The following is a 1,003,842-nucleotide window of genomic DNA, read 5'->3' on the forward strand; positions in this document are numbered from 1 at the left end:
TTCTGTGTCAGGGTGGAGGCTGGTCACAAGCAGTGTCCCTCAGGGTTCGGTCTTGGGACCAGCACTCTTCAACATCTTCATCAGTGACACAGACGATGGCACTGAGTGCACCCTCAGCAAGTCTGCAGATGACACCAAGCTGAGTGGAGCAGTCAATACACTAGGGGGAAGAGGGACCTGGACAGTCTGGAGAAGTTGGCTGTGTGAATCTAATGGGATTCGACAAGGCCAAATGCAAGGTGCTGCACCTGGATCGGGGCAATCCCAGGTATTTACACAGACTGGGGGAAGACCTCCTTGAGAGCAGCCCTGCGGAGAAGGACTTGGGGTCCTGGTGGAAAAGAAGATGGACATGAGACAGCATGCAGCCCAGAAGGCCAACTGTGTTCTGGGCTGCATTAAGAAAGGGGTGGCCAGCAGGGAGAGGGAGGTGATTGTCACCCTCTACTTGGCTCTTGTGAAGCCCCATCTGGAGTACTGCATCCAGGCCTTGGGCCCCAGACAGAGCTCATGGAATGGGTATGGAGGAGGGCCGCTAAGATGATCAGAGGGCTGGAGCACCTCTCCTATGAGCAAAGGTTGAGGGAACTGGGCTTGCTTAGCTTGAAGAAGAGAAGGCTCCAGGGAGACCTCATTGTGGCCTTTAAGTACTTGAAGTGAGTGTATAAACAGGAGGGGGAACAGTTGTTTATGTGGGTTGACAGTCATAGGACAAGGGGAAATGGTTTTAAACTAAGACAGGGGAGGTTTAGGTTAGATATTAGGAGGAAGTTTTTCACTCAGAGGGTGGTGAAGCACTGGAACAGGTTGCCCGAGGAGTTTGTGCATGCCCCATCCTTGGAGGCATTCAAGGCCAGGCTGGATGTGGCTCTGGGCAGCCTGGTCTGGTGGTTGGTGACCCTGCACACAGCAGGGGGATTGAAACTAGATGATCATTGTGGTCCTTTTCAACCCAGGCCATTCTATGATTCTATGATTCATTGCCACAAAGATTTAAGATCTGTTTTCTAAAGGTTTCTTAGAGGAACGTGAGTTATCTTCTAATAGATACAGCCCTCTCCAATTTGACCTACAAACAAATACTTGTATTAAACCTCCTTAAAAATTAAAAATTGACAAGGACTGATCAATCAACCTACATACAGGGCCGTGCTACTACATAACAGACATCGGGAACAGCAATGAGAGAGAATAGGAGAAAATATACCATAAGCCAGTAGTGGTGCAGTTCTGAAACCTGAAAGAAAAGTATAACTTGCTCCATATGCCCTAGAACCACCCAGTCCCTTATCCTCCAATTGAGCTGAGATGGAGAATGTAGGGCATGAATTCATATCAGAAAGTGATGCTATTGGAAGCAGATCAAATGGAAATCAAATGCCTGGAACTGTCTAGTCCCACATTCAGTCTCTGGATGTTCATTACAAGTAACCATGCGCACCCTGGGTGAAACCTGACTCCTCTTCAATCCACAAGTTTTTCATTTTCTGGGCAGTTCTTCCTGTCTCTTTAGTGCCTGAGTGTACTTAGCTAAATTTATCTGTTCTTTCTGCTGTTATCATTAAGAAAGTTTCTTTTGGTTGTCTTTCACTTGATATCATTGTATCCCTGATCAACAACACAACCTACATACATTCTGTGAAGCCTTGCAATACCTTCAGACACCAACCCTGTTTACATACGCTTTGTCTATTCTCTTTTACTAATAAAGTACTGTCACCCAACACGATTTCATATCCCATCTGGCATGAATATAAAACAGAAACTACCTAACCCAAGCCTCTGAAAAACAACTATTCTTCATAATAATTTTAAAGGAGATTTAACATTATATTTTGTACTAGAATTGAGCAGTAAAACACTCCTGGTGGTGACTATGGGGCAATGTACACCTATGGAGTCAGGACTGCATGGCAAAACAAAGGATTTTCAATATTCTCAGAGTGCTCCTATGGTGTTGGAAATGCTGACCTTAGCATGTCAAACTGCATGCAGGAAATGAAAGGCAAATAACAAGATGAAAAGGCTCTGAATTAAAAATGTCAGCAGTATAACCCTTCCAACAAGAAAGCAAACAGATTCTTGCTTAACACTACACTCTGTAATAATAATTATTGTTAATAATAGCAAGTTAATTAGCCCTCTTCTGTACAGAGCAGATTGCACTAGGAATATGATTTAGAAACTGTAACATATCTATGGAAGTTTCTCTCAGTGGGAACTGCTTACCCAGTTTTGTGGCATAACATTTTGATACTGTAAGGTAGTTCTGAGACCTGCAGGCCTTTATCATTTCCTGCTAACAATTTTCAGGTAGTGTCCACTGACAAGGTTATTTTTTGCATTATCCTAAAGGAAGAGCTGAACAAAGAAGTCAATTTACAGAGGTATTTGAGCACATTAAGGTGCAAAGAAGTACTTACTCGTGACTTACAGAAGCCCCTAAGCAAAATAGACTTTATCTAGACTGTAGTCATTGCCAGCCTGATCCAACTGTGTTCCCCAAATTTCCTTTCCACAGCTGAAACTGGTTGTATCTACAGTGCTTGCAAGGATAATGTAATAGCTTGCGCACATGTTCTGCATTGCTGGAGAGTCCCTTCTCGTGAGCCTGCAGGACTCGGGCTCAAAACTTGCTGATGAGCAAATTCTGCCTTGCATGTTAACTCAGCATCAGTGGAAGCTTCTAACCTCATAATTTTTAAATTCTCACAGAGAAAAACATTTTGAGGTTTATTATGATAATATAAAAAAATTGCAAAAAGATGTTTGAAAAAGAACACTGCAAAAACGCTGAATGATTTGACATAGACAGTGAAAGCCAGCACCCTGAATATTGTTTAAAATGATTATAGATATAAAAGTTTCAAGCAAAATCTCTGAGCAAAGGTATTCTTCTCAAGAGAAAGCACTGTGCAAGAAAAATAATAAGATGAAATATTCTTTAAGTATCCATAATATCCATAAAGTGCCATTGCATTGTAGCTTCATTGGCTAAAAGCAGTAATTATATCACATTAATTAAAGTGTTAAATTATCTCCCACTAGAAGTATCAGAGGTCTCCTAGCTCCAGCTGAGCTCAGACACTTTATATCCCATTCATGTATGCTAAGTGAAAACCAAGAAGAGGAGACATAGCTATCTCTAAAAAGTTGAAATGAACAAATATCAAAGAGGAAGACAAGTCACAGAGTGACAAGATGATACAAACAGAACAGTTTAGGCTGAATTCAAGGAAAAGAATGTCTTAAGAATAATAATGCTCCTGGAATAGTTTTAAAATAGAAATAATAGAATCCGCAGCTCTAGGGATAAGTATAAGCACAGTTGAACAAATATGGAAGAAAACACAGCAGGAAACAACCCTGACGTGACTTGAGATGAAGCAGATTATTTTAATTGCTTTTGTTCAGCTTTAATACCTGTGATTCATAGTGGACAAAGACAAAAAGTAAACAATCACTTAAGTGTTCCAGACTTGCAGTGACAGAATTAGTTTTCCAGGTCTTTTGGTCATTCCAGGAAAGTATTTATTATTCAGAATATATACAGAAAACAATTCATAGAATGGTTGGGTTGGAAGGGACCCCAAGGATCATTAACTTCCAATGCCTCTGCCACAGGCAGGGCCACTAACCTCCAGATCTGGTACTAGTCCAGGCTGCCCAGGGCCCCATCCAATCTGGTCTTGAGCACGTCCAGGGGTGGAGCATCCACAACCTCTCTGGGCAGCCTGTTCCAGCACCTCACCACTCTCTCTGTGAAGAACTGCCCCCTGACATCCAATCTAAATCTCCCCTCCTTGAGCTTAAAACCATTCCTCCTTGTCCTATCACTGTCTACCCTTGTAAAAAGTTGGTTCCCCTCCTTTTATATAATCCCCTTTTAAACACTGGAAGGCTTCAATGAGTTCTCCTTACAGCCTTCTTTTCTCCAGGCTGAACAAGCATAGCTCCTTCAGCCTGTCTTCGTATAGGAGGTGCTCCAGCCCTCTGATCATCTTTGTGGCCCACTCTAAGAGCTCCACACCTTTTCTATACGGGAGGCCCCAGACCTGGACACAGTACTCCAGATGGGGTGTCATGATGGCAGAGTAGAGAAGGACAATCAACTCTCTGCCCCCGCTGGCCACCCCTCTTTTGATGGAGCTCAGCATAACGTTAACCTTCCAGTCTGCAAGAGCACACTGCTGGCTCATGTCCAGCTTCTCATCCACTATGACTCCCAGGTACTTCTCCACAGGGCTACTCTCAAGGAGTTCTTCTCCCAGTCTGCATACATATCTGAAATTAATCTGAAACAAGTGCAAAACCTTGCACTTTGCTATGTTGAACCTCATTAAGTTTCTCCAGGCCTCATCTAACAAAAAAATTACAGTAAACAAAACAATGAATTATCTGATATTTATCTTCATATCTTGTCAGAGTGTGATTGCTGTGAAAATTACATTTGCAATGAAGTCCAATTTCCCTTGCACTTTTATTTTTATTGCCATGGATACTTTCATCATTATAAGCATTAACATCAAAAATTGTTAAAATGCAATCTGCGATATTATGATTTTTGAAAAAAAAACCCTGAAATCACAGGCTTCCTCTAAAGTGATCCTTGGAGAGAACGAATACAGCAGCATTTTCCATCAGTAGATGATAACATTCAAATTTAGGACAATGAAAAAATGACTGGTTATTGAGCTGTCATAAATATAGTCTCTAGAAATGTTAAGGTCACAAATGCTAGAAAGATTTTTGTTCACAAAGACTCTATCCAATTTCTGTCTCAAATCTGTATGCTAGTTATAAGACAATTCTTTCAGAGAGGTATCTCTGAAGATACCTTCACCCTTCTAGTCTGCAGCCACTTGAGCAGTCACTGTCTTCAAGAAAAAGTGACAGACCTTGAGAAATTTTAAAATTTGTTCTGAGTGGAAGATGTCAAAGCATAACAGCGCATATTGTACAGGTGTTTTCAGCACTTCTTCCTATGATACCCTGAGGGCTATAGTAACTCCTGATTGTTTCCTATCAATGCCTCTGACTGCAGTCTAGAAGATGAAATATTTCAGGTAATCCAACTACTGTCCAGCATGGTAACCACATATATGATGATGAATACATTTGTCTTAACAATGAATAATGATAATGATAATAATATTTGGATATGAAAAGAATAAGTTGTCAAACATGAGATTTGGGTTCTCCTAAGATGCATTACTACATAACGTGGCAGAGGCATGCCTGTTCAGCTGTTCTCCATAGCTGATCTCTTAATCATATCTGTAGAGTAATATTGTCTCCATTTATTTTTATTGTGTTGTTATAGCAAATGAGTTCTAAATTTTGATTCACTTCAAAATAGTAAGGATAAATAGAATTGACACCTTTTATTTATTTAAGAATTTTACCACATTTACCTTCATAATATATTATCGTTTAGTATTTAAAACATTTTCTGCTCTGATTCCCTGTTCTCGGATGTATGACATTGTGTGTTCAAGTACATAGCAACCAATAGTCCTATCAGCTCTGCTGCTTTATTTATCACTTCTCATTTTCACTAACAAGAAAGAAATGTAAGGAGTAAAAGTCTAGTTATTTTAGATAAGTATCACGTAGTTTCCTTTTTCTTTGAAAAAGTACATAGTGTTCTAATTTCCCACTCATCATCCCTAGCAACTTATCAGGGTAGGTGGAAGCACATACATTGTCTGCTTCTGTGTTTGCGACACAATGATTGACAGCCATGCATGCTGATCTTGCCTTTGCAATAGCAGAGAGCAGTAATTTGCTCTTCTTCTTGGCTGCGAATTTCCATGGCCAGCTAGTTCATTACGAAGGAATAGAAAGAAAGACAGATGGAAGAACATAGAGACAGAAAATCCTCTACTAGAGTTGTTAGCGATTGTATACAGAAAAATTTGGTCTCTTCACAAATTGAAAATGGCTCACAAGTATCTAAAGATTTCTGAAATTATAAAATGACAATTGTTTTCACTTTTCACCATCAGTTACATATTCTAAATATCAAATATTATAGATATATAGGATAATTAAATTAGTTGTTTTTTTTTTCTTTTTTCTCTTTTTCTCCACCTGTTAACTGATGCTTCTACTTACATTGGATTTAGGATCTTTAGAACTTGCTCATATATGGATGAGCAAAGAATCAATCAAAATCTGGTACAATCTGTTTTTTCACAGAAATTATCAGGAGCATCTGAAGGCCAGGATAACAAGACATAAAAATCCACTGCTTTGGCTAAAGCTTTAAAAGAATCCAAAGTATGTTATAATTTGTAGATCTAGGGCATTAAATCAGTGCTTAGCTAAAAACCTAGGTTAGAACTAGCTTCAGAGAAAAGGAAAAATTGATAATGCCAAAGAAGTAGCTCTTTTCCTTGAATCTGAAGAGAAATAACTAGTGAGCAATTATAAATACTGTCTTTGAGGGCCAGGATCCCCCCCCCAGAAAACATAACCTATTTTATGTTTAGCCATCTAAAGTTAAATATTCAGCCTAAGTCAGCCTTCTAGATTAACTTTGTTGGTGAAAAGGGGTCACCTCCTGTCCTCCATTATTTGTATTAAGGAGGAATGAAATAGCCATTCATGGCACATGCCACATCTTACAGCTGGTTTAGAGCAAACAAAAATTTTAAGTTGCAGAAGTTGATTCAAAAACTACTAATCAAACTTACTAAGGTTGAGTAAGTTGTTGTGCAAAAGATGTGCAGCTGCCTACAATGAGGCATAATAAAAATCAGGTGATCCACAAATGTTTTTTGGTATTTCTGGGCAACAGTGTGCTAGTACAAGAGAAGAGGAACTGAAGTGCAGAGCTAGTGAAGGGCTTAGGCACCTCAGCATGGCAAAAGCAAAATGTAGATATTTTATGAAAAGCAGTGCAAATTTGAAAGCAAGAGAAAAGCTGAATGCAGACCAGAAAGAACCTATACCTCAGACTTGCCTTATTATTGTACCTACTAGCTTGCTCTGGGTCTTTCTTGAGTTACCACCACTTCTTTGAGCATCTCAGAATCTGAATTCCAGCATTTCACACTCTGATCAAGAGATAACTTTTTTTTTTTTTTTTCCTGAGAAATGTGAGCATAACAATCTTCTCTTCTTGTCTATAAGTATCTAAGGTGTAGGAGGCAAAGGGACGAGGCCAGACTCTTTTCAGTGATGCATGATGATATGACAACGGAAAATGACCACAAACAGAAACAAAGGAAGTTCCACACAGAAGTGCATAAGAACTTCTTCACAGTGAGGGTGACAGAGCACTGGAACAACCTTCCCAGAAAGGCTGTGGAGTCTCCTATGGAGACATTAAGACCCTCCTGGATGCCTGCCTGTGCAACCTGGTTTATGGAGCCTGCGTTAGCAGGAGGTTGGGCTCAGTGATCTCTAGAGGTCCTTCCAGCCCCTAAAATCTGTGATTCTGTGATTCTGAGTTCAGCTCAGCGTATAACAGCAGTTTGTGCTCTTCAAAAGAAAAAGGGAAAATGAATTAAACCTCCCAGTATTTTTATATCTTCCTCCTCATCGCTATTTATTTATTAGTCTAATAGATTAATCACCTATGAAAGAAGTCTTGAATGACATACATACGTTTTTCTAGATATTTGCAGGAACAGGTTTTATCAAGAGATTTTTAAACCACCTATTATTAAGTTTCTATTATTGAGTACCTATTAAACTAACTACATTCCATCTTTATTTGCATTATTCCTAACAAACTGTTTTTTTACTGGGTGTCCAACTTGTCCTTTGGTTCTGTAACAGGAGCCTCAACTATTTGACTCTCCCTTCCACTTAGATTTATCTGAAAGGTTTCAAAAAGACAAATTCTTGTGAAATATTGGTGAACCTCAACATTAGTGCTACAAGTCCATATTGTTAGATGACCCTGACACAGAATACAAGACAATGTAAAATCCTTAGTGCTCAGTCTGTGTAGCGACATTTTTTTTCACTAGCTTTTAAGTTTTCAGAAGCCAGTAGTATTTTAATCTGCAAGAGGCTGTGAATAATAGTGTGCATTAACATGACAGTGGAAGACAAAAGTTCCTGCAGATTGCATATCTAAGATTGTTGTTAATGTCTACATTACTTACTTTAAAAGTAAACAAATTCCTACTTGGAGAGATACAATGAATATCAATTGCCTGGTTGCTAAAGAATATTAACATTTCAGCAAAGAAATTCTCAACTATGCTATCATTTTCAAGGGATGAATTTCACAAGTAATTATTTTTGGAAAAGAAAACTTAAGCATTTGAAAGTATGATAAATTTTCAGAGATCTTATTCCCTTCATTGTCTACCCTATTATGGTTCTTAACATCAAGCCAAACACTAAAATGGCCAGGTAATGAAGCAAAACTTCAAATATAAAATGCAATTTTTTGGTATTAAACTGAAAATCAATATTTTACTGCTACATTTTAAACCACCTGCATTTATTTTACCAGCAGTTTAGTATAACAGTCCAACATGCCTGGTTAGGATTAGAATTGTCTCTGAGATAGATCCACATACCTCCACTGATATCAACTGGCTGAGTTTTTCCCATTGATTTCAGCTGAGTTTTTGGCATGAGGCTGGAATGTAAGGATTAGGTTGCTTCTATGTGGATTCTTACTTAGGTATTTGAGCCAAGTTCAGCCCTGAAGGAGTTTATTTTTGGAACATGGGAAGTGTAAGTAGACCATTGCAGAAAGTTCTGCAACCTACAACAATATGTTTCATGTTCGACTTTACAGATAAATAAAAAGCTATCGAATTCTAGGACCCTCATAAGTGAGCCTGGATTATCATTTTGTCCAGGAAATGACTTTTATTAGTTATACAATGTACTGCATCCTGAGCTGCATTGAGGAGAAAGGACAGGTTCCAACTACAAACACATAAATAGAAAAGAGAACTGTTTGAAGAGCCAAATAAGGGCATCTAAATGAGAGATAGGTTTCTTTTCCCAGAAGTGTCCATACAGAAATAAGAAGCAAAAATGGACCAGCAGGGAGAGGTAGTCAGTGATGGACTATCTGGCTGCTGTACAACTCACTAAGAAAGGTCAGGTCATGGTTGTTCATAGGTGAGTCTTTGCTGAAGAGGGATTCTCATTGACACAAGCACTAGCATGCAATAAGTTGCTCCTGACAACCAACATATCTTCCCTATGTGAACAACTTCAGGCCTTGTGATACTAGAATAACATTTGTTGTCCTCAGTTAGTCTTAAATGAATTAAAATGCAAGTTAATTCTCCAGAATAATTATACTCTTTATATATTTAATAATTATACTCTTTAATGTCAAGGCTGGGAAAGACAGTGGAAAATCCTTGAAGACTTGCACTGTGTCCTGGGTATAGGGACATTCCTCTAGGACAAGGACTTAACCAGATGCAGACATCACACTGAAAGGAGACAGCTCATCAACAGGCAGCTCATCAGATTGGTACTGATAGAAGTTCCTGCAACGCCAGAACAGGCATGTTCTATGGAATTATGTGCCATATTTCCTGAAGCATCAAACATTCACATTGTAAATACAGATGGCAAAATGTAAATTGGGTGTAGCATGTCCTCAGCTGTGATTTCAGTATTAGTTGTTCCATCCAATCATTGATAACTGAGAAACACTCAATAGACCCCAGAGTGCACAAAGTATATAAAAAAATGCTAGAAATGTCAATACAGCATGTGAGCATAGTCAAGGAAAGAAGGCTATACCTTGAGATATATCCTATTGGTTCTGGGAGAACAGCAGTGTTAGCAATGCTTGCAAAAAGCTATTCCTGCTCTTGATGTTGCTAACACCCATGCTTTTATCACAGCCTCACAACATTTGGCATTTTTCCTAAATCCTCAGGAATTGTTACTTTTTTTTTTTTTTTAATGGAAATTTCCTTCTCCTTACAGGGTTATCAGAAAGCCTGAAAATGTACAAGCACAAAAAAAGACTCAGAAATCTGCCAAAGTATCATTACTTTTAATACCAGGATTTTTGATGTGCTTCATAGTTTTAAATTGTAGTACTGGCTTCTCTTGTAAATTATAGCTATTCATTTCGGCACTATTATTCATTTAGTTATGTCTTCATATTTGGCTAGCTCTGTTACTGAGGAATCTTAATCCAATTTAAGGATCTAAAAAGCCTGAATTAAACAAACAAGTAAATCAAACAAAACAAACAAGAAACAAAAAATGATTAGGTATGGATAGAAAACAATTTTCCAGTTCACAGATTTATTTTTCAAGAAATCTGATTTTGGTTTGAATCAAATGAAAAAGCAAATCAGCACAAACATTATGCCAGACCAGCAGCTCCCCAGATGTGGCAACTTCTCAGTGAATACTATTCCCTTCTTAAGTTTGCTCAGAGGCTTCTGGCACAAGGGAAGACCTTTCATGAGTCTCCCTGAGAGAAAAGTCCGCTGCAGTTTCCACCATTCTCTATTTTTTCTTTGCTTTTTTTTTTTTTTTTTTTTTTTTAATAAATAATTTGATGAAACACTCAATATCACATAACATACATATTTTGTAATGGTACAGCTAGACCAGGTAAAAAGCCAGTAAGACTCTAGGAGGCATATGAATATGAACTTTTCTTTCTTTTTTCCTTATTTTTTATTTATTAGAGCTTCTGTTGTATTCATCTTAATGGGAATAATGGCAAAAGTGAAAGTTTTTCTAGAGCAATGATAGCCAATAACCATATGTTCCAAATTGCTATTAGGTGAGCAGATCAAAAATTCTGAGCGTTTTAAATCAGCAAAGGCTTAATCTTCAATACCAAAACCAAACTCTCCATAAAAAGCAAGCAATATGACAGGTTAACAACAGGCTTTAATTGGAAAGATGAGCCATGGAAAAATGAGAGACCTAATCACTTCTCCCAGTGATCAATTTATATATTTCTTTCTTCATCTGACATTTAACAGTCTTTCATCTACAGTATTCTCCTTTTGAGGGTCCTATCAGGGATTGTCTGGATAGAGTATCCCAGGATTAAGCACGGGGTATCCTGTGACACCTTGGGATGCTGCCCTTCATATACTTCTCTGGAAAACTGCAGAGAAAATGATGTAAATAGGACCAACGGAGAGGTCTGTCTTGGATGAGAAGAGTTAGATTTGTTTTATTGGGTTAGTAACACAGTTGACTAGCTGTTAGGAATTGGTATTGGAAAGGATACAGTAGACATACAGGGATAGATGGGGACTGAAAAATCTTCTGTTTGGAAAAGGAAATAAAGAATGTGGAAGCTGGAACATATACATGGTAATAAAAAATTTGTCTGAGATAAGCATTCAGTGACATCATTATCAAAATAATGGTTGTAGACACACACAGATCACAGCTTCAAGCAGTAGAGTTTCCAGAGTGAGGGATCCTACTCTGCCCCAGTCTTTAATCAATCACTGAGTCTGACTAAAGGACAGGAGGGCGATGGCAGAGACAACCCTTGCCAATGCACAAAGCAAGCAAACTGACAAGTTTCTTCTCTCATCTTTATTCATCTGTTCTGACTGTCTCTTATTGTATGGACACAAAATGAGCAACAATGAAATTAAGGTTAAACTTCCCATCATGAGTAGTTTTGCACCATGGGCACTGCAAACAACTTGCAGGTGGCTCGTGGAAAGTGTATAAGCTAAAATGAATTAATATTCATGAAGTGCTTGGATGAACAGGGAGAAGCACGGGTTCACTTGTCCCATGAAAATGGGTAAAAGTCATGTTTAAGAAGTTGGGCACATCTTCTATAAAGCTCTAGATTGGGGAATAGCAAACGTGTTTTTCACTCCCATCTATGCCTTATTCTTCCTGATCAAATTTGAGCGAGTTTCTAATTATTTCTCTGCTTAAGTCCATATTAGAGTAGCGATATTTTTGTGCCTTACTGTAGGAAACAGTTATCCAGACGTTGTGCTGATGGGTGCAATGGAACAATCTACTATTAAGAAGAAAATATTTTCAGATGGATGGTGTCTTTATCACTGGAAAATGTCAAGTGAATAAAGTACATTCATTTTTTAAAGGTTCCTTGTATATGTTTCAATATAATAAGAAACAAACCACCACTGGGGGGACCTGAGTCATCTCTGCCCTTATTCAAATATTTTTCCTTGAATGCAACAGAGATAAATTAGTATGAAATGGAGTAATACCACAGTGAATCAGAGCTTTTGTTTTTCTCTCTGGAAGTTGCGTTAGCCCTGCAGTCCAAAACTATTATTACCATGTAATTTATTTCCACTTTATTATGTTCCTCTGAAATCAGAATTAGAGTTTGCTGGTTATGCAACGGCTCCCCATATTCATTTCCCTACACAGTGAAACTTCAGTTGGGAATACACACAAATTAAGGATTCAAATCTTTCTAAGAAGTTCTGCAAAACTTCCTTTATAGCTAGCTTCTATCAAATCCCATTTGGTTTTATAAGCTGCTGAAAACTCTAATCAGAAACATCTGGACTTATGAGCTCCAAACAGAATGTCATCTATATCTTACCTTCTTCCTTGCAAGAATTCCCAAATAACGTCAAAACGGCATGCCTTTCTTAATTCAAACATTTGGCAAAACAGTGTTATAATAAATGATGTAACGGGGGAGATTTTAATAAGAAACATGTGCACAAATTGCTGAAGGCAATCTCAAAGTATGTCAGAGTCTAAGAATTTACCACAAGGAAAAAATACTGACGTAAAAAAATGTAAAAAATGTTTATGTTCAAAGTTGCTTGAAATGCAATGTGAATAAAATGCATAACAATACCACACAAGTAGACCACAAACTTCTTTTCACATTTGTGAAGTTACTGAAGGATTGGAGCAGGAAAGTAGAGATGCTAGTGCCCTGACTAGCAGCTGCTTACAATTGCATTCATTGTCCATACACACAGGTCTTTCTGTGGTGCTTCATCTTCTGTGCAGTTGAGACTCATTTCAACAACTGTGCACATTCAGCAATAGACCACTTACATGGGATAGTAAAAGATAATTCTCTCTCTATTTTTGATTGAAAAACTCAGACCCGTAGAAGTCAAGTCAAAACTGTTCCTCTAATCTGAATGCAATAAGTGTCAGGCAATCAATTTCTCTTACCTGCTACTACGCTGAAAAAATGGTGTGTTTCTGAATCTTCCATTGCTTTCAGATGAAGAAAACAGCATTTGGCCTCCATGTAAGCCGTGGCCAAGATTTCTGAAAAAGAGGTTCCAGAAATGAGTATGTGAGCTTGAAGGTCATTAGTAGCATAGGAATTTGCCTAAGGACCCTCCTTTCAGATTGTCTATCTTAATAACCAGACTCTCTATACTACATCACAGTCCTTTTTTTTTCCCTCTCTTACTTTTTTCTCACTCATGCACCAACGAGGTGTCAGAAACAGGCTGCTGAAACACGTGATGCTCTATAAAGTGGTGCTGGGACCTCACCAGCAGGCAGGCAGGGCGGCTGCTGAGATTGCAAGCAAGGATAAAATGAAAAAAGTGCTTATCAAATGTCTTGCCTTTAGGGTCCAGGAGGAATGAACAGTGAAAAAAACTAACAAAGAGACTTGGATGTGTTCTGGAGAATGAATTATGAAGGTGGACAAGTGAGCATCCTGTTAGCCTCTCAGTAATATAAGCCTGACTTCTCCAGGAATCAATACCCTGGGCCCACAGACTGAGAGGCAAAGGTGCTGAGAGTCTTTAAGGCCTTGGAGTTTCTTAAGGGCAAGTTAAGGTATGACTGAAAATATTTGAAGTATGATAATATATTGAGTGGAGATGTCTTTACTGTGTCAAGTACTTGATAACCAGTGCTCAGTGACTACGGACACTATGTATCTGACACTCAAATTTTTTGCTCCATGCTGGGCTAGTAAGTGGAGTATGTCTTTTTCATTCTTTCTTCTTCATTCTTTCAACTCTTTTTCTTTCCTCCCTCCCTCCCTCCCTCTATCCCTCCCTCCCTCTCTCCCTCCCTCCCTCCTTCCCTCCCTCTCTTCCTTCCTTCCTTCCTTCCTTCCTTCCTTCCTTCCTTCCTTCCTTCCTTCCTTCCTTCCTTCCTTCCTTCCTTCCTTCCTTCCTTCCTTCCTTCCTTCCTTCCTTCCTTCCTTCCTTCCTTCCTTCCTTCATTTTCTTTCTTTTCTTTCTTTCTTTCTTCCTTCCTTCTCTCTCTCTCTCTCTCTCTCTCACTCTCTCTTTTCTTTCTTTTTCCTCAGAGTTTCTCAAATTCTGTTTTTAAAGCTGGAGATAAACTATTTCAAGGTTTAAGTTAATTGTTATGTGAGGCTATGGTTTAGAGGAGACCTGAGGATGACCTTTTAATAACAAACTCAGTTACTCCTAAATATGTAAAATATTTTGGTGTTCTACAAAAATAATGCTGATTCTGTTCAAATAAACTCACTGCTGAGATGCTGCACTGAGCTCCAATATTTTTAGACCATTTGGGCCCCAGGCAATCAATCTGAAGTAAATATATTTATTTTAGCTTATCCCTGGTGTAGACAGAGAAAACCTGAACATCAGGGTAAAGGTCATAATCCCATGGGCAACATCTGCTCCATTAAATTTGGAGGATAATTCTGACAGCATGTGCAATAAAGCTCAACAGTTTTGCTCTGGGTCTCAATCTTTTCATATCCCTCCAAATCCCTCAGTCCCAAAATGTTGGCACCTGTCAAATTTTACCTGCTGTATCTGACAGGAGTGGGTCAGCCATTGGTGCTGGACAGTGTCCCAGCAGAAGACAAAATCTACAAGCTTTCATTCCCTCTTATCTTTACTCTCTAAAACAGGAGGCAATAGATCTCTCAGATAAAACTGTTTTCATCTTCTTTTGTTGTTGGTGTTTTTTTGTTGTTGTTGTTGCAACCTGTAATTATTTATCTAAAGCAAAGCTGACAATCGTGTAGTTAAGACACCACAGATAGAACAGATAGGATTTTTATGCTACATTTTCCTACAACATTTTGCCACATGAATACACACATTTAAAAGCTTATACTGTTTGTCTTAATTTGTTTTCCTATCATTGTGCTATAAAGCAACAAATGGCGTTTATTAATTGTTTTATTCATGATTTCTTGCTTTTGCACCCCTTATAAATACCTGACTTCTCAGTCATACATATTGTTATGAAAGATTACTTCGTATGTCCTGGACAAAGGGGAAAAAAAACAAGTATCAGAAACATTTATTGTTGCGAAGTGACTTATACATGACAAGTTTGTATTTTTTTCATGTCATACAGTCTTACAAGATTTCAGATTTAAGGAGATCATAATCCCCCAGATCTCTAGGATACGTAGAGACGTAGCACATTATTGCAGACCCATCTCTATTTTTATCTGTGTTTACACAGATTACATCCAACAATGTCTATTTGCTGTGTGCCCTAAGTTGTAATTTATAGATAATAGTTCATAACAAACTGTTCCTGCTCACAGGAGCTGAAATGAGTAAAACGTAATTTCTTCAGGGATATTAGGCATTGGGTTTTTATCTAGCGAGGCTATTCCAAATCCAGCCTAATGAAACAGCTGGGTTAAAAACCTCAGTATATTTATTTATAGCAAAGCAGCTGTACTTATTCGAGGCATTTTATTTTTCCAAGTAAATAACGGTCTGTCTTTCTTTTTCAAATTCTTAGAAGAAAAAAGAAAAAAAATTGGCAACATATGAAAGGAAAAAAGCAGACATTAGAAACACATTCCTAACATGGAACTGCAGTGATATAATGAAGACCCTATTCTGGGAATTTACCGAAGTCGGGACATATTAGGAAGAAAATGGGGAAGTTACTGGCAGACATCTCTCTTAAACTCAGAGATATTTTCAGATGAGGACTGGATATTAAAATGTCATAAATCAAACCAATTCTGACCTGCAGATCCAGCAGTCTCCACTAAGCTGCAGGTGATGATGCTTTACCATTATAACTGGGCTACAACATGTTTCTTTATCTAAATGAGCTGAAATGAGGTCTTACTCCTACAAACCAGTGTAATCACAGGAACACAACAAACACTGTTCTATGCCACTGTGCATAAGAAGTTCCATTTTGTATTAAATGAGATTTAACTGGTAATAAGCAATTATTTATAATGCTACACAGAAAGGCTGTGTAGTAAGAACACATGCAATTGTATTTTCAAGCTTAACTATGTTTCTTGACTGTTTATTGCTTGATTTCTGAAGATGTGTGATGCATTAAAAGCAGGTAGTTATTTGTTTATTTAAGATATAGGCAGATTTAGAACAACTACAGTGATATTCTTCCATATATTTAACTATTACTTATACAGTTGACAAACTGCCACATCCCGAGGATATTTATGGATGTTTATGAAGTCTGGACAGAAGAATCACATGCAGCATTTGTATTTATCTAAAGTTCCCTGTCAATAGGTCAAAGACTTCCCAAAGCAAAGGATTATGTCAACAGCCAAAATTCTCCATATTAACAAGATTAGCTTAACAGTGAAAGGGACAACATGGATCACTGAGTCCAGCCCTACATAATCTCAGTCAAGTGTGTCATTGTTACTAAGGCCAGAAGGGCAGATGGGACAACCCCTGTCCTATGGACCACCATAGGTAGAGAACGTTCCACAGGACTTATGGCTTTCCACCACAAGAAACAAAAAACTTACAGAAATGATAATGTGCAGCAGCAGGAGAAGTTGAATCTCATCTATGGTGTAAACCCTTGCAATATCCAGAAACTCTTATGACCTATATTTATGCTAAACCTAAAAAAGAAAATTCTTCCACAAAGAAAATCAAAAGCCAGACATTTAAATAATACAGGCAGCATTTTACAGCTTAAGAACAACAAATGGTCAGTATTGTGAGAGATTTTACTGATTCCTCCATGTGCTGTTAACATCTTTGCACTAAACCTGAACTACAATTATGAGATTGAGATAAAAAGACAGATAGGAAAAGAGCGGCTCAAGGCAGAAATGCTCGTAGATCTCAGAAATGGATTTCTAACTCTCAAAACACAGCTTTTCTGAATTACAGTGATAACCTTTTATTGGAAGCTGTCTTGTGCTTCTTTTATATTTTATCATTGCAGCACCAACAAAAGTGCACTTGAGATACATGGCTGGGGATTCAAGCATGATGACCCAACCTCTGCAAAAGAAACATTCTGAGGGTCACACAAAGTGCTTTTTTTCCCCCCCCAATAACAGCCTGCTTCTGTTGGTTTATGCTTGATGAGACCTAAAGAGTACCCAAATTTACACCTGATAGTTATATACACAGTCCCATGCAGGATTTCACCAGGACACATGCCTGACACTAGCAACACAGCATCACGAATGCCACATCAGTATCTGCCATTTCTGCTCCATGAATAAACACGGAGACAGCCTTCAGCCTGAGCAGGAGCTGGGATTGGGCTCTGCATTCAAAGAAATCATGTCACATGCAACTTTCTACTTGAATGCATATGTAACAATCCTCTTCCTTGCACTGTGCCCTCAGACAAGCTATAACTACTGTAATACGTGAGTCGTGCCCCTGGTACCTGGTCCAAGCCATGAATGTCCCAGTGTCAGATAACGAGGGAAGCAGTCTGATAGCTCCTCCACATATTTTCCCATGTCTGTTTTAAGAGGACCCCCCCCAGCTAGGAAAATGAGTTTATGTGTTTATTTAGCTCTGGAACATCCATGTGAGCAACAATAGAGAGGATAACACTTCCTGGACATGCTTCCTTACGCAGAGTTTGTATGTTGAGAACTTCAAAGCTGCCCTATGCAAACATCAGCCTTATCAAGTCTCTCCATAGATATGTCTACAAAGAGGAAATGAATAAGACAATAACTATTCTAACAACAAAATAGTGGAGGAAAAAACAACAACCAACCACTGGATAAAGCATGCATTTCCACCCACCACATTGCTTCTTTGGTCATGTTACCACAGTCGCAGCTTTTACCCTCTAGCAACGGATTTGTCTGTATTCCTGTGGTATACAGACAATTACATCCTGTAATTCTGCTGAAACTGAAAAATCATATATATTCCATGTGCTTTAGCAATGTTTAAATACCTTGCATTTATTTTTTGCTTTGGTTTAACATGTAAAAAGTTTCTTCTTAATATTACATTTTATCTTCTCAGACAAAATATTATCAGCTACAGATCAAGAACAGACTTTTTCTAATTCTACTGTTTTTACGTTACTGTGATTAGTAAGTTAGAAAAAATATTTACTACCACAAAATTAAACTAGCACAGAGAAAAACTGGCCCAAGGCTTTGATTCAATTCAGAAAAGAAAGCAAGAGTCAACAAGAACCAAAATATCTAGTTAACCCAACAGGGAGCTGTGGAAATAGTTTGCCCCATGATGGCATGTACAAATCCAGCTTTGAGCGTGCACGCTTTGAATGATCAATAAAATGCAAAAAATCCATTTTAAGGAAGTATGTACTCTTTGCCTAACTTTTCCTAAGACTTACGTGTTAAGAGATATGAAAGATGCTATTATAATATGGCCGGCCAGCTCTCCAGGCATCATTCTTGATTTTTCCAGGGGTCACATCTACCTGATATGATAATCCAGTGCATCTGAATTCAGTCTTGGTTTGGCATCAAATGTAATAAAGATAAAGAGTCCCAGGAAAAACTACTGCACTTTTCTGAGGAAGGCACATTGTTCTAAATCAGAGAGAAATGAAATTCTCCTTCAATCAGGTGTATATGAATTCTGTCCCAATCCAGTGTATTAGAAGATGAATTATAATTCTTATAATCAAGAATTATAATAATCACAGAATAGTTTTTAATTCTGAAAAGCATAAGATTATGCATTTTAAGACAAATATGAAAATAAAAACAAAAATAAAACAAACAAAAAAAACACATAAATAATTCTGATCCTACATTTCAAGCTTTTGGAAGAAAAACAAATCTCACTCCATGTCTGTAATGAAATGAAAAGGGTAATGCTTCACAGTTGGCAGGTCAGTGTGAGCCATATAATGGAAATTGTGGCTGTTGCAGCTCAGGATTTAAAACTAGGGCTATCAAAATAAAGTGATGGATAGTATGAGATGTTTTACTACATCTGCTCCAAACAATTTTGCATGTAAGCAACTTTCATTGCAATGTGGTGGAAGAACAGCAGTTCTGAATACTCTTGGTTATAGTTTTCAGCTTTAGGTAACCCAGATGGGATCAACAACTCAGTACTGGCTTGAAAACAGCCCACATGAGAAGGGAGACAGGCACAGCAGCTACAAACCATCTTTATTAGAAGAGGGTTAGTTGTTTCCATAAAAATTGAATGGGTATATAGACTCAATCCCTTCAAATCAGAGCTCTGAATGAAAGAGGAAAAAACAAACTGTAAACGTCAAACAAATTTCTGGTGAAACTACAGACTAGCCTATAACACAAACATAACTAATGCTTGCTATATAAGGCAGTGTAAAATGTAGGCCCCAGTCTCCTCCTTGCTCACGCTCAAAGTAGTGGGAAGAAGGAGAGCTGGAAGGCAATTATGGAACACTGATTATCTTGGTAGCTCAGCCCCTGCCCTTGGCTAATTCACACTGTGCTGACAGATCACATGTGAGGTGTCAGTGAGAACACCCCTTGTCCATCTCCTGTCCCGAGTACCATTCATCATTTGAACAGCAAGAGGACAAAATTCCAGCAGATGGCACTCCACAATACATAGCATCACCCCAATTCTGGCTGCTCTGCAGGAAACCAAAGACAGGGCTGATGCCCAAGGGCAGAGCTTAGGGAGAGCCACCAGGAGGTGATACGCATAGAACTGATGTACCAGAAATGCTCTCAGGTATAAATATTTATAGGATTTGGGCAATGACATTCACTTTATAAACATAAAGTGCTACAGTGCAGAAAGCACTCACCATGCACTGCAGCATTCAGTGCCAGCAGCATGGCTCCATGCAGCCACATGCCTTGGGTTGGGTTTGCACTCTGAAGCAGGAACTCCTGGATGTGAGAACTGTTTGAGCAGAAAGAGTGGAGAAAATCCAGGAACGAGTTAAGAGAACAAGCTGCAAGCATGTGTGTGTGCAGGAAATGGCAGAAGAGAAATCACTGCAGGGAAGACTAAAGCTGGCTCCCTGTGTATGCAGAATGGTGAAAGGACCCTGATAGCTGCAGTGCTTGGCCGTTTGGAGGGATCCTCAGCTCCGACTCCAGCCCTTCCTGTTCCATTTGCAGTGAAAAGCAATTAGCGGGCATTTCTCTTTTGCATCTAATTCTAATCTTGGCTTTTTCATTAGCTTGGGAGAGGGCTGGTGACTCCCACATCGCCAAGAGTTTCTGTTTGTTTTCAGAAATGCTGCTTGCAGCATTCCTCCTAGAGATGCCTTCCCATTTGCACAAAGAAAATAAGCACACACATGTGCAACATTTTCTGAAAATCCTTTACAGCCATGAAAATTGGGCACTCCTCCACATGCCCTTTTTTTCTAAACATGAACTTTGACTTAACTGCTTTTATCAGTAGATTTTAAACATTTTTCTTTTTCTTGCAACAAAAGGAAAAAAGGAAAGAGGATAATGACTGAAAGAATAAAACATAGCCAAAGTAACTGCTTGATACTTCCTGGGAAAGACTGAAAAGAAAACGTTCATTTATTAAGCAATTTTACACTAGGATTTATTCTTAATTTCCAGTATATCCTCTTATCCACAGTGGTTTGATATGGTTTTCAATTGTCTTTGTTCAAATAGCACGGTCCACATCCTTACTCCTTATTTCCAGTATTTGACGTTCCATGCCAGCCTATAGTCTTCATAACTGAGCTGCAGACATTGGTACTCTTGGTCAGGAGTTTACAATGTACCTTTATTCTTTATTAGGAATGGATGACGGGGCAAGGTTGGAACTACTGATGATAGCAATAAAAAAGAAAAATAAAAACAAAAAAAAAAAGAAGGGGGACGTCTGTTGCATTGCTATAAATGTCATTGTGCTAAGAATGATAACTTGGAATTTCACAGTATTTTTTCCAGATTAGAAATGTATAAAAGATACTATTTGTTCTGTTTAGATCACTTATAAAGGTCCTGTATTTTCCTTTCAGCTCAGTCAGTCACTGTATCAATGGCTTAAAACTTCATTAAACTTGTAGATATAATTTTACTGACTTTAATGTAAACAATTCTATATTCAGGTAAACAGAACAATAGAGGTAAAGCTGTCAAAAAACTCCTTGGATGAGTTTCATGCAGGGAGCTGTAGGAAGCCACAAAACAGCTAAACATTTTACTTCTTCTGTTTCAAGCAGTTGAAATAAGTTGGTTACTGCATCATAAAAACCTTATGATTTCTACTGACTTTGACAGATAAAAAATAGGGAAGCAAATCCTATTTCTGAACCATGAATGGATAAATATGTGGCTGTATCAACATTTTAAAAAAAGAATTACTTGAAAAGCCCAAAGCATTTCTGAAACCAAGTGATTAATTCCTGAAAATTCTCTTGAATGTAGATACAAAGACAGAAAAAGCCAAAAGATACAGAAAATTCTAGTCTGCGTGATTATGCTTCTTTAAAGCTTTCTTCATTAAAATGATTTTATCCATGTTCTCCTGTCATGAGTGAAAACGGACTAATCTGAAAAAAAAGAAAAAAGAAAAAAATTTCCTTTCTCTCACACTCAACCTCCCATACATACGTGCTATAAAAAACTAACCAGAAAATACACAAGACTACTACTAAAATTGATTTGTTCTCAATTACCTATGAACAAGTCTAATTATGAAAAAGTTCAGGTAGGATATATTCATTCTTTCTCACAGTCCTCCTTCCAGACAGATTCTTTAGCAGGGTCTGATAGGACAAAAGGAAATGGTTTCAAACTAGAATAGGACAGATTTAGACTGGATATAAGGAAAAAGCTTTTTAAGATAAGGGTAGTAAAGCACTGTAACAGGTTGCCCACAGAGGTAGTAGATGCCTCATTCCTGGAGACACTCAAGGTCAGGGTGGACAGGGCTCTGAGCACCTGATCTAGCTGTTTGACTAATGGCCTTTAAAGGTCCCTTCCAATTCAAATGATTCTATGATTCTGTGACTGCAGCCCTACAACTAGCCCTTGTTGAAAGCCATGTCTGGTTTTCCATCACTTCTTAGTCAGCACTAAGAGCACACCCACCATGTGCCTCTTACCCAGCAGGAAATACTGATGGTCTGTGATGCAGAAAACTCTAATATTTTTCTCTTTATACAGAATTTTGAACCTTTTTCTACGTTATTGCTTTAAACACAAGGTCACTGGAAGTCCTCAGTCCTTGAAAATGTCCTCCTTTGTCTGGCATACAGAAACAGCAACTTGATAGAAATGAAGAGAGAGATGATGTGTGACATGGTATGATATACGATGTATAAATTACAAACATAAAGATGATTAATTCCCGCTGGGAAGTTACATAAATTTCAGTCTTTTCTCGCTCCAAGTACCATTTAATAATACTGCACGAATGCTCTTTAACCCAAGCCAGTGCTCTAACCAGAGGGCAAAATTTCATGCCTACTCTTCTTTGAAAACAAATCTATGCACAGTATCATCAGGGTGTTTAGTTTTCAAAGCATTTTATAAGTCTTACTGAAACACAATAGGTAGGTTACCATTCCTGCATTTGCAAAGCAAGTGAAGTGCATGATCTTGGAGCTTGAATATTTTCAAATTTATTACACTATCATGGCCTGATTTTCTAAAGCACAGCATATACAACACAGTATGTACTAAATCATAGCACATACAATGAAGAATTCTATTCTTTTCAGCAAGAAACAGAAAACATCACAAAGGTACCATGAACATGCAATACGCGCTGCATTCCAGTACTGCAGGCCTGATCCTAAAGCCAAACAATTCTCACTGTGACTGTAAGTATCATGAACAATAAGAGGTGAATATTTGAAAATAAAGAGGTGAAAGGAAATACCTTTCCTGCAGTACCCTAACTCTAACACATTTTTTTAAGTTGGTGAGTGTAAGGAAAGTTGCTGCAGACCTAACATACCTACGGGTCATGCACACCGTCTGGTTAAGCCTTGCCTTCACATTGCTGTTTCTGCATTTCTCCTGTGATTTCTTGCAGTGCTGTGGTTGTTCCCCAGGTGGACATCCTCTCCCTACTGTAGGCCTGTCCCCATATCCTGGAAACCAATTTCTGCCTCTATGGTGATGCTCCTGAGACAGCTTTGTCTGTGTCATATGATTGAGGCTGCCGCTAGGACCTTCTGAGATCTGCTGAGTCCTAATACCAGGTGTTGAGAAGGGACTTAAAACCCTCTATCCAGGTAATTCCGCTCACCTTATGTTTGTTTCCAGCTCTGTTAGTTCTCTGAGCCTTTCCAAATTGCTAGAGGAGAGTTTGCATGGGGTTGACTTTGCTGAGTGAACAATTTATTTTTACTGGTTAACCAAGAAAGCTTCAGACACCAAAAAGAAAGTGAACATCTGTATATATATATATATATATATATATGCTTTTTGGTTTTTTTTTTAGCAAGAAGAATAAATGACCAGCACTTCATAGAAACATTCCTGAATCTTACAGGATCCAACACCTTGGAGAAGATAGAAAGCACATAAGAAAAAAAAAAAAACAGCAGATGCATTTCCTAGTGATATTATCAAATACATATCTGCATCTCTTTCTGTCATCTAATTATTGTGCTTTCTGTGTCGTGTTGTCTACAAGGATGGAATATAAAAAAAATCCACTCCTCCAAAGAAGTTTCAAATCTGGATTATGGCCAGACACAACAGTGATTGAAGTAAGCAGATGGAAGAATAAGGGCTAGGATAAGGAGCAAGCTTTTTCCTGGTAAGTAATAGTCTCAGCATAACACCTGCCTACTGCTGTCCTCTGATCACTGCAGAAAGTGAAGCATTAGTAGTAACAAACTTTTCAAGTGCCGTGGTTTTGCAAAAAGGCATAAACTCATAAAGATTGATCATTTTTTACAGTTAAAATCACTACTTGAATCATTCCTAAGATCTTTTAAAAAAAAGAATAAAAAAGGTAGACAGATATTCTTTATCAAATTGAATTAAAAAATGCTAGTGCCCCTTAATATAGAAATTGTTTTGATAATTAATTTTTACAGGTAAACTACACAAATTTATAACGACTATCCTATTTGCACTAAGAAGAGGCAATGGAAATGACTTTAGTAACTCTTTTTGACCAGAATGGTCTTGCTATTTGAAATAACAACATTTATGTATTATCCTGAAATGTATAAATACGAAACCAACATTGAAAATGTGTAATTTTTATCCATTTCTTACGAGTTAGGTTAATGTCATCAAAGATACAAGGTGACTTCTTTGGCAGTGACTGAAAATACATTCAATCTTTCCATGAATAAGAATATGCTGAAAAGTCTGTTCTGATTCTTTCTTTGCAGCATATTTTACCTTTTTTTTTTTTTTTTAGAACAAATTAGATAATTTCAGAAAGATATTAGTTTTAAAATGAATGCTTGAGAATTTGCAACCATACAATCTAAAAGCAATAAATTTCAGTATTTTTCATACACAAAAATGTTTTTAAAAAATCACACTTTCTTCAATGACATGTAAAAATGCATACGTTTAGGTCAGACATGAAATACAGTCGTAGTTGGGGCCAACTAAAAATTTGGGTACATCTAACTGAGGTCTCCTGTAAAGAAATAAAAATAAAGATGTAAATAGATATTAGCTTACCTACACGGAATGATGCAACATTTTAGCCTATTTCCAGCACTCCTTTCTAAAAGGTACCCCACAAGAGACAAGACACTTGCAAATTTGAGACCAGCTTAGCTAATACCAGTTGCACCCCTTTACTACCCTAGGACTGCCAATATATTAACCCACATAACAAATTATTAATTCATTCAAGGCTCCTGGGCCTGGAAATTATGGAGGCTATTAATCTTCATTTGGAAGAAGTGCCTTAATAGGGACAATTTTTAAACTGAATTGCATATTAGCAGCCTAACCTTTAGGTCAAGAGGTGCTCACAAGTCAAATTAATGTGGAAGTCAATGGGACAATCAGTATGAAGAAGCACTACTCAATCTAATGATAGCAGAACTGATCTCTATTCATAATAGTATTGGTTTTGTACAGCCTTATGGCACAGAAGATGTGGTTCAGTGGATAGTTAGGTCACATGACTCCAGAGACATACTGGACTCTGCTCAATCAGAATCACTGAAATGACAAGGTTCTGGGGCCTCTGGAAATTACCTAGTCCATCCACTTGCTCCAAGTAAGGTCAACTGCAGTAAATTGCTTAGGGCTGATTTGCTTAAAAACAGATGGTTTTTAATTATCTTCAAAGATGAAAACTCTGAAATGTCTCTGAGCAACCTCTTCCAGTGTTCAACAGCCTCAAATTCTTACCTATTCTCAGAAAGTGATCTTGGAGATATGTGATTCTGCCTGTTTTTATCCATACTACTTATGACATCTGTTTGAATAATAAAGCATTCGGAGCATGAACCACATACACAATTATGTACTTGTACAGCACAAAGGTCAAGGGATCGAAGAAGTCCTACTGGAAACGCAAGTAACTATCTGCCTGGAAGATCATTCAAGTTGAAGGTGGAAGGGAAAACCAGACACATCCCAAATTGAATATAATTTGGTGTTTAGGAAGTCGCTTGATTCCTTTTGAAGTATTTTTTTCTGATGACAATAGTTCTTTCTGCCTCTCTCTCCACCCTACCAAAAAATTCATTTCAAAACCATAACACACCTTTAATATCTTTATTTATCTGGTGGCATGCTCATATTTTTTACATTACCTTGTTAATTACTTTGGGGTGAAAAGCATTGGACTGAGCGACATAAAGTCTCAGCAGCAGAGCTATGGAACAAAGGCACTGATTCACAAAGCATTCACTGGAAAAGACAAAAGAATAGGTGCTACTGTGTCAGCAAATGAGACCCTGACTACAGCAAGGAAAAGCAAGACTTGCAAATAAATATTTGTGAGAACAAAATATGATTGTGGCATGAAGGTTATGAGAGCTCAAACAGAAGCAGAAGCAAACCAAAATGCCTGTCCTCAAATGAAGTATCTCAAATTAATTAAATAATTTGCAGGAAAATTCTAGCATTATTTGATTGTGTATGCAATCTGTTCCTTTTTTGTGTGTGTTTATAACTACACAGTCAGCTAGTTAGAACCATTTTCCTTTTGAATAGTGATAAAAAATTCAACGCCTCTGCCAGTCTAGCAAAGACAGTATTTCTTTCATTTCCAGCTAACATATAACAAGGCAATGATAAAGTACAATATCTTTTCCTCACAGCACATGCAAACACATTTCCAAAGACAACATCAGAGTCATTTGACTTCTCAAACTTTTTCATCTATTTTTATGCTCTCTGCATTCAACACAGATCTCTCAACTGAGCGGTAGGAACTAAATTTTCATGCAGACCTCATCAAATTGAGTGCAACTGCTCATCCTCTGGACAAGCCAGGGTTCTGTACTCTTGCCCCAGGTACTCCTTGGGAATTTGGAACTGCCATACAATTTACAAGACAAAAATTTTGAACTGAAATCTTGATTGAATCTTCTATATTCAAATCATTAGATTTAGGTCATTATAACAGCAGAAGAAACAGCCCTCTTTTTACTTGAAAAGTCATCTGAAAGCAGACCTTCAGCATTATGGATCTGGAAACAGTGCAGTCCCATTCTGTGAGCTATTGTTGATGGAAGCACCTGTGAAGAAACGTTCTTATTGAGTAAAATGGACAATAGTACCATGACTGAGCATGAATTTTCATATTCTCAAAATAATGCCAAAACTGAACAATAACATAATTCAGCCTCCATGAATGCACTTTTTTGTTTAACTTACCATCTGCTTACAAAGCAGAGCCCATCACGTGCTTTTAATCACGCATGCTTCAACTCTAAGAGTATACAAACAAAACTGAAGAAAATCTCAGTGATGATTTCCTATCAGGATGCTATGCATAGGCATGGTGGTGCAAAAGCTTTTATGCCACATCGTTTGGAGCACACTCTGTGTGAATGGCAGACAGAAAAGATTAATAGTCTCTATGTCCACCCTAGTATTCAGGTTTTGGGGTATTTATATATTAGCACTCCGGAATGAAGCCCTGGTAACTCAAAAGCATGTTTGGCACTCACCTCAGTGTGATAAGACTTTTTCCTCTACATATATCCATGGCTAGACAATCTTTCAGCACAACAAGCTTCTGGAAACAATCTGGATGTTTTTCACAGTTGTGAAAAGCATCCACAGCGGGGAGTACAGCCTTGCTGGATCCTGTCCTGCTTGGCAGGGGAAAACCCTATGCCTCCTGCTGTCATGGGACAGCACAGTTCAGCAACTCTAACGAATGTAAGAGTTTGGAAATGGCAGTGCAATGGAAATAAGACATAACCCTCACGCAAATAAGTTGTCCAAAGCTTCAGGCTTGCTGAGGTCAACAAGTTGAGAATTTGGTTAGATTCAGCACTACTTACACTAACAACAAAACTGACCAAAGTGTAAATATTTGTACCAAGGTTTGTTCATGCTCATTCTGTACAGAATGACAAGCACTGGGTGAGAGTGTGCATGTTAGAGCCATCTTCTGTAAAATCCTCACTGCATCATGTTTTAATTTAATGAAAACATATCTACAAGCCATGTGACCTTTTATGAATCTCCACAGTGACTGTATGAAAAAACAACACTTCTACCTTCAGAAGTATTTATTAACTTTCATGCTCTTTGCAGACACATTAAAGCACAAGAATTCTGACATGGACAGGTGATTTCTGTGAAAGCAGTGACAAAAATATGAAAATAAGGGTCTGAATGGACATACTGTCACAACTTTACGGGGAACATGATCAGAACATCTCTAGAATAATGTGCTTTCATTTTATATTTCATAAAATATTCATCTTCTTTCCCAGCTACATTGCGAGATCAATCTCAGCAGCACTGTTAGTTCATATGAAATGTAAAATGCAACTGATAATAGACATGAAAGAGAAAAGCCTTATTTCAGTCTAATCCAAGGGAAATGAAAATGCAAGTAACAAGGAAGAATTCAGAGGTTTGCTAATCTAAGATATTATCTTCTACGAGAGTTAAGTAAATATTTATATTTTAGCTGAGATAAATCACTTAATGCTAAATATTATAAAGGAAATTGAGATACTGGAAATTCGAATTCAGTGCAAGATGCAGGCTAATCAGCATTATCTGATGCTGCAATACCTAGTGCTATCCAACGAGGCTTACCAGTCAGTGTGGGGTAATTTAAGGTAGCCAAGCACACAACTAGTACCATGGTAATGAAGAAGCAGTCATTTCAAACACAAGCAGTTATCCAGCCACTTAATTTGATATTTTTAAAAATCCCAGCCACCCAGGCACTGTGTGCCATTAGGTTTTCAACAGCAGTAATTCATGGGGTAAGCTGCACTCCTCCTCCCATTCATAGTAATAGATATTTGTGGGTTTTTTTTTGCTATCTTTCTACTGTCGGGCCAGATTTAAAGGATTATTTTCTGGGATGGTATTCTATGCAGTTTTGTTTCTGTCTACTTCTGTCTCGTTTTGTGGGTGTATACTGGTATGCAATTTACATCTGGATCTCTGTGGAAAGAGGCCATCATTTGTTTATTTTAATGGCTCTTACCAAATTTATTTTGACAGCTTCTCTCCCACAACTTAGTCCCTGGGGAGGTTGGTGACCTCCAACAAGTTTTCCTTATCTCACCTTAATTAACACTTCAGCAGCTAGCAAGAACAGCACAGGAAGTATGTAATACCAAGGCTTGATGAGAAAAGAGAGAAAGGAAACTGGAAAAGATCAATGCAGAGATGGTCAGGAGAAAACAAAATGTCTCCTGTAATCTTTCAAACTAATTGTAAACTATGCTATTTAGATGAAACCTTCCCTTTCACCTCTTCCTTTCTGAAGGTTGCACTTATTTTTCACATGGAATGGAGGCAATTTTCTTCACATATTCTTCACAGATTTGACCTCTGCGAGAGCTACTGATGCAATAGTAATAGGCTGTGTAATTCTAATCATATATATACATTAGAAAATTCAGAAGTCTACAATTAAACAAAAGTTTATTTTGAAGATCAGATGGCTAAACTATGGATTATTTTATTTAATCTTCTTTGGTTTTGTGGTAAAATAGAAAAAAAAGTGTCTTTTTCATCAAAACATTCAGAATTTGAAGGACTTAGGATAAAATGCTTTAGATAATTAGTTTAATGTTTTAGCATTCTGAAAAAATATTCTCAGAATCAGAAGCCAGAATTTGGAATGGATAGTATTATTCATAATAATATTTCAAAATCAGTCTCTTTAAAGACATGAGTAGCAGAAGATATTATCATAAAAAACTGTAACTTTTTGGTGAAATTTGTAACTGCAAAGGTTAGGACTGCAGTTTTTAATGGAAGAAAGAAAGGGACCCTATGAGCATTTAAAACTCCCAGCAAAAGGTAGCTAAACCAGCTAAGAGACTTCGAAGCTCTGCCAGTGGTAACATTACCTACTGCAATACTTTTAGGCAACTAAGAGAATAGACTTTTTTTTTTTTTTCTTCCTGAATTTGGATTTAAACATCTGAATTCTGCCAGGTCGTAGATTAACATAAGCACTGTGGTGGGAGCTTGGCTGTAGTGTCCAGAAGCCTCACGTAAGAATACGGCTGCTGAGTAGCTGACACACTAAATAGAAAACAGTGAAAGAGAAACCAAATTAATCATGCCTACTTAAAAACGTAAAAAATAAGAGACGGAAACATTCACATCCAGACACAGAGGAAGTATGTGCCGAAGAAGGAAATTTCACATTTTCTCAGTTCTAGTCCAATGTTACAAATACACATACAAGATAAGGGAAATCCATTGCTGAATAAATAATAGTAAATAATATATATATGTATTTCCCCCTTTGGCACATGCAATATATCATTTTCCACTTGAGGAAATTCACTTATCTGAAAACGGGCCATACTCTAAACACAGATAGAATTCAGTTATTTTTTTACTGACTCCATAGTGTTAGAATAGGAAAGATAATTCAACAGCTACAAAATACATTTACCAAAGTCTCACACTTCAGCTTACTTATGGGATCAGCACAACTTTAATCCCAGAAGTATAGTGATTTACAGGCTTCTGTGTTTACAGGTTCAGATGCAAAAGGATAATAAAAGACATTTATGCTGTATTTGGTGAACATGTTTCATTACGTGCCATTGTTACTTCTAATTATAGGAAATCTTTTGTGGTAGATACCCTCACATTCACACTCGGGACTGGTTCATGCTTTTCTAGGGTGAGATCCAAAGGAAGGGACTAACAAAAAGGTCTTGGCAAGTTCAACAGCTTTTTTTTCAGGCTCTTCAGGGGCCAGGCAGAAAATACGCAAACTCACCCACTCTGCCACGTGCTGGACATTTGCTCTGCCAGTGACAAAGATAATCTTGTTTTACAGTTACCCGGCTACCGCTGTAAAAATGCAACTGTCATCTGAGTGTAGCTGCTACAAATGAACCCTATACAAGGTTTAATTTCCCCACAATACATTTCAAAATCAAGATGAAAACAAATTGCATTTCCATTAGTGCTTTATTACCCTAAGCCCTGAGAATATGAACGAGTGATGCTATAATAGCAAGATTTTATCCACATACAGTCAGCCCAAATCTTTAAAAACTTAAACTTATCTCTATTATAAAAGAATGCTGCAGAGAAATACTGTATTCCCTTAGTTGTCTCAGCAGCAGGACACTCCTGCTGGTATACAGAAAAGGAGATCGCTGCTGTAATCTCTGTCCCTCTCAACTCTAGATCCTAGTCAACTCTCAATCTCTCAATCCCAGTTCATGAGCCTTCGAATTCCCCTCCCATCTTTAGCTGTCCATCCTTACAGATATTTTATTTCACTTCTGCATGTTCTTCTTCTTCTTTTTTTTTTTTTTTAAAGCTAGTTTTGTCATAAAGAGCTTTGCATCAATTTCCAGGTCCACTCAACAAAACAGATGAAAAGATCTGCAGAATACAGACGTTTGTAAATTTATTTCTTCCCCTCAGCACATACCTTTTCTACTTGTACCTACATCTGAGTGCAAGGGGACATCAAACAAGTAATACTGGGAGAACACAAACTCAAAGATTCTGCTTTCCCACAGATTTATACTGAGGCTGATAATGAGTTGTAATTTAAACTTTTGTCATTATTGAAACATTTATATGGTCTCTCATCCATGTGAATTCTGCTTAATAAGAAGAAAGTTCATATTGCAGCCTTTGGGACATTTACAGGATCTCTCAGACCTAGCCAGCTGCCTATTTTCATGTAATAACTTAATTATATTTGAGATAGATTTGGTGGAAACTGCCCAACAGCTTCAAAAGTTATTGGAGAAATAAAGGAGACACAGCCAAGCATGATCGCATAAAGGACTGTTTCCATAGGAACCAAGACAGAAAACAGCGATACAGTTTGTGAAAAATTTCATTGCAGTCACTTTAATTGAAAATTTAAAAATATCTGATCAGCTTTACATCACATGCTGTAACACATGACATTTCTCCTACCTTCCCCCATCCTGTACCCAGCCAGTAGACCCTCTCTTACACTCTTCTCCTGTATCTTGCAGAAGCAAAAACTACATTTCTCAAAGTCAGGAGGTTGCTCTGCCTGTATCTGTCAATCTTCCCTTCAGATGGAAATTATTTTTTTCAGCAAGACAAGCTTCTCAGAAATACGTGCCAACTGCTACACTACACTGTTTGCACACGTGTTAAGCATATGACAGAACACATTAAATGGAGAGTGCACAGGAGCAGTGGGTTGGACTGTCACCTGCTTCTGAGTGCTTAGACAGAGAGAAGCACTTGGGTTTGGAAATGCTGCTCTTCGGTAGCTCAGGTTATGTAGGATTTAGAGCCAAGCAGATGGCACCAAATGAGATCTGGTAGGTGACAGCAAGATGATTTTATGGAAAACACACCACTACCACCCGTCTCTTCATTGTGTCCTTACAACACCCATTGCCCACCAGCTGTGATACTGCTTCTGTCCCGTGGGTACAGTAACCAGCATTACAAAGTATGCCCATGTACAACACAACTCAATAAACTGAAGTGTGAGACCTCAGAGCAGGAAAGCATGGCAGGGTCTGTATACGTTCTTAATGCTAAGATCTAAATAACGGCTGCTTTGTTTTTCCTGCCACAACCTGAAGCCTGTCACTGGATTCTCCCTTGTCAGAAGCAGAACTCCCAACCAACCCCTCCACACATTCCACAGCATCCTTCTTCCTCGCGGATTTGAGCTGAAATGCATTACTCCATTTCCTGAACCGCTGCCCAGAGCTTCTCACTGCAGTGGCGTGAGCCACCAGCGCACCTCATCACCCTGCAGCTCTCCATCCTGGGCAGGCTGATGGGAACCACTCCCGTGCGGCCCCCGGCAGGCCGGGCCCGGGGAAGCCCTGTCGGAACGGACGGTGGCCGGGTCACCTCGGATGGGACCCGGGATCAGCGCAGCTCAGAGGGCTCGAGATGTGCCGGAGGCGGGGAGCAGCAGGAACGCCAGCCCGGCGAGAGGCCCGGCCGGCCGGCGCCGCGGGGCAATCGGCGGGCAGCTCAGCCCCCGACACCTCGGCCCCGGGCTCCCCCTGTCGGCCGGTGCCGCCTCGCGGGGTAACGGGGCCGCCGGGCCGGGAGCACCGAGCCGCCCGCCCGCCCCCCGCCCGGCCGCTCTCCGCCTTCTGCCGGCCGTGCCAGGCAGCCTCTCTCTCGGCCTTCACTACCGGGTCAGGCGAGGAGGGAACGCCGAGGCAGCGCCCGCCTGACTCCGCCGCCGCCGCCACACTCCTCCTCCCCGCGGCCGTTCCCTCCCTTTTCCCCTCCCTCCTTCTCTCCCTCCCTCCCCGCTGCCAGTTTCTCTACAACTAGTACATCCACTGGCAGGGTCCCGGCCGCCGCGGCTGCCATGGATATCAGCTAAAGCGCCGGCAGCCGCTCGGACCGGGCACAGAGGCTCTCCCCGTCCCCGCTCCGTCGCCCCGCGGGGCCGCGGCGCCCGCTCCCCTCGCCGGCCGCAGCCCAGCCTGCCCCGAGCGTGCCCCAGCGGAGCCCCGGGGGAGGGGGGCAGAGAGCGGGAGGAGAGAGCGGCAAGCAGCGCGGGAGTCGGGCAGAGCATCCCCACGGCAATGTCCAAGGGCTTGAAGAAGAAAAGCCACTGGACGAGCCGAGTCCACGAGATCGTGATCGTGCGGAACCCGGAGGGGCAGCTGGGCTTCGAGCTGAAGGGGGGCGCCGAGAACGGGCAGTTCCCGTACCTGGGCGAGGTGAAGCCCGGCAAGGTGGCCTATGAGGGCGGCAGCAAGTTGGTGCCGGAGGAGCTGCTGCTGGAGGTGAACGAGACCCCCGTGGCCGGGCTCACCATCAGGGATGTGCTGGCCGTGATCAAGCACTGCAAGGACCCCATCCGCCTCAAGTGCGTCAAGCAAGGTAAGGCGGCGGCCGGGGGGCCGGGCCGGGCCGGGGGGAGCGGGGGGCGGCGGCCGGGGGGGAGCAACTTTGTTGCGGCAGTTTGACTTTCCCCCACCCGCCGGCGGCGGCTGGGGGAGGAGAGCGGCGCTCCGCCGTGCCCGCAGCCGGGCGAATTAAATGTGCGTCAGTGACAGCGCTTCGCCATGCCGCTGCGAGGGGACGGGGGGGGGCGCGCCGCGGGGCCGGGCGCCGCTCCGAGGCTGCGGGCGCTGCCGTGGGGCCGGAGGAGCGGAGCGGAGCGGGGCTGCGCTGTGCTGCGGGGCGGCTGCCCGGGGACGGGGAGCGGGCGGCGGGGCGGCGGCCTGAGCGTGCCGCTGACGGAGGAGCGGTTCACCTGGAGCCCCGTGAGAACGGTCGCCTGATCCCGGGGAGAAGTGGGAGGGAGAGGCGGGGAGAAACTTTCTGGAAAGAACTCTTCCGCCTCTCCAGTTTGCGCTTATTTATTTCTGAGTGCTTGAATAGCTCTCGTACATTTCCAGGAAAGTCAGTAGGTGCAGCAGATGCTGTGTACGTGTTTGTTTCTGCCTCTTCCAACTCAGCCGAGTTGGGGTAGCTGCGAGTGAGCGCGTGCGGTGAAGCTGCTGCTGGCGCAGCCCCGCGCAGCGCAGCGCTGGAGCTCCGCTGGGAAAGCCGCGTGCCCTCGGACCGGCGCGCTGCGACGGCTCGGTGCGGCTCGGTGCGGCTCGGTGCGCGGCCCCCGAGCGCGCGGCTCAGCCGTGCACCGAGCTCGTCCCAAACTCGGGGGTTTCTGCAGTGGGAAGGGGTTTGATCTCATTCATCAGGGGTGTGCGTGCTCCATAGCGGCAGCCAGTAGCCTTTGCTTGAAGGACGTAAAGGTGCGTTGCTGGGACATATTTTTGCGGTTTAACTTCCTCATTTTGATGGAAAGTGTGTTGTTTGAAGTGGCATTGTGACACTTCTGAATGCTTGAAACGTATGCCAGTTATTAGTTTACCCGAACATGGGAAGATTCATAGAAAGTTTGACTGTCAGGCCTTCAGAATGCGCTTTAAGATATACTCGCTTGCCTACATGAGGTCAAATACCTTAATAAAGACATGCTCTGTGGTTTTTCTATTGGTCCTTTTGGGTAAGTAGTGAAGTACGTTGTAGATCATACGCTGATAGTCAGAAGATGCAAAGAGATACTACAGTTCATGTGATAAGTGGAGAGGACTGTAACGAATTCTGTCTTGGAGTGTGGTGTCATCTCTGGGCGCCTGAACTCCAGGAACCTGCTCTGTAGTTGCCTCTCTTCATCAATTTTAGCGTGAGAGGTCTTGCAGCATCTGGATTAAAAGAAGCAGCAGTGGAAGTGTCAAGAAGAAAGAGTATACTGTCTGCTAAACTATTTACGTTCTTTGCAGAAATGCTGTAGGTACTAATCTGCACTAATGCCAACTTCAGGTTACGATGGTGTAATGCAGCAGTCAGTCTCTGTCCCACCTCCTCACTATTCTTCAAATATTTCACTTCAAGTCAAAGCAATCCCAAGTGATTCACTAATATGTGTACCCTTAATACAGATGTCTGTCATACACGAATTAGGGACATTAGTCAGGCTTTTAGTCTGTGGATTACTGCAGGTTTCCTGAATGAGACTTGGAGAATGCATTCTAAATCCCACCTAGGTTATATATATGTGTAGTACAGTAGCATATATATACTTCATCAGGTTAACACACTGCACTTTTGATGTGAGTCCTCCAATACCAGCCAGATGACTGCATGTTTGGAAATGACAACTCTGCATAGATCTTTGGACTGACACTTCTTGATTCGAATGATCTTTCTTGTGCTCCAGCATCTTTTACTTTGCCAAAGGGAGAGGCCTTCTGGATCCAACTTCCTATGTTTAAAAAGAGGTCAATGTTTTGTGCATTTAATCACCTGATTCCTCCTTCAGCGTAATTCAGTCTAGTCGCTGCACTCCTTGGTTAAAAGCACAGACGGCAGACAGCCACGTTACTCACCAAGATAAAATCCCCAACAGTACTTTGCAGCAGTGTGTAGGAGAGAAAAAGCTGGGCAATGAAATCTTTATGTTTTTATAACTTTATTCTCGTTTTAGTTATAAAACACCTTTAGTGTGCTGGAACAAGGTTAATGACTCTATTATCATTGTTTCCGCATAATTTATCAATGATACCTCTGTAAATTAAGATAGTATGACCTTGAATGCACCATGTGACATGACTGGAGCTGCTTCTACAGAGCTGTCTGAGTATGAAGTCACAGAGATAAACGTGGAGGTAGAGTGCTACTATTTATAATGGGCTGCTTAGGAGACTTGTTTGAAAGTTTTGACTGAAATTTCACCTGTAGATGAAAGCAAGGTCTGACTAATTCAGTTTACAGATATTAATTTAGTGTAGGAAGTAGAGGAAAGAAAGGTACTCCCATAATTTTTTATTATGCTGTGTTTGATTATACACCACCACTTCTGAAATAATGCAGAGCTTCATCTTTTATTGCATTGAGGGGTGAAATACTTCTAAAATGAGTCCAGTGGAATGTTGCTGTTTTATGGGAGTTAAAAGCGTTAATTTAGAAAAAATAAACTTATGAGGTAGGAATTGCTGTGTATTGTGAGAAGGAGTAAACATCTTGAGAAACTAATTAGCAGTTCCGTGATGAAATCCTCCATAGTTCTCTTGTAAGTATGACACCCAATAAAAACCGTTTAACACAGGAAACCATTGCCTGGCTTTGCACTGGGAGGAAGCATTTCGGAACCATTATTGTTATCATTCAGAGCTAATTGTGAGAGTTCATAGAGAAACATTTCTTGGAGACTGTTTCCTTTTTATTGTTCTATTTATTCGTTGCAACCTCCTGATTGTGCTACTGTTGGCTAAATCAGAGATTCTCTTAAAACACATTGGGTGGAATCTTGGCTTTGATGAAGTCAGTGACAAAACTGTCCTAGACATCATATAAAGGAGACAGGATTTCCTCTGTAAAAGCCTATGTGTTTTTTAGGATATAGTCTTCCTGTGTCAGAATGTTGTACAGCAATCAAATTAGCCAGGTATATTTGCAAGTTTTATATGTTTTGAAGTTCTGCTTACTCTGGTGAAGAAAAGATCCTTATGCTATCTGAAAGAAATACTTACTTTCAATTGTGGTTGATCTGGGACATTTTAGATTAAATGCTTTCTTCCACAGATGCACAGATGCTTGGTTGTAAAAGTAATGTGTTAAGGAAAGGCATCCTAATTTGGATAAGTAATCACACTATGAATCCTATTAGGAGCAGCGCTGTCTCCAGTTCCACTCTCTGTTTAACACTGCTGTCTCAGATCCGTGGTACCTTTCTCCAGTAGTTCCCATCAGTAGGCACTGTGGGTCCGTGATGTGCACAGACTGCAACTCAGCTTTGTTTTTAGTTTGAAAGGTTGCAGGAACTGCCGTTTCACCAAGTTCTTATTCTTTGTAGAGAATTATAAACTTCTTAGCAGAATCCCAACAAATGGATTTCAGAACTCGGGAGTAATGCAGCAGATTTTGTCTTGTCACTGTTGTGTGACACACCTCTTCCTTAAGGACAGTGCTTTAAACGTAATGAGTAGCCAGGTGATCTAATTGAACAGTTTAATTTACTTCTAGAAGTAACTAGGGAGTTGTGTTGCCACATGGAATCAGTGGATTCAGTAACACTGATACTTTACATTGACACTTTTTATTGTGTCTTATTTGTCTCTAGATCAGCCAACTTTAAGCATCAACTGTAGCTCCTTAAGCAAAAAGGATTTAATACACAGTGCAGTAAGGGACTTGCCTTTATTAATAAATATTTACTTTTTAATTAGTTTGTCCGTGAATTTTGTAATTAAAACTGACTTTACAGTTAACTGTTATTTTCCTTAAGTCTCTGACATGCCTTTCAGAGAAGTGCAGTCATAGTTTCTTTTTTTTCCATAGTGATACCCTGGGTGTGTAAATAGCATGTCAGCTGGTTAAAATGTTAGTAAGTTCCTACAGATCTCTTCATACATATTTCTGTACATACTGTTATATTTTTAAGATGCTTATTTGGTCATTTAATTTCACCAGTAATTTTCTTCTCCATTCATTAAAGTATGATATGTGTGCAGATTGTCTTTTTTTTTTCTTCTCCTTGGATGTCAGTAAATGCTGTCTTCTAAGATGTGAACATTGTATATAACTTCCCTCCCTAATATAAGTAAGTAGTAAGCTGCATGATTTTCACAAATAAAAATCACAGGTGTCTTGCAGAGAACAAACACAAAGAACTATGAAAAACTGCATGGTTGCATTTCTGGTACAAAACACGGTGATATTCTTTGAGGGAAAAAAAAAAAAAAAAAAAAGTACTTCAGATGTACTCCTTTTTCCTACCTTTGATTCTTCAGGTTTAACTTACCCTAGAAATTAAATTGGGTTATTCTTTTACCATTACTTCATGCTGTTCTTATGTTTGCCCCTCTATATTTAAAGACCATTCTAACTGGCTTCTGACTCATGTATCCTGTGATTTACTCTTCAGCTCCTCCCAAAAGATAGTGATGTTTCATGTCAGGAACTCTGTGTCCACTGGCAATAGAATTACATTCATCTGTCTTTTTTCTTCTTTGAGAATTACAAATGTGCCGTTAAAGGACAGGGGCAAGACTTTGTTATGGCATCATTTCCTTGAAGAAATGAAAGAATTAGAGTACTTTGATTAGTTTTATTGAGAAACTTATGCTTAAGTTCATCTCATACTCACACCTGTCTGTCTGTTGATACTCTTGACAAAAGTACCAGTGTGAGTAGGTAAAATTGTGTCTGCCTTACTTTATACTTGCTTTCAATTCACCTGCATTAATTCAACATTTGATGAAAGATATGGATTCTGAGCTTCTGTTTTCAGCGCTTATGATCTTTTCCTTGTTCCTTACAGATGAGGAGCTACTTTCATGACATGAAAAAGTTGATTAATTGTTCATCTACGTTTTTTATATATAAAAGTGTGTACATGGAAAAAGTGCTCCATCCAAAGGGATTTATATGAGGACGTGGTCTTAACTGTGATTTAGGAAGGATGATGGAGGTAGGATGCTGCACTAGTTGTGGAACCAGATGTTCTTCTGTTCCTCATAGCAATATAAACAAAGGGATTTTTGAAGTTTAGGTTCTGAGGAAAAAATGGTATACCTTGACTATACTAATATTCTGGAAAGTTTTTTTCTTCCATATATCTAACACATGTTTATAAATATATCAGTGTACAACATCTATGTTGTAGGTTGAGAGTGTGTAAGACATTGTGTAGTAATGTTTTTAGGAAGTAATTTTGTAATGATTATTATGGATTTCTGCACTGATTTAGGGGATTCTTCGTGTATGTTTCAATGCATCTATGTAATGTACTTAAAATGAACTTCTCCCTTCTGGTGTCCAGTTGATGCACAGTATTATACACTATTTTGCAGTAGAAAATAAAGTCATCATGAACTTCGAAATATGATTGAATAGACAGATACCTACCTAAGCAGGTGCAGTCCGTAGTGTGCAGAGTTTGGAGGTATTGATTTCAGTAGCAAAATGACTCTCTTTCATTTTCATTGCTGAATGTCATTGCAATGCTGGCCTTAACTGAATTTTCTAAAATAACCAGGGCTGTGAGCCCAAGTCATCTTCTGATCTCTGGAATGCACAAAATGACTCTGTTGGTTAACAGTATTTCTTCTGCTCGCCTTATTTGTTTCAAGTTAGCTTTCTTTCAACCTCATGGAAATTTACCAGTAAGAAGAGAGAGTTCTTTCTCTCTGGCCATTTGTGTTACTTTCCCAGTTTAAGTTGAGGCTACCACAGTGGAAAGTGAAATGGCAGAGAACAGCAAAGGAAAAGGAAGAGTGTGAAGGGCTTTAACAAAAAAGAACTCAATCTAACATTCTGAAGTGAACAGAATTTTTCATTAGTAATAGATAATCTCTAACACAGATTTTTCTTACTGTTTTAATGCTCTTAAATTGTTAGCCTAAGGTTGCATTTATTCAAACTTTCTATCCGTAATATGGACTCCTTACTAGATGCTTAGTTGACAGAAGGCTGTTGCTTGTATATATCTGCCACGTATTTACCCTTTTTACAGTGTGTAAATCACAAATGCATTAATTCTGCATTCTCAGTCAGTAAATGCAGATTGCTTGGATGCAGGCAGATTCATCAAAAGGTATGTTGTGGTCATCATGACTCTTCAGTTGTCTTCTCATTTATATATATTATTACTATTAATATCTGTGTAATGCTGTTTCATTTCGCCTATCAACTTCAGATGTTTCTCCTGGAGGTCTTGGATTAGTTCCACAACACATGACCTCAATAGAGAGGGAAATAAGACAAGGTACAAGATGGATGAGGTAAAAGGTAAGAGAAAAAGGTTTCAGGAAAAAAAGTCAAGAGATCATTTAATAAAATTATTACTGTTTTTAGAAGCCACATTTTCTGTCTTATTCAAGAGAGACATTACAGCCTGGGGAAATTCTCCAATACTGGGAAGTCAGTGCTGGGACTGTATTTCCTTGGTCTGCCTTTGTTCCTCAAAATATGTTGAAATCTTAAGTTAGGCTAAAGCTGGCCCTTCAAAATTTCTGCAGTTGACTCATTCCAATGAATAGTTATTATTCTTTCTTGTGTACCTGAAATTATAAGTTATTCTTAATAACTAAAACTAAAGTTTTCTCTGAAGTGGGGTGAAACAATGGTTTGCCTCAAGAAACTGTGAAGAAAAACACATTTGAAAGGAATTCTCAAGATGACTTTCATATATATGTGTGTAGCATAGAATCATAGAACAGCCCAGGCTGGAAGGGACCTCAAAAGATCAGAGCCAACCTTTCATTGGAAAAGGAAGTCTGGGTCCCATTTCAGGAGATCTTTTTCCCATATAAGATCTTTTTGTTTGTTTATTTGTTTGTTTACTTTATTATACATTGAGATAAACTGCATCAAATATTTTCTAATGTTTTACTTTCACATGGATAGTTCCTCAACTAGTACTAAATAAAATGGCTGCATTAGTTTCTCTTATTTTCTTACTAAGTCCTTTGTGCTTAATCAGCATAAACAAATGTTATGTAAATCTCTCATGCTTCCAAAATGGTGCATTAGTATAAACAAGGATTAGACTCATTTTTTTAATTCTGCATTCTGTTTTTATCAGAGCAGTTTTTTTATGCTTCAGAGTACTGCAGAGGCCTGTTGCAGTTGGGTGCCTGTATGCTCCCGCCACTTGAGTGCGATCCTTGCAGAATGGGAAAGGCAGCAGCTGTTGAACTCTTGTAGTAGATCGGGGCAGGAGATGAATACCTCTTCAGTTTATCATGTGCTTTGGTTAGGTTAAGTGTAATTATCTCCAAAATTTAGGGCAGAACTATGCTGCAAAACTTGCCTTAAAACTCAGTTCTGCCAGGATGTGAACAATGCACTTGACAGAATTAGGTGGGATGCTGTTTATTATGTTGACAATGATTGTTTTACTTTTATTTCTGATTTTCTTTCAGTGTGGGTTTGTTATATGACTGTTCATTTCTAAAAAGTCTGAAACCTTTTGGTGAGAAGAACTGCCTTCTAGCATGACAATTTCAAGTTGGGAGTCTCTTGTTTCTATGACAATGTAAGTTTTTATATTAAATGTATAGTTAGCCATAATTACTTTCTTAACAGTAGTTATTGGACACATTCTGTGTCATTTTAACATAGGGTCTGTAGTTCTATTTGTCAGTGTTTCAGTCTTAGTAAAAGAAACTCTAAATTAGATTGAACTAAGCAAAAGAATTAAGAGAAAATACACATTTTTAACTAATGTGAGGCTTCTGCTACTGGTAGCACATGTCTGTTGTCTCAGTCTTTCTGTTACAGCCTCTGGTAGAGAAGGCTGTTTGAAAAACCCTAGCTATGCTGGATATAGGGAATATATTTCCTGAACAATCTAGTTCTTCTTTTTATCTGCTCCATTTACTTTGCAGGAACATTTCCCTCCCCATAAACTTCTAGAAGAATTACTGGAATTTCTGATAAGCCAATAAGAAGTGCTTTTTCAACACTCATTCTGTTTGGTCATTTTCCAGTGAAAACAGCATAAAAGACTTCAGGAAAAGAATGCAGTACAGTGCTGGAGGTTTTGTTAGGAAAAAGAAAGTAAAATCAGGGTTTTGGGTTTTGTTAATTAAAATTAAAAATCAGTAATTCAAATACCAATTAAAAGGTCTTCTGGTTTCATACTTCTACTGAGTTTTTATGTTATGCTTATGGTACTTATTTACTAAAGTACTCTTCAGAACAGATGAATCCATAAAATTTAAAAATGTCTCCTGTAAGTATGTGTGAAATATCGCAGAGGTTTTGTGTACAGTTAATCTGACTTGAAGAAGTGTAACATCTGCTTTGCCTCAGTAGAGATTGATATTAGTGTATTTGTTTGAAGAGTAATAAAATTAATGATTCTGAATGTAAAAGTGGGAGAAACAAAAGTGTTTGTTCTCTTAGGAAACACAGCAGATCCAGTTGGGTCAATATTAAGTAGATTACTAGTGAGGAATAAGCAAGTTTCTCATCAGTAGCTGTAGGAACTGGCTTCAGTGAGCTGCAGAATTCCACCCTTTGTTTGTGTGTATTGAGGAGACTGGTAAAGTGATTTGCAGCTCAGACATTAAAACAGAAGTCTTCACATATATCTCTCTAGACACTAATATTATACTTGTTATTAAACCATCTGAATAGCTTCCAGATTCTAAAAATCTTTTACAAAAAGAGCTTATTCAGATGTCTGTCCCAGCCAGCCTCAGTGAATTTCAGTGCGGGGACAAAAGTAGGGACTACATAAAACTTGCTTGCATCTTAGGCTTCCTGATACAGGTTACTAGATATTGCTCTTGAAAACTCTAAGGATATTGCTGGTTCTTGCAATGGTAGTGATTATTACATCATGTGTGCTTTGTTTTTGTGGGTTTTATTTTAAGTCTGTCTAGCTTTTCAGAAAGGATCTGTCTAAAAATGTATGGTTTACCAATAGAATTGGCATTATATTTTTTCAATGCAATTGGAAATTTAAGTAATTTATCCTGAACAAAACTTTATCACTGAAAGCATTAATGGTATTAGTGTGCCAGGACAGAAATCAGATCTCACAGAGACAGGTACTGCAAGCGAAACAGTCACTGCTGTTATGAGTTGATAGAAGCTGATGGGACACAGTGGGTTGATGGGAAGGGATAGTGAAATGGCTTGCCAGAGATCTCAGATCTATCAAGAGCACAAAGAAGAATCCTGCAGTGTAAGTTAAAAGTCTATGCAAACAGCACTGCAACCAAGTAAGGATGTGAAACCGAAACATTGTGTAAGGCAAAGCAACCTGTCCTCTTAGAGTTTCTGTTGATCACTCGAGTAAAATATTTTTGTAGGTCTTTACATTAAAAAGAACTGGCCCTACATTGAAGCCCTGCACATCCTCCTCTTTCAGTGCTCCAGGCCCGTGCTGTGTTAAAGGTTATTAGTGAGGGATCAGAGTAGGATTTTACCATTTACAAACATCTCAACTTAGCTCTTGCGGAATCCACCCTCTTTTTCAGGAGAAAGCAGTTGCATAACATTAATGATTGCATCCAGCTGAGATTCTGCAGTGTGGGTTTTTTTTTTTTTTTTTTTTTAAATTTCCTTTTATGTCCAACAGTACTTCTAGGTTCTTTAACCAAAACTGGCACAATCCAGTGTAGTATGCTGTCAACATGTATAATGATGAAAAGGTTTACGTCTCCTTTTGGCAACTACATAGCAGTACTGCTGACTGTATAGCACCTTTCAGTGGTGCTATTAAGTAGTTAGTGTGTTGGGAGTTTGATCGTGATGTTGATTGTGCGCATGCTATTGCCCAACATTTGCTTTATTAATTCATTGAGTGTTTTTACAGGTATACTCATTCGTAGGACAAAGAAACAATGGAAACCTTGAAAATCTGATGTATCTGGCCTGATAAAGGATGGCTTATTTGCAGTACAAAGCAATAACACACAACTATTTAGTACTGAAGATATATAACATTCTGTGTGGTCAGTATCACTATGGAATACATATGATAAGGTGTTGTTTGGCCTAGGTAACTAAGTTAATAATTCATAGTCCTAAAAGAAAAAAAAAAACACAACTGCATTATCAGAGGTCTGAACAGCACTTGACAAAACAGCACTGGGATCATTCTCCAAAAGACCATCATCTGTTCTTCACTGTCCTTAATTCAGCATGCACTTGGACTGTGCATACATTCCAAGCATACTTGTGACAGCAGGTGAACATACAGTGTTTGAAGGGTGCTAAGGACATCCTGTACTGGAGAACACTGAGCTTTTTTTTGCTTCATTGTGTGTGTGTGTGTATGTGTTTGTGTGTGTGTCTGTCCCACTGCCATCAGATGGATAGAGCAGCCAAATGGGCAGGCTCTTAATCCGATTTTGAGTCCATCCTGCAGAGTAAGTCTGTATAGTAATCTCCAGTGCCCTTTGGTGTAGGACTACACCTAGTAGGAATTCTTTCACTAATATCTGAAATATTTCCATCTTTCTCCTTTTTTTATTTTTCTCTCTCCCAACAGAAAATAGAACCAAGTGACAAATTTTGAAGTCTGTATTTTCTGATGTTTCTTTCTGAGTTTAGTTATATATGTCTAAGTTGAGAGCAAGTGCTCTCTGCCACATTGCTAGACATGGGTTATACAGAGTAAAGAGCCATCTACTCAGACACCAACTAGTAGCAGCTTTTAAGTTCCTCTTTGGAAGACTTCCTATCAAGAGCTGACCACATCTCATCCTGTTTATCTTCCGAGATCTGATGGATCACAGAACCAATGTGGCATTGCTCAGAGTCAAAAGTTTATGCACATGTTTATTCATATTTTGCTAGAAAACAGTGTTGTGTCACTGCTGAGAGGCAATTTTTGATCAAATCCAGGAACAGCTGAACAGCCTAGCCTCTGTGTATCTATATGCCATTTTTGTTTTTGCTTTGTCTGGCAGCTACCAGTACTTCTGTCTCTTCAAAACACCCTGCAGTTAGGAGAGGTGGACTTGCAATGCATGATTTGCATAAGAGCTTTTCAGAATGGCAACTGAATAAAGAGGGGGAAAAAAAAAAAAAACCCTCTAAAAACAAACAAAAAAACCCACCAAGATATTTCACTGAAGTCTCCAAGACAAAAATTTGTCCTTGTATTTTATGTCTTTCTGTTATGAAGAGTGTATTTGTTGAATTTGTGTAATTATTTTCTAGATCAAGTGGATTCATTTTATTACAAAGTGTAGATGCCTTAGCAATGATTGGATTTTTAAAAAACTCCTGAAATCTCCCCTGCTGCTCTAACCTGCACACTGCAAGGGCTGTTTGACTTCCATGAGTGTTTTGCATTTTATATGAAACTTACCTTTGAAAATAAAAGAGACCTTATGTAAGATATAAAGATTTCTACATTTGGAAAATAAAAAAAAATCAATTTGACTAACACTATTATCGATCACATAACTTTAGGATTTGACTTTCAGGGGCTAGAAACTCTGCAATTTTCCCGGAGAGCATAAATTGCAGGTGTTCTCTGGCTTTCAGGATGAGATGCACATAAAGTAATTCCTTAAAATGTGTGAGCCAAATGGAGCTGCCCATGCTGAGCTGCACAGTGCCTGGCTCAGCTGGAAGTGGCTGCCAGCATCAGAAATGCTCCATGCGCCTGCTGAAGGCTGCTCCTGGCCCCAGTAAGAGCAGTCTGTTTCCAGTGCCATCCGAACATAATGTGATAGCTGCTGACTGCTCCATCCCAGGGACAGTCGTAACTACTTCCACCTGGGTTTTTTATTAGTCAGTTTGAAGATCTTCTTTTGTTCATTTGATTTTGAAAAAGAAGTTTGTCTGTTAACAATCAGCTGGGCATCATGTTTGCTTGCAAAGCACCTGCAACAACACATAATTTCTGCTTTGCTTATGTCAAACAAGACAGCCAAGAATTTCATGTCTGTGCTGATTTATGCTCTACTGGCTGGAATTACATTGGAAGTGCATTAATTTTATGTGTCCTGCTGAGGTTTGCTTTATTTTCACGTGCCAATATCAACTACTCAGGAAAATTTTGTATAAGTATTATCAAGTTCGCAATGTAGTGTGGAATATCTTGTGTTTCCTTTGGAGGAGCATTGCCAATTGACTGTAGAGCTATGTTCTAAAGGTTTACAATGCAGTTTTGCCTATGGAAGCTGTACACATACACTGCCCATGATTTGTCTTTCTTAGAACTGTTTAAGAAACAAGGGAATTTAGTATGTTCTTGTTTTTCAGAAACATTTGTGAAGTTTTTCTGTGATGCTTGTTACAAAGAACAATCTGACTAGTGAAGAATTGTGAGGAAAGAGGCAGAAAAGAATTAGGAGTGGACGACTGTGCTGAGTAGTTCCATCCAGTTGCCTAACAGACTAACTTTGTCAGTCTGTAGTACTGGTACTTCTGCACGAGAATTTCCATTGCAGCTACATCTTGTGAGATTACATATCCTAGCATAGGACACTCTGGTTGTTTTCAATAAAGGCAGATAGCCTATAATGGGAGAGGTGGTGCAATGATCAGATTTTCTGATGACCCCTCAGTTTTCCCCTGTTGCTCTAACCTCCATACTGCAAGGGCTTCCTAAATGTTTTGCATTTTATGTGAAGCATATCTTTGAAACTAGGAGAGACTTTATGAAAGTTTTGCTGGGAGCTGGAGATGTTCTGCCTTCAGAGCCCTGGCACAAATGCAGAAGGACTGTTACTGGCCACAGCTCCACCTTAGGAAATGGAAGAGGACCAGAGCTGGTGCCCTTACCCTGACTGCAGGAGAAGAAAGTATGAGCTGTTCATCCTCTTGGAGAAAGGAGTGAGTTTGCTCCCTTCACAGAGATGATCCCATTCCCTTGTGCTCATGGAAGTCATGAGTGAAAGAAAAGTTATGTATGTCCTTAGCTCTTGCTGCACAGTCTCCACAGAGGAACTGTGCTCTGCTCTCCTCTTCTCCCTTCTTTCCTCCAACATCCCTTCCAGTTAGATTGGCACCTAAGGAGGGAGACTGCCTGGGCTTCCTGCAGAGTATAGCAAAAAGTTGCTGTTCTGAGCTGGCTCTGTCACACATAACCCCTGCTGCTGGAGCCCAGCACTATCTGTGACTTAGCACTGAGTCAGCAGGCTTTCTGACCCAAAGCGCTTACTCACTAATTAGTTCTTTGCTTTACCTCTTCCTTCTCCAGCCAAGCTGCCTGTCCCACAGGCGATGCAAATGGGGCAGAAGCCGGTGCTCTTGGCAGGCTCCTCAGTGGTGCCTCACAAGCCAGAAGTGATGCGTGGATGTTAGTTGGAAAGTCTCAGCAGCTTGTTAAAGCTGTTTGTTATCCTTCATCATGGAAATAAATGCACTTGGTTTAATAAGTTTTTATATACCTCTCTTTTTTTTTTTGTCAATCTGTATTACAAAAAACTTTGGAGAAATTGTAAACTTAATACATAAGTAGCTAAGTTAAGATAATATTAAGGATTTCTGAATTAAAAAAAAAAAAAAGTCTTTAATCCAAATGTATTTAATGTGTTTAGCATGTTAAATATATAAAATGTCATCTTTTCGTGGTTGTTGTCTTATTTAGAGCATGCCTTCTTCATTACATTAGCACAGGAGGTTCAGTTTTCCTTTACTGTGTCAGAACAGACCTTAAGCAACTCCCCTGATCCATGGGTTGGGTCCTTACTTGTATGTTGGAGTACATTCAACATTGATCAGGAAAATTTTCTCTTGTATCACAGTATTCATTCCTGTGGTTTGAATGTATTTGCATAGATAATCTTACAGTGTTTCAAAGACACTTGAGCACTTCGGTGTTGTCGTGCCTCTTCCTTGTATATTTAAATATGTTTTGTTCTGTAGCCCAAATAACAGAATCCCCAATATATAAAGTTGTTGCTATATGTGGTGTTTAGTGGACATAGAAAAAAGCCTCAATATTTATCAGTATTGAGTCTTGTGGTGACTTCAGTATTTCAGTGTGAACGGAGGAAGAGTTGGAGATAGGCTGCATAAATACATCTTAGCAATTAAGACAGACCAGTATGCCACTTTTTAAAAGCTCACTTATATAGAGTTATTTATATACAGCAGTACATGTAAAGAGATCTGTATATTATGGTGATGACAAATGAACAGAGATATATGATACATCTTATTTGATAGAGCAGTGAGATGTGTCAGTGATAACATCACTGTCTTTAGTCATCACCTGTTCTTAACTGGAAAATCTACACATAGTTTCTGTATTTTCCATGGGATGTTTGAAAATGTGCAGTGATGTAGATTTTAAGATATTTGACTAGATAAAGCAGTGGGCAGGCACTCAGGTGATCAGTGTCTGGTTCTCTAGAAACCTGAAATAAATCTCAGTCTCTCTGCTGTAATTCCCCACTGATAATAAAATCCTTGGTGATAATAAAATCATACAGAGTATTAAACTAATAATATGTCTGTTCCTCAGAAAGATGATCTGAGCGCAAATCCATTAAAAACAGTGCATTTGTCTTTGGTAGTAATAAGGATCATATACTAATATGACTTAGAACAATATAATTGTTAATTATACAGTATTGGCCTGATCCTTGAAAAGTATACTTTGACAGCTGAAAGAGATCCTGTATAAATAAAAGATAAAGGAATAAAGTTTTTTAGTTCTAGTGTGTATTTTTCCTGTTCATTTTCTTCCTGTGTAACTCCCTGGCCCCACAGATTACCCTTCCTTTTCTCAATCTGCATGGCAAATAGGGGCTTTTCCATTAGTTGAAAAGTATTTTTTCTGCTGGTATTGCAGGCTTTTCAGAGGTGTAGTTTCTCTCTGCTGGCTGGGAGAGGTAAGGAAAGCTCTTACAGAATGCGTCATCCTGATAATTCCACCATACTGTCTGCTGAAGGTTTTATTTAAGCATTTATTTAATATCTGTGGCCAAATATTTGCATTTGGATAGTTCCAGACAATTTCTTTCTTTCCTTGAGAACAGTAGTTAATGTTTGTGATTATTACTTGCACTGGATTCTTTTCTGAGAGTCCATGGAGCTATCTGCCCCAAAATACATTTCCATGTTACTTTGTTATTTTTCTTCTACATCTTTCTCATTTTGCATTTTTTCTATTCTATTTCTACATAGATAATCTTCATTCTCCATTATAATGAATAGTCTTGAAAAAAGAAACAACAATTCTTGAAAAGGTCTTGATGTATATTTTACATTTAGAAACAGAAAAGATCACCTGTCTGAACAAATGTAAGATGTAAATAGGCTGAAAGAGATTGCTTATGTTTGGAGATTTTTGTTTGGGCTCAAAATCTGCTGTCACTAAAGACAGTATAAATGCTGACTGAATCTACTATGGATTGCTCTGTGTTCATGGGCAAAATTGAAAACGTAACACGCTTCATTCTGTTCTTTGTATTTTAAGGTACCAAAGGCTTTTCTTATACCATTTATGGGGGCAATTTACAGAGGATAGTTTTTTTCTAAAGCTGGTTGGGTTTTTTTCTTCTGTTTATTTACCTCCAGAAGCTAGGTTGAATACCTCATATTGAGTAAAAAGAAACAAGATATTTGTCTTTGATGTGTCACAAACTATTATCCACCTGAAAATTATCTTTCAGGCTACTCTATGTAAAAACATGTTTTTGTTTTATATTTCTGGTTTATTATTTATAATTATCACAGAATCATAGAATCATAGAATGGCTTGGTTGAAAAGGACCATAACGATCATCTAGTTTCAAGCCCCCTGCCATGGGCAGAGTTGCCAACCACCAGGCCAGGCTGCCTGGAGACACATCCAGCTTGGCTTTGAATGCCTTCAGGGATGGGGCATTCAATATGTACAGCATGAAGAGTTATTGGGAAGGATTTGCTGTTATTCAGACTTCTAGAGCACAAAAAGCCAAGATTTTATTTGAAATGATCTTTGATTCCATTTTTGTACTCAACTCTAAATAAATGTTATCTTAACCCATCAAAGATGCATAGAATTCAGATACAAAGAAGAACCACTACTGTAAGTTTTCATCTTCTTTTGTGTAATCTGCTGCCCACAAAACAATTGAGATGAATGATACTATGAAGTCCAGTTGCACAATTTGAAAAAAAAAAATCTCTATCTGGTAAATTACTATTGCAAACCTCTGTTCAGAATGGAGCGGTGCTGCACTACAGCTGGTGTAAGAACTTGGAGTCCAGGTGGCTGTGTCTCAGTAGCTGAAAAAGTAGCTTATAAGTGAAACATACATAAGGTTGTTGTCATGATCATGTTGTCCGGCTGCAAGGCGGCCATAATTCCTGCATTCTGAGCACAATTCTGACTCTTTTGTCAGATTTGGGTTTTAAAAATCACCCATCAGCTGCAGTGCAGGTAGATGTATGGGTTTTGCCAAGCGGATGTATCAGCCTTGGATATATTTCTATAATTATGAATTTCTAAGGTGAGAGTTTTCTAATGTATTCTAATATAAAATCTACAGTTTACCAGTAAAAAGGAGCTCTTTTACTGGTTGATTTACAGAATGGTTAAGATTAGTGTTAGGCTAACCTAGAATTAAGACAAATGATTTTTCTATAGAAACCTATGTAATAATTAAGACTTTTATCTAACCAAATTTTCCAAAAGCCATTTGAAAATAGGGATTGACAACCCTACATGAGATTTACCTGAGAAACTAGGAGCATTTTTTGGATTTTCTAAAATTTTGTTGTTTCATTGATAATTTATATAAATGCTGAGCAACTCTATCTTTTCCTGATGTTAGAATTATGGGTGCTTGATGGTTTTGAGCAGTAAGCCCTGGGATCAAGCATCCAAATCATTTTTAAATTAGAATGCTGAAGTTGATTTTGAATTAATGAAATTCATAGCTTCCCTCTGTCATCATTAATCTCATTAGGAAGTATGGCCACCTAATGTTTTTGAAAATTGTGTCCTAGGATATTAATATTACGAGCTTCTCAAACTGTAAAACATTGAAAAAATGGATTTAATACACAATAGTCAATATTAGGTTACTATTGGCAGTGTCTGTTTGGGGATGCCATTGTGTACACCTACAGACAATCCCACCAAGACTGGGATTTTAAAAGGACATGAGAGAGTAGGAAATCACTGAATTATAATGATCCTTTTGTAACTTCCTCTGACAGAGGAGATTTCAATAGTTGGTTAGCACAGAATTCCAGAGAGAGCAGTGGGACTGTTGAGCACTGTCGATCACCAGGGATTGAGGCCAGAGTTTGTTTTGTATTGACTATAAATGCAACTTAACCTCAGTCACCATCACAGCTGTCTTTTGTTCTCTGGGGTTGCAGTGTAGGAGCTGAATCTAGTGGGACTGTTTTCTGTTTTCTGATGCCTTGTGATGCATGGTTTATAGTTCACTTAAAAGCCATTTAAATTTCTGACCAGTTCATTTCATTTGGTATTTCCTAATTCCACACAGTAATATACGTGCCTTATCCAAGGGCAGTAAGCCTGGAGTATTGTTTATTTGCTGCACGCACTTTCAAAATAACAGTCAGTGCTTATTGAAGGGGAAAAGAAGATGGCCATATGTATCACAGGTGCTAACAGATCATTTCTTGTATTTGTGAAAGAGACAAATAACAGGATGAAGGTGAAGAGGAGGTCAGATGAGGGCTTTTTTTTTTTTCCTTCTCTTCTTTAGTAGGAATGCCACACATTCACCATAAATAATTAAGTGACCGTGGTGTATTCAGATGTTCTTGCTTTTTGTAAAACACACTGATTATCCCAGGTTACATATTCTTCAGAAGCGGTGAGTTGGAGGATACCAGTAATTCTGCATTTACATAGCTGCAGTGTGAAGTTCTGCACACCACAGAACAGCAGATCTCTGGCTGGGAAGGTCACCTCGTGCATTTGTGTGGTGTGGATTTGGATGGTAAAGAAGAAGATATTTGTTGTGCAGGTCTCTACGTAGTGGTACACGTCAGACTTAAGAGACCTGGGCAGCACCCAGCGTGGCAGCCCTTAGCAGCCTATGCATGCATGAGGAGATGTTTCTGGCATACTGTTTAGGAACTATTTGTACATTTTGGAGCAGGTGTACAGTAGGTTGTTCTGCACATCTCCTGCAGCCATTCATGAAGAAATTTCTGAATATCCTAGTTACTACAAGAACTGAGAAGCTTTGTGGATCCCTTGTAAGAGAAGGTTGTTATGTACACTTAGCACAACATTTAGTCACTGCCAGACTGCTTTTGACCACTTGATATGCAAAAATCAGTATTTGCTAAATAAATGTAAATATATATATTACATTTCTGGAATGACTGGCAATAGACATGAAGATGACTATGTGAGAATTGCCTCAGGAGTAGATTTCTTTTTCAGTGTCAGCATCCTATCCTATGGAAAACAAAACAAAGCCCCACAAAATGAAAACAAAACTAATATTTAGACTCAATGCTGTTAATTTAAATTAGTTAACTCTTTGATTTTAATATGAGCTACTTATAAGAATAAGATCAAAATTTTGATGCTTCAGTAGTGCAGAAAGATGGTCCAATGAATCTTTGTTTCCCTGTAATTAAATAAAATTTGATTTGATTGTTGTGGTATAAACTCTAAGATTCTTTTTTTTCTTTGATCGTAGATGACTCCTTATAAGCTCTATATCTGTTGGTATCCACTTAAACAATACAAAAGCAATAGAGGATAAAAGTAAAATTCTCTCTAACAATCTTAAAAGTGCATATGTTAAAAAAATGTAAATGAGTTTTGAAGGATACCATCAAGTTATTGAAAGATACCATCAAATTTTGAAGGATACCATTCCTTTCAGTATCTAAAAGGAAGCTACGGGAATGAAAGGGAGATGCTCTTTAGCAGGGTCTGTGGTGACAGAATATGAGAAAATGATTTCAAGCTTAAAGAGGGTAGATTTAGGTTAAGTACAAGGAAAAAATCTTTTGCAGTGAGGTTGGAGAGGCAGTGAAACAGGTTGCCCAGAGATGTGATGGATTCCTCCTCCTTGGAGACTTTTGGGGTGAGGTAGGACCAGGCTCTGGGCATCCTGATCTGGCTGTGGTGCCCCTGTTCATTGCAGGGGAGTTTATCCCTTCCAACTCTCAGGATTCTGTGACACTATCTAGAAATTAAAATTCCAATCTATTTAAATGATGAGAAAACAAAACTAGAGATTGATTTTATGTCTTGGTATTGATGTTTTTTCATTGGATGGCAAAAGAATAAATTAATTTATTTCTTTACTCCTATCTGACCACTTACATGGTCACCACTACATGGTGTAGTGATTTGCGTGTTATGATGGTGCTCTGTACATAAGGACAGCAGATTTGATCTCTTATTTGCGATGTGCTTGTGACTTAATCACTTCGGGTAGTAACTGGAACAGATAATCCCTTTGGAGATTAAGGAAGTGCTACAAAATCAGAATATGATCTTGAAATCCTTGATTACTTGACCAAGGGCCATCAGCTCTGCTTTTTGCTGCTTCTGCTGGAGGATACAATGGCAGCTAGTGAGATTTTCATGTGGACACTTCTGAAAACTTTGCTTGCCAGCTGCATCTTCATGTACTCACTGACTTTGCTGATTGTTGTCCAGAATGTGTGTCTTAATACAGGATTATGACTGTGAAAGCTTTATTTATTCTAACCTAAATATGTTTGTGTATGAGTGTGAATCAACTGATTTTAATTCCTAAATAGGTTGAGGAAAAGCAGAGTACAGCTTTTCTTTTAAAAGCAGGAGAGGTTTCTTCTTCAGAGGTTTGGTTGGATGTCCTCTGCTTCTCTGTCTTCTGAGGGTGCATGGATTAAGGAAAGAGGAAAACCACTTCCAGCTGCTTGATGAGTGGGTTGGAACAGCACTACCCCCTAACAATGATTGAAAGGTTGTTCTTCTTTCTTTTTTCCCTCCCATATCTGAAAATCCCTTAAAGATTCCTTAAATCAGAGAATCTCTTAAAGATTTCTTAAACAATAGCAGAATGCCTATTTTTGCCAAGTTGTAGTAGTTTGTAATAGTTGTGATGTTCAGGGCTCACCAACCCAGTAGCTCTTCGCAGTTCCTCCTTCCAAAATCCTTTGATCTACAGGTAAAGCACAGCTCATTTCTCAACCTTCATACACAGTGTTCTGACCGCTAGCTCACCTCAATTCTTTAGTGCTATGTTGCACCACCTTAGGAAGAGACATATCTTCAATGCAGTTTTTGAGACCTTACATTGTGAAACTTCTGCTCCATTTACAGAAATGAGGAAATTGGTGGGAGATCACTGCCAAGCTCAGAAACAGGTTGTAGAAAATATTTCTTACATAGACTTCAACTGAGAATGAAGCATAGGTTACTGAAAAGTGGAGTGTCATGGACATTGGGCCTCTATGAGGAAAAGAAGCTTATGGTGAAGATAGATTGTTTTTTGTTTGTTTGTTTACTTGCTTTTTTGTTTGCATGGGGTTTTTGTTTGTTTGTTTGTTTGTTTTCCTTTGAGCAGCTGCGGATAAGCTACATTGTTGTTTTGTGTTTTCTTATCTTTTGCGGTAGCATTATCTAGAACTGTTTGGAGACCCATCCTAATCTAATTAGTGCAAAAATCCAAGAATCTGAACAAAATTAAAACAGGCCAAACAGTATTTTTCTTGGTTCTGACTACTTAACAGCTTATATTTGAAGAGTGATTTCAGCATCTCAGGGCTAGAATGGCATACCAATAACCAGTTCAAACCGAAGAATGATGCTTTCACTGTTTTTAGTGAACAGCAGAAGCCTGAGAATATCAAGACATCTATGCTGTTTTCCCCATAGGAGCATATGCAACCACTGTGAGATAGTTCACATGCTAAAATACATAGTGCCCAAACTGGGTGAGCAGTTTTTTAAGTTGCCCTCATACATATTTATAGAGTGAATGAGTTATGAATATCTAGCTTCTCTTTACACTTCATTGTTAAAATGTATGCCTAGATGATCAGATATCCATTACATTCTGCCATTTCACTTCTCAGCCACTTTCCCAGGGAATAATTTATTTATCCTTTTTATCTGCTTGTTTATAAAACTAGTATAGAAATGAATTCTACGTAAGAGAAAATGAGGTTTTGGCTGGGGGAGGAAATATGGAGCATAAGAGAATAGCTAGAAACCCTGTAGGCTGAGAGGATGCTCTGTTTCAGTGGTGTTGTTACATTCTTCAGTGGTACATCAATTCTGTATTATGTCGGAAGCAACCCCTGCAGTTTCCCAGCCAGAGCGTCTTGTGAAGTCTCTGAGTCAGCAGATAATGGAGACAAATTTGGGATTTGAGAGGATTCTTAGAAGAGATTCTTTTTTTTCTTTTTCTTTTAAATTTACATCAAAAACCAGAGCTTCTTAAAAGCACTTTCTTGGTCTTGCTATATTTAATTCCTTTTGCTTTTATTCAAGTGCTATTTTCAGTTCTGTATGTTAAGGTTTTTATACCATCCTCATCACTATTGTTTCTGAGCGCTTTGGGTACTATACAAAATGACATGACAAACATCTTTCACATGTTGCTCTTTCATCCTCTCCCCAGGGAGGAATCTCGCCTACAGTGCTGTGTATTTGTAAGACTTTTGTTGTTAGTTTTGTTTTTTTTTTTTAACTATATACACGTTGCTGTAAGTTTGTTGGAGCAGGATGGTTCAAAAGAGAACCCTTTGTATTTGAGCAGAAGGAGGTGAAGGTTTTGAGTTATCATCTAAATCTCTCCCATGTAAATCTGGCACAGGATAGTAATATTCAACTGCTTGCTCTCTGTTTTTTAAACCTGGGGATATTTTTGTGGGCTTTTACAAGACATGTTAAGGGGTTACTGTGGGAAGGCTAAAACAAAAGAATCAGTTTTGAGCCTTTAGCTCAGAACATGGTGAGGTCAGTGGTCATCCTGATTTGTGTTTGTGATCTGCTTCCAGCTCCTGTGAAATCTCTATATGGGACAAATCTCACTCTGTTGCTTCCCCTGCACAAGTGACGGGGGATGTTCACAGATGTGATTAGTCTTGAGCTCTGTATTCAAGTGCAAGCCAGCACTATGTACATTTTACAGGAATATCAAGGCAAGGAAATGAAGATAATCTTGGCCCTTCTGTGTACTGTACAGAGTGCAATGAAGTAATATGACAGGCAGTAGATTGAAACAAATATTCTTACTGTCAGTGTTGCCTGGACATTTCTGTTACAGTGACCAATTCAGACAGAGCCTAAGGCTGCAAAATGACCTTAACTGGCAGAGAGAGCTCATTGAAAGTGACTTCTCAGACTTTTTAGGAAACTGGCAGCAAAAACTGCCTGTTTGGTTCTGGCCAACTGCTTTTGATTAAGGCTTGAAAGACGTGAAAATATTTGCTTGAGTCTGGGCTTAAGAAGGTACTGCAATGGACAAACATTTTTTTCTCCTCCTTTGAAAACGTACGGAATATCTATGACTCGCCTTTAACAGAAGCTTTTTTTTTTTCTTATCTGACCAATTACATAGTTTTAGAGCTACATTTGAATTACTTTCTCTTCTCCATTGCATGTTTTTCCAAGGCCATATGGGATATACTATAATAACATTCATTCTTATGTTCAGAGTTGCAGAAGCACTGATTCTAGACACGTGAATTTATCCATGAGTGTTCAGCCAAATCTGGACTTTGTTAGCTGACATTCTTGGACATGTCTGATCTTAGAATTCATAGCTTTTTAGACCCCACATCGTACCTGCTGTATAATTTTCATAGATATGTTTCTTTTTCATGAAGGCTGTAACATTGTCTTTTTTTTTTTCCTTGCTCAAGGTTGTCTTTTAGAAATATGCTTTCAGCTTGATTTAAGGTTCTTAAGGGCAAGTGATTCATGATAAGTGAAGTGTTCCCCAGTTAATTATTTAAACCATTAAAAAAAACCAGCTTCATTTCTAGTATAAGTTTCTAGCTTGATCTTCTAGTAGTTGAACTTCATTAGGCATTTCACTCAAAATTAAACAACTCCCTAGTATTAGAAATCTCCTTGCATTCTGAGAAGATGACTACATTACTTAACACCTGACCTTTATTCAGTGATATTTGTTTTCCAGGTGTTTCTGTAGCTCCTTTAGAATAGTTCCTGAATTATCAATATTTGCTTAAAGTGTAAACACCAAAATGAGAAATGGAGCTCTGAATGGTGAAACTCTGGACATTGTCTTACGTGCTCCAGAATGTGCATGCATCATATAAAGTTACTTTTAAAATAATCTTGTAAGTGAAACATGTGAAAGTAGCTATTCTGACAAATGCTGTGAGAAAATAAGACAGAGGTCAAATATCTAACATTACTTTGCAGTGAAAAATAAATATAAATCCATATTAACCAGAAGTCTGTCCCCTCCAAGATCTTTGAAAACAGAATTATGTAATACTGAGTGGTGCCCTTTATCAGTAACCCAGTCATTAGTGGTACCTTAAAGTTGAAAGCAAAGACAAAATGAATCTGTTGGATGGACTACTCACTGGATAAGGAATTGTCTGGATGGTCGTGCTCGAGAGTTGCTTTCAACCGCTTAGTGTCCAAGTGGAGACTGGTGACGAATGGCAATCCTCAAGGATTGGTGCAAGGACCAGTGTTATTTAACATCTTTGTAGGCAACATGGACTGCGTGCACCCTCAGCAGGTTTGCAGATGACACCAAGGTGAGTGGTTCAGCTGACATGTTACAGGGAAGAAATGCCATCCAGAGGGACCTGGACAAGCTAGAGAGTTGGGTCCATGCCAACCTCATGAAGTTCAACAAGGCCAAGTGCAAGTTCCTGCACCTGGATCAGGGCAATCAGAGCACAGATACAGGTTGGAGAATAGCTTGAGAGCAGCCCTGAGGAGAAGGATTTGGGAGTGTTGGTAGATGAATGATTCAACATGAGCTGGCGATGTGTGTTCACAGCCCAGAAGATCAACCTTATCCTGGGTTACATCAAGACAAAGTATGACCAGCAGGTTGAGGGAGGTGATTCTGCCCATCTACCTGCTCTCGTGAGACCCCACCTTGAGTACTGCATCCAGTTCTGGTGCTCCCAACACAAGAAGGACATGAAGTTTTTGGAGCAGGTCCACTGGAGGGCCACGAAGATTATCAGAGGGCTGGAGCATCTCTGCTATGAGGACAGGCTGAAAAAAGCTGGGGCTCTGTAGCCTGGGGAAGAGAATACTCCAGGGGACCTTAGAGCAACCTTCCAGTACCTGAAGGGGGCCTACAGGCAAACTGCGGAGGGACTTTTGATAAGGGCATGTAGCGACAGGGTGAGGGGAAATAGTTTTAAACTGAAAGAGGGTAGGTTTAAACTAAATATTAAGAAGAAATTCTTTACTGTTAGACACTGGAACAGGTTGCCCAGCAAGGTTGTGGATGCCCTTTCCCTGGAAGCATTGAAGGCCAGGCTGGATGGGGTTTTGAGCAACCTGGACTAGTGGGAGGTATCCCTGCCTATAGCAGGGCTTTGGAACTAGGTGATCTTTAGGGTCCCTTCCAACCTAAACCATTCTGCGATTCTATGAATTTTGTGAGTGCAGCAGGAAAGTGGGACAAAATGATGTTTGGAGATTAAACAATTAATGAGTCAACAAGCTTAGGTAGGATTTCTAATTGCAGTTTCCCAGATGTGATTTTTAGCAAAGCAGTTGGTTTTCCATGCTCACTCAAACACAATTGCTAGAGAGGAAAAAAAGAACAGTCAAGATCTATTCTCTTCCCAGAAGGATGGAGTTAGTGTGGTAACAACCACTCAAATGAGGGGAATACAACTCAGACTATCTAAGAAATCCCACTGTAGTTCTGACATTAGACTGGTCATTACTGAAACTTCAGCCTCAGCAGGTTAAGTTTGGTCTTAGCTAGACAGGGTGCTATGAGCTGCACTTTTCTCTAACAGACACAGAACGTTTCTTTTAGGCACCAGCACCTGGGAGACAGTGCAGGATCTAGTCTGATATCTGGTGTAGATACAGATTCTGGCTGGCCAACAGAACTGGGTGCAGTGAGTAGGTTCAGACTGCCTTGCAGTGGCTGAACATGATCAGGTAACATGGAAAGGGACATGAAGGAGGCTAGTAGTTCATGGGACAAGTATGTGGATCTGCCACTTACAGGGAATAAGAATGGGCAGCTGAGAGGCAATTATGTAGAACTGAAGCAATGCAGAAGGGAAAATTAGGTCAAATGAGAGGTGTACTGAGAAGAATACACAGATCCCAGAAGGAGAGGTGCAGAGGGGTTGGTCACACACAGGGTGGCAGGAGATGGGAGCATGAACCTCAGTGCTGAGATTCCTAAGCCTGGAAGAGACCTGCTTGTTCATCTGATTTGCACACTGCTGCCTTTGGCTTCATTTGCATGGCTTACATACCAGAAGATATGATTTGCTGGCGAAAGTTATTTAATCTATAAAAAGCAGTTTAAGAAGCACACTATCAAGAAGGTGCTTAGGGCATGAATAATTATATATCATATAGGAATACAATGCCTTAGAATCGTAAATAAGAGAAGTTTAGCAACATTATTTCAATTTGTAAAGTTTTTACTAGAAAGCATGTCAGTATAACAAGTAACATATTAATGTCTTACCATGGTAGTAGTCAGCACAATTTTTCCTCTGAGCAGAGTGAATGCAAACCATAAATAGCAAGGGCTTTATATAGTGTTTTTTCCCCATCATTCTTAAGATAAAATGCTAAATTGTATCAGCAGAGTCCTGCGAGAAAGTGGATTTTTTTTTTTTTTAATTTCCCTGCTTTCACCTGAAATTGTAGTTTGACAGTATTCTGTCTCATAGACTTGAGTTTACTGGTCCTGGAGATTGAAGCTTACCGCGTTAAATTCATCTTCTGCATTGTGAAAGCAGATGGTTAGGATCCTCAGAGTGCATGGTGCAGGGTGGAAGATGCTGCTGGTATCCTCTGCACATCCTCCTGCTACCAAAACCTGACCATTGCCTATATGTGTTGTGCATGTGTACAGCTACTGCCTAATGTAGATGCTTGGGATACAAGTGGTCTTCTCTGTCTTTTAGAAGATACCTAAAGAAGGGTGCCATTTACCTTGGTGTGTGTGTGTGCTTATGCACTTGCCTATGTGAACTGTAAGGTCCCTTGACCAGGAAGTGGGAGGCATGAGTTGTAAATTCTCTTTTTATTTGCTGCCTTCTAGTTAAACATCCTCACCCTAGATGCCAGGCTAGCTTATAGTGATAAAATAGTGATAAAATACACAGTACTTACAAAATTATATCATGTGAAGAACCAAAAGCTCTGCTTTCACTTTATGTTCTTTTCTTTAATTTTGCCTTTAGAGAGTGAAATCTTTGGAGCTGAAATTATATTCTCTCACCATTTATCACATGTAAGGAGGGTAATCATACCAGTTGAGAGCATTTCACTCTGAAACACTCTTTTGGGCAATTAATAATTTGCTCAATGTATGAACTTATCAAAAACCTTAAGTTAAATGCCTAACACTGTCCAACCCACTGGTCTATATATACATAAATCAGCGTAAGAAGAGTGCTTTACTAAGTTGTGCATAGTAGGTAGCTGCTCTTTTGAGATCTGGGGATAGGTCAGAATTTGTTTAACCTAATTTGTCATGGAATACATGGGTAGAATTAACGTAATATTTATGGGAATGCTAACCTGCTTGTGTTTTTTTTTTTTTTAGCATATCCCCTATAAAGTTTCTTGCTATAATATGTTTAAGATAAATCTCTTTTTAAAAATATTAGAAAGGATAGCAAGATTTAATTCTAATTGCTAAATATTACTTGCCTTACACATTTGAAATTTAAACATTCACTAATCGTTTTCCTTTGAGAAATGTCAGAATTACTGCTGGCTCCATTTATTTCTCATTCCATGACTTCCACATGAACAAGGTCATGCCACCATTCACTTTACATCTGATTTTAAGGTCAAATGAAGAGTTAGACAGAACCTTGGTTACTGGTGGGCAAATGTATTAGTAATTTTTCACATTCTTCTGGTCTTACATGAAGTGCAACTACTAAATGAAGATATGGTGAATCATAATCAGTTGGCATTTGATGTGATCTGGTAGGAATGCTGAGAACTGGCTGGAGTGTTGAACTGAGCTTGATCTGGGACTGATATTTCTTTCTGAATTTGGTAAACAGTCTTTGGGCCAGCACCTGACTCCTATTAGCGTTCCGTACCTGGATTAAGACTTACAGATTGAGCAGGCCGTATATTTGCTACAGTTGAGTTTTTGCATAAACAAAACTCAGAAATGGCATGAAAAGACACTCTCTGTAGGAGGACAGTCACTGCTATGGCTGCTTTGTGAGCTTTCAGGGTAGAGACATCACTGGCATGTTTCAACACCGTTACATGGTTTACCAGGCATGCCATGCCCATGTAGATGATAGGGCTATAGCTAGTCATCAAGTTATTACTCCTCAAGCAACAAATTATTTTGATGCAGCACGAAGAACTATGGACATTAAAGAATGATGGAAGATATTTTTTTCTTTCCATTTTCAGCATCTTTGAGTTCTTTTGTGAGTCTGCCCTGCACTGCTTATTGCTCAGCTTTGTATTATGTCAAATCTTGGAATATAGTATCTTTCCCTGCAGGAAATGAGCAGCATAGAAAAAGCTTACACCTAAAATTTCAGGAAAATTGAAGCTTGCAGGATAAAGTAATGTTTTGCTCTGTAGACAGAAAAACAGTACATCAGTAATTGACCGGATACTGAGATTTAGGTCTAGTTTCATGCCTGCTTCTTTTTTTTATGGGTAACATAGCTATCAAAAAAACTGAACTAGCTTTAATGCTGTGCTGTAGCGCAGGCTGTGTTCACACCACACTGATTACAGTCTGCCTGCTTAGGCAGTAAGCAGCTTAGGATACAGACTTTTTCTTCATACAGAACCTACCAGTATCAGGTCTTGATCTCAGGGGATTTTGTGTGGTATATTTCTTAATGATATGTGAATAGCAGCTCTACCTCTACTTAGTAAAGCTCATTCCTTCCATGACTCCAGAAAATACTTTCTGCTGATGTCTTCTGTATATAGAACTGTGAACTGTTTAAAAATGAGCTCAGAAGTTGCCCTGTGTGGGTGTGGAATGTCTCCACTTACTTTCTTTTCAAATGTACCTTTTAGATTTAGTTCTGATGATTTTTGTTTGTTTCCTTTTGGTTGTTGTTTTTTTTTTTTTTTCCCCCCTTCTGGCAGAATCTTTTTTTTTTTTTTTTTTTTTTTTTTTTTTTTCATAGCATATACTAATTTTAGAAAGTTAATATAACCTTTCAAACTTCCAACTTGTAATTCAGTAGTTTATTCTTGACTATATATCAGAAGTACATAAATGGTAATAGTGGTAGGATGCTAAAAGGGTAATTATCTACACTATTTCAAATGCTTTTTTCTAAGTGTCTCATTTATTAGCAGCACTTCAAAGCGTTCTTTTCAAAAGAAAAAATACATCTGCTCATAAAGACTTTCTAGTAAAAAATGCCTATCAAATTTAGGTTTGGCCAGTTATGCAGTGAATCAAAAAAAGCCCATAGTCCTGATCTGTACACTCAGCATATTAGTAAAGTCATGGGAGTAGTGGTACATATCATAATTGAGAACTGAATCTTAATTAAAAGTTCTTGTATCCAAAAAATTATTTCTTGCATAGACAGAACTTCTGTGAAACTTAGCTGCTGCTGTTTTGTTTTCTAACATAACTTATTCATATAGAATCTTGATTCTACTTGAATATGTTTTAAATAATTTAAAATAAGGACTGTACACTTTATTTAAAATCTATTGTTCTTTTAGATACATTAAAAAAAAAAAAAGAGGCGGATGAAATTAGTTTGTCTATACTTACGCATCCTCTGTGTTTTCCCCTTCGGTGAACGAGTCTTAGGTTGTGTAAGCTGTATGTAAGCAATCCCAGCTGCATTGTTTAGCACCTCTACAGAGTAAATACTTCTCTTCTTGTCCTGTCTTACAGTGGGCATCTCGTCCCTGGACTCGTTGACCACGAGCATCTGGAGCTGGGATGCCATGGGAAATTCAGCAGGGTTAAAACCTCATTCTCACTCTTCTTATCTGTAGTGATCTTTTCAGCTCCTGGCCAAGTGAAGAGGAATCAGTTGGTTAAATTCAGCTGTTAAATGGCTGTTTCTAGCTTTCAGTTCTAGTAGTAGTTGTTTATTTTGGAGAGTAGAAAAAACCCTTGGAAGCAATAATCACAATAGAACTTTAATTCTTCTGAGGGTTTTATAGGTCTTTCCATCTGGCAGATTAAACAAAAAAAAAAAAAGAAAAGAAAAGAAGAGAAAAGAAATACACTGTTAGATCGAATGGATAAAGTTGGTACACCAAGGAAAAGTTCAGGTTACAGAAAAATTTGTGTGAAGCAGCATCTGTGGCACTCTAGTGGTGCCTGCCTTCTGAGGAGGAAGAGGCACTAGCAGTGAATGAACAAGTTGGCACACTCTGATAGAGAAAAAATGTGTCTTTGTAGGTATAAGGCATAGAAATTTGCAATTAGCTGAAGATACATGGACATAGGGATTTTTTAGCCTTGTTGTGGGCAGACTAATTCCTTTGGTTTGTTTTTTGATTTATTTTTGTAGCCAAAATGTGAAGTAGTTTTGTGTATTTCAGTTTCTTTTTTCTTCTTGCAATATGAGAACAACCCGATAGTCGGAAAAAGGAAAGTAAGCCAGGTTGTGAAGAGAAATGCCCACTGCCTTAGATCCACATCCCAGAGGGTCCCCCGAGAGTTCTTGGTTTCTCAGAGCTTTATGGGGCTTGGCAGCTTTTAGTCCCTTACAGTGAAACTCATTGCAGTACAAAGCCATCCACTGAGGCATTATGCTTAGGTTTCAAGAGATAGAGCTTCACATTCTATGAAGTCTGTAAAATATGAAGATAATTTTTAGGAGTTCAAGGTGATGAAACAGCATCCAGTTAGTTACTGTGTAAGCTGTAAGCACGTGAATGGTGTCTGGAGAGCATTCCCACTGCTCTCCCTGCACCTGCATTGCAGTAGTACTCACATACATTTCTTAATTGCTTTCCTGTAAAAATCCTCTTTGGGTCACTACTGAAAACAGGATTCCAGGTGACCCAGGCAGTTGATAAAATTTTATTTGGTAGGAGTTTTACTCCTAAATAAATATAAATAGTGGGAAAAAAAAATAGAAAAAGAATGATACAAAGAAAGAAAGAAATAACAGAAGATGCTAACACATCTAACTAATGTAGCATGTGACCAATAGAATCAAGTTAAGAAAGAGTCCAGCTGTACAAGACAGAAGTGTTCCTTGTGATGAGAGATGAGCAATGCATATTGGGTGTGCTACTGATTTGGAGAACAGTCATTCTATTTTTGCACTGTTGTGAGCAACTACTGCACAATATCTCCTCGGGAAGGCTGTTACAATGCTACCCATTATTTCAGCTATACTTAATATTCTACTGGCATTTTCTTGATAAATCTATTTTTAAAGGCTACAATGAGGTGGTAAATGTTCATTCAACAACAAAGATGGCTGCAATTAACAATTTAAAAATTTCTGAAAGAGAAGCTGAAGTTCATGAAAACAATAGTGGATTCTGGCACTTTTGTACAGGAATTCAAAAAATATATATGAGTAGTGCAGGGATGGGGCATGCCTCTGGTGTCAGTTTGTACAGATCACAGAGCAACATCTCTGTCCACCCTCTTCTGTAAGAGAACTGCAGAGGTGTCTTTAAGACCCAAAAGCTGTGATTATCCAAAATCTCTGATCCATTAGAAATTTCATCTGGAGCACAATGAGTGATTTCTGAGAACTAGTTAGTGTCTTTCAGTGTAACAGGTTGGCTGTTTAAATGACCAAATTTGCCTGGTACAGCCTGATTTCTGTGAGGCTGTACAGACATACTGGTGCCATCATTATGTCCCTCTCTCTCACCCCTTTAAATCCTCTGGTTGGCCTTCTTCAAGACCTTATTTGTCACAGGCAAAACCATGTGAACTGGTTCCAGAGGACACCTGTATCTCTTCTGCATATGGGAACAGTATGTATGGCATCATAACTTTGCCAAAGTCTCACAGCGTAATGAACTCATTGCCTAGGAGTGTTCCAACAAATTGGTCACCAGTGCAATATTAAGGGCAGAAAAGCTGAAGAGACTTACACCATGGTTAGGTATAGCTGCCCTTGCTCCCAGATGTCTACTTTGAGTAAAAAAGTTTTAGATTTTCATTATTTTTGCCATTCAGTTCTTTCTTATATGCCAGGTTGACTGTTGGGTGGAGAAAGACAACACTCAGCTTTCTGGAGAAACAGCTTGTATGTCCTCATAGGGTTCCAGCGTTCTCTGATCTCTGGTAAACTTGCACTACAGTGGGATATCCACTGGTCAAGATCATGCCACCCGTGTGAGAGACCAAGCTCTTTCCAAAGACAGTGTCAGATCTTGGCGTGGTCTCTGTCCTGTAGCAGGGAGCACTTATGCCTGAAACACTCCAGCATGTGCTCTTTGTATTGGGACAGCCAGTCCTCCTCTTCCTCCTTCTGCCAGCAGGCCCCCGCTCAGAGGCAGACAAGACTCAACTATTCATCCTCAGGCCATCACCATTTGAGAACTGGCTATGAGCCCTCTGACTGAATTGCACACATCTGCCAACTGATGTGAAAGAGGGCATGTTCCAGGCACACAGCCTAGATCGTGGAGAAGAGATTTCTTCCTTCCTCCTTCTGGACAGCAAGCAGGATTTGGACATTGGTGAGTCTGTTTTGGGGTCTGAATTTGGGAGAGGGGAGATATACTGGGATACCCCTGGATGATTGTAAAGGGAACAGGTCTGAAGTTGTAATCGTGTAAAGAAAGGCAGGGACAAGGGCAAGCTCAGATCAGAGAAATGGGTCATTTTCATGATCAGGATGTAGCAGCTTACAAATTTCAGACTGTCTTGAAAAAAAACGCATGCTCAGCTATTACCTGTGTGACAGTCTAACACATCTCTGATCAGGACAGTCAGGTTGGGGTGACAGCCTTGTCCCTCTCTTTATTCCTAGAGTCATCAGACAAAATGGCTTGGAGTGAATGGATTTTCCTGTGTCCTGCTACCTGTCCAGCAGAAGTTGTGGCTGCAGAGAGCACACCAACTGTGTACAGATCTCCTGGCTCCAACAGTCCCGTATAAGTGCCACTAGGCCATAACAAAGCTCATCAAGAGAGAGGATGATCAGGAAGCATAGCTGCAGCGGAACTGTGTCAAGCAGAGGTTTGGTACATTTGAGAGCATCTGAGGTAGAAGAACCATGTGGCACATGAGGAGTCCCACACACTTACGACTCCAGACACTAAAGCTTGACTGCCATCTTCCTGGGAATTTCTATAACCCCCTATCACATGGAGACAGCCAGTAATCCCACATCATTTCCAAGCATGAGTACTTACAGGACCTGATACGCAGGCTAGCTTTATGAGCTTTTGTATTCTTAAGCCTAGGAATTCTACTCAGAAGGCTGCATCAAAGGGCAATGCAGCTTTGGAAGGAGTGCCTCCAGACTTCTTGAAACCAGCAGTGGAATGGTCATAGCTCTTGGTGGGACTGAAGGTCACAGTATTCTCTATTTTGTTTCTGTTTTATTTTTGTTGTATTTGACCTTGACATTTGCAGGAGGAGATGCCTGGTCACAGTCTGATAATTCTAATTAAGATTGAATATTTTTTAATGTAACAAGTAAGTGGCCATAGAAAACTAGAAACCTTCATATTTTGCTTAGTACATTTTAACATTAGCTGGTGCTAAATGGATACTATTTATTAGGTTATCCTTGAGAACACTGAATATTTTTGTTCTTTTTCTCTTCATAATCAGCCAGAGCAATAGAGAGCAAGGAAGGCCCCTTTGGGGCATATAATTTGTTTGAACTTGAGGCCTTGCTCCCTAAAAATGGCCAGTTTCCCAGTCTTGTGTGGCAGCACTATCTTGACCTGATGTGGTCCCACTAAATAAGGGAACACTTATGAAAATTTGTGTATGGGGCAGTTCTACTTGTGGACTCTGAATGTCTGCTGAATTCAACAAGAACAGCTGTCCTCTTTTTAAATGTGGTTTTTTTATGCTTGTCAGTGTCCCATTGTGGTAGGTAATCCAGAGAGTTAAATATTGGTTGTCTGTCAGGTCTGTGCCTTGCCAGGATCTTTTCTATATAAGGTAATACAGTTGCCTTGCACTTGTCAAACCGGAAAACAAATGTGATAATGAATAAAGTAATTTTTGCACTGTACAGTATGTGACTGTTCTCTGTACTTGGTGTCCTTTGGAAAGATTCTTAGCTTTATATTTGACTCAGCCATCCTATGGAGTTTAAATTCCACTTGTTCCAGTGCTGGGGGACAGTCTGAAAATGAACTGTTAGTTTCTTATAGAAAGAGAAAAATGGGGAATTTGGCATGGGCTGGAAGGACCTGATTCAACAACAAATCTGTTGTACTGAAAAAAGTAGCAAACGTTAGCATACATGTGACTGGTATCTTTTTTCCAGGAAAACTTGAGGACTTGGCAGGCATGTGGGACATGTGCTGCTGTTCCTTATGTTGAGCGCTGAGCAATTCTATGGTTCCCGATGGATGGAGCTCAAACAAGATTGTTATTTTCTTGCGTTAAAAAATTGCTTTTGATGAAGAGATAGGGAACTTTGGCATGGATAACTCTTAGAAAAAAAGGTACTTGCTGTCTGTTTTCGTGTCAGTAAGAGTAAAAGTAGTCTGTTGTCTCCAGGTCTTCTTCAAGATGTGATAGTCTGTGTCTGACTGTCTCAGAAAGACGAATGTGAAGGAACAGTGGAAGAACTGTTGAAAAGAAAAAAAATGAGTTTGAAAGCATTGGAAAAAGAAGGGAGATTGAAACTGCAAAACAAAGGTGATGCATCATGCTGGCAGAGGGAGATCTTGATAGCAGAGGGAAAGCTTTGCAGTTCATCCTTGTTTCCAAGTGCTGTGTTACTTGGGTTGTATCCAGGATTGCTGCTGGGCAAAGACTGGGGTACTTCTCCACTCGTATATTGGGAGCTGCTGCTACTGTGGCACGAATATGGTACCAGTGTGTCCCAAGAAGTATTTGCTGGAGTTCTGAACATCTGTGAGGTACACAGGGTTTTACCTATGCTCAGTAGTGTGACTCAGCTTTTGCACATCTTCACTGGGGACTATAATCAGGCCTTGCAAGCATTATGAATTCACTGACAGTCAGAGAGTTTACAAACCTCTAAAATGAACCCAATACCTGTCACTGCAACACTGATGACTGTAGCATTCAATTTTAGAGAATTTTAAAGAATTAGGTGAGTAGTGGATTTCATTACCTTTTCTGTGTCGTATTCCTTAAGATAAAGTGATTTACCCAAGATCACACAGAACACTGCTCCATTTGTGTTTTGAGTTTGGAAGCTGTTTATGACTTGCATGTCTGGCAGGGATAAATGAAACCCTGTGCTGCCCTTGGAGAGAGAAGCATGGATTCTGCTTTGGGGATTTGGTATGTGGCTTAGTTACGAGTCTCTAGATTTTAGAACTGTCATGAGGTTGCATACAGCCAAAACAGAGTCCAGAAGAACTTCAGCTGGTAGAGGGGATGTGAAGTTAACACTCTTAAAATGTTCAGTTAGACCTAGCTCTTCCATTTTCTGCTTGATTGCCTTAAGCATTACTTTATGTTAAATATTTAATAGTCACCGATATATTAAAGAACGGTAGAGGCCAAGTTTCTTCTACTTGTTTTTTTCAGTATGGTACCTTTGAGGCACAGCAGGCATCCTTAGAGCAAGCTAACAGATTAGACCTCAGTTGGGATGTAAGCATAAGAGTCTAAATTATTGCTAGCGTAGGCACTAAGTTAAGTCTCTGCAGGAGATTTTACCTAAGGTAGACTCAGAGACAAAATTTCTATCAATTTAGCATCTCACTGCAGAGTCACCCTGATCCTATCAGGTGCTGAGTACTTCTGCATTCCTTTGCTGTCAGTGGGAGGAAAGTTACTCCTCTAACTGTGTTGAGTCAATGTTGTTGGTGCTCATCCACTCCGAATTTTTGTTACAGCATATCTTCCTTTCTCAAAATGCTGCTTAATACAGCAGTTCCTGTTACGAATCCAGTGACTTTAAACTAACACCAGGCAACTACTGTGGGTTTTGTTCAGGGAGAAAGCAACCATAACATTGACAAAGTTAGGAGGCATATTTTTTTCCTCACTGATTGTTTCTTTCTGAATATACCTGTTAATCTGTATTAACACAGAGCCTCCACTAAATGCATTTTTGTTAAATTTTGAATTTTGCTTTTGAACCCATGACAAATACTGTAAACAAGCAGTAACTAGCAGTGCTTTCACATGCCTTGAACAAGAACACTATTTGCATTAATGCATGTATTTTGTGGCCTTTTGGAATTAAATAGAGTAGACAGCCTTTCAAGAAGTCTTAATGCCTCTCCATATGGTGACACTGGCTTGTTGTGCACGAGGTTTAATTTCTTCTCAGCTATGAGATTTAGTTTCTAGTGTATGCTGTATTCCCCTTCCCCTTATTTTTTAAAGGAGCAGAATGAAACTGATGTAAGAGGTGCAGTTCATTAACTCCTATTTGTGAGAAACTCCCTGCAGATATTTTTTTTATTAGAACAATGGAACTTAGTGTATTTAAAGATCTGGAATTTCTCTTATTCAGTAGAATAAGTTTTAATATAATTATTTGGTAACAGGAGAAAAAGATTGCTGTATGAAATTGAAGAATTTGCTGGGAGGCTTGTTTGTGCCTTTAGAATAATAATATAAATTAACTATAGATTGATACAGTACAAGAATTAGAGAATATGAAACAATAATGCTATTAGAAACACTTTTTCTCTCTGGTAGGCATGATTAGCTAGATTGTATCTGGTCTATAAATTTAATTAGAAATTAATAATTATCACTGTATTTGTCTGAACTGCAAGGTTAAGTTTAAAAACTCACCTGAGATTTACTTAATCTGAATTTGATTGGTATTACACCTTTTTTAATGTCAGGAGATTTCATTTCCTCAACCTTAAAGAAGAGGCTGGGGCTCAGATGCTAGGATCCAAAAGTAAAATCCAGTAGACTAAAGTCCTTGGAGGATAAATCTCACCAACCCAGACAGCAGTCCAGCAAATTTACTTTCCAGGACTGCACAACACAGCAAGCATCTCTTTTTTTAGCCTGAAAGCTTCCTGGTTTTCTGTTAGGAGGAGATAAGTGCTTATGTTCTGCCTACACAGTATTTGCTTTTGGGTTTAGGCAGGGAATCATTTATACCTCAGCTGAGTCCCCTAAGAAACCACAGGAAACTAGGAAATGAAGTGACTGTTTCAGGCTGAATGACTGACCGTCCTCCCATGCATCCAAAACACTCAGCTCCTGTGATGCATACAGGTAAGGGGTGTATGAAGGCTGATGCCACTGTCGATTGGCATTTCTTCTAGTGACTTCCTAAAGATAGCTCTTGATGGAGTGGTATTAGCCATGAAAGGAATCTCTCTCTCTCTATGCTGGGAATCCCTATCTTTCCACACTGCTCTTCGTGAACCATGAAGATATCACCAGATGTGAAATGAGTACAGTGTTTCCACAGTCAGGATGAACATTCAGGCATACACGTCTTTTGTGTTAGAATTGTCTGTTGAGAAGGGAGGCCATACGAAACAGAACCATTTTTGCCTCTTTGTCTGTTTTTCAACAGTATCCCTTAGAATGTGTGCAAAATCAAAGTTTGAACAAACGAATGGACTCACTGCTCTACCTCTGTATTGTTAACGATGTGTCATATGTAAGACATATGACAATCCCTTGTAATTCAGCTGAATTTTGTATTTTTCTGCCCTGCAGAATGGCTATTCAGTTATTGCCATGATTATAAGCACTGAACCACTTGCATTGAAACATTGAAGGACAGTGCCACAGCACTTTGATACCAGTAGTTGTGCTTCATCTCTGCAGTCCATATTAATGCAAAAAAATCCCTTCCATTAATTAGTAACATCAAGCTTTTTAATATATATTAACGTAAGAAGTATTATCAGATTTCTCTCTCACAAGGCATGGAGAAGACCTTGCTTTTGTCAGTCTGCTTGCAGATGTTCTTAATAGAACACAGTGACTCCAGCTCTTAGTCTGGTGGCACACATATATGATGCTAACTAAAACAGCAGGGATGACAATTATTGTTGTTAAAAATAACAAGTTGAAAATTAGAAAGGTTTGATCCAAAGCAATGTTCTTAAGGTGCTGAGCAGCCTTAGCTTCTAGGAACTTTAATGAAATAGAAAGCAGGAGTGAACTAAATTGATCTGGCATGAATTAATCAAGATACCCCATAAGCCACTTAGCAGAGTAAAACAGAGCAATGTTTGAGTGGTCAGACATCACTGTGTAAGATACTGCTCTAACTCTCAACAGGAAAGTTATGTCTGGGGTAGTACATGATTATTTCTTGCTTGATGGATGAGTAACTTGCAGAATGATGAAATAAGTGGTGAAAAAGGCCTTAACTTGAATCAGTTTTAGAAAACTTATATTTTTTTGATGAGCAACATGCATTATTTAGTTAATTGCTAGTTTAGTCCTTTTTATAGATACTAATTATGGTAGTTTGAAAAGAGTATTGGAGAGAAATATATATCCTGTTCATCATAGACTGCCATGTGCACTCTAGCATGAGAAGATGGGGACAAATACTCCTTTTCAGGTCAGAAGCTACTATGAGAATTCTGCAGCTGTTTAAACAAGGTGATTTCTTTCTGAGAAAAACATGACTTGTACCAAGTCAGTGAGAGCAATGTAGGAGCTTTGACTCATGATTATGTAGCAAATAGCTGCAGCACTTTCAGATGCTATCAGCCTTGTAATAGAGATGTCAGAGGAAGTACACATGCTCACATTTTCAGGCACACCAATAAGAAGCAGACATTGTAGCTCAAGCCAACTTTTATCAAAGTGCTGCAGGTACTTGGCGAGAAACAGTATTATAATGGAGTTGAATCAGTCCAGACAAGATAGAAAGAGAGCTAAGACATCTTCTGCAGTAGTTTTTGGGCTTTGGATCTCTGTCTCTGAAGAGGTCACAAAGCTCATCTAAATTTAGGAAAAAGATGCACAATATTTGGCAGTAATACTATAAATTTGGCAGTGCATATACATCCTAATGCAGAGTCCAAGGAACAGGAAAATGAGTTTCTTTTCTAACAAATGCCCTACTGTTCATCATTTCTGTACATGCTTCATCATTGACAATGTCAGTTAGCATCTGGACCATACCAGCTTTTCACTTAGGCGTGAACACAAATATATGCAGAAGTTTGTGCAGGCTTTGTACACCAGAGTGACTCCTGCTTGCTTCCCTCACATTTCTGCAACTATCCTTTGTTGTCAGGTTTAGGCAGCAGCTCTGAAAACAATGTGTCTGTAAATCCAGGACTTCCATCCGACCAGCCTTCCAGGCTTATACACAACTCATATGAGTGTGAACAAATGTGCTTGGAACATAACATCACTAATGGTCCAAAGACAGCCTGGAGGTAACAAGCAAGAGCTATTCTTCATGCTGCTTATCCACAGCTGTGTAGGCACAGTCAGGGACTTGAAGAGGAAACACTCATTTTTTTGATTGCTTCCATGAATTTTCTACCAGTTCCTAAAGAGTTATAGCTGTACCTGCAACAGGTGAAGCAATTTGTCTCTTCAGAAGCTGAGCCACATAGCAAAATAATCTCTGACATATTTTTGTTGAGTTGTGCTTTTTCTGGGCAAGGAGATTATAAATTCTTATTCAAAGAATAATCATGTAAAAATGGGGATTACATTGGAGACAGTATGTCCAAAATTCTGCATGCTCAACAGTGATAAATTACACCACTTAACGTATCAGGAGCTCAGTGAAGCAGTGTTTTCAGAGTTCTAGGCATAGAACTAGAGAGTTCTATAAAGTAATGGAAACATGTAACTGGATTTCTCAAAGGGTAAAACAATTACAAATGAATGTGTTTTAAAGAACAAGAGGATATAGGGCATTTTATGTATTCAGTCCATTCTTTCCCCATGAGACAAGTATTTCTGTGAGTAAATGAGAAAATTATCTGATTATAGTCACTAAAATAATTCATATGATTTTATTCATCATATAATATGTCAACAGGAGATGCATTGCACCCGTTGCTTCTAATATTGGCAGGAGTAGAAAGGAGACTGTATTAAAGACTGAGGAATGCTACTTCTGACAATAATATTGAGCCTAAAGCCTTTTCACACAAGTAGAAAAAAGAGCAGAAACTACTGGTAGCGTTTCCCACATATTTTATGGTTTTTGTTGAGAGCTTCTGATGAAATCAATACGAATTAAAAAAAAAACTGGTGATGTGGGCTTAGCTGTTTTCCTCCAAAGCAGAATGTCTTGATGGTTCTTGTCATCTGTGCTAGATGTGCCCTCACCAGGTATAAAAATTAAGGTAATGCTTCAGCTGAATCTCCTGGACCTTTGTGTACCTTTGGGAGTTCCACAACAGCAAAGATAAAAAAGTCAGTGGAAAAACAAAAAAACAGAACGAGCAACCTTGGCTGAAGAATCGGGTTCTTTTCCTCTGAAAAGTGGGAAAACTTTTAAGTTTTCTTATTACCATGACTGGAAGCAAAATCCTTGCAATAGCAGCTGGCAGCTGCTCTGAAGACTGTGCTTTGTCTTCAACTATATTCTTGTTGGGAACAGAAGTCTATCATGTCCTCAAGACTGCAGGCTGGGACTCCTTACCTTTAGTAGTTTTCTCCAGAACTCCTTGGACCACCAAAATCCCCTAACTCATTTTCTGCTCTGTATAATGATCACGAAGCTGACTTTTTGCCTCTGGAGCTTTGTCCAAGGACAGAATTGGATCTTCCTGGTGCAGTCATCTGTGGTGTTTCTCTCCTATTTTAATCTCCCTATTATCTGCTGCTTGAATCTCATCCATAGTTTATAAGAACAAAATGGTTCAGCAGGTAGGTTTTAATCCAGATCTGGACTCAGGATGAAGTATGATCATATTTTCTTTTGTAGCCCCTGTACACTTCCAGATTTTTATTCATTTACTTATCTAAATTACTGAGTGAGGGAGTCTGGTGACCCATTGTTCCCTCCTAATCAATGGCCACTGAGAAGTGTTTGCAGAGATTGAGCCCACTCAATATGTGGAAGCTGTCTTCTCTTTTTATCTTCATTATTCTTCTAAATACTCATTTGATACAAGACTTCTGGTTTACCTGACTAAGGGCAGGGGAAAAAACACAAAGCAAACCAAAACCAAAAACAAGAAGAGTCTTTGTGGGCGAATTCATAAAAGCTAGTCTACCATGCATTTTTCTCTTGTATTTCAATTACAGTGTGATTACTAAGGTGGACGTTTTAATTAAAACTTCTTTTTGGTAATCTAAGTATTTAGAATGGCTTTCACTCATGCTTTTGAATATGACATTAATTGGGATTATGTTTTGTGTCTTGAGTGACCAGCCTTTCAGTGTCTTAGAGACCTTCCCCCTCCTTTAAACTTCATTAAAATTAATCAGTGGGCTGAAAGGTGTTTGAAAGGGCTTGATGGATAGTTACAAAAATACATGCTTGCTTAGGATACATCTCATCAGTCAAGTATAAGACAGAGTAAAGAGTTCATTACTGCAATGTTCAGTGCAATCTACTCCAAATTTGGAAAGCATTCAATTTTTAATGAAAATTTTGAGCAGCTTGAGATTCTCTGTTCTTCAGACACAAAAACACTAGGAAGTAGAAGTTGATGGAACCAGCTTTACAGTGAATGGGGAGAAATCACATCATCCTTCTTCACCCCTCCACACTGTTGAATTTGATATTACTGAAAGATCAAATTCAGGTCCATGGGCTGTAGCTTTCTATTCTCTAAACCCAAATCCAGGCACTTGCTCAGGCTTTTCCAAGGGAAGTACTGGAGAAATCTTGCAAAGTCTACGGGGACTGTAGCACAAGAGGAAAGTATTAGGTTTGCCAATGCCCATTTTAATTCAGTATCACACGTTGGTATCAGCTGATGTCTAACAAATAAAAAAAATAAAATGATATTTCTGTGGTTACTGAGCTAAAGCTGGCTAGCCTGTATGTATTAATCTAGATAAAACAAAGTACTCTCAGAATGTCCATCAGAATGATGATTTAATTAAAATAATACATTTCAGCTCAGAGCTCTTCACAAGCTACAGAGAAGCACAGAAATTTGGGCCTCACTAATACAGAGAGGTTAGTTGTTGTATGAAAACATGGTGCACAGCAATAGGAAAAATACAAACTGTATGGAAGTGACTTTCAATTCAAAACAAAGTTATACTGATAGGAAGTTTGCTTTAGCATCCTTTTGCCATTTGATCTCCTGCTTTCAGATTGTTCCCAAGTAAAAAAAAAAAAAAATTCCAAAAATATCCTCTTCTAGATTTGCTCTCATTTATATGATATTGACCTCTTATTTAATTTAGTTTTAATAGTGGTTTTATCCAGCACTTTAGAATTTACTATTCTTGCTTTTAAGATACTGATATTCTCAGTTGCTAAACTGATGATATGAGTTTGCATAAATTGAAATATGGTTTTGTGAATGTAAAGTATTTAAAATATTTCTAGTATTTATGTTTGACCCTTTGATCTCAGTTTAAAAGCTCCATGATAAGTCTGACTGCAGTTCTGACACTTTTCTTCTGTAACACTGAATAACTGCAAGAGTGTTCTAAATTTGAGATGCTTTTACTGTTCATACTTTTCTAGTCATGCTTGATGTACTTAAGCAATGAAGTGGTAAACTCCTGCCCAGAGTTTTGGGGATTTGTGCAGAGAAATACAAATTTACTCTTAAATTTTGCTGGTAGAGGCTATTTGGAATACCTACAACACTTAGTGCAGAATGTGATTGCAAACAGCCATGGGTGGCTTCGCTCTTTTTTCTTTTTGATGCTTACCTGGCATTATTGGATTTAACCTGACCAGATGTAATATGTTGACATATGCATTGCATGACACACAAAATTAAACCATTTCCATTTTAGGTCTTGAACAACTGATACTTGTTTAAGTAGAAAATAAAAGCAGTATAGCATAGCCTGTCAGGGAACACACTGTAAGCTGTTTATGAGTAAAACCTTGAAATTCTGCTTGCTTTTATCATCTACTTTATGAAACCAAAGAGTGAAAACAATTTCAAGTACTGAAAAGGGTATTTTAAAAGTTGTTTCAATATGTGCAATATTTTCTAATTTAATAGTAGATTTAATTTGTAATCTAAATGACCTTCATAACTTGAAAGAATTTCACATTGGACACTTTGTGAAATTGTTTCCATTAGAAATTTTACACATCATTTAAATCTATGTGAAGAAATACAGCATCACCAGAATTTAGCAGTGGAGTCTGGCCAACTAGATTGTGTCTGTCTCATCGTGTACTGTATTTCTCAACCTTTTCAGCCCACTGACCTTTACTTCAAGCAAAGAATTTTCACACTCCTCTTTGATTTACTATTAAAGTGAAAACAACACACAAAAAAAGCTGAAATATTAATGAAAATAAGCCTATATAATTTATTGGTATATCTGTGTTTTAAAAAGTTAATGCTTAATATTCAGCCTTGAAGGTTAAAAGCTTTGGGGAATAAGCTTTGCTATTCTTTGTATTTGATTTAAACATCTATCACCTTGCAGCCTGTCTTAATTACCTTCATGAACCCATATGGACTCCAGAAAACCTCTGAAGTTCATGAATTCTCTAGCAACTGTCCAGTATTTGTTCAAAATAATATACCATGTAGATGGAAAGTGTTAAATGTTTAAAGCTACATCTTTACAACAAAGTCTGCTAAATGGATGCAGAAACTGCCAGAAACCTAGGCTAGTATCCAAAAAGAAGTCAATAAATTGTTCCCAAGAATTGCATCTTAATGACAGTCTGTGTATTGCAGAACTTTCTGTTTTATGAGCACTTGGTGCAAAAAATGTAGTTTTAAAATCAAAATTTAATAAAAAATATGTAAGCCAGCAATTTACTCAGTGACTGGGAGAAATTAGATTTTACACAAGTTTCACCCTAATGCGGAAGGTCACACGTAAGATTGATTCAGCTTCAGCTCTGGTTTGGTCCTCCCGGGGTGAAGAGGCTCAGAGGAGACCTTACTGCTCTCTACAACTCCTTGTAAGGAGCTTGTAGTAAGGTGGGAGTTGGCCTCTTCTCATGTAACTAGTGATAGAACAAGAGGTAGTGGCTTCAGGTGTGCCAGGGGAGGTTTAGGTTTGATAAAAGGAAAAAAATATTTCTCAGGAAGAGTGGTGAGACATTGGAACAGGTTGCCTAGGGTGGTGTTGGAGTCACTGTCCCTGGAGGAGTTAAAGAAAAAGGTAATGTGGCTCTGAGGGATGTGGATTAGTAAGTATGGTGGTGATGGGTTAATGGTTTGTCTACATGATCTTAGTGGTCTTTTCCAACCTTAATGATTCTGTGATTCCATTCTAATATAGCCACAGTAACTTTCGAGTGATTAAATGCCAGTGGAGAGACAAGAAAGATGAGAAAGTAGGGAATAGTGAGGAAAGAGAGATTCTTTTCAATAGTTATTCTTCATTGTATCCCTACAAGATCGGGTGCTATTGCCTCTATATATGGGAAAATTATTCAAGATCAGAGGTGTTTTCCCATATGGTCAGCAAAGGGCTGCAGATTATTTCCCCCTCATACCATTTAAAATCCAAGTGCTGAGGATCTAGAATTGCAAAAAGATTTGCACGTACAACAGTTTGCACATTGCTTATGGTTTTTGAGGGTAAGTTTTAGGTAAGAAAAGTTTGTCTTCAAGTCCATGCTTCCTTCCACCCTCTCTCACTTTTCTGAGACGTTTGTGTTGTCTTCAGCTGGTGGGAACAGAATCACTAAGAGAATGGCCTTTCCTCTGTGTGGTGACAGTGCACTTGCCAATCCTTTGAGTACAGATGGAGATTGTTGCTTCTCCCTTCTTCATCTGCATAGATCGTGAAATATGCTGCTTGTTGATAAGCACACTGGTACATTTCCAGCATTAGAGATTCAAACTTTTATTCAAAAAGGAATAATGCTGATAGATAAATGTTTCCTTAACATGTTGCAGCATGAGACAAAGATAGCTAGCATTACACAAATGGGTACAAAAAGAAGAAACTTTGCTATTTTATGTGGTGCTCAAATTACTAAGAGGCAAAAACTCTTTAAAGAAAACTTATTTTTTCTAGTTTAGAGTCAATAAATATGACCAAAAGAGGCACTTTTCAAGTAATAAATGTTCAGAGCTCAACATAAAACCTCAGAAAAGGCAGTTTATACTGTTGGTTTCAACCATAATTTTCTTTCTGTATGTGCAAATCAATCTAAGCTTAATACATAATTCATATATGTTAGTAAATTTATTTATTTTGATAACTTGTAAAGATTTTGTCGAAACAGAAAGAGATGTGAAAGCACAGCTACTCAGTAGGATCATAAGATAGGATTCATGATCTTCAGGTGTATGCTGGATGTTGTCAATAGATGATTTAGTATAATTCGGCTCCATCACCAGCGTCACACAAAATTTAAAAGGCATTAGCTAGTTAAAAGGCAGAGATGGTCTTATTTAGATCTCTACCTATTGTCTTAACTCTGAAATGATGGGAAGAAAAGCCTACAGACTTTAAAGCCTTCTTTGCATTGTTTAAAACTATTAATTCAAAGCTGAGAAATTCTTCATTGGTCACAGGATTTTGTGATGATATAAAAGGGAGCGACTTCGTAATTTCATCTCAATTCCTTCTCTTTGTTTTCCCAGCAACATGTTCAGCTTTCTTCATATGAATTTTTGTCTTTCTTAGTTCACTGTAGACTAATACGTATCAGAGATGGCAGCAAGTCTAAGACCAGTATCTGGATAGAAAAAGATGATGCAATGCATCGTCACTAAACACCTTTTAAAGAAAGCAGCCCAAGTAACTTCCCAGTGAATGTCACTGTAAAACCGGAGGACTTAAAAGATCAGAGATTCCATCTTCAGTCATTTCTAGGGCATCAACTGCAGTAGGTGCCTGGCAGACATTGAGAGCTCAGGCCTCCCAGCACACTGAGCAGTGTGCCAGAGAGCAGCGTTCTGCAAAGCATCTTATGTTTGAGAGGCAGGAAATCCTGCTTCACCATGTTCCATGCTCCCCATGCCTACCAAAGTGGTGTATCAGTAGTCCTGTCCAAATAAGGTAGGATTTGCCTGCTTACCTACTATGTATACATATATAGATGTTCATTTGCTACAAGACAGCAAACTCTTTGGATACTGGCTGAGGAAGACTGCACAGCATTTTTATTTACTGAAGCATGAAAGAGGGAGATTTTTTCTTTACAAGATTCTCTATGAAGAATTATATAAGCAGGCAAATGGTCAGGTCAGACACCTCTTTTGGTAACTCTGGGCAAGATAACATATATTTTAATGCCCCCCTAAATTGTTGTTAATTTCTCATATTTGTCTTGCATGTAATATTTTTTATGATGTAAGGTGTGTTAATTTCCATTTAACAAATTATAAGATTGAAGGTTTATTTATTTACTTTTGGGGTTAGAATTTTTGTTACAATCTCATTGCTTTGAGATATTTTAATGCAGAGTTTGTCAGAAGTGATGAAGTAGTTTTTATTTATTAAAGAGTTGTTTGCCTACAAAAGATGCAATATCATGAAACAGGTCAATGTCCTGCAAAGCGACAGCTTGTATCCAGAAGTTGCTCTCTGAGCTGAAAATACAGAAGTCAACATTATTTAATGCTGTTTTGATCTCCATGACATTGTTGGCTGTAACTCCTTATCCCAGTAGTATTGTCATTGAGGGTACGGGAATGACCTCCTGGAGAATTTCCAAATAGACTTGTACTTGTGATTCATTATTCATTAAAGGAGACAATCTATACAGCTTTTTTAGGGTAGCCTAGTATGGTGTGCTGCCTCATCCCTTGCTCTCTTTTCTGTTGATAAGAAATAGAGGCTGAATTTTCAGGCATAGAAGGGCAGCTTGTCTAAAACAAAAGGCAAGAATGTGAGTGAAAAACTGTAAGGCCCTGTTTTAAAATGAAAGTTTAGTGTTACACAGAATTAGTGTAGCTAACAGAACACAAGCCAAACACCCAGAGTCATGTCTCCAGCACACGTGTGCTCTTATTGCTGCTTCCTTCACTTTGGCAGCTAGGCAGTGGCCAGGTGAAAAATCATAGAGCCATACTTCAGAATTCGCAAAAAGGCTCACACAGACCTCCACTTCCACCAAACCAAAAATGGAACTTATTAAGCCAGTTTCTCCATTAGTTGCTTTTTGAGACTGATTGCATTTAGAAACTTCCAACAACCAGTTCTGTAGTGAACTAGGTTGCAGCTATCTTGGAGCTGCAGTATTCAGAGGTGGTCCTGACAAAAGTAGATACCGAAGTGGCATTTCTCACTGTTTTTGGATGAAAGGCACAGCTCATGGGTCATATTGGCTGAGAAACCCAGGTGGCTGAATCTGCTGAAAAAATATATTGCGTTATTCACAGTGATGATTATGGCGATGTGAAAGGAAAGAGTATTGAAAAAAGCACTAATAAACAAATTATTAAAGGCATCTGGAAAAATAAAGTGAAAGAGATTAATATATATATATATACTGCAGTTATTCTGATGTCCATGTTTAGTATTTAATTATGCCCATAATAGATACTTTAGAAAATAGCTGAAAGACATCCTTTCTCATGCACAAACAAAAGCACTGGGGGATGCGAGTCAGCATTTTATTAATTGTGTAAAATTGAAGATATCAAGATAGTCAATTTAATTTTGATTAAGAATATTCCCCAGTCCAGAGTAAACAGCATGTCCTTTTCCTAGAAATATTTTCCAGCTACGTAAGTAGTGAATAGTTCTGCTTAATGTTGAATTTTGAATAATACAGCTGTCACTTTCTGAAATACCAGGCATCTGTGACTTTTAGCACAGGCCTTTATTTCTCCCTTCAAAGACCATAGTTCAGCAAATTACTTACTCGTATATGTAGTTTCATGTGTGTGGATGCTCTTATTGATTTTAGCTTAAACTTATAAGCTTTAAAGCTTTAATTTGTTTAATTACATTATTGAACTAGGGCCAGAACTGTTAAAAAAAGTTCATGAATTGAGTTCTCAGAGATGCTTTAACATCTGTAAATCATTTATTATGGCATCAGTCAGTACCCATTGTTAATTTGTACTTTATTTACTGACAAGCCCAGGATAAAAGCCTTTGTGCCAGAAGTGGAACATACTTTGCTTTGCAATGATTGCACTATGTCACAGCCCCAAGGAGGGGCATTTTTCTGTAGCAGTATCCTGCACAGGACCATCCTACAACTACAGTGTTAATGGAAGGAGAAGGAGAGTACAGAATGATGGAGAAAGCCTTCACAAACTGATGAGGGTGGAAAAAAAAAAACAGTTGTAGATGCAGAATGTGACATGATTTTCCTGCTTTTTTATTTTTTTATTAGTTTTTTTTTTTTTTTTTTTTTAGCAAAAAAAAACTCCTTTGATGTTTTCTTACCTGTAATTTTAAATAAACCACATATGGTTTATTTATAGGACCCTCTAGGATCGGGTCTACAACTAGTGAGAGCTTATCTAAGTCAGGACAGTTACTAGAGAGATAGCTTTGGAACATAGGGTGGTAGTTATCTGGAAATGTATCATCTGATGGAAAAAAAAAAAAAAAAAGACAACAAAAAACCAACCAGCTAACACCAAAAACCACACTTGAAAGATACTGTGCCCTTTGAGGGTCAGTATAATCCTGTCAGTATTTAAAATGGATTTCAGTACTGGCAATGTGACTGCAGTTGGTTCTGCACCAGGTTCCTGGTTCAGTGAACAAAACTCAGTCTGTGTCACTTTGAAGATAAAATAGTCTCTCTCAGGACGTACTGTCAAAAGTCTGATGAGATAAAGTGCTGAAGCTTTGACTGTTTCTTTAGTTATGCTTTGACTTCAGAGTCCTTTGGGTTATTCTTTATTAATCTGAAGAAATCACACCTTCTGGCTATTTCACACTGTTTGAATTGCTAAACAAGCCTGACTACTCAATTTCTAATTCCAAAGGAGTCCTCTAGATGATATGAATGACCTCAGGCAGTATTTCTAATACCTGAAAGTGTTTACCAGATTTAGGTACTAGATGTGTAGTCAGTATTACACAGCCTTATTACGGGAATTTCTTCGGAGGCAGAAAAGTCAGAGCAGCAGTATTCTATTTCTTTCAGGCTCAATCCTCAGTACTATGTAAATAGTTTTCAGTTCTCTGTGCTTTTGATCCTAACTGAATAGCAAGGTATTGAAATTAATCACTCTTTCATGTTAGCTATGGTTGCTAACTTTCTTGCTTTTGGTGTATCACAGAATGTTCTGCTTCACCTTCCCACATGGAAACTTTTAAACCCAATCTACAGGCACTGCAGTTTGAGAAATCCTTCTCACATAGAACAAGAGAGAAGGTAACTTCTTCATTAGTTTCTTACTTTATGTGTAGGCTTGATTTCAGTTGTTATCCCCAAATACCAGTTGAATAGTAAATATGGGTGCTTTATAGAATCTGGAGAACAATCATGGGAGTGTTAAGAAAACTTTTCTTTATATCACAGTGTCAACTAAAAGCTGCCAGAGCCAAGCATGAGGAGAGTTCTCTTCCTACTGAGAATTTGTTGGGCTCTTCTATTTGTATTATTCACTGATATGCTTATTGAACATTGAAGTTACTTAATGTTTTAGGAGGCAGTGCATTTTCTTAGATCTATTCATCCCAGAGGGCAGAAGATTCAGTTCCTTCTTTTTACACTACTTAGCGCAGAGTAAAAGCAAGAATTCAAGGGTAAAAATTCGAAAGGCTGGCAGTGCGTACTCTCTTGAGATTAATTATTGTCTCAAGTTAGAGATATTGGCCACGTATTTCTTTATTCTGAAGTCCTTTTCTGTTTTTGTTTTAGCATTTCAATTATACTGAGTAATTCTGCCCTGATAATAGCTTCTCTGAAAATAGATGTTGTTTGCTCTTACTTTATTAGCAGTGATTCCTGATGTAAAACGCTGTGGAGGATGAGAGATTGGTAACACAGTAGGTTATTTATTAGCTGCTGCAGTAGAGGAACTTGGCAGAAAACCATTCCAATCTACTGATTGTTTTATGTTTTGAGCAAAATAAGCTTAATACTTCAGATAAATTCCTAGTTAATCTGAGTATTTTCATTCTTCAGTAAAAGAATTCCTAAGAGCATCTTTTTTAAAGGCTATATTTGAAAGATCTCAAAAGAGCCTCCATTTCCTTCATCCCCATTCTGTAGCTTTTTAGCCATTTTCCCACTCTTGGGTCATTCTGGATGTCAACTGTGCTCTAGAAGATTCTCATTCACTCACCTTTCCTTTTGCTTCTTTCAGATGTATAGAACTTCATGCCTCAAATTTGATTTTTCTAACTACCACCTCTTAACAGTCATCTTTGCTGGTCCTAATGGCTCAAGTCCTCCTGATGTGTGCTGAGGATTAATGTAGGTTAGATAGCGGGATGCAGAGAAATGGTCACTTCTTCAAGAAGATGCTAGTGTATGCTCTTAGAAATCTGGTGAGGTCACTCAAGTCAGACTACCAATCAAAGTGTAGTCATAGTGTAGAGCCTGAGTTGGCCTGCAGCAGTAAGTCCTAAGTTAGTATGGACATGAATGAGAGTATTTGTGGCAATGTAGACCTTGATGCATGGAGCCACCATAACACTTACAGAAGATTTCCACTGGATTTGACAGTCTGCACTGAATCACACAACCCCACAGCTATTACTGGTACCCAGGCTGGCTGAATACTATATGTGTTTACATCTTTGTGAGCAGGATAGTAGAAGAGATGTGTCATGAAACTGGCAACAGTTTTCTGTAAGAACCATCAGAAAATTGTGGGAAAAAGGCTGTTTTAAGGGCATCTCATTGTTCTGTGACAAAAACTAAAGATTTTTCATTGAAAAACCTAAAGAAAATGAACCTTTTTATTTCGGCAAATAAAACACCAGGAAAAAAATATCCAGTCAGCTGTCTGAATTTTATTAAAAATATTTGTTTTTCTTGCCCAATTCATTTATCTCCCATCTCACCTCATGCTGTCTTATTCCTCTTACAACCCTCACCATGCACTTACCATATTCTTTCAGTTTATTAGCTCCTCAGGCTGTACCAAATGCTTCTTATCTCACTCCATTTTCGTGTTGTCTCCAGCCACAGAATGAATTCCCTCACCTGTAAAGATTTACACCATCTCAGTTGTTTCTCAGTTGTTTCTGAATAATCATTTTTTTCTTATGATCTTCAGACTTAACACCTGTGGTAATAAAAGTTATTTATTCTTTCATTCATTAGATTCTTATTGCCCCCCAGATGATCTTGCTCTTTACCTTTCCTTTGCATTGTAAATTCCCTTTTTATTGGTTCTCTAAGAATTTATAGTGCATCTGTTTTCATGAAACTGTGCCTGGCTTTCTATTAATGATATTTGAGCTGATTTGTTTGAATCTATGGCATTGAACAACTATGACCTTCAAACATGCTTTGAAATTGTGGAGTAAGCATTCAGGTTGATAAACAGTTTTCACTAGAATCATCAAAAAAAGTGATTTTACATTTTGTGTGAGGGAGGAATATACTTATGATACTTAACTATATATTTTGAACATAAGATTTTGTTCAAAAAGAAGTTAATTCAACTTTAATATCAGATTTGTGACCATTTTCTTGCTAGATCCAAGTCTGTTGGCACTGTTCTGGAGAGGAAATATTGCTTATGTAGATCCATTTTTATATGAATATGAAAGGGCATGAATATTTCCAGAATATTAATGACATTTAACTCTGGTTATAATGTTATATCATACACTGTGCTCTCATTTTTTGTCTTCTCCCATTCTCTGCTTTTTTTTCCCAAAGCAATAGAAACTAATAAATTTTAAAGCTTGGATATTTTTCTTGCAAGAATTGAACCAGAGCCAAGAAGAAAAGGAAGAGTCTTCTGACTGAATGATGTTCTGTCACAGAGGTGTTGGGAGTAATTTGTTCAACTCATGCTAAAACAAACAAACAGATGCTCTCTAAATTTCTTTTTATACTAACAATGTTTCATGAAGTGTAGAGCATAAACTGCAGTACTACCACTGAGGAGGATGTCTGTAGCTTATTTCATTTGTTTAATGGCATTTTGGTACCTCACACACATTTTTGAAAGCTCCGTTTCTTTTCCAATATGGAAGATTTTCTGTTTGTCCACCAAGATGCCTTTCATAATAAAATTATATATTTTCATTTACTAATATCAGAATTTTCTTTCATTATTACATGCTCCTGGCTTTTCAGAAATTGGTGTAAAATGGAAAAAAACTCAGGCAACAGTTAAAACCCAGAAATCCTACATTCACTTTGTGGAAAATAACCTGTGGAACAGGGTCTTAGTCACAATATGGAATCTATTTACCAATACTTTATACACCATATAGTTTCTTACAAACAAAAAAATAATTTCATAGTGGATGGATGCAATATTGAAATTGTATGAATAAACTTCCGATATTAAAATGTCTGAAAACATCATTAAGGATTTTTTATTATTATTCAGATGTTACTATTTGAGAATTGGTGTCATTAAATAAAACTTCATTTCTCTATGGTTAGAAGCAAGAGGAATGACCCCTGCCTAACCATAAGGGCCTCACGTTATGAGATACATGCTAGAGTATCCATAATATTTGCTTGGGACAGGCAGGTATTAACTTACACCTTCATGAGTCTTTTTAAGTTGAAAGCTGGTGATAGGAAGATGATCTGGGATCATTACATGAGATATTTACCGTGGTGTTTATCGTGATGTGGAGTTCAGATTAAGACAGCTGAATTTTGTATGTGTATGAACTGAGTCTGTAGCATCCCGTTACAGCAGTTGGAGATACAGTCAGTAAGGATTAGCTCAGGTACATAATGTAAGTGCATGCTGCAGCTGGAGATGACAGAATATATCACCTGGCTTCCAGTGGCTATCCAGGAGCATGCAGTATTCCATGTCTCCTTTGTATCATCTGTCAGTCCAGCTGCATATGCAGTGAATGCCCTTAACAACATTCAGATCTAATGCTTAAGCAACCACATCTCACACAGTGAAGGCTACAGACTATTCTGCTCACCAGGAAGTATCTGTCTAGTTCTCCACTGACTATTTTGATTAGAATCACTACTGACTGTAAAAGTATTGTTGATTCAGTTGACCACACGTAGGTAGTCAGAGCCACTGAGGTTACCTTGAAATATCTGAGACATCAGGGATACCTGTGTGGGCTCTCAGATACACCCTGCATTCTGGACTGGTACCTGAAGGACAAGTGGATTTACTGTAGCACATGTAAGTGACATCAGGAGTCTACGTGTAAGCCATGGCTTCAGTTCACTGTCGGTATCTTATTCTGTGAGTTGAATTCAGTCTGCACTGTCTCACTGAAAGAGACCTATTTTATTTTATATGTTAAATCATATATATTTTGTTGCACTTTTCCTTAAAAAGTAATTGAATAATGCTGACTGGTGCTAGTTTTGCTAGTAGTACCAGTTCTGATCAGCAAATAGTTTCCTGAATAGCAAGTGTAAGGCTAAGAATACTTAGGCCTTCTCTTTTTCATCCAGTATGACTGTACTCTGTTCTGTGAATGAAAGGGCAGAAAAGTACCAGTCTTTGGCTGATATCATAGATGAACAAGCCAACATGCACTGTGTTCATTATAAACTCCAGCAAATTGAATGCCCTACTCCTGTAACATAGCTACAAATTATTTTTCCTCACATGGTACATAAAATTTTATCAGTTTTTTTTTCCCAGAAGTTTGTAGACTATATATTTTGCTAGTAAATAAAAATTTTCCTGTGACATTTTGAACTGATCTGATCCAAACAGTATTTGAGATCACTAATTCTTGTGATCTTGAAAGGAATGCAATGGAATGAGCCTTAGAGACCATATAATTCCTCTGCCATGGGCAGGGGACATCTTCCACTAGATCAGGTTGCCCAAACGCTTTCCAACCTGGTTTTGATCACCTCAAAGGATGAGCCATCCACAGCTTCTTTGGGCAACCTGTTACAGTGCCTTACCACCCGCATAGTAAAGAATTTCTTCCTCATGTTTAATCTGAGTCTACTCTCTTTTAGTTTAAAACCATTGCCCCTTGTCCTATCACTTCACTGTCTGATAAAGAGTTTCTCTTCAGCTTTCCTGTAGTCTTCCTGTAGGTACTGGAATGCTGCTCTAAGGTCTCCCCAAAGCCTTCTCTCTAGGTTGAACAACCTCAACTTCACCAAGAAAAAAAGGTTTTATATCAAGTGTTTGTATGAAGCTGTAGATGTTAGTAAGAGAATGAAGTTTTTATGTGTTTAAAATCTCATTATGTGTAGCTTATGTGTTGTTGTGGTTCTTTCAGAGAATAGTACATTTCAGTGAAGTTTCATTTTTTATTTGTACATATGAACTGCCATTGGAAAACTTGTCTACAGGGATTTTTATTATTATTATTTTTTTTTACCTCACTATTGTCTCCAAAATATGTATGTGTAAATATATATACAAAGGAATGCTTTCTAAATATTGTCTTCTAGGTCTGTCACAAAGTTTTCTTTCAATCATTCTTCACCATTACTGCTACTTAGATTATATTTCTGTATTCACCTTCAACTTTTGCATAGCTTCTCTTCTCCCTTACACGATAGACCTTTTTTCCTACCTTTCTCCCAAATTTCCAACTGCAGATACCTTTCCCTTCTCATTTATCTTCAGATCTTTACTTCTGTTGTCTCCAACTCAGCTTCTCAGAACATCAGTGAATTTGTCCTGTTTAAGTGGTTAATTCCTATTTCTTTTTTTCCCTACCATCTTCACACTGGAAGAACAGCCCTGGTTGTTGCAACCTTTTGTTTTGTTACCAGAGCACCCCCGTGGAGGTTGTGCTTTGCCCCATGGTCCTGGAAGAGGCAGCTTCTGCTATTTAACATAGTCCTTGCCCTTCCTTTGGTTTGGTATGTGGCTGGACAATATCAGTAATGCAGTCTATATAGGTAAGTTTTCCAACTCTGAAATGAATGGCTTAACGATCTCCCTCACAAAGATATTGGAAGTATTAATTATTTAGCGCAACTCATTAACAGCTACTGCAGCTCTTAATGATTACTTATTACATCGTAGAAAAGGCTTGTTCTCAGTAACTTTTTAAGGATATCAGATACACTTCATCCAGATGATTATTACAACTGTAAAAATTTCAATAATTTGGGAGCCATTCAGAGACCTTGCATAAAACTCTGCCTTCCGCTGAGTCAGGAATTCTGCTCTTAACATCCCTGATGCCAGGATCTCATCAATTCCCCTGTGACCAGCTGCAGAGATAGTATCTGTCTGCACCAATCCAGGGAGGAGGACTGCAGCAAGACTGCAGTGGTGCTGGTAACTCTGTGTTGGATAATGGAAAGGTACTGGGCAATAAAAAAGGATCAGAAAAATAAAGAATCAAGGAGCAGAGAAAGGTGTAAGGGAGGAAATCAGCCTTTGTTAACATCTACTGGAGGCTTATCCAGCATGAATAATGATTTGCATTCATTTTGGCAGACGTGATGGTGCTCTTTTGACTCACAGTCAGCAGAAATAGAAATGCATGGCAGTTGTAATTGCTCAACATTGCAAGTGATAATTTCAATATTGAGGTTTGTTCTAACAGCTTTCAAGTATGTGCTACTCTGTGAGTACTCTGGATTTTAGCTGCGTGTAGTGCAGACTAATTCTTTCATAAGGAAAAAAATATTGTCAAACTTCTGATGCTTTTAAGAATTGGCAGCTCTCCAATAACTGTAATCATAATGTTCATTTATGCAGTACCACAACCCTGAGTTGAGGTTTTAATCATTTTAATTAAGGGTATTATTTCATTCTAAACTCAAAAATATGGGTATAATCAGGAAGTACAGTGTTATCTTTGACATTGATGTCACTATTGGGTTTGCCTTCATATGCACCATTTATCAAGCGGAAAATAATTGCTGTTGATGGATTTCTGTTTGTCTATGTTGCTTTTAAAACTAAGAATGTTACAGTTTGACTATGTAAGGTGTTCCCTGTGAGAGTGCTGTGTAGCAGTGAGCAGTTTCTGTGTCTGTGAGGCCAACCTGTGTTTATCGAAGAGATGCTATATACCAAGATGCTGTAGTTTCTACTGGCATTGTTTTTGCTTAGTGAGAGGCTGGAACTTCTCAGTGCCTTTTTATAATTTTATAGCTTCTTCTGGTTCCATAGCTTGTGCTCCCTCTGTCAGCTTTCACACAGATATTGCATCCCTGTTAGCAATCATTTCAGTTACTGTGCTATTTACAAAAATAATCTGATTCTGTGTGACAGCAGTAAATACCCTACCCTAGGAATTAAGTCTTAATTTCCCATTTTGGGTTGGTAGCCTAACAGCCCTTTGTGGTTTCTCCTGCTTTTAGTGTGTGCTGCTTTTTCCTTCTGCCCTAATGCATCTTTCATTTAATTGAGTGAACATCTACTGATCTGTCCATACCAATATTATACAAACTCCTGATTCTCCAGTGTAAGACCTGCTAATTGATTTTGCTTATCTTACTTACTCCTGATCCTTTGACCCTAAACAGTGGGTAGACTGGTTGCCTTCCAGTCCTGTTTGGTTATTTTCCATTCCCACTGCACTACCATTTAACACCTGGAGCACTTTTAGTGACTTAGTCTCATCAGAGTTCATCAGAGACCATTGATTTTGTCATTCATTCTCTGCTTATTTGATAGCTAGATGTGAATATATACTTCTGCTGTAAAAGTTCCTCTACCTCACTGACCACTCTCTGACTACTGATGTGCTGTTTCATCTCTGTGTAGACCTATAGTGTCCACCCTAAGAGGCAGTCTTGGTTCCCCTGCTCATCCACCTTGCTGCTAATGGGAGAACCAGTATGGAAAGGATCAGATGTCGCTTTAAAAGATTTTGACATCTTCCCTAGGTGATAAGAGATGAGAAACATTACCTAAATAGATGCTGTACCTCTTCGGAAAAATACCTGAGATAGGTCAAGTGATAATTATTTTAGAAGAGGTAGGAGGGTTAGAGCTAATGTGGACCATCACATTGTGCGACCAGCTGTATATCACGAGCTAATTGAATTTATCTAGCTTTTCCTTTCTTAATCCTAGTTCAAAATGTAGACTTCCAAATATTGTATGACTTCATATCTCTTTTTACTGCAGTTTCTAGGTAGACCAATTTCCAATAATAGACACTGAAAAGGATAAAAACCCTACTATTTATCATACAGCATCCTTGTACAATTCTTTGTTTTCGGGAGAACTGAGGGTAAGCCAAGGTAAATCTTTCCTGTGTTCTACATGTGCTTTCAAAATAAGATGCTTGGTGTTGAGCACTAAGCTGTGGAAGAATTTATCCATCTGTTTCATAGCCTGCTGTAGCAGTCTTTCTGTAAATAGATACTGGTAGTAACAGGTAGACTTTAAGCTGCCCAGCCCTAAGATTCACATAATTATTCTGAACTTCCTGCCTTCATGGCAGTGCAGAGTAGCTGGTAGCTACCCCAGATTAAAAATCCCTTGCTGTTGCTCATGTCTGCATGATGTGGTATCCTGAGATTTGGTGGGGTCTGTTTTACAGAAATTCTTACTGCATGTTGCATCAATTCCCAAACGGTATAAAATCCTCTGTTGTCATATCTGATTTATTTTTATATTCAAGGTTGTAATTTTAATACATCTGTTTTCCTGCCCTGTCAAAGCACTTTTATCACCAAATCTCATTATATCCTCACTACCTGGTGACTACAGCATATTGCAAATAAATTTTCTGTATGCCTGTTGCTTATTTATGAAACATATGCCCAGTGTTTGTCCAATACTCTGGAAGCTTCTCAGAAGGCAACATGCAGCACCTGTTCTTGGTTAAGGAAAGGGCTGCTGATTCTATCAGAGACCTATTAAGGATCCCTTTGCTGCATGCTCAAAACTCCGCTGCCGAAGGGAAGAAATAAACTGAATAACATTTATTGATTGGTTTCATTGATGAATGTCTGCCTAGCCACTGTGTTGTCCTCATTCAGATCCTTCCTCAGGATTTTTCAGTGTGCTACCATGCATTCACAGTAGAGCAGCAAGTATTGGCTGCTTATGAAGCTAATCATGAACATTTCCTGCTTCACTCTTCACGCTGTTCATGATATTCCTTGCTTTTTTCCTGCCATATATTTAATATGATTGCAAAACTTGTGGATTTAATCTTTTTCCTATACAGGTTCACAGCTCTAAATACATATAGGTGCATCCCTCATATGAGTAAATATTTTTAATAAATTTCCATCTTGCTTCAAGAAGGTGATCTATGAGAGAGCTGCTAATTTCATCCACAAGAAATATTTACTGCTCCATCTCTTTGGGAGAGCAGCTTCTGTGCAAACAGATTTAAAATCTACCTCGAGATGACTCACAGATCATCACCTGTTTGAAGAATTCCCATGGACTGTGTAACTAGGACTTGCTGTCCCTCCAGTTTTATTTAGGATATTCTGCTACCTTTATGGCCTAATTATCTAATATAATCTGCCCTTTGATTTTCAGTTAGCAGTCATTCTGAAGTATTTTTTAATGTGTATGATTTTCTTAAAATTCTTTAAAATAATGTAATTTATTTTTACTGTTGCTGTTTTTACTAACCCATTGTTAGAGATATGGGACTTTATTTAGATAGAAGAATGTTTGAATGTAAAAAAGATTTTTAAAAAGTCTGTTAATTTTCTGTAGGGCCACTGTAGTATTTCATATGAGGACACAGAGACCAATGAAAAGTAATGTAAGAAATGACTGAAATTTGTGTTCCTTTTTCAACTAGGTTAACTAACGTTGATGGGAATGTGGTTAGGGAGTTTTAGAGGGTCCTTTGCTGTTACTTCTCTTTTACATTTGAATAATCATTTTTTTCTTGCAGTTTCCTTCTTATCTAAATCCTTCCCTAACAACATTTTCCTTACCATCAGGCTAAATAACTTACAGTCAGCCTGATCCCAGAACATCCACTGACTCCATCTGAATTTTACATATAGAAAAATTCCATGGCAAGGTGTTAAATCCACAGTAATATTCCACTCTGCTCTTGTGAGGCCCCATCTGGAATACTGTGTCCAGGTCTGGAGCCCCCAATACAAGAAAGACAGAGAGCTGTTGGAGAGGGTCCAGAGGAGGGCCACAAAGATGATCAGGGGACTGGAGCACCTCCCCTATGAGGACAGGCTGAAGGAGCTGGGCTTGTACAGCCTGGAGAAAAGAAGGCTGTGGGGTGACCTCATTGCAGCCTTTCAGCACCTAAAGGCAGCTTACAAATAGGAGGGGAATCAACTCTTTGAAAAGGTAGATAACTGCAGGATGAGGGGAAATGGTTTTAAGTTGAGGGAGGGGAGATTTAGGTTGGATGTCAGGGGGAAATTCTTTACAGAGAGAGTGGTGAGGTGCTGGAACAGGCTGCCCAGAGAGGTTGTGGATGCCCCGTCCCTGGAGGTGTTCAAGGCCAGATTGGATGGGGCCCTGGGCAGCCTGGTCTAGCATTAAATGGGGAGATTGGTGGCCCTGCATGTGGCAGGGGGGTTGGAGATTCATGATGCTTGAGGTCCCTTCCAACCCTGACCATTCTGTGATTCTGTGATTTCTCATTACTGCTTTGTTGTGTCATTGAAGTAGATTTAATGGCCAAAGCTGGGGAGGCAGCAGAGAAAAAGTTGTTCACAAAGTCAAGGACTCTAATGTACAAATATGAAGGACAGAGAGTCTGCATTAATCAAACCTGCCAAGAAGAGATCCTAAGAATTAATGAGTAGCCAATTAGAGCAGTTTGTTCTCACATAAAGACTAAATGCCGTATTATACCATTGATCCACACCTTAAACACCCATTGATTTTTTACGAGGTGTTTCATCTATAAAAGGGTAGTTAAAGATAAAGCTTTTCGTGAAAATTAATTTGAAGGCGATAAAGGAAGGTATAACTACACTATCCCAAACTATGTAAGAAGTTCTACTGTTTGGAAACTAGTACATTACAGTGACATACGCTGTGTCTGGAGCTGGACTGCCCGGTACAAGGAGGACATGGCAGTCCAGGAAAGAGCCACTGAACATGGGCTTGGAGCATGTCTTGTGTGAGCAGAGCCCGAGAGATCTGGGGCTGTTTGATCTCTGCTAGCAGAAGCATTTTTTCGTGGTCAAATCCATAGATCTTGTGCAAAGAGAAATTGCATTGTTTTTTCTTAGGCTAAATGGTTTTGAAGAACCATACAGTATTTGCAAATAAGAAAATACTGTTCAAAGGGAGGAAAACACCAAGAGTTAGAAAAGGAGAATTAACATTAGTTTTTATGCAGAGGTAGCATAAAAAAAAGGGGCAACAGCTGTTTATGAGGGTGGATAGTGATAGGACAAGGGGGAATGGTCTTAAACTGAGACAAGGAAGGTTTAGGTTAAATATTAGGAGGACGTTTTTCACACAGAGGGTGGCAATGCACTGGAACAGGTTGCCCAAGGAGGCTGTGGATGTCCCATCCCTGGAGGCATTCAAGGCCAGGCTGGATGTGGCTCTGGGCAGCCTGGTCTGGTGGTTGGCGACCCTGCACACAGTAGGGGGTTGAAACTAGATGATCATTGTGGTCCTTTTCAACCCAGGCCATTCTATGATTCTATGATTCTAAGATTCTATGATTCTATGATTATTCTGTCTGGGGGCTCAAGTTTTGTGCAAATGTATCCAAAATTTTTTTTTTTTTTCTTCACAGTAACATTTTAAAAAATTTATTTTACAGTTTGAGTTAATTGAACAACATAAAATGTAAATAAGCTGTGTGGCAAAGCAGTGCTTTACACAGAAACAGAAACCTATCTAGCTGGTCAAATTTCTAGCCTCTGACATAAGATTCCACTGTATTAATTACAAATTACATTGTGTTATATGATAGGTTTTGTAATAAGGAAATCTATTATAGTTACAATTAATATGTTGCAGATAAAGTGACTTAATAGAGAATAGATTTGCTCTTTTTCTATAAAATGATTGGTTCTGAAGGGATATAAGAAGGTAAAATTACATCTACAATTAAAATTCGGTAAGAGCCAAGGTCTTGACTCTTAATAGTGCAAGCAAGCTGTATCTCTAACAACACAAATTTCAGGAGACTTAGAGTAACTGGAAAGCAGCATGAAGATAGTGTTTGCATAAATATGAAGTTAGGCGTGGTTATTCTAAGAAAGCATGAAACCAAAATAGTACCAGACATGGAAGCAATGAATACCTTTATGTTTAAAATATGCCTACCTGCGAGGAGATTAATGACAAATAGTTTTGAAAATGAATTTATTTAAATCGGAGCTGTTTCCTCTTTTTGTCCTGGTAGGTTGTGGCTTAATGAGTATTTGTCAAAGTTAATGCTGCGAAACTGAGCTGTTGCTTTTTTCTGGTGAATAAAACGTGTTGTCTTCCTTTGTATTACACAGTCTCTTTTAAAAAATGAAGAGAATGCAATGATTAATACATACGCTGCTAAATTCTCAAAAACTTGATGCAGCTGTGGAACAAGAACATTTTGCTTCCTGTGAAAAAGTAATGAGCTGTATAAATACAGGGATCAAAGCTTAAAGTTGCCTGCATATGATGAACGGCTTATCTCTTTGGAAACTTAATCTTTGTTCAGTTTCTTGATATTCTGAGAACTGCTGTCAGACTTTTCCGTACTTGCTCATTCAGTATCACATTCATTATGGTGCTTATGGTCAGCATGAAAGAAAAATGCCTGGTCTCTTTATGAGGTGACATACTTGGAAATAATACAGCTGCTACTGCTGGCTTCAAAAATAAATAAATAAAAATAACTCATGGCTTCCCACAGAGCAGCATTGAAGCAAAGACTTTGTCAAGCCTTTATCAAAGGCATTTTGCATAAAAGAAACAATTATGATGATAAGTTTTAATTTATAACTGCATAGATATATCCTTAATCTTGATCTTTTAAGAAGCCAGCATAATCTTACATTATTTAAATATACAAATCTATTTTTTTTCCTAAAATGTGTTTTATTCTTAGCCAGATATTATTTTAAATAAGTATTCTTCCTTTGGTTAAACTAATAGCAGATTTTCTGGAAAGGATAATTTACCTTTCCATAAAGAATTTTCAAACAAGAAAGAAAGTCTGACTTGAAGTATTCATTGTTGAGATTGTTCTCAGCTTTCTCTGTCATGAAGTCCTACAAAGGTACTGAAAATACAATTCCTATAAAAAAATGTACAAAACTGAGGACCTGAGTGATGAATAAATGTCTTTGCATAAGATGCCCATAACTTGTGACCATCTCGGCTGTATTTAATTTGTAGAGTATTTTTACCAGAAATGAGATTGCAGTGGTATTACTCGTCATTCAGGTATTCTTTCATAAATGGATTTATAAAAACATGCTTCAATTAATCAGAGCATTTTAGTGAAGTTATGAGGTTCAGTGTAAGGCAGGATGAGCCTTAGTGAATACATAATACATACTTGTATTCAATTAGTATTAAAATTAGTATGAATTTGGGAAGACGATAAACAAAGCTCTGAATACTTGATATTTTCTGTAGTTCACGTAGATCATGCAGGATCTGCAAGATCTTAAAATTATAATGTAGAGAGGCAATATATTAAAATATGTTAGCCCAGTATTTGAAGCAGTACTTAGCAATAATGTCTGATGTTGCTGATTTGTTAGCTGCTTTGATCACAAGAAAGAAATGGTGTTAGATAACCACAGTTACCAAAAGCACCTTTAACAGTTTCAGGTTAACTTCTGTGGTGTTGGTGGAGTTACTTAGGCCATAGAAGGTGAGGGTAGTGCTAATCTAAAGCACAGCTGTTTGCCTGAGCATGCTGCTGAATGTTCGAACGCTGGAAGTTGCAATTGAGCGTGCCAGTGCCCTGCAACATTCAAACACAAAGAACTGCACTAAGTTCAGAGTGTTAGGACTTAAGTGGTGTCTTCTGGGTCAACTTTTCATAGGACACATGCTTCAGTTTGGCATAAAATCTTATAATGATGTAAGAGTTTAAACACTGAGCAAAAACGTAATAGTTTAATGCTGCTTATCTGAAAGAAAACTTTGCATTTGGTTTTCATAGTTCTTTTTTTTTTTTTTTTTTTTTTCTTTCTGTATATTGGTATTGAAAACTTGTTTTTAGTGTTTGTGTTTTTTTATTGTTAGAGCTTTTTTTCTGAGGCAAGAAAGTTCCGGCCTATGGAGATGTGATTTCTTAAAGCTAGAATTAGTGCTTCTGCAATTTCTACTTATTAAATAACAATTATTCTTCATGTATTGAAAGTCTAGCTCAAGTACAGAAAAATTTGTACACATATCCCTGATGACCTAAAAGATGTCGATTCCATGACATGAAACATCCAGAAGAGAGAGGTTGGCTGATGGAGCTCCTGCACCTTCAGGAGCACAGACAGGTTTCCAGAAACCTCTTAGGTAATTACACTCAGGTTTATATGAGCAAAAGGAATTAAACTGTCTTCTAATCATATTCTCTATTTGAAATGTACATACATGAATATACTTAACTGTAAACCAATGAATAGTCTCATGCGGCGCATTGGTCATGGTATATATACATGGTATATATAGATGATATATATGAGATCTCAAAATACATTTTGGGTCTTCTTTAGAATGTCTTTTGAGATCTTTCATATGTGGAGATATTCCACATTGCCCTGGGCTGTCCACTTTTGTTGTCCCTCCTTGAGCAGAGAGGGTGGATGACTACCAGAGTTCCCTTCCATCCTGAACAAATCTGCAAGAGACAGTTGTTTATAAGCAAATCATGAGGTAATAGAGAGCATGCTGGTAAACAGTGCTCGTAAATGTATAGTTCTGTTCTCACGTAATTAATAATTCTTTCATACTGAACAGTACTGGGCTTTCAGCACATTGTTTTCTTTTAATGTGGATTTTTGAAAGGTTGCATGATTAAAATTCAACACATACATAGTTGTTTGCAGGGTAAGAGCCTAAATGATATCTCATAGGGTTGTGTCTGAAACTGATACTACACTAGATCCTTTGCACAAGCTTCTTGGTTGCCTTCATGTTAGTGTGAGTCTTCCAAAGTCAGATTATTTCCACCCTATCTCAATTCTCCTCTACAGAATGACATTGTTCCTTGGCTGCGCAACTAGCCAAAATCAAAGAATTTTGAGCACATTGGGGAATTCAGAACATGAACTGCTGGCCTCAGTACTTTATCACTGCTAAATTAGGATAATAATATTTTCTGTTTTCTCAGGCTGCAGGGACTGACCTCAGAACTGTATTGGACTTGACTCTGCTGAACAGATGTTGTAATGAGATGATAAAAAAAAAATCTAATTTGTTCCGTAGAGGAAAGGAATGGAAAAGTATTTTATTTACATGAAGGGCATAACTACATTAAAACAGTTCAATGAAACCTACATATTTAAGAAAAGTATTACTAAATGAGGTTAGTACTAGGGTTTATAAAGTACTTATCTACAAGCTGGTGTGTCACTGGTTGCTATGTACATATTGATCCACTAAAAAAATAGCTGGGTACCTAAGCTCCTGGAAATGGAATAGAGAAAACTGGAAGCTTAATGAGGCAGCTTGAAAACTTGAGGCTAAGTGAAAAGTCAGCACAAATGAGCTGCTCTACGGCAAGAACTAATCACTGTCATTTGATCCAGTTGTGGTATTCCTTCATCCAGAGAGCAAAAGCTGTTATCCGCTCCCTGTACTAACCACTTCCAGATTTTTGTTTTCTGGAACAGTTGAATTGAACCCAAAGTCATCTTTTTTTTCAGTATATGATTCCCATGCATAAATTGGAATCTAACAGGTGTGTCTTCCAGCTGGTGAAATCATTACCTTGCACATTTCAGGCTTGTGACCCCTAACGGAGACAGTGATGCTCTGTGTTTTGTGAAATTCCTCATAGCACCCTCATACCTGAACGCAGCACTGAAGAGTGTTCAATGGATTCTTATGCAAGTCCACTGAGCTTGGCATGAAGAGTTCCTGCTTGGCCATGAGAGCAGGGTTGGTCTCTTTTCATTGGCGACAGGACGAGGGGAAATGGCCTCACATTGTGTCAGGAGAAGCTTAGGTTGGATATCATGAGCCTGGATTATAGTTCTTGTCTTCAGCCCTTTTCGGATGTGACCCTAACTTGAATAATGCTATCCTTCCTAAGTATGGATCCAATCCATGAAGTTCCCAGCAAATAATGGGAATTTTTTGTCTTTTGTATAAATTTACAGAAAAAACATATACTGTTCTTATTTTAGGATAGCATGCAGCAAAGCTGAATGTTTTATATGAATGGATTCTTTTACTGTTTACATTTTTTGAATTATTTTGTTCATCCTTAAATATATATAAAAAAATCATTATAAATATTTTAGATGTTTTCTACTTGTAAGTTCTTTTCCCACAGCTGGTGGTCTATTTTGCCAACTTGGGTTAAAAGAATGTCGTCAGTTGGAAGTCTAATCCATATTAAAAACAGTTAGAAGGAGAATAAATTACTACACCTGCTAATAACCCCCCTACGAGTCTTCTTGTTTATTTTCAAGGTTTTCTTCCCCTCTGCTCTCTCTCTGTTTGATCATTCACTCATTGCTGTGAAAGTCAGTATTCCATTGACTTTGCTAGGTGTGGGCTTTAAAGCTTCTCAGAGTTGGGTCCAGGGCTCAGCATCTTATGCTGGACTGCCTGGAGCTGCTCCCCACCATTTGTATTCATGTATCAACACTGCAGAGGCTGCTCTTGGTAGAGATTTTGGCATGATGTTTGAATCTGCTAGCTGTGTCCCGCTGTGGCAGAGCAGAGCATAGGCAAGCTGACTTGACATGCATCTTGTGCCCTCTGAGACCCTGGCAAGCAAGGAACTGACTGTGCAGGGAAACTGAACTATGCCCAAAGGATCAAAACATGCACAAAGCCATAAATTAAGGGGAGAGAAGGAACAGAAATGCTCATAAATAAATTGATAGCTTTACTTGTGTGTTTATAAAATGTATTCTGTAGCACACAGGCTCCTGAGCGCATCACCTTCCACAAGGCACCTAGGAGAGTTGTGAATGTAAAAGCACTACCAGCAGATGGAAAGCTGCTACGTTCAGCTTACACAAAGCTCCCTTTCAGCCTCTGACTCATCCACCCACCTGTCAGCCAGGTCAGGCTTGACATGTGCTTTGCTTTCTCTGCATCAGACTGATTTCCATCCCCATCTTAGCACTTGGCATGACCTCTTCACCTGGACCTGCAGGACGACATCACCAACCTCCTCTGTCAGATCTTTTCTCAGTGGGGTCTCTTTTAGGATGCCTGAAGGAAAGGAGGCTGTCAACAGTGAAAAACTATGTAGGAAGTTTGGCAGAATCTGGATATCTAATAAAATCAGCTGTTTTTTATCATCAGTATGATGATTTTCAGTTAATTACATACCAAAGTACCACCTCCTCACTTTCTCCTCTCTTCACGCATACATACAGATAAACTATTGATAGCCAGTCCTCCCTCCAATTCAGCATTTTGGAAGTGGGACAGTGGCTGAATCTGTCTGACACTCATTCACAACTCAAAAATCCACAGCCACCACAACAGTGCAGCCACTCACCTGGTTCAGCATTTTCCAATAACCAGTTCCAAATCCTTCATGAAATACATTACTGTCCCTCAGTATGCCAGCTATACAACTACAAGCCTTAGAGGAGAAATTTCTTTCTGTGTCCAAATATCATAGCATCTCACTTTTCCTGCAGAAATTTTTCCTAGTTCAGAAGGATATTTTTGTTTGTCACATGCATACCTTTTCCTGTTTTATTACTATTCTTCAGCCCTGAAGTAATGATTAATTTCTGCAATGTGTGCATGATTTTCATAAGTTAGCAGATATGATTTAATTCCCCTGTAAAATGATTTCATCTTAGATATTTCACTCGCCATAACAGCTTGATTGATCTGATGTGAATACTTTTTTTTATTACAGTAAATCACTGTACAATTTTACTACAACGTTTTGTTACTTCCTTACTTCAAGAAATAACTCAAAATAATTACACTTCATTTTCATTTTGAAGCTTAGTTGTTTTAAATGAGTCATTGATAAAACTGCTAATTCCCTAACGTAATTCAGAATCCAGTCTGCTAATTTTAATAGCCATCTGCTTCACTCTGAGTATAAGTGCTTGGTTCCACGGTGAGTAGTGCTGTCTGCCCACCGTAATTTTGTCTTTTCCCCTATGCTTTCAACAGGCACACTTCTGAAGATGTACAGGATCCAGCCTGTCTCATTTAAATACTCATTACTCTCCTTTGACTGCATGGGATTTTTCAGCACCTTGAGACTTACTGAATCAGATCAGGTACCAACCGCCTTCATTGAAAACAGAGGAAAACAAACGTTAGAGAAATGCATTTGGTATCCAACCTGCCCAATTCCTTTTGGAGGTGGGAAGCAGTGCACCAGCGACTACCTCTTACATTTTAATAAGGATGCTTTTCAGACTGTAGGGAGCTATGGAATTTTAAAGAGCCCATGAAAAAAGAGCAAGGAAAAGACAGCAAATTTTAGCAATCTTAAAATCACTCTGCAGGGCCCTGCACTACTCTGTGCATTAAAGTTCTAGCTTTTGCCCCCTGCCACCTGTGTTTCACCCTATGTAATTACTGTATTAAAAAAAAACCAAAACCACAACAAAATCAAACTGATCCAGGAAGAAAAGTCTAAAAAAAATCTAGATTTCCCCTTTTTCACCAGAGCCGTGTGCCCAGAGTAACACCATAAGACAGGATTCTTTCTGCATGCTTTCTCTTACGACTTCAAGACTTATGAATGGCTCCTTAGAGTAACTGCCCCACTTCAAGGCGCACTCAGAACATCCCTGGAGCGACTTTCCAGGGAATACCTGGTTGCATAAAATATTGTATCAATTAGCAAATATAGTAATGCCAACATCATCAAATCATCATGCCCAGGAATACATAAGTGAATAGGTTTAAGCATGTAAGGAATTTTCAGGATATCTGGTGGAATAGATAATGAATTCAAATTTTTGTTTGAAAACAAAGTAAATCACTATCCAGAACTTCAATATTGCCTTATCTCTCAACTAAGACAGAATAGAATTGCACTTAGTTTTCCCTTTAATATACATGAAGTGATTATGAAATACATTTTCATAATCAGCAACATAAGCTTTAAGCTGACCTTCTGAACTTGGCATTTAGGAACGTGAGGAGATAGCCCAAACCAAGCCATAGATGAGTCTGCAGTGAGCCTACCTTCATTAACACCTTAATTAGCACTAGGGAATTCCCTACCTGCTGGTTGACCTTTCAGTTATCATTATTCCTGGGTGGGAGTCTAATCAGTATGCCAGCTGCAGTTGAGAGGCAGTTTCTTCTCTCAGTCTGTAAGTGTAAAGGTGTAGAAGGCTCATTAATTACTGGACTCTGTGTTAGTGGATTTGGCTAAACAGATTGATTCTTTTTGTTAGTTTTATCACTACCCAGTCCCTGTGATCCTCTGTTGCTCTGGTGTGGGTTGATGCAGGAAGAGAAGGGAAGGTGTACTTGAAACTTGCTTGGGAGGAAGTAAAGAGTCTCAATTAACATGACGAGTCAATAGGAGGTGTCCTTTTGGAGATGAAGGAAGGTATCTGTGTGTAGTTGGATTCTAGTAAGAACTTTTAAGGCTGGGCAGTGTGGAACAGATTAACTTGTATTTGGAGGGGGAGGGAGGTAGAAGGTGCAAAACTTGTGCTAGGAGGTACAGTGTTATGGAATGGTGTGTAACCTCATACAACCTGAAAAATATTATTTTTGTATTATGTTCTACTAGCAGATAGGATTACTGGCACTTCATATGGTGCTATTATGTGTGTTGCTCCTGGGGCAAGGTCAAATACTCAAGTTGTTACCCCATATACTGGAGGAAATGTATGCAAGAGTTTGCTAGGAGCTTTTCAGATCCGTTCTGATTAGGGAAGAATTGATGGGTAAGGTAATAAAAGTTGTTTTTGCAGAGTTAAAAATAGTATTTTTACTGAAGTGTAAGTACTGTGATCATCTTTTTTTTTTTTTTTTTTTTTTTTTTCCTTCCTTAATATTGAAGGATTTGATCTGTAGATGCTCGAAGTAGAAGTTGAGCCCTGTACAAAAACACACAGCATCAAATTCTCCACTCGGAATCTCATTCTGAAAATAATTTTCATGGAGGCTAGTCACAAAAGTAAGTGAAGGTATAGTTGTATTTCAAGGATCGTATCTTTGACTCATAGGCTACGTGGATTTTAATTGCAAATGGTACACCTGAAGGAGAGGAGTGTTTTCTCCTTCTGTTTCTCTTAGTCCTACCTGTTGTGGACTGCTTTTTAATTATTTACCCAAGGGCCATAATGCACATCTTGCTAGCTGGTAACTGATTAGATTTTTCTGCACCAGATAACTGCAAGAGTGACCATGATCCCCATCACGAATCTCCTTTACACTCTGAGATAGTTTTCTCTCTTAGTTGACTTTTGGTGGCTTTAGGACTTTCGTGTCCTGCTGCTCTCCCAGTAATTAAATTTGATTCTTGATCATGTAGATTCTGATCATTTTGATGATCCTCTTGGTGTTGAAAAAACATTCAAGAAGGACTTTGGTATCTGTTCTCTTCTGTGGTGGGAAAGCAGCAATAGTTACAAGTTCCTTTTGTCACCTCACGTAAAAGCAACACAACAACTTGGAGGCCAATGTAATGAATTTTTAATATTCAAGCCCTGTGCATAACTCATTTTCTGAGAAAGATACTATATAGTCATTATGAATTTAAGATTTTTTTTTGGTATGTCCTGCATTTCAAATGGCTTAGAGTAGTATCTTACACTTTTTGGTTATTTTTCATTTTTGGTGCAGCGTTAAGATTTGGCTGGTGACATTTTTCTTTAAATCCTAACTTCTGTGTGTGGAAAGCTGAGAGGGAAACCTACAGCTAGTTATACCTCAAGTTGAACCACTTAACGAGTTGAAGTGCAGTCTGTGTTACATAATACTGATCACAAAAAGCCCATGAATTCTTAAGTATGTACTTTGATACTGCCTGTCAGATTGATTTACTCTATGTAGATTCCTCCACATGCATCTCATGCATCTTTCCTTGTGAGATACCTGAATAGAAAGAAATTCATCTTGCTGAAGGCAGTGGCACAAGAATTGGGCTCTAAGCATGATTCTGGATTGTAGCATTTGCTTTTTGCTGAGAGCTGGTGTTAGTATCCCTAATTGTTCTTTTTTTCTCTTCATCTTTTTTCCCTTCTTTTTTTCAAGGAATTGTATTCTTAATTATATGCATTTTTTGCTTACAGATGGATAAAGTATTATCTATTACTATGATCTATAGCTGAGATTTGGGAAAATCCATCTCAAATTCCATGATTTTCTGGATAATGTAACCTAACATATACTTGGAGTGCTTTAAGAGAGAATAAATGTTTCCTTTATTCTGTCTTTAGATGTTTTTAACTATCTTTGCCTATTTGAGCTAAAAGTTCTTCAAAGCAGGAAGCATGTTTTACTTTGTATATCTGTACTGGAAGTCTCCTGATTTCTTTTATTTTTTTTTATTTTCTTACTACTGCCATACTGTGCAAATAATGATAATAATAAAAAAGTCATAACTGCATTGTTCTTTCTGCAAAACCTGTTCAGTGAACTACTTGCTCACTCTTAAATCTGTTGTTGTGTGACATCTCATAAAGAATGGAGTGTGGTCTTGGATACATCTCATAAATTATTGCTGTCCATGTTGTGTAATACTCCTTGGCTGAGAAACATAAAAGTATGAAATACTGTTTAACCACTTCCCGTAAAGCACTGTAAACTCCAACATCCGTAAATATTGTTTTCTTATTTCAGTGCAGTTTACAAAGAACACAGCATGACTTAAATAAAAATCTAATGTTTGCGAGTTGGTTTTTCCATAGATGGTGATGTGAGGGTTTCTCAAGCTACAGTTGTATCTGCTGCTACTGCTTTGCTGCTTCTGTGTTCTCCAACTTTTGTTATGCAATGCTTGGTAAAATCTTTAAATCCTAAATAGAGTTGGGAACTGAAGATATGCATATTTATTAAATCTAACTGTTGATAATGATTTCTCAGTATAAAGCAGTACATACTCTTGTAACTTAAATAAACAGGATAAAATTCAAATATACTGGGAATAGCCTGTAGGAAAATTCAAGTTAAATTTCATTATTTAAGTCTGTTTAATAAGTGTATATGAAAACATTGAACTTCTTAATTATTAGTAAGACAAGAATATATTTTAAGTGTGTGCTATATAAAGATTCTTTTCAAAGCTTAAAAGTGAACTGTTAACAGTAGTTTGGCGTTTTTTTTTTTTTTCTTGGTCATATTTCAGCATGGGCTGGAATTAGAATGAAAGGCAGGACTGCTCAGTACTCGTTAGTTTGAGCATCAACAGTAGGCTGCTGCTGTGGAGACAGTGTGTAGTAGATCTGGGGACTTTGCTTTGCATTTCTTAAGAAATGCCTCTATGCTACTGTCTGCAATTAGTAGGCATGCAGTTGGAAGGTGAAGTATGTTCTACTTATCCAGTATTTATCCACCAGACTTGGATTTAGAGAGTCAGCATTTGGACTTTTTCAGTAAGCATCCTTGCACTGCTGCAGTATCCTAGAATCAGTGTTCACATGTGAGAAGGCTATTACTGATTATTTTAGCTATTTGGTCACCTTCTGGTACGTAACATATACTAATCATACACAAAGCACTTATTGGAAGCTGTCATTTTCAGTAGGTGGCAGGAATGTTCTAGGAATCATTCTTTGATTCTATGAACGTTCAGGAATAAAACCACTGCATGCCGTACATTCCTTAATACAGGCTTTGAGGAGACTTCATTTGAAAGCTGCTGTGTCTACACTCAGTCAGCTGACAGAAAGATGAAAGAAGGAGGCAAAGATCAACTAGTTCCCAGTCTTCTTTCTTGAACTCATCCCTGTCCCGTGCTGGCTCTGCAGTCCTTGAATCAAATAAACTTATGACTACAGATCTTCTTACTAAGCCAGAATTGTAGGCTTCAATCATTCTGAGGTATTTCTGTTTTGTATAACATGAAGTAACATATTTAGATGACATACAGAAATTGAGCATTTAATCACTGAACATTCAGCTGGGATATTTCTGTTGTGGATAGTTTATTAGCCAGAAAGGATCAATTTAAATTTTCAAGGAAGTTCAAAATTTCTTTGTGCCTCGGTGCCTATGTATATATCTGGAACACTACTCCAGTTGTTAACTCTGAAGTAATTCATTTTGAATCAATTCTTTACTTGAGAAACATATTTTAGGAGAAGCCAGAGATACTCATTCATTCTGTGAACTGGCATAATCTCATGAACATCATTGCACTGCACATTTAGGACTCCAGAACTTTCCTGTGATTCTGAGAACTTTGACAACCAGTGCAAAGTGATGTTCTATTTTTTTAATTTATTTTAATTTAATAGGCAACATGCTGGTAAAACATTACAACTTTTCAATTAAGTTTTTCTTATCATACTGTTAATTCATCTTGTTGGTTGGTTTGCTTTTCTCTATTCACTGAATGTATGTATCATATATTATGATGATTATGGAAAGGTAAAAAATTGCATTCCTTAGAAGCAATATAACATCTTACCATTGTGTTTTAAGTTGTGGCAAAGATGACAAATTAAACAACACTTGTGTAGTGCACATAACAGTGCAGCAAATAAAACTTTAAATAAAAGGCTTCCATGGAATACATCAAACAGAATTTGTTCTTAGGAATAATAAACTTGTTTGTGGTTCTTTTAAATGACAAACTAGAAAAAGAAAATATAACAATAACATGAAGCAGAGATGGAGTTTATGCAGTGGTAGTAGTTATGTTATTTTGCTCACAACTCAATTCAAATGAATTCATTAACCTATTTTTTCCCATAACAGAACATGTATATAAATATTAAGAATGTTGATTTTGTGTATTGCACAAGTGCACAGAAAAATGGCTGCAAGAGATTTTGCAGTCCTGGTAGCTTTTTATACCGAAGCAGTGATCTAATAACTAGGGAAGTCCTTTGTGCAAACGTTACTACATGTCCAACAAATCATTTGGTTCTTTAAAAAAAGACTTTCTAAATGTATTATCTCTTCTAGTGCCATTAGCCTGGAATGCATCTTATGTTGTTTATAAAGTAAAATGTACATTTGCAGCACTAAGAAGCTTTTATTAGTAATTAGGTCAATAAAATTCCCATTTAAAATCCCTTTATTATCTATGTAGGTGACAAATTAACCCTCTGCAGAAACCACGTAAACTCATCAGACCAGTAATGCACACTCAAAGGATATCTCTAAAATTAATCAGTAATATACCGTAATAGATAACATAGAAAGCATGCACAGATTACATTATCAGATAAATTTCAATAGTGTGTCTCTATTTAAAATAACCTAGACATCTTCATTTATACTTGCTGTTCCTAGTTGTCAATTGTCAGCTTTCTCAACTGAACAGTGGAACTGTCCTGTCCCATGTAAAATAGTTCAGTCGTTCTCTTTAGAAATTCTTTAATAATATAAGTGATACTTGAGTTTCTTAGATATACTTTCTATCCATTATTCTATGAAAAACAGCACTTTTGGAGGGCTTTTTGAGTGAGTTTTTAAGTTTTTTTTTTTGTTGTTGTTGTTGGTTTTGTTGTTGTTGCTGGTTTGTTTTTTTTTTTTTCTTCAGTAGTGAATTTCTTAGCAGCCTGTTGTGCACCCAGTTTGTTCTGCTCTATTGCCCGGGACCTTTTTTTAGCCTTGAGTAATTCTCTTTGTAGCTCAACTAAGCCCTGCCTTCCTCCGTGTTGTCATTGCAGCACTTGATGTTAATTCAGTGTTGTACCCTGTAGGTGTTTCTCCTTAACATTCGTCTTGCAAAGTTGTCCTTTCAAGTCATCTTCCAATTCTCCTACACTCTTTGCCATTACTGAAAGCTCTTACCTTCCCAGTTCAGAGTGAGAGAAAGGAAGTCGGTGTGTGTGTGTGTTTGTATTTCTTCCAGCTGCTGTAGGCCTGTTTGTGAGCTCACAAGCACATTGTACATTCACAGTGCTCAAATAGATGTATTCCACAGTAAAAGCTTTGGGTTGTGCTCCCTTGTCAGCAGTTTTATAGTACTGGTTATGATGCTTCCATTAGCATTAATATGCTGCATCCATTTAAAGGCAATGTGATTGTTGCTAGCTGTGCTTCTTGTTTGCTGAGCTTATTTTGTTTTACTAGCTTTTATTTTCCTTGCTGTTCTCTGATGTAAAGTTTCTAAAATATGCACACGTAGTTGAAATTTTCCTCCTGAGGCAGTTCTGTTCCTTTTAAAGGTCTTTATATTTGGGTCTGGCAGAGTATTTTTCCCTCTGCCTTGCTTTTGCTTCATCATCTCTGGCAATCAGTAGAGAATGTTGTCTGTGGTTGCCTTTATTTTATCTCTGCATAGTGGCATCTTGATTTGCTTTTTATCTTGCCTTTCTGTATTTTATAGAAAGATCTGCTTTTATTTGAGGGACTCTGAGAAAGTGTTAACTGAATTTCAGTCACTTGTTTTATCTACAGGGTGAAAAAGAATAGTGAAACAGAATTTGGGTTATTCTGTGAAAAGACTGACAGTCTGAGTAGGCAGAAATATTTCACACATCTTTTTCTTTTTGGTTAAGGTGATGAGGAATGCATACGTTTCTGTGCAAATACTTGTGTAGTAAAGCACGTTATTGCTACACACTTCCTGTGTGAATTTTGGGAGGTGTGGGAGTTCACCTTAATGTCAATTTCTTTGCATCTTTGTAACTTTCTACCTAATGAATTCTTCTTTATATTTGATTTTATTCTTTGTGCAGAAAGTCAAAATACTCGACTTGTCTTCTATTTCATGCTGAAAACAATCCTATGTTGACTGTAAACATGCCCAAACGCTACAACAAAGTGATTTACAGCATCTTCCAATTAATGCTTTTGGATAAATAAGATAAAAACTGATTTAAAAGATAAACTTCTATCTGAATTTGTGACTATTTCAGACTGGCGGGTGGTGGAAAAGATCTGGGAGCAGATGTAGGAGCACTTCCATGGCTTTGCAGTCTGAGAAGGAAGACTGGATCTTGAAAGCATTGCACTTGTGCTGTTGTAAAGCTTCACTTTGAAGTATTGAGTGTCCCCATCTGGAGTACTATGTCCAGGTCTGGAGCCCCCAGTACAAGAAAGACAGAGAGCTGTTGGAGAAGATGGAGGAGAGCCACGAAGATGATCAGGGGACTGGAGCACCTCCCCTGTGAAGACAGGCTGAGGGAGCTGGGCTTGTTCAGCATGGAGAAATGCATTCATTTCTTTTCACTGCAGCTGCTTTACATATGTAGGTTTACTAAGCAGACCACAATTTTTGTCTCTTGTTTGTTGACATAGTATTTAAATGAGGTTCTAACATGGTGAGATGTACTGTTAAGATGTTGTGTTCGTGCTGTAACAGCTCAATGCCAGCTGCTATATTTCATTGTCACAATCAGCTAAAACATGAGAGGATTTCTCTCTAAGAGTTGTGTGCTTTTGATAATTAGATGAAAAGAGAAAGCACTACTTACAACATGGAAAAGGGGGAGTGAAGTTCTTTACTAATGACCATTTGAAATAATTTGCTAGTCAGTCTTGAAGAGAGAAAACAACCATGTTCTCATCAAGAAGCCCACCTTAGAGGACTGACACTACTGAGTATTTCCCCTGCCTTACTCATCTGTACTTGGAAACCTGTTAGATTTAATTTTATAGTCACTAATCCTTGCATGTAATATTTGCAGAGAGACTGTTGTGTCACAATTCTCGTTCTTACCCTCTGTCAGATCAAAACACAGTGCCGACAATCTGCTGTACAACCTGTCAGCTGTCCGGGGTTGTCTCCGCTCATGCTGCTCGAACAGATTTCTTGAGCCTCTGTTTTTGGCTTTATTTTTTGTTCTCTTTATCTTAGTGTAGTATTCCCCTTGGCTTCTGCTGTTGCTTTCACTTCTTGATTTTTTTTAGCAACCCAATGGTAATGTACAAATCTGAAGTCTATGAGTCAGAATTCATATTATTCTGAACTTCTGGAAAATCTGAGAGGGTTTGCAGTCACTGCATTTCATGGAGAATTGGGCTAAATCTGTTTTTCATCTTATTAATGTTATGGTATGAAGAGAATTTTCATGATCATAAGTATGATTTTTCGTGGGGGGAGGGAGGGATGTCACTGAGGTGCTGGAAATATTTTTTATTTTTGGTCATTTTTTTATTTATTTATTGCTGTGAAGGAATTTAACAGAAGAAGATGGAAACCTATTAACTGAAATTATCTACCTCTTATTATTATCTACCTTTTATGATCGTAGCTGTTAAATGGACCTGATGTTTAGTTTTCTGTCCTTTTGGCATTAGTCAGTCATGATACAGATCTTCTCAGAGGTTTGTGACAGCCTGTACACTGGTGGCTTTTGTTAATTCCAAACAAGTTGTGGTGGACAAACTCCATGTTTTGTTTCGTTTTAATTGACTGTAAAAATATATGGAAAACTCTGTGTTTTTAAAATGTAACATCAGGCCTTGAGTATACGAAAACATAGTTAGGTCAGATCAGATGACTACTACTTCTTTAAAATGGCATGATTCTCACGTATTGTTGTAAACTGCTAGTTCCCTGCCACAGAGTACATGGGTACAGAGCTAAGCAGTTGAGTGAAGGGTGGGAAGGCCTCAGTAAGTGCAGTTTGCTTTTAGTGGACTTGGAAAGCTTCTGTACAAATTTCTTGGCAGGCTTTCTTCCTAAGAAAGCTCTCTGTATTTGAACCCCTCTAGATCACGATTTCAGTGATTTCTCTTTAAAACTGAAATGAAAGCTGTATGTATATATGTCAGGGTGCAATCAGCAGCTGATGAAATTTTACAGATAAAACCATTCCAGAACAAGGGAATGAAAACCTACATTAATAATGGGTAAAGTTATTTATGTAGAAATGTGACAGTTGTAGAAATGAAACTGCAAAGGTCTCATTCCTCATCACCTTTTTTCTTTGCTGTTTCCATGCTCTTCTCATGCTGTTGACCACCTGTGTCTCCACTTTCCATTAGGACTGGTCATTGAAGTTCTGAGCAGTTCATTGTCCAAAGTCGATCAGAATCCAAATAGCACTGGATAAATTAAGTATAGCTTTTCCCTCTTGTCTGAGACCCCTTGTTCATTATAGGCTTTTGGAGATCTCTGTTGGATTGGTTTCCACTGAAGGGTATTGGAAACTACTTTATTTTAAAACAGAGCTGACAGAGTAGGTGATCCTTTTCTCTCCGCTTTTCTCATAGTCATTCAGGGTGTACTTCAGTATTCAAATTTCTGAAGGAGGTACGAATACCTACTTGGCTGTGACAAATTAAGTAGAGGGAGAGGTTGAAAGATACTCCAATGTGTCTTGTTTGATGAGATTGGTTTGTCATAGTGGAAAAAGTCAAAGTGAATCAGAAAGTGAACAAATAAGATGGCATATGAATTGTCCACCTGCATCTGGGAAGCTTTAGAGTCCGGTTACAGTTACAGTTCCACTTGGTTTTTTGTTTTTTTTTCTAAAGAATAGTGTAGACCTGACCTTTCCATTTTCACCTGTGACCAACACAGATGGCCACAGATCCAAGCTCAGGCTTTTCTGCCTGTCCAACAAGGTACATAGTTTGGAGCAAAATGCCCACCCTGCTTGCATCTGAAGAGCTCTGATCTGGGCTTTGCTGTACTGCAGAATTTAAGAAATGCATGTAAAAGAAAGGATTTTGTTCCCTCCAAATGGGGGAAGTTAGCTGCAATACTTGCAGAGGTAATGCTCTGAGAAGCTGCTGGATAAAAGTGGGGCAACTATTTATAACTTGAATATTAGATGACCCCTGGACTTCCTTGAAAGTAGATTTGAGTATCTTGTTTTAGAGCAGGTGCTGATGTATGAAACCTGGGTAAAGAAGAGAATGCTGAGGATTTGCAGATGAATATTAGATTTGCACCTCTGTCCTCTTCGTGTTTGTCCTAACTGAATTAAATATCTTCCTGTTCAATTTGTTCTGTCTTTCTTTAATCTACCTCAGCCTCTGAACATGCTAATGGAATTAGTTAAGGCAGATCTGAAAGACTGACTCGTAGAAGTCCCCGATGCTCTCCATGGTGAACAGTTGAACTCAGAGTGACCATCTTTGATTTAGATACCCAAATTTTAGCTTTTTAGACTTGAAAAAGATGAATCTTATCTTTCCTTGCTAAAAGGAAATGTGAGAACACAGCCAACTTGCTTAAATGTTTTACAGTAAGCAAATGACCATTTCTGTATTTAGCAATATTATTAATGATTTTTTTTTTTACCCTTCTTAAGGTCTTGTGTGAGCCTTATACTACAATGGTTTAAAACATCTTAACTATTAACTTTTTCTGGGACCCGCTTGTCCAGAATTATCAACTGCTATGTAATGGTAATGCTAGATCTCCTAGCTGTGAATATACCTTTTTGGCTCTTTTTTCTTTTTTTTTTCCTTAGTTTTAGCTGATCTGAATAGTCATTGTACATCTTATTCTAAGCAGCGTAACTAGATAATAGGGATAAGGCATTGGTGAACAGTTTCTTTCTGATAGATGACCCCATACAGTATAGCAAATTGTGACGAGTGGCTCTCTTGGAAGGGTTTGATCAATAAAATTCCCCTGGATTTATGATCCCATTGTCTTTTTCTCTTTACAGACTAGCAGTTGCTGTTCTCCTAGACTTGAATGGCATTTGATTTATAAGATGAAACTTTCTGCTTTGTCCAGTTAAGGCTATCATTATAATACACTGACACCTTTAAGAAACCAAATAGTAAGATACAAGTCCTCTTGTTGATGGTTAACTAGTTTGATGCTGAGGTTCTTACACTGTGAGGTCCATGTACAGTTATTCTGTGGAAGTTGGAGGAATTCAACATGTATTAGTACAAATGTATTGGAATGCAGCCAGGTATCCTCTGTTACAGGTTGTACTCAGTATGGGTGAATGTAAGATCAGCTGCAGACGGACTGGTAGACTGGCAAAAACAGAACTCTGGATGTCTGTATTAAAACTGCTGTCATACAACACGATGTACAGAAGGCATCAGTTGTGAGAGCATTTCCCTGGGTTTACTCCTATTTAACTTCTGCTCGCTAGCTAGCTGCTGCAGTTTAGGTTATAAACCTTGGTTTAAACCCCTCTAGTTTTCAGTCATAATAAATATTTTATCATCAAAGCTCAGCTGAACCTTTTCACTAATTTGCTAACTCTCACTGGTCTCTGCTTAAACGGCATATATTTGACTTAAAATCAATCTGCTGAGATGCTAGCGTCCAGATTATCTCCATAAATCTAGAATATATATATTTTTTCCTAGAAATGTGTTGAATTTCTACTGACTTTACAGGGGCAATACTGGAGGGTCAGGTAAATCCATTTCCTAAATTTGAAATAAACTGTTTGGTTGTTTGGTTTTGTTGTTTTAAAGAAAAAGGTATTTCAACCCAGAAGGGCCTTGAAGGAGTACAGTGATGGCTGAGATAGCATCTATATTATCAATAGCTAGGAATAAAAAAGGTGAGGAATGGCCTATAGGCTTGCCTAATAGGCATAGGAACTGCATGTATGAGAAATTGAGTGATCTGGATGTTGGTTTTTATTTGTAGGAAGGAGCAGCTTCGATCAAAGAGTAACGTTCAGGAAGGATGCCTATTGCCTACCAAGTTAAAGGCTTGCCTTGCATCTCTGCACACATTTTCCTCAGTAAAAATATGCCAAGATTGCTAGGAACGTGTAATCATTGGGATTACACAAACACAAAAACAAGATAATCAGTCAGTCTTATTTACATACTGGACCTATTTGACCTTAACCGTATTCTGTCTGCAATATTGCAACTCTTACATTAATGTTCTTGAGTTCATTTTTTGGATCTAGAGATTGTGCTGCACAGCACCATTTATCTAGGGAGATAGGTTTCATACTATTGTTGATGGTAGAGATTTTTTATTAATGAGAACAGCAAAGACTTTGCTGATTTGTCACTTGTTGATAACTTGATTCTTTAAAGTATTCCACCCCTCTTTTAGACCCTATTTTTCTCTCCAAACAATGGCCTCCTGTAGGATTCATTAATAAGAAGCAGGACATTTACACGAAGGACAACTTACAGTAATATTAGTATGACATTTTTATATGTGGTTATCCAGCCGAGTAGGACACACAACCATTGGGGGACTCTTGTTGCCCAAGAAGGAGCTTGGAGGATTTGTGAAAACACAGCTGCGCTCACGCTGTGGGACCTTTGGCTGCTTTCAAGTCTGAAAGGCTGAAGTTATACCTCAGTGTAGCTGCATCACCAGCTTCATCAAGTTAATGTGACTCTTATTTCTTCCTGTTCAGCTTTGCCCCTACATTTTACTGTATCTATTCGTTGCCATTGTATTTACATAGTACTGTGTCTGCGCTGTCTTAAATTTCCTTGTTCCTCTGAACGACTGTTCCCCATATAACCCACAGCACAGGTAACTGTAAAGAACTTTTCCTCAGTGTTTAGCAAGGGACTCTAAAACATTAAGTGGTAAATCCTGAACAACACCTTATTACAGTGTGATCAGTTTCCTTCTTGAACTTTATTTGCTCTATGGTTTTCACTGTCACCAAATGTTAGCATTCCCTATGAAGTAAATAAGTGTGTTCAAGACGTATACTTTTTGGTCCACTGGAACATTCTCATAAGATAGTATGAATCCAAACACGTGTTTTTGTTTTTTTTTTTTCTTTTTTTTTTCCTGTTTGTTTGTTTCAGATATCCTGAGTAATTGTTTCTTAAAGCTCAAGCTCTATGAAGTTGTACTGAGAAAGCTTCAGGTGTAAAAGTGGCAAGATGTTAGTCCCCATGTCTTTGGTGACAAATGATAATGTGACAATAAAGTGCATCAGCAGTGGAAAGTAGAAGATAAAATCCCAAACCTTTCTTAAGCCAAGCGTGCAATTCTCAGGGTACCAGATGGTGTGGCGGAGTTGGTGAGGTTTGTGTTCATACAAACCATGTGGTAGGAAGCTCATTATCATTGTTCACAGGAAATATATTACAGTCCTGAAAATGTTCACTGATAAGCATTCTACTCCTCCAGTTTCTCATAGCATTTGAGCAATAATGATCAGTTACTTTTGACAAGGTTAATGTTATACCACATTTAGGGCATAAATTTTACTGATGAAGAGCCAGTGTTTTTCAAGCATATAATGTGATTTAAAATCTTGATTAAAAAAAATCTGAAAATCTACAATGTAGTCCTTTTTCTTCATAAGCAATGCAACTTTTCAAATAACACTGTCAAAATAGTATGATATTTGTTTCCAGTACTATACTATTACATATATACTGCTAAAAATACTGTGATATGTTTTGTATCATGATAAGAAGTGATGTAAGGTCAAAACTTTTATTAATTAAAAAGTTTCCCACTGAAATAAGCTGCTGTTTCACTTGACTTTCAAATAGGAATCTAGTATAGAATTTTGTTGTTTTGTTTTAATTCTAACAACTTTTTTCAAACAAATAACAATTCCCTGGAGAATTTATAAATTTAGACCATTCAGTTGATTGACAGTGCTGAAGTCTGGAAAGTGCTGAAAAATGTTCAAATAATATTTTTTCTGTTCTTAACCTTCATGTTAATATCGAGGAGGCACTTCAGGTCCTACTTAATGTTAAGATTTGTGGCTGAAGATTTTAGAAGTTTCTTTTATTCCTTTTCTATTTTTATTAATACTTTAAGCTATCAGTTTACTGGAACTGGCAAACTTTCAGTGAATGTCTTTGCAATGTTGGTTTGATTCACTGACAATAAAAGACTGAGTACCATTTATCTGTGTACATCTAGGTTTCTGTGTAGTGGAGGGATTTGCAGTTTATAGCATGGATATGCTTTTTTACTGCACCTCTGAAAATCCACCCACATTTGGCAAAGCTGTAAACATTTGAAAAACTGCATTTCACACATTCTTGGTAAAGTCTTGTTAGATTTTCTTAGCTGGTGCATTTCCAAAAGATTACATATGCCTTGGATGTCCACCTCCCTCAGGTGGATCAAACTTTCTTTGAAATCACTGCTCTGAATTGGGCAAGTCAAACCAGTCCAACCCAGAGAACAGAAATCGGTGAATTTGCCTTTCTTGTCTATTGGTGAGCATCCTGCTGAGATCAGTTAGCGCATCAGGATAGATTAAACATTAAAAATTAAACCTCAGAAGGGATACGGATTGGGCACGTGAATGAGAATGTTTTGTGGTTACGAAGTGGTGAGACTGAGATACTGTCTGCTTGTGCTTGTGTGGATGGCCAGCTGTGCATGGGAGCAGGACTGAGTTTAAATGAGCACCATAGAAAGGAGTTTCAGCTGGGGAAAAAAAGACCAAAAAAAAACCCACGACAGCCCAAAAACAAAAACCAGAAATATTGCACGCCTACTTTAGGTACAGGACTTTGTTGCTCAGTGCTTTCAATGCCTGTCAGTATCTCCTGTAAAATAAATAAAAAAATACTTTCACATGATTTTTAGCATTCCTTTCCTAGGTAGCCAAGAAGGACAGGTAGTTTTCTTTTTCTTTTCTTTTCTTTTTTTTTTTTTTCCCTCTCTCTCTAAAAATATGGTTCTTGTGATATTCCACCTCTTCCCCCTTTCCCAGATCAATGAGTTCCTCCCCCTCTCCCTCCAGTAGTCATGGACCTGGGCCAAACTGGGCCCATAACCATTGACAACAGTAAAGCGCAGGAACTTAATGAATAGCTTCTTAGTTGCTAGTTTGTTAGCTTAGGAAAGAAAGCCATGTTGAGGCTTCTGGAAATATGTATTTCCCATTATGCATCTATGTCATTGTTCTTTTGCCCATGCTCAGTTTAGTAGGTCACTGGCTGTAGGTGGAATCTCTTAACACAGAAATTATCTTCCTTTTGTTGCTGTTCAGAACATAATACGACATATACTCTTTGCACAGGGGTTCAAAGTCTGAAGCATGAACGTCTAGTTTTTGACATGTTGTCTTCTGAACACCAATTGAACAATACCTTTTAAGAATGCAGAATAACCAAAGTACCGTTATACCCAATTTCTTCACTAAGCATTGACTAAACTATTGGCAGACAATACCTAAAGATAGATAAGATGATGTTGAAATGCTGTAGTGAAAACTTTTTTTGTTTCCGCCTTTTCTAATATCATTTATTTGTTTCAAAGTAAAGGAAAAAGACGGAGACATAAATTGCTGAACTTGGGTGCAGATTTTGATTTATTTTACTTGATTTATTTGGATAAAGCCAGGATAAGGGCTTAAAACTATATAGCTTCCTATAGCTGTTTATTTTTCTGATTATAGAATCATTACAGTATCACTAAGGTTGGAAGAGACCTCCAAGATCATCTAGTCCAACAGCTCACTCACTTAACCATGTCCCTCAGTATGACATCTAAATATTTCTTGAACACAATTACGGAGTGTTCTTTATTTTTCTTAAGAAACGTGGTTACTTATACAACTGGATTTTTCTGAGATGAATTAGCTGTAAAATCAGAAAATGCCCTACAGAAGAGAGACTCGTGCCAGAATGACGAGGCTTTGCCTTGTTTGCTTCTGGAAGCAGAGGACGGGAATTCGACTTCGTGCTTTGAAAGGGGTAGTTTAGACCCAATCCAGGTTTCCTTGAATTGAGTGGAAAGCATCACTATACTTTTAATAGTAAAAGAGTTGGACCCTTTATTAGTCACTTTAATATAGTACTGTCTCAAGTGGTTGCATTCTGCTGCATCTATGTTTGAATATGACTGCCTTGCTGCAAATGATCCGGTTATTGTCATTTCAGCAGCAGCAGGCAATTTCTTGAACAGATTACTATTGTGAGGAATGGTGTGTAGGGAGGAAGGAAAGTTTACTGCCCACTTGAATTTTTTTCAAGGGTGGAGAGCAAGAAGTTCAAAGAGGAGCTGCGTTTCTTACTTCTAATACGTAGTGCTGTGTTCCAGAAAAGATGAGAGAGGAGAATGTGTGTGGGTATGGAAAACATGACATGGAATCACTGTTCCACTTGCACTTGGTGGAGCAGAGCTGCTTCAGCAGGTCACAAGAAGGTAGTTATGAAACTTTCATGTTGAATATTGTGTGGAGGAGGAGGATAACAACTCTTCTGTTCTCTAAGTAGGTAAATGTGGTGTCCTCTCTTTTATTTAATTTCAAATAACACATCTAAATGCCTTAGCACAAAGACAGTAGCTCCAAAACTGGAGACAAGAAAGCGGTGCTAGTGCTAAGCTGTGGCAGGCTGTGGTGGTCTGAATTCTGGGTTTGGTTAGTTTTGATTGTGAAATCTCATACCACAGCTAATAAGTTGTCTGTAAACTATTGTTTTCCTTTTTGTTCTGGCTCTCCCCTCCCCTTCAATCTCTCACCCCTTCCAGCAGAAGAGAAAGATAACATTGGTAGAGTATGCCATCCTGGCATGCTGTGATCTGCCCACACCCTTGAAAACTTATCAAGAAGCACTGCAATTACTTCCAGACTTGGTTTGTTTCTAAACTGTAGCACTTAAGTGAGTTAGTTTATCATCAAACCCAAAGTGCTGGAGGCGGATCACATAAGGGAAAATTTTTTCTCCTTTCCCCAGTCTCTACTGGGTCACGCCATAGCTTGCTGACTTCAGTGCTGTTTTATGTTGACAAATGAAACTGCATACTCAAAACTGAAGAAAAATCTGCCTTTGTCTTGCATTTTTTCCCAATGCTTGTGACTTAATAGCTGGGGTTTTTGTTTGCTTTTTATTGTGACCAGATCTATTGCTACTTTTCTGCTTTTAGCCAGATTTAATGCTGTTGGAGCTCAGTCAGCTCTCTCCAAGATCTCTGTGGCACATGAGTATCTTGTTTGATTCTGCAAAGAGCTTGGTTTGCACTGAAGAATAAGAAACACAGACTGTAATATTGCTAATTTAGTATCAGTCCAAACGAGCAGAGGATCTGCCAGGATGTTGGGCACTAGAGGAGACAGCTGTTGATTTTTTTTTTTTTTCTTTTTTTTTCTGTGCTGAGCATTTAGTGATGCATCTGTTGGCAGGGTGAAAGAAAGCATTTCCTGGTCCCACCACCACGTTTTGCTTCTCCAGTATTCATGGTAGTTTGCACAGGCTTGAATAGTTACATATATATATTTATGAATTAGTCACTTGGGGGTTGTGTAATTCCAAAATTTACTTCAGATGTGTAATTTCTGATTTCATTTGCGCTCTCCAACAATGTGCATTAGTTATAAACCTTGCAAGTGCAATGCCAATGAACTTCCTTATCACCACCAACTAGCTTAATGTTTCATTTCAGTTCTGTTTATTATTTCAAGCCAAAATCTGTTATGTTAGCTTCCAGGTAATCACAAACTAGAGACTAGCCTAACTTACCCCTTTGTATGAGTTTCCAGAGTAAAGAACTGACATTTGCATGCATTGTCTTCCCAGCAGTGTGTAGTGTAGGAGGGAATAGAATAGTTTAGAGTTGGTCTTTCATTGACTGCAAAATATGAAAACTCCCATAGGAGACAAAACAAAATTAGTACAGTTGCATAGCACCCAAATCACAGCAAACAATGTTATTGATAAGAGTACATTTGGTAAATGTTACAGACATAAAGTAATTAAAAAAAAAAAAAAAGATGTGAACATATGCACACAATACACCCTTGTTTATTCTTTCTTTTTATTTCCTTTTATTTTTACTCTGAAGTGTACTGGTAACCAGGTTGTCAGAATAAGCACAAGGCTTCCAGGTAAGAGATTTTTTCCTATGGTGCTTTTTCATTGTAATGGCTGAAGACTTGTTTTACTCCAGCCCCAAGTAGAGTTGAAGGAATACTGATTTAGTTTTTGTTTGGTTTTTTTTGCTTGTTTATTTTTCACTGTAACTCAACCAAGGTTCATTAGAACACCCTTGTACTTCTGTGACAAAACAAGGTGCCTAAGAAACCAGGTGGAGATAACCACACTATCTTTCATCATTTTGTTAGCTTCATCTGTCCAAGTTGGCAAGTCTTGTGGTAATATACGCCAAATGTTCAGGATTGCTTGTTTGGCTCAGCAGCAATGCTGCATGGATTTAGAACAGTTTGGTCGGTCACCTTTAGCGCACTTCATTTGGTCGCCTTTTCTGACCCAGTTCTTTGTCTTGCTTAATGGCTTTCTTTTACATTACATGCAGCCAAAAAAGAAATCTCATTTTTCTTTCAATTAAAAATAACCCTTTTCCACCACTGAAATATTTCATTTCCAGCTCTATTCCATGCAACGTAAAAATTTTCACTCTTTTAAATGTTATTTTCCTTAGGAACTAGATTTCAAAACAACACAAGAAAAGTTTGCCTTTCTGTCATATTGTTTGATTTACAGTAGTCTGAAGTCAAAAAGAGGCATAAACAGATAAAATTAGCCAGCATATTTCAAGTTATGAACATGGAGTATGTAAAGATATAAATCATTTTGGAGATGGTATCCAGAAGCTCCATATAAAGTGAGCAATTAGAATTCTTGCATGAGGAAAAAAAAAAAAAAAGTACTTTAAATCTTTTTCTGTTGGAAATATGATCAGAAGAGCTATTCTTAAGGAAAATGGCAAATTAAATAGTTTCACAGTAATTATATATATATATATATATATATTAATCCTTCATTGCTTAAAATTAAGCAATTATTATTATTTATTAAGGTTATTAATCCTTAAGTGCTCAAAAATATTAATTATATTATATTTTTTAGCTCATTTAAATTTTGATTATGGTTGTCATTTAGAAGAAAATATTTGTGTATGTGAAAAATATAAGTTGGTGAACAGGTGCTCTCAATGCAGATTAAAAGTCTGATATCTGTTACAGAGTCTAGAACGGCTCATGACTGTACAGTCACCTGTATTAGATTTGTAGACGTTCCTGTAATCACTTCCCATTATTACATTAGTGCTAATTTTTTTCTTTTCATATTAAACTTACTTGCCTTCAGAATTCTACATGAGAGAGCGTTCAATAGCATATTCTTAAATCCCATTGAATGCTGAGAATAAATCATATCATAGAATTATAGAATGGATTGAGTTGAAAGGGACCTTTAAAATCATCTAGTTCCAACCTCCCTGCTATAGCTAGGAACACCTTAAATCTTTTCAGAATTAGGGCCTAAACCAGTAATTTTTCAAGTAGATTGGTAGCATACAAAGTTCATGAAGGACATTTCCATTGTTTATACTACCAGCATCCATCTCTTTTGGTGCTGATGGTGGGGAGATAAGAATAAGAGGAAACTACAAGGAAAATCTAAAGATTTTGAATATATCTACTTTATATTTATTGAATTTTATGTCTATCCTTCCTTCAAATCTAATTTGCTAAGTGATACAGTCAAGAACCTTGGTGAAAAGGCTGCCCAGAGAAGTTGTGGATGCCCCATCCCTGGTGGCATTCAAGGCCAGATTGAATGGGGCACTGGGCAGCCTGATCAGGTGAGTGGCAGCCCTGTCCATGGAAGGGGCATTAGAAATGAATGGGCTTTTAAGGTCCTTTCCAACCCAAGCTGTTCTGTGATTTTATGAACTGAAATTTTCTCTTTTCCGTACCTGTTTTTTATTTTGTCCATTACTTGGGGTCAAAAAGTGATGGAGGCAGTATTTATGGGATAACTGACATAGCTTTTTGAATAGTCTGAGAATACAGGATAAGCAAATTCAGATGTTCAAGGCTTTTTTGTTTAATTTAGACCTTCATCTGATTTCAAACTATACACAGGTATATGCGATGTGCACTACTGGGCAGATACTTTCCTAAATTCCCTTTCAAATAGATTAAATTGGAGGAAGGAACTGTAGTGATGGATAACTCGATAACATGCCTCTTTCTTGATTATTTTTTACTATGAATCTTAAATATGTTCAAAGGCATCTTTCCTTCATTGCACCAGATGGGAGTAGCTTTGTCACTTAACAGAATCCAAATTGACTTGAGCATATCTTTGTCTTATTTATTTTAATGCGTTTCATTTAATATCTCAAAATGTTTTCATTTTTACCCCACTTAGTGGGTTGTTTCCAAATTTTTCATGCGATAACCCTTCCTCTCCCCACCTCTGCCAGAATGAACAATCATATTTTATTTCTTATTCTCTCAGGGGGGCAACTTTTGCCAGACTTATGCTTGTTTTGTCTGCCTGCCAAACTCCAGCAAATGTCTTATTGTGTAAAGGATGATGCGGCCAGTCTCCACATGATTTCAGAAGGTTCTTATGTATTGGGTTTTTTGTTTTATTTTGTTTTTTAAATTGTAGGTTTTACTTCAGTCTGTATGACAGAGCAAATAAAATGATCTTCAACTAAAGAATGAGTGTAATTATCTTCTTGCCGAATGATAAAGGTTGAAATTATCTTTAAAGCCTTCAGAAAATAAGATCACAGCATGGCTAAATCTTGAGCTCCTTCATGAAACAAATATCAGCTGTCCAAGAATTTGTTGTTTAAACATGGCATTTACAACTAGTACAATTCAACAGCTCTTCGCTGTATTTACATGACCCTTTAAGGGCAAAACTTATGTTCACTCATATTCCTCTATGATCAATGTAATCCTGGAACCTGCCATGAAAATTTGATTTCGGAAGTTTGGTGGTTCGTTTTTATGGAACTCCTCAGGAATCTGGCTTTGTTCTTCCACTGTGGATAATACTCATGTAATTCTGTCTGGGAAAATAAAATCATATGCAAGGATGAAATATTAATTTTTTCACTGAACTATTTATCTATTCAATTCCTCAAAATATTAACGATGTGGATGTTTAGGCTGCTGTCTAAATATTACAACGTGATTGGGATTTGATTCCTGTAACTGTGACCTCAGCCAAAACAGTTACAAAAAATGTTAGAAATATTTTTGTTTTGCTTTTACGATTATTATTTTTTTTAAATAGAAATGCAAACCCTTATGTTCCATATTGTTATTTAGTAACTGCTGGAATATGAATAGAGGAGTGATTTTACACCATATTTTAATTGTTCTGTTGCAAATTCTTCTAACCATGCGGTGTTGCTGTTTGTAAGATGCTGTAGTAAATGCAAATAGTTGTGGTGATGGAAGCATGGGGTGGGATAGAAGATGTTATCAATTTTAGGAGCCGGGATGTCTGGGGAATCTTACTGACGCTTGGAAGGAGGATGCAGAGGATGGTGCCAGGCTCTTTTCTGTTGTGCCCCAATCCTGGAGGCATTCAAGGCCAGGCTGGGTGAGTCCCTGGCCAACTTGATTTAGTGGTAGATGTACCTGTCCTGAGTAGGGAGTTCGAACTAGATGTTTCTTAAGGTCCCTTATAACACAAGCCATTCTTTGATTCTATAGTGCATTAAAATGTGTGACAAAAGTACTCATTTTCCTCTGGCAGAAGTATTTGAGACGGACCTTAGGGAAAGCTTATGTCCGGTGCTGTGCCCATGAGTCCATTAACATGTAATATGCTCTATTTTCCATAATTAAGATATTCCAAATGAGTCCCTCCTTATAATGTTTCCTTTCTTCTTTTACTTTACCTACTTTTTCAATAGCAAATTCCGTAGAAAACCATTGCCGTTAATTCTAGGCAACAAACAAACATTTAGAACAGTGAGTAGTTGACACTAGTATTTCTATTCTTGCCCCATTAATCTGATGTTACAATCCAGTATAACTTTCAAAAATGTCACAGAAGAAAGCAAAGAGACATAAAAGCATTTCTTTCCAGTTCAGTTTTGTAGCATCATGATAGTGAAGTCAGAAGTGAGATATGACATTTGCAGACTGACGGTGGATGTAGTGCCTTCAGATCACCTTTATTTTGAAACGTTCTTTCTTATTTGAGTTCTCTCTGGTTTGAAAAAAACTACTAGGAGAGGAAAAAATTTCTACATGGCCTTACAATATCTGGGTTTGTGAATCTTTGGTGCTTTGATGCCTCAAAACTTGTGTGGATGTTTACATCCATGAAATGAGACCAGATCGCTGTGCTATCACTTTACTCTCCCTCTGAAAAGGTATAAATCATCCATTAGACAGTAAATAGTGGAGGAAGGTTTGACTTGTTCGGCTTCTCTAGAGAGAAGTGATCATGTACTGATCTGGGGAAATGAGAATTAGAAACAGCTAGTTAATGTAGGTAAAGTATGTGACTTGACATCTGTATATAGTGCACTTCAAAGAGTGAAAAGTCCCCTGCACTTTCCTTTTTTTTTTTTTTTTTTTTTTAATAAATTAAGGGAATAAATATATAAAACAGCATAAAAGGGACGTGCATCACAAATAGGCAAAGTAAGGCAATTGCCATTGAAAGAGTCAGTGAGATTTGTTTCATTCTCTACAGAATATAAGTAGCTTGAATGAGAGTATTTTGGCTAAGTGCCCTGTCTTGTGCCCTGTCTTGTTTTGGTATTAACTCTGCGATAGGCTTTTTGAGATTCCAACTTCAAAAGCAAACAAAAAAACCCAAAGTTTATTATCATTGTCTCTGAGACTTCTTTCCTAAAGACTTAAATTTTGGAATATAAAATCAGTTTTGATTGCATATAAGTAGTAGTATGTAGAAACTGCCTTGTGGTACTGTAATGCTCAGCTCTAAGTGTTTCTCAACTACTTGCACCAGAGACAAAATCAGAAAGAATCTGCAATTTCTCTGCCATAAATTGAAGCCAGCATTTTAAGGCCATGTAAGATAACACTACAGCAGAAATGGTGATGATGCCTTCTGTTACCACTGGCTGATTTTTTAGATTGGAGAGAAGAAAATGAAGAAGCTGAATGATGGGGGAGGGAAAGAGAAATCGTATATCTGCATGCAATAGCTTGTCTCGGAGATGCTTTAAAGTCATCGAGGAGAGGACAAGCGATCAAGTTTGAAGTTGAAAAATACATCTTTGCTGCCATTTTCTTCATGAGGCAGGTGATTGGAAGCTGGAGGGGTTTTTGCTACTCTCGGTTACCAAAGAGTAGATTAAAAAAGCAGTGCATCAGATAAAGCCCTGATTCTTCAGGGCTCTTCTGGGCTTTACTGTGTGCTGATTGCCCATGGCAATGTTTGCTCAAATCCAATGAGCTGTTTGAACAAAATGTAAAGTGCTGGCAACGTTAGAGCAAGAGACTGAATGTTATCTATCCTTTTCTAAGGCACGCTGCAGTGTAAAGGAACTCTGTGGATTTAGAGAAATCTTTGGACAGATGATGAGCAAGATTAGTTTAAAGAGAACCTTTCAATGGGACAAGGATTTCTGTGACCTGTTATAGGAATAGAAATGAGTCATCTGTAATTTCATTTGGCTGCATGATGCACAATAGGGATGCTACAAGTTGTGTTATTTAGCAAATACTATAGTTTGGTGCAAAGATGATAATGAAGGCTATTTTTAAGTGTATCTCCTGGGCCTACTGTGCAAAATTTATGACTGGATAGTACTTCGTAGTGAATGAAGTTTATACTTACCCTATAAGAGACTGTAAAATATTCTTGCAGAGTTTTGGTTTGGAAGAAAAAATATTTTAGCAATAAGGAAAGGGAGAGTGTGCTTCACATGTCCTCTTTTGCTATTTTTATCCTGGCTGGGATAAGCTTTGCCAGGATGCAGAGATTAAAACAGAGCTGCAGAATAAATTTCGACTGCACAAGCACGTAAATCATTACCTGAGGTTTGAATTTAAACAAAAAAATTGAACGTGAACTCAACTCACTTCCAGACTTGTAAACAGATGACACCACAGTCATACAGACAGGTTTCAGGACACAGAAAGAACAGTCAGAAGTCACTGGACTCCATATATTTAAGGTGGGCTTTTGCAGATGTGCCATACATATTTTGACATATACACATGGCCACAGACAAGCAAAACCAACTATAGTAATGAATACATTTTGGAGTTGATTGCTTGATTTTTCAAATTGATTCTTGAAAGGGTAACATTTTTTCAAAAAGGAAAGCAAATTAGTTTAGTTGAGTGGTTGGTTGGTTTGTTTGTTTTTTCCCCTTGACTAGCTTACTACCTAATGTGTTGTGGAAGAGAACATCAGAATCACTGTGCCTTCTATCCATTGATGGTGAGCATGACTACCATAATAACAACAAGAAAATGTCAGATTTCTAAGAAATTGTCTTTTCCTTTCATCCTTATCTGTAAAGGCTGGATTTATTACTTGGCCTATTTCTGTACCATTCTATAACTGGGTTAGAACAGTTGTCAGTGAAGGTTTAATAGACTTGCATGTCAGAAAAGCAGAAAGAAGAGGAGAGTGGGGAAAAAGGTTCTTAATACTTCATCAAAATTTTATTTCTTTGCTTTTAATAAAATCTATTTAGGGAAACATAGGACTCCTGGTTTATTTCTGAATTCTGTAGTGTATGAAGAGAAAAAGCTCACACTTGCATAGCTCTAAACCAGACAATTGCTCCTTAGTCATTTTCCCTCCTTTAGGTAACATCTTCCTGAATGAATAACAAATGGCATCAAACTCCTGCCATCTGTCAGTTTGTACAACTGTCTCCTCTGTGCCTTTCTAGATACAGGATGGACTTCTGGCTTTTCCAAAAGTTTACTGTGTACTGTGATCCAAACTGCTGCTCTTTAGCATTTGTGTTGGATTTGCAAGGAGCTTTCCACTGGTTCAGCCCTTTTGAACACACCAGAGTGTTGGTAGGGGATATCCCCCAAAGCCCCATGGAGCAGGGATGAGCATTTTGCAGGAGCTGGGCATTAATGCTCAGGGTTTTTCTCCTCCCAGCAGTGTTCCTTCTTAACTTAAAACGGTAACTGTGCTGCTGAACTGTTCTCTTTTGATGAGGTAAGACCTAGCAGTATATAAACCTGAGTTATTTTGAAGAACTTTGCATATAAAAATGTAGAATTACTGTTTGTTTTTAAGGAAAATTCTAAAGCACTTTATTCTGAATGAGATTGCTTTCTACTCAGCATACCTAACAGGAAATAACGAAGAATGAATCCATTCTGTGGGTGATAACTGTACATAGCTATGATATCAGTTAACAATTTGTATTTGGCACACTGAGAAAAGTGTAAATTAAGAAGCTAGTGCTTTTATTTCTACTTTTCATTTATGCTGATTCTTTCTTAAGTTAGTAGAGTAGTTCATTATTTAACTGCTTGGTACTTCAGGAAGTGACTTTCTTTCAAAGTGTTTACTGTGATAGAGATTGCGGTAATGAATGGTGTAAAACAGTCCAGACTGCTTTCTAAAATGAAAATCTGCATGTGAGCTTCGTAGTCAATTGGAGGTGTCAGTATTGAAACGTTACCATTTAATCCACAATTTGATGTTGCCATTTCCAAGGACATTAGTTCGGCTGATGTTGCTTTCTTTAGGTATAAGCCAAGGTAGGCTGGAGGAGCAGAACTGCTTTCAGTAGGAATGTGTCTATTTCATGTACAAGTGCTTGGTAATGAAATATTCATTCTTAATCTCATTAGAATTGTCACATGCTTCAGGAGAGGAGACTGCCTGGCATGCCCAAGTGTTTGGATCTTCCTCAGTGTTGGTCCATTTTTCTTGTGCACATTTAGTTGACTCCAGATTCCCTTTGGTCACTGCATTCATATGTATTGTTAGGTTATGATCCTGTGGTCCAAACTTGACATGGCTCTCACTGACTTGATGGGAAATCATTCCCAGCTAAGAGTTTTGGGACCTAACCAGCTGAATGTGTGGTGTTTTAGGGAAGCAGCAGAGATATTATCTGCTTTCATATCAGAAATACTTATAAAAGCATTAACATTCCCAGTCTCTGTGTTAAGCAATATCAGCTCTTCAAGTTTTGGCTCCAGTTTTACTTCCTTCATGCTTGCACAGAAATCCCTATGGATGGGGGAGGAGTAAGGCTCCGTGAAAACTGACTATGAACTTTTATAGGTTTTGCTCCACATTTCCCAAATCCTTCACATAAACATTCCTTCTTTTTCCTTTATCGTTTTTCTTGGTAGGAACCAGGGAAGTTTATCTTGCATGCAAAGCAGTTTACATGGCTTATAGAAGCAAATGGAAGCAGACTGTTGTGAACACTGGTCCTAAATGCTCAGGAGTTAGCATGCCGTGGACCAGGAGGTTATGCAGTTGGTGGTTTATATGGTGGAAATAGCAGAGACAAGGTAGTCAAAATGTGTAATGCTCTTGAATACAAAGGATAAGCTTAGTCACAGCTGAGATATCTCATGTCTTGATCTGAAAATTTAGGAGAGGCTTGTATGCAAGCAGAAAGTTCATATCCTGGCTTTTTCCTTTCTACAAGTGTGCAGAAATGCAAGAGATGAATGAAAGGCTGTTGAATTCAATGAGAATTGCTGGGAATGATCAAATCTATTTCTTCACCGATGACAGAAACGTCTTCTGACTGGATGTGTTTGCCAGAAATCCAGCAAAAAAAATACAACAATACGTTTAAGGTACTTCAGGATTATTATTTTTTAATATTTGTCATTGAATATGCCAGAAGCTTCTGTTGAAATCATACAGGAGTGAGAAATACTGTTATATTGACATTATTACTGCAGAATAACATAAAAATGATATTCTTATATTTAAAATAATGAGGAGGTTGCCTGGGAACTTGCAAATTCTTCTCATTCCTCTCTTATCTCAAGGCAGGATCAACTATACGTGCTTCCTGGCAGATGTTTATCTGATTCTTTCTTAAAGATTTTCGGTAATGGAAATTCCATAGTCTTCGTAGTCATTCTGGTGCCTCCCTTACAACGGAAGTGTTTTTTCCCATTCTCTGTCCTGAATGTACATTAGCAGCTCAAGGTCATTGCATAAATGAGGAGAAAAGATTCTTTATCTGTAGCAGCAACTTCCATATATTTAAATAAAACTTATTTAAATAAGATCCACCCAATTCTTTTGTTGCTTAAACACCATTCATTCTTATTTCAAATGTTTAACCTAGGACTGCACTAAAATCTAAAAATTGTAGTGTAAGGGATATATCTACGCTTACAGTGAAAGTGGAGTGCTTTAATTGTAGCTCTTAATTACAGATCCTTATTCTGGTGGGTAGCTGTGATGCCACCAGTGCTTGTCATGCCAGAATGGGAAGAATACAAAGCATGTGGAATACTAAGAGATCATTATCATGCAAAGATAATGGGTGTATTATTTTAATAATACGGCACTTCTACACTACTCCCAAGTACGTATCAAGTTCTTGTTTTAAATTCTGTGTGAGTTAATATGTAAAATGAGTTTTTATTAGTTTGGCAAATTATGTTATAAAAACTGTGTCAGAGATGGGAAATTATTTTTTGTTTACGTGTGTTAATATAAAGAACTTGTTTGGAGTTAAAAAGTGTTCAAATTGAAGATTGCAAATAACAATTAATGTTACAGTTTTCAGTATTAGGTAAACCATTTCCAGCTTTTGCTGATGTTTTTTCTTAATTACTTTTTGAAATGCTTGTATTCTATACGGCTGAAAATTTCATCCTCTCTTTAAGTTCAGAAGAATTTGCAGTTTGATTTCTGATGTCCTGAATTATATTGAATGCATGGTATTTGCACTCATTTGCTTATTGATTTATTTTGTTTTGATCTGGGAGTAAAAGTAGAACGATCCTAAGAACTTGTTACTGAAGTGAGGGACGACAAATAGAGTGTAATGTGGAGGCAGAAGGATTAGCTTGAAAGTCCAGTTATAATAAAAAGAAAATCATGTCAAGAAAAAGGAGCCTAAAGTGTTCTAAATGGAGAATGTGCAAAAAAACACCAACGTGCTTGTGATCTGCCAGATGCAGGGCTAGGACTGGCCATAACTGCACAGTGCAGAGTGCTATGGAGTACATTTGTGGTCCTACTGTCCACCTACTTGGCAGATCACTGACAACCAAAGCTATTTCTCCCCAGTCCCCGTTGAAATGCCAGTCAATTATATACTATACATCAATCTAATTACATTTTAGATTCAGTGCAAATCACTCAGTATTAGAAGAAGTCTTTCTGCTTGTAAGATGGATTTCCGCTGATTTTGCTCTAGCAGCAGCATGTCTGCAACCAACTTTGGTGTGAACTCCTGGCAGTAGGGGCAGGGTATTGGAGTGGGCAGAAGTGTAAATTCAGAGATTCTCATCAGTGAGATCCAAAGACTTGTTACACACAGGCTATGTGCTCTCCTCATTCTCAATCACAAAAAATAAAATAATAATAATAATAAAAAAAATGTATTTTCTGCTTTTTTTTTCTCCTGGAAGATAGGTCGATAGCAAACAGGAACCATCTTCTGTAACCTCTGGTCTATGCAAGCTTTGTGAACCTCATGAGCTTCACTGCTGTGGTTTCCATTTATCTGTCATACCTAATTTTGTGGTATTTCAATGGCCCTGACTATTCACAAATGTCTCTCTTCTCTGTGGGGATATCACATTCTGCACATGAAGAGCTCTCCATTCTTGCACCAACCAGAACTTGGAGTCATTAGTTTAGGGTAGGGATGAACATTAACTTTGTTTGCATGTCAGAAGTTGTGGCTTGTAGAGAGAGGAAGCTCGTTGATCTGAGCTCCATAAGTGCCTGGTGTACGTGTTTTTGAGATGCAGGAAGCCAACTGATCTCTGAACTCAATAGGTCAGCAGTCTATGTGGAGTGTAGGTCACGTACAGCGGTCTTTCTTTTTAGATTAGCGGTGCTTTAAGCAATGAACAGATGTTCTTTCTCATAGTCACTTATGAATTGGTAACTCCAGCAAATCAGGTCCATTTAACCTTTTATATTTGCAGTCATTACCTTGGGATCGCTAGCAATTTCTGCTGTAATATATGTATGAATGTAGGAATCTAAATTACAATTCAGATCCTGATAAAATGAAAGTATTTGCTAATTTAATTATACATTTCTTTTCAGCAATATGAAATTAAAGGTGGGATTCATGTGACTGAATGTAGTGAACCTGAATACATCCTAGAATAATTACAAATCCCTGCAGAACATGAAAGGAACTTGTAGCAATCAGCAAAATATATGGTCATCAGTCCCAGTGGAGTTTGTAAGGTAATATAAGGAGAAGGTTTTGAGTTTCATGGTACATATCTTTGTTTCTTTGGAAACAAGATCATTGCTAGCAGAAATCCTAGTTGTAGTTATTAAAATCATGCAATTTCAGTAACATAATTAAAAAACAAAGTTGCAGTTATCGAACTATTTCAGGAAAGTAATTAAAGCAGAAAATTACTGTTTTGTTATACCAAACTATAGTTTTAGGAAGCATTATCCCAAGTACTTGCTGGTACTCAAACGAAACACATACTGATAAATTCAGTGACTTTCAGAAGAATTCCGACATGATGATATATTAAAGGAACCATTAGAAGCTGTAAGCACGGATGTTGTAAACTACAAAATTTTGTTGTATTATCATGAATATAAAAATTGCTGGTGCCATCTACTGGAGAGAAAATGGAGAGAACAAAGAGAGAAGCTGAGCAGTGCCCATCAGTGTTAGAAAAGAGAAGCTGAATAATTCCCATCCTTAGTACAGAACTGAAGATAAACGTGATGGGAAGATCAGGCTATTTCTGAGTTTCTGATTGCTTACCAATGAAATGTCTGAAATAACTGAAAATATCTGGATCCTTTCTAGGCTCCTGTTATTTCTTATGGTCTGTGTTTGCTAGAAAGAAGAGCAGGGCTGGATACGTGTAATTCAGTGTGTAATTCAGTGGTTTTAGGAGTCATAGATTTGCTCAGGTTGGAAAGGACCATAAAGATCATCAAGTCCAACCACGACATAACCATACTACCCTAACTCTAACAATTCACCACTAAATCATGTTCACCATGATGAGCAATACATCCAAATGGTTTTAAACACAGCCAGAGGTGGTGACTCAACCAGCTCCCTGGGGAGCCTATTCCAGTGCTTAATAACATTTTCTGTAAAGAAATTCTTCCTGATATCCAACCTAAACCTTCCCTGCCGCAACTTGAGGCCATTTTCCCTCATCCTGTCACCAGTGAGAAGAGACCAACCCTACTCTTGCTGCAATCACCTTTCAGGTATTTGAGGAGAACAATAACGTCTCTCCTCAGCCTCCTTTTCCCCAGACTAAACAGCCCTAGTCTTTCCTCATAGGGCATATTCTCTAAGCCCTTCACAAGACTTGTTGCCATTCTCTGGACCTGCTCCAGCAGCTCAATGTCCTTTGTGTACTGAGGTGCCCAAAAATTGAAAACAGTACTTAAGGTGAGGCCTCACCAGTGCCGAGTACAGGGGCAGGATGACTTCCCTAGTCCTGCTCACCACACCGTTCCTGATACAAGCCAGGATGCCACTGGCTTTCTTGGCCACCTGGGCACACTGCTGGCTCATATTCAGCTGACTGTCCATCAGTGCACCAAGGTCCCTTTCCATCAGGCAGCTTTCCAGTTACTCCTCCCCAAGCCTGTAGAGTTGCTTGGGGCTGGAGTTTGTCTCAACAACTTTATCCTCTTTTTCTTTGGCTTTTAAGTCTTAACTGGATCAATTTCACAGCTTGGACAAGCAAGTTTTGTTCAATTACTGTTAGGGTTGAAGTCCCCATGCTCATGTTAGACTGGGGAATGCTATTTTTTTAACTTCCTAGGAAGTGAAAAGCTTCTAAGAAAGCAGGCAAATGTTGGAGTAGCTTGAACCAAGACAACACCACAACACATCAGGATGTGTCTAGAATAGAAATCAAAATTCCAGATTTTGAGAAGAAAATCACAAGTACAAAATCTCATACCATAAGAAAGCATTGTTGGAATTTAGGAAATTGAACTGCTTGGGGTGGTTCTAGTGTTCATTATGTTCTGGATTGAGCCTGTTTTTGTTCGTTTGTTTGTTTATTTACTTATTTGGTTGAGTGGTTGAGTTTCTTTTTGTTTAAGACTACACCTTGGTTTCACTGAGGTCAGCAGTGAAAGTCTTGATTACTTCTGTCTAGGTAGGATTTCACCTGCAGGTTAGTTGGAATCATGAAACTTGCTCCCAGGCCCATCTCTTGGGAAGAACTGTGCTCCAGTGTGTAAGGTTTCATTTCCTTACAGTGCAAGCTTGCAAACTTTCAGATGACTTTATTAATATGACTATGGCTTAATTGAAGGTTCAAGGCAGAGGAGGTGGCCACTTTGTTAGAAGCCAGTTTGAAATAAAAATTCAAAAGTCCTGTTTTGTTTCTTTATCCTTCTATTGCTTTGCCTATGTTCTCTGGATGCCAGGCTTGGGGAGTGTCTGAAATTCTTCCTCTCTCCAAAATGGATGGTGTGAGATCACTGTGGACTAATAAGGCATCCCCTCCTCCCCTGGAATCTCTTCCTGCTTAGAGATTGCCATCTCCTTTCTCTGCTTTGGAGGAGGGAGTGAAATCCTCCACTGTGCTGTGGGTACCAAACCAAGGTTTGGTTCTTGCATGGTCTCCTGGGGAGTGAACAAGAATTGTCCCAGCATTGAGGCAGAGGCAGAGGCGCAGGCACAGAAGCCAGGTACATTCGGACACCAATGGACTTGGAACAAAACCTTCCCAATCATCTTCTCATGCATGTAGTGCAGAGTTTATCCCCTCCTTCTGCTTGACCCGAAGTACCAGCCAGGTGGGCTTGTTTGCTGTGATACCACCAGATGTATTACTGGAAAGGGATTTAGGCAGGATGGTTCCTGTCTATCAGGAAAAAAGAATGTGGGGAAGGAAAGCAGTTACAGACAGAGAAGTCTTAAATTACTGGAACAACTTTTTTGAGAGGGGAAAAAAACATATGGAATGTAGGATTTCTGTGGATCACCATGGATTATTTTTTATTTCACTGCTTCATTTATTGCAGAAATTGAAGGTACTCAATAAATCAGACATAAAGGTACAAAGAGGAAGGAGTGTCTTGCGTTTAATGCAGGTCAAATATTATTCTGAATGACTGAACTAAAGTAATGTCTGTGCCATTGAACTTCTGTATTGTGTTAACCAACTAGTTTAAATCTGACTTCTCATGGAAAGGAAATCTGGGATCTCAGGGGTGTAATGAGCACTCAGAGTTGGCAGAGCCCTACTATGTTTTGGGCATACAAAGCCCAAACAATGTGAAGAGATCTCAGCAAGAACAACTATTTGATATTTTTAACTGAGCTCTAAAATATGTGAATATGTGCTATTTTAAACTCTTATCTGCCTCATCTGGAAAGTGAGGATAACATGTTTTCCTCCCTATAAGTTGTGTTGTGAAAATAAACTAATATTTATGATGTTGTTAGAAGCCTTATCAAGGAACATTAGAAACGTTCCCTGGGAAAAGTAATCATTCTGTCTGCAGTGCATATTTGAATGGAGTGCATTAACCTAAAGCATATGGTCACATACTCCATGCACTGAGGGAAAAGCCAGATTTTATGTATCTGTTCAATGAGCATTGCCAGCTATCTTTTGTATTCAAATGGGCAAAGGTTCTTGCAGAAGAGTTTGTATATGGTTATACGGTGAAAAATGTCATCATAGCGCATACAAGCAGAAGGGGAACAGTTATAGCATTCTGTAAGTTTTTGAGTATGTGCATAAAGATCTAGCTGAAGTTTCTGTCAAGTGATGTTTTAATGGATTCTGCTCTCTTGCTGAGAGAGAGCCAGCCCCACATACTTATAGTTTGCACAAACTCTGTGTTCCAGTTCTTTTCCGAACATTATTCTTTGTTACACTGATGATGCAAGAGCGAACATCAGTCAGTAGACATCAATGTATACAGATGGTGAAGTTGTGCCTTAAAAAGACTCAAGGCAAACCTAGAACAAAAATTAATTCTTATTTTGAATATGTTTTTGCTATTCAGGTAATTTATGATCAGAGATCATTTGAGTCTGTGCCAGCAGTACAGGTCACTGCAAAGATGACTCGCAACTGTGAAATTCATCAGCCTATCCGAGGTCTATGCTGTTTAAAATATTATTAAATATATTCTTACTTGTGTGTAAAACCTGAATAGCAGCATTGTATTATCATCCCTTTACTTTTCAAGGTTTTTGACAGATATTAACTCCCATTTAGGACTCCAGTAGTGCAGATAAAACTAATGGATTTATCTTTCTATTGTTTATGCTTTATTTTTAGTATATGTGGCAACAAAAGCTTTTGTGTGTTTTGTGTTGTTATTGTTCAGGTCTTTTTAGTGTTTGATTAATTCAACATCACTGTTGCAAAGCTGTCATACTGTAAAGGCACAATGCTACAGCAATCATCTGTGTGTATGTGCAAGGAAGAGCTTCTCATAGAATCATAGAATGACCTGGGTTGAAAAGGACCTCAAAGATCAAAGTTGCAAAACCTCCTGCCATGGGCAGAGTTGCCAACCACCAGACCAGGCTGCCAGAGCCACATCCAGCCTGGCCTTGAATGCCTCCAGGGATGGGGCATCCACAGCCTCCTAGGGCAACCTGTTCCAGTGCGTCACCACCCTCTGTGTGAAAAACTTCCTCCTAATATTTAACCTAAACCTCCCCTGAGATTTCTAAGGAAGGACTTCTTTGATTACTTTTTTTTTTTTCCTTCTCATTTTTAATTTTTTAGTAGTTTAGGATTTAACCACTCCTTGTAGGTTTGCAGAAAAGCCTCAAACAAACTTCAGTGCTTTGTTTCCATAATGATGTTACAAGCCACACAGGTAGAATTTGTTGAAAGTATTTTGCCAACAGGAGTACTAATCAAGGGTATTGCAGTAATGTAAATGGATTTGTATCACTTTTACATCTAAAATATAACTTCATTTTATTGTAACAACAGTAGAAGTTCTATATCAGATTCAGCCCAAGTAAATGGCAGTATTGTCAATTGATCTCCCTTCTCCTGCCAACACTGTCCATGCTGGCTGCGTTTGGCTGCACTTCTCAATAGTAGGCATTTGTCTGAAGCGTGAGAAGTTCCTGGGGACAGACACATCTATGTTATTATAGTAGCCATTCATATTTAAAAATCAATAACTGAGTTTAGCAGCAGCCAAAGTCAATGCAAGTGCTTTTTAAATGTACCTTTCTCAGATTATTTTTCTTTTGGTCAAATTTGGGTGAACTAATTCAAAAACAAGCCTAGGCTTGATGTTTCAGTTTAGTGTATTCAATATTTATTTTTACTCTGCTTACGAGTTTCAGATCCCATCAGGGGATAAAACTCAAACATTTCTGGATTTCTGATTTTTGGAGTCTTCCGTGTAATAAGGTTGCTAGTTTCTTGCTAAGCAATTTTTCTTTCTCAATCAATAGAAATCATTTGTGTTGCTAGGTCAGAGGAGGGAGAAGATCAAACAAAGCTTTAAAGTCTTGTGGTGTTTTTGGTTTAGAACAAAGGCATTTTAGACCATATGGTAAGCAAAGCCTTACTGGGTGAGCTGCTCACTGCAAAGATGACTTTCCTTTGCCTTGGCTCCCGTAGTATTTTCTAACAGAAAGATGACAGTGCCATGAGAACATTTGTTCTGTTTGGTGATAATTAGCATCGCTGGGAGAGGTGAAACAAAAAGCATTTCACAAAATCACAGAATCACAGAATTGTAGGGGTTGGAAGGGACCTCCAGAGATCATCGAGTCCAACCCCCCTGCCAAAGCAGGAACCCTACACCAGGTCACACAGGTAGGCGTCCAGGCGGGTCTTGAATATCTCCAGAGAAGGAGACTCCACCACCCCCCTGGGCAGCCTGTTCCAGTGCTCCATCACCTCACCGTAAAGAAGTTCTTGCGCACATTGGTGCGGAACTTCCTGTGCTCCAGCTTCTGGCCATTTCCCCTTGTCCTGTCTCCACACACTGCTGAAAAGAGTCTGGCCTCGCCACTTTGCCCCCCACACCTTAGATATTTATAGACCTGGATCAGGTCCCCTCTCAGTCTTCTCTTCTCAAGGCTAAACAGACCCAGCTCACTCAGCCTTTCTTCATAGGAGAGATGCTCCAGGCCCTTCACCATCTTTGTGGCCCTCCGCTGGACTCTTTCCAAGAGATCCCTGTCTTTTTTGTACTGGGGAGCCCAGAACTGGACACAGTACTCCAGATGAGTCTTTACCAGGGCAGAGTAGAGGGGGAGGATCACCTCCCTCGACCTGCTGGCCACGCTCTTTTTAATGCACCCCAGAATGCCGTTGGCCCTCTTGGCCACAAGGGCACACTGCTGGCTCATGGCCAACCTGTCGTCCACCAGGACACCCAGGTCCCTCTCCGCAGAGCTCATATTTCCTTGAACTGATTGCTTTTTTTCCTTTCTTAGGCAGGTGATGGCATTAAATAAGGTCTGAGGCAGCCTCAGGGTTGGATGGGTGATAGATTTGTGTGATTTCCTAGATAATTAGAGACTTTTAGCAACTTTCATCAGCATTGATTCTCATTGGAAAATAATCGTGGTGGTGGGAGTTGCATTACACTTGAGTTAAAATCCCAAACATATCAGAACAGAAAATGTGTGGTGGACTTGGTGTTTTATGTTAAGTTTCCATAGAAGACCAGCCTGCTGCTGGGTAGTTTTGGCAGCATCCAGCATCAGTCTTGTAGATGAAATAGAAATGGCCCTGCCAGCATGGAGATGTTTCCTGGGCGATGTTGAGGGCTTAAATTAAGAAAATAGGTAAAAGATCTGTTTCGGAGGCCTCATTTAAAAAATATTACTTTAAATGCAAAGGCTGAAATTAAGTGAATTAATCTTTCCTAACACTGGAAATTTTCTCTCTTCTCTGCGTAAAAAGCAAGGGAACTGTTCCCATAGCCATCTGCATTGTGGTAAAGATGAGGAGGTGATAATTGTTTAGGTCTGGAAAATATTTCATTCAAATTTAATTAAAATACAGTTAGGACTAAAGAGCTGAGCAAGGCTTGTTATTGTGTGATATTCACTACCTTCTCTTTTGTGAGTAGCTGTTTCTAGATTCTGCTCGGTAATAAGTCTGGGCAACTTCCACTTCACCAGTGAGCAATCTGTGTTTTGCAAGATTCTTTTTTCATTGGTTTTAAAGTATGATTTAAAAACTGGTTACTGGTCTGGGACTCAGACCAAGCCCTGGGGATGGGACATTGGCAGTGGTGGAGTCCTGTGGCACTGGTGGCCCTATGAGCTGTACTGGGGTCCTGGGCTGTGGACGGAGGCGGGTGCCTGGGGATGGGCAGGAGCATTGGGATCTGTGAGTGCACTCAGGTGTTGACATTGGTAAAGGGACATTCTTTTGGCCAGTGCTTCCAAAAATTGATGGGAAGTAATAATGCTCAGTTATTAGAAACACTGCATTATGTATGCCTGGAAGCCCATTTACTTACATTTAAAACAGAACCCATTATATTATTCAGTGAGTGCTGGGATGAATGAAAGAACATGAACTGGTTGCTTTTTATTTGCAGAAAACACAAAATATACAGAAAAAAGCCAGCCATTAACTGTCCCAGTGCTTACAAACTACGTGTCACCAAGCTTTTGATGAGTTTTAGATACCGAGACCTACTCTGTACTGTATCATTTTATCTGTTATGGAAATTATTTACAGTAAACATGCCTGCTAGCTTATGAATAAGCTGTGCTGTGGCTGGCTCTTTTATCTGAAGTAACTACAGATTCTCATAATGTTATATGGTAATGTGTCAGAGAAGAGAGGCTTTAGATGATATGTGGATGAGACATCTTGGTAGATCTGTGACTGAAGTCCCTTCACTAGCTCTGATAGCAACTGCATTGTAGTTAGACTGGAAGGTTTTCTGCCAACTGAGTAACAGAGCATGCAGCTGTGCTGAATTGAGAGTCTTTCCCAGACCCCAGCACAGAGGGGACTGTGGGATGGAGAGCACAGCAAACTACCAAAGCATCACAGTCTGCCAGATCAGACCCTTCACCTGAAGAAGGAGCCCTTAGGGAAAGAATAAGTCTTGAGATCTCATCTCACTTGGGATTCAGGCTGTAGCTTGGATTTGACAGATGTCTTCTTACTTTCTAAAGACACAAGTGCTATGTGTTATGATGTCCTTTCATGTGTGAATGTTTAAATACACAAGGTTTGACTGAAATTTTTTCATAATTCCTGTTAGTCTTTTACACTGCATATGTCTCAATACTATCATTTGAGCTCATTATATTTGAGCATATATGTATACAGGTAAAAGCCCTGTTGTTTATTTTCCTTAAAATGGATTTGCTTAAGCAGAATATAGTCTTATCCAGTGTTTATTACACATCACATCAGAGACACTCTACACTCCCTCCTGATGTCATGATTTGAAGAGGTAATCACATGGCATCCCTCCTTCCCCATGGGAGAAGAGGGAGCAATTAGGAAAAACTACTCTATTGAGCTAAGGAAACTAATTTATTTAAAGGAATGTGAGATAATACAGAATAATTAAGAATAATAAATCAAACAAACCAAAATGGGAGGAGAAAGTGAGTCTGAGTTCTTATCGGCAGGCACCCATAGCTGGTTTCCTGGAAGAGCAGAGAGCTTTGGCTCTTCACACAAAAATGGAAATCAGGGGATTAATAAAGACATCTGGGAGTTGTAGTCTGTCTCTTCTTAGTGTATCTTCCTCTTGGAAAGACAGAACCCATGTGAGAATAGCTGAGACTTCCAGCAGTGCAGCTCCGCAACACCAAACAGCATGATGTCCTGATATGGAATATTGATAAAACCAGGTCACTGAGTAACAGGAAAACAAACTAGTGGCAACTGAAATCATATCTGAGCACAGAGTTGGCTTCCATCACAGGGCTACAAGGTAAAAAGTCAGCCAGAAGAATTTGATCTATGATATCAAGTTCTGTGCTCTGGTTGCACAGGGGTTCCACTGCACTTAAATGAAAGTCTCCTTTGTGCCTCTCAGATTGTCTAACAAAAATAAAATGAAAAAAAGAAAAAAGTGTCTATAACACAATTATTGTGCAAAATGTAAAACAAAAGTAGTTAATCATAGAATGGCTTAGGTCAGAAGAGATCTTAAAGATCATCCAGTTCCAACCCCCTGCAGTGGGCAGGGCTGCCATCACCAGGATGGGGCCCTCTGCTGCCTGTCCAACCAACCTTGCACACCTCCAGGGATGGGGCATCCACAGCTTCTCGGAGAAACCTTTTCCAGCACCTCACTGCCCTCTGAGTAAAGAATTTCCTCCTAAACTAAATCTCCTCTCTTTTAGTTTAAAGCCATTACCCATTGTCCTAACGCTATCAGGCCGTGTCAAAAGTTTGTCTCCCTCTTGTTTATAAAGTCCCCTCAAATACTGAAGGGCTGCAGTGAGGTCTCCTTGGAGCCTTCTTGTCTCAGAGTTAAACAAACACCAATCCCAAGATGGACCACTGGGGGACACCACTCATGACTGGCCTCCACCTGGACGTATGGCCCTGCCATACCCATACAAATGGACAGCCTTACATGGGACCCCTACCTGCATAGCTGTATGCCCAAATAACCTCTTATTTGGGGCAAATGCCCCAAACAGCCTCTAGTCTCAGAGCTCTCAGAACTAGGACTCTTATCCTAGGAGATTTTTTTACCTTGGAACAAATCATGTCAGATTTTAAAAAGCTGTGAAGTGATTAGGTACTGGGTTGGGCAGAAGGTTACTTCCATTTGCCTGCTCTGCCTAGTGCCCTCTTTGTTCAAAGGCTTCTGGCCCATACAGAATCCTTCAACACAGGGATGTTTTGTTGCAGTGAGACCACAGTCTTTGCTATTACTTAGAGCAGACCTATGCAAATCTATGTAGCACGGCCATTATGGAAGCCATTTTTTTCCATAGGAATGTGAATCATGGGTGGGATCACCTGCTTTTACAACTCAAGCCTTTGGTGCTGACAATGGGATGAGTATTTCCAGCATAGTAGTGGATGGATCTTAATTTGTGCATTTGTGTCTTCTGTCAGCCTTCGTTGTTGTAACACACAGCAATTATGGGAAAGAGATACATTATTTGTTACCGGTTTAGGTAATACTATTCATTACTATGATTTTATAAGCTGGTACATGTAGTTACATCATTCCTCTTGTTTTTTTTTGTTTTGTTTTGGAACTGGAAATATGAAGCATGCAAGACGCCTTTAAAAAGTTAACATGGAGCTATATTGCTAAATATTAATGTGATGCTCGTTCATCTTACAAGGTTCTTCTCCTGCAGAGCATGCTGACAAAGCAATGGTGGTGCTCCAGAAAACCTTATTTGAATGCTCTGTGGATTGGCCACTGCATGCATGTGGTAGTGGGTGGCAGACTTGAATATTTTTTAAGTGGCTGTTCACAAAGTGTGTTTGTTAAGAAATAGCACTCTTAACAGTGGGTGCTATGGGTAGTAATTTATATCAGTTAAAAGGGATGTGAACTGAGGGTCAGGAATCCTCTCAGCTGCAAACTGGTTTGAAGTGCAGAGTATGCTAGATGAAAATCACGCTATTTCCCAGCCTTATTTCCGTATTCCTTCTTGGCTTCTGTTGGAGACAATGTCTGGGATGAGGTGGATCTTTGTAAGAATGCCTGCTGTAAGCCAGAGCACTTCTGTATAATCATCTTCACTATTCGGGGTAGAGGTACATGATAAGCAAAATGATGCTCCCAATTCTGAATAAATTAAAGCTTTCCATAAAATTATCTCACAGTGAAGCAAGCATTATTTTCTATGACATTTATATAATATAGCTTTTAGAGAAGCTTAGAAAGTGTTCAAGTAGTACAACAGGAGGAGACCTTTTGGCCTCAGAGCCATTGGAGAGGTAATTACAGCAATTGAACTGTGGAGGTTCTTTTCACTGCAGCTTGATGCCCGTAGTGTATGCTTTGCTTAATAATTGTATAAAAACTATAATCTTAAGTTGCATGCTGTTCTTTGGTTCACTGAGATTTACAGTTTAAAAGGAGTAATTCAATGTGCTTCATGGTTAGAGTGATGTAATGGAAGGAGAGCCAGTGGAGAGGAAGATGCATCAGAACTCAATCACTGCCATTAGGAAAATGTTGATAAAGACTCTCTTCATGCTTTATAAACACTCAATGGATCAGTTCCAAAAGCTTCTCAGTTAGTATTTTTGACTAATAATTTTGATTAGTCATCCAAAGCCTAGCTCTTGCTTTTTACAGAACTCAATTCAGTGTTGGCAGCGCTGGTTTCAAGTGGTTTGAGAGGTGGTGGGGGAGCAGATGGAAGAGCAAAAATGTAGATATGTCAAACATTCTTGCTGAGTAGCCCTATGGGGTTGCTTTTGTCAGAAGAGGAGCTATGCAATATTGGAGCTGTTGGCACAGGGTTGAAAGTTTTTCCACTTGTTTTCCTTAAAGGGATTAGTGCCAGGTGGGCAATGAGCAGACATTTGTGTCCTTACAGTTGCCTTGGTGGTCACTCTTCTCATTGAGAAACTTGACTGAAGCTTGAGCATGCAGTCACATAGTTGGGGCTGCCTTCCTCCTCCATAACAGGCTTCTTGGGAGATCTGTCGTGATATCTCAGCCCTTCAAAGGCAGCACCAATCAGATATTTTGAGTGTCAATTTTGAGCTACTTCCTGACCTCCAGATGCATCAAAACAAATTCAGAGGAAAAATAAGTTCCATTTGATGTCTATATCTGTAGACACTTGGAAATGTCTTAAGTTCACTTTTGCTCATCTTTTCACAAGCGGATCTTAGGGACAGATTCTCTGAAGTATATAAAAGGGCATGTGGTCTCTTGGCTCTTGATTTTCTTACTTTTGCAATTTAGTGAGGATAGGTAATCTTTGGACTTTGACTTCTGATACTAGTGAATGACAGAGAGTGAAACAGAAGGAACAAAGCACACATCTAAGACCTATTTTCCCAAAAGATGTGTATTCAAAGATATATTTTTTTCTTCTTCAGGGAGGAAAGCCACCTATCTGAATTGAGATATTAGATGACAGCATTAATATACAAGTAGCTTTTCCTCCGGATGGAATTTGAAGTGCTGTGAATATATACTCCCCATCTACAGACTCCCCAGTCTGTTTCTCATGTTGCTTGGGAAGCTGGAACTGAGATAAAAAGAATTTCTTGACACTTACAAAAAATTAAAATAACACTTGGCTACTTCCACAAAGTGCCATCACCACTGTGAGTTTCTGTGCCGTCATGTCTGTACCAGTAGCATAGCTGATGCTGTAGAAGACTTCACTTTTTTCGTTCCTGCTCCTCTCTTCCCATGTCTAGAGGAAGAAGCCCTGAAAATAGGAACAAAGCCTCTTGGGTTACAGTACATTTACTAGCCTATCCTTCTGGCGCTCCACCTTCAAAACAAAAGCAAGTGTAGAGTCTTGCATCTGGGGAGGAATAATCACATGCACCGGTACAGGTTGGGGGATGACCTGCTGGAGAGGAGCTCTGCAGAGAGGGACCTGGGTGTCCTGGTGGACGACAGGTTGGCCATGAGCCAGCAGTGTGCCCTTGTGGCCAAGAGGGCCAACGGCATTCTGGGGTGCATTAAAAAGAGCGTGGCCAGCAGGTCGAGGGAGGTGATCTTCCCCCTCTACTCTGCCCTGCTAAGGCCTCATCTGGAGTACTGTGTCCAGTTCTGGGCTCCTCAGTACAAAAAAGACAGGGATCTCTTGGAAAGAGTCCAGCGGAGGGCCACAAAGATGGTGAAGGGCCTGGAGCGTCTCTCCTATGAGGAAAGGCTGAGTGAGCTGGGTCTGTTTAGCCTTGAGAAGAGAAGACTGAGAGGGGACCTGATCCAGGTCTATAAATATCTAAGGTGTGGGGGGCAGAGTGGCGAGGCCAGACTGTTTTCAGCAGTGTGTGGAGACAGGACAAGGGGAAATGGCCAGAAGCTGGAGCACAGGAAGTTCCGCACCAATGTGTGCAAGAACTTCTTTACGGTGAGGTGATGGAGCACTGGAACAGGCTGCCCAGGGAGGTGGTGGAGTCTCCTTCTCTGGAGATATTCAAGACCCGCCTGGACACCTACTTGTGCGACCTGGTGTAGGGATCCTGCTTTGGCAGGGGGGTTGGACTCGATGATCTCTGGAGGTCCCTTCCAACCCCTACAATTCTGTGATTCTGTGATTCTGTGATTCCAGGTACATACGGTCTTCCCTGTGTTTTATGAGGCTAAAAGATTTGCCAGCCCAAATTTAGACTTCTGTCTGTGCCCGTGATATACATGACTGTCTGAAAAGGTTCCTTCCTAATTTTAATTGTGAAGTATTCATTCTTTTTGTCTCATTAACCAAAAAGGATTATGTTAACCCTTCCCAGGCTGCAAATCAGAGATGACTCTTCATCTGCCATGTCTATCCATTAAGAAAAACCCTCCAACCCAAGGTTTTGGCATCTCTGTAATAGCAATGAATGTAGAAGTCTGGAACATCATAAAACTCTGTACCCTTGATTCTGCAAGTGATCCAACAGTTGTGCTCTCTTTATGATTTTCGATCTTTAAAAACAAGGGGGGGGGAGGAGGGGAGGAAGGGAAGGAAAGCAAAAACAAACAATTTACTCAGCTGTGTCAGAATGCTGTGTGTACTTTTTCACCTCCCCTCTTGCATTGCAGAGGCGTGCCTTTGAAAAAGTGATATTACAAACACTGTAATCAGATGCTCTGGCAAACCCCAGCTCTAATGCCAGAGCAGGAAATTTTGCAGAAAGCTTGAGGCTAACCAGAATCAACTGTACATGTGTGTGAGCAATTTTTTTAATGTATTTTTCTGTCAGAGTCCACAGGAAGGGATATGTGCTGAATGGCAAGTCTGAAGCAGTTCCCAAAGCACACCAAGAGGGAGTATCATTTTGCAAGTGGTTTCTGGAGTGATACCAGACCTCAGAGCAAACCGCATGGCTCCTAACCCACCCTTCCTGGAACTGAGCCTTGCAGTTAGCCATGAGCTTTCAGCCTAGGAACAGAAAGCTGACTACAGCTTCTGACAGAAACTGGGGAAAAGCTGCAAACAAACCTTGATGGTAAAGGTGCCAGCAGAGAAGAAACCATGTGGCATGGATGATAACAATGAAAGGTCATAGTGTAGGATCTTGGAGTGCCTCTCTGTATCTGGAGGAGGTGCTGTTTCTAGAGCATCACTTGCTTTCCACAGTAAGTAGTTGATTTTCTTAATTTAGGACATTAGCTTTTCCCTGCCCAATATAAATTTCATTTGATATCAAAATATTTATAGCTAGGCAAAGGTCCCTTCTGATAAAAATATTAAAATAAATGTTTAAAAAAAAAAAAATAGGAGATAGAAATGTATTCTGGTGATCATCATTCTCTCTACCCAAAGAGAAAAGAAAATTATATGCTATTTTACTCACATCATGATTTCTGATATTTAAAGAAATAATTTTAAACTAAGAAATCGGGTGGAAGATATAGCTTACTTTAGTAGGGCTAATCTTGGAAGAATGTTAAGTGAAGATAGGCAGCTCTGACGTGTGTGTGTGTCAGAAACAAAAGTATAGCTCCTGGGGAAAACTAGCTGGGAATCATAAGCTCATTTGAGAGTATGCTTAGTGAATTGGTGTTCACTTTAATCCTCTCCAGTAGTTTTTCTGTACTGAATCATATTACCCAACTGGCAGAAATCAAGATCCCAAATTTAATCCATTTTTAAGAGATTCACCTACTTGATTGTCAAATGATCCTTAGCTAGACAGTATGCGAAATAACAAAATGAAATAAGTTGAGAACCAGGCAGATCACTGAGAAGCTGTAATATCCACTGAATCTCTGAAAATAAAATAACCACAACAAAAACAATTGTCATCTATTATGATAAACAGTTTTGTTCATGCTTGGATTTGTACAAAGAGATCAGAGGGTATTCAAGAGCCTTATGCAGCTAATAAATATTCATCAGCTTTCTTGGGCTCTAGGTAGTATTTGCAGGGAGAAAACACGCCAGAGCCAATAAAGATACCTGCCCCAGAATATTCTTATTCACTGTCAGACAGCCTGATGTCCTCCATGTGTGTGTGTGTGTGTTAACGTGGTACTAGTTATAAAGCACCTTGTGGTCTCTTCAAGTTGCAGGACTCATCTGAGCAGGTGATAAATAGGACGTCTCCAACTAGAAAGGTTGCTGCTATATATCTTCACGTAGCTCTCCAGAGCCAGATAAAGTATGGGAAGGAAGCAGCAGTAGTAATATTCATGCCTTTTGCTGAGAAGGCTGGCTCATAGCACTGATTAGTATGAGAGCAGGATTTTCAGCATGCTGCTTCCTTTGTTGGAGAGATATAAGTTACCAAATTCATCTCTCAGTTCAGAGTGACTCAAGATAGATACCTCCATGAAACAGTGTTGCTTTCAAGAACTTTATAGCTAAGACTACAAATTTGACGTATTCTCCCATTGGAGTGAGAGCAGGAATGGGAATAAGTTAGTATCTTTGTACGTCTCATTCCTCTTGCTTCATTTAGTGCGCTTTTTTCTTATGATCATGAAAATGGTCACTTTATGCCTATGTTTAGGCTATCTAGAGGAGAGAATCTGCTTAAAAGGTTAGTAGATCCCATTGAAAGCCCTGCTGGCAGCGTTACCCACTTGGATTTATAGCTGATGCATACTTTCTGGTTGATCCTAAAGTAAAGGATTGATTATTATAATCATTTCTTGACCTGGAAGCCTTGGATGAGGCTCAGAATGATACTTATCATTTGGAAAAATCCTAACAGCCATCCTACACATTTCCTTAGTAAATTTTATAAATATTTATTTTTCCTTTCAAGTACAGTCATTAAAATTATAATTGCTATTACAAATTAGAAGTGTTAAAATCATGTTTCCAGTAATGAGATCTGCTTGTTAGAAAGCCATGGTGTTCTGAAATCAGTAGCATGTGCATTTACCAAAAATTTATAATGGTCACCTGGTTGGTGCTCAGTTTGAGCACGTCTTCTTCAGGGTGCAGAGTAAATAAGAGCACAGAATTCTTAATTTAGAGCGGTCCATGTTTAAAGAATAATTATGTTTCACATACAGGAGTTTGAGATGCCAGGAAAATCCTCTTGTGATAACTCTCCATATATCATTATGCTAAAGAGTTGGAAAACTTATGAAATTAACTTTATTTTTCTTTGATCTAGCAAGGTATGTTTGCTTGGTAAACCTAGAGGATATTTCCTGGTTCATAAATGTAATTTTTTTTTAGCAGAAGATGTCACTGTAATAAATTGGACACACTGTGCCTGTGATCTATGATAAGACACGTTAAGTAAAAAAACACCAATGAGAGATAATTCCTCTGTGATTTAGGAAAGCAAAATGGAGTCCTCATTATAAAAGTTATATCAGTCAAATAAACTCCAGGTTTGCTTGATACTAGCAGAGGAATAGATAATTATGGCTGTGATTGAAAGCTATCATTCATTTTAATTGATCTACAAGCATTATTAAAGGGCATAAAATGATAAACAAACAAAAAACCCAACACAATAACTTCAGAATATATGTAGTTTGCAGTTGTGGCAGGGTAGGAATCTTAGCCTGTTATTTTGTGAAGCTACAACTGCTGACAATGATTTTTAAGCAGAAAGTATGTAATACTGTGGACTTACCAATATCTTTTGCATGAGAAAAACTTTTCCCCAGGATTTCAAAGGTTTTCTCAAAATTCGGCACTTTTTGTGCAAAAATCTTAATGGCATTAGCAGCTCATTTCCATTCATTTTCCCTGGGGAAATGACACTTTTGCAGTCACTCACTCTCTGGTTGCAAGTAGTGAGATGTGAATGATAATTTCAATATCAGTTGTACAACTTCTGCCAGGTTTTACAAAAAAATGAGTTTCCTATAATTATGGTACTGCAGGGTTTGAGAAAAGGAGGAGTAAAACGCAGAGCTCTGTTTGAATGCAGTGATATTAGACATTGTGGAATTGATTTGGGGAAGAGTGATGTAAATGTTTTGTGCTCGACTATTACATTTACTGATATTTGTCTTGTTCTGGCCTCTCTAAATAAAAGAGTAGCTAATCCAGATAGAAATGTAAAACAACTCCCTTTAGCTTCTTCACTTTTCATTCTGCATCTTTTCTGGTTCAGAAAAACTCACACTGTTTTTCTTTCCCCCGTTACTCCTAATGTCTGTAGATTTTTCTAGGAGAAAAATAAAATTGTATTTTAAATACTTCTTTGACTTACAGCTCAAGAATACATGAAAGCCAAGAAAGACCTTTTTACCTTTAATTTGTCATTAAGAATTCATAGCATCTGTGCAATCTTGATCCATTTTATGGGCAGGTTCCCTGCACCACATGCACGTGACCCCACACTGTGGACTGCTCCAGCCTCCCTGTTCCTTTATCTCTTCTGATGGGAAAAAAATCACAGACAAATCCCACCCCAGGACCATTTCTGGATTTCCCAGCTCTGATGTATTCTACGAGTGCTGTCCTAAGCGTTGACCTTGTTTATCATAAGAAGGTCTCTCTGCCAGTACTTTTTTTTTTTGCTTTAAATGTCTTTTTTAGTAGTTAATAAATGTATGAGACATTTCTTTTTCTCTCAACTGCTACCATATTCATATCTGCATCCCCTTAATTGTGATGCATGCAGAAATATCTCTAATAGAATGAGCACCACATTTTTCAGTGTCACTGCAGTCTCATCCATCAAGAACTTTATCCATGATCTAATTGTATTAACCTTGAATGATTTTACTAGTTCAGCAAAACACAAAAGGGAAAGCCTCTACCATGTCTGTCTCTCTTCTTTAAATATAGAAATGGCTCAAATATATAGGCAAATAAGCACACAGCCATTCATATATTGCTACCCTAGATTCATTTTACTGGATTTCAAAAATTGATTTCTGTTTCATTAGACTGAGATTTACAGTGGGCAACAACAACAACAAAAAATTATGCTCTTCTGGGCATGCTATTACTTCAGCCCAGAATATATTTTCAGAATCCATCATGTAACTCTTGCTAATCATATTAAAGATATTAAAACTTTTCCTGAGTATGTTTCCTTGATAATATACAAGCCTGATGAGTCCACATAGAAAGCAGTACAGCATCCACCAGCTTCTGTTTCCCACTAAGTGTGTTTTTCAGGACAGAATCAATGACTCTTCCAGCTCCAGTATCATCTGTCTACTTCAAATCTGGACAAAATTTGAAAAAAGGTCATGAAACCTGCTGGGCATAAGATGAGTCATTGACTCTTCCTCGCATAAAAGAAAGAAATATATTATCTAGGGCAGAGTTTTGGAGGAGAGAATCAAAATTTCATAAAAAAAATTCTCAGGAGTGGTGGTGGCATCGGTCTTATGATCGCAGAACTAAGATACTGTGTGACCAAGGTCAGGTTAGTCTGCTTTTGAATTAACTTCCTTTCTAGAAGTATAGGCCTATAATTATTGCCTATGTTCAAAGACTGGAGTTCTTGATTTTACACACTTGTGATGTAATCATGCCAGCAAAAATGTGAACACAGAAAGTCCCTACCTTTACTGAATGAAAGCAGTAAATATTTTCTTCCCTGTTCCAACCAAAGCCACTTAGTTCACCTGTGATTTGCAAATCTCTGAAGGACGGCACAATAATCGTACTACACAAACAGTACAAAAAAAGTGTGGAAAGTAGTAAGTGACAAAATCCCAATGAATGTGCATGGACATACCCACACTTGTGTCACAACTCAGGACCACTGAACTGCTGCATTTTAGCCATCTCTTGTGTGCTAAGTGCAGACAACAGAAAAAAATCAGGAATGTTTTAAGTGCTCAAATCTTGTACAAAGACACTTTCAATCACCTGTAATAGTAGTTTTCTATATTTATTCCAGACACTGTCAGCACTTACAGTGTTCTTCTTTGCAACTTACCCCTTAGGTATGTTCTTCTTTTGGTTTTGCTGGAGAAGATGGGTTTAACTCAAAATGTTTTTCATTATTTATTTGCAGCTTGTGTTAACAAAGTAATACCTGGAATTTGCCATTTAAATAAGGCTTTTAACTTAATAAATAATTTAATTAAAAATGAAGAGTTGTCTAGGCATCACATTTGTTTAGTAATCTGTCTGCATCGTGCCACTGTATATGGATTTCTTTTCTGTGATACAGTTGATTAATCTGTTCTGACAGCTACTTAATTTTATGAGCTAAGATTTAGGGCTGATAATCCATTAGAAAGTGTTTCTTGTGAGGTGCTTGCCTTAGGCTAGTTTCTTGCTTAAATAAAGAGTCCTCTAACATGCAGTGCAGCATTTATGTACATGTACCTGAGTGTGTTTGAAATACGAGATCTGTCTTTGATTCTGATCTGAGAATGACATAAAATTAACACTGAAAACCAGCATGTCTAAATGCTAATATGTTACTCTTGTTTTCCTCTTTCTGAAAGAGGAATTTGTTAGTCTTTGTTCTTTCCTGCATTTATCTTTTTTTTTTTTTTCCTCATACATATGCTATTGTTTTAGTGCATGAGTTAAAAATATGCCAAGTATTTGTAATATGCTATGATTCTGAAAATGTGCTTTGTTTGTGCTATTCTGGCTGGACAAAGAGATGAGTAATCCAGGCAGAGCAGCTGAAAGAAAGAGGACCAGAAACCCTTCTTCTCAGCATCTTTACCCTTAGTAAAGAAATTACCTCTTGCATCCAGCTAGGGCTCCCCAAGGCTCTCTGTGCAGGTGCAAACTCAGAACTTCTGGGTAGGAAGAGTACCTCCATGTGCCAGGGACAGATGAAATTATTCTTATTATGATGGTGTTCTAATCTTGCTCTGATGCATTTTTAATATCATTCTCATTCCAGAAAGAGCTTGAAGTGCGTTCATCTCATTCTAGGGAAGAAAATCCTAAACGGTAGACTTCTTTGTTTTTCAATATCTCTATTAAGTTGCAAGGAACTTGTGAAATTTGCAAGACTACAGAAGTTCTGGTGGGTGATGAGAGAATGCTGAGTGGGCTGAAAATTCTGTGACATCTCTGGATGCTTCACTTATTACTGGGCCAAATATTTCTGTAAATAAATAAAAAAAAAAATTACTTGTGAAACATTAATTCTTTTCAATCAAAAAAATTCTAATCAAGATAAACATAAAATAAAAGGAAAAGATGAAAACTGGTGAAGGGAAATGTCTTCTGTTCATGACTTACCTGCTAGGACTGAAACAATAACCAATCCTTTAAATAATCATTGATAGACAACATCTAAGACTATTTGTAGACCCTATTTTTATTCATTTTTATTTTTTGACATATGACAGAAACATTTTGTTTCATTTAAGTTTGCTTTCTGGTGCCTTAAAAATGGCAAAGCTATTCCTAGTTCTGTCCTGGTGACATTTAAACAAAATTGAACAAAATCTGTATATTATCATAACAGAAGCTACAAGGAAGGACAGCCATAAGGAGAAGTGTGTTTGTGTAAAGCTGTTTGAGCAACGATATTGCTTTCTTCTTCATAGCAAAAAGCAAATATTGCATTTAAAGACGCAATGACAGGAGAAAAACTGGGAACTGAAAGGGCAGATGGGGAAAATTTGTTCCAGAGGAGATTTAGATTAGACATAAGGAAAATTTTTTCCTCTCAGAGAGTGGTCAGGCACTGGAATGGCCTGCCCAGGGAAGTGGTGGAGTCACCGTCCCCAGCAGTGTTCAGGAGGTGCCTGGATGAGAAGCTGCAAGATGTGGGTTAGTTTGTGGTAGCAATGGTAATGGGAGGGCAGTTGGACAAGATGATCTTGTGATTCTATGTGATCTTGTGATTTTTGTGATCTTTCCAACCTTGTGATTCTATGATTCTATGAAAAACAGCAAGCAATCTAAAAGATTCTGGTGGGGGAAGGGTACCAACAAGAATGTAAAAGTATAAAATGGAAGTAATATGTGTAAAAGGGGACAGAAAAGGAGAAAAGTGAGCTAGAGATTAAATGAGCAGTGTAAAGATTAGAATAAAAGAGGAGGTGATGTTTAAGAAATGCTGAAATTGTGTGTTTTCTCGAAGAGATAATCTGGTGACACTGCTGTCACTGAGGCTTGCAAAAATTGTTGCTTCTAGTGAAGGCACTTCACAGTGCTAAACTTCTTGGACAACACCAGGAATTTTCTGTTTTTATAAATGAGGGCTGAAAGCAATCAGTGGGAATGCTCTGGCAAATACTGGCTGGTGAAAATTCTTCTCAAAATGCTTTTTCTAGGCTTCTGTCCACTGGAATTTTTGAAATATCTTCACATTGGTACTGTTCCCACAGCTTCCCTCAAACAATTATTTCACAATTTAAGAAACTGTGAAGATATCTTTTGAAGCCATTGCATTTACTCTATTTAGTGCACACCCATGTGCTAATATGAGGCAATTCTTGGTGTTGGCCTTTGTCCCTTAGCCAGCCTTTTCCATGGCTGTGTGTGAGCTGTTCAGTTGAATTGCATGTGTACACAAAACAATCTTGCCAGCTAATTTCTTTCACTTCTCATGTCACTTTGTGGTACTCTCTCTTCTTTTCTGGCCTGCTGCAGTTTTTCCTAACTTTCCTCTATGCCATGAAGTTGAAAGGCTTGCATTTTTTGTGAATGCTGTCGTGTGTTACTGCAGAACCCATTACTTTTTCACTTATGTCTGCGTGCTCTCTACATCCTGATCCTTAGTGGGATCTCACAGTTAAGCATAATGTTCAAGATGCCTGTGAGGACAAGTGGGAGCAGAAGGTAGACGAATTAAGAGCCTAATTAGATAAACAAATCAGGGGTTTTATTTTATTCTTTTTAACTGCAGCCCATATTGTTAATGGGGTGAAATTCCTTCCATGCCCAAAACTAGATTCAGTTCGTGATGCTGAACTACTATCAGTGACAGTCATGTCCTGCACACGCATCCAAAGTTACACATTGAAGCCCTTATTTATGAGAGAAAAGTTGGCAGGTAGTTGAAATAACCCAGCATAAAAAAAAACAGAGTCTTGAAAAGCAAACCTCATTTGTTGATGGCTATCAAGTATTCTATTTAGAGAACAGTGCAGTAAAAAACCTTAGTGTAGCTTTACAATTACTTCTATTCAATGCGATCTTTATGTCTTGTCAAAGTCCTGAACTGTACAGTGCTGCATGGCTTCTCATGGTAATTTTGGATTCGGTGCATATTTCTATCCCTGATTCCAGGTCTAGGGTTTCAGTGCTCCAATTGCAGAAACACTCACTTTTGGTGCACGTTCAGCTCCTATCTTTCAGTGATCTAAAAAGAGTACATTATGCCATCTATTGAATGAGGAATGCAAGTAGGTCATTCCTATGTGAGTAACCTAATTTTGGCTGTACTACACACAGACGAAAGATCCATTCCTGTCCTCAGCAGTGACTGCCATACCTGTTTAAGAAGTCATCTGAGGACAGAACAATTGGGTAGTGACAGTTCTCTAGCTGTGGAGTGCTGGAACCTGCCATAAATATCATAAATGGCAGGAGATGGCATGATATTCAATGGTTGTCAATGGGTTTTCTTCAATAATTTTATTTCGTCATTTTGTGAATGTAAGTAAGCTTGAGAGTTTTTTTTAGAGGGGAAAACAGCGGAACAGCAAGATGTGTGAAGAAATACCCTCTGGACCAATGTGTCATCTTTTCATGCTACTTAATCTTTGTACAGTAGGGCACTGAACTCCATGGAGCCTTCTCCAGGCTGAACAGCCTCGGTTCTCAGCCTGTCCTGGTAGGATAGGTATTCCATCCCTGAGATCATTTTTGTGATCCTCCTCTGGATGTGCTCCAGCAGGTCCATCTTTCTCCTGTACTGAAGACTTCACATCTGGATGCAGTACTGCAGGTGAAGTCTCATGAGCGCAGAGTATAAGGGCAGGATCCCCTCCACTGACCTGCTGGCCACACATCTTTTGATGCAGCCCAGGATATGGTTGGCTTTCTGGCCTAAACTCGCTACTGTATAGAGTAGTTACCTCATCTTACCCTTCCTGAATTTTTTTTCTTCTTTTGTTGTTAATGTACAGAAGAAAATAAACTGAGATCTCTCTTCAGTTTTTAACAAGCTTCCTAGAGCCTCATGTAAATTTTACTAAAGCCTGTGGCAAAACTTGACAGCTATAGAGAAAAAAGTTGTACATTCCCCTATCACTTACAGGCTTCCCTTCCCTGCGATGGGAAATTCTCCAGCTATGTGATGCACAGCAGAGACAAGAGGAGGTCCTGCAAAAGCTGGAGAAGTGTTGACATCAAAAAACATGGAAGACGCAGATACTTGAAGCATTTGCTCTATTTTTCTCTGCTTCCAGACTCTAGGTAGAGTTCACTGAACACAACACAACCCCTAAATATTTTAACATTCAACATACATGTCCCTGATGTGAAACTACTGTATGTACCATGAACAGTTTGTTACCTTTGTTGGTAAGACAGCCACAAATATGCTTATCAAAGAAATATTGCAAGCAGCTCTGCTGTTCATGGGTTGCTCACCAAATGGACATTGTGCTCTGGGAGGAATGGTTTCAGAAAGGAAACCATTCATTTCCTTGGAATCAGAAATTTTCCTATTCATAAAGAGCAACTGAGTAGTTTTTTGCACATAGCTTATTCACAGAAATGGACAATGCATAGGAAACTTGAATGGAAAAGTTAATATTTCTGGTAATTAATTAATTGGCAGCAATCATGGTACTTTCCCATAATTTCAAGGTCTTGGTTCGGAATGTTGCAGAAAGAGCCATGGGAGCCAACGTTAAATTCTGAATTTCATCAAGGCTTTCACATAGTTCAGGGCAGTTCAGTGGGAAGTGATCACAGAATCTCAGAGCCACAGAATAGCCAGGGTTGGAAGGGACCTCAAGCATCATGAATCTCCAACCCCCCTGCCACATGCAGGGCCACCAACCTCCCCATTTAATACTAGACCAGGCTGCCCAGGGCCCCATCCAATCTGGCCTTGAACGCTTCCAGGGACGGGGCATCCACAACCTCTCTGGGCAGCCTGTTCCAGCACCTCACCACTCTCTCTGTAAAGAATTTCCCCCTGATGTCCAACCTAAATCTCCCCTCCCTCAACTTAAAACCATTTCCCCTCGTCCTGCAGTTATCAAGAGTCTTTCAAAGAGTTGATTCCCCTCCTGTTTGTAGGCTCCCTTTAGGTACAGAAAGGCTGCAATGAGGTCACCCTGCAGCCTTCTTTTCTCCAGGCTGAACAAGCCCAGCACCCTCAGCCTGTCTTCATAGGGGAGGTGCTCCAGACCCTTGATCATCTTCGTGGCTCTCCTCTGGACCCTCTCTAACAGCTCCCTGTCTTTTTTGTACTGGGGGCTCCATACCTGGACACAGTATTCCAGATGGGGCCTCACAAGAGCAGAGTAGAGACACTTCCCTGTTCCTGCTGTTCACCCCTCTTTTGATGGAGCCCAGGATCCCATTTGCCTTCCGAGCCACAAGGGCACACTGCTGGCTCATATTAAGTTTTTCATCTATCAAGACCCCCAGGTCCTTCTCCACAGGGCTGCTCTCAAGGACCGCTCCTTCTAGTCTCTATGGATTCCTCTGGCCCAAGTGCAAAACTCTGCACTTTGCCATTTTGAACCTCATCAGGTTCACCCAGAAGTGATGCTTCTGAACAGCAGAGTTTCTACCAAAGGGTGCTGTGGGTGTGGATACTAATTGTCATTTAGAAACTCAACAACCAATTTCTGTTTTCTTGGCCCCTGGAACAGGGTACTAGATTTGGAAGAGTTATATTGACTGGCCAACAGCAGGACTTTAAAAACATATGGGCATATTTGCCAATTGAAATGAAGGTAGTTACAGACAGAGGCATTTCTGGAAATCATAAACAAGCCTTCATTTGATTCATTTAATTAATTTATTTTTTATCTCCCTTTTTTTTCTTCCCTAATGTACTTAAACAGAATGTAAACTATTAATTCAAATGAATGCTTTAGTATGTTTAGGTGAAAGGAAGCTGCATGGGTTTCAGTTTGGTGAAGGCACCCATACTCGTTTGTCACAAAGTCAGGATTCCTCTTGCTCAAACTATTCTGATAAATCCAGGTTCTTCTATTTAACATTGTTTTTCTCTTCTGTTAGAATTTGTTCAGTGATAATTCCTAAATTGCTCCACTTGCATTTTTATCATTAGAAATAATCCTAATCAACAAAATTTATTAGAGAGTTTAATTGCCTAAAAAACTTCAGCAAATCTAAAATAAAAGCTGTTAAATATACTTGTATGCTTGAATGTATGTAACAGTATTTTAAATCCTTAGCCAGAGCACTGATTCACAGAAGAGTATTTAACTGTAATTGTTTGATGTTATTGTAGATTTTCCAGTATTTATTCATTTTTCAAATCTGAATTCAAACTTATGCAAAGATACCTGTTAAAATAATAATATCAATTGTATACTTAGATATTTTCAGATTTCAAGAGCCAAAATCCTTCCCTGATCTGGGCACAAAGAGCATAACTATCAGTCCATTTGTTAAGATTTCTTTGGCAGTGATCAAGTGTTTTAGCAGGATATATAGGCTTTGCTCTGGGTCACATGCAGCAGATGTACCCAATTCTATGGGTAGCTTTTATCTCCCAGCAGCCAGTTCCCAACTCTGCCACTTCATGTGTTGACCATAAAATGAGGTTTATCTTTCTGAAGCTTGACTAAGCAGATTTGGATATTGCATATGCTCCACTGAGAGTTTTAATTTACATTGTTTAGTCTTAATTTCTTAGCCTCAGCATGTTTACAACCTTTTATATGATTATACTTATGTACACAGTTAAAACATCCTCTCATCTGCCTGATTGTTGAATAAAAATAGTACTCTTAGAAAGCTGAAACACTAATTTAACAATCCCTCCCTGCCTATTTTGTCTTCCATTTGCCTTCAAAGAACCCACTTGTCAACATCCTCAAGTCCTTTTTCTACTTCATCATTTCAGTGAAATGCTTTGATGGGACAGACAGAATGGGCAGATTTAAGGATGATGTGTCCGAAACAATGTAGTGCCTTACGTTTGTAAGTTTTTAATAAAACTTGATGGATAAACTTCCAACGACTACTGCCAAAGATTTTGAGAGCTGAAGAAAATCCTCTTGAAATTGCCTTATTTTTTTCACCTCGTTCGACAAATGGCATTTTTTTGTCCATATATAGGTTTTTCTGGAGATAGAAATCATCTTTGTGTTTAACTTGAGCTCAGCAAATAATTAAGACTTAGGAAAAGCGTAGGCCAGCACTGCTACATGCTCCTGGTGCCATCATACACAGTTCATGTGGTTTCCTTGTACAGTCAACTAAGCATCATTCCAAGCAGAGAGAGTGAGTACAAGGGACAAGGGTTTATAATTTCAGACAGGAACGGGTAAAGCTTTCCTTGTACTTAGTCTAGCACAGAACCAACAGCAGTCAACAGGAGACACTTGTTTTGCTCTCCCACATTTTAAACATTGCTGTCATCTCAATGCTTTTTATTAAAGAAGTAAACATAAAGCTAGTTTTTGGATTTCATGTAGGCTTACTACATTTGTTTTTCTCTGCCAGCTGTCCTTTTTTACACGTTTCTAGTGCATTTGACACACTCATGCCTTCTAAATTAAGCTATAGGATCATAGTATGTTTCAAATCATCATGTATTTGGGATAGCTAGGTTGCACCACGGAGGAGTTAATGGTAGAACAACAGCATAATTTCCTCTACTTTTCCCTCACCCTTGTCTTTTTTTTGTGTGTTTGAGGTTAGAGAGCTGATTTGGAACAAAATGCACATTTAGCAAATTACCATCTTTCACTTCGTGCATTTGTTGTCTATCACAGTGGGTTTTCAGTTTTGTGTAGGGCATCTTGGCAATGCTGAAGTACAAATGCGTCCATATATACCCTAGGTAAGTGGGAAAGAGACATTGTTAAGAATGGTTTCCTGAAAATGTTTTTTAACAGCCACAGAGATCCTTTCTCTACCCTTAACTTCAGCTTCATTCAAGATCTGTCACTAGGCCTTGCATGGTATAGTGTCTAATATTATACTTATTCAAAAATGGCATTAAGAAAAATCCAATATAATTTCATATTCACAATATTAAACAAAAAAACAGCCGATTTTTTTTTTTTCATCATTCCCTCTCTAGTTTTGTACAAATCATCTGCTATAGTCTGGCAAACTAATTTTTTGTTCCTTCTTGTCAGAAAAATAAGTTCAAATGTTAGCTTTGGCTTATGAACTGTAGTTTTCATTAATTCCTGTTACCATTTTTTATGGAAGTGATGTAGTGGCTTGTGTCTGGAATTGCATTGCTTTTAATTCTGTGGTTTCCCTTGAGTGTGGAGAATCGTGTTGGGATATGATAGGATTTTTTAAAATTGTATTTAAATGGTAAGAGAGAAGCACAGCAGTGCAGGGTGGGCAGTCAGTGTTGCATACAAATTCAGATCAATATTATTAAGATAGTCACAGTTTTAAAAACAAATTTGCTGAAATTTAGTCACTTGATAGTCAGTTTCAGTAAGTTCAGTAAAACATTTGTTGTTTTGCCATCGACTAATATCTGTTTAATTAAAGTGAGTAAAGTATTTATCAAAACAGCTCGTCTAGACTTGGAAGTCTTTTTAGTATGCAAATTCATGCAAGTCAACCCATTTAAATTGGATAAATATGAGTTGCAGAGTCAACCTCTTTATTTTCTGTTTCCCTTTTTTGCTTTAAACTGTATGGTGTTTTATCACACCGTGAGAGACAAATCAGAAAATCTAAGCCAAAATCTCTTGGGATTGCCTTAAATGGCTTATGTCAATTGTTTTGCATAAACCTGACATATCTGATTCGTATTCACCATAAAATATTGCTTGAATTCCTAGAAGAAAACTTAGAGAGAACTATGGGAGTTGTTGAATGGCGAATGTCTTTTTCCAAGTTACTGGATTTAAATTGAAGTACTTTGAAATTTCATTATGCTCCACTCCTTTAACCACCAGCAAAAACATGATAGCCATGGCTGCCATAGCACAGCTATGCTTGTTTTACAAAATATACTGTCAAGCACTCTCAATAATTGCTTTCTTTACATTCATATTGAAAATTAATTTACAGTTGTCAAGAGAAATGATACAATCATCCAAACAAATGACACAACTAGTAAATTAGAGTTTTTTCAGTTGGTGATTTGAGAAAGTGATTTCACACTCCGGCTTCACTCACGCAATTACATGATGGCCTGTCAAACCACCTGCTTTTAAAAATGGCTCATTAAAATGTGGAGTTATGTCAAATGCATCTCAGTGAAATACGTTCCCAAATGTTTTCATTTCTCTGTATCCACAATATGTGGCAGAGATGTTTGCTATCTTCTGTGTACCTACAGGCAATGACTGATGGGTCTTATTTCTTCAATAGTATTTTTAATACTTTCAGGCTAAACTTTCAGTTCCTGCCCTCTTGGCTGGCCTTACACAGTGATTGCTAGGACTGGAGTCTTGCATGTGGTCTTTGCAGTTTCCCTTTCCTAAATGTAAATTTGCATAAGTGTATCGCACAAGCAATTTTCATGTTTTTTTTTTTTTTTTTTAATCATACACTTTAATCTTGACTGTGAATAATTAAGAGCAGGATGTCAGACTAGATTTCCACTTAATAGGTGTGCTCAGTAATCGTGCTGATCTCAGATGATAAAAAAAAAAATAAAATTAATCACTGTACTCGTCCCAGGCTGCTGTTGGATTCTGCTAGAAGGAGCAGCAAAAATGTGCAGTAATTAATTGCTCTGTATATATTCCACTGCTAGCTCTCTTCCTCCTTTTAATACATTTGAGTGCTATTATCTTTTCTGAAGTCTTTATGAACTCTTGTGAATAATAAGCACTTCTGAAAAATTACTTAACAAATATAATTTGTGGCACTTCAATCCATTACAGTCTTTTTCCACCCAGGTTGTCTGCAACAAATAAATCACACAGGAAAGAGACCAAAAAAAAAAAAAAAAAAAAAGAGAGACAGAGAGAGAAAAAAGAGTATCAGTCTCTTTTCTCCACAGTGGGTATGATATCTTACATGTGGTAGCAGCTGGGTACCATCTTGCCTGGAAATTTAAATCCATGAGCAAACTTTAATGCTGAAAATTGTCCATAGTGCTTTAGTGTGCCATTTTACAGGTGGTAAAACAAGTCTCCCATCCCTGTATTCTTCCCAGGCCCCCCATCCCTGCTTCCACTGCTTATACTTTTCCTTTTTCTACCTCAGCCTGACCAGCAGGTCTTGGCTCAGCCATGCTGGTTTCTTGCCTTGTCTGCCTGATTTCTTATTCTGGGGGATCAAGAGCTCTTGTGCTCTCAGAAATGTGTCTTTGAGGAACTGCCCACTCTGTTCTGTTCCTGTGTCTCTATGGACAGTTTTTCAGGTGATCATATCCAATAGTTCCTTAAACAGCTGAAGTTTGCTTTCTTGAAGTACAGACTCCTCTCTTTGCCAGGCCCATGTTCCCTGGGATCACAAACTCAACCAGGGCATGGTTACTACAGCCCGGGGTGCCTCCAATCTTGACCTCTTTAATGATCTCTTCCTCATTGGTAATGGGTGATGGAGAGGCTGTGTGTGTACAGGCTGCATTGCATTACAAAAGCCTTGGCACTCAGCTGGCAGATAGGGGGACAATTTCACGTGTCTCAGTGACCTTCTGAGGTTCTCAGGATTTGTGTTGGGTAATTTTCCCTCATCCTTGGGGCGCTGCTCATGCATTTTGCACTTCTTGGTATTGGTGTGCCACTCTTTTAACTCTGTTCTGTTAATAATGCCATAGAGTCCTTTGGTCTTAGTCTAAATATTTTTATTCATGAATGCATGGAGTACTGCTATTTATTAATTATTACAGTGTGGCAGATAAGTCCTAACCAAAATTACAGCCCCATTATGCTAGGCAGTGATGCATTACAAAAACAGAATGTTGTTCTGCCAAATAGTTTTATAGTTCTTGCTTTTCTGTTTCATGGAAGGGAGTTAAAGGCACAGCATGAAGATATATCTTTTCTAACATTACACAGGAAGACTGTGGCAGAATCTGGAAGACCTTATTTATCTTAGTCCACTTCCTTAAATAGAACAGCATTTTCCTTCCTTACAGTAGTTAATAATATTTACTTAAAGTGCAGCTAAGCTTTCTCCCATAATTGGTGAGAAATGCTATTAAACAGTAGTTCAGTAATGCCATAAATCTCAAACAATTAACATATATTCACTAGAGCAAAGTGGTTTTAATATTTGAGAGATATAAAGACTATTTGATTTAAAGCAAACATGTGTCTGTGCATGTTGTATGCAAATATTGTATTTGTTTGTGTTTTGCTTTTTCCCTAAAGGAATGAACCAATTACTCCTCTCAAACAGAGCATGACATATATTGAAGTAAATGATTAAAAGAAGAAAAAAAAAAAGTCAGTTAAATTGGGCAGTTATGGTAAAAACAAAACAAAAGTCCTCTGTGAATTCAAGAAATTTGAAATTAGAGTACAGCATCTCAAGACGAAAATTATAGTAGATATTTTCTGTGCTATAAATGCTGCTGCAAAGAGTTACGTAGATCTTTCTACTCCATTACATTTAATTCACCTTCAAGAATATGGGATTCCCTAAATTCCAAGTGTGGGTGTACATACCTTCCTGTAGGTGTCTGAAAAGCATTGCTGCAGTAGTGCAGGGAGTGAATCTAAGCAAAATAAATAAATAAATAAACATATAAATAAGGTTGGTTTTATTTTTAAGAGCAGATAAATGCTGTTTCTCTGGCTTTGTATGTGTTATACTCTGTGAGTGCTTTTTGAAGATCTAAGTATGTAAGTCATGGAAATGCAAATGCTCTTAGCAGTTCCAATCCAGCACCAGGTTCTGTGAAGCAGTGGGGTTTTCTCAGATTCACCACGCAGAGACAGATTCTGTCTGCCAAGGGTGGAAGAGACATAAAGCCCCTGTCAGGAGATCTTGGGTTCAGAAGTGAAGGCTGATATAGATGTATTTTGTGAAATATTTTATGTCTTCGTGCTTGCATACAGGTATTTGTAGGAAAGAAGTAAGTATTATTTGGTAGTTTTTAAGTAAAAAAAAAAATAAAATTTCTGTGTGCTGTGGACTTCATTACAGGAAGTAGCCTTAGTTTAGTACATCTGGGGTTAAGTAACCACTGTTTCTGGGAGTGATTTGCAAGCTTTTCCTTACTTTGACTTCTTTCACCAGGACAGTTTCCTTCCCACTGAGTGGTGTCAGCAGGTAATGTTAGTAGCAGTCCTTCAGCTCTCATTTATGATATCCCAAAGCCTGTTGTCCTCCCATTGTAGAGAACTTGCCAATTGTTCTTGTTCCTACCAGCTACACAGGAAATGCCGTGCCTCCCTATTGCTTGTCAGGCTCAGGAGGCATCTCTATATCCAGAGCAAGGCAGTGGTACCTATCAGTATAGGGGTACAGTTGAAAATGGTCTTCTGATTAAGTTATGAATTACTGGAAATAACAGCAGACTTGGAAGCTTGAATCTCAGAAGAATCTGTAGAGAGGATAGGAATAAAGACACAAACATGCCTCACAACAGAGTCGTTTTCTACTGGAATTTAAGTTTACTGAGGAGTGAATGCAAGTATTCAGGTTGTGTAAAAACCCTTGCATCTTGTGACTGTGCTCCTTAGAAATCATACACCACATCCTGTGGTGATTTTTAGGGAGACAGACACTTCATTTTGTTGATTTCTATAGTCTGTTAACCATGGTGTTAATTTTGAAGATAAGTGAAGATTTCTAGGAATTCTAGGGCAATTTCAAGGTAATTGGAAAATAAAATTTCCAGTGTAGCAAGTGAGGTAATGCTTAATAGCAGTGTCCTTGACACATGACCGTTCCCAAGAGACCTTAAAATTGCTTCTCTGATAAACTCTGATAAAATTTGATTCATTTTAGCTAATATTAATGGAAGCTGATAAGGAAGCCATGTCTTCCAGATTGCTAAGTTAACTGAACAGTTAACTGCTTAGTGATTAAATAATAGCAATTAAGCAGAAGAGAGGGAAGAAGGCCTTGAACTTAGCAAATTTGTAACTGTGTGTTTAGCAAACAGTGTCTTTGCAATTTATTATATCTAAGCTTACTACTTTTGTCTACATTAACTCAAATTTTTGTGTCAAAAAGATCTGGTACTTAAAGACTCAGATTACTCATTTAAGGGAGAGCCATAAAGGTTTAAACAAAGCTTGGCCTGAATTGTGACTGGAGGCAAAATTATCACATCATCAATAAAATGTGTTCTGGAACCTTTTTGATGTCCTAAGTGACTTTACCTGGTTTTTATTTCCAGATCAGCTTTCTTACTTGATTCTTAATGGCTAATGTGCAGTGCCATGTGAAATCCCCAGCAAGAACGTACTTCTGAGGAAACCAAGAAAATGGAGAAATCTATCAAAGACTTGCTGCTTGTTGTTGGAAAAGGATTTGCAGAAATGTGGCATCAGGCTAGAAAAACTGAATGTGTGAGTAGCTGTAGGTGGAGGAGTCTGGGGTGTGAGAAGGGAATGAAAGTCATTCACAAAACTTCCCTGTGGCCCTGAGTATGTGAGAAAGGCTTCCCAACAGAGAGAGTGTTTAGGTTCATCTGAGGGTGCTTTGTGGGTCAAGACCAACTTACCTACAAGTAATACATAAAAATGCTTTAGGACACACCATTTCCAACTACCTTCTTAATAAAATATGTTATGTTTCCCTGAAAACCTGGCTATTGCAGTCAAGATGATCTCAAGATACCATAGTTAATCCAACTCCATCTGCATATCGTTGTGTGCAGAAGACCTGACAACTCTTTGGTCATCTTGAGAGCTATATTTCTTTTTGTTTGTGAAGGACTTTTTTGTTGCTTTCTAGGTTTGCTTTTTTTTTAATGGTTTCTGATTGTCCAGTATGTTTTTTCATTCTTCTTTTTTCGTATGAGTCCTGTTCTCAGTCTCTACTGATACAAGTTCTAATGTAATTAAGGTGCTTAAGACAGACTATTGAAAGATATGAAAGAGTAAGAAAGACTTTAAATTAATCTTCTGTAATTTTGTTGGAAGACATGAGTTCCTGACAATATGGAAAAACGCACATAGCTGAAGGGTGGGTGTCAAGTGGATGGGGCCAGGCTCTTTTCCGCAGTGCCAAGCAACAGAACAAAGGGTGCTGGGCACAAACAGGAACATGGGAAGTTCCATACAACCCTGAAGAAGTACATATTTTCTATGAGGGTGACAGAGCACTGCTGTCACACAGCACACACAAGCTGCCCAAAGTGGTGTTGGAGTCTCTTTCTCTGGAGATATTGAAAACCCACCCACATGCCTTCCTGTGCAGCCTACTGCAGGTAACTTTAGCAGGGACTTGGGCTATACGATCTGCAGAGGTTCCTTCCAACCCCTATGATTCTATGATTGGCTGTACTCTGTGACTAATTCTAATAAGATAGGGCAAATTAGGCATGAGATCAATGAAATCACAAACGTTTAAAATACAGGAGTGAGGCCTCTCCTACTTTCTCCGGGCTGGGGAGAATGAACCTGGAAATGATCTTTTTCTTGTGACTCGGTTGTGACAGTACGTTTCATGTCAAATGGAAGGAAAGCGTTCATGATGAAGGTCTAATTTCACTTTGATTTTCATTCATTGTCCACCATCAGGTCTGTAATTTACCTTAGGCCACAAGCTGCGAAACTGAATTAGTGAATTAAATCCTTGGAGATGTAAGGAATGCACACACAGCATGAGGATAATCTTTCCAACTTTTCTTTGCACTCAGAAAGTTAAAGAGAGAAATGTTTGAATTTCAAAGCCGCCTAGAGCATGTGGAAGGAAAATTAACAGAAGAAATTCCATTAATTCCCTGGGCCACTTTGGAAACACCAGCCATTGTTTCTGTGAAAGCTGGTTTTCATTCAGGAGATCAGTGGGTGTGATGCATGTAATGACATCAGCTGAAAGCTGCGGAATGTCATTATTCTAAAGTTACATTCAGAAAGAGGAAAGAATAAAACAATACATTGTTTTGAAAGGAAAAGAACAACATAGTAAACCTCTTACAGTACCTCTTTTTCAATAAACATGTTCTCCTTTATTTCCTGAGCATTAATAAGTACAAAGCACATGTATTTAATAAGTTCTGAAGCAGTAAGTTTTCATTTTGCAATTGCCTCATTGTGTAATCTTATCCTACCTCAAGTTAAAGTATGCTCTAACTCGAACAGTCAGAATATGTCTGCCTCGTTACTGGCATAATCAGAACTTGTTCTGTGGCAGCGGGTGGCAAATGAGTTTTTAAAAATGTTACCCATTGTAAAAATAATTCTGTGCATTTTTTAAAGAAGGTTTTGTTTTAGGCCCTGATTTTGTTGCTGCCTTTGTTACTCTTTGAACTTAGCTCTCCTTTACTTAACAGTAATGTGTGGCTGCCAGACTGCATGCAGCCACTTGTTTGGACAACAAGGATCTAATATTTCTTAAGTAGATATCAATTAAGAGGGATTTCTCAACCCAAATTTTGTTCATGAGAGGACATAAATAGACACTACAGTTGAATTGAAGGGGGATACTTGTTCATAATGATATATATTTTTTTTAATTCTGTTTTTCCTTTGAAGTATTTAATACAAGAAAAAGATTTTGGATGCTGTGTAAATGAGAGTTCAGATATGTATCTAGGGCCTTACCTGCAGTAGCAATCATGCTTCGTGGAAACTGAGATGAAGGATACACATGTGTTCAATTTTAATTAAAAATTAATCTCACTGAAACTATGGATTAATACATATTTACTAAAGAATTAAAAAAAGAAATAAACAAACATATATTTCTCTGACCAGAGAACATTGCTTGCTAAAGGAAAGGAAATAAAAATCTGCAGGGCCGGAATTACTTCCTATTTATTCCAGTCCAAGCCCTCTTGAAATGAAATTGTCAGGTATGTAACTAGAAATGTAATCCTTGCACAGCCAACAGTGAAGGGATAACATAGTACAAGAGCTTAGCAAAGTACAATTAGCAAAATTACAAAGTCTACTACATGTCTTGTAAGTAAGATGGTTCCTAAATACAGAAATACTTTTCATTATGAATATATATTGCATTTTTTTGCTGGAGAATTAACATCCCATATTGGCCAAGAATATTTTATGACCATAGGAAAGTGTAATTGACACTGATAGTATTAAGAAGAATTTTTATGTTATGCACTGCTGACCTCTATTGGCTTATTTCCACTATATACCAATATTTTGGCACTGCTCTTTTCTTCCTCTGAATATCATGTATGTATATTTGTTTAAATTTAGGCAGTTTTGTAGCAGAATTTTAAAGACTTTAGTATATGTGTTACTTGTCATGCACGAAGGCACTTGTTAATGAGATTTCCTACTCTCAGGTAGTCAATGGAGAAAATATTAAGTTGAGGAAAGGATTTGATAGGGACTCGTGTGTATGAATTTACAGGTAAGCTTAAATAGTTCTACTGAAGTGGGGCCTTGGAAATGCTAAGCTACAGATATTAAAATAAATGTCCTAGTTGCAGTTTTTCTTTGCCTCTGTTAGTCAAAAACTACTTTTGTTTTAAAAAGAATAGTGTGCACTTTTTACATGAAGCCATTGTATGGAGTGGTTTTTAAGAGGTATGGTTGCTTTTGAAATGAACTTTCCAATCCATCAGTACAATTTACTAAGTAGAGTATTGAACTGGAATTTTAGACATTAATGACTAAACTGGCCTGAGAAAACAATTCAAGGACAATGTCTGAGAAGTAGATTTTACATCATGGCCATCTGTGTTTCAGGTTATGGCGGCATCTCATAAGGTAGTGATGATTCTCGCTGTGAACCTTATAGAACACTTGCACCAATATATGCAGATATGGAAGCAGGCTTCGATGGCTACTTTGGCCTCAAAATTTAAGAGTCAGGTCCAAAATATTCTGGGATCTTCTTTATTTCTCTCCTGGGAAACATAGGAAATAATAATAAAGGTTCAGAAATGCTTGCGGAGCGGACTATTCCCATGGGTGAGTTATATAACAAATGCACAAAAAGGAGGAAATTTGTCTTTTTTTTTATCACTGTCAGAGAATAATCAGGAAGTTCCTACACCTTTGGGATTCCTTCAGATCTAAAGCTACCCAATTATGATGTAGTCATAAAGTGAATGAGGCCATCCTTTTGAAACAGAGAAAGAAAGTGCTGTTCTGGCTGTTTCTTCCTGAAACTTCTGCTGGTGAAAGAACATTTCAAAGGTCAGTTCCTTCAAAGCCAGCTCTTTTTAGACAAAGTGTGTTTCTTCAGAAATGTTTCATAGTTCTTTGCTCTTATAAGCAACTATAACTTGCTTATTAGGTCAAAAATATCCCACTGCATTAAGCTAGATTTAGCTGTACCAAAAGTCTCTACTGACTGAGAGATTACTGATGCTCTTCACAGAATCACAGAATTACCAGGGTTGGAAGGGACCTCAAGGATCATGAATCTCCAACCCCCCTGCCACATGCAGGGCCACCAACCTTCCCACCTAATGCTAGACCAGGCTGCCCAGGGCCCCATCCAATCTGACCTTGAACACCTCCAGGGATGGGGCATCCACAACCTCTCTGGGCAGCCTGTTCCAGCACCTCACCACTCTCTCTGTAAAGAACTTCCCCCTGACATCCAACCTAAATCTTCCCTCCCTCAACTTAAAACCATTTCCCCTCATCCTACAGTTATCAAGAGTCTTTCAAAGAGTTGATTCCCCTCCTGTTTGTAGGCTCCCTTTAGGTACAGAAAGGCTGCAATGAGGTCACCCCGCAGCCTTCTTTTCTCCATGCTGAACAAGCCCAGCTCCCTCAGCCTGTCTTCATAGGGGAGGTGCTCCAGTCCCCTGATCATCTTTGTGGCTCTCCTCTGGACCCTCTCCAACAGTTCCCTGTCTTTTTTGTACTGGGGGCTCGACACTTGGACGCAGTACTCCAGATGGGGCCTCACAAGAGCAGAGTAGAGGGGAACAGTCACCTCCCTGTCCCTGCTGTTCACCCCTCTTTTGATGGAGCCCAGGATACCATTTGCCTTCCGAGCCACAAGGGCACACTGCTGGCTTATATTAAGTTTTTCATCTACCAAGACCCCCAGGTCCTTCTCCACAGGGCTGCTCTCAAGGACCACTCCTTCCAGTCTCTATGGATGCCTGGGATTCCTCCGGCTCAAGTGCAAAACTCTGCACTTTGCCGTGTTGAACCTCATCAGGTTCACTCGGGCCCACCTTTCTAGCCTCTCGAGGTCCCTCTGAATGGCATCCCTTCCTTTATCCATGTTGACCGCACCACTCAGCTTGGTGTCGTCAGCAAACTTGCTGAGGGTGCACTCAATTCCGTCATCGATGTCATTGATAAAGATGTTAAAGAGCACTGGTCCCAAGACAGACCCCTGGGGGACGCCGCTCGTTACCAGCCTCCACCTGGACATGGAGCCATTGATGACCACCCTCTGTCTGCGGCCTTTCAACCAGTTTCTTATCCATCGAGTGGTCCACCCATCAAATCCACATCCCTCCAGTTTGGAGATAAGGATGTGGTGGGGGACCATGTCAGAGGCCTTGCTCAAGTCCAGGTAAATGACATCGGTCGCCAAACGTCAAGAGAACATAATGTCCCTGCAGTAAGTGATGACTGGAAGGAATAGGAGAGAAAGCTTTAAGTAAATAAGTAGATAAATAAATAAATAAAGGTAGAAAACAGTGCTGAAGGACAGGCAGAGATTAGATGTAGATTGACAGGAGGCTTGGTAGTAAAAATTGAGCAAAACTGGCTCTGTATTAGGCTGGCTGCCTGTGCTGTCTAAAACCTAACACACAGCAAAAGGGAGCACCCAAGTCCCCACCAATCCCTGTATGCGCTGTGCAGTATCTGGTTTTCTGGAACTTTCAAGAGATTGGTTTGGAAAAGGTGATGACCTAGATTAAGTGAGGTTGTAGTCTAACAATCTCAGTGAGCACAGTTTGATATGGCTCTGTTAGAGCTAACAGAGCAATGCCACTGGGGGCATGAGGTTGACCCTCATCTTTGATGGGCTGCATCCATGACCAACTGGTGTCTGCTTGGTGAAATTTCCAGGCATTTCAAGTGATCTGTTAAACTTTGCACTAATGGCTATTGAATCCCTCTTCACCACAACACAATGGATGCAGCTTATCATTTTTTTATCATTTCACTAAGAACTGTCTTGTTTAATCTTACCTTATAATGTATTCCATAGCTGTGCTAAGCATATAATAAGCATCTACACATAATCTTTTCTGATTTTTTTCAGATGAAACTTTTTATTATCACAACTATTATTTTCTAAGAGAAAGTATTTCACACACAGACACAGACACACACACACACAAAAAAAAAAAAAAAAAAAAAAAAACAGGAGAAATTGAGTATTTTCCCCTGGAAATATTATAAGATTGAAGCAAGAAAAAACGCTCTCCCATTTCCTTTCCTTGTTTGAGCAATCAGCCTTGAAAAGCTTGAAATTAATCGAAAATGAGAACCTGAAAGATTGTATTTTCAACTCAGACTGGTTTATGTGATTCCCACAAGAATTTTACAGATTAGATTTCTCTGTATGTCTGTGCAAGTGTACACTTTCATAATGATGATATAAGTACTGTGTTGGTTTCAAAATAAGGTCAGACTCTGTACAGCTGCAGCTCAGCGGTGAACATCAGGAACCACTGAGAAACAATATGATGCTCATAGAATCATAGAATGGCTTGGGTTGGAAGGGACATCAAAGATTTTTTATTTCCAATCCCCACCAGATCAGGCTGCCCCATCCAACCCAGCTTTGTACACCTCCAGGGACAGAGCATCCCAGCTTCTCTGGTCAGCCTGTTCCAGCACCTCACCATCTTCTCAGTGTAAAACTTCCTCTTGACATCTAATGTAAATCTCTCTTCTTTTAGTTTAAAGCCATTCCCCCTTGACCAAACACTATCTACCTGTGAAAAAAATTGATTTCTCTTTTGGAAGGCAGCTTTATTAAGCTCTGGTGGTTGTTTTCCTTCAAGCTTCCTAAGTCCTCAAGTTCAGCAATTCCAGAAGTTTAGAAAAAATTGTTGTGCCTCAAGTCTTTGTTAAGTCTTTGGCAGGATAATTTTATATTCTAATCTCTAGACAGCAGTGAGTGAACTGTGTTAATCAGCGTTACAGCTCTTGCTTCATTAATAGCACCCAGCAAGAACATTCCTTAAGAAAAATATCTTTTATAAGGTATAAGGTTTTTATACATTTAATGCATGCATTTATCTTCTTAAAATATTTATAATAGAAAGACTGTGTGACTACTCTGCTTGAGATTGGTTTGTGAAAAGAGGGGACAGCCCTTCGTGTGTGCACTGAGTAACTGGCCCAGCAGTGTGAGGGCAGAGAGCTCTCTGTGGTTCCTGTACATCTGCCAGCAGCAACACACTTCAAAGTAATGGCAGGTTAAGGAAAAGTCTGTGGAACTCTGCAGGATTTTGTCTCATGCACTGGATTAAGTCTGAAGGTCACATACTCTAATGATAGAGTTGCACGATGTTAAGAATTTAGAAATTCTGTCTCTTTAGAAACCAAAGAAAAATCAGAATTATAGAATTGTTTGAGTTGGAAGGGACCTGCAAAGGCCACCTAGTCCACCTCCCCTCAATGGACAGGGATGCCTGCAGCTAGATCAGAGCCCCATCCAGCCTGATTTTGAATGTCTCCATGAATGGAGCATCCACCACCTCTCTGAGCAACCTGTTCCATTGCCTCACCATCATTCTTGTAAAAAAACTTCTTCCTTGTTTCCAATCAAAATCACTCTTCCTTTTGTTTGAAACCATTTCCCCTTGTTCTATCACAGCAGACCCTGCTAAAGAATATGTCCCCTTCTTTCTTTTTTGAGGACTGTGTACATACAGCAGAGAGAAAAGACATTTGGTGTATCTGGGAGTTCTGATTTGGGAAACTCCAGTAGTGCTATAGGATGTTTGCATTTGCATTGTGGAAGTGTTCCCATGCATTAAGTCAAGAGTAGCTGTTGGAAAAGTGTTATCCTCATCTACCAGGCAACCAGCTAAAGCTGTTTGCACATTCTGCAATACCAAGCAATCATTCAGCTGGGGAAGACAATAAGCTATGAATTAAACTGAGAAGAATCTACAAGTAACAATAGTAGCAGTTTTAAGGTAAGTGTTGCTTTTGTGCTTGAAACCTTTTTGGGTCCCCTACCGTAATGATGGAAAGAGGTATACAGTGTCATTATCTTGAACACTCAGTGTCTCCTGAGATATTTGGCAGATGCTGTTTCATGTTAGCAGCAGGATGTGGAAATGCAGACCCTCAGGTAGCGTGATCCAGACTACCAGAGACAGTTGCACAGGTGTAGGGAACAGAAACCAGACCACATGCTGTCCAACATATGACATCAGTTATTGCCATACAGAGGATTGAGTCTCCCAAACAGTCCACAGAAAGTTCTTGTAGTCCTTGAATGTCCACTTGGTGTTTTTACATTGCAGTTAATTCTGTGCAATGCAGTTAAATATTCACTAATGCGGTGACTTAGTACTCGCTGTGGTGGGTGGTTCTTAGACACATGGCACTTTTTTTCCATCCAGGAACTGTGTGTGATCTAAGGTGAAAAATGAATGTATGTTTCACATCACCATTTGATCACTTCAGTAGTTATTTGCACATAGTTTGAGTTTGAGTTGTAGAAAAGTGTTTTTCACAAAGACTGGAATAGTTGCAATGAAAGGCTGTCTATAAAGTGCTTATTGCTAGGATTTCAGAATTTTATGTTAAGTTTGAAGATAAGAGTAGTTTTGCATATTTTCTTCAACAGGCCTTTCATCTGAAATAATAATACTTAGCACTTTCCTGCTTCAAAGTGCCGTACAGATGATAATTCCACTACATCCCAATGATACAGTGAGTATTTCACTTGCCCAAGGCAATGAAGGGAGTTGCTGTCAACTACAGGATTAAAGGAAAAAGGAGGAGGATGTGTATGGAGAGAAATATTTTCAGGAAAATTTTACAATCTTTACTCATGGAAACTCCTCTTTTTCCTTTGTCTTTTCCAAAGTCCACATTTTAGTAATAAATGCTGAGAGCATTAGGAAAAAGAAGTGAGAGGCAAACATCTCAGGTTTGGATTTGTTCATGGACATTTTTATTTGCAGCTCATTATACCTAGAGATCTGGTGCTCAGCTGTCCAACTTCATGTCAGGTCTTAAACAGTGAGATGTAGGTAATGTCTGCTGGGGAGGGGAGCATGGGATCTAGTCCTTGAGATTAGCTAATGTAGTACAATCAGGGTAATATTGCATGCCCTTTAATGAATAAATCGGGGTGTAAAAGTTAAAACACAGCTTAACTGTTGCCGTGCTGAATTTTCAGTTTCTGTTTGTATCTACAGAGGGCAGCAAAGAGCTTTAGTTTAAAACTGCAGCTGTTAACCTGCAACGTCTGCTTTGTCTTTGATAATAGCTTTAAAATAACCACAGGAAAATATTTTCAGAGCATTCTGTAGTTTTCTGAATCCAAATATAATGACAGTTCTGCTTGGGGTGGCTTCCAGTTGTGAGGTAGCATGGTCAGAATTAACAATCTGACCACAGGCAAAGGATGTTGCCAAATCTAGACAGTCTCATAATCACAGCTAAGCTCAGTTCATCAGTCTCAGTGCCTCCAGGTGATGTAGAATATTAGAAACAGGATTTTTAATGAACTTTTGGAAACCTATTCATCGTCAAATCCACAGCCTTGAAAAAGCTGGCTGGATGCATGCCCCAGACAGATTTAGCCAACACTGAACTGAAATTCACCACTTTGTTACTCTTTGAAAGGAAATCTTGCTTCCTCATACACAGATATGGCAGGAGGAAAATACACTGGCAGGAGTGAGGAACTGTTTATGAAGTAAAGGAAGGAAGATGGGCCATAGGGTGTTTGGGGGGAAAAATCTGTAAACATCCTGACATAAAGAAAGAGGGGAAAGACAGGCACAAGTCCACTTTCCAGTGTGCTCAGTGCAGCTGATTTCTTTTAAGCAGAGATTCAAGTACACCAGGATGTTAGCATAAAGTCCATACACTTGCATCTGAACTTTTCCTCGTATTCTCCATTATTCTCAACTACCTGATTTAAGTCCAAATTTGGTGCCAGTGAAATTAGTGGGAATTTTGCCAATAATTGCACTAAAGTGAGCAGGAGTGCCCTTAATGAATTCCTTTTGATCTCATGTGTTCATCTGCAGTGCTGTTGCAGTGTTCTGTGTTCATGCTACCTCTGATTACCTGCATGTGTGCTCTGTGATGTGTAAGTATGCCTGCCAGCAGTGTGCCTGTGTGGCCAAGAAGGCCAGTGGTATCCTGGGGTGCATTAAAAAGAGCATTGCCAGCAGGTCAAGGGAGGTGATCCTCCCCCTCTACTCTGCTCTGGTGAGGCCACATCTGGAGTACTTTGTCCAGTTCTGATCTCCCCAGTTCAGAAAAGACAGGGAACTGCTGGAGAGAGCCCAGAGAAAGGCTACAGAGATCACGGGGGCCTGGAGCATCTCCCATATGAGAAGAGATTGAGAGACCTGGGACTTTTTAGCCTGGAGAAAAATAAGGGAGGATCTTGTCAAGGTGTGTACATGTCTAAAGGGTGGGTGTTGAGAGGATGGGGCCAGGCTCTTTTCAATGGTGCCCAAAGACAGAACAAAGGGCAGTGAACACAAACTGGAACATAGAAAGTACCATCTTAAATGAGGAAAAACATAACTTTGAGGGTGACAGAGCACTGGAATGGGCTTCCAGTGTGGAAGCTGTGGAGCTTCCTTCTCTGTAGATATCTGGACCCCTATGGACACTTTCCTGGGTAACCTACTGTAGGGAACATACTTTAGCAGGAGTTGGACTACATGTCCACCAGGGTTCTCCTCCAACCCCTATGACTCTGTGATTCTGTGACTTAAAAAAGATCTTTTTTTCTTCTGTGATATGTCACTTGTGTATTTTGATTCTTTGAAATAGATGGAATAGATTAAGTGCTGGCCCTGACCTCATCCATTGACTAGAATTAATCTCCATAACATCCCTTTTGAAAGGCACAAATTAAGATGTAGGAAAATTCATTTCTACATAAATACTTCCTTAAAAACCATTGGAGTGGTGAAACACTTGGCACATGTTGCTCAGAGAGGTTATAGAGTCTCCATTCTCGGAGATACCCAAAAGCTGGACAAGACCCTTAGTTGCCAAGCTGTAGGTGACCCTGCTTGGAGCAGCTGGGGCTGGACAGAGAGGAACTCCAGAGGTCCCTGTACATTTTCAATTATTATGTGACTTCCCACCCCTGCTCAGCATAACTGGCTTGACAACAATCAACAGTTCTGTAAATCCAGTAAAAGCTGCGTTAAATGTTTATTTGGATATGAAAGTTAATGCTCGTTTTAAATTAATTGGATTATTTTCCCTCATAGCCTCAACAAAGTAAAATACCTTATAAAAATGTAGTATTGTTTAAAAGGTGATCTCCCTGTCTTGCTTCCTGATTTGCACTGCGCAGATTTTTTGCCACTCTTATAATTTCCTTTGCATCATAAATGCTCTGGACTTCTGGACTTCTGATGTCATTAGAAGTCCTGAGCACAAATAAAATGTTAACCTTGGTAGAAATCTCTCAAAGATGTAAAGAAAACAGGCATACTTTTTCTTACTTTCCTTATTTTATAAATCTTGAAATATTTATACCAAGAAATAAAATAGGGCTGTTACCAAAGTGTGAAAAATTAATGGCTGGACATTCCTGAAAGTCAACACATGAAGTTGTTACTTTGCTTTTACAACCTGAGTTTTTTTGTGTGAGAGCTTTTTCTTGGCCATGAGACAATATAAAAAACAATATATATTTTTAAAAAACAACATAAAAAAGATGAAAACAAAACCTTAAGCTCCTGTGAGCATTCACAGAAAGCCTGGCAGAGAGGACCAGGATGGATTCAGCAATGACTATACTATTCTGTTTGGCTTGCATCGGAGAAAATTTTCTTTCTTTTTTTTTTTTTTTTATTTTCTAATTTCAACTCACATTAATCATTCTCAGATGTTAGTTTCATCATTTACTAATAATCTCTAGCAAATATTGCTTTCCTATTCTTGGCAACAGCATTTTGAGTACTTGAATACTATTTGCATATTTAATGTACTCATTACTTACTGTAGTTTTAGATTCAACTATCCTGATATGGCTTGTTTTCCTCTATCCTTCTCTGTCCGTGGCTGACAACTTTCTTGATGGACATCCACTAGTCATGCTTTCTGCTAGCCAGCAGAGAGTCTGCTACAAGAATGTAAAGTAGCATTTTTAAGTAGATAGAAAATTTTTGAAAAAGGACTTATCCCAAGGGCTGCTCCCTATCTAACCTTTGTAACTTGGAAGTCTTCCAAATCTCTGACCTGGAAATCGGACCTCAGCCCTTGAGGTGCACGTATTTATTTGGTTGGGAAGAAAAGCTATCTTTTAAAGTCCCTAAGGAGACAATGTATGTAGGCTGCTCTGAAAGTAATGCCTCCTATTTATTTCCATATAAATTACAACAGATACAAAGAACACAATAACACTATTTGATATTTGATAAGTCTCAACTACAAAATGCTACTTCTCAACATAGTCACCGTCATTAGCTATGTATTTTCACATGTTAAAATCTGCTCCAGTGAAGGTGACTTGCTATTTTACAGCTGCTATGATGGTGTCATTGCTATGAAAATATTGTCCATGCAGTTCATCTTTCACTGTCCCTAACAGAGGGGAAATGAGAAGGTGCCAAATCCAGATGGTACAGTGTGTGTGGTAGGTAGGACATTCCAGCCAAGACTGGCCATGTGCTCCACAGTCTTCAAAGTGATTTAAGACCTGGCATTATCATGTTGCAAGAGAAAAATTTCCTTCTCTGGTCTGATTCTGGAAGCTCAACCTTCAGCTTAGTCAGCATTGTGATGTAGTGGTCAGAGTTGATGCTTTGTCTGGGTTTGAGGAAATCCAGTAGGGATCACTCCTTTCTTATCCAACAAGACAGTGCACATCACTTTACATGCTGAGGGCTGTACCTCGAACTCTCCTTTGATGGGAAATTCACATCTCACCACTCCATGGATCACCGTCTTTACTCCAGCTACTAGTGCTGACACCGTGTCTCATCACTGATAATGATGCAATCTCAGAAACTGTCACCTTCAGCCTTTTATTAGTTCTGTAGGTCCTGACAGACTTACATACGGTGTTCTCCCTGTTCCGGTGTGAGCACTCGTGGGGCTCACCTGGCACAAACTTCGTGGTATTCCAGTGTTGCCACCATCATTTCCAATGTATTGAAAGCATACACAGTTTCCTGGTATCTGCTGATTCATGCAAATGAGTTGATTGAGACACTCCTCAGCAAGCATCAGTGAATGGCAGCGGGGAGGCACAGCCTCTACTGCCATGCCACCAACATCTGCCTCTGACACAGTGGGACAACATACTAAAATAGAAGGGATTACTTTCAGAGCAAGCCTCATCCTTTATCAGGTACCAACTGCAGTTCAATTGCATTGACTTACTTGGGCTGAATGGACTCAAAAGAGGTTTGTCTGATCTTTTCTTCCTCCTTCATCCACATTTATTTCTTAAATACCTGAATAATATTGCCATGGACCTTCTAATGCCATGGACCTTATAATGAAATCTACTACAGGATGCAGAGAATTCTCATTTGAAAGACGGCGAGTAGATCCACAGTCATATAATAATACATTTTTCACATGTTGTCTGGTATGCAACTGTGATGTTGGTTCCTGGGAGAAGGCAGGAGAGAATTACCAGAGAGGAATCCTCTGTGGTGCCTGCAGTGATTTCTGCAGGAAAATGGTGTAAGGGGGAAATCTGCTTCCTCACGAGCAGCCAGTCAGTTGGTACTTACTGGCTCCAGTCCTGACACAGCAGAGTAAAGAAATAAGTAGAGAGAGAAAGAAGTAGGTGAAGGATAAGGAGTCTTAAAAAGAAATATTCTTTTAACGCTAATCTGGGAGCAAAACTCAGGATATGCATTGTTGTGTTGTTATTTTGAAAATAACAATTTTCAAATTCAAAAATTTTCAATCAACAATTCCTGTTTATGTTGAAATGTAAGATTTTAGCTATTCATGGTTCCCTATGTTTTGATTTATTTGAAAATAGCTCAAATTTAATGAATCAGAACACCTGAAATATCCTTAAAATAAATAATTACAGAGTGAAAAAATGTTTTAAGAAAACTAGCCCAAACCTTGCTGAGTGCTCGTTCTCACCATGGAGAAGAAAAATGCATTAAAGATGCAATGCCCCAGAAGAAAGAGGCTCAGAGGTCCTCAGGAAATACAACCTTATATGCAGCTCTGCATGAGCACTCTGAATGAGTGCTATTTTTCATATGATCTCTAGATCAAAATCTTGCTTTGACCTTTGTGGTGAGCACAGTGAAGGAGTATGGCCAAACAATGGCCAAGAAAACAGACATTAGTGAAATAAGCATGGCCTCAATATCAGATTCTGTTTATTATTTTTTTTGTTTAATGCTCCATGAACTATCATTAGCTCTCCCTCTGGGTTTTAAGAGTCCTACTTTGTAGGTGATGGATCTCAGGCATCAGTAAGTCGTCAGGGACTGGTGAAAATGTTGTAGGACGTTTGAGAGGAAAGAATGTGCCCTGAGGACTCCATAAGAAAAATCAAGTCCCTGGCTCTGTGTTTAGTACTTACAGATTTGAAGTGAACTGTTTCCTTGCTCTTCTGCTATACCTGCAGTACCACTGGTTTGCCAACCCCATATTCAGGAGGTGGGTGCTTCCTGCAATGTCTTGGTTATTTCCCCTCTGACAGGATTCCACAGATGCTGCAAGCCTAAATATTAAAGTGTAATATGAAAAGAAGACAGTCACCATAAATTTTCCAGTGACTAATGCTGTGTAAATAGTGTCATGGTACTGTTGGATTTATTTTTAATTATTGGAGCAGCCTAGGGAAGTGCTGTCAGAGAGCAGTGATGGCCTGTCCATTGCTCGTTTGGGCATAACACAGAGCTTGGCTTGAAGCAAGTTGCAGTGCAGATAAGTGCACCCAGTGCCTGAGTTTTTTCTGCCTTTCTCGCTCTCATGCAGCAGAAATGTAATCTAGAGCTGCAAAAGAATTTAATACTAGGGCAGATCCTTGTGGAGTAGTAACTCCACTATACATTTCTCAGATTAGCCATAATCGTTCACTTACCTCCTCCTTTTATTGTTTTGGTATGTTTTTGAACAGTTAGGAAATTGTAATGCTGCTCTGTCAGAGGTATCATTGATCGATTCCCTCCTTTGATTAATATTTTCTTCTGAGAAGTTTCTCTCATTAGATTCAAATTAGCATTGGATCCAATAAAATCTTAGGAGTTTTCCTTTATGGATTTGTTCATATTTTGTTATGCTAGGTTTTCAGGGGTTTATACATATGGAAATACTCTCAAAACAGAATTTGAATAAGCTGAGGGGGAATAAATAACATACTGATGGTTGGGCTAGGTGACAGTTGGACTGGATGATCTTAGAAGTGTTTTCCAACTTTAATGATTCTGCATACAAAACATATCTTAATGTATTGTCTTGCATACAGATGTTGTCTTTTCTTACTCCGTATTGTAATAGTTCTGTTTTTATAAAATCACTACGGTTCAGTCTTCCTCAGTATTCCTCCTTTTCAGAATTAGACATGCACTATCATGCTGATCATTTTTGCTGTTGCAGAGTTGAGTCAGCTCACTGCAATTATAAAAACAGTTTATTCTGTTTGTTTGAAAGAAATGATGATACAGGAGTATGGTTTTGCTGAGACAGTTTCTTATTTGAGGAGAGGAGTTCAAAGAAGAAAACCTGAGTAATGGTGCAAGCTAGGTGATCAGTGAAGTAGCCAGGAGATGAGACATGAAGCAGGACTGCAGTGTCTGAATATGGACACTCAGGGTCATTTTAGATGCCTTCGTGTATTTGAGACATCTGCAGAGAATATGCAGAGAATATTATATGTATAAGTATATATGCAAAGACTGTACATATATATATATATATATTTAGTAGGCAGTAGAAATCTGCCTAGTGCTTTAAGTTAACATTACTGTCTTGCAGTAGGAGGTGGAGGTAGATCTCAGATTCTTAGTTGTTTTCATTCCATCTCCTGCTTCCTGTATCTCTGCCTTTTTTTTTTTTTTCTTCTTTTTTTTTTCTTCTAAAAATCCTGAGCCTCTAGAAGTCATTAGGAGGGGAATGCTTTCAGAACTGTGTACCTGTAGGTGTGTGTGTCTAGATTATCATACGTTCCAGGAGCTTGAAGCCACACCTTCAATCTTGCGTCCTCTGCTCCCAGCAGGTTTTGCCATGTTTTTCAGGAGAGTGCCTATAGCAATGCACTGCAGCAGCTGTGGGTGCAGAGATTTCAGGAGAGCCAAACTTGTCTCCAGCTCATTGAATTCAGAGGATTACTGCAGCATAAGCTGTACTTAGTGTCTAAAGGAGTATTTCTTTCAAATCACTGTCGGATGAAATCTTCTTCTCAACCAGTCTTAAGCACATACATTTCAAATGCTTTGGAACATCAATAATCATAGCAATTCAGAACTTGGTATCTAGATGAGGAATGAAGGTCATGAAACCACACTGCAGGATGTCTCTTTTCTGCCTTTTGTACTTTATAGAAGACATTCAAGGGCTTGTGACTTGTCCTGTGAAGGCAAGTAATGCATAATGTCGAGGTGGTAGAACCGTTTTGAGTGGGCAGGGAAGGGTTACAAATGTGGAGGAGAGTGATATGCAGAAATAAATCTTAACTATTCCTTTTGAATCATGATGTTAGCATCAATTCTGATGCTCCTGGAAATTCTGGATGGAAGCACAGCAGATACTGGCATTCACTCCTTGCAGAGCGCCAGGATTTTCTCACAGTATGAAGGAGATCCCCTTGAAGCTGTTAAAATATTAGAATTTACAGTGTATCAACACTTGTGTTTAATTGTAGGCAGTTGAAAGGTAGAAATGACATGTACAACTGATTTTTCATTATTAATGTGCAGAGCCATCCAGTTCCTCATTGCAGCTGTTGTAGTGTGTGTCAACTCTAACCCCCCTGAGAGAAGACAGGAAAGGAATGGCAGACAGGTTAAAATATTATTGTTCAGAGGGTCAGGTGGGAAGAAGGATCTATTGTTTGAGGTATATAATAAGGGTATGTTCACAAAATGATAAGTGGTCAAGATAGCTTCTTCCTCATCTGAGAACCCATCATCTGAAAAGCAGTTACCACACATCCTGTCATCTGGAAAGAAGTAGCAAGACACATTAGCTCATCTGCTTTCAGGGCCAAAGGAAGATAAAGTATGTTGGTTTAAACCTTTGTGAAACCTTCTGTTACGTCTGTGTAGGACCAAGTGTGCGGTGACCGAAGCTGACAAACTGTAGCTTAGTTATCTCAGCCACCAGACTACATGCTGCTGGCCTTGGGAGAAAATAGAGGCAGGGAGGGATGCTGTCCTCCTGCTGGGCCTGGTGAGCTGAGGGAGCCTGAGTGAGAGCCTGCAGTGCAACCCCAGCCAAATTCCCCAGCTACCAAAGATCTCCTATGGCCTTCAAGATCTAAGAAATTCCCAGAAGCTTCAGTAAAGATGCGAATGTTCAGCATTAGCGATGGATTGACATGATGTGTTTTTGATGATGTCTAGAATGCAGAGATTTTGCAACTAAACTTGGACAAATGTAATGGAAATTGAAATACATTCTCTAATAAAATTAAAAATCCGTTTATGTCACTCTTTAAATTTCTTCCCTTTTAGTCTCATATGTAAGATGGTTAAATTTATGTGCATATGCTATCTGATTCTGCTTACTCCAGTTGACTCAGAACTGAGAATTATACAAGTAAATATTTTTATATCTGTGAGAAAGATTAAATGAGGTTGTATGTAGTGTTTCTGTTACGTGGTTCTTTTTTCTGTGAAGATGTTGTCACAGCCTTTCATAGAATTGTAGAATGGCTTGAGTTGGAAGAGACCTTAAGGCCCACCCAGCCCCAATCCCTGCCATGGGCTGGCTGCTCCCCCAACAGCTCAGGCTGCCCAGGGCCCCATCCAACCTGGCCCTGAGCTCCTCCAGGGATGGGGCACCCACAGCTCTATGGGCAGCTGTGCCAGGCCCTCACCTGTGCCCTCTGAATGAAAAAAAATCCTCCTGATATCTAATCCAAATCTCTCCGCTTTTAGTTTAAAACAATTCCTCCTTGTCATATCATAAGACCACGTACAAAGTCATTCTTGTTCCTGTTTATAAGCTCCCTTCAAGTACTGGATGAGAAAATATTGTTACTCATTTCCAGTAGCTAGCATATTTTTTCTTACAGGCTGCAGTTGCAGTAATAGAAACTCGGCATCTTTCTACAGGTTTTTGTCTACAGCTATCTGCAGGTTTGCTTCTATTTATAAAAGAGCAGGGATAAATGCAAAAATAAATAAATAAATAAATAAAATCACAGAAATTTCTAAAGCATGTATTTCAGTCTCAGCTTTTATTGTGATAACACCACATCACTACTCAAATGCAAAAGTTAAACATCGAAGTTAAACATGGAGATGTGCCTTCATTCAAGTCTTTAAACTTATTCTCAAAAAAAAAAGGACCCACCCTGGCTTCTGATTGCTCATCACATTACCTAACCTAATGCAAGAGTGATGTTCACTAGTTAACTTAACCTGCGTTACATACCTGTGATTCATGTAATGTAATTCATGAAGTTAGGAGTGTGTTTTCAGCATAAAAAGGAGACCTCTGCAACTCCTCTTGTTTCCTTCTAAATTTTGGAGGACATGAAAACCATGGGCAGAGCTTCTATAGATTTCAAATGGGCAATAAGAATGCTGCCTTCTCTTGCTCCTGATGAAGATTTTACTGCTTTCTGAATTTTTAGCGAAGTTCTTTAAGATTCTGCAAACATGTTATTGGAACTCGTCATTGTCTTTAAATGAGCTGACATATTTTGTAAATTTATTTTGTAAATTTAAAGCATATTTGCTATTCCTCATAAAATAGCCCAGTATCAGTCCTGGCTGTGGATAAAGGGCTGCAGAATAGTGAGCAAAATTCTTGCCTGCTTACCTTTAAATTAATTACAGATCACTTACTTGCACAAATAAGCGCACAAAGATGCTGTTTCTCCCTTCCTTTCTCTTTTCTTGTCATTATTTTTACACTATATTGCACTTCCCTTCATTCTGTAATCCCCTGAAGCATTTCACATTCCTGATTTTCACATTCCACCTCTACAATTTTCCTGTGCCCGGTCAACTCTGCATTGTTCATAATCTTTCCTGTTTTCATGCACATCTTTATCTCTCTACATCCCCTTATCTATTCCCTTTAAAATCTCCTTATCCTAGATCCAGAATATACCCTAACCTTACTCATGCTGCAATCTTCGTTCCCTGGCTTCGATGACGTGCGTGTTTCAGTTGCCCAGTTCAACTCACAGGTCAGATGTTTATCCTTTCTGATTGCTTTTTCTGTGAAGCAACTGTTTCTGCTCCACTTTGGTGTAACACAGTCAGAAACGCTCAAACAGCTAGTGAGTGTCTATTAGTATCAATGCAAAAAACCCTTTTTGGATCTTCCTACTTCTTCATCAAATTAATGTGCTGTAAATCAGTGCAGAAAGCTGAAGAAAGACATGATGTACCATTTGCTTCAGAAATCTGTATTTGTCCATAAAACCTATGAAAAAAATCTCATTGTCTTTACAGTAGCAGTTGGATCACATTCATTATTATTATAGAATCATAGGATGATTTGGGTTGGAAGGAACCTTTAAGATCATCTAGTTCCAACCCTCTGCTATAGTAGGGACATCTCCCTCTAGACCAGGTTGCTCACAGCCCCATCCAGCCTGGCCTTCAATGCTTCCAGGGAGGGGGCATCCATAACCTCACTGGGCAACTTGTTCCATTGTCTCACTACCCTCACAGTAAAGGATTTTTTCCGAATATCTAATCTAAATCTATCCTCTTCCAGTTTAAAACCATTTCCCTTTGTCCTGTCACTACCTGCCCTTATAAAAAGTTCTTCCCCAGCTTTCCTGTACCCCCTTCACGTACTGGAAGGCTGCTGTAAGGTCTTCTTGGAGCCTTCTCTTCTCCAGACTGAAGAGCCCCAGCTCTATCATGTGGACAGCACTCTGCCTTAAAGAAGGAAAAGTGTGCTGACCTTATCAAATCTGAACTTACCCTGAAATAAGTTAACATGAGAAAGTTGCATATCTTCCAGGTGGATCCTGCCCTATGCTCTGGCATTTGAGCCAAAGAAGAATACGTAGCTGGAATTTGCCAAGGATTTGTCTTTCCATCATCACTGCTCCCATCTCAGCCTTCTTAGCAGAGAAGTGACATTGAGTACAGCAATCAGGAAGGGCAATTGCTTTTCTTCCAATGCTTGGAAAGCTGGATTTTGTACTTTGGTTATTAGGAATCTTTGTTCTTTCAGGACAAGCTATTTAGCGCGTACATATACACTTAGCACTTCTGACTGATACTGTTTGTTTAGGTACTTAATAGAATGTCCAGTGAATTTAGAGGCTTCACTGATGTAAATATACAAACATTACATGTCCTGCCTGAGTGAATTTTCTTTTTTTCCCCTTTCTTATCTATTCGTTTATGTTACTCAGCATATGTTGCACTTTAGCACAATGAATTTCAGTAATACGCAGAGTGATTGCATTCCATTTATATATTGGTTTCAGTGCTGTTAAAGATGGAGCAGAACTGAAATGCAGTGCAAATACTGAAGGAAAACAAACAAAGAAAAGACCAACAGAAGCACTACTTCTATAGGTAACATTAGTGAAATATGTTGAGTTTTTTCTTGTTTTGATTGGAGTGATGATTATTCTGAAAAAATATTTTTATAAATCCTGATGAACAAAGAGACAAGTCTGCCTTGCATTTATCAGCACTGGAATGAAAAGGAGAATTTTGTATAGAAAAGATGAAACAAGATGTGAAGGTGTCACACATGAAACTTATATTTTAGACTCTTGTTGGAAGCTGAAGTAAAATAGATTTTTTGGATTACTGAGATTCAGTGGGTGATTCAGTGAAGGCTTTACTGAACAGCTTCTGAAAAGATATCAACAGAAATATGAGCAGATTTGGGTAAGCTGGGTTTGTGCTTTTCTTGCTAAGTTAGAGTGCTATGGGACTTCCTCCAGATTTCTTCAGAGAAGAAGTTTCCTCTTTTTTTAACATTCAAAAGAACTGAAATTCTACATAGTCTTAGAGGTCCCAGAGGGATCAAATGGTCAGTAATTTATTAAACATTTTTTCATTACTATAAAAAGGCGTACGACACGTAGCATGCATGAGGAAGAAAAGTACACAGGGAAGAAAAGCAAAGACTAAGTTTGTCCTGTTACATGTGGAACAGTATTTGGGATAGGTGGTGAGTTTGCAAGACATCTGAGGTACTTAGCAATAGAAAACAGTTACAGGGTACAGCATTTGTATTCTAGATATTTTATTCTATTAAAAAACTTAAAGAGGTACTCAGGGTGATAAGACAGTGAGGGGAGCTGAATGATTTTTTGCAGTCACATTGGCTTGTCCAGGGTTGTTATTCTATAGCTGCTCTTCATAGAAATAGAGGACCTGCCTCAGGATGAGGTGAATAAGATGAGAAAGAACATGGTTGCATTGATTAAAAAAACCAAAACAAAACAAAACAACAGTTAGAAACAGCATAGGAATTTTGATTTTTATATGAGAAGGTATTCATTGATAGAGTAAAAAAAAAAATGTTATTCAACCTGGTTATGATTCATTTGGAAAATAATGCTGATGGTATCAAATTATTCTGCATAGCAAAAACAAAAGCAAACTGGAAAAGCTGTCATTCATAACACTGAATAACAGAAACCCGATGGCAGACGATAGGATGTTCAATTTTGGAAATGCAGAGTGATGCAGATGAGCGACAAAAACATTCCCTTCTTTTGGCTAGGCAGTGAGCAGCACATGGATAGAATCATTTTGTTTTCTGTGCCTTATAAAACATCCGGGATGCTCTTATTTTTTTCTCTTTTATCCTTAAATACTTTGGGATCTGAAGTAACCAACTGGTGGTTTTCCCTAATAAATAATTTTGCTGTGAGCATAGTATGTGTATTTCATTTCAGTGGTTTTGTAAAGGTACCTTAGTAGTGAGACAAAATAGCCATAATTTACTCAAGTACTAGAACTACACAAAAGGATGACTGGGCTATGTATGTACTATGTAGATGGTTTTCCCCTTGTTGCTTTGGGCAACCATATGGTTAAGTGCTAATGTTCCTGGAGATTGAGTCTATGAGGCAATAAATGGCTTTTATAGTTGATTAAGTGCTGAAGTGCAGCTGTAGCTACAAAAGCCATCTCAAGCAGTAAGTATGTTATTACTATTATGGAAAGATAAAAGGGAGAACATCATGGGAATAGGAATGTTTAAAATTTGGGGGTGGGGGAGAACAGAAAGGATAATATTTTCATGAAAAGTATTTTCAGGATAGATGTGAGCCAATACTATTAGTCTCTGATATTTGCATTTTTTGAACAAATTAAGATCCATAACATATAACTAGAACTGCTAACATAATCTGTGAAACTTTATGCTATGGACATGATGACACTTAGATTTTCAGCTAGTTTGGATTTGAATTAGGATCCTTGTTTTTTGAAATGAGCTTTAAGAATGAAGACTAGATTATGCAGAAAGAGTATTTTTGTACAGTTTTTTTAAATCGTTGCTGGTTCCAAATTACCTTGGGTTTGGAAGTAGCCTGTTAATAGGTCTTTATAAGTTCTGGCCTCCTCTCTCTCTGCCTTGCAAATGTCTTTTACATCTACCAGAGGTCTGGAGGTAAAGGAAGTGCGGAAAGAACAGAGTAGGAGTGCTCTGAGGTCTTTCTGACACAAGCAGATAAAAGTCCTGCAGCATGGGCTGATAGCATCTAGGGGACTTGTTTTATGTCATATTTACACAGCTGCGTCCTGGTCTTAGAGTTCTCCATGAAGGCCAAACATCCATCAACTGCTGTCCAGAACTCCAGACGTGAAGATGAGCTGACAAACACACTGTGCTGGGCAGAACTGCTTGTTCTTGGCTTCTGCATTGCCTGAGATGCATGGAGGTCTTCAGGGCTACAGCTCCTGAACCATATATTTAGATCAACAGATGTGTCTCTTTTCCATTTATTTTAAGAGGCATGAAGTCATAATTCAGTCATGAAGGCCCGATCTGTTCCTGTTAAGCTAATAAAAGTTTTTCTTCCAGTGATTTAAATGGAAGCAGACTTAAAGTCCAATACAAAAACATCCAGACACTGGAAGAGAAAACTGAAAAAGCTTAATTTAACCAGATTGTCACAAAGTATTGCTGTCATTATATTGGGATGTCTACAAGTGAAAGTTTCTTGTAGGCACCATATATTTAATTATTCAATGAACATCACTTATATTTATTTTGAGTAACATGGGAAAACACTTGATTAGGCCTTGTTTATATATATCTGTAATGCAAATAGTGATGATAGGGACAGAGTTGTTCATGATAGTTCTCATTCTTAGTTCTCTTTCTGTAATGTGATCCTGATGAATGGAAGCTCCAGGGACTGAAAAGTCAATCTTTGCTCTGAACTACAGTTTCTGCATTTAATTTCTTGCCTTGTTTCTTTTAAGTATTAAATGGAGAGGTGACCCTGCATGTGACAGGGGGGTTGGAAACTCATGATCCTTAGGGCCCCTTCCAACCCTTGCCATTCTGTGATTCTGTGATTCTATGACTCTATAAAGAATTTTGAATGGCACTGGGGAAAAAGAAGTCTTCATATTGTTACTTTTTCATATATAAATGACAGTATTCATGCCAAGAATTATTTTATTTTGTTTTCATTAAAAATACAGAAGTAAAACAACACCTGCTTTTTTTCTGAAGTAAGTTTCTTTTAGGCAGCCCTTGAACAGGTTACAGTTCCTAACTGCAAAGCTTAACTATATCAAGTAATTATAGCAACATAGATTCAGCCAGGTGGGAAGGATCTCAGGAGGACATCTGCTGAAAGCAGAAGCAGCACTGAATTCAGAGCAGGTTGCTGAGGGCTTTGTCCAAATGGGTCTTGGAAACCTCCAGGGATAGAGATCCCACATCCTCTCTGGGACACACGTTCCAGGGCCTCACAGCAATTTTATTTTGTACTTATATTCAGGATCTTTCTGTAGGATCTTTCTGTTTCAAGTCGTGAGTGTCACCTCTCTTTTTTCTGCACTTCAGTGGGAGTTTGGATCTTCTTGATGACCTTTTCATTAGGTATGGACAGGCTGGAGTCCCCCGAAGTCTTGTCTTCAGGTTAAAAACCCCAGTCCCTCAGGCTGCTCTCACTGGTACGTTCTTATACAGTTGTGTCTGTTCTCTCACACCTTCAGCATCTTGAGCTGTTAAGCATTTAATTAATTGAATATGCTATTGTGTTTTTCCCAGAGTCAGATTATTTCTAGTATTATTTGTTACAAATTTGAATGTTTTTTCAAAGTGGTAACCAAACAAATAGCTATTAAAGATTAGTCATAGTCTGTCTGAAATTACATGAACCTATAATTATATTTTTAGTCAATGGAATCCATTACGATTGTGTGTTTATCTCAAAAACGCTGATGCATACCTTTGTATTTCATGTGCTTTAATCCTTAAATTATCAAAGCATTTCTGTCTAGGGAATTACGTTACTTCGGGCTCCTTTCATGTATTAATGTCGGGTACACAGAAATGCATGCTTCATGGAGCAAGATGAGAGTGTTGAACATCCACCTTCTGGTACACGCAGCAGGGATCTTCTCCTGCTTTAGTTGTGTGTTACACCAACCCTACGGTCATCTTCAGAGGCAGCAGATCACTTGCAAAGGTAGTCCCTGTCAGAAATTTTGCTTTCATTACTATATAATTACCTATAGCATCTAAATGAAGCACAAAAGGTCTTGAATTTATTACTGCATAATTTACAGAATTCTCAAGAGAAAGCCCTGTGGATTTTAATTTTCCAATAAATTGAGTGTGATGTCAAGTCAGTATTCCAGTGTGCATGAAGAAGATAGATCAGAGGCTTCTCCACAGGCCTAATTCCTTTACCATCTCTGTGAGCTGCTGGGAGCTGATGAAGCAATCAAGCTCATTCTGTGGGACCCTTTATGAGACTAAATTATATCTACTTTTTCTCTACTATTCCAATGTGTGGATGGATATTCAGAACTGTTGTGTGACTTATCCACAATATTTTCATAATTGATTTGAACAGTTATTTACCTCTTTTATAGCTAGCATTTGAACTTAGGTAATGTTTTCACTTTTCAACAAATGGCATCTGTTGCCAATTTTATGAGCAGCTACATTTAACAACTAAAACACAAAGGACACTACATGTGATTGTGCTTTTTCTCCACAAAGTTGACATCTGACTAAAGACAAATCTAGTTAGGTAAGAGAAGCTGCTGTAGGTAAATGGGATGTAGCACAAGATAAATGGGATTTCATAAACCCCTGCATCTGAAGGAATGATATCTTTCAGGTTCTTGATCCATGGGAAATGAAGGCAATGAGTGGGCATGTGAATGAGGTATCTACAATTGCAAGAAATATATGTAGGTTTTGTACTTTGTGTAGGGCATGGGATTGAAGTAACTCAGGCCCTGTAGAGTTCTCTCATGCAGCTTTGTGTTTCTGGAGAACCATAATTTGCATTTATGTAGGGAAAGGAAAATCCTATGAAGTACAGATTTGCAGCACTTGGTGACTCTTAGTAATGCATTTGGTCCAGTGAATAATTTTCCAACTTACCGTAAGCATGAATCTTTGTTCTCCTTTATTTTTTCCATTGATACTGTCATATTGCTCTCTTGTAAACACAGATGTGTGCTGTAGGGAGGTTAGTGGCAGTGAGAAAGGAGCAATATCTCACCCACTTTTGTCAATATTATTGTTATTATTCATTATTTTTACAGCTCCCCAATGTGTGCTAAGTACTTTGGGAAACCATCAGAACAATTTAATGCTTCTTACAATACTCCAATAACTGAAGACTTTTTTACATGTACATTAAACTTTAGGTAGATAATTTTACAAGATATTCTGCAAGCAGTTATCTAATAGCCACGTGTCACCACATTGTGTAGAGCCCTGCTGATTTTTCCTGCTCTTTTGTTCTTTCCATTTCATGAGGGAAGCTGTGACGATGACATATGTTGTCACTGCTTTATATCTAAATGCTTTATATTTAAATGGGTTTGCACTAATTATGATGTAATTAGAGACCCTGCTCATCCTTAGTTGTGATTGTGTGTTTGAACTGACTCTAGGCATACCTAGAGAGATTAGCATATGCCACAGTTGTTCTTATGAGTCCATGCTCACCTGCTTGAGCTGTACCATGAGGGAGAGTTTATTTTAATGGACAAGAAGGGTGCCTAGTGCTTTTTGCTCTAAGTCAGCTCTGGTTCTGTTACAGTCAAATCTCTACATGCCTGTTTACATTTATAGCTATTACCAGTTCATTGCAGCGGTTTGCAACCTGAACGGATCGGTTGCATCATGCCTTAGCACCTCTGGTTCATGTTTATGGCCACTATGATTTAGATGTGGGCAAGTACTTGCACTTGGTACATCTCTGTGTTCATCCCTGGTAGCAAAAATTCAGAATATTTCTTACCTGTTGAACAATGAACTGGTTGTCATGTATGATACAATTCAATTGCACTTGGCTTTGCTATTCAGTTAAATTCATTTTATTTTAATTTATATTTTATATGTGACATTTGTATGTTATATGTAGCAAATATATATTACTTTCTTTGAATGCTTTTATGCTTGGAACATTGTCATTGTATTTTATTATTAATCTTGAGGAAGCATCATCATAATGTTGATGAGTTAAATGAGAACATTTCTACATTTGATATAAATCATGTATGCTTAAGTCTGCAGCTATCAAGAATGTGCAAAACAAGTGGACTGTGACCGTCTGTTGTCATTCTTAAGCAAAGCAAAACTGATTATCAATTATAATTTAACTTTTTCTTTCATCTGTACTGACAATGAATAAACTGAAATGAAGAGCAAATGCTTCAAGGTTTATTAAGAATAGAAGTTGTACTGAATGTGTAAGCTGAATGCTGGAAGCCCAGCTTGTTAATCAAATTGGGAGTACTATAGTTGACATTGTAAACAGGTGCAGTAGCAAAAGAACATTAAGTGCTATTTGGATTAGCCATTTACTATTTCCATTTGTATATGAGATTTTGGAAGCACATAGGTACTGTGAGCAAACATTTAAATTGTAGAGAATGTGCTTCTGCATTTAAAGGGTAGACAAAATTCAAAAGGTATTGAAACGAGCCTATTAACTGAGAACAGTTTCATTATCTAAAAAAAAAGGAGGAGGAGAATACAAGAATTCAGTGGAGCATAACTGATTCCATTTATGTGCTGAAATAAAATCACTGTGATAGAGATTTTTTCAAGCAGCAGCTCTAGGCAGATTGAAAGTTACTCTTAGAAACAAGTTGAAAAAAAATCTGTTTTTTTTAATGCAGGTTTTTAATGATAGAGGTGTTTTTATAATATTTTTTATTTCAGTTAAAGACCGTGTGTGTTTGTGAGGGGCTGCATCCTCTCGGCTTTCAAGAGTATTTCCCTAGAGTGGGTATTACAGCAGTTTCTTTAAAAGATATGTAGGATTTTTTAATATTGTATTTTGCGAATGTCCAGAGAGTACAAAGTTTCAGTATCTATTTCTAGTAATAAAGATATTTTCCCATACCCTTCACCCTGGCACATCGCAGAGAGCCCTGCAGGCTGCAGCTCAGATCTGCATACCTGCAGGTGTTTCCTGCAGCCACCTACCAACTTGCAGGTGAGACAGAAACTGCTCATTAATGCATAGAAACAGCTTGAAGCTGCGCGAGGGAAAGAAAAATTGCTTTTAAAATTATCTGTCTGTTTTAGGTTTGCTGAAGGATCCTCTGTATTTTAATGTCTGAGTTCTCCTCAGAACTGTGTGCAGTGTGAAATGCCCCAGAGCTGCTGGCTGCAGGAATCCTGATGGGCCCCACTGGGGCTCCCTGCCACACTCTGCCCAGGAAGGGCCTCCTTTCCCAGGAGTAATAGCAGCTGTGGGGATTTTCTTCTGTCTTTGAAGGGCAAAAATTTTGCCATAGCAAAGCATCAGTAGCCTTTACAGGAAATGCCTAGCCTTTTAGCATTTTGTTTCTGTTAAACAGACAAAAGAATATTGTTGAAATCACTGAATGTAAAAGGTCTTGAGATTAATTTGGTTGTGGAAGCTTGCAGAATATCCTTATGCAGGGGCTTTTGCTCCCTACTTAAATTGCCAGGGCAGGAGCTGTTTGCACTTTCAAGTGTAAAGATTGCCCTGGGTGATTTGAAGCTTCAGACATAAAATTTCTACATATTTATTGCTATAATCTTCCAAATGTGAGTTGATGTAGCTCTGACTTTCTAAGCTTCATCCTTCTACTGCAGAAAACTTTCCCAATCAACAGAAGATGGAAACTGCCAATACTTCAGCAAGATTTGTTACTGCCACGTGGAAGCCTGAAGGACAAAGTTGATGCAATGTGCAACCATAAGTACGCAGATGTTCATGGGGAGACAAAATAATGTGGATATTTGGTGGCTAGGAGAGGATTCTGAGCCTCAAGCAATGTTTCAGTTGGAAAAGTTTGTCTGATGGTTCATTGACCCAGTATCCGTACAACTTCAGTAGATTTATTATTTGGAATTCCTCAGTGGAGATTTTAATTAGACATATATTCGTTTGCTAACTTCATCAAGTAAAACAAAACAAATGCTAAGGAAGACATTTGCACTATATATCTATCAGTTTGATTACAGTTTTCTTTTGCCTCCCTCCCCTTGGAGATTGTTTGGAAATGGAGACAGCAAAAATGGTGTAAAGATAATTCATTTTCTTGAAATCAATTCCTGCCTTCCTGTTGATCCATCTCCAGGACAGCAGCCTAGATAAGGCTACTTATTATGTGGAAGATATTTTATAGTTTTCTTGAAACAACAATGTCAATACAGACCAAAAAAAATTGGAGTTTTAGGCAATATGGATACTGAATAAATTCAAGATGAAGAACTGTAGGAACAGAATCAGAATATACTCGTCAAGATTGATAGCTTCTTTCACCTTACATATTCTGGAGCTGCAACATGAGGCACGTGAAGGAAGAAGTAGCAGTAATGAATATGTTTGGAAGAAAAACTGAGGAGAACAGAATCAAAGCATGAAGTAGTGATTTTATGTTAAAAAATAGATCCATTTTACGTATTTATTTTCATTTTTAAACAGAAAAATATAGCACCATTAGTCTGGAATAAAGCTCCTTAATGTTTTTTTGTTGAACACATTATGTTTGAATGAGAAAATTGATGTATTGTTGATGTAATAGACAAGGATTTATGCACATCAAAATTGTTCTTGATGGATTAATTTTTAGAACAAAGGTGCCATTGCTTGAAATAGTAAATGACATATTTCTGTAATGATTTCAAATGACTGAAATCACTGCTTTTGAAAAAAAATAGGTATTTCCTGTGAATACTAATGTATAACATGTTCTTTCCCTTTCTGGGTGTTAACCGTTGCCTTTGTTGCCTTCTACTGCAGCATATTCATAGAACTATGACAAGGCAGTCATGGTTTTTTCATTTGACAAAGCATAAGCTATATTTCAAAAGTAATTTTGGGGGTTTTTGAATTGAAATGTTCTGTGAGAAACAAGGTGCACATCTTTCAAAACTGTGTTACTGTCTATTCAATGACTGTTGATCCTAAAAAAAAATATTTTCATTCTGTTAAGAATATGGTCCACTGCTACTGAAGTGAACGGTGAGAGTCCATTAGATCTTAATGGGTTTAAGATCATGTTAACAGTGAGAAAGGATATTCTGGAACTGATAGCCTTATTGCCTCTTGGTCATTTCAATTTAAGCTTTGGAATCGGAAAAGATGAATCATGTAAAACCCATTCATAATCAGAGATTGTATTTCACTGCGGTTATTGAGCACAACAGAACTACACATCATAATTTCATCTCGTCTGTTAAGGCTTATGAGCTGTTCTAGTACTGAATAACCTATAGAAGTTAGTAACTACCAGCTTCTTTTCCTTTCTGAGTCTCTAATGCACTCCCGTATTAAAGATGTGATGGTGCTGATGTGTGTGCTCAGCAGAGATACTTGGGAGTAATCAACCTTCCTGTTGCTGAAAGGTATCTTATTATCTAATAAAATTGGAAATTAATGTTGATTTTTCATATTTTTTTTGTTAGATTTGGTAGTGCTATTGCATCTAAACGGCATATTTTTATGTTACTTCACTGTATATTTATATGTGTTGTGTGCATGTTTTATACTGCCAAATCTTGACAAAAAAGCAAGTCAGTGCAGTGCCAGAACAGCTTACTGTCAACATGAGGCTGAAGTAACAGAATTTAAAGCACCAGATGACTTGATTTTACTGAGATTACATCTTTTCAATACTTGTACAGCCTTATCAAAATCTGGTATTACCCAACTGTGAGGATAAAGGAAGCAAAAACGTGGAATTCGTACAATACATGAGACATTTATATTCTCCCTAACTTAAGAGTGAATTATTTGTTTGTTGTGATGATATACACAATAACACAACATAAGGCTCAAGCTGTAGAAGCCATTTCTGCCCTCCTTTCAATTTTTCCGTACCTGGAGGAGTTCAAGGTCAGCCTGGACAGGGCTCTGTGCACCTGTCCGTGTTCATTGCAGGCCATTTGGACTGGATGGCCTTTAAGAATGCCTTCCAACTCAAATGATTTTATGATTCTATTAACTTTTTCAGTAAAACCTCCTTCCCAATAGCACTGAACTATGTTCTTCCCCATAAAATGGAAACAATTCCAATGGATTCACTGACTACAAATTGAAGACATTCAGGAAGAGAAGCTCAAAGTCTATTTCTATTCAAGGTATTCCCAATCCTTGCAGCAAGTGACAAAGTATGGCTTGCATCTGCATTGCCATCTGGTTTCCAGAGACGGTGGTCACTGGAACCTTAATTAACCCATCTCTCAAACTTCATGTGTTTAAAAATTTCTTCAATTCTGAGATGCTTTTCATAAGCTAACTCTTTATAAGCTATCTCCAAATACCTGAGGGGCTACAGCAGTCCATGTGGTCTTCAAGGTGAGAATGACAAGCTTGAATTTCGTACTATTCTAGAGAACATAATGGGTTTTAGGACTTTGGCTCCATTTCAGCGAAGTACTTAAAGCCAAGGTACCGTTCCATTATGTCAATCTATTTATAGAGATAGATGAATTCCCTCTTCAAAAGGTGCACGTAACTCATTATCATTAAGTAAATGTGTGAGTTAGCAATAAGGAGAAAAGAGAGATATTAGCTTGTGTTTTCTTTTCTTTTCTTTTTTTTTTTTGTAATATTTATAAATATATATTTATTTTGGTAGCAATAAAATCCAACCATTGTCCTCTGAAGAAAAAATGTACATCAGACTTATTTGCGGGGTATCTCTGAGAATCAGAGATTGTTTTGACATGCAGAACAGAACATGATGGCTGTCATTCACAATTCAAGCTGGAGATGTTCATGTGAAGCTTACATTTAAAAACAATCCACCAATCACTAACTGATTCATAACTAATCAAATAAAACTAAGAAGAAAATCTAGAGAAGCAGCTATAAGTATGCCTGTTTTGCAATGAAAATCCAACAATATTCTCCCTTCTGCAGCTTTTTTAAGATTATTTTTAAATTCAAAAATTATGAATCATTGATCTGTAATTTGTTATATGATCCTGAAGTTACTGGTGAAAATTCAGAAGACTAATATGTGAAGATTCAAATAAGCCTGAGAGATACATACTTGGCAGACTCATGAGGCATTAAAAAGGCATATTTGATATAAAGGAAAAAGTAGTTAACTGCTATTGAAGTTTAGAAAATATACATGTTTTAAGTTCTTTAAAAATTAAATGAAAAGCAGCAGTTGTGCTTTGGTTCTGGCACAGGGTTCAAATACAGCCTGCTATAGGGCTGCTTTCTGTCCGTGAAATCTTTACATGAGGAGTTTTCAGATTTCAGTCACTTGAGAGCTCAACGTCTGTGGGAAATGATAGTTGGGATTTGATGGGCAGTAGTGAAAGAAGGGGAAGATGTGGCAGAAGATGTAATGGAAGAATTTCTGCAAGAAAGGATGAAAGATTCAGAGAAAAAAGAGGAGCCAAAACAGAGTAAGGGCTGAAGAAGTGAAATTGGAGTAAGGCTGGAAGAATCACAAACCTTAGGGAAAGGATGCAGGGAGCAAGGAAAAGCCCAGAATGATGTGGCAAAATTGTATGCTGATGATAGGGCAGACAGTGCCAGCTAGAAGCCTGGATCTGTTGTTTCTTGTCATTAAGTAATGTAAGTTTATGATGTAATAAGCACCAGCTCATTGCTGCCTTTTTCTGCAACTGTTGGTGGCAGTAATATCAGCAAGACCATCTCCTCAAGACTTTTCATTAGGAAGAACTGGCAGTATGGGCACCTCTTACTAGGACAGTCTGCCATTGTTGATATCTGCTTATCTGCTTATTTTGCCACTCCCTGAAACTGACCCTGTGTTCCTCTCCAGGTCGTAAGTCCTTATAGAAAGAATGTACTCTTACTGCCAGTCCATACTTGTTTTGCACTCTGCATTATGTCCCAGAAAGGTACCCACCATAAGACATTTTACTTTTTTTAATATAGAAAATTCCTTACAGTTCATTCTTCCTCAGTGTTCCCCAAACCCTTGTTTTTTTCCCCCCACAATATTGTTGTATCAGCACAGGATAAGTGGTGATCACTGAACCAGTAACTACTCAATATTTCTTTTTAACATCAGCCATATGGTAAGTCTGTGATCATTGCCTAACTCGGTCAGGGGCTTAGAGATGTAAAGCTTCTTATGCCTTTGTTAGGCCAGCTGTTTCTATTTGGAGGCTGAAGATCAAGCATCCAATACTGCTGAATTTATCTAAAAATCTTACTATGAATATCTTGAAAAGGGAGCATTTAAAAAAATCTGGCATCAAATATGTGCTGAGAATTCTTACCTAAATAAGCTATCCCAGTCTAGTCAGAAAATGACTTCTCTTCTTTTCTTCTTTTCCAATCTTTCTTGTTGGTTTTCTTCAGTTCTTTAATGAGAATATCAACCATCCTATCATTTTAGTGTTTAACCAATTTCAGCAATATGTCACAAAGGAAAACAAGAATATTTCATTTCCACTTTTATATTAAGTACAGATCAAATGATTCTGTAACAGCTGGTGGTAACGCAGGAAACATTTTCTGTCATACTTGTTTAAAATAAGCTTTCCAGCGCTATCATAAAAGCAGAAGCATTACAAATTAAATAACTAATTGTTGGTAACATTAGCATAGCAGTTTTCTAGTAGCTTATGGCTTTACTGAAGGATTATTATCAGATATGCTTTAAATGCACCTTATCAAATAACACATAAAAGCTCTTCAGGACATGAATAAACTCCCCAGTAAAATAGTTCCTGGCAGCGGGGAGAAAAAAGTTTGAAAAAGAAGAAAAGTGTATAATGGCTGTGCACTCAGGGTGCAACTGGTCACTGCCACAGGAGTCATCTATATGTGTGTACAGTGCATCCTCACCAGAACTCACCTAAGTCTTGTCTTTGGCTTGCCCCAAAGCCAGCCCAGGCACTGATTACTGATTGCATTCCCACAGGTGTGTCTCCTGCTCTTCTAAGGTTAAACAATCAGGTAGGCAGAAATTATGCTCATCTTTCAAAGCCTTATACTGGAAGTGAAGAGGATCTGAAGACATCTGCTGGAAATAATATGTCATCAAAAAGGTGAAGTACTTCCTCATCTGCAGGATGATGGTTGCTTCTGCCTCTCCTTCCTGGCTGGGGAGCAGTGGAAACAGAGCTTAATTGCAAATCAAGAAGTCCCACTTTGGAGTTCATGATCACAGTTGTTCTCAAATGGATTTTTCAGGATTAATGTTGCATAACCTATTCTTGCTGCAGAGCCTCCACAGAAGGAAGGAGAGTTGTGCGAGTCATGGAAAAAAAGAGTTTTCAATAAATAGAGCTGTAGTATATGGGTGAATGCAGCTACTCCTTATTCTGACGTTCTGCGGTGTCTCACAACACATGTTTCAATAACTGCCTGGCAAGTATTGACTTTGGGAACACTAATCTCACCGTCAACTTGTTCAGAGTACCAGGGAGTTGCTATTATAGTCCATCAATGATTGTAGTTTTGTAGTTGTACACTGTAGTAGAAAAGCCCATTTTCTTTCTGCCTCTGGGTTAAGAGACAGTTTCCTACACTCTGTAATTACGAGCCAAGCACCAAAGAATTAACGCTGTCCATCTGACAGATTCTGTGATACTGTGTGATTGCTCCTCTGGAAGCAATAACCGTTTGCTGACCTATAAGTTCTTGCAGGAGGTTTATTTTATTGTTCCATTCAAGCTCATTTAAGGAAACAAGAATTTGAGGAGATGCTCCAGAGGATGATATAAGTAAAGCTAAGATAGCACTGCTTACTCACGGATGTTTTCAGAGCTTTAATTTCAAACAACAAATGGCACTGTCATTGAAGCAATCAATTTAGAATGACAAGGAACATTTAGATAAACACAATATCATCTATTATATAAATCCAGGTACAAGGGAAAAAGAAGATGTAAGTTCACTAATGGAAGGAAAGACTGACTATAGAACAAAATCTAAATACAAATGGAGTATTGATAAGAATTCATATGTCTGTTTATAATGCGTAGTCATTTCAGCTGAAGACGGAAGAGCAGGAGCCAGGCCTTTTACACATCCAGGGCTTCTAGACAGATGCAGTCTACTAATTGTCATCAAATGGTGAAAATGCTGTCAATTAGCAAAAATCAATCCCTGTCCTCTTTCACCAAAACAGCAATAAAATTCCCTTTCATTGTCTGAAAGCTCTGTCCTGCAGAGCTAGCAGGAAGGGAAGGCAGTCCTTTGAGGTGGGAAAGGCCAGTGTGCAAAGTGGTATCTGTGGCAAGCTCCAAGGGCAAGAGTGTGAGCCCAGCACTTGATAAAAGGGGAGACAACTTCATTTTCTTGCTTATTTATACTACTAGGTGATGTTTATTTAAGTTTTATGCTTAAGGATTGAGGAAATGGAGGCAGGTAGAAATGAGTAATTTTCAGTCTCATGTCCAGTGTTTCAGGCGAAAGTATGCGATCTGTTTCTTGGTTTTGGACATGAAGGAGAGTGGGATATGAAGAAAATTAGATCTAGTATCAAGATGTTGCTGAGAATTATTTAGAAAACAGGTGAAGAAGTATATTTTTTGTGTGGGACATTGATGTAAAATCTGATCTTGATTATATTGCTATAAACCACCAACTTTGGCAGTAAACATAGCTGAGAGCAGAAAATGTTCTATAAAACAGTCATAAAATTCAAAATAGTGAGAAGTAGTAGCAATTTGTTAAAGTGGAAAAGAATGCACACAGCTTGTGTAGAAGCAAGGCCTGTATCTGGAGATCCAGTTGTGCCTCTGCTTGTTGTGAAGCTGAGCTCCTGTAGTAACAATGGCCTTGCATGAAATTCAACTATGTAAGTCCAAAGATGAACCAGACTTGGAACCTCTGGTCACCTTTTGCTTAAAGTTGTGGTAAACAGGAAATAATTTTTCACAATCTTGTTCTCTGATGTTTTTGGCTTGTTGAGTTCAACCATAAAAACTGACATTGAGTTTGAAGTAGTGAATTGATTTCTAAGCATGGACAGCCAAAGGCCAAGTTGTCAGTGACATAAAACTGTTAAGCCACAGGGTTCTGAGTCTGAATGCTACCACAGATTGTTTCCACTTATCACAATACCTGTAAGACAAATGCAGATCTTAGGTAAATGCCTCGCTTTAAATCCCTTGGCAAAACTACTCTAAAATCTCGTAAGTACTTATAGTGACAGCATCTGAGAAAAGGGTCTGAATGGGAATTTGTTCTTTGCATCTGTATAGGTCACTGTCATTGAAAATGTCTTTTAAATAAAAGGAAAAGCAATTGCTAACAGATTTTCAGTAGTGACCTATGTTCTTGAATAACACGAGGAAAGAAGACACAGACTGCTGCCTGCAAATGTCAGAAGCAGTACTGTCCTGTGGTCACATCTTGGACTGATGCTGCTTTTAATCTGAAAGTTCTGTGTGGTTCATTTCACCATCTTTGCTACCATTCTTACAGTTTCATGAAGGCTGTAAGCTATGCAGAGCTCAGGCTTCTTCTGACAGAGGCATCTTGCACCATATATATTAACACTGCACTGGTCTCACTTGCTCATAGTGCAGTAGTGGAGAATAATAATGTAAGTTGCTATAGCCTATTTGGTACATTGGAAGTTAATTTAAAAAAAAAAAAAAAAAAGATGTTATTTGGAAATTAACAAGACAATACTTAATTTTATTTAACAGCAAAACCTGAAAGCCTTGCTGTTATTAGGAGCTCTGTGAGACCTGCTGTGTGCACTTTGAGTCTGTTATTCCAGTGATAATTTTAGGATGAACAGTATTTATTAAATTGCTCTTAATACTCCTTCTGCCAATTTGTGTTTGTGATTAGAAAAGCAATTCTTTTGCTTGTTTGTGAACATTTATAGTGTATAGAAGACTTCAGAGGAATAGATGTGACCTTGAACAAGAACTGGTTCATTTCATACCTCTAATTGTGCTTCTCCTTGCCTTAGCTCCAGGATAGGTACTTCCTGCCGTAGCCAAAACACTTGAGATGAGTTGGGAGTTTCCTGAGCTTGTTGATGAAGTTTGCACTTGTTCCACATTTGTACTGAATGGTGAACAATTTATCACAGAATTACAGAATGTCCTTGGTTGGAAGGCACCCACTGGGATCATCAAGTCCAACTCCTGGCTCCACACAGAACCATCAAAAAATTAAAGCCCATGTCTGAGAATGCTGTTCAAATGCTTCTTGAACTCTGGCAGGCTTGGTGCTGTGAGCTTGGACCTCCCCATTTTAAAACCTGGAATGTGTGGACCCTCCCCATTACCAACCTTTCCTGTATATCTGTGCACAAAGTCTGCAGGTTATCGGGAGTTCATGAGGTTATTGTTAGTTTGGATTTAATGCATCTTTGATAGTTGAAGAGTAAAGCAGCAATGAAGGTGACCACAATTCTGTTGACATTTTGGTGGCAAAAGTGGCATAAGGGTTTCCTTTTTACATCATTTATGCATTTGGGGTCAGTGCTAGGAATTTTCATAAAATTGAGGCTCTGCTTCTTAGAGGAGTGAGAGAAGTGGCTGTGCTCCTTGTCACTGTCCTTCAGAGGCTATCCTATCTTAGTTTTGCTTTTAACCTTGCAGTTTCTGTCACTGTGTAGGCAAACCTACAAGGTCTCACTTGACATAAGAAGGCATTTGAAATCTAGTATAAAAATGTTATAGTAAACAAGATAAAGAAATGTTAAGTAGTTGGAGAAAAACAGCACTCATTAAAACTATTCCTGTCAGAGGACCAGAGAAATTAAGGACTTTTCTATTCATGCTTTAATTCCCCATTGAGCAGGTGTAGAGTACAAGTGTCATACAAATTATTTCCAGATTAACCATTTTCCCTATTTTGATTCTCATTCTCTAACCACAGCCTCTGCACTGCAACATAGATATTTCCATAGGACACTTACTCAGCTGGAAGAAGCATCAGTCTTTAAATATAAGACTGTTCAGTTTGTATCCTGTTATGGATTATGTAGTGCTTTTCATGTACTATAGCGCAAAGTGTTTTACTAAGCAGTGAATTATAGTAGAGATGTTGCTATGAATGCAGAACTCACCAGAGCTGCTGATACAAATGCATTAGAATGTTATTTTTTGAGTCTGAATGTCGTCACTTGCAGCTATACAGAAGATGGATAGGGATGAGTCTTTTGCAAAATAGATGTTTGCTTTTATAGACTAACCAGAAAAAAAAAAAAATGAATCCAAGAGTAATATTTGTCAACAGGAAAGCTGTCTTAGAAAAAAGGTTTTTTTCTATCCTGTAAAAACATAGCAGAACTTGCATGAAAACTGCAAGTAGGAAAACCATTAATAAACATGAAGCCGTATTCTGCTGTTTTACTATTTATTTATGTATTTATTTTACCAGCAGCTAGATTTGCACTAGGAACTGAGATACTCAGGAATTGCAGAAGCCCACAACCAGAAACAATTCTTCTCAGAAGAGCTTGCAGTTTGGATAGATCAGTCATGAGCAGATTTGAGTGATTTGCATATTAGATATTTGCATATTTGCATATTTGAATCATCATGTTTCTCATCCCCTATCCTGTACTTTAAACCCACTTACTTTTCAAGCAGGTCCAGGTTTGATACGATGTCTGCAGCAGAAAAGCATGATTTGTCTTTTGGAGCTGGTGGATTATGGTCTAGGTGTCCCACTTCCCAAGTATTCACAGAATGTATACCTAGAATTATAAGGGCAGGAAGGGACCTCTAGAGATCATGGAGTCCGACCCCCCTGCCAAAACAGGCTCCCCAGACCAGGTTACGCAGGTAGGCATCCAGCTGGGTCTTGAACATCTCCAGAGATGGAGACTCCACAACCAAGTGCTGTGACAATCAATTCAAGTCCCGCTCCACTTAATGGTCCAGTGCCTTATCTTTTGGACAGGAATGCTCAAATTAATTTTTTAAAGACAGTGTTTTGTTATATTTGCCTAGCTTTTACATCTGTGCCTAAAAGTCATACACTGAGTAAGGTCAGTTTTTTCTCTGATTATTAGACTGTAATTCACAGCCTTTCTACTTATCACTCTTGAATTTGAAGCCTGATGTAAACAGACATTAAACTATTTCAATTAGTCTTCATGTTTTAAAAAGTGAATAATCTATTTAGTGTCATTTATCTATGAAACACTGGAGTAAATGCACCCCGTGGATCAAATCAGACACATTTCTTTCAAAATCTTTCCAGAGTTGTTCTCTGCCACTAAGGGAGGTCAGCTGCAATTACCTACATAATCTTTTCGGAAAGTCATTACAAACAAGCACTGTTTTCTCAGTGGTTTTGTTCTTTTTGCTTTAAGGGTTTATTAGCTCCCCTGTTCTTTGTTTTGGATTGGTTCATTCTTGCCACAAGAATATGGTATGTTGTGGTATGTTATTATTTTTAAAAAATATTTAAAAATAAATCAATGGCCTGTTAACATGAGGTCTTGCTCCATTGCTACAGGACTATCCTTTTTTTTGGCCAGGGAAGATTGGCTGTAAGTGAAAATAACAAGCTCTGTGTTGTGCCTCTTGCTCACTAACAGCTTCTTCACTGCCCCTGAGTGATTCACTTAAACTCTAACTTTCCTCTCTGAAAATTGCGGCTAATAATGAATTGAATACTTCTGTATCTCACAGGGTGCTGAAAAAAAAACAACAGTACTAACTTAAAAACAACTTCTGCTGGATAATCCGTAATGGGAAAGCAGTATAGCAAAGAAAGAATGCGTTACTAGTCATATTTTGAAAGAAACTGCTATAACATATAGCATAAAGATTGCATCTGTTTCAGGGAAATGCACCTTCCAAGTAGCTAATAAAGAATAGCATCTATTAGATGCTGTCAGGAAGGGAGAAGAAAAATTTCAGATGTGCAGTGGTTTGTCACTGTTCTTGATATGTGCTCCAGCTCTCAGATTGTCTTGGTGTGTGCAAATATGTGTCTCACAGTGGGAGGCCCAGGCAGGGCATCCATTAGCACTGCAGCCACAACTCTGTGGGTGCAAATTGGGGTTGGGAGCCTCCTCCCTTAAGAAATTCAGCAGCTCTGAAGTAGCTACTACTATTTAAGGTCCTACAGAGCTTTACACATAATCTCTCTCTTTAAACACAGTGAAGTTGTTGTACTAATGGACATGTTTTAGTAGGGAAACACTGTGTTAGATGGATGACTGAACTGGATGATCCTGAAGGTCTTTTCCAACCTTGGCGATTCTATGAAGAGGTCTTTAGATGCTTTTGGACTGGAGCTGTACTAATTTATCACTTCTTGGCCTAAAGATCTTGCAGTGTGGGCAGGAATCCTTAGAGCATTCCTTTTGTGCAGGAAACTCAGGTTGGTAACTTTGCTGTTAATGGTTATGGACCGTTCTCTCTGAGGAGCAATGTTATTCATGTTTCGGAGCTCAGTGTGCCTGATGTATTAGTCACCAAAGAAATAAAAATGTCTGACATTTCTTCGTTGCGTAGCTTTTATTATTGTGAGGAAGATTAGAGAGCTTGCTAGCACAGACAAGGCTGTAGTCTGGTGTGGAGGGGGATGGGATGCTATCCAGCTCCACCTAGCACTTTGATAGGGAAAACAGTTTGAGAGAAGTCGCCTATAAAATAAATGAAATTGCTTGGCACTGATAAATGCTATGGCAATTATGTGGAAGTGATAGTAAATGGGAAACTATAAAAGTTCATTTACTGAAATGCATAAATATTCTGACCGAAGGAACAATTAAGACCCCATGTGTCATTACTGCCGCACGTCTCAGATAGCAGTACAGAGCAGCAGGGCGATATCCCAGCGCTCGCTTTGCCGAGCGCAGCCCAATGAAATAGTCTGTTTCTTTGCAGCTTGTCAAACAGTTGTGTGAAACGTAAATCTAATCTAACAGGTTATGTTTTCATCAGCCAGCACAGATGATTTTTAAAATTTCACGTTGATTTAGGTAAGGCTTTATTCAACTCAGTTGGATGAGGAAGCTATATGCCTAAAATTCTTACTCCTCTGGTTACTCTGTGTGTGGTAAAAAGCTGTTTTTATGGAAGGGGCAGCAATCTGTTCTTAAAGTACATAGGCAATCTCTTATACTTGACTAACATTTAAAGCTGTCTTAAGGAATCTGTTTCTTGCCTTGCTCTTAGCCATTTGAACTTTCCTGTTGTCGGTAAAATCTATAAAAAATGACAAGGAGATGCTGGTTTTGTACACAAGTGAACTTTGAGCTCTTCTAAGACAGTGGTCACAAGCAAAACCTGAACTTCTCTGAATTATTATTATTTCTGAAAGCAGAAACGTCTGATCTTTAGGTGCACTTGATGTTTAGCTCATCCAGCAAGATTCTTAAAATGAATAAGCGTTCCTGCAGTAGTACAAAAGTAGCCTAGAGTAACTGGTGCCTAGTGTGGGAGATGGGGTGCTTCTGAAGTTTCATAATCATTTACCCATCAGTATATTTTGGACAGCAAATTGTTGGAATAGATCACTTATAGCTGCTGTTTGGCAGTGCCTTCTATACAAGCATATTCAGTGCTTCCTCCATAGTAAGCACCTGCACTGTGGTCTGCAGCTTTAGGGACTGCTAAAATAGCCCAGAAGGACAAGGTATGGTGAGTCCTGGCTTTGAAGCACAGAAAAATATTTTTCCATACTCAACAGAATACGGAAGTGTGAATGTAATGTCGCTTGGTTTGTGTCTATCTCCATTCATCTATAATGTGTCGAGTGCATTCCTGTATCATTTAAATTTTATACACTTTTTTTTGAAGATGACCTAGAATGAATTTTTAAATTTTCATGGCATTGATTTTTTTTTTTTTTTTTTTTTAATTTCTTAGGTAGAATAACTAAAGCATAAGTCCAGGAAGCCTGAATCAACTTACAGTGAGGTTTTAGGTAAAATTATAGACTTTATTATACATTTGTAAGAAATTGCTTTCAAATTGCATGACGTATCCTTCAATTCTTTGTATATTAGAGGGTGATATGCAATAAGAAATATAGTCAGAGACTTCAGAAATTGAATTTATAGAAACACAGAATAGTTTGTGTTGGAAGGAACCTTGGTTTTGTTCCAATCCCCTGCCATAGGGGGAATCCCCCTCTCACTAGACCAGGCTGCCAAAACTTCTGTAGACTACTTGTTCCACTGTCTCACCTCCTCCATAGTGAGTAATTTTCTCCTCATATGTAATGTAAACCTAATCTCTTTCAGTTTGAAATCATTTCCCCTTGTCCTATGTTCCCCTACATGTTCCTCTAAAAAAAAAAAAAAAGTCTCTGTCTCTTTTGTAAGTTACCTTTTAAGTACCACAATGAGGTCTCCTCAGAACTTTCTCTTCTCCAGACTGAATAAGCCCAACTCTCTCAGCCTGTTCTCATAGGAGAGGAATGATCAGTCCTCTGAGCATTTTAATACTGCTTTCCCGATTCCGTGGCATGCTGCACAGAACTTTATTAAAAAGCAGGTTTTAGGTTTCCTATTCTTAAAGGTATTTGTAATTCCTTTTTTTCAAACATCTGTAGCAACAACACAACAATTAGTACATTATTTCCTCTTTAGAAACCACATCCTTTTTTTTGGTATTTCAAATGGTATCAAATTTTACAAAGGTAATGATTTTTGGTAGGTAGGCTGTAGGTGACTGAAGGTAGTGTTTAGATGGATAAAATGAAAGCTGTTGCTTAGATATATTGTGTTTTATTTTAAATTTTTCAACTTGTATAAAACATCACCGTTACTTTTAGGACAATTTAAGACTAAAATCATGTATTCACATATATCCATCATGTATCATAAGTGGCTTTTTTTCCTTTGAATATAAATAAAGAACATCTTAATGTAAAAACCTCCTATCCATTCAGCTGGTGTTAAAATCCCTGTGGAGTGCAGAGTGCCAGGATTTCACAGTCAGCCTTGCTGAGGCTCAGAAGCACGCTCTGTTCGAGGGGTGTCATCCAAGGATGCTCTGAGCTTTGTGTCACTTTGAGTGCTCCCCGAGTGCCGCTAACAGACCATGGCAGTGTGCTTGCAGAGCGTGGAGCCTTCTGCCTTCACACTTAGACAAGTGCTGCGAGTGTTTTGTGTGGAACGCGAAAATGTATTATGAAAGAAAACCCTTCAAATAATAGATCTTTCAAAGTCTTTCCCCCGTGTAACACTGATTGTCCTTCAGAACGTGCCTACTGCATTTTATGTTGGTGCTTTGGTGGGTCTCTTGTTGCTCTTCCATGAGTGGCTTCATAGGTGTAAAAACTGATGGATGGTTGATATTTTTGTCTTTTTGATAGCTTCAAAGACCCACGTTGGTACTCATGGAAAGTTGTGCAGAACAGATTACTGATGCAGCAAGACTGGGAGAGAGAAAATACAAAAAGAAATATTTGTTATTCCAGAGGTGATGCAGGATTAATGAGGAAAAAAAAAAAAGAAAGGAAAAAGCAAAAAAAAGGTTTAAGAATATTTTTTTGAGGGGGAAATCCTTTAAATCTTAAACATTGTGTAGGAAAGAGGAAGCCAGACTGCTTGCTGAGGTATTGCTGTACCTCGTTAATGGTGTATATACTTGATATTGTTTCTAGCAACTGCAAGGCTTTGTATTTTAAATAGGAGGACAGCTCCAAAAGTAATGCCTCCTAATTTATGATGGTAGCCCATGATGTCAGAGGCAGATGTTGGTGGTATGGCAGTACAGGTTGAACCTTCCAAACAGGATCCTGTCATGTGTTGTTGCCATCTGACAGTCTGAGAAAATGGCGTCTGACATGGAAGTGCATATGAAGCAAAGGTATGGAATTGAGATCCTCCATGTGGAAAATGCACCCCTTGATGTTTATTGATGCTCGCTGAACATTTATGGAGACCAGCCACTGGATGTGAGCACAGTGAGGCAGTGGGTGGTGCATTTCATCAGAGGTGACAGAGGCAGTGGGGCATCTCCACTGGTGTAGGTTTTGATGAGTGCTGCTTGCAGGCTCTTGTCCATTGCTGGTGAAAATGCAGAGCTCATGGTGGTGACTATGATGAAAAATAGTGTTTTGTAGCTGAGACTTTGCCCTACCAAATACTGTCACTGTGCTCTTTGTATCTGTTGTTTTCATGAAAGTAAATAAGAAGCATTACTCTTGGAGCAACCTACCGATAATACTTCATCAGCCAGAGTTTGAGGCAGGTCATGGATAGGTCATGCTGTGCAGCCTTTTGTTCAGATGTTGTGTATGGTGTATTGGTAGGTCTGAGCAAGAAGTGCAACAACACTGATGTTTGGATATGGAAAACATCTTTGACTTTGGCAGCGATGTATAATTCTGCCAGTCTTCATTGAGGTGCTGTTGCCCGGTGCAAAAAGAGCCTTGGAACAAAAGCAGCAAGAGCTGGTTGAACTACTACACATCTGGAAAGCTTCTCAACCTGAATCGGTGGCAGGTTTTAACAGAGGTCAGCAAGGCTCACCACTGGTTTATAGATCTTTGTTTATAGATGTTACCTGATAACACCTGTTATCAGCACCCACTCCAGAGGATGTGCAAGTTGTTGCTGACCAGATTGCCAAAGCACTGAGAAAAGACAAAATACAGTTATCCTGACACAGCAGATCCAGTCCAGAACACCTCAGACTGAAGCCAGTTTCTGTTATGGGAAAATATTTCATCATATGATGTCCAAGTAGCCTGTTGTACTGTGACTTCTTTGCTGTTTTATATCAGGTATGTCAGCTTTCTTTCATACAGCTGTATTTCCATACATAGTTGTCATAAGTCCCTGTTTAAATATATGTGGTCAGTATAAAATATCAAAATAATGAAACTGAGCAGAGCTATAGGAACAGCCGGAATACTCTGTTAAAAAAAAAAATAACCAAACAACACACACACATTGTGAAATCATCTTTATTTCTGCATCATTAATAAAGCAGTTAAAACCTTGCAAACTGTATTATTTGAAGTATTTATGGCCATGTTGAGACAATTTATAAGGACCTTGACTGATTAAAAGATTTATTGAGCAAGACAAATATGCAATATTTCATGTCCTTGCTAATTAAGAAGTGTGACAAGAAAATATTTCATTTATTTTTCTGCAGTAATAATAAAAAGACATCAATAAAATCTGCTCCTTTTATCTCTCACTTTATTTTTTTTTTTAAGTATCTTTCTTTAAAACAAAATCAAATTGTTAAAGAAATGGATAATTATGGATACCACAATCACAGGAAGTTTGTTTGAAATACTTAAATTGGTAATAAAACAATTATTGTGCCTCCTTAAAAAGGGAAACTAAAATGTGAGAAATGCATCCCTAGAATTGCCATAGGAAGATACAAAAAATACATACTAAAGACAGAATCATACAATCACCAAGGTTGGAAAAGACCTACAAGATCATCTAGTCCAAATAATACCCGATTCTGCTTTTTCTTTCTTATTTCTTAAGCAAATTATGAGTATATTCAGGAAACCGATCTTTAACTTTTTTACAGTTCTGAAATACTTAAATTTTAAATTTGCTGCTTCTATCCCCAAAATAACATTGTTCAGAGGCGAAGACCTATTAATCACCTGCAACTGGTGGCAGAACAAACAAAACAAAGAAGAGAACAGTTAATACTGTGAAGAAAATTGACTCAGTATAGATCACCACTTTTCAAAGAGGGTAACTGAACAAGAGAGGGTTCACCATAGAAATGAGAGCAGTATAAGTGGTCGTGGAATTTCAGGAAACAAATCTCATACAAATGAAAAATGCTGAGATTTAATTTTATTGAAAGGATTTGATAAATGTATGTTGGGAATGAAGATCTAATAATATGAAAAATTATTTATTGATCTTCAGAATATTTAATCATAATTAATTTCAACACTTTTCAAAGGCTGTGAAGATGTACAACTCAAGGCTTGTATTCATCTCTACTTTTAAAATAGATATTGATCAAATGTAGAGAGTTAGTCATCCCATGTATGTATGATATGGTTTTCCTGCACTCCCCCTGGGTATTTTGTTTTTAACTTGTGTTGTAAAATGGATCATTCCTACAAAAGTAGGAAATTATATTAATATATAGTTGTTCTTTAGAACTGAAAAAAAAAAATAAAACAAAAACAGACCAACAGCTAAAGTCCATCTGTCTTCTACTGGACAGAACACTGACCTCTTCCACGGGCTTCCCACCTTTGGGCAGTTGTGGGTCATCTGTTCCTGCCTCACTACAGGTGTTTCTGAAATAGTTTACCTCTCCATGTCAGTGAGAACAGAGGAGGGCAACTGGAGGTGGAAACTCATTGCTTTGTCTTCTGAAGTCACCTATTGCTTCCACTGACTGTAGAGGCGGTTCACAGAAATTACAGTGTGATTCAGTTCACCTAATTTTAGATGTATACAGGCATTTGTAGAGTGTGCTTTGTGTGACGTACTCTAAGCAGCTGCTTTAGAATGAATCATGTCTAAAAATGTTCATTTCTCCCCATTTAATGTAAGAAATGTGTAAGACTACTTCATAAGTAAATGTCTCTATTTTCTGTGTGGGAGAATAATTAGGTCATCAGCAATTCTGTGATGAAGGATTTATTCTAAATTCATTTTGTAAGGGCTGCCCCAGTTGGCCTAAGCAATTAAGGTCCACTAGCTAAAAAGAAAGAACATTAATGAATATTAAAATAAAAACGGACAAAGAATGTAGCTATTGCAGTTGATTATCCATACAGCTGAGGAATACACAACTTCTGGTTCGTTTGTCTGAATGCTGAATGAAAAGGTACAACAAGTCAGAATTACTTTCACAGCTAAATGTCCAGAAAGTAAGCCTTGTGCTTATCTGGCTTTTGAACAGCAAATATTTGTGCAAGATGGAAAGTAGCTGGGATTAGGAGTTACCTGCAGCACCTTCTAGAATACCCTATGGGCTTGTGCTTGGCATCAGCTTGGCGCAACCTGGGTTTAGGTTCAGTCACCTTGTCAGAGGGGAGGCGTGAACATAGATTTCCTAAACACATTTCTTAAAATCTGAAAAGACAAAAAAAATAAATAAATAAAAAAAAAAATAAAAGTGAAGGAGAGCATTCATTTCTGCATGGCTTGTGAATGAAAGTGCTTGTACACATGACTGCAGAGATTGGATGAGCTGGCTCTGTGCCCAGGGAGTTTAAGGTTTGAGTTTCCTATTCCTTAACTTGTGTAGTCTCACGTGCCACCCATCAGTTGCAAATACCTTTTTTCTGTGGCAGCCAGCTCTTTGCAGCATTGTCCATTCCAACAGCCTAAGTCAGCTCTATGGACTTTAGGTGGGAAAGCTTAAATTGCAACAGTCAGTTTGCCATGTGAGTGAGTGCACTTTCATAAGAAGGCATTACTGCTGAAATGTCAGTGCTATGTTTCATCATAATAGAAATCTGCTTGCTGTTTCCATAGACATACTGATGTAGATGCTTTCATTCATGAGTTGAATGATCCACGCAGCAATAAGGGAACTTAGATAGTATCAGAGGAAGCACTGAAGATGAAGTTAGAACCTCCAGCTTCATCCATAACTGAATAATGCAAACTTAAAGATGTATTTGTATTTCCATTACTGAGATTTTTTTTTTTTTAATGTAGAATTATACTAGTGTACAATGCATAACTAACATGTAACTGTAGTTATAATGTATAACTAATAATATATAATGCAACATAGTTAGATATTGTAGACTGATGGTCAGAGTGCCTTGGTAGAGTTTCTATATACATTCTATTTAGAATGGTCATATGGGAAATCTGTGTGCCCACCTCTGTGTGCAGGGTTGGAACTGCCATGACTTTTCTGCTTTTTCTGAAGCCCTTAGCATGGGGCTTCCTGAACTTGACACACAGCACACAACACATGTGGGGTACGAAAAAACTGATCTTCATTTGTTGACATTAATTGCAGGCTGCATAGCTCTTTGTAGTTGCATGCTTACAGTGAGCCTTCTCTGAGCCATCATATTGTGCTGGGGAGTGTTATGAGAATAACAAAAAAAAGGACTTTTCTTACTGCTTAGGGACCTATTAGGGCAAACATTTCAGTATTCGTAACACAGACCATATAGTTTACTGAACCATATTGAAAAACACCATTGGAAGTCCAGTGGGTTTCAACTATTTTCAGCTTTATTGCCTTGTGGAGAAGTATTTTGTAAGACTCCCTTTTCTGCACTGCAGGAAATTGAATCTTTTTTGCACTAAACATGGAAATTTTGAAGCTATAAAACAGATGAAACTTAATTCAAGTACTTCTAAGTGATAGACCTGTACATTATTTGCTCCACATCTTGTGGAATAGTTTTGTTTTTATTTTTCTGCCTACAGACAATGACAAAATGTTGGCCTGAGACTCCGAACAGAGGACACGTGAGTCAACAGCATGCCACAAGAATATCCAGTTGTCAGATTGAATTTATCATTTGTGTTAACAGACTTGTTAAAGTACAAATAATTGCCTCTCACTGGACTTCAGAGTATTAGGTCAAAACTTTATTTACAAAACAGAGCAAAAATAAGCTGCCATTTTATTTTATTATAACTTTGGTTCCTACAGCAGTGTTACAGTCTCACCTGAACTTCTCTCTTAGAGAGAAATGTTATATACACAGCTCTGCTTTCTAAATGAACCTATGACTAAAGAGTACGGAAGAAATTACCAGATCCTTCAGCAAACAGTTAATTTGAGAACACATATCAAGTAGGAAGTATAAATATCCTTATCATCATGTGATCATGTGAGTTTATTTATCTATCCAAAGACACAAAAATCACAAAAAGTATTGACCTATCATGAGCAGCAATGTGTCTGTAACCACGATCAAGCATTTTTAAGTTACTATATTCTTTCCCAAGCGAAGTATGGCTCTCTTGGAATTTCAAAATAGCCCAGATATGTTCATTCAAGATTTTTCTTTGTTCTTGGTCTTATACCAAGCCAATAAATAATAACAAAACAAGCAAAAGGACAAAATAAATATTTAGGTTGAACTACTAGAATAGATTGAATCTACTGCTTTGCGTGGAAACACCTGTAATTGGTTCTTTGTGAAGTAACTGTTATTTCACCATTAAAATGTGACTGCTCCCAGTATAGATCCAGATGGAAGTACTGTCCTTTTCAAGGAGGGCAAAAAAAAGAGGTGTTCCTGTGGGTGAAACCCCAAATTTTCCCATTCTATCTGAAGCACTGTACCCGTGTAGGATGCTTGGGACAGTCAGTGCCCTACAAAAGGCAGCATGGACCTTGGTGATGGCTGGTGAAGGAGGAAACAGAATGGTCTTTGTAGCATCTGAACTGATTTCAGTTTATTAGCTCCAATAATATTCAGTTTTTAGAATTGGCTCTTCCATCCACCCTTGAAGTCTTTTGAGTCAGATATGCAGATAAAACTGAAACCATCTCTTGAGAAAAGCTATAAGACTGCCATCAGAGCTGTGAATAAATTGCTTAACCAATATCAGCTTTTTAAATTTTCCTGAGCAGCTGCTTAGATCCACAGTAATTACATACCTCTACAAAAGACCACAGCTTCAATATGTTGTTAGGGGGGAGTCTAAATTCAGTTCATTTACCATCAATGGCTATTCCACAGCTGAGATACTAAGCTATCCCTTGTCTTTGTGTCTCTGCTTAATGTGTAATTATGTTTTTTTAATTGCATTTAATGCCACCTGGTTTTTAATTCTGCATGTTCCCTGTAGGTATATTTTGTTCATACAAAAGATGAATGAGCATATTAATTCCAATATTTTTTCAAATGTGTCATTTTTTTTTTTTTCCTTTTGAGATACAAAATTTATTTCCAATTAAAAAAACTGCCTAGATCATTTTTTCATAAGTGTCAGTACTGTCATTAAAAATATCCAATTATCACAGAATCATAGAATGGCTTGAGTTGGAAAGGACCTTAAACCCCAACCAGTTCCAACCCTTGCTGTGGGCAGGATTATCACCCATTAGATGGCTGTGTAAAAAGTCAGTCTCCCTTCTCCTTATAAGCTCCCTTTAAGCACTGAAAGGTCTCCCCAGAGCCTTCTCCAGGCTGAACAAGCCCAGCTCTCTCAGCCTTTCTTCATAGGAAGGTGCTCCAGCCCTTTGATTATTTTTGTGGCTCTCCTCTGGACCTGTTCCAAAAGCTCCACATCTTTCTTATGCTAGTACTCCAGTGGGACATCATGATGGCAGAGTAGAGAGGCACAATCACCTGCCTCACCCTGCTGGCCATCCTTCTTTTGATGCAGCCCAGCCTAGCTAGAATTCAAAGATGTTTTCTCGTCTGCACAAGTTTGTGAAAATAAAATATTGTCAGCAGGTGTTCAGCTGAGATGTTTCTCTGAAGGCTGAGGTATCTTATCAAGTGGACCTTTCTTCCAGGATTAGAAAAGCTACAGATTTGAGCAACCAACGGGATTGGAAAGCTTGCTACCTTTTACCAGTGATAGGATGGTGGTGAGGAAAGTCTTGTGTTGTGAGGCATTTAGTTGTAGAAACAGAGTACTGGAATAGAATTTGCCTGTTGGTAATGTGTTGAGGATGGGAGGAGGAAGGGGAGTAGCTGATAAGCAGGTGGCGGAAGATGAAGGACTTACAGATGCAACATGATAAATGACTGAAAACTCTGTGTGAGCAAGCTTGATTAGACTTGTTCAGAAACAGAGTCAATGAAGTCTTTGAGTACTTGCAGGTTAAGAACAGGAGTCTTGACATTTTAGGTCTCTGTTCCCAAAAGGGAAATCTGAAGATAGAGATGAGCAACCATATTCTCTTTGTGGTGTAAAAGAATAGGGAAATACTTCAAGCAGGCTTCATTTTAATCTCTGAAACGTGAAGATGAAGTAGTTCACTTGGTACACCTGAGGAACAGATTTTTATTCCCTACCTAATTTCAAGGTCCCAGTGCACCTTGGTTAGGATCTCAGGCTTATCCTTCTCAGCCATAGCCATAATGGGCATCTAACAAATTTTCATCTGAGACATTTTTGAACCTTGAAGCAAGTGCTTCCAAAACTTAGGGTATTGCTTTGCTTTGGAAATCTCAGTTTTAGGTTTTTTTGTACCTAAAAGAAACTATAGTGAACCATATTTCAATGCTTTTTATTAGCCTGGGCTCCAAACATGTAATATGAAGTTGCAAAGGGAACCTGTACATAGTTTGTTACTGTTCTTTCATAGTGTGAGATACAGTATGATATATATATCATACATATATATATATTCTTCCTGTGATAGCACTAAATAGGAAAATGGGTGCCAGGAGAAAGGCCAAATGATTCTAGCACTAATCACTTTGACATGGAAATGATGTGTGTTAGTTTCATTCACTGGAGTAGGTGTTTTATGTAATAATATGTAAGCTTACTTTTTTTGATTGGCTGGCAAATTAAGGAAGGTCTTCATTCATTTGTCAGTGTTCTGTTCCTGAACTTCAGAAATGGAAATTTTTTACAAGGCTTTCAGTTTAAGATGTTTCATAAGGCCAGTATGATATGAAAGACAGGATTATAATGCAGTTAAACCACTGGGCAGCATTATGCTGTGCGGCTGTAAATGGTTTGAATCCAAGGACAAGGCTTTTGTGAGAGTCTGACTATTCATAAAGTTGAAAGCAACAAATCAGCCAAGCATTTTAGTAAGTCTTTAACAAGTTATTTTCTCTGTGCTGATATGTACAGTAATCTTAATAGGTCTTCCTGGTGTAACAGACCATGAACTGAGGTTCATAATATTAACTTGTACTGTGTCATCTAAATCACCACACTCCTGCCAGAAGTACACTGCAAAAATAGTTTTGCAGTAAAAGACAAAGAACGATGGTTGAGTCACACATGGGTCACTACAGAAACATTTTAAGAGATGTTACCAAGTAATGGTTGCTGTGCAGAACACCTCGATTTAAAGTCTTTCTTTCTGCCAGAAATGTCTGTAGAAAAATAACAGGATGTAAGTTTTGCAGAAAGTTAAGGAACTGGAAAGAAGACCTACTAGAATTCATGCATATTTTATTTCTTTTAATATCTCCCTTTCTTCCCTTCCAAAACAGCTTTTAGTGGATTCTCAAGTGATCCTTGAGTCTTCACTCTAGAGACAACTTTAATGTTGTTTTTCTGGTGGGATAAAGTGCATCCATATGTGTGCTTTATTCAGTGTCTCTAGTACTCTCAGCAAAATTGCACTTCTGTTGACAGAAACACTTTGCAGGCTTTCAGTTTCTTCAATTAAAACTTTAGGAAAACTGATCCAGACAGATTTTGGATCAAATTCTTATTTTGGTCACACTGCTATATAATGGGATACAAACAGGTTTAATGTTTCAGTGGATGCCTGAAAAAAATGACATCAAAGATCCCAGTTTCTGTGTCACTTCATCACTGTTGTGTTTTAAGTCCTGCCTGGAATCAAAGTGGTTTTCTCAGCACAAAACAAGAGAGTATTTCTGAGCAGAACAGCTTATTCAGTTTCCCTATCTAATTAAAAACATACAAAACCAAAACAAAACAAACTCTCTTGGATCTGAGCATATCAGCCTTGTTGAAAAGCTGGACATGAGCACAGCTTTGTGCTATTGCAGCTGCATCTAGCTCAGGTCTCCTTGTGTGTTACAAGGTGCCAACTCACTTCTCTCATTTTAAGCATGTGAAAGTTAGGTGTTTATGTCTCAGCCCATCTATTGGCACTGGAAAGAAATGGGCTGTCCAAGACATGTTCAAGTCATTCTCCCCTCTCTGGCATCTCTTTTAGTTCTGGGTGATAATACCCATCTCAGTGTATTGACTGCACAGGGAGAGCAAGTGACTAGTTCAGTCTGGATTCCCAGTAGATGAGTTAGATTTTGTCTATATTACCATTTTATTTATCCTCAGTAAGCCAGCGAAGCTTCAAAAATCATTAATCCATCAGCTTCAGGGATTTTTTGTTTCAATTTTATTTTTTTTCCTTTCCTTTATCTGCAGCATTAGTTCCCTGACAGTTCAAACTGACATAGAATCACAGAATGGCTTGGTATGGAAGGGAACTTAAAGATCACCCACTTCCAACACCCTGCCATGGGCAGGGTTGCCATCCACTAGATCAGGCATCAGAGTTCTTTCTGCCTCCATGTCCTGTTTGGAGTTTGTAACTTCAGATTCCTATTAGAAAATGGAAAGATCAGGAGAGGAAGTGGGTACAAAACCAAATGGATAAGAAATAGAATAAAAATAACTTCATTCAGTGCTTTTTTCTCTATCATTCTCCTGAATTATAAATGTGATTTTTTTATTCAGGATTAGGCAGAGCTACAATACTGTTTTACTTTGGAAAAAGAGAGTATGAGGAGAAGCAAACTGACTGATGGGAATTGTACTAACAACCTGACATCTCTACTTTTACACAATTGAATATATGAGATTGGAAATTGATTGCCTTAAGTAAAACCAGAGATTGTATGCATATATGTATTGTAAAGCTCCTATTGTATGGAATCCCCAAGACTTCTCTGAGACTCATCAAAACATTTTAAAAAATCTTTCTGTAGCAGTACAACAATTTTCTTTTTGTTAAAGTATAGCATGCTGTGGTTGAAACCTAGTAATGTGAAAATGTTACTGCAGAAATATTCATGTGCAAATCAGTTTATGAAGCAGAGTAGCAGATTATCTGTGAAATGTGATTTTCCTCATTTTGTCTAGGTATGTGCAGGATTAGAATATCCAAACAGAGTAAATTTAGCATTTGCAAGGTTCAGAACGCAACTTCATAAACATGCTGTTTTTACAAATTGCTTTTAAATGATGGTTTCAAAGGCAGAGGCTGGTGAATGATCTACTCAGATAGCACCTCAGTAGGAACTTATTAGACAGCCCAGGAGGTGCATACTTATACTGATTTCATTATGTGGAGGGAAGGACATCATTACTCTAATTGACCTTCAACACATAAAATCCAAGTCGTTTTTTGACCATCTAATATAGTTCCAGGGAAAGAGAACAGTTTCATTTTAGAAGTGTATTTACTTTGCTAGATGCTCAGCTTTCTGGTGAGTGAATGGGAACCTTAATATCAAAATAGAGCTATATCCGTTTTTTGATAGGCTTCTATCTTTTTAGATGTTTGTTCTTGCAGATAAAAGTCATTCATACTGACTGAGAGATAAGAGAAGTTCCATTGATTTTCAGCATGTCCCTTCTGCTTCTCACCAGCAGTGGGCACAGCTCTGCTCCAGAGGTCCCTGTCAGGATGACTGTTTTCAAAGCCCAACACCAACCACACCACCACAGTATGTGACATTGTGTTCTTAAGAAGCTTGCTGCACATTCCACTGATGCTGTGTGTCTTCATATGAAAATAAGTTGTAAATGAATATTTTGTATCAAGACAGTTACCTTCCACAGTTTTGTTTAAAGAGTACGTGACATCATAATGGATGGAAGACAATTTCTGAATAATGATACCATTTGCAATCCAAACTTAGATTGCTTTTAAAATGAAGCAAGTAACATTTTTAAAGAAGTAAAGAAAGAAAGCAACATTTACTGCTTTGCTTCTTGAGACTTTAAATAAAACAACTGGAAACTAAATTACGTACTTCCTTTCTTAACACTGGAGTAGACAAAAATATCCTACTTCAGAAAAAAGCCTCAAATCTCAGAAAGCCTGTCTCCCATAAGTTTTTTCTAGGGGAATGATACTTCCTGGAGAAACAGCCGTCCAAAGTACATTTCTGTAGAATGTACAAAATCATTTTCAGAAAAGAGCATTTTTTGCAGTATCCAGTTTGGAAAGTAGAAATGAAAATTAACACACCAGCAAGAAAGGATTGTACTTGCTTATGCCGACCAAACCAAAATCAATTTATTTTGAAAGCAGTAAGACTTCTGAATGCTGAAGGAATGTATCAGAAGGCCTTGAGTAATGAAAACTTTTAATTGTAGTCCTAAGAATTAGGATTAAAATGTAGGAAAAATCTGCATCATTAATTTTACACATCCTGTAACATGTAAGATTGCCAGAGGAGCAAATCAAAAAAGTGGCAGTTTAGTTAATCAGCTTTGCAGTGTTTCAGGTGTGGGGCAACACTGCAGTTCCCTTTGTTGCTAGAAAAGAAGTGCTGATTATAGAGGACATTTAAGTGACGTACCATACTTACAGGCATAGATAAAAAAATTAAATTATGCTTTTATTTAGATAAATTGTATGTAAGTAGAATTTCTAGTTTAATCTTGTTAACCAGAATGACTTTCTGTCTTCTGAGGTGTGCAAAAAGGAGTTTGGAAATTTCAACAAGTATCTTTGATGTATTAGAATAATTTTCCCATTGTTTAGTTCTACTCATCAACAGTATACATTATCTTCTATAAGCTTAACAGCATTTGAGTTATGTATAAAAAATGCTTTAGGGGAAAAAAGAAAAAAAAAAAAAGCAAGAACCTACCTTCAATAACATTTGCCTTAGCAGAAAGTGCTGTATAAAGTATATCCCTGGAGTGTAAGAAGAATGTTAATGGTAGACAATTAAGCCTTCCAAAGCAGTGAAATGCTGGTTAAGGTTGAATGAATAGCATTAACTCTGTCCCTTGTGCACATATATATTCTGGTATTATCTAATGATGTGATTGCTTACAGTTTATCACTTAATATTGTATAATGCCACGTATTTGTCTTCTGCAACTTTAGCTCTGTGTCTGTTACTAGGTATGGCTAATAATTACAGCACTCTTAAAAATGAAAAAGAGCTGGTTTTCTGCTGGTCTTCCCTCTATCTATCCAATTTGAAATGAATATAAAGTAGACTTTAAGTGCTTTTACATTCATAGTTTTATACTTTTGAATTCGTGTAAGTGCCTACTAGAAAAGAAACTGAGTGGTAGGGAACCTCTATGCTTAACATATCTCCAAAATATTTCCTCATCTTTTCCACTATTTAAAAGGCTAAAGAATATATTTTTTTTTTTCAGTTATAATGAGAATTTCTGTGTTGTAAAACACAGAACCTCCTTTGCATCAGATTTATAAAAAAAACTATTTCAAGATTTCGGTACATATAAACTTTAATAATGTAGCTGAAAAATCTGGAAATATATAAGTAAATAGGAAGTAAATATTTCAGAGCTTTTTGTGCAGTTTGACTGCAGGTGGGTGACCAGTTTTCATTAAATAGGAAGTTGTGCTTTTGTCTCAACCTGCTCAACAGATTTCAGGGTAGATGAAGCATTTTGGTTATCCTAAGGGCATATCCAAGGCACATTCCTACTGAATACCAGCAACCTTCATTGGATTTAAATGAGAATAAGCAGATGCATCACACTGAACTTTTATTAGCTGGAATATTTAAAAGTTAATTTTTTTCTGATGATTTTAGAGCAAGGTGATTTGGCAAATGGAGTGAGGAGTGAAGCAGGTTAGAAGGAGAGAGAACAGGACAGAAAGAAAGATTATGAAAAGAAGATAGAATCATAGAATCATAGAATCACAAGGTTGGAAACAACCTATAAGATCATCTAGTCCAACCGTCTTCTCATTACCATTGCTACCACAAGCTACTAAACCATACCTCGCAGCTCCTCATCCAGACGCCTCTTGAACACTGCCAGGGACGGCGACTCCACCACCTCCCTGGGCAGCCATTCCAGTGCCTGACCACTCTCTGAGAGAAAAAGTTCTTCCTCATGTCCAAACTAAACCTCTTCTGGTACAACTTGCAGCCATTTCCTCGGGTCCTGTTTGTTGCCTGGGAGAAGAGGCCAAACCCCTCTTCACCACAACCTCCCTTCAGGAAGTTGTAGAGTGTGATGAGATCTCCCCTGAGCTTCCTCTTCTCCAAACTGAACAATCCCAGCTCCCTCAGCCTTGTAAGACTTGTGCTCCAGACCCTTCACCAGTTTCGTTGCCCTTCTCTAGACATACTCCAGGGCCTCAATGTCTTTCCTGTAGTGAGGGGCCCAAAACTGAACACAATACTCGAGGTGCGGCCTCACCAGAGCTGAGTATAGGGGGATGATCACCTCCTTGCTCGTGCTGGCCACACAATTTCTGATGCAGAAATAGTGCCATTGGCCCTCTTGGCCACTTGGGCACACTGCTGGCTCAGGTTCAGCTGAGCATCAACCAACACCCCCAGGTCCCTTTCCTCTTCACAATCATCCAGCCACTCGTCCCCAAGCCTATAAACGCTGCATGGGGTTGTTGTGGCCAAAGTGCAGGACCCGGCACTTGGCCTTGTCAAACCTCATCCCATTCACCTCGGCTATGATTCTATGATTCTATGATTCTGTGATTCTATGATTATTTCTGACCTGTAGGAGACAGGTGGACAAAATCAGTTGTCCTTAAATAGTATCAATATTTAGTGTCAGCTCACTAGGTGAGGTTCACTGTGAGCCTATGCTACAGCTGGCTCAGGAGATTTCTAGAAGTAGTCTGGAGAATGCCTAAATGAGTTGGTGCAAGGCTGATAGTTTGTATGTTCTGTAACCATGGCCAGTGTTCATCCTCTCAGCTGATACACACTCAGTCAGCATCCGCCGACTTCAGAAGAAGAAATGGTTGGCTTTCCTATCTCCACAGAGCCTGACCCCACTTTCTTCCAAAATGGGCTGTGTGGGCTTTCCAGGGAAGCTGTTTGAGGTACACAGGATTGACTAGGTACACAGGCTAGGACAGCAGTAGACATACTTCTTAAATTTTTTTTCTTAGTTTTATCCTTTTTTTTTTTTTTTTCCTTGCAATACCAGAATTTCCTAGGCTCAGGTTAACCATAGTATTTAGACATTCAGATCTTATTTTATTGCTTGACTTTGAAGTCACAGTGAACACCTTTCCTTTTTCAAATTGTTCCCAAGAGCATATTTTGTACTGGTCATCCCTGCCTGTTAATAAATTATTTCATACTCTGCTTTCTAATTGTTCATTATTTTTCTTTTCCTAAATAGTTGTCTTGCATCTTGTCTTTTTCTGTATGCTGCCAGTTGGAAGAGCATTATTATTGAAAGCCTGATGCTCTTCTGATGCTGAAGTACTCTTAAATATACAGTATTCTATTGGCAGCATGAAATAAAACAAAGCTATTCAGAAGAGCTAGGAGTTGGTTTCAGATGGTCCCTGTAAAGAGACATTAAAATCCCTTTAGTATCAGCGGTGATGCAGTAGTGGGGAAGGTGAGCAGAGAGTCACAAAGTGTGCAGCTTTGTTCTTTGTTCTTTAAGTGTGATGTAGACAAATTAGAAATGAGCCACAGGGAAAAACATCCAGGAGATGTACTAACAGAGAAATTCAGTCTCTTGAGTTGTTTGGCTCAACAATATCAGGGAAAAAAAAAAGAAAAAAAAAAAAGACGACGACATTTCATTGACAATATAAATGTTGTTTTTCATGTGGTTCTTCCAGGTACTTCATCACTGTAAGAGAAAGGGAAATTTTCTAGCCAAATGACTAGAATCTTGAGTTAGAGACATTCAAATTAAAATGAAGCTATTAAGTTTTAAGAGCAAAGCCAACTGAACTGCCAAAAAAAGGAGGGGGAGGGTTCCATCTTTTCTCATCTTCAAGCCTATAGAATTTTCTGGAAATTGCTGCAAATATAAATTAATAGGCATATTGCAGGAGTCACTGGCTGAAATGCAGCATGTCAAAGTTCAGACTACATGATTTAATATTTTCTTCTGACCTTGAATCTTAATACATCTAGTTTCAAAATACAACTCCATGCATTTGCCCAACTTTGGAGAGGTGTTTGGTCTTATGGTCTTTCCAATCTGCAACTGTCAAATTAAAAATCTAACACCTCTTTGTGATACTTTTCAATTCCCCACATTTGTGATGCAGAAATTCAGGAGATGTAATTTGCCTTAGAACATGAAATTAAAAAAAAAATAAAAATAAAAAAATAAAAACAAACAACTAATACTAAATTTGTCTCATGTACTTTGGTTCCATGTTTACAGACATGCAGATTGTTCAGTGACATTTTTCTAACCCATTCATTGTTTCAGTAGCTCTTGGTGGACTGGCTACTTCGAATCTGAAACTCTGAATAAATTATTTATTATATCCAGTATTTTTCAGTTAAGTTTTTCTTCTTCACAGTGTAGCAATTGGCTATAACAAAATACATCCTTTTTTTTTTTTTCTTCTCTTTTTTCCCCATGTGGTATTCTATTTTGGGCACAAATTAGCCCATGGATGAATAACAGTAAAACTGAAAGTAACAGTACTATTGATTATCTCTTCAGTTACTGGTTAGGGCATTAGATAACCTTTATGTGTTGCGAAAAGAAAAGAAAAGAAAAGAAAAGAAAAGAAAAGAAAAGAAAAGAAAAGAAAAGAAAAGAAAAGAAAAGAAAAGAAAAGAAAAGAAAAGAAAAGAAAAGAAAAGAAAAGAAAAGAAAAGAAAAGAAAAGAAAAGAAAAGAAAAGAAAAGAAAAGAAAAGAAGAGAGGAGGGGAGGGGAGGGGAGGGGAGGGGAGGGGAGGGGAGGGGAGGGGAGGGGAGGGGAGGGGAGGGGAGGGGAGGGGAGGGGAGGGGAGGGGAGGGGAGAGGAGAGGAGAGGAGAGGAGAGGAGAGGAGAGGAGAGGAGAGGAGAGGAGAGGAGAGGAGAGGAGAGGAGAGGAGAGGAGAGGAGAGGAGAGGAGAGGAGAGGAGAGGAGAGGAGAGGAGAGGAGAGGAGAGGAGAGGAGAGGAGAGAAGAGAAGAGAAGAGAAGAGAAGAGAAGAGAAGAGAAGAGAAGAGAAGAGAAGAGAAGAGAAGAGAAGAGAAGAGAAGAGAAGAGAAGAGAAGAGAAGAGAAGAGAAGAGAAGAGGGGAGGGGAGGGGAGGGGAGGGGAGGGAGACATGCTTTAGTCATCAAAATACTCAGTGAAATATGTCTACATATGTTATACATTGCATATGCACAGCTGCTGGATGGGGACATGAAATCTGTGGTCACTGCAGTTTGTTCTTCACAGTTTACTTTATTGATAATAGTAAGCAGGAAAGCAAACCAGGAATGTTCTTTTGAAGTATTTATCCAGAGGGTGCCCACTTCACTACATTGTAATTCACCCTGTGAAACAGTCTCACTGGGTCTAGACTGGATTTTTTGGATGAAGATAGACCAAACAGTGAACAAATATGAGCAACCACTGAGCCCATGGGACTGTACAAGTTCCACAAAACCCACCTAAAGCATGTACAGTATGGATGTTAGGTCCTCAGTTGCTTTGCTCTACCAGTCTGCTACCACTGCACAGTACTATTTGGTAGGTAGCCATTCCCAAAAGTATGCAGTGTTACTTTTTTTTTTTAGAGGTTCTAAGATAGTATCCTCAGATGTTATCCTCAACCAAAAATGTGAGTTATTTCACACATTGACTATTCCCTTTCTGAATTAGGGTATTCCCACAGTACTTCCTTCGCTACTTATAAATGAACATGTCTTTTATGTGTTCCTTAAGAATGGAGATTAATCCTGTTTTTCTTGGTATCTTTGTTGTTGTTGTTATTGATTAGGAAGATGCCTGTACACTGCAGTATAGTACAGACTGCTCAGCCAATTTTCTTTGAAAATTTCCTCCTACATTTGTTTAATAAAACTCTTAAAATCAGTGACCTGTGTTGTACTTCTGAATTCACCCCATAAATAAGATCATAGCTTCAGCTGAAGTCTGTGTTTCTGATGATTTCTCCAAGCTTCAATCAGCCTTACACTTTAGAAACATCTTGAATTTATTCATTCATTGATTCATTTACTTATTTATTTTTGGTGGAACAAGTGTGATTTGCGCTTCTCTCACCTTCTGTGTTAAGACTTCCTTGGCCCTAAGCACTCTCTCTCAGGAGCACACTGTTTTCATATAGAAAGCTAGTACTGAACCTGAATGGTCTGTTATACTGACATGCATAAACTATTGCAGCTTGTTTTAGGTAATTCTGCAAAATAGCAAATCATTAAAAGGGGGTCTGACATGATATTTTATTTATGTTTTTCTTTAATTGCAAGCAAAAGCAATTTTTTTCTAAATATTACAGAATCTGAAAGTTTGGTCATCCTATCCTGCACTGATACAGATAGGTACAGATTTTTCCTTTTTTATGAGGTATTCCTTCAGCTCTGAAAACAATTGCATGATACATGTATAAGGACATAGATACATAGAGGCAAACTCCTGGCTTTTATTAAATGATGTAAAGCTTACTTTAAGTATATTGGATTTGTAGCACTAGAAGGAAATGAAATAGCAAAAGTACAGACCTAGTACTTTATGAGGTGTGCAGCAAAATCTCTGTAGGTGGAATTACAGGTACATCCTCTAATAACATTCACATCTGAAGCACCTTTATGGCTTTGTATCATACGTACACTGATACTGACCTTAACATGCACAGATTAAGATGGAGATGTGTAGCTTTTATTTCCACACCTCAGTGGCTTGCCACATTCTGTATTGCCCCATGTTTGTAGCCCACTAGGTTTCTGTTTTATTAAATAACAACAACTGTGAAAATGTAATAAATTATGTTGGAAATAACTAAGCATACTTCTGAACTCCAGACTGTATGGATTTCAGTCCAGTAGATTATAGCCATGGGGGCTGTGTGCCTGAAGGGTAAAAAAAGTAAAGCTAGAATTCTGTCATCTCATTTTTGTTCTCTATTGTGACACCTTCCTGCTCTTGGGGATGCAGAGTGAGCAATTTTAGTCCAGCTGTAATGCTGCGTTTTGCTCAGTGGCTCAGCAGACTGGGGTATCACAGAAGAGCAGCAGCAGTCTCTTCCCCAGAGGTTGAGGGCATCGCTTCTCTGCAGGCAAAGTGCATGATCTTGCTGAAGTACCACCATCTGCCTGCCTGCAGCTCTTGGGAACAGGAACACTTTATTTCTTTGTTGAAACATATTATGTAAGCCCACATATTTTGCACAAAGTAATTTTGCATAATGCACAGTATCTCTTTTGGTCTTGTATGTTTCTGAGGAGTACTATTTAGATCAAGACAAGGGGACTCAGCTAACTAACTAAGACTGTCCCAGAACATAGGAGCTTCTTCATGCACTGTGCACCTGGTTCAGTGCTCTAAAAGCAAGCTTTGTCCTTTCATACTGAAGTACTGTACACAAAAGGTAGCCTTGATTGCCTAAATACTTCTGTTTTCTGGGCTTAGCAACAGATGGCAATTTGAAAGTGCTTATTGTCACTACATACGCTTTTTTTTTTTCTTTCATTTTAAAAATCAAACCTATTTTTGTAGCTGTCTGAAAACAAGATAATTTGAAACTACCTTGTCTTTGCTTGATGGGATACTTCTTGTACTGACTAATACAGTGACAGGAGTTCATGTGGTCCACATCCATGCCTCTAAGTTGAGAATGTTGTTGTCACTTCATAGAAAACAGTAAGCAGGAATTACGTAGAAATAATTGTTTGATCATATGGAAATCTCCCAATTGCACTTGGTGTTTAGTTATTTGTTTGCTTGTATTTTATCTTGCTATCTTTCTGTCTGTATGTTCAAACTAGAGGGAATGTAGGAATTGTATCCTGAGTGAGTAATTCAGAGGTAGAGCTAGAGAGGGTGACTGCCCTTCTGCACGGGCAGCCACCTTATGGCAGGTGATTTGGTTTTCCCTTTATCTTGCCAAAACATTTGCCAGAGTACTGATCGTAATGGCCCGAAGCTGGACCCAGAACAATTCCTCTGATGTGAAATGCCCAGATATCTGTAACTGAATGTTAGAGGTGGTCCAGAGGAGGCCATGAGGATCACCAGAGGGCAGGAGCACCTTTCCTGCGAAGAGAGGCTGAGAGTTGGGGTTGTTCAGCCTGGAGAAGAGAAAGCTTCAGAGACATTACTGAGGTCTTTTGGCTTACAAGATGGATGGAAAAAAGACTTTTTACCAGGACCTGTAATCACAGGTCAAGAGGAAAAACTTTTAAATGGTAAGAGGATAGATTTAGGTTGGATATGAGGAAGATGTATTTACACTGAGGGTGTGAAGCACTGGAACAGATTACCAGAGTTGTGGATTTCCTATGCTTGGAATGGTTCAAGGCCAGTTTGGATGGGACTTTGGGCAACCTGAGCTATTGAGAGATGCCCCTGCCTATGGCAGGGAGTTTGGACTAGACTATCCTTAAAGATCCCTTCCAGTCAAAGCCATTCTGTGATTCTATGAATATTACTGGATTTAAGTAATACAAAAATAGGTCAAAAAAGTTGTTGTAGTGACATTCTGTAGCAAACTCAATTCATGGTACTACCTGGTACTATTAAGATCTCAATAACTTTATTTTACTAATAATTTTACGTATTGAGGTATGAATCAACATTTTTCCAAAACAGATGCTGATTTGATTGTACTTTTACTGCACTTCTTTGAAGCTTGACTAATGTGATGGATTATGCCAAAAAAATAACTTTTTTATATATCAAGGTAAGAAATTGTGTCTGTCGTGCTCTTGTGCTGCAATAGCTAATAAGTTTGTCACAATAAAAGATGCTTCGCTGATGAATTAATACTCTTTCAGCCTTCCTTCAAAGCCAGGCAAACACCTTGGTTTAGTTGTGTCTTCTTTCTTTCTCAAATCATTTCAGCAAGGGGAAAAAAAAAAAAAAAAAGTCTTTTGGTTAAAAGGCTTTAAATTCACAAGTCAATGTGAAATTAAAAACCTGAGTAATATATAGCCTTAGAAATATGTATGCTATACTTTCCATGGGATTAACAGTTCTGCCTTTTTGTAAAGCTCTAAATATTATGTCCACTGCTAGTCTAATTATTGCATATTAATATGGCAATATTATTTCCAGAAGTGTTTTCTTAATAATTTCTCGTTACGCCCTCCCATCACAGCTTCTGGTGTTTTTCTCTCATTTTGACTTGAAATGAATGTCATGAAACTTGATTCAAGAAACCAGATTTTTGGGTGAAGGTTTTATGTCTGATAACATATGTATGCAATTCAGTTTCAGAGGTTAGCAATGATTTTTGGAACTCTGCTTTCAAAACTAAGTTTATCCATTGCAGACTGAGTTTGCAGTTCATAAGCATCAGGAGTATAAAGTTAGCAGAATGGTGCTCTGCTATTTATGCAGCAAGCTATTAGAAAACCAGGAAATAATACATTATGATAGTGATTTTTCTCAGTACATTATTGTTTCAGACTGAGATGCTATAAAGACTTGAAAAAAGTGAGCTCGCATGACTCAGATACTAACCTAAATCACACTTTCTAACTATTATTAGAATTCATACGATGGCAGCCTCTGTTAGCTTGCTTTCCTCATAAATTGTGTGTTACTGGGATTTTTTACCCAGAGTAATCTTTCTCTTTTTACAAAATGTCAGCTCACAATTCACAGCCTATTAATATGGCAATATTATTTCCAGAGGTGAGGAAAATAAGTCTCTATCTCAAGCAATTAAAGTTGTGCAGCTATGATTTAAGTAGAATACCTTTCAAATAATTCAAGTCTGATAGAACTATGCAACTATTCCAATCCAGTCCTTCATATTTTATTCAAGGAACTGTCAAGCCTCAAAGTTCCACCACAGTTGTCTTACACAAAGAAGATAAAACTAAAAGAATATTAGAGAAGAAGAATATTAGTGTCCCTAGTGGATGAACAACCATCTTATGACTGTATTCATACAAAACAGGAATATTAAACAGAAAATAACTTTTTCATTAGAGATGAGGAGCTACCTACTATTAAGAGAAGCTGGTTTTACCAGTCACAAAGCAGAAATGAGAAAATATTTCTGAGATGAATCTAGAACACATTCTTGTTCTAATTTTGCTTAAATAATGAAACTTGTAATATATTCTTCATGGAGTAAGACTGATGATCTGTCTGTGTAGTTCTCAGCACCTTTTTTTAGGAGCAAGTAGCTCAAGGAGGAGCCCAGAGAGGACCGTAGAGAATCTGGATGGGGAGAGCAGAGATTGAGGCCCTGGAGCATGTCCAGAGAAGGGCAACGAAACTGGTGAGGGGTCTGGAGCACAAGTCCTGTAAGGAGCGGCTGAGGGAGCTGGGATTGTTTAGTCTGGAGAAGAGGAGGCTCGGGGGAGACCTCACTGCACTCTACAACTTCCTGAAGGGAGGTTGTGGTGAAGAGGGGTTTGGCCTCTTCTCCCAGGCAACAAACAGGACCTGGGGAAATGGCTGCAAGTTGTACTAGAAGAGGTTTAGGTTAGACTTAAGGAAGAACTTCTTCTCTCAGAGAGTGGTCAGGCACTGGAATGGCCTGCCAAGGGAGGTGGTGGAGTCACCATCCCTGGCAGTGTTCAAGAGGCGTCTGGACGAGGAGCTGCGAGGTATGGTTTAGTAGCTTGTGGTAGCAGTGGCAGTGTGAGGACAGTTGGACTAGATGATCTTATAGGTCGTTTCCAACCTTGTGATTCTATGATTCTATGATTCTATGAGATGACTTTGGGAACAGCTATCATGTAGGTGGTTGGTTCCTGAGAAGAAATGTCTGAATATGCTCTTTCTGTGAGCGTTTTTAGCATTAAAGTTGCTTCTCCACCAGATAACTTCAGGAGGGGCATTGGGGTTTCTGTGTTAGGTGACTCACCCTTACAGCACAGAGAATTAAGCTGACACAATGAGACAAAATTGGTACCCAGCCAGAATGAATGTGCCTACTTATCACCATTATTATATATCAGAGATTAATGCTTTCCCATTTCAGCTTTTCCAGAGAAGTCAATTTGTAGCTGCATTTTTCTAATGAGCATGTCAGTAAGCGGCACACAGAGAGAAGCATGGTGTTTGTTTTCCAGATGTATACACGTAAAAGTGAATATTCTGATACTGTCTGATTAAAAGGTAAAATTCTTATGTTCCCTCTGTTAACTTTTCTGTTGCTACATCTGTGGCTAATGTGGATTTTCCTAGAATTCAAAACAGCTTCCTGGCAATGTATTCAGCCCAAGTATAAATAAAAGTGTTTTTCTGAAGCTAAAAGCAAGTTTCTTAGTTCTATTCAAATGTTTTTAGTATGCTACAGCTAGTCTCTGGTTAAACTTATTCAATGAGTTTTCAGCTTTATGGGCCATTAATTTTCCAAGGGGTTTTGTCTTTAGAAGAATATCTGTATGTGTTTTATTTCCATGTTGCAACTTTTCTTGTTGAAGTCAGTTGGGAGCTTTCTATCATTTTCTTTGGGAGCTGTATTTGGGAGTTAGGTTGCATAGCAAACAGCAGCATTAACAAGATTCAAGTCCTGCTGTGGTGTGCTTTGTTCAAATATAAAGATTTCTATGAGTGGGAGCATCTCAATGTCTGGTAGTAAGTAAGGACTCTTTGAAGAATTCTGTCGATATGTTCAAATTTCAAGATGAGAATTGTATCCTGGGCTCTGACTGTGCAAGCTGAGAGTGTCATTTTTGAGATTCTCACTTTTAAGTGAATCTATAATCCCTTACAATGTAGTCAATGGTTTTCAACAACATCTGCAGAGGTAATTATTTCCCTTGTAGTAAGTCTTGTAGGAACAATTACAGTCTTTTAAATATCCCAGTAGCAATCATTAATGTTTATGTGTAAGTTATCAGTCAAATCGACAATATACTAGAGGCACCTACAAACAGCTCTGTTCTATAATGAGGAAGTGCTGCTTTAGAGAATTTCAAAAATCAGAGTAAATGGCAGTTCATTTCCAGAGAGCCTTGGTAGCAGCCTTCTTACTTTTTTTTTTTTTTACTTTATTTATACATCTGCTGACTAAAACATAGAAGAAAAAACATGAGTCTTCTGAAAGTGCCCCCAAACTGTCCTCTCATGAAATCAAGCTTGATTTTTTTTTAACCAGCCAATTATATAATGGTTTTCCCAGTGACTGCAGTCAATAACTGCATTAAGCAGTCAGTTAACTGCAGGGACCAAAGCAAAGTACTTCTGAACAGTAAAGGTACAAAATAGTTTTACTACTTAAATGGCAGTTCTCTGAGGTTAACTTGGGAGTGCCTATCTTAAAGTCAGTGTTACATGCTGTCAGCAGACTGTGGAATATACTGCAGCTGGTTTCAGAATGGAAGGCATGACTGGAGATCTAATATTTTAATAAGACCTATAGCTCAGTAATCAGAAACAAGATACAAAACGCACATTTAGCTGAGCTGACAGAGTCTCCTAGTATCATGCACCACAAGCTCAGTGCAAACTGGAGTTTCAAACATATGCTTGAGGTTAGCCACAAAACTAAGAAGATAATTCAATGCAAAATATGTTTTCACATTATTCTGAGGTAGTGTTTATCCCTGATCTTCCCTTTTTGCTACTGCAGGGTGTCCATTGGTCTAGTCACAAACTGCCTAGTAACACCTGTCTCGGGGCAATTTTCAGCAGTGTGTGGAGACAGGACAAGGGGAAACAGCCAGAAATTGGAGCATAGGAAGTTTTGCACAAATGTGCGCAAGAACTTCTTTACGGTGAGGGTGACGGAGCACTGGAACAGGCTGCCCAGGGAGGTGGTGGATCTCCTTCTCTGGAGATATTCAAGACCCACCTGGACACCTACTTGTGCGACCTGGTGTAGGGAAACTGCTTTGGCAGGGAGGTTGGACACGATGATCCGTGGAGGTCCCTTCTAACCCCTACAATTCTGTGATTCTGTGAATCTTCAGATGATAACTGGTATGCAGTACATGCTTTTTATAACTTGCAAGTGTTATTGTACTTTTTTCAGAGTATTGTTATGATGATTATATATTTAACATGGAAACCTAAAGTAATTTATGCCCAGTGTACAAGGATAAGTGAAAGCTCCTCTTAGCTCTAGATAAGTTTGCTGAGAATCCCTTAAGCGACAGGTTTAGTTGTGGGTTGCATTTTAATAACCAGTCCTTATAAAATCCAACCCATATTTTGTTATTACTCAGGAATTTTCATATCTCTTTAAAAATATTTTATTATTTTGTTACTGTTAGTAGTTAAAAAATAAAATTAAAATTAAAGCCAATAATTTCATACATGACATCTTTATTAATCAATTCAAGAGGGCTTCTGTTTAAATGTTCATATGAATGAAGTTAAACATCAACTCTCATTTAATTAATGATTTTTTTATGGATTTTTTTTTTTAAGCTTATTGCAATAAAGTATCATTCAGCTATTGAAAACAATACCTGGTGGACATATCTTATGTTTCATTCAAGAACTTAGTTATGAGTTAAGAGTAGCTGTCTGTCGAGGAGAACATTACTCTTCTCCTGAGAGGACTGTCTGGGGAAAAATTTGGATAGGAGATATGGTGATAATTTTTTTGTTTAAAATCTTTTCAGTTACCATAGGGAACTTGCAATGAGGAGCCTGCCTAGACAGTCATGTTTTAGAGCTCTGGCTGACACAGAATTTCTCACAGATATATACTGCCAGTCCCTCACTGCTGTTCAAACTTTGCTCTTCCAAATAAACCATTAAATGCTTTGCTGATTTTTGAGCATTTACCAGTCTAGAGCTATGTGGGTCTGAAGAGCAGAAAAACAGGTCATCCCAGATTAGGTTTTACATACAAAAATCTCTATTATCTTTTCATTCCGACATGTATTCAGGTATAGAGTTTCTGAATGGATGAGTGAAAGAACCATTACATGACAATTTCAGGTATTCTGAATTATTACTGAATTGTTTCAAAAAAAAAAAAAAATCAGAAATGAGCATTTAAGCTGCATACACAGGTTTTTATTTATGATGGTCTTGATATTCTTTCACAAAAAAAAAAAAAAAAAAAAAAAAAAAAAAAAAAAAAAAACCAGCTACTTTCATGAACAAAAGACTTCCTCTCAACAGTAGAGAAAAAACCTAATAAACCAGATATTCCCATGTCCATTTTAAATAATGTGTTTGGGCTAATGAATAAAGAAACCATTTGGGTTAATGATAATTAGTGAATAATTTGGACTAATGGTTGAGAGGTCAGTTGGATCATCTGTTAATAATGAAAGGAAAATTATTCTGGCATGCAGTAAATGGTAAGTCTTCTACTGAAGAGGAACAGAAAAAATGACTTGTCAGATATCCATGGGGCATATCATGTTAGAAATATAAAGCTCCTCGAGAGCACCTGTATAAATATTTGGGGTGAGACTCTCAAGTCAAATAGTCATGCTGAATCTGATAAAAGGCTGTTCAGCCAAAGCATTTGACCTGGCTAAAGGCATGTGTCACTTGTTTGCAGTCAGAAATGAGAGCTTGTTGAAAACCCATGATTTTGTGGAAGTAAAGCAATAGGAGGGAGATAGAATGCCCATAGTCTTTTAGTATAAGCTGTTTCAACAAGGTATGTGTCCTAACTTACGTCCTTCATTTTCAGACACAGGACTTCTACAGTTGCAAATCTAGACATTAGAGTTTGCTTACTCATAGATTTTTCAAGCTAGGAATATTTATAGAACCCTGAGAATCACTGAGCCCAACTCCTGGCTTTACATGGGACCAGCTAGACTTCAAACCCGTTATCTGAGAGCACTGTACAAATGCTCTTTGTACTCCAGCAGGTTTGGTGCTGTGATCTGTGTCTAAGGCAGTCTGCTCCGTGCCCACCGCCCTGTGGTGCAGACCCTTTCCCTGAGCCCTTCTCCTGCCCCTCCCCTGACGCAGCTCCATGCCGTTCCCTCGGGCCCTGTCGCTGTCACACAGAGCAGAGCTCAGCGCTGCCCTCCGCTCCCTGTGAGGAGCTGCAGCCGCCATCAGGCCTCCCCTCAGCTCCTCTGCTCTGTGCTGAGCAGCAAGGAAGGGAAAGGACAGGAAACTTGACAGAAATATATTAAAATACCATATAAAGGTTTACTTTACTCATTAAGTTTGTGAGTAAAACATGCAGACACAGCATTTTTTTAGTTCAATTTTAAGGTCTTTTCTGTCAAATATAGTTGTGGTTATGAGTTTGCCGCCATAACTGGTAGCTAAAACAGACAACACTTAAGAAGGAGGCCATCACTGGGAATGTTTATTTCCCAGCTAACAAAATAATAGGATTTGTTGGAGTGAAATGAAACTGAAGCCTCTATTGAAGAAAGTGAAGAAAAAAAAAACCTAAATGGCTGAAAGCTTGTGAATGTTCCATCATGGAGTTGTCAGCCTCCTCCTGTGACAATGCCCAAAGAACATTTTTAATTTTGGTCTCTGGGTTGGATTTTGAAAACTTGTGCTGTGTAACACCCTTGACATGCAATGGGACTCTTCCTTTCAACTGACATGTACAGTGAGCAGGATGTGGCCTTTGTGAGCTCCTTGTTTCTGAGCTCCTTGTGAGCTCTGTTGAGCTGCCTTGGGGCTGACGGTGCAGTGCTACAGCACTGGCAGCCTCTGAGCCTTTTGAGGTGCTCTGCTGTGATCTTCAGGGAATATGAGGAAGCTAGGGGCTTAGGTGCATGTCAGGAATACTGAACATTTTAATGATTTTAAATAGACTGCAAAAAGGGAAAGTAATGGAGGGCCAAGTTTTCCAGAAATCCAGTCAGTCCCAGGTACGAGATACTTGTGTAACTGAATTACATTGTACCATTAAGTATAGGTGTGCTGTTACTTTCTGTAAAAAAATGCTGCTGATTGCTTCCCTTTCTATGAATTTATTGACAATGCTGTTAAATTTCCTTTTTTTCCTGTGAAAGTAAACCAACTGATAACATTTTCAATCTTTTGTTTCAATGTTTTCAAGGACATGGTCCCATTATTCCTCCTCTTCTCATTTTATTCTTGATTTCTAAGCTATCTAATTTGAGATCTATTTCATTGCTGTTAAATCATGGCTATTTTGCATTTTTGTGAATCACTACAGCTGCTTAGGGCCCAAACTACAGTTGTTAGGCTTTCTTCAATTTGTACTTTAAAAGAATCAGGCTGCTCAAATGCTCCTGTCGAGCATTGAAAATATCTGGAAAGCACATCTGGAGTCAAATCAAGTATGCTTCTGACAAGCATCTGGTAAAGCACAAAGGTTTTTAGGGGGGAAAATCAAAAAAGTGACAACTGAGTAATGAATTAAAAATATTGCATCTGCTGTTCAGGACTTGGAATGGTTTTATTTTTTAACACTTTCCAGGATATAAAATTCATTGTTTTCCAGATACCACAAAAAGGTAGCTTATGCCCAAAGAACTGAAAAATGCCAGTAAGGTCAGAAAACAGAATGACTTTTAAAGAAGGTTGACAGTACAGATACTGTCTGTATTTCATCTGACTGCTCTTTAAAATAGACTTTGCTCACATTACAGTATATTCTCAGATATTAAGAAAAAAATGTATGTTTCACTTATTTTAGAAAGCTGATAAGTTCATTTTTTTTCTCCTACACAATCTTCAGAGAGCTGGAGCACCTCCCCTATGAGGAGGGGCTGAGAGAGCTGGGGCTCTTGAGCTCAGAGAAGGGAAGGTTCCAAGGAGACCTTAGAGTGGCCTTGCTGTACCTGAAGGGGGCCTACAGGAAAGGGAGGGACTTTTTATAAAGGCATGTAGCAACACGATGAGGGAACACTCAGGATGAAGGTTTGAAACTGAAAGGGGGTGGATTTAGATTAGATATTAGGCTGGATGGGGCTGTGAGCAACCTGGTCTAGAGGGAGGTGTCCCTGCCTATAGCAGAGGGGATGGGAACTACATGATCTTAAAGGTCCCTTCCAACCCAAACCATTCTATAATTCAACAGATCTTACTTTTGTTAAAAACTTTTCTAAATTTGTTTGTAGCAAATAGAAGACTGTACACACCTCCTCTTGTAAATAGTCTTACAAATATACCTTATTATACTCGAGTTTGGAATGACATGGTCAAGTAATGACTGTGTTTGAAACAAAACAAAAAACGCACTTTGAGGGTCAGATATCTGTGTAGGCTTCTAAACTTAGTTATGTCATAAGTTGAATGATTCAGGTTTATGTCAGTGGGCAGGCTGCAGCTGTTGTTCTTGAACTGGCATTTTTTCAGGCTGCCAGAAAGCATGTGCATCACTGGGTATGTTCTGTATATTAGAGCAAGAAGAGCAAGAGCTGCAGGACCTTTACTCTCTGCAGCTGATCAGAAAGGACAGCAAAATCCAATCAGGAGCAGAATATGTTTGTGCTGCCTTCTCTAGAATTACCTCCACTGAAATCTTGTAAAAAAAACCAACAAAAAACACAGCAGATCTGGTACGCAGACAGAGCCCATTACTAGAGAAAATATTAGCGGTACCAAAGTAGTGCACTAAGTGGCTTAATCTGGATCCTGGAAAAACAGATCTGTATGAAGGTTCTCAGCACCTGGGAGCTGGGCACACAGGTATTGCTTCATGTTTGTTATGAGTGTGGACTTTTTTCTGTCTCTTTTTTTTTTTTTTTTTTTTTTTCCATTTTTAATTAAAGTCTGCTGCTTTTGCCTTGAGCTAAAGATGACAGAAATTATTTATAAGCTTTTTCATAAACCTGGCGCAAAAGGTTTTGAAGTTATTGACAAAGGAGCAGCAATAATGAGATTACGGATTTGTAATTGAGAGATAAATAGTAATAGCTATAAGGAGAAATATATTTTAATTTATTAGCCTTTGTACTCTGCAGCGATTTTCAAATAATTAGGTAGGAATGTTTTTTGTTCCTTTTTATGGGAAAATCATTACAGAGACCAAGTCAATAAGACTTTTGGCAGGCATTTCAATAGCAAATGCCATTTCCAAAAGGTATTTTAAGGTTAAATTTATGAAGCAACAAGTTAGAGATCAATCTGATTGCAATTTCTCATCTTGGCAATATGTGTCAGAACGCAGTGTTTTAAAGATTTTCTATATTTTTCTTATGTCTGTATTGCAGAGGGGGAAGAAATGCAGTTATTTGTAGACTTTTCCCCTGTAATTATAAACATGATCCATACTCCACGTTAAAGGAAATGGAGAGGAACACTATCAGGAAATGTTTATTAATCATGTTGGATTAGACACTGTTATGTCTTTGATAGTGAAACAAGTTACACTAGTCATTAGCTAAACAATACTTTAAGTTGTTTTGTTCTAGACTTACACTAAGAGTGGTAAATACAGGGTTCTTTATCTCAATTTTGTTTTCCACATATATTAGCAGTATGGTGCTAAAATATTGTATTAGTAATTACTCTTTTTGGTGATGAAATTAAAATATGTACTATTGTTTGCTATAGTCTCTTTTTCAGATGTAAGCACTATTGGAAATAAATAACACAGAGGATTTTATCATGTTTGTATGGTCATTAATTACAGCTAACAATTAGTTCAGCTGCATTTTATTCTGGCTACACTTGAACAAAAAACACTGAACGTTGCCAAGACATTTTGAATGAAGTATTTTATGTATAATAAATTGGTAGGAAATTGTTCCATGCTCACAAGAAACATAATACCTGGTAATGTAGTATGTAGATATATATGCATGTACTTACATAATAATAATAATGTTACCAGATTGTGCAGGAAAAAAAAAAGAAAAAGACACCTGACTGTATTTTCTGAACAGATTTAGCCAATTGTCATTAACTGTTTTTAACCTTTACACCGTCATCAATACTAAATAGTATTATATCAACTACATGCCTGAACTGGAAAGCTTTGTGCTTCTGTCATCTGTCTTGACAGAAACATGAAGGAAAATGAACTACCGAGACTTTAAAAGTGATTCATTGCTTCCATTAAAGCAATACATTTTTAAATCATGCTTTCATTTTTCTCTTCCTTGACAGGAGGCATTGTTGATAAGGACCTTCGTCACTACCTCAATTTACGGTTCCAGAAAGGTTCGGTAGACCATGAGCTCCAGCAGATCATAAGAGACAATCTCTACCTCCGCACAGTGCCATGTGAGTAGGGTGGAGATGCATAGATCTGTTTTCTTAGTGGCAACAGACTATCTGAGTTAATGCTGCTGAGGCCATTTGCAAAGTGTTAAGAGGTGAACTGTAGTTGAAGCAGTCTTCTTGTAAATAGATTAGTGGATTGGTTTATGTCTTCCACATTACTGGAGAAGAAATGAACTGTCTAATTCTGAATTAATATCTGAAACTACTTGATGTTTTCATAGTTGTAGCTCTCATAAACTGGCTGTAGAATAATAATCTTTTTCTTCAGTAGTTGTGGAAGGCACAAATTAAAGAAAAAAAAAAAAAGCAGTTTTATGGGCTGGTTAAATTGATGTCCAACAGAGTGAGTTTGGTCTGCTTCGTATTTCACAGTATTATACTTTACAGAATAATATTTTGGAGTTCAAAACGCATCAGGGCAATAGAGGAAACGTAAACTGGGAAATGTTAGGTGCAACAGGCATGGCAGTGAACGTTCATAATGCGTGTACATGTTAGTTCTCTTGTTGTTCTGTGAGTCAACTATATGTATATTGAAGGTATTTTGAAACCTCTAAAATCATTTTTACAGCTGCTGAAATTGTCTGTTTCTGCAGGAGACATGAAATTAAGCAGAGTAACATAAGGCATGTCAGACTGTCACGGCCATGCCTTTCAGAACAGATCTACTTGGCTGACAGGCAACATATCAATTGCAGTGGAACAAAGTTCCAGTATTCTTCCCTCAAAATAATTGCTTGGTAGCCATAAAAAAAAAAAAGTTCTTCTGGTTTTTGGCAAAAAAAAAAGTGCATCTTTGAATTTACATGCTTGACACTGGAATGATAGGAAGATGTCCTAAATAAGTGACTGTGCTATTTATATGGCAGTGGGTGGGTGTTCTTTGAAAGCCATTCTGTTATGAATGCTACTGTACAACTTCTTCTTTCACTACATTGAAAAATTGAGCTTTGCAGTGCCAAAAAAAAAGAGGCTCAATCATTTTTCTTTTGTTTTGGAAGCTGAAAATAGATAAATATAATGTCTTAATTTCAGGAGTTCTATACATCCTTGATTAAAAAGGAGAGCAGACAAAAATTAAAGACTATTTGCCTGCAGGATACTGCAGGATAAAACAAAACACATTGTATCTTTGTAATGTTTGTGATGAATTAGCTTTGTCTGAAAGTACTGATAACCAGAGCTGAAGTGCAAAGGCAAGTACAAAGTGGTTTTGAGGTTAAATCCCACTTCTTAGGATGCCTGGTTAATTATTACCATAGGAATATACTTAATATAGTCCTACCACACACTTCTTGATGCTGGAGATCCAGATTTAAGATACAGAAAATCTAACAATATGGCAAGTATTGCACGCAGGTAAAAGGTACTGCATATGGGCAGTAAGGACATGATGACTCAGTTGACTTGCTTATTTATTTATTTTTAATCAAGGCAATAAGAAAACACTCTCATTGTTCAAGAGAAATACCTTACCAACAGGAGCAAATCTATCATTTGAAAAGGAACAATGACAAAGACCAAAATTTGAAACCTGTTACACAAAATTACATTTTCTTTCTGCTGCAATTAATGCAACTTCTCTGTCATTGTATATGGATAGATCCTTGATTGTTGTGTTATCATCTGAACAGTTTTAACTAAGTTAGAACCTTAAAAAATAATATAGTGACAGGGATGTAAGCAGCTGAATCTTGAGGTAAGTAGTTAAGTTCTTGGGTGGAATGGAAGATGGTTTTCAGTGGTGGTGTGTGGAAAAAATAGTACCCAAGCCTGAGTAGCCTGTTTAATTGGAAATTCTCTTGAAAGTTCTATGAAAATGTCTGTCATCTAAAAAAAAAAAAAAAAAAAAAGACATTTAAAAATTTAGGCAGGGTGATGCATGGTTTGCTAAGGAAGTTTTCGTAATCAAGTAGATGAAAAAGACACCCTCCCATAGATTGCAACCCGGAATTCCCCTTGATCATAATGAGAAGAATCTCTTTAAATACAGTTTTATTCTGTCTCCAGTTTTTGTGTTTAGGAGAAAAAAAATGATGAAAACTATTCTCTTTTTTCTTCTTATATAAATTGTTATTTTTTGAATTGTGAGCTTACTTTTCATGGTGATGATGTACAAAATTTTCTCCTTAGAGCAGACAATTTTTGATACTCTGTAGGCTGATATTAATGGTTCCAAACGCTATGACAGGTAGGGAGATGATTTCTCTAGCATGCAGCAGTAGTGTTTAACTGGCTACATCATTGCCCACAAGTTCAATGGATAATGAGCACAAACTAACATGCACATTGCAAATCTTGCATCAGATGCTGCCACAGCAACAGCAGCATTCAGTTGGTCAAATTCTTGTGCAGAAAAATTATAATATAGAGAAAGCCAACTGCAGATGATACAGCCTTTATTTCCAATGGCAAAGCTGTAATATAAAGAGGAAAAAAAAAGACAAATAGGTGGCAACCTTTTCCCTTTAAAAACAAACCTATAATCTTTTCTCAGTTATAGAGGAATAATTGCCAGTGAAACTAGAAAGACAGTCTTTGACCTTAAGTTTTTACTATTCGTTGCTTTTGTTCAGATTGACAGCACTGTGTCCCTAGCAGGACAGTGGGCATGACTGCTGGCTTCTCAGCCATTGGCTTTCCGGGCCAAACTCATATATCTTTCACTTTCATGAAATGAGTGGGGTGCTTTCTCTGAAGCAAGGAATCAGAAAAACAAATATATACCTGCTTTAAATCAGGATAAGACAAATGTATTGAAAATGGGTAAGATGGTATTTACCAGATAAATATTTGAATTGTACATTGTATTTTATTCCATGTTGACCAAAGGATGGATAAATAGAAACACAGTGGATCAGTTCTGCCCTCTGAAACTGTCGCTATGAATGAGACGAATTGCTTGGTTCCTTGGGTTTCTCTGTTTTTATTCTTGCAGTGCTGCTTTCTACCAAATTGGAAATGACTATATGATCCTAAGAATCAAATGTTACCTTCTATAAGCGATTGCCATTCTTAGTGCCATATGAAAGTGACTCAGTGCATTGTCAACAGGAATTACATACTTGTATTCTAGGGGAGAATGTAGTGCAATTGTATTTGCAGCACTGGAGATACAGCTGTTAACTAGCTCTGTCCCCAGAGCTGTATGACAGCAGTAATCAAACTGATACATAAACAGGAAAATGAAGAAAAAGTTCTGTTAATTTGAAGGTTAGTTAGAAAAGCAATAGAGCTTTCAATAGAGAAGGTCAGGAAACAAAGTAAAGATATAGTATTGTAAACAACACAAAAGAAAATTACCCTTTGAAAGAAAGACAGTGGTCTTCTTTCAAGACACAGCTCTTGTTTCAATGCAAGCAGGAGAACTGGACTTCAGATGCTGAGAAACCTGAAGTTATACAGGTGAGAAATATGCCAAGGATGTTAGAGGAAATCAAAGAATGATAAAAGACAGTGGAGGAAAGAAAAGCTTACAGGTCTCTATATTCAAAAGATTTCACCAACCGTGTCTCATGCATTTTCTTCTCCCTCTTCTGTTGTATGGGTTTTAAGCACAACTTTCATAACCTGAATTTATTCAGAAGTTGTTTAGGGGCACTGACTACTGAGGTGTGTTGCAATATCAAAAAATAGCCATGGTAAGACATGTTAAACATAGATAAGTGATCCTTGATTTTCTGTCTAAGTCTGGCCAAGAGAAAGGCCATGAAATGTATCTAAGACTGTGAATGCTATGGACAGACATTTAGTTGTGCTGCACTTTGTGCTTTGTATGCTGTAAGTAAACTGCAGTTGCCACATGTGTGTGCAGCTTTCTAGTCTTACTGTAAGTAGAGATGGCTCTAACTTCATGTCCTCGCAAGAATGAAGCTTTGAGGTTAATATGTGGCAGGAAAACAGTTTCGGTAGTGCCCATTGTGGTCAGTCCTGCTTCATTTAGTATTTCTTTCCATAAATAGCAAATTTCACTTCCATAAGAATTTGCAAAACAGTGGAGCTGTGATTGAAAATAGTCTGTATGCTTCTCTCCCAGGCAGGGAATATGAAATGATAGTGGGAGACAGTCTGATTAAATAACACTGTAAGAAGTCAAACAGTGACAAGCTGATTCATAGAAATAAAAAAATTATCTATTAATTTGAAGAGATTACCACTGATATCCTCTGGGATATAACCTCAGATTGACAGTAGTAATTGGGCTTGCTGAAATGAATGGCTCTATCCCACTGCACTTATATACACGAGTGGAGATTGCAGCCCAGACACCTGGCCATGTGTTAGAAGTGAGCATGTGAAATAATAAGAAAAGTGATAGAGAAGTTTCCTTCCTAGTGTTTGCACTTAGAAAAACAGCAATGATGGAAAATGGTAGGAGTGGTATGCAGCCCTGGCTTATTGCACTAGATAATGCTGTATCACTATTAATGCAGAAGTCTTGTAGAAAGAATGGTTTATTTAAGACATCTGTCAGATAGATAGGAAGAAAGGTTCAGTCTGTGACAGCCAAATTCTGTATGTGTGCAAACAAGGGCAAGAAATACAGTCATTATGTGCTAGAGTTCTCCAGATGTGAAATAGTGGTAATAATTCCTTCCCTTGCTTAGTCTGCCTTATGACTGTTCTGTGTTAGGACAGCATAGATAGCAGACTGGAACCTGTGACCACAATATCTTTCCTTTCTGCATTTATTTGTTACTTTTATTCATCCTCTGTATGTAATTAGACTATTGGGTCATTGTTATATTGCATTGTGAATGACTTTAAATGAGAGCCACACATTCAGACATTATTTTGTTCAGTTCTAGTATAATCCAGTCTGTGTGCAAATAGATGTAACCTACATTCTGCGGTATCGTCTGTGTGCTGTTAAAATGTTACACACTGCAGAGTGCTTCTGTTTGTTGTCTAGTCTCCTTTCCAGAAGACAAAGCATGTGTAGTATATATATATATATTTATTTTTTTTTTGTCATGTATGAGAAAGTTACTACCAGTTTATTTTCTTTTAAGATATTGAAGCTAGTAAGATGTGTTTTCTACTTGGAGCAGAAGGTGCTGTGGGGTAGTAAGGACACAGCTTTGGGGCAGTTCACTCCATACTTTCAACCCTGGAGAAAGCTCCATCTCCACAGCTATCACGGATATTCCCTTTAGCAGAGAGGATCAATATTTTAGGAGGCTGAAGCCATTCACAGTTTTCCATGAGTACCAATCAGAAAAATGAAGGAACCTCTGGTTTTCCAAGTATGGCAGTGTGATGAGACTTTCATCCCCTCCCCCTGACATTAGATGTGAGAGATGTAATCATGGGAACATAAATTTTTATTGGTTCCAATACTTTTTGCTACTATATACTAATTACTATTAATAGGGACTAACCTTTTAGTCATGGTAGATACTGGAGGAAATTCCAATTACAAACTAGTGTTTTCACCTGAATTTTCTAATTTGAGAGCTGAGGAAAGAGTGGGAGAGTCAAGTGGGTGGTAAGTATATATTTGGTGAGGGTACACAAAATTCAGGAGCACTTTGTGTATTCCTGCTGCTCTGAATAAGGATGTGAGGATATATTTCTATAATTTATATTTGAACAAATATGAATCCTTTCAAATTTCTTTCATAAATACTTTGTTCCTCTTTAAGAAGTCTAATAGCAAGAGCAAAGGGGAGCGTGTGAAACAGACTTGCCAGCAGTTTCATATATTTTACTTTAAAGTTACTTCAGTGTAAAAAGTATCTTTCAAGTGTGGAAATTCAGGTGCACAGCTTTGTTTTTAAAATAAACAAATAAAGAAGTCCAGATATTGCTGGTTGAAGTTCTGCTAGTTTGACGTCATGTGGATCTATTCTTAGGATAAAATACCCTGTGCTTAGCACACCATACTGCCGAGAAATGCTCACATCTCTGCAAATAACAGTGCCTAACTTTAATGACTACTTTATTCTTTCAGACAAGTGTTAGTTATTGCTAAGCCTCGACTTTGATGGCTCAGAATAGAGCAATGCAGAGCTCTAGGGAAACCTTGTTGTTGTGTATCTACCAGAGCACACCTCCAAGATGTATTTAAAGCAAAATCATTGGCAAGCCTTTTTTGTACGTCAAGCAAAATTAAACCAAATCAGGTAATTACATGAGGTGAGGGCCCTGCTATGCAATGTGCAGTGCAGCCACATGTGCCTGATGATTATGAGGAGGTCACTGCTTCAAATAACTGACAGCCTAAGTAGAAAAGGCAAAGAACAGTGAGTGAACAAACCTAAAGCATAGTCAGTGCTGGAATTAACTGATATTAGATGGAACAGTGTTAAAACCCTGTGGACCTTCCTTTCTTTTGCACTGCATGTAACATATTTTCCACTTACCACCTGGAAATGCGCACAGTAACACTGACATGTTTCTCTGAAGGCACTGGGACTGTCTGGTTCAAAGAGATTGGCTTATGCATCCTTGTATTGACTTTTCCATGTGAATTTATGGGTGTTTTTGTCTGTTTCAGAGCAGATGTTATTCAATACAGGTACGCAGTATTGCTCAGGCTCACAGTGTGTTCGGGCTGCAGGCACTGCCTTGCCATCAGTGTGAAGCATTGTTAGAATAGAAAACCAAGCAAAAAAACAGTGTTATTTTATTTATCACAGTGAATTATGATTTCATCTTAATTAAGATCTAGGGTAAACAGATGCCCAAACTGTATCTACAAATTGCATGGTTGATGGAAAACACTGCACTGTTTGTCATGAGAAATAAAACACATTTCTGTCAGCTTTGCTCAGAAATTTCTCAATTCTACATAATGAAGACATCAACTCTCAGCTGTTCAGTGACACATCCATCTGTTTTAAATACTCACCTTAAAATAATAGGAAATGAAATAAAAAAAATATAGGTCAAGATGAAGAAGATATAGAATGTGTCAGAGGTGATGTAATTGTAGCATGAAGTAAGAACAGATGTAATAAAATGAAGAGCAGAAATTGTGTACCGACATGATCTGTGTGCAGTGAGCCAAGGTCAGTGTAGTAGTGCCTCCAGTAGCCCCGTGTATGAGATACAAAAGTACCCATTTTGTTCCATCATGGTTTCTAACAAATTCATCTTTCTCCTGTATCTCCAGCATTTGATCACATCCTGTACACTTTTCTTTTTCCAGACTATTACTGCTATTAACACATCAACCTCTTGACTAGCTATCAGTCTAATGTGGAATATTCAAATCATTCTGTCAAATATATTTCAGTGTTACTGAGTAGGGAAATGTTCTTACGGTGGAGATAGCAGAAGCACATTTTGGTAAAAAGAAATAAAATGCAGAGATTCCAGATTGTATTTCAAAAGGATCACTAAAAGCGGTGATCTGGATTTAAATGCAAAATGGTCTTTTAATTTCACCTTTAAAATTCTTGAACTTTTAAAATTTTTAAAATTTATTTATAATAAAATTTTTATATAAAATAATTTATAAATTTTATAAATTTTATAAAAATAAACACTTCTATAAAGCAATATTTTTTTCTAATTATAGGTTAGAGATCCTTAGTATTTTCATAACCAGAAATTATGTGTTGTTATTGTATTAATGTATTTCATTTGTATTTCATGGAATATAATCACTGATGCATATGGCATGCTCATAAGATATTTTCAAATTGTTCTCAAAAATAGTTGATCATTTTATATTTAGGAAAGACTGAAATTCACTCTGTGTGGCCGATATCATAGTCTTTACATGCATTCTAGTGGCTTTTGCTAACGACAAATCACACACCACTCATTTCATGTCATCTGTATTTTATGATTCTCGTGTTTGGTTTTGACTGACATGCAAGCTTTCTTCCTCAACTCAAATTAGTGTTGGCATGTATTCTTCAACTCATATTAAAAATGGCTTCACTGGATGCTTGACCTGACTTTTGGCATTTGTTAATCACATAGAAACAGAAGAATGTAATTTTATTCAAAGTTTTAAATAAGCACCCTCGTAATTTTGCAAAAATAGAATTCATTTTTTCTCTGCAGAAGAAATCGTGGAGTACTTCCTGGAAAATTTGATCACAGGTGTGTCAGTAATCAGACAGTAGAACTCTGTCCTATTGTGTTCTACGTGCTTTACAGACTCCTGCCCATCATGAATGATCTTTAGTTCTTTGAAAAACTTAAACTATGATTTAAACTTTGGCAAAGTTTCCTTTGAGAATGTGCTTTTACAGAAGATTTCCTAGTAGCTGTAGCAGCATCAGTGAAATGCTTTTGCCCTGCCACTATACATGTGTACAGTGCTCTCATTTAGTTTTTCACATTCTCAGTTAACAGTTGCAACTTATACAACCTATCTCAACCTGATACTGAGTCCCTCACTCTGCCATCATCATGCAGCTTCTCTTGATTGTGCTGTGCTTTGCTCATTTGCAGCTGATGAGACCCATCTGGCTGCATACATTTTTCCTGACCGAATAGAAACAATTATTTGCAAAAGATGGCAAAATCATTCCATTTGTACAAGTAGAGGGAATTCAAATCCTTAAGGGCAAACTGAGGCTCTTCCAGTTATTTTAACAGCTTTTGGCAACAAATTAATCTTGTACTAATTTACTTGGTTATACCAGGTCTTTGGGGTATACATCTTTTATCATTCCTCATTGAACTCATGTACTTACAGATCATACTTTGTATGCTAGTTTCCTCTTGCATTGTCATCTAATAAAAAATGCTCACAGAATAACTTACAATAATATGGGTTACAATTTTTGAGGATGAAAATAAATGGTTATCCAAAAAATATTTTTGAACTAGATTAACCAAGAAAATCTTCAATTGAAGAAGATTATATGAATACATTACTGATATTCAGGAGGTGCAGGAATAAATTAAAAGCAGGTTAGGAGCATTCAAATTCTTCAGTGGTGATTAGTTGGCACATCAAATTCCCTTTAGCAGCCAACACCAGCAGAATGTTACTGAGAAATTGCTAATAAAGTTGCAGCTAAAGCAACTTCTTCATGGTATTTACAGCTTGTGGGTTTGCATGTGGCTGAATAGAATAAAATATGATGTAGTCACTCATATGTCTAAAACTACCATAACCTAAGCCATCATTCATATTCCGGTTAATTTATATTTCTTAGCAATGTAAAGAACCTGAAGCTTAGATTCACAGGGGGACACAGGCAGACTTAGGTAGGCTTTTGATGCTTGTCTAGATCTGTGATTGTCCAGATGCTCTTTTGCCATCTAGTTCTAGGGAGAGATAAAATGCTTACATTTCTGTTGGTGTAAGTTCTTGTGCAGCTGCAATATGGGTATGGACAGTCACATCTCATGTTGGGTTTGATTCTGTGAAGGAAAGTGGTTGAGTACCCCCAGATATTCATATAAAATGAACCACATACTGTACAAAGCACAGAAGTCATTGGTTTTGTTTGAAAGCATACCTGGTGGGGAGGAGAGAACACGCCATGTTGTCTCTAAGCTTTAGCTGGCCTGCTGCTCACCAAGCTGGCAGTTTGGTATCAAGCCTCCATCCCTGGGCAAGGGAAAGGATGAAAGGAAGCTTGTGGCGTGTGTCTGTATGTCTTACACAGGTTGAAGAAGATGGCTCACACCAAGGCTATTGTTTAGGCATTAGAAGATTGTAGGTTTAGTCTATATTATAGACAAGGCTCCTTCCAAATATATCTCCAATTATATTTCTTCTAGATAACCTTCTCAATCATGGCATAATAAAACAGACCAGTTTTATATTTTTCTTCCTCTTCTTTCTTTCCAAGTCTTGTGAGAAGAAATGTACACGAGTGAGTCATTCTGCTCTTCAAATTTTCATTCGAGGAGTATTTGAAATAATATAGGGTTTCCCATTGACTACCAAGGGCTGTGGGGCAAGTTTTTTTCCTGTGCATCAAGCAGAATGGGCTTGGCTGTGTTATGATACAAAATAGTCTTATAGATTAAATCTGTTTTTCTCTGTACTTCAGAAACAATTATAATTTCCTGCAGTGCTTGAAAACTTACCTGGAGATCATCAGTTCCTTTCATCTACAATGCAAGTACATCTGCTCTTGTTTCGTGATTGGGGCACAAACTTGCCACTGTCTAAATACTCAATTAAAATTGTACTGACTCAGAAATGTGGCAATTAGTGCTAGAGACAATTTTGTAATCTGGGGTTGAAGCTATCACAGACTAGTTGTGATTCTGGTTTTGTATGTTGTAATGCCATGTCCTGAAAAAGAGTGATGAATTTCAGAGAAAATTTTTGCTTTCATCGTCTTTACAAAAAGAGAGTTTTTAATTACTCCTATTCTTTCCTGTCATTATCCTCAATTTACATCTCCCAGCTCTGAAGTGTCTGGTAGGAATTCGTAGAGATTATTACCTTTTAGAATATTTAGAATCAGATACAAGATTATTTCTGGCATGAAATAGTGTTGCTCTTTCCAAACTGGAGAAAAGAAGAGAAAGAAAGGCCAGGATATCTGAGGGATTCAGCAGTGGCCATGCTTCCACTAACCTCCCTTTCTTTCAGAAAATATTTGAAGTCCACAAGACAATATTTCTAGGAGCCTTTTCTTGCCTACTAAGAAGTGAAAATATCTAAGTGTATGCTGTATCTGTTTCTGTTAACTGGTTCCTGTTTTATTGAATTTCTTTATTGAAAGTTCTGAAAAAGCAGTAGTTCCTGAAAGAAAAGAGAAGGCTTCCGCAGTATGCACTTATACTGTCCCTGTCCTTCTTTTATAAAGTGCAGCAGACTGAACCAACAATAATAAAAACAAGGAGGTGTTATTTCTCCATTAGCATCATAAACAAAAATTCTGAATGAAGATTAAAGGTTTTCTTTTGTTTTTTTTTAAGTTACAGATTTATGTTCCTCCATTTACAAAAGAAGGAACCTCAAAAGAAAAATAGTGTAAAGGACAATGGGTAAGATAAAGTAGAAGGGTTTGTTAGACAAAAAAAAAGTTCTTTGCTTTTTGTGCCTGATGTTTTTTGTCCATCAGATAGTGGAGGGCATGAAAAGCAGATATGTCATGAGAGAAAATGAAGTGCAGCTTTGTACTCTTTCCTTTAGCTTAGTATAGACCTTGGAAGTGACACTGTAATTTGTCAGTGATGGCTTCATGCAGGGAGCAGTGTGCACATACACTAACTCTTCAAAACACTGTGGCAATATTAGATCTTCTTTTGGTAACTTTAGGTCAAGTGAAAATAATGACGACTTAAAAATTTAAAGATTCTGCCTGAAATTCTGAAATAAAGAAGATCACTATTTTGTGTAGAAGTAACAACCATTTTGAAACTGCCTTTATAGGTCATGGTTAAAGCTCAGTAAAAAAGATGTTAAACATTCAAGTATGACATGTCTCAGTTTCATTTTCAAAAAGCAGATCTGCTCTTATAAGTCCCTTAGATTTCATTAGTCGCCGCAACTTACTAATGGTATTTTTCATTGACCTTGAGTAGATGGAGAGGTTGGTGAAGACACGCATTTAATACCATCTGTGCAGAAAGGCAGAAGTCTTCCTGACTTGGGTGAAAGTGACCTGAGGTTCACAGCATTGCTGTTGTCATTAAGGACATGTTGTGACATGGACTGAAATGTAGAGTTTAGTAACTGATCTTTTATTCTGCTTTTAAAACATCTTTGCTCTCAACTGAAGACTAGATGAAAGCTGACTTTGAAGAGAATAATTAGGGTTTTGGAGAGACAGTAAGCTCTGAGCAAAAAATGTCTCTCTTATCCTCCCATTGAGCAAGCCAATGTGTGTTCCCAGAGTACACATCACAGGATTAGACCACAAGGCATGTGTCTGTGAAGCCGTTTGAATGGTGGAGGGAACATGTAGGTTACATCTGATGATGAATTTATACATGACTGTTTGCTTCATTGAAAATTTTCTTTAAATTCCTGATCTTTTTTAATAATCGGAAAAATAGATGATTGTTTTAGACTGAAGATCGCCTTGAATTCAGAGCCTGCTGTGAATGTAATTTTTTAAAGGCAGTTAAAAGATGCAGAATATTTTGTTTCACTTCATGCAGCTTTTTCTGAAGCAGTTACACTTTTGTTTCTTTCCTTCTCCGTGAGTGATTAAAAAGAAGGAGAACATTATCACCTTGCTTACACATTGCAAAGTAGTGTTGCTTCCAGGGAGATTTAAACTTACCAGAAAAGAACATAAGTAAAATTACATGGGAAGTTCACAGAGGAGCAGTCATAACTTGGAGCATAGGTTTTACCAATCAAGTAAAACTTGATCTTTCATAATTTTCATTGAATTGAAGAGGGAGTTAATTTAGTATTCTGTGTTCTTGGTTGAGTTCTGTAAGAGTAAGACAGGTCTTAACTTCCTATGTCTTATAAAATAACATTCCACTTCCCATGCAATACAGTAATGTTTATAGCAGCTTAATTTTCTTTCATTATATGATTCCATTTAATGAAGTGATTTGCACAACACCAACAGCCCTTCAAAGTTAAAGCTTAAGCAGATCAGTATGGTCAGATCCATTAAATTCAAAGCAAAAAGCACTTCTCACATCCAGCCATTAGAATTAGTAAAGGTCTTAGAATTGTATAGAAATAAGATATAATGAGTGGTTATGAAAACCTGATTCTCAGACTGATTTTGTCAGATGTTATTTAGAGAAATGGTCATTTTCCAGGTTTTCTGAGGAACATATCACCACATTGTACATAAGAGCACATTAAGCATGGGACCTGAGGAGCTGTACAGATGATTCTGCCATGCTCCAGGACTGCATTGTTCCACTCACGTTATTCTGTTGCAGCATCATCATGGCACAAGGTTGAAACTTTCTTTTTTTCCTGTTCACTGCAGAGGTTAAATATATGCTTATAGAAACTGTCTAATTCACTGCTGTAACAAGAGATAATGACACAAGAGGAATTTCCTTAGGACAGGGAGGAGCATTTCAAATGGATTGCTCTCTATTTTGGTTTATCCTGTGTGTATGGCATTGTGCACAGTTGCCCTGTTCCCTGTGAGTCATGTGCTGTCGCTGTTGAGATAGTATTGTGCAGAACAACTGTGTCAGAGGAATGTGTGTCTCTGTACTGCACGCTGTATGCTGTTGTGATCACTCTTGATATCTTAATTCTTTTGTACCTCCAAAGGAAGACCAGAGATGATGCTCATGTGAAGACCTTGAGAACACTTACAGAGCAATTTCATTGGCCAGCTGCAACAAGGTGATGGCTGTGTCTTTGATGGGAAATCCACAAGAGCATGAACAGACAATAGTGACTCTGCAGTCTGATGGGAAGGGATCTCTTTCCCTTCAACTTTACTTACAAAAAAACTTATAGTTGTGTGTTCCATTAGGTTTGTCTCCTTTGCTCCATGAATCTCACAGAAGTGTGCTTCCAAGCTTATTTTTTGGTGACATGTGCTGCCAAGTTTGAGATGAAAAAACTGATTCTGATAGAGCCCAATGTTCAATTCTGGAAGCTGAAGAATAATATCACATCAACTTGGCAAACATTATTCAACAGCTGTCATATTGCCACAACCATAGTGCTAATAAAATACATCCCTAAGCAAATATGCAAGTTTTTATTTTGTTTTGATCTGTGTTGGATTATTTAAAAGATTTTGTCAGAGTTTGGGCTATGTTCTCATTATCCTTGGTTAAATTTGTAATTCTGGCATCTATTGTATTAAATCTAGTTATACACTACTTATCCACATGTGTCCATAACAAGCTGGAGAAGAAGTCAGCAGTTCTTGACCATGGGATGGACTAGCAGTTAATTAGTTCTTCATCAGGGTATGGAAGAGATGAGTACAGCTGATTAGGGTATATTCTAATGACTTTGCTTCACTCATCAGAGATAAATATATAAACATTACTTGTGCATTCATTCATGACAAGCAGCAGGAGCACAAATGTTATTCTGCTAATAATCTGGTTTTATTTCTCTTCCACAAAAGCTAGGATTTGCTTCTCTGCATTTCATCCTATCAATGAATTTAGTAGTACTACAATATTGCTGCTTATTGGATATAGTTGGCAAGCAAAGAAGTCACTTTTTCTAATTTTTCTTTTCACTTCCATCTAGTTTTCTTTTTTTATTGTATTATGCAAATGAAAAGCACAATGCATTGCAATTCTAGTTCTTTCTAAAAAAGACAGATTCTCTTATTTAACCACTGATATTTGAATCTATGAAACTGCTACGTTAAGTATGATCTGTGTTATTGTCTGTTCATAGTACCTGCAGGTATTGTATTCATACATGTATAGAAAACACAATGCCTACATAAACGTGCATTTGAAGAGAAACAGCTCTAATTATTGCTGTGTGTGCCTGAAATATCAAAATAATTAAATTTTGCATCATTTTTCTGCAGAGAATTGTAAACTGCTTTATTCTCCAGAATTACAAAAGAAATTACGTTAAAATCTCATCAGAGTGTTGTAAAAGTTTGTAAATGTGAAAAGCAGCAGCTTTATTGTTTTCATTAAGCAATATGTTGCTACTGTAAATTCAACAGCAAAACAAAACCAAAAACAAACAAACAAACAAACAAACAACCATTCAATTTCAGTTTAAGAAAACTGTATTTTATTTTTATGTTTCTGAAATAATTTACTCTTGCAAGCTAATTTTTCATCACAAAACTTCAGTGAAGGACCGATTATCATAAGTGCTGCCTGGAAAGGTACACCTTATCCAGAATCTTTTCTGTCACTTCCACTCATTTTTTTTCTACCTATGACAATAAATGTGTCATTGTAGTTTAAATACTTTTACAGGCTCTAGCATGCTGAATGCAACTTTTAATAGAAGATCTACCTAGTTTTCCCTTTACAAAATTGGGAAGAGAGAACATCCACTACTGGGATTTGATCATCTTCTGTAAGAGCAGAAGTTATATAAACATAATATTAGCCACTGGAAACAGTGACTTATACCACTGAAATGAGAAAGGACATGGGAGGTGGAAGATACGTTACTATGTGGATGTTGCAGTCAGCACAATGAATGTTACTGATCATGAGGTGCAGAAGAGAGAAGTGGAAGGAGCAATCCAGGAGCTGGCCTACAATTTGACTGTAGATACCAGAAACAAGCAAATATAAGTAGGAGGAAAGATGATGATGAGGAGGAGTAGGGATGTTAAAGAGCAAAAACTTCAAATTAAAAAAAAAGATCAGAGAAGGCAGCTGCCCAAATGGTACCTGACATACTTGGGTATGTGACATGAGCTTCCTCTGCAAGGATTGGCTGGATGTGGACTCAGAAAGTGCTGTGGGTGGTCGAAGCTCTAGCACAGAACTCAGCTGGAGGCAATGTACCATCCTCACCTGGAATATAATGTGTGCTGCCATACTACCAGTGTTAGGCAGATTCCTCCCCATACTGCAGACAGATTAAGTTTGTGCACTCATTTATGTAGATTTTCTACATGGGAGCTGAGAATAAGAGGAAGGTGTGATAAGGCTAAGGGAGGTTGTGATGGCGTGCTCAGAGATTGCAGAAGGGTGAGTGGAGAAAGTGGATAGGAAGATCTGAATGATAAATGAGAAAAAGAAATAATTTTTACAAGACTGATTGAAGTGGCAATGCTAAGGAGAAAATACTAATTGCATTGTAATAGAAATCCAAAAGGAAATAAATTAAAGCAACAGCTAAATCAAGACATTTTCTAATTTTTTAGTACTATGCTTTGGAAGTGTAATAATGTTCTGTCATAACTTACAGAATAGGAATAGTCATAAAATAATTTGTTTCCCCCCCCCCCAACCCCCGGAGAAAACTGTTTTTATGAAAAAGAAATAATTAGATTATCTTGCTTTCTTCCTGCTTACAGTGCTAGCAACTCTAAACAGCACTCTTGAAAAAATAATCAATCTCATTTTAATGTCATGTAACTTCCACACTAAGCGAGTGTGAACACTGAAATAATTTTGTAGTAGAAAACCCAGTATCATTTAAAATATTAAAATAAAAAATAACCTTATGGGGAAGGCTTTTTATGCATAGATCTACATTTTTTTTCAAATCTCCGACATTAAATTTTTTATGCATTTATTCTGATACTGTGGGAGGAAAGGGAAATAATAAAATATATTTTGGCAATTGTAACTAAGATCTGAAATGATACTGAAGGCAAAGAAAAGGAAAGCAGAACCTTGTTTGATGCATGTCTAGCTCAGTCATCGTGGAAGTGAGATTATATTGTTTATTTATAGTAGTTGTGTAAAGCTTATGTGAGCCATGAGATACTTATTGACACGTGAGTTCATGAACTTTGTGCCAAACAGGTCTTTGAAGGACTCCGTGCCTTTTGCTTACAGAACAGCAATTCCATACCAAAAAGGTGCAAATGTATTGAGAGTGAAATGATTCTTGATGCAAACAGCAGTTTGCTTGCAAGAAAGATAATTGAAACAAAAGCAGATTGAAATGTATTGATCTCAAATGCCAAAAAGTAAATATGAATTTGACCAAGCGTCACAAAACGTGATGCTGGATCTGGCCCCTATGCTATAAAATATTAATGTTGACACGTGACTAGAGGTGAAACTTACTTAGGGTAAAAAAAAAAACAAAACAAAGCATTTGCTTTATTTTAGGATGTTTCCTATTTCTTGTTTGACACTAAGAAGGTCACTTAGCTTTTGCTGAAAATTCACTTTATACATATAAAAAACGAGAGCAAAAATAGCTCTTGAAGGATTCCCATGAAGGTAGATTAATAAAGTCTCGTAATGTATTTTCATATCACCTTAATAAAGTGTAATGTGAAATGAAGGAGCTTTCAAATGAGACACACTTAGTTATTATTGTTAAAATTAAGCCTTAAAATGTGACTCAAACCAGAAAAAAAGAACAACAAAAAAAAACATGTTGATTTCAAATAGTGACATAGTACTATATGCAGTCTTTTTATATTTTATTTCCAATCTATCACTGTAAAAATTCCTCTCTTTCTGTTTTACAAAGAGAATATGTACACAATTAAGTTCTTTGGTAGGTTGTGTTTTTGTTAAATCTTAAATGTTGTAAAACTTCATAACATTGTGGGTGTACTGGGAATTTTATTCATTTTTATTTATATTTCTATATGGAGCACCTCTTCCATGAAGAAATGCTGAGGGATCTGTACTTCTTTAGCTTGGAGAAAAGAAGTCTCCACAGAGACCTCACTGCACCCTTCCAGTACTTGAAGGGAGCTTACAAACAGGAGCAGGACCAAGTTTTTACATGGTCTGATAGTGATAGGAGAAGAGGGAATAGCTTTAAACTAGAAGAGGGTAGATTTATATTAGATGTTAGGAAGAAATTTTTTACTCAGAGGGTGATGTGGTGCAAGAACTGGATGCTCGGAGAGATTATGTGTGCCTCATTTCTGGTAGCATTCAGGCCTGGGTTGGATGGGATTCTGGGCAGCCTGATGTGGTGGGTGGCAACACTGCCCATGGCAGGGGGATGGAACTAGACAATCCTTAAGGTCCCCTCCAACCAAAGTCATTCTAGGATGCATTCTATTTGTCTAGGAACATGATTTTTTTTTTTTTTATTTTCATGGTTGTGATAAATAAACAAGTATTCTCATGCTTCTCAAAAAGGAGAATATTTCTTGAGAAAACTCTAAAGCATTCCTTATATGAGTAATCTCTTTGCATTTGTGGTACACTTATGTAGACTTTCTTTTAAAGAAGATATTATAGGCCTGTACAATATTTTTATTATTTTTCATGAAAGAATGATGTAAAAAGACGGAAAAAAAATCATTCAAAAGTTTTAGACTTGTTTTACAAATATGGGACTTTAAATACAGATCTACATACATGAATAATAATAAATAGTTCAGTATCAGGTTCAAGCAATAGAAATACAGTTAAAAGGAGATTCTGCAGTACCTTTGATTGAGCTTCTATAACCCAAAAGTCCATTTCTTGACTTGATTAATCAATTCTGAGTTCTTGATCATGACTTTATTATTATTATAGAACTTAAGGCATTTCTACTGCAGCCAAGAATCTCTAATGATTTAATTTCTTATTTATAACTTTAAGTACATAAACAGTTCGATAAGAGTGAGAGAAATATTACAACCTGCTGTGTTCATCACCCCAGAGAACTGTTAACTATCTAGTTATTGTCACTTGCAAATTCAAGTACAACTTCATTGAAGAAGGACCAGCCCTGTCTCTTTTCAGTAATCCACGTTGAAAAGTAATGCTTATTCTGTAGATGAAAGCTTTTCCAGTTGGGCTATGGCACAGAAAGCATTGTAGTTAATGACTCTAATATCAAGGCCCTCAGCTACACAGCTATACTGTAGGCATTTTTATAGGAGAAAGTAACTGCTAAGGAAAATCTGAAGTATTACTGCAGTGGTGTACCACAAATACGTGCATTAACGATCCAGATATCCTTTGTCAGGTGTGTCATAGCATTCTGCTCAGCAAATACTGAATAAACTCTGAATAAACATTTGGTGTTTTGATAAGTGGGGCAAGAAGAATATCATTTGCTTCCACAAATTAAGTTTACCTTTTATTTTTTTCCAATTTATTTTCTCCTTTTATAACAAAAGATAAGCAGTATATGACTCCATTAAACAGGAAGAAAGCAAAACCAGGTTGGCCTTAGGATAAGCACCAAAGTAAGTACATGTATGTTCATATGTAAAAGTGTATACTTATTTATAGATTTTATTCAATGATGTTCTTTCTGGATAAATGAGGAGCTATCCTAAGTCAGTTAATTTGGGAAATTTCATAGCCAGATGATTGGATTTCTGTAAAAGAAAAGAAAGAAAACCTATCCTGCCAGACAAAAAGCAAAAGAAAATCAGAGAAAAATTTAATCTCTAACTATGTTTAAAAAAAAAAAAAAATTAGGAGTACGTGAAGAGTCTATGAGGGACAAAGAAAATATTTATCAGTCAAGAAAACAAGCTTATTTCTAGAGGTTGCTAATTAAATTTTAGAAAATTACAAATGAGTAAGACCTTGCAGAGAACTGAACAAAATTGTACCTTTTTTTTGGTCACATGAACTGAGAGCAAATAAAGTAAATAAGTGAAAATAATTGCATTTGAGGTAGAAGCAAAACTAAGAAATTGTCTGGGTATGTAGAGGAGCAGATTATCTCCATATAGAAGTATCTAAAATATTGAAATATGAAACCACAAGTTTGATATTAAGATGTTTGATACATTTATAAGATCACAAGTAATACTTTGAATAGCAAATGGAGAAAAAAATTAGAAAAACACCTCATGAAACTACAGTTTTATTTGTTCAATTCTAGAGAAAGCCAAATTGAAAAGTAATTTTCAAGTGATAGCAAACCAAAATGAGCTAAAATGCATACATCGAGATTGTCCTGAAGGGTTAAAAATGTCAGATCAATCTGATCTTTCTTCAGTGGCATGATCAGTCTTATCAGCACAGGATATGCATTATATCTAACCTACTTATAATTCATTGCTGATATAATTCATTGCTGAAGTAAAGTTTGGTGAGACTCCATCAGAAATGCTTTATATTGGTTTGAATACTTGTGTTCAAGAAAGATGTTGCAAATTGGACAAAGTGCTTAGAAGATCTGGGAGACTGCTCAGCAGACACAAGGGTTTATCTTACTAAAATAACTGAGCTTAATTATTTTAGGAAAGTAATGATAGATACATAAGATGTTATACTCAACCTCTGTAAATAGATTCAGGGAATGAATAATAAAATGGGGGAAAAGATAAAAGAAGTTGAATAAATAGATAAAAACTGAGTATGAATACAGTAAGCCTGGAAATTAATGCACCTTTTGAAAATCTGATGGTGTCTTATTTAAAGGAACCCTTAGTTTTAAATTTACAGAAGAGTCTATTTGTGTTTTTCCTATGACTGCAAATTTGATAATAAAAGGAATTTCCTTCTATTTGTTTTTTTACCACCTATGATTCAGCAATTCATCTTCAGTTTTCTGTTTGTTGGCTCATAGCCCTATTAACAAAATGGGGATTTTTCTTGACATAAGTTTAAGGTTTTTTCAGATTAGCAAAATATTCAGTATATGTTTAAATCCCATAGAAGTCATGGTTTACTAAATTTAATTGCTAAAGCAGTAATTACTCAAACAAACAAATGTCTTTACTTTGTGTAAGTAAACCTGAGTGTAGATGATTCCAGTGATATTTAAACCTTATAAAGATAGAATATAAATTATATGAACTCCAATGGACTGTAAAGGTTAGTGGAATATATCTCAACCCCTCTAAATAAAACAAAACCATTACTAATGTATCAAAAAATGGGAGTTGCTCTCCGAATTTGAATCCTGTAAGGTATGTAGACAGATTTATGATTGATTGTTCTAAATGTAGCAACTACTATTTTTTGATTTGGCTTTCTTTTGGTTCGTGTTGTTTTTATTGCAGCATAAGTGAAAAGCAGTGAATGTGCTAAATAGATGTGTGAACTGCCATGTTTTGGCAGCTTCTATTAAAACCAGGTACGAGTCAGAGCTAAGATAATTAGTGGAATACTTGTTTGTGAGAAGTAAAAGAGGACAAATGCAACTTTGTTTTCAATCAAGATAGAGGAAATCTAGAAAAAGGAAAATAATGGCAACTAGTCACTTGTTTGCTTCCGTTTCTGTAATTCTGCTTCTGACTATTGAAAATTAAAAGCCTTGTTTATTGTATTTATAAAACAATAATTTCTAAATTGGATACAGTTTTTGACCATATTTATATAAGCTTCTTACAAAACACTAATTTGTATCTGCAGTACTTTGGAGAAAATTTTATCTTGGCACTAAGTGGTTGCTTTGCTTATTATCTCCTAAATGGAAGGAAAAAAAAAAAAGTGGACACATCAAGAAAGGAGCTTGATTACAGAATCTATTCACAGGATTTTTACATTTTCTCTACCAAATGTGGCAGCATTTCTTGTGATTTTCAACTGTGAATATTAAACCATTTTTTCTATTTTTTTTCTAAATTTGAATGGTATGTTTGTAAAGTATTGTTAAATTATTGCTGTATCGTAGATTTTACTAAGAAAACAGATTTATGCTGTTGTCCTCACTTGAACTTGCACGTTGTCTGACTTTTTATGTGTCTGACTTGAGAACTGCTCAATAATTACACAACGTTCTCAGTAGTAAAAACAATGTCTTGATTTATGAAAGTCTTTCAAAGGAAAGCATTCAAAAATATATAAAAAGCTATCCAGGAAGCCTTGTAATGGGCTAAACTGTGTGTGTCAGAAAGCTACTCAATGAGTTATGCTGGAATTTCCAGACTAGTTGTCCCAACAATGGCAGTGGCAGCTGTTAGTGCAGAACTCTATTTATGCACAATGAGAAATGTCATTTCCCTTCCCACTTTCTGAGCTGGGACTTATGTCCCATAAACTTCCTCTTTCCCTTATTCTCTTCTTCTCATAGACCATCTCTTATTCCTACAGATATCCAAAGTCATATTTTTATTAAGCCTGCAGATTGTGCTATAGCGTAACTACCTCAATGCAAATGAAGGTAGAAACTTGCATTCTCTGTGTGGTATGAGTATGCCACATCAGTGTGTTTGCTACATCTCACCTGGACAAATAGTCTTTTTTCCATGAAGAAAATTCGTTTCCAGCTCACATAACTAAGATAACTGCAAATGTCTAATGAGCAGATTTTCTCAGAAGAACCTGTCTTCTATCTAAGCATTAACACATGTGAGACTTATTTATTACTAACTTTGGATATGACCTGACATTCACTGCTTGTCTTCCTAGTATCATGAGCTTTAAATATCAAGAGGCTAACAGATGTTTTTTCTGTTACTTACTATTACTGTAGCTCTTTTACCAAAAATATCAGTTTAGTATTCCAAACTAATCAATGACTCAATGAATACTGTTTACTTGAAAACCAAAATAGTTCTTTGGTGGCATCCAATTAAGTAGTGATGAAAACTAAAATTGCTTTGGTCTGACTTTTAGGCAACAAGACTTGAATGCTGCACCTCTGGCCAGTGCTGTTTTTTGTTTTGTTTTGTTTTTATTATTGTTAATATTTTACTTCTGAGTGTGTTCCAGACAATAAATTTTGACATTGAAGTGGAAACAATGTGCTTTATCTGGGAATAAAGGTTGTTTCTCCCCAGGTGTAAGACTTTGCACTTCCACTTCTCGAACTTCATGAGGGTCTTGTCACAGCATTTCTTTAGCTTGTCAGGGTATTTCTAAATGGCAGATAACTTTCTGGCATATTAGCCAACCTTCCCAATATAATTTTCTGGCATATTAGCTACTCTTCCCAGTTTTGTTTCATCAGCAAACTTGCAGAGGATACACTGTGCCCCTTCTTCCAGGGTCATTAATGAAGATGTTAAACAGGACTGGACCTGTTGTTGATCCCTGGCATACTCTTCTAGTTACTGGCATTGAACTAGTTTGTTTGTTTTTCTGCTGACCACTACCCTCTGGGCCCAGCCATTAAGCCAGGCTTCACCTCACTGTCCACCCATCTAGCCTATAAATCAAAATTTTGTCTGTGAAGGTCTTATGGAGGACAGTGCAGTGTCAGAAATCTTACTGAAGATCAGGAATAATATCCACTGATATACACTTGTCAACCAGACAAGTCATTTAATCATAAAAGTTTTTCAAGTAGGTCAAGTGTGACGACTTGTTTGTGAACACATGCTGACTGCTCCCGATGGTTTGCTTGACAATCAGGGGCCTGGAAATGGTTCAGAATTTTCTTCACTTAACCAGGGATTGAGGCTGACTGGTCACCCATCTTTGCTTCCACTCTCTATATGCTTCCTTTAGGTTTTGGAGTTCTGCTAGGATGCTAGGATGTCCTTATTCTTCCCTAGAAGTCTCTTCTCATTTTGTTTGATTTCTTATTTGCTGAAAGGACTGCTGGTGAGCTTGAAGGAGGTGATCCTTGAATATGAACCAGCTTTCTTGGCCTTATTCCATAGGACTCTTCCAATAAGATCTTGCAGGAAGCCAAAGTCTGCTCTCATGATGCCCAACATGCTGCCTTTGATCTTCACATTCCCAACAATCCTCCAATTGTAGCTTTTTTTCATTGACTATATACCCAGGCTAAATGAACATTTTAGGCACATATGTTTAGGTACATGGAGGTGATGAACCCCACCTATTGTCACTATTCTATTAATTCATCCCCTTGCATTGATAGTGCTAATTTTGCTTTTGATAGGTAAAATGTTCATCCTTACCTTCAGCAATTATTTTAAATTATTTGGCTGTCAAATGTCTTTTTTACAAAAGTAGTTCTGTCAAACATTAACATCTCCTATCCACCAAATTATGAAAAATTAATTCACTTGGAAGTATATATGAAGAAAATGGCATTACAATTGATTCTTCTTTAGATTTTTTTTCTCTTAAGATGAGTTTGGACAGACAAAAGAGTCTTTGCAGAACTGAGATCCCAGCAATGCATCACTTGTAGCCATCTTTTCATCTAACATTTTATAGAAAATCTTTTGTATAGCTTATGTAAGTAATCTTCAACACATTCTAAATTATATCTGAAATGTGTGAAAGAAAATCTTTGGAAAATGAATAGTTATTAGAAATTTGAATTATTTTGCGGTTTATTCTTCAGAGGGTGAAAATCTCACTGCCACTTCCTCCACACAAGGGAGGTGTGAAAACTGGAAATTGCTGCCATTAATAGTCCTGTTGACCATTGACACTTATTCCGTGGAAAGTGAAATTCCACATATGTTGGGAATTAATGGACTTTGTGGAATCCTGTTTTTACAACCATACAAGCTCTATGGGCTATACATATCCACATACATTGTTTTACACTTCTTCATAGCTCCCAGCATGAGGTTTAAAAACTATGAAACTCATGATTTTCCCTGACTTTTCTGAGGTGTGCCCTTTGCAGACATCCTTTTTGAAGCTTAAAAACACCCTATAACAGAACTGGCATTGACAAAGTCTATCCAACACATCCACTATTCAAGCCATCATCCTTTTAGCATGAGATGAGAAAGAATAAAAAAGAAAAGAAAAAGAAAGAAAAAGCTGAGGTACGTGAAGTGTCCTAAGGCATGATAACAAAAGTTTGAGGTTGCAAATATTTTTTATATCTACTCTAAGATACTTTTTCCTACTGAAGAGTTCAGGATGTATCAAACTACTACTGCTCAGCTGATTTTTTTTTTTTTTGCTTTCATACAAGAGTTGAAATAAGACATTGACTTTTGTCAGTGATTGTGAATTACCACTGTATACAGCTGACTGTAAATAATAACAGTTTGCCCAAATATGTAATGAATATAATTCTAATTTTGCTGGTGTGCATTACTGACTTAATACTGCCACTTGCTATAAGTAACATGAATTGAGAATGCTTGATATAATTTAAATAATCTAAAGTCATGTACGGCTGTTTTTTCAAGTGTTTGCCAGCCTGAATAATGACATGCTTTCATTGGCATGTCATAATAATACTGCTGTAGAATATATACATCATGATTACATGAGTTAGTAACCAAGGAAACAAAATTGGCATTGTACCGGTGTCCTCCAGGGCATGTATAATTAAGGCCCTGTCAGGTTTTCTGAAAAAGATCTCCAGTGTTTTGGGACTTAACAGCAACCCTGTAAAATTTTGATATACAGACTGAAATGTATGAGGTGAGAGAGAAGGCACTGCATCAAATATAATGCACTTGTCTTTATCTACGACTTTGTCTTTGATGGTGTTTGTTAGTAAATTCTACATGCAGTTTTTGATATTTGCTGACATCTCTTTTGATGTCTTCTCAGTTTTGCTCACAAGAAGCAAATGCTTCAAAATGTATGGCTCCATTTCAGATTCAAGCCAACCATTGCACTGAAATCAGTAGCTGTTGAAGATACTGGGAAAAATTCTGAATGGATTAAATTGTAGGACTAGAGTTCTTATAGATAACATGACTCCCTACATTGTGACCCTTATTCATCTCACCTAGTCTTAGATGGAAACCTAGTTCAATTTCATGTGTATCTAATTTGAACCTGTCATATGGCCACCTAGACAAGATGTAATACAAAAGTATATCATATAGGTCATAGAATAGTTTGGGATGATGAGGACCTTAAAGATCATCTAGTTCCAATGCTCCTGCCATAGGCAGGGATACTTTCCACTAGATCAGGATGCCAAAAGCCTGATCCAGCTTTGAGGAATCCTAGAGGAAGATCATATCCACTTGAGTACATGCACCTAAACTAGACAGGAAAACCTTTAAAGGCATTTACTTCTTTCCATTTGCTACATAGCTGATTTTCAGGAAAGTGGTTCACTGAGTGTCCAAGATTAGGCAAAACTGAGATGACTAAGATGGTCGGACAGAATCCATGCCCACAGCAGGGAGAGCTTGGTTCATGTAGTTCAAATCAAATCAGGATTGAAGTAGTGCATTAATTTATTAACAGCATGCAGTTTTCTTGCAATCAGTGAACTATCACAATCAACCAGTAAGAACCTCCTGCGAGATCCCAGGCACACGCTGGTGCTTTATTCCATACAGCCATTGCCCTTGCAGGCTGCTGACTCCCCACAGCGCCCCTTAGGGAGGCAGGTTGCAGTGTCACAAGATAATTCATGATAATGACAGACCAAAATTTGGCTGCAGCTATTGCTACCCTCAGGTCTTCCCCCAGTGTTACGAATTTTCATGTTTTCAAAGATAGTATCTCCTTCAATTTGAAAGTCTCTTTGTAACTCCCACTACTGTTTAATTCAGCTAAAGATTATCTTCCTTTCTAGCATAATATTTGGAAAATACCTGCTCAGATGCACTTAATGGCAATGGTTACACTGATCATTTTGCCAAATGCGGGCTGTACAAACATCTAACAGATGCCCTCTTATTCTCCTGTATAAAAGGGAAACAGGAGCTGTGTAGGGAATAACCTTAGACAGTCTGAATAAGCTCAGAATCTGAGCTTTGGTGGACAAGAAAACTTTTCATATTTCAATATTTGCCCTCTACATTTTGAAGAGGGCTAGGACTGGTTTTAACTTAATTTTCTGACTCTGGTTTTGGATGCAACAGTACTCATAAAATTTGCACATTTTTAATAGGCAGACTTAAAAGTTGTGTACAACATACTGAGTGCCTGAGTGCTTCTATTTTTCCACAAGGTGCATCTCCAAAAATATTTTGCTCTCTTAGTTTTGTGGACTCTTACAGTCTAACAGTTTGATTTTGGGTGCTTTCATTTATTTTATTTTTTCTCTCTCTTTTTTTTTTTCTTCTTTTTCTTTTCATGGGAGGGGTTTGTTTTGTTTTTGTTTTGCTCTGTTTTCTCCATATAACAAGAAGAGTTGTATACTGGCAGTACAGTTAAAATAATGGCATAGCACTTCCCTCAAATCAAACAGCCAATGATCTCTAGCACCTGACAGCTTCACAGTATTTCTGATAATTTTAGAAGAGTACATACTATCACTCAGAATTAATATCCTGGAATCTGCAAATAAATTATTAATGAAATATGCTCGTAATAAAAAAACCTTAGGATATCAGTCTTCCTTGACTGTCAAACATGGTGATATCCCTGTTAATCTGCATCTCTGGGTAGAGCTGATAGTTCAGGTAGCATGCAAAACTTTTTTTGGTCTAGAGAATAAATTACTTCTTACTTGACATCTAATCCATCCAGCAAATGTGCAGGTGCAAGAAGGATCTTCAGATCACTGAAAAAGCAGGCTTAACAGTATCTAAAGGTGCTTTTTTCTTGCCTATATAATAACAGTAAAAGCAAAGCCTCCTTCCTTTTCCTATTTTGTTCAATGCATTTTGAACATATAATTATTAAACACAAAAAAGTCCACAGTTCACTGAGTTATAGACCTCTTTCTTATAAACCCTTTTTGTTCTGTGAGTATGAGCCATAAAATGTTCATAGAATCACAGAGCTATGGAACAACAAAATCATATAATCAGAATAGTTTCAGTCGGAAGGGTCTTCTAAGGGTCATCTAGTCCAGCTCCTCTGCAATGAACAGAGACATCCACAGATAAATGAGGTGCTCAGAATGTCATCCAGCCTGACCTTGAATGTTTTCAGGGATGACGCATCCACCATCCCTCTGGGCAACATGTTCCCATGCCCCGCCACCCTTACTGTAAAAAACTGCTTCCTTACATCCAAACTTAATCTCCCATCTTTTACTTTGAAACCTTTTCCCTTTGTTCTGTCACAACACGCCCTACTAAAATGCCTGTCCCCCTCTTTCCTGCAGCTCCCCTTAAATATTGAAAGGTCACTCTCAGGTCTCCCCGGAGCCTTCTGTTCTTCAGGCTGAACAGCCCCAATTCTCTCCACCTGTCCTTGTAGGGGAGCTGTTCCATCCCTTGGATCAAAAATACTTGACTTCAAGTGAGCTTATCTGATATGTTCAAGAACTTCTTAAAAATAAATTGTTGTACAGAAATGTGTGAAACAGTTGTCCTTTCAAATACATAAAACAAATACAGTGGTCAAGTTTCTTTTATGCTGCATCATATGAAAATTTTAAATAAATTTCACAGTTAAGAAGTTCTATCACTTTGGGACTCTACTTTTTTTTTTTTTTTTTTTTTTTTTTAAACTTTCTGTTAAATACATCTTCAAATTACTTAAAAGAACCCATTTCAACAGTTGGGTCTGCTATGGACTTCTTACTCCTGGCTAACTGACCATGATATGAATTGTTCATCTGAAATCAAAGACTATAGAGCAAAATCAAGGTGACTTCTAGCATGCATCTGAGAGCAACACAAAACCAGATGATTGTTATTGCCACACACTGTACAATAAAGATGCAGGAACTATTATTTTTCTTGCAGCACACAATCGCATGAAAATAATGTGGTACAGCACAAAAATTGTTCTGGAAACAAAAAATCTCTCCTAAACTGTTGTCATGGCAAAGGAATCTTTTGAGAATGCTTTTAATTCAGCAATGTTTCAGTGGGCTTAAAAAAAAACATGAGTTACAGCCAGCTAAAAGATGTTCATGAGTGAATTACAGCCTGGTGTCGTATCCACACTGTTTTCTCTCTTGTTACATATTTTAGATTTTGTTTTTCATAATAGCCTCAATCCTAGGACCGTGGAAGGGTCTCATCTTTCTGTTTTGTGTGTCTGTCAGACATAATTGCTTGACAAGTTGCAGTGTAATAACAGTGAGGAAGGATTCACTTCATTGTTACCTCCAGACCTCATATAATGCATGGAAAATGTCACCTCACTGGGAGGTCCATTCTCTAAATCTCTGGAGCTGAAAGATTTAAAATTACCCTATTTTGGAGTCTTTTATAGGGCAGGTGAAGCAATCTCAAATTACATCTGCTTATGATTTCAATTTAGAAGTAATTTCAAAATAGTGAATTTTGAAAAACATAACAGCATTCATTTTTCACAGTATTTTTCATTGTTTCCAAGGCAGAAAACAAAAAGATGATTGGTCATTTATCTGTTCAGTGTGGTTTTTGGCGTCTGTGTTCCAGTGAGCACAGTTAAGGAGTACATTTAGGAGTACATTTACATACATCAAGTCTGAGTAAACTCATCTTTGTGTCTGAGAAGAAAGTAGTTCAAGATAGAACAACCAGCAACAGAAATTCACAATACTTACTTAGGTTGGAAATAAGATTCTATTTCCTAACAGTGAGGGCAGTTTCCTGCTAAGAACTTGTACTTAGGATCAGAGTTCAAAGTCATAAATATGTCTTTGCTTGCAGTCATAGAGTCACAGAATGGCTGAGGTTGACAGGAAGCTTTGGAACCATCTGGCCTGATTCCTGCCCCAGCAGGGACACTCAGAGCAGGGTGTGCAGGGGCATGGCCAGGTGGTTGCTGGAGCCAACAAGGAGATCTACAGCCTCTGGGCAGTTTGTGCCAATGCCCCATCAACTGCAGAGCACAGCATTGCTTCCTAGTGTTCCTCCTGTGTTCCCGTTTGTGCTCCCGTCAGTAAATATCACTGAAAAGAGCCTGGCTCCATCATCTTTCCAGACTCTCTGAGTATTCTGGACACTGATGGGGACATCCCTACTGAACCTTCAGGAATGGAATGGTCCCAGCTCTCTCAGCCTCTCCTCACAGGAGAGGTACTCCAGTCTCTTCATCATATTTGTGGCTCTTTGCTGGGCTCTCTCCAGTCTCTTGTACTGTGCACAACTTTTTCCCTTGAGCTGGTGCAGTCAGGACTGGACACCACACTGCAATTGTGATCTCACCAGTACTGAGTAGAGGGGAAGCATCACCTGCCTCAACCTGCTGCCAATACTCTGGCTAATTTAGTCCAGGATATGATTCTTAGGTGGCTCATGTTCAACATGGTGTTTCCCAGGACTGCAGTTAAGGGTCATAGAATCACAGAACGGATCGGGTTGGAAGGGACCTCAAAGATCATCTCGTTCCAGCTGCCCTGCAATGGACATGGTTGCCAACTGCCACATCAAGCACTAGATCAGGTTGCCCAGGGAAAAGAAATGTGGAAAATTTAGCAAATATTAATGGGTAGGATATGGTAGCTAGGAGCAAGATAAAGAAGCCTTAAAAGCAAGGTGATCTCAAGCTGATGCCTCTGCTCTAGGAACTCTGTCTTTCGGATAATATTTCAGTTACATTTTCGTACAGATTAAAAAAAAAAAAAAAAGAATTTGAAACATTCATTCCAAATCTAATTTAAAAATCTTCTTCAATATAAATTCTGCTTTTAGATGTGGAATGTAAAATTTAATTCTATAATGTATTTGACCAATGTTAAAACCTGCCAGAACACTGATTCCAGCAGACAGTTTGCATGTCTCAGGCTTTTTGTATCCATACAGTAAAATAAATGATGCAGGCTGGTGCATACCATTCTTAAGAAAACACCAGATCCAATACTACGTTAACAATTAGGCATAAAGGAAAGCAGAAAATAAAATAATATAAAATGAAATAAAAGCTGTAAAGGGAAAATAGGTGTTGTGAGAAACTGGGGAAAAACAAGAAAAACAAAAACAAGAAACAAACAAAAAAACAGTTTTCTACCAACAATACCTTTGTTTATTTTCAAACTGAGTTTTTTAATATGCTTCTCTAGAAGAGGAAATTGTTTCATTAAATACATTCTTTTATTAAATGTTCATTTGGGGACTTACACTGCAGTCTGTTAAAAAGAGCAACACTTCCAAATCTGTCAGAGTAGATCATGTAGCAACTTGAAATATGCAGAATATTTATTTAAGAGGAAATGGCCTACGGAATTACTGTTAATTTTAATTAAATTGTTTTTTGCATGCCAAATTGTTGTGCTGTATCTGGAAAACCTTAAAACTATTTGTTTCTTATGGAATACATTGAGTCACGACTACTGCAGCAGTCCGGTAAGCATTCACAAAGATTGCTTGATGTCTTATCTTCATCAATACTTCAAAGTTAAGGACAATATTATTTTTTAAAACCGTTAAAAAATCTATTTGGTGAAAAATAATTACGAATGATAAAGTGTCTTCACAGTATCTATTAAGTCATCATTTCTGTCTTTTTTTCCTTTTTGTGATGAATGAAATACCCTTAAAATTTGTCAGTGATGTCTGCATGCTTTCCATTTCCTGTACGAGGTAACATTTTGGCCATTTGAGAGGCCTGATGAGACTACAGAATCACTGGTATTGTAGTTGGAAGATACCTGAATAGCCCAAGCTGCACTCAAAGCCATGTATTTGCTACTCGATCCATAAGTTTACAGAGTACTTGAACTTGCTTAACCTGTCATCTAGTAGCCATTAATGGTCTAATCAGGGTAGTTAAGGCCATCTGCACTTCTCCATCACTCCTCTTGCATCTGTAATGAGAAGAAAATGTAGACAATTCCCAAAACCTAAAATTTCTACACAGTTCAATATTCCTGTTAAAAAAAAAAAAAAAAAAAAAGACAATTGGAAAAAAAACCTAATATAAAAACAAGAAAAAACTCAGCTAAACTGTACTTCAGTCAATTAAAGACATACTAGGGGAACTTTTAAAACAAAACAAAACAAAACAAGCCAAAACCATCTTTAGTTGTTGGAATGCTTGAAAATGGCCTTAGAAGACTCGAGTTTCTTTCTAACATTCCTGCCTTCACAGGCATCCTGTAGGTCTAGAACATGCACACAAAATTTATTCTAGTGTTGATGCTTCAAAAAAAATGGGTATAAAGATCAAAGTAAGAAATTCTTAGGAGAGATGAAATTGTATCCCATATATTTATTCTGACATGCATCCTGTTTCTGGTGTTATTGAAGACTGATGCTGTGCAATTATAGCTATAAACTTCATTCATAACAGCTCTGTAATCATGATTTGTTAAGTATCAACCAATGAGACCATGCCAAGGGGACTATGCAGGTATCTGCTGGTGGATATGAAAGACAACTGAAAGCTGTTTGTAACCTGGGCATCAGCACATAGATAGTGCAGCATTGCACCATTCTCAGCTCTGTTCAGGGAAATGGCCCTTGAACTCTTTAATTGTTAACTTTTAACCCTGTATCCTGCCATTGGACCAGAGCTGAAAGTCTTCTCAGCATTGTATTGCTGCCTGGACACACGTGTTCAGGTCAGTGCACATAGGTTCAGGTGAAAGCATGATCTGAAGTCATGGTTTGATTCAGCAACATCAGAATAGGCCCTGAAGTTATTATTTATGAAGTCATTATTCATGGGGAAAAAAAAAAAAAAAAAAAAAAAGCCAACTTAAAGTAGGTCCAAACTGTCTGTTGTTGTTGCTGTCATCTTTTCTGTACGTGTGCATAATCTGTTCAGTAAAAATCCCTGAGTAATTACCTGAGGCTTTGTCTTTCTTTTTTTTTTTTTTTTTTTTCTCTTCACTTTTATTGCCTCCATCTCAGTGGTTGTAACTAGACAATTTTTTCACAGGAAGCTTTTTAATGGGATTCCCATCCATTCCATCTCACAAGGCAGGTACCTAGTTTATCTCAATAGATTTCTAATTACCTTCATTGAATTGAAAGGCACCAACTCCCTGAAACTACCACCTTCCTTGGTCCAGGGAACCACTTTAACACAATAAAGATTTAACAATAAAGACCCTTATAAGAGTTAAAATTCAGCAGCTGCGAGTGACTCTTCTTGCTCCTGGAAGCCAGGAAGTCACTGTTTATCTTGTAGTTCCTCACAGATTGATTGTAAGGAGTTTATTGTCTTGACAACCACCAATCCTTTTTGCCACGTGAGTTGTTCCTTTGTTACAGTCAAATATCAGCAGGCAGGATGAAACAAAATGAGAGCTTCTTACATAGATCTTTGGGCATAATATCTTTTATAGAATGTCTTTACTCAGATCTTTCTCTTCCCTCATCTTCACTGCCTTAAATGGGAAAACTTATTTCCAAGCAATAGTTTTATCTGTGTCTTCAGACCTTTCAGTGTGTTATTTTTATTTCGAAAGCTTTTCTGTTTGATTGGTAAGGGATAACAACACAATGGGGAGGCTTTGCATCAGAGCAATCAGTACATTTTGTTTTGAATAGTAAATTGATTTCATGGATACATTTGTTGTGAAGTGTTGGCTTTCTCTGTGTCAGTGACAAAGTCTAGCTTCTTGTTTTTCTGTTTTTATAGAGATCTGCCTGAAAGATTTTTAAAAAGTCTATCGCTTTGACTGAATAATTGGATCTACAAATGCTGGTCTTCCACAGAAGGTGGCTTGGGTGAAACAGCAGTGGATTTTGGCAAGCAGAAACATGAATCCACTCCAAACGAAACAGCATAATCACAGGTGTCAGCTTCATCGAAGCTGTTGTGTCAGCATTCCACTCAAGAAAATTTCATTCCTAAAGTAATAACAACTCAATAAAAGTTCCTGTCCATAGAAGCATTATGTTATTGAGTCTCAGAGCCATCCTGAACCCTGCAGGAATGTTGCTGTGGGCTCTTATTTCTGATCAAACAGCTCAGCACCAGGGCTGAGAGTTTCACTGTTGATGTCAGAAAGTGCTTTTGTGGATAGAGCAGTCTTTTCAGCAGCTTCTCTGCCTGTAAGAAAACTGAGCACAGCAGGATACCTTTATAGGGGGCATTTTCATTTGGAGAAACAGCAGCTTCAGTAACAAACGTTTGTTATCCTGATGCAAAGCGAGGTGACGTTGGTAGTGACCTAGTAACACTGAAATGCAACCTAACCTTTTAAAGCAGAAGCAATTGAGGAACAAATACAAAGAGAAGATGGATCTGTCCATAGGTAATTTTCTTCCATCCTTTGCATGGGTGATAGTTTGCTTAAAAATGTGCTAATATATGTACTGCCCGCATACTGCGTATGCCTTTGATGATTCCTTAACCACTTGAAACATATTTTACAATTTCAATGAGTAGAAATGCCTGGAAGCAAGTAGTTTAAAGATCCAGCTCTCTCCCTTCTTCCTCTCATCTGTCTCTTTTCCCACTACTATCCTACCTAACACATGCTGTTCATCCAAGCATAATTTCAATCAGCATAACATGCAAAGATCATTAAAAATGAATAGGGCTATGTTGTCCACAGATCTTGTTTTTACTTACAGCACTTGTCAGATGTTTTCCTTAAGGATGAATCCTGATCCATTCTTGTATGGTAATAAGAAATCTTAAAATCAGTTATGAGGTTAATCCAAACGAGGCTGGGAACAATTATTCCTCTCACTGTAGTGGGACAATTTGGATAATGTCTCTTCTTTGTCCCTTCTGTCTGGTTACACACACACAAACACACACACACTTATTCCAGCATCCTGGACACCAGAGCAAAAAAAGGTGAAGCAGAGAATTCTCATAGATCAGTGACAATTCCTAAGATTTAGATAGACACCTCGTCTTGTCAAAATACCAAAACAAGGTAAGGCTCAAGCAAGAAAATGTCTCACTCCCAACATGTTTGTTTGGGGTAGGGATGGATAGAAGAGGCCCAAGATCAAAAGAAGAGAACTGCACCAATCTCCAGTCTGTATCAGTGAGACATCAGGACCTCACCATACTGTCATCAGGTGCAAGTGTAAGCAGAGGCAATCTGTGGTTCTCAGGCTGCCCATACCTCCATGAGATGTTTTTGATGGCAAGCCTGCCTTCAGTGCACCCTCAATTTTGTGAGGGCTTCTTTCATCATCTTGTAATGAGGGATTCAAAGTCTTTGATTAAAATGTAAGGACAGCTGAAGGGTCCTTTTTATGAGTGTGCTTCTGGGTCATACAGAACCTTAAATCAAGCATCTGACTGCCATGAGAGCTTAATGGCACTAAAATTAACGTCTGAGAAATGTATTAATGCTTCCAAAGCAGTTTAGGATGAAATTGTAATTTCTTTCTTCATATTATCTAGGTAGAAAATGTCAGTACTTATCAAAGAGGTGCAGCCAGTAAAAGAAAAAAAAATAAAATAAACAAAAAACAGTTATGGAGTGTGTGAACACTTTCCAATGAGACTATCATCATCAGTCTTAAGCAGGAAATAGGTGCTCCCATCCATTATATTCAGCATATGAGCATATCACAGAAGAGTGTTAAAAATCAGTAGAGAGAAAATGCAGAGATAAATGTTACCATCCAGACAGACTTTGAAATTTAATATTTCATCTTTTTTTTTTTTTCTTTCCTGAGAGGAATCAGTACAAATCCTTCATTCCAGACAATGGAATAAAAACAGCTTTTAGCCTAAAGTAATTACTAATTATCATAATCTTCACAAGAACCTCCTTAGACGGACATGAGTGTACCTGGGGATCCTCAATCAGATTGAATGGATATTTTCTTCTTGCTAATTAAAGCTAGGAAGTTTGGTGTGAAACAAATTAGCAAAATGTGGTTGTTCTATGAAATGATAATACAGTTCTTTATTAACACATCTCTATCTAATTGAAACACAATATATTTTGCATTATAATGGTTCTCTAGAAATGCATCCTGAAAAAAAGGAGTAGCTTTTTGAGGACTCTAAAGCATTTAATTTAGGAAATGGAAAGTCACAGTGTAGAAAGCCATAAATCCCCAACTGTTTAAATAGATCTTCAAAATATTCACATTTCTGACAGCGCTAAAAGTACAAAACTAAAAAAAAAAAAAACACATTTTTATTCTGTGCAGTGATATACAACATAGATTTGCTGGGAAGGAGAAGAATTTCAAAGCAGTTGTAATTCCTGTTCCTATGGCCATTGGCATCAGCGGCAAGGTGCATATGGAATGCCAAATGTTTTGGGACTGATTCCTTTGCAGGTCAGGAGCAACTGCAGTGAAATTAGATGTCTGATGCAGCTATTTAATGTAATTAAAAATCTCTACTACTTAAATGTTCAGACTAATGTATCTGAATGTGAAAACTCAGCTTACATGTGCCTTTCTGTTCTTTCTCTGCTCCTTCTTAACCATTACAAAATAAAGCAAACATTAGCTTCAGGCAGATTTTATCTGAGAAACCTAAGCATCAAAATGAATTAGGCACAATATATTTTTGTTTTATTGTTAAAATGAGTGTTTCCTTAGAGAATTGTGTGCATTTATGTCCACCTGTGAGGATAGTTACATCTGAACAAAATTAATTCAGCATAGAAGATTAACATTGGCTTGTTTAATTCATATCATTCTATACTAATGTTAAGGTCAATCAAAATCAGATTTCTCATATTTTATCAGACTACTATAAAATCTTTTATGCTCTTTATTGTGCATGCTTTGGTATCAGGAATTTACTGCCATTATCCCTAATGCTTCAAGTCATACAGCACCTTTATATGTTTGTTACTGTCATGTTGCTGGAGGCCCAGGTCAGCAATTTCACAGCAAAAACAGCTTTTTGATGCTGTCATCTAGCTGTTTTCTTTTTCTGCTTATTTAGCTAACAGTTGCATTTCTTATATTTGCAGTCATCACAAGCAAGAATCAAAGGGTAGAGACTTCTATTGTACAAAATTATACTGACCTCATAACTATCAAAAATATTCTATTTTCAACCAGTTTCATGGACTTTATGAATACAATTTTATCTAAGAGGGACAAAAAGGTTACTCTTTACCTTTTATATATATATATACATGTAAAATAAATAAATTTGATATTCTGGACAAAAAGAAAAAGTTTAGCTGGTGCCAGGCATTCCATTCTTCTACGGTATTCGTTTTCCTTACAAATAAGCTGAATCATCTAGTGTCATCTTCTCAATAGCAGACAGCTTATATGCAGAATGAGTGATTTAGAGATGGATTTGCTAAAGTTAGCCCTGGCCAAATTTTACCCTTCCAACCTTGTATTTTCTTTTTGCTTTGTCCTTTGTTACCTCTATTCCGCAATCTGTTTTGATCCTGCAGCTATCTCTGTGTTCTGTTGCCTAAACTCATGAAGGACTGAATTCCCATAGCACAGGCCAGTCAGCTTTATTTTAATGTGTGCGATGTCACCAAATAGTCTGCTTGTCTTAGCACGTATTTAAAATAGTTAATACATAAAACTCCCTAATTACTTTTAAGTATTATTTAATCTTATGCAAGTTTACTGAACTGACACCATCAAAATACATCAGTCCTTAAAAAGACAGTTAAGGGCCTAATGTAGCAGAAGCAGTTGAATGGAGATTTAGATTGAAATCTGAGTTGTTACATTAGCATTAGTGAAATCATGTACAGATATATGGAAAGTATTTGTATGTGGTTTTCTAGGATTAAGTCTTCGGAGGGCAATGCAATACAAAATGTTTGATCATGACTAAGGGATAAAGCCACCAACTGAACGTAAAGACTGAACTTAAGAACTTAAAAATACAAAGCCCTACGGAACATCTACATAATATATTCTGAAGATTCAGACACTTCACCTGTGGTATAACTAGTCAGGAAAGATTCATTCAGTTGCAGGTACCACAGGTACCACTGGGGTGCATTATATTGGCACTGCTTGAACATTCAGCTCAAATGGACTTGGGGATCTGCAGCAGAGAGTAATTTACCCCTGGTAATCTGGTTAACTTTTTATCCTCACTAAGACGCTAAAGATGAAGTATTTCTTTTAAAAACAAATTCAATCTAAGGCAAAATCTAAATATGTGCAACTGTATTGATGTCTCAGTTCTTTATTAGGACCCTGAGGAGTACAAATGATGTTCTGTGACTGTTTCCTAGCTGATCTGTAATTTGTATACCCTTTCTGCTCACCTTACTTCCTCCATATAGATATTTGATATTGAAACTCTTTCCTTCTGTCAGTACTTTGGACATGAAAGTTGATAAAGACCAAAAATTAAATAATCTTATTCAAGATTCCAGAGAACATGCAGTGGATGTTCTAGTCTGTGAAACAAAAGTTGGGCCTAGCTTAACCTTCACCGTGGATTTTAGTAATGTATGCTAAATTAGCATGAGAATGAAATGTGAAAGGACCTTATGGCTGTTTGTCCTTTCACAATTTTCTGATAATTAATTTTCAAAGCAGGGTATTTCTTTTGTCATAGTTTAGTAAAGGAATTGTTCCTGCTGGTGTGACATTTGTTGCCACCTGACTAGTATTGTAAGTGTCTTCATGTCTTTCTGTTCTGTGGACATTTGAATGCCAGGTGAGCCCTTAGTAACTCATCCACCATCTTCAGGCATAATGAACAAATGAATACAGCAAATTTTTTGAATGGCATCTGGCTCACTCTTTTCTGTGATCCAAAAACTATTGTTACAATATGTTCTGAATGTGTCAAACTAATACTAAAGATGAAAAAGATGTGTGATAACAAAAGATCTGAAACTTTTAACAGTAGCTGCAAAGTTCCATGGCCAAGAAATTACTCTTGGCCCTGAGAAAGACTGATTAAACTTGTAGACTTCTTTTAGGAAGCCATGTTTGGAATCCTCTTTCACCTCAATGAATTTTTTGCAGTGACTGAAAATATAACTTCCTAAATGGTTGTCTAAGCAACTTTTGCATATGGAACCTGCATATTTTATACAGTAAAGATGCTATTTCCCTGAGATTTTCAGATTATAGGACCTTCCTAAATATCTGTTGTGGAAAAGAATGAGAAAGTTATCCATTTGCTTGTATGGAATAGTGTGCTGTTAGCAAACTTAACGATATGTTCTTTCTAAGACAATTGACTGGGGAAATCTCTTGGTTTATGTATATGGGTTGGTCTTCCAGTTCACTATGTCACTAAGAGAAGGCTTTCATTTTTCAGTATAAGAACTTCAACTTCTTAAACTGAGTGACTACAGGTTAAGCAAAAAGTTTACATTTCTTTAGAACGTGAACTCCTAGGAACAGCTTCAGTAACTCAGCCAGTAGAGGGAACTCTAATACAGTACATTGCAAGTGACCCAGGATGGTAGAGTAGACTAGCATCAGAAATACAGGACAATACAAAGTAAGAATACATTACCATCATATGCTGTTTGTAAAGCAGAGGACTTCCTATATAAGTGCTATTAATTATTTTGTGAGTTTTTAACTCTTGGTTTGCTTCCACTTCTGTCCTCTTTTTTATATCCTGTGGCACCAATTCACATCTGCCTTATTTAAGGGATGGATTGCCAATAACAATGTCAAAGTTCTAGTAGTCTGTATATATTACAGATCATATACCACTGTCCCTTTATGAAAAAAGTGGCTCAGTCATTATTCTATGGTTTACTGCTTTCTTTTTTGTTGTTGTTGTCCTTACAGATAAAATGTCACCATGTAGGTTGATCACTAAATAGGTTTCTTAGAGTAATCATTTCTTGTTTCTTCTGAACTGTTATAAGTCAGCAAGTGCATGAAATAGACGTAGCATGCAGTTTGAACTCAAAATCCTTCCCAGGTCTTTATCAAATAGCTTTAGTTCTGCTCCTGCATTGCACTGTGACATTCTGTTGTTGCTACACATCAGTGATGTATTCTGTAAGAAACATTTAAAAATGCAAAACCTGAAGATTTTTTTAAAGCTTTTCCAAGATGTATGTGCATAGTTTGGAGTATTCGGAATGACAATCTCGCATGAAATTGAATAGGACAATATGGTTTTAAAGAGTTGGGTTTTTTCCCTCATAGAAAGAAGAAGCATCCTTGCACATGTTATGTGCTAGTATTTCCAGTGGTGGCATTTCAGACCCATGCACAGCTGTGAAACAGAGCAAATGTCTAACCCAGCATCTGTTGGAGAGTTGACAACTGCCTTGGCCATTACTACTGAGCACACTAGTTGTTTCCGTTCTACTTATATGCATTTCCAGACTTAAAATTGCAGAAGGACTGGCATATTAACAAGCTAATCCTTTTTCATGGGCTGCCATACAGTACTTTCTTTTTCAGATTGAACTCAGCTTAGCTTTTCAATATGAACTTTTTTTTTTTTTTTTCTTTTAAGGTCATTAATGGTCATTCAGAACTGGTTGTTAATAGAAGAGTTTTCATGGAACTGGGTTTATTTTGATTACATGCAATTCTTCAGCAAATGTATGCAATGATAGGTATTGCTAGAGGTAAAAAGTACTCTATACTGATCTGGAGGACAGGGACAAAACAGTAATTATTACAAAGTGCTCATAAAGAGATTATTCTTTGTAGGAGAAGTTCTGTATGATGCATTATGTGGCCCTTGCATTTTCTGGAGAACTTTTCCCTTTTTTTGGCATTTTCACCAACTGGGTAGGAAGCTTTTACTTTTTTGTTGTTGTTGTTAAACCCTTTACCATATATATATAGTGCATGGTGTGTCTTTGCAGAGAGATTGCTGGTCTACAGTACTTTGTGCCATTGCTGACATCTAAAATATTTCTCATTTTGCACATTAGCAATGTTAGCAATTAATTTGAATTGCTACTGTGTTACTCTAAGTGATGGAATGGATAATAATTTCTTAAAGTAAATGCAAGGTACATCATACAATATTAAAGGAAATGTGTAAAGTGCCACATGTAAAATACAGGAGGGTAATTTGATCTCTGTTCAATTATTTAGATCACATTTCCATTTCAGTAGGAATTAGTGATGTGTTGTGTATTTGATTTATGGAGTTGTATATACAATCATAGAATCATAGAATCACCAAGGTTGGAAAACACCTCCAAGATCATCCCGTCCAACCATCCACCTACCACCAATATTCCCTCACTAAACCATCTCCCTTAGAGCCACATCTAAATGTTTGTTGAACATCTCCAGGGACAGTGACTCAACCACACCTCTGGGCACCCGTCCACTCTTTCTGAGAAGAAATTTTTCCTAATATCCAACCTGAAGTGGATTTGTATGAATTGGTATTACTGATTGTACGGATCAATGATTGTATGGATTGTCTGGATTTGTATTAATGATTTCATGTTGGTGATTGCAGTTCCGCAAGCTTCTGGGCTCTTTCTTCTATATGGAGCATTTTTTAATTATTTATGTTGAATTGAGATTTGATGCTTATGGTGCCAGAGCAAAGGTATGCGATAGGACAGGCATAAAAGAACAAGGACAGATATTTTTTTTGTTTGTTACTGCCAATCATTAAAGCATAAACTAAATCCAATGTGTAATCAATATATTATTACTAACTGTATTTTTTTCTATTTTTCACATTGTTATTTGTAACATAATATTCATTGGATATTCTGTATCAGAAGATAAATGAACAAAAAAGAGGTCCAGAATTTCTGCCTTTCTGCGGTCCAGAGTGAAATAGAAAACAAATGTTCACATTTGTGAGTGTAGTAAATGAATCTGACTGTGCTTATTTCCTGATCAAGTAACATTTTGGCCTGTGTTTTGCTGACCTCACTTAGAGAGTTTAAACTGGATGTTCTGACTAGAATCTAAAAAGCAGCCAGGCATTTGGCACCCATTCCCAGCCATGCTTAATCTTCACTTCCTTCTGTGAATACTGCCCTACATAAATTGCGCCAGCAAGATGATTTTGTAGTGCTTATGGTGAGTTGAGCCATGTACCTGCTCAAGTGGAAAATCCAGAATGCATTTCTGCTTCTTATAAGTTCTGAAATAACAAAATTCATGGAGCCACCATTGTCCCATGGATCCATAGGTCTAGAACTCTTGCAAGTACCACCAATGGGAAATACATTAGCATGATTCTAGCTAACATTAAGTGTATGTCTTTTACATACTTAACATGTCTTTAATGTAAACAATATATATATTTACATGCAGTACATTTGTATTTTGTTTTGTGAGATGGGATTATGCTGTTGAATGACAAATTAGAAAAAAAATCAGTAATCCTTTACTTCTCCTAATTGCTTCAACCCAGCAACATAAAGAGATGTATCAACTTTGTATATAGAAAAAAGGAAGAAGAAAATCAGTATTTGACCAAGGAATGATAAAGGTCATAAAGCTGTTGTTCTGTTTACTTTAGCTCCTTGCCAATCTGCTTGTTGGCAAATATTTACTTCATGAAAGAAGATGATAGATAAACAGGAAGATTTCGAGAAATGCATGTAAGTCATGTATATAGGCAACTCTCACGTCCTATCAGAAAGAAATAATATGAAGGATTTAAAATTTACATTTCTCAAATTATGATTGGATTCATTCTCACTATAATGATAGAGCAAAGAGGATTTTTTTATTCAATTTAGAGGCCATTCAGCACTTTTTCAAGATCATATCCAGACAATGTTGTATATTACATCATTTCCAGGTACTTATATGATCTCATTATAGTATTATCTGTATACTTCACAGTTTTTATTGTGTGACTTTACAGTGCCTTTGCAAGCAAGAAAATGCACTTGGCCCCATTATTCAATTAGGAACGGAGACACACTTTTGGAAATGGTTAAGGAAATAATGGTTAGTGGCTCTAGAGTGTTTCAAAGTTTTTGTTGATGTTTTTTTTTTGTTTTTTTTTTTTTTTTTTTTTTTAGAGTTTTCTATTACGTTTTGAAGTGGCTTTTAAATTTTACTTTCAAATTCAGATAAAATAGAAGATCTTTTATATCTTTCACTGTTAGTCTAGCCAGATCTCTAACAAAGAATAGCTTCCTTTCACATACCATTGTATTTTTATAAAGAAAATTCTGCTTTTGATCTGGTTGTTATACTCTTGTTCTAGTCCTCTCAGAGATGGGTGTGGAGGGCATGAGTCATTCTGTCCTATTCACAGGGAGTCAGGGTAACTAGCTCTGCAAACTATGTAGAAGTCTACAAACTACATTTTTAATTAGGATGAAACTCACTCAAACTAATTGGATAACATAGCCAAAACCACAAAAAATCAGAACAGGTAGTTGAAGTTGTATCTTCCTGTTCCTCATTCTGTGTTCTAAACATTAAATGATCCTGTCCATCCTTGACTTCAGTTACAGTCTGATCTCATGATCTTAATATTTGTAATAGTGAGGCCTTAAGTTAAGAGTGAAAGTTATCTCACTGAAATTTTGGCTCCATTTATTTTAAATGCCTACCTCCTTTAGAATGTAAAAATGCATTGTAGTGATACTTTTTCAACTAACAGTGGGGATTAGAGTATTATTTCAAAAGTGCATGTTGATATGATTCTATAAAAATTAGTGTGAGCTTTTGTGACCATGAGTTTGTGTAGGACAGGTCAGAATAAGTTAAATGAGAAAACATATATTTAGAAAAGTATATATATATGTCTTCAGATCTCAGAAATTCAGGAAAAAAAGATGAACGGGAAGATATTTCCGTGTCTTCAGCATTTTATTGGTGATGCTATGGTTTTCGATTTGATCATTCTTTATTCCCAAGAACAATGGTAGCTGTGAGGTGGGGTTTGTATATGGATGTTATATAAATCATGATACCGTAGCAGTATATCTGTTGTTCAGTTGCAAGTTCAATTCTTTATCTGTAATCATAGTTCTGTGCTAAAGTAATTGATAACAGGACCTATATTCGTGATGGGATTTTGGAAGAAGTACAACACTGTGAACTCTTGGCATGATTATCCTAATTTAACCAGTAAGAGTGCAATCTGTAGCATACAGAGCTTCTTCTATTTGATGTAGTAAAAGTTTTTGTTTTATTTTGTACTGTGCCACTTGAAAGCAAGAGCTGTGTAACCCTGATAGGCATGTAGGTTTCATATTTTTCATGCTCCTGTCTGGTTAGGGAATCCTCTGAAGGTGGTGCCAGCATTTTAGTGGTTCTATAGATGATAAGTGAAGTCTTGAGACAGGAGATTTTGCTGTATTTCATGAAGGCCCTTAAGTCACCCAAAGTGATGAATTGTGTGGCCAGGAATGTCTGTGAGAAGCCTCTGGTTTGCCAGGATTTACAACATAGTCTGAGATACTCTTGTACAGAGACTCAAACAATACACTAATCAACTGAGAGATTTGGATTTGTGTATCATTTTAGTTCACCCAAGCCCTGCACAGGGCAGAATTGTTTTCTTTATGTCTTGTTTCTATCCCTGAGTTTCAGTTCAGTTTCACGTCTAAGGCTCAGAATTTTTTGTAATGTGATCTGTTTTATTTATATCAGGCTATATTTTTTTTTTCCCATGTACTGAGTCTAACAAAAACAACTTGTAAAAGTTCAAGACTTTTTTTTATGTGTGAAAAGGGACAAGGCAGAAAGTCATGATAAGTAAAGTGACTTTCTGCGTCTGATGTTTGTGTTGAGTAGTTGTTAATCAAAAGTACTCTTTGCCCTCTGAAGTCAATGAAACCACTCAGCTGACTAATAGTGTAAACTTTTGGAAGAGCAGATCTCAACAGGAGAGACAGTGTAATAAATTCAAGCTAAGTTATGGTACCTGTTAATAGAAATTAGCAAATATTGATCATAAGGGAGGTAAATAAAAACTAAATGGAAAATTATATTAAAAAAACAACAGAATTCATAACATGGAAAGCTGTTTGATCAGGAATTAAGCTACGTTAGTAAAGTAAGCTTACAGTAAGCTTAATGATTATTAACAAAATATCTATTTTATAAAAAATAAAATAAAAATACAGAATTTGTAAACCATACCATAGCCTTCTATATTCAAATCCTCAAAGATCTCCCTTCTTTCTTTCACTTGTGCTTTTTCACAGGTCACTTGCTGATGAAGATACAGAGAATGCCTGTGTTTCTAATGAATGTAGTTGTGAGATTACTATACAGTTGTACAATTTCATGTCTAAGTTTTGAAACAAGGTCCATGCATGTTGAGTGAATGTGGGAAAGGGCAGGAAAATGTCTATAGGCATTGGTCATAGGTAGAAGCACTGAGTTAAGGAACTGATAGTGCAAATATCTGATCATTACAAAAATATTGTATAGTTGCTAAATATGGTAACTGTTAGGGACTTGAATTAAGAACGTCAGTTAGTCCTGTAGTCTCAGGAAATCACTGTGAAACAAGTGCTGAATACTGAGGATTCAAAGGACTCAAAACACTGCAGCAAACTAGTAAAAATGCAGCAAACAAAAATTATTTTGTATGTATTGTATGGGCAATGTACAATTGTATGGGCAAACTGAGAAAAAAATGAAATCCTGATATAAAAATGACTGTTTCTTCTATTTAGATCAGTTTCAATATTACATGGTAGACTGTTTTGGTGCCTTACTATACTATGTATATGATTTCTTCCACTCAATTTTGGCATTGTTGAATAATTTTACTATTTGGCCAAAAAAGCACAGTTTTTTACACATAAAAATGACCAGTTCTGAATAAAGTAAGTATTAAAACAATTGGAGATGAAAGTTGTATTATGGTAACAAAGTAATAAAAGCATAATTATGAAATATAAAATTTCTGGCTTGCATCCTGATAGACATAGGAACAAGAAGTTGAATTCATAGTTTAAATAAAAATTCAGAGACTTAGACTTGAGGTGGAATAGTGTTGGTGTTGCATCCCCTCTGTGAGGGGCATGGTATGAGATCCTTATGTTGTTCCTAAAGAAGCAAACTAGGGCCTCACACTAGATGAAACAGGAGCAGTTCCAGGTTTCTTGTTGTTTCTATGGAAACAAAATCCCACTTTGTTTATGAGGCAGAGGACATGCCTTATAATGCATGAATTAAGGGGACAGAGCCTTGTGCTGAACAGGTGAGCCTCAACAAAATCCATGAAATCAAGACCTGTAAACCCAGTCAGTGGAAAAGCAGATTTCAACAGAAGCTCCTCTGATCACTTTGCTAGTTGTTCAGTGGTGGAGAAAAAGAAAACATCCTGGTTTAGGGAGGATGGATCACTGCTATTACACCGAAGTGTGTTTTGGAGGTTCCTGAATTGGCTTCTGTCTCACACTCAAAACTGCCACATCTGAACACTGAAAAATATTGTTTCACTTCCAGCTAAATGCACTTTAATGGTTTCTAGACAGCCATAAAGCTGTGTAGCAGGCATAATTCTTCAAACAGGATGTAACATCTAGTGTGTTTCATGATTATCCAACTCAATCTGATTCTCTACAGATTTCCAGCGCTGCACACTTTTGTATAAGATATATTTCGAATCGAATACATTCATTTACTGGTTTGGATAGCTTTATGTTATACTGTGAGGATTTATCAACCTTCCCTCTACATTTCTTTAACAATAAATGATTTTGTTTCATGATGTCCGTTAACTAAGGTTACATTTTACTTTTTCCAATGTTTTTTCGAAGCATCAACTTCAGGAAGTTTGGTTTCAAGTTGGTAATTTAGCCAGAAGTAAGTTAGGCCCAAGTAATAGGCTAGATAGTTAACAATATAGAATGTGTACATATTTGATAGAAACTATTTATTTCCCTAGAATTCTTAGAAAAAACTTCAGCATTCAAACTTGTGCATCCATCAGAGTCACACTGCCATCACTGATACCCTACATATAAATGATTTTACCTCCAGTGTTCTCCTAAAATCTGTACCAGTGAAGTCATTGTAAGTATTAAGAATTTGATTGTAGTTGCAACACCTCTCCAGTAAACTAAAGTCTGGGATGATATTGGGATGAATGCTTTTAAATAGTGTCTTTCTCAAACACGTTGCACAAAAACATTTGTAGGTTTATGCCCCCACTTATTAATATTAGAGTTAATTATTCTGAGACTACTGCTAACTACTGTCACTTGGACATTCTGGTTGCTTGTCTTACATTCATATCGTGTATTTCTGCATCATAAGTGACATTAGAGGCTCTCATGAATGAGGTTTGATAGGTTGATTTTCTGCAGTAACCCTGAAGAACATATGGTCAAAATATTTGAAGAGTCTTGTGCATCCGACTGCGAGTATAGAAGACATGAGATGGACAAGTTGCCAAAAGAATGAGGTTAAGATTAACACTGATTTTTTTTTTTCTTTGATTCATTTAGTCAAAGACATTCATAAGAATCTCTCATGACTGTTCTTTTTCAAAGTTATCCAGTAAACCCAAAGGCAATGGCCGTTTTGCTAGATTCAAATACAGTTATATTTCTCTCCATTCCATCTCTCTGATATTTTGATAGTTAAATAGGAGAAGCCGATAATTTTAATCGTCATTTTAGGGTTACTCAATTTTGAGAAAACTCTCAATTTTGAGAAAAAAAAAAAAGATTGGATAAAGGGTGGTTAGGTAGTGCGACATATTCTTGTCTCTTTCAGCCTTCTGCTCAAACGGAGGTCTTCCTGATGCATGGTGAGCAGTCATTCAAAACCAAAATGAGGATTCATTTATTGTGGTGACAGAGAAATGTATTAATAATGACTGTGATACAAAAGACAAAAGGTTTGACAATGAAAGATGAAAAAGGAAAAAAATAAACAACCTAGAGAACGTGTACTGTTTTCTGATTGCTCTGAATTTTCATCATGTTATTTGGTGCTACATATTATTCAGTGGCAATTAAATATTATTAGCTTGCTTTTCTCCTAATTTATTTTTGTTGTTTTTTTTTTCCTGAAAATCGTGTAATGCTGTGAAAGCTGTTGAGCATTGCGAACTGGAAAGCATTTCTGTCTACATCTTACTCTCATATATTGCTACTAGATTATTAGTTTGACCAGGGTCTCACAAGTGGAAGTAAAAACAATTTGTCTCTTTGGATGCTTTGTTAAATTACATGCGCAGCAACTCTTGGAGTTTTCCTTCCTGACGATGCTGTCTTCATTTTGGACTGCTGTTTTGACATTTGTAAAGTTTTAGCAAATGCTTCAGGAAAAGGTCATTTTATAGCGACATTTTCCATTTTCAAAATCTGTGGAGAGGACACTGGATACAGGTTTACATGATAAGCCATTGTGGATTTAAAACCAAAGTTTTGTTGACTATGTTTTAGAATACTTGTTTTTCACAGCCTTGCTTCTAACTTTCTACTAAAAAGTTCCTTTCATGTAAGACTGGTTTGAAGGTCTTGCTATGTTACTTTTTTTTTGCCTAATGTTAAATATAATAATAGTTTACAATTTTTGTGTTTGACTAGATTTCATGTTCAGTTTTGATTTTGTTTTGTTTTGAATACAAAAACAGAGTATTGGTAAAATATAGGACTAGAGTATTAATACCGCTGACCTAAATCCAAATACACTGAAGCAGCTCCTGTGAAACCTCCCTTTGAATTCACCCCAGATCAGGCATGCTGTGGCTATGCCTGCAAACATTTTTTTCTCATCCTACTACTGGGACATTTCCATACGTCACTGTTTCTAACGGCTTAAAATACACCAAAACAATTAGTAATTGTCCGGTAACATGTGCCAAAAAGACCATTTATGAATGTGAGTATGTCACTGAGCTTTATTCATGTTTTCAAAATAAGAAAATTCCAGCTCATTCTCTCTAACATGATCTCTGAGGTCCCTACCAACGCAAGCCATTCTATGACTTTATGATTCTATAGTATTTCGTAAGAAAATTATGATTCTTCGAAGTTCCTTAAATTCTAAATAAGAAATATTGCCATTTTTTCAAAAGTACATTTTTTTTGAATGAGAAAATATATTGGGATATATATTTTTGTCTAGGTATCAGTATGTTCCTGGTCCCTGAGAACTGTGTGCCTTCCACACACAATTTCAAAATTATTTTCTCTCTCTTATTGGCCCTTTCATGTGCACTTCCTGATCTTCAGTGCTATTTTTTGGCTGTCGTACAAACTCTCCTACATAAGGATTGAATATGAATATTTCTTTTTGCTCTGGATCCAGTCTTTAGAATTTGGGTCAGTCCTCCTAAAGACTAGCAAGGATGTTTTGAGACACAATCATGTAGGGATCTCCATTTTATCTCTCCAGAAGTTGAACAACTGGTGCCCTATTAAACAATAAACCTGTTTCTATCAAAGTTAACCTGTTAACTTTGAAAAAGAAAATATTAGACATTTTTTAACATTTCTTAGGAAATAGCATAGAAAAATATGCCTAAGTATATTTTTTAACTTTTGAATTTGCAAAAACACAAGGAACAAATATTTAATGACTGAAGGAAATGGCCTTTAGTCATTATGTACTATCCAACTCTTATGCATCAGTGTGACAGAATATGTAAACTGACCTTTTCTTTGAATACATTAAAATAGAAATTCTCCTGAATTTTCGGTCTGTGTGTATGAAACTCATTAGAGCTGTCAGACTACCTGTGCTCACTGATCTGATAGGATAATATGATGTCAATACTTCATGGGGCCAGATGATAAAAATCCTGTGAGCAAAAAGGCTCCATTTAACTTAGACAAAAAGACTACTCAGGATATCTCAATGACACATATTTAGTCAAATATTATATAGTCACTCTACCATCGGAAAGCAGAGAGATCTGATTAGACATACTTGGTGAATTTGATGGATGAGGAAGATGAAAATGCCTACAGCAACATTCTTCATTTCTTGAGACCCAGCAGACTCTTATGTGAATGTTCAGCTTTTCCTAGCTTTCTAATTTTCTACTTCTATATTTTTGGAGTGATTTTTTTTTTTTTTTTCCCCAGCATTCGCTTAGCATGTCCTTATTGGTACAATCATAGAAAATAGCTTTGTTTCTACTAAGAGCAAATATTTTACAAATTGTTTACCTCTGTTTTGGCTGACCTACTTTGTGTCATAAGAGTGTCACCAAATGAAATCTATGTTCATGCGTAGTTAATGAACGTGGTTATTAAACAGATGTGTTACAACTAGGTCAATGAGAATATACATACCCAGCCTCTTCTGAATTGCAGCTGTACTATTACGTCTGGAGATTTCACTTAATAATATTCATGGAAGAACACATCACTCTAAGCAGAAATAGTACAGGTATTTAATTCATTAAGTCATGCTTTGCTTTAAAGAAAATATGCATTTAAAAGTAATTTTCAACTCTGTGCCTATTAACTTTCAATAGCAATGTTGTGTTCTGAAAATGGCAGGGAAACAGAAATCCAGTAGATAGCAGTGTAGCTTGCAAGCATGAACAGTACTTCCAATCTTGGATTTTGCATTTATACTTCTAACAAAAAATGTAGTCATCCAAACAACAAGAATTTTGAAGAGCTTTCCTTGAATATTATCTGCATTTATAAAAACCCTGATTTATAAGATTTCTGTTATTTTGATCTAACTTGATTTAATACTTTTCATGGATTTCTCTTAGTAACTTCTTTCAGTACTATAATTCATTACCTTTCATGTTTATGTGTTTGAGCCAGATGAACAGATTGCATGAGTTATTTCTTTTCCATACTAACTAAATAATTTCATTAAATGCATAAGAGCTTTTTTTATTATTCTTCAGCTCAAAGCAGTGAAACTTACTAAAATTTACAGCTTAAGATCTCTCAATGAAGGTCCTTTTTTTCCCCTTCTTTATGTTTATTGTATATTGTTTCTTCATGAAAATTCAGTACTGGTGAGCAACCTGTCAGCAGACCAATCACCCATCTGACCTAGTTCTCTCAATCTGAGCAACAGTCCATACTACTTGTAATTGACTAGAGGCCATGTGGGGAATTTAGGGCATCTATCTACTGTGGAATAGGCTAACTGAAAATGTTTAGCCTAAATTTCCAGTACCAGAAGGTTTTAGCATTCAACACTTTCAAATGTGAATTCAAGTAATAGAATACTAAAAAGTTAAGAATACAATCAAGTTTTTATTGCAGTGATTCATTATGAACATAAGTTTGGTTACCTACCAAAGTTATTGCATGAGTGACCCCTTTGAAATCACTGAAAGTAATGATATGATAGAGTTAACCCTATAAGGCTACTTTTGCTGTCTCAGTTTTTGCCTTTAATATGATAGGAAAATGAATGTAATGTACTTTTTAAGCTACTGAAACAAAACTGAGTTGAGCTTTGTTTTATATGCCACCATATCTTGTTTAAAGCCTGTGATACGCATTAGCTGAAGTTACTTGGAAAATGTCATTTTGAGATTTCAGTAGCCTAAGAGAAAAGAAGTTTCATAACAGAAGTAACAAATGTGCTCTCCTTAGTAAAAACTACGTATTTGGAAGGTATGCAGAAATCAACATTAAGACTAGTTCAAGTTCTAGAAAAGCTACCACAAAATCCAAGTGAGCAGAATGTATAAGAAGTATAATAAAGTAATATAGAGCTGATTATGCAAGTAAGCAGTTACGGAGGATGTACTTATAGAAGAAGTAATTTCTGTGAGTAGAAACTTTCTACTTCAAAAGACAAAGACATAACAAAAGCTATAGCTGACTACAGACGCAAAGGAAATCTAAGGAGAGTAGATAGCTCTCCAGCTCACTCTGAAGAAAAAAGGATTTTTCAGTTGAGTAGACTCTAGAATCTTTTATTGTGCTGAAAAATCTCTGTTGACTGTAATGGTAGTTAAGACATTCAGCTTAAGTGTAGACACTTGTATTTAGGTTTCTTATTCTCAAACTTTTTGCCCTTCATGTTTTCTGAGGAATATTCTTCAGGTCAAGAAAACCTAGAATTGACACAGGATTTACTCTTTGAAATCCTGCATGGACCATGCTATTGAAAGGATCAGATTCACTTACCACATACCCTGTGAATGGTATGTATTTTCTCACAGTTCGGAACTTTCATTAATCAGTAGCTGTATACCTACTATGTTAGGAGAAATAATAATGGTATTTCTAGAGACATTGCCAAGGTTTCATGTTGTTGCATGTGTGTTTTTATTAAAAAACACCCATTTTTGAAGTTATATTAATGAAAGAAAAATCATATTTTATCCTGTGGATACAATAACAAACTCTCTAACACAGTTAGAATTGTTCAAAGTTCCTTCCCTGTTTGAGGTTAGCATCTAGAACACTCTCAAATTGCGAGGTGTAAAGGGAGTATATCTCCTAATTCAAATCTTTTGTTCTAACAATAAAAAATCCACCTTTTAGAAAGTAAAAAATAAAAACTGAACTTGAAGATAATAAATAAATCTCTAGATTATAGATGTTTCGCTGTCAGAATAGTAAAATTCTTTGAGGAAAAAATGCAGTGGATTGCTTGATTTGAATATGTCAAGTAGTCTCTGAATTACTTATCTAAACATTTCACAGTACTTTAGAAATAACGCTGCATATTCTTTCATGTTAATGAAGTGATGCCCTTTTGGCTATCTCTGGATTAAACAAAATTTTATTTTCTAACTGATTTGAGGTAATTTGCACTTGCATTCTTTGCTGTATTGAAAAATTAATATGTCTTCCCTTTCTGTCACAGAAAGGAAACTGTTTTGTATAAAGAAAGGATTAACTCTAAAAATGAAACTAGGAAAAAATGTGTATTAAATATGTTTTCTTGATGGCTTTAAAATATCTCAGAGGTAAAGGAATGTTAGATTTATAGTTTGATAGGAAGTTCACATCTTTCTCCTTAAAATTCTGAATCATGTCTGTCGCAGAGATTTGTGATCACTTCCAGTGCAGTATTAAACGCAGGTACCGTTGCAACACTGGTGACTATTTTTCTGCAAACCACTTGGTTGATCAGTTTGTGATTTACTACTATGTAAAGTGCTTTGAGATACCCTGAATGTGAAAGAAGAAACAAACAACAACAAAAATTCAATTACGCTGTGTGTTATTCTGTGCACATGCTTCCTAGCAGTAGAAAATCTGTTGAAAAGATTATAGAGGAGTTCAAACTAGCTGATCACAATGGTTCCCTTGGGCCAAACAAAAATCTATGACTAAATAACTAGCAGCAGCTTCTGTGAAGAAGTGAAAATATAAGGACTACTTTAGTGTTGAGAAAGCATTGCATAGGCTTTTCTATTTCTCATAAAATAAGAGAAATTGCAGCTCTCTTTTCTCTTATGACATGTCATATGTATTAATCTCTTTGAATTTTGTTTATCCTGTCTTTGGAGAGTAAGTGAATCTTTTCATCAGTTTTGTGTTACTTCAATATGTTCCCTCTCATTTGTAAAGAAAATAGAACCATTGTAATGCACTCTAATCATTTACATAACATGTTTTTACAGCAGGAAGAAAAACATCCTCGAGCAATAACCTCTGTTGTCTACTATGAAATTACTAGCATTTATTTAGGGTACAAAGTCTAAAAAAAGTCAAAATTCTTATCACAAGTTATTACAGAGATTATCAAAGGAAGAGGAAAATTTAACTGAATTAATGATTTAGAAGTGGCAGGCATATTTCTTAGTAAAAGAAACACTGCTCTCTCAGATTAGCCATACACACTCAAGTGCCTGGACTAGGAGTGAGACTTTGCAAGAAGATGGACATACATTTTTCAAATGCTGCTTCACAGTATAGGTTTTGTTGGTTGATTTTGTTATCAGCAAGCTTCTAGTACAGTTGCCTTAAAATAGATAACCTAATTAAATCAAAGAATTCAATGTTCTTTCTCCCCATTACAGCAATACAAAATATGAGTACATTTTGAAAAAGGTTAAGGTGCGTTAACTTTTTGAGCCACCCAAAATACACAGAAAACCTGCCATTTCCATGTCTTTTTTGTGTGTGTGTGTGTTTTTTACAACTGATACACGTGAACTAAACAGGAATAAAACTGGCATTGGCAATATTCTGAGGAAAGGTAACCGATATCCAGGAACTTGTAAATCATTTAACTTCAATAGGAAAGGGTAAGGGCGAGTCTAGGCATCATACTAATTTGTTGACATTTCTTTAATTATGATCTAGCCTCACCAGTACTTCAGTAGAGCTTCTTGCAAGCCCAGGGTGAGTAATGCTTCCACTTGTGGGGTCTCAGTTTGAACACTACGCCTAGGCCTCAGGCTGAGTTTCTTAGTGGTGAACTCACTAGAGCTGGAAGTCCAAGTGATCATCATTGGGCTGGGCCAGGAAGAACAACTATTATTATCAAATGTATTAACCTTATGACTCATATGACAGAACCATGTAGTGGCACTCATGTTGCGATATGACTATGATATTATATCTGTTAATCCACAACATATCCAGGAATCGTTTCATGCATGCTCTCAGTATGGCATAAAGTGGTTTAACAGGGTGTAGTCTAAAAAAAACCATTGGAATATTAGAAAGACTACCATAATAATCATGTGAGATTCTAAACAGAATTTTGTTGTAGAGCAGAAACTCATGCAAGAAGACCACCATTTTATCATGGCAACTGATGAAAAATTAAGAATAAAATAAGAAAGTACAGGTAATTATAATAAATTATTAAGATTTTTTATGTATCAATCATAGTCAAATTGCTTTCTATCACTTCAGTTTCTATCATTTCTACTATTCTGCCTGACTTTCCCATAACCTGATGGGAACTGAGAAAAAAAAAAAAAGTAATAACATTCTGTCAGTTTTGCACACATTTATTAAACGTATCTTTTAATAACAGAAAAATGTCCTATTTACACAATATGAATTAAAACTTTGAAGAATCAACTTTGGAGGTTCTGTGTGAATAAAAAAACGCCTCGCTAACGCTAGTACTGAAAATATCTGTATAGAGGATCAGGCATCAGCATAATATTTGAAAGTCTTGTTCCAGATAGAATATTGTTTAGATACTGAAAGTGCCTAGAAAACTTATCTCCAATATATGATTTTTCCTGCAGTCATGGTTGTTCCTCAGAGTGGCTTTGAAGACTCATAAACCCATCCTACTTTAACCAAACATCACAAGATAGCCCGATTTGAAAACAACTATCTTTCATGCTATTTACCTTTCTTATGCTACTTCCAGTGTAGTCTTGCAGGCTAGATTTTACACTAATAAAACCCAATGGAAGGCATGACTGGGGATCATTAACCTTTAGAACATAAAAAGCTTAAACTCAAGGAGTATTTCTGAGCTGTCTCATAGAGCTTTGAAGCCACTGCCTTCATCCTTCATCTAAATTGCTTGAATTCATTTTCAGGGCTGATAAACTGTCAAGTGAATTATGAGACATAGGCCTTGGGTTAATTTATAAAAATACTCCTTCACCAATGCTGAGCAAATCCACCTTTCTTTATGGAACATACTTTCTACAGCTTCCAGAACAATCTTATTTTGCCCCTTGACAAGCTTTGCGTTTCAAACTCTTCTTTCTCAATTCATAAACAAACAAAACCACAGCTAATTTAGGAAGCATTATTATGAGGGAAATTTTTGTATCACGTGTTTACACTTTTCAAGGTGCATTAGTAGCAATACAGTACGTAAAAAGATGAAGGTTGTTTATTAATTTTTTTAATAAGATGAGAAAGTCTGCCTTACACTACTGTCAGTACTTCACCTGTCAAAGATGAGTTCAAAGGAATAATTCATCTTTTATCTTCTCTTATTCAATGACTAGACAGATTGCAATTTATGCTTATCTGGCTAGCTGAGTTCAGAGAGAATTAACAGGAAAATCAGTATGATTCAGTTACATTTCACTATTAAGTTCTGGCTCTTTATTTCCATATGTATTTGCTTGTGTAGTATGGAACCAAAAATAGCTTGACTATTTTTTTTTAATTAATTATTCTGCTTATTTTATAAACAAAAGGGAGACAATATCTCAGGCTATAATGTTCAGACTGTATTCCTCTGCAAATTGCTAGCATAAAAACAATCAATCACCAGCACGTTATGTTTACCTTTGCATAGATATCAAATTGACATTACTGTTCATATTGAATTATTTTCATGTGTGGACATAAAAATGTATGATGATAGAACAGTATAAACTATAATATAGATTGTCTCAGTAAAAAAATGTGAACATTAAACTTCTCTGGAAAAATAGTAAGTATAAAAATTGTATAATAGTCTTTATTTTTTTCATACATCAGTGTTGTCTCTTTAACTTGGGTAAAATCTACTTACTCTTCAATCTTTGTAGTATATGCTGATTAGTTCTCAAATCCTGTATGAGGAAGATCGTTTTCATGGTAATGCTTGTAAAGACCTCTCCTCTATAGCAATTACAGCCTAATGTGCCCCCAGACTATGTTTAGATTTCTTAGTACTATGTAAGCATCTGAAAATCTAAAAGTCCTTGGGGATGAACAGAGCTTACAAGGCCATCATGGTCTGTAAAAAAGACTGATAGAGAGTACTTCTTTTTCAGAGCTGTTGTATTATAACTATCACCATGTAACTAATTGTTAAAAGCTCCATTTTGATCACTTTACCAAGAAGTTTCCATTATTTATGTCCCCATTTCAATTGCTTTCAGGAGTGAAATAAGACTTAGTAAATGTGCATCTTGTTTCCTTCAGCATATTTTACTGAAAAAACACCATCTAAGTATGGCATATTAAAAACACTTTCTATTTGAAAACAAAATACGTAAGATGGTAGTGTAAACTCAACAGATAAGTCTTCAGAGGTCTTTAAACTCGACTGTGTATTATATATAACAATTATATATAATTGTATATAACAAATTACTGTAAAGTTTTGCAAAGAGAAATGATATTTTTCAATTGGAATACTTTGTAAAATGTTACTTTTTTGTTCTGAGTTTTTTTCTTGGCCTGCATGATTAGGATGGTAATGCTCTCAGACTTCAGAAGTGTATTCTGAAACTTAACTTACTCAGCACCATAGACATTTAGAATTGAAATGCTAAATGTTGTGTACCAAGGTTCCTAATCTTACAGAGAAGATCACAAGTAGAACTTAGAAAGAAAAAATGCAGTGCATGCAGAGGAAGGAGGTGGAAGAAAAGTGGTGAAAAGAGATTTTGGTTGCATGGCACTGCTTATTCTTATCACAATTCTCACTCCTAATTGTCTGCACAGAGGAGTTGATGGCAATCCTGCAGTTCTTTTCTTCGTAAGTGTCATCAAAACTCCATTGTGTTCAACTGCAGACCTCATCACTGGACACTGACAATTCAGACCCACAGCAGAAATGTTCCCCACGGTCATAATACAAAGTTCTTACAAATTAAATTACCCAAGTAAGCCACATAGCTGCACATCTGTGCAGCAGATCCATTCAGCTTAAACCGTTCTTGCTTTGCATAGTCATGATCTCAGCCTCAGTGAAAGGACCATTTCTTCTCTAAGATTTATGTTGCTCACACTATATTGTACAAACTTAAGTAGAATATAGTAAGAAAAATGACCAAATATAAAAGAGCTAGGGCTGATCAAACATGCTTATTGTAACAATGCATTTATTTTCAATTAGTCACCAATGGAAGGTAACAAATTGATTGTGTTTACTAATTAAGAAGAAAATGAGGAAAGAGGCTGAATATTTATTTCAGATTTGCAGTTTAGAGTATTTAAAATGCATGAAAGGCTACAGTCTTGCTTCCTAATTACTTAGTCCCTGTCACTTCTCATTAACATGTAAAACACGTTATAAACATAGTAAAGGTGGAGTAAAATATATCCTAAGGGGAGGGGGAAGACTGGAAAATTGCTTTGGGCAGTGTGGTGATGAGAGTGTTTCATTTGCAGCTCATCTGTATTCCACTCCCATGGGAAGCTGCATGTATGAGATTTAAAGCAATCATATTTTCTTTGTCCTATGCTAGAGTGGTTGTTGCACTTAAACAAATTGATCTGCGGGTTTTAAATTACCTCGAAGGAAATTATCGTGCAAAATCTAAGTCTCTCAAAAGGACTGAAATATATTTAGACTAATAATATTCTTTTTAAAAAAGAAATAAAAACTGTTTATAATCTTAGGTGATAATCCTGAAAATAATCTTTGTTATTAAGATGAGTTGATTCATAGCAATCCTTTAGCAAAAGTCTGTGGGCACCTAAGTATGTGAAAATGCATTATATGAAAATAAGACAACATTCAGAATATGGAGAATAAATTGTTAATTAGTGAAGTTCTTTGAAAACTGGAGACAATGAATTCTATCAACTCACTTAACCTTGCAGTATTTATTCTTCAATTTTTGTCCTAGAATTTTTAGAGTTGGAAGGGACCCTTAAAGTCCAACTTTCCTGCAATGAACAGGGACATCTACAGCTAGATCAGGTGCTCAAAGCCCTGTCCAGTCTGGCCTTGTATGTCTTCTGTGATGGTGCTTCCACCACCTCCCTGGGCAACCTGTTCCAGAGCCTCAACACCCTTGCTGTAAAAAACTTCTTCCTTATGTCCAATTAATAAATCTATCCTCTTTTAATTTGAAACTATTTCTCCTCGTCCTACCACAACAGAACCCTGATGAAGAATCTGTCCCTTCTTACTGCTCCCCTTCAGATATTGAAAGGCCACTCAGGTTTCTCAAGAGCCTTCTCTTCTCCCGGCTGAACAGCCCCAGCTTTATCCACCTGTCCTCATAGGAGAGATGTTGCATTCGTTGGATCATTTTTGTGAACCTCTTCTGGACACACTCTGACATGTCCACATCTCACCTGTTCTGAGGAGTCCACATCTGGACTCAAGACCCCACATGAGGTCTCACCTGTGCAAGGTAGAAGGCTAGGGTCACCTCCCTTACCTTGCCGGCCACGCTTCTTTTGATTCAGTAGACTGTGCCCTATCCTTTCATCCCCCAGGTTTACTGACAGGGAGATTGTCATGAACCAGGTGCAAGACTTTGGCACTTGGATTTGTTGAACCTCATGATCTCCTGGACCCACTGCTCGAACCTGTCTAGGTCTTTCTGAATGGCATTCTGTCCCTCGAGTGCGTTGGCTGCACCACACAGTTTGGTGTCATCCACAAACTTACTGATAATATGCCTGATCTCAATGTTGATGTCACTGACGAAGATATATAAATATATATATATATGTATATAAAGAGCACTGTTCCCAGTACTGAACCCTAAGAGACACCACTTGTCACTGATCTCCATCCAGACTCTGAGCCGTTGACCACCACTCTCTGGAAATGATCTTGAAACCAGTGCATTGTCCATTGAACAGTTCACCCATGAAATCCATAACTTTTCAATTTGGAAAAAAGAATGTTACAGGGGACTGTGTCAAAGGCGTTATTAGAGGGCAGACAGATGACATCAGTGACTCTTCGCTTGTCTGGTGTAGCTTGATCTAGCTACACCATCATAAAAAGCAACAAGGTTGGGCCCTTGGTGAAGCTATACTGGTTATCCCATATCACCTTTCTCTCTTCCATGTGCCTTAGCATAGCATCCAGGAAGATCTGCTCCATGATCTTCCCCAGCACTGAGATGAGGCTAACAGGTTGGTAGTTGCCTCAGTCATCCTTTCTACCCTTCTTAAAAATGGGTGTGATAGTGACTTTTTTCCAGTCATTGGGGATTTCACCTGACTGCCATGACTTTTCAAGTATCTTTGAGTGTGTCTTGATGACTACATCAGCCAGTTCCTTCAGGACTCTGGGATACATTTCATCAGGACTCATAGATCTATTGACTTTCAAGTTCCTCAAGTGGTGATGAACCTGATCCTTGCTTACAGCTGGAGAGACAGCTCTCTCTGTTAGCACCTTCCAAACCATCCACGCAAGGGCTGTGTGTAGAGCAGTCGCTAGTGAAGACTGAGGCAAAAAAATTGTTGAGTTCCTTAGCCTTCTCCTTGTCCATTGTTAATAGCTTGCCTGTGTTGCTCACTAGGGAGGGTACCCTTTCAGACTTTCCTGTTCTGGTTGATGTACCTATAGAAGCCTTTCTTATCCTTCTTTGCAACCCTATCCAAATCTAGTTCAAGTTTGGCCATGGCCTTCCTGTGACCTCATCCCTATATAGCCTAGCAGCATTCCGATACTCCTCCCAGGTTACCTGTCCCTGCTTCCACTACCTGTGCATTTTCTTCTTGCTCTCCAGTTTGACCAGCAGGTCTCATTTCAGCCACTCCTGGTGGAGACAATGGCTAGATTTGTTGGTGCTGCCACACCACAGCTAATCACCTGCAAAGAAAATCTCCTTATATAAAACCTTATATATAACTATAAGAATAGTTGTTTCTAATCTGATTCATTCTAAACATTAGCACATTTTACTTACTCCAAGGACTCATGCACTGCAAAGGCATCAAAGGCTCTAAAACTTTATTGTGAATCAACTCACAATAAAATTTTTCTTCTAATTTACTTACCTGCCACTGACTGATGAGTAGGGCAGAACTAGAAAATGCTGTCAAATACTGTACTCAAGGCTGAGGGGAAGTGCATATTTAAAACAAATATATATATATATATATATATATGTATATATAAATATATAAAGCAAAACAGCTGTGGTGCTTTTTTCTCTGTTGTCAACTACTTTTGAGTCCCTTCAGTAAACTGGAAAACTGAATTAAAAGTCTTTACCGTCTTCTTGCAGTCAAATTTCATGATGCTTCATTAATAAAATATTTTGGATGAAAAAATGGTTTAGCGACCTATATGTATTTCACTTAAAATTTAACACAGCTATTTCTCTCCAAAAAAGAAAAAAGGAGAGGTGAGCCCTTAGCTTGTTTGTAGGCAGCTGTTATAATTAGCCTACAGTACGTAATTGGATATATGATGTATATGGCATATTGTGCTGTAATTTTTAGCAATTTTCATATGACGGTGTATTTAAAAAAGGAGATATCAGCAAGTGATTAGCGGACAGCTGGGGCTTTTGGCAGGAAGGATGGGTATTTCACACATCTAGAGTTTACTGAAGCATTTAATATTGAGGAAAGGGTGACTTTTCTGTCCCATCTTGAAAGAGATGGGATAGAAACAGATTTTGTTCTGGGGCAAATGATTATCTCATTCCCCAGCTTCTGAGAATTTTGACAGCAGCTAGTTTTCCTAGGTCATGCCCCATTATCTGCCATTATATCTACTTACAAGAGAATAGTTGATCAGTTGCATTGTGCTGCTAAAATGATATAAGTGCTGTAGCTGGCAATCGTGGAAGTAAAGGTATCACTTTTGAGCTGGTTTCACCGAAAAGAGTAGGATAGTTTGCTTGCTTCTGAGCCTTTTTTTTTTTTTTTTTTTCCCCATGTCAGTATTTTTAGAAAGAAATTGTGTGCACATGTTGCAGTCAAAGGTCTGGAGATACATATTTTCACAAATTGAAATTGCAATTTTAGAGCTCACTTGTGTAGCATATTTTTAAAGTAGATGACAATTGCACTGCACTAACCACACCATCAGTACACCATGTGGTTTACTGAGCGTAATGGTCTAACAAACAAAAATACAGCTAATGGTCACAGTGAGCATCAAGTGAACTTTAAACTTACTAAGTAAAGACAGAATGAACAGATTTGAATAGATGAGAATGATGACAACTGGGATGAGAGAGGATTTTCAGCAAGTGCAGGCAATGACATGATTCTCAGGACAGTTGTATGCAGGGCTGTGTGTGGAAATCAAGTCGGTTTTCATCACGTCTTTTGTAGGACATCAGAGTTAAAAATCCATCAGTGTTAAAAATCCATCCATGACTTCACTGTAAGAAATGTATGTTATCTTTAGGTAAAATGCTTGCACACCAAATTCCCTTAGCATAGCAGGAGATGTGAATTAAAGCAGGGTCAGTCATGATGCAGTCATGGTTTTCCCAAAAGGGAGTGAAACATAGTCAATAGCAGGACTTTGGCTGAGGGCTTGGAGTCTGTAATTTAGTAACAAACTGGTGATAAGTTGATATGGGCTTGTATTTGAAATGAGAGTATTTAGAGACACTGGTAGATGCATGCGCTCAAGTCATGCAAGAGGAAACGTCTTTGCTGGCAGTGATAGGCAGCGGGAGGAGATAGGAAATGACAAGTTCATTTTTCTCAATGGTTTTGTAAGGCAGTGTGAGGCAGGAGGAGCGATAAGATTGCCGGGTGTCAGCATGCTGGCTGGCAGGCAGCTCAGGGCTACTTAGCCCAGGTAGATCAGCAACCACTGTGAGGCTGAAAGGAAGGGAATAACTGCTCTTTCCATCTGCTTGGGTGGCAAACACTGAAGGAGCTGCAAGCTAATCCCTTTCTGAGCTTCCTGGGAGATCAGAGTAATGAGGGACAAAAGCACATATAGAAAAAGACACGCTTTAGCAAAAGCATGCTAGTGGGGAAGGGGTGTCAAAGAAGCTCTTGTTTTGCACTCTCACATTGCCATGCATAGGTCCCCCAGCTGCACACTAGCCAAGAGGTTATTCCCAGGTAGATCAAGCTGAGAGACCTAGATGATCGCCTATTTCCTTATCATGGTGTTTATCTACTTACTATCCTATCAGCATTTCTCTTTACTCTGTTTGTTGGGTCTTGAAAGAGCCTGGCTCTAGGAATAAGCACTTCCGACTTTCTCCTGGCTCTCCCCACCAAGTTGCCTGAGAAAAAACAATGAGCACCAAAAGTAATCTTCAGGGAACTGCAGGAAAAAAAAAATTATGTGGGAAAAGACATGATCACAGAGTGTGGGTACATGTGACAGTAAATAGATCTTCACTTGTGTTCTCCAAAAATTATTTTTTTTTACCTCTGTACTTGTCTTCTGCTGTGTTCTGTGGGTATTTTTACAGATCAAAAAAGAACTAAATTGTATGAGAAATGTCAGCAAAAACTCTTAGTTTTGGTTAACGAGAACAAGAAAGACAGAGTTAAGGAAAGAAGAAAATGGGCAGTTAAGAATAGTTTCCTGGTAACCAAGGATTATGTGAAGCACAAAGCAGAAAATGAAAATTCAAATAGAAACTGTTAAGTACTTTGGATAAAATTTTGCATTTGAAATCTGGCCTGTTATTAAAATTTTCTGAGCCAGACAAAAAATACAAGGCTGTCTGGGAACAGTGCTCAATGACAGTGACATTTCCTGACAGAGCAATTCTTTGCATATCAGTTGTACTAATTGCATTCAAACTGACAGCAACAGTTTAACCCATTCACAAGAGGAATCATCCTTCTGCAAGACCAGTGATCTCTGTTTTCATTTTGATGTCAATCTAGCCTTGTACCGTACATTTTAAAGGTACTATTAGCTTTAAATGATTAGTGTTAGTATGATAAACTTAGCTCCCTTAGAAATATTTTACAGCAGAATCATAAAAAAAAAAAAAAAAAAAAAAACAGCAAGTTTTCTCCTGCAGAAAAAAAACTTAGAAAATGAAAGGTTTTGCCCTTTTCAAAGCCAGGTTGAATGAAATCAGTTCCTGCCCAGAGCCGTTTTCTTTATTTGACCACAAATGAAAATAATTTTGAGCATCAGAAAGTGTTTTGTCTCCACAGATACCCAGAGAGAGCTCTTCATACAGTTCGAACAACTGAAATCCAACTGCCAGTGCCATTTTCTTCCAGTTTGGTTTGGGTTATATTTTTTTACAGGGCAGGAGACCCTATCAGACTGGAAGACAGGAACATCAGATGAAAATCAGTTAAATACATCCATTCATTATAGAAATTATTCTGCCAGTATAAAACTTAATCGTGGGTGGAAATGGAGAGAGATGAAAATCCTGTATGACTGGCCAAGCTCAGAGGTTTGGAAGCTGCTTTAGATGCATATTCAGTTGTCCTTTGGAAACTGCCAAGCCTTATAAATGCTTTCCAGGCCTATTTCTCTACTCTTACAACACCGCTAGCTGCTGCAGAAAATATCACCAGAATAAATCTGCAGAAATGACACCCTGCCATTGTGCTGGGTTGTACTGAAGATGATGGGTGCATGAATAGACCTTAAATACAAAGCTTAAGTAGTCACTGAATGAAGTTATGGTATGAAGAACTCTCAGGTATGGGAGTTTTAGTTTACTGATGCCTTGCATATGGGCTAAAGTGTAAAGGAAGCACGAAAAGAAGAAGAGGGAAGGGCACTGTAGGTAACCTCCGAGATGCGAAAGCCTGTGGATTTTAACATATGGCTGTTTTCTGCCTAGTGCTATTGGCCTGGATTGTGAATAGGTTATATATTGTATTAAGAATTTGAGGAATGACTCTTGGAGAAATCTAGGCAAAGAGAACAAGGACAAAGTCTGAAGAGAATTCCATAAAGAAATAAATAAATACATACATAAATACATAAATGATTAAATGAAAGCCAAAGGGGAAACTAAATAGAGAAATTACAGGAAGAAGGAAAAGATAGTCAAAGAAAAATAATGAACACAGTTGGAGTATTACAGAAGATCAATACAGAAATGTTAGCGTAAAAAAAGTCAAACAAAGTGCCCAACATAACTCTGAAAAATCTGGTACCTGACAGCTGTCAATGTATTGAGGTTTTATGGCCACTTTTGAGAGACATTCTATGAAGGCAGTATTTACCTGGTAGCCCACATAACATTAGTTGCAATAGATTTTTCTTCAGGAGTTTGATCTTTCTTCCCATGTGCCCTTGAGAAATAAAAGCTGCAGAGCACTCTCAGAGCTTTTAGTGGAGGGAATTCAAAATTTTACATGCTGAGAGATAAGGGAAAATTTCAGCTAGGTGAATAACCAGCATGATGGAGAATCAAAGTGTAACTGAAAGTAATGGACTTCGATCCAATGAAAATTCTTTTAATAGGCCTTGCTTGCTGGTTCAACACTGACTTGATCAATGAACTTAATCCAAGTAAGGAAACTGCACAACTAGTTGAAGTGTAACTACAGGTGTAAAAACAAATATATTATTAAATGCATTTGTCCTGGTTTGCATTTGTACTGGTTTCAGCAGGGGCAGAACTGATTTTCTTCACGTCTGATATGATGCTATGTTTTGACTTAAGGAAAAAGACAATGTTGGTAACACACCAATGCTTTAGTTGTTGCTGAGCAGTGCTGCACTGAGCCAAGGACATATCAGCTTCTCATGCTGTCCTGTCAGCGAGGAGCTGGGGGAGCACAAGGAGCTGGGGGCAGACAGAACAGGACAGCTGGCCCAAACTCACCAAAGAGATATTCTGTACCACATGACATCATGTGAAAAGACAATAAAGCTGAGGGAAGTTGGCGGGGGACGCAGCCACTGCTTGGGCAATGGCTGCAAATCAGTTGGTGGGTGGCAAGCAGTTGCGCTGTGCATCACTTGCTTTGTAAATATACATATATATTATTATGATTAATATATTTTTTACTTCCTTTTCTGTTTTTATCTCAACCCATGAGTTTTACAATGTGTTGGTTTTATTTGATTCTTTCCTCCATCTCCCTCGAAGGAGAGGAGGTCGCCCTGTGGTGTTGCACTGCTGCCAGGCTGAACTGCAACAGGCATGTATTCCCAACCCAGTCCTATAATGAAAGACAGATCGTCTAAGCAGGTTTAATTTTATGTAACTTCAGTGCTCTTAAAGCAAGTTGTCTAATTTCATGCTAGTCACACAGGCTTCTTTTCCAGTAAGTGGAATAAATAGGCATATCTGAAAGATAAATAATCTGGCCTAGTTTAGAAGCTATTTTGGGATGAAACGTATTATCTTTAGAGGTGCTGGTTTCTCTTTGACAACAATGAGGCGACCTTTCAGTGACTGTCTCAGAGTAATAGATTTAACTTCTAGACCCCTACATTATGGTAAATCAATTTCACCCTTTGTTACATGAAAGAGGTTCAAAGTGTAAAACACTGTTCTGCCAAAAAATAGTGTTCTAGGGTTTTTTTCAGAAAATATGAATTATTGCCTGTTAGTAATTCAAACCTGGAGTAATTCAAGAATCATCTGCTCTGTTCTGGCACTGTGTTCTGTTTTTGTGAGTCTGTAATGCAAAGGATAGTTAGCAGAAATTTATGAAGACTTTTCATATGAAGACTCTTCATATGATGTATTATTTTTAAAGTAAGGAAATATTTTTTGGAAACTTTATATTTCCAAATTTCATATGCTCCACTGAACAGCATAGTAAAGTTAAAAATATCTTCCAGTATGAATTTTTTAACAAACAAAAGTCCTTAGATGTTTTTGAAAAATCTATAAAAATAGAACAAAAAAATCAAATGTAGAACAGCACATGGGAGTGTAGCTTAGTTTGATAGGTGACTACAGATTGCTTGTTTTTGTTCTTTTTTTTTACCTGATAATTAGTTTTTAATAGGCTATGGTGCATCCTTAGCCAGCAGTTTCTCAGGAGCTGTCCTGAGGTTTTATATCTGTGTCTGACTTGTGTACTTCTCAGAGTACCAAACTACACATGATATGCACATCTTCTGGGCATTTTCCTTTTTTACGTGGAAGAGTTCTACAATCTATATCAAAATAGGCTGTTTCCATAAAAATGTGCACAACGCTCTATTTTCATTTGAATGCTTGGATCTTACTGCTCCACAATGCTTACTGTTGTTGGCCCAGTTGTTTTAAGTAAATATTTGGGTTTACAGGTGTGCATATCTCTTCTGTGGCAAACAGCCTTTGTACAAATTTCTAATATGATGTAATGAATGGCAGATACAGTTGTGGTACCATTTTGGTGTATACACATGGCTGTGTAATTGAAGACCTGCTTTTATTATTTGCATGATAATCATCACTTCTTAATATAATATTAATTTTATTTTGAAATTAAACACTCCTGCTAAATAATCTTTTTACCTCTTTTTTCTTCATAACTGTTTTACTGTGTATAGGCTTTAAAAATAGGGGCTACTCTTAGCAGAGTTTCTGTAGTGTCACTGTGATGTTGAAGCTGTAAGGGACACAGAATAGCATAACATTTTGACCGAGTACAAGAGTCTGTGCTGTAGCTTTAAAACTGTGGTTTGCAAGCCAAGTGTAAGAACAAGCAACTAATTAGCTACATGGCTTTCAGTAAAAAGACCAGATTGCGGATTGCCAATCACATGTTTAGCTGTATCCTCACAAGTGCTGTTTTCTGAAGAACACAGCTACTCAGAAGATTTGGTTCTAGGTAAGTAGCCATGCTTATTTTGGTCCCTAGACTCCAATCTCTTTCTTATTAAAACAACAGAGTAACAATCTTACCTTTTTCAAAGTAGGTTAAGCTTTCTTAAAGTAGGCTAGGCAATGAGATGAACCAGCTTCTTGGAGAAGTCTTCATGGAAGTAACCTGAGGCTTGCTGTTCTCTTGCATGAGAGTTGGTGTAAGAAGTTATCAGATTTTAAAAAGAAATTTTTGAGGACCAGAGGGACAGGTGAAAGTGCTCTGCCATTTATGCTGGAATCTCCAAATTAAATGAGGAATCATGAGTGCTGTGGCAGTTCATGGAGGTTTGCAAATGTTCTGGTACAATCTAAATAGCAAGTTGGGGAGGTGAAAGTAACGCATAGGAAAGTCTGAGGGCCTGTTTGCAGAAGATGGTGTGTGCTTGTGAATTTATCCAAACCCGATTTCTCATTTCTTTTTTAGATGATAATATGATGAACTGCTCTGATGGTTAAAATATATATATATATTAAAAAGTAAATAACTATTGATTAATTCTCTGTTAATTATCAGAAAGCACTACAACAGTAATATTGAACATTTAACTCTGAAAATAGAGAGCTGTTAATAAGGGACACATGAAGAACTTCAGTTTCCTGCAATCATTTAGAGCAGTGATTAAGCATGCATCTTCTCACCTCTTAATGGACTATACATGTCAGTAACTTTGGGAAAAATCGATGGGGGCAAAAGAGTGGGCATATACGGAGAGAAGTTTTGGTGGCTAAAAAGTTAATCATTTTCTGTAAGTCAACATCAATTTTATATATCTTCTAGCTTCTGTACTCAACACCGAAAGTGTTTCTTTCTGAGTCTGTATCAGATAATTTGATGATATTTTAATGAAGTGAAAATATGATACTGTTGTTTATGAAGTGAACTAATCTTGTTTGAACCAGCACAGGCTTCTTCTAGATTAGAATTTGAGTAAACTTAGAGACTTCTTAAAGTGAGTGCAGAAAAAACTGTGAACAGAAAAAAACTCCAGTAAAAAGTGATCTTACGTGTATTGTGTGATGTAGATGTGTAAATATTATGAGATATTTGAAGAGAGAGATGCAATCACAATCATATCTCAACCATAAAGGAAGGGCTGATGATTCTTTTTTTCTGAAATAAATCTGTCTTCTAAGAAGGAGATTGTAGCAATTCCGTAAGAGCTGCACCATTTATATCAGTTCAAATCAAATTACAGTTTGTCACAGCATATTCATTTTTTAAAACATTCTTAAGAAATAAATCAGTTTGAAAAATTAAAATGCAAAAATGATAATATCTTTCCTTATTTATTCAAACTCTGATTTATTTCTTTTAAAGAGATCTAGAAAAATATTACTCTTAAATATAACAGCTACCCTGCAGAAGTCTCATTAAATCTTGGCATGATGATGATGTTATGATGGATGTCATGTGTCTGAAATCTTAGCACAAAACATGAAATGAGTGTAGGATGAAATGTAACAAACGTGAAAAGATGTGCCTCTGTAGGCCACCTTCCATACTGGTCTGCTAAGGGTGTGAGATCATGGGAGAAAGAACTTCCTCAAGCTTTTTCTTTTTCTTTCTTTTTTTTTTTTTTTTTTTTTTTTCCCCTCCATCACCAATAGCTTCAAACATGGATGTTAAAGAAATACTGCTAATTTGTGTAAGAAGATTTGTCATTCATAGTCAGGAAGAATCTAGTCATCTTCAAAGCATAGTCTGTCAGTTCAATTTAGGTAGTGCTGAGTTTGTGATTGAGTATATTAAAGACACTGCCATTAACTGGCCATGAAAAAGTTATCCTGTCTATCATTAGAAGATGATAAAATGCCTTTGCAGTGTTTTGATTAATATATAGTATTGCAACTAGAGATATATCTAATTCTCATATCTGATTTTGTTCTGAGAAATTATTTTTGGATATTTTGATGCAATGGTGGCTCTGAATACAAGAGGATAGATACCATTATTTAAAGAGGTGCAAAGCACTAAAAAGATGAAGGTATTTGCAGTATATTCTTTTAATTGGTATTCATAAATTTTATGTGATGTCTCTTACTACTGGAATGTCAATGATAATATATTGTCAATATATTATGATGCACCATACAAGGAAGTAGGTGCAATGAGATGTCAACAGTATATCAAAAGTAATTACAACTCCAGTGAACAGTTTTGACAAATTTGAGACTTTTTTGGAAGTTTTTTGTTGTTTTTGTTTTCTGGTTAATTTAAGAAGCCCTAGAAACATCTATGGCAAATGTTTAGCTCTGTGGGAGAAACAAGAGAAAAAAAAAACTGTTTCCAAGGTGCTTTAAAGTACAGTGTATCTAAATCAAATTAAATATTAATGGTTCAGACATCTACTGGTATAACACATTCACAGAAACATGCATCAAAGGGTTTCCTAACTTATAAAACACTTATCCATGGGATTGCAGAGAATGAAAGTGCACCTGAAAGAAAAGACATCCTGAATTGTTTCACAAAATATGAAATTCTCTGTGAGAGAATTGCACTCACTCACAGCACTTAAACAAGTAACTGTAAAATCAGCAAGGATGTAAAATAGATTCTGTATTTAAAATAATTCATAAAATTACTGTGTGAGCTAATTAAAGAAGACTAGAGGGAGTTTAATTGCTTGGGGCGTTAAAATTTAGAGTGGATGAGACACCAGGGGGTCTATTCAAAAACCTTTGAAACCTTTTGAAGTCATCAGAAGGCTGTCCCCTGAATTTCAGCAGTTTTTTGAGTCAACCATAGATTGTTGTACTAAAGAAATTATTCTCCATTGTTTTGATATGCAAGTTCATCTCTTAAAAATGTTTTCCATTTTCTGGCTTAAGCATTTCTAAAGATAGGAGAGGGTGAGGAGAAACTATATATATATTTTAATCCTTCATATTACATCTAATTCCAGTATGAATAGTAATGAAAGCATATTTTCCATTACTTAAGGTTATATATTTCCATTTTCCTCTATTAATAAAATACATGAACCTTGTTTTTGATAAAATTTCAAGGTCTTTTTCTACAAACAAACAAACAAAAAACAACAACCAAACAAAAAAAGAACACAATAAATTTTCCAAGCTGAAAATTAATGTTGGAATATATATATATGTTTGTTTGTGTGTGTGTGTGTGTGTGTGTGTGTGTGTGTGTGTGTGTAACAGAATTTGGAGTCAATAAATGGAATTTTTCATTATCACTCATAATTCATCATGTTGTGAAGATGTGTGGACTCTAATACAGAATCTAACAGGAAAGAATCGTCCATTCCCTTAAAGTTTTTCATTAGATATTTCAACACTTTAGAATTAAATTTTTAAACACTTTAAAATGGATGAGTACATTCCATTAGACTTGCATATGCATAACTCAGTTCTTTCAATAAAGACCAGAAAATTCTATGTGAACTATAACTTCCATTTCTGTAAGTCTTGCAAAATTCTTGTACGTAAGAATAGGTATATAAGAATACATGTACATAGAACATGACCCAGTATAGACCCAGAAATCCCTTCCAGCCTCAAGCATTTGATGATTCCATGAACCAACAAAAGTTAAAACATATTACTAAGGACATTTTCCAGATATTTCTTGAACAGTGACAGATGTAGTGCATCAACCACCTCCCTAGGAAGCTTGTTCCAGTGTTCAAGCTCTCTCCCAGTAAACATTTTTTTCCTGATCTCCATTCAGAATATCCCCTGATGCAGCTTTTTGTCAATGCTTCACATCCTAAAATTGATTTACAGGGAGCAGAGCATGGCACCTCCTTCTGCGCTTCCCCTCCTTATGGAGTTGCAGAGGGCAATGAAGTCACTTCTCAGCCTCCTCTTCTCCAGCCTTTAAACCCAAGTGTCTTCACCCTCTCCTCGTAGGACATCCCTTCCAGCCTGTTACCAGCTTTTTACACTCCACTGGATGTTCTCAGTTATCTTAATATTCTTTTTATACTATGGAGCCCAGAACAGCACATGTTATTCAAGGTGAGGCTGCACTAGTGCTAAATATTGTGGAAAAATCACCTCTTTTGACTTGCTAGCTGTGCTGTGTTTAATGCACCCCAAGATGCAATTTGCCCTCCTTGCTACAAATGCTACTGGGCACTCTCCATCTGCATATTCTTTAATTAAAGTGAATATTCATGAGCACACAGTGAGCAAATTTTCAGAATCATGGAATTACCAAGGTTGGAAAAGACTTCCAAGATCATCTAGTCCAGCTGTTCATCTGCCACCAATATCTCCCCACTAAGCCACGTCCCTTGATTTAACATCTAAGAGTTTCTTGAACACCTGCAGGGATGGTGACTCAGCCCCCTCCCTGAGTCCATTTCAGAACCTGACCACTCTTTTGGAGAATATTTTTTTTTCTAATATCTAACCAGAACCTCTTCTGGGGCAACCTGAAGCAGAGGCAGTAGAGGCCAACCCCCACCTTGCCACACGGTCCTTCCAGGCAGTTGTAGAGAGCTGAAAGGTTTTCCCTGAGCCTCTTCTTCTCCAGATAAATAATCCCAGTTCCCTCAGCCACTCTTTATAAGACTTGTGTTCCAGCCTGTCAACAGCTTTGTTGCCCTTCTCCAGGGCCTCAGTATCTTTCTTGTAGTGAAGAGCCCAAAAATATATGGCAGTCATTTATAAAATCAAGTACTCACTTGCATGTATAAGGAGTCATTTGGTATGATAGAGACAAGCTTTAAAAAGAGCAAGTTTGCAGATGACATCAATATGTGTGGTGCAGTTGACACACCTGAGGGATAAGATGCCATTCAGAGAGACCTAGAAAGGCTCAAGCAGTGGGCCCAGGTGAACTTCCTGAGGTTCAACAAAGCCAAGAGCAGTGTCAGGCATCTGGGTCAAGGCAACCCCCACTATCAGTACAAGCTGGGGGATGTAAGGATGGAGCACAGCCCTGCCAATAAGGACTTGGGGTACTGGTGGATGAGAAGGTGGATACGAGCCAGAAATGTGCCCACAGCCCAGAAAGTCAACTGTATCCTGGGCTGCATCAAAAGCAGAGTGGCTAACAGATAGAGAAGGGTGTGATCCTCCTCCCCTACTCTGCGCTGGTGAGACTTCACCTGGAGTACTGAGTCCAGATGTGGAGTCCTCAGTACAGGAGAGATATGGACCTGTTTGAGCACTTCCAGAGGAGGGTCACAAAAATGATCAAAGGGATGGAACAGCTCTCCTATGAGGACAGGCTGAGAGAGCTGGGGCTGTTCAGCCTGGAGAAGAGATGGCTGTGGGAAGGCCTGAGAGCAGCTTTCAGTATCTAAAGGGAAGAATATAAGAAAGATTTGATCCACTGAAATTTACAATTTCTGTTCATCCATGAAGTGGTTCATATGTGTTACATATACTGTAATAAACCATTCAACGTCTTTCAATAAATCAAAATCAAATACGTCCAGAAATGGATCTGAAAAGCCAAAATAATGATGTTTTAAAAGTATCTGCGTGCATCATTAAGTTGTAACAGCAGAGTTGTTAGTATTTGTATTTTATTTTATCTGTTTATCTGTTTATCTATCTGTATTTGTCAATGAGATGTAAAAAATAGATTTTTTCAAAGATTACTGACATTTTGCTCAGTAGTTTGATCTGTTTTATTAGTGGTTGCCACAGACAAGGTATGCAGAGAGAAACTTGCCTTCAAAATCTCTCTATTGAGCCTCTCCTTCAATTTAATTATTTTATAATGTATTCATTGATACAAGGGTTGTTACAAATTAACAAGAAGAGATGTAAAAAGACATGATGCCACTTCAGAACTGTAAACTTCAATCTAGTTGGAAAAAAAAATAACCATTTTCTGTCTTTCTATCATGACTAAATATAGAATTAAAAGTACTTCTACATGTGCTATTTAAAATCAATTGAAATGCAGAGTAATGTAAATTCATTTTTTGTTGATTCCATATTAAATACAACATTTGCTTATATTTTTACTGCACAGAATGAAATAAAAATGCCAATGCCGTTCATACCTTTTGCAAAGACAGCTTAACAGTAAATCTTTTCTATGGTAATATTATGAAACAGTGGTGGTGTACCCACTTTAACTCTGCAAGGCACAGAGTCGTGACAAAACTGGCTGAAAGTCATTCTGATCTTTTGGCTGTAAACCAACTACAGTGAATAGAATTTGACATCAGATTTTGTCAGTGGATTGTTTTATGTAAGAAAATCATTATGAGCTAAACAGAAAATACATTCTTTATTCAGGAAAAGTTTAGGACTGGACCCATTAGTAAAAGACATTGCAGACATTGAATAATTTCTCTGTGAATCAGTTACATGGAGAATTAGGTTCCCTTATAATCCCACATAATATAGGATTGTTGCAGAAAACCTCAATACTAAAATTCTGCAGATTGGCAGCACCTAGGCAGAGTTTAGGCAAGTGCATACATGACTGAGTACTGACATTAAAGAGGGCATGGGAAATATCATCCTGTCTTTGACCATAATAGAAAAGATGACATGGTGGACAAGATAGTTTGATAAAAGATTCTTAGGTCAAAAAAAAAAAAAAAAAAAAAGAACAATTTTTACTAGAGTGCAAGTTATTAATCCTATGTTTTCAAATAGTGGGAAAGATTTATATCACAATACAACCTTATGTTTTTCCTGAATACTGTTAAATTCATTTATTCTTTTCCTATCTGTTCTGTTCATGAGAAGACTTGAATGAATCTTCCTGGTAATATTCTGTGCATGCTAATAATTATTTCTGATATCCTAATTTGTCCTATGATGTTTCATTTCCTAAAAGCTATGGTTTGACTGAAAAAGAACCAAAAAACATAACCAACCAAAAGAAAAAAGAAAAAAAAAAAAAAAAGCCTGATAGATACTGGAAAAATAGTAACATGGCACCCATTCTTAGAATTTTACTTAAGAGCTTCTTCAGCTCCTTTTAATATTTATAGAATATTTTCTTCTCAAAATACTGTGAAAAGATATAAATCAGAATGTCAGCGTGGAGATGGGAACCTGATAATAAAATAAGTAGTGTAAATTTTTGGAGGTCACACAGAAAGCTAGTGGAAGTCTCCAGAATAGATCAGAACATTTTTGCTCATGATTCAAATGCCTGTACCCCTCAAGTGCAAGTAAGATTTAACAATCTACTTTTCTGTTTACTGTCCAGGCATAGAAAAATCCTAACCTGAGAAGCTAATTTCTAACAAGACATAATAAAACAAGAGAAGTGGCTTAGTATATGACATGCAGGCACGTAAAGGTAAAGCTGAATTGTATATCAAGTTTCCTCCAGGGCCCACATCTATGAACATGGAAATATGGGAACATAACCTAAATGATGAGGCTGTGTAATTCCCTGCGTTATTTTAATATTTATTTTCTGTAAGGAAATGCTATTTGCATATGAAACAAGTCAGATAGCAAAATGTTTATGAACAGCAGCAGCTTATTGACAACATGAAACATAACTCATTATATTTCTCTTCATCCATTCTAAAAACTCACTAACTGCAAGAAATAAATGTTTATTGCAGCACAAGTTTTAAATCAATTTTCTCAACCAAGGTAAGCTTAGATTCCAGTTTAACTGCAGAAATATCTACTTGAGATAGCAAAGGAGAGAAATGGAAGAAGGTAAATAGCTTTTTCAGTCATCTAACATTGCCTGATGATGCTGTGGGCATTTTTATGTTTTGTTTTTATAAGTAATTTTTGCATAGACTAATAATAATTTTGGATTATATTAAGCATTTATTTCCATAATCTTCATTTACAAATGTTCATTGCCATTCACACTTGAATATATAATTCTTCAATGAAGGAATTTCTATATTTACTGGTAGATTAACTAAACATTTTGTAAGGTTGCAAAAATCATTATTAGTTCCAGCTGACATTTAATAAGCAGTCTTAACAAATAAGGTGAGTGAAATTTAGACAATTAATTCCACCAGAGAAGGCTGTCTTTGAGCACATTTAATTGGTCAGATGCATCTAAAGTTCTCTCTCAGCAATGTAATGTTGTGTGCACAAAGATATTTCTCTAGCATTAAACATTATCTCTCTGAAAATTAGTTGCTGATAAATTAGGTGCTGATGGGGAGCCAGTAGAGTGCAGTCAACTGTGAATGTGAAGATAGCACTATTTGCATTCCTTATTATTCATAAAGAATTACAGGACGCCCACACATCTGACATGATTAGAACGCATGAACAGTAGATTAAAAATCATAGTGAATTGAACATAGAAAATGAAGTGGAAAAGAAAATACGTTTTGTCCATTAAAAGAAAGTAATGTTTGTTCAGTATTTCCTAAATGCTCCCGGAATTTCTGTGCTGGCTGTCTTCTCAAGCAACTGAAAGTTTTACCCTTCTTTTAGAATTTCTCTGTGTTTAGGTTTCAATTGATGCTATTGCCTAGGAATTACATCAGAGAGCATTTTGCAAACCCTAACTAACCCTAACAGCTCAGAAGTGCTTTTTTTTCCTGTCTTGTTTTTTCTGTTCTAGGATTATAACTTTCAGTAGTGTTAATGTGAATTTCTAATATTTAAAGACTATTATGAAGTGAATATATTTATCTTAAAGAGTGGTAGAATGGATTTGACTCCTTCCATTCTACTGAGCAAAGGTAAATGTGCTTGCCCTAAATAAGTACAGATAGTAGTATCTGTTAATTGTATTAAAATATGATAAAAGAGGTGTTCTATAATATGCTTGAAAAAATACGTATCTGGAAGTTGGTGCAGAGTTTACAGGAGGGGAAGCTGTTCATAACATCACTGAATTTTGGATCAAATCTCCCAAAGTTGCCAAAGAAGTATAAGACTGCTTTTATTTAACTTGCAGGTTTCATGACAGTCTTGAGTTTCTCTGTTACGGCTTTCAAGCTGAAAGAAGCTCACTGACATTTTCTGACTGAAATCTGATTGACACTTTTTTCCCCAATAAAAATAAACTGATACTGTATTGAGCTCTGCATTTGAACTCCTTACACTCTAGTGGACTCTCACCCTGATACTTACATTGGTGTACCCTAATTCAAGAATAATTCTACTAAAATCATGCTGATTGCATTCTAGCATTGATTGTGTGTGCATGAATAGATGTATCCAGTCCTCTGTTTGTTCTGACAGTATTCCTGACCACTGGTCGGCCCTGCAGCTGGCGGGGAACTATGTTAGAATGCAGAGCCTGAGGCTGTATGCCTTTGTCACAATCACACAGTTTCTGGATCAGAAGGTTACAGAAACAGTGCTTTTGTTTGATTTGACAATCCATTTGTTTGATTTGACAATGTCTGTCATAATCTTTGACCGGAGTTTTCAAAAAGTCTCCAGAAAGGAGAGGGCATAGAGATCTGTAAATTATACCACAAGAGCTAGTTGTACTTAGCTTCTGAGAGATTTAATGAACTTTCTTTACATGGTGACCACGATAGCAGAAGAAATTTGAAATTGGCAAATACAAAATAAATAATACGAAAACATATATTTGGGTTATCTATGTACCTCACTGAATCTAAGGATACTGGAATTGTTCTTCTGACAACCAAGGTGCCATTTCAGGGAGAATCTTTAATAACTCTGCTCAATGCACAGGAGCTTTCAAAAAGACAATGATAAGATCAAAAAACAAGTAGAAAATAATATGGACAGACAGTATTCAGTATCATCAGTTTAAATATCATGCTAAATTTTAATCTCCTCATTTAAAGAAAGAAATTGAAAGAATTTGGAAAGAAAAACAAATAGAAATGAAAGAGTCCTTGAAAGGCTTGAGGAGAGCTTGAAAAGTCTAAAAATCTTGTATAGAAGGCAACTAAGATGTAATACATTAGGTGTAATGATAATGTGATCAGGACTTCTTTTGTATCTTTTGTCGTTATACTGAAAGGGAGAATAGTCACTAAAATGGAAAATAGTCACCAATACTGAATTACAAGGTGTTTAATTATTGTTATTTTCCTTTCTTTTACAAAATGTTAAATTAGACTGTGAATAAGTCAAGATTTAGAATTTGGAACTGTTTTAAGAATAAAGGAGATGCGTGTGAATATGAAGAACACTTGCAGTCACATCAGATAAAGCATGTTCTTTTTAGATGGAATAAAAACCCATAGAGTTCTGAGTCTAGGTCAAACCATTAACTAATGGTGGTTTTTTTGCCTATGGGTTGATTGTTTCATAATTGTCAACTTAAGAGTTCCTTTCACCTTCATTTGAAGTGTGGGGTGGTGGCCTCTGTCAAAGATGTGATACTGGATTAGATGGATAATTGGTCTGATTCCTTATGACAACTCAAATAAATCTCTGTAAAATCAAAGTAAAAGGGAAGAAAATCTACCTCATACATTTCGCTGAAGATGAAAGTAACTGCCTTGTGTGCTGTTCTTTTGGGGGCCAGGGATTAATACTTGCAAGTATTTCTGCTACACCTAAATAAACCAGTAGTGAGGATTTCTGGAGATTGTGCCAACATGCAATTCATTGCAGAAATAGCTGTTCAAATGTAAATACTGAAAAATTAATAAAGCTATATAAGTATAGCCTCTTGCCTGTACCAGTAGTCTTCTGCAGCCTCGTTCACCCAGGCAAAATACATCTGTATTTCTACACTGTTCATTCCAGTATGCAAGCCAGCTTTTTTGGGTGGTCCTGTGTTCAGCCAGGAGTTGGGTGTGATGGTCCTTATGGGTCCATTCCAATTTGCAATATTTTGTGATTCTATGATTGTATGGTTATATTTGACCAGTTAGTTGTACCATGTTCTGCTGCATATACTTGTTCTTCTGGAAAAAAAGATCCAGTACTGAGTTTGTCTGCCATTTAGTCTAGATATAGAAATTTTAGGCATTTTTGGTCCATTAGATTGGCAAAGAAGACAAAAATATATACTAACTTTCAACATTGGCATGATTACTAGATCTGTACACTGAAATCATCAGTTCATTAGGAAAATAGCAGGAACAATTCTTTTTATTCTGAAGGGTGCTTGAAAGAAAGAGTCCTTTCCTTCTTTGGTTTTCAAGGAGAGTATGCACAAACAGCCATGGGTTATATTTAACGAATGCAACAATAAATTTTTCTTCTGTGCAATCTCTTAACAAGTATGTCAGGACACAGAGAACATTCTGTTTTTTATCCATGTTCTGTTGCTTTTTGTGTCTGTTTTTGTGCTGTTTTGGACAGCTGTGATCACTGGAAGGACAAAATGCTGATCACAAGATGAAGGGAAGCTTAGGAACAAAAAAGAGAAATGATGTTTCTCAAATAAAAAGATCATACAGATAAAAAAAGGAAAATGCCAAGATTCATTATTCTCAGAATAATGTGTCTCATACTCATCTTTCTGTAATGACCAATATTTGGATCCAGCAGCACTGGATGTTAGCTTTTGATAGGAGTTGATTACGTACTCCGGGCCATTTCAAAAAGCACCGGTATAATTCAGTTACTAAAAGTCTGATACGGAGAAAAACGTAACAACAAAAAACATTAGAAAAACAACATTTTCTTGATAGACTGCTTGCAAGGTGGGAAAAGGAAAGGACCCAAGAGCATAGAAATATGAGGGCAAATAGTCTTGACTACACTGGATTTATACAGTAGCATTTGGAGCATTATGGAACTCCTGGTTTTTAATGCCAGACATACAGGAAACATCTCAAGCAAGTCATACATTTCTGGTGTCTCTTTCTGTAGACAGCTGTACTTTGCCCTTGCAGCTGTATGCTTCTTGGAGCCATGGGGGCAACTGGGGCATCTTTAAGCCTCACCTGGGCCATCTAAGTCTTCCAAGCTGTTGGACAAGGTCCACTGAATCGTTTACTCATTTCTCAGTCAACCAGTATTGGCTGATGAAAGCAAGAAGCATGTTAGAAGAATTTTGTTTTATTGGAAGAATAGCTAACTCTGATAATAGTGCCTGGTATGTGTGAATGGTGGAGAAACTTTCAGCACTGAAAGCCCATCTATTTTGTATAATGTTTGTTATTAATTTGTTGTCCTAGCTCTTACATCTTTAGATAGATAATATATCGACGATCTATGAAATGGTAAAGAATCCTCCCAACAAGAAGACTGTAGTATTCTTTTCCACTTGGCACAAGATGTTACATCTCTGGAAATATTTTCCCATATCCAAAATACAGCCAATCCTGGGAAAAATATTTGTATTGATATATATGTAATACATGAGTAGCTCACTACAAACAGGTACCTTGGAGAAGAAAAGGCAGTGCTTTAGCCAGGAATTAAGATAAGTTTTAGAGGTATCACGGGACTGCTTAGTGTGTTCATGTGCCAATTCCTTTATTTTTAGTATCTGACATCCGAGGCCTAGTGATAGAAACAAATCCTCCTGCTGACTTGCCCATATTCTTCCTTGTCATGCCCAGATTTTTCTGAGAAGTTGTGCCTGGAAATTGCAATGATGCAGGAGGAACTTCTGGAGTGTAAAGTGGCATTTATTGGCCACACTGACTCAAATGTTTTGTATTGTTCAAGTGTTAAACATATAAACACTTGCATGCTTGAATACAGTTCACTTGTTTAGGATAAATCTAAATCTTGGCATATTAAGATTTATTGTCTCAGCATATTCTGTAGCAGTATCCTGTCAAACAATTTATATTCACAAACACCAGATTTTTGTCAGTTATATAGGGAACTCAACTTGCATAAATCAGACACAAAACATATGTATACGCTTTCATGTAAAAAAAAATATAAGTCAGTCTCTGCAGGAAATGTAAAGCTGAGCTATCCGGAGGGTCAGATAGTCCTTTCTCGTTCATTTCCAGTTCAGAACTCTACCCTTTTTCCCATTTTGTGTCCCAGGCGAAGCAGCTGGTTGGCTGATCTTGCATGAATGATCAGCTGTGTCCAGCACATATTCATGGAAGAGAAAATTGCAGTGCAAAGGTACACAACTTAACAGACCATAGATTAGTATCACAACCTTGTCCATACAGCAACCAAATGTATGTGAATGAATATATCTGATGTAATGGTTCCACAAGGTCCTCTGCATGTTCAGTGTCAGAGATATTTCAAATATCAAAGAAGACCATTTGGATATCTCAACATAACATTTAATGCACAGACTTCATAACATTTTTCTTAGGGTTTTTTGTTTGTTTGTTTGTCTGTTTTTTAGGAAAAGATGTAATCATGGTTAATGCCATAATTGGCATTACCAAATGCCAAAATAATTATTGATTTTTTTTGTTATCATCTTTGATCACAAACACTGATAATAAGGCTGATTGATTCATATTTTCTATATGTGATGTTTTACACTGTGGACAAATGACCAAAATGTGAAGTAAAAAAGTTTCATGCCTCAGGTAGGAATGACTGATCCTAGACAGGAGCAAGTTTACCTGTAATACAACCCGCAGGATATGAGTTTTGCCTATTCACTTTATTAGGTATTTTTCAGAAGGAAAGGCCATTCTCCTTGAAAAAAGGCCTCAGCTGCACAGTAACTGCATGGATTGGATATGGAGGCTGGAATAGAATGGACTTACTTCCATTATTTCCTTTCATACTCTGAACTTTTAGCCCTCTTTACAGGATACATGCCAATTGCATTCAAACATTATTCTAAAATTCTAAAAATGACCTAATATGTTATGTTTGGTTTTGTTTGTGGTTTTGTTTTACAACAGTACAATTTTAGAGCAAGAGAGGGAATTTGAATGGTTAAGAATGTAGCTGAGATTAATTTAGGGCCACTAACTTTGTTCAGGGTGGACAATGAAGCTTACGCTGCTAAAGGAGAAATTGGGCAAAAGTGAGACTGGAAGTAATGGACAGTGATAGATTGTGGATTCGCGAGGTATTGAAGAAAGAAAGATGTGGAGCCGATAAATGATTCTCAGTGAGAAAAAAACATCCACTGAGACATTACAAAAAAAAAAAAAAAGAAGAAGCAAAGCAAAGTGATGACAAGGTTGAGCAAATGGTAAATGGATGAGTTGATCCATAACTGAAACTCAGACTGGGAGGTGGTGTTAAGGATTCAAAGGGGATGTCACTGTAGCTGCATCAGCTCCCCAGTATAAAAACAAGAGGTTCTGTGTAAAGGAAAATCTCAGTAAGCATTATTTTCTCTTTATTTTCCTCGATCAATGTAAGCTTTGAAATGCTATGTATGTGGATCCATATTAGAGCTCTTGAGAGCCTGAGCATTGGCCGTGTTCATATTGTAATAGATAAGAGTGGAGGACTTGTTTGATTCATAACTCGTTCACTTTCTTTGAGTACTCCCATATCTCAAATTTAATTTATATTTCTAGATATATATTTAATAGTGGTGAAGTCAATAGGATTAGTTGGTAAACTGCATGCAGTTTTCTTTGCTTATATTAAATGTGGACATACTGAATGCTAAGGTCATCATTATCATACAGTCAAGGCTGAGGCACCATTGTGGAGCTGTAAGCTCAGGAGCTAATCTTTTCAAGGGCATAAATCTCATCCTGGAAGAAAGTATTTTCTTTATGTGGACGGATGGGCTTTATTCATATTAGGCAGCCTTCTTCCCATATCATGAACATAGAGGCAAAGTGGATTTGTCTTCTGTTCTCACAGAAAATGTCCTTGTCTGAAACATCGTGTTACTGAAGTTTGTTCTACCTTCTGACATGAAATGGTTTCCTGGGACTCTTCTTTCACAGACTGTCTTTGGAGATGACTGTAATGGTGAATAGGTGTCTTTCACAGAATTTCCATAGTCCTTACTACTCTCCTTTAGTATTTTTTTATATATAGTATTTTTTTTCCATCTTTTATCTTTTTGTAAATTCCCAGATCACAGAGGTCTAAACAATTTCATTTCCAGTGGGCAATTATTATGCCATAATGATTGGCCCTATGGTTTTCTCCCAGACAGAGACAGAAAAGACAACTTCAGCTATTATTTCTTCATGTGCTACACAATTTGTATCTTAAAAATTGGCCTTAGGGAAACAGTTCAGTCTTGTCAAAATCTGCCACTCAGTGTGTTTCTGCCCCACACTCTCCCGTGTTGCAGCTGTGACTGACCTCTGCAAAGTCTTGTCACGAATTCATGCAAGCTTTAACTCTTTTTAATTTTTTAGATAGGAAAAAGAAAGAGATTTAACGAAGCAGGTCACAAAGACAAAATTTTAAAATGCACAGCAGTTTATCCTGTAGTGAAAGCCAGTGCCTGACAAATAAAATTGCAGCAGCAATAAAAGAGAAGTGTCCCAGTCTACAAAGCTAATGATATCTCTGGTAATTAAGATACAAAGATTGTGTAAGTGCTGTGGTTTCTAATGTATAGCAGAGCTGGTGGAGCGCTTTTGCCTACTCTATTTTCTTTCTGAGTGAACAGATAATAGGTTCATAGTTTAAGTTGAAAATAAACTGTATTACAACATTAAGTCCTTAATTATTTGACCATTTGGAGTACAATTGAATATCTCTAAAAAGTGGTTGTTAGTTTTGCTGGCATTCCTGAGTTTTAAATGGGAAAACAAATGATATTTTAAATTGAATACTTAAATACTCAAAACAAATCTTGCCATGAGCACTTACAAAAGTTAATCTCTACTTCTGCTTTTTATGAATTGGGGGAAACGGCTGGTTTCAATTGCTTCTTTAAACCTGAATTTCTTTTAGTGATAGTGAATATATACCTTATTGAATAGGTATTATCTTTAAGTACAGTAATTTTAATTCAAAAGTAAGCCTGCTGTCGTATGATTAAAAAAAAAATGTGTTTGAGATTGCAGAAGATAGAACAGTAATCTTATATTTAGATTGTCTTTTTTGCAGATAGCTATGCAGACTTTTCAGCTGGAGCTTTGAGTGATCAACAATCACTTTCAGTTAATTAACTCTCACATCTAAACAGTGAGGCCATCATTTTTCATCCAGTTTCTATTTATTCTGCATTGTCCATCTGGAGTCATTAAAGAAAGAATAACAAAATGTTCTGCAATGTGTTCGTGGGTATGTATTTGTGCATTTGTATATTTTAGGCATTAAAACCCATTTAGTTTTTACCTGATTACAGGAGAGGCATTCATCAGCATCTATCTGTAATTTGATTTTATGCTGACCCCATTTCCTACAGGGTAATATTTCAAACTGTGCATGCAACAAAACTGTCTGGCAGCAAAGTCCATGGAGCCAAGTAGAAATGTGCTACTAGATAATTTGATCCTTTTCTTTCTGCACTTTTGATTGTCTTATGCTACTCTAGTGTCATTTACACCACACAAGCCAATGTGAAACTCATTAGTCATTTCCTGAATGTTAGTAAAAATGAAATGGCCGGTGATTGCTTTTTCTAGATATTTATGAATGTTCTAATATAAATTGGTGTAGTGGAATATATATATATGCTTACCAGAACTTTAGTGTTGGAGGGCTATATGGAGGTATGTTCAAAAATTAAATGCATTGCACTGAATAACTCTTGAAGTCTAAAGCAGCATGCATGTAATTTGTTCTGAAAGTAATGCCTCCTATTTATTTCCATGGAAGCTATGGCAGGTACAAAGAGCACAATAACAATATTTGATAGAGCAAATTCTCAGCTACAAAACACTATTTTTCAACACAGTAAGCTTCATTAGCTGTGCATTTTTGTGTGGCTCTCACCAAACCCTCAGTTTCATGAAAGTGTGTTAGTATAAAGTACTGATACTGCCTCTATCTGGCTGACCTGGCGTTTGCTGAGTGGCTCTCACTTGACCATATCTGAAGCTGTATGTAATGCAGAAAACATATGAGATCTTCAGCGTGGAGATCATGGAAGATAAATTTAGAGGCAGAAGCAAACTATTATGTTGCCTTGTTTGATGGTTGGACTAGATGATCTTGGTGGTCTTTTCTAACCTTAATGATTCTATGATTCTAAGCCTGCATGCTTGCTCGTAAAAATTGCACCAGCAGGGATGCCCCACTGTTGCTGTCACCAATGTAGAAACACACCACCCACCACTTCACTGTGCTCACATCCACTGGTTGGTCTCTGTAAATATTCAGCAAGCACCAGTGAATGTCAGGGAGTGCTATTTCTTCCAGGAGGAGTTCAGTTCCACCCCTTTGCTTCATCCACTCTTCCATGTCAGACATTGTTCTGTCAGACTGCCCCTCTGCTGCCATCTGTCATGCACAACAAAAAGTAGCTGAATATTGGCAGGAAGGTTCAACCTCTGCTGCCATGACAGCAAAAACCACCTTGCCTAACTTTTAATAAAATAGAAGGCATTACTTTTGGGTCAGCTTTCATATTTGATATCTGTCCTGCTGACCAGTTTCCTATTTGATGGTTAATTTTTTTTTCTGAATTCAGAAGCAAGAGGATATGATAATTCTATTTTTCAGTTAGATTGAATTACCCTATATCTGTAATATAACTCCACTAAAGATAACAAAAATATGCCAAGAAAGAGTTTGACCCTACTACATATCAAATTTAGCATTTAAATAGCTTCTGGGTTGTGTACAGAGACCTTAGTCAATTTAGTCCCATGCCAAAGCCATATAGGATGAAAAAAATGCATATGAAGAATTGGAAATTGAAATCAGAATGCACAGGCAAAATAAATGCAAAGTTTATTAAAATCTCTTTTTCAGGCTGAAGAAATTGTTTTGAGTTTTACTTTCCCACCTGACCTCCACCCATAAATACTAGTCTGGGTAAAATAGTCCTGTCACTGAATTTCGAGTGGACAAGCATGAATAATGGATATTTTTACGGAAGTTGTCAGCAGAAAGAGCAGAACATATTCTCACTTTAAGTGGCTATAACAGTCACAAACAGGCACTCTAATGTGGTAACCACAGTTGTAGTCAACATCTACTGCAATCTGTCCTCCACAAACACCTCTCTTTATTTTTGATTATTTTACGGCTTGAGGCACCATCAGGCGAGTTGCTTTCCTTCTCTGCAGGAGCTGCCACAGTCTGTTTTGGCAGTGCTGTGAAGTGTAGTGTGGCTGAGAATCACTGTGAAATTGAGAGCTGGGCAAAGAGAGTAAAAATAAAAGAACAGTCAGGAGGGCAGAAGGGAAAATGGAACAAAATTGCATACATATCAGAGAGGATTTTGTCAGTACACTGATAAAAAAAATCCCTGTGGCTGCACTCATGTAGATATTGTAATGAGCAGGGCTCACTAGCAAGGGCAGAGTTTCTGGTCCACAACAGAGACTCAATGGCTTTTGCAAAGAACTACCCCAAAAATCCTTAAGACTTTATTTTGTAAACTAAAAAAATATAATATATATATATATATAATTCATTTATCCTTAATCCTTATTTTTGTTATCCTTCTTTAAATGCATGGATTTCTAATGTCAGTTATTCAGATCTGTTGGTGAAGGTGCCAACACTCCTTGGATTTCACGGCCTGTCCATTATGCCAGCACTCATACTGAGGTTTGTTCCCTTCTCGTGCCCCTTCTATCAAAATTTCACCTTACCTATTAGTGTAACACTTTATGAGCTTGCTGCAGCTGAGACTACAATTGTGATACACCTACAGGCCCCGGGTATGACAATTAGAAAAAGACCCAATGGATACTGAGAAGTTTTTCAGTACAGCTCGATGGCTGTCCATCACTTTCACATCAGTTACTCTCAAATAATTCTACTCTGGGGACTTTTGTGTCTAGATATTACCTGTTACGTCTGTTTGAAAAGGACACAGAATGATACTCTGTGGATCACTGGTGATTGATTTTAGTGCTCAGGCTAAGAAATGCTGAGAAAGGCTTTGTTCATTTAAGACCTGTAGGTGGAAGATTTTCCACTGTCTTAATGAGTAGAGGAGCAGACTGTTGTTATGATACTGTGTACCTCAGAGAGAGCTTTTAGTATCTGAAAATGTCCTATGCAGGGAAGCTGAGCAAGGGTGCTATTCATGTACTTACTTACACAGAAACTGCAATGAAGGCCTTTAAAGGTACACCCACAAGACTCGTTCTGGCAGAGGATCTAGGTCCCTTATATCAATCCCTTCTACGTTTGTTTGAACTTGGGCTTACTTGTCTTTGTTTTTTATGGGGAAGCACAGTATTTCTGCAGATGTAAGAGGGCAAATAATAATAATGTCATTTAAACTACCTTTAAACCTGGAAGAGTCTTTATTGACTTAGTATATGAAAAGACTGAAAAATATTTTTACCCAACAGGATATACTTAGAGAGAGAGAGAGAGAGAGAGACAGAGTGTATGTTTACTTTTCCTTGCCTTCTGGTGAATTTCTTCTTTGAGAATTGGTTACATTAACATAACTGCTACAGACAAGGGTAAATAATGCCATTATTTTAGAGTCCCAGAACAGACCAGTTCATTTTTGCTTTTGCATTTTGATTTGTTTCCCCTGACATGAGCCTGGAGCTCTACTATTTTCTGCTATAACTTTTACCTGTAGAGTGCAAAGAAAGGTGAAAAGGCCTGTACCAGATGTCTGTTACATGCTCAATGTTTTTCACTGTGTTTGTCAATTAGAGCATTAGATTGAATGGTTCAAAGACTCTGCAGGCTTGACAAAGTTTTTCCTTTGTAGCATCATTTTTGTAGGAGGCAAGGATCACAGACCCACACTTCCTGTGCATGTCTGCGCCTTCATATTCCCTCAAAAAACTTTTGAATGTATCAGTGTATTTGAACTCAGTGTGACTGACAGAAGTAAAGGGCTCTAATTAATTAAATAATTAGATTTCCACAGATTTATGGATGTTTCAGTTGGACATCAAGGTCAATCAGTCACAAGACACTTCTATAGGAAATCATGTTTTATTAGTTCCAGTGATGTCAGAACTTTCTGCTGACTTTCATAAATCATTCAGCTAATCTGGTGCTAGGGAATATAGAAGCACACAAAACAGATTTACGTGGCTGTGCATTGCGCGGTTTTTGAACAGTCCAGATCTCAAAAGTCTTTATAAGAAATGTTGATGGTAGATTAACACCCAGTAAAATGTACATACCTAACATGATTTCATGACTGAAAACCTTGGATGTTAAGTGGCTAAACATTTCTTAGAAGTCTGTGTATCTCTGTCTTTACCAACACATATAATTTTGATAACACTGTGCTTCCGAGCAGAGGAGAAAGCGTTAGCATCTACTGTATCTCTTCAGTCTTAGTCTAATGTTGATTTTGAGGATAAACTGAAGCTGTGAGTTCCAAGTTCCTCTCTGATTCTCTGAAAATAAAGATTTGGACATATAAATTAAAAAAAAAAAAAAAAAAAAAAAAAAAAAAAAAAAAAGCTTCAGGTTTCTCCATCAACTTTCTGGAAACATTTTTATTTCCTGAGGTACATTAGAAATATTTCACAAATATGGTGCAGTAATCAACTACAGCTATAAAAATGAGATAGTTGCCTGGCTTTCCTCATGTTCAGCAGAAAGAGATAGGAGCTTCAGGAGAGTAACACATCTATCCTAAGATAAGTATTAAAGGTAAGTGGAATACATCGTCCTGTGGAAGTTCCTGTCTCTTTTTGTAAGGCAGTCTGGGTGATCAGCTTAGATTTGACAGCTAGCATTCCTGTAGCTAAAAGTAGATGAAATGAATCGCTCATCTACTCTGCAAATTGACATATCAATTTCTATTGGACTTTATGTGAAGTAAAGCATTCCTTCATGTAAAACAGACAAAATCTAGTCATTAATATTCCTTTAAATTGTCTGTTGTATCTTGTCTCATTTTGTTTTTTATATATATTTCATCATTACAGGCTTGTCCTCGTATTTCAAACCATAAAATGAAGGTCAGTATTCAAAGATGAGTATTTCAGTATAGTCATTAAACCTATATATTTTCAGTGCCTAAAGCAATGTAATATCTTCCTTAACCTAGTTGGGAACCCAGAGACTGATCTTGGTTTTGTGTTTTCCCTGAAGATTTTCCATTGCTTACACTAGAATTGTCAATAATTGAGAACTATTTGCCTTGGCCAGTCCATGTCATATTCTTGCATCTCAGAGTCTCTGAAATATTTATCCTTATTTTTGATAGATAATTGGTGTCAACTCTATGTAAAAGTTGAGCTCAAAAATCTACAGTGTGCTAGTTAAGGAATATTAAAGACTGAAAATTTTCTATTCTGTCTTCTCTACATTTATTCAGAAATTCTGCTAGGCAGTATTTGGTTCTATGTCTAATCAATCAGTTTTACTGTACCTGAGGGGTCTGTATTATTCCCCTAATTCATGATAAAGCAATGTGCCCTCTGCTAGGTACTGTGTGGTTCCTTTTCTCTGGTCATCAAATGCAGTCAGTCTTGAGAATTTGGAAATAACTTATTCAAAATAAAATGTATCAACTTTTATCACCTATCAGTACAAAAGATCCCAGTAGCAATAATCCCACAAGCAGCATCTATGCTACTTCTAAGTAAAACTCCTCTTCTAGACTTTTTCCTCACCTTTCACGCATAGGCACACAAAGGACTCTTGGCACTTTCTGCTACTTCATCTCTAAAATTGGACAATAGTCTGTTGTCTTCACTGTAGGCTTCCAAAACCGACAGAGACATTGCAGCTGTGACAAAGTGAGATGGATCCTGCTCCCTTGTTGTGGTGAACCAAGACTAAGTGCCTGTGATGCCTTGGTCATTGCAGCAGAGGATTGGACACTGCATGTGTTCAGTCACTGTCAGCTGGTGAAATGGGAAATTCTGAGCACATTTCCTCCGAACACATGGAAAAACACTGTAGATTTTGGTACCTAAGGTAACACACCAGAGAGAGAGATGCTGTAGTGCACTGCAGAATTGCTGCACTCCAGGTTGCAGGAGTTGCTGATATACATCAGTCCCCAACATTTTACATGTTCCTAATAGCATGCCTCACATTCTAAAATGTGCTTAATGAGGACTATAAGTGGTGCCTAGAAATATAGCTTGCAGATGTTTGAAGACAAGATAATGAAGTTCCATACATCAGAAGAGTGGCAATACTCAGTCCAACAACTCCACATTCAGAGTTACCATTTCATTCCTTCATATAACTACGATGCGGTATTGTTAATAAGTCAGCTACAAATCAACATTACTTTTGATATGGAGAAGGGGACATTACCACATTTATTTAAATATATATATATATTTTTTAAAGTGTAGAACTGACAAGGTTTTTTTTTTTCTTCACTCCTTGATGTGGTGCTATCATCATGCTTGATGTTTCCTTCATTTTATTATCAGAATCTGTGAACAAGCTTGAAGTAAGTTGATTCTTTATGAGCTACGACATTCATTTCAAAAACAAGACTAAAAATTCAATCTCCAGAGGAAAAAATTAAAATCATTAGGGAAATATGGAACAGAATGTCTAATCAAATGATCATATTGGATGAAGGAAAACCATGATTTAGCAATGAGACATTTTGCTTTGTAGTTAGAATTAACGTGGTAATTATAAAGAGTTATGAATTTTGCAACTATTATTTCTTTAGAAATATGTAACTGATTGAGAGAGAGGATTTAAAAATAAGTATTTTTAACATCAGGAAAAAATTGTTTTGAACTGTAAACTACTAATATAGAATTAAAGTATACATACACATACAAAGCGTATCTGTAACTGTGCAAGAAAACTTAATATGCTTCAAAAGCATAACATTTACTAGTGAAGGTAGGAACAGATGAGGGAAATATAGACAGTGAAGAAAGCAAATGTTGCTCCTGCGTTCGAGAAAGATACAAAAAAAGAGAAATGAAGGAACTTCAGGTTAATCAGCCTCACCTCAATGAAGGTGATGGAGCAAATAATCCTAGAAGTTGTTTCTAAACATTTCAAGGACAAGAAGATGTATGGGGATAGTCATCAAGGATTTGTGAATGGAAAATCACACCTGAGCAACCTGGTAACCTTTCTACACTTAAATGATTACCTTGGTAAACCAGAGGAGAGCAGGAGATGACATTTATCTTGACTCAAGTGAGTTATCTTGACTCAAAGTGGGGCTTTCACAATCTCGTCATGCACTAACTTAGCTGATGAAGTGCAGGATAGAAAAATGGAAAGTGAGATGGACTGAAAACTGCCTGAATGGGGCTCACACAGTCATGGTAAGCTGCACAAAGTCTAACTTTAGATGTAAATCTGTAATGTGCAGAGTAATAATTAAGCAACAAAAACATCTCACTTAGCAGAATGCCGTGAAATTTATACACTTTTATAGACATACTGGTACAATAGAAATTGATTTATTTTTCAGGTAGGTGAAACACCTAAGTTTAAGTTTAGACTAAGTCGTATCTTAAGGAATGCCTTCTGTGACTGAGCAGTGAGCAGGTTTGGGAAGCAGATCTTTCCCAGGATTTGTCCTTTGGAAATACCTTGCTCACCTTTGGGCCATGTCAGCATATTGAACTGACATATTTAAGGAAGGAACAGAGAGAACAAAGCCATATGTACACATAAACTTTCTGCATCTCTCTCAATGTGAGACTGTAGGTGTAAATCAAAGAACAAGATTTCAGGAACAAGTCAGATAGCTTGGAACAGCTGCAAATTATAAGATTTTTTTTTCCTGCTTCAAATATATCCTCAATTACCTTTCATTTATTTCACTGTAAAAATTACTTAACACTATATAATGTTGAAAAGAACAGTGGTTTAGGCAAAGTTACACTTTTCACATTGAAACAGGACTACTTTGACAGGTTCCTATAAGATTGATTTTACACATATGTTTTAATTTTACAGAAATGAGAAGTATTCTTTTTGAAAATGAGTAACTAGATTTGTATGAACGATCTCACAATGTCTATTGGCCTCTAGGGAACGGCATGGAGCTGTGTCAGGGGTGGGCCAGGGGGGGTTAGGGAAAGGATCTGCACCAGAGGGCGGTGGGCATGGAACAGGCTGCCCAGGGCAGTGGGCATGGCACTGAGCTGCCCGAGTTCAAGGAGCGTTTGGACAATGCCTTCAGACATGGGGTTTGAATTTTGGATGATGCTGTGTGGAGCCAGGAGCTGGACTCTGATCCATATGGATCCCTTCCAACTCCAGATATTCTGTCATTCTGTGATTCTATATTGTGTTACAAATGAGGATAGAAATATTTCATTACTGATTGTGTGATGATCTTTAAGTCCCTTCAAACCCAAGCCATTTTGTGATTTTGTGATTGTCATGTAGTAAATTCTGGAAGAAAGCTAAAATTGGAGTGTGGTCATTTCTATCCTTTTTAAGTAGCAAAAATGTATTATTATCCACTCAATTATAATCTGGAAATTAGCCTTTCTTTAAGTTATGTGGCTGGAATTTGTTAAGTAGTGAATAGGTCCCTTGAAGAATTGGAAGCCTACCATGAATAGATTCGTCGTATTTTATTGTATTATTATTATTACTGTAATGCACTTTCAATGGAGAATGTTAATTAATGTAAACATTTCTATTTCTACAATTTGTACAGTTATTAACAAAGTAGTTAAGTAAAGCAAAAATTAAATTTTAATTCTTCAGTCTCAGTTGTTACTCTTAAAATTATGCAAGATAATTCAGTTGTTGTCACCCATACTTATTGCTATTCTGAAGAGAGGAGGAATTTCAGTGAATTGGCATGGAATATGGTGTCGTTCTGCTATTCCAAGCAGTCATTTGAGGTAACTTGGTGAGGAATCATGCCAATCTGTTCTGTTTTACTCATTAGTGTGGCTACATGAAACTAAGGGGTACATTTGCAAAATGAAGTACTTTGTGAGAGTCCCTACTTCATTTCTTGGGACCTCAGTTGCAAAACAAGAAGTCTATATTTTCAAGCCAAACTGAGCATCTCATGTTCCTGCTAAGGCCAGTGGAAAGTATCAATGCTCAGCTCTTCAAAAACCAGAAAAACAGATGTTAATCAGGAAGTAGGTGAGAAAGCCTTATCAGTAGAACTTCTGATGAAATGAACCCTAGTCCTAAAACCAAAACAGCTGCCTCCTTCCCCCCTCCTACAAATTCAAAGGAGAAAAGTAAGAGTCTTATACAGACTGGGAACTAGAGTATGTTTTAATTATATACATATAAAAACAAAACAAAACAAAACTACACAAAACTAGAAGTTTTTTAAACACTTTATTAGCTACCTATCTAATTGTGCATTGTGATGACAACTGCTAACGAGCTCAGAGGAAATACTAATCTGGAAACATTAAGGTATTTAGGTTTCTGTATTTGAGTCTATAGCTATATTAAACTACTTCCATTAATTAGATGAAGAAGAAAATGAATTCTCAAATGTCCACATCATGAAACAGGAATGTTTTGTAAATTTAAGCTTAAATAATACTACTGCTTCTAACAGGTTTATCCAGTAGCATTCAGTACCTGGGACTGGCTGACTGGCTACTTCCCATAAAAGTTAGGAAATGCCAAAAGATCAAAGAAGTAAATTTTCTGTTGTGAACAAGAAATGTTTTATAAATATTGAGGCTAAATTCATGTCATATTTTCTGCATGCCAAAAGTATATATCTAGTCTGTCTCAGCTCTCTCTTAACAATAGCAAACCTTTTATACAGAAGATGAGAAAGAAAGCAAGCACTAAATGTTCAGACTGAATAAAATACCTGAAGAGAATGATGCTGAAAGTGGCAAGCATTGGGTATGAATGTTAATTTTATTATATGTGTAACTTTATTGGAATTTAAACAGAGAAATAAACTGCTTCTGAAGATATTTGAAAAGCAAGAAAGTAAAAGCATTTCTCTTATTCAGAAATAACACTGTTCTCTATACTACACTAGTTCATTTTATTAAAGAAATAATGTTTATCCCCAGTACATGCTGCTGTTTTCACTCCCATTTTTGATGTCACTTTCAGATCAACATTAATTCAAACAGATTCTGGTATTTTATTTTGCCTGTCCATCAGCGTGCTCAATAAATTTTGTCTGTAGACTGTGGCATTCTAAATGGAATTTGACTTAAATTAAGTTTACCTCAAAATCTCTAAAACCACTGTGTGTGGGGGAGCTGTCTGTGCAATCAGCATCGTGCTGATTCCCAACTGATGTTCTTTACCCACCAAGTGAGAATTAGGCGTTTTTTGCCTCTGCCTCTTACTGTCCTTCAGGCATAGTGACTGCTTCAGCAGGAGGTGAAGAACATCTTTAAAATTACATGCCTATCAACATTTTCTCAACTAGCAATTGGAATAGAGTGATTTATTAATTTTCCACGACTTTAGCATCTTCTTGAACATAAGCTGCTAAATTCAACTTTATGTCAGTACTTCTACCGATTGTAATGAATTCAGAAGGCAGCTAATTTAAAAAGGTATCTCATATATCTAAGTGCTTTAATAGGTAATTGATTGTTGTCTATTTCTTAAAGTGAGTACCTCGAATTTTAGCTTCTGATGGCATTTGGCTTCCCAGATGGGCAGGTGCTTTTGAAAGTCCCGTTGCAAGTGTTGATGACATTGTCTTTTCCTTCTTCATGGGTGCTGAAAACCTTCTAATGATATATTTGATAGTGTGATACATAATATTGCCTTCAAAATCTTATTAGATAAACTATTATATGGAGGAGTTTATGATGATTTTAGTAATGCCTGTCACTGAATACCTCATCAGTCAGCAATATGATACTGATACTGTAAGTGAACTGGTGGTTCATCTGTCTTCCAAAATACAAGTATCTGTTAACATACTCCATATAACCTATGCAGCTCTGTTTACAGAGCCTCGGTTAACGGAATGAAACATAATAATTTCCACATCTCATTTAGTCTCCTGCTTTGGAACAAAAATGAAATACCTTTCTGTCCTTTCTGACCTTTTCTCAGGTTGGGCAGAAGTAATTTTTTTTTTATGAGTAAGCAAACTTCAAATAGATTTCTTCCAATCTAAATGTCTTGTTCTACTCTTCAAGAAGCTGATGTGTTTGCATCAAGTTTTACTAGCAGTGCGTCAGCACTTGTAATAAGAAGTACATATCGTCCATACTGGAGTAATGCAGTTATAGTGCAATTAATGCTTCTTTCAGGGCTCTCCTGCCTTCATTAGTGCACAGGAATACTTTCCATTCATAATTCTCTCCATGACAACTCATAAAATGAACAGTTTGTGCTCATTTTGTGCTAGTACTCATTTTGTTTCTCAGTCATCCAAGACCATCTGCACGTTCTTTTTTTTCTGAAGATATATATTTCCATTTAAAATCAGCTTGCAGTTTTTTTGAATATAGTAACGCAAATACTGTGCTTGAAGACCTCTTTTGATAAACTCAAATACTTTAATTTCTTGTAAAGTTCCTGTGGACTAGGTACTTCTTCTAACAGTAAGCGCATCTTTTGAGTATATGTAGACTTATTTGTATCTGTTTATAATGCAAGAAGCCTACAGTAATTTGTAGCTTGCTTTTTAAGCTGAATGTGGTTTAAAGCCTAGATAGTGCATTTCAATTTGCAGAATTTTTTTTTATGCTAAAATTTGCAGAATTTTTTTTATGCCTTCCCAAAAATCCAGAAGAAATCAGAGGAGAAATGAACTCAAAGCTGTCTTTCTGAAAGACTAACTTTTGGCAAGTTGTTATTATGACAAAACCAATTTTCAAAATTGTCTGTCTTTTTCTTAGAAAAACTGTCTCCTTCTGAGTTCATCTGATAGCAGAAAGCGACAACAGTGAAAAAAACATACATATTTTGCTCTGCTACCCCAACACATTTTTCAGTAGTTTTTCTCTCTCCTTCCAGGACTACATTACTTCTGTACTGTCCTTCTTTAGGAAAACTTATAGGGTGGAGCACTTTTAGATAGCTTCCCTAAAATGAGAATTGTCTACTACTTAAATGCTATACATTACATTGAATTATTTTAAATTTCAACCAGATTTCCTAATGCAAACCTTTTCTACATTGCGTCTGATGAATTATAATTAGTATTTTTATTTTTTTGCTACAATTCAAATGTAGCTGTAATTACTTTGAGGTGGATGCGGGAAAAGGAGGAGACACATAGAAAATGCCCTAAAGTGAAGCAAAGCATTTCAGTCATAAGCACTAGGAAAAGAATATCAAGTAGAATTTATGTACTATGCTGCTCTGAAACATCCAGGTCAGATTACAGTTTAGTTCAGCTCCTCCATTTTCAGGAACTAACCATATTCTTTCACTAAGAAGCAACAGCTCAGCGCACTCCTTCATCAGACAGTCCTTCTACTGCTTGCTAAGAAACCCCTGCAAAGTGTCTGAGGTTGGGAAACATTAGACCTGCATGTATTCTTCCAAAAGCAAAAAAAATGTAGCATATGCCTTTCCTTTTTTCGTACTTAGAAGTAGTGTAACCCACACGGACAGAAGCTATTTATATTTGAGAAAAACTATCAGTAAAACATCTGTCTCTTATTAACTACAGTATCCAATGATTGTAGTTATTATTATTACTCTTCCATCCTGTTAATATGGTCAGTAATGGGGAAAAAAAATGTTTCCTTTTGCCCCACTGCAGTGGCATCTCAGCATTCAGTGTTTCTGGCCACAGCCAGAGCCACCTAAATCAAGTCCTACGTAAAAATATATATGTTTTTATATTTTAGCACCCAGAAAATTCAGTGTCTTTGAAATAGTTGAAGCCACAATTAGAAAACCTGCAAAATTCAACAGAAGTGAAATTCCAGTTTTTGGAAATTAGCCCAACAAATGAATTGAAATGTATACAGTTTGGCTACAGATCTATAAATTTCCCTCTTTAGCCTATTTCATAAACTAACCACTGGTATCTTCACCTGTCAAAATCAAATTGTGGGAAATACATAATTAATCTTTGTTCTCCACTTTCATTGCAGTGGCCCGCCATAACTTTTTGCCATTCTGTTTTTGCAGATAATATAAGAGAATATTGGAAAAGTACTTCACTTATTCCAAAGGAACACAGTATTTTTTGCCTTTAACTCAGTATACATCTTACCACTCTGCCATGTCATGTGCTGCTTTTGGAGATGGGCTGTCACAGATATTCCCAGTGGCTTTTGCAAGTTTCAGAGGTAGAACTGAAGTGAGTGAGACTGGGCTGTCATGTGCTGTAATTCTTTATTTTATGCTCTTCAGAAGGTTTAATTTTTCTGAATTGATGCTCTGTAAACTGTGAGAGTCCTAAATCTGTATTAACAAAGGTTTTACATTATTTGTCAAATAATGTGATTTCTAAATGCAGGAGGATATAGATTTATATCTTATTTCTTTCAGAGATGTTGACTGTAAGAATGAATAGCTAAACTCAGTAACCCACCCATGCCACTCTCCCAACAAAACAAACAAACAAAAAGAAAAAAAACAACTTCTAAGACTTAATTAGGAGTCAGAGGCACAATAATTACATGCATAAAAAAATGTTTACAGCAGAGTGAGGAAGGGCATTTTAATGAAGTGCTGAGGATGCCCCTACCTCAGTGTGAATACTTCCAGAAAAGTATATATGATTGTTTGTAATACATAAAAGGTTTTGTGTTAAATGGCAAAATAATTTGCTTACCTATTTTGTCCTGATAATAATGCAAATGTTATAATTAAAGGAGCCAATCTTGGTTTGTATCTGTGCCATACAGGGATAATCAATGTAATTTTGAACAAAGTATGAACAAAGGACTTTTGATTTTGGTGCAAAACCTTGACTACTTTCCAGGCAAATACAGAAAAACATGTCCTACACCTACAGATTATTGTATTTGGGATACAATGTTGGATTCACAGCAAAATTACAAAGTTGTCACGTACTATGATTTTTCTTATGATGTGCAATTTACTATTCAGTGAGGGAAAAATATCTTTTTCTTTACACCTGCAAGCCTGAAGATTTCACATCTTTTCTTATTATTCAAAGAACTGATGATATAGATGTTATGCTCATAGAAATTCACATGCATATAATGTTTCCTACAATGGTCCCATGTACTTTGTGAGCATAATTAAGCCCTGCTGCAGTGCTAAATTGCACTCCTGTTTCATAAATGAGGAAACTGAGGCACTGCTGTCCTGAGTTTCTCAAACCCATTTAACAGGAAGCCAGGGACTCTGACTGCCAGCTGGTTGATGTGAACGATAACAATGCACAGCCTCCATTAACCTGATCTGACTTCAAGTACTGCCGTTTCCTTACAATTTTGTACAACAAATGTTTCACTTGCATTAAGCTGTAATGTTTGTTGACATTTATATTTCATCAGCTACCTCAGTTCCACATGGCTCTTTCAGAAAGTTCAACTTTCCTAAGCCGCATCATAAATCCGTTTTTATATACTCACATTTTTCCTTTTTTTTTTTTTTTTTCCCATTGAGTTTCTACCCTTCTCTGCAAAACCTCATCACTATGACCATGCAGCACACTAAGCACACTTTAAAATTCTTTCTCCTTTCCTGATGATTTGTTTCATTAGTGACATTCTTCAAATCAAATGTACCTAATCCATGGTTCAGTCTACTAACGGGAAATCGGTTCAGTGAACAGGGATTTATATAACAAAAGAAGTGCTCACTTAGGGAGTACTTTTAATACTTCATTCATTGAAAAAAAATGCTAACCTTCAGATTTTTCTGACTTTAATGCTCTGGTGTTTCAGTTTGGACTTAACTGTAAATGAAAGCCTTCGAAAGCCATATAATCCATCGCTCTCATATTTGCTGAAGCACAAGTTTCATGGTACATGAACATTTTTTGTTTCTTTCATTATTTTTTTTTTCTTCTGTAATTATATCAGCTATGTTACTTCCAGGCATGCTTAATTCTGTTGTCTGTTCTACTCTGCAATTCTTATCAAAGGTCCAAATGTCTATTGTGTTTAATATTTATTTATTTATTTATTTTTGTTAGGGACTGTAATCCCTGCATCTGATTATTATTTTGGGGGGGAAGGGTGGAAGGTGGAGTGGGGAAATGTTCCTCTTTCTGTGTTAGCTGTAATTCAGCTATTGGGATCCTAAGGCTCAACTGGTGTTCTATTTTAAGTTGTGGTTATGTAGATAAACACTCTTCTTACTAAATAGGTCTTGCTTTTCTGTGCACAGATTTTTAACTGTTTCCTGAGATGGGAATTTCCTTTATTTCTGTGATGGGAATAAGTATATATTTCTCTTAGATTTTCCGAGGGCGTAATGATATAGGAAACTAAACTTGACTGCAGGTTATTGGATTATCTTATCACCTCACCAATTAGTTTAATTTACTGAACAATTCAGTGTTCTAGGGAAAGACCAAAATCTGCTGTCATCACCACGAGTGTTAGCTTGGCTAGTTTACAAAATTGTTAATCAATTCTGTTAATCTAGAAAGCTGGACTTCAAGTGTCAGGGAATGAAAGCAAGCAAAAACTCTACAGATATTTCAAGATAACTTTTTCAGGAAAATGGGACTGAGCTCAATGAAAGATTGTGCCAAATTTTCTTTCAGAAAAGAATGATTCTGTAGTGTTTTTTATTATGGTGTACGGTCATAAAATATCAAGCACTTTCTACTGAGTTATGTCATGTTTCTTTTAGTCTTCCATTTTTAAATCTAGTAAAATAACCTCTGTCCCTGAATGCAAATGACACTGCACGGTTCAACTAGGATTAAATTATTAATATCAGTCCATTTTACAATAGAGGTAGGAAGCCATATAAATGATGATAAGATTTGGATGAAAATAGGATTCTGAAGAAAGGAAACAAAAAGAGCTCATCCATAGTCATAGAATCACTAAGGTTCATCCTTGGTGGTTCACAAGATCATCCAGTCCCACTGTCCAACTATCACCAGTAGTTTTCATTAAACTGTGTTCCTCAACACAATGTCTAAATGTTCCTTGGACACCTACAGAGTCACTGACTTCACCACCTTCCTGGGCAGCCCATTCTAACACCTGACCATTCTTTTGGAGAAGTATTTCCTAACATCTAGCCTGAATCTCTCCTTGAGGCCATTTCCTGTAGTCCTGTCACACAGAGAGGAAGCCAACCCCCAGCTCACTACAACCTCCCTTCAGATAGTTATAGAAAGCCATAAGGTCTCCCTTGAGCCTCCTCTTCTCCAGACTAAACAATTCCAGCTCCCCCAGCCACTCCTCATCAGGCCTATGCTCCAGACCTGTCACCTTCTCTGGACATGCTCCAGGGCCTCTATGTCTTTCTTCCAGTGAGGAGACCAAAACTGAACACAGTACTCAAGGTGTGGCCTCACCAGTGCTGAGTACAGAGGTACAATTACTTCTCTGCTTCTGCTAGCAGCACTATTTCTGATACAAGTAAGGATTCCATTGGCCCTCTTGGCCACCTGGGCACTCTGCTGGCTCATGTTCAGCCGAGCATCAACCAACACCCCCAGGTCCCTTTCCTCTTCACAGTCATCCAGCCACTCTGCCCCAAGCCTGTAGCATTGCCTGGAGTTGTTGTGGCCAAAGTGCAGGACCCAGCACTTGGCCTTGTTGAATCTCATTCCATTCACCTCAGCCCAGCAATCCTGCTTATCTAGATCCCTCTGAAGGGCCCTCCTTATCCTCAGGCAGATCAACATCACCTTTCAACTTGGTGTCATCTGCACACTTACTGAGGGTACACTCAATCCCCTCATCTAGATCATCAATAAAGACATTAAATAAGATGGGCCCCAGCACCGACACCTGGGGAACACCACTTGTTCCTTACCCAGAGAAGGATATACCTTCCAGGCCACAGGCAGCCAGTTTCCCTAGGAGAATACTGTGAGAGACCGTGTCAAAAGGCTTTGCTGAAGTCTAGGCAGACTACATCAACAGCCTTTTCCTCGTCTACCAGTCTGGTCACCCAGTCGTAGAAGGAGATGAGGTTGGTCAAGCACGACCTGCCTTTCATGAACCCGTGCTGGCTGTGCCTGATCCCCCGGATGCCACGCACGTGCCGTATGATCTCATTCAAGATGATTTGCTCCGTAACTTTTCCTGGATCTTGAAGGAAATCGTGGATTTTTGTCTTGTAGACAAGTGTCGTTTCATTTCAAGTAATGGAACAGGCAGCAGTTTTCATATAGAGAGTATTAAGTTATTTAAACTGTGTATAAAGAATAGTAGTTATTAATCAGTAAGAGAATGTACTGCAGGCACTACTTTAAACTTTTGGCATTCTTTTTCTGCTAGTCAACTTTTCCGTGTCCTAACAAAACATTCTATTTTACAGATATTCTTAAAGAAGAACAAATTGCTTAATCAATACAAAATCAATACGAAGAATCAGTACTGTAGCCTATTGAATACTACTGGCTTTTTGTAACAACAGGAAAATCAAGTGAGTGGAATATGAAGACTTTATTGCTTTCAGACCAGCTAACAGAAAGCATATTCTGAATTTAAAACTTGATAGTGATTGGGTGGACTGCTTCTGTCCTGTCTTTCAGAAGGGAATATTAGTAGGAACTTCTGTCCTGTTTAGGGCATGGTTAAAACTGTCATCTATGCCATTCATTTAATGAGATAAGTATCCCAGAGGGAAAGAAGAGAATCATTAGAAATGAGCGATGAGCTGGTTCACTGCTGTGCATAGTGACTGAAAGCAGATCAAAGACACGTCTTTGAAAATTATGAATCTGTGTGTAGAAGATATGCACCTGACTCATGATGATGTGGATACAGTTTGCAAAGACTGATCGAATTCCCTTGAATTGCATTGGAAAATCTGTGAGACAAATCATAAGGAAAAAGCATTTCAACTATCTGTGAAGATTATAAAATTATGTTACATAATTCTTGCTCACATCACCGGTCATGAGTGTGTTCCCCAGGGGTAGGTGCTGGGGCCTGTCCTCTTCAACATCTTTATTGATGGCCTGGATGAGGGGATTGAGTGCACAGCAAGTTTGCAGATGAGGACATCAAGTTGGCAGGAAGTGTTGATCTGCCTGGGGTTAGCAAGGCCCTACATAGGGATCTGGACAGGCTGGATTGCTGGGCTGAGGTGAATGGAATGAGATTCAACAAGGCCAAGTGCTGGGTCCTGCACTTTGGCCACAACAACTCCAGGCAATGCTACAGGCTTGGGGCAGAGTGGCTGGATGACTGTGAAGAGGAAAGGGACCTGGGGGTGTTGGTTGATGCTCGGCTGAACATGAGCCAGCAGAGTGCCCAGGTGGCCAAGAGGGCCAATGGAATCCTTACTTGTATCAGAAATAGTGCTGCTAGCAGAAGCAGAGAAGTAATTGTACCTCTGTACTCAGCACTGGTGAGGCCACACCTTGAGTACTGTGTTCAGTTTTGGTCTCCTCACTGGAAGAAAGACATAGAGGCCCTGGAGCACGTCCAGAGAAGGTGACAGGTCTGGAGCATAGGCCTTATGAGGAGTGGCTGGGGGAGCTGGAATTGTTTAGTCTGGAGAAGAGGAGGCTCAAGGGAGACCTTATGGCTTTCTATAACTATCTAAAGGGAGATTGTGATGAGGAAGGGTTTGGCCTCTTCTCCCAGGCAACAAACAGGACCCGAGGAAATGGCTGCAAGTTGTACCAGAGGAGGTTTAGGTTAGACATGAGGAAGAACTTTTTCTCTCAGAGAGTGGTCAGGCACTGGAATGGCTGCCAAGGGAGGTGGTGGAGTCACTGCCCCTGGCAGTGTTCAAGAGGCATCTGGATAAGGAGCTACAAGATGTGATTTAGTGCTTGTGGTAGCAATGATAATGGGTGGGCAGTTGGACTAGATGATCTTGTAGGTCCTTTCCAACCTCGTGATTCTATAATTCTGTGATTCTATGATTCTATGATTCCTTGTAAATCTCAGGGAGTATTAGACATACAATTAAGATCCATAACCTAACCAATGTCTCAACTCTCATTTAGGAGACACTGTAGAAAAATTACATTCATCCTACTCTCCTTTTACAATGAAAAGTTTTTCAGTATCACATTTTAATGGAACAGCAAGGCAGAAAGATTTGCAGAAAAATACCCTGTTTGTATTTTGTGCTTGCTAGGCTGTAAGGATCTTTTAGCAACAGTACTAAAAATTGACTGCTTAAAAATGATATTTGTCAAATTTCATATCAGAAGTTAAGATAACATTCTGAATCTGAAAGGGTTGAATGAATATAGACAGGATTTTGTTAGTTGTAACCTTTGACACAAGAATTTTGTCTTACTGGAAAGCGGGTGCAGTGAGGTAAGCTGTGATATTAGAAATCTTGACATGCATGTCAAAAATGGGTTTCTCTTCATGTGAGAAGTTGATCCCCAGAATAAAGAAAAATGCAGTAGAAGAAAAAGCAAGATTAGTCCTTTAGCATTGGGTCTGACAACTGGGTAAAGGCCTGGCACTCTGGAAAATCGACAGCTGCCTAAATTCTGAGGAGACTGTGTGCTTTGGGTACCAGCCCATAATTGTACATAAGATAAAATTTCCAGCTGAAGTATCACTAAAGGTTCAGCTCTTACTATTACTTATGACTTTAACATATAGAAACTGCAGCTGTTCATTTGTACTTTAACATTTTCTGATGCTGCCATCACATAGGGTGTAAGACCTAGGAAATGTTAACTATGCTTCTAGATGTGATAGTCTCTGTTGATAACAATAGAGAATTGCTACAGTTGGTAGATCAGAACATTTAGCTCTGGTAAGCAGAAAAGCAGATAAATTATTGCATTATTTAAGTAATCTCTTAATAAAAATTAATTAGTGTTATTTAGAAAACATCTTAGTATCCTGCATTAGCTTCATTTTCAACTAAACACAATCACTTTTGAATTCAAAGATTTTCTGTAAAATCTTTGCTGGTCAAGTTTCTTCTACCAAAAGTGTGGTTCCTTAGTGAGTTGCGGATAATTTGTGATCCCAACATTTTCAAGATGTTCAAGATGTTTACAGAGAAAATATTTGTGCTAGGAAAAAAAAAAAGAAAAGAAAAGAAAAAGAAAGAAAACAACAAGAACAATAGAGCCAAGGGAGATCAAATATTATATCTGCAACAGACAGATTTGACTTCCATGTGGTGTACACTGCCAGTGCCTATAGAGTGAGTGGCATTATTTGATCTTTGAAGGCATGAAATATTAGAAATAGCAATTGCATAATAAAGAGCAATTGTCATAGTTTTGGTTTGCCTTCCTCTTTCAATGTGTATGGAAATAGGACCTGTTTTTTTCAGCCACTCTGAAATCTCCTCAGGAAAGATTCTTCTATAGCTCAGCATACTTTGTGGCTTCACATTCAACTTCAGCCTATAAACTTTTACTGCATAGAATAACTTGATAACTATTCGTCATCCACAGTTGCTATGTTATGTAGTCACCTATACATTAATCCATGATCCAGCTTAACACTATAATGTGTTGCTAGTGTTTGGAAATGTTAAATATGTTTGAATATTTGGTGTCCTCTGGTGTCTCTACAGGATGTATATCATTTTTTTGAGAATATGTGGGCTTTACCCTTCAGACCTCACATCTTATAATGCTTGATTTTCCTACCACGTACTGAGAAATGCTGTGACTGGAAGGGGATTTCTGGCAGAAGGTGCCTTGGAGACAATATAAGCAGTTCTCACAACATTTCAACAGTTTGACTGTGTTTTCATTTAAGGCCAAATGTTTTTTTTTTTTTTTTTTTTTTTTTTTGTCTGAATTTTCTAAAGCACATTACATGGGTGTTTTGTTTGTTGTGAAGAGAGAAAGAAAGGCTTTCTCTCTGATTCCTAGGGAGGCCATTGCTGAAGATGCACTCAGAAATTCATATATCACAGTAAACCTACAAAAGCCACGGAGTTAAAAGAGAGATGTGAAATATACTTACAGAACTCCACCACCTTTTTAAAAAGAAAGAGTGCTTGCATGCTCTCAAATCCACAAAATTGGTCTCTTACAAATCTGGTGGCTGATCTCAAGAATGAACTTTTTACTCAACATTTCTTATCTGCCTTACTCATTTGTGTCTTCTGTCAATTGCTTATGATTTATTTTTTAATTGGCTTTCATCTTCAGATGAGGGGAGACAGAAGAATGTACAGATAAATATAGATGTAGAAATCATATCTATATCTTCCTTACTTACTTTCCTTACTTACTTTCCTTACTTACTTTCCTCTCGTAATGTCATCACAAAACCTTATTTTTCATAAGAAACCAACTTAAAAATTGCTGTGAGTTACACCAATGAATCTCTACTGACTTTTGGGAATCATTCTTGATTTATATCAGTCTGAGAGTTAATTAAACTCTGAGCCTTAATGAGATAATTTAGGTACAGATCCTGCCAGGGCATAGCATGTGGATTTTACAGGTGAACAATTCCATTGAACAGGCTCAGATTTTTCACCTTACAAGTATTTGCATCTTCAGATATTTAGTTACAAGTTCAAATTCTGACTAGTCTCTTCAAGCTTTAAAGAGATTGTGTATCATTCAAATGTGTTTTATACTTGAAAGAAGATTAGTAATTGCAACTATTATGACTATAGTGAAAATTTATATGTCTGCAATCATGATAATTTCTGATTCAGTGTTACTATAAAGTAAGTTTTATAACAGTACACAGTGTACAAGAATGCCATATCTCTGACTCAGAAATATTTTAGAACAACAAAATTAAAATGCATGATACAGTACTTCTACTGCATATTCCATGGTGGTTTCACACTGATGTCTAGATAGACTCCACCACAGTGCTTTCTCACTCTTGCTTCTCAAAGGAAGAAGGGAAGAAGGTACAAAAGAAAAGAGCTTAAGGGTTGAGATGAAGACAGGGAGATTGCTCATGAATTACTGTCATGGGTGAAAAAGACTTGATGTAGGGCAGTGAGAAACTAAAAGCCCCCCACATACAGCCTCTTCTACATTCTCTCTCCCTTTCCCCCTTCCCCCCCCACTGGTAGCAGCTCCCCCCGCCTGCCTGCCCCACCACAATCTCCTCTCCACAGGTTGCAGCTCGGGCCCAGGGCTGCTTTTGTGGCTGTATCCATTGGCTGTGCCTCCTTCAGGCCACATCCACTGCTGCAGTATGGGCTCCTCCATAGCTGCACATGGAGATCTGCTCTGCGTAGTGTCCATGAGCTCCAAGAAACTTCTCCACGTCTAGAGCACCTCAAGTTTTCCCAGAACACAACTGATGTCCCTCATGGCTCATCTGACCAGCAATGGGTGCCTTTTGGAGCCTCTTGGAGCTGGCTCTCATCTGACATGTGGCAGTTTCTGAGCTCTTCTCACAGAAGACAGCCTCTCAAAACTAACTAAATAAATAAATACAAGTCTTGCAGTGCGTTTGAAGAAAGGAAGGGAGAACATTCTGTTCCTGAGAAATGGGAAAGTTGCTGCAAAAGCAAATATCACTTCAAAAGAAAAAAAAAACAATTTGAAGACTAGGAAGGGAAAGTTGGAGCAGTAATAATAAATACGTAATAATAAATTGCATAATAATAGCATACACACAGAACAGCAGAGGAAGATAATCCACGTAAAATGAAAGTGCAAAATGCTTGTTGTATCTGTGGTCTACTGGGCTGCTCGCGGCCGAAGGGCGGTTGCGGCAGGGACTGCCGCTGTCCAAGGTGCTGAACAGAGATGAACCCCGGCACTAAACGGAAAGGAGCAGGTTGAGGAGTAGGAAGAGTCGTTTAAACCGGAGACGAAGACCAAAATTCCCGAAAAAAAAAAATAATAATAATAATAATAAATGGAGTAAAATGTTTACAGGAAGCTAAACTGTACAAATATTACATTTTTTGTACATTTCATTTATTTCATTAATTATTGGATTTGAGATTGTACATCTTGTGCCATTACACTAAGGTTCTTATTGGTAATGTGTATGTTTGTGTTTCTGCATACTCATGTGCAATATTTACTAAAGGTTAGTTCTATTAATACAAGCTTCCACTGTAGCATTCCTTGTGAGTTAGATATAATCAGTGATATACTTCCATTCTGCTGCTCATACTGAGTTAATTCCCTCTTCCAGTGGGCAAGCACACTGCAGAGTGTTTCATTTACTTGTCATGGTGAGATCAAGAAATCTATTGTTAATTATTGTGGTTTCAATTCCCAACTCAGCTGCCTGTGTCAAATGTGCCATTGTGTGTGTATTTGACTATTAATGAGTAAATGGAATATTACTACATGCTTTATGAATGTGAGGCTTCTTGTAGCCCTACTTTTTCAGAAAGAAACATTAATAATGGTACCAAAAAAATCTGACAGTTTTTTACACAGCTATCCAGTAACTGATTTAAACACAAATCTGAAATTATCACTTATGTGTGCTCACATAGGAATTAACATACATAATTCTTCAGACTTTTAAAATGTATTTAGTATACAAAAAATATTTTAAAACAACGTAAATACTACTAGTAATAACGTTTAAATGTTTCTATTAACTGAAAAAATGTTACTACATATATGTAAAATTATGAAAATATAGCAAAAAATAACATAATTAAAAGAGTTTCTAATTCATCAAGTGCCCATTATATTTCATATTTACAGATAGATGCATTTGTATTTATGCTTTTGAGTAATTTCATCATAGCTTTTTGTTAAGAGCTACTGATTTAAACAAGCAAAAAAAAAAAAAAAATCATAAGAATTTAAGTTTAAAATTCTAACCTGTGGAGTTCCCAGTAAGTCCCACACATTGGAAATTTTAGAATGTAAGTGTAGTAGTATGGAAAAATGTATATATTCTCTTTTCATATGACATGGGAAAAAAAAATACACACACACACACACACACAAGGAAAAAAAGTAACAATTTTCAATTCTTATGTCTCTCCAGAACAATCATGTTCAAAAGTTAAAATCAGCCATTTCATGGTAAAATTCTTGTTTGCTAAAGAGAAATAAAACTTACAGTTTCTTATAAGTAACTATAGGATTTAAAATAACAAATTTACCATTTGTTACCATTACCATTTGTTACCATTTGTTACCATTACCATTCTGTAAACAGTGAACTATGGAGTTGGAAGGAAATTATCAACAAATGAGCATAGTCACAGATACAGAAGAACATTCCAGAACTAGTTCTGAATAAAATAGTTCAGATGCTGTAAACTCAGAGCAGGTAGACTTTGATTTTTGTAGGCAGTGCCACAAGAGTTGTGTAATTATGCTGCTGTTTAATAAAGACTTTGGCATCTCCATACAATACTTATTCTCTGGGAAGAAGGGGAAGAGGTCCTGTAATAAAAGAAGTGTGCAGAGTGAGTCAATCAAGTGCCACTGGAAGAAGAGGTCCACACTGTGAATATACCAGTAATTGACATCTTGTGGATACCCCCACTGTAATCCAATTAAACTTTATTGAATTCCAACAGGGGGAAGCAGTAGAGTTGCAAATCCTCACTACTGTGCTACCATAGGCCATCCTCTTTACAGGCACAGGAAACCAATTAAAAACTTACTTATCCAAAATAGCACACTTAATGAAAACACTGTCTGGAGAGGACTATAATTATTTTCTTCTTCTCATCATGGTCCTGTACATGCATTATACAGTCTTAGAGAGATAGAAATGGTAGAGCTATGCAAAGAAACTTGGATAAATTGATATCCTCCAAAAAACACATAAAACATTTTAAGCTTTTTCCTTTGCTATCCATCTGTTTCTATTTAAGTTATTGACATTGTGGTGCTTATCAATTAGATTATGGCATTTGGTCTTCTCTGAAACATGTCTCACAATTTGTTGGCAAATGAATAGGTAAGAATTTTTGTAAATGTTAGAGTTAACATTCCATCCCCTGAACCCTCTAGAAATTGATGAGGCCTATATGCAAAATTTATGTAATGGAATGACTGCCTTTTCATGAATGGAATGTGACACACATGCATAGATTGACACTACAGCACTGCAGTCATCTTAGATGCAGAAATAAACTGTGTACAATTCTTTCTTCTTGTTGTTGTTTAACGGTATTAAACTGTAGTCTTTTTTTTCTTTTTTTTTTTTTTGTTACTGTTTTATATGGATAGGAACTATTCAGACTAATGATCATTAGCATACATACGCACACATGTACACATGTATATATATGCCAAAGTCAAGGATAATGATTCTATGATTCTGTGATTCTGTGATAAAGCCTTTGTATCTTGAGTATGCCTTCAATGTGTACCTGAGCTCTAGGTTCTAGCCTATCAGGATATTAGCTGTGAGACTTTTAAGTGGCTATACATAGTGCAAACTCTTGTTTTTGTATTCTTAAAAGCTTTCTTTTAGCACTGACTTCTGAAGCAACAAGAATGGTCCACAGTTGACATCAGCATTGAATAGTGTCCACCTGCTTGATTTCCATTTTGCTCATGCAGTTACTTTAGAAGTGGTGTGACTATTTTATTGATTGCATAAGTTAAAAACAGCATGAATGTCCTACCAAGATGGCTGATGTACTACCACCTCAACTTAAAGAATTTTGTTTATTCTTATTCTTCAATTCTTCAATTCTTTTTTTTTTTTTTTTTTTTTGGTCAATAATTTTTCATCTGATCTTTGAAGAAGGGAAGGTACCCATGCTCTCATACTGTGCCTTCCTATAATTTGACAAGACAATGCAGGAGATCCAAAGGATGCTGGTATTAACCTTGCTCATCATGTCTTGCTTGTTTATGTCGTTTTTAAAAGTCAGAGATAATGACGAATTCATTCCACAGAGAGGTCTGCATTAACTGCTATCTCTAGCATAGGTCACAGCCTACACATGTCAAATGGCCTATTTATGTCACTGGAATAGGACAATGTCTGTACCTCAGCCTTCTTTGTTTCTCTTTCCTCTTGGCAACATTTCTCCTCCGAACACAAAGGACTCTAGGTACACCCAAAAAACAAACTTAATTGATTCCAAAATTGTTAACTGTCATGATTATTGTTCCTGGTATTTCTGATGGGATAAGTTACTTAAAACTAGCACTGTCAGTGCTAATTTTGTAATAGCTTCCTCAATTGTATAAATTATGTGCATAACATGTATGCATTTAGATATTTTTAGTCATCAATAATATTGATATAAAGTCTCAGAAGTTGAGTTTTGTCTGCTTATACAATACTTTTGAAACATGGACTTGAAAATTCTACTTGTGAAGAATAAAAGAAAAGCAAAGCATTCATGCTTGCTTGCTGCACAAAGTTCAAAGTCTTCATAAACTTGCATGCTGCATCCCTTTTCCTATTGACTGGATACAGTTCTGTTTTAAGCATGCACCTCTTTTACTTGCATGTAAATGAATTGTGAAACAGCACAGCCTAGTTCTATGGCTTTTTTAAGGAATAAATCCGGCCTTAAGGCTGATTAATATTACAAATAAAATGGAATTTGTTTTGTTTTTTTTTTTATGTTGATATACACATTTGTTTACTGTTTTAAAATCATTGCAAATACTGGGAGTATTTCTATAATAAAGTAGACCATTAATTTATTTTCGTCATGCCTCAATAATTTGATTAGTATTTGTTGTTGTTCAAATTAAAACTCTAATTTTTAAAGCAGTATAATTTAAAAACACTGATTTTGTCAGGAAACTTTCAAATTCCTCTCAGGGGATTACCAGAGATAGACTTAATGATAGAAAAATACAGTATTTACTTCTTGAGGAGTAAAATACCAGTTTGTACATTTTTATTGTGAGAAGTATTTCTGCACGCTATTTCCACAACATAATTATTGTCTCCATGGTTGAGACAGATTTTCATCCATATTTATTATATAATTTTGGTTAATTATATTTACTTGCATGCATATATATCTATATATCTGTGTATGTATACATATATCTCTTAGATGGAAGATAATCTTCCCATCTCTTCCAGCGGATTAGTCTTGTACTTATTACTGCATCAACACATACATCAGAAATTCTTCTGCTTTTCATGTTGTATATCAGCCTACAGATTACAAGAGGGTTAATAGGAAGTCTAAAATTGTTATTTTATTTCTTAGAAATTAAATTACTCTCTTTGTATTTTCATAAACTAAATTGAGCATTAGACAAATGATTACAGCATTTCATTGTTGAAAACATATAGTATGTTCTGCTTTGCTAAACTGAATGTTTTTGGATGCCATCGCACGCATACGTAAGATGCGATACTCCGGCTCTTCAAGAAACTCACTTGGTTCAACAGGAGCCCTGTGCACAACTGCATGCTAGTTTTTGTTCTAGGCTGGAAATATTGTCTTGCAGCCCCATGATTTACATGGTATTATGACTACTGTGAGTATTTGTATTTTCAGCAGTGACACTTGAAGCCTGTTTATTTCCTCAATATATGTATTACATTGACTCTATACCCAATAAGAAATTACTGCTAATTTGTGAGATAGAAAGCACTAACTTGCATGCAGTTCTGTGTTATGAGTTCCAAAGAAATTTGAGGTAGAAATACTTTGTATGAGCCTTATCAGATGATTTTCTCAGTTGAGTATAATTTATTTGATCCATTCTAGTAAATACATTATTACACTTATTTCACTATTGCTATTTTCAGGAGGGTGAAGTGAAAGATTTTCTCTCTGCGGAGTCCCTAAAACTCACAGAATACTATTTACAACTACAAAATGAGTTGTTTGAGTTGGAATTGTCTAGTTGTTTTGTCTTCATATGATATCTTCATATAATGGCCTTATTTCTGTGTTTGTTGAAAAGGCGTTTGAGTGTTAGGGAGGAAGGCACTAGGTGTTCTTCTACAAGGATATGCTTACCTTAGCAGGATAAGTTCTAAATTTTTTTCAGCATTTAATCAAACAAAATCTAGCACAAGCTAAACTCCAGAGCTTTTAGGGTTATTACCCCATATATTATATGTATAACAATGGTAAAAACTTTCCCATTTGTGCAGTTAATATGAGAAGGGTAAATGGTCATTTATGATATTATTGGAAACATTGGGAAGTATTGGAAGAGCCTGTGCTGGGTGATGGATGGATGAGTAGCTTTTCTGGCATTAACTTGAGGCTCTAAGAATCTTAGAAAACTGGGCTTAAATTTGGTCTGGAATAGTGAAACATCTATACATTTCAAGTCTTTCAGACTGATTAAATATGAATACCTACTTTACCCTTTCTGCCTAGTTTTGCAAATATTTCCTGTTTCCTAACATTTTACAATAAATGTGAAGGAGATATGTGGGTTGCTCTGAAAGTAATGCCTTCCATGGAAACTACAACAGAGAGTACTCTTTGATAGAGCAAATATTCTCAGCTACAAAACACTATTTTTCAACGTAGTCACTACTATTTGTTATGCATTCTTGCTTGCATGCCACACTCATAAAAATCTGCACCAGCAGAGGTGTCTCACTGTCACTGTCACGACTGCTGAGACTCACCACCCACCACCTCACTGTGCTCAGATCCACTGGTTGGTGGATCTGGGTGACATTCTAGTCTCATTAAAGCATAAGTCTTAGTGATAATTGGAGGTAGAAATTAATTATTCTGTTAAGACTTATAGTCTTTGTTTATTATAAGATTTGCTCAAAACTTATTATTTGCAATAAAACTTTTAAATTTTTAACTTTTGTGAAAATAATTGCTATTTTTGAAAACTTGGCAATAACTGGGACTCACACAGAATCTGGGACTGCAGTCTCATTCATTCTCTTTAGAGTTTCAGCTCCAAAGCCATGCATAGTATAGTAGCTTTAATCATGGAAAGCCAGGGAATGGTGTCATTAGATTAGCCACTCTTCATAAAGTCAGGTTTACATATAATGGGCCTTATGTCAAAGATATTTGAAATTACAGCATAATAATACTGGGACAATTCAGTCTGGAGAAGAGGAGACTCAGGGGAGACCTTATCACTTTCTACAACTGCCTGAAAGGCTGTTGTGGTGCGGTGGAGGTTGGCCTCTTCTCAGAGCTAACAGTGATGGGGCGAGAGATGGCCTTACATTGTGCCAGAGGAGGTTCAGGTTGGGTATTAGGAAATGTTTTTTTTTTCTCAGATAGAGTGGTATGACATTGGAATAGGCTGTCCAGGAGGTGGTGAAGTCACCAGTAGGTGTTCAAGAAAGAGAGGCTGTCACACTGACACATGTGGTCTAGGGCAGTCACAGGGATGGGTTGGTGGTTGGACTAGATTATTTTATTGGTCTTTCCAACCTTAATGATCATATGATTCTATGAATATATAGAGAGATAATAATAGTTTTCAGTTGGGTATGGATCATTTGCTGTTCCGATGTTAAATATGGCTTCAGCATAAATATTTAAATATTGCTTTGAAAGAAAAATACAGTTGGGAGGAAGCTGAAAGGGACTTACAGAAGCAGCATAGCATCTGTTTTCCAATATGAAATACAATTAGGTATAAGGAATAACACCTTACCTAGGGATAACCCCTTACTTAAGGGTAACCCCTTACTTTTAACTATTTCCAGTGAGAAGTTTAATTACGTATCTTTCCACCGTGCCTGCTTTTGTGTACTGCTGGAGAAGAACTGGAAAGCAGAAGAATGCCTAGCGATCTCTCAGAGCTGTATTTTTCTCCCTGCTTTGTAATGTAAATGGCCAGTTTGAAAACCACCACGGATCCCTGCGCACCATCCCCGAGCATCCTTTCTGTTTTTAACGGCGAGATCACCTGACCGCCACCTAAAATGCCCCCTGCGTTGGGAAGCAGCGGGGAGCGATGGGGCTGGGCTCGGCGGGGGCTGTAGGGCTGTAGGGCTGTAGGGCTGTAGGGCTGTAAGGCTGTAAGGTTGGGGTCCGCGCGGAGCCGGGCGGCCGCCGGGGGTGGGGACAGGAGAGGCAGCGCCGGGAGAGCCGCTGCCTCAGCCCTGGAGAGGCAAAACAAAAGAGCTCGGCTGCAGTTTGGTGTGTGTCTGGCTTAAGCAGAAGATTCGAGACATTCGTGCCGAAAAATCAAAGCACAGCTGAGACTACATCTTACCGGGAAGGTATTTTCTGCTCCAGAATGGGCTGGATCGGTACAGGTGGTTTGCAGATCATGCGAAGACAGACGAGCTGAGAGCCATGGAAAGGTGGGATAACGCTCTGCCTCTCTTCCTTGCTTTTTCTTTTTTTTTTTTTTTTTTTTTTTCTCTCTCTCTCTCTCGGTTTATAAAGCAGTGTAGCTGGGACCTGAGACAGGGTCGGTTAAAGTGATTCGATGGGTTTTAATCCCACAAAACAAAATCAGAATCAGAGGCGGTGCCGTGCCCAGCCAGATGTTCAGTGCAAACTTGGGCTGAGTCGGACTTGCCTTGCATGGTTCTTGGGTTGCTTTTGATGTTGTCGTTGTTTAGAACAGTTCCTGTACAAAACACCATGCCTTCAGAGGGATTGCATGTTTCTTTCACAAATTGTCAGAGGACTGTTTGGTTGCTGGTCGGTTTTTGCCAAGGAAACGGCAAACGAAGGCTTTGATGATGTTTATGGGAACAGAAAGAGACAGTGACTTTGGATTTCCAGTGATGTTGGCGTGGTTAGAAGTTGAGCTGTGATTGTTGTTGTACATTGTATTGTAACAATGGGCAGCTCAAGTGGAGCAAGTTTGAATGGTCTTTCTTCAGCAATTCCAAATGCATTTCTCTCTTGTGCTCTTTCGCTTCTCACCGAAAGCAAGAAATGTGATTTTTTTTTTAATTTAAAAGAAAGTCAACAGAATTTTTGAAAAGGGTGAAAGACATGAATATTTCAGAGTCATACTTACATTTGCAGGGTTGTTGTTATACCAGCATGCCTTAATAGCTAAAAAGAAAGCCCAGCAATGTCTCATTTCTCTTGCTGGGCAGATGCATTTCTTTTGTTCTTGAACATTTTTCCCTGCCTTTTTAGAACAAAAGGCATTTCCTTTTTTTCTTTCATCTTTGTTTTTTTTTTTTTTTTTTTTTAATGGCAGGAAGGGAGTTATGTACAAATTAGCAATTTTGCACAGGTTAATGCTCTGCTTCATTCTGAAGTAAACTGCCTTAAGGTATTAGGAAGAAAAGGGGTGGGCAAACAGGGGGGAGGTTTGGCCGATGTCTGAGAAATATTGAATTCAGATGGATTTAAGTCATACAGAGAAGCGTACATTTATCTGTAACTGGATTTCAGCTCCATGTCATGCAAAATCTGCAGACCATAGCAGGGAGATTCTTAGCAACCAATAAATCAGATTTGTAATGGGCCTTTAAAATTTGTCTGTGAGGGGTGACTGCCTGGGTCCCCTTTGGCCAAATTAAGATGCAATCTGACAGTACAGTAGCATCTGTGTGCTGACATTTTCTGGTGAACCTAGTGAAAAATGGCTCCATATCTCTTCTTCGGTTCCCAAAAGACGGTTTCTGAATAGCCATGCATTCTTCTCCTGTATTGTTGTTTGTTCTAATCACCATTCTCCCTGATAATGTCTGACTGCCTTGTTTTGCTTTGCTTGCTTTAAAGTCTCTGTTTGAAGAGCTGAGGGACTGTGGTTGTTGTACCTAAAATCAGAGCCTCGTGCCAGTGATACTGCTCACAAAAAAAAACCAAAACAACAACAAAAAAACCAAACGTTTGTTGCAGATGAGTTGTATACATACCACTAATAAAGCAGTTTCTGCCTGTGTTGCTGGAATTAGGTAAATGGGTTGGAAAATGTGTCTTAGATAACATGCCACCCATGATATAGGTAGAAAAAAGCACCAAGTAGTGAGGGCTGAGAGGTAAAACTGAAAGGTAAAACTGAAAATCCTTAAAAAAGGTGTGAGAATAGATTCCTTAACAGGCAGCAGCGCACCTATCAGTGCAGTGCCTGTTTATCCAGGGGAGAAGTTCACATTCAGATACTACAAGAGGGAGCGGGGGAGGGAGGGGGAGAGGCACCACTTTAATTGTACTACTACAAGTGTGCTTCTGGGGAGCGCCTCGCACTGAGCAGCGCAGCTCTGCCTCGGTGGCCTCAGCAGAACTTCCAGCTGAGGAAAGCAAGGGATGGGAGATGCCTCCATCTGTGCATGGTGAGCTGAAGGCAGGGGAGCGAGGAGGAGATCCGTGCCCTGTAATTCATGGGGTGGCAGTGGAGGCAGCTCTGCTGAGAGCCGCTTCTTTAACGTGAGGTGAGGTGGCTCCAAAGAGCAAAAGTAGGGCAGGCACGAGACAGAAGGATGGCTGCGAGAAGTTGTGAGTAGTGTGGATCCTCTCCAGAAAACCTGGCCAGTGCTATTTTTGTGACTTCCAACAATGCCTAGGGACACTTTTGAAAAAGCAGTGAATCTGTGCTTCCTCTCTGATTTAAGGAAATAGTTTCTCTTTTCAGCAAGAGAAGAATTTTAAAAGCTTCCCTTCTAGAAATCAAATGCTATAAATATCGTGCCATTTACTCATTGCAAGAAGTATTACATTTTAGTTGGTACTTATAGAGCATATTGTGTGGAATATTCATAAAGCCCCAAAATGTTACTTTCCAGACTTGTTCCAATCTTTTTAGATTAATTTTTATAGCCATAAATGCTTGGAGTTACAGTAGAAAATTCCATTGATACTGGAGAGGAGCGAAAATAGAACTTTAACACTGCATGCGGATCCCATTATTGCATTTGTAAAGGTAGATCATTTGACAGTAAACAGTTTGCTTCATGGAAAGTGACACAGTTGCACTGTGGGAATGCGGAAAAGAAAACAAACGTCTTGCAAACCATCAGACAAGCGAAAATGTCAATGAGAGATATTCCAGATAAATGGAGATGAAATGGTTTGAGTGACTGGAAGATTCCAGATGCCTAATTCACAGTGGCCATATTTATAAAACAAGAGAATGCAGAAGCTGAACCAAGTTAGGCTGATTTCCAGATGTGCACGTACAGAATCAGACACCATGGAAATATGATGCTGAATAGAAGCAGGTTCGATTTCAGAACTTGCTGCACACTTTAGAGAAGCTGGATTGAAGGTTCACCAAAGGCAAAAAGTTTCTAAATGACAGGAGATGACCAAAGGTAATCCAAATGAAACACACACACTCAGCTAGTAGCGTTGTCTATTGATTATATGATCATTACTTAAAACATTGTCTAAAGTGGACTTTAACACTGAATATCTGATTTAAGGAAAGAAGCAAGGCTTTGTATGTTTATTCTCATTACAAAATGAAAACTGCCCCGGGAACTTGCTTGCAAATCTGTGTATCCTCTGGATGAAGCACTGACAGACTGAACTTCAGTAAAGGGGGAAAGGAAAAGAAAGGCAGAAATAAAATGGTGGTGCTTTTGAAATTTCTCACCATCACTTTCTACAAGCTGTGCAGAGATATCCTATGTTTTTTCTTCTTGTTGTTGTGTAACTTGAAAATAACAAGAATGAAGTAGATTAATGTGTAGTTCCATGAAAGGAGAATCAGCCCCAGAGTATTGAAGTTTGAGAAAATTGTATTTACATTGAAGCAGTCCAAGTAGCGATTGTCAGTGTTCCAGCTGACAGACTCAGCAAGCAGCCCACCTATTTCCCATTTCAGCAGCAAGCGCCTGTACAGAAACTGTCATGCTCTCACTGCAAAATAAGCCTGAGAACATTAGAAGCCATGTAGTGTTCCCAATTGCCCTAATGTGACCAGTTTAAATAAAGTTTGTTGTAAATAGCATCGCTATAACACAGCTGATGATAGCCTGTAGACTCAATAAAACGGTATGGTCAACAGAATTTCCAATATCTTTTTTTTTCTTCTTTTTTTAATAAGGATTTCTCAACTACTCGTCTGTCATTGTTTCCACATTTATGGAGCGTGTTCCAGACCCATGCATCTTCTCTACTTCTGGCATCAGATAAATATTTCAGAGACAGATCTATCTCTTGTCACTGCTGTGGACTGATATTTTTAAAATTCTTCTCGTGGCTATATTATCCATAAGGATGATTTTTGTGGTAGCCTTTGGTGTTGATATATAGAGCATGTGCAAGTATTAGTGACTGTCTGTTGTCTTGTAGAAAATGAAGCACAGCAGTGGTGTTCACTTAAAACTGGTCTGGGTGCATTTGCTCCCTCTCTGAGCATGGAAGGTCAGGTTGACTTATTCAGCCGAAGACAGAAAATCACTCTAATCTGGAAGGATGCAGGATATTTTTAACCTGCCCTCTCCATCTTTTCCCTATCACCATCCTGATCTCTTTGTTTCCTCCTTCTATTTGCCGTACCACTCACAAACTTATTTATTTGTGTAAATCTGTTTTGATTTGACCTTGTCAACCATCTGTGACTCTCCCCTCCTGCCCCAGCTCCATGCTCCAGGACAGTGAGATACCTTCTGCTCCCTGCCCTTTTTCTGGTTTGAGTGAACTCAGAGATTAATGCATGGAAGGGGATTGTCCTGAAAAGCTTACCCAGATGCCTATGAAACTCGATATTCTACATCTCACCAGTTCTCTCTACTATGAAAAGAAAATGATTGTTCACCCCAGTATTAGTCATATCTGCGGTAATGAACTTTGTCAATATTCCTATGTTTAAAACTGCCAGTGGCAGCAGTGAGAGCTGGTGGCTTTCTCAGGATATTGTGATCATCTGAGTCTGTATCCTGAATGCATATATCATCACATGAATGGTCCTAAAGAGCGTGATTGTTAGGGTTTAGACCTTAGTTCTGCCTTGGATGAATCCAGTGCTAAGTTTCACTTTACAGTAGAGACCACTAGTAGAGAAAAGAAAGCTGATCCTGCAGAGGATCTCAGTTTAAATATATTTTTGAACCTTCCAAATAACAAAAACAAGCAAATAGAATTGAGAGTGGATGGCCACTGATCCTCTAAACTCCTCAGAGTGTTGGGCCTTATAAAAACATGAACCACCTTCAAAAAATAATTAAAAAAAAATATCCTAGGAAATATTTTTTAATTTGAAGGCATTAGGAGTTAAGTCTTTACAGCCATGACAACTCCCATTGACAGGCATGCTCATAACCCAGAGGTGATAGAATAGAGCATGGGTGTGGGAAGCATTGCATTAGGGAGCACATCACAATAAAAGCTCTCCTTCTCAGTTATCCTTTCCTTTCTAGTAAAACAAATGAATTGCCCTGGTGTAAAGTGTAAAACATTATTGCAGGTGGAACACTTTTTTGATGACAGAGACAACATAAGTTGTAAAAGCCCATCCTGGATAATAGAAAGTAAAGATTGCTGGAAGTTAGTAAAGATTTAGGAATTGTTGGGATCTAGATTGATTGGAGCATAGTAATTGGATATGTATAACTTCACTCTGGCCTTGGTCATACAGCTGGCCATCTTCTGAGAAATCTGCACCAACAGGATTGCAAATCCTGTGCCGCGCCTGCTCACACTCTGACACTGCACCCAAGGTCCTGGCTTCGGTCATCAGGAGCAGTAACGAGGCTGGCCAGTGTTGTTGGTGTGATTGCACCCACCTTTGTGAGCTGTGCTGGCAGAGGTGGTGATCAGTCCTGAAGATGTGATAGTGGTCACAGTGAAATGCAAGCAAGCTGAGCCTGCAGGTACAAGACCTCTAGGGGCAGAGTTCACTTTCTTCCAAGGATTTTTTACAGCCAGCTCCAGCATGGTAGAAACTACAAAGGGTGACTTGGTAGCACTCCAACATACTATCCATTCTGACACATTCCATCATTTTTTACTTCAAGAGTGCTTTAATCTAGCAGTTAGTCTAAGGAGGAGTGAGGAAAAGTGCTATCATGGGGTTGGACCAGGTGTGTCTAATAGCAAAGATGAAATATGGCACCAGCTTTCTGAAGTAATTGGAAAATCTAGGATGTCTGGGGAGGTATACAGAAGGGTGAATAAAGAAAGCTGATCAGTTCATAATCATTCAGTGACTGGAGGTGCACGTGCCTCCATCTTCAAAGCCTTCCCACACCGCCTGAAAGTCAAGGACATGTGTCTTCTTGTATTTTCTTGTTCAGAATGTATGATAGAAAGAGCTGATGAGGAATAGAAGTTAGGAGTTTGCACTAGTGTGGGCATCACTTCATCATTTGCTTTCGAGTTTCTGCACTCAGAAACACTTTATTGTGTGACTGGAATCTATCCTAGCAGTAGAAGGACTATGATGCACAAAAGGACGAGGTACAGCACAACTTTTCCAGCTCTCATTTGCATTGCTGGATTTTAGAACTGAGTGGAATAACTGAGGAAAGAGACCATTCCCATCACCTCCCTTGTGTCATCACAATTATTGAATGCCAGTCTCAAACCAGCTGCAATTTGTCATCATCCCAGAACACCTGCATCCCGGAAAGTCCTTCCGAAAAAGGGAGAGAGTGGCCACAGAGTACTCTGTACTGTGTTTTTTTTTTCTTCTGCAGATTCAGCAGGTGCAGTGTATTATCCTTTACAACCTTGAGCCACGGGGAGTCTGTGCACTCTGTAATTATGTTTCCTGCCCGTAGACGTTACTGCCTATCACTTTGTGAAATAGGAGCTCTGATGAGGATTCAAAACTAAACTGGAGAAGTACGTTTTCTGCCACTTTTGCACCAACAAAATAATGGTAGTGTTAATTTACAGTAGTAAGCCCCTTATATGGAAGATCCTGCATAAAAGTATGTTGCGGCTGGTGCATAAAGGAGTTACATTCCCAGTGCTGGCAGTTCACTTCCACAAATAATATTTTGTATCTGGGTAGTTCTTTTTACTAAACGCTCATAGAAATTTATAGTGGTTCATGAATGCTTTACAACTTGTGAGCCTGAGACAGAGGAAGTCCATGATCATTTTTACACAGAGATGACTAAGTCCTTTCTGTAGAGGTAGTCAGAATCTCACAGTCCTTCCTAACAAGTTACCTTAATTACTCGTTGCTCTTGAATTTGTATGCAAATTTGTTTTTAAGGACGTGGACCCAGTTCCCAGAATGACTCAGTAGCAAAAAAGGAAACAAAAGCTGGGTGTTCTAGCTGCTGTAGTGCCTGCTTTTGTGCCCTGCTTGACTTGAGCATTGCCTTCTATGAGATTCACCACTTTCTGCCTAGAAAAATGTAGTCTGCCTTATCTCACCCTGTCCTCTCCTGGAATTACTCAGAGGAAGTGAGATACAGTGGACACTTCATGCACTGTCTGTTAGGATAAAGAATATATGCTGTCTTGTTGTGTTTAGAAGAATGGTCCAGAAAAAATTCTATATGGCATAGCTGTGATAACACACAAGGCAAGAAATAAATACAAGAAGAAAGAGCACCAGAAAAATTTAGCTGCTTTGGTATGATCTGCTACTTCAGCAATACAGTACTTGATGCTACTGTTCTTCCATTGTCAAGACTCTTGGCAATAGCTGCAGCAGTCTGCAGCATAACAGTGTTTCTACCAAAGGTGCTCTAAAAGCCAAGAGAAGTTCTTGTTGCTGTGCATTTCCAGAAGATAAGTGCAGACCATCCTTGGCAGAGGCACAGTGCAGAGCGACCAACTCCTGAACGTATTCTTCTCCCAGTCATTTCATTTTCCCACTTCCATTTGAGTAGGAAGGTCCCACGTGCCCCCACACTCTCTCATGGGACTGACCATGCTTTTAGGAAGGTTCTCAATTTGTCACTGCTCACACCAAGGGAGCATGGATAGGAGTGAGTACAACTATCAGCATCAATGCACCAAAACAACCAGTTCAGGCATGGCAGCCTGGTGGAAGGTGATTTCTTGCACTCCTACCATACAGAATTTGTGTGTTTGTTAAATCAATTCTGCATATAAAGCTTAGTACATGCAAGTTATCCACTGTGATAATATGTGATCAACCAGCCCAAATTGCAGCTGAACAACAAATACAAGAATTTCTGTCAAAATATCTTAAATGCTTGACAGGAAATTTACTTCCTCAGCTTGAGGAAGGCATAGGAACAAGTGGAGGAACAACTGAGTAGTTGACCCAACGCTGCCAGTAGTGGATGCTATGGGAAAAGTAGGAGATCCAAGGCGATACAGTGTAATACCTTCCTTTTATCTTCCATTTTTTACCTTAAGGTGCCAAGATACTGTGATGTGACTTTTTTTTATTTAAAGCATGATGGTTATGTGGTTACATAATGCAGAAGTGTCACTTTTCTATCACTGGTTTTGTATATATGTATGTACCTCATACTCTGCACCTCAGTACACAGTGAGCCAGACATGGGGTAAAATTGGTTTGCTGTGCCTTCACCTGAACTTACTGCTGCCTTGCTGATGAGCACTGTATATTCAAGCACACCAGCTTTGCCTGTCGTCACTACAAATACTTTACAACTTTCTAATTTTGGCTACTTCTGCATAGAAATCTGAAAATTTGCTTCATATATGATAAACACAATTTTGCACATGTGAGTCATACCCAGCAAATGCAAAATTCTGTAATCCAAGAAAAAAAAAAGAAGGAAAAAAAAAAAAAAAAAAAAAAAAAAAAGAAGGTATCAAAAGAAACCCTTTTAGGGAACTTATTATTAAAAAAATATACTAATGTGTTTGATACAGAGTGTGCATCCTCTGCTGGAAGTATAGAAGGGCTCCTGCAAATCATCTCTTCTCTGTTCCAGGAATATTTATCCTCACTTTTGCAGACGTGCCTTTCAAATATCAGTTGTTCTTACCAGTGTACATACAGTTTTGGTTTTGCTATTTGCACATCCTGGCTAGGGTTCTCCCCCCTTTGTGGATGTGAGTGGATATTGGTAAATAGGCAGATATTAGTGTACAAGTGTTCATTTTGTCTTTTTGTGTAATAGAGATGTCTCTAAAATTGGACAGTTCCTGTTTTTCCTTAGAATTGCTGGTCCTCTCTGAAATGGCTGTATTGGAGCATTGACTTTAACCCTCCATGCTGAAATAGCAATGACCATTGTCTGCACAGCCTTGTGACCACCAACTGCTGCACCAGGGGGAGCAGTGGGACAATGCACATTAAACAAGCTGAGTGGGGGGCAGAGAAGAAGATGAAGCAGAGTCTGGAGTAAAGCTCCAAGAAGTAAAAAAAGCACAAGGGGTGATGGAGAAATGAGGAAAAGCAACAACAACAAATAAAGTTATGGGAATTGAGAAGGAGAAATGAAAACGAGTGAAAGCAGAAACAGGAATTCTCTTGCGCATCCTCAAACTGTCATGGTAAAGAATTACAGATTTTCCTTCACTTCTCCATGGAAATAAAACAATTATCATGAAGCTGTTCTGTTTTATTCTTCAGAGAAATGACAATAGCAGTTTCATATCTTGCAAAGTCTTGACATTGAGAAGAGTTACTGTCTTCTTTATGGTTACTGTTTCACTCAACTGCGGAAGGCTGACACTCAGGTAGCACCATGCTACCTTCACAGAAATAGTTTTGTCTTATGGGAGCTCAGATATAGGGACACAAATGTCTTCATAAGGAAAAAAATATCTATATGGTCTGGATGGTTTGCTTTGAACTGCACATGGAGTTTTAAACCAGAGCTGAAGTCCCCTACCCAAGCAGGATCAGCTTTCAGGGTAGTGGGGTCCTTCTCTTCAGCCCCAGGCACTGCTCCTTGTCTGCTGTGTTTATGCTATTGTCCCTCAAATGTTCATATCTTACGGCTGAGATTTTCCCTTTCCCAGAAAGTTGTTCTGGGAGGGGTCTGTGCCAGGGCAGTTGCTGTTACAAATGGGTTTGTATAGGTTTTCCCAATCCTCATGAACCGTGGGCTGTGAGGGAGGAGAGTTTGGATCCAATGCTGATTCTTTTGGGAGAGTGAAAGTGGGAGACACAATCTTTGTGACTTTTACCTCCATTCTTGCCTGTGAGAAGGGACAGAGAACGAATGGTGTGAGAGAAGCCCTCTGTTATCCCTGCTGCCTCATGGCATATTATTATATAAAAGTAAGAGATAGTAATGCACTTTTTTGACAGAAAGTCACCTTCTAACACTTTGTTATTCACGTTCTTTGAAACTCAACCTGAATGCAAGCTGCTTGAAAAAAGCTTTAAAATTTTATCTTAACGTCGCTGAAGAAGAAGTGTCTTCACTCCTGAAACAAACTGAAGCTTTATTACAAGCCAGGTTCTGATCTCATGCACAGTGCTGTGAATCTGTTATTACTCACTCAAAATAAGTGGTTCTGTCCTAGCAGAGAAACAGAGCAGGTTCACCCCGTGGTTCTGAGCAGTGGGATGAATTCATTCTACATTACTGGCACTGTAAACTTCTCTGACACAGTGCTGGCACTTACTTTCATCTGGGTAATTAGAATTAAGCACTGTCTTCCTCTTGCAATTATACTAAATTAAGTTAAATCATTCTGTTTCCAGCCGTCTGTTACACTGTAGAAAACTTACTTTAGATAAAACTCACCCTTTCATCTTACTTTAAAATTCTCTGCTCAGGACTGTTTCCCAAAACATGTAAATGTGTATTTAAAACACTCAAGTCATCTCTGTAACAGTGCTACCATTTTTTTTTTTTTTTCTGTTCTCACAGTTAGAGATGCAGTAACTGTCAATATGATGCAAGCTTTTCTGTGAGTCTGGAATAACGAGTAGATTGTTGGGTTTGGCAAGGAGAGGTGCAGATGGTGGTCAGTGTGGAGCCAGTGGCAGAATGTATATTTAAGTGAATGTTTAGGATAGCAACAAGGAAGACTCCAGGGCTTGAAGGGCCCATGGGTCAGAAGGATGTAGAGCAATAATATCATGCACTGTTCATAATGATTTTTTTCCCCTTTTTATTAGTCTCTCTAAGATCATTCTTTTTTTTCCCTCTTTAAGATGTCTACTAACTTATTATTTATGACCTATAATACAGTATGTCCTACAGGTCTTGATCAGCACCATTTGTACACATTTCTAAGGAGAACTTCAGTGTCTGCCTCCAAGGGAAGATCTGCAGATCCACATTTATCATGTTCTGTTGCTATATAAATTATTTCAGTTGTTTCAGAGATTCAGGATTCTTAGAGCAGATTGTTCTAGGATTGTATAAATCATATAGTATGAAGAAAACAAATTAATCCACAATGGAAAGAGAGGCACTAAAAACCTTATATACAAAATTGTAGTTCTCTGCTCCTTTTTTATATAAGGGCCGAACCTGAAGACTTGCTGCGTATGAGGGGCAACAAATTAAATGGTTTGATAACCTCCTGTTAATTAGAAACAAAATAACCACACACTGAAATGATCAGAATCTTAACATTGCGTAAAAGATTACACTTCTTTTTAATTAAAATAACTGTACCATTTTACTGAAGTGTAGAGCTGGAAGACACTTCTGGATCATTAATTTCAGTCTTCCTTCATTCATAGACAAGTGTATCATATAATCCCTTGCATAAGCATAACAGTTTTGCTAAATAGATGGAGCACTATGTTCTCATCTGTTATCAATTATTTCATTGATCTCAGTACTGTTGCTCTGTTCAACAATTAGCTACACATATCACCTTCACTGACCTGAATAAAGACGCATTGCAGAATAATCTCTCACCCAACAGTAAGATTTGCTTCCTTATACTCTTCCACTTGTCTGGCTGCATTGTGATCATATTTTCTCTCTACTGAATTCTTTTCCTTATTATTTGTTTTAAAGTCATAGTACGATATAATAAATAGCAGGTAATTTTTAGGTGTGTCAGTCAATACAGTGGACAATCCTTTCTAATCTATGTTTAAAAAGTAAATTTAGTTGAGCAATTATTTTCACAATATGTTTGTTTTACTTTGATAGCTCAAGTGCACACCTAGTTTGTGTCAAACAAACCCAATTTGGTAATGCAAAGAAACATTTTCCTTGGTGCTTGAATGAAGGCATGTACCACGCAAGACAGGGAGGTTATTATCCTCTTAAAAATGCTTGATGGTGAAACTGCATGTACGCCAAATTTCGTTAAGTTTAGCCCCTCTAACTGTGATGTTTGCTGTGTTATTCATTAAATCTCACATGATTTTAACTTAAAAGCAGCTATGTCACACCCTTTGATCACATTACATCTTTTTATTTTCATGCTTCCACATTTCAGCATTATCTTAAATTAATCTTCCCGTGACCTCAGTTGATCCAGACTTTCATTAAAGGATTTTCTTATAAAATTAATACAGTCCAGTCCTTCTATGGTGTTTTGTTGTAGGGATCTCGATAGTCAGTAGTTGACAACTAAAATAAATATTTCTTGAGATTGGAATATTTCATTTCTGGAAAGCAGAACCAAAGAAGGGATTTTCATTTATATAGCACCCATTTTATCATACTAATAACCGTTCTTTGTTCAGCTCCTGGAACTAATAAGATGGGGAACAAATAGGTAATTTTCCTTTCCTTTCCTTTCCTTTCCTTTCCTTTCCTTCCTTCCTTCCTTCCTTTCCTTTCCTTTCCTTCCTTCCTTCCTTCCTTCCTTCCTTCCTTCCTTCCTTCCTTCCTTCCTTCCTTCCTTCCTTCCTTCCTTCCTTCCTTCCTTCCTTCCTTCCTTCCTTCCTTTCTTCTTTTTAGAGGAGGGAGAGTGACTGCAATAGCATGTTTTACAACAACACATGACTCATCCATGTAAGATCCAGACAGGCAGAAAACAAATGCAGTACTAACATAATTCTGTTGCAAATAAACTTTGATTGTTCTTGAAACTGCATTTTCAGTCATAAATTGTATAACATAAAGAACCATGACATGTACATGTAGTTTTTGTTTCACCTAGTTCTTTAATATAGGGAAACTGGCTACTAAGAGCTGCTGTGGCTCTGGGCTGTTACGTCTCTAGACCCTTCTGTCAAGGAGAATTCAAGCCACATGTTGGTTTACAGACAGCACTGCCTGCAGAAAAATTAGAGACAACTTGGTAGAGAAGTGGTAACTTTTAGCTATATTCACAAGTGTCTCTCAGCTCTGAGATGACACTTTAGAAAGACACATTCCCAAATGCTTTGAGATGCTGCTTTTGAAGTGACAAGAGGAGAGTGATGGAAGAGAGAGCACACTAAAATCAGGTACAAAAGAAGCAAGCAATGGCTACATATGGAAGACTGGGTGCTCTAGCCTTTCATAAGAGGGGAGCGATTTGGAATTTATATATAAAAGCTGCCACCAAGCTTTTATGGCCACAGCATTGAAGACAATCGAAGTAAAAATCCATTTATTTCACATTTGGTTGAAAAATGTGTTTAGCCTCCTGAAACACTCATTCTTTTTTCTGCAAGAGCTCTGTTGTAAGATCTATGGAGTTCTGAATGAAGAATATAAAATGTACCACACTGATAGCCAAACTCTTAATGAGGGTTTCTTTTTTCGTAGTTTTATGTGATAATGTATGGGGAAAAAAAAAAAAAAGTAATTAGACTGCTGTGCAAAGATAGCATTTTGGTAAACATCTCTAAGATTTATTTATCTGTCATTAGAAATATAAATCAAAAAGTTTTCATCCTATTCACACACATAGCAAATCCAGAGGAGCATATACCATGCTTTTCAGCCCATTTAATTTAATGTTCAGCAGGCCAGCATTTTGTCTCATCCAGGAGTCTTGCACTTCTGCACCAGTGATGTCAAACAGGCTGCTCCCAGCCCTGCACAGGAGTCATTCTTCCAATAGCAGATCACATCCTCCAGTGCCAACTGAGCTCTCTTACACTGGCAAAGGTCAATGTTAAGGGGATTCTGTGTGTTAATGTTCACAGCACTGATGGCCCAGCAATGAATTAGTTGCAAATTTTGGTTCAGGCCAGTCACAGTAAAGAAATTTGATAAGATATGCAAGGATTGTACACTTAGCATTCGTGATCATCAATTCAAAATTAACAGCAATGAAAAAGTAGCAAATAACACCAAGGAAAGTAGTAGGACTTTTGACACAGTTTGTGGTAAATAGAAAAATAATGAAGAAAAATGTTGTGCATTTGTTTAGAAAATAACAAAGGAATTAACATAGTAGGAAGCTGTGCAATTGCTAAAGGAAGGATATTATTACTTTTTCCATTAAACTGATGGTGGTGTTAGCCCAAAATTCAAATCTGCAAGGAAAGTGTTATTATGAAAGCAGACTGCATAAAGGTCAATAAGCAACTGGAGAAACGAGTAGAAATTGTTTCTGCTGTTGACAGGTTTTTCTAAACAAGCTGAAATCACAACAATCCCCAAAGATTAACTCAGTTAATTTAGAAATTACAATGGAGGAATGTAGTGGCTAGTGCTTTACACTATGCTAACTTTGTGTAATTGCCAAGCCTGTAATGGGGCAGTGGAATCCAAAAATGAAAAGAGTGGGAAACAACAGAAATCACTGGGATGGCTCAGCTCATTCTCATTGTTATATGACTTAGTAATCCTGCTCTCATTAAGATTCATGTAGTTAATGAAAAAGGCACACTTTAGAAAGACACTTCTAGCTGTAATCTACGTTAATGTAAAGCTTTCTGTGTTTATGCTTTGAAAGTGCTGACACAAGCTGAGAGCCATTCATAAAGCAAGTTTATTTTCCAAATATATCAAGTACGGAATGCACAAAAGAGCTTTCAGAAGAAGGAAGCATTTCTCTGAGAGTCAGATCTCAAAATACAAGTTATTAGCCTAAAAAGGTTCTGCTTTTCATCTAAATCTTTTTTTTCTTTTTTTTTTTTTCTTCTTAAATACTTACCCATATCCTGTGACAGAAATTGTGTAACACCAGAGATAGCGATTTTTTTCAGATTCATTTGGAAACATCCAATATTCCTGCTCAAACCTTTCTTTAGTTTAACTAGAGGTTTTACTTAAGGCTAAAGCCTCTCATGAAGTATTAAGGCTGTCCCGGCTTTTCCTATTTCATTTCTTCAACCATGCAGTTGAAGAAATGAAAGTACTAATCCTTCTCAGCATGGCTTTTAGTTCCAGGCAGAACAGGAGTTTGCGGAGCAGTTGGACCATCAGATTGCATCATGCCTGGAAGCTGCATCCCACGTTGCCATGGCAATGCCATACAACAGCTTTCCTGAGCTGTACACCTAGATGGAGCAGCAGCTCCCATCAGGTGCAACGCACAGCTCTAGCAGGCATCCCATTTTTGATCTTTTACAACTACGTCTGGTTGAGATGAGTTGTGAAGTTTGTGTGTATGTCCAATCTAGTTGTATCAGTAGAATCTGAGTATTTATTTACGTAGCCTCTGTATAACTGTAAAACACGTTTGCTTTCCATATCAATTATGCAGTCCTATGGGCATCTACCTAAATCTGTGAATTCTACTGATTTCAAGTATGTCACTGAGATGAGTGTTTGTGGAAAAGCTTTTGAGATTCTTCTGATATGAGTCCTTTGTGTTATCTCTCTCTGAAATGTCACTTGTCTGAGTGGTGCTATGGGCTGGGATGGCTACAGCTTGGCTTTATGGAGGTACACAGAACTGGAGATTGGACTGAGAGTGAGTAAAATGCTGGGTTCGTTCGCTTTGTTTTCTGATAACAATCTAGCCTGTAAGCATATCTAAGCCTCTAATGCCTTCAGTCTTCTGCTCATGGAGTGCAGAGGCCAATAATGTTGCAAGTCCTGTTGCCATGTAACATCCTTAAAAATTAGACATGAAACAATATATGTGAATATGCATTTTTTTTCAGAGTGACTAGATTTTTATTATCAGTTATAAAATCCCACCTTCTCATAGATGGAATTTGTAGACTGTCTTCCGAAGATAATGATCTCATTTTTTAGGGCTTGTTGATGGATAGTCTAGTTATATTTTTGTCTACAGTTTTCATGAGAATGCTGCCACTTCTATCAAGTGCCTAGCAAGTTCCATAAATAGCCATCTTTGGGAGTGCAAGGGCAGGGAGAGGAGAGCTCATGTATAACAAAATTCCACCTAGATTTCACATGTTAGTTTTTGCTGTGCTGGAAGTTATTTGAAAAGATGTTTAAAACTGAAGGGAAGGGTTGCGCTTCTCAAATATGCTCATCACAGATGTGCTCTCCATTCATTATTATTTAGATCTCTGCTTCAGGCTAACTTGATGACAGAAACCATTGCTCTACAGAGGAAAAAAACTTCAGTGTTGCAACTCTAAAATTGATGAAAGGTTTGTTTAAACACTGGGAGAATATTCAGTTCACCTTAAAATCATCTCTCTTGTTGAATTGAGCACAGTGTATATCAGTCTGGGAGAATGAATGCTGCTGATCTCTTGTACCTTATATAACTGCAGATACTGTGTATTTAAGAAGCAACACTTCAAAGTGATTTAATGCATTAATTGGATAAAAGAAAAAACAAGTCAGTTTCTAAATTAAGGGAAGTTAATAAAGCTGGCAGATCCTTGGAAAAAAGAGACATATTTTCTTTGTATTTTACAGGATTCTTCTGAAACGTGTTTTTTGCTTTGATACAGCCTTGATTAAGTGTTTCAGGGGTAAAAATCCAATTATGACTAAACTCAGTATGTTGAAAATACCCAGAAGAGAACTTAAATCTAATTGATGTATCTGAATTCATATTCAAAGTGAGGAATTACCTAACATATGTTTGTAAAGCATTATACCAGCATTCATTTCGTTGCAGCATTTTCCATCTTTCAAGATTTTTGGCCTCAAAAAATTAAATGAAAACAACCATATCCAATACTTCAAATGCAGTGATGGCTTTTCAAGCTTTCTTAATTGTTCATACTGTGTGGTGGGTTAATGGACCAAAATTTTCTAGCGCACTTTCTTTGACTTCAATTAATGTATTTTGTCACCTTTGGAAAAGTCGTTGCGTGTCTTTATACATCAGTAAGTAACACTGTGGATAATGATACCCAGTGTTCATTTAAAAAAAAAGTACTGATGCTTACAATTGAATAGAAACGTGAAGTAGTACTGCTAGTACTAGTGCTAGTAGTGCTACTAGTTTTCCAGTCTTTAAAACCAACATTTTTAATTTAGTGTTACTCTTTAGCCAATAAAGGCACTGTTTCCTCTGTGATGTTAGGGTGCTGTGAATGTAGCTGCACCTAAAAGGATAAAGGTTTCATTTTTTCATTTCAGTGGCTGAGCAGACAGACTCCAACAGTAAGAAACCAGTGAGATAGTAATGAATTTGCGATTTTTCACTTTAAGGACATACTTTAGTTTTCTTTTATGTATGAGTTGGAAGATGAACTTCTCTCCAAGCTGAGAAAGATTTAGGACTACACCAAACAAGTTGGCATGTTTTATTGGCAGAACTCATTTGCTTTCTTCATGCTGTGCAAGCTGACACGATGAGGTTGTAAAAAGAGACAACAATACCATAAGAGATAGTTAAAAAGAAAACTGGGGGAAATGTAACCATTTTATTTTCCTCTAAAATGTAATTTAGTTTTTCGAAGCAATGATAAAGTACAGGTATTTAAGGTGGTACCTGGAAGTATGCATATGTCCCAGCTGGATGCTTAACTGAAAATGTGTAGCTACCGTCTGGTGTGACATCGTAGTGATATTGATTTCTGTAAAATAAATAAATAAATACATCAGCAAAGATCAATTAAATGTCGTGTGCTAAAACAGGTGGAAAGCAATACTTCCTGTCAGTCCCTTCATTTGTACATATGGTCAGATCTCAGGCAGAGTTGAATTACCTGCTCTGCTGCAACAATGAAGGAGATGCAGAGACTTCTTCGTACAGCTAAGTAATGCCTGGCAAGATTTACGTTAGCTACAGTGCAGCACAAATCCAGGTATCTTCTTTCAGTGCTGGCTGGAGCTGAAGTGGAGCTCCGGAGCAGCACAGGGCTTAGTGATGAATCGGTTGCTCCCAACCTCCCTGGGCAGAGCCTCTGCACCAGCTCAGCATGCTCAGAAGTTTGCTCAGGGCAATGATAGGCCTATGACTGGGTGCAGCACCACAGTGGGATGCTGGAGGGTTTACTAGCCCCCTAGCTAGCACTGAAACCACCATGTGCTGATGTAGTTTCATAGCTCCCAGATGGTCAGGCTTAGCACTGGAATGGGAGATTTCTGGTGCATTCACCTTCTTGAGCTGGTTGCAAGCAGTTGTGCAAAGCGAGTATGGAGGAGTTTCCATCTCCCTCCCAGCCTCAGGTACCACCTATGTCCACCAGTCACAAATGTCATGTTTCTCATGTTTCTCTACCATCCCTGCTGATGCTAAAATACCTTTACAGGGGTTGTGTAAATAGGGGTAGTTCAAAGGCAGTTCAAGAAGGATGCAGCAAAAGCTGTGGGCACCTTTTCTTTGGCTTTATGGGTTGTGGATGAGATCTTCTCTGTTAAAATAATTATTTTTCTTCTGTGAGATCTGTTCTATTCTCAGTTTAGCATTGAGAAACTGAAAATATGCTATTTTTTTACTTGGTGTTGGTATCAGTTTTTACACAAAGCTGTAAAGTGGATGAGCTTAAGAATAATTTGCATAGTTATTTCTAACAAGCTTAATTAGAATGAGGTTAACTGAGGATAAATCCAGACTGTTAGACCTTGGAGTGACTGCTCCCCTTAACCTCAGATCACTAGTCTATGATCCTTACTTCTATTAATACAACATTTTCTCTTGGTCCTGAGGCCATGCTGCTAGGATGTCACATATGAAAGATGCACAGTAGGGCTTTCTCTACTTATCTCTGGGTTCATCAGTGCCCTAAAAACTGTATGGAGGAGGGTATATGTTTACAGGCAATGCATAGCAGCCCTGTATGTGTCTCATTGCTTCACATTCTGAGGAGTGCATCCTTGGTATCTCAGACAAGGGTCAAATAAACAAGCACAAGCAGACCTAATTTAATTATATGGCATAATTAAATGCATTTGGAGGGATTTGCTTTGTTTGCTGTTAGCTTCAGTTATTCATTTTTTGTTCTGGAATCATTTAAGTGAACATTTCAGATGTTAGGGAGCCACTAATCAGTTTTACCAGTGACATGCATATGTTTCTCAAAGGAAACACACTTTAGTCTGTGACTTACTCAACACTTGAGAGAATAAAAAGGAAGTTATAGAAACTGTGAAATGTATTATACAGAGTGGCTGTTAGTTCCCTATCTGATATAATTGGAACTTAGTAGAAATGCTCCATGGCTAAGGTAAGTCTTTGAAGTATGGCTGCCATGAAAAGTAACCAAATGAAGAGAAAAATAACAAATATCTATGAACTCAGGGGAATTATATTTAACCAGTTAAACATAATTTAATGATGAGGCCCTTCTTTTCTTACTACCTGATGGCTTTACTGACATCAGGTCTTTTACCAATATCAAAATGACATCAGAGCATTCCAGTTATGTCATCTTTTTATGTAGTGGTTTGCCTGGGTAAACTGTATGCAAATATGTTCCAGGAGCTTTAAAGGAGCAGTGCCACAGGGATCAGAGCATTTCCCCTTCTGAAGGCCTTCTCCAGCTTACAGTAGAAGCATGAACTGATGAACTGCTGCCTTCTGTTTCCCCTGTTACTGCGTTGGGCAGAAGGTGAATGAAGTTGTCATTTGCAACAGAGAAAATATAATTTTGTCTTCCTGGAAATCAGTGGTAAAAATCCTGCTGATTTCTGTAGTGTCAGGGTGCACATACCCTGCATGTGCATAACAGAAGGCAGGACCAGCAGAAGCTGGACTGTCAGTTAATATTAGCCATACCCCGCAGCGGTTGTGCTTTGCACATACCTAACATCTGTCATCCAGAGAATTGCACAGGATTTTCCCATCCAGACCCAGGAATAACTTCCTGTCTGTCAGATACCTAAATATTAAATTCAGCTACACGAGTAATGGTAAACTGAGGTGTGCAGAAGCAGGGAGCGGGCAGCTCAGGGACATGGCTGTGAGACAGTGCCAGGTTTCTGCCCTCACAAGTAAACATAAACTCTTGTTTTAGTGTCTGCACAGCTCATGAGCTACAACGGAAGGCATGAAAAATGCTGTCTGTTTCCACTGATTTTCAAACCAGCTGCTAATTGAGACATAACACTCCTGCTGTAATGCTGGTGTATGTGACAGCTCACACCCATTTAGTGTCTATTAGTGTTATTCTTCTTGCTTTAGAAGCTAAATCTGGCACCACATTTTACAGCTTGGGAAAAGATCCTATGAGGAACAAAGTGCTGGGATACAGTCAGAAGTGTCTAGTCATTAATAGCAGCCACCATTTCAGTTCTCAAAAGTGCCAGCATTAGTGTCTGACAGGAGACTATTTGTTAAGGAAAGGAGGTCTGTTTTAAAAGAGACTGTCCTGATAGGATGCCTATTAAAATAACAATTACAGACCATAGAGATAGCAGCTCTGGAGGAACCCTGGAAATATTTTCTTTTCTTCTATCCATCCTGTGCAAAAACTTCTGTGGGTAGTGATGTCTTGAGTTTATTAAGGGGACTCTTTCAAGGCTGACAGACCAGAAATTTGAACTTTCCTAAAACAAACAAGCCAACCCTACATTTTCTTTTTTTTCCCATATAAAAGTATTACAGCAGTACTCAGCACTTCAAAGAGTAGGCATTTTCAGGCTGCAGCAAGCAGGGGATAGCTCGAAGCACTGTTCATAAGCCAGAGCATCCTTCATTTCTAGGGAAACTGCTTCAAGTCAGGTAGTAATTTAGAATACATCCGTACTGTAGAGATAAGTCAACGTATCGCTTCAGAGCTGCCAATAACCAAACGTACACAACAATCCCTACTTTCAGTGTGCAGGCACGTGAAGTTTAGCCTTGCTGCCTCATTAGCAGAGCAGTGCTGTTGTGGTGAGATCGACTTTTACTGATCGCTGTGCCCTGCTGTATAGGGCTTATTGATGCTTGCCAAAACCCGCAGTCTGACTTTGAGGTCTCTGATTCTATGTCCCTGAATTCTGGTGCAGAAATTACCTGTGATTTTCATAAATTGTTGATAGTTTTTGGTCCTGCTCTGTGCTTGTAACATTTATGTACTACTTCTGGAGAGCATTTCCATCCTGCAGCAGGCTGTCTGTAACCTGGCTCCAATCTGCAGCAGCATTCTGGTCTCAGTGATTAGGGAGCTTCTCTCCTTCCTCTTTGTATCTGTGATATCAGATAGGGCTATGTGGGGCCCTGCCTCAGTTTGCTGCTGTCTGGAATTAATTTTTAAGCCTGACAGCATGTTTGTGGAGCTGTGGTGTAGAATTAGGAAGACTCAGAACCAATCCCAAAACTTCCTAGGCATTTTGTCTTCAAAACTAGCTGGGGAGAACAAAAATAAATCTATATTAACCATCAACTTTGGGAAAGAGAAAATCCAGAATTCCTAATTCAGCAGTTGCTCTGGAATATACGTTTTCTGTAGGAAACAACGTTTGCATACAGCTCCTGTGCCTGATGTCAGTATCTGAAGTCATACCTGGAGCAGATGGTGGTGTCCACCACCAACCCCACCTGGGACACAACTGCTATTGAAGTGCACGCCCAAGAAGTTGTCTTTGTTCAACACTGCAGAAAGTTGATCAGGGAGGAAGAAACTACAAAGAGTAAGGGGGAAAAAAGGGACTGAGTGAAAAGGCGGGTCATGTTTCTTAAAGACATGGGGCTTTAAGAGCATGGAAAGGTCAGCTCTGCTTGTTGAGGACCAGCCTCTTTTAATGCAGTGAAGGATATTTCATGCTGGAGGGGAGGCTTTTCATGCCGTGTCTGTTTACATTCAGCCCTAGGAAGAAGGATTACCATCTCCTTTCCAACATTGTGGAAAGGAGGCCACCATCCCACTCATCTGCAGGCATGTGAAAACAGTGGGGGAAATTAAACTCACAGGCAGTGATTTATTGTGGCTTACAGTGCTTCCTGTGTGCAAGTCAGAGATGATAATATCCAAATCACATGCCACTACCAATGTATTGGCTGCAGTGAAGCTCTAATCAGCATTAAATGACAGCATTTTTACAGGTATCCTAACATTCAAAAGGGACAAACAGCTGAAGAAATAGTTCTGTAGTCCTTGTAAAACCTTTCAACAATATTTTTGAGATTCTTTGAAGTTCAGCTTTTGCAGTCTGACCAGATGCACCTGGAAAGGCACACTGGGCCATCAGCACATCTTCGAATGCCTTTAGTCCTTCTCTTGTCACACTAGCAGCTCCAAGCTCTGCGCTGCCAATCCTTGCTGCTTACTGCTGCAGTCTGTGTACAAGATCCGTCCAACAAGCTTTGCACCATTTTCAGCACATTATCCAATCTTTACCCTGTGCTTCACAACCTCACACACAGAGCACTCCCACAGGTAATGCAGATATCCTTATGGATGCACAGAAGACCTCACTCTTCAGGCTGCCTATTGATTGTCATTTGTGAGCCCTGCAATACCCACTCCTCTCTCCTGCGAGTCCTTCTGAGCTACTCTGTGAAATTTGCTGTTTTTTCTGCTCTCCCTATAAGTCACCATCTCCTTCTCCTGAGCTGTCTGATGATTGAAACTGATATGAGATTTTTAAAGCACTGGAATAATATGTAGCACTCTCATTATGTTTTCATAAGTGCTAGCAATAATAATGTAATATTGATTCATCAGATTCCACACTAGAAAACTCAGAAAGTCAGCAAGATTGGGAAATGTGAAATGATCTCTAAAGGTGCCCTGTAATGAAATACTGATTTAAAAATTGTGACTGTGGAGCAATAGTGAATATTTTCACACACTCTTCTCTAGACGAGAACTTTAAATAGGAAGGCATGTATTTATATACAGCAGAATTATGCTAGTGCAATGTTCCAGCAAGAAAAAAAAATGATTGAAAGCAATATATACTATACTAAGATAGAATAAAAGAAGAGCTGAAAGCTGTGCCATCCCTTCCGGCCTTATGACGTATGTGTGGGATGGTGGGATGAACTCAGGGTTGAGCATGCAATACTAGAAAACTCTGAGGTCTGGATTGCTGCCTCCTTGGCTGCATTTCTTTCTCTGTAGCCTGAGCTAGTGTTTAAATTAATTTATTCTCCTGTGGCTGCTCCCATGGAATACATTAGCTATTCATAGGCATTGAAATCTATCGAGCAGGGAGGGCACTGTGCGAGAGGAAATTTGCATTAGCCAGTGTGGCTGAGATGTAAGCTCTGCAACTTAGAATATTACTGAGGACAAATTCTTGAGGTTGCAAAAGAGTATTCTTGCCATCTGCAGACATCTCTTCTTCTTCGGTTTGGGTGATGGAGGTGTTGGGGAAGCCCTTCCAACTGCACAGAGACTCCTTTGCAGATCATGGAATCATTAAATTGTTTGAGTTGGAAAGGATCTTTAAAACAAGTCATCCAGTTCAACCCACCTGCAGTGAACAAAGACACAGCTAGTTCAGGTTGCTCTGAGTCCCATCCAACCTGATCTAGAGTGTCTCTAGAGACAGGGCATCCACCACCTCTATGGCCACCTATTCCAGTGCCTCACCATCCTTATTGTACAAAAATTCTTCCTTATATCCAGTCTAAATCTCCCTTCTTTTAGTTAAATACTTAGTTTTTCCTTGACCTGTCACCACAGATACTGCTAAAGAGTTCATCCCCTTTTTTCTTACAGCCCCGCTTTAGCTACTGAAAGCCTCCTCTCAGGTCTCCCAGGAGCCTTTTCTTCTCCAGGCTGAACAGCCCCAGCTCTCTCTCACCTCATAGGGGTGGAAAGGATCCCTTGGATCATTTTTATGGCTCTCCTCTGAATGCACTCCAACAGGTCTGTGTCTCTCCTGTGCTGAGAACTCCACATCTGGATGCAGTACTCCAGGTGAGGCCTCACCAGCACAGAGCAGAGGGGCAGGAGCACTCCCTTGATTTGATGTACACGCTTCTTTTGATGCAGCCCAGGGTACAGTTGGCTTTCTGGGCTGTGGGCACATTGCTGGCTCATGTCCAGCTTCCCATCCACCAGTACTCCAAGCCCTTTCTGACAGGGCTGTGTTCTATCCTTTAATTCCCCAGCTTGCACTGAGAGTGGGCCATGTCGTGACCCAGATCTGAGACACTGCACTTGGCTTTGTTGAACCTCATGAGGTTCACCTCGGCCCACTACTAGAGCCTGTCTAGGTCTCTATGAATGGCATCTCATCCCTCGGGTATTTCAGCTGCACCACACATCTTGATGTCATCCACAAACCTGCTGAAGGTGCACTTGATCCCACTGTCAGTGTCATTGATGAAGATTAAGCAGCACCATTCCCAGTACTGACCCTTGAGGGACACCACTTGTCACTGAAAGATATCAGGAACAGCTTAGTTTTGGGTTTCAGAAAAGAAAGAAGCTGGGACAAGGATCCTCAAAAGGTTACATGGAAGGAAAAGTGACTGCATCCCCATTTTGAAAGCTGGACAGGCACGAGTAGAGGTGCTGGACACCTGAAGATCTATGGGGAGCAGCACACAGGGCTCCATTTGCAATATTCCAGGGGCACTCCCCACCTGGGTGCTCGTGCCAACGTCCCACTCTCAGAGCTGGATTTGTCTGGCTGCCTGCTGGTCAGGGTTCCCCAAGGCTTGTGGATTTGCATCCCTGATACTCTTGAATCAAAAAATGCCAATGCAGCGCAGTAGATAAACGTGCTACCAGTGCTGTTGACAAAGATCATATATTCATATTTTAGGGCTTACCTCCCTTGTTTGCTGGTTTGCCCAACCACAGAATGAAAAGAAAAAGGAGAAGGTGCAAGCAGCACTGTGGAGGAACAGCAACTGCTATAAAAAATCAACCTGTATATTGAGCTGTCAAAGCTGTCAGAAGAGAATCATTTCCTGTTGTTTTTGATAGCAATTGGAGGCAATCTCTTACCCCCTTTGGTCTCTTGTTCTTGAGAGAACTGATCCCTTTAGCAGAGAATTTCAGTGAAGAAATTGATAAAGACTTCAAAAAGATCAGATGCAGATGCTGATAGCATCATAGAGGTGACATCCTGATGCTGGAGTGGGCAGCGTGTCAATTTAACAGAAAATCACACAGCTACCTGATGAGCTGTAAAGTGTCACCTCCAATTTCCTTTTCCTGGGACAGGAACGATACATAAAAGCCAAAGGCTGTTGGGTGGGCTTGTCAGGGACCTAACAAGGGTATAAGGCTTGCAAGGCTGATTTTTAAACAAATTTAGGTTTTATTTTTTTAGGTTTCTTTTCATGATCTTTTTACTGCTGGAAACCAGTGCTCGACTTTCTTCATGCCAGCAAGTGCATGCACAGAAGCAGTTTTCCTCCCTTGCTGTTCTATGTGTTTTGTTACTGCAGGCAGAAAGCAAATGAGATATGCAAAAACCCTACTGTCTCGTTCTGTGAAGTGCTCATAAAGGTGGGATGCTTATACCTTTCTCCTCACCAGTGTAACAAGAAGACAGAATAGACAAATATGGCTGGTAAAAGCATGATGTGTACAGAAACACCAGTCTAAAAGGTAACTGCTCAGTCAGATCTTTTGAGAGCAATGACTGCAGGTTGGTATCTCTGATAACAACATTCATCTCTGCACACAACTTTCCACCTGTCGAAGAGGATGGGTTTGGATGGATAAATAAGTGTTTCCCTCTTTTATTCTGGATACACAAGAACAAGTTTGAATGGAGTAATTACAGAGCAAACTCTGCAGCCCAGTTAGCAGTAAACAGCATCACTTCAAAAATCCTGCATCTTGTTGGTAAACAGTTCAGAATTTGGCTTCTCTCATTAGACAAAGTCTGCAAACATCAGCCTGGGTGTGAAGCAGCACAAAAAAGTTTGGAATACTTCAGCTCTGAGTTTTGTTTCGTGTTCATACTTAACTAAAAAATTTGCAGCAGTTGTGATCTGTTTAAAAGGGGAGGGGGACAGATGGCTCCTGTAAAGTTGGTTGCTCTCCAGCAGTTTTATTTCTACGATAACTTTACAAATGTAGCTAGGATTTTATAAATAGGTATTCTATGAACTGCAACACGGCTTGTGAAATTTAAGCAGCTCTTGGATTAATCTCTGAAAAACTGATTTTCAGTTAAAATTGACAACACTGCCAAGTCAAGAGTTGATTTAAAGTCAGTTACCAAGCTATATGCTGTCCTCTTCTTAGCAAAACCATAGCTTATTTTTAAAGCACAGCTCCTAAGCTTTCTCAAGCACCTTCCCAGGAACAGCCCAGTCCCACATCTGTCTGTGTCTGCTTCCCTTTGGACCGTGCTCATTTTGCTGCAGACCCCAGCATTCTTCCATTAGGACAAGGGGAAACAGTTTTAAACTAAAAGAGAGAAGACTGAGGTCAGACAGTAGGAGGGAATTCTTTACTCAGAGGGTGGTGAGGCCCTGGCACAGCTGCCCAGAGAGCCGTGAGTGCCCCATCTCTGGAGGTTCTCAAGTTCTGGATGGGGCCCTGGGCAGACTGAGCTGGTGGGGGGCAGCCAGCCCACAGCAGGGGGAATGGGAATGCATGGCCTTTAAGGTCCCTTCCAACCCAGGCTGTTCTATGATTCAGATTCATTTTAGACATGGCAGCACAGTAGCATCATGCACTTTCGGCTCCCTGGGCAATATGCCTCATGGACCACTGCCCATTTCCCAGGGCAAGGAGAGGCGGGAGGGTAGAATGATCAACCAGTGACCACTCCATGTATTCATACATCACAGGGTTCCTGGGTCCAGTTCAGGTACTCAGTGTTGAAGTTACTGTGGTAGCTGGAGAGGAAGGCAAACTGATATATAGTCTATAAGCCAACAACTGGCTTTGATTCTTCTCTGAGCTAAGCTCTAGGGATCTGGTATTGCTAGTATCTGTTAACAAGGGGAAAGTCATGAGAGGTTTGTTGATACTTTGCATATAGTAGGGAACTTGAGTAAAATGCAGAGAAGCCTCAGGAATAGGCAGATTGTGTCTCAGACAAAGGATTTTTCTTTACCATGAAACTATTTTGACCAGCCACCTGTAACTCAGAAATCTCAGATGAAGAATTACTTTCCAGAAGTCCTTTTGATAACTGTTTTCTCAGCAGCGTTAAAAAAAAAGAATGCTGAAAATGTGGTATATGTCATTTGTGCCTTCAGGGATTCATTTAAAATTCAGCTAACACTTTCTTCCACAGATTCCTTCAGTGGTAAGCCAGTTGCTGAGAAAGACTATAGTGGGAGTGCATAGGGCTTACAGTCATTTGCAAACCTATAGAAATTAAGGAGGGAAAGAGGGAAGCAAGAATGGAAGGAAGGAAGAGAAAGAGAGAGACAAGGAAAGGAAGAGAGAGAAAGAGAAAAAAAGAATGAAAGAGAGGAAGGAAGGGAAGGAAGGGAAGGAAGGGAAGGAAGGGAAGGAAGGGAAGGAAGGAAGGAAGGAAGGAAGGAAGGAAGGAAGGAAGGAAGGAAGGAAGGAAGGGAAGGAAGGGAAGGAAGGGAAGGAAGGGAAGGAAGGGAAGGAAGGAAGGAAGGAAGGAAGGAAGGAAGGAAGGAAGGAAGGAAGGAAGGAAGGAAGGAAGGAAGGAAGGGAGGGAGGGAGGGAGGGAGGGAGGGAGGGAGGGAAGGAAGGAAGAAAGGAAGGAAGGAAGGGAAGGAAGGAAGGAAGGAAGGAAGGAAGGAAGGAAGGAAGGAAGGAAGGAAGGAAGGAAGGAAGGGAGGGAGGATGTAGTCTTTCTTTAGGGAGATACACATTACTGTTCCTCTCCGTTGCAGTGTACAGCTGAGATTTTATTGCTTGTTCAGTCACAAATAGATGTGATTTTATAGCTTCTATATAATGTACTTTTAAAAGTCCATCTCTAAGGATGAAGACGTGGTAGTTGGAGAGCTATGCTCAGTCTCTAGCATTGTCCAGATTTTCTGCCTGACCAAGAATGAGTTCCTGTCTTAAGGATTTTAGTTTTTTTATTCGGAATGATGATAATGCTCAATCTCTGAGTTCTCTGCAACACATTACAATGATTGGAAATGAACCCAAACTGGGGGCATCTCTTTTCAGTTCCATGCTTATCCTATCCCATCCCACTTCATCTTAATTGCAACTCCTTTGTAGATGGTTAAATATGTCAACGCTCAGGTCACTACCAGTATGCATTGTGTGGTCTTTTAACCAGTGCAGAAAGCACTGGTGGCTTAAATTTGTATTATAAATGCTGTGGGAAACCTGTGCCATGACTACCAAATTGAGTTTTGCAGTGAAGGAGTTGTCAGATTGTCTCAACAGTGCCTGAGCTGTGACTTCAAGCTTGCTGCACACCTTCCTTGTAACTGTGCTTCTGGCTGCAAGGGGAGACGAGCTTGAGGCATATCACTCCCTTGAAGTGCCTCTAACTCCCTGCAAAACTAAGGCACATTAGGAGAGGTCTCATATTATAGGAAATATAACATTGGCACAGGTTAACAAGTAAATAACTTCCCAGATAAATAATTTATTCTAATTGTTGCTTTATATAGATACAGTGTGTTTTTAAATTTCTTCTTTTCTTTGAGAACTTTAACAATCTTCAATAACATTTGTCCTAGTAATTTCAGAATCAAATGCCTTCCAATGTATCCACATTTTCTTAAAGATTGAAAATAATTTGTTTTTAAGGAGGTTTTCCAGTGAACTTTAAAAGAAAAAACAGCATTACCTAGACCATATACTCTGGACAGTGGACAAGAGAGCTGCACAGATATTTAAAGCTAGGAAAGACCATTCTGATTATGTAGTCCAACTTTATGCATATCTCTAAGCACAGAATTTCACCTGATAATCCCTGAAGCAGAGGGAATTATTCTTCCTTACTATATTAGCAAACACTATTAGGCATAAGAACCTCTGCTAGGGTTCCTGCATATCTTTATGCAAGACTTTGCACTTTGCATCTCAATTTAAAGGCGATTTAAAGATGAGTCTTGCTTCCCTTGTGCCAGCCCATCACACTGCTGTGGGCAAGCAGGCAGCAGAGCAGACAGCCACATAATTAGCAGATAATGCTGTGGTTCTTTCTCTTATGCACCACATCTTCAGATAGAGGAGCCTCTTCTGGAAGCTCAAAACCAGAAAGAAATATGGCCTCGTCACTTGTTCTTCTTTAGGTTCCCACAGTCCTGTAACCCCCAGTGAGACATAAGATATCATCAGGTAATGACAGGGTCCTCTGCCACTCCGTGGCCTTGCTGCTGTTCAGAGGACTGGACACAGGAATATTTTTCTGCACTGCTGAGTGCTGCGTTGGGCCACAGCTGGAGTGCCAGCAGGATCCAGGTGCCCAGGGCCAGGCTGGGGGTACCTTGTGTACAGAACTTTGCTTAGCAGTAGGTGATGAGCCAGCCAAGCCTCAGAAATGTGACATGAGACTTTGGAGCATTTAAAATGAGGAGGAAAGCAGATAATCATTATGTGATTACAGGTTAGCAAAATAAATGGGTGAATTAGGTGGGGCTGTAAAATGCCCCCTTGTATGCTGCATGCATGATGCTGCCTCCTGTGCTCTCATCCATTTTGTAGTACAGTAATGCCATTGACTTTGATGTAGTTTTTTGTTTTGTTCTGTTTTGTGTTTTTTTTTACTGACACGCATCTGAGATAAACACAAAGCCCAGTATCTTTCCAAGCCATCCATCTTAGTTTCTGGAGAACCACTTCGGAGAGAAACAGCTCAGCCATGCATAAGGGGAAGTCATAATCAGGCTGTAAGATGTGCAGTGGCACATTGTGTTATTAGCTCCTGAGTGATCTGGTTTATAGCACAAATGAACTGAAACATACTATTATTTTTCCAGCTTTGGAGAAATCAGTTTATAAAGCAGACCAAACTATGTCAATAATTGCATTTTTAGTGTATATGAAAACTTACGCTGTCCTGGTATATTTTCTGCAGTGTACTTGAGCTGTGCCTGTTAAAATTGGAAAACACATTCCAAAAAATGTTAAAGACTGGGTTTCCAGAGAGCTTAGTTTTATTTTCTTCCCAAGTTCCTGAGGTAGGTTATAGCCTTCACTGCCTGTAAGGTCTGCTACATAAGTTGTGAGCTTTTATACAAGATTCTGATCTTAGTGAATCAGATTTTCTCCCTTAGCGGGTTTCTTTTGCTTCCATCTGCAAACACATGAGCAATGTAAAATTACATATCTCGTGTACATGCTATTCTAAATTGATAATGTCTTAGAATGCCTTCAAGAATAACGCTTCTCCTGCTGTACACAGCAAGAGTACAAAGCTGCACAAAAAGAGATTACAATCACTTAGTGTTCTTCTTTATTACACTACTGTACTTCGGCTTCTGATGAGGTAATGAGCTGAAAAAGATGTTGTGTATAATCTGATTTCAATTCAAATGAGGTTACATACATTCACCTTCGGAAAAGCTTATTCACTCAAAAAATACAAAAACACTCCATCATCACCTAAGTAGTTTGTGAAAAGCTTCAGATTTTCTTTATTTTGAAATTTCTGGTTAAAGGGGATGGTCTGCCTTTTGTACACCAAAATTTTACAGGCATTTCTATTCCCTGGGGGGGGAAATTTTCTCAGTTTGTTCCATTCTGCTACACAGAACACATGTTTTTTCTTTCATGGAGCTCTGAGCTTTTTAACTCTGACTCTTTACTATTGGCACTGCATTGCTTTCATTTGCCATGGAGGTAAAGGCCTTAATTTGCACCAGGGAGGTTCAGGTTGTATATTAGGAAACATTTATTCTCAAAAAGAGCGGTGCCATATTGCAATAGGTTGCCCAGGGGGATGCTGGAGTCACCATTCCTGCAAGTGTTCATGAAAAGGGTAGATGTCCATGGTTTAGTGGGCATGGTGGTGATGGTCAATGATTGGACTAAATGAGCATAGTCTTTCCAACCTTAATGATCTATGATTCTGTGGCACCAATACCAAGAGTTTCCCCTTGAATGTTTACTGCCTATGTTTTCCTCTGAAAAATCACAACCTCTACAAGTTTCCCTTGCCTCACTCTGTGCTTATTTAGGGCTCTTAACAGATAATAGTCCAAGGCAAAGACTTCTCTGCTTGTCTTATCCATAGAATCATAGAATGGCCTGGGTTGAAAAGGACCACAATGATCATCTAGTTTCAGCCCCCCTGCTATGTGCAGGGTTGCCAACCACCAGACCAGGCTGCCCAGAGCCACATCCAGCCTGGCCTTGAATGCCACCAGGGATGGGGCATCCACAACCTCCCTTGGCAACCTGTTCCAGTGCTTCACCACCTTCTGTGTGAAAAACTTCCTCCTAATATCTATCCTAAACCTCCCCCTTGTCCTATTACTATCAATCCATGTAAACAGTCGTTCCCCCTCCTGTTTAAATGCTTCCTTCAAGTGCTGGAAGGCCATACTTTGATACAATTTGTCTAGGCCATCATCATCACATGTGATTGAACACATATAGTTTTCTAAAACTTTAATGAGAGACTAGCTTTGGACTTTACACAATTATACACTTTACTCGTATATGTTCATTTTGCACTTCTCACCAGAGCCTGAAGTGACAAGAAAGGCAATGGTTTTAAATTGCAAGAGAAGTTTAGATTAGACATAAGAAAGAAACTTCTCACAATGAGGGCAGTGAGGCCCTGGCACAGCTGCCCATAGAGCTGTGGGTGCCCCATCCCTGCAGGTGTTCAGGGCCAGGTTGGATGGGGCCCTGGGCAGGCTGAGCTGGTGGGGGCAGCCAGCCCATGGCAGGGCTTGGGTCTGGGTGGGCTTTAAGGTCCCTTCTAACCCAAGCCATTGTATGATTCTATGAATCTTAGAGTGATGATCTACCTGTGGCCATCAAATATAAATATTGGTCACAGATAAGATACCGAAAATGTATCACTATCATTCCAGTTCTTTTAGATCGTCGGCCTCAGATCAGGCCCTACATTTCTCTTGTGCAGCCTGACAATGAATTGTAATGGTAAGACTACTTATAATAATAGATGCAATACTGACTTTTCTGTGCTGGATGGATTTTTCAGTAACTTATTGAAATCACTAATCCCTTTCATCCCGGCTATGAATAGAAGTGCTTTTCCAGCACTCACCAAGAAGAAAAATACACTGTGATCTGTTATCAATTCATAAATCTGTTTCTCACAGTTCTTTCAATGTGACTGATAGTCTACTTAAAAAATAAAAAAGTGATGTACTTCATACAGAATCAGTCAGAGATTATAATTACACTTCATAACAGCACTTAATGTACACTAAAAGTAATACTAATGTTTCCCTTGTTGCAATTTCCAGATAGAGGAATTGCGAAGGTCTGTGTTTTGTTTTAAACACATTGTGCACACAAGGAGACTCTAATCAGAGTGCTTTTTAAAAATCACAATTAGCATGGCTACCAGATTCTACTTGATGTGTGATTCTCCTGACAGCTGCTCTGGCAGTACAGTGTCAACCTGAACTGTATTAGCGTTGCGGTGCAGCTGGAACTGACCATGTCTGTCTGAGCGAGGTGCTACCACTGCGAATGCTGGAGGACAGAAGTACATCCATGTGATTTTGCTGCATGTGTGTCAGTCAGTTTGGGAAGCGTTTGACTGCCTGAAGGGAGCCGAAGCAGTCTGACATGAGGACTGTCTGTAAGAACAAATGGCCATCCCTCGTGGCCAGCGGAACTGTTCCTGGAAGCAGAACAGCCAGACTTAGGAGAAGCAGCTGGCGGGATGCCAGTTTGACTCCTGGGGCTTGCTGTGCTTTGCCAGATTTACAGTGCTCTTCAGCCTTCCATGAGACAGTGCACGAGAGGGGAAGTATTTCGTGTGCTGTTGTGCTGATGACTGGCTGGGCAGGGCTTTCCAAAATGGTCTTTGCAGCTAAGAAAAAGATAATTCTTGTAAATCTATGCCTGCCTGATTTCAGAGATTTCACTGGAAACTGGATTTGGCAAAACAGAAAAGGACTAAGAATAGAAGTAAAAACATTAACAAACATATCTCTAATCTTTCTCCGTAGAGTTTTGCAGAGTCTGTTGAAGGCAAGCTTTTATGCATGGGAGATGAACTTGTCTCTCCTGTGCTGTCTGGTGACAAGTCTCAAAAGCCTAAACATTAAAATTGCAATATATATATTCACTGGATGCCTTTTAAAATGCTGCTTCAAAAAGACAACTTGTGATTTTTGATTATTAAAAAAACCCTGCAATTTACTTTTAATAAGGAAAAAATCTGAAATTCGGGACTGATCTTTGAGATGCACATATTATTTTACTGCTTGTGTTCTGAATACAGTCAAACTTCCTTTGTAGTGAGACACTAAAAATAGCCATGCCTGTAATGTACGTCATGAGTCATAAATCAATAAGAATGTTCTGCAAGACAATCTATTGATTTAGTGCAATTAAAGTAAAACATCTATTTTAGACTTCTTGAGCTTGTGAAAAAGGGTTGCACTTTTCTCATCTGATTGTATGTAGGATTTGTTCAGAGCTAGTCCTGGTTATGTTAAAGACGGGCATTTTTTTATTTTTCAAGTTTATCTATCTTAAAAAATAAGCAGATCTGGTTAAGAGAGAGGAGTTAAGCACAAAAGAAAAGTGTTTACTCAAATACACTTTTAAAGAATATAACTAATAAACTGTTCATTTAAAGTGCAGTTATTCAAAGTACAATGTATCAGTGATAAAAAGTAGTATGTGTAGTAGTTTGCAGACTCAGTGTACAGCTGAAATCTGGCTTAAAATAGATGAGTTGAACTGCATGTGTACTAATCTAACTTCTTGTTTTGGGGAAAAAAAAGGAAAAGAGAGAGAGGAGCCACTGACACCATGTGGAAAACATAGAAAGTGCCATGCAAAACAGTCATTTCCTTTCCAACTTGATTATCTGTAATATCTCTTCCTTTCTGATTCATCCATTGTTAATAGGACAGGATGAATAAGGAATGGTACTCCATGGGAATGCAGTCATTTACAGCTGGAAATGCTGTTCCCATTACTAAGGCCACATCTACCACAAAAGATCATGGAGCAGGTTGACTGGGGTTGGATTAATAGAACTCAAGGTGGCAAAATCCTACTGTCTGATCAGTGGACCTCAGAGTCATAGGAAGCCAATAACAGCAGAATAGACCGTGCTTTGAGGAAGGAGTGGGCAGAGAGGTATTGAATGCATCTTTGTGTATTATTGATCTGATTATAATAGCTAATGAGTGAGATGCCAAGATGTATGGCCAAAATACTGTAAATACAGACAAGATATGTTCTTTTAGTGAGAACTACTGATGATAGGTGGATGGTTAGACTGGATGATCTTGTAGGTCTTTTCCAACCTTGGTGATTCTGTGATTCTGTGATTCTGTGATTTATTGTTGGGGAATGGGAAAAGGCATTGGTATTGTCTTTTTTTCTCAACATCTGTTTTTCTGCATGAAGGATAATGTAACCCTCCTCACCTAATTTTATGGCAAAGTTTAAACCACTGCCATCATTTAGAACAGGATTTAGTTTTACCTGCAGAAAAATAATGTTATCAGATGGCAATTAACTAGAGGCAAGATACAGGAGGGAAGGATACTCCTCCGGAATTAAACCTTTTTACATTCACTGTTCGTAGAGATAAGAGAGGCAAGAAGCACAAATTCACAGAGAAAATGCCTCAAAGACATTGTTGTCTCTAAATGAAATGGTTTTGAAAGCATGGAAGTGATAACGGCTGCCTAATGGTGCAGTGTCTCAAGAGGAACTTTCACCATAGCTGCCATAAACAAAACTTCTTTCTCTTTCTGAAGAATATGTTTTACAGATTCATGTTGTATCGTTCATTTTCATGACAGGTACATTTTAGTGGATTTTTGAAAGATTTGCTGAGACATTCTAATAAGTTCCGAAAGGAAAAATGGCATTAAAAATTCTTTGACTTCAGTTAACCTTTTCTTTGGTGAAGAGCTTCTGTTTTGCCCCAGTGTATGTGATACATGCTTTCAAACTAACTTTTATTTAATTTTCTATATAATGACTTAAATTGTCTGCTTTCTTTAACGAACTGATTCATGTGCCCCATTAGGGTCTTCTACTGTGCTGTCAGTAACAAGTTTGAATTATTTTATACTTGTAATGAAAAATTTGCTTATTATATTCCTATAGTCTGACATTTAAGTTAGATCACTTATTCTTATGTTCCTTGAGCTAAATATGTAATTAAAATACTGAACTCTTATGAACCAGCAAGGGTACCCATAAATCTGTTGACTGATTCTCATAATTTCTAATTTACAGTAAATTTGGTTTATAAAGGGAAATCTGTTTATTACTACACAACTTATTTAAAAGGAAATGCTACTTAATAAGGGAATCTTAGAACTTTTCTGAAAATAAGCCAAGAAATAATAGGTCATTTAGGTCAGTATTTCATAAAGCAAGCAGAAGCTAATGATGAGCAGTTGTTATATAGTTGTAATATGTAATCATACTTAGAAGTGCCCCATTGGTGTTCAGAACCCTATGTGAGCTGGGTGAGCAGTAACTATGAAGTCTTAAAGTTTAATCAATTCCACCTGATTTCAACGTTTATTTCTATGATGCATAGCTACTGTTTATTTAATACAAATTCTGTTAGTCTGCTAGTGCTCAGTTGCATCGAAGCAGCTGTGGTCTCAATAAGTGACTGAGCTGTGGGTTAGAATTGTATATTGGTTTTGAAAAGGATCTTTGTTTGTTTGTTTGTTTGTTTGTTTGTTTGTTTTGTGTGTGTGTGCATAAGAGAATGGAGATTTCTGGATTAATGTTGCAACATTGTGAAGTTCATAATGTTTTCAGTGATGCTGTTTTGTACTCATTTGCGCTCCAGCCCTCCAAATGATAGACACTTAGAAGGACACCTTCACCTAATTAGATCCTTATTTAAAAATTTTGGAACCCTTCTGAGATCCAGAAGTGTCCCCATTTGTGCACAACTGCAGAACCAAAGCTTTGCTGAACAAACCAATGCCTTCAGTGAACAAGGTCATTCCACTGAGTACTTTTTAAAAATACTGTATTCAAAAAACTCAACAAAATTATAATTTTAAAACTGCAAAAATTTGAGGCATAACTGAAGGCACCAAGGAGGAGCTTATCTTTGTTTTAGTTAAATAATAGCTGAGTTTGAAAATTCTGCTACATACAATTCTTCTTTATAATTGTTCTGGTGTATTGTTTACCCTACACTCTCAATTTCTGGCAAGCTCTTTTTTTCTGTAACACTATTTGTCGTTGACCTGATCTGCGAAAGATGGTCAACTTTTAATTTTTCCAATAGATTTTAACTTCTTGTATTCAGAGCTCTGTTAAAATACAATTTCAAAGTGAATTGGAAAACTATACTGAGTTCTTGGAGTATCAGAATTATTCCCTCTTAACCTGACAGACATAAACATTATGAATACCTGTATAAAAATTTCAATAACATTAACACTAAAGGATGCAGTTTTGGTTGGTTATTGTCTGCCCAAGCTTTGCAGGCAAAATGTAATTGGAGACTTGCTACTCACTTCTCCTTGTTGTTTCAATATGTAATGATCTCCTTGTTTTCCCCTGGGATATTTAGGGAACTTAGGTTTTTATTTTAGGAAGTCCTGTGGGTGAGTCCTGTGACTACAAAGAGAATTCTGTTCAGTATTATTAAAAAATGAAGGAGGGAATACTCCAGGACATTAATTCCAATACCACAACTTAATATTTGAGGTGCTCTGAGTTACATTTTGGAGAAAGTAATATAAACCTCCGCTCGCCACTAATGACTAGCCACCAGCCAGATGTATCCCCATTCACTTTGAGCTCTTTCATTGGGCCAGTTCATCACCCAGCGTAGCATGAACCTCTTTATTTCACAGTTGGATCATTTCTCAAGAAGGATGCTGTGTGGGACAGTATCAGAGCGCTTTCTAGAAGTCTATTTCTGTGTGCCCTTTTATCAACAGTCCTTCAAGTTTCCATCAGAAACCCTTTTCCTCAATCTCTACATATTCAAAACTCCACTCTCCCCTTTTTCAGATGTCTGTAAAGTCACAGTGGTATTTTCTTGCTTGTGTTAGCCACCTCAGGTGGATTGAAAAGGAAGTTGAGCTCCGTTAGTTCACAGTTACTCTCTTGTCAGGCACAATATGACTCTGCTTAGCTAATCTTACAGGATTTTTTAACCTTGCAGGATTTTTTTCCCTTGATTTCTCCTTGGATTGTATACGTGAATTTTCCAGACTCTTCCCCTGCTTTTGATTATTCTGGGTTTTAACTCATTACCTGTATGTCAGTTCTGATAGACACCTGAAAGGACACTTCCAAAGATGAACAGATAATTGTTATAACCCAAATAAGTACTTGGAAGATTAGCATTAAATGTGGAAAACAGTGAGGAAGAAGATAGGTATTTATCATGCTATTACTGGAGCTGGACATTGATAACAAGTTTTTTTTTCCTCTGAATTTAAAAAGATATTTGCAAATAAAAGTGGGAAAACTCCAGAAGAAAAATATGGTCAAAAGTTTCTGCACATGTGCTTTCACTAGTGACTGATCTCAGTAATTAGGAGCAAACATACAGATATATTTTTGTGCCTTGAGATATCCATGTTTAACCAAGTATTAATTAATTAGAAATGAATGTGATTATTCATATTGACTCTTGGCAAAATGCTCCTTAATGTACTGGTACCAAATGAGTAAAATCTGAACAGGAATGGAAACTTTAATACTCTTTAATTTAATGAATTTCATTTTATCATCTTAAAATCACTACTACCAAAATGTTGAGAGACTGAAAAACCAAGTCTAAGTAATGATAAGGATATGAAAGCACAGTCCAGTGTTGTATTCCTGCATACAGACTGAAAAAGTAGGCTTGTATTTAAATACAGCTAAATCGGTTATAAAGTGATAAAAGTTTGCAATTCCATTTTCCCAATCATGGAGAATTAGTAGCAACTTCTGAAAATCCTGACTTAAAGTAGTTTCTTCATGTAATTATTTTAAGGCAAGCCATTGTAAATGCTGTGAAGCTGAACCTGCTCAAACATCTTTATGTCAGTAGCTCAGTGGCGGGCAGTTGGATGGATTGAGCACACCGTTTCAGCTTATCCACTAGGAGTTTCAAGAAGGGGTTGTTTGTTCCCTTCCTGACAGATCTGTGCATTCCTACATCATCTGGCAGCTTATATTTCATCCAGAGCAGGTACACAAGTATATTTCTGCTGATCTCACTGCAGTAAACATTGCTAACACCATGCCGATCTTAAGACAAGGTAGAGTTGCCAATATATACCAGCACAGACTATGCCTGTTCTGGGGGGGAAAAAAAAAAAAAGCTTTTAATCCAAATTTAACCAATCAGAAACATTTTATCACATTTGCAATGACAATGTGAGTTGATATAGAGTCGACATATTGTATCTTTTGGTCATGGCATTTTGGTTTGGCACTGGGAGCCGTCGAGCTGGATTTTATTATCCAACATCATCTGTGAGTCAGCATACACATGAGAGTTTTCTACTTTGAAATCCCAAAGACGCCGATATTTGCTTTTCCTTCTTTCACTTCTCGTAATGCTACCTACTGACGTTTTCTGATAGCTGATGTAAACACACTTACACAGTAAGTAAATAATTTAAAAGCTGAATATATCTTATATTGATTTGAACTCTTGTTTATCCAACAGACTAGAACTGTAGTAAGTTATTCCAGTTCACTGGATAAGTACATAATTACATTTTTAAGAAAGGGAGATAAACATATAGGAGAGGTATCAGCGAGGAAGATCTTTGATAGCTGTAAATTGCTACAGATTCCTTAGAGTACATCTAAAAGTAGATTAAGTTTTAATCAATATTATACACATATTTATGGTTTAGCGTATTCTAATCTTTACACTAAATGAGCGATAATGCTATTAAGGTAAAAACTAAACAGGACATTGTCTTTAATTTTATTATGTGAATGCTCTCTTTGCCTGTGCTTAGTACTATAGATTTTCATGAGAATATATGAGAATTCAATTACTCTTTTCGTAGAATCATAGAATGGCTTGGGCTGGAAGGGACCTCAAGGATCATGAAGTTCCAACCCCCCTGACACAGGCAGGGTTGCCAACTGCTACATCAGGTTTCTAGATCAGGTTGCCCAGGGCCCCGTCCAGCCTGGCCTTAAACACCCCCAGGGAGGAGCATCCACAGCTTCTCTGGGTAACCTGTTCCAGCACCTCACTACCCTCTCAGGGAAAAACTTCCCCCTGACATCTAATCAAAATCTTCCCTCCTTTAGTTTAAAATCATTCCTCCTTGTTGTATCACTATCTACCCATGTAAAAAGTTGATTTCCCTCCTGTTTATAATCTCCCTTTAAATACTGTAAAGCTATAATGAGGTCTCCCCACAGCCTTCTCCAGACTGAATGAGCCCAATTCCTTCAGCCTGTCTTTGTAGAATGGGAGCTTCAGCTCTTTAATCATCTTCATGGCCTACCTCTGGACCCTTTCCAAAAGCTCCACAGCTTTTCTGTGCTAGGAGACCCAGACCTGGAGACAGTACTCCAGATGGGGCCTCACAAGGGCAGAGTAGAGAGAGATGATCACCTCCTTCTCCCCACCCTGCACTCCTCTTCTAATGCATTGGCCTTCCAGGCTGCAGGCTCATGCTGCTGGCTCATGTTAAGTTTTTCATCTACCAAGACCCCCACATTCTTCTCAGCAGTGCTACTCACAAGGAGTTCTTCTCTCAGTCTGTATACATATCTGGGATTACCCTGACCCAAGTACAAAACCTTGCCCTTTGCTTTATTGAACCTCACTAGGTTCACGTGGGCCCACCTTTCAAGTTTATCAAGGTCCCTGTGAATGGCATTCTTTCCTTCTGCTGTATCAGCTGCTTTACACAGCTTGGTGTCATCAGCAAACTTACTCACTTGGTCCCATCATCTGTGTCACTGATAAAGACGTCAAACAGTACTTGCCCCAGAACAGGCACCTGGGGACAACACTCATCACTAGCCTCCACCCAGATGCTGAACAACTGTCTGGCTGTAACCTTCCAACCAATTCCTAATCCACCTAATAGTTCACCCTTCAAATCCGTATCTCTTCAATTTAGAGATAAGGATGTGGTGGGGGACCATGTCAAAGAATGGGCTTTAAATGGAGCTTAAAGGAGAGCTTGTTTAGGCTGTATGAAAAGCAATTTTTTGTCTCAAACACTGTTGCATTTCTGACAATTTTGAGTATCTACACTTGAAGTCAGCTTTCTGTCCTACCTGTGTGTATTTATTACACAGAACAATAGCGTTGAACTAATATTCATTCTCATTAAAGTTAATAGGACTTAGGAAGGACTCTTGAATATGACAACTATGAGACATGAAATGCAGTGAAGTTAAACAGATACTGCTGACCGTACACAAGATATACCCATGAGTCATAGTCTTACAAATTCTTTTTCTGGATTTTTTCTTCGGGATCTTAAGGCAGCTTGTATTACCTACCATGACATGCAGTTGCTAGAATCTGAAATGAGATGAGTTAATGGCATTGCATTATTTCCTGATGACAATTCCATTAGCATATGTCACTGCTTTCACTTATAATTCAAGTCTCTGCTTGTTTGGTGCTCATTGCGAGGGAAAATCTGCAAGGTTTTATATTTCCATTTCTTTACAAATGTTTTATACAGCTTCATAAAGCTGAGCAATGCATTCAAATGAAGAACTAATTTGTGTGTTCTATTGGCTATGCATAAATGTGCTGTCATAAATAATTTAAAATCTTTGTCAACTAGAATGACCTACAGTATATAATTTTAATTTATTATATTAATTATGAATTGCACGATATTTTTACTAAAATAAAAAATATAGATAACCATTCTATACTCTGAACATTTTTGTTTACAGTCTGTTTCATCAATTAGTTGTATGGAGCCAGGCACTTATTGTGTTTTACTCTGGATGAAAGATTTCAAAGTGTAGAAATGAATCTTAGTCACCCCCAATTTTACCAGTACTCCCAGGACAGAGGTGAGGCAGGGCAGCACTGGAGAGCAAGTGAACAACCTTCCTTTCCAGGATGGGATGAGTTGGATTCAGCTGCCCCTTCAGATCGATGTCAGTTGGCTGCTTAAATGCAGGGTAGCACTGAGCTGGGAAGTAACATGATGGTTCACCTTATTCTGTCTAACTGCTGGGTTCTAATTCTGTTCTTTAGTTCCTGAATTCAGTGCAATAGGCATGAAAAATTTGTATTGAAAATTGGGAAAGAGAGATTAATTTGACTTTGGAGAGGTGAGGGACCAGCAGTGAGGGAGGATAGATAACTCGCTCAATAGATAGTAGTTGAAGAAAGCAAAAGAAAGATAAAGTGGAAGAGATGAAGACAGAAATTATTGGTTAATTGTCCTGGGTGGAGTCAGTAATGTAACACTGGTCTTTAGAAATGAAGATCGGGAATTTCTAAGAAGCCATAGGTGGGGAGTAAGTTATTATGGACAGAGACAGGTAGAGAAGACACGTAACTGTGACAGCTTGAGAAAAAGGAGTGATTGCTCTGTCAGCATGCCAGTCAGTGAAAATGGCAATATAAACTGCATTTAACCTACAAACTAAACAAAAAATACCTTAAAAGCAACCGTCTCTTTATAAAATAACGCATATATAGATCTTTGAACTTAACATGATTGAGAGTTGACAAATAAAATACATTCACGCTACCTATGTTTCAGTACTTAGCTGAAGCATTAAGTTAAATTCAATACAAAGTTCAGATAACAAATTGGCATTTAGTAAAGCAGTCATCTTCCAGAAAATACCCAAACTCTTTGAAAGTATAAAAAAAAAACAAACATTCTTAGCAGGAAGAATTTGCCCTCTCAACATATGTGCTTGATTTTTCCACGTGCATTTCATCTTTCAATTTCCTGAATAAGATATAGCTGTTTTCCTGGAAAGCACATACTCAGCACCAAAACTTTTGTCACAAATAGGTTTATGTTCATATATGCTGAATTTCACCACAAGTCAGTTCAATTTCCCCTCTATGGTTAATGGAGAAAGATCTCCATGAGTCTGATCTGAGTTTTCTCCTGTAAGAGTTCCTCTGACAAGAATAAGCAGAGCTGAAAGTAGGTGGGATAAATCCAGGCCTAAATAGGCCTGAATAGGAAGAAAATGCGTGACTGTCTAATTTTATTCATAATTAGTCACATATTATCCACAGATGTGGCACTGAGTGGCCTGGTTAGCGGGCATGGTGGGGATGAGTTGAGACTGGACTGGATGATCTCAGAGGTCTTTTCCAACCTTAATGGTTCTGTGTGTCAATGATTCTGCCTTCCTTGACAGCTCACTCCGATGCCTGACCTCCCTCTCCGTGGTGAAATCCTTCCCAATAACCAATCTAAACTGCCCCTGATACTGTTTAAGGCCATTGCTTCATGTTCTATCACTTGTCACCTGAGAAAAGACACAGACACGCCTTTCAATGCAAACTCTTGAGGACAGTATGACAGACGCTTCCTCGGTTCTGCCAGCCAGACTATTTCTGATGCAAGCCAGGACACCGTTGGCCTTCTTGGATGGCTGGGCACACTGCTGGCTCACGTTCAGCTGGCTGTCAGCCAGAACCTCCAGATCCTTTTCTGCCAGGCAACTTTTCCCACTCTTCCCCATGCTTGTACTGCTGTACGGGGTTGTTCACCCATGTGAAGCACTCAACAGGTGCCCTTGCTGAATGCCATACAATTGGACACTGCCCATGAATGTTGCTTGCCCAGATCCTTCTGCAGAGCCTTTCTTTCCTATGGCAGATTGACACGCCTGTCCAACTTGGTGTTATCCACGAATTTACTGAGGCTGCCCTTAATTCCCTCATCAAGATTCTTGGTTAAGATGTTTAACAAAACCTGCCCCAGTACTGAGTTCTGGGAACACTACTTGTGATCAGCTTTAACTCTGTTCATTACATACCTTTGGGCCTGGCCATCCAGCCAGGTTTTTAGCTAGCCAACAGTATATCTTTGCAAGCCATGAGCAGATAGTTTCTCACGAGGAAGCTGTGAGAAGCAGTATAGATTGCCTCTCTAAAGTCTAGATAAGCAATATCCACAGCCTTTCCCACACCCATTGAGTGGGTCACCTGGTCATAAAGGAAATCAGCTTGGTCAGACAGGATCTGCCTTTCATAAACCCATTCCAATTTGGTCTGATCACCTGGTTGTCCTGTACCTGTCCTGTGATGCACTCAAGGTGATCTGCTCCATGACTTCCTAGCACCAAGGTCAGACTGACAGGCTGTAATTCTCTGGATTCCTGCCCATCTCATACAAGGGTGTCACATTCACTAACCTCCAGTCAGGTGGGAACTTCCCTGTTAGCTGAACTGCTGCCAAACTGCTTTGGTGAGCCCTTCCTCCAGCTCCTTCAGCACCACTGAGTGAATTCCATCCAGATCTATGCGTTTGTGTGTGTTCCAGTGGTGAAGCAGGTTGCTAGGCATTTCATCTTGGATTGCAAGGGCTTCTGCTCTGTAATATCTACCAACTCAGAAGGTATTCAGTTAATTTAGCCATCATCAACTGCCAAAAGTGCAATTAATACAACTATAAAATTGAGCACATTAAATCAAGTTCTTCCCCTCTTCAGTAGAGACCTTCATAGGACAGAATACAGCTGTGGTGATATGTATTCCTGTTCCTTGCATTATTCTTATATGCTTTTCTTTTTCCCTCTAGTTCTATGTCTTGTTCTACAATAGGAGCTGATGAGAACTCTCCATTATAAGAAACTGTGACAGATTTTTTTTTTTTTTTTAGGGCTGACCATGCAGTTGTTTAAATTAATTGGCAATTGTTAATGATCTGCCTTTTCCTGGTTGGGTTAAAGCAATTTGCACAGTTCAGGGTTGTTTTAGAGAGCAAATACAGAATCATAATTACAAGAGAAAATACAAGAAATGCAGAATGGCTAAGACTGCAGAAAAGAAGGACAGTTTCCTTTGTATCCACAATCTGACACCTTGAACTTTATAAAGATCTCATTGCTTTATGTTCACTTCTGGACCAGAGGTATGGTTGGGGATTTTTTGTTTGTTTATATTTTTTGTTTTTAACTTGTTCTTTGAAGGTTAAGTTACCATTGTATCCGAGATTTTCTTCTCAGGAGTGCAAACTATTAGCTGCTTAGAAATTGATCATTTAATATTCTATGGATAGAAAGTAAGTAGTTAGATCATTCTAGAAGTGCTTAACAAAGGAAGAAAACCTTCACTGCCACCATTTTGTGTATTGGAAGACAAAGGAAGAAAGGTGGGATGATTTCTCTGTTGTCACAGCAGTACAGTCTTGGGAGCAGCAAAACAACACTGCATCCATGTTTTCAGATTAAGGCCTTATGCATAGAACCTAGATTACATTTAACTTTCTTAATTTTTGATTTATTTTTTTCTGAAGAAATCTGACATTCCTCTAATTCCTCTAATGTAAAACCAATTTATGTGCCCTCAGCCTTTCCTGGTGCTGAGCTCACTCCTCATTCACTGACTTCTGTAACTGAGAGTATTCAGCATTTATTAGACAAAATCCTTTCTAATTGTAAATGGGGAATGAGTCAGCCTGTTCCAGTCATGATAAATGAACCTGATTAAACATTTTGTGTCAAATATAGCACAGTGGAAAGGAAAGTCAAGAGTAAGTGGATTGAGGGGCTGCATAATTAGCAAGAATGGTGCTCATTCACTTCAGGGAGGTAACGCTGTGCAGCAACGTCAACACATTGAGGTTAGGAGAATTACAAAATCGTTATGAGCTCTGTTCTCCACTGGAAAGCAGTCAGGCAGTGTGTATTTAGCTTTCTGGCCTCCAAATACCCTCTGAGCTTTGTGTGTTTTTGTAGTACATGCCTCAGACTTTAAAGGTGAACTGAATGACTCCCAGTGATCTGCCCAGACGTCCACTGGAGGGTTCACAAGTCTTCTGCTGGAGCTGCCAATGGGATGCTAACGTTGACAGCTATGCAAAAGCCAGCCAAGACAATAAGGGAAAAAGGAAATGGTTAATAACTGAAAGAAACACTGCTCTCTACAACTTCATATTTATGCTGTGGTTTAATTAATTCTGAATCTTAAATGTCCAATTTTATCGTCAAGTGTTATTAAAGCAAGTTTGCTGTTGTTTTGTTTTGTTTTGTTTTTGATAACTTTCTACTTACATTTCTGCCTGTGAATGGCTGTTTTGCAGCATTTCTCATGATTAAGAAACCTGCAGTGTTTGCTTCTCACTTTTCTGGCATATTCTGATATATACTGGCAAATATGGAGAAGAGGAAAAGAAAGAAAGAAAGGAGAGTATATTTTATGCAATTGCAGAGATTTAATAAGTATCAGACTTTTCTATTGCATAGATTAAAATTTACAGGCCTGCTGAAAAATGTTTGCTGCGTAGGACTGGAATTTTGATTCTTTGCTGTAAGACTTTTTGCCATAGCTACACTGCGAGTTTCAATATGCTAAATATTTTTAGTGTGACCACCAGGGAAAAACTGCAAAGCTGGCAATTAGCATCTCCCGTGTTTCAGATGAAATACCAATAGCACAAAAATCTGCAGTCCCACAAGAGCTCATCTAGGAATTTGGCTTTGCGAATACCATTGAAGTATTGAGGCTATGCAAGGCCTGCAGAACTAAGCATTTGTGCCAGGATCAGGCATGGAAGAATGCAATGAGTATGTGAGAGTCTTTGTCATTTAGCCAGTCTCTAACATTTTCTTGACCTGACTGCTTGAGAAACAATTACGAATTCATTTGCATGATGGGTGGGAAAACACAGCGCACGCTGTGCTCAATGACAGCATGCTTTTCAGCACAGCTTGTTTTGGTCCAGTCCACCAGCACTGCCATCCCCTGGCCTTTTTTGTCTCCAAAGCTTTACATCCTTTGTGCAGCTCATTGTTGGGCTGGTGGGATCCAGCTCGTGGGATCTCTTAGCAGAAGAGGGCCCACACAACTGCATGGCCAGCTCAGGTGGTGCCAAATGATGAGATGCATAAATACTCCTATGTATTTGGACATCAGGGGGAAATTCTTTACAGAGAGAGTGGTGAGGTACTGGAACAGGCTGCCCAGAGAGGTTGTGGATGCCCCGTCCCTGGAAGTGTTCATGGCCAGATTGGATGGGGCCCTGGGCAGCCTGGGCTAGCATTAGGTGGGATGGCTGGTGGCCCTGCATGTGGCAGGGGGGTTGGAGATTCATGATCCTTGAGGTCCCTTCCATCCCTGGCCAATCTGTGATTCTGTGATTCTTTTTTGTAAGGACTGGAATATAAGTCAAGGAGTAATGGTTTTCTACACAGATCACTTCTCACCTTCCAGCATCTTGGTGGCTCATCTGAATACATTTAGTCATCATTGTTATCTGTGGCCAGTAAAATATGCTGTCTTACTTCTAAGGTACCCACAGAGCTTATGTCTCATATTTCACGATTACTCCAGACATGAGTGACAAATTTCTATTTCAAAGCACAGACCCATTTCTCAGAACAAATACAACCTTCTCATCAATGTTTTCTCTTGAAAACTCTATGGCAAATCACATTCTGATTCTCAGTAACACACACACACAAAAGCTTTCAGTTCTTTTGCATGTGGAGTTCTTGTGTTCAGTGAAAATGTCTCTCGTGATTTATTAAAATCTCACAAACTCAGTATGCTTAGAACAAATAAAACTGGAAATATTAAACAGTTTGTACTGCAGAACTAATTCAGTCTTAAATTCTGTGAGGAGCAATTTGATACAAAGATGTGGAAGCAGAAGTGTTAAATTTTTGCCACCTGCTTTTCTTTTTTTTTTTTTTTTCAGTGGATATACCCTGGAAGTCCATCTGCCGACTAAAGGGAATGCAATTGACACTCTCTCTTTTGAGTCTTCAAGCCACTGTCTCATTTCAGATTTATACCTGCAATTTGACTGTACTGAGGCCATTTGGCAAACATATGCCCTGAAAGCAGTGGTGAAACTGCCAGGAATTACATGACTTCCTTGGTTAGTGAATAAATGGTGAAAAGCAACAGAGACTCTGATCAGCTGTGATTGTCAACACCTCTCTCAGTGTTGGCAATCCACTAGCAATGCTAAAACAGTCTGTAATCTGGCCTTCACTCAAGAAAATATCACTCTAAACTAGGAACGTTGCCAACAGCTATCCCATTTCAGATCTTTTCTACTTAAGTAGTTAATTGGCTTACTTTTAATCTAAAAACCCAAGAACTTTTTGAATATGTTTTAGTTAGATTGATTAAACATCTGAGGGCATATATGCATGCTTTTAGATATAGCAGCAGAATTCAGTGTAATGTATCAAGAGGTGGTGGTGTTATTCTTAAAGGATCTTGCATACAAAAATATATTGAGCTGATTCTGTTTTCTCATGGATTCTGTAAAAGTTAGGATGAGTGAGACTTTAGCTAGGCATCCTTATTTCAGTGTTCCAGGACTCAATCATTTTAGTTCAAAGTTTTTCTGGTATTTTTATAATAACCATACTTTCTCAAAATTAACAAACAAACAAATAATAACATTATTAGAGAGACTAAATATGTTTTTTTCTGAGACTTTGAAACCATGCTTGTTTAAAATTTTAGATATGATGAATGTGTGCATATATGTGTTTGTGTGTATTATTTATGTGTGCATCTGAAGAATTTTTTTCTGTATCTCTCTATCAGATGATGGACACAACTTCTGATTGCTTTCCTTCTTTTTCCTTAGTTTTTATCCCCCTCCGCTTTCCTGTCCCAACCCCTAACTCTGAAACAGGCTTCCTAGAGGAGAGGTTGATGTCAGTGTTCCGAAAGCATTTGAATGATGCCCTCAGTAACATTCTTTAACTCTTTAGCTCTGAAGTAGTCAGACAGTTGCTCTTGATGATCTCTGTATGACCCTTCCAACAGTTTTTTCTCTCCTCCCCTCCTCTCCCTTCCCCTCTCTTTCTTCTTTCTTGTCTTTGTCTCCTAATAACAGAAAGTCCAGTTCTGTCATCTTAATCCATATCATCATGAAATACTTTGGTTTAGTCTTCAGTGACTGAAGTAGTTTATTTCTTCCCAGTTTATTCAATACTTGCAAATTTCCATTCTTCGTGGATCTCTCCCATAGAAAAGCATGGGAAGAGATGGCTTCTCTCTTCCTTGCAATACTCCAGTCTGCTGTTCTGATTTAAACATGAAACTATCATAAACATCTGTAATGTTCTTGATCATAGCCAATTTAGAAACAGATTTAAACATGTGGAAAGATAGTGGATTTTTATGAGGGAAGTCAGGAAACAATGCTATCTGCTTAGAAGTGCTGAGGAAGCAAGGAATCTGAATTCTGACAGATGTTCAGGTGTTGTTTTTAATTTAGCAGACATAAATTAAGATCTTGACATCTTTGCTTTCTGCCCATACCTTTGTTACTGTCCCACCAGCAATGGAAGCAAAAGCAGTATTCATATTCTGATCCCTCAGCCACTGCTATCCACAGCCTTTGTCCTAAAGCACCTTCAGCAGAGGTTTATGTTAATTCCACTCTGTGATTGGCAGTACTAGAGAAACTGGTATGTTTTATTTCTGACATGCCTATTTTCGGACTGCTGTTTGCCACGAAAGCACAAAGCAGACTGCAGTATTGGTATCACCTTCACCTGTGTCTGCTATATTCCAAATAGGCTTTCAGTCTCAAAATGCTTTACAGTTCACTTCACTTTATTTTGTTCTTTTTTTTTTGTTTGTTTGTTTTTTCTTTTGTACCAATTAATTTTACCATCCTGGTGCATCACTGTCAGTGTTCTCCTTCCTTACCTTGTCTGTAAAGTCCAATCACATGTTAAAGGTCTGGTGCTTTATCGTGCATATGTGGGAACAGCTTTAAATAAGTAGAAGTACTGAAAGATTTCACGTACTCCTGTTTCCAGAGAAACCACTTTTCTGTTGTCTGGGCATGTTCAAAGAAGGTAGGTCAATTGTGAGCTAAGCATAAACCTTACAATGGCTTTGGGCTATGTAAACAAATAAGAAAAAAAAAGGCAAACAAGTTATGATGAAAAAGCTGCTTGTGATAACAAAGTATTGAAGCAAATTCTTTTAACACTTAGATTGGTGGATGTGTGAGACGGTGTCTCCAGGGATAAAGGTAGAAGCTGCTGGGAATGTTCTCACTGTTCTGAGTTTTTAAGTTTCTCTGATTAATTCTCCCTCCATTTTTTTTTTTTTTTTCCTTCTTCTTCTTGTTTTCTCCTCTACTTAGCTATTTGATTTTTTTTCTTTGGCTCCTTGTTTTTTGATTGTTTGTTTTTATTATTATTATTTCCTGTTCTTTGTTGTTATTGTTGTTGTTCGGTTTGAGTTTTTTGAAATACATTATGTGAACTTTACTATTTAGAAATGTTTCCATCCTTGCAGTGTGTGAGACAGAGCATCTTAAAAGACTTTACTATCATGTGTCTTTTCCTTGAGATTTACATTTATCAGCTTTATCTTGCCTTATCCAGCTATAAAGATGCAGTAATCACCTAAAATCCGAAAATGCCTGCATTTATTAGAAAGAAAATTATAATACTTTATCTTATTTTCTTTGCAGAATGGTTTTAGATCCTCAGTTCCTGCCATTCCACTCCAAAACAAGCTTGACATTTCATCCTGTACAACAACCCCATAATGCATTATGCTAACCAGGTAGTGACCAAGGCTATATTTGAGTTAAAACAGGAAAGGAGTTGCTCATCCTTTTCCCACCACTCCAAATGTCTCAGTTCATCATACTGCTTTGATGTACCTGATCTGCAGCAAAGAGCTTCTGGACTAAGTGTCAGTATGTAAAGAAGGGGAAATAGCCCTAAAACATAAGGACATGGAAACTTAAAATTGTTTGCCTTTGTTGTTCTTGTTGTTTTCCTGTCTTTGGGAGTCAAAACCACTTATTTTGGATATTGGATTAAAAGCATCAGCTGGAACAGGTTGTTAAGAAAGACTTGTTAAGGGCAATTGACACTGACCTGTGGATGACAGAGGTAAAGGTCTCTTTCCTTTCCCAGCAGTGGGAAGCCATTATGAGACTTTCCCTTTGTCGCGTTTCTGTCATTATTTGAGCTAAGAATCTCTGTGTCTGTCTGTAATTCCAGGACAGCACTGACTGTGTCTTCCGTATCTCTCTATCAAAGGACGGATGAGGTTGGAAGGGACCTCTGAAGGCAGTCTGGTCCACATCCCCTCCTCAGGCAGGGGCACCCAGAGCATGTCTGTGTCCAGGCAGCTCTGAAATATTCTACAGGCTTTCTGGACAACCTGTGCCAGTGCTCAAACATTTTCATCTGGCAGAAATGCATTCATCTAACTTGTCATCTCAGCCCAAACCAGGTTTTCAATCTGATTCTGATCTCAGTTAACTATAAGTCTGTCAAGGTCGAGAAAGTAATTCATTTATACTGATGCTAATAAGATCAAAATTCTTACAGCTGCCTTGCAGGGAAAGGTACTGTGTTCTTTAAGCAGCCAAAATGTGGAGCTAGGGAATTTCTGCAGTGTGAGAGGTGGGAAGAGGTGGGAAGATAGGTGGAATGTGGGAGTTTATTATTATTTAGAATATAACATAGGAGCAGTGTACCAAGGGGATGTTTACACTATTTTATCTGGGGGGGAAAAAAAAGGAAAGGAAAGGAAAGGAAAGGAAAGGAAAGGAAAGGAAAGGAAAGGAAAGGAAAGGAAAGGAAAGGAAAGGAAAGGAAAGGAAAGGAAAGGAAAGGAAAGGAAAGGAAAGGAAAGGAAAGGAAAGGAAAGGAAAGGAAAGGGAAGGGAAGGGAAGGGAAGGGAAGGGAAGGGAAGGGAAGGGAAGGGAAGGGAAGGGAAGGGAAGGGAAGGGAAGGGAAGGGAAGGGAAGGGAAGGGAAGGGAAGGGAAGGGAAGGGAAGGGAAGGGAAGGGAAGGGAAGGGAAGGGAAGGGAAGGGAAGGGAAGGGAAGGGAAGGGAAGGGAAGGGAAGGGAAGGGAAGGGAAGGGAAGGGAAGGGAAGGGAAGGGAAGGGAAGGGAAGGGAAGGGAAGGGAAGGGAAGGGAAGGGAAGGGAAGGGAAGGGAAGGGAAGGGAAGGGAAGGGAAGGTCTCTGAAGAAAATACTTAGATCAATTTTACTCCAACAAGAGTTTATTAATTGTTTTCAGGTTATCATTTATGATTATTAATTTTACTGGGAAAAAAGTACAGCCTAACCAAAGTAGCTTTAATACTTGAGTTAGTTTTTGTTGCTGTTTTTTTAAGTGAAGAAAAGAATAACTCTGCGCAGGAAGGCATATTGTTTGCTGATATGTTTTGATTGCCTGGATAAATGGCCTAGCAATTATGAAATTGTTATTCTGGTAATCAATTATTTAACAGAACAGACCTTTCTTGTGATAATAATCAGGTGTCCTCGGTGACATTTACAAAGTACAAGGGAATACACTGAAGACAAGCATATTACAAACAGAAAGATTATCATATGCCAAGTAACATCAATTACTTTACTTGATTTAAGGAGTATCTCAGTCCTTTATGCTTGAGACTTTTAGGAAATTCTTAGGATTGTATGAAAATTTATTTGTTCTGTAGCCAGCTGCCTTATCAAATCTAACTTGCACTTTCCATAATCTAAATATCTAAATAAAAAGTAGCAGCATGGTAGATTCATGAAAATTTTTCATCCATCTCATCGTCCATGCTTTATTCTATGTATTTCCACTATCTCTGTTACTTCTGTTACTCTTTTGCATTTCTTTTTCCCATTTTCTTAGCACTGAGCTTCTCACCAAGAAGATTTGCTTTTTATTAATATTCCAGATGATTTCTTGAAGATGAGCTGTTCTCATAAGCAGGCATCTTCTAAAGAAATACTTGGGCACTTCCACGTTATCTGTCTAGATGAAAAGAAAGTTATTTCATGTTTTTAAGGAGCACTGGATTTTGTGCATTTCTGTGCTTAATACTAGCAATGTACATTTCAGAGATATTTTAATGGATCTTTCTAAGAATTTGTTATCAGCTCTGTAACACTTTTAATTAGTGCTCCTAAAGCAGTACATTTCAGATATTTTGGATCTGTTTCTTTAGTGTTACCAAGTAAGGCTTTCTGAAGTCTGTTTAAAGTAGATATTATCCCTGTTTTGTAGGAATGGATCCTTGCCAAGTCCCTACAATTAATTGGTCCTGTGACTGGCGACAGATAACATGCTATTTGCAATTCACATTGCAAAACTGATTGTTGTGAACAAGTAGATTCAGTTTTTCCCCTCAGTTTGTGCTGCCTGAAATAATGCATGATTGTGAATGTATTTGCTTAGTCTCTGATGGTCCTTCCAATGGGACAGAGGGCTGTAGTGAAAAGTCTGTATGGGAGTGGTACTTCTTCCCAGAAAACTAGAAGTGGTAGACTAAAGGCTATCAGGCACATACATTTCCAGAACTCTTACCTTCCTTGAAGGTTCCCCTTCATTCTTCTACATTGCGGATCTGTGAGGCTTTGTGATTTCCAAATACAGGTTTTCTTCATTGCCCTGGAGTGGAGGACAGGAGGAAGGGTCTTGAGAGGTACAGAGCAGAGGGCATTCAGTCTCCTTTCGGACTGCTCCAGCCTCTTTCATTGTTCGAAACTGAACCTGGATGAGGCGTTGTGAAGCATTTTGCAAATAGATGTCCTAATTCATTGGACCACTGTCAATACCTTTCCTTAGGAAGTACTTCTTGAGCTAAAATATAACATCATGATTTTTGGGGGGGAGACTAGCTGTTGCTGAGAGACTGGCCGAGAGGGAAATACAGTGATAGGAACCTTTCCCTCCTACACAGGCTCCTTTCTCTGCTCGTTTACTAGCCAAAGATTCAATTTAATTGCTATATTTAATTATTATATTGTTTAATATATACTTATAATATATATATTCTGTATAGTTTACGAGAAGTATACAGAAAAAAAAATCAGATTGAATGTGAAACCCACAATACTTTGTTGTTGGAGCCTATATCATTAATTCCATATTTATTTATTGATAGCATTCTTTTAAAAATATAATTATTTCAGAAATTGTCTGTTTCCTTCTATGTCCCTCTGCTTTCAGATGCCTACATCTATCAGAATATTACTATATTGATAATAGTTGCTCTGAAATTTGCATATATTTTAAGAGAGAATTTCTACCTTCCTATAGGAGACAAAAATAGCACAGTTAGACAGAAACCAAAAATATGAAGTTAGCTCCATCTCAGTAGGCATAGTACATGACATAAACACCAAATATTGCGCCATGTATTTGTCTATGATATTGATGGGAAAGATCTGCTGTGGAGGACAGTTATAATTCCTGTTTGGTAAGATTCTTATTTGAGTACAGGGAATTAATTTTATGTTAGAAGTCTTTTACTACCTGCTACTAACTTTGCTTTACTTTAAAGAACACCTTATCAGTAGTTCTGAGAGAAACTAATTCTTCTGAGACAAAATGGTGATAAAATCATGACTGTTAAATATTAAATGGATTTATGAATAACAAATACATCCTAAAATTTTACTACGCAATGTTCCTTATTACCTCATTTGCATCTTTTAATGATGTAACAGTGTCATTTCACTGTATCAAAACACTGTGGCGTGAGACAGAGAGCAGTGGAAACGTAATTTTTTCCCCTTGCTAAGTCTAATTCTCTCTGATTCCTGGGGAAGAAGGTGGAAAATATTAGAAGGATGTGAAAAAGAATGGAAGTCTCAAAATTTCTTGCTTCATACTAAGTTTGAAGAAAAAGAAAATATTTTTCAGGGCTGATTTTAATGCAACACATAAGAATTGACATTAATGGATGCAGAAATACAAGAAGATGAGGGAATGTCTATGGATAGAAAGAAATTAGTAACACCGAATGAGATCAGTAGACATAAAAGGACAGGGATGTGCAACAGCATGGTAAGTCAGAGAAATATTACAAACAAGGATGGGGAATATGATTCTGTTAAAAAATATTGCTGGAAATATGATGAGGTCCTATTTTGATTATATAATGACTCCTCTGTAGGCTTTTCTGGTCAGAGCGAGACTTAGAACATATGCGCTATGTCAGCAGGGAATATGAACATCATGGACAGTTTGGTCACTATCAAGCATTGAAGACTCCCAGAAATAGCCTGTCCTTACTAATAACAATAGGTTCTAGTAGCTCTGTTTTTGTCTCTGCGTTTGTCAGTCAGACAAACAGACAAACAAGAGAGAGGGCTGGAACTAGGTGATCTTTGAGGTCCCTTCCAACCCAAGCCATTCTGTGATTCGATGATGTCTTGTGTGCCTATTTTCAGCAATTTATTATAGAAGTTCTCATGCAAAACAGACTGAATGTTTATGAATTTATTTAGTTTTAATTAAATGGAAGATAAACAAAGATAGGGCTTTAACTGAAGACCTTAATTTTGAAAAATGAAATCTTTGACAGATTAAGATAAGTAATTAGTGAACCTAACTGGAATGAAGAGCTGGGGAATTTGAATATAGACAAGACTCGGAATGTTGAGGAGGCTGACCTCAAGTGCATACAAGACTTGTGAACAGATTTTGAAAAGAATAATAATTAAGGGCATAGTAGTTGAATGAGGAATGCATCAGGGGTTTACTAAGGCTGGTTGTGCTAACATTGTATCTCTCTTTATAAGATGATTTTCTGTAAATAGCTTTCTACAAACAAAGCAAATTTGTTGGGGTTTCAGAAAAGCATTTATTATAGTGTCACATAAGAGATTACTAGGTCAACCTGGGAAAGTGAAGATTAACAAAAGAAATGTGGGCTTATGAACCATAAAAGACTAGCTAACAATCACAGGCTTTGCTAAAAGGGCACCATTGGCCTGAAAGGGAAGTCATTAATACGATTAATATAATTGTTATGACAAACTCTGTTGTATATTTTCTTCAGTGATGTTACTGTAGAATACAGATGATAGATGAATCAGTGCAAGTTGTGAATGGAATATCGTAAATAAATGTAAAGTATCATAAAGTATGAATGAGATGAAACATAATATCTGATAAAAAATATAATATTGCTTTTGAGTAAGTATTTCTGGTATAATTGAGAATCTCATCAACTTGAGATGTTGGAGGACAGAAAACAGCATGTACTAATTAAAGTGCTGAGACCGTATCTGGAATATTATGCACAGTGGTGGTCATGAATATTTAGGAGAACAAATTTGAATTGTGTTAGGAACTGAGAAGGATTTCATCCTACTGGATGTGTTAGGAGACTCTTTTATGAAAGAAAAGAGAAACACTTGACTTGAAGAAAGAAGAAAGTGTTGAAAAATGATCATTTTGTTCCAAGGTGCAAACACAAAGGTGGTAAAAGAGATACTTTGCTGAGAAAGCAGTCTTGGCACATGAGCAAATGGGAATAAATTGGCAGTGAACAGATGTTGGCTGGAAATTGGAAGATATACCTTGTTAGACCAGTGTTAGTAAGGTTAAAATCTAAGTTTTAGGTGAAGCTGGTGGCCTTATGAAAGAAAAATAGGATGTCAGTATCTACAGGAAGAGTGGATCGGATTGAGTAAGTTTGTGATCTCTTGCATGATGTATGCAACCAGAAATGCAGATAGACATTGTGCATCTTGTTTGCATACCATGCCAGGTTTCTTACCTGAAATTCCTATGACCTTTAAAAAAGCAGAAAAATTAAAATTATTCCTATCAATATTTGTGCATAGTAATACGTAAGTGTTCAAAGTATTTATGTAACACATCTGACATACTGATATCCCTAGGTGTGGGCATATATTGATTTTAGCTTCCAAAAACACCAATTTATCAGTTTGCTCGTGGTTATATTAGAAACCAGTGACAAAAATTGAACTGGAAGTTCACAAGATGCAGATCATAATTTTTTATTATAAACTACTTTTTGTTAGTTAATTTGTTTGTTTGTTTGCTTTGGAACAAGGTGTGAACAGTTAAGAAAAAAAGTTGTTGTGAACACTTTCTTCTAATTTGGGATTCTTTGAAGCCAGTTTGTTCTCTCTCTCATCATTTTGTTTATTCTGTAGTAATATTGCCTAAACATTGTTCATTGTTATGCTGATAAAGTAAGACTAGATTGATATGTAAGCAGGTAATACTAATTCCAAATAGTAATAAAATTATATGTATGTAAACCCAAGATGATCTCATTAAAGTAATAAACTCAGAAAGATATTGAAGACCAGATGGAAATCCAAATAGGAAAATCTATAATAGGACATAAGGATGCAAATTACCCAGAGCTGAGTTTTTCCACATTTAAATGTAATTCCTTATGTCATGAAAAGATATATACATAAAATACAATCTGTTAAAGTATTTGTATTGAAATCACAATTTCTAAATAGATGTACTTTGAATTCTTCCAAATTAATGAATATGTATGGAATTGTTACCTTCCATGCAAAGATTCAATGGAAAATGTCAGGCCTTGTATATGTGTGGGATCCAAATTTCCCTTTTAGTATCTGCAGTTTTTCAGAGGATTTGTGCCTGTATACATGCATGCATATAAAAATGTATTCACCGAACAGTTTGTCCAAGACAGAATATTAAAAAAACTTAATTGTAATCAGTGGGATACTTTTTGTTTATGTTAGTGCTCATTATTTTTTCTCTATTATTCTCTGTTGAGAATAGTAGGTAGTAAGAAATTTATCAGAAGGGTCTGAATTTGATTTGGTAGTAAAATGCAGAAAGAACCATCATCCTAGCTTTAGAGATCCATCTGCTGTCCTTATACAGGCCGTATTGCAGCCTGTAGAAAAACTGTCTACTTCAAAGATTCCTTTATCACTGACATAGATCTTGGTTAATTAGTATCTTATTTCAGACTTGCAGCCTACGTCTTTGTCCACAGACCCCCATCTTTGTCCATTTAGGCGTGGTGGGTTTTTATTTGTCTTTGCTGTGGAGAACACACCTGGAGTGGGAACAGGGAAGATTTGTAAAACCTAGTAGAAAACAGAAATGCATTTGGACATGCTGAAGGAACAAGTGTTTCCTTTGAATCGTATCCCCATCAGAAAAGATTGCTGATATCATACACAGACCATTTCTGAAGCACAGCCAGCTGTTTAATTGAATTTAACCCTATGTATCATAAAGGAAGCAATGAAAGGGCATATGCATCACCTCTCTTAAAGGCCAAGAACCAGATAAAAGAAGAAATGAACACTATATGGTATTATTCACATGCTGACTGGTATGAACTGTGCTGTTCTATGAAATGTTCTGAGGGGGAAAACAGACACTGATTATTTCTGAGCTTTTTTTTTTTTTTTTTTTTTTTTTTTCCCAAGAAAATATGTTGATGTCAAACAGTACAGAGCCAGTCTTTAGCATCCATTTCTAGTTATTACCGTTACTGCAAATCTGAACATTTAGCAGTGGCCCAGGGTCCTGCAGTAAGGGAACACTTCATTTCCTAGGCACACTGGCTAGCCCTGTAGCTCACCCTCGTTAACATTTTTGCAATAAAAAAGAATCTGTCATTCGGGATAGAAATGTCAGGTATAAATCTTTAGCCAGTTCTATGCTTCCTTTCCTTCCGCTGCTTCTTTCCTTCAGTTACTCAATTTAAAGAAGATTCCTACGGGAGTCTGGCACAATGCAAAACAGAGCAGCTGGCAATCCCTAACCAGCAGAACAGACCCTGTGGCCCTTTCAAATTAATTGATCCTAAGTCATCCCTTAAAATACACTGCTTTACGCTAAGGTCAGTTTGGTTTTCAATCAGTCTGCAAATCATGATAGCAAATAAATGTCTTGGAAACAGCCTGCCGTATTGCTGTTGTTCGGTCTTGTTACAGTTTTAAGCAGGTAGAGGTGGAGAACTTGTTACAAGCGAAAAATAATCAGATTTCACATAAACTTTTAAAGAAGAAGCCTGGAAACATATTTACTATTTTAGAACTTGAAAGGGGATTGAAGGATGCAGTGCATATTTTAAAGATGAAGTTAGAAACCACCTCCATTGCAAAGCTGACAGTAGCAAGGCAGTGCGTGTATTTTTGTGTATTATGAACTTAACATGGCTAGCCTTCTTAGAGCAGGATTTCTTTTAGAACACAGCCAGCATGGAACATGGAGAGTATTCAACAGTGAGCTGCCAGATCCTGACCTCACCCTGCTTTCACTCCAGCACGAGCTCCAGTGGAGTTACCAGAAGTCAATGGAGCTACTTGATGTTTTCACCTGAGGATATTAATTTGGAATCTGGCCTATGCCTGAGTAGTATTTTCTGAAGCAATGTTTCTATTCTACTTGTTCACTGAAGCTGATATTCCTGCAGTTATAGGGGTTAGAAATCTACTCCAACATTCTTTCAACTAAAAGCTCTTTTCCAGTTAAAGTGGAGCATTCGTTGTTGATAATGCTTTTTCCATTTGGGCATTTCACACTCTGGATTCTTCTGTTAAGTCTGAAGTGATTTTGGATCCTGTTCCAGGATCTAAACATAGAAAGGGCTATTTTTAAATTGGGAATGGTGTAAAATCAGCTGCAAAGTTGTTAGGGCAGCCTATGGGCTGCTTCTTCTGAAGGGGAGCTGGATTAAACCAGTAACTTATACAAGTTGATCATGGCAGGAGTTCTGCAACATTAATTTAACGAACTGCAGTAAGTAGTTATGGATTCTGTTCCGTTATTTCACTTGAATCTTTCCATACTAAACCTGTGCTTATATATAAAAATTTAATCCAAATTTAAATAACATGCCAATATTATTTATTAATAACTTCCTTCCCCCTAAATCCTAGCTCCTGTGAGTCAGTGAAACAGGAAAGTATCCTACAGGTCATCTGTATCAAAAATTTCACGTTATGAGTAAAGATAGCTAATTCTCCTTTCAGATTTTGAAGTTTCAGAAATGAGGCAAGCAGAAGGTCTATGGAGTTATTTTTTATCTCATTTTTCTTATCACTTTCACAGTAAATCTAGACAAAACTATTAGTTTCTCTTTTTAAAAGAGAAAGAAATCTGGGATAATTTAAATATTTGCTGAAGTTGTAATAGCTCTTGAGAGATATTAGATTCATCTGAATGCTTTATTAGAATTAATAACTTTTACTATGCTTATTTGTTAGTCACATAGTGCTGGTTGTGTGGAAAAACACTCCTAAACAAAGTGGCTGTTGAAGTACACATCTAGTATTACTTATTTTTATGTAGTCTGATGTGATTATCTTGATATCCAGAACAACCAGCTCAGTTAAAGTTGGTTGAACAGATCTCTTTATCTTTCCACTCCTTCCAGCATTATCTTCCCCAACTGAAGTGAATAGAGAGAGGATGGACAGAACCTTCCCTGCTATCTGCCAGGACTTAGGTTCAAACTTGCTGAATGACTGACTGCATGCAGCATATATGATTGGCATCTAGCAGAGTTTTATAGCTACGCAAAGGTTAAATGAAATCATCTTTTCTGGAAACACGTGCATGTTTTTACACATACGTTTTTTCCTTTGATTGTGAATCATTGTTTTTTTCTTTAGAAGAGTGGGGAAGAAGGGCTGCAGCGGTTCAGAAATGCTCTCTCTTCTTTAAACAAAGTTTTTGATGTTTCTTCCCTCTGTTTTTTACCGTGTGAGGTCAGACTGAGGATGAACATAGAAACATTGATTCTTAGAGTGCATTCCTTTAGTTTTACTTTCTTTATTAACACCGTACCTGAATCTGTAATTCTCTCTTTCTCACTTCTCTCCAAACCACAGGGAAGTCCAATGAACGCGCAGATTTTGAACTACTTAGATGGCTGACCTTTAAGCATAGATTGCATTTTGCTGAGGTATTGAAGAGAACCGGGATATTAATGTTGGTTTAAACCATATTCATAGGACTAAAATGCGTTAATATCTACATTTAACCATGATGCAAGAGTGTGATCGAGAATTCTGGTCACTTCTACTAGAATGAAGCAGATACTGTTCATCAGCTTTGAGAACAACGATGGCCTAAACTGACCCACTGTATTTGCATTGCAGCAGGATGTGAACATTCATTTGTTCAGTTCCTGCATGTTATCTAAGTCCTGGAAGATTTCAGCTGAAAATGTTTAAGATGTGTTAACTCTATTTCTTGAAATCAAGCAACTTTAACCTGTCTGCTAAATTGCACACAGGTGTGTTTGTAACCCAAGAGACTTTATTTTAGAAATAAATAACAGAAGTGAGGTTGCAATAGCAATCGTCAATTTTAAAACTCAGTAGCTCAGCCAACAGAGCCGTCTCAGGCTTTTCCCTCAACGTGGACAGAAATAGCAAGTGTTTAAATGGAATAGGAAAAAAAGCCATGGGAAAACAAAGAAAAAATGTGGTGTTTTTGGTGGGTTTTTTTTGTTTGTTTTTGGTTTTTTTTCATGTTTTGTTGTTTTTTGTTTTAACAAAAAGCATCTGACATGCCTGGAACTTAAGAAATTTAATACAGACGGTGGTGTGGTTTGTCACACCTACTTGCTGGATCTAACATTGGGTCTTCCCATGTGATCAAGTTTGTTCGCTCCAAATGGTCAAAGGCCCACACACTCACTGCTTTGCAAACTATTGCAAATTTTAATCATCTGCTGGAACAGACCCCTTTACACAAACACCAGAGTTTTACAAATGGTTCTTGCTTGAACCCTACTACTTCTGGAAGAATTGCACACTTTTTTCAATGTAAAGGCCTCATGTGTTGCAAAGCCTACAACGTGAAATTGTTCCTCTCTAGCCTGGATTCTTAACTGTTCCTCCTTGAAGTACATTTCAAGTTCCATTGTACATTTACTGCTTTTTGCCTGTTTCAGTTATTGTTAATATATTCAGTAATTTTTTCACCAACATGACATTAGTGAAGAAATCTGAAGATAGTTCTGTCCCTTGCAGAAAAAGAAGCGTTGAGAGTCTATCGAAAAGGCAGAAATTAATTAGGTAAAGTTAGCTGACTCTCTTCCCATAATACCAGACTGTTTAAAGTTCCATTTAAGTATTCTTAAATCAACATACAGGTGATAAAGAAATAGGAAATTGTAAGAAGGAAACAGAGGTTTTGAGTCCTCTCCAATTTTCCTATTGTAGGAGGGGAGTCAACTCTTTGAAATGGTAGATAATGGCAGGACAAGGGGAAATGGTTTTAGATTGAAGGAAGAAAGATATCAAGGGGAAGTTCTTTACTATGAGAGTGGTGAGGTGCTGGAACAGGCTCCCCAGAGAGGTTGCCCCGTCCCTGAAGGTGTTCAAGGCCTGGCTGGATGGATGGTTGAATTTATTACAGGCAGCCTGGTCTGGTATTAGATATGGAGGCTGGTGGCCCTGTGTGCAGCAGGGTAGTTGGAGTCTGCTGATCCTTGAGGTCCCTTCCAACTCAAGCTGTTCTATGATTCTGAGATTTTCATAGGTTAAAGGTTTTAGTCTATGATTCTTTTTTTTTTTTTTTTTTTTCCAGCCTGAGTCAGGCTAAAATAGTACTACAGCTGAGACAGATAGCTCAGCTAGAAGAATTAGTCTCAGTGATATCTATTGAAGCTTTACACGTTGGCATGTTCATTAGGAATTATTCATTCCTGTGGAACACATAAGAGCAGTGTAACTTTCAATCTATTGTGTTTTAAACTTCCTTCAGATGGAACCTTATAAAAAATAAAAATGCTTTTTCAAGCAATTGGTTGGAAAGAAGAATAGCAAAATGAAAAGTGATTTTTTTAATACTGGCACACTTAAGAAAATGATGTATATTTGAAAGGAAGTGAATGCCGTCCTTAGGCCTGCGGGTGGCATAATCATAGGAACTTGGAAAACCACACAAAGGTTTTTAATTTTTTTCTATTTTCCTAAATCTATAGCTCCTGACCAGATTTACTCACAGATAACCCTGCCTGTGGCTGGGGGATTGAAACTTGATGATCCTTGAGATCCTTTCCAACCCAAGCTGTTCTATAACTCTATGATCATTCTGCATACGAAAGAAAGCAAACAAATGGCATATTTCACTCTGGGTGACGTGAAGGCTTTGATTCACAGTGTGTAAAAATGGATTTCAATATATTTTATTTTCTATTTCCCTCATAAAAATGTTTGTTCTTTGTAGTGCTCTAATCAGAATTCTGACTATTTCCTTTCTCCACTTCCCATCCTTTCTTTCCTTCCTTGCAGAGAAACACACTGTGTGTTCATTATAGGTCCATTTATCTTTATATATTTTTGTTGCAGCTTCACTGTGCTCTATTATATTTCTAAATATACAAAAAAAAATCATTTTTACTTCAAAATCTGAAGGTCACTAATTAGCTCGTTTGTGTTCTATAAGACATGAAACAATGTTAACTTCCACAGCAGCTAAACTGAATATAAATGGCTCATTAATCTTAGGCATATCAGAGTAAGTATCCAAAAATGGATGGCAATATAGAAAAACAACCTTGGAAAGGAAAGCACAGAAAAATTAGACAGTGTTTATTATCATGAAGTGATGTTATGACCGTAGACTCAGTGATGTAAGAGCACAGTGCAGTGCTGTACTTAAAGAAAAATGTTTTCAAGAAGCAAAGAGATTGTCCTACTGAGCAAATTATTTTATGTAAACAGTGAGATTTATTACAGAAGCTTTGCCAAAAGTCCTCCCAGAGCAATGCTCAGCACCTTATTAATTTTTAAAGAAAGAGGTAGTAGGTAATACATTCAGCAGAAAGTTTCCTCCTAGGACATGGTGTTTCCATGCTGTTCCCTGGTATTTTATTGCTGGTGTCTCCAGTTCTTCAGTAGTGCACTGAAAATGCCCCAGAAAGCCTGAGCAGTTGAGTGGGGCTCAAAGCAGTGGCCTGAAACAAAATTTGTACAAACATCAGATGTACAGAAGCAGACCTCTGGTGGTGGCAATCTGCAGAGGGTTTGGAGTCATTTAAGTGAATGTAACAAATCATGATCATGATTTAGCATAAGCACATATAAGCAGGAGATCAAAATTTACTCTCTACAGTTTTCAGTGATTTTTTTCTTAGTGCTATGTAGTGCAAGACAAAGTGGAAGTTTTCGTGTATAAACCTGAGGATTTTAGTACTTTCATTCACTCGAGTGTCAGTGAAAAGTAAAAGTTTAATTTTGTGTGGATCTTATTTGAGGTTATTTCAACAAAAATGGGAAATATGCAGTGTTAAATAGTTTGCAAAAGTCAAAGAGAATAATAAAAATGAAACAGTAAGTCTGTAATGCCTTGTTTGCACACATTTGTTACGAATTTTTGAATTGACATGATCTGACAATGCACTTTGATTTTAATGAAGCTGTCTTTCCAGTTGAAGAATCTTCCTCTATAGTAATTAAGATTCTATTCATTTTCCAGTTAAAGTACACTAGAGAATTGCTTCTTCTTTCCCAGTGTTCCTTCAGAAAGAAACAACAACAAAAAACGGGTCTTTCAAAAAGATTCAACTTGGATAAAAACCTCCTTGATGAAACCATGAACCCCTCTTCATCTCCCAGTCAAAACACCCAAGCCCAACAAATTGTTCTTATCTTATCAGCATCCTTCTGCAAATATTATGGGAGCATGTGAGAATGGTGGGATTGCTGATAGTTCTGTGTTATTTTATTGGTTTTGTGTGTTTATTTGTTTTAACAGAGAGATTTAACAAGCAGCTTGAATCCTTTTTCTTTCACTTTGCTGCTAGGCAAGTTGCCATTCACATACTGGTTGCTGCAGGTATGAAAATTAATTCACATTCCAAGTCTAACAGTATTTCTTTAGATACAGAAGAAATTTAAATATTGAAAATAGATGAAACAGAGCTCTTTCTGCCTTTCAATTTGAAGAACTCACCCAAGTTTTGCTACTTTTATTAATCTTGTTTTACACTTTTTGTTTTGTGGATGCAACTTCAGCAAAGACAGTATTAACCTTTTCATTTTCTGGTACTCTGATGAAAACTGTGAAGATTATTAGTTATTTTCTGTACTATTAACAGCCAGTGCAATATCCCTCTGCAAGGTTTGTTCATTGTAACATATCTTATGTACAAGATTGGAGGTTTCATTTGAAGGACCATCTTGTCAGTTAAAAGACAAAGCTGTTGCAGGAGAGCACACTAAAGAGATGGATGAGCTACCTCCAATATTAAAGGTTCTTTTGTTCCTGCTGGATCTTTGCTTCCATAAAAGAAATACGCTATGCAATGCTGTCAAATACTCAGATTCAGTTTTATCAATAAAGCTTTCAAAATGACATCTGCCTACGTGAAACCAAGATTATTATTTTTTTTTAATAAATAAAAACTCTGACCTCCCATTAAACAATAGCCTCTGCCTATTACATCATCACATTGTAATTAGATCTATTACCAAGAGCTGTATGCTCTTAGTTTGGGTAAGTGGAATATGTGATATGGTTTTAATTGGCTTATGTGTCACTCCAAGTTCACTAATGCATTACAGCCTGCGTTGTCCTGCTGCTGAAGGAAACATTTCCTTCAAAAAATCAAGCAGTCCAGTGAAATCTTTCAGAAATATTCCATTGCATCAAATGGCAGCATTTTCTAAATTAGATTGCAGACTTAAGCCATCAACAAAGTAACTGTTACCTCCTGCCTTTCCCCTCCTCCTCATCATGTTGGACAAATCCCTGCTGAAGTATGTCCTTTCAGTTCTGGTGCAAAACCTGCTCATCAAGAAGCATAAATTCTCTTTTTATTTCTGCCACAGGCTTCAGACTATTTCTGGCTACTCAGATAATGAATAACACTGGGCAGCTCGTTTCATCTGTCTCTGTCTTTATATAGCAATTCTGCGAATACTTCTAAACCCATCTTGGAGATTTCCAAATGAGGTATATATACACTGTGGGCATAATTTGCAATGAATGTTGTGGATATTCTTATATCCAGAAATAATTATATATAGCAATGTAATAATATATTTGCCCGTAGTAGAGATGCTCCTGCATCTACATCATACTCAGCATATCCAGGAGGATTACGGTTAGCTAATCCAAATTTACATCTGAAAGGATTGAATCCGTTTGTGTTTTCCATCTACTTATAAATACAATTGTTTATTTTAAAGTTATTGTCGATACTGATCAACTCTAAATGGGAATTAAAAATCAACTGTTAAAAACAGAGGGAAAATTAACTTAAATCATTTCCCAAATGTTCCTTTCAAGTGCAAGATTTAATTAAACCAGATGATAAATTAGAGTTATGATCAAGTTATTATAACCAAGTGATTGGCGGAGATAAGGGATATTATTATTAATACCAGCTATAGTCTGCAAGTCTGTAAAGATTTTTGCAAACTTATCCTATTTATATTACATTATCTGTGCAATTTTCCCCATGTGTGGGTAGTAATAAGTAAATCATAGAAACACAAGTGTACATTCATATATTTCATCTTTTTAAATTATTAGTAGCAAACAAATGTTCTGTCTAAGGATATATTCTGTCAAATATATCCTTACTCCTTGAAGAGAGTATTTATAATAACTCTCAGCTACAGCATTGATTAATACAATAAAGGAAAGCTGAGTCTATTTTGCAAATTACTTTATGATTTTGAACATCTCTCTTTATTTCTTATTTTAGAAAGAGAGTTCATTGCTGGTGTTTATGATTTCTAGACATAGCGCTAACTGTGTAAATGGTTGTAGGATTTATAAAAATATACACACGTGGAGCAGATAGCTTTTGTAATGCTATTAAATGAACCTATGAACTTATATGAACCCTTGAAATAACATGGAGAAGTGTTTATTTTGCAGATTGCAAATAAAGCATCCATAACATAAGCAGTGTAATGAAATGCAGTAATAGAAGTAACTTGTTCAAAATAATATAGAGTGTAGAACTGATTTCAGTATTATTATTTTTCTAATCATTAGTGTTTGGATTCATTTTAAAATAAATTTAAAAAATAAGTTTTGATTCCTGATGGTTTCTAACTTTCCACTGTCTCTTTTTCAGGTTACTTCCAAAAATACAAAATTTAATAATAATAGAAATGTCCTACTAGTTGCATTAGAAAGAGACTCAATTATCACATACAAAATATGAATTGCTGTTAAGTGGTTTTGGATAGAAGGTAAATTGTGTCTTAAATTAAAGAGAAAATGCATGCATAAATAGGGCACATTTGCATTGCTGAGCTCTCGATGTCAAGAAAGCATTAGAAGTTATGTATTAGAAACAAGCTATTCGTTATTCAACTGAGTATTGCGAACTGTGTCTTTATCCTGAACTGTGGAAGTTGTATTAATTTGATAATTGGCTTCAGTCTGTATAAACAAGAGTGAAAAAATAGAGAAAAAAGAAAAAAAAAGGACTAGGTTTAAAAAAACAGATGTCAACCAGCAAGCAAGGTAATAGATCTAGCCGTGTTCACTGGAGAAACATAAAAATTATCTACTAAGGTATAAAAAAGACCATAAAGAGGAAATTAACCAATTATTCTCCTTAATTAATAAACACATAACTAGGAGTTATGGGCTTAGTCTTCCTTAGACAAACTCAAGATTAAGAAGTAGGAATAAACTTTAGAGAGTACAATTTAGCAATTACGTATTCTGCCAATGGAAAATATAGAATTACTGTTGCAGAAGTTATTTAGAGCTTGTAATACATATGTAAAAGAAACTTAATAGGGATTGGATATAGGCAGCTTTGAAAATTATGAGTATAGGAATACATGTCCAGCCATAGATAACAGCCATAAAATAGTCTCATTAAACAGTCTCATGAACTCTAGCGGTATCAAGAAGTCACAAAGTCTGTAGCCATGGTACTTGCTCTAATCAACTCATCAGCAAATGACATAGAGAAGTGCTTGGGGAAAACGTTTTCCAAATGTTTTGAGACTACATGACCTCAGAATCCACAGTGGGTCAGCATAGTGGCAGGAGATGCTCATGGGAGACAGTGGAGAATTCCCTCCAGGCCTTCCCTACAGGTCTTCTGCCTTTCCTTAATGGGCAGATCTGGTTCTGGCCTTTCCCCATTCTGCAGTGATTTACAGATGGAGTGTTCTGACAAGAAGATCCCTGGGCCTCCTTGAAAAGAAAACCTAAAGATGCACATGCATCTGCCTGGGAAGAAGAAGCAATATTGAATGTTCTAGGTGTCTTATCTCCCTTTGTGATCTATGAACACAATGTATATTCAGAGTAAACTAATCTTTTCAGGCATTTGCAACCATACACTTCCATCTGTGAAAATCAGGGCTGTCCTGAATCACAGTGAAAAGCAAATATTTTTGACAAACCTGGGGCAGAACCCACAAGGGGGATTTACTGCAATTGTTTGAAATATGCATTGTAATTTATATTTTAAGAAAAACGGGATTCATTACCTAAATAATCTTTATTGGTTTTAGTACGCTTGATTTACGTTAGGAGTTTTATTAATGCATTTAAACATTATTGTTTAGAAGCTTTCATAGCTTTTGGATTCTGTTTACAAGGCAATAGGTGTGCATAAGTAGTGCAAATTCTTCCATGCTACACTGTGTTTTGTTTTCTACCTCTCCAGGAAATAAAAAAATGATGCCTTGTATACAGGAAAAGGCCAGTATTTGAAAGCATGAGGCAGTGCTTCCATACATCTAGATAAATTTTGGTGTCTGGCGGAGTTGGCAGTGTTCACTTCTTAGCATGTGAAATTTTGTAAATTTCTTAAAGTCAGTAGTAAATGAATAAAAATAGCAGGAGACAAAGGAAAAAAGAGCTATCTCAGCTTCTGCAAGTCCTTAAAATGACATTAAGATGGCCAAAATAACTGATAACTGCCTAGAAATCTGAACTTGTGTGAGTGATATTTTTTACCACACCAAGTCTATGTCAAAACAGGACAGACAGTGACAGAAGTGATGCAGCTGAATATGTGCCTACTCAGTTTTGATGCTGCAAATGTTCTGAGTATTTCTCTTATACTGTATTAGCCTTTACTGAGTGTAGTCTGTCAATGTCTTGTAATTATTCATCCTGCAAAGACTGTGTGTGAAGTGACTATAATTACAGAATGGGTGCTTCTAAATATTTGTGCACTTCTAGTTAAAGATCCATGTTCATGTAGGTATAAAACAAAACAGTGTGCTTGTTAATCTTTTTTGTATGCTATTTCCTCAGATGCTTCAGAAATTAAAAGAATAAAAACCATAAGAATAAGATAGAGAAAAGAATGTAAATGGTACTGAATAGAAATTGGCTAAGAAGTGAAGTGTATTTTCAGTTGTGATTTTAAACAAGATAAAGGGTTTATGAAGCATAGTCATAAAAGGAAACTAATTCACACAATATGATCTGCAGGGACTTACTTCCAGCAGTATTTAGAGAGGAATTTTGTATTTTGCCTTTTCTTTAATGACGTTTGTGTAAGTATATTTAAACATATAACCTGACTAGAGGGATTTACAATAGTCTATGGATGCCTGCAGACTTCTCTCTATTTATTATTATTTTATGCAAACAGGCTGAAAGTAGTACCAGTCAGGCTTTTCCCAAAGTTTTACCTTTGGAGCAGTGTGCTATGTAGAAGGCATTCAGTGATCTGAGTGATGATAGAGGATGCGAACCCTGTAAATACAGGCATCCAGTCTTCCTATTGTCATTTTTACTATGTCTACCTCATCTACCATCTGTAGCTTGAAATGGCTCTGATTTTGGACTCATCACATTATGAGCAGAAGTAGAGAACATCAGTCCTTTCAATTTCTCATTTCCACGGGCTGGAGAAAGTAGAAGCACATAGATATGTGATGCCTACAGGAGAGGAGAGGTCAAAGAAAAGAGGTGGAGCAGTACTGCCTTAAAAATGCAGCCTTCTCAGTACCTGTCTGTATATCTGATGCTCTGAAGGAGAGAGAAGGTTTTCTTCTTTATATCATGGTAAAAAGCCCCATCCTTAAGAATATGGGGGATCATATAGAATCATGCCTATGTGATGCCTACAACCTTTACTGTACCAAAAGGCATATTTAAAGCTTCACAGTAGACATGGAATCTGCACTTAGTTCTTTTCCAGACTGGGTGGCATTATTTTCAGAAATTATTTACAGAGCAGTCAAAGTCTTTTAAAGACTTTTAAACCGTGGTGCAATTGTTATTATGGAAATGTGACATATCACACAACTGGAACATTAGAATCAAGGGCTACTTTTTTTTAGAAGGGATAAACATAGGAGGTATAGAGGAGTTGTCCTCCATGTTTAGAAGTGGATGGATTTCAAAGAACTGCCTCTTAGAAACACCTACGTTCAGGTTGAGACCTTATGGATTAAAATCATGGACCAGATCAAATCTGGTGATTGAGGTCCACTACAGGCTGCCCAGTCAAGGAGAGCCTGTTGACGAGGCCTTCCTGCTTCAATTGCAAGAGGTGTCACACTCACAGGCTTTCGTCCTGATGGGGGATTTCAACCACCAGGATGTCTGCTGGGAAAGTAATACTTGGAGATGCGAACAATCCAGGGGAGTCCTGAAGTGCCTTGGGAATAAGTCCCGGTCCAGGTGTTAGGCAAAGGAGAAGTATTACTGCATCTGCTGTTCACCAAAGCAGCAGGATGCATTCTTTAAACTAAACTGAACTCTGTGTTACAGGCATACTTTTGTAATTACTGTATTTATTATATATTCATATGTATGCATGTTCTTCGGTATATTATTGCTTCAGCAATATGAAGTATGCCAAAATAGCTATCTTACCAGTTCACGTGTGGTTTAGCCAGACGATAATGAATGAAAAATCCTGTACAGATCTTTAGAAAGGTTGATAAAAATGGCTTTGTTCTTCCAGGCTTTCACTTTATATTAGCCACGGTGAATTAATAAGCAACTGCAGAGTCAGCAGACAATGCTGAGATATAGATGTATTGCCCAAGTGTTGAGGTTTACTAAAAATGGCATGGTGCTTTCTTCTGGTTGTTCTGCAAAGGTCTGCCTTGACATTTTTACCCTTTTTACCTCTTGGCACATTATTTAGGGAATTGTTAGCATCTCTTGTGGACCTTGCATTTATCTTCAATATGCATCTTTTTCGCTGCTGTCAAATCTCACACTTAACTATATCCTGAGCTCATTTTCTCTCTGTACAGATATTCTTGGTGAAAATAATCTGAAGCGAAGTGTACAGGGCACTGTCATCCCCAATTTATTTCCAGTCACGCATAGCATGAACACCGTAACTATCTTAAAAGGCACATTTATTAAATGTTGGGTACAGGCCGGGCATCATAGTATATGTAATCATATGTAAAATGCTTCTAGGGTTGGCTGCCATTTAAAATGATCATAATGAAACCCCAACTTCTGTATTCAATCTCACACATTATTTCTCTGACACTTCTGGATAACATGCAGACATCAAGACTGGACTTCGCTTTTCTGTTATTAATTTTTTAGCCTGAATCATTTTTCCATCCATTCTAGCATTTTCATTCTAGTAAGTGCTGAGTTAATAACTTCGCCACTTGTACCAACATTGTTTAGAGATTAATAAACGTAGCATAGCAAGGCAGAGGACGTCATGGCATGACACAGTGTAGTCTTTCATAGGAGTTTTCACATGTAAGATTTGTTATATTTTTAAAAGCCTAACTCTGTTGTGTGCCTGGTGAGCACGGTGTTAATCTGCCAAGATTCCAAGCAAAACAAAAAGTATCTGAAGTTATGACAGGTGTGTAGATCAGCTGTATGAATCAGTGACTGTTACAGACAACTGGCATGGAAGAACTCATTTTCATAATAAAACCTTCTTGATGCACAATTCAGAATTCAGAATTTTATATCAGGCTTTTTGTCTTGTTCCTTGGACACCACTGAAATTTTCAGTGTTGTTTCTAGAGGGTGTATCCCCTGGGGCTAGGAACTGAATTACGCCACTAGAATGGCTCTGAACCAGGTTTGGTAAACAAAAAAAAAAAAAGTCTCATAACAGAAAGCACCATTTGAGTCATTACATTTGTAACTGGTTTGCAAATGCTCCTTAGGAGGATGTCACCTACAGGTCAGCAGTTCAGATTAATGACTGAAAGAGACATACTGGACCTATACTGGACATACATGTGAGAGCTCATTTTATTATCTGCTGAATGGACGTAGAACAACACATGGACGGACAGAACAAGAAATCAGTAAGAATAGACTGAATTTTCTCCTTATGTCAAGAGTTTGTCCTCTCAATAGCACATGCAAACAGAAAACACGAGGCAGATTCTTCTTGCTGCAGCATCAACTTTGTTGCTCTGGTACAGTTGAGAAAGCATTGCTTTCAAAGTTTTCAGAACAGATCTATCCACCTTTATTAAAAGAAATCTGTAAGAAAACAGAAAGAAAGTAGATGGCAATTTCATAGCAGTTGTGGTGTGTATGCATCCCCCCTGCTTTCATTTCAGGCCAAATATTGAATGTCAGACTTCATTATATGTTGACTTCTTTATGGCCACAGAATCACAGAATCACAGAATGGCCCAAGTTGAAAGGGACCTCAAGGATCATGAATCTCCAACTCTCCTGCCACATGCAGGGCCACCAACCTCCCCATTTAATACTAGACCAGGCTGCCCAGGGCCCCATCCAACCTGGCCTTGAACCTCCAGGGACCAGGGATTCACAACCTCTCTGGGCAGCCTGTTCCAGCACCTCACCACTCTCTCTGTAAAGAACTTCCCCCTGACGTCCAACCTAAATCTTCCCTCCCGCAACTTAAAACCATTTCCCCTTGTCCTGCTGTTATCTACTCTTCCAAAGAGTTGCTTCGCCTCCTGTTTATAGGCTCCCTTTAGGTACTGAAAGGCTGCAATGAGGTCACCCCACAGCCTTCCTTTCTCCAGGCTGAACAAGCCCAGCTCCCTCAGCTTGTCTTCACAGGGGAGGTGCTCCAGCCCCATCTTTGTGGCTCTCCTCTGGACCTTCTCTAACAGCTCTTTGTCTTTCCTGTACTGGGGGCTCCAGACCTGGACACAGTACTTTCTAGCCTCTTGAGGTCCCTCTGAATGGCATCCCTTCCTTCTAGCGTGTCAACCGTGCCACTCAGCTTGGTGTCATCAGCAAACTTGCTGAGGGTGCACTCGATTCTGTCATTGATGTCATTGATAAAGATGTCCCAAGACAGAACGTTGGGGGACGCCGCTCATTACCAGCCTCCACCTGGACACAGAGCCATTAATGACCACCCTCTGTCTGCAGCCTTTCAACCAATTTCTTATCCATCGAGTGATCCACCCATCAAATCCACATCCCTCCAATCTGGAGAGAAGGATGTGATGGGGGACCATGCCAAAGGCCTTGCTCAAGTCCAGGTAAATGACATCAGTCGCCTTTCCCTTGTCCACCAATGCTGTCACTCCATCATACAAAGCCAGCAGATTGGTTAAGCATAGCCACTTTTATGAACTCTTAACTGAAGGTATTTGTCTCAATCCAATAGTTTAGTATTGTAGTAAAGTACTGTAAAATAACAAAATAACAGAATTTGATACATTACCTGAAATGAAATTTGAATTTTAATTGTTCTATTAAAAAAATAAAGTGGCCCTATAATAACATGGTGGTTTTCATTTTTATCACTTTTGATACTCTGCTAACTAGTCTGAAGTCTGTAATATATCTGATGACGTGACATAAAATGTTGTAATACTACATTTTATAGCATGAAGATGAAATGATTTCCCTTCATGCTGTGAACCTGATATAGAAGATCATATTGCAAATGGTGTAGAAAATTTATACAACGAATAGTTGTTTTGTTTTTAGAAGGAATGGATGCCAGAGAAAAGCTACTGTTGGTAAGAAAAAGGCAGATATATCAAGAAAGGGCACTGTGTTATTCAGTTGAATTTCTAAACACATTATAAGAAATGTTTGTACTTCAGGAATAAAGTAATATTTTCCTAATTACCTTCCACAGCTAGAAAAGCTTCTTTTATTTACTTTTGATGAGTGCTGGAGTGTAGGTGTTTTAGGTAGCAAATTCAAAGTAGTAACTTAATTCTAACATTAAATAAGGTATTGCTGAGAACACAGATACATCAATTATCCATATTTTATGTGAACTACTGTCTGCATTGGGACTTTGGTTGTCAACTTTATCCCATTTTATATTTTTGTCCTTTTTTGTATTGTTTTGTTTGAAGTTTTATGCTGTGCACTTTGCATTATTTCTCATCTATTTTCTCTATTTTCACTTTTTCTGCTAAACTGAAAAACGTGACAAATAGGGTCTATATATAGAGATAATTATAGAGATTTATAGAGATATTATTGAGATATATATATGAGATAATTAGGAATCTTTATTATTTGAAATTTGATCAAACTATTTTATCTTTTTTCCCGTTTGTTGTGTTCATGCAATAAAACAATGTAAAGCTAAATCATTCTAGAGCACTTTCAAGGATGCAACTGAAAACTGTTCTAAGTGAAATGAAAAGAAGTGTGAAACGACAAGGTTTTTCCAAGTAGGACCTAATTTCCAAGCAGGAGAGAAATACCAGTATTTCTAGTAGCCAATCTGTAGAAACTGTTCCATAAATAAATATGATATAATAGTAAGTTTTGCAGGACTAGCTAAGTTATATTTAGTTTACCTGGACATAAAATGTCAGCAAAAATATTGTCTCTTCCAAAAATAAAATAGCTGTTCATAAGCATTCCTTAACCAAAAAGAAAAAGCGGCCACCACCACCACCAAAAAACAAACTACAGGTGATTTGTGTAACTGCACAGTATAACTTTATATACCAAAGAGCATTTTACACCCAAACCACTACTTTTTAAAAATTTGTTCCACTATCCATAATATTGGCTAGTTCATTCAAAACCTCTTTAACAGAAATGAGTAATCAGAAATCAGTAACAATCTTTACATACCTTAAGTCCATCATCAGACTGCACCTGCAGAATCAAGATGTCCATGACAATTAAAAATTTATTTCAAAACTGTGAATTAAAGAAAAATTGAAAAGCCTGTTACCACTGTGAAAACATATGTTTACTTCACATCTGTACCATCATAGCTTTGTGACACACAACCTAAAACAGATGGAGAAATAACATATCCCCCCAAGGGCCATTTCATGAGAATGTGCTGTAGAGCTGTCTGAAGTAAATATGAATCCAGTCATTAGTTTTCTTGGACAGCTTATTATATATGTACAAAAGAAAAAGAAATAATACCATTCCAGTGAACCTATTTTTCCTAGCTCTGTATTTCCTGTTCGACAAAACTGAAGCATTACAGCAATGTAAGGGAGCTGGCTTTACAGGATAGGATTTTTAACTTCATCTGTGTTCTATTTCTAATTATAATGTATATTTTATTATGCATAAGATATATTTAGTGCATATATAATGTATTTTTATGTATCATGCCCCTTTATGTATCATGTCCCTGCACAGGAAAACCTATCCATATTTCTGCATACAGACTGTTCCACTGTAATATCTCTGCTGTTAATAACAATTAACAGGAATGAGTTCCTGCAGGGCTCCTGCAGGGCTTAGGAAATGTGAAGTGCTAGAGATCTTAGGTTCTTTGTTCAAAAAACATTACTATGGTTACTTTTATGTAACATATTTCAGTTTTTATTACAGCACTAAATTTGTCAGCAGAGGGCAAATAGATGTTTTTTTGTAACATAAATGATCATTCTTTAATGTAGAATACATTTTGTTTCCTATTTTTCACTCCCATTTCTTGGCTTATTGTAAACAAATTATAACTTATTCCTTGGCTCCATTTTTACATCAGATAACATTTCTTAAATGTCTTCGTGTTTGCTAACCAGCTGGGGACAGGAATACACGATAGGTGCAACTGAGCACTCAGGTTGGTCTCAAGTGCACATGGTGTCTATATAGTGAAAACTCTGCTACACATCTTGGAGCTGTGTTTGACTATTAAGTATCTGAAAAGCTATAGGAATTCTCCCTCCTGAAAAGAAAGTTTTCATTCTGGAATCAAAACCATAAAACACATAAATCAAAGACTGGGGCTGATAATGCATTTAAACTTACTTGCAGAAAGGTAGAAACTTGTCAGGCACTTGCTATTGACTCACAGCAGCCATTTCTTGGCCTGATAAAATTATTATCATGGGATAATCAAGTAAGTTGTCTGGCAGGGACCTTTGGAAATCATTTTATCCAGAGCTTCACTCACAGCAAGACCAACTTCAAAGTTACAACCAAATCCAAAGGTAAAGAAAGCATTCTGTAGGGGAACTGTTAGGTCACAGCCTGACCTGGTGACTGAGCATCCAGTGAAAAGGTATTGCTGGCCTAGGGAGCAAGGCAAACTGTTTGCACTTGTGCTCCTCATGGATGCATGGGGTGGACTCAGTGTGGAGCCAGCCTGGGCTCAATAAGGACCAGCCACAGAAGGGAGAGCATCTCTTGGAACAGGGCTGCTTCCTGAGGAGTGCTGTATAGGCAGAGAGCCCTTCCACTGGTTGGGTGAGTTCAACATTTCTTCTGTATATGCTTCTTAGCCAGCTTGTGAATACTTTGCCTGGCATTACCAAGAACATGTCAGAAGCAATTTTGCTACTTTGTGAGTAGAGCATGTATTTCTCAAGCCTTCATCGAAGTGAGTATCTACCGGGATACACAATTCCTTTAGACAACCTGTTTTAATGCTTGGTTGGTTGTAATGTAGGCTGTTTCCTCTTAATGACCTTGGTATTAGTGTTTTCTGCTGTTTCAATCCTTATATTTGGCATAACTAAGGGAAAGCTTAGACTAAGGAAAGAATTTCCACATTACTGGTGAGAAAAAGTACCTTGACAAATATTGCTTCAGTTGAAGGGAATACACCTATGGCTGAAGTGAAGAGAAACACTGACTGGAGAATGCAATACCAGTGTTAGCAGTAACTTATGTAAAATATTTGGTATTGGCAGCCAACCTCTGAACAAGGGTAAAAGGGTTTTAATTGCTCGGTTCTGGCAAAATAGGATTCAAGATAGCTTTTCACTAGACCAAGTGATTTGAAATGGCTGAACTATAAGTATGCAATGTAAAGATCATACATCTTCCACCAACTAGAGTTTATGACTGAATGGCTACGCCCTACTCTTATGGCTGAAAGCTGCTACTTCTGTGTCCACTTACCTGACACTACAGATGGCCCAGTTTGAGGAAGACTAAGGGTGCACCTCACAAAAAGGAGAATGCTAAGACTTCCATAGATAAATCCGTATGCTGTTCTGAAAGTAATGCTTTGTATTTCTATGGAAACTACAATGGATAGAAAGAGCACAATAACACTGTTTGATAGAGCAAATTCTCAGCTACAAAAACACTATTTTCTCAGCATAGTCACACGACCTATGCATTTTTACCAGTGATGAACAAGAGCCTGCATTCAATGCTCATAAAAATCTGCATCAGTGGAGGTGACCCACTGTTGCCACTGCTGTAATACACCACTCACATCTTTACTGTGCTTGTGTCCACTGGTTGGTCTCCATAAATGTTCAGTAGATGTCAGTGAATGTCAGTAGGTATATTTTCTGCGTGGAATAATTCAGTGCCATATATTTGCTTCATACACACTTGCATGTTATTTAGTTGTCACACTGTCAAGCTGCCCCTCTGCTGCCATCTGTCACACAGCTGCAAAATGTAATGGAATATTGGTGGGAAGGTTCAACATCTACTGCCATACTACCAACAATCACCTCTGATCATAGAATCACCAAGGTTGGAAATGACCTACAGGATCTCTTCCAACTGTCTGCCTATCGCCAGTAGTTCTGAACCATGTCCTTCAACACAATCTCTAAATTTTCCTTGAACACCTCCAGGGTTGGTGACTCCACCACCTCCCTGGACAACCTATTGCAGCACCTGACCACACTTTCAGAAAAGTAGTATTTTGTAACATCCGATCTGATGTCATGCATCGACATCATAAAATAGGAGGTGTTAGTTCTGGAGCAGCCAAAATGCTTCATACGTCACTAAACTATGTGCTGAATTCAGAGAGCTGGCAATTCTACAACTAGAGGGGATCATTATGTTCACCTTGTCTGACCTTCTGTGTTATATAGAAAATTTCTTCAACCATTTCTAGCAATTAAGAAAAAAAAAAGAAAACAGAAAACACTTTCTAGATACAGAGGATCTAGAGAATCTACTACCTGGTAGTAATTCAAATTATTTATGAGCCTGCATAAAGAAACATACACATTATTCTAGTCTCAATGCAAAAAGATTTAATTTCTATCTACTCCATAGGTCATTATAATAGATGTTTTATGAGGAATATAATTAGTCATTAAAATCAGGTTTTGTTTTAAAAATATTTTGAGATGTCAGTCAGTTTTTCATAATATGATATTTGATAAATTAAGCTTCTCTATTGTAAGGTGCCAGGATATACGTGCTCTTGACTCACATGTGATTTCATTCTTACTCATCTTTCTTATTCTGTCTCCCCTTCTCCTGTTATCTATTTATACACTACTTGGTATAGCAGAGTTAATATAGTATAAGTTCAGTTACCCCGTGAGTTTAAACATGTTCCTATAATAGCACAAAATGTTTAGAGACTCTGCTATCATTGGAGAAAGCATGTGTTTGTGATTCTTCTACTTTTTCTTCCGTTTTCTGTTGCCTGGTATACTGATTTCTAGTATACATCAAGCTCTCCTATACCATGTTGTCATTACCATAATGAAGAGAGAGTGAGAGACATCACAGATTTTGTAGTAGTTTGACTCGAATGTTTGAAGAAAAACCAGCAATAAGAGGGTATCTGTGGCACTCCTCAGTTTTTCTGTGGTAGACATTTAAATGTCTAATGGTATCTATGTGGCTGAAAACTGTCATTAAAAAAAACAAGTCTACAGGTTTAGTAACAGGTTAGAGAGGACAGGGGAAAAAGAACAGTGACTGCCATAAAACCAGGCCTTGTGCTATATGAGGTGATGTTCAGTATTGTCTTCTATGTTTGTTCTTTATTCTTGTTTCTTCCTGCTAAGGATGCTTTTGAAAGAGTTTGGAAAATGTTATATTGTATCTTGTGGCACTTTCTTTTAGCTTTTTTTTTTCCTCCTGGTAGAAGTGTGTTTCATTTCATTCAACAAAATGCACTTCTGTTTGCATTGGCTACCATATGAAAACAGTTCCTTCTGCACTACCGATTGCTGAATCTCCCTAATGTTTTGTCTGTGAAATCTGCTGTTTCTGCCAAACACTTCTATTTATTTACAATTTGAGGGGTATTTTATGGATCTCATACTGTCCACAGATTTTTTTTTCCAAAATGAAAACAAGAAAAACGTTACAGAAGAATTCATGGAAGCTTAATGAGACGTAGTAGTATTCTCTGATATTAATGAACTATTTCAACCACTGTGAATTTCTCGATTGTATTGGTTTATAGTATAGACAAATAAGCAGTAAGACAAATAGCATTATTTATGATATGATTTTAGACTGAAATTAATACTTAAGTCTAAGGAAATTGTACTGTGTGAATGAGCTTGATTTCAGTAACATGAAAAACTTTGAGGCCATAGATTTACTTTTAGGCTAATATGAATTTTTAAAACTACTTAGGTTTAAGCTAGTTACAAATATGATAGCATGCATTTAATTTCTTCCAAAGTGTATTCTTTCCTTTAGAGCCTTGAAGACAAAAACCCCACGGCCACTGTTTGGAATGCCAGGAATTGCAGAAGTGATGCCAGTGGAAGACTTGTCTTATCTGAGCCAGTTTGACTTTGTCCTTTTTGTCTTGTTGCTAATCAAAAATCCATTAAAAAGCCATAGTTGGTTTTCTTTGCCATAACTTTTTTGAAATAGTGACAGTCTGGGATGCTTGATGAGCTGAGTGTGTATTAATATAAAAATCTGAATGAATTACAGAAATATGTGAGAGATACACAGTTCAGATCAGTTCAAATAGGAATATAACGTACTCCCTCTAGTGATGAAAAGGTCATTTCTAAATTCTTCGATTGAAATGTGGCATTAAGCCTACAAGATGATTTACTCAAAATTTTGTTGACTAGTAAAAGCAGAGTTTTGTTTTCTGGTGGTTCATGGAATTATTGCGTACATACCCAGAGTAAAAAAAGAAGCAGGAATGTTTGTTTAGATTCTACATGCATGTAAGATTCTAGGACATGGGTCACTATCGTTAGTTCATTTTCTGTGAAGATTGATTCACAGAATTTACCACTAGTGAATTAATTTTATCTACTCATACAAATAAATTCAGGAAAAGAATAACTGTGAGTTTTTAAAAAAGTAGGTCTATTTTGCACTTACAATTTTAGCATCTTTGGAATTTCTTAAAATGTTATCTAAGATTCAGTGTTCCTTAAAAAGGATGATGCACAAGTAATACATATTGCAGAAATTAGATCCATTGGATCTGTAAGATTATGCAGTAATTATGATTTTACTTCATTCATAATTATTAGATGTGATTAGTCAACTACTGTAACTTGTATACAGACAAGACTCTTCTGGTTTAGTAAAACTGTTTATTCCCCTTGAAGGATTCATTCCTTAAGTGAACCCAATGTACAGAAAGCTGTGCTCAACAAGCTTTCTTCTTGTGAAGCTCAGTCAACACAAAGTAGTGTCGTTGCATTGTTGTACTGTACTTTCAGAAAACCATTTTCTACAGCTAAGTCAAAAAATGTCTTGCTTCATCATTTCTGTTCTTCAAGGTAACTGATTCAGACAGGTGTTCTTGTTGAGGTTTTCAAGACCTAAAAAGATGTTATTAGATAACATTTAGTTCAGTTACTCAGGGGGCTTTTTATATTGGAATTCAAACTTCTTACTTGAAGAAAAACAAACTTATTAAAAATGACAGTAAAAAAAGATAGAATTACAGAATCACAGAATGGCCAGGGTTGGAAGAACAAGAAATCAGTAAGAATAGACCGAATTTTCTCCTTATGTCAAGAGTTTGTCCTCTCAATAGCACATGGCAAACAGAAAACACGAGGCAGATTCTTCTTGCTGCAGCATCAACTTTGTTGCTCTGGTACAGTTGAGAAAGCACTGCTTTCAAAGTTTTCAGAACAGATCTATCCACCTTTATTAAAAGAAATCTGTAAGAAAACAGAAAGAAAGTAGATGGCAATTTCATAGCAGTTGTGGTGTGTATGCATCCCCCCTGCTTTCATTTCAGGCCAAATATTGAATGTCAGACTTCATTATATGTTGACTTCTTTATGGCCACAGAATCACAGAATCACAGAATGGCCCAAGTTGAAAGGGACCTCAAGGATCATGAATCTCCAACCCCCCTGCCACATGCAGGGCCACCAACCTCCCCATTTAATACTAGACCATGCTGCCCAGGGCCTCATCCAACCTGGCCTTGAACCTCCAGGGATGGGGCATCCACAACCTCTCTGGGCAGCCTGTTCCAGCACCTCACCACTCTCTCTGTAAAGAACTTCCCCCTGACATTCAATCTAAATCTCCCCTCCCTCAACTTAAAACCATTTCCCCTTGTCCTCCTTTTATCTACCCTTTCAAAGAGTTGATTTGCCTCCTGTTTATAGGCTCCCTTTAGGTACTGAAAGGCTGCAATGAGGTCACCCCACAGCCTTCTTTTCTCCAGGCTGAACAAGCCCAGCTCCCTCAGCCTGTCTTCAAGACTTTCATGTTATCCTATACCGTTTGAAGTCGCAGTTTAGTATGAAGTCTAGTTTCATGAATTCTAGACCATGAAGTCTAAGGCTATTTCCATTAAATGGATTAACAAAGATGCTCCACCAGTGATAGGCTGCTGTTGTCCATTGGTTGATAATTTTGACTGGAGGATATATTGAGCTCCTTGGCTGTCTGTAGTACTACGAAGTGGGAGTTGCCATTGAAAAATCTGTTAGCCTGGAATAACTGGTAGGTTACTTGAACCAGCTCATGCAGAATACCATTCAACAGCTGTCTAAAAAGTCCAGTTGTGTGGAAGACCTGAGGCTTTTTAGTAACTGATGTGAGAAGCCATTTCCCTAGGAGCAAATGACCCCTACCCTCTGCTTAGCATGATGGATCAAGAACTGATGAATATAATATTATTGTGTTGCTACTCTAGTAAAGACTGTGGCAGTCCCTTGTCCTTCCAGAGCTCATTGTTATTCTCTCCTGAAGAAATAATAACAGCATTATTAACTAAGGATTGCCAAGTCTGTATACAATAGCATATCCTGAGTAAACTGAGTGAGCACAGCAGTGCACATGTTCAAACAGATTAGTGATAAATGTCATGTGCCATACAAAATGTGAAGGAGACTGAGCTGAAATAAATTGCTGGTCTTCCTGTTTTCTATCACAACAGTACAAATGGTAGCAGTAGTCAGTACTACAGCAGTGTAGGGTCACCACCCTTCCCTAGAAAGTATTGGTGCTCAAGTGTCCCAAAGGAGACAGTTCTTCTCTACGCGTTCTTCAGATAGAAGATGAAAACACTTTATTTCATCTTTTCTTCTGGTTCTGCTGGATTTCCATCCTTATATTGAGTGCACTCTTTCTACTACAGTCATGCTATATATTAGTATATTATTTATCTTTGGATTTAAGTGATATTAGGCACTTTATTTCTGACTTCTCTGAAATAAAATTTTATTTTTCACTGGTATTAATAAAACTTAAGCCAAAATAAAATACTGTATGTAATTACTGTATGTAATTTGTCAGTAATGGGCCAGCATACTGTGGTTTTCACAGAGGTGTATCTTTGATGTATGCTGGTTTCCATTCATTAAGAACACTGAAATGAGATTTTTTGCTTCTTTCTCACTGAAAAGAGGAAATGGTCAGTTGCCATGCAAATAATACGCACACATGTGACATTCTTCATGGCACAGCTCATGATCTGGCACTCTATTGAGTCTCATGACATGGAACTTGATGATTTTAAGGTTCTGTCCAACTCAAGCCAATCTATGATTGTATGTAACTCTCATTAAGTTTTTACTTGATTATACTCACATCTCAATGAGTTTCTGTATTTTTGCTGTAAGAGTAAGCTCACTTCCATGGTCAGATACAGCTGATGTTTTATTTGTTCTTTTATACTTTTCATATGCTGGTTGCCAACTTAGCAGACGCCCTGCAGTAACTTAACCATATATCGGTGTACTGTACTTGAATTAATCAGTGGATATCAAAAAGTGGTACATTTTACCCATGGGCAAACATTCAGTATATAACACTTCATATGGGTTAACTCAAAAACATTTGCCTGCTAAGGGCATTTCAGTTTATTACATAAAATCTTATCTCAGTTAGAATATTCTTTCAGAGTTCAGAGGCTATTCATGTTCTTGTTACTTGTTGTTGGCAATTTGTCTCAATATGCTCTGAATCAGATTCATATTCTGTTTGTAGACAAAAAAAAAAAAAAAATAGTGAACAGTCTACTTGTTGTCCGTTTTGTCAGCAGTATGTTTTTTAGATGAGAGGAAGGATGCTTGCTCACCTCCTGCAACTCCAAAGATCATTTGTAACAAGCACAATTGATTGAACTTGTCATCCCTTAGCCAGTGAACTAGTTACAACAATGATGTATTTGAACCCAACTCATCCACAACTAAATTACTCAGAAGTACAAACTGTCTCCTACTAGTAGCTCCAGCCATATTTTAGATAAGTGCTTTCCAGAAAAGTGATGTTTGGATACTTTGAGAAGTCTCTTAACAGGCTTATTGATTATCTGCTGGGAGAAAACACTGAGGACCTACAGGGCCTTGGCTGGATTTATCTAGTAAAAGCACCTTAGACTTTGCCTGGTGCAAAACCACTTTAGCTTAGATTCATCTCAGCTAACTTTAAGCACATACAAGAGGCATGTAAGTCAGGAGGCTACTAGTCTTAAATGTCATCAGAAGTTGATGGAGAAGCTAGAAGTGTCAGTCTGGCTTGAATCACCTTTCACTGAATATTATGGGCTGCTTGGTCCCATAGCACAAGCCTACACTGAATTGCATTAGCAAATTTGTGAAACCATCAGCCTATATGCGAGAGGTAGCGGGATCGTTGCCCGCATTCTCCACCAAGCAGAATCGATGCCCGCATTCTCCACCAAAAATGTCAACCGTTTACGGGCTGGTTCGGCCCAGTTCCGTGACCAGCGGGGCGGAGGGATCCGCAGATCCGCGCCTCCAGAAAAAGGGAACAGGGGACCCCAAAATAATTAGAAACAGCGGCAACGATCTGAGGAGAACTCAGAACTCAGAATTACTAAATATAGTATCAGAATGCAAGATAACATACTATAATACAATATAATTAAAATTGAAGCTAATAAATCAAATATAATGAGAGAGCAAATGTCCGAAAGGTGGATAGGCCTCACCACAATGCTGAGGCGAGATGCGCAGTCCAGTTGAACAGCAGGGAGAAAAGGGAGGAGAGCCGACGAAAAGCAGGCTAAGAAGAGTGCATCAGGTGACCTTGCCAGGAGTTGTATCTCGAGACTCTCTGTGACCACAAAGACCTCTGGGGAATGTAGTTGTTCTTCTCTTCCAGGCAGGTACCCAGAGCTTGAGCACCAACAGTTAAACTCCCACTGCCCCACATGATGTTATGATGTGGAATACCGAAAACCAAAAATCACAAAACCATGACACCTATATTAGCTGTTCCTTTCAAGCTTTAAATAAATCAAGGCAGAGCAGCAAAATAGTACTGTGTTAGTAAATAGTAGCATAAAGAATGTGTTAAAACTGAACTTATTTCTTTTTTTCCCTTCTTCCCTGTAATTGAACAACAACAAAAAAAAAGTAAGGGATCTTATCCAGTGTAGCTAGGAGAATAGATGGAGAATCTGAAGAATACATGAAAAAGGAAAGTTTTCCTAATACTGTTGTCAGTAATTTGATGAAAGCGAATATAATGTAAAAAACAGAAAAGCTTAAGCAAAAAGCTGTGGGAGCAGTTGACAAGGTTGTAAGAATAAGCACTTCCCACGAATTCTCCGCATATCTTTGCTTCTGAATGTGAATTTTCACTTTCACATGTAAACTCTGTGCACTTTTAAGATATTATCATTGAAAATTAGGTGTGTTTGCTGCATTTAGGTATTTTTAAGCACAAAAATCATTGTTTATTCTAGCATCATTTGAATCAATAGCATATGAGTTCAGTTATACCTATTTTGATTTAACAGAGCTTTTTTCACAAACTGTAGATAAAACTATCCCCTGAAAGCCCATGGCAGTATACTAGAAAATAACAGCAGAGTTGGAATCTTATCACCAGAATTTCAGCCATCTCATGAGTGGTGATGGGGACATATGACTTTGTTAACCAAGGCACCTGGTTTGCCTTGGTTTTGAGGAATTGAGGATTGCCTTCTATAGTTGTCAGAAAGTCTGCTTCACCAGGAGTGAATATAAACACCCACAATTAGTATCTCAGGAATAAGTAGTTCTAATAACTGAGCAGCTGTTAAATATCGCAAGGGTTCACAAGAAAAGAGATGAGACTAAAAGATTCATACCCTGGAAGTAGTAATTTAGGTCTGCTATGGCTACTAGTCATAATGGGAATAAGAATACACAGGAAAAATGTGAAGACTATGCTGAAATTGTCTCATGAAAATATTTTTTTTTCAAGAGATGATTAGTGTGAGAAAGCAATACTGTATGTAGTTTTACAGAGCTCGTGAACAGAGCTTTGATGTAGCAGAAATTATAACATGCTTGAAAGGAATAACAAAATACAAATAATCATAGAAGGAATATTCATATTCTCTCCTAGCTGGAGAGCTAGAATCACTGACCTACCCTCTTCAGGGTTTTCAGTTTTCTGATATGAATTATAAGGGCTACAAATTATTAAATAGTAATTACATCTACAAAAATAAAAATAGCATAATTAGATATGTTTCGGTGTACTTTCAGTTTACATCAGCAGCAACAGATGCCAATTCTTGCTGTCTGTTTGGAGCTCAAATAAATGGAATTAAGTCACCTCAATTGAATGTTCTAAGACTGACTGTTACAACTCTTCATATCAGAAAATGAAGCCTTACTGTACATGAAAGGCAGCAATTTTAGTTGGCAAACTAGAAAAACACCAACAATTTTTCTTTTAGCATAACTGAATGTAAGAAGAATGATAAGGTCAAATTCTTTCAATTGTCCAAAGTCCTTCTGTTTTCACACATAAATGTGAAGTGGAAAGTTATGTTTCACTGAAACAAGAAAATTGTCCACTTGCTGGAGCACACAGTCTTCATCAGATGGTATTCACCAGGACTGTAGTCTCTTATTCTTCGTAGTCATGATGTCTAAATCTGCAACAGGCACTTGAATATTTGTGAATATGCTACCAATTGACTCCTGTGTAATGTATTCAACTTGTTACTTTACATTTCTTATTAATGTGAGTTGAGAATAGTTTTCTTCCTAAAAACAAGTAGGAAGAGGTCTGTTTCAAATAGTTTTTTGTTTCTTTATATGAGGAACCATGTGGGTTTTTTCCTGTGTTTCAAAATGATGCACTTCTATTCTGAATAACATAACAAAGTCTTTCATGACACATCTGTTTAATTGAGAGGAGAAGAACACCTTTTCTATGCCACTGTTTAAAACTGGATTTTTGAGAATGTAAATCATAATGTTTCCCTGAAATTTACTGCATATGTTCATAGTTCAGTCCAAACTTTACTGCCTTTGAGTAACAGTGGATGAGGAGTAATTTTTTTTTACCAAGGAGTCCACAAGGTTAGTGTGAATATCCTACTTCATTTGTTTGAAGTGAGACACTACCAGTCGAAAAAGGGAACAAGATGCTTTCTGTTACTTTAGAGGGCAAGAAAATGTGCTTGCTATGCCAGCATGCAGAAGAGGTACATTATTTGATAGTCCATAACCTCCACATGAGAAATGTGCTTCTACATGACAGGGCAGTGCTGCCATGAGAAGCAGCCTCACAGCAGAAATCCTCCTTTTGCTTAAAGCATTCCATCAGCATGTTGTAGCATCCTCCAATAAAACATGATGCCTAGCCCCAATGGGATTCCTGCTGAGAGAATACCATTGCTTGTGTCTCAGTTCAGCTTTTTCTCTGATGTCTGGATAGCAGTTGGCCACCAGGGATTTCAGCTGTGAAGCTGCCAGTGCTGTTGCATGCAGTATTGTACAGTCAATCATTCATTTCTTTGAACTCTGTTCATTCGAAGTGAGTGCAACAGTACCTGCTATTACATATGAAGGGGATTTTGTCACCAGACCAAGGTCTGGGCCAGCTGTCTAGTGAATGGTGCACAGATTAGGCTGCATATATCAACTCTGGGTGTGAAAGCTAAGGATTAGAACTGTCAAAACAATCTATGGGTTGGAAGAAAGATAACCGTAATGGAAGTCTGTTCCACCAGAATCATCTATTGTAGTTTTCCAAAGTGCTTTTTGATTCAGAAGAAGGGATGAGCTGTGGATTGGCTTATGCTCCCATTCCATGTTGGATAGATACTGTATAGCAGGACACAGCAATGGAAACTATGAGGAGAGAGAATTTTAGACCTGTATTAAAGACAGCCCTGATCTAAGTACTATTTTTTTCATTAACATACATTAAGTAGGTTCTCCATTATGAGAATAAACTCACCACATCTTTCTGTATGTTATCTACCATGATCAGTAAATAACCTTTAAAGTTCTATTATTGTTTCATACTATTGATGCATTGTCTGTTCAGTACTATTAACACAAAACAATTGAATTGAGTTTTGCTTAGGAACATCTGTGGATGGTTTCTATGGTAGCCTTTTTCAGTCCCTCTTTTACTGCCTCTCAAAGTAAGACTGATCTATAAAATCCATTTACAAATATTTTGAGAGATTTAGCAGCAACAGCTAAACACTTCACAAATCCCTTTTCAAATATACTATTAAATAGACATTATACAAGATGACTGCCTTTGTAAGTTTGAATAAAACATTTAGAGTTGTTATCAGTATTTTTCCAGTTCAGAAGTTGTTATTTCTGGCTTGGAAGAATCTTTCAGGGTACAGTTATGGTCTGTGTATGACTTAAGCAGGTTTCAATTCTCTGTAGCAACATGTATGAGTTGCTTAGAAAAGTCATCCATAACAGCTTACCCATGAAGTTAATAAAATCAAGTGGTATACAGATGTGTTCTGTTGTTAGTAGTGGAAATGTTGACCTTTATTCTGGATATGGAATAGTCAATATCTTCCAGGATTTCTGCAAGTCCTGAGAGTATAGAATAGGCAGTATGAACAGATGTTTTGCTGTTGAAGTTTAACAGTTCAGCTCTCAATAATATTTCCATTGGATACTCCAATCATTTATTTTTTTTTCATAGGAAAAACCTAATTGCTAATCCTGAGTAAAGATTTACCTGTAATAGCTGACTGTATAGCAGACCCACTCATCTACTGACTAATGTGCAGGTAGATCTTTAACTATGTCAAAAGACATTTTCCCAGGAAAAATACTGTTCTACCGAAGACCTCAAGAAAGCATGTTCTAATTAAGCTTTCCAGTAGTATAAAGCATTTTGCTTGTGACTTAGTGTATCTTTATACATAACATCAAAAGCTAGATCTCAGTATCTGATGGCTTTTATGCATCTAAAGAAACATATGGAAACACATGCATATGAATCAAAGTTGATTCTTCAGGTAGTTCTTTTCTGCACTTCCATATAATATCCATTTCTTTATAGATGGACAAAAGGTATATGTGAGTGTAAACAACTAAGCCATGGAAGTCAAAGTCTAAAATCCCAGAACTGGTGATCTCTTTCATTATGCTTCAGTTTATATTCTTACCTGCAAGAGTGGAAATCGGATGAAAGAGCAACACAGAATATGTAAAATGTACTAAAATTGTACTTCATTGATTATTTATTAGATCTACAAGTTCAACATTAATCAAACAAAATCCCAACTTCCTACCATCCACTTATCAACAGATGTTCAAATTTTCATCATCAGATATTTCTTTAAAGCATTAATTGCTTTCTTCCCTATCTGTTTAGAAAGCTAGTACGGTATTTTTTTATGACAGACATGAAAGAGCAACTGATAATGGGAAATATTGCAGGGGTGACTTCCTACAGCCAACTTTGTTTAATCAGAAGTTACTGAATACATATTGAATCTGGGGGGAGGGGTGGTATCTGAAAGAGTATGTGCATCTGGAATGTAATTCTCCTTCTAACCACCAATCTGGAGCTTCTCTAGTTCACCAAATGACCATGTCTCAAGTTAGAAGTGGTGAAGATGTAGAGAAGCATAGGTTGAATGCATATTCATTCCATAAACGGCATGCTTGTCTTTTAATCTGTGCAGTGTAGGACTCAAATCCAGAAAGTCAGTGCCTGTTTTATGCTATAAAATACTAAATATGTCCGTTACAAACTGGGATACAGTCACTTAAGACTGCATTTCACAGTTTTACATTTTACTACTCTAGGAAAAATCAAAACAAATAATGATATTAACCCCAAGTATGCCTAGAGACTGTCAGGGATATGATGGCAGGAAACAGAAAAGGTCCTTTATAAAGCACATGAATTGAACAACTAGTAATGAAACTTATTAGTTCCGTGATGATGTCTTGCTAATTGCTTTTTCCCTTTCTCCTAAAGGTTGGGTCAAAAAGTACTTAATAGTAAAAGCACTTTATTCCAAACAATGTCTGACTTTTCTTCATGTACAGGTAAAATTAAAAATAATGCTGCAGTCCCACAACTCACCAATAGCAAAATACCTGGCTTTGCTTCACTGTAGCACTCTTAATCTCTTTGCTACTGGAGTTTGGATTGATTAACCTGAAGATATTCTTCAGGATAAAATCTGTCATTATCTTCTTTATTAATGCAGTTTGAAACTACTAGCCCTCAAAAATATTTTCAGGAATGTGGAGTTCAGTCCCTTGTCTCTGTAATTATTCTTGTAGAGATACATTACAAACTGCTGGTATTGAACACCCAGAAATATGAAAAACTTTTCCTCTTTATGACCCATACCAAAAGGGGCCTATGGTGTTTTGTTTTATTGTGTTATGACTGGTATCGTAAAAACTTGGAGCTTCCTGCCTGGTAGTACCTCTAAAATCACTTGACTTGAAAATGATGCTGTTGTTCTCTTCAGCTGGGAATTTAGTAGATCAAGACAAATGTGGTGTTTCTTTGCCTAATGCAGTTGGTAATGTTACAAGATAAGTTTAATTTCCCATACATTTCAGTTCCTCACAGTAATAGCATCCCTGAGTACTTTGGCAAATGAACAAAAGAGTTAATTAAACATTGTTGAAATTTTCTAAGGCAAAGCGTATACAAGGTCATAACAAGGGCTCAGCTGAAGTTTATTAAAGATTAGCAGTCTGTTTCTACGGGAGGGATCCCTCCAGCTATTGTAATGTACGACAGCCTGGCATACTGCTTTCTGTGTAAACAACAAGCTGTTGTACAACAGAATTACAGAACAACTTATCAGTAGAATGACTTAGAAGGGCTTAATATATTAAAGATATGATTATATTTTGTTGTGTTTGTAGCAAATAAGAACAATAAGGTCCTATTTTCCTCCATATGTTTGGAAAATGAATCTAGAAGAAGGTCACTGAGCAGGAAGCTAGATTGTTACTTCCCATGTACACTATAAATGCTTGTGGCAAAGACTCTCCTCCTTCTGTACTTATCTCCTGCAGTAGGAAACGTACAGCTCAATAACAGTGAAGGTGTCTGGATAGGAAAGAGGTGTGCCATGTTTGCCCTTAACTTGCAATAGAAATGTGTATTAACATATTAATATGTCTAGGAGCCCACTGAAAATTATGCATAACATTTGTGAGTAGATATTGGACCTTTCAGAGACCAAGACCTTTATTTCTACTCTCATGACCGTCACAGAGACTGTAAGGGAGTACGAGATCACTGTAATGTTGTCGATGACCATAAGATATAGATTCATTACTGTGCAGTGATGAATTCTTCTTGAAGATATGTCTTCTGTATTGAGCCAAGGATGCCTCATGTTTACCGTCGTAGTTCTGGGGCTTTAACTAATAGTCATATTCCTCCGCTGGCATGCGGATTTTCTTATCACACGTTAAGTACATGGAGTCAGCAATAAAAGGAATACTGAGAGTACCTTTCCCACTTCTGAAAGTAGTGGAGTTGGAAAGAGACTCAGTGATGTTAAGGAGCAGAATTATTTGCAGAAATCAATCTGAGCATCTTATTCTGACATAAACATTAAAAAGTGGGGTGGAAACTGGTGTGAAGGTTACCAACACTGGGTTCTTCCAAAGCTAATAATCCTATAATTTTTTTAACTAATAAGGGAAATTTGGACTAAGTACCATATGAATTCACTATTTTTTCCAATCTGCATTAGTAGTCAACATTAAAAATCCACATTAAAATATTATTTATTATTCCCAAAGATTGTATAAGCAGTATTTCAGTTGCTACTGAACTAACACACTCCTTTTTTTTATTCATTGTAAAGATTTCTTAGCTATCTAAATTTATATCCTTGGGTGCCTAACATTTTGTTAAAAGAAAAATACATTTCCAGAGGGTATTCATGTAAATGGCACCTTATTCCTCTCCAGAAACACAGCACCATCATAGCATAACACTGAGCATGGAAAGCCTTCACTGAAATATGATAAAGTACAATTTTTCTTGTGTAGCACAGAAGAAATTGGCAGCAAAGACAAAGGTTATTATTATTATTTTTTTTTAATATCAGCCATGTAGGTTAAATATCTCTAAAATGTACAAAATATCTATCTTGAAGTTATAATAAATCCAGACAAAGTAGTGACTCGATGAATGACCCTAATACTGTTTTGGAGAGCAAATCAATGAGCTATGCAAGCGATGCTGATACATCCTGATTGCGGTCAAGAATAGCCTCTGGTTAAAAGTAATGAAATACCTTAACATAGTCCAGTACTTTTTCATTAGGAGAAATAGAATTTGAGGGTGAGATTATGAGGATATTAATAATTGTTCACCCTTTCTATTTTTGCTTGTAGGTTTCCTCACATTTTATGCTTGTTCATTTTTATAATTCTAAATGTACCACTACTCGGAAAACTTCAGGATTTTTGCTTTTTTGTGCTTCATAATTCCAGTTGCTGTTTGCTTTAGATCCTGGTTAATAATTCAGAGTAATTTTTCTGAGTGAGAGCAGATCCCTTTGTCATTGCATAACTATTGCCCACCATGAAATGTTTTAAGAATTGGAAGACAAAGAACTTTAATAGCGACTGAATAAATGATATCCAGTTGTGGCTACTGGTAAAATAGTTTAAAGAATAAAATAAGTTTAAAGCTGCTCTTAATTGATTATTTCACCACTAGGGTCTATCCTAGACTGTTCAGGCTGACCTTACTCAGTCTTCTCTCACAACCAAGTATAAGCAGGATACCAGTTACTGAAATTAATAGTTGTGAGAAGTCAATATTAATGAGTTTAATAGCTTTTTCAGGTTTGCAGATAAACAAGCTTGTTAAAGCCGCTGCTCTGAAATGCTATGAGTACTCATCCTCATGAAGTCAGCCAGTCAGTATCATTTCGGATTGTGTAGACCAAAACTCCTGTAGCTCCTAAGGGAGCTCCACCCTGTCTGACATCATGTTTGTATGGGCCAGTCAGGATCACTTGCAAGTTACTCCTTGTGTGTCTTCTGTTCAGCAGCAACAATAGACTGCATTTGTCATAAATATAAATAGTGCAAATGTGCCATACTGCTTTTGATCCTACAAGATCTGAAAGTATCGTGTTCTTTTGCAACAGAATTCAAAGATTATTTTTTCATACATTACCATGGTAACAAAATGGTAACTAGGTCCCTATGTTCATTTTACATTAATAAAAGGCTAAACATAAGCTGTAGGAACTATGTCTTGTTGAGCCTTGATTCTGTATAATAAAAGATGTTGTGTTTCTGTTTAAAAAAAAGGCTTGAAATTAATCTTTTGTTTTAATTCTTGGATCACTGTAGCTTTTATGCCTGCCTATCTGTCTATGAGTGTAGCTAAAGACAAAATCTTTTAAGAACATTTACTCTATTTACTCTATATTAGTTTAAAAGCAAGGAAAAGTAAAGATTGTCTGTGATCTACAAGATTCCTATATATAGACCTCAGTGTTCAGAATTTGATGGGTATTTAGGATTATCCAGTCCCTGCTTCTAAATCTGTTAACCTGCACATTGCATAACTTATGGTGCTTACAGAAAGGTATAAAGAAGGCAGAAGTATTAATAGCAGCAACTCTGTTCCTCCAAGGTAAAGGAGTAAAAGAGGTGATAACTATTGATTACTCCATTAGCCAGGGAATTGCTTTAACCATTTGAAAGATCTCAGATCCTCCAGGCTGAGGGAATGAGAACAGATGCAGGAAGAAAATGGGACTCAGTAAGATTTAATCAAGGGCAATAAAGTTCTGGCTGGGATGGAAATGCTATACCTGAGGTAAGAGTCACCCTTAATACGTGCAGGGTGTTTTCAGTAGATCATGGTTTGCTCTGATTGCTATTTTCTGGAGGAAGGGAGCAGTTTCTATCATGCAGGAGTAGCATACCGTAAAATACAGAGCTCCTGGATCAGGGTGCCTAAGGATTCTTAAAGAGTGCAACCTTTCATGTTACTGAGTGACAGTATAATCTCTTGACACTGTAGGAGAGATATTGCAAATAAAGGTAACTGGCGAGAAATTTTCTAGAAAACTCCTTGAAAATATTAATGTATGTAATTTACCTATTTCCATTCAGTCTTCACGAGAAATGATTCTTCCTGCTGGGGTTTCTAGCGCAATCATGGGGCACAAGAGGGACAGGGAAAGCATCAGATTCACCATTAGCTCTTTAGTCACTTAGAGAATTTAGGGAGAAAACTTAGAAATCTAAATCAAGAAACTGTGTACAGTGACACCAGTGACAATGTAGTGCAGTTCTGATTCTTTCTGATTTGCAACAGAAATCTTAGTTTGATATTGAAGTAGAATGGGAGTTGTTGGAAATTTCAGTGTTACTGAGCAAGATAATGATTGCATCAGTTGCTCTAAATACAAGGCATCTCTTGGCTATTTTACATGTGGGAATCAGAGTGTAATTTAAATGGAGAAGTGTTAAGCAGTGTGTTAAGGATACAAAGTCTGTATATAGTTCGTAACTGGAACATGAATTTCATTTGAAAGTCAGACAGCAGCTTAGACAGAATACTCAATTCATAGTGCAGGGCACATGCAAACATTTTTTATGTATTTCTCATATATATGCCATATATGAAAGAATGCAGCTTGGTCACAGGAGGACAGAAGATTCCAAATGAAGACAGATTCAGAATTTAAAAGCTAGTCCATTACACTTCTCTGGAATAACAGACATGTTGATAGCAATGTGAAAGTTAATTCTAGGCAAAGTGTCCAAAAGTAGATTACCAAAGCAGAAAAACAAAAAACAGATAACTGCATCTGGTTTTGGACCTGCTATAAGACTTCATAGTCATCCTTGCTGGATAAGACCATAGAATATCCATGTATTTAAAATAAACTGCAGTGTATTGATAATATGTAGAATCACTGAGAAGGAGCTCAGTAGGTAATCTGGTTCAACTTTCCACTCAAAGCAGGGATTATCACCATATTTTTTGTAACTTGTATTTTTTTCTGATTCATCAATGATTGTTAAACTCCCAGTAATCTTAGTTTGACCACAAAAAAATACTGAAGAAATAGTAAATTAGTGGTATTCATCTAATATGCAAGCTTCTTCCCAGCTCCTTGCCTAGAAATATAATAGCTGTTATTTGCTGGTTTTCTTTTCCCTGGTGTTCTGTGAGAAAGATACTGTTCCTGTCAATAGACAGTGGGAGTGAAACATTCCTCAGGAGAGAGCATGCAGATCAAACATCTGATGCCTGAGCTGTTAGTAATGCTCCCAGGAGCTCATGTGCTTGCTGGGATCCCTGAGCTTCTGCAAAGTTATCAGAAGGGACTGGAGATCTTTGAGGATGCTGCTGCATCTCCAGGGGTCAGATATTCCATATGGAGTCCATTCAGCATATATAAGGATGCAGCAAGTGTTTCAGTGCTTTAGTTGTGCCCTCCCTGAAATGCAGTAATTATTCTTCTGCAAATATGAATGTCTCAGAAATGTGGTGCCAAGTAAGAAGGATTTTACTTTTAAATTTTGAGATGAAAAGAGAATTGAAAATAGACAAATGAAGGAATGAGAGTCTTATCTATCAAAACATATTCCTGATGTAGACTTCTGGAAATTGTGGTTTTTCAGGTCTTTGCCACAGACTTTCAGGGTGCTTATGAGGAGAGAGAGAGGTGCCTATGATGAGCAGTCCGTGTGGTAAACTAACACACCATTAGGTGTGTGCTGACGAGGGTTTTGGATAACTCTAAAGGCTATCCAGCACTTGGCTAGTGCAAAGCACAAGCCAGCAGGACTCGCTAGGAGAAAAAGTAGCACGTCTAATGCAGTTCATGGCACAGAAATCTCCATTAGAACTAGCTGAAGAGTGGAATTTGGTTTGAGATTGACGGCTACACTTTAGGGCTTAATTCCGTTGCTTAAGCACAAGAAACTAGCAGTAATTGAAGTACCCAAGGGTATTGTCCTTTTCTCCTTGATGCAGTTCCAAAAGGATGTGGGTTTCCATGTGTCCTTCATTTTTTTGTGACTTTCCTTTTGATGTGAGATAACCCAGGCACCTGCCACAAAAAGTCCTGCGTATAGCTCAATGAACTGAACTGAGTGTGTAGGCAGCTGAATAGCTCTCTTGCTTGTACCATTGATAAGATCTCTGACTTTAATAGCTTATGCATGTGGAACAACTTGTAGACAACTATATTAATCTCACAAAGGATCTCACACAAAATGATTCATCAGGTTTAAATCCAATGTTTGGATAACAAGCATCAAAAAATGGATGAAGTAAACTGATCTGAACAGATTCCTGAGTCTCTGCTGCATAACACAAGAGTGAGAATGTAGTGTTTAAGGTTAAGTGGATTAATAACTAAGGAAGAGACAGTGTCTTTTGCACAATATTATAATGCTAAACTTAATGGACAGAAGAGGAAGATTTTGTTTCTATCAGCTTCCTTGTGCTGACAGTACTGAAACCAAACCTTTCAATAGTGTTAAAAGGTTACAGCATAAATACAACAGCATAAATAAAAGTTGACTGATAAAGATATTTAAAACACTGAGTCTGAGTAGGACCTAGAAATCACCCACCTTCAAATGGAATTTTAAGTGTTTCAGTCAAAATGGGGATAGTCTGGTCATTTAAAAAAAAAAAATAGTAGTGGTGGGGTGTTATCAGGAAGTCAGGTCAAATTCAGATTGTTCTTTGCAAACATCTCACCTTCTGCTACCTAAATCTGAGTAATTTCTCAGCATGTATGAAATACTGTCTCTCAGCATTTATGGAACTCTGTCATCTAGAGATGGCAATAGAAGCAATAACTAAATTTAAGCATCTTTGCAGTTTGACAGCATAGTTGGCAGGTGATCTAGGCCACTCAATCTGTCAAGCCTATCCATTTATCAAGTCCACATAAGGCATGAAACAAGCGATATGAACATAACCCTTGTAAATTTTCTTACAGATTTATTGTTTTGAGTACTAAATAAATGTTTAAAAGAGCATGAAATTGATTATTTGCAGACAAGACTTTCTCCGAAGCTATGAAAATGCATCAGAAACTCTTGGTAACTTTGCCTGGTCTCACTGTGACAGTCTTTCTATAGTAAAGTAAAAGGTATAGCAGTATCATGCTTTTTCATCAGCAAAAATAAATAACTTGAGTCCAAAGAGCATCTGGCCCAGCCATATACAGGCATCTCATATCCTGTGTCAGCTTCACAGAGTGTAACTATATGGTTTTGAAAAACATCTTCAAGAGGATGATGTGCTATATAATGTGTTGTATAAACAGTTTACTTTGTAAATTTTACAAAACTTTCAAGCAGATCATTCTAAATTTAGGTCATGTATTTGACAGCATGTCTTTCATTTTTATTAATAGGCACCACAAGGCCACATAAGGAGGGGGAGGTCCCTGGTGTGGACTATATTTTCATCACTGTTGAAGATTTTATGGAATTGGAGAAAAGTGGTGCTCTCTTAGAAAGTGGAACATATGAAGGTAAGTATACTTTTACAGCTAAATCTGTCACTTCTTTCTATTATGCCTTCTTTCTAATATGATGATATTACATTGGGACATATCATCATAATGTTTCATTGCTACTGATACTGCAAATTTGTGAAGAATCCTATGGTAACTATGAAAATATTTTTGTATGTGAAATCTAAATGAAGGTGAGTGCATTGTAATTTTAGAATATTGTATCACTTTATAGAAACAGTATAATACATTGCAATTATAGGAAAGAAACACTAGTTCTTCATGGCAAAGACTTGAAGATATTTTCACAAAATTTAAGCTATCAACTGCATTTTTAACATAGGATAAATAAATCCTAGAACAGAAATCAATTGTAAGGACAACGTTTATTTGCATATGAGATTCTGCAATTGTCAGTGTATGTCAGAGGTTGAAACAAGAAGAGTTTACAATGACATACCTAATGGGCTTTATAAAGTTATTGGAAATAATTGATTAGTTTCCTTAATATTACAGAAGGGTAGGAGCTGACATAATGGCTGTGCGAGAAAATATCTCTACATGAGTCAAAGAGCCAGCAGTTTCATACAGATCAGGGCCTCTTACATGTGATGATTTATCTGAATCACAGAATCACAGAATGGCCCGGGTTTGAAGGGACCTCAAGGATCATGAATCTCCAACCCCCCTGCCACATGCAGGGCCACCAACCTCCCCATTTAATACTAGACCAGGCTGCCCAGGGCTCCATCCAACCTGGCCTTGAACACCTCCAGGGACGGGGCATCCACAACCTCTCTGGGCAGCCTGTTCCAGCACCTCACCACTCTCTCTGTAAAGAATTTCCCCCTGACGTCCAACCTAAATCTTCCCTCCCGCAACTTAAAACCATTTCCCCTTGTCCTGCTGTTATCTACTCTTCCAAAGAGTTGCTTCACCTCCTGTTTATAGGCTCCCTTTAGATACTGAAAGGCTGCAATGAGGTCACCCCGCAGCCTTCTTTTCTCCATGCTGAACAAGCCCAGCTCCCTCAGCCTGTCTTCATAGGGGAGGTGCTCAAGCCTTCTGATCGTCTTTGTGGCTCTCCTCTGGACCTTCTCCAACAGCTCTCTGTCTTTCCTGTAGTGGGGGCTCCAGACCTGGATACAGTACTCCAGATGGGGCCTCACAAAGGCAGAGTAGAGAGTGTCAATCACCTCCCTCTCCCTGCTGGCCACCCCATCTGATTTCAAACCTTTCCCAGAGCAATTATCCTGACAGTGAAACTACCACAGACAGCACAAGAGTTACATAGCGGAGCACTTAAATAAATCCAGGATTATGCTACACTATTTTAAACGTTGTGTTTCTTATGATTACTCTAGTATTTAAAGTAGCTTAGTAATGGACAGATCCTTTAATCTTCAATTTTGAAAGCAAAATATCCAGAAACACACTTTTCTTGTGCAAAATGACCTGTACAATATGAGAATACATGTCTGAGTAGAATCACTTTCAGGAAGCAGGCCTGTATTTTTACCTTATAGCAGATAAAGCATTGAAGACTTTTTTTGTCCTGACTTTGTACCTGTCAAGGAAAGCATCTGGAGATAAATAAGGAGCCATTCACCCCAAAGAAAATCATTATCTATGTTATAAATAGCAGAAAGTGCAATGCTTTCCCACCTAATCAGCACAAAGCACCCACTGGAAAGTAAATAAATTTTCATAAAGAGTTATATCAATACAGAAATTGTAACATAGATTTCCATTAAAGAAGGTTGAATAAAGGAAAATACATCTTCTTTTCCTCTTCTATTTTTCCCCACTGTCTGACATCTAATGGTAGAAGTTACATAAATATTAATAGATATATAACACCGCAATTTTATGTTCATCTTACATTCATTAAGTAACAAGCCTTTCTTGAAGTATTTTTTGTTACCTGAAGTATTTGAAGCTAACATAAAAGAAGCTTAAGTGTAGTCTGTCTTTGTTTGACCATGTAATTTCATTAGTTTGTAGCAAGTTTGTGGAGATTGAACTGCTAGGTTAGATTAATTTACAGTGGTGTTCTGTCCCTCGAGGATACTGAGAGGTGTCTTTTAATACCAGTTATCAGAGCTGAGTGGACAGCAAGGTGAAATACTGGTTGTGGAAGTCAGTGTAAGTCCTTAAGCCAATTGAGGACCTAGCCAAAGTCATGACTACACAGTGTCTATCACAGATGACAGGTGCACTGAACTTAGGAAGTCAGAAACTAAATGAAGACCAAAATAAGCTCAGCTGACCAATTTCTGCATAAGTGATTTCTTTGACCAATTTACAGGTTTCCCAGTGAGTAAACACATTCTGACAAATAATAGATAATACCTTTCTATCCATTACAATAAATAATTGATACCATATTCTAAAACATACCTGGTTTGCAGATGCTGTTTTTCTTGCTCTCATACAGAAACTTCCATCCAGGGCCTTAAGTTATAACTGTAGTGCCTTCTTCAAGAAGGAATTTTGCTATTCAGTCACAAGTTTCCTGAGCACATTAAGCCTTCAGCGATTAATTTTACTCTTCACAATCATACCAACCAGAGCAAAGAAATTTTCAATTCCCCCTAACAAATCATGATGAATTTTGCTTCCTTTCAACTTACATACGTGTGTTATGGGAGCTGGATTTTCTTTTCTTATCAATGCTTACTATCAGGCCTTTGAAATCAGTCTTAAAAAATCTTTTAAATGATTATCTATTAATAAGCTATTTGTCAGATTTTTTATCTTGATAAGATTGTTCTGTATTTGGCTAAGTTTCTGGAGTTCAACTGATCCACCACCTGGTGCTGATATTTTTTTTCCAACCATGACTGCAGTCATAGAATCACGGAATTGTTGGAGTTGGGAAGGACATTTTCAAGGTCATCTGGTCCAACTCCCCTGCAATGGACAGTGATATCTACAATTAGATCAGGTTGATCAGAGCTCCAACCTGACCTTGGATGTCTCCAGTGATGGGACATACCTCTTTGGGCAATCTCACTACCATTATTGTGCCTCACTACCATTATTGTATAAAATAAAATCAAATTCTAAAGATTTCACTTTGCTTCTATTTAGTAGAACTCCAATTTCCTGTACTGATTAAAAAGGAATTCTGATCTGGCATAGAATGGTAACCTCACTGGGAATACAACATAGTTTTTGACGTAGACATTGGAGTAAGGTAAAATACCCACATTTCTGTACCAAAGGAGGAATTATTCATCTGTAGAGAAAAAGGCACCTGCCTATATTATGCAGAATGGTGTTGCACAGGAGGACAACCCCCAGCAAAATAATTCACTCATTTTTCCTAAGGCTGAGATGAATGTCCTGTATGGACATAGTCATAGATGATCTTTGAATTGGTACATTATGTACAAATCAATAAAATACATAATAGCAAAATTGTAAGAAAAAAGACAAACTGTGCATCTTTTACCACTCTTTTACCATTCCTACAGTAGAAGGGTTTGCTTGTTATACTGTCATCGCTCTGATCTGTCAAATCTTGTGTAGAGACTTACTTCATGGATTGCTGACTTCATAGGTGGTTCCTATTTCCTTACTTTCCTTACTGCTTATCAGCAGAATTTCTCAGTCAGAGCAGCATATCAGTAAACTGAAAATGTGCTTGAAATGTATGTAGGTTGCTCTAAAAGTAATGCCTCCTAATTACTTCTATGGAAACTACAACAAATACAAAGAGCACTATTTGATGTCATTTTGCAGCTGAAAATTTGCTTTATTTTTCAGCATAGTCACTACCATCAGCTACGCATTTTTGCCAGCGGTGAACAAAAGCCTACCTGCTGTGCTCATAAAAATCTGCAGCAAGGGAGGTGACCTGTGGCATGGCATCATTGCCAGGAAAATGTTGCCCATGCTGTCCATCTTTCAACAGTTGGAATAGATGAGTCACAAGGCGCTAAATCTAGACTATACAGTAGGTGTGGTGGGACAGTCCAGACAAGACTGACCACGTGCTCCACGGTCTTCAAACTGGTATGGTGCCCAGTGTTGTTATGCTGCAAGAAATATGTTATCTTTTTCACTGGCCTGACTCTGGAAATTTGAGCCTTCAGCTTAGTCAGCAACACCATGCAGTGTTTGGAGTTGATGGTTTGTATGAATTTTAAGAGATCCATAGGATCACCTCTTTCTTATCCCAGAAGACATTATGCATCACCTTTACTCACTGAGGACTGTGTCATAAACTTTACCTTTGATGGAGAATTCACGTGTTGCAATTCCATGGACTGTTGTTTTGACTTTCACTTCTAGTGGTGACACTGTGTCTTCTCACCAGTAATCATGTGATCCAGGAAACTGTCACCTTCAGCCTTATGTTGGTTCAGTAGGTCCCAACAAACTTGCATATACTGCTCTTTCTGTTCCAATGTGAGCATTCATGAGACTCGCGTGGTGCAAACTTTGCAACATTCTTACATTGCCATTGTTTTCAGTGTACTGAAGCTGATATTAGGTCCATATGTAGTTCCCTAGTTATAATCTGCCAATTTGTGGGAATAAGCTGATTGAGACGCTTCATTTTGTGGCATGTGCATAACTGTCTGGAACATGGCTTTTCTTCACGTCACTGTTTGAAATGCACTACCCACTGCCTCATTCTTGATAGCTGGAGACTGTTTGGTCTCCACAAGTATTCAGAAAGCGTCATTGAATGTCAGTGGGTGCCTATTTTTCTGCATGGAGGAATTCAGTGACACACCTTTGCTTCATCTGCATTTCCGTGTCAGACATCATTTTATCAGACTGCCCCTCTGATGCCATTTTATGCACAGGAACAAAATGTAGTGGAATACTGATGGGAAGGTTCAACCTCTATTGCTGTACTATCAACATCTGCCTCTGATGTAGTGGGCCAACGTAATAGGAGGCATTGCCTTCAGAGCAACCCTCGTATATTGGGTAAGAATGCCAGTGCTCATAAACAGAAATATAACAGCTTCAATATTACTCTAAAACTCAGATATGCTAAGACACATGATTGAAGGTTATTGTAAGATGACATAACAAAGTATTGATAATGTAAGAATTGAAGAGCAATGCAGTCTACAAGTAGAACTGCTTTTTAAAAGAAGCATAAGCAGTAGCAGTACCAGAAACAATAAATCTTCCATGTATGCACACTCTGGGGGAAAAAGAAATGTGTTTGATCTATAAGGATATATCTGCATTTCAAAAATAAAGATTTTAGCTATATGGAATTTCGTAAGAAATAAAGACATAGAAAACTTTTTCATATCTGCTAAAGATGTGACAATTATGAAAAGAACTGAATTTAACCAATATTCCACTGGATAACATACCAAGTAGTCTTTTCTTCTGAATTTTGTTTACTTCAGCAGGCCTTCATAACAGTTATTTTAGCAAAGACACTGTATTTACTCAGTAGAAGAACAGTCCTTAATTTTATCCTATGAAAAACAAATATTTCAGTTATTGTGCCATTAATTTAATCCAAAGTTGGGTTGTTGTTTTTCCTTGTTTGATTGTTTGGAATTATTTCAAATTCATTCACTGGTTAATTCAAATCTTGCTGAAGCTATTTTAACTAATGAACAGACACCTAGGCACCTGGAACAGGGGTATGCTCTGGTTCCATTCACCTGGGATGTGCAGAGTCTTCATGCCTAAGGAGATATTAAGTTTTGCATAGGCAGTCATTTGTTGCTATCTTCCAAGATAAATTTAGACCATGTGGAGACAAAAGTCAGGCAAATACTTCTCAGTAATCAATTTAATTTTGTGATCTGCAAATGTAAAGTATGACTGAAGTACTGCTCCAGGTTGGCATGGAGTTGTTAATTACACCACTGTGGTGACAATGGTTTTACCAATGGTGTTTGGTTCCAGTGGTTTTGATTCCGTTCTTTCATGTAAAAAATTGTAGGGAATACAAACATCTTCCTACTTACTGTATGTAATGCTCCCTTATGAGCAGGGCATTCAGAGCACTCCACAGCAAAAGGATGCAAAGGAAATTAATAAAAAATAATAAAATGCTGCCTTACTAAGACTTGAATATAGTAGTTAAAGAAATATTCTGATTTGAAATGATAAGCAGAGGAACTGTCAGGGTAGATGTGCATAGACAAAGATAAAAATAGTCATTAAGAGGTTATATCTTTTAACAGCAGAAACTGTTTTCAAGGGCACAGAGAAATACAATGAGATACTTTAAAGATTGCATTCCTGTTGCAAGTGCAGAGGGGGAACTGAATCTCATTCTCATCATTAAATAGGAAAATCAAAGTAATATTGGCATATTAAAAAAAAAAAAAAAAAGAAGAAGAGTGGAAGCAGAGCAGAAGCCCAAAAGTCTAATGCTAGTTACATTTATAATGAATAATTGCTAATTTTGTTAATGCATTTTAAGGCATTGAAAATCATGTTTCCTTCATTTTTGGGGGGTGAGGAGGAATGCAGTGAGAAAGCTTTATTTAAGTCATTTTTCACTGATGGTGACCAGAGAACTGTTTCTGAGCATCTCAGTGTACAGGCCGGTGCTCTACCTCATAGAATGATAGAATATCCTCAGTTGGAAGGGACACACAAGGATCTTTGAGTCCAACCCCTGGACCCTAATGGACTCTACGCAGGAACACTCAAAAATCTGACAGCACTGTCCAAACTCTTCTTGAACTGTGGCAACTCGGGGCCGTGCCCACCGCCCTGTGGTGCAGACCCTTTCCCTGAGCCCTTCTCCCGCCCCTCCCCTGACGCAGCTCCATGCCGTTCCCTCGGGCCCTGTCGCTGTCACACAGAGCAGAGCTCAGCGCTGCCCTCCGCTCCCTGTGAGGAGCTGCAGCCGCCATCAGGCCTCCCCTCAGCTCCTCTGCTCTGGGCTGAGCACACCCACACTTCTTTTAACCAGTTGTGTCAGGCACAAGGTCAGGCTAAGCACTGTCACACTTGGCATGGTAGACCCCATATTTCTGCTGGCTAATTATGCATTGTTTAGCAGAAGTGCATGTAGACATTTGATTTATCTAATTTGTTTTCTGTTGAGATTCTATGCCTGCCACAAGCAGCAACTTACTCCCAGCTCAGGATTTGCTTTATATCACATCAGCTGGTAATTTCCTAAGGAAATCCTTTGGATGTAATTTACTCAGGCAATAAACATTTTTCTTTGCTTGTGTAAATTTCCAGGATATTGGGCAGGACCAGGTGCCACAGAACACCTTTTCTTTGGATCAGTGTGCTCCAGAAAGCTCTTTTACTCAAACAGGCCCACTTGAAGCACCTTCATCTTTTTACCTCAGCCAAGTTGACCATATCTCAGCTCACCCCAAGACATGCTTATTTTTTAAAATTCTCTGCAGTCACTACCAGAAATGTATTACCAAATGGAAGTGTCCAGACAAAAGTAATGCAAATTATCCGGAAGGCTGTAGGGAATACATTTAGAGAACTCATCAGATAGAGCTTTGTTGAGTAATGATTGAGAAGCTCAGAGAATTTAAAATGTGTGAACCCCATGGATGAATAAAGATAATTTGAAGTTAAAATAAGTAACCAGAGCTAATGTGATGTAACTGGAAGAGATGAACATTTGGATTTAATGCTGGGAAGAAATTTTCTCATAATTATGTGATTAAAATGTTAGAATAATATTCAGAGGTGGCGATCCAAGTTTCATCTCTTAGGAAGTTTAAAAGTAGTTAGTAGAAACAGTCACGCACTAGTTAGAGGGATTAATTACAGTCTGTACTGTAATATTGTCTACCTCCATACACTATGTATTAATGCTACCTATGTGACATATTAGGTTTTGACTTCTTATGAAAAGAGCACAGCCAGTTAGTGTGTACATTTCTAACTGAACTTTGACAACACTAGCATGTGTTGTGCTGCTTTAGTTTAAATGCAAACTGTGTTCAAAGAACTCTGACAAAACATGTATGGGCTGTGCTACCAGGCTATTGCACTGGTAAGATGCATTTGTCTGTAGGTATTACAAAAGATGTTAAAGAATTTAACAACTCAAATTACAAATTATGACGTGCCATTGCTCTGGAGAAATGTTTACCTTCATTGCTCAGTTACAGAATTCTACATTGTTTAATACATTACTGAGAACGCACAGTGTTTGAATATCTTACCCAGTTTACATGCTATTAATCATGTAATTGTATTCCTGTGAAGCTGATCTGAGTTTCATATCATTTTGGATACTACGCAGCAGTATTTGCAATATTCCTAATTATTCCCTTTCAGACAAAAAAAAAAAAAAAAAAAAAAAAAAAAGTTAAAAGTTGCGTTCCTGTAGCAAATAGTAGTCTGCTATTTTCTACAACCCACGGTCCACAGTCCAGTAACTAAAGATTCCTCCTAAACTACATGTAGAAACTCCTTATTGCTACAGTGGTTTCCTATGGTTTCCTATTAACAACTTCCTGTGAATCAAAGGACTTCTTTTTCTGAGCAGACCTTCTTCTGAATCCTTCTTGCCTTTCTGAAAATAGTTTCAACAATTACCCTTCATAACATTTCCTCCTTTAACCACCACAGCTTTTCAAACACGATAGAGAATGGCCCTAAAGTAACATCAAGCCAACTTCCTTAGCACCTTCAGATGCATTTAATCTGTTCCTACAAGCTTGTGTATGTCCAGAAGACCAAAGCGGTACCCAAATTGATCTTTCTGTACCGTGGAAGCACCTCTGCCAGTGTTTGCCTTTAAGTAAAGATCTCAAAGACCTGCGAGCAGCAGCCCTTGCCGGTAAAGGCTGAGGGAACGAAGGTACTGGGTACCTTTTACAGGCTCCCCATCACTCGATCATCTATCACACTTGGCAACACACTCTCCCTGGTCTTTTTAGTTCTGTAGCTGTAGAAACCTTTTCTGTTCTCTTTTATGTCCTTCACCAGTTCTAGCTCTCCCTCTTTATTGGCTTTCCTTTTGTGCTGTGTGTTCAGGACATGTTTCTATTTTTCTTCTTGGATAGCAGTGTGAGAAGGATGCTTCTCACATACCTGTACTGAGGAGTTATCTGGGAGCAAAGGTGAGCATTAGTCTCCTACCTAGTTTGCAAAATGATCTATAAAACCAATGTAAGACTTCTGTATGCTAATGAAGATTGGACTGTAATTTCTGTATTTCTGTACTTTCAGCAGAAAGCACGTTGCAGTAAGGCATAAACATTCATTTTTTGTGACATTGTGAGGAGTTGTTTGGTTTTTATGGTTTCGGGTTTTGTTTTGTTTTTCTGAAACCTAGCTTTCATTACTTGTTTCAGTAGCAATGTATTCTAAAGCTTTGCAGTACTGCATACAGCCCTGTTCGTGGCTGCTACAGTAGATTCCTGATAGGTAAACAAAAGTGTGCATTTGTTGCCTGCCAGCAAAAAAATAAAAATAATTAAAAAAAAGAAATGGACTGCTTCTTATCAAGATAATCTTAAGGAAAATGAAGGGCATTGAGGGAAGAAGGCCAAGTGTGGAGTAATTCAATATAAATGTTTGGGAAGTGCCAGGATTTGTATGGTTAATTGAAAAGAAGGATTCAGCTACACAGGGTACACAGTGATACAACTTTTTCAGCAAAACAGTTACATTACTTCCCAAGTGAGCTAATTAAAAAAAGATAAAAGGCCAACAAAAAGCAAGCGCTAAAAGGAGTGTTTGTTTCAAAGTGCAGCAGTTTCTGATTAAAGAAAGAAACAAAGAAAAAAAATCAAAATAAACTATGCTGAGTTTAATCTGTATTCACCTGTAGTTATTCTGTTTTACATTGTGTGTAAGTAAAAGAATACCTTTTTTTTTTTTTTTTTTTTTTTTTCCATATAGGAGGCTTCAATTGCATTTCCAGTAAAAGTAGCAGGGACAGGGACAAAAATCAAATCCAGATATTCTGATATAAATTAAAATACAGTAATCCAGTTACTGTATATGTCCAGTTATTTTACATCATGTAGACAGAAAAGAAAGTAGTCCAAAATGTAGAATAAATGTTAAAAGATTCCAAGGATGCAGTAAAGTCTTACACAAGAAAAATGCACCAGTACTGACAATGGTGCAGGAGAGAAGATGCCACAATGTCTGCAAGCTTAGTGGATTTTTGAAATTTAGTTTTATCTAAAAACTGAAGTCTAAACTCCTTCAGTCATCAATAGGAGGAGATAGGATGTGAGTTAGTCATGATCACCACATGTTGGTATCTATCTATTCTTGGGACTGCTTGAGAATAGAGAAATGCAAAGAAAAATGTTGCTGTGATCTTAGATCACCCCTGAATTAGATTACATTCTCAATCACCAAATTTGGAGCTCCAGAAGAAAATCTACCATAAAAAAAATTCTCTCCGAATGCCTTAGGAGAATAATAAACTTTTAAAATGAGGAAAAGAAATCAAATTCACCTTTATGTCCAGGATAGATATCTACGTAGGATCTCTCACAGATATTGAGGGTGATTGTAGCCTAATGACACAGTTCTTCCTCTGTGTTCTGTGCACATGAATGCTCACCCCTAATAAGCATAGAGGTTATAGGAGCTTTAAATGAAAGAACCAGTCTGACCTTATTTCTTGTTGCTATGGTGTCATTGAGCCCCAGGCAAAGACCAGGAGCCACTGACTAGGTGCAGTAAAAGCAGAGAGAAAAGGACAGCCTTTCCCTTAGGAATTTACAGTTGCAGCATGAGATGAAGGACAATAGATGAAAGCAGTCAGTGGGGAAGCACAAGAAGGTAAAAAAAGCAACAGCAGTGAGTCTCAGTGGACTGGAATTTGATTGTTGTCATGATCATACATAGAAACACTTCAAAGGAGGTATGAAATCATAAGATTAGTGATGTCATAGTATGGATATAATTAGTTCTTCCTCAGGGGATGTCAGGAGTAATGGGGAAATGCAAAGGGATTTTATTTTGTAACAGCTGCTGCTAGTGGCTAGAAAGGCGAAAGGAAATGCTGAGTTGAGTGGAATCATGCAGGTGGGGTGGTGGGCCCAGTGTAGAAAATAAGCAAGGGAAGGTGGAAGGGGTGAATGTTGTGTTGAATAAAAAGAGCTGGTAACCTAACCAAGGGTGGACAATAGAGAAGGATAGACAGTGCAGTGACTGAATGGCTCTTAGGAGTGTGAGTAGCATTCCTTTACCGTAAGAAGTGGAAGGTTGCATCACTGGGAAGATCTGGGAATGGTGTAGCTCACAGTTACCTTCTTGCAGTTTAGCAATAAATGCATTAGATTAACTATTTACAAATGGAAAAATTCAATGATTTTGCAACTTAGAGCTTTACTAGGAGTGCTAGTTTCTGGTATGGGAAAATATCATTCTAAGCATTTTTAACTCACTCTGTTAAAGTGAATTACATTCAGCCTTGCTTATAACAACCCCAGAAGGGATATTCCAAAACAGGCTATTTTACCATTTTATATTATAGTAGCCTAAGTAAACAGCTTACTATCACAAAATATTCCATCAGTGGTTTTCAATAATAATGTTTGGAAAGAATTTTGTATAGAGAAAAGGGAGAAGGTGCAAGCATTTCCTCCTCCTCTGCTAAATATGTGCAAGACCTGTCAGAAGCTCAGTGGCAGAGGACACAGATCCTGTACCACCACTATCATGAGGAGCTCTTCTCATTCCAGATGAACAAGGAGAATGCCAAGAAGCTGGAATCTCCTCACAATACCCGCACTTGGGATATGTCAGACAGTAGTTTGCTTTATGAGTTAAACTTAATTAAAAGCCATTGACCGTTCATAGCTTTGTATTTGAGTCCTTTGAGAAAAAAAAAATCTAACCGGTCTGCAAATGTTGATTGCAGGTAGTTTTCTCGGAAATCCCTAGCACACATTTAATTGTCATATTTTTGCAGCCATATTGGTACCCTGTTTAGCATAGAAACCCCACAGCTAAAACAAATAGCAATAAAATCTTTTGTAGGATGCTGAAATTGTTATTGTCTTTGGAAAAGCTCTATTCTGCCTGAGACAGGATAAAAAATCTCTTAATCAATGAAAATTTAAATTAAAGCTCTGATTCTGCTTGAAAAAATTGGAAAGGGGACAGATGGTATGAAGACATCTGCCTTTATATACTTAGTGGTGAAATTCAGTGGAGAAGGGAAAAGATGCAAATAAAAATGACGGAAATAAAGGAATTCCCCTTACAGCACTATTTACCAAACACCCTCCATGACCTCACCTGGCAATATCCTTACAGTATTAGTTCCTTTGCTACTTCATTAGTAGCCTTTGCTACCTCATGCCCCTCATATTGAGGGGCTACCAGCAGTGTTAGGGAGGGGCTTTCTAGATAACGCAAGGCTCTGCTGGTAAACAGTGTATATACTTCCTTGAATGGAATAAAGCAAGTTGTTTGTATTTTTGGTGTTTTTTTTTTTATTTGTTTGTTTGTTTGTTTTTTGCTATCCACAGAAGGGATGAGAATGTTGACTTGTCCTTACTGGGACTTTATGTAAGGGTAAGGCATAAATTCCTGGCACAAATTAACAGGAGGTGCTTTGTGTTACGAGGATGCAAAACTGACTGTGGTTCAGTAAACCTCTTGCTCTTCTGTAAAAGCTCATAGAAGAAAGGAGGAAGTATTTTGGGAGGTTATTAAGTGAAAAGATGATACTGTCTTCTAAACTGATGCTTAAAGTGACTCAGGATGGAGTAGAACCTGTACCTGCAGCCTTCCAGACTAGGCAGTCTTTGCTCGTACAATTCTGTATGCTTTTTTATTTGATTAATTATGAGCATTATGAGTAATTTACTGCATTCTAAACTGATTTTTGACTCATCGTACTAGTGATTTTATCAGCAAAAGTCACATAGGGAAAAAGGGCAATCATTCCAGGCATAAGATTAAAAGACAAAGTCTGAGGAGAATCATACAGGTTTTTGAATGTGTCATCAGCTTCTCATCTTAAGTTTCTAGAGTGAATGTTTGGAGCACTTACCTTAATGGCGCAGGGCTTGTACAAAGTCTGGTTTTTTAATATAGTCTTTCCCAACAGAGAAGGCTAGTATGAGCTCAAGAAACCATTTTATTGAAGTGCAGCACTCTGATTAGATAGACAAGGGTCTGGAAGAAACTTGCATTACATACACAGTGACACTTTTCAAGAAATAGATTTCTGCTCTCATAAATATATTGTTCATACAATATGCTGTTAATATATTTATAAAGTGTATTTTGTTGTTGTTCTTACTTTAATTACAGGTTGTAGATTCTACTACTTTCAGCACTGCCACAACCTGTCAGATTGTCAGTATGCCTTTTTTTTGCTTTATTTGTAAAAAGGATTTGGACAAACGTAGTGATATAGTTTTATAGCAATCTTCATGCAACTGAACTGCAATTTACAGAATAATTGCTTTCCTTTGCTTCTTTATCTCATTCTTTCCACCTCTCATTCTGAGGGTGCTCAATACTACATTGGTTTTTGAGATGGAGTTTTTCGGAAGAGTTCAGTAAGCCCCTTTCTACATAACTTTTCAAGGAAAAAGAAGGTAAAACGAACCAGCTATCTTTAATGTTTTATTTCTGTTCATTGATTAAGGGACAAAAAACCTCTTCACAGCGTGTCTACTTTATCAACTGCAAAAGTTTGCATGATATGTGGCATGAAGGCACACAGCATTCAGATAAAAATAAGCATTGAAAGCATTGAATAGCTATTTCTCCTGAATGTTTTCATACTGTGCATTTTCATTGTGTGAACGAGTCAAGAATTCACCAGGAAAAACAGCATGTGACTGGCAGGTTATTCATATTGGCACATTAAGTGTATAGCTTCTTTCTCTTAAGCAACCCCTAGAGGCATTTTGTTCTCTATATTGAGGACTTCAATTCTGACTTCAGGCATGGTAAGTTAAATGGCCGGTGCCGAAGGAGTTAAGTAGATGCAATTTATATATAATTTTAGCTACTAAAGATCTGTTTAGTATCCCAGAAGAAGTCTTTAGCAGACATCAATTCAAGGGCTGAATTCTCTTCAAACAGAGAGTAGCGAAATGCATCAACATTTTACCCTACTGGGTAGAGATATGGAAACAAGCTACCATTTTCATCAGCAGCCCTGATGAGCATACATTTAGAGGAAGTCAGCTGTAAAATTCCCTAGGACTGTAAAAGAAATCTGACAGGTAGAGGTCAAGTTCTAGGTCTGGTTATATAAGTAAACCCGCTATTACTAAGTTTCATATGCTTTGACATTTCAGCGACTGTTATCTGACTGACAGACTGTCAGTCTGTCTACTCTTGTTCTATCTGGAGCAGACTATGGAATGATCATCCTGAGATTACAGGCTCAGAGAATCCCAGAATCCTTTAGATTGGAAGGAGCCTTTCAGATCATCTAGTCTAACCACCCTGCTCAAGTAGGGTCAGCTAACTCAGATTACTCAAGGCCATGACCAGTTGGGTTTGAATATCTTAGCAGTTGAAGACTCCACAGCTTCTCTGAGCAACCTATTCCAATGTTTGACCACCCTCACTAAGAAATTTTTGTTGTGTTCATATGAAGTTTACCCATTTTTAATTCTTTTCCATTGCCTCTTGTCCTGCCACTGGGCAACATCGATAAGAGTATATTTCTGTCCCATCAAGTGTTTATTATACAGATTGATTCCTCTTGAAACTTCTTTCTGCAGTCTGAACTTTTCCAGCTCTCTCATTCTTTCCTCATCAGTCCACTATGTCCTAGGGCTGATCGGATGAAAAGCAGCTCTGCAGAGAAGGGCTCTGGGTTTCTGCTGTATGACAAGCTGACTAAACAACTGATACACCCTTGTGGCAAAATTACCAACAGTATCCTGGTCTGTATAATAAAAGGCCACTGTCAGCAGGTCAAAGGAGGTGATGCTTTCTTTCAGTTCAGCACCAGTGCAGCCACGTCTGAGTACTGTGTCCACTTTAGAGCTCCCTAGTGCAAGAGAGCTGTGCTCATACTGGAGCAATAATAGTGAAGGGCCATGAAGATGATGAAGAGATAGGAACATCTTTCTGATGAAGAGAGGATGAGTCAGCTGGGACACTTTAGCCTGCAGAAGAGAAATCTCAGGTCAAAATGGATTTGGAAGCCACCAGTTGTGTACTTCTGGATTCGTTACTTGGGTCAATACTGTTCATCAAACATACAATATAAGAGTGATAGGATGCATTGTGTAGAAAGGGTCAAGGTATTTCAGAGAAACCAGGTGTGCTCGCCAGAAAAGACTCAAGAGCTTTCCCTGTAAGATTGTACCACATGCATTTCCTTTTTTGCATGTATTGCCTTATTAAATGGAGTGTCCTTTAAGTTGTCATTTCCCCTGACCATTGACTTACCTACCATATCTGCAACTTCCTCACTTGTTCGTTGAGGAATCTCTACCTTCCCCTTAATTCTTAGTTTAAAGCTTTCTCTACCACCCTGTCCAGCCTCAAATGCTTTTTGTTGTTGTGTGCTTTGATCACAAGAGCCTCCCTCATTCTGCTCATTAGGGTCTTACTAAGAAATAGATGCCAATCTGGAATCCTTTTGCTGTTATAAACTTATCAAGATCAACCTCAGAGTAATAAATTTTGTCCTTATGTCCTATGGAAATACTGTTCTGATCATTGCTCTTGTTCTACTTAGGAAACAGTCTGTAACTTCTGGCCTTCATTCTTACAAGCCCATGTTATTCACTTTTATGTCATTACTGTGTTTCCTTTACATGACTTTGTGATGAAATCAAGATACTAAAGCTTACCATCCTCTACATTTTAAGGTACCATTGTATGTATGATATCCAGCATAGTTACCATGTGAAAGTGGAAGACTGGGCACATAACCTACAAAATTTACACTTTTCTGGAACAGTTACTGGAGTGCTACAGACAGCAACTTACCATATCTGAAATTACATTGAGTACAATATTTAGATACCAATTCATATTTAATTTCATGCTTACGATTGCCCCTTACCAGCAGAGGTACTATCTTTGTCTTCTATCCTTGTTATGCTAAGCTAAAGAAATCCTGTTATTTTAGTCCCTTCCTAAACAAAGCTCCAGTTAAAACTTCCAAATTAAACAGAGATCAGGTAACTGTTTCTTCTTCAAAGAGTTTTTAAAGCCTTGCACAGTTTTGAGGTCAGAATAATGAGTTAGTATGTTTTTGGGTATTCAGATATTATTCCCCCAAGCCCCTTACCTAAATATTGATATTCCATTAGCTATTCTTCAGGCATATAATTTGTTAAATATATTAAAAATCCTCATTTCTAGTCAAGGAAGTCATGTGCTCATTTTCTGCAATGGTTGTTATCTGTTATCCTGATTTAGACAACACTGAACTTTTATTTGCCATTCTACTTTTTTTGCTCCTATATTCTGTAACATAAAATGACAGATATATTAACTCCTTGCTGTTAACACATGAATGGTTTCTAGAAGCATCTTCATATCTGTTGCTACCATTTTGCTTTGGTATTGCTCAGTGACTGCAAAGTTAGATGTTTCAAGCAGTAGGAGTCCAAAAATAAATGCTCTAACTATAATTCCAGGTATAACTAAATCTCATTTATGTATTTGATTACCACTGGCTGTCTCACCTTCTGGCAAACAAAATTCATCACTGTAGTAGGAAAGGAAGGGGGATGCTTTGAAACAACTTCCTAAATAACATAAACCAGAGAACAGTTTAGTAGATCATCAGTTTTATCTGTCGGATGTCTGAATATTTATGATAGTTTATGTATTTTTCATTTGTAATCAGGCACTTGAGGAAATGAATAAAAATGCTTCACAGAATGCTATTTTTCTCATTTTCCTGAATATGAACTGAAGAAAATTAAATGAAATGATAGAAAGGAGGGCTGGTTAAGACTTGTCAGGTCACTGAGATTGTCTGCCTGCCAACGTCGCCTGCGGTATCTGCAGGTGCTTTGTTTCAGTCTAATTTTAAATGACTCATACATTGAAGCACTGCCTCCCTTGGGAAACAGCTCTGTAATCTAACATCCTACCACTGAGAAAATGCTTCCTGATACTTGGCTGAAGATTTCCTTTTGCACAGCATCAATGCACTGTTCCTATTTATATCCAATACAGCCATCCTAAATAATTTCTCTTCTTAATCTGGGCTTGACCCTCCTAAGAGAGGTAATAATCATATTCCTCAAGACATCTCCCACCCAGCGTTCTCACTTGTAATTTATTCAGTATGTTTAAAGTATCCATAAATACTTTCTAAACATTCTTAGAATCAGTAAATGGATTCTTTCCTGATTTCCCATCCTTTTTTTTTTGATTGGTTTTTGGCACTCAGATGCTCAGAATTCTGGACCTGCGATGTAAATTATCAATGTGTCAATTCACTGTGCTTGTTCCAGTCAGTGCTCACTGTCTTTTCTGCACCAGCTTCACTGCTATGGCACTATTGTCTGAGTGTTTGAATGAGTTTATCATAAGTAACCTGGAACCTTACCATAAAGCATCACAAGAAGGAAGAAGTGGAATCAAGGTGAAAAAATGACTGGAAAAAAAAAAAGAGAATTAGCAAGTGAAATTAGAGGGAATGTGGAGGTTTTCAAGTGAAATATCTTTTGCAAGTGATGCAGAATTGCAGGATGTTTAGTAAACAAAACACTGAAGTACTGAAAAATAATGTAGGACGGTTGGAAATGCAGTAGATATTATGAAGCTGAAAAATGTGAATCTGGTATATTTGCTTACAGCAGCAAAACCATATTTGGGGAGATTATACTTCTTCAGAAAACAAACACACCAAAAGCAATTCCATCCATGGTTTAGTTCATATTGGAACTGATTTTGATAAGTTCAGTGGTCTGTGGAACTTAGGGAAGATCACGTTGATGCTGCAAATTGTCTTTCCCTCTTAAAAGTCCAGGGAAAGGACTCACTACCCACATAGTCACACAATGAATTTCATGTTCCATGCTAGGCCATCCTTGTACCTCTTTCGGGGCCTGAATGCCAGCTATCATTGTTTATTAATGACTTTATGCCAGCATTTTTTTCCTGATATAATGTATTTGCAAGTCAAATCAAGTAAAGAGTACATCCTTTCTCTCTCCGCACTAGAATTACTTCATTTTGCCCTCTGCAGACACTATCTCTTTCCTGCACACCTTCACTGACTTGTGGCTCTTCCTTTGATACATTCTCATTCTTGTTTTCATTACAGCAAATGTAAGAGAGGAGCTCTCTTACCCACTTCTTTTATTATTTCCTCGGGGGTGATGCTTGTTAGTACAAAGTGCTCCTTTGCAACTTTCAAGTTTCCCCAGCCTTTTCCAAACTAATGGGTTTCAATGGTAGCTTATGAAGGACGAGGTATCTTAAATCCCCATAGAATGTCTTTCTCAAAATTTAATGTTTTTCTTCCATGAAAAACATGTCTTAATAAACACAATCAATAGCTTGTTATCATTTTCACCAGATTTTCCAATTTTCATTAGCTCCTTGATTATTTCATACTCTAATAATAGATTTATTTTTCTTTTTTGTTGTTATTGTTTGTACTTTCTAGGTTCAGCAATTTTCTCTCTGCTGGTACTTGTGAGGTATATTTTGTTATAAAGTCTTTTCCTCCAGGTAACTTAGACACTTTTTTGAAGAGCTGTGTTTAAGACATATTTTCACATAACAGATACATGTCTGAATGGCCCCACACGAACCATCAGTAACTAACTGGAAATGAGTATCTTTCACCTAGAATTGGAAAGCAAGGATTGCAACTGCAACGAACTGAGATAGCAATAAGTTTAGTAAATATATCAATATATATCAAAATATATCAATGAGTCTGAGATAGAATCGCTTCTGAAGTGCGGCAATAAAGAAATATTTGGAACATTTGTGTGAAAGGGGAACTATATCTGAGCATGTCTCCCACAGTTCAGAGCACTTCGTTTATGTTCCAGACAACTCAAACTCACTCTACAAGTAAAACATTTTTTTTTCTTTTCAACCAAAAAAACAAGGAACAAGTAAAATGTAATTTTTAAATAACCAGAATGACAGCAGCAGAATGGAAGTCAAACGAGGCAATAAAGAAGGGAGGATGTATCAGCGTAATGTGGAAAGTTCCAAAAATGTTTAGAAAAGACTGGCCTTTTAATATTAGAAGAACCTTCTGAGAAAAGTGACAAGATCAGGAAAGTATATATGAAGGATAAGAAATGCTTAATTCTGAAATGCACTAAGTAGTTTTGAAAATGGCAGGAGTTTGATTAAAGCTTTGGTTGAATAAAAGCAAATGTTTCAATACCATAAATGATGTATATTTTTAACTAAGTTATACGGTAAAAGCATTAAGTCTTGGATTGTCTTAAATGTTTTTTGGTTAAAAGTTTCCTTACACTAACACATATTTTCTTATCTATTCAAATACCCAAAACCTTACTGGGGAAATGTAGCTTATGTTACCCAAATAGTTGTATGTTTTTCTAAGATCAGAATTCCCATGATTTTCTTGAATAAGACAAACTATTCCAGCAAGAGGCCACCTTTTCTGGCATAAATACGTCCAGTCTGCGGCTTTTCTCATTGTGGCAGTATATGACTAGGAGCAACTTATTGCCACTACAATATGGCTATCATCTCACTAAGAAGACATTTTAACCTGAAAGTTATGAGATGAATTTTGCTGTTTAGGTTTGGGATATTAAAGGTTTTATTCTTCTATCTTATAGCCGCTAACAAAAGTAAAGTTATGATGTACTCATCTAGGTCAGCTGATGAACCTGGAAGAGCCTAAACTGGAAAGTGTTAATCTCTGTTTTGTTACCACATAGAATTATATTTTCAGTGACAGCTACCAAAAAATATCTTAATGCATACTGTTTAGCAAATGAGTTAGAAATAAATGCTGTTAAGAAATGAAAATACATGAAGTAATATATCTATTTCAGTGGCTATTACTTTGGGAATTGGAATGTCCCTTTGCTCTGTTACACAACATGTTTTCATTCTCTGTTTATGATTTATTCTGTGTTCTTTGTGTTCGGATTTCTGCAGATACATCAACAGCCATTGTGATTGTTCCTTACAGCATTTCCATAAACACACTGCTTTGTGATTGTCTTCACTTTACTATTTAAGTGAAAGTCTTCACTGTGCATAGCTTTTCATATTCTCAGTGTTCCTTATTATTACAGAACACTGACAAAGTGAAGATCCTGTACTGAGAGTCATGTCTTTGCTGATTATTTCATCAGTAAACAAAGGCATTATATAATTTATGATAATGTATCCCAGCTTTTGCCCAGTTACTTTGGGTTAAAATTGATCAGTACTTGTAATAATTGAAAACTCTTGTGACAAAAATCTTATTAGTGACCAGAGTGAGTTGGAAGGTTTTCTATTGATTGCTAAATAAAGTTTGCATTCAAGTTCAGGTTTGAATTACTTTTTAGAAAAAAAAAAAAAAATCCCAAAGAAGAAATAAGCTGTCAGTAGTGTGAATAAAGTAGACTGAGTATTTTGTTTGATTACTCAGCGTATTTATGTATTTATTCAATTCAGTTTTTAATAGAGTCTGAATAGAACAGTATGATGAAAAGATTAAATGGTCTGTATACCTATGATGTGGCTGCAAAACACACTCTCACATATTTGAAATTTGTAAATGTCAGCAAGGAATAGAGGCTATTTAGGATGTTGTGAGAAGTATTAGTGGAATAGCCAAATGAAATTAAAAAGGAAGGATCTGATCTAGTTCTCTGTATTAACGTCTGACAACAAAAGCCTTTGGAGAATAGAGTATTTTTTAAAAGGTGCAACAGAAAATGTCTCACTTAGGAAAACTGAAGATAAAATAATGAACAGAGAAATTCATTTTGGGAATTATGATCCTTATTCTTTCCAAAACCAGTTTTAAGAAAAAAATAAATATTTTCCATCAAAAATTTATTTGTTATTTTTTCCAAGTCACACAGTAAGTAAGTATTGCTTATTTTTTTATACAAGGTTTGGGCGGTTTTCATTTAGGTTACGAATTAGAATTCTTACTTCAAGCTAAAATGAAAGGTCACAGCAGAAAATAACATCAGGCTACAAATAAAAGAAATTTGTTTTTCAGACACTAACCTGCCTGTATGTTTCTTTTTTGTCTATTAGCTGCATTTTATTCACCTTTTATTAAACATTTCAGTAGTACTTGATATTCTGTGTAGGTTTTCTTTTGATACTTAATGTAGAGCTTCTGAAAGGTGTTGGATATATAGCCAAGAGCATTGGAGGGCTCTGTTTACCTATTGGATATCCAAGCTCACCTACACCATTTTAGCTGTTGCTGACAAAGCAGAAAGATTATAATTTCTAGTTATCCTGGAGGAGGATGATCACAAAATTAACTGTCCCTAGAAGATTTTGTGATGCTGACACAAAGATAGGAGTCAGTTCAGTGTTAAGACACGTGTATAGAAGTCTGACATCCCACTGCTGTTGGTTAATTAGATCCAATTAATTAGTCAGAGAAGCCTATGAAGGGATTCAGCTGATCAGCCACTAGATGTCAACTTTAGGCTTTACCGTATAATTCCTTTTGACTCTGTATTGTATCAATCTAGGAGATTTCAGTTACTCAAACAAAGCATTTTGTTTAGTATCATTTAGAAAAACATACACTAACAGATAGTTTGGTGATGTAGATGCAGATTTGTTAAATTAAAAGCACATATCCTGTGGTCCCAGTGCCTGCACTGCAAATATCCACTGAGTTATGCTCTATTGTAATCTTGCAGAGTGAATTCCCTTTGGTAGCCAATGGTCATGTTCAGGGTTAGCTTCATCAGAAAAAAAATGCAGGTTTTGTGTCCTGAGATGGTTCCATGTGCATGATATATAGTAAATGGGAGCAACAGGGTACATCAAACAATCACTTCTGAATTCTCAATTAATGCATTCTATTTATTTCCATGGAAACTACAACAGATACAAACAGCACAATAAAACTGTTTGATAGAACAAATTCTCAGCTACAAAACACTGTTTTTCAACATAGTTAAAATCATTAGCTGTGTATTTTCACCCCCCAGCAATGAACAAGAGTCTGCATGCTGCACTCATGAAAATCTGCACCAGTGGAGGTGACCCACTGTCTTTGTTGCCACTACTGAAATGCACCACCCACCGCCTCACTGTGCTCACCTCCACTGGTTGGTCTCCATAACTGTTCAGCAAGTGTCAATGAATGGGCACCATTTTTTCCACACGGAGGAATTCAGTGACACACTTTTGTTTCACGTGCACTTCCACGTCAGACGCCATTCTGTCAGACATCCCCTCTGCTGCTATCTGTCATATGGCACCAAATTGAACGGAATACGGATGGGAAGGTTCAACTCCTTCTGCCATAACACTAACATCCACCTCTGATGTTGTAGACCAATGTAATAAAATAAAAGGCATCAATTTGAGAGCAGTCCTCATATATCTAGGCATTGTGTATCTCAGTGGACTTCCAGCTGCTATTCCAGAAGGACACATCTCCTGTTTCAAACTCTTTTTCAAGCTCCTTTTTCAAATCTTTCAGTCCTTATTGTCCCTGATACCTTCCTAAGTCCAGTACTGGGGCACTTACACATGATCAACAAGACTGTATCCTTACTGAGCATCCTGGAAGTTTGTGCATTAACAGTAGACACCTAAGTTCATATGTTGTTATCAACTGCCCTGTCCCACACAGTGAAGTGGATTGAATTACAAAGTTCAGTGTCAGTCCCTATTGTCATAAACAATGAATTTTTTGTTGCAGTGACTGAATCGTTTTTTCCCATTTCTGACATTCCCAATTTTTTCTACATTCACTTTGTGCTCTAGTTTCACATACTTCATTTTTCATTTATATTCATGTTTGACTAATGTAATATTTATACATTTGGTCTTGGCATCCAGTGAATGCTAATGATAGTTAGATGTTTTCTCAGTCCCAGAAGGATCAGCAAAGACTTTTGTTAATTACACATTGCTTATCACTTAACATCTCAGACAAGTATTTGGCTGTGTGTCAAATGCCTCTAGCTTCCAATTGTAGAATTCAACTATGGAAGTTTTGGGAGTGCTCATTTTTCTGCTTTGTTCTCAGCTATGTTTCCAGTTTCTATAGCTGGTAGTCTCATGGTCAATGTTTTATCCAGAAACTGAAGGCCAGAATATGGAGTCAATTTCAGTTGTTAACTGTGGCCAGACTTTGAGAGGGCTTCCTTTCCTTGAAGCATGGTAACTTTACTTTTTAGATAGATATTCTCAGAAGCAACGATAAACAGGTTGGTGTAAAGGTAGCTGTGAGGAGCATATCCCCGATTAGCATCTCCAATATGGCAGATGTTCCCATAGTAACACAAGAAGGAAATAGTCCTCATCATCTACAGTCACATTGAAGATGCTCATAGCTGTTCAGGATGAGCCGTCTTATAATAAGTGACAGAAATCTGTAATTGTAAATGCTGAATAAATACTGTGAATGCTAAATGCTAAATAATGAAAACAAACAGATAATGCTCCATTCAAAGAATGACTTGTTTTTCTCATTTTGTTTGATATTTTCTGCAATTTTCACAGTCATGGGAAAAATCCATCTATGGATAGAATGACTATTGTATATGAGATGAGGTGTTAAAAGAAGCCCCAAATAGTCAAAACTGATGTCTGGGAAACAGGTCTGGTGAAAATTGATCTGGGGCTAAGAAGCCACAAACAAGTCCAAGTCATCTTCAGAGTTCAGGATTCAAATGGCCACTTCATTTTACACCCTGATAATTCACTACTGCCTTTTTCCCCATTTCTCAATGGTATTGAAGGTAAAACTCATACTTGGCCTCCTATATATCACAGTTATCAGATCGAACTGCTGGTAAAAAGAAAGTCTAAGAATATTCTGCACACAGCCTGACACAATTAAGTATCTCCTTAAATGACTCACTGAAAATAATATGAATAATTCCAAATGCTGCTGAATCTGAGTCATCTGATCCACTTGTTTATAAATAGCTCAGATACCTTTGCTTGCTTTCATGCTGTCTCTAGCCATTGCAGTTCATTAAGATCAAATGCATGTTGCCTTTCCCCACTATTTGGATTATTCAAGCTATTAAGAAGACACAGGAGTGAGGGAGAAAATCATGAGAGCTTTTTTGTCGATATTGTTGCTAAGGAAACCTTCCTTTTTATTTCAGTGCATGGGACACTACTGTCATTTTGAGCCTGTCTTGCAAACAGACAGCTACAGAGAAAGCCATCAGGGATGAAAAACAGAATTAGTGTAATCTTAGACTTCCATTTTAGGTTGAAAAAGGGTTGTACAAAGCACTTGGAAAGCCACTTGAATTACCTGTGAGTTTAAGTGCTTTTTAAACGTCTGATGCATTTTGAAAGGAATACTGAAGATGACAAGTAAGACAGACTTGTGGGTATCTTTGGACATATTTTATATAATTTCCACTTCTTTCTGTATGTGCATCTTTGTGGTGTGTCACCAATTAAAATAAGCAAAATAGAAAATATCTGGCTGTAATGGTAAGAAATGTTTCACTCTTTCCATAGCCATCCTCCAGAGTAGTCCTCTGCTCATACCTGTGCAGCCTTGCTCTCTCCTGCCTGGAAAGTTTTCCTGACTTAGTCTGATCAGTTTTTAACCATACTGTCCTTCAAAACCCTTTATGAGCCACATTTTTTTTTTTTCCAAAGAAAACCACATATGTATTTTAGTGAAGAGTAATAACCATGAATTTAGAAATGATAAAGAAAAAATGAAAGCTCATTGGTCAAGCTTAGTATTTTTACAGAGCTACTTCGGTGGTTTGCAAGGCTAAGTATTTGTATTGCTGTGCCACATTCCCCATATGAGGTGCCTTTCTCAGAGAAATAACTCTTGTGAGACCCCACTTCGAGTACTGCATCCAGATCTGGGACCCCAGCATAAGAATGACATGAAGCTGTTAGAGTGGATCCAGAAGAGAGCCATAAGGATGATCAGAGTGCTGAAGCTCCTTCGAAGAAAGGCTGAGAGAGTTGGGCTTGTTCAGCCTGAAAAAGAGGAGGTTCAGCAGAGATGTTACAGTGACTTTCCAGTACCTAAAGAGACTTTTTATATGAGCATGTAGGACAAAGGCAAGAAAAACTTCTGTACTGGCAGGGGCTGAACTAGATAATATTACACACACACACACACACATTTTCCCTCATTTGTGATGTTCTAATCATTAAAGCACCTGGAAGATGATTAGCACTAAGTGAATAATAAGTTTTGAGTGATCCTTTACAATACTAAAATGCATAAGACGTTTTTTAGTGAATGGGGATTCCAATTATTCATCAATAAAATCAAATAGATTCCTAACTTCAAAGCTTGTTGTCTTCACAGTTTTATCATCTTCTCATGTTTCTTCTTTCCATCGCCCACTCATAACAGAGACATGGAAGCCAGTCATTCATGAACAAGTATCAGAATCAGTTACAATATTCACATGTGAAGGCTTTTGTGAAAACTGTAGTTTTTTCAGATACGTTTATGAATCTGCCTTTGACATGGTAAATTCTCAGCAAAAATAAGAAGCTGCCTTCATCATCAAGTCACATTAATCAAATGCAAGCTGTCCATCAGTTTAGCTTTCACTAGATCAAGAGAACTAAAAGTTTGATTCTAATCTTTCTTCCATTATGCCATATACTGTGACTGTAACCAAATGTCTAAGTGTGTAATGGCATGATACAAATAGATGGGTAAAAAACTGGTTGAATGGTGGGCTGCAGAGCCTAGTGGTTAACTGTCTGCATTCTACATGGATGCCAGTGACAAATGAGACGTTTATCCTGGCACTGTCATCAGGGTTTCAGATAATAGCGAACAGAAAGAATAGTCAATATGCTTGAGAGCAAGACTTCTGAGGGATCCAGATGGCCAAATGTATTCTGGGCTTTATGAACCTGTGCAATAGCTATAGATCTGGATAGATGGTGAAAATTTCACCACAAAGGCATCAGAAGGTGGAGTAGGCTGCCCAGGGAGATTGTACAGTCTGTGTCCTTGGATGTTTTCAAGAGTCAATTCAATAAAGCCCAGATCTACCTGGTCTGACTCAACAGGTCACTCCTCTTTGAGCAGAAGGTTGGACTTAGCAACCTTCTGAGGTCCAAGCCCATCTGAATTATCCTGTGATCCTTTGATTCTAAGCATAGCTACATGCTTATTTAGCTTAAATAAGTCACAGATGAAAAACAGCTGATTATTGTGGGAGCCTAGCTAGAAGCCAAAATATCTAGGGAGTTTCTTTAATGCAAGTGTTGATAAAAGCCTTGATAAGAACATACTTCTTTCTTGAACATGTGAAAAGAGGTTATTAAAGTGAATGTAAAGGATTATATTTGCATCATTTAATGACAAATTAGTTGAATTTTGACTTTGTGCTTACATAGTCAAGGTTATAATGTGTCAACAGTCTGGGATGGATTCAATATATTTGTATATCATTCATTCTTCATGTAAAGTTACAAAACTGTAGAGGTAGCTAATATCACTCATGTATCATTTTTGCACCAATAGCTTGTCTTGCAGCTGCTGTCAGTAACGGGATGGAATCCATACTCCTGTACATATACATCTTTCATTGTTTTCTCAGGTTTTGACATAGGTCTCTCTGCTACCTAAACTTTTGAACATCCAACGCTCTGCAGGTTTCTCAGTGGTAATGACTTATTACAAAATAAATGATTCAAAAAATGTTTGTCTATCTGCATTGGCTTATCACTGCTGAGATTAATTTGTTTTATTCTCACAGCTCCTTCTGTGCAACACCACCCCAGAGACATCTTTTTTATGCATCAGTAGTTATTAAATAGTGTCTAAAAACAGTGTTTTCCTACAGAAGCTGATAGACAAAGGACATAACTTTCAGTGTGATTTCAGCATGTGTTTAACTGAATCTTGTGCTACTCAGTCTTAGAAGGCAAGACTGAAACATCTGTAAATAGACGTTTTATTGAGCGGAGAGTGTAGATGGTAAAGGACAGACTACACCTGACTTAGATTATCTAGGTAAATGGTGAAGGGTTTACTTGGGGCTTTTGTTTGTTTGCTTGCTTGTCCTCATGAAGGAAAAGTCTGGGGCACACTTACATGGGTCGTTTTTTATTTTTCTTATAATTTCTGACACCTAAAAGGTGTAAGGGCATAGAAAAATATTTTAACTGAAAGTGAGCTCCTGCTCTGGTATCAGGGCAAAGATATAAGGTGATTGTGGAGCAGAGAATTAAACCAGCAGCACTTGGGAGGATAAATAACCTTTGTGTATGAAACTGCTTTAAACTGTCCTGGCTGTCTCTGCCCAGTTATGGTGCATGCAATTTAAGCAGGAAGATGACAAATCAGGGGAGAGAGTTCATGAAAAACATTATAGGAGCAGGAAATGTGATTTATGTGGGTTGCTCAGACCTGAATCTGTCTAGCTTAGCAAAATGAAGCTGAAGGGGTGACTTTGTCACATTTTGCAAGTACTTCCATGGTGTTTGCAGAAATAGATACCAAGTAATAGATAGTTCTTCAGTCTCACAGCCAGCATATAAACTCCACTGGTTGTAACTAAAACCTGCTCAGTTAGACAAAGCACATGTTTTTAGCAATGGAGGCAAGTAATTAGATATGGTTACCATGTATTAATTTTTTAAAGTTAAGGCTGGATTTATTTTCTAAATGACAGGCAATAATTTGAATAGCAATTAATTCAAGGATGTTCACAGGAGGATGTGTCCACACAGGTACCATGTTATTTTACAATCAGAGAACCTGGTTACTATCCCTTCTTAGTAACTAATATAATTCCTAGAGGGAAGAGAAGTAGCTTATTTCAGATTGCAGTAACTTCTGCAGAGCCCTGCTTTGAAGGTACATCATCACATCGGTGCACCCCCAGCAGTGACAAATTGCAAACACCATGGGCAAGGTCAGAGTTGGAGCAGTCCCATGATGGGAATCCTTTTTCTTTCCAAACACAGATCGGAAGTTGTGATGCTATGTTGCACAGCATCATGAGTGAATCTATTTCTGGCACTCTCAGCACTCACAGCAGATGGGGCCATATAATAGTTTTGGCATTCCCAACATGCTGCTGCCAGTGTGACACTGGAGGTGGGAAGGCATGGTTAAAGAGCTACTCCCATGAGGCAAAGTGTGAGGCACAGGCATGTCCAGCGGCACACAGGCAGCATTTGGGGGCACTACTGTGTGCTGGGAGCCTGTGCAGGTACAAACACACCCAGAGATAATGCGGGTGCTCTGCTTGGGTATTGCACAGCGCATGGGACACGTGCACATGAGATTTTGGCTGCTTACAACTCCATAACAAGACTGTCTCAGAAGGACACACCGTCTGTTTATTCTATAAATGTAAAAAGTACAATTAAAATCTGCATCCTATGTCCCAAAGAACACTGGAGTACTATCTGCTTTTATAATGCCAAATAGAATTATCAGTGTGGCACCTCCCCACCACAACAGCAGTGCCAGAGGCTTCTGATAGATTGTTACTGTGCATCGCATTGGCCTCTTCATCCAGCAAAAAGCTCCCTCTGGTTTTCTCTGCTCCACTCTGTAAAGAGCTTCATTAGCCAGAAATTGTTTCCCTTGCAGTCAGCTTAAATAAGTATCAGTGTTTTAAAAATAAGGATTCATTTTGTGTATAGGAAATAATTGTGTTTCAAAGCATGAGTGGGCAAAAATCTCGAACAATACTGTTCTTAATCTCAAATGTATTTTATAACACATTTGCTACAATTCTTAATTTAGAGCAATGTTCTGAGACTGAATTGGCAAATGCTTGTGAAGCTGTTTGGAAGTATTAAAAAATGCTATAGGAGATAGAATACTAATTATTAGTTTTATGCATATTGATAGAAGATTTACTCAATTATTACCTTTTAGTAATAAAACAGATAAGAAGCTGTAATCTGATTGAGTTAGAAAGAAGAATTACTAGGAGGAAAAGATACAGAATCATACAATGGCTTAGACTGCAAGGTACATTGAAGATCATCCAGTTCCAAATTCCCTGCTGTGGGCACCTTCCAATAGGCCAGGCTGCCCAGGGCCCCAATCCAACATCTTTGAACATCTCCAGGGCCGTCATAGCTATGCCACTGCCTCAGTGTTCTCTGAGTAAAAATTTCCTCCTAACATCTAAACTATATTTACCTTTTCGTTTAAAATTGTTCCACCTTGTCTTATCTGCCCCTGTAAAAAGTCAATTTCCCTCCTGTCTTAGGGTTTATCTTAGGGATAGATTTGATAAAACTGTTAGTATCTCACTGTTTTTCTTTTCCGTGAAAAAAAAAAAACATTTTCAGTTCAACAATTTTTTTTTTTTTTTTTTTTTTTTTTTTAAATTAAAATGTAATCGTTTGAATGAGAAATATCTTCTGGCTTTCCTCTTTGAAAATAGTTCTGCATGTTAACTTTTCAGTTCCATCTAATGCAAGTTATGTCTGGAGAGGTTAAAAAAAAAAAGGGAGATGAAAATGACAAGTGGCTATTAGTGTGTATAACCTGCTATTTGATGTTCTCAGTGACTGACATATACATAGATAGCAAATAAGTTAGATTTCACTAAAAATTTTCCCTGAAGACACCTCCTAGCCAAAAGTCTAAATAAAAGATAAATATTTTTTAAAAGAACTTTAAAAAAATTAGACCTTCTTAAAATGTAGAGTCTGATGATTAATCAGCATGGCAATTTATAAAATATGTCATAAAATACGGGTAAAATAAATATCTATACTCACAGAAATCCACACCTCAATTTCTTCAAGTAAATCAGTGACTGTGTTTTATCTGAAACTTTGCGAGAAACTTAAAGAAGGCTTAGACATAGAATATGAAGATGTGTATGTGAGGGTAATGATAAAGCCAAGAAAGACCTAATGGGTTAAAAGACACTTGCATCTTTTATTTTGCAGTGTTTGAGTTAAATTACTTATGTCAGTATGACAGATGGATTTCACTGCTTTGCTGAGGCATTGACAGACATTCTCCCTGGAAGCAGATGCACTGGTGGAGGATCTATACACCTTGGCAGCTCAGTTGCCTTCTCCTACCCCTCTCCTTCTCATAGTTCTTATTTATCTGCCAGCAGAGTAGTTTATACTTGACAGCCCTACAGTCTGCTTCAGACAAAATCAGCTAGAAGCGCTCGCATGAACTATCAATAAGAATGATGCTCCAGTAACAGGGTAATGATGAGGAATGGGGGTCAGGTACAACTTCCACTAGCCTCAGGTTTTTTGTTCCAAACCTGCAACACTGCTGCAGTCCAAAAGCTATTTTGGGATCCTTACACAGAAATAGGTCTTGCTGAGCAAGGTTAGTGAATACAGTGTCAATGCCATCTGTAAAAACTGTAAATTTAGTTCTCCTGGACAGAAAACGTGCATAGAAATTCAGCCTTTCCAAAGGAAATACAAAAGCTTTGTAGTAGGGAGCTACTAGTGAAGTAGCTGCTAACATAGCACTTTAATGGCACACAGCAGCAACTTTTCGGATCATTCTGAATGGCACTTTTAATGTGGGACACACGGCTTAAAAATCAGAACAGACAGTAGCTCTGTAAGTTTTTCCTTGCAGCCTGCTCAGTAATCACCATCTTGCCTTTGTTCTGAGGATCTTGTTCCTATACATTCTCCATGCCTTTGTAACCTTTGATTTTCTGACACTGTGAACCACATAAAGCAAGGTTTACACCATTGAATTATTTTATAGTAATAGTTACATATTCCTCTCATTTACTATACATTTTGGCTGGAAAGTATAAAGTGGCCTCTCAGGCTTACTACCTGCATCACCGTGTCATTGTGCTGACCCTTGTAGCTTCAACACCGCAAATATGTAGTGCAGAAAGCTTTGCAGTTTAGACATATTGGTTCAAATTCGGCTGCAACAAACACCTGTCCTCAATAACATCACGGAGCAGAACTGAGCAGGATTTGGCCCACTTTGGATGGATAACTTATTTCTACTATTTTGGGCTGTCATTATTGCGCTTGGTACAAACAAGTCAAATAGACCGAGTAATAGCTGGACATAAGCAAGAAAATAGACTACACTGTTGTTATAAATACTAATCACTGCTGCCAATTATAGGATTAAATAAATTCAATATATAGCTGCATATTCACACTGACATGATGACCAGGTCAGGGACAAACTAAAAACTGCTTTCAACACTCTTACTCACGTGAGTGCATGAGAAATCTACTCTGTGAATAAAGCACCATATGTATGTGTGAATGTGTGTGCATACACCTGCACGCATCTGCTGCATGTGTCGCCTTATTTTCTGATGTGGAGAACAGACCCTTCTATTTTCTGTGGGGATCTACACATCGTGCTTTTGCAGACATAATTTGGCCACAAGTTTGTAGACCAGCAATAGAGGAGCAAAAGAAGAGCTGCTGAGGTCCCTGCGTTTGCTCAGCCCAGAGCAGAGGAGCTGAGGGGAGGCCTGATGGCGGCTGCAGCTCCTCACAGGGAGCGGAGGGCAGCGCTGAGCTCTGCTCTGTGTGAAGCGACAGGGCCCGAGGGAACGGCATGGAGCTGCGTCAGGGGAGGGGCGGGAGAAGGGCTCAGGGAAAGGGTCTGCACCACAGGGCGGTGGGCACAGCACTGAGCTGCTGGAGTTCAAGAAGAGTTTGGACAGTGCTCTCAGAAATATGGTCTGATTATTGAGTGTTCCTGTATGGAGCCAAGGATTGGAATCAGTGATTCTTCTGGGTCCTTGTGTCCAGAAGGACTTGGTTCCCATCAGTCAGCTGATGACTGACTATGTGTGTAGCTCCAGTCATATCTAGCCCTTATCCTTAACTCTTTCAGAGTCAGAGTTGTGGCCCATGGGTCCTCTTTCCGCAGCAATAGGGTCTTCAGAGCCTTTCAGAGGTCTCCCTTTGCATCCTTCTGCTCTGGCAAATGAAGAAACTGCGGTCTCTTCAGTGCCCTCCATCATGAATACTAGCCTGTTCTTTGTCTTTCACTCCAGTATCACTGGTAGACATTAAAAATGGTACCTTTATAGATAAATCCTGTTATGCATTGATGGGTTCATCCCTTCTTTTCCGACCACTGCTTGTTTGACACCTTTATGACAGCGATGACTCAAGACTATTCTCTGGCACTAATAGCTGTAACTGAATATGCCCAGACCATATGCACCTAAAAGGGCAGAGTTAAGAAATATTGAGAGGCACTGAATTGGTGAGAAGCCAAACTGCTCTGTAATAATGTATCCTGACTCTTTAGAACAAAAGGTGGTAATGGTCTTTAGACAGTTTGTAAGGCTATTCCAGTCCAGGCAAGGTTTCCTGCCTTCTCAGGGCAGAGGTGTGTTCTCTTCTTCTCTTTCCCCACCCCACATGTTTTTGTCACATCTCTTTGTTCCTGTGTGGATTTTTCCTTGTTCAAATCAGAACTCCCTTCCTTTGAAGCTCAGGTCAGCACTGGGCAAGGCAGTGGGCATTACTGTTGCCAAGAGCAGCCTGTCCTCTCTCAGTTGCATGCTTGTGCGTAGACAGGGTCAGAGCGTGATTGAAGGGTGAGAGATGCACAAAAGCAGACCAGGCTTGAAATTAAATAGTCTTTGAAGCTTTTTCTTAACTAGTCTCACTCTGGCACAGACCCCTGCCTTAGGGGGATCATCCAGTGGAATAGCAATGACCTGGAGCTCCTGCTCTGCCCACTCAAGCATGCAAGGAGGAGAATGTATCTCAAAAACGACCATATGAGAATATCTGGGCTGCAAAAAAAAAATGTAGAAGTTGTACATTAACATTAAAAGAATGAAGACTTTACAGTTTTTTTTTCTGAGTACAACTGATTTTTTCAAAATAGTGAATGCTACACAGAAAGAAAAAGATGGAAAAATCCTAGTGGGTTAGACCTTTATCTCTTTCCACATTTATTACTCGTGCCAATGGAGTAGCTGTCCTAATTAAAAAGAACTTGCCCTTTCAAACAGAGGAGCTGGATTCTGATCCAAATGGCCTTGTAGAAAAGAAATTGCTGAATAAAGTCATTACTCTAATTAACATTTATGCTCCTAATGTTAACAATGTACTTCTAAAAGGAACCAGAAGCACAGCTATTCCTCCTTAAATCACCTAATGAACTGGTATGGGCACTGATTTTAATTGCCCTTTGGTTATCAATTTAGACAGAAGTACTAGGAGTGATTGCATTGTAAATCAGATATCTCCAGAAAGTCATTAATGAGCTAATGAGCGATAGGTGATGAAAGTGTAGTGATGAAAGACAGCTGATAATGCTTATTTAGCCACGTAGTGTACTTAAGTGTTCTCCGTTGCATATAGAAAGAAGTGACCATATACCACCAACTGGATAACAACATGCTAGCTATTACACAGTCTGTCACGTGGTTTTATCTTCCACTTCTAGCATTAGCCCAGTCCCCTATGCTCTACACCCCTAGGCTGTTTCTGTGATTTGTAATTCACAGAGCTGTAGTCTGAAGCCCTGCATCTCAGTTTGACTTTGTTTATATATTTCTTGTCTCCCTTAGCATAAATCATAAAGACAGCTTAATTGGTTTATATTTCCAAGGCAGTTTGAAATGTGAAATGTTGTGCAAGTGTTCAAGGTTGTTATTACTTTGTGACTCTTCCTTAGCCATTTTCTTTCCAGAATGAAAATTAAAGAGAAATTATTTGCCATTTACAAGAGTAAATATGGTGAATTCTGTCATAAGTAATCACTCAAGTATAAAAAAAAAAAAAAAACCCTTTGTTTCACAGAACTGCACTTCTTAAACGCTTGAACTTTTCATCTCTTTCATAACACTGTAAATCTATTAACATCACTGGAAGTATTTGAGTTATGCTCATGTGGAAAGAGAATTGAATCTTAGATATCTGTATCTGTAAGGGAGTAGTCTTGTGAAAGTATAAAGGTTCTAGTTAATACAGGTCTTCCACATAGGTTTTGCTATAAATGAAACAATCATCTTTTTGATATACTTAGAATTTGAGATTATGATTTTTTTTTCACAGCAGGAATGTCTATAATTGCATCAGTATTTAAAGTATAGAAATCTTACAGATTGCTTCTCTCACAGATGCATATTTAAAGGAAAGAATTTACATATACCTAACTGATGTGGTTTTTATTTTCAAGAATAACCCTTTGGCTTTTCTGTAGGACCTGACTGAGCATTACCAGGGAATTTTTATCAGCTGCAGTGCTCAAAAGCTAAAGACAGACAGAGACAGATGTTTTTTGCATTTAATTCCCTTTGTTGCTTCAGTGGCTCACAGGGCAGAGTCAAGAGGTATCCATGACTAAGTAGAAAAGTCTTTTACCCCAGAACAGGATTTGAGGATCAGGAATGAAACAGCCAAGCAAAACAAGGACAGCCAACAAAAAGTAGCCTAGGGCAACACAGTGTGTCAATGGGAAAGAGAGAGATAAGAAAGACTTGGACAGTTGTGCATGTTGGCTTCAATCTGTAATGACTGTGCAGACCACACATCAAAAACATTTGGCTGTCCTTGACAGAGAACAACAACAAAAAAAAAGATATAGGACAGATTTTTCAGCTGTTGCTTTTTTTTTTTCTTTCCCCCCCCTCTTTAGTTGAAATTTTTTAAGCAGTCAACCTGGTAAATAACAGGTTTGTTTACTCTTTTTTTAACTATTTGTCTAATCACCTTCAGGCAATTGTTAGATGTTATCTCAGAGAGACAAGCTGAATGGTGTGGTTGTGTTTTAACATCTCTTGTTTCCACTGCTTATCAGCTTTCACTAGGGAAAAATCTATTTGCTTTGTAGATTTCTAGCATAAATTAAGTACAAAATTTGGACCATCAACTCCAGTAACAATAATTTAGTCTGACAGCTTCTGCACTTCTCCAGTTCTTTGTGTGCAGAGATCTTTGGCCTTGGGACCATAGTGTCTATTTGTGCCTGAATACCGTCATGGCCAAGAAATGAGTGGGAAGCACCTAGATACTACACATTTCCACAGCAATCTTATTCATGCCCAGATAATGTGTAAAATGAATTTTGACATATGACAAAGAGCACATACTCTTGTGACAACAGTACTTTCTTGATAATCTTGAGGCCAGTTGATCTTGTAGCTGAAGCAACAAGGGGTTATTTAGGCTCTCACACTGCGCTCCCCAGTGTGCCGTACCTGATTGAAAGTGATCCTCCATTCCGTTGGGAAGAATGACATTGTGAAACTAATTATTTCACATACTTAATGAAGAAAAACCTAGAAATGGCCCATTATATAGTTTAGGAATTAGAAAACTCAAGTGGACATCTTCATTTATTAGAAAATCATAGAATCATAGAATGGTTGGGGTTGGAAAGGATGTTTAAACACCATCTAGTTCCAACTGCTTTGCCATGGGTAGAGATACCCTTTTCTAGATCAGGTTGCCCAGAGTCCCACCCAACAATTTCAATGGCTCACTTTTTGCCCAGCTTTTCTGGGCAAACGATGCCTTATGACTCTCATAACAGAGAATTTCTTCCATATGTAATCTAAATCTCCCCTCTTTAGTTTAAAGCTGTTACCTTTGGTCCTATTACTACACTCCCTGATAAAAAGTCCCCATCCAGTTTTCCCAATGCAAGGCCACAATGGAGTCTCCCCAGAGCCTTTTGAACAAGCCTAACTTCCTCAACCTTCCTTCACAGGACAGGTGCTCCAGCCCTCTGGGCATCCTGATAGCCCTCCTCTGGACTCACTCCAACAATCCAAGATTGCTTCCTTCTATACTGAGTTCTTCTTTAACCATGTGATGAAATGACACCAGGAAATATCTATCACATCAGACCCTAATATTAATTTGCTTGGTTCTAATCTGTGTGTGTAAGAAGTCTATCTAGGACAATCTGCAGATGCCTTCTTAGGCAAATAAGGCAAATATTTCCTGTGTACCTCTCCAACTGACAAGATAGAGTTTTCCTGTAGCAACTTAAATGAATGAATACAAAGATTACAAATTCTTTCTGGAAGAAGAAAGTTTGAAGAAAATGTCAGACAAACAGCCTAGAGTGCCTCACTGAGGTTGTCAAAAGGGAACTGGAGACAACAGGTTTCCAACTATAAATCCATTAAAATGCTACTGTGAAATTGTAAATATATCCTTATAAAATAGGTCTGTAAAATTATTTCCCTATAAAAAGGGAAATACAGGACTAGTCAAACTTGAGGAGGATTATTCCAGCATCTTGTTTCAGTCAAAAGACAGTTAAGGTAGTCAGGACTGTGAGAGCTCAACAAAATAAATTTTTTAGCAAACTCTTTCATGAGAAGGTGGAAGTTTCAGATAAATTTTAGTGTCATTCTTTCAAGGGTGAGGACAGATGATGGGATTGATTTAAAATGTATAAAATACAGCAAAATAGTTACTAATATATTTGTCAAGCTGAATTGTTGCAGTCTTGTTCCAATGTTCTGCATTCATACTTCTGTGATTCATGTTTGTAAAGTTCCTTAAATAAGTTACAGTAGCCTTTTAAGGAATGTTATTTATATCTTTCACTTCTGTTACACTCAGTGTAAAATCAAAACTTGAAAGCTAAAGGTCTCTTTATATTTCCTGGCAGCTGGGAGTTGTATGATGATGTGCAGCGTGCACAGCATCTGATAAACAATCATCTCCCTTCTAGGCCATTATTTAAAATTGATTTATTCTGCTGCTCAGAGGGACGTACAAACTTGAAGAATATCTTGGAGAAAGAAGGTCAGGACCTTAATCTTTGTGGAGCAAGTCTCTTCCTTTCCCATAGCCACCTCCACCTGAATTTAACACAGGACAGTTTATAGCAACTTTATCTGAAATGTATTTCCACCTTCAATCCACGGAATTCTAAGGTCTGATGGGAGAACAGTTATTTCCCAACTGCAAATGATTTTGTGTTCGAGAGAGTTATTTTTATTCACCTGGCTTGGACTTGGAAGAAATTAAAGGAGTGATGAAAACACTTCAAGCAGTATCGTATTCTTTAAAGGTGAAAATGTTCTTTCTCCTTGATTCTTGTACTTTTAAGATATAACCATATGTGCCTAAATTCATAGATGGGACTGCTAATAGCTAAAAGATTCAGTAACAAATGAGGAATGCTGAATATTTATAGGATAAAACCACTCTAGTACATTCTTAAGAAAAAAAAAAAAAAAGCTAAAAGAAAAAGAAGCTATATAAAATAGAAGAAATATGGAAGCAAAGATAGAGGAAAGTTAAGAGTCTGAAATCTTCAAAAAAGAATGAAGCACAAAGTGACTTCCCCAAGGAAAGTATGTATTTTTAAATGCATATTAATTCTGTATGTCTTAATTTGGATGTCTTCAAAATTTCTGAAAATCATATTTGATTCAGACCTCCTATACAGATTTAATATACTGCATCAGTTTCATCAGAATTGATTTGCTACTAATATTTTTCATGAAAAAAAAAATTAATTAGAAAACAGAAACAATCTCACATATTCTTACTTCAACAGCCTTTTCCCAGTCTCTGGAAAAAAATAGTTCTTACTGGGAACAGCTGAGGACCTGGAGCAAGAGAAGATGAGGAGCTGATCTGTGATGTTGGAAAGTTTGACAGTCTGGCAATCTCTGTTCCTATATTTGTGAATTTAGAAACTTCCTCTGCTATTGCATTCACTGGCGGCCAGAACACTCTTGGGCAAAAATCCGCAGCTATAATTAGTGATTTAATTTTAATGTAGATGAATAGACAATCCTGAAGCCAGTTATTAAAATGTCATTAGTTGACACAGAAGTTAGCATATCTGCCTAATGTCTGTTAGCAGAAGCTGCAGAGACCAACCTAAATGAGAATGCTGCCTGGGGAAGAGTCACAGCAACACAAGTCATCCAAAATCTCTCTGTCTCTGGGAAACAGCTGGTGAGCCCTTGCCAGAAAATGTTTGAGCATTTGTAGGGAATGCATTGGTGATGTAAGCACAACATTTTCTTAACACTGCCCTGTCTGTTGTAGCAGAACCCTGAGATTTCTGGAAGATCATGAAGCCATAGAATCATTGTGATTGGAAAAGACCTCTAATATCATCTAGTGCAGCTGTCAATCCATTAACACCATGCCCACTATTCCTTTTGGGTAGCTTTGGCCCTAGCAAAAGTGCAAAACAGTAAGAAAATAGCAAGGATGAAAAACAGATTTTATAAAAAGTAACCCTGAGGTTAATATATATCCAACATTATTACTTCTGTGTATCATATATAACTAAGTATGACACAACACCAAAAGTAAATAAATTTTACTTTTAATTTTTAACTCAGATGTTAATGTATCAGCAAGGTCCAGAGAACTACACAATCTGGATTCAAAAGGTTAGTAGGGAAATCTTCAGTTACTGGCTGAACATATAGAAACTGAAGGTTAGCTGCAAAGTTTAACTGTAAAGCAAAAACACTGTAGAAGTTAAGAGATGTGTTCAAAAATGTAATCAGAAATCTACACTTATTATTAAGTGTATAATAAATAAGTGTAATTATTATTATTTTTTTTTTTTCTTAAATCTTGAGAGGTCTACTTTTTCTGACCTCTTTACCATCTTAATGTCACAATCATCTTGAGCAAAAATAATATAAATGAGAATCTAAAATGAAAAAAGTTTAGAAGGCTTTATTTTTGAATCCCACTTTAGCATCAGCACCAGGAGTTAGGCAACTTTGATCCATCAAACAGCGCTTCAAAACCATCATGAAAATGTATGAACCCAAGAACAAAATCCACTCACCCAACCTTACAGCAGTGATTAAAAAAGCCCTAATTATAGTCTAGTCAGCCGTCAAAATAAATTACTCACTCAGGGTGAGTGGGTGAAAAGAAGTTTGTAAGACTTCCTTAAGGAGGTGGTAATTGTCTTGAATTTTGTTAAAATACATCACTAATTATATTTTAACAATGTCTATGTACTGTTTTCCTCTTCAGGAATCTTATAAGGTGGTTGCAAGAATTTCAAGAGAAAGCTTCAGCAGTTTTAAATTATTCCACATTTGCACTGCAGAGCATGTTTTATGGCATACTAAAGAATGGTCTACATGCATAGGTAACTAGAAAAATTAGAATAAAATAATATCATGTGAATATGCTGATTGATTGGACCACGAGTATGTTACAAAACCAAATTAATCCTGCCTACTTCCATGGTAAAGCAGTGTGTAGATCTGACAGAGCAGTGAAGTGAGAGCATGGTAATGGCACATGGTTGGCCTCTGGAGGCCTACACAGAGTTCATAATGTCCATGAAGCCCACATTTAAGAAGTATGCAAAATCTGTTGTACACAGATGTCATAACCTACAAAGAAGGTATCTGCAACTCATTCACCTCATTTATACTGAGCATTTATTGCAAAGTTTATGAGACCACAAGCCGCTTATGATCTTGCCCTGCTGATTATGCTGCCAGTGTGTTGGGGCTACCCTAAGTAATATTAAAATCACAGGTTTTCATTTCTGCTGTCTTCTGGAGCTTGCCAAAAACATGCACTTAAAATTGCATCCAAAGAATGCTCAATTCTCTGCAGTCTAGAGAAGACTGAATCCTATTGTCCTAGGGCTTACATTCTCTGTGCCACTACAGATGGAGATACAGCTTTTAGATCTCTTTTCATTGTTATGTTGCATTGTTCATATTTTTTTTTTAATGTCATTTTTGTTAGCTTTTTACTATCACTTAGATGATGTTAGGGCTGCTCCCAAAGTAATCCCTCCTATTCTGTTATGTTGCACTATGACATCAGAGGTGGATGTTGGTGGTATGGCAGCAGAGGGGTATCTGATGTGGAAGTGCATATGAAGCAGAAGTCTGTCACTGAATTCCTCCATGCAGAAAGAATGGCACCCATTGACATTCATTGACACTTGCTGAACATTTGTGGAGACCAACCAGTGGATGTGGGCAGTGGATGGTACATTTTTGCAGTGGTGACAATGGCAGTGGGTCTCCTCCACCGATGAAGATTTTTATGAGTGCATTATGCAGGATTTTGTTCATAGCTGGTGAAAATGCATAGCTAATGATAGTGACTGTGATGAATAATAGTGTTTTGTAGCTGAGAATTTTCTCTATTTAGCAGACTTATTGTACTCTTTGTAGCAGTTGTTTCCATAGAAATAATGAGGAGGCATTACTTTTGGAGCGACCTATGTAATTAATAATTTGAAGGCTGCTTCTTGATGTATGCAGTGGGACTCAAGAAACTAACAAATGCAGCTATCACCTTTGAAACAAATAGAACATTCTCATTTATTATTTTAATTAGAAGTTTAGCCAATTTTGCTTACACAAACTCTGTGTACAAATTCACTGACTTTTTTTTCATGTGTATTTGTGATCAGTGTGTGATCACATATCAAATGTACACCTTATATCCCATCAATAATTAGACTTCGTGCTACTTTCCTCTTAATTTAGTATCAATAGTTGGTGGCCATATAAGAAATATGAGGAGATTTAGCATTTGCAGTTACTGTTCTAATAACTGAAAAACAAGATTTGTCTTCTACATTTTGTTGTGGCTGATTCACACAATTTTGACTGACACTTCAGCAACTGAAAGCTATATAAACAGTACAGACAAATCAATCTAAACAAGAGGGCTGAGTAAGCAAAAGTTGGGGTGTATTTGTTGCTGGATATTGTTTCATCCAACTCTGAAAATAAGTGTGAAAAGAAACATGTATCTCATTCTGGGCTTAGAATCTGAGTCCCAGATCTGAGTTGGAAATATTCATATTAAAAGCTTCTGGCTCTGGCACATCTCTTGTGTGATTCTTGCTGTCATCTCCTAGTTCCTCAGCAACATCTTTATTATTTTGTAACACATTTTCAGACTAGAATTTTTGTTTGTTAAAGGAGACCAGTGAAGCTCTGGGAACTTTTGATATATTGCCATTCCTACAAAACCTGATGGTTTCAGGCTGGATGGGGCTCTGAGCACCCTGCTCTAGCTGTAGATGTCCCTGATCATTGCAGGGGAGTTGGACTAGACTGACCTTCAAAACTCCCTTCCAACTCAAATGATTCTATGATTCTATGAAGATGGAGATTCAGATCTGGCAAAAAGCCCTCCTTCCCCTCACTTCGCTTCTTTTGCTCCCTGCAGGAGGAATGAAAGTGGAATGTCCCACCCTGTGCCACATATTTGGTGCTTTCACATCAGTATAGGGAACATCACTAGATCTGAGCTGTGTTATCTCTTAAGTGTGATGACTCTTCTGCTTCTGTACTCCCACCAAAAACATTTTTTCTTTCCCAAAGGGCTTACCATTTCGGAGGAAACAAGTTCAGATCTATTCCTTCATCATCAAATACTTTATCGATAAAAGTTGTACTACTTCCTGAGATAGGAGAGCTCAGTTTAAGAAAAAATACAGCTGTGTTAGTCTCTTCATTTTCTGTCTTTTGTGCCCCTCTTGATTTCCTGATCTGTTCTCTGTCACCAGGGCAAACCTCCCCAGTAATTTTATCTGACTCCTTGCAGAATCAGGGAGACCTTTTCATACAGCTTAGGAGTGGCAGGGAACACTCGGGAACTGTAACTGTGGCTTCCAGGCCATTTCAGCAGCAAAGTCAGGCAGGTTAGGTTAGACCATCTCCAGCGTTCAGCTGCACTTGGAAATAGGAGCACTGAGACAAGCAGGCACAGCAGTGAGATAGATTAAGCAGGGTGGCATTTCTGCAATTAAATACTCGCTCTGCACTGCCTGCCTGCGTGAAGGCTTTTAGCGTGGTCTCATGCAAAGAGCTTAGCTTTAGTGCTGCTGGCTTCAGCTGACCTCCTGACTTTGTGCTGGGGTGGCAGGGAGCATGCACACATTTTCTGAGTGCAGCCAGGAGACACCTGAGGAAGAGAGCAGCAATACTGAGCCAAACCAAAGGGAACTGTACCCTGCACCCGTCTCTCCTACAGCCCCTTAGTAAATGTTAAAGCCAGTAATATAAGAACAGGGAGGGCATGCAGAGATACATCTCCTCTCCAGCAATCTCTATTGTATGGAACACTTGATTCTGAGTTTCTTATTACATTTAATAGGCTTGTACAATTCTTTCTTCTTTGTCCTTGTATTGTTGCTTTTTGACTGATTCTGTGATACTGGCTGCATCTGGCAGTGAATGCCACTGTTTTCTCATACTATGAAAAAAAAAAATTTCTTTTGCTCATTTTAAATCTGTTAATTTCATTGGGCATCCTCTTGTTCCCATGCAGTGAGAAGCCAGGCATCCATTCATTTATTTTCTAGGCACTTTCCCAGGTTTCTCCTGATTTTATACATATCTGCCATATCCCCCTTCATTGTCCGTTTTCCAAGCTGAAAGCTCCAAATCAATTTAAGCAGTTCCAAGCTTTAATTGCCCTTCTTTAGTTCCCCCATGTAATTTCTGAGAGGCAAGGATAGGAACAGCAGGCAGCATTCAAAAGGGAGGGTACTATAGGGTTTTGCGTAATGTTGGAAAGGTGTTTTCTCTTTTGTGCTCCATTCCTTTTTCCTAAGCTTCTACACGTATGGTTCTTTGACTACCAATAAGCATAACATCTGTTTTCTCTTTCAGTAAGCTTTATTTATTTATTTTTTATTAATTTGTTGGCTTTTTTAAATTGAACACAATTGAAATTATTTCTTTGGTGTGCTTTTTGTACATGCAGGAAGCTGAACTGCAGTGCCTTATTATCAGTATTTCAACAATATCAATCTGAATCTATCTCAGGCAAGATAAAAGAACTGCTTTTATCATAGCTTTTCAAAACACCATTGCAGCAAAAAGTTATGTTGTTTAAAAATTTAGTCTCTGCATTATGCCCAGATACGACATTTGCTGAGGCTGTACGAGGAAATCCCATCATTATAATGTTTTGTCTTCACTAACTTGCCTAGCACATTACCACTGAGGTTAGGAAGTCCATAGCAAGCCCTTGTGCTAAGCTCAAAAGTTTAGCTGAGGAATTTCAAGGCCAAGATATATATATATATTTTTTTAATGGAGGTTACAGTTGACACAGATTGTATTTTTTCTTTAATAGAGTATTGTTCTTTCATTGAAATGTCTAGTCCTCATCCTATATATATATATTTCCTTTGGAACTCCATGGATTTTTTCATTATTTTTAAGATACACTGATTACGTCAAGGTACGGGGTCTACTATGTTATTTTTATTGGCACTACTTATGAATGCGTTTGATATACATAGAACAGATAATAGTGCAAAACTCAGTTTTAACTCAATGGTTGATTGACCATAGAATATACAGTCTTATGATGAGTGCATAAGTTGGAAATTGGACTAGATTTTCAGTTTGAAACTGAAAGAACAGAATCTACTTTGGATTCTAATGTTAAATGTCCACTGTTTCTGGGACTGTCCAGCCTGGAGAAGAGAAGACTTGGAAGGGACCAGTGCTTATAAATACCTAATGTGCAGGAGTCAAGTGGATGGGGCAAGGCTCTTCAGTGGTACCCAGCTACGGAACAGAGGGCACAAACTGGAACATAGGAAGTTCCATACAAACATCAGGACAAACTCCTTTACTGTGAGGGTGACAGGCTGCCCAGAGAGGTTGTGGAGTCTTCTCTAGTGATATTCAAAACCCACCAGGTTGAAGCAGTGTAAGCTACTTTCTTGGGAGCCTGCTTTAGCAAGGGACTGGACTTGATGATCTCCAAAGGTTCCTTTCCAACAACCACGATTCTGTGATTCTGCAATACATCATATTCATGGACTTTTTTTGTTATGACTTTTGTCTGTCTCCCAGTGATGCGTGCATTCAGTCAGTCAAAATGAAGAAGTGTTTAATACCCAAAAATAGAATGAGCATACCCTTGATTTAAAATGTCTTTTATTCTTAATCCTCTTATCTACCATTCCGAATATTAGCATTAGTGCTAATTACTACTGCAGCAGCTTTTATTTGACAATGGCAGAACTAAGAACAAGTGGATAAAAGCCAAGGCACCACACTTTTAATTTCAGATTGTATAACATCAGACCTATAACCTTTAGATTTCTGAGCTGATATTTATGAAATTGGTGGACAAGTTTTTTAAAGCTTATGGCAGCACTTTGACTTTCAGACTGGTAAAAGGGTTTAGGTAACGGAGGACTTTTTAGATTTGCCAAACTTGTTTTTTTCAAAATATGTACTGTTTGAGACGTGCTTCTTACCAATAAAGATAGTATTGTTCTTACACAAGTAGAAAACTAGGTTTTCAATTTAGCTGTGCTTTGACCACCAGTTTTCAGGTATTCTCAAAATACTCCAAACAGGACAGTAATTGGACCATCAGAGCTTGGAGGTCTGACAGTGACCAGGTCTGATTTTGGCATTTTTCGGAGATACGGTTTTGCAAGCACATCACTGTATATTTCCCCTCCTCTTTTAGACCCAAAGTCCCACTTCCCTTCTTTACCTCCCTTACTCAGATAAACTAGAGCATGGGAGGACAGGCAACAACTAGCCATGTCAAGGCACAGCTCACTCCTCACTGACATCTGGGTTCCATATTAAACTGCTGCCATCTCATTAGATCACCAAAAAATCTTCAACAAGTCAGTTTTCATTATGCCAGCCCTAAGCCTAGAGTGAGCATGAAGGCCGTTTAACACACTAAGTTCCTGCAGTGTTTTACAATTACAGAAACATCTGTTATGAATAATATTTTGTTAAACCACTGTGAAAATTCAAAGTATTCAGTACTTGTAAGACTGCTCAGTTACTTACCCATATTGAAGTGGTCATGTGGCTGAACACTGTAATTCAGGGGGAACATACAGGAATGCCAGAAATAATATTTACTCTACCTGCAAAGTAGCTCTTACAATGCTTTACTGCACAGATTAACATATTTCTCTATCTGTTTTACATCCCTAATGTAGTTGAAATCATTCTTGTAAGTTACATTATTATTTGATTGAAGTTTGTGGTCTAGAAATACCTTCAGCACCTTCCTTAGATAAGTGCTTTTTCCTTTGGAAAAGTATCTCAGAGCTAGGCAGTATATTTAGTTTCCCCTATTAACTGTGGAAAATCTACTGGTAAGGCATGTGCACTGCTCTTCAAGGCAACTTTTAGATGACAAAAAATAACTTTGTATAAATAGTATGTCTTTATGTCTTTTATTACTCTTTATATTCTCTTCCACAAAGGATTCACTAATATTTTCAACGTTCTTTTATTTAATTATGTTAATGTTTTGTTTTTAACCATACAAACAAATTTGAGCTATAATTTTTGAGACCAGATGTGCTAAAAATGCACGCACACCCATATAGATAGATAAGATCACACTGCAGTCCACCCAATCTAGTGATCTTTCTGACAGAAAGTGGATGATTCAGAAGTTGCCAGAAATTTCATGAGACAAATAGAGAGTAATCTGTCAGCCACCTTAAATCTTCTGAGAATTTCTTAGTACTCTGATAATTTTAAGCCCCAAAGCATAAGGTTTCATCTTTCTTTGAAAATATATTAGCATTAACTATTACAAGAAGGTTTGCTCATGAATAGCAAAATTTTGACAAATATGAAAAATGAGGCAGTGCAGGCATTACTGGAAACTGCAAATCTCTGTATCATTGAATAATTATTCGCTTTCGAAGTAAGTAAGATAATTTTAGGAGGTATGAAAATGATGTAATTTGGTGAGTAATCAATATGTTTATGGGCCTTTTGATGCTTCAGAAACTCTTGTATTGTGGCATAAATGTTAATTTGTCTTAACTAGTAGTTTGAAACAAGAAAAGAGCTCTGGTTTACTGCCTGTTTCTTAGGTATTTGGGTGAGAGGAATATTAATTTACCCCATTAAAGTTTCAAGAGGTGTTGGTATGGTTATATTTGTGAGCATGATTTTTTCACTAGTGTTGACATCAAAAAAACACTATTTCATGAAAACTGAGTTTTTAACTTTGTGGAAAACTTTCTGAACTCATATTATCTCATGAACTAGATCCTACAGCAGAAAATGCCACAAATCTAAATGGAGAGAAAAAGAAGCAGTAGAATCACCTCTGCTAATTTGTGTGTTTTTCTTTCTCTTATCTTTGCAGACAACTATTACGGCACACCGAAGCCTCCAGCAGAACCAGCTCCATTATTGGTAAATGTAACTGATCAGATCCTTCCAGGTGCCACTCCTGGGGCTGAAGGCAAACGTAAGAGGAATAAGTCTGTGAGCAATATGGAGAAGACAGGTATTGAACCACCCGAGGAGGAAGAGGAAGAAAGACCTGTGGTCAATGGAAATGACGTGACAGTAACACCAGGTCTGTTCTTCTTACTTTGCAGTGCATTTCTGTTATTCACAAATTTTCCAGTTGTCTCCTACAATGAGAATATGAATGCTCAAGTAAGTCTTGCATGACTGGAAGCCAGGAATTCTGAGTGATAGATTTCCTGTCAAACATTAAACAAAATGCCTCACCTCCATTCTGGAGACTCACCTCAGCTACAGTCAGGTCTGCCTGTGAGCTCACCACCCTACAGTCTGAAGAGAAAAATATCTTCTTTCTGATTGCACTTCTGGTGATTTGTTTTAGATTTGTTTGTTAGGAAATCAAACCCAAGCACCTTTTTCTCTTTACCGACCATAGAAGGAGTCTAGAGAACTGCAATTTGGTCAAATCCTGTCTCTGTGCTTCAGGTCTCCTTGCTCTCAGAAGCTGATACTCACTGCAGAGTTAACTAGATTATTATTTTAAAGGGAACTTTTATAAATTGTTATTAAATCTTTGCAATGTAAGAGTAAAGCTGTCATCACATTAATAAATTTGTGACAGTGCTGATGAAACTTAGTAGGCAACACTATCAAGAAGGATCCTTTCCAGCAACATTTCAGATGCTGCGTAAAGCTGATAAGGGTTTTAGATGTCTAGTCCTAAAGGCAACTGTTGTTTTACCTTTTGGATTATAATTCTTCAGAAAAAAGGAGCTGAAGATACAGACTGGTATCTTGAGTGAGAGAAGTCCAGGCTTTTCCCAGTCAGCTTCCCCTTCAATACTGCAGCGAGTCATCATTTCAAAGTACTTTATCCTTTTGATTCTGAAATAACATGTAAGAAATTACTTTTTCTTCAAGTAGGAAATTAAAGAATTCAGACATTTATATCTCTGAGAAATACATAACTATGAATTATTCTTGGTTAACTTAGAAATTCAGGAATAAATGATTGAAATAGAAGTCTGTAATGACAGCCACACATATAAGAAGATAAGGAGTTCTATAAACATATAGGTATCTGAAACAATAAATCCACTACCTAATCTCCTAAGCACTGCAAAAAGGATTTTCATACTGCAGATTCTGTGTTCTTTTCTTCTCCTTCTGCATTATAAAGTATATTGAATTGGTTATCCTTCCACCACAGATGTGTTTGCCACTTGCTTTTCTGTAGTAGCTGATTAATATTATGTGGAAGTGCCAAATCCATCTCTGTGTCCAATGGGCTGGCAGGTAGTGGTGTGGTGGGAGTGGGCCTCATTCTGCACACCAGAGGGCTGCAACATAACACCCTGGAGTTCCTGTCACGTTGCTGTTTGAGCCTCGCTCATCCCTTCCCCGCATCTGGGGATCCTGCATCCTGGCACTTAGTGCCTTTCCTATACAGCTAAGCAGAAATGGGTGAAGCCCAGAAATCCTTACATAAAACATCAGCACTGGCTCTGTTGCCAGGATACTTTCAGAGCGACAGAGGCAAAGGCAGGATTTGGTATGTGATGTGTATTGCGGAAATCATTAGGAAGAGCATTCTTTGCAGTTACTTGAAATATGCCACTTAACCTACCATTGCTCAGGAGTAATTTCTGGTGCAGTGATTCAGTTCTAGATGGATCAAGGGGAGATGTCTACCTGCTTTTCTCCTTGCACTGTCCACCACTGACTGGCATCTCCCAGGCAAATTCTGTGTGACCAAAACAATGATTAAGCAGCTACTGGCATGTGCTGTGTTAAAAAACGAAACACACAAGCACTGGAGTTACAACCTCTTTCCTCCCCCTCCTCACCCCCCACAAAGTGATTCCTGTAGGTGTGGCCAGCAGAACAAGCAGTGCCTGTGTTGGTGCTCATGGTCTCATAAGCAGGGTTTTGTTGTTCAGTCACACTGATTGAGGACTTTGGGGATTGCAGAAAGCAGCTCTGTACATACATGCTGCGTTGCTTTTGTTGGGGTGTGTAGCTCCCATGGGCTCTGTTACTGCAGTCATTTTCTCTGTCAACTGTCAGAGCCTTAGCTGCCTCTAGAATGTACATGCATTTGTCATCTGTATCTTTGAACACTGAGGGAAAATAGAACGTGTTAATTTTTGTGGGTTTTTTTTTTTGTTTTTGTTTTTGTTTTTATTTTATCTGGTTCTTAGAAAGAAGCAACTAGGGCAATATGTTTGTTATTTTAGTTAGTTTAGAAAGTAAGTTCTATTCTAAATGGAGATTTTTTAAATTAAATATAAAGCTATTAGGACATCTGAGACATTGATACGTTTTTTACAAATACTCAACAACTTTACATCTTATTTACATCTTATTAACTGCCAAAGTGATCAGAGTGCTGCCCAGGCAAAGGCCTGCTCTAGTACCTAGGACTGCAAGGCAGAAGCAGTAGCAGATCTAAGATGAATCCAAAGGAAATAAACCTGTTTATTATCAGGCCAATAGGCAACATCTGTAGATGCAGAGATCTTTATGCCTTGAGTCTGATTTTTCAGACCAGTTTTCAGTGTTTGTTGAGACAATAATATATGCATCTGTAGAGTTTTATAAGTAGGATTCAGTTTTTCATTCACACCTTGTCTTACAGGCCAAAGTTCCCTTGGACTTCTGTACATAGACAGACTGATCCATATACATAATTGTCTTCTTGTTAACTTGCATTGTGAAATGTGTTTTTTCTTTCTGATTTTTGTCACTTATCCTCATCCTAAAACCCAACAAGAAACCAACTTTAGGATGAGGTGTTTGGCCATCTTAAGATGACATCTCAGTCCTTCATCCTGGATCAAGTACTGTCAGCAGACAATAGTATCTAATGAGAAATGGATCGTATAGTAAATGATGCACCTAAATGTCTTACTTTTTGCTAGAGCTATTTATTCTTTCTTGATAGAAGGGAGAAAGATTAACAGAGCATAGATGTTTCAGGTGCTCCTTTTAGGTACTACCTCTGCAACCTAGGATGTTTAGTTCAGTCTACAGATACACAGGAGCCTGGGTGGCTAAATTTAAATGAGAAATCCTACTATTTACAAAACAGCAATGATAGAAGTAATCTGTACTTAGCTGTTGAAATGGCCAACTCTTGAGTTAGTGCTGGATTTCCCACTCCTAATGCAATTACTGGACTTCTGGTTGTTCCGAGTTAGGTTTCTGTCATTCACTGGTCTGGATGAGATATCTTGCACCTGAAAAAGCTTTTCTGATGAACACTGTAATGAAATCAAAGATTTTTGCAAATATCATGACAATAGTGATAAAAAGATGCTTAGTCAAACAGGAAACTACTAGTCAGACATTCAGATTTCACTACTGTTGTGGTTGTGTCTGCAGAGAATTAAGTCAGTCTCCTTCCCAACCAGTGTCATGATCTGACAGTGTGCTGGTCATATTTGCTTCACGCTTCTGACTGATGAAGTGTTTATCATCCAAACTACAAAAGAACCAATGTAATGTCAGAAGAATGTTTATGTATGTATAATAACCTGACATTACTTGGGTAATGATAAGTTGCACCCAGAGAATGGAAGTTCTGGCAGGCTGAAATTAAGTGAAGGATAAGACATGATATAGAGTTTCAGAATGATCATTCCATGTCTTAGGTTGAAAATGAAGTAAAAGGTTAAAATCCCAGTGTTGTTAATCACCACACAAGGTGTGGCAGTCCTAGAGAACAGTTTAAGCTAGTTCTTTTGTTATTGCATAGCCATGGCAGCCAGAGGAAAGAAAATAAAATAGAAGACACTTAAGAACCATAAGATTTATACCCTCATTAAAAGAGGGTAGATTTAGATTAGATGTTAGGAAGAATTTTTTCCCTAAAAGGATGATGAGGCAATGGAACAGATTGCCAAAGAAGCAGGATCCCTGGAGGTGTCCCAAGGCCAAGTAGGATGGGGCTTTGAGCAACCTGATATAGAATGGAGGTTGTCCCTGTCCATGGCTTTATGGCTGGAACTCGATGACTTTTAAGGTCCCACCAACAAAGATGTTAAGCAGTACCAGTCCCAATACCACCAATTCTTGAACCCACTTATCACCAGTCTCCAGCTCGACATTAAGCCATAGACTGCAACTCTTGGAGCATGGCCATTAAACCAAATCCTAATCTCACAAGTGGTCCATCCATCAAATCTATGTCCTCCAATTTAGAAATAAGAATGCCATGAAGGACAGTGCTTTGTACAGGTCCAAGCAGAAAACTTCAGTTGCTCTTCCATTATCTTCTAATATTTTAAGTCTAAGTTTGTCAGGAATGATTTGCCCTTAATGAAACTGTGTTGGCTGTCAGCAATTGCTTCTTTGTTGTCCTTGTGTCTTAGTATAGCTTGCAGGAGGATCTACTCCATGGTCGTGCTGGGCACAGAGGTGACACTGACTGGACTCTCGTTTCAGAGGTCTCAGATGTCTCTTTTTTTCTTTTTTTACCTTTTTAAAAATGGGAGTTATGTTTCCCCTTTTTCAGTCAGTGGCAGTCTCCAGATTGTCATGACTTCTCAAGAATGATGGCTAGTGACTAGTGACTTAGTGATTTCATTTATCAGTACCCTCAGGACCCTCAGATTCATCTCATCACATCCTATGCACTTGTGTATCTTCAGGTTCAACAAATAGCCAAAATATTGTGTAAGAGCTGTATAGAGAATATATCATCTCATCCAATAAAATTTGTCACTGCTGATATTTGAAATACTACAGAGATGGACTTAGAGTATTTAATGTTATGAAGTTAAAAGTCCCTTCCAATCCAAACCATTCTATGATTCTGTGACTTTTTTCCCCAGTGTTTCTTATATTCTACACTTGGAATAATTTGCTGGTGCTTTGCTGGTGCCTATTCTGCCACTTCACAGAACATTCACTGAGATACTGTGCTAAATTATTTTAGAAAACTGGACCATGTAATCTGTTTTGTTGAGACAGTAGATGATTTCACTTGATGAAAAGTCAACTGTATTTTTCAGTGACAGAAGTATTTCTGGATGTGTTAGGATTTGTATTTGTATCAGATGTTACCTCATGATAGATACTTGTGCTCATAGCATATTACCATACTATTTCAAGCTTTAGTTGTACGTTTAAGGCACTACCAATTTTTAACCAGGACTTCTGTTTTTTTATCAAATAAAATGTTATGTAAGAATATATATAAACAGGAGAAAGAAAAAAAAAAAAAAACCAGCAAGGTGAATATGTACGCTTTCTGGAATATATGAAGGGTAGATACATGTAGAAAAAGATGAAATACCATTGTAATGCATTCCAGATAAACAACAATTAGAACATCCGCTGTGTAAAACTAAATGCTATTAAATGACATTAAGTAATTCTTCCGTAATTGCTTGGGTTTTATTTACAAGATACTTTTTTTCTTTATTACTAAAACAAACTATTAAAAATAATGATCCAAAAATTAATAAGTCACAAGATTGGTTTTAACATAATTATATTTTTAATTGTTAAATAAGCATCAGGTTCCTCTTTTTCCACTTTGTTTTGATAGCAATCTCTGAGACAGGCTGAAAATATTTCTTGTAGTCCTCAAAGTTTAATTTTCACATTTTTTTTCCGTCAGTTTGTTAATACAGCTATCAAAAGCTAAGAATCTGACCTCTTCAGACCTGTGGAAAATAAGATCCTGAGAAAGAACACATATTACAGATATCATGCTAAAATCCTAGGACATAGCAATGTCACCATGCCTATCAGACCAATGGGCTGGCCATTATTATTTACAGTGCACCCATACGCCAAGTTTATTTTTTCTACTGTTGTCCTGTGTGCTATCTGACTTTATATCTTGACCTCGTTTAATCTGTGCAGCAGTATTCCCACAGTAGAAATGTGGTCAGGACTTGTGTAGAGAACAATTCATAGTGCTCTCAATGACACTTAAAACAGATGAAGATTCACTTTTACTTTATAGAGATGAATTTGTCAGCAATTATATCATCCTTTTCTCGGTGCGTGTAGAGATAATTTATCCTCCATAATACCAAAATGCTCTCCATATCCACCTGTTCAAAATTAAAAATAAAAAAAATTCTCCATTGACATTAAATTCTTGAAAATGGGCTCTGTGCTTCTGCTGAAAACCTCCTGTAGCTGAAGATGGAAGGATCTACATCGCATATTCTCACTCCTCCTAACTACTATGCTTGCTTTCCTTTTGGAATAGTATTACTATTAGTCAATAGTATATATATATAGCATAGATATCTCTCACACATTCCTATACCTCTGCTGTATTTTTGTTAGGAATCTCTTTTCACTGTTAGACATTTGCTCCCCATCTCCATTTTTACAGCTGATTGTGGCATTTTGCAGCAGACTTTGGAAAGCCAAAGAAGGGGAAGTTTGTGAGTGGTACATAAGCAACAGGTGACTGCATCTCCCCTGGGATCCTACTGCTCTTTTGTGGGATTCAGTTAAGCAAAACTTGCAACTTGCACTTGTGCCTCTTGCTAAATCATTTGTTCCCACAGACAGATTCACATTTCCCAACAGCATAAAATACTAGTAGCAAGTAGTTAAAATACAAGCATTTAGCAGCATGAGCTGCATGTGGCTGTAAAGCCTTTTTTTTTTTTTTTTTTTTTTTTTTTAAGATAATGATAGCTATGTCTACCATTTCTCTGTAAGGAACAACATCTGGTACTCTGTCAAAAAATAAAAAAATAATAAAAGAGTTTGGCACAATTCCTTCATGCTAAATCTTGACAATTATTCACCACCTCCTTTGAAGAGCTTATGTGCAGGTGGTTTGACTGCTGGTCCCAATGTCCTTCTAGGAATTAAAAATAGATAGACATGAAATTTTTAGGTTGAATATCAGGAAAAACTTCTTTACTGAAAGAATTGTTAAGCACTGGAATAGGCTCCCCAGGGAGGTGGTTGAGTCACCATACCTGGATGTGTTTAAAAGCCATTTAGATGTGGTGCTTGGGGACGTGATTTAGCGGAGGGTTGTTAGTTAGGGTAGTATGGTTAGGTCATGGTTGGACTCAGTGATCTTTAAGGTCTTTTCCAACCTGAGCAATTCTATGATTCTGTGATTACAGTTTCATTAGCTGTGCTTCTCCTTTTTACAAAATGACCTAATTGTTTTGGAGGGAGAGTAGGTGCTCAGAAATTAACAAACTAAACTATCTAGAAACCTAAAATATAGAAACCAAGACTTTCTGTCCTTCTGAAGTTTTTTGTCTCTGTAGAATCTCAAAATGTGCATTCACTACGGGTCATGAGTCTGTTTCGTTGGTTCATGAAGTAGCCTAGGTTTCATTTCATCAGGCTCTGCCAATTGCAAATGGCTGCTTCATCTGAATTATACCTGACCTGTTCTCTGTCCATTTTAATCTGATTTCTTTAGCCCTACTGCTGACGTTAATTATGTTAGTCATTTAATCATAGGTAATCTTTTTGCAGTAGTGACTGAGGCAAAATGAGCACTAAGTGCCTTGTGGTTTTATATTTGTCATATGTTATTAGCTTTCCTTCCCACGTATTGGAATGAATCTGCTTTTAGTCTTCGTATTATTAATGTACTTACAGAAAGTTTTCTTGTTACTTTTCATGTTCCTGGCCATATCCCATTTTCTAGGCTGCTTGCTCTGTTTTACTGTTACATGCCTGTGTGTTTTTTTTAAGTGTTCATGCTGAACGATTTCATTTTCTTTTTAGCCTTTTGTACAATTCTGTGATAGTGAGCAATTGGTGAGCATTGTTCATCTCCTTTTTTCGACCCTAGCATTTTTTCATTGTATTTTCTTCTCTTTGTGTTGCTGAGGAGGTGAGGTGAGAGTGCGGTCATCCATCAGCCAGCCCACTCATCTCAATATGTAGGGTCATTTCAGCCAATTGAACCACAGTCAGCGGAGATTCAGCAAATACATTCAAAATATGAACTTATTTTAGCTGTAGTTCATTTGATCAAATACTTTTCTGCTTCAGTATGATCAAGCTCCATTTAAGTGCAGCAGAAAACAAGGATCCAGGGTCCAAGGATGAGAGCCTCTCTCATTGAAGCTACAGGTTCCCATCCCATTTTTGGAGAAAATGATCGGTAGATAGACCAAATGATACAAACACATGCCTACTGGACCAGTCAGCCAAGTGTATTCATCCCCAAGGATGAGGAAATCACTTTAGTAGGACAAGTTATCTCAAGCATCCTTTCTTGGAGTTACCAGTAGTGAGATAAATAAAGTAATATCAGTGAACAGTAAAAGACCAAGCACTGAAAAAAGGTTAGGAAAGGAAGACTCCTTCCTCAATATGTTCTGGGTCACGATGACACAGAATTACATTGGGTATAGGAGGCATTTGTCATTGTGGAAAATTAAGCCTCCCATAGATTATATTGGGATTGAAATCACAACCACTTTATATATGGCTTAGATATAGCTGTGAAGTCATAAATGTCATATTGTTTTCTTTACCTATGGATATTATGCGTGTGTTTACTTTTTTAATTGAAAATGATCTGTTTTCTGCAGCAAAACAGGGTATTTGCTTGATGGATGTGTATTCTGAAAAGTTATGAGGCACAAGACAGTATTGCTGCTGGATATGAGGCTGCGTTTTGCTCAGTGTTAACTGCTGAAGGAAGGACTCCTGGGACAAAACAAGCAAGAACTCTTTGGCTCATTTCTTAGCTCTTTATTAGTTTCTTGTTTCAGTTTGTTTTTATTGCTTTACTTTCTTTTATTGTGTTCCAGATAAAAAATGTATCATCAGAGGGACTGCTGTGTAAATCCAATAATTTCTCTCTTTTTTTTAAAGACTTACAGTTCGAAGAATGTTTGTTGAAGACTTGCACCCAGCATATCATCCATCATTAATTTAAATATCCAAAAACTGTAATTCTTCTTCTCTTGTAGAATCAAGCGAACATGAAGACAAGAGCACAGGTGTCTCAGGTGAAGTATCTTCTACACAACCATGCCCTGCACCAGGATATACTCAGCCTGAAGAAGCAAAGGAGGATATGGATGTAACAAAACAAACAAAGCCTGAAGAGAATGATGACTTGGGCCCACTGCCTGATAACTGGGAAATGGCTTATACAGAAAAAGGGGAAGTCTACTTTATTGAGTGAGTGTTATTTCTTTTCTTTCTAGTAGATATAGTATATTTAACTGGGTGGTGAGATGGTTTGTATGGTTGAGTTGAGCACTTCTCTACTCTAAAACTCCATTGACGTTATGGCTTGTCAAGGCTCCCAAGAGACAAGAGACAATTCTTACATTACTGATTTACATCATTGAAGTATATTGTTGTGTTGTTTTTTTTTAATAGGTTACTGGATATTAGCATTTTGATAACAGCAAGTAGAGCCATTCTGTCTTCTTTTCAAAGCAGAGCTTTTCTGCTGTGCTGAGTTGTGCGGTCACTGGAGTCTTCCTTCTGTGGACAGAGAGGGATAGGGTTAAGTTTTGCCAATTTAAGTGAAGAAAGATAGAAAAGCTAAATTCTACACATTGAATAGTAGACGGAGACCATGATATATTTAGAAATAATAAAAGGGATAAATGGACAATGAGGAGAATTGATGTAGAACATGGAGACACATTTTCCTGGTATGGTGTATGTACCTATTGCTACTGTTGTTAATTAGCCAACTCACTGAATGAATGGATATGAAAGTTCCTTCTTTGCTAAGTGCAGTCATTAATACACATTATCAGAATAAAAATAGAGCAAATGAGTGAGTTATCTCATGTTTCATAAAAAAGTGAAAGGAAAAGCCAGTGCAATCATCTGCACAACAGTACTTAAAGAGGAAGCAGTAGCATTCATGTTTGCTTTAAGAACTGCCTCAAACAGTTTGGAGTGTTAGCCATTATTCTGACTACTAGTAGGTAAAAATAACTTTTGGCTATGTCACTTTTATTTTAAGTCCCTTATTTCATGCTAGATTTTATGACAATCTCATGAAGCGTAAACAGATGATAAGAATAAAGTTTGTGTACATTATTTTTTCCTAAACACTGACATGATCAACTATAGCTTCTGGCAAATGTAAGGCTGAAAAGAGCAGTATCTGTTAAAAAATAAGTGTCTTTGCTGAAAAGGGCAAAAATGTGCTTATTCTAGAAAAAGAATAAATATAGTAACTTTGCCCAAGCAAGCAGAGAAGAATTAGGATGACTTCAGGGTGAGCTTAAACCTTTGTTTCTTTCTTACCTCACAACCATATAGAGTTTTTCTGCATATATTGAATGCTCTGACAGAGAACAGTGAGCAGACTGAATTATATGGTACTTTTGTTTTACTTGATGTAACAAAAACCTGTTATGTTTGAGAGATGGGGTTTGGGGTGCAATCACTAACACACCCAACTGTGAAAGTAGCAAATACTGAAGCAGGCAGTTTAACAGAAAATTAATAAGTAGCTTCTAAAAAATGCAGTGAATGAAAACAACCCAGCCACTCTATGCAGCAGCCGTTCCACTCCTCATATTCATTTGATGTTACACTTTACTTCCTATCCTGGAAAAGCTCTGGTTTACACTACCATTCTGACAGTGCACATCATTCACTTCCACTAAATGACCGTTATGTAAAATAAAGAAATCAATCAGAGGTACAAGCTGGGTAGAAAGACTGTTACAAGGGCTCTTTACTGCTGAAATTATATTCTTGAATAATGTTATTGCAAAAAAATGTGATATTTCATGTCTGTAAAACTACCAAATTGTTTACTAGAATCCCAGTAAAGTAACAGTTATTTGATCATCTGGGTTTTCACACTGCACAGTCTTCACAGGGTTAAGTTGGAATGTAATGCCGTGGGGATGCTGTTAAATTGCCTCTTTGTTTAGAAGTCACTTTGGTTAATGGCATAAAGAGACTCCATTTGCTTTCTCAAGAAAAAAAAAAAAAAAAAAAAACGGAAAGATAAAAAGACAACAAAAACCTATTTGTCTAACATCTCCCCGAACAGTAGTAAAGATTATTAAATAATAGATGAAAGCCAAACATTTTTAAAGTGTACATCATGATGGGTGTAAAAAAGTCATACCAGGCAGCATCTTTTATTACTTTATTTGAGGCTCTTGTGAACTGTGGCGTTGAACCCCAAGGACTTCAAGCCGTAAGCTATCTCAAGTTCCAGATTGTCACAGGTATACTCAGAGGTCTTACACTGAATGACAGCAATTTCATTCATTTGCTTCAAACTAATATTTAAAATTTGCATCTGATTTCATTTATCAGCACTCCTATCAGAAGTAACATGGCAGATTTACAGAGAGAGGGAGTGTCTTCGGGAGAAGAAAGATAACTGTAGACAGTATTATTTATCTGTTAATCATTAATGGCCCAGTTAGTATTTTGTAAAGCAACTGGAAGGAATTTCCTCTACTTTAAGCCCTAAAAGAAAAAATCAAACACCAGATTAACTAGATAATTCAGAGGATGTTGCATTTTAGAGTATGACTCAGTTTGTTTCTTCGTTTTTTTCCCTTTTTTTGACATAGGTGCATGACCCTATGTTTACCTTTATTAGCATTCACAGACAGAACAGGAAGAGCATCCCTGCCCACTGCATAATATTTACCACTGTAAGTTTTTCAGGAAGAGTACATTGCTTGGGTTGCTTCCAGCCTCCCTTACATATGGAATCAGATTTTTAAATACAAGTACATACCACACAGATAGGAGTTCACCTCCAACTTTTACTTTCATTTGGAACGTATGCTAATGAGAACAGCAGTAATTAAACTGGATTCTTTTCTGGTGATATTCTGACTTATATAAATTATATATAAATATAAAAATCAGTTCTAATCCTTCTTTCCTTCTTTAAATAGAGATGATGAGTTTGACTTATTTCGGTGCTGTTTAAATTGTAGCTGTCAATGATTTTTAGTTTTTCCCTCTCCCGGGGTTAAGAAGTCTGAAATTCCCCATAGCCTTCAGACTTCACCTTGCCAACAGCTCTCAATCCACTTACTAGAGAGAGGAGCCTTGTACTGTCCTTGCAAAGTCAGCAGATATTGGCTCTGATGGATCTCAGGCATTCGATGTTTGCTGTGTTGTTCCAGTGCAGTGTTGAAGGGAATGTAAAAGAAGCAAGTATCTTGGTGCATCTGCTGTAATGGGCAGTCAGCCTTAAATCCAGCACTCACTCAACTCGCATGCTCCATCACTTCCACCATTACATCATAGACCATCCTGCAAAAATGGTCTCTCATGGTTTTTATTATACTTATTTCTAAAAGGCAGGATTGATTTTGCCTCTCTCTGCAGCCCTCTCCACCTAGGGAGCAGAGCTCTCTGGAAAGGTTGCAGGGTGCAGGACATTAAGCCAGGAAGAGCTACCGGTCATCAAGCTGAGCTACAGCTAAGCCTTAATGAAGAGTCTCAAGGACATTGCATAACCCATAACAAAATCAATTTAACTTACTCTGTTCAAAGCACTTTGCTAATACAACATTATTGGTTGTTTTATTAGAGGAGAACTAAAGTCTAGAATAAAGTTAAACTTCTGTAATACATCTATAAGAGATCATCTTTGAACTGCAGTGATAGTTTTTAGGAGAATTTGGACATGTGAAGTTTAAGAAAATGCTTTCCTGTGCATCTCACAGATATGAAGTCTCTTCCCCCGTTAACACCTCCTTCCCTGATCTTACAATCAGCATTGCTTTTTGGACCAGCTGCAGTATCTTTTTTTTAGTTAGAAGTACTTTTCATGAGAGCATCGTAAAAGACTACAAAACACCCATAAAATAGGTCTCTGCCAAGGACTTTCCTCCTCTCAGTAAAAAACAGCCATTAATGTTTTGAATATAGCTGGTGCTATTTCAGGTGTTACCTGAAGAGATGTACAGCTACAGACTGGAAAAGTAAAAATCTGACCCAGTTTGTTTCTAAGAATATTGCGGCTGACTTCAATGGGATCAGCATTTCTAAGTTTTAAGGTAGGAAAGTCTTTTGATTGGCAGGAATAGCATGTTTATCCTAGCGTCTTGCTTACCTGAAGAATTGTTGTATATTCAACTCTTCCTGCTTGCTCATCAGTTCACCATCAAAAAGCAAAGTATATTAGTTAAGCGTAGCCACATTGCTGAATTTGACCACCTTTGTCTTTCATAACAGTATATGCTAGAAGTACTGACATGTAAGTACACCTTTCTATCTGCTCTCGAGTACTTTCATATCCTGCAGTAACTGTCCATCTCTTAGGAGCTAACTTGGGTCTTTTGCAACTGTGTTACACCATCAGCGTATCAGTGTGTAACACTGAGATTTGCCATGTCTCAGTTTTGCGCTTATTTCTGCAACTTTAATTAATGGGCAATTAAGGGGACCTTCCAGGGACTTTTTCCACATGCAGTTTTAATGTGCTCTTCTTCAAGAAACAAGTATCAGTATGACTTTATCATCTAGATGATTCTTAATCATCAACTTCCTGTGAATTTGATCATAGATTTCTATGATGCTTTTTCCATCTCTACACGTTGTGTTGAATCTGTCTGTTTCAGTTAGGCATAACACATCTCCCAGTCTTTGTCCTTCAGCATGACGCGCAGTGGGACTGGCACCAGGACAGATCACTTGCAGTTTCTTTCTCCTGCAACCAGTTTCTTGCCTTGTGACACATTACTTTGGAGTGAGGGACTGGAACTGGAAAAAACTTTGCAAATACTGATTTTTTTATTCTTTTCTATTTTGATGTTCTAAAGACATTCTTAACGTGTACCAGTGCTAAATCTTCCTTAACTCTCAACCACTTTTTAATCTATGCTGACATCCAGGCCAAACTCCTGTTGTCTTTCCTCACGCTCTAATTTCTTGTCTTTTCCCCAAATGTCTCTGCTGCTCTGCGGAGCTCTTCTTTTAACAGCTTTCTTCTGCCATCTGTAGTGGTATTATATTCTTTCACCTTCAACTAGTGGACTCCATTCACCTAGCTTGCTTTCCAGCATTAGGTATCAGTATAAACCACTTACCAAGACTCTTCTTGTGGTCAGTGATGAGAGGTAATTATTTCCAGTCTGATTCATCAAAGGCAAAGGGTGAAATCCATTTACCCCAAAATAAGTGCTTTTATTAGTAGAAATCCCTTAGGATGTTCAAGGGTACAACTGCAGGAGCATGTCGATGTTTGTCAGGAGTACACTTTTGAAGGAAGTGTGGTTGTCTCCCTCACTGTGATTTGGCTCACGTGTCAGAATACTGAAATACTGAAATATGAACTGAAGTATTTTCAGATGAAACTTCAAATAAATTTATCTCTAGGAGTACAAATAATTGACTCCAAACTGTGACAGGGATTCAGTCCACGGCACCAGATTAGAGTTAAAACCTGTTTAGATTCCTTCTGAACTAAATCATATCTGCATCTACTTTAGCAGTATCAGCAGACTGCAGAGCGAAACACTTGGTGCTGATGGCCCGACATCTGCATTCGTGTCTCTTTCCAGGTGCCCTGCACTGCACTCCTGTGAATGGCTGAAGTGCACTAGGCAAGCTCTTGCTGTGTGTCATCTGGATTAGATTCAAATGAAAGAAGTTTACAGTTCTGAGGACACTGAGTGGGTAAATTAAGATATTCACTTGAATCCTGATCTGAGTCAAAGCACTACTGTGAAGGTATAGTAATAGCCCAAGTTATATACATGGACCTGGCAGACAGGATACAAACCCAATGCCGTTACAGAATGGCAGCTGGAGACCACTTGAAAGACACATAGAGACAAACACGGTATTAAGAGCATATGTTTAGGTCCCTAATCCCACCCTAAAACAAGTAAGATAAATTATTCTGCCTCTCCTTTGAGTAGAGAAGAATCCTACAAAGTTAGCTGTATGATTTCTAGATGACAGTCAAATGAAATGAGGTCCATTCTTGGTCACAATTTATCTGCCTGAGTCAAAGAGAGCATTTTAAGCAGCAGAAATGACTGTAGGAGATCTTAGGCATTTATGTATTCCTTCAAAAATCTTACGTATGCATCCTACAAATACCTAGAGGCACCACCACTGTATTTGGTACAAGTACATAAGTGCTTATCACTGCCCAAAGCCCTCTGGGATGACAAAAAGGGCATTCTCAAACTTGTATCTCTTAAGGACCTCATATTCCGGGCACACCTAACGCAAACCAACAGTGTGATGTGCAACACAAAGTGCAGTCATATCTTCTCTCATTCTCATCATAGCCAGAAGTGGAGTCCCTTCTGCATCTCTCCCTACATTTGTGCAAGAAGTTTGGGAAGTAGCCCACAGAGGATGAATTGCAAAATGGTGATTTTACTGCTCATTTTTTTTTCTCTCTGTCTCTCTACATGTAAATTGCTTGAAAATCAGTTTCTCCAAAGCTCTGCAGATAGTCAAATCTGAGGTATACAAACAAGGGAAAGGAGTAAGCATTTTAATATGAAAGTCAGGTGGCCTGTAGTGCACTTGGTTTCTCTCTGTCTCATATACTTTCCTTTGCTCAAGCTGTTCCATTTAGGACCATCTTGGATGTTATGCATTTACAATAAAAACCCAAACAAACCCATATGTGCTGTCCCCAAATACACTGAAGCAGCACATTGGTAAATACCCATTTTGAAATGCCTTTCACAATAACGTGCAAATTACATACCTTGCAAGAGTCACAATTTAGAATAGGTTTGCAGTGTTTTCAGAAGACATTAAAGCTATTACTGTCAGTAAGTGCTTTCTGTATTCCCTTCAGAAATGTTTCAAGAGATTTTCTGAGAGCTTTGTTACCACAGGAAACTTCATCTGTCTATGTGCTTTAAACTGGCAGATTGCTAACACCAATCTATCATATTAAAAATCTTAAGTAAAATAATATACTTCATGACAAATAATAGTAAGTTAGTACATTGTTAAGCAAGAAAAGCCACACTCCACGTATTGGTTTTCTTAATACCTGGAAGTATGGACAAATATCCACTGAATTTCTAGAGAGTCTTTGGTGCTGGCACCAAGCTCTAGTGATAATGGGAAACTGGGTTATGAACAGGCTGCAAAGTACTGAAAGCAGAGCTACAAAGAGAGGAACTGGAGGTTGAGTCAGAGTTTCTGGGAAGTATTCTGAGCTTCTTTCACTCTATTTAAACCAGCTGAAAAATGTTTTGTTTTGTGGGTTTTTTTACGTAAGTTCATAGCTTATTCTAATTGATATGGTAGGACACCGACTGCAGTAAGCTATTTCTGGCAAGTGTAAGTGCTTGGTAAAGAGGATTTAAGTTAACTTTCAGTAATTAGTATATTGACTTTTGGCTAGTATAGTCAAATAGTAATCATTTCTGGTGGAGTTTATTTTGACATTATTTTTCAACACTGCAATAAACCTCGGGTCTAAAATTGTTTATATTTTGTACAGCTGTTAATAAATCAGACTGAATTTGCAAATGTTCTGCTATTCTCATGCTCCACCTCTATTCAGCAGAACCAAAGAGATTTTTCATTCACTGCTTTCAAGGTTTCCAGAATTAGGAGGTTGCTGCTGATTTTAAGACATTCTGAGGCATACCTGGTTGGTTTGCCAGCAACCATGTATTAGTTCAGTCATCATAGCTATTAATCAATATCATGGAAATTGTGTAAGTATAGTCTTTATAAATCTGCCCATTAATTATGAGGTATGGTTATTGCTGAGTAATGTAACAGTGGCCAGTGGAAAATGCTGGTGAAGCCACAGCTGTATTTCTCACAGGATGCTTTTGTTGCATCGCTTCATGTTCATTCAGCCAGTGACAACTGCTCTGAATGTTTGAGCATTTGTTCTACAACCGCTTCTGTTATTCCACAACTCATTCATAACTAATCTGCAAATCCTCATTCCCTTCTCTTCCTGGCCTATCTGCAGGACTGCTCGAAGTGCACACATGGTTAGATGTAGTGGTGAGACAGGACAGCTTATCCTGTATGCATTTTACAGGATTTTTAGTGCTTAAGAAACATTAAAATGTTCACAGCTTTTGCAGCGGATATGTGTCGGAGTTACTTTTGCCATTGGCATTAATTTGACCATTTTACTGTTCCTTTTGTCTTCTTACCATTGTTGAAACTTTCCTACCAGACTTCTTTTAAATTAGGTTAAAAACTCTTTTGGAGCTAAATATTGTCTCCCTATAGCTTCTACAGATTCTAATCCATTGCTGAGCTGAATATGGAACAGGCAGAGCACTAAGACTCAGAGGAGCTGACATCTTCCATGAGTTGTCCCTGCAGCCTGCCCTGGGACATTCTACCAGCACTACCAAGCCCTCGTCCTTCCTCTCATTTTCAGTCTGTTCTATCTGTGTGGAGAACAAACTGCCTCTTTTGTTTTTGTCTGTGCTGTTGGCTAAGCTCAGTTTTAGTCCTTTTTGGAAGACATAAAACAGGAGGTTATAATAGAGTACAATCATAGAATCATTTGAACTGGAAGAGATCTCTTCAAAGGTCAACTAGTCCAACCCCCCTGCAATAAACAGGGACATCTACAGCTAGATCAGGTTGCTCAGAGCCTGGTCCAATCTTACCTTGTGTAATGTCTCCAAGGACAGGGCTTCAGAGTAACCTGAACAACAGTATGGTATATGGAAAAAGAAGTATCTTTCCAAAGCCTGAAACTCAAAAGCTGGCACAAGGGAGATTGGGAGAGGACCCTGCAATATATACCTCCTCAGTAGGAGGGAAGTAGACATACAAAGGCAACCACAATGCTGTAAAACAGGAGCACTTATTTTCTTCTTTTACAGAGAGGAGCATAGTGGTAGTCAAGTGTTTACTCACTGTAGGAGTGTAGGTACACTGGGTACCTGGTTGCTAAGGTGATCCCAACATTTACCTCTAAGGTGTTTTTGTAGAGATGTTAGAAAATGGAGTCCACAGAATCATACAATAGAATCATAGAATCATTAAGGTTGGAAAAGACCACTAAGATCATCTAGTCCAACCATCAGTGCATCCCCACCATGCCCACTGTGCTGTGTCCCTCAGTGCCACATCTGCGCTCTTCTCGAACACCTCCAGAAATGGTGATTCCATGTCCTTGGGCAGCCTGTTCCAATACCTCACCACTCTTTCCAAGAAGAAATTTTTCCTAACATCCAATCTGAACCTCCCTGGTGCAACTTAAGGCCATTCCCTCTTGTCCTATTGTTAATTCTGCATTATTTCAGATAGGGTCAATCTTCAGAAAAGGAAAAGGAACTCTACTATATGCTGGAGCACCTGTCTGGAAGTACTTGAAGCCCCATTGCAAGTGATTCCATAAGTTTCTGTATGAATGATAGAGCGGGTGCCAAGCAAGGGAGCAAGCATAGAGATGGATAAGGAGCAGAGGGGTGATTTTCAAAAGGTACTTTGGTCCTTCTGCTTGCTTTAGATAAAAGTTCTTGTGGATAATTTAAACTTTTGCTGAATGAGACAGAAAGTAAAGAGGAGATTGAGTGTTGTAAGACCTCATCTAGATGAGATACCATCTTCACTCTCTGAAATGCTGCTGTAGACTGAAGGATCATTCTACTGCTGGAAAAACTGTTGACTTTTTTATTTAGTTCTGGTTTTGCATGGAATGGGCACAGTGGACAAAACTGGAAGGCAATAGTCCTCCTGGCTTTATGAAAGCCACATTTATGCTGAAGCGAAGCATAGCTGTTTGCTTGTTGTTGCTTTTGGTTTCAACAAAACCCTCAAAGGATGTAATTCAAGTAATTCACACGTTTAAACAATAACACTGAATTGGGCTTATTTTCAGCTTGGCACCTGTCTTTGCAGAAGCCTGGAAACTCATTTCAGGCCTATTCTAGAAATGTCACAGGGATATTTTCAGGGCTGGTGAACTGGTCTGTTCTGCTCTCGTGCAGCCTTATGAGGCAAATACCAGCCAGCCAGCTTACAACAGAGTTGACCATTAGCACTGGTTCTGCCACTGGGTCCTTTGGTGGTTATGGACAATCGCTTACTGTCTCTGTGACTCCATTTTCCCACCTTTAAAATAGGAGTGATGGTTTTTATTTCCTTTCTAAAGTGCTTGAGATGCATTTTATATCACAGCAAAAATTCCTAAGTGCAGTCGTATATTTTGCTCTTTCAGAGCTGTAGGAAACTATCTGTGAGTCCCTGCAACCAGTGGGGGTCCCTGCAGTCATTCAGAATTGGTAGCTGGGTGTCAGTGGCGACTGCACAGACATGCCCATATTCCAGAGTTGCCACTGCAGCTTGTACTGATAGCCCAAGCTAGTGCCTAGCAGTGGCACTGCTAACGAGGCACCCGTAGTAGCATGGAGCTCAGTGTGTGCTGCTGGCTGCACCCAAGGAGCTGAGAGCAGCCCACGCTGAGCTCCACACTGCTGCAACAGCGTCACTGCCGGTAGCTCCACTGGTTAATTTAAAGCTAGCTGAAGTATGTCTGCACAAGCCGCAGCTAGGCTGTGACTGCGGTATAAAAATACACCCTACAGGAGACCACAGGCAGCCAAATCTTCAGAGAAAGCATCTTGCTTACATTTGAAATCAAGCACGGGCTGATGGCATTGTTTCAAATTTGCTTTACCTTTAGTTTGTTGTTCTTCATATTCTGCAGGTGCAGCCGTGCTCCTAAAGTAGGTGAAGATCTCACTTTTCCTCCTCACCTGTCACAAATGGTGTTTTAGACTGGGATGTGCTTAAAATAGGAATTTAAATGTCTCAATTTTCATTTTGTTTGCCATTTTAACCGTACATGACTCTCATCTCCCTTTTTTTTTTCATCCAAAGTGTGTAGGAAGAATTAATATTGTCACAATAATGCTGAGCAGTAAGTACTATCACTGGTTTCAGAGATGGAGAAATGAAGGCAGAGGAAAGGTTACCTGCCAAGGCTTAAACAGTGAGTTAAGGTGTGAGAAAGGGCTGGTACTATGCATTTGTTTTTCCCTGGGGGAACCAGTGCTGTTTGGGCCACGTGGACTGTATCAGTCAGCCACTCACCAATTAACCGTTGCATCCTAAGCCGTTTTTTGCCAGGTCCCCTGTTTTTCTACACCTTATGCTAATGTTTATAAGAGAGGTCTTAAGTATACTTTACAGTGACATAGCAAATTAATAATAACCTAAATAATTCAGTATTATATAAATTGTATGGAACAAGCATCCTCCTAGGGTGTATCATATAAATAAAACATGGGTTAGAATGGACTGTGAATGATGGTATTGTAAGAAAGGCATCTCAAAACATAAAGGAGTAATGATCACATCCTTTTCTATTTTATAGTCTTTCTTCTTTAACATACTTTAAAAAAAAAAAAAAAAAAAAAAAGGTTCCAAAATTCAAATGCTTATGGTAAAGGTATACATTGAAAAAATCTTGGTTTAAGTCTCATTAGGTGTGTTAAGTGTCAATTCATTTGACAAAATGATCTCTTAGAAAACAGTTTGCATCAGTTCAGTGCTATTTCATGGCTGATTCCTCAAAGATCTATTCAGAGTATAGAAAGAAGCCACATGATTCATTCAGCTTGTGCATATCTTTTTTATCTTGATAGAAGGATTATCTATGAAGAGATAAAGGTTTGTTAAACAAAGTATCATTAATCACTCTGTCCGGAAACGTAGTCTTTGCAGGAACATGCCGTAATTTGCATTACTTTCGCTATGCCTTGCCAGTGCTGCTGCTGAGAAATAAGAAACCTGCATTTCTGAAAAGGACAGGTTTAAGATGAAAATAATTCTATCCGAAAACTATGAGAATGGCACAGAATCCTACCGCCTGCACTCGTTCAACGGGAGAACACTGTATTTGTAATAAATTCCTTTTGCTCTGGATGAGTTCTGCATTTTCAATGAGGTTAACTTGGCAACATTCTAGTTGATTTTAATAAAAATAGCTGCTTTGAGGACAGGGAGCTGAGGTTGCCAAATTTACAGCTGCCTTGCACAATTACTCTTACACCTCCTTCAGGGCTACTTAGAACCAGTAAGCAAATTAAGTGTATCGATTGCAATTTTGTTGGACTAACCCTTTTTTCTTAAGGAATAAACTTGATTCCTTTCAGTATGTGTCTGCTCAGAGTGATCTCTTTTCTTTTCAGCCATAACACAAAGACAACATCATGGCTGGATCCACGACTTGCGAAAAAGGCTAAACCTCCAGAAGAGTGCAAAGAAAATGGTAGGTTATTAAGTTTTCGTTGCTGCTCAGAGGGGATTTGCCTTTGTGTGTGTGTGTGTCTCTCAGTTCTTACAAAAATCAGGCATTTGGGGGAATGATGAAAGGTGTTTAATTGCTGCTTTGGTTACAAGCCATAAGTGATACCAGTTCTCAGTGTGCCATGTGTTTCTGCTTTTTATTCCCCTTTCTGATGCTATCCAAAGCTGAGGATCACAAGTGTGTTTTCTGCCTGTTGTGTGTGTGTGACTCTGGGACTGACCCTCTCCCTCATCTCCTACGGAGAACTTTGGTCTGCAGAACAGAATCCCTTTTCAGATTCTGAGCTTTTAATCTACAGGCGATTCAATGCATAAGGGAAGCTAGCAGCACCGTGGGAATATGAATATTGTTTGATTTGTATTTAAAGGTACAGTGCTATGCTGTTTAGTAGCCAATTTAAACAAAATAGCGTCTGATAAAGCACCGTGTGGGAGGGAGAAAATAGATCTGTGTCTGTCCGAGTTTGTGACTGCATTTTGGGGTACTACGTTGTTAAGGGTTTTAAATTTATCAGTGTCAATAGTATGGGGATGCTTAGAGAGCTGCGGCTGAAATGCAGGAGAGATGAGTTGTATGTCGACTAACTCTACAAGAGAGATGGAATACACATCTCCTCAAACTATTGCTTATGCACTCAGTATGATTTTTATTTTTCCTCTAGTAAAGTTTCAGGAATCAGAATCATTTAATAAAGCCAAATTAAATATGCACAGCGATGGATCTGTTTCTGAGGAGTTTTATTTTACTGTTTAATACTTCAGTGTTAATTAAATGAGCCAGTTAAGAAGGAATGATTTCTAAAGAATGCTTCTTGTTTTGCTATTATGAGATATAGAGAATTAGATGCATGCATGCTATTCACATTATCTCAAAGCATTTTAGTATTTTAAACTGACTAATAGGCTTTCATGTACTGTGTCTGATTTATTTTAAATTTTCTAAAATGCATTACGTTGTTTAATGTAGATGTTATTAATCGAAAGAAAACTCAGTGCGATTTTGGGCTGATGAAGTGTCACTGAAGAGTTGCTGGTTGTGTGAAATTTAGGGGCAATGATTTGGTATAAACTGTTCCATTTTTGCAGATGACTTCTTTTTTGAAAGTCTGCTTTATTCTAAAAATTCCTTCCTTATTTCAGCAGTAATTCTGACGTTCTCTTCTGACATCAGAAATTACATGTCTGAATGATTTTGTGATGCTTATTCCAGCACTTACAACACTAGTCCCTGGAGTAAATTCTGTACTGAAAAGAAGTGTTACTGAAACAAAACAAGGGCACAGGAGTTCTGTATTATAAATCTTTCTAATTACATATATGAAGGAATATGCACAGAAAAAGGAGAAAAATCCAGCTATATCTATGAAGAAACATACCACATTACTTGGAGTAAATGTGTTGCTTTTCCTTTTTCTTACTTATAACTGTTACATTGAGATCACAAAAAATACTGAAATATTTAAAAATAGCAGTGCTTGATATAATTTTAAATGAAGATCTATGCATTAAAGAAACAGCATTATCTTACAGATATTTGACTACTAGATTATTGAATGAGGATAGTGTTCTGGGTCATGCTGTATTTTAAAGTTACTCACCTCATTAATGCAAAGTACTTGAAGTGAAGCTTAAAAGAGTAGGAAGATGTCTTGTATTCGTGTAGAGCTTGTTCTTGCAATGTCCTCCTCTTTTCCTAAGGTTCTTCAGTTGCTCAAAAATTGCTGCTGTGGTTTTCTGGTGTTTTGTTCTTTGCTTTTTTTTTTTTTTTTTTATGTTCAGTACCTGCAGAAGAAAGTCCCTTAAAAATGCCATAAAATGACTATACCTTGCTCTGAGGTCCTCCACCATGGTGCTTGTTATAGGGGGTATGGAATTTTCAATTAGATTTCATATCAGATCAAGGAGTAATTTCATACATTTAAGCTATGACTTGGTTATCTTATTTATCCCAAACATCTTTTCTGTTACATTTCATGATTTATTATGGCACATTTTTACTAAGAGATACAAAAATTTGGAACATGCTGAGATAGAAAATGATACTTAACGTCCTTCCGTATCGCTATCTGCATAGCTTGTGTTTTCATCGACATTGCTTTTGCAACATTTGAAACTTGTATTGATTCTCTGAGATATACTATTATGCTCTTATCACCTATCAGATCCTGCCATCAGGTTTTCATCTGAACAACCCAACTTTCACATTCTCTTTCTGTGCAAATCCTGCCAAATTCTTCTTCATTCTGACACCAGCACACCATCTCCACCCTGACAAAGTCTGAGCAGTGTTTAGTATGTTTTGGTCTAACAGTACTGAAGGCCCCCTCTGCTCCAAGCATCTCCTCTCCTCTACTTTCCACTCTTCAACGTTCTTTTGCCAAAAACTAATTCTCCACATTCCCCAGTGTTCCATACGTGCAAATCTCGGTGCTTGCTCACCTCTATTTGAAAGTCTGAACTAACCTTTCAGCACATCCTTCCTCTTGGAAGAAAATTTGACATCTTTTCCAAGAGACTGACAAGCTCTACCAAGTTAAGCTTTCTCTGCCTTCACGCTGTGAACTCCTTCTGTTTTCCTTTAATGACAGACACTGCTCTTACCCCCTTTGTAGGTCAGGAGGTTTTAAGGGCTGATTTTTATTTCAGTCTCTGTCATGACCTTCTGAGTGAGTTTCAGCAAATTACTTTGACTTCTTCTCCATCAGGTCTACTTAGATGGTAGTTCTTTGAAGCAAGAACTGTCTCTTTCTTTGTTTGTATGGTGCTTGAGTTTTGTAACAGCAGGAAAGAGAAATGGTTGGCAATACGAACTGGAATATTTTACACATTTCTGGTATCTTTCAGAAAGTCTTGACTTTTATTTTTTTCTTTTCTGAGAACAAGAATTAAAAAATTGGATTTGTCTGGTTGGAATACTTTTTAAATTTTTCCTACTTATTTTTTTTTTCAAATGAAAAATCACATAATCATAGAATGGTTGACCAGTATTTTTCTGCAGATTTCTGCATGCTGTAAGCCAGATTCCCTGGTTTCTACATTTTACATAAAATTGTAACACATAGCAGACTCCTCAGATGTGCATTCTTACAGCTATGTTGTGTGAATGGTCTACTAAGAGTCTGTTCTTTGGGAAAGAATATGGAAAAGAAGTATAAGTCCCATAAGGCAATAAAATGTAGTCTAATATAGAAATGAGCTTAAATGACAGATCTATTATTGTAGAAAGTTTAATTTTGATTAAGAAATGAAGTAATCTAATTTTTCAAATTCTTTAATCCATTTTAGGAAGAATTCCATTCTGGAGAAAATTGGGAATTAAACATCTGTGGAAATTTCCTGAGATCTGAAAGTCACATTTCACTTAGTTCATTTCTAATCCATTCCAATCAGGAGTCTCCATCACTCTTAGCCCTCTCTTTCTTTTTATGCTAACCTCCCATTGCCTGTGTCTTCATTTTCAAACACAAGTAGAGTCAAAACTATAAATAAAGCTTTGATTTCACCTATTATTCATCTGTCATGTGCCTTTCCATCTACTCTACACCCACAAACTTGACTGAAAAAGAGATGTTTATTTAGGTGAGTGGAGTTGCCTTTTGACTTCATTGACTGTGCATACCAGCTCTATTTTAACAATGTAGGGGCACAGACATGTAGTTCATGCGTAAATATCTAGTACTTTCAACCTCCATATGCCTGTACCTTACCACTTCATGGCATGTAGGACTTTTCACCCCAGCCAAAGAGTTTTCTCTCACTGCTTTGTGTGGTACATGTGGTACCATGCAGATAGCCATGAATTCAAGAAATTCAAGAACTCAGTTCTTCTTCCATCTTCAAGACCAACTTCATCACATTGATCAATCATCTCTAAACATCTCAGATCCCAATCTCCCTTTCTCCAATTAAAAATAATTTAAAAAAGAGAAAACTGACGATTTATTGCTATAACTGATTTTTTAATTCTTGATATATTTAGTATGCCAGAAAACAAAACAAAACAAAATAAAAAACTTGAAGATGAGTTTTAAATTCCAAATCATAAGGATGGTCTCTGACTAAGCCATCTGTAATCTCAAAGTAGTAACTATCTTACAAAGCAGGAAGCATCCACATGAGTACACAGGCCCACTTTTCCTTACTTTTTTTCTAAAAATGTATGTAGTACATTTTTAGCTGGAAACATTTCATGTGAGACACAGGAGCATCTTTTTCTTTGTTAACCTCTTGTAAAGGTGTTAAAAATTAAGAAAAAATTATTGTAGTATGATTTCGTGTTATCAGTGCCTTAATGCTAAGAAATGTTTTTTTCTCAAAATCTCACAATTTAACATACAGTCCCACTTCACGTTCTGGTCTAAGCTACTGCCTTGCCATTTTTTGCATACCCCTGCATACTAATACTAGAAATAACTGAAATACTGCAGTTAGTCCACTTTGCTTGTTTCCAGTAGATGTTCTTTCTCTCTAAACCATCTGACTCTGGTAGAAAGACAGATTTTCGGAGATGGAAGAAAGTATATATGGGCAACTCTGACTCTGTTGTTATATTTCCACAAGTGCAAAACAGGAATACTAAACAAGGATTTTCTCAAATTTCACCAGGCTTTGTTAAAATTAATAATTTTTCATATTATTAGGTTCTTTGATTGTTGTTAAAAAAAAACAAAAGACAAAAAAACAAAAAAAACCCCACCAAAATCTAGGACTTTCACCATATTTAGATTTAATACATCCCATATTTCTTTTTAGGAAGTCAAACCACATAACAAACATTTCTTTTTCTTATTTCTCAGATTTCTTTTAGTATCTCTGCCATGATTAAACTACAGAATGTCTGTTTGCATACACCTCCTTCCTTTTAGCAAGTACAAGTGGCTCTACAGTTAAATCTATGCATAACTCTACCGAAATTACCACTCAAAATAAATCATAAGCATAATAAGAAATTATTTGTCATTGTTTATCTGATTCTTCATCATCATGTTGTAAGATGTCATCTCTTTACATTTTCATTTTGCAGATGCACTTGAGGTGTGCTGTTTTTATGGGTGAAGCATTACTTCTTGCTTCTTACATCTGTTTTCACTGGCAACCAGGATGTGAACTTCTGTCTTGTATGGATACTGTTTGTGCATTCCAGTATCCATTAGTGGCAGTGTGTAGTAGCTAACTAAATACTCATCTGCAGATTTCATTTTGCTGAAGCAGTAGTAACCTTGCATTTGAAACCAAATTTCTGTTTTCTGGTTAAAAAGGAGTTGGGGCCTTTTTGGTTGGGGTTGGCTGCATCTATAGCAAAGATTTACATGTGAGACTTGTGCAAAACAGTACAGGTAGGGGAAGATGTGAAAGGAGGAGGAAATGCCATACCATGCTTATTGGGCATCAGCAGGACATCTTGTAACTACAAATCAAGCCCTTGTTTCTGCTGAATGAATGTAGCCCAGTATGAGCTGAGAGAGGATGCAAGGAAGCTTTTGGGCTTTTTAAGAGCTGTGTGACTCTGAATACTGTCTCTTTCAATATGATATCACGCTTTTTGCTACTGTCTTATTTTTCTCTCTGTGAATTGTAAAAATCTTTTAATTTTTTTTTTTTTTTTTTTTTTTTGCATGCTTGTGGGGTTATTTTTCTTTTGCTTTCTTCTGTTGCTTTTTTAGTTGTTTGTTTTTTATGTTGGTTCTGAAAACTTCCTTAAGGATTCTCTGATATTTTCTATCAGAAAGCCTGAGCAGCAGCTGAGCAGGGGACTAGGCTATGATCTCACATCTTTAGTAGCACACTGCAGTCTATTTATTTTATTTATAAAATTATTTTCATTTCTGACAGTCTTTTGAGGTCACTTTTTCTTTCCGTAGAAGAACATGATAAAAATTCTACCAGAAAAAGTAATGATCACATAGTGTAAAAAATCAGTCATTTACCAGAAGATGAGTAAATCAAAACATAAAAAGATCAATAGCCAAAATACATCATTCTGACAAAGATTTTGCATAACTTAAGAAGCCTCATTTCTTACGAGATTATCTTATGTCATTCCATCCACTTCCAGTCTCCCTGTTCTCCCACTCTCCCAGACTCTCCCAAGCCTTTGTGGGTTCCCCAGGTTCCAGGACAGCCTGCAAGCTCTGAGCTGGGCTGGGCTGGGCCATCTGCTGTGCTCCCAGTGTAATGCTCCTGGGTACAGGAGCACCTATAAGGCATCTTCCCCTTCACAGTTGCTGATTTTTACATATCATTTAATGTGTTTATCTTTGAGACAGCTGTGACTCAGCTAACTTTAGTTGAAAACTAGCAATAGATTCAGACTTCAGCAGACAGACAGTATGAACACACAGAGTCCATTTGCCTCAGACACCAAAGTAGAAAGAGATATCAGCTTTGGAGAAGTGGTTTTTTACTTGATCACAATAAAAATTCCTAGAATTATGTGTGTCCTGATTGATATCTAATGTTAAGCACTAGTTGCATTATGTGTTAAATAGTACCATTTGTTCCATTACAATCAAGGGTCTACCAGCATTTTTATTTTAAACCCTATTTCCAGAGAATTATATTTGGTGTTGGTGAGGAGTGTCTCTTTTTCAAACTTTGAACCAGCATAGATTGTTGTCTTTAAACTCTGGGATGTTGTTGGTTATTAAATAGGTCAGTATATTAAATAATGTTTTTATGTGGAATGATACATCACAACATATAAAAAGGCCTCCACCTACTTTGTTTACAGTGCATATGGGCGCTTTTTCAAGAAAACTCCCTTGGAGAATTTTAGCTCAGTGTTCATTTAAGACATACAACTAAGCCACAGATGATAGGATTACTAAATAAAGGCCACAGCACCCGTCTCTAACAGAGTTTTCTGTCCATAGTATGCGACAGCCATGCAATTCACAGAAAGCTAGTTAAGTTCTGTTATGTTTTATTGTTTTTTCTTGTCCTCATTTAATAAAGAATAGCTGTCTACTGCACTGAAAGACATTCTGTGTAATCATCTGTCCATCTCACAAGAAAGTGCAGAGATATTCAAAATGAGTTTAACTCTTCACTGAAGCTGTTTGGAGGCTGTAAGTCTAAATACGACCTGGTATTTTCCATGGAAAATACAGGACTGTTTTGTCTCGATATGTACACATTAAGTGATTGACAGCAAGAGAGGAAGTTTGGGATGGATGGCAGATGTCCAAAGGAGCTGTTCTCTGTGAAGGGAAAAGCAGGTATTTCCCTGTTGTAAGGGATCAGGTACTTGCTGCAGCATCTGATTGTCTGGTGCCTGAAAGGGAATCCAGATCTCTTGTTGGGTATTCATCCATGGGTAGAGGATTGAGTACAAATGATGAGCCAATGTGGAGACAGAGACAGCTGAAGACAGAGGTTGATCACTTACTTGCATCTTAAATATTGATCCAGAGCTTAGTGAAATATTCAAGGCTCTGAAGTTTTTCCTCTGCTTACCAGCCAGAGCATGACCTCTCTGCACATTCTCCTGAGGTTGCTGCTTATCCATGAAAAAAAATGCTAGGAGACCTATTTTTTTTTTTTAATTTTAAAACACATAAACATTCTCTATTACAGCCTGGAAAATATACTGTGCTGTAAGTGTGAGGAACATGTTTAGTAAGCTCCTCTGCCAGATGGGGTGCAGAATATAGTGTCAGATTAATCAATCCAGAGAGAAAATATAGAGCAACACAGAGCATGACACTGTCCCTAGACATTTTAACCTCCTCCTCTGGGATGGGTTGAGTTGCTATGCCAAGGACTGTTGTTTTTTTCCCAAGGGCAAGTAAGCAGTGCTTGCAGGATTCAGCTGAGAGTGCCATGCACAGATGAGTAATTTTGCTGCAAACTTTTAAAACTGCTCTGCAAACGCTTTTTAATTCAGGCATCAAAACCCTTCCTACTCAAGGCCTGAGTCACTTTTGGATAGAGACTGCCCATCGCACACTCCTGCCTGGTGGCTTTGTGATATGAACAAATGACTAGGAATTAGGAAATTGATTGACAGACTACCAAATTCATTTTCAGTTGTGACTTAAATCCAGGTGTTTCCAGATGATAAGAATACTGCACTTTTAAACCACAGAGTTATTACTTAGTACTCTATTTTGCAATATACTAACCCTTTTTTTAAATAGCATTTAATGCCATCAGTTTTGTAATGGATCTGTCATTACTTGTAATAATATTGATCACAATAAGTTTTTCTGCTATTTAGGTACATGCTTTTTTTTCAAGTTGCTTTTTAAGTTTTGAATCTATTAAATAGTAAGAGGAAATCTCTTGAACATTTCTAACCATTTGAAGGGCATTTTGTGTTGGCAATGCCAGCTGGAAATTCACTGACTAAAAAAATAACCTTCAGTGGTGAAGTCACAGTAATGATAATAAAAATAAGAATGGGGGGGTTCTTCATGAGTGATTTTTGTTTTCCTGGGAGTTTAAAAGATACTTCACTGGACAATCTGGTTGCAGTGACACACATTCTGAGAGAAAATCTTGTCCATCCTTGGGTAGCACTGAGGACAGAAGAGCTGTCTGCATGTCCATACTTTGGTTGTCCGTGCCTTGGGGCCAGCCCTAGGCACCTGCTGGAATCTCTCCAGGAGAAGCCTGAGGTGCAGGAGTGCTTCCTTGAAGCTTGCTTGTCAGTGTGATAGATAAGTCCTTTAAGTTGTAATGGACTATTAAGTATTGCGTTGCTTTCAGAGCCATTACAGTTTCTCATTATAGCAGATATACAAATCCCTGTGGAGTATTAACCTTAATCTTAAATAGAGCTAATAATTGCAAGGACAAGAATGAATAAAAGTAAGAAAGAATGTCTATTTTCTTTGACTGTTTAGCTGGTACTTGGCTGTTGTGTGCTCAGTGCTCCCACTACTCACCTAGATTGTGTTCAAGTGGGGAGATCACTAGGACCCTCAGAGTCCCTGCCTGAACAGGTACTGTCAGACTGACAGCAGCTTGCAGAGATGAGCTTGTCTCATGGTCTTAGATGTGGAAAAGCACAGGCTTTCATTCAAATTAATTCATGACATTACGAAAAGAAATCCATTCAAGTTTCAGTGTTTTGTGAACTGGTGTCCTGTAAGCACCTCATTTGTGTGGCTGGGAAACTTGCTTGTAAGACGCTCTGAGATTCTGAGCTATGAAGTTATATTGTTGATATATGGTTCCCTTAAGGTTTAAATGTTTATTAAAGTATTTAGAATAAATATCCAGTATAAAGAGTGCAGTACGTTTATTAGTGATATAAAATGTAATGAACATTTATTTTAAATTGCAATAGGTTTGATTTGTAGAACTTTTGCTAATTATTATTTGATTTCAGAATAAAATGAACACATTTACCAATGACGAACTTCTAAACATGGCCAGAAAGCTGAAGCTAACGTGTTAGTGCAGCTTGAACTACTGAAATAGGACCAAGGCTACATGACCACCACAAAATGGGTATTTTGACTGGCAAAATGAATGGGAGTTTGAGTTTCTGCTGGTTCCATTGGAGCTCCTCACATTCAGTTTCTAATAGCATCCCTTTTTCACTTTGCTGCCAAGTTAACTAGCTAAGCTTAAGTAGTTTTCAGCTGGAATGCATAATGAAATTTAGAAAAGGAGGGAGAGGGATTTTTAAACTCATCTGAAAAAACAGGGACAGAAGTTTAACAATTCACATTTTAACGAGCTATAAATTGGATTGCATTCACCATTGAAGCAAATAGCAAATCTCTTACTGACTGCATGAGGTTGATTTTTTGCCACCAAAGTACAAACATTGCGTGGTGGATGCTCCAAATTGGAAAATTCCCAAAGAAACTCATTTCACATAGAAAAGAATTCAGAAAAAGTCATATTTAGCAAGGATTGTTCGCAAGGCCTTAGTGCAAATGAAGAACAGAAGGTTGAAATTTCTTCTGAAATATTATTTAATTGTAAATAGAAATCAGACTACAAGATTTTTAATCCTATTCTCTCTGTAGCCTTAATCCTTCAGTCCTTGACCTCTAAATGGCAATGAAGCATGTTATGTTAAACAAAGGAGACTTGTGGGATTATACTCATTACAATATGACCACCTAGCCACATTTTTACTGTTTCTCCTTCTTCTGGCTTTTCTATGAAATCTCTTGTTTTTAACAGAGATCATTAATTAAAAAGGAATAGCAATCTTCTCCTTTTTAAAAATTAATCTTCATAATGGCCTTATTTTAAATTTCTTCCAGAAGGTCAGCAATCTCATTGCATCTAAAGTAGAAAGTGATTTGATGTTCTCGACTGGAAAGTTTCCCCTGTTGTACAGACCTGTTGGATATTTCCAGGCAACCAGTTCAAAGCATATTGCTACTGCAAAAGAAATTGAATGGCTCACTAATAACTCTAATAACACTCACTGTTTTTCAGATACCTTGAAAGAGAGGTTATTTGTCATTTTTTCAACATTCTTTGATTGCTCTTTGCATGTAACACAATGTATCTATAGACCAGTGAGGATGAATGCAAACTTCTCTGTGCATTAACAATTGAGTTTCACAAAATATACAGGTACCACAGGGTTTCTTTTGAGATTGTCCCCCTCTACTCAGCTCTTGTGAGGCCCCATCTGGAGTACTGTGTCCAGGCCTAGGGCACCCAGCACAGGAAAGACATGGAGCTCTTGGAATGAGATGATCAGAAGGCTGGAGCACCTCTCCTATGAGAAAAGGTTGAGGGAACTGGGCTTGTTTAGCTTGGAGAAGAGAAAGCTCCAGGGAGACTTCATTGTGGCCTTCAAGTACTTGAAGGGGGCATATAAACAGGAGGGGGAACGGCTCTTTACGAGGGTGCATAGTGATAGGACAAAGGGGAATAGTCTTAAACTGAGACAGCCCCATCCCTGCAGGCATTCAAGGCCAGGCTGGATGTGGCTCTGGGCGGCCTGGTCTAGTGGTTGATGACCCTACACATAGCAGGGGGGTTGAAACTAGATGACATTTAAGGTCCTTTTCAATCCAGACCATTGTATCACCTAAAATTGATTGTATTTATAGCTTCCTGTTTCCCATTTTCTTTTTTTTTTTTTTCCCCATTTATTTATTTATTTATTTGTAACATGCTTTACAAAAGGTCTCAGTAATTTGGCCTTTGTAAGTTCTGTGCTTTGACTCCAGCCCAGTCTCCTCAAAGTGAGTGCTGGAGTCTTTGTTAAGTAGAACTGGAAAAATCTGTCTAAGCACAGATGTCCTGTATTTAAGTTTTGACAGGTGAAACAGCACTTTACCTGTCTTTCCTGACAAACACCCCGCAAACCCAGTGGCTGATAAGCACTGTTTGTATGAGACAAAAAATAGAGTGGTACAATTTCAAGCTTTCCTCCCAAGTGGAAGGAACATGTAGGTGTTTAGGTGGATTGTGGCTGCTGCAAAACAGTTGGGAACAGCAGAACTGCATTTTCAGTATTCATACTGGAAGGCTTTGGAATAGTGACTATAAAATGTGAAAAGTATACAAGCATAGATGTGTAGAATTCAATGCAGACTGTATAAGAAGAGATTTGGGTTTATGATGTTTTAAAATACTGAAATTATTTCAACACAGAAACATAAAAAGGAAAAAAAAATCTCCCCAGGTCTGAGAAAACTCTTGAGTCTAGTGAGGGTGGGGGTAAAGGACTGGTGTGTCCAAGCAAATGCAGTCATCTCTCAGGATTATCACCAAGAAATTTTTAAATATAATTAAATTATACAGACTACAGTTTAATGTTTAATCAAAATAATTACTTCTGATTATACATTGTGGTGAAATATTACATTTTTGTTGCCTATGAAACTGTGAAAATGAAGAGCAGATACATTTTTCTTCTTTCCAGCTGGATTTCTTTAATCTAATTTCTTTTAAGTACTCCCTGATTTCTCCATTTTATTTTTTTTTCATATGCAATTTGTAATTGTAGCATACCTTTTTTGTTATAAAGCATACTCTTGTGATGTGAAGGTTTTCCCTTAGAGAACATCGTTCTACGCTTTTCACTCCTTTAAGAAAATTTCAGTGATTCCAGTTCTCCTGTTGTGGAAACAGAAAAGCTCCATCCATTTGGGTCCATGGGAAAGATGAGGACAGACCCCTTGTCAAGGGAGTATAGGAACAAAGGATAACAGCTTTAAATAAAAAGAGGGTAGATTTAGATCAGATATGAGAGAAATTCTTCCCCGCAAGGGTGGTGAGGCATCGAACAGGCTGCCCAGAGAAGGTGTGGATGCCCTATCCCTGGAAGTGTTTAAGGCCAGGTTGGATGGGGCTTTGAGAAACCTGGTCTAATGGGAGGTTTCCCTGTTTTTGTCATGAGAGTTGGATCTAGATGGTCTTCAAGGTCTCTTCCAACCCAAACCATTCTGTTATTATATCTGGACATTCTGTTCCGTCTGTACAAAAAACACCCCAAATAATTGAGTATCGCTTTCAAAATTCAACAGTTCTAGACATACTACAACAGCCTCTGATAGATCCATCACAACCCTAATGAACATGAAAGTGTTTGCCACTGCTCACACAAGGTGGAGTGATTTTCATATTACGACTTCTGCTGCCATCAATTTTCACCATTATAAACATGGTGAACAAGGTCAGATATGGCTATTTCTGGATATATTCTGTATACTTAAACACTCACCTTTTAAGGATTCCCCTAATTCCTTTAATTTGGCTAGAAGAATCATACCATTTCTTTCTGGTTTGGCTGCAGAACAGGGAAAGCTCTAGCCCATTAGTTGTTTTGGAGGGGCAGAGGAGGCAATTTTGTAGAATTTTCAGTCTCATCTTTTTCAGTGCATTTAATAGGGGTCTTCAGGCTATAGGCTGTTGCCGGTTATAGCCTCCATTGGTATTCACTAAAACTTCCATATTTTTCTGGTGGTCCACTTTGTAAAAAGCAACATATCAGTGTCTTTTCTGCTCATTTATCTGTGGCCACTTTCTGTGTCATGATATTTCTACTTGGGCATTTTGTCACTACCATGATTTGAACTATTTTGCCTGTTCAAAACTCAGAGAATATGACTGTATTTGGAAGGTGTACATTAATACAAAAGACAGAGCACTGTTGCTCTGATGAGTACTGAGAAAGATACAGAAATACCTTAGGCTTCATGACTACCCAACTATTAGAAGACATTATATTTCAGTTTGCTACAAAAGAGACTTTCAAAGTTGTTTGAACTTTGAGTTTTGTCCCCTTTATATTTTTGTTTTTCAAATGTGTGAAGCATTTTGTGACATTATTTCTTCTCTTACACTTCTTTTTCTCATGCTTCCCTATGACATCTGGTTAGCATATATCTTCATAGTGCGTTTGACATCTATCAAGTAGTTCAGATTATTCATTAAATGTAGGTGTTAATTTCTGAGAAGTCAAATTTTATTTTTGGATTTCTGCTGGTCCGGTGTTCTTTTTGTTTTGCAGGCTGAAATGGAATCAAATATATACTTTTAAAAGAGACATTAGCCCAGTAAGAAGTAAAAGAAAACCTATTTCCCCCAAGTATTAATCCTGACAGCTGTGAATAGCTAGTAGCTTAAGGAACTTAAAAAAGAACTGAAGTATCTCTTCAGTCTGTACCATCACTAGGTAAGAATAAGAAGAATTGCAATGAATTAATGTTAATATGGGAAGGTAATAAACATACTTTCATGTATTACTTAAGCATCTGTAGTAATGAGTGATGTTCGTACAAGAGAAAAGATAGCTTGAAAAGCTGGCTGACAAATCATATTGATCAATTTTTATGTTAATATTGTAAAAATCATGCAGATTATTTTTTTAAAGAAGCCCAGATAGACTATCCATTAGTGAAAAGAGGCAGGGTAATGCTCCAAAACCCACTGAATGGCTTTTGTCGAAATCCACTTAGGTGGAAAGATATGTCATCTGTTAGAAGGAGGTTTGCCTTTTTCTCAGCGTAGGCTCCAGTTATTGATCAACTTGAAGGGTTTCCTATTCAGATGAGGAGCATGCTTTTGGAGATTTTGTTTATGCAACAACAAATATTGCAATTATGTCTTCATGAATATTCATTCCAGAGAGAACAATGTATATTCTGATGGCAGAAAATTTGTGTTCAAACACTGTTTATTCTGGACTGTGTATGTATTCATGATAAGTTTTCCTTCTTTCACTTCTAATGGGTTTTCAAAGAGTGTGACAGCAGTCATTGACAATTACATCATGTCTATAGCCAGACTGCATGTGTGCTGGCTTTCTTCCCATGATTATTGAGATGCTTAACAACAAACAAAAAATCAATACGCACAACATATCTCTGCCATCCATAATGTCTGAGATACTGTTCTACTTACATTTCCTTTGTTTCTTCTTGAGATTCACAGAAATTTAATAGCCTTTTCTGTCTTCTGAATGTTCTTACTAATGACCTGACTTGTAGAAAGGCCACCTAGGACCCTAGATTTAGAATATTTTTGTTACTTACTTCTTCATCTGAGAAAGATATGCACTATTAGATTCTTATTCCTTTTCTGGGGTAGCAGTTTTTGGCACAGTAAATGTCAAATACTGTTATTCCCAGAAAAAGGGGAAATGACAGAGCAGCTGTCTATATAACCTTCCCAAACTGACCCCCATATGGGCTTCCCACAGGCTGCAGGTCCTGCTTCCCTTGGGCAGCAGCTCCCCCAGCCCTCCTGCCCCACCATGGGCTCCTCTCCGCAGACTGCAGCTCTGGCCCCTGTGGTGGTACCATGGGCTCCTACATGACTGCATGTGGAGATCTGCTCCGTGTTGTGCTCATGGGCTGCAGAGGGACAGCCTGCTCCACCATGAGCCTCTCCTGGGCTGCAGGGAGTTTCTGCTCCATGCCTGGAGCACCTCCTGCCCTCCTTTGGCACTGACCATCGGGGCTGCAGGGCTGCTTCTCTCCTATACCTCTTCCAGCTGCTGTTACACAACAGTTTTTTCCTTTCTTTAACCTGCTGTCCCAGATGCACCCAGTGTCACTCGTGGCTCTGGTCTGACATGGGACAGCACTGGGCTCTGCTCAGAGGCAGCCCCTGCAGCCCAGCACTGCCAAATCTTGTCGTGTAAACCCAGTAGTTTCCCAGATCAGGACATGCTTTAAAAAGTTAGTTATGCTTCACATTCCTATTGCACGTTCAGTGTTGCTGACATACTGAATTTGCACATCTTTCAGAGAGCATTCAGTTATTAGTTTGGTCAGTGCTCGTACTTCAGACAAAAGTGAGGGTGGACATGTTTATCTCGTATCCCATTGACCTAATCTAGCTGTTCCTGCCGTTCTGATCACTGTAAGTTCTGAGCCACTACTTCTCTGTTTTGCTATTCTGCTCACCTGATGTTTGCAGAGATCACACTGATGTTGCTGTAGGGAGCTATATAGGGAGAGTAGAATATTGAAATTCATTACTATCGTGTGCAACTGAGAGGAGATGTTTGAAGTGGGAATGTTGCCCTTCCTTTTTGCAGTTGTGCTGTGCCTTTCATATGCCTCAGTGCCCGTCAGCTGAGATTTTGTACAAACCTGTTCTGAATTTGAGGTTGAAATAGTGCCACCATAAATTTGATCCTTTGGAGAACTGAGACTCAGCTCTTATTTTTTAATCATTATGTGCAGCCAAGTACTATTTCAGCTTTGCGTATATTCATGCACACCAAATTTTGCAGCACCAAGAAAAGCAAGATAAGCTGTAAAACTGAATGAAAGAATGGCGAATGTCTTCTCGCCAGTTCTCATTCTACGCAATGTATTCCCTACTCTGTAAATCTTTGAGTTTAATGCCAGAGATATTTCCTGCATAAACCTAAGGCGTTGCCTTTGGAATTTCTCATCAAAGGAGCTGAACTATAAGGAACACTGTGCTCAGGTGTTCCTGGACCGCATAACTCACACAACTGTTGTCATGCTGTGATGAGAGTCCCTGATGAGACATGCCAAATTCTTCACTACTTTTTAAGTTAAAATAATATATGGCGAACACTGAATTGAAATGAATATGGAATACCTAACATAACTTGCATTCTACAGAAAGTTGCTAGTGAGTGGGGCTTTTTCCTAGTGTTAAGTTTATTCTTCATTGTACATTCATATGTATTCTTTAATGTAAAAAGAAAATCTTGGAAAGTAAAGCCAACTCGCTCAAACTTTCAGCCAGAATGATACACTGGGCCTGTCTCTGCATTGCAGTTCTTTTCAGTCTTTACCGTTTTCATAGACTTCAGTCAAAATTGTGAAAATACAGTCCTTTAAAAAGTGTTACTATGTCTGTCTGACTGTAGAAATCTTTTGTGTCCAAACATACGTGTGATGGTGTCTGGAAAGACTTGATATCTATAATTTTAAAGCTGCTTTTATCCCTGGACAGATGAAATCTGGTTTTCATTTTATTTTACCTACTACTCTTTTTTTTTTGTTAATCTGAAAAATTACCATTATGGTATTAAGTGAATGAGGATTGTCTAAGTTAGGATGAAATTAGAATTAGAATTCTGGAGACTTTTTGTGTTTCAAAAGCTGAAAGAAAGTTGGGCCTTGTGCTGAACAGAGATAAATTCCTACTTTACACATAATGATGAAAACAAAACAGGAACATAAGGTCTTCTCTACTGGCTCAGAATAGCTCTCTGCCTAACCTGTGTCCTGTGTCTAAGTACGACTTAAAGCAGATGGTTAGGAAAAAACTACGAGAAGCCAAGCAGATATAATCTTCTCACACCTTCCTACTTTCTATCTCCCAGTTTCTTAAAGTAATGCTGAGCTGGAGGCTGCCTAAGGTTCATTGTGCTTAACTACCCTTTATGAATGTGTTTAATTTCCTTTCAGGTCCATTTAAACTTTCCTATTTCACAGCCTCTCAGGATAATGAGATCCACAGTTCAGTTGTGTGTTCTCTGGAGATGAAAAAAGCAAAATAAATGTTTCTTCGCTAGATGGCTGCTTGCTGACAATTTCACTAGGCATCAGGTGGTATTAATCATGCTTCTTTATAATGAAATACACTAAATAAGAATTCCCTTTACACTTATATATATTATTACTAATGTTATGTACTGGTATCACATGTGGTATCTGTCCAAGGAGACCAATCACAGACCATTGAATCTCCCTTTGCAGACAACTTCTTACCTGCTCTGATGGCAGGGGCTGCCCCTGCTAGCTCTGCTTTTCAGGTGAGATGGCCACAACTACAGATTCTCAGGGTGTGAGTGCCGTATTGATGCCATAATGATGTTTTCTGTTTTAGTCTCAATTCCTTTCCTGAGATTGCTAATGTTCTCTTTGGTTTTGTGTGCTGCTGGGCTTAAGCGCGTGTCTTGAAGATTCTTTTTTCCCTGAGTGGTAATAACAACTTTAGAGCTCATCATTACATATGTATGTATATGCAGAGTTAGGGTTATATTTTTCCAATGTGCATTTCTTTGCATTTATGGAGATTAAAATTCATCTGCCATTTTATCAGTTAGTATTATGAGATTGTTCTTCAGCTTCTCACAGTCAGCTTTAATGTGATTATCCTGAATAAGCTTTCAGAGGCTTGCATCAATTTCCCAGCATCAGGAAGGTGACTTCAGAATCACAAGATCTTAAGAAAGAATGTGTGACAATTTTTATTTACCTTCATTTTACTTGGTCTTTTGAGATGACTATTTGCATACTGCAGGGAAATTGACTAAAACTATGCTAAGAAAGGCCAGAAAGAGAATTAACATAGTGATCCTGTTTCTGAAATGGCAGATTTAAGAAAGCTTGATAACAGCATCTCAGTCTAATTATCTGAATTTAATTACTCCACAGAAACAAAACCAGCTGGTCCAGTTCAGTGATGTCAAAGTGGGATGTTGAAATCCACAGCTGAACACCATGAGCTTTGTACTGTAGGCACCTCCAGAGGGTGTTTCATCTTACCTTAGCTTTAATGCTTAATCAGACATACTTACCTTGTGGCACCCCTTTCCTCCCAGGCATTTGAGAAGACGTCAGGGCACACTAGCCCTGGTTGTGAATAACACTGGGCATTTGAAGTAGCTGAGATGCTTCACATTCTGGTCTTGGCAAGCACCAGAGAAGGCCTTCACATTTATTGATCCTGAGGCATCTAACCAGGGTAGGAGAAATTGGCTCTGCATGAGGGCCATGATGCAGCAGCAGAGACGGCCACTGCCTTTCTTTTCTTTCACGAGACACAACAAGCCTTTTACACTTGCCCTTTATCTCCACTCCTCTGCAACCTCCTGTTGATGTCATGGTACTAAAGAGCTCTGTAGGAGGTGGACAACAGGCGAATTAGTTAGGGAACAGCCTGCTGGCTTCCCTTCCTTGCCTTGAGAATATTTTCAAGACTCTGCTGGATGTCTTGTTCCTAAAGGCAATACAATTATGCTGGGATAGAAGCTAGTGCTCTAGATTCAGCAAACTGTGTTTGATGGCTTTAAGCCACTGCGAATAACAGGAAAATTTTGTAATGTATATATATAATGTTTAATGCATATATATAATAATGTTTCAGGAAATATTCTTTTCTTCTAAGAATTATTGAAGAACTTTTCATGAAAAGATAAAAATTTGGGGCTAAGTTTAAGCTACCTTTGCCCCCTAATAAGCTTTGAAATGTGAAGAATGAATGCTATAGTGGCCTTAAAAATGTTAAACTGTTCTTCAAGTTTAAAAAATTTAAGAATTATAGGAAATAAAACTTGTAGCTTTAGAAATTTTAGCTACTGTGAGATCTTTGGAGTGGACTTCAGAAAGCACTAAGAAAAAGAAGAAAAAACTTTTTATTAAATGAAGTTTTCAAGCAGTTAACAGTGAATGGCAACTTGGTAACCCAGTGTGTATGGGTTCTTTTGGCTTATTAGGATTATATTCACAAATTCAGATTTGTTTGTAGCAGGAGAGCACCACACTTCAGCAAAACTCTCCTATAGCTTAGCAAACTGCAGGACACTGCATCTGGGAGTTTCTGAATAATTTATCTGAAGTAATGAGCATCATCATGTGATACTGTATCAAAGCAACTGCTCAACTGAAAGCCAGCTGGGTACAGCCTTTGTATATCAAGTAGTTGCTTGAGCTGTCTCTCTGGAAAAATTAGAGAACATAATGAGGAAAATTAGAAAACCTGGGGAGCAGCCTCCATGGATACCCATTTGCAAGAAATAATTTGATTAGTGTGAAATCTGCAAAAGTTCATTATTTACAAAGCTCACTAGCATTGTAAAAGAAATGCATGTCTGCATACACACATCTATTTATACAGCATGGACGTCACATGTATACAGTGTGAGAAGAATACTTGGTGTGCTTATTTTTCTATATCAGCTTTATGAAACACTAATGGAGTATTTATTTGCTCAGAATCTAAAAGGCACTCATTTCATACCCAACAGAAGTTTTGGTTTGAGTTTCCCAGAAGGTTTTATTTAGTCTCAGTAAAAGTAGATGCCTCGAGATCCAGGAGAGGCTGACAAATCACATCTGCTAAAATAAAATGCGCAGATCTGCTAAGTATTAGATTGATGCTTTTATGAGGCATGTATATTTAAAGTGCCGGTTGTGCCCACTCTGCACAATGTTGATGAGAGTCACGAAGTGCAGAACTGAGAGAGAAGTACTGAGCTGATGAATTTGCGGTGGAGTCAGTGGATGCTGCAGCTGGTCTGCATCGCTCAGTATCGTCTTGCTCTCAATTCTGTAACTGCTTTTACTAGCCTGCCTCCTAGTAAATCTAGTGTCTAAATTATTCAATAATAAATTAATTTACAATGCACCTTTTGAATCCACCTTTTAATACTGTAGAAATAGAAACAATTTGATGATATGTTTGTATTGATGGCTTTTGTATCTTTGGCTACCTGTTTTTCTTACAGGCACGAAAGAAATACTGCTTCATAAGGTTGTTGTTAGCCTGAGGAAAAAAAAAAAAAAATGAGGCCATTGATTAGAGACATGAATTGAATAGCATGTAAACTAAATTACCAGCTAGGGATTCCCAAATGGCCAAGAGCACAGCCTGTCTGATCTTAGCAAAATTCTGCATTGCAGTGGAGAACTCCCCCAAGGATGCATTATCTTCCGATGTTGACCTTAAATAAAGACATGCATATCCTTGTTGTTTGAAGGAAATAAAATGGAAGACTCTTATTTTCAATATAAGATAGGAAGTGTGCTAATCCAGTTAAGATCCAAAAGCAAAAAAACCTGTAGTAGTTCAGAGTGACAGGCATATTTCTTTGAGGTATTTAGGTGCATTCCTGTAGCACATGAAAACAAGAAGACTATTCTCAGTACATGGAATATGAATATTGCAGCATTATTCTGCTACATGAGAGTTGAAAAGTTGAGATATCTGCATTACATTTTTCTCTAGTATTGCATACTAACAAAATGTAATAACATTCCTTGAATTTAAAAATAGCCAGAGAATTTGATGTATGTCTAGCTAATGCTTTTATTTCTTTGCATTTAAGAATGTTTTATAAAAATACACTCTTCCAGCCAGCAGCGTCCTTTGGTGGACATTAAGAATAACAAAGTGGAATCTTTAGCTATTCATATTCTAAGACCTATTGTTATACCATTCAAATTCACTGTGATAAGAATGTAAACACGAAAAGTACTGGAATGTTTTTATTATCTATTGATTTTCTGTAGCTAGGCAATCTCTTTCCAATGGAATAAATACTAGGAAATTCCTTGACATAAATGTGAAATGGTTCCTTGCACATGTGTGTGCAGAGGTGAGCATCATCAGTGTGTCAGCTTGTTTACCATTTAGTGGAGAAAGGAGAAATAGAGAACTTCATTTCATAAAAGCAATTTACAATATATACAGGATGAAAGAACTTTTTTTTTAATTTTCTCTTTACTTCGCATGTCATGAAGGTCTGCTGAGACTAAATGAAAAGGACAAAACCCATCTCCTGTACAGAATTGAATGTGAGCTAGAGATTTTGGATAGCTACGGGAACACAGCTATACATACTAAGCCCCACAGTATTGTGATTTTATAGACAGTCAGATTTTTAATTATTGTAGTTAAATTGCTAAATATAACCTAATTGTCGTGAGAAAAAATCTAATTGTGATGAGAAAGCTAAGCTTTCATTTAGTATTGTGATATCCATTTAACTCTTTAAGAGAGCTTACATTTGTTAGCCAGGAATGGAAGATTCTGGCATGAAAACGTCCACTGAAATCCTCAAGTTTACTTCTCAATTTGCTTGTCAGCCTGGAGATGGCTCAATGAGGTCATTCAAGAAAAAACTTCAATGGGAGTATCAAACGTATTGTCCCAAGAAACACAAAACACTCTCCTACCTTCTCATTTACAGGAGAGATTGGTAAATTGACCTGCAGCAGTTCTTTTACCAAAGACTGCTTATTCTGCAGGGAACTTCTGCAGTGGTTGTTACTCAGGGAATTTTGCTTCCTTCCCTGCCCAGTTAATCTCACTCTTTGCCCTTAAATTCCAACTGGATTCCAACGATGAGAAGTACTCTCTACTTTCTGCTCCGTCACTTGGCAAGGCAAGGCAAAACAAAGATAAAATTTAGTCCCTGCTGACTACTGAAATTATTAGCGTTAAATATTTTATCACCACTGGGCTGAAAATTGAGTTATTTATTATCAATTGGAATGCCATTCTGGAGTTCCACTACAGTTACCACTGAGCTACTTTCATTATAAAATCAATTTCCTGGAGATGCCTATCTCCATTGGTTTAATATATACCACGTTGAAAGTTGGCGCAGAAGTGCTGGTGCTCTTCCAGGGTAGAAGTACTGACTGCTGAAGAGGGGGTGCAGTTAAAATATTTAAAAAAGCAGTAGATTTTTCACGTGTCATACTGGCAAGTATTTTCGAAACCTAAAAGACACGGCTCTCCTATTTGGTACTTAAAAATCCCCATTCCCATTTTATCGGTATGGAACACAGCTCCAATTCCAGCCTGGCTGTCTTTCAAGAATTACCTCCTGATTAGTCCCAGATACCCTTTTTTTCTCTCCTCTCTGTTGTCCTTCAATGGACTTCTTCATACTTCAGCTTCTAGCCTTCACTACACCGGTGTTGTGATGGAGGAGCAAAGCTCAGGCTTGCTTACTGGAGTCGTGACTGGGATCGTAGATGTGGGCTTCTTGGCTCAAGAGGGCCCTGAGTGATCTATGACTTCAGGCACTTGCTGCAGCACAGGGAGATGTTGTACCTGGCTCTGTGTTGTGGGGACTGAGGGCTGCCCTGCAGTAATGACAGGGTCACCCACATTCTTCAGATTTCAGACCAGTAAATCCTCATGGTAACTGAGAACACAAAACTTACTCAACATGGACAAGTTTATGGCTGCCCTTGCTCACGCTCTGACAATGTCACTGCAATCATAAGGTTACAGGAACAATGAGGGCACTACATCGTGCTGTTAATGAGTCTGGGTTTGGGCCATTCTAAGAGGATTTTGCAGTTTTAACAGTTTTATTGCCTACAGATACTCTTAGTCATGGATTAATTAGGATATTTTTTCTCTTTAAGTCTGATTACATACATCTCCAGAAATGGGGTTTAAACCTGTCTTTCTTGAGGTTATTTAGCATGTATAAAAAAAAAAACAGCTTTCTTTCCTCTTGTCTAGAGGGCTACCTCAAAAGATAGTAAACTGTTTATCAGTCTTATAACCTTCCTTTACCTCATTTTTATTCATCCTGTTCTCTTTCTGCCTCTCTCTCCATCTTCATTCTTTAAGTGATCTTAGCATCTGCTAAAGATGTCAGCTCTGCAGATACTGACTTTCTCTTTATTGGGCTTTTTAAGATGCTATTAATTCAGAAGTAAGCAGTGTCAGTCCAGTATCACAGATTATCTGTCATGGACTTCTCCCAGGCCCCTGTTTAGAGAAGGAAAATCTATACAACATGTTCTTTATCTTCCTCAGTGGAGGCTGCTGAAATATTTGCAGATTGACCACTGATGATGAATTAGCAGGTAACAGGTATATGCTAATCTGTGTAGTGTCATTGTATCAGCAGCTCTGTGTTTGCTGGCATTCAGACTATTAGCCCTTTACAATCGTGCTTACTTAGTATTTGTCAAATAAACTTAATAAAAATGCATCACTGAAAATGCAAACTGAAGGGCTCAAATGCTAGGCTAATTAGAAAATTCCCAGATAGAATGAAAAAGGAAGGAAAAAGTGGAAGTTTATGTGTTCAGTTTACTGAATTCTGCTCTAATTATTTCTTTTACTGCAATTTAACCTTTACATATTTGTTCTTTTGCTTTTCATTATGCTCCTTGCCTATTTTCTCATACATTTCTCCTTATCAATAATTTCTTCCTGTTTGATTTCTGGATATTTTTCATTTATTTATTAACCTTCTCTTTTCCTCACATATGTACTTTAGCTTGGCATTTCCCTTTCGTCCCTCTTCCTTATGAGTTCACCTGAACTCAAAGCCCATAGTTCTGCAGCCTGCCCTAGGATCTGTGGGAGCAGGTGTCTATCCATTTGGGGTGTCCTTACTCTGTTGGCATGCTTCACTGACAGGACTGGGGCTGGTTGTCCGTCTGCTCCGATGTGTGTAACAGTGAGGACAAAAGGCAAGGGACAGTGATTTTCCAGAGTGTCAGATCAGAACTTCACATCCTCACTTGACTTTACATGGCAAAACCACACTACCTCCCTCTCAAAGACATCTCTTCACATTTCTTTTCTCTTCAGGAAAGGATACTACTTATCATGGATGAAAAGGATGACTCCAAGAAAGATGTTTTCTGCATTTTTTAATACCCTGGGCTCCAATGCTGGCTGTAGGGTTTCCTCAAAACATTTCACCCCATACCAGAGAGGTTCCACATGTAATGCTCACATGTGCCCACTTGGCAGGTGTGTCACCATGTGAGAAGGAGCCCAAAGCCTATACTGCATTTTGCAAGGACTTTCATACTTGTGTTTGTATGTAAACTGTACCAATCTCCTAGCCATTACTTTTTCCCCTAGATCCTGTTGTTTTTCTCTTCAGGCTCCTCCTTCACCAGAAATGGTGTCTTCACCAGACTTGGCTGTCTTCACCAGAAATACAATTATAAAGCCCTTCTGTGTGGGAGGAGGCTGCATGCTCAGTGTCTGGCTTATATGGTGGACTGGACTACCACTCAATGGACTAGAGAAAAACCTAACGGAAGATCTTAGCTCTGCTTGCTCCTAATTCTGTAGTCTCAAGAAAATTGTTTGGCTTTGAGTTGTCTAAAATTAACAATAACCTACTTGTTCATCAAGCTAACTGTTCTAATTTCAATATTCTACTCTTCCCATTTAAAAAAAAAAAAAAAAAAAAAAAAAACACCTTTAATCTGTTTCTCTCAGTTTAATTCTGTGAGCACCACCATCTTTCACTGGACAGGTCTACTCTTCTGTCTCCATGTAGGTACTCATTACCTCCTGGCTACTACCAACCATCTAGTCATACTTTGAGCTCAGTCCTCTTAAGTACTTCCAAGTCCTCATAGCCCAAGGTATGGCCTGAGCCACACATTCTCCTACAACTGCAATTGCCAAATGCATTGTGCAGACATTATTAGACATAGACATTGGGGTGACTCAGTAGTAGAAACTTTGTGATTCCATAAATTCCACTATTCAGTAATTTTAATTTCATAATTGTCATACTTGGAATACTCATTAAGTGATCAGCTTCTAGTAATCTCCTCTCAGCTGAAGAAGGACACTATCTGCTAATCTAGTATAAGATTAGAGCAGGTTAGTTTTGTATTTTGGCACTGAAAATTGGCTTTAAGTCATGCATTGCCATATTGTATGTTTCTACTATGTTATCTTACTTAGCTGGTTGAAAGGTAACAGTTGGCCACTTTCTAAACTGTTATTCACCTATTCCTGATAGTGTGATCTTGTCCTTGTTCCCAAATGAAGAGTGTCATTATCAACTCATTGATTTTGCACAAATATGGGTGAAGCTGTCACACAGCATAGTCACATCTGAAGCTGATACAAAAGGAAACATCTGGTGATGCTTTATATATGCATCACCAACAATGTCCAGTGATATATTCTCCATGAAATGTCTTCAAGTATAGCTCAGACAGTCCCAGAGTTAGGCAGGACTTCACCTTCCAGAGAGAAAAGACTTCATCAGATACAGATATTGGGCATCCTGGAATAAGCAAAGGATTATATTAAATGACAGATAGTGGGTGATTTGTCTCGTCTGACCTAGACTTGCAGCATAGACCTGTCCATTAACACTGTGATGGGGAAGTATGAAGAGTTTTGAAGATTTAAATATTTGTACCAGCTTCCTTATCACAATAAACACTAATTCAGTAGCATAAGATTCATCTGAATGCATATTATGTACAAGGCAAGTCAGTCATTTTTTATTTAATAATTTAGCATGTCATTTTTCCAGTTTGCCATTTGCAGCTGGCACTTTTGCAATAGATTTTATTTTTCAGACATCTTTTAGTGAATCACCAGATAAAGCAGATGTGACAGTTTTCCATTAATTATATCTCTGTATTAAGGTCTAATGAATATATGACTTCCAAGGGAAAGTCTCCAATAGTGCCGAAGTAGTGGCAGTTAAACAACCACTTTTCAGAGGTTAAATTGGTAGGTGATTAAATATTTGTATAGATATTCACATTGTTGTATTAATCTCAGATATTATTTATGAACAGTTTCCCTCTGGGATTAGAATGAAGGCAATCCAAAATAACATGTGTCATGTCCTTTCACCTCAGTTACTCTAAGCCAGGTAGGAGTACTGCATTTCAAATACAGGAAAGACGAAGCCATGCTGTTTACTCTATCTACTTCAATTTATAAAAAGTGAAGTTAAAATATCCAGTGAGAATCTAGATGTCTTTTAAGCTAGTACAAAGTGAGGGGTATGAAAGATGAAAACAGCTATTTCATTTAATCTAGGACAATAAATTAAAATCAGAATGCAATACATAAATGCATTCATAACTTTGTATCACAGCTCTCCCAAATTTCATGACTTCCCAAATCCCTGATAAAACGGTAATTGCATAAAGGTCAGATATGAATGATTTGGGGACACATAATTAACCCAAAGGCCAGACTTTCTGTGTTGTCTGAGTCTAGAAAGGTCTCACAAGCTGCACCCACTGGAGGGGATGTCAATGAGAGGAGTTTCATTATGCAGACACCCTCAGGAGGGACTGCTGAGTGGATGCACAGTTTGGTGAGTTTCTATTACGAGCTCATTCAAGGATAGGTAGACTAAAACTTAAGCTGGGGACAAAGCCCTATTTCATTGATTACTAGACCTACCTCATCATTCATCTCTATGATTCTTTTCTTTTTAAACAAATGGAAACTTTTCAATTTTGTTGTTGTTGTTGCTGTTGAAAATAGCAACAAGTGCCATCTTCAGGAAGTATGGACATGCTTTCTCATTCACTTTTGTTCTTTTTCTGCCAGCTTTTTCACTTTGTTATTGGTATGCCATAATACTGACAGCTTTTATGCTTCGAACAAAGCATAGCAAGGAAGTTTCTTTTGAGATGTGATCATTCCTTTTGATGACACAAATGGGGACTGATCCCACTTACTTCAGATTCTGTAACTGTGCTCCCATAAATGTCACCCCTCACTTGTTGAGTCTTTGAGACACTGAATATTTTCTGGGGCCTGGCAGAATTCCAGAGAAAGAGCTGCTATGCTCCTGCTGAAATCCTCAGTAAAATTTCCATATAATTCAGCTGCAGAGCATTCCAGCATAGATTTTTCCTTACTACAAATAGTTTTTTTCCTATGAACTACAGAAATTAGTTTTGCTATGGTTACATTTAGAACCCATTTCTCTTTAAATGCTATTTTTCCTAGTTCTTCAAAATCCACATCTATGAATTTCCTAGACATCACTATTCCTCCTAGACTGAAGAGGGAATTACTGTTGCAGATTTACTTCCACCAAATTCAGTATTTCCCAAGAAAATATATGAATACTTGTTCTTTTCTTGGAAACACAGGTGCTTATTGAGAGTTTCCATTATGTCCCTAATAGACACACATTGTTCATCTCACCTAGCCTCACTGGATACATGTGAGCCCATCCCTGCTCTCCTTTGTGAGCTTGAATCTAACATGACTGACACATTGCTCTTTCATGGGAAGTAGCATCCATAGACTTTTTGGCATTTTAAATAAGTCCTGCTTGCTTTCTAATGCAGACTGGAAAGAAAGTCCTGCAACTGATAGTATAGTGGGTTTCTCTCCCTGACCCTCATCTCAGTGAACATCAAGGAATTCTGATGGTAAAACATCTGACATGAGTGATAACCAATAAATCAAAGATAAGATATATTTCCTAGTACACGATATCCCACTGCTAAGTAAAATAAAATGGAAGAAAATGGAATGAAAGAAAATGAGATGGAGAGTTAGCTAAAACGAAGATGGGGAGGACTGTCCAAAGCAAAGAAGAGAATCCAGATAAGCAGAGAACAATAGTGAAAGCTTAGAAGTTGGTTTGGGAAGTTACCTCTTTTGAAAACATTCTCTTAAAGAATTAGTGAAAAGGAACTTTTTTTGTTACTCTTATTATGATGACTACTGAAATTCTGGATGTTTAGTGGCAACTGAGAAGGGAACATATTTTTAAAGTGGGTGGTTTCAAAGGTGATTATACTGTACCAGGAAACGAGGCAAGACGTATCAGTGTTCCCATGAATGCTTTCAGGCAGTGAAATCACGAGGTTAGCAAAACAGAGTTTTGGTCATAGGTAAATTACGCAGTTCCTTGCTTCACTTCATAGAATCGTAGAATCATAGAATCGCTCAGCTAATCTTTTTCCCTTTTACTACTGCTACCACAGCGAATGCAGTGAGGGGTTTGCCACATGTGTCTTGCTGTCTGTTGCCATTGTTGGATTGCAAGCTCTTAGGCACAAAATCTGAGCACCTCAGAGCATGACCATGCTCCTCATAGTGAAACAGCAAAGAACAAGGGGGAAAAGATCTGTAGTGATAGATTATCTTTGTCAGTATCACAGTAGTGCCTCAAGAGCAGACAAGTAGACCTAGGCAGTAACTGTTGCATAAAGAATTGCTAACTGCTGGCATTAACATTCCTCCTTTTCCAAAATGGTAGGGAATTCAGTGACAAGAAATAAGTGTATAATTCATCTGAAGTGTCCCTCACCCCACATCTCTAGACAACTGGGAAAAAAAAATCATGACTATATATTTTATCTCCCTCTTTTTTAAGCAGAGCCCTAGTATACCATTTACGCTCACTTTATATGTGGAATTATCGCAAGATTGTCCTATGTGCATATGTGATATATTAAAAAAAAATAATACTGATAGCACCACTTGAGGAGTTAACCTCCATCATCTGCTACTGACAGATATGAACAATTGAAAGCTGACTTTTCCAGGGAGTTATGAACCCTCTTCCTTTTACCCTTGAGAGTTAAACAAAGACTTATCCAGCAAGATTACATCAGTATATACCAACTTGTTCTAAAAATCAGAACAGTTAGTACTCTATACTTCACAGTCACCAACACTTACGTTGTCCATACTTGGCTTCTAATAGCTATCGTCACTATATGAGGTGCAAACATGAGCTCTTTTCAGATAGAAACATGAGCATTGGAACCTCATGATTTGTGTCTCTTTTACCCCAAATGTATTGCCAGTATCACGATTGCATGTGGTACATGCAGCTTCTGGCCGTGAGATTTAGGAAAAAATTATGCTCATGAATAATGTGTTTTTATTCCTTCCAGTTGATTTCCTGAAAGTAGGTGATCTTTAGACTTCTTTAAAGATTTCTGATACTTAGAATCATAACTTCTTACATTTCTCCTTACATTTGCATCTTCATCTAGGAAGCCTTGATGAGTACAAGGGACCCCTTAAAATTTTTTTTTATATTCTTTCACTTGGGTAAATCAAATGCAGTCCTTAATAAAAGGAATAGTAAAGAATTACACAAAGCATTTCTTAATACTAGTACTGCAGTTCTTTAAAACTAAGGAAGGTAACATTATTTCTAAAATCAGTTTTCTCTGTGTTACCACTCTTTCTGTTCTTTTCTGTCTAAAATATTAATATACTCCTCTGTGAGGCTGATGTTAAACAGAGTATGGATACCATTTTCCACATTCAGCTCTGTTAACATTACACTGCATGTTGTGTAGGCTGGCTGGAAATGATATATGTCCTTCTCCTCTGAAGTCTCAGAACCCCAAATCTAATCAAGCCTCTAAGTCCTAAGGGAAAGGCCAGGATCCATAGAGCTAGGGCACGAATAGTAAAAAGGACAGCTTATTAGTTTAAAAGCCCTCTTTTCTTCTTTCTATTAACTGTTAATACTTTCTAAAAGAAATTTCAGAGCACAGAAATTGAAGGATTTTCTCCAGTTTAAATAAATTAAGGTAGACTTTCCACTATGATTCTTCACGAATTCATTTAAATTTGAAGGACTCACTGAAATTTGAAGTGTGCACAGAACCTGCAAACTAGAAGAAATCCCATCACCTTTATGACTTGTCAGCCATTGGATTGGAATGCTCTTGTTTATTTTTCTGTAGGTCAGTTCAGTAATTCTGACTGTTAAAGGACGGTGAGCATTGATGGCTAACCAAAAATCAAACAAAAAGCTCAGGAACTTTTAGGAGCTTGAAGTATTCATCTTACCATTTCTTCTACGGAATTGGTTTATTTAGAGGGGAAAAAACAATACAGATCTACCAAAAAAAACCTGGTAATAATTCAACAAATAATTTGATAGATTTTTTTTTAATGTATCATTGATTTTTATTTTGTTAGTACTCAGCAATGAAAAAAAGGAAATTTAATTAAGTAAAAAGAAAAAATACTTAAGCGATGACATTAAAACAGATGCAAAACATTAATCTAGCTTATGTATACCAAACAGGAGATAAATCTGATTCTCTGTTTGTACAGGAAATATTTTGGTTCCAATAAAGGAACAATACCAACAGCAAAGATTTCCTGCTTTTCTCTGGATGGTTTTTGAGGTTAAAATATAGTATTTTAGATTTGTATAACCAAAGTAATACATTGATCACCTTAATTTTTGTTCCTGATATTTCCAGTGAAAATAATGATTTTATTCAAAATGTGTTATCATTCTCATTTCACCCGTGTTTTTCTGAGATGGGAAAGCACTACATTTTTTTGACATTTTGATGTCCAATTGAGAGTGACAGAATAAATTCTTTTTTTGGTTTCATGGTTTAATTCTCTGTGGAAGTTCAGTTTGTCAGATACTGCTAGAGCTTACCTGCCCTAGACGTATAGAGAAAAAAGATAGCCTGTAGTTCATGGTGGCTGGATTTTCTCTCTGCAACAGGGCACCTTGGACATTTCATTGAACACAGAGTAGGCAGATACTGATAATACCATGTGTTTAAATCACATCATGCATTCTGCTCTAAGCACTCTGCACTCAATACTAGGTACTATAGCTCTAACTCCTTTTTTGTTTGTTTTATTTTATTTCTGCTTTTTGGATCTAGCTCTCCATGCCTAGGCATGAGACATTCAGTAACTGATGTTCCTAGGTTAGTTGTCCATCAGCACTAAACAAAATTCATTTGGTATTTGTGCCTAGCATTAGTAATGACTGTTCTGTACGTGAACATCAGAACCAGAAAATTTTTCATCTGACTTTTGATTTGGATAGCTCTGAGCTAATAGATTTTGTGCATATAGTAGACTTCTCGCAGAAGAATTCATCATAGGAGCACAGTTGATAAATAAGAAAGTATTTGTTAAAAATATTGGTGGTATTATCTTCCATGAGAAACAAATAACCGAAAATGGAAAATAAATCCTGTGTTGTTGTTCATTGTGACTGTAAACAGTAGGTGGTATGCTGTCATAGCATAAGCATAAGCACTTTGCTTTTCTACTTTGGTGAACATTCTGTACTGCGTCCTGCAATATTTATTAATGCTCTCCTCAGCTTAACGAGGAGTTCTAATGAGCCAACAAATGCAATAGCTCTGATGTTCATTTATGTGAAACTGCATTATTTGGATATTGCTTCATTCAAAATAAATCTAAGTAAATATTAGTATATTTCACAAATGATAATGGTAATGCGTTACCCAAACTTGTTGTTCAGGAGATTAAAACCACAGATAAGAGAGCAAATAAAAGATATGATTTACCCTGAATCATATTTGCCAATGATTCTGCATTATTAGTTATTTCAGTGAGTAAATGCAACAACAGAAACCATTTTTTCCTATAACAATCTAAATTCCAGATGGACATCTATCCCCATAGTAGCACCATATACCTCTTACCTTTGAGGAAGTATTACCGATTAACTATTCCCAACAGTGAAAGTAAAACTAAGAGTGAAATCCCCTCCAACACATTTTTTTTTGTTAAGTCTCTGTTTAAATGGGGTGTGGAAAAGAAACAAGTATGTTATGACATATATGCATGTTGAATTAGGGTAGTGTAAAGCTATTTGTGCATCTGTAGGTATCTGCAGTATATCAGACTATGGTCTCCAGCCTTGCCATACAGATAAGGCAAATGGGAAATCTCTGACCTCCGCGCAGGGTGCTGTGGTCATGTCTTGTTCGAGGACATGACATTTTTCATGCTCACGTGGTCCAACTGCTTGTCTTGATGCTGGGGATACTTGACCCTGAAATTGTCAAGGGGATGTGAGACTTCATGTGTCCCATGGTATTTATCATAAGGATAAGGGTATGCTCATGTGCACAAAAGCTGTCCATAACAGAGGCTGAAACAGTGAAATCTTCTTATAATCACAGAATGATTGATTGAAGTTGGAAAAGACCACAAAGATCATCTAGTTAGTGTTATAACCCATCCTCCCCATGTCCACTTAACCATGTCCTCTGTGCCACATCTCCACGTTTCTTGAACACCTCCAGGAACGGTCTTCAGCACTCCAGTTTTTCACTGAAGATTCGTGTTTCTTCAGTATTTCAAAAACATTGGGATAACTGAACAAGGAACATTACTGGCTCCTGTTGTGTGTTTGATTTTGGTTAGTGGTGCATGTTTGCATGTCTGGACCTCTTTTTATCCTCCCTACATGCCTTTCCCACCCCAGACTGAAATACTGTTAGCCCAACTGTATGCGTGTGAGAAAGGTACTCGTGTGTCAGGGGGCAGCTGAATCCACTCAGCAAAGCATATAAGACTTTGGGCAATGTTTATTGTTTTAACAGTCTCTGTGACTTAGCCACAGCAATAGGCTCTGTCGGTGCGTAGTAAACAGGAGGTGATTGATTTTATAATCTCATGAGAGAGGTCTTCACTACCATTTGGCTAAAGCTCTGATTTCTTTTGCTCTACTAAGCCTACAAGCTATAGAACAAACAGCACTCTAGTAGTATTTTATATGTTTAAAAAAAGAAAACCTACTTCCATCTTCCAGAAGTCAGAATTGCAGGTGCAGGAGGTCAGGACAAGCTCCCTGCTGTTTGGTAGCATCGTGCTCTTGAAAAAGAATATTTTTGTTGGTTTTTTTGAAAGCAGCAGAGACAATTTTCATGTCAGCTTAGCTGTGATAGGAACGTTCCTTTTATATAATTGTATTTGTATGAACTGCAACAAATATGTTTTGTAAAGCAGAAAAAAAAAAAAAAAAAAGAAGAAAACAATCTAGAGGTATTGGAGGTTAATATAAAACTTGTGCGTTTTCAACGAAGACAAGATTTCCATAATGTATTTCTAATGTGTTTAGAGTTTTCTCATACCCTCCATGAGGTCAGTAAAACTCTCTCCTATGGCTGTAACATGTCTCCAGGTTTTAGAAAGGGAGTTCAGTTAAAGGCTGAGGCTTTGGGGCATAGAGTCCTTTAACCTTCATTCTCGTTTCAGCATTGTACACCTTTATATCTATAAACTTTTTTTTCCTGTGTTGATGGTGAATTTAATGAAAATTGGAAGTCTTGAGAATACCTACTAAAAATACCTTTCCAAAAACTGTTATTCTAGAAAAACATTTTAGTTTCACTTTCCACGTTGAGTGAGCACTTAGTTTATTGAGAAGGGGCTGAGAGCAGTCCCAGGAGTTGCAGTGCTGGGGCCAGGAGCACCCATCCTGCTCCTGAATCTGCAGGCACCAAGGCGGGCACATGCTGTGACCTCTGCACTTCTCAAACAACTTCCTTTAAATTCAATGGACTCTACCTATGGGCAAAATTAGAAAATCATTCTATGTCTCTTTTTGTTCTCCAGGCTGTGCTATGGTCACCATGCTGTCTTTTGCAGTGAACTTCCAGTGTAGACTCTGCACGTTACCAAAGCCAACATTAATTTCAGTTCATTGTAGAATTCAGGCAAAAGATGTGTCTCTGAAAACTCTCATTAGTTTTTATACAGCTTTTAAATAACATGGGAGAGTGTTTTTCAAAAGTAAGTGCCACATTACCAAAGCTTTTGTGTATGAATTGTAAAATGTGTTAATTCAATGCTTTTACTAAAAAGAATTTTACATGCCAGACACCTAACACATACAATTTTAGGATAAATGATTTAAGACACAGAAAATCTTCAATTAACTAAAGATGGCTATAAAAGGAATGTATCAGCCACCCTAAGCCACCAATAACTGTGCTTTTCACTGTGTTATTATCTATTCATCTCACTTCTCAATTCACAGTATTCCTTCAAAATTAAGTCCCGCTTGCTCAGTCTGATAAATTAAATCAGTTGCACTGTGTTAAATGCCAGTAAAACCCAAATATCATTTTACATACTTGTATTTGTCCAAGTTCTTTGAAAGACAGTAAAGCTTCTAACAGTTTTAGCATTTTCTCTTAAATATTTTTCACTTATATTACTGACAAAAAAATGTGCTTGTCATGAAAAGCAGCAACCAAACATTTCAAGGTACTTTAAAAGGAGCACCATATACTATGCGCTGATTGACAGCTAAGTTTTGGACAAAGCTATTCTTTTCTTTAACATTTAACAAAACTTTCACACCTGAAATTGTGTTGAAAGATAATATTAAGTTATTTAAACTTCTGGTCAGCCTGTCAGGGCTTCAAAGCCAAAATTCTCACCAAAATTCTGTTCTAGAAGCTGAGGTGCAGTTTCTCAGATAGTGTACATCCCATCTCTTTCTGTTTTACAAATCACTTTAATGCAGTTTGTCGTAGAACTGAGGTGCTTCTATTCGTATTTTTCCTTACTATGTCAGTTGTTTCCATTTTCAGTCTTACATAGGAATAAGTGGTAATACATAGAAGCAAATGAATTATCCTAGGTGAATGTATTCTTTAAGTAAAGCAAAAACCTTATATTGAAATAGGTAATTACTAGACAAAATCAGTTCTGGCTTTTTTCCCAGATTTTTTGGCAATGTCAAAATAAAAACTGCAAGAGAAGAAAAAAAAAAAAATAGGCAGTGTTATATCCTAAATCTTCAGATTTTTTTCCTCCAAACTGTCGTTACTCATTGATGGGCTGTCTGGTGTGTGCTGTACAACTTGTATGATGTTCTGAAGGATTGATTTTGATAGGGTAAAATTAGTCACACTTGTGTCATGCTTAGCAAATTTCTGGTATATTGGAAAGTCAGCATTTATTCTTCAGAATTATTTTTCTGAGCCCTAGAATTGAGGACACAATATCCCAAGAGAGGATAATTCCCCACAGAGCTAAGTTCATGTCAGCTTTCCCTTCAGAGATGTGGATGAATTTTAATTGGGTGCACCTGGGACTGCCCCCAACTCCAGAGAGTCTCCGCTGATTTCCAACCCAGGCAAGGTCAGGTCTCCATGGTCGTTGGGTTGCATTTGATCCTTTGAGAAAATGTCAGCCGAGATTTCGTAAATAGAGCTTGTGAAAGAATGCCTCCATTCCTCATTTACAGTTTTAGCAAAGCTCCATTAGAAACACTCCAGATATTGAAACGGAGAATGGGAGCTAGTTACGTAACCTTTTAAACCATTGGCACTTGATAGCCCACAAAACACACTTAGAAAAATTGTAAAATAACAGAAAAAAGTTACTTGATACTTTGCTCTATACATATCTAGGAAGTACTGTAAAAAGAGTTATGAGTATCACATTCCCTACGCTTCCCTGTCTCACACTGTGCTACTCTCCCAATCCCCTGTCCCATGCTATCCAATTGTGCTCATCAGTCAGATTATTCCTGCTGAATAGACCGTAACCAGAAGTTGTTTCTCTAATGATCATTTTTTATTCCAGATTTGCAGATAGGGGATTAGCTGTCTGTAATCTTTCCCATGGAACTGTTAGATTTTTAGGGAAAGACATATTGTTGCTCTAAAAATTGCCTTACTTTATAACACAAACAAAGGACTGTTTATAACAAAAATAAAGGACATCTTCATCAACAAAACAGACGTCATTGAGTACAACACCCTCAGCAAGTTTGTGGATGACACTAAGCTGAGAGGTGCATTCGATAAACTGGAAGAGGGGAAGCCATCCAGAGGGACCTGGACAGGCTGGAGAAGTGGGGCCCATGAAAACCTAATGAGGTTCAATAAGGCCAAATGCAGGGTGCTGCAATTGGGTTGGGGCAATTCCAGGTGTTTATACAAACTGGGGGAAGATCTCTTTGAGAGCAGCCCTGCGGAGAAGGACTTGGGGGTCCTGGTGGATGAGAAGCTGGACATGAGCCAGCAGTGTGTGCTTGCAGCCCAGAAGGCCAACTGTGTTCTGGGCTGCATTAAAAAAAGGGTGGCCAGCAGGGAGAGGGAGGTGATTGTCCCCCTTTACTCGGCTCTTGTGAAGCCCCATCTGGAGTACTGCATCCAGGCATGGGGCCCCCAGTACAGGAAGGACGTGGAGCTCTTGGAGAGGGTGCAGAGGAGGGCCACTAAGATGATCAGAGAGCTGGAGCACCTCTCCTATGAGCAAAGATGGAGAGAAGTGGGATTGTTTAGCTTGGAGAAGAGAAGGCTCCAGGGAGACCTCATTATGGTCTTCCAGTACTTGAAGGGAGCATATAAACAGGAGGGGGAATGGCTGTTGCCAAGGGTGAATTGCGATAGGACAAGGGGAGATGGTCTAAACTCAGACAAGGGGAGGTTTACATTAGATATTAGGAGGAAGTTTTTCACACAGAGGGCGGTGATGCACTGGAACAGGTTGCCCAAGGAGGTTGTGAATGCCCCATCCCTGGAGGCATTCAAGGCCAGGCTGGATGTGGCTCCAGGCAGACTAGTCTGGTGGTTGGTGACCCTGCACATAGCAGGGGGGTTGAAACTAGATGATCTTTGAGGTCCTTCTCAACTCAGACCATTCTATGATTCTATGATTCTATGACTGGTTTTCTCTGAAAGCAGTATTATGGAATGTATGGTTCTCATTATCTGCCAAAAGGAAGAATTCCTACAAAGTCTGTGATCTTTTATAACAGAAAAGTTTGTTCTCATCTCTTTGTCCCTGAGGAGGACAGTCCTGGGGCCTCACGTTACTCCTCTAATACCTTAATAATCTTCCCCACCTAGATCTCACCAAAACTTCCATTATTATCTGCCATCTAGAAATCCAGTACTCTGCAGGAGTGTCATGTCACTTTTGAAAGCATATCTGAATGGGAAAGGAGAGCAAAATCATGTCTGACTGCCAAGAACACAGAAGAAAATTATATTGCCAGCAAGAGTGCTTAGTGGAGTGAGGCTGGATGCATGGAACATAAGGATTGCACTGACTATGGTACCTTGAACTCAAGGTCAAACTGAACAGAAGATCACAATTAGTTCTTCTGCTAAGTTTCTTTACACTTTCAGTTATAATAAGTACATTACTTATATATAATAAGTATATATGATAAGAATATAAGTAATATTCTTTGAGAGAAAGACATTTCTGGTGTGTAACCTAATGACTCGATCACGAGGAATACAGAGAAAGCTGGGGTGCTCAATGACATCTTTTCTTCCGTCTTCACTGGCAAGTGCTCAAGCTGCACCACCAAAGTTGCAGAAAGCAAAGGTAAGAACTGGGAGAGAGAAGACCTGCCTGCTGAAAATGAAGATCAGGTTTGAGACCATCTAAACAACTTGAAGGGGGCTCAAGTTCATGGGACCTGACAAAAGCCATCCACAGGTTCTAGGGGAACTGGTGAACAAAGTTGCCAAGCCGCTATCATATCTGAAAGGTCATAGTCTGGTGAAGGTTCCACTGGCTGGAAAAGGGGAGGGAAACATAATCCCCATTTTCCAAGAAGGGAAAGAAAGAAGATCCAGGGAACTACAGGCCAATCAGTTTCACCTTTGCCTGGCAAGATCATGGAGCAGATCCTCTTGAGATCCCACTAAAGCACATGGAAAATAAGGATAAGGTGATTGGTGGTAACCAACATGGCTTCACCAAGGGCAAATCATGCCTGACAAACTTGGTGGCCTTCTATGATGGAGTTACTCTGTCAGTGGATAAAGGAAGAGCAACTGACATCATCTACCTGGACTTGTGCAAAGCATTTGACACTGTCCTACATGGCATGCTGATCACCAAATGAAAGAAAAATGGACTTGATGGGTAGACCATTCTCTGGATAAGGAATTGGCTGGATGATCGCACTCAGAGTTGCGGTTAACAGCTCAGCGTCCAAGTGGAGACCAGTGACAAGTGGCATTCCTCAGGGATCACTGCTGGACTGTTTACCATCTTCGTAAGCAACACGGACAATGGGATCAAGTGCACCCTCAGGTTGTTTGTAGGTGACACCCAGCTGAGTGGTGCCACTGACGTACTAGAGGGAAGAGATGGCATCCAGAGGGTCTTGGACAGGCTTGAAAGTTGGGCCCATGCCAACCTCATGAAGTTTAAGAAGGTGAAGTTCAAGTTCCTGCACCTGGGCTGGGGCAATCCCAAGCACAAATACAGGCTGGGCAGAGAATGTTTTTTAGAACAGCCTTGAGGATAAGGCTGGGGATGTCAGCTGATGAAAGATTCAGTACAAGCCAACAATGTGCATCTGCAGCCTAGAAAGCCAACTATATCCTGGGTTGCATGGCAAGCAGGGTGAGGGAGGTGACTCTGCCCTTCTATTCTGCTCTCTTGAGACCCCACTTGGAGTACTGCTTCTGGTTCTGGGCTCCCAGCAGAAGAAGGACATGGAGCTGTTGGAGTGCATCCAGAGGAGGGTCACAAAGATGATCAGAGGGCTCTGTCCCCTCCCTTTTAGGGACAGGCTGAAAGAGTTGGGGCTATTCAGCTTGAAGAAAAGAAGGCTATGAGGGGGACATTATAGTAGCCCTCCAGTACATGAAGGGGGCCTACAGGAAAGCTGGGGAGGGATTTTTTGTAAGGGCATGTAGCAGTAGGACAAGTCAAAATGGCCTTAAAGTGGAAGAGGGCAGATTTAGACTAGATATTAAAAAGAAATTCTTTACTGTGAGGGTGGTAAGACACTGGAATAGGTTGCCCAGAGAGGCTGTAGATACCCCCACCCTGGAGACATTCAAAACCAGACTGGATGGGGCTCTGAGCAACCTGATCTGGTGGGAGGTGTCCCTGCCTATAGCAGAGGGGTTGGAACTAGATGAGCTTAAAAGTCCTTTTCAACCCAAACCATTCTATGATTCTGTGAAAGATGCTGAGCCACAGAGAAACATCAGATACTACCTGAAAATGTGTCCATGGATCAACAAGCACAAATTCTCCAACTCTGCCCTAATGTGTTCCTCACTGACCAGCTGGGAGGGGGATTTTAAGAGAAATCACCATGTTTGAAAGTAAGGATTGCATCAGAAGACTGCAAGTGAAAAAGAAGATGATGTGAGAAATGCAATTTGACATTGAGATTCAACCTATGTAAGGCTGCAGAAATGCTGAAACTTTATCAGAAATCTAACTAATATTTCTTGTTCTTGATGTTACAAATATCTATCTTGGCACTGAAGGCTCGTATCTCTCTGTCTAGCTTCATCAGATCTTTGTCTCTTTGTTTCATCAAATTCCTACAGAGACAACCTTTGATAGAAACCTACTGAAGTTATTCCATAACATGAAAGTCTGCATCTCAGTGATGTACATTTTAATTGGTCAGGGTGCTGTTCATGATGCATCAGATAGTTCCTTTGCAGTCTTGTTCATCATTTAGTGGACTACCGAGAAGTAATTACCAATTTTTTCTCTTTTTCTTTTCTTTTTTTTTTTTTTTTTTTTTTTTTTGTCAGATTGGCTTATTAAGAAGTGAAATAAATTTTGAGTTTGAATTGCATATAATGTCTATTTTTCAACTGATATAAGTACACACAAATATAACATGTGGGTGTAAGAGTTTACTTAGGGAACCTAGTAACTTCATTCTTCGGTGATAACTTACTTATGTTCTCTTAATTAATGAACAGAACTTACAGACTTGTGTCATTAATTCTATGTGGGAGCTGTAACTACTGTTCCAGTCAAAGTTATAATTTAAATAAGGCATTGCACTGAGTCTATATGAACACAGGAGATAGAGTAACATAACAACTAGCAGTAATTGATGTGGTGGAGCTATTTTAGAACCATTTGAGGGTAGTATATTTGATCTCCACTGGTAATCTGATTTCAATCATACAATTGTAGTAGAGACTATTAGCATGACATCATCTGTGATTTGTGGCAATATGAAGAATAGAGCATTATATACAGCAAGTAACATGTTTACATCTCAGCCACAGTATGAGGCTGGAATAAAGAGGGAACAAAACACCCTGTCTGAATCTGGTAGCTGAGATGATGAGGAATGATCAACATCATGCATGGGGTAGAGGATGCCAACACATTTCCCTTTTGCATGCTGGGAAATGTAAATGTCTTACTGAGCTGTCTCAACTGGAATATTTTTAGTACTGCTTGAAAGGGGAAAATTCCTCACCCAGTGAGTGTAGACCTGTCTTCCTACTTGCTCACTTGCAGGGAACAGTTTAAGGTAAGGTCCCTGTTCTCAGAGAAATCCAAAATGGTGATTTTGTTGCTTCATATGTCCTCTTCAATAATTTAGGAACAGCAGGAGAAGAAAAGATGATAGGAACAAGCACAGGACAGATCTGGTGGGGTGGGGGGACATGAGGAATGTGGTGCATTTGGTGACAGTGGTTAGAGCAGGGCTCTCCTGACTCCTCTCGCAGTGATGGAGGGTTCCAGGTTGTTCGTGTTTGTAAATAGATGGACATTAAATTACATGTGGGAATAAGATGGAAAATTCTATATGAAACAGCATATATTACGGGCAAAAATAAGAGAGCTCATGAATAAAAGGATGAGTAGAAACATGCTGGCCAGCCTTCCCTGTTGGACATTACTCCTCACATTCCTGTGTACATAGTGTGTGTTGCCTATGGCTACAGGTGTTCCTTGCCTTGAAGAGCTCCCTCAGAAAAAGTCACTAAAGGCAGATCACCCTCTGGCCTTGGGATTCCTCATAGCAAGGACTATGGGAAGCATGGTTACCTGTCTTTAGCTGCTCAGGTCTTTTCTTATCAGGGTTGTTACCCAGAAGAGCAATGGCCAGATGATGTATCTGGGGATTGTAATGAGCTCAAGATACATAGACTGAAAATTACTGATGTATTCTGTAAGTAAGGATGGGAAAATCAAGCTGAGCATGAGGAGTGATGTTGCCAATGAAGTTCCAGACAATATTGAGTCATTGGCACATGTGTTATTCAAAACCTCTGGCAGATCCTGCACCTAGATGACAGTTCACACGGCATTTCTAAGGCCTGGTAGTTGAAAGAAAGCTCTCTGGAAGCCAAAGGCTGTCTTAATCTGAACTTAGTGACATCATGATTTTACTCTCTGTCAACAAAAAGCTAAGGTGATTCTAGAAAATTAGTTGGAAATGTGGGAGGAATGAGTGTAGATGCTTTCAATCTCTGATTAAACAACACTTCCCTTAACAACATGGGGAGGAGGCGGGGAATTAGCCCTCTCAGATAATACCTGAAGCTTCAGATTGTCTTCATTTTTCTCATCATAGAAAAAAAAATCCCAGCTTCTGCAGAAAAATTACAAATGTTTCCAGCCTGTGGGGGCATGGCATGGCAGGTATTTCTGTAAGCACTCTTGTGCTTTTAAGTGGCTCCAATTATTTCTGAACAACTAAGTAGAGTGTTCATTAAGCATTTCCCTTAAATGAAAATGATGACCTACAAAGTCATGTTAATTAAGAAGCACAGTGAGTCAATGTGAAGAGGTTCTGTTAGCACAAACAGTGACTCCAATCCTGCATACTAGTGTGTTCAGATTTAGTCCTTGTTCACATTCATAGTAGTAGTGTTAAAAAAATCTTATTTCTGATTGTTGCACAAATAAAAATTGCTGCAGGTCAGCTCAGAGCAGGAGCTGGCACAGTCTCATTATGTGATTTGTGAGCTGTATCTGCTTTTTGATTATTCTGGCCAGAGCACTCTTGCTTATTGTGATCAGGAGCAGTGCCAGTTCAACCTGTTGAGAAGAGAAGCTGACATATTCTAGGACTTTTACTGGCTTTCTAGGTCAGTCATTTGAGCTGGCATTTTACAGTTGAATCATTGCATTTCAGCCACAAATCTTATTTAGCTGTAGGAGGCTCTCTCTGTCAGACACCCTCCAACTCCAATTAGTACAGCAAAGCCTGGGCAGGGGCATGAATTTCTCCACAATGAACCAGTTTGGATGTGCTGAGTCTCATATGTGCTTCATGTAGTGCATTTCATAGCCTTCACCTCACTGCCCCACAGCTTTCCTCTCAGCCTTTTTCAGCACAGTCCCACCACATCCACTTGGAAAACCTATCTAGCTGCTGGATCTGTGACACGTGAGATCGTAGCACAGACAGCGGCCTCTTTTAAACTGAAAGAGGGGAGATTTAGATTAGATGTCAGGGGAAAATTTTCACTGAGATGGTGGAGAAGTGCTGGCACAGGCTGCCCAGAGAAGCTGCAGATGCCCCATCCCTGGAAGAGTTCAAAGCTATGCTGGATGTGGCCCTGGGCAGACCAAGCTGGTGCTTGATCTGGTGGATGGCAGCCCTGCCTGTGGCAGGGGGGTTGGAAATTGTTGGTCTTTGAGGTCCCTTCCAACCCAAACCATTCTGTGATTCTATGATGAGGCTGTGGAGATGCACTGCAGCCAGAGTCCATAGAATTATGCAGCCCAGTGCTGCAGTAAGTCCTTCTGGGCAACATCTTGCTGACCAGCTACAATTGTTTGCCACCTGTTCCCTTTACACAACATGCCTCTTATATGACCAGTACTTGCATCCATATGCCCATTATGCTATCAGAGCCTGGAAAATTCACTGGACTTGGCATTTAGCATCTGAAACATTCAGACTTTGAGAAGATGAGAAATGGCATCCTGGTAGCATGCACACTTCATCCATAGCCCTCTCTCAGAGTACATAAGATAATTCCAGCTAATACAACACTGCGAACATGTGGAAACATTTTCTGAGATAAGGATTTCTCCTTAAAACTGCAGAAAAGAAGAATTTAAATTTATGCTTTGCTTTTTTAGAGGGGTTGAAAGAATCATTTTGTAAATTCCTGTACACCATTATACACCCAACAGAAAAACACCAGAACCTGGGACATTCTTCCTTATGCTTGCTTAGAAAGCACCACTGCTTTCTTATAGCTGTTAATAATCTATGTTAAGAGTGGAAGATTGCTTTTGATAATTATCTACCCAGAACACTTTACTTTTTACATTCAAACAAGACTAGAGAATTATTAATTGAAAACAACTAACAAAAATAAGAATTTAAAAGGAAATCTGGAATTAGCAAGTTTCCTCGTGAAGTATTAAAATTTTTGTGCGATTTTGTGCCTAGTGTTACAATATTGTATCTCTTACCATTGCTTCTAAGTCAAATATGTGGCCACTTGCTTTTTTGTATTCAGTATTCAAGGGCATATCTCTGCTGATGTAAATTGTGACAGCTCTGTTGAAGCCTGCAGAGCTGGGACAATACACACGAGCTAAGATCTGCCCCTTAGTATTCACCCCCATCTGCTGTGTGACTCAGTCATATCAGAACTGCCGAGCACCTGCTTGCCTGATGTTTTTTTAATGAGTTGAATTCTTTGTGTTGGGTTTGTGTCTCTGCCAGGTTCCAGTTTAATCACATATAATTTTTAGTGTGAAGTTTCACCTTGGGTTTGAACTTGTAGGCACAGAACAAAAAGTCTTGTTTCTAGAGGAACCTGCATAGTAATAATAAGGATAATAAAAATAATAGTAACAAATAGAATGCAAGGCGAGTATTTCGATTCATAGGTTATGACATTCAGCTTTTATGAATAGGAAGGTTCAGTTATCCTAGGTGGACAGGAAATAATGAGGATGACCCGTATTCAGAACAGTGTATGACAATTAACTAAAGATTCATGCAGCTAAGTTAATGAGCTCTTATATTTAAATATATAACCTGGCCCATTTATGTAGGGAAAAGATGTGTGTGTACACTGTTTATTAGCTGTCACTGGAGTTTCCAGTCAAATCCTACAAAGCCGTTCAGTATGTAATAAATCAAACTCAGAGGGTTTGCTAGTAAGTAGAATGTTTGGTTAAAAGTATCCTAATCTGCATGAGGCTTGCCTTCCCAAGAGTTTAATTTTCTTATTTAACTTTCAGATCAGAGTCAATATGTGATATGTTTGTTCAAATAGACTGAAATACGCTTACTTAAGTAATAAATGTGTTATTTATCAGGAAGTTAAAGTGTCAGTGAGAAAAAGCAGCTGTAACATCTTGGAATCAGTCACATCGTTTTCTGGCAAGCTGTTTCAAAAACATGAATATCCACCTTCATGAGTTCCACTGTTGGATTTCTGAAAAGTTTAGTTTGCCATTATAAATATATATATATATATACTTAACAATTCTTGCTTTGAAGGAGCATTGTAGAGGAGAAAATAAATGGGCACATACAAATTTCTAGACTTACTGTAAACAGTTTATGGATATGTTAGTAGTCATAGCTGAAGTGGCTTTGGAAACATTTCATGATGCTAATAATACTAACTTGGTAGTTTTGTTCCACTATATGTCCAAGAATCCAAGTGTATTATGCAAACTCCCAGTCATTAGCAAAATATAATAGATTATCAGTCTGCGATGATAATGAAAAGTTTGCCTGAAGGTGCATTTGAACATTTTAATGGAATATAATGTTAGTAAAGGAACATTTGCATAGAATCATAGAATAGATTAACTTGGAAGGGACCTTTAAAGGTCATCTAGTCCAACTCCTCCACAATGAATAGGGACATCTACAGCGAGATCAGATGCTCAGAGCCTTATCCAGCCTGACCATGAATGTCTGCAAGGACAGGACATCCACCACATCACTGGGCAACCTGTTTCAGTGCCTCAGAAGCCTCACTATAACAGACTTTTTCTGTATATCTAACCTAAATCTCCAGTCTTTAAGTTTGAAACCATTTCCCCATGTTCTGTCACCACAGAGCCTGCTAAAAGTCTGTCCCCTTCTTTTCTGTAGCTCCCCTTTGTTATTGACAGGCCGCTATCAGGTCACTGCGCAGCCTTCTCCAGGCTGAACAGCCCCAGCTCTCTCAGCCTGTGCCTGTAGGAAAAGTGTTTGATTGATGGATCATGTTTGTGGCCCTTCACTAAATGTGCTCCAAGAGGTCTGTGTCTCTCCTGTACTGAGGACTCCATATCTGTATGCAGTACCACAGGTGAGGTCTCACCAGCACAGAGTAGAGGGGCAGGATCCCTTGCCTCACTCTGCTGTACATTCTTCCTTCATTGCAGCCCAGGATACAGTTGGCTTTCTGAGCTATGAAGGCACATTGCTGGCTCATGCCCAGCTTGCCAGGACCTGTCCCACGTCCTTTTTAGCAGAGCTGTGCTCAGTTGTTTCATCCCTCAGTTTGTATTCACAGTGGGGGTTGCCATGACCAAGGTGCAAGAGCTTGCACTTGAATTTGTTGCATCTCTTGAGATTCTCTTGGACCTGCTTGTAGGGAGTGGGGAGTGAAAACAATATTGCTTGTCTTTTGAAATAACAGGAGAAACTTGGGGCAACTGTTCGCTATACCTCTAACACAGTTGGGATTTCACTGAATAACCCCCATCCACATTGTCATAAGATAGAAGTAGCCAAATATATTTGGTGAAAGATTATATATAATTTTTGTTTGACGAAGAAGATCGTGGATCATCATTTCTGTAACTCACAAAAAATTGCCACCAGGTAGCCACTTCAACATGATTATTTAAAAACGAAATGCTTAAAAGGTGTTCAGATACAGATCTCTTTAACTACATGTCTTGGATTGTATTTATTTTAAAACTGAAAGGATGTTTTCCATTGCCCTATTGCTTTTAGAGTCAGTCATTTGGGACAGCCTGACAAGAGCGTATCAAAACAATTCATTCCTACAAATCTGTCTTCCTTTTCTCTGCATCCTGCATCTTTTCATGCTGCCTTTTCTGTTTCCCCTCATATTTTTCTGTGACTGGTGGAGTGTTGCTGGTGCATATTGTTTCTGCAGCTTGAAGAGGAAGAGTACATCAGTGAAAAGGTTAAACTGACTGTCTACAGTGCACTGTCAAATCACAGATTTAAGAAAAACAAACAAAAAGAGATTGATGCTTTTCTTGGTGGCTATTTCTTACAATCAAAGTTAAGAGTGTTTTATTGAAATCTGTTTGTTTTTATTTTAAATAAATGGTCTTGCTTTGCAGAATATTATGCTGTGAGCATACACATTCCTGTTGTTGATCAACACTGGGCAATGTCAGATGCTTCTGAGAAAAGCTCTGGGAATACAGGAATGGCAATTAAAGATTAACTTGAATTAAATGGAGTTTCCACTTAAGCTACATTACCCTGTGATATGACCTCAATCTGAAGGACATTCTTCATTCAGTTATTATCACAAATACTCTTCATAATTATAAATTGCTAAACCTATTTTAAATCCTGTTAGTCTCTCTGATATTGTGTGGCAGTGAGTTCCCCAGGTCTTATAAAAGAATTGATTTCTGTCACTTTTAAATTTACTGCCTTTAAATTTTCTATTTAAATGGGCAGAAAGGAAGATAACCATGTTCAATTTATTTTCTGCATATCCATTTGTAAAACAACCCCCATTTAAAATGTTTCCAATATTTTCAACCTCCCTTTGAACAGAATTAATTTGCCTCTACCTTTTATATTTAATACTAATTAAATTCCCCAGTGTGATGCTGAGGATTGCCTTGTCTACATCTGTCACACATTACAGATAGCCCTGGGCCACACTCTTCCAAGCTATTTCTACATCTCTTGCATTCTGTACATAGCAGACACAAGCTGGAAGAGACAACTATTAGAGCTTTTTTCCTCTGCTACCTGGTAGTTGGGATGCGATGGATGTAGCCCTTATTGACAAGCTGGAGTGTTTTTGAGTGGGTGTTCAAGAGAGGCTCCCAGTTCTAATTCTCAGAGTATTCTCAGAAATATTTCCAGAGGTCATATGAGGAGATAGGAGCTGATGGAACTAGAAGCTTGCACTTGAGTCAGTGATGCAGAAGTTACCCTCCAGAGTAACAAGTACCATACTTGTGCTCTTGTATATGGCAAATGATGAGCAGTAGCCTGCATGCCATACAGTGGCTGACTAGCAGTGAATAGTTCTCTTCTTCTCGGACGAAATTTGGTGGTAATGGAGGAAGGAGAAGAGTAATGGAATGAAAGGAGGAAGATTTAAATGCATGCATCCCTATGAGAGGTGACTCCAGAGTCCTCCTAGGATGCATCTGGCCTAACCAAATGGACAAGTATCTTTTCATAGGCCAGTAGCTTAGCTGGAGGCTACTGAAACAACTGCAAACCTCTTGGACTATCCTTGAGGCTTGATGATAAATATGACATCAACAGTCCTTTGAAAAGCCCAACATGCATCCAAAACTCTCAGCAACAGCTGAGCTTCCTGAGAGCAGTCATTTAGAGCATTTCAGAAGGCAAGGAAGATAGATGACTTGAAAATTTGATTGCAAACCTTGACCCAGAGATACCCTTACATTACATTATAAGCAGAATGTGGTGTGTGTTTGGGAATGTTATATCTTGCATACAGGAGATCCTTGTAATTTTTGTGCTGGAAAAATCCTGTGATGCTTTTTCTGAAATTCTGATCAACTTTCAAAGCAAGTACATCATAGAATAATAGAATGACTTGGGCTGGGAGGGACCTTAATGATCATCCAGTTTCAACCATACTGCCGTGGACGGGGACACCTCCCAGTACACCAGGTTGCCCAAAGTCCCATCCAGCCTGGCCTGGAACAGCCCCAGGTATGGGGCATCCACAGCTTCTCTAGGCAACTTGTTCCAGCCAGTGCTTCACCACTCTCTTGAGTGTTCCTAATATCTAAACTAAATCTACTCCTTGTTTAAAACCATCACCTCTTGGCAGTGTCCACAGTGTCCATTGTACTGGGGGTTAGTTAATTTCCATGTGCCTGGATAACATGTTGAGAAGTGTTGTCCAAGGCAGTAAGTAAGGAAATCATGTATTTTGTAGTGATTTTTTATAAACTTTGCAAAGACACGTACTAAAACTATGGCTAGGGAGTTCTAAACCAAATTAACAACTAATATTGTAACAGTTCAAGGGAAAGTGTCTCATTAGTGCTAGTGGAGCAACTGCAACAACTGTGTACCTCGGCACCTATTAAACTGATAAGCAAGTTCAACTGCACAACTTCATTAGCTAATTGTACTGTGAAATCACTATTTCAGCTTCTACTGAAAGTATCAGAAAAGTAGTTTCTTAAATATCAGATCAAAGTGTTAAAAGAATTAATGCCTGGATCTATTTAAATAATATTTGTCCGGTTGCTTGGTGTTACTTACCTGGCAAACATGTTGCCGAAAGATTAATTAACAGTATATCTAATCAGAGGTCATATCACCTTATGTGGATCTCAGGTATTAGAATCAGTAAAACCTTATTATTTAGCTGTCAGATTCAATTATCAGATGGAATCTCTAAAGAGTAATAATCCCAATATCTGCTTGTTACTTTTCATACTTGTTTCAGGTATGTGGTACTATGCTGCTTTCAGTTGGTCTGAAACAGTTTGAAATCCTGTTGCTTATTTTCATACCCATATACAAGTTATCCAGTTTTCCTTTCTGACACTGTATGTATAAATATACAGCTGTATCTCCCCTCTGTCAGCTCAGTGACTTCCATGACCCTGTATTCTGGTCCCTGCAGAGATGCATGCTGTGTCTTCCTTCTGAGAAACCTCGCCTGGCATCTCTGAAGACCTTCATCTCTCAGATGTCATTTTTCAGATATTTAAGATATCTATAAACCTGCAGGTTTGACTTCCAGCAGGTTTCACGTGTAGTCTACTCTGGTCAACTGTGTGGCCAGATTAATCCTTCATTTTGGTGTTTTTTTTAACATTTGATTCTTACACTACAAATTTTGGGGCTAATATCAAACTGTAACAATCTGTTTTATTTTCTTGCACAGGTTTTTGCTGCAGATTAGGATATCAAAGCATCAGTAATTTCAGATTGTTCTTCTACTTGTCCAGTTTAAATTTAAACATGCTCTTTATTTCATGTTATGTACTTTCATTTTTCAAGCATAAAAATTCATTAAACAAATAAACATTTTTTATGTAGTTATACCACCAGAAATGAGGGCATGCTGGAGGCCATCACCTGTATCTCTACGCACTCTACACTCAAAACTGTCTTCTTTTTATTTTTGGGGTTCTTCTCCAGAAATGCCACCTTTGGCTTAAGTAAGGATATAAATGATTATTTTTTCATCCTAATGTGTCATATGTGATTTTGTTAAAGATCTGATGTGGCATTTGTTTTTTGTTTTTTGGTTGTTTTTTTTTTTTTTTTCTGTAATGCTGTCAGGTGCACAATCCCTGTCCAATATATCTCAAATTAATTTTAAAAATATTTCAGCAATATTTAGAAAATACTTCAGTTAAGCAGGCTGGCCATGTATATTTGTCATTTTCTGTCCCTTTGTATAATAAAGCAACCAATTATCCACTGATAACTGGGAAAATCTCAGGTCTATTCCTACTCAGATTTTCTTCAGGATAAAATAGGAGTGAGTTGGAAAAGAAGAAAAGCAGCTTTCACATGGAGACCTCTTAGCAATTGCTAGATAAAATAACCATTTGGGGGAAATTCCAGGTACCTTAAAAACTTGTGTCTTTGTTCAGAGTGACATTATCTCCATGTTGCTGCTGTACTATCTCCCTCCCACTAAGTAATTCAAAAATGTAAACTGCAGTGTTAATCTTATTCTCTTCATTTCATTTGAGCATATAGATTGGCTTTTCATTAAGAATATTGTGTCAATCTGTAACATATTTTGGAAGAAATCTCAAGTATGAAGAAATTGCCGTGTGATATTTGTCTTCCTATGGCTTACTATATGCACAGAGACAGAAGAAAATCTTGGCCTAGATAATAAAATTAACAAACTAATAAACAAAAAAGCTATTAATATGGCAAAAAAAACATGCTTCTGAAAATCAGAACATGATAAAATTCAGGATTATTGCATGAACTCAGTTCAGTCTTTTGGTCATGCACATATGATGTTTTTTGTTACATGGGTGTGTTTTTCTCTTAAGTTTCTTATTGCATTGAGTACATAGGAAGACCTTTACATACTCAAGCATGAGATGAAGCTCTATGGAAAATGAAACTTGTGACTATTGGATGTTTGTGCTTCTTCTGCAAAGTGCATATTGCAAGGAATTGCATGAAGAAAAGATCTTTGAAGATCTTCTCCCATGAAGAAACTGATCCTTGATTTATCTTAATCTGATTGAATACAGCCCTGGAGAAATGCATTCTTACTCTGGAATTTGGTGATGTTTGTGGGAGTAGTGCTCTGGAACTCAACTGAAATTTGCAGTTTTAACAATCAAATTTTAATACAACTCTTTATATTTTACATTGAAAATTTGACAGAGAAAGAGAGAGAAAGGAAAAATAAACTAAAACATTTCTGTCCAGAAGATTCATCTTCAGATTTGCAAATGGTATCTTCAGTAAGAGACTTTTGTAATGTGAGCAAATATCACAACAGATCAGTTGTAAGTGTAGGTTGTAGGCTACACTATAATGTCTTCTGCCAGAAGGAACAGGATAGTTTGTAGTGCACATGTGCTCCCAGCAGCCAAGAATGATAGAACTGGGGAAAATTGGAATCATAGAATGGAATCATAGAATCATAGAATGGCTTGGGTTGGAAGGGACTTCAAGGATCATCAAATAAATCAAGGAATCCAGTATCTTAGAAACAAGTACTTGCAAAGTCTGATTTTTTCACTTATTCCTCTGTTATCCTACACCCAAGGAAGGCTGTGCATGCTATAGTCACGTTGTGATAAAAAGATACACGCTGCTCTCTCAGCTGTATTTGTACAGAAATTTTACCTAGCCATGACCGCAGCCATCGGCAAAGTGTCAGTTTTGAAAAGTTCAGTGAATTTTTTGAGGCTACAAAAAGCCATATTTGGCATGAAAATGTTCTCCATATAGATTCTAAATCCCGTTCTTAGGAGGATATTTTCTTAGAAAATTCAGGATACATAGATTTTTACAATTGTCCCAGCTATTTTTCTCTGACCTTATTCTAGGAAATAGCCAGATCATTTTACTTATAATTTTCTATCACGATTTCTAAACAAGTGAAAAGAAAGTATGGGAGCAGTCAGGCAGTCAGGTGGCAGACAGTAATTGTAAGCAGTGCTGCCTACAATGTGAGGGTGCTGCTCCCAAACCATTACGAGACCATGAACAGCTCATTGTCCAGGCTGATGGCTTCTCCAGGAAAGTTTTCTTATTTTCTGTAACTGCCCAGAGAACCTCCTAGGTCTAGGCCCGCAATTTAATCATCGCAATTGCCACAGAATATTGGGCTAGCTGCTGTACCATTTCCATCTGTTTGATGGTGGGTATGGTCCCAGAGGGATGGACTTCTATAGGTTAGATATTAGGAGGAAGTTTTTCACACAGAAACAGATTGCCCAGGGAGGCTGTGGATGCCCCATCGCTGGAGGCATTCAAGGCCAGGCCGGATGTGGCTCCAGGCACACTGATCTAGTGGTTGGTGACCCTGCACATAGCAGGGGAGATGAAACGAGATGATCATTGTGTCCTTTTCAACCCAGGCCATTCTGTGATTTTATGATTCTATGACTTATCTCATATGTGAAGTTTCCAGGACAGAGCTTCTTTTTTCTGTTTCTTGGTCAGCGAGTGATATGAATGTGTTCAATTTGTTCAGGTCTACCTGTCCTGGTTGTGAGCAGAAAGAACCATCACTACTTTCCTTCATGTAATATTTAACCTAGCTGCACTCCAGGATGTCTGAAAGTCCTATTTTATTACTGATGATTTTCTGCTTTGCAGTTTCTCTTTCTTATGCTGACCATTTTCTTTGCAAGAGCAATTATTTTTTCTTCCTCTCTAAATCCTAAATTGAATTGAGTCACACTTCAGGCCTTAAGCACATTTGAGGAAATCATACTGAATTTAGTTTAAAGAGACAAATCAGATAGATTCCCGTCTTCTAAGATGTTGCATTATGGAGATGTTAAGATCAGATTACCAGGCAGGATTTTTACTTCTTTTGTTGGTTTATTCTGTGTTATTTCATCAAAGAAGTAAGAAACAAATGAGTTAAAACTGATTAAATGAAGTTGTTTTCTTGTGTGGCTTTGCATAAAAATAAATTACTTCAAAAAATGAAGCACTATTTCTAGCTGAGGTTATTTGGGATTTTATCATAAAATCATAGAATCATAGAATGGCCTGGGTTGACAAGGACCTCACAGATCATCTAGGTTCATGACCCCTGCTGTGGGAATGGTTGCCAACCACCAGACCGGGCTGCCCAGAGATACATCCAGCCTTGAAATTTTAAATATAATAATGTCATGTTCTAACTTTAAATTTAATATATTCCACAAGATGATAGAGAGCACCGCCTTACGAAAATTATTTTTTTCATTTGGATTTGGTTTTTAATTTGTTCTATAGCAGTTTTCTGCTAACTTGATGTTTGTTCAAGAAACGGGAGAAAACAATGTCATTGCTAAAACACAATATGATGAAAAGATCCACTGAATTATGAAATTGGGCTTTATATATAGAGAGGTTCCTGAGTGAGAGCTGCAAAGCATCACATCCACAAAATCGGAGGCACGTTTGGGTGCCTGCTCTGCTCTGACTCCAGTCTGGCAGCTCTTCAGTCCCCTCTGTTCATGAAGCTGAGTGAGTGACTGCACTGCTGGGACTACGAGCCCAGCCTGATATGCCATCATTTTAGTTTGGAAATATTTATTATTGTCCCTGTCATTTACATTGTACATCAACAAAGCAAATACCTTTGCAATTTGTTTCCAAAGCCTCTTGAAATAAGAATCACAGAATCACAGAATCGCAGAATCACTAAGGTTGGAAAAGACCTATAAGATCATCCAGTCCAACCATTCACCTATCACCAATGGTTCTCGCTAAACCATATCCCTCAACACAACATCCAAACGTTCCTTGAACACCTCCAGGGAAGGGGACTCCACCACCTCCCTGAGCAGCCCATTCCAGTGCCTGACCATCCTTTCAGAGAAGTAGTATTTCCTAATATCCAGCCTGAATCTTCCTTGGCACAGCTTGAAACCATTCCCTCTAGTCCTATCACCAGTTACACGAGAGAAGAGGCCAACCCCCAGCTCACTACAACCTTCAGGTAGTTATAGAGAGCAATAAGGTCTCCCCTGAGCCTCCTCTTCTCCAGACTGAACAATCCCAGCTCCCTCAGCCGCTCCTCATAAGACCTGTGCTCCAGACCCCTCACCAGCTTTGTTGCCCTTCTTTGAACACGCTCCAGGGCCTCAACGTCTTTCTTGCAGTGAGGGGCCCAGAACTGGACACAATACTCAAGGTGCGGCCTCACCAGAGCTGAGTACAGGGGAACAATTACTTCCCTACTCCTGCTGGTCACACTACTTCTGATACAAGCCAGGATGCCATTGGCCTTCTTGGCCACCCAGGCACACTGCTGGCTCATGTTTAGCCGAGCGTCAACCAACACCCCCAGGTCCATTTCCTCTACACAGTCTTCTAGCCACTCCACCCCAAGCCTGTAGCGTTGCTTGGGGTTGCTGTGGCCAAAGTGTAGGACCCGGCATTTGGTCTTATTAAACCTCATCCCATTGGCTTCAGCCCAGCTATCCAGCCTGTCCAGATCCCTCTGTAGGGCCTCGCTACCCCCAGGCAGATCGACACTTCCAGCCAACTTGGTGTCATCTGCAAACTTACTGAGGGTGCACTCAATGCCCTCATCCAGGTCATCAATAAAGATATTGAAAAGGACAGGCCCCAGCACCGACCCCTGGGGAACACCACTCGTGACCGGTCACCAGCTGGATTTAACTATAATACTGTTTTCATAGATTCATTGGTCACCTGACATCCTCCAAAATCACCAGTGATATTTGATTGTCTGTTATTTCAATCTGATACTGAAAAGAAGTGAAACACTGGTTTTATACTATGTTATTGAAGCACCCACTAGGGATCCACAGTAGGGATTGTTGCTTTTAAGCATTCTTTGACACTGTGCTGGGGCTTGTGCACCAGGAATGAAACATTTTAGTAGTAAAGGATTCCAGGCAAACTAAAAAAATTGCCACAAAGACATTGCCATCTGTTGCATCATTCAGTGATTTTAGATACTAGTGTGCAAGAGTTTATTAAACATATTGGATTTCCATATTCACATTTTCAATTCTTAATATCAGGCACACATGTTTTCTTTCCACCAAACGTGGCAGTAAATGTGTGGTGATATCAATAACAAAAATATTTACAAAGCAGTATTTCACAGTAAGTGATCAAAAGTGAATCATATTATATTTCACAGCAATTTTAGAATGTAACTTAATTGCCACAGTAGACTGAGGACATGATGAAGAGAGAAAGCCAAAGAACTATGAGCAAGTGTAAAGCTCGCTCTGTATATTTCCAGAGTAATGATTTTACCTAGTTTTGTGCTTCCCAATAAAAGAATGAAAAATACAAAACAGAATCTCTCTTTCTGAAGTGTTTATTCATGCATATAGAATTTTTTCAGCTGTTTTAGTGACAGAATCGGTGCAGTAAATGCCCTGCTGTTTTGAAGAATATCCTTATGGTAACATCTGCTTTCATCCTTTTATTTTAATCTTTATTTGGACAAACAGACTCCACTGTAAGAGTTATAGATAATATACTATAACCAGGAATGAGGAAATATTAGCGCATAGGCATGGGACCTTGAATGACACTAATGCACGAAAATAATTGAACCCCTAATTCAGTGTACTGGGACTGGCTGGGAAGGAGCTGACTTTTGCCACAGTATTCCCTGTAGTACTGTGCTTTGCATGTGTTCGAACAGCACTGTCATGGCACTGAAGTTTTGTCTAGCAGCAAGCAGCCCTGGCACAGCATCAGCTCCCCCTGTAAAGACCAGTAGTCTGGGGTTAAGCAGGAGCTGGGGAGGGAACACACCAGAACAGGTGACCCAAACTGACCAAAAGGATATTTCAAACCATATGACGTCATGCTCAGCAATAAAAGCTGCAGGAGGGGAAAAAGGAGTACTCATGTTAGGAAATCATATGTCTTCCAGAGCAGCTGCTCCCCATATTAATGCCCTTCTTCCCAAGAATTGGCTGAAGATAACTTACTGATGAGAAGTGTGGAAGTTATGGATATTTTTGAAAGCCAACTCAACTGAACTCTAACTCAACTGAAACAAACAAAAAAGAACTGACTTGAACATGAAATGACCCTTATTTACATATTGCACACTGCATATTAAATATTCAATAAATACTGAAGGGTAAATTCAATAGTCAACCAGTAAAAATGCAGAGTATGTGTAATTTCTTAGTCTAGTGAGAAGAACACTCCCATTTGAAGAAAAGACCTAAACTCCAAGTTCTACTTACTTACATAAATATTCATAAAAACTGAGAGACCAAATGGAAATTATTGCATTTTAGCTGAGCACACTGCTTAGACCATACTTCTGGAAAGCAGCAAATCTTAGTTCAAATCTCTTCTGAACAAGAATACATCACCATGATGAGGCGTACTTGCACTTTTCAATTAAAGCAAACAAATATTATCCATTATGAATCACCCACAAAAAATATCAGCAGCCCAATTTTCAACTTCTGAACAGATGTGGATTGAAAAATTTATATGATTTTTAGGCAAATTTACTTCTCATCCAGCTCTTTTCAGAACAAATATTCAGTATAAATTCTACCTTTTTCTCATTTGGTCCCTGGTTACGGATTTTGTGTTCTTGTAGAATCATAGAACTGTGGAACCATCTAAGTTGGAAAAGACCTTCAAGATCATCAAGCCCAGCCATCAACCTGACCTACTGAGTCCCATCAATTTTCTATGACCCTTAGTGTTTGCACATCTTCTGCCTGCACATCTTCCACCACTCTCCTGGGCAGCCTGTTCCAGAGCTTAACCATCAGTTCAGCTTTCAGTGACAGTGAATTCCCTGTTCAATTCTAAATTTACAATAATGTTGTCCATGTTATTAATTGTAATTAGCATTATCTGATCCACAATCCATGTTTGGCTCAAACTCAAGGTTCTTAAGAGCTAATCCCAAAGAATATTATGAAGTGAAAATACTGGGAAATAAGATGAATGGAAAAAAATGGAATTTCATTACTGTATATGAAACTCTACTAAGAATCTCTTACAAAATATTTTACAAAGCTATCTTCTGAGATTGGAGGTGGATCTTTCATTATACTGCTGGGAGGTAGCACAGCCTACAGTTGTACAGAAAATCAGGAGTCCTGGACACCCAGGCTTTGCTATTGATTTGATGTGTAACTGTGAAAAATTCCATCTTTTAGCACTTCAGTATCCTCATCTGCAAAAGTAAGCATGATAATATTTGCTTTCTTTATTTGAGATTCAAAATCATTGATGTATTCAGAGAAGAAAAAAATACATAAATCTGCTGCTTTTCCCTTTCAATAAAATGGGAAAAAATCAATTTTTGGTTTGAGCATGGCTGCCCTCTATGTGAGCAGAACATGTTATTAAAAGGAATATATAAAGAGAAATTCAATAAGAGCAATGCACTTACTGCTATTTGTGCCTTTGAAAGTATCCCCATTTTAGTATTTCAGCAGTTACACTGATTATTATTTCTTTTACAGGTAAAACATCTATGGTTTTTGTAAAATAAGTAGCCAATATGAACAGCTTTGCCAGCTCTAAATTTCACAGGTTTATATCTGAAGAATTCAGAGCAAACAAATTTCCTTTTTACTGACTTTAATGTGAGTTGACCCAAGGGAATAAATACAATCTATTGTTATCAATCTCAAAGCAACTTTAATGATGGCCCGCATAATAACAATTCTGCCTTCAAAACCAGGTGCAGATATGTTTTCAGATTTCACCCGTTAAACTGTTTCCTTTAATACCTTGAATCAAAAGCACAGTTTAGGCTACCATATCTAAATGCTTCTTAACATAACATTATGGCATTTTGTAGATATTTTGAAGTAATCTGTAAATACATATCAGTAGCCACGTGTACTGGAAAGCTGAGCACAATAGCCAGATTTAGCACTTTATATGGAAAATATTCTGCAAAGCTTCTGGAGAGATTATTTATTCAACTATGCATTTGAAAAACAAGTATTGCTTTGAGCAAGCAATTTAAAGAACAAACATAAAATACCTCAGCAGTAGGGCTGATGCCATAGAGAACTATGATTTACCTGAAGTCAGCACATAAAGTCTTGAATATAAGGATCCTTACAATTCAATAAATGCTTAGTTGTAACTAGAGGGAAATTCAGTTTTAATTGAATAGAAACATACCTCTATGTCCTGGAAATCTCAGGAAAGCAAAAATGCTCAATAGAATGGCTCAGAAGCCAAAATGGAATCTGCCTCATTTTTTAGCATTGTCACCATCTGCTTCTATCTCAACCTGCTGCTAAGAATATGGAGTTGTTTTCTGGTTTGCTGTTTACTGTAGCTAAAGTTCTTTTTATTGTATATCTCAGATAAAAACTTTTATGACATCCTTCCTGACTTTGTTGTGTTTGCGTAGGAGCTATCCAGGATAAATCTTTTTCTATTACCACTGTGGATTTTTTTTTAATATATATGGCATGTTTTGACCCTGCTCGACCTGTTGCTACTATAGGTTTCTGACTAATAATTTGTACTGTCACAGAATGTAAAAGACAGCCCTTTTTTGTAGATACCAAACAAACGTATTAGCTGATCTTTGCCCTGAAGAACTTACAATATAAGTAAATCTCTTGACAACTTCAGTGCAGAACAGCATAAAATCAGCTTTCAAGACATGTTGAAGTGATGCCTGACAAGCTATTAAAGGTCCTCTTTATCAAGAATAGCTTTCTTTCATGCAGCTTTGTGCTGCCAATTCTATCCAGGTCTAGGAGTAGAGTGCACTGGTACAGTTACTCCTTTGCATGGATAGTATAGAATACAAACATTAGGACAATATTTAGTCCCTCATGTTCAGAAGAAGTTCTGCATATGAAAAAAAAAAAAAAAAAAAAAACAGGGCTTGTGTGAATCTCAGAGCAGAATTTAGATGAAAGAATTTAAATTTGCCTTTTCTCTTAATTTGCTTTAATACTACAGATTTTTGTTTTTTCACATTCTGCTCTTTTCTCAGTCATTACAACAGCTGTGATTAATGAGCTGTAACTGAAATAGGTCAATAAAACATTACCTGCATGACAAGAGAGAACCTACTGGGTGTGTGAGTGTGATTAAAAGTGCTATAACCTAGATTTCACTGAGATGGCATGTACAATTATGGATTAACAGAGCATTTTTGTAAAGTAGAAAAGCGAATTTCTCTCTCAATTGCAACAAATTGCCATTAAAATATTTAGAAAACAAAAGATCTAGACAGTAAAAGCTGGCAATCAGCAACACACAGATGTGTTCCAAAGGTGTGTGCGCCCTGAATAGGCTGTGCTTTGAAACACATCTTGGAATCAGAGTCAAAGGCTGAAGCTGAAAAAAGCAAAAAGAGGAATAACTGTTGAAAAAAAAAAAAAAATTATTTCACTCATTATATTTTCATGCATTTGCAATATCTTGTATTGGTGTTAATGTGCAGTTCTCTAAACATTTTCTGCAAACATAATCCAACAATCTAGACAACTAAGAACTAATACTGCATATTAGCAAACTTTCTTGGGCCTCTCTTCTTTCCAGGGTCCAATAGTTCCATGGGGCTTTTCTGGTTAGATGTTTGAAGAGGTTGTTCTGAGATCCAGGGCTGTGAGCTTGATTTCTACCTTTCTCCTTTCCTTCTGAACTCCACCATTTCATGTTGACTGCAGCCAGGGCTGCCCTTAACCTTGATCTCCAACACAGTTCTGCTTTTTGATGAGTATGAGGTCCAGCAGAGTGCCTCTCCTTGTTGGCTTCTCTTGGGTAAGGAAGTTCTTGATGCATTCCAGGACCCTCCTGGATTGCAGATGCCTTGCTGTGTTGTTCTTCCAGTGGATATCAGCATGGCTGAAGCCTCCTATGAGAACAGTTGCCTCTGAACATGAGGCTGCTCTTACCTGTCTATAAGGGGCTGAATCTTGTCTTGTTCTTTCTGTGAGGGGTTCTGTAGCAGATACCCAGTATAATGTCACCTTTGTCCACTCTTTAATCATGTCATGTATGATGTCAGCTGACTCCTCATCCATTTCCAGGTAGAGCTTCAGTTACTTTAACTGCTCTCCCATAAAGGGAAACTCCTCCACATCTTCCCATCCTGTCTTTCCTTTAAGGCATATAAAGACTCCTTCTTCCCTGCCTCAGTAATTGGTTGTTGTCAGTCCAGTCAGGTTTGGCACACTGAGCATTACATCATTTTGTAGACCTTCAGGATGCTTTAATATAATTAGTTTGGTGGAAGAATGCCATGCGAATGACTAATATATTATTTGCCTTATATCTGCTTCAAAACAACAGTGGCAATCACACCTAGCCAGGCTGAGAGGCCCACCTACAACTTCATCAAGAACCAGAAGTCTTGTGAAAAGTCTTGTTTGACACAGATTTTGTGGAAATCACAACAGTTCTTAAGGTTTCTTATTCATTTCCCATTCTAATTCAGGATAAATCAATCCACATTAATAGAGATAGAATGTAAAAGTAGATATATATTTCTTTTTTAAAGGGAGTACATTTCTGGGAAGATGCATGAGGACTGAAATATGGATCTGGAAAAAGTGTCCCTTAACAGTGAGCGGTTGGGAAAGTTAGAGGAAGGAAGGGAGGGAGGTGGGAGGAGAGGAACTAGAAATAAACGTAACTCACCTGTAGAGAAACTGAAATTATTGGAGACAAGTTGACCACATTCCTACATTCCATAACCATTTACACTACTGATCTGCCTTCTGATCTTCTTCTGAAGACTGCAATCTCAGTGAAGTTTGGCGTTGAACTTCATGTATAGGTGATTATCCTTTCTTTTTTCTGAAGATGAATCTAGTACACCTATATAATTTAGAAGCAGAACTTTGAGTACAGGAGCTTTTTATCCTTTTCTTATTTCTAGCTCATTTTTAACATTCCATCCCTGTGTATATGTGAAATGTTGTGTATTCAACTGAAGGTTAACCTGGTAAAAGACACTCTTATTACAGAATAATACCCACAGGTGGCAAGAATTGTAGAAAAAAAAAAAAGCGCACAACCTACCTTACTCCCTATTTTTCAAGAAGGAAGAAATCTTGATAGGAAAAAGGAATGAGTTTGGAATGAGAAAATCTAGACTTCCATTAAAACTAAATTATTTTTTAAAAAGGAATTTTGACAGCCTAGTATATTTAACACTGTAATTTGAAACTCTGAGGACTTCTAATGTGTGGGCTGGTACTTTTTGATACATCAGATGTAAGAAGCATACATACTGAGCAATTCAGATTATAGCTGTTGAAGGACTGATTATATGAAAAATGTACTTAGAGCCACTGGTCGAAGATAACATCAAGTTCTGTAACAATGATAAAAGGAAGTAATGAGAGAATCTGTAACAGTAGTAATAGTAGGAAGAAAGCGTGGAGAAAGAAAGAAAACAAGACAAAACAATATTATTTTGTATTTTAAATTTAAAACCATTGGCTCATCATTCTCTAATTCTTACAGAGATTTTTTTTAAGGAACATTTATCTTTGTGGCCTTTTAGCTGTGCTAATGATGGGATGTTAATGTACCATAATTTGCTTCTGCACTGCACCATATCTTTGCTGGAACAGATCACACTTTCTGATTTTGTTATTTCAATTTTTTTTTGTCCTGCATCAATTTCATATAAATGGAGTTACAAGGTGTTTTCTTTGGCAAATATGAAAAATAACCTAAAGGTGCCAGTCTAGTAATTGCTTCAAAAAGGACAACAGAAAGGACACTATTCAGATTCCAAGTTTTGCTTTCATAATCTGCTTATTCACATTTGTTTTGATTCTATTGTTTATTGTATTTGATTATACCTCTTTGAAAATAGAACCTCCAGTGGAGGTTCCCATTTTCTGGCCTCCTGATAACTCAGGGGGTATCGTAAATATCCATTACGAAAAAAAAAAAGATTCAGAGGTAAAAAATGTTAAGGTCCTTTTTTGCGCTAACCTTAATAGATCAAGGTCATATTCAGGGGGGAGAAGGGAGCAGATTATACATTTTATTTGGCTCTCTTTTCTTCCTTCCAAATATTTTCTTCTGTTTAATGTGATTTGCATTTGACATGAGTCTAAATCAAAGACTGCAGATCTAAACTTTTAAATAAATTGAAAATTGAATTTGATATTCATATTTGGCATCTCAAGACCATTCATATCACAGTATTTGAATGATTTTCCTCTGTCTTTAATATAATTTATTCTTGCAAGACCTATTGCTAATGTCCTTGATTTTGCTTTTTTAAATTATTTTCCTTTTATTGTCACAGTCTGTAATTGCCCTTAGTAGCTGAAGCGCTTATTAATTTATCAACAATGAAAATGATAGGTGGCAAACCTACTGCTTCGGCAATAGCAGCAGTTTCTCATAACAATTTTAATTTTCTTCCCGTTAACCATTAAATTAAGTAAAATAAGACAGAAAGACACCAACATCAAATGTTCTTGTATTCTAGGGTAAGGTAAGGGACACCGGACAATTATTATGAGTTGAATCCTGCTGCTTCCTTCGATTGAAGCTGTTTCAGGTTATTTGGGAGAAGTAATCCATGCTGTGGGGCAGATACTGCCCTGTTGTCTGTGCAGAGCTGAATCCCACAAGGACTGGGCAGTGTGCAGGCATAAAGACTGCACCAGTCAAGAAAGCTATTGCATATGGGAGATGCTAATTTCTGTGTCCATGCACAGAGTCATTTCTGCTGTGGGAATTTCCACATGATATGTGTCTGTGTTGCATGAAAGAGTGACTTGTTAGCATAGCTGTGACTTGAAGAAAACCTAGTATCTGTAACAAAGTCAATAATGTATGCTTTGTATCACAGCGTGAGCCCTTTATTAAGTACTTCTCATGAGGAAGCAGTCTGATTACATGAAACGGCGTAGTCATCAATATACCCACAGTAAAATGTCTAGTCTTTTAAAGATTTTTTTAATGTGTTCTTTTTGGACAAAAATGAATAAATTTCTCATAGTCATAAACTATGGACAGTTAAAATGAGATGGCAAAACTTCCATACTAATACTATTAAAGATAACAGAACAAAAGCATGAACACAGAATGAATAGAAGTTCCCATCATTCAAGGACATTTGGAACTGTAGAGTTGTCTGTTTGCAGTGAATTGTCTTTGTTATTGTGCAGAAAGTGTTGTTGCCTGTAATTTGTAGGTAAAGAAGAGCCTCCAGAATCCACATTTTGTTGTGTGAACAGACAGAACTGAATTTGTGTTTTTCAAGATTACTGGGACTTTGATTCTAATAGTGCTGTGATTATTCTTCATACTTTCATGGGATGTTTCTTCCGTGCCATTCTTGATGATATTTGAAAAGTCATGGTGATCAAATGAAGTCCTTGGTGACTGGAAGAAAGATAATATCACACCTATTTTTAAGAAGGGTAGAAAGGATGACCCAGGGAACTACCAACCTATCAATGCCAGAGAAGATCATGGAGCAAAATCCTCCTGGAAGCTGTGCTAAGCACGTGGAAGAGAGAGAGAGTTGATATGGGATAAGGATGGGTCCCTGATGATGACATAACCACATCAGTGGACAAGGGAAGAGATACTGATGTCATCTGTTTGGACATTGGTAAGGCCTTTGACACAGTCCCCCATAACATCCTTCTCTCCAAATTGGAAAGATACAAGTTTGATGGGTAGACTGTTTGATAAACAAGGAACTGGTAGCAAAATCATTCCCCGAGAGTGATAGTCAATGACTCAGTGTCCTGATAGCAATCGGTGACAAGTAGTGTCCCTCAGGGGTTGGTATTGAGACCAGTGCTCTTTAACATCTACACCAATGACATTGGCAGTGGGATCAAGGGATCAACCTCAGCAAGGTTGTGGATGACTTCAAACTGTGTGGTGGCTCAAAGGACAGGATCCTCCATCAAGAGGAACCCAGCAGTGGGCCCAAGTGAGCCTCATGAGGTTCAACAAAGCCAAGTGCAAAGTCTTGCACCTGGGTTGTGGCAACCCCTGCTATCAGTACAAGTTGGGGGATTTAAGAATGGAGCACAGCCCTGCTGAAAATAATTTGAGGGTACTGGTGGATGACAAGCTGGTCAGGAGCCAGCAGTGTGCCCTCAGAGCCTAGAAAGCCAACTGTATCCTGGGCTGCATTCAAAAAAGCTTGGCCAGCAGGGCAAGTGAGGTGATCCTGCCATTCTGTGCTGATGAGACCTCACCCAGAGTACTGTGTCCAGATGTGGAGTCCTCAGTACAGGAAAGATGTGGACTCCTTAGAGCGCATTCTGAGGAGGGTCATAAAAATTATCCAAGGGATGGAACACCCTTCCATCAGCTGAGAGAGCTGGGTGAAGAGCCAGCCTGGAGAAGAGAAGGCTCTGGAGAGACCTGAGAGAGCAGCAGTATCGATAGGAAGCCTATAAGAAGGAAGTAGACAGACACTTTTGCAGAATCTGTTGTGATAGGACAAGGGGAAATGGTTTCAAACTAAAAGAGGGGAGATGTTGACTGGACATAAGGAAGAAGTTTTTTACAATAAGGGTAGTGAGGCACTGGAACAGGTTGTCCACAGAGGTGGTTGAAGACTCTTCCCTGGAGACCTGTCCCCAAGGTCAGGCTGGAACAGGCTCTGAGCAACTTGCTCTAGCTGTAGGTGTTCCTGTTCACTGCAGAAGAGTTGGACTATATGACCTTTAAATGTCTTTTCCAACTCAAAAGATTCAACAATTCTACTATTTGAATGTGTTTTGCTGTCTTTACTAGATATTGATGAGGATGCTGTTGATTGTTGCTCTCTCACTTCATGTTATAAAATTACTTTAGAACCTTGGTGACATCTGAATGGCAGAAGTCTGACCCGTGTATCAAACAGTGGGCATGGTTTAACTCAGAGATACTGTTTGACACCAATTCCTTTTAACAGTCCTGTTAAACAGAAATGAGAGTGACTTTAATGGTTGTAGGACTGCAGTTGTTCAAGAGGTCCCAGTTTCTTGCAGGTTAAGATGTTCTATTTGTTGTAAGAGCACAGGTGGCCAGCAATCTGAGCAAATAATGATAAGGCATTGTGAACTTCACCCCTCCCATCCCCATTTTAGAACAGTCTACAACTGACAGCCCAAATACAGACCATATTTACCATGCTTACAGTTATGGTCTGATGACAACTGTGTGGTATTAATTGCCTTTATTAAAAGAACACAGGGAAATGCAAGTGTTCTTAGAAGAAGCTTATACTGACACTGATATAAAACAGAGTTTTAATCTTATAAACTCTTTATCATGACAAGCATTCACTAATGAGTGAACATCTCAGATTGTAAGTATTTTAAAGGCACAGCGAGATCATAATGGAAACATTCAAGGCTCTGACAACCTGATCTAGCTGTTGATGCCCCTGTTCAATGTTAGGGAGTCAGACTAGATGGCCTTTAAAGGATCCCTTCCAACTCAAACAATTCTATGATTCTACAGTCTTAAAACCATATTGTTTAACTTCAGTTCACTTCCAGACTTGATACTAGATAGATATTCACGCTCAGCTTCTGCAAACACAGAAGTTATAAAGATTATCCCTTCTTTAAGTGCACAGTACAAATTGCATGAACATTCACAGGGGACAACATTCTTTCTGTTGTCCATAGGAAATGGAAAGATATCTATAATTGACTCAAATAATTAATTAAAAAAATAAATAAATAGAGGAAAGGAAGCTAAAAACAGAATTTAAAAGACACAGAGAGAAATGGAGGAACGTGTGGGAAACAGAACTGACAAAGAGAACCAAATGGCAAATAATGGAGAAGTAAAGTCTGGAGAGAAATGAGCAGTTCAAGGCAAGTTCAGGAAAGGTCTGACCCGCCATTGTGCCATCCATAGCAATGTATCTTCCTCCTGTCATTCTCACATTGATCCTTTCTCATTTCCACCTGTCCTATGTACTGTCCTTGTCCCTGTGCCCTTTCTCATCATTTACTCTTGAAATGGTAGAAGAAAAAAAAGACATTAAAGGGAAGAAAAGACATTAAAGAAAAAAAATAGACAATTTCAAAGTAACACTATCTTCACTCCTTCCACTTCCTTTGCAGTTGCACAGCACAGATTTTCCTGCAGCACCAGCTGCATTGGGTAATTAGGACTGCAACTGCAAAGTGGAAAACTAATACATTTTTATCATTTTACTGTGCACTAAAAAGGCTGGCAGAGGCTGCCTCTGCCACAGGTGCTGCAAGTGTTCATTGCCAACTGTTTTACAAACATGGCAGTTTCACAACTGACTTTATCAGTGGAGCAGAGAAAAATATGCACCTAATATGCATGTAGCGTGCAATTCCCTGCATTTGTAGGACTTCTTAGAAAAGATTGGAGGCTTATTTTGTCCCATGATACAGAAATAATCTTTTCCTGTGGGAACAGATCAGTGAACCAGATGTAAACCAAGCCTGTGAAGTGCAAGTACCTAATTACATCTCAAAGAATAGTTTAAATCCACAAATCCTGACTGTAGCTCAACACAAAAGGCATACCTAGGAGCTCAGCATACATATTCCATAGGCATGTAACATTTTCCTTAAAATGATTAGCCTGTGCTGCATCTAAAAGTTATGGATCACAGCCCCAACCTTACTTTCTACAGACATAGCAAACGCTGTAGTTACATTGTTAGGAGAGCCCATCCACAGAGACATGAAATGAAGTCTTTTCCCGCACTTTCACATTGTAATTGTAGTCTCTACACTTGTCCAGCAAAGAAGTCCCCCAAAATTCCCATTTTCTGAGTTCTGCCTATAGATGGTTAGAATTTACTAAGTTTTATGAGGACTTGTATGGGAACTGCTGAATCACAGCCTGAACCTATCAGATTGACCACCTGAGGCAAGCAATGAGTCAGCCACAGGAGCACAGGTGAATTATCTTCACCTGTGCTGCTGGAAGGGGTTGAGCCTGGCTGCACCTCTCCTAGATCCCATTCAAGTGCTGACTGCCACTGAGGAAGGGTCTCTTTTTGGAGGTCACTCCTTGTGGAGAATATTGCAAGCCTAACAACATCAGTAAGCGTTTTCCATTTATTATCTTCTTGTTGTAATAATCTTAGTTAGCCTAACTTTCCTGTATATTTCTTAAATGTAACATCTATGTATTCATTGATTATAAAGGACTACAAATGTTTGATGAAACATAAGTGGTAACTAAAACTTATCCTGTACTGTGTCTATTTGCTCTTTGCATTATATTGAAGCTATGCTTAGTTATAAATTATGACATGCAAATCCTCAGAACATTTCAACCAGGTACCACTAGGCCAGTTAATAAAAGGCAAGCCATTTGCTTACTTCTAAGCTGGCTCATAAAGGAATTAGAAAGTATAAAATAGACGTAGATAAAGCTGAACTGAAATGAGAAACTCGTATATGTTTAATCTTCATGTTTGGTGATACAGTAGGGTCTTCTTGGGTCTATTGTGTTCCAACTTTGTAGTAGACTGTACCCCATTTGGGATAAGGTGATGTAGTGTGGAGGGTCTAGATTTTTGAGAACTTGTGGGCATCATGGTATTTAAGGAGCTGAAGATACTGGAGAATACTAAAGAGCAGAAATTAGAAGACTAATAGAAAATAAAAAAAAGAGGTAAAATGAAAGATTTGCTTATTATGCTACTGAGCTGGAACAGTTTCAAATTGGCTTTCAATCATTAAGTACAAAAGCAATAAAAATAATTTAAATAATATAATTAATTAAAATAACTAATTAAAATAATACCTACATAGAAATTGAAACTATCATATGGGACAAAGCAAGGCCATACTGCAAAAAGTTTACTTTCTGTTTGAATAATTTAGGTAGATCTGTTGCTGATTCGGAAATTATGTTTAACGCAATCATGAAAGTAAGATATATCATCTCTCAGCACTGATTCTTCTGAGTAACTTGAAAGTCCCCTGATTTATGCAAATATGACTACTGCTCCACATAAATGACAAAGTGAACAGATAGTCACATCTTCGCTTGAATGTTGTGGATACGCTGCTTCTGAGATAGCAGCTATAAACTAATTCCCCTCAGACATTCTGAGACTAGAAAAGACAAACAGAGCAACAAAGGTGCTCTTGAACAGCAGAACTCAGGGGGACAGTGTTGCTGGTGTGACTTGCAAATAACTGTAATGTTTGGAAAAAAAATTAAAAATAGACTGCAGCTTCTTTGGGGGAAGATAGGGTTTTCTTGAGAGAAGTAAGAGGCTCTTTTCTTTAGGAAAAGAATCAGAAGGTTTCTGGAGATGCTTAATGATAAACCAGATTGGCTGAGAAACCACTCATCCCTGTTTTAATCCATCCTTCTATTCTCCTTCCATCTCCAGGCAATGTTTGGGTTACTTCTCTACCCTAATATAGGTTCTGCACTGAAAAGAGGAGGGGAAGAGAGAGTGGAGGATGTATGTGTTGCCACTTTTCATGACATAACATTGCCAAACATTGGGGGGAAAAAAAAAAATTAAACTGTGAAGATGAAAGTACTACGTGGCCTTCCATTTTTTGTTCTTCCTACAACATTAGCTACATGCCAATATTAATGAATGTTGAAATATGAAGAAAACATGTTGTTTATTATTATCCCACACAATTAAAAGTCTTGATGGAAAAGCAGCCCACAAATACAATTATTTTTTCATTGTCACAAATTGGTGTATTAACTGGACACTGTGTTTTGCAAAGTGCCCCTATAAATGCGAACAGAATTTGTCTCTGTTAGATTAACAAAAGGGCACACTCCTGTTTCTCATGTAAAGTTTCTTTCTGATGCTGTCACAGAAACATTCTGAGAGAGAGTTTTGGCAGATGGCATTACAATTCAAATAAAGAAAAATAAGCTTCTGCATTTATACATATTTCCTTGTCATTCAAATGCCAAGGGGTTTTTAACATAATGTTTAAAGTATGGAGTGACTCAATTTGACTGTCCTCATAAATATAACTAATGCATAATGATGAATAAGTTATGACAAGAACTTTCAGAAAGCAGTTATATGCAACTAAAGCAGATTTTTATCTATTGTGCAACAAAGCAAAAAGTAATAAAATGTGAGCATTTTAAAGTTGTCACCCTAGACAAGACAGTGAAGCCAATGAGGAAACAAAACCAGATTCTAGTGGCATTTTACTAGTATAAGTCAAGAATTGCTGCCTTAGCTTCTCCAGAGTTAACCTGAATTTTCCACAGTGCACAGAAATATCAATTGTACTGATTTATCTATTTCATGAAATATTAGTTAAACAACTAATGTATCTGGGTTACACCCACCCAGCTACTGTTCAGAGTTGTGAAAACATTATTTAAGAGCATGGTAGTCATGGAAACAGATCATGTAGGAAGTACCTCGCAGAGCATTCTTCAGTCTGCTTGTATGCAACTTCATTAGCTTCTTGGAAATGAAATAAAGAAATGTAAGATGTCTTCTATTCAGAAGGAGAAGTGGTTTATTTAATCTCCATTCAGGCCAGTATGTGATACTTGAAAGGCTGTTGTGGCTCATTACAAATGAGTAATACACCTGTGCAATTTTGCAGTCTGGACTGGAAAACTTGCTATCAGTGGACCACTGTTAGTTTATTCTAAGCATACAAGATAGTTCTCATCTGTATTTTTTTCATTATATCTATAGTGCTACATTTTTTCCATTTCTTTTTACATGTATATTCATTTTTCCTTCTGGCCTGTCATATCAAATCAGGTAATAAAAATTTAACATAAAAACAAGCTAGAGGAAAAAAAAAACATGCTATTTGCTTTATTTTGAAACTTTGACTTGAGAATTTCTAGGCCCAGTGAAACAATGAAGTCATGAATCATACATTCTCAAAGTTGACTGAAAATTGAATTTTCACTATTTTTAAAAATTCTCCAGGAACAAGGTAAAATTACCTATTTCACTAAGGAAGAAGGTCAGGGAAGTTGAGGAAAAGGAGTTGCCCTCTATGTGAAGGAGCAGCTTGGAGATATTGAGCTTTCTTACAAGAGCTGGCTGGTAGAGAGCCTGTGGGTCAGGATCAGATGAGAGGCTGGTGAAGGGTGACATCACGATGGGATGTTGACATGGACCCCCTAATCTGACCCCCAAGTGAAGATCACAACCAAGCCTTCTTTAAACAATTTGTGAAGAATTCTGTTCACAGATTCTGTTTTACTTGATTTGAGATTTACTTGATTGGAAAAACCCCGACAGCCATTGGATGGGCAGCAGGGCAGGAGGCAAGCATGCAACAAGGCTTCTGGAGATTCTTAGGGATAACTACTTGATACAGGTATGAGATGGGCCCATGGGGGTTGGTGCACACCTGGACCTGATTAGAACTAACAGCAAGAACTAATAGGAGATGTGGTAATCAAGGGCAGCCTTGGCTGTAGTGGCCGTGAAGTGGAGAATTTTAAGGTGCTGTAGCAGAGAAGCTCAGGAAACTCTCAGGTGTTAGGTCCTAGTGAGATGGCTCTGACAAAATAAAGAAGTGAGTCCTCTGTTAAATATGTTTCTGTGTACCTGAAGGAGAAGGTGGTGACTGGGAACAGCCAGTGTGAATTTACCCAGTGCAAATTGTGTCCAGCTAACTTGACTGCTGTGATACTGATTTTTTTGAATGAGGCAAAAGTGATCGGTGTCTTTTACCTTGACTTCAGTGACTTCAGCAAGATTTTTCTCTCTGTCTTCCACAGTATTTGTGTGTCTCAGTTAAGGTGTTACAATCCGAATGGATCTAGAGCTACATAGGTAAATAACTGTTTGAATTACAGGACTCAAGAGTAGTGATTAATGGGTCATACTATACCAAATTATGGTGCTAGGGAAGTATTATGGGGGGTTATAGTGGAGGTTGTCATGTTTGATGTCTTTTCATCAAAGTCTTTGCTGCTGAAGGAGGCAGCAAAATCAAGTTTGCTGGTGACTCTAGTTCGGGGGGACTCAAGTGGTTCAGTTCAGTTTGATAAATGGGAGCAAGTTCAGCTGAGAGCCACTAAGATGGTCGGGGTGAGGGGACCTGCCATGTGAGGGGAGGCTGAGGGTAGTCCTGCTTCCCTCTTAGTAAATTTCAGCACTGAAAATAACATACAATCTGTAATTTGGGTTTTTTACAGAATAAAGGGCTTTTTCCTTTCTTGTACTGGAACTTAGGAGGTCTGCAGCTAGCCTTAGTTTGTTAAAGTTTATCTATGAATTGAAGATGCTAGTAACAGAATATCCGGCTGCTTTCTGTGAGATTTACCCTGTGCTATTAGCAGATATGTATTTCTGTGGGGCTTTTTAGGTCAGTAGCCAAACTGAAGGTTTTAGGTTATATAATAACAGTAACTTCAGTAACTCCATAAATTCATTAAACGTTTAACAGCAAAGGAAATAATATAAATAAATGAAGAGGTTGAAAAGCACATAGAAGAAAGGGCTAACTTCGTAAATCAGGCAGTTGTTAGGCAGAAAACACTGTCTTGTAATAAGTCTAAATCGATACTGTCAGTAATGAAGTACAAGTGCTGAAAGATGTGAACATCCAAATGATCAAAAAATATTTATTTTCATCCTGTTTTCTTCAAAGCGCAAAGAATATAGCATGAAAAGTCTATGTTAATAAAATCAGTTGAAGGTAGAGTAGAGCCAATCAGCTAAACTTCAAATTTATAATGAGGTGCGAAGCTGATGAACTCAAGGCTCCTTTTCTGCTGGTGAAATCAGTGCGCTTGTGACAGTCACTTTTATGTGCATGTCTGAACGTTGAACCACCTGTTGATGGCATTGAACTCATCTGCATGTGTGGGAGCAACCATCAAGGCATGTGCTGAGCTTCTCTGACAGGTTTGCATTCTGCACAAAGATTAGCACCTAAGTGACTTTGCTGCTGGCAGTGCCCACATTTGCTAGCTCAGAGCTAGGAGCTGTGAGGCTAAGGGCTTCAGTGTCTCCATTTAGATTGACCCTTTGTTGTATTGAAAATGAGATAATGAACATACCAATGACAAAATGATTCCCAACTATTCTTGTTTAATTATTCCATGGAGGCTTGGATGCATTTTTATCCACTCTCTAGGGCAAGAACTTGTAGCTAAAACATGGATTTTTCCACATTCATGGTAATACTGAATTCCTCAGCAGAAGTCACATCAATGGCAACTCTGAGATCAGAAGTGAGTTGTTTTAAACGCCCTCCCTAAAAAGTCTATCATACAAACCAAATGCCTAGCACAGATAATGCTGGAGTAAAAGTAGAGAGCAAAATAAAGATTGGAGGAAAAAAAAACAATGTTAATAATGAACACTTTCCAGTAAGTATTTCTACTTAAATCTATTATTTTTAAATATACTGAAAACAGTATTTTGTAGTTTGTTTGGCTGAGGCCCTGGCACAGCTGCCCGTAGAGCTGTGGGTGCCCCATCCCTGCAGGCGCTCAGGGCTGGGTTGAATTGGGGCCCCGGGCGCCTGAGCTGGTGGGGGCAGGCAGCCCACAGTGGGGGACTGGGACTAGATGGGCTTTGAAGTCCCTTCCAACCCAGCCAATCTGTGATTCTATGATTAGAAACTTAGCTCACTCTTGAAAAGACCCATGGAGGGTACTTGTGGTGGGCTGACCTTGGCTAGCCATATAGCTAGGTGCCATCAAAGGCTCCTTGCTACCTCACTCCTCAGCAGGACAGGGAGAAAAAGGACTAAACAACTCACAGATTGAGGCAAGAACAGGGAGGTCACTCACCAGATACTGTTGTGAGTAAAACAGACTCAGCTTCAGGAAGATCACTTTAATTTGTTACTTAATAATAAGAGAGTAGAGGGATGAGAACTTAAAGAACAAATTAAAACCACCTTCCCCTCACCCTGTTTTTTTCCTAGAATCAACTTCAGTCTTAAGCCTACATTTCCTCCTCCTACAGGCAGCCAGGGGAATGGGCGATAATGATCACAGTCAGACCGCTCCTTCATCCATATTCTCTTATTCTCTGCCTGTGCTCCAGCATGGAGTCCCTTCCACAGGATGCCGTCCTTCCTAAACTGACCCTATGTGGGCTTCCCACAGGCTGCAGCTCTTCAAGCACTGCTCCAATGTAGGGCTTTATCACAGTGCCTACCCTTCAGGCTCTGCTCCACTACTGCCCTGCTGCAGTGACTGCTGTAGCTCAGTAATTCAGTAATTTTTTCACTGTATTAATGCAAAGCTTAGTAGATCTGCAAGTCTGCACATCAGAAGGATCAGCTAACATTAAAAATATCCCCACTGTTGGCAATGCTTCACGTGGTAACAATCCTGGGAGAAAGTATTTTTGAAATGAGGGTAATATTTAGTAGTCTACGTTCTGCATAATTAAGGATCTAGCATGTCACAATGCGCCGCACACAAGGAAGAAGATGCATTTATCAGATGTGAATGTTACTTAGACATTTTGTTTCCATTGTGCAGGAATAAATTATGCATAACGTCATTTTATTCATGAGAACAAATTGCACATGAATGGTTTGTGATTACAGACGGAACATAAACAGTGATGATATTGTGAAACTTGCTGGTATGAGAATGGCAGTTGGAGAACACTAATTTAATTGCAGTTGAGCTGACATGGCTTGGAGTTGGTGCACTGTGCTTTAACTTTCTAGGTCTTTCCTGATAGTTAGACTGAATTTGTTTTTGCTATGGCGGTGAGGTTATCCATCCTGCCGTTGTTGCTGCTCTCCCTGAGACGCTGAACAATTCTAACTAACTTCTTTATCTAATGTATGTCTCTCGTGGCTTTTGAACTGTGTGCTGGCGTAGAGAAATCCATGTTAGCGATTGCGTTTTTCAGCTTCAGGCAGTGACACTTGAAACATGGCTGAGCGGAGGAACCAGTGCTGAAGCAAAAATTTTACTGTAGCATGTAAATGCTTTTTGTTGCTGGCTGGTTGGTTTCCAGAGTTCTCATATGTTATGCAGCGATGTTTCCTACCAGAATTCACATCGCTATGTGAATATTAGGTTAAATACCAACTTTCAGTGAGCAATTTATCCTCTGTTTTCTTATGGCAGCCTATTAGGGAAGTATTCAGGAGCGGCAGCCGGATTTATAGAATCACCTCTAAGATCATCTAGTCCAGCTGTCTACTTATCACCACTGTATCTTCAGTAAACCGTGTCCCTTAGTACATCTAAAAGTTCCTTGAACACTTCTAGGGATGGTGACTCCACCACCTTCCTTGGCAGCCCATTTCAGTGCCTCACCACTCTTTCTGAGAAGAAATGTTTCCTAATGTCCAACCTGAGTCTTCCCTGTCGCAACTTGAGACCATTCCCTCTTGTCCTATCCCTATTATGCAGGAGCAGAGGCTGACCCTCACCCCTCTGCAACCACCTTTCAGGCAGTTGCAGAGAGAACCATAAGGTCTCCCCTGAGCCTTCTCCTCTCCAGACTAAACAATCCCAGTTCCCTCAGCTGCTCCTCATAAGACTTATTTTCTGTATCTGTTTTGCATATCAGCTTGGCAGTGTAGACAGGGGAGCATTCAAACCAGAGATCTCCAGCCCTCTGCTCCTGCAGCACAGCACCCCCTGAGCAGCACCCACTCCCTGGTAAGCCGCGTGTTGTGCCGGAGGGTATGGCAGGCTGCATGTTTCTGTGTAAGCCAAGAGATGAGGACCGCTGGCTCAGGCTCACAGATAAATGTTTGCAAAGACTTTATCTTTTAAGGAAACTGGAAGAGTGTGCAACTGCAGTGAGCCTTGGAGTGGCACTGTATTTTTTAACTTTTAACCCAAATCATTTGTTACTTTCTGTAGGAGGGAGCTTACTTGAAAAGGCAAAAAATGAATTTGAAATTAGGAAAAAGAACAGAGAAGAAAGGAGGAGGGAGGAAAAAGAAATAAAGCAAACACAGGCTGTCGAATGGAAAGGTGTGGCATTTTTCTGAAAAGTATCATATTTAGGTTAGGGGTCTCCTCACCTGTGCATGGGTGTTAACAAGGCAGGGCAGATGACCCAAACTTTTCCACATCCTTTTTGACAGTATTTACAATGGAGTTTTTTTTCTCTCTCATACTACACTTTCTTTTTACTACATAAATATTTTGATTACAACTGATTCCAGAAATATGCTCTCATGTTTCTTTCCAGCCTGTCTGCAGGGTAGTGACACAATGCTGGCTGTTGTTCTGAAACCCCGAAAGGTTTTTATGATTCTGTAATGTAGTTAGTAATACATTAACTTTAGGAAAATTGATCTCTGGGTTTGTTAGTTTGTTTTTTTTTTCATCTTGGCACATCAGGATCTAAAATGTAGCCCTTCCTCTATCCACAGAGAAGATTAAGTGGCACCATCAAAAATTATTCTGAAACACAACAGCCTTCAGAAGGCAGAATAAGAGCATCTGGACCATTAACATAAGCAGGCTGTGATGAAAAGGCACTGCCACTGATTATTAAAATGACCTGTTTGAATTTACATTAGTCTTTCCTTTATTTTTTTCCTTCTTATTTTCCTTCCTTCTTTCTGTCTTTCTTTGAAGATACAAGGGCCTTTGTTAACACTGGGCATCTAACTTTCAGAAGTACAGCTCCTTCTGCATTTAAAAGCCTACCCAGATGCATACTGAGCAAAGTATCTGAGTGTCAGCTCTGCCTTTTTGATCTTTTTTTGGATGACTGCTGCAGTGCCAGCTAGATGCTGCTTCTCTCGTGAGGGATATGAAATGCAAAAATCTGGAGCATATATACATTCTATACAGATTATCCGGCATCTTTCCATCCACTTGTAGTATCAGCATTGCCAAATGCTGTAAAACCTTTTACTGATTTTTAAATAGTGATTCTACAAATGCTCAAGAAGAGGGCCTCAAATGGATGATATGGGGGGGGGGGGGGTATGTGAGAATATAATATCAAATACAAAATAAAGCATAAAGTTTTTTTTCCTTGCTTTATGAAGAAATTCTACTGCAATCAGTAGAATTTGAAGACTTGAATGACAGAAGTGTTAAGTCCATGAAAATGAAGACTTCATATATAACATAGTAACCGTGAAGCTGTTGGCTGCAGGAATTATAGGTGAATGCTTTGTGCTAGAGCTATCAAATGAATATCAGAGAGATCTGTAAACTACTGCTCCCTCCCAGTTAAAATCATGATGGCCAACAGTAATCTCCTTTTATTAACGTTTACTGATCACTCTCATCCTTAATGATCATCATTGGACACGGTGAACTGAAAAAGAGAAAATGCAATGCATGCCCTCACCCTCAATTTGGCAAACACTTTGCTTCCTATTTGATGAGGCAATAAAGTATTCCTGTCCTGTAATCTTTCATTTCAACAGTGAAAAATGGAATAGATGCCACTACTTTATGTCGTGAAAAATAATCAGAGCACTTCTGAAAGCAAATGCAGCAGAAGGTTCTTTCGTCAGAAGCCCTGTAGTAAACTATACTCTGCTAACCCGATCCCCCATACTTTAGCAGGGGGCTTGGGCTTTGTCTTGTAGCTATTTATTTTTACTCGTCAGCACAGAATTTTGAAATGAAATAGAGCTCTACAGGCTTCATCACCATTGGAAAAATAAAATCAGAGCATAGCCTCACATGGAGTTAGTATCCATCATATACATCAAGGTATTCTTTTATTTCCTTTCTTCTGAACCCGTGAGTATTTCATGATGTTAGATAATCAGTGGTTCAACCCATGCATTTAAAAGTGGGTTCTCCACAATATCTGCAATTCATTAAATTTTTACAGACTTTTACACTAGAAAATTGGACTTGGCGTTTGCATTCTCACAACTCTTTCAGTCCATACTCTGTTATGATGTTATGCATCATTTCTTTAGGGAAAAATAGACCAATATGTTAACAGTAAATTCTCAAAGTATTTTGGTTTTTTTATAAATATGTAAAATATCCTCTGAGTCTGTTCACTTTAAAGTATATATTTACAGAAATATAATACCTAATTTTAAATTTTCACAGAACAGCTAAGTTGTTTTTTTTTTTTAGTTGCATAGCTGAAACAAGCTCCATGTACTAACTCACCTTGGAAAAGGGATGTAGGCACACATTTCTGTGTGTGTCAATGTGCATGTTTGTGTATTTCTGATTTTGCATGGAATTTATCAGTGCCTACTGCACTAGGTGAATTTTAGGTGGACAGATACAAAAGCAACATGAAGTTAATTAGATGAAAAAAAGCAAAACAAAACTGTGCAATATTACATTACAATAAAGTGGGCTTGTAGTATTTAAACTAATATTTTATTCTACCTCATGAAGAGGACTACACTAGGAATTAAGTTTACTATAGGGGCAGTACAAGATTTGCAGCTTTCTTTTTGAATGTTTACGAATTACATCCCAAGATCTGTCCCAGGATATACAGGACTGTGGGAACCAGTGCAGGGATAGTTTCCTACAGAATTTACTGAAGTTCTTGGCAGATCTGGATCCAACATCTGCCTGGCTTCTCTGCCCACTGTGTCCAGGATACTGGCCCTGCTATCTTAGCATTTTCAAGATCATTACATTAGTGTATTTAATAATTGTTAATATCTGGATGTCTTCTCTACTTCAAGTGTTAAGGCTGGCAGATGTTAAAATACCTTATTTTGGTTTACACTTCCGTGTATTTCTATGTACCATGATGTCTCTCTGATATATAACTAAGCTTTGCAATAGCACAACTTTGAAGACCGTGGAATTGCCATCATAGTAAGACAAATAGAACAACCCTTTCTAGAGCATTTAGATATTCTTATACATAAGCGACAGGAGTTAAACTCTTTTCCTTTCTTCTAGACCAACATATCTAGGGTTCATAGGAAAGAAAAAAAAAGTTCAAAAAGCAAAGTGCTTGTGTGTGTCTATATGAGTGTTTGTGTGTCTGTTCGGAAGAAAAAAAAATCCCTCACTTCCTCTTGCAGTGATGTCATACAAGATATGCTACTGTTGTTGGCTGGCACAGCTGTTGGAACAGTAAAGTAGTTCAACTAAAATGTGTTTTTCTCAAGACTGAGATCTTTGTTTGCATGCCAGTTTTCTAGTTACTGCTACTTGTGGTCACCCTGGTGTGTGTTCAATGTTTGGCATTTGCTTTAGTGACTTTATCTGACCTCACTATCCAGTTATTTCCCTCAACATCCAGCAAAGAACTGCAATTTTACTATCAGAAATCGAAGCATTCTGTATTTCATTTACTGAGAGAGATAAATCTTTGTTTTTCAGAGCTTCCATATGGCTGGGAGAAAATTGATGATCCCATTTATGGCACTTATTATGTTGAGTAAGTTCCCAAGTTCAATATTAAGTTGCTGTTAATATGTCATAATGTAATGTTAGTATCCTCTGCAGTGCTTAGCTGGCAAGACATGGGTGCAGTCACCGAATTTGGATACAAATGGGTACAAACACTGAATGTTAAACTAAAGGTATACCAGGAATTCTCAGTCATCAGTACAGTTAATGTGACCAAATATATTCAGTGTGTCTCAAATCAGTGACTCAGTCATTCTGTTTCTTGAGGGTCTGATTTCAGTTGGAATTTGTAAAATAATGTATTAATTAAATAAACGTTGTACTTCTTCTGTAAAATTTGGACATCCAGTGAGGTGCAGATCTTATTAGTCAATGAATAAAGCAAAGCATAATCAGTTTAGCTCATTTAAGACTGCTTTCCTTTTCACAAATTAGATCTTCACACTCTGCATAAAAATTTTAGGTCTGTTATGTTTTATTTCACAACACAGTCCTTGCATTCATTTTTCATATTTTATTTTAGTTGTGGAACATGAAACTCCTGTGTGTGAAGAGGAATAGAAAGCTTTTGTTTGAAGTAATAGAGAAAGCCTGTTCCAGGTAGTTACCACATAAGATAGGTAAATCAGAGAGATGATTTTGTATGCTATTTAGCTTAACAGAGTCAATTAGATTTATGTAAGGTGATTGTAGATTCAACCTGTGATACGTGCTCAGAATGGTCAGTTTTTATTCTCTTCTCTCCTATTAGCATCTACTCAAAGTGCATAGGTCACTACAAAAGTAATGCCATCTATTTATTTCTGCGGAAACTACAACAGATACTGCGAGCATAATAACACTATTTGATAGAGCAAATCCTCAGCTACAAAACGCACTTTTTCGATGTAGTCATTACCATTAGTTCTACATTTTCACCAGCGATGAACAAGAGCCAGCATGCCGCAGTCATGCAAATCTGCATGGCCATCTGGAATGCGGCTCGTCTCTCACATCCCTTTTGCCAGTGCTGAAATGCACCACCCACCCCTCACTGTGCTCACATCCACTGCCTGGTCTCCATAAACATTCAGCAAATGTCAGTGAACGTCAGTGGGTGCCATTTCTCCCACATAGAGGAATTCAGCTCCACACCTTTGCTTCATTCGCACTTCCATGTCAAACAGCATTCTGTCAGACTGCCCCTCTGCTGCTGTCAGTCTCGCAGCAACAAAATGTAACAGAATATTGGCAGGAAAGTTCAAACGTTACTGACATACCACCAATATCCATCTATCCACCAAAATAATAAAATAGGAGGCATTACTTTTGGAGCAGCCCACGTATATAGCAGAGGATGGAGAAAGCCACAGCATTTTTACAGACTATTTGTTTTGAGAAAGGTCTATCCATTTCTTTTTTTTAATTGAAGAAGAGAGTCTTCACAGAGGATAGTACCTGACCTAAAATTTCAGTTTCAGATCCTGGCACAAAGCAGTAAAATTATTCATTTCAGATAGAATAGAAAATGTTCATTTGTGTATCACATTGTTCCCTTGGTATCTTGAATCCATACCAGTGCTTTGATTACAGGATTGCTCTGGACATATGTTAGGACAGCAGATTTTTCCAGACCATAGGATATGCAGCTGTTAGCATGCACAGGGTCGAGCTGGACAGAGGAATCACAAAAAGATCAGGTTTCAGAAGGGTTAGAAGATGTCTGAGAGATTCACCTTTCTTCACTGCTATAACAGCAGCTTCGCTGGCCCCCATGCAAAGCAGACAAACAAATGGGAACTGTGTCTGGCCACTGCCACACTGAGTCCTTCTGTCCCACTCTCCACATGCAGTAGCATCTGCTCTGCTGCTTTTTGCCCCCAACTGCAAGAGCAGCAACCCCATCTGCTTTGCTGCTTGCCCAAGCCAGCTTAGTCGTTATTCTTCTCTACCGAAAGGTAAGTCCTTAAGTAATGCCATCAAATTGTGCCTGAGATCCTTTATGAACCTCAGAGTAGTTAGTGGTTGGTGTTTATGTATCTTTGTACTTAACCTCGCTGAAGTTTTCTACACATACAGTTATAAGCTGCTGGGTGTATTCTGCCTTGGTGGTTTTTACTGTATTTTGGCGAGTAAAAGGTGTTGTGCAACTTCTATGTATTTCTTACTGAGGCCCCCTTTGCTATTAGTGCAACCCAAGGCACTGTGGCAGTGGTGAGGCTCACACTTCCCCTGCGTAAGGAGCAAGTATATTCATCCCCATTTCATGTCCATCCACAGGTGAATAGACACAAAGTACTCAACGCAGATGTTATCAAGCAATTACATATTTCAAGGCCGTTACTGCCAGGTTTCTTCATCCTACTGCAGATAAGATTTGTGGAAAGATATATAAAACCTACTTGTAGGCTCAGAGGATTTAAGAAGTGGAATAAATGTTCACAGGATGGCATTAAACATGCAGCCATGCTAAGTTCATAAGGAGTTTTATAGTCAGTAAAACACAGTTGTACTTTAATTTGCTGTCTGAGCTCAATAAGTTTGAAACAAAAATTGCTTCCCGTTTTTCATTCTAAAAAGTAGAAGTTACTCCTTTTTTATTACCAGTATTCAATGGATTAGTTCATTTTTAACTAGATACAATCAGTTAACATGAAACCGTCTTAATTATCTCATAATAGTGGGGTAAATCATGGAAATCTGTGTTATGAACTTTCTCACATTCAAGTCCAGTTCAAGTTTATATGCAGGCCTTTAAAACTGTCAGTGAAGAAAGGGCTCATATTCCACTCACTGACTCATCTGTATCACATGGGAGGAGTGTAAGGAAGGACAGTGGAGCAGGGAGATTCAGGTTCACTTTATGTGAGTCAGCTATCCTCAGTTGCAGAACCTGAGACCAAGAGATAATGTGAAAAACAAGCAAGCAAACAAAAACAAAGAAAATAAAAAGGACCTGCTGGCAAAGTTAACTAAGATTTATCATACCGTATTTGCAAATTCTGTTGAAAAATCAGGTCCCCAGTATAACTTCATCACATAAATCATGCATGAATGTAAGTTCAAGACACTATTAAAATTTTAATTTGGCTTGTTATGAAGATCTGAGCTTCATTTGTAAGGTGTAGACATCTCACATGAATGAGAAGTGTTGGTATACCTGGGTTAACTTCAATGCGATTCTCTCTTAATTTATAAACTAAGAGCTAGCAGCACTTATCTGCACAAGGCTATGGAGAGAATGTGGTTGTTAAAGTGCACTGGGTCTTTCAGCATTCTAATTGACAAAAGATTATTTCCCCCTTTAAGGTTGATTAACCACAACACAGAGTTCAATTTCCTGACACAGCCTCTGTAATAGAACAGCTAAATTGGCCGTACAGGTATTTATTCTAGAAAAATGTATCACCTTAACTTACAATTTCTGACAATGTTCTGTTATTACTCAAGAAGAAAACCTTTCCAGAGTTTGTTTTTGTTGTCATAAAATAGTAGTGACTGAAAAATGTGAATGTAAAGAAGACTCGATAATAAATTATCCATCAGAATTTCTGTCTTGTAGGCATCCTGATCCTCAGAACTGCTTTGTTGGGTTTTTAACCACAAACTACTAATAAACAACCATCCATTAAAGTAGCTAAGGAGAAAAATAGGCAAAAATCCTTCTGCTGATGCACATGTTTCCAGGATATCTGGTGCTGACCATACTCCTCATGACACAAAATTCACTATTTCAGTTTTGCAGTTAAAAGCAGCCCAAACCCTACAGCTTGCATGCTGTGGGCTAACAGTAGCGCTGACTGCTCGTTTTTCTGTGCAGGGAGATGATCGGGGTTCCTGGAGCCAGAAAGTGAGCAAAATGCAGCATGATTCTTCTCTGGAATTTTTTTATGTGGAATTCTATCTCTGGAATAGGATTTTTATCTTTGGATAAGGCTTTTACATTTAATATTCATAGTATAAAATAAAGTTGAATCAGGACCCAAAAAATAATTATGAGAGGGGACAGAGGGAGGAGAAAAAAAAAAAAAAAAACTGTTTACAGAAGTTGATGAGAAGTCTTATTCCACAGGTGTGGATTAGTTACATTCCTCTAGGTAGGCACTCCCCAGTCTTCCTTCTGGACCCCAGTTAGGAGAATAGCAGAGATGGGATTTTTAGATAGGAAGAGTACGAAATAAAATTTTCAAGTCAAGAGACAAATGCTCACTGAATTAGATGCTGAGGGCAATGAGCAATACGACTAAACACCGAAGCACTTATTTGTAACCATCTCTAAAACTCACATTTAGATTGTCTTATTAAGGCCTAGTTCAGTAATACCTATTTTGTATGCAGTTGAAGTACCCAGATGAAAGCTTAGAATGTCCTTCCTTTCAAGGAAAGTACTTAGCTTAATAACTTCATTCTCAGCTAAACTCATCAGTAGCAATTTTTCTGATTTAGCTATGGAGCTGTAGAGCACTTAAAATTGCACGATAGGGAGGTGCTTCTTGTCTCATCAGTCTAGGAGCATAGATCCAGTGTAACTGATAAAAAGGACTGATTTTCTGTATAAGATTCTTTTTGGGTTGGGGTTTTTGGTTTTGGTTTTTTTTGGCTCTTATTGGGCCCAATATAATACACAGCTGTATGAATTTGATGGAATTTTCACAGTGTGTTTTTGAAATGGCACTCTACTATAAAACAGTCAAAATAGGAAAATAAATTGGAGTTAAGAATTACTGAGATTGCATCAACACCCTGAGGTGCCTCAAGTATCTCTGCTAGTCCTCCTGTCTGATATGTTAGAACAAAAAGGTCATTTTCAAGATAGCTATTACAGAAAACATTTCTGTCTAAATATACTAAACCACAACTCCAGCTCCTACTAGAAACTGCTGAGAGGCAGCTGATAAGAAATTCTAGCTGTTGTGGCAGTATCACAGAAGCTGATTTTCCATGAGCCATTGACACATCCCGTATTAGGTAAAATCCCTCTTTTTTAATCACATGTAAGTTTGTAAGAGACAAAGGTTATAGGAGCGCCATGGTCTTCTGGAAGGGCAGCTGAGGACTGAGATAGGATATTTTAGAGCCTCTAAAATAGAGTTTGATCCCTTATTTTAGGCAACTAATTCAATATCCTGTGTAGAAAACTGTTTTCAGTCTTATCAAATGCCATCATAAAACAAGCTAGACTTTTATCCTATATATGCTATTGTTTCATAATTTCACACTTCTGCTTGAAAGAAGCCTAAAGATTTCATGAAATTCCAACATTTTTAATATATACTACTGTTTACTTCCAAATATTCACAAAATGCAACCATATATCAGCATTCATTCCACTTGAATAAAAAAGCAGAACTCCTTTGGTGTTCTGTCATAGGACATTCTTTCACTGGTCTTCCTGTAAAAACCTTTGTTGTGGATTCATTTTATTTTATCCTGGGAGATCAGAACTTCATCTAGTATTTCACATGGTGTTTCACAATTTCCTTTTGTAACAACAAAAGTAGTATTTCTTTTGTAGTACTGGAATACATTACGCTATAGATAGTAGATGAAAACTACCATTTTCATGCTCATATTGGTATTTCACAATTATCCTATGATCATTTAATGCATGTGAGTCTTGTCTTCCTTCATTTCTAACTGATGAGTTTCTCTCTCTTCCATCATACGTATCTAGGTTTGCAATAGACAAAGGTGATGAAAAATGACCCTGACAATTCCAGCAAGGTCTAAAGCCTAGGAAAGCAAAGCCTGCAATCTTAATCAGTCAGTATAAAGAAGGAAAGAATCAAAAAGAATCTTCTATTTTTGCAGTATAGTTTAATATTTATGAGAAAGCTATTAATCAAAATTTTACAGTACGAGTGATATAGCTGCCACTTGAATGAGAGATAGCCATGTTAACAAAGTAGCAACTCCAGAATTTATAATATATTCTTCCTGTCATTAAATCAAAGTATCTTCTCACTGCATTAATCTTTGTTTTCCAAGAATAATACTCTCCCTTAGGACTTAATGACTTCCTTCAACTCCTTCTTTATGTCAATTCCACTCATTTTGTAGTAATGTTAGGATCTGAATCCTGAAGGACCTGAGTAATGCTTAATGTTTGGGCATAAAAGATCATCTCAAAATAAATAGAAGGAATTCAACCCATTTTGAGATCTCAGAAGTTCTCAGGTCACCTCTCCAAGTGCTTAAAGCCCATGATCAGGATTGACTTTGCAGAAAAAGATTAGTACAGAGTAGCTTAGTAAGAACAAATAAGGACTGATGTGTTTAAGACCTTATTTTGCATTGTGTATTTACTTCCCCAGAGCACTATCTGCAGCATAAAACTTTTTTTTTTAATTGTGATCCTATCATGACCTTATCTTTTAGAATTGTTCGATACTTCCTCCTAAATCCCCTTGACTTCTTCAGAAAAAGTGAGAAACATGTAACAGAATTGTAGGACTATTTGTTAATTGGTAAAATATACACTTTAAGTTAAAGTATTAAAATCGAGGATAAGATTAGAGTAAGTAGTTAAGATAGTAGTTCCAAGCAAAATAAAGAAAATTAGTGATGTAACGAGAGATGTATTTCCTGACTTGCTACAAGAAATGTAATACTTTTTTTTTTTAAGGTGAAAAAAAAAAAAAAAGGTGTACAATGGTAACTTATTCTACAGTTCATTATTTATGCATATAGTTTTAATCTAGCACTTGACTTAGTTTCTGAAACGTCCTGTTTTTCTGTACAGCTTAGCAGGTACATAAAATAGAATTAAAAAGAAATAATCTTCAGTTACTTTCCTATGCTACATATATTTCTTTTTTAAGCAGTGATCATTAAAACCCTCTGTGTGGCAGGTTTTACCTTTTCTGTAAGTAATTTTATTTACAGCTAATCAATAACAATGAAAAAATATTGGTTCAGTCCCTTTTGAATCATGCACAGAACAGTGTTTGTACTAAAGACATGAGAAACTGTTGTTGTAGCACGCTTCAGCAGTACTGCAATTTACCATGTAGTCCCATAGATCAAAACCATTTGCCTGTAGCAGAGTTCAGCATATTGAAATGATAAGGCACTTTCCAATGCTGTTCATTATTTTATGCGCATAGATTGTGCATTTCTCATCCCTACAAAAATTATGCAGAGTATAAGGGACATGCTCAGGCCCATTGGGGTTTCATGACAGTTTCGCTATCTAACCACACACACCTAAGTCACATCCTACTGTGAAAATAATCATTTTCCCCAACTGAACCCAATTTTTAATCAAAACCAAATTTTTTCCAGCCACATAAATAGAAGAACACAATTTGAAAACCCTGTGCTAGAAGCAAAAAGGAAACTACAGCAGCATAACATGCCCAACGCAGAACTTGGAACAAAGCCTATGCAGGCCCAAGGTTTCCGAGGTACAGTACCATGTCAGCCTATCTTAGTTAAGATGAAAGATCCTGCTCTCCTGCTACGCGACAATGATTTTGTCCTAGTCTGATGGAAATAAGAGTGTTGCCAATTCTCACAATGTTATCACCTGCCTCCTAGCATTTTTCTCTCCTAAAAGTTCCAGTTGCGGGACTCGTGAGACACCTAAGAAACTCTAACCTCCAGAGTCGCAGGAAAAAGAGACCAGTTGACCTTAGTGTTTCCTGAAGGCTGAGAAACAGAATGCACAATAAGAGCCCCAAAGTAATTTTCTAAATAAAATAATAACTTCTATTCTTGGGAATGCGTGACTCTCTCTTGAGCACCTGAGGTTGGCAACACTGAAATAATTAATTGTACTTTCTGTAAATTACCTTTAGTTGATGTTTGGTATGTTTCTTAGCTAGCTCATCTAGCAAGCATCAATTAAGTTAAAAGCCTCAGGCACTGTGCTGTAGGAGTTTGCAGAAATACAGCCTCTCCGTAATGTGAAAATTAATGTGCTTACAATGAGCTGTGTAAGCAGCAAAGAGTACTGGTAGAGACAAATAAACTTTAACACGAGGTTCCAGCCGGAGAATGAGGCTTCTTCTCCTTTGTGATAGTAGGCAGCTCCTCATCAACCCTGCCTAGGCCCAAACTCGTCCGCCTGCGCCCCATTCCGCAGCGGTCCCGCAGTGTGAACGATCTGTCCCAGTGCTGGCGCAACCCCGCTGGGACACGCGGGCCGTACGGTACGTCCTGCCAGCCCCACTGCACTGCCCGCTTAGCCAGATGAATGGAAACCACCACCTTCGCACATTCCTCCTACCCTTCTCCACACAGCAAAGCATGGGAGCGAGGCAGCGGGAGGCTGCAGCCACCCACACTGCACACCGGGCACGCGGCAAGGGGACGGGAAGGTGGCACCGCCATCACAGCGGCCAGACCTGGCACCAATCCCACGTGCTTGGAGAGGGGAGATCACCGAATGTTTATCACTGTCTGTAACACGTGGCATGAGAAATACAGGGGATATTTATCTTATTGCAAGTGAGAGGGAAATTGTACAGAACGTATTACTTTGTAGACAAAGCTCGATTTATAGTTTAGGGAAGAGGTTTTAAAATTGCCTCACCTATCATTTTTATTGTTGTAATTATTTTAGCTACACAGTATCCACTTTTAAATGTATTTCTAATATGAAAGAATATAACTCCCCACTTACGGCTGATCTGCCATAGATTAAAACACGTTTTAAGCTTTGTTTTAATATAAAAACTCACAAATATTTTTTTTCCTGGAATGCCTGCACTCTTTATTTCCTCTGTTTTCATACGCTGTCACATGCTGCCAGCTGGTATTGTTATCTGCTGTCCCTGCCATATTTTGACTAGATCAGAACTTTTGTCTTTCTTGTTTGTGTTGACTGATGTAGAAAAACCACTCTTCACCCGTGATGCATCACAGCTGAAGGGGACTTTCCTCAGCACCACTCTTAAGAAAAGCAACATGGGTTTTGGATTTACCATCATTGGTGGGGATGAGCCAGATGAGTTTCTTCAGGTGAAGAGTGTAATTCCTGATGGGCCTGCAGCACAAGATGGGAAAATGGAAACAGGTAATTAAGATGGTTCTTTTATGTAAGAAATACAATGATTTGTGATTTCTGAGATTCACTCTGTCCATAAACACATGCATTTTTCCATATCAGTTGCTGTGTAGGTGCCTAATAGTTCCTCTGCAAGAAAAGATAAATTCTCAGAGAGAAATTCCTCTTATTTTTTCTCAAATTGCCAAGTAGCTCATCTTTTCCTTTTCACACTATTTTAAGGGAAGAAAGATCTCTCCGTTCTCCTACATTGAAATAGACTGAGAAATGTTCTCCATTCTACTACATGAAATCTGGTTATAATGTTCTTTGGTTTTTAGCCTATTTACTCAAGGGGAATTTCTGTATGGACAGGCAGAGAGAACACAGTCTACTAAGGGAAAAATTCTGGCTTTAGAAAAGATAGCTTTGCAAAACAATCAAAGTCGAGTCTGATCTAACCTTGTTTTCATTAGAACATCAAAATGAGTTTTCAGTGTGACATATGGAGACGTAGGCATCTGTGGACTACTAATAAAGAATCTGTGAAAACTAACTGAAGAAAAGAAACTTCTGAAGAGATCTAAAGCTGCTATTAAGATCTGGATCACTGCTGGAAATACTTTCATATCCACAGATTGATAAAAATTGCAAAATGCCTTAAATGTCTCTAGGGTCTATGCATGGATGAAGCATTTTTGAAGGATGATGAAGTCAGTTTCCTAGTCGGCAATTATCTCCTGCAGGAGAATACAATGGCAGAACGATAGAATAAGTGGAATTGTCCCCAGCCACTTTGAGCCCATTTGCTCAAAGTAGTGCTAACTTTGAGGTTGGATAAGGTTTCATCCACAGGAGCATAGAGAATTCTGAAGGATAGAGATTCCACAGCCTCTGCTGGCTCCTGTCCTGCAACCATTCTCATGGTGAAGATTTTTCTTCATTTTATCTGATGTGGATTCCCACTGCTACAGCTGCTTACTGGAGACTGTCGTCCTGCATCGACACAGCCCTGTCACTGTGCACAGTCTCTCTCAAGCAGTTCTTGTTCCTCACATACTAGTTAGACATCAGGGCTTATACATAATTTTCCATCCATTTCTCACTAACATGTTATAGAACAAATAGTAGTTTGGGATTCCTGTTATCTTCACATAAAACCCAGTTCATGGTGGCCAGAGTCACCGTGGAGATGCAGAAAAATTTCTAGCCTGAGACAGTTCACTGTGGATGGAGCAAAGCAGCAGAGAATGTTCCTTATATTCTGTTACAGTACAGGGAGCAAACATGTACACACACATAAGCACAAATAATGTAGGTGGAGTAGTCCCACATGATTCTTCTGGAAATTTCCTTTCATCCTTGTTCTGGTACTGCAAAGGAACAATTCAGACCATCATAGTTTATTGGAATAAATCCTCCTAATCTTTTTCTGTAGGAATCTGCAGGACTTTGCAAGTAGGAAGTGTGAAGGTTGTGAAAAGTATTATTTTTAAAACACTGTAATTTGCCCAAAGTTTTGTATTACTGTTGGCATGATGTTTCTGATGCCGTATTAATGAATTAACAAGTAATTCATATTTTACAAATAATAAAATGTAAGAAGCAGAACATAGATTGTTTTTTGTTGGTTTTATTAAAAAAAAAAAAAAAAAAAAAAAAGTCTACTGGCTTTTTAATTTTCAGTTCTTCTTACTGTTTTAATTTCAAAATGCAACTTGGTTGCCAAAGGCAAAATTAAAGAGGTAGATAAGCTTAGTAACATGATCTTCATATCTTCTAATATTTTGTTATTACCTTATATGCTGCATGAGAGATTTTCTCTGCTACTCGTAGTTTAGCATTCTCAGATGCAAAACCCAAATACCTGCAAGTGTGTCTGGTATGGGGACTGGTTGTGAGGAATTGTTCATATGGAATACTTTGCTATGGAAAAGAGAGTTTCCTTACATCTTATTTAAATTCTGATGTTGAAATTCAATATAGATGTCCTTGATGTTCATTACGGTAGCCACAGACTGTAATGGGAATACATGGGGAAAAAAGATGAGCTTTGAAATGAATCTTAAAATAGATTTTTTTTTTCCTGAGATAATTAATTCATCTTAAGAATACATGATAGAAATATACATTCAAATCTGCTCTATGGTTATGTTAGTCTGTTATGTGCAAAGTTAAATCTGAATAAATTCTGTAGGCAGATGTCTTCATTTTTGTGAAGACTGACAGGGTTCTGTTGTAAAGTAATTAGAGAATCTCAGGCTAATGATTGTGGCATCTAACATGGTTTCTGTGAATATTTGCAGTGATTCTTAAATATGATAATGGAAAACTGGGTAAACTTATGTAAGGTCAGAATATTCTTAAAAGCACTATTCAGCCAAGTGATTGCATACTCAGTACTTTTCAAACTAACAATCAAACTATGATTCTCTACCTATTCAAACATTGTACAATCTAATTAGCTGGAGGTATGGCCATCCAAGTCCCATTAACAGTGTTTGTTGATAAAGCTCTTAAAATGCTATGTTTCAAAACTACTTGAGATTACAGATCTTTTGTTTTGTTAGGTAGACATCACTACATGATGAACAGAGATTTTAAATAGGTTTTAAACAGAGCTTTTGAAATAGATTTTATTTATTCTTTTGACATGAACGGTGTGTTGTGCAATTTATGTGCACTCCTGCTACAATCACAGTCACGGGAGGCTTTAATAAGCAATCAAAATATCATATTGTGTCAGCAGGGTACCACAGTAAAAAGCTTGAGGACAATGGCTCTACAATCTGTGAAGCGACATGGGTGTGAGGGATAACCACAGGTGCTGGTGTACCCATCTGTGGTATAACTCTGGACTCTTTCCCTTGCAAGGCTGATGCTCTTTTATTTTATTTATTTATTTATTTATTTTGTCAACTGGTAAACAAGAGGCTAATGTTTCAGACAGGCATCAGACATGAGAAAACAGTAAGGAAAGACACATCTCATGCACCTTACAGGATCCTGACTGCATGCTTGAAGACACCAGGTGTACTTACTCTAATTGTTAAAAAAAACTAACTCATAGAAAACTAATAATGTAAATTTTTAAATCATTTTACTTCTCTACTCAAAAGTTTAGTGTTCAGATACAAGTACAGATACAAGAAGAGAAGGATGAAGCTATGTAAGATTCATTGTGATCCTTTTAACCTGATAGCAACACAGTGATTTCACCAGCAAAACAAAACAATTTTGGATTTCATCACTTGGAACATGGAAGCTGCTGCCTGACATACTTGTCATCACTGCACTGCTATGAAACAATTAATGCAGCAAGGCAAAGTGAGTGCACTGACATACAACATTGCTCAGAGCACAGTGCTGGGCATTAAGAGGTATTGCTGTAATTGCTGCAGACCCACAGCAAACCTCACAAGCAAACTCAGAGGAGCCACATCTCAGTGGATGCATCAGAAACAGACAAAATTACATTTTAGATCCTATTTGCCAGATGTTTTGGAGTTCCTGAGGGTTGTTATGCACTTGTGTAAATCTGGCATCTGTGATCTAATGGCTCTTTGAAAGGCATTTGCAGTATTACTAGGACAAGTTTTAGCATTTGGAGTTCAATCAAGCTGCTGGATATGAACAATACACCCCACAGCAATTCCATCTACCTCAAGACAGCCTAGGAGATGCTGAAACCACTTTCCTGCGAGGTTCCATTGCTTTATCTTGGCTGAAGCCTCACACTGCCAATAGAAAACTGTCTACATTTAAGGGGCTGCTGAATCCCATTAAAATGCTGAGTGAAAGTCACTGGTAAAAAACTGCATGAACATGTAAAGATTTTTATACAGTGAATGATTTTGAATGACTGCCATGTTAAGGCAAACAAATAGTTAGACCTGCGGCTGACTTATATCAAAGTTTAAGCTGCAAAAGCTGAAACTCTCTTCCAATTCTCAAGGTGATTCAATGTATTAGATAAACTAAAACACTCATACATAAACAGGCACAGGAAAGATTTTCACTAAGCACATTTTCGTAAGCTTCAGTTCCTTTGGTAAAAGATTCGAGAAACAACAATAGTGCACTAGTAACTAACTGGGTTTGTTGATGACCCTTTTGACTGATAAATAGCCATGGTCATTGCAGGATGAACTTCCCCGAAATGTATCCACATCTGTGATGAAGTCATATAGCTCAAGAATTTGAATCAAGAATGGGAAATATTCTCTCTCATTTCATCAGCCAAGCATACACTTGGCCAGCTGCAAGATGCTAAATTATCTGTAAACAATGCAGACTTCAGCTGTTTTTTAGAATCTGTTCTCTCAGAAATTGTAGCTTTACTATATTTGTTAATCTATTCTAGAAATAAAAAAATAATAATACATTTAAGATAAGATTTAGCTAATATAAATATAAATGTCTACATGATAGGTGTTAACACCTACTGGTTAACACTACCAGCAGGTTAAGTAGTGTTAACCAGTAGGTGTAGACACTTGTGTAGATTTCTATACTTGTTAGCTACTCATCAGTGGAGAAAAATATCCATCTTTTGTACGACCGTTTTTAGATGACTGTAGAGAGATGAAGTCTAGAATTAGGTGAGGTCTGTCTCACATATACCACTCCGAATTTCTGCTGCACTTATGAGATATCCAAAGGGAATAAGCTCACTGTTAGAAATACTTGATGGAAAGATCCACAGCCTCATTGATATCCATGGGCCTATCATCAGATTTTGTACCAATCTCCTATAGATAAGGAATTCTTCAAGAAGCTGAGGTTACTCTAAATGCAAGCAAATTAGACTGTGCATACTTGTTGATCTACAAATTCATTAGTGTTGTTATTCACTTAAATAAGCAAACGTGAAGTGATAACAGGGAGGCTGACCCTACAGTGTTCCTAATCTTAGGGAATAATTATCTAGTCATCATTCATGCATCTTTCTGCATCGTAACACTAATAGTTCACAACCTCTATAAAAATTACAGTACTCAAGAGAGAAGGAATTGAGTACGTTTGCAAAAAGCTCATACTTATCACTGGTTTGCTTCCATTTTGTTGTCCATTGCATTTATCCATTGTCAACTCAGATGAACAAGCCATTATCTCATCCAGTATCTGATCAAGTGAGATTCACTCTGTCCAGTTACAGCAAAGAGGAAATGTTGAACTATATATGTATGAGGAATGCCTTCCGTGCAAATAAATAAATCTAAATTTAAAAAATGCATATTTCGGCAGTCAACTAAGAAAGTGAATACTGTAATCTAATATCATACAGAACTTACTGTATCATGACCGCATGCTACAGTACCTATCTGCTTTTTCAAACAGATCAAGTCCCTCTTAGATGCTGTCAGTCAAGATCCGAGTGACACTGACATTGTTCTCTTTTACAGTATTTCCTCCTCTAGCACCTAGCTGGTTTCTGTGATTGTCCTATCAAGAAGTTCACTAGCAAGGAGCTCAGTGAAGAACTGTTCACACGCATATGTAGAACATCATTTCCAGCAATACCAGAAGTTGTCTGGAATATAGTTAGCCCAGTTCCCTGACACTCTTTCACCAGCTCACTCAACAGCACCAGAAAGATTGGTGTCACAAATTAAGGCATTGTTTTTTGAACACTAGAGACTGCGTTGCTACTTGTAGTTCTGAGGAAGGAGTGTCATCATTATTCCTATGAATTTCCAGGCTGAAATGCTGTTTTGAGATATACCAATGCCTCACCATGTGTCAGTCTTGCAGATGCAATCTTATGCCATGCAGCAAGTGTATGAGATTGGAGCAATGTATACAAATCATTTTGAGTTATCAGACTCCCCTGATTCAGCCTGAAGAAGAGGAGGATAAGGGGAGACCTTTCAATGTCCATGAATACCTGAAAGGAGACTGCAGTGAAGATGGAGCCAGGCTCTTTTCAGTGATGCCCAGTACCAAGGCAAAAGGCCACGGGCTCAAACTGAAACACAAGAGGTACTATCTGAACAACAGGAACTATCTGAACAACTTCTGTGCTGCACAGGTGCTAACTCTCCTGAAGCCATCTGGCCATGGCCTTGGGTACCCTGCTGTGGGTGTCCCTGCTAGGGCAGGGTTGGGCCATAAGTACCCAGAGGTCGCTGCCAACCTCAGTTACTCTCTGTTTCTGGGATTCTATGATATTTCTCCCCAGAATAGCTTGCAAGTGTCATGTGACTAAAGCCAAAACAGCTCAAGATGTATGAGGGCTGCTCCAAAATTAATGTCTCCTATTTTGTTAGTCCACTAAGTCAGAGTGATATAGCAGAAGAGGATGAACCTTCCCACCGATATTACATTTTGTTGCCATGAGACAGACGGCAGCGGAGGAGTAGTCTGACAAAATGGTGTCATACAAAGAAGTATGTACAAAGTAAAGGTGTGGAATTGAATGCCTCCGTATGGAAAAAATTGGCACCCATTAACATTCATTGGTGCTTGCTGAAGATTTATGGAGACCAGCCAGTAAATGTGAGGACAGTGGGGTTGTGGGTGCTGTGTTTCAGCAGTGGTGACAGTGACAGTGGTGCAGATTTCTACGAACATAGCATGCAGGCTCTTGTTCATTGATAGCAAAAATGCATAGATAATGGTAGCAGCTGTGTTGAAAAATAGTGTTTTGTAGCTGAAAATTTTTTCTATCAAATAGCATTATTATGCTCTTTGTTGTAGTTTTCATGGAAATAAATAGGAGGCATTACTTACAGAGCAACCTATGTATATAGGCAAAATTAATTCCGACTTTTGAGGCAAATTAGCATAGTGCTGCTAATGGGAAGGGAAGGGAAGGGAAGGGAAGGGAAGGGAAGGGAAGGGAAGGGAAGGGAAGGGAAGGGAAGGGAAGGGAAGGGAAGGGAAGGGAAGGGAAGGGGAAATGTGAATATTAGCTAAATTTTAGAATATAAATGTTTGCATTCCTCTGCTTGCAGAAAAAAAGCAGAAGTAAGTATGATCCAATTATACTTAAGAGATTTCAGTCCAAAAACAGATGAAAATGTCACAAACTTTCTATTTGATTTCACATATTTAGTCTGTCACTTCAGCTGGTGGAAATGATATGACTTGCATTTTTGAATTCTAAATGGTGACAGTAAAAATAATACTTGCATTTAAGAATATTAATAGCAATAGGGCAACAATGCCGCAGAAAGATTTTCTTTTTTTTTGCAACCCCTTTCCCTTCCATATTCTAAAGTAAACAATTCATTTAACTCCATATGTAAATAGAGAGCACTTAGGTTACTGGAAATTTTGAATGATTGTTTTCTAACATTTTTTCATTATACTTTTGTGTTTCTGTTGCTTTCATAACCTTTCTACACTGGTCAGTGTGATATTGTAAATTTAAAGTAGCCAAACACCTGGGATAAAGCGCCCACTTCCCTCACAAAGGTAGTGAGTTCTAATCTTGATGAGGTTCCTATTACAGTGTTTTCTTCTCATCTTTATTTTGGTACTCACTAAATTTCAGGGTACACTTTGAATGATAAGCAGAACAGGCACTAAAAAATTCCCACCCATATTTCTTATACCACACTCTGTTACTGTCTAGGTCTGAGGGTTTTGTGCGCATCCTTCCAATTTCATTGGTTGGCTGGTGGGATATTCAGTCGTCTTGTTTTCTCCCTAAGGTGCAGAAAATCCATATGTCACTATCTGTTCTGCCTGATACAGAGCTAGAGCTCGAGTCCGTGTTGCTTATCTGTCAAGCTACTCAGCATTCATTAAGCACTGCATACAAATCTTTCCTATTAAAACCATCCCACTTTGCATAAATATTCCTCGAGGTATGAAGAGAGCTATTGATTCTTTTTAGCTCTGTCATTTGGCTATTCCCCTTGAAGTTTTCAATTAAAATTGTTTATACAAACTGGAAGAGCAATTACAGCAGAACATCTAACTTGGATTTCAAAATACTTCTGAGAAAGGACTTTATGTTCTTTAAGTTATAATAATTAGAAAAAAAATAAATTCTTAAGAACTTCTTGTCCTCACTTTACATGGTGTCTCACCTCATGCAATGATTTTATTTTCTCATTATTATGGGACTCAGTGGTACCTGTCTCTGTGTCTTGTTTTTTAGCCCTAAATTTTGCCATAATTCAGAAATTTGAGGAATCTTCCATATTCCATATTATTCTATAATATTTAAGCATTGTACCTTACTTAAAGGTTGTTAAAAGCATCACATAAAGGATCATAGACCCTAAATAAGATGTCAATCGGAAGGGAAAGGTTATTTCTAGAGAACTGAGAATACCAAAACTCAGAGTGCAATTCAGATGGTTAACATAGGTGTCTAGGACCATAAAAAGTGCAAGACATCCCACCTACCCTCTTGATGCCATTTGAGAAATGCAAAAATCTCTTGTACATCCTGTAACTCCAGATACACATCTTAAATGGCCAAGGCTATTGAATGGCATAAGCAACCAATTTCCTCTAATACCTTAAGAGTGAGTTAGTGAACTTCCTTGTCTTTCGTAGTCATCTATCACAGCAAGCAGTGGTTGATTCATTAGTGTACTACTGACTCTTTTCTGACAATTTTTCCCTAGCCTAATTCAAAGCTCAGGCGTGATTTATGAACACTTGAAATAACAAGCAAAAATCCTTTGGCTATTCAAATAAGACTAAATATTGAGCTCAGGCATATACTGGAGGTTATGAATTCACTTTCTTCTTATAATCCAGAAGGATTATAAATTCCTTCTTCTCATTTTGGAACAGATATTCTTGGTGCCCATAAAATATACACCAATTTTAGGACTGGACAATCTATGTGATTCTTATATATTCTTGTAGTGACTCTTGCTCAAAACAAACTTTTTTTTCAAGTGAAAGAGGAATCTGGACAGTTTAACAATCTTTCATTTTTCTTTAAAAAAAATCCATATTTGTAGGCAAAACTTCTGGTATGCATTGTTTGTGGTATTTAATTCAGTCTGGGAAAAAAAAGAAAAAATCACAGGTTACAGAACATTTTGATTTTCAGTTATTATTCCTAAGAATGATTATCTATGCTTTCTACTTAAAACAGTAAGATATTAGTCAGACAAGTAGATGAGGTTCCAAGTGATGTTAATGTGCAGCATAGATGTCTGCAGGACTTTGTATACAAGCAGATCTCCTTGTATGTAGTAAGTTAATTCTAGTGCTTAAGCCATTAGACAGTTCTTCCAGTACCAGCCGTAGAAAACTGAAGAAGTTTGAATAGAGATGGCTGAAGTTTGAACATGTCCAGCCATGCTAGATTCCACATGTATGGCACTTACTGGCTTCAACTTTGCCCAGGTTTTCACACCTGTTATGTTTTTATTTAACCAAGAAACGAAAGCTGAAGCATTTTAATGAGAAGAGAGAGCATAGTGCAGATGTGGCTTGCAGTACTATGAACAATTCTGTTTCTTATGGGCAAACAGAATACAAAAGATACATGTAAGACATATTTACTCTGTTTAACCTAAACCACCAATCTAGATCTTTGTAATGTAAGTAAAAGGAGATCTGGTGCTACAAGCATCACAGAATCATAGAATCCTTAGCACTGGAAGGAATCTTTAAAGGTCATCTAGTCCAGCTGCCCTGCAATGAATAGGGGCATCCACAGCTAGATCTGGTTGCCCAGAGCCTGATCTAGCCTGGCCTTGAAAGTCTCCGGGGACAGGGCATCCATTACATCTCTGGGCAACCTATTCCAGTGCCTCACCACTCTCACTGTGAAAGACTTTCCTATATCTAACCTAAATCTATCCTCTTTAAGCTTGAAACCATTTCCCCTTGTTCTCTCACAACAGACTCTACTAAAGTCTTCTTTCCTGCAGCTCCCCTTTAGATACTGAAAGGCCACTCTCAGGTCACTTCGCAGCCTTCTCTTCTCCAGACTGAACAGCCGCAGTTCTCTCAGCCTGTCCTCATGAGAGAGGTGTTCCATCTCTGGGATCATTTTTTGTGGCTGTCCTCTGGATGAGCCCCAGCATAGGTTGTCTATGTCTCTCCTGTACTGAGGACTCCACATCTGGAGGCAGTACTCCAGGTGAGGCCTCACAGCGCAGAGTAGAGAGACAGGAGCACCTCCCCCTCTAACTGCTGGCCATTATTCTGGGCTGTGAGGGCACATTACTGGCTTATATCCAGCTTCCCATGCACCATTATCCCCAGGTCTGTTTCAGAAGGGCTGTGCTCAATTGTTTCATCCCCCAGCTTGTACTGGTAGTGGATGTTGCCTCAACCCAGGTGCAAGACCTTGCACTTGGCTTTGTTGAACCTCATGAAATTCCCCTGGGCCCACTGCTCAAGCCTGACTAGGTCCCTCTGGATGGCATCCCATCCCTCTGGCATGTCATCTGCACCCCACAGCTTGGTGTCATCAGCAAACTTGCTGAAGGTGCACTCTGCCCCACTGTCAGTGTCATCAATGAAGATATTAAAGAGTATTGATCCCAGCGCTGACCCATATGGGACACCACTCCTCACTGATCTTTGAGCCATTAACCATCATTCTCTGGACTTTATCCTGCTGCCAGTTCTTCATCCATTGAGCAGTCCACCCATCACATCCCTGTCTTTTCAATTTGGAGAGAAGAATGTTGTATGTTACTGTGTCAAAGGCCTTTCTGACATCCAGATAGATGACGTGAGTTTCTCTTCCCTTGTCCATTGATACAGTTACACCATCATAAAAGGCCACCAGGTGCTATACCTTTAGCATAGAATGAGATCATAAAGAAATTAAGAAAGGTGGCAAAATAAAATACAAAATAGTAAAGGTAAAAAAAGCAGAAATTGTGTTTGGAACATGAACACATCACAATATGCACAAACTATGCCATGCACAAGACCAGAGCATATGACAGTTCTCAGAAGCCCATACATTTGTTCTTCAGTGTGAACTCCATCATACAAAATCTGCAGACTCTCTGGTTTGGACATTTTGGGTTGGTAGCTGATAAATACATTGTTGTAATTCTGATATTTATTAGGACAGCTTTTGTAAGTTTTGGAAGTTGCCAGTTGAGTAAGCAGTGTGCAATGACCTCAGTGCCTGCCAAAAATGCTGCTATTGCAGAAATAACTTCTCTCCTCTCAAGTATAATTAACATCTGTCTCGCATGATTTGGCTATTTGTATGAACAGACAAAAATATACATTGAAAATAATAGCCGTCATCATCTCATGTGCAGTTTCATTCAATAAATAATGACATCTTATTCCTTATAAAAAGAATAATCTAGGAGGAGAAAAAACTTCTTTCTGTATAAAGAGATGATGGGGAAAGTGAGATCATACTGCACTAATGAGGTTAATAACCTAGAACTGTACTTTTCAGTATCATCAGCCATTACACCTTCAATTTTCTTCTAATTTGGCTTATATATAATTCTATTATAGCATTCAATTATCAAAACAAAATGTAAACATTCAGCTCAGTTTCAGATTTTTTTCATTTTGTATTAAAAATTAAATACAGTAAGAATGCATCAAACCCAAGCGTTCAGAAATTCAGCTCTTCATTTGTCTTGAACAGTTCATTGAGTACAAATTTTAAAGCAAAAATTTAAAGCAAATTTTAAACTCTTTGAATACTTGAGCATTGTTTAATTAATTACTTTCAAGTTACAGTTTCTGCTCCTTATTTAGAAGGGGAAAAATTCAACTTAGCACTTATCAAATGTATTTCTTGAACAGACTAACATCTGAGAACTTCAATTTCCCCATCAAAAATGAGAAATAGTCAATTCAGAGCTTTGTAAAGTGTAGTGAGTAATGCACTTAGCATCCCCCATTATAACTAGTTCAAACAGTGAAGAAAAGAAACCCAATGGAGGTTTATCTTAGCAAGATGTCTAGGCTGAGTGCTATATGTATCAGTTGTGTGGGGTACATTACAACAGAAGTCTGTGCTAAATCACATGTACATCAGTTCTTTTGTCAGTGTTCTGAGTTTCTTACCTGATGCATGACATAAAGTAAAAACATCCAGAGTTGCATTATAGAAGAAAAAACATTTTCAGGCACATAAATTACATTCCAGGAACTTCATGAACCTTTAACTAATGGAGGTTACAGAGACATTTCATGTAATTCTGTTATGACTTCACTTCTAAGGCATCCTTTGCTGTAAGTTACCCAAATTGGGATACTAGAGCAGAGCACTTCTCTGACCCTGTTTCACTTAGCCTTTGGAAGAAGTGCAAAGTTTATTTCAGCACTTATATATCTGCCTCTTTATAATTGATGATACTGACATTTAAAAAAATAAGGTAAAATAAAAGGCTTCTTTGTTTACAAACCTGTAATGAAAATTTCTTGCTAACATGCCTGAGATGTGGCCCCAAGGTGGGCTCCAGTGAGCCAAAGGGAAGATGTCTGCCTGCAGCACAGGCACTGCCCTTCAACAGACCATACTGCCAGACCAGATATCACCCTTGCATTTAGCCCACCAATTTATTGGTAGGCTTTTGGTTAGATCCCTCTGTAAATTCAACAGGAAAATCATGCAGTGTCTCAGTTTGACTCACTGTACCAAAATACTTAGCACATTTATTTGTTCATTCTTTTTGTATCACTGTAGAAGCTATCTATTTCGAACTTGGTTTTTTGTTGTTGTGATATCAACAAGTATAAAATGCTATTTTTTTTACCTCTGGTCATTTTCCAAGCAGGTTGGAGTGGCAGCAACATTATTCAGAGTTCTAAAAAGCTTTCTGTACTCTGCTAGATTGTTTTGAGCAGTCTGTTTAGTCTGTTCTATTCCAATTATTTTCTGTATATCACACAGTATATTTTTTAGGCCACATTTGACTGCACCATTGCTTTCATCAGAAGGAAATACAGTCAGCTATTATGTAAGAGATTCAATCATATCTAGTGCAGTTCTACTTATCTAAACATTTTTTTTCTGAATTGTTTTGTGAAAAAAAGGATAATAATAGTAATTATGCTAGAACTACTGTTTATGACAAATATGCTACTCCATCCAAGGTGATGACCTGATGGATTTTTATTTCAAGCTCTATCATGCTGTAAATACTGTCTTTAGATAGACTGTTCAGTTCTGAATGAGGGATGGTGAGATTTTAAACATTACATTTGCTACAAGAATGATGAATCCTCCTTTCCTAGGATTAAGATATGTAATTTCAAGTCAAATGGAAGTAATATCTTAACAAAAATGTTGGCATGCAAAATTTTCTTTAAAACTGTTTGAACTGAAAGGAACGTTTGCTTTAGAAAGTTAAGTGAGGAATCAAAACCAATATGTTCCTGAATTTTATAGACTTTTAATTGATCTAGTTCAGCCAAAGGATCACAGACTGGCAATGTTTATCTAATCCCAACCCAGAAAATGCATCTCATAAAATACATGGTTGTTTGTGTGACCTCCTTACCACCAATACCTTAATGTTATATTTACCAGGACTCTTAAAGTTGATGATTCTCTTAAAGCTTGGAAAGCAGCGTGTTTGTCTGTAGAATATGTGTAGGTATAGATACAGTGGCCCAGTGTGACTGTGGCTCCAGCACTGACACCAGTATCAGCCCTCCCTGAGGCTGCTCTGCACGCTGGGTCTTTTTACAGCAACGTCCTATACAATCATTTTCAAAGGCATAATCTCAGCCAGAGGATCACTAGAATAATCCAATTCTGTGTCACCCTTCCAAATATATTTTTTTCTAAGCTAGTCTGTTAGAGACAATCCATTAGGAAACAGTAGTGTATTCTATATAGTGAAAGTATCTGAATGTATCTTTACATGATCAATAGATAGTACTATAATAATGGTTCTGTACTTGAATTTTGAGTTGTTTGTGGCACACCGCCTTTATGTGTGTTCATCTGTGTGTAGATGTGCACAGGGTGAATAATTCTGTATAATTGTATGTGTGTGTGAATAAGTATGAATATATGTACACATTTAATATATATGAAATATATATATAATTTAGTCAATTTCAGGAAAAAAAGTTCCATTTCTAGGATCTCATGGAGACAGAGGTACTATATCCTCATTTCATAATATCAGATATTCTTCCCAAATATCATTGAGGGCCTCTGTGTTAGGGATCAGACACTTTTGTAGAGGGACGGTCTGGTCCCAAAATACATTTCCCACACAGAAATGCATCCACATGTTGATGTAGCCTTTTGTGGGTTGTGCATGAGAACTGGGAACTAATTCTCTTCCACTGTAGCTTCTGTACTAAACACTCTCCACCTTGGATTGACAGGAAGAGCTGAGCTTTCCCTCTACTGGATGTTCTATCCAATAAGCACAGGAGCAGCAGGTCTCTCTCGATTTCTCTCATGCAACCTTTAATGCAGGGGAAGGGGAAAAACCAGGACAAGTGCAGGAGCAAGAAGGGATTACACAAAAGGCTCTAAATCAAAAGATAAATAAGAAGTGCTGTCTTGGTATTTAAAGGTCTGTTTGAACAATGCAAATGCATCAAATGCATGTAGGCAACCTTTAGTCTGTTATTCTCCACATATGATTGTTTTATTTTGAGCTATGACATAGATATGATAAAAGAAATCTGAAACAATTCCTCTCTGGGTAGAGACTGGAAGGAGAACATTGATGGGTTAAGCCAGTTAGTCCTCCTGTTGTAAGAGCAGATCTATCCAATGCTGTGGTATGCTTACTCCTTGGTGTTGTACATATGTTTTACAGCATTGTTGTATCTGCTTCAGCAGACTGAGCAAGAATTTTACATTTTCTTGGAGCATCAGCAAGTTCCTTTCCCAGATCTCAGATCTGACAGAGTCTACCATGACAATTTTTTTTTTTACCTTTGTTTGCATTTTGCATTTTGCAATGGCAGTTCTTAGAGTGTGTATGTTTCTATAAAACCAACTCCTTCAGAATAATGTAAATGTTTCATGCATCGTAGCCTTACTATTATATTTCTATCAGTGATGGAATTAAATGTTTTTTGATTTAGCTGGAAAAGAGAAATAACAGTAAGCTTGTAAAATTTTTGTTCTTTTTTCTATCTCTTTACACTTCAGTCAATTTGGTGCAACAGTATTCATTAGCTGAATGCACATTTCATATTTTTGTGTTTGATTCTGTTTTGTAATTTGATAGAGCTCACATAACTAATTTATCTTTTAATGGTGACAGCTTTTAATCTCTTTCACGTCTTGTTGGTGTCTGAGCACATCTGGGTCTTACTTAGGTATTCAAAATCTTTGTTATGCTTCTAGAGCATTCTTCCCTGTCCAAGTGGGAAAAAAAGGATATATTATCAGTTATATTAAACTCATTTTAAACAGTTTTGGTTTAACACACTCCCCATAGCTACAAGGCAATAACAACACAGGATTTGTTCTACTTCTTTTCCGAGTCGGTGGAGAGGGAAAGAATCCTTCATTAGAAGAAATTTAGAGATTGTCTAAGAACCAAGTTGGGAAAATATTTAATTAGAATCCAAAGTAAAAGCTGACTACACCCAGTGAAGGAAAAGCACATCTGGTATGTGCACACAGTTCTTCCTCATGAGAGCAGAAAACTTGCCATCTGACTCATAGCTCATCTTTGACAATTCTGACTTGTAATTATTGTAATATTTCCTGCATTGATACGTTTGGGGTACATGAAAGGTTATCTATGTAGGGACTGTGCAAATATCCTTCAGCTTCCTTGGCCAAAGTATAGGACAGTGGCTGCTGATACTGGATAAATCTTATTCTAAACATCCTCTATACTATGTTTCTCCTTGCATTGCTAGTATTCCTTACTTTTGTCAGTATTTTCATTTTAAGTGATGCTTTCACTTTCCCTGTTCCCAGTCCTCTTCTGCTATGCTGGCTTGCAGGGAATTCTCATCCTAAAGAGCTTTTGCTGAGAGCCACAGCCTGAAGCTGATCATAGGGGGGGGGAGGGTGACAGCCCCGTCAGAGCACAGGCTGTGCTGTGCCTTCAATCACAAGGAAAAACAGCTTGAAGAAAAGAGTCACCTTTGGTTATCAGTAGCACTTTAGACCAGGTGGAACTTTGATACTCCTTCTAAATCATTACTGCTTTTGAAGCACCTAAAGATATTTGAATAAATGTGAAAATCTGTGTACCTCTATATTTCTAAGGTGCATTTCAGACAAGTTCTGCTAGGAATGCTTCACGATACTTAGCATTCAATCTGCAAATCATTGTAATAAATTCTGGAAGCTGGTAAATTCTGAGAAGGAAAATGAATATGGTAAGCACAAATATCAGTGTTAGTGCCCTCTCTATTTATGATCTCTATCATATAACATTGTATAATGAGGTTGAGAAGCATTTGATGCTAGATATCCCTAGCATATGAAATCATACGTAGATTGATGTCACTGTAATGCCGTTAACAGCGTTTCAGACTTTCTTATTGCATAAACCTCGTTTACTGTAACCAGTTAATCAGAGCAGAGTCATAGAATCGTAAAGGTTGGAAAAGACCACTAAGTCATCTAGTCCAACAGTCAACCTATCAGCACCACGAATATGAATATGCCTTGCCAAGAGAATTCACAGTTCTCTCATGTGGCATGATAACATGGTATGATTTGTGAAATAATAGTGGAAAGATGGAATAGTTTCTATCCTAATGAAATAAAATGATAGAACTTTTCAGAAATTATTTCTTCCCAGTGTTTAAGTGTAATCCCAAATATTAACTCTGGAGATCCTGTCTTGACAACGTTTCAGTAGCACTTTACAATATGCCAAGATCACTAGACATTAAATACACCCATTGATTTATTTAGCTTTTATGCCTGTAAAAATTGTCAGTGCTAAACAATTTTGGAGTTCCTTGCTAAGGAGAGCTAAATTTCTGCCAGTTTGAAAATGCTGTGATCTTCTAAATATTATCTAGTTCACTAGTATAAAATTAGGAAAAGAAATGTAACTGTGATATTTTGTAATTACACTGTTTAGTTCATTGTTTTCAATTGTTGTAAAAGTTTAATAGATTTTACAATTTGGTTTATTGTCCTATAAACAAGGACACATTTTTTCCTGCTATAGAAGTATCCATTGTAAACCCTGTGAAATCAAAGCACACTAAGTTAAACACATGCAGAATTCATTCCCTCAGCTATGCTGAACTTTGCTGGTAGGACACAGTTATTTATAGTGATGTCTCCCTTGCCATTGTCAGCAGATCTGGATTTGATTTGACTGATTCATGAAGACAATTTGGTGTTTATTTTCATGAACCTGCAATTTCTTGATTATACTAAATACAGAAAGAATTAAAATAGACAAGGAGTCTTTCATTGTTGTACCTAGGGTTGTTTGGACATTTTATTTTAACCTTCAGTGAGTTTCTTGGGATTGTAATCCCTATCAGAATTAATAACTTTTTACTGTACATCTAAAAATGACTCATATTTGCAGCTGTCACCCTATTGTGAATTTTGTCTGGAAATTGCTTTCTGACAGGGCATCTATGTGAGCAGTGTGCACATGCAAACCTTAAAAATTAACAATTTCATACTTGAACTGTTATAAAAAGCAAAAAGAACAAAGGTAGCTTTGATACAAATTACTATCAATTTTTAAAACATTCCTTTTGTGAGAAGGATTCACCAGCATATTCAAGGCAGAAACACGGTCAATAAGGTGGTTAGGAAATCATTTTTAGAGACAGGGAAGAACAGAGCACCAAGCACAAGTCTGTTTCCTTTCAGCTTTCTCTATCATTCTGCTGCTGACAGTTGCATCTCCAGATCTTCCTGATCTTTCCATCCTTGTATCCTATTGTGTATACTCTCATCCATTGCTTCTCTGTAATTATCTCCTGTAACATGCTGCATTCCTGCATGTGTTTCTCTTCTATGCTTCTCCATGCACTTTTTCATGCAACAGATGGTTCTTAAAAGGAAATTTGCCAATTGGCCATCTCTTTCCTCACCATCTTCATAGGTTGCCCAGATAAGTGTAAGTTGTGCACAAAATAAGCTTGAGCTAAATTTTCCAAGAATTAGCTTGTCACTGTAGCTACTGTCTCCAGTTGGCCACAACTGTTTTTGTTTGTGATGGACGTGGAAGACCTTATTGTTCTCTACAGCTGCCTAAAAGGAGGTTGTGGCAAGGTGGGGGTCGGCTTCTCCCAAGTAACAGCAATAGGATGAGAAAGAACGGCCTCAAGTTGCACCAGGGGAGGTTCAAGTTGGTTATTATGAACAATTTATTCTCCAAAAGAGTGGTGAGTCATTGAACAGGCTGCCCAGGGAAGTGGTGGAGCTACCGTCCTTGGAAACATGGAGAGGTGCTGCTGTGGGACATGATTAGTGGGCATGATGGTTAGACAAGATGATCTTAGAGGTCTTTCCCAAGCTTAATTGTTCTATGATTCTCAGGAGAGGTGGTGGCATCTACTTTCTCAGGAGCAGGGTGGAAATACTGTATGGAAGCATATGAAAATAAGTGATAATCTTTCAAGGAAAAATTTAATATAATGTACATTTTGAGAAGGGCTTTTTAACTAAAGGCCACCCATGGGATGATTCTCAGTGAGAACAGTAGGAGATGGCAAGCATACTGAGACTGCTTTTTTTGGTATGGACAAATAGAGAAGTCTGATATTGGATGACAGTCATTCTTAATAACTTATTTTAATTTACATTTGCTCATTAGCTAATTAACAATAAATTTAAACGTAGAAAATTAATTCTTTTCTGAAGAGGAAGGTAGTGTGTTATAAACTGAATATCCTTTATTTATATAATCTGAGATTTGTCTGTTGAACACTTACTGGTATATCCATAACACAGCATCATTTCTGTAAGAGTTAGGTTCCAACCATTAAGCTGAATTCTTCCTTCTCAGTGGAAAATTAAAGAATATTTACCCTGCAGTGGTGTTACTATTGTTCAAGTATTTAGTAGAGGAAAAGGGAAGCCACACAAAAAATGTGTCTCTCCAGTGCTACAAACTGTACAGGAATACTGAATATTCTAGTCTCCTTCTTAGAAAGCTAATAAACCAAAGCCAACATAGAGAAGGAGAACAAGACATATGAGGAGGAAGAATAAATGGTGGGAGGTTGGGTAATCCTCATAAAAGAAGAATGTGTTTTTAGCCCTGCAACTGTAGCAGTGAAAATTGACCTTTGTCTAACAAACGGTAGGCTGGAATTTCAGTTTTTTTATAAAACAGGTGAGTTTTAAATAGCGTGGTAGGTGGGATTTTTTAAAATGATTTCCTCAATCTCACCAGCAAATTAAGAAAGCTGGACTTTGTAGATTCATTGTAGTGTTCAGGAGTGAGGCTGAAAAACAAAGGAGAAATTAATCAGTGGTGAAGGTGTTAAATTGTTTTGCAAAGAATAAAAGTATATTGTCCTTGAAAATGAGTGATTGGTAGTGAAAGAGGCTCCAGAGATATTCAGATAACATTTGCTTGGAAGGAAGGTCAGTTAGATAATTGATTACCCTCTATTAGCCTGGAAAAATTACAGTAACGCCTGAAAAAAGGAATTCCTCTATTGCTCTTTACTACACAATTTTAAAGTAATATGTTTATACATTCCTAAGAAACTATTGTGTAGCTTTCCTGGTATAGAAATGATGTTAAAAGTTCTCTGTAGTATAAGTAATTCTGTTCATGATTTTAATATTAAAAAAAAAGAAAGAAAATAGAGATATGAGATAAACATAATTAAAGATTGAAAAGAGTTTATAAAACTCTTGAGTAAGAAGGGACTCTCATACTAGACTTACATTTGAAGAAGATATTTGTTAATGGATTGGTAATCATAGATGACTCTGTATTAAATATACTGAGGTACTCACAGGTAGGTAGTAGGCTAGTAGTTGAAATACATATATTTCACTGGGAATTATTTTACTGATTTGAAAAATGTAAATTCTTTTTAATACAAATATAATACTTCCTGTTCTTGAAGTTGTATAAAAACATTAACCTGTAGTAATCCAGACTTCTTTTGAAGCGTTTGCCTGTGGTGGTTTCAAGGTACAACCTTGTGCCTTCAAGATGCAGCAAGATTTGAGGATTTCTTTTTATGTATATTCACACACACACAGAGATACTCTAAATTTCTAGTTTGGCAACACAGTAGATGCTCTAATGTGAAGGAGGTGGCAATGAATGATCAGACAGTTCATTATGACTGGCACAAAGTGTTTAGCCAGAGACAAGTTCTTCAAGCATAAATTCTGAAAGTGATTTAGTGGTGTTAATAGCAGTGCCCAGGACAACAGTAATTATAAACATTTCTTGTGGGAAGTACTTGGACACGTATTATAATGGATTGACCTTGCTAAAAAACACATTAAGGCAGCACTTTCAGTCTTGGTTCCCATTGGCTTCACAGCCACAATTTGACTCTGAAACAAGTACCTGATTTCCACAAGTGCTGAATGCCAGCATATGCTGTGGTCAGCAGAACAGAGACCTGAGTGATGGCACAAAAAGCATATCACACCTTTTAATCTTAGCTTTAAACCCGATAGCAAAATCAGAAGGTCTGCACTGGCAGCTGAAGTTAGGCATCTGGATAAGCACTGTCAGTGGATCAAGAAAAATGGAGTATTGAACAAACAGTATTGAAAGTCACAATCAAAGATCAAAATCAAACCTCACTGCCCGTTACTAAAAACACCCAGCTTCATATATATTTCAGCATATAAAGACATTCGTACATGTGCAGAAAATGCCCTTCACCAGGAACAGGAGGCACTGCCTGCTTCCCAGCAGGGAGAGGCGCTGCTCAGTATTTACATCATGCTCTACCATAGCCAATGCCTTCAAGCTGTTGGGAGGCTCACGGGCCTTCTTCCCCCCTCCTGGGAGCCATTACCTAGATAAATGTGATGCTCCGAGTATGGAAATAAAATGTTGTGTGTACAAAAGAAAATGTGTTGAAAATTCTGACCTTCTTTTTCTAAAGAAAAAAAGGACTTGATTTCTGCATGAGCCTCTGCACGGTGACACCTTTCAAAGTGTTCCCAAATAACTATGTGAACATGGCATGCATTTTTTATCTTGCTCTTCAGATCCACTGATGTTTTGTCATTCAGTTCATTCACAGCAGGAGTTTCAGGATTAGAAACTGGTTCTTGCAAGCAAAACCTAGATACAATAGGCTTACATAATTTGTAAATAAAAGGCTGCCTTGGAAATTTGACTTTTTTTTTTTTTTAATGTGGTCTTGTGTCCAAATTACTTCTCATCTTTGGAATAATTACTGTTGTGGTTTAACCCAGCAGGTGGCTGAGAAGCAAGCAGTCATTCACTCATTCCTCCCCTTCCCAGTGGGATGGGGGAGAATATAGGGAGAGAAAAATGTAGAACTCATGGGTTGAGATAAAACTATTTACTAAGATAGAGAAAAGGAAAAGGAGAATAGTTATACCTATTTATATATATGTATATGTACAGAAGGTATGTAACAAGTGATGCACAAGCAAGTGCTCACCATCCCTCAACCGATGCCCAGCTGGCCCCTGAACAGGGGAAGAGAAAAATAAACTTCCTCCCTTGAGCCTTCTGCTTGATGTCATGTGGTATCAAATATTCCTTTGGCCAGTATAAATCCTAATTCTGTTCCCTCCCAGCTCCTTGGGCCCTTCACAGGGATGGTCTTGGCTCTGTACAACACTGCTTAGCAGCAGCTATAAACATCAGTGTGTTATCAACATTGTTTTCCTCCCAGAACCAAAACATCATAACAGACACTCCAAAAAAAAAAAAAAAAAAGATTTTGTCCCAGCTGAAACTAAGACAATTACTTTTTTTTTGGAAAGTAGCTGTTAAAATCTGTACCATGCTTTCAGATGCTTGAAGAAATGAGAAATTGTTTAGCTCAGATGAGAATCTGCTGCTCTTTAGCACTTTATGAGCAACATTCAAGTATTCTTTTGCTATTTACTTACTTATATTTTTTTCTGCGACTTTTCATGTTTACACTGGATCAGCAAATAATCAAGGTCTTTAGATTTATTCTTTTTGTATGTGTTTTATTCCTTTCCCCTAAAAAAATAAAATAAAATAAAAAATTAAATGCTTCTATTTTAAATCGCTTTTACCACTGTATGCAAAGTACAAACAGAAATGTAAATAGTTTCTTCCACTAATCCACATCTGGCTGGGTGTAATTACATGATACATGCTGGTTAAGCACAAAAATTTTGAATAGACAGCTTTTTAATTAGGCATGTGCATTGGGTCAGAGCAGAATTAAAACGGGTTCTGAAAATTTGATTTGATAAAAATGGCACCTGCTTACTCAACAGATCTGGGTCTTGGGTACAGTTGCAGTCATGTCTGTGTTAAATCCTCCCCCTTGAAGAGGAAGCAACGTTCTGAACAAGGGCACTAAGTTTTATTCTGACTCTCACGTCAGTCCTTCCTACGGCAGGGACAAATCTGAGCCGGAGTTATGCACTTGTGCAGTGATCCTGTGTAGAACTGCTGACTTGAAAATGTGATAAGCAGCTGTTTGCCTCTATTGCTCAGGTTTCATTAAGAGGAAAAGTCAGGGCTATCTGACCATGTCTGAGGGCCTGAATGCACAGAAGAACATTTTTATTTCATTTTTGCCAGATTTAATAACTAATTATTTGTATTACGCTCTGATTTTTCCTGCAAACCTCAGTTCTGAGAGCCCAGTGAGTGAATGGCAGATATTTGTAAGGCAGTGACCTGTCAGCTTCACTGTTTGTCAGCACATGGGTAAAACTTTCTGTAGAAGATGAAGACCAGGAAATAGCCCTTCTCTGCCAGTCTAAAAAGATATATTTTAATGGGCTGTTCAGCATGCTCACACACCAGCAATTTGTCTTGAAATTATTTCTGTGCTAAAAGCAGCTGAGCATCGTGTGTCCCAGCAGCTCTCTTCATTCAGTATGGCTGCATAAACTATCTATGAAATAAAACTATTACAGAGCCAACAACAAAGTGGTCAGTTTTAAATGTATAGCCCTCTTCCAGTTTGTGGCTGTGGCTATGATGAGAATGCACATCTCCCAGGTAACACGCGTGGTAAGTTTTAGCAATATATATATATTTATTATATTATATTATATTATATTATATTATATTATATTATATTATATTATATTATATTATATACATAATAAAAAGTAGTCCTTCTTAAAAGAAGCCAGAATTTCCTTGGCAGGTATTTTAGCTACTTCAGTATTAATATGCAATAGCCACTTCACGCTGCAATCTTCTTTAAGAAGTGATTATAATTCAGTAATTTTTATTTTCAAAACAGGGGTAATTATGTGATTAAAATTAGCAAAAGTAGGTCCACATTAAAAAAAATATAGGCTACCACTGATTGCAGGGTCCCAGGTTTTCCATTTGTAATATTTATGCTTCTACAATGTGAGAATCTAGAGCTGAGTTGATGTTATAAGGTTCTTTGGGAGGTCACAGTAGAAGAAAACAGAGAAATTCTGTTTACATAGAGCCTTTCAAAATCTTGTGTGTTCTAACAAATGACTATACTCACTGATAACAGAAACTATTCACACACTGAATTAAAGCTTATGGAAAGGGAAGTGAAGCTGAGGCTCAAAGTTTCAGAATATAATTTTGTCTCTACTGTTTAACCACCCGGTCCCTCACATGCTTCTTCCTTCTTTGTGCTGCTGCTGGTAGATGTATGTGCATGTACAAAAACTTCTCATTTCTGAGGAGTCTTCTCTTCCATGACTATCAGTGACATGTGCTGTTATTGGAATTACCGTGACATTTTGTGTCTCAGTGCTGGAAACATGTCAGCAGCTCAGAATTTATTAGTAATAGGCTACAGTGCCAGCAGTATTGCAGTACTTTTCAAAAACAGAAGACAAGGTCACTGCTGGGAAGTGACAGAAGCAGCTAGCAGTACATAACGTGGGTGGTCAGGTGTAGGAAGAACTTCAAAAATAAAGTCATCACTTTGTTCACCTTATATTTTGTTACTTCTGAAGTTCATGCAATATATGCACATGCAGAATTTGAAGTGTATGGTTGAGAAATACAGGTAGAAATGAGTAATACAGAAGTTAGTAGTCGTTACAAAAAGTATAAATGCAGAAAAGGAAGAAGAAAAAAAGCATCCTGAGTCTCGCAGAGCTGGTTCTCCCTGTGTTCCTACGCTGACTTGCCAAACCGTGGGCTGTTTTCAGCTCCATTGCTGTAGGCTGTGCTGGCTATGTGGGGAGAGCAGGGCTGCCTCTGCCCCCACCAAATCACTTCTAGACTGTGAATGAGGTCATCAGTTAACAACAAAGACCTGATGTGCCTTCTTTTCTTTGAGTTCAGACTTGGAAGTAGAAAGGAGTCCGAGTACCAATGAGAAGGGCCTTCCAGGAAGCAGTTCAGTTCACTGAGGTACCATAAAAACTGCAGTTAGGGGTCTGAATGTGCAAGAAACAGTAATGATAAGACATTTACAGATGTCAAAAAAACCCTCACAGATTCAATTTGGATCAAGCACTCCATGGGTGAAAAAAGTATTTTTGCAGAGTTAATAACAGGTCTCCAGATTCTGATTTGACTCTTAATGTTATAAAGGACAGGAATGTAAGTAATAATCTGTCATTAGAGGTGTCAAAGCTCACAGATTTCTTTATTAGTCACCAGGCTAACAAAAGATAATTGATAGTTTACTCCTGGATTTTTGTTTGTTTGATTGCTTTAAAATGTATAGATAACAGAGCAAGAAATCAGGGATTGATTCCATTTATATTACAGGAAAAAATAATGATCATGAAACTTTAAAAAGCAAAACAAGCTATTCAAAGTGAAATATTCTGGACTCTGATGGATATGCCTGTGAACAAGACATAGAATTTTGCCAGGTCTAACGTACTGCATTGTGTTTGACAGCAGGGAACTAGGTTCAAACCTACGATCCTCAATTTGTCAGTCAAATGAAAGAGCCTGAAGAAGGCAGAGGGAACTCTTAAGATATTTTGACAAATTTGGTTGCCAGCAGTATCCTCTAGCATTGTTTCACTCAATACTGAATTGAGATGTTGACTGCTGGAAAGTGGAATCTGTTCTTGTGATGGTGCAGGTGTTTGAAATGAAGGACAGAATATTTTTTGCCCACTTTACTGGGTAGCAAAGCTGCCACTTTATCAAGAGAGTGCCATTCAACTGACTACTCTGCATAGCAGCCTTGTCTCCCTTATTCCTGTAGTCAGATAGGATTGGTAGTGCGTGTGCAGAGTTTTTAAATGTTGGGGAAATGTGGCAGAAGACTTCATAGTGCGGACACTGATATGCAGAGATGTCTAATCTAGAGAAGAAAAGACATGGTGGAATCTCATCAGTGTCTACAGTAACTGAGGGAAGGATGCAAAGAGGATGGAGCCAGGCTCTTCTCATAGCTGCCCAGTGCCAGGACAGGATGCCGTGGGCACGAATGGGAACACAGGAAATTCCATCTAAACACGAGGAAGTACTTCTGTGCTGTGTGGGTGATGAAGCAGTGGCACAGGCTGCTGAGAGGCTGTGAGGTCTCCTTGATGATCTTCAAAATCCACATGGCCATGGCCCTGGACAAGTTGCTCTGGCTGTCCGTGCGGGGGCATGAGTTGGGCCAGATGGACCCAGAGGTCCCATCAAACCTCTGCCAGTCTTTGACTGTGGCAACAAACTCTAGTCAGTTTAGTACATTTAGTTCTAAAAGCCAGACAAAGTATGATGCTTAATTTAAACATTCTGCAGAAGTTTGAGGGGACCCACTCACTGTGGAACTGTGATTTCTGGAGGCAGACCGTCTTGCTCAAATACTCGTGCAGGAATTATAAAGGGGATAGCAATTATGCTTGTCTATATGCATCCTTTATTATTAGAAGCAGCAGGAAGTAACAGTCCGAGAAGATACTACAGGAACCTTTCAGGAAATTTTCCTAATGTAGAGAGGTTTTGAACTCTGCATTAACATGGCACCATCTCTGTAATGCTCTTAACTTCTCTCTCTCTTCCTACCAAATGCTGGGTATTTCTTTCTCTGTCAGTAATAAAAAATTCTCAGCCTGGCAACTGAGTTAGGCTGGAAAAAACTCCTACAATCCAGAGATATATTTGAACAATTTCTGAAATTAACTCCTTTTAATCCTTCTTCATGTCTCATGATCTGAAACTGCTTCCCAGGCTGACACCACTGTAGCTTCACCATGAATTGAACTTGGTAACTCATGCCTTTCTCCTCATCCCTTTTAACCTTCAGCCATATGTTCACCATATGACAATATAGCACTATGGGTCTCAAACAGATCAACTGTGAGTTATGGCTTCAGACTGTGCCCTAGATACACTGTTCACATTAAACCTCAGAAAGCATAAGAATCTTTAAAAATGTTGATAGAGGAAATGTTGAAGAATTTGTGAGGGATAATACAGCTTCATTATTTTGAGTAGTTCTTACCCAAGACCTCTGAATGTTCATTTCTGCCTTTTCAGAGACTGGGAGGAGGGATGACTTCAGCTGTATATTTTCTTAGCATGCTTTTTGTGCACTGGCTAATTTCTTTTCACTGGATAGCTATTGTTATGTCAGTTAGTTTATCTAATCTCCTGATTTCTGAAAAACATCTTGTTTTAAGTTTTAAAACACAGCCAATGCTGTACAAATATATAAAGTGAAGCAGACAAGGTTTCCGTGCCCTGCACAAATAATGCTTTGATCCTTTGCACCCTCTGCTTAAGTGTTGCAAGAGAGGATGAACAGATTGCTCTCCTCCCACTACATATCTGCATTGCCAGCACTCAGGGAAATAAAGACTGCATGGATTAGAAAGTTACAAGGGTACAATGAAGGCATAAGCTACTGCAATAGGAGCATGTATTGAAGAGGTCTCAGTTCAACAGTATCCATCCTATTATGAGCAATGTCAGCCTCGCTGCTAATGTGGAAGCCAGGGATGAGAGTGCAGGTAAGATCTTTCTATAGCAGGGCATGATCAAATCACAATGAATTGCAGCTGCTGCCACTATAATGTCATACAGCAAATTCTTTCTCTCTTTAATATATTGACTTTCAAAAACTGTTTTTATAGCATCAGCTGCTTAAGACAGAAGTATTGGAGCTCCTTCTGCACTACCTATGAAATGAACATACTGCTTTTGCTTATAGCTTGAAATCTATTTATGACGCATTTAAGACTGTATTTGTGGCTCCTATTATTTGTGAATATTATTCACAAACACTTTAACAAATTCTGTTCACATTTTTTCCCTGAACACTCTCTGAAGAAATCTTTCAACAAATCACAATTTGTGCATAGGCAATTAATTACTGTCAGGCTGTTAGATAGTCTGACTGTGTGGGAATTGACCATTTCATTTTCACGTATAAACAATCTTTGCCTTTTCCTGCACTGGCATCTTGATGATGCTCTTTTTTCCTCAGTTTGCTTGATTAGATCTTTTGATTTAAGCACTTGAAAGATGGAATTTCACAAATATACTCGAAGCAATTCCACACAAGCTACCTCTTCCTCCCCAAATAATTCTCATTTTATTGCTGAGTTTTGAAATACCATTATAAAGCAATATGTTGTGATAAGTCAATTATTGAACTGTATACCTTCTAGACACTTCATCATGTTGTCTGTAAAAATGATTTTTCTTCGTAATTAATGGTAGGATAATAAGAGGATTTTTTTAAAAAATACTTCAACTTGCAGAGTTCTCTAACCAAACCTACCCTATTGTTGTTTCATTAAAGTGCAAACCAGCTGTGGTCAACGAACTATTCTGAATATTGTTTTTACAAATCACTTATTTTTATTTTAGTGCATACTGTAACATTACCTTAAAATTATTTATGAATATTAATACATATATCCATTCTAACAATAAGAAGGAAAGCGAATCTGTTTCGGAAATTTCCTTTAAAAGATATGATTGGTGCAGGAGCAAATAACCCACAAATAGCCTGTTGATTTGAAACATTCTGCTTTCATGCATAATGCTCTGACTGGTAGTTCTGTACAAAATTCTGCACTTAAAAGTAATATCTTTATTTTCATTTGACAAGCTGATTTAGTTCGAAATTTGGAAATCTTAAACTGTCTTTCTGGTGTTTGTCTAGATTCCTTCAACTAAAACAGTTTGTCTAATAAAACGCTATTATACCTACATACCAAATTTGTCCTGTCATCATGCTTAAACCATCACAGCTACGGCAAAATACCACTGAACTTTACTTCAATATGCGAGATTCAGTTTAGATCCTGCCTAGAATAGGAAGTGACTGTAGTAGTTCTGGATGTTTGATAGCAACAACATTTAATAGAAAACTGTCAATATCATGTCCAATAAAAAAAATATTTCTTCAATCATGTTAGCTGAACCTTTCATCTCTGTTCATTGATTCTCATGTCCACAAGTACTTACTATTTCCTTTCTTCTTTACTTTTACTCTTCAACAAACAATAACATTTCTTAATAACAAGTCCTCCAAATAAGCTACTGCTGTATCTTAAAAAAAAGTCATTTGTGGTGTACACTGAAAAGAGAAGAAAAATAGGAAAGAAATGTTAAGAAAAGGTATATTCCTGAATCCAGCTTAATTCTCCAGCTGTGAGCTACCACAGAAAAGAAATAGTACTACAATTGTCTACCTGTATTACATTTGTTGGCAGACAAACTAATGTTTTGTCTCCACTGTTTGAGTCAACATGTTGGTCTAATCTATTTTATTTTTTAAATAGAGTTCTATCTCATTAAAAAAATTGTACAGTGTACAATTACTAACGTTTTCTCTTATTGTCACTCTCTTCTTCTCTTTCTAGGTGATGTGATTGTCTATATTAATGAAGTTTGTGTCCTTGGACATACTCACGCAGATGTAGTCAAACTCTTCCAGTCTGTTCCTATTGGTCAGAGTGTCAACTTGGTGCTATGTCGTGGATACCCTTTGCCCTTTGATCCTGAAGATCCTGCCAACAGCATGGTGCCACCCCTTGCAGTAATGGAGAGGCCTCCGGTAGTGGTAAATGGAAGACATAACTATGAAACTTATTTGGAATACATTTCTAGGACTTCTCAGTCTGTTCCAGACGTAACAGATCGACCACCACACTCCTTGCACTCCATTCCAGCAGATAGTCAGCTTGATAGCACATTCCCACCACCTGCCCATGATGATAATGTATCAATGGCTTCTTCTGGGGCCACCCAAGCTGAACTTATGACCTTAACCATTGTGAAAGGGGCCCAGGGCTTTGGCTTCACTATAGCAGACAGTCCTACAGGACAGAGGGTGAAGCAAATTCTAGACATTCAGGGATGTCCTGGTTTGTGTGAAGGTGACCTCATTGTTGAGATCAACCAGCAGAATGTACAGAACCTGAGCCATGCAGAAGTAGTGGATATACTTAAGGAATGTCCTGTTGGAAGTGAAACTTCTTTGATTATCCATAGAGGAGGTAAGTTTGGAAAGTCTGTACAATTGCAAAAATGTGTGTAAAAGGTTCTAAACCGTAAGACATCCATATATTCACTACATCCTTGTGTGCTAGATGGGAAATTAATTTCCATGTTGTGAGAGGTAACACTATTGGTACTGGATAAGTATTAATCTGCAATTAAGTATTGTAGGCAAAATGTTTGTGTTTTGAGTGTCAACAATCCCTACTCTGTATAAGGATAAAACTAGAGTATTTCAGGACCTTTCACCCTTCAATATTATGTGTGATGTGTGCAGCAAACTCTTATCACCCCAACCCAGTTCTGCAAGCTTTGCATGTATTTTCTTACATTGCATAATTAAGGTAGATCAAAATTGGAGCAGTCTTTCAGCCATTTACAAGATTATTAGTCTGTATAAGCCATTTTGTGTCTTTTTTCCTTGTAAAATTCTTGTATAGCAATTGTTTTGTTTCTTTCTGAACAACAAAGATCAAACAAAGCATATTTTTCTCTCCTTTAAAAAGTAGCTTCTAGCAACTTAGTTTTTGGGATTAACCTGACACAGTAAACATGAATACACACAATTAGAAGGAGAGAGTCAATGCTTATCTGTAAGAAAACAATAATGACACAAATTTGAACACCTCATCAGTGATAAATAGCTACTTTTAACAGTTTAGCCAAACACATTTTCATGATGGTTTGTTATGAGCATTTAATTTAACAGTAAGACTTAATTTCTTTAATTACAGATCTTTATTCCTCTCAAGTCATTCATTTCTCTGAATGTATGTTACTCTGTGCTTCAAAAGAAAAAGAAAGAAAAGGGGGGGATTCTATACAGAAATGTCTGTTGTCTGTTACTTTCCTTCTAACTAGTAGAGTTTGGAAAGTGAAGCTCTAGTATTTTTATGTGCCAAATGTTTTAAAAACCAACAGAGCCTTAGAACAAGGAATCTGGTAATATTTTATCAAAAAGCAGAAATAATAAGCAGTAGATTACAAATATCTGCAGATTCACATAGTCAGTAAAGTATTTTTAATAGCTATGTGTAAAGGAATGATTTATAGATGACAGAATTAACATTTCTTTGAAAGAAAACCTAATTAATACTGATGAGTAAAACCAGTGGTGTTACGAAAGTATGTAGACTTAGAGAAAGTTAATCATTGTAGAGGTGCTATAGAAGTTGCTATTCAGTCTGGTTTTCTTTAACAGATATTAAGAATCTGAAAAAAAAAAAAAAAAAGAAAGAAAAAAAAAAGAGTAAGCTGCATTTTTTTCCTTGAAAATGATGACAAATTAAGGAGCATTACATGGCAATAAAGAGCATGAAGGGGATTAGAAGGGTTAATTGCACACCAAAAGATGACATTTTGTTTTGAAAAATGAAATCTAATCCACCTCAAGAGGAAAACAATTCAGAACACCAATCTTCAGAGAGAAGTGGAGTGTGAAATCCAGTATGTTGAGCAAGCCTGAGTAATAATAGACACCAAAATAGATATTTCAGCAATCAGTGCTGGACAGTAGCAAAAAAAAAAAAAACTGAAACAAAACATACTCAGGCCCATGAGGATAATTTCTCTCTCTCAAGAGAATTTCTTCTGAGAACACAGACTCATGCTCAAAACAAGTTGATCGACACGTTGCTTTAACAAGTTCTGCTACATTAACTGTGCTATGGTTATTTTATATACAACAGTATATAAGATGAGATATAATGTACTGAGCTCAATCCTCAAAATATATGTGTATTTTTATACTCTCTTGCCCTTTTTCAAGTGAACACAGAGGTGCAGGTAGTTAAAGTAGCCCAGTTGACGCAAAATATGTGGTCCAAATGCAGTAACTTGTTTATGAGTCTCAGCCTTCTGTTGATGGGAGTGAACATGGGTTGGATTTTCTTCATTTGTTTGTTTCTTTAGCTATGCAGTGAAGAGAAACAGAGCATGGTTTGTTCATGACAAAACAATGACCCAGTCTAGAGGAACTGACTGGAAGCACTATGGAGTGATGAACCTTAATGGGCCAAGACAGAACAGATGAAAATTTAACTTTACCATTAAACATTTCTGTACATAATGAATAAGGAATATGTTTCACTACTAGTTTCTTACCTTGGAAATAGTCTCAATAAATGAAAAGCAGAGGTCCGTTTGTTTGAATGATTCAAAATAAAAAGTGAAAAAGTATGGTGTATGAGACAAAGCTTCACTACTTCAGATGTGACTAAGTCATAGCTTATCAGAAATAGGAGAACGGTTGTAGGATGACTACCTATGGTTTCACAAATCTGTAGAGAAAGGCAATGCATTTGTGTTAACAAATATACACCTATAATGTAGGTAGTGGTGTCTACGCTAGTCATCACATCTCCTTTAGTAGTCACAGAAGATAAATGGCCTTTCTAGGATATAGTTCATGTCATTTCAGTGTAGATGTTTCAAATAAGTCAGCTGTACCCTAAAAGTACATATTCTGCTTGACTGACTGTAAGAGAAACTGGGGATAGCTGGTTCACACGTATCTCCTACGAAGAATGAATAAAAACTGATTGTATGATTTAGACGTGAGATAATCTGAATATAAAACAGAATTCTGGTTCTTTGAGAAACCTGCTATGATTCTAAAATATTTAAGATGTGCCTTGTTGAAGCAAGGCATACCTTTTCATTACCCATATATCCAGTTTTTATTTTTTTCCCTTTAATGTAGTGACAGATGGATAGTACCATCCCTTCTCATCATTACCGTATGCATCCTGTGTTTAGCATCCCATTTATAAGATTAATACCCAAGTAATATTCCTGCTTGTGGAAGAGGGAGAATGTTTCGCATAAGGTTGTGTGTTGCCTTGTAATGTGTTCTGTCTTTGAAATGAATATGGCCTGACTGCGTAGTTTACTGTCACAAATTCATTTTTGTAAGTGACTCAATTTTTCTCTCATCCAGTCATCGTTGCTACAGTGGAGACACAAAACAGATCAACATTGGCTTAGTTATATTCTCACTACAGACAAAAAGAATTTTATACAGCAAAGAATGTTCTCCCTTATGCATATAATATGCATACTACAGCATTTAAAAAGCTTTTTTCCCTCAAGCTTATGAAGTCAACAGCCACCATATGTAGGGAAAGAAGAGACTTCATATTTAAAAAGGATAGAGGGAATGACTGTACTCAAGTGTGATGGTATCCCAAAAAGAGAGTACCTGAACCACCAGTAAGCGGAGACCTGGCATTGGATACAACAAAGTGCTTGATACACCATTGAATTTTTAGTGTAGTCCTCTTAAAATTTCTAAGGAAACAGTAGTCATACTCCTGCTTCGTTTTTGTTTGATTGCTTGTTTCAAAACAAAGGGAAATAGGATATATAATGTCTCAGAAAATACTGAGCAGCATTGGTTTGGTGAAGTCTGTGATACTCTATACTAGAGACCTTACACTCTTCTTTCTTTTTACCAGTCAGCTTTGTTACTAAATACACGTGCTGCTTGGTTCAGTTTCTTTGCGTATGTTCTGGCTGACCAGCCATGTATTTCCCATTTATTATAATAAGTTGAAATAAGTGTTCATATTGATAAATGCATATATTTTTTTACAGGAAAAAGAAACAAAAATGGAAAAGAAAATATGGTGGAAAAGTCCTTCCTTTTTCTTAAAGTAGAAAAAAGATAGGAAGAAAAATATATAAAAGTGTTTTGTTACTAAACAGATTTTTATCTCTCCAGCTTTGTTTCAGCCTTTACATTTAAACCACAGTTTCTTCAGCACTCTATCTTGAGGACAAGTTGCTGAAATAGTATGGAACTATGGTAAAGTAGAATAGAATAGAATAGAATAGAATAGAATAGAATAGAATAGAATAGAATAGAATAGAATAGAATAGTTCATAAATCATAGAATCATTTGAATTGGAAGGGACCTTTAAAGCTCATTTAGTTCAACCCACCTGCAATGATCAGGGATAGCTACAGCTAAAGCCCCATCCAGCCTGGTGACCTTGAATGTCTCCAGGGTGAGGGCATCCACCACTTCTCTGGGCAACCTGTTCCAGTGCTTTACTACCCTTACTGTAATTTTTTTTCTTATATCCTATCTAAATTTCCCTTCTTTTAGTTTGAAACCATTTTCCCTTGTCCTGTCACAACAGACCCTGCTAAGGAGAGCTGGAACATGAACTTTGAAGGTCCCACATCCAGTGGCCTGACCTACTCTGGACTGACCTGAAGTTAAAGCATATTAATGCAGGCATTATTCAGATGTCTCCTGATGAACACTGACATTCACCAGGCACCAGAAACCTTATTAGAAAGCCTGTCTCAGTGTTTGAATACTGTCTGAAACACTGAAAGTATGAAATATCTATCTTTCTAGTTGTGGATAAAGGAGAAACTCTCCATTAGACCAGAACAACTGGAAAAAGCAGTAGGAGAGTGACTGAAGCAGAATATACCAAATCTTTGTAAAACAAAATATTCACTGATTAGAATATCAGAATTGTGTCATGTTTCTGTTAAATGAGCTATCAAAGTACCTGATGTGTACTGTATCTTTTGAACGTAACTTTGAAATATATGAACATGTAGACAGCAGACCAGCCCCCAAATTGTTTCTATTTATAAACAAACTGGCACTCCCAAAAGTAGAATTGTCAGGACAATGTCTGAAATGTTGCTGTTAAGGAAATCTGAAGATAAATGCATGAAACCGTCAACTCCTAAACAAGCATTGCTGAATGAAAAAAAAAAAAAAAAAATTAGAAAATGGGAAAAAATGCAAGAAACCTGACAAAGTTCCTACTTCAGACAGCAGGGAATCTAAACAGGCTCTGAGAAACTGAGACTGGTAGCATGAAACAGAGCCAGAGTTGCATCGTCTATATTACTTTATTGTTAAACAACTTCTGACATGGGACTTGGATATGCCAGCAGCCAGTTTCACCTGAACAGGGTAAGGAAAATCAAAATGAGGAAGAGATTAAATTATGTAGATGTAAACTGTGGGAATGGCCAGGTCTCTTTCTTAGATTTTGTACAAACCGCCATAGAAGTTTATGATTCCTCCAGACTGCTAACAGATACCATTACATCACTTGCAGCATCAGCAATTCCCACAACAGAAATTTCACCCAAGAAGAACATCCTTGCCTATTTTAGTGAATAAGCTTAGTCCTTCATAACAGGGAGATATCAGATATCATAACAAGGATATCTTGAGTATCCTTTCCTTTGACTGATCCCCAAATTTACCTCTGTCACAGAGATAGAAAGTTTTTTTTAATCCAGAATTGTTACAAGATGGCTTTCAATTCGTCTGGTCGAGAAAGCTCATGCTCCTCCTCTCTTTTGGAAATGCTTCACAAGGCAGTAGCATCTCCCAGCTAATGTGAATCTGACACAGATGGTTCCCTTGGTTCCAAGATCTCATAGCTTTAACTCTGCTTCTGCAATTCTTCATTTAAAATGTCACTGACTGCCTGGGTGCAAACTGGAGACCCTGTATCTCATTGCTTACTCATCCACAAATCCAGACTTTCTAGTTAACAGTCTAAGGGTTTGAATAGTTTAAATTGTCGACATGATGGCGTAGATTTTTGATTTGGGTCTTTACAGATGTTTTCTATTATCTTATTAGCTCTTCTCTTTTGGATTCTTGAGATGTTGGTGATTTTTTTTCCCTCCAGTTTCTCCCTAAAGCAATCCAGGCTTGTTTTCATTGCTTTCTATGAGTGCTAAGAGCAGTCTGTTCATACTTTGTTCATGAAGGTAGGTTTGTTTCTGGTGTCTCTAACCAGAGATATTGGGATATGCAAAGTCTAATAACTCTCCTGCTTCCTACCCCATTGTCTCTCCTCCAGACTTTTATTCCAACTGTACATTTGCTCTTGATCCCTATTTCTTTGTTTTTTTTGAAAGTATTCTGTTGTTGAGAGGAAGTTAATTCTATTTGATGATGTCTGTAATTTTAGTCCTGCTGTGTTCTTAAATGGCACATACTTCTTTCTGAGTTTAAGGGAAGTTTGGTCCCTCAGAAGGAATGTGCCTGGCAACATACCGTTGAACAACTGAACCATTTGAAGTGAACCCATAGGAGCCTAGAGGTGAACCATGGGCACTACAAGTCAGTGATGTAAATTTCTGTCCAACATGCTGCTAAAACAACGTATTTCAATTTTCTCTTTCTGACTCATCAGCCCATTTTGCCTGTTTCAAAATTATTTTCTTTCATGTGACATCATAAATTCACCAATTTCCTCAGCATGAGCTCTCTCTAAAAGTATCCTTCTCTTGCTGGGTTTTTAGTTGTTTCATTTTTTTTTGCTTATTTTTATTGTTGCTTTTTGCTAGTGATGATAAAAATTCTGGTGAGTCATGCTACATTGTCCATTTCATTGGCTTTGTTATTAGGTGTTGTACTGCCCTTCTTTCCCCTTACCATTATCTACTTGTCCCTTCCTATCTTTCCTGCACAGAAATTGGTATTTTGTGCAAAGTAATTTAATAACACCTTTTTGAGAGAAACAGTCCTCTTTCCTATGTTAGTTCCAGGAATAAAATCTTTGAAAGATCTTTAGAAAATATTGTCACCATGCAAGAAATACTGCTTTCATATTAACATGACTTAATATGGAAACGCTGCTTCATTTTCACAAGGCACATTTCACCCTGTGGAGTATTGTATTTTTATCTCTGAGAACACGTACTCTCCTAGTAACCTTCAAATTATTTACTTTTTGTCCTATGCATTACAGCTGTTTTATACTTGGGATTATCTTGAATTATTTTTCAGTACCTTGTACTTATTTGATATTCAATTTGCTTTAAGAAATGTTTTACATGTTATAGCAGGTAAACTAAAAAGTCAATTATATATATAGTTTAGTTTAGTAAGAGAAATGGTTACCTCTCAGAAGCACAGGGAATGACAAATTTAAACAGAGGGAGCTATAGAAGAAGATCAGCTACCTTAAAATTTGCACTAATGAGACTTCCATATTTTTTCTTGTATAGCTCTGATGAGCAGTGAAACAGCGTGCAATTGCCTCCATATTTCTGAATAAAAGGGAAAGAAACCATAGATCTCCTTAATGAATATGGATTCCTGAAAAAATAGACATCAATAACAGTTAGTAGCTATTAGACTGTATTAATGGAAATAGTATTAATTGCATTGCGTTTCAAAGTGGTGCTGTTATGGTTTTGCTGCTTCTTTCTTATTAATGTTCGTGCACTGTGTGGTACATTTGTGGATAATTTTGCAAAGCATTAGATAAATCTTTTTAATATATATTGCATAGGAGGTCTTTAATGACTATTAGCAAGCATTTTGTTTCAGAAGTACTTTTATTATCAGTAGTACTGTTATCTAATATGAACTTATATGGTCTGTACTAAATTTGAACAGTACTTTCATTAGAACTTATGGGAATGTTTTCCTAGGGATGTGTATGCCTGATTCTTGTTGATATTAAGAGGAGTTAGTTTGCACACTGAGTGGAGAAATAGGTCCCTTCAGAAAGTTTTGGAGCAAAAAGAAATTCAAGCTTATGGACACAGGCTCCCATCATGGCATTCCATAAGGACCTACGCAATCAGGCACCATTATTAGGTCCATATAGAGACTTGCCATGCAACTGCTCCCCTGTGCTGGGGAGCACAGAGCACATTTGTGTCTGGTAGCTGCAGTGCATGTCATTATTAGAACACAAGAGCTCTATTGGCCACCCTGCAGACTGTTTTCAGTCTTACTGATATTAGGTGAATAAAGTAATAACAAATAATAACTGTTTGAGAAAAGCGAAAAAAAATTTTTGGCTTGACAATATTGGAATTTGACCAGGCCAGAAGAGTTTCTCCTCTGTTTTTGCCAGTAATATTATCAGAAAGCTGTCTATTTTGTATGTATCTTGATAAAAAGTACATTTTTTGTAATCAGATACCTCCTAAGCATGGTACATGGGAGAATCAACTGCCATACTAGGCATGAAGAAACTCATTCTCTCCTAATTCCCCATAGTCTAGGCTCTGAGTGATCTCCCCCTTCCTCACAGGAGATCTGAAAGATCTCAGTCTAGGGAGGGAAAGTTACATAGCTGAACTCTTAATACTACCATAAACCTATGCTTGTGTACTAAGGCTTGTCTAAAATTTAGTCTAAATGTGTTGAAGAATGTTTCTGTTGGTTCAGTATAATGTAAATGTCCTATTAAAAGACATTTGTTGGGTTTCCAAATCTGTTGTCAAAGTACCTTGTGTAGACACTGTGACATGGTGATTTGTAATATAGTGCAATATTTAATAGTAATAAAGTAAGCTAATACACTGTGGAAAAAAAAAAAGAGTACATCATCTATTGTGCTACAGATATGAGTCACAGCACTGGGAAGATGTGAAGGTGTGATTTTCAGGCACCACCCAAACCATTTACATAAGCTATAAAACTCTCTTGGCTTCTACAGTTTGCCTGTTATTGAGTTAAAATGCAGAAACTAAATTGGTCTTCTATATGAAATATTTTTCCCTGTGCAATTCTTTAAGCAATTTTATTTTCCTTTCCTAAAAAGGAATAAAGACTTTAACATGGCTATACTTACCCTCTATGAGTAATGCTCATCTTTATTTTTTTATAAACCAAGAGCATATATTTATTAAATACAACACTGCCCTTCTCAGAAAGCCTTAGGGTGACTCATAATTCAAACACAATCAAAAACAACACCAGGGATACATCAACCTTTGCTGTGTCACCTTCAGATTACAATATAAGAACAACATGGAAGCCAAAGTTGTCAGGCACAAACCCTGAAAGTTGACTCCCAAGTGTGTCATAACATATTTCTGAAAGAAATAAATTACTTTCCAAAGCCAGATTTGTCATAACTTGGAGTACTATTTCAGTGTATAAGAAACATACTGTGCAGTTTTTTCCTGTTTGGTAAATGGGAATAATTTTGAGTTCTATTTATTTTTTACTTTTTATTAACATGAGCTAAAAAAGAACACAAGTTTTCAGTGTACGCATTCATAAGATCACCTTATTTTTAGCTTATGTTCCAGTTTCATGCAAATTATATTTAGTGGGCATTGTAGGATAATTTTTTTCTGTCATGTAAGCAATCTATTGCATTTTGTGTGTTCTAGGTGAGCTGAGAATTTCTAGAGATCCAGACATAATTAGAAAAAGATGCTTTGTGCAAGAAAAGTAATATCCCAGATTTTAAACTTTAGAAAGAAAAAGTATTTTAAAATTACTTTAAAATTATTTTATCCATTAGTTTTCATTTCCATTAGTTGTTTCATTTCCCATTTCCCCCTTTTTTTTAAAGAAAAAAAAATGATGATGATGATGAAAATAACAGTAATAATAATAATAATACAGTTTTTCTTAAAGAATAAAAATAATACGTTATATAATACTTCAGTGTTTAGTTAACATCATAGGGAAGGTTTACTGACTATGGGACATATCTCAGTAGTATATGCATATATTTTAATACCTTTAATAAATGTTCGTCACTGTAACATTTTTTTATTTATGAAATTATTTCTGTATTTAAAACAACTTGTTCTCAATAAAAGTAATGTTACTAGGGATCTGGGGCCAAGCAGTGCCTCTCCATCCCAGTATAAACACAACAGTGTCTCTGAAGTAACTGAGAGGATGTCTTAGTCCGTTCCTTAGGGGAAGAATGAATGATCGTCTGGATAATTGTTAACTTCTTCCACAGTACTTCTCAGAGAGAGAGAGAAATTCTTATTACACCATATTAAATATGTATTATAAACAATTTTTTACATATATATGGAAATTCTCAAAAAATCTATTTAAGTAGAAGGAATAAGGACACACTTTTTGACTTCAGCCTGCCAGCTCTCAAGCTTCATTGAGACTACATACACAAATAGCAAATTACTCTCACAGTATCACTTAAAAAATACTGTGATGTTTGTTTATTTATTTATTATCAGCATACCCATAGACCCAAGGCTTGCGGTGTTGGCTCTAAAATGGGAGCAACTAGGTAACCTGATGCAGTTAACAGGGACTACTTAGCCATCAGTTATAACAGTTGTTTCCACTAAGGTCAATTTTCATTAAGCAAGAGGTTGTGTCATGCCCATTCACCAGAGGTATGCACAACTGACTGTATTTCAAATATCTGTGTTATCACAAAGTTGGAACTTTTCTCGTGCACCATAGCTAAATTAGGAATCTCACCTATGCTACTATAGAATGTAACCCACGTTTGTGTATTAAAGGGTAGTTATAAATATGACCTTGCAGAAAATGTATTACTTCTAACTAAACACACATTCATCTCTTTACATTGACATTACAAGTTCGAGTATAAAATCAAATTGTTATGTAAGTGGACTTTTTTGAAGGATTTAGATGTAACACTCCCACTCCTTACCCAAAAAATAAAAGTAAAATTAGTATGGCTTACGTTGAATAGAGAAACTGGTTAACTGTTTGATCTTTTAATGTAATTCTAAACAGAAAATCAGTGAGGAAATATAGTTTTATTGAGCTTCCTCCAGAATAAGTTCTTTGCTTTTGCTTATGTAACACTATGGAGAATATAAAATCAGTACTAGTGAAGCTGGCAGATGGCAGAGCGATGGGTCATTGTCTTAAGGCAGATGATGTTACTGTTAAAGAGCAATGTGGAATACTTTTAAAATCAAGCAAACAGTAAGTGAAAGTATTTTTATGCAGTCAGCGCACATTAATTCCTGAAATACAGAGCAAATAATGCAGTCAAAACCTGTCAAAGCGCTTTTGAATTGTAGAAGACAGCTAGTTGAGCAGAACATTATAGTGAAAAAGTTCAATGCAGCACCATTTCTTAAAAATTACCTTGTTTATATATTTTTCTCTGTAAGATGCCATTAGTAAACTATTTGTAACAAAATCAATGAGATGCTGTTTCATTTTTCTCTGCTTTGTAAATCCTATTCATTTCCCTGTCTTTTTTCCATTTCCCACATTTACTTCAACATTATTTTGTGACTCTTATTTATACTGTGCAAAGGTCAGGTCTCTCTCTCTGCCTTTAACTGGTTTCTGTTACGGTCAGTAATGACCTGAAATTTGGGGTTTCTTAGGATTTTCTATATGATTCTTTATTAGCAAAACTACTGGCTGATTCAGTCATCCACATGCAAGGTAGTTTTGAAGATATTTCCTTCATATCCAGCTCCTACAGTGTGTGTCATTTCCTGTGCCAACAATTAAGCGTGTTATCTCAGAATTTCCTGTGAGTTGTCACGCAGGCACTTGTACATTGAAAGCTTGTAGAAATGGTAAGAGGACATGGCTTGCAAAAAATGCTCTAAAATAAAGCTGAAAGGATATAAACCAGATAGTGGAAAGTAAGGGATTCAGAAAATACATTTTCTAGGTCACATAAACAGCTCCCTAAGGAGTCATGTTCTAGGGTGATGGTTTTTTTTTTTTTAACCAGATGTAAGGCACAACCCTGACCTGTGCTTTAAAGAAATTTGTGGTTAACATAATCTGTTTGGATCCTTGAAGGCCCCTTCCACACATTAGGAGACACATTGCCAGTCTCTATCCAAATGGAACAGTGCTCCAGGCAAAATGTGGAGACCTGCAGCCTAATCCAGGAACTTTCCAGTTGGAGCAGGAACCTCAGATTTGATTTAGTTTAGATGTTCAGAAGACATTGCTTACTCACAGGGTGGTGAGGCACTGGCAGTGCTGCCCAGGGAAGCTGTGGATGGCGGATTTCTGAAGGTGCTGAAGGCTGGGTTGGATGGGATCTTGAGCAGCCTGAGCTGGTGGAAGGCAACCCTGCCCGTGGCAAGAGTCTGAAACTAGGTGATCATTAAGGTCCCTTCTGAGCCCTTAAGCCATTCCGTGATTGATCTGTGATTGATCTAAGCTAGGCATCTATCCACAAAGAAGGTTAATGATATCTTGGGCTGTATTAAACTGAGTGTTGAGGAGATGATGCTTCCCCTCTGCTCAAATTGGTGAAACCACAACTGGAGTGCTGTATCCAGTTCTGGGCCTACCAGTACAGGAGAGATGTGGACATACTAGAGAAAGTCCAACAAAGGGCCATGACTGGAGCACCGCTGTGAGGGGAGGCTGAGGGAGCTGGGACTGTTCAGCCTGGAGGATGTTCAAGGGGGAATCTGATCAGTGTTCATAAATACTTGAACAGAGGGTGCAAACAGGGCAGAGCCAGTGGTCCCTTCAAACCTCATCTAGTCTGTGATTCTGTAATATTTTTTTAATTTTAAAAGTTATATATTTGAATAATTTGAATACTGGAGTTTGGTATTTTTTGGTGTGTGCTTTTTTGTTTGTTTGTTTGGCTGGTCTGGTTTTTATGGTATGTATATGTAAAAGCTTTGAAGCTGCCTATGAAAGAAAGTCTAGGAGATCTAGCTCAAATCTTTGACTCGGTTGGTATTCCATCTCAGGTGGGGAATAAGTACCAAATCAAAGCCAGATACACTGCCACAAAATAAAAGGTAATTTCTTCAAGAACTTCCAAGGTGGCACATTCTGTGTATTGCAGATCAAAGGTTTGAATGCAGGACCTAAGGAATGATGATGCTTCTCTCCCTGAGCAGTAACTCCAGAATCATTTCTGTGTACCTGTTTTAATTTGAGTTAGTAAAAACAAAAGGCAGAATTACACAGAAATTGTAGGGATTTCAGAGATTTTTACAAAAAGGGCAAGTGTTGTTATATCAGTTTTACACTTTATGATGATAAAATACAAAGATAGTGTGCATCATGGTAAATCTGAAGTCAGTAATGGAATTCCAAATGGAAATCTGCTGCTACATCTTTTCCAAAACTTTCCCATTTGAAATATAAATCTACAAACATTGTGTTTCAAAATATACACAAATGGCAAATAATAGTAAAAATAAAAAATTGTGGTTTAAAGTGCAGTATAATACATAAGAAAGCATTCAATTCACTTTGGATTTCTCTACCAAAAAAAAAAAAAAAAAAAAAACTATTTTAAATCAAACCTAATAACTTCAGGAAATAAAAATAATGCCTGTGAAATTCTGCAGGTGGAGGATTGAGTGTAGTCTCCAGATAATATGAGTCAATTCTATAGTATTCACATGCATTTTTGTTGTTTTTTGGGTGTTTCTTTGTTTGTTTTTGAGTTCCTATATTGTCTGTAGGGATCCAAAGTACTGTGGCATAACAAGATCTATCTTTTGCAAACTAAATCAAAATACATCTATTGCAGAGTGCTGGTGTAGAAGTTGCAATTTGGATGCATTTCTGACTTGTTCATAATAGCAAAGGGATGAATGATAAACTCATGATTTGTGTTTGTACACAGATGTACCCGTTTTTACTCATGGTGTAATAAGTTACTTGGACATTGCTTTTTTCAGTTGTCAGTAGTAAATTTTTACTGGATTAAGGGGAATTACTCACTGCTATTAGCTCCCTTGTAGAATCTTTCTTTGTACAGCAGAATATTTGCACAACTTTCAGAATGTATTTCAGAAAGTATTCAATGGAAGCTCAGATTTTTTTTTTTTTTTGGTGCTTTGTAGTGTGTATTAATATTTTAAAGTTGCATCAACAATTTCTGAATTTTTGTGATGGTTTAACCTGCTAGGCAGCTCAGCACCACACAGTCAGCCGTACGCTTACTCCCCACTCCCAGCAGAATGGGGGAGTGAATCAGGAAAAAAGTAAAACTCATGGGTTAAGATAAAAGCATTGTTTTTCTTCTGAAGTCAAAACATAGAATTGTATCAGCCACTGTGAAGCAAACTCTATCCCAGTTGAAACTAGGACATGAATTCTGAATACTTGGATGTATACTTTTGTTGAAATTGCAGTAGGATTGGGATTGGTTTCCTCTGGCCTGTGAAATATTATTAAAACTCATCCTACCGAGATTGGTTTCAAGATCTTCTAAAAATTTTTACAGAAAAAAAAGCAGTAACCAAGAGTAACTTACTTTGCTTTCTTATCTAGGAAGTTGCAATTCTGGAAAAGGGAGGACATACATGATATGTACTTTACTCTTTCTAAATCTGATAATTCTGAAGACTAGGCCAGCTGCAGGGACCACAAGGTGCTTCACGGTTGTCAGCACCATAATCTTCTCTGTTTAACTTGTCATGTTTATGCACTGTTCCAATTTTCTCAGCATTGAGAGGTTATTTCCATTATGTTAGACATGTCGTCTAAATCCCAACTGTCTGGAATCAATTTAAATTCCTCTGAGAGACAGAGCACTGTCACAATGAACAAAAAATTACTTAAAGCTTTCTTGCTTTTCCATGTAATGCATTCTTTTATTACTTAGCACTTCCCATCTATCTTGTCAGGATCCTTTATCAACATCATTTTTAAATGTTCTGTTCATGAAGTTTTTAAAGAACTATACAGGACTACATGTGATCAGCACATAATCTAAATATCATATAAAACACATCAATATTGCTGCACTCATTAGAGTTAAGGACACAGCCCTTCTTTATGCTAATTGCTTGTCTCTGAAGTCACAGGGATTCAAAAAAAATTAGACATTTCTCATTGTTTTGGGTTTGGTTTTTTTTTGCAAACTTGATCATCTTGACCAATTTATTATGCTTCATGCTCTGTAGTGTTCTGTACTGCAATAGTATCATGTCCATCAATCATAATTTCTGTCTCTCCGATTTTTCTTTGACTCCTATGATCTTACACTAAATCTGAACTTCATATTGTTTCACCATTATAATTTCAATCACTGCAAAGCTTTTACTAAATTCAGCTTTGTACTTCCTAAGTCAAATGCTGAGAATTACCTCTTGACTCTGTGGACATGAAAACAAAGAGATTTCTCTCTACTAGGTATGTATAATTGTGGGCAATATCAAATCTTCAGCAGCTCTAAGCCAGGTAAATTACCTGAAAGTTCAATCAGAGAACTGAGCGTTTAGAAATGCATTTTTCCCTGCAGTTTTCTTATTCATTTAGACAAATACTTGCACTTCGTACATCTACTAGCAACCCCTGCCAAATATTCCACTTTCCTATACTAAATGATATTGCTTCATAGCTAAGACTCAATCATAAGAAAATAATAATCTTGCGATTAGTTTTCTTTCTACCATTGTTTTTGTCTTTCAGTCTCCCACTGTCTGCCAGCCTTTCTGTTCTACGTGAATCCCAGTAACCATGAATGAACTGGTCTATCAAACCGGTGTGAAGGAGCTAGAAAGTATGAAGCAATTATTACTTTTAATCAAGTCTGGATATGAAGAATCAAATAAGCATGTCTTGCTTATTCCAGTTTCCACCACTGTGCCCAAGCAGTATGATTACCTTTTCATTACATTGCCATCAAGTGTTTATCATTCTGCCATGTGGTCTGAAAATGAGCCAATTAGTTAACACACCTGGGCTCCTGACATTTCACATTGTCACAGAAGAGATTTCAAAGGCAAGTCAATAAAATTCAGAACCATGGTGACAGCTTAATCCATATTAAAAACAAAATTCTGAAGTTACTACAGTGTAATTTGATAATAACATTTCAGAAAGGCAGTCAGATGAAACTAGCAGGGTCTTTCAGATTATGTAATTTAACTTGTTTGTTCCTTTATGATGAACTTTTTCTAATGCTCCCAAACCTCAGAGAAATCAGGACTGGAAGTTCTGGAGCTCAGCTTTGAGCTCACTAGGAGACAATTAGGGCCATCTGAGGTACACTGGGCTATCATAAACTTTACTGTAGCAGCAGAGTGAATGAGATTATCCAGGATAATAACCAAAGCTCTAAATTCTCTCATAGATTTTGAGTCACACCTGCCAATCCAGTACAGATTTCTGAGCAGCGGCAGGTACAGCACCCTTGGTACTAGACCTACACTTCTGGAACTATGATTGTGCATCTGAGTTTCTAATTCACAAGTTGCAACACTGAAAGTTAGGTGTCTGCAGATCAGTCTTTAAACACAAGCAAACGGCACAAAACTGCACCAGAGGAGGTCCAGGCTAAGGTCCAGACATTGAGAAAAATTTCTTTACTGTAAGGGTGGTCAGACACTGGAACAAGCTTCTTAGAGAACTGGTTGATGCCCCATGCCTATCATAGAGAGGCATTTGTATAACACTCTTAATAATGTGCTTTAACTGTGAGGTCAGACAGCCAGACTAGATGATATTTGAAGGTTATTTCCATCTGAAGTTATTGTATTCTATTCGATTCTGTTCTCCTCTGCTCTAGTCTAAATTTGTGTCCACTGTAGCTGATGTGGTCTTCAGTAGATGGCACAAAATAACTCAGTGCTACTTGAGTTGCCCTGGTGCATTCCACCTGGTCTCCCACCTATAGGTCCTCTGTCACAATTAGCAATACCACAAGGATTCATATTGCAACCCAGAAGACATTGAGATGATATCTGGAAAACTCTTCTGTACAATCAACAAAGTACAGACAGTTTTTCAGTTCACTGTATTGTTGCCACCTCTGTTCAGTTAGCTGAAATCTTTCTAAACTTGGTTCTTGGATGTCCAGCCTCAGTAGCATGGTTTATCTCTACTTCCTTTGTGCTGTCTTTCTGTCTCCCATTAGAGTGAAGCATTGCATTGCAAGGTTGCCCATTTCCGTGACTGTTTAGTGATGGCAACCAAGAGCGTTTCTCTACATTTATTTTTATTATTTATTTTAGGGGGTTTTCTGATCTCTTTTTCAAGATTAGCTGGCTTTCAAGTTTGGGCATGGAAGCCTTGGCAACAATGTACAGAGGTGTGTGGAAATTTGGGAACAGGCACCTGAGGAATTTGGAACACATCTGGGAGAAAACAGGGATGCAATGAATTGAGCAGGAACTGGTAGTATAGATCTCAACACTAAATTTCTTCCGACTCCTTTGTGTCCATATCTTAATGTGAAATTCTCAAGCAAGTAAATGAATGGCTTTAAAATTGAGTTGTTCTTTTTTTATTTTTTCTTCTTTTTTTCTCCCAACAATTGCTGAAGACTTCTTGTGAGTGCATTTTCAGGAAAAGGCCTTTAGGACTCTAAGTACAAAGACCTTATTCTCCATCTACATTTTAATGGAAAATATGGTGAATATGTTCATCAAAAATGACAGGCCACAATGTAAACTGAATTTTCTCTAATGTGCTTAGAAACTGTAAAAGCTTAAATAGAAGGAGATTATAAACACATATAGGAACAAAAACAGTGGCATAGTTAGACAAAGTTTCTGACTGTCAGGAGAACTCTGAAAATGCAGTGCTGCAGTCCTGAAAAGTTAGTTTTGCAGCTTAAATTAGCTTCCGGTAAAGTCAAGCTGAACTGTCAGACTTGTTCATAGCAAGTACATAGAGTCTTTAGGGGAATGGCAAAACTCACAGTCCAATCTAGAAGCTGCCAAGATTCGGTAGAGCAATTTATATTCTAAATTATCTTGCTGATCCAGCATGTGTGTCATATACAAATCATTTCACCTTGCTGTGGTCAAGGATAGCTGCTTGCCACAATGTGTTTGCTCAAGAAAGGGCATTATTTGCATTGTTAGTTTGTACAGCATTAGAACAGTATGGCAGAAACTGTAATCCTTAGCCTGGCTTGGATGCGCGAACTTGGAATAGGTTTTGGCAGCAGTCATTGGAGTACACACCTGAGCAAAACTGGAGACACTTCAGAGGAAATTTCCTTCTGCCAAGCAAAAGGTTCTTTTGCTTGTATGTACAGAAAAATCCTCTTGACCTTTTCAAGATGTCAGGAGAATATACAACCTGCAAACCTCTGAGATCTCTTTCTCAAGACTTCGTGTGTTAGTACCAAAGAATGTAGACTTTATAACTGGGGTAGTATTTACATAAAGTGCACCTATTATACACTTCAGTGAGAAAAATAACACTTCATCCAGTGCTAATTGCAGTTGCAAACCACAAGGCAGAAAATGGATTAAGGGATTTGAACTTTTAGTGGAATCTTCTTTAATAAAATGCAAGAGACAGAGGTTTTCCTCTGTTCTATAAAAATGTCTTTTCCCATTTCAAGTTATGTTGTCCCAATAAAATCTGTTCTGAATTGTACTTTAGCAACATCATCTCTGTTCTGAGACATAGCTGCCCTTCAGACAATGTGGTTTTCAATCAACAAGGAAACAAATCTATAACTGTGTACACTGTTCTGACAATAGGCACCAGAGAAGTTCTTACAGTCTTATCGCCCAATGCAACATTCTGTGTTTACTTTAAAATATCATCTGTGGAAAGTAATCAGTTCTTCCCGACCACATAAAAAGATGCTTGTTTCAAATACATACTTCTCATTTCCAGAAATTATTGTAAATTTTTATCATTTTTTCCTGCCTCTAGTATACTTGAGCATCAAAATTTCTCTCTGAAAGTGTTGCATTTGCCTCTTGCTGTTTTAGCTATGACACAGAAATGCTCTACTTCATTTCCAGATTAATCAAGAGACAATATTTGGTCTGTTGAGGCTTTTTAGTTCCAGAAATTATTTTAAGTCTCTGACCGATAAGCAATTCACAGAGCTGCATGAGACAAGCAAAATAAATAGATGTATGTCCATTAGAATGTAAATTAACTCATTACTATGCCAGCTGCTGACCTTTTCTGATGGCTGCATTCTTGCTAACAAAGACTCTTTACTATTCATGAAAACAAAAACTTAGTGGTGGTAGCTTGAGATTCTCTGGTGTATTTTAAAGGAAATTCTCATAGATGCAGGTGACCAGTGAGGGTCAGAGCTTAAACAGCAAGCACTTCTACTAGACATGACTTTGAATAGCTATCCTTTCTCTAATTATTTGTGATGAACTGAATGCTATCAAGAAATTGTTGCTTGACATGACAAGGTCAATGAGATTTTATGAACAGCACAAAAAAATGTTCCTTATATATAAAAAGATGATTATTGATTTAGTATCTGGTCTCACAGTCAATTAAGTTTTTGTATCAGTTCTATAGATCTCAATGAGATGAGATCCAGTTTAATTTCCCAAAGTACCCCTCTTCTTCCACATCATTTCTGAAAAACCTCACTGTCTCACACTTTATGCTACTCATTAAAAAATGTGGAAGCTTGAAAGGATGAAGTACAGCATTGTACTCACATTGCCCCCAAATTACCTGGACATGAGCCAGAGAAGATGGTGCCCTGATGAGTTCTAAAGACTCAGCTGAACTTCCTGTGGACTGTGTTTGCTCTTTTCCTTGCACCTTAATAGAGTGGTTTTCTGTGGTCAGGAAACACGTTCATTCTTCAGAGTCACTTTTCATGAGTTTAAAAGGCCAAAGAGAGTGAAAAACTGCTGATTTCTGTTGCAGCACTGCTTCTATTAGTGCTACCACACCTGGACTGGGATCAGTTTCTATCATGGTGTGTCTCCTTTAGGCAAAGCTAATTGATAACATCTGGGCATATGTAAATAGCACTAAAGAAAACAGGTGTCGTTCACAGTTTTATTAATCTGGACCTGCATTTGTTGTAACTGGTGGCTGTGTCCAGCCTTTGTTTCAGCGTAGCACAGTGCTACATCAGTTTTGTGTCATGCTGCCAGAATGTAGGCCACTGCAGGGGGAAGCTAGCTGCTGTCAAAAGGCTGTAGATTTAATCATATATAGCATTTAGTGCCCAGTCAAACCTGATGCTTTGTTAATATCTTCCCCTCTTCCCCCCCCCATTGTGGGCTGTGTTGGTTTTTGACTCATTGCATCAACAGCCAAACTCTGATCAAAGACCAAATGGATCCTCCACAGCATGGCACCATCACTCTGAGGTACATCTGATATCTGGACTAGCTAACTATGTTTGAGGAGCTAAATCTCCCTGTTTTCTTATATCTACTCCTTATTTCAAGGTAAATATTTTTTCTCTCATTGCTTGGGTAAGAGCCTGATGCTCTTCAGGCTATTCAAAAAAAACCCAAACCTTTGGGGGAAAAAAAAAAGACGTAATAATGATTGTTTTTATTAGAACCTGAGCCACTAATTGCCCCTCCCTATATATCACCTGATATTTTAGTTATGACACGATCATTTCAAACACCTACTTGTGTTCATGATTTCCATCTGTTTCAAGTTATTGTTTCCTTCTAGGCTTTGTTTACAATTAGCGTACAAGTTAATTGAATGTACTTATTCTCCTTGATAGGGTTTGTTTACCTGAATAGGGGAAAATATTTTAATAATTGCATTAATGTTATGTTTTTGTTTGAGGTTCATGAGAAACCCATTTTCTCTCCCAGCAGTTCTTTTTGAATATTATTCTAAAAATATTTTATGTCTTAAGAAGTGAGCCCAGTTGTGGCTCGAGTTCTGTGCCCCTAATCCACACGTACCGAGCACAGATCAACAACATGTAAACATACAGAAGGAGGGGTCAGGTGTTACAAAAATGACAAGAAATGGTTCGTTGCATCCTGCTAAACGTGTGTACCAGGAGTCTCAGCTCTTGGAGTAGTCATATGCTGTCATACCCATTTAAAAATAACAGGTTATTGGAACCTCTGCAATTAAGGCCCACTGTTGGCAACTCTCACCAATCTCAGTAAAAGAAAAAGCATGGAAAAAAATGTACTGTGACAGTAAATTTATACAGAAACTTTTATAGGAAGGAAAACTTTTGCTGACGTGTTGTCACAGGGACTTTGATAAGATGTCTGTGGAGTAAGTTAATGCTCTGGGAGTGCTCATCAGCCATCTGTTCATTGACTTCCAAACATCTATATGAGAAAGGTCTGTGTAGTGCTTGGGACAGCTTGGCTAAGAAAGCCATATGCAGCAAGGTTTTTAGCACACACACACACACACACACAAAAAAAAAAAAAAAAAAAAAAAAAGGAAAAGGAAAAGGAAAAAAAAAACAAAGAAGAAAAAAAATGTACAAGAAGCCCAGTGAAAGCTAATGGGCAAAGCTCTCACCGTATCATAGCGAGACAGGCGATGTGGAGGGAAGATGACGTGCCCTGAATACTGCTTTGGATGAAAAGGTCTTGTTTTTGACACTGCTAAGTTCCTCTCTGCAGCACTACCACATGCCATCGCTGCAGAAATCAAGGTGTTCACAGGCTTCAGTTTAATTACATGTCTGCCTCAGAGATGAACAGCCTTAAAGGTCCTGTGGTTAGGTGACACTTACACTGGTTACTTGTGACTTAACAAGGCCTCAAGTTTTCCAGGAATCAATTTGAAGTAGTGAGGAAACTTGCTTTGTCTGGTGATTGGAAGAAAATGGAGATGAAAAGTTAGCAAAAGTCATGCACAGGGCAGCAGACTAATAACCATAGGCTCGTTTTGTATTGCTGATGTTTGGACTGATGCCAAATATAATATTTTTAACAAAATAAACAAATCAAGGCATGATTATATCTTGCAAATGTTCTAAGCCTTGTCTGATAAGAGTATTTTGGCAAACTGAACTTTGCTGCAATGAATACTTACTGAATTGGAAGTAAAACATATATGAAATTCGTAATCATATTTTATCATAAAAGCATGCTTAAATTTGTATACAGGAAGAAATGAAAAGACAGTAAACGTGAACTGATTTGTTTTTTCTTATAGGAGAGTTTCATTTAAAAAAAAAAAAAATTTGAAAGGTGGTAAATATAATTAATAACTGAATGTCAGAAATATTATTTCCACACTGCTTTGCAAGAAAATGTAATTCTGATTTTTAAACACCATATTACTGCTTCCTCAACTTATTTAAAACGAAACCATTAACATTTTTATAAATGGCCAACAGCCGCTGTATCTTAGTGTAGTTTAGGTAGCCGTTATTTAAAAATAAATCATTATTTACTGAAAAGTAAATTTGGAGAAGTGTGGGAAATTACGTATTTTATCGTCACGTGGTTACACATTACATCACATTTCACTGCATGATGATGGGTGTAATTAAACTTTAATTTAAATGAATAAAGTGATGTGGTATAATTCAGAAGGTGAGCTGTAGCTTATGCAGGAAAGCGATGATGAGAAGGAATGGCTGTCAGTCACATGGGTGAGCAGGAAACCCCCTATGGGAAGAATCAATTGTGTGAAGTACATTTAGGTGGCTCTAAGTTGACTTTTATTATTTCAAATTTTAAAGTATATGTCTCTGTATGTGTTTATATTTGTATGTATACATGTATGTATATATAATGTTCTCAGTTATTCTATTTTTTCTAGAAGGCATCCCATGAAGGTGGACTGTTGAGGTTTGGGAGTTGGAGAGGGGAGTAGAAATTTGGGAATGGATTAAGGAGGTTATAAGAGCTTATCCTGTGTGTGCATGTGTAGTTAAATGCAAGCTGATGAAAAGGTTGAGTAACATCAGTAGTGCGTGAATACTCGAGAAATTGAAAGCTGTACTTTTTGGACAATTCTCAGTCTTGTCTCTAAATCAGTAATGGATTGATGCCCATCTGCTAAGTGCTGCCATCCGGGCAGGGTCCCACCATCTCTTTTGGAGAAAACACAGCAGGAAATGGAACTAAGGAAAAAAGCAATACTGAGTAGTGAGGCCAAACCAAGTGCAAATCTACTCCTTCTCACTGCCAGCTGTATATCTCGCTGCAGAAGGCCAACACGGTTAAGTATGCAAATCATTAGGATGTATTCTTCAGATAAGCTTCCAAGCCTCATTTTTCAACATATACAGGAATCGGTTCTGTAGTTCTGTAGAACAATATTAAAAGGTGAAAGAAGGGAGCTTGCAGACCCCAAAGGAAAGTACATTTTCTTTTTATTCTTTTCCATGTGAAGTTTCTGTTATGCTTACAGGGTATTCCATATGCATTATACTCTTGAATTCTTTCATTTGCAGCAATAGCCATTTATTGATATGTCAGTTATAATTCTGGGCACTTATGGTTCACATTTATTATCCATAGTGTATGTTGAATAAAGTGACTAAAGGCACTTTTGTTTAGATTAGGACAAAGATACACAGTTCATCTGAGGAGACGTGCTACTTCAGGAAAATTAAAACCGTCGTGAAATATATGTAAGATAGAAAGAACATTATGGAACTAGACCTTGTGTCTAGCACCTAGTGTTTGGCGTAGGTGCCCGACTGTCTCAACTTACATGGGGCCTTGATCTAATATATGAATTGAAATCTAAAGAATTAATTTTAACATCAGTTCCAAGGTATGTTACCTCTAGAGGTTTCCTCTCTCCGATGTGCTTTTGTACTCATACGGATATCCAGTACCTCTTTTAAATCTCATTGGATCTTTTACCTTCGTGGCACTCTAGACCCATTAGTTCTCTTAATATAATTTCATGCTGTGTGAATAAATGTTGCCTTTTCTTTGTTTTGAGTGTAAATGTTATCAATTTTATGTTGCAGTATGTCATTATTTGGTTTATATATACTTATCAGAAATTTTTACTATCAAGTAAAAATATGATAAGTCCAGCAGCATAAATTTTTAGGTAGAGACAGTAAGTAAGCAGGGGAGGAAATAAAACGTTTCAATCTGACCTGGAGTAATTTTTGCTGATGATAAGCTATGGGATGTGCAGCAGTACCAGTGGGCAGGGAAGGCTACTTCTACAAATATTCCTCAAACACCAAATCACTGCTGGTTGATTTAAGGCATCTTTCTGCAGACGTCCTACGAGTTTCAAGTCTTATTTTTAGCTTTCAGGGGAAAAGTGTTCTTTAACTTTCAGTCTCATTAGCTGTACAGAGCAACAGCAGGTATGAAAAATTTTGAATTTCTGCCATTCGAGATGTTAAGGTTGTTTCTACTATAGGTGCAGGTGGTGGCACACAAGCCAGATCTATATAGGATATCTGTAATCTCAGCTTGAATTTGCAGATGGGAAGAAATATGTCTACTCTTTAGTAAAGAAGTTTCTATCTAGACATGGCAGTCAGTGAACATAAAACTTTCCAGGATTACTTTTCACAATATACTTTTTGTTTAAAAACACTGTCACTTGTTACAAAACAGCCAGTGTTTGTCTGCAAAGCACTCATTACCTAATTATCACAGAATTCCCTAAATGTTAAATGTTATTTACAAACCCAGTTCCTTTTGTTTTTCATCTGTAGAAAGATACTTTTCCTAGTATCCTTGTGAATTTAATTGTTTTTCTAAGTTCACCTTGGAAAATGAAATAATGAAGTCCATACTACTCTTAATTCATTTTTTGGAATGAAAGAGCAGCCTTCCTCTGGGAGGTCTCAGTTTAGATCTTTCAACATTTGTGTTTGTAACACAACTATTTGTCATGAGCTTTTAATCTTAGGAATCTCGCAGGCTTTTTCTAACCTGTTGTTAAAATGAGAATGGGTGGTTTTTTTTATGAAAGCTCTGTGGAAAATATGCATTTTAGAAAATGTACCCCAATCCTTTGAAATGCTTGTTTTTATTTAATTCTTGGTGTGTTTAACTTTTTGAATATTGTGCTGCGTAAGAGACAAATAGTGTTTACAATTAGTATTTCAAATTATCTCCTTCTATGAAAAATGACATATCTGGAGTTTTAAACATTTGTAAGCTACAGTAGAAATAGTAGCTTTCAAGTAGAAGTACAGTAGAAGTAATAGCAATAGCTTCAAGGCTAGGTTGGATGGGGCCGTGGGTGCCCTGGGCACCCCGGCCCTGCCTGCAGCGTGGGAGTTGGAGCTGGATGATCCCTGATGTCCCTTCCAACCCAAGCCATTCTATGGTACAGTAGGTATCAGTCAGTGGATAACAAAGGAAGTAAGTAGTTGTTTAGAAGAGATAGAAGTGTGTGACCACTTGCTAACGGCAAAAGAAATAAAACAATATCAGAAGACACAAGCAACTCCCCCAAGACTTCGCTGCCTTGCCTAGATGGATGAAACAATTCTCTAGGCATTGCCTCTAAACTAGTCTCTGTTAGATTTATTTCTTTTAATATGATGTTCTGAATTGCTTCTTCTTAAAGGTGTGCTTGCATTTGACACATTACTATCAGGTCATTCAGTGTCTTGTCCAATGTCCGCCAAGAAAATTGGAAGTCTTTCTGTTTAATTCTTTTAATTTCCATGCTGTTTGTAAAGTATGGCAATGATCTCAATGGCTCCACATGCATATGTATATATGTGTTTACACATATATATGTATACATGTCTTTTTCTTAGAAATTATCCCCTGTGGATTGTAATTTCTTCCTGTGTGTGTGTACAAAGTTATTTAATATGTCGATATTGTCAGTAGACACGTATGAGAATGGGAGCAAAGACACCACTGAGCCTCTATCCTTTAAGCACCAGAAAAATCTGCTAATGTTATTTTTCGTTTATTTCAGGTTTCTTTTCTCCATGGAAAACTCCAAAGCCTGTAAGTTCCCTTTCAAAATTATACACATTGAGTTCGTAAGATGACTATCATTCAAAGCAAATTTGTGTAGACTTTCATCTAACCCACCTGTTCCCAGCTCGTGAGACACCTCTCAGCAGTACCCCAACTCTAGGTGAGACACAGCATCAGGGGTGGCCTTGTTAATAAGCTCTGCAGATCTATGCACTTGGAGTCTCCCGACGCTGTTTGGAGAAAGGAACTTTAGGATGGGTGACAGGAACCAAAAAGATAGTGGCTCAAAAATTGGAGTCTGGAGGACCACCATCACTGAGGCCACTCTTGCTAGCCATTTCTTTGGAGTAGAAAACATGCAAATTTCTGTTTACAAATGGATTAAGCTTGACATTTTGAGAGTAATTTTTATTCTTTTTCACATTAGTAGGTCTAGAGTTAATTTTTTATAGCTTTCTTATTTTTGTGTAAGGGTGTTTTAATGCTGAAACAAATTCACATCCATTCATATTGGACAGTGGCATGTTTATTTCAACTAGAATGATTTGGTTCAAATCATTGCTCAAATTATAATTGAGCAATGGCACCAAATCATTACCCAGTTTAGAATTTAGATTTCATGCACTGCATACAACACCATGCTTACACAGTTACAAGAGTGCCTTATCTGTATGTTAGCATGATGACTATGATGACGTGACTCTCGTTGCCAAACTTTATGTGACTTTATGTGACTGTTTAACTAATTGATGTGATTTTGGGAAGCATAATTCCTCTTATCTTTATCTGTGGAACTACTTTTGTTAGTAGTATTACCCATTGCAAAGCAGTAGAGATAGAGATTTGGAGATCAGAAACCAGCAAACAAGAATTAGATGTGTAAGACCCAGTAGGACTTTGTGAACTGATCTCATTTCTTGTCCTTCCTCCAGGGAAAGGTTCGTTCATCAAAGATAATTGTTTTCCTCTCTCTTTTTAAAATCTTCTTTAAGTATTTTAATTTTATTCAGTTTCACATTTTGAAAGAGGTAAGTGTTTGTTCTATTTCTCTGCTATTCTCCTAAAAACTAGGAAACTTTTTCTTCTAGTCTGGGTTTCCCATCTTTCCTCTTCACAGTGATGATAGGTAGTTTGATTCCTTGACTTTTTATTCTTTTTCATTTTCCTTACTGAAGGCAAACCCTAAAAATTTTTCTCCGTTATTATATTAGGAATTTGTACTGACCCCAGCTTAAGCATTGGGGTCATAATCAGATTTGTTTCTGGAAACCTTTGAATTCCACTTCCACAATATAATTATATCCTGCATCTATGTTTATGTATATCTTAGATAATTCCTTTAGAGCTGGAGGCACTATCAGAAGTATTATTGTGATTTTCATGTGGGTTGCCACTCAGGCTAATTTACTCAATATAGGATGCATCTATTGCTCTGCAAAAGATACCTGAGTGTACATTAGGTACTTTCCTGCACTGAAGTTATTTCAATAACAAGTATATGGCATTTTATTGCACAGGATATACTCACCCAGAGCATCTCTCAGATCACATCTTTTATATCTTACCCACCACCTCTTTCTTGAACAATGTTGGTATGATTTGAATACAATATTCCTTATCTTCATTATTAGCATTAATACTTCCCCTTCTCCGTTTAAATATTATACCCAATACATACAAGTGTGTGAGTCATCTGTTATTTACTGAAACACCTTCCTTTTCTTCAGTTTCTGATGAACCAGACCTACTTTCCTCAAAAACTGTGGCAGAAATGTAGCTTGAAGTATAAATAAGGTACTCAACAACTGAAAATGGCCAATATTCGAATTCTCTTTCAAAATATGAAGTTAACAGTGTTAGACACTTTGGGATGTGCCGAGCGAGTTACTCGGCATATTCTTCACAAAGACTCTCAAGCATTGTTAGTCTGTGCAATAGCTGTTGAAAAAGCCTGAACAAAGCTCACCTGCTGAGCCAAATACCTTTTGAAAACAAGGAACTGGAGTTGAAGGATAATCACAATTTATAGAGCAGACTTTCTGTGGACTTGCAGTCATCTTTGACAAAGCACTGCTGATGAATACTAGAAGCTGGTGATACTTAATCACATTTCAGTTTGCTTCTGAGCGTAATTTTTTGTGGAATTAACTGATTGTTGGACCATATGAAAGAATACACTATTCTGGAGCCTCTGCTAGCCTTTGCTTCAGCAGGGGTAACAGGCAAAGTCAAGTATTCATTGCCTGGGATAAAAGTTTGTGTTTTGTTTAACTTAATCTTTTCAAACATATTTGCTAATGGAATTTAATTACTAGCCAGCTCCTTCAAAAATAGAAATCCCCAGTATCCCTAAGCTGTCTTTGCACAGTGCATATTATCTCCCTTCTAGACTGATGTGCTTCAGAGACCAATAAAGGCAGTCTTCAAGAAAGCTTGAATTGAGGGGCCTTTCATGAATAGACGATACACTCCTGTGTACTTTTCACAGGCGTCTGGTCTGGAAGAACAGAAAAACTTATCCTGTGCTTGGGAACATGGTTGGATGACAACAGTGTAATTTTTGTTAGAAAAAGAAACAGCAAGTAATGAGAAAATCTGCATCAGAGTAACGCTCACCTTGTTCTGTAGTGTATCATTCAACTAGCTACTCAAATATCTGCTCTAATAATTTTGCATGTGGGAATTATATATTCTTCACATGAAGCAGTAAATTTTGTTTGCAGTTGCAGTAATCTATTTATTTGACCCATTGCAGTTAGGTATCTTCATGCATTCTCAAACATGGAGATCATTCAGTTGCAGCCAGCCTGGGCACTTCTTTGTTAAGCACTCCTCCTCAGTTACATACTCTGCTGAATATGATAGTTGTTATCTTCACAGTCACACAAATTTTGCCTTTAGTAGAGTGCTTTCCAATAGCTCAGGGCATTCTGTAAGAGACATTCCACACACTGCAGGGTAGTGGGTCTTAATCCACACAGGATCATATTTTCCGAGAAAGATCACGCCTTTCCATGAGGGACAAATGACAAATTCAACCAAGTAATTTTAAAGCATACAATGCACATCTTTCCTCTCAAAAGACAGTTAAGGGATTTGATAATTAACAGAATGCCTTATCTTATACTGAAATTGTTGTCTCGTGGCACATGCAGTTTTTGCAAAACAGCTTTATTCTCTGTGTGTTTTTATTCCAGGTGATGGAACGATGGGAGAATCAAGGCAGCCCTCAGACAAGCCTATCTGCTCCAGCTATGCCACAGAATATTCCCTACCCACCCACTCTTCACAGGAGTTCATTTCCCGATTCAACAGAGGCCTTTGATCCACGGAAACCTGACCCATATGAGCTGTATGAGAAATCAAGAGCTATTTATGAAAGTAGGCGTAAGTGAAAATCCTGTTCATCCTGCTGGCCATTTAATATTTTAATTTTTTTCCTATGAATGTGCCATTGCTGACACAATTCTCCTTAATTAACTTTTGTGATTTAAAGAAAGAAACTGTAATTCCAATTAATATAAGGCATTTCAAAAAATCAGCACTTACATATTTTCCAAGATCTTCCTAGATTTTAAAGCTTCTTTCACGGTTTTGTTTCCTAATATTTCCATTCTCCTCATTTTGATTGAAGTCCTTAGTGAATAGTATATATGCCACTTTATTTTGATGTGCTGGTTTTCTTTATGATTAACCAATAAGAGGATGTGAAATTATCAATATAGTTGTTACATTTGCTTTCAGATCAACATTTATAGAAGAAACTTCCAGTTTCTTTCACTTGATAAACATGGCTGTGACAAGTTATGACACTGTCTTTGATAGTTAGAAAGAAATTCATAGTAATAAAACAATACTGAGCTAAGTTGCCTATCTTAATTTTGTTTTTAAGTAATATACCACATATTTTCAACAACAAGAATAAAAGGGGTTAAACTAATGTATTCCTTCCCATAAAGAACATTTTTTCAAAATTGGGAGTTTCTTCTCTGCAGTTTTTACTTGCACACATCACCTTTCAATTCATTTTATAAATTACTTTATCTGATAACCCAAATTACTATTAATTTATTAATGATTATTTATTAATTATAATTATTAATTACATGTGAAATGTTGCACTACAGCAAATAAACTTATTTATTTTAGATGAGCCCTAATCTATCATAATCTATGATCTGGGAGGTGCAAAATGGTAAAGGAAAGGAAGGAAATATACTGTTGTCCTCAACAAGGGTTTCTCAGTACCTTGTCCTTAATTCTTTAGTTACAAATTCAGCACCTCATGTTTGGCTTTGGTATTTCCAGTCTTCAACATTGCAGGAAAATAAGAGTTCATTTTACACCAACTCTAAATTAATTTTAATCCTAGTATCTAAATTGCATCTCACATTCCTCTATTGTTTGTCACTATGACAAGGGCCACCATCTTTCACCACCGTGTAAGGGAAACTTTCTTGAATAGAAATTGTCACCTAAAAATTCACTTTTCACAGTCCAGATTTTTCTTCCTTTTTACTTTTTTTTTTCCATTCTTTCAATAAGTGCTTATAATGAAGTTCCAAAGTTTAAATCTAAGTGCCATAAAACATTAATGGCATTATTCAGCAATACCATGTATTTTATTTACCCTAAATATAGATCTGTGGACTTGCAGCAGATCCCCTATAAAAACTATAAAACCGCTATATAATAACTATAAAAACTGTAAAAACTGTTTGATCTTTGATTATGAACTGTTTCAGTGTATTTTATAGATAGTTAGATAGATAGATTATATATAAATATAAAGAATATTAAAATTTGCCAAAGCAGAAATGCCATTCCACAGAGTGCTGGGATTTGGAACTATAAAGAGAAATGAAACAAGTGAAGTATTTCATAGTCAGCAAGGGTTTTAATCCTCTCTACTGGAAACACTCTTGTCTTTGTTTATTGCTTTAAGGATAGGAAAACCCTTTGTAAATAATTGCTTCACATGTGGATAGTTTCTATATGTGAAGCATTTAAGCAAAAATCTGAACTTTCCATTCAACAAGGTCACAACTCTCCTGTGTGCTTAAAGCCACCAAGACAAGAGTGGAAAAGTACAGATTTCCTATACCAAGAGAAATATATTTGAAAGACAAGAAAAAAATTATATATGTCATATTTATATATGAAATACTTATACTGCACCTTCTTTGGTATTGATCCTCAATATCAATATTTCCTTACCTATAAAATTTCCATAAATACTAATGAAAGCAAATAGGCTCAGTCAATGTTTGCCCTTCATAGGACTGTGAGAATATAGACCTAATGTCAAGGACAAAGATTAGCTTACAACCTAAGCCAATGACACACTACACCAGAAGATACATTGCACCATTCAATAAAAGAATGAAGTGATTCATTATCATTCGTGGGTGCCTTCTATGAGTTTTCTGTTTGCTTCCTTGACCAACATGAACTCTAGTCTTTGATTGGTACAGTCTACTTTGTACAGGAGCAGATGTTGTGCCAGAGGAAGAATGGATAATTCATAGGTTGGAATTATGCTAAAACCTGTGTTTAGATGATATAACTGTATTTGAGTTCTGTCCAAGAGGGAAATGGAAACTAGCAACCTAGCCAAAATAAGAATTAAAATGATGAAACTCCTAGGCCCAGAACAAGAAGGTGAGGGATGAAAGCAAGACTGCAGTAACCGCTCCTCTCAGATTTCTAAGTGTCCTGATCTTCCAGCTAACCTTGAAAGCTTTAATCTCTTCTCTTCTGACTCACATGCTAAAAACTTCTCCACTATGCTTTGATTCCACTATTCCCAACCAGATCTCTTCTGCATTCATTCATATCCCTTGGTCATAAGCAACTGCTTTCAAGCATCTTTCATGTCCCTGACATTTTTCTTTCATAAATGCCATCAGCACATCCACAAATTTAGTTTGTCACGCCATTGTTTCTGTTGGTTTTTTGTTTGTTTGTTTTGTTTTTTGTTTGTTTTCTTATTTTGATTTTGTTCTTTACATAGTGCTAGCATTTCCTGAAGTGAGAGGAAAAAAACAGGCAGGAAATCCATTACTGAGTCAAGAAGTTGTCATCTAAATTCAGTATATGGGAGGCAGTTCCAAGATAATACACACTTAGTTTCCTGCCATGTGGCTGTGTCAAGCTGATTGTCTTTAAGTGCACAAGAAAAGTTCAGCCTTTGGTATTTTTTCAAGTCCTCCTTATCTCAAAGCAAGCTTGCCTTATCTCTTGGCAAGACCTGAAAAGAAAGAGATTTGTCTCCTAAAAATAGCACAAGAAAGTGAACAATCATGACCTGGAAAACTCAGAAAAAGTAGTGCTGGATTTTGGTTCCCTTCACTGGGGGGCTGTTATTAAACGGTTCACTTCCATACCACTATAGCTCTGAATTTCTATGGATCAGAGGATTCACCGCAAGCAGCACTCACCAGAACCACATCAAAGCCTCCCGCTTCCCCATCAAGGAAATGGGTGCATTGTGCATCACAGTGTAGTGGTGTGAGCAAGTGACGTGACTCAAAGCTGAGCAAGAGCTAGAGCCAAGAAGCTTTATCACAAGCTTTTGCTCTGGCCGCTAGATATGCTCACCCCTACCTACTGATAGCAGGAGAGGGTCTCCAAGCATGAAGTCACCACAAAAGAAAATCATTTTCATTCTACAGAAGTGTTTTTCTGCCCCAGGTGTGTGAAGGGCCTGCATGACCCCGTGCAGTAGGGAGATTTCAATTTTTAATGATCACACTTGAGTTACAGAGGACCTCTACAAAAGCTGAAATGATTTTGTAGAGGCTGTTCTGGCAATATGGATCTGAGATGAATCAAATGATGCATAATTAGAAAACTGGAGTGCAACAGTATTTTGTAAGTTGTAGCTCCTTGGAAAATTGTTTGTCACCTGTTAGCTGTTGCCTGTCAGCTCTTACCCAGCAGCTGCCACCTTCCTCTGCTGTCACCTGCCATCAGCTCTGTTCAGCAGCTCAAAATAGACAAAAAGGAGAATAAAGTGTTTCCCGAGATTGATGAAGTCACATCCTCAAAAACAGCTGTCTGAAAGTAAAAGAAGGGAAATTGTTTTCTTACTCTTTCTCACTCCTTTCTGCAGGTACATTTCTTCTGCTGCTTTTTTTTTCTTCTCCCCATTAAAGAAAACCTGTGCAGCTCTCTGCTGTCAACATTTTCCACCAAACTTAGAAATGGAGGAGAATCCCTGCTCAAATAATTGGATTATTTTTCATTTTTCCATCCAAATATACAATTTAGATGTCTTAAAGACAAATCCTTTAACTTTTTTCTCCTTTTGAAAAATCTTGTAGTGTAAGTGACAGCACTGTGACTCTGAGGATAATCATACCTCATTATCATGAGGAAAATCAAACATGACACATCAGATCAGGAATCTCATGTTAATAAAACAAATTGTGAGTCCATGTGAACCACTTGTTACAGCTATAATGAGCGCTGCAGAACTTACTCTCCTGAATTTAACATTTTTGCTTTCAAAGATTTTCCTATTTTATTACTTATATGGAACGCTGCTTTTTGTAAATATACAGTCAAAAATGGACTTTGTCCAGAAGCCTACATAGGCAGACATCACTCAAACAGGGAGCTCAAAGCTGCTGGGAATCATAATGCCATAGTCTCCCATTATAAAATGTTTAATATAAATTTGGCTTTAAGTTTCTTTAAAGAAAACAGCGAAATGAAACATTTCTTCATAGTAATTAGGTTACATTTCTCATTCAGTCAGTGTTGTAGTACAAGAGTGGCAACGTGACACAGAAATGCCAGTAGGAAGAACAAGATAAGCTAGTGATAAGCTCTCATTAAAAGTGAATTCTGGACAATTACAGCTCCATCTTCAGAAGAACAAAGATGCCTTCTTTCAAAATCTCCCATGTTAATTTCTCTCCTCACCATGGTATCACGAATTTCCCAAGTTCTTTTCAAATTTACCATCTATCTGTCTTATGTACTATAACTCCTTTTCCTTCTGGAAAGCAACCAAAAAGCAAAGTCCACCAACAACTGTGAAGCCTATAGATAGTAAATGGTATTAGCATAATTTGTTATTAGCCTTTATGAAATAAGAGTGTTTTCTTATAGAAACTTATGAATGACTTTCACTAAGGGTCACACCAGGCATTTTAATACAAATTCCCAAGCTGTCTTTCCTCTGAAATAGAATTTTAAAAATTCAGAACAAATACAATTCCAGGTATCAGCAATAGGAAAGATTTTTCACACAGTGTTACACAGATCAATAATGTGTAACCTTGAAAATACCATTTTTGCAGAAAAGTTCTAAGGCCATCAGAGTTTTCTAACTCTGATACTCATAGAACATTTTAAAAAGATGGAGTGTATAGAACCGAATGCATTATCACCTGAGAGGGCCTATGGCACAGCCTACATCAAACCAGAATGTTTTACTTGGTGCTTGTTGGCTGAAGGCCTGCACAGTTGTGCTCTTAAAAAATTGAAGGAAATTTTTCACGTCGCTATTAGGACCATTTTTTCAGACAGTATTTCTGCCCCTCACCAGCCCTCCCTTTCTCCTCCCGCAAAAAAAAAATCCTCTTATTTTTTTCCATTTTTACTTACCTTTAGTGCAGGAAATGTCACATCTTGTTTATGGTGCTTTAAAATATATTTAATTGGAAAATAATCAGTGTAATTCATAGTGCTATGATAGTGTTTAATACATAGTAATCTGATGTATTATAGAAATATGAATGTATGGGTGAAGGATTCTAGTTTGAAAGTTTCTTTGTGCTCAGTTTGCCATATCACTCAGCCTCTCTGCTCAGCAGTTCCTGCCTTGGTGAGATATGCCTGCCTTCACTTAGTAAATAATAGACTAATTTACTAATTATTGTGTATTAGCATCAAACTGGTCCTTGACCTAAAGTATGAACAACTGGGTTGTAGGAAGATAATTTCTCTGAGTAATTTCCAGACAGAACGAGTTGTTTTCCTTACATCTGTTTCTACCCCAAGCAAGAGATTAAGAGCTAGAAAAAGATTAAGACTTCATATTACTAAATGAATGCAATCTTTTTTTGGGTTTTTTTTTTTTGTTTCTTTCTTTCTTTCTTTCTTTCTTTCTTTCTTTTTGTTTTGGTAAGAATTTACTATTAATGAAAGGAGAGGAAATTTAGCAGACCAACTTCAAATAATTTCATGTTGTTCATCACTGCAGGAAGAGTTACTCACCATGGCAAAATGGATTTGCTGCTTATAAGAACTGACAGTAAAACCAAAAGCACTTTCAAATGGAATTATAAGCATACCATCATCACAGTACTGTGGATGTAAAATGCTTTTGATTGCTGGATTGTAAAGTAGATCCCAAATGACCTACACCAATCTGAAGTGTCAGTTTTACAATTGATTGCAGTATTAAAGATGCAGTATTCCTTTCTCTCAAACAATTTACAGTTCATTAAGGGGTAAACAAATAGATTTTCATCTGTAAAGTAATAGGGTGCACATTAGAAGTCAAAGTACTAGTTTAAGTACTTACTGACTTGCAAGCGTTGGAAATTGGTCACAGATTATCATCTCCTGCAGAGCAGGGCATGAGACCAATGGGAACAACATCACCTGTGTGCAGCTTCAGTCTGCTCCTTGCCCACATTTGGAAAGGGCATCATTATGTGATCATATTCATCCTGTTCATTTGTACAACTCTCATTGACCTAAAGCATGAGTAGAACTGAGAAGCTGAAACATCACTTTCATTTCAGGAATGTGTCTGGTTTATAGTTCATTTCATTTTCATAAATATTTATTATTTCAGTTTCAAAACTACAAATACTTAAAATGAATTGAGATTCTGTAAATTATTTTAAATTAAATAATAATCCAGACCTGCAAGCTGTTTAGTATCCTGTCTTCTAATAACAAACCTTTCATCTGACCTGGACAAAATCTTGGTGTACCACAAATCTTTCCAAACCAGTATGTCCTGTGCTCCTCCAGTGAAAAGTAAGAATTCCTTATATAACTGTGCACGTGACTTGGAGTTAGCCATGAGTAAGGTAGTATTTCTCCTTGCTTCTGAGTGTCTAGAAATTCCTAGAAATTTCACTTTATATTATGATGTTTAGAAATAAGATCTAGGAAGCTTAGAAATGACTTCTAATAGAGGCAATTCTACAGTCTTTTATTTCCGGTATAACAGCTGGTCTAATAAAAGATACTACAAATCTTCCTTCCTCTAGAAACATGACCTTACCAAATTAGAAACTTTGTTATCTCCTCCTGTAGACAGATGGATAACAGGAATGTAAGATATTTGGTTCAGGTGAGGTGACCAACTCTAAAGAGAATGGAAGCAGCTCTTAACCACTTTCAATAAGGAAAAGAAACCAGAACTGAACAAATCAAGCAAACTTTCTATTTATTGTGAATTCACTCCTTTCCTAGAAGTGATAGAGAAGTAATCTCAGAGGTGACTGGCATTTTAGTCACTGTTTGAGCTTGCAAGTCTGAATCTCCATTTTATTTTATCCAGTTTATTGAGAGGACTGGATTAGCCCATGAAAAAGGAATGTCTAGAAGAAATCTAAAAGTATAAAAGTTACTACAGAAGAAAAGAGCAGTAAGAAGTTCTCCTTGTCTACCCAGTTAAGAAGTAGTGGGATAAAACTGCAGCATGCTACATTTGATAAAGATTATAAAAGCAACTCTAGATGCAAGGATATTTTATAAGTACTTCTAGGGATTTCTTAGAGAACCTGTAGAGCCACAGTAAGTAGGAGTTTTCAAGAACAGGTTACAGCAGGTGAATCCAACAGGGAGCAGATGGGCTGGGGTAAAGCAGGGAATGGCCATGCAAGCAGCAAACAGCCTCACAATTCAGAGCTTTCTTTTGCACTGCCATCTACTCCAGCATGCAAAGTATCAGCAGTGAAACAGCGCCTGGAGATGCTGCTGCTGCTGAAACAGTCTGTCCCAACAAAAACACCTCCTCTTTTGCCCTTCTAGCTGCACCCTTTCCATGCAACATCAGGGAGGGCTCTGCAGCCATCACATATATGTTCAGCTGCTGCTTTGAAGGACAGAGGAAAGGAAAAGACATATTTGCATGGGAAGGACAGGCTCTGTGTGTAGGATGCTACTGGAGGTTACTATTATCCAGAGCTGTCCCCTGAAATTACCAGAACTGGATCACTTGGAGATAGGCAGACTCATTTCAGAAATATTTTGATGTCTGCTTTGGCCCGCACAGATGCTGAGTACATGGATAATAGTCTATGATTGTTTTTTTTAAACCACTGAGATAAAGAAAAATTGAGATTGTGTTTTTTTAATCTATTGAGATGCATCTACAAGAAACGCAAAAAGGCAAAAAAGAGGAAAAAATCAGTTAACATAGATGCCTTGATAGTGATTTCTTGAGACATTATGAAAAAAGAACTCATTCTTCTCATTATGCTTTAATTTTACAGAAGTAAAAAATGTAGGGTGTGGACAGGGAGGACACTAGAGAGGCTCTTCTCATACTGGTGAATCCTCAACCCAGCCTCCATCATCTCCCTCCTCTGATTTCCCTCATTAAGACTTGCACAAATCGTAATGCATTCTATATTTGCAGTGCTGTCTGCATGCACTTTAAAGGTCTGTTCATAGCTGTGGTGACCAGGCAGCCTGGTCTCTTTGTGCTGCCCTCTCCGAACATGCTGCCACATTTCCTGAAAGATGGAGACAGGACGTTTAATGTAGTCAAATATTAGAAAATGCCAAAATGCACTTACTGATAGAACAGGAAGTACATGGAAAGTTTTGAACTGCCATACCTAAAGGTTAGTTGCCTATAAAAAGTAATTCACAGGTTTTTATAGAAAAAGATCTTGCTAGAATCTGTCAGCATTTGGTAAAATTACCAGTTCAGTTTGTTCTTAGTAGATAGAAGACATCAGGATGTGTAGAAATGGTATGCATTCTGCCTGGCTGGGAACCAGTGGTCTTTCTTGTCTTAAAAACTGTTTCTAGGGTCTTTGAGCCTGGGGTTACATGAGTTTTAGAAAGAACTACCTGTAACCTGCATTTAACATGGGCAGATGTTGCCAATAAAACTTCTTATTTTATGTTAAACGTTCTTCGGATCTCATCTCTCTTGACGTTTTTTACAAGTTGCTAACAGCTTGCCTATCACATGAGCCCAAACACTTAAAGATGATGTTCTATTTTTCGAAGTGCCAGAAAGAATTACAAAGATCCTAGACCCTACTGCTGGTAGCACATTCCTCCTAATTGGAACGCAGCTTTGCTGTGTTTACAAAAAATGAAGGTCTGCACTTTGATTTATCTTTCTGGCAGTCATATGTTTAAGAACTTTTAGGCTTGATTCAACAGCTCAGCATAGCAAAATAACAAGTTTCATATGTGTGAATTTCTAAATTGCAACAATAACAAATGCTAGATGTTGAATGGTAGATTATGAGTAGTAATGACAAGTAACACCAAGGGACTCTATATGAGATTCTTCAGAGAAAAGATACCCATACTGGATCAAAAGCCAGGTAAGACTTAATGGGCAGCATCTGTGAAGGAAACTAGTTTATTGATGGGCACTTTTGCTTGAGTACAGTCAGAAGTTTACCAAAAGATACTGCTAACTGACAAAAAAAAAGTTACAATCTTAACAAGTTGTTCCCCAATTTGTCACAATTTGAGCACATTTTTCTTCTTTCACTTTGCTTCTTGAGGTCAAATCTAAGGGATATTAGAGTGCTTGGAAGCAGAACTGGAAACAGAATGAACTAATCTTTGAGCAGCTCATAAGAGTAATTCCAGCTGGGTGACCAACAGAAAAGGGTTGGGTGTTCAGCTTATTGAGACTATTAAGATGAAATTGCTTTCTGTACATTAAAATCATTGAAAAGATGTGAGTAAAAAGAATCATTTCTCCAAGTTTGCAGTAAAATCACAGAATCGCAGAATGGCCAGGGTTGGAAGGGACCTCAAGGACCACAGATCTCCAACCCCCCTGCCACATGTAGGGCCATCAACCTCCACATTCAATACTAGACCAGGCTGCCCAGGGCGCCATCCAATCTGGCCTTGAACACCTCCAGGGACGGGGCATCCAATCCATCCAGTGGAGCAGCATCTGTGTCTAAGATGCTAATTTACATTTAGGTAGCACCTCTCATTTGAGATATCTCAAATCAGTTTATAAAATCTAAAGCATGTGAAGGAACTACCTTTCACCTCTGAAGTAAAGACATTCAACCGCCTAGAAGCTAAAACACTGTGGCCCACATGACACAACTTATGACAAAACAGGCGAACACAAATATAATTGGAGCACAATAATCAAAGGGGTGTTTCTGTCCACTCGATTCTCTAGACCTTAGGTAAGCAGGGTATCAGTCTTCTGAAACAGAAGCCATGAGCGGGTCATGTCAATCATGTAAATACATTTACCAAAAAAATAAAGAAATAAGGCATTTGGTGGCATCTATCTATTTTGGGGGTAATGTGACTGGTAATGATATTTTGGTTTAGAGTCACATGATGATGCTAGTGCTTTATTTACCTGTTTACTCTCAGTAGGCCAATGCAAATAACTTCTGGTCTAGGATGTTTTGCATTCCATTTTGGATACCGCAGGGATCATAACAAAAAGTCTGTTACAGCATGTCAAAATCATCAGAAGAAATGTGACAGTGAATTTAGCTATGCATTTGTTCCTGACTCCTCTAATGCCAGCAAGATAGCTGTATGTGAAAACAAACTAATGATTAGTGGCCTGTATGCAAAATGCAGCTACCTTGAAACTACCTGCATGCCAAGTGAATTCACTTGTATTTGCCTTTACATACAATCATTTGTTTTTATTGGCCCCTGGCAAAATCTTGTTCTTCATGATGATAAAAGACAGTTTGCAGTAGAGTTGGATAGAAGCAATGATCAAGTCATTTAAATACAGCCATTAAACCTTTCATTTTATTGCTGTGCTTGAATAAGCACAAATATTGTCACTAACCTCCATAATTATAAATGCATTAACTGTTTTATCTTCATCATAAACAATCTTCTGTTAAAGGAATGCTACCATCATGCCGTCTCTTTCACTTTACTTGAATGGACAGAGTTCTACATGTAGCAGAAACATATACATGTTCTATCTAAAAAATCAGGAAGGAGGGGAAGAGGAAAAAAATGTGCAATAAAAATTGGAAATTGCCCTTTGGTAATTCAAAATACAGCAGAGAAAGTGATGCTGCATCTTTAAATAAATTGAGAAATTTATTTCATCTTTGATTCCCCATTTTCCTATTCAGAACAAGTGCTGCCCAGGACTGGTTTTCGAGTGGATTCCTCTGGCAAGTATTATTCAGTCTTCATTGTCCTGTAAACTAATTGTCCTTCATTTTATGTTTGAGTAATTCTTCTTTCTTTAATCATTTCTCTAGATTGTGGCCAGTCACGGCTGACCAGTCACCATTTTATCTTTGTATGTGTTTTGCAGAGTTATAGAATGCTAAGTCTCAATCTTTTTATACAGTAGGTTTGTATATTGAGCAAGAAGGATTTATTTTTCCTCAGCAAGTCTTTGTGTATGTTTTAGTGTTTTACATCTGCTTTCGCATGTTAGTGTTCACCCTTTAACTTAATAATTCTCTATAGCTCATGTCCAAAATTTATCTTAAGCATTACTTTGTGCAAAAAAATGAAATTAAATTATTATTTGCTGAAGGACAGAACTGATTCATTATGCAGACCAAACAGTCCTTGCTACCGCACTTATATCTTATTCTATAAAAACGTAAAAGCAAAATATTTCAAAAAAAGCTTTCTCTGCTGTTTGAATCAATGTCAGTCTTGTACAGTGGCAATGGATGTGATTGAAAAGCAGCACTGTTTCATTTACTGATGTAATCTTAAGTGAACAGTTAAAACACGACATCTCGTACAAAGAAGGCTGTTTTGACAATCCCTCTGAAGTCTATTCTAGCCCTACACAGCTTGCATAGGGCTCCTAAATTAAAAATGATTTGAGGCTGATTTTGCATACCCCAGTAGAGTTTATAGGTTGAATAGGTTTGACTGTTTTTTTTAAATAAACTTTAATTATTTTTATAATGATATGTATATTTACTAGCTTTTCCTCTCTATAAATATGAAGAGGAAACATCCAGAAAGACTATAAAATTACTACAGCCAAGCTCTTCGTCTTTGCTTTAATTGCAGTGTAGATGAGTTTTAATTAAAACAAAAAAATCCTTCTCAACACTTACAGCATAGCTTCAAATACCAGCTTTATCACTGTAAAAATCATTTGGCATTTGTGCAAGTTGACTCATACAGAAAATGAATTAATCATTGCCAAAAATGTATTTTCTCAACACACATTTTAGAAACAATTGGAAGTACACTTATCAATGTGTAATGCATGTTGGAATTTAAGTGAATACAGTACAGAAATGTACCTGGGAGTTGATAATCACATCTGCACCTACAAGATCTCACTATTGTTCAGAAGTAATCTGTTCTGGCGCCTTTACATTTGAAGCAAATTCTCTGTCAGGAACCAAAAAGCAGAGTTTCTCAGTGCTCTTTATCATCCTCATTGTGCAGCAATCATGAGATTGCAGCTTTTCCTATACCACTCTTAAATTCATGGGGAGCCAGCTGGTTTTATAATGTAGCAGAGAGAATTGGTTTTGTCTCTTCTAGGCCAAATGATTATTTTAAAGAGTATTCTTTTACACAAGGGAAAAGAAATAAACAAGATGCTATAATTATAAAAAGGCAATAAATTTACTAACAGGAAAACCTAAAGTTATTTTTCCAGTGCACACATGCAAAAAAGTAAAGGAGGGCAGGGAACATTATTCTTGCACAAGATACTTGTGTTATAAATTCAGAAATACCGACATCAAGCTAAAAGTCTCTTTACAGTGAAACTGGTAGGACATAGGATATTCAGATGAATGTTGGGTGGAAGTAAAAGTAAACTGTGTAAAAGACTATACTAATTTAGATTCGGCTTGACTCCTCTGCCTGCAAACCTGTTCATTTCTTCCAATCTGACACAAACCATGAGGTTCCAATATAGCTTACTAAAGGAAAAAAAAAAAAAAAAAAGGCATATTTTCCATAACAAAGTCATATTAACCAACGGCTTGCTGTCTATTGCAAGGCCCAGAAGTGTCATTTTACTTTAAGTATAGGTAATTTTCTTTGTGAGTATGATCAATTGAAAATCAGCTCCAGCAAGAAAAGGCAAAATTCAGCTTATCTAACAATCCTTTGTGATGACAAAAAATGCCAGAATCCTAGAGAACTGAGCTCTAAAGATATATCAGAGGAAATGTAATCACTTATACAGTTAGGAGTACTTGACCACTGTACATTTAGGAATATTGAAATAGCTAGCTAGCTATGGTAGTAGAGATTTTTGGTAAATCTACAAAGCATGGGCTGCTGTAGTAAGAACATGTCATATTGAATGAATTATGTAGCTTTAAGAAATGGAGAAAAAAGATCAGCAAGACTTTACAACATATTTTCAGTTAAAGAGAATTAACTACCAGTATGGTGGTGGACTGAGACATAATGCAAAAAAACAATGGCTGTTGGCAACAGACTAACCTGATAACTGATTTTTTCTACCTAACTAGTGGCACGTTTAATCAATCTAGCTTTCGGCTGGACAGTTTACTGATTGCCACTTGTAACTGAGGCACTTCCATTTTAGCCTGTAGAAGACAGTGCTTAACACAATATAAAGAGGAATGTCTAGAAAGTGGGTAAGCAGTTATACTAAAAGAGTAGTTTCTGAAATAAAGGGATGAGTGGAAAGCCTGGCAGTAACTCTTCTGTTTCACTTTTATTAATGATCTAAGCACAAAAACAAAGCACAAAGTCAAATCCATATTAGGCATGTGATGTCAGGTATCTGTGGAGTAGTTGTCTCCAGACCAATGGAGAGGCATCGGTGCAGCCAATGGCATCATGTATGACAACAGTCATACAAGCATGAAAGGTGAAACAACCAGCAACAGCAACGGAGGAAATGCGCTCAAGTATATTAGTCAGTCAGTGGACAAGACAGTATGGTATCTCAGTGAAAAAACAAGTGTAATCATGGCCTGTAAAAATGCTGGAGGAGGCAGGCGACCTAGTGACAGAGATCATGAAGAGGCTCAGATACACAGTGCATTCTTCATTTATGTCTCCACTGAAAAGGTTTCTGAGCTGTTTGCTCACAAAAAAAAATTGTGATAGCAGGGAGCTGGACTAGATGATGAGCTGGATAGTTCTTTCTACTCCATTTGTATTGCTCAGTGGAACAAAAAAGAGCATTATTTCTAAAGGCAACTCATTTTCCTGAGAGGAGTTGGAAGAGAGTGGGTTCGATAGACTTTCACCTCTTTGGAAACAAAGGTTCTTCTGAGCAAGGGTATGGCTACAGTTAGCTAATCCAAAACTGTGTTAGAATTCAGAAAACAAGAATATCCCCACATATCTTTTCATGCCCAACCTGTCTTATGTGGTCCATTCTAGACAAATAGAAAAATAGACTCATTTAAAAAATTAATGCCTCTTATTTTAGAGTCTGATACTGACATTGGTTTTGATCAGTGTTGTAAATGTATGTGTTCGAGTTAATTCTTCATCCGTGTGCCAGAGCATGTGTTTTTCACAACTGAACTTTCTTATACTTGCCCAACTCTGCATATCCACTCATGTGTGCACCAAAAAAAAAGTATGGCTTAATTTGTAGCCAACTGCTGGAAGCAGTGCCTTTGACTGTTAAGACCTACTGTTAGATCCTACTGTGTCTATCTGCAAGGTAATCTCTAATAATAAGCCAAGTTCTTTGCTGTATAAGCAAGTCAGGTAAGGATGGAGTATTGTTTTCATCTTGAAATTGCTTTACCTCTCACAACTTTTGAACAACCTTTGCATTAAATTAACGTACACACTTCATATGTTCTCTTATTCAGTGTTGAGAAACATCAAATAAGTTGAAAGAAAGTCAGAATAATAAGCTGCTAGGATCTGTTTGAGTTTCTCTTTAAATATATGAAGAGCATGTTTGTTTTTTTTAGAGTGGTAATACTTGCATTTTACCAGCTGAAGCATTTGGCACTGATTCAGTCTCATTCCTACCAATATACATTGCTGGAACAATGTACCATGCTGCTTTCTAGAGAGGATTTTTATGGCATGATCATAGTACAGAGACATTGCATGTAGTTCTGTGTCTGCCTTTGCATGATCTGACTAAACTAAATCAGTTTTAATTCCAACCTGGATCTGGGATCTGTCCATCCCTGCAGTTTGTGAGATGCCCACTGATGCTCTGTGGAAATGAGTAAATGAGAGTGGCTGAAGCACAGTATTTCAGCCATCTGTAGTTCCACCCCTCCTGAGGAAACATGGCACGACTGGAGACATTAGGAACAGTTTGCTGAAATAAACCTACTCAACCCTTGTTGTCTTTTGGGGTTGGCAACAAGCTGACATGCAACAAAAGCTGTCACAACTTAAAGACTAGAGTATAATTTGTAGAAAAGACCATTCATGCTCATAGCTTGTCCTGCTTTTGCTGATGAGCTCAAAGTATTTCTGATTGTTCAGACAAAGCGATAGTCCAAACAAACAGTTTCACAATCCCTTAACTACTTACGGTTCCATTTTATACTATTTGAAATTTTCTTTAAAATTTCTCTTTTGTATTTTGAGGGCATCAAGACCCAAAACAGTTAGCTTTTTCAAATGAAACTAAGGATACCTTTAAATGAAACCAATTTTTAGAAAACTGTACATTCCTGAACTGAAACATTCCAGTGCAGAACATATGTTTACAGGCATGTTATGCAGGCATATGGAAGTGCAATTTTTAATGATTTGTAAAGCTCCTGAGACCTTAATTGAGTAGCATTACGGAATTCAAGTAAATGATGTTAGTTTTCAGTTTAAACCTTACGACTTAGAGGCTCACAGTGATAGCTTTCATGAAAATTCTTTATTGGAGGTAATATCTGAAAGTGGTGTAGTTAAAAGCTACATTATATTAAAAGAAACATTGGTTTCTGTGTGTGTGGAACTAAAATGGCATGTAATGATTATTCATCTTTGTAAGTTGGACTGATAATTTTTCTGTGTATCTTTATCTCCCATTTCAGTTTATTTTCTTTAGGTTTTAACAAACTGCAAGGAAAATACAGATTAAATGCCAGAGGTGGCTGGACAGAAAAATATTATGCAGTCTTAGGAGGAAGGCACCTTTATAACCTCTATTTTGGAAAGACTTTTTCAGTACTGTTCACATGTGAATGTGTTGTAGCTTGGGTTTAGTGTATTTTATTGAACATAATCATTCTGTAGGGCACCTACATTTTCAAGTGTCTCTTCCTTGTCTGTGTACAATGCATTGTGTCCCATTTGTTTCCACCAGCTCTAACCAGGCTGCCATTAGTCATGTGCAATGAACACAAAAGGGGAGGGAAGGTGATGAAAATTCTCTGGGGGGAAAAAAAAAATGACTTGCTCAGTGGCATTTCCCTTTAAACCAGGTCCTGATTACAAGGAGTTGGATGTTCACCTTCGGAGAATGGAGTCCGGTTTTGGCTTCAGGATCCTTGGAGGAGATGAGCCTGGACAGCCTGTGAGTTATTTCTTCCTGACTTTCCTTGTTTTGTGTCTAATTTCTGTGTAGAAGTCAAAAAAAAAAAAAAAAATAATGCATAGTAATAATACAAACTGAACCCAGGTGATCAGAGGGCTGGAGCACCTCTCCTGTGAAGAAAGGTTGAGGGAACTGGGCTTGTTTAGCTTGAAGAAGAGAAGGCTCCAAGGAGACCTCATTGTGGCCTTCCAGTACTTGAAGGGAGCATATAAACAGGAGGGGGAATGGCTGTTTACGAGGGTGGATGGTGACAAGGGGGTATGGTTTTAAACTGAGACACGGGAGGTTTAGGTTGGATATTAGGAGGAAGCTTTTCACACAGAGGGTGGTGACACACTGGAACAGGTTGCCCAAGGAGGCTGTGGATGCCCCATCCCTGGAGGCATTCAAGGCCAGGCTGGATGTGGCTCTGGGCAGCCTGGTCTGCTGGTTGGCGACCGTGCACATAGCAGGGGGGTTGAAACTAGATGATCACTGTAGTCCTTTTCAACCTGGGCCATTCTATGATTCTGTGACTCTTTCAGCATTGTGTAACCACTAAAGCATAATGGTTCTTCATCTGTAGATAAAGACAGAACTTTCAGGTTGTCAGCATCTGAAAGATGTCTCGGTAAATTAAGTTAGAATCACCAGGTTTGACACAATGCACCACTCAACACTTTACTTTCCATCCTGACTTTCCAAGACTATTTTAATTTTAGGGGAGAAGATTTTAAAAGACAAATTATTCAAGACAGTGCCTAACTGTGTACAATGTTGGCAGTATACATATATACATAAGTTCAAAAGATACCATTAATAATGCCATTTATTTCCAGAAACACAAAAGGCCCCACCTGGGAGCTGTAGTCCATGCTCCAGGTTAGATAATATGATCATGTGAAGCATCTAGCATAACAATGTTAGCTTTATACTGTTTGGAAGTAAACTCTCCCTTAACTAAAATACCAGCCAAAGCCCACTTAGATTTATCACAGGTGAAAACAGGTATAAAATATATACAATTTTAAGAATAAATGAGTACGTATTTTGGTAAAACAGTGAGATGTGTATGTAAATAAAATGATTTGAGGAGGGAAGGCAGAATTGGTACTTCCTCAGAATAACTTTGATGATATAACATCATAATGATGTAAGTAGTTTGTTAGTGAGAACTAATCCCAGGTCTGCACCGATGACATTTTATTATCACAACCTTATGTGTAGTCTGAGTTCTGAGTGTTACCACTGCGAACCATTTCCAAAAAAATGTATAGTTAATTGATAGGCTTATATATTCTGTATTCGGATTCTTACAGAGAGATACCATTGTCATTCAGGTGTTAATATTAACAAATACATGGTCCTAGGAAACACAGAAAATCCTCTGTGCTGAAGTTGTCAACATCTATCAAAGTACCAAATATATCAAAGTATCAAATATAGTTTACTGATGCCTCCTGTAAAACGAAGCAAGTGCACTGTATTCTGGAAAAGATATTTCACAAAGCGCAGATTGAAACACAAAGACTCTATTTGAGATTTGGAATGGATTTTCAAAGCTAACCAAGGTGTGTTTATACAGAAGGACTTCAGTATCAAAATAACACTTTCATTACCAACACTTGCAAGTGTGCCTGAAGCCACTCTGGCATCGCTCCGCTATGGTTTGTCCCAGTGCACCAAACAAGGCCATGAAGCCACTGGCCTCACAACCTCCTAAGCATCTTCCCTGTCCTCTCTGTATGGCCCAGTCAGTGTGCATTCTTTAAGTTTGCCCACTGAAAGCAGCTAAAAAGGAAGTCTCTTAGGAAGTAGAGGAAACGGTCTGTTTTATCCTGCAGAAAATTGGCACCTGTGGAAGATTTGGAAATCTCTACCTGCTTAGGACAGTGGCACCTGATGGCAATTCCCACCTCTCGGGACAGTGCCCCTGGCTATAGAGCTGCTCAGGCATTCTTTGGAAGTCTCTCTTGATTTCTCCTTCAATTCCTTTTTTCATTACAAATGGATAATTAAGTAGTCACTGAGAGTGTGTTTGGCTCTGCAGTTTGGAGGTTTATGACATTCTCAAGGGGAAAAGTGCAGCTGAAATGCCTCATCCAGAAGATGATCATTTATATAAAATGAAATGATTTCCACCTAAAGGAGGGAGTGAGCACTGATTTAGAATATCTAGTACTCTAACAGTTAGGAATACTTGCATGAGTTGTGAGAGACATGAATTTATGTCTCAGCTCAAAAACCCAGCAGAGTGGGAATTCTGAAAGGAGTCCTTTGCCCCCCAGCCATAGGCATTATGCAGTGAACTGTCACAGAGGAAGCAGTTCTTTCAAATTTCTTTTCAGCAAAGGACTGTCCTGGCTTTATTGTCTGAAGTCAAACAAATGCTCATAGCTGGAAACCATGTGCAGAGATAAGCACTTGCTATTTTTGAAGAGCAGGAGTGAAATGCTGCCTTCTGTGTACCACCTCCTAAGATGCTTCTCTGTCCAACCAACAATTGCTCTCAGCCTGCACTTAGCCTCAAAGCAGCTGCCTCTATTTCAGGGTTTGCAAACACAAAAGCATTTACCCCCAGATGTGTCATTCTGACAGGATTTATGCCTCCCCACAAACCATTTCTCAAAGCTCCCAGGAATGAGGAGAACCTAGCCTGAGGCTGAGGAGCCTACGAGGCAGAAGGAACCTTAGAGTTAGGTGGTGCAGTGCCAAACATCTCAGCTCTCACTCCCTTTGTGCCCATCCACCCATTTCGCTGCCCACATTCATCCCTAGTAAAGAAGGCAGGGATGCTCCACTTAAAAAAAAAGTTTCTATCTCATTTGTACTCCAAATACAAGAGCTCTTAACTCTGTTTTCTCACCTCCACTACTTCCCTGCTCCCCCACAGACAGCCCACCCACAGCCTCCTATTCCTTTCTCCTCCAGAAAAGGAGCAGCAGCTTCTGCCTGTGCTCCAAACCTTGCATTTCCTATAAAACGAGAACTGAGACTCTTTGAAATGCTTGTTTCAGCTCTCCTGCTGTGCAGTCAGGTAACACAGAACAAAAAGAAACTTTCCTTGCCTTTTGTCTTTGTGGTTTGGTGCCTCAAAAGGAGTATGGATTTTTCAGCATAAGGCATTAAGTTTCTCAAAGAAGCAGAATCCACATAAAATTTTTCAAAACAATAGTACTGGCACTGTAGAGAAACTGTAACATAGTTTGCTTCTAGTTCCACTAGCTGCTCAGCACCTCGGAAGGAGGAAATGCTGCTGGAATAGTCCACTTTAAATATTTGTAAGCACAAAGATGCTTTCCAAAAGAAAGACTTACGTTTATGAAGGTATCTCAAGCATCATGACTGTGGCTTGTGCAGTTCCAGTCACCTCTTGAATCTCATGAGATCAAGCCACCAAAGGTATTTATTACATCTCCCTATGGCCTGGCAAATTATAGATAATGACTCTATTAAAGGGTATAATACTGCTGGAGCTACAAATTGCCATCCCAGAGTGGGGAAGTGTTTTGAATACATTCAAACAGCTCAAACTCAAAATCATGCACATAATTTCAGTAAGAAATTTCTCCTTTTCAACACGACCTGGCTGGGATTCATTTCATAAACGCCTGCAAGATGTACGTGAGCTGCTCCGAAAGTAATACCTCCTATTTTATTATCCTGTCCACGATGTCAGAGGTAGATGGAGGTATTGCAGTAGAGATTGAACCTTCCCACCAATATTCTCTTACATTTTGTTGCTGTGTGACTGATGGCAGTGCAGGGCAGTCTGACAAAATGGCATCGAGCGTGGCGGTGTCTATGAAGCAAAGATGTGTCATTGAATTCCTCTGTGCAGATAAAATCACTGACATTGACTCTTGCTGAATGTTTATGGTGGATGTGAGAACAGTGAGGTGGTTTGTTCTGCATTTCAATAGTGGCGACAGCAACGGTGGGGCATCTTTGCTGGTGTAGATTTTCATGAGTGCAAAATGCACTTGTTCATCACTGGCAAAAGCACACAGCTAATGGTGGTGACTCTGTTGAAAAATAGTTTTTTGTAGGTGAGAATTTGCACTATCAAACAGCGTCACTGTGCTCACTGCCTCTGTTGTAGTTTCCATGGAAATAAATAGGAGGCATTACTTTCAGAGCGACCTGCAGTATTTTATGCTCAGTGCCAAGAGACATTTCTAAGACACAGCAGAAGTCTACAGAGCAGAATGTTAGGGTAATTCAGACCACACATTAGGAGCTCCTATTTTTAGCATTGGTTACAGTTCAGAAGATTATCTTGGATGTAGACATCACAGACATTTAAAATTAGATGAGATTTATCACACCTTAGATGTCTATTTCATAAATTTTATTGCGTGCCTGTGAATCTATTCTATTTATATTGAGAGAAACTGAAACATAAAGTCAAATAATTAGCAAGTGTCACAAAGAAACTCAGTACCAAAACAGACATTAACATGGATAAGTTATAAAATCCAAGCTTCATATTCAGATTATGCTGTGTCACAATCTTCCTAATCCCACCATTTTGCATGCTTAATCTCAAACAGTGGGTGAAAATTACCTTTTTCTCCACAACACAATTCTTTATTGCCAAAAATGTCATCATCCTTTTCCTTATGCATTCAAAGTAATCTCATACCTGGTAATATAATCCTGATAAATATTTTGTTTAATTTGTGTTTTGCTTGTAGAATTTATAGCTATTATGGAAACTACTTAGCCATGAAATGAGAGCACATAGTGGATAAGAAGCAAATTCAAACATGGAAAATGAAAAAGGAGAATGAAGTCATACTTGCTTCTAAATATGCCCAGTAACAGATACGGTGGCCGTCGTCTTGGCGAACAAGCTACCTGCAGTGTTCAAAGTAGCCCTGCTGCTTTTGTCCAGCAGTGTCCGTTTGTGCAGATCAGTCACACAATCACATTCCAATGTAGACATTGAAAAGATAAGAAGTAATTACTTGATTTCTCATAAGTGGAAGAGTTTTTGCATTTTGCAGTAGGTACTGATGCTGTGAGCTGCCTTTATGCTCCTTCAAAGTTTAAAGATGCACAAATTGTTCAATATTTTGGCAGCCTAGAATCAATTATAAAGAAACTGCAAATATCCAGTAATGCAAAAGAAGGAAGATAATCCCTACAATCCTACAAGCTAAAGAAGCTTCCCAAGATAATTAAGAAAAGTTTTGACAAGATAGACAAATGCGAAGATTTTGAGGTACTTTGTGGAGATCCAGCTAAATTTGGCTTTGCACAGATCATTTCTTCTTCAGTGAAGAATAACTGCATATTTCATAGCTGGATTTTTCACAAAGTGTTTTCCAAAGCTTTGAGGTATATTCTTTCAGTGTTTGAAGAAGAGAATGGAGAACCTGAAAGAATATCTCTGGGAACTCAGCCTGGTATTGCTTATAACATCAGGAAGCAGGAAAATGCCCGATCTTGTTCTGTCCTTGCTACATTTTCTAAGCAAAAGTGAGCCAAAGACAGGACAGAAAATGGGGAAAATTCTGCAGGCTCCACACGGGGAGTTTCATTGAAACACTCTGTTGGGGTGCTTCCAACTCTGTAGCTGAGACCGCAAAAAACAAGACCACCTGTGCGACTACGACATCAGCCTTTTCAGCTCTTCATGAAGAGCAATACGAGATGGCTTTTATCTTTTATTATTTAAAGTGGATTGTCACACAGCATGTCACATCCATCATTCTGGGCTCACTCTAGCACTGAAGAGGAGAAAAGAAAATTTGGAACTTGCTCTGTGAATGCTTTAATATTCTTTCAAAGAAAGCAAGATCTGTTAGAATCAGTCCTGACTGTTCTATCAGTTATTCCACAGGGAAAATATATATGTCTTCCTCTAATAAATTATGTGGATTTATGTGCATAGAAAGTGGAGAAAGTCATTAAAAGGTTCTGAACAGATTTTTTACTAGCTTATATGTCCCATACAAATTACTTTTTAATATCGATTTGGGAAAACAACATCTGCACAGAGTAAGCTGACATTTTTTCATTTTGCTAATCAGTTACTACCTGAGCAATTAAATATCACTGAGTAGTGATATTTAATACAGCACTTTTTTTTCCCCTAACGAGTCCCAAAGCAAACTCTATGTGAAGGGGACATTTCCACAACTGACCTCAACTGCATTACAGAATGATAGAATCATAGAATCATCAAGGTTGGGAAAAAACACTAAGATCATCTAGTCCAGACATCATTCCATCACCATGTCCACTAAACCATGCCACATTACTCCAGTTGCTTACACAGTGCAGCAGTAAGTAGCTTCAAGTAAGAAATATGCAGACTAACTGAATTTGAATCAACAGGACCATTAAATTGAATTAATCTGTTTAGATATTCTGCAAAATGTAGGCTATATGAACTCGCCATCCCTTACAGATAAATTGTCTTGATTTGAAGATAGCAGGTTAATAATCCTTAGATCGGGATTTTGCTTTCTCACCAAAAGCAAGAAAACGTCTTCAGTCACACCTACAGTGCAGGAACATGGCTTTCAGAAACACACAGATCTTGCTGAGTCACAAACTGTATCTTAACAGAAAGGGAAAATGTCTGTAATGTTCAAGGGGGAAATGTCTGTGTGCTCTGTATATATATCAGGGCTTTGTTCCTTTGCTGCCTAGATCCTCATCGGAGCAGTAATTGCAATGGGCTCAGCAGACAGGGACGGTCGCCTCCATCCCGGTGATGAACTGGTGTATGTGGATGGGATTCCAGTGGCCGGCAAAACCCACCGATACGTGATTGATCTTATGCATAATGCTGCCCGAAACGGGCAGGTGAATCTTACTGTGCGGAGAAAGGTGCTACCCACGGGTGAGTAAAGAAGACTGGGAAAAACGGCTCACTGCTATCAGCATGAGCAGGTGCTGACAGATAGAAGTGAATGTTTTCCGTCATTTGAAGAACAGATAGTTGTAAATATGTGTCCCTTGTTTCTGTGATGAAAACACTAATGCTGAGTGTTGCTTCCTGCAGAAGTGGGTGTCCTGCTGGCAGCCCCAGTGTGCCATGATTGCTCTGGGTTTGTTCTGTGCTGTCCTGGTCTGTGCTGTCTCCTCTTGTCTGCTTTTGGGACAAAATATTCACATTGAATTAAAGCTGTTAACGCTGACTGTGTGTATAAGCAACCAGAGAAATTCTCAGAGACTGTTAACTGTCTAGTACAAGGACTCATTTCACTCTTGTGTGTGTTAAAGCCCATTTCTGGTCTCACTGATGCCATTTGGAGATTTTTGCCCCAAATACAAGGTCAGCTGGCTGATATTGTTCTGTAGGGAGGAAATGGCTGCTAGGAAGCAGGGTCGCTTCCTCCCTTCAAGCAGACACTTCCAGGGAGTAGAGCTAAAACAATATGAATGATCTGAAGTATAAAACGTTTAGAATAGGCTGAAGAACATACAAATTTGGAAAAATGTGCAGCAGCACCTGTCGAAGTGGACTGCTACTGTTCCTTATCCAAGAAAGAAGTGTGTTGTTTCTAACATGGACGAGGTTAGTGCAATTTGCTGAGGCACCAGAAATGAGCACATCTCCAACCTGTCCTGTCGCCCACCTCCTGTGCCTTGGACTGCTGTCGCTGCCTGAGCTGCTCCCCTCCATTCCCCTGCCCCAAAGCCAACCTCAACGCACCCGTCATCCCGCAGCCCCCCGTTGTGGCCCCATTTTGCTGCCACAAGACTGACTTTCTTCTGTTGCCAACTGCAGAGGCCTGCAGCCAGAAAGGGCCCCCTCCGCCCGCCGCGACGCCCCCCTGCAGCTCCCCAAGCACTAGGAAAATGGCCAATAACCAAGGTAATGTGCCGGGTGCTTGCGAGCCAGCTCCTTACCCAGATCTGCCTGGTGATATTCAAGACCCATCCGGACACTTTCCTGTGTGACCTACTGGAGGGAACCTGCTTTAGCAGGGGTTTGGGCTAGGTGATCTCTAAAGGTCCCTTCCAACCCCTACAATTCTGTGATTCTGCTATTCTATGTAGGGGTAGAGAGGGGTATGTGTTAAAGTTCAGGGTCTGAGACAGTCCAGTCTCCTGGCACGCAGAATGGTGAAAGCCAGTGAGACACTTGGAGTTATCCTGGGTCCCCGAGAGCACCATGCTGGGGAGCTTTGTGTATAACTCGTTAATATTTAATCATTTCTATAGATGAACAGAGTTTTAATCTTTTGTCTTACAACATAAGCTTAGTGGGAGACTTTAAAAATGACTGATGCAGGCATAATTGAAAAATGAAGTAGGATCACCTTAGCCACATTGCATCCAAGGTGGCTGCATGGAGTGGAGAACACTGGGGCCACCCTGCCCTCACTTGATGGCTGACAGCTGATGTCCATGTTTTATCCAGCCTGAGTCCACCGCCTCACACAGACCTCTCCCAGGCTGGGAACAGACTCTCACCAACCATGAGCACAATTTGATTAGGAAACCACAGATTGAAAGGCCATTTCTTCACAGGCAGAAGCAAAATGTAATTTTTCTGATGAATATCTTTTGTCGAGTTAACAATCAGGTAGCTGTTTGAACTTTTTTTCCTTTATCTTTGTTTTCCTATGCTTGCTTAATGGCCTTCAGTTGCATTTATTTATGTCCAAGCCAGCTCTTGGTCAGTCTGCAGGGTAAGATAATTTCCTTTCTGTTGCAGCCATACTGATACAAACAGCATTCAGTTTTCTGAAACATGACAGCCAGAAAATGAGATCTCTCTTGTCACCAACTATGGCATTTAGTTGCAGATTTGGTTCAATAACTCTTGGAGATTTTCAATTCTAACACAGGAGTACAATAATTGTTTGTTTTTCTTCCTCCTTATTCTCTCTAATCACTTTATTCCATAGTTACACAAGGACTACTAAAGGACACACTTGACTGAGAAAACAGCAGCCTGGCCTTGGATGATGTTTATTTTATTAATACATACGCACTGAAGGTCTAATTTGTGAATTTTCTTCCTAGGATGCATGTATGCATGCATAAGCTCTGCACGTTTAGAGCCCATCATCATTGAGAAGACGTATTACTTACAATTAACTGAAAGTTGTGCATTAAATCTCAATATGTAATGATCTGTGTAAACAACTTAGTTCTGCAAGGAAAATTACTCCTTTTGTTTTTTCATCTTTTACCTTACTGTTTCTAATTGCTAAAATGCTTGTACTAAAAAACTGTTTCATCCCTAAAGGTCGAACTTGTTCTCTGGTTTTGCTACTTTAAAACAACAGTAGAGGACACCACTATTCCTTCTGCCCTTTCCAACTCATCACACGAGAGCATCTTCCAAACCTTTAAATGAGCACTGCTTCTGTGACAACACCCACAGAAAGACTGTGATTATTTGTCATTGTATAACTGCTCTGTTCCATAAATGCCTTGTGAGCATGCTAATCAACTTGTAAGAAGAACATTATGCAGCTAATCCTAATTACTCTGTTAGCTGCTTGTTTAAATTATTTTAATCCAAACACAAATAATTTTATATTGGATTAGACGGTCACATTTTCCTCTTGATGACAGATCCACCAGCAGACAAGGGAATGGTGCTTGCTAACATTTAGCCATCCAGATAGCCACTGTTTTTACTTCCCCCTCCCTTCTGTTAGACAGCTTAGCACTGAGTATTCATGCTTACTTTATCTGATTGCCCTTGAATTCTCTGCATAATCGTGCAGATTCCTGTCTCTCTGCATCTATTACAGCTCCCAGCTTAAGACTCGCAGCAGTCTGGGCCACAGACAGCCAACTGTGTTCATGTTGCATTAGCAAATGTACTGTAAATTGAGATCCACTGAGCAAGTCAGACTGTAAAACTGGCATGACTTATATTTTAGGAGAGCCATGCCCAGAGAATGGCAGAAGCCCAGGCTCTGTGTCCACGCACCACAGCTCTCCAAGAAGTGACTACGCGACTTATGCTAACAGCAATCACGCTGTCTCCAGCAGCAACGCGACTCCCCCGGAGGGCTTCACGTCCCACAGCCTGCAAACCAGCGACGTGGTGATCCACCGCAAGGAGAACGAAGGGTTCGGCTTTGTTATCATCAGCTCCCTGAACAGGCCTGAGTCAGGGTCCACAATCAGTAAGTAAATCAGGTTTGCAGCTTTGTTTTTTCCAGTTTTGCCCCGAGTTTTAAAAGAAAAAAAAAAAGTAATTAAAAGCTGACACCTGCTAATTAATTGCTGCACTAATTAAAGCTGAAGGGACCCTCAAGGTTGTTTCCAGAGACGCTATTTGTCTGCTGTGTATTGGACAAACCCAAAGGTTGTTCTCGCCTCTGAGCACTGCTTTATACATGCATTTGAATGTCTGAGTACAGCAAAATTCACCCACAAAGAAGATTTTTTTCTGTTCTTTTATCCCAAAGAGACACTCAACAGATAACCACTAGGGATATAATTCACATGCAAATGTATTTATTTATTTATTCATTTATGTATTTATTTTTAATCAAGGTGATGTTCAGGAATTTGAAATAAAAGCTGAGGTCATGACTGCACCTGTCCAGTTAGGGCACTGCAGAAGAAACTGGAATATTTGAAGACTTGTCAGATAAAGGCACAGGGAGATTGTTTTTTTTTATTGCTTGGACCATAAAAAGCACAGAAGTTACCACTGAGTACAGGAGTTGATAAATCCAGAATCAAATCTGAAGGATTATAGCTCACTTTCCATCTGGAAAACTTAAGTTTGCTGGGGTTCAACTTCATTGTTTGACACGGCATCTGGTGCCATTTGAGATGCACCAGGTACATCAAGGGAGAGCACAGGCAGTTGGAGTAGAGCACCTATAGCCATATCTAGTGGCAACTACAGGCACAGAGGCACCCTTGAGTGTTTCAAATAGCACCTGAAGCTTAACTGGCTGAATAGAGTCCCTTGGAAGCAGGGTCAGAAAAAGCTTTATTTTGAAAGAGATACCCATCTTCCACTAAATCCATCTGAAACTTTGACTGTTGGCCACTTCTGAAAAATCAGGCAAGCGAGGCCATTCGTCGTTTTGCATGTTACAGCCTAACTCAGTCCTTTCCCCGCATTCCAAACGTGTTTAGAAGAATCTGTTCTTCAGCCCAAACTGATTTCTGAGGAAATAAACAACGCTGGGGCTACATTGCAGTCTTCTACATCCAGAAGAGAAAAGCACACAAGACAGCATAGAAGATATGGAAAGCCCTATCTTACAATAGCAAATGACCTCAGAAAACTTCTTTGCAGTATTTCATGACCATGCAGTTATTTAAAGAGTTCCTTTTCGGATTACCTCAGCTGAATTTCAAAATTCCATGATTGCTAGAATGAATATTGTAACAAAACATGGATAATTAGCCACTTGGGACTCTGAGTTTTAACTTTATCGAATATAATAGCCCTTTGGAAGTTCTTTTCAGAAGACCAGATAGAAAAAAAATCCATAAGGGGCACTGTGATACATATTAATCAGCTAAGCTAGTCATGAATTTTTCAGAAAATTATTTCACAGATAAGATATGTGGTTGGGGGAGATGGAAAGAGAGGAAGAGAAAATGCCCAACCAACCAAAAGTTCTGTGACTGAAATACTCTAAGGAGCACAACAGATTCAGGTTCAAGATTCTACTTTTCCTCCTGACCTCCATCATATCATGGTATGCCTTTCTTTCTCCTCAAGCAAGTAGGTAGCCACCGTTGAAGAGTAGCTGAGCACCTCCAGCAGTAACAGAACATGGCAGTTGGTTGTGCAAGTGACAAACAAATTTATTCAAATAATAACTGCATTGGATTACAGTGATCCCAAGAAGCTCTCAAATCCAAAGTTTGAAAGAATAGCAATGAACCTAAAGATGACATTTACTGTAGACAGTGGCAGAACAGAAAATATTATTTCTAGATAAATTCTGTACCAAAAATTTAACAGAAAAAAAAAAGCTGAAAATGACAATCTGTCAGCAGCAATAAAAACAGGCTAAAAATCTTTGGCCTTTTGAATTTTATGGGAAATTTGTTTTCCTTCACTAATATTTATTTGGGCAAAGTAATTTGGACTGTATTACCAGTAGCACAGCCAATAGACTGAGGGCAAGTGATTATCTTCCTTTACCCAGCCCTCATTAGACTCCATCCAGAATATGGCATCCAAGTTTTGGGCTCTTTGGTACTGAATATTGTAAACTGGAACAAGCTCAGCAGCAGATATTTAGACCTCCTGAGGTCCTTACAGCCTGAATTAACCTAAAATGCTTTGATCAAAATGCACTGCCTGAGGCAGAAGGCATACTTACGGAGTTGGAGAGTAATATCCAAAATATAACTTACATCAATATCAGAATACGGATCTTCATTGTATTGTGTCTTGTACCTTGCTTCTCACATTAGTATATTAATTTGATCAAAGGTTCTGCTATAGTTCCAGTGTTTTTGGTTTCAGAGCCATTTATTGCCACCTTATGTATTCCCACGTAGCACCAAACAATGCTATGCAGACATACCCTAAACATACACACTTAAATTTTCATGTAGCAACTGCAAGGCAGCTCTGAAAGAATCAAAATGGACAGAAGAGATCAGAAAAATAATGTCATGTTGTGCCAAATGCTGATAGGAACAGCATAGCCTTCAAAGTCATCTCACTGGGAGCATCTTCAGGTCAAAGATAAGAAGGAATCGTTTGAGTGAGTTATACCAGCAAAAGAAGATAAAGTGCATAAGTAAAGAACTCTGTTTGAGTGGTACATCCAGGAGCAAGTCATTCTACCTAGTACAGAGTCAGAGGATCTCATAGTGTTAAGAAATCTAAACAAATAAAATGGATAAATTCATCTGGCCAGACTCCTGGCCTGTTCCTAGACAAAAGATTAACTTCCATAGCCCCCAGTACAGTTTATCATGCTTTCCTTTAGACTTTGTTCCAAGATTAAAGGGTGCCTTGGCTCTCATTTCTTCTCCAGATGGGCCACCTAAATTTGACCTTGCTATCCATTGCTAGGCAAGCTACATGGTTTGTCAAAATTCTGTCAGCTTCAGTGGTTTCTGTGAAATATTCAGTGTCATGTGCCCAGCTGAATGCCTGGCAGCTGTAAAGTTTAGATTTTCACTTTTAGTTTGATGTGGATCCCAACAACTTTGGCCTCAGAGGCTCCATGAGCATCTTCACAGTTTCTGTGGCTGTGATGGAGGCTTTGATGGCTCAAGTTAAATAACTACAGCCTATAACTGACATCCCACCTTGAGGAATATTTTTATGCTTCTCCTAGGAAACACATTCCCAACACGTGTGGTTCTGCTAGGCAGAGCTCCCCCAAGTCCCTGCCATCCTGCCACAAGCAGTGTGGGAGGCTTTGGAGCTGCAGTGGTGTGGGGTGGCATTGCCTCACATGACAACAGTGAGTGTCACATTATAGCTGAAGTCACTGAAACTCAAATCATTAATCTAGCTGTTGTATTACATTTACAAGAATACTTAGTAGTGCGTGTCATCCATGGTTAAAACTCTTTCTTTGTGAAGGTTTTTAGGGCATCATGATGAGTTCTCTATCTGCATCCTTATAGAAAAGCACTTGCAGTCAAATGGAAATTGCCAAAAGGGACACTCTCAGTGAATTTCTCCTCGAGCTTGATGGGATGTGTTTGTTTCTACAAGTTTCACGTTGTCCTGTTACTTTTACTTTGTTTTTGATGAGGTCTTTCTAGGGAGAGAACATGGGGAACATGTGATTCCCTGTAAATCTCTGAATATCCTAATTTCTGTAAAAAATAACCATGCACTGTAAGCAGATGTCATTAACTGGAAGCTGCCAGTGAAGATTGGCAGTATTTCCAGGTATTTTACCCTAACAGTTACTGGCAATTAGCAGAATTGCAAGGTGAAAACAAATTGAAATTTCAGAAGTAACCAATCAACAAATAATTAAAAAAAAAAAAAAAAAAAAAAAAAAAAAAAAAGTATGATCTTTCTCTTCTTTCTCTTGTTTAACAAAAGAGAAAGTATAGATTTTAATTTGCCTGTATACTGTTTATGCAATGACTGCTGGATTTTAAAAACATTAGAAAGCAGAAACTAATGAAAGAAGGCTCTCTCATTTCTCAGAACATGCAGTTTTAACTAAAAATCCAAGATAAGCCTTTGCTGGCTACAGAAAACAAGAGTTCTGAAATAAGTCCCATTCAGCCCAACTTCCTTTGAACCTGTTGCAGTTTAGAGATAAAAAACAGTTTCTTGATCAATGATGACTGTGATCTGAGACAATTATCTGTGCTGCAGTTTAACCCATGCTTCTTTCTGAGTAAGAAGGTGCCTGGGGGCAACATTTTCTGTGACCAACCTGCAAATTCAAAAGAAAATAGAGTTTTCGAAATAAGATATCCATCTACTCCAGCTTGGAGCTCTTTGGAACATGGCAATGAGAAAACATGAGCAACATGTGTCTTCTGTGGGACGTAACAGGGACTCATGGGCCAATGGTCTGGTTTCTCATTTCTGCTTGGCTTTGATATTCAGGTTTGAGTTGTTCTTCTGCTTCTTCAGCTTCAAAAAGGTACTTTCCAAGTTTGTTTTTTTTTAATTGATATTAAAATTTGGAGCTGAAAGACATTTTTCATGTATTATTTTTTCAAATCAATATATACAATTTAGGACACAAGGGAATGACACAAATAAGTACCATATTAGGAAAAGTTCATATTAGGAAAAGTTTCTTTACTGTGAGGGTGGTCAAACACTGAAACAGGTTTCTTATCGAGGTGGTTGATGCCCCACATCCGTCAGTGTTCATGAGGCATTTGGATAATGCTCTCATTCTGGTGGGCCATGAAGTGTCCAAACGGTGGGACTCAATGATCTTTGGAGGGCCCTTCCAATTGAACTAATTCTAATTATAGTTGTAATAAGTAAGAATAAAATAACAAGAGATAAAAAAGAACTGAAGGCACGTTGCTGCATGAATCACTCAATTGGCTACCTGATATTTTTGGAAAATAAAGCATGGAGGATCTTAACCACATCAGTCCCCACTCCAGATGAATCCTATCCTCCAGTATGTTCATGAGTTGGTCATTTGGAACTAGTGGAGCTGCTCATGTTTTTTCTAAGATCAAACTGTGTAAGTTTACTTAGAACAAACTTAGAGAGGAAATCAAGGTTTTGTCAGGGTTCATTTTGCTTTGATGACAAGCCTTTTAATGTACCCAATTTACATCAGTGTTTTGCTGCCTAGTTTTTATTAGGTCTTCAGATTTCTAAGCTTTGTGCACTCCTTCCCTCCTACCTTCTTAGGCTGGTGACAGAATCATGCTGTGCAAGTCAATATGCTCAGTATTAGCACACAAAGGGAAGTTTCAGGTCATAGGTTCATTAATCTTGTAAATAAAAGGAATTATTGACATCTGTACGTATGCAGCATGCCACTGGTAGTTGGTTTTTTGTGTTTGGTTGTTTATTTCTCCAAATGAGTGTGACTAATAAAAAACATAAATTTCAGGAACATATTTTCTCTTGATTCTGTAATTAGCCGTGACAGAAACTCTACCACATTAAATCTTCCCAAATTTCAGATTATTCAGGAGCAATGAAATTACAGATGTTTACATTTAATATATTCTTCCAACTAAAACTTGGTATGTTGGAGTCCGCTGGCTGAATGAAAACTCTTGCACCTTTTGAGAATTGAGGACATAGTAAATATTCATGTGATCAGCTGTATTACATTGAAAAGGACAGCTGGCTCAGAAAGGTTCACTGCTTGGTTTATTATCTATAGGCATTAATATTAAAAAAAGATTGTGAGAATTTATATTCCAGAGAATTTAATAGAGGTTCAATTTTTTCCCCCTTAACTGATCATTTTTGACATTTCAACACTATGTAGAGGAAAAACACAAAAGTTACTCTTTACAAGATAAAGTCTTAGCAGTTACAACTAAAAGGATTGAATAAAGAAAATTCTAGATGAAAAAAAAGAATCATTATTTGATGTTAACATCCTGTTAGAATCTATTTCTAGCGTAAGAGTCTCACAAGTGAGAGGAAACCATTTTTATTTCCAAAAGAGCAAAAAATTAATTGAAATAAACAGTGTTAGAAGAAGTATTGGTATTCAACAGCTGCTCTGCTCTGGCTTTGTGTAAAAGTGACCCAAGCATATGGACCTTCAGGTGTAAAGCCACTAAATTTCTTTTATATGTTATGAAGGCGTGGGAAATATTATGATTTGGATTATGAAGAGTAAAAGTGGGTAATTTAATCAAATAAAAATATTAATGTATATATGTGAATTTGTAGTTATCCGCTATTTAATGAAAGCAGACCTTTCCCACTTCCTAAATAGAAAGAATTCTTTTTAATCATTTTTCCTCTTAATTATTTAATTTAAGGTCTCTTTTGATGATGAGCTTAGAGCTGAGCATTGCACAATTAACCACCTTCTGGGAAAGCATCATCTGCTAGGTGCAAGCTGCGTGTCAGGCTGGATTCCTCACACAACTACTTTAAATATCTGAGAGAGATATAGGAAGAGAGGTTGATGGCCTCAAAAATCCTAGAAACTTACGTGCTCTCTATATTCAAATCTCCCTAAAGTTAGTTTTTTTGTTAAGTGCACTGCAAAAAAAATTAGATCCCATCTGGAGATCCATTGTTAGGAACTGTTCCTGCAGCACTGCTGTTCTCTGAGGCATTCTTTGGGTCTTGGGTTATGGCCTTGGAGTAATTATTTTTCTTAAATTAGATATCCATATGTATTATTCAACTGTATCACATTTTGGATCATCTGATAGTAGTAGGAAAAAAATATGTGTGTATCTGGTTTGAAGGACTGTATATTTTGCATACACATGAACAGTATCTCATTAATTTCCCTTATTTCCGACAATAAATGTCTGTATAGATCACTATTTATGCATAGTATTTTTCTCTTGCAGTCTCATCCTCTGCGTAGTCTGAGAGAAGTAAGAAATTAATTGTCCTATAAAAGGCCATCTTACCTTCTGTACTCACTCCTAGCTTGAATAATAGCTAAAAAAACCCTAAGTGCCTGTATAGCCTACTAGTCTTTAATGCTGTAAATTATTGGATCAGATTCTCTGCAGAGTCTAATCCAGGCATGTGGTGCCACTGTTCTAATTGTACACATTTGGAGAGAAGTTTGTAGTGAGATCTGAATAGAGGTATGAATAAGTTTGTAAGATTTTTTAAGGTCAAGTGGAGTCATTTATCACCAGTCAAGTGATCTGGGACTTCCTTTAAAAGGTTACATTATTAATTGTTCTACTTAGATAAAAATAAAGCCCTGAAGGTGTGATTAAATAAAAGATCTGAAGTGTTAACAAAGCCCTCATGAAATGCCATACCCAGAAGGTGCTTCCTAGGAACAGAGCTGTGATGATGGACAATGCCAGTGAGATATCTGGGAGATACCAGCTCCATATTACCTTTGGTCAGGCATGGTGGCATGGGACAAGTGTGCAGCATCAGTGAAGCCAGCTCTTATGGATTTGTCTAATCCCTTCCTGAATCCATTTGTTCTTCTGGAAGGCCAGAGGATTGCTCCTCTGTTTCTTGTTCAAATTCATCAATGATACCGTGCTCATGGACAATTCTTTTGAACAGAGTCTGGTTTTTGCTTCTGACTCCACACTGTCTTTTTCTCAGTCTTTCCTAATTCAGTGCTTTGTTTTTCAGGATGGGGATACTGGATCCATCAGCAATGCTCAGATTTAGGTGCATGGTAACAGACAAGTAATACATCATTTCAGTTGCTACTCTTTTCCTAACTTTTAAAATTATATTTACTGTTCTCTTGTGGCAATCATCTTAGAATCTTAGTATTGTTAAAGTCAGAAAATACCTCTAAGATCATCAAGTCCAACCGTCAACCCATCCCTACCATGCTATCATAAACTACATCATAAACTACGTCCCTCGTTGCCACATCCACACTGCAAGTTTCTTAAGCACCTCCAGGGGTGGTGACTCCACCACCTCCTTGGGCAGCTTGTTCTTTCTAGAAAAATAGACACACTAATTACAAGATCTCCTAGGCAGTAATAGTTAATTTAGGGCCCTTCCCTGCTTAATCTTAGCAATGGGTATTTTTTCTCCATGTGCATAATTGTGCATTTCTTTCTGTGAAATCTTGTCTGTCACTTCACTCAGCCCACTCAGTACTGCCAGTTTTAGATGTGACCGTTCTGAATAATAAAAATTCTCCATCATGGAAATTCACAGCTCATGTCTACCTTTGTTCCTTAGCTTTTACCTAATTAATCCCCTATGAGTAGCTCCATCTTACCTGTTCACAGTACATGTTCTGCCACCAAAGACTGTTCAAAACTTAAAAGTTTTCTAACACAGTGGTAGTCAGATTTTCATAAACTTGCACATAGGATAATCTGCATCCAATTTGAAGCACACATACTTAAATACTTAAATTCTTCCCTTCCTTAAGCAGAGCATGATGGCCATGGTATTGCTGTTTAGGAGGAGGCTTGGGCAGAGCTCCACTGGAGAGAGCAAGCAGCAACTAGAAGCTAACTTGGATGGTACTAGGAGAGCAGGAGCCATGAGGCAAACTTCCCTTCATATTATCTAGAAATGCACAGAAACCAGTTTCTGCTGAATTGTTGTGGGTTTCAATAGTAATTCATTGCATCTGTCCACTAAGCCATGATGTAGCATGTCAGTGGTCTACTTGGCAAACTCTGACAGGGACATGAGTTCCTTCTGTGAAAGCTTTCCACTCTGCTGCAGCAAGATCATGTGGCAATGCATTGAACCAGTATATCCTCGAATGAGAAGGACTAAATCCTCAAAAACCAAAGTGCTGCAGAGAAGATGCTTCTTCTTCTTTCTTCCTTCTCAGCTTCTTGCTCACTCATATAAGCATTCATGTTTTCAGATCTCTACTGATGTGTAGCACAGGCAGGATAATTTCAGACAGCTCCTGTATTGCATAACAGCAACAGCAATGATTCAGTCCTGGCTTAAATGGTTCTTAGTGGTGCTTTAAGAAATGATTTGGTCAGGGGCTTTCTGTGAATGTAAATTGTTTCACTGTCAATTTACACTTTTACTTATTTGGGGAATCTAGGCATCAAGGGCAAAATACAATCAAGTTCTTTACAAAGCGATGCCAGTTTCATATTTAATTGTATAGAATGACCTCAGATACTGTGACATAAGCTATTTGCTTGTTTCCTAAGCAGTAAGATATTTCTGAAGTATATTAGCCTCACCTGTATTATTGAAGTTGTAATTTAATTTACGTTCTTGCCTGAAGGATAATTATGAGAAGCACGCGATCTGGTTATGGCTTTCACTTCGGAGTGTTCACTTCGATTTCCAGTTCTCAGAAAATTAATTTTTAACACTGTATGCAACACTTTCATCCTTATTAGAAGCAAAAATCACTGTGAGGAGTGTATATTGTGACTTTGCATGAGATGTGCAGTCTGTGTTTGTCATCATCACCTTCAGAAAATACTTACAGGGGACTGAGAAATTTGTTTTGCAGTGATGGAGTATTTTGAAAATATTCCCTGTTAGTGCTTTGTTTGATAACAGCATTGATAGCCAAGATATCTGAAGGAAATGTTGATCCATCTTTTGCTTTATCTTTTCAAATTTCTCCTTAGATGTTAGAATGTTTAAGGATATATTATTTTAAAAGGAAAAAAATTGCTTTTAAACACCATTTGGAGGTGGACAGCGAGGCAGAGCAGCTTTGGGCTAAGTTTGCTATGACTGAAGTGTGGGATTGGCAGGGAATTCTCAGACACTACTACGATATTAAGAGAATGAACAGTCACATGAAATTGTGATCAGCGTATTCTAAGAAAATTAGAAATTTTTTCTAATAGAAAAAAGAAAAATACCATATTCTTTGGGGGGAAGATGGAGAGATGGGAAGTCGGCTATAGCATATCCATTTAGGTAAAAATGGGAGGAGAAACACCAGGAGAGAGTATATTTAGAAAATTCAGTGGGAAATGAGGGAAAAAATGGGACAAGAGAACAGATGGAGCACACAGGGAGATGGAGAACCACAAAGAGCAAAAGCAGCAAAGTTGATCTGTACAGTTTTAAGAATGTGTGTTTGTGTGCTTCTATTTGATGTAGTTAATGTGTCTATACACATACATAATTAACTGCAAATTCATGCTGGCATGCATCTAATTAGAAAACTGCACATCTCTATAAATCTTCAGTATGATTTCTGCTTATCAATTAACATGTTTGTGTGGAGGAGGAGAACAATGTAGTGAACCCTGGGCATTTTCAGTAATAAAATCTGTTTGTATATAAAATAAATCATGTCTGTAGAGCCTCTATTACAAAATACGGACAAAAGGATCCTGTAAACTCAGAGGTGGGAGACAATTTAAGACTACTACTTAATGTGCAAATTTATCCCCTTCAGTGTTTTAATGCCTTATTCTTCTTCTGATCTGTTTATTGTCTTGTTACGTGCTTGGTTTGTAAACCAGCTGAACCATAAAACTGATGATGGACTTTGTATGTATATGCCATGTACATATAGATTCTGATTTTCTAGCAAAATCTGTGTTGTTTTAATACAGATGGCATTGCATAAAGGCAAGTGTTTTATGCACAAAGTATCTTTTCATTCAGGTGGAACTTTCTCCCAAATTAGCTCAGTTTAGCTCTTCTGTTTGTGAGCACCACCACTTACTGCTGCGTAAGCTAACTGTGACTATTCTTCCTTGTCTAGCTGTACCCCATAAAATAGGGCGGATAATTGATGGAAGTCCTGCTGATCGCTGTGCAAAACTTAAAGTCGGAGACCGGATCTTAGCTGTGAATGGCCAGTCTATCATTAACATGCCTCATGCAGATATTGTGAAGCTAATTAAAGATGCAGGTCTCAGTGTAACACTTCGCATCATTCCTCAGGAGGGTAAGTCAATGGCCCTTAAAAACAGGAAGAAAATTTTGAGTAGCCTCCAATTAGCTTGAATTATGTCAGTGCTTGAAAGAACATCTTTTGTTTCACATTCTCAGCTGTAACATACAGTACACCAAAATTACAGCCTTAGAATCAGCTGGAATAATATCTGAATACTTGAAAAGGTTTCTTGCTATGCAAAAGGTATTTAAAGGAAATTTGGAGAAATCTGAGAGAGAACAGATTAATAGAAACTCAGTTTTCATGTCTTCTGTAAGAACTGCCTTTTACATGGAGAAGCATCCTATGAGAGAGCTAGATTTCAAGTTCCTGTCCTTTAAACAAAACCTTTAAGTCAGCAAAGTGACTGACAAGGCACTGCAAAGGCTGTCACCAGGCATGTTCCAATATCAGCTGCCTGTGACAAAGTGATGTGAAGGAAGAGTTCAGATTTGGTAGTTTCCTCCACATGTGCAAGGGTAAGAGCACAAGGCAGGAAAGACCTGAAACCTTAAACATCTCCTTTATAAGGTGAGGATAAGGAGACAGATTAATTATTCTGATCATTACTGCACAGCTTATCAGTGGAGGTCCTTTGATGTTGGCTTCATGGGTTTTGAGGTTTATTTCAGGACTTTTTGTAGCTTAGTGGTCTGATTACCATCAGGACCAAAAGAGTCACATACACGAGGTAATGCAATTACTTAATTACTTAAGTGACCCTCACTTTCTGCTTTTGCATCCAGCAACTGGGTGAGGAATTAGCCTGACACTAGCCATGGATTGCCACTGAGGGAATGTGCCTATTTTGCTAAATGAACTCAGTGAAGGGAAGAACACATAAACACACAAGCTCAGAATTCACCCCAGAGAGCTGCAAGAACAGTAGTGTATGATCACCAGGGGTCAGTTTTGTGAGCAGCTACAAACAAGTGTTTTGCTGTATGCAATCCATGCAGTTTATTTAGGCCTTCCTTGCACACTGAATAATGCATATTAGCAAATTACTGACATTTAAGTATTTCCCATTTAAGTAAATGGGAACGTTAAACTAGAAGACAAGCAGATGTACCCCTGGGATGCAGTGCTACAAGCTGCTCTTGGTTGCTGGTGGAGCAGCGTGTGTGCAAGGCAAGGCTGCCCCATGTGGCTGGGTGACATTGGATGCCTCATTTGCCTTCTGGTATTAGCTTCCCAATTTATAAATCAGGAAAAAATCTAATACCTCTGTAATGTACTTTCAGGTGAAAAATGCCATATAAATGCAAAACAGTTTTAGAAGCAGCTTATGATTTGACTTGTTCATCCATAGTTATGAGAGTAATGTAGAAACCAAGGACAATATTCTCAGTCTCTGCCTCTGAAACCCTGCAATACAAAAGAGGCTCACAGATGCAAAATGGGCAATTAAAGCCTTAAGCATAGTAATTACACAGACAAGTATTGCTTATGCCTGCATGAGGAGCGCTTTAAGTGCAGATATACAAGCTTTTTTGACGATTAAGCCTAAATTGAAAAGATTTTTAATAAAGCATCCTAAACTTTCAGAACAATTATGAGCATAAATTAAAGAAGCAGAAAGCCGTTATAAGCACAGTCAAATGGGACAAACTCACTCATTACAAAATGTAAAATAGTTCAAAATTCAAACTAGATTCAGATGCAAAGATCTGGGCAAGATCTGGATCTTGTCTACCTATTGTCTGTGTACCATGCCACACTGGCCTCACTCATTTTGTTGCAAGCAGGAATAAAAAAAAAATACAGTGTGTACCTTGTTGTTGATAATGTATATATGATGACCTGTGCAGTTCTCTGTCCTCTGGCAATAGGAGTCTTTCATATGCTTCCGAGCAATGCTGAGCCAGTGTGTTGGGAGAAATACATCTGAAATAAGTTTGATGCCAAATGTGTCTTCAGGGGGAAATGTGGAGTGCCATGCCTGATTGTAGAAGGCCATCTCCCAGTCCAGCCTCTCCATCTTTTTGAGTTTTACATTGCTTGAAAAACAGAAGGCTGGTTTTCTGCAGTGTGAAGCCCTGGTCATTTGGATCAATATAGGGAAATACATTGGTTTTGCTGGTCAGTCATAATATTTTATTGTTCACAGTCCCCAAAGATATAAAAACTAGAGGGAACTCTTGTTGAGCTCAAAAAGCAGGAGCTAACACAATGCACCAATGGTTTAGCTTTCATGACAACATCTGTCATCCCATAATAGTGCTGAGAGCACTAAAATCACTCATTTTCTCAAAATGAAAAGTTTTCAAATATCAGTATTTCCAGGCTTTTGTAGCAACCATGACACATGGAAGCCATTTGCCCTGTTCATTTGGGTTTTAAATAATGAAGTTGTCAACCAGAGCTGCAGAATTGGCCAGGCTTTCAGATCTCAGAGAATACCAAGAGGAACCTATTAGCCTCAGACATCTTAAATTGTAATTATAACCTAAGAGAGCAAAAGGGACAAATCATACATTTCTGGAGTGCGACTGACAGTGGTCATCATCTACCTTTGCCCTTTGTTAAATGCCATTCTGCGACAGCTCTTTAATCTCTGTCTTCCCGTTACGCAGAGCTGAACAGCCCAGCCTCAGCACCCAGCTCAGAGAAGCAGAGCCCCCTGGCCCAGCAACACAGCCCCCTGGCCCAGCAGCAGCAGCAGCAGCAGCAGCAGCAGCAGCAGAGCCCTCTGGCCCAGCAGCAGCAGCAACAGCAGCAGCAGCAGCAACAGCAGCAGCAGCAGCAGCAGCAGAGCCCCCTGGCCCAGCAGCAAAGCCCCGTCACCCAGCACAGCCCCGTGGCACAGCCCACACTCCCACAACCCCTGCAGCTGCAGGGACACGAGAACAGGTAAGAAAATAGCAACTTCACAGCCTGCAGTGCCTTTGTGGAGATGGCATGGGCTCTGACACCCAGTGCTGCTGGGATCATGCTCACGGGTGGTAAACTGTGCTAACATGTCTTCTGTGAGTAGCCTGGGCTGCATCAAAAGTAGTGTGGCCAGCAGGTCAAGACTGTCCCCTTCTGCTCTCGTGAGAACCCATCTAGAATTATTACACTCAGCTCTGGAGATCCCAACGTAAGAAGAACATGGAGCTGTTGGAGTGAGTCCAGAGGAGAGCTTCAAGGATGCTTAGGGCTGGAGCACCTCTCCTTAAAAGAGAGGCTGAGGGAGTTGGGATTGTTCAGGCTGGAGAAGAAAAGGAAACCTTATAGGGGCCTTGCCATAACTTCAGTAGCCTACAGGAAGGCTGCAGGACTCTTTAGCAGGGGAGTGTTGTGATAGGACAAGGTATAATGATTTTGAACTAAAAGAGGGAAGAATTAGCTTAGATAGTGGAAAGAAATTATTTCCTGTGTGGGTGGTGAGGCACTGGAACAGGCTGCCCAGAGAACCTATAGATGCCACATCCCTGCAAGTGCTCAAGGCCAGGCTGGATGGAGTCCTGGACAATCTGTGCAGGTGTCCCTGCACATGCTAGTGGGTTGGAACTAAATGGTCTTTATGGTCTTTTCCAACCCAGTTCTGTGATTCTATGACTAATATTATTCTTAATAGAGAACTGCCCAAACTTCTTCAAATATCCACCAGGATCATATTTTTGCTAGGGAACTGAATACTGGCATATTCCCTGCTAATAATTTCATCAATAGCATAGTACTTTCTTACTATGTTATCAGTCACAAAGCAGATCTATCAACATGTGATGATGATATGGCCTTTTTTTCCATTATCTTATGTGTCATTTTCTTTTGCTCATTGCAGTTCTGGAGTCATGAAGATATTTTTTATTAACAGGTTTTCTCCATGGTGCATAATTTTCCAGCCAATATCTCATGTATAACTTATGTATATGCACTGAAAAAGTTTATCAGAGATGGAAAAGAAATAGCAGGGGACAGATGTATTAAATGCTTAATATATCAAAAGCACACTCATGCTATGCAATGATACAGCTTTCTGTTATCTCCAATCAACACTATTTAGACTTCAGGTTAATTTTTGGTATGTCAAATGAAGCTGATTGCACTGTCTTTATACTAATCTTCAGCAACTGACATATATCAAGGCCCTTGTCCCCAAACAGTAGGTACTGGTTACAGAATTTTAAATTGTTGCTTCTGGTGATACTTGAGTTCAGTTGTTATGCACTGCACCCTCCAGTTTTTCTTGTTCAGCAGATGTAGTACTTTCACTTGCCCAAAAGAGTTTTCTCTCAATTAGTCACACTTGGCAGATTTCTTTCCATTATATTTTATTGAATATTTCTCCAAAAGTGATCAGTTCTTAAAAGGCATGCACTTCTGACAAAATGCAGTGTACAGCTTTCACAAAAGTCTCTCTGGGTAGCTGTAAGTCAGTATTTAATATCTGCTGACCTTGGAATTTTCAGAGGTGATCTGTGGATGTTACTAATTAAAGTTTCATAAAGAAATTTTGTAATGGTTTAACTGATAGTCATGATCTATAATTGGTCATTAGTCCATTTACCTACTCAACAGCTGTAAATAAAAGCATTATCATCTTAGATGCAGCTGTGGTAGAACATTGAGAACCTGCCTAAGATTGACTCTCAGTCCAGAAAAAGGTCCACTATTGCTAATTGTAAAGTGACGTTACCAGATTTTATAAATATGATTACATCTGGTTTGTTTAGTCACATATATTGCTTCTGTATCAAAATTAAAATACTAAAAGATGCTTAAAACTCTTAGGGATCCTATCAGTATTCTTTATTTCACTGTTAATAAGGCTCAGTATCACATTGAGCCTCTTCTTCATCTTCTTTTTACATGGGATTAAGATGCTGAGTGAAGAAAGTGAGAGGATTGCATGTATACTTGCAAGTCTTACTATAGATACTGTAGATGTACAGGTTTTAAAAGATTGTTTGGCAGCAGGCTATTTCCATCTTCTCATAAATGCTAAAGGGAAGTAGTGGTTCTGGTACTTTTGTGTCTGGTCAGACACGGAGTTAATTGAAGTTAGTGTGTAGGAAGACCTGCAGAGTGGTTTTGTAACTGCACTATCAAAGTAACAGCATTATGAAACATATCTAAAACATTCAGAATGTTTGGATTGATTACTTATCTTCTCAGAGATAAATTAACATGAGCAAAATCGATGCTCTCCTTCATCCAAACTGCCATTTATTTCAATCAATGCATTCTTTCCAAAATCGCTTTCACAGCTACATACACACACAGTCTCTTGGTCAACTGCAGCACTACAGAAAGTCCCATTTCCTTTGAAATGTTAGAACTCATCTTCCTTTAAGCAGCTGACAATTAAAGCAATATTTTATTTCTTATTAATTCCTCATTAATCAAATTTGTTTTTCTTTTACCTTGTGTGACTTCTTTCAATAACTACTGATTATGTCCTGTGGGCTTGCAGCCAGGCACTACTGCAGGGTGTGCACAGTAATAATAAACACTGTATTAACGTGTTTTGTATCAAATGCCTTTCATTAAAAAGTTAACAGCTAGTAAAAAGAATGCATCCTTTTTTAACCTTTAGAAGTTCACAATAATGATGATTTATGTCACTGAAACAGAGTGGTCTGAAGGTCTGCACTGTTGTTTCATTTACTCTATAGAAATCTTAATTTGGAGAAAGAATTCATAAACTTAGTGGACTCTTTTATGGTAAGCATTGTGGAGGTGTTTACATGCAGTTTCATCTTCCAGGCAGGCAAGATAAAAGGGAATCAGGATGCTTCTTTCTGTGTCTGTTCCTCTGAGCCTAATCCCAATCTCACTGATAGCAGCTGGAAAATTTCACAGTATGACCTGAGGAAGAAATGCTTATGCTCATGTTTCAGAAGTGCTCGCCGATTTTGGATGCCTCAACTATTTACCCTCAAAAGTTTTGCTTATCTGTGAAAATTTGCTCTATGGAATTTTGCAGTCAGGCAATTTGCTTTCACTCCTGGATGTGGCATGTAATGCATATTTCTTCACACTTTCGCTGCTTTCTGAAACCAAGCCATTTTGCCTTTCTCAGTTATAGGTCAGAAGTAAAAGCCAGACAGGATGTGAAGCCTGACATCCGACAACCTCCATTTACAGACTACAGGCAGTCTTCAACTGACTACCGCCAGCCTCCCCTGGACTACAGGCATCCTCCCGTGATGGATTACCAGCAGCCACCACCCCTTGACTACAGGCAGCCACCCTTGCTGGACTACAGGCAGCACTCTCCCGACACCCGGCAGTACCCCCTGTCAGACTACAGACAGCCCCAGGTACAAAATGCTGACAGCTCTCCTCAACGGAAAGCACTGCAGTTGGAAGAGAGAGATCATGTATTATTAAAGCAGCTGACGTTACAAGAGGAAAAGGCACCTTCATTGTTTTTACACTGAGTTACTGTTTTTGCGTAGAGGACATGAATGCAGAGCCATTAAAATTAACGAAGGACCTTGTGATCTGCCAAATAACACTGCATTTCTAATTGTGCGACTACAGTGTTAAATAAATGCTATTTTTGAGGTTTTATTATTTGAGAGTTAAAATCAAAGTTCTAAAATAAGCTGTCCTTGTATCAGCAGAAGTACTTAGGTGAGATGGCATTTCTAAAGCATTGTTGAAAATCAAGATTTTATCTAATCCAAATAAATAAATAAGTAAAAGTGAATCCTGATCAATAAAATTACTTTTTGGTCGGTAGTAGTCTGGATGAGGAGAAACAAGCTTGTGCAACCAGTTTCTTTGAGATGAGGCATGACCTCACAAATTCAAATAAATAAATATTAGATGAACCTTGGAAAAGACTCTGCTCGTGATAAATAGTTACTGACATTTGTGAAGCTTTAAGGATCTAGCTTAAAGACCTGATGAAAATATCCTCCTTTCTTCTTACATGTATGCAAGGGGGAAAAAAAAAAAAAAAAGAAGAAAAAAAAAAAGGGCCACAGAGGTAAAAAATATATTAAATAAGACAGTACGTTTTTCTGGACACTGTGTGCTGAAACCATATATAGACGTTATTTTTGTGTCTGTGTTTTCCAAGCCGGATACATGAACTCTATCAGTGAAAATATCCAAATTCTTAAATGGAATCCCGAGAAACTTCTGAGTTTATTCATTTCTGCTTCAGAAAAGGAAATATCTGTCCCTATGTCCACAGCCTTAAAGACACTTTTTAGCATCTAGAGATGCCTAGGCTGCCCATTTCTCACCGATCTATTTAATTCTCTGTCCACTGGTATATACAGCTCAAGTTTGCTGTTGTTTTCCTCTTGATGCCATGACTTTTGCACATTTGGCTGCCAGTGGATCAGCAGCAACAGAGCAAGTTCCTACCGAGACCCCTCTGTGGTACTAGTAGTTCAGATCTGCCAAGGAAAAACCTGGAAATATGAATCTCAGTCCCTACAGGATGCAGAAGAAGTGAAGTTCAAATCCCTCACTTCCCACCTCCTCCTCAAGTTATATATTTTACTTGAAGTGAGGAGAGATGCTGCACTTTGTGACTCCATGCAGTCCAACCTACCGAGCAAGATGAGTTGAAGCACTGGCACAGGTTGCCCAGAGGGATGATGGATGCCCCATCCCTGGAGACGCCCAAGGTCAGGCCAGACAGGGCGCTGTGCACCTGATCTAGCTGCAGGTTCCCTGTTCATTGCACGGGAGTTGAAGCAGATTGCCTTTAAAGGTCTCTTCAAACACAAACAGTTCTATGATCCTATAAGTTCTGCCAGGAATTTAGGAGGTGCCTCTACTACTAATTTTTGCATTATAATGATGTTTGTACAGAACTGCCTGCTATCCCACTTGCCAGATCAGCACTTCTGTATAGACATAAAACCTTGCCCTTTGGTACCATGACAGTATTGAGGGTGAATGTGGAAATCACCCTGAGAGTTTTGGTTCTAGGTAACTGCTGCATGACATCATTTCAGGATAATTTAGATGTAGGCATTTACATTTTGCTAAAATCCTGTTTTAATGACCAGAACAGTTGTTCTTATTCTCATCTATCCTGACAGTGCAGAATTATACTTTGAAGGTGCATTTGCTTGTATTAATGAGTAGATGCATATTTGAAGAGATGTATTTTAAAGTTTTTTTAATGCCTATTATGTCACTGATTATTATTATGGTTAATTGTCTTTCATTTTGTTGTTGTTGTTTTTTTTTTTCTATATAGGACTTTGATTATTTCACCGTTGATTTAGAGAAGGGAGCCAAAGGTTTTGGGTTTAGTATTCGAGGAGGAAGGGAGTACAAAATGGATTTGTTTGTGCTGAGGTTAGCAGAAGATGGACCAGCAATAAGAAATGGAAGGATGAGGGTAAGTAAAATAAATTATAAAAAGCTTGTCAACTTTAACAGATGTATTTGGGATGGGATCAGACAGATGGGGTCAAATAGAAAGTAATTTTTTTCTGATTATGTCTTAAAGAACCAATACCAAATGCCTTCAATAAGACAATCTTGTTGTGAACGAGTTGAAACAACTTGAAATTACATAGATTCTTTGTGGAAGAAATGCATTGTTGATAATAGCTTTTATTTTGTTGTACTCATATCAAAGCATCTTCAAAATCTCTGTGAAAGCATTTAGTACATCTTTGATAGTAATATTGGCATAAATAACAGTTATTTCTCTAGTCACAAAAGCAGTATTAACTGTGAGACATTTAGCTGATAGTTATGATACTGAAGACATGGTCTGTGTTAATTTACTAAAACTTAATCAAATTGCTGTCCTATTCTTTGATGATTTTGTTTATTGATATAATTCAAGCTGTAGGGATCAGTTTTCACTACTTGGTGATACACCTCTTATTGCACTTGTGTCCTTTAGAGTAGTAATTACAAATTTTGCAAATGCTGTGATTGTTAAATGGATTCTGTTTCACAGTTATAACAATCTCATCAAGTTTGACTTCATACTGAAAAAGCATTGCCGTCAATCTAAGTATAGAATTAGGATCTTTCTGTTTGTTATTTTTTGATTCACTCTTAATCTGCCACTTTGCAGAATTTTAGGATTAATTTAGTCCTCAGTTGTAGCATGGAGTATAAATTCCTGATGCTGGGAGCTTGCATAGAGAAGAAATGGCATAAAGTCTCTGCAAGATGGAAGCCAGATGGGCAACACAATGCTGAGAACTATTTCCACAATGTTTGCTGTGTGAAATTGATTAAAGGTGCATTAATGTTGCAGCTAGAACTTAAGCTGATGAGTATTTTTGGTGTTATCATTCTTTCCTGCACTAAACAGTTCCATGAAACTTGACTGCTCTTAATAAAAGGCCATAAGCAAGATGTACATTATCAGACAATGTGACTCAAGATCTGGAAAAAATTGTGCATTTAATAAGCTCTGGAATCACATATTTGGAAAAAATATTGCTAAGACAACAGAACTTGATGTACAATGCTTTTAGAGAGGTTCATTTCTAGTAATAATGTGTACCAGTCAAAAATAATCTAATACATTAAAATCTGTGCATCATTTGAATAAACTAGTACCATAGAACAAAGTTACTCACCATGTGAGCAGCATAAATATACAAATACATATATATGTGTGTGTGTGTATACGTATATATATTTAATATATATTATTACACAGCTTTCTTCAATTTCATTAAGAAAAGTCCTGTAACTTACCGTGAGAAATGTTAATTTATTTTCTAAATTAGCTTATTTTAAATCTTGTTGATGTGGCCACAGTACATAGCCAAGTCTAATGCTGGACAGGTAGCTGAAACTTAGGGTTTTCTCTACCCAGAGTTTTCTCTCACAAGCACCACTCTTTGAAATCACCTTTACCCTCCATCCCAGTCATTGAGGCTTGGGTTGTTCTCCTGTTTAATACTTATTTTAACCCCCTCAGTAAAAAACTTCCCCATGACGTCTAATCTAAATTTCCCTTCCTTTAGTTTAAAACCATTCCCCCTTGTCCTATCAGTATCTACTCCACACTGTCTACGTAAAAAAATTATTTTCCTCATGTTTATAAACTCCCTTTAAATACTGGAAGGCAGATGATAGGAAGAGAGATACAAATTGAAGCACCCTTCTAGTTTCATCTTCAGTACCATATGAATTGCAGTGAAGCTTGGGTGCAGATGAGAGAACAGACTCACAGACTGAGGATAGCAAGTGCTGTAATTCATGGGATTCCACTGGCCCTGCCAGAACTGTCTGTCTCTGAAAAGAATTATGGAAGGAGGAAAAGGTTTCATACAGCTTGTTACCCTGTTTGCATTTCCAGCTAGAAGTCCTAATCTTACTTTCCCCTGGGAATAGCACGCCAGGCAGTTAGTGTTTTTATTGGAAACAAATCCACAGAGGAACTCTCCATTTTAGGACTGCGAGATCTAAAATAGTCTTTAATTGCTCTTCATGACCAATTGAGCCTCCTTCTTCAATTTTCTGCTGATTTGTTCAGGGAACCTGAAAGGTGGAAGACTACAGATTTGATGTCATACAGAGTTCATCAGTCTCAGCTGCATATTGCTTTTCCAACCAAGGACCACTTTCTGACAACCTATATATATACTGCAGTACATTTTAAGATTTGACAAGCTATTGCCTTAAAAAACAATTTTAAAACTTTCACAGTCTTAGTGCCCTAATCTTGGTCCTCGTACTTCTGCACGCGCTCAGTCTTTTGTTTGGGCTCATACACTCTCTGTAGAAAGCAGAAGCATAAATCCTCGTTTAACTTGGACTCATCCATCACAAGACATGGGAAGGAAACATCCATCAAAAAACACAGAAGTCTGCAGTGCAAGTGTCCTCCGCCTGCATGGCTGGTAAACTATTCTCAACCAGTGTTGGATAGTCAAAGCTATAATTACATAACTTCATATAAATCCATATGTCAAGTCAAAATCTATGGTTAATATTGCCAGGATTTTACTGAGAATCACAGATAAGAGATGTGAAGATTCGTCACAAAAGACTTCCATGGAATGTACAGCTAGTACAAATTCCTCTTAATTCTATCCGTACTGCAGAAATCAAGCTACAGTTGGTAATTTTGAAGCTTACTACAGCAGCTATTTACAGAACTTGAAAAATGTGGCTTAAAATACTTTCAGTAAAACAAATGAATTTTCATAAATAGCAAGATAGCTTAGAAGTATTGAAGAAAACTTTTGTTAGATATAAGGAAAATGATATGAAAGAGAAAATGATTATCAAGAACCTTAAATGTGAGATAGATTCTCTGAGACCCTCTGAGTTCTAGCCCCAGAGCAGAGCAATAATATGGCAGATGCTGTAAGTAACAACAGTAGTAAATTGAATCAGTCACCAGAGTTGAGGAACATAACACTGATGATGTGGAGCACAGTCTTTGGAGCTGTTGGAGATTCAGACTCTCCCAGCAACAATTTTACAGGTCTATTTAAATGAGTCTCATGATAGCTCATTTTTTTTTTCATCTCATACTGAGAACAATGATCAAGCATTCCCCCTTGTCTTATCACTACCAGACCGTATAAGAAGTCAGTCTCCCTCCTATTATAAGCTCCCCTTTAAGTACTGGAAGGCCACAATGAGGTCTCCCTGGAGCCTTTTCTTCTCCAAGCTGAACAAGCCCAGCTCTCTCCACCTTTTTTCATGAGAGGTGATCCAGCCCTCTGATCATATCTGTGGCCCTCCTCTGCACTCTTCTTGTGCTGGGAACCCCAGGCCTGAATGCAGTCCTCTAGATGGAGCCTCACAAGCTTAGAGCAGAGGGGGGACAATCACCTCCCTCTCTCTGCTGGCCACCCCTCTTTTGTTGCAGTCCAGGATACAGTTGGCCTTCTGAGCTGCAAGCACACACCGCCAGTTCACATCCAGGTTTTCATCCCTCAGGACCCCTAAGTCCTTATCCTCAGGACTGCTCTCAGTTCTTCACCCAGACAGTACTAATATCCAGGACTACCCCAACTGAAATGCAACATCTTTCACTTGGTCTTGTTAAACCTCATTAGTGCCACTTTTAAGGACTGTCTAGGTCCCTCTGGTTGGCATCTTTTCCCTCTATTGTATCAACTGCACTAATCAGCTTGGTGCCCACAAACCTGCTGAGGGTGCCCTCGATCCTTCTATGTCATTGATAAAGAAGTTGAAGAGCACCGATCCCAAGACGGAGCCCTTGGGGACACCACTCATGGCTGACCTCCACCTGGACATAAATTCGTTGACAATGACCCTGTGGCTGTGGCCATCCAACCAACTCTTTATGCACCAAATAATAGAGCCTTCGAATCCGTATCTCTCCACTTAGGATAAGGCTGTGGTGGGGGCCATATCAAAGGCTTTGCTTATATTCAGGTAGATATCATCAGTTGACCATCTTTTGTCCACTGATGGCACCCCATTGTAGAAGGCCACCAGACTGGTCAGGCATTATCTGCCCTTGGTATAGCCATTCTGGTGTCTCAGCTCACTTCCTAGCCTCACATGTGCCTTGATATATCTTCCAGGAGGATCTGCTCCATAACCTTCCTAGGCACGGGTATGAGGCTCACTATTCTGTAGTTCCCTGCAACTTCCTTTCTCCTTTTCTTGAAAATGGGAGGGGAACCGTCAACTGCTCTCAGGGGAATTGTTACAAATACTCATAATGTTTCCAAGATGTATGAGATATGATCTGTGAATGGTATCTACAGCAGCCAGCATGCTCATTGTAACCAGCTTCAAAGACCCGTGGCTGAAGACTGGAAGAATACAGAATATATTGCACAATTAGGCTTATTGAATGTGAAATTCATAAAGAATGAGGACAAAATTTGCTTTTTAATACACAGTGTATGTCTGTGTCATTTGTCACTTCATGAGTTACATCCTCTTTTTCACTTCTACCATAAAAGTCATACTTCTTATCTCTGACAGTTCTAGCTTCATTGCCTTGTCAACGCATTTTTCTCAGTCTGCGTATACCAGTTAGCCCTATCTCTAACTTTCTCATATCTACCAACACAATTTTTCTCATTTTTTAATATATTTGTAAAACAGACTTCTGAAACACAAGCAGCACACAATTTTATATCTGTCATGCTTCTCATTCTTTCTTTGGCTCTTTGTTTTGTTGCTTTTCTGCTGCCAGTGCTCCTCTTTATTTCAAGTACAGACTTGGATCTAGAAATAGACACAAGGGACAAAATATTCCTACAGTGTTTACTGTGATCTTCCATGCTGTTGCTGCATAAGAATTTGTGAGGCTTCAGTCTGTTCTAGCTTGCCAAGTGAGCGGTGTAGTGAGACTCACCCTTTAATAGTAACTAATAGGTGATGTAAGCAGGTTCATGGCATTCTGCAAACTAGCAATCTGTGTATTTAATCCTTTCCTATGATAACTGAGTTCACACCACCTTATTCAAAAAATTTCATCCACCTACATCAAGGATCATTCCTAGAAAAAAGAATATAATATTCAAGAGCCAATGGCCAAAAAAGGCAAGCAGCCAAGAGGAAACTGGTCTCTTATTTAGAAGGAAACATAAATGAGGTTTCAGATCATGGAGGGCATAAGCATCTCATTTGAAATTACTGTCAAAACCCATGTACAAACATTCAACATTATTCAAAATTGTCATTTCCTTCTTTGCAAATGTCTCAAATGAAAGGTCAGGCAATTGCTTCTACTTTTTCTTTCTGATGACATACCCTTTGCATTGCTACTTACAACAGGAGGGCAGAGTGCTCATGAAAATCATACCTTGAAGCCATCTCTTCTGCCATGGGAGATATAAGCTTAAGACCACTTAAAAAAGCCTATATGTTGGGCTTCAAAACAGTAGGGTGATAAGATAAAGTTAGATACTGCTAGCTGTATCCCCTAGAAGAAACTAATTAGGATCAAGACCAACTCTTCAGGCTTCTCAAGACAATATGCAATATGTTGTCAGATCTGGACTCCATAAACTCTGTACAGCAGTGGAGTTTAACAAGGGAATGTAAACCATCTCCTCAGAGCTGGACACTCCCACATGTCTCAAGTCATACACTCAGAAATAACCTTGAGGTATTGATTTCACTATATAAATAACAAGAACTGAAATGTAGGCAAAACTTAGAGCAGCTTCAGGTAGTTATATCCCAGCAGTGTTTGGGAAGGCTTTTATATAACAAGCAAAGCAGAAGTCTTTTTCTTCCATGTTCATCATAGGAATTTCTCATTTTGGCTTTCTTTTTTGCCTCTTGCTTGGTGTTCATCTAGTTGCTTTATAGCAGACCTTGATTTATAGGTTTTTAAAGATGATAGTCATCTGTTTCCACCAGTGTAGTTATCTTTCTGAGGCTTAAATTTAACTCATCTTCCATAGATGCATGTCCTCGTGCAGTGTATCATCATTTTATATTAAAAGCATCTTCAGTAGCTAGTGTCTGACATCTCAAAGAAAAGATCCAAGCTGAAATGGAAGGGCTGCCACGTGTTTTGTGAGATTCCTGATCCAATGCCAAACATTGTACCAGAAATACTCTCTAGCAGTCATGCAGTACCTGTAGCTTCACACAGGTGAAGAAAAGGTGCTGCCCCTTAATCCTTGTGATTCTACTCTCCACACATTTTGCTTTGTTCATTCAGTCCTTCCAGAAAAAGTTTTTGAAGGATTATCTCAGCTTTTTGGAGCTTTCTGTAGCTCCAAAGGCAAGAGGTAAATGTGAAATAATACCACGGAAAAAGCTCAGGAGGAAGAATGAAAAATTTCTTTACAGTAAGGAGAAATCTGTAAGAGGATGTTGCTGTGCAGACCCCACAGTTTGCACTGGCTCCTCACTGGTGTGAACTCTCACCAAGATTTTTTATTAAAGACAAATGTAGTGTCTGTTTAAGGTGCTCCATTGGTCCCACATCAGAGGGCTGTTTGCTAATTCCTTTGGAATTGTAGAGGTTGCAGTACATAAGTATGGTGAGCAAGAAGTAGCTCAGTTCAGCTTGACAGTGATTAAAGAAAAAGTATTAAAAATACAAGTGGTTTTCACACAGTAGAAATAATGGATGATAGTGGCATCTCCTTATCCAGTCAAGAAATCTACAGCAAAGAAATTGGAAGAAGGAAAGAGAAAAGACTTGATCAGTCATTACCTGCTTACAAACATTTAGTGCAATCACAGTAACAAAAAAAATAAACCAAGGATTAACCAGTGTAACACTTAATTTTTGCCACAGCAAACTTTGTAGTCGTATTCAGGATCAGAAAGAATACCAAAGTCTTTGAGATACAGTCTTGAGTGACTTCAGCAAAACTCCAGTTCTTAAAAGGCATTGAAGACTATGTTAAGAATAACACAGATAAGCAGATGTTGGAAGACTTCTTGCTGGTTACAGAAAGCATAAAGGTGAAAGGAGCAGTGATAGGTCCTAACAGCCTGAAAAGTCTTCTTTGGGTGCACTGAGTAATCACTATACATGTATATATATACAGTAGTCACAGCAGGGAGTCAGCTGCAGATCATTCAACAGGAGTCAGGGCCTGAGAAGGCTGTCAGAAATTACACTGAAAAGTCACTAATATTAAGATGCTTAGCTATTTAAAAACGGATGCTGTTCACACACCTAAGGGACAGAGGAATGCCCCTGGAGCATACAGTGCTCGACCAGCTTGTTTGACTAGGGTTTTGTGCACGTATCTAACAGATAAATGCCTCCAGTGTGATTCATGTCACTTAAGTAGCCAATCTTTCCTACATAACTAGCACTTACCCTTAAATCCTGTGGCATACCTGTCTTACTTTACGCTGTAATATAAATCTTACCTTCATAGTAAGCGTTCAGTGAATGTCAACACTGTCATTACAGTGGAACATAAAGACAAAGATATTCTTTGTCCCATCCACTTATTCTGTGATTTGTGATCCATCTGAACAGTACAGTAAGATGTTTAGCTATGTTTTCCCACTGAACTGCACAGCCCCCTGGGGTAATCTCATTCATGTGCCAGTTTCCTACTACATAAATCACTGTCCATCCTCACTTGTAGCAAGAGTGGGTGTGATTGATCTGAACTTTGGGAATTCAACTGGGATATTTGAGCACTTGAGCTGTATGAAAGTCAGACTGTGATGAGCAGAGCTGGGTACTGGGTTAATGTAAGTGGTGAAACTCAAGGAATATATTGGCATGTTGATACAAAGCTGATCAGCATTCTTGTGTCTGCAACAAAGAAATGCAAAATAATGTCCTACAGGATGCTGAATATATCTTGACAGAGTAAAACCTTAATAAATCAGGGCTGGATTAACTGTATGTGAAGTATTATTCAGCATTTCTCGAAAAAGCTGAATGTTGTATTTTTTAAATTTATTTGGAGAAAGATAAGGTGAAAGAACATTCCTATCACATGTAATTAAAATTGTTCTCTTAAAAATGTACTCAGTTGGGCACAGTCAAAGCATCTTTCTAACTCAATGTCTAATAGCAAAGTCCTTAAAGGAGCAAGATAATAATCTTGCTGAAAATGTCTTAGCATGAATTTTTACAAATAAGATACTTATTTGGAAGGCAGACACCATATTTAATTCTGTATTTTTTAGAAGCTCTATAAATCTTTTGAGGTCTAAAAATGAATCAGCTCTAAGTTCAAAAATCTAGTGTCTGGAGTTTTTGAAAAAAAAAAAGAAAATAGAACAAATTGTGTTGCTCTGACACCTGAAACATTTTGCCCAGCCACAGGCATGACAAAGGCAGCCTCTCTTCTGTGTTTTCCAAACTACCACAAGCCTGAACTGGAAGATTTCACATATGAAGGTGAAAGAATATGAATATTGGACCCATTCCTACATCCCACCCAGTCTAGTATAATTGCTCCAGAAAGGATGAGTAGATAATGCTTACCTTAGCAAAGGATTGTGGAACAAATATCAAATGATTTCTCACTGGGTATAACAGCGAAGCATGTTATGGCAGTCAGCATTGTACAGATTTGTTTTGCTGGAATTTTCATTTTTAGTATTCAGAATTACTTCTATCCATTTATTTGAATGTGGTTGTGCTTTTGACATTATTGATATACTCTATCAAGAGTTTCCAAAGATCAATGTTTGTATTGTTAAAAAAAAATCTTTTTTTTTTTTTTAATTAGAGCTACAACAGTAATACTTTGATTTCTTCCTCATCTCCATATCTCTTATTCTACTGACCAATGTCATACCCATCTTTTTTGTCTTGAGTTTAACAGTCTGTTTCATCTTTCTCATAAAGGAGCTCTTCTTTACTGCTGACCATCCTCACTGGCCTCTGAACCATTTCTGGGTCTATCACATTCTTTTGAAGGTGAAAGTGCCAGAGCAACCTGCAGTTTTCAAGATTCTGTTGCTCTTAAATGAAATAACAGTTTCTCCTTTAATCTCTGTTCTTTCTCTAGTGGTTAACATTCTGTTTGCTTTTTTGACTGGGCTGACATCTCATAGAACTAATCACAAGGATGTAAGATCTGTCTCTTCAGGAGTAATGGTTAATTTAGAGTGACTGTGTGTGTAATTTTCCACACGTACTGCATGGTATTGTGTTGCTTGCAAATCTTGTCATTCAGTCTTCGGTCTTTTCAGCATGCCATTTACAAATACACTGAACAGAATAATCACTATGGTAAAGTCTTTTGATTGTGAAAATTGACCACTTATTTCCAGCTTTTTTCCCTTTGAATTTAATCTCTTACCTAACAGACCCTATTCTTTCTCCTTCCACAGCAGAGCCTTTACTGAAGGCTCTTACTATTAAAAGCTTTCTGAAAATGTCAGTTTACTAACCAGATCACATTTATCTATATAGTCATTGTCAGCTTCAGTGACCAGCAATAGTTCCATGAGGAATGGCTTCCCTCTACAAAAGGTACACTGATCCTTTTCTTGTATATCATAATTATCCATGTGCCAGCTACTCCTCACCCTCCTTATTGCTTCCGTCCGTCTGCTGGAATGAACAGGAGACTCAGTTGGTTGCTTTCCAAGACAGGTGTCACACTTGCCACTTCCCACTCCTCTGCTGCTAGGCCACTTACTGATCTAGACAGCAGATTACATCCCATAGTTCAGCAGTTTCATATCCAGATTCCTTCAGAGTTGAGGATGAGCGCCATCTACATCTGGTGGTTTCTTCCTATTTTCTTTATTGATTTATTAAGCACTTTCCCACTGACACTGCTGTTGGAATCATTCGCAGGCTGCCCTGTGTTGAGCTAGCCCTTTCCATAAGTTTGGCTGCTTCCTCTTCAGCAAACATCGATGCAAATAATTCTTGTTTTTCTTTTTTTGGTGATCTTTTTTTATCTTGGAACCTTTCTTTATCTTTTGAGATTTTGGTTCCCTGGTCCTTTGAAAGTATATTCTTAATTCTTGTTTTAGCACTTTCCTTGTCAGAGTTCATGTTTTTCTTCTGTTTTCCTGTTTGAATGCAACTTTGGATGAAGCATTCCCTATGAACATTTATGCTTGTCAAATCTTGAGTTTGCTTTGCATTTCCCTAATGGGACTATCTGAGTCCATCGGGGAGACAGCAAAATTTTTTTTCTTCCTCTTTAACAGACTCTACTGGTTCCCATCCATGATTGCAGTGGTGAAATAGCCATCAACATTACATTATTCTACACTGAGTCATTCTAGCTCTGTTTAAAAATGTAATGTTACACACTAGTAAGGAAATGAATTTTCCTTTTTTACATCTTTAATTCGCATACACATGAGTTATTTTGCAGCAGTGCTGCAGAAAGCATCAAGTCTACCATAGAACTGTAAGTCTCCTTTGCTGTCCTGTTAGCCTCCAACCACTGCAAACCTCATTTTCTCTTGTGCAGTCCTCACTGTACACAGACATGTACTCATACACATTTTCCAGTTTCCAAGCTCTCTTTCTGTAATAACAGCTCTCATGTTTTTCCCTCTCTCAGAAGAAGGGGAAAAGGCGTCTTCCCAGCTTAAACTGCTGGTTGACAACCAAAGAGAAGAAGCTGTCACTTGATACCCTTATTGGAGTTTGCTTTAGCTGAGGCATAGAACACATCGTTGTAATTCCTCCAAAGAGAAATGTATTTCTCTCACCAAGAAGTCCAGGCTTTTGTACCAACAGTACACTCAAGGAAGCCCAAAACTGGAAATACACCATGGGATTTCCAGGCACAACAAATTGTCTGCAGTGAAGAAATTTGCAGAGCAGATATCCAGTGTGTGCCTACATCGAGGCAATGATATTAGGGCTCAACATCACTTGGAAACTGACCAAGATAGATATTCTGGAGTTGCTGTTTTGTTCATTTTCCAAGAACAGACAATCTCTCGGCCTTTTGGACTCAGCAACAATAACAACAGCAACAAATAATATGCAAAATCCGAGCTTCAGTTATAAAAATGGAATGCCCATATAAAAAGGAATTAAGTGTAATTAGTCTCTTTCCTGAGGTTTAATTAGAAAACTCATTAATAAAATGACAGATAGCAATGCCCTCTGCACAAATCATTTGAGAACTGCTTTTTTTTTTTTTTTTCATTAGATTTCCTCATTTAACAGAATATGAAAATGTGCATCCACAATTAATTTCATTTTGTGCAACAGGGAACTATACACCTGCTTAGAGATGTGCTAGCAGAGGCAAATGTACACAGGGCTATCACAAGCAGTTTAGAAACAGTTGAACAAGGAAAAGCATCTTAATTACAGTAAAACTATATATATTTCTTTCCGATTTTGCCTGCTTCCGAAATTCTGTTTGTATATGCTGATTGGCTTTTTTTTAACAACACAGCTAATAATAACTATAAAATATGGCCAGAGCAAAGATTCTGCAGCAAAGCTCACATATATTGGCGATTATTTATTCTAATGATTCAGAGAAGCTTTACAATTTTCTTTCTAATTAACCTATCAATGGTGATGTCGCTTAAACATTCCTTAGGAATATTATCTTCTCATTATTGCCAGAAAACATGGTGCCCAATTTTATACCTCAGTTGTTCTTATGCATGGATGGATAGTCTGAATTAACTTGAACTGAAGCAGATTTTGTTAAGAGACATTTCCCATACACACAAACTACTTTCTTATTTACATTTAAGTCATTAATATTCAACTTTAAAAGCATTAAGCAGAGGGAAGCTTTCAGTGTTTGAACACTGTAAGAATATAAGAGAGGAGCATTGTCTTCATCAAATGCCATCACATCAAGAGAAGCACCGATGAATTTGGGTAAGCATTTATACAAAATGCATATTCTGCCAGAGACACATTTGGTAGGAAAAAAGAAACACAATGGGAAATTAATTTGTGTAAAACTGCCAGATTCATAGCTGGAACGAGCATGTTTCTTGAGAATAAGTACAGATGGCAGCAGTTGTGCAAGCTTCCCAGGCCACCTTGCCGATGCACTTCAGCCTTTAGCTGGTGGGTATGTCTGATTGCTAAGGCTTTGTCATCTCTGCTGAAGACTGCCAGGAAGGTTACAAATCAGGGCTGCTGCCATTTCTGGAGGTGCCATGATGCAAGGCCAGCTATTGAGAACAGGAAGGGGTCCATTGATTGGTTTGCATGACTGGCCTCCCAGTCACTGATGGCTAGCAATGAGTTGTGTTCAGAATAGCTCTGCACACTGACCTCTGTGTAATGACATCTTCAAGTTAGCATTTAGTCTGAAGAGTCAAAGACAGTCTAAGGCTTTATGAGATTAAATATTGGGTTTCATGGGCAGCGCTCTCAAACCTTTCCTGTGCTGTTAGTGGGTTTGAAATATAGTGATTAGGATGCCTGCATCCTCTCAGACAGTCATGCAAAAATTGTACCTGAATTGTGTGGGAGCTGGAGGTATGACATCACAGGCTTGGGGAATTCTTTTTGTTGTTAATTTCTTAAGAAAAATGAAATCCATAAGTGCAAAATGAGAGAGAAACTGAACACCTTGCAAAATGATAATGCTGCTACATTGAAGCTTATCTTTCAGAACATCTGGGTGTCTCATGTTAAAAGCTTTGTATCTCTACAGAAAGCATCGTGCTGAAATTCCTCTTAAAAATAATGGTCTGATATTCAAATGTGCCACATGCAATGAAAGGAGCTAATGTCATAGGGTCATACCCAATAAACAATTCAGACACTCAAACCATGATGCTACAACTCCTGTTAGGTGGCTGGTGTCCTATTAAATGCAGAAGGAAGTTTAAGTGAGTCAGATGGATATCCAAACAGTCTGCAAGGAAAGCATAAAAGGTAAGAAGGTAACGGAAATATATTAAAATAAATACGAAGAGAAGGAAAGTACAGATCCATCACTCACTGAGAATGTGTAAAAGCCTGAAGTATTCAGTGTTTTCTTCCTATCAATCTTCATCAAAATGTTCAGAAAGATCATCTTTTCAACAGTACACATTTCAACAAAAACAAATAAGTAGACGTAGAGTAAGGAAAAAGATGCTTAAAGAATTTTGAGATTAAAGTCAGCTGAACTTGCTGATGTTTGTGTATGCTCAATGACTTAAAGAAAATAATTTCTACACTATTTGTGATTCGTTCTCCAAGAACTCATGGAAGACAAGGAAGTTAGTGGCAGACTCAAGAAAGGAAAACATGTCCTCTACATCTAAAATAGGATAGCAAAAGTTCCTTTAACTTTCATTTTCAGAAAAAATCTGTGACAAGTTATCAAAAAGTTGAAAAAGAATGTAAACAAAAATTGCAAAAAATAAACCTTGTCAGATCAGTCTGATTTTCATTTCTTATTTTCATTTTTATTTCTTTGTGCGAAAATGGGAAGAAGAAGGTATGAGGCATCTTCTTTTCACCTTTCAGCACTCCCTTATAGGAAATTCATAGAAATGGGATGGAAAAATAGCACCTAGGTGGAGTCACTGTCAGGTAGTTACTGAAAATAATCACTCTCAAAGGACACCCTGAGTGGTTTGCTCCTGAATTACAAGTGTACTTCTGAGGGGTCTGTAACCAAATAAGCTCAATTCAACAAATTCTTTAATAACTGGAGACTTATTGCTAAATAGCAAAATTCATTGATGCCAAGAGGTTCTTAGTCAAAGAGAGCTTAAAAAGACTTTGAGTTAGATTTCAGAATTAACTTTTTGTACTGAAGTAGTCAGTATGAAACGTGCTGTGCTTCTGCTAGGGCAGAGAAATCAGATTCATTATTTAAAATAGGGAATAAGACTTGAGGGGATAAATTTGGAATCTAAGCTAACCATGAGTCACAAATCTGATGTGCTACAAAAATGCAAAAATCTCATTATGGAAGCATTATTAACCAGAATGCTTCTCCCACGTGGGAAGAATTTTATCATTTTGATCAATTCTGCCTGCCCCCAGCTTAGTAGTAACTCCAGTTTGGGGATTGTGTATGAACTTGGAAGTACCCAAAGGAGAATTACCTAAAAAAGATCACGGGGATAAAGCTGTGGGAACTAGCTTTTGATCCTGAAAGGAGAGCAGTGAGGGTTCACTGTAAGACAGATTTTCTAGACCTGCTCACCCTCATCTTAGCTTTACCTCTGGCCTCACCTTGGTATATCCAAGATCCTCTTCAATAATCACTGGATCTTGAAAAGGCAGAAATATCCCCAGAACAAAATTTTAGGTCTGTCTCTCTCCCGAATGAATGATCTACACCAGCAGCATCTGTCAAGGGTCATGAGAGAAAGGTTTGTTTTATGACAAGCTTTTTGCTTTCTGAGCAGAGTAGAGGAGAAAGCACTTCTGAATGCCTGGACTGAGAGAAGGCGTGTGGCGTGAAGGCCTTGTATCAGAGAATCCATACGGGCAGGGGGAAGAAAGGAGAGGTTATAAATGTTAACTTCAGAAAAAAGTAAGAATAGGAATTTGTACTTTATTAGATGCACAGGAAACCAGTTCTCAATCAAGATTTTCTTTTTGTCTGAATTCCCCAGATATGAGGAAGTCTAATTGAAGCTCTTCCCAGGGCAAGGCTGTTCATAGCATTTCTCTTCTGTGTTGTTTTTCTTATCTAATCTGAGCTGGACCTGTGCTGCACAGCTGCCGTAATTCAGTTACACATCAGTCAGCCACAAGACACAAATGCAGGGAAAACAATTAACCCTCTGCTCCAGCCACTATTTATTTTTCCTCTGGTCTCAATCCTTGTAATGGAAATTTCAGAGTACCCAATTTTTGCAAACTTGTTTCTTTACTATCCTTCACTCACATACTGAAGATGCGGGGCTTTTTTTTTTATAAGCTTTCCAAGGTTATTTGCACATATGATTTTGTTATTAAAAAGAGGAACTATCAGATCAGATACTCGCATAAAAAACAACCTACTGAAATACAGAAAAGGTTACACTAATACAAAGTAGTTCCTGTACATTGACCAGTGAGAACAGAAGAAAGGCAAACAGCAAGGGAAAATGTGGCATTAACATAACCTTTTTACATATTAAACTGTATTAAAATCTCTTTTTGTCTTTCTGCTCTGAGGTGCAGGGGATTTTATTTGAATGACTGTGTGTTCTCTGAACAACATTCACTGTTTCTCATTTTGAAGGCTATTTATCAAGGAGTGCTAAAAACAACTCCTTCATTTGATCTAATCTGGCACTTCTTTTCTCAAAACACACTAACAGGATCATTCTAAATATCTTCTGCAAAACGTGGTATATGCAGGCAGCACAGCACAAAAAAAGAACTGTTCCCAAACCTTTGGAAAGTGCAGCCTGACTTTCACAGGATTTCTATGAGGATTTTGTTATTTCATGGCATTTGGAAGCAGGCTTTCTCAAGCTGGTGGAATTTCGTCTGCATTTGTCCTTCCTTGTGGGGAGAGTGCTATAAATCTATGTTTAGTCTTTGTGTGATGTAAGTGGTAAGAGGGATTTTCTGGTCTTGCTCTGAGCACGTGAAGCAGCTACATCCAACTGGCCTGCAAAATTCAGGGTGACACCAGAGACCTTCATGGCCAACCACTGCATGATCCCAGGAGCACAACTGCTGTGTGTCACTGCTGGATGTCGGCAGAAGTACCTAAAAATCCATACTGCTTGCTACATCCGTAACTCCTAACAGAGAAAATCCTCTAAGAAAGAAATTTGCACTGCAAAAAATATGGCCTTTTGGCATCAAATAATCCTGAATTTTTCCTCCACTGCTCAGTCTGCAGCAAATACCAAACAAAATAGCAAGGCTCTGAGGTTTTATTTGAATCAATGGCTTTTTAGTTAAATAAAGTAGTGGTGGAGATTGCATGCAGTACCCTGGAAGAGTTCTTAAAATAGACTGCAACTCCTATTGACAAGGTATGAATTCCTATTGAGAAACACTGGCATAGTGCTTTTAGTAGCATTCTTTCTGTCTCTGAACAGAAGTAGGGACTAGATGACTTCTTGACATCCCTTCCAGTTTTCTTTGATGCAAGCAGTCTTGTTGACATTTCATATTATGCAAGTTTATTTGGTAAATACTGTATTGCAGATTCAGGAAGGAAGGAAAGCCTCCGGAGGATTACACTTTCAGTTGTCAGAAATACAATAGTAGCAAAGAAAGCATAAGAAACAGAAAGCATTCCAATGTCCAAGGCCAGCAAAGAGCTGGTTTTGTCAACAGAAGCTTGTAAGAGGAAAAGGAAGCATTCATCATCCAGAGGTCTCTATAGTCTCTTTAAAACCCTCTCTTGGGTGTACGCAGCATTGTTATTTCAGTGTGTTGGGTGTGCACAGCTCCCCACAGTGAGGAATGCACAGATGCAGACCGAGGCAAGCGTGACCCCCTGCCAAGCAGCTGTGCTCTCGTAGTACTGATAAATGAATTTGCTGAGCCCACCCAGCTCAGGCCCTCACACAGCTCTCAGCAGTCCGCCTCCTGGACGCGCACCTCTACCGACACCAGGATCTCCATCCAGGTGTTCCTTCTAACAGCGCATCTGCAATGCAGCTGCAAAACTTCACCTCTGGAAGCTGCAGTGCTGCTCATACAGGGCTGTCACCTTGCCGTGCTGCTCACTGGACCGTCCCACAGAGTTAGTGTGTGGCCGTGGTACTGCACCAAGCTGCAATAGAGCTACTGCCTGCTCTGTGTGCTGCCTGCCATGCTGACCATGCGAAGTGAGCACTCTGCTGCTCAGTGTGGAGGTTTCCTGCACCCAAAGCTGGTTTCTCTGTGAGTGAAGGGCACAACCAGAACAAGGCAATATCCGAGGGAGTTCAAGGAAGGAGACACAGACAGCAGTGTCCTGCTTTGTAGCTAGAGAGATAGAGGCAGAAAAGTACTAAGGAGGCTGAATGACTGCAAAGCCACCAGGAGAGCAGCAACAGAAATCTGTAATCAGAGCTGTGGGGATCGCTGCTAAGGACACCCCAGTGAAAACCACCTGTGGGTTACTCGTGCAGATCACACTCCTGAGAATCCAGCACACGTGCTTGATCTTGGTAGTGGCTGCTGCAGCAACTTGCCTTTCCTTCTTTAGTCTGCAACACTAAATTTGGTGTGAAGCCTTGCCGCCAAGATTTAGATGGTCAAATGGTAGATCTCAGTGTTTGTACTCCAATGCTTTCTTTTCTCTGTGAAAACAGCCAATTCCATGCAGCAGTGGTGTTCTCACCCTGTACAACACCACAGGGTGAACCGTAGCATGGTAACATGCTTCCAGTTGTTCCAACATACCAAGCAATTCAGAAAACTTCTTTCGTATATAAGGCACAAGACAGGTTACAAACACATACTCTGATTTCAGTAACAGATGAGCAGCATTTGATACATCCCATTCAGAATCCATCTTGGAGGTTATTTAATCTGCCAGTGATATCCTTCAGACAGACAGGAACAAATTTGCCTTGATGCGTCTGTCTGTCATTCAAGTAACCTGTGATCCATTGAATATGTCTCTTCCTGAAACGCTCATTTTCCTGCAATTCTGTCTGACTCAATGTTCTTCTTACCTGACAGGTAGGGGATCAAATAATTGAAATCAATGGAGAAAGCACAAGGGACATGACACATGCCAGAGCAATAGAGCTAATCAAGTCTGGTGGCAGGAGAGTGCGACTGTTGTTGAAACGTGGAACAGGCCAGGTCCCTGAATATGGTGGGTTTTCATCTTTATGATTTTCTACGTGCATGAACCTATATAAGTTAATTATATTGCTTTGGTGTTAAGTAGCAGTTGTGAATTAATATGTTGTCATGTGCTAAGGTATATTAAGTATGGACTTAAGTGCTTACCTGAGTACGGATGGACTTGTTCACATTTAAGTGCTTTCTTGGCTCAAGGCCACACACAGATGTATGTACATCACTGTCCTCTGCTGCCCTCCCAGCACAGGCAATGGCTTAGAAGATGTGCACTGGAGGAAGCACTTTGAACTCTTTAGAGGATATCTCTGAGTGTGCTGGGAGTTGCTGATTTGCCTGTAAGCTGTCCTTTCCTCTATTGGTACCTCTCTGCACATTTTCAATCACAGCAGACAGTCTTGTTGCCACATCATTTAGAGGCTCAGATTTAAACTCCAAGCATTAAAAAGAATGTACTTTGACAACCCTACCCTCTGTATTATCTCTGACAGTATACACAGACAATCAAGTAGAAGCCAAGTCTGAATAGAAAAGGAGACTGCTGACTGTGATGAGAAAGCAAGATTCATTCTTCTCACGTTTCATTTCTGAGACTTTTTCAAATATTCTGAAGTGCGAGCCATTTAGACAATATAAAAACTTTATTTCATTGCTGAAATGACAAGAAATAAAAATAAGTTATCCAAAGGTTATTCAAAGACAAAAAGCACTTTTTAAAAAATTGAAATTAGGTCTTAAAGAACAGCATGACCATGTCATATGTTTACATAAGTTCTATGACGCGTGCAGCTGGGCCTTAAATATCATAGAAAAATGTTTTTTAAATAAACGTTCCTTTACATCTTTATGCTAGTTCTTCCAAAAGTCCCTTAAATTTTTCTAATATTCTGTTTGAAGTTCCAGAATCATTTCCCATTAGAATCAGTAATTGCAGTAGCATATGAAAATGCAAAGTAATACTTAGGTTTAAATGTAGGTTCAGGTCAGCCTTTGTTATCAACAAAAGCTCATTACCTCAGTTGGAGGCATTAAAGTCAGTTCCACTGAAAGCCAGTGCTTTGCCAGCTCTCAGTCTATGTGGTAATTGCTCTATTTTCCTCTCTGAACGAGAGCCAATCCTATGGCTCAGGCAACACTTGGGATAGTGCTGGTTGCATTTTTACCAGCTTTCAAGAGTTTTCTGGGTCAGAACCTGCTCTCCTGGTGACAAAGTTGGTCAGTCGTATATTTTGTGAGTGGGAACAAAGCCAAAATGGCTGTCAGTGATCATGGGAAATTGGTACGAAGATCATTAATAACAATTTTAGCCAACCCCTCCAGGAAAACCTCCAACAGAGATTCAGATCACCTCCGAAACTTTTTTGTAGAGAGAGGTTCATCACTTTTAATGAAAGAATAAATAAGAGTCCACTACTGACTTAGCAGTAGTAATCCTTTTCAAATAGCAGAGCCATGTTCCAGCCATTCTCAGGTTCCTTGGAAAATGATTTAATTTAATGGGGGTCATGGGATGCTACTGAGACCAAAGAATCCATGCCAGACTTGATTATAGTTTGGAGCCTTTCCAAATCTGCCTTTCTTAAGTTCCATCTTCTGTGTGGCACTTAAACCAAGGCTTATGGGAGATCTAAAATGTTCATACAGTCTTACAGACCTTACTACAGAGTTGTAAGAAAATAAAAATAAATGGGGGAAAAAAAAAATGTTCAGTGTATATAGTATTGTTCTGGGAAAACAAATCCTCCAACAGATGTAAAGGAGCATGAACTTTCCTCTCCCCAAAAGTACCTGAATGGGAAATATGGATAAACCACTACAAATCTGGGTGCAGTTTGTAGTAATAGCAGAACAAAAATTAGATGAATTCACATGTAAGTTTAAAGTATTGTTCACCATATAGAAAGGCTTAGAGGAAAGGCAACGTAAAAATGCAGATTGTTGTGATATGTGCTCTAAGGAACTATTGGCACTAAGGCACATGTTTAATGCTGGAACTTTGTATGTCATGTTGACAGTTGTACTTGATGATCTTAAAAATCTTTTCCAACCCAGATGATTCTATGATTCAATAGAACTTGCTATCAGGAATTGCTATTTAATGAGAGAGTTAATCATTTTCCTAGCTGCATCACCAGCTTACTGTTCCACATGGGAGAACTAAGTAGCAGTGCTTGAAATCCATGTTTACCTATTGCACGGAAACAGCAGTAAAAGTGTTCAAAACTTACTTTGTAACGTACATATCGCCTACAGAAAGCATCAGAGCAGAGTAATATCTGCATGTCTGCAGTTCTTAATATGAACATGACACAGGCAGAGAAAACACAGGACTGCGTTCAGTCTGCAGGTGAAATGGAAACAAAATAAGCAGCTGCTTTTGAAAAGATCTGATATTTCAGTCCTCCCTAAGTCCTTTCCAAAGCAATAAAAAGTGTAATATGAATAAACAGAATGTGCACATAAAAATCAACAGCATCTTTTTTGAAAGTTATAAACAAATAGAAACAATGAACACCAAAGGGCACTTCTCAAGAAGGACAGAATTTCAAGGATAAGACAACATGCTGCAAAGAGTGTTTATCAGAGTGCTGATGACAGAAACCTCCAGAAAATAATGTATTTTCCAAATTAAGGAAAACTGAGCACAAGTAAGATTGTGACAAGTGAGCACAAGGACAAAGTGGACCTGAAGACATCCAAGTATTTCAAACACAGCAGTTATTTCTTCTTCCTACCAGAATTGCTCTGTTGAGCAGACTAATTGGAGCTTTTTTTTTTACTGAAAGAATCACTCTCTTTTGTTGTTCTTAGCAAGTACATGTCAGAAATCTCTTTTATCACCATCAGCGTCCAGATCTGCAGCCCCTCAGATGGAAATAGGACTTGGCTGAGCATCAAAATGCAAGGCTGAAGGGTTGACTGGATTGCAGCAGTGGTGTGGCACAGATGACTGGAGAGAAATAGAAACAAAGAAGCATATCAGGATGCTTTCTTGCTCTTCTCTTTCAGTCTCTGACAAGTGAAAGGTCAGGGCTTCCTAAATCAGCTGTAGGCAGGCTGCATTTCAAGCCCTTTCCAAGAGCAGTGGCTTTCAGACTCATGGTGTTAAGAAGGAAGGTTGCCTAGGATGAAACTAACTAGCTAAAAAATGCCACGTTATTGTCCCTCAGTCTTTAACTTTGTATTTTCTTAGAGCAACATAATTCTTTTTAAATTTCAGAGCCATTGTTCTGTTAGCACAAAATATGACAGCATGAATTTAAGTATAGGAATTATCAGTGGGGGAATGCTGTTGTGATTGGCATCAGTGAAAGCAGTGTTAAGAAAAAGCCAACACTGATAAGAAAGTGATCTGTGAAAGAGAAAAATGTACTCTGAAAAGCAAAAAGATTCCAGCAAAGAAATGAAGAGCATTCCTGAGAGAGTGTAAATCTGAATGAGAGATGTCTGTTTGTGCCACCTGGAAATCCGTCCTTGTAAGTACATCCCAGGAAACTCCGGCTGAGCTGAGGCACTGCTGAAATCTAGGGAAGGGAATAAAGTGTGCCATAAAAGCACCATTTGCTTCAAAGCCAGCTGTGTATTCTGCAAATTCCAGATATCCCAGAGCACTTCAGAGAGAGAAGGTCCCATATAGCCAGAAATCCTGTGTACCCTCTTCTATCAGAAGATACGTGAAAAAGTAGAGATATGGTAAATGCTCTGAAACAGAAGCTGATTCACAGCAGAGTACACCAAAAGAAGCTTAGAAAATGGATATTTTATCACCCAGAATTGCTGAACATGTTTGCTGAGGATAAGGATAGCCAAAGGAACTGAGCTTCCACAGAAGGTGAATTGCCACAGCTCATCCAAACCCAAAGAACAGCAGCCTCATGTTTCATAGGAAATAGTTTTCCAGAGTCGATCTCCAAAGAATCAAGACCACAGTGAAAAATCATATTATTGTGCAAGCGCTGCTGGGGATCCCAATCCAGTAGTGCCCTTAGTGCCCAGGGATTGCTGCAGGAAATGCCAGGTTTCATACACATCAAGATACACAACATTCACAGCCAACGTTTTGGCACTGAGCACTTCTCAGCCCAGCAATAAATACAACTTGTTTAAAGCAGCAGACCAAAATCTTTCTCAAAATGTCTGCTTAATTCTCAATTTATGCATCTGTCAAAGTTAATGGTTTCAGCAGGAGCTGCTGCTTGCTCACACTGTGGTTGTCTAATTGCAGGCACTCGTATTTTTCCGGCCTTATCCCTATCTATAAGAACACCATCAGAAACACATCTATATTGCACTGCTGAGCATTGGGATGAAGAGGCATCCCTAAAGGCAAAACGAGGGAAAATTGTTCACAACATCCAAAAATAATTACATTCAGGCTTAAATAAAACTAACAAATCGCAGCCTCTCCATCCAACAACGAGCTCTGAAAGAAGCAGGCTAAGTCTAATGACGGATCTGCCCCAGGAAGCTACAGCTTTCTTCAGCAACAACCAGAATTATTCTAAATATCAGTGGAAGAAGGTCCCTAGGAAAACCTGTGATGTTTTACTCTAAGTCTCAGCAGTGCTGGCAACTTGCTTCTTCTGGCTTACTGCTGCTAGCATTTCCTTTCATTACATAAAGCTACATTAGAATATGTGAGTAATTATAAGAAGTGCTTGAAAGTAATGTATTTTACAATAAAAAAAAAACTGCAATCTGGGCTAAAAGGTGGAGGAGGCTGAGGCGTGATTAACCTCTGAATGGTGATTTGTGGGTGGACTCTATCCCAGCAGCAAGGCACAACATCCACCCCCAGCCTGCTTCCCTGCTGGTGCCAAAAGATAGAAAAACTGAATTTCACCCACGAGAAACATTTTAACGAAAGCCAAGGAATCAAGGCTTTCACAGCAGGACTTCACTTTCTATCAAGTTTCTATCAATTTTTTTCATTTTTCATTTAGTTTTAAGTTGTTTAGCCTGCAGAAAGTTGAAAGTTTTAGGCACTCCAGTCCGTTCACATCAATGTTTATGAAAAACATCCCCTTTCCCTCCTTTGGAAATCTGGGTCCGGCCTTGCATGTGCTGTGCTGGGACGATCAGTATCAGTGAGGTCTGGCACACAAGGTCTCTATGTATCATGACTGGCTGTCATTTCACAGAATCTTAGAATATCCAGAATTGGAGAAGACCCATAAGGATCGTCGGGTTCCAACTTGGTGGCTCTGTACAATGGCTTTTCTTTATCTTTCTCTGTGCATTTTCAAGATGGGTGGCTTCACATGAGGCGGTCATGTACAAAACTCACTCTGTGGACCATCATAGAATCATAGAATGGTTTGGGTTTGAATGGACCTTTAAGATCATGTAGTTCCAACTCCTTGCTATAGACACGGACACCTCCCTCTAAACCAGGCTCACAGCCCCATCCAGCCTGGCCTTGAGGGAGGCTTCTGGGGAGGGAGCATCCACAGCCTCACTGAGCAACCTGTTCCAGTGTCTCACCACCCTCACAGTAAGGAATTTCTTCCTAATATCTAGTCTAAATCTGCCCTCTTCCAGTTTAAAGCCATTTCTCCTCATCCTGTCGCTACATGTCCTTATAAGAAGTCCTCCTTAAGATTTATGACATGATTTTGCAAACTAGGGTTTAGATTCATTTGTAGTTATTTAAGGAAGAGTTGTGGCAAGTAAAGCTTCAGTATATATAAAGTCATTGCTGGCTAATAGATGAAAGTTGCCAGTTATTTAGCAAGGAGCCATTTATGAAAGGTCTTAAATAACTCTCTGTTCATGTTCCAGCACTGCCTGAGACCAAAAATGTCAGAGTTGATACCAATGCAAGGATTTTTCATGCAAACTGTTTGGCACAGTTCTAAAATTTGTTAAACCTTTTGCTTTTCATTTGTCATGACTCCTTCACAAAGCACCTCGAGATGTACTCCACACACGCTGTTCAGGTGACTCTACCTCCTGAGTATATATATATACATGTAGCAGTTGAAATTATTCACTAATACTTAGACTTACAGCATGCTTATTTGTGTCAGCTTTACAGAAATACTTCTTTCCTGTTACATATGCACTTTTTACTCGGGTCTTCTAAACTTACTAAGAATTCTCTGCTCTAACAATAATGAAATATCTTTATGTCACTGGTTCTGTTAATTCTAATGATTGGTCCTAGGCTGTTCCTCCCCTTCCTTTAGGAATGGTACCTTCCAGTCTCTCCATGTGCATGAAAAGTGACAAGCATGGGTCCCCATATTTCTACTTATTGGGCCACCCTAAAGACACGGTTTGTAAACTCTGCATGTATATCTTATCTTTGTCTAATATGCTTTTGTTTCTCGCAGTTGTTAATTGAGTCTTTTCTACCTTTTTCTTACACTCTTGCTCTCTTAGTAGTTTCTAAATTCAACTCTCCTTTTATAACTGGTTATCTTAGATAACAAAGCACACCTATGTATTTTACAGAATTAATATCCTGCATATTTGGTTCTTAGAGTTCCACTACTGCTAGTGCAACAAGCACAGCTGTAGGTCTGCTGTATATCTGTTTTTCCTCATGGCAAAACTACAGATAGCCAAAGCCTTAATTACCCCCATCCTTACAGTCCTTGGCTTACAAAAATAGCAGTGATGTGAAGGTGGAAGTTACATGCTGATCTTAATTCATATTTATATGCAGATTCTTGAAGAAATAACTAATGTAAAATTGAAGACTATCTGGGGACCAGTCTGTAAGGAAGTATGCATTTTTTAAACCTGGTGGCTTTGCTGAATTTATACATAACACTTTGCACATGATTTCAAGCTATTTCTCTGAGATCCTACTGAACAAGTTATTCAGATACAAAAAATTCATAATATACACTTGTGGCCCAGAAATGATACCTGGAAAGCAAAGGAAAAGGAAAATGTGTTTTTCCTAACTTTTCTTGATTGCTGTCATGATAGAAAACCCAGCAGTGTTCAGATGAATTCAGTCACCCTGCTATTATTGACTTTGCACACTGTAGTGTATTTGCTCTAATTATAAGGCAGGTTTCACGCTATTGAAGCAGATAGATTGGAAAAGGAAAGGCTATTCCCAAAGCTACCCTCCAGCTACTGTGCTCTGAACAGATCCTCGCAGAATTCCTGCCCACAACACCCCCATCAGAAAGCTGTGTTTAAGTGACCAGTTTGAGGCATGCAAATCAGGGTAATTTAGTCAATTGCTTGCAGGTGTTGCCTGTTAGAGCTTATTTCTGGCTTGTGCCTGCAAAGAAGAATGTTTGGAAAGCAAATATCCCCTTGCGTTTTGCTAGCGTAGAACTGGACACGTGTAGAGGCCATTGGAAAATTGCAGCAGTGTAGTTCAAGAGTCTGAACTGTATACATCAGTGTCTTCCCCCATCTGGTCTGAGGTCCCTCAGCAACACATCAGAAGTTCCTGGGTAGCATAAAACCCTGAACAGCACCAGTGCTTGCAGTGTCCTTACCTTAGTTCTGCTTTGCTGCTCTTGGTGTGTGAAGAAAAGTCATTCAGAGAGATCATGTGGTTAGAAACTGTCCTGGTGGTAGGGCCACCTTTCAAGTCTCCATTGTCACAGCAAGCTGCAGTTCTAGCATAAGTATTATACATTAAAAATCGTTAGATTTGTTTTTTCTCTGGTAGCATAACAGACACAGGAAATAAGTCTTCCTGAAACAGGTAGAAATTCAAATTCTCTATAACTTAGCTTAATTATGCAGCCACACAGCTAATTATTTATTGGGCAGGTAGTGTTGGGGCAGATAAAATTAAAACATCTGTCTTATAACATGTTTCACTTTCCTGTGTTTTTAATGGAACAGTGTGGTGGGACAGAGAGGGATTTTCCTAAAGAGTCCGTTTTGCAAGGAGTCTTGTCCCAACCAGATGTACATGCTACCTTCATTGTAAAAAGCCCATCTGTTAGAGCCCTGATCAAGGATGTGAATCAAATCTCCCAGCACAGGGAACAGGTATATCAGCCTTTCTGATATGTCTTAGGAGAACCTCCTCTCATGACATTACAAGTCAGCCTTTTATGAGTATGCATTTCTCTCATAGGAGTTGTCCCATTTTGTGTAAATAATCATTTATTGAAGTTATCAGTAGGCTTAGTTGAATTTAGATATAGCAAAGGAGAGATGCAGTTGCTAGAAGGCAGTTTAGAAAATATATCCAGATAAGTGATATCTGCTTCGGTTCTGTGCTTTCATGGGACAGGTTAGCTAGTGAGCACTGTATATCAGTATTTGCAAAAAAGCATGAAAAATTTGGGAGCATACATTGTGTTTTTGTTGTTTAGATACCGAAAACCCTTCAGAAATCTTCAGGCAGCTGCAAACTTCAATCTTCTAATTCTTTAACTCTGTTAGTATGCCAGAAGCTTTTATCTTTGGATAATACATGGCTAAAGCATCTGGGCCTGAACATTTCAGCCAGATACGTCTACCTGTTCAGAGTACTGATCAGATAATCCTATTCATCCTACTTTTAGTACTCACTTTACAAATCTCCAGAGCTGAGGTTGGTGTTATTTGAAACTTGAACTAGCCCATATATCATTCATTTGATGTGAATGCAAAAATCAATAGTCATTTTGGAGAAGTGCCCTTTCATTCAGGGACCACCTTGATGGAACTGTGAACATTCATTCATATTCACGCCGCATTTCCAATACCACCTTGTTGTTTCTAACAACACCAACTTAATTTCAGGAACCTGCAGTGTGTTAAAAAAAAAAAAACAAAAAAAATTTAAAAACCCACTAACTTAACCAAATGAATCAAAACACTGGTTAATAAAATTGGTCTAAAACCATCAGGCAATTGGAATATGAGCCCCCACAGGTTCTGGCTTTTTTATTGCTACAAGTGAAAACTGTTCAAGGACAAAATTGAATATTAAAATTTGTTTTGCAAACATGTCCTTTCTTTTTTTTTTTAATAACCATGTAGCAGCTGGCAGGGAAGTAGAACATCCTTCTGTTAAGTAACAGTGTATGTATAGGTATACGCACAGCAACTTTCTGTTTTAAAAGAAAGACACACGGACCTTTTACATAGGTCTCCTTGATACAGAAATAGAAAATGCACTTTAGAAAGGGAGACAGATGGGAAGACTCAGTGAGTTTTGTGGGTATGTTTTTGAGCTTCTAATGGAGTGATACCATTTCCCAACATTTAAATGTGCATAGTCCTAAATGTTGCTTTTGAAGTTACACCTCCAGAGACTTTGGTTAGTCCAGCTGAGTTCTGTAACCCATACTCCCCCAGTCTGTATAATGGGAATAGGAGTATTTACTTACTTACCTATCTCATGAGAGTGTTATGGGACCTTAATTATTTAATGCTTGAAAAGCACTTTAAAGATTAAAATTCCTAGTTGACTGCTGAGCATTACTGTTAAAGCAGAACCTCATTAATCCATACGTGTTATAATCCACACCAAAACTGGCAGTGTTCCTCCACATCTGAGCAGAGAGTTAATAATAAGGATGTTGAGTAAGTTCTCTTATTACTAAGGTTTAATTATTATAATACAATATACTGGAGTACATTTACTAATGTGGTGTAAGGAGTAGCTAATTACATCTAAACTACCGTGGCTAAAACAGATGAACAAACATTATCCTTGGTTTTGTTCACATGAACTGCCTTTTTATAACATTTTCTCTGCAGTTTCCTGTATTTCTGTTCAGTTGATGATATTAGATGATAAGCATTCAAAATAAAGGGCCTAAGGGAACACAACTGTCTCTCCCAGTCTTCACTGCATTGTTTTTTTTTCTTTTCTCCTTGCAAACAGAGAAACAGAAAAAAATGGAAATCAGTGACTGTGACTTTCCAATTTGCCATAGAACTAAGTCCAGTTTTCTGCTCTTGCAGCATAACATGACACACAATCTCTCTTACAGCTCATATTTGTCTTTCTCACTCACAAATTCACAGTGTGCCCCCAAATTAATATAAAATAAAGGCTTCATTGCTCCATGGTGCTGTTTGTCAGAGTTAGTTTCCCTGTGTCTATGGTGGTGTCCTTACAACAGGAGTCCACTGTATCAATGGCAACAGTACGGAGTCATAAGTTGTCATCCCTGGGGCATGACCCAATCATTCTCATAACAAAGGTTATGCAGTAGCTTCTTTAATTACTGGACATTAAGGGTTCTAAAGTCCATTCCACATTTCTTCAGCACAGCCAATTTTCTGTAATGGCATGTATTCACTCAAAAGAGCAGAGCCACTCATCCATATTTTGATGTGAACATTGATTTGGAGTGGTCAAACTTCATACTCTTCTGGAGGGATGCCAGAAGTGTTGTGTACCCACCTCTGCCTTGAAATGCACAAGGACATTTTATCTTTGCACCTCCCAATAGTCTCCATCTCTAAAAATATCAGCTGAACTTGGGATACGATGACTATGAACTCATTTAAGTGATAGTTTAAGTGATCTGTGGTTATCCAGGTGTAGGAGGTTCAGCTTTTTAGTTTGCTTAAAAGATTCCTTAAACAGCTGTCAACTCTTCTAGGGACACAAGCACAGCTATGAAACTACAAGGAGTTATATAAAATACAACAACCAGCAGTCAAGGTTTATTGGGAAATCCTTGCCAGAGGCCTGGTGCTATGATACATAAAACTAAATTAAACTTAGAGCCTCTTTTGGCTCTAGTCATCAGCATGTAAAATTTGATATGTCTAAATGCTCATATAGAGCATTACATAAAAAAATATTCCAGTCACTGGAGAGAAGGCAAGCTTCTTCCATGGAAGGCACTGGTTGCAGTTGGTCCAGCATCCTGTGGTGCAGCTCCCAGCTGGTGTTTGTGGCCCCGCAGCAGGGAGAAGCTATGGGAGCTTGTGGACCCTGCCAGACTTCTCACAGCTCGTTACTCCTTGCTTGGAAGAAATCATTCAGAAAATGAAATGCTTTTTTTATTATTATTTGACAGTATATGCTAACTGTCACTCTCCAACTCATGTTTAGCATGGTTTAGTGACCATGGAGAATATTACATCTTTTTAGCTACGGCAACACATATGCAGTTCAGAATTTTAAACATCTGGGTTCATTCTGACAACACGTACTTTGTGTTTGCTCATTAGGAGATGAACATTACAATATTGCATTCACTTATTCATTTACTTCCATCTCATTAGACAGTTTTCAGAGAAAATTGTCTCAGTGTCCAAAAGATGTCAGATGTCACAGTAATCCCAACAGCAAGCCTGGTCGTAGGGCTGACCCTTCAGTGCCCAGTGGCCTTGAGTCTGAAAAGGGATAGCTGAAGAGAGACTAAATTAATTCAACAGCTTCTAACAATAGCAGGATAGGAATATTTATGCATGAACATTGTAAATAAGGATGCATTTGAACCAAGTTATGTGTTTTGCTTAAGATCCTGCTGCGATCTTAAGTGAGAACTGCCAACACATCACCTGCTGGGAACAGCTTTCTGAGGGGCATTTGATGAACAGTCAAAATGCTCTGAATTCCTTACTTATTAACTAAATTTTATGTATTATCTATGTATATTTAATAATGACAGCTATTTATTGACCAGACAGGATGTGATGCCTACTGGCAACACCCCTTTTAGCTGCAGTAATTAATAATTTTAATATTTAATTTTAATTAAATGTGTAATATCTAGCTCTTAAATTATTCAGACTTTACAGAATGTTTTTCATTAATACCACACATTCTATTAACATATTTATGAACACCTTTTATGACTTAATGTGACTTAATTCTATTAATAAAAACTAATTTAAAAGTCATTATCTTTTCTAATTATACAGTAACTTCTAATGCAGATAGATTTTCCAGCTCCACTGTGGTTCTGGAAGAAAACTGCCGAGTTTTCTGCAGCTTCTATTCTACTGCCTGAGTACTCAGAAGATAAAAAACCTTCTTTACTAAAGGGATGAGTTTCAATTGACTTAGTTGCTTTGGTCTGGTAGATGTGAGATGTTTGGCACTCCAAAAGGTGTGTCAAACACCTTGAAGGACCGAGTGAATCCTAATGGGTAGTTGGAGTAGCATCACTCAAGACTAGCACTTAGGCTGTCCATAGACTTAACACTGACACAGCAGTGATCGATGTAGGATAAAAGCACTGCGAAGACTGGAGCTTTCCATTTCAGCTGTTCACAGTAATAGCGAGTAGTCCTGCAATATTTATACAGATGCATTAACTTAATTCAAAGAAAAGTCCAATTTACCAGATTCACTTGGATTAGTGATCATTACTTATTTAAATATTTAATGGCTAGGAATATCTATTAGATCCATATCTATTGAACTGTCTAAAAATGCTCTTGGAATGAGCGATAAGCTGTACACTCATAATCATCTGGCCAGGAGGTTCATAGCCAGGAGACTAGTACTGCAAAACCATAAGATAAATTACTAAATCAATTAACCTGTTTAAGTTCTGAAATATAATATATAAATATATTACTATATTTGTATAGTGTGGCTTGCTTTCATTATTTTTTTCCCTTTCCCATTACACTGTAAGTTTAGGTCATTTTTTTCTGTAAAGAAAAGTTACATTTTTCTATACTTGCTATTGTAAGAACAGTGTTAAAATCACCTCAGTCCCATTCTATCTTCTGACTGTTGGAGATGATAGACAAATGATCCAGAGCTTAGGTACATACAACAGAATTACAGTTAATTGCTCATGGATGTGCCTTATATTTAAGAGCTGAACAACAGCGGGATGATCAAGTGGGAGCCATACTGAGACACAGCACCCAGACTAATCCAAGCTCCAGAGACAGCCCCGTGCTTTCTGGGACACTCACACCTTGAGTGTTTCTGAATTCTTTAGTTATCTCCTGTATCAACCTGAAAATTGTCAGGCCACTTACCCGCAGTCACCCGTGCTTGCTAAAAGGGGCCTGATATGAGCGATATGGGTATTATAAATCACCATGGCAATCCACTCAGCTTTGATCTGTGGCTTCCAGAAAGGCTTTCCAGAAGGAGCTCCGCAGCACCAGTTATATACGCGTTCAGCTGGAGAGCAGATGTATTCTCAGAGGTCTTCAGAGACACTTCTCTTTCTCTCTGACTCTGTGAGGCAGTTAAATGATTATCTCACGTGATTAGGCCAGTAAAAAACTGCTGAAGCAGTGCTGTAATTAAACAGCTAACTCAAGGAACAAGATTTACTGAGGATGCATTGGGTATAGAGTAGAATCTGAAACAATATAGAGTGAGAATAGGAACTCCTCAAGCCAGATCAATCACTTCATGCTTCTTTGTTAACCACTCTTACAGTAGAAGTTACATAAAAATTTGTACCTGTTTTTTTCCATAGCACTTTATAAAGATTACTGACACACAAATCAATGTGTGTGATGACTTTCCTGCTTTAAGAAAGCATTTGGCATTTTTCTAAACGATTTGTTATTTTTTTTCCCTGCAATGTGCTGTTTTGCCCTCTTTGTGCATCGTCTAAGCTTTTCCTTTCTCTCTTTTCTCTTAGTTCCCAACCAACATCATCTCCCAAGCTTCTGCAGATTTGGTCTGCTAAGCATAACTAACAATCCGCTCTTTTTGAAGTGTGTTTCTGTAATTCTTAAATTAGATTTCCAAACATGAAAGCACTTTTTCTATAAAAACTCCATGCACAGTACAGAAATGGTGATGAAAGTGAATTTTACCTGAGCTGAGATCATTCAAAGTTTCATCAGATGGCCCTTGCGAAGACTCTATGAACCATCACTGTTGTAAAAATATTTGAGGCATCTAGATAAAGGATAAAATGAAAGGTGGATATAATGAACCCAAAGGAACTGAATTATTGCTCATCGGTAATAATTAGTAACATGAAAAGAAGTAGGACATCAGAGTATGAATTGCACTGGGAAGAGAACAAAGCAGGAAGCAGAGCTGTGCTTACCAGTGTTGGAATAGGTCAGTGACACATTTTCTGCAGGTAATACTAAATTTTTGAAGATATAGAGGAGATAAAAATCCTTCACTTACCCTATGCTTATAGTCGCAGATCTTCAATTCTCGTGGACATCTGCAAAAGCCATGCCACCAGTAACTCCTGTGAGTTGTGGTGCCCCCCATCTCAGTTTTAGACCAACGCTGGAAAAAAAAAAAAGCAAAAAAACAGGTGATGACTTTGATCACAGGGAGACTGGAGCTGGCATTGTTCTATGCTTCTAACACAAGTCTCCCCCATCTCTTTCCTAACGAACCATCCTACTTTTCTGAAAACCAACAGCACAAAATTCAAAAATAAAATAAGCAGGGACTGAGATGCCAGTTCATTTTCCTGTGATTGTTCATGTCTTTATATGAATCATTCCAGTTATTCTGCTCATCCGTCCTCAACCTTTGTAAAAAACAACGTGCAAACTCAAAATAACAAATTAATAGAAAGCAGAAAAATTCCACTCACATTTGCAAGTTACTGTAAACTTTCAGGGTCACAGGGACATTACTGAGCCCTAACAAGCAAGCAGGATGATGGGCATGGTACATGATTGTAAGAAATTGTATTAGGTTTTCATTGCGTCATAAACAAGACTTCACAACATCATACTGATTAACTATATTTGTAGGAAAGGAAAAGAGTTTATATGCCAAATTAACTAAGTACAACCTAGATTTATTGTCATAAGGGTAAATGGCATGCATGTCGTTTCTGTACACAGAATCAACTTGTGGCACCCACAGCACGCTGTCAGAAAGGCATGAGGGCAGTGCTAGGGTAGAAAGGGCTGGCCCATATGGCCATGGAGCCCGGGCAAGGGAAGGACTGTGTCACAGTAGAAGGATCCTGTGAAGGTGCTGGCATTGAGGGGTTTGGGTGTGGATAACAGCAGTGGAAGAAAAGTGGATTTGTCTCTTTTAAGCCAAGCAAAGGGTGATTTGTGAGAAAATATTTGTATAGCGCTATTGAATAATTAACAAGAGGTGGAAGTTTATAGCCAGAAGTAAGGAGCATGCGCTGCCCATTACCACAGACATTTGGGGAAAGGACAGGTAGGAGAATGGCGTACTGTGCCCTGGCAGCTGAACAGAAGGCATCAAGAGCTTTTCTAACAATCCACACCTCAGGGAATCAGTTATCTCAGGAGACAAAAGGTGCGGTACGTCTGGGCTGTGGAAGCTCCAGGATGAAAGATTAAAGATTCTTTAAATATTCTGAAATATCCCTTCTTAGAGAGCATTAAAGGAAAACTGCAGGAGGCCAATGCAATCAGGAACATCACAAGCACGTCAAGATGTAATGAGAAAGAGCCAAATGCATTCCTAGTATAACACTGCCAGCATTAGTGGATACTCACCAGGGGACAATTTGTCCCATTTTTGTTACTAGCAACATCTCTAAGAACTGTTTGCCACCTTCTGGCAGTATATAATTTCAGACAAAAAGAAGGAAAAAAAAAGCACCCCATATTTTGTATGTAATCAAAAACTCTTTGATTCCCTAGGAAAATAATTCTGGGAAGATGTGAAGACAGCTGCTTAGACGTTTCAGGAAATGTGCAATTCATACTAATGAAAGAATGCAAAGCTTTAAAATATTGTTCATTATTCTCACACTTTGGAAATATAATATGGCATTGAGATCTTATTGTATTTAACTAATAAAGTGAGAAGTTATTTCTATTATTTAAATTTCTATTAAATATTAAAGAAATTAATATTTCTATCTTCTGCTTAATTTTATCTGCTGAAAAATCCCATATTGCTGATAAACTGCTGAGCAATTATTTAAAACATTTTGATGCAAAAGGTGAACCTAGCAGCAAATCCAAAGTGTGATCTCTCTTGATCTGAGATCTCAGCAGAGCAGATAAGAGCAAGGCCAGATTCAGATGCAGTCTCAGACGGGCAAACTGTAATGAAATCTACTACAGAAATTTACTAAATAAATACATCAGTAGGCTGAGCTCTTTCCTGACTTGGTACCTGGGCAATGCTCAGAAAGTAAGACAGGCACAACGCTTCTCAATTAGCAGTAAGGCTATGGGCTTCCTTTGCTGGTGGTTCAGATGATCACCAGCAAACACTGGATCCAGAGAAAGGACTGGTTGTTAGTTAGGACAGGATCAAGTGAGTGATAGCCTCATTTCCTGTCCGTTAAATACACATAAGCTGGCACAGCAAAGTAAGTTACTCACATGTGTCAGTTCTACTTCAAATAAAAAAGCCTTAGGACAGAAAACTCCTTTTCCTGATGCTTTCCCCTTGTCCCTCTTCCTCCAAAATGGCTGCCTTTGTCTCTTACTTGTCCTCCTACACACTGGAGATCGTGTGTCTATAGTGTCTCTTAACTCAGTTAGCAATTGAAGCCTTGCCTGAGAGTTAGGTGAAACAGGTCACAGGTTAGTCATTCTTGCACATCCCATAGAAGAGCCATCAACCTGCAGGCCAGTCACTCATGGGAACTAAAAACCACCCAGAAAACACCTACTAAATTACAGCAAATCAAATGCCATCACTGTGACTGATGATAGTGCTGCCCCCTGGTCATTTATCTTGTCTAAATTGGTAGGTCAAGGGAGCTTTTGTCCCTTCAGAGAAAGGAGGAAGGCATCTATTAGCCATCAGTGAGATGTATAACTCTGAAAATTCATTTCTCCCTCAGCAAGTATGATACCCAGTGACAAAGTAAAAGCACAAATTTAAAACTACATCATCCCTAAATCTCTCCTGTAGTTTCAAATGAATTCAATATCCTTCACTTCTGCTTGGAAGCTGTTAGGGCATTAGTAGTTCGAGCTCTATTAAATAAACGCGGTCTCCATTTTGTCCTTGAAGGGAAAACAGCGTAAAATCATTGCTCTGTCTCTGGTAGAGTATGCTTGCAAAATGTTTTGAGACACTTTGGAATAACAGACACTAAATGTAGGTTATGTTTGCACTTAACACTGCAGGTTTTATATAAAGCTTAAAAATTAGGACAAAACATTATCTTTTTCAGACATACTAATAAGTATCTCCAAAATGTAGCTATAACCTTAGATTACGTGCAAAAGGAAAGTGCTCATTAAGTTGCTCAAAGAATAATATTTGGCATTTTTCTTGTGTTTATGTTTGTTATAGAAAAGCAACCATTTCAGTGTTGGTTGAATACTTCCGAATGAACTCTTGTGGTTTGCACAGACCTCTTAAAAATATTTATATTTTGAGCTATAAATTACTTACATTACTGTGCTTTGCCACGCACTAGTAATGTTGGTGTTCCCCCATAATTTTCAAATATTAGAGAAAAGTTGGTTACAATATCCTCTCATCAATATCGTCCTTACCTGCAAATTGCAACAAAGGCTGGCTGTCATGGACATCTATCAAAACTGAAGAAGACTTTCAACCTAATTTCCTTTTATTTAGAAGGAAAAGCAAGTTAGGTTGGGTTGCTGTGCTTGGAGCTTACAGAAAGTCACTTCATCAACTTCTTACACACAAGTACTATATCACCAGAGAGTAGGAATGGCAATTTAGTTTCACGGCAGCTTTTTCCTTCAGCTACTGGAAATGGAACTTACACAGCTGTCTGCCCCGTGAGCAAGTCAGGCTCAGTATGTCACACTGCAGCCAGTGGCTCACATGGGGTTGTCCTGCAGCCAAACTCTTCCCCAGGCTATAGCTAGCTGCAAGACTTCTTGCTTGGTTGGTTGTGTTTTAATTTTGTTGGTGTTTTCTAGAGGAGAAGCAGAGATCTGATAATATCTATCATGCTGCAAGTTCTAGCTTACAGATATATATATATGCATATCATTACGTGTAACGAATATGCCCCTGCTGATTCACTCTGAAGTTGTTTCTAACCCACTACAGTTTCTTACTGCAATATTTGGTGATTCCTCTTAAAAAAAAAAAAAAAAGCAAGAAAAAAAAAAAGTAAAAAACATTGAAAATTCAAAATTGTCCGTTAATCAGCCAGGGCAGGATTTCCTATCATTACCCCATCTCCAGGGAATAAAACAGCAGACTGCTCCCATAGATAACAAGTACAGCATTATCCTTTCTGCCCCAGAGGAGCAGCAGCAGTGTTTGCAGCCCCATTTTCACATGGTGCCCTCCTTCCACTTGGACAAGAACAGCTGATCTTTGAACAGGGGCACATTTTGTGCAGTAGCACTCTCATTCTCCAAGAGCACCTCCCTGCTCCAGGCCATTCGATGCTTCTGCTGGTGCTCAGCTGATGTTTCCCAAAGTAACAAGCTGTTTCCATAACTTCAGCTGCTCTCTGGGTCTCACTCAAGATGTGATTATCGCCCTCTGACCTTCACTACCCTTCAGTGAAAAGCAACATCTCACAACAACTAGGAAAGAAAGACTGTAATTAAATCAAAATGATCTTCACCTCTGCCCCATGAAGGTGTGCGGTGGTGTGCAAATATGCCATAAGAAGCAGAAACTGAGCTGAGGTTGTTTCCATTCTTCATTCTTACCGATCACGTACTGATGATTTAACCAATGAAAACCACCCTGAGTAGTGTGCAGTGCTGTGGGACCCCTGTGTATCCACCTCTCTCTGCAGGGGTTAACTCAGGCTAATGTAATCTGCAGGGATCAGCATAAATTAGCTTGTACCGAGCTCCATGCTGCTGCAAATTGATTAATTTGTGAAGACCCGAGGTGGTGTTCAGCGCTGGCTCAGACACCTTGCTGATGCACAGATTCGCGCTGCATTGTGTGGTCCTACTCTAGATGTAAAGAGATCAGGCGGAGGGACGGGGACCCCCTGACGGAGCACTGGTTTTTAGGGCTAACCAAAGCAGAATCTCCTGGATTTTGGATCTAAGGAAAGCCTGGGTGGGGTCTGCATCTCCCTCACCACCGTGGCCTGCGGTTACAGAATTTGAGAACAACCCACAGAAGCAAGTGCTTTTTGTAGGCAAGCGCCTAAGAGCTGATAACTCTACATGCCTGATCCTCCCATTTATTTTTCCTCCTCGAGTGCCAAGCAGGGAGCAGATGGTACATTACTCAGCCTTAACTGGAGGGTAAGGAAGTGTGATTTGAAAAAAAAAAAAAATCAGTTGGGACCCTCAGTCCATTTAGATTCTAAGCTCAAAGTTTATTTGTCTTACACAGAACTTGTACTTTCTCCCCTCTCAAATGCTAATCCTCTCCACACATATGCTCATTATGCAAAAGCATATGACAAACACCATCTGGGAAAATAAACAGCTCCTCAGCTAACTGCGCTGCTCCCTCCCCTTACGTCACCCACCTCTCTATTGTCTCTCCTATTTTTATCCACAAAACAGCAATCACTCAATCAAGCTATTAACTTAAATGTGCTGTCTCAGTCAAACAAGCTGCAGGTCCCAGACTGGGCAGTAAATCCCGCTCCATTTTTCAAGATGAGGTGCAACTTCATGATAATTTGAAAGCAGTCACAGCACCGAGAAAAGCAAATGTAGCTTTTAAAGGGCACTTGGTATCACTGAGGGATGCCAGTCCAGACCCGCAGAAGCCCAGGCTTGTTTTCCAGCTAGAAGGTTATGTTTTCTCCCCCGTGAAATATGCAGCTCTTGCCACAGGTTCTACCTCGTTTCCATGGATCCCTGAGACATTCTCTAAATAGAGAATGACATTAGCCAAGTTCAGTGATTTCTCTAACCTCAGTGTAGACGGGTAAGAAAAAGAGCTGTGCTGTCATTAGTCATGACAGATTCATTGTCTGCCTGAACATTAATCAAAAGAAATGAGGATCAGATATGCAAAAGAAAGCATTTGGCTGTCTCAGAATATTGTGTTTTGTACTAGTGGATTGAGAAAACCATCATGATTCAGCAAAGGACATGTCTATTTAGCTAAATTAAACAGAATCTGCACAATCCAACCATACTGTGTTGAGGCTAAGTAACCAGGAGACATTCAAAACACACAGCCAAGAAAGAGCCTTAGTGGCTGATGCTGTGATGTAAAGGTGGAGCTTTGTAAGTACCCTGCAAGAATTGTGGTGCCATAAACACTGCAATATTATGTCTATTTAGAAAAAATACGAGACAGAATTCAATGATGACCTTATCTGAGCTACAAATTCTTGTCAATTATTATATGCTTGTGGGGACACATTTATAGATGGCAGAAAGTCCTCCTCATTTGTCCTCAGAGACAGCACTGATATTGCCCAGCTAAGAAATACATTATACAGCTACAAAAGAGGCAATTTGATTTCATGAGTGTGTCGTTATTATTTTAAGAATAATTTAACGTAGGCAGAGAAAAGTAGAACCTATATAAAAAAAGACAGAAGTTTCCAGCATGTGCAGTACCAGCCCCGTGGTTCTTACTTTCTCCTGGGCTCTTTATTTATTTGGGGGAGAGTGAGACTGTTTTATTTTCATAGAACCATAGGATGGCTTGGGCTGGAACAGATGTTAAAGCCACCCCCAGTTCCAGGCCCAACAGCTCAGGCTGCCCAGGGCCCAATCCCACCCAGCCTTGAGCACCTCCAGGGATGGGCACCCACAGCTCTCTGGAAAGCTGTGCCAGGGCCTCAGCTGTGCCCTCTAAGCAAAGAATTCCCTCCCATTGACCCCACTGTGAGTTCCACTTCCCCTAAAAGACTGAGTCTGATTCTCAAGCGTGATTCGGGTGCTGATGTTGCTATACGTGTGATGTGCATGATGTGCTGAGCACACTCTGATGCTTTCTCTCTGTTGCCACCACAGACGAGCCAAGCTCCTGGAGCGCTCCCGCTGCCACCTCCCCAGGTCTGCAGGAAGTAGCTCTGTCCCTCGACGACATAATCTCACCATTATCCTCATCACACATAGCCCCACCCTCTGACCCTTCTCACCAGATAAGCCCAGAACCAACATGGGATATCAAGAGGGAACACGATGGAAGGAAACCAAAGGAGCTTTCGGTGAACGGCCACAAAAAGAAAAGGTTAGGAGAACAAAGAGAAAGGTCAGCAAGTCCTAAAAAGGCAGACAGGTCCAAGCATGACGAGCCTTCTTGGAAGGGATATTCGGAAGGCAAAACTAAGGTGACGGATGGTGGCAGGCTCACCTCGGAAAGCAGAGCGGTGGGACACAGCGTTATGATGGAGGCTGGCGCGAGAGAGCACGTGTGTGCTGGAAGCAGTGATGAACAGTTTGGGAGGCTGAAGAAGCCGGAAAGCAAGAGGGGAGGATCTCTTAGCAAAAGAGAAGATCACAGATCCACAAATACCAGTGAGAAGAAGTCAGCTGCAGCACCTGACCATGCCAAGCTTGATGCAGGTGCTACCAAGACATACAGTAGCAATCGCTGCAGCTCGCCTGGAAGCGATATGGATCACAGCCAGAGGGATCCTGATGGGAAACCCAGCGAGTTCCCCAGGAAGGGACATCTCCACCCCATTAGCACTCGCAGCACCAACACTACAGTTCGGAAGGCAACGGTCTCCCCGGGGCCATGGAAAATCCCTGGCTCAGATAAGCTACCTGGCGTCGTGAAGTCTGGTACTTCTGCCATGAGCAGATAAGCACGGGACTGTTGCCCTCTAACTGTCTCAAATTGACGCAGAACATTCTTCTTAGTTGTTGTCTCACGTTGATTTATTTTAATTTATTTTAACTACCACACATATACACAAAGCATTGAGGGATGAAAACATTAGTGTGTAATTCCATGACAATGTGCACAGTATCTAATAAGTTCAAAAGCATATAGTCAACACGGAGATTTGAAATTGACCCTAAAGTCCCAGTTCCATTTTAGGGACTTTGGCAGCTACGGAAGAAACCAAAACAAATGAAGGACAGTACAACAGAGAAGGATAGTGCAGTGTAGCTTTAGCATATTTTTCCACTGCATGAAGGACTTGGATTTCATTCAAACTTTATATCAAGAAACTGGAACAAGTTAGAGCAATCGCAAACTGGAACATCGCCTTAAATAAAACTGCACGGAGCAAGCTGAAACTGAGAGAGAATCTTTTCACGGAGCTAAAATGTTGTAAATAAATTGTTCTTGACATATCTAGACAGGGGTTAAAGGGTTTCTTTGAAGCATTTGGAACTGTACGCCCATGACACGTCTCCACTGTCACCACTTTGGGATAGTCCACGTGATACCCTGTAGCACAGTTCGCTGGACGCTACAGGAGGAGTTGGGAATCTAGTGGATTAGTTTCTGTGATACCATTTCTACTGCCATTTTTGTGAACCAACCATGTTTCTGTACATTGGAAAGGAGTTAGGGTGGAGTTGTATTTGCAAATTATTCTCCAAAGCAATTTACTACAGGTTCCCCAATTCCTGCAGAGTAGCACACAAGCCAGTTGGTCAGGCTCAAAACTCCAATATCCCCAAGGCCCTTGCAATGAAAGGAAGATTGCTACAGAGAAAAAGCTGCAGTTTCCTTAAGGAAAGGCCTTCCCCTCCTGCAGAAAATGATAGTTTCACTCATCAACAGTGCTATGTTTCATACCCACCCCCATTTCATTAGGATGCTCTCACTTTCCATTCCCTCACTTTGGCAGAGCAGGTGTCTTTGAGGCACATAACAGTAATTAGACAGAAATACATTTTTTGGTGCCCTCAATCTGTAAATTCAATATATTTCCATTTTAAAAATGGTTTACATTTTATCATTTCTTCCCTACCTCCATTTTTTTTCTTTTAATTTTAGTCTTTCTTGCTTGTCTGTTTTGAATTTCAAGCCTTAAGTGCCAGGTAAACATTCCAGTCTGCCTTCACAGGAGATAAGTCTAAGTTCAGTCAGTCAGTCACTATCTTGGTTCAATAAGATGCGTGTGTGTACGTGTAAGTGTGCATATGCTTATTTGTCTGTCAAAATTAAAATAAAATAAAAAATCCTGGGCAATAGTATATTGGTAATTAAAAGAACAATCACGTAGTCAAAAATTCGAAAAGATTGTTCTCAAGCAATCTTTGTTCCTCACATGCTCTGCTGAAACATTAGATTAAGATTGGCTTTGTTCCAAGAAATCAGCACATGGTTGTATGTCTCAAACATTGCACTGGACTGAGAAATCTATAGGCATGTTTCTTCCTGTCCCATTATCTGAAAAGCCTCAAGTAAAGGATTTTGCAGCTTTCAAAGAATTCTTTTTTTTTTTTCTTTTTTTTCTTTTTTTTTTTTCTTTTTTTTTTTTTGGAAAAAGAAATTCCATGTATAATTTCTGAAAAAGCACAAGTCCACGTAGCTGTTTATAAAACTATTATTTAATGAAAAAAAGAAAAAAGAAAAAAAAAAACAGAAAAAAAACCAACAAATCTTTATCCCCTGAACTAGAATCCAATATAATTCCAATATAATTTGCCATTAATTTATTGAATCTGATTTTGGACAATGCTTCTGTAGTGTAGATGCATGTCCCAGTATCTTATTTTTATGTATAAAGAAAGCAAACAATGAAATCTGAAAAAAACAGTGGAGATTATGCTTGCATAAACTCTAATTTGCACAGTTCACAGCTACTCCTTGTGCAGTAATTGCTTTATGCGGCTGTAATCGATAACCTGTGAAGACAGCACATCATCTAAACCCCATTCCAAATAATATTTCTGTGTAGTGTTAGCTGTGAATTTACCCTGTACAGCTCTATCTCTATAAATATAATTCCATGTATTAATAGTCACAGAAAGGCTGTAAGTGAGCAACTATTTTTATGAAACGCACCACTATGGATAAATTAACTTTTACAGAAATCTTGTTTACTGTATGATATTCTAAACCACTGTCAAATAAAATATATATCCAAAAAATCTTTTTTTTTTTTTTTTTTTTTTTCAATTGTTCATGGTCTGTGTTAATTTTGAGTGACACGCTTCGGTGTTACACCGAGAAACATCATTTGCATGTAGATGAGTAGAATTAATGAACTACTGCGTGATAGAAATGGGAAATCTCCATTTTGATTTCTTACTCCAGAGAGGGGAACAATTAATGAATTACATGCAGACAACCAAACCAATTCTGTGTGGGCACAGTGAGGTGCAGGAGGATATACAGGTGCAGGGAATGTCTGCCTGGATTGAAAGGCACAAACTCGAATTTTCCTTCCAGTCCCAGGAAAATTGGGAACAGGGCGGTCAGAATCCCAGCATCACAGAGATGCATCCTGGGCATACACAATACAAGCAAAAGGAATTTTGTGGCTCTAAGTTCTAGTTAGAACCTGTAAATAAAAAAGGTTTGTTCACAGGCTGGGTAAAGGGGGATAATTTGATTTCCAGTTTACTTTACAGAAGCATCATAAGAATGTCAAAAGAACTGGGACCAGACAGTCCGTTCTGGAGCCCAATCCATCTTCCACTGAGCAGAGCAGAAACGTGCTCCTTACCTTCAGTTAGGCAAAATAAATTGCCACATACAGACTATAGGCACTGTAAGTTGGGCTGTCTGGAAGAGTACTGATTTTTTTTCCACACAAATGTGACGTATAAAAAATATATGCATTTCCTTTTTCCTTAGAAATTATGTTTAAAAAGTAACTATTTGCCTTCATCCACTGAGCCTGTTTCAGCAAAGCTGCATTTTTCAGAAGATTGATGTTCCACATAAAGAAAATCAACCAGCTGAACTAATAACGTAATTTTTCATTCCAATAAACACGTAACAAATTTGAGTCTCTTTAATGCTCCAAAAACAGTTGTTGCTCCTTAAATAGCTCCATTTGCATAGCCTGAACTGTGAGCATGGGCCTGACTCAGCCCCAGCAGCAACACAGGGAAACCTCTGATGCGATGTAGACTCACCCCTACATGCTTCTGCCCATCTCCTGTAAACAACATGGCATAGTGGCATAGTGTTTGCATTGTATTGTCATTCCTATAGCCCCTTTTTATATATGAAATAACACAGGAAACACACAGGAAACCATCAAAGGATGTGTTCTTCTCCTGACTGCTGCACTTCTCTCAAGATAAAAAATACTGAATCATAGAATCGTTGAGACTAGAAAAGACACATAAGGTCATCTAGTCCAATGATCCACCTACCACCAGCATTGCCCACTAAACCATATGGATCTTTTACTGAAAAAATGTCAGCAGTGGTTCCTAACCATCTCCTCTAAGCCCAATTTCTAATTTCGGCTGTCTTTCCCCAGGTCTAGGGAGGAAAGTAGAACAAAATTGAACTTCTGCACCCCTATCAGCCACCTCTAATAAGCCAGTAGTGTTTTATTAGTCTTTATTGCAGTATCCAAGCACATATGAGCTTTGGGCAAGGCCCACACTTGAGGTTGAACAGCAGATCATGTGGACAAGCGTGTGTTCCAGGAGTATCTTCATTGGATGTTACATGAAACAAATAAAGGTGGCATGGGGGAATGCAGTGAGACTAAAGTGGTCATTCCAATGGCATCATGGTCTGTCAGGAGACATTTCCTAGACACAAGGCAAGCTGTACCGTCTTTGCCCAAAAATTTCATTAAAAAGCCAGAAAAAAAATTTAAATAATGAATAACTCCCATTTGGTCTTGCCAAAGATGCCATCTTTCCCTATAGAAATCTGCTGGACTGACAGTTCTCATCATGTAGGTACAGCAGAGTTCAGACTGCACTCGTTTCACTACATTATCATCCCCTGCAGGAGGGACATTTGTGGGCCACAGCCCACATGCCTACCTTCCCCATGTCCTCAGTGCTAAGGCTGCTAACACTTTAGCACCAATGCCACCAGTTGCCTGCCAGGAATTAATGCAGAAGTTCAAGCACCATTTCTCCCCCCAGTATTTTTCAACTCCCATCTACAGGGCAGCCCAACACTATTGCCAGGAATGCCTGATCTGCATCAAAGAAGAGCTTCAGCCTGATGTCCGCCACCTCCACTGAGTATTGTAATCCTAACTTAGCCTTCTACATCCCAGATGCCCTTGGTGCCACCAAATCTATCCTGAATCTCTCCTCCTCCTTCACAGCTCCTCACCAATTTGTTCTTAATCATACCTTTGCATTCAGTTCTGTCGCCTTTTAGTGGACTGATTCTTCCATTCTGTTTTCTCGTATCCTTCAGAACTTTGTCTTGCCCTCTCTCACCATGTGACCATTTACTGCTCACCCAATCTCTGCTTTCTCTATCTCAGAAGTTCCACATTAAACTCCTCTGCTAAATCATTCATGTTGGCCAATTCACTGACATACTCCTGTGTGTCATACAAACATTTAGACATGCCCGACACCTTGTTCTGAAGGCTAACCCAAATCACCTGCCTTTGTTACTAGAAACCAGCAGTAGCTACTGATTAAGACATTGCAGAAGAACGCAGCTCAGCTAAGGAGGACATCACCTTCCACATTTCTCTGTACTTGGAAGGAAGCTTTTTTGTGAAGGGGAGAAGTCTCTTGGTGCACTGCCATGGAGCTGAAAGATAGAAAAAGCTTTGGCCTTGCCCAGGGATGACTGATCTCATTAGGGATTTACTTCTGTAAATTCCCAAAAGACTCCTTTCCCTCTTTCATCCCCTTGACTCCTAGGATATTTTCTGTAATTGTTCCTGAAAGGGCTACACAGGCAAGGCAGGCTGCCTGCTCTCATCACTGAGAGAGAGCTCGAAGAGACCATCCACGTGGGGTTCCATGTCTATTAGACTCAGAGGCTCCCAAAGCTGTTTCTCCATCTGTCACATCAGAGCCAAACATCACCTTTACCTTCACAGCTGTCATGGAAACAGAAAGCTTTTTTAATTAGCCATTCCTCCCAAAGGAGAACCCTCCATCTGGACAGCAGCAGCTGTGCTTTGGAAAGAAGCAGCCTCAGACCTCAGCCATGCCCCAAGGCCTGTTCTGGCCCTGCTCAGCACCCAGGCCAGGCCATCAGTCTTCCCACTGCCCACCTGTCCATAGCCTGGCTCTGCAGAGACCTTCGCCATCCTGCAGCCAGCAAACATGCTCTCAGCCTGCCCTTCGGGGTCCCAGAGTATTTGTCTTGGTGTTTCTAACAGTAATGGTGTGATCTCACGCTATCCCCATAGCTGGTCCCTAAGCTTCAAGAGTGTGGGTTGTTTTTAATATGTAGTCGAGACGTAGTAACAAAAGCAATACTGCTGAATTGCAACCAGTCTAAAAATGATGCTCTGTCCTTTTCTACTTTTAGTGCCTCATTCTACCAGTTTGGTTAATCAATAAAGAAAGTTTTGCTCACAAGGTACAAATACATCAATTCTAAACACTTGGGGGAAAGCTGGAGCAAACAGACCCACCCTCACTCACAAACAGGGCCTGGAGCCCATCTTGCCCTCCTGCTCAGGAACTTACCACATGTCCTGTCTGAGATGGGTGGTTTTCCCTCTCAGAAAAAAAATATCATAGAATGATAGAATCATGAGTTGGAAAGAACCCCTAAAGGTCATCTAGTCCAACTACCCTGAAATGAACAGGAAATAGAGTCATACATACACACACACACACACAAGTATGTAACTTACACAGGAAGCTAGACTTGTGCAGGAAGCTATCCATTTTCCACAGATGAACCATTGTAAATATTTTAAACGTGAGAGATATCTAAACTGGAAAGAAAAAAAAAACACAAAACAAAACAAAAACAACAGGCAAACCAGATGGGAGGAGAAAGACGAGAGATGAATGTTCTTTCTGTGATGTGACCACTGGCTGACCTACTCAATTTTCAGCTACTTCAAGCTTTTAAGCTTGAATTAAAATGAAAATGTAAATTAATTAAAACTACAATCAAATAAAATGTGACATGTTGCAGATGTGCTGAGCTGCCCCCTCAGCAGGCTGGCTGCTGACTGCTGTGACATTTCTGCATGGAAGCAGCAATTGCACCCATCCATGCAGGAATGTCCCGGACCAACAAAAGGCCATCCCTGTAATACTTCTTCCTACTCCTTTTCCCCAAGGATTACTGCATGCTAACAAGGGATAAGCCTATTTCTTGTACAGAGGTGTTGCAGATGTGGAGACAGTGGGAGGAGAAGCTAAAACAGAACACCAAAGCCAGCAGTACTGTGAGAGACCTGCACCAGGAGACTGCAGGAATGAGACACAGGCAATCATCAGTCTCTCTTCTCCTGGTAAATATGGGCCATTGCTGTCACTGAAGCCATCTGAATTTTTATAATGCTTTTCTAACAATCTACTAAGAAATATGTAGTTTTTGATTTCTGGATTGCTCAAAAATAGTGCAAAACCACATGAAACACAAACGATCCAAATACTGTCCTCTCACATTAGTGGGTTCATGCACAGCACTAAAGTTTCTCTCCATACATATGTATGATATTAATGAATTTTGGTGTTTGTACTCCCCCAGACTGATTAAAAGCTATGCCAAGAGCTTTAAATAAAGTATTTTAAAAATTGTGGTCCATAAACCAGAAAATTGTTTACCCTGTCTCTAAATCAGAGACTACAAAGAGCCACACTTAGGTAGCTCTTTAGGTATTTAATTCAGCAGGAAAATCAAACCTCTCCCTGCATAGTCCACAAAGCTCTCTGTGTATGAAACATATATTCCAATTAGCACTTCACTCACACCAGAAGTTTTTGAAAAATAAGCCCAGCAGGCAATGTGAAGCACTGCAGTGTTAGTATAAAATATTTCAGAATACCTCCTAAAGCTCCACACACCATGAACAATACTGACTGATTACTCTTTGAAATCACTCCATGTAAGAGGAATGCAAGCACGTCTTCTGAACTGCTCCTGCTTTCTGCATCCCTGTTTTGGATGGATATTAGGAAAAATGCGGGTGGGTATTAGGTGTTGGTTGGATAGTAGGAAAAATTTCTTCTCAGAAATAGTGGTGAGGCACTGGCACAGGCTGACCAGGGAAGTGGTGGAGTCACGGTCCCTGGAGGTGTTCAAGAAACATGTAAATGTGGCACTGAAGGGCGTGGGTTAATGCGGTGATGGGTTGGTGATGGGTTGGTGGTAGATAATCATATAGGTCTTTTCCAATCTTAATGATTCTATGATGCTGTGATGGATTTTGGGGTGCTATCTGGCAAAGCCATGCCATGAGTACCACCATGCCAGCAGCAGCAGATCACAAAGCTGTTTCAGGACACCTCCACCAGCATGCAGCATCCCCACTGTCTTGAGAAGTATGGAGAGCCTTCCTGCATGGCATCCAGCTGAGATGCTACAGTCCTTCATGCTTAACACAATTGAAAAAGCCTGCACTAGGCTCTGCTGATAAAGCATGAACAGCCCCATTCCCCATAGGCAGTCTCCTCCATCAGCCTCTGTCCAGTTCTCTTCTCTCTTCTCTCATCCTGCTCTCTATATATTGAACTTTTCTTATCCTGGCACACAAAGGCAAATACAGCCTGAACTGATCTCTACATCTTTGATCTCCTGAGGTCAACAATTACATCTCTGCTTCACAATTTTATAGGTTCACCAAATTCTTTCATTAGCAGCTCCTTCCCAGACTAAGTGGTTTTGGAAGAAATTCAGAGGATTTAGTAGCATTTTTAAGACTGATTGTTAAAATATTTTACAAATTACAGACAACTTATTTATATTTCATCCCCACTTATAAGCTCTAGCATCCATGAGCTCCATCTGCTACTTCAAAATGCCAGCAAGTACCCCAGCAGTGGGAGTACCTGGAGGTGACAAAGTGACAAGTGAGTTGGTCCTGGATTCCACCAGAGATCCATACTTACAGCTTCTGACTCAGGTGTCCATGCTCTGCTCTGCAGAACCCATCCACTCCCCTTGTTCATGGAGCTTTCAAAGTCCAAAGGTGCAAATGATGAGCCACCACAGTGTAAACCTCCCTTATTCTCCCCACTCACTTCAGACATTTTCCTGACACCAGTAGGACCAGTAATAGTATGCAGAGCAGCACAGAGCCCTGCCACCATCAGCCCAGCAGCAGGCTGGCTGGGGAATCACTGCTTACCCTGGAGAGGAAGATGCTGATTTTTACCAGTCAGTTTGCATTGCCATCCATTGCCATCCTGTGACATGACTAAGGTAGAAGAGTATTTGGAATCTTTTATCCAGGACTAGCTGTGGAAGCACAGCAGGCTCAGATGGAATAAATGGGCCCTACAAGGCAAAGCAGAGCAGTAAAAGTTGTTGCTGTGCAGCAGCCGCAATTATGCTCACATCAAACTACTGAGTGCAGGAACCTCAGCCAGTGTAGCCTGAGGTACTGCAAGGAACTATCACATCTTTGTGTAAAAGGTTGTATTGAAGTAATACATAAAGAAGCAAAAAGGCAGTTATAGCATGTGAAATACACAATATTAAAAGATCCACTAGTTTTAATGGCTTCTCTTACTCCACTCATTTTAATGGCATTTCTTAGTACTTTTTCTTGCAGTCAGAGTCTTTGTATGTCAAAATGTCAATTCATGCTAGTTTTTATGGGACACAGAAGTGATGAGTGCTGGCTTATAGGAAAGGCAGAGGGGCCAACAGCTCTGCTCCTGACTTCCCCATGGCTACAGCACTGGGAGGGACAGGTCTGGTTAGTGACCTTGGTGGTACACATCCTGCTGGCTGCTGCCAACCAGACCTCCTCACAGCCATGGTTACAGACATGGTAACAGCAGAAAAACAAGTGTCACAACGCAGGGGATGGATGGCTTCACAGAGGAGCTAGGACTGCATCCTGAGAAGCTGAGAAGTCTTAGGTCATCTGAATGGCTTCTCTGCCTCTTGGCACAGTTGCAGCACCCCTTGTCCCTCCGTGACCCCTTACAGGCCTCAGTCATCCTTACTTGTGGCCTATCGTGGAGCCTGGGCTGGGAGCAGCACCACAGGCTAGAGCCCCCTCCCCATGGCCTCAGGTCCAACAGGGACAGCCCCAGCCCCTCAGATACATGCAGGTGCTGAACCCATCCACAGCAATGGCGGGCCCCAAGGCATGACTCTATGATCATGACCTCAGAGAAGAAACTCAATGGCCAGGGAACACTGAGGAGGCTGGCAGAACTTAGATAAGGAAGGGGCTTGACTTCACCCCTCTGAGCCAGCCTGGCTTTGTTCTCCAGAGCTGAAATTCAGCTGTGAATCCCTTGCCACCAAAGACCTAATTCTGGCTTTCTTACTCAAGTGGAATATCTAGACTGAAGCCTTTGGCTGCCCAGTAATTTGAGGCATTAGTCCAGAATGTAAGAAAATCAGACATGAGATTGGAATTCAGATCATCTTTGAGTCAAAGAATAAACTTGAACTCTTCATTTCTGTTCTAGGCTATGGGATATACATTGCATGGTTTTGCTAAAGATCTTCAACTCTGTATGCAGAATTGCTTATAGGAAAGAGAAAATTGACTCTATAACCCAGCAGTGATCTTCTCAGCTTTAGCAGGAAGCTAAAGTGGAAAATGCAAACAGCATATTTTCTAAGGTCTTTCAGTAGAAAAGTGATTCTCCAGTATAACAGAAGCCATAATTCTTTAAGAGGAGATGTCCTTAAAATCATAAATACTATATATAGTCATCAAACACTCATAATTAGCTAATATCACACCATTTTAAGAAATTACTCCGAATTACTTTGTAAGTATGTAACCTTAGGGTACTACCAGATATTTTATGATATCTAATGGAATCAAGGCATGAAAATGCAGAATAAAACTGACAAAGGAAAAAATCACCAAGTCATAAGAACTCGAATCACAGCAGCATAGTTGCATAGACTGACCTTTAGTCTAAGAAACGCAATGAATGGCATCCAGAGACACTGAAGAAAATTAATACTAGATACATTTACAAAACTGTGATGAAAAAAGAAGTGGTTATATATATTTTAAAAATACCACTACAAATGTGAGTCTTTGCTGGAGAACATATGTCACCCCCCAGGCTGATATCTGGTCAACCTAACACCAACTGAGGTTAACTTCACAAGAATAAAGCTTCTCAACCAAGTAATTTCTACTCTCTTTGTTCATTAAGCACTATCTTTTTTAATTAGTTTTCCAGTTCAAAACTTTTTTTTTTTGAGTATTCCTATGTCTGCCAGCATGGCAGCTAACTATTGCATGGTGAGTCACTGTCAGGAGATCAAAGGACACATAGCCTCAATCAATACTGAGAATCAGAAACCAGCTATGCCGTACTACATAGCAGAGGCTCCTGAGAGCCAGAGAGCTGACAGCAGAGGAGCTGCCCCAAGGATGCATTGCAGGAATAGGATGACACCAGAGTCCCAAGGTCACAAACACAGAGCACAGCATACCAATTAGTGGTCCCAGAGGGAATGCAACTTCAGAAGCTAGCAAGCACACATTTTAGGGCACAGCAAAAAAACATAACATGAAATATTCTGCATTGGATGGCAGCACAAAGAAGGCAGCAAGAGGGTACGAAAGGCAGTCATGGGCTCTGCAAGAATAAGATAGAAGGAAGAGACAAAGGAACTGCTACAATGCCATCCTCTTTGGGTAAGAACTCTGTTGTGTACATGCAGCAGTTCCTCATCACCTCTGGCAGAAAAAGTGAGCTGTTTTTTGGTTTGTCATTTGCCACACTCTTGCCATTGCAGCAGTCATTTCTGAAGAGTTGTCTTCTACTGTCACTGGATGGTAAGAGCAATGCATTGCATGTGCATGTGTTTTCTGCTCCAGTTTCCTTCATGACCAGTTGATACTGCAACACTCATACACAACAATAAGCAATTCTAGATTCAAAGCAAGTCCTCGCTCCCTGCATACATTCATACAGCGCAGAACAAGTGAGACTGAGAATACTCAGCAGCTCCGTGGTTAGGAAGATGAAAGTTGGTGTCACAAGTTCTGTCCCTGTTCCAGATTCTGGCAGGATACAAATACAGAGCAGGATTCATCTCATTCAAGTTTAGATCTCTACACTGGCACCAACAGGCTTTTTATACTCAGAGAACAACAGGCCCCTTTTGAAAGAGATTAATATGATGCTTTTAGGGTGAGATTAATCATTCTCCAGAAGCATCAATTTCCTTCCATTGACTGGATAGAGTGTGCAGAGTCATGCCAAACTTCTCAATTTTCGAACCCAGAACAGATTCATCCCTATTGAAATGATCCCAAATGTCTTCAGATTCAAGCATTCATTGAGAGAGTCTATAGGATCAGGCTGCATGAAGGAGATGGGAAGAGAAGGGAAACCCCAAAGGTTCATCTGCAACACCTCCACCCCAATGGCCTTAGCTGATGCAGGGCTGCAGCCCTATAGCAGCTGAGCTGCAGCTCTGCGGATCAAGACAGCCCAGAAGAGGGCAAAGGGGGTTGGGTTCTGTGAGGGTCAGGACCTGCCCACCCTGTGTCCTGCTGAAACCAAAGCTGCTCTCACAGCCACTGCTGCTCCTGTGCCCTCATCGTTTGAAGAAGATGCTTGGAAAGTTAGAAAAAAAGTGAGCAACTCTGGGTGCCACAGGTTTATAAGAACAAATATTTCCCAATGCATCTAGTTAGCAAGTGATTTCTTACGTGTTTGCAAAAGCAGTATGCTGATAACTTAAAGACTTTCTTTCTGAAGTTCGCATTCTTTTCACAGAACTTCTGTCCTCCTCCCAGCGAGACAGCACTGCTTTCCACTAGATGTGTGTTCGGGTGCAAAGTGACAGCAGTTCAGAGTTTGACACAAGCTGTCAGAGAAAAATGTCTCTTCCTAGCAGGGAGTAAACAGTTTCCCTTACAGTGTAATCCCTGCACAGATCATCACAGCTCCTTTCTTCCAAGTGTTGTGCTTGCAACACATCATAGAATCAGAGAATCATTAAGGTTGGAAAAAAACTCAAAGATCATCTAGTGCAATAATTGAACCATCACCACCATGCCCACTTTGCCACACCACTCAGTGCCACATTAGCACATCTCTGCCTGGCACATAGCCCATGATTTCACCTTTAACAACTGTTTAGCCAATTTCTTTCTTTTTGAGTGATTTTGGTGATTTGGTCCACTTTTTTTTCTCCCCAAATTGCCTTTAAGGATTTCTGTTGTTGTTTTAAAAGAATTTGGAATACTTTAAAAATCTCAGCCTGGGTCTGTCAAGGAAGTAGGAGTTATGTCCTCTTGGACTGTAGAGGAAATCCATGCCTGGGTACTCTGTTCTTCCATCAAGGACAGAGGCAGAAGCAGAAAGCCTTTCTGCATCACAGTGTGTGTGTTATGATTGATGAGGAGAAAATGAAAAAGAATTTTGCTGTCCAAATGGGACGTGTGCACACACACACACAGGAACACTCATACAAACACATCCATAAACCACACAAGGAGACTTGCTCGTCCAGACCTTTGCCAATAAGACCTCTATGGGCCTAAAGATCACTCATATTGGGGTTATTTTTAGCTTTCTATCATAAAACCAGACATTTGACATTATAATGCATTTTAATGCTTGGCTATCCATATATTTTCACTGTATATGTGAAATGATTATTCTGTTCACAAGGAATTAAAAGACAACCCTCATAAAAACAACAAAGCGAGGGCTTAGTGAGTGCCATCTACATCATGACTGAATGCCAAGGTACTCTGTAACATCCTGAGCATTCTAAAGGATGCTTAAGGGATGATAAAGAGACAAAGCGATTAGAATTTACCCCACTGCACAGCATGGCAGCACTGGTAGAAGAGTATGGTCATAATATGCTGAGCATCGTAGCTGAGTTATGTCCATCCTGGAATTAACCCATCCAGGACTTTTTGTCTCACAAGAAAAAGGGAGACCAAGCAAAGTCTGCAGATATGACGTACTTATACCTTTCAGGCTGACATTCAGTTGCTGCCTAATAGGGTAATTTTCAATTTCTTACATAGGAGATACGTTAAAAAGCTGTGTTTGTAACATACGGATTTTTAAGAATGGGAATTCAGGAACAGTTTTTATTTCCTTCTAATATTTCCACTGTGAAAGAAAAAAGAAACACTTTTGAACTAAACTAATGCCAGTTGTCTATTACCGGATGGCACAAAGAGAGACAGACATGAAGGACTAACAATATTCTGTAACTAGCATGACCTTACATTACAGAAGGTTAATAAATCACTTCAGATGTAAATTTCTGTCTGCTCTCACCTTGAGTTCTGAATGCCTTCAATCAGGTGGCATAACAGAATCTGACGATCAAAGGCTGCAACAGCTGGAGGAGCAAGCCTACAAGCTGGGGAGATGGCTGGGGCTGGAAGATTGGGCTTTTTGACAAAAAAGGCTTTGGATATTCACTCCCTCAGGAGCCTGTAAAACCTAACCAAGGGACAGGAAAGGTTTCAATATTTAACAAAAGACAAAAAGGCTCGTAAAGCCCTGTGTGGGTGGGGGCTTCAGTGGTTCTGGTTGAGCAAACAGAGACACCATGGAGATGGGAAGGGGAGGAAGAAGCTTTGGGAAACATCAGGAGATCATCACCCAGGTTCACACCCACGTGTGGGGCGAGCTGTGAACAGCAGGGCTGTTCCATAATGCTGCTACCTGGTAGGAGAACAGCTGATGGCAGCAGTGCTCACAGACATGCATTGTGCTCCATGGGCTCTTCCCAGCAGGATGCAAACCAGCTGAAGTAGTCCTGATTTTCCTCTGCTTAGTGATACTGTTTCTTACAAAGCATGCTCTTTTTGGGGAAGTAAATTAGGGGTTAGCTTGTCTCTCCATGTTTAGGAAAATTCTAAAGCGGCAAAAATACTTTGATCGTATCTTTACAGGAATAAGTTTTATAAAGCCCAAAATCATATAAATAAGAGCAAATTCCCTATGAAATAAAAAATAAAACTGACTCAGTTGAAATCAAACATAAATCTGTGGTTTTGGGCTCGTGGGGGTGACACACAGCAGCGGTCCCTATCCCCATACCAATCACAGCCTGGCCACTCTGCAGCCCTATCACAGAATCATAGAGTCATTCAGGTTGGAAAAGACCTCTAAGATCACCATGTCCATCAAGCCATCCCCACCATGTCCTCTAAACCATGTTCATCAGTGCCATGTCCACACATTTCTTTAACACTTCCATGGATGGTGACTCCACCACCTCCCTGGGCAGCCTGTGCCAGTGCCTCGTCATTCTTTCTGAGAAGAAACTGTTCCCAAAGTCCAACCTGTATCACTGTGAACACAGAGAATCAGAGGCAGAGCTGCCAGCCTGCTTTCCTGCTGCTTGTCACTCAGCTTGGATAGACCAAGGACAATTTGCCACGGTTTTATTTACTATTTCCTACTTTATATATAACACAAAGCATCCTAAATGCACACATGGATCTACAGCTGCATGCAGTTACATGCATTTAAGCCAATTTCTCGCAGAGGTGATGACGAACTGCAGCACTTCAGCAGAGCCGTGCCTTCAAAACGCAGCTTTCCGTCCCCACCTGCAGGCAGGACGAGGCAGCGCCCAACTCCTGGTCCCCAGCACCCAGTACCTGCTCATGGGATCCTGCCGGAGCCGTGCCTCCTCACCAGCCAGAGCTTTCGAGGCCCTGGTGCTGCAATTTGCCTGTTCACAGAATCACAGAATTGCCAGGGTTGGAAGGGACCTCGAGGATCATGAATCTCCAACCCCCCTGCCACATGCAGGGCCACCAATCATCCCACCTAATGCTAGACCAGGCTGCCCAGGACCCCATCCAATCTGGCCTTGAACACCTCCAGGGATGGGGCTGTTATTCTGTTCTACAGGGGTGTCAGGCTGGGGTTAAAAGCACAAATTTGATACATGCATATATGTGTATTTTGGCAAAATGACAAAACGCAATCATTTTTTAACTGGGGAAAAATGACTGGATACAAAGCACTCCTGATCTCATGTCAGACAGAAATTTCATTCTAACTAACTAGAAGAAAGCAAACTAGTCACACAGCAGAGATGTACCCATTGTACAAGCAAAATCAGACCAATTCCCCTATTTCCAGAGCACCAATGGGATACACACAGGAAATTTGGGAATGGGGTGAAGCACTCCGTTGCTCCCTCAAACTTGAGCACCCACCAAGCCCCTGTCTGCACCAAAGATTTTGGCTGCCTGGTAAATTGTTGCACAGACCCAAAGGCAGTGAAATCATAAAGGTCCATTCTCTTCAGCAGAGAAAGCACCAGGAATTTGAGGCTTTAATTCAAGTTCACCTTCAGCCCTCTCACATGTGAGAGAGTTCCAGCAATAGCCAAGCCCCCTCCCTTACCCACTGACGGGCAGCCTGCTCATCTGTGCAGGGTTACTTGGAGTTGTCAAGAGTCATTTCAAATCCCAGCAGCAGCAGCAGCAGTCTGGGAAGGAGAACATTAACCCCCACTTCCAGCTAGCTGCGAGCTACAGTTCCACTAGTTCTGAATGAAAATTACTCTGCAATAAGTTTGTCTTCCTATTTTTGTTGTGGCACAGACCTTTAATTAATACATTTTCACAGCTGAAATAATGAGTTTTCTCTATTATATCTGTCTGATAATTTATCTTCTAAGAGAAACGAGAGTGATTGCTATTTTAAAACATGGGCTTCATGATTTTTTTTCGTTTCATTTACAGTATCTGCATAGATAAATAATAATAAACACAAACCCAACCCGTTTCCATCACCCCAGCAGAACGGGATTAATTTACTATAACAAAAGCGGATGGAAGCATCAGAAGCACTCACTCAAAATACGCTCGCTGTGACTAACATCATGAATATGAAAAGCTATCTTCACTGATTCCAAGCTGCAGATGGATCTTGGCAGAAAGGAAGCCAAAGGAAATGAATGTAATAGCTGCAAAATATGTAAAGATGACACAGAGAGGAAAGTCTAGACAATGTGAGATGATTGCCATGTTTTCCTGTTTGGAATGAAAAACTCCACTTTTGATTGTTCTGAGTGTGATCTGCTGAATGCACATCACTCTTCCAACCCATATGGGCAAGTGCTCTGCCATATGTTTTAGAACGTGGTGTAAGTACCTGGAGATGCACTACTGCTGAAAAGGGAAAGGAAAGGGACAGGGAAAGGGAAGGGAAGGGAAGGGAAATAAGAAAGAAGGAAAGAAAGAAAGAAAAAGAAAAATCACATGAAATGCTGCCTACAGATCAGAGGTGCACTAACAAGGAGGCGGAGCTTCCCAGGGTCTTTAAGATGAACACCTCTCCTTTACCACATCTTCCCCTCTCAGTGCTCATTGCCTTCTGCCCTCTTCCTGCCCACAGGGAGTACCTCCTGTCTTCCAACTCCAGGTGTGCCACACCGCCTCGTGCAGAACGAAGACCCATAGGCAGACACCCTTCTCCCTTCCCGCTGCTTGGGAAACATGGGAGGAAAACCCATGCATGAGGACACATGCTTCCTTCTCCTCCACGCACCTCCTGCTTCTCTCCTTCCTTATGTCTCCATGACCCATCTCTCTGTCTCCCAACTGCAATCCCTTTCCCTCATGCCCCTAGTTCATTCCCATAGGAACAGGACACTGCTCTGTCACAAAACCAACATTTGCTGCAAGCCATGAAGGGAGCTGTCAGCTGATGTCTAGCAAGGAGTAGCGTGAGGACTCTCAAAACTTCTGAATACATTGAAAAAATCCTTATGTTACTGAGCAGAGCATCCAAACAGTTTATGCAACCTCATCTCCTGTTATTTTTATCTGATACAGCGTTCACCTGCATAGCTGTCAAACCTCAGCACATCCTGGTTAAGTCAGGCTGTGTGCACCTGAATGCAGCCTGTTTCTGATCTTTGAACATGATAGTTCTGAAGTTGGTTATTACTACCTGCAAAACCATACCTGCTGTAGTTTTGGGACACTAAGAGCATTTGCTTCCAGTCCAACATCCAGTAATTTACTACTGCTAAATCTTTCTAGCATCTTAAGCCAACAAAAATCAACACTTAACATGTTCAGAAATGCACTGTAAAGAATAAATGATACTCCAAGATTGTAATTCAGTACGTACTGCCCATAACTCCGAGCACTTGCATCCTGCAGTTGGGTGTCTGGGCTTATGCTCATAACTGCATCCCAAGGTGTCTGGAAACAATTTCTCCACCAATAGCTGAATTAGAAAGGGAGCATTGCAGGGAGTTGGCAGTACTGCTTGTTGATCTCAGTCGCTTTTTATCACTTGCTTTACTTTGTATTCTGAGACAATGAAAACCTTCACAGTTTGAAAACATGAGTTTGTGTATGGAAGGAAATCTGAAATAGGCACACAGCACCAAATTTTGGATATCCTGCTGAGTAAGGAACAGAAACTGGTTTTCAAAATAGAGGTTCAGTTATTGCTTACATGAAGCATTTGTGTTACTACAAAATAAAAATCAGTGAAGAATGTCATTTAAAAAAATATGTTACAAAGTAGAAATTCTGTGCTTTTAGAAACTGCTTTGTCAATGACTATTTGAGGCATCCAGGATTGTAAACCAGCGTTTGGGAGAGTTATTGCTGCTAAGTTGTTGTTCTGGCTGTGAGAACTTTCAAAGACTTTTAGTGTAGAACATTACAACTTCCCCTCGCTTCTTCTATCCTATTTTTCCCTAAATAGCAAAATCTAGATTTTGTGATGCCTGCCCTGTGATCCCTTCCCTGACCTTGGCTCCAACTCATGGAGAAAGTGTGCATAAAAATGACCCCTGCACAGAGATAGCTGTGCAGTGCTTTACACCCATACTGTAGGCTGACATGGCTATAATGTCACTGAGTTACTTCACATTGCCAGGCATGGAAAATTCAGTGCAACACTACGGAAATTCCACAGGGGACTTCAAATCATAGAATCATTAAGGTCATCTTGTCCAACCACCAACCCATCCCCACCATGCCCACTAACCCATGTCCCTCAGTACCACTGCATCTCCATGTTTCTTGAACACCTCCAGGGACCGATTCTACCACCTCCCCGGGCAGCCTGTGCCAGTGCCTCACCATTCTTTACGAGAAGAAACTGTTCCTAATATCCAACCTGAACCTCCCCTGGTGCAACTTCAGGCTATTTCATCTCGCCCTTTCACTGTTACCTACGAGCAGAGGCTGACCCTCACCTCACCACAACCTCCTTTCAGGCAGCTGTAGAGAACTGTAAGGTCTCCCCTGAGCCTCCTGTTCTCCAGGCTGAACCATCCCAGTTCCCTCAGCTGCTCCCTATATGACTTGTGCTCCAGACTTCCTTCTCACTAAGGTACAAGGAATTTTTTTGTTACATTCCCAGCAATACCACAATCACTGTCCTGACTGTTCAATCTCTTTCATTTTCTTGTACTGCAGTGACAGCCATTGGTTTTGTAGAGCTGGGCTGGGATCTTGCTAAGCAGAAGTCACAGCAGGTTCTGACCATCGGATCAGAAGGGAGGATGCAATTCTCAGTGTACCCCCACCTATGAGCTCCAGGTGTTAATTCCTTATCAGCAGTACTAATTTCAACAGGCATTAACCTTATCTTTAGTAAAAACAGAGATTTTTTTAGAATTATTTTTTACAACTGGATCTGGGGTTTTACAGTGTTATTTTAAAGCACCAATGATTACTTTGCATATTATGTCCAGATAGATTACTTGCTCAGTTAAGAAAATTTGAAAGAAACAAAATATAAAGGTGGTGGCAAAATCTATTTTGCTGGTCCCAGAAGTGCATCCCTTGGCATTGTATTACTGGGCCAAGACAAAGGATGTTTGGAGGGATCTCATCATGCTCCTGAACAGACAGAAATGTCTCTGATTAACACATACTCAATAGGCTTGGAAAATTAGTACTCCTTCAGCAAGTCACAGCAACAAGTGAAGCATCTGTTGCTTCCTCCAAGTTATAATAATCATTTTGCAATTATCCTTTGCATGCTTTGAATTTCTATTCTTATTGAGGAAGGCAGGATTTGTGGCACTGTTGGAATGCACAGTGTGCAGACGTGCATGGCAAAGAAGAATAGGACATAACAGTGGTCTCTTACTGCTGTGCTTTGCCACCTCAAGGCCAACAATTTTGCCAGTCCATACTATTTGCACTCACCATATTAATTCCACTCTATACACAATGAGAATTAGTCCCATTTCAGTAGCTTGGCTCCAGCCTGTTCCAAGGTCAGTGCCAGTGACCACTGTTGCGTGAAGCTCCACAATGCTCTATCTGCAGCCAAAGAGGCTGCTTCGGGCTGCATCCCCTCACCAATGTGCAGCTGGAATGGTGCAGATGCTCGTGGTGTAAACAGCACCAAAACAAACCATGCTAAGAGAAAACCACAACTGTGTTAGAATAGCAGACTGAGCATGGCAGCAAACACGTGCAGCTGCACTCGGAGGAGGACAACACTGCTGAAGCCAGGTCCATGAGCAGCAAAACAAGGCACAGACGTGGTCACAGCCTGTTACCGGCATGGAACTCAAGCACCAGCCTGTGGTGTCACAGTGGGTGTCACAGTGGGACTGTTTCTCCCACCGATATTGGTCAGATGAACAAATAGCTCCCTGATACACTTAGAAGAATAACTTCACAGTATGGGTTTACAAATGACTGGAACCAGAAGCCTTGCTGGATTTTTTTTTTATTTTATTTTTTATTTTTTTGCATTATTGTTATCTGCCCAGCAAATGCCACTTGGCCAGCTAGTGAGAGGCTTGCTAGGAGAATTTGTGACTCAGCTGTAAAACTGCAGCCTGAAGATAAGACAGGAGAGGTGTTGGGAAAGTCTCATCTCTGTCATCTCTACTCCTTTAGAGGTAGGTAATCAGATTCCAGGTGCTAGGGGAACACACACCACAGAGTCCTCCCTGCACAAACTGTGAGGGTGTGTTTCTGGGCAGGTTGTAGACCTTTGTAACATTGCATTTTCACCCTCATTTACATCCACGTGCTATTCTAGCATTGTATGTGGCTGCATGGAGCTGCATGGAGATGGGCAGCTCACCAAAGGCAATACCCAGCTCAGAGTATTTCCTGAGCACCAGTGCGTGATGCAGAACTTGTATGTGAAATCTTCATTTCTAGGAGTAAGCAAAAGAGAAAATAATAATAATAATAATAAAGGTTGTCTTCAATTTTTGTGGTTGCTGAACCAATTACACAGCTGTGGACGCCGAAGGCTGCACTACTGAACAAAATGTAAAGGTAGGATTAATCTGCCCTCATTTAGATGTCTTAAAATTTCACTTCTGAATCCAAATTACCCACATCATTTCCTTTACAATCAAGAGGGAAGGACCCCCAGAAGATCACTAGAACTGACATCAGGGATCAACTGTATGAATTCCATTCTAAAGGTAAGCGTCCTTGCTGAATACAAAGGGAGCCTTGGATCAATTCAACATCCCTGGAATTCAGGTCAATGAGTCCTACACAGAACATTCTTTACCTGGGAGCCCAGCCATGGGTATGCTGAGAGGGACATGCAGAGCTGTTGGATGGTGACTTCCTTAATGGGAAATCTCCTACCCCTGACTGCTGTACTCAGCCTTGGTCCCCATTAGAACTACTGCTGAGATGGTTTAATGAAGCACGATCCTTGACGTGACCAAGTCAAATGGCTCATTCTGCACATGCTCACATCCTCACTGCTTCACTGCCAAGCCACCGCTGAAGTTCCATTTGTTTAACTGTATTTTTCAATTAGCCAAGTAATTCAACTCCCATCCATTCGTGGGTATGAAATAGAGCAAAAGCAAAATATGCCATTTAATTCACAAGCATACGCCAAGAGACTTGAGTTTGGATTGTGGTATTGCCAGGAGGCAGCCACCTAATCCCTGATAAAATTCATTAACAGTAAGATTATGCACAGCAGGCAGGAGCTGTTTGAAACAACTGCTAAACTAAGGCCCTGTGCAGCCCGTTCCGTGCCCACCGCCCTGTGGTGCAGACCCTTTCCCTGAGCCCTTCTCCCGCCCCTCCCCTGACGCAGCTCCATGCCGTTCCCTCGGGCCCTGTCGCTTCACACAGAGCAGAGCTCAGCGCTGCCCTCCACTCCCTGTGAGGAGCTGCAGCCGCCATCAGGCCTCCCCTCAGCCTTCCCACTTTCATGTCCCTCCCTTGGACGCTGTCTAGTAGCTTTATGCCCCTCTGATGTTGTGGCACCCACGCTGCACCCAGCGCAGGAGGTGAGGCTGCACAGCACAGAGCAGAGCAGACAAGCCCTCCCCTCGCCACTGGCAGTGCTGGGCCTGCTGCACCACAGGGTACGGTTGACCACTTTGGCTGCTTCCTCAGACTCAACTTGCTGCCAGCCAGATCTCTTTTCTGCTCCTCAGCTTCTCAACTCTCAATATTCACAGGGTTCAAAATAACCAAACAGGACAAATGACTGCTGGGGAACAGCTGACCAACACTGAGACTGGTTGCAGAACACAGCTCTTTACTCATGTTCATATGGGACTTTCTGCATTCCAGTTAGTGCCCATTGCTCCTTCTATCACTGAGCACCACTGAAAATAGCCTGGCCCCATCCACTCAACTCCCACCCTTTAGATATTTATATAAACATTAAGGAGATCCCCCTCAGCCTTCTCCAGGTTGAGCGGTTCCAGGTCTCTCAATCTTCCCTCATACAGGAGATGCTCCAGACTCCCAGTCATCTTTGCGGCCTTCTGCTGAACTCTGAGAGATCCCTGTCTTTTATTTTTATTTATTTATTTTACCAGAGGAGCCCAAAGCAGGACACAGTACTCCAGATGTGGCCTCACCAGGGTAGAGCAGAGGGGGAGGATCACCTCCCTTGACCTGCTGGCCATGCTCTTTTTAAATGCACCCCAGGATCCCACTGGCCTTCTTGGTGACAAGGTCACACTACTGGCTCATGGCCAACTTGTTGTCCACTAGGACACTCGTGTCCTTCTCTGCAGAGCTCCCCTCCAGCAGGCCATCCCCTAACCCGAACTCATGCATGCAATTACTCTTTCCCAGGCACAGGACTCTGCACTGATCCTTGCTGAAGTTCCTCTCCACCCCAGCTCTCTAGGCTGCCATTCAGTGAGACCTGGCCAGCACAGCCTTCTGGTGTGTCAACGTCTCCTGTCACACTCCTGCCTGAACACTGATAGATGCTTGGATTCCACACAGAATTTTCTATTGAAGGAGACAGCTTTAAGGAAGTCAGAACTCATAAAAATAGAACACAACTTGAAATAAGCCAGTAAACAGTGATGCATCAGTCATATTCTATCCTCTTCAAGTTCCATGAGCATTTTGGAAGGTACTAAGTAAACATGCATTATGTCTAAGATACTTCCTGGCAATATTTTTAACACATACACAAGAACTCTGTCACATTAAGGTGCCATCTAGAGATGAATGTTTAAAAGAATGACTCTCAGAAGATGTTAACTTCTTACTGTATAACACCGTCCTTCATTACCCTCAAAAGAAAATTTTATTTGTAAACCACCTACGTTTGGAGCAAATTTAGAAAGTGAGCAAACGAACACAAGAGCATGGTGTAATCTGGTGCCAAATTCTCAGTGGCCAGGGAGATGCCACAAGTGGAACATGTCCAAAGAATAAGCTTCTGGAAAGAAAAAAATATACATATTATATTACATTAAACCGTCAAAATGGGGATTAAAATTAATCCCTTAAACAACTGTGAAATAGGGCTGAATCTGTTGCAGTATTTTTCAGATGGAAATGTTTATTTGGAACCTGCATCTCCAGTCCTATTAAAAATTTACTTTGTATAACTAACATGTGTTGGAAAGCTTCTGCTCTTGCAATAAAGTTCAATTTTGACAGCCACCACTTGCACTCCATGTGCAACGTTTCCCTCCCAAGTGTTTTAAACCAAACAACGCATATTCGTAAGCATGGACTTAAATCAAAACAGGCAGACTCAAAATGTGCTGGTTATTACTAAAAGATACAGCTCGCTGCACTTTTTTTCTCCTTTTTCACCATCAACCATAGAAAGCTTTATTCCACGCCTGATCACACTCGCAGTTACAAAACACGTGGCAAAAGTAACCATTAACATGCAAGATCTGCCATATTTCTACTTGCCTCCATTTTCATACTGGATTTTCCATATCGAGGGATATGATAAACCTCTCCCATTTTTAAGATAATGAATATATCTAATGGTAGCAAATAAAAGGTTTTTATTATTTTTAATTTCATTTCACACATATTTTATTCTTCCCAAATAACCATTGTTAGTGCAACAATCCAGCACAGTGATAGTTGCTGAGGTATATGTGGTTAAACTAATTTCCCATTCAACCGAAACTGCAACACATTCCCACCTTCTTTTTTTTTCCTTTAGGTACTGAAAGCAGTATATTCACTGTTCAAGATTTTTTTTTCAAATAATTCCATTCTAAATTGAAGAGTGGCTTTGAAATAGTGACAAGCTGTAAAAGCAACAGCCTCATCTTCTATCCCCTAGAGAACTCCTGCTGCACTTTTTTCTTAAAACATATTTTGTGCAAAATTAAGTTCTGTGTAGGTCTGTACCATAATTTGGAAAAACCTGTATATAAAATGTACTTAATTTTTTAAAACAATCCCAGCATCAGACAACAGAAAAAGAAGAAACAGATCAGATGCAGCTGAAGTTTCCACATGAGAAACTAAAGATAGTATGTTCTTAAAGCTCCAGTAATACATTCTTTCAAAAACCAGAATGCACTTTGGTCATTAATAAACATTAGTACAGAGGCAAATAAAATACAAAATGCTTGTTTGTGTTGCTTTATATATAAAAATAGTTTTATACCACAGAAGTTTAAGATGCATTACTGTAAATGCTTAAAGGTTCTGAAGATCAGCAAATATAGTGTAATGCCCCACCTCTTATAATTACTCATCATTTTTCAGTATGAAGCCATTATTTTAGAAACAAGAAATACAAGAACACTTGAGCCTGGTGACATTCATTCTCCTAATGTAAGTTACTTGAAACAAAATTTCCACTTACAAATTAATTGTATGAGGTGAACATTCACAACGAGTCAGTCTGAGCAGTCCATGTGAGAGGCAGTGTCAGAAGGTAGGGGAGAGGCTCACACTCACTGGGAAAGCATGAGGGAATACCCCATGCTGGGCAGGCGGAAGGCAAAGGAGATTAATCTGAAGACACAACTATGAGAATATGAGGCTTCATTCATTCTGTTGTCCACCAGAAGAACTCGTTTGCTATTTTAGCTGTTCTTAAACTTCCATGTGGTATGAATGGCATATACTATAGTGTACATCAGGAGAGCATCTATCTTACGCTCAGTCATTTATAGCTTTCCTTCCACCAGTATGTCTTTTGCCTATTTAAATATTTAGCTTTAACATATAATATATACTGCTCCATCGTTCACCATAATATATTCCAATTAATATACATTTATATGTATATATATAAAGTTTCTCATTAAAAGTAACAATAAAAAGTGCAGATATTGAGCATGCACAGTCAGAGCTGCGCAGAACAGCCCAGTATTTCAAATAAATACAATATTTAATTTTATCAAAATATTATACAGTATGATAACCATTTACAATTATTGCTCTAATAAAAGTGTTAACAAAGAGCACTTGTTGACCTGTTACGTAATACCTTATTACTATCCCAGGATATTTAAACTGCAGCCTAAATCAGTTTCGATCCTGGAATTATTCAAAATATTAAAAACTCCCGCTTGTTTCTAATAGTAATATAAAATATTTCTGCTATCTGTCATACTGTATTGTCAGTACTTTATTTTTTATGCCCTCTTTATTGCAACCAAACATCTATTGATGTTCTGTTGTCCTCATAAACGATCGGTGCAAATAAAAAATCCCAAGCCATGTTACCACACTTAATCAAAACTCAAATGACTTCCATACAGCACTACCACAACTAAAAATGTTCAACATTGGCTTCAGCTTTAACAACAAATACAGTAATATAGTGTATTCAGTTGCTAGGATTTCAAGTTGTCAGACACTCAGTTTTTGACCTTCTCAACTTTGATCCTTTCCAAATCTAAACAAATATTTTTGAAAATAAAAATGTCAACTAAAATGAAAATAAAATAGTGAGAAGATGAAATAAATACTAAGATTGCACAAGACAGTCAGATGTAAACACTTCAGTTTTCCAAACAACATCCTTTAAGAGGTTGTAGCTTCTGAAATACAGATTCAGTGGCTGCTTTGAGGCAGATTTGTCAATGAATGAGCTCTTCTATAACACTGTTATCTCATCTTCTTAGCATATTATCAAGATTTGATCTTCCAGAGCTGAAAAAGTTAGAAAAATGTTAAATCAGCAGTATTTCCAGTTCAGTTTCTATTTAGCAAAGTTGCAATACCATGTCTGTTTCTTATCACATGAGCTGCATGCAAAATTTAATACAAAAGATACATTTTACATTCATTTACTTGTAATATGAAAAAGAGTAGATGTAAGCAAACTCAGTGGGTAATTGAAGGCTTTATGCTACAAGTTTGTGGAAATTAAGGTGCCCCATACCCTGAATCTTGGAATAATTTCCAGAGTTTATAGAGTTCAAAGAGGTTCAGAAAGTATGACCTAATAAGACAGTTCTCAAGCCATAAAAGCAAGACTGTAACATTAGACACAGTAATACTGCATCTACTGTAGTACTTCACTGCAATACAAGACAAAGATACAAACACAATGGGGAACTCGAGAGAGAAATCAGATTTGGAATACAAGAAGTAAAACAAGGTCTTCTACCTGGCCATGTAAGCATCTCTTTATTCATGTCTAGGAATTCTTAGTGATTATGTGTCCTAAATAAAGTCAAAACACCACAAAACTGCAGAAAATTTTAGGAGGGCATCGCTATTTTTATGATACAGCTTCAATTTCATAACCATTTTCAAATAATAAATCTGCTAGCTCACACAGATAAGAGTTAATTATTTTACAACATAAGATCCAATTATCATAACATTCTTAGCACCATAATAAATAGAAAAAAAATGGCTGGGAAATAGTTACCTTTAGATTAAATCCAAGCAGGTCACTGATGACACCAGAGACAGCAGACAGGATGACAACTTGGGTGATATTATAAAGGAGTGGATTCATTGTAAGCCCATATAACCTAAATGGACTGTCCAGTTCCTAATAACATGAAACAATTATATCATTTAAAAAGCAGAAATTACACAGTTTGGTTTTTGTTTTAAGTATCCAAACGAGTATTTCCTCCATTTCAAACTACTTATTCTCTTGCCATTATTTACTTTAAAACATCAAAATATACTGAACTCTGAGAAAACAGTCATAATGTTTCAGTCATAATGAGCAGGCTACAAGAAATTCTGCTTTATGCAGCATGTTTTTATTGTCAGATTTCTCTGGGTACTTTATAAGCTATCATTTATTTGTAGACTGTCATGCCATTAATGATATGACTGACTCATGTCTATTTAGGTAGCATCATTACATGTTAACAAGCAACATTCAAATTAACAACCCATATTTTCATATTTTTGTTATGAAAAATAATAATATGTTGTGGACTCCACACTGACTCACCAATGTCACATGCACTATACATGGAAGAATTCATGCCAGTGATTTCTACTGTCTCAGTAAAACAGCCAAATTGGCATAAAAAACTGCACTGAATTGTACACCTTATTTGTGTTCATGCACATACTGATTGTTATTAGATAGTTCAGGCAGTCTCCAATTAACAGTGGAGTAAAGCATTTCCCTGTTCTTCTGCTTATGAAAACATGAAAGAAAATTGAAAAGCTATTGTGTTCACTGACTGTCGATCGATAGCAACTGAATAACCCTTCAAAAATTTAGAGGCTACCCATGTAGAACATCTGTCAGTTTGCTTGTAGAGCCAGGAAACAGAGAGCTACTTCGTCTGCCAGCCTTTTACAATTCCTCAGTTTCCTAAAAATCACCTTCAGTGTTTAACTGAAGAAATTAATAGATAGGCAAAAGGAAAGAAAGATATTCCATAGTGGCACAAGACTACTTCACTACTATGAAAAATGACAATGTCTATCCTAATACAATTCCCTTTCTTCTCTATTAATTTAGAGAGTAACCAGTAATGAACATAGATAGAAAATGAACATAAAGGATTTAAAAAAATACTAATGATCATTTAACTGCAAATGTTTTACACTTTCATTAGAATGATCAAAACATTAGCCAAAATTAATCTGTAACGAACTTGAACAAAGACCTTTTTTCACCAGTTTTGCAATTCTTAGTGAGTGATCAAAGTCATCCAAACTTTCCTGGCCTTGAAATACGTGAGAAAGAAGAAAATATGTTTTAAATATAATAATGGATTACATGAAGTATAACAACCATCAGCGCTTTCAATTCTTAATCTTTCTCCTGCATTACATCCTGGGTCTTGAACAAGGTTTTATCACTCCTATTTTAATAAAAAAGCATATCACAGCTCTGAATCTTCTCCGTAACAAGGTGAAATGAGAATGAACAACCATCCCATTCAAATGCAGTGTGGTATTAAACTTTGCTGCAAATACAAAAAGCAAGATTCCAAGGAGAGCAGCAGAGAATTTCTCTTTAAGGAAACACTTTCAGCTTGTGGTTTCACATTTGGGAGTAAAATAAAAAAGTAAGCATAGTCAATATTATATAATTAATTATTATTATTTAATTGTCAATAAAAGCTCTTAGCAATCCAGTCCACTTAACTGCTGAACATGAAATAATTCTGTTGATCACTAACTAAGGATTCATCTAATGCTCCCGTTTGGGAGATTTGGAAATCCCATCTCACTTTTGGGCACATTCTCATAGAAACTAAGGGGTGGTGTAGGATTTGTGTCATGAAATCCACCCCTCTGTTGGACAGATCATGATGCTGACACATTTCTGTAAAGAGTAAAACATGAAAAGAGTAGAACATGAAAATGCTGAAAACAGCATGAATTGCAGGGAAAACACTGGAGCACCAAGAATTCAGCATCCTGTCAACTACTTTTCACCCTGTTTTCTCATAGAACACCAACATTTCAGCTCATCAGATATCCAAACGTGATGCATTTTGTCTACTTGTCCAGACCCCCTTGAATTCACATAATCTTTCTGCATCCACAGCATTTTTGACAAAATACCTCTACAAGCCTCCTTCTTTCTGCTTGTTCCAAAAACAGCTCTTGAAAAACAGCTCTATGGTCCCTCACTATAGAGATATCCTCAATATTTGACTCATCCAAGCACTCCATGACTCTGGTCCACAGCTCTCAACTTAGATAATTGCTCTGTCAATCTTGAGTCCCAGGCTACTCAGTCAGTTCTCACATGAGAAGTTCCACGTGCTTTTTTGAGACAAAGGAACCACAAACACTGTTGAAGTTGAGGTGGTGGGGAGTTAGCTGACTGGAGGAAACATTCCATCATTTCAGCTATTAGCTAACTACATGGGAATCAAAGGGGTAAGTGGTTGGAGTTCAGTGTGTGGAAGAACCAAGCAGCAAGGTCTTAAAGTACCACTATACGCATAAATAAGTAATAAAATTAAAAAAGAAAAAAATCTTAATGTTCTTGAATTATTTTGACTGCAGAGCAAAGGTACATATACTGAAATCTTTGCCTTAGATTTACTGAATGATAATCCAACCATTCTCTCTATCCTCTACATGTGGAATAAGCATCAACTGTGCTACACTCAACATGGCAGGACGTGCTCGTAGCACAGCTTTGAAAAGAATTTAAAGGGAAGAAAAGACCTTTACATTTGCAAATCATTTCTGAAGAACTCTTTCACATCGCCACGCTATCTTTGACTAAATGAAAGAGTTGATTCCCTGAAGGTGAAATCAAAATGCAGTTGTTACATTCCCTCTTAACCCAAGAATAAATGAATCAGTGGCCGCATTTTAAGATCTTCACTGTAACAGAAGAATGCATGACAAGATCTGAATACTGAAAGAGGAAGCTAGACAAATTTAATTTAAAACTTGCACATAACAGCAGAAGTGATTCTGTGACAGTAAGTGAAGACAGTATTGAGTATAATCAAGTTGTAGTTTGAAATGCTAATCAGTATCAAGTTTTAAAAGGAATTATTTTTGAGGCAGAATACAAATAATTTAGTAGCTTATTACTAGAAATAGACACCGAGTTTCAAAACCAAATTGCATCATTCCACGAGGGTTCCTCATCCTGTACATCCTATAGCATCTTCTCTCACTCTACATTAAAGAACAGAACTTACTGCATGTAATAATTGTTTTTAATTCACAACAATAGCAACATAAGAGACTGAAGAAGTATGAACAAGTAGCATCACTGCAACAGTTACAGAGCAGATTTAAACCAAAGGACACTGCAGAAATAACACAAATGATTCATGAAGTCGTCCATTCTGCTTCTAAGTTATAAATAATACAGTAAATCTGTTGTAATTCTTACCTTCAATAACTTAGTGGCAAGTTTTAAAACGTTGTTCACTAGTGTCAGTTCCTCCTTCTTATTAGGCTTTTTCTCCATTTTCAAGTACAGATTTATCTGATTTAAACAGAACACAAATATCAACACGTATGCAGAATCTAAAGGAATTCATTTGAAAGCATTTAATAATAAACTAAATATAGTTTATTAAATATATAATAAACTAAATACTGATTATTCAGTATACATGATAGAACAGCAATGACATTTCTGCAAGCACAGGATTTTCTTTGCTTTGTTCTTAATTTTTAAGGACAAATACTGCCCCAGTTCTGTAGGAAAAGACAATGTTTTGTGATACAGGAACAATTTTAAAGTTTAATGTCATCTACAAATCAGACAAAAAGCACCACCTATGCAATGTCTGCATATTTTCTTTCTTTTTTTGATAATTGTTTGAGGTTTGCCAATTCATTTTCAGATGTAATTCTTTAGTGTGCACACCTTATAGGCTTAACATTCCCAGAAATTCTTGCATTGACTGAAATGATAGAACATAATTCTGCTGAAGTATAATTTCTTTCAAAAAGATTTGTGTCACTGAATACTTCACAAACACCTTCAATGCAGAAAATCCTCCTAGTGCCTTGAAAAATATGAATTATTATTGAATTAAACTCTCTGTTGCTGTAGAAGAACAGTGTATCAATCATTTCAATGCTTCTGGAATCCAGACTTCTTTAGAACACTGCTTCTGAGAAAGTTAGTTATGAATACTAGTTCTCCCTTGGAAATCCTGAAACTCCTGCTTTCATTCTCAATTGGTCTGATATACATGCTGGACCTGGCAAAGTTCAGTGTTTTGGTTTTTATTTAATTGCAAAATAAAAAAATAATAAAAAAAATCTGACTTTTCATTTCAGTATGACAGCCATTGACAATACATTAAAAAAAAAACAAACAGCATTATGTTCAAGCAGTCCTTCAAACGACAAACTTCTACCAAGCTATAGCAACAAAGCTGCAGAAAGGAAGCGTTGTTACAGGGGTTTGTTGTAAAGTGGTTACTGAAGAAAGGACCTCATCATGTAAGCAAGAATAACTGAATATTATTGTGTCTCCCTGGCAAGTTCACTGTAAGCTTGTACAATTAAGTTAAAATCAAAATGATCACTAATACATTGCAAGGCAAATTAAGCTCCCAATCTATTTCATTCCAAAGTAAATTATGTTTTTAGAGACAAAGGGATATCAGACCTTGAATATGACATCACATTTTTCAGCAATTCAAGCATTTAAAAAACAGGAATAAACTAAGAATAGAAATTATTAAAAAAAAAAAAAGAAAAAAAAAAAGGTAGAAAACAAACCCTAGGAGGGTTACAAATCTGTTTTAATGTTTACTATGATTTCACTAATTTATCAAAAACATCCATGTTCAATTGCATCCTTTGAAAAATAAGGGGATTTTGAATGTGTATATATCTACACACACCTACATACCTATTCTGAGGCTTGAAAGTGGCAAGAAGATAACCTGATCAGAACACAATTTGTGTTTTTCTTAGCAAAGAATGCCACAAATAAACTTAATCTACAAGAGCAATTAAAAACACTTTCACAAGCAGCACACAATCTAAAATGCCCTGGTTAAAAATGATGAATCTTTTAGTTTCCAGTCACAACTCCAATTCGTTAAAGTCACAGGTTGAATGTAAAGTACACAGAAGAGCTTGGAACTTGGCTGACGGAAAAAAGAATTCACAACTTCACTTCATATGTTTGAATCTGAGGGCTAACATTTCTTTGGGTTGTTTTTTTTTGTTTTTATTGTGATTGTTCTGAAACTTCATTCTCTTTTTCATACACATCAAATCACCGTCCGATTTTCAAGGATATCAGTTCAGATACACTTTTATAGATCACTGTCTGTCAGACAAAGTATGGGCTTAGACCCATGAAAGGCCAAAATATCAGACATTTATGAACCTGGCATAAGATGAAAGCAAATACATTATGCTATTGAACTTGTACACGTAACCACTCCAAAATGAGTTTTACCTAGAGGTCTGTATATCCTTTATATTTTCTCAGAAAGGGTCTCATATTGAATTATATTCTCCTTTTTATTTCAGGGAAATGAATTATAATAGGATAAGCTGGATTCAAGTACAAAGTTAAGTGATAACACTTGTTAAACTTTTATTTATTTAAAGTTCAGGGGACTTAGACTGTTGCTTTCAACTTCAGCTTTTGAACTGGCTAAAATGTTCAAGGGCTGACTCTCAGAAAGAGTGCAGTTTAAAAACCTATGAAAGCAAAATAAAATCTAGAGTTTTTCTGTCTCTCATTTGCCTTGCTCTTTGCATTTCTTTCAGTATCTACAGAAACAGAACTTCAGGTTGTAAGAATCTTGAATAACTTGTTTCCCTACACCACAATTAACTATTAAATTCAAACCATTTTAAGTCATCTAGAATGCATGCCTAAGAGCTAATAGATAAATGATCTATACTTAGATAGAAAAACGTATATCTGCACAAATTCTCACCTGCTCAGTAAGTAATATTGAGGTATTGCTGTATTTTTTACTGGTTTCAGATCCAAGAGTAACAAATCTCAATAGAAAAAGTGTTAGTGAAATGCACCAAATTACTAGTTCCCAATTGTAGTGACAATCAAGGAAGATCTCATGCATGTGAAGCAGCTGTAAGCAAAAGGGAAAAATTGAGTCCAGATTAATATTTATATTGCAATGTAAGAAAAGAATTATGTATCTTCCCAACACCAAAAAATAATTTCCCAGTAATAAGTATAAGGTTGTTTTCAGGCATCAAATATCTTTAATCATAATTTAAAATCAAAATTCTGTCAAAGATATTAGGATTGAGAAAAGGTTGAAAAGTGAAAAAGTTGAAAGAAAGTGAATTCAAAGTTCAATCAGAATTTAAACGTTTTTTTCATATTTCTAAAGTAACAGAAAAATGTATTACGTTCTATGACAATTTTAAACTCTTTTTTGCAATTTCAAAGACACCGTGTGGGATGAAAAACAAAATATGCCTTCAAATATACTGAATTACATAGAAAATTTGATTCAAGTAGTGTGATTGCTGAATTACGTCCTAATTAATGTATTTATAGTTCACTACTGTGAAAACACATTAACATTAACAAGGGAAGGAAGTGGAAAATACAACCAGAAGTCATTCAGAAGCTTACCTGTACGGTGAAACAGAAGGTCGAGCACAGACTCCTTATTAATAAGAAATCTGATTTAAGCATAGATGTGCTTCCAAAAAGATATTCCACTAGAGGGCAGGCTAATCCAGCCAACAAATTCATCAGCATCCTCAAATTATAATTGTTGTTATATCTTTATGAAGCACATCTTGATGCAATAGATTAGAAAAAACTTTTGTTTCAATTACAAAATGAACAATGAAAGAGGACAGATAAGAAACAAAACAGTAATAACACCATGCCAGTAATTACTGTGAGTTTCTTTGGCTATTACAGAGTGGCATAGTGATAATATTCTAAAGTAAATAAATAAAAACAATGAATGTAGCTTAACCTTCTGAAAAGCTCTAATAGCCACTACTGATTTTTCATTGGGTCTCTTATCTTAATAGACAATTAATAGACAATTAATAAGACAAGATCTTATCTTAATAGAACCATCACACAAAAGGCAGTCTATTATTTTAAAAACTATTGAAGTCATGCATGATTTCCTCACCTGTGCACAACAGATAAATACAACTGAGATAGTCAGGAGGAAGGCAGATGAAACTATTACATCAACTGAGCGCTGAGGACCTCGACGCTGAAAATAACAGAGATGCATACGTGAGTGAAAATCCACTTAACCAGCACTGACGTTCAGTGCATCCAGTTATATTTACTCTTTGAACATAGTTTTCTCATAGCTTGCAATTTGGTAATCTGAGTTTCACACAACATAAAGGAATTAAAAGTACAGCTCCTACCGAATACCAAAGGCATTTGAGATAATTCAGATGCAGACAATTAAGGACAGCTATGATAAAAGAATATATACACCACTTGTTTAGTCAGCTCATTCATGATGAGAAGCAGTGAATTCAATACAGCACTGGGCTTTCATTCCCAGTATCAAACCAGTGCTAACAACATTTTGGACATCAGATTGCAAGGGAATATCAAGATATAATTTCACATAGCAATTTGTTTTCATTACTTGCATCTTTCTAACATATAAAAATCATAGTTGCACATCACTCTCCCATCGAGGTACAATTCTCTCATGTGACAATTCCAAGAGAACAAGAAGGAAAACTTGGGAAACAAATACACTGTGATGAAAGATTCAATGTCACCGTATCCAGTATTTTTTTATTCTTAATTGCTTACTGGTATAACAAAATGTTTCCATCCACTGAACATTTTCCACGTTCTTTCTAATTGAAGAATTAAGTACCCTCTGCTGCAATGAAACACATCCAAGTCACAATACGCATCTATTTCACAACTCTGTTCTCATATTTATGTAATTAGCAGTGTGTTTGGAGAAAAGTGGGAGGTGCATATATGCAAGGTATAATCTTGGAACTTGGAGAAAGAGATAGAAGGTTAATTACTGGGAAAAAAAATCAAATACAAGTTGGTATGCAGGAGTACATGCTCTTATACACACTGTATTTTGCCTGCGTGAAACTCAAGATGTGCACAAACTTCAATTCATTTACTTACAAATGGACACACAACCAGGTAACATGCAAGTGTAATTCGGACAAATGCTATGCCAGTATCTGCCAGTAGCACCACTGTGAGAAGGTTAAGTTCCTTAGTTGCTTGTCTCCACTCCTTTACTTATGCATGTACAGACCTTATGGAGCTGCCCAGTGAAGCACATATATCAGCAGACAGAGGTGAAAATGACTGTCCTTCACTGGTTATTTTTCAGTTTCTTCTGCACCTACTTCTGACCACTGTGTGACTGGGCTTCTGTTTGCAACAACAGAATTATAGAGAAGTTTCTTGCAGCATATGAAGAGGTGGAATACATAGGTGACAGTTGTGAGGAAAGAAGGCAAGACAGTCTCCACATCAATGTCAACATATATAGCTTTTAAAGCATGAGAGCTACATTCTACTGCACAAATGCTGTTATCCTTCTTTCCTCCCACACAGCAACACATTACAGACTAGACAGAAAAAAGCCTGCCATGCTGTAGGCTCCAAAGTTTCATTACCTAATGCAGAGAGAAAAATGGAAAAAAAAACTTGCAAACTCAAAAAATGAGCTAGGATCATCAAAATGCTCTGGGATGAAAAGAGCATTAGAGGGCTATCACTTGAGACATCTCATTATTTCAGTTGAACAAACAGCAAAGAGATCAGAATGTCTTACAAGTCGTGGGCACAATTTCTAGCTTCGTGTGGTATGTATGCACTCACAGCATAAATATGCACACAAGCTGCCTTGCTTCATAAATTCTTGTATGTTAATGACACTAACTGGTGGAGTGATTTATTGTCTGTTTTACCACAAGTGATGATTTACCCACTATACTCACCTGAGACACATCTTTGCTCTAATCACTTAACAGAAGACTCCTACTCTGAACACATATCTCTTACCAAGGTGAAAAACACTCTCACCATCTGGCTGCCTGCTGATGCTGCTGGCCGGGAGTTGGCAAAATAAAGTGGATTGGGCACACATGCACCAGTAAGTGCACACAGAGGACAACTCAGACTCAAATACCTACTTTTCACCAACAGCACATGGGACTGTTTCTACTTAAGTGGTAGCAAAAATTTTCGTTACTTTACCTTTAGATAGGACCTGAGAGAAAGCCACATTTTTATATTCTGTACTTTCTTCAAACGGAAGTGAGGAACCTCTGATTTTCTTGCCCTTCTGGCAGATGTTAGATGACCAAAAAGTTTAGCAAAAAGTAGCCTCTGCAGGGAACAAAAAAATGAAGCTGTTAAGTCATTTTTGAGGGCGCTAAAAAGAAAATGGAGAAAAAGCCTTAATATATCAACGTACAATGTATCGAGGTGAAGTAAAACATTTATTACAACACAGAAATAAGAGTCCTAAAAAGAAGAGATACACTGAACAGTTTTAAAAGTCACATTAATTTAATGAAAAACAAAATAGAAGTACAATTCCTCTTTTCAAATTTCAAACAGATCTACTAAACAGATCTATTAAAATTTGGAAGATATTCAAACAAGTCCATCACTTGCATTAAAGAGTGCTTAACCCAGAACTTTTTTCCAACAGAAATGGCAACTAAAACAGTTCAAAGCTACTCTACTGTACTGAATCCCTTCTTTTGGCTACAATGCAAGAAAACTATTCATCTTTTTTCTTTTCCAGGCTAGAAAGTAACTATACTAGGGAGCTAGTAAGAGAATATCAGACAGTAACATTGCAAGTCTCTGGGACAGAAGTGTCAGAAAAGCAGACAGGGCTGGGGTCTGGACCAGAGTGTTTCCAATTATTCTCAAGAATGTTTTGAATGAAACACACAGGTGGAACAATCTAGAAATTCAGAGAGCTCTTTTACCAAATTTCTTTCTCCTTGAGGAAAACTGAAGACAAACGGGTCATAACTAAGAAGTGGCCAATGAGTTGAGTCAGAACTATGAAATAAGAGGTTTTACCTCCAAAATGCTCTTATGCAAGAAAAATGCTTAGCTACAGAGCTTGAAGGACACTTAAGTCCTTTGTATCTGGTTCATTGCCTAATCTGTAATCCCACTGAAGTATCTGTAACTGCTGATTTACAAAATCTTGGGGCAACTATGAACACAAGATGAAAATATCCACAAAACCAAATAAAATATAAAATTAAAAAAAAAAATGAAACCCCAAAACAAATGATTTGTTTTGTTTTGGATTAAACCTCTTAGTTTATTTTATGTACCTGTTTGTAAGTTCTCTCCGCTACACACAGCAGGAAAAAGAAAATCCACACTAGAGACACACGGACCACAAAACTTATAACAACCATTGAGAGAACCAGTATGTCTCCATTTGATCCAAATGCTGTAATGCAAAGTTCAGTGGCAGAATGTGCAGCTAGCTGTTCCAAATCTTTAGCTTGGGAAAGTCGAAATACAAATGGCATTAAGCCCAAGATTAAAGATATGATGTTTCCAAAAATCTGATAACCGATTCCTGGTATATAGCTGTTCACCTAAAAGCAAAAGAAAACAAAGCACTTTGTAAAGGTTGGAACTTATCTTGTCCTTGTTAATGTCACTGTTTTACTACTGCAACAAAAACTTTAAAATGTGTTACATGATATGAAACCTACAACCAAGCATCTCTGCAGTTTACTATAATAAAATGAAAATGCTCCACAAGCATTTAATACACAGCAACAATCACAAATAAACACCAGCAACAAAACACTGAAACACTTCAGTGTATATTCTTGCTGTTAAATTAATTTAACACTGAATTAGCAAAATTCAACCAATCAGACTTTGTTGTTTACATGCTCCATCTTAATTTAATAGTCTAATTGCATTCTACTTCTAGGTTATATGATTTTTAAAAGAATCAAAGCATTCACAGTGCAGTAGGATTGGAATTCTGTTGTGTTGCTATGGCTTTATCAAGGTTCACTTCTACTGTGACTACACCCAAAACTACATTGTTTCTGAGGCAGATACAGAGATCTGAACTAAGTTTGTGAATGCAGTGCTTTCCGACAAGTTGGAAACATCATATCAACTTGTCAGAATTACTGACAATTGTCATAAACTATGCTAAGATTTTACGTTTAACCCTACTAAATATATGAAAAACAGTAGGATATCAATCGTAAGGAATGCCAGGAATCAGAAGACATTCCATTCATCCTCTTTAAACTTTTGTTTCCTAAAACAGAAAAGCTTTCTTTTCTAATCTGAACTTCAGCATCCAAATACTCAGATATATGTACTTCTAACCCCACATATTAGTTGTCCACAAGAATCAAGGAGATAAATATTCACAGCATATGCCACTGGAACAATAAAACAGAGGCTGGCTATGTATTTTATTATCACACCACTACTATTACTAATAGCTACAAGAGCTATAAGTACGAGGACCACTCCAAAAATAACGTCTCCTATTTTATTCTGTTGGCCCATGATATCAGAGGCAGATGTTGGTCATGTAACAGTAGAGGCGGTACTTATTTTTGAACCTAGATACAATACCTGTAAAAAGAATACTCACTCTGTTCATTATCATACCACTGATTTCAAGCACAGACATATCTGCTTTCTTGCAGTCATTCCCCTCCCATACAATTGCACTTATTTTTTCTAGTCCTGGATTCAAACTATGGATCCAAGGCAAGTGACTCTGAGGAAGACAATCAATACATTCCATCAGTAATATCAACCTATTGTTGTGTCAGTGTTTCTTTGTCAGGAATACACTGACAAAAAAAAAAGTGCTTAGACTGACACAAATGTTGTTACATAGCATTTACTTCTCCTGCATTACTGTATGTTAAATACTCAGTCATTCACTTCTTTCCCAATAAACAGCTGTGTGGCTCTAGGACTCTAATCAATGTATGTTGCCCCAGCAGCCAAGTAATTTCAGCCAAAAGTAATGAAAGCACATATTTATTTACTCTAATCAGAGAACAACTAAGTGAGAACTGAAAGACACAGAAAATGCTGAGGTAACAAGTGCTGCTGCAGCCACTTCTTGATTTCCCTCAGTCCTGTCTCACTCCTCTTAGTTATAGGGGATCAAAATTGATCTCAGCCTTGCCAGGTTAACCAGCACTGTCTGAATCAAATAAAAAGGCTGAGATGGGGGCATATTATCAAATATTTATCGTATCATTTAATAAAGTGGTGAGGGGGTTAGAGCTTGATTTATCAGTATTTACCCCAAATCTTTCTATACTGCTAAGTAGACAACTGCTTCCTTTCTTTTCCATTAGAGGGGAAAAAAAACAACACCTATATTGTTAACATAAATTATAGCTGCAGAAAGACCTTCTGAAACATAGATTTCCACTATTTTCCTCTAGAGGGAGTATCTACACCAGGAGCTGAAATTCAAAAAATTTCACCATCTACAATGAAACAAACCAACAAAAATATTAAACTTCAAAAAAACATGGAATACAAGCAAGAACTAAAATAAATTTTAAAAACAAAGAGTGCAGAAATTCAAACTGCTGTCTCTGTTGCTTTGGGGGTGGATTTTGTTGGTTGATTTGTTGTTTTTTTTTTTGAAGGGGGGGGGGGGGGGGGGATACCAACAAATCCACCATTTTCAGTTCCAGTTACGAGTGAACAAGCCTATCTTTTGAGACTCTTTTTCTCAGCTATCAGTAACATCATCTCTTATTAAATTCCTTAGCACTGATGTAAGCAGTGCCAACATACACTGCATATTTAACAAGAAAAATATTTCACAGCAGGCAGCATGCAATTTAGTGAAAAATCTTGTAATACAAACATAATTGGCACTGACATCTGAATGTTTTTTTTTTAATCAAAGGAAGACTAACACATCATCATTAGTTACTAAATACAGACAACAAATTCCATCCAATTAACCCAAGGCAGGCTGCAACTGAAGCGTTGCCCAACAAACACTAACATTTTCAGAAATTACTGCCCAGATCTTTCTATAGAATAGTATTAAGAAAAATAAATGATTAGCTTTAAGGTAAAACTAAAACAAAAAAAATATTTTCTCGAAAAAGAATACAGATATTATAAACGTATACAGAAAATAAAGAATACACACATAACATCAGGTATTATGTATGTTATCTTGCTGTGTAATTTCATATATATACACATATACAAACAAAAATATTCCCTGAGACATATATATATGATTCTACCACAGGAAACTTCAATCAGTACTTGTCCTGAACTAGAATCCTAACACAAAAATATTCTGCAGGCTATTACAGTACACAGGCATATCCTCTTCATCTGACAAATTAATTACCAAGTAGCAGAAATTCAATTTTCCTTGTTTTAATTCTACCAAATCACTTTGGCTCTGTTACTTCCATTTAATAGAGAGTTCTTTCTCCCAGGCCTCCTGAGCACATGACAAAGCTGATAAGACTGAAGATGTACATGCTGTAGAAGTCAAACTCAGCAGAAACGACCAACCTGATGAAATGGGTCATCTCTATATTCTTTCTTCACACATGGATTCATTTGAGGACTTTCTACATCCGTCTCACTAGTACAGGAAGAGTGGCACTCTGCACAGTGTAGGAGGTCCTCCCACACATCTTCCGTTTCTGATTCTGGCCTTGCACTCTCAGAATCCTGCCTGGAGCTTGAACACCGAGAACTGCAGCTAGTACCTGATTTAGGTGTATCCTGAAATTAAAATATTCATTGGAATTAATGCTGTTTTTGTACTCTATTTCCTTAACAGAAGAGTTAAGTTCAAATGTAGCAAGTCCATGTACATCAGTTTTTTATGTTTCACTCATTACATTTCAAATCAGAAAGTATTATGTGTTTACTGCACAGTTAGACATCACACACACACATAATAGTTTGTGGTCCTCCATTTATGGGGGATGGGTCACACAATGAAGACTCAATTCATACACATTGGAAAGAAGTAACTGTTTTACAGATTTTAAAAATTCATTAATTTAGAGCAATTATCAGGCCTGTCTCCAACTTCTGATTTAATTAGTGATAAATTAAGTCCCCTCAAATACATTACAGCTTCATTATTTTAGTGAAAATATTGAAGAAACAAAAAAGGCTTAAAGGCATATACACTGATCTGCCAATTAGTATAGAAAAGTAGAGTGAGAAAAGCCTAATTCATTAAGTATTTTAAACTGATCTGCCACTTTGTCTTTCTATCCTATGTTGTTTGATTTGATCTACTTTACCTAGTTATTAACATATCTGTGTCCCCCCAACCTGTTAGTATAGCTTTTAAATAAATTCACAAAAGGATAAATCGGAGTAAAGCAAGACTAAGGGATTTAGAAGACAAAGACTTCCTCTTTAGCTTCATCCACAGAAACTGAGAACATGTGGAATAAAAAAAATAAGCCTGAAGTACAGAGACACCACAGACAGGCATTTGCAGATTGTGTCTACTTCAGGTGCAGATTCAGACCTGCACTGCCAGACTCACTTCCCACCATACAGTGAGGGATTCTTTCAAAAAATGGGCAAGAAAAAAGAAGGTCCTAGAGGAAGAAGAGACGGATAATTCTAGCTAGCCAAGGTCCAAGACAGCCAATAGCAACCCAGTGGATGTCATTTTACTAGTTCTAAAAGAAATGTTGGTATGTCCCAGAAGTACATTTCTAAAATTAATTGCCTATAATAATCTCTAAAAACACCAATTTGATTCTCAGTGTCCACTGTTCCGCTTCACGTTCCTTTCCAAAGACAGTGTGTGAGCTTCTTTGAAGACAGGCATGGAACAGGTGTAGAGAGAAAGAATAACTGAGAGTATCCATACCCAGTACTAGGTAGATGTGTGATCTACACAGTCATGCATAAACAACTAATTATTTTAAAGAAAGTGTAGTTGAGAAGCAAGCATGCCTCATTATTTTTAAATTTTGTGCACTACTTAAATAATAACATAGAAAACCATTACACTTGGGAGATTTAACTACCCCGGTGCATACACATAATGCAATCTAATGTTTTCTTCAGAATGAAAATGCAGACCCCTAAGCTCCTTTCAATGGTTAGATGAACCAATTTCCTGCAAGACAGGCCTTAAAATGCAGTACCATCCTACTCATACTATCATCTGCCAATTTCCATTCCTTCTTAGAGCAAATTTCATTTCTTTCTGCTACAGTTTATCTCAAGATTATGCCCAATTTTCTTCACTGAAAAACAGAATCAAGAAATACTGCAGCAGACCTATTAATTTAACATGACTTGTAATGCATTACCAGCTGAAGGAGAGTTACTTGTTCTTCCTGGAAACCTCGCTTTGTACACCTTATGCAAGCAATTTTGTAAAGAAATAAATAGCAAAAATTTGCTCCAAGCTCTTTTTAGTGAGATGATAGAATACCAATAACAAAGATATTATCTGAAATATTTATTCTTCATAGAACGTGGTCAGTACAGGGTGCTGAGTCTTGAACTGAATGAAGCAAGCAGATTAAAAAGCTATACCTCAAACAATGACTGACAAGTAAACAACAAGATAAGGGAAAACAGGACAGAAGCTGAAAGCACATCCACTGTCTCACTTATATATATATATATTATATTTTATATATATATATATACTTATTTTTTTTAAATACAAAGAAAGCTTTCAGTTTTCAAAATTACTGTTTCATTTCCTTTGTAATCACGTTGAGGGAAAAGAGCTGCTAACAACACAGAAAAGCTTCCTCTTTCACAGCATCAATCACAGAGATAAGGGGAAAAGTGTGAGTTATTACTATACACAGAGTAAATTCATGTTTTTTCAGTTTCTGAAGGTATCTACACACAGTCCTCCCTAGACAACAATTTAGGATTTTACAGCTCTGAGACACCTTTTGGAAAAGAAAATACATTTAAGATGGGAAAAAAAAAATCATCTGCAATCACATCTGCCCAGCTGCACTAACATGCAGTCAGGAGACATTTTCTGCAATACGAAACATTTCCAAGTATCACCCTGTTCAGAAAGCCTAAACTAAACATACGCAGGACATCAAACAGTTAAAAATGAATTAGCCTCCTAGATCTTTCAATCCAAAGTTTGTGAGAAACAAATTATAGAAAATTAATGTTTTTATGCAAAGCATAAACCTCAAGACTTCGTAATTATTATCAGAGGAAGCAGCATTATATGAACCCTTCTAAGAAGGCATTATTTCTATCAAGTGGAAGGCTTGCTTATGATGCTTTGCCTGTTAGAGCCACCCACAAGCACACTCCTGTCAGAACCAAAATTACTCTGCACATTCTTTTCTCATAGTCCTAGTTGGGGGGAAAAAAAAAGGGGGGGGGGGGGGGCGGAGAGAGCAAGTACAGTTGTTAAAAAGAAAACACACTACAAAAACCTCAAAGTTTTGTTTATCTGCTCAGTTGCATACCATCAGCAAAAAGAGCGGAAATCCTTTAGAATTAAAAGAAAAAAAAAAGCCCTCCCCCACTTCTGTCTTTCAGTGTCTGAACCCTTACAACTAAAGACTCTACTAATATGGAATTGCTGCCTTCCTCCTCTTAGCTCTGATGTTAATAAATCTCTTAAAATTTCAGGGTTTTGTGTGTTTTTGTTGCAGTATAACACAATTTTGTTGAGATTTCATGGCAATATTTTAATGGCTTTCAACAAACATGAAGGAATGAAAAACCAGGCAAACTAGCAGATGACTTCACAAGAAGGTTGGTGAGTCGAAAATACAATATAAATGGAGACAAGCAGCAGCACTAAGTACAATGAAAATGTTACTATTGCAAACTACTGTGTTTCTGTAACAAATCAAGTTTTCAAAAGAGATACCTGCCATCAAAAGATAGCAATAGAGTTAACTGAAATCTGATGCAAGATCTATCAAAGGATCTTAACAAATTGAAAAATTTGACAAAGCTCAAATCAGCTGAATAAAAACCTCAAAGTTAAAACTCTGTCATACAAAAAGGAATCCCTCTCCCTCACTAGCATGGCTTCAAATTAACATAATCCTAAAACATAGTATAGGAGAAAAAAATAAATACTCAACGAGAAGCCTAGAGCTTCAATCAATTTACATAAAAGAGACAAGAGAAGAATAGATACCTCCAAAGGATAGTGTTTCTTATAATGGTGAGATTTCCTGTTTCGAAGCGTGCCATCACTAGAAGTGCGTTCTACATTGCGGCGTAAAGAGTATCCAGTTTCAGGTCCCTCCTCACTAGAAACTTCATCTGATAAATTTGTCACAGTCCTGTGAGTCTCCTGGTGCAAGAAGTAGAGTATTAGTAAGACTTACACTTATACTTACCAATTCTGAACCATTACAATCAAATTTCTTTCTGCAATATTACGTATGCCCTGTTAAAGTAGATATTGCATTTTCAATTGTAAGAAATGATACAGCAGATATTACGAAATAAAACTGTAGTATCAAAATAAACATTTCTCAGACAATGAAAAACCAGATCATATTTAGCTCATGAACGCTGGCATTCACATTTTGAAGGCCTAAATGCAAGATATCCAAAAGGTCTGAGAAAATAAATTTGTGATAGCAGAGTCACGCTTAATCATCAACACATATGGTACAAATCCAGCATTTACCTCTTTCAACTATAAAACACTACAAGGTTTGTTTGTGAAAGGAAGACCCAGATAATAAATTTATCACACTATTTCCCTGATTTAAGCTGAAGTGAAACCAGACCTGACAGCAACAGGAAGAAGAGATTGCAGTAGAAGATTGGTCAGCTGTCAAAACCTTTCTGTATACTCCCATTTATTATGACACCACTGCATAGAACCCCGTAAAATTTCCTTCAGGAGTTGCACTGTCATCAGTGAAATGACAGAAGATCCCTTTACCCCTGCGATTCAGGCATCTATTTCTCTTCCATAATGAGCTCTGGCTTCTGAGATGCTTCAGTGTCAACTCATCTCACTTTCTTAACAGATGAGCTGCATAGAGAATGAGGGACATGCAGAATACAGTCTGTGGTGGCTTTTCTACTATTTTTCAAGAATGCAAAATGCTTGGAATGAATGGAGACAACTGAATCACAGTAACTAAATTACAGTTTCTGCTGTTGCTGCTGAGCAGACCAAAATACTGAGGTTACTGCCCTGAGATGAACTTCATCACACCCACTCTGACTTAATCATATGGATATTCATGGGGATTGTTAAATAAGTTGGCTATGAAACCCCCCACAGAATGCCTTTCCTTTATAAAGATGTATATGCGTATACTTCCAGCAGAATAACCTTTCCCTTTGATATTATCATGAAACAACCTTGCAATGATTGATCAATGATTATACATTGAGCCAAAGTCAAGTAAGTGAGCAGTAATGGCAGTCATTAGAAGGCAAATGATAATGGAGCCAGGAAAAAATACTTTGGAAAATCTATTCTGTAGAACTGCAAGATGAAAATAGTACATCTAGGAGATAAACAAATCCAGAATGAAAAGTTCTCCTTTCTTTCACAACCATTTATTCTGCTTCCATCTCATCCTTATTTCTCACCTCAGGAGGCTATGTCTATTTTACTGAGAGGAAAATTGTTCTTTCCTCCTCTTCTACGAGGACAAACCAAAAGAAAAGAAAGATGATTCCTGATTCATAGGTAAATGCTCAGAATAAACTCAAAATTACAAATTGCTGGTTCCATTTGTTCCATTTTGGCACAAAGATGGGACCACATACACCAAGAGCATCAAAGAGGCAATAAAGAGTAAAGCGTGTTGTTCAGCTGGACTGAAAAAAAGATACAAGTGACAGCATATGAAATTGTGCACTGAATTAATGAAGAGCAAAGAACGTTTAGATGTCAGCCAGGGGCCTCTGACAAGAAAAAGGAAAGGCTACATATAAAAGGAATGACATTGGAAGACTGAACAGGATTTTGAACACAGCACTCTAAGCTTAATTTCATTTAAAACACTTTTAAGGATAACGTAAATGAGAATACATCAACAGCATCACACAAATACAGCCTACATATCACCAGACAAACAAACTATCCTGCTTTGAAAGCAACACGGCACACTTACCTTGTGATGGCTGGGGGTGCTGAAGGTCTCTCTCATGGTTGTGGTGCTCCAGCCCGACTCTTCTGGCTTTATCACCTCACAGAGACGCTCCTGGGCCTGTGCACATTCCTCACTGCTTTTACCTGTCTTTTTCCCATCAAGGGACACGTAGCCATTATCAGTCTCAGTGGATTTATCTATTGAGTTTTTTGCTTTCTTAGATCTATATTTGAAACAAATGTAAGCATTAATTTAATGATTCCTTTTTTTTTTTTCCAGACTAAATCCTGTTCACCCTTTTCAACCCATGTTTTAGTTTTATTAAGATGAACACAAACAAATAAAAAGATATTAACATCTGATGAAATGTTTGTAAGCTTATTTTTAATCTTCTAATTAATACTCACTATTCTTTCCTATAAACATCATAAGAGAAACAGTGTCCAAAAGAAAATTATTTTATTAGGTACAGAGAGAAAAGGAAACCGATGTTTTGCAACTAAAACATCAAGTATCTTTGGCAACAGAAGAAACAGAAGCCCCAAATGTAAATGAGGATTGTTTGTTTTATTCTTACAAAAAAAAAAAGTTAAAATGTTATTAACTCAAAGCAAATGTGCCATTCATTTCTTACAGCTGTGAGCGTGCTCTGTTAGTACTTCCTGAACGCGCTTGTTTAAATTCACTCTGTGTATTGACAAGTCTGCTAACCAGAATGTGATTTACCCTTTCCCATATATGCAGTAACACCCCAGTGACATAATTCAATAGTATCTAACAAACACAGTAATTAGGCTTGTTTTTAAATAACAAACCTATCAATTATGCTTAAGTATTATTATTCCTATGAGAAGTCTAATACCAATCTATCATCTTCCTTAACACTGTCTAAAAGTCAAGGCCACTATCTAATCAGTAGATGTAGTAGCAAGAAAACTTAATGCCACAAAAAAACAAAAGCCTTTCAAAAGCAGAAGTTTGGATGATTGCATCTCTAAATTAGAAAGTATTGTTGATGAAGGAATGAAAATGGAATAGCAGCTTTCTACCTTACTGACAGAGATCACTTTAATGCAGTTTCACTTTGGCTTCTATATCTCAAAATATTTAATAAGGAAAATCTTTACCCAGAAAGCAATAAAATCTTGTGTGGTTAGTAATTCCCAGAACACTTCTAGGGGAAAAAAAATAAATAAAATAGTAGTAGAATTAGAAATGAAGTTTCCAGATTTTATTCTTTATGTTTATAAAACAAAAGAACCACAGAACCACTAAACACAGACTTGATAAAACTATCAAGAACCTGGTCTACTCTTTTGCTCTTGTAGGGGAACATGCATTGCCCTTCTCTTTCAGGAAGCTCTGTGAGAACTTGGATTACACAGCAAATTAAATTTCTCTCTAATATGTACATCGTATGAATTGGGACAGTTGATTTACATCGTACCTAAGATAAGGTACTCCATATACACAGTGGAGACTCACCAGCTAGGGAAGAAAATCCAAAAAGGAGCAATTAATCTGCAAGACTATGGACAAAGTAACAAGCAGAAAAGGCAGTTACTGAGACTTTTCATCCTTCTCTATCTTCTTTAGTCTCATTCCACCCTCCCTCAAACATTCCAGAAAAAACACTAAATGGCATTTTTTAATTATTCTTTTTTTTAAAAAGCAGCAACTGCTACTCCACTTCCTTTGTAGAAAGCTATAAAATTTTCCCTTATCTAGTTCCAAAATTATTGATTTTATTTCTAAATAAATGAGTAGTACTTTTTTTTTTTTTTTTTTTTTTTTTTTTTTTAAGGAGGAAGCTTTTCCACACATTGGGCGGAGACACACTGGAACAGGTTGCCAAGGGAGGCTGTGGATGCCCCATCCCTGGAGGCATTCAAGGCCAGGCTGGATGTGGCTCTGGGCAGCCTGGTCTGGTGGTTGGCAACCCTGCACATAGCAGGGGGGTTGAAACTAGATGATTGTAGTGGTCCTTTTCAACCTGGACCATTCTATGGTTCTATGATTTCATTCTATGATTCTAAAATCAGTTGAAATACTTTTGGCAGCTTTTATATATTTGCATGGATCAGATTTTTTTATAAGCTTATAAAAGAAGCGACAGCAAGATACTTTATCATGGACTCTGTGGTGCAGATTGCAAGCCTCTTCCTGTCTGCAGATCAGCAATGTGCCAGCTTGAGTACAAACACAGTTTTTATTTTCAAAATCTATAAAGACGACCATTTAGGACAGTACTGAGGCTTTGGGCAATCAGATCAAACTACTATCAAAAAACTTTCCTAACTCATCTGGGCTGCAAAACTTTTTAGAAGTTAAAGATTTCCACAGCTGGAGTACGGACAAATTCCTGGCACTGGAGTTTCACAAGAACATCTTCAGTAACATCGCAATCTCAAGCCAGTTAGCCCACACTTTCCACGTTGCATTCCTGCTTCCTCATTCCCAGTCCCACTTTGCAAACAAAAATATCTGCATGACTTCGGAAAAGAAAAATTATATGACAAAACTGATGTGAGAAAAAAAAAAAAAGGTTATTTTTCATCTGGATATGCTGCCATGGTTCATTCTCAGACATACAAACCTCTGCAGCTGAAGAGTGACTAAAGGCTGCTTATAGCATTCTCAGTCACCCCAAGGAAGTGAAGAAGGTAAGGAAGAAAGTGAGTCTTCCAACAATCCTCAGCAGTCCAACAATACTGATTGAAAATCAGTATCTTCACTGAGCAGATAATGCTCAAAAGTTTACAAGATCACACTCCAAATGTACCAGAAAGAAATACTGATTTAGATGTGGAGTTACACAAAAGAACAGCTGTGGTGTCTATTGCTATTGCTCACAGTCTGCTAAACCAGCTTAAACTACACACAGGAAGACCAAATTAACTTCTGCAGCATTCTTAGATATTTTAAAAACTTTTCCAGATTTTTATTTCCAGAATGTAACGTAACACGAGGTAAAGCTTTACCAGAGGTTAAGAGCACAAATCACAAATACAACAGACACATTAGTGTTGCAATATTTAAGATGCAGCATGCAGAACAAAACAATGTAGTAACTTGCAGTATCCCTTTTCTTTATTTTGTACCAGCTCATGAGCATGTATTCAACTTTACTAATAAATGCTGATGTATAGCACTCTGAAATATAACAAGCTTAAATGCTTTGTCCAGTCATTAGAAAATGCATCTTCATAGCTCACTGACAGATTAACTGCCATGCTTGAGTCCTGAAGGTTTCTCTTTCAGAAAAATGTGTGATTTGATGACAGTGATGGAGATCTATGTGCATTCTCTCTATGTAATTATCAGGTAATACAATCGACTAAAATGTAAGAGTAACATTTTCCTGTTGGGTTAAAATTGAGAAACCAAGCTAGTTCATTCCCGATAACTCACAAAGTACAGTCCTACAATTATCATAAAATCAGCCAAAGTTACTTTGCATTTCTACAGTTATTTCATCAGCAATTTCAGAAGTCAAAACAGAAGAGGTTAATGCACGTTCAAACACTGAGCTGAGTTTACTATAAAGTTTTTTGTCAATTTATTTTTTGTTCTTATCTAATCAGCAGATTAATGTTTACTTCACTGGAAAAGGGATAGTGCATATCTCACACATATGTAGCCTTGAATAAATACAAACCCTGATAAAAAGAAAGCGGCATGCCAGATATCTCTGAAGACAGCGCCAATACTGTAAGAGGTGCTTGTACCGTAGCTCTGCACTGTTCCCTCCTGTGTGTTATCTGTGGTACTAGAGCCATCTCCTTCCCTATGTACTTCCAAATGTGCTGCTTTCCTTAATTTCCTTCATCAGAAGAGATTAAAATTGGAAGGTAGCTTTATAAATGCAATCTACTACTTCTATAACGTGTTCAGCAGTTTTAGGCATGCAAAAACAAGCAAAATTTCAAGACATGTTGCTAAAGGTTTATCGTGTTGATTTAACAAACTCCATTTACAAAAACTAAGTTATAACAGTTATTCATCATCTTAACACTTAAATACAAGATAAGATAAATTTCATCTCAGAGGCTAAAACCTGCAAAATTTCACTATTGCAGGTTTTCCCACTGTAAGGGGACAATTCACTGTAGCAAACCATATACACTGCAGTGCTGGAAGACTTTCAGGTCTATGCTTCCAGAACCTCCTTTACCACATTTCTCACAGATTGCTGGTCAGTACTGCACAGAGTTCTAAAGCAAAACTTGCAGTAATATGTCACCCCATCAGTATTCAGTCACAAGCTCTTTTGAGGCAAAAACATCAGATTTAATGTATTAAAAAAAAACAGTGCACAAATTAGTAAATGCACAAATGTTAGAGCACTAACCAAGCACCCATTTTAAGGTTTCAGATAAAAACGGAGCCTCAATTTCTCATCCCTTGTGAAGCAGAGACTGTAAATCCCTACAGTTTTATGCACATTCTTCAGAATAGTTCAACAAACCTAAATGATAAGTACTTTAATACAGACTATACCTTCTTCTTTTAACCCCTGTGCTGGGAGGAGGCTTAGGGGTTCGTGTTGAAACAATCTGACAGTGTACAGTTCCAAGTAGCAACATGAGCCATACTGGCCCAATTACTTCAGTCAGAGGTATATTATGTGGGCTCTGGGCTGTACAGAATAACACTACAGCAGCAACTGGAAAAGAAGGAAGATGAAGTTGAGTTCAGTACTTGAAATGTCTGGGATGGCCAACTTATTATATGATTTATCTTAAAATGAGAAACAGTCGCATGTAGTTCTTTACCTGCATTTTAAACCAAGCTTGAAATTCAGAGCATGGAATGACAATTACAATAAAATGAAAGACAGTAATCAGAATTTGAACACTTGACTTATCCTCATGCTCACGTCTTCTTTTACACTTGTGATATTATAAATATTGCTCAAAAAAAGGTAGCAGAATGAAGGGTGGAGGGAAAGGCATTTGCAAAGCCAGGTATGACAGGAAGCAAATTCATATTAAGATGACAATTTAGTAGGAAGAAAAATAAACAAAATCAAGCAACAAACGCTATGCTTCAATCAGTCCTGTATTTAGTCCTCCTAGTTTCAATTAGTCCTGTATCACTTGAAACCAACACAGCACAATCCAACAAGTCAGGTGAGCATAGGAGACATCAAACAAGGAGCTGGCTTCCCTGACAGGCTGTATCCCTCCACTTTGGAGATGCTTAACACCATGCTGGACATCGCCCTGAGCAGCCCATGGCAGCTAATGATGCTCTGAGCAGAGGTTGGCCTGGGTGACCCCAGGAAGTGCCTGCCAAGCTCAGCTAACTTGCGACTGTGAAATCAAACATCTATTTCAATGCAGACTAGTGATGAGAAATTCTTAGTACTCCAGCTGAAAGCATTTTGAACTCCATATTCCATTCAAAAGACAAAATTTCCCATACACTTGTGCATAAATTTTCTAATAACAAGGAAAGCTCAAAGACAAACCATGTATATTACAAGGTAGTCCAGCTGAAGTGACCAGGATTCCAACTAATATTTGTGCTTGGAAAAGTGGCAGCTTCCCCTTCATAGAAACATAGAATCATTAAGGTTGGAAAAGACCTCTGGGATCATCAAGTCCAACCATCAACCCATCATTACTTGTTAAACTTATAACCCTATAACCTGCTTCTCATACACAGCCAACACCCACAAAGCTCTTCTTACTCCTGTTAGAACAGCCCAATCACTTCCACAACTTAGAAAAGCTTTTCACAAGCTTTAGGTCAGTAACAACACCTTTTTCTAAATGAGTTCATCTGAGTTTCTCAAACACACAGTTAGATTCATATGGTATAAAGTGTAAACAAATAGCCAGCTTTGACTCCTACTATGCAACTTGTGTAAGTATACTGATCTGAGTACAACAAGCTCCACAGATCCACTTGAAATGATTTTCAGGACTACGTATCCACAAAATAATTTCAAACTTCACAATAGATTTCAGAAAACATGAGCCTATAGACTGCACGCCCCTACCATGAAGTTTACACAGAGATTTAACAAAACATTACCAACCTCTCCAATCCTTTCAGTAACACAGGAAGGAAATACACAAATTTCTGCACAACGTGCCAACATACTGTGGTTCAGACTACCACAGAACGGCTCCTGCCAACAGTTTAGGCTTCAAACAAAATTTCTCCTACCAGTTTCAATTATTTCTTTACCTATTTATTACATCTGGACTGGTATTTTCCTAAATGACAGCGCTGTATTTTGTGAAACAAACAAATGGAATGACTTCATGTAGAGCCAAAAAGCTGCATCAAAGCAGGCAACTACATTTCAAAGACCAAACCATTTATTTTTTAGTACTAAAAGCTTTGAAATAGTTGTGTCACCAAGAATTTTAAAAATGCATACATACATATACATGTATCTCACCAAAATAAATGTATAACTGCTATGAATATTCACATTTCTTGTTTCATACTAAAATACACACTAATTTCACACATCAGTTTTCGTATTAGAATATAGAAACATTTTAAAAGTGAAAATGAGGTAGTGGTATAACCTAAATGGATATGGAGTCAGAAGAAAAAAATTTTTACTTCTACCTTAACTTACCAGCCTGTTCAATGACCTTGAACAGAAACATTTCTTTGTTTCTCTTATCACATAGTTTTCTACTCATAATTTATTATAAAGTAAACAAGTGTTTTTAAAATCTGGAGTTTTAATCTACAGTCAGGGAAAAAAACTATTTCCTTTACTGTTACTATTTAGCATAGTATACTCAGAGGCTAACATTTGCAATAATAATTCTTACGCACCTACCTAAGAATTTGGGATAGGGAAAATTTTTGACAGCTTACATGAATGTCAGTGTATTTCAAGTTTGGGGGCACCGTCAGTGTGGAACAAATTCTATAGCTGCTAACATCAAACAAGAGGTACTGTATTTTTATTCTTCCATTTCTAATTTTAGATACAATTTCCAAATGATACAGAAATTTGTTACTGTGAGGACTGACAGCAAAAATGAAAAGGTAATTATCATATTTTGATTGGATTACAACAGATAACTTATCAGTCATTTAGTTTTTCAGAGTGCTTAAACTGCTGAGAGAGCTGAGGGCAAAGAGAGGTGTGTACAAACTCTGGAAACAAGGGCATGCCACCTGGGAAGAATACAGGGATGTCGTCCGGACTTGCAGATGTGGGATCAGGAAAGCCAAGGAGCAGGTGGAACTGAACTTGGCGAGGGACGTGAAAAACAACAGGAAGACTTTCTATAGGTACATTAGCCAGAAGAGACAGGCCAAAGCGAGTGTACCTCCTTTGGTAAACGTAAAAGGAGAACTGGTTTCAACGGATGAAGAGAAGGCCGAGGTACTGAATGAGTTCTTTGCCTCGGTCTTCACTGGCAGCCAGGACTCCAGTACTCCTTCCGTCCCTGAGCCCTGCATCCCTACACCTCTGGGTGGGGACTGGGGTGGTAAATCCCCCCCTGCTGTGAGGACAGAGCAGGTCCGAGACCGCCTCATGAGACTGAATGTGTACAAGTCTATGGGGCCGGATGGCATGCATCCCAGGGTTCTGAAGGAGCTGGCTGAGGTGGTTGCCGAGCCGCTCTCCATCATATTTGAGAAGTCGTGGCTGTCTGGTGTGGTCCCGGATGACTGGAGGAAGGGTCACGTCACTCCCATTTACAAGAAAGGGAGCAAGGAGGACCCTGGGAACTACAGGCCGGTGAGTCTCACCTCTGTGCCTGGGAAGATCATGGAACAGATCATCCTGGATGACATGCTTGATCACATGAGGAAAGGGCGTGTGATCCGTGACAGCCAGCACGGCTTCACCAGAGGAAGGTCATGCTTGACCAATCTGGTGGCCTTTTATGATGGAGTGACGGCATCGGTGGACAAGGGAAAGGCGACTGATGTCATTTACCTGGACTTGAGCAAGGCCTTTGACATGGTCCCCCACCACATCCTTATCTCCAAACTGGAGGGATGTGGATTTGATGGGTGGACCACTCAATGGATAAGAAACTGGTTGAAAGGCCGCAGACAGAGGGTGATCATCAATGGCTCTATGTCCAGGTGGAGGCTGGTAACGAGCGGCGTCCCCCAGGGATCTGTCTTGGGACCGGTGCTCTTTAACATCTTTATCAATGACATTGATGACGGAATTGAGTGCACCCTCAGCAAGTTTGCTGACGACACCAAGCTGAGTGGTGTGGTTGACACAGTTGAAGGACGGGATGCCATTCAGAGGGACCTCGAGAGGCTAGAAAGGTGGGCCCGGGTGAACCTGATGAGGTTCAACACAGCAAAGTGCAGAGTTTTGCACTTGGGCCGGAGGAATCCCAGGCATCCCTACAGACTGGAAGGAGAGGTCCTTGAGAGCAGCCCTGTGGAGAAGGACCTGGGGGTCTTGGTAGACGAAAAACTTAACATGAGCCAGCAGTGTGCCCTTGCGGCTCGGAAGGCAAATGGGATCCTGGGCTCCATCAGAAGAGGGGTGGCCAGCAGGGACAGAGAGGTGATTGTTCCCCTCTACTCTGCTCTTGTGAGGCCCCATCTGGAGTACTGCGTCCAGGTCTGGAGCCCCCAGTACAAGAAAGACAGGGAGCTGTTGGAGAGGGTCCAGAGGAGGGCCACAAAGATGATCAGGGGACTGGAGCACCTCCCCTATGAGGACAGGCTGAGGGAGCTGGGCTTGTTCAGCCTGGAGAAAAGAAGGCTGCGGGGTGACCTCATTGCAGCCTTTCAGTACATAAAGGGAGCCTACAAAGAGGAGGGGAATCATCTCTTTGAAAGGGTGAGTGACAGCAGGACAAGGGGAAATGGTTTTAAGCTGAGGGAAGGGAGATATAGGTTGGATGTCAGGGGGAAATTCTTTACGGAGAGAGTGGTGAGGTACTGGAACAGGCTGCCCAGGGAGGTTGTGGATGCCCCGTCCCTGGAGGTGTTCAAAGCCAGATTGGATGGGGCCCTGGGCAGTCTGGTCTAGCATTAGGTGGAATGGTGGTGGCCCTGCATGTGGCAGGGGGGTTGGAGATTCATGATCCTTGAGGTCCCTTCCAACCCTGGCAATTCTGTGATTCTGTGATTCTGCTCCCAACTTGCGTTAAGCTTCTGATTTGTTTTTTGTTGTACGTGCTTCCAATACACTTATTCTCTTACTGACTTTCACACTGTTAGATACTGACTCATTACATTACATTCTTCCTTCTCTAATTTTCCCCTTTTATATTACATATAATTAAGAGGAGCACAGGCTTCTATTACTGGAACTCGTGATTCATCATTCTTTTTAAAAGCTGAGAATTTCCTTCTGTTTGTTATAAAATGACGTTGCACAACTGTTAATCTAGGAAGTAAAATTAAGATGCATACTCCCTTTGTGCACAAAGGAAAAGTTAGCAGAAGCATATAGAACAATAATAGATCTGTCAGTCATCCAGAAGCATGGCTGAGGTATGACTGAAATATGAGCTTAAAGTTTACTGCCTCTGATGTGATAAGATAACCCATGGAAGAACTGGAAATTGATCACACATCATCCTACTGGGCTGTGCAAGATGCATAACGGCAGGTTCAGCATTCTGCACAGACCAAGAGCTCTTATCAAGAAGCACAAGTAACAGGACTAATCCTAATCCTGAAAATCAAAGGTTTTTTAGGTGACTCTCAGTCTTGAAATAAATCAGTCCTAGAAACCTAAATTATATATGCCAAAGTAACACAAGTGCTGAAAAAAACCTGTGAGGAAATGCTTAAATTTTCAAAATGTCCCCTTTATATAATTGTAAAAGAGGAACTAATCGTAAGACACTTTTGCAATCTATTCCAGCATATACTGGAAGGAGTTTTAACTACTAAGTGAAGAAAGCATAGAGAAGTAGTAATGGTTAAATTAAGGCACTCAGTTGAAGCTGATACTATAATCCAATTTTACCTTGAAGAAGGTAAAGAACAAGCAGCCAGAAAAAGATGACTCTCGATGTCACTTGTAGCCACCACCTGTAGAAGAATGGAAAGAAAACAACTCTCACGATTCCTTTGCGGGTCAGAGATGTCCAAGGACTTTCAGGTTTTGCTTTAGCAAAAGCAGATCCTTCAAAAAAAAAAAAAAGAAAAAGAAAAAAAGAATGTATTTCATTTTATGACTAATAATAAATTGAGATGCTGAGTAGTTATAGACAGAGGATCAGTAATTAAATGTAATTATACATAGTTCCAAATGCATCTATGTTGATGGTAATCAACACAGAGCACTGCTGTAGTGCATTCAGGAAAGTGGAATACAGTTGAGAAACATGGAGCAGTATCAGCCAACCTGATAACTCCTAGCTCTAGGAGAAGGGAAGCCACCCAAAGACTAATTTATCTGTCTCTTCTTCTATACCAATTTTCATCTCACTCATTCAAACACTCTCTTTCTTCCATGTCTTTCCATTACTTTCCCTTCTTGCTTCCTGCAAATTCCCACTTCTTTGGCACCTAGAAAACTGTCTAGTATTTGCTTAGACCTATGGCTCTAAGAGAGTCTGTGTATCCATGTCACCCACAACTGGAGAGTGTGCATATGTGTAAGCAACTCCATGACTGCTAGCAAAGACCAGGGAGTCTGCTAATTCTAGATATGAATTCAACAAGCACTACAGGAATGTATTTTTGAGGACAAGCTGGCTGCTGGGCTCATGGAAAAATAATCTAGATAACATTTTCCCCAGTCTTTGTGAGGTATGAGGAAAATTAAATAAAGATCAAATAAAGATTAAATACTTCTTGAGAAGTCTTACATCACTCTGACCTTCTCTTGTTGTTTTGCTCTTGAAAATGTGTAAGGAATATTTAATGCCTATACAACTGTTACTCTTCCAAAATTTTAACACAATCTTTCCTCAAACCATCAGAAGATTTGAAAGAAGTCTGGAAGTATGGAAATAGGAGACTGCTGAACTGATAATGCCCAAACTATCATCCATAGAAATCCAGTGATTTCTTTTTCTCAAAACCTAAGTCTATTCAAAAATTAAATCCATTTTTTTGAGCCTTCAGCTTATGAGACAGGCTGGTAGTTCATTTAATTTTGAGAAATGTGTCTTCTTCTAGCTCAAGACTTACCTCGTACAAGATCAACATCTATGAGGTCTGGTTTTACATGTCCTGTTTTCTTTGGTTTGTTTCTCAAACCCTGAAATACGCAAATATTGAACATCAGCATATATTGACACAGAAGACAGAAATAATGTGATGTGGTAATAATGGTGTGGTCAGTAATTGTGTTTAATCTATACTGTTCTAAACGATTCAGACAAAAGTCAACTTCAGAGACTTAAAGTACTATAAAACATTCTGAGGTACAAGGCACAAATCAATGCCTTTTTCACACCTGACAATCTAAACAAAACCTCAACAATTACTGACCCAACTACGTAGATCCAAAATGTTGTTAAGCACTGAGCACACACTCCCCATGGCTTTGGGTTATACAGACAAAATCTGCACACACTTGCAACAATTAGTAGTACATTCATATTAGGTTTCCAGAACTTTTGTCACAAATTACTTTCCTGAATCTTTTCTCCTTCGATATTTAATTAAACTTCATCAAATGCTCATATTAGAACTCCTCAATTCTAAAACTAAACAGCAAATCACATTGTAATGTAAAAGCACTAATCAACAGCAAGTTCTGCTGTCAGAAGTCCAAATTCTAGAAACTATTAGAATTCCCAATACCGAACATAGAACAGCCTATTAAAAAGAAGAGGAAAAGTAAGCAACACAGGAAAGCAGCAGGGAAAACGAGAAAGTTTCTATTTATTCTTTCTTTTAGAAACAGCACCTTTCCTTATGGGAGAGCCAAACTTCCTCGCAAAACTGTCAAGCTTATTCTTTATGTTAAGATGTGATTCTTAGAGACAGATACTTGTGAGTTTACTTTGATGCCTTCAGATCAGGCTCCTGGTCACATAAGCTAATAACGATTCCATGTACAATTCAGACAGAGTAAAATATAGCAATTCAAAAAAATATTGAGGATACAAAATGGAATTATAATGGAAGCGATTTAACTGCGCTCATTCAAATAGCAGTTCCATTTGCTGGAGAACTGCAGATTTCCAACACAGTCATATTACATTCATGTTTAAAAAAAAAAAAAAAAGTATTACTTAAGTATAAGCATTAAATTTAGATAAAATTATACAAATTAAATGAATAAAAATGAGAGAAAGATCAATGACATCTAGCTGTGTTAATCTTCATAGTAACTACACAAAGCATGTTTTCAAATAGTGCAGCTCAAAATATTTCTTGCACTTCAATTCAGCTGGACTTACTTTTAAATAACACTACAATATAAAAACCAAAACCAACAAGAAGAAATCACTGTTGGCCAGGAACTAGCTGTATAGTCAGCACCTGGTAGATCCATTAGAAAAAAAGAGAGTTTGCTTGAAATTAAACAAAATTAATACATGGAATTGATGGGTGGTTAGGACAAAATGTGCTCTTAAGATGACAAACGCTGTTTTACGGCAGACTTAGCACCATTTAATGTACAAGATTTTCATAGGTCAGCAGTCTTAAAACTGCAGTAATTTTATGTGGAAGCCCATACTTAGAAATTGTAATTACTGTAACTCCATAAATAGCTATATATTGCTGGGAATTCTTGCATAAGCAAGCCACTCCATTTCATAAAAGGTTCTAAAGATTAAAAATAGAAGATACTGTATGATACAATACATTTCAACTGTACTGCTGCTTATGGGCCTCACGATTTTTTCCTCAAAAATCTAAATAAACAGATATGTGCATCTTAGAAGAAATAACTCACTGGAAATACAGACAGTCCTATGAACGATTTACCACTGTGCCTATTTTCATTCTACAGAAAGAACTTTAAAAAAAAAAAAGAAAAAAAAAGTCAACAATGGAACTCAATGCATCTTTCATAGGGAGAGCAGTGCTGACATTCTTAAAAAATGTCACTGGTCAAATCTCAAATGCTTTCAGTGTCCATGAACTATAGTAAACTGGTAGCTCTACTTTTTGCCACACACAGTGAAAGAATTCCTTTTATTAAGATGCAATTTCTCTATTCATGTGTCACAAACTTGTGTAATGTATGCAGAAAACAGCAGTGTTCCAAAATAAGGTTAATTAAGAAATAATTATGTTCCATGCTATTCAGGTCCATCCAATTAACTCACATAATTTCTATTCAGTACTTAACACATTTCTGCTACATAATATAAAAACCACAAGGTTTAATATAAATTAATTATAATTATTAATTAATTGTTAATATAAAATATTTATATATTAAATACATATTAATATTAATAATTATTATTAATAATATAAAATAAAAGGTCTTAAAAATACTGTTGTAAAAACTCCACTGCACAAAGTTTAAAATTAATAGTTCAGTTAAAACTACCCTATTAATATTAATATTAATTTATACTACTGGCTATATATATATATATATATATTTTACTAAAAATAACTTCTTGGTTAAGTTCTTTATTAACTCCTTTAGTTAAGTTCATTTACAAACAGCGTTACAATGGCTTTGAGATAGAAGTTTAAAGGTATGACACCTGAATGTAACAACCTGTTTCAGTGCTCCCTTCACTATGCTAAGTCATGGACTCCTCAGGGTTGGAAGAGACCTCTGAAGGCCACCCAGTCCAGCTTCTCTGCAATGGACAGGGACACCACAGCTAGACCAGGTTGTCCAGGGCCCCATCCAGTCTCCCTTGAAAGCCTCCCCATCAATGCTAACTCTTCTGGGCGCTATCATTTCTCCCATTGTTTAATTTGTTAATTATCAACCTATAACCCAAAGAAGCTGAATTTCCCACAGGTCAAGAACTGTTAATTGCAATGAACGATTTGAATGTTGCCCTATTACACAGCAGCTACAAGAACTTCTGTCGTAATGGCAAATGGTTTTCACAGTCACTGAAAAGACACTGAAAATAAAGCCACACACCAACACCTTCGTTTGAAATTAGTTGTGCCAATATCAAGAGCATTTCTGCACCTCCTCTCTGCATGCTTCAGACAGCGGGTAGCACAAGATGCAATTGTCGTGCAACAGCCTCCTGATCACACCAGCGTATGGCAGCAATCAAAGCTGCACCTCATGCGGCACGCAGCACTACTGAGCCAGGGAGGGCTGCCTGGCAGCTCCCAGCACCTGAGCTGCACAGTCCCCAGGTCTCCCCGCAGCTGCACTCACCCAGCTCAGCACCAGCAGCAGCCCACTTCTCCTCCATCTGCCTAACGGGGCACGCTGCACAGCTCTGGAGGTGTGGTGTCACAAAGATCCCTTATCAGGCTCGGAAGCACTTCTGAAAATATTATCTCTGATTTAAAAGCTAATCTGTAGATTTTGTAGAGAGATCAGGTCGGTGAGAGCTCCCATGTAATCATCTCCCTAACACTTGCTATTTAGCTATTGAAGTAGTGGAGAAGAATAATCAGAAAACCACAGGAATGCTGAAGAAATGTGTATTTTACTAATGCTAAGAATTAACACAGCCTTTAAGCTCATGCAGTAATAGCATATTTCTTGTGTGCAGTACTTGAAGAGAAAAGGTTAATTGCAAGAAAACACCAGAGAAACTAATTTTAACATTACAGAGTATGACACGATCTACAATCAGCAGAAGTATTACACATAGGACTGACTATTTTCCCCAGAACACTGTAGCAATGCAGCAGACACTGATGGCACTGTTAGTTAAACCAAAATGCAAAAAACTGCTGTTAACTGCTTTCTCAGGACACAAAGCCTGAAGTACTTACCAGTCTAATAAACTGTACAAAACAATGACAGCATCATAAAGGAGGAAAAGTGAACTGGAGGGATAAGGTAACTAACTGAAAGTAAGGAGAGCTCAGATAACTGGTGTTAGAATTCATCACAGAGTGAAAGAGAGGCACTCATAAACTAAGCTCTGGCTTAAGATAATAATAAAAAAGCACTGAAGTACAGACGGATGTAGAACTTTTAAATGCTGTGGATTTAGCAGTCATATAAAGTAAATAGAGTATACTATGTTTAATTTGGTTACACTCCAGAAGTCTGTTTTTGCTTCATCAGCATTAAAGAATATCCCATACATTGTAAATTACATCAGCACATACAATTACAGCATTACTGATAATTGGCAAAAAAAGAAAGAAAGAAAGAAAGAAAAAGACTTGATATACTGTATTACCTTGATTTCTCTTTGTTCTACTGATTTTTCCCATATTTGCTGATCATATGCCCCAATCTAAAAAGAACACAAAACAGAATCTAAATTAGGTTTTCAAATAAATTGACTGTACAAAATCAACCTATCTTTCAGACAAACATGAAGACGGCAGGTTATCTCCTCAAGGAGACTTATTGTCAAAGCAATCATCACCTTCCACACTCCATCTCTACTGGGCAGGACCCGGCTGACCCAGCTCTGCTGAGCCTGACAGGCTGAGGCCATGCAGCCCAGAGCCTCACTGCAGGGCTGCCCGGCCTCAGTGCAGCTGCTGCCAGCTAACTTGAAAGAAAATACAATTCACAGTTAGTTGAAGCCAGATCTTCCACTCATTATTTTAGAACGGCTCCCTCTACGTTTCCTTTTCCTCACCACCCACTTTTACAGCTCCATTGTCTTGAGTTCCATCTCTTCAGATTGCACAGCAGCAGAAGTTACCAACAGGCTGGGAGGCAGCTAGATTCCAGGTCAGGGAAAACTCAAAATGCACAAAGAATATCAGGAAACTGCCCTTTTCCCCAGTGAATCACTGATGAAACAACACTCCTAGTAGACCTATTTTGAAATTTAACTAATCTTTTCCTTATACCATACTGTACTATTTTCTTTTCCTGAGAACAAGCATTATTTGAAGATTGTCAGTTCTAAGATTTCTGAGACTCTCATTAAGCTGCCGGTCTATTTATTCCCAAAGCTCTTCTAAAGATCTTAGTTCTGTCTGAATGTGAACAAGCTTTTAGTTAAAAAGCTGTAGTAAAAAGGAACTGGTTTTCTCCAGGCTCTACTCTCATCACAGTTCTGTAGAAAACTTCAGTTAAAAATTTATAAGACTTAAAGGTAAGATAAAATGACAAGAATAAGTCAATATGTGAGATAATGCAACTTTCTAAGAAGTTACCAAAGAGAACCAGGTGTTCAAGGAACGTTTGGATGTTGTGTTGAGGGACATGGTTTAGCGAGAACCATTGGTGATGGGTGAATGGTTGGACTGGATGACCCTGTGGGTCTTTTCCAACCTTAGTGATTCTATGATTTGTTTTACAGTGTAGAACCAAGAAACAACATGGGTTGGAAGGGACCTCAAAGTCCACCCAGCCCCAACCCCCACCAGCTCGGGCTGCCCAGGGCCCCATCCAACCTTGAGCACCTCCAGGGATGGGGCACCCACAGCTTCTCTGAGCAGCCAGTGCCCTCACCAAATGTTTTTAAAGTTTTCTCCTTAGATACACATACAGACACACACGTGCACCCACACTTACTGCCTCATACCTGAACCTTGGTTCCTGTTACCAAGCTCTGAAGCATAACATTGATTTTGTGTCACAGTAGCAAGGCAGATGCATGTATGGAAGGAAACTGACTCAAAGTCTCTTTATTGACTGTAAAGAAAGCTGATACAACCAGCTTGGTCCAAACACCCGATGGGAAGGAAAAAAGCCCACTGCTTGATCATTCCATGGCTTATTTTCATATTTGCTTAGTACTTCCTATTCACAAGATATTAATACCCAAACAGTTTCAAGCTCACTATCCTAACAAACCAAAAGAAAAACCTACCAATTTTTAGTAATAAGATGATGACATACTTAGCACCTTGCATTTAGAAAAAGCACATATACCATGGAAAATAATGGAGAAGTCAGGCACTGTACTGAGCAGATTAAGCACTTGCTATAATTAAACTAATTAAAATAAAGCTAGTTTAAGAGCTGGCTTCATCTGGATAACTGCCACCAATTAAAAAGTCAATATGTTGAATAAGCACTCCACCCAGATGTTTACATCAAATTGCTTTGGCTTATTCCTAAATACATTTTAAATGACATTTCAGATCTTCCAGTTTTTCATGACATTTACTGAAAAGAGTCCTAAGTGAGTTTTTTGTATGGCTTAATATTGGGTCTTTCCCCCCCTCGCTTGCCAACAAGCTTTCTTTCTACAAAGACAGAAGAGTCTGCCTCCCACTTCATTGCGCAAGAAACAAACATGGAGGCCTTTGTGCCAAGAAAATTGCAAAGCAAACTCTGTATTTCTGATCCCATTCACGACCGATACTGTTTTAGAGTTGAAAGAGTCTTTAAGAGAGTCCTTCACATAAACAAACAATAGATCACTTGTTATAGGAGCTCCGGGAAACAGATCCCAGAAGACATCTGATGCAAGTCAGTCGACCAAATTTCATTTGGGCTAACTCATCTTCTCCCACAAACATCCTAGGCAGCAGCTTCTGTCTCCAAAACACACAAGCAGGATTTTGCCATTGATATTTTTCTTTTAACGTTACTCCATAAGGTAATTATTTCAGCAGCAGGCAAAATAAGAGAAAAGGACCAGGAAGATGGTCTTTTACAATATGTACTGGCCCGGCCAATCTTTTCTGATCATGGTCAATTATCAAAATCTGAGTAAAAGGCTGTTAAATAAAGGCACACTGTTGCAAACAGAAAAGAGTTCTAGAGACAGTTGCAGAGAGCAATTATCACTACAATTTCTTGCAAATTATTATTACTTTTTTTAACCCACCCAATTGTGCATTTTTGTGCTTTAGGAAACCTTTTGAGGCACTTTTGGGAGTGCACATACAAGCTCAGCCCATCAAATCTGCACCTGATCTTCAATTTCCCTTCTCTCAAACAGCACAAGCATCCATCTGTGCTTCTCTTGCAAACCTACCAGAAGGAAATACAAGCAAATAAGGGCATCATTGTAAGGTAACATACTGGCCCACTTAATTTCACACATTAAAAAAAAATCCGTAGACCCAGTGTTACTGACAGAAAAGTAAAAAACAGAGACATTCAATCTTTTCTTCTACCCAACAACAGGAAAACTTATCTATTTTCTCACCAATACATCCAGCAGAATTCACTGAGAAGAGATTTTCATTGACAAGTTGCAATATATAATAAATACTGGACATGAGAAAGAGAACGTGCTAAACGACCAGAGTTAGTGAATGAAGGAATTCAAGACTAAAGTTACTACTAGCAAGCCTTCCCAGTTTTAAAGTGAGAACATCAGGCAATTATATCCTCGGAGAGTTCTGATTTTTAAGTATTTACATATATATTATATTCCTTGTTAAATCCAAATACTAAGTTGTCTGAGGCTTACATCTAAGCTCTCTCTGGCTCTTCATTGCTCAGTTTTTTGAAACTGTACATACCAGAGGGACACCAAAAAGAAAAACACTTAATAGTGCCCAAAAAGTTAATTTCTGAAGGCAATGAGGAAATAGACTTCTAGAGATAGAACTGCCCATGCTTCTATCATGAAGAACTTAAATATACACAAAACTTGATCAAAGCAAGGTTTTCCTTCATAAGCAATTGTTCCCAGAGCTACAAAGGTGTTCAAGGTTCCTATGTGTGGAATCATTAAGTTGATATCAAGACCTGCATATACCTGAAGCTCCCAAATCTACCCCAATTCTCTCCCATTACACCTGCAAATTCTGCAGTATTCTTCAAAGAAGGCTGAAAAAAAAAGGCTGAAAATGCCTTTTTTTTTTTTTAAAGTATACAACAACTAAAGCTTTTAAAATCTGCTTAAAACTTTGTGCCAGACTTGGCAAAATAGTCTGTCACTGGCACTTCAAGCCATTAATCCAACCTACAACTGGTTGTTTTTTTTCAATTAAGCAAAGTACATAACACTATCCCAATTTTTATCTAATTTATCACAGAATTTGTCCTCATTTACAAAATAGCTAATCAAAAGTAGATCATAAGCTGTACTCTACAGCTTTTTTGTTTGTTTAAGGATTTAGCAAAAAATAAATTAACCTTAAAAAAAAAAAAACCTTCCTTTCTTTCTTTCTTAATAATTTGTTATTTCAAGTAATGTGATAAGCCTATCTTTTAACTGTTGCTCTTGAATGGCTGGAAATGGAATGGGCTACCCAGGCAGGTATTTGAGTCACTGTCTCTGGAGGTGTTCAAGAAACATTTAGATGTGGCACTAAGGGACGTGGCTTAGTGGGGAAATACTGGTGCTAAGTGGATGGTTGGACTGATGATCTCGTAGGTCTGTTCCAAACGTGGTGATTCCATGATTCCATCACCAAGCACAATCAACAGCACATCCCCCTTGTAGGAAACATGTCAATAGCATGCTACAGATGGAATAAACTGTGGTACAACAAACCTGTTGTTTGTTGTAGATATTTTGGAGCAAATATTTTGTATTAATTTAGTTTAAATCATGCACCACGGGCTTCCTCAATGACAAGACTCTATGCAGTCTATCCAAACCAGTTAACTCTAAAATATTCAGTCAAGACAGCTTGCTTCAATAAATGCCCGAATGAGAAGATTAAAGAACCCTGCTCCATTACGTATTTGTAGAACTACCAACTGTTCTCCATGCAGCTGTTACAAGTTTCAGCAAATGCAGGATTACTGAAGATTGAAAATCCTGCCAACGTTCTTTCACAATGGAAAATGTTGCTTCAGGTGTAGCCAGAGAGACATCAAGGACAGAAAAAGAGATGTGGGGGTGGCGTGACAGCAAGTTCCACCTAGAAGGTGTTGCAACATTTTACACCTTTATACATTTTTTTAGAAATATTTAACCTCATTTTTAGAATTATTTGAAGGTGAAAACACACTGTAAGCCATTATTGCAACTTCCAAAAATTGTCTCAAATTGAAAACTTACTGAAAGCATCAAAAGCCACTGGACTCATTCAAACACTATACATGTAAATATACTTCAAACCCTTCTCAGAAACAAGAGATGACAAGATGAGCTCAACTTTGATCTCATAAATTGCACTACTTCAAGCAAGCAGGGGAAGGTCACGTAGTTTGAAAAGCAGCAATAAACTCAGGAGGTTAGCAACACTTGCACTTCCTTCTTCCCAACCAAATAGCTCAGACAGCATTTCAGCACATTTCCTTGTCTATTTAAACGTGTTTGACACTTTTACAGCTAGTTTTTCTAACAACTAAACGCAATTTGTCTAAGTAAGTTAAGCTACTGGAGACAGCTCATTCTGGTTTCAAATAAAGCCCAACGCTAAGGGTTTCTGCACTGCAAATTATTGCTTCCCAGTGTCTTTCTCATAAACAGATCAATAGTCACGTGTGCATCAAGACTGAATTTGAGCTTTGTGAATGACACTGATATTCACTTTAAGCTAATGCAGCGATGGTATCAACGTGTAGCCCAATACTCACAGAGCCTTCGGATTCTAATGGAATCGATCAATATTTCAGGAGACATTTATAATTTATGACAAAGAAGGCTAATGAAGATTATAATCCTAAGAATACATCGCATTTCCTGCAGGATCTTAAAAGTTTAATGTTTATCCATAATGAAATCTGCACGCTAAGCTTTGTCCATTAAAGCTGCTACACATTTTTACAAGCAACATCAAAATACTACTACAAATCCAAAGGACACAAGATACACAGTCTGGTGAATAAAAAGTGACGTTGCTTCCTTAGGCTGTCTACCAAGGAAATTAAGTTTTTAACACCTTATTAGAATATTTAGTATTAGCATATTAGCTACTACAATTTATTAATTTTTACAGTCCAACATTTTTCAGAAGCTGTACAAACCTACAACAGAATGTTTTTAACATTGAGACTGACGTGTAAATAATTTATATACGTGAAATATTATTCATTTAAAAAAACAAAGCTTCATATTAAGCTTATGTTGAAGTATACATTTATGGATACCAGACAAAACATCTTTTATTTTCTCAATTCACAGGACAAGTTTATTAGAAGTTACTTTAAACCCTCTTTTATTTCTACCTAACTGATCACTGCAGTAAAGGCAATAATTTAGTAGTTCAGCAGTGTCGTTATCTTTCTTGATTTTTTACTACTAAGACTTCTTTTTTTTTCAGGCTGCTTTTCCATTTTCAAGGTGTTGCACTTCCTGATCCTCCCCCATTTCTTTTATCATTGATACACGGACAAGACAAGCTAAGCTAAGACAAACCTAGTTCATAGCCAGAGATGTATAGTATAATAGCTTTAGCACTGTCTGTCAATAGGGATGAGTTTAGAAACGTTTACTTAAACATAGAAGTAAAATGAAGAAATAAAAGTTGTATAACCTTATGTACAAAGCTTGGAATTTAGGACTGCTGAGTAGTTACTAAAAGATTCTGGGATTCCCTTCCTTCTCCCTTACTCCCAGAAGGAGAAGCAAAACCAACTGTGCAGAGTAAAATCACAGAATCACAGAATGTTTAGAGTTGGAAGAGACCTTTAAAGGCCATCTAGTTGAATCCCCCTGCAATGAACAGGGACACACAGCTAGAGCTGGTTGCCCAGGGCCTGGTCCAGCCTCACCTTGAAAGTCTCCAGAGATGGGAACCACTGGGCAACCTGTTCCAGTGCCTCACCACACTCACTGTAAAAAGCTTTTTCCTTATATCTAACCTAAATCTACCTTCTTTCAGCTTAAAAATGAAGAATTATTTATTCTTAATTGTGTAAATTACCAACTAATGAGCTGGCAATAACTTCAACTGCAGTGAACTAAGAGCCATTCCACTGAACAATAATTTTACCAAAGCTTCCTTCGAAGATACTATTTTCAGAGTACAATAATGGATAATTAAACATTTATCATCTATGTATTACTACTTTCTCTGCATCAGTCAATATATATTAACTCTTCTTAACATCAGCCAACCTTCCTTATTGTCCCAAGAAATAATTTGGAGATTTTAGTAGATTTGCTAAGAACATGAAAGACCTTATTTTTCATCTTAGAATTAAACAAAAATTTTATGCATAAGAATATGCAGAAATATATACAGACACAAACACTGTATATCCAGAATATACAGTAAAGGAATTACCAAGACCCACCCTAAGCCACTTCCTAGTGACATATAGTGGACATTAGAAGTAACTTTCTTTAGGTTACCATTTCTGTGCATTAAAAGAACTACTCAGGAAAAAAAGAGAAAAAAAAAAAACAAACTGCACGAGATTCCATTTGTCACTGAAGTACAGAGCAATCCATTATGAAGTTCACTCGTCTTCAAATCTCAGACTAAAGGTATCAAAGAACTGCAGGCTCTGGAGGACACTCAGCTCCTGTGCAGAGCAGCTCCAACTACAGGAGGTTTCTCAAGGACTTATCCAAGAAAGTTCTGAACATGTCCAAAGTTTGGGGATTTTACAGCCTTTCTGGGACCCTAACTTAATGCTTGGCAACTCTCACAGTTTTCCTATACCTGAATTTCCCCTATTTCAATGTGTGTTTATTGCCTCTCTTGCAATCCCTGCATGCCTCTGAGAAGACTTGGCTTTGTCCCTTCATGGCCACCCAGACGACAGCTGTGGCAACAGTGAGCTCTTCCCTTTGCCCTCTCTTCTTCAGACAGAACAAACCATGGTCTTCCAGACCATCACACGCTTCAAGCCCAGAACAATCTTTGTGGCCCTCCGCTGGGCCTGCCAAAGAACATCAATGCCTTTTCCCCTACTGCACAGCCCCAGACGGGGCACAGCATCCTAAACGCAGTACCACAACCTTAACAGAGAGGGACAATCCCTTCCCTTGACCCACTGCCTACACTATGGCTACAGCCCAGTTATTCTTCAAGACTTAAGCCCTCAGCAACATTTTTCTTACAGTTATGCGTTTGCACAAAACGAAGCAGTCTCAAGAAATAACTGGACAAAGAAAACCACACAGACAGCCTCATTATTTAGTATTGTTCCCTGAAGACCACCAAAAATCCAGCAAGCTCACCATCATTGCCGCTGTAATTTTGAAACAGCACTGCCCTCACTCCTGATTACTTCCACTTCCCACAGCACCCATTCCTTGTGCCAGCAACATCCTGCTGTGTGACTGAGAGATAAATCAGTTCTCTCAGGAAAAGAAATACTAAATTATAGCTTGATGAGGCATAACGAAACAATTCAAGAATCGCTCTTACAAACAGAGGGAATTGCAGCTCATTCGCTCCCTCTCACAGATACATTCAGCTTCTTACAGTTTAAACTGCATTCGCACCCTGGCCAAATTCACTCAGTAAGTGATGAATGTCAGCAGCCAGGCACAGCACACAGCTGCTTTGTTCAGCCACACTGTGGGTTTGATCAATTGCATAAGATTCAGTAACTTGAATTTTGACTCGCCAAAACAAGGTGCTGAAGGTGATCCCCATTATTGGGTCAGCTGACAACCTGACAACTTCAGTATTACATAGAAAAGCAGCTTTGGTAAATACATATTTTTCCTTTCAGCGCTTTCACAGAATAATGGAATCATGATTCTATTACCTCCTCTGAGCCTCCTCTTCCTCAGACTAAAAAGTTTCCTCAGCCACTCCTCACAGCACTTGCTTTCTAGCACATTCAGCAGCTTCATTGCTCTTCTCTGAACACATCCAGCAACACACAGTGAGGGGTCCAAACCAGACCCGGCAGCTGAGGTTTGGCCCCCCCAGTGCCAAGCGCAGAGGGACGGGTCACTTCCCCACTTCTGCCAGCCACGCTACTTCTGATGCAAGCCAGAACACCTTGGCCTTCTTGGATGCCTGGGCATGCTGCTGGCTCACATTCAGCTGGCTGTCAGCCAACACCCCCTGATCCTTTTCTGTCAGACAACTTTCTCCACCCTTCCCCATGCTTATGCTGCTGTCTGAGGTTGTTATGACCCAAGTGAAGCATCCAGCAAGCAGCCCTGCTGAATGCCATAAAATTGGACACTGCCCATCAGCGTAGCCTGCTCAGATCCCTCTGCAGAGCCTTCCCTTCCTCTGGCAGATCAACACACCCATCCAACTTGGTGTCACCTGCAAACCTTAACTGAGGGTGCGCTCGATCCTCCGTCCCCTCATCAAGATCGCTGATACATAAACAAACCTGGTCCCAAACTGAACCCTGGGGAACATCATTTCCAAAAACAGTCAGCTCTGATTCTTGTCAAGTTTTGGCACTTGAAGACTGACCTTTTTGAGAGTTTCAGCATCCCAAGTTCTCAGTAATACAGCCACACACCCAGACCATTGTGCAAAAACTGGTTTGTGTGCCAGGGTCACCAACGTATCACATTAATTCAGTACCATGAGGGAAATCAAGTAGTTTCAGGGTATGACATAATTACTGTTGCTTTCTTTATTAAGCTGGAAAGTATAATCTTAGGTTAATGAGCTATAAAACACTAAACATTACAGATCTTAATGCAATTACAACTCTAATTTTGCCCTTTAAAACCATGGCAAAGAAAACATCTCATTTGCTTTATTGCGCCCTTTAACAGCAGTACCCAAAGGACATCCAAAGCAGCATAAAGCTGTGCTGGCAAAGTTAAATGATAAGCAATTAGATGCAGGATCCAGGTTCATTAAGTTCCATTCTGCCTTCACCGACAATCACCCCCAAGAGTTGGAAGAACTTAATTCTCTCCTGCAATATTGTTAACAAATGTGTGCAAAGACCTCCATTTTTGTAGCAAAACTGCGAGCGTTAAAAATCAAAAAGCTGTGACAGTAAATTCCTTGGTTTACCATTGATTATTCCTTGGTATACGCTTGGTTTTAACATATAGCTGTGAAATTGGAAGTCAGAGCGGAAATTGCACACCTACTACTAATTGTAAGCCTTGAAAGTGTTATAATAAATGAACGCAAAGATTTTAAGTTCTAAGCAGTATTTCAGGTTACGACCGATTTCATTGTTTTTAACCTCAGGTGCTGTTATTGACACAGTACTTTGAATACGCACACATAATCCTAAGGCTATTTATTAACAAAGCACAGACAGGCGCCTCTGAGCTCGGCAGCTGCCAGGGACGGATGCAGGAGCCCCGCCACACCCGCTGCTGCAAGAGCTGCGCAGCCACGTGCTGACAGCAAGCCGACACACGCCTGTCTGACCTCCCTGACACACGCAAACATCTCAGCAGGGCGCTCCTCCGTCCGCCCAGGAGCTCCACAGCAGCTCATTTATACACCTTCCTACACAGCCAGCATGCCCACATTTCATGCCCTGCGCCATCGCTGCTTGCAGCAGCAGGGAAGCCCACACTACCACGTACCACATCCGTGCAGCCCTAATCTCAGATAACAAACCTGTGTTAACAAACCCTACAATCCAAATAAAAGTAATTGAGAACTAATAAAGCATTTTTACAAGGCAGTCATAAAGAGCTCCTCCGCACTATAAGCACACTGCATCTATTGCAACAACAATGCACAAGTTTACACAATAAAAAGTCTGACCTTTAAACGATTAAGCACATTACTAAATCATCCTCCCGTGAGAAGCTCCATTGCAGACAATAGAATGAGTCACACGAGCAAGGAGCCTTGGGTGCTGCCCCTTGGAGAACTTGCGTGCCAGTGCGGCTGGAAGAGCTCAGCTGCGTAACTCTACCACAGAAGTCCAGAAGTGCCTGACTTTTGAGGAGACAGCAGACCTTTGAAATTCAATAGAGGGGAATCTAGTGCAAAATAAAGGCAAGTTTAAAAATATACCAAAATCGAAAACAAAACCACATGGAGTAAGTTATCTATTTAATATCTCTTTCACAATAAGCGACCGCCTATTCAAGTATGCTGTTTCTCTATATTTGGCTATCAATATTCTAAGTTCTTCATGTTTTTCGTTAGGATTTTCATATAGCAACTCATTTATGTGAAAAAAACTTTCCAAAATAATAGTTCTTTTTTTTCATTTTATCACATAGGCAAGCCATCAGTTTGAGCAATAATTACTGCAACCCCAGTTCTCTCTTGACCCAGAAACAATGTTTTACTGCTAAGTATTGATTTCTCCCCACTTTCAATTTCAGCTACAGCAGTGAGGATTCAGCAGACTTGAAAAGCAAAGCAAGGGGGACAAATGTGACGCACTTAGAATTGAAAGCAAGCCCAGCATTTTGCCATCATAAGCAATCGCATAATAGAAAGGTCTCAAGAGGAACAAGAAACATGCCTGCTACCCACCCATCTCTAGCACAGTTCTTCCATTTCCCAGTTCAAAATTTAAGTACAAACAATGAATCCATGGGGAAAAAATCAGGGACATGGCTGGAAAGTTCATGATCTTCTTAGGAATAGATCATATACAGCACTACAAAGTTAACAACTTCTAGGAGTTATCAGCCTGATCCAGGCTCTCTCTCACTAAATTGGGACCTAGAGATCACCACCTAATTATCATGAACACTTACATGAGATGCAACATCTCTGAATTTGTCCCAGAGTAAGACTCCACTCTCTCATTCAGAAAGAAGTTCTGAAAGCTTTCTGATTGCAATTGACTGCAATTCAACTTTGTTCACACCATGGAGAACACTGACATCAGGTCCACACAACATTGCATCTCTCCTGAAGACAGCCCAGTCTTTCACAAAGTAATGGTGGTCACATAAAACAATCCTTTGCCTCAGTTTATACTTTCTGCCTGAGCAGACCTTTGTGAAAACCTGCAGACTTGCAGCAGAAATATTGCTGTTGACCTGAATGCTCTAAGCAGAACATGTGTGTGCAATCACTGGAAAAAAGCAAAGGAACCAGGGTTAAAAGAACAACCTGTACTGACAGTGAGGTGTTCTGTCAGAAGCAGCCTCCTGGGAACAGTAAAACTGAGGAATGAGTTGTTGGCATCCAAACCAGAAGGTCTGCTCTGCTCCCTGTACCATCACAGCGCAGGGACTCATCAGAAGACCCTGCGTTCCCAGCACAAAGAGGAGGGAAAGTTGTGGTGATCACAAACAGCATTTCTTTTCCTAAGCATCCAACAGGACCACAGATGTACCTCAAACCAGGGAAAAAAAAACAAACAAAAAAACCAACAGACAACAGAAGAAAAAGAGCAGGACCTTTGATTAAGATTTCTGGAGACATGAGACTCTTGCTCACATCAAATGACCACTTTCTACATAAAGATAAAGCTGAATGCCATAATAAATCTGTCTGTGATTGTTCACCATCACCAACCACAAAACCTGAGGAGCAGGAAAAATCAGCTTAATGTAAGATTTTTACAATAAGCATCACTTCTCCCTTCCATGAGATCGTCCACTGAATTTCGGTACATTAAATCTTCCTCCAAGTCACCCTACAAATCTCTGTAACAGCTGAAAGGACCCACAATCAAGAAATTCAAAAACACCACACAATTCCACTGCGCATGGCTGCCTTTATGCACCTCATCCGTGCTACCATGGAAAAACCAGGACACTATCAAGGGTTTACAGCTATGTGCGTACATAGAATGGATCTGAGAAGTAAAGCCATGTAACAGCAATTCCAAACTCGTTACTGAAGAAATTCAGCAATATGTTTTTTGACTTCTTTTTTTTAAATGTACAAATAAGAAAGTTGCCATCTACAACTCCACAAAGCGCTGAGAGATGCAAGCTTCTCGTGGGCACCCAAGGGTTGGTTGTGCTTTAATCTGCCCATGTAATCTTCTTTACGTGGACACAAATAGTTTTTCTAAAAGCTTGAATGAGGAAAGGGAGAGAGTATAAAGCATAAAAAAATCCTCATCAAGTTCTGAATGATTCTCAAATTTTTAATACATAATTGAATATAGAGCATAAATTAAGTAAGCAGAATTCATTTTTCTGCTTTTCCAACTGCACCTTTAATTCACAGTTGAGAAGATGACATTGTCAGGTTGTCAGTACTGCCAGAATTCCACAAGTTACAGGTGCTTAAAAGTAAAAGTTAACCTCAATTTCTATTTTGAAGACCATTGTCATTATTCCCTCTAAGAGCAGTATGTGTACTCCCCAAAGGAAAGCCACTGGACCAAGGAAAACAGGAACCTACCGAAGCAAGGAGATAAAGGAAAAAAAGAACAAGCTCATCACACCTTAAATCCTACATCCAAACTCAGTAAAATTCTCCATGCTTTTAAAAACAATTTAGCTGAATAAGTCAACCAGTACACGAATGCCAAGAGGATACAATAACTTGAAATTAACAAAATAATAAGTTAATCAGACATCAATATTTCTCTGTACAGATACGAAACAAAATATATACACTATCAGGAGATACTGTAACTGTACATCTCCCAGTGAGATCTTTTTTCTCTTTACTGCTTCTCTCCATTCTCAGTTTTTTTAATTGACTTCTACAGAAGCCTCCTTTGGCTCTGGAATACATGAATCCTTGCTACTAACAGAGAATGTTTGAATTCTTACTTTCTACTTAGATACAATGATTCTTTTATGTACTATAGAAACAGCATCCTCCTGCACACGAGTACATTAATCAACATTACACTGAAATCAATAGCCAGACCAAAAGCAGTTCTATCCTGCAAGGTATTGTCATTAGGCATGTATTTACTTTCAGAGGCAGATTTCCAAGCTACTCCCTTTCACAGAACACCAACCAGCAACACAGCACTACTTTACATTTATTATACTTTACACATACAATGCAATAAGCCAACTTTTTTTTTTTTTTTTTTTTTTTTCCCCTGAAGTCACCATAAAAACAAACAGAAAGCTTACCTTTTTCTGGTACCAAACTATAGCATCAGTTACTTTGGACGCCATTTATTCCACTGAATTCACCCAGTCATTTTAGGCTGTTAACAGAAAGAAACAGAACTTTACTTCCACTTTCCAGTGTAACACAGGTGGCACACAGACGGTGCTGTATTATCTCAGGAGAACCTTGGGGAAGTTTCATTAAATGCAGAATGCCACGTAAGGATTCTGATGCCAAGAGATCAACGAGTTATAAAACATTAAGAAAAGCTCATACAAACTAGTAGGCATTTGGGGAAGAACAAAAACAGCACTGATCACAAAAAAATATCTGTTCTGATTACAATATTAATCCACTCAGGAAGAGACCAAAGCTAAGGCAGAAGAAGCTACAGAAGAGTCGCACACTTGTTTTAATGGTAACAAACAGGAAGAGGCTTTGGGGTTTTTTAAGCATTGAACCAAATGACAGTGATATGAGAAGGAGGAACTCAGCCTATGTAAAACTTTCTCCCTTGAAAATGACTACGAAGTATTGTTCTGTGCAGTCAGAGTTAGCACTGAAAAAAAACAGTATAAAGAAAATAAACATTACAAAGCTGCAGATTTAAAATGATTACACTCCTACAAATCACTCTTCCACCCTTGTCACGGTTTGGCCACACTCTGCTTTTACTTTTATGTGGAAGAGTAAGAGAACAAATTGCACATTTTCTCTCACAGCAGACATTCTGTAAAATTAACTGAAAGCACACGTGAGAATTACAGAGTCCTTTCCGGATGTTTTATAATAATATGCAAGTTCTTTTATATATGAATGTATTACAACTAAAACCAAAACCAAATATTTCACAGACTACTTAAAAACAGATTGATAACAGCGAGGTGTACGTAGTGCTCACAGTCCAAGCTGTTAATTAAAGCAGGAAGCAGCCAGTGAAGCAAAAGGAAGAAAGAACTGGAAACAAATATTTTCCAAAACATCAGTACTTGTGTTTAACAACCATTCAACTCGCTGATTCCTTTTCAATCTCTATGTATGTATTAACAAGTATGCCAAACTGAAGCCTGGTTAAAAAAGAGCCAGTGGGGCGTACCGAAGTCCCTCACTCTGTAGATGGAAACAAACTATGCAATAGATTGAAATCAAATCTGTATGAAATGCCAAAGCATTAGGGTAAGTTGTGACACGGTATGATACATTCTTCATCACCAAGAACTTGACATGGTTTATGGGAAAGAAAAAAGTAGCACTGAATTTTCCTCATCATACGTTTCTGTGTAAGAACACCGCAGGTAATACCGCTACACGGCCCATCCATGCTCCCATCTCCCAGAGACTCCTGGAACAAGAGGGCAGACGCACGGGAAAACTCCATTCTGCACTGACACCTACTCTTGCTGCACACTGTGTGCTACTTCAGAGATGCTGTATTCTTAAGTTGGCATATGCATTACAAACACTATAGTACAGATCTTCAACAAACAGACTCGTTTGTAGCGGCTCCTGTGAATCTCTAAGGAGCATAATGCAATACATGCTTATCTTTCACCAAGTTCTGTGTGTGTTTGTTTTTTTTTAATACTTACAGCATCTTCTGAGTATTTTATTTATGGTTTTTAACAGTAAAAGTTCAATATCCTTCATACAATGTTAAGGAAGATTACAACACCGTACAAAGGAACAGCTCTGAAGGAGCTCACAGCTTCATTTCAGAGTTATCACAACAGTGCTTTTAGAGCAGAACAGCATCATTCTTCCACTGTTGTTATCATCACCACAGAAGCCACATCACGTCAGTTAGAACGCAAAGCCACCACTTGTATCAAGAACTGTAATTGGGTTTCTAATAACAGTGGGAGTTTAACTAAGAGCAACTATCAGCAACTAAGAATTTATCAGCACAATAAAGACTTCCACCACAGACTTCTATCTAACAGACCCAGCTATACCTTGGCATATTACAGATTGCTTACCCTTCCTTCTCACCCACACAAAGCTTAAAACAGGATTTGTTTTCTTGTTTGCAAACATTCCCATAAACTTCAATATAAAATACTTGGCTACATAAGTACAGACAAACCAGTGCCACCTCCTCTGACACGTACAGCCCTCACACACAACCTGACCTACGTTTGCTCAGTCACAGCAAAGGCAGCCCCGCTGCTCAAGGAAGAACCTACATGCCAACAGCACATACAGGATTTGACCACACTTGTATCCCTTGCCTTCCCCTGCCTTGTGAATACAGTGTGGGCACATCTTAAATTCCTTTTCATTTCCCCAAAGGTAGTCCACTTTAATGTTAATTAAAGCACTACCGAATTCCACAGCACACAACCACAAAGACACATGAGGAAACACAAGGCCACAGGAATGATGTCCCAGCTCACCGACCTCAGCTAAACACCTGCATGGAAATACCTCCACCAGGAGATGTCACACGCTTTCTTCAACAGACATACAGCACCTTCTGATGCAACACTGAAATAAAAGGTGAAAAAATGCATTCAATTATTTCCAGACAATGTTTCTGCTTGAAAAGGCTGAAATTTGTCTGCCTTTTTTGAAGGCAGCAGAATGAGTTTAATGCATTTGGCCTGCAGGTAAGATATATCACAATCTCTGGAGTTGGAAGGGACCTTTAAAAAAGCTCTCTGACAAGAGACTGCAACAAGCTCAGAACTCTGCATGTTCACATTTTATTTAGCTGACAATCTGTATTGCTGTCAATCCTCAAGTCAGACTGTATGTGCTGGGCTCTAAGATCCATCAAATGGGCAAAATGAGCACATCAAAGCAGCTGATACATAACACAGGCTCAACACAGGCACAACAGAGCACTGCCTATTCTAACTTGTCCTCCATCTGATTCTCTCTGAATCTGTTTCATGTCACACATCAAACACACACAGGTGTGTTTGACACCTCAGCTTTTACACCCAGCTGCACCACATTCACTTGTATGTCTTGTGCAAAGTCATAACAGCAAGATGAGCTTCATCTTAACTAGCTGGAGACTTAAGGGCAATACTAAAGACACACTGTAACTCCAGATGGAACACTCAAATACATAAACTCGGTCACATTTCTGCAACACTTACCTGAGCCATTTATTACCACTTCATCAAACCCACCGTTAAAATTAATAACAAGCAACAGTTCTGGATGAAATTCATTACTTGCTTGAAACTAAAAGCAGATGACTACATTGATCCTTATTGAGACGTGGGGTTTTGTAGCTGTTTCTTTTCCATTTCAGAGCATAATCATATTCCATTTTAAATAAATCCACACTACACCCTGCAATCAAACAAGCACTTTTTCAAAAGCCACTAAAATGTATATTTAGATGTTTCCAGCAATTTAAACGCTCAGTCAAGCAGCACAGAGTGCTTATTGTGTAACACAGGATTAGATACCAGATATTTTACTCATAACCGAAATGTCTTGGAGTCCCCAGTCAGACACAAATGCAAACCTTCCTAAATGACAGTCTGCAGACAACAAATTCTAATTTGAACAATTGAATTCTATTTTGAATGCCTGAATTCTATTTTGAACTCAGAAGTTCTGAATAAAGCTGTGCTCCTCATACCAAAGGGAGAGGCCAAAATAAAGACTTTTAGAAATACTGGAAGACTAAATAAGCAAAGTGAGCACAAAAACATCACTGAAAATACAACACAGGCAAGGAAGTAGTAGCAAATGGTTGCTTTTCTTGTCAGTAAGCACTGTGAATCACTAACTTCATATTTATGATTTATTTTAAATCATAGAATAGAATCCTAGAATCTCTGGAGCTGGAAGGGACTTCTGAAGGCCACCTAATCCAACTCCCCTGCAATGAACAGGGACACCACAGCCAGATCAGGGTGCCCAGAGCCTGCTCCTACCCAGCCTTGACAGTATGCAAGGAGGGAGCGCCCACCACCTCTCTGGGTGACCTGCTCCACTGCCTCACCGCCCTCACTGTAAAAGACTTTTTGCTTATCTACCTTAAATCTCCCCTCTTTCTGCTTGAAAACATTTCCTCTTGCCGTGTCACCACAGACTGTGCCAAAAAAGTCTGTCCCCTTCTTTCCTGTAGCTCCCTTCTAGATACTGGAAATGTCTCAAGGATTATCTTCCCTTTATACAAGTGCTAATGTGGATGGTCAGGATGCCACCGGGTCTCAGAGCCTGAGGGCCCATCTCAGCTCACTATGAATAGGAATGAAGTCCTCACCATCACTAAACATCAGCAGCAGTCCAACCACACAGCTGTGGCATTTGTCCTACAAGGTCTTTAAAATGCTATGAATTTTTCCACTTTCATTGGAATAACGTTCCCATGTAGCAAGCTGCTGAAGGTGGTTAAAAGGAAAAAAAGAGAAAAAAAAAAAAACTATAAAACCACGAGAACAACAGAACTTGGTTTGGATTGCTTTCCTTAGCTGCCACTGAAGCAACATTTGTATCACATACTAATAAATAAATAAATAAATAAATAAAATAAAGAACATTGTACCTGCTGGAATGTAGCTGATAATTTAAAGAGGAAAACCCTTTCTCTTTCTTTACTTCCCAAGAGCAACATAAAAATAGAAATTACCCTTACCATCGTATTGTTGTCATTATTTGATACTTTATTTTAAGTAAGTCCAACGAACAGCTTATTCACATTATGCATCCCCTATGAAGGTTCTTATGTCAGGAGGGAACAAACCAACTGCAGTATCAGTGGAATGCAGCTGCACCACCAGCACTCACCAAGAGACATCCTTCCTCTGCACACATCCATGGGGTTGTGCCACCATCACATCCTGGAAGCAGTGTTTCAAATGACATTCTTTCCATGTGCATTACAAATAAATCATTAAGCCCACATTTCCCTTTTTAAAAGGAACATCAAATACCATATAATGCACACAGTGTTCTGTTAAAGTACTTTATCTATGCGGTACTGTCCTCCAAACAGCATTTCAGAATTGCAAATAGCATACAAACAAATGAGAAATTTGTCACACCTTTCAGGGGAAGCCTTCTCACATTGCTTTCAGCTAGCCTCAGTAGAATCCCAACCAGGTAAAGGAAAGAGGAAAGAAAAAAAAAAAGAATTTAAGTTAAAACAAAACAAAAAACAAGGCACTGCTAACCTAAGGATTCCATCTAGCAGCCAGCACAACAAGGACTCTTGCTGCCATGCCAGCTTAGGCCCCCTGCTTAGGCCTTGTAATCCAAGGTCAGGCTAGTTTGTAAACACAAAGGAATTAACATACTTGCTCTCCCAACAGAACGTCAAGTCTGCTAAATTTGGATACCAGCATTCTTGAGATACTGTTCATGAACGGAATTCTCAAGCCTTGTTTTTCACTCCATCTATAATAGAACTTAAATGTATATATATGCCAACCAAAAAAATAACCTGGGAAAAAAGCACTGAACATCCCGAGATACTTATTTAGTTGAGGGGTGAAGGAGGCCAACAACAGCAACATTAAGATGTGAATCGGGCTCCATGCTCGTGGCTGTGTATCAAGCCCTGCCCTTGATGAACACAGACTTAACAAACATCATTTACCATGACACCAGGCATCTGGCAGCACAGCCACACCTGCCTGTGCCTCAGGTAAGGTGTCAGTTTTAAAAAGAGAAATAATCCCTGAGGCCTCTCTATTTTGCCCACAGCCACGGTATTTGATCCCATTTCCACTGCTTATTCTTTCCTAGAAGCTCACACCCCTTATCACCATCTATAACAGAAAGTTACTGCAGTTACAGAAAGTTTAAGAAAGGAAGACCCTGGGAACAATGAGCCTCACGTCTGTGCTGGGAAGATCACGGAGCAGATCCTTCTAGTTGCCATGTTAAGGAACATACAAGATAAAGAGGTGAGCCGGGACAGCCAGCGTGGCTTCACCAAGGGCAGACTGTGCCTGACCAGTCTGGTGGCCTCTTATGGAGTGATGGCATTGGTGGACAGGGAAAGGGTACTGGATGTCATCTACCTGGACTCTGCAAGGCCTCTGACACGGTCCCTCACCACATCCTTCTCTCTAAATTGGAGAGGTGTGGATTTGAAGGATGGACTGTTTGATGGATTAGGAATTGGCTGACTGGGCGCAGCCAAAGGGTTGTGATCAATGGTTCTGTGTCAGGCTGGAGGCCAATCATAAGTGGTGTCCCCCAAGGGTCGGTCTTTGGACCAGTGCTCTTCTACATCTTCATCAATGACAGACGATGGCATCAAGTGCACCCTCAGCAAGTTTGCAGATGACACCAAGCTGAGCAGTGCAGATGACACACTGGAGGGAAGGGAAGCCATCCAGAGGGACTCGGACAGGCTAGAAAAGTGGGCCCACGTTAACCTAATGAGGTTCAGTAAGGCGAAGTGCAGGGCCCTGAAATTGGATCAGGGCAATTCCAGGTATATACACAAACTGGGAGATCTCCTTGAGAGCAGCCCTGCAGAGAAGGACTTGGGGGTCCTGGTGGACGAGAAGCTGGACATGAGCCAGCAGTGTGCGCTTGCAGCCTGGAACTAACACAATCAGTTGAAACTAGATGATCTTTGAGGTCCTTTCCAGCCCAGGCCATTCTGTGATTCTATGACACAGCTATAGCACAGAGCAAACAGTGAGAAGGAATTTTGATGGAAAGGAGGCTTGGCTTCAGCATCTTCACTTCCACAATTAAAAACCTCCAGCACTTGAAGGGCAAAGCAGCAGCAGAATAGCACAGGGACTAACTGCCTCCCAGGGAATGCTTGTTTTACCAAGGAATTGCAAAACTGTGTGAAATAGCAGCAAAATATTGAGTATCAGGATTTCTGACATTTATTTCAGGTTCTGGGAAAAGAACATTGAGTCCAGTTGTTGCAACTGCTGTAGCCATTTCTGGAATCTCTGTCCTCAGCCTTAAGGTCCGTGTAAGTTTCCTAATTTTGTTCCATAACTGGCTTCTTTTCATGGCTCCACTGGAAACAACGTGATGCTATTTCACAGCTGCCCCATTGACAACAAGGGGGGAGAAGGACTCTGAACTGAGACATCGGGATTCTACACCTTCCAGAGTGACTCCTGAGCCTCTTGCAATGTATTTTAAATAGCAAAACATTTCTAAAACTTCAACATATTCTATTGTTCAATAAAGTGGAGAAAATTCAAGCCCTTAAAGGGGATTATAATCAAGACAATTTTGCTTGTTATGAGAGATGTTAGCTATAAAATTGCAGTCCAAATGCAGTAATAGCTGTCAGACTGCTAGATCTACAAGACAACTCTAAAAAGGCTTTAAAAAATAACAGAACTCTCTATGGTTGATGTCAAGGTCTGCTCTTTTTTAATTCCTGTTTTTTTGTGCTGAATACTGAACAAACACATACACACACCATTAAACATATCTGTAGTCTTACAATAAGAAATCTCCAAAATACTGCAAGGATACATTTGCTCTTAGAACTGTAACAACTTCATTAAGAAATATGATTTCTTTCAACATTATCATTTCATTAATACCTGCATTCTTCTTAAGAAACACTCAAAAACAATTCCAAAATACAGTGGCCACCTTGAAGTAAAATGCAGCACTGTTGTTCTCCTCCTCGTGTCTCCAAATACACCGGTGATTTCCTGCAATAAATCTTACCCACTGGAAGTATCTACTTGCTGTTTAGTAAGGAGTGTTTTTCTGTCACCAGGCAATGCAAAGCAGAGTTGTGGCTTCTCGATGAGTGTAGTCAGGAAGTGAAAAACCACTCCTCAGTGACCATCTTTGCATCATGTTCCACAAATAGCTACCCAGCAAGTTTCTGAAGCAGCTCAGGCACGAAGCGGCTGAGCTGTCAGAAAGCTGCAGGCTCCTGTAACAGCCACCCTTCCCCAGGAATACAGCAGGGAATGCTGAGCCTGGATTTTTTAAGATGTCTGAGTGATCCGAGCAAGGAATGGCAGAGTAACGAGCCTTACACGTGTATCTGGCAAGCTCCTCGGTACCATCATTAAAAATGGAACACCACTGTACCTGAAAGCCTATCTGATAGGGGCAGCAGTCCATCCTGTTTCTGCAAATGAAGATTATGTCTTAAGACTATCAGTATTTTTGGACATCTAAGTGATAAACAAGAGCAAGTGATAAATCACACATGGACTATCAAAGAGCCTTTGCAAGGACATCACAGACTTCTAAGGAGATTGCTGTCTGTGAAAAGCAAACATTGTTAAGAATTGAAAAACAGCCAGGAAATTGAACAAATTTTTGAGGTCAATATTCTTCACTGCAATAGACTAATTGGGTAATAAAGATTAATTAGCAGCATCCAGTCTGAATAAAACGGCCCATTTGTAGCCTATTCAGGTGCCTAGAAGCTACTGAAATCCCACAGAGCTCACTTGCTAGCCCTCCTGTTCAGCTCCAATGCAAAGTGCATACAAATTTGAGGCTGCTAGCTTGGGAACACAAATTCTCATTCAGATAGCAGCACCCTAACCCCAAAACCACATTCAGTCTTCCTAATCTGCTTTCTTGATGCTTCCCCAGCTTCCTCATTTCTGGTCATGCTGCAGTGACAGAGGTGCCTCGTCCAGTACAAACCTGTCCTGGAGACAAGTTCATTCTGGTGACACCGAGTTAAAGGTACTGGGGATGAGAGCACTCAGAAAGCAGCACCTCCCAAGTAATTTAACCATTACACCTCTGTGAGGAAGACCCACAGACATCCATCACAGAGCTGCTCCAGCAGGTGTTGGCAGCAGCTTGAATAAACGGAGATGCCCCACATTCCTGCTGGTTCCCCGAGCTCCGACAAGGGAACCTGGAGCACATATCACTCCCTGAAGACACTGAAGGTACTCCCAGGGCAGATGGATAAAGTCATTGCGGCCTAGTGAGTCTTCACCACTTTTTAAACCATCCTGAAGCAGAACTGCCATAGCTCACCTTCCTGCCCAGTCATTTCCATTGCTCTTTTTACCAGCACTGGAGCCCATTGCACAGCAAATAGCACCAAGGAACTCACTGCCATAACTCAATAAAGGTCTAGTTTTCACCCAAATTAGCTCCACACACCTTCTGACTCGGGAAAAGCCATGGCCAATGTCACTTCTCACAGTGAGGCAGCTCTGACTGCAGCAAACTCCACCCACTCTCCACCCGCATCCTCCCCAAGTACCAATCGCCTGTCATTAGCACATCATTGGAACCCATTCAAATGATTTCCCCTCTCCTCCTCCCTCCAGCAGTGAGAATTTTTGTGAAGTACTTAACTCTCAAATTGAGTGAATTGAGATCTGACTTATTACTGCAAGCCTCGAGCTGCTGTAAATAGGTCCAGCAATGCTCACTGTATTCGTTCGTTAAGTATTAGAGAAAAGGAAGAGTGAAATAGGGATATTTCCAGATGGCTATTACAATTACATTATCAACACTAAAGAAAATAATTAAATTTAACAATAAATAGGCAATATAAAGAGAATCTAATATCAGTAACGCATATTATAGGGTGGGTAAAGCGATCTGCTTACACTACACTTTAAAATCAGGCATCTCAAATCTGGAAAGGAAATTAGGTGTGTGCTCTGCCATTCAATATCCTACAGCCAAAAGAGCACAGAGTCCCCTGAAGAATGAAAACAGTATTGCTGTTAAGCAACCTGGCCAGAAATGCATGTATTTTGTCTAAGGATGAATACTAGGGGAAAAGAAATACTGGGGAAAGGTAGGAGGATGCTCTGAGAAGGGCTGTGAATTATTAAACAATTTAAAACCTCTCCTGTTGAGATCAGCAAGAATGAACAGAGAAGTAATTATAAATTAAGTGGGATTTTAAGAAATACACAGAAAACATGGTAAAGAAAATAGCAGCTAATAATAAAGGGAACTTCTGAGCTTAAAGTAAAGCAAAGCCAAACTCTTAACAGAGAAATGTTATATTGCAACACAACGCGACTGACAAACCCAGTGCCACAGGAAGTCACTGAAGCCAAGGACTTCACTCAGACTCCAGAAGAAAACAGCTATTTAAACACATAATAACACTAAGAACAAAAATACACACACAGCTGAAGGAATCTAAAGCCTCACAGCCCAGAATGTCAGACAACATCCAAACAGATGACCAAGATCTACCCATCCAGCCATACTAGCACTTTACCTAGCTGAGCCCACAGCACCCAGCAGCAAATGCCAAGGAAAGAGTACAAGAGTACAACATGGCAAGCAGAGAACACTCTGTCCCTTAAGGCAGCTGAGCTCAGAACACTCCTCAGCCGTCTTAAGGCTGGCATCTGCTAACCATCTAACCCCAAAAAGCAGCTGGTGTTGGCCAATTTCTGAACACAAGGTGTGCATGACTTCACAGTTGACACTAAGTGATTTTAATTTCTTCTCCCACCTTGCAATTTTAGTATTTAAGAGAGAAAACCACAGATTTATTTGCAAACAGAAGTCAATGCAATACTTGGAGTCAATCCAGCAAGTGCATCACCCAGACTTTTGGAATCCACCCATCAAGCCCACCTCAAATGACACAAGAATAAAGTCAAGACTGAACACCACATGTCTCATTTAAGCAGTAGCCCCCCTAAAAGTGAGTTTGAAAAAATCCCCTTTAGACACAAATTAAGAAAAAAAGAGAACAGTTCTATAAACTCTTCATATCCTCCCTTCAACTGAAAATTTTTAAAAAATCATATATATATTTCCAAATTTACTGATAACACAATGGGTATCTGTGCATACGTACAAATGTTTGCTTGACTTTGAAGCTGGCCCTGCTTCCAAGTTCGGATGAGCTAAGTGACTTCCAGATATCCCTTTCAACTTATATTATTCCATGATTACATAGAAAGCATTCCCAAAAATTACATAGCAATGCATTATAACCCTAATTACAATCAGGGACTGTAATTAGGATTCCTCCATAGGCTATTTATTAACCTCTTTGTATTTCTTTCAAAAATCTGAGCTTGACTTCTTCAAGTAGTTTCCTCTGTAACCAGTCAGACCTTTAGGAACAGCAGCACTGGAAACTCAAACAAGAAAACACAACATATAAAGCATTCAAAGCCTCTTCTTTATCATGCTGCTCCATATCTCAGAGTAAGCAGTGGTCAGCTGTCATTGAACAACAGCCCAAAAGTTTTATTTTGTTTTCTTCACAAAAAAAGAAAACAATGTTTAAAAAAGAAAAGAAAGGAAGAAAGAGAAAAAGAAAAAGAAAAAGAAAAAAGAAAAACAACACAAGCCTACGCTGCCCTGTGGGCAGAATTAATTTAAGCCTGTTGTCATTTTTCCATCCGGTGTCCTACCAGCCCCATCTCACCTGCACTACCAGCTGCACAAACAACTGGGCGAGCAAGCAGCACACCAGGATGGCTCACAGCTCAACACACAGCTGCTGCTCTCCTGATGCAATACGGGCCTCTGTTCTAGCTGCCCTTCTGCTGGGAATACCTGTCAAAAATTTCACAAAAATCTGTCACCATGTAGGTAACATCTTTCATCATCGTGAGACCTGGTTGTGTCATCTGAGTGACTGAAGAATCACTTTAATGGGAGAAGACTGACAAAGATTTAAGTGTAACAGAAAGGCTTGCGTTGGATGGGACCTTAGAGCCCACCCATCCCCACCCCCTGCCATGGGCTGGCTGCCCCCCACCAGCTCAGGCTGCCCAGGCCCCATCCAACTCGGCACTGAGCGCCTGCAGGGATGGGGCACCCACAGCTCTATGGGCAGCTGTGCCAGGGCCTCACTGCCCTCTGAGTAAAGAATTTCCTCCTAACATCTAACCTAAATCTCCCCTTTCAGTTTAAAACCATTCCACTGTGTTCCATCGCTATCAGACCATGTAAAAAGTTGGTCAAGTAATTGCACAGCTTTTGTGCACTTGGAAAGCCCAGCACAAAGTTCACAGAAACTGTCAGGTCATGAATCTGTAGAGCATCAATCATGTTAAGAACTTCCTCACAGACCCAGAGAAACTGTTCCAGCATTCTCACAGAAACAGAGACTGTTTCGGAATTCTCACTCACAAGAGTCCCGAAAAAAAAAGATAATAAATGAATTCACTGTTTCCTTCCCAATTTCTACTATAAACAAAGAGTAAGACATGGTATTTAGACAAAGCATGGGGAGCGATATACGCAGCTTCAGAGAACTGGGAATGAAATCACATCACATCCCCTGCTTCCCAGTGACCCCTGCCAACTCAAAGAGAAACCACACAGCTCAGCCTGAGGAGCTGAAGCAAAGCCCAGTGGAAACCCAAATGCAGCCGCGTGCCCCTTCCAATGCAGCACCGCCAGCCTGACAGCTCACACCCCACTCCACAGCTCGCAGCCCTCCAAGCTCTCCCAGAGGGTAGCACTGCGCAGCACTGGGTGCCACTGGGACAAACTTTCAGGGCGAGGCAAGGCGAGCTGAGTCTGCTCTGGGAGAAGGCCAGCACCGCTGGAATGCTCCAAACGTTCCATGGGGCTCAGACTCGCTGGCAATTTATTTGTACGGCGCATTCCACATAACGCAAGAGGAAAAAACCCTTCTGCAAACACTGAATTAAACAAACCAGGTTTCCAAATTCTTTTTCGGATGACTCAGACTGTTTTAGCCTCTATAATATTTATGTCCAGAATACAAACATACACTGGCAGTAAAACATCGCAACTGAAAATTCAGCTGCACTAACACTCCACTTTAAAAGGGGATCAGGAGCTTAAATGGCTCAGTTCTGAATGCTGCTCTCAATCTTTGCTTTCAGAACTGTTTACAAATACTGTAAGGGAGAGCTCTGGGGGAAAGAAAAAAAAAGAAAGAAAGAAAGAAAGAAAGAAAAAGAACTGACAGAAGTGCGATGTGTGTAAGTCCATCAGTCTGTAAACACCAGGACAGAAATAAGGCTTCTCAGGAAAGGATTATCCTTTCCAGGGAGTTAAAAGGAAAGAGGCAAATCAAAGAAGATCACTAAAACCCTCAGAGCCGCAGAAACAGCCAAGTGCACGGGGCTATTTTATAACCCTGAGATTCGTTCGAGGAACACTCTTAGCCTCCAACCCAGCAAAACAGAAACACCCCAGCACAGGAACGGAGCCCTTAGCGACCACCGCTGCGGTGAGGGCATCCGGGGGGGCTGCAGGTCGCCTGAAGCGAGGCCCTGATGCAACGGAACCGCCAGCATCAACAGGAAGGTGGAAGCGGGCGAGGTGCGGATGACACACATCGCCCCTGTCAGAGAAGCAGAGCGCCAGAAGTGTTAAACAAGCCGCGTCTTCTGCGGGAAGGCGCATCTTCATCAGAAGAAAAAGAAGGGGGAAAAAAAGCATTTCGGAGCGTTAATTTAAGCGCTCTCAACAAGTTTTCCAATTAATTACTTTCTCGGGTTAATTAAGGCGCGGGCAGACCGGGAACGAGAGGCGAGGCAGCGGCGCTGCTCGCCGGCTGACGGGCAACGTGCGGGAGCGCCGCGAGAGAAAGGCGCGGGGCGCTGAGGCGGCGCTCCGCACACCTGAGCCGCGCGCCGGGACAGCGCCGGCACCGCGCGGCCGCCTCCGGCGACGCTCCGCACGGCGAGGGGGGCGGCACGGGGCTCCGAGCGGCGGGACGCGGCCGGCGCTCCGCGGGTCAGCGCGGGAAGGGGAGAAACGAGGCGAGGGAGAGCAGAGCGGCGGGCGCGTACGGCGCGCGGAGCGAGGCGAGCTCGGGGACGGGGGTGCTGAAAGCCAGCGCCGGGAAAGGCGGGGAAAACCGACAGCCCGGCACCCGGCACCGGCCCCACGCGGCTCCGGGCGGGGAAGGGCCCAACGCCGCGGCCGCCCGCGGACCCCGCGCCGCCCCGCTCCGCTCCCGCCGCGCCCCGAGGCCGCGCCCCGCCCCGCGCCGGGGGTCTCCGCGCCGCGGAGGCCGAGGGCCTCGCTTCCCCGGGAGGCTCCGATCGGAGCGGCCGAGGCTGCCGCGCCCCGCCGGCCCCCCCGCTCGCCCTCCCGCCCGCCCCCGGCCCGAGCCCCGAGGTGAAGTTGGCGCCCGCTCCCCCCGCGCGCCCCGACCTTACCGCTGCCGCGCGCCGCAAACAACGGGCAGCGAGAGGAGCGCGAGACTGCGAGGAGGCGGCGGCGCGCGAGGCAACAGCCGGGGGCGGGGGGAGCGGAGAGGGAAAGGAGGGGGGAGGAGCCGGCGCGCGCCCGAGCCGCAGCCACCGAGCGCGCGCCCCTGAGGGCGTGGGGCTCTGTGGCGGGCGGGCGGAGACGGAGTGATTGACGGCGTTCTGATCGAATTGGCGACGAGGGGAAGGGAGAGAGGCGGGCTGAAGGACGAATCTCCACCAACGGCCGGCAGGGAGGAGGGCAGCTTCGTTTCGACGGGCGTCTCGCCGGCCCAATGAGAGCGGGAGCGCGGTGAGAGCTGCTCCCTTGCTGGCCAATAGAGAGGGAAGGGGGGCGGAGCTTCCTGTGGCAAAGCGGAGCGGGCGGAGCCGCGCTGCCTGCGCGGAGCCGGGCGGGCCGGGGATGCGCCGGGAGGCCCCGGGCCGGGCGGTACGTAGCGGGGCGAGCGGCTCCGGGGTCCGTCCGGGATCGGGGTCCGTCGGGTGGGCGGCTCGGCCGCGGGAAGCCCGACTGAGGCCGTGCCGGGCGGGCTGCTCCGGCCCGGCCCTGAGGGAAGGGCCTCGGGCGCCGAGCGCGGGGGGTTGGGAAAAAAGGCTCCGGAGCTGCGGGCGGTCGGCGCGGAACGGCTGCACGGCGCGGAACGGCTCCGGGCTGCCGGAGTCCCTGCTGTCAGGCGTAAGGTTTGCGTTTGCAGTGTTCCTGTGGGGAGCCCGGGTCTGGTGCTCCCTGTGGGCCCCTTCCCGCTGGGCACAGCCCGTGCTTCTGCGCGTCGTTCTGCCCATCGCCCTGCGGGCCCTGCGGACCCCGCAGCGCTGCTCGGGGAAAGGAGCGCCGCAACGAAGAGCGAGTGAAAGCGCTTAACGCGGGCCTACGGGAACGCGTCCCGTTGCTCAGATACCCACTGAGTCGGCCTTAAAACGTCATTTAGTCGTTAGATTTATAGTTAGTTGGGCTTCAGTTCCTACAGCTTGTAAGTAACTTTTGAGCTTTACGTGTAAACTTGAAGCTCTGCTGTTGTCAATGTAGAGCTGAGTGCTGTGTTTAACTTTCCCTTTCTGTTTTCCTTCTAAACAGGACATAATTAGCTAACACGAAATTCTAATTATTGTGCTCATCCCACCGAGGTCAGTAATACTACTTGCATAGTGTCTCTCATCACTGATAATTTTCACTTCCTGCTAATTACAGGAGTCCTATTAAGAGCCAACAGCGTTTTTATTTTTATACTCTGCCACTGCCATTACTTCAGTGCTTTCACAGAACTGGTTCAGGTGCATACCAGATTTGCATCCCTTTCCCAAGGTTAGCCACCTTATGACAGCTCGCCTCCAGCTGTCTGCAGATGCTGTTCTTTCTTTCCTTACAAAATATGGTCACGTTCTCCTTGTCATCAATCCCTCCATCACTGCCATCTGTGTCCCCAGCTGCCAGGTTTTAGATTTTTTTTACCATCCCATGCTTGTACTGCAGGACTGTGAGATCTCAGATGTACCCTTGGATTTTTTTAATTTTCACCCCAAAAACACCTATAGAACTGCATGGAGCCTTGCAGTTCTTGTCCAGTTGTGCAGGTACATCTCTTAACTAATGAAAGGCAGCGTCATGTCCCTTGCTGAGGTTTTGTCTGCTTGTTTAAATTGTGTCACAAGGTGGTTCTGAACCTCAAGAAATGAGTAACTTTCTAACTAAGAAGTTCCACCTAACACCTCTTCTCTAGCTTTCTTTTTTGTCTTTTCTACAATAAAGGTGGTGAGGCACTGGAACAGGCTGCCCAGAGAGGTGGTGGATGCCCCATCCATGGAGACATTTCAAAGTCAGGCTGAATGGGGCTGTGAGCAACCTGATCTAATTGTAGATGGCTCTGTTTATTGCAGGGGAGTTGGACTAGATGACCTTAAAGGGTCCCTTCCCATTCACATGAGTCTGATTCTGTTTTCTCTAGAGACAGTTGATAGCACCTTCTTCGAGTATCTGATAACCTGATACTTCTGAGTGTTGAATTTCCTTTTGCCTTTCAGGCACAAGTTTCCAGTCTGCTTCTTTGGTTTCTCCTTTCTTCAGTTTGCAAATAAGAGGTTCTTCTCCCTGTAGTGCCTGTCGTGATGATTTCCAGAATGAGTTCTCTGGAATGTTTTCATGAAGGGAACGTTGACAGTTCCAGATCACTGCTGTCTTCACCGTAGCCATCAACTTGTACTTGAGAATTCTGGAAATATTTTCAAAGAGCGGGAAATACTTAAGGTGGATTATGATAATTGTTCTGTAGTCCTGTCTGCCAGCTGGTTTATGTGTGTTCCTATAACCAGAGCAATGCTAGCTGAACTTCCATCTGTTCTTTTTTCAGCCTGCCCAGCAATTTAAATCTCATGTATATGTTGCTGGTCAGCTCTGCCCCATCCTCGAGGATGGGTCCCAGTTCTGCCCTTCAGTAACTGGCTTTCATTGCACTGTTAGGCAGCCTGAACAAGCTACAGAAATACTATTTACAACTTTATTTTCACTTGTTCAGCTCAAGAAACTGGCCTGGGGTCACCCAAGGATCAGAGGAAAGAGCTGCACTGACAGTAACCCCAACTTAGATTATTCTAGGCTTGGCTGGATCTGTTCCTTAAAACAAATTCCACTTTTGCCCTCAAAGACTTAGCAAAAATGAAAGTTAGTTGAATCACAAATCAGGTGACAGAGGGATGATTTTAGTGGCATACATTATGCCTGTCCCCTAGTCTAGTTTAGTATTCAAATGGCGGGCGGGGGGGGGAAAACAATTAGAAGGGAAGTGTTGCTAATAGTTTTCTGCCTGTTCAGGGAGTTGAATAGACTTAGTGGATCTGGTGAGCATCAGTAAGAACAGCAGCCACAGCAAGAGCCAGCAGTGCCTGGGAGGGAAAGGGGCTTGTCCTGCCCCTCTGGGAGCTGGCAGGAAGGTCAGGTGCTGGGTTCTGTCAGCTAGAACAAAGCAAAGTTCAGTTTGTTTCAAGCAAAACAATTTTGGTTTTACAGAATTAATTTTTATGACATATCTAAATCTCAAATATTGAGAATAGTTGCTTATGAAACCTATTTTGGCACTGTTTTACTGGTATGTAATTATTCACTGTTGTAGCTTGGATGACTATAAGAAGGATCATAGTTCTTCCTGTTCCTGCTTTAAAGTTGGTACTTTAGACTTACAGTGAAATTCTTCTGGCAGCTGTAGTGGTTAAAAGTCTCATTTAGGAATATAGAAACCTTTATGAGTACAATGGCTGATAATTTGTTCCTGTTTTTCTTTCATCATGACTACACTGCGATTTAAACATACTACCAAGCCACTAAATAGAAGTACTCCTATCAGCGTGCATACTTTAGATACTTGCCACAAAACAAGCATTATCTGTAAGTTTCAGTATTTTAAGATTGCTGTTTGACAGAAAGAGGTGCTATTACTGTGCATAGAATATACCTGGTGGTTGTATAATGACAGCTTTTGATGGCCCTCCTCTGCGTTTTGTTTCGTTAGGTTGCTGACCACTTGCCAGACTTCCTCTTCAAGCTGTTTAAATGAGAATGTCCCTGGCACAAAGAGTACTACTGACATGGCTTTTTACGTTACTCTTCCTCATCATGCTGGTACTGAAGTTGGATGAGAAAGCACCATGGAACTGGTTCCTCATTTTCATTCCAGTCTGGATATTTGATACTATTCTTTTAGTTATGTTAATTGTAAAGATGGCTGGACGTTGCAAGTCTGGCTTTGACCCTCGCAATGGCTCCCAGAACATCAAGAAGAAAACCTGGTATCTCATTGCAATGCTGCTTAAATTGGCCTTCTGCCTTGCCCTCTGTGCTAAGCTGCAGCAATTCACCACGATGAAACTAGCCTATGTATTTATCCCATTGTGGGCCTTGCTCATTGGGGGTATGATTGAACTTGGATACAATATTTTTTACGTAAGAAGAGACTAAGCTGTACATGGCTCTCCAGTTGGAGATTTGGTACCAGTTTGCTGGATTATTAGTTCTGCCACAAATGTGATCCCTAAGCCAGAATGCCGCCTAAGGAAACACGCTGGAGACGTGACCTACACCAGGCTGAAGACCAGAAGTAGACTTGTACCATTTTTTTATTTTCAAATGGTCATACTTTCTCTTGTAAATAAAAGTATTTGTTCCACATAAGGTGTTTTAATATGGTTGTTTGTTATATGGAGTAAAGTCAAGCCTTTTTCCACACAGATAGATACCAGAAGGAACCACAGATGTTCATCCCACTGAATTCAGCACTTAGGGGATCCCTGTAAGGATGTTATCTATGTCTTATGTTGTCACACAAATTTAAGAGTCAGTAACAAATGGAAGCCAATAAAAAGAGCAAAAAAGTAACTTAGCAACATCTCTTTGACATAAGAATCCTCTTTTAGTATGAAAAACCTGAACCTAAACTGAATTCTTAAGTGCTGAAACACAAACAATATGGTCACCTAGGGAAAAAGTTAGAAACTGAACTATAGCAGCAGCTTAACATTCAGAAAAGAGGAAGAACAGAATAATTATGATCATCTCTCCTAGCAAGAAGTCACTTGTGCTTTAAGAGACTGCAGCTGCTGTAATGCATTTGTACCTGCAGGAAGTAGTATTTTAAGGAAAAAGTTTTTAATGCTATGGTGTATTAAATCCATGGAGGTGAAGCCTTGGCTTTTCAGAGCATCAGCAAACACAGATATGAGCAAAAGTACTTTTTCACATAACAAATACAATGAATGGAACTCCTGGGAAGATCTGAACAAGAATCCTTTTGTGTGGGCTGGAAGTGCTCTGCCTGGAGCCAGGATAACATCAAATTGAAGTCTAAGAGCTTCTTATGATGAGGACATCATAATATACTGAATATGCTGATCCATTTACGTTTTCTGGGTACAAAAAAAAAGTTTCAGTGAGTGAAAAGAGCCAGGGAAAGACTTCTGAGGTAACAGCAGTTGATTAAAATGCCTCATAGGAAAAATATTAACTGATTGTGTTCAACTGTATGTCCTCTAAAAAGGAAAGGTCATCCTCCATCCCTAGATTTTTTGCTTGCTCTTCAATCATACAGACAGACCTGGAATAAATACGTAGCAACCACGACCTGTTGCAGCCTGAAGCACTGGATCATGGCTTGGAACACAGACTAACAAAGGATTTTTTAGCATCCATTCAGGCTGCTTCAGTGTGGTCGGCTGCCCTGTCTTGTAAATGGGGAAACCAGGGAATGGGAAATCTTTCTATTCTTTAGCCATTGTAAAGAATGTTGTAACACATCAGCTTTTGCTAAGCACATTTGTGTACTCCATCCCAGTTTACAAGCATCACGATTTATGGGAAGCTGAAATCAGAACTTTTCTTCCCTCCGGAAGGAAAAAAAACAATGGAACACCACATTTTCATTCCTTCGGTAGCAGCATTCCTCTTTGGGAGGCATCCTGCTTAGCTCTAGAAGAGCCTTCAGCAATGCCTACGTGTTCAAGTCAGACTCTTGCCCACTCCTGAAGAACAGGCTTTGGCATCTTTGTGAACTTGAAGTGAAAACAGCACTGCAGCTGGGCGTAGCTGGGGGCAGGAGGAAGGGCATTCACCTCAATGCAAGCTCTTCAGCCTGCCTGCTATGGAAAATGAGTGCACATACATACACGACATATGGAACAGTCTGCGCACCTTCTCTGGCTCCCATGGCTGAGATGCATTCTCTGTTATGTCACATGGCTGGCAAGCTAGGCTTCATGTAAAATGTTTATTGGATGCTTGAAAAAATGATGGAGAAGGTGAAAATTATACAAAGATCCACCGACCTCTGAATCATGGTCAACTTCTATGAACCACTTGCTACAAACACATAACCAGGACCTGAACTTAGGCGAGGGGGTCTCAGTCCTGAATAAGGCTTGATGGACAACACGACAGAACCACCAGGCCCCACTTACTTTGATGCAGTATGTTAGGGCACCAAGTGTCAGAGTGAGCACCCATGGCCTTTCCACAGCTGAAGATAGAACAAGCAGCAAAAAAGCCAAAACCCCTCCTGCTCAAAAGAGCAGTATGGATTTCCTCACTGAAGCTGCTGATGTTAACGGATGGTTGTAACTGATGTTAAAATAGGAATCAGCCTCATTAGGACCTGCTGTATTAGAAGATGAATTTACAAGATGAACTGCAGAAGTGACTGCACCTCCTTCACACATCCCTCTCCAGTTCACAAATGCACTTACTATCTCAAAGTGTGGCATCTCCAGTTTACTAGGACTGAGCACAATTATTTCAAACTCTTCTCACTGGTGACAGGATGAGGGGAAATGGCCTCAAGTTGCACCAGGGTAAGTTTAGGTTGGATATCAGGAAAAACTTCTTTACAGAAAGGGTTGTTAAGCACTGGAAAAGGCTCCCCAGGGAGGTGGGTTGAGTCACCATCCCTGGAAGTGTTTAAAAACTGTTTGGATGTGGTGCTCAGGGGTTTTAGCAGAGGGTTGCTAGAGTTCGGGTAGTATGGTTAGTTTGTGGTTGGACTTGATGATCTTTAAGGTCTTTTCCAATCTGAGCAAGTCTATGATTCTAAATCTCCTTAGAATTGCTGCTTACTCTCAGGTTTTTTTTTTTTTGTTGTTTGTTTGTTTTGGGGAGATTTTGTTCTTCATCCTTTTTTTAAGGGTCTACTTAAAAACCTTGAAATAAATCTCTGGTTCGAAGTGCTGCGGCAGCAGTTTCTTCCTGGTATCCTGCATAGGTCATGCACAATTTCATTCATCAAGAGACCTTCTTCGGATGCAGCCACCTGAAAGCACTGAGTTTTACAAATTTTTTCTTGGTCATTTCAGAGGTACTTTGATGAGAAAAATATCCCTTTTGATTTGGTACTTTGCATTGGTTCTAACGCTGACTTAGAGCTGCTGCTGCGATACCTTCGTTCTCTTCTGCCTTTTTCTGCTATCAGAACTTCATTCAGAAAAATCCAATCCAAAGTTTGCTGTGACTCTTCAGAAGCTGATGCAGGAATTACAGCTGTTTATAACTTCCGAAGGCATTGGTTGCAGCACTGAATCAAGATGAGTGAAACAAAAAGGCAGATTTGATAAAGCATTGGGGAACACAGAAAGCTGATGCTGAGATGGCTCATCCTGAATTGCCAGAAGTCACACCCAGTTACGTGGTGGTACAGCAGAGAACGCCTGTCCCAGTTATGTGGCACAGCTGTGACATGGAGCAAGGGGGAAGATCTGCTTCAGAATGCAACTGAAAAGTTTTCTCTTCTGAAATGAAACACTGTTGATCATATCCATATGACTGATATATATTATATAGATAATATATATATTGATAGCATATATATGGTGATAAATATTCTACATCATTTATTTCTATTCAAATCATTCATACAAGCTTGAACACTTCAGCATGCATTATAGATGAGTATCTACTTTTGTCAGATTCAGGAAAATAAATACTCAATGCACATGTGTAAAAGACCATGAGACTAAATTTTTCCATTACTTATTTCTATTGCTTTTCTTGATTTGTCAGCATCATAGAATAGCATGAAGTTCTCTGTTCTTGTACTTGGAAGATACAGTTGTGCAACATACATCCCAAACTTGAACCTGAACACTTTAAGAATGTGCATACATGCATTCCAAATGTACTGCTTGGCACAGATGACAACATTCAAAATAAGATAGCACAGGACTGAGTTACAGGGTGACTTAAGAGATGAAAGCAGTACTATTTCTGACAAATACACGCAGTAGTACAGAAGCAAAATTTTATCTCAGGGAAATTTTCACATTTGCCCAATAGAAAAGTGGTCTAATTGGCAAGATTTTCTTCTTGGGACTCTCTGGAGCGCCTTTCTCAGCTAACTGCCCTACAATGCAACCAGATTTAAAAAACAAAAATTCCATGGAAATCAGCCCTTAAAACACAAGCCTAACCTCTGCGACACACCACACTGTCATTCAGGTGAAATGGAAATCAGTTGGTAGAAGGAAACATATTGAAACAGTTACTGCAAAATAAAACTTGATAAAAATAGAACTTTAATCTGCTCCTTTAATCACTGTATCAGAATATCACATCCATACACCAAATGTTGAAGGAGTATTTAGGACTAATGACCTCATCAGAAAGCTGTCTATCAGCGTGACCAGAACACAAGGCAACCAGTGGTTCCCTGGCACTTAAGTACAGAACAGCTCTAAAGCAGAAGCAATAACAGCATCACAGTACAAAGGAACACAGCGGCCCGAATCTGATACATGAGATTGGGAAAGACCACATTCCAATGACTCTAACAGAACTAGCAACCTAGATACCATGAAGTTAATCACTGCTTCTGGATGAGAAGCTGCACACACAGCAGAACTGTTTCTATTTATTTTTTTTTTTTAAGAAAAATGAAATGAGTGACCAATGGGAGTCAAAGGTTTCCAAGTGTTCACGTGTGCAGGAAAGTCAGCAGGATCGGCACAAAACATCAGCATTATCTATTACACAGTTCTTAAAGTGCGTTTCACCCACCTAATAAGTTACCAAACAAGTAGTAGCAGGGACTCACAACCCAGGAAAGCATTTTTAAGAGTGTCTCACACAGCAATCAGAAGTCATCCTTCCCATTTCCGACTCGTACACATTCACATTCAGGTCAAAGGCGCCGGCTGCCTACAAGTGAACTTCTCAGCTTCATCTGACCATTACAAAAACGAATGCAATTACAGCCGAGAAGCCTACAAAGATGTCTGATACCATTTGATCAGAATTAGTACAGCTTTCATCAATAGGGTCAGGTGGTAACCCCTCTCACAACAGGTCTTTCTCCCATGAGCATAAAGAAAACATGGATTTTTTTCATCAATTCAGCATTCTTATTCACATGCACATATTAGAAAATGGTCATTTTGAAACAAAGAATATTTTCCTTATGTTTCCTGGAAGACTTCTTCAGTGTTCCAAGTTGATAACATTCTGCCAATCTGTTTCCACAGCAGTCAACCATTCCACGTTTCCATTCCCTACATTATTTGCAATGCCAATGTATTTACTGCGCACATGTATTTTTGCTTAAAAATCAATTTTATTCATCACCAAGGAATTCTTTCACAGATGAATACTTAAATCATCACCCTCTGAAATAATACTTTATTTCTAATACTAGATAGAATTAATATTTCCATTAAAGTATTGAAATATTCACTATAGTAACAAGGAAGGGGAAATCTGCATGCCAGCAGTACCTGTAATGAAAAGGCTGTTTTGGAGTCAATTTGCAGGCATCGGAGGGCTGGGGGTGACACAACACCAGTAACACCTGTATGTAACACATGAAGCCAGCTGCCAGTGAGATGCAAAAGCTCCAGTAATCATAACAAAAACAGTAACTACCATCTTAAGAGCTATTGGTAGGGTCAGTAACAACGCAGCTCTTTGCTACCCACAAAAACGGCACGGGATCTATGGAAACATCTCTAAGGTTCTGCACATTGTGTCATTAGCTGGGACAGCACAGCAAACACACGGATTTGACCACCACTGCAATACAGGCACTGTGCCTCGCACAGATTTTTCCCATCTGCAGAAGAACATGGGCCAAAAGAGAACACCAGAGATTTCAGCCAAAGTAACAGTCATAAGAAACTGAAATCCAGGGGGAGGAAAAAAGCAACAAGCAAAGATTGGTGTCAGTACATCGCAGGGCAGGAAAGATTTATTGCTGGAGCAGAAGTCTGCATGTGAAGCTGATGTATGCAACAGGAGCAGAGGATATCGCATAGGACCACTTGACACCAAGATTTTTGTCAGACTAATGAACAACTGGGGAGCTGAAATTCTCAGAAATTGTCCTCTCTCTTGAAAAGCAACCGTATCAAGATGAATACACCACAGATAGAGGACAAAGTTTGGTTTTCAAAGATAGCCAAGTGTATCCCACTGCAGCTGGTCGATGCAACCCCTGTGCACGTTTGTGTACAATAGCAGTTCCGACAGCCATTGGTTGTATACTGTTCATACAGTCCTCTCTTCAAGCTCTGCCTAACAGTCAAAATCTAATTGTCTCAAAAATAAACAGTGCATAAAAATTGTAAGAACTGCTACTACTTCTCTCTCAAAATTCTGAAAGTGACAAAAAATGAGTTTAAAACGTGGGCAGTTAAGAAGCAAAATGTCAGAATGAAGACATACCTGAGCAGACGTTTGAGAGCACACCAGCCAAGACCACTGAGCAGGTTTTCAAGTAGAAAAAAGTTCTACTGTAAGTGTAAAGTCGTATTTGCTACACTGTTTTCAAAAATTGATTTCTTCAGTCTAGAGAGGACCCACAGTACAGAAAATAGTCTACCATCAAGGGGGGGGGGGGGTGATGTACACATTTCACTAAATCCAACAGGAAAAAAATAGAATGAATGCTCAGCATACGGATCAACAGAACACAAATGAGATTCAATGGGGAAAAATTTTTTAAAAAGCCACACCTGTCAAGGCTGGGTGGTTCCTGTAAAGCTGGAGCTGTGTACTAATGGATTTGAAAAGCTGCGTGCTGGGTTTAAGCTACAACCTGCAGCTCCTCCCTGCTCTCTGATGGCTGGCACACAGAAAAGGAATGGAACAGAACGGCGTGTATTCGCAAAGCCAGGAGATTACGGGTGGAAATTTCCAGATTGTCCAGAGAACACAAAAGGAGCTGAGAGCATGTTTCTATCACAAAGGCTCAAATCCTTACATGAACCAATTAACACTTAAAATCCGAGTATGCTGGAGTCGTAACTTACCACGTCACACTTGAACCATTTGCTTATGGAGTGAGGGGAAGCAAGATCCCTGAGGCTGCAAAACTGGTAGTCATCTCTTATCCAGAAGTCATGAAAATAGCAATTAGATTTCGCCACATCCAAGAGATTCATGATTCTATTGCTTCTCTAATACATAATTATGGCTACGTAAGAGTAACGTTTAGCAATTCAAATGCTGATTTAATTAATAATTCCTCAACAGACCTATTGTAGATTTAAACACATCAGGGCACACGACAGGTAAATGGCTGATTTCAGTGCCAGGCATAAGTACAAAGTAACAATTTTAACAACCTAGGAGCAAGAAATATTTGCACCAAAAGGCCCTCGGGTAGTTGAACTAGACAACACCTGGGAAAGAAAACAACACACTGTTCTATTGCTACAATTGAAGCCAAAGTGATCACTAAGCGTATCAAAGGTCTTGCTTTGTGCCTGTAAGGATGTGTAATTGTCAAGAAGTCATAGGGAAAAAAATTCCCTCAAAAAACCTGGAGACTTTAGGGCTTCAGAAATAACAACAGGCCTAGAATCTCAAGTTTTAAATATTTAGTTGAAGGACAGGCTGCAGGGCAGGTTACTGCTGTTTGTAGCTACCTGAAAAAGAAACAGCGTTCAGATGTGTTTGTACTACACAGCAACACATTACAACAAATAAGTTAAATTACAGTGTTTGCCATTACCACATCAGACGCTAGCTAGCCTTGTATCCTCTTTACTCAGAACACAGGTTAGGAAAACTACAGAGTTCCACAGAGTAGAAAGAGGTGAACAGTCAAACTTGGAAACCACTATCATTTTCCTGATGAAGCAATTGTTACTTCTAACCTGGGACTCGAGGAATCTTCCTACCAGACACACTGGCCAGTCTATCTGTACTGCCTTGCACTATCAGCACGTGGAGCAGTCCTAATCCAAATTTGCCTCAGTGAGCGTCAGGCCACAGCTCAAGTTATATTGGCTTTAGTTTGAGTAACCACTTAAAAACATTCTTTGTTCTAATTTAGTCAGATAACCGATATGAGCTTTGATTTTAAAATGTGGAAAGAAATATATGAATCGTGGCTTGTGCAGGGGGAGGAGATGAGCACAAAAGGAGTTTGTCACCCTGCCCGGCTCAGCTACACAGATGCCAACAGCGCTCCTGGAGCCCATTGGGTGTCCAACCTCCTGACACAGGAAGGCTGTGGGTATCGTCTGTCTCTGTTCCACATTAACATCTGATGACAGGGTTTGGAGAGCGCCTTTAATGAGCAGCTGTGCAGGGAGGAGTGATTTTGCATTCTGACTTAATCTTGGCTGACAAAGAATGCCTCCGCTCTACCTCAATTTGCTGCAACTCCTCGCTCCGCAACGGAGTGAGGGCATCCTATGCCTTAAGTGCAGGTAGGAACAGAACCATTGACAGAGGCAGTTTAACTGAATTATTTTTTGCAGACCCAAAAATAAAACCAATCTGTTATTATGAACCTTTATTAAGCGGCTCACGTTTCAGTATAAATCACACTAAAAAGATTTTTAAAAAAGATATTTACACTACAGTGCTGACACATTTAAAATGAAAAAATTGGTATAAATAAGCTCTATGGAAAAGCCTGGAATTGTCAAAAAGAATTCTGGCTCATCTTACAAAAAATATATATGTTAAATGTCAGCTCTACTCTAAAACCTACAACTCAAAATTATTTAAAGACTTCTTTATGTTAACCTGCAGTGTTTACAGTGCATCTGGCCCTAAGTGCTTTGATACTTCACAGTTATGGACAGGCACTGAGGAATGTTACAAAGCTACATAACTATCTTCTGTAACAGATGCGAAGGCAAGTCACAAACTTGCCTCACAGAATTTATGAATCTTTACATTATTACATCATTAAGTTTAAAAAGGAATTTAAAACAATATATACAAATTTAGCACAAAAAATCATCCTCTCTTTGTCCATGCAGTTTTGGATATGAACTATGTTGTCTTGTATCATCCGGATGTACGTGACTGCCGGGGCACAACTTGCCTTGTAAGTCCTTGCTGCCAGGTTCAAATTTGGAATCACTTTCCAACTTAAACGCCGTCAATTCAACCTGATCCAACCTAGTCTGAAGATTCTGGCCCCTGCTGTCATGGGGTGCCACGGTCTTTTCAGCAAGATCAACATTCATGGGTTCTTCTTTTATTCGGTGAGATGCAATAGGTTCGTGTTTTATCGGCATAAATTCCTGCTGCAGAACGTCTGAAAGTTTGGCGTCTTCGGAGGTATTTTTGCTTATTGTACAAATCCTGCTGTCAGTCTGAAGTCCCATAACCGAAGACTTGGGGTCTGCAGAGGTCCCTGCTTCGAGAGTGCTTGCATTTTGAGAAGCTTCTTCTTCTGAATGATACAGCTTGAGCCGGATGTGCCATGCCAAGCTGCACACCGCTGAAACTGTTTTGAACTGGTGCACAACATTCCTCGGGATAAAATAGATGTCATTATCAAATAACTGAATTCTGGCATATCGAATGCCTTCCCTTCGCAGCTGATTCAGTTTTGCATCATCAACCCACTGGACACACTGGAGGGAAAAGAAAAGGAAAAATAAGGGTGAAAACTTTGAGGACTTGCAGAGGATGATTAATTAATGGTTCATAGTGTGCTTACCTGTGAGAGTGGAGGCTCATGCAAGTCCAACTGCATGCGCTGAACTACCTCTAAGAAGTCCTCAGCATGAAAACAAATTACATCTTTGGTTATACGAGGCTGCTCAGACCTACAGGAAGGCAAGAATTGCACGGTCAGAGGCTGAAACTAACATGGTAAAGAGAATAATACAGGAAATCTGCAAAGGATAAAGGAAATCATGTATACATAAACTCAGCAATTCTAACATAGACCACATTTCAGAGAATAAAAGCTGACTAAGTGGCTAGTCCTCAATCATGAGTTCAAGGAGGCCGATTAAATGAATTATCTTAGTTTTTCATTTTTTAAACAAGTGCTAGTATAAGAAGCAATGAAAAGTCAAAGCTCCATACTTTTACTGACCTCCATGTGCCTCGCAAAGACAGGTGGCACAGATATGTCAGGCTTACTCTGCCAACACTTTTTAGTGTGGTACTCCCATCAGGTACCTCAAAGCACACCATAACTCTAGTGAGACTGCTGCAAGCACTGCTCAGTATCTCAGCCTCACAGACCCTGTTCTGACTTGAGAATAAAGCTGGTTCTAATTCATCTGCCACAACGCCAGTGAGCGGCAAGTACCAGCATCCTTCACAGTATCCCCTGAAAACAAACTGGTGCTTGTTCTAACTAGACAGCTACAGAGGAGCAAGATCTGAGTTATGGCTTCCCTGAGTATTCAAACTGTTACAGGAATTCACCTCTTGTTCCACAGCACCTCTCTGAAAGAAACACCATTTATATAACAATGTCTCCAAAGGAATTATCTTGAATTAGTTAACAAATGCCATGACAATTACAATCCTTACCACTTCTCAATCAAAAAATAAAATTCAGTTCTTCTACATAAGCACATAAAACTAAGCTTTGCATGTGGTTTTGAGGGATTTATTTCCCTCCCCCTCTTCCCCCCCAAAAAAAAGGTTTTAAGAAACATCTGTTGATGAGATGCACTTTGCATCTGGCTGCCATGCAGGGACAGCACAGAGACCACATGTCCCTGGGGAGCTGGGTGCCCTCCTCCTCCCAGCAGAGCCACGAGTGGGATCTGCTCCCTAAGGCAGAACAGATCCATGCATTTCTGAGCGCACCACACAGATTGTTGACCATGTTTTCAAAGCACAAGAAGATAATTATTCATGGTTTTTGCATACGTATGGTATTGGTTTTGTCCTAAGAAGAAGGCAGTGATGCAAAGTTTGAGCTTTTTAAACTGAAGAGATGCATTCATTTGATTCAGGTCACCTCAACAAAGAAAAAAAACTAAGCTGTTTTCAGATAAAAAAAAGGCCTGGTTTAACTACTGGGAAATTTTTACATCACATATTTTACTCCCAATTTTCTGAAGATAGAAACATCTCAATCCATTTGTTTCTATATCCTCCATTTCTATATCTTCACGAAGAAGTTTTCAGCACTGAAAGCAAAAAGCTTTGAACAGCATGAAAACACCTGCTGTATGAATCTACCTTTTATAAGTCAGTTATGCAGGTACATTTTTATGTTTTAAAGGAAGACATGCATCTGCATTTGGAGTTAATGTCATTTGTAAATTAAGTGAACTCTTAACTCAGATGTACATACAGAGAATATTCACGTACTAAAAAGGATTTCAGCCCAAAGCCAAGTTCTCACAGCAGTGTTTACTCAGTGTTTTAAGCATTATGTCAGAACACAGGACAGTGAGTGTTTTTTTTAATCATTACTTTTCTCCCTACCTATATACATAAACAACAAAATGCATTATCAACTCTGTACTGCAATCATACCACAAAACATGGCATTCTTCCTGTAAACACAGAAAATGGCCAGGGAATTTTTAATTCTGCATTTGCAAACATGATTATTAGCATAACAACTCTAATATTCTATTTTGTACAATCTGAAGCAAGTGAAATGCTCAGGAAACAGTTCACTTAGATGTTGAAAGAGATTTTCAATCCAAACTATGAGATGCCCTGACCACAGTCAGCTACCACACTACTACTTCCATAGTTAGACTAGGAGCACAAGGGATTGTAAAGCTTCCTGCTTAAATCTTTTAAAAATATCCAAGTAGGCCAGAGATGTAATTACCACTTTTATCACTTGAGCAGTAACAACAGTTTTACAGTCCTAATGATTTGCAGGAGAAAACGATGTTGCTGCCCCATAGAGAAAGAAAAAATTTTCAATCTCCTAACAGCACAATCCCTTCATAAAGTTGATAAGGATATATTATGTTTATTTTGCTTCTCCAAGTTGGCAAGCACAGTCACAAATAAAATTCTTCAAGGTAAGGTAAGCTGTCCATATAAACATTCAGGTTTAGGTATAGAAGAGTCCCTTAAATACTAACATAGATACATTTTGCCCAAGAAGAACCCAACCAAAACAAGCCTGCCACCCTTACTAGTTCTCTGCTCATAAAGCATGATTCTTCTTCAGTACCCTCTGACCACAAAACCCAAGATTAGCATCACAACCACAGTCAGCACTTCCCAAACAATTCAGCAGCTGAGGAAAGCAATTTCTTATGTTTTAAGTGCTCTTCTACGCAGGTTCCCCTACAAGCACCAAGAAGCTATCTTTCCCTGCTCAATTCAGTCTTACACTAAATACAAACTAACCACTCAGTTCAGCAAGTCTAAGAACTACTTTATTTTCTCCTCACGAGAAAGAAAATATTTTAATATATGGTATCTCCTTGTTACAACGTGCGTTATTTCCACTGTGCCCTCATCACTCCTGGCATAGCTCCAAGTTTTACTTTTGTTGTCAAATACAGTTTTCAAAATTTCCACACACATTGTTTTGTTTAGTATAAAACCCCTCACAGTTTAAGAGCCATGGTAAAGATAATAGCTGAAATGATTTTAGTTTGTTGCATTAATGATGTCTCATTATACAAAAGAAACTAAACAGGGCTTATAAGTACAGCATGGTACCTTTTCAAAACTGTACCGACAGACAGAAAGGGAAAGAAGTTATCACAGAGGTCAAATCTAGCTTGAAATAAACCATTTTTATTCCATCAACTGTGTTATATTTTTCTCTCCTCTATAGAGAATCATAGAATCACCAAGGTTGGAAAAGACCTCAAAGATCATCCAGTCCAACCATCCACCGATCACCAATATTTCCCACTAACCCATGGCCCCCAGTGCCACATCTAAACGTTTCTCAAACACCTCCAGGGATGGTGACTCCACCACTTCCCTGGGCAGTCTGTGCCACTGCCTCACCACTCTGTCAGAGAAGAGGAATTTCCTAATATCCAACCTGAATCTTCCCTGGTACAACTTGAGGCCATTCCCTCTTGTCCCATTGATAGTTATGTGGGAGAAGTGGCTGACCCCCACCTCACCACAATCTCCTTTCAGGCAGTTGCAGAGAGTGATAAGGACACACCCTGAGCCTCCTGCAGACCTAACAATCCCAGTTCCCTCAGTCACTTCTGACAAGACCCATGCTGCAGACCCCTCATTCCTTTGTTGCGCTCCACCTCCAGGGCCTCAATTTCATTCATGCAGTGAGAGGCAATTTATTACATATATCAATTCCAATTTTTTCCCTGCATTAAAAGATGCATTTTCAGTCTCTATGCTGAAGTGAAATGCTGATTCTTTCTTTTCTTCTTCTCCCTTAGGCAGAACTACCAAACAAACTTCAGCCTATCACCAGATCACTTTTCAATTTACACATAAGTAAGTTTAAAAGGAATTTCAATGAGGTTGAATAGATTCTCTTTTCTACAAGCTCCAACCTAGAAGACAAGATGGTGGTTTCATTCTGAAAAGCATAAAAGGTGGGAAAACTTACTTGAAGAATATAAATGAAAATGTAATGATATTCAGGAGGGGATGATCTTATAGAGGGACAGGGAAAGCACAGGAAGTTCCCGGGGAAGTTTAAATCAAATTAAACTCTCCCCAGTTTCTAGGGGCAAGTTTGTTTTCTCACATTTTCCTTGATAAAGCTTTGATAATGCTCTCTCCCCCCTTCCCTCATACACACCTCCCTCAGATTTACACAGTTGCTCAACTCTTGCTCTACCACCACTCAATCTTAATTCACTCCAACTTCTTGCAACCAGAACAAGCTGGGATTTTGAAGCTCCAGCTGTCATGAACCTGATGAGGAAGTAAACCATAAAATCTCAGAGCCAGAAATAAGAACACGTTAACTTCTGAGCAATCTAGTTCTTTCCCAGTGGCAATTATTTCCTATCTCAATTAACTCTTGCACTGTAACATATATTTGCATTATCTGATCCAAAGGGAATTCTGGGCAGGAAGATAGAAAGAGCAAAAGGTGATTCTATTTAAGTATACAAAGGTAATCTCCAAAACTAAGGTCATTCCCCCAAAACAAAGTCAGAAGTTCCTGAAACAATTATTCTTTGTTTTGGGCGACAGAGCCCACGTGCTTTTGGGGTTTCTTTATTCAGTCAAAATGTAAATAGCTTCTAACGAGATAACTTCATTTCCTGAATCACACGTGGCAATTTCAGAGAGACACTCAAGACCATCACACAGACTCCAAGAAGATTCTTCTTATGCAATCTACCATTAATAACAGAGTTACAGCAGCCATGACTTTAAAGCAAGAACAAAAGTTTTGCTCATTTCCAGACAACACAAAATTGCCAAAACACCTTCACCTCTGAAGCAGAAATTCAGCTCAACGTGCATGTTATTTAAACTAAAACAAAGTGTGAAGTATTTTTTACATCCAACATCAACTTGATTACAGCAATTCAGTGATAGCTACCAAACTGCTACTTCAAGGCACCTTTCCAGTTTCAGCCACACTGCAAGCTGTATGCAATCTTTTAAAGGGCAGACAAGCATAGCTGATGCAAAGAGAGAGAAAAAAATCCAGTTATCTTCAAAGTATTATTTAAATACCTCTAATGCTAGATTAGCCTATTCAGTGCTCTGTCTTCTGATAATAGATGGAAATTGAGGTAAATATTTTCCAGATGCCTAGCTGAGTAAGTCAGTCAATACATACCACTCTCCACAGTGCACAGCCTTCAACACTCCCACAGCAGCTGTAGTCTGTCTTTCAAAACCTTGTCCTATGTGATCTGCATGGGCTCGTGTCCGGTCTTCAAATAGCATTTCACGTGGTTCACTGGTTCGAGGTAGGTACTGCAAGTTTTTTATTTCATTGGTAGTTCTGTAGAAGAAAAATAGTATTGGTGATAAATTTCCCTTAATTATCTAATTTCTACCCATAGCCAACAGCATTTTAAGATTATACAGTCAAATGAGAAAGACAAAACCCTTACAGCAAACAAAATACATAGTGAGCTAAGCAAAAATCAGAATACTGATGCAAATAAAAAAATTAGTCAGGTTCCTAAGTACATTAAAAGGCCCTGATGACTCAGCCTCTCTCATCTACACACCCTAACAAAGCGCCCACGAGTTTCATATTTAAGGTTAAGCCTGGGCCTTCAAGCTTACCTGAGCCATGCTATAAGAGCATTCATCTTCTACTCAGCTAACAATGTGTGCAACAGTTTGATAAACACCGCAACTGTTCCTCAAGCAGTTTTTACCATTTGTCTTTCCACTGGACAGTTAGAAAACACGCATGCATATTTAATTCCACACTACAAAACTAGGAACAAGCAGCAGAAAGATTATTTCTTCAGAGTTTAATGAACATGGATGCCACAACACAGAGGTGAACAGAGACTCAAGACCTTTTCCTGTATCCAGCTTGAGTCTGTGCTGCGTGCCACAAAACATTTTTTCAAGAGCTACTTAGAATGCCAGGTTGAAAGTGACATCTAGAAAGCATGTGGTCTACCTTCCCATGCACAACTACAGCAGGTTGCTCAGGGCTGTCACCAGTCAAGTTCTGAGCAGTGTGAAGGCAGCGACTGCACAAGCTCTGGAGAACCTCTTCCAGGGTTCAACTGCCCGTACAGTAAAGGGGTTTGGTTCTGTTACTCTTATTTTAAATGAAATTTCTTGTAACGCAGCTTGTGCCCGTTCCCTCATAACATCACCAGGCACTGCTAAAAAAGTGCGATTCTCCTTTTTTTTTCCCCCTCCTATCAAATGCTTTTACAACACTGCTGTGATCCCAGCTGAGCCTTCCCTTCAAAAGGCTAGATCCCAGCTCTTCCAGCAACCAACCTGCATATCACCAGACCCGCTCCAGTATGCCCAGGTCTGCCTTGGGCTGGTGAGCCCAGAGAAGGGTACAACACTCCAGATGTGACACCAGTAAGAGAGAAGAATCCATCAGCATGCTGACAGTGCTCTTCATAATCCCATCCAAACAGCTGCTGACCTGCTTTGTTACAAAGGCACAGTGACAGCTTACAGTCAATGCAGCTGTTCATGAAGACTGGCAAGTATTCGTCTATCAGGCTGCTTTTCAGCCAATCAGTCTCCAGCCTGAACTAATGCACACTTCCTCATAGGTGCAAGATCCCAAACTTCCCTCTGCTGACCTCATAAGACCTAACCTGTCAAGGTCCCTCTGGCTTAGCAGCACAACCCTCTCATGCATCAATCACTCCTTCCAATTCTATACTGTCTGCAGACTTGCTGATGGTGTATACTGTCCCATCACATTGAACAGACCACTCTCCAACTAGACTTTGAACTGCTGATTACAACCCTTTGAGCACAGAAATTAAGCCAGTTCTTGATTCATTTCATTCTTCATCTGTCTAGCTTTTCCTCCATTAATTTGAGTGTTAGGAAGTTAGGGCAGACAGGTGCCCAATCTTCCTAAAGCCAAGATAAACAACAACCCTAGCATCACCCTCATCCATTACGCCCATCATTTAGTTGTAGATTAGAATGGATTAACAGAATAAATGGAGTTGGAAGGGACCTATAAGAATCAAGTCTAAAATTCAAACCCCTGTGTCTGAGAGCACAGTTCAAATGCTTCCTGATCTCTGGCAATTTGATACTATGACCCCAGTCCTACAGAGCCCATGCCAGTGCCTGACCACCTTCCTGTGAAGAACCTTTTCCTACTCTCCAGCTTGACCCTCCTTTGACACAGCACCATGCCACTCCCTTGGCTTCTTACCGGTATCTCCAAAGAGATCAGCACCTGCCTCTCTGCTCCCTGTCATTAGAAAGACCATCAGGCTGATAAGGCATGATTTCCCATTTATCAACTGATGCTAGTACACCCAGTATCTATTATCTCTCATGTTTCAAAGTCTCAGGGTCAAGGCAAGGTTGACTGGCCTGTAGCTCACCAGTCCAGCTTCTTGCCCTTCTGAAAGATTAGAGTGATATCTGCTTTCTCCCAGTTCTCAAGAACATTGGCCAATTGCCATGACCTTTCAAAGACAATCAAGAGCTGCCTTGCAATATGACCAACTCCCACAGCACTTCTAGGTGCATCTTGCCATGCTCCAGGAGCTTCTGCATTGTCTCATTTGTTTAAAACATTCCTTAATGCAATCCATATCCACTGAAGGCAAACAGTCCTCATTCCAGCCCTCCAATTGTCTTCTAAACCTGGAGACTAATCTTACCAGTAAAGAGCAGCAACAAAGGAAGCAGTAACTTGTCCTTTGTTTCTCTGTGACCTTTGCCCCATTCAGCAGATTACTTAAGTTTTCCCTAGTATTTCTCCTGCTGCACATATACCTACAGAAGTCCCTCTTGTTGCCCTTCACATTCTTTACACCTTACCAAATTAATCTGCAGATACACAGACTTCATCTGTATCCCCTTCACAGTCACTCCTGAGGCATGTGACCCTGCGTCCATTTCTTGTTTGCTTCCTTTATAAACCTGAATCCTGAAGAAGAGTGCTCCAAAGCACCATATAATTTTCAATTTCTGCAGCAGACATCCTCACTCTTAAGCTAGTGCTTATACCCAGTATTACAAGAAAACTTAAAAACAGCATTTAAGGCTGGACATGTCATCTTTCAGATGAGAGAGAAGCCTCTGCCCTTTGAGGTCTTTAAAGATCCAATCACACTTAAGAAGAGGAATGTCAACACCGGTCTCCAGAGGCATGTATCAATAGTTGTATGCCTATTTACATTTCCCTGCTGTTTTCACCTCACTATATTGTAAATTCACCGCATGAGGAAAATGAGGAATATTCAGATGGTAACCTCAAATTCTTCTTAAAGCTCCTGAGAGAACCAGCAGCGCGCTTGGCCAGACAGCAAACAATAAAAATATAGAAAACAAAAAACAAAAAACAAACAAAAAAAAACCCACTATCACCAATCAAAACAACTCTTGTAAAGCAAAGCAACTTATTATATCTTCTGAGACGAACACTTTCAACAATTTACATTAAGATTACATATAAGCCAGCAAAATGTTAGAGGTAAAAGGAATTTTCAAAGAATGAATACTAACCAAACACTTATCAAGCAAAATACATCAACATACCTCTTCCTTTTGAAAGGTGACTTTGGCATGTCAGCCACGGGGATCATCTGCTCTCCTGGACGTACCCACATAATGGGACCATCATCACTGTCTTTACGACTCTCTAATTTTAAACTAGAAAGCGTTCCCCATGGCAGCGTACACTATTGGGAAATACAAGGCACAATTTTGAATTAAATATATATACATATATATTTAAAGTAGTCTTTATCTGTCACAGTGAACATGTTTATTAAGCAACTCAATTATCTAAGTGAACATCATAGCACAATCACTTGATGTTACATGACCTGAGCATTGTTCCCCTTCACCCACCCAATTCCCTTCTGTCCTTACTTTTAAGAAAGGTGATTCTTCCAACATATCAAGGAATTCAGGGAAGTAATCCCCCACTTCCTCATCAACTGCTCCAACCAGGCTGATCTGTCTCATTGGGCCAGCTCTATACGTACCATGAGAGTATGTTCTTTTTACCTATAAGTAGAATATGACAGTTACACTAAGGTCACTATCACTCCAAGTCCGCATCCAATAAACACCTTTAATCTGTGTTTACCTTTTCTGATTGATATCAAGTCCTACATAAATCCTCATTATACTTAATATTATTAAGAATTCAATTACTACAAAGTCTGCAAAGACAGAAGCACCCATTAAAGATGTATGACAATTGTACTTCATATAATTCAAGTCTGAATGCAAGATTGAGTGAAAGTTGTCTTTCAAGCAAATTATATTCTGAAAGCAGTAACCATGAAAGACCATTCAAGCGCAATCTAACCAGTTAAGTAATAAATAAACGTTCTTACCTTGACTATCTGCATACTTAAGTCTAACCAAATTTTTACCTTTTCTGTAAGTTATGTAACATCCTGAGTTACAGATCATTACGTTCTGAATAGTTCCTCTGCTAACCATTCTCTCCAATACAGCCCTGCTAACCATTCTCTCCAATACAGCCACTCTGTGAGTCCATTAACTGGACTAACTCCACAGTGAAGTGAAGGCCCACCAAAGGGCTAGTACAGGAAAAGTGAGAATGACAACTACTCATTTATTTTTCCTGTGCTAAGACTTCTTCTGCTCTCCTCCCACTTTAAAGGCCACAGCATTCACCTCTCACAAAAAAAAAAAAAAAAAAGCTTTTTAAAACTCAAACAGAAACACAGCATTAAGGTTGTTCTGTTTTTAAGTAATCTTATCTGTCTTATTACATGAATAAAATACTTAAACACAAGACTGATCAGGATCACTTCCCCTTCTGGTTTCCTATTTAACAGGCTAAACAACACAGCAGTATTATCAGATGAAATATGACCAAGATCAAAACAGAGGGAAGAGCAGATGGATTACTGCACAAACAAGTACAGCATTTCTCTTGCACTGCATCTCTACACATTCTGCATCCAAAGCAAGGAAACAAAAAAGTGCAGGGAAAACAATGAAGCACAGCTTAATTATGGTCCTCACCCAAAACAGACTATTGAAATTCCCATTAACTACGGCAGGGCAAAGGATAATTAGCAGCAACTCTAGAAAAGACTAAGCATACAACACAGAACAATACTGTGCCCTCCTTAGAAGCTACACTGATGTAACAAGATGCCTTTCAGAAATTGAGAGCCAAACCCTCTTCCAATCAACTCAGTCACACACACCCCGGCCACAGAGGACTGACAAACAGTACGACTACAGAATGTCTAGTTAGTGTGATGGAAAACCATGACAGCCGTATTGAGAAAAGCAGCATTCCCTAAATCCTTAATTATACATTCCTGCAGCTCTCTTGCACTGACACTGCTGATTTTGTTACAAAACAACAGCAAATACTCATTTCTGTTGAATCTCCATCAGTCAGTCCTCAGCTGTCTGCAGTGGCACTAAGTGGCAGGAGCTCATGGAACGAAGGCACTTGGATAGGTAAGGCATACACACTTCATTTATGGCTTACTGGACAGATCCATTCTGCACCACCCAAACAACACCTTCTGAAGGTACAGCCAGACATAAATGTATCAGTCACAGTTACAAACCTAATATGCAAGTGGATGGGTCTTCCACTGGTATAAGTAACTTAGCATTCTTACATTCTGCCACTCTAGGTCAAGACATTGAGCTGGTACTTGCATTAACATCCTTGAATTTTATTTATTTTTATCTTAAGAAAGAGATTCAAATAAGAGGTAGGCCATAACAATGAATGCCTGGCCAGAAAGAACACAAAGTCTGCCAAAGGAGGCAGAAGCTGGCAGTGAGCACTGTCTTCTGAAGTAGCTCTAGCTCTTCACTCTCTTCCACTACATCTTCCTGCAGCAGCACACACGCTCTGTGGTTCAGAGCTACAAGTAAGCACACAATGACTTTCAGCTGCTCTTGAGAATCTGCTATCTCATCTCCCTCACATGACTGGATTAGAACAGAAAAGTTCATATGGAGGGGACCTTTGAAGACCATTTAGCCCAACTGCAGGACTACAGCATCCTGAACTCTAGACTAAGGGCATGGGCTGAGTACTCTGAAGGTAACTGGTCTGACTATTAAAGAAGGCATTGAGAACCTCAACCTTAGTGGTAACGTCCCTTGTCACATCCAATAAGTAATGGAGATTCTCCTTGGCCCTCCTCTTGTTGTTAATGCATTTGTAAAAACATTTTCAATTATTTTTAACAGTGGTAGCCAGATAAGTCTTTGTTGGGCTTCTGGAACAGATTGCCCAAGGAGGTTGTGGATGCCCCCATCCCCAGAGGCATTCAAGGCCAGGCTGGATGCGGCTCCAGGCAGCCTGGTCTGGTGGTTGGTGACCCTGCACATAGCAGGGAGTTGAAACTAGATGATCTTCGAGGTCCTTTTCAACCCAGGCCATCCTATGATTCATTCTATGATTCTGTTTTTCTAATATCCCTTCTGCATATCCTAGCAACATTTCTGTACTCTTCGTGAGTTGGCTATCCTTTCTTCCAAGTACGGTAAACACTTTTTTCCACTAGAGTCTCAGCCCTAAAGATCCTTTCAAGAGCCCTTGGGCTTCTCCCCATGATTTCACTGCTGCCAATTGCCAGAAGTGGGTAATAACCAGAGGGCCATGCCAGACCAGGGAGCTTCCTAGTAATGTCCCTAACCCAGGCCCCAGGGAGACAGCAGACTTCCCTGTGGGTCTGGTTAGCTTATTTGGCCCTTCGTTCCCTTCAGAGGGAGCCATGAGTGACAATCACCCTTCTTTTCTTCTCATACACTGGCAGTCTTGAAACATGGACATGGCTGACAAGCCCCAGACAATTCTCTGGGTGGTTCTTCAACATCCTCACTGAGTTGTCCTCCACATTGCAGAGCCTCATACCTACTGTTGAAGGGCACCTGGGAAGGCAAGGCAGGCAGGGAGAGGGTTTACGTGCCACCCCCAAGCAGGGACTTGTTTCTACTCCTCCCCATCTCTCAAGTCCCCTCCTCCTGTCTGATGACAAGAGAGTAGGAAATCCACCAATACTTGCAGAGCATCCCCCAGTGCTTTTCTTGCAGGAATAGCAGGGAGCAGCTCCACTCGTTATCTCTTTCTCACTCCATGATGCTCCCTAATCCTTCTATCTCCTCCTTTAGCCGTGCCACCAGACAGAGATGATCATCCACCTCCTCACACCACACACAGGTATGCCTCTTCCTGAACAGAAGTTTCAGGAGATGCATCCCAGCATTTTTGTTACAGTACAGTTCCACCAGTGTCCTTCTGTGACTGCAGTCAATACTATCACTTCATGTACTTCATTCACATCATAGCTGAAATCCTCAAATAACCAAGGTCAGGAAGTCCAACTATTTAGAAGCAAGATGACCTAATATTCTGTATTCCACTGACACAAAAAACAGTGCAGCAGTTGACAAGGAATTCCAACCTTCACATACAACAATCTTGCCAAGGCAAAGTAGCTATTACACACCTCTAACTCAAGAAGACCTCTGACAACATTCAGTCCCAGATTCTCTCCAGGTTTCCAATACATACCTTGACGGTTTTATTTACTTTGTTTTTCCCTCAATACAAAATATCCCAGTGAAAACAAGCAACATACAACTCTTTTGGTATCTGCTGGTAACACTGTTTTCAAGCAATCTTGAAAGGTAACTTTTACATGCAAAACAAATAATGCAGGCTTCTGATGTCATTCATATGAACTGATTCTCTGTTCAACACCATTTAATAAAATGAGAACAGTTCTGCTTTGAAGACAATAGGCTGCCACCATCCATCAAAGAAGTCTCTTGCAGAATCTTACACGTTATGAAATAAACAATGGTACAACACGTGTTTTAACAAGCTAAAAATTCTATTTTGTCATCATCTAAAAGGAAAAAAAAAAAAACCATTTTTTTGGGGAAAACCTAACAGCAAGCATCTACTAATAATCTTTCCAGCTTTAACCAATCAAACATTCAGAAAGCTTAAAAGCAAGGTGAATTCTACCTAAAGTGAAATTCTACTGAAAGCTGAAACAACTGATGAGATGCATATAACGTATAATATAAAGAATTCCTCTGACCACTGAAGGCAAACACCACAATATATGAAAACAGACAAATCTTTAATGAAAAGAAAATGAAATAGCATGCAAACACTTCAGATTTTCATGGAAGAAAAATGTTTTCAACAAGTCCTCTCAAGAAGAAGAACAGACAAAAAGTATGTTCAAGGAAGCAGGATTTGACAAATCAAAAGGAGTGAACATCAGGAAAGTCTCTCCAAAGATAAACCTGCAAGAGCTAAAAGAGAAGGATGGGAAAGAAAAATAAAGATTCCCAGAACTGTCAGAAAAAAAGGATGACCACTGACCTGAAAAGTGACTACGTGAACATCAGAGTCATCACCACTGCATTCTTTCCTGTAGCACACTCACTGTTCTTCACACTACCCAAACACCCAGCATCTATTCCAATTAACACAGGAACATGGAATATGAGACTTCTGAAGGTGCAAGGGGTCAAGTTACATCTTTGAAGCAGTAAATTGCTTGCTGTCACAGAATGAGATTGACTGTGTAGTCCTGCACTTGTCCCTCTGGCACCATAAACTAAAATCATTTGCTGACTTAACAATAAAACCGATCATGTGGGAGCAGACAAAGTTTTCAGCTGGATTAACAACCAACAAATTGGCTCACCAAGAGCTTTGAGAAACGCCACAACTTGGCACAAGGACACACAACTGGAAGTAAGAACAAAGACATCCTCTTTTAGCAGGAAGAGGTGCTGGATTGGCTCTGACAACTTGTACAACCACACTTCAAATGGTGCAAAACATACAATGCTTATCCCAGATCAGATGGGCTTCAGGATGATCATCCTCACCTCCTCTGGAGTAACAAAACAGGTAGCCAACAGAGAAAGCAAGCTGCAGCAATTCAGTGAGAACTCAAAACACACTCTTCAAGCTGTAAGATAAACACACAACCTTATACAAATGGTGGTGAGAGAAGCAAGGTACAAACGCTTATCCTAGATGCACCTGGGAGAGGGGGGAGGGGGGAATAAGCTAAGTGTTTCAGCCTAACAAATAAAATGGAAAAGACTAAAAGTATGGATATGTCAAAGAACAATCAAGTCAAACAAAAACAAACCTTCCTTTCAACGACAGCATAGGCATTTTCAAAGAACAGAAACAGAATCTAGTAACTGCAAACAGTGGAACCATTTAATCACATGAATATCAATACAAAAGGCCCTGCACTGTGATACTAGGCAAGGATCTTTCCTTTGAACAGTGTACGCTTAACAAAACGTGCAGGTAACACAAAGCTCCAAGCCTGCTACAGGAAAGGTTCGAAACAACATCTTTGACAGGGATCTAAATGCACAGGATGTAATTCAATTTGAATGAAAACAAAGAACTATACTCAGCTGTATCTACACATAATTGATTGCACATAAAAATGAAAAGAGGAGTGACTCACTTTGCAAGAGCTGCTGCGAAAACAGAACATAAATTGCTCTGAAAGGCAGGAGTAAATAACAAAGACCAATCATTTGTGAGCCACTAGAAGCAATCCTCTCATACTCTTTTACAACAGCAACATATGAGACAGACACTGTTTTTTGTTCTTTTTTTAAAATTCAACACCAAAAAGAAGGATTGACTGAAGAGAGTGTAAAGAGGGCTTAGCAAGAGTATCAGTTAAGGATATAAGGTGTCAAACTTGGAAAACACTAAAAGAGAGGCATGTGGTGCTTGTCTTGTCAGCCACTGATAAGAATAAAAGGACTAGAGGGAGGATTAAGGTAAGAGGACAAACAAGAAAAGGAGATTGTTCACCAAATTCCCTTGGGAAGCCTGGAGTCACCTAGAGATCTCAGCAAGTACATCAGATAAGGACTTGTAAGATAAGGCTTCAAACACAGTCAAGTCTTGCCTTGAAGCATAGGAACTGTTCTGTATTGCTCAGGATTTCTTCTACCCGCACAAATAATGCTTTCTCTCCAACCAGGCTGAAGAGCAGGAAGAAAAATCAAGCCAGTAAGCATTGCCACAATTGAACATGAAGTTTGAGCTCTGAGATTTTAGCAGGACACAAAGTCTGCACCTGCCTAACAAGGACACAGTCACAGCTTCAAAATGTTAAGTAATTTGCCTCAACAGCACTAATAAGCTAATCTCAAGTGACACAAGCTCCAAGCAGGTGGCAAAAGCTGATCATTCAGGAGCATTCTTCATAATGCTCCTAAGAACTTGACAAGATTCAAAGCTACCAGGTAATTGATGCAGCTATCATTCTACAAGGGCGAAGGAATCCAGGGATGGACACCCAAAGCTAACTCCATTTTGTCTAGTTATAGAAAGAGAGTCATCAAGCCTCAACCAAGAAATGATTCACAAAAGAATTGTTATATTATCAACAAAAAAATTAATTTACTTAGCAGTACTTAAGTATAGACGTTAGATCACAGTATAGACGTGATCACAGAATGGCCAGGGTTGGAAGGGACCTCAAGGATCATGAATCTCCAACCCCCCTGCCACATGCAGGGCCACCAACCTCCTCATTTAATACTAGACCAGGCTGCCCAGGGCCCCATCCAATCTGGCCTTGAACACTTCCAGGGACGGGGCATCCACAACCTCTCTGGGCAGCCTGTTCCAGCACCTCACCACTCTCTCCGTAAAGAACTTCCCCCTGACATCCAACCTAAATCTCCCCTCCCTCAACTTCAAACCATTTCCCCTTGTCCTGCTGTCACCCTTTCAAAGAGTTGATTCCCCTCCTCTTTATAGGCTCCCTTTAGGTACTGAAAGGCTGCAATGAGGTCACCCTGCAGCCTTCTTTTCTCCATGCTGAACAAGCCCAGCTCCCTCAGCCTGTCTTCATAGGGGAGGTGCTCCAGTCCCTTGATCATCTTTGTGGCCCTCCTCTGGACCCTCTCCAACAGCTCCCTGTCTTTCTTGTACTGGGGGCTCCAGACCTGGACACAGTACTCCAGATGGGGCCTCACAAGAGCAGAGTAGAGGGAGACAATCACCTCCCTGCCCCTGCTGGCCACCCCTCTTTTGATGGAGCCCAGGACACCATTTGCCTTCTGAGCCACAAGGGCACACTGCTGGCTCATATTAAAGTTTTTCATCCATCAAGAGCCCCAGGTCCTTCTCCACAGGGCTGCTCTCAAGGACCTTCTCCACAGGGCTGCTCTCCTTCCAGTCTGTATGGATGCCTAGGATTCCTCCGGACAAAGTGATGGGTGATGTACAACTCTCCAAAATTTAACAGCTCACTCTGATGAGACAGAAGCAATCCCAACTCAAACCTACTGCAACTTGTCTCACAAGCTTCACCTCATTTCTAATCTCTCAAGAGGAGAAAATACACTTTTATCTAGCACAGGGGAAAAAGAAATTGATAAAATGGGGTTGGAGCTCACTGAGTAGTACTGAAAGAATCCAGCAAAGGAAAAAAAAAAAATTAAGTCACCTCTGATACAACACTCCGATACTTCTGCTACAGGCTTACCTCATTGCTCCTTCTCTGGACTATTCTTTTCATACACTTCAATCTTCCTAAATACACATCAGGTTTGTCAGACTGGTTACACACATCACAAAGAGGTCTCAAAAACAACCAAAGAAACAACCTACTACTGTCAGCCTCATTTCAGTGTTTTAGTTTAAACTAACAGTGCAACAGCTGAGTTTAATACTAAATACTTTTAATACTACAGAAGGTTGAGACAGATATTCAAAGCAAACTAAGCTCCTATCTGGGCATCAGAAATCCACTCACCTTTGCACAGGCAGCTCAGAGCACCACATAACACATGAGTACAGAGATTTTGCAATGCAGGAAGAGAAACTACATTTAAAATTTCAAGGCAATACAGTACAACAGCACTTAATCTCTTCAAGTTCAACAAAGAATTCAGCAAGAAGAGAAAATAGTGTCAAACTGCACCCAAAAAAGTAACAAGTTATGTAATCATTTAGTACTTTTTTTTTAAATTTAGATACAGAAAACTGAAAAAGAGGTAGCTGATACTAATGAATGAGATTCATGTAACAGAAGTACAGCTAGAGGTCAAAACCACAACTCACAACTCTCAGATCTGAAAAGGCCCTCTAGCAGCCGTGGAGGGTGAGCTCTGTGGCACAGTACCACTATGCCTGCTATGTTCCCATACTTCTTCCCAAACACCTTTGATACTGGCTCCAGTCAGAAAAGAAACACTGAGCTAAGGAAACCTAAGCTACAACAGGTCACCTGGTAACATGGAGAATGCATGCAGACAGAAGATTTTAAAATAACAGCAGTAAGGAAAAACAGAATCAATAGCTAGGCAACCAAGGTATTGACTACTGTATTCCAGATAAGAGTAATGCTCTGTAAAAGACCACATGAAGAAGTCTGGCATACACGTATATACGTCATTCATGCACATGGCATCTCTTATGTGAGCAAAACCATAATAGGAGCCAAGCACTCTGTCATGCAACCAAATCCTGACAAGTGATAAAAAGCTACAAAAGCTTGCTGAAAAGTAGAGAAAACAAAAGAAAGACAGCAGAACTAAGCCTCTAGGCAAGTAAAATGTAGATTTGATGACTACAAAGTCAACGAATGATTTGAATGCTACAATGTGACGTTCAGCTCCTTTCACCTACTACATTTTCTGTTCCTCCTTCGCTTACAGTAGGGTAGGAAAAAAATCTCAAAGGAAATGACCACAGAACTGATTTAGCTGTGGATATTACTGTTGTAACATCAAATTGGTCAGTAACAGTTTCATTACAATTCACAGAAATCAAGTCCAAGTCTTAAGTACATTTTTAAGATGGATAATAGCACATGGTTATGTTTCCATTAATGCTGCCCGGGAGAATACATACACAGATCCAGCTTCCTTATGTGAAATGACATCAGAACAGCTCCGGGGAGCTCCCATAATGTATCTTGTAAACAGAATCATTGTTTTGTTGGTGAAACTCAGGAACATTTTAGTGGATTTATAGAACATTCACATTCTGTGGCAGTGGATGGGTTTTTTGTTTGTTTTCTTTAAACCAGGGCTGCAAGCATTCCCTTGCAGCAACAATTCAATTCCATACACACTTGGAGGTGACATGCATGACTTTTTTCAGCAGTGTTCCACACAAATATTTATGTAGTAAAAACAGAAGCATATCTTTTTAAATCAAACACAGTGTGACTCACATTTGAGCTCCTCATAACAGTCTAAATAAATAAGACTAAAATAGTTAATAGGTGTCCCAAATAACATTTAATATTCACAAATAGGAATCTATTTCTAAGCAACTTAAACAGTTAACTGTGAACTAAAGTGGATACAGACAGAACAATTGGACTAAGTATCCTCATAATAGTACTGGGTTATCTCTAACAGCTTTACACAATACTCTCATTACCAAGGTTGCAATCTAGTAAAGTACTTTTTTTCCTAAACTTACAGGACCTGAAATACATTACTGTTGCATACAGACTATTTGTATCATCTACAGCAAGTTTATGAATAGCATGGTGGTGTTTAACCAGTAGTTACTGTTATGAGACTATACAGTCATCTCTCCCTGAAAATGAAAACAAAGAAATTGATTCAGAAGATGCCTGCCTCAAGGGAATACAACTAACTGAGGGCAAATGCAACCAGGAAGGATCAAATTAACAGCTCCATGAACCACTGTCAAGTTCTCCTTCATGAACAGATTTAGAAGCTTCAAGCTACATATGAAATTACTTAACTGTTCCCTAGAAAGGTTTTATGTGTAACGTTTTTCTGACGTATTAAAGCATTTTAGTTTTTATGAAGAAGCTCATATAGAAAAGCTACAGTTTAGATGCCCAGAAAGCTGCAGCTAAGTCATTTCAGAAACTCAGTTAGGCTTCAGACAGTGACAAATCCAAAGAAACCTACAACCACGTGCATGCAAACATTTCCCCTCCCACACGAAATGCAACTTTTCCTCAGTTAATAAGCTCCTTAACACTGCAGAACTAACAAAGAACAACCTTGCTTCTGGTCTTGTTTCATCCACTCAGCACAGCTAAATGGTGACTGTATTCTAAGAAAATCCATTCACAGTTGTTTGAAACCATTACACGACTTTAGAAAGTAAAATATATAACCTCTTACCTGAGCATGAAAATTTGACATAGTCGTTGTCTCTATATCTTTCTTTCCCAAAATCTCCATTTTCACTGGTGAATTGGGAAAATTAAATGAAAAGTAGTCTAAAAAGTCAGGTAAATATGTAGCTGCCCCATGAACAATACCCATTACATAGTAAGCTGCACAGTTTTCATTTTCACTAAAAACCAGACCCACAAACTCTTCTGCAAATCTCTCCATCTCCACAGGAGATAAGTGGGAGAGTTCATTACTGTAGGCATGGATAACTGATGCACCTCCGTTAGGCTGGTGCTCAATATGAATCAGCTGTTTGAACTCCAATGTGTCCAACCTTTTGAGTTTATTTTGAACCCGTGGCTCCTTTAACGAGACAAATGGAAACTCACTGTTCTCTGGTATCTTGGACTCACAGTCCTTCTTGGGATCCATATTTTTCCCATTGAAATCCTTAAGATGATCATCTATGATGCCTTTGGCTTCCTGATCCTCAACATCAGAAACCAGTCCTGAGCAGATAGTCTGAATGGATTTGCTGTACATTTTTGGACGCTTCCTCTTCTCATTCTCTTTATGTTTCTTTTTCTTTTTCTTCTTAACCTTTTTTATCTGTAGCTCTTCTGCATTCATTTTTGGTTTCTCCTTCCCAGCTGTCAAAAGAAAAAAAGACCTTGTAAGCACCTTCAGATGGAGAACACTTATCCAGGAATCAGGATTAGTTATCAAAGTATTCAACAAGGCACACAGAGAAGCCAGCACCAAGCATCCCAAAATGTGTATCTTAATAAAAATGACTATTAGGGACAACCTCCATGATCAGGCTACAACTGCTGATTAACATACAGGGGAGGAAAAACAAAGCAAAAAAAGAAAAAAAGATTTCCAGGACTACTCTCATAATTGGTCACAGACCACAACCACACTAAGTGGTCATCAGCAACTTCTAAAGCAGAAAGTTCAGATCAATTACACAACAGCTGTTCATAAACGTTGCCAAACAAGAGATTTACAGTCAATGAATATCAACCATCAGCAAGCTGCTTACAAATGTTGCTGCTATGACCTACCTTGTCAGATGGCTTTACATGGCATTCTTCCAGAAGCAAAACAGAACTTTGTTGAAATACACGTGGAAACATCAAAAACCTGACCACAGGCTTAAAAAAAAAAAAACTCACAACACTTTAGTTTACATAATATGCAAGCTAAATTGAAAATAAGATGTAAGGGCACATTTGTGTATGTAAGTAGTCGTTAATAGACATCATGTTCAAGCAGTACTGAAGATAAAAACCCTCTCTGTAAGTGTTGTTCTTCCAGTGCTTGGGGGTGGGTTGCCAAGGGCAGGAATAAATGGGATAACCCAAAGATTTCTAGACTGCAGGGCGGTCTAACGAAGCAGTTGATACGATCTCATATCATGATTTGATACAACCAAATTACTGAACACATCACACTCACAATCAGCAATTTTAAATAAGCATGTTCAGACACAGTTTAGAGAAGTTTTCCAAGGAAATACACAATTTCTAAGTAACCTCAAAAATATTTGATAGCATACTAATTTTCAAGACAGCCTCTACTGCTATGTTGCAGTAGACTAATTTAATTTTACAATCCTCAGTTCAAGAAATTCACAAAGTAGTCCTTACAAAAGTAAAAAGATCACAACTTCTGTTGAATAGAATCACACATTCTTGCTGGTAATTAAAAGGTTTGGAACTGGAACTTATGCAGATATTGGAAAGAAGCAGCAGCAATTAAGCCTCCTGCCTCTGAGTTTCTTGAGGTTTGCAACAGCAGTTACAAATGCCTCCGGGATTTCTGAAGTGCAGGCAGCAAGCTCGTTATCTCCCTATCTTCTATTTTCTCATCTTGTAGTGGGAAGAAGTGCCCTGAGGTCACTTGCTGCTTACTTAGCCTAAACAAGGAAGTGGGCTCTGGGATTTCTTAACCTAATCCACACAGTCAAGAGCTACAAAGACTCCCATCTAAATCTGATTTAATGTAGCAAACTACCAGCACAATCTCATTTTTAGCTAACCACATTCAGTTGTCAGAAGGCACAGGATCCTCATGAAAATCTGTCCTTCCATTAGACTAAATTTAATGTAAAACAGCATAGACCTTTGCAATAGTACTGCTTCATCTGGTAGATAAAAATCACTATTTCTTTGTTAATATTTTCTGCCACAGCACTTTTTAAATCTATTGGCATGGGAAGACCAGAAAGGAAAGATACACGTGCAAGCAGCTACCTAATCCTTACAGGAGTGAGCAATAATTCATCAAGGATGCCAAGGTACCTGAGGAAAACATCATCACCTGACAAAAATCAACTGCAACCCACACTATGGTACTGGACTGGCGTCATTATGGCACTAGTTTCATGTGAGTTCCATATTACATTCCATAAAATCTCAACCCAAACCTCAGAACACAGACTATAGAATTAGGCATTCCCCCTCCTGACTGTCAACACACCAGAAGAGAGTATCCAAAAAATTTATCCAAAAAATTGTATCACTCTAAACATGAATATTCATTGCTACACTGAAGGATACTTGAAGTCCAACGCTTCCAAACAGTATGGCCATCTGCATATATAAAACATGGAGTTTGAGTGCTGAATGCAGTAACAAGAGATAGAGCTAGAGATAGCAGGGGTTACCTGCCAACCTGTTTCTCTTGCTTTCAGACAGAGCCCACATCTTTCCAGGGACCAGCAACTCAGATCCAGGACTTGATGCAGGCCAGGAAAGGGATGGAGTTATGTCCACCAGGGTTACAATCACTGGCAACCAAATACAACATAACCTGAAGTTAAAGCAAGAAGCTACTTGCTATGTGTTCTCTTATATTTTAATACATCTACAGTCATCAAAAGAAGCCCTCAGATCAAAAATTAGTACCTATATGTCCTAGCTGAACATCCAGCAATTAGATGACTTTAAATTACTACTAATTGCAATGCAGGATACTGGAATAGATTGTGAACATGTATTTGCACAAAACAATCTCAAAAATTGCCATCTTCAATTACTGCAGTATACAGACAGAAGAAGACAGACTACCCGATTTTCTTTTTCACTCTGTTCCATTCTCTATCTTTGACTGAGAAGTCTTTTCAAGTAGCAACCTATTTAATTCAGTGCCTTCTGCAAAGTGCCATGGTTGACTTTTTTCGTTTTGAATACACCAAATACATTTCAGAGGCAGCTCAATGAATAAATGAATGACAAAACAGAAACTTTTCAGGTTACAAAACAGCACTTAAATTAGTTAAGTAAAATCTTAACAGCAGTGGTGCTTTTAAAGCACACTAAAAGCAAACATCGATTTAACATACACAGTTCAAGTTAGATAGCTTGAAAGTAAGCCAGTATATTAATAACCTACCAAACTTAAGAACTTGGTTTAAATGTATCCAAAAAGGTCTGCAGTCAACCCAGCTGTAAAAACAAGTTTAGTTAACTTGGTTTACACCTACTTAAGTACTCTAAACCTTCTTAAGAGGGATTACACACACTAAGGCATTTTTGACACAAAGGACATCTATCATTCCCTGGGTTTGTTTTCATACTATATCCATGAAGCTTTCAGAAGGAAAGAAAACACCTAACCACAGGACTTTTCTTTTAAACCTGGCACCCAACATCTGCCCTTCCAGCTTTAAGGGAGATTTTCTGTTCAGTTTGAGCACAAGTACAGTAACAGTTTAGACTGGGTTTCTGTTGTGGGGTTTTGTTTTTTTGGGGGAGGGGGAGTTATTTGGCTTGGGTTTTTTTGTTTTGTTTTGGTTTTTTTTGCAAGTTTTTTAGTTGGTTGCTCGTAGGCTTTGTTTGTTTGCTTTACTTTTGCTCACAGACTGCAGGAGTTTTTCCTCATACATATCAAGTACTAAAAGTTCATCTGTACATGCTTACCCAGGTAACACGATGGTACAAAAATACAAAGCCAAATAAATACTTGCTGGCAACCCCTCATCTCCAAACACCTCTTCCACACATCTTTTACTGAAGCCATTTTCAACTCCAAAATAACTGAAAACCAAGAGAGCAACAGCCACAGAAAGATCAAACAGCTGTAATAAAAATCCACCAGAACAACTATGATGGGAAGTAAAAGAGCTGCCTGAACTGCTGTTTGAGCTAGGGAGAGAGAGAAATGAAAATGGCTGTCTGCACCCTTGGGAAACAACGTATGAATGCTCTCTTCAAGATTAACGATGCCAATGGACAGGTAAAAGACCTTGAGACACAAAAGTCACAAGAAAGAGGACTTCAGGTAGGACTCTAAATAATAGCAGAATCAAACATCTGAAAAAATTACATACCAACATCTGTAAAGGCACTTCAAGCAGAAAATGAAAGACAGCCTTACTTGAAAAGCTGGTTTGTCGCTTTGAGCCTCCCTCAAATTCACACAGGCTTAAGCTACTGCCTACACAAGACTGCAATTCTGTTAAGAGCTCTATTTTCATACTGGCAGCAATGATGTACTTAGGAAACATTATTTTTAGAGTATGCACCAGTCTGATACTCCGGATGTCATATTTCTCAGAGAAAGATTTTTGTATTATAAACTCAGTACTGGCAGATGAGAAAAATGTCAGATTCTCAGTTATTTGTTCAGCCTTCAAATATGGATGCATGACATAGCTGAGCATGGCTCATGGCCATGGATAAGCAGAGCCCAACTCCCCGCTCATCTCTCTCCCACAGCTCCTGGCACACAATTCCACAGCACCTCCTCCTTGTACTGACTGATGCTCATCTGATTGCAAAACAAATTGACTCGACTTAACGGCTCAGCAGAAAACTATTTGCTTGTCTGCTGCTACATCAGTGAACAGAACTGCTTCCTGGCATTGCCTGACAGGAGCTAAAGCACTGAGAACAGTGACAGCGTGCAAAGAGGAAAGGAGCAGCAGAACCAGCTCCTGCCAGTAGCAGTCTGATCTGCTCAGGTTGGCTGCCCACCCCCCCACTGCCCACTCCAGGCCCTAAAAGAGGCTGACTTCTTAAGTGGAAGAAACCCCGTACACACAATACTGCCTTAACACACACACAGAAGCTAAGAACAAGTTCCTAGCAAACCTCACTGCAAAGGCTCAGATTTTTAAGCCTTCCTTTTTTTTTTTTTTTTTTTTTTTTAAGTTATACATTAAACTGTAATACCTTGGATGAAAATTCCTTCAGCTACTACAGCACACACATCCACTGAACTGTGCCTATTCTTCTTACTGCCTTGACATCCACTTATACTCAACTTTAGAGTACTTGCATCCAATTATTATAGCACACAGCTGACATTTTCCTGAGGAATACAAACACCAAATAGAAAGCAATGACTTCTCGTATTAGTATTCTTCAGCAAAACCTGAACAGAATTCCAAAGAAGAATGTGGCATTCTTTTAGCCTCAGGCTTCTGCTCTGCTGAACTTAAACACACACTCTGAAGTAGGTGTTTATAGCTGCTTAGAAGTTTCCAAGACTTGAACAGTGAGAGGAATCAGTTTGCCGAAATACCACAATTCCTATCAGCAATGCCCAATAAAGTGCTTCCATCTTCTTCTTCTGCATTATCTGTAGAGAGGAGCAGAACCACATCCATTCAGTCACTTCACTGCTACACATATATAAGTGCTGTAAAGCAAAATGCACTGCTTCTTCCAAAACCGACAGTGCTGCTTTGACACTTGGAGAAAGGTTGCCATAAAAAAAAAAGAAGAGCTACATACACACAATGCCTCTTTCCTAGGAAGCCAGGGAAGTTGTCTCATAGCAAACAGTCTTGAATTTCGTAAAAATGTAAGAAAGCAATCCAAAAGGCAAAATAAAGATCTCAACACTAACACTGACATATCCAAACTAGCTTTGATTTAAGCAGTATGAATGCAGTGCTTGATGCAAGCTCATTTATTTCACTTCTCACCTAATTACTACTGAGGCAGTAACTCACAACCCAAAGCTTTCAAAACAGGTGTTTCAGTCCTCTCTAGCAATCACAACTATGTGTACATACATACATATTCACAGAACTGCAAGAACCCAGCATCAACCAAGCTATGAAACATTCTGAATTGCATGACAACACCTTGTCTCTGTACTCTGAGATGCATTAAGCAATTGACCTATGAACAAAGCACTTTTTCCACTGTGTGATTCAGAAACATAAGAAGTCACAACCTTCATCTGTGTTTAAAAAAGCCTTACTTAAGGTGAGTCAGAGAACTCCTCTGGGACTCCAGAAACAAACAATAGCAGGGAAGAAAAACTCAGTGCCCCCAGACATTTAGAGAACCCTTCCCCCTGACCTGGTGTTAAGCAGCAGACTGAGCTTACACTTCCCTGGGGTACAAAAGACCAAAGAAAATTACATTTTAATGTTGTGTTACTGCTTGGCTAACAATATCTGCATGATTAGAGTTATAGAACTTGAACTGTATTTGTCAAGGAATGAATACAGATTTCCTTTCTTCACATGCTGCTCATGCATGCATATACTCACCAATAACACAACTCCCTTTGGATGATTTTTAACCATCTTCTATGCAAATCAGGCCTAATGCTCCACAAATATCAGTCAGTGAGCAAGAATCCAGAAGAGGGCAACAAAACTGGTGAGGGGTCTGGAGCACAAGTTTTACGGAGGAGAGGCTGAGGGAGCTGGGATTGTTTAGTTTGGAGAAGAGGAGGCTCAGGGGAGACCTCATTGCACTCTACAACTTCCTGAAGGGAGGTTGTGGTGAAGAGGGGTTTTGCCTCTTCTCCCAGGCAACAAACAAACAGGACCTGAGGAAATGGCTGCAAGTTGTACCAGAGGAGGTTTAGGTTCGACATGAGGAAGAACTTCTTCTCTGAGAGAGTGGTCAGGCTCTGGAATGGCTGCCCAGGGAGGTGGTGGAGTCGCCGTCCCTGGCAGTGTTCAAGAGGCGTCTGGATGAGGAGCTACAAGATGTGGTTTAGTGCTTGTGGTAGCAATGATAATGGGTGGACAGTTGGACTAGACGATCTTGTAGGTCCTTTCCAACCTTGTAATTCTATGATTCTATGAACCCCCCACAAATACCTGCACAGGAAGTTTCTCTCTCAAGACAGAACTTTGCTTAAAAACTTATTTACTGCAGTGCCACATCACCCCTGGCACACACAGTGCAGGATCTATTGGCTGGATTGAGATCCAAAACTTTGGAATTTTACAAATATTCTAGTGCACCATTATTATTACATAGTACCAGGTTGTAATTTAAAATGACAACAAACAGCCTCAACTTTGGTAACTGCAGGTTAATTCCTTCCAAATGCACTTGTATAAGTAAAAGAACTCCACAGTTACCTACAGTACTTCGCTTTATCCACAGACTTACTTATTTAACACTGCACATTAGCAGAAGCCACAGAGCTCTTATTTCATCCAATTGTTTCAACTCTGAGCTTACAGCCCTCAAAATTACTGGCAGAGTAGGGAGTATTTCAGAAGTTTCAGAAGACATCAATAATAATGCTAAGTTGCTCCTTTAACCCCACAGCCTTCCAGCTGACTGCCAGCAGAAGCAAAGAATAACCATTCCTAACTCTAGGCAGCCACTGAAATCAGTTCTCACTTCCCTGCTTTGGGAGAACTCAGTCACTAAAACTGCAGAGCACTTGGTGGGAGGCCACACAAAGGAAAAAACACCAGCAAAGAGCCTTAACAGGGACCATTTTTTCCATATTTTTTTCCAATTCAACTCAAAGACAGAAACACTGAGTCTTCTTACTCCTCATTTTAGGAGGCATGAAAAGTATGAATCAGCTGCTGGTATACTACTTGTTCTGCAGCTTAACATCAGCCTGAGTACTCCTGTCAGCAGCTGCAAAACATCACTTAAGTCTTTGGTGCTGTACCAACCATCTCCTACTGCAGCACCATCAAGAAATTCTCCCTTCTATTCTCCAGTAGGGGGACAGGTATGAAGTACACTCATTAATGGTCTTTCCTTTCCTCCCACAGCCCCACACGGCCAGTCAAGCACACGGCTCAAGCACATTATGCCATTCTCACTTCAACTCAAATTTAAGGTACTGACATACAGGAATCAAGATTCAGCTCTGCTCCACCTCTTCAGACTGTGTCTTCAAAGAATAAGCACAGAAACTCCACTGAGCCACAGAAAGTGGAATTACCCTTTGTCTTCCAGAGAGTTTAAGCTTCATAGCCACAGGCAACAAAAAAATAGCACAGAACAGGAGTAGCCAAGACCCCTTTCACTGACCTGTAAATAAATAAAACACACAGTCCTAGAGAGCAGGAGTGTTATTGGAAGTACTGCAACTTAAAATAGAAAAATAGGAACAACAAAAATCACCGCTGACAATAATGACAGTTCTGTACAACTTCACATCTGGATTTTAAAAAAACATTATGGAGTGGGAAGTGTTAATTTCATTATCTTCAGCCAATGAAGCCTTCTATTTCAAGAAGCACAGGAAGCATACAGTCTTCCTTCACCCTGCTATGGAAAAAGCACACTTTCAAAGCAGGCAGAGTAAACCATACCAGATCTCCTGAAGACTTTCGTCAGTTGAGAGAAAAAAATATTTTAATTAATCTATGACATAGAAATTATAATCACAGAAACAGAGTGGCTGAAGTTGACAGGAAGCCCTGTGCCCCTCTGCCCAACCCCTGCCCTAGCAGGGACACCCAGAGCAGGGTGCACAGGGCCACAGCCAGGCACCTTCTGGACATCTTCAAGGAGGAGATCCACAGCCTCTAGACAACTGTGCCAGTGCTCAGCCCTCTGCACAGCACAGCAGTGCTGCCTGGGTTCAGACGGCACCTCCTGTGTTTCAATTTGTGCCCAATGCCTCGTGTCCCAGCACTGGGCACCACTGACAAGAGCCCAGCTCCAGCCCTTCTGCGCCCTCCCTTCAGGTATTTAGGGTCCCCCTAAGCCTCCTCTGCCCCAGGCTGTGCAGGCCAAGATCCCTCAGCCTGTCCTCAGAGGTGCTCCAGTCCCATCAGTCTTTATGGTCCCACACTAGGCTCTCTCCAATAGCTCCAGAAATGAAGTCTACTTCACACATACCAAATGTTTATCCTTTGCCCTGTGATTGTGTTGTGTGCATCCACTCTGCCTGGACTCAACCAGCAAGTTAACCAAAACAATTTACTAGCAAAAAAAAAAATACTAGCTTCTGAGAGCAGAAGCCCTGATCTCAAAGGAAGAGCTTTCTGTAGGTATGACAGCGCTGCAATTCTCTGGCAAATCTTGCCTTTGAGTTCCTTGTACTTGAAATAGAATCATTAAAAAAATTAGTATTACTTCACGGTGATACATGTGCACATTATAGCCACAGCCTACCATCATTTGCCTAGTATTTGTACTTACTTCTTAAGATGAATTATTCGGATATTTTTCAATTAAAGAAATTACACAAAACTTGTCAGCCTGCACAGGTTTCACAGGCAGCAGCATGGGGTTTGGGTTGTTTTTTTTTCTGATGAATTATTTCCCCACCTCCTTCGATGCCAGAGCAGCTTTCCTCTTCCTCCAGCTGACAGGTGCTGCCATGGTGTCACCCTGTATCACAGCAGGAATCACCCAAGTCCAGCACTGTTGGATCCACTCAGGCTCTCAGCAATCATGCCAACTGAAGGCATTAGCTAAGCAGGAGTAGCACAGCCAGCAACAACTTCAGCAGTAGAAACGAGGCAGTCAGGTAAAGAGGAGGGGAGGAACAAAGGGCAAGTAGAAGCAAAGATCACTGCATAAAACTTCATAACAGCAACCTACTGGCAACACAAGGTAAGCACATGTATTATCTCTGAAAAATGTCTGAGGCCCACAGGAATGAGAGCTCTGCTCTCAGATGATCTCATCACACGTACCATACCTCTTATTTTACATGTCTTACTCTGCATCCATCTATTTTACAGGTAGAAGTTGGCAACTCGCTGCATACAGACTGTGGTGGGCTGCACCTCCTGTGCTCTTACCTCAGCCTCTTCCATCCCCATCCACTCAAGTGTATTAAATAAGGAAAATGTTTGAGGATTTGTAGAGGAACACAAAGACCAAATATAGCAAGTGGGAAAAAAAGCAGGCAGTATGACTCAGATGGAGGTCGCATGCATACAGATTTTATAATCACTTCTGTGCAAAACCCATCTATAAAAAATCTAGAAGGTTCATAAGAAAGTACAATATAATTCCAGAACAAAAAAAAGCTTTTGAAAATAATTTGTACATACAGATTTTAATGCTGGTAAGATAAAGATGTTTATTCTCAGCTCTTCTCTGCATTTTTAGAAATAACAAATATCAGGAAAATAGGGCTGACTTTTTGTTTTGTTTTAAAAGGAAAAAAAATGGTACTGTGTACAAATAAGCCTTTTTCTTTTTTCTTTCTTCTTCTTGCTGGTCCTCCAGTAGCCCTTAACCATCATCACAGCAGTGTAAAAATTCCTCACAAAATATTTCAATTTTTTTTTTCCCCAACCATGCAGATTTTTGGAAGAGCACAATTAAATTGCTTATATTTTCTTAACATTTAACAATATGCTTGTGCTAGGTTTTCTTCTTCTCCAAAAAACACAGGTCTCTCTTCCAAATAGAAAACTAGAGAGAAGCAGCAGCAGTAAGTATATAGTCTTATTCTGCAGAAAACATACCTGCTAGTGCAAAACAATGACAAAAAAAAAAAAAGCATTTAGCCCTAGATGTATACAAAAGCCACCAGGCTCACTGAAAGAGCAAAACATTTCCTTTAGAAAGTCAGGAGCTGAGAAAAAAAAAAAGCCCTTTCAGAGTTGTCCTCCAAACTAGGGCAAGTTGCTTTCAACAGAAACAGCAACACAAATTCAGGCAGATGAACAGCACACATCCCTAAGCTTCTCAAACAGCAGAAGCAAACTCTGCCAGCATGCAGCTCAAAGCACCAAAATCAGGCTTAGACAGCAACTCCCTAAAAAAGCACCAAACCTTCAGTACTGGCTTCCTCTCCCAAAGCTAGCCACCCTTATCTTGGACACCTGGTTTAACTGTCTGAAGCTACGCAGCCTATCACCACCATCACCTTAAGGAAAGTCTCAAACAAAAGGTAAAAAAAGGAAAGACGACAAATTGAAACACTAACATCACCTTCACAACTTAAGAATAAAAGCATTCAGCAGACAGTCAGTGACATTTTTAGAACAAGATCTGGACCTGACACCTAGAAAGAGGAAACGAGCGGGCTTCACAGACAGGCACTGAAGTCTGTCTTTGCACTCAAGTCCACACAGTGAATTCTGAGCTGAGAATAAAAGGGCTTAGAGCTTAATTTCCAGGAAGTTCCAGGAAGAAGATATCCTTAGATGAAGAGTTACTAACCTTTCAGAAGGTCACAGAGGTGCTGACCACAGACACATACAAGTTGCACCTTCAAGCACATCAGCCTTTGCTCTCTAGCCCTCAGCTCAGCACATAAAGCTACATCAGCAGAATAATCAGGAAATGCTGTACAATCATCACAGACCACTTAAGCACAGCCAGCCAGATCTCAGGAGGCCCACAGACAAATCCAGAACTGCTGTCCTGAACAGGATATAAACCCAGTGGAGGAAATCTGCCTGCTTTCCTAATGACTGCTCTCCTTTTTTTCCCTGAAACAGGAGCCATTTCTGCAGGACACCGCAGACACAGCAAAACCAAGCACTGCCTCTACAAACATTTCTGTACAATTTCTAAAGGAAACCTAAAATATGGTTCTTGTCTGATAATAGATACAAGGAGACTGTGAAACACAGACCAGGCATTTAACCTACTTACAGCACTGTTCTGTGTGAGGACAACATACTCTGTTATTCAACTAGCTCTAACAAGCAGAGGTAATCTTATGCAACCCCTGTGGCACATGCCTTTTTTTTTTTCCACCTACTTTAAACAATGGAGCACCATTTCAGGTGCAATACCTTCATTAGGTGTCTCTTATTAGATCTGTGTAACAAGAGTTGCTGTCTTTCTAAGTTCTTATCCTGTGCCTTATTTCTATTGCCATTCAGCACATGAGGTAGGAAAGGATAGCACAAAAACACAACCTGAACATTCTCACTGTTAAGGCAGTTACACATTGCTCAGTATCTCAACCACCAACTTCCTTCCACACTGACAAAGACAAGTTGCATCTTTTCACAGGAAGTCACCAGCTTGAACATTCCACAACGTCTAAGCTGATACCATGAGATCTGATCAGCACAGGTGATGAGCTGTCAGTTGCTAATGCAATTACTTGGAGCTGCATTTATACTCTGAACTGTGACACAGTAATCACACAATTGCATGTCCATGACCTCATATGAATGCACTGAAGATAATGTTTTGATTTGGGAGTTTTATTTCTTGTTGTAAATGATATCGTAGCAGAAAAATCTATCAGGAATTTGTTCTTTAACTATGAAAGCTGAGTCTGAAAATAAAAAATATTGGATCTACTCAAACAGCCTCAACAAATGCAGAAGGAGGTGGATCAAGGATTGGCTTTACTAATATGCTCAAAGGGCTGTGATTTGCAGCACAGAGCCCAGTAGGAGGACAGCCACTACCAGAGAATTCCAGGTGCTGATACCTTGAGACAATGCTATACTACATTTTTATTAATGATGGGGATGATGAGACAAAGCACACTCCTCAGCAAGTCTGCAGACAGTGTAAAACTGGAAGAAGGGAGTAGCTGATGCACAAGAAGGTTGTACTGCCAAGCCAGAAGGCTGCAGAGAATTAGGCCAACAAAAGTCTCACACAGTTAACATGGGGAAGCACAGAGTACTGCACTGAATAATAAAGTCATGCCCCCATCCAGGCTGAAGACAAAACTGCCTGGAAAGTAGCCTGGAAGGAAAGGAGTTGGGGGTCCTCACGAATGACAAACTGACCATAAGCCATCATTAACAGCCTCCTGGACAGAATTAGGAAGAGCTCTGCCAGCAGACTGATGGAGACAGTTCTTCCACTTAATTAAGCACTGATGTAACACATCTGGAGTGTCACACAGAACTCTGGATCAGCAGTCCAAGACAGACATGGGCATACTGGAGTAAGTCCAGCAACGAGCCAGAAAAATGATTGTGGGAGCACAGCATCACTCACAGAAAAAGACACTGAGAGAAGCAGGATTTCTCCCTGCAAGATCTCTCCATCCTCGACAGAATCAACAGCTACTCCCAATTCAGTATTGTCAGGAAACCTGTTCAAAACATTCAAGTCATTTATTGACAGCATTAAAGAGAACTGGCCCTAAAACAGAGCCCTGGGGTACCCCACTAGTGACTGGCCACCAGTCTGATGTAATCCCATTTACTATAACCCTTTGGCCCTACCTGTCAGCCAGTTGCTCACATTATGTTTTTGCCTAGCTGCAGAAGGGGCATTTGGTGTGAGAAACCAGAAGGATAGTGTGAGAAACAGTATCAAGAACTATACTGAAATCCAAAAAGATAACATCAGCTGGCCCCTCTTGGCTAACCTGATGAGTGACTTGTCATAAAAGGAAATCAAGTCAGATAAACAGGACCTTTTGTTCATGAACTCATGTCAGCTGAGACCAACAACCATACTGTCCTTCAGGTGTCCTTCAGGAACCACTGCGCAAGAAGCACTGTGGCAATAGTTCTACTTTTTAATTGCAGTACCTAACATAGTTGACAAGTTTATAATTAAAGCTTTAAATTACAAGCATTCTAGCAGCTATGCTGAGAAAATGGCATTTAAGTTAAAATAAAAAACTCAGTATTAAGATTCAGCACTCAATCCAATTACAAAGGTTTTAAATACCACAACAAAAAACACTATGCAATTTAACCTACCTTTCTGCAGTAACTTGATTTCTCCATTTTCTTTCTTTATTTCATTCATTATTTTGTGCTTCTTCTTCTCTTTTTGCTTCTTTTCCCTTTCTTTCATTTTCTCTTTGATTTGAGCTGAAATGCAAATATTTTATGATTAAGTGGGAACAGCAAGCTTTGTCGCGTGCACATTTTGCATTAGTATTATGCAAGCCCTATTAAGAGGATAAAAGGAGTTACGAGGAAAACCCAGGACTTACAATATGAAAAGCTAATATTTATCTGTTGCATAATTCAACATAAGCTTATAGAACCTAGACCAGTTTTGTTCCTATTACACCAGAACTGTATCCAACAACTCAGCCTGTTAGCTCTACAGTTAACAACCATTTTTATCTACTCACACAAACCTCTGTCCTTATTTTTCATCCGGATGCAGCTCTTATTTCTAGAAACTCAAGTTACACACATTAGATTAGGAACAGGAGAAGTGAGGGGTTTGTATTTACCTGGATGTGCATCTGCACTAGAAATCTCACCTAACTTAAGGCTTCCACAGAGAGCTCAAAATATGAAAGGTTTTCAACTGACAAAATAAATCTCTGTCAAGTTCACCAGCCACACCCATAACATGTAAACAGCAGTAAGGTATGACTAAGAGAATCAGATGTGAGATGGAAAGGAATGCCAGTTTACCATCTGTTGGAAAAATCTGTATTTTCATAGAATATCTAATTCAATTCGTTTACTTTATTGCCAGTCACTCCACATTGTCATCTCTTTGTCATTAAAAAGGTCTTTAAGCATGCTTTCTACATGAAAATACTAGACCCTCAAAAAAATGCTTCCTAGCTTTCTAGGACTTATGTTTTCAAGCAGACTTTAGAATCACCTTTGAGGTGAAGCATTTAAGCCTCACGACCAACACTGCAGGTCTTGTTTCTCAGACAGAAGCCTGGTACCTCCTCTGTGGGTTTACTGGGCTTTTTAACCTCCACAGGGAAAGAGAAAATCCCACTTCAAGCTTCTACATGATGGTGTGTTTCAGAACACTTTGTCAATAACACTGATGTGCCATTTATGGCGCTTGAATTCTTAACCCCACATGGATATCAGGAGAAACCTACTTACTTTACCCCATGCATTCATAGAAAATAGAAGCAGGTATCTTCAATACTAACAAACTGGAAATATTTATCAAAAAAGCCTTCGGTTCTGTAATGCAATATATGACCAAACTATTTCTGAAGCATGTCAACAGTTAAAAAGTGCAAGGGTTTGACAGTCATCTACATAAACAAATGCTGTAACAACAACTCTGCAGCATTCCTACCTTTCATTCTAAAGTTTTCTAACAAAGCCATGGAACTCGTGTCCCCAGCAGCCAGGAAGAATGTATTTTGGGTAGAGTCAAAAGAAATGAAAATAAAAAAATCAAGAGATGGCAAGTGACATATGTCTGCCTGTGCACAGATCAGTGCAAGCAGTGGAGAGAGAGAAAAATCTCTGATGGCACAAAAAAAGAAAAACAACAAAGGAATAAGGTAGCCGTGCTTCAAACTGTCTTTAGTCTTAGTTCTAAGCAACTGAAACAACCATGTCCAAAACCAGGCCTCCAATGGTTCTGTGACAGGAGATGCTAAATCAGACAGATCTGTGCAGCAGACCACAGCACCCAGACATTTTTCTCAGCAGCACAAATCTGTACTTCCTAGCAGGACATGAACCAGACGTTAATCTTCCTCTCCAATCAGCTCCCCCCACACAGACAAACCCCCAAATCGTAAATCCCAGCAACACAGAAGTATGAAGCAGGCAATAAATTATACAACAGATTTGACCACTCTGAAAGCAGACATTCACTCTGCAAGGAGGGAGTAACAGCAGGCTTGACTTGGAGCCTGCATCAGTGCTCAGCTCTGCCAGGATTACCATTATCATGGAAAAAAATTGAGATTTTCTCCCAGTATCTGCATACTGTTAAGAGGTACACTTGACTTCTATCATTTAGAAATCAAAGAGAGATTGAAGAGCACATACAAACGCTGAGCCTGGTTGAAAGAGGATGAAAGAATCCTTTATTGTAGGCATGAGACAAGCATCCCAGGCTGAGGATAGAAGCAATGTGCAAGAACAGAGAATGAACCAAAAGTCTAAAGAACCTCCACTTTATTTTCAGATCTAGAAAGCAATTAGCATGGATGATGGTAGCAGGTTCCAGCCAAAAGAAACAATGGAAGTGTTCTGTGACCTCCTCCAGCAACAGCCACAAGCACACGGTATCTGAAGGGACTGCAGATGCATCCGAGGAAGGTTTGAAACAACTAATTCCACTGCAGAAATGACAGTGCTACCACAGGACCAGGGCACAGCCTGAGGAGGGTAAAAACAATTGAGAATCCCAGCCTACAAGTACAAACTGTCAGGTTGACTCTCTCTGAACTGAATTTTCAGGTCAAACATCTTCAGAGGAAAACATTTTCTAGCCCAACCGGCAGAAGTCACACACAGCTCTCAATTTCTGCAGTGACAGATGGCCCATTTCACAGCTTCCAATGGGACACAGAGAAAAAACCAAAATCCCATAAGATTCAGTTTACCACAGAGGAAACTGCAGTCAGTAACTTGTATAGCACCCAACAGAGAGAACAGTCCATACACATGGTTAAGATACAAATCTGGCATCTAACAAGGATGGACAAGCTCAGTTCTCCAAACAGTCTCCACACAAACTCCTGCCAACATAAGTTGCTGCCCAGAGCATCTGCTACAGTTCAACACAGGCTGGAGCTCCCTACAAGTTTCCAAAATGCCCCAGAATAACATCCCTTTGAGTGGTTTCTCCAATAGAAAGGATCAATCCCCTGCAGTTGTACACCACGTAATCCAAATCTCACTTTCTCAACCAAGAAACAAGAAAACTCTTCACAACATGAAAAGAAAAGCCATTTTAAGACAAATGCACCCAACAGTAGGCAATTTACAACTTACATGCTGTACAATTAATGACTAAAAGGACAAAACTTGTTCCACTGTACAAGTTAACAGTACTTGGAATTTCTCATATAGCTCATATAGCTGTTTAGAGATCTAGCAGCTACTACTGATACCAAACCTTGCTTGGTCCCTGCTTCATGTGTAGAGCAGCTCCACCTCCTAACAGCAAAAAGGTAAAGGTGACTGTAGTAACCCTCCTGTGTCCATAGGATATTCTGCCATAGCCTTCCACCACTACCACTTCTAATAAAGAGATGTAAGGGGAAGAAAGAAAAGGCTGGAGCTGCAGCAGTAAACAGGATAAGACAGTCCCCCGGTGACAATGTAATACAAATAGCAGCAACCTAGGACAAGAGAACATCAAGTACCACCAGCTACCACCTTGGTATGTCACAGCACTGCCAGGGGAACAGTTTGCCTTCACTATGATGGAGTACTGAATACTCAGAAAAGCAATGAATGAATGAAGAACTTTCATATACTAATGAGGAGATCGTCTGAGTTCAAAGGAAGGTGAAGGGATCATTTGACTCAAAGAGAGAAGACCAGCGTTAACAGAAAGGTCTTGCACTGAAAAAGAAAAAACAGCACATGCAGAGCTACCAGTGACTGGAAGCTGGATTCACAGAATCTCTGAATGGCCAGGGTTGGAAGGGACCTCAAGGATCATGAATCTCCAACCTCCCCATTTAATGCTAGACCAGGCTGCCCAGGGCCCCATCCAGCCTGGCCTTGAACACCTCCAGGGACAGGGTACCCACAACCTCTCTGGGCAGCCTGTTCCAGCACCTCACCACTCTCTCTGTGAAGCACTTCCCCCTGACATCCAATACTCCTACTCCAAAAACCATCCCACTGCATTCACTTTTTTCAGTTAAGATAACAAAATTAAATAGAAGAAAGTACACAAAGGCACAAGTTAGTCACCAGAACAAGTCACCAAACAGCTGTGGAACTTTCTCCCACAGGGTTGCTGTTTTGGGGGGGGAAGGCACTTTCTTAAAAGGCAATTAAAAAGTGTTTAAAAAATTAATGCACAAAAAATGCTCAAGTCTAAATAAAAGATTAAACTAAGCCTTATGATACAGTATAGATTCACAGAAAGGTTTATGACCACCCTGCCAAAACGTTTTGTATGTTACCTATAAGTGAAGCCACCTAAGCATATCTACATATTAATAACTCCTTTCCCATTCCAGCAGGCATTTTCACAACACAAAACTCAGTTTTATTTAAGCTGATTTATGTTAAAAGAGAGAAAGAGAGCACAAAGTTGTTCTGTTAAGGGATAACCAAAAGATTATTCAAGTATTGAATATGAGGATTTGACTTTTTTTTTTTTATTCCATAGATCAAAATAATTTTTAAGAAGTCCTCCTAAGTCTGCTCTGTCTGCTCAGAAAATGGAAAATATACCAATCTTAAATGTTACCATTGCAGGGCTTTGAGGGGAAGACGACAATCACGATGCCATCCATCACCTTGGAAGCAACAGGAAAAATATAAACCATATATGATTCCAATTTAAAAAAGAAAAAACAACAAAACGAGTCTCTGGGAAAATACCAATCCTGCTGTACATCTGAAATAATATCTCCAGCTTCATCAGCACATCACTCATAATACAGTCCTTGACCTTAACATCAACCAGAAACCCACGCAATGCACACGGTGAGAACCCAGCTGGATGACCAATGCCTCATGCTGCTCACCACCAGGTCCTGACGCAGGGAACAGCCGACAGCTATTTCCCATTAGCCCAATGCCTACTTCTGCTACAATAACCTTCTTGTGACACAAAGCACTCAAGGAAGCCAGCAGTCCACAAAAGCCCAACTTATGGCTCACTGGATGCGTTTCAGGGACTGCCTCCAAGGAGCAGGTGATCCTGCTCACATTATGCCATAGCAGCAACTTTTGCCAGTCTTCTAACAACCACAGAATGGTTGTGGTTTAGAAACAGCACATCCATGATCGAAATGCAGCAACAGCAGCGTGCCCTAAATGCTACGTACAGACAGAAAAAATTCCACTGTGAAGACATCTTGCAGCTCCTATTTTAAATAAATGCACACAACTAACTGAATTAATTCAGGCTCTAAAAGTTTTCCACTTCCTAACTTGGTATCTTCTCACAGTGATTGTAATGCCTTCACGAACAATAAATACTAACACAAGTTGACAGATCATACCACTGAGATTTCAGAGACGTGATCAGTTCTTTACTGCAAGCTTTCAAGAGAAAAAAGGAAAATCAAGAACATACTGAATAAGTGAAAAATGCTCTGCACTGGATTATGCACAAAGTAGCAGCTGTCACATTGTGAAGTTTGCACCTTCAGGCCTACACTGCAGCTTGGACAAGTCCGTTTGTGCGTTATGAGACAAGCTTCAGAACCTTGTCAGGAGCCAAAAGCTGCAGCTGCTTCGCATCAGCTTTCCAGATGGTAACCCACATTAGTAGTCAGCCAGAGATTATGTTCAAAGTATCCTGCCTCTCCCTCCTCCCTTTGATTTAAGGGCTGTCACTGCACATCAGGCAAAATATTTACAAACTACTGCTAATGGACACCATCAGTATGCTGAACACCAGCAGTACCAGAACTGAAGGTAAAGGGGATGAGGAGGGCAGCCCTTCAGTCATCTTTCCATTGCTCTCTCCTACTCTGAATGCAAATATCCATAAAATAAAACCTCAAAAACTCACCTCAATGTGGTACACAGACACGTTACGTGCTTTTAATGTAACCACGCTAACGGTTTTGTCACCTGCACTTGTATCCAGTCAGACAACTCCTGTACTGTCGTTGAGCACACTCATGACTCATCATACAAAAAGAAATATTTCTGAGACAAAAAAAGCGGTTTATTATTTAAAAAAAAAAGGAATATTTTATAGACATGCCATTCAGTAATTCAAGTTTAAAACACACAACATGACTAAAGAAATCCCCTTGCCAGCTGAGTGCATTTCCCCAACCCCTCCACAAACAGGAGGGAAGGAAGATCTTTTTCAGTAACAAAAAAACCTGCAATTACTTTCAGCTTCATCTCCACCATTCCTCTGATCTTTGCAGTTTGAAAGGAGACCTTCTCCACGCAGCGGCACACGAGCCAATGTGAAGCACAAGCACTGGGGAATTGCATCAGAAATCAGCAGCAGAGAACGTGGCAGCTGCAAACACAGCCTGCGAAGGGGTTTCAGGTCTGACCACTCAATCCACTCATCTCGTTTTGAGTGAGAAAAACGACCTGCGATTCTACAACCAAAGGACGTGGTGTATCCAGACAGGAATAAAGAATTCAGAGGAGAGTGCTCAGGAGGTCTCACAAGCGTGGATGTGACTGCTGAACTGAGAGCAGCTGGGGGAAAAGATGGTGTTTGAGTTAAACAGGACAGTACCAAAAAAAAACAGGGAAAAGGAAGGAGAAGAGATTAGAAAAAGGTAACATTTAGCAGAAGGAAAAAGACAACCTACTTCATCAGATGATGGCCACAGATCTAAAGCAGGGAAACAGAATAATATCCAAAGCTTTCTCCAACCCAATTTAGACCATGAAAGAGTCTCTACCAGATGCAAGCTGAATTTTAAAAAGTCTGAAAAGCGCTATGTTTTACAGGTTTACAAACCAGAATTGTCACGCAAGTCAAAGCCACAAAGTTATCCGAAGAATCACTGGCAATTGTTCTAAAATACTATTTAATCTATGTTTCAAAGGCAGCAGGAGGAAGAAAAAAAATACTGAGAGCTACAGAACCATGCTCAGCTTTGCTTTCTTGCTCACATGGGAAAACCCCATCAGCAAGTTAAAAATACCAATCTCGTTTTGTAATTGCTTGCATACTGAGGCAGTCTTATCAGCAAAGACATCATTGAAAAAAAAAACTGAAGGAGCGAAGGAGAGAGAGGGAAGCTGTATGCAGAAATGGCAAGGAAACAGAGAAGATGTTTGATGAATTTGGCTCGGGCCCTGCAGTAAGCCTGGAACAAAACAAAACACAAAAACAAGCCGCCCTAGGCTGATGAAGTGGGGAGTGGCTCATCTGAGCTTTGCACTGCTAACAAAACTATTTCAACTATGAACTGCTCGAGCAGACTATCAGTTAAATAACTAACTGAACTGGTATAGCCATAAACTGGTAAGGCAGACATTTCCATCAGATTCACACCGTGTTTTTAAAACAACACTAGTTACATAACTTTTAATTCCACGATCCAAAATGGACTGGCCAAGTAAAATTTAAGCTTATTTTAGACAGACTCAATCTCTCATTTGCAGGATAAGTTACACAGATGGCAAAGTGCTCTTCCCAGTTCTCTGCATGCCAGACCATCACCCCGAGACTTGCTCTGCTCCAGCCACAGGCTGGCAGGCCTGGCTATGACTCTGCAAGTTTGAGGTCCTTCCAGTGAAGGAAAAGATCAGTAACATTGAGTGAACATTTGTTCAAGAAAGGAAATACGAAAACACCTTTCAAAGGCATCATCCATCTATGTCATAACCAAGCTCAACACCTTGGGCACCTCATAGCCAGGCTCTGCAGCCTCAGAACCACACTGCAGGCCAAGGACATCAGCTCTCATACTCTGCACCTACCATTTTATCTTCTCTAGAAGAGCTAACTCCTCACCATTTCCTCCACTTGTCAACACACCACGCTATCAGCACTACAGTCAGGAGAACCCTCATTTTCCCTGCTCTTAGCTCACCCAGACCCTTCCTCCTTTGCCAGTTTTTTCTCCCAGCTCAATAACTGCTCCACACAGAAGGGTAGGCACACAGCTCACTGATCAGAAGCCCGACTCCTAGCAGCCTCCTCAGCACTAAGCTCACTGCACCTCTTGTACCTACATGCAATCCACATGCACTTCAGTTGCAAAGGAGACAGTGGAGTTTTTGCACCTTCAGAACATCGTAGCAACGATGGAAGTCTCACCTCTTCCCACCTGCTTATTTTTCAATCACTTTCATTTCTTTTAGATCACAGCCTCCTAAGCTGCACCATTTCCCTTCTGGCAGGCGAGAAACTGACGTATCTAGCAGTTGTGAATGCTAAGAAAGAACAGTACTGCCAATCCCATGTTGCTGCTCATTTTCCATGGCAGTGCAAGCAAAGAAGGCTGTCTATCCACAGACTGCAAAAAAAAGCAGACTGCATTTGCCTGCATTAGGCTGATTTTCAGAAAGTATTACCAGCTGCACATATGACAGCTTTTACAAACTCATTCATTTAGGAGGGACGCATTTTAGTCCTACCTTCTCCCTATATAATCTGTACATGCATGCCTCTCAGATTTTTTTGGTTTTGTGGCTGTTTTGTTTTTAATTATATGAAATCCTTTAAGTTGACCATCATCACACCTGCAGGCTGCCTACACTTCTCTCTCCCATCCTCCTCTTCCTCTATCCTTCCTTGCTTTCCCACAGCATCTAGGTACGAGCTTTTCACCCCATACCAAGATCAGAATCACCTCCCTCTTGAACAGCTTTTCTCCTTCCTTCATGGAAGGATCTTAAATTCACTCACTCCAAAATACTGCTGCACCCCAAAATCCTCTGGTATCCTCTTCTAGAACACGCCATCCTTCCCCTGCCTTACCATATCATTCTTCATCTTCCTCTGCAGTGAGCATTCTGAATGTCCTCCCTCCTTCCCCTGGGTCATTCTTTTTCTCCCTGCATCATAACTGCCTTCCTCCTTTCCTTCCTCGAAAGTAAATTATTCACACTATCAACAGCACAAACCTGATCTTTAATCTACAGTCCAATATGGAGCCACTTCTAAAAGGCAGGATGCTCACAGCAGAGAACGCAGCGCACCCCTCACTTCTGAAAAAAAAAAAATACGCAGTTCAGTGAATACAAAGTTTTCCAACCCTGCACAAAACTGTCACCAAGTTATAGCTACAGAAACCGCTTCCTCTAAACAAATCTTGAGACCCTGATGCCATAAAGGGATCGTTTGCCTTGGAAAAACATTGTTTGTTGCCCGTATTCAGGCTTTCAAAAACCAATTAAAGCTAAAAACACCTGTTCTGAGCAAACAGCAGTTAGAACTTTAAGCACCCGTGCCTGTCACAAAAAGCATCCTTCCCTGCTATAGGATGTTCTCTATCAGGCTTTTACCACGGTAAATAATGACTCCATTGACACCATCAGTGTCATCATTTCTCTCACCAACTTGCAAGAATATTTCATCTCATTACTGTAATATTGTTCTTAGAGATTTATTAGCACAGTGGCGTAGGGACATCATTGCAATCCAAGAGAATATGGTTATTATTTCCATATTTTGGCAAGGAAGATACAGTGGGAGTTTCTCAGCAGCTATCGTGGAAACAAAAAGGTTTCACCAACACTAAGTGTGTAATAAAAATCGTTTTTAAAGATTTTTCATAATTCATCTTTCAAATAACAATGAAGAAAAAGAAGCACATCAGAACTGAAATATTTGAAAACATTACAGCGATGCACTTTGAGCCTGCTTGCACAGCAGCAATAAAGACCCCAAGAGGAAGATGCATATAAGGTGGTGAACCAGAAGAACACACACAATTCAAAAAAGAAAAAAAAAAAACAAATCTCAAATGTAACCTGAATACCTAAAGCTGAATCAGAGACTCAGATACTAGTGGGAACTAGCAGAAAATGCAGCTGGACAAAAAGCAGCATACTGAGAATTCATCTTCACCTATTTGGCTCACCTTGGAAGCACAACGTAGAAGCCAAAACCAAAGCAAGCTCGGCCTACGTGAGTGCTAGAATTTATCTTTCCTTTGAAAGAAACTCTGCCAGAGCACATGTTTCAAGTTCTTCGGTTTTAACATAAATGCAATCGCACCAACATCTGCTTTAAGGTCACCGAAGACCGGGAGAGGATATACTAGAAATAAAAACAGATTCGCGCACTGCTGCGCGCTTCCTAAGCACCCACCGTCGGTCCCTGCCAGCACCAAGTTCGACCTAACGCCTTATCCCACCTGGAACGGCAGTTTTAGTCCTTCCCAGGAAGGAGCCAAGGCAGCGCTCCCAGCCCTGCAGCATCGCCCAGCAGCTTCCAGCCAGCGAGGGCGGCCGGGAGCCCCGGCAGCAGCTGCAGGAGCTGCGCAGGTCAGCACGCCTCAACGCAAAGGGCACGCTCTCTGACACGCCACGACTTCGCCCGTCAAATTAACGGCCCAATCAATGAGATCGCTTTTAATTCTTCAGAAATATGTTTTGCGTAAACATGCGGTCTTCTCCGTAGCAACGGCAGAAACTCAGTTCTGCTCGCAGATCTCCAAGCAATCACCAGACACCCTGACTTCCCTAATAGGTAAGAAAACCCCAGGCCTCTGGCGGCTTCTGCCTGACGCCATAGCTAATTCCACACCCCCTTTTTTGACAGCGCTGAGGACGGTCGGGCCGCCGCCGCCTTCCCGCGCACTTACCGCTCGTTCCGTTCCCGCTCGTTCCGTTCCGTTCCCGCGCTCCCGCGGAGCACACACGCGCCCCCCCCCCCCCCCCCGCTCGGCACGGCCGCCCCGCACCACACCGCTTCCCGCCCCGCACCACACCGCTTCCCGCCCCGCACCACACCGCTTCCCGCCGCGCGGCGCACGGCGCTGCCCCCGGCGCCCCGCCCCGCCCCGCCGCTCCCGGCGCGGCGCCCACCTTTCTGCAGCAGCAGCTTCACCTCGCCGTTCTCCTCCCGACCCGCCGCACTCAGGGCCCCGCCGCCGCCATCTCCGAGCGCGGGCAGCGCTCCGTGCTTCCTCCTCTCCTTGTCTCGCTTCTCCTTCGGCCTCTTGGGCTTGGCGGCCTCTCCGGCCGGAGCCGGGCGGTGCCGGTGGTGGCGGTGCTGCGGGCAGGACGGGGAGGGAGAAGCGGCGGACGGCAGCAGCAGGGCGGGCGGCAGCAGCTTCCGGGGCAGCGGCGAGGGGAAGGCGAAGCCGGCCGCGCTGACGGAGGGCCCGGGCGGCAGCGCGGCGAAGCTCCACGCCGCGGGGCTCCCGTAGCTCGGCACCGCCGCGGGCAGCGGCTGCTGCTTGCCGCTCCCGCCGCCGCCGCCCCCTTCGCCGTTGACGCGCTTGGCGCCCTTCAGGCCCCTCTCGTCGGCTCCCTTCAGCTTCTTGGAGGCTGGCTGCGAACCGCGGGAGGCCTTCGCGTCCGAGCCCGGCCTGACGCAGAACAGCTCCCGCTCTGGCGAAGCCGCGCCACGACCGGAGCTCGGCGGCTCCGCCATTTTGCGCTCCTGCTTCTATTTACTCTCGGCTCGCCTCAACCGACAGAACCGGGAGGGACGAGGGGGCGCCCCCTCCTCGCCCAATCGGCGGAGGCGACGCCGGAGAGACGGCGCGACCGGCCAATGGCGTGGCGGGGAAGGGGCGGGCTCTGAGGGGATTGGGGGCGGTGAGCTCGGCTGAGTGCGTAGTTGGGGAGCGGGGGCTGCGGGCGCTGCAGCTCCGGGGTGGGCGGCGCTCGGCGGGGCGGGGCCCGGCTCCAGCCATAACCCCAAGCCCAGGCGGCGGGCCGTAGCGCAGGCCGGCAGGGCGGCGGTCGGCGCGAGCGGCTGCGTCACGGGGAGGCGCTGGGACGCGTTAAGCGACCGCCCGTTGGCGGCGAGTTTCCCTGGGAACGTTCCTTGACGAGCAGGGCAGCTCCCGCTGCGGCCTTTGTCTGTCGGGTCGCTGCCGCTCGGCGCGCCGTGTGGAGTTTTGTGTTTGCTGCGTTAGAAGATGAATAAAGCGCGGAGTTCGGCTTTGGCGTTGGTTGCGCTGTTCTTTTCTTCCCTGCTTCGCGCCTCGTTTCCTTTCGAGCTGCTGCTGCTGGGCGGCACGGTAACCTCACTGCTGGCACCCAGACGCGGCCCTCGCAGCGGCGTTCCGCCTGGCCGAGGCACGGCGCCGCCTTGTCGTCCCTCTCCAAACCAGGAGCGCGTGGGCCTCGTGCCAGCTCTGCAGGCTTTAAAACCCCGAGTCCCCGCTGCACGCCGGCGGAACGTCAGGTCCGTTCGGCACGCGTGCGCTTGGGATGAGATACACCGCGTGTTCAAACTCTCAGCTTCGGGAGCGTTGAGAAACAAAAGAACAGCGCTTCCAAGGGCTTCGATCTTCGGCAGGGGGAAGCCCTCGTGCTTTCGCCCGGAGGAAACTGGCGCGGCCCCCGGAGCCTCCCTGCGAAGCGCGCCCAGCCCCGCGGCCCAGAGGCGGCGCAGCCCGCAGCACGGCGGCGTTTCCTTTGCTTTCCCAGGCAGCACGTTCTGCTTGTAAACACAACGCCAGGTTTTTATGAGTTCGCTCTTGTGAAATTTCGATGGCAGAGCGAGGTGACATAGTACTCAATTATGTGTAATTGTTGCTTGTTGGAGTGCAGCGTGACTAATGCTTGGAGGCTTTCTGCTGCTATCTCCTGCCCGTTTGTCAGCAAGGGAAATTATACGACGCCTGAAATTCCAGTGTCGGCTCTGTGTTTAAGTCCCCCCGATCCTCCTGCAGCGTGGCTCGTGTGAAATAGGTGTTGTCCTCAGCCCTCCCTCAGCCCTTGCGGAGTGACAGAACGCATTAAATTGCTGCCCCACCCTTATGGTGAGCATCCATCCCAAAATATTGAAATCACAGAATGGCCAGGGTTGGAAAGGACCTCAAGGATCACGAATCTCCAACCCCCCTGCCACATGCAGGACCACCAACCTTCCCACCTAATGCTAGACCAGGCTGCCCAGGGCCCCATCTAATATGGCCTTGAAACCAAATATCCGTGTGTCTTTCTTTGTAAATACAGGCCCTTTGGGAACAGGTTGTTTTCAGCGATACAATAAAAAGACAGGCTTACCTTCAGTATTGCACGCAATATTTTACTACACTTTGATAGCACTGGGAAGGCAAAATCTGTACAAAGCAATGAAAGAGTGCATCTTGCATAAATACCTGTTTAGAAACACAGATTCATTCCAGTGTAAAGAAGAAACAGCAGAATAAATATGTTTATAGTAAAACATTAAGCACTGTTCAGTTCTGGGCTCCTCAGTTCAAGAAAGACAGGGAACTGCTGGAGAGAGTCCAGCATGGGGCTGCAAAGATGGCTGGGGGCCTGGAGCACCTCCTGTGTGAGGAAAGGCTGATACATCTAGGGCTGTTCAGCCCAGAGAAGAGAAGGCTGGTGGGTGATCTCATCACTGCTTATAGATATCTAAAGGGTGGGAGCTGAGTGGATGGAGACAGACTCTTTTCGGTGGTGCCCAACAACAGCGCATTGGACGCAAACTGGAATGTAGGAAGCGTGAAGAAGAACTTTACTGTGAGGAGGACAGGATGCTGGGAGCTGCCTGGAGAGGTTGAGGACACTCCTCTTCTGGAGATATTCAAAACCCACCCAACCCTTTCCTGCGTAACAGGAGCTGGACTAGAAGATCTGCAGAAGTCTCTCCCAACCCCTACGATTCTGTGAAAAACGTTGCCCAAAACCAGACTGCAACAGAACGGTACAGCAGTGGCTGTGTGGCAGCCCTCACCCTGCAGTGGCTGCTCTGAGATTTATGAGCTTGAGAGCCTCTGTGGGAATCACTCATCTGTGTGGCTGCAGCAGGATACGGAACCCACAGTGCACAGACAATAGGAGCTGAGTTTTTCCAGAAGACTTTAAATGGATTGTGGGAACTGGATCGACGTGCTTCTCTCTATCATTCTGTGTGTACTTAGGGACATCTGTGATCATTTTCAAGACCATAAAAAACAAAAGAGGCAAAACCATGACAGTAAAAATGCCAGACGTGTATCAGTTCAGTGTCCAACACACATTAAGGATAAGCTTGGCAGAGTACTGCTTACTACAGACATATTGCCATTTTAATGAAATTAAAGCGAACGTAATGGATTATTAATCAAAACATTTAAATACACCATCCTGTTGCACCTAAGTGCTGCACACAGACTGATCAAATGCTTTTGGCTTTATGCTCTTTGCTGCTGACCAGAGCAATGCAACAGAACCTTGCTGATGTCTCCAAATAAAAGTACTGCTTTCTGAAACGTTATTTCAGTTCTTGACAGCCCCACCAGCTTGGTTTCCATGCACCCATTCCCTTGGTTTGGCGTCCGTTCAGTTTCTAGCTCAAGCGTGGAAATAAGTGTGCCAAGAGTAAATTGAAAACATTTGATAACACTTAGGCATCTTTATACTGTTTTTTTTTTTTTTTTTTTTTGTCTACAAAATAAGCGAAATGCAATTATTGCTGCTATTACTTTTTCTCTTGCAATTCATTAAAAGCCAATCTGTTCACCTTGGGAAATCGAGGGGAAAATTAGCCTTCTTGTGTGTACAGAACGTGCTTACATCATGTCACAGTGTCATTAATTTTAGAAGACCAGAACAGCATTGTTTTCTATAGCCACAGTTTTCAGAACAACCAGTGGCACATCCAAGCACTTTGCAATTAGCACCCAAACAATTGAACTCGATGGGACAGCGGGGGCTGGCGTGGCCCTGGAGTGGCAGCTGCTGACAGCACGAGCCTCGTGCAGCACTTGAAGAGTTCCCACCCCGTGCTGGTGCTGTGCTCTCATGTCCTTCACAACAGGCCAGAAGGAGTGGAAGTTTCCCCACGGCCTTTCCTCTCAGAAGCAGCTGAGGAACTTGTCCCTTTTCTGGCTGCTCAGGGTCAGACATTTGGAGCAGGGCAGACAGCCAGGGCCAGGAATTATTACAGCATTCATCTGCCAACACTTCGGAATCCATCGAACCCACAGAAGGGAGCTTACGCTGCAGAGAGGACCTGAAATAATCACATCATTTAATGTTTTTCCAAACACCATCTTACTGCCAGTCAGCTCTTAAAGCTGTGTCATGGCTCGCTCTTTCTCACTTAGCTCCTGTAGTTCTTTTCTGAAGCAGAGGAGTAATGGAGCAAACCTGTGAAGTACTGACCTACACAGTTTCAGATAATACCTTCCTGTAACTGAAAAGACAATTTGCTTTCCTGGTGTCTTCAAAGGACCCAAAATAATGTAAGCTATTTAAGGGGTCCCTAGGAATTTTCATTTTAAAAAAGTGTAGTTAATGACAGAAACATCAGTATGCAAAAGGATGCAAGTGAAGCAAAACTCTACTTCCCTTCATTTAGGAAGGGAAGGGAAAGGAAAGGGAAACAGAAGTCCTACTCATTTTTTTTTCAGCAAATATTCACTTAGAAATGAGTCTTCTGCAAACACAGCTGCCTGTCTGTGACTGGAGTTCCAGCTCTGAATGTGACAGAGGGCTCCATATCTGCTCTCCAGGACAGGGAGCTGCTGTAGCCACGTTTCCAGGAACAAATAAGCTGAACTCTGTCTGCCTGGACTTAAAATAGCCACGTAGCTCATCGTTCCTTCAATACCAGCTTGTCTGTTCTACAGGAGCCTTGCGGCAGGAGAGCTGTGGGCTTCACAACACAACAGCAAATGTGAATAGCATTGTAAATCTCACTTTACCAATACTCTTATATCAGCATGTCCTTCAGTCAGATCATTGCTTGCTTTACTGAAGTGAAAATACCAAGACTTTTTCAAAGATGAGGAAAATTGATCAATGAAGCTAGATTAGGGCTGTAACTGAAGGATGAAGGAATACCTTACGGGCTTTCAAAGGCCGTTGTAACTGCAGTAAAGATATCAAGATATCTGTAACAGCAGACACTTTTCTGTGTGTAAGCAAAGTTCTTTGTCCAAGTATAATGCAGACATTACAAAAAATACATATACCTATGTATATAGAAAGGCACATATATGAGGGTTGCTCTGAAAGTAATGCCTCCCCATTTTATCATGTTGGCCCACAACATCAGAGGCAGATGTTGGTGGTATAGCAGTAGAGGTCGAACCTTCCTGCCCGTATCCCATCACATTTTCTTGCTGTATGGCAAACGGCAGCAGAAGGGCAGAATGACAGAATGGCATCTGAAATGGAAGTGCGTATGAAGCAAAGGTGAGCAGTTGAATTCCTCCATGTGGAAAACATTGCAGTCTGACATTCATCAACATTTGCTGAATATTTGTGGAGAGGTGAAGAGTGGGTGTGAGCACAGTGGGTGGTGCGTTTCAGCGCTGGTGACAGTGGGCACCTCTGCTGGCGCAGGCTGTTGTGAGCATGGCACGCAGGCTGTTGCTCATCAATGATGAAAGTGCATTGCTAATAGCGGTGACTGTTGAAAAAATAGCGTTTGTAGCTGACAATTTGCACTATTGAATAGTGTTATCGAGCTCTTTGTATCCATTGTAGTTTCCATGGAAATAAAAAGGAAGCATTACATTTGGAGGGACTTACACACTTCATATCGAATTCAAAGTGAGAATCTCTACAGCAGCTGCATTCAGTGGGAGCTCCACATAACCTCCAGCACATGCCTGTACTGTGTCACGGGCAGAGTAGTAACAGTGGTTCCAATTACTGCCCATTTACAAACGATTCCCAACAAACCTGTTTTAATGGCAGTGTGATCAAGGCAAAGTCTATATCCATCTAAAGAGGTGCTTTATTTGGTCTCTGACAGCGTTAAGCAAAATCAAGTTGTATCTGAAAGGTTCTATCACAAAGCTAGGGAACACCTTTTCTTTTTACGTGTTCCATGTACCCTTGAAGTGAATAAAGCACAGCCCAGCAGCTGTGGGTAACTGTCAGCAAGCAGAAGGAAACTTCATACAGAAAATATCTAGGTGATAAGCAGCTTTATTATTTTAGTTGAAGAGATTGTACAGAGCTCAGAAATCTGAGGCATTAATGTGCCTTCTTTGTCATCCCCGCCCAGAACTCCCTGGAGAGAAGCTCTTGCTGTTAGTTCTCCTCTCATAAAACCTTGGAACTCGTTTATTGGGCTGAATTGAGGTTTCTGGGCTTCCCCAGCTCGGGCTGTTAATGCTTTATCTCTGCCTTTTGCCGCTGTTTCTGTTCTGGAGAAAAAAGCTATAGCTTTTATCTAAGTAAATCAAGCAACATTGTCTCTTTTTTGTTTGTTTTTTTCCACATGTTGTAATAGTTTTTTCTTCTATACAGAAGCAATACTCAGTATGCCCATACTCGGTTGTACGAAGCAGCTGAACAAGGAGGAAAGGGTAACTGCAGCCCAGGCCAGGTAGCACTGAGGGGTAAAATCCCAGCACTGCACAACCTGAAGGCAGTTCATCTCTCACTGTTCACCTCAGCTTCCCACTCGCACAAACAACAGTAGCTACATGGAAAGCTATACAATAAAGAGCTTTCCGTCTGCCCACAGGTCGTGCTCCCATTGGAGCTTTTTGGGCCAGTGGCCGCAGTGACTGTGGGAAGCAGCTCGTTCAGAGTAAGTGCTGCAGGGAGCACAGATCTGCTGCGAGAATCCTTGGGTTGTCTCTGTTGTACTGATGTAACTGAATTGTTGTGCCTGAAGTTTTTAGACCACGCAAGTAGAAAAGTCCTCACACGAGTGCTGGCTAGGGGGAAGATTCTGCACTTACATCTCATTAGAATATACCTACATGAAATCAGGACACCAAAGCATTTAAATGTACATCTTGGGTGGCATAGAAGGGCTTTGGGATCCAGTCACAATGGAATAAATGATGTTAAAGCAAGTCTAACACAGAACGACCACACCTGGATCCTGAACACAGGCAATAACCCAACTCCTCCCCACCTTGCTGACATCACACTGCAGTGGCAGAGTGTGCTGAGACATGCACAGCCCTGCCCTGCTTGGAGGCAGGAATGCTGCACACACCATGGGCAGCCCTGGCCTGCAGCGCTGAGGCAGGAGTCAGCAGGGCTGCTGGGCAAGCCTCCAAGCTCTGGTGCCTGCAGGGCAAGGGCCAGAAAGCATCCAGACCATCCTTCATGGAGAAAATGGAGCTTCAGCACAGGAAGATGCTAGGAAGGCCTTACTTGATACTCAAGCATCATGGAGCTAAATTTGGCCCCAGCTCACCCTCTGAATATCATAACTGAGGTTCACTGTGAGATGCTGTGAAGCCACGCAGAGTGCTGTTCTCCAGGGTTACTGTTTCACGTGTTCTGCTCTCTAGCAGAATGGGGATGTGTTTCATTGCTTCAAATACTGAGGTAGGCACATCAACACAATGAGTTGTTCTGCAAGAACTCCTGTGGTTTTCATGGGCGGAGACAGATGGTTCTCCAGGGCTGACCCAGTGCCACAAGTGATGCAGAGGAGCCCTGAGTTAGAACACAAAGCACAGAGATTTGCAACAACACTTCGCACGGCCTGGGTGCTCTGACAAACCCAGGAAGAGAACTGCTTCTCAGCAGCATTCCCTGCAGGAAGCAAAGCCTGCTGCAAGCTCATCTACCAGGTGGAGCTGGAGAAGAGCCCCATGCTTGGTGCGACCAAGAGAAGGCTGGCACTGCTTAAGCTCCAACAAAGGCCTGATTCCTTCATTGGTTTTCAATTAGAAAAGTAAAACAAACAAAAAAAACCCAAAAAAACCTGAAAAACTGAACAGGAGAAATAAACGAGTAAGGGAGTTAAACTCAGGGCCAGCTTGGATACCATGCAGTATCCACAATGTAAAGCCCTCATTTACTTACAGTTCTGTGGGGTAGATTAAAAAAAACAAAAAAACAAAAAACTACCACTTCAGTGTTCTTTTCAGCCTCTCTAAACTTGCATTTATTTGCTGTCTAAGGACACAGAAGGGGAAAGAGCCAGCCAGCAGCACTGCTGGGAACTGCTAGCTGTTGCACTAGTCTCAGTACAATAACAGCTGATTTACACGATCAAAATAATTACTTGTATTGCTTCCTTCTTATCAGCGCAGTGCACATTTGGAGACGTTCAGATAAATACACATTCATTGCACAGAAATGACTTCAAATTGCCACTGTTCAGGTGACACTTAAAGGTCTGAAAATCACTGTGCCAATCACTGCTTCTGAGCTCATCCCTGGTCTCCCCACCTCCCCAGGACGTCCCAAAGCACCATCCTTGCTGGCTGCCACCACCAGTTTCTCTCCCACCTGGGCAGTGATCTCTCCAGGACGTGTTCAGACACAGATACGCCCATCCCCGCACGTGGATTTTATAAAAACTCAAACCCCAGCAATTTGTTTAACAGCAGAGACTTCCCTGTGCTGCACCCCTGCTGCCTAACCACACCTCTCCTGCCCTCCGAGCAGCTCTCCGAGCTGAGAACCTGCTCAGCAAGTTCATTTGGGCTTTCCACCACCTGCAGGCACTGGCAGCTCCCTCCCTGTGCCCGCTGCTGCTCAGCCACCACCACCTCTCTCCTGAGCCGCCACCAGCTCCCTGCTCCTCCTGCTGCACCCACCTCCCTCTGCACCAGGCAGAGATGTGGATGCGTTACCTCCATCTTTTGGACGAGGTCCTCCCACCAGGCAGCCCCACTCCTGCAGGGCTCACAGATTGCTCTCTGCTCACCCCAGGACGGGGCTATGAGTCACCACCTGATTAACTTGTTACAAAATCACAGCACACGCGCTTCCCCAAAACCACCCCAGTGGTGCGGGTTGTTCACACCTACTGGAAATGTAACCCCACATTCCTGAGCAAAGCTCACAGGCTATTGCAGTTTCTGAACTGTGTTGTGTTAAATAGTTCAGTATTTTATTTTAATTTTATGTCAAATTCCCAGCCTTCAACTGGTGGGTTCAGTGGTATTCAGATATCACAGCAACATAAAGAATTGGCTCCACCAGCCCCAACCTTCCCTCACTTAACGGCTGTCAGGGCATGGAAGACAGACCTTTAGTAGGGGTGAAATCCCAAAGAGAAGTGTGCTGGGCAACACTGGTATCACACCATCTGAGTGACATCACCTGGTTGCATTCAGCACACAGCATTCTCAGCAAACCATAAAACTATTCCAGAGATGCAGCAAGGCAGGGATCAGCAAGAAAAAAAGAAAAAAAGGAACAGCAAGAGAGAAAGAGCTGATAAAAAAAATTAAATAAGCATAGCTGAAGATTTAATTTTGGATTAACAAAGCTGATTTTTTCCTTTTGCCGTTAGGCTGGAGATAGAATACATGCAGGCAGGCAGAGTCCTGCAGCACAGCTCTCCTCTGCTGGCCCATGGCACATCCAGCACACTGAGCCACTTGGGGCAGCCCTTGGTGCTCTGTGTTACAACCATGGCACGCTCTCTGAACAGTGCAGCTCTTCACTTGACTGGAAAGCCTGGTCCTGCGTGCGATCTCAGCTGTGATCTCCTTAGAATCATATAATCATCTGAGCTGGAAGGGACCTTTAAAGGTCATCTAGTCCACCCCCCCTGCAATGAGCAGGGACACCTACAGCTAGAGCAGGTGCTCAGAGTCCTATCTAGCCTGACTTTGAGTATCTCCGGGGATGGGGCATCCACCAGCCTTACTGTAAAAAACTCCTTCCTTACATCCAGTCTAAATTTCCCGTTTTTATTTTGAAACCATTTCCCCTTGTCCTATTGCAACAGACCCTGCTGAAGAATCTGTCCCCTTCCTCCTTACAGCCCCCCTCCAGATACTGAAGGACTGCTCTCAGGTCTCCCCGAAACCTTCTCCAGGCTGAACAGCTGCAGCTCTCAGACTGTCCTCGTAGGGGAGATGTTCCATCCCTCGGATCATTGTTGCAGCCCTCCTCTCAGCACATTCCAACAGGTCCATCCAGAGGACTGTATCTCTGTTGCTCAAAGTGGGAAGGGTAAGAAATGTCCACCTCCTCAGCTGAAATCCCCAGCACAGCACTGACTGCTGCCCTTAGCAGAGCCTGCACAGCTGAACTGAGCTCCCTGTGGCTGCCTACATGCCCAAGTTACTCACACAACTGCTTACAGGATTTCAGTCAAAACGCAAAACCAGATTTTTTGGCTTGGTGTCACTCACCACAGTGAGTACTTCATAGGGACGCACTATGTTGCAGTGGTCTGTGGAGGAGAGAGCCAAGATATACAGCTGCATAACAAATCGAGACCTGTTCCCAGCTAAGCCCCGCAGGGACACCAGCCCTCCAGGAGTTCCCATTGCTGGATGGGAGCACCAGGCCAATGAGACTTTCTTCATTCATGATCAGCATCAAGAGAGCTCTGAGCTTTGCCTTCAGGACAGTGGAAGTTCAGTGTTTGATTCAGAGCTGGAGGGTGACTGGGGACAGCACAGCATTGCCTCAGGGTAAGTGGGGAATTCTAGCTTTACTAACAGCCCAACACACAAATGCACCTTTTGATCAAGTGCTTGCGTTGAAAAGGTCAGAAAAACTCACATCAAAAGAGCCTGGCATCCACTGGCTGCTGCTGAGGATTGTTTCTATAGTTGTGCAGGCCTCGTGCTACCTAACAGGCCCAGAACACATTGAGGCTTCAGGAGAGCACTGCACTGGCTTGCCCAAGCCACACTGTGCCCTAATTTCACACGCTCCTTGCACTTAGCCCAGCTTTCAGCCCACGCAGCAAAGCCCTCCCTGGACTCATTTCAATCCTCAGGTGGCGTCTGGGGAGCAGCGACACCGTGTGAAAGGCCCTTTGCCTGCAGCATCCCATCACAGCACACCTATGGCAGCAGCATGGAATCCCATGCAGCTTCAAAGGCTTTTAGACTGAATTACAACTGTGCTAAAAAAGCAGGACCCTGGCAATGCTCAGCATGTGACTTTCAGAAGACCTATGGTGCCCTGCAAACTCTGTGACAGAGGGAAATGAATTCTATATATGGCTCAGAAGAAAGCTTCAACTCACGCTTCATCTACTTAGACTACTGTAAAATGGTTTGCACTTCTAGAAGTTCTTAGATAGTAAATCCCCTTGCTGTTGAGCTTGCGTACACCAGCATCATCCACATTACTCTTCATTCCAGGCAGATAACTGGGTTAATGCCATTCTCCTGTTTCACAAGCATCAGGAGAGCTAATGGCTGCAATGAACACACATCCACATCCACACATTGCTAGCATGATGTCACTGAAGATTACAATAAACATTTGAGAGGCCCACTGCTTCTACATACGTACCTTAATGGATACAGCCCCAGCAGAGCTTCAGAGACACTTCAGTGCCCATGGGGGTGTGTGTATGTAACGCTTGAGCTTTTTGCCTCTCAAAACATTTAGTATTTGTTTTCATTCTCACCTCCATACTTTCTTCACTCTGTCTCCTGAAATTTCATTTTGGATTACGGTCAGCCTGGCTCCCTTCTCAGACTCTTTGGTACCAGTTTCTAAATCACTGTGGTTTCAGATGCCTCCTCACTCCCCTGAAAGCCTTATCCCTTTTTCTGAATTCTCACCCAGAGCAGGGTGCACAGGGCCACAGCCAGGCACCTTCTGGACATCTTCAAGGAGGAGATCCACAGCCTCCAGACAGCTGCGCCAGTGCTCAGCCCTCCGCACAGCACAGCAGTGCTGCCTGGGGTTCAGACAGCATCTCCTGTGTTTCAATTTGTGCCCACTGCCTCGTATCCCAGCACTGGGTACCACTGACAAGAGCCCGGCTCTAGCCCCTTTGTGCTCTCCATTCAAGTATTTAGGGTCACGGATGAGGTACTGCTGAGCCTCCTCTTCCCCAGGTTGTGCAGTGGATCCCTCAGCCCCTCAAAGGTGCTCAAGTCCCTATCACCTTTTCCTGGATGTACATAAGGTCACACAGGAGCTGAGAGCACATAGTCCCCAAACTGAAGTTAGATAAGCCCATGGTCATGTCCTGCCCAATGTGTTTAAATCAAAGAGAACTGCCCTCAGAAAGTGATGCAGTTTTCTGCCCAAAGGAACTACCACCTGGAGCACAGTCTAACACTTGTACAAAGCAGCAGAACGCTGCTCCAAGGCAGTACAATTAAGGACTAAAAGCAGCTATTGTGGCAGCACAGAGTTTGGGAGCCTGCCTGTGGTACTGTCCTTCATCTGCATCCATCCTTATAAAAGCCCACTTCCCAAGAAAACAAAGCGCTGATGGCAATACACAGAAGCCCAAAGGTGATCATTTCAGACTTCTTGTTTTGCACAGGTCTGAGTGAGAAGCTTCTTTAAGGAAAAATGACATGCAAATGCAGCAGGCTTTCTTAACAGACAGTAAGAAATGTAACTGGGCTGAGCAGTGCACGGCGCTTCGTCAATGACTGAGTCAACTGCATGCCTGATTCATGCTGCACTTGAAAGGCTAAGGCTAAAGAGCCTTGGGAGGTGGTGGAGAAACAACTAACTGGAGCTACACTACTATGGGAAAGAATGTATGAGGCTGATTTCAATACACAGTCTAATTATTTGGTCTAGTTCAGATCCAATGATAATTTTTGCGAATGGTAACATAGTATCCTAAGTCCCTCAGACTCAATTTCAGTTGAACCACAGCAAAGAAAGGTCTTGCTTTCTCTGACTAAGTTTTTGACATGCTTTTCTTTGTGTTAGACTGAGTAACAGTCTGAAGTTGCACTGTGCTCATCTCTGTACTGCCTACAGTGACACAGCGACATGGGCAGCTTTGGCCTTGCACTTAAAGCTCTCAGTTTTCCTGAAATGAAATAGGGAAAATATTAAATTCAGATGAACGTAAGCACACAACCATGAGCTGTAGAACAGATCTGCCAAAGACTGCAAAAATCAGTACAAAAAAAAAAAAAAAATCAGCGCAGGATGGTTTCAGTTTCATATCTAATAAAGCAAAGCTGAGGATTTGCTATAACAAAACCAGTCTGGGACACCATAAAACTCATGCAAATCTAAGGGGAAAAATATGAGCCTAGAAGTTCTACACAGTACACACGACTTCTGATAGCCATGACTCTGAATCAGAGTCAAATGTTAGAAGTCGATTATCCACAATCTGTATAGTTTTATATATTCCTGATACAGAAAAATAGAAATGACCCTGAAAGTACACACCTAACATATATTTGGAAGTTTTCTTATGGAGCAGCTGCTTCAAGAAGTCTATGCTTTGGACTGCCCAGAGGTAACAACAGCCCATCACAGAACTGCAGGAGGTCTGTGAGAGGGAGGCGAAGCTCATCTTCTCTGCAAGGAGCATCACAGAGCTCGGGACACCTTCATTCTGCAGGCTACAGAACAGTCCAGCTGTGCCAGCTGCCACAAAGCAAGGCAGCCACTGATACAGGCCAGCCCAAATGGCATCTGAGAGTGATTTTTTGTTAAACAAGTAATTGCAAAATCATACCTAGGGGGAGCTAAGGTGAAGTATTTCAAGCACATTCAGTTCTCTGAAAGCACTCCCCAGACAGGCAGGCTGTGGTGTGTACCAAACACACAGGGATTTCTCCGCACTGCAAAACAGTTATTGCAGGTTATGAATTTTTTGGAAATGGTTTGCAGGGCTGCGACCTGGGCATTAGTTCTCCTTTTGTAGAGAGGCACTAAAGGTACAAATAGACAATTTGACACAACATTTCCATGGCTAAAATCCATGGCTTAATAGACAGTTCCTCTACATAAAATAAGCATTTTTACTCTGAACATGTCAGGCATTACTGCTAGCCACAGCTTTAAGTCATCAATAGAGATGAAGTTTTGAGGACCACTATTTGTATTCACATACAAAAGCTATAAGTTAAGCCAGGCTGCCACCCTTCCATCTGTTTTAGACTGCTTCTGAATACAGTTGTTTTCCTAAGAGTAAAAACACCCATACTGCAATTTTTACTTTCTTTAATTTAAAGATTCTATTACAGAAAAGTTTAAAGTAAGGAATCCTTATAAGGATTAACTCTCGATGTAACATACTGCCAAGATACAGTGTAGCTGCAAGGGCTCTACTTGAACCTTCATATAAGTTGCTTTCTTACATACAGAGTCTCCGAACAACAAAAATGGTACTTACCATTGAGAGAGAAGACAGTGGTATTTAACAGTCCTTTCACCAGTGTGTTCTGGTTTTCCCCAAATTAGAAACACGCCACATTCAAATTGTAAAACTATGCTACTGAAAGTTGACAGAGATTAATTTCCTACAAATTGCAACTGATGAAACATTAAAATGAAAACTAAGGAGTGTTGAAGATGTAGAATGGTTTCTCTTTTACTGGCAGGTCAAATATACTAGAAACATACAAATATTTTCAATCATCTAATTCCAGATGAACTCAAAACACTGAAGTAACATACACAGGCTAAGAGAATTCAATATTGTTCCAAGGCACTTACTGAATCTCTGTGACTAGATGAAAACCAGAACAAATCAGGTCTGACAATTAAACAGTATATAATATAAAAATAACCTTTTGCTTACAATTTACAAAATGTATTACAATCTTTATCTCTGCTAACCTGCAATTCTGGCTGTGTGTGTCCAGCAATTCTGTAAAAAAAAACAAAAACAAAAACCCCAGAAACTATTTTCTAAAACTTCAGGGCAAATAATTTACAAATAAGGTACACAAAAATTTAGATCATGCAGAGATTTCTTACATCTTCTGTTAATATTTTATGATTGCAACTTTATCAAATTATATACTTACTTGCCCTGTACATATACAAAATAATGCATACACAGTAATCAAACGTTAGCAAAAAGTAGTCCATAAACACAATCTGTCCAAAGTATTACTATATTAACATATGTCTACAAGCAGCGTGTAACAGGGTTAAAAGACATTAAGGCAATAATACTTGAAGTTACAAAATAAATCATATGTAATACTTTCTCCTAAGTGTAATAAGGCAGGTAGATGGCCCCAGCAAAAAGTTAAGTTGTAATACTGGAATCCACTGTTGTGAACAACGTTTAAGGTTTTGCGTGGGATGTACTGTAAAGGTGTACCATTTGGTAGTTAGATCTACACTGCTCTGTGTTAGTTGCCCCCCAGAAGAGTGGAATACTATTTTTCTAGTTCAGTGGCACTTGAGTTTTCCAGTATAATTTATTGATAGTATGTCCATAAGTATTGGATCATGTCCATTCTGAAGGTGGCTCTCTCGGTCCTCTGGGCTTTCCGCAGCGGTTACCAAAACCTAAAGAAACACACATGTTTAATTCTGTTGTGCACTTAGACAACACCACCTCACAAATGTTGGCAGCAGTCAGAAGGACCACTGTAAGATGTGCTCCTGCTCCTACATAACAGCTATATTCTCAGGGCTAAAAAGGCTGCTTTCTGGTATCGAGAACTCTAAAGGTACTAAAGCCATAGAAAATGCAATTATATACAAATTGCCCGTGTCTGTATGCACTATTTAAACCTCATTTGGAAGGTACGTATCACTACATACAGTATTTCAACCTTTGTTATTATTTACTGATACTCTTCCTCCTGAGTACCAAAGCAGTTTTTCCAAATGTTATTTCTGAAAGCTTCCAATGCTCTCCAGAGGTTGTATCATAGAATCATAGAATTGCTCAGGTTAGAAAAGACCTTAAAGATCATCAAGTCCAACGCAACCTAACCCTCATTAAAAAAACTTTAGAAGTGATTAATGCCCAAGAACACCTACATTTCTCATTCTGGGTAAAAGTGTTAGTGATACTGATGAGACAGGGCTAGCTTATTTGGTTGGGTTTTGCACACTGGTAAATTGGAGGAAGGTAGCAGCAGCTATCCAAACAACCAGCACCGTTAATGAAATGTTCTGTTTCAAATATCAAGCAGTTAGCTTTGAATGAACTGCAATTACCAATATCTGTTATTTCTGCGGGAAGATCTGAAATTTGACCTCTTGGATCACTGGAACCAGAAAAAGAAATCTGAGGTAAAACATCTGTTGGTGTTTTGTTGCTTATTTCAGGACGACCTGGAAAACAAAGAGACACTCCTTGAATGCAGCGCTCATTCAGGCAGCACTTGGTGCTATTTTTAACTACAGCTCAGTTTGGAACATTAAGTGCATCAAATACTGTTTACAAAAATAAAGATTAAACAGCATATTTTTCTTAAAAACACACTTCAAAATTGTTCACATGCAGATGCTCAGCAATTTCAGTGACACATCCCTGCTTACCAAATACAAAACTTCCTTTTAAGGAAGCTTGAAAGGATATCTAAAACCCCCAGAGATCACAATGTACCATTTAGTACATCAATACAAACTCATCTGTCCACGGCATTTCTAAATGGAAGGTGCTTAAGGACACATTAAGTAACTATGTATTCCATTATTTATATAATCACATATTAGCAAATCTGTAATATTTTGGAACACTATTTCACTGTTTAAAATTAGCTCTATCAAGCATTTACCACATGCCCAAATGGACTGTAACAGCCCATTCAAGCATGCACAGAAGGTGTGTGGCAGATCAACCGAGATCACAGCTGAAGCTGTTTGTTTGATCAGGTTGCTGAACCACTGAACAACAGCTGATGGACTGCTCTCCTTACTGAAACCTTTTCAGAAGATCAAAACTGCAATGCTTTGCTAATTATGCAATGCATACACAGACACACACCTGCTACTCTGCAGTTTAGTAAACGTGAAATAAATTTACAAGCTTCCACAATTACCACTGCAATAACACAGGAAGGTTTTAGTTTAGCTAATAAAGATATTTTTATTTTAAGAAAGGTGAAAATCCAGTAATTTTGGTCTTAATTATTTTAGCATACCAAAAGCATATTAAGTTTTCAATGTGACTTATAGTGTTTTCTGAGAAAGCAGGTAGTAAGTTAAAGGAACAGACAGCCCTTTCAAAAATGCCAACGTTTTGAAAATATGCCTAAAATACTTGCTGAGCCAAGTCAAGGCCTAAACATTTTTTGGGGTAGGAAATAGGTATTTTGAAGTGAGAGATCCATTTGTTGCAGGCCTACCATCATTTTTAGAGATGTGCTGAGGAAACAGAAGCACTGTGGGCTGGAAATGGCTTTTGAAGCAAAGAAAACACATTTCTTTTCCAAAGTTAGAGCATGAAATATTTGCATTTCCAGAAAAAAAAAAAAGTTATTTTCTGATCGTCTAATAAAAATACACCCAATCCATTCTATCAGTTCAAGTGTTACAGTTACATGAACTGTCTCCTCTTACAGGGTTGCTAGACAAACTGCTAAGTGGAAAAAGCATTCTTTTTCATACTGAAAAAAAAAAACAACAATGAAAATGGCCACAACCTTTTCCATCACTTACCAGGTAGTACAGGTGAAGTTGTTTTCAAACCCTGTGAACGAGAAATATTTACAATAGTTTTATTAAATGCCTTTCATTAGTTTGAAGACAAAAGTAGTTTAAGATGAAAATATCCTCAAGGAATATACAACGTCTGTGAGAATATCTGCTTATCCCTACACTAAAGACTGGCTATAACACAAACAAAATGTTACAGTAGCTAATTAACACTTTACTATCAGGACTGCACTTAAAATTCCATAAAAATTTGAAGGGATCACATTACAGACTGTTTGCAAACTTGAATAGTTTCTCTCTCAAACTAAAGTTCCTGGAAATTCTCATCTGCCTTTTTGGCAATCTTTTAAATAGCATGAAAAGGCAGCAGTAAATCGTCTTGGGGGGAGGTGTAGAAAAAGGCAGAAATGCAAAGAGAATTTGTGTAAATTTGTAACTTTTTACCAAGTGTTTACACTGACTGACTTTGAGCAATTAGTCAATTGATGTGAATACTGAAATTCAGTGGTTAGAGAAGGATGGCTTAAAAATAAATATAGATACAATAAAATCTTCAGGCAACGAAGCTGGTTGTCCACATTTTATGAGCTCTCTGTCTTTGGAAATTTTCAAGACTCAACTGGATAAAGCCCTGGTCTGACACATACTTTGTGCAGGAAATCCAATTAGAAACAGAAATTCCCTTCCAGCTCAAATTGTGCTATGATTGATTAAGGGCAGGAGCAACTCTGTAAAAGCAGTTTACTTACATTCTAGAAAGTGCAGTTTAAGGCATATAAATGATGACATTGCTGGACTTTGAAAAACAGTTTTCTTGGAAGCTCGCTCTTCACACATCAATTCAGCAGTTAAGGCAAAGCAACAATCAGCTGCCTTGCAGATGCTCAACAGCCCTAGTTTTTTTTGTATGTGTTTTGCTTTTTCATTGTAGCTCCAAACGAAACTAAAAATGAATAATTAGTACAGACTCATCTCCTTTGCTTACCGTATAGATTGTTTGCTCAGGGAGATGCTGATCACGCAATATGCTCCACTCAGGCTGTGCAATCATAGCTGACTTCGGTAAGGGTGTGCCTAGGAAGAATTACATGAAAATCTTCATACTTAAATCCTCTTCGTGATGAGGCATTAGAACACAGCATTAGAAATGTGATATAAAGAAACTTACTCTAATCAAAAGCTGGTACAACCTGAAACTCTCTTCATGAAAAGTTTTCAAGTTCCAGGAAGGCTCGACAGCAGAAGCCAAACACAGGACTTCATTTTCTATTTACACTTTGTATCTTTAGGAATTCCTATCCAGTGCAAGAATTTTTTAGTAATGTTTTTAAAATTTTGCTCAGCAAGTATAGATCTGAATAAGGCACAGTAAGCAGAAAAAAGCCCACACAAGAAAGGGCACCATTATCAGCTTTTGCTGAAATAATGAAAAAACACAATCAAAACTGAAGTACTTTTAGTGGCTTCAGGCCTGAAGAGATATGTATTTCTTGTGTTCTTACAGAAGTCCTAAAATTATGTATTTTCCTACCACAACATATTGAACAAAAGGATCCCTTTGACTCAACCAGCTATACTTACTGTATGTTGTTACACACTTACTGCACTAATATTTTTAAGCTGAAAATACCTGCTTTACCTTCTTCAGAAATGGTTGTGGAAGTTCCACACAGTGATAACAGACCAAAACCTGAGTAAAAAACTACTCCACCCCAGGCTTTTTATGTTTTTCTCCTTGGTTGTTTGTAAGATACCAAACATCATTCTATTTTGCAACTTAATTTTCATTTATCTTTTTAATTCTCTGCAGCTGCTAGTTTGATGAGTGAAAAGCAAAGATATCAGCAAGTTTATAAGTATCATTTTTCTCTTGCAGCTTCAGGCAAATAGCAAACTGTATTTAGCATAACAGGACTTGTTCACCACAGGCACTGCATTATAGAATGTCATTATCTTTTGTTCTTTCCTTTCCACTTTCTGCTGCTAATCTGATTCTGGGTAAAGGAAATCCTGTGTTTTCCTGTTCCTTACCTGCAGTAGCAATGCCACTTAAAATATCAAGGGAATTCTCAAAATGGAAGAACTACCTTATTTCCATACAGTTCAGATTGAAAACCAGCTCCACTAAAAGCAACAATGACATCTTCAGCATACTTAAGTACCACATCATAGCACACTTGGTCTGAAGTTGAGAAGTAATTTGACTGCGTTCAAGTGCTTGTGGAAGTTATCAAGCAAGCTCAAAATAATCAACTAAATATGCTAGATTTCATTCCATTTTACAATTTGCTCTAACACCTGAAAACTAACCAAAAAGCAGCAGCATCCAAATATAACACTGAGAGGATTTCACACTTTCTCCACAACTATCACAGAGCATAAAAAACTCACTTGGTTCACTCGCTAATACAAATGATTCCGGTGTTCTTTCTGGGAGTGGGGGAGAAGAGTCTTCACTATTATCAGCATCTAAATGAAATTTAGTTAAGACATGTAGTTAAGTTAAAGAACACATTTCTGAAGTCAATCTTTTTATATGAGAGGTGACCCTAAGCTAAAATGAGAAGTGCTCAATAATAGTTCCATGTAACACAAAAAGGAACAGACTTACCTGAAAAACAAGTAACACACTGTAAAAATTGATAAAACAAAATTATGCCATTCCTGTGAATTCAGCAACATACCAGCAGCACCAAGGCTGTACTGTTACTTCAGACTAACTGTCATATGCAGTTACACAGAAAAAGATGCTGTGTGATGCAGTTACACAGAAAAAGATGCTATGTGATGTTTCTCCCCATTCTTTATCCTACTTCTGACATCTTATTTTACATTTGCGTGTTGTGTTCTTAGAGCATCTACATGAAGAGATATGTATGGAAGCAACAGTGTTCAAACAGTGATAAATAGTGTCTGCTTTGGGCAATAAGGAAAAAAGTCAGTACTGCCACAGTAACTTGGTTTTGGAAGACCTGCATGCTATTTGAGAAGGACTGCTTAGTTATATGTTAAAGAAACTATGACAAAGTTCTCTGCCTCTCTGCTCTACAGAACACTTTTAATGTGCCTCAGGGTTAAGAACTGCAGGTACGTTTATATGCTTGTATTGTTTGGTGTGTAAATAACAATTACAGAATCTATAGAGTTTCTAAAGTTGGAAATAATTCACCTTTCTGAATATGCGAGCTTTGAAGCAGCTGGCCACACTATGCATCATCAACTGAACTCATTCTTGCCAGAGAAAAAGGCACAAGGTGTACACAGTTCTGAAGCAAGAGCATCACTGTAAGGACTGTCTAGTACAGATGTCTCATCTACCTAGAGCACTGTCACCTTCCAGCTGCACAGCCTTAGCACTTCCTTTCTTGGACTTTGCATCGCCAGTTTCTGAGGCCTAATTTTCTTCCCAGTTACGTCCTTCATGTGATTTAAGTGTGCCAGCCTGACTGAAAACCAAAGCTGAACTTTTTAGGACCCTTTCACCTTTAGTGAAGTGTGCTGGCAATCGGCAGAAACGTTCCTGCCTCATTTTGGGCAAACTTTCCTTGCTCAAACAATTTCCAAAAAGCAGTAAGATTTTCAAAGCATTGCTTAGTTCAATGGTTAAAATCATTATTGAAGCAGAACTTGGATTAATTTCACATGAACAGGATTGTTACTCTGTGCCTTCCTGGCCAGACAGAAGAGGAGGAAAGTAGGGCTAACTATTTACAGTGTTATGAAAACACAACAGCCAAAAAGGAGCAACTTCCAAGACTGCTACAGTGGAAGAAATTGCACCTACATTTTTAAGATTAGCACACCGCCCACTAAGCATGAATTTCTATAGGAATTTCACTTACACCACACTTCGGCTACCCAAAGCTGGCACTGTTATAGATACTTCCACTAAAACCAAAGCAGCAAAAAATCAAAAAGTAAAATTCTAACACAAGGCAAAAAACGTGGCAACCACTAACACAGAAACCAGCAATAAACAATGCAATAATGCTTTTGAAGCAGGTTAATGAGGTCTGTAGTCCTATAACCTAACAGACACAGCTCTCGTGAAAAACTGAAGAGTTACATCCTTTGCAAAGCTGCCACTCTATGCCATTTAAATCTACATTTAAAAATCTGCACTGTAAAGAAAGCAGCCCCGTTCTACAGATGTGACCAGGATAAAGACTAGCACTTCTGAAACACAGTAACACATACCTTTGCCATCTTCAGAACACATTACAGCAGCTAAGTCTTGCCTAGCAATTGACATTGGCAGTACTTTTCTGGCAGAAATGTTTTCGGTAGTAGTGGCAGCAGAAACAGTGGCACTTGCGGTTGAAATATTAGATGCACTTCTGCTCATGGCTCCATCAAAGTTCATTTCATCTGTGTCCGAATCATCTGAATGAAGAGGATTAGTAAAACAGAGGGGTGCTCGAAGAGAAATAGCAGTATGATCATCTTTATCACTGGAAGGAAGTTCAACTGTGGTGTTCGATACGAGAGAGAGAGTATTAACCCCATGACATAAGCCATCTGAAGACACATCTCCAGACACTGATGTACGCAGTGCATTTTCAGGCCCGTGCAGCGACCACCTGGCATGTCCCTTTTCTGTTAGAGGCAGACGGTCTGGTCTTGGTGGAGCATCAGAAACCTGCTGGCCCTGCAGACTTTCTGGTGAAGGTATTAAGGCTGTGTTAGACTGTGGCACGCTGCATTCCATACATGAGTTTTTAGAAGCATCCACAAATGAATCCCCTGAAATCTGTTCCTGTGACTTCAAGTTCTTATCAATTACAGAGGATGGTGCAGGCTTAACTTTAATTGCATGTCCCCTGTTCAACAGGGAGTTCCCATCAAAGCTTCGTGGGCCCTCCTGAAGAGGTACTTTCCTGATTTCAAAGCTCAAGTTGCGCTCCAGCCTTTTCTCCATACGTTCACTGGGTTCACTCTTTCCTGAAAGTTCTGTGGTTTTATTATAATTCTCATTGAGGTCTGTTGAATGCTCTGATGAAACCATGTGCAAAACTGGCTTTGGATGGTATCTGTCATTGTCCTGCCACACTGTAGTGACTGTCGGATAGGCTGATGGAGGAGATGGTGTTAAGATAGGTGGTACTGGCTGAGGCTCTGGAGGCTGCAATATTTCTTCTTTAGCATCTCCTTCTACAAGGCAACTGCAAGAAACAATGATGTAAGTTTTCTGTACTTCGGTAACATTTTAGATAACCATCTATCTGTCTCTGCCATAGTAATGCTTTGATACCAATACTGAACTCCAAGAAGCACTTCCACTGCATACAAGTGACATTTATAAAATAAGACTAATGGAACAGGCAAGAATTAGGTCAACACACATTAAAAGTTTTTCAGTATAACAGGGGTATAAATTCAGGCCAAAGTTAATCCTCACTGATGCTTTAAAGATTGCTCACATCCTTTCCCAGAAGCATTCTTTCAGAGATCTGTCTGCCAGGCCCTCTTGCGGCAGCACTCCAGTACTCTTGGCTTTCTTCTTTTTTAAGAAGTAGCTCAAAGGAATTCAGCATACAGAATATAATTTTCAATAAAGCTAGGAAAAAATTCTTAAGACCTTATATGAGCTGGAATACAGCTTGTCCAATACCAAACATCTTTGTTTATTTTCCTTCATATATCCAGAAGGATTTCACTATATTTAAGTATTTAATTGTTTCACCATAGATGTAAGGCTAGCAGTGCAGATCAAGTTTAACTGACATAAGGGAAGCACTATAAAAACATTCACAGTAGAGTATCATTCAAATTATAGTGCATATTAGCAAGATCATTGGTAATTATTGCAGCTCATTGGTAATTATTGCAGCTAATTTTCAGCTTTTTCAAAGAAGAAGCTCTACAGGCATACGGTCAATTGAGTTTCACATTATATTCAGAACATTTACTATCAAATATTTTGCACAACTAAGATCTCTACAAATAGGAATCATTTTCATTTCAGAGCCTTTAAAAATATTTCCTTTCATCATGTAAGCAAAGCAACTGAGGTACAAAGCAAATGAGGGAAAAGAACAGAAAAAACAGTTAAGTACTTTAAAGAAACAACGGCTTCGATCCAGGTAGATATAATCAAAACAAGATGAACTAAGGTTTGCAAAGGCCTTCAATTTGGCCACGTGCTCAGACTGAGGAACTGGCCCAATGCTGGCAAAGACATTCATCTTCATGAGAAAGTAGTACACTTGTGCAGAGTCGCAAGCCAGCACAAAGTCCAGGACAGTGCTAAGTAGAAGACAGATGCTCCCAGCCCCCTGTGCTAGACAGGCTGTTCCCAGAGTCTTTACTGACTGGTTCAGGTGGTCCCAGTATCAGGGTAACCTTGAGTAAAGCCACAACCAGTTAAACCCCATACACCTTAGTTTTTTTTTGGGATAACCATAAATCACCCAAACCCAGGTCTGCAGCAGGAGGCCTAGAACCTTCTCTTGCAGACAAGGTTATCGCAGAACATTCTTTTCTCTTGAAAGGTTACTGCTAGACCTTAGGCTTCCTTTTGTATTCCAATACCTTGTAGAACTGAACCCATTCAAAGAAACCCATCACAGTACTTCTGTGAAATATACTTCTATTAACAAAGCTAAAGACAAAGAGGAGAGGCCTTCAAAAAGGCAAAAGCTCTTACTAGCTTACTAGATGACAGACCTGTCTGTCTGACAGTATTTGCAATTGGGGAAAACTTGAAAGAACATAACACATCTAACAGACCTGGAAGGTGTGCCAGTAACAAACCTCCCTCTGTAAGGACCAGCAGATTACATTGCCCAGACCTTGGGCATTCAGGCTATTGACATGAAATTGCCATCCTCTCAGTAGCAGCCAATCATACAGTGCTAACGCGCTGATGAAGGATGAGACTTGACAGATTTTGTGGAAGAGAAAAATTTCATGACGTGCCATCAATTAACAAAGAGACCAAGCCTCTGGAGTTTGTAAGTGAAGCCTGGTATCCAAATACAGGCTGCCACTCAATTGCCAGGAAACATATAGCTCTAACACTAGATCTCTTCTTCCTAAGTATCTTCTATAAAGGGAGCTCTGACTGAAGTCTGGAGTCTAACATAAGTAAGTCTCAGCAACTGCAAGGAAGTTCAGAAAACTCAACTGGATTATCTCAGTCATGTAAGACAATCAGAAAAAAAAGAAAAAGATGCATCTTTTTGAAGTTTTTTAATCAGACAGTAACTTGCACAGAGAGAGACTGTCAGTACTGCCAAAACATGGACCAGACCAAGGAAAAGGGCTGCTATTAACAATTACATTTGCCTTGTTGATCAAGGCATTCAGGTTTCTTAGACAAGTCTTCACTTCCCTTTTGTTGCAATCAGAAAACTGAAAAAGCTTTTTTTTTTTTCTTCCCCTCACTTGAAAGAAAGCAGACTAGTGTCAGCACCGTGGGCCAAAGGATGTTTACCTCCTGAGCCAAGGTTGTTAAGAAGGTATTCATTAAAAAGGTAAAAGGCTTATGTGGAAATCACAAGGTACCAAGTTACATTCATTATCCTTTCAGCACAGTATTACCCAGTAATTTATGGTGAGGTTTCTTCACACTGCTCACATACATCAGTCTATCTTTGTCTGCCAGCAAAACCAGAAGCAAGAAGGATTCAGAAATCCTAATTGCATTTTCAGAAAGGTTACTGGAAAGCACAGAGGACAATCAGAAAACCCCAACAGCAATAAAACTGAACTCTACCTCTTGCCCAAGGACATGCCTCTTTTGTCTATCACTTAAAAAGCATCAAACACACCACTTCTATTACAGTGGAATAAAAACACAGTGGACTTGCTTGTAAGAGTTATATTGAATGGGGCTAGAGACCACAGCACTGCACAATGATTCTTGACAGCCTATACACAAGTGAAAGATATCGGGCAGGCTTTCAGCATCATGTGCCTACATGTCACAAATAAAAATCAAAGCAATACTATTAACTCCCCAAATTGCAAATAAGGTCTGAAAAGAATTTAACCAGAGCAAATTGCTGAGACTATCAGAAGCTATGTAAAAAACAGCAGTCTGCTACCCCACTCAGATATTCTCAAATTCTGAAAGTTTACCTGATCCAGGGTAGACTATAGCTTGAATTTAATCCTTGTGATTTTCTTAGGATATAGCAGTATGGAATAGATAACCAAAATCCTCATGCAAGGGATTCCAAACTGAAGAGAAAATTGTTTGGATTTTCATTTATCAATGTCTCCATTCACTGAAATGCTGCAAGCTCTCCAGCTTCCAAACTCTCCGAAATTACTATCTTTGTATTTGGAAACCCCCAAACCCAACCCCTGCAGCTCTCTCAGTTACTTTCTTCCATTCTCTGCCTGATCATACAGGGTTGGGCCTCAAATAGCTTCTCTTCTTCATGTGACCACATATATATTGCCATCTCACTTTACATTAAGATAGAAGCAACACAAAGCACATAAAAACAACTTCCCCAAAGATCATTTGGGAACTGTTCTGCTCTTGCTGTTCTTGAAAAATGAACAAGTTAGGGAATAAGTTATTTGTCTGAGTTAGTAAAGATAAGTTGAACAGAAAAAGTCTTACTCCAACTTAATACACACTAAGACAACAGGAAAGTGTCCCTTCAGTTTTCCCCCCTCCTATGCCAGAAAAGAGAGTTCACACACAGAAATGGTTACATGCTCCCCTTTTACCAACTACGGCTCTTTTAAATAATCACCACTAAATCCTCCTGCTGAACAAGGTTTGCCCTCACTGACCTCATTTTCCTGACCCACTGTTACATTTACAATCACTGAAACTAAATCCTAATCTGGCAGAGATATACCATTAATCATTACAATTAGCTAACAGATTAGTATTAAATCAGACATGACAAGAATCACAGGTTCACAATACTGCTCAGAATTCGTTAAGATCTTCACTGACCACAGTTTAATGAAATCTCTTCTCCATTTGATTCTCATGTATCAAACTGCCCTGTTGAAGTTACGCATAGAACAGATGACAGAGCAGTACCATCCAAGTCAGCAACTCAAAATTCACACTCCTGTTTAGTCATCCTCCTCATACACTGCTTAACAGAGTTGTTTAAGTTACTTATTAAATTTAATTATTTTACACATAAATGAGAGCATAGAGTAATCAAATGGGAAACGCTCCATTAAAAAAACCATTCCTTATCATATTAACACTGAAGAATATTCATTCTCTGACCGGTATTTGGGAGGTTTTTTTCTTAAAGGAAATAGATGTCACCAGGGACTTCCTGGCTTTCTCTGAGCATGCAAGATTTTTTCCACTTTACTGACATCACTGGATTATTATTACACACATTCTGCATTAAAAATAATGCTTTTGTTTCTTTATGGAAAGCAGAAATGTTGGGATAAGTATACCTTTAAAAGCTCTTCTCTAAGCAGAAGCTATTTCTGAAAGTCTTGCCAGACAATGTTGGGCATTATGGTCTGATGCATAATGCTTTCTTTGGGCACTTCCTTCAACAGCTGTGCTCTACAGACACTTCTCCCCCAGAAGGCAGAAAATTATCTCAACTGCTAACATTATTCCAACAACAGGAAACACAAGACAGTATAATAAAAATAGCTTGATTGAAAGTTCCAGGAAAGCTCATGAGGGTGGATATTGAGACAGAAGAGATTCAGTGAACTGAAGAATGACAGACCATTCAAAAATACTTTTCCTGTATTAGATACAAGTTAACCCTGCATTGTTTTTACACAGTGCTAAAGCAAGAATTTCTCCTGTTCAGTTGTAAAATCAGCACGCTAAAAAATAGAAAACCTCATAACCCAACCTTGACAATGTCTATTTGCATGCAACTGTTACCAACTGCCTGGTAATTCTACTACCTCTGCAATTCCACAGAAGTAACAATCTGGGGATTTACCTTCAGTAATCAAGACAGCTCTTTCACCTGTTTTTACTGCCACAATCTGAACAGCAAGTGCAGCATCTTATTGCCAAGTCCTGCTTGCCAAATACTTCAAACGCAGTGACTGACCCCTCGGCTGCCAGGTAAACCATGAACCAGGTGCCATCTCCATCTACCACCTGGCCAAAGGACTGAGTGGTGGGAAGCTGCATATGAGAACTGTGAGGATGTTTCTAGACAGTCACTCGAAGGCTTATTTAAGAAACAGAACTTGAACAGTTGTGATAGAAGCTTCTGAGCACTGGACTATTCAGCTATTTGCTGAAGTAACTGAAGCACCGAATGGGGGTAAGAGGAATGGCTGAACACACTGCCTGTTTCAAAAAGTTCGGCACTTGCCTCCAAAATATTAAAAAAAACATTTTAAAGCAAGAAGTTAAAAGAATATGAGAAAATTGAGGCATATGTCTATTCCTTCTGGAAGTCAAGAGTCTATTACTGATTAAAAAAAGAGTTTGTAGCAAGACAAAAGACTTATTACAGGAAAAATACTTTCTGACACTAGATTTTGTTTAAAATTGCAGTGGCTAATACAAAGATTTAACATGTTTTCAACTTGATTACATACATGTCATTATAACAAATAATCTTGAGAGGAATGCTATTTTTCTAATTTTTTAGAACATTTTAGAGGCTCCTCTAGCCCTAATGAAAAAGGGCTATATTATTAGAAGCAGGGCACTGCAGGTTCAGATTTAAATAAAAGTTGGCCAGTGGTCAAAAGAAAAAAAACACTTCAAGCAATCCATGGCTATTTTGTGAAGCATCATGTAGGGTTTTGTTGTCAGATAAGAGAGTGATATCAAGGTCAAGGAACGTGGCTCTGATCAACTAAAAATAGATACCAAGCTCTACATCCTCCTTCATAAATGAAACAGGAAAATTAAACTTTGCATAAGCAGGCAGCAGTAGAGAACTTAAGCATTAAATCACTGCTATCCATGTGGGAGAACAGCTGCAGTTTGGTGAGGTTATCATCAACTGTACTACAGATAATGTATAGAGGATGCATGAGAAATAAATAAGGAAGTCACCTACTGGAGATTTTTGGGGAGCAAAATTTAGTCATTAGACAGAATTGCAAGCACAATTGAAAGATAAGTCAAGCAGCTATAATATTTTATCTTTTTTCTCCTTCAGAGCATGTATGTCTTCAGTGCACTGCAGCACTACAGAGTTGTTAACTTTTGTGTTTATGCCTCAGTTTCTCAATTTCTTTCAAATTGTGTCATCTTCTGTGTACATTCAAGAGTTTTCTACAGCCAACCTGATTAGAATTAACCTTTTTTTTTCCTCCCAAATATTTTAAAATGAACTACTGAACACACAAATATCTCAGAGACTGTTTGCTAAACATATCATCTCTCCAAATTCTGATGTACCAATTATCTCCTGTAGACTTAAAGCAAAAGCTCAACTAAAATATATGTCTTAAATAGCAAATAAAATATATATGCAATTTGATTACCTATGGTCGTAAACGTAAAACAAAATCTAGTCATGCACTCTTCCCACCTTCAACTGAAAATAGTTATACAAGTCTCATTAAGAGGGAAAGAATGCTTTTCAAGCAATATTTAACACAGATTTAAGCTTCAAGGTGATTTTCACAAGTAATTGCAAATTACAAAGCCAACCAGTCTCTAGAATAAGGTGCTGGTGTACGTTCTCAAAGCATGAATTGTTCCTGTTTACCTCAGTAATAATCAAGGAGTAATAGTCTCTTTTTTGTTGTTTAAATGTTAACACTGAATGCAAATTCCATGAATGGAACCAGCTATGTTCACAAGTCTTGTAGCAAATGAATTACACTAAAGCATTACAGAGTGATAAAATGAAAGGTCAGAAGGCAATACAATTCTAGAACCTGTGTAAAAAGTACAGTAAGATACCACATGTGGGGGTAATAAAAGAGAAGAGAGGCAAGAAAAACACCTTCCTGGGAAAATAAAAGAGAAGAGAGGCAAGAAAAACACCTTCCTGGGAAAAGTTCTACAATTTATAGTGGTTAGTCATTGGAAAGTGCCACAGAAAAGATGCCACGACCTCATTCAATCATTAAGCTGAAGTGTGTTGAAACAAATAGGAGTCAGAATCATCATTGTATCATGAAATGTAGTCCTGAGATGCAAGCTGGATGGAAACACACATTTAACAGTTACATATTTCATACTAAGATTAAATTCGGGTCTTCCACTGCTGTCCTTACCACAGAAAGAAGTATTAACCTATTCCAGAACATTCATAATTCATAAAACTCTCCAACATCACAGACAGTATCATACTGTAGATTGTAAAATTATCTCCCACATCAAGAAAATAAGACACAAGTATTTTGTGTACACACAACCATTGGAAAACAAAGTGTTTCCTCAGAAGCTTCTTCCATGAAGGATGCAGTTAATGGTTTTTCAAAAAAAATTATCTCCATTTTAAAAGGACAGCAGCTTTGCTAAACACTTCCATCTATTCACCTATAAGAAACCAACCTTCCTGCCATTGTTGGCAGATAGGAAAGTATTAGTTTATGGAAGAAAGCCCAAAAAAGACCAGGTTTTATAACAGAGATGAAAAGATACTAACTTAACCGTGCAGTAAAGAACAATGATCTGCAGATAAGAGAGCAGATGCATGCCTAAGCATCAATTATATACATGATTATTTCATGACTATAGAAAAATGGCAAGTAGTGACCTAAAATTATTTCAGGAAACATTAACTAGTAAGGGAATTACCTACTGGATAGAAATCATATCTTCTATAAATAGTCTCTGAGTTAAGATCTCACCACTAACACAGATTACAAGGCTTCACTGTTATAATCTTTATCTACATAATTAGATATAATCACATTACCTTCGATCTAAACAAGGTTAAATGGTGTTATCTACACAGCACAAACTGTTGTTGGTAGAAAGCTACAACTCTTTTTTCATCTCTCTCTTTCAATGTCATCTTCTCTAACTTCTGCTTCAAGTAACAATTAATGAGTTAACTGTAATAACTACTAACATTCTTATTTAATCACTAATGATTATTACCAACTACTATTTCCAATGTTACATTATTGCAAACATCATTCTCAGACAACAAAAGAAGCTGAGAGAGAGATTCATTTGTGGTAGTTTGCATATATCTTCAGTAAGTAAGCATTAGAATCCCATGTAGTATTCCAGATCTGTTCTAAACTACTAGTTGGTTTTAGAGTACAATACTTACCATACCTACATTTATTCCTCGAACAAGATGACACTGCAATACTGAATGGACATGCACACTGCTACCCATTTTGAGTTGCCAATATTCAAATGGTTCCTTATGTCCAATTATATTTTAGTAAGACACATTTGAAAATTTTCCTCCTTTACCAAACCTAACCTGCTTTCGAATTTAAAATTTGTTTTATTATACAATCACTGATCTAATCTTGTCAGCCCCTCAAAAAATAGACTCATCTTCTGGCATTACTTGGACCCTTGCCAAATACAGGGCTGGAAAGAAAAAAATCCTGCTACTGACCTGACTTTGCACTACACCAGTTAGATCATAGTCTTAAAGCTGACTAGTTTCCTTATATGAGCATTCTTGCATAGAATGTAGTAAGTGGATGGTTGTTGTGTCATGCAAAACCCCCATCTTGAAACCCCAGTGCTTTGAAGGCACTGAAGAAACTCCTGTCCATCCAACTACAGACAACTGAAAACAGGCAGGACCACCTGTCAAAGGCCCCCACATCCTTTCAGATACTAGCTAGGTACACAAGAGCTTCTTTGCTCATACTCAGGTTGGGTACCATTTTAGGTAAAGGTAAAAGCAAATGGACAGACAATATCTAACTCTCTCAAAGTCTACGTACTTCAAAAACTAGAGTGGATTTTATTTTTCTTCTGTTGAATGGAAGGTCCGGTGAGACCAATTTTCCACTTACAAAGTGAAACTATTCAGTTAACGTGTCCTAGTCATTAACAGTCCCTGTTTGTGTGGTAATGTTTTATTCAATAAACAGATAATCTTTTCACTATGCTTTCGCCTCCAAAAATGAGGGTTCTAACACTCCTTTAGCTTATCTTGCTGTTTTAATTTTTTGCAGTATCGTGCTTTATTGCTGCTATAATCAGTGGATCAAGTAGATACATCTAATCTTATGTGTTTGTCTACTTGTATTTCATTACTGCAAGACTGATAAATTCAAACACAGACTTTACAAAGATATCAAAGCTTTCTGTTTACAGAGCTGATTACAAGACTTCTATTTTCATTACATATATGTTTATAAATAGAATAAAAAACATCATCTTAAAGTCTTTGTAGTATCAGTAGTTTGATTCTACTTCTTAATATACAAAGCAAGTTAATCTGAGAGCTTAAAATACTGTATTATGATAGTTAAGTACCTGCGGGTCCGTGGAGGCTTTGGTGGTGGAGAATCCTGTTTCTGAGCATCTGAAGAACTCACAGCATTCTCTGTATTATTTTCATCCTGATAAAAAGAAAACATTTTCATTCATAGCTGTAAAGCTGATAAGCAAAATAACTATGTTCTAAAGATCTATAACACAAGGCAATACTTAATTTGCAAGTTGGTAAGGTTTAATGCATTGTCTTAAAACATTTTCAAATCATCTCCCATTTGTCTACCATAAAGTTTAACTTACTTGATAAAGCACATATGAGGAAAACCATAAGTACATAAGATATGTATTAGATATGCATGCATTTGCACACATACGTATTTTTATATAGACACACATTTCTACATAGGAAAAACAGTATGCAGGAGTCTGAAGTTGATAAATCATTTCCATACACACACTACAGCCAAAGATCCAATGAAACAAAGGACAAATTTAGTGCTCTCAAGTTTAGTTTTCAATCTCCAATAATTTCATTTTGAAAAGTGATTAAAAAAAAAAAGAACTACAAACATCTCTAATTTATGCAATGGATTTCAAAGGACAATACCAACTTCAGACAACAGAACCCTTACCCTCTTTCAACGAATCTGTTCATAGGAGAGGACAGAGACTGACCTCCTTTGCTCACACAAAACAATCAAAAAACTCCTTGTTAATTAATGTTTGTCAAATGCAAGTGTGACAAATATTTTCTGCACTGGAAGACAGATGATAACTAAGTTATCTCAACTGCTAACTACCCTCACATTTTACATTTTGCAACAATAAAGCACACTCACTCAACTTGCCAAAAAGCCTACATCTTTATGAAAGTTTCTCTTTAAGTCTCTCTCAGTTGAAAACTATAAATAGATACTGTCTTTTCCCAAAGAAACATAGAAAAATAAAGAATATCTGACCAACTGATGACGTTGCACCTAACTGCACTCTGAATAAGCTCTACCCAATGGATAACAATGTGAAATGTACTGTGAAACAGGTTAAACACACTTAATGCACTACTTTTTTGTACCTATTAAGAAGCTAAAACAATAACATTCATTGCAAATCAAACCCCTTCAGAGATGTACTACATCAGTACTACCTCAGCAATCATTCTTAGCACACAAAGTGCTGACAGCACAACACACCACTCAGAAACTGACTGACCAGAAAAGGAGAGCAAGTGAAATGGCTGATGAGATAGTAAGAAAAAACAAACAGTGTAATGCTATATCTGTAAATTGAATGCAGGACTTCGTATTTTAAAATAACATCTTGATGCCTTGCTTTCCCACAACATTTTAGAAGTCTTTGGGGCCCTTAATTTTCTTAAATTTAGCTTCCAGACAAGCAGATTTTAGAAAAATCTCTATAACAACATTCCAGACATTGATGGAATGAAAAATTACCACGTAACAAGGACATCTGATCCCTCTACTACTTTCCTGTCAAATACCAAGAATAGCAAATTTTAAGTTTTTTGCTTCAGGCACTGGGTAACTGTACACACTGATTTTGTCCTTAACATATATGAAAACTAACTTCATTGCCTGCATTTAGGCACAGAACCATTCAGAAGGCTGGGGCCAAAGAAGCAGGGTGTTACAGCATCCAACATCAATTCTCAGCTCATTACTTGTGTCATGTCCCTCCACCTCCATCCCCAGCTATGAAAATTCTGACTGCCTCCTGTGCGTGGCCATCGCTATGGATCCGTTTAGGGCTTAAAAGGCACTTTTAATTGTAAGAACTAGCAACTAGAGTTAGAAATAATGAATGCAACTGCACACTGGAGGGCAGGCTGCTCTGCCTTGTTTCACCATAGCACTTCAAAGCTTCATTAGGCAGAGATACCAGAAAGTGTGAGACTGCAAAGAAAGAGTTTCCTACCTTTGAGCACCAGAACTCACCAGAGCAGAAGCTTACAGTAACACTGATGTCACATTTAAGCCCTGGTTTTCAAAGAGCTACTGGCAAAGGCCTCCTACAACATAAACTTCAACTTGACTAGGACATACCCCAGGAGCTGCATCTCTGCTCTTCCGTTTGTAAAGAGAAGCATTTCTGAACAGAATTTTGCATGAGACACACTTTTCTCTCAGGCAGAAGAAAAAGCCTATTGAAGAAGCTAATATAGATCAAAAAATTTTAAAGTTCTATATGCATACAGCGAGTAGCTCTGTTTCTGCTTGAGACAAGCAACAGTAACTGAAGAGGCACTGCAGTATTCTGTCACACACTGGGAAGGCTTCAGGCAGATATTACATGTTTAAGAGGTTTCAGTTCTGCATTAGCTTATAAATCAGGATCAGTTCACTTTCAGTCACTTCAAATTAAGAATGAGAACATTATAGGAATTGTCACCAAAAAAAAAGAGGAACACTGTGCTGAACAGACTGAGGATTTCAAGATAAATTGATTCACTTTTATACAATTCATAGCCCGGGAGGTAAAGGATTTTTACTTAAAAAGTTGTCGACAACAAGAAGGAAGGCCAGATGCACTAACCCATGTAGGAGAGAAGCCTTTGCATTAACTTTAAGCTGCTGCAGCATTTTTAAATAATTGTGCTCAGTTACTACTGGACCTATTCTTCTTACTTTTAACTGAATAAATGCTGCTTACTGAGCTCCAGAGCAAGCCTGTTACTTGTTCTCAGCTGTCACGAAAGGTGCAAAGAACCAGCATCTTAAGCATCCTTGAGTGATATGAACTCACAGATTTCACCTTTTGTCATAAACATAAATAACTGCATTGATAACCATGCAGAACAACTAGATAGAGAAGTACGACTGTAAAAGCAAATGTAGGGTATCTCACAGGAATGACCTCATCACTAAGAAGAGCAGATGGCAGTATTAAGAAAAAGCCTTCCAGCCTTCCTAATCACAGCTTACTGGCATCAGCCAACATTGTTAGTTGTCTGAACAGATGTTGTATTTTAGGGCAGAATATTATTTTGAAAAGTATCGGCTTAGGAAAAAAACAGGACAACATACATACTTTATAAAGGCCAACATACAGAATTATATTACTTTTTTTTTTTTTAATTCATTAGTAAGAGTGCAAAATGATCTGTTTTCTTATTGAAGAAAGTTTTCTTACTTATGCTATCTAGGCAAGCTTCTCACTATAAGAAAACATGGGTAACAGTACACGTCTAAAAAAAGAATAGAACTTCTCCTAGGTTTACCCTCTATATTCCTCAGACGCTGGACAGTTCAAGTGTTCCTATACACACGTACTAAAGTTCTGTACATGTATATAAATACGGTGATGAATGGAGTTAAGTAGGGTTCCCCAAGGGTTGATATTGAGATCAATATCCTGCTTAATATCTTTACTGATGACCTGGACAAGGGGATTGAATGCATCCACAGTAAAACAGTAAATCTGCAGACAACATCAAGTTGGAAGGAAGTGTTGATCTGCCTGGAGGTAGGAAGGCCCTACAGAGGGATCTAAACAGTCTGGATCAATGAGCTTGAGGCCAGTGGGATGAAGTTCAACAAGATCAAGTGCTGGGCCCTGCACTTTAGCTACAACCCCAGGCAATGCTACAGGTTTGGGGCACAGTGGCTGAAAGACTGCGGAAGAAACAGACCTGGGGGTGTTAGTTGAACAAGCCAGCAGTGTGCCCAGGTGGCCAAAAAGGCCAATGGCATCCTGGCTTGTATCAGAATCACGGTAATCACCTGGACAAGAAGCACAGATTATGTGGTCTGTATAAATATGTGCAGAATAACTCATTTTCCTTTGCTAATGAAGACAAACAAGGAATTCTCATAGCAGATGCCGTTTTTGAATTCAACCTGGCACGATGACCTAAATTTTGCTATCATCTCCCAAGGGAAAATCTCTTTCACCATCTGCAATCTCCTGTGCTCGAAGTATGAAACCGAGCTGTCACTAAACGACTAAATAGAGAATCGCAGTTCTAGACCAAGACTTCCAAGGCATCACCTACAACTGAGGAATCTGCCCAGGAACTGCAATATTTTCTTTTAGAAGTCACAGAAAACGTCATGTCAGCCAGAAGCTTTTTGTACTAGTAAGTTACTAGAAGATATCTTGCAAAGACTCTTCCAGAAGTAATCTCATGGTTTCCCTCAAAAGGAATCAAGGCATTCCTTTAGTCCTTGTTGCCTGAGAACCACAGTGTATCAGCAGATAAAGGAAATATTAGACTGAAATAATACACTCGAATGATTCAAATTGAATACAATTTGCTGATCACAGACAGCAAAATAAATGTCTCCCAAGACACTTAAAATTTCTTTACAATGCTATAATGGTCCAAAATCTCTCTCCAAGATGCAAAACAGTGATGATAATTTCACCGGTGAAAACTTTTGGCCTAGTTGTCAAACCATTAATGTTTTGAATATTCACATTCTCCTTACAGCAGCAGATTCTTCCACAGCTTCTAAAAGCATGAACTACAGTAACAAATGTGCCACTTTTGCAAGAATGAGTGATTCTTAAGAGTACTAACAATGTCATATTTTGGAGAAAAAGTTTATTAATAAGTGGATAAGGGAAAACCACAAAGACTTGCAGTACTATAACATGGTTCTTACTGTCAAGATGTGACAAAATTCAGTAAGAAATACTTCTCAGCAGACAGTTGTATATTTACTGGGTTTTTTGGTCCTTTAAACAATTTTGATTTTTCTACATACAAGACATTCAACTTTGTGAAAATCCATCTGATTCACTTTTCCATGACAACCATGTTATGCACTTCAGCCCACAGAGATGCCCCTCAAATAACTCAAAAATATTCTGATATAACTGATATCTTATCAGATGATCAACACAATTCAGCTCACATCTGTTGCAAACTTCCAAAATTAAAACCAAGTGTAACCTTTTGATTTAATGGAAAAAAAACAGAGATGGAAACTTTCAAACAGGATGACCAAGAGTTTCAGTGGAAGGAAGGCTGAGTGTAAGACTCAGCTTGATGTTCCAAACTGAGTCATCAAGTCTTAGACTCAGTCCCCAGTTAGCCAATTTGAGACATCAAGAGTCCAACTATTCAAGGAGGGAATAAAAAACAGTTCTGATCATCAAATTTAGTACCTCACTCACTTCCCTGGAGGTGTTCAAAGAACGTTTGGATGTTGTGTTGAGGGATATGGTTTAATGAGAACCATTGGTGACAGGTGGATGGTTGGACTGGATGATCTTATAGGTCTTTTCCAACCTTAGTGATTCTGTGATTCTGTGATTCTGTGATTCTTATGTGGTTGTGAAATTCCTACTTCTGAGCAGTACTTCACTTTTGCCCTGGAATTTGCCTAGTATTGGGACAGTTGAAAGTACTGCCTGTGTCTAAAGAAACCTTCTCTTCCACTTTCTTGTGTTTCAAATAATACAGAGTGTCTAAAGCACATTTACAGTTCTAAGAATTCACAATAAGTACAACTGTGCTGTAATAGTATGTAGTAATTTATTATATTATACCATACATGCATTTTCTACAAGACTTTGAATTCTTCTCTCAAAATGTTGTAATTAAGATACAACCCTAACTGAACTCTAGATGTTGAGTGCATTTTTGTTGACTTTGTACAGTATTGTTTCCAGCAGGGCAGAGTTGGCAAGTTCACAGGAACACACGTTCAGCATTGTGTCTAAGTTACATCTCTATGAATACTACTACTCATTGCCAATCAGATAAGCTTTTTACTGTGATGTTGCTGGCAAACACTGCTTACAAAGCTTAACTCAATTCAAGAAAAGCAACTGGACAATAAAACTACAAAGTCAACCTTACGGAGTACTCCAAAACTTCAGGTAATACATAATATTCATAATATAACAAGCAGGCAAAAGAGAACACCTTCCAGCATCCTATAATAGTACTGTATCAGAAGTAGAGCCATTCTTTTATCTGCAACTGTTCTCACTGAACACAATTAAAACCCCTCACATAAGCAGGATTCTACACTCGCTGTAGTATCCATACTTTCCCAAGTATAAAGTAATGATTTTGTTTCATAGCGAAGTACTTTCTTGGTAACAGAAAACATTTTTGTCCATGTTTAACAGATGCTCAAAACCAGAAGACAGCCAAAATATTCAAGAACTTCTCCACTTATTACTTATTTCCAACCACCCACTAACTTAATGTGTTTATTCCTATATACCCATTCTAATGCTTCTCACTTGCCCCACTATTGCTATAAATGATAAATGTTTACTTCTGATAGGCAGACTAAGATCTAGGACAGAACCTGAACATATTCCACTACATTTGACAGTGATATGAAAACTTTCTGCAGCAGGCTTAGTTTCATCTCAAAGTAAACATGCATTCCAGGGCACTAAGACATGCATCAAAAAACTATGTCACCTCATTTAGCACTTCTTCCAGACCACAGATGTTCAGGAATACATGTCAATAATATGAAACATTTTTGATTCTAGGAAGAGTGCAGATACAGGTCAGATCAAAGTCAAATAGCTAGAAGATATTGCAGACTCTTATGCCTTTTTATTTATTTTTTTTTAAAGACAAAGTAATGTCATTAGGAATCTGTTCTGTACAAACCTAATGAATCTACATATTCCAAAAGCTACCACATTTATTTATCACCAGTAAAATGAAAATTCCCACTCCAATTATGCTGAAGATCAAACTCAACTCACTTAAAGCAACCTGCCCTACCTACGTTGTACTTAGCCCATTAGGTTATTTCAGTGATGACTACAAGCCTCAGAACTATTGCATGAATTGACAGAGTCTGAAGAGAACTAACAGAAAAATGCCTGCTTTTTTTCCGGGAATTAAAAGTGTTTTAGACTTCCTACAAAGAACCATGTAAAAATGCTAAATCCCTACAATTAAAGATTTTTTCCAGCAAAGTGCAGTAGTAAGATAAATGCAAATCTACTGGGTTAAAATTGGGTCCAGCACTACAGTGGTGACAGGGAGGAAGGGAGAATAAAATTGGATGAATTAAGCTCAGTTCAAACACACAAACTTACATGCAAACCGAGCATTTCATTTTAATGTGTTCTTCATTACACCATTTAACAAGTAACTCACAGAAAGTCAGACATTTTCATTTTGTCATCAGTTTTTGGGCAAGTAATGCCAGTCAAAGCAAGATACCAAACAGTTCAGCTGTCAACTACTATCACTTCACCAAGATACTTCACTCTAAATTGATGTACATACTAAGTTTTGCATTTCATCCATCCTAAAATTCTTTCTATTACTTCTCCCAACACAGCTGGCATTTGGTATATGTGGCAACTATTCTGTTATTTATCAGACTTAACTCTTATAATCAAATTTAAGTGTAAGCTAAGTACAAGAGAACTCCCTACTCAGCAAAAAGCACTTGTAGTGCAAACCTGCTTCATAACAGGAATGAACAATTAAAAATAAGACTTCACAACAAAAACTCAACCACAGTTACAACTGATGAAAACTCATATGGGAAAGGCACATACCACTCCATCTGCAATCTTCCAGTCCGTACAGCTTTCATACTTTTGCAGTTGCTTTTCAAACAGTTGTGCTATGGCTCGATGGACAAGTTCATACTGCTCCTATAGTAATTTTTCAGATAAAAATTAGTGCACAGGACCTTTATATAGAATGAATGATATATTATCGTAAGATGCATTTTAAAACAAACTATACCTTTGTCTGCACTGCAGAATGCCTTTGCGTCCTCATTTCCTGTATTAAATTAAATACGTTGAACTCTTCAGGTATTTTCTGAAATATAGAAGGAAGTCAATTATATTGTTGTAACCGCTTGTAAAAATAGCAATACTTTTGGATGCCTAACTTCTGCAAGTAAACAATCAATTCTTCTGACTTTGTAGCCACTCAGAATTCTTTTATAAAGCAATTCTTCTCCAGAACTTGTTTTTAAACATTTCATTTTGACCAGATGAGAGCATTTAAAAGCATTCTGAAAATGAGACATTCAATGGAAGCATTAACACGACATTTCACAAGCTAGAAACTCCCAGAAGACATTATCTCCTTACGTTCTAAATATCAAGACTTCAAAAGCTGCAAAATCAGAGATGCTGGAAACAGCATCCAAAATCACTTAAAACTGAAATATATCCAAATGTGGAATATAGTTCAATGCTTTTTTTTCCTCAAAAAAATAAAAATTTGATGTCAAAGGAAAGTTCACACCACAGCATGAATGTGATGAAGGTAAACATCCAACCTGTCGTAAGAATTTTAGAACACAGAGACATTTCACAGTTTCAGAACATTTGAAAGCTCAATCAATTGTTGTTATGAAATGATGGAACGCCACAATTTTTTCTTGTAAGGTTCCTTACCCCAGCTTTAAGCAAATTCCATGTATAATCTATGGCACAGATGGCTCCTGTTCTTCCACACCCTGCACTTTGAACATAAACAGGTACATTAGAAACTGTTTTAAATGGCTGAAAAGGCACTACAAGCTTCATATTTTCAGAACCCATATAAAACCAAAAACATTTAATTCCTCCAACTATCATTTTAAGCTTGTTCCACTTAAACCTGTAACATTTTCAAATAACAAATTTAGTAGAGCAAAATTAAAGCTTTCAATACAAGTTTTTTGTGGCTGACCAGAACTGCAGTCATGAAAAACATTTTGATATTGACTTTTTCACTGCTTCTTTTCTTACACTATTTCTAGCTATCACTGCTTTAACAGTAGCAATTTTATCAAAGTTTAATGACAGATGCTAAGCAGAAGAATGGAACGCATTTAAAGAGTTTCCACATTTTTCTGCTTCAACAGCATACCTGTACTTTCCGCTTGCTATTAGCAAACAAGTTGAAAAAAGTGACAGTGACCTGTAGCACTTATTCTTCCTAATGCATAAACACCTATTTTTCCAGATCGAGTTACAGTGCAATAAATATGTATCATTACATAGTTGTGAAGTTGTACTGGCATTCAAGAAAAACAGAACAAAGTGAAACTAATCTCCATGCTAAAGAGATTTTGGGTTTAGACCCAATTCCTTAGGAAGGCAAGTTATCTGAATGCTGCTTTAAGACTGAAGATTTCTGTAACAGTTGTAGAGGACATCCAGAATTAATAAGCCTCTAAGGATTTATAATTCCCTGGCTTACTAACACAAACTGAGTATTTTCCTACATACAGTACAGCAAACAATGTTGATAACACACTAATGTTTGTTGTTGCCTGCTAAGCCAAGGCAATTCACAGCAAAGGGCCCAAGCTGGGAGGGAAAAGAATTGGAACAGTTGACTTAAACTGGCCAAAGGGATATTCCATACCATATGACATTAAGGAGGAGGAGTTTGGAAGGGAGGGAGTTAATCTCAGCTTCTTCTGCACCTTAGGGGTCTAGCTAGGCATCACTCCAGGGGTGGAGAACAATTACTTGTGCATCACTTGCTGTATTTTATATATATATATATATATGTAAAGATATAAATTGCCATATATATCATTCATATATATATATATTGATATATATATAGTCATATCTGTTTTTTCTCTTAGAAAATAATTTATCTCAACCCATGTGTCCTACTTTGTTGTTTCTGATTCTCTTTCCTATTCCCCTTGAAAGAGGAGGAGTGAGTGAATAACTGCGTGGTATGAAGCCACCTGCCAGGATAAGCCACAACAAATGATCTTCAGAAAGTTTGTCGTAATGAGGATCTGAATGTTTAAAGAGCCACAGGAATAATGTTCTCAACTGAAATAAAATTCTACTGTGATGTGAGTTTAAGATAATGAGGACTGTATCAGTCTGAGCCAAGTTCTGACATGAGGAAATATTCCTTCTTAGAAAACTAAAGTAATTGCAATTTGGAATCACACTAGCCCATCTCCTACTACAAGTCTAAATTTCTAAAACGTATATAAAGTTTAAAACTAAATGTACTTGATACCTGCAGTGTATGCAGATTGGTACATCTTCATGTTCCTGGTATTCTCTCATCAAACTGATCATGTCCAGAATAGAATCAAAAGATGATGGGACATCATGGTCAGGCCAGTTAACATAATGAAATTGATAGACACTACGAGTTTCCTAAGGGAGGAGGAATGAAAGTTGTTAATTATAATGCCTATTTCAGGAGCTTGTGTGAAATAAATTATTTGGTGAGGTTCCTTAGTAGCCCAGACAATCGAAGCCATTTTAGTTTATAAAAAACCTACAACTAACAGCAGCTTAAAAAAAAAAAGAAAAAAACAGGAAATTCTGAAATGTTTGAGTACTACTAGTGCATGGGTGAAAACACTGCAAGCCAGTTTGCTGAAGGAGTAAAGAAAACACCTCATGAACATATGGGATACAGAACCCATAATGCTGCACCATCTTAGAGATTCTCAGTCTCTACAGTCTTAAACTTTGAAAGGATGAAAGAAAGGCAATGAGGAAACCACCCCCTTTTCCAGTCATGCTCCAGTAACTGGAAATTTTCTGTCATGTCCCTTTGACAGACTGCAAAATAAAATGCGCGTGCAGGTAAAAATTAAGGAACTTAAAATAATTTGGGCTACATCCAAGACGGCTCACACTTGCAACACAGTTGTATACTTTTATCCTAGTTGTTCATTTGACAGTAGGCCTTAGGTAAACAGCAGGATTTAAAACACATTAGTTACTCAGCTACCAGAATTCCTTACAGAACAGCTCAAATTCTCACTTTCACTATTACCCAAACTCCCCACAGAAAAGCTACTTTACTGCAGCTCTCCACGCTGTCACATCTCTTGATTCCAGCACGTGCACAAAATAATACACTGGAGAGGCAGGAGCATGAAATTTTTATCATTATTACAGGTTACAGGTTAAAGGACCTATACTATCTTCTGTTTAGTTATCTGAGAAGCAATCTGGTGGACTTTTTGAACATGGAAATTTATATGATCTTCCAACTGAAACAACTATTTTGGAAATGATCCTTTTATTAAATCTGTGAGCACACTGTAGCTAGCAAAAGCAAAAGAATGCCCAGTGTAAGAAAACAAATATAAATCCAACTGGTTATATAAAAATCAATATCATTGGCAGGGAAGACAAATACATCCCTTTATGGTCCATCAAGAACTTCCACTTAATTACGTTTAATGAGTCATTTTTCCACATGGGCAGAACAGTCAGAAAAAAATAATTTCTAAATCTAAGCTTTTTATATATAAATTAATAATGAAAAGGAATCTTCATAGTCCTGTTTATTGTAACTTTTTAAGAAACCCATTGACTTAGTCCATAATAATCTTCAGCTTTCAAACTAGTTTTCCTCATGGCAATTAGGATAACTTCCATATTCACATAACTTCATGTATATAGTACATATATAGGATTTTGAATGATATCCCACTGAATGTCCTACAGAAGGAACAAAAGTTGTCCTTATTCTAGAAAACTAGAAAATATTCTAGGAATTGTGTTGAAGGATCTTTCTGCCACAAAAGCACATTTACCTCCCTGGTCCAAGACTATATTTAGAATTCTTCAAGGTAAGTCTGTAATTCTCTGTCAATGTGTGTTTTACATATACAGCATAGCTCTTTACTATCAAGAGGATAAAACCTCAAAGAAATCCTGAAGAAAATACAGAAGTCAAGCAGCTGAATATGATTTGCATGTATGGTATGGACAAGCAAATAATGAACCCCTTACAGTTTCTGAAGTAACCAGTTCTCAAAGTTTGGGTAATAAAAATACCCGATTCTGCTTTGGGGTTTTTAATCTTTTCGGTATTGTTTTTAATTCACCATACCAGTAAATGCTGCAAAAAACAGTTATTGTTCTGCAGTTAATTGCTGCTGTATCAAAAAATTCATAGGATGGTCAGCTATGAGATTCAGAAAACATGAACAGAAATGAATTGCTCAGAAGCACACATCTTGCTGCCAACGCCTAGGAAGCCACAGCAAACACAAATCACCCCTCAAACAGCACTGCATTAATAAACACTTTTGATAACTGCTGTGATATCAGTTATTGAAATGGAATAAAGTAATGCTAAACAAAATAAATGTGAGTTACGTTGTAAAAGATTATTTCTTAATACATTATGCCAAAAAGGATGACAAGCCTTCTTTAAAAGAGATTGCCAGCCTTTCCATTTTTGCAGGAGTGTTCCATGTTTATTTTTTCATTTACTGAATTCCTTTTAGGAAAAACACAGTCACCTCAAATTTGGCATTTAAGTTCATTCATTCTTAGCCCTTACACGAAAATAAGTGCTCTTATTTCACTGAATAGGTTACAGTTCCTTCTCACAATCAACACATCTGATATTCAGTTTATAAAGCAGATTTCGTGCTTTACAGCAGCTCTTTGGGACTAAAGATTTTAACCAAGATAAATTAACTATTTTTTTCACAATGAGACAAATTATAATCTTGTTTAACTGCCAACAAGTATTATATATGAATTGAGTTACCAGACATTCTTGAACATTAAGATAACTCTTCAAAAATTCAGCTTAGTTCTCTTCTAAAAATACATTTCTACTTTATCCTTCTATATAATTACACACATTTCTCCCATGTCTCCCCTTGCAGAACTTTACCAAGCAAAAAGACAACACAGCTCAACTTCAGCAAGAACATACCACATTTTCCACAAATATTACCATTTTAAATGCACAATACTTTTTTTCCCCAAAAACTACAAGTAGAAATCTTGAAAAAAATCATGAAATTGTCGTTCTTGCTTTATTTAGCAAGACAAGTACATTAATGGGCATAAGAAATATCCCTTTGCATTGCAAAACCCTCTTGATTAAAAATGAAAGTTTATGGAATGAATTCTAACAAGTACTTACACTCAGCCCAAAAAAAAGCTAAAAGGAAGCAGTCTCTTTTGACAATTTGATTCAGTCTGTGGTCATACTTTCAGTTTGGGTAAAGAACAAAATATTTCTAGGTTCGCAGCAGCTTTCCAGTTGTTAATGCGTGATATTAAAGACCACATGCCTTTGTCTAACCAAAAAGAAAGGTAGTTTCACTACTCTTTTCTTACGTACTTCAGTTTTTAACATCACCTCTATGTTTGACAATTTACATACATACAGAATCATCACCTAAAAAAAGTGAAGAGATTTTCACCAGTTCCCTTCACTTATCACTATAGAGAACTTTCTAGGCAACCATTAAGTCACAGATAAGGCCAGAATTCCTCATGTACTTACATTTTGAAATTCAAGTAATAACGTTCTAATGAAGTAATCTGTTCTTGCTTGCTCAGCTTCCTAAATAAGATAAAACAGTAATGAATGGAAAAAAGAGACAAACATATGTAACTAGAACACATACAGGACATAACTGAAATCCAAGCTCAGGGTTTGTTTTCATTTTTGAATTTACAGTTTTTATATCTGTTATTTTCCCAAAGATGGACAATTAAAATATTGATTCTAAACCAAAAGCAATATATCTTGCTGTAAGCAACATACTTGTGAAAGATTTTGCTTTTTCTTAAAATAAAAACTGGGGTTTTCCAAGTGAATAACTTGCACCTGAAACTGTCAGTAAGTACAAGCATTATAATATACTACTTTTGCTTAATTTCTCTATGCATTTTGTTCATCTAGTTTTTCCTCTTCCAGTTATCCTTCTGTAGCACTTCTCTTGTCTAAACTTCAACCTCTTAATCTGTATTTTGATATCCATTCCTCAGGGATTATTTTCAATGAGAGGGGCATCTGAATGGGTTATTGTCATTATCTTTGTTGTGGCCAAAAAACCAAATCTTCTAACCTCTCAGAATTTTCAAATCCACTGCTGACACTCCAAAGTAGGTTTACACTGCCTATACTAAGCAATGTTGTTTTACTTAAAACATCAGTAATAGCACAATTTGAAGAGACCTCAAAAATCATAACTGTTCCAGCTTTCCACAGTGAATTTTAGGAGACTGCATATGTGTTTTTGTTTCCTCCTCCTACTGGGTATTTACCATTTTCCATCAAGACAACAAATGCACTGCCTTGCAGGTTTAAAGTAGATATTGCATACCTAGTGGCAACAGAATCCATATACACCATCTTACACAGCAAGATGATTTATGATCACTTGACAGTTCTATTCAAGTACAAATTGAATCCATGATTCAGGTTTTTCTCATATCAGCACAATCTAAAGGACCCAACAGAAATTTCAGGAGCCCTTTTTTCAGCACATGTTATACATGTCTAAAGAGAGATGCATGTAAGAAAAAGTAGCAGAGGTTATGACAAAAGATGACTGGCATTGGAAAGGTGTTTTTCAAGACTTTGAGGAAGAGTGGAAGAATAGAAGACAGATGGACTGCAAGGACACAGAAATAGTTTCCTTTAAAATATATTACTGAATTGCTACTGAACTGCTGTAAACAAGTATTCAAACAATTAAGAAGAATACAGCGTTAAGGCTGTTCTACTGACCTGTAAGGACAGCAATAAGAGAAAATGACAAAGACACGCTGGCTAAATCAGCCTCAGGCCAAGAGGAAGAGACACTGGTACACGGATATCTTCTTACGTTTATATAGCAGCCATGAAAATTACAAGCAGTGAGTGATGTCAGACATCTTACAATAAGCTCAGAATCACCTACATGGCTTCAGCAGGATATGGTGAGAAGTAATCACAGCAAAAAATGAAAATCCCAAACCAAAAATGTTCATCAAATTCAGGGTCCACTGCATTATATAAACACTAATTATCCAGAGGCAATACCCAATCAAAGAAATACTACAAATTCATTGCCACAAGCTGGCAGCAAGTGTAAGGAAAAGGATCATCCTATACAGTTTATTTCTTTAGTTAAAGACTTCATCTATCACTGAACACAATGTGATAGGCTGGATGCATCTTGGCATGATCTGAAAATGAAGCCCTGACAACGTGATCAAAGCTCCAAGAACCAGAAGTGGGACAAAACGGGCCTCAATTTATGGAAGAAACAAAGATACACCACCAGATGTGTACAAAGGCAACCAGATACTACCTCCCACCCAGGAAACACCAATCTTACAATCCTATAATTATTTCTGTGGTTATGCTCCTACATACCTCATTCTTACTCACACCCTGAATACCTCACAAACAATCATAGAACCACAGAATCACCAAGGTTAGAAAAAACCTTCAAGATCATCCAGTCCAACCGTCCACGTCCCACTTATATCTTTCCACTAACCCATGTCTCCTAGTACCACATCTAAACAGTTATTGAATACCTCTAGTGACAGTGACACTATCACCTTCTTGGGCAGCCTGTTCCAGCATGTAACCATTCTTTCAGAGAAGAAACTTTCTCTATTTATGATACCTAACTTCATGTTCCTCAAAAAAAGTAAACCAATCCAGTGTTACTTTCATTTCTCTTACACATCTAGAAAGCATAAGTGATAATGGAAAGAAACAGCTACTTGAATATTATCTACATTCTTGATCAGCTACAGACATTCAAAACTACATGATGTAAAGTTAAAGAAATGGCACAAAAAGAAACAAAGCCATTGCACATGTTCCCCGCTTAAAAAAATCACAAGGAATTCAAAAATCCTGTAAGACTTACATACACATATTGCTTTCCATCATTTTCTTTCGTGTCTTCGGTAAAATTTGATATTGAACAATTGAGTGTTTCTTCCATAATACAAGGCTTGACACGAGTCGAGTACCTACTATAACCTAATGGAGCAATAATTCCATAAAACTCTTTTATAAAGCTTAATACTTACACATGAAACACGAAATGGTCCAAAAGTTACTGCTGCTTCCCCATACAACGGCCAGTAACGTTCACATTTTTTCTGTTGAAGCAAAGAATCCTAGTTTAGTTGGTACATGATATTGAAAGATGGTTAACAACAGAAAGAGTAGACAAGATGACAGTTACTAATGCCTTGTTTTCTATTCTTCTATTTCAATTGAAACTGTCTCTTAAGAAAGTAAGCTGTCCATTGTTTTGGTATAACAAATACAACAAAAAAACCCACAAATGACTAGATCAATAAATACAGCCTGTGGAGTCTTTGTATCAGCTGTATCAATTGAGAGGAAATTCTGAAGGAATTGGTGTTTTGATAGTTGGCACACATCTCGCTAAGATGTACTTCTTTAATTCAAAATAACATGACCAGAAACAGAGCATCAGTTCAGTTCTATATACAAAGACATAATGCATATCCTGACAGAACTCCTAGATAATAACACAACACTATGAACAAAGAAGAGCAGTCACATTCATTCTTTCTTCTGTGCATAAGAATAAGCGTATTCTCATTCAATCCTGGCAGATTACTTTTATAGTTTCGGAATTCACACACACACAGTTTAACAGGTAACGGCATATTGTCCTACACAAGAACTGCTCACTTGGTTTTGTATTTAGTGCACTTACCCTTCCCATTTCAAATTCTCGACAGGCCATTACAATTATCTGAAAAGGAAAAACGTAAGCTAGCTTTAGATAGAAGAAAGATCACAAATACTTTACTGCTTGCTCCTAGCTAAGACAACACAGATACTCCTTAACTGGCTGCCACTGAAGGGACTGATTTGTAGCTGCACATTCTTTTAATACTAAAATAGTGTCCAAGTTTTATTCTGCACAAAACAAGCCAAAATACTAATAAAATATTTAAAGCCTACCTAATTTGAAGCATTTGAAATCACTGCAATCCTATATGAATATCTTATTCATTTAGCCAGACTGTACTACTGTAAGAATGTAGAACCATTTGCTAAATATAAGAAAATGCACAGTTGTGCCTATTTATAACAACATAGATTGTTTTTTTAAATCTATGCAAAAAACTGTCAAAAACCAAAACAAGATTGCTTAGGCAAAGAAATTTCAGATATGACAATCTGAATAACACTACCAAAAAACACCAAAAGGTAACCCACTTGTTACAATAGTAAGCAACTGTCTTTAAAGGGTCTGGTAAAAAACAAACCAACAAAAAAAAATTCAGAAACAAAAATTTATTTGTTGAATCCAACTTGAATAGTACTTAAAACTTAACTCCTGACAATAATTGTTTGAAAAGATCCAGAAAATACAGAAAAACAAGTTATTCAGAATTAGCATAACTAAAAGTTAGACACCCATTTTGTTTCTAATGCTGCTTCTGCATCTAATTGTCTGTCCACATGAAGGGTCAAAATGGTAAGGTCTCTTGCAGGAGAAGGGGTTAAGTACTGACCTGTTCATAAAAAGACATGATTTCATATATAATCAAAATTATTACATCTTATTACTTTATTAAATTGAATAATGAGACACAGATGTTAATTCTGTAGTTTAAGTAGCATTCTAAGACAAACCTCTGCTAAATCACCGTCAAAATTCTTGTTAATAGCTAGCTCAAACAAGAAATACAATTGATGTACCATGAAATAGAGTAATACACAATTCCTGTTTTTAAGTAGGTACTTACAGCCACATTGTATTCCCATATCATCCTCCAGAAATCTATTACTGTATTTGCTAATGGTCCCTGGGTAGCAACATACGCCTTCGGCCCATGTACTCCCTAGGATTGCACAAAGGAATCATTAATGTTTACAAAGAAAATTTATCCACACTGAATAAAAAGCTTTCATTTATAATTATGTAAAATTAGAATTCTGTTTTTGATCCAACAGGAAAGGTGAACATGAAATAGGAATCCAGTGGACATTAGTCATAATTTTGCCAGTGATTTCAAGTGGGCCTAAGATAACAGCTACTGTACTGGCAGAGACTGCAACAGAAGGCACTGAGTTAACCAATTCTGTATGCTGCAGACCTGAAAGGTATCTATAAGTCTGCACAGTTTATTACATATTTCATGATCAACACTGGAATATTTCTTCTTCTGTTAAAGCACTCCCTTTGAAAAATTCATGGAATACAATTATTTCAAAAACCAAAGATTCTGAAGTGTTTATGTAAAAAGGTTGAAGACATTTAGAGTGGCTTGGTTTTCAGAGTGTTAGGAATAAGTCCACTTCTGCCATGAACAGCAAAAGTGCATATAAGCATGCACAGTTTGTCACACACAATGCCTCTCTTATGTTCTAAAAACAGCTTCTCTTAATATCTAGCAGTTTTAACAGCATCAATTTTTTTAAATATTTCTGTCTCAACTTTGCTATGGTATAAAGTTCCAGTTTGGTTGTCTGTCACCTTAAAATGAGATTTTTCAATATTATGTTTAAACCTAAAGCAAAATAATTTACAATATTGCCCAATAAATGACATCAGGTTTGTAAATTTGTTTAAGCCACAGTAAAAAAAACATTTTTTCCTCCCAGCTCTGAATTCTAATCTCAGGGTAAAACACAAAAGCTGCACTGATCTGAAGTAAGAGCTTCGACCAAATTTTAAACCCATAAAGATAATAATTCATACCTTAATAAAGTTTGCATTGATGTAGTCAGAATCTTGGGGGGGAGTTTTTAAGGTCAGTTTAACTCGGCTGTGATCAACTAAAAGAAAAATACATTTTTTAATGTAAAGAATTACAATGTGTAAATCAATATATGGTAGTAAATATGGAACACACTGTAAATAGAGTATCAGAAGGACAAATTAAGCTTTGAAAAAGTGTTCCCAAAAACAGCATCACAGAAACAAAGCAGTTAATGAAATCAACTTGAAATTCAATTGATTAGAAGTAAGCCAAGTGGCAGTCACACAACATTATCACAGACCATGACAGACAGAATTAAATGAACGCTTACTGTATCCATAAAGCTAAAAGAATAAAGCACAGCTAACTGCCAAGTTAAAGCTGTGGGCAGGTCTCAGTAGCCCATCAGCTATTGCAATACAAAACATGCACTGTGGCTTCTTGCTTCAGCACAGCCTGACCTCTGCTCCCCAAACACCGGGCTGGGCACTTGGCTGGGGCACAGAACCCTCCCCTGCTCAACCAGAAGCAGCCAACTCCTTTCATTTACAAGGTTTTGACATTTCAAATTTCAACACTGGTCATTAAGGAATCATCTCGGAGAACATTTCCTGTAAGAATACATCTTTGGAGATCAAAATTCTCAGAAATCTTTTAAAAATATCCTTCACTACTAAATTTGTTCTGCTAACATTTTGGCTGATACCAGTGTTTCCTAGAAAACACCAATATCATTCAAACCATCTCCACAATAAGAACCAATTTAATGTAGCACCACAATAAACTGGAAACGAAGAATGAAAAAAGTACCCTGTAGATCTGAATTGGAGAATGGGAGTATATACAGAAACAGCATCTGCCCAAGTAGTTTCTAATACTTCCTGCTCCCAGGGTTGATTCCTAAGCCATAAGGCAGCTAAAACTCTATTAAGAGTCTAAATTACATAAAAAACAAAGAACAAGTCCCTCCAAAAAAAGGAAATATGAATGGTTTTGGGGTGTTGGGATGTTTTGTTGGTGCAAAACATCACTGATAATAAAAGTAACCTCAAGAAGTACGTGCTGAGTGTTAATTCTCTACTGAAAACTCTTCCAAAAAGCCCAAGACAAGGAATTTCTTTCCAGAGCCCCGATAACAAGCAGAAAACATTTGTGTCACTGTGTGGTGCTTCCTAAAATGGGACAAGCCTCGATGAATGCAAAGGCAACACTAAAATAAATACCCAGAGAAACCATTACAACAACTACACTGTCATACATTATTGTATGTACAGTGTAAAAGCATGAAATCTTCATAAATATACAGTGATGTCACAAACGTAATACTAAAAAGTATTCTTAAATGATGGATTAAAATAATTATAACTTTAGGCTACTGAGGGCTCCTATCTTTCCAGCACAGTAGATCCAAAATTCTAAAGCAGCTGCCAGATGTCAGCACTTCCAGCCTTCCTTCATCTGCCACAGCTCAGCTCTTCTCCCATTTTAGCTCCAAAACACAATTCTCCAAAGAAAATTCTACAGCAAGCTCCAAGTTCAGGAGATTAACTGTTTTTGGCTTTTTCTTTTTTTTTTTAAGCTTTATACATAGCTTAAAGGCTCTGCTCAGAATTACAAATTGGTGTCTTCAAGTAATCAGTGAACATCATGGTTAATTTGAGTGTCATTAAGGATGGCTTAGTAAAAGGGTATGCATGGACATACTGCATTTATTCTGAAGACCGCATCAAGTTAGTACTGAAGTACTGATCTCTCTGGTAGCAGTAATCATTTCTGATATACAGGGTTAATCTCCTATTAAGCTGCATTTGTAAGCTACCTTCTGGATTTATAAAACTGAAGTACCATACCCATTCTTCCTCACAAACATCTTCTAGCTTTTCTTTTGTTTCTCTGTCAAGCTGGTCTGCCATTGCTTCACTGCTAGAACTTTTTGGCGTTCAAAAATATTCTCACTTCAACTGAATGTTTACCTTCAATTTTCCTCACCGTCAGCTTTGAGTTTTGTTCATTTTCCCCATTGTGATCTATATATCCTTTCGGATCCTAATGCCTCATGTTTTGATTTTTTCAACATACTAAAAGAAAAGCTCACCCCCATTCTAGCTACGGCCACGTATTGCCACAGTGGCTATTATGTCTCGTGGATTCAGCCTCAGTGCTACTGAACTTTTCAAGTATTTTTATCTAATTATCAATAAGCCTGCATGGAATAAGCAGAATAAAGGTACTGTAACAACAGCTTCCTCTCTCTCACTGTACCCATTTAACATTTTTCCTCACAAATTAAAACAAAGCCCGATAACATTTCACTGTTTTGCTGCTTTCGAGTTCAGTGCCATGCATGTCCTCCCTTCTCACTACAGCAGCAGCCATTATGCCCACTTTGTTAAACAGTCTGAGGCCTGTGGCCAATCTGACTACTGGAAGCATAGCTCCAAGCTCTGGAAAGGGGTGAAAACTCCATCTCTAGAGAAACAAAACCCACAGGTACACCACAGTCTGAAACACAGAGTTTATTACCAGAATATATCTTGAAGCTGAAAGCTAATGATGCCTAAGAACATTTTCAGCTTCGAATGGATTATAAGCCTTCAAACACTTCTGAGAGAGCTAAGTGGAACAGACTTGTCGTTAATCTTCTGGGATATGAAAAATGGCACTTGTCAGAAGACCAGCCTTTAATCTTGCTGACAGTTACTCGTATTGAGAAGCACAGCAAGAACTGCTGAGATGTGTGGCCTCATGAGATGCACAAAGTGAACTTGCAACACACAATCTTGTCACAACAAAATCTGTTATAACTATATACTTGGTTTTAGAATTTAAAATTCTGCTCTGAGTCACATTTTATGTGCTTGAACATGGAACCATTTTACTTGGGCCACAGCAAAATACAAACAGAAAATACTCAACACTGATCTCACACATGGCTTTCAGAGTATGAACCAGCAAGGAAAGATCAGTTCTACTTCAAACCACAAACACAGGCTTCCTTAAAATCTCAGTGAGATCTTATGCTGACGTTCATTTTCTATCGTGAAAATGAAAAAAATACATACGGTTAAGGACCCCGCAAGGTCCTGGACTATTCTGAGTTAAAATGAAAGCCTCAGCTTGATACGGCTTGAGACCCAACTATTGTGTATTTGGGTGATAACTTCCCCAGCAAAATACATAAATCTCCACTTTACCTGCCAAGTTAAAAATAAAAACTCCAAGAAAATGATCTTTCAAAGCATCTCCAATTTTGTTTGTTGTTGTTAACTAAATAATGAAATTTAGAGTACATTAAGAGTAACAAACCTTTTCCCTTATCCTCTATTAACAAGCAAATCAGACTTACATGGTAATATATCCTTGTATCTGTTCTTTTTCACATTTTCTTCCTTTTCACCAGTGGCTGTTGGATAGATCTTCTCTGTTCTGTATTTTGTGGATAATCTTCTTAATCTCTGAAATAAAACATTTACATTATCTTTGCAAGTCTTAAGGCAACAGAGACATGGCTAGGTATCATCTTCATTGACGTATATGGATAAACAGAACACTCAAAAAAAACTCTCTATCCCTTTACAATTTTCACTTTTTTTTTTTTTTTTTTTAAGCCTGATTACCCGGTAGGTACTTTTTGCTCAACAGCAGCTTACAACCAACTTGGAAAGACTCTATATGGAACTCTGAAAAAGCTACTAGGCCATGGTAATATAGCTGTATTCTAATTAGAACACACACTGCCATGTTAGGGCATAAGGATTGCATTATCAAGAATACATGTGAGAAACAAACATCTGTTACTGCCCAGGATTCCCAGAGGAACATCACAGATCAGGCTGGCTTAAGAACAGCTGTTATTTTGCTGCTGAGCTCACACCGACAACTGAGCAGGAAGAACCTGGCTTTGGGCAGCTATCAGCTCCTAACACCCAACTCCCACTGAGTTTCTCATCCAGATTTCTCTGGTCCTTCTTTCAAAGGCCCTGCTGCTCAGATATACGCTGTTCTCAATGAAGTGGGTGACAGAAGGTTTACTGAACTCACAATATCATGTCCAACTTTCTCACCCTGCATTTACTGCAAATCCTCTAGATTTGAGATAAGCAAAGCCTCTATTAATAAAAACCCTCCTATCCCTTCCTCCAATACAGAAAATAAAAGCAGTACAGCTTCATTGATCCCACTCAAGGTACGCACTTGCAACCTTAAACTGAAAAGGGAGAAAAGTACTTAATCTTATATTGAATTGACATACAGATTTAAGAAGGAACCTCAAAAAGATGGCCTCAAAAAGAAAATGCTGGCTTCCAGCTAACACCAGGTAGTTGCTAAACATCACTATTGTCACTGCCAGGGTAGCAGCACACAGAACGGGCAGCAGGAAGACAGAATTTTAAAGGATAGTATTTCCTGCACAAGGAGTGGGAAACAGGTTGCTTATGCTTCCCCTTCATCTTTGATGCTTGAAAATCATCCCTGAACACTCAAAACGTTTATGGCTTTCTTTTAGGTTGTGGAACTGTGGAAGGCTGGTTGATAATTAGAAATGCACATCGTGTTTGTCACAGATTGCACAACAACATTCAGACAGGACTTCAACTCTTGAACCAGTTGGAAAGGCACTTTTCTTCCTGAATTCCTCTTAGACTACAAAAACACTTGGAAGACTCACTGCAATCAACCTAACCAAAAAGGAAAAATGAGTTGGTAATTCAACTCCCTCCAATAACTCTTCCAGAAAAAACAGAAAGGAAAGAAAAATTTAGTATTTCTACTACTTACGGAAAATACTTTCATGAAATTTGAACACAGTGAAAAGCATGTAAATGATGGACAGAAACTGCATGGATTCTGCTAATATGCACACAAGTCCATAAAAGAGCAAAAATAAAGTTAAAAAAAAAGCATATAGAGAAGCTCTGATAATTCTCAGAAGACTTCTGTGGTAGATGAAGCCACTGAATGCTAGGAACAGTAATGGAATTAGTGCACTGGATTGTTTTCTTTTGTTCTTGTTTGTTTGTTTTTTAACACAGTTATTGTAAAACTTCCAATGTTAGGTGGAACAGAAAGTCTGACCAAATGCTGACTCAAGTGCTAAATATATTACCTGAAAAGATTATACAATGAATAGAAAAATTCAATTCTTGAGCAGACATGTTAACAGTCCCAGGCAAGAAGATTCCACGCAGACCTTTGCAACACTAAAAGCAGATTCACAACTTTATATATACTTCTCTGAAAGAGTGGTCAGGCACTGGAATGGGCTGCCCAGGGAAGTGGTGGAGTCACCGACTCTGGATGTGTTCAAGGAACGTTTGGATGTTGTGTTGAGGGATATGGTTTAGTGAGAAATATTGGTGGATGGTTGGACTGGATGATCTTGTAGGTCTTCTCCAACCTTGGTGTTTCTGTGATATAGTAGAGAATTGGAGAAGGACCTGGGGGTCCTGATACATGAAAAACTTAACATGAGCCAGCAGTGTGCCCTTGCAGCTCGGAAGGCAAATGGTATCCTGGGCTCCATCAAAAGAGGGGTGGCCAGCATGGACAGGGAGGTGATTGTTCCCCTCCACTCTGCTCTTGTGAGGCCCCATCCGGAGTACTGCGTCCAGGTCTGGAGCCCCCAATACAAGAAAGACAGGGAGCTGTTGGAGAGGGTCCAGAGGAGGGCCACAAAGATGATCAGGGGACTGGAGCACCTCCCCTATGAGGACAGGCTGAAGGAGGTGGGCTTGTTCAGCCTGGAGAAAAGGCGGCTGCGGGGTGACCTCATTGCAGCCTTTCAGTACCTAAAGGGAGCCTATAAAGAGGAGGGGAATCAACTCTTTGAAAGGGTGACAGTAGGACAAGGGGAAATGGCTTGAAGTTGAGGGAAGGGAGATTTAGGTTGGATGTCAGGGGGAAATTCTTTACAGAGAGAGTGGTGAGGTGCTGGAACAGGCTGCCCAGAGAGGTTGTGGATGCCCCGTCCCTGGAGGTGTTCAAGGCCAGATTGGATGGGGCCCTGGGCAGCCTGGTCTAGCATTAGGTGGGATGACTGGTGGCCCTGCATGTGGCAGGGGGGTTGGAGATTCATGATCCTTGAGGTCCCCTCCAACCCTGGCCATTCTGTGATTCTGTGAACTCTAGTTTATAACATGGTACAGACAAAGAATACCAGGGAATGGTGAACCACAGAATCGCAGAACAGTGTAGGTTGGAAGGGACCTTACAAGACCAGTGCAGGACAGTTCCAGTCCTCTGTCATGGGTCAGGGACACCTCCATTGGATCAGACTGCCCAAAGCCCCATCCATCCCCACCTGGCCTTTAACACCCCCAGGGATGGGGCACCCACAGCTTCTCTGGGCAGCTGTGCCTCACCGCCCTCTGAGAAAAACATTTCCTCTTAAAAATGCACACAGGACTCACTGCCCTTACCTTTGTCAAATTAAAACAAAAGTTGGCAGTGCTAAGACTGAACCGGGAGTCTACAGATAGCGAATATAATTCAGCTACATCAGCCAACAACTGTAAGACTGAAAAGTAGTTTGAAATAAGTGATGAGCCTCCAATCCAAAAAACATAAAACCCCACAAAAAGAAAGTGATTCTTCCCAAGCATAGCTACAAATATGCTCCCCATCTCAATATTTTATTTTTCACCTCCTCTTATTTTTCTGGGACAAGTGCTTTGACTGCGCTTCAGAAAAGTAACAGAGTAAAGTTTAGAGGGAAAAGAAACATCTAAACACTGAATAGAATGTGAATAGAAGCAGAAGTTGTTTCCTGTGAAAAAAGACACTTGAGGAAGTGGTACAGGAGAAATAATAGGTATCAAAAAGCACCCTAGGAAGATGGTCATTTCTGCTCTGCCTATTTTAAAGGTGGGCAAGAAAAAAAAAACAGTATCAGGATATAATATGGATCTACTGCAAGGTGAAAACACCAGAAATGGCCCAGTACCAACTTTCATTCTCCGGAGACCAATGAGATAATTAATCATATCCTTTTCTCTTACAAAATCTGCAAAATAAAGTGGAAAGCAGGACTAGCACAGGCCAGCTCTGAGGCAAAGACCAGGAAAGAAATGTTGCAGAATACACATCTCTGTTCCTAAATTACTTTTGGATTCATTCTTGTCACACCTATTTGTCCGCTGCATTGTGATATGGGTAATAGCAGGTAAGTAAGCACCGTCATGAGAGCAGCTAAAAAAGAATAAGTATCTTTATGCTTCCTTAGCGTAGTATTCTGAGCTACACAGAATAGTACCTACTTTATGCTTCAGAAGGGAATGTCTTGACTTAAAAGTAAGGAAAGAATTCTGAAAACTGAGCCTTGAATCACCAGGAGGAGTGCTGGACCACAGGAGCAGAATTCACACTGCATAGAAAAGGAGGCTTCTGCACAAAGGGCTGCAGTGTGCGCACAGCCTGCTTCAGGGTGCAAGAGATGCAGTGCTTCCTAGGCTACAGCCTGGAGTGACCAGAGCAAGGAGAATGTGCTCAGTGACAGAATGGGGTAATGGCAGGGCAGAGAAAGAAAGAATTTTGTTCAGACTATGTTAAATCAATGAAAGATATCCAGCGAGATCTGTCACGGTCTACTTTCATGCTAATTCATCATACAGAGCTGTCTGCAATACAAAGCAACACTCACTTGGGCTAAGTAAGGCAGTGGAACTGCCAGGAGACGCACAGCCACACACAGCGACACAGACCAGGCCCACACCCCTTCCACACTCACCACAAAGCTATTCCAGGACCTCAGAAACCTTCATTCGCATCTTCCTTTAAGAATAAAACTGACAAAAAGTAACCAAATATTTGTGACAAAGAACTACATTCACAAGGCCTTAACTTTCGTTCTCATTAAAAATATTCAAGTTTAATTCTGCTTGCTCACTGTACTGTGAAATGGGTACTGGGATGGTGACAAACACCCTTTGAGGGTTGGGGTGGGTCCTAGGAACAAGGTGGGTTTCAGAAGCCTAATTCCAACTTCCACTGTGGTTTTATAATCTATAATATGATTAAAGTTCTACTTCAGTGTTTTTAGTGAGACAAACCAACTCTTAAAATCCAACACATGAAATCCAACTGCACAAAAAATAACTTTGTCCAGGCAGTTTAGAAAACATTTCTGACTTTCAGAGTCAACACTGTGAGTCTATTTCACACTTCAGAAAGCGTGACAGATGAAAAACTGAACATGAGCCAGCATTGTGCTGCAGCTCACAAGGCCAATGGTATCCTGGGCTCCATCAGAAGAGGGGTGGTCAGCAGGGACAAGGAAGGTAACTGTTCCTCTCTACTCTGCACTTGTGAGGCCCCATCTGGAGTACTGTATCCAGGTCTGGAGCCCCCAGTACAAGAAAGATGTGGAGCTGTTAGAGAGGGTCCAGAAAAGAGCCACGAAGATGATCAGAGGGCTGGAGCACATTCCCCACGAAGACAGGCTGAGGGAGCTGGGCTTGTTCAGCCTGGAGAAGGCTGTGAGGAGACCTCATTGCAGCCTTCCAGTATTTTAAAGGGGATTATAAAAAGGAGGGGAATCAACTTATCAACTTTTTACTCAGGTGATAGAACAGGGGGGAACGGCTTTAAGCTCAAGGAGGAAAGGTTTAGAATGGACGTCAGGGGAAGTTCTTCACAGAGACTGGTGAGGTGCTGGCAAGGCTGCCCAGAGAGGCTGTGGATGCTCCATTCCTGGAGGTGTTCAAGGCTGGGTTGGATGGGCCCTGGGAAGCCTAGCCTAGTACCAGATCAGGACATCGGTGGCCCTGCCTGTGGCAGGAGGTTGGAACTTGTTCATCCTTGGGGTCTCTTCCAACCCAAGCCATTCTGTGATTCTGTTAAGACACACAGCTTAATTCTAGAAAAATGCTATTTGTGGACTGGAGAAAATATTTATACTCACTTTGAAAGCTTGAACCTTATTTAAGTTATCTAAGCTCTTGTGCCTCCTTCCTGGGATCCTCCATAAGGGGACACATGAAAAATATTCACCAGGAGTTTGCTTATTCAAAGCCCCCTGCGACTCTCCTAAGATTTACTTTCTAAAACCTCAGCATAAAAAACAGATTGAAGCAAGCATTGCTGTTCTGACTGTACCTAAGGAACAGCACACAGCAGCATTAAACTCAGCTTCCACAACACATTTGCCACATGATAACAGGCCACAGGCTTCATAGGTTCTGTACAGACAGCTGTGGCAGCAGGGTTGGGAGACAGCACTGATCACACAAGAATGTATTTTGCTTCTCAAAATTCACGTCAGTGTATCAAATACCCCAAAAATACCCAAAAATACCCCCAAAAATCACTGAAGAAAATCTTCTATAATAATTCTCTTAATAGTCAAAGCATAAAACGACACCAGGACACACTTGAAAAGAAGTGATGTATTAATGCATTCATTTCCTAAGACAGCTCTTTCCAGCATAAGCTTAACATTTCTTTGTGCTTACTGGCACACAGGGGAAGAAAAACACGTGCATGATGTTCAGCTGTGCTCTCCTCCTAGTAATTTAATACACATTACTAAGGCAGAAGAAAATTCCCAGTCCTCTCATGCAGAGAGGAAACTATACCTGTAAGGAACCTCCTAAAACCATCTTGGTTCTGCAAGTATTTTAGCCTACAGTCCTTCCAAATCTAAGTGATGTTTCCCCACATCATTTTCTGATCACTCAGCGCTCTGGGAAACACCAGGGCAGGATGATGTGAATGAGCTCAGCTGGAACATGGACTCTCAGAGGAGCCACGGGTACCTCTGCAGCTCCAGGCTGCACAGGAAGACACAAACACATGCAGAGACCTGGCTGCCTTTTGTCACTGCCAGCACAGGAAGCACGGGCCATTTCTGGGATTATGCTTTTTCCCACCGAGTCTTGGGAGCATTTGAAAAACAGCCCATGCTTGTGGCAAATGTCAATCTTTTCCCAGTTATTCCTGTCAGCTTGCAAAGAACTATTTTTAAGAATTTCTAGACTTCGTGCTGTAAGGAAAAAGCTTTCCCAAACACTAAGTATAAACAATGACAGGAAAATGATCCAATTCTATTAAAAAAGCTTTGCTGCATCTCAACACTTCCGCGTGGCTTTGGCTGCAAGAAATAGTTCAGACTGAACCCATTTCTCTGAAATGGGATTGTGTTGTGGTTTCAGCCAGCTAAGACAGATTGCAAGCTGAACTGATCGGAAGAACCAAATTTTTTTGGGAGCCTGTACTACCTCAGCTCTCCCTTCTGGCAAAATCCACTGACTCTCAAGCTCTGGGCACTCCTCCAGGGGACTGCTGAAGTGATTAATAGACAGGACTGATATAAAGAGTCTTCTGGGAGTCCCATCTTCTGTATTTCACTGCAGTAAGACAGCTCATATGAAAACCACCACCGTGTTCAAGGAAGCTTGTGTGAACCCTATAAAAGAAAAGTCCCTCTACAATTAGGTAGCAAACTGGGATCCATACTGTTCCAGTATTAGCTGGCATATTGCACTGTGTTAACTTGGCTGGCTGATTCCTCAGAGAAGAGGAGTTCACCTTATGGCATCATTTAGAAATTTAAATTCAGTAAATAAGCATTAGTCAAGGCAGACACCACACACAAGGAAACCCCCTGCTTAAAGGAGATAAAGCAAAACACTGAACTACCAAAACTTCACTATCCTGTACAAAGTTACTAACATATGACTTCAGATGTTTTTAAAAGCTCCACAGCATTTTCATTCACACGTTCAAATTGAAGCTGTAATTTTTTTTATCCCTGAATGAAGCAGTTTCGTTAGCATGATCTATTGCTACAAATGCATCAAGTGAAAATGTGCAGGACAATACAGCTGGCAGAACACCAGCAATCACAGTGAGTGATGAATTGGCCAAGGAGGGCAGTGTTAAGACTGGGATGCATTATAAAAAGCATGGCCAGCAAGGAGCAGTGGCCGAGAACTGGAACACTGTAAGTTCCATACAAACATGCAGAAGAACTTCCTTATGATAAAGGTGATGGAACACTGGAGGAGGTTGCCCAGAGAGGCTGTGGAGACTCCTATGGAGATATTCAAGACCCAGCTGGATGCCTAACTGTGCAAACTGTTGTAGAGAACCTGCGTTAGCAGGGAGTTGGACTCAATCCATGAGGTCCCTTCCAACCCCTGTAATTCTGTAATTTCATTAATGTGAACATATGTCATGAGAAAGCAGTCTGACTTTTGGTTTGAAGTCTAGAAAACTTCAAAAAGTCTCAGTGCAAAAACAGAAAAGGCATTTATAATTAGCACATCCCACAAATAACATGCTGCTTAGCAGTACAAAAGGAGCTCAGCAATAATTCCTAACAGAAATAATTCCTAACAGAAATAAGCCTCACATTTGTCCGAGATTTTCCACAAGATTTTCAGTTCTTGAAAACAAACACAAACAGAATAAGGAAGCAAAAACACAGAGACACTAGGAAACAAAACTCATACCCAGAGAACCCTGCTGCTTAAGAGCATAATTTTCAAGTGACTGGATTTGCTACTATCCTCTTATTCATTTAGCCTTCAGGTTCTAGTATTTCTGTGTGTGCACTGACAGAATAACTGTATTAAAAACTTCTTATCTAACCTTGAATTTCTTCTCAAGCCTTCCTTGGAACGCATGCAGCTTTTATCCATCTTACTTCGCTGTGTGATTACAAAGGTAACATGTTTCTACAGAAAGCTACAGTGAATAATTTCTAAGAGAACATTTTTACAGCACTCCAGTTGATTAAGTGTTACAATGGGATCAATCAGCAGGGCTGCAAAAAGGGCCAAGAGCTGCTTACTGAAAAAAAACAGCTACTAAATACAGTTCAAAACTGAGCTAACTAACATACAACATATGCCATCTTCGTATGTCAGCCTTCTATACCAATCTTCTCACCAATTCCTTTTTCACAAGCAGTTCAGCTTACAAGTCAAGACAGTAAGGGCTTGAGCTGTCCTCCATACAACATTTTGCAAGCTTTCAAAAAAAATATTCATGTTAGCGCAAACAAATGACGACTTCCTCCTCTGTGAGAACTCTTAAAACTTGCCACTTAGCTATGCATATCAACCTACCGAATACAACGCATATCTTGCACTAAAGAAGAAAAGAAAGTTTTCCCACCTCCAACCCTTTTTTGCAACCTTTTCTCCAGGAGACTGTAGATGCCAACTCTATCAGTGCTACACAATTTTACCGCCAGCATTCCAACATTCAGCTGATTTGTTCAAGAAACCGACAGACACATTTAAGTCTCATTTCAGTTGAATCTGCATTCAGTTCTGACTAGGAATTTAAGGTCTTATCATAAGATGCCTATAAACAACTGGCACAAAGAATTGGCTGACTGCTCGGTTCTCATTACACGTGTACTTCCTTAGCAGCAGGAAGCCCTGTACCACAGCACAAGGGTACAAAGAGGAATAACCCTCCCACCTTCAGCAGCTTCCTACAGAAAAGGTTCAGGCACACTGGGTGGGGGGAGGGAGCAGGACAGGCTGCTTATTGTAGCAAGATGTCATCTGCATGTGCACTCAGCACAGGCATTTACAGAGCCCTCAGAACCATTGTAGGATTCAGCAGCATAACCACAGGTCAGCTGGGAATGTACCCAAAACCCTGAATCATGATGCAAGCATCTTGCTGTAAGGCATCCAGAACCAAGAAGAAGACTGCTCAGTCTTATTATGTCCCAATGATTTCAGCTGCTCATACGACATAACTGCAAATGGTTTCACTGATGTTAGGCAGAGATGTACTCATAAATACACAGATGTACACAGCAGTTTGAATAATGTCCTCATCTCAGTCACTAATAGCAAGGAGAAAAACCTGCAGCACCAACAGAGAGGAGGTCTGTTGAGAAACTGGGCCCTAAGCAAACCCCAGAGAAGTGGATGAGCTTTCCACTCCATCAGAGCTGGAGCATTTATGCTCATTTCTAAGCCCCAGACTGATTACAGGCAGAGGTAAGCATTGTCTTCAAAGCCTCTCTTTCTTCTTCCCTCAGCCAGGAGAGGAGAGGAGAGCACAGCACAGACCATCACCCAGACAGACCTAGCTCTGAAGTCAAATGCTGACAGTCCTGAATGTGATGCTTACACTGTCAGTATCATACCTGAATTGAGTGACCACTTATAAGGAGCATGCCCTTCAGCAGAAAAAAATCAAAGCAGATAACTGTCCTACCTACCTCTCCTACAGCATTCTTAAAGTTTGATAGGGAAGTCAAAACCTGACGGGTATGATGGAATAAAAACAGATGCCAGAGTAGCAGGGTTACCACAAACAAGCCATGGAAGTACAGAAGGAAGTGCCTAAGCACAACTTGAGATTTTCTCCTTAGAGAACACCCCAAAGGCAGAGGGTTTCACTCCAGCTCAATCAAGCATCTGAAATGAACCCAAGCTTCAGAGCTGTACGATAGGCAGAGCCAGTGACCATTGGCAGCAACTCCACAGCTCCTTTATTTCAGTGCTTCTGCCTTACTGCACATTACGTCCCCAAACAGCAAAAAGCACACTGACAGCAGGAGCTGTAACAGACAGTGCAGATACGGTACAGCCCAGACAAATTAGAAACGTTAGGAACTAAGTAGATATCACCTAAACCTCCTTCTTTGAAGAACATTTAGTTTGCAAACTTTTTCAGGGAGAATTAACATGGTTAAACAATCTGCTGCTGTTAAAGCTTCTTCCCAACATCCTTCACCACTCCCTTGCTGTTGGCTTCACTGTATGCAGAATGAGGCATCAAATTCCAAAGATCATCAGTCAAATATTTGGACAGGGTTCACATAATAGTCAGACTCCAACTGCACACTGCCTTTACCACACTGCTGAGCTGTATTACGTCCTGTCCCCACTTGCCCCCGCAGCAAAGTCAGCTGTGGCTGCTATGGCTCTTATCAGCTACTTCTTGCCCATGGAGCTGAGGCACGGCCCAGCAAGGCTCAAAGAGAACTACTTGATGCTGAAAAGCTGGAGCCTGGCAAAAAGCATAGCTGTGTATGCTAAAGAAGCATTGCAACTAAAATCCGGTCCGGGGGCCAAATTACCTTCCTGAAACATCTGTGGAACTCAAACTTGCTACTCCTTTCATTTATGTGACTTTCTTTAGTAACTGTGACTCAACTTCAATCACAGTTGAATTACTATGTGATGACATGAGCTCAGTGTGAAACATGCTGACGTTGGATATGCAAGCAACAAAAGGGCATTGGTTTCCTCTCTCACCAGAAGTCTAACAATAAATTTCTCTTTTTCCCAGAAGCAGGCTTGAACTTATATAGAAATACACTCTGTGCAGAGACTTTTGGAAGTCAAGATGAGGATACCCTTCACTAGTTATGTTAGTTTGTAATTGGCAAGTACAGCAGCCACAAGGTTTTAAAGACTGTTCCCATAAAAAAAAAAAACAAAACTCATTAAGTTTCCAGACTTAAGCACAAAACCACCCCTTCTGACATCAGTACGTCCATGCAGTAACATATATACTACAGCTGAGTTTGAGTATGTAGTTGACACGAAAAGCAAAAAAAAAAAAAAAAAAAAGGAAGAGGGAAGATGGAGGGGGAAATAAAGGTATCAAATAGAAAATACATTTCTATTAACTGCAGAAAACATGCTTAGAACTATTTTCACCCCTTCTTCTAGGCTGTCTGGAAGCCAAGGAATGTGCTAGTTATAAAGAGGCTATTTACGATGGAGTTCAATAGCATTTTAAGAGCCAGAAAGAAGTAGTCTCGTTAAAGATACAAACTTGTACTAAGACTTCAACTGCAATAGCCATAGCAATCACCACCAGGATACTTACAGATAGGCAAAGAAACATTGCATGCTACTTGTGGATATCTGTTGCACCTGTCCATTTCTGGTTAAGAAATGCATCCCTATATGTTTGAAAGAGCTCACCTTTCCATCAGACTATGCAGAAAGAACAGGGAATGTAGTATCCAACACCATTCTGAGAGCAGAAAGCCATAAAGAAACTACTCAGACAAAAGCAGGCATTCACGGCCTCTCTGGGCAGCCTGTTCCAGCACCTCACCACTCTCTCTGTAAAGAACTTCCCCCTGATGTCCAACCTAAATCTTCCCTCCCTCAACTTAAAACCATTTCCCGTTGTCCTATTCTTTCAAAGAGTTGATTCCCCTCCTGTTTGTAGGCTCCCTTTAGGCACTGAAAGGCTGCAATGAGGTCACCCCCCAGCCGCCTTTTCTCCAGGCTGAACAAGCCCAGCTCCCTCAGCCTGTCTTCATAAGGGAGGTGCTCCAGTCCCCTGATCATTTTTGTGGCTCTCCTCTGGACCTCTGTCTTTCTTGACCTGGACACAGTACTCCAAATGGGGCCTCATAAGAGCAGAGTAGAGAGGAACAATCACCTCCCTGCCCCTGCTGGCCACCCCTCTTCTGATGGAGCCCAGGATTAATTAATTAACAGGATATCTCAGAAATTCTTCTATGTTGCAGACCTCACGAGGCATACGCTCAATTGCAAAGAATTCTACAAAGCCTCCCCCCATGCCATACCCTGCTGGCAGCCTCTCTATCCGCTCCTTTGTCAAACACTGCCCTTCTACAGCACCAAATTTCAAAAACCATAAAGCTACTCAAGGCAACAAGTAAAATGAACCTGGTTCAGGCAAGCACCTTGTCAGTCAAGGTGCTGATCATGTTTTTCACGTAAACCTCAATTGTTATCGCTTTCCAGAGCTGCATGCTTACAATCTAGAAGGTAGAACAAGACCGCTTGTTTGGTAAACAACAGCCAAAGCCTCTATTTGGGATACAAACAACTTTATTCAACACACCCAGCTTCTGGATGACAGGTTTACTTCCAGGAATTTCAGAAATGTACAGGAATACTTTCAGATCTAACCTCAAGATTCTTATCTGCAATTCTCATTTCTGGAGTAAGTGACATAGCAAGAAGAGCCGTTTCCTTTCTTGGGAAAGGAAGCTGTTCTCATCCGAGCTCTGAAGAAGTGTTTGACTCAGTGCCAATTGCAAAGAGCGTGTGAATTTTCATAAGAATTCAGGCCAGACCAGGGTTTTTAAGAAGAGAAACACTGGAAAAAAAATCCCAAACAAACCATCTGATGGGAAGGATTTCACCAATAAAGTTTCTTAACAATAAAAAGCCATCACAAAAACTCAACACGCACAGCTCTGTTAGTCCTGTCAGACATATTCATTAATTACTTATCACTAAAAGCAGACTATGCTAATAGACTTTCTGGTGATAGAAAGCAGTCAATAAAGCAGATGAAAATATTACAAGAAGCACTGAAGTAGACTACTGAGACAATAGAAAGTACATTAAGAAAATACTGATAAAAGCAGCATGTGAGAAACTAACAGTGATGGTGGCCGTGTGACTAAGAACCAAATGAGCTGGGTGACAGTTTGTAACTGCTCCTAGCTGTCACACAAAAAATGAGACATGGGACATCCAGAGATGAACAAGCTATGGCTGTAACCAAAGAATGTAAGCAATTAATAAAACAACCTTAGCACTCATCAGCACAAAATTTAATGTTTTCCCAGGAAGAGGAAGCAGTATTTTCATTTTTAAATACTGTCACCAAGCATTTCGGTCTAACACTCTCATTTTAAGCACTGCCAGTCTACATTTTCTCTGACAATTCTTTTTGATTTTAAATGCCTTGGAACTGCCTCATTTTAACCTCATTTAGAGAGTGGCTGGAGGGTAAACAAGCCTCCCAACAGTATGTTATTGCTTAACAAGTGCTTGTGCAGAATGACCTAAACCCTCAGATGAAACAATAACCCACAGCAGGAGCAGACCACAGCTCAATAGCAGCACCCTTAAGGTATGTACCTGGCCATTCAACTATTTATTTTCAAGCAGCGTTTATTTCCTTCGATAAAGAAGTTGGATCTCATTAATTCACCTGAAATTTCTGTTTTTATCTTTAAGCAATATTAACATTAAAATAAAAGCTAAATGCTGTCCTCTGCTTAGAAACGTTTCAGGAGAAATTGTGCTTTGCTAAAACTTGTGCTGCCACTCAGATCCCAGCTAAGCCACCAGATATGTGGGACAAGCAGCAGAGAACACTCCTGCTTGTCATCAGGCTTTGAGCTTCATCAAAAGGAGGGGCCCAGACCTGAAGGCAGCTTAGAGGGACTCTTTGTCTCAGAGGTGGAAAATGCCCCATCTGCCTCTTCTCGCAGCGCAGGTAGCAGCTGCTCCTCATAGACTGGGAGGGCAACTGAAGAACACAATATCTTAAATCGTTGTATTACAAGCATCTGAGGCTCACATGCACTCAGCAGGACTGAACAAAACGCTCCCAACAAGCAACAACTGGTTTGACAGTGCAACCCTTAAATCTCAAACCCCAAAAGAAGTTACTTGACATTGGCCAGGTTGCTTTCTCACTTGTTTTGGGTTGTTTTCTTTCTTCCCCTTTGAGAAAAATCCTAAAGATCTAAACAAATTTAGGCAAGAGCCTAACAGACTAGAGATGGCCACAGAACAGCAGTTTGCTTGCAGAGTGCATATGGAACCCATCCACTAGATGTCAGTGTCCTCTTGGGCAGAGGAAACACTAGAAGCCAACGAAAAGAAGGCGACATATAGTTCCTGCTCATCAGCTCAACTGTTAAGGAGGAAATCCTTACAAAGCATCCCCTACGGTGACCTGTGCCCCCACTGAAGCAGCAGCAGCAAAAGTAATATTTGTGGCTGTCACACAGAACACTAACACAGCCCTGGTCCCAAGATTCAGCCAAATATGCACTTACTCCTATAAATCAGTTTTGTTCCATCAACTCAATCAGATTATTGAAATAGTACACACTGGAACTGAACCATTTACTGAGAACTGTCTCTGCAGTCTCAAAACCATCAAGACAGACTCAAAATCATTACTTTCTAAAGAACGTATCTGTGGAGGGACACAAGAACAAATGGGGGCCTGGAGCATCTCTCTTATGGGAAAAGGCTGAAAGACCTGGGGCTGTTCAGCCTGGAGAAGACAAAGCTAGGAGTGGGGACAGATCTCATCAATGCTTATAAATAGCTAATGGGCAGGAGGCAAGTGGATGAGGCTAGGCTCTTTTCAGTGATGTGCAGTAACAGAATAAGATGCAATGGGCAAAAACTGCAACACAGTAAGTTCCATACAAATGTAATGAAAAAATTCTTGACTGTGAGGACATCAGAGCACTGAAACACACTGACTAGAGAGGCTGTGGAGTCTTCTTCCATGGAGATATTCAAGACCTACTTGGACATTTTCCTATGTGATGTACTGTCTCAGGAACCTGCTTTAGCACAGGTTGGACTAGATATCTCCAGTGGTCCCTTCCAACCCCTAGGATTATGAGGAGAGTCTGAAGATCATGAGCAGCTTCAGAGAACACAATGGAGGAAACATACAGCACATATCAACAGATAAAAAGGCACTCAGAATTGGTGATAAAAAGGCTGAAAGACAAAGATACTTCTGCTTCCTAGTTCTTAAGATGACAAAAAAAAAAAAGTAACTAAAGTTCACGAAAGTTAAACCAACACACAATACTTTTGGACCAAAAAAAAAAAATAATAGTACTTCTCTAAACCTAAATGGAGCTAGGCCTAAAGGCTTAGGTTCAGAAACAATGGATTAAATGCTTATAGTACAGAGTGAAATTCTCTGTAATGGACATAGAAACACCACACCTACAGAGGGAGAGAGCAGAAGTCAAAGTTCAGACATGTGCCTGCTGCAGGAAGAAATGGGTGGGTGAGTGCTTTTATGAGTTTGCACTAAACCTAGATACTCATATGAACCGTATGTGTGAGCCTAGGAGGAGAACACCAATATAAAAAGAATCTTCAACTCTAGATAGACTGGGAAATTAATGGCAACAGGGGAACTGCCAAGGGACCGACTGGCCAAAGGGGAAGCAGCTTCAGTACAAAAGCAGAGGCAAGCAAGGTTGGTTAAGGTCTGAAGGGAAGTCAGGCTGAGATTCTGTAACATACATGAGCACAGCCGGGACTGCATAAGACCTCTGCTATTAAGGAACCAATCACAACACTGACAGCAAGCACAAGAAACGTGGTAGTTCTCATGAAGGAGACAGGGAAGATTATGAAGCTTAGAAAACAAGAAATTCATTTTAGAACCTTAACACGTGCCAAATTAGAAAGTACCCAGTGAGTCACAAGATAGAGGTTTCTCTCTTTTTAAAGGAATCACATCAGTTTCCCAGAGACACCTCTCACTCAGTCTCCCAGAGGAAAGCATCTGGGTCTGGGCTCGAGCAGGTGCAGCACCTGGCTGAAGACACAGACAGAAGAACCACTGGGACCAGTATGCCATATCCTTGCCAGACAGGCAAAGCACATTCACCACAACTTTTTCCTTTAAAATGGGAACTAAGAAAAAAAGAGGAAATAGTACAAAAAGAAATTACACAGCAGTAAAAGAGTAAAGCATTTATAAGCAAGGCACGGATGGGCTGTGAAGCAGTATCAGTGCAGGAACTCAATCTGCCCCGAGAGAAATGGGGAGGATGACTTTTTCCTTTTTCTCTCTCTCTCTCATTATCCACTAGTCAGAATACAGGAATAAGGAATTAGGCTGGAACATATTATGACATTTTTTAATATTCTGAAAGAAACTCTGTAATACCTTAAGATCCTAAAATTCATCTAAATCATCTTTCTCCCCAGTTAAGAATACATCTGCTGCACTATGTAACATTGCGCTTTCCTGACAGCTTTATACCATCTCCTCTATGTTACTGCTTTGTCCCAAGTATCATGGCTGCCATCAGGATAGCCTTCAGATCACTTCAGCTGTTTGTTCTTTCATAAAATAGTTGTGTTTTGTTTTTAAGAAACAGCATCTCTGACCAACTCACATTTGCCTGAGCAAGTCTTTCATAGTTTTACCTCTTGGCTCACAAGCTGAGAATACAAAGAAACCTCTCAACTGTGCTCAGTAAGGAAATAATTTCAGGCTTTTCTACCCTTGTGCACATACATACGATAAGAATACTCTGCTTGCTGTTCTTTGTCTAAAGGTAATTATTTTGATAATTTAAATGAACAAGTGGTCCACTAAAGCAACAACAGCAATCCCAACCAAGTCCCAACTCCAACAACATTTCCTACAAGTTTTATTTATGCTGTACCTGCATCTATTTCCTTTCTGGTTTAATAATTAGTAAATTAGAATTAATAATTCTGTATTAAGTACTTAGACACTATGAAAACCCTGTGAATCACAAACACTAACAGATTAATGGGATTTGATACAACTCTTCAGTTTTCTTTAGACATTATCAAAAATAAGGCAGCAAAAATAGATTCTAGGCCTTCACATTTCATAGGCAAATTACAGCTATAACACCTGAAAGAAAGTGAATATTTTGTGTTCAATTCTTATGGCTCAGTTCAGACTTAGGCCAAGTTTTCTCTGGCTCCAGCTAGAAGTGCACAACGTGCGCTCATCTGCCTTTCTCCACGGTACATTAGGGGAGCTAACACATGGAATCCAAGGAAGAACAGTTTTTGGTTATCGATATGATTCTAAAACGTGGACAGAGGTATAAACTACTTCTGCAGATCTGGAGGTGTTAAAGCTTGGAGTGTGCAATGCTGCTTCTTCAAGACTGCCAACCCCCTTCACAATCAATGAACTGCCATTAGAATGGAGCTCCATCCCCAGCAGCTGCGGACAAAGGGCAGTCTGACTGCTTTTACTGTCTGGGAAGCAACAGTTAACACAAGGAACAACAGCTTCTTATACAGTCAATTTATTGTTTTTCATATCAATCACTTCACAGTCGCCCCAGACAATTTAAACATTTTCTTAGACTCTTCTTTTAGTTCTCTTTTCTTTCATCTTCTTTTCCTAAGCCACTAATCTCCTTTATTGCAATTCCTTCCCCATATCAGACCAAAAGCTGTCTTTACAGTAACTCGTTACTGACACAGGCTGCAGCCCACAATTGCCCATCCAGAAGCAGGAAGGTTGCTCAATTCTAAATGCCTCTTCTCTGTTTACAGACACTTCAACAAACTCTGAGACTGCGCTACAGCTGTGGTAAAATTCACATTCTCATACTGGAGAAACAGAAGACAAAGACAGAATTAAGAAGGTGACTCGGTGATAAGCTCTGACTGCCAACAAATCAGAAGAGACACCGGGGAGATTAGCATTACAAAGCTCATTGTCTGCAGAAACCGGAGCTATGCCTTATTTGATGGTAAAATCTCGGTGACAATTCCTGGCTCAAGCACAGCTTGCTCACTTTTCTGCCTCTTTCACTCAGCACTGCACGACGTGCCCTCCCTGCAGGCAGAGGGATCACAGCCCGCTAACCTGTGAGCACCCTCCTGACACCACGTCATCCCCACAGGGAACGTCCTGCTTTTGAGCATCTTCCTCTTGAAACTTCTTACTGCTTATTTCTCCTCAACTCTTTGAAAGGGTAGATAACTGCAGGACAAGGGGAAATGGTTTGAAGTTGAGGGAGGGGAGATTTAGGTTGGATGTCGGGGGGAATTCTTTACAGAGAGAGTGGTGAGGTGCTGGAACAGGCTGCCCAGAGAGGTTGTGGATGCCCCGTCCTTGGAGGTGTTCAAGGCCAGACTGGATGGGGCCCTGGGCAGCCTGGTCTAGTATTAAATGGGGAGATTGGTGGCCCTGCATGTGGCAGGGGGGTTGGAGATTCATGATCCTTGAGGTCCCTTCAAACCCTGGCCATTCTGTGATTCTGTGTTAGTTTTGTGATAGTTTTGTTTGTTTTTTACCTCAATCAAGGAGGAGTACAGTTTATAGCATCTTACCGAGTACAGCTTTCAAAGTAGAGAACTGACACTTAACTACATTTTAAGGTAATGGAAAAGCAGGTTGGAAAGCACCGGTCATGGCTCTTCAGAGTGACAAAACAAGCAGATGAAACACAGCAAGAGAGGAAAGTTGCATTATGAAGTTACTTCCTCGGAACAGATCTATTAAAGCTACACAGGGAAGAGCTAGGTAAGAGAGAAGAGAGACTGAAATGTTAGAGTAAGGTAGGAAATAGTAGAAGTGAAGTGAGTTTGGATTTTCATGTTACATTAAAAAAGAACAGGGAAAGCGAGGCAAAGTACTGAATAACTTCAGTGGAACAGGTTGTACTGCTGTTTATGTCCATGAAAATTATTTGACTTGCTTTTCAGTGTGGAAACAGGTATATCTTAAGTCAGCAAAAAAAATCAACTTCTAAAATCCTGAAGATCTCACTGCCTACTACAACACTTCTAGCAAGGAAATAGGCCAGGAACTGTGTGCAGTTTGCACTCGGGTGAGATATGTTCCTTTCCAAATATAAAGGCATTCCACACTCACTAAAAGATACTATTTTAACCAAGTAGGACACACATCCAGTTTCTCAATCTTTCTCTCCCTCAATGACCCTGGCAGCATTCCAAACAAAATCAATAGCTTTAATATACCTCAATTTAATTCCAACAGTCAGTTAAGCTGAGCCTTGCAGCAACATCTGCTTTAGTTTCACTTGTAGGAATAGCAGCATTTTCCTAAAGCTTTGGCACTTTTAATCATTGCATGGTGCCTTCCCTCAAAGGCTTCCTTCCCCTCATTCTGTTTCTAGCACTGCACATCAGTATTCCAGCAAGCAACAAGAATGGCTATTAATGCTAATGAGTCCAGACAGGAATACACATTTGTCCTTAATAGACAGTAAGGGCATGACAAGCAATAGGATGAGATGTGCAGCATTACTGCCTCCTGACTTTAAAATGCCAACTACAGACTCATACTCTACAGCCAAGGAGAATCCATTCATAGGAGCACTGAAGTACCACAGCCTCATCTGGATGCAGTTCTCTGCTAGCATACATGATGGGGGACAGACTCTCACGCAGGAAAGGCCAAGTATGGCCAAGAAGGCGCTATGTACTAGAAAACTGCATCGTGATCCCAGTGCAAACTGCGCTGCTGCTCTCTTTCCACTGACTGAACCCTTGCAGTTGTCAGGGCTCCACATATTTCAAGGTCCTCAAAGTAGGTCTTTGGTCTCCAGGAATCTTTGTAATAAGCAAGTGTTAAGGGGAAGCATTCAAAGTCAGGCTGGACTGGGCTTTGAGCCACCTAATCTAGAGTAAGGTATCCCTCCCTATAGCAAGGAGTTGGAACTAGATGATCTTAAAGGTCCCTTCCAACCCAAACCATTCTATGGTTCTATGGTTTGAAACTGCAGTTACTCTATTTGCAGAGACAGATCCATAAGCAATATTAACTGGCCCAGTACTAACCCTGGAACATTAATCCTAGTGAAATGACCATGGCAATTTGTCAGGAACAGCATGCATGATGATTCTTACCGAGATGACTTCCAACACCAACCAAAGAAGGCTTAAAATGTACCAAACTATACTAAGTCACCTGCCTTCAGTTCATTCAATCCATAATAATTTGTATAAACCTAATGCTTGTTCTGAAGTTTCTCGACTATAGGAAGATAAAGATGAAGACAGGCACATTGTTCACACGATTTTCCACTCTCTCCTTCCACAGCATTCCTGAAGAAGTAAAAACTGATGGTTTAAAAATAAGGAAACCATTCCACAAGTACAGTGCTAAGGAGAGTAGTAGTAAAGGGGAAGAAAAAAAAGAAGCATTCAGAAGCAGACTGGAAATAAAATATCCAAGACGGATCGCTGTTGATATGTGCTCAATCAAATACACATGTTACAATTTGCATAAGATCTGAAACAAGTACTAAGCCTAGTGGAAAACTACACACTTGAGGGGGATAATTCAACTACCAGCTGACAATTGTAGAATTCCTAAAGGGTACTGTGTTTATGCAGTGCTCAGAAGACAGATCCAGCAACTCAAGACAAATCAAGAGACAGCAGCAGACGAATGCCAAAGGAAGCCCACAAGTGCTTGCATTTCTTCTAGCTTGCAAATGCTAGGGGTGGTTTTTGAAGGACAGGTACTTTAACATACACACCTTGCACCAGCAAAGTTCCCCAACACACAGTTTTTTCCGGAGGCATTCTCAAGCCCAGTTCACAAGTTGAAAGGTTTGATGTACTTTCCACTCAGTATGACACTCGTATACACATTAAGCTGGCCTAACACAGGAAGTGAAGAGTTGTGATCTCTCCAAACAAATCTTCAGCAGTACAAGCATATAAAAGCAGCGAGATGAATTCCTACGAAGAGAACATTTCATGTTTTCAGTTGCTGCCTGTCGACATTAAATTCCAGAACCACACTAGCAGGAATCTCTTATGTTAACAGGGAAAGGAAAAAAAAAAAAAAATCATAGAGGTCTTTAAAGTAAATATTGTCTATTCTGTGACTGTCGCTCCTCTTGGAACAGGCCACGAGGAACAGCAGCTGGAAAATGCACACAATCAGCAAGGTCTAGTGAATTCACCACTTCAGGACTGAGTTCTGGAGATTTTAAAGCAGTGACTACTTCAGTGACCCCACAACATCTAAAGGACTCAGCTACGAAATGCGAGAATAGGAGGATTCACTTCTGCATCTGCTTTCTCAAACTAGCTCCAATGATTCCCTGACGTGCCCTACAAGATCCTCCCATCAAACTAAATTCATGCTCCTATTTACCTCCAAAGTACCGTTAGTATCTCTGAAATATGTCAGTTCATCACTTTGTTATATCCTTGACTGAATTCTCTTTTTACTTGCCTACTATTTTTCTCCCAACTCTAAGCACGTCCTGGCCCGATGTACATTTAACGTCTGGAAGTTATCGTCACCCCTAAGAGCAAAAAACACAATTATCACCAAGGTGGTTTTTTTTAATATGCACACATTTTTCACTGGATGGTCACACTGCCTTACCTTACCAGACACGGAACATTTTTTTCTATGAATACAGGAAGGGAAGCTTATTATGTATGCTATAAGACTGTACAAACAGGATGCTGGCTTCATTTTCACACAATCACCCATTTAAACAGTGCAATGCTTTTTTAAGTGCTGCACCAGGAGGACGTGTTGCTATAGCTTTGCACCAGAAGTACCATCGTGTTTAATAACCTATACATGGCCAGAGCCATGCTCTCGTTCAGGGCGGTCTGTAGTGAAACTCACCACCACTGGAACTAGCGAGCAATTTTAGCATTAAATATCTCCCTTTAAGAAATAGCAATCTATAAACGACACTATTAATGGTCTCTCGATTCAAAGCATTTATTTACAGGCCACAGATTCATTGAATTAGTAAAAAATAAAAATACAGGTAGGCTTCCCTCAGCCACAGTTTGATGTATTCCGGGTTCTACCTGTTCTCTTCAGATAGAAAAATAGTAAGTTGATGTTCTAAGCAACTTGCAGTCTGCATTTTCACTGTAATTAAATTTTAAAAGGCTAAATTTCATCATCTTGATGAAAATGCTTAAGAAGTATCTGGCACCAGTTTAAAAAAACAACTGGTGCAACATTTCTACAGAACAGAGCAATTTTATGATAATTCCCACAGCAGTTCTGTGGAACAGCCTTTGAAAAACTACTTCCATTTGTATAGGGAAATATGAAAACGTTGAAAATGCAGATTTGTGAGCAACTTTTGTAAGGCCTGACGTCCAGCTTAAGGACAACTTACCCTGAGCACTGAGTTTGGAAAACACACTGGTGTCCAAAGGTTTAAGCGCAAAGCCCTGATGTTAGAGTTTCATTGCAAAAAATCTGTTAGAGAAAGCAAAGTAAGTAACATCTCCCCTTCTGGGCCTACACTTCAGGAACTGGAAGGAACAGAAAAGTACAGCGTCCATAAGAAACAGAACATTTCTTCGTGAACAGTCAATTCCAGTGAGTGCTTGAAACACTTCACAAGATCCTTCCACATGCCTAAAAACAGTCATTTTTCTCCATTACCATTAATACACAGTTACGTTGATGCTACCTCACAGAAAACGAATTAAAATTAGTTTCACACCTTAGTTTGGTCATTAAGAAAACCAACAAGGTACCTTTGTGCATTACACTGCTAAAAATGGAAGTCTCAGACAAAAAGTGAACGACAAAACAGTCAGTGATCTGGGGAGGCTCACGGTATCTAAGAGATTATTTCCTTCCTTTCACAGTTTGGGCAATAGGGGTGCTGCCCTGGAGGCAATTTATAATGAATTCATTTCTGCAGGAAATCCCAGGTTCTTGAAGAGATAAGCTAACCTACATATATCCTTCCCTCCAGAATAGGTTTTCATTTTCCAGCTTTATTTTGAGTTAAATGATCCCACTGAGTACTCCTTCTGGACAGCTGTATTCATTTCAATTAACAATTACCTATTTGCTAAAATGAATATAGGAGAGGCAGTAACAGCTACAACTCACAATCCTGTTTTCTACACAGGAAGGCAAAGACTGAAGTAGAAAATAAAAGAAGATTTAAAATCGATTTCTACACACAGAAAGGCAGCAAAAAGAAGCTGAGCATTGCAGAAATGCAAACCCTAATATATTTCCCAGCACAGCAACCCATCAACACCTTACAAACCCCAGACATCCCCCATTGAAGTGCAGCACCCTGCGCCCATCACTTGGGTTTGTTTGTGGAGCTTATTCTGTTAATTATTCAGTTCTGTTCAGTAAGGCTGTACAAATAGTGGGCAACATACCTAAGAACATCTGTACCAGTAGGATGCTACATGCAAGCGCCATACATGCTACCAGGACACTGAGTGCACTGGGAAGAGACAGTATTCCATCACAGGGTTATGCATTAGAAAGTCAAATACAGTCCAACAAGAAGTAAAACATTTAGGACAGAGAGGAAGACCACTCATGCTTCTCAGGAGCTCTGCAGCTCCCACAGCAATCAGTCATTGTGTGCATGATGTATAATACACACTGGTAAGTCCCTCGAGCACTTATGGACAGGAAAGCCATATAACATCCTTTGAAATGGGGACCCAGACTGCTGTGTTTATCATGTACCATCATGGCATAATTCAAATGTAGAGTTCTAACATAAATGATAGACAACAGCTATTAAAAAAAGCAACCAAACAATGGAAGAAGTTCACTGTTCCAGACCAGCAAGCCCCCTCAAAGCTCTCAGAGGTGGTGAGCAGCTTGGAACTACACCTTCTGGGCTCTGAAGTGCAGCCAGACCTGCATGGACCAGAACCTATAGCTGCAGCTCTCCAGTTCAGCTGATGAAACCGGTTTCTAATCCACACTATTCACCCAGCAGCAGATAAGATACAGAGCACATCTCTGCTACATTGCTTACAGCCCATCCTCAACAAAAGCACAAAGCGTAGGCCATGTCAGTCGTACACCACGCTTTATTTTCAGCCTCCCATTGACTCTCCCTGCATAGTTTTGTCTAAAATAAGAAGTTTCAGCCACTCGTTCCTCTTGCAGTCCTGCTGCACAACTGAGAGACAGTCAGTACCTCTCCAGAACCAAAACAAGCGCTGCTCTTAATCTCACTGATCCATGCAGAAGCTGCTCTTCCTGCGATCACAAAGGGTACAAAACATCTGTGTGTTTTTAGATAAAAACAAAAAGCAGATGTCATCCACATGAGCCAGTAGGAATGACGAGGCAATAAGACAGACTCACTACAGAAATGCAGCAAGATGCAAAACCCTTTGAGAGAACACCACTGAACACCGACCTTAGAAAAATAAACAAAACCAGCTGGGACTTACACAACTACATAAGAAAGGAGTTAATGAAAGACAAGTTTGTTTAAAATTTACAAGTTCAAAACTGTAACTAAATAAGAGATGAAAGTAGTGCATGTGTTCTTTAAAGCAGTATGGCTTTAACCAAGTTAATTACTCCTCGGGAGCTTTTCAGTCCATCACTTTAGACACCAAAACTGATAACTGAGACTTCTTGCCTAAAACTAACACATTTCAGTCATGTTTAACAATCAAGGCCTCCCTCCAACATACACAGAAGTAAGGGAATAGCCCTTCCCATAAAAGAGAAAGAAATCTAAATTACATGGATAAGCTTATGACCACTTAACAACTGTGTTAGAAAGTCTGTGATAGCGACCTAAACATTGAACAAGGCAACTAATCCATACAGCACTTACTACTTTCACTCTGCTGATTTAGTTGCCCATGGCACATTAATAACACTCACCAATTTGATTGTTTTTATTAGATTAAGGGAGTTCAGAAGTAAAATAAATAAAACAATTAACTGTCAGGAACATAATGGCAGAACTTCCTTCAGAACTGCTGATGCTTCCTTCTAGAAATCCTAATGAATGAAACTTATCTTTATTTGCTTTTGCACTTTTGATCTCACGGACCTCTCAGTCCACAAGAAAACATCATTCATAGCTTCAATCCTCTTACAATGGCTGTTTTTCCTCACTGGGGTCAGTAGCTACATCAGCTAGCTACTTTTTACTTGTTTTTTAAGCTGCTAAGTCAATTCTTCCAAACTGTCTTTTTAAAATACAATTCTGTTACAGCAACATTACCTATAAGCATACCCACAAATTGATTATCAGCTTCTTAAGAAATGAAAATATCCATTTGTAACAAGACAGAAAAATTGGGTCACACAAACTAGGTCATCCATTTATACCTCCTATTTAGTATCTTCAGGGATTTTTTTCTATATTATCTTTTTTAGAACGTAACTCCTAAGACAGCTAAAGCTGATGGCAGAAGGGAAGCTAGAAGAGGCCCTCCAAGATACAAGCTGTAACTCTGCAAGTCTCACGTGACTTAATCATTCTGATATCACTACTCAAAGACACTTCAAAGCAATGGCTCCCAACTCAGAACAATGGTCCTTCACTGCCCTCTCTTCCTCCTCACCTTTTGAGGAACTTGCTTTCCTAGCAGAGCTTCTCATTAACTCTTGTACTGTCTCAGTGGCACTGGGCCAGAGCTGCACATCGCGCCTGGAAGGTGCAGGATTTGAGGCAGTGACCCAACAGCACAGCCATAGCCCACAGCTCCCAGTTCTGGATCCAAACCCCCTCAGCTGGATCAGTGTGCTCTCCTTCCACGAACATATTCTGACCAAATTCGATTTTTGCTCATGAGATGACTTTACACTGTCAAGTTCCTAATCAGATGAAGCAGGAAAACCAGGATCTTAACCTCTCTGCAACGTCCCCATGCTAGTCAGCAGAACTAGAACTGAATATCCATGCTTCACTTAAAGAAAATCCTACACTTCCCAAAAGCACCAAGAGCTTTTGCATTACTCAGTTCATTTATGCTCCACTCAGTTCCACAACCGACCTTTAATGCCTCTCCCTAAACAAAGTATTTCAGAAAAATCAAGGAGAAAATTGTCATCTATCCTCTGCTTTCAGTTCTACCACATGCACTCGTGGTGCTACTCCCAGCACTAAAAACGCATTGCTATTCTCTCTGGGCCAAAGCTTCCTACGTACTAAACATATTACAGCACAACTGCAGCACGAATTCCTTAGCACACAACCCACAAATTTTAAATAGTAACAGTGAAGAAAATCAAACAATTCCTAATTACTACAGACTAATGGCTTTCAGATTAATTCTAAAAGTTTAGGACTTTCGTTGCACTTACTACTAACAAATACGTGTTAGATAAGCAGATATCCAGATTAACCTCTCCTTGCCTGCAGAGCTGCTAACTTCTATTTAGCAACAATTCCACACAGGAAAAATAGCCTGAACATATCATAGTTTTAAGGTAAATTGTATACACCTCAAAACAAGAAACTGTTTCTACAGCAATCACACATATGCAGAAATACACAGACGTGTACCAATACATGTACATATGGGGCCGCGCAGAGCTCCAGATTAGAATGTAGTGCAGATGAACTATGGTGCCTCAGACACCCATCTCTCTCAGCATCTGCCTATATAGGAAGTATGTATCTGTGCGTACCTGCTTACACCAAAAGGCACTGTAGGATTGAGATCCGAATAAAATCTAAGTACCTGACATGCCATTTACACTAATTGGGGTGTATGGTGCATGCCACGAAGTGCAATGATGAGACTACCATACGCTCCTCCTGGACATTTTTACAGTATCCAAAGGCTGTACACAAACCCTCAGTACATAAAATAGGAGAGACAGAGCAAACAGAGCTTATTTTCTCTGACAAAACCCAGCACTGCCCAACCAAGTTCTTTTAGTTCCATGTGTTTGAAAGAACTACTGCGATTTTAGTTTGCAAGATCTTATATCCCAGAGTCTCTATAGGAGCTTTGTGGTTGTATTCAGCCACCCCTACAAGTGCTCAGAATGGCATCTTTGAAACAACAGGAGAAGCACTCAGAAGAGGACAAAGCTTTCAGTTTCATGGCGTTCATAAAACGCTGCATTTCATATAACATCTCCAGAAGAGCAGCTCCCAAAATTCCAGAAGCCTCTGAAGCTGGGGGTGACTGCAGTGACCGTGCAGTCATACTGCTCCGAGCAGAAGTACTGCATAGGAAGCTCAGGGAATAGTGTGCATGACTTACCATTGCTCACAAGGAAGAAATCTGCTTCCCCCACACGTCCCAGATCGAATTAACAGCATTAACTGAAACACGGTTAGCGGGAATAAAGCTTCAAGAATATGTTAACACTCCATGCAAAGCCTCACGTGGGAGACAAAAAAGAACAGTCATTTTCATCATGACCCAGGGTCTGTGACCTACTGACATCTGTAAGAGCGAAGTTCCTTATGACACATCAGCATACTTATGGGCACGTTCTCCAAGGCCAACATCTGCCTATCACAATTGCAGGAAGACAAACGCTCAGAACTGTTGATGTTTCCCCCAAACCTCCCGGTTTACATGAATTTCCTAACAAACTGTACTTATACTAATTAAAATTGGTCTCAGTCTTCTTTAAAAAACAAGCAAGCACTTTCATAAATTAAAACTTCAGAGGCCAGTGGGCTTAGTGGACTCCTCCCAAGCGTTTTTCCTAGTTTAGCCAGAGCAGATACAAACTGTTTCTCTTAAAAAGCCACTGTGCATTCTGTAATGCATGTGATGAAGTGGAGAGCTCATGCTTCAAACTGTGTTATAAGCATGAAACTCATCCAGTAAGTAAACACTACAAAACACCACATCCAGAAGTATCTATACACTTCATTTTTTAAGAGCACGTAAAAGTAATTGATAATGTGTTCTGGAGACATACAACTCTTGCCCCTCTCTGCTAATTTTTCTTATTATATGTCTTCTAAAACAATTATATTCACAGGTACTCCAGAGGTACATCAGTGGTATTTCAATCAGGGAAGTTCACACAAATGCACATCAGTGTACAGACAAGCTTTTAAGAAGAGTGTTCCCTAAGTGCTCTGGTTATGGTTGACTGTATTGTCCTCTCTTTAATGGTATATTATACTGCACAAGAATTAGGAAAAAAAAAATCAATGGCTCGCTTATCATCAGTATGTGGACTTTTACTTTGTATCTGAGTCGTCCTGATCGGTGACTTAGAATAGCCAGGATTGTCATTCCACTGTTGGTAGTCTCTCTGTTGGTAGTATTTTTGAGGTGATGCAATTTCCTCAGAAGTAAATAACATCCCACCTCCTCTTTTTTTCATTAAGTAATGAGAGAGCAGGATCTAAAATTGAATTACACACACACACACAAAAAAAAGTCAGGATTGTAAGAGGGACATCTAAACTATAAAAAAAACCTCTTTATCTAATTCAAATTAACAACTTATTCAAGATCTCTTTTGTACTTTAGAAAACAGCACATCAAGTTCTTCAATATCTCCAAACCCTGAAGCCTGCGCTCTGATGGACTGAACAGAAGACAGGAGGTAATGCTCACCTGTATGAATTAATTACCAGCGTTCTCTTGAATAAAAGGTATAAGACAACCAGATGTAGGCACCCAATAACTCTCTGCAAAATCATTAAGCAATATCATCAGCATTAGACTGATGATCCAGGACAGGATGGCCTTGGTACCACTGTCTCCAGAAAGCTGAGGGTCTCCTACAGCGCAAAAAGCAGAAAGACTTTCAGCCATTCTCTGTGTTCCGTGAGAACAGATTAGTCAGGGATATAACCCCAAATATTGTCAAATAGATGTATACTGCAAAGCATTTGTAAAGCATTATCTCAAAAAATCAAATGCTGTTTCATCACTCATATTTCAGTTCTCCTATTACAGTGGCAACCTACATCAGAGGAATGACAGCATGACAGCAGCAGAACACTCCTGCTGTCTGGAATATCACATAAGAAAAATAAAAATAATAGCTGTGGACTTACTAAATGAACATCAGCAAAATGGTACTTACTGAAGTTTTCCTAAAAAGGCTAAAAAAACTATTTTCATTGAGAAAATGTTTGACTTCTAATCCTTGTTTGAAATGAGAATCCAGGCCAGGTGGGTTGTACTCATACAACAAAGCACCAAGAGGAAGCAAACTCCTATTCTTACCCAGGTATCAGCATCAGCCTGCACGTACTGCAAGCACACGAGTGAAAACCTAACCTTGATTACCTGAGGCCCACCTGTCCCTAGAGCCACAGACATCTGCCCATGGCAAAATGCACTGGCAAGCCTCCACTGCTGTCAGACCCACACTTCACTTAAACCCAACTGTACACAGCCACACTCAAGAGATCTCCTAATAAAGCCCTGCTTACTTATGAATGCAAAGCAATTAAGATTAAATCCATCTGATCGCCAGTAAAAGACGGTATCATTTACCTTGTAAGCAGAAGTATAAATAAATATGCCAGCCCTCCCCCTCCCAAGCAGAGCATGCTCTCAGGGACACCCAGGGCATCACTAAATAGCAGCTGTATTGATCTGCACTTTGGACTTTGCATGACATTGAGCCAGACCCAGCAGGTGACTCCAGCCAAACCCAGCCTACCTGACTACAGCTCCAGCATTTTTAGCACCTCCTCCAGAACTCACTGGCACCCACCTGTCAGATACATTTAGTTCATTCACTGTGTCCTAGCCATAATTCTGTAAGCCAATTAGTCAACACTCAAAGGCAATAAAGATGTGACACAAAGAACCACCTTCAGTTCCATTCACCACTATTCCATTCCTATTTTTAGATTCCATTTTGACTTGGAAATGAAAGGATGAGTAAGAGCAATTCCTTTTCTACAAACGTGCCATTGCATTGCAGCAACAATACATCCTGCGCTTACATGAGAAAATAACGCTTTCCTCTTCCTCCCTACAGCATCATTGCTAAATCTTAAAGGAAACAGTAGAGAAACCTTTTGCACCCTTCAGCTCTCTTCTTTTTTCCTCCTCAATCACTTCAGTGATTGTGCTGCAAAAATAACGAATACATATATAAACAAAAATCCCAACAGCACAACAACCACCACAAGCTGAGCATGATCTGAGTGAAAATAATCAGTAACTGTGATTCTCATCGCCACGGTAACCTTTATGTTCTCTGATACATGCAGGTGAACGCTGAGACTAACGTGAGTATTCACACCAAGGAGCAGCATCTTGGTTTCCTGGCTCTCCTGTAATTTATTATGCAGAAATAAAATAAGAAAGTTTGAAATAGAAAAAAGACATTTTGGATGTAACCCGTTTTTGGGATACTGCTTTGGGCATTTAACGCTATTTCAGGCAATACACCTCTATCCTGAAACGCCTTAACAACTGGTTTCTGAGCTCCTTTTTCTCATGTTTCCTTTTTAGCAGTCCTTGGTGCTCCATACGAGCAATAGGAAAGCTTAGGGCTGGGCTATTCAAGTGAAAGCAAAATAAACACGGTGTTGGAAACAAAATCGACTTTTCCACAGAGGCGTCACTACGCAGAAGAGAGGATGGCACAACTGTCTGTGCAGTAAGGAAGCTCAAGCATTAGGCTACGGATCAGCTTTGAGACGGCAGAAGCCGATTACAGATGTGAGGCAGACAGTGCCTAGCAGAAAGGCCGCCAGAGCCCCGGCATCCTGCGCCGCCCTTCCCATAAGGCGCATCCAGCCCGTGCGAACGAGGCAGAGAGAAGAGCGCGGCGCGAGGAGTCGGGCCGCGTCCGACAGCAACGACACTAAAACCATCACTTAAACGACGGGGTTCTGCCAAAGCGCCGAGCCCAGCGGCGCAGCCCCAGCCCCCGCCCCGCTCCCCCCATTCCCGCCGCCCCCCCCGTTTCCCACAGCCGCGCACTTCCCGACGCGGCCCCGCCAGCCGCTTCCCACGGGCCCCCGCCCGGCGCTGCCCTTCGCCCCGCGCTCCCACCGCCCGCGCCTTGCGCAACATCCGCGGCCGCTCCCGCCGCCACGGCGCGATGCGGGGCTGACAGCTGCGGATGGCCGGCGATGCGGGGTCACCCCGAACGCGGGCGGATAACAACAGAGCGAGAGGCGGAGATGCGCGCACGCGGCGCTCGCCTTCACCTCCGCGACGGGTCACGGCGCGTTTTGGCATTGTTTGAACAATGCCGAGCGGTGTCAGCGCCGCGGCCGGCAGCCCGAGCAGATCGCCTCCGGCCCTTTAACGGCCCTTTAACAGAACGGGAGGAACGAGACGGGAAAGGGGCGACTCCCGACGGTTCCCCCGGCAGACACCGAGCTCGGACGGGAAGAAAGGGACGGAGCCGGTGGGGGATGGGAGCGGGGGGTGGGAAGGAGGATGGATATCCCCGGGGGAACGCCGGCACGGCTCCGCGGGCGGCAGCGCGGCCAACGGAGGGTTGTGAGGGCGATCCCCCCGTGACACGGAGCGCGGCGGACCCGCACGCAGAGGCTGAGTCCCCCTTCCCCCCCACACACAGCTCGCCGTCCCCTTTATCTGCCGAAGGAAGGAGGGGTGGGGGGGGTTGGACGCTCCCGGTGCCTTTTTCCACAGCCCTGGGGCGGGGAAGCGGGGCAGATCCTCCCGCGGAGCGAACCGAGGGCCCCTCCCCGCGCAGCGCGGGGCACGCCGTGGCCGCACGACGCCCGGGCAGCCCGGCTGCTCCGCTCCGGCCGAGGGAGGCGGCGCGGCCACGGCCCCGACCCCCGGCCCGCCGCCCCCGCGCCGCCGCCGCCGCCGCCCCTCACCATGAAGTCGCTGGCGAAGTTGTCCTCCCCGTTGTGGTCCGTGTCCTTCATGGCCTGCACCCGCTTAATGAATTTCCTCAGGATCTCCTCCTGGCTCATCCTGCCCCGCGGCCGCCCCGCCGTGCGGAGCCCCGGCCCCGGCCGCCCGCTCTCCGCCTCGAGCCCCTCCGGCCGCCGCAGCCTGCCCGGCCCCGCCTCGCCCCGCGGCCTGCTCGCACGGCTCCCTCCGCTCACGGCCGCCCGGCCGCCTCCCGCATCCTGCCTGCCTCCGCCCGACCCTCCCCAGGCGCCGCCGCCGCCACAGGGACACGACGAAGTCCCCACCTCCTCCCCCCGCGCAGGCGCAGCGGCCCCCGGCCCGGCCTTCCCCGCCCCCGCCCCTCTCGGGGAAAGCCCCGCCCCCTCCGCGCCCGTTGGCTCTCTCTGACGGTCGCCTCGTCCTATTGGCGGCCCGGCACGCTCATCACCGGCCGGCTCGGCCCCCGGAGAGAACCTCGTTCCGCTCTTCGCCTCGCCCCGCGGCGTCGGCCCCTCCCGTTTCCCACGGATGGGCTCTTCCGAAGGGCGCAGTACTGGCGCTGGAAGGGACCACTCAGAAGGCGGGGGAGGGGGGCTGGAAGTCCGGGCGGAGCGGAGCGCCGTTTTCTCAGGCCGGAGTACAATGGGGCGGCGGTGGGCGCCCGCCGTTCCGGGCCGGCCGGTGCTTCGCGGCGCGCCGGGACCCGCGGTCGCGCCGGCGCCGCGGGGCGAGGCTCCGGCACCCGTCCTCATCCCTTCCAGCGCCACGGAGGTGAAAGGCCCCGGGGCGGCAACCGCGAAGCCGTGGAAAGGGGCCGCGGGGCCGCGACCGAGGCGGGGCCGGGCGGGCGGCGCCGCTGCGGTAAAGGCGGAGCGGCGGGAAGATGGCGGGCGGCGGCAACCGGCCGCTCCGGGCGCCGCGTCCCGCCGCTGCCGATGCGCTCTTCTAACAAAAGTGGCCCCACGTGGGGACGGAGCGCCGCCGGAGCTCCCGGGGCGGCGGGAGGGGTCAGCGAGGGGCGGGGCTGAGGGCAGCGCGGAGCGCCCGCTGCGCGTCCTGGGACGCGTCTTCCTGACCGAGCGGCGCGCGTTCCGGCGGCGGCTGAGGGCCGGCGGGAGGGAAGGGCGCTGCTGCCGCCGGGCTTTTACGCGGGGAAGGTCATTTAGGGTGGCGTGTCGCTAACCTGAGTGATATCGCGTTTAAATGCTGCTTCTGCTTTGTAGTGGGCTTCAATAAAGGCAAAAAGGAAGAATCGACGTTCGGAGTCTCGTTTTAAAAAGACAACAAACGCTCTCCAGCAGAGAAATTTTAAAGTTAATTCTCTGGGAAGCGTGACTTACTGTGTTGTGAGAATAAAGCTGCTGGGTATTTTCCACCGTGTGTACAAATGTATGTCAGTTCTTCATAGGAAAAATTAGTCAGCCTGTTTAAAACGTTGTGTTTGTGCCCTGATGGCATGTGTAACTTCTGCTGAACATCCCGTTAGCATAGCAAAATGATTGGAAGCATGCATACAAAGCCTTATAAAATAATGAATATACTACATCGAGTCTCTTAAAGTACAGTTGTAACGGTGGGCAGGTGCAGGGCGTGCACTGACGTGGTGGATTCGGTCCTTTGTAACAGTCTAATGCCAAAGCTCAGCGCTGAGGAGCGTTGCCTGCTGAAGGCACTCTGCCCCATTGCCCCTTTTCTTCCATGTACTGTGTGGGGCTGTGCCATGAAGCAGGCCAGGGAACTGAGCTGTGATATAATTGCAGCGAAAGCTTTTTTCTTCTCAAGTGATTCAGTTAGCTGTAGCTAAGTACTACATGTTAGCTTGTTCTTCCTGTAGCTATCTTGGGTATTACTGGTTTAGATGACCACTTTCCCAACAATTAGCTAAATGGCATGTTACCACCCACAGCCCATTTCAGCGCCCATTAACTTAACACCAGTTTCCCAGTGAAAGAAAATGTTGAGCTGTGTAGGACTGAACCGTGGCTGCTGAACTTGGACACGTTTCCTCCCACTGCATCTGCTGCAGTAGCAGTCATCTTTGGCAGAGGCTGGGAAATGCAGAGGGTTAGTGTTCTTGCACGATTTGCCAGAGGCTGCAGCCTCCTGTAAAAGGGTTATTTTAAGCAGTTGATGTTCATGGGGACTAACGTATGGCAGATATAAAGATGCATCAAGGAATTGAGGAAGGGAGTCATGTCTGAGCTGAGGCAGTGAGGCTTGAAGCTCACCCCGCTGCGCTGGAACCTCTGTTCCACTGCATGTGAGCACTGGCTGAGCACCCGCACAAGCACATCGGCTGTCAGATGTGCTCCTCTTCACGTCCCTGGCGCTGCTCTCTGTAAGTAAGCTAATCAGTCCTGAAGAGCCACCCAGACGTCTGCTGTTCTTGCTTTAAACCCTCTCCTCCTTTTCCTACTCTGGGCCTCGTTTTTCCCCTCCATTGACAAGGAGCATTACAGAAAAAAAAAAAAAAAAAAAAAAAAAAGTAAATAAAAAAAGGCATAGCCATAGATAAAAAAGAGCACAGAGATCATGCGGGTGAGCTGTGACTGGTGCCATCAGACAACCTTTTCATGGCACCTTGCTTGATTTCCTTTTGCCTTGGGGAAGGTTGCTGTGTTTGCTCAGCAGTTATCCTGGCAAACCTGATAGCAGTGCCAGATGGCGTGTAAATTTAGAAAAGTGGTATCTGGGACAAAGCAACCAATTGATGAAAAGTCTTGAGCATGAGTCTTCACTCATTTATTTATGCAACAGCATTGCAGAAGACTTGATTAGGAGAGGGAAAGGTCGCGGTTTCTCACATCATTTTTGCCGCCTATTAATAGGATCCAAATTATCCATCTGGCCTAATTCATAATTGATAACACAGTGTAATAAATTTATAAGTTATCAAGTGCATCAGTGACCTTTCCTCTGAATTAAGTGATAAGAACATACAGAGTCTCAGGTGTTGTCTAAGTGTGTCACTGACCAAAACAAACTTCTACAAAACAAAGCAATTAGAAATACCTGGGTGGAGACCTCTGCTTAGCACTGTTTGCATATGCATGTGTGTTTCAACCCAACAGCACCAGTTCTACCTAGCTCAGCCCTGCAAATGTTGCACTCATCTATCTCATCTCTTTGCTGTGAGCACAGAAACCTAAACTTTCAGCAGCAGAGGCAATGCTTTAGCAGAGACTTTTGATCTGAAACTCAAACCGTCTGGGTCTAACCCAGACATCTGACCAATGTAGCATATGTGCATGAGTGTGTATTTGCGTAACTGTAGGAGAGAGGTGGAAAAAGAGAGCACGACACAAGCTGAATTACTCACACTGTAGACAGAACAGGAAGCTGCAAATAAGATCTGTACAAGTAAATTGGGTTGTCTTAACAACTGTCCTAACAATCCATACAAGTATGGTCCTTGGAGGAAGTCAAATGGATCACACACAGCCTATCTGCTTTAAATTGTGTTCTGCCTTGCCATGCACTGCTTTGGCTGCTGTGAGGAAGGAGCACATTCAGGTTTGCTGTTCACAGGCAGCTTCCCAGGTTCCCACAAAGTATCTGTGTTGATGAGTGAATGCTTTGTGTCCAGGCTGTGCCTGTAGCCAGGTGATGGATGCGAGTTACAAATCTCCCAGTTCACCAACCTTCGGTTTTCCCAAAGGCTGTGATGCAAAATGGATTCTTTGAAGCTATTTGGCTGCAATGCCAATTTGGGCTCTGGTGTAAACTTGGAGCTACGTTCAGAAAACAGTACACTTCTGGACAAAACTCTGCTCCAGGAAGACATCAAAGAACTGCTTGGGAGGGAGACTGGAAGACCCCTACAGGCCAAGTAAGGACATCATCTCCTTTGTCCAGCAAAACAAGACATTGTGCATGCCCTGCAGTTCAGTATGACTACATTGCAATGATCGCTTCATCACCAGTTTCTCCTCCTCCTTGCAAGAATGTTCAGTTTCTCCAATTTCAGCTACCAGTATGAAGTAACCTATTAGTAATGCTGATGTATTTCTGTAATTATAGTTACATTCTGATCCACATATCTTGTACATAGAATCTCAATTAATTTTATCTGTACTGAGAATCTGAAAAGTTTTTTTTTATAGTCGAGATCATTTGGAATAAAAGCTAGAAGCTGACACTCATAGGTTGTAAATAACACTCCTGGAATATGCTTTAAGTACAGTTGGCTGGAAGTTTTCTAAAACTGTAGTATTTCAGTGGAAAATGTTGTTCTGTAAATTAAATTTCCCACAGGAAACAATTTTTCCCCAGTTTTTTTTTTTTCTGACAAAAACAATGCACTGTAATACTTACAGATGCAGAAATGTCTTTACCACTGAAGACAGCACAATTTGGGATGGGGAAACAACACATGAAAGAAAGAACTGGAACGTAGAATATGAATGCCAGGAAGCTGTTCAACAGCTCAAGGGTACACATAAAATGTTAAACAAAGTCCAAATGAAACATTTGTCTTTGATCTGACAAACTAAAAAGCACTGTGTCTCTCCACAAATGTCAAAATGTTTCATGCTGGTTGAAAATAGTTAAAGGAAACATTCAAGAATATCAGCATGAAATACTTATTGTATACTCTGACCCTCAGAACGCTTTTGCATTTAGTCACTTGTTTCTGATGAGGATAAAAAAAATCATATCAGGTTTTCTGTCTGAGGCCAATTTACCTTTTAACCACGTACACTGTAAGCAACAAACTAAGCAATGGGAATCCCCATGGATTCTGAAAGTACTCTGAACACAAAGAACACCGAGAACATTAAACCTGAGAGAGATGCATTGTAACTTTTGTATACAACAAGTAAACTGTTTCAGATTTAAACCTGAAGCTAATCATTTTTTAAATGAGTCATAAAGTCCTGATCTCTTTATAATATGTTCCATTCATACCAATTAAGTGCCATGTGACTCTTGAATTTCTTGACATTTGCCTCTGAAACCTTTAGTCAGGTAATGACAGACTCCTATGATTACCTCTGAAAATACTGCTGCTACAATTGGATTTTACTTGGCTTGCTCAGTTTTTAATTATTTGCTTGCAGTCTTTACTACAGCTCTTCTGGGATTCATTGCTCAGTATTACTAAAACACATTAAATACAATATTTCTTATACATGTAATAAATATTTTAGATCATAATTACTGATATTCATAAGGTGTGCATAATTTGGGTTCCCCTGTAAGTGTAATGTCCCCCTGCCCCCATATGCATGCAGTTTCCATACATAGAACAAACCTTGCTCCTGCTGTGGTTCTTATTGTAAAAGCACTCGAGTCTAACGTGGTTTTTGACATGCAACTGAAACTAACTACACTAAAATAAGCACATGCATCGTGATCATCAGCCTCAGCCTCCACCAGGACCTGTTACAAAAGGAAAGCAGCTGTGCAGTACTGTCCAGACACAGAACTTTTCTGTTTAGCATTTTCAGGTTTTCATATAATTAAAGATGCACTCTGTTGGCTGAGGTATTTTGTTTGATTCTTGCAGATGTAAAAAAACAAAACAAAACAACAACAACAACAACAACAAACAGAAAAAAGGAACAGAAAAAAAAAGAAAATAAAAAAGTTTATTTCAGAATACAATTAGTATTTTCTGCAAGATTTTAACCATGTGGGAATAAAGAACACATGGGACACAAATAAATTGCTGTGTGCCTTTTTGATGACTATATTTTCAATGGTTTTGCTGTATTTCAGATAGGTGTGACTGTTACTTATGTTTCACCCTCATGTAGGAACACTGAAATCAGCAGCAGACCTGATCGGTGGTATTGAACATGAGAGGAAAAATGAGCAGCTATTTTCCATCTGTATCTTTTGACCGTATTCAAGTTGGGCATAACATTTCTAAAAGAGGAACAGTGCTGCCCTTGGATGACGCTGCCCACCTGACACAGGTCAGTTCTGCTCCAGCAGCTGTACACTGTTGTGGGCTGCTCTGGGGCTGCTCCAGGGGAACCTCATTTGCCTGCTTCTGACAAAGCCTTTGTAAAGGGTATTCCCCAGGTGCAGCAGCAGCAAATCTGAAATGGAAATACCAGCAGCAGAAGGGAAGCCTGCGCACAGGGCATGGTAGATGTTAGTGCTCCCAAAGCTTTACCTACAGGGATCAGAAATAAGCATTAACAGAATCAGCATGTTTAGGAAGATAAAGGGAGAGGCTCTGGATGTTCACTCACTCAAAAATTGGTTTTGAAAATGGTTATTTAGACAAAAAAATAGCATTTAAGTGCCTCTTTAAAAAGAATCCAGGCATCTTGCCTAAGTGAATCTGAAAGATGTGTAGAAAGCAAATATGCTTTACATCATTTGCTGCTTAGTTTGTTTTTTTCTTTTCATCAACTTCAGCAACAACAGAATTAATGTGTTTTTTATCAGTTCTCTTTCAAGGTTCTTGTCCATTGGTGTAACAAGATTTGTACTGTCCTTAAATAGAGTTCAGGCTAACAATCGTCCCTATCCTTTTAGATTAAATGATAGAAATTAAAATATTTTCACTTCTTTAAAACTTGTCTTTACTAAAACAAAAGTAGAACTGATTAGACAGTATCTGGGCCATAATAAAAAAACGTTGCTCTTTCACCTGGCATTGACATTCCCTGGACAGACACTATGACATTTCATTCCGACAATCCTAATAAAACAATAATAACAAGGTCTGAGGCTACAGCTACCAATGCGTCAGAATTGCTGAGGAGATTGAGCTCCCCAAGAGTTCCTTGTGTGAGCTGCCTGTTGTTGTGACCATTAGTAGTTATATTGGCCAGCTCAGATTCTCAGCTAGTCTGTAGAATTTTAAAAATATATATTTTTAATACTCTCTTAAGGGAAGCAGCGAGCTCTACAATTCAAGAAACAATAGCAGACTAAAGTATTATAAAAAAAAAAAAAAAGTAAAAGAAAGCTAAAGACACACCTCCCCTGCCAACCCATTAAAACTGTACTATAGGGAGCCACCCTATGTTCAATCAGATCTATTTTTATTTTTATGATAACTTCAAACAAATACGGGTATGGTTCTGGCTTTGTTTTCTCACACATTTCAAGAAGAGGTTTACAGTTACATACATATGTATTTTAACAAAATGACATAAACCTAACGTATTCCATGTGCATTTATATTCATATTTCTTTATCTGAGAGCACAACAATAGCTCCATTGTGCAGCACAGTGCTGCTCAGATGCAGAAGGAAGGCTGCACACGGGCTTCCAGAGTGGTCCAGAAATACAGTGGTGACACCATGCTGGCTCCAGTAAACAGGAAATCGAACCAGGATGTAAACTGGACTGCTTCCATATTCAGTAACGCTCAGCTAAAAATAAACAGCTTGAATAGAGGTAAGAAAGCCAATTCTCTCTGTGAACTCATTTTTAAAATTACAGTTTTCAAGATCTTACAGAACATTTCAGATTATATTTTTAAAAAGTCTTAGCGTTGACTTATATTTCTGTGATGAGATTGCAGTTATATCCAGAGGGGCTTGCATGAAACGGAGAAGAGAAAGTCTTTTCTTTCAGAGAAAAATAAGGCCCTAGAGACAGAAGTTGAAGGCGGGCATGACTGCCCTATGCACACATCAAGGTTTTTTAAAAAAAGAAAAAAAAAAAGATTTTACTTCAGCTAATAGACAACGCTGTCACAAGAATAATTAAATCTATTGAGTATGAAATCTAGAAATGGTTAGGCACCATATTCCAAGAGAAAAGACAAGTTCTAAAGCAGCCCATGCAGAATAGCATCGCACATTTCTCAGGGCATCCCACACAATCCTTATTTGCTCAGGTTCTCTGAGTTCTGACTACACCTCTCTCAGAAGACAAATCTTTCAGAAAAGGAGCAACTCTACAGCATGTATTTAAGCAACTGCATAGGAACTGCTGAATCACAGCCTGATCCTCTGATTGACCACCTGAGGTGAGCAATGAGTCAGCCCTGGGAGCACGGGTGAAGGTAATTCACCTGTGCTACCAGAAGGGCTGGAGCCTGGCTCCACCTCTCCTAGACCCCATTTAAGAGCTGCCTACTAGTGGGAAAGGATCTTTTTTGGAGGTTTCTCTTGGGTTCTTCTCAGAGAATTCAGGATGATGGTAAGCTTTCCATCCATTCTTCTTTCTATCTGTTCTTCTTTGGTGTAATAACTTGTTTAGCTTAACTCTCTTGGATTTTTCTTAATTATAACATCTGTATATTCATTGATTATTCAGCAATGTATTGCACACAGACCTTTAATGAAGTTTTCTTTCTGCAGGATTTTTTTTTTTTTTGTCCAGATACAATGGTTTGATACATATAATATTTCTAATAGAAACACTGAAAAAATGTGGTGATTCATTCAGCCCCTTATTACTTCACCATCTCCATCAGATATGCCAGATGCTACAGTAAAGGCTTGGAGCATGGCAAACTAGTGATAGAGTAAAAAGAAGAGAAAACAACCTCACACATAAATAAGATCTGTGGAACTGAAGTTTTAAACCGTAACTTCCTCAAATTCAGGAATAGATGGACATAAGGTATGAATGGGAAAGGACTTGCAGAAGTCATTAAGTTCAGGCTCCTGCTGTAAATATGTATACCTGGACATATTTCAGTTAGTAACACTGAGTTCTATCTCAAAATAAATCACGTTCTTGCCTTTGCTGGCCATGTGGGTGACTGATCTAGAGTATCAGTGCCACAATGTTAGGAGGCTTTTCTGACCTCAAGCTTGGAAGCACCTTTTTTCCTTTGCCAAAATCCCTTTGCTGTAAGCACCTCTGTCATATTACACTAGAGAAGCTACACTTTTACTCTCCTCTAATGCCATAAACCTCTAATTGCTTCTAACATGCTGCCTCTTTATCTGGAGAATTGAATTAAATTGTTAAGCTGAATCAATCTTGCTTGAATAAGGACTATTAGATATGTGCCAAGTTCCAGATTATGTTTTATTGAAATATTTTCCTACTATCTGTGTCTGCTTGCCAGGGATGAAGGCTAAAAGATAATGAATAGGTGCAATGTTGATGGAAAAGAAGAGAGCACAGGAAGAAGGTTAGAGTCTGTCTGCTTAATAGAAAGTAAGAGTAGACTGGCATGGCCCTGGAGGACTGTTCTTGATGCCTGAGAACAGCAGCAAGGAATGGTCACAGGAGCAAAGTGAATCACCCGTATGGGTAGCCATCAGCATCCCCACCATAAAACCTGTATTGCAGAGCAATATGGAGCAGGCATCAGTTAACCACAGACTTTCCTAGCACATTCCAGTAACAGCTAATCATTGGTGTGAGTTTCATGACACTGATGTAGGACATCCTAGCCAAGGAAGCCAACTGATCCAGCATTTGAGGAGGTGTGTTTTCTCATAAAGTGTGATTCAATCCTGGCCCCTCAGGCCCAGTGGGAATGCTGGATAAGTAAATAAGTAAGTCACCCTGTATTTTCTTTGCCTTGAGTCTGAGAGAGCTTTCTTAGGAAGATGAGCCTGTGGGATGAGGAACAGAGACAGTCTTGGCTGCGAGCTGAAGATCTTGGTTCTGGAACCATTGTTCTGAAGCTGCCTTGAGGAGACAGGTGGGCCTGGCTCACTCGAGGCTTCAAGATGGGCATCTTCAGTGGCACAGGCAGAATTTGAGAAGTGGCCATGAGACAGAGGAATCATGATATAACAGTGTAGAAGCACAGAGGGTAAGGGTTTTTACACAGCCTAGATGATGGTAAGATGTAAATGCAGACTCCATGACAATGCAGTTCAATTGAAATTCCAGTCTGTTTCTCTTCTCAGTGTCAAGGTCTTCCTTTCTTCATTCTTGCTATCATACTGATTTAAGTATGTCTTTCATGTTCTGCCATAAAAAATGTCATTAGTACATTATTACCTTTGTTCGTTAGTGAACAGAACTATTGAATGGTGCTGTGCCCAAGGCTGTATTTTGAGATGCAAGCAGCATCCCAGGAGATCACCTCTTAAGGACAGCCCACTGCTTTCTTTGTTTTAGAGATTTTCATATTTACCTTACGTTCCTTGAACTAATCACCCCTGACCGAAGCTGCATAATAAAATATGTGACCATTTAAAAAAAAGTCATGAAATTTCAGCTTCTGCAAGCAGATTATTATGATGGAACATTCTTTCAAAAAAGCAGATGTCTGCTGGCAATTCTATTGACACTTGTACTAAATGTGATGGAATTAAATAATTAGTAGAATCAAAAATATTAGCATGACCTATGTAACATTTAGCAGTTAAATATAATTCCATTTTCTGAGTACAGAGACTTTGGGCTTCTTTGTTTTATAGTAACTAAAATAGATACTAAAATCCATAAATTTATAGACTAAAATAGAAAGAGGAACAAAAAATTGATTCAGCTGTGATAAAAGAATATTTGCACATAGAATGAGGGTAGAATCCAATGCAGCTGCTACATTTCAGCACTACTGGGGGGCAGAGCAGCAAACAAAGTTATGCTTTAGTACAGTCAGCAACTTGTCATATGTCAAAGAAACAACAAAGTCAATTTGAAGGTGTGCACAATAGAGAACATACCTGAGTACTTCTTAATGATGGCAATATTTGCAAGCAAATCTTTTCCATCAATATTTTTCTGAAGTTTCAGCACATGCCCTGTGATAGATGCGCTGCCTGAAATGTTGTTATTTTTTTGCAAATGGCCATAGGTTTTGTGTGTTGGAGGGATGTATCCACAGAAGAAGTGGCAAGGAAGTCTCCTGCGATAGGCCACGTAATTGACAAACATTTCACAGATCAAATCTGTTATAAATGCATACAGACTGTCCTATTGGAGATACCTGCAGAATCCATTAAAATCTCTTTGGAGTACATTCTTTTCCTCCAAAATAAGTAAGAACCTGAGAGCCTGTAACATAATAATCCAATTATTTTTTTTTTACTGTCTGGCAGAGGCAATGAATAGGTAATATAATGGCTGAATGCTTTGAATGCTAAATATCAAGCTACAGAGAACCAAAGTACTCTCAGATTCACAAGGAACTCCTAAAACAGAATGTTAAAGAAGATGGTTGTACTGCCTAATGGCTTTAACATGCTTTTAATTTTATCCTTTATTTCTATCATAGAAAGACAGGGAAGTCAACAGACATGGTATTGTAAAACTAGTAGAACAAAATAAACTGCCTTTTAATAAGCTCTGTAAAATCGCAGATCCTGAAAAGCCTGATCTATGGCTAAGTTCATATACTCACATCTGCATGCTGCCTGAGCCTTTTTTTTCTTTTGTTTCATTCTAAATGATATTTGAATGGTCTCTTAGACTGCTCAAGAAATTGACATCCAAAAATCAGCATTAGCAGACACCAGGATAAGCATGGTACAATGAAGAAGAGGTACCGTGGTGTTTGTAAAGAGAGGTCATGTGTCACAAATCTACCCAAGTCTTCAGATAATAAGCCATGTTGGCAACATAGATCTGCTTGATACCATCTGCCTGGATTTTCAGAAGGCACTGGAACAGTTGCCTCCCTAGGGGCTATAGAAGAAAATAATCAGACGTGAAGAAATGTCCAGAGGATGGCAATAAGGGAGAGGAACAAATAATTGCCTCTCACAGTAGAAAGAATCACGTGTTCTACACAGCTCTATGCTGAAGTCTGCATTGCTCAACACAGGTCACAATGGTCAGAAAACTGTAGAAAAGGAATGAAAATGTTTGCTGATAACAGTGAATTAGTCAGTGATACAGACTATAGATGATTGCAGACTCAGAACTTCTGACCTAGTCACTTAATGACTAGGCAATGAGAGCTCCCTGTCAGGAGATGCAAAGGGGGTGCAGATTGGATGCCAGTAATCACTAGAAAAGGAATCAAGAACATGTGAGAATTTGCTGTTGTATAAACACATGACACACCCACAACTTCCAGAGTGTTTATAGTTATGCATTCATCTGAAGAAAGATAGAGGAGTATGGTAAGATACACAAATTAGTGCAAGAATGTGCATTAGCAAGTGTGGTTACTGATATGGAACAGTTGTAGTAAAAAGAATAGATGAAGGCCTTTCTCAGTAAAAGCAGTTAAAAAAAAAAAAAGATAAAATAAGGATTGTTCTGGAAAGGTGAGTAGGAAATTTTTTTTAGTATAAAATATGAAAAAATCAAGTAAAAGCGAGATGCCAGCCTCTAAGAAATAATAATAAAGAGGAAAGTCTTTGTTCATATAATTGAACAGTTAACCTGTGAAACTTGAGACATTGTAGATGCTGAAAATGTACCTGAACTTGGAAAAAAAAAAAACACCACTTAGTTTGCTGGGAAAAAAAAAGGACACCAAGGTCTATTCAACAGAAACCCACAGCATCTGGTTTAGGAAACCCTAGAATGACTGATCACTAGAAGCTCAGAAAATGTTTTGGGAAGGCTCTGTATGGGATCCTTATAACCTTTTTGGGACACTCACTTGGTGCTCACTTTTGGAAATGAAGTGCAGGGCCAGGTAAATATCTGATCTTATATATATTGCTATAATTTGAATTAGGATTATAAACTAAGAGCTTCCTGCAGGACCTGAAGAATGATCCTGGAATTTCTGGGTTGTGTCATCCCTTCTGTGCATGTGTAACCAAACTGTGCTGGTGTGGCTGCTGTTTTTGGAGAAATATCAAACCTACTGTTCACCTGGACCCACAATGAATGTGCATGTCAACCCTACATGCTCAACTGCGTGCTTGTCATCAGATGTACAGGGAAATGGGCTGCTGCACACCTAAAAATCCAAGATGAATATATCTCTGCATCTGACCAGACAAGATTTCCAAGTGAGGAAGAAGATATATTCATGAGAAAACAGAAGGATGGTAGTTCTACTTGGAATATCAGCTTTAATCTGGAGTGAATGAGGCTTCTCTAACTTGAAAGACAGGTTTTATATCATTTAGTGGTTGTTTTCATTGTCTGCAAATGAGCTGTCTTTTCTCTGCTTGGTGGTAGGTTCCTAGGGTTTAGTTTGGTTTCTTTTCTTTACCCTTGCCAATTTTAGGTGGTTCAGGTCATGAGAACATGCTCATACATCTGCATTTTTGCCAAACTGATCTTTCTGGTCTGTGCTATACATGTGAACAAGGCTCACGAAGGGTAGAGGTGTGGCTTGGTAGTGAAGTAAACCAAGACAGATAGGGTCTTAATCATCTTCATTTGGCTTAGTTAGTGTTTGCTTTTTATTTCGACACAGTTTTCAAAGTCCACTGACCTCTGAATAATACAGGCTTGCAAGTGTGTCTATGAAATCTCCATACCTTTCAAATATTTGAAATTCCTGAGGTATTTAATGTGTCCTGTTATCTGAAATACATTTATCATGGATGTCATTAGCTAACGCTGTCCTGTTGTGATTCATTTCCTTGCTGACTAACAAGTTACTTAGCTGAATTTCTTCAAAAAGAGCAGTGCAATAGTCTACTCTGAGCAGTTCCTGGTCACAAGTGTGCTTAAATAATTTCATTACCAAACACCTTCAGGCTCTACTAGCCTCACACATCAGCATAAGCTTACTGAGACTTTATCCTTAGTATTCTCTGTAGAGTAAAAGGATCTTTTTCTTTCTGCCTCATATTGTATTTTCTTTTAATTATTCTTGTACGTTCTTTCATCAACGCAATACCAATGTGAGTTCTGTGGGATTTTCTCTAGATATGTGCATTTTCCTCAGAAAAAGCACTTTTTCTCTTTAGACTGATTCCTACAGCTCATTCTCTTCTCTCAAATATCTGTAAGAATTGATGAGTTTTCTACCAGCCGTCCAGAAACTTGGGCCTTTTTCTTCATTTAAATCCTAGCAATATTTGTGTCTATTTCTGATAGGTCATCTGTAGATCAAGGTAAGTGCATTGTGCTCTTGTCTGCATATCATCTGCAGTTGAGTAAGGGAGGCCTGTTCCTCAAAATTCTTTTCTAGGGCTACATAAGGTTACATGCTATACTTTCTCATCTTTTAAGCTTTCTCCCTGAAGACTTGGCAGCAGAGAAACCAAACCTTCCTCCAGAATATTTTTGAGGTGTTTGTTTCACAATTCACCTATCCAGGGCTGGCCCAGACTGCTGCCTTTGCTGTCACTCTCATTCTGTCTGACTTCAAGCTCTTTGCAGATGCACTGTGATTTTCATGCATCTCGCAACCAAACATGGAAAGTTTCCTTACTGTTCCTAATATGACTTCCTACTTTTGTGAGGAGGTTGATGCTTTTACCAGCTGCTGCATGACAACAGATAAACCTTCTGGGAACAAATCTTTCTCTGCTCAAGCACCACAGTTCTGTTCCCTCAGCACTGGTGTCCTCCATTTGCTCCATTCCTGCCACAAGGCTGCTCCAAGGGCTGCTTATGAGGCAGCTCAGATGCCTGCAGCATTTCCCCACATGCTCAGGAGTGAGCAAGATTTCCTGCATGCCCTCTGCTTTCAGCAGTCAGCCCAGTGTAAGAATTCCAACACCAAAAAGCTGGGCCTGCATTGGTTTCAAATGCTTGGCTTCTCTGAAAGGAAGCATTATACTTGTGAATACACTTTCATTGCGGATTCCTTTCATTTCATCCCTGACAAATATAATTCATCAATACTGAACAGACTAATTCATAGTTTACAAAGAATCATGTTTTAAGCAGACAAATGCCTCAAATGACAAATGTGCTGCTAATGGCCCCTCCCATTTATGCCAGGTCTTTTGCACAGCCAAGGCCCCACCAGGGCAGTGTGGGGATAGTGTTAATGGCCTTTTCTGAAGGTAATTATTTTTGAATAATTATTTTGAGTATTTTTGAATGTTATTACTTCATTTGGTTGGGTGTGTGTAATGGCCTATGAACACCAAGGATTTCATCTTCTCACTCCTTTTGTGTGCATTATTCATCACAAGCTTGTCCAATGCGAACTTCTTTGTTCCATCCTGACAGTGATCTCAGGTGTTTTTCACAGGTAAAGCTGGTTTTTAGCAATGCTTGTGGTAATACACTTTCTGTTACTATTTTCTTGCCACTTTCTGAGTTGTTCATTCATAATGGATTATGGTAGATGGTAACTAAATGTAGTCTTTTACTTGCTAAGAGCTTTCATGTCTACAAGTTGAATAAGATTCAAGAGCCAAGCTTTAAGAAGCTTGGGTCTTACTTTATAAGTTTTAAACAACTGTTCACGAGACAGGCAGAGAGGAATATCTTCTGGTCAATTTTTCTACTAGGAGAAACAGTTAACAGAGAGCTTTTTCCAATGATGTAAGTTGGAATAGGATAAAATTAGGATTAGGAATTCAGTTTAAGCACAGAAAGTTAGCTTTGCCGAATGCACTTGAAACACATCAGTGTACATGTAACTACAGGTGACATCCATTGATCCTCTTCCCCATTTCCTCCTTTCAAATTCAACAGGTGGGACATGCTATAGATAATGGTGCCCCAGCACAATGGTTAGGTAACAGTCTGCTAATGATACTCACTAAAAGCCTTACAGTTATCAACTTGTCTATTTTTATGCCCCTTCATTATTTTTTGTAATGGTATTTGGTAGACACAGAGATCAAAGGAAAAACTTCAGCAACTCAAACATATTAAATTTTGTTTCTTTCTAAAATTTCAGTAAATAGTAGAACGTTTTTGTAGTTACAGCTACAGCTGGTCAGATCCCAGTCCATTGGGAAACCTCCACGGAGCACTCCTCCACAGGCACTGGCACACTGCAGCTGAAGGGGATCCTGCTCTGTGACCATCCCACGCTATGGTTACCAAACAGCATCTCAGAACTGGCCAGCTTCTGTTCTTGACACTATTTCATGTCCAAAATTTAAGTTCCATGGTAAATATGTTATGCAAAAAAAGTAAAATGAACTTTATTTAATTAAAATCTGTTACTTGATAGGATACAGTTTGATTTTCTTCCCCACACAACAGCAAATGGACTCTTTTGCATTCACAAATTCAGAGTTCTCCCAAATCCCTTCTTAAATTTTCTTTCGTAAGCTGGAGAGTCCAAATCTATTTTATCTTTCTTCATATAGAAGATATCCTAGCTGCTCAGTATTTGTAGTTATTGCTGTCATCTTTAGACTTGGCTATGTTGAATAATTTTTCATCATTCTCAGTCTTGAGAGCCATGATCTTTTCATACTTATGACTGTTACTGAGTACTATCCACCTCCATTTCATGGGCTGCTCATAATATCCTTCATTATGAAGCTGAGAACCCTGAAGAGAACATTTTCTTTTATTACATGTCATCTCAATTTAAAATCTGAGACCCCCCTCCCCCCCCACCATGTCTTTAAAATCTTAAAACATAAAGATACTAGAAACACTGGACCACCCTTGCCTTCTAGGATCTCTAATAACTTTGTGACACAGCACATCACCTACAGAGGTTTTGCTGATTTTTCTCCAACATATCTTAAGTGGGTGTTCACACAAAATAATACAAAAAAGTAGCTTCTACCAATCTCCTTATATGGCCTTCCTGTGTTTTAGAACAGCACCTGAAGACTTGTCTTCTGTAGCCTCTACCAATAACAGAAGTAAGAAAGATTATTAATATTTGATTATCATTTATTCATCTGTTTACTGAATTATCTTTTAATCTCTTGCATTGTGTGCATACTGACTCAAGATGATTTTAATAAAAATAATAATAAAATGCATTTGCAGAGCTCCAAATAAATGTTTATCTGTAGAAATAGGCTTGGAGGCTGCTTGGAACCATCTCATAGCCTAAATGTGAGGTTTTCTTTCAACTCCAAAGAGCCGTAATGCATTTAGATCTTTAGGTGACTGTGTGTTTGATGCAAAGAAATATTTACAGTCCAGGTTGGGCTGTAGAAAATGCTAATTACTGGTTGTAATATACCCTTCTGTTAGTGTCAGATTTTCTAATGACTTCAGTGGGCACAGAATACAGTTGTATCATCCCATTGCTTGTTTGAAGGAAAGCCCATTCCAAGTAGTAAGAATTTTTCCATGAAGCCTGTGTCATATTTTGTTTTAGGGGAACCAAATCTCCAAGTCTTTACTCTGGAAAGACTGCACTGAAAGTTACTGACTGCCTAAAGTTAGGACCGTAGAAGACCATTCTTCTCTAGATAGTAAATGTGTGAGCTTAACTATTTAAAATGTTATTTAACCATAAAAAATACTTCTTCAAAGTAAGGAAAAGCGTGTCTGGCATTTTATTGAACTTCATTTCATTTCTGAGAAATGTAAATGATCAGTGTCAAAAATGTCAAGGCTGACTCTTTATCTATCTCTACATATTTTTGCATATTTCACATAACTCCTTATCAATCCATTTGAAAAAATGCACATTCTGTATCTATTTTCCCAATGTTTTAACTAAAAACTTTCATGTGCACTATAATTTGCATATTAGGAGCTAATTTACAATGCAAAAGTCCATCCTAATTTCTGTATGCAACTCAAATTATAATAATGGTGCATAAACAAAAAAAAAAAATCTACATTTTGAAAATGTTAATCTTATGTAGGCAATACATTGCTACTGCACCTACAAAAGAATATTATAAAACAGTTAAACGTGTCTCACAAGTCACAGCAAAACACACATTAGCACTCCGAGTACTAATTTGTCTGCAGGAAAATTAGCACCAAGAAATTTTGCTGGGAAACAGAGTGCTTGGGTTTTCCATTAGAGAACTACAAGATGTGGAGTTATTAACATCTTTTATTTGTTCCTGTTCTTCCAACCCACATGAAAATATGCACTTAATTTGAATTTTCTGTGAAAGTCCCACTGTATTTTAAACAGAATACTTAGATCTGTGGTAAACAGATAGAGAAGACTCTGTTGCCTGTTCAGGAAAGGTGCCATCACCAATTCACATTCAGGAATATGATGTTTCATCTCAGCAGGGAGGTTTGGAGCTGAAGAAAGGTTAAGAGAATGCAGAATTTGCAAGTCTGTACTTTGCAGCTGTATGAGTCTCATCTCAGGTAATACTGGAGAAGGATTTGTGCAGTGATCAAGCCAAGCATTTAAACAGTTATCCAGTACTGCTACTGAAGTGGTACAAAGGAGGCTTAAGGAAAGGCAGGAGTACTCACCCTTTGCTAGTTTTACCCCTGCTGAGTTGCTTTGAGCAATTCCTCTCCTGAATGCCCATGTCATATCCCCACCAACTGCAGCAAAACTACCACCACCAGGAAGAGTCACCATTCGTGTCATGGTGAGACCAGACCTTGGATGCTGTTTTTGCCACCAACAAGAAATACTATTTCTGTTCACAAAAGGAAAAACAAGAAGTAACTGACTTATAGAATGGGAGATTTATCAGAGACAGTAGGAAAATAATTCCAACGCAAATTCCACCAAAACAGGCTACCTCAAGAGGCTACAGATGAGGAAGGATTTAAGAACCAGAAGTTTTAAGAATGGTTGGGCACACTTTCATTGAAGATAATCTAGGATAGAGCTGACCAGTGCAATTTGGAGGGACAGACAAGGACTGATCCTTGACATCCCACTCAGCTTTTCCGTGCTGTAGTTGCATGAGGGTAGGACTGTCCACAGACTGCAGTGCTGCAATCAATCCTGGAACTAAATGACTAATTCAAAATGATTATATAAGTGAATAAATTTAAGAGAAAGGAAATGCCCTTACAGATTTGTTCCTACTCTTTATCTCAAGGTTGCATATTATATTGGGTCAGCCAAGAAAACAAATACCATATTCTGATGCAATCCAGTTCTGCCTGTGTTACCCACATCGCTGTTTCTTTTCCCCCCTATCTTGATTACAGATCTGAGCAGCAGAGGCTTAAAATTGCAGTTGTCAGAACAAGAGGTCATTTGAGTCATTGCAATTTTCAGAAATGTGGCTTATGCCCTCAGAGTTTTCTCAGGGAATGCTTTATCATAAATTCAACACGTTTCACTCCACCCCATCTTTGTGAGACTTGAGGGGACTTCCACAGACTGGGACAAGCCAGCTGAAGGGTTTCTTCTTGTTTTCTTTGATTCTATAAACATTTGAACAATACACTCCTGTTTTGTCCACTCTTATGACTAACTGCCTCCAGCTCTGGTAAATACATGGTTGAAATGAACAAAACCGAAAACAGCCGCCCTACTGCAGCTATTTTGTCTGCATCACCCTTTAGACAGGACAAACCCACTTAACTAGCCACGGCTTGGCCTCTGAACCGAAGTCTTCACTGGTGGTACTCCTTTGCTGTGTGTAAACCTGACTTTTGCTCTCTTCAGCTTTCACAAATTGACAACTTTTTTTGTAAAAATCCCAACTCTTGAGTTAAAGATAGTCTTGACTGTTACATATGGTAAAATTAGAAACTGAAAGTTTAAATGACATACTTGAAAATAGTTATTCTAAGTTAGATGAATTATTTAATAACAACAACAAGGAAAATCATCAACAAAAAACCCAACCACAAAAAAAAAAAAAAAAAAAAGGAACCAGTGGATAAATTTCAGACACGTTCCCTTTAAAATATGATTGCATTGCCATCAGGAAAACACCTGTCTATCTAGGCTCTGGATAACTAACAGCTGATTTTAAATGTGCATCCGTACTTTCGCCATAAGTACAACTCGTGAATATGCAAAAAATTCTTATCCACATCAAAACTGAATTATGTTCCAGTTTCACACCAAAAATTCCCAGTGCAGGTCAAAAGCACAAGCAGTAGCCATGAGGATAGAAGACTCTAGCTGAGCTTTGAGCAAAAGCTTGCTGCACCAACCGCACCAAAGCAGGACTAAAATACACTAGCACAAAAAGCAGTAAAAGTAAGCTACATTTATTCTCTAAATAGCAGACAAAATAAGTGCATAGTATTTGTAGTTCTCACATGCTTTAGAGGATTGCAGAGCATCTAGTGGAAAACTTTCAAAATTGCCAACCAAATTGATGGACAACTTGTTTATACATGTTACATTACTGAAATTGGACATTACTATATTTAAATGAGATTTCGTCGAGGTTTTTCACGTCCTACCAGTTTTAGACTAAACCAAACAGCATTTTATTGAAGTTGAAGCTTTTCCCAGTGAGTCTGGTCTGAAGACAAGTTGTAAGAGACTTTAATTCTGGCATTGTTTCCATTAAAAAGGAAAGCCTGCATATACTGCACTAATCATGTTAAATTATTTTTGTTGCATATAATTTTTTCCAGCTTTTATATTTATTAGTTGTATTTCCAAGACTTTAATAGCTGCCTCTAATTCTCTTTGCATTTATTTTGTATTCTATATGAGATCTTAAAGATGAAAATCTGAAGAAAGATTTGATTATGGTATTTAAAATTCATGCTGTAAAATCTAAGTTCTTGTAGCTGCAGCTACATACTTGTGGGACAACAGCATTTGGGACAGTCTGAGACCAACAAGCCAACTAATTACTATGACACTGGCTTCAACTGTTGGACAGATAAAAATAGAAGATAATGTGTGGTACATGCAGATCCTAACACAGCTACATCTTACTGTTCAAATATACTTGCTTTAAGCAAAACTGATTACACACAAGTTTGTGCTAAAACTTGCAGATTTATCCATCAGGCCAAGTAGTAATTCCTATGCTTGTTTGCTTTGACACCACTTTTACCCCCATCTAGTCCAATCCCAATGAACCAGGAAGAATGAGATCCCCTTCACCTTTACAAACACGACTCCCTCAGCAAACTACTGAGCCTGAGCCCAGTTTAGCTCAGCAGCAGTCCCCACTCATGCCTGCAATGGTTTTGCTAGTTCACTATTTGCACACATTGCTTGCATGACTTTACATTATGAAATTGCTAGTTATAAAGCTGCTGTGAGGGAACAACTCTCTCCCTTCCTGCTCTATTGGCTAAACAGCTTCAGAGGTTTAGTTTGCTAGGTAATTCTCAATTGCTTGGATTCTTTCATTAGCCTTCGGCTACTTCTTGAAAATTTCCTTTGTAGCCTGGAGAAGACAAAGCCTTCCTCCTCACATCAACCACAGGGCTCTTCCTCCCCCTTAACCACAGAACTGCTTCTTACTTTGCTCTCCGGAGCAATCACATAGCTATTGTAAACTTTGTGTGTCCAAAATTCACAAGTAAATTCATGGCATTTCACCTGAAAGAACCAGTCTGCTCTGATAAAACTGGTCTTCCAAGAACAGCGGTGTGTTTAAAAAACTCCTAGTTTCCCCTGCACATAACATGGCTGTTACCAAAGCTGTGCTCAAAGAGAAATAATTACAGCAGCACTGCAGAACTGGACAAAACTGAAGCTAGCAGGCACAAGCAAATATACTCATATGGTGTTTTCCGTCCACCAAAAGCTATTCTTACACTGGTGGTTTGAGAATGAGAAGTATACAGTGCTCACCTTGTGAGCCTGTTTGCGTGCTGGAGAAGGTACGGCATTACAGACCTCCACATCTTAAAATGAAGCACTGGGGGGATCTCTGTGGCCTGGGGAATGTGATGCCCTGAGGATCCCATCTTTAGATCAGTGGACATAGGATAAAACTCTGGTCTGCGCGTTGCGTGTTTGCTCAGTGCTCTCAGATCAGCCTCAGTTGTGTGAGCAAACTGAGTGGGTTGGCAGTGCGGTTCTGCAGGACGCTGCCTGCCCTTCGGAGTGGCTTCATCACATTGTACTGTGGGGACAACAGCACATTTTCTACTTTCATCTTGATTTTAAGAACAGTTACTCCTCTGCAAACTTTCCATACATCAAACAACTTTGAACCTTTCCAGAAATGACAAACAGTATACCAGCAGTGGGCTGAATTACTTTCCACTGACTTCACTGGCTTTAGTTCAGGTAAATGGAGATGTGCTGACTTTTAAAATGACCTATGAATCTGATCTTAACATCAAGAGCCAATAATAGCATTTCAGAATTTTTAGAAAAGGAGATTAATAGTGATAGTTTGTTTGTTTAATACATTGTTTTAAAAACTATCATAGCTTGGTTTAATTGGAAGAAGGAATGTCAGTGATGACATTGATATCTAGAATAAAGAAATTGAATAAAGAATTGATATCTAGAGTAAAGGAAAAGACTGTGTAATTATGGAAAAGGAAAGCTTTCTGGAGCTCAGAACGTTCAGAGTTCAGGTTAGGTACAGTAGAAATAACAACAACAACAATAATAAAAAATAGCAATATGTATATAAGGTACCCTAACGACTGTAACCTCACTTCAGCATGAAGTCACTCGGCAATCACCTCATTAGAATTAAAGCATTCTTTGATGTATTAGCTCCTAAATAATTCAAACTTTTTCTTTTTATGCTATATTTACTTTTGGATGTATTTTTTTTTTTTTTTCCAGCTGAGAACACAGCTTGAAGCTATTATTCATGGAGTCCTTACAAATAAAAATTGTGAAGAAACATTCACCCTGCACAGTACTGCACAGCAGCACTGGCTTTAGGCTCCGTGCAGAAGCAGTTCAGAGCAACTCATCTGAAGCCCTCGAATAATTCAGAGGACAAACGCTGGGTGAGCGTCTTGCTCCCCACAGCAGGACCCACTCCCTGTGTCCCAGCACCTCCCTGCACAGCTCTCTGCACAGACCCAGCAGGACCATGCAAACACGTGAACCCCACAATATAAGGACATAAAACTATTAGAGAGCTTCCATAGAAAGGCTGTAAACATGGAGAAGGGTCTGGAGGACAAGGTGTATGAGGAACGGCTGAGGTCCCTGCGTTTGCTCAGCCCAGAGCAGAGGAGCTGAGGGGAGGCCTGATGGCGGCTGCAGCTCCTCACAGGGAGCGGAGGGCAGCGCTGAGCTCTGCTCTGTGTGACAGCGACAGGGCCCGAGGGAACGGCATGGAGCTGTGTCAGGGGAGGGGCGGGAGAAGGGCTCAGGGAAAGGGTCTGCACCACAGGGCGGTGGGCACGGAACGGGCTGCCCAGGGCAGTGGGCACGGTGCTGAGCTGCTGGAGTTCAAGGAGCGTTTGGATACCGCTCTCAGGATCTGATTTTTGGGTGGTGATGTGCAGAGCCAGAATTTGGACTCACTTATCCTTTTGGGTTCCTTCCAGCTCAGGATATTCTGTGACTCTATTGAAACTGCCAGGCACGACTGGTCTGTGTGGCCAATCTTCTTCAGGGGGCACAAGGAGGCAAGAAAATGGTTTTGGCAAGTATTGATGCTATACAGCTTCCTATTGGAACTGATGAAATCGGTTCATGTCACCGTTCTGAAGCCTTCAGTGTGGACGGCACCACGTGCAGTCTGCTTCTACAGCAGTTTGGCTGTTCACACCAGCCTGCTGCCCTAGCAAGAGCTGCCTTTCAGTTCCTGCCAGCTCCTGACACAGGAGCTGCAGCACAAATGCAGTGTGTGATTTCTTATTGGTAATTAACCTTAGATGAGTTTTGTGCCTGTGAAAAACAAATGGCTCGTTTACATGCCTTCATAAAAGATACTTATGGAAAGTAGAGTAGTAAATGGAAATTAGAAGTCTTAGGAAAGAATTTGACAAGCAAATAGGCACATTTATAAAGACAAGTCACAAGGAATCTTATTACAGTGAAAGAGATACAAATTTTGGATCCATGAGTCTCCCAGCAAAATAAAAAAACAACAACTACAAAGGATAAAACCTCTGTATAACATGCAGTCATAGAAAAGCACTGAGAAGAGTAATGAGGATAAGAAGTAGAGGATAAGTTTTGTAAAGAGATGCTAAACAGATTCCTTGCCTTAAAATAAAGATAACAAGTAAAGAAATTGTGATAAATATATTTTAAATCCTGATTAAAGTGTAATTATGCACTATTTTTCTTAAAATAAAAAATAGGGTACAGTGAACAGGATTATCAGATGGGAGAATTAAACAGACAGATGTACTTTTGCACTTTTACTGTATCATGAAACATGTCACAAGAATTTCTGGATGCTAAAATAATCAATAGTTTCCAAATTGTTTTGATCCTTTCTGAAACAGAAGTAGATAGTAGACACAGCCTTTCATCTTTTTTATATGCTATCTCTTAGCATTGGACACTGACCACTCTCAGAAGCAAGATGCTGCTTAGATGGAATTAGATCTAATCTAACACCTTCAGATTCAGTTAATCTGAAGTCTTATGCAACACAAATAATCACTTCCATTTAGCCTTTTTTTTTTTCCCCCCCAGGAGAGAGCAATGGCTAAAATCACATTTTTCTCGTAACACAAATAAGGCAACAGCAGAAGGATTGCAAAGGAAGTAACACAGAAGTTAATATAAACTGATCAATTAAAAATGAGAAACGGGCATGATACATTCAACTTCACTTTTAAGAATGAAAAAACTAATGAGCTAACTTCTATTTAATTTTCTAATAGTATCATAAGTCTGCTGTGCAGCACGTGTATGTATCTACAAAACTAACACTAAAAAGATTTCTAGGAATTATACAGTGAGAGTTTTTTAGGACAAGGTCAAGTTGTTGATGGTCTCTAATGACAGACTTAAATAAGCCTAAACACAGCATGACAGGACAGCAGCTCTATCTCTATAAAGAACTATGCTCTTTATCATCAGAGTGTGATGATGAAATGGAAAATCAAATGCAGATACCTTATTTCTGTCTTTTAAAGAAAGTATTCCAAAACATTTATTCAGAAGTTATCCAGGAAAGGCTATAAGAATAAAAAGCTCCTAGTCAGAAGACAAATTTAAAAGACTGTATTTAACTTAGAAAAGATTGAAAAGGGCACTAGAAGACTAAAAAGTGCTTTATAGGAAAGATAGAGTTTGAATTTAACTCAAAGCAATTAAATGAAGGCAAGAATAATTCTTAAATAATTCTCTTTTGTACCTCTCTCTTACTTCTCATGTACTCACTAATTAGGCCATAGATAAAAAAAGATCACTGAGGCCAAAATTTAAAAAGGAATTATACATTTTTATGGACTACAAGAAGACACAGAGTTCTAATTAATCAGGACATCCTGTAATATTAAATGTTCATCTTTGTATCATGTATCTGTCTATTTCTGGGGAAATCTGACAATTTAGAGATCAGGATGAAACTCAACTTCGAAGACAGTTGCAGAATATCTTTAGTTGACAACAACAGTGCTTTTTGCAACTTTCTGTGCAGCATCTGGAGCTGACCTTTTCTGAGGGCAAAAGAAGTGGAGTGCAGAAGGATAGATGAAGGAGGAAGCTGGCTGGTCCATGCTCGAAGGGAAATTGACACTGCAATCTAAAGCAGCAGTGCTTTGGAGGTAAGGAAGTGAACCTGGAGACCTTAGGGGGAAAAAAAACAAACGACATAAAGGCATAAAGACTGCTCCTTTCAGACATGATGCTCATGTCATTAAACAGGACTATATAAGAGAGCTGGAGTAAAAAAAAGAGCTGAAACCAGATCTAAAACTAACATTTATCCACATGGAGCCTTCATAAAATTGATAAATAAACAGGTCCCATTTAGGTCACTGTAGATACCTCTCGTGAGTATTGAACTTGCTAATATTAGCAAGTCCTGGCGATCTCCTCTGATGCTAGTAATGGAATGGTCAGGGCAGACATGGTCTGCTTTCCACCATGGCCATGGATTATTCTTGGGAGGGAAAAAATGCTCAATCTCAGCTTGCAGCATGGCTGAGTAGGGGCTGCTCCTTTCTCTCCTTTCTGCCACTGCTCCTACTTGTGTGTCTTCAAATCAAAGAAGGTTGTATTACCTACAAGCCTTCCTTCATGAAAGTGGCAGTTACTCTGCAAATCTGAAGAAACTAGAAAAAAAAAAAAAAAAAAAAGAGGAGGAAGGATGCTAAACTATAGATATCCTTTAATCATCCTATACATTTTCTCCAAGCTAACCTCAAAGAAGTTGCATTGTTGTCACAGTGATGAAATACATCCCACTAAGCACACAGAAGAAGGCAACTACAGTAGGATGAAGTGCTACTATGCAGTTTTGGAGAGGTATCAATGTATATTTTAGAATAGTTGGAAAAGCAAGCATGTTTTAAACTGGTAGCATTTGCAGATAGCCAGTGTTCATTTTTTTTAAAGTTTAATTAGAACTATAAAAGAAAACAGAAAAGCTCCAAAGTATCCCAACTGGCAATATCAACAGATGATGTCACATGCTGATAAATACACAACAGTGCTTACTGAAGGAACTGCTTCAACTTGTCATAAACACAACTGAGTCTACCTTTACTGTAACTACTCAAGAAAAAGGCCTAGGCATTGTAACAGACAGCTAACTGAGGACTTCGCTATACTGCTCACCCATATTCAAAAGAATAAATAAAATACAGGAGCTACAAAACACCTTCATATAATATAATAATGATTCATATATTTAATAAACATAGATTTGCCATGAGTATAATTCAATGCAGGGAAATAGTATTGTTTCAGATCTGAGTCAAAAAAAGCACTGGGGACTTAGAAGAGCACCTGAAATGTTGGATTCTTCCACTCTAAAGGGACAAAATAAGAAAATGAGACAGGTATGTAACAATATATTTTGAAAAGATGGTATCTGAACTTTATCTGTTTAGAACCTTTATAATTGGAAGAATCATTCAAACAAACTGAAGGATAGTAGACTGTTGAGAGTATTTTTGATACCGACCCACCTTTCTATTCAGCTTCACTAATGATGAGATATTAGCTTCTAAGAAAGGTTATCATCCTGTATCATAAAGAAAAATAATTATTAGGAACAACAATAGTAGTTACAGATCATGAAGGTGGGTTTTTTTTCTGTTTGCTATTGACTCTTTGCATCTTTTTCTTTAACATCTAGTAGTATCCATGTCTGTGATACCAGTGTATATAGATACCTGAGCTAACCCAATGTGGCAGAAATGTTCTAATGATGTTATGTATGATTTACTGGCTAATTCATGATCACAATACACTGTTTTTAAGCAGTTACAATAATTTGCTGTTATGCATCTTCAAAATTTAATCTTCTGGGTTTTGTTTTTTTTTTTCCAGAAAATTAGGCTCTTCTAACATAGGAATATTGGCATAATTATAACATTAAATAATACAATTTACTGTTGTCATGTTGAGCTAGTGCAGTCACCTAACAATGCAAGAGTGTTTTACTCTAAAATGATTGTGTATCATTGAAAAACATTACTGTTTTATTTAGTAATAATTGTTCAGAAACTTTGTAACTGCTTTCTTCTAAAAATAAATGCACTCTCTTCCAAAATAAGGAGAATTCAATTGTTTTGTTTGTAGCTGTGAAAATCTAAAGACTCAGTTTATCCCTGTGGTACTGGAAGCCGAAATTGGCTGCATATTTTTCCCTTGTTTTTGTATATATAACATTGTGAAAATAATATATGCATGCTTAGGACTTGATTCTATGACATTTACCAAGCGCAGATGAACTGGGCATCAAGCCTGCAACATCATACTGATGAGAATATGCTCCCCAAGCCAGGTCAGTGAATAAAAGCTCTTCACATGAGCAAGGCTATAAGAACAGACTACAGGAGGTGATAAGGTCAGTTGTGAGTTTTGGCTGAGTCATGGTTGGAGGATAAGGCCCTTACGGATCCTATAAATACCTCATTGTTGAAAGAGGTCAGATGATAGAATTCTGAATGTATTTTGGAAAAAGAAACTGCTGCGTGACTAATGAAGTACACCCTCTTTGTTTATTAATGTGGCACTTATTGGAACTAATGTGCATAATAAATTAAAGATATTTTTAGCATGTGCCAGGGAAATGCATTCAGATTTGAGAGAGTAATCTGAATATATTTCAATTGCTGTACTGTATCAAAGGAAAGGTTGTTATGAGATACAAATAAGGTATTAAAAACTAGTTTCTATGGATTCCAGTGGAAACAGGAAATCAGGCAAATGATACAAGTATGGGTTTTTGTCATCTAACTTACATCAGCTAAGAGTTAATACCTGGACTGTGCTTATTGTAAGTAGAAAGAAGCACATGACCTGCGGACAAGTAACCCCATCCCCAGGTTGTGGTTTGGCAGAAATGGAAGAGGTCCTAACTGCTGCAGCACTGAGACCTGCACTGCCCCAAGGCCCTTTGCCCAGCACCAGTGGTTTGTTCCCACTTCTATGCAATATTTTTGTGGGTATAAGGGTTTCCTCCTTCTAAGGAGGAAACTTGATGGGTAGGTGATATTACAGAAACCACCTTCTGCTTTCTTCCCTCAGGGTTCTTTTTCAGTTGGATCACTTCTCTGGTCTGGAAGCCATGCCAGTGGTGGCCAGGCAACGGCCAAGAGAAATGCTGGGTGAAAATGACTGTTTCTTTCACACCAAAAGCAAAAGGAAAATGTTTGTCAACCTCCAGCAAAGGCTCTGAATGTGTTGTGCGGCTCTGCCACTTCACTGCTGCCAGTACAGGGAGGTCTCCTATTCTTCTGTTTCCTCCCCTGCTGCCAGCTGCACATTAACAGTACTTCCTTTTACAATAACTGGCACTTGTAAAAGCTTTCTGTGACCTGAAACACCTTAATCACGTGGCAGAAAATTAAATCATTAAATAAAAATTAACAGACTTTGTGGGTTAGCAAGTAGAGTTGGATCACAGAAGCACCAGATGTGCAGCAGGGCTGGTAAACAGAGGCAGGATGACCTGTGGATGAGGGAAGGAGGAAAAAAAAAAAGCAAGCAAGCAAGGTGGGGAGGAAGTGTGACACCTCCTTTCAAGGCCATGAGTGGTTAGATCAGCTGCTCATCAAACCACACCCTCAGGGACTCTTTTCAGATTACACTGTGTGATCTAATTGCAGACATATTTTCTAATTGCAGCCCTGCTTTCCTCCAGCTGCATGTGGCTGGTAGGTATGACTGCAGGTGGAGGGAATAGGAGGCCTTTGGGCTGGATTTACAAAATGTGCCCTAAAATAAGTGCTAGTCCTGGGCTGTATCAATTGCTCTCTGGGGTTCTTGTCTTTCTTCATTAACTAGTAGTAGAAAAAGTAGTCACACCAGAATCCTATTTTCAAGAAGGTGAAGCTCAGTGAGGGTAAATTCAACCAATATGTTCATCCTGTGCTGTCCATGTTCATAGTCCCCAGTGTATCCTGTCTTTTGAAAGACCATGTTAAATGTTTCTTCTATATTTTAAAATGAACACAACACTGAAAATAAAAACTTATCTAAAAGCTAATTGGAATCAATATGATGATAAATGCATTATTACATCTATTTCTTAACAGTGATGAATCTGTTGCAGAGTATTGACAGTGTTCTTTTACAAAGAAAAATGAAGTCAAAACTGAAAGATCAGAAAGGAAAAAAAGAGCAAGCTTCAAAAAACACTACTGACTGGACCTAATGAGGCTGTAGCTGGAAGATTAAACAGAGCAAAGAGTTCCTTCAACAGCTGTTGAGACCATGTGTGTTCACAGAGCTTTCATCAGTGTTAGTAGGGGTTATTCTGTGTGAAGAACAAAGGAGCCTTAGTGCCTGGGCCATGAGGGGAGAGCTGGTGGAAAAAAAAAGGCCACTTGGGATATGGCCACAGATTGTGTTAGGCCCTGGTCTGTTTCCCTCCCTCACTTTGAGGAATACCTTTATTGTTTGCAAAGTCTCCTCAACTTGAAACACATTATTGGCTTGAGCATGTCATGGACTTCAATTGAACTATTTAAAGAATAAGGTATTGTTCAATAGAAGCATGAATAGCACAGCAGAAATGTTATCATTAGTAGTTAGAAGATTATATCCTATGATTAATTATTAAACAAAGCATAGAAAAACATGTCCATGGAGCACTGGATCTGTAATGGATGCTGATTGACTTCTGTGAATCTACTCTGTTTTATGTTGAAATTTTGTGATGAAAGATAATGAATGAGATGTTTTTCATGTGCTGAGATAAGGATTTTTTACTCTACTACTCTTGAATCACAGCTTTAATTCTTACTGCAAAATACTAATGGTATCTTATTTGGTTTTTTTCCTAGAGGATTAAGTAAACATATTGGCCATCTCCTTGAGGAAACCAACTGACTTATATTTTGTGTTCAACTGTTTTAAAACATTCTTCAAGGAAACAACTGTCTAGACAAGATCACAATAAATCCTCTGTTGCACAAGCAGTGGGAAAAGAGGGTGGCCTTGGTAAGCAGTACTTTCAAAAGAAGTTATGAGCTGTTTGCCAGGCTGTCATGAGTTTAAATAATTATTTCAGATATTCATTCTGTCGGTTCTCACTAAGATAAGAAGTCTTAAGTATAATTTCCTGATGTGGAACACATCAATGATTTATGGCTCTGTATATAGTTTTTTCCTTCTCATTGATAGGCATGAACGAGCCTTTATTCTGTTGAGAGCTGAAAGGCATGTTAGACTGGTTAATGCCAAGTTGGCAGTCAATCATATCAGCCTCACACTTGCTTAAAGGTATGATTTTGTAATTCCTGCCTCGTGAACTGTTTGTTAAGTGATGATAGGCACATGTGCAATTAGCACAACAACTTTTGCCAGCAGCAGAAAATCCTGATGCAGGTTGCAGTGCAATCAGTAGGGCCACTGTCCCTTGATGATAGCTGTGCTTATTAATGCTGACTTTGTTCAAGAATCACTTTGGCTAAAAACTCCAGAGAGGTCCTCCCATTAATAGGAAAGGAACAAATTCCTGATTAAATTTTTCTACTTTTTTTTTTTTTTAATCTGTCATCTTTTTCTAAGAACTTTTCCTAAGAGAAACAGAATAGAAATAGAAAGTGAGATTCCTGGTTTGGTTTCACAATGCAAAGAAAAAGGAAGAAAAAGTCAGAAATGGATTATAGCACTAATTTCACTTGGCAGAGATAAGAATAAGCATTTTTTCTTAAAAACAAGAGCTTCTTCCTCTATCTAGCAAAGCTGACGTTACTAGGACTATATCAGGATCTCTGCCTTAATGCAGAGCTCACAGAAGAAAATGTTAAGGGTTATTTTTTTTAGATGTTTATGGTTTTTGTGTCAAGCTTTTAATTTTCTGTATGTGGACTCAAGTGGTATCACACACTGCACTGTTACTTGAAGTACACTGAATGAGTCAGTTTTGTGGTTTCCAAGGAATGTGTTGTGCTTCTAGGAATTCAGTCTGAATATTTGGTCCTGCAGATACGGCCTATAACACGTATAACTAGATTGCCAGTTCAGGAAATCACAAGTTTTATATAATGAGATCTAAAGCTGTGAATTATCTTTTACAGTTGTAAAGGAAATAGATATTTGCTTTGAACATTAAAGGTGGAAGTGAGAAAAAAAAAAAAAAAAGCATCAGACAACAAGGAAAGAAGAAACTCCATCCCAATTAAAAGTATTTGGCACTATTCAAGTGACAGCTGCTGTTGCGAACATTTAGGGATTATCCTGAGGAGAAAGAGCACATGTAGTTTCCTTTGTGGCATTGCAAATTCTCATGCAAGACAGCTTGCTTGCTCTGCCCCACCTTACATGTTAGACTGTGCAACCCCAAATCTGCAACTGTCTGTTGTTACTTGAAAGATGGGCTATCTTTTACATGTTAGTAATCAGGCACTCTGAGTTTCACTTTCAGGCTAATGCTGACATGAGTTCTCAGCATTTTATGATCTTTCCTATAAATATTTTTAAAAATTAAATCAGAAACTGCATTGCTTTCTGAATTTACTGCAAAGCTCATTTATTTGAAGTATTTCTGGTATTATCTGTGTTAGATAAACACACAAACAGGCAGGCAAACCATATGCATTCTCCTAAATATGTTTTCAGGAACTGAATGCAGACATAGATAGTCTAATGTACATCATTACTGTAAATTATAATGACAAAGTTAAAATTCAAAAATAAGAAATTGCCACAAAAACATTGTTCATACTAGATAACTCTCTTTGAAATATCATTCATCTTGTAGTATACAATTCTTGCTCCTTCAGATTTCACTTTTATTTTGTTAATAGAGTGGATTAGGTTTTAGAAATGAAAAAAGATATAACAAATGAAAGTGTTTTCTGAACCAAAAAATTGTCTTTTTTTTTTTTTCATATACATTTGTGTAATTTTTTTTGAGGAAGATCAAAAAGAACAACTAATTACTCCGTGGAATCAAAATTACATTCCTAAGCACTCCCAAGGGTCATCATCAGTGTTGGATCTTGAAGAGTCACAAGGAAGCCTCTATCACTGGAACAAAAAACAAAACAGGCAGAAGTAATATCATGCATTTTTATATGGATAAGCCACTGGAAAATAGTGGTTTTCAAATTGTTTGCTAATCAACAGAGAAACTCAGGAATTCCAACTTAATTTCTGGGAGGACTGTGTGACTTTAGTTCTAAACGGGTTATAAGCCTATGTCTTGTTTTTTCGGATTCTTCTCTTCTGACTCATTGCTCCTTTTGATTCCTTCAGCTCCTGTGGATCCCATCTTCCCTAGCTCTACTTTGTTGCTTTTCCTATGTTTCTGTATCTCTGAAGCCTGATGGTCATGTATCACTTCATCCCTTTCTGTTTCTCAAATCTTTTCATCTGTCAAGTTACCATTTCCTCCTTTGTCTCACAGCAAAGACTGGTAAGTTCTGAGAGCGCTTCTCTTGGGTTCAGAGACAAACATCAGAGATGCTTCCAAGTTCCCAGGGAACTTGGACAGGACCAGGACAGTGCAAAGGAGGTGAGGTCCCACTCTATCCCAGCAGTCTCAAGAAAAAAATGTGTTAACTTTAGGGAGATAATACAAATATTGGTTGTACAAAAATAATGAAAAGCAAATCCTTTGCAGTGGGAATTCATACTCAGCAGAAATTTTGTTTTAAATATCTCAACAAGAAAGGTTTTTCCTTTCACACCTGACTGTGAAGCCTTGTACAAACTTTTACAGCAGTTTTAAGGACTGTGGAATGGATCCCAAGCACGAGACATAAGTGAATGGATGGATCTCTTCTATACCCAATTGTTTGTATAGCTACTCACCCGCTTATATCATATGAGAACATTTTTCTTTTTCTTTTATCATATTGACCAGCTTAAGTTCCTTGGCACACTCGGCAGTTACTCTGGCTAATTCCTGCCTCATGCTCAAAGGCCTTTCACATTTTGCATGACATACCTTAGAAGAACAGCATCATCATTTGATTCTCAGTCTGTAAATGTCAGAGAATAATTTATTCATCAGCTTTGTGGGGTCTCTTTTGAGAACTGTACTGTCAGGATTGATTTTGAAACAAAAGCACAGTGACAGTTAGTTGTTCCTTCTTTCCTTAAAAAACAAACAAACAAACAAACAACCCCCCCATCAAACTGGGGAGTTCTGTCTAGTTTTCTTTCTGTTTTTTTTTTCTTTTTTCTTTTTTCTTTTTCCTTTTTGCATTTGGAGAGCAGACTCTTATACACCTCCACATTTTCTGCTTTATAGTAGGACAATGTAAAATCCTGCTATTGGGCCTCATCCTAGCCTTAGCTGAACTCTACAGCTAATGGCACAAGAGATTTTCTCCATGTGAAATTTTCCTTTTTGCACATAGTTAGAGAATCAGTCATTTCTTGGGCTTGGCTTCCCTCTTTGCTTTCTTCTCTTTTTGAATCAACTCCAAACATTTTTGCATTAACTCCAAATAGTCATACCCATGAATTATTCCTACCTCATCTCTAAGAAAAAGCATCAGTTTGGGATCTTATCTCTGTTCTCTGCTTCTACCTTTAAAATAAATATACCAGTCAAGATCTATTTCAAAACAGAGAAAACATCAGCTAAATTCTTGCACAATCACTTGATCCAATTTTCTTTAAGAAAAATACTCATCCTGAAACTTGTGATAGAACTGTAAAAGTTATCAATAGTTTGAGAGAAAGCAAGCCTGCTTCGCGTTTGAGTGACAACCTGCTTCTCATCTGTACTCGGTTGATTTACCTGATTCTGGTCTGATCTTTATATTGCCCAAGCTTAGCAATGAGGGTAAAAACTCAGTACTGGCTGTTAGAACTGGCTGAAGCTGCTCTGTCCTTACAGTGCAGCGGTTTGGTACGTGCTTCTACAGCCTGTCCACATTTGTGCCACTTTTAGCTGCTGACATCAGCGCGTGCCAGAAGGGAAATGGTAATTACAGGCAGACTATAGATAGCCATGAACAGCATCCTATCAGTGCTACAAGTATTTTCAAATGCTAAAAACAAAAAACAAACAAGAAAAAAACAACACAAAAACCCACCAAAGCGAATAAAACCCAGTAACTCAGCCTGAAGACCCTGAGGATCTCACCAAGCTTTTCCTCCTCTGCTGTTCTGAGTTGGACAGAAGGTAGGATCAGGCCAGGCCTGGTCTCAGGGTGCATCCCAACTTCTGCTCTGAGCTGCTCTGTCAAAGCCATCTGTGCTGAGAGGCTCAATCTGCCCAGCACGCACCTGCAGGGTGTGTCATCACAGAAAGCAGGGACTGCGAGGGAAGGGAAATGCTGAACGCTGCTCAGCCAAACGTGGGGCTGCAGACCCACAAGCAGGGCGTTCTGTCAGTCACCGCTTCCACGTTCTATTCTGACACCAGCCCTCACCCGCAGGCAACTGCTTGAAGCGCTCTGAATCTTTTTGCGAGGAAAGCTTGAAATATCAAT

General features: G+C 38.7%; 5 protein-coding genes and 3 long non-coding RNA genes across 25 annotated transcripts; 4 read left to right on the plus strand and 4 right to left on the minus strand.

Annotated features, from left to right (window-relative positions):
• Positions 1-32,754: 32,754 nt before the first annotated feature.
• Positions 32,755-740,847, plus strand: MAGI2 (membrane associated guanylate kinase, WW and PDZ domain containing 2). 8 transcript variants are annotated; one of them, XM_090135412.1, is made up of 24 exons: positions 32,761-33,550; positions 235,473-235,589; positions 443,134-443,253; positions 489,316-489,531; positions 498,353-498,566; positions 510,503-510,582; positions 587,548-587,605; positions 594,841-594,962; positions 595,581-595,709; positions 596,393-596,575; positions 625,326-625,961; positions 651,228-651,259; positions 654,430-654,619; positions 665,542-665,580; positions 670,786-670,880; positions 677,544-677,736; positions 678,628-678,714; positions 680,744-680,992; positions 691,610-691,795; positions 694,360-694,636; positions 697,794-698,034; positions 699,942-700,085; positions 717,630-717,768; positions 738,426-740,847. In XM_090135412.1, exons 1-24 carry the CDS (start codon positions 33,250-33,252, stop codon positions 739,223-739,225), a joined length of 4,848 nt encoding a protein of 1,615 aa, XP_089991538.1. In that variant the 5' UTR covers positions 32,761-33,249; the 3' UTR covers positions 739,226-740,847. The 8 variants fall into 8 exon arrangements, with proteins under 8 accessions (XP_089991572.1, XP_089991538.1, XP_089991547.1 ...); XM_090135446.1 differs by lacking the exons at positions 595,581-595,709; positions 678,628-678,714 and adding an exon at positions 723,944-724,032 and having other exon boundaries at positions 32,755-33,550; positions 738,426-738,616; XM_090135421.1 differs by lacking the exon at positions 665,542-665,580 and having other exon boundaries at positions 654,430-654,613; positions 670,789-670,880.
• LOC116228629 (uncharacterized) lies at positions 39,451-69,300 on the plus strand. The gene is made up of 4 exons (XR_016464256.1): positions 39,451-39,773; positions 39,876-41,216; positions 62,650-65,420; positions 65,714-69,300. It is a non-coding gene; the product is annotated as an uncharacterized LOC116228629 (long non-coding RNA).
• On the minus strand, positions 730,687-758,660 carry LOC149919398 (uncharacterized). 2 transcript variants are annotated; one of them, XR_016464258.1, is made up of 5 exons: positions 758,579-758,660; positions 747,590-747,738; positions 731,758-731,865; positions 731,433-731,517; positions 730,687-730,839 (listed from the first exon to the last, which is right to left on the minus strand). It is a non-coding gene; the product is annotated as an uncharacterized LOC149919398 (long non-coding RNA). The 2 variants fall into 2 exon arrangements; XR_016464257.1 differs by lacking the exon at positions 747,590-747,738 and having other exon boundaries at positions 758,579-758,655.
• LOC116229039 (uncharacterized) lies at positions 758,069-761,550 on the plus strand. Its single transcript, XR_004166938.2, has 4 exons — positions 758,069-759,285; positions 759,633-759,673; positions 759,758-759,825; positions 761,462-761,550. It is a non-coding gene; the product is annotated as an uncharacterized LOC116229039 (long non-coding RNA).
• Positions 761,551-761,877: 327 nt separating this feature from the next.
• PHTF2 (putative homeodomain transcription factor 2) lies at positions 761,878-827,461 on the minus strand. 3 transcript variants are annotated; one of them, XM_031592759.2, is made up of 18 exons: positions 827,329-827,461; positions 813,325-813,401; positions 799,819-799,875; positions 795,701-795,770; positions 794,529-794,687; positions 789,089-789,254; positions 788,247-788,411; positions 784,610-784,811; positions 782,659-782,817; positions 779,046-779,261; positions 777,124-777,252; positions 775,817-776,089; positions 774,711-774,842; positions 772,633-772,719; positions 771,442-771,597; positions 768,912-769,007; positions 765,492-765,617; positions 761,878-764,764 (listed from the first exon to the last, which is right to left on the minus strand). In XM_031592759.2, the coding sequence occupies exons 2-18, from the start codon at positions 813,367-813,369 to the stop codon at positions 764,744-764,746; spliced, it is 2,259 nt and encodes a 752-aa protein (XP_031448619.1). In that variant the 5' UTR covers positions 813,370-813,401; positions 827,329-827,461; the 3' UTR covers positions 761,878-764,743. The 3 variants fall into 3 exon arrangements, with proteins under 3 accessions (XP_031448619.1, XP_089991580.1, XP_089991583.1); XM_090135454.1 differs by lacking the exon at positions 827,329-827,461 and adding an exon at positions 815,702-816,832; XM_090135457.1 differs by lacking the exon at positions 788,247-788,411.
• A 45-nt stretch (positions 827,462-827,506) lies between these two features.
• On the plus strand, positions 827,507-831,850 carry TMEM60 (transmembrane protein 60). 6 transcript variants are annotated; one of them, XM_090135480.1, is made up of 4 exons: positions 827,716-827,809; positions 828,455-828,504; positions 829,472-829,621; positions 830,880-831,850. In XM_090135480.1, the coding sequence occupies exon 4, from the start codon at positions 830,921-830,923 to the stop codon at positions 831,323-831,325; it is 405 nt and encodes a 134-aa protein (XP_089991606.1). In that variant the 5' UTR covers positions 827,716-827,809; positions 828,455-828,504; positions 829,472-829,621; positions 830,880-830,920; the 3' UTR covers positions 831,326-831,850. The 6 variants fall into 6 exon arrangements, with proteins under 6 accessions (XP_031448881.2, XP_031448726.2, XP_031448798.2 ...); XM_031593021.2 differs by lacking the exons at positions 827,716-827,809; positions 829,472-829,621 and adding an exon at positions 827,507-827,671 and having other exon boundaries at positions 830,880-831,848; XM_031593101.2 differs by lacking the exon at positions 829,472-829,621 and having other exon boundaries at positions 830,880-831,848.
• Positions 831,851-839,624: 7,774 nt separating this feature from the next.
• RSBN1L (round spermatid basic protein 1 like) lies at positions 839,625-884,916 on the minus strand. Of its 2 annotated transcripts, XM_090135535.1 has the most exons (9): positions 884,286-884,916; positions 873,654-873,767; positions 860,209-860,469; positions 859,826-859,890; positions 849,545-849,682; positions 849,209-849,351; positions 845,820-845,987; positions 840,804-840,912; positions 839,625-840,717 (listed from the first exon to the last, which is right to left on the minus strand). In XM_090135535.1, the coding sequence occupies exons 1-9, from the start codon at positions 884,854-884,856 to the stop codon at positions 840,079-840,081; spliced, it is 2,208 nt and encodes a 735-aa protein (XP_089991661.1). In that variant the 5' UTR covers positions 884,857-884,916; the 3' UTR covers positions 839,625-840,078. The 2 variants fall into 2 exon arrangements, with proteins under 2 accessions (XP_089991661.1, XP_031449345.2); XM_031593485.2 differs by having other exon boundaries at positions 859,826-860,469.
• A 14,422-nt stretch (positions 884,917-899,338) lies between these two features.
• Positions 899,339-969,973, minus strand: PTPN12 (protein tyrosine phosphatase non-receptor type 12). Of its 2 annotated transcripts, none has more exons than XM_090135523.1 (18): positions 969,320-969,973; positions 937,679-937,787; positions 934,332-934,408; positions 933,376-933,471; positions 932,334-932,372; positions 931,672-931,743; positions 929,135-929,194; positions 925,874-926,016; positions 924,292-924,358; positions 923,627-923,704; positions 923,434-923,532; positions 915,964-916,049; positions 905,820-906,784; positions 904,014-904,091; positions 902,608-902,696; positions 901,626-901,656; positions 900,180-900,296; positions 899,339-899,519 (listed from the first exon to the last, which is right to left on the minus strand). In XM_090135523.1, exons 1-18 carry the CDS (start codon positions 969,416-969,418, stop codon positions 899,458-899,460), a joined length of 2,367 nt encoding a protein of 788 aa, XP_089991649.1. In that variant the 5' UTR covers positions 969,419-969,973; the 3' UTR covers positions 899,339-899,457. The 2 variants fall into 2 exon arrangements, with proteins under 2 accessions (XP_089991649.1, XP_089991653.1); XM_090135527.1 differs by lacking the exon at positions 969,320-969,973 and adding an exon at positions 964,785-966,497.
• Positions 969,974-1,003,842: the final 33,869 nt, after the last annotated feature.

This window comes from Phasianus colchicus, chromosome 1 (genome assembly GCF_987193195.1).
Source record: "Phasianus colchicus chromosome 1, bPhaCol1.hap1.1, whole genome shotgun sequence".
Taxonomy (NCBI): Eukaryota; Metazoa; Chordata; class Aves; order Galliformes; family Phasianidae; genus Phasianus; species Phasianus colchicus.

Excerpts from the sequence above, each read along its gene's own strand:
- PHTF2 (XM_031592759.2), bottom strand. The coding sequence starts at position 813,369 with ATGGCGTCCAAAGTAACTGATGCTATAGTTTGGTACCAGAAAAAG. Across the intron at positions 777,253-779,045 it reads GAGATGACCCATTTCATCAG|AGTCACTTGCCTTGGATCCA; the intron begins GTTGGTCGTTTC and ends TGTCTTCCTCAG. Across the intron at positions 776,090-777,123 it reads GTGGTATGATAATGAACAGA|GTGAACAGCTATATACCAGG; the intron begins GTGAGTATTCTT and ends TTTTGCTTTTAG.
- PTPN12 (XM_090135523.1), bottom strand. The coding sequence starts at position 969,418 with ATGAGCCAGGAGGAGATCCTGAGGAAATTCATTAAGCGGGTGCAGGCC. Across the intron at positions 932,373-933,375 it reads TATGGGAATACAATGTGGCT|ATAATTGTAATGGCCTGTCG; the intron begins GTAAGTACCTAC and ends TTTCCTTTTCAG. Across the intron at positions 923,533-923,626 it reads ATTCTGCAGTGCAGACAAAG|GAGCAGTATGAACTTGTCCA; the intron begins GTATAGTTTGTT and ends AAATTACTATAG.
- TMEM60 (XM_031593021.2), top strand. The coding sequence starts at position 830,921 with ATGAGAATGTCCCTGGCACAAAGAGTACTACTGACATGGCTTTTTACG.
- RSBN1L (XM_031593485.2), bottom strand. The coding sequence starts at position 884,856 with ATGGCGGAGCCGCCGAGCTCCGGTCGTGGCGCGGCTTCGCCAGAGCGG. Across the intron at positions 849,352-849,544 it reads AAGAATCACCTTTCTTAAAA|TGTACGCTGCCATGGGGAAC; the intron begins GTAAGGACAGAA and ends ATTTCCCAATAG. Across the intron at positions 840,913-845,819 it reads GCTGTGCACTGTGGAGAGTG|GTCTGAGCAGCCTCGTATAA; the intron begins GTATGTATTGAC and ends GCCTTCCTGTAG.
- MAGI2 (XM_090135412.1), top strand. The coding sequence starts at position 33,250 with ATGTCCAAGGGCTTGAAGAAGAAAAGCCACTGGACGAGCCGAGTCCAC. Across the intron at positions 625,962-651,227 it reads TTTGATTATCCATAGAGGAG|GTTTCTTTTCTCCATGGAAA; the intron begins GTAAGTTTGGAA and ends CGTTTATTTCAG. Across the intron at positions 717,769-738,425 it reads AGGCCAGGTCCCTGAATATG|ACGAGCCAAGCTCCTGGAGC; the intron begins GTGGGTTTTCAT and ends TTGCCACCACAG.